The sequence below is a fragment of the Panthera leo genome, chromosome B4 (assembly GCF_018350215.1).
Source record: "Panthera leo isolate Ple1 chromosome B4, P.leo_Ple1_pat1.1, whole genome shotgun sequence".
NCBI lineage: Eukaryota > Metazoa > Chordata > Mammalia > Carnivora > Felidae > Panthera > Panthera leo.
Window position 1 is genome coordinate 86,696,670 of NC_056685.1, and position 1,029,626 is coordinate 87,726,295.

The 1,029,626-nt window shown below is 37.0% G+C and overlaps 4 protein-coding genes, 2 long non-coding RNA genes, 1 other non-coding gene and 1 pseudogene across 21 annotated transcripts in view; 4 read left to right on the forward strand and 4 right to left on the reverse strand.

Moving 5' to 3' along the window:
* The first annotated feature begins 23,383 nt into the window (after nucleotides 1-23,383).
* Nucleotides 23,384-23,836, forward strand: LOC122225422 (60S ribosomal protein L32-like). The gene has a single exon (XM_042948325.1). It carries the CDS (start codon nucleotides 23,384-23,386, stop codon nucleotides 23,834-23,836), a length of 453 nt encoding a protein of 150 aa, XP_042804259.1.
* Nucleotides 23,837-310,716: 286,880 nt separating this feature from the next.
* TAFA2 (TAFA chemokine like family member 2) lies at nucleotides 310,717-829,682 on the reverse strand. 5 transcript variants are annotated; one of them, XM_042944633.1, is made up of 7 exons: nucleotides 829,596-829,659; nucleotides 826,616-826,690; nucleotides 825,566-825,698; nucleotides 476,604-476,710; nucleotides 358,296-358,448; nucleotides 356,913-357,037; nucleotides 310,717-311,259 (listed from the first exon to the last, which is right to left on the reverse strand). In XM_042944633.1, the coding sequence occupies exons 4-7, from the start codon at nucleotides 476,707-476,709 to the stop codon at nucleotides 311,248-311,250; spliced, it is 396 nt and encodes a 131-aa protein (XP_042800567.1). In that variant the 5' UTR covers nucleotide 476,710; nucleotides 825,566-825,698; nucleotides 826,616-826,690; nucleotides 829,596-829,659; the 3' UTR covers nucleotides 310,717-311,247. The 5 variants fall into 5 exon arrangements, with proteins under 5 accessions (XP_042800567.1, XP_042800564.1, XP_042800563.1 ...); XM_042944630.1 differs by lacking the exon at nucleotides 310,717-311,259 and having other exon boundaries at nucleotides 356,800-357,037; nucleotides 829,633-829,682; XM_042944629.1 differs by lacking the exon at nucleotides 310,717-311,259 and having other exon boundaries at nucleotides 356,800-357,037.
* LOC122225727 lies at nucleotides 721,035-721,186 on the forward strand. The gene has a single exon (XR_006205331.1). It is a non-coding gene; the product is annotated as a small nucleolar RNA SNORA62/SNORA6 family (small nucleolar RNA).
* A 5,809-nt stretch (nucleotides 829,683-835,491) lies between the features above and the next one.
* Nucleotides 835,492-851,237, reverse strand: LOC122224765. Its single transcript, XR_006204923.1, has 3 exons — nucleotides 851,142-851,237; nucleotides 840,035-840,160; nucleotides 835,492-835,655 (listed from the first exon to the last, which is right to left on the reverse strand). It is a non-coding gene; the product is annotated as an uncharacterized LOC122224765 (long non-coding RNA).
* A 1,552-nt stretch (nucleotides 851,238-852,789) lies between these two features.
* On the reverse strand, nucleotides 852,790-855,745 carry LOC122224764. Its single transcript, XR_006204922.1, has 4 exons — nucleotides 855,392-855,745; nucleotides 853,837-853,906; nucleotides 853,095-853,159; nucleotides 852,790-852,839 (listed from the first exon to the last, which is right to left on the reverse strand). It is a non-coding gene; the product is annotated as an uncharacterized LOC122224764 (long non-coding RNA).
* A 118-nt stretch (nucleotides 855,746-855,863) lies between these two features.
* USP15 (ubiquitin specific peptidase 15) lies at nucleotides 855,864-974,830 on the forward strand. 10 transcript variants are annotated; one of them, XM_042947038.1, is made up of 22 exons: nucleotides 855,864-856,392; nucleotides 878,598-878,725; nucleotides 887,074-887,204; nucleotides 896,623-896,749; nucleotides 902,993-903,138; nucleotides 907,066-907,127; nucleotides 925,819-925,905; nucleotides 932,333-932,477; nucleotides 954,567-954,740; nucleotides 956,177-956,335; nucleotides 956,415-956,639; nucleotides 961,628-961,711; nucleotides 961,802-961,896; nucleotides 961,995-962,186; nucleotides 963,093-963,208; nucleotides 963,382-963,654; nucleotides 964,037-964,107; nucleotides 964,424-964,539; nucleotides 965,157-965,306; nucleotides 966,900-967,003; nucleotides 971,251-971,339; nucleotides 974,386-974,830. In XM_042947038.1, the coding sequence occupies exons 1-22, from the start codon at nucleotides 856,304-856,306 to the stop codon at nucleotides 974,566-974,568; spliced, it is 2,946 nt and encodes a 981-aa protein (XP_042802972.1). In that variant the 5' UTR covers nucleotides 855,864-856,303; the 3' UTR covers nucleotides 974,569-974,830. The 10 variants fall into 10 exon arrangements, 6 of the variants coding, with proteins under 6 accessions (XP_042802972.1, XP_042802973.1, XP_042802974.1 ...); XM_042947039.1 differs by lacking the exon at nucleotides 925,819-925,905; XM_042947040.1 differs by lacking the exons at nucleotides 965,157-965,306; nucleotides 966,900-967,003; nucleotides 971,251-971,339; nucleotides 974,386-974,830 and having other exon boundaries at nucleotides 964,408-964,517.
* A 44,055-nt stretch (nucleotides 974,831-1,018,885) lies between these two features.
* MON2 (MON2 homolog, regulator of endosome-to-Golgi trafficking) overlaps nucleotides 1,018,886-1,029,626 on the forward strand; it is a 119,190-nt gene continuing 108,449 nt past the window's right edge. For both annotated transcript variants that reach the window (XM_042947044.1, XM_042947045.1), the window contains exon 1: nucleotides 1,018,886-1,019,411. In XM_042947044.1, the coding sequence (XP_042802978.1) occupies nucleotides 1,019,301-1,019,411 (111 nt within the window). In that variant the 5' untranslated portion in view covers nucleotides 1,018,886-1,019,300. The remainder of the gene's footprint in view (nucleotides 1,019,412-1,029,626) is intronic.
* Nucleotides 1,027,539-1,028,161, reverse strand: LOC122223951 (annotated as a pseudogene).

The following is a 1,029,626-nucleotide window of genomic DNA, read 5'->3' on the forward strand; positions in this document are numbered from 1 at the left end:
AAGGTCATTATATAATTGTAAAGGGGACAATCTAACAAGAAGACATTACAGATGTAAATATTTATGCGCCCAACATGAAAGCACACAACTATATAAAACAAGTTGAAACAAAGGTAAAGGAACTAATTGATAACAACACAATAATAAGGGATTGTAACACTCCATTTACATCAATGGACATATCATCTAAACAGAAAATTAACAAGAAAACAATGGGTTTGAATGGCAGGTGGGACCAGATATACTTAACAGATATATTCAGAACATTCCATCCTGAAACAGAATACACATTCTTTCAAAGTGCACATGGAACATCTGTTCTGCAGAATAGATCACATATTAGGTCACAAAATGGGCCTCAACAAATACAAAAAAATTGAAATCATACCATGCATCTTTTTTAGCCACAATGCTATGAAACTAGAAGTCAATCACAAGAAGAAAATTGGAAAGACCATAAATATATGGAGGTTAAACAACATGATACTAAACAATGAATGGGTTAACTAGGAAATCAAAGAAGACATACAAAAAAATTCATGGAAAGAAATGAAAAAGAAAACAAAAGGGTCCAAAACCTATGGGATGCAGGAAAAGTGGTCCTAAAAGGGAGTATATAACAATACAGGACTACCTCAACAATCAAGAAAAATCTCAAATAAACAACCTAACCATACACCCAAAGGAGCTAGAAAAAGAACAACAAACAAAACCCAAAACAAACAGAAGGAAGGAAATAATAAATATTAGAGTGGAAATAAATGATATAGAAACTAAAACAAAACACAAAACACAATAGAAGAGATCAATGAAACCAGAAACTGGTTCTCTGAAAAAAAAAAAAAAAAATCAATGCAATTGATAAACATTTAGCCAGACTTATCAAAAAACAAAAGAGAAAGAACTCAAATAAAATCACAAATGAGAGAAATACCACAGAAATACAAACAATTATAAGAGAATATTATGGAAAATTATATGCCAACAAATTAGACAACCTGGAAGAAATGGATAAATGTCTATAAATATATAAACTACAAAAAGTGAAACAGGAAGAAATAGAAAACTTGAGCAGGCCAATAACCAGCAAAGATACTGAAATAGTAATAAAAAATCTCCCAACAAACAAAAGTCCAGAGCCAGATAGCTTCACAGGTGAATTCTACCAAACATTTAAGGAAGATTGTGTACCTATTTTTCTCAAACTATTCCAAATTGAAGAGGAAAGAACACTTCCAAATTCATTCTATGAGGCCAGCATTACCCTGATACCAAAAACAGATAAAGGCTCCACTAAAAAAGAGAATTATAGGCCAATATCCCTGAAGAACATGGACCCAAAAATCTCAATAAAATACTAGCAAACCAAATTCAACAAAACATTAATAAAATCACTCATCACAATCAAGTGGGACTTACTCCTGGGTTGCAAGTATGTTCAATATTCTCAAATTAATCAATGTGATACACCACATTACTACTATAAAGAACTAGCATTTGGCAAAGTACAACATCTGTTCATGATAAAAAGCCTCAATAAACTAGGTTTAGTGGGAACATACCTCAGACATAATAAAGGCAATATAGGAAAAACCCACGGCTAATATCATCCTTAATGGGGAAAAATTGACAGTTTTCTGCCTAAAGTCAGGAACAAGACAGGGATGTCCACTCTCACCACTTTTATTCAACATAGCTCTGGAAGTTCTAGCCACAGCAATCAGACAACAGAAAGAAATGAAAGGCTTCCAAATCAGCAAGGAAGAGGTCGAACTTTCACTATTTTCAGAAGACACGGTATTCTCTATAAAAACCCCAAAATGATCCACCAAAAAACTGCTATAAACTATAAACAAATTCAGTAAAATTACAGGATACAAAACCAACATAAAGAAATTGGTTGCATTTTTGTACACCAATAATGAAGCAGCCGAAAGAGAAATCAAGGAATCCATCCCATCTACAATTGCACCAAAACCAATAAGATACCTAAGAATAAACCTAACCAAAGAGGTGAAAGACCTGCACTCTGAAAGCTATAAAACACTGAAGAAAGAAAGTGAAGATGACACAAAGAAATGGAAAGACATTCCATGCTCCTGGATTGGAAGAACAAATATTATTAAAATATCTATACTACCCAAAGAAATCTGCACATTTAAAGCAATCTCTATCAAAATAGAACCAGCATTTTTCACAGACCTAGAACAAATGATCCTCAAGTTTGTATGGAACCACAAAAGACCCCAAATAGCCAAAGCAATCTTGAAAAAGAAAAGCAAAGCTGGAGGCATCACAATTTTGGACTTAAATTATACTACAAAGCTGTAGTGATCAAAACAGTTTGGTACTGGTACAAAAACAGACACATAGATCAATGCAACAGAATAGAAAACCCAGAAATGGACCCACAACTGTATGTCAATTAATCTTTGACAAAGCAGGAAAGAATATCCAATGGGAAAAAGATAGTCTCTTCAACAAATGATGTTGGGAAAACTGGACAGCAACATGCAAAAGAATGAAATTGGACCACTTTCTTACACCATACACAAAAATAAATTCAAAATGGATTAGAGACCTAAATGGGAGACTTGAAACCATAAAAATTCTTGAGGAGAACACAGGCAGTAATCTCTTTGACATTAGCCATAGCAACTTCTTTCTAGATGTCTCCTGACACAAAGGAAACAAAAGAAAATATAAACTACTGGGACCTCTTCAAAATAAAAACCTCTGCACAGCAAAGGAAACAATCAACAAAACTAAAAGGCAATGTACAGAATGGGAGAAGATATTTGTTAATGATATATCTGATAAAAGATTAGTATCCAAAACATATAAAGAACTTATAAAAATTTAACACCAAAAACCAAATAATCCAATCAAAAAATGGGAAGAAGACATAAATAGACACTTTTCCAGAGAAGACATACAGATGGCCAATAGACACATGAGAAGATGCTCAACATCACTGACCGTTAGGGAAATACAAATCAAAAGTACAATGAGATCCATCACCTCACACCTGTCAGAATGGCTAAAATCAACAATGCAAGAAACTAGTGAGGATGTAGATAAAGAGGAGCCCTCTTGCACTGTTGGTGGGAATGCAAACCGGTGCAGCCACTCTGGAAAACAGTGTGGAAGGAAGTTCCTCAGACGTTTAAAATAGAACTACCCCAGGATCCATAAATTGCAGTACTAGGTATTTACCGAAAGAATAGAAAAATACCAATTCAAAGGGATACATGCACCCTGGTGTTTAATAGCAGTATTATCTCCTATTAGCCAAAGGATGGAAGCAGCACAAGTGTCCATTGACTGAGGAATGGATAAAGAAGAAGTGGTGTACATACATAATGGAATATTGCTCAGCCATAAGAAATAATGAAATCTTGCCATTTGCAATGACATGCATGGAGCTGGAGAATATTATGATAAATGAAATAAGTCAGTCAGAGAAAGATAAATCTCATATGATTTCATTCATCATGTGGAATTTAAGAAACAAAACAAATGAACAAAGGGAAAAAAAGAAGAGCAAGAGAGAGGCAAACCAAGAAACAGACTCTATAGAGAACAAAGCGATGTTTACCAGAAAGGAGGTGGGTGGAGGGATGGGTGAAATAGGTGATGGGTATTAGGTAGTGCACCTGCAGTGATAAGCACAGGGTATTGCATGGAAGTGTTGAATCATTATATTGTACATATGAAACCAATATTACGCTGTATGCTAACTAGAATTTAAATAAAAACTAAATAGATAAAGATCACTCTTCAAGATTGCAATATGGTTTTAGAAAAAGAAGACTGGTGACACAAGCTCTCCTGTAATTTACAAGGCGATTAGTGTACTTTTACTCATTAACGATTCAGGAAAGACACTCAGACTTGGATGGGGGTGGCATGGATTTTTAGTGTCCCAGTATTTCAAGGAACCACAGGCTGTATTTAATTCTGTCATAATCAGAAATCTTAAAAGTTTTAGAAGAATATTTCATTGTAATCTGCACATGATAAATGGCCAGAAAACACCAGCAATGAGGCAAGCTACTGTCTTTCAAATTTTGATCTGAAAAAAATGAATGTGCATTCACTCGAATGGGCAGTTAGGAAAAGCAAAAACTATTACATGTATTGTATTCACTTATAAATTTACCACATATAGATCATATCCTTTATTTATAAATATATAACTATAAAATTGTAACAAAAATAATTTACAAAAATACCCTGGAGCACAAGGGAAGGAAAGCATTACTCTGAAAACTCAGAGGGATAAAGGAATACCTTACACTATTTAAAGGCAGGAAACAAAACAACACCTTACAAATTGTGTTCGGCTCAAAAGTGATCAAGAGGTAACAAATAAAATGCAAAAGATAGTTATAAAAAACAAGATCGAAGGAACTAAAAAAAATTAGCTAAAATGAAGACAAAACATACTGCTCTTTAAAAGTATACAAAAATTTCATGAAACAAATGAAGATAATTATAGGCATTAGTGTGAAGATACGAACGCTGCCATATCTTAGAAGATATGATGCTGCCAAACACTGAAACATAAGTGTTAAAAAAAAAAAAAAAACTTGGAAAAAAGTCAGAATATGTAAAGAGAAAGAAAAAAAGGATTATTAAGATAAAGGATAAAAAGAAAGAACCAATCTATAAATTAGAGTTGTACCTGGGTTTGCCAGATAAAATACTTCCCCTTTCTCCTTCCTCCTCTCTCATTCCCTTCCTCCTTTTCTTCCTTCTTTCCTTCCTTCCTTTCTTCCTTTCTTTGTGGCTAAATTTTAACCCTAGTGTGCCAAAAAATAAAACCAACATGGAAGAAGCAGTAACTAAGATATAATAGAAAAATGAATTTCTAATCTGTGAAATTGACTACATAGAATGGACAGACATGATACTCCAAGAAAAAAATAATCATAGGGAAAAAAGACATGTCCTGGAAATTAAAACAAAACAATAAGAACGAGAAGGGAGAGAAGGAGGAGAGTGAAGAGGTGGAGAAAGAAAGATACAGAAATCCACAAGAGTGCTCTTTGTTTAGGCAATTTGGTGTAATTGACAGTGTGAATGAGACAGTTTTTAAAAAGAGAAAGATTAAGTATAACTCTGCCTTTTGATAATGAAATCCTCAGCTCCTTTCACTCTTACAATATCAGAATACCAATATCTGTGAACCAATGTTACATGTTCCTGGCAGGAAACGGGAGAATAGTTTTTGGGGAACACCAAAAGCCTAAGAAAAAATGTTCACATACTGATATTTTGAGATCCTCAGTAAAAAGAACCTTTTTTCCCTAACTAGAGTTAACCTCTAAGTCTCAATAACCAGTTAGAAGGCATAATGGTAAAGAAAACCCTATATTCAATATAAAAAATATTAAGTATTTAGGTTAATATTTAGCTTAACAAGAAATATTTTTTAGAAACACTGTGTGAAGAAAACTTTACAACTCTCATGAAAGGCACGATAGTACAGATAGACCAAAAGGAAGACATACCCTGCTTCTTGGATAGAGTGACTGAATATTATAAACTATTAAAAAATATATATCCAGGGAAATATTCAAAAAATGTAGATTAGTTTTATCAGACATTAAGACATATTAGAAGTTTCTGTAATTAAGACACTTGGGCACTGGCATGCAAATACATGAATAGAAGAGAAAGCCCCAAAATAGACCCAAGTAAAGGAAATGTATTATGTTAAAGGTAACTCAAATACCTGAGCAAACATGGAAGGATGCCATAATAAATGGTGCTGGGCCCATTTGGGGGGGGGGGGGGGGCGGGCATGCGAAAAAGATGAAATCAAATCTATACCTTACTCAATACGGATGAATAAACCTCAAATGAATCAGGAATCTAAAGTCATACTGAAGAAATGATGATAGAAGACACTGTGGGTAGATTTCTACTTAATCTCGGTTTAGAGTAAGGCTTTATAACAATAACTCAAAATCTAGAGAAAAAAATAAGAAAAGGATAATCAATTACCTTACATAATTTTTCCCCACAAATGAACGACAGAGGAGCAACATGAGCAAAGTCGCAAGACAAATGACAAACTGAGAGAAAATACTTACAGCATATAGATGAAGGGCTAATATTACTAATGTATAAAGAACTAATAAAAATTGAGGGAGGAAATGGCCAAAAAGTCAAAGAAAAAGATATTTACAGATAATTCACAAATTACAGATAAAATGGCTCTTTATTTACTCATACTCATAATTTGAACTAAAACTGAACTCAGTCTGATTCTCATCTCAAAAATTGGCAAAAACAATAAAAATCTGACAACACAATCTGGTGTCTAGGCTTTTAGGGGGGAAACACACATTCCTGTATGTTGCTGGTGGGGATGCAAACTGGTGCAAACTTTTCGGAGTACAATTTAGCAGACTCAATCAAAATTACATATCCACATACTTTGTAATCCATGTTTAATAATTTATCTCAAAATACATATGCACAAGCACATTTATTATAGCACTGTATGTACCTCTAACATACTGGACACAGCCATAACCTTGCCCACACATAGAAGAGTGGTTGAATAAAAATATGGGAAATATACATTGGCATGCAGCTGTATGAACTGATAGGGAGTGATTTCAGGTTCTATTATTACATGAAGAAAGCAAAGGGCAAACAAGTTTAATGCAGTAAATAAGGGGAAATAATAAAATATACATGCATCTGCTCATGTGTGCAAATAGAAACACAAGGGGGATAAAGTAGAAACTGAAGAAATAAAGTACATATGACAAGGGCTCATAAGGTCTGCAGGGGTGTACATAGAAACTGGGTGGAAAAAATGGAGAATGAAACAGATTAGATTGGACCATAGGAAGGATAGTGACACGACTCTGAGTAAATCTCTTTATATATTTCTGACTCTTACAATATGTTTATGTTTTACACATCCAGATAAATAAAATCAATAGGAATGGGGTTCAGAGCCTGAAATGGAATAAAAACAGAAACAAATGAACCTGGCTGTACTGTAAATGAATAATATAACTCATTGAAGGGGCAGGAGGAGAATCAATGTAAATAACCTTGAAAACAATATTTTGACTGTATTCTCTAAGGCTAATCATAAAAAAGAACTATACGCAAATATTGTACTCTAGTTGGTAGGTTTGTTTATTGCAGAGATATGGATTAGCAATTTTGAAGCTATTTTATGCATACTCTAGGTTTGAGCAAATAAGAAAAATGTAGTGCATAATGAGAGTCATGTTTCTCATTACTGTAGTGAAGAGTTATAAATAAGGAAACAGGGAAGGCTAAAACATGTGCTGTGGTGATGTTAGATACACATTGGAAACATCAGTTGTCCTGTGGTGATGTTAGATATACATTGGAAACATCAGTACTACATCATAGTTTTATACACACCCACACACACGCAGATACAAACACACACACACACACACACACACACACATATATAGATATATATATAGATATATAGGTATATATAGATATAGATATCTGCACACATCCCTACCTACATACTAATTTTATGCTCTACCTTCCATTTTAAGAAAAAAAAAACTAATGGGGAGACTGTGTTTCTCAAAATCAGTAAAACAAAAAAGATACAATATCTAGATTACAGAAATTCAACACAGGTGTAAGTCTAAGAAAATCAGCAGGAAAAGGGTAAGGGGAAACACAAGAATGAGAGTTGTTTATGCTTACTGATGAACCAGTCCAGATAGGAAAAGAAGATGCAGGAGTCTAGGAAAGATGTCTCTAAGAAGGAAAAGGGACATGTTGGATTGTCTGATATATTTTGTCCATATGGAGAGGAGTTTTACACCTCTGACAGAGATGTGAACAAATTATTACTAGATAGAGAACAAAACATATGAAAAAATGAGGCAATTATTAACTCTAATAAAATTTATTTTTTATTTTACTTTTTAAAATTCCAATAAAATGTAAAAGATACAGTGGAAGGGACAATTAATCATAATTTTTGACATTTCTCAATAGTAATTTTGAATCTGTGTTTCCCGGTCTCTCTGCCCCTCCCCACGCATGCTCGGTCTCTCTCTGTCTCTCAAAAATTAATTAATTAATTAGTTAATTAAAAAATAATCATTTTGGATGCAAATTTTAAAGAATAAAAGGAACAGGACTTTGAACCTACAGCTTTATGTCCAGTCAAACAAGAATTTGAAAGGCAGGACATAATACAATTATTTCCAAACACTCATGGTGTCAGAGGATTAGCCTCATAAACTAATCACAATGAAGATACTTTTGGATGAAGTTCACAGGCAAGGGAAACAAATCCAGAAGATTAGGGGAAAGATAAGGTAAATAACAGTAAATAAAAAGCAGTGCTTTTTAAAATTAAGGACAAGTACTATAAAAATCAAGAGTATATAACTTTAAGCCAGCAGAAAAAAAATTCATCTATTCCATGGAAAACAGAAATAGAAACAATAACAAAACAGTACGGTAAGTAGAAAATATGCAGAAAGACAGAAATAAGTGTTAATTTATATTAGCGATTACTGGCTGTCTATTATTGATTAATTCACCCATTGAGATCTAGAGACTCCTAGACAGAATAAAAAATAATATTGAACCAGATGCTGCTTTTAAGACACATATAAGAAACAATAATAAAACTTAAAAGAAGGAGGAAAAAAAATGGGCTGAAATGAACCAAATGACACCAGAATAGGAATCTTAAAATCTGAAAGAAAAAAAGGGCAAAAAAACATCATGAGAGACAAGACAGTTATCATATGCTTATAAAAGGAAGAGTAGGAGAGAAAGGTATACCTGCTATATAGCCAAGCACCTAAAAAAAATCAGCCTCAAATATATCAAGCAAAAATGTAGGGTGGAGAGATTTAAAAAAAATTTTTTTTTCAACTTTATTGTAATACAGCTGACAAGGTAGAGAGATTTTATTAAATCTAGATCAGAGTTTGGCAAACTAGGTACTGTGAGCCAAAAGCTGCTGCCACCTATTTTTGTAAATAAAACTTTACTGGATACAGCCACCCTCATACATTCATATGCTGTCTGTGGATGCTTTAGCGTTATAATTAGAGTTGAGAAGGTATGAAAACCATTAAGCCCCAAAGAGGCGAAAACATTTCCTATGTGGTTCTTTAAAGAAAAAAAGTTGCCATCCTCTGATATAAACAATACAGCTATTAAGTTCAAGCTCTGAGATAATTTATAAAATTCTATACTCAACAATCAGAAAACGTACATTGTTTTCAAGCACACATAGAACATTTACAAAAAGAGATCACATTCTAACCCACAGAAAGGAAAGCCTCAAAAATAAAAATTAAAAAAAGCAAGATTTTGATATTACAAAATTAAATTACATACTCATTTTGTGTGTGTATAAAAACCCAGTAAGATATAAAATAATCTCTGGGTTTCAAAAAGTAATAAACAATCAAATAGGAACTGGTAATAGTTGGAGTTCAATACTATAGATATTAATGAAGACAAACCAAGTGAGAACAGGAAAAGGTGACTTATTTAGAGATTGCCATCGCCAGGGACTGAACCATCATGACTATTTTGTCTAAAAATTCAAATTATTCATAGTACTTCTTACGTATTTTAAAATTTTTATTCTATCTGAAATGTCACTTTATTTTTCAATATTGTTGTTGCTAAATTACGTCTTGACTTTTTTCTGCTGACCACTGTCTCCAGAGCTTTGTCTGTATCATTAGCCTCTAAAAATAACAGCTTTTTTTAAAATTACTGATGCCATCTAATCTATTTTCTGTTACTAATTTGTGTCACGTTTTTATTTCTACTCTTGCTTTCCTTGGGCTACTCTGCTGTTTTGTTTTGTTTCCCTTCAAAATCCGTAAGTTACATATTTAGCTTAATTATTAATTTTTTCTTTCTTTTAAAAATACATATTATTACTTAAATCTTCTTCAAGATTTCAGGTTTTACAAAGTAAGATGCTAACGAGGAATATAAAGTACTCTCTTCATTTCTGTGCTTAACCAGATGCAGTATCTTGGCACTTTAAGGGATTTATTTTTTAATTAATTCATTGTTTCCTGCACTTTTCCTAACACAGGGAAGTTTCCATAGCATTGTAATGCCAGTTTTTCTTTAAAGTTACGCTACCAGGAGGTGGTATAAAATGTGTACTCCGTACCCACACTCAGAGGTATTCATTTTTCATTAATGTGATATTTTCAACCTTTCTGAGGATGTTCAAGATAAGATTCTTAAAATTAAAGTATAAAGAAAGAAAAAAAGATGAAGACATATCCAAAAAGAGAAGGAACTGATGTTTCAATCATCTTCATTGTGTCTCACTTTTTAAGTATGAATACACAGCTAAGATCATCTAGGAAATACACAGAAGAGTAGAAAAGAAGTGTCTCAAAATGAAGTCTTTGCAAGCAGGCCTACTAAAAAACAGCCGCGGTTTAGAGCACGAAGATAGAGACCTATATCCCTCAGACACCCTGGATTAAAATAATGGCTTCGTCTCTTAGTAGCTGTGTAAACTTGAGTAAGTCACTAAGTTTCTCAGTTTTACAAAGATTATTCTCAACACTTCCTACCTAATAGGTGTTTTAAGGATTAATTAAATTAATCCACATAAAACATTTATTTGAGTACTTGGCAGAGGGTATCAATTATTATAATTTTTATCTCCCCCTTCAGTACAAATAAATCTATCTATAGCAAACCAAATTCATAGCCATATCCATTGTTGTGAATTTCCTGATTGAATTTATCTGTCCTACAAAACTGTACATCAACTGCTATCCTGCCTATTGATAGTTAGTCTAGAGTTGCACTGTTCATTTTACTAACCACTAGTCACATATGGCTATGTAGATGTAATTTAATAAAGTTACATAAAATTTAAAATTCTGCTGCCCAGTTATACTTGCCATATTTCATATGCTCAAAGGTCATTAGTGGTTAATAATTACCATATTGGATTATCACATGGGCAATTCTCATGGGTAGCACTGATACAGAGAGACACAACGTTAGGCTGAACCTATCATAATGGGAGATATTGGGGAGTTTGAAATTTGAATGGAGAAACATGGAACCCTGTAGCAAATAGGAACAAGTCCATTGTTATCAATACCCTAAAAAGAATGCCACAAACTCCTAATGCTGGGTGTGAAGAGATAGCCTCATTATCTGGTTTCCAAAGCATGGGTTTCCATCAATTCTCTAGATTCTTCAGTGCACCTTACCAAGTAATAAGGCAAGCTCTATTTAAGTTGCAAAGGTCTTCTTCCAATGAGTTGTTCTACTTTTAACTTTACTAACGATGTTTTCCAACTGAAAAAAAAATCTGCATTTTTATTAAGTTGAATTAGCCTATGTTGTATCACTTCTGAGATTAACAGTATACTTAGAAAGTCCTATCCATTTCTACAGTTATAAAATTTCTTCTAGTACCTGTATAGGATCATGTTATTTATGTTTGTCTTATTTCTATGGGATTAATTTCCCAAAGCGGCATTACCGAGAGTATTTATTTTATTGTTTTAACAATACAAATAGTGGTAAATAATTTAAACCATGCAAAAAGCTATAAAGTGACAACTAAATTCCCTGACATCCTGACCCACAGCCATGCAGTCTCCTTCCCTAGAGGAAAACACATTTATCACTTCTGTGTGATGTACTACCAGAGATAGTTTTCTCCTTTTATGGTATTAAATTTAGATTTCTAATCAACTTCTAATGTGTTCTGTTTTGTTTAAGGCAGAATTGCATTTTTTGTCAAATAGATAGCCAATTATCCCAACATCGTTTATCTGTAGAACAGTCCATTATTTCCCTGAGGATCTTTAAATGCCAACATTTTCATACCCTAACTCCCCACTTATACCTAAGTCATTCTTGACCCTCTCTCCGATACCACTGACCTACTTTATTTTTCTATTCTCGTTCCACTTGTCAAAAGATTTTAAATTATGTGTGGAAAGATAGAGTTTTAACAGAGAAACTAAATAACAGTTGACTTTGTGGCAGAGCAAAGCTCTTCTTACAGCTTCTTTTTTTTTTCTTTCCAACATCCTTGTTCTAGAGGAACTTTCTAATCAAATGTGCAAGAGCCACTTAACATTCATTGGTAATTGGTATTGGATTGGTTTGAATTCATAAAATTATTAGAGAAAATGTATTATATAATGAAAAATAAAGTCTTCAAGAAAAACAGGTAATATACACATAAGTACTTTAAAAATGTAAAGCAGTATATAAGTTATTATTAGAAAACATTTGAAGGTGAGGGGAAAAAATTTAAGTATAAAATGTTAAAGTATGCCTAACGGTCATGGAACAATATTCTTTTGGGCATACTGTTAAATATATTTTGTGATTACAATGCAGCTAAGTTAGATCACAAGACTATATTTAGTTAAAACATATAAAGTGAATTTCAAAAGAATGACTGCATTTTTTAAATTTTTTTTAATGTCTATTTATTTTTGAGAGAGAGAGAGAGAGACAGAGTCTGAGCATGGGAGGGGCAAAGAGAGAGGGAGACACAGAATCTGAAGCAGGCTCCAGGCTCTGAGCTGTCAGCACAGAGCCCGATGTGGGGCTCGAACTCAAGCTGCGAGAGCATGACCTGAGCCGAAGTCAGACGCTTAACTGACTGAGCCACCCAGGTGCTCTGCATTTTTGAAAAGACACACAAAAAAATACAGCTACTGCATATATAGACAAGTGTGGAGGAGGTCAAAGTGTCAGTTATATAACAATTCAGCTTGTTTCCTTGACTCAGAGGTCTCCTTCATTCACTTATTTCACCATAAGGGAAGTAAAGCTATTTAAGTACTCAGTGCATATTAGGCTCTGGCATTTTATTTCCAATTTAGGTTTTGGCCATTCAGATTATGATAAGGTTGTCATGTCTTTATTATTTTAAATATAAGTGACTCAGCTGTTATTGATAATTTTTTTTAATGTGGTGATCACATGTATCTTCATAAACTCTCTTCTCTTACCACCTCCTGGGAACTATTTAAAAATTGTGAGTTTTTTTCCTTAGCTTCTTCACATGTGAAACGTTTCTCTATCAACCCTGGCACAATTTCCATTATTTTGGGGAAGCTTGTCAAATTCCAACAATTTTCACATTCTGGAAAGAGTAGAACTAAATTAGATATTTAATAACGGAACAAAAAAAAAAAAACAAAAACGAAAGCACTGAAACAGTGTAGTGTGTGTATGCTACTTACAATGCAATAAATAATCTTGACCCTTGTGTAATATGTGTGTGTGTGTGTGTGTGTGTGTGTGTGTATACAACACAAAGTTGTAGTTCAAAACTAAATACATTTATGTATATGGTTTTCAACTGGTATTAATATATGATAAAGGACTGTTATTCATCTATTTGTGGCTTGATAAAAAAGACTGGTTCTGCCTTCACAGTCTGAGGAGTGCCAACAACAAAGGCTGACTGTGGGTTCAGACTTCTGGGTTCTCCTCTACCCTTGGCTTTGGCAAAAGCCATTGCAGACCGCATTTGAAGAGAGCGTGATGCTGTTAGTCATATACTTCCATAGGCCATGTGGCCTAGTTTGTGCCTGAGACAAACATTTCTCCAGGTGAAGTGGGACAAAGCCTTTGGGCATCCTTCTAAAAGGACTATTTTACCACCTTCTAAATGGCACTGTTGAAACTGATAGTAGTATTTTTCTCATCACCTCTTTCATCAGTTTTTGAATTGAGAGTCAAAAATATATATCCTCAAGTCATAGCAATCCTTTGAGTTCCCAGTCCACGTATACAATGCTGTCTAAACATTTCCTTTAGATATCTCAGAAACAGCCCTCAATAGGTTTGAAACTCAATGAAGTTCTCCAAGTCAGATACTTTTCCAATGAAATCCCCAAAATACTTACATGTAGTTCATACTAAAACTCATCGTTGTTTTCCTAAACTTCACATCCAGTTGATCACCAGTTCCTACCATGTTTTGCCTTCTAAAATTTTCTGAATCCATCTATTTCTCCACAGGACAACCGCCAACTCATTAAACCAAAGAATTGTCATTCTTAGTTCTGCCAAAATGCGTCTTTATTTACACTCCATCCCATCTTGTGCTCCTCAAACTAGGTATTTATCCTACAGCTAGATTTCCTTTTTTCAATATGTAACCCCGATGAGTCATATCCCCATCCCCACTTACAACATGCCATTGGCTTTATGTTTTTCCTAAAGAGGTAAATTTACAGCATGGTCTCCACCATGTAGCTGAAGTTTACCTTGTATTCCTCATATTATCTCATGATACCTCCCTTATTCTCCAAGTTCGAGTCACCATTGATTCTTCACATATGCTCTTTCCATTTGCAATTTTTGTCTGCACCTCTTTCCCTGTTGCAGACTTAACTAAAATATTTCTTTTCATGGAGGCCTTTACTTACAAATACCTTCCCTCATTCATTAGGTCAGGTCCATCTGATATATGTCTCATAACTTTATATGCCATTTCTTTATAGAATTCTTCAAGCTACAGTTTATTGAGACAGCTTTCTCATAAATGCAGATGCACTGAGTGAAGAAACATGTCTCTTGTGCTCATCATCGTATCCTTAGCTTAGCTAAGCTAAGCTTTTAGCTTAGCACCTGAAAAATCACCTGCTCCTCAATAAATAATCACTTAATGAATTAAGTAAATACATTGTGCCCCTACTAGGTACAACTCTATTAGCTCTATAAAGGATATTAAGAAAAATAATATGGTTCTTTTCTTCAAGTTTTTCCTAATCTAACAGTTTTAAAGTCCAGTCATCTCCATATTTAACACTGCAAACTCCCTGCCCCACTCCAATGCTCCTAATCCTCCTTACCCTGCTTATTTTTCCTTAGCACTTCTTCCCTTCTAATACACACTTTCTCATTTACTTAATCATTATGTCTATTGAGACCAGGAAGTTTTATCTCTTTTGTTGATTGATGATTCCCAATCACTTAAAACACCTCCTAGCACATAATAGGCTTTCAACAAATATTTGTTCAATGAAGAAAAGAATGAATATTTCTCAAAAACTATCATGAACTATCATTCATAAGTGTTGCTTCCCACAACAAGGATTTCCATGTTAGTTAGCTACATTATACACCTGTAGCAGCATTCTCAGCAGTGGTGATCTGGCCCCGCCTTGGGGAACATCTGCAATGTCTGGTGATATTTATAGGTGTCACAACTTAAAATAGGAGGGATGATATTGCTACCTCTTGTGGTACATGACAGGGGTGTTGCTAAACATCCTGAACATACAGGCAGCTCCCCACAACCAAGAATTATGAGCCCAGAGTGTCTGCAGTGCAAAGGATGAGAAAATCTAGACTCTATTGCTCTGTGTCCCTGCCTTTCTTTCCATCAACTTGCATTACTTCTTTCTCTCTGGTGTTAAAGGCTTTCCTTCAGGTGTGTCCCTTCCTCTCTCACTTGTTTGCACCTCAAGCCTGCCAGTGTGCTCATGAGCTTTTTTTTCCTTTAGTGTTTTCTTTAAATGTCTATTTTTAACAGAGAGAGAGAGAGAGAGAATGAATGAGCCCATGCATGTGGGGAAGGGGCAGAGAGAAAGAGGGACAGAGGATCCCAAACACGCTCCCAGCTGACAGCAGAGAGCCAGATGTGGAGCTGGAACTCACAAACTGGGAGATCATAAACCTGAGCCAAAGTGAGATGCTGAACCAACTGAGCCACCCAGGTGCCCCACTCATGAGCTTTGGTTAGTGTTACTGAGGGCTTTTTAAGAAGTTATTTAACTTTAGTTTACCAGATGAGATGCCTTATTTAATTTTTTCTCTTTGATAGAGCCCAGAATGTGGAGATATCCCAGCTCTCTGCAAACCAGGCTGTTTGAAATCAACATGGTTACCTCACCTCTTTTTTAATTCAATTTTGCCAATTTGAAATCAAATGTTACTTTAATGATATATCTATAGCTTTAATTTATTTTGAGGACCAGAGACCTATCCCAGAGATATAGGTCCTCAAAGTTTAACCACTCAGAGCACTGAATTTGAGAACCCATCTGGTTTCAAACTGCTTGTTTCCCTTTCAAATAGCTTACCAGAGATAATGTATAGTCACTCTATGGAATTTGGGCATAATTCCTCAAGGACTCCTATTAGTTCACATTCTTTTTTTTTTTTTTTTTAGTTTAGTTTTTATTTTGAGAGAGACAGAGAGAGTACAAGAAGGAGAGGGGCAGAGAAAGAAGGAGAATCTCAAGCAGGCTCCTATGCTGTCAGCACAGAGCCCACGCAGGAATTGAACTCAAGAAACTGTGAGATCATGGCTTGAACTGAAATCAAGTCAGTCACTTAATTGACTGAGCCACCATCATCCCAGTTCACATTCTAATTAGAATAAATATTAGGAGTTATTCACACTTTGTGAAATAAAATATATTTGAGTGCTAAATAATTCATATGTGAGCTCAATAAAATAGCACGCATCCTCTAGGACAGAAATATTCTGGATAGCTTATCCATCATGATATTCTTGGTGCCTAATATGGCATTATCACACACTCAGTGTTCAATAAATGTGGGAAAGAGGTAACAAATACTTTCTGGGAATTACTGAATACTCTTTCTTTATGAGTATACATGTGAAATCCTTAACTTTAATATAAATATTATTTCTTCTTTTCTAATAACTTAGTAGAAGATAATAGGACTGAGATTCTGAGAAAGATTCTGAGCCTCTGTTGAGGCTTACTGGGAAAAAATGGTAGTGTAATTTTCTGGCATAAGAACAAGTGTCATGACAAGTGGCATGCATTTAGTACCCCTAACTAACTCTTGTTCAGAATAACTAGCAGTTTCAGTTTCCTTATCTATATGTGACAGATGAGCCAGGTTGAGTCTACCTTGAAGTGTGTGCTTGTGTTTACATGCATGCCTGTATAGATTTGGCTGAGATTTACATGGGAGGAGTGAGGTTCTTTAGGTCTCCTGACCCAAATTGATATTTGATAATGCTTGTTGAGCATTAATGTTTTAATTTGGGCTACAAAAAAGGAAAATTGTGTTTGCGTGTGTGTGTGTGTGTGTGTGTGTGTGTGTGTGTGTGTGTGTGAAGGTAGAAAGTGGGAGTCTAGAAAGTAGAAAATTAAGAGAGTATCCCCCACTTTGATTGATTTGGAGGTCCTGTGAATGAAGAGAGGTATATTAGCTTTCCATTGCTGCATAACAAATTATACCAAATTTAGAAGCTTGAACAACATCCATTAATTATCTCACAGTTTCTGTAGGTCAGAGGTCCAAGCACAGTTTAAATGAGTTTTCTACTCAGAGTCTCATAAGGTTGAAATCAAGGTGTTGGCTGGGTCTGGGGTCTCAATGAAGCTCAGGATCTTTTTCTAAGCTCACATTGCTATTGCCAAAATTCAGTTTCTTGTAGCTGTAGAACTCATGGAGGCTTGTAGACCAGATCTTCTTGCAGACCAGTCTTGGAGAATCTTAGACTTCTAGAATCTCCTAATTGGCTTACCTGATTAATTCCGGCCCATTCAGGGTGATCTCCCTTTAACAAACTCAATATTAACTGATTTTGGACTTCAATTACCTCTGCAAAAATCTCCTCATCATCCTATTCCCAGGTCCCACCCATACTCACAGGGTGGGGATTATATAGGGCAGGCACACCAGAGGGCAGGAATCTCTGGAATCATCTTAGAATTTTGTCAACCATAAGTCTAGTTAGAAAAGAAGCCAAGGGAGCTGTTTTCACATCTACTATTAGTTTGGAGTCTAAGAGACAAAGAGAAACACAGAGCTGTGGAGACAGCATCTTCTACCAAATCTAACAGAGATCTCTGAGAAGCTCTAGCATACTGAGGGCCCAGGATGGCCCAAGAAGAAAAATACTCCAAGGCAGGGCCACATCACTGGCATAGCACATGGCCACAGTGCCATCATGAAGTTCTCCAGGGATGAATGAAGGCCAGGGGTAAAGAACTCAAGAGAACTCTATTTCAAGTAATTGTGAAATTTATATAGGGAATCTAAGAGTTTTCCAGAAAGATTTTGTTAGGGGTTGAGGAAAAAGTCTTCTGGGTTTTGAAAGTTATAACTGTAGTGGTTGTGAGCTATCAAAACGTAGCTTTTTAATATAGACTTGACTTCTTTGTTACATATAAACTGGTTGCTTTTAATGACTTAATTATAGTTTATGTTAATATGATTTCTATGGCTTTAGTGATACCTGCTCTGATTAGTCACCAAAACAAACACACAGAAGCAAATAATCAGCATTGGGTAATAATGAAATGCTGGAGGTTTGCTCTCCTCTGCGGTGAATATGCTCTGCTAAAGCTACCTTCTCTGAGATACTCAGTCCATGGAAATTTTTAAGAATCTCCATACCTTAAAATAAAGGAAAGAAGTCCTGAAAGCCTGAGAACTGCAAGAAAAGCAGCCCTCTGTTAAAAAAGAATCATTGTACTGCATGGCCATTTACGGTGTCCTATTAGTAAATGTCCCCCTGGTAGCCACTTTGAGAAAAAGTATATTTTCCCTTCTAGCCTCACCAGGATTTTCTGTTAAACTGTGTCTGGCCCTCTTGTATTTAGGGTTAATTTTACTTCTGAGTTGTTATGTAACGTAATGAAGATAATTGCTGCTTCCAACTGACCTGTAAGCACAAGAGAAAGTATAACTCCTCTATTTGCACAAAATACAATCATTCTTTCTATTCTTGCTTTCACCATTTTCCCCCTTGCAACTGGGAATACACTCCAGAAAACACATTCACTTAAAGTATCCGAAATGGAGTTGGCGTGTTAGAAGGGTTATGACAACAAACAATAAACAGGGCATTTTTTACAAGTAGAATTAAATACTGGAGTTGTCAACAAAAAAGCATACATGCCTGCTATTAATAAAAGAGTTGTAAACTGCGGACATGCCTGCTGTCCTTGTGATGGGATTCTAAAGCTGAACAGTCACTAGAGAATTCTTTCCTTTACACAGACCATCCGAGTCACAGGGGATTCTGACAAACTGGAATGGCTTTTGCTGGGGGATGGAGGAGAAGAGGCTATACTTTGAAATAAGTGTTTGGATTGTCTAAAATACAGAAGAAGCTCCTAATGCCAAGAATTGCATGGCACACTGTTGCCTTGCTTGGAAGAAACACCAAAGCCCCAGTTAATCCAGAAGGGATCCATTGCCTTTATGTACGGTTTTATACTTTCAAAGTGCTGTAAATATATTACTTAAGCCTCACTATTCTGTATCCAGTCTAATACTAAAAGAGAATAAGAAAAAGAAAGTAGGGTTCCATTTTACATACATGAAACAGAAAATTATTTTCACATTTTACACATATATATATGGTCAGAATGACAATTATATTTCTATATATGACATAGCCTAATATTTGCTCCCTGTTAAACAAAAGAAAGAAGATGTGTAATGAAAGGGAAGGCAAGAGATGTATAAGACTGTAGGAAAGGCATGCACATTGATGTTTGGAAACCTACACATAATTCTTCAATATGTCACTTTGAAAAAGATTCCTGGGTTTTCCAGCACTAAACACATCCATTGGCCCTTGGGCTTCTCATAAATCCAACCCTTGTTGACTCACATGTCTATTGTGTCTATATGCAGATGACAGTCACCTGTATTTTAATAACTTAATGATTAACTTCTACCCCCAACCAAGAAGGAATAACAGGAATTTTAGCTCTCCGCCCATAAATAATAAGAAACACCAAAAGGAACAATTGGTTTTGACATTGAACAATGGCAGTGCCACACAGTGATCCTCAAGAGAAAGGAAACAATCAAGTAAAAATTACAATTCTGGAAACTTAGAGGGGGAAATCCACACAGAATCCAATGATCTTGCTGAGATGAGCAGACAAAGGTTAGAGTTCAGGGAAGTCAAGGTGGCTGGACTTTGCACAGAATACTGGCCATTCGTCCAAAATGCTTGAAAGGACAGTGGCATAATTTTCTGTTTTCAGATTGTGGTGGTGGAGGGAGAATTCTCTGTATAGTACTTTTCCATGAGATAAAAATGGCACATCATATTCAAATATGTGACATCGGCTCAGGGACATAACCGCATTTTGATCAAACAAGGAGACACTACTGTGGAAAATAAGCAAAAAGAACTGCCTATTTTGCTCTTACTTTTAAAATTAATTTTACAAACATGGAAATAAAGAATTATAGTGATCAAAGATTGGTATTCTATCAATAGAAATAAAATTGGCTAATCTCACTGATATTGTATTAAATTTTATTTTCATATACTTTAATACACTTTTAAATGTTTATTTATTTTGAGAGAGAGAGAGAGAGAGAGAGAGAGAGAGAGTACAAGCGGGAGAGGGACAGAGAGAGAATCCCAAGTAGGCTTTGCACTGTCAGCAGAGCCCAGTGCAGGGCTCGATACCACAAACCCATGAGATCACAACCTGAGCCGAAACCAAGAGTCAGACACATAACCTCCTGAGCCACCCAGGGTGCCCCTATTTTAATATTTTTAAGACTCAACATATAGTGTCAATAAAGTGACCAGGTATGGGAAATTGAGGGATAAACATTAAAATATACACTACTATCTAAAATCACAATATAGGGGCGCCTGGGTGGCTCAGTCGGTTGGGCGGCCGACTTTGGCTCAGGTCATGATCTCGTGGTCTGTGAGTTCGAGCCCTGCGTTGGGCTCTGTGCTGACAGCTCAGAGCCTGGAGCCTGTTTCAGATTCTGTGTCTCCCTCTCTCTGACCCTCCCCCGTTCATGCTCTGTCTCTCTCTGTCTCGAAAATAAACGTTAAAAAAAATTTTTTTTTAATAAAATAAAAATAAAATCACAATATATATATTTCATTGGTTTTGAGGCCAAAACAGATAGTATTATTGCTGCTTTCACTTGTATCATGCATTTAGTGGCTCTGATTTAGCCAATGTCCCTATTATTTATTCATTTAAGGGAATCATTTTAACATCATTCTTACCAATGTGTAAGGTAGATGCTATTTCTCATTTATTTTTTAAATTTTTTAAATATTTATTTTTGAAAGAGAGCACGAGTAGGGGAGGGGCAGAGAGAAAAGGGGACAGAGGATCTCAAGTGGGCTCAAACTCATGAACCGCGAGATCAGGACCTGAGTCAAAGTCGGACACTGAAGTGACTGAGCCATTCAGGCATCCTGATGCTGTTTCTTATTTTTAAAAAATATATTGAGGGGTACCTGGGTGGCTCAATGGTTAGTGTGTGACTCTTGGTTTCAGCTCAGGTCATGATCTTGCGGTTTTGTGGGTTCAAACCCTGCATTGGGCTCTGCGCTGGCAGCGCTGAGCCTGCTTGGGATTTTCTCTCTCTCCCTCTCTCTGCCCCTCCCCTGCTGGTGCTGTCTCTGTCCTCTTAAAATAAATAAATAAACTTTTAAAAAAAGACATAAACTTACAAGGATATAACTAATGAGAGAAAAAAGCAACATTTTTTTTAATATTGAATATTTACTCTGTGCTAGGCACTATTTGCAGGGAAAAACACACACAAAAGTCCTTTCCCTCTTAAATCTTATTTTTTATGGGAGGAGACAGAAGCAAATGAGATAAATAAAGTAGGTAGCCTGTTGGGCTTAAATGCCAAGGGGAGAATTAATAAAAGCTGAGAAGATGAATATGAATTATTAGGTTGAAAGAAAGACAGGATGCAATTTTAAATAGGGTGGTCACTTGAGAAAAGTAACTTCAGATAGGACTGTGCCTGGGTGGTGTTTAAAACAGCAAGGTATCTCATGTATTTGGAGCAGATGAGGAAAAGAGAGAGAGAGAAGTAGAAGAGGAGTTCAAAAAAGTAATGAGGGCCAAGATCATGTAGGGCCTTGTAGGTCAGAGAAAAAGGCTTTGGTTGTTACTCTTAAATGAATTTGAAAGACACAGAAGATTTTGAGCAAAGAAGAAACATAATCAAACTTACATTTTTAAAGGTCACTCTGGCTGCTCGATTGAGTGTAAAGAAGAGGAGGGCAAAGATATAAATTGTGAGCCCTGTTAAGAGGTTATTGCCACACTCTAGGTAAGAGTGATAGAAGCTTGATCAAGGGTTTCAGTAGTGGTTGGATTCTTGGATATATTTTTAAGTTAGAGCCAAGAGCATTACCTGATATATTAGAAATGGGACTGAACCCAATCTGTCACAGGTTTTGAACTTGAACACTTAGAAGGTTAGAGTTGCCAACAACTAAGATGGGGAGGATTTCGGGAGAGCAGGTTCAGTGTGGTTTATCAGAAAACTTAGTTTGGGCTAACTAGGTTTGAGATGCCAGTTAGACATTCCAGGAGGGGTTTAATTAAATAATGTGTTTATAATCAATCTTTTCTCTCTCTTATTTGTAGTTTACCCATTGATAAAACTTAGAAGAAAAGAGAAGTCATCCTTCTGGAAAGACCAGCAATATTGTATAATCATTGCCTCTATTGAAGATACATCAATATGAACAGTGGATAGTGATAAGGTAGGCTATAGATTATGCAAAATTTCTAATAACAATTGTTGACTTACTCCTTTCTTTCCACTCAAAAGAGTGTATTTTTTTTAACTTGAGAGAGAAAGAGAGAGAGAGAAAGTGTGTGTGGTGGGGAGAGGGCAGGAAGGGTCAGAGGAAGAGAGAGAGAGAAAGAACAGGTGTGAGTGGGGGAGGGAGGAGGGAGAGGGAGGATATTAAGCAGGCTCCACACTGAGCATGGATGTGGGGCTCAGTCCCACAACCCTGGGATCACAACCTGAACCAAAATCAAGAGTCAGATAATCAACTGACCAAGCCACCCAGGTGCCCCTCAAGAGAGTGCATTAATATGTAAAATTAGATGACTATGAAAATAGTTTCAAATAGTTAAAACTTAAATCAGTACCAAATTTCAGTACTTTACCTATTATTAGAAAAATATTAAATGTAACACTTTTAACAATAGCCACAAGAACTGAAAAGATAAAGTAAAATCCAATCAGTGATATTTTAGAATTACAAAGACTTTCAGAAATTTTAGTGGAAAAAAGAACACTTTGTTTTAATATCTTACACCCTTTACTTCCTCAGACCTGTTTGTAAATGCATGGAAGCCGGGGTCAGAATCCTAGCTGTATAGTAGATACATATTTATTCTCAAAATCATTCTTCTATTAATGTTTTGTGAAAGAAGCTGTGTGACCCTCTCATTCCACAGTTTAAATTCTCTCCCAAGAGCCATACATGTTCATTACATACATGCACTTCTTCACCATGACTTAGTACATCATTTTAAAAGATGTCCAGCCCTCTTCCTTAGTAATGACTGGGGAGGTGGCAGCCATCTATCTCCTCCTCAGCATCATGGCCACCCTCAGACCCCTCACAAAGCCCAAGATAATTAAAAAGAGGACTAGGAAGTTCATCTGGTACCAGTCAGACCTATATATCAAAATTAAACGTAATTGGTGGAAACACAGAGGCATTGACAATAGGGTGCACAGAAGATACAAGGGCCAGATCTTGATGCCCAACACTGGTTACAAGAGCATCATGAAAACAAAGCATGTGCTGCCCAGTGGCTTCTGGAAGTTCCAAGTCCACAAAGTCAAGGAACTTGAAGTCCTCCTGTTGTGCAACAAATCTTACTGTCCAGAGATTGCTCATAATGTCTCCTCCAAGAACCACAAAGCCATTGTGGAAAGAGAAGCCCAGCTGGCCATCAGAGTCACCAATCCCAATGCCAGGCTCCACAGTGAAGATAATGAACAGACAGACAGTTGTGTTCACATTGTGTTTGTATTAACAAAACCATAAAACTTTCAAAAAAATATGTCCAATCATAGCTCAGGCTCAGACTGAGAGAATGAATAAATAGTATGCACAGACACAGTATGTGTGTGTCTGTCTTGTAAATGCATACACACACACACACACACACAGATGCACACTCATAGGGTCATGGTTTTAGAATAATGATGGTTTTAATATTTTGATCCTGCCTCACACTGAAACTCAATTGACTGAAAGGAATAGTGCAAAGCCATCCTAAATGATGCCAACAATCTGTACTAATTTACAGAGGTTACCAATTGGTCCTTTAGAAGATTTCTGCATTGGAAATGTAACTATTAATTATAATGTTACTGGAATATTTGTAATCACTTCAAAATTAACCTTTATATCCTCAGGAGGTTTGTATTTATAACAGTCACTCGGTGTCTTGTAGAGAAACTAATTAGTCAACACATGATAAATACAGAAAGGACACAAATTAGTTCTTCGTTTACTGCTACTTGGCTAAACCATATAATTTGTATTGTAATTAAAAATTTTTATATTGCAAACAAAAAATATTTAATTTAGGGATAGATAATAACAATAATTTCAAATGTGGCAAGAAATACATTGATACATTCACTAGGGTTTACTGTTTAGGCACTCAAAAAGCAAGGAAAAAAGTGGAAAAAAAACTGCAATCTAATTATTATCCAAAGACTTCTCTCTCTTCCATTACCACTGTTGTAATGATGAAGATCCTATCTTCATAAAAGCAAGCAAATATTTTGGAATAAAGAGGACAAAGAACACCCAGGCATGGGGGATAGCTTATTTTCCTTAATTCAGTAAAACATTTTTGGTCTTTATAATATCTCATAAAAAGTAGTGTTTTCAAATATATGGAGAAAAGATTTACAGGGAAATCCTAGCTCTGTCAGTTAATCAAAGAAAGTTACAGGTATCACTAGTTTATGTTATTCATCCTCTCATTTAATAAGGAATTGAAAAGAGGCAGAAGTTTGGGGGCTCAACTTTTGGTTATCTTTATTCTGCATGACAAGGCCTTGATGTTCCTGCTTATTTCGGTTTATTAACAAAATGCCTTTCCCTGTGCTACTTATAGTGCTAAAGAACCAAAACACAAAAATGGAGGCATTTTGTACTTTCTTTCATTCAGTATAGTGATGACAGAGTTAAATTACATCTTCTTTGTGCTCAAATTTTGTCTGTTCATTTACAGCACTTTTATTTCATTTCTAGTAATTGTAATTGATTCTTCTTCATATTCTTTTCTTATTCTATTTCTGACAATTTTTTGTTTCACCTAATGATATTTTCTATTGAATCACCCCTGGAAGATTTATTTTTAAGTCCCTTTCAGATTTCTCTGTTTTTTTTTTTTTTTCTTATGTGGTTAAATCTTTCTCCCGACTTTCGGTGTTGGTAATTATTGTTCTAGTGTTGATTTTTGTCAGAGATATCAAAATAATGACTTTGTAGGATGATTTGATATGGGTGTTTATTGGTTTGTTTTTCTCTCCAGTGTATCCTTTGTGGTCTAATAATTTTGAAAATTTCTCTACCTCAATCCTCCAGTCATAGAAGCTTGGTCCAGATTCTGGCTATAGGGCTGTTTCTGCTTCCTCCCATCCCCCAAGATGGAGATTTAAGTAAGCTGTAGCCCAGTGAGAGTTGCAAGTATTTTTTTTAAATCATCTTTCACAAACAATGAAACCTCAATCCAGCCCTTGCTTTCTATCCATGAGACTTACTCTGCTCCCTGACTCTATATGGACATTCCTACTGACCGTGTGCATATCAGCCAGAGGAGTATTCCTTGGCTTTAGCCCTATTTATCATACTGTGTTTCAGTCTCATTAATGGGACAGAGATGCTTACCTTTAATGGACCAGTTTTCTAGGGGTTTTAGACTCTGTTCTTCTAAGATCACAAGAAACTGCGTAAGTTCAAAGAAAAAATCATACAGAGGCTACTATTTTTGCTCTCTGTTCTTATTCTCAACCATATTATTATTAGACATTCCTTCATATCCTGGCAGTATATTTCCAAACTTAGCTTCCACTGTGGTCTAGTAAAGTGAAAGTTTTTAACATAAAATAGCAAAGTGGTTAAAGACACTGGCTTTTGGGGGTGCCTGGCTGGTTCAGTTGGAAAAGAGTGTGACTCTTGATCTTGAGGCTGTAAGTTCTAGCCCCATGTTGGGTGTAGAGATTACTTAAAAATAACATCTTAAAGACATTGGCTTTGACATTAGAGACCTAAGGTCAAATTTTACCATTTTATCCTATAAGAACTTGCAGTTTGTCATATAAAGTGAAGATAACAGTATTACCACAAAAGAGTTTAGTTGAGAAGAATAAAAGCAAATGTGCACTAAACATTAAGTCTTTTCATTATTTATATGTTTGTAACCAGTGTTTTGTCTTGTAAACCATCCTCTACTGAAAATTATGAACTTCAGCTGGGAAAAGATGAAAGCATTACCCTGAACTTCAGATTCTTCAGTTTATACTCAGTTTATACTCAGACTTTCAAATTTACTTAAAATACCCACACTTTCATTGTTTATCAGTATTCACCCATCATGTGTCAGCAGAATGTTTAGGAGTTGGTGGTTTTGATGTTCTCTGTGACACTTACCACTACTCTTCGGTTATGACCTCCTGGAAGAACAGACAATTCTGAATATGCTATTATAATACACTCCTCACTGCTGAATCAGCAAGCACTACATATTTGCTTTTTAGAAGGAAAAAAAATGGAAGTTTATATATCCATGAAGGAATATCCTCCCTATACTTCTTGGAATCTGAGCTACTTGTTCTTATAATTGTAAAAGGTCAGATATTAGGGGAAGAGAGTCTGGTGTGCCTTCACTGACTGTATCATTTACTAACTGTATAACTTTAGATATGTTACCTAATATATTTGGCTCTCAGTTTTTCATTTCTAAAATAGAGAAATAATATTTTACACATTCATGTAAAGACTAAATGAGGTAATATATGTAAATTGTTACCAGAGTGTCTGATAGGCTACTTATGTAAACCTTAGTGTACATCTTCTTTCTCTTTCTTCAACAGGTCTGTCTTCAAGTTCCAGTGGGAAGCCATCATAACAGTTGGGTGACCTCAATAGTATAATGCCCTTACAAAAATTGTATAATGCCTTTAAACATTAGATTTTTCTGTCATATGAAAAAAAAGTCACTATTTCATTTAAGACACTTGACTGGTTTTCTGGTGTTTGCTGCTGAATTCCTTACCATCTGACTCATCATCCAAGTTTTGTTCCTGATGAGCAAATGAGAGATTGGAGGAAGCAATATTGGAATAAGAAATCTAAAAATCTGTGATCAGTCAGAAGTAGTTCTGATCTTGAATGCTTATATTTTATTCATATAATCCATTATCTTCCTATTGTTACTTATTCTTCCCTCCTCTGATTTTTAAGTTAAATTTTAAAATAAAATAATATGCATATTAGATAGCAAATCAAATAGCGCAGAAATACTTATAATACAAAGACATTAGCAGTTCTCTGACCAGGTACTCAGGGGAAGTCCCTTTCTACTCTGTTTTGCTTGTTTTCCTGGTACTTTCCTCCATATTTCTACAAATACACTTGTAATATTTCTTGATTTATTAAGTCTAGACATTATTTACTGCTATCCTATTATTATAGGTGATGATCTGGCTCACTTTAAACTCCATAGCTCTCCCTATCCTTTTAATATTGTCATATCATTCATTTTGCTAAAATTATTAATCAGCCTTTGAACTATCAGGAACACAATAATGATGTTTGTTTTCCCTTTTTTATGTGGTTTTTCTTCCTAGAATTTTCATCTGCCCTGATGTGCTCAATAGTGAGTGTATTTCATTCATTTTGCTGAGCTTTCAATCAGTCCATTCATTCAGATGACTGACATCTTTCAGTTCTGGGAAATTTGCCACCATATTTGCTAATTACCTTTGTTCCATTTTCTCTGTTCTATCCTCTGATATTGAATCTCATAGAGTCTCATCTTTTTTTTTCTCTCCCATAATTGCTATATTTCCATTTTATTTTCTAAGAAACTTTTTGATATTTCATCTAATATTTCTGTTTGAATTTTTTTTTCATTTTAGCCATTATAGTTTAAACTTCCAAGAGGTAGTTCTTATTATTTTTATTAAAGTATTTATTAAAATATTTATTAAAGTAGAACTGTATTATCCTCTGTGTGTGCAAGTATTTAGTGTACCTCTGAGGTAGATGAGAATTGGGTTTTCTTTAATTTTTGTGGGATAGAGAAAAGAGAAGTTTTCTTTTGTGCTGTCAAATAATGTTTCTTCCAAGTTCGCATTTTTCTGTTTGCTTATTTTATCACCATTGCATCATTGACTTAAATTTTTGATAATCATTGACTCATCCATTTTATTTAATAATAAGACAGTAAACACAATAACAACTAGAAGTTCTGGGAGAGGAAGAAATGTCTATATCAAGTGTGTTTGGGAAGAGAGTTTGCTTTTTCCCTGGGGAACTTTTAAAATGCCATTTTCCCTCCCAGAAACTCTGGAAAGCATAGATATCAGAATGCTGGTCTTTTGAGGATTGAGGATGTGGATCTTAGAAGTCAACCATTTAGCATCAAGAGTTTTACTTTATTCTCTATTTTCAATGTTATATGTCCGATTCTACCTTAAGTCTCTACTTGGCATCTCTGAGTCAAGAGCCTCCTTTATTTTTATGATCGGGGCTTCTAGGCGTTTGGGTCTTATCACTGGGGGAGTAAGGTGAAGGAAGAGAATACATTAATTCTCCCAAATATTGACTTCCAACTAATCTTCAATCTTCATGTTGTCATTTAACTTTCCCTGCCCTCTGTTTTAAGCAACATCACTGACGTGAGAACATCCCTGTAATTCAGTGAGTCTAATAAACTTTCCTCTCATGTGCTTCAGTGTTAGAACATTCCATTCTAAACCTTCCTCCTCTCTCTGGCTGCATTTAATTGTACAAAAGTTTATAAAGTTTCTTATCTACTGATCTCTCTCCCATTTTTATCTTTGCAGATTTTCCTCTTTTCCATAGTTATGTTTAAGTGAGCACTGGGAAAACTAAGAAACATGGTCAATCCACATAACCAGCAAACAACATATTTTACATAGTATACAAAAACTAAGTCTAACTTAGGGCATATCAAAGATAGCAATTAGAATGGGTTCTGAAATGCTTGTCTGCCTATGAATATGGATTGGAGTGTGCTCTCTCAAAAGAACCAATCAATTGGTAAAAGAAGAGCAGAATAATGAGTAAATATTTGGAAAATATTGCCAATTAGAAAGGTTCAGAGTAATTGGGAGCATTTAGCCTACAGGAAATATGCTGGCAGTGAGGGATGACTTAGTGTTTAGATGTTGTGACCACTTCTGTCTCCTCTCTACATAAACAACAAGCAAGCAAAATGTAAAATGCTTGCCTCAAAATAAATTTTAAAGAATCTTACCAATACCAAAATACCCATTTAGTGAATGATGAAACTTCATTCACATAGACTGAAGTGATTTAGACTTGTATCCAATATTATATGAAAGAGTATATGAGCATGACGTAGAGGTCTAGAATAAGAGAGTAAAAGACAAAATTACATAATAGCAAATACAGGCATTCTTTAATTTTGCATAGCACTTTGTAAATGACAGTCTTTGATTAATTCCCTGTGTCTGTCATAAAGAATGACTACAGGGGTGCCTGGGTGGCTCAGCTGGTTGAGTGTCTGACTCTTGAATTCAGCTCAGGTTATGATCCCACGTTCGTGGGATTGAGCTGTACTTTGGGCTCTGTGCTGAGCACGGAGTCTTCTTAGGATTCTCTGTCTCTCTGTCTGTCTGTCTCTCTCTCTCCTTCTGTCCCTCTCCCCTGCTCATGCTCTCTTTCTCTAAAATAAATAAACAAATAAAATAAAAATAAAAAGAATGACTATGAACTTGGTGGCTTAATTAGTAGAAACTTATTTTCTTATAGTTCTGGAGGCCAAAAGTTCAAAATCAAGCTGTCAGCAGGACCTCACTCCCTCTGGCTCCAGGGGAGAATCTATTCTTTGCTTTCATATAGCTTCTGGTGGCTGTTGGCGTTCCTTGACTTATGGGCACCAACCCTTGCCTCCCTGATAACCTTGTCCCCCTCAACTTCTTTCTGTCTCCTATTCTACCTGTCTCAAATTTACTTCTTCCTTTATTTTATAAAGACATTTGTTACTGGATTTAGGGCCTACTTGGATAATCTAGGATGATCTCCTCATCTCTAGATCTTTCATTTATAATGGCAAAGTCTGTTTTTCCAAATAAGGTAAACAATGACGGGTTCCAGGGATTAGGGCATGAGCATACTTTTTGAAGGGCCACCTTTCAGCCCACTAAGCTCACATGTGTAGGAACCATGTCCTTGCATTGATCCATCTTAATGAAGTCACATAAGATCTGAAATATGCAATATAACATTATTGTGGATATATATATATATATATATGTATATATATATATATATATATATCTTTAAAGGGTTGAATTCATATGGTTTGTAGATTGCCCATTTCTCCTTTTATGATTAAATATATTGTTGAAGTGAAATTTATGTCATTACTGGTTTTAAATCAATACTTATTTTATTTCTCATTATTTTGCAAATTATCACAGGAAAAATTATGAAACTAACGGAAAGTTGGTTATCAACAACAGAATATATGATAACTTAGTGTGTGCTCAATACAAATATGCAACAGTATTTAAAGCAAACAAAATGAGTTTGCAAACTAATCTTTGTATGAATAATATAAATATCAATAGGAAAAGTGCACATAATAGTATATACATGGAATGACCAGTATCAAATCATCAAAATATAAGAGCATACATGTGTTTGTTATATAATTGGTGGTCTTAAACTATGTGTTAATTCATGTAGCTTCAACTTTATGATTTAATTAAGCAAACAAGGATACAAATGAGAACATTTCAATTGTAAGAAAATAGTTCTGTGAGTGGATTTTTTTATGTGTTATTCATTCTCAGTAAGTTAATGTTACTCATTCTAAGTAAGTTAATACAGAGAGAAGTCATATAGGTTTAAAGTAAATGCATTAATATTAAAATGGGTTCAAATCCTGAATTCATTACTTATTAATTCTGTAGCCATGTATAAATTCTTTAATGTCTCTGTATCTCAGTTTTCTCATTTACGATAGAGATAATAATGCTTCTTTCATCAGGTTATTGTTAAGATTAAATGAGTGAATATATTTAAAACACTAAAAATAATGAGGGCTTTTAAAACCATACTGTGATAATTATCCTTTTGAAAAGAATTTCATGGAATCCTCATGGAATTGAGGTGGAATCTTCATCAAATATTTTACCATATCTTCATAGGTATATACCAGCAAAAGGTGTCAGTTCTAATTCTTAACTATCCAATTATAAGGATGAGAGAGTAGAAGTAAGCTAAAATAATATACACCTAATGGCTTTAACTAACTGAACTCATTCTTCAAATATTTATTAAATGCATTCTTTGTGGCAGTTATTTAGCTGCATTGAAATGAAAAGGTGAGTAAATATTAGTTTTAGCCTTCAAAACTTTACAGTTTAGTTAGGAAGGTCATTAATTATATAATAAGTCAGTACAGTGTTACAAGAACTGCCACAAAGAAAGGGCCTAGAATGGTGAAGGGGGACTTACTTTGCTGTGTAGGTTTTGTAGTTTTGTAATAAAATGGATTTACTGACACTTCTTCGGGTGGACTTTAAAGTCCGAGATTGGTGAGGATGCCATAGGAGGCTGAGTGTGTCCACAGACCTGGGAGAGGTGTAATTGGAGGCAAAGGACATGTATAATGGGATGAGGGTAACTAAGGAAGGAGCATTTGCTTCAAACTTAAACACCAGGATAAAGAGTCTATATTTTCTTCAGTGACAAGGGGAAATTGTTAATATATTTTTTTCTTTTTGAACAGTGGAAATGGCATATTGAAGCTACAGTTCAGATTTATTTGATTTGTAATCTAGGTTGAGTTAAAATAAGTAAAGAGTGAAAATAAGAGAATCAATTACAAAGTTATTTATATACAAATACGAGTCTACACAGGAGATAATGTGAGTCTAACCAGTGTGCATGAGCATGTACGAGGCATATGTAAACAACATTATGGAAATCAAATCAACAGGACTTACTGGTTGTCCGTAGCAGAGAACAGAGAAGATATTCCTAGGGAGTGGAAAGAAGAATAAAATCTTGTGGAGAAGAATGAAGGGTGATGCCAGGTGACTATAGAGTCACAGGAACAAAGGCAGATTGGACACCAGGCAATCGGATACCAAGCAACCCACTGAAGTGGTTGTTGTCAAAAGTAACTTCCATTTTGAGATCATTCTGGCTGTGGTGTGGAAAAGAGGTTGTATAGAAGCCAATGCAAATAAAGAAAGATCTCTTAGTAAAGTATTGCAATAGACTAGAAGATATAAAGCTGATTTGATCAAAGTTTGGAAGGGAGAGAAGTTGATGAGTTTATAGAATATTTAGGAGGTTCAGTTGACTGACAGGACTTGGTGATGGATGACATGGAGCGAAAGTGAGGCAGTTGTCAAGGTTATCCTTTTTGTCATAACTGGATGAATGATGGTATCACTTATCGACATAGGGAACTAGGAGGAACATCATGTTTTGGAGCAAGTGAACTGAAATGCTTTGTATTTGAGATATCACCTTTGGAATTCCTTTGAGATTTCTTGGGGGCAGTGTCAAGTTATCAAATGTATTTATTGGTCTAGAGCTTAGTGGAGGGGTCTAGGTTGAAGCTGTGAGGTTTCTAATAGGTGGGTGGGAAAGAAAAGAATGCAAAAACTGTGGTCAGCAAAGTGGCTGGAGGTCCAGTCTCTGAAAACAAAAAGAAGGAAGGTTTGCTTTTGTTTAATTTAATTTAATTTTTTTCCCAAGGAGAGAGATGGTAATCAAAAATGCCTTACCCTGCTGAGAGGTCAGATAAATTGAGAAGTGAAAAAAATGCCAGGTGACTTGGGAATGTAGAGGCCATGGAATATTCTTAGACAAAACCAGTCAGCAGAGTGATGAAAGTGGAAAACGGATTAGCGTAGGTTGAGGTGAGAGTGAGAAGTGATGAAATAAACAATGAAAACATTAAAAACCTGGTTGAGAAGTTTATCTTTAGAAGAAGGTTGAGGGAGAGATTCTTCTCCCCAGCTATTATGAAGTAACTGGGACTGAATTTACCCTCCTAATATAAACAACTAGAATACAAGGCCCAGCAAGTAGAATGACTATTTTCAGATATTGGTCAGCTGGTAAGGCAGTGTTGTGACCCAGGAGAGAATGAGGTGTCTCCTATGTTTGTCCAGCTTTTATGCCTAGAGATTCCTTGACAAGAGGGGATATCTTGAAATATTCATGGAATCCGAATTCAGGATGGAATAGAGATAAGCATTCAGCAAGGGGTAGGGATGAAATGTGCAGGGTAAATTAACAGAGAGAAGGAAACTACACAAGGAAAGAGCTCAAGAAATCTACACAGGGCCTCCCTTCAATCTGCTTCTGATATTAAATCACAAATGCATATGGGGAAACTCCATGAGGTTTGCTGCAAAAAAACAAAACAAAACAAAACAAAACAAACAAAAATTCCAGGGAATTTTAAGAAAAGCAGTTTCCAGAAAATACAGTGTTGGAAGACAGTACAGTCCTGGCCAAAAAAAGGAGAGAGTTATTTCAATACCCAGAAGATTCAGTAGAAATACTAGAAAGGTTATACTTTATGGGTGGAACTAAACAAACCCTAAAATGGTGGTTCTCAATCAGGGATGATTTAACTTCTTCAAAGACTTTTGATAATATCTGGAAACACGTTTGGTTGTCACAGTTGGGGAGGGAGGGGTACTACTGCCATCTACTGAGTAGAGGTCAAGGATGCTGAAAAACATCCTACCGTGCCTGGGATAGCCACCCACAGCAAAATCTTATCCAGTTAGAAAAGTAAATAGTTCTGAAGTTAAAAACTCTGTACTAGAGTAAAAGAAGTTGTCTGTAGTTACAGGCAGGGCTCTTCTCCTGGTCCCATGATTCAGGGGGTCCCCCTTGCTTTATTTTTTTCAAAAAAAATGTCCCCTTCATTGCCTGGGACAGCTGAAGCTAATAGTGACATATGAGTGGGGTTCCCTTGAGCTCTGACCAGAATTCGTGTTGGCCCCAATCCCCATCTCACTTTCCAGGGCCCTCAAAACCTTCCCATGCATAGTATGTATTAAATGCCACAAGGCGTTCCAGAACTCATGTGTATGGAATTGTCTAAAGGTTGCGTGATTCTACAAAGGAGCCCTGGCATGCTTATAGCTTCTGATGACTCACAGAGTGTTTCTCTGACAAGATTGTGTGAGACTGGGTCACCAAAATGGTGCATACATGTTGATTTGTTTTGATGCTTACTCATGTTGGACACAGATGAATTCAATAGTCTCTAATATGGCAAAATACCACTAACCCTTGGACTTGAGAAGCTTGTGTGGGCTAGTTGATCAGCTCTTCCAACCTTGCGCCACTACCTCTGATCTTCAGCACCTGAGGGTAGTGAGATGGAAGCAGGTATCCCTTATCCTATTCGTTCTATTATCACCTTTGGCACCCGAGACAGTATTTCATCACATCCATGAGATCTTATGTCAAGCAGAGGGTAGCCATGCCCCTAACCTCCAAGAATTTTCAGACTATTGCTGTGCAATACCAATGAGTTTGTATGATTATGCCTTCTCTTGACTCTAATCTATATGGTGATGTTTTGCTTTTCTGGGTTGACTTTATGCTGTTCTAGGTAAGGAACAGTTAGCTATTCCTTGACCAAATGGCACTGCTGTTACACCCATCCTTCCCCTTAATGGCAATGTATGGAAGTCAAGAGTGCTCTCAACTTTGGAAAAGATTGCATTTTATGAATGCATTCATTGCAGCATAAGGAGTTCAAGAGAAGAAATAGCGCTGTTCTATATTTATGTTATAAAATTCTGAATGGTAAATTTAACATAACCAGAAAATAGTATTATTTGCATTTTCCTACATACTCCAATGAGACTTAGCTTTATATTCATCATCAATAAAAACATCCTTACTTACAATCATTTATTGTTACACATCCCAGTAACAGTTCACAAGTGGGGAATGTATGTAAATATACTTTAGAAACATATAACTAAGAAAGCACCGTGCAAATGCCCTTTTGAATCTGGTAGGCATCCATAAATACATTGTAGTCCCACTGTGAAGGGGATCCCTCAGTGTAGATCCACTGAGTTATTGCTAGTCTAGTTTACATAGGTGCCTCCTACAAAAAATCCTTTGAGTGGCATTTATTTCAATTAGCCCACATTAAAAGAATGTCCTATTATGTTTATTGCTTAATACAGCATTAGCTTATCTTGTAGTAGATTCACGGTATTGTGTAATTGAATTTTAACTAAAAACTCAATTTTGAGATACTCTGACATAAGGCATATTAAAACAAAACTAACGAGTCTTAATTATTATGAAAATAAACGACAAAAAATATCTAAAAATAAATAGAAAAACAATGTTTAGTAAACACAAATTCTGAATTACGAATATAAAGGAATCATCTTCTTTATTTTAATTGTTGTTTTAAAGAAATCCAACCTTTGGGGTAAAGAGAGAGAGAAAAACGGTAACTTAGCAGAAGGGTTCTGTTCTTAGATCTTTTATATTTTCTGCACGTGGAGGCTGATGCTAGGCAGCATTAGCGCAGGTGGGCGGCAAGGCCTGGGGCAGCTGAAGCTGCTTGGGGCAGTCAGAGCCTTCAGGTGCCAAGATAAGAAGGGCTTCTGGTGCCCCGAGAGCCTGCCCACCGGCGTGGTGTCGGGGAAGACGCCTTGGGGGGGGGGCGGAGAGTGCAGGGCCGCTGTAGCCCTTCGGGGCGAGTTGGCAGTCGGCAGGAGCCCACCGGGATTGTGCCATGGGGTTACCTAAAGTTGCCGGAGCCAGATTCGCTGGGGCCTGCAGGGAGCCTGCGGCCGAGGTCACCACCGGGGCTGCTGGAGTGGACAGGTATGCGGGGAGGAGTGGGGGTGGAGGTGGGGTGCGGTGGGGGAGCCCGGAGCGGAGGATGCCAGGTGAGCTCGCCGTTTGTTTCGTGAGAACCGCGGGGCCTAGTGTCATGGGAGCCTCTTCGGGGCTCCTTGGAGCCAATAGGTGCCACAGAGGGCCCCGGGCTTGGCTTTTCAGGAGCCCCTGCTGTGGAAGCTGCGCTGGAGCCTCAGGCGCCTGATGGGGTGGTGGGGGCTGCGTTCTTGGGAGCCCTCGGGCAGCCCTCTAGGACTCTGTGGGAGTCAGGATGGTGCGGGGCGTCCTCTCTGGGGGCCTTGGGGTCTGGGGTCCACGTTACTGTCGTTCGAGGGGGCGGGGGGCAGGGGGAAGGTGTCTCTCTGCTGCGGGTAGTGGTGTGAATCCATCTTTGCTACCCTCCTCAACCCTTTCTTATTACTGTGGGTCGCTCGGTTTCTGTAATCCCTCACCCAGAGTCCCGGGCTCTTGGGAAGGCATTTTCTGAGCCTACAGTTAGGGAAGGGGGCTGACACGTGTGGCAAAAATTCCTACCCTGCCATTTTGCCGCTGTCCAGACAGGGACTTTAAAACAGTTATTATAAACATGTGGAGTTATGCAAGGAAAAGTAGGGACCCAATGAAAAGAGAAATATAAAAATATTACAAATTCACCTAAAGGAAACATTCCAAGAGGAGAAATTTCATGTCTGAAAGCGTTTCACTGCAAGGTATTACTAGCACAAGAGATAGATACTGCAGAAGAAGCAGACCCGTGAACTTGAAGATACAGCAATAGAAACTATCCAAAATAAATCAGAGAGGAAAAAGACTGAAAAAAATTAAAAAGCTTCAATGATCTAAATGGCAATATCAAGCATTTTAACATACTTGGGAGGTAGTGAGGAACTCAGAAAAAAAAAAAATATGTAGAGAAATCTTGGCTGAAAACTTTCCTAAGTTAATGAAAAGTTTTTTGGATCTATGCTTTTAAATGCATAGACCGAAAAATACAATTATACTAAAGCATGTCATAATCAAATTACTAATAAAATTATGTTAAACCAGAGACAAAGTCTCAGTGTGTACAATGGGACAAAAGTAATAATGATCATAAACTTCTCTTGAGAAACTGGCAAGACAAAAAAGGTTAGAATAATACTAATGTGCTTAAAAGAAAGAAAACTTCAAACCTAGAATTTTTATCCAGGAAAAATATTCTTCACAAATCAAAATAACTTTTTGTTTCAGAACAGCGAAAGCTGAGTAAGTATATCACCAGCAAAACTAAACCACCAAAACATTTTTTTAAAGTTTTAGTTGGAAAGAGAAAGATCTATACGCACACATTCTAATGGTTTGCTGGTTATGTTATTTCTTCTGCTTTAGGTGAAGCTTGGATTTGTTATTACTGCCTTTGTAAGTCTGATGATAATGTTTTTCATTGAAACTCTAAATGGATTTCCAAATGTGCCTCTCAGCTAATGGACAGGTCTCAGCTTTGTAACCATAGAGTAATCAGCCTAGACCAGATGGCTATGATCAAAATCAGTTAATATTGCTTTAATTTGGTAAATTAATTTGTTTCAGGCTCACTTAAAAATATATTATTGAACTTGACTTTGAAATACCATCTCATTTCTGTCTTCCATATATTATTCCTAGGCATTATTTATTTGGAAGAGTTTTACTATATTCTGGCTACATGCTTTTTTTTCACATTTGATGTCTTTAGTGTAGCAAAACTGGAATTATGATTCCAGTTTGGAGTAAATGTATGATTTCTACTAATTTTAATTTCACTTGAAGAATATCTTAGAACTATATATTGCATCTTACTTGGCCCACAAGAGAGTTAATTAAAACTCTGGTGATTAATTGAACAAATTTCAAGTATTTTAACGTTGTTTATCCTTCATTATTTTAAACTTTGCTATACTGTTTAAGTCAATTTATTGAATATGCTAAAATATTTATAATTTTTTAACTAGTATTTTAAGTGAAATATTTTCCACCTAATAATAAATATGTATAGGAAAATTATATCTGTAACAGAGCTACACAGCTTGTCCTAAGAAGGAAGGTATCTTGTGTTTCATTAGAAAATCAGGTTGAATGAAAATCTACTTCCACATTTTTATCCACCAAACTTGTGCATTTTTTATCCAAAATATGTTGTGTCATGTGCACATCACTTAAATATAGAGTAAAAAAAGAGCTCATTTCATCCATCAGAACAGTTCTTGCAGGAAGAATTTACTGTCAGCCCAAATGGAAATAGCTTAAATGATAAATGTTTCTTAGAATTGAGTCTGTCCACCAAAAGTAGATTTATAAATTTATGAAATCCCATGCATATAGACTCAGATTGCTTCAAGATTTTGACAGTTTTAAGCATTGCTTTAGGATTTCCTCCAATGTAGAAAGTTTTTTTGTTTATTTCTTTTTAATGAATATAGCTTTATTAAAAAAAAGACTTGAAAGTGTTTTATTATGTTGTTGCCTAGTTAAGTATTCAGGTGGGCATATTATATTCTTGGTATTGTATGACATATTGATCTTTTCCCAACACGTAGCACTTGAATGATAATAATCTATATTTTGTTGCTAATAACATATTTTGCATATATCTAACCAAAGGCTTTAGTCACCTGGAAGGAAACCAAAAATTTTAGGCAATGATTCCAATATGAACAGTAAAATATTGTACATGCATGCACATAGATGTATCACCTATCTGTACATAAATACACACATACATGTGTACACATGCTTATACCTGTAATATAACCTAAAACAGGAACACGTAGAAAATAGAAAAAGAGCAGGTAAATCATGTTCATATACCATTTCTGAATAAAAATCACAAAGAGAATAAAGCATAGGCCCTGTAATTGATGATCAAAAGCACTCTTGAACAATGAGAGAAGACTTCAAAATATTTATATCAATCTTTACAGACATCCTCTCTCACACTGATAAAAACATATCCAACATTGCCACAGACATTTCCATTGATATATTGTTAGTAGCATCCATCAATCTCCAAGCTGCACCAAGATATCAGTGAAATTTGACAGTCTTCTGATTGCACTTTCTAAGGCCTGAATCTTTCTACTTCTGATCCTTCCCACTTAAATCTCCGGCAAATTTTATCTCAACATCTTGCTCCATTGCATTTTGTAACTAGTTGATATATCTTTATGTTTCCTGTTATTTGTAAATTAATGCCTCATGGTTTAAGACTCATAATGGAGAAAATATAAAAGATCCAAGAATGTAAAGCTTCTATAAGTTACTGTTTTTCCAATTCATTTTATCCCAGTGTGAAGTTTCTTTAAAACAATGGTTAAAATAAAGAGGATAACTCCTTTACATTCTTTAATTCAGAATATATTTACTAAAAATTTGTCTAATTTTTCTAGACACTTTTGTCACTTATTTTCATAATATTAAGATTTATCAGTTTTCTTTTAATATGCCTTCAAAATAAATGGAAGAAATGACAAATGATCTCAAAATTGAGTTTGTACTTAAAATTCAATACACAATATTGTGAATCTATAAGTTAAAACAATATAAAGCAATAAACATACAAAAATGGTATTTTAATGTAGGCTAATTTAAATAAGTGCCAAAGGATTTTTTGTAGAAGGCACCTATGCAAGCTAGAGTAGCAATAACTCAGTGGCTCTACATTGAGGGATCCCCTTCACAGTGGGTTATAATATACTTATGAATGCCTTCTAGGTTCAAGTGCACATTTGCATGGTGCTTTTATATTATATATTTCCAAAATGTATTTACATTTCCCAGTTGTGAATTGTCAGTGTGAGGTCTAACGATCATTGTTAGGGATAATAACAGCTAATGTTTGCTGAAAACTTACATAGGTCTGGCCTATGAAAAGACTTTATACAAGGCTTTTTTCATCTATCCCTCACAAAAATCTTATGAAGTAAGTGGTAGTATTATATTTATTTTTATAAAAGAATAAACTAAAGCTCAGAAAAGCTAAGAAAGTTATCCTTTTAATTTTTTTTTTTTCAACGTTTTTTATTTATTTTTTTTGGGACAGAGAGAGACAGCATGAACGGGGGAGGGGCAGAGAGAGAGGGAGACACAGAATCAGAAACAGGCTCCAGGCTCCGAGCCATCAGCCCAGAGCCTGACGCGGGGCTCGAACTCACGGACCGCGAGATCGTGACCTGGCTGAAGTCGGACGCTTAACCGACTGCGCCACCCAGGCGCCCCGAAAGTTATCCTTTTAAATGAACAATATGTGAGAAATATTTGCGGGATATTAAGCTGACTTATCTGAAATAAGTTAATAGAGGGCAATAGCAGTGGGAGATGGGGTAGGTAAATAGTTTGAACAAACACAGTCTGAGAGGCAAAATAAGGTATTTGGTAAGAATGAAAAGAATGTTTAACAATTTAATGTTGGGATCAGACCAGGATTCCCATCTTTATCAATTACTAGTTTCATGACCTGGGGACAATTTCCCTGGGTATAAAATAAGGGTATTTATTACTAATACATTATAAGATTGTTGGGAACAAGATGATGGATGATGGAAGCAATTAGTACATGCTTAATTACTCTGTCATCGACCATGATTCACTATAGGTAAAGGATAATCATTGAAGGTTTTTGATCAGGGGGTAATGTTGCAGAAGAAGTCTTCAAGACCTCTCTCTGTTGTAAATAATGAATTAGAAAATACATGAATTGGATGTAGCAATACCTGTTAAGAAGCTAAACAGCATTAATTGCTGGAATTCTTCCCTTTAGGGCCCATTAATGGCAGTGAGATGGAATATACTGGAAAACATGAGGAAAAAAAAAAGAGGAAAGGGACATTTGAGAAATATTGGCAAGTCTTGGACGAGGTCTGAATAGAGTTCACAGTTCCAAATTTAAATAATCAGAGTTTAATGGATGGACTTTGATCTAGACTCACCAAATGCTTTAATTTCATCTAGAACATTCCTGCCAACATTATAGAACATACATTGAACAAAACTGTTGACAGGAATAAGCACTTAAGATACATCATTACTTCAAGCAACTTTAATTGCATAAAAGCAAATTTCTCATAATAGTGACCTGAAGTATCTCATATCTATCTAGTGCCCTAATACTAGTTTCTGAGTCTGTGTTTTCTGATTCCATTTCCACAGGGCTCTTCAGATAACCTAGCTCCCCTAAATTTTCTGCAAATAGAGTTCCTCAGCTGGTTTAATTGTTTGTAACCTGAGTTTTTTAATCTTGTCGCCATCCTTGTTCTTTCTTAATGAGCTCTTGTCTATCACATTCTCTTTTAAAGAGTGGAGCTCAATATATAGCCTCTCTACTTGAAGAGTGTCCACATTCTAGCATGGTATAGGGAAGCTAAGAACTTAGATACCCACAGTGCTGTAATAGAGATATGCTTAAGGTGCTAGATATACAGAAGTATGAACTTGCTCTGCCTAGGTAAGAGTGACTTCTCTAAAGACAGACGTCTTCAAAATAGGGTAAAATATGAACTAGGGTGATTAGGAATGTCTGAGTTAGAGTAACACCAGTCATATCTTTCAATGCATGGGGTTTGAAGAAAAAGTAAAGCATGCTAAAGAAAAATCATGACTCCATTTCAGATTAATGAAATTGAGAGTTCACGAAGAATAATGCTAGAAAGCAAAGTTGGGAAAGAAGATGAGAACAGATTGTGAATGACTGTCTAGTATGCAAACACTATAGCAAAATAACATATCTGTTACATGAAATGGGAAATGGTCTATCATTATTGCTGTTAAGACTACTAAAATGGGGCACCTGTTTGGCTCAGTCAGTTGAACATCTGACTCTTGATTTTGACTCAGGTCATATCCCAGGTTTTCGGATCGAGCCTCACATCAGGTTCTGTGATGAGTGTGCAGCCAGCCTGCTTGAGATTCTCTGTCTTTCCCTCTGCTCCTCCCTTCTCACACTTACTCTCTTGCTCCCTTAAAAAAAAAGGGGGGGGGGGGAGAAAAAGAGACAGACTACTAAAAAGGAAGAAAGACAGACTACTAAAATTACTAATTTATTTTGATCATACTTGTTTCTGCTATCAAGCTATGGTTTACCCAACCTGAATTTAAGCACTTAATTCATCAGATCTAACACACAAGTCATCAGTCAAACTCATATTACATTTTTTTCTATCATGATTTTATTAAATATTTACCTACCTTCCCATTTTCCCATACTCCCCAAATTTGTTCACCATATTATGACATGAAATATAGTGGCTAGGAAACAGTATTCAAAATTCTGGCTATTATGTCATACATCACATACAAGGATTAAATCAAAACAGATCATAGATCTAAAAGAAAAATTTAAAACTATAAAACTTCTCAAAGAAAATAGAGGAAAAAATCTTCATGACCTTGGATCAGGCCATAGTTTCTTATACAAAATACCAAAAGCAAAAGCAAAGGCAAAAACAAAACAGCACATACGCATACACACACAGTAAGTGGGACTTCAAAGTTAAGAAAATTTGCCCTTCCAAAAAAGACACATAGCTGCCACAGCTTGGGAGAAAGTTGTTTCAAATCATGTAACAAAGGACATAGACATGTAAAAAATGAGCAAAAGATTTTAAAAGACCCTTCGCCAAAAAAACACGTGGTAAATCACTTGAAGAGATATTCAACGTCATTATCCATTAGGGAAATGAAAATTAAAACTACATGAGATAGCACTACATATCTGTTAGAATAGCTAATATTAAAAAGCCTGACCATATCAAGTGCTGTTGAGGATGTGGAAGAACTGGAACACTCATACACTGCTGATGGAAATGTAAAATGATACAATCATTTAGCAGCATCTTACATATTGCAGTCCTTTATAGGTATTTATTCAAAAGAGAGAAAAGTAGATTTCCATACAAAGCTATATTTATTTATCTATAGATAGGTAGATAGAGACATACAATATGAATATAACAGATTTATTTATAACAAATTTTTAAGTTTATTATGAGAGTGAGAGTGTACAGGAGGGGCGGGAGGGGGGAGAGAGAGAGAGAGACAGAGCGAGAGAGACAGAATATCCCAAGCAGGCTCTACACTGTCAGCACAGAGCCGGACGCAGAGCTTAAACCCACAAATCATAAGATCATGACCTGAGCTGAAACCAAGAGTCAGACACTTAACTGAGCCACCCAGTTTCCTCAACATAGCAGATATGTTTGTAATCACCAAAAATGAAACCACCCAGAATGGGTAACCAAATTGTGGTATATCTTGGGGTATTATTAAAAGAAACGAGCTATTGATACATATAAATATACAGATGAATCTCAAAACCAAGCTGAGTGAAAAATCAAGATGAAAGGAGTAATACTATTAATTCCATTTGTATAATATTCTAGAGAATTTCAAGTTAATGTATAAACGATAAAGCAGAGCAGTGATTGCCTAGGGATGAAGAGGGGGCAGGGAGTGGTCATAAAGGGGCAGAAGGAAACTTAAAGGATGATGAATATGCTCATTATCAAGATTAATAAGGGCTTCATGGATATGTGCACATTTAAAAATAATCAAATTGCACACCTTAAATATGTGCATTTACTTGTGCCAATTATATTTTAGTAAAGATGACTTAGGAATATATATCACATGAATCTTTCAGTTAGAACATAGCTTCCAACAGTTTGCTGGATGATAAATGTCCTGTATACCTAGATCTTGCCTCTGTGTAATCATGGTACTCACTAATAAAAACCAAAACTTTTTGTGTTGAAATTTCTCAACTATTTCTTAAGAGCCCAGAAGGATCACGATTTAGGATGGAAAGCATCTCTTGAATCTTGGGAATAAGGACTTTGATAGGAGACATGGCTAATCAAAAGAAGGAGAACATCCAAAGAGCTCTGGGAAATCTATTACTGTAAATGATATAGTAACTCTGTGGTACTTCAATTATTTATCATATTTTTTCCCTAAACATTAATTTTGCTTACCAGCTTCCCCACTTAGACTTGAATCTCCTTTAAGAAAATAATTTACATATTTTTCATCCATTTCCTGGCATAGTTCCTGACACAGTAAATTTGTGCCCAGTAAATTTTGGTTGAATGAATAAATGAATTTAAAAAATGGATAATACCATGAATGCCATAGGTTGAAAATTCATAATGGAACACTAAGAATTATTCATTAAAAATAAATTGGGTTGATGGTTGGAAATAAAACTAACGACTTCAGAAAATCATAGCTACTCTTACTTGAATATCTTTTGCATTCAGGCTACTTTACATAAAGTGCCTCTAACCTTTAAAATGAACATATACAATAGGCATTATTATCCTCTTAAAAAATAAAGAAACCTTATATTAACAGTTAAATGACTTGTCTGAGGTGATGCTGCAAGTAAGTGATGGATCTAGGATTTCATGTGGAGTTAGGTTTTAAAGCCAAATCTACTGAGTATAACCACCATGCTTTTTCCACTACATCTTGCTCGTGCCTAGCAGGTACAAACAAATTCACAGACAGTTATTATAATTAGAATTTGAAATCATCATAAAATATGACGAATTTTCCTTTCTGTCCTCAGTCTTAAAAGGATTGAATTGGCAAATGTCTTTTGAGGAATATTCCCTATTTAAAAACCTAGCTCCGTGGGAAAATGCTAGATATATTTCTCTCTAAATGAAATACAAACCCAGGGAACAGTGCACTCCAATTCTGAGGTGTTATATAAGAGTAACGGAGAACTTTAATTCTTCAAAAGAATGCTTATCAGAAGTTTTATTCAGCTAAAAACACTATCTGATAAATTCTTGATTTTCCTTACTGCAAATGTCATCTTCTAGAAGATATAAGAAGTGATGGTTGAAATCATAAGTGACATGTGGGTTCGGATAAAAGGGGAGAGGAAAAGAAGTGATGTCACTGGGGAAGAGTATTACCACTTGCTTGGTCAAATGAAGAGAATGGCTATGTTCCTGATACATGTCAATAGCCAAGTTGGACATCTTTGAGAACTTCCATTGTTTGTTGCATGTCCGATTGATTACATTGGGCTGGCTCTAGTTTACCTCTCTCTCATTACCCCCATTATCCACAGCACACATTATTATTATTATTATTATTATTATTATTATTATTATCAATAGTAATTAGGAAATAAAAAGGGAGTAAAGATTGGTAGATACAATATTGACTTTGTTGACGTTTGAAACTGAGACGAATAGGATTATACTGAGAAATGTCTCCTGGCTAAATATAGCTATGTGTATGGGGTACTGAAGAAAGTTGATGTTGATGAAGGTTTTGGAGCCATATGGATAGAAGAGTGATCAAAGCTTTGGAAGTAAAAGAGGTCTCTAAGGAAAAGAATATAAATAGAGAAAAAAGCAGCAAGGCCAGTGATGAAAGCTACTACCTAAGGAGCTGGGGGAAATATAAACATGTTTAAGAGAAGTCAAGGTGTTTGCTGAAATGGGAATTATCAGGTTTGTATCAATAAGTACCCATTTTTCAGGTTACAAATTGAAGTGTCCTGTAAGGCAGGAGCTCACTTTGCAATGAAATCTCTTCGGGTACTATTTTAAATTGTAAGAAATGTACTTGGAAGCACAGAAACATTATAATAGGCAAGAATGGTAAAAAGGCAATGCACATATATCCAATTAAAAGCATGCTTCTATGGACACTGATACCATCTTGGTCGAATATCTTGTATTTGCTACTCAAAGGAGCTTTGTTGTCCTTTAGGGAAACTCATTTTCTGGCAGAAGTTTGAAAGTGTTTCTGGTATTAAAAAAATCAATGAGGAAAAAAGCCAGAAGGATGAGTGGTAAACTCTCATTTAAAAACCTGTACACTAAACAGAATGCCTCTTTGCAACCTTTCAATGAGACAGGACTTCTTTAATTTGAAATGGAACAGCCTGTGTTCTATATTCCTTAGCTTGGTTGACATAGAGGTCAGAGATTTATGGAGGGACAAGTTAGAATCGCTTACATATTATCCTAAATTTAGATGTGGCCTAGATTTTTTTTCTGAAATGATGAGAGGCACAGTAATAAAATGAAACTCCTGCTTTTATCACTTTCTACTTGCGTGGTTAAAAAAATCATAAAATAAATTATGCTTAAGGAAATCACTGAACTCATCAAGTTCACTTTAAAATGATTAAATCGCTTCTTCCCCAACCAGCCCCTGAATTGCTTTCTAAGTGACCTTGTGGCATTTCCTCAACAGCCTTCTTACCAGTCACATACAAATAAACACATAGGAAAAAAAATCATGTGAACTGTACTCTAGTGTTCAGTTTGAATCCTGGACGTCTTTTTTAGATGCTACCACCAACCACCCTCCCTAGTGTGCACTCTAATCACTACTGTCGCAGAAGAATACTGAATCAATTTAGGATGTATTTATTGATCGCTGTAAGGTGAAATGTGCTCATTTGCTCCAGGTGTCTCTACCTGCAACAAAATTATAATCGAAGAGGCAAGACCTAATTCCATGGAAACTTTGGAAACTTCAGTAACAATTAAATATTGAAACAACACAACCAACAATAGATGTTTAGAAGAGGAAGAGATCATTCTAAGCTGGAATGACTAAATAAGAAATTGTGTAACAATGCAGGTGTGGTCCATCAGAAGCTACTCAAGGCTATAGTCTTGATTCATCCAAGTAGGATTGCCTCTTGCCTCTGTTCCTGTTTCAAGGGCCTCATTTGCTTCTGTTGAACTACCAGATGCTTACTGTCCACTGACAGGCAACTTCATAATTTCTTTGTAATAGATCAGTGAACATTCCATAGTCAGCTCCAACTAACCTTCCCAAGCCTACATCCTGGATCACACAAGAAATCCAGCAAGTAATATATACCACTATATGTTAGTGTAAGCATGTAGGTGGATCAAGAATGGCCAGAAAAGGCACCATGCAGTGAGTATACCAATATCTGTCAGGACTAAGCTCTGATGGGGCATCTGGTGCATAAACCACCCAGCATCAATGTGCTGACCATGCAGTGAGTAGTGAGCATTAGGACAAAAAGAAGTAAGTTAGCTAGAAGCCACAAAAAAAAAAAAAACAAGAATGTGGGACAAAGTAAATATGCTCTCCCTGACCTACCATCAGTAGTTAAAACTCATGTGTGAGTAAGGGTCTGACATATATAAAGTTCGAGGCTTGATTCTGAGGTCTGAAGAGAAAGAGATTAAAGGAAGTAGAAAAACAGGGCTTAGATGCACACAGAAGCTATGGGACGGTGTCAGCTGGAGCCCAAAGTACCCTAGGAATTTTACCCCAAAGAAAGAAAGGACTATTAGGAAAAGATCTAGTACTGGCTAAAATATGATGATATGTGGGGGGTGGCAATTTTAAATAACATAGTAAAAAAAAAAAAAAAAAAAAGACTCAGTAGAAGGTGCTATTTTAGCAAACAATTAAAGAAATAGACTTTCTCCTTCCTTTCCTCCTCCAGTAATCTGATAAGGAATAAGAAAACTCATGGTAGGATAATTATTATCATACTTGTATTGTTTCTCTCAGTCTGTTCTTTAATTCAGGACTTGATTTTGTACTGAAAACCTTTAGAAAGAATAAGGTCGGATAAAGTCTGTTGTCTTCATGGAAGAAATAAGTGTTTGCTACCAAACAGTATCATCGATGTAATCATAAAGGAGATAAAGGATTATTAATAAACATTGATGATTTAGGACAAGAGGGAAATGCATTCATATATTCATTCATTTAAGTACTTACCACCTTACCACATTCTAGGCATTGACATTCTGGTGACACAAGAGAAATACAGCCCCATCTTTATAGCATTTATAGTCCACAAAGGTCAGTCTACACCCTGTTAGGGAAGCACACAGATACAACCCAGGTCCACACAAGAAGTCTGTGGAGTCTTGTAGTAACAAAACTGAGAATAAGAAACTAAGAGTTAAAAAGAGGAGGATCCTAGGGGAGGCGGATGATTTTATGCTAAAGCAGAATGGTCTGATTCAGGGAAGATCTTACAATGTTAACAAAAGGAAAGAACACCAAATAGTAGCTACATACTGAGCAAGAAGAGAAGGTTGGTCAGCTATAGGGATTCAGAGGTAGGTGAGTAGTCAGGGGAAGGGTCCAAAGGGCCCTGCCGATCACTTAAAACTTTTGGTCTTTATACAAGAAATGGGAAGCTGGACAAAGGTTTTTTGTTTTGTTTTGTCTTTGTTAATTAAAAGATGTGCATTTATTTTTGAGAGGGAGAGAGAGGAAGAGGGTGAGTGAGCAGGGGCGGGGCAGAGAGAGGAAGACAGAGGATCTGAAGCAGGGTCTGAGCTGACAGTAGAGAACCCAGCCTGGGGCTAGAACCCATGAACTGCGGGATCATGACCTAAGCCAAAGTTGAATGCTTAACCAACTGAGCCACCCAGGTGCCTTCACAGAAATGTTTTTTAAACAGAGGAATGAAATGCATTTTAGGAAACTCTCTGATTTACACTATTGAAGTTTCACTTTGGTAGCTGAGTTGGAAATGTTCTAGAGTGAGGCAGGAGTGGGTGTTGGGACATGGGTTAGGAGCCTGAGGTGTGGTTAGTTTAGACCAGTTCATAACCATGGAAGGACAGAAAAGAACAGGACTTGGTGTTTGATTGGATATAGTCAGTAAGAGATAGAGACATGTCAGCAATGAATTTTCAGTTAATGTTATCAACAATTGCGGTGACTGAGAAGGCCATGTAGTGACATAGGATCCACCAGGATTAAAGCAGGTTTGGAAGGTTCTAGGAGACAGGCAGAGAAGCTAAAGATGCCTGTGAGCTGAGTGGGGATCAAACTGGGATGATCTCGGCCTAACAAAGTCTAGTTTATGAATGTGAATTCCACTATCGCTAGCCCTCATCTCCAGTTTATTCTACACAGAATGATGATCCCTTTGAACTATAAGTGGAGCGTTGTATTGTCTGCTAAAATCCCTGCAGTGAATTCCCATCTTCCTACAAGTATTCTCTCGTGATCTGCATCCTCCACCCTCGTTTCCAGCCTTTGCAATGACTGCTCCCATTTCTTCTCACTCCCCACCTGCTCACCTTCCTCTGTCCCAGCGTGTCTCCTTACTTGTGGGTGATAAATGCCAAGTAATCCCTATCTCTGCCTGTGGAAGGATGATCCTCCAGATAGGCTCATGGATAACTCCATCACTTTATGAATGTGTTTACTTAAATCTCATCAGTCCCCCACTAGCAAACTTATCCAAAACACTCCTCTCCCCCATCTCTACTCTGGTTTATCTTCCTTCTCAGCCACCATCACAACCTGATCAGTTACACAGTTATACATTTATTGAAAATATAAATTCCTTGAGAATAAGGACTATTTCCTTCCCTCATTTAACTCCACTGCATAGAACACAGTACAGCATGCCCTTAATTCATATTTGTCAGTTGAACTATAGATTTTGTTCAGAACTTCTGCTTACCAATTTCCTCTTCTCTTATACCTCTGCCCCTTTAAAATAATAGTGGAAACTCTTTTAATCTCTACTAATTTAACTTTCCAGATTAACCAGTGCCATTTGTTCCCTCTATAAAGTCGGATGTTCAGAGAACACTGAACACCCACAGCTGTTACACTGCGTGCTGGCATTCTTATTTACTTTTTCTACCAGTAAATCAATAGCGTTGGTTCCCAGTCTGTTCTACCAGTTGGTCTCGTCAGTGTCAGTACATAAAGTAACTTATTATTATGTAAATCAATATATGAGTGTGAAAAGGAAAAAAAAAATGTTGTTTCTAAGAAACTGTTTTGAGTAATAGGGAAAGACTTGATAAATGGGATTTCTGTTCAAAAACGTTGCTATTGGCTGTCAACTTTAAAAGAATGAGGGAAAACGTGTCATAAATATACAGTTTTATTCATTTAGTGTGTGTATAATTCTATTTTAACTATGTTCAAACTGAAAATCTTAGATGCTTTATTATGGGTGTGGTTTACACCAAAAGAATAATGTAGCATTTTAATTATGAAAAAGAAGTTTTGGCTAGGCATCAAAAAATTGATAAATGTACATTTATATGTTTCAGGTTAAAACAAAATGTTCAGAGAACTTATGCCTTTTTTAATTTCAAAATTTGACTATTTTTTCCATTAATTAACTCTGCTAGAATTCATTAAATATATTGTTTTCTCCTTAACCTAACCGCATAGAATTTCCATAATCAGCCCTTCTCTCTTTCATCTCAGCACAGATGATGATAAAATTTCATCGTGTGTATAAACTGGTTGATCTTACTTCTCTGTCAAAAAGAATTCTAAAGCCACCAGTGCCCTCAGAGGGAGAAAATGTGTTGGTTATCAGTTATGGACATGGGAGAATTGTAATCCCAGTGTTATACTTTAGCTGTTGTTAACCTAAACACTTCATACTTGTGCTGGTAGTCTCGTGTCATGCTCCCCTGTTAGAGCATCACACAGGCCGTCCCCATCCTATTCTGCAATGTCTTCTATCTGTCATTTTCCTGCCCTCTTTTCATTTCATTTGTAGCTTTCATTTATGTTTCCAAATCTCACCTCCTATTTGGGGGTGGACTTAAGAGTGGCTCTTAAGGGCACAAAAAAATTCATCAAGGTAAAACAAACATGAAGCTGGAGAGAAGGAAGAAAAATATGGCATGAACATTAAAAGAATTAGGAAATCCAAAAATGTGTGCTGTGAAGGCAAATAAACATGCTTCATGTAGACTACATATTTGGCTCCGAGAAAGTAAAAATGAAGAAAATCCAGAAAATCGAGTTAATTTCTCAGAAGAGCAAAGTTATTCCTAACTATAAAAACAGCCATTGTCAATATCATCCCATCTACCTAGCTTGGGTTCTCTAGAGGCAAAGTAATTTCCATGCATACTGTCCTTCCTCTAAAATCCTGTAGAATTTCCTCTGTACCATCTATTAAGCAATTTATCCATGCTTTATATTCTTCAATTAATCATACAGTTTTTTTCTCCTTAAAAGAGATGAAACTTAAATAACCCCCCCCACACTTAACCACTAATAGCCTATTGTTGACTAGAACCCTTACTAAATATAAATAGATTAACATATATTTTGTATGTTGTGTGTATTATATACTGTATTCTTACAACAAAGTAAAATAAATAAAATGCTATGAAGAAAACCACAAGGCAGAGAAAATGTACATACAATACTGTGTTTAAGGAAAAAACCCAGGGATAAGTAGACAGGTGCAGTTCAAGGGTCACCTGTAATTCTGTGTATTGCAGCCTCCCCTCCCCCAGCCCCACTCGGTGTTAGTTTGCAAGGGCTGCCAGAGCAAAGCACAATCAACTGGGTGGCTTAGAATAACAGAAACAACGTTTCATAGTTGGGGAGGCTGGAAGTCTGAAACCAAAGTGTCAGCATAGTCATGCTCCCTCTGCAGGTGCTAGGGAAAGATGAGTTCCAGGTCTCTCTCCTAGCTTCTGGGAGTTGCTTGGCTGTGGCAACGTAACTCCATCCTTTACAGGGTATTTTTTTTTTTCTGTGTACATGTCTTTGTCCAAATGTCCCCCCGTTTTGTAAAGACACCAGTCATATTGGATTAGAGGCCCATTCCAGCATGACCTCATCTTTAATTGATGACATTTGCAGTGACTTATTTTCAAATAAGGCTAATGGTGAGTTACTGAAGGGTTCATACTTCAACATATGACTTTTGGGTGGACATAATTCAACACTAATGCTACCTAACACAGCACAGAACTGTGAATATGATAGAAACTTAGTATATTCATAAAAGAAATACTAAGAAGGGAATAAGAAAATATGAGAATAACTAACAGTATAAAAGCTACTGCTTTCTTTTCCCATTTCTTTGCTAATCCAATGGCTTATCCTCCAAAAGTCACATTTACTTTGCCAACAGTAATGAATTTAATATGCCAACTCTTTAAGTACATGAATGGACATATATAAGTATTTAAGAACCTTACAAAGCTATTTTTTTTAATTTCTCAAATTTATACCTTTCAGTGGAATAAATTTCTATCATTTTTTTTGGCCCAAGCACAAACTTCACTCTAAATCTAGAGTTCTCACAAAATATTAAAAGGGATTACAATTTTGGTTCAAGATAAACACAATATGTTTGAAGAATCCTTCTCAACATTGCAAAGTACAATATCCATTATTTTTAAACCATTATTTCCATAATAAGGTAACAGAAATATCTGTATGAAAATGGCAATCTGAATGACATGGTGAAATGTTTAAGGGCTCAGGCAGGCATAACCAAATTAAATGAAAGTCTGAGCAATTTTTCCTTGAACATAGAGCATATCATATAGCCAGTTTAAATATATTAAGTGAATTAAAACATCCAGTTACACAGGCACTTATTAATCCACTGGTAGTCATCAAACTCTGCTTTGTTTTATAAGCCACAATGAGTAGGTCAGCTTATTATGGCTTCCAGTTTTTTATTTTTATTTGTCTCCACTTCTAAGGGCACTTCCTTTTTCAATAGTGAAACAGTTCTTACGCTGAAGTATGCATTAGCAATGCTTACATCTTCTTTTTGAAATAATGGGTGATTCATCATCAGGACAGGTTTTTTTTTCCTTTTTTTTTCTTTTATACAAATGACTCATTTATCTCTGCATGCAGTCTAATCATAAAAAAATTCCATGACTTAATATCAGTGATGACTAAAAAGACACATGCATGCAACTTACATATGCTTTCTGGTCAAATGTAAAATATCAAATGAGGACAATGATTTTCTTGGTCCATTATGAAGAAAAAAATAGTTAATATTAAGAAAAGAAGTTGTAGCAAATAATTTTATCCTCATGGAACTGAGTTTGGGGAGCCAATAGTATAAAGAAGAGACTGCAGTAATATATGGTATTTTTTAAATGACATGGCTACTGTATCTCTCATTGACAGTCTGGTTTTTGGTTTATTTTGTTTTTTAAATTGTGCCTGATCTTCACAGAAACAGCCTTCATACTTCTCCCTGTTTTTCTTTATTTTTTAAAAAATTTTTAACATTTATTTATTTTTGAGAGACACACAATGTGAGCGGGGGAGGAGTGAGAAAGATGGAGACACAGAATCCAAAGCAGGCTCCAGGGTCTGAGCTGTCATCCCAGAGCCCAATGTGGGGCTCAAACTCATGAACTATGAGATCATGACCTGATCTGGTCAGATGCTTAACTGATTGAACCACCCAGGTGTCCAGTTTCTCTTCACAGCATCTCCATTCTCTTAATGAACCACTACTGCAACTTGAACTTCATTCATCCATTCAACAAATAAATACCCAATAATTGCCAACTGAATCTCAGTGGAACTGCTCTAGCATATGGGGATACAAAGGTAATAAAAGACAACTTGCAAACAAAACATAGACGCTGTTTCACACTCACAAAATGGACAATATTGAAAAGTATAAAAATGCTAAGTTCTGTGGCAGATATGGATTAACCGACATTGTTACATACCAGTGCATAACAACTTTGGAAGACACTTGGCATTGTCTAGTCAAGCTGAAGATGTACATAACACATGCTCAGCAAATCCATTTCTAGGCATATACCCTAAAGAAACTCATGCATGCGCACACCAGGACCTACAAGCGTGTATACAGCCAGGGTAGCAATAATCCATGTGCCCAACATATATCCTGGCCTTCCAAAAGTGAAGGATATCATTCCAGACAGAATGGTAGAGGTGAATATTTAGGTGTTATCATTGTTCTTGTTGTTATTTCTTATGCAATAATTATTCTTTTGTGGGAATTTTAAAAAGTAAAAGGGGAAAAGGAGCACTGATAATCATAAAAATAAGATACTCATAAAACTAAAATTAAAACAATATAAACTAATAGTAAATAGAAATGATGACCTATAATGATACAGAATGCAGAACAATATAAACTAACTGTAAGTAGAAATGATAAAGGATCCATAAAAAGTCACAGAAATAAAAATAAAGCTATTGATGTAGAAAGTAATTAGGAAAACTCTATTCTTGGGCTGTCAAGAGAATTAGCAAATGGGAATATAGTACTGAAGAAATCACCCAGAACACATTTTAGAAAGCTGCTCTTGGTAAAACACACACTAAGCCCCCAATACCATCCTGCACTGAGTTTATATATTGTTTAGTAGCTCTAAAATGTAAATGAAGCTTCCAGAACTCGAATTACTATTTTAATACTAACTCTCCCTGAATGATTCTACCTTCAGGAGAGTGTATGGCTACAGACCTCTGCCATCGAGTATGTGTTCTGGCACTGACTTAGGCATTTCGTTTGCTGTGTGAATTTGCATGACAACTTAATTATTTTTTTCTATAGTGTGTTCTTGTGTAAGATGAGGAAAATAATAGTGCCTTCCTAGTATTTTGTTAAGATCAAATGAGGTAATATATGCAAAATGCTTAAAGTAATGTCTGAAACAGAATTTTTCCTCTCCTTTTTTTTTTCTCAATTTCTATTTCATTTTGGATAGTTTCCATTGCTAATTATCCAAATGGAACCATCTTTTCTTCTTCTGAAAACCATAGTTTTCATCTACAGAAGTTTGGTATTGGTCTTCTTTTTTGTATAGCCCATGTTTCTACTTAATATAAATCATCATTCCTCTACCTTTTTCAACATATGGAATGTAGTATAAAACTGTGTTAACACCCATATGTACTAATGTTATAATCTATGTCATTTCCAGTGATTGATTTTTCCCCTCATTATGAGTTGTGTTTTTCTGCTTCCTTTCACACCTGGTAGTATTTGTTTGAATTTTTAAAAATTTTTTAATGTTTTATTTATTTTTGAGAGAGAGACCAGAATGTGAGCAGGAGAGGGGCAGAGAGAGGGAGACACAGAATCTGAAACAGGCTCCAGGCTCTAGGCTCTGAGCTGTCAGCACAGAGCTGACACGGGTCTCGAACTCATGACCTCTGAGATCATGACCTGAGCCGAAGTCAGACACTTAACTGACTGAGCCACCCAGGTGCCCCTGATTGAATTTTTAATTATTGGATCGAGAAATTTTGTGTTTCTATAAATATTCTTTTTTTTAAAAAAATAATCTTATTTTTTTAATATATATCCAAATTAGCATATAGTGCAACAATGATTTCAGGAGTAGATTCCTTAATGCCCCTTACCCATTTAGCCCATCCCCCCTCCCACACCCCCTCCAGTAACGCTCTGTTTGTTCTCCATATTTATGAGTCTCTTATGCTTTGTCCCCCTCCCTGTTTTTATATTATTTTTGTTTCCCTTCCCTTATGTTCATCTATTTTGTCTCTTAAAGTCCTCATATGAGTGAAGTCATATGACATTTGTCTTTCTCTGTCGAATTTCACTTAGCATAATACCCTCCAGCTTCATCCATGTAGTTGCAAATGGCAAGATTTCACTCTTTTTGATTGCTGAGTAATACTTCATTGTATATATATACACCACATCTTCTTTATCCATTCACCCAACGATGGACATTTGGGCTCTTTCGATACTTTGGCTATTGTTGATAGTGCTGCTATAAACATGGGGGTGCATGTGTCCCTTTGAATCAGCACACCTGTATCCCATGGATAAATACCTAGTAGTGCAAATGCTGGGTTGTAGGGTAGTTCTATTTTTAGTTTTTTGAGGAACCTCCATACTGTTCTCCAGAGTGGCTGCACCAGCTTGCATTCCCATTTCTATAAATATTCTTAAGTTGTTTTCTGGGATACAATTTCAGAGGAAAGAGTTTTGTCCTTTCTAGTCTTGTTTTTAAGTTTTGTTCAGTAGAAACAGAGCAGTCTTTGGTCCAAGGATAATTTTATTTCATTACTGAGGTGCTACCATTCTGAGTACTCTATATAATGCACCTTGAATTTCAAGATTGTTATGCTCTGGCAAGTGGAAACACAAACTATTCCTAGCCCTGTGAGAGCATATAGGGTTTGTTCCCTCTGCTCCTTTAAGGTGGGTCTTTCCGTGGCCTTGGGTAGTGTCCTCACATGCGAGTACTAATTAGTGCCCAGCTGAAGACTCTAGGGAGACGCTTTGAAAAATCTCTGAAACACACTCTCTGTCTTTGTCTCTCATTCTCCATGAAATATTGTAGTCTGCCATGTGAATTCTAACTACCCTACCTTTCCAGGACTCTCAACTCAATCTCTTCAACCCAGGAAGAGTGCCCATACCAGAAAAAAGATGTTTCATATGTTCTCAAATTTTTTAGGTATTTCATGTGGAATGGTAAATCTGATACCTGGTCATCCTCTTGGCGAGCAGCAAAAGTCACGTAAACTATTGTTAATAGAGATGCTTTATTTAAAGCTATTGTTAATAAAGACTCTGAATCTTATCTAGCCCTTAGTATTACACATTGCACAAAGTGAGGATATATGTATGTTTATACATTTAATAGCAACCCAGTTAACTTCACATGAGAAAATTGGCATCATTGCTTTCACATGCTTTTTGGTCTTCTATCCAGTGGCGTTTCATTGGCTCTTCACCCTCATAGTCCCAGAAAGGTTCTCATTCAATCACTTGATGCTTGCAGTCAGCTCTCCTCCCTTCTTGACTTTTCTCTTGACATTTACCTCCGTGTAACAATAAAAACAACAATACTGCTCTTCTAATTTCTTACTACATGATGATTCAGACCTTTTCTTTGTAGATTTTGTTTTTCAGTCTTTACTCAGGCTCTCTAGACTTTACTCATCTAAACAAAAGTGGTTGCTTCCCTAAGTATAAAGTGATTGTGTCAGATGTTGAGATAGTAAATATAGTGGTTAGGTACCCAAGTTATGAAACTAGACTGTTAGGTTTCAACTCTGCTCTGTTCCACTTGTACCCTAAATGACTTTTTTTAAAATATAATTTATTGACAAGTTGGCCACCTCTTCTTAGTGCATCAGTTTTAGCGTCTGAAAAAAAGGATAATCCTACACCACATTTCAAAGAGTTGTTTTGAGAATGGCACAAGACACTGTATTTTAAATGCTTTGTACAATACCTGGTACATATAAACTGTCCAGTAAGTGTAAGCCATATATATTAGTAACATCGAAGAAAAACACCTTCAATTTTCTATGTATTAAATCAGTTTCACAGGTTAGGAAAATCTCAAAAATGTTAAGTGACCTGCCTGGGGCTTAAAAACCAGAAGTAACAGAGTGACTTCATCTCTTCTTGAACTCTCAGAAATGCTGTGACTATTACTATCCTCCTTCTGACTATACTCTTGTAATGATTGCATTCAGAAATAATATCATTCTTAAAGCAGTCAGTATCAATGAGACAATTGTAGTACGATGGTATTGGTGAAGGACCTGTTTCTACTGACAATATAGGCTTGAGGCCCAGTAAGGTTTCTACAAGTTTAGAAAACTTCACAATGATAAAAAGATTCATATCCATTATAATGGTTAAAATTAAAAGCACTAACAATTCCAATTCTTGACCAAGAGAAGGAGCAACTAGAGTACTCCTACACTGCTGGTGGGAATATGATTCAATACAACCATTCTGAACAGAACTTTGATATTTATTCATCAGATTAAATATACACTTATTATACAGCACAGCAATTTCACTTCCACATATTTACCCAAAATAAAACTTATGCACACAAAACAACTTATACATAAATATCATAGCAGCTTTATTTACAATAGCCAAAAAAAAAATCTCAAATGTCCATCACCATGTGAATGGACAGATTGTGGTACACTTATGCAATGGGAACCTCAGCAATAAAAAGAAATAGCTATTTATACATACATTAACATGGATGAATTTCAGAATAAATACGCTTACTGAAAGCAACCAAAGACACAAAAGTGTACATATGGTATGATTCCATTTCAATGAAGCTTTAAGACAGACTTAAGTGATAGAATTAAGTGATAGAATCTATAAGTGATAGAATTAAGACCATTGGTAGCCTAGGATAAGGATAGGAATTTGAGCAAAAGGGGACATAAGAGAACATTCTATGTGTTTTTTTTGGTAATGATTACATGGGTATATATACTTGTGAAAATTGATCAAAATATGCATTTAATATGGGTTCATTTTATTAATGTAAATTAGACATCAATAAAGTTCATTTAAAAAAGAAAACTGCCTGGGCACCTGGGTGGCTCAGTTGGTTAAGCCTCTGACTTTGGCTCAGGTCATGATCTTACACTCTGTGAGTTCAAGCCCCACATCAGGCTGTGTGCTGACACCTCAGACCCTGAAGCCTGCTTCAGATTTTGTGTCTCCCTCTCTCTCTCTGCCCCTCCCCTGCTCTCTCTCTCTCTCTCTCTCTCTATCTCAAAAATAAACATTAAAAAATTTAAAAAAAAAAGAAAAATGCCATTGGCAAAATTATCTACAAAGACAACCTACATTTTTTTAACCATAAAATTTTTATTTGAAGATAAAGAACAAAGCCCACATGAATCATTATATCCGTAGTTGTTGAGATTTGTCCCCCACAAGAAGTTTTCATGTACTGACATTCAAATTTTAAGTTAAAGAGGGAGGCAGCCAAACCCTAAGAGACTCTTGAAAACTGGGAATAAACTGAGGGTTGATGGGGGGTGGGAGGGAGGGGAAAGTGGGTGATGGGCATTGAGGAGGGCGCCTGTTGGGATGAGCCCTGGGTGTTGTATGTCAAACCAATTTGACAATAAGTTTCATATTGAAAAAAAAATTTAAATATTTTGAACACATTTTTCGAGGATCACTGCATTGTGATCACAATAATTTTAGGTCAACACAAAGTACTTTGTGTAGTCCACTTTTACTGTCTGTAATTTTTTCTTTTTTTAAAATATAATTTATTGACAAGTTGGCTAACATACAATGTATACAGTATGCTCTTGGTTTTGGAGATAGATTCCTGTGATTCATTGTTTACAAACAACACACAGTGTCCATCCCGAAAGTGCCCTCCTCGAAGCCCATCACCCATTTCCCCCTCCCCTCTGCACCCCCCATCAACCCTTAGTTTGTTCTCTGTATTTAAGAGTCTCTTATGGTTTGCCTCCCTCTCTGTTTGAAACTATTTTTCCCCTTCCCTTCCCCCATCGTCTTCTGTTAAGTTTCTCAGGCTCCACATATGTGTGAAACATGATATCTGTCTTTCTCTGACTTATTTCACTTAGCATAATACCCTCCAGTTCCATCCATGTTGTTGCAAGTGGCAGGATTTCATTATTTCTCATGGTCAAGTAGTATTCCATTGTATATATAAACTACATCTTCTTTATCCATTTATCAATTGATGGACTTTTGGGTTCTTTCCATAATTGGGCTATTGTTGAAAGTGCTGCTGTAAACATTGGGGTACATGTGCCCCTATGAATCAGCACTCCTGTATCCTTAGGATAAATTCCTAGTAATGCTATTACTGGGTCAGGGTCGTTCTATTTTTAATTTTTTGAGGAACCTCCACACTGTTTTCCAGAGTGGCTGCACCAGTTTGCATTCACACCAACAGTGCAAGAGAGTTCCTGTTTCTCCACATGCTCACCAGCATCTGTTGTGTCCTGAGTTGTTCATTTTAGCCACTCTGACTGGTGTGAGGTAGTATCTCCGTGTGGCTTTGATTTGTGTTTCCCTGATGATGAGTGATGTTGAGCATCTTTTCATGTGCCTGTTGGCCATCTGGATGTCTTCTTTGGAGAAGTGTCTATTCATGTCTTTTGGCCATTTCTTCACTGGATTATTTTTTTGGGGGGTGTTGAGTTTGGTAAGTTCTTAATAGATTTTGGATACTAACCCTTTATCCATTATGTCAGTTGCAAATATCTTCTCCCATTCTGTCAGTTGCCATTTAGTCTTGTTGATTGTTTCCTTTGCAGTGCAGAAGCTTTTTATTTTGATGAGGTCCCAATAGTTCATTTTGCTTTTAATTTCCTTCCCTTTGGAGATGTGTCAAGAAAGAAACTGCTGCAGTTGAGGTCAAAGAGGTTGTTGTGTGTTTTCTACTCTAGGGTTTTGATGGTTTCCTGTCTCACATTGAAGTCTTTCATCCATTTTGAGTTTAGTTTTGCATATGGTGTAAGAAAGTGGTCCAGTTTCATTCTTCTACATGTTGCTATCCAGTTCTCCCAGCACCATTTGCCAAAAAGACTGTCTTTTTTCCATTGGATACTCTTTCCTGCTTTGTCAAAGATTAGATGGTCATACATTTGTGGGTCCAGTTCTGGATTCTCTATTCTATTCCTCCTGTCTATGTGTCTGTTTTTGTGCCAATACCATACTATATTGATGATTACAGCTTTGTAGTAGAGGCTGAAGTCTGGGATTGTGAGACTTCCCGCTTTGGTTTTCTTTTTCAACGTTACTTTAGCTATTCGGGGTGTTTTGTGGTTCCATACAAATTTTAAGATTGTTTGTCCTAGCTTTGAGAAGAATGCCTGTGCAATTTTGGTTAGGATTGCACTGAATGTGTAGAATGTGGAAAGAGCATTGCAGGCAAAGAGAAACAGAAAATTAAAAGGCACTGAGGGAACATATTATTTTTAAGTGGTACTCACTGAAAAATGTTTAAATGGTATGTTGACAACTAGATTCTTAGTGAACATGCCATGTATGTATATGTATGTATTTATTTATTTGTTGTCCACCTTCTCTCACTGCTCAACTAGACAGGTCTTTGTTTCATTCACTTCTCTATCCTCAGAGCCAAAAACATGCTGGTGCTCACATGTATGTGCTCAATAATATTTACTGACCAATCACAAAGAATGCAAAGGCAAAGGTAGTACACAGTAGTCAGCAAAGAAAGTCATTGCTGCTGCTGCAGTCCTGATGATGCAATTGGACATAATGGAATTCAAGTTACAGGATTATAGAGCAGTGGTCTTGAACCTTCAGAGCAAATTATAGCACCTGGAGAGCTTTTAACTAAAACACTGCTAATATCCAGTCCTGTCACCAGAGAATCTAATTTAATTGGTCTAGAGGTGGGCCTAGACATTAATTTTTAAAAGCTCTCCATGTGCTGTTAATGTGTAGGCAGGGAGGAGAACCACTGATATGGAAGAACAGCCCACCCCTGTTCTGACTTTTGCTGAGGCATGTCTTCAATATCTTCACAGGCCAAAAACTGTGGCCACTTTCCTGGCTTTAAAACCAAATCCCCCAGGCAAAGAGCAAGGAAGACTTATGAGGCATTTATATTAGCATCAGATGTCTGTGAGTTTGTGTCAATGTGTGCATCTGTGAATGAATGAGTGTGTGTCACTGAACATGTGTCTCTGAGAGAGAGTCTGTGTGTTTACCACCATAAATATTTGAAACATGCCTTTGGATTTACTCAGAGAGACTCACAGCACAGTTGGATAGTTGAATAATTTATCCAAGTGCCATGACATTTGTTTGGTTGACATGGTTGCATCATTTTTTAAGTATTGTTAAGAAATAGCCTCCAGAACAACAGCCTCTTCTCTTTCAGCTGGCACTCTAAGATCCCGTGCCAGCTACTGGGGTGGCATCAGGTCTAGACTGCAGGTTGCAGAGAGTGCAAGAATGTTTCTGAGATAGTCTCTTGATCCAGAAGTAAAAAGCTGAAAACAAATTTCCATCTGAGGCCAGGGTGAGGAGTCAAAAACAGACGTTAAGTGGTGGGACAAGGTAGCAGGGGGACAGTCAGGAAGATCAAGCACATGGGTTGGAAAAAGAAGATGTGAAACTGAAGCCAGAGATACCCTACGTGCTATGATGTGGACAGTGTCTCATATGCAGCTTCCCTGAGGTGTGGACATGACCTCCTATTATTACCACCATATTCTACCCATCCTGAAAGCCAGTATTGAAAATAAAATAGACCAGTGAAAGGAGCAAGGTTAAACAAAGCAAAGAATATATATCATTTAATGACTTTGTCTACATGATGCACATATGTTTGGAATTAATTTTTTACTAAGCAGACTGTTTGGCCTGACTTTACTCTTGGGTTGAATCAGTCTAAGTCATTGGGTATTGTTAAAAAAAAAATTTATGAAGATGAACTAAAAAACCCAAAAACGCAAAACTATTCACAATTTTTAATGTTAAAATAATTTTAATATTAAATAGGCAATTGACTGCCTATTAAAAAGTTAGAAATAACTTTTTAATATAGTTGCTAGGAAAAAAACCCTTAAATTTTCAAAGCACATATATTAGGGGATAGTTTTTCATAGTACCAAGAGTATACCTTTGGAAATGGGAATATGTCTTCCTAGCAAGGAAAAAAAGTGCATTTATTGGAAAGTATTTCTTATAGTTAAAGGCAAGTGATACCTAAATATGCAAAGTAATCATAAAATATAAGCAAGATTTACATCAAATATTGGACGGGGAAAACAGGAATATGGTAATAGACAATGTGAAAATAAGATTTCAAAATAAGATTTCAACCATGGCAAAATAACCAATTGTACTAGTTTAAATACATCTAGTTCCTCTAGTCTTTGAAAGCACTTAAAAATGTAGTCATATTTCCAAATAGTGCCTTTACACTAAGAAATTAAAGAAGTCCTTAGTCAAAATGATTGTATCACATTCTTAGTGAAGTGTTCTGTGAGCTGCTATATTACCACTAAATTCTCTTTAACCCCTATATCAGTCAGGGTCCAATAAGGAGACAGAAATCACACAGTAATTTCAACAGATAAAGGAGTTCTATTTTTGAATAACTTATTATTGTGTTATAAGATCTTTGATGACTAGTTTTGATACAAGTTTATTATGAAATGATCTATATCTAGCAACTTCTGTTTCAACATCAGTTTCTAATAAATTAAAAACAAATAAGAATGTCAGTAGCCTTCTGAAAACATCAGTGGCAATGACCTATTCATCGTTAACATGTCTTAGATATTTTGAAAAAAAAAAAACTTAGCATATACTTAGTACTTCTGTTATTACATGAGTATCAATGCATTATTAAGAAGTAAAAATAATACTAATATATTTTTTCTTATCTACCAAAGCTACCTCTACTACATAACTAAGTTGTAGAGAGAGGAGACATAGAATCCGAAGCAGGATCCAGGCTCCGAGCTGTCAGCACAGAGCCCAAAATGAGGCTCAAACCCATAAACTGTGAGATAATGACCTGAGCCAAGGTTGGACGCTTAACCCACTTAGCCACCCAGACACCCCTCACATTCATTTTTAATAAATCCCATGTGAACTTTAAAAAAATATTACTCCTGTTGAAAGTCATCTTTTCATGGGGAACATCCAAAATATTTGGAGAACTATCCTTAAAGCAGCAAAATAGTTTAATGCTCTTCAAAAAAAATACCTATCATTGGGGTGCCTAGCTGGCTCAGTTGGTTGACTGTCCGACTTTGGCTCAGGTCATGATCTCATGGTTCAGGGGTTCAGGCCCTGCATCGGGCTCTGTGCTGACAGCTTGGAGCCTGGAGTTTGCTTTGGATTCTGTGTCTCCCCTCCCCTGCTCACACTCTGTGCCTGTCTGTCTGTCTCTCTCTCTCTCTCTCTCTCTCTCAAAAGTAAATAAACATTAAAATTTTTTTTAAAAAACATCATTGAATAAAATAATATTTAAGGAGAAAAGTCAGCCACTTTTCTATTTTTTTTTTTCCTTAGGAAGTTTTAGTTGAAAATGCTGTTCATTTGGAGTATGGAATGACTGAGGAGAGAAATGCTTTCTTTAAGTCTGTGGCACTACTTACGTGTGAATAGCTAGGTATACAGAAAGACCTTTATTGCAATGCTGCCAAAACAAGATGACTGAAAGCAAACAACCTCAAGGTCACAATAAAGAGCCAACCTTCCTAGTAATCTTTCCATTTAACTCAATTTAACACCTTCCTACTACTCATCAAATGCATCTACACAAACAAACCTACTGACTCCATTTGTTTCACAATTGACCCATGTAATAAAAGAGAATTATTTCCTTGCTCAGGATTTGAGAGGGTAATGGAATCTATAATGGCCCGAAATGCTGTACTCGATCTTACTTATAGAGAAATTCCAACATAAACATGTATATAAATGTACTGCAAAACATACAGATTATTTGTTTGTACTTAATAATAACCATGTGCTGTACTTTCACATTGGTTGGCTCCATGTGGTATGTGTACAGAAGAGTAGGAAAGAAAACCAAGAGTGCTTGAATCTACAAGCAACAAAAGCTGGGCTATTTATGGAGTGTTCCCTCACAAAATGCAAAGTGCATCCAAATAGACTATCTCATTCATAGCACAAATCGAGTAACCACAGGATCCAGGTTCCCACTAATGGTACAAAATCTATGAAACCAAACAAGCAGGAGAAAGGACAGCCCCCCACCTGCATGGTGCCCCCACGAAGCAATACCAGCCTTCAGAAGAAAACAACCCCCGTTGCAGCGAGCTGAGTGCAGTGCTGATAATGTGGTACCATGTAAAGCTAGAGCCACTAATGAAGGTCACTTCATAGAGGTCAGGCAGGTATGTTTTCTTGCAGTCGTTGTGCCAAATGTCTGTAAGCCATTTATACAACAAGGAAAGGGCATCAAAACCCCTGCTTCTGTCCAGGGACTACTGATGCATGTGTGCTTGTCTCAGAGAAACATTTGCTATCATCTTCACTGAGAACTGTTTTCTTTCAAACACACTGTAAAAACCTCTGACAGTACTTGCACTGGGAAGTTTGTCTGATAAAGGGACATAAATGTGGGACCAGTAAAGGTAAACATTTTTTGGAATATTGAGTCCCTCTGAGATATTTCTCCTTTTACAAAGCTTAAGATACCCATTTACCATTACTGGTAGTGTTTCTGAATGCCAAAAAAAAAAATGCAAATTCTACTGAATGCTTAAATCCTAATCAGTCACAATTAATTAACTGAATTTCTATGAAGCAGTGTGACCCAAATGATGTGGGAATTATGGCATCCCAGGGCACAGCTAAATGATGGAAAGATTTGCTCCAAACCCAGTGAAAACTATCATTTCACTTACAGGATCCATTTACAATGTGGAAAGTCTGGAAGTCATTGTCAAGACCAGTCACCTCAAACTTTCTGAAAACCCTAAAATTCTCACATTGATCATATGATCGTTTGAATAAAGCAAAAACATAAGCCACTCCTGGCTCTTCCAGGGTTAGTTTATGAGCTAACCAGTCCTGGAGGCCTCACCCATTTCTCTTTGATTGTTAACGTTTAAAAAATGCTCCTGGCATAAAAACTTTCATTGCTATTAGAACTCCTTTTATAACTTTTATATCTATTTTATCATCAACTCCCCATACTAACCGTAGTCACGAAATCAGCAGATGAGGCATAAAAAGGGGTGGCTGCAATTAGTGACAGATATATCTGGCAAAATAATCTTAACATAGATGAAGGCCATTACTTTTTTTTCTTCCACACAGGCCCTTTTCATCCATGCTACTGCTCTCCTTCCTTCTCCAAGTATCTTCCCTAGGTTTCATTAATAGAGTCTTCTTCTCAGCAAACTAAACTAGCCATGGCAGGGGTTAATTTTTAAGTTAAGTTTAGCTAATAATGGCAAAAGTTTTATAATCTTTCAGAAAGGCATTTTCATTATAGAACTTCAATTCAGTTCCATGCAATATGTCAGGATACCTCCTGTGTGTCACTTCACATCTTCTTAGCCTCATGTTTGATTCCAGTCACTGGAGCAGTTACAAGTTATATGAAATTTGGCAAACTCTGATCATACGAAATAAAAAACGAGCTTTGCTCAGCTCTGTACCATGTACTTTTCATTTTCTGTCCTGAGATTCCAGAATATTTTTTAAGTTTATTTATTTATTTTGAGAGCGAGAAAGCACGAGCTGGGGAGGGACAGAGAGAGAGGAAGACACAGGATCCGAAATGGGTTCTGCACTGACAGAAGTGAGCCCAGTGTGGGACTCAAACTCATGAACCGTGAGGTCATGACCTTTGCCGAAGTCAGATGCGTAACTGGCTGAGCCACGCAGGCATCCCCAGAATACTTTATGTAGGACACCCACTAGAACCCTCTTGGCATTCATACATGCGAAAGGACATTTTGTGTGGAAGAAGAAGAAATCTGAAGTGAGAACATGCATCACCCTGGTAAATGGTCTGTGTGGTCTAGTCACCTGAACAAGTGCTTGATAGGAAAAGACAGGATTAGTGATAGGGAAGTCTGTGTAGAGGAATATGGATGGACAAATAGGATTTGAAGAAACATGTGAAGATTTCTGTATAACTAGAAAGTAGACGTAATGGAAGAGGTGATAAACAACCAGACAGACAAAATGATCAACCTGCTTTCATCATTAAGCACCCCAGAACTGGCAAAATGAGTACACAAAGGGGAATATCCTTGATGGGAGGTGTGGTGGCTATGTATAGGACCAAGAGCAGGGACTCCAACATACCAAGGTCTATCTACCTAATGATGCTATTTCTAAGTGTCCAATCTTTCAAGAACAGAAACCATCACTGAGCCTTTGGTATAGTGGAAGATGGATTAAACTGGTCCTCATCAGTTTGGAAGGCCTAGCAGTTCATCCTTAAAGAGATAACTTCCTATTCCAGGTATGTGCTCACCTTTACTGCTCTCAGAGTCATAGCAGAAACGCCACAGTCTGACGACTTATGAAATGCCCGATCCATAGATATGTAATCCTATACAACCTAACACCCAACCAGGATATGTACTTCACAGCAAAGAAAGTATAGGAGTGAGCCCATTACCATGGGATCAAGTATGATTGTATCACATCCTGCACCATCCAGAAGAAGCCAGCCTCATAAAGCACTGAAGTGTCCTTCCAAATGTGTAGCTGAAGTGCTACTGAAAAATTCATCCATTCTGAAATGACGGTGTGTTCTCCTTCAGGATATGGGCTATGCGTTAAATCAGGGATGTATGCTGTTTCCCCAGTGGGAAGAAACCGTGGGTCCAGGAACAAAAGGATAGAAGCAGGAGTTCCATTATCTTCAGGCACCCACTGAGAAACTTAATATTTACTCTTCCCACAACCCTGGGCTCTGCTGGGTTAGAGATCCTATTTTCCAAAGGGGATGCATTCTTGCCAAGTAACACAGTAGAGATCCCAGTGAACTATAAGCTACGGTGGCCACCAGGATACTTTTTATTCCTTGTGTCTAGGAACCAACATGCAATGGGAAGTCATCTTTTTGGGGGTAATTTACCCTAATCAGGAGGACATAGTACTGTTTCAACACATTGGAGGCAGGAGAGAATAGGAGTTGAATGCTAGTGATCCACGTAGGCGTGTCTTAATATTTTCTTGTTCCATTGTAAAGATGAATACAGTGATCTCTCACCTGAAAAGAATATGAAGCCCATTTTATTATGTCTTTGAAATTTCCCTCACCTGTCAATATGGTAAATTAGAAGCAAAAATACATCTCAAAAGAAAATGTGAGAATTAATGCCACCATCAAAGGTTTAAAAGTTTTGGGAGGTGGCAATGCCCATTATATCCTCAGTTGGTGAATTTGTTGGATTCTGCAAAAACTAAATGGATAATGACAGGTGATGTTGAACTCCGTAATCATGCCAAGTGGTAGCTCCCATCACAACTACCATGTCAAATGAGGTTTCTTTACTGGACAGGATAATGAAGCACATGCTACTAGGTGTGTAGCTATTGATCTGGTCAATGCACCCTTCTAAATCTCCATCAGTAAGCAGAATCAAAAGCAGCTCTTGTTTATTGCCTAGAAAAACACATTGATTCTCTTTGCTCCATGACCACATTCATTCTCCTGCTCTCCCATAATATAGCCCTTAATTATCTTGATATTAGAATATCATGCTTTTCCTAAATTGATGTTATCATGTGAACAGGACTTGTTGAGCAGATATAGAATCATTCTAGTTGGCCTGATAAGACATATCCATACCAAAGGATAAGAGGTAAATCTTAGATGTACTCAGGGATCTGCCATACAGGTAAAATATTTAAGGCTCCAATAATCTGGAGCATACAAACACAGAAAGTGTTGCAATTTGGACAATGCTGCCACTAAGAAAAAAGCACTTCCCAGGTCTTGAATTTTGGAGGCAGTAGTACCACACCTAGGAAAAGCACGTGATCCCATTTTTTCAGGTGACCAAGAAGAATGCCAGTTTTGAGTGGGGTCTAGAGAAAGAGAAGGCTCCGCAGCAGTTTCAGTCTGTGCTTCCTGCTGCCCTGATATTTGGGCAATATGGCTAGCAGATAAGCTAGTGATAAAGGCTGGTGTAGTAGTTGGGGATATTGTAGAGTTTCTGACGAGGCTGAATAGAAACATTTCATGACATACTCCTAGGATTTTGGAGGAAGGCCATGAATTCTCTTCTAGAGAATTGTGCACTATTTTAAAAAACAGCTCCTGTTATGTTCTTCATCTCTAGTGAAGACAGAGCATCTGGCAATGAGACTAGTGATCATGAGACCAGAAAAAAAAAAAAAAACATTAGCAACCGGGTGTTATCATACCATATCATACGATACCAAGTCATAATGGTGGATGGGCTCAACAGCAATTCCTTACACAGTGGAAACTATACACTCAGAATTGGGTACAACTAATTATAGAAATTGTGAGTAAATCACATGAACAAGTAGCCCATATTTCCTTGTCACTCGTCCCTGCTGCACTGTCACTTTTTTTTCCAACGTAGTCATTTGGCCTTATGGAGGATTTCTTATAGCCAACTGATAGAGAAAAAAAAAATCTTTATCAAAACTCACCCCTGCCGTGCAAGTGTATTTATCTTCCCTTCCCACTGTTCTGCCAGCTGCCCCAGGACTAAGAGAATGCCCGTCTGGTTCCCAGATCGCTCAGCACAATGTGTCGTTATTACCACAAAGGCACTGCTGCCACACTAGAACCCTCTCTGAGTGGACCTCATGGTTAAATGGTGAAGGGAGATCCCCCAGTGGCAGAGCTGTGAGAAGCATATTTGATCATTCAGTTTGTTGGAAGAAATGGCCTAAAAGAAGATAGATGCCCTGGGCAGTAGCAAAAGGATGGGTGGGCTAAAAGGTCTAAGAGAGCAAAATTGGGATTTGGAAAGAGGCATGTGTATCTTTGATACAGAAAGATCATGTCAGTACCAGCAAAGAACAAACAACACAGTAGAGGCAATACAAAACCCCGTGGGTGGAATGACTCAGCATCCTTTTTCCACAGTCCCTGCAATACTGGCACAATTGGCCTGTGAATAGAAAGACTTTGGTGACAGAGAAGGAGGCCATGCATGAGGCCAGCAGCTTTGGCTCGCCCTCGTGAAGGCTGATCTAGCTACACCCCCTAAAGAAAGCCTGAACTTCCAATAGTAAAGGCTAACAATGAGCCTTCAATATGCTATTGTTAGTCAGAGACTACTCAGCCTCTTGGGAGCAAGTTTCTTACATGGACCCCTTCAACCCTAGAAGAGACATTGATAGATCCTTATCAAAACTGACACCTACCACGGTTATGTGTTTACCTTGACTACCCACAGTTCGTCTGCCATCAGCACCTGAACTTAGAGAATACCTAATCTCTTGGTGTAGTATGTCACATAACATTGCTTGCTGAGATCTCTTGGGTCTGTCCCACTAGACAAACAATTAAATCAGACAGTATGCCAACCAACGGTGAAAGAAATGGAAAATGACCATTGGAAAAGGGAAATCAATTATGTTATTTACAGCCTCTGGACCACCTGCAGCAGTGAGGACTGTTCTTCCAGTAAACCTCTTAAATTAAGTCCTATAGAGTTTATGGTTAGCAACAGGTTAAAGAGGACTCCAGAATATTTGGGATTTAGTGAAGGACACAAGCACCACTTCAGATCCTGTCAGGTCTGCCTCTTACTGAACAACTGTGGAGTGACCAGGTTTGCACAGTCTTCATTCTGCTTTACACAGTATTACTTCCACTGTCTCACCTCAGGCTTTCACTCCATACCTACTGTTCCAGGTCTTCTCTGATGTCCAATCACAGGACATCAAGGGTCACCCCAACAGCACTTACACAGGCAAAGTTCATAAGTACGAAAGGGTTAATGCCTACAGGGTCTCCCTTGACTACAGGACTTGGGAAAGATGGATGAAGCTTTGCCTTTTTATCCTCTTGGCAAACAGTTCTAAGACTTGTTTTCTGTGGTTCTTTAGAAAGTGCTATGGGATTGAGCACCTAGGGTAGACAACTTGATAAAGCAAACTTGTGTTCTCTATCCTTTTCTGTTCAGTTCCAGTGTCCCCTACTCTTAACTTTGCACATCACTTTGCAAATAAACTATATGAAAGAAAGCCTTTATCTCAGGCTATGTTTTTAGTGGATCCTAAGACATAGGTTTGCTATCTCTCTGTAGAGTAAGTCTGCTTTCATTTGAGTGCACTTAAAAGAGTCTCTTAGATTTATACATTGCTACTAATTAACCAATTATAATGTTATTTGAGCATTTAAAGCTTTTCACTGATTACAAAGGTTAATACAAATTCTTTGGATATATTAATGCCATTGAGAGATACACAGAAGAAAAAATAGAGTGCATTTTTAATACCAGCACCAAGGTAACAACAGTTAACATTTCTTTGAGGCTTAACATTTTTTTAATATGCATACTACACACACACAAACACACCAAAAAGGAAATGGACCATATCATAGCTACCTTTTTGGAACATGATTAAAAAAATTCATGGAAATGAAATATATAGAGATATATTTCATATCAAAAATTATAAATATACTTTTTTTTACTTTTATAATGCAGCATATTTTAGATTATACTATAATTTAATCAATTACCTACAGATAATTGTTTCCAATTTCCCTTGTATACAATGCTCCAGTGATTTCCTAGATAACGTGCTTGTGTGATTTGTCTGATGATTCTCTTAGAACACAGAACTACACTGAGATATCACCTCATGCCAGTCAGGGTGGCTAAAATGAACAAATCAGGAGACTACAGATGCTGGAGAGGATGTGGAGAAACGGGAACCCTCTTGCACTGTTGGTGGGAATGCAAACTGGTGCAGCCACTCTAGAAAACAGTGTGGAGGTTCCTCAAAATATTAAAAATAGAGCTGCCCTATGACCCAGCGATAGCACTGCTAGGAATTTACCCAAGGGATACAGGAGTGCTGATGCATAGGGCCACTTGTACCCCAATGTTTATAGCAGCACTTTCAACAATAGCCAAATTATGGAAAGAGCCTAAATGTCCATCAACTGGTGAATGGATAAAGAAATTGTGGTTTATATATACAGTGGACTATGACTTGGCAATGAGAAAGAATAAAATCTGGCCTTTTGTAGCAACGTGGTTGGAACTGGAGAGTGTTATGCTAAGTGAAATAAGTCCTACGGAGAAAGACAGATATCATATGTTTTCACTCTTATGTGGATCCTGAAAAACTTAACAGAAGACCATGGGGGAGGGAAGGGGGAGAAAAAAGTTAGAGAGGAAGGGAGCCAAACCATAAGAGACTCTTAAAAACTTAGAATAAACTAAGCATTGATGGGGGCGGGGGAGTGGGTGATGGGCGTTGAGGAGGGCACCTTTTGGGATGAGCACTGGGTGTTGTATGGAAACCAACTTGACAATAAATTTCAGGAAAAGAAAAAAAAAGAACATAGAACTAAAATTGAATTTTAATGGGCCAAAAGATACATAACTTTTAAAGCCTTAGATGTATATACAGATTGTCACCTCAAGAAATATCATCCTAGTTTATGTTGCCACCAGTGTTGTTTCTTCATACCTTCACCAGTATTACATAACAAGAATGGAAGAATTTCATTCAGCAACATCTTCCTTGGGGAAATCTATCACTTGACACCCCAGGGTTATTTCAATAATAGAAGAATGCCAGTAAACTACTTTGTTAGGTGCCTGGTCCTTTTAATGGAATATCCTTTTAAATGTGTTTTAATGATCTTGATGAATTTGAGTGTTGACATTTGGGAATAAAAGATAAAGCTGAGCTGATTGTTCTATATAAGAGTGAATAAGGAATTGTGAGATTCTCAGAGAGAGTGAGATATGGAGACCAGAGGGGAAAGTGAGAAGAAAGAGCAGAGGTGAAGGAGAAGGAATGCCTATGTGAGCAGAAGGGAGAGAGGGAGAAGAGACACACAAAGAAGGGGAATAGGGAGGGAAGAAGAGAGAACATAGGTGAGCATTTGCATTAATGTAAAACCAGTATATTCAAAGGCAGGAGAGCAGTGTTAAAAACTAGGACTGGCACAGGTGATGAGGACGTGTGGAAGGATAGATAAGCAGGAGCTCTTAAATGGTTTGTGCTAAGGTTTGCAATATAGGCATTAAAAAATCTCTGTCAAGTCAACCTTTTACATTAATGCCATTGTCAAATGAAAAAGAAGAGGGAGCTTGGGGTAATTCTGAATCCTCAGTTTTTCATCTGCTTAGCAGTGATTCCCAGGGTTTTATCAACATTTCTGTGTATTCACAGGGTAATTATGGGCAGCTTAGGATCAGTTGTAAAGCACTCAACGTAGGGCCAAATGTCCAAATACAAGTTCTGACGTCATCTTCTCAGTGATTCTGAGAGTCATTTAAAGCCCTCTGAACCAAAATTTCTTCAGTAGGAAACTTTAAAAGACAATACTGAAATTTTCAGGTTATTAGGCTGATTCAGTATATAATTTTTGAAGGGGAAAAAATTATTTGCCCCATGTCTTCCACATAATAGGCAATCAATAAATGTTTGCAAAATCCCAAAAGACGATAATTCTTAGAAACACACAGAATAAAATACATACGCCAATGGGAACTAGGGGTAAAAGGAGGCAAAGGGATTTTGCAACTCTGTAAAATAAACATTGCCCAAGTTATTTAATATTAATTTGATTCCATCTCTTATTCACAAAAATCATACTGAATTTCTATATAAAATGATATATAACCAAGAACTTACCTGAAAGTTCCTATAAAGGAAATATAAATTTTTCTTTTTTCAGTGATTACCTTTAATCTTCAAATGGGTAAAAGGGTCAATTTAAGATATATTTGAATAAAAACACCAGCAATACTGTGAATTTTTATGTGTTAAAATATTTTTAAATATTAAAAATTATTTATAAAATGGAGTGATAAGAATGTTATTTTTTAGTTTCTACATATTTGCCATTTTCATAATCAGAGAGGTTTGGAGGGAATGAGTTGTATAATTTTAATTATCATTGCCTATTTGATTGACATAGGAATATATTGAGTTACTTACAAAACTGCTAACTATGTAAATCTATTTCTTCAGGAGATATTGACTGAGAAAGCCCTAATAATCTAGTGTAAGAACATGTACTTCGGGTGTTTTTAAAATATGAATTATTGATCCAACTAACAGCTCCAAAGGAGCTATTAATGTCCATCATTAAAAATATTTAATGACTTTTTAAAGCAATAGTTATTCACCTAATTGACCATAACAGTCGCTTTGGTAGAGTTATGATATGTCATCTCAAATCTAGTTACAGACCTTTTTAAAACTAGAATTATTAGTTCCTTGTACTGTCACAGAAAGGTAAGTAATCACTACTACCAGTTGTGGATTGAAGAGCAGAATTCACAGCTCACTCCTGCTCTGTGAATAACAGAGGTATTTGCAACAGAAGTTGCAAGGTATTTAAGGTCCTATATCTAGCCCTTCTGAAGCTTAGACAAGAAAGAGAAAGGCTGGTAAATTTGTAATGAGGCAACGCATGAGTCATCTATCATTGTTTCTGATCCTGGTGCTGGTGTCTCCTGTTCATTTGTTTGAATCAGTATCATGGTTTCCACAGGATGGAGGACAGTTGCTCAAAATGTCTTTGCTTCACTTACTCAATAATAAAGCCCTCTCCTCCTCCCATTACTGGCAAGCAAGAATGGGGTGGTGAATTCAATTACTGACAGGATTTATGATAGTAGAAAAAGTCTGGAATTGGAGGGTCTATTGCAAAATTCGTTGATGCTCTAGAGAAGAGGAAGGAAAACTACATGGGAAGGTTATCAGAGAACAAAGGGAAACAATATAATTTCATTATTGTTTGCTGAAGCACATCAACTTGGACTGAAATCAGGCTATTATGAACACAGATGCTCACTCTTTCTAGGGCAAACAGAATGTATAGCAACATAGAAATTTATACTAGCAAATTTCTGACTTTGGATTTTGTTCATATATTAGTGTGTCCAGGATTTGAAACAGGCCTCAAAGAAACATTATAGGCATAGTAGAAACATGTGCAGCAAAGAAACAGAATATGATGTAATCACTTAGCTAAGTGTTTCATTTCATTACGACTGGAATATAAAATGTGCACATGTCTATGCACACATGTTCTTGTGTGGGGTTTGTGCTGTGACATTGGGTGAAGTAAGGAGTCAGTGAAACATGAAGCTACCCAGGTAAGTAAGGAAGTGTCTTATTACACTGGCTTTATTTGGCTAATTTTGGAATTTGAACTTTATCCTAGAGATGAGATAGAGAACATTTGAGAGTAAGTATGGTGGAACAGTGTTGGTTTCTGGAAAATTTGCTCTCACACTTTAATGCAGGAGAGATGAATGGGGGGAAAGGTCTGAATGAAATTGAGCAGATCAGTAAGGAGGTCTCTGATATTGCAAGAATTTATCAAGGGATTGCCGGTGCTTTAATTAAGCATTGCCAATAGCATTAAGAGGAATGAGAACAAGATAACAAGCATCTAGGGGTGATAGTGGTGATAATTGCACAACAATGTGAATGTGCTTAATACCTCTCTGAACTATACACTTAAAATGGTTATGATGGTAAATTGTATGTGTATCCTACCACAATTGTTTTTTTTTTTTAAAGGGAAGGTAAAGGAAATGAGAGATAAAAGAAATATTTGAGAGGCAGAAATGAGTTGTGGGGTCAAGCTAATTAACATGGGTGTGGGTAAAAGGAAGCAGTCTCTGAAGCTTTTGTTTGGAAGTTGTGCAACTGACTGGGGAAGGTGGACAATCTCAGGTTCAGGAACACAGGGGAAGAGTAGATTCTTTGCCTGGAGGAGGGGACAGGATAGGTCATGGGTTTGTTGGACATGTTGATTGCGAGATGTCACTCGCTGTCTAGTGCATGCTGTCCAGTAGGCAATGAGAAATACAGATGCCTAAGGGAAGAAGTCTGAGTGAGGGATATTGGACACATAAATTTCAGTCATAAAATTTGAAGTCATAAATAGGAGCCGTAAAATTTGAACTTAAAGCTCTGGAGGTGACAGAGAGAATTGCCAGAGTGGGTTAGATAGAATGAGAGCAGTTTCAAGCTGAGGATCGAACCCTGGTTACCCCTATGTGAAGGGGGCAAGGGGTGGAACACTAACTGGGAAGGAGTGGAGAATAACTTGTCATAAGGGGGAAAGGGAATCAGAGAGACTGAAATCCTAAGGATGTAAGGGAGGGTAAGATCACAAAGGAGAGAGATTTAAGCAATGACAAGTGATATGGGGTGGGGGGGGGGGACGTGTAAAGGAATGTCATTTCATTTGCAATTAGGAAGTGTGAACAGTTTCAGTGGAACGTTGGGTGCAAAGTTAGCAGGGCTAAATGGGAGTGCCTTGAGGAGGGAGTGCTAATGACAAGGGCAGAGATGTAGTTCAGACACGATTTAGATGTGTAGTTCATGTTTGATATGAAAGGAAGTTAGGGAAGAAAGGCTGTTACCGTAGGGAGATGCAGGATGAAACAAGTTTTTGTTTACTTTTGTTTGCTCTTATTTTGTTTTTAAATGGGAGACAACATACTTAGATCTGTGTATAAAACGAGTCAGTGTACAGAGAAAGGTTGAAGATACACAATAGTATAAGAAAGACTTAGAAGAAGAATGGGCTTCAAGAATACTGATAGTGTTATTAGCCTGCAAAAAAGAAAGAAAGAACGTTTTTGCCAAATGGCCTCTATTAGGAGGCAGAAAAATAGAATTGTTATAAGCTGGGGCTCTAAAGAAAGGCAACATGGGTTCAAATCCCAGACACATTGCTTAGGAATGTTACTTAGATTCTTTCAAGTTGGTTTCCTTATTTGGAAAAATTGGTTGATAAGGCATTAATTGAGATAATGTATGTGATCAATATATATAATAATCAAGTGATTATTATATTGCATAGTAAGTGCTCAATTCATGTTAGAAGCTATTATTTTGTTTAGATAAAAAAGGAGACTGTCATCTGAAGAGGTGAGCTTCATGGTGAAGGTCTAGCAAGTAGGATGGGGATTTGGGAGAGTTGGCTAATGGCAGGACGATTGACATGGCATAGAGAATTTTGCTGAATGAAGTCGGAAGACCAGTAATGCCATTCTTTAACATACAAGGATCAAACACCTAGTATTTTGCAGCTTCTGTCTCACTTTTTCCCCATGGACTCTTGTATTTTTAGTTTTAGTGGCTTCCCATTAAAAACCATTTCTTTTCCAACTGATTTTAATTGAGCAACTTCTATTTGGCTGCTGCTGTTCTAGGTGCTGAGGATACAACACTGAGTAAAATGGTAAAAATCTTTCTGCCCTCATGGAATTTCAATTAGGGCAATTAAAATGAACAAGATAAATTAGTGAAAAAGACAGTATGTTAACTGGTGGTAATGGTAAGGAGGAAAAGCACAGAAATAGGAGGAAGCAGAGCTTCTCCATTACGATGACAGCCCTTACCTAAAAGGGTGAGTGAAGATCTGAGAGCAGTAAGAGTCTGAGTGATGTGGGTAATTGTGGAATCCCAGACATTGATAACAGCAAATGCACATACCCCGAGGCACAAACACACTGGCACAGCCCAGAAACCATAAAGCCAAGCTGACCGGACAGAATGAATAAGGAAGCAGCAGAAAGATAATAGAATATTGTGCTCATACTTTAAGTGAGAGAGGAAGCCACTTGCTCTTGCTACTATATTGAGCAAGGGAGAAAAGAAGAAGCAGGGAAGCCAGTCGAAGACTCTTAGAATAACTCAAGACAAGAGATGCTGAAGATGTGGTGAGAAGTGCTTGGATTCTGGATACATTTTGGAAGTAGATCCAAGTTTAAGATATCAGTATTGAAAGTGATATTTTGATGTCCATCACTCTGGCTGTTGTACCTAGCTCTCATCCACTTCTAAAGATGGAAACAGAAGACCAATATTAACTATACCTCACCTCTAAATCCCCCCAGGTTCCTTTCTGTTTATTTCTGACATCTGACATCATAAATTTCAGAACAGGGTTTAAGGATTTTACAGTATTTTTGTGCAGGCCTCCTCTATCATGACTGAAAAATGTATTTAAGTAATTTATTCTGAGCTAAATGTTCTGAATTTTATCTAAAAAATAAAACCTAATGCCTTGGCCTTATGTAAATGAGAACCTCTCTTAATCTCAGTTTTTTAGTGATAGAATTAGGATATTAATTTCTGCCTTCCCAAATTCATTCACAGTAGTATTCAGGTCAAAACTGATAATGTGTGGTGTAGAAAATGTCATTTGCTATTTGTATCACTTCTTATACCTGAGCATCTTCTAGAAGAGCTTTTTGCCTTTTACAGTTTTTCAGTATTCCATACTGATAATTGGGTGCTTAATTTTTATTCATCTTTGATCCTTTATGTGACAGAAGACTTAGAAGAAACTAGAAAGAGTTGATTCTTCCCCCAGTACTATCATAGAGAATGTAACCTTAGTTATTCGTTACAAATAAAAATTATTTTGAAATCAGGGCACCTGGGTGGCTCAGTTGGCTAAGCATCCGACTTTGGCTTAAGTCATGATCTCACGGCTTGTGAGTTCGAGTCCTGAATTGGGCTCTGTGCTGACAGCTCAGAGCCTGGAGCCTGCTTCAGATTCTGTGTCTCCCATTCTCTCTGCCCCTCCCCCACTCATATTCTCTCTCTCTCTCTCTCTCTCTCTCTCTCTCTCAAAAATAATAAACATTAAAAAAATCCTCTTAGTTTTTTTAAAATAAAATCACACCAATATGATTTTTTTAAGTTTCCTTTAACAACAAAGCAAGTGCTTGTCTTTCTTGTCCCAGTTTAGTGCTGCTTCAGAATTATAGATAAAGTATAAATACCCAAACATCATATGCTAGAACCCAGAGGCATATTATTTTTTAAGTTTACATATTTAAAGAGAAAGAGAGAGAGTGGGGAAGGGACAGAGAGAGAGGGAGAGAATCCCAAGCAGGCTCTGAGATGTCAGCACAGAGCCTGTCCTGGGGCTCGATCTCATGAACCATGAAATTATGACCTGAGCCAAAATCAAGAGTGGGATACTTAACCTACTGAGCCACCCAGGTTCCCCCCAGAGGCATATTAACAATGGAGATTTTTGTTTGAATGTCCACATACTCATCATGGAGTGGAAGCAAACCAGGTTATCATTTCATTCACACATAATCCTGTGATCCTCAAGCCATTATTGATATTTCATTGTTAAAAATTAGTCACCTTGGATTTGGGGAGAAAAATAAAGATAAGTAGGTACAATCATGTGGAGAAACTATTTTTAGTATAAAAGTTCAATCCATTTCATTTTTTAAAAATATTTATTTTCATAATAATGAGCTGCACATAAAAGTTATAGAAAATCACTTGATTGTAATGCATTATTAGTTATCCAGAGTTTTATGCGATTTCAGGGAAATATTACTAGGCTGTCAGTTTAAATAAATAAATAGTGCAATTGAACAATTTGACCTTCAAGTAAAATAAGTGGAAATTTATCTACCAGAGTTTTTAAATAAATCCAACTATAAAATGTTTTAGAACTAGAATAATTTTTGCCATTTGTTTTGACATTTCAAAAATAAGCTTTATACAATTTCCTTCTTTTGCATTAGTTCCTAGTAATATATATAATTTATATCTCCCTGAAGCACATATTTGATAGAAAGTGTTAAATTATATGATACTTCAAGACAATGGGAAGGCAAAGAAATTGCATACACTATCAAAAATTTACTTATAAGATGAGAGTTTGGCTGTTTTATTCATCACTTTAAGAGACATTGAGTAAATGCATGTGTCTATTTAAAGGAGAAACTATGAATGTAAGTATAAATATTAAAGAAGATATATTTTGGGGCTCCTGGGTGGCTCAGTTGGCTAAGCATCCAACTGTTGATTTTGGCTCAGGTCATAACCTCACAGCTTGAGATTGAGCCCTAGGTTGGGTTCCACACTCAACGTGGATTGTAAGATTCTCAAAACCACCAACCAACCCCACCAAGATATATCTTATTCAGAAATAATCTGGTCTCTTTTTAAACACTGTGTCAAGAGGACTGTAGGTTTTAATCAGTCCCCCATCCCATATGGCTGAACGACTGCGGTAAAATGTTGGTTACAATAGCCAGCACCCTTGAATACAGTGTAGTTAAGTGTGGGTAGAATCAGATTAGGAAGGAGATAAGCTCTTCTGTCCAGCAGGTGCTCTGAGAACCTGCTATGGGTTGGGCGCCGCACCAACATGGGGATTGTTTCAGGGACCCAAGAGTCTTAATGCTGCATTTCTAACATGCACGTTTTGTTGTTGTTATTGTTGTTGTTTTTACATTTTACCATTTCTGACATTGTGGTACCCTTACAACAAATAAATGGCATTTTAGCTTTAATGAAACATGGTAATTCTAATCCCTTTTCCTAGCATAACGTTTTTTAAAGGGCAATAAGTAGACTAAAATGGTGTGAAGAGTTTGGGGGATAAAGATATGAGTACCTCGTGATCCCTTAGTTTATATACCACGTGAGGAATCATATGTTGATATTTGTGTCATGCTTTTAGTAATGTGTGTATGTGCAAACACCTTAACATCTCAAGTTGTGAGCTACTTGAAGCAAAGGGTGCCACTATATTCTTCTGTTTCCTCAGACATGTGGAGAATAGGTACTTGTTATACATTTATTAATAAATAGAGACATGGTCATGGAGACAAGCTACAAAAAAAGCATTTTCCTTTCTCCAGTCTGTAGTTTTATTCCATAAGTAACAAAAGATACTTTGTAAGGAGTCATTTGCTTGAATTTTTAACTATATAAGTTTTTTCAAAGAATAATTTTTCTTTATATGTTAAAATCTGTATTTAATAATAATCTGTTAATATTTACATTCACTTGAAGATAATAAAACATCTTGACCTAAACCTATATCTATATTTTGAAAAAAGATTAAAAGTTACCATAATGTTAGATATTTTTGTATTTGACGTGTTGAAAATCATACCTCAGTGTGTAGAATATTTTGAACTTATTTTGGTTTCATAAAGCACATTATAAGCTCTGACTAAATATTTGGGTATTGGCTAAGGTTATGTTCCTAGCTAGCTGGAATTTTCCTCATGACCCAAGATTGTGTGTGTGTGTGTGTGTGTGTGTGTGTGTGTGTTTATGTAGTCCCTGCTATGGGGCTGTACACAATGCCAAAACAGGTTTTTCCTGTTGACAGAGCCACAGAAGAAATCCCATAGATATGGCTTGTATGATTTCTCAAAAAGTCCCTTCTCATTTGCTTTTAGAAATTTGACTTGGTTCAGGGAAATTTTTTTTTTTTTTTTAGTTTTTTGTTTTTATTTATTTTTTATTTAAAAAATTTTAAAGGTTTATTTTTGATAGAGCATGAGTGGGGGAGGGGAGACAGAATCTGAAGCAGGCTCCAGGCTCTGAGCTGTCAGCACAGAGCCCTACACAGGCTCACAAACTCAAACTCACAAACCATGAGATCATGACCTGAGCTGAAGTTGGATGATTAACCCACTGAGTCACCCAGGCGCCAAAGTTCAGGGGAATTTCAGCTATAGGAGCAAGCAAATATCCTGCTCAGGCTGTTGTCAACAAAGGATTTGGATTTTGCATGCAGCTCAGGGAGTCCCTCTAGCTTTGGGAACCATGTGCACTAGTTCCTCTGGAGACTTGAAAAGTTGGTATCCTTTCTCCTCCTCTACCCACTTCTGCTCATTACTCCTAGGTTTTGTTAACCCTTCCAGTTAGTTTGTATTTTATGGGTTTAGCTGTCTCCTGGTTTCACAGAAATGGATTTGTTAATTTTGTGCTTTTTCTGTTGCTTTTGGGTATTTCTCAGGAAGGAAAAAAAAGCCAAATTTACCACATCATCCTTAAAACAGATATTCTCTGGAAATGTTTCTGTTATAACAGGAGCCATTGGATGTATTTTTACTACAGATGGAATAACTTTCTAAGGAACTACTATCATTACCTGATGAGCAGATAGCTGTTCATCTGTTTATTCCTCCCTCCACGGAGTTCCTGCTATTTCCTTAGTCCTGATTCTAGGCTCCAGGGAAGCCATGTGTGTAAGCTGGATTCTTCTCCACCAGGAATTATAGAAGTTCCATTACTATCTCCTAAATTGAATCAAACAGGTTAGTTACCATTAAGCAAGGTCATTTTGCTATCGATCTACTTTCTCCCCACCACCCCATAAACATAGGAGAGCATTTTTCTGCCTTTGGACAAAAATCATTTAAATATTTGCCTTTTATTCTGCTTGGTGGCCATATTTATGACCTCTGTCATCAGTAGTGTATTCCTGGATCCCAGGGTTGTTGTTATTTGTTTCAGCATTCTACTGATTAGATTATATTTCTACTCTAACTTTAGGCATTATAATATATTTTAAGCTTTTCCAATGTTTTGGGGATTTACAGTCTAATGCTTTCTCAGCCTTCTTGTGGATGCTTAACTGCTGGTTGACTTTGCTGTTGTGACTCTGAACCTCATTGAACTTCAGAACCTGAAAATGCATTTACTCAGCACTGTCTAACTGGTTTTAAACCTCTAGCTCTCACACCATTACCACACCCCAAAACCCCAGTCTCTGCCTCAGCAAACCAAATGTGAACATCTTGTCAATGTAATCACAACTGCTGCCACTAATTCTCTGCTATGTCAACATCCTCAGACATACACATTTTTAGTGAGCTCTGAACATCCTCAGATAGACTAGACTATTGGTTTTAACTATGCAGAAAATAATATTCTCCATGGTCTTTAGAAGTTGAGTAGACCCTATTTGTTAAGTACTTTCTGCTTAGCACTATCTGTCTAAAGCAGATAATGTCTCAAGAATCAAGAGATGTACAGAATGAAAAGTGAAGAAAGAGCCAAATCGTGGCTGAGGGAACAGCTGTGACCTAGATCTAGAAGAGCTATAACAGTGGTGCTCTCGATTTAAAATGAGCCCTGTGAAAGTCCTGAATGGCAGCTCTCAGAGGACCCATATTTAAATATCCACGTATAAAATTAGAGAACTTTCTTGTATATACAGAGCAGTACGTGTCAGGAATTCAAAGCTTGTTCTCTTCAACAAATGTTCCGCAAGCTCTTCTATATTTATTTGTACCTCTCTTTTAATATCCCAAGACATTCATTGCTGATATTTTTGTATTAGCATTTGAGAATTGGTCGATTTAACAATTAATAAAGTGGTAGAAAGTCTGAATGTTACTGAAAATATTTTATTTTGTAGGCTAAAGATGCTATTTTGTTTTGAGGAAGTGCTATGACCATTTGTCATAACACTATTATGCTCACAAATATAATATCATTAATAAGGGTGTTTTACAGAATTCAAATGTATTAAAAATAAAATTAAGACAAATTGAATTTGAATTTAATTGGTTTGTTCAGGTTTTTTTTAATTGGAGTGAGGCAATTATTTAATTGTTCAGGCAATTATTTGGTTCCCTGAGAGCTTCTCTTATGTTAGATGAAAAGTTAGGAGACTATTAGTGTAAATTTGGAATGAGGAAAATTCTCCTACAAAAATAATAAACCCAACATGTATAAGACAAAATATAGACATATTTGACTTGATACAAATGAATAAAATGGCTGTGATAAATATAGTATAGACCAAGTACAAAGACACATGATAGATTGAGACAAATATTGGTAAAATAGGGGACAGATAATGGATAAATGGTCCTACCACTACCAGATGTCTGTAGTTTAAGAAAAAAGACAACCTAAGAAAATTAACAAATGATATGAGTGAGAATTTCATAGAAGTAGAAATTTAAATACTCAATGAATCTATGAATTCCCAAGTTCATTCATAGCCTGGGAAATGCAAATAAAAGTAATAATGAGATACTATTTTTAAACCAGCAGACTGGCAGAAATTTAAGATGCAGTGTCCAGTGCTAGTAAGAACACAGATAAATGTGCGTTCTAATTTACTACTAGTTGGAAGTGTAGATTGCTACAAACACGTTGGAATCTAGGCTGGTAATAGCTATTAAGTTAAAATTGAATGAACCTTTTGAACTTGCCCAGTTTGGGAATCATTACCATAGAAATAAAAGAGTTAATACCTAAGAATATATATGTTCATTCAACAGGAAATTAAACAGTCATTTAACTGTATTTATTTAATAGCTGCTTATATAGAAGAATACCCAGGATACACTGTTAAAAAGGAAAAAGAAGTTACAATATAATGTGCACTACATGGCCTCATTTTAATAAAAACAATTGCAAAACTAACAGCACAATTTAAATGGGTTTATATGTTTGTGTATAATTATATTAGCACGAGGAAAATTTTATATGGATCAAGCCATTAAAACTGATAAGTCTACACACAAGGAGGAGAGTTTGAATGCAAAATTCATTTGCAATTTGAGAAAAGAGTTTAATAAAGTAAAACCTTAAATATAAAATTTAATAAAAAGTAAACATAGCATTTCTCTACCTTGTATTTCTTTTAAGGAATGAAGTTGAAATAAAACTTTGTGTATTTTCCTGAAGATTAGTTATCTGAGCACCATTTAATGAATGCACTATCTTTTCACCCACTAATTTGAAGTGTTATCTCTATCTTACATGAAATCCCCGTTTCGATCCATCTCCTTCTGTACTGCTACCACACTGTTTTCTTTTCTGTAGCTTTATAAAACAATCTATTATATAATTGAAAACTTATATTATTACTTTTTATTTTCATTTTCTGTGATACTACCAAATGGGAGTTTTGCCATATAAACTTGGGTAAAATTTTGTCAAATTCCAGAAAATTTTAGTGGGCATTTGATTGGGATTTGATTTAATTTGCAACTTTATTTAGGGAAAATTAGTAGTTCATTACATTCAGAAGTTTTTTTCCCAAAAAGATATGTATTTTTATTTATGCAAATATGCTTTCAGAATGTCAGAAAAGTTCTCATTGTTTTCCTGTCAGTTTTGTACATTTTTTAAATTTGAGAATGGGTTATGCAGCTATGAAATAAGCTATCTGATTCAGCCTTAGTTGAACAAAACTTAAATAAATGCACTATTTAACTTTGAGCCTGAATAACTCAGGAAACTATGAAACACACTTCAGTGACTGGAAACATGCTTTAGTGGTTGGAGATGGCTCTTAATGCAAAATGTATTCCATGTCCTTATAATTTGTAAGCAATGTCTTATTCTAAGTTCTTTGTTTTTAGTTATATTCTTTATTCTATTTTGCCTCATGCCAATAATTTTTCAATATGTGTGAAGGAAAAGAACACCAAACTGAAGTCAATAACAAGTTTTGTTAAGTCTTTTGGAGAAGTTTCTAGATAAAACATAGTACATTTCTCAATTTATAGCTTATTAAATTACTATGCTTCATATAATCATTTAAAAATGTCTTTGTATTTGAGATAACTTCCAAGATAAGTATCTATGAGAAAATACTTTTAAAATCTGGAAGCAAAGAGCACAACTATGGTATCACTAGAGTAGTATTATGTCCCAAACCAAGAAAGTAGTCTGAATTTCCTTTTTTCTTTTTCTTTTTTTTTTTTTTTTTTTTTTTTTTTTGCAGTATAGCAAAATTTATTCAACAAATGCTTATTCAATCATTCATTTAACAACAGTTTTGAACGCTTAATATGTACCAGGTAATGTACTAGATGCTGAGAATATAAAAATGACTATCACTGGAGCATACATATAAGTAATCCAGCAATTATAACATAGGATGTAATGTTTGCAACTGTAGACTTAAGCCCAGGGTGTAGAACAGGCTCCTTGGCTGTTCAAGCTTTTGGTGATAGGGGAATGTAGTGTTTCAGAGAAGTGATGTTTAAGCTGAGATTTAAGGAGGAACAGCAGTTAGTGTATACAAGGTGGGGAAAAAGAGTTCTGGCCAGATACCTTAATGTGGGAAATAGTGTGATAGTTTCATACATCCATAAGTTCTATGCCAAGGAAGATGTATATTTGAATTTGATGGTTTTTGTTTTTTGTTCTTTGTTTGCTTTTTTAACCCAGGAATTGGTAAAAAAAAAAAAAAAAATCACTACTACCCCTACTGTACACATGATACTTGCAAATGTTAAAAGAAAAAGTCGATCTTCAGTAATCATTAATGAAATGCCTGTTGACAGAACAGATATAATCATAGCTCTAGAGTCTTAACAAAGTTTAACTGTTACTGTATGAACCTCAAAACATCTTTGTTTTATGATTTCTTGTATTTGAGCTTTTCTTTTTTTATCCTTAAGGCAATAAGACAATTTTTTGATGTTTATTTATTTTTGAGAGAGAGAGAGAGAGAGAGAGAGACAGTGCGAGTGGGGGAGGCACAGAGACAGGGAGACACAGAACCCGAAGCAGGCTCCAACCTCTGAACTGTCAGCACAGAGTCCAACACAGGGCTCAAACCTAGGAAATGTGAGATCAAGACCTGAGCAGAAGTTAGCTGCCCAACCAACTGAGCCACCCAGGCACCCCATAAACTTAAGGTATTTAGAGATGCTGAAGCAATATTTTATTTTACCCAAATATTTAAGAATTCACCTTAAAAAAAACAACTAAATAAATATAATCTTGTTGAATAACTGAGTTAGATTTCAATAAGGAATATTTTCTTCCAAACGCAGACAAGCCAAAAGAATTGTGATACACTTAACAATTTGAGCATATACTAAAATATTTAATATGCAGAGCTTGCAGAAAAGTAAAAAGTCAAGACTCAAAAGGGTCAGAAAGGGCAAGCAAAATGGTCTTTTTGGCACAAGAAATGCTCAGTAATTCAAATAGTATCAATAATATTAAGTACATTTGTGCTCTCTGTGGCAAACTGTATTTTCGACATAAACTCTCTTTTCTCATTATACTTTTTATCCTCAGTGCCTTCCCTGCAAATAGCCAAACTCACTCTGCTTTCTTGCCTTTATAGAACTTCAGAGGTTGAGGGGTTGACCCAGTTCCTTCAAGAGCCTTCTCAGTGTCTTTTTCCTTGTGAACCTTTCTGTGAGCTTTCTCACTCATGTCTGTCTTCCCATTCTCGCAAGTGCCAGTATTATCAATATCATGCACCTTGGCATCATTTTCTAAGTGCCACAGAGGTGACAATAAATAAGGCATGATGCCTTCTCTCAAGTTGCTCACAGTCCACTAAGGGAGACAGACAAGGAAAGATTACAAGGAAAATGCTATGTTAAACATATTCAGGAAGTGTCATTAGGAAGACAAAAGGCTAGAGTCAGTCATATTCTACTTGTATTCAGCGGTTTCCTGTGACAGGTAGAGTTCTGAAGATCTCTTCTTTGCCTCCTAAACTCACAGCAGATACTACAACACTAAACGTCTTTTGGCTTATTGAATAGAATGTTTATGTTTTTCTGCATGAAAAAAACAGCAATGTCTTTGCAATTTTTCTGTAAAGCTACAATTTCTAAAAGAAAATGTTTACTTTAAAAAATAACACTAAAGACTATTTCTAAAGAGAAGTAATATTTATAGCTTACTCAAAATCCCATCCATTCTGCATATATATTCTCTCTCAATGTTTTTGAGTCAGTTTATCACCTCTTCTACACATCCACTTTTTTGTGTGTAAAATTCCTCTACGTTTTTCTGAATTAGTTAAAATATGCAAGATGATGCAAATTGATTAACATGTAGTAATTTGAACATGAGCATAAATTCCAATTTTGAAAAATAAGTGTGTGTCCATTTTTTACATTATAGTTTAGAAGTATCTTCTGGCTGCATGTGCATATGAAGCCTAGATGCTGAATGTCTGACTGCTATACTAGTTTGACCCTTAAAAAAAAGAGATTTGTATTTCTTTGCAGAGGCAACCTCAGATAACATGATACCCACCACATGATGACATTTTTCTTGCACCTGCTAGAATGTGCTTATATCAGTTTCCTATTGCTGTCATAGCAAATTACCTCAAACATAGTGGCTTGAAACAACACAAATTTATTATCTCACAGTTCAGGAAGTCAGAAGTCCAAAATGGGTCTTAGTGGCTAAAAATCAAATATCAGAAGATCTAAGTTCCTTCAGGTAGTTCTAGGGGAGAATTTGTTACTCTCCTTTTTCAGCTTTGAGAGACCACCCACATTCTTTGTCTTGTGGCCCCATTCCTCCATCTTCAAAGCCAGCACCATTGAGCTGAGTCCTTTCCACACTGCCTTCTCTTTGGTTCTCTCTCTTCTGCCTCTCTCTTCTAATGAGGACCCTTAAGATTACATTGAGCCAACCTGGGTAATACTGGATAATCTCCCCCATGTCTAAGTTAGCTGATTAGCAACCTTAATTCTATCTGCTTCCTTAATTCCCATTTGCCATGTTATCCAACACATTAAAAAACTTCCAGGGATTAGAACGTGGATATCTTTAGGGGACTGTTGTTATCTCTCCCACAATGTTAATAAAATTTCTGCCCTCCTCTGGTAGGACAAGACAGAACCAGCTTTTTCAGGATCCCTCAGAGAGTAGAAACAACACTTGACACCTTGTCTGCCCCCAGAAAATGCAGCATCCTGAATGGTAAAATGAGTTATGAAAACCTTTATCTTCCCTTGGGTTAGGGATGCTATCCTTCTCAGGAGGTACATCTGTCGAACCTGTTTTGTGTGTGATAAGGTTCACTGGGTTAAAAGCAAAAGAACTGGTTCACAGTGTTCTCTCTGGAACTCAATTTTAACAATTTTAATGTTGGAATATTAGCCAAGATTTTACTGTTTGGTTATCAGATTAAAACTGATCCTGACTAGACACTGCTATTGAGAAAATCCAGGTACTGTATCTGTACAGTGCATTGGATAGCAACATTGCTTTAGCAGGTGTTTATGCTGATTATTAGTTTGAGTTTCATTCATGATTGGCTGAGGATTAGTCTAGACATTCAACATAAACTTGTTAAGCCTACTGTCTTCAAGGCAGTGGGTTAACACGTAGGGATTCAGAAGAAATAAAGACTGATATAGTCTTATCTACATAAACTGAACATTTTACCCAGAGACAGAGACGAAACTCTAATCATACAATGAATCAGTAATGAAACTAGTAATCATACAATGAATTATTTAATTATAGCTGTGGCCAGTGTTGTGAAGAAGAATAAAGCTCTATATATCCACTGATTCTCAAATCATCATCAATTAAGTTAAAAGGAGGCACTCACAAAAAGGAAAAGAAAACATTAATCAAGTGAAAATTTTACCTATTGAGTTCACCCCTGTGTATGTATCACTTTACACAGTGCATGGCATTTACTAGAAACTTACTAAATATTTACTAAATGAAAGAAGATGCTAGAATGGAAAAAATGGAAAAAACAGGGTGTTTGGATTAAGAATTATACTATTAAAAATGTATACTATTTGGAAAGAAGAGCAACCTTACATAAACCATATTTCTAATAGGTTTGTATGGAGAGGAAATGACTATGTTAAGCAACATCTCCCTTCCTATTTTATGTCAGGTCTTTGACTGGGCTCCCTCACAGTTTTCCAAGCCCACACTGAATTAGTAGAGCCAAGAACAGCCTGACATATCTCATGTACCACAGGAAGTAGAGTCGACATGCTCTAATCTAGGGCTTAGAGTAAAATCTAAGGCCTAAATTCACTGAAATCATACTTAAATATAGCAGCAAGTCTGAGAAGGCACTAACATGAGAACCCGAACAAAGAGAGAACAGAGCTGGCAAATTCTGGTGAGAAGGCAGGGACAGAAATTAGGAATATTTTTGTTAACATTTGTCTAGTTGCATTTGTCCAGACTACACTCTTTTGTCTCAGACTGTCTTACGAAAGTCATAGGACCTACATCCCATTTTGAGCTTCCAAAGACTATCAGGACACTTAAAAAAAATCTGATAAAGTCTGACAACATTTGTTGTGGAATGAATGGCAGGGATGTTTTCTTCTAAATTAGCATGAAATGTAACTAAAAATTAGCATATAAAAGGGAGACAAAGCGCTGTATTGTTTTTATTTTCAAAATATGTATAATTTTCTAATATAGTAAGAGAAAAAAATTAACCCTAAGATCTTCTCACCTCATGTATCACATCTCTTCCAAAGAAGAAATCAATTGTAGCCTATATTTTTCTTTTCTTCCTCTACCTTTTTAAAAAAAAATCTGTCTTGGAAGCATTAAGAAAGGCAAAGTAGTCTGGCAATTCTTAGTCAAAGAGAAAATAACCTTGAAGTCAAACAAAGAATGTCTATCATCTAAAGTAGAGATGAAGGAGATCTGATTAAAATCAGAATTCCCATCACTGCATCTCTACTTACCACACCAAAATCAGGAACTATTGATTCCTTTAATTAAAAAAGACCCGATACGGAAATACTACATTAAGACCAATCCCAGATGGACAAGTCTGTCAGGATTTTTATTTTTTGGCTCATACCTCAGAAGATAAACCTGCTTACATTTCAATTAAATATTATAGGGCTATAATGAATGTTCATACACTGAAAAATCCAAGGGGAAAGAAAGTAGGAACAAGGGGAGAGAAATGTGAGGAAGTGAGTAGACTTTCCTGTGTGAAGGGGGGAAATGTACTAAGAGCCCCAAACATAGAACATAAAGAAAAAAAAATAATGAAAGCAAATCACTAAAATCAAGGTGAGTGATGTAGTAATCACTCAAATCTCCCAAAGTGCATAGCCAAAATACTACTTCTTGAAGTTTACGGTGGGTATAGATGTGCTAAATACTAGCACCTAAAGATTATTTGTGAATTAACCCTACAAATCTGAATATACTTTGTTTGTTTTGACTCCTTGTCTCTCTAATGCTGTTATTCTATGAAGTTAATATTAAAGATAGACCTCAGCTAAGTAATAGGACACAGGATATAGCATACATTCTTCCTTCCGGCCTTCCTTCCTTCCTCCCTCAAACAGTAATAACTAAAATTCAAAAGAAACATCACCTTTGTGGAAGTATGCAAGCTGACACCATTTAATGACTTTGTGTAGGTTTTCTCTTTTTCATATATTACTATTCATAACATAAACATGGAAGCAAAGTAAGAAAAGGAATAGAAATTGGAAGGAGAGAAAAAGGCAAGAAAATAGAAAAAAAGGAGAGAGAAAGTGTGTCACTTCATAAATGGACCCAGTCATTAAATTTTCATGGCAAGTTATTTCAGTTTTACATTTCAAGTACTTAAAGTATTTTAAAATACTCACATTCCTTTTGTTTATTAAATGGCAAACTGGTTTAATGTTCTTAGGTCTGGGACCATGATGCTGGCATCTAAAGCAGAGCCAATTCTCTACACTTATAAAACTGTCCTAAATATCTATTTCTTCCATGTATTATTAATAATGAATTTTTCTCTCCCTGGGACAGACTCTTTTATATTTGCTCATGGGACAGTGTTTAAATGCAAAATGCTGCATGAAAGGAATAAAACCACTGCAGGAACTTGCAAAATTCTGAACAGAAAATAAGGGAGACATAAAATAAACAAACCTGCAAGAAATGATAAAAAGAAAATGTAAGTAAATGAGGAAACAAACTGTGAAACAGGAAAAGATCCCCAGAAAACACAGTGTGGATCAATTTGGCAGAAGAATGATTGTAGACTATTCCAGACATGACATCTGGTGATTGTTTCCATTGGAGAGACTGGTTCCTAAAGACCTTTGTCAATGATTTCTCTCCCTGAAGGACCACAGCTGATTGATTAACATGTCACATAAACTATAAACTTTTCAAAGGCATTTCTTCTAGATGTTTGTTGTACCTTGAAGCTCAAAAATATTCAGTGAATTCAAAATTTTCTTTATAGTCTACCAAAATAGTACAGAGGGAAATTATCACCATGTTTTACCATCCAGTGAAAGAAAGAAAGAAAGAAAGAAAGAAAGAAAGAAAGAAAGAAAGAAAGATTGAAATTATTAATTTTTTAGGGGCATGGTTTATATATCAAAGAGTTGATGGTCATTTTCAGCTCATAATCTTCACCACAATAGAGAAGGAATACTCCTTAGAAAAGAGAAAGCAATTTGAAATCACAGAGTGTGTAAGTTTCTTTCTAAAGATCTGAGGAAGCCATTCACAAGATGGCTGTGAGCAAAAGAATATGCTCCCTTTTGCTTTGCCAACAGCAGAGTCCTTTTAAATGTGCAAGCTCTGGTTCACAGAAGAGTTCATGAAAAACTAAGAGGTTAAAGTTAGGAGCAAATTCTCCCTGTGGTCTTACTATTCTAGGAATCTATTGCAAGAGGGGTCAGTTTTATGGTCATTGAAGTGATCATAAAAACATTCTTGGGAAATGTCAACATAATTTCACACTAAACAGCTAAAGGAGGAAAAAGCACTGAAAAGGGGAAGAATGGAAAAATAGTTTATAATTTGTCAAAAATGTAGATAATAGACTTTATTTATTTATTTATTTTTTACCAAGGAAAGGGCAAGGGAAGGAAGGGAGGAAGGAAATGCAACAACAGAATGAATTGGCCTTAATAGAAAGCATTCATGAGGCACTTAAAACCATCAATGATAATGTTCATAGCAATAACAACAATTAAAGTTTAATGAGAGTGTGCCAAGGAATCTATCAAATGTTTTCCATGCATTTGTCATGTAATTTCCAAAATAGTGTGATGAAATTGCCATTTTTCTATAAACAGAGAAACCTAGGCACATAAAGTTTAAATAACCTGTAACTGAGTTAATGGGTACTGATTTATTAGCTATATATGAAGGAAAACTGAGTGGGCCCACAAATCAGTCAGATACCACTTAAGAAACAGCAGCAATTATTGGAACAGGGAAGTTTACAGAATTGTTAACTAAGAGTAGAACATTAATAAGGAGTACAGAAAACTAAAGAGCACAGGAATAGCAGAATAGGGAAGGACCACTAACTCTAGGCTGAGGGAGAGCTCACTAAGGAGGAATAAATATGTACGAGCCCTATGCCACCAGGGTGAGATCCAGACCTGTCACAAAAGAGCAGGTCCTTGATCCACTGGATGGCAGAGGAGACGGCTGAGGGCTGTGCACTGGGGCTGGAGGGCAGCAATGGTGGGCTGGAGGGCAGCAATGGCCATCTGGGAGGCCAGCGGAGCATGTACACCACTGAGTCTGCATATACTTAGCAGAGACCACTATTGCCAGCCGTGCATCAGGAAGCCATTCACTAAGTCCAAGGAATAATTGGAAACTTGGGAAAGAGGAGGGGAAGCTCCAGCCTCTTCCATTGTTCTCTTAAGCACCCACTACCTGTAAAGTGAACCGTTGTGCTTGCGGGAGTGGTGGTGGGCGGGGTCATGAAGAAGCCCTGAGAAAGTCCAGCTTATGTATCGGTAAGCGCAGAAAGTGGGTAGGTTTTCAGCTAAGAGGTAATAAATTGATAACTGGTACCATCTATGACTGCAAACACTGCTTTATTTTCAAATGCATCATTGCAGAGCATTTTCATGTCTCAAAAAATGATCTAGGTTTAAACCATTTCAGGTATTGTTTAAATCTTGATTATTTCTGCATTTATTTTAATTTGTTTATATCGGAAAAGGGAAAGCCTAATTCTGTGAGATTTTCGTATATGGTAAGGTATGCCTCTTCAGATAACAGTTGTAGGGAAACATACTTTTTTTTTTTTTTTTAAATGCCAAGGAAATGGCAGTGACCACTAGGTGCTCCAAGTGCACAAGTTATTCATGCTTTCCTTGGTGGTGAGAATTTGGCTCCTTGCTGAGGGGCTTGGGCTAGGTCTGTTCTATTTCTTCTATTCCTCCCCACTCAACACTCAGTGTCTCCCATTATCTCAAGTTAGATATACCTGTTCCAGTACTTGGCCCATGGGAGCCCAGGCTGTTATTCTGGTTTCTCACTTGGGTCAAAGCTATTCCTCTAATGATTGAGTGGGTTACATATTTTTACTGAGAGTAGTTTGAGAAGTTCTCTCCACACCTAAATAAATATTTGTATCAATTGATGCATATTATAAGACTCTGTTCACCTGCAACTGATGCAATAAATATCCTACCCCACAAAAATCAGCTCTACTGATGCTGTCTTTTCAATAATATCCTTGTGGTGCCCACTCCCCAACTTGCAGGCAAGAGCGGATCTAGTGCCCCAGTTTCTTACTGGTTATACACCAAACATTAAATACAAATATAAAACTAGAGAAAAGTTGGCAGAAAAATACAGTAAAATATTTTTAGATATGTAGACTAGTGGTAATTTTCTCAGCTTTGGAAAAATAAAGAAGTCATGAAGGAAAGATTGACAGTTTCAAAATTCCAGAAGCATTTTTGTATTCTTTGTGTAAATACCTAGTAGTGCAATTGCTGCATCAGAGGATAGTTCTGTTTTTAACTTTTTGAGGAACCTCCATATTGTTTTCCATAGTGTCTGTACCAGTTTGCATTCTCATGGAGCAGTGTGAGAGTGTTCCCTTTTCTTCACATCCTTGCCAACACTTGTTACCTGTGTTGTTAATTTTGGCTACTCTGACTGGTGTGATGTGATAATTCATTGTAGTTTTGATTTGTATTTCCCTGATGATGTGTGATGTTGAGCATCTTTTCATGGGTCTGTTAGCCATCTGGATGTCTTCTTTGGAAAAATGTCTGTTTGTATCTTCTGTCCATTTCTTAACTGGCTTATTTGTTTTTTGGGTGTTGAGTTATATAAGTTCTTTATATATTTTGGATCTAACCCTTTAGCAGATGTGCAAATATCTTCTCCCATTCAATAGGTTGCCTTTTAGTTTTGTTGATTTTGTTTTTGCTGTGCAGGAGCTTTTTATTTTGAAGAAGTCCCAATAGTTTATTTTTGCTTTTGTTTCCCTTGCCTCAGGAGACGTATCTAGTAAGAAGTTGCTACAGTCGGTGTCAAAGAAATTCTTTCCTGTGTTCTCTAGGGTTTTGATGATTCCCTGTCTTACATTTAGATCTTGAATCCACTTTGAATTTACTTTTGTGTATGATGTAAGAAAGTGGTCAAATTTCATTCTTCTCCATGTTGCTATACTGTTTTTCCAACACCATTTGTTGAAGAGCCTGTCTTTTTCCGTTAGGTACTCTTTCCTGCTTTGTAGAAGATTAATTGACCCTATAGTTGTGGATTCCTTTCTGGGTTTTCTGTTCCATTGATGTATGTATCTGTTTTTGTGTCAGTAGCATACTGTCTTGGTCACTACAGTTTTGTAATATAACTTGAAGTCTGGAATTATGTTGCCTCAGTTAACTGGAATTTAAATAAAAACTTTAAAAAAAATCCAGAAGCATCTTTATAATGAAAACCAGCAAAACTGAATCATGAAGGAAAGCATATCCTGGTAAATGTAAATATTTATGTATGGCAAGAGTTAATGACCTTCTTAAGCATAGATTGCATTTGAATTTATGAGGAAAATATCAAGAAACCCAGGAGATAGGTAGACAAGAATTATGAATAGATTATTATTAACTAAGGAAATCATATGTACTGTAAAGGCAAAAGTGGTTCATCCTCACTGCTAAACTTAGAAGGCATATAAAATCAATTAAAATGCCATTTAATACTTCTAAGTTGTGGGAAGGGGAGTTCCACTCAGAGCTATTTATGTAGGGAGATAAACAGATATACAATGCTTTTTGAATTTTGAGTTGGCAAAACCCTTTAGGCAAGCGGTATAACAATATGTGACAAGTACATAAAATGTTCATATTATCCCAGGAATGTCATCTCTGGAAATTTATCATGAAGATAATTGAATGGAAGAAAAAGATCCATAGGTATAAAGGAGCTCATCACAGCATTGTCAGATTATAACTGCCCCCCATACACACACTTCCTACATTTTTTGATTAACACATAGCAAACCCTGAGAGAAATATTATGCAAACATTAAAATCAAAATTTTGAAGACTACATAGAAAAGAAAGACTATGTAGAAAATCCAACATAGACAAAGTTTATAATATAAAGTAAATGGAAAAAGAATAAAAATAAATGAAAGGAAGAATTTATACGATGTTTGTAATTATGTAATACATACAATTCAAAAGACAAGCAGTTGTGGAGCCCCTGGATGGCTTAGTTGTTTAAGCATCTGATGTTGGCTCGGGTCATGATCTCAAGGCTCCTGAGTTCGACCTCCACATTGGGCTCTGTGCTGACAGCTCAGAGCCTGGAACCTGCTTCAGATTCTGTGTGTGTGTGTCTCTCTCTCCCTCTCCCTCTCCCACTCACACTCTGTCTGTCTTTCTCTCAAAAATAAATAAACATTAAAAAGTTTTTTCAAAAAGACAAGCAGTTGATTTGTAAAACTAAAAATCATGTTAAGATGTTGAGATTATTTTTAGTCTGTTTTTCTAACATTTTAGTAATTTTATTTTGGTCTTAAGATTGACCAAAAAAGAAAAAAGAAGCTAGTTCTTTCACAGGTTTGTTTCTGGTAAGGTAAATCATTTGTCGTTCTCAGCACTGCCATAAGAAAACTAGGAAAATTTTTGATTGCTGTGAAAATAACTTCAAATTTTAGTTCACACTAAACCTATTAACATTTTGATCTGCAGAGAGCAGAAAAAAATCTCAGAGAAACTAGGAAAGAAGGTGAGAGTTCTTCCCATTTAAGGGAAACTCAAACTGTCATCAACACCCTGAAATGCAGCGTTTCTGGCTTGACTTGATTAACTATGTAAAACGCAAAGTAAAGTCCAGAAGAAAAGGGGGCTGAAGCTTCTTTGAAATTAGAGCATCCGCATGTCAAAAAAAATAGCTGCCAGTCACTTTCTGAGCGATAGTACCTGCAGGCCCAGCTAGATGGAACTGGAAAAACTTCTAAAATTGCACCGACCTGAAGCTCCAGAGACGTATTTAATGTTGACAAGGATTTTGACAATAAATTGCAAGAAAGAGCTACATGAATTCCAAGAAAAATCAACAAGTGACTGAATTGTAGAAATGCCTAGGGATTTCTTGTCACAAATTGATGACAAAAATACTATGTTTTTCACCTTTGAAGCATCACAACATGATTTTTAAAATTAATTTGGCTTTTATTTTTGTCACAAATACATATATCCATAATTTGAGGAGTCAAATCTATGAGGAAGGTTTAATATAAAGTACTATTTTTTGTCTGCCCCATTTCCTCTCTGAGGATTCATTTTAACTAAATCTTCTCATATTTGCTTCCTTGTCTCTAAATAATTGCCCATAGTGATACTTTTTAATTTTATTTCCATTTCTAGGCACTGTGAAGCAGTAAGTAGGCAATGCACACCCCTTCACGCGCACGTGCGCGCGCACACACACACACACTCACATTTCCCAGTCTTGTAATCTCTGAATTTAGTTAAGATAAATAATTCTCGGTTTTACTAGATGCGTGATAGTCACAGCTGAGCTATGTTCTCTACCATGATTATTTTTATTTTCCTGAACAATACTCTGTTTTCCCTAAAGTGAATTTTTCCATTTGCTTAGCTCTCTAGTTACTTACTATTAATTTAACCCCCTAGATCTTCTGATATGTAAGCCTCTCTTCAATACACTGAAACAATTTGTTATTGCATTAATTTCTTTTTTTTAAAAGAAATCTTTTCCAGAACCATTGATTCTGTATTGGCCTGGTTGCAAGCTAACGCATTGTTGTTGGGTGTTTTTTTGGTGGTGGGGGGGTGGGGGGATTTCTCTCACTGATATCTTGGGCATTTCCTTTGCTTCTCCTTTGTTTTCAAGCCCTGTATTTTTCATTCCTTATTTTCCCCTAGTTGGAAATAAAAATTTTAGATAGGAAAATAATTTTCCATCAGAATGACTCATAATGCTAACCAATGTCTTCATAATTCCTAGTGTGTTTATTGAGATTATGTAATGCCATCTGACTGTGGAAATACTAGATCTTCTTATTTGTACTATTTGGAGATTTTAGAATAGCGTGCATCCCGGGGGTTTCCTCCAGCCCGTTGTACACCTGGAGGGGGCACTTTCGATCTTGGAAGTGATGCTCATTTCTACATATTTCACTTGAGTGTTATCTTTGATGACTGTCTATTCTCTGCTTTCTATTTTTTCTCTCTCTGGCAAATCATACTATTCTGATATTGGACAACCTGGATTGGTCCTTTAATCTTGTTACCTTTTCTCTCCTGCTTTCCTATCTCATGCTCTTTGTCCTATTTTCTGGAGACTTCCCCAGGCTTATCTTCTTATTACTTTTTGAGTTTTTCATTTCTGTAATATTTTCAATATTCACGAGCTCACTTATACATGTAAATGTTCCTTTTTATAGTTTTTCTAATTTAATTGATACAAAATATTTTCTTATTGCTCTAAAAATATTAATGGTATTTTAAATATTTTCTTCTCCTTTAAAAGTCCTACTTTTTTTTTTTTTTTTTTTTCCTGCCAGGTCCCAACCTAAGCCTTCACTCTACTCTCCCCACCCACACCCCATGACACCATGATTACCCTTACTCCACCCCTTCTTCCTTCCTTTCTTCCTTCTTATTTTTAATTTACATCCAAGTTAGTTAGCATATAGTACAATAATCATTTCAGGAGTGGATTCTACTGATTCATCCCCTATGTATAACACCCAATGCTTATCTCAGCAAGTGTCTTCCTTAGTGCCACTTACTCATTTAGCCCATTCTCTGACTCATAGCCCCTCTCGCAACCCTCAGTTTGTTCTCTGTATTTATGAGTCTCTTATGTTTTATCCCCCTCCCTGTTTTTATGTTATTTTTGCTTTCCTTCCCTTATGTTCATCTGTTTTGTATTTTAAATTCCAAATATGAGTGAAGTCATATGATACTTGTCTTTCTCTGACTGACTTTGCTTAGCATAATACCCTCTACTTCCAACCACATCCTTTCAAATGGCAAGATTTCATTCTTTTTGATTGCCAAGTGATACTCCATTGTATATATAAACAATATCTTCTTTATCCATTCATATGCCAATGGACATTTGGGCTCTATCCATACCTTGGCTATTGACAATAGCACTGCTATAAACATTGGGGTGCATGTGCCCATTTGAAACAGCACACCTGTATCCCTTAGATATATACCTAGAAATGCAGTTGCTGGGTTGTAGGGTAATTCTATTTTTAACTTTTTGAGGAAACTCCATACTGTTTTTCAGAGTGCCTGCACCAGGTTTCATTCCCACCAGCAGTGCAAAAGAGATCCTCTTACTCTGCATCCTTGCCTACATCTGTTGCCTGAGTTGTTAATTTTAGCCATTCTGACTCATGTGAGATGGTATCTCATTGTGGTTTTAATTTGTATTTACCTGATAATGAGGGATATTGAGCATTTTTTTCATGTGTCTGCTGGCCATCTGGATGTCTTCTTTGGAGAAGTGTCTATTCATGTCTTTTGTCCATTTCTTCACTGGGTTATTTGTTTTTTGGGTGTTGAGTTTGATAAGTTCTTTATAGAGTTTGTATACTAACCCTTTATCTGATATGTCATTTGCAAATATCTTCTCCCATTCCTTCAGTTGCCTTTTAGTTTTGCTGATTGTTTCCTTCACTCTGTAGAAGCTTTTTATTTTGATGAGGTCCCAGTAGTTCATTTTTGCTTTTCTCTCCCTTGCCTCCAGAGACGTGTTGAATAAGAAGTTGCTGCAACTGAGGTCAAAGAGGTTTGGCCTGCTTTCTTTCTCCTCTAGGATTTTGATGGCTTCCTGTCTTACGTTTAGGTCTTTCATCCATTTTGAGTTTATTTTTGTGAATGGTGTAAGAAAGTGGTCCAGGTTCATTCTTCTGCATGTCGCTGTCCAGTTTTCCCAACACCATTTGCTGGAGAGACTGTCTTTATTCCACTGGATATTCTTTCCTGCTTTGTCAAAGATTAGTTGGCCATACATTTGTCAGTCCATTCTGTGTTCTCTATTCTGTTCCATTGATCTCAGTGTACGTTTTTTGTGCCAACCACACTGTCTTGTTGATTACAGCTTTGTAATACAGCTTAAAGTCCAGGATTGTGATGCCTCCAGCTTTGGTTTTCTTTTTCAGGATTGTTTTGGCTATTCGGGGTCTTTTCTGGTTCCATACAAATTTTAGGAACCAAATTTAGTTCTAGCTCTGTGAAGAATGCTGGTGTTATTTTGTTAGGGATTGCATTGAATATGTAGATTGCTTTGGGTAGTATAGACGTTTTAATAATATCTGTTCTTCCAATCCAGGAGCATGGAATGTTTTTCCGTTATTTTGTGTCTTCTTCAATTTCTTTCATAAGATTTCTTGTTTTCAGTGTATAGATTTTTCACCTCTTTGGTTAGGTATATTTCTAGGTATTTTATGGTTTTGGGTGCAATTGTAAATGGGATCAAATCCTTCATTTCTCTTTCTGTTGCTTCATTACTGGTGTATAGAAATGCAACCAATTTCTGTGCATTGATTTTATATCCTGCCACTTTGCTGAATTCCTGGATCAGTTCTAGTAGTTTTGCCATGGAATCTTTTGGGTTTTCCATGTAGTGTCTGTGAAGAGTGAAAGTTTGACCTCTTCCTGGCTAATTTGGATGCCTTTTATCCCTTTGTGTTGTCTGATTGCTGAAGCTAGGACTTCCAACACTATGTTGCATAACAGTGACATGAGTGCAGATCCCTGTTGTGTTCCTGATCTTAGGGGGAAAGCTCTCATTTTTTCCCCATTGAGGATGATATTAGAAGTGGGTCTTTCATAATATGGCTTTTATAATCTTGAGGTATGTTCCTTCTATCCCTACTTTCTTGAGGGTTTTTATCAAGAAAGGATGCTGTATTTTGTCAAATGTTTTCTCTGCATCTATTGAGAGGATCATGTGGTTCTTGTCCTTTCTTTTATTGATGTGATGTATCACATCCATTGTTTTGCAGATATTGAACAAGTGTTGCATCCCAGGTATAAATCTCATTGGTCCTGGTCAATAATTCTTTTAATGTACTGTTGGATCTGGTTGGCTAGTATCTTGTTGAGGATTTTTGCATCCATATTCAACAGGGATATTAGTCTATAGTTCCAGTCTTTAGTGGGATCTTTGGTTTTGGAATCAAGATAGTGCTAGCTTCATAGAATGAGTTTTGAAGATTTCCTTCCATTTCTATTTTTTAGAGTGTCTTCAAAAGAATAGGTGTAAACTCTTCTTTAAACATTTGGTAGAATTTCCCTGGAAAGCCATCAGTCCTTGGACTCTGTTTTTTGGGAGATTTTTGATTACTGATTCTATTTCTTTACTGGTTATGGGTCTCTTCAAATTGTCTATTTCTTCTTGTTTCAGTTCTGGTAGTTTATATGTTTCTAGGAATTTGTCCACTTTTTTTTCCAGATGGCCTAATTTATTGGCATATAATTGCTCATAGTATTCTCTTATTATTGTTTTTATTTCTGCTGTGTTGGTTGTGATGTCTCCTCTTTTATTCTTGATTTTATTTATTTGGGTCCTTTCCTTTTGATCAAACTGGCTAGGGTTTTATCAATTTGTTATATCTTTCAAAGAAGCAACTCCTGGTTTCACTTATCTGTTTTGTTTTTTTTGTTTTTTGTTAGTTTTTATTTTGATAGCATTGATTTATGCTCTAATCTCTATTATTTTCTGTCTTCTGGTGGTTTTCGGTTTTATTTGCTGTTCTTTTCTTTTTTTTTTTTTTTACATTTTTTTTAACGTTTGTTTATTTTTGAGAGAAAGAGACAGAGCGTGAGGGGGAGAGGGATAGCAAGAGAGAGAGAGAGGGAGAAACAGAATCGGAAGCAGGCTCCAGGCTCTGAGCTGTCAGCACGGAGCCAGATGCGGGGCTTGAACTCATGAACCATGAGGTCATGACCTGAGCTGAAGTCAGATGCTCAACCGATTGAGCCACCCAGGCACCCCTATTTGCTGTTCGTTTTCCAGCCCTTTAAGGCGTAAGGTCAGGTTGTGTATCTGAGACCTTTCTTCCTTCTTTGGGAAAGCCTGGATTGCTATATATTTCCCTCTTATGACTGCCTTTGCTGAGTCCCAGACGTTATGGGCCCTGGTGTTATTATTTTCATTGGCTTTCATATACTTTTTAATTTACTCTAACTTCTTGATTAGTTCATTCATTCTTTGGTAGGATGTTCTTTAGTCTCCAAGTATTTGTTGTCTTTCCAAATTTTTTCTTGTGGTTGATTTTGAGTTTCATAGCATTGTGGTCTGAAAATATGCACAGTATGATCTTGATCTTTTTTACTTGTTGAGGGCTGATTTGTTTCCCAGTATGTGATCTAGTCTGGAGAACGTTCCATGTGCACTCGAGAAGAATGTGTATTCTGCTGCTTTAGGATGAAATGTTCTAAATATATATGTTAAATCCATCCAGTCCAGTGTGTCATTCAAAGCCATTGTTTCCTTGTTGATTTTCTGTTTAGATGATGCGTCCATTGTTGTAAGCAGGGTGTTTAAGTCTCCTACTATTATTATCAATGAGTTTCTGTATGTTTGTGATTAATCAATTTATATATTTTGGTCCTTCCACATGGGGTCATAGATGTTTACAATTGTTAGGTCTTCTAGATGGATATACCTATTAATTATGATAGAATGTCCTTCTTCAGCTTGTGTTACAGTCTTTAAAATCTGGGTTGTCTGATATAAGTATGGCCACTCCAGCTTTCTTTTGGCAACCTTTAGCATGCTAGATGGTTCTCCATTCCCTTACTTAAATCTGAAGGTATCTTTAGGTCTAAAATGGGTCTCTTGTAAACAGTACATAGATGGATCTTGTTTTCTTATCTATTCTGTTACCCTGTGTCTTTTTTTTTTTTTTAATGTTTGCTTTTGAGAGAGATAGAGACAGAGACAGAGTGTGAGCAGGGGAGGGGAAGAGAGAGAGGGAGACACAGAATCCAAAGCAGGCTCCAGGCTCTGAGCTATCAGGAGAGTCTGATGCAGGACTCAAACTCATGAGCTGTGATATCATGACCTGAGCCCAAGTCAGACACTTAACAAACTGTGTCATCCAGGTGTACCCCTATGTCTTTTGATTGGAGCATTTAGTCTATTGACATTTAGAGTACTGAAAAAGAGGAATTTATTGCCATTGGGTTGCCTATAGAGTTGGGAGTTTCTGGTGGTGTTCTCTGGTCCTTTCTAGTCTTTGTTGCTTTTGGTTTTTTTTGTTTTGTTTTGTTTTGCCTTTTCTCCCCTCAGAGAGTCTCCCTTAAAATTTCTTGCAGGGCTGAGTTAGTGGTCATGAACTCCTTTAGTTTTTGTTTGTCTGGGAAACTTTTTATCTCTCCTTCTCTTTTAAATGACAGCCTTGCTGGATAAAGAATTCTTGGCTGCATATTTTTTCTGATTCAGCACATTGAATATATCCTGCCACTCTTTTCTGCCCTGCTAAGTTTCTGTGGATAGGTCTACAGTGAACTTGATCTGTCTTCCCTTGTAGGTTAAGGACTTTTTTTTCCCTTGCAGCTTTCATGATTCTTTCCCTGTCTGTATTTTGTGAATTTGACTACGATATGCCTCGTTCGTAGTTGGTTTTTGTTTAATCTAATGGGAGTTCTCTGTGCTTCCTGGATTTTGATGTCTGTGTCTTTCCCCAGGTTAGGAAAGTTTTCCACCATGATATGCTATGAATTTCTATTACACTATGATTCAGATATTCTTCCTTTTTAATAAATCACTGAGTTCTCTAATTTTTATATTGTGCTCTTTTGCCACAGTTTCCCTCTTTATCCTGCTTCATTATTCTCCATAAGCCTGTCCTCTACATTGCTGATTGGCTGCTGTGCTTCATCCATCCTTGCCTCCGTGGCAGCCATTCAAGATTGCATCTCAGTTACAGTATTTTTAATTTTGTCCTGACTAGATTTTATTTATCAATGCAGAAAGGGATTATATGCTTTTTTCAACCCCAGCTAGTATTCTTATTATTGTGATTGTAAATTCTGGGTCACACATCTTGCTTGTGTCTGTGTTGGTTAAGTTCTGGCTGTCATTTCTTCTTCCTTCTTTTGGGGTTAATCTCTCCATTTTGTCATTTTGGAGGAAGAAAAAGAATAAAATAAAAATAAAAATTGGAAACAACACAAAAAAAGTCAAAGGATGCTAGATCCTAGGTATGTTTTGGCCTGGTTATTGAAAGAAACTTGATAAAATAGAGGAAAAAGGAAAAGAAAATTAAAAAAAAAAAGAAAAAAAAAAAAGAAAACGCTTGAAAATTAAAAAAGAATACAATAAAATAGAATAAAATGAAATGATGAAAGTAGAATAGAATAAAAAATTTACAAAAATAACAAATGTAGTAGAAAAAATTAAATATCTTTTTTAAAAAATGGAAAATAATAATTTTTTCTCTTTCTGTATTCAAGAATAAGAAAAGAAAAAGAAAAAAACTGAATAGATGGACTGATAAACAGAATGGGATATGAGTTAAATTATATCCAGTTTCCCCTAGAAGTCAAACTATGAAGCACTTTATAGTCCATAAACTAAGCCGGTTGAGAGACTTGTGGTATTCTTCTAGAGCATGGTTGACTCAGTTGGTTGGGGATTGGTATAACAGCTCCATTCTCCACTAGATGGTGATGCTTAGCTTACAGGGGTGGGTTGTTGTGGAATGTGTATGTGTATATGAGCATGTGTGGGAGAGGTGAAAATGTCACCTAGCTACCAATTCTCTGGTATGAGACCTGTGCTCTCTCTGACCAGCAATCAAGCACCTCTCCTTTGTCTCTGGCCTCCATCCACTCTCTGCTTATACCCTGTCCATAACCAAGTCATCACCCTGCCAGGCGGCACCTCCCTCCTGAGTTTTATCTCAGTTGGGGCTGTGTTTCCAAACTCCTCACTTCTGAGGGCCCTTCTGCTTTGACCTGCTCAGACCCTCTGGGGGTGGGTTTGGTGGAGTGATGTTGGGTGCTGGTCTGGTCCCAGGAACGTTCACATGACCACCCTGCTGCAGAAGCCCAGAGACTATGGCTGGGTGCCAGCCCACACTAGAAAAGGTTCACATGATCATATAGCAGCAGCATTTTAAGAATTATTGTAAATCACAACACACATCTGACGCCAGGCTTCACTGCCTCTTAATGTCCTTGTTCCAACACCAGCAAACATGGCATTTCTCTGGAGTCTGCTGGGAACTTTGCCTGTGGGGAGGCTGCACAGCCTCTACCAACTGTTCTCTCAGCAGGGTAACCGCCTTCCTGTGTGGCCTCAGGACCCTTCAGACCTTGATGTCTGCTCCTGGGGATTCACCCTTTCCACCAGAGCTCTGCCAGGTATGGAGCTGTGGAGTTTCAGACTCTGTGCTCCCCTGTTCATAGAATCTTAATGCTATCCAAATTATCTCCTTTCTTCTTCCTCCCTTTCTTGTTAATTCCCCTATGGGTGTTTCCACTCTTTCTCTCCAGCTGCTTTTTTTTGGGGGAAGTGTTTTTCCTGTACTCTCCACCCCCTCCCCTGTCTCTGTCCTCTATCCACAAACAAAAACAGCTCCCTACCCTCCATGGCTTCTCTCTCCCCTAGTTCACCTCTCTGCGCCATATACCTGCTGAGTTCTGTGGTTCAAGTTATGCAGATTGTTGAGTTAATCCTCAGATAAATTTTCTAGGTGTGCAAGATGGTTTGGTGTTAATCTAGCTGCATTTCATGGACGAGAGAAGCAAAAAACTTCCATGCTGTTCTGCCCTGTTGGCCCCTCCCCCCGGTCCCTACTCATTCTATATTGAGAGATAATATACTGTTTATTGGCATGGGTTCCAATAATTAAGTACTTGTGTTAAAGTACTTATTAGCTATGTGGCCTTAGGAAAGTTAGTTAACCTTTCAGTGTCTCAGCTTCCTTATCTATAAAAATTATAAATGAGGGGCGCTTCAGTGGCTCAGTTGGTTAAGCATCCGACTGTTGATTTCAGCTTGGGTCATGATCCCAGGGTTGTAGTATCAAGACCTGCGTTAGGCTCCGTGCTGATTTTCTTTCCCTCTCTTTCTGCTCCTTCTCTGCTCACATTCTCTCTTTCTCTCAGAGTGAATAAATACTAAAAAAAAAAATTATAAATGATAGAGTTCTGAATATCAATCACTAATACATATAAACAACTTATAATGCCTGGTGTAAGCTAAGCCCTATATGTGTAATGTTAAAAGAGAAGCTGATCATTTGTTTTTCCATTTGTTAATTTCAGACTCTGCCATTCATAGATTATTTCTTTAAATATCTTGTGACTTCTAACTGTATGCTCAGATCTATTTCTCAAATACATAAAAGATGACTGGAAACTCTATGCCTGTCAAGGGTCTCCCTATTGTAGGCTTCACCGTAGACCATTTAGTTGGAGAACCCTGGATATCAGTATATACATATCTTGGGCTTGTCAGATCTGCCTGAAAGTACATACCTATCTTCCAGCTAAGAGAAGACGGCCAGGGAGGTTTTCTTTAAGGTATTTGCACCCATCAGTGTACTTGAGAATCACACCCTCTGATCAGATAAGACTTAACCACAATTTTCCAGTTTCCAATGCTCTCAACAGAAGTAGTATTATCTACTGCTATAAATCCCTTTGCTATTTTTAATGGAATTTTACAGAGAACAAAGGTAAATGTGAGTGTTGAATTTGCCATCTTTAACCAGAAGTTGAAATGACTATTTAAGACAATGAAAAGCCGCTATTAGTGAAAAAAAAATGCATAATTGTACCTAGGCATTTATCTCTATAAATTTCCCCTTCTTACCAAGCATTGATATTTTAGGAATAGCACTTCTGAATAATTGCACCCTGTATTCACTAAAAATTTTTCTCAATAACAAAGCCAGCCGAAATAAAACCTTGGTTTTGAATCTAACCACAATATTCACCCCTCTGCTAAGGCAGCACTGGCCCTCTGCAAAGAGATTCCTTGTAGTGCTAGTATTTGGCACGAACCACCAAGCACTGTCTCCTTCACTTTGTGCTTAAGCATGTAAACATACTTGAGGCTGTCTACTAGTGAGGTTCTGTATATCAAATACTATCTTTGCTCTCTTCCATGAAGATAGTTCCAAAAAGAGATTTTACAAGGAGCCTAGAGCTTCTCATAGAGCACAGAGGAACATTGTCTTTGGAGATAATTTAGAAACCATCAGGAAAAGAGAGTGAGAAAGAGCAGGAGATGGAATATCCATTTTCTTTGTGTATGGTATGGTGAGTGAAGGCTTACTTGTAGGTTTGAATTTGCTATAAGCAGCACTGCTCTTTTAAACAGAATGTGTTTTATGGTAGCAGTTATTTCAGGAATTTTTTTTTTTTTTTTTTTTTTTTTTTTTTTTTTTGGCCTCACACTTCATGTGGGAAACAAATTAAAGGCATTAAACTGGGAGTCAGTGTATTTCTTTTGTAAAATGTGGTTTTGGCAATGCTAATTAATATTACAAGCATACCTATTCATCTATTCTATTTTTGAATTTGATAAAATTATAATTGAATGGAAAGACATTTTGCTTCCTCTCTCATTCACTATCACTGGGGGGGGTTTAGGGCAACGACCATCACTAAAGCATTACTTCAGATCCATAGAGGCAACGTAATCCCTATTGCAGGAAATTGTCTGGTGGGAATCCTTAGCCACTTCAGTACTGTGCCATCAAACCTCCTGAACATGGAACATGACTGCATAATCTGGAGCAGAGCCTCTACACTAAGTCAACTGAGCTTATCCTCTTTGGAAACAAGATCTCTGTCTCTGTCCATGACATATTAGAGCTGATCCAAATGTCTGAACCAGTGTGACTATCAAAGGAACACAGTGAATGATTTAAGCATATAAAAAATGCTAACGAGGAGCCTGGGTGGCTCAATCAGTTAAGTGTTTGACTTCGGCTCAGCTCATGATTTCATGGTTCATGAGTTCAAGCCCCACCTGGGGCTTTCTGCTGTCAATGCAGAGCCTACTTGGGCTCCTCTGTCTGTCTCTCTGCCCCTCCCCCGCATGTGTGTGTGCACTCTCTCTCTCTTTCTCTCTAAAACAAACATTAAAAAAAGAATGCTAATTAATGAAACATTTTTCCTCCTGCTTGTATTCCATCTTTTTTGGTGGTTAGTTCCTGGAATTATCAATAACTGTTACAGTACAGCTGCTCTGCAAATGTCTCCACACTAAACAGAATTACTCAATTATTTATCTTACTAAATAAAAACATATTCAATTCTTAAACTTAGGTATCCTCAGGATGTTCTGTGATACGCTAACATTTGGGATAGTCATCCTGAAAAAAACTTTTTTGATGTGAAATGGCTTTGTTTTGTATTCCCAAAATTTGTTTTGCTTGGCACACATTAAAATTAGGTCACTGATCACACATTATTTTATTTTTAAAAATTAAACAGCTATATTTATAAATGCAAATATGTATATATTATATTTTTTACATATGTATACATTTTTTTTCAGCAAAATAGTGAGACTTCCTGTGTCCATTTACCAACCCCACAGAAGCCTATCTCTCTACCATCCAAGATAACTCAGGCCGCTGACTGCATACTAGGCTTTGATTTGGAGAAGAATGGAGAATAAGATGATCTCATCGTGTGGATGAGAGAATTTAATTCATCTTAGATAGGCAACAATATTAATTATAAAATATCACACACTTAAATCACTGATTCCCCATTATTTTCTTTTCTTAAAACATGCGCATGCTATAAGACAGAAATGTTCCCTGGTAACCTCACTGAACAACAGAGGCCTGTGTCACACACTGCCTATTCAGAAGGGAGCCCTCTGGTAAAGACTGAAACTGTAGAGAATGCTAATGAAAAGACAGATCAGAAAGTTCTTCTGTGGAGACTAGTGCTCGATGCAAATGAAAAATGCAGAACACAGCGCTCTGGGCTCTTTGGCCCATTCTGCTGAATTGAAAGGGGAAATTGAAAAGGTTCCAATTATTCCATTTATTACCTTAATGAGTTTTTATAACATGAAATGTATTTTGTGATTAACGAGGATTTTATGTAGACGGTACATAAAAAACGTCATCTACAAAAACCAAATAGCATTATTTTCTGGCTAGTGAAGGTGAAAATGAAATGCAAAATAAGGTTGATTGACTTAGATTTAATATATAAAAGGTAGCACTAGTTAATAGGGTATTGATTAAAGATATAAAAAGAGGTGGTGACAATTCATCAAATATCCTTGTTCTAGGTCCCCAGGGTGACTGATTAATAAACATCTTTTCTTATAACTGACTTAGATTTTCCTATTACTCTTTTCGTTATCTTGTTTCATTTTTTTGTAGGCATATCAAATTCACACACTACCATCACAGCAACCAAAAAAAATTATTATTTCAAAAAGTTCTTTTTTTTAATTTTAACATCTTAAATGAGACTGAACTTACAATAGGAGCAGGTACCATAAGTTGGGGATACTAATTAAAATACATTAGCCTGAATTAGTTAATTCAGGCATAATACTACAGAGAACTACATCTGTAGCCTTTATGCATTTGATACATGTAAACATAATTTTACAAATAATTTAAATATATGATTCATTAATATATATAATTAATATAACTTGTTCCTATAAAACACTTGTATATAAAACTGTCCTTATAATATATCAAATTGTAAAGCAATTATTAAAACTTAGGAAAAGGCTTGGTTTTCTAATTGAATTTATCTTCTTTCCCTTTTATTAGGTATTGTACTGTCTATACACAAGACAACTTATACCCTCAACACACACACACACACACACACACACACACACACACACACACCCTCCAGCTTCAATTCAGTCTTTAGCACTGTGAAAGAAAAGAAACCTCCAAGCAACATCTCCCTAGGGTGATGCAAAAGCAATTCTTAATCCTAATTCAGGAAAAGATTTAACTACTTTATGTACAACATATCCTCCTTTGCTTTCCCCAAAGTCATGGCACCTGAAGTGATGGGTAAGTCCCTAAGGATTACACTTTTGCTCTCAAGAGAATATGTCATGAAGTGTATACCATTCTGCAACTTAGAAATCTTGGCAGTGAACAGAATATGGGGGAAATCACCCTAGCAGAATGTTTTAAGCATTTCCTTTTTTTCCTGGACCCACAGAAAACTTTGTCCCATGCTTGGCAATTTGAGTCTAAGCAAGATCAGCAACTCTGAAAAAAGTATCAGTTCTACTCTCTGTTTCCATATGGCCAAACAGAAGAACTGTTAGTAGCACATGGTAAATGGACAACTTAACAATCAACCCAATTGGCAATCTGGTCAGCTGGCCCAAGACTCTAGCTAGAACCAATAGGCAGCTCAAAGGAAAATACATAAAATAAATCTATTACGTCTTACTTTAGTGTCATGGGTGTATTTCAATAGATAAAGAAGTGCAGTAGTACTTGTTTCTTAATGATAGAGAAACACGATTAAGTGTTGTGTTGGCTTCTGCTCACAAATAGGATCCTGCGTAGTCGAGAAGACCCCCTACTTTCCTTCTCGAAATGATATAATAAAAGAATAAAAATGTTTGCTGGATAAGTATTTTAAAAGGATTTTAAACTTGAAGTAAAAACAAACACACACTTGGCATATGTTTTTGCTCCAAATTTCTCATTTATGGTAAAAAGAAACTTACAGCACATCTTTGTATGTCTGTCTTTTATAGTCAGGTGTAATCACTCTTGCTGTTTACCTCCCAAGATAATGGAAACTAATAGCATTGTGCTAGAATAATTTTGAACTCTCATAAGAAAGCTGCTGACTATGGTTAAGTATTATTATTAATCACTATGCTCAGGATCAATATAGCTATGCATTAAATTTAGCTTAGTCTGAATTATGCCTGAAGATATATTTAAACAATTATGTGTTTACATAGCTGTGTGGACCATACAACCCAAAACTTACAGCTCAATCCCAGTGTTAAATATGATATTAAAAAAATTTTTTATACATTCATTTATTTTTGAGAGAGAGAGAGAGAGAGAGTGTGAGCAGGGGAGGGGAAGAGATAGAAGAAGACACAGAATCTGAAGCAGGCTCCAGGCTCTGAGCAGTCAGCACAGAGCCTGATGTAGGGCTCGAACCCCCAAACCATGAGATCATGACCTGAGCCGAAGTCGGATGCTTAACTGACTGAGTCACTCAGGCGCCCCTTAAATATGACATTTCATTGTCAGCACATGCATCCTGGTTTTATTTTGAAAAATTTAGTCACTTTGTATAGCCGTCACATTCCATAATTAACAATATTTATCTGCTGTACTCTAATGAAAATTTCCTCTTGCTGCTTTACTAAATGCAATGCCATATAGAAATAATATGGAAGTGCCATATTATTTACAAAGTTCATGAGCATGTATTTTTTCTTTTATCTAATTAGTCTAAAAGTTAGTGTAAACAATGAAAGATAAAACAAAGTGCCATCTTTTCTTCTTCTGTAGAATCATCAATTTGTTAAATTACTAAATTACAGTATACACAGAATTAATGAATGCTCAGTCTAAAAATATGGGCAAAGAAATTTTCCCACAACTGATACAAGAAATACCTTCACACAGGATATGTTAACACAGTACATACAAACATGTAGCTATGTATGATTGTCGTAGACCCTGGGTCTGGAGTTCTCTCTTGTCCAGCAGTAGAGTGGACACAGGATTAAAATGTGAGACAGGTTAATGTCCGGGAGGAGACAAGAGCCCCAAGTAAGGGTCCTTGCTCCTTTTGTATTAGGATCAGAAGTCCTACAAGCATGATGGATGTGCACAAAGAGACAATGAAGCCATGAACATTAACTCATAAGCAAGAGGGAAAGGGTGTTTTGAAGATATGTGGTCTTAGGGGTTTGAGTCAATACAAAACAAAGTTCTGGTGGGGCAGACTGTTGTTTAAGGCAGGCATGAGCTGCCTTGTCTGTTTATCTTAGCTAGCCTAGGGGATAAAACAGAACATGCTACCCCAGGGTCAACAAGGCACCTTTCTTTTGCTAATTTGGGCAACTTCACCCTGCTGCAATCTATAGCCCTGTTTACCTATTTACCTATTCTAGTCCTTCCTTCCTGTGAAAGGACTTTCTGCTATTGTACTAAGTTGGGGGCATTTCAGCCCTGAATACCTAATCTTGTTTACTTCATTTTGGATGCTTTTATCCTGAGGCTTTTCTATTCCTATATGCCTTGTTAACCCATGAGTGCAAGTTCAGGGAATTCCTTAGCTTATTCTCCACAGTGACAAATTAAGTTTGTAATATTTCTAATAGTTTACAAAGTACAGGCATACTTTGGAGATATTGAGGGTCCAGTTCCAGACTACCACAATAAAGCAAACATCACAATAAAGTGAGTCAAATGAATATTTTTGGTTTCCTAGTTCATATAAAAGTCATGTTTATACTATACTGTGGCTTATTAAGGATGTATTAGCATTATGTCTAAAAAAAAATTTACATACCCTAATTTAAAAATATTACTACACAATGGTAACCATTATCTGAGCCTCCAGGGAGTCATAATCATTTTGCTGCAGTACTCTGATGAAAATTTCCTCTTGCTGCTTTACTAAATGTAATGCAACATGGAAATAACATGAAAGTGCCATATTATTTCCAAAATTCGTGAACATATATTTTTCCTTTTATTTAATTAGTCTAAAAGTTAGTGTAAAAAATAAAAGATAAGGGTCCTGCCTTAGTGTTGATGGCTGCTGACTGACTGGAGTGCTGGTTGCTGAAGGCTGGGGTGGCTGTGGCAATTTCTTAAAATAAGACAACAACAAAGTTTGCAACATTGACTGATTTTCCTTTCATAATCATTTTCTCTGTAGCACGTGATGATGTTTGATAGCATTTTATCTACAGCAGAATTTTCAAAGTTGGAATTACTGTTCTCAAATCGTGCTGCTTTTTTATCCACTAAGTTGGTGTAATATTCCAAGTCTCGTTTTCATGAGCCGTTTTCACATCTCCACCAGGAGTAGATTCCATCTTAGGAAACTACTTCCTTTGTTCATCCCTAAGCAGCATCTGCTCATTTATGAAAGTTTTATCGTGAGGTTGTAACAATTCAGTCCCATCTTCAGGCTCCACTTCTCTGTCTAGTTCTCCTGCTGTTTCCACCACATTTGCAATGACTTCCTACACTGAGGACTTGAACCCCTCAAAGTCGTTCATGAGGGTTAGATTCCACTTCTTCCAAACTCTTATTAATGTTGATATTTTTACCTCTTCCCATGAATCACGAATGTTCTTAATGGCATCTAGAATGATAAATCCTTTCCGGAAGGTTTTCAATTTACTTTGTCAAGGTCCATCAGAGGAATCACTATCTATGGCAGCTATTGCTTTATGAAATGTATTTCTTAAATAGTAAGACTTGAAAGTCAAAATTACCCCTTGATCCTGAGGCTGGAGAAATAATGTTGTGTTAACAGGCATGAAAACAACATTAATGTCATCATTGTACATCTACATCAGAGCTCATGAGTGATCAGGTATGTTTCAGGGAGTAGTAATATTTAGAAAGGTATCTTTTTTCTTCTTTCCTCCTGAGTAGTAGGTCTCAACAGTAGACTTAAAATATTCGGTAAACTGTGTTGTAACCAGATGTGCTGTCATCTAGGCTTTGTTGTTCCATTATACAGCACAAGCAAAGTGATTTTAGCATAATTCTTAAGGGCCCTAGGATTTTGAGAATGGTAAATGAGCATTGGCTTCAACTTAAGTCACCAGCTACATTAGCCCCTAAAAAGAGAGTCAGCCTGTCCTTTGAAGCTTTGAAGCCAAGCATTGACTTCTCCTTTCTAGCTATGAAAGTCCTATATGGCATCTTCTTCCAATAGGCTATTTTGTCTACATTGAAAATCTGATCTTTGGTGTATCCACTTTCATTAATTAGCTTAGCTTGATCTCCTGAATAACTTCTTGTAGCTACTACATCAGCACTTGTAATATGCCCAAATTTGAAAGACCCCCAAGAACAAACCACCAGAGTCCAGAGTCAAAGCCAAGCGGCAAGGGTCGTTTATTGCAGGTTCGAACCCGGACCTCCGCGCACTCGTTACCGGTGACGCTAAGAGGCCCCGAGCGAGGTTTTTACAGCTTTTTTATAGACAGGCACAAACAAGTTATGGGGAAGTTAGGGATCTTCCACGGTTACAGAGCTGTTATTGGTTGATATTTAAATTTGAACACTCAGCAAAACCTGATTGGTTCCCGCCTTTAGGTCAAACCACAACCGGGCACGCCCTGTCTGGTTCTGGGAAGCAGGGCTGGGGGGGGGGGGGGGGGGGTTCTTTGCGGTTGTGGGTACACCTGGTAACTTTTCTCTTAGTCTCTCACTTGCTGCTTTACCTTACACTTTTATATTATGGAAATGACTTATTTCCTTGAACCTCATGAACCATCCTTGGCTAGCTTCAAACATTTCTTCTGTAGTTTCCCCACCTCTCTCAGCCTTCAAAGAATTGAGGAGAGTTAGGGTCTCAGTCTGGATTCGGCTTTAGCTTAAGGGAATGTTGTGGCTGGGGTTTGACCTATATAGACTATTCAAAGTTTCTCCATACCAACAATAAGGCTGTTTTGCTTTCTTATTCATCATTTGTGTGTTTACTGGAGTAGCGTTTTATATCCTTTAAGAACTTTTCCTTTTGCATTCACAATTTGGCTGTTTCGTGCAAGAGGCCTAGCTTTCAGCCTGTTTTGGCTTCTTACATGCTTTCCTCACCAACCTTAATCATTTCTAGCTTTTGATTTAAAATGAGAGATGTGCAGCTCTGCCTTTCACTTGAATGCTTAGGGACCATTGTAGAGTTATCATTTGGCCTAATTTCAATATTGTTGTATTTCATGGGGGGGGGAGGGGCTTGAGGAAAGAGAGAGACATGGGGGAATAGCCAGTGGGTAGAACAGTCAGCACACACAAAATATTGATAGATGAAGTTCACCATTTTATATCCATACAGCTCGTGGTGCCCCAAAACAGTTAAAATAGTAACATCAAAGATTACTGATCACAGACCACTATAAAATATAATAATGAAAAAGTTTGAAATATTTCCAGAATTATCAAAATGTGGCACAGAGATACAATGTGGGAAAATGCTGTTAGAAAAAAAACAATGGCACCAGTAGACTTAATCAACAAAGGGTTGTCATCAACCTTCAATTTGTAAAAAAAAAAAAAAAAAAAAAAAAAATGTAATATCTGCAAAAATAAATAAATTTAAAAATAAATTTTACCTCACAGTAAAATGAGGTGTGCCTATGATTTTTATCCTTTTTTACGTCTTATTAGGACCAATTCTGTAAGATTCCCACTTTTAAAAACTGAGAACAATCTGAGGGTTGATGGCGGGTGGGAGGGAGGGGAGAGTGGGTGATGGGTATTGAGGAGGGCACCTGTTGGAATGAGCACTGGGTGTTGTATGGAAACCAATTTGACAATAAATTTCATATTTAAAAAATAAAAATATAAATATAAATAAATTAAATAAATAAATAAATAAATAAATAAAAGATTCCCACATAAAAGAGGCAAAGGTATTAAAACAAGACTGTAAATGATGGGGTCTTGTCGAGTCAGCCATGTCTGCTGGATCTTTGGAGAGAGATTAGAATGCAGTTAGTCGGGCAAACAACTCCCAGGAAATAATTTCCCTAAGCTGCTGCTTAATGCTTTTATCATTCCAAGTAGTAGACAGGTAGATAAAGTCAAGATGCTCAGAGTTGGCCCAAATAAAACTGGGTGGATATTGAAAAAATAGATGATTCTGCAAATAATTTAACGGGAAGACTTTTTATGTATATTCATGTATATTCAAGACTATTTATGTATATTCATGCCTTGTCTGGTTGCTAGGAGGAGGCTGACTCATATGAACAAGAAAGAGCAGGCCAAAACAAATAAGTAAACATGCACAGAAATTCGCCAACATTCCACCCATCAAGAGGGTCTATGCTCCTTCCCCTTGAATTTAGGTAGAGTTGTGACTGCCACAGCCATAGCTGTGATGGGCCTAACTCCAAATGATTTCTGAGGATAATTCAGGTAAAACTATACAATTTGGCATTGTTTCATTGGAACACTTGGTTTTGGAGACCTGGGCTCCAAGTTTGACTACCTTGAAGTCTTGGTACCATGAAGAAGCCCAAAAGCAAGAAAATCATCCAGAAATCTCCATATGATTCCAACTGCCCCTTCCCCCAGGCATTGAGGTTACTCACAGCTATCTGGGTCTTTACAACTATGACCCAGATTTTATAGAGACAGACCATACTCACTGTACCCTTTCCAAACTTCTGATTCATAGAACCCATGAGCATAAGAAAATAGTGATTGTTTTGTGCCCTTAAGCTTTGGGGTAGTTTGTTACACAATGATATATAACAGATACAAAGAATAACTTTGACATATGTCAGAACAGAATTTTATTCCTGACTTAGTAGGAGTAAGAAACAAGTAAAAGAGAGAGAGAGAAGGAGGAGGGAGAGGGAGACCCAGTTTGCTCCCTAATGGATACAAAGTAGCTAAGAGAGGCAGTCAGAAGTACCAAGATAAAGTTTCATTGTTTTTATAGCTTTTTCCCTCCAGAAAATGTAAGGGATCTAAATTTCCCCATCACACTCAGTACAAGGGCCAGAATGATCCATTGTCTCTTCTGCTTCAGTAACAGAGAAACAGAAGAACCTTACTTATCCCTTAAAGATGCAGGGGTATAATGTGAATTTTTATGTGAAACCTGAAAAAGAGAGCCCATCTCCTCTCCCCAAAAAAACTCATTGACAAGAGGTTTTTTTGTGGGAGCTTTGGACAGAATAACTTAGGAAGAATGAACAGCGGAGTTGAAGTGGAACTTGAAAAAGGATCTATGGACCAGACTGCCCACCTGCTCTAGGACCACCTACCCACCTGTTTTGTGATGTGCAACTAGAAGAATAGGCAATTTAATTAACGTTTTTAGCAGCTTGTCAAGTGTTCCTGGAACTTTGACTATTCATTGCATTCATGAGCATTCTAGGATCTGGTGAAACAAGTTGGGAAAAGGCTCTTAGAGATAGAAGCAAGGAAGTAATTTTTAAAAAATGCAGTTTGGATCTTGGAAGGACAGCACAGTGGTAGAAAATGCAGAGAAACATGGACAATGAGGGGAAAGAGAAAAAGTAGAGAGACTCTTAAATACTCACCTGAGGTGGATGCCATATGCACAAACAGATGAGTCCAAGAAATTTTGCACCATGCTCTAGATTCATCTACTTATGATCCCTTCTCATCATGGTTATGACAACATTAGGGGATATATTTTGGAAGATTATTCTAGTACACTGTTGAATAACTCAGTTTTAAAATCTACCAACGTTGTTGAGCTGTAACAGAATAGTAACATGAGAAAGTTAACATGGGTGGGGATCTCACAAGGAAACAGTCACCATTACTGGCAGTAAGGGTAGCATCCCTGCTTCAATTTAGGACTCAAGCAAAGAGGAGCAGGAGTGACTGAGAGAAGGTGAGCAAAGCCTAGACTCAGAAGTTACACCGCTTCAGTGCTTCTAGCCATCAGGAAACAAGAATAAAACACCTGAGGGGTGCCTGGGTAACTCAGTCGGTTAAGCGTTCAACTTTGGCTCAGGTCGTGATCGCATGGCCCATGAGCTCAAGCCCCACCTCAGGCTCTGTGATGACAATTCGGAGCCAGCTTCAGATTGTGTGTCTCTGGCTCTCTCTGCCCCTCCCTGCTCACCTTCTCTTTCTCTCAAAAATAAATAAACATTAAAAAAAAAAAAAAAACCAACACCTGCAATGAACTGAACTGGGTCATCCAGATAACAAACAGGACACCTTGAGTTTTTAAAAAAAATTAGTATAGGAATGGAAACTAATTTTAGCTGCTATGCAGTTGTACAATCAGCAAAGAGAGGCTCCACTTCTCCAGTTAATTTTGGGGAGTTGAAATACAGTAAAATCTAAGAAGGAATCACCTAAAAGCCTAATCCAGAAGACTGAGTGCTATCAATTCTCAGAGAAAGCTACTTTTAAAATTTTTGTTGCCTGCACTTCTTTCTCACCAGGAGTTTATATTTCTTCTAGGAATCTCCTCTGTTTATTTGTAATGATAAAAATCAGTCTTTAAATTTTATCTGACCAGGTTCCTGCTACAAATAATGGAAAGAAGGCGATACTTTTATAATTTGTTAATAAATTTCAACACAAAAAAAATCATGTCTCGACAATGACAAGACCTAATGTAGTTCAAAATTATTTTATAACTAGGCTGGAATGTCTGGGAAGAAGGCAGAAAAAAAATACATTGTTTATTTGCATTTTAATAGAGTAAGAATCCCATTTTGAAAACTGCCTCAGTTCCATTTTGAACTGAGCCATGTTCAAGTCCACCCATTTCAGCGTTTTTAAACACCTCTGTTTCCTATTAAACCACTACACATATTTAATTTCCTCAACTGAAACTCCACTGAGGTAACAACATACAGAGAAAAGCATGAGCATTTTGTTCAGTCCACTGACAGACATAATAGTATTCGTGTGGTATGTTCCATCTCGGTGCCCAGAAAAGCACTGAATCTGACAAAATAGATTCTTACTCTCCTAAATGAACAGACTGCACTACACTGGCTCAAGATGACTGCATAATATTGGCGCCTTTTAAAGGAAAATTTCGTTTGCATGTGCTTCCTTTCTCCTTGGCTCTAAACCAAACACATTATATTAGCTCAAATATTTTATTTTGTCCAGCAACATGGTAAATCATATTGAACATCGAAAGAATCTCTGTTGTGAGATAGTTTATTACCAAATATTTGTAACTGGTAATGTGAAAGGATTGTGGTAGTCGTTCACAAAGGAAAGAAACTAGAAAAGTGGAAACGTTGAACGACTGTTTATGTAATGGGGTTTATAACTTCTAATCTTAAATTAGCATCACTTATTCCTCTGTTGGGAAACTAACTTTAACTAAAGTTGATTGGAAATAAATTTGTTACCTAGAGAAAGTATCCTACCCATCAACAAAACTGATCCTAGGATATTTTGATTCCTACCAATCTAAGACTCATAAATCTTGAAAGAAACATTGCCAATTCTTAATTTTCTCAAAATTAATCTCACTTCTCCTCCATCCCTCCTGTTCTAGTGGAGAAATTATCCCTAGTCTTTTTCATGGCTAATGTTTCTGTCTCTATTCTTGCTTTCATCTATTACTGCTTTTTTTTTTTTTTTTTTTTTTTTCAGAGAAATCCTTCTCTAGTGGCAGACTCAATAAGAATTGAAAGAGATAGATTTTGGGGAATCAACAGACCTTGATAAACTTACTGCTTCCTAGTTCCCAGAGGCGTGACCTTAGGAAAATTACTCACCTTGCCCTTGTAGGCAAAGAGTTTGCAAAATCCTTTTCCCTATGTCATGAAATGTTAGCTATGTGTTGACTTCAGTCAAATGAATTTGCGGGGTAAATTGCATCTGGACAGGGAGGATCTGTAAACATACTATGAATATCTTATACAGAAGCCATAGATAGGGACTTCCCTAACTGTAAAGACTCTTGCAACAAGCATCTTCCTTGCAAGGTTGTGGAGTTGTTCAAAAGCTGTTGGCTTCTGTAAGCATGAAGCTTGTAAGTCAGACCCGTTTTGCATCCTCCTGATGAATCTTATCTCCTAGTACCTGAGCTGTCTGCTGAACTGCTATGTGGTGTCACATACAACAAAAATATATGATGCTTCTCTGCTGGCATTCTGTGTGCCTGTCTTATATATCCTTCTGAGTATTTGATGTCAAATATGACCTGTGATAGTCTTATAAATCTAAATGTTTAATTGCGCCCTAAGAAGACCAGTCCCCTCAATGAGCAGTATAGAAGGATAATAAAATCTGCCTTCTAATGATACTATAAGAATTAAACCAGACTGTACATAAATACATGCACATAGAATGATTCAAATATACCTTTGTATGTTTCCACACATATATAGTAAGAGAAAGTTCATTGCATTGGAATTTTATCACAATTGTAACTTAAAATGGTTTTTGTATCTGATTCATGATATCAGTCTTCACCTAGTAAATTACAAATTTGATGAGGGCAGGGGTCACTGCTTTCATGTTAATGTTCCCAGCTCCTATCAACAATTCTGTGCTGCCTCATAATAGGTATTCAGTTCGTATCCGTTCTTCCCTGTTACTACCTCTCACTAGAGACATCCCAAACTGAGATTGGTGGGAAGCCGATTCCTTATAATTTTGACACGTTATTCTACATGGAGAAAAAAAAGACTCCTTGGCCAGATAAATTTGGGAAACACAAGACTAGATGATGCTAAACACATTTTCTTTTTATTATAGTACTTCTTGCAACTCTCCAAAATGGAGTGAAATGGGAGAAAGAGACGTATACTTACTGGTCGTGCAGTTTCATACCTCTCTTTTTTTTAAGGCCAGCTTTTGAGATGGGTTTTCTAGGGAAATATTGCCAAAAATCTAAAGATAGGTCCTCTTGGAGCTATAAGTATCCCTGGATATGAACAGAGGCAACTAATTCTCTCACATACAAGTGAAGGGAATGAGAACAGAAAAAATTCGTAAATTTGCAAAGATCCCACAGCAAATAATATTTCCCTATAGACTTGACCCCCTTGTTGATGAAAATTGCTCATACAATTGCCGCAGCTTGACTGTATTATCCTCCCCCACCCCACACACATGAATCACTTCAGATGATAACAAAGTAAGATGAATTAAAAACTGAGCATATGTCCAAGAACCAGAAGGATCCTCAGGTGCTAGGTCTGTGGGAGTGATCCTGCCTAGTCCTCACACATGTTAAGTAACTATTGGAATGTTTGCTCTCTACAAGGGCAAGATATAGTTTGGCATTGTGTCTGTTGTCCCAGTCTCCCTGGATCCTTGACCCTCATCTCAATGATAATAAACCTGTGGCTCCCTTAGTGTTTCTAAAGCTTTCTCACAGTTGCAGATCTTGCAAGAGATTCATACCCACTTCTCTCTAGCACTTGTTTCTTGGTTTGCCTGCCCAGCTCAATCATAGATTACTCATTGCTGTACCCCAGCATTTAACACTTAATCTGTACTTCCCAAATATTTTAAAAATGAATAGATGAGTCAATGTGATGAGAATTTAAAAAGTCAGAGCTGATATGAGCTAGGGACCCTGAAAAATCCAGAACCTAGGAGCTCTGAACATCAAGAATTTTAGAGACAGTGGAGACAGCAATTTTTTTTGTCCAGGTTAACAACTGATCTTTCTGTTTATGCAAATAGAATGTTTTTTTTTGGGGGGGGGTGGATTTAATTAAATTCTATCATTAACTAATATAGCCATAAAAGCATTTACTGAAAATGTAGGACCTTTTGACAATTCCTGCTAGATATCACTGGGCTCAATTCAATAAAGACTGTGTGGAGACTTTAGCATCTAGGCTGTCATTAGTGTAATGTAAATAAAAAATCTGTAAGAATTGTTTTAAAGAACTCTCAATCTAAATCTTCTCTTTTTACTAAAGATGGAGCAGTTTTGTTCTTTGTTATTATAAAAGAAGCTGAAAATATCTAAGTCTCAGAAGTCTTTAAGAAAAGAGAATTGAGCAAAGGAACTATTTTACTGATGAAGAGATCCTGGGGGGAAAAGAGGTGATTTCATAAATAGATCCTAAAAATCATGAAGATTATTAATGCACTACATGATGTATTATGCCATCAAATTTTACTCACAAAAAAAATAAAAGAAAAAATGGCCTTCTGTGAAGCATTTAGGAGAACTTTGCCTTATATTTGTATGAGGGCAGAAGGAGAGGTCTAAGGATCATGAGGATGAGTTTCAAGAAAAAAACTATTTTTAGTTAGGCAAAGGAAATCAGAAATGTGGTGTGAAACAATACACAATACCAAATTTATCTGAATAAAAAGGAATCTCTCTATAGGCAGTGAATCTCAGTCATCATCTTACAAACAAACTCCCCCATTCTAAAAGACCTTACGTATTCAAGCTCTTGAATTTATAAAGAATATGTTGGTTACAAAGAAACCCCAACTCAGAATAGTTTAAACAAAACAGGGCATTTAATTGGATAGAAACTCTAGTACTTCATGAGAGAGTTGACCAACAAAACCAAATGAATAAGTGATCTTTTTTGGTGAGGGCAGTAAAAGCAGGCTGGAACTCAGAAACCACAGGAGCAAGAGTTCCATCACCCACAGAACTATCCCCGGGCCTCAGCTCTGCTTTGCTCTGCCTACCAGTATCATCATCCTCCCTCATTACAAACTTACAAACTTACAAACTGTTCACATGGAAAAAAAAACCCTCAAGGTTTATTTTTGAGGGGTTTCGGCATTGAGAGATTCAAGGGACTTTTTTTCCTAGGTTTCTAGGGTGTGGCTCAGCTTGGATCAGATGCCTCAAATTTAGTTAACTGTAATCAAGGGAGAAAGTTCATGTAAGAACTTAACCGTTTCCTTATTGCCCATATGGATGAAATGAGAACAGCTAGTTCCAGAAGGAGCGCTATTCCTAGAGGAGTTATCACCAGACAAATCACACTACAGTAGGTAGGATAATCGTCCCCCAATGAGATCTACAACTTAATCACCCTACTTCCCAGAACCTGTGAATATGCTACTTGTATGGTAAAAGCGTCTTTCAAGGAGGAGATTGTACTGTATTACCTAGGCACACCCAATATAATCACAGGGTCCTTAGAAAGGAGGCAGGAGGGTCAGAATCACAGAAAGATATGAGACTGTATGCTGCTCGCTTTGAAGATGAAGGGAACATAAGCTAAGAAATACAGTCTGCCTCCAGAAGGTAGAAAGGCAAGGAAACACTGTCTCTGAATCTCCAGAAGGAACACAGACATCCTTACACCTTAATTTTAGACCTGTTTTGGACTCCTGACCTCCAGAACTGTAATAAAATAGATTTCTGTTGTTTTTAGCCACTAAGTTTTGGTAATTTATAGCAGCAGTAAGAAACTAATAGCCTGTTTGTTTTAACTTTGCTTAATCTTTAAGCAGCAGACTTAGGCATGCTGTGTCCCAACACATTCACACTTTTCTGTTATCTTGAAAGAGTGACTTAAAATTAAAACTTAACCATCTGTTATTTTAATTCACTTACGTTTTAATTCATAACTTTCTGCAACATGACTCTAATATCAACCCTCTGAAACTGATCTCTAAAATGCCACCAAATGACATTTTAATGAAGAAATCATGTCTTCTCATTCCTTATATATGAAATACAGGCACATTAGTAGACTCCATTGACCAGCATTCATTCTTAGAAAAATCCACTCCACATCTTGAGGTTAGTGGTCTCTCTCTCTTTCTCCCAACCCCCTCTCTGAGGTATATCTGATAATTAGGGATAATTAGGTATACAATTCGGTGATTTGATATATCTATCCATTGTGGAAAAAAATCATCACCCATATTCAAGCTAATTAACATATATAGGTTCATGGGCTCTTTTAATTCTCTTCTGTTCCTGATTTCTTTTGTTGTTCCTTCTATTGATTCACTAAATATAAACATCCCTTCCTCCACTGTATGATCTGTTCCTCCTTTATATAGTTTCTTCAAAGGACATTGGCTTTGCACACTCAGGCACCCAGGTGACTGTCTGTAACAATCAACAGCTATATAACGCTGTCAGATTGTTTAACAACATTTCTTTTCCCATATGACCGTAATACCTGCTTATACAGTTGTTGGATGATCAGAGACAACATATAGAAAATATCTGCCCTCGGTATATTTTTAATCAGTTGTCACATTATTTACTTCAGTTATTTCTCCCTTCTGCCTTTTATGTTTGTCTTTCTGTAACCCTGCTCCTCCCTATTTAATTCTCAAACCACCTACTTTGACATCTCCATAAGGATGCCCTTGTGACCACTATCCAAAGCCCTTCTCACTTCTCCCCTCTTATAGACCACAGCTGCATCTCTTCTGAGCTTTTTATAATCCTAATAGAATTGCAAAGTCTTTCACCCTGACTGGAAGGTTAACAATTGCCTTCCAACTAGCTGTTTCTCAAAAACAGTTGATCATGAAATATCTCAATTGAATTCTACATAGCATTCACATGGCTATTTCCAAGCATTTCTATTTTCATTAAGCCTGGTTTCTAACCCTACCATCTTGGCTTTTTTTTTAATGATACTACTTTATAATTTGATGGGAAAAAAAGGTTCATTATGAGCTACCTCATCTTGCTGCCTCTTCACCTCAAATTTTCTCAATATTTCAGTCGCCATCTTACCCTTCTCTTTATATCAGAGAAAGAAGAATCACCCTTCCACTCTATCTACCTTTGAAAGGCAGAAAACCTCAGGGCAACTAAGAATAAATACCCCAGGTTTAAGAGTCAAAAAGACCTGGTTTCAGTTCCAGGCTCCTTTCACTTATTGGTTGTGTGATCTTTAACAACTTACCTTTGTCTTGTTTTACTCAACTGTAAAGTAGGAAAAATAACGACCTCAAAAGGCTGAGGTGATAATTCAAAAAGAAGAACTTTGGAAGGGTGCCTTAACCCTCTTCTTGATCCCATTTGCTCTTGGTGATGTTCCCCTACTCTCTACCTTATCTGATCTCTGATCACTAGACATCTAAACACAGTCTCATCTTATTACGTTGAAATTGGGGTTTGACAGATAAGAGGATTAAGAATACATTTATCTTGATGATCACTGAGAAATATAGAAAATAGTTGAATCATTATATTGTACACCTAAAATTAATAAAATACTATATTATATTTTAATAAAAATAAATAGATACATAATTTTAAAAAGAAACTAGTGTTGGAGACTAAATGCCCTTCTTACAATCCAGATTGCCAAAAAAATGTTTAATCACAATGTAGGGGGTTATCAGATTCTGCAATTAATTATACAAGATACCCAGTTAAATTTGAATTTCATGCAAACAATGAATATTTTTCAGCATAGTTTTTTAGTGTAAGTGTGGGGCATGCGGTATGCGGACATGACCATACTAAAAAGTACTCCTTGTTTATCTGAAATTAAAACTTAATTAGGCATCCTATATTTTATCTGGTAGCCTTAACCACATACCATTTTAAAGATACATGGGATGATAAAAAAAACCTCTGCTTTAATCATTTCAAGAGACTTAAAGGGAAAGAGTGTTGTGAAAGGTGAATGAGTTAAGGTGTACACAGTATGCAGAATAATGCAGTGCACATAGTAAATATTTGCTCACTGCTCGTTATTTACTATAGCTTTTGAAATTTTATAGGTGTTTATTAATACTGACAAAGATTCCGATTTTACAGATGATAACATTTAGTCTCAGGAAGAGTAAGTGACATGATCGAGGGCTTGCTGATAACGGTAGAAGCTCACCTTGTCTACCTGCCACGCAGATGCTTTTCATACTGTTCCATTCTGTTGTTTGAGATCACCTGTCATGAACTAGTGTTCATCTTGATTTGTGCGGCAACATGTGGTGTTACCACAAAGCACTAGTGTCTCAGTCAAAGCGACAATACGGTTTAAAAAGATAAATCTGCTTTAATGACAAGAAAAAAGAAAAGAGAAGGGAGGAAAGAAGGGAGGGAGGGAGGAAATGCATTATACTGAAATGGATCTTCCTTTATCACTCTGGGTTTTGTGGTTTAATAAAGATAAACTCGTCACAGCTAATAAAGCATTAATACACTTCCTTCTGCTAAGTGACTCATGCAATGGAAAAGTTTCCTGTTTTCTTACTCCTCTCCTGCCAGTGGATAACACACTCTCTTATTAATAGTCATCTTCATTAAATTTTGTGAAAACAGTATTTAAAATTAACTCTTTGTGCTCAGTCCATGGTTGAGAGAATTCATCTCTGAGGAAACCAAATTGCTGTCTTCTTTCTCTACGGTGCAGCAGTATATGCCTGAGACCGCTTTCTCTGTCTTTAGCCATGAAGTATTAGCAACCTAACAGGGCCAAACCACTAATGTGTGCAGGCTCAGAATACTCTCAAGACATCTCATTTTAAAGACACACTGGAATATGTCTGTCTTGTACAATCCATAACCTCTGGCACAGTATTCAAAAACACTGCTAAAGACACAAAGCACAGAGGTCTAGTGATAAATAGCTGTGGAAGTAACTGGAAGAAATGGACATTAGACTTGAAACAAACATTTAAATGTATATTAAGGATTTACACCTATTTTATTTTGAATTGGCAATGTTAAACCTGCTAATCACCTAAATGGACACATGAGAAACCTAATTTTATAATTCAATTCTTAAAAAGTAGAGGGTCAGGGGTGCCTGGGTGGTTCAGTCAGTTAAGCATCCAATTTTGGCTCAGGTCATGATCTCACAGTTCGTGGGTTTGAGGCCCGCGTCGGGCTGTGTGCTGACAGCTCAGAGCCTGGAACCTGCTGCAGATTCTGTGTCTCCCTCTCTCTCTCTGCCCCTCCCTGCTCATACTCTATCTGTCTCTCTCTCACTCTCTCAAAAATAAATAAATGTTAAAAAAATTTTTTTTTAAGTAGAGGGTCAAAGTTTATTTGTTTTAAACTAAATGGCTATAGCTATTGATCACAGCCTAACAAACTCTCCCCGAAGACAGGTTGACTTGAACCCAGGTACAAAGTACTACGTACTTCATCTATGATGAAGAACACACACATTTGAATTTTTAATATTATCTATTAACTTATTTGAGAGCCAGTACTTACTTTTTCTATTGCATTTAAGTTGTCTACGTACTATCTACATAGAAGATCAGTGACACTTCAGTGTCCGGACTTCTCTTTTGTGACATGTTTTTAGTAATTCCTGGACTGTAGGTGTTACTCCAATGTCATCAGTGAAAAATAAAGCTATTAAAGAAAAGTGCAACATTTTCACTAACCTATCTAAAAATAATTCACTTCTAAATAACCACTTCAATCACTTCTTCTGCAGGAACATTTTTCTAAAACTTTTTAGTGCTCACAGTGGCCCACACATTTGGGCAAGTTTACCCACTTATACTTCATGGTCAGTTGCGAGAGGGAAAAGAATTAGGGGGGCAAATATACTTTAACTCAATCAGAATTCTAGGTGCAGTCTGCAGGAGACTTTTGTAATAACCAATTTGCTGTAGCCAAATCAGTCACAAGCACTATGGAGAGGACATTTTGCAAGATGGGTTCACAACAGGTGGGACAGCTTTTGATGAAGACCCATTAGGGTAACTAGTGCTGTCAGCATCCGAGGGACCTGACTGACTGAGTGAAGTATAGTATCTTCCCAGGCAAACGTATCATAATCAGAGGACTATTATATCCAAAATATCAGGCATTTCAACTTAAATCCCTGAATATAATTTGAGAGTCAAAGGACAGAATTAGATGACCCAAAATATCATAATTGATGAAGTATATATAATTAATAACAGTAAATAAAGATCCTCTCAATTTAGTGGTAAACCTTAAATTGCATAGAAAATGAAGTCTCTCTCTTTTTTTTTTTAAATAGTTAACAAAGGTGTCTGTATAATCAGGTTTTATATGTGTAGTAATGATAAAATAATGGTTACAGGGGCTCCTGGGTGGCTGAGACGGTTTAGTGTCTGACTATTGATTTCAGTTCAGGTCATGATCTCACTGTTTGTGAGATCAAACCCTGCATTGGGCTCTGTACTGACAGTGTGGAGCCTGCTTGGGATTCTCTTTCTCTGCCCCTTCTGCACTTGTGCTCTCTGTCTCTCTCTCAAATTAAATAAATGAACATTTAAAAAAATAATAATAAAAAATAAAATAGTGTTTCCAGTTTAAACAATTCTTAGGCTCCAAACTTAATTTCCTAGCTACAAATTGCAAGTTATGTTTTTTTTATTTAAATTATTTTATTATAATACAAATCTATAATTAGTTATAAACCTAATATATGAATAACTATTTTAAATTCATAAAATCTTTAAAAATAATGAAATCATAAAACTAGTAATATCAAAGTTTGCATCATTAATAGGTTGTGTTATTTTACTAAAACTAAATAATTTCATTGTGCATATGACATATTGCTATGATGAAGCTTCTAAGCTTAAAATATGTACATCTACTTTTTTTTCCTCGTGGGAAAATATAAACAGCATAAAATTTACCATTGTAGCCAGTAGGTGTATAGTTCTGTGGCATTAATTGTGTTCACATTTTTGTACAACCATCACTCATCTGTCTCCAGAACTTTTTCAACTTTCCGAACTGAAACGCTGTGTCCATTAAACACCAGCTCCCCATTTCTGTGTCTCCAGCTCCCAGCCACCACCATGCTACTTTCTGACTGTATGACTTTTACTATCTAGGTTCCTCATATAAATAGAATCATACAATATTTGTCCTTCTGTGACTGGCAGCAAAATGTTCTCAGGGTTCATCTATGTTGTATCACATCTCATTTATCCATTTGTCTGTTGGTGGACACCTGAGTTGCTTCCAACTTTTGGCTGTTGTGAAAAATGCTTCTGTGAACACTGGTGTGCAAATGCCTGTTTATGTCCCAGCTTTCACTTCTTTTGGGTGTATACCCTCTTCTTTGGGGTGAAATTGCTGGATCATATGGCAAATCCATGTTGAATATTTTGAGTATCGCCATGCTGCCTTCCACGGCAGCTGCACCAGCAACCAAGTTATATTTTTGATCCCAGTCGTTTTTAGCAGTGCCCTGATCTTGGAACCCCTACTGCCTAATTTGGACTGACTACATTTGTTGCTAATAAAAATAATCTCAAAAATTATGCTGACAGTAGTGGTCCTCATATGTCCTTGATATTAATACATGACGATTTCTGCTTAAAACCCTGTTGGCATTCTGTTACTGTTACTTCTAACTCCTGCCTACTGAGGACTCTTTGCATTAGGATATAGGTGCAGTATAACAAAGGGAGAAAGACCCTTCTCTGTGTCCATTCAAGAAAATGGGTTTTCTTTTTTGTCTTCCTGCATTCATTTGCAAGACATTCAGTATTTCTCTTTCTCTAGTAACTAATCCTAGTGTGCTTCTTGTGCTGATTCCCAGTGCTGAGTTTTCCCTATATACAATCTCAGATTTTACCAGTCTTCTAAGGGCTGTTAGTGATGTCCCTGGTCACATGCCTGAGACAGGGGGAATTCTGTCCTTGTCCTGGGACCAGTAATCTCACAGATATTGTTATCTTCTCCTGGGTTCTTCAAGTGGCCACAACTTCCTCTACCAGCAGTGCCTCATTTTTATCAAATCTTCCTGATCACTTGGATTCCTGCCAGGTACCAGTTTCTGAGCTTTCACAGTCTTCATTGTTTGAGGCGGAAGTAACTTCTGAGCACCATTGTGCTGAGAAAAGTATCACCCATCCAATTTATTCTGATCTTTTTTAACCCCCCCTTAAAACAATAGTAATTTGGGATATATTGAAAGAAAAAGTAAAAAATAAATATATTTGTTAGTTTTCCTTATAATAAGGGTATGTCCTTAAATATAATGGAAGAAATCAAAGAAAATGTAACATTTAAAACATAAGTACATCAAGAATTGCTACATCATGAATGGAACTGAAGGATGTTATGCTAAGTGAAATAAACCAGACACAGAAAGACAATTACTGTATTGTCTCACCTATATGTGCAATCTAAAGTAATGAAACTCACAGAAGCAGAACGTAGAATGGGTAGTGGCCAGAGATTGGGGAGTAAGGGTAAATACAGAAGTGATGGTCAAAGAGTACACATTTCAGTTATGCTAGACAAATAGTTCTAGATACCTACTGTACAGCATAATGCCTATAGCTAACTGTGTTATATATTAAATTTGCTAATATATTAGATCTATGTGAAGTGTTCTTATGCCCCCCCCACACACACACACACAAACGAGTGAATGAATGAGTGAAAGAAAATGATAATAAAGGGGGAAGGTAGAATTTTGGGGGAGGTGACAGATATATTTATGGCCTTGATAGTAATGATGGTTTCACAGGTCTATACTTATCCCTAAACTCATGGAATTGCATAGATAAAGTATGTACAGCTTTCTGTGTGTCGATCCTACCTCAAAAAAAATTTCTTGAAGAAACGATGGCATGTGACTTAGAAACAAATGCTTCAAAATATTATCCGTAATTCAATGTTGAGGTGATTAGTGATTTGTTTTTCTAAATTTTTTTTTTAATGTTTATTTTTGAGACAGAGAGAGACACAGCATGAACGGGGGAGGGTCAGAGAGAGGGAGACACAGAATCCGAAACAGGCTCCAGGCTCTGAGCTGTCAGCACAGAGCCCGACGCGGGGCTCGAACTCACGGACCGCGAGATCGTGACCTGAGCCGAAGTCGGCCGCTCAACTGACTGAGCCACCCAGGTGCCCCAATGATTTGTTTTTCATAGACATTTGTGTTTCCCTCCGCAAACAGTTATACATTATAGTCCATATTGGTAAAAGATAAATTGGTTAATTAAAATAGTTGATGATTTAAACAAAATACATACCACTTTCCACATAGTGGTGGAAAGACTGAGTGCATTGGGGGCAAATTGTCTTGGGCATGAATCTTGTGTTGCACCACAAATTAGCCATATGGGCTTGGTAAATGACACAAGCTTCGTGGACCTTACTTACCTCTTCTGAGTATCAGGTATAGTTTTACCTCAAAGGGTTGACATGAGGGCTATGAGTGAACATAAATGTGAAGCACCAAACCGTAGTATAGAGTAAGTGCTCAACACGTGAGAGCTAATATTACATCTTGTGAAGTTTTTAGTTTCTAATCGTTCTTTTCTCAGCCTCTCAAGAGAAAGAGACACTAGGTTGAGTACCCTGAAGCTTTGGCTTGCCTTATTCAACTTGGCAGGAAATCTGTTTAAACACCTTTAACAGTTGAAGGTTTCTCAGCCCTACCTGTCTGCCTGCACTAATGATCCCCAGCCATAGGAAACCTGTTTTTTATTCTTCCTGGGAACCTCTGGCACCAACACAGTGACTGGTTATGTTTCTCACACTCTGCCTTTGACTCGCACCACTTTGTTTAGAGCACCGTAATAACATCTCAGAAAACAAACCTCCCTTCAGGCAGGTAAACTTTGTTATCCTGTGGCACATTCTTGCTAAGTCATTAAATGCTCTAGAGTAAATTCTCCTGCTCCACAGTTAAATAGGGAGTCACTCAGAGTTGTGGAATCAATTACATTCCTGTTCCCTGCTTCCCACTTACAGAAGAGGATTGACAAATGACACACAGAGGCCCGGTTAGTGAAATGAGTCACTTTTCCCGTAACTGCAACTTAATCAGCACGGTAGTCCCGGTGCTAATGAACATTAGTCCAACCAGATTTCAGCTGGAAGCTACCCAGAGAACTTCTCCAAGGCAGTCGTTTTCCAGATGAAAAAATTCAATTCCAAAGAGTGAATGAACCACTGGGACATTGTAGGCCCTGAACACAAGCTTGGTGAATGAGGGCACTTTTGTGTCAGAGCGTTAAATTCCTGTACAAAGAAATGATAGCTAATATGTTTTAAGAGCTTGCTATTGTTACGTACTGTCCTAAGTGCTTTATGTGTGTTAGCTCAGGCGAGCCTTGCCACACCACACTTTACAAATGAGAACACTAAGATATGTAACACTTTGGTGACTTGACCAAGGCCACAAAGCTGATAAGTAGTGGAGGTGGCTTTGGTCCTGAAAAAGTCTGTCCCCAGATCACATACTCTCAATAAATAGACTATACTCTATCCCAGATTAGGGCTCCGGTCCTGCATTTCTATTTTAAAATTGCTCTGCAGTTTCTCCATTTCTCTCCACCATTAATGTGAATCAGGTTCAACATCCATCCCTTCTCACCTCCTTCCCTGAAACATCTTCCTAACTAGTCGTCTTATCTCCAGTCTTTGCCCTTGACTGTTCTTCCCAGTACTATCAGACTGATCTTTATAAAAGACAATTTAACCATGTCGTTCTCTATGGTTAAAAACTTACAATGCCTTCTCTTTATCCTTAGTCTGTAATTCAGCTTATCAATGGCTCATAGGACCCTTCAGAATCATTTTCTTCTTGAAACTCATACACTTGTCATTCTGACCTTCTCTCACTTCCTACAAAGCAAAACTGGCTTTGCCCTCTACTCCAGTCTACCTTTGCCCTTGCTGGCTAACTTCTGTTGATTCCAGGTTGCTGCTTAGACTTACTTGGGTAGAAAAGCATCCACCTACCTCTCCTCGGTCTCCTTTTCCACTTGCCTTAGTAAGTTGTTAACCTATTGGTACTTCAATTTCCTCAACTAAAATGAGGATGATAGGGGTGCCTGGGTGGCATACAACTTCAGCTCAGGTCATGACCTCATGGTTCGTGGGTTCGAGCCCCACCTCGGGCTCTGTGCTGACAGCTCGGAGCCTGGAGACTTCTAGAGATTCTGTGTCTCCCTCTCTCTCTGCCCCTCCCCTGATAATGCTCTGTCTCTCTCTCAAAAATGAATGAACATTAAAAAAATTAAAATGAGGATGATGACACTTACTTCATTGCATGAAATGAGAAGAGACATGTAAAATATGTGGTGCCTGGCTCTTAGTAAGGGCTTAACAAATGGCAATAAATACGTTTTCAACACATAGGACTGTGTGATACTTAATTAGGAAGGCAGTATAATTATATAGCATTATATTCATTACCAGCTAAAATGGTACCTCGTGTGTTTCAAATGAAATACAGCTTTGATTTTGAACAGCGCCAAGTGAAAGAAATGCTAGGAGAAAGGGTGAAGGAGAGAGCAAAGGGAAGAGGCGCAGGGTAGGGAGGAGGGAGGAAAGCCTGCAGGGTTCACCACCATCCTGTTCAAAGTCCCCAGGGCCTGGGGTGTTCAGCCCAGCTTCCTCAGGGAAGAAGGAACCTACTGGGGTGAAGTAAGAAGGTCATAGGGCATGTTATTCCAGTACGGAATATTCCGTATTACTCAGGACACTCCCATCTAAACTCTGGACAAAAAAAAAAAAAATACCTCGTTGCTTGCCAAATCTCGCATTTTCTTAAAAAGAAACAAGACATTTATTCCATTACAAAAGATGAAAGACTTAAACTTCACAAAAGATGTCCAAGCTAACAATTTTAAACTCTTTTGCGCTGCAGTGCAACCCGTGTATCTGCAAGCTGTTTGGCGGTTGTTAGTCTTTCCATTTCCATTTCTGGAGGCAGGTAGAGAGCAGGCCAACTTTAGCTACACCAAAAGATGAAGCATGAGGCCCAGTCTTGGTGTCTGGGTCAGGGTAGGCAGGGTTGCAGATGGTGGGGACAACGGTCAACGCAAGAGACAAGTCAGAGTTCCTAAACCTAGCTCAGTTTGGTCATGGCCTTCAGGGGAGGAGAAAGTGGGAGCGAACTGAAATTGTGTGTAATGGTGTTTTTTGTCTTATTAGCCTTTGAGTTCACAAAGTTCTGCTTCATGTATTTTAAGGAGATGTGTAATTATTTAGCGTAGAATCTCTGTTCCCAGGGGAGTACTTAATTTTGCAGTTGTGTGCAGAGGAAACTGCCCTCCAAGACGCTAGCAACTTAATGACATGAACTACAACGATGCCTCTGTGCACTTACGGCTCAACTACTATTGGGTTCATGTTCACTCAGATCTCCCTTTGTCAGAAATTACTTTCTCATCCTCTCCTCCTTTTCTCACTCTGATTTTCTAATACCGAGCCTGTCACTATCAGAAGGGGCCGAGTTTTCAAATATGCTGTTAATTCAGCCTTCTGTGCCACTTGGCAACATTTTTCAAAGAAGGCCACCGTCTCCAGAATTAACCCTTCCCTGTCACCTGCCCAGGACTACACTGTCCATAACCTTATCAAGATCCAAATGAAGGAGCCACTGCATCTGCCTGAAATTCCAGGCTCTTTTATAGGCCCAGACTGCCTCCCTTCAGAAGAAATCATGAATAAAAGATGTAGTCCACTTAAAAAAGAGAGCTACACCACAGTGAGAGTTCTCTAGTGCAAGAAACCGGGAACTTTGTAGGCTTTCACTATGTAGATATATAGATTCAGATATATAGATAGAGATATGTATATTTGTGTACACATGTGTATATGTTAAAACATATACGTAAAGTTATATAACAAAATAAATTACATCACAAACTATTTTCTCTCAGTCATGGCTGGCAAAATAGGGACAAAGTTCTTTTGGTAAAATAATTTGACTTATAAGTACTCCGTGACAGACATCATGCTAAGCACTTCAGATGTATCCCCATTTATCCTCACTGTTGTGGTGGTGACAGTTGTTGACAGTCATTGGTATGCCTATTTTACTATATAGAAATTGAGCTTCATAAAGTTGAACTAAATAGCCCAAGGTGATACAGCATGTCAGAACCCAAATTTAAGCCCTGCTCAACTTCCCTAGCCTTAAAGATCAGGTTGTAGACCCAAACCCCAATACAGATGATTCTCATCTAATCTCCAAGTGAATTAGCATCATTACAGAAACACCTGATTTAGGGCACATGCAAACAAAAGCAAAGGCAAGTAAAGGCCCCGGACCATACAGCTTAAACTCTAAAGAGAGCAAGGTTGTCAAGGTTGGACTCTCCAGCAAGTACTCCAAACTGTAAAGGATGCTAGTCCTTTTGAAAGCCACCATCATGATGCCAGGCTAAGAAGCATTTCCTTGGGAGGAAGATACTGTCACAATTATCAGAGGACCCCCGGTGCTTCCTACTCACTGAACAACCCCATGTCCTCAGCCTCCTACTTATTTTCTTCTTGTGAAAATGCCCTCTAGACCCAAAGAGAGTACCAGACAAAAATAACTTTTATTTCATTAGAAGATAGCTTCAGGCCAGAACAAGGATTCTTACAGCTTAATCTTGTTTTTATATCAAACATCTTATTTGAAAAATAATTTACAGCCATTGATTTCCCCAATTTCTAACTCCCAAAACATATTCCAAGTATTTGTCTCCTAGGAAGTTCTGTATTAGTAGATTGTAATTTCTGAATTATGATCTACCAGACATTTAAAATAATGTAAACAATAACTAAAATTACAACCTTCCAATTATCCAAAGAGAACTTAATAAGCCTATTTTTCCTACATTTTATAACAGTGAGTGAAAGGAAATAAATATAAGGCTATCAACACAAGATAAAATCCTTCAGAGATGAAAATGAATATAGGAAGTTAATTTCCCTGGAACATTAAGAAGTTCCATAGCATTTTTGCAGTATTTCTCAAACTTTAAAGTGCATATGAATCACTGTGGGACCTTGATAAATTTGAAATTCCATTTTAGTAGGTCTGGAGTAGGACTGAGAATCTGCATTTCTGACAAACTCTGGGTTGATACAGCTGCTGCTAATCCAGATACTATCCTTAGAAGAGCAGGAATGTGGTGATTAAGGAAGTGGCTCTTGAATTAAATAACTTGGGTTTCTATCTGGTCCTGAAACTGAACAACCACGTGATCTTGGGTGTGTTATTTAAACCCCTTCCTGCTCAAACCAGCTATAAAGCAGGGCTTTCTTGTATAAGACGATATATGTAAAACATTGATCACAGTGCTTGGTGCATAAAAGATAATTAGAAAAAGAAGCTGGAGGAGGACTAGAGAGATTCGTGAAGAATTAATACATTTTCTGTTACTGTGGCTGTTTAAGAGACACAGAAGGATGAGTCCTCAGCCTTTTCGAAACAGTGGAATAGTGTGTGACTATATGCATGTTTGTGTGTGTGGGGGGGGGATGCATAGTCACTATTTCACAACTATTCCAATATTTATGCATGTATATTTAGTATTTCACAATTACATATAAATATATAGTTACAGGGTCACCTCACATCTTAGCGTTTTTCCAGAAAGAATGACAATGAATGGTACAAGGTTGAGAACCCCTCAGGTTCTGAAGAGCAGATACATTGGGGCACCCAATGTCAGCTTCTTGGCCAAGCATGAAATCTCAGGGCTGGCTCAAAAGCTAGCAGTTTCAGACAAGTCCTGAGCTCACAAGACTGTGATCAACTGTATGAAGTTTCAACAGCCACTAGCAGCTGCTCTCCCAGCCAGAGGAACTCCTGCTCATCCAGTGATGATAGAAGATTTTCAAGAGGAGAAAAAGTTAACTAGTAGGAAGAGAAACACTTTTCATATAAAGGAGGCAGAACATGAAAAGGCAATGTGACCAGATACAGCGTGGTGGGAAGAAATCAGTGAAAACAGCTAGTGTTGTAGGAGAGCAAAGAACCAGAGGCTACTTGGTTTGAGATGAAGTTAGGTGCTGGGACAGGTGCCAGACCATGCCTGACCAGGAGGCCATACTAAAGAACTTTGTGTTGATCTGAAAAGCATAAATCAATTTTAAGCAAGCACTTGACATGATCAGATTTCAAAATCATTGTGACATAAGGTCTGGAATGAGGCCAGAGCTGATACCAGTTAGGAAAGCATTAAAGCAGCTGAAGACAATGGTAGAAGAATGAGAGGGGGCAGGGGTGCATTGGCACTGGAAATCATAAAAGGATTTTAGGTAAGGTACTATTGCTCTTTAAGAAACATGTATTATAAATGGAAGATGGTGAGCCCAGTGTAAGACCAATTAAGAGGTGATGGCAAAAGTACAGGAAGAAAATATGAAGGTCTGTACTGCATTTGGGGGATTACAGGGGAGATGATATATTTAAGCAATACTTAGAAATCTGAATCTTTTTCTTTTCTTTTCTTTTTTTTTTTTTTTTTGAAGCCAAATTTTTAGGATTTAAGCCCCAGGATTCAGTGACGTCAATATGGGAAGGACACAGAAAAGGAGAAGGGGATTTGAAAGGCTAGGTTAGAGGCTCCTGACTTGCAATGTGACTTAGTTGAAATACTTAGTATACTTTACAATTCAACTGCCTAATGTACATCTTCCCTTAATCCTTCTACCTTCTTACTAATAAAATTTCGGAGTTATAATAGTTGTCAGAATGACAGCAGAAGTCAAAATAATACCACTGAAGTCTAATTGCCCAAATATTTTCATAAATGGAAATTATGTTCTGACCAAGAGGTTGATATACAGTGTTTTAAAAGCCAGACCTCAAATGTCACATTTAATGAACTGTAACTTGATGTGTGAGTACCCTTTATGAATAAAAACCATTTTGTCAAGAGACAGTGCTTGAGTCTGTAAACCAGATTGAACCTCAAGAGTGATGCTGGTTATCATAGGGTTTACCCATCTGAAACCTGAAACCGGAGAATCAAATCTTATGAACTGAAACACATTAGGAGTCAATAGGTCAGTCTAGTGTTGCACTATTTGTTGTAATGGCACTAAGCAATCACACGGATGGATTGGCAGAGCAACGTACATGTGAATCGTTATTGTAGAATCATCCTGAGTTCGTCTTCAGTTTGAACTATTTATAAAAAGAGCTAGAAGAGACCCCTGGCAATGCCCCTAAAGGAAATGCTGTGGCTTAAAAGGAGACCGTGCCAAGATGAGTGTCTATTTATCTTCATTGCAGAGAACTAGATGGCAGTGCCACCTGGGAAAGTTCGAGGGCCATAGCTCAACCTTGACGATGAAGAGATCAGTGCTGTAAGAGAAAGAATAGAACGCAGGCTTTGTAGCAAGACTAGATAAACCCAGTTTTAAAGTAAGGTGTTGCACTTCCCAGCTTTGTGATCTCAGAAGAGAGAGCTAAACCACATTTTCCCCTGTGAAATAATAGCGATTGGCTTGTACCACGCACAAGAACTAAAATGCTAATGTGCAGAAGCATGTGGAAAAGCAACAAGACATGTGCCCGTGAGATGTGTGCTCTTTTCCCTCATGTCTTTATTTGGTGGCCCGAGGCTTTAGTGTACATAAAAATCTTGTAGGGTGTGTTTGATACTGTGGGCTCCTGGTCTCCTGTTCCAACTCATAGGTTGGAAGTGTACTATGAAGTACACCCTCCAAGGCACCCCCAGTGACTGACGCAGTTGATACATGAACTGACTACATGTTGCCAGAGTTTTGTAGGAAAGCTGAGACAGTTATTCAAGGACACAAAGAGGCAATTCTGGAACCGAAGTTGTCAAACAACTCTAAGTTCTGACTCAAAATATACTGCAAAATAGGACTCAAAGTTTCCTGGAGTGGTCCAGGATCTCCACAGGAAAGGAAAGTGTTCATTACCTGGGGCCAAGTGTAGAATTTTTTCTCAGGGAGTCAAATGTCACTGACATTGGAGACCATAAAATGCAAAGTCACCTCAGATCTAACATAAACTCATAAGTGATTGTCCTATGACCGACAGTATTTTATTTAAACAAGCAAAGAAAGTGAATGAGTTTTCAGGAAAAAATAAACCAAATTTTGAGTGGTAAGACATATTTTTTTCTATTCAAACCCATTATTTCCTATGGGTTTTTTGTTTGTTTTTCACTGTGCTTCCCTATCTCATAATTTCTGAAGAGCAAAGTCAGTTTCTTCATATTACCCTCCACTTAACATTTCCTTTCCTCAATTCTGTATATGGAGCTTTCACATTAAGAACAATGAGTCAGGGGTACCTGGGTGGCTCAGTCAGTTAAGCATCCAGCTCTTGATTTCCACTCTAGTCGTGTTCTTACTGCATGTGAGTTCGAGACCCTAGTAGGGCTGTGTGCTGACAGTGCAGAGCCTGCTAGGGATTCTTGTTCCCTGACTCTCTGCCCCTCCCCGCATCACTCTCTCTCTGTGTCCCAAATAAATAAACTTAGGGTGGCGGCTAGGTGGCTTAGTCAGTTAAGCGTCTCATTTCATCTCAGGTCATGATCTCACAATTCATGGGTTCAAGCTCTGCATCAGGCTCTCTGCTGTCAATACAGAACCCACTTTGGATTCTCTGTCCCCCTGTCTCTCTGCCCCTACCCCACTCATTCTCATTCTCGCTTCGCAAATAAAAATTTAAAAATAAATAAATAAATACACTTAAAAAAAAAAAAAAAGAAGAAAGATGAGTCAGTCCCCTTCGTACAGGGTAAAGTGTTTTATATAGTGTTCAAACACAGCAGCAAATACTATGACGTCCTGCCTGAATCCCCAAAACTGTTCATCTCACTGAGCAAGCTCCATTCATTCACCTCCATTCCAGCAGCATGAGTGAGTGAACCAAGCATTTTCATTCCCAGGTATTTTCCCATCTATCTAATAGCCTTGCTTTTCCAGATGTGTGAATATATTAAATCACTCAGTGGGAGTGGTAGTAAATCACATCTTTGCACGCCCGGCTTCCACTGAAGCTGCTGACAAGATAACCTCATAAAAGGAGATCACTCGATATAATAATCTTGTTCCAGATATGGTTTGGGGGGAGCCAGAACCATAAAGGGCAGAAAAGGAAGAGGGGAAGAAGATGTGACCATGCAGCATGAAACAAAAATGAGAAGAAAGAAAAAAGGAAAAGAAAGGGAACATTTTGGGTTACTTCTTTTAAAATAGTTTTGGTATATGAAAGAATGAGAAGAGATTTCCCTTAAATCACAGTCGTTTGGGGACCAAACTAAACTGGGCTTTGTAAATAAGAACTTAGGAGAAAGATAGTTTAAAAGTTGTTAATCATCACTTTCAAATTCAAGTGCACTTTCAAAAGCTCCAAAAAAAAAAAAAAAAAACCACAACAAAAACCCCTCCAAACATCTCTTTATATCAGGTCTTTTTAGGGCCCCAGAGAGAAATCAAGGAACTGGTAATCAGCACTTTGAAGATTAAATTCTGAGTGTCCCCAGACAATCAGAAAATGGAACTTTCTTCTCTTTAAAGGTTTCTCTAGTATGTGACCTGACTGAGTGCAATCAGGTAAGGAACATGAAAGAAAAGACCTGATTCTGGGTTTAGACTAGATTTCCAGAGGTACAGGGGAGAGAGAGAACCCCAGAAAAGGGAAGAGGAAAAAAAATCTCTCAAAGCTCTTAAGACAGTATATTTTACTGTATCTATGGTTTTTGTAGCTGTAAGATCTTGCTTGCCTCGAGCTAGAGAGACAAATGAATTAAGGAATGGTTTCAGAAAACTATCAGTGAAAGGACTCAGGAGGTCTCCTGTAAATTAGTTCTTACACAGTGCACTTTACCTGTGCTAAAATATATTTCTATACATCTTTTCCCTATCACATTTATTGCTTAAAATAAGGCTCACCTATCTTCTGGTTTCCATAGGAAAGCCTCTACTGTGCCTAAATTTTAGTCATTAGGAAACTCTTCTTACGCAAAAGAAACCTCTTGAAACTTTTTTTCATATATTTTTCTCTGAAATATTCCTGAAAGACTTTGAATGAAATATAATATTCGTTCAGCAAAGTATTCACGGAGTAGCAACTGTTCCTGGCTCTGTGCTTTCATGGTTTGAAGCCGCTTCATGACAAAGATGTGTTGTGCAACCTCACAGATCAGCGCCTCCAGCTCTGGCCCCTAGTGCTGAGGCAGCCCGTGCCGCACAGCGCTTCTTCCTACGTGCCTATGGCACACCCTCCTTGTTAAAAGGGATGGCTGCAGGGGGAATGAATGTGTTAGACTTTGTTCCCACAGATTACAGGCCTAAGCACCTCGTCCCCCTCCTAGGATTACTGGGCCATTTGACCCATTTTGTGGGTGTATTTCATCAGCACTAGCAAAGCGAATATTATGTTTATAAACTTGAGCTCTTACAAGCTCAGCTCTACAGGTTAAGCAGCAAGTACTCTGCTTCCTAGTTCATACTGATCTGGTGCACTGAATAGGGTAACAAGGCAACTCCTTAGATGCCCACCCCGCCCTGTCCATCCTGTACCTAATAATTGGGCTTCTCCTGTCCCTGTGGCAAAGCCCCTTATGTAGTCCTAATTTTAGATTGTAACATTGAACATCTGCTACCCACAGTCTGTAACTCGCATCACTCTAGCCCAGCCTTGTCTCCTGCCCTTCCAGCACTACCACCAACAACATAAGCCTGCTGCTGAAGTCATGCCCTAACATGCAACGTTTTGTGAATGAGGCATGTGGTCCCCTGACTCTATGCCTTCAAAAGTTCTTTCTCTCCCTTTAGAAAACTCACTCAAACCTACTCAGGGATAGAATCTCCTGGAAGCTTTTCCAGGGCATCCCCAAGTCTTTCTCACCTTTCTGCTCCAAAGATCTGCCAGCACAGTTCTATAGTAATGTTTCACTGTTCCTTCGCTGGTCTGTCACCCTCAAGCAATTTGACTCATTGCTATGTTAACACCTTACCATTTTAGAAGCTCTTTCTACATCTGCTTTTATGCTAAGTACCCAGACCTCTGGGGTAGCATTTAATTCTTACAAATCAGAGATAGGAAGTGTTTTCTTTGTATTTTAAAAAGAAAAGCAGGGAAAAAAAATTTGCTTAAGGCCATATGACTAATAAATAGCGGAGCAGAGATTTGAACCTAAGTCTGCCTCCAAATTGTCAGTCTTCACTAGTTTGCAATACTGGTCTTCTGTCTTCAATGACTGAGAAAATGCTTAGCCCTTATTAGATAATGAATAAATACTGTTTTGCAAAAAATGAGTGGATGAATGAGAATTCATGTTATGTTAACCTTCACAGTACTATCTTGCAGAATTGCACTCATTTAGAGACAAATTAAACACCTAGCTCCCAGTCTCTCTCCTTCCAAATCTGCCGTCATCCTGGGTAAAATTGGATCCCCCATCCAACTTGCTGGTGTCTTAATTTCCTGAAGGCCTTCAGTAAACATCTCTACAGACATCTACTCTTATCCAGATCTCTTTTTCCCTAAGAACGGACCCTTGTGTACTAGGAATAGGAGTCCTAGACGTCATGTTAGCAGTATGTAGTACATTCCTGACACAACTAATTAGATTAGGAGAGAAAGTTGACCGCAGTTATGCCAATCATATTCTCTCTCCTAAGAATTTAGAATTGGGCTGCTCAGGTGAACAGAGAAAATGTTTAAACCCTCGACCTGTGAAGTAGCCTCCTTTGTTCATGCGCATGCCAGGCGGTGAAATCCAGGGTGCAGAAAGAGAATATTGAAGCAGATACATAGAGCAGAAGCCAAAAAGATACAGGATATCACTTGAATTATTAATGTTTTATACTTACTTTTATAGCATGGCTTAGTGCCAGACTGCCCTTGGGTTTGTTCCATGAACTATCCCTACATAAATATACCCAATACATTTTCTTTATTATTTTCTTGAGTCACTTGGAGAGTTTTAACTAACGTAATTCTTCATGTCCAAAGCCCTTCTCTATCACTTTTCTTCAGTCACATGGACCTTGGCAGCATCCCCAAATAGTGCTGCCCCCAATATCACTACAGCCAGCATCCCTCTTCTGACCACAAATTTATGCTCTCCCAACTTGGTTTTTCAACTGATTCCTCTCCCTGCTCCTCAATCCCAACTCATCCTCCAGCCCAGGGGCACTTCAAACTTCTCTCTACCAAAAGCACCCCATTGTGTGTTGACTTCCCTCCCTCTGTAGCTTAAACACTATGGTTTTTCACTCCCACCCCTTGCCAATAAACTGATCTTCCTTGCTGCGGTGACCTTTACTGGGACCACCTGAAAAACCAAACATCATCAGCACAACTCTTGGATGAATCCAATTATCATGTTTGGTTTTTTTTTTCTATATCTGCACTTGACAGCTAATATATATTTAAAAGCTTCTATGCCAGGCACTGTTCCAACGTTTTGCTTACAAAAACTCATTTAATATGTGAGGTAAGTACTATTAGTTATATTTTACAGATAAATACACTGAAGCACAAAAGAAGCAGCAGCTTCCCAAGGTCACATAGCTAGTAAGAGGCAGAGCCAGGATTCAAATCCAGCCAGTCTGGCTGCACAGATTCTGCTCCTATATCATCACACTTCACATAAAATATATAAACACTGTTTTATAGAAATTCTCCCAGTGTCCCACTAACAAATCTAAGTGTAGGTATATGTCCCCATTCTTTCTTCCACACCTACATCCCTTCAATTAGAATAATCCTTCTATAAGGGGTGCCTGGGTGGTTCAGTCAGTTAAGTGTCCAACTTCGGCTCAGGTCATGATCTCACAGTTCATGGGTTCAAGCCCGGCATTGGGCTTTGTGCTGACAGTTCAGAGCCGGAAGCCTGCTAAGAATTTTGTGTCTCCCTCTCTTTCTGCCCCTCCCATGCTCATGCTCTGTCTCTCTCTCTCTGTATCAAAAATAAGTAAAAACATTAAAAAAATTTAAAAAAGAATAATCCCTCTCTCTCTGGATTGCCATTCCCTACCCTCCACCACACCCCATCTTCTCAGAAATCTTACTCTGGTTATTATACTCTTTCCTCTGCATCTAAAGCCTAACATTATGATTTCTGGGGAATTTCCCATTCTTATATTCCAAGCATTTTGTTATTTATTTTGCCATTATATTTTTATCAGCAAGAGCTATTTCTTGGTCCTGATACTTCTTTCTTAGTTTCACCTTTTTCTTATTTAAGGTGCACAAAAACTTTCCTTGTCTCTCAAAGGACGTTATAGTATTTTCAAGCTTACTTTGTTTTCTCCATAATTATCTCTGTGTTGTTCATGATCCTTCCATCTCTTTGTTGATTCTGATCTGCCTTTCATGGTTGAGATTTCTAAAGCATGTTGTTAGCTCTTTGGCTATGGATTCATTTTTAAAGCACTGATGACTTAATGGAATCACTGTGTTTGGGGAAGAGTTTTCCAATATCAGCTACTTTGTAGGGCGATCCAAACTTTCTGTTTGGGAACTCCAAGATATATTGGGTTGGTTCAAGTTTGACATCTACTATGAATTGAATTGTAGTCCCCCAAAATTCTTATGTTGGAGTCCTAATCCCCATTACTTCAGAATGTGAATTTAACTGGAAATAGGGTTGTTGCAGATGTAATTAAGATAAGGTCATGCTGGAGTAGGGTGGACCCCTAATCCAATGTAACTGGTGTCCTTCTAAAGGGAAATTTGGTCATAGACACAGACACACACACACACACACACACACACACACATACACGCATGCACAGAGAACATCATGTAAAGACTAAGGCAGAGATTGAGGTCATGCAATTGAAGCCAAGGAATGCCAAAGATTATAGGCAAAACATCAAAAGCTAGGAGAGAGATGTTGAAGAGATTTTCCCTTACAGCCTTCAGAAGAAACCAACCCTGCTGACACTTTGATCTTGACTTCTAGCCTCCATAGCTGTGAGATGATAAAGTTAAGTTGTTTAAGCCACCCAGTCTGTGGTGCGTTGTCATGTAGCCCTAACAAATGAATACAACAACTCTAACTGCCCTTTAGGAGAGTTTGTTTCTAGATTCTGCCATGTAAGGGGCAAGGTAAAGAATACCACCTGAAACGCCCACTCTTCAGTGTGTAAACTTCCACTTAAGTTGTTTGTTTTTAGTCCTGTACTTTACCACTTAAACGCATGTGCACGCGCACACACACACACACGCACACACACACACACACGCCTCCTGTTGTATCATGTGTCCTGAGCCTTTTCGATTTGATTTCTTGGGAGGAAATGTCCTCTGGATTGCCATGTGGGAGGATGTTTCTCCTAGCTATGCTGACAGGGCAATAGATCAGCAACCCCAGGTACTCCATACACAGATCTTCAAAATCCCTCTCTTTTCTTCCTGCAGTTTACTTCCGTGGTACATAGTTTACTTCTATGCCTGCAGCTTACTTTCCGTGGTACATGATGTCTCTAAGACCTGAGTCTCTATGGAGGGTCCTGAGTCATTTTGGAGTACTGAAACTTTAACGATGTTGATATCTCCCTCTATGAGAGCCCAGATTCTAAATTTATATGCTCCATAAGTGACTTACCATTTCTTTGCTTCCTGGCTTCCTAAAGTGTGTTACATTCTTATTCTCATCATTGTAGATAGAAAACCTATCTAAATCCCCTTAATTTTCATTTTAGTTGGTTTTCTGTAAGGAGTAGAAGTAAGCATGTGTGAAAGATCTATCTTCAACAGAACTCTATCAGCACTTTTTCTAGTTTTATTGAGATATAATTGGCATATATCACTGCATAGGTTTAATGTGCATATATCACTGCATAGGTTTAATGACCTGACATATATATTGTGAAATGACTATCACAATAAGTCTAATTGACGTTCATCATCTCATATAGATGTGTGAGATTCTCACCTCTCTCTTTAGTTTATGTCCCTCTACCAGCTCCAGTAAATGTACCCATATAATGTCCCTTAAGACTTCAGTGCCACTGAATCCAGTAAATACTCTTCAGTTGACTTCTCATCAGCAGTGGTTAGATGGCCATTCCTTATTTCTTGTTACATTCTTTCTCTTTGCCTCTTTGACACTTTATTCTCACAGACCTCTCGCAGGAGGTCTTTTACCTCCAAAGCTGTGCCTCTTCAGGTACTTTTGTTGACTGAATCTACTCTACCTGACCTTTAAATGTTGGGCTTCCCCAGGGATCTCTCTGAGTCACATTTCTCTTCAGGGCAACTCTCCGCATGATAATGCATTCTACTCCCATGGCTCCACTTACTGTCTATTCTCTTATGATTCTTAGATGTACTGTTACAGTTCAGACTGCGTCTGGGACCCACTGACCCATACGTTCAACTACCTATTTGACATCTTCCAGATTTCTTATAAGCGTTTCAAACTAGATATATAAGTAATATAAGGAAAAGTAATATACCAGGACCATGATGTGAGAAACAGAAAAGCAGAAGTGTGTAAGGGAAATGTCATGGTAATAATCATAAGTGTAGAGGAAACTAAGCGTACTTGTTGTCAAGGAAAACAATGAAATTGAGCCCTGAAAGGCTGGATTTGCTATTATTAAGATCAACACTTGGAGGTTGGTATTAAGTGAGATAAATTTTGAAAGAAAAATGGGGGATTCAGCAAAACTGTGTTTTTCCTAGTGTAGAGGCATTTATCGAAGGTCTTTGGGCAGTGAGTGGGATGGAGCCAGTTACGAGCCTTTTTCTGTCTTCACAGCTTTCTCTGATATATAGTCCTGATTATAGATTTAATTACTATTATGCTATTCATGTATAAAATATTTATACTTTCAAATCATTCATTCCATGTTATCAGGTAGCTCTCAAGCTACATCCGTGCAGGGGTACAGACAGGACTCAATTTGATTCTACGCCCTTCATTCCATAGCTCAATTCCACCAGCTAGATCCCCACAACTCATGAGTAAAAGCCCCTACCTCGATATGAGGGATGAAGATGTAGAGGAAGGTCAATGGAAGGTGTGACCTCTGTGATATCTGAGGACATGTTTCTTAATCTTCTTAGGATTCTTAGCTTTCCTCACTGGTGAGGTGGTGAAAATTTTCCATAAAAATATCAGTATCTTGTGCTAATATTACTTTCCCACCTGTGCTACTGTGGCAGAATGAACCATGCTGGTTTGTTACAACAACCAACTTGCCCTTTCTCCTGCAAGAAGTCTCACACCAGGGTAATAGATTCAGCCTTCTGGTTTTTTCCCCATAGCTCTGACCCAAAAGGGTGTAAAATGCTTGTCCCAAGCCACCAGTCAGATTACACTGCTCTGTAATTCTGTCATTCTGATGGTTCTTTAGTTCTTGTTTCCCGTGCCTCATCTTGGAACTAGTTTTTGAGATTGTTTCTTTGTATTTCATATGGACTTTCAGTTTTAGAAGACAGAGCAGGCCCTGGCTTTTTCAAGGAACTGGTCTTTCTCCTGTGCCATCTATCCTGCCACATCTCCCTTAGTTTAGCCAGCAAGTTCAACTTGATGTTTCTCTTTGGAGCTGTAACCTGTCTATCCTTAGGCTAATTTTGAGAAACAAAATTCATTTTATGCTCCCAATTTAAAGATGAGAAAACTGACACTCAGACTAGTTCCGTTCTTTTAGCACATTCATAAAGCTAGCTAATGAGATGCTGTCCCTAAGTACTTAGCAGATAATTATACTTCTTACTCTTTCCACATCACCACCTGGCCAAGTCACAGTCTGCCATCCAGGTTATTCCAATAAGCTCTTGATTGGTTCTCTCACAGTTTATTCAATCTCACATAGTATCTGAGGTGATATTTTAAGTTTACTTATTTTAAGAGAGAAAGAGAAAGAGAGAGAATATGAGTGGGGGAGGGGTTGAGAGAGGGGAAGAGAGAATCCCAAGGAGACTGCACACTGTCAGTACAGATCCCAACTCCAGGCTTGATCTCATGAACCATGAGATCATGACTTGAGCTCATGAACCATGAGATCATGACTTGAGCTGAAATCAAGAGTCAGATGCTTAACAAAGCCAGCCAGGCACCCCAGGTGATATTTTTTAAACATAGATTTAATCATGTCATGCTGCAGCTCAAGTCCTCCAGTCGTTTTCTATCTCATTGAAAATCAAAGCCAAAGTCCTGACACTGCCCTAATAAGCACTCTTATCTGGCCCTTTCTTACCTCTCTTACTCAGTCTGAAACTATTTTCCCTTTACTCACCTGTCCCTGCCACCCTGGCTTTCCTGCTGGTCACAGAGTGCACCATGCATGCAGCTACTACAAGGCCTTTGCACTCGTCCTCTCCACTGGCATAGCTCCCACCCCATCCCAAGTGTTTCTTCACCTCCTCGAGGTCCTCAAGTCACCTTGCAACTTCCTAGCCACCCAGTTTTAAATTGTAACCCTCGCATGATTACTCAATCTCCCCAGCCTCCTCCCTATTGTATTTACCTCCATAATACTTTTTACCCTTTTATATAATCCATGTTTTATTTATTTTGTTTGTTGTCTCTCTCCTCATCGCGCGCACGCACACACACACACACACACAGCATTGTAAGCTATGACAGCAGGGATCTGCATCTGGTTTGTTCTCTGTTATATGCCCAGTGAATAGAAAACTGCCCAGGTACCTGTTACATATTGAATGCTAAATAAATCTTTGTTGAATTAATGAGAACTCTTTCACATGGTAGAGCTTAATAAATATTTGGTATTTTTATTATTGCTATTGGTGTTTCGCGACTGGACTGTTTCTATTTGTATTATCCAGGACAAGCACCCAGTCCTTCTGATGTCACATGTCAGTGATCTTCTTACCTGTCCAAAAATACTGTGTGTGATGAGATAAAGACACAATAAATTGTAATAGCAAAAGTAAATAAGTAAATAAACAGCAATAAAAAGCACTTCAGCATAAGAGCTAATAACTTTTCGTCAAATACGCACTGAAAATATGAAGGATGCAGCACATCTGTTAAAATATGTTCCATATCCTCCCACGTTATGTTCCGAAGTAGCATGGAGTCCAGTGAGGCAAATAATGATTCAGGTGTTGTTATCCGAGAATAAGCATTACATGCTTCAAGGTGCATGAATGTGTACGTGCTAAGAGTATTTGGGGGAAGGCATTTCTTAAATCAACAGAAGCTCTCAGGGTGGAAAAGTTTACAACTTTCTTAAAAGGAAATACTGAGCGTTTTCCTAACATGGAACTGGAGGACACTAAATATACATTCTCATAGTAGCCAAAAAATGGAAATAACTCCCAATGTCCCTCTCCTTAATTTTGAAGATTAGATTATTCCCATGAAGATGATCATATTAGAGTTTCCCCTAGAGACACCTACTTGCCTGCAAAAAGAAGTATTTTTAGCTGCATGCCTGCTATTTGTTGTTGTTGTTGTTGTTGTTTATGGGCTATGTCAGACAGTTGCTAGCCTCCCATCCCATGTCACAACATGCGTAGCATATGGAGACCACTGGCTTGGAATCTGTGTCCTCCCACTAACTGGAGGAGCTTGTGCATTAGTCAGCCCTCATGTGCCTTTATTTTCTCATCTGTAAACAGCTATCACTGCATCCTCCTCATATGCTTGTTGTGAGGATTAAAGAGATGATGTGTGTAAAGTTCCTGGCACAGAGCCTGGAAAATAGCAGGTGCTTGAGAAATCTTGATTTCCTTTCAGTTCCAGATATCCCAAACCATGAGGCCCTTGCTCAGACTAGTTCATCTCATCCCCTAATCCATGTTAAATACGTTACCCCTCACTGATAATAGAATACTTTCTGCCTGAAAAATGTTCTATGCCAAAATAAGTGACATAATTGATAGTAATATGACATCGAAAATGCATCATGGAAGTTTTGAAGCATATTAAGATAAAAGCAGCTGACTGACAGCTTCACCTGGGTAAACCCAGACTAGAGTAAAATAGATTCTATCAATGCTGTTAAACGATTATGAAACAGGGCTGCACCATACAGGTTTTTTTGTTTTTTGGTTTTTGTTTTTGCTGCCCAGCTCCCATGCTTTCTTCTCTTAGAAGTTTTGTTTTATGGAAACCAACCCTTCCCCATTCTCACACTGTGTTTTTAGGGTAACGTGAAGCCTTCTCTGAGCTGAGAAACGGAACATAAGGCTCAGACAATGCAGTAGTCCACATATGTGTTGACACTGGATGTCTCCAGGAGGAGCTTCTGAGTCTGCCCAGTCAGAATCAACGAGACCAGTTTTAAGCTCTCAAGTGAGCTCTTCTGCTGTGCTACGTATGCTAAAAATGTAAGCCTGAAGCCATGGTTGGCCTCCATGTAGAGCAGAGGAATGAAACCATTCCAGAGAAAGTAGAACCTCATATGTTTTCTTGTGTTGTGATGGAAGCCCTGAATTTAAACAACAAAACATGTGTGGCAGATATTGTTAGTGCCTGCCCTTATCTTTCCAGCACCTATGATTCCTGTATATGGCCGTGACTTCCTACTGCCAGCAACTGTAGCTCTCTGCCTGAGATCTGCCTCTCACTGCAGCAGCCTGCTTGACTTGAAGGCAGAGGAGATCAGAAATGCTTGGGAAGTATAGCCTCTAGAAACAGCCATAAGTGAAAGATAGACAAGAGTTGGAGAATAAATACTTCAGCTTCCTCACCCCTTGGAGTGAGGATAACTGCAAGGCTGGCTTGCCATATTTCCAGGTGAATTGAACCTCAGGTTTCCATGGAGGTAAACCGTTAACATGTCTTCACTTAGCTTCCTTCCTGTCCTCTCTCATTTTCCCATTCCCCTACCACTTTTGGATTACTTCCTAATTAAAGTACAAACGTGCACAAAACCTTCTTTTGGAGTCTGCTTCTGGGAGAATCCAACCTAAGAGAGTTGATGCCTGAGTAGCCTCAGAAAGCAGGCCCTCTAGGTGAAATTCTTGAATTGAGTCACTCACTGGACAACTGACAACAAAACCCCCACAGCTGGGTCATGTAGTAGAATTCCTGACATAGGATTAACACTATTAAGAACCTTACCCATGGTAAAATGGGATGGGGTACAAATAGAAGTCAGTATACATGCTTCTGTAATATTCTAGCCTTTGAACGACATGGGAGTGACAGTACTTATAATCATTATAGAGTTGGTAGGCTGCTGCTACTATAGCCAAAAGTCGAAGTACTAGATCATATGGTATATCTATTTTGAATTATTTGAGGAACTTCCATACTGTTTTGAACAGGAGCTGTATCACTTTGCATTCCCACCAACCGTGCAGAAGGTTTCATTTTCCTCCACATCCTCATCAACACTTGCTAGTTATCTCTAGCCTTTTTTAATTCTAGCCACTCTGAAAAAGATAGGTATAAGGTGCTATCTCATTGTGGTTTTGATTTGCATTTCACTGATGATTACTGATGGTGGGTATTTTTACATGTGTCTGTTGGCTCTTAGTATGTCTTCTTTGGAAAAATGTTCAGGTTTTCTCATTATTTTTTATTTTTTATTTTTGGTGTTGAGTTGTAGAAGTTCTTTATAAATGTGGGGCATTAACCCCTTATCAGATATATCATTTGCAAATATCTGCTCCCATTCCTTAGGTTGTTTTGTCATTTTGCTGATGATTTCCTTCACTGTGCAAAAGCTTTGTATTTTGGTCTAGTCCCAATAGTTTATTTTTGCTTTTGTTTTCCTTGCCTGAAGAGACACATCTAGAAAAATGTTACTAAAGCTGATGTCAGAGAAATTACTGCCCATATATTCTTCTAGGAGTTTTGTGGTTTCAGGTCTTACATTTAGGTCTTTAATTCATTTTGAGTTTATTTTTGTGTATGGCGTAAGAAAGTGCTCCAGTTTCACTACTGGGTATTTACCTAAAGAAAATAAAAACACTGGGGCGCCTGGGTGACTCAGTGGATTAAGCTCCCAACTTCAGCGCAGGTCACGATCTTGTGGTTTGTGAGTTTGAGCCCTGCATTGGGCTCTGTGCTGACAGCTCAGAGACTGGAGCCTGCTTCAGATTCTGTCTCCCTCTTCCTCTGCCCCCACCCCCACTGGTGCTCTGTCTCTCTCAAAAATAAACACTTAAAAATTTTAAAAGAAAATGAAAACACTAATTCAAAAAGATATATGCACCCCTGTGTTTATTGAGCATTGTTTACAATAGCCAAGACATGGAAGCAACCCAAGTGTCCATCAATAGATGAATAAAAAGAGGTAGTGTATAGACACAGTAGAATATTATTCAGTTATAAAAAAAATGAAATGTTGCCATTTGCAACAACATGGATGGGCCTACAGGGTATAATATTAAATAAGTCAGTCACAGAAAGACAAATACCGTACGATTTTATTCATATATGGAATTTAAGAAACAAAACAAATTAATAAACAAAAAAAAGAGACCAGCAGAGAAACAAAAAAAAACGAGACTCTCAAATACAAGAACAAATTGATGGTTGCCAGAGGGAAGGGGTTGGGTGATGGTTGAAATAGATAATGGGGATTAAGAGGTACAAACTCTCAGCTACAAAATAAAAAGTCATGAGGATGAAAAATACAGCATAGGGAACATAAACAATTAGATTGCAATGAGATCGTTTCGTGACTGAGGGTGGTGTTGCACTTATTGTGATGAGCACTGAGTAATGTGTATATAATGGTTGAATCACCATGTCATATACCTGAAACTAACATAACACTGTATGTTAATTATTCTTCAATGAAAAATAAATAAAAAATAGAGTGCCTACTAAAATTAAAAAAAAAAAAATCACTGAAGGAAGAAAATAAGGCAACTATCAAAGGAGATTCTCATTACCTGCAGGCAAAGAGAAGGCTGTGCTGAAAATTAGCCCCAAGCTTTGATATTAGTGTTGTGTTAGCAAAGAAGCTGGATTCACAACCCTGACATGTCTCTTTTATAGTCAGAAACTTGACAGGAAAGGAAGGAGGAGACCTTGAGTCTTAAGATGCAGGAATTTGTGGGAAGGGGAGGAGATGAGCTTGAAATCCTTGAAATACAGATGACACTGAATCCTCTGGCTGGCAGAAGTGGCTCTTTCTCTTTGTTAAACAGCCTCTCCTTCTTGGTGATTGCTAAAATGCCTCATCTGAGCAGATACATCACAAAATTGTGCTGGTCCTCTTTCAGATCTACCCCCACCATGCCACTGTTTTATACCATGGTCTCTCAACAATGACATTTTGAACAGCATAATTCTTTGTTGTGCCTGGTTAGCAGCATCCTGGCCTCTACCCACTAGATGCTAGTAATACCCCAATGTTGCAAAACTTAAAAACATTTCCAGACTTGACCAAATGTCCCTGGTGGGGGAGGGTGAAAAATCACTAGAAAGGTCAAGCAGGAAAATAGTATCTGTGCTGTGGGAAGAAAAGCATTATTTATTTACAGAAAGAGCTGCAGGACCAGACAAATATGTATGAACAAGAAATGGATAAACATGTCTGGGAATTGTTCTCAGGGATCCTGGTTGTGGTAGGAGAAATAATGTCCTCGTACCCTCCCCAAAGATGTCCATGAACGAATTCCCAGAACTTGTGAATATGTTATCTTGCATTGCAGATGTGGTTAAATTGAGAATTTTAAAATGAGGAGATTAGTTTAGATTATCCAGGTGGGCCCAGTGTAATTACAAAGGTCCTTAAGAAAGGGAGGCAGGAAGCTTGGAGTCAGAGAGGGAAAAAGTAAGAAAGGTAACAAATCAGAGAGAGGAGAGAAGATATTATCTATCTTGGAAACTGGAAAATGGGGCCACAAGCTGAGGAATATACATGTTTTTTGTAAAGTGGATAAAGACAAGGAAATGTGTTCTCTCCTAGAGCCTCCAAAAGGATGACGCCTTGAGGACACATTTTTTTTTTTATTTAAAAGAACTTTTTTTTAATGTTTGTATTTTTTTGAGAGAGACAGAGTGCGAGTGGGGGAGGGGCAGAAAGGAAGGGAGACACAGAATCTGAGGCAGGCTCCAGGCTCTGAGCTGTGTGCAGAGAGCCTGATGTGGGGCTCGAACTCATGAACCACAAGATCATGACCTGAGCCAAAGTCAGACACCCACGTGCCCCGTTGAGGACACATTTTAGACTCTTAATCTCCAGAACTGTGACACACTAAATTTGTAGTAATTTGTTACAGCTGAAATAGGAAGCTAATACACTTGACTACGGAGGATGCAATGTAAATACAGATAAAGTAGAATTAATTATGTGAGAGCATATGCTCGTGACTGAAGATTTAATCCTGGAAAGAAAGCCTATACCTGATCCTTATTTCTGCTAAATGGCTTCTTGAAGCTTGGTAACAATAGTGAAGCTTGGTAATCTTCAGTGAAGAAGTAAGGGAGACTGAAACTGCTTTGGTGGAAAACTGGAAAAGGAGACCAATGTGTACAAAGAATACTGTAATGGACATGGGACTGCAGGTAATTCTTGAGGATCCTGATTTTAATTACTTTGGATATATGCTCAGAAGTGGGAGTGCTGGGTCATATGGTAGTTCTATTTTTAATTTTTTGAGGAACCTCCATACTGATTTCTATGAGAACTGCACCATTTTACATTCTCACCACCAGTATACAAGGATTTCAATCTCTTCACATGGTCACCAGTACTATATTTTTCATAATGGCCATCCTAACAGATATGAGGTGGTATCTCACTGCGGTTTTTATTCTTATTTCCTTGATGATTAATGATGTCAAGCACCTTTTCATAGACCTCTTGGCCATTTATATGTCTTCATTGAAGAAATGCCTATTCAGTTATTTTGCCTGTTTTTTATTTAGGGTTACTTACGTTTCTTTTGCTGTTGAGTTATAAGAGTTTCTCATGGATCTGGGGTATCCCATTATTCGATATAGAGTTTGCAAATATTGTCTCTTTTTCTGTAGGTTGCCTTTTCATTCTCTTGATTATTTGCTGTGCAGAAGCTTTCTATTTTGCACAGTAGCTAACATATGGATAGAACCTAAATGTCTATTGTTAGACAAATGAGTAAAGAAAATGTGGTATATACATACAATAGAATATTATTTAGCCGTAGAGAAAGAAATTTTGTAATATATGACAACATGGATGAACCTTAAGGACATTATGCTAAGTGAAATAAACCAGTCACAGAAGGACAAATACTGCATGATTCCACTTATATGCGGTATCTAATATGGTCAAATTCATAGAAACAGAATGGTGGTTGCACGGGGCTGGAGTGAGGGGAGTTGTTCATTGGGAATAAAGTGTTAGTTACGGAAGATGAATGAATTCTAGAGATCTGCAGAACAACATAGTACATATAGTGAACAATACAATATATTGTACATTTCAAATTTTGTTAAGATGGTTAAACTTCACTTCCTGATAAGTTTCTTACCACAATAAAAAAGGGGCTCAGAGAAATGGTCATTTTAAAAAAAATTCCATTTACTCCATCTATTCTACAACTGATACGTTTTTCCCAGGAAAGCTTAAAGAATGCTGCTTCGTTACTTGAGTAATCTACTAGTGAAGGAGCACCAGAAACGACTGATGGCTCCATGAAGGTTGCCCTCCACTGACAGAGATTGATGATAGATGATGCTCTGGAACTGAGCTCTTTTATGTCTTTGGAGATGATAGGATTCTGCGATATCAAAGGCCAGAGCCTTGCACTTAGCCATCTGGGGCAAGTAAGGTAAATCTAACTATTAAAATGGGCCATTAAGATCTATATGACCACCACTGGCCTTAACTCCCAAGGATCTGTGGTTATGGCAGTTACACCACAATGTTCCTAAGGGCAAGATAGAAGGTCAGCCAGTGAGGGTATTACTTGACTACTACTACCCGAAATGACCAAGATCAGGCCAGCATATCTTTGAAGTCAGCTGCCACAAGGGAAAAATATCATTCTTCATGCAGTTTCTAAACCTGAGCTAGTTCTTCAACACAGAGCATTCATTTGAAGAGCCAGGCCAGTAGCCCTTGAAAAAGGACCCTGCAGTTTCATAGGAAGTGTATACAATAGTGATTCCTCCAATTATTTCCCAGTGTTACCTAAAGCTACTTATCAGTAACTGCCACTGAGGACAGATGAATGTTTATACATGAAATGTTTTTAGAGTTGTCAGATAATGGATGGTAGCTGTTGTCAATACTAGAATGCCATCATAGTCCTTATGGTGGGGCCCTTAGGGTGGGGCATACAGAGGTCAGGTAACTAAGGGAGTTTTTGGTCCAAGTTTATCTCACAGTAGGTCAAATCTGCTGTGTATATACTCCTACTCTGTGGTCAGTTTCTCACATCCTAAAATAAGATAGATACGCTTACCACCCGGTAGAATGTTCACCAGATTCTGGATCTATGAAGTCAGATCAATTATGCTAGTAAAGGCCAACCAAGTGTAAGCCCCTGAAACTGTTTCCCATCCCAACAAGATAGAAAGTGAAAAGCAATGCAGCCTTCTAGATTGGTCCCAATGACTTAAATGTTGAAAGTATGGCTGTTCCCATCATGTTCCCATAATGCATCACTGTGGCCCCTACAAAAACCACATCTGGCTGTTGAAATCTTGACAAACCCAATAGGAACTCATTCATTTGGAATACCTGCATTGATAGTCTTACTCTGGGGCTATGTTAACTCTTTTGGTCTCTGTCACATCATGGTCCAAAGGGACCTTGATCACCTTACATATCGATTATCTTGATATTCCAAAAATCAACATGCTGGTCTACTTTAATAATCATATTAAGTCAATCAGACTGCTAAATAGCACTGCAGACACTGCAAGTACTCTGGATACCCTGGTAAAATACATGTGAAACAAAGGGTAGGTAGGTGATAAACTCTAAGAGATCAAGAGGCCCACTGCATCACCAAGTTGCTAGGGGTACATGGTTCTGGGTCACTTTAGAACCTCCCCTCCCCCATTTAAAGGACATTATTGCACCTTATATCTGTTACTTCCTGTCATTAAGAAAGAGACTCCATATCTCCGTGTTCCACAGGCCTTTTAAATTTGGAGAAAGCCTATACACACTTGGGCATATTGCTTTAGATGACTGGTGCTAGTTTTACTAACTTCTTGATGTCTTTTTGTTTTTCTTTTCATAAAGTGTAAGGACACGGTAAGGACTATGATGGCATTCTAGTATTGACAGCTGCTAACTTGAGGAATGAATGGTAAAACAGAGTGAACATGTTAATGTAGCGAAAAAGTAGATCTAAGTAGTACGGGAGTGGATTGTAGGTGAGGCTCCGAGTGCTCCCCCATTCTCACTTTCCCTTTGCAGTCTGCATCCCTTCCTTTACTTGCTGGGAGTTTTCAGCTGTGAGAACCTGTGACTGTCCTTGGGCTCTCTCTGGTGGCAGGCTGAAGTGCCTGAAAGTCAGTGTGTCTTTGAGCCTTCCACCAATGACCGAATAGGCTGGGCATGAATATCCTAACTCTTCACCTCTTAGGTAGAACAACTCTTAGGTATAGTCTACACTGCGTCCCAGAGGGAGTCTAGGTTGCCCACAATGATAACATGCTCATTTTTGCATCCTAATTTTTTTTCCTCCTGCCTATGTATTCCCCGCTCCACTAACAGTGTTCAAGAGATCATGTCATAAACAACATGCTCTCAAATTTTTGTCTACTTGCTAGGTTTTCTTCTAGGGAAAACTAACCTAAAACAGCATGTGTAGTTTGGACTAACTCTAAGCATTTTTACTTAGGCGAGCTAATTAATTCCCTGTTTCCATAAACCTATTTGAGCCAGCTCTCCTTTTGCTAGAAACTAAAGAGGAGTTCTGCCGTTTACAGAGGCTATAATCAGGTAGTTTTATGCTTATTTTTAAAGAACACTTTCTACTTGTACAATTCTGGAGAGCAACATTACTTCTCTAACCAACACTGATTGCGATATAGGTTATCTACAACGTATATACCTCAAAGTCAGGAACTTTGGCAGTGGCTTATTTGTAACTTTCAGAACTCTTTAAACAGGATCCGTGTCCCCTTTTGATTCATTTTCTAACAATTTTGTATTTTTCTGTTCTACCTTTTAAGAACTGGCATCCCCCAGGTTTTTGTCTTTGATTTTCTCACATTCCTTATTATAAAAAAATATTAAAAGCTATCACATTTATGTCTATCACACTCTATGATTTCAACTTTCACCTTCTTATTACCCCTGTTTATTTTCTGAACCTCACACTGAATGCCTACAAGACAGGCTGTAGGCTGAATGTCAGAAACCTAAATTAACCTAACTCCAAACCTAATCAGTCACCATTCCCATCCCTCCCATACCAAAACTTGTTAACTTCTTCTAAATAAGTGATTTTGCCAACCATGGAAGCCCCACCACTCAGAAAACTCTTCTCTCCCTTTCTTTTTCTCCCTTTTGTTCCTCCTTTCCTTAATCCCCATTCTCCTTTTCTTTCTCCATCATCCACTCAACAACTGAGCCTGATTTTTCACTGCTTGCAAAAATTACATCCATAAAAGCAGAATAGGAAAGGCAGAGGAGCCAAACAAAACATTTTATCCTAATTACTCATTAGGAATAGATGTACAAATGAAGTCCAACCATTCAGCGTTAATGAATATCAATTTAGAAGTTAAAATACCTAAAAGAGTTATGTAAGTATCTAAAGTATCTCCCTGTCTATTGTTCTTCATATCTAATTAGTCAAATTGTGCTCATTTTAACACTTAAAATATTTCTCGCTTCTGCTGGCTTCCTCCCCTCTTTTTTGGCCATTTGCATTAGCCCTCTGAGGTTACTGAAACCTGAATACTCTAGTCCCTCTATCCCAGGCTCTATACTGTTGCTTGAGTGCTCTTCCTAAAAACCCAAGTTGCATTCTGTTTCTTCCTATTTAATCCTTCTTGGTTATGCTTGTCTTAAATATGAAACTCAATCTCTTGACCATAAAACTCAATCTCTTCATGATGTGATACTTGTATTCCTCCCAGTCTCCATCCCAGCAGCTCCCCATGCAACAATCCCCTAAACTTATCTGGTTCATGTGTAACAACTCAAGCATCACCTCCTCTTGGAAGCCTTCTCTGACTCTCCAAAGCTGACTCTGTTAATTGCTCCCACTTCTATCTCCATGAACATTTTGCCCAGATCCATTATGGCAAATCCTTACACTTTCCCTCTCTCTCTCTCTCTCTCTCTCTCTCTCTCGATGATAGAAAGAAAGAAGGAAAGAAATGGATAGATAAGGATGGATAGATAGACAGACAGACATGGATATATTCCCATTTGTCACTCAGGCCCTGAGAGCAAGTCATGGGGCTTATTTAACTTTGATTTCCTAATGCTAATCAAAGTGCCTCATATGCTGTAGACTTTTAATAAATGCTTATTGAAAACATAAAGGAGTGAATGAGCAGTTCACCATCACATGTGGCATCACTTCTCTACATAATATTGAGGGTCTATAGGAGAAATCCTGAATATTTACTTGCTTTCTCAAATGGCCCATAAAAATGCTCCGAAGGGTCCCATAACCACTACCCCTCTGGGTATGGGAGCAGAATAGAGCCGTTCAAGTCTTCTAATGGAGTCTGAATAATGAAAGGTCATCTATAGAGCAATGTAATACACTTCTTTGGAGCAAAGCCTTGTGGCATATTTTCAAAGACTTAGCAATGCATTATGTATTGTCAATAATATCCAGACTGGAGCCAAAGAGGTTTGCATGCAACTAGAGCACAAGGTCACAGGAGAGTTTATTGTGCTTGTAACTGAACAGCATAAAGTCAATCTTAAGTTCAATGAAGGAAATAACACCACTGACAGCATCACTTTCCAATATGAGACAAATAAATTGCTTTTATGATTAGAGACATGTAACAGAAGTGTCCAATCTCTATTCACTTCCAGGAATGAGTACAGCTCTCCTCTAACCCTATCCTTTAGTCAGTCAGGCTCTCTTAAGACAGCATGACACCATCACAAGCTTCTTTCTACGGTCCCTCCCCTGCAGTTAGTTCAACCCAAAAGCACGTATGTACACGCACCCACAGAAGAGCTATGCTACAGTGTCTCTGCCTGACCCAGGCTTGGTGGTATACTCTTAACGACAGAGGGTCTTCCTGCCTTTGGGCTCATATTCTTTTGCACTATCTTCTCCTTCCCTGGGCAACGCTCTTTGTCAAGATCAAATGTCAATTCGTTTTTGAAGACATCCAGTCCATCTTATTTAAAATGAATCACTCCTCCCTCCATACCCCCATGGCCCTTTGGACAAAACACATAGATCAAAGTTATTCTAATTATTTGTTTACCTATTCATTTTTTCACTTGATGGCGAACTCCTTAAGGACAGAGAATATGGTTTGCTCTGTTTTATGTCTCAGTGCACAGACAGATGCCTGGCACATCTAAGGTACTCAATATATGTTGTTGAATGAATCAATCAGACTGCAGCTCTGGCTTTCCCACTATTCTTTTAAGAATACAACTTTAAGAACAGATAAATAATTCTGCTCAGACATCTATGTGACTATAATTCCAGCATCATTCATGTTTTGGAAGAGAAAACAGTTTATATGGCCTGTCCAAATGGTTAGAGCCTTACGTCCCCAGTTGGAGTACTTTCCAGCCAGACTGAAATGTTGCCCTGAATACATCAAATGATAATCCCTACCATGATACCTCAATTTATGCAATCTAGAGGGCTCTTTCTCCTCTCCTCTGTATCTCCAGCACCTACCCATCTTGCAAGATCCAGTTGAAATCTCACTCTCTATAAATTCTCCTAAGTCTGGCCCTGATTTATCTCTTCATTCAAGGACTGGGGCCATGGGTATGCCTAGCACTTGACCTGAAGTTATCTCTCTCTTATCTTCACAACTCCTTGATTTATACCCTCTACAACACTCAGCACTTATAAATCCTTCCCTATATTGCTTTTCAATAACTTTTCCCATCTTATCTCCCAAGCCCTCTGAAAGATATAGGGCATTTCAATGTTTCCCTTTCATAGCATTCAGTAGATATGGATCATTTACATTGCAACTATAAACTTCATCAAGTGCTATATGACTTTGTGAGGAACAGATTAATTTCTTAAATATGGCTAAATCTGGGAACCTTGATTACAAATATGATATTAGAAGAAAATTAAATTTCTAAGAACTTATTTCACATGGAATAACAATTTTAAGGGAAAAAAAAAGCCTTTGGCTGCCTGAAAAATTAGGGAAAGAAATTGTCTTTCCTTGGGCCCAAATAATTTGAATAAGTACAGGATTAATGTTACCACTACAAATTTATAGCAATTTATTTGATAATCAGTGTAAAAGAAGTTTATATTCGTGGACACTGAGAAGTTAAACATCTCCCTATAGCAATGTGACAGAAAAGCTTTACAAGTAAGTGTAAACAAAACCATACCTCTCAGAATTCCTATTACAGTAAACAATGTGTGTTCTAATGTCTGTAACACATAACTGCATTAGTAAAAGCATAGAAATGTATGGGACTTACAATATTTGATCCCATACAGCCCACTGTACTAATTTATTAGAGCAGTAACTTATATGATTTACTTTGTCTTTTTTTTTTTTAATTTTTTTGTTTTAACGTTTATTTATTTTTGAGACAGAGAGAGACAGAGCATGAACAGGGGAGGGGCAGAGAGAGAGGGAGACACAGAATCGGAAGCAAGCTCCAGGCTCTGAGCTGTCAGCACAGAGCCCGACGCGGGGCTCAAACTCACAGACCGCTAGATCATGATCTGAGCCGAAGTCGGATGCTCAACCGACTGAGCCACCCAGGCGCCCCAATTTACTTTGTCTTTTAAAGGGAAGGTGGAAAGCACAGGAAACATTGTAAGGGTATTGTGTTGGGTCTTTTAAATTATAACAATCTTGGAAAAATATTTTATTAGAAAAGAACTTGGGGCACCTGGTGGCTCATTCGGTTAAGCAACCAACTTTGGCTCAGGTCATGATGTCACACGGTTTGTGAGTTTGAGCCCCGCATCGGGCTCTGTGTTGACAGCTCAGAGCCTGGAGCCTGCTTCAGATTCTGTGACTCCCTCTCTCTCTGCCCCTTCCCTGCTCATGCTCTTTCTTTCTCTCTCAAAAATAAATAAAAATTACAAAAAATTAAAAAAAAAAAAAGAGAAAGGAACTTAACTCAGTTTTCTGATTGTTTCCCAATACCAAAATGTTTTTTAGGTAAATATGGACAATTTGCTTTATTTTTATTTCTTATTAAGATACATTAAGTCTTGGGGGTGTCTACGTGGCTCAGTCAGGTAAACATCCGACTTTGGCTCAGGTCAGGATTTCACAGTTTGTGGGTTCGAGCCCCACGTCAGGCTCTGTGCTGACAGCTCAGAGTCTGGAGCCTGCGTAGGATTCTGTGTCTCCCTCTCTCTCTCTGTCCCTCCCCTGCTCATGCTCTGTCTGTATCTCTCAAAAATGAATAAATGTTAAAAAAAAAAAAAAACAATTTAAAAAACATATATTGTCTTGGGGCACCTGGGTGGCTCAGTTGGTTAAGCATCTACTCAGCTCAGGTCATAGTCTCACAGTTTGTGAGTTAGAGACCCACATTGGGCTCTCTGCTTTCAGCACAAAGCCCACTTCAGATCTTCTGTCCTTGTCTCTCTCCGCTGCGCTCTCTCAAAAATAAGTAAACATTTAAATATACGTATATTTAAAAAAAAAAGATATATCAAGTCTTTGGAGATGTAACTCGGCAGTTCTGTTCAGTAACGATTTTGTGAGATGTCTTAAGGAAAGAGATTGCATTTATTTATCACCCACTGTGACTCAGGGATTGTGCTTATTATTTAACCCTTATTATCTCTTGTGCTGTCTTATCAATAACTCTGTACAGGCTATTCCAATCAAGAATATTTGCTTTGAGGCCATTAACATTTTTCGTACTGTAGTGTATATGTAGTGTTCAGTGGCAGACTCTAGGGTGAGAGGACCTGATCCAAATCGCAACTGTACCATTTATTACTTGTATGACTTCTCTGAGCCTGTTTTCTAACCAATAAAATACCATGAAAACTTCTCCCATACAGGTTTGCTTGGCTGATTAGATGGAGTTTGATAATTTGTAGAACTCTTAGAATAATGCCTTAGCAAGTAGAAGTTCTCTGTAAATGTTAGCTGATGTTATTTAAAACTGATCATGTAATGAATTGGTTCCTGTTCAGGATGCAGTGTTCATTACAGTTGCTCCCACGGTGTCAGTTACAAAATCATCTTTGCAGGGTCACCAACATGGAAATGAAATAATGAGCTGAACTCACCCAAACACAAATTCCTCAATAGATTTATTAAACTAGTACTTCAGAGACAGATGGAGTATTAGGGGTGAGTCAAATGATTTCATAGGTAAATGTAAGTGGTTTTATTTAGCAAACAATCATTTTCGTAAGTGATGGCACTGATATGCTGGTGAGCCAACTCTCGGGGGAAAAAAATGCTTTAATTTTTTAGTGTTGGCAGATTTCTGTGGTGTAAATTCTCCTACAACTGTGGGAGAATTTCAAGCTAACTATGCTTTAACACTAACACAATTCCTGCATATTTACCATGTGGTTCTTAAAAGCTGTCGTGAGCCAGCCCCACACAGGTGTATTATCTACCTTTATTCTTATTCTAACCAGGATCTCTCCAGTGACAGGGGCATTATTTTTGTCTTCTACTTGCTTTTCCATTTATGAATTATTTTGGTTCTGTGTGACCAGAGCCTTTTGACTACCTATGTATTTACACAATCTCCAGCCATTATGTCACAAAGGGTTTTAATGTGCTAACTGCCCAGAGAGCCCCAAACAGCAGGATGTAACATAAAGGTCACCACACTGTAATCTCCAGGCTGAATTCAGTTTTCAGAACAGTTTTGCTTGATCAGTCAACAGCTTTCTGAAATACTGAATTAATTAGCAGCATCTACAAATTAAGAGATTTCACATAAAAACATAAATTCTCAGTTTGTCTCATGAAGTTTGAAGATCTGACAACACCAAGCCCACATCTCAATGCAGCAGTATCTTCCTGGAGCTAAATGGATACTGCCCCCTGTAAATGAACCATACGCTTGTCCGTTTGCTGTGTCCTTCACCCCTGTGTCTCGTGCGCCAGCCAGTTTCGCTCATTTCTCTTACCTGCCTTGCTCCCCCAAAAACCTGAGTTGGTTTCTGTGGCATAATGTGTTTTAGAAAAAAAAAAAAAGAAAAAGCTTTGGAGTTAGACAAACCTGGGAAGTGGTCCAGGCTCTGCCACTGACTAATGTGTGAACATAAGCAGTGAGGAAACTAGCCTGAGTCTGTTTCTTTCTCTGAGAAGTGGAAATAGAAATGAAAGTCCCCTTCTGGGGATGTGAGGAGGACTAAACATGACAGCATAAGCAAACACTAGCCTAGCACCCGTCACAGAACAGGGGCTCCATGCATGTTGGTCCTTCCGCTGCTTCCCGACTTGCATCCCTTCATATTTTGTTCGTATCACTTTTAATGAGCTCAGTTTCTCCTGTGCTGTGCTCATGGAGTTGAGCTTGCTCCCACACAAGGCTTCTTTAGTTCTTGTTCTCTACCACTTCCTTGGTTCCAAGTTGTATTTTCTTTGTACAAGTCGGCTTGTCTCAGGAATGTCAATTACCTCACTGGTCTTACTTTTTCACCCTGGTCATGCCAACCACACTAACTGTTCAGGCCACAGGTACATCTGCTGGGTCTGACCCCTTGTCTCATTTGTCCATGCATGGGGAAAGAAATAGAGCGTTATCCCACTGGTTTCGATTGGAAATAACTGTTTACTGACCAATTCCACAACCCCCTTTCTTCTCCACAGAAAACAAAGTTCGGGCTTTCAGTTGTAAGATGAATAAGGTCTGAGAACTGAATGCATATATGGTAACTGTAATTGATAACACTATATTATATCATTGAAATTTGCTAAGAGAGTAGAACTTAAATGTTCTCACCAAAAAAAAAAAAAGAATATGTGAAGTGAGGGATGTGTTAATTAACTCGGGGGAGCCCTTCCACAATGTATATGGATATCAAATCATTTAATATACTTTAAATATCTTATTATTTTGTCAATATATCTCAATAAAACTTGGGGGTGGTGGGTGGGGGCACAAAGTAACTTGCCCTTAATGTATTCCCTGCTCTTTTAGTTTGAGGCTTTTTCCTCAACCTATTTATTGCATGAGGTAAAAATTGCCAAAAGTCTAAACAGCTGCTGATTCGATTCACATTTCTGATGTCTCTACTGAGAAATATTTTTATCACTTTATTATTTTTACTTTGTTACATCTTCCTTCCCAGCACATATATGCTACCAACAATCTAAATAAAAGTACTTGAAATTTTTGTTAATAATAATAATAATAATAGCTATATCTCCCTTTTTTACTATCACCTTGTAAGTCACCAACTCCTATTTTCTCTACCTCCATAATATTCCTTGATTCTATCTCTGACTTTGTATTTCTGCTACCATCTGCCCAAGTCTGAGCCACCCCAATTTCTTGCAAAGAAAACAGCATTAATCTCACGGCTGCTCTGGCCACATATACTTTGACTCTCATTGACCTCATCTCCATCCAGCAGGAGAGTGATCTTTTAAGTCATCAAGTCTGATATTGCCACTCCCTGCTTGAAATATTTCAAACATTTAATCGTCCCAGGCTGGAATCAGCCAGAGATAAGCCCTGTCTTCAAGGGGTTTAACATCTAGTGGCAGAGACAGTAAAATACATAAGTAACTTTATAATTATAATTTTGGTAAGTTCTGTGAAGGAATTTCCATAAATATCTACTTAAGTAAATTTATAGCTGTTATTTACATTTTGAGTTGCTTTGACAAGGTTCTGGTGAGTAAAGGAGAGGGTGGTGCAAGGCTTTAAGAAATAGCAGCTTCCTTCAATAATAAATAAAACAGTGTTTTCTAAGTGCTTTATGTGCATCCATTCCCTCATTGAATGTTTATAACTATCCTTTATTCTTGTGCAAATATTTATTGACCATGATATGCCAGGCATGGTGTGAGGATGTGATGTTACAGAAAGGATTAAGCCAGGAGAGAAAGATAAAAATCATAACATCACAAGAGCAGATGGCAAAATTACAATTAAAATAATTATTGTAAAGGAATAGTTGAAGCTGGTATGAGGGATATAACCTGAACTAATTAAGGGTCAGGAAATATTTAGGCTAAGCCCTAAGAGAATAAGATTTAAAGAAGAGAGAACAGATTAAGAAAGAGAAAGGGAGACCCAGTATAAAATTAAGATGCCTAACATGTTAATATGAATTGAGATTAGAAAAATGGAGTATAGAAAGATGTAGTAAACAGATTATTGCAATTTTACAGATGAATAATCTGAGGCTGGGGAGAATCAACCTATCCAGAGTCACTTATCTCTAAAGTGATTATTCAAAGATTTGAACCCAAGGCCCTCTTACCCCCCAAATCTATTCCCTGAACTGCAGTGTTATGCTGCCTCCTTGTGCTCTCTCCACAAAACAGAAGCATGTATTAAGAATTCTACCTTTATTTTATTACACAATTAAAAGAGCATGTCCTTATTACTTTTAATAACTAAATATAGAATTTTAATTATAAAATAGTTTTACACATTAAAAACTACATAGCAATTGAAAAACAATGATCCACATGGTAGAGTATGAGGATTTGTTAATTGCATAATTAATTCTATTGATCAAAAAATCTAAGTCACTTAATTACTCAAATTTTATAGTTTAGCAGTCTCTATTGACCAAAATAGTTGCAAGATTGTCAAATTCCCACTCTATTGTAAAGTTGAGATAGAGGAGTTTTCAGGATTTTGTTTGTTTTGTTTTTTGTTGGTCATTTCAGTATAAAAAAAGTAACTGTAGGTGCACATATGTAGAAGATCTCTATGCTGAAAACTATAGGAAGCTTATGAAGGAAATTGAAGATACAAAGAAATGGAAAACCATTCCATGCTCATGGATTGGAAGAATAAATATTGTTAAAATGTCAATGCTACCCAAAGCACTTTACACATTCAATGCAATCCCAATCAAAATTGCACCAGCATTCTTCTCAAAGCTGGAACAAGCAATCCTAAAATTTGTATGGAACCACAAAAGACCCCGAATAGCCAAAGTAGTATTGAAGAAGACAACCAAAGTGGGAAGCATCACAATCCCAGACTTTAGCCTCTACTACAAAGTTGTAATCATCAAGACAGCATGGTATTGGCACAAAAACAGACACATAGACCAATGGAATAGAATAGAGACTCCAGAATTGGACCCACAAAAGTATGGCCAACTCATCTTTGACAAAGCAGGAAAGAGTATCCAATGGAAAAAAGACAGTCGCTTTAACAAATGGTGCTGGGAGAACTAGACAGCAACATGCGGAAGAATGAAACTAGACCGCTTTCTAACACCTTCACAAAAAGAAACTCAAAATGGATGAAGGACCTGAATGTGAGACAGGAAACCATGAAAACCCTAGAGAAGAAAGCAGGAAAAAACCTCTCCGACCTCAGCTGCAGCAATTTCTTACTCGACACATTTCCAAAGGCAAGGGAATTAAAAAACAAAAATGAACTACTGGGACCTCATGAAGATAAAAAGCTTCTGCACAGCAAAGGAAACAATCAACAAAACTAAAAGGCAACTGACAGAATGGGAGAAGATATTTGCAAAAGACATATCGGATAAAGGGCTAGTATCCAAAATCTATAAAGAACTCACCAAACTCCACACCCAAAAAACAAATAATCCAGTGAAGAAATGGGAAGAATACATGAATGGAGACTTTTCTAAAGAAGACATCCAGATGGCCAACAGGCACATGAAAAGATGCTCAACGTCACTCCTCATCAGGAAAATACAAATCAAAACCACGCTGAGATACGACCTCATGCCGGTCAGAGTGGCTAAAATGAACAAGTCAGGAGACTACACATGCTGGAGAGGATGTGGAGAAATGGGAACCCTCTTGCACTGTTGGTGCAAATGCAAACTGGTGCAGCTGCTCTGGAAAACGGTGTGGAGGTTCCTCAAAATATTAAAAATAGATCTACCCTATGACCCAGCAATAGCACTGCTAGGAATTTACCCAAGGGATACAGGAGTGCTGATGCATAGGGCCACTTGTACCCCAATGTTTATAACAGCACTTCCAACAAGAGCCAAATTACGGAAAGAGCCTAAATGTCCATCAACTAATGAATGGATAAAGAAGATGTGGTTTATATATACAATGGACTACTACTTGGCAATGAGACAGAATGCAATCTGGCCTTTTGTAGCAATATGGAAGGAACTGGAGAGTGTTATGCTAAGTGAAATAAGTCAGGCAGAAAAAGACAGATACCATATATTTTCACTCATATGTGGATCCTGAGAAACTTAACAGAAGACCAGAGGGGAGGGGGAGGGGGGGGAAGTTATAGAGAGGGAAGGAAGCAAACCATAAGAGACTCTTAAATACAGAGAACAAACTGAGGGTTGATGGGGGGGTGGGGGAGACGGGAAAGTGGGTGATGGGCATTGAGGGAGGCACCTGCTGGGATGAGCACTGGGTGTTGTATGGAAACCAATTTGACAATAAATTATATATATATATATATATATATATATATATATAGAGAGAGAGAGAGAGAGAGAGAGAGAGAGAGAGAGAGAGAGAGAGAGACAGAGACAGAGATGCAAAATACAGGTGATTAAATGTCTCTTTCCTGGAAGAATGGAGGTTTTCAATGATCTAGGGAGAATAACTGCCAAGTCAAGCTGGATTACCATTTTCAATGAACCTCTACATCTCAGGATTGGAAAGGGTAAGAAAGGAATTCATGTCTAACCCACTTTTATATACTTAAGTCACCTGTCAACATTCACACCTGGTGGTTATCTGGCATATAAATGAAAATCTCCAGAGGTAAGATACTCGTGAAAACAGTCTATTTATTCTTCAGAAAACTTGGTTAGAAAATTCTCTTCTTCTGGAACTGAAGTCTCTTTCCTGTGGCGCACATTCACTAATCCCAGCTGTCATATTTGAGGCATCCATGGCAAGTCTGGTTCCTCTTCAATATAACTAGCCCACTGGATGTTGTTATGCATCTGTTAAAATGTCTCTTTATTAACAAAAGCAGAATGTGTCACATTTGAATTTTGCATCCTACCGGTCAATGTGAGTGAGGCTGTCTCTTCTGATTCTCTATCTCCGCAGAAATGAGTTAACTGTTACTATAACGTTTTCTAGGCCTTCCAAGGCTTTTTGTGTCAGTTGTCTTGTCAGTGCCCTCTCCATCTTCCGTCCTGAGCTGATCCATTCTGGTTCTAACAAGCAATCATCACAGGAAAGAGCTGTAACTTCTCTGAGCATGTTCCTTGCACTCCTCCAGAGATAACGGCTCAATATGCATTCTGCAGTTAATTACGTATCATTTTCTAAGTTTTTTGATTACAAAATTAAAAAAGAACTCTTGCTTAAATTAAAAAGAGAATCTTAAATTGGGGAAAAGTTCAAGGGAGACCTTTCTTCAGGCCCAATAGGATGCAAGGCTGCTGGCAATGAAGTCAGAGACCTCTATCCTGAACTTGAGTCTGTGTTGGCTTCATTCTCTGGCAACAGCTCTCTTTTACATTCTACTAGTGTAGCAGGATTGTGAAAAGAGGGCACTCATTTTCCAGTTCTTTTAGCAAAATTCTTGAATTCACACAACTTCTTGGCTTGCACACACATTGACTTTTAATTCCCAAACTGGGTATTTGGGTTATTCTGTTTCCTTCAATGAGGCCTAAGTCACGGGGTCCATTCTAGGACATAGCATCTGTCCCGTTCAAACTACATGGATCAAAAACTAATAATAATGAGTTCTTTTGCACCAGAAAAAGGAAAGCTGGGCAGGTGAAAATATGATACGCACTGCACTACAGGAGGAGTCATAGGGACAGCTCTTGTATGCCCTGTGATTGGGCAGAGGCAGAAAATATCCTTTGGAGCACTGGAGAGATTCCATTTAACTTACATACGGCCCTTAAGTTACTTTAAGTTAAAGGAACACAAGTTTGGGGCACCTGGGTGGTTCAGGCGGTTGAGCGTCCAACTTTGGCTCAGGTCATGATATCACAGTTCGTGGGTTCGAGCCCCGCATCAGGCTCTGTGCTGACCGCTTGCTCAGAGCCTGGAGTCTGCTTCAGACTCTGTGTCTCTTTCTCTCTCTGCCCCTCCCCTGCTCACGCTTTGTCTCACTCTGTTTCTCAAAAATAAATAAATGTAAAAAAAAAAATTTAAATAAAAAGAAAAGAACGCAAGTTTGAATTTGTCCAAAATTTGAATCTTTTTAATTCACCAACATATACCCTGTACTTAGGGTGGTGCTTGGGCCATAAGAATGCTCAGAAAATATTTGTAAAAATGTTAAGCACACATAACTATATGACACCACAGAATGGGGAATTTAGTTCCTAATATAAACATGATAATCAGGACCTAAATATGAATTATGAATGAGTCCAAATATACATCACCAACTGTAAGGCCTCGAAGAGGTTAAGTGCCGTTCAATGTGCAAAGAAATTTACATAGATCATTTATTTAAAATAAGTAAGGGAGATATAAGAAGGTCTTGGGAAAAAGAAAAAGGAAAATTATATACAGGATCATGGTAGAACAGGGAGGGAAGGTGTGTATCAGTAAAACTCTTTAACTGTGAATAATACATTTAATTATTAAAACTGAAAGCAGAGTAAACATTCTGTTTACTTTGATTTAACACTTTTCCCCTTTTATTTCAAACTAGAAGATGAAAATAGACAGGTTCATTGTAATTTTCTAAACAGTCAGTTTCGCTTCTTGATCACAGCATAGATTTTTCATGGGTTCACAGCAAGGCAGGGAATTTGTTGATCCAATGAAAACAATTTCCACGGGTTTTAAAAATTAATTTAATGATAGCTTTCCCATCAACATTAAAGTCTATGAAATTCATTTGTAAAACGACACTAAAAGTTATACCTTTCATTATGTCCAAGAAAATAGTAAAATATAAAATAAGAAAATTCATCGATAATCATTTATAAAAGTATAATTTGCATGTTGCAAATTACATCCCAGTGACACATACAATGAACAAACAAGCAAACCAATAAAGTAATTTAAAGTTATAAGTCCCATCTGAGAAGCAAAAAAGGGGCTGATACAGACAGTGATAGAGGGTGGTTAGGGTCAGCCTCTCTGAGAAGGTAATATTTTAAAACAAAAAGGATGAGAAAGGGCATTCCATACAAAGAATGGGAGGAAATGTATCCCAGGCAGAGAGACTAGCACATGCAAAAGCTCCAAGGTGAAATGAAATTTGCACATGTAATGAAGTGTAAAAAGCCCTAGTGTGGAGGGTGTCTAAAGGATTTCATGTGAAAAATAGAATTCAAATCATACAAAACATTATAGTAAAGAATTTAAGTTTAACTAAGTACAAACAAGATGCATCAGAGGACTTAAAATAGAGAAATGATATTATTCAATTTATATATATATATATATATATATTTATAGTTATTTATATTTATATAAATAGTACATTGAGACCATCATATATATATATATGCTACTGGAAACCAATATCCTCATCATTAGTGACCCTAATTCTCCTACATCCTTTGCTCAAAATAATAAAAATACTTTGACCATTGTAAAAACTCTCTAGCTTCTCCCAGATAGAAAATAAATAGGAGCAACTACTGGAAATGGTAAAGTAAATAACCTCAGACTTGTTAAAGACAATGTGGAGACAGTTCTAGTAAGGGGTTTTGGAGAAGGCCAAATAGATCCTAAGAAAAAATGGCTAGAAAGAAAAAGAGCATTACAGACCGAAGGGCAAACAATTATTGAACACTTACTGTGGCAAGATAATATTGAAAGCACTTTATTTGTGTAAATATAACTACTTCTTGTGAAGAGTTATTAGGGCCATGGGGCTTTTACATAGTTAGGCTCATTTAATACCCATAATAATGAGACACTTACCATTATTATCCCTTTTTACCAACAAAATTACAGAGGTTTAGAAGTAGTAAGCACCTTGCCCAAGGTCATAGAGCAGGGACTAGAGTGGGAGACAAGTGAGTCCAGGCAACCTGGCTGCAAAATCAGTACTCTGACATGTGCTGTTCTGCAGAAAGGAAAAATAATGGCCTCATTTGGAGGACTTGAATGAGCCTGTTTTCTGCACTTCTCTCATGGGCCAAGCAACCTCACGCGTCGCTTTCCTCCCATAAGCAATGCAGTGATGTAGAAATGTCCTAATGTTGGCAGGAAATTGTAGACATCTTGGTTAAGAAACATGGGGTTCCCTCAACTTGCCTTGGTGTACCTCTTTCTAGGAAAATCTGTGCTTGGATCCATCATAATAGGTCACAGACTTGTACATGAATACTAGTTATGAGACCTGATAAGCCTGCTTTGACCAAATTGAAGTCTGGGTCCTCTGAGCCCTCTTCTTGACCAGGTCTCACCTTGTATGTGCCAACCCAGTTTTAGCAAAGAATCCTGCTAACTCATTTTATGAAGAATTCTCCCACCCATCATGTCTGATTCTTTTGGCTTGCTTTTATTTTTAGCAAGAATCCTGTTAAATCAGTTTAGCAAAAATATTACTACCCTTGATATCTAATCAAGTTCCTCTTTGTAACTTCCCATTCATGGACCCCCTTACTCTGCTCATTAGCTGTAAATGCCCAGCTATCTTTGCTATGTTTGGAGTTGAGCTGTTTCCATACTGAAGAATCTAATCTCTCTCCTACTATAGTAATCCGAATAAAATCTGTTTTGCCATCTTTAACAGGTGTCCAGTGTAAAAATTTTCTTTTACAGGGGCGCCTGGGTGGCTCAGTCGGTTAAGCGTCCGACTTCGGCTCAGGTCACCATCTCGCGGTATGTGGGTTCAAGCCCCGCGTCCGGCTCTGTGCTGACTGCTCAGAGCCTGGAGCCTGTTTCAGATTCTTTGTCTCCCTCTCTCTCTGACCCTCCCCCGTTCATGCTCTGTCTCTGTCTCAAAAATAAATAAACGTTAAAAAAAATTTTTTTTTTAATAAAAAAATTTTCTTTTACAGATTCTAACTTACATAAAGGTTCTGCTTATACCTACCCATAAAATAAGATAAAGTGAATGTATCTAAAATATTTACTTGGGGCAGAACACAATGTAATAATACTATACTGTGGAACTATATAAAATACCTCATGAACATCCACAGGTGAAGAGAATGAACTTTGTATGTTGTATCTTTAGCTATACTGTGATTCATATATTTAACTACTGCTATTCCCCCTGTATATGTAGAGAAACAATTTATATTGTAGGATGGTAAAAAATTCACATTTTAATATGTCCCACTAAATATTTTAAATTGCATAAACGTATGTTCAAAAATTATTATTTTCTATAATAGAAGGATGGAGGGGCCCATAATAGGTAAGCTTAGTTTTTTCTAGGTTTTTATTTAAATTCCGGTTAACACCCAGTATATTAGTTTCAGGTGTAGAATATAGTGATTCAACACTTACATACAACACCCAGTGCTCATCACAAGTGTAATCCTTAATCTCCATCACCTATTTAATCTATCTTCCCCCTACCTCTCCTATGGTAACCATCAGTTTGTTCTCTATAGTTAGTCTGTTTCTTGGTTTTCTTCTCTCTTTATTTTTTTTACCCCCTATGTTCATTTGTTTTATTTTTTTAATTCCACATATGAGTGAAATCATATGGTATTTGTCTTCCTCTGACTGACTGATTTCACTTAACATAATACTCTCTATCTCCTTCCATGTCGTTGCAAATGGCCAGATCTTCTTTTTATGGCTGAGTAATATTCCGTTGTATATATTTTCCACATCTTCTTTATCCATTCATCAGTTAATGGACATTTGAGTTCTTTTCCATAAATTTGGCTGTTATTGATAATGCTGCTATAAATATCGAGATGCATGTATTCCTTTGAATTAGTAGTTTTGTATTCTTTGGGTCAATACCTGACAATGCAATTGCTGGATCATTTCTAACTTTTTGAGGAACCTCCATACTGTTTTCCATCATGGCTGTACCAGTTTGCATTCCCACCAACAGTGTGAGAGTGTTCCCATTTCTCCATATCCTTGCCAACACTTGTTTCCTGTGTTGTTAATTTTAGCCATTCTGACTGCTGTGAGGTGATGGATCTCATTGTGGTTTTGATTTGTATTTCCCTGATTATGAGTGATGCTGAGCTTCTTTTGATGTATTTGTTGGTCATCTGGATGTCTTCTTTGGAAAAATGGCTGCTCGTATCTCCTGTCCATTTTTTTAAACTGGATTATAATTTTTGAGGTGTTGAGTTTTAAAAGTTCTTTATAGATTTTGAATACTAATCCTTTATCAGATATATCATTTACAAATATGTTCCCCAATTCGATAGGTTGCCTTTTAGTTTTGTTGGTTGTTTCCTTCACTGTGCAGAAGCTGTTTATTTTTGATCAAGTCCCAATAGTTTATTTTTGCTTTTGTTTTCCTTGCCTCAGGAGAGATATCTAGTAAGAAGTTGTGTAAGCTTAGTTTAAAAATAAAATTTAAATGTTCAGAAGCCCTCATAAGGAATGTCAACATTCCTTCTTCTCTTCTCCACAGTATTGCTCAGAAGAACAGACCATCCTTCTGGAACAATATATGACCACTTACAACTTCTCTAACTTATTTTATTAATTCTTAATATTTAAAACTCATTTTATCCTCATTTCAAAAAGTTATTAAAAGAGTAATTTATTGCAGATATTCAAACTGTTATGAAATGTATAAAATAGAAAGGGAACATTCTCCTTAACTGCATCCCATAGAAATAACTACTGTTAACAGTATATACATTATTTTCCAGGTCTTTCTCAGTCTCTCTACATTGATATTCTTAATTGGTGTTTTATATATATATATGTATATATATATATATATACATATATATATATGTATTTATATATATATATATATACACACACACACACACATGTATAATGTGTGTGTATATATATATATAAAATGTGTACGTGTATATATATATATAATGTGTATATGTGTATATATATATATAATATGTATATATATACATATACACACACACATGTATCTGAAACATAGATTTATGCTGAGCATGTTATTCTGCAATTTTGTTTTCATTTAACAAGATATCAACATGTATTGGACATCTTTCTGTGACATATGAACCTACCACAATCCACTTAAGAGCACAGAAATCTGCTTTTAATCTAGCAGTGATTCATAAAATCGAATGGCCACTACATAAACTGAGTCTTAGGATTCACTAAATTTCTATTAATCTTTCTATTAATCAGAAAGTTATCAAGGAACACGAAAAAAATGAGTATAATGTCTAACAATTGAGGAAGGGAAAAACCAAACTCTAGCTGGAGTCACTCACCACTGTGCAGGGCTAAGGGTGAAATGACAGCATGAATTTAAAGAACTTTCATAAGGAAATACTCTACAATCACACAGCTGTGGAGGATAACATGATTTTATTGTTAACGAAAAGTATATTGTTAATAATGGAGTGGTCATACTGAAAGCTAGTTTTGGAGAACACAATTGTTCAAGAAAAGGTCTGTCATCCTAGTCATGTCAGGGTTCTGAGGGTTATGGAAATAGACTCTATCAGGATTGTAGCTCAGGAAATGGAGTGTAACAGGTCAAGTACTGTATCAATTTGGGGCAGGCCACTAGACAGAAGTGCTCCTAGCATGGGTCAGTGCCCCAGCCAAAATGAAAAAGAATATAAATAGATCCAATTAAAAGCAGTCCCGCTTTGGAGGTCACGTTGGCCTTAAAATAAGATAGGCAAGCAGATCTGCCTATCTTGTGGCTAAGGTTTAGGGGAAAAGGAAACACCTGTCTAGCCTTCTGTGGCTGGAAGCAGAATGTATAACTAGGAATAAAATAAAGTCCCATAATTACAAATGATTAAGGAGACTTGTGACAGCTACTTAGATGCTGTGATACAATTTCGGTTGCAGAAGTGTGATCTTAGGAGGTTAACTGTTATTATAACTCATCATGGCTAAGCTTCCATAACCATTAAGAACTACAGAGTTAAAAGAATTATTTAGACAATTTGGGGAAAAGACCATTTGAGACAAGTGTGTTTTTTCTCCTTTTTTTCTGAATTAACTAGATTGGTAGAATATATTAAATGAATTTACAATATGGGTTCAAATTCCACAAATATTTATTCAACACTATGTTCAAAACCCAGTGCTAAGTGCATTCACATAACTTTCCCTACTCTAAGTTAACAATTATGTGAGAGGGATGTTATGGAGACTGTTGCTCAGAGTTAAGAAGTGACTTATCAGAAATCATTGTAAGTTAGAAGAGCCTTATCTGAACCAAATTCTCTATTCACCACTGTTATAAAATTACTAAATGTTCTCGGAACAGAAGCAGGTTCTGCAACATGTGATGTTTGGTTATACACAGTGACCCATGCCACTTTTTTTTGTATCTTTATTTATTTTTGAAAGAGAAAGACAGAGCACGAGCCTCGGGAGAGGGGCAGAGGGAGAGGGAGACACAGAATCTGAAGCAGGCTCCAGGCTCAGAGCTGTCAGCATGGTGCCTGATGCAAGGCTTGAACTCATGAACTGCGAGAGCATGACCTGAACTAAAGTGGGAGGCTCAATTGACTGAGCTACCCAGGAGCCCTGTTACTTTCCTTACAGTAGGATCCACCAGTAAAAAGCCCACTGGGCTACTCACAGGAAACCAAGGTTTCAGCCCTAGGACTCCCCTTAGCTCTGATATCTGAAGTTGGTCAATTCAATTGGCTTTGGTTTCCTAAAAAAATAAGTGGACTGGTTAAAAAAAAAAAAGTGTTTCTAACTCTAAAATATGAATTTTAATGTTCAATAGTATCAGTTATGTGAGTTTTGATCCAGATTTGGTAAAATGTGTTTTGACAACCCAATGAGTAAAAAGGTACTGTAATACTAAACATTTTTCAAAAATTAAACATTTTATCTTCCCAACAATCCTATGGAGTAGATATTATTGTGCCTATTTTACATATTACAAAAAACCAGGATCTTGGAGGGTGTAGAAAAATAAGCTTTCACTGGTTATAAGTGACACAAATTATAATTTATATCAAGGTATACTGACAACGAGCTCACTGCCTCTATCACTGCCACCCAGCTGTCTCTTGGTCATGGTAGATGAATTTAATTTATTTATATCTGCTCCATTACCTCAAAACTCCCATCTCAGGACCATTGTTGAGGTTGGAGTTCCAGAAAAACAATGTGGAAAAATTCAACAGCATGAAGATGTTTTTTTAGAAAGTTGGAATAATTGTTTGCTGTGCAGAAGAAGCGTTTTATTTTGATGAAGTCCGAATAGTTTATTTTTGCTTTTGTTTCCCTTGCCTCTGGAGACCTATCTAAAGGAACTTGGTGGGGGGAAGGCAAAGAGAGGAAAACCAAGAAACATACTCTTAACTGTAGAGAACCAACCCAGGGTTGCTGGAGGGGAGGTGGGTGGGGGGATGGGTGAAATAAGTGATGGGGTTTAAGGAGCGCACTCTTGTCATGATGAGCCCTGGGTGATGTATGTAAGTGTTCAATCACTAAATTCTACAGCTGAAACTAATATTACATGATATGTTAATAAACTGGAATTTAAATAAAAACTTGAAAAAAGAAAAAAAAGGAAAGTTGCAATCAAACAGAAATATATAACACTGACTGTAAGTTGCTCACAGCTTTAATCAGCCTGAGTCATTCACAGGAAGACAGTCTGTTATTACATTTGTATTCCTAAAACCAAAAACCAGAAATATAATCTGGCTAAGCAAATGGAATGTGATGACAGCATTTGAAGCCCTAGTATTTGAGAGAGTTTCTCAAAGCAGCTTTTATATTTCATCCTTTCTTCTATTTCCAAGGTCTGTTCTTATACGAATTGCAACCTGGACTCCAAGACTGGAAGAGAACACACATACAAGCATTCTTTATTAACACCTTTTTCCTTTGAAAACACATCTAGGTTTCTACATTTTAGTTCTTTTAGCTCTTGGGCAAAAGATTTAATTTTTTTTTCCAGTTTTACTGAGATAAACTTGACATAGAACACTCTATTAGTTCAAGTTGTACAACATAATGATTTGATACATGTTTATATTGTGAAATGATTACAATAAGTTCAGTTAACATTAATTACATAGTTACATTAATAACATAATAACATCAGTCACATAGTTAACAATCTTTTTTCTGGTGAGAGAGGTTTTCAGGTCTACTCTCAGTAATCTTTAAATATACAAGACAGTATGGTTAATTATAGTCATCATGGCGTATAGTACATCCCCAGAACTTACCTACCTTACAACTGGAAGTTTGTACCTTTTAAGTAGCCTCATTCATTCATTTTGCACCCCCTGCCTCCGGCAACTATAAATAATCTCTGTATATAAGTTCATATTTTTTAATCACACAAATAAGTGAAATTATACAGTGAATTTTGTTCTTATGTCTGATTTATTTCGCCTCCAGATCCATCCATGTTGTCTCAAATGGCAGGGTGTCCTTATTGTTTATGGCTGAATAATATTTTCATTGCACATATACTTAGACATGGTGCTAAGAAGTTAAAATCTACCAAAAGCGATTAGAACATAATTTAGAAGATGCATTAATTTCTATTTTTGTTTGGTTTAATAATAATAGGGACTATTAAGTTACCTACATGGCAGTTGGTACTCAACTTGTGTCAGTTGGATAACGTGTGTCACCGTTCACTTTGAACAATATCTGGAAGATGTAGAAATGAATATATACCACCATGAAATCAAATTATCCCTTTTATATTGCCATAATTTGTGATATCATAGATGGAAATTTGTTCACCAAATAAAATACTATGTAATTTATGCTACATTTTATAAAAAAGTAATAGTTTGGGAAAATGGTAAAATTTTGTCTTTTAAGAAGGTGTCGTTTTGGCGGTGCTTTAAATAAATTTTTGTACCTAAATACTTTCTATGCACTTTCTGACCATCATAGTAATATAATCTCTATGTATTTCATTCATTTTTTATTGCTTTATTTGAAATAATCCTCCTTATAAAATTTATTTGTATTTATAACCTCTCCTCAAATAGATAAAAGTCCCTTAGATAAAGACTTTAAAAGATTAGTCTAGCTGCTGAATGGGTAATGAATTAGGAGATGGGATTGGGAAGAAGAAAAGCAGTCAGAGATAGGCCAGGTACAGTAGGTTTTAAGTGTATTCGAATTGGACAGATAAGGAACCATGAATCAACAAAAGTTTGCGATGATAAGATACTTTCCAGGAATGACTCTGAGTTTTATGGTTTCATGTCCTACATGTTTAGACCTTTAATCCATTTTTATTTTTATTTTTGTATATGGTATAAGTAGTCCAGGTGCATTTTCTTTCATGTAGCTGTTTAGTTTTCTTAGCACCACTTATTGAAAAGACTTTTCCCCACTGCATGCTCTTGCCTCCTTTGTGGTAGATTAATTGACCATAAGAGCATGGGTTTGTTTCTGGATCCTGTAGTGTATTCCAGTGATCTATGTGTCTGTGTTTGTGCCAGTACCATACTATTTTGATGATTACAGCTGTGTAGTATACCTTGAAATCTGGGATTGTGATACCTCCAGCTTTGTTCTTCCTCAAGATTGACTTGGCTACTCAGGGTTCTTTTGTTTGGTTCCATACAAATATTAGGATTATTTGTTCTGATTCTGTGAAAAATGCTATTGGTAATTTGACAGGGATTCCATCTTGCTCAGTCTTATGTGGAAAGAGAAGAAGAGGAGTTGGGTTGCTGGAGGGTAAGGTGTATCACGTTTATTTGTGCATATGAAGTTTGAGATGCCTGTAGGAAATGCTAGTGAAAATGGCAAATATTTGGCTGTAAGAGTAAGGAGTGTAGACCTCAGAACAGATATCTGACTTGGAGAAATCTGGAAGTTACCACCACATAGGTTGTAAGCAATGGTGTAAACAACTCAGGAAAAAGAGTGCAGGAAGCCAACTTAAGAGGACATTAGGCCAATTCCTTGGAAACTGTACTATTGAGAAATTGGGAAAGGAGTAGAAATCACCAAAGGACATAGAGAATTAAAGCCAGAGACTAGAAAGAACATTAGAAAAGATTGTTTCACAGAGGAGTGATCAAGAATATTACCTCCTGCCAAGAATAGTAAGATAAATACAAAAAAAAAAAAAAATCCTCTTCTGTGTTATGGGGGTTATTGGTAACCTTTGCAAGAGAAAAGTCAAATGGAAGAGGCATGCATGTGAAGAAAATTAAAAGGGCTTGCAAAGCTCTTTGCAGGAGTTTGGTTGTAGAAAGAGTGGAAGAATACACTGGCAGTTCTCTTTATCAGAATAATTTATGCTAGCAGCCTCTTAATAAACCAACCATAGGGCTTTAAACAATAAATGTTTATGTCTCCCTCACACAGTGTTCAGTGACCCCCTGCCCTCCATCCTGTGGTTATTCAATTTGGGACGTATGGCTTCTGAGTTCACCATGGCAGGGAAAGGATCTATGAAGGAGGTACGCCCCCTTAGTGTTACATGCCACCTAGTGTTACCTATCACAATCCATGGGCCAAAACTAGTCTTATGGCCCAGAAGAGTTAGAAATTCTAAGGGAGCACATGGAATAATTGGTGCACACACACTACTTTACCAGAAGAACTGAAGCAGCATGTGGGGTCAAGGAATACTTTTGTGTGTTGATTGCTTGATTTTGTTTTTAAGATCAGAAATACTAGAACATATGATCTGATGAGAATAGTCAAGGAAAGAGAGAGGGAGAAGCAGAGAAGGAGAATCTCAGCAGACAAAATTTCATGAGAAGGCAAAAGGGGATAGAATCCAAAATACACAGGAAGAAACTGGTCTCCAACATTTTGTCTGTTGAGTCACTGTCACAAAAGGAGGCAGTAGAGATTGGTGGAGGTCTGTTTATAGATTCGGTGATGGAAAGATGAAGAAGTGCCCACTCGATGAGTTCTGCTTCTCTACTGAAATGCGAAGTAAGGTTATGAGGTGAAACTCAAGAATGTGGTGCATGGTGGGATGAAAGCCCAGGAGATTGAAGAGCATGATGAAGTCATGAAATTGCTTCTGTGGAGACGAGGTCTTTGACTTGACAACCTATTTGATTTATTTCCTGAAACTCTCCTCAAAACATTCAGTTCTCCAGCCACCCTAAGGTATTTAATATAACCCAAACATGCCATGTACTTGCTCAGGTTCCATGAATTTATTCTTGCTTTTCCTCTGCCTAGACCTTTCTCTCCAACCCCATCTTATCCGCCTTGTAAATCTCCAGTCTTCCTTCAGCTCTTGACTCAAATAGGGGCTTTTTCCTGAGACTTTTTCTGCTCCTTTAGGAAGAGCTGGTCCCTTCCCCTTCCTCCTCCAGTAACCCATGTCCTTCCCATCAGACTCTGACTTTCCTAAGATCATGAAACCTTTACTCTCAGAACCTGGCACAAAATGCAGAGATGCTCATAATTGCTTGCAGACCAGCTCTAGGCGTTTAGGAGAGTAAAAAGTATAGTAAAGATTGTGAATAAAGATTTTTGCTCTAAACGTGATGAAAATCTAAACTTTAATTATTTAAAATATTAAAAGTAGCAAAACAGGATAGAAATCAGCCCATATTTACTAAGGAAGGATAGCTGTTTCCTGCCATATAAGCAGCCCATTCCAAGTCAGAAACACTGTAAATAACTAATTAAAACATTTTTCTGTTGTAATAAAAATAAAATGCCTTAAGCAGTCTAACCTGCTTTCCCCAACTCATTTAGCAACTTCCTTACTGTGTAAACGCCCTTTACAAAATAGACACCAGCTTTGCAGAAGGTATTTTTGAATAATTGAAATATGAAAGCAAAAATTTTAAGGCATACCATCTGTTTTGTTTTTCTTGGAGCCCAATGATTTTATCTTTCCTGGGATCCAAACCACCTCACCCTTTATAGCAATTCATTAAAACCTCACTGCAGGGGGAAGGTGAGCAGGAGAATCACAGCCATAGAATATGAAAAATATGAAAATAGCTGCTTCTGCCCTGATTTCTGTATTCAAACTTCCCAGGTAATCCAGGATGTTTCTGCCATTTTGAATGATTCCTTTCAATTTTGTAGGCTTTATGGGAAGGAAAATTTGGAGCTAGTTTCCTATTTGGGCAACTCAGTTTTTAACCCGTCTATACTGACATGGTTATGTCTTCCATACCATTGCACAAATCCAATTAAAATTGCTACTACTTGGATAATAAAGTATTGCCCCATTTCTCCATATCAAACTGAAAGCAGGTTTCCAAAATTGCCAGGACCACCCACACACATGCATATTATCAGAAAGCAATATATAATTAGTGGAGGCAGCATTTATGTGGAGCTCTCAAATGTATTAAAGGCAAAATTTGAGAGCTAGTCCTTTACCCTTAATTGAATTACAAAATTAAATGTCACTTCAAAAGTAGGGGAAGCCCCCTTTCCATGGGAAACCATGAAATGAAACTATGGTACAGTGGTCGCAAATGTTGGGCTCTCAGATTTCAGTAATTCTGCCACCACCTAGCTGTGCAATATACATACAGTCTCCTTGAATCTCAGTTTCCTCACCTGTGAACTGAGGGCACTAGACCTCTTGATTTCTAAGATGAATTTCAGCCCTAAATTTGAAGAAAAACAAAGGCTACCTAGATAATATTTATGTCTTACTGTAAAACCTGTCTGTACACTTTTCATATCACCCAGTGCTGTAAAGCTTGATAGGTGTTCAATAAATGGTGAATAAGCAAATGAACACTTATAAGGAAGCAGGTATATGAAAAGGCTTGTAAGAGTCAGTGGAATGCAAAACAATAGAAGGAGAGAGCAGGGATAATGGGTTGTTAAAAAAGAAGAAAAAAAAAGATACATACAATATTTACTTTTATTTAGCATGCTTGCCCACTTGCTTCTGGTTCAGCCACTACTTACTCTTCTTTAGGTACCGTTTGTTCCTAAACTGGCAGTGGAAGGAATTATTAAGCATTAAAGAATCTGTTTTAATTAGTACTTATCTGAGTACTAGCATCAGAAAATCCAAAATAATAGTGGCTTAACTGAGAAAAAAAGCTTAGCTCTTGCTCACGTAAATTAGGCACTTTTGAGCTGGGGGTGTAGCACCATGACCATCAGTAATGCAGGCTCCCTCTGTTCTTTGCTCTGTTAAAAGGCAGATTCCACCCTATAGCCAAGATGGCCCATCCAGCTCCAGCATGCCAGTAGGCCAGAGCTATGAGAATTAAAAGGAAGGAAAAAGACCTGTCTTTCTTTGAGGAACATCACTTCCTCTCACCCGCAAAGAACACAGTCACATGGCCACACAAAAATACAGAAGAGGCCGAAAAATTCAGTCTGTTTCTGTTACTACCACTAACATTTTCGGGAGTGTCCCTTACTCTGAAAGAAGAGAATGGATATTGATGGATGATATCTTCCATTGGATTTCTGGCCCATGTACAGAAGTTGGTTCTGGGCTCAGAGGCAAACTGTGAAGTACCTTTTAGGAATGCCTAGCTTCCATTTTCTGCGTCTCTCTCATTCTTGTAACGATTACTTGTTTCCTCCAGGCACCCTTAACTTGGAGGAAACTAGACAAGTAACTCCTCAATTTTAATCTATTTGATACTCAGTATGGTACCTCTCCAAAGAATGTTTGCATTTTCAAAGAAAATCTCAAGAGTTCAAAATTTAAGCCTAGAAATGAAATAAATGCCTGGTTAAACAAAGCCTTATTGAATAAATATCTCAATGAAGGAAAGAAAAGCTTTAGGAGGCACTCTTCCTGAGCAGCTCAGATGATCCCACTAAGAACCACCTGGTCTGTCTAGCAATAGGACCAACCTTGTAGCACATTCATTCTTGTTTTTGCTCCACCCCCTCCCCACCCCACTGGGTCCTGGCTTTCTTCTTCCTATGTTCTTATTAAATATTACAGAACTATATGGTATATAGCAGAGTTTTATCTTTAATACTTTAATTAAATTTGATTTCCTCAATCTAAATGAAGATTATGGTTTGATATCATTGGAAACTTCAGGTTAGGTGTTCACCCAAAATATGACTATCAAAATCTTAGTAGATGACTACTTTATAGATGCTAATGTGCTCACATTTCATTAGTATTAAATTTTAATTGAATAATAACTGTGCTAATTAAAGCAACAATAAAGAAATAAATGACATCTATTACTATAAGACATTCCAACTTTTGAAAGAAATTTATCCCTTAATATACCTCTCTGTGTCCAGCTATTAGAGTACAGGGATTACTTTTGATTCCATATTGTGAGTCACTTACCATTCACTTGGTTTGCTTTATAGTCACTATGGTCCACTGGGTAAAATCCAGACTATAAATTAAATAGCTAAAGAGCATGACAACTCTCCGTATCTATAACATTTTACATGTTTAAAACAATGTAGACTGTTTAAAATTGTGCTAAAGCATCTGGTAGGTGTTATTTTATTTAAACATGGTACATTTTTATCTTAAATTAAAAGACTGAAAAATTTTAGGATTCTTTTAAAGATACCATAGTTATACTCAGGAGTTGGCAATAACTGGGGCTTGGTTTCATGACTGCCTAGTATACCAGAGTGCTAATTCCTCAGGGAGCATTTGTTCACTGTTCTCAAGGCAGCTCAAGTAAGACATGGTCAAACATAAAAAAAAGATGTGAATAAAAATATTTGGGGTGGGCGCCTGGGTGGCTCAGTTGAGCGGTTGACTCTTGATTTTGGCTCAGGTCATGATCTCATGTTTCATGAGAATGAGCCCCTCATTAGGCTCTGTGCTGACAGTGAGGAGCCTGCTTGAGATTATCTTGCTTCCTCTCTCTCTCTGCCCCTCCCCTTCAAAAGAAATAAACATTAAAAAAAAAATCTGGGAAGCTCTTAAAAGCACAAATTCATGAAAATTCCCAGTGTTCAATCTTGTAAAGGCCGAGTGCAGACACAACACAGAAATCATTCTTTCTTTCACATTACAAGAGAAACAGGAGATTCTGATGAAGGTTGTGGTAGGAAGAACAGTTCCCATCCTCCACCACTTCCTAATCCCTGGAAGGTGTGTGTATTTACCTTATACAGAAAAAGAAATATTGCAGATGTAATTATGGCAAAGGACCTTGAGGTGGGAAGAAGGGCCTATATTATCCAGGTAGGCCCAATCTAATCACACAAATCCTTAAAAGTAGATGACCTGTCCCAGCTGTAGTCAGAGGGAGCCATGACCAGGGAAGAAGGAGAGAGAAATGCAATGTTGCTGACTTTGAAGATGGGGAAAGGGGGTTGTAAAACCAGAATTGTGGGTGGTCTCTAGAAGCTGTGAAAGGCTGAAAAAGAGCCTTTTTTCTCCTAGACCCTCCTAGAGAGAAATGCAGCCCTGCTGACACCTTAATCTTAGCTCGATGAGACCTGTGTTGGACTTTTCACCTGCAGAACATAATCAATGTGTGTTGTTTTAAGCCATTAAGTGTGTGATTATTTGTTACAGCAACAATAGGAAACTACACTGAGAACCGCACTTTGAGTTCCTATTAAGCACTCAAAACTACTAAAACACAAAATCAAATGACATTTGGGTAGAGAAAGTGTGGCCTATTTCTCAAAAGGGAAGATGTTTAGTGTTTGACGATTGTTTAAAATCAGGGATAGGCATATTCTTTCTTCTCATGATACAGTTTTAAACCATATGCAAAACTGTTTTTCAATTTCATCAAAACTGAAAAAGTAAGGATATATGAGGATGAGTAATAAAAGAACATTAGCCGTTGGATGGGAATAAGGAGGAAACAAAAAAAAGAGGAGACTTTTGTACTTTTTATTTGTACTTTGTGTGTACTTTTATTGGAGTTAAGCAGCCTGATAAAGGATTTTAGTGATTTCATATTACAAACAAATGCAAAGGTCTGACAAGCTAAGAAGAGAATATCATGAAGTGGCCTAATGAATAGCCACAGCTGTTCTACAATATAGTAGAATTTTTCTGAATATGCCAATGGTATTATGTCTTATGAAGCACATGTGTGACAGTAATTTTTCTTCTGTTCTAAATTTGGCTCACACTACTCCATTTTCAATCAAAAATGCTTGCATCTGCCATCTCCAAACGTTTTTATTTTTTTTATTTTTTTACTTCTGTAATAAAATCTCTGACTCTGCTAAATACTATGTATTTTCCAAATCCTGGATTCCAAATCAATACTTTAAATACTTTAAAATCAATACGTTAAATACTTTAAAACTTAGCAACCCAACCAAATTTCTTTATCTTCTCTAGCACTGGCTGTAAATGAGCTAAACAAGCAAAAGTGTAAATGAGGTGAAGTACTTCTTGGAGTGAAGGGTTTTATCTTGTAGGAAGCTATAGTCAGTCCCATAGCTCGGAAACCCCAAGGCTATATGGAAAACCCCTAACTTATTTGTAAACCCTTGGCTGGAATGATTTGGGGGGGGGGGGGGATGTAGAAGGTTTGAGTTTCCATATTGCAAAGCCAAAGGTTAGATTCAGAAAAGTGGCAGTTTGAATATGTATTAATTAATATGTAGATGACATAACTCTGCAGCTTGGTAAGACCAAAGAGTCTTGGTAAGACTGGACTTCAGCTCTGATCTAGCTAAATATGTCACCAACCCCACATGTTCTGTTTTAAAAGCCTTCTTTCTTCCACTGGAGTTTTGTCCAGTTGAACACTCTCATTTACCAGAAGTCAATGCTTACTGCCATGTTTATGAAAGTACTTTGTTTCTGCTCACACACTAATCCACAGAGATCTTGGTCTTCTATAAACCTTCCTTCTCTATTAACATCTCTGTCCACCTTTCATACTTTGTTTCTCCTCCATACCATTCATCAGGTGTCTTCAGCTGTCAGTAATTGTTATTTCAGAGCATTATGGATAGATGATAGGCCTTCTAATCACCCAGAATTGTCCCTCCTATGTTTTAAATTCCCAGTAGGTGCTAATTAGGGACATAAGGAGCAAGGCAGGATCCAAAGGAAGCCTCTAGTCCATTTATCTTTACAAAATAGCCCAAGAATTTTCACAAAACAACAGTCAGATTCGGATTAAAGAAAAACCTTTTAAGGCAGTCAATACAGATAGAGGAAAGAAATTAAAACACTCATCCTTTGAACTGAACTAAACATGAACAAAAGGGATTTCTTAATGGGGTCGACAGTGCTTTCTCTGCTTTGAGGCTGAAACTCAAGCACAGAGATTTGCAAGAAAAGAAATGGGTGATGTTGACACTGCTGACAGCAGTCTTATCCTTTCCTATGTGGCACCTGCAAGTGGGAGAGGAATGAACAATAAATGTATTAAAGACTTACATATAAAGAGCAAAACCATAGAAGTTCTGAAAGGAATAATATGGAATGTGGTGGTGGAAATTATTTTGTAGTGAATAAGCCTTTCTATGTTTTTTACATTTTCATTCTAATGATTTTCAAATATGTAATGTGGCAGGCAGATTAGTCCCCCCAAGATGTCCACACCCTAAACCTTGGATCCTGTGATTGTATGACTTTATAGGACTAAGGAGACTTTGCCGATATAATTGAGGTAATGGATTGTAAGCTAAAGAGATAGCCGCGGGTTATCTAGGTAGACCCAGTCTAATCACAGGAGCTCTTCAAAGCAGAGAGCATTCTCTGGATGGAGACTAAGGTGGCAGAAAGAGAAGTTGGAAAGATTGAAAGTGTGAGAGGGATTTGATCCACCTCTCCTGAGGGGTGGTTATGTAGCAAACATGAGGAATGTGGCAGCTTCTAGAAGGAAAGACTGAGCCCAGCCTGACTCCCTACCTGGTCTTTCCACCTACATACCGTGGGATAATAAATTAGAGTAGCAATAAAAAACTAATTCATGTCAAAAATCTTTTTTAAAAGTTGACTGAATACCTATATGCCAACTACTTAGATTCAGCAGTTGTAAACATTTTGTCATATCATTTTATGTTGCGTTTTGCTCATTTGGAAATGAGTTATAGAAGATAAAACTTCATCACTAAGTACTTATGGTCCAGTCCAAAAAATGATACTTTCCTATATAACTGTAATATCATTGTCACAATTAAAAAAATTGAAAATACAATCAGGGGCACCTGGGTGGCTTAGTCGGTTAAATGTCCAACTCTTGATTTCAGTTCAGGTCATGATCTCATGGTTCTATGAGCTCAAGCCCTGTGTCAGGCTCTATGCTGACAGCCTGGAGGCTGCTTGAGATTTTCTCTCTCCCTCTCTCTCTGGTTCTCTCACTCAAAATAAATGAATAAACTTTTTTTTTTTTTAAAGCGGTTGTTCAAAAAAATGCAATCAGTTTGTTGTAATGCTTATTCTGAAACCATGAATTTCTTTCAATACAATTAATACATTAGGGAACAACTTGAAAATAACAAAAGCTTGAATTTATGATTTTTGTCAGCAAGCTATACATACAGCTTCTCTTTAATTTGGAACAGGATTCAATCACATATGACAGCATGTATTTGATTGTTATGTCTCTTAAATATTTTATCTGGAAGAGCACAGACTTTTTAAAATGACATTAATTTTTTAATCAGGGCAAGTTGTCTTAATAGAATGTTTTAAATTATTCCTGGGCTTATCTAATTATTTCCTCATGAATTAAGCTAACTTGTTCCCTTATGTTTTATGTAAAAAGTTGGATCTAAAATCTTAATTAGAACCAGGTAAAATATTTGGGGAAGAACAATTCATAGGTAATATCTGTACACCAACATTTCTTCCTCCTTCTCTCCTTTCCTTTCTGTCATCAACTGTTTTTTCTCCCCTCCCACCGTCTCAATTTCCACTGACAAGTGGAGGAAAATGTTTAATTCTTCACGTTTAATTATCAATTTTCATAATAAGGAGTAGGTATAATAGGAATATGTAATTTCTAAGAATAACACAAAACTCAGAAACCATAAAAGTGATGATCAGTATAAATGAGCTATAATTTTTAAAAATGTATGCATCATGGGGCATCTGGGTGCCTCAGCTGGTTAAGCATCCAACTCTTGATCTCTGCTCAGGTCTTGATCTCAGAGTGGTGAGGATAAGCCCCACATTGGGTTCTATGCTGGGCAAGAAGCCTACTTGAATAATAAAATAATAAAAATTAAAATGTATGCATCATAAAATTATGATAAAATCAAAAGAAAAATAGGAAAGAAATGTTTCCTTTTTAATGTTGATTTATTTTGAGAGAGAGAGAGAGCACATGCATGAGCAGGAGAGGGACAGAGAGAGGGGGAGAGAGAAAATCCCAAGCAGACTCTGTGCTGTCAGTGCAGAGCCTAACATGGGACTCAGTCTCATGAACCATGGGATCATGATTTGAGCTGAAACAAAGAGTCAGATGCTTAAACAACTGAGACACCTAGGCACCCCAAGAAATGTTGATTTCTGTTTATAAGTACTAACTGTATACCAGCCTCACCTCCTTCTCTCCTTTCCTTTCTGTTATCTACTGGGTTTTTTTGGTGATAGCATCTGTGATAGGGCTATTTTCTTAAAGGAAAAATCTCCTATGATTCAGTAAGAGAAATACCAAAATTTCAATAGAAAATTAAGAAAAACAGCTTTATTATTATATAGAAATTCAAATGACTTTTAAACATAATTATTTCTAACATTCACCTCACCTATCCATTTGCCAAAGATCAAAGCTGTATCAATGCACAATGTTTATCAGTGTAAAATACCTAATAATAAGAACACACTAAGCTACAAATGATGTGGAGAAACAGGTGTTCTCATGTGTTGCTACTAAAAGTTGAAATTGGTGAAAATTATATTGAGGCCCATTTGGAAATGATTATCAAAACTAAAACTTTATTAACAATTCCCCTTTTTAAGAATTTAGTCTATGGGGGCACCTGGGTGGCTCAGTCGATTAAGTGTCCAACTTCAGCTCAGGTCGTGATCTCGCGGTTCACGAGTTCAAGCCCCACATCAGGCTCTGTGTTGACAGCTCAGAGCCTGGAGCCTGCTTCAGATTCTGTGTCTCCCCTCTCTGCCCCTTCCCTGCTCATGCCCTGTCTCTCTCTGTCTCTCAATAATAAATATATGTTGTTGTTTTTTTTAATTAGCCTATGGACAATCTTCAACAGATTCAAAACTAATTTACTGCATAGTATTTCATTTATGTTTTAAGTGAAAAAAACCACATGGGTAACAGTGTATATGCCAAAGCTGATATTTATTAAAAATATAGATGTATATATATAAGCACATGCATACACATCATACATATATAGGCATATACTTTCTTGTATGTGCATAAACTATCTATGAAAGTAAGTGTTTGAAGTCAACTCTTGGGATGAGAACACTGTGGCTGTGAAAAATGGCTGGAGAGAAACTTATACTGTAGATTTTTTTTATACTGTAAGAATGTTATGCTTTACATAAATATTACCTATTCAAAAATAAAGTATATACATGTAACTGGAATAAATCACCCAAAGAGTGAATTTAGTATCAAGGAGAAAATCAAGAACTTTATTCTGTCACAGTTTTGAAGGTTAAAAGTCAGAAGGGCCATGATCTCACTGAAGGCTCTAGGCAAGAGTCCTTCCTAGCTTCTTCTAGCTTCTGGTGTTTCTTGGTTTGTGCGAGAATAATTCCAATCCCTGCCTCTGCCTTTACACTGCCCTCTTTCTCTTTCCACCTGCCTCTGGGTTTCTCTGAGCTCTCTCCTTTTCTTGTAAAGATGCCAGTCATTGTGGTGCCTGGGTGGCTCAGTCAGCTAAGAGTTCAGCTTCAACTCAGGTCATGATCTCATGTTCCATGAATTTGAACCCCATGTCGGTCTCTGTGCTGACAGCTCAGAGCCTGGAGCCTGCTTAGGATTCTGTGTCTCCGTCTCTCTCTGCCCCTCCCCCACTCATGCTCTGTCTCTCTCTCTCTCTCTCTCTCTCTCTCTCTGTCAAAAATAAACAAACAAACAAACAAACAAATAAATAAATAAATAAATGCCAGTCATTGGAGTTGAGCCACACATCTTCCAAACGCAGGATGATGTCATTTCAAGATGCTGAATCACACCTGCAAAGACTCTTCCTCCAAATAAGGTGCCATTGTGAGGTTTCAGGCAGACAATGAATTTTGGAAGAGCCACTAATCAAGCCACTACACATTCTTACTAGGGGAGCCGGGAAGTACAGCCTTTATTCTGGGCAGCCGTCGCTTTAGTAACAACTGAGGGAAAGAAGACTAATTTGATTTGGAGGGAAAAAGCTGGTCCTACCTCACACCTTATTGGCTACACCTTTTCAGTCTTCTCTGCTTTTCCATTTTTTTTTCAAACACGAATGTTTGGAGAGCCTCGCATTCTCCATTCTCTAGCTGTGAGATTTCCCTTTGTAATGAGGTTTATATCCAAAATCCGTAAGACCCTGGCCTCATGTGCCCTCATTCTTGTGTCCAGGCAAGAGCCACAGAGTATCTCCCACTCAAGTCAAAGAAAATGGTGCCTCCTGGAGCCAAGCAGTTCCATCTGACAGGCTCTTTGTCAGCACTAGCACTGGCCACTACACACCTCTTCATCCCAGCATGTCCCTTCTCACTCCTGTCCCTCATGCTTTCCCCTCGATCTGAAATTCTTTCAGTTCTCCATCTGCCTTATTCCAGTGCATCCTTCAATTGTCAGCTGCGTAGGGATTTCTGAGAGAAGCTTTCTCCACCTACCACAAATTGGCCTGTGTCCCTCTATGATATACTCTCAGGGTTCTCCACGCTTTTCTGTTATTGCACTTATTTATTGCCATTAAGTTCAATTCCTCATTATACAACTGTGTATTTAAAAGATAGCATACCAGGTTTAAATCTTGACTCTTTCTCGTTTTGCAAGCGGGGATAATATGCTCCACTCTCCTCAGCTTCTTCTGTAAAATGGGTGAATTATAATACATATCTAATGAGGTTGTGGTAGAAATATTGATAAAAGATACAAATATAGAGGCATGCAAATTAGTGTACCTGATACATGTCATGGCACATGGTTCAGCCCTGGAATTTTCCTTTGTGGGCAGAAAAATATCTGTCAGGTCTATGACTGACACAGCTATAACTTGGGTATTATGAAAGCTGGGGCTTATTTCATTTTATAATTGCAGACGATTGGAGGTACTTTTACATATATAGTGTCAGAATATGCTTCTTTAAACAACATGTGTGTGGAAGATATGATAGGTTGGTTCTACTACACAATACCTATTTCCCCACCCCTACCCCTTGTATTGCCTGAAGTACAGGCTTGAGTTCAGAATATTTGTACTCTTAAGCTTTCTAGCAGCCAGAAATTACCAATGACATGGGTTCGGCTACCCTTGTCATTTGGATAGTCTTTGGTTCTGTAACCCCAGATTTGTTTAAACATCTGCATGCCTGTTTTTCTGCTACTCAAAGCTCAGGAAATCCTGATGCACTATTGTTGTATTTTTTTAAATTTTTCAATGATATATTTATTTTATTAATAGGCAAAGAAGTCTATTCTATAGTGCAATGCTTCTTAAACTTCAATTTGCATATAAAGGTCTTGGGTTTCTGATTTATTAGGTCTGGGGTGATGCCCAAGACTCTATTTCTAACAAACTCCCAGGTGATGTCAGTGCTACTGGTCTGAGGCCCACATGTTGAGTAGTAAGGCTAGAGTAGATTCCTTCCACCAACTTCAACTGCAGCAATGTTATAATTAATACCAATCTTTATTTATTAGGGTGAAAAGGATGTGAGAAAGGCATGAGTCCATCCAAAGAAGTGAACATGTTTTTTCCATGTTCTCCTTACCCCCCCCCCCCCCCCGCCAGTCTGATTCTTTGGTGTCTGGAGCTTTTCTGGGTTTCCCTTCTAGACCATCTAGGCAGGCAAAGTCAGAAAGAGTATCAAAATGCACTAGAAGACTGAAAATCAAGTCTGAATCCGTCATTCAAATACTGTCTTTCTTGTGAAATGAGATGAGAAACTATGCCTGACAGTCTGGGTGCTGCAGTCCTTGACCACCCATCGGTCACACAATCTGGCCCTCCAGTATCAGAATGATGATACAGCAGTGCTTTGGTAATGAGATGAAAATGTTTTTCAAATGAGGCTGCAAAGTGCTGAGTCTCCAGCAGATAAAGATGAGAATGAGAGATAAGGGAATTCATCAAATATTCTTTCACTATATGCCACATTTTTTACATTCAAAACAAACAGCATTTCCCAAACCACTTTCCTATACAAACACTATCAGAACAACAACAAAAGAGGCACCCCCACCATAATAAAAACTCTGCTTATTAACATCACAAGAAGGTGTGTGCTCTGAATTTCTGAGGGAGATTTTACATTTTGAAAAACCAGAAAGACTGAGCCTGAAACCTTGTTTAGACAAAACCATTAAAGAACTTGTCAACAGAAGAAATAGAATCTTCTTCAAATCTAGTAATTAAGTACCCCCCCACCACCACCGCGAGATCTTGAAATGCTTGACGTTCAAATGGAGTCTACCACAATGTCCGGCAGTCACAGAGCCTATCTTCCATCTCACTCTTGTGCCAACTGTTTTTGGAAACATTGTGAGAAAATCTATCAAGCACACATAGATTTGAGAATTATAAATCAGAACTGCCTGCCCAGTTAACAGAAAATAAAGCCATCATCATAGCCCTCTCCTGAGCACTGGGAATCTGTAATAGCACTGAAAGAGTGAAGGGCTATTGTATCTCCTAATATCTGATAAATGGATATATCCCATGTATACTAACAATTACATCTTAAAGTAATAATCTGATAGTCTTTGTGCTCTGATAGTAAACAAAGTAAATAGAATCTTAAATTTGGTGGATGACCAAGACAGCCCCAATCTTTCTCTTGACTAAAATTGCTTGACGAAAAGTTAATCAGATTTCTTGACTCTAGGATTTGACCTCCTTTTCTTATAGAATTTTCCTTGGAAACTTGAGATTGTGAATTCTTTCTCTGCCCCTTTGAGATGTAAATCTCCCTAAGAGCTTCTTACCGGGTTTGCAAACTAGAGATGTCTTTCTGAAGAATCTGAGGCCTATTCCTTTGAAAACAAATAATTAAGAAAAACAGAACTCCTATGTCCCAGTCTTTGTGGGAGGATAGGAGCCTAACTTCTGGGGATACCTTGCTCCAAGTTATAAAGCCACTTCCTGTCGTGAAGATAAGTGAAAGTTTACTTTCAGAGGTGTGGTGTGTTGTAATCGCTGATTAGTAAATACAGGTGGCCTAAGAGACCTCCCTCCTCTGCTTTTAAAAGCTCTCCCACCCTTTGGTTCAGCCAGGTTAAGCTCAGACTGTGTTCTGATCTCTCTCCTATTGCCATAATCTTGAATAAAGTCTTCCTTGCCTGTTTAACTTTATCCAATGCAATGTTTGCTTTGATATAGACATTTACTTATACAATTTATTACTAAAGAAAATACTCATATTCTTTAACATGTTCACAATGAAGGAAAAATAAGAAAGGTCAATTTTCCAAGCAGTACTAACAACCACCACTCCAACAAAAACATAAGCCTTCTGCATTGGAAGAAGGTAACAGTGAGTTAATTCACTAAATCTCACAACTATGTTAAGTTTATACCATATTCTAGGTAAAATGTCAGATGCATAAGAAATAGAGGTACAGAGAGAATGGCACAGTCCCTGTTCACTATCACACACTCCTACACTCAACTGTTGGGAGAATCTGGAATGTAAATCAACAATTGTAATTCAATATGGTAATTGCTTTCAGAGTAGTGCGTGCACTGAGTCTTTAGAAGGTCAAAGAGGAGTATCTAATTTAGATTGGGGAGGTTTTAGAGAGCAAGTGACATTTTAATTACGACTTGAAGGATCAGTAGGTATTAACCAGGCAGAAAGTTAGAGAATAGGTGATCTAAGTAGCAGGAACAACATACACAAGCCGTGGTAACATGAGAAGGCAGAGCATAATCTGACATGATGCATAGTTTAGTTGGTGCCTGGTTCATAAGGTGTGTGTGGAGTCCTTAACTTTTCTTCCCTTACCCCTACAACACATACATTAGCAAGTGCTTTTAATTCAGCTTCCCAAACAAAACCTGTTTGCCTACTTCTTTCCATTTCTATCCTACTTAATGATAACTTTGAAAAACAGAACACACGTTAGTGTTTTCATTTCATAGGCTTAGATTTGAACTTCTGTCCCTTGAACAAAGTCCTAAGTCTAGGAAAATGGCCAGCCCAGAATTCACCCCCTTCTCACTATCTCCATCATCACCATCGTGGGCTATCAATCATATTTTTTACCTGCTTCCTAACCAGTCTCCCTGTCTTCCTCCCTCCCTGGTAGAGTCTACCACTCTACCAATATAATCTTCAAACTGTGCTACAGTGGTCCTTTAAAAGGCAAATCATGTCACTCTCTTGGTTAAATTTTTGCAGTAGCTTCTCATTGCCCTTAAAATAAAATCTACACTTTTATTTTTTCTTTGAGGGGAGGAAGAATACATCTGTTCTACTTTTCTGGTTTCATTAAGGGTTTTATCAGAATATTCTTAGGATTTTGTTCCATTTAAAAACTCCCATGGAAGAGAGCCAAAGCATTAGAGACTGTTAAAAACTGAGAACAAACTGAGGGTTGATGGGGGGTGGGAGGGAGGGCAGGGTGGGAGGGAGGGCAGGGTGGGTGATGGGTATTGAGGAGGGCACCTTTTGAGATGAGCACTGGGTGTTGTATGGAAACCAATTTGACAGTAAATTTCATATATTAAAAAAAAAATTAAAAAAAAAATAAATAAATAAATAAATTTGCACCCAAAAAAAAAAAAAATTAAAAAAAAATAAAATCCACTAGAATATTGTAAAAAAAAAAAAAAAAAAAAAAACAAAAAAACAAAAAAACAAAGCACACAATTCTCTTTTATATTCTTCTTACCTAAACTGTACTTTGTTTTTTTTTTTGTTTTTGTTTTTGTTTTTGTTTTTGTTTTTCAAAATTCAGCTCACCTAAATTATCCACTAAACGTTCCCTATATCGTCAAATCTGAGATTCAGAAACAGTGCTGTCTCCGCCAAGTTGTTATGGAACAGAGTCATCATATGAAATTCTGACCTTCACATGTGCCTCATTGTTTGTATTATTTGTGTCCTCTAACAATTTTTTTTTATCAGTATAACAAGAAATATCGTTTGTACACAGTGAGCTTTATTAGCAAATACTAACCATTCATTGAACATTCAAAAAAAAAAATAAAATAAAAAAAAAAAAATAAAAACTCCCATGGAACTATTTTTAACTACTGGATCATAAATTGGGAGTAAACTGGGCACAAATATCTCAGCCCCTCTGTTTGGGGTCTAGGAGTTCGCAGAGAACTTGTCCACCAGTGTGCCCTCTCCCAAGCCAAGAAAGGGCCTGGCCATCTTGGAGATTTCACACGATTGCCTCTTTCTTATTTAGGAATGTCAAATGTCATCTGACCATCCTGTCTAAAGTAAGCCCTCTACTCCCATCACTCTCTTATGTAAGAACCACTGCTATTTTCCTTATAACATCATTCAGTGCTTTGTTATTTTCTTCATTTTTTTTTTTTTTTTTTTCTGTCTTCCCCCATGGGAATATAATTCAATAAGAGCAGGAGTCTCTTCCCTCCTATGCACTCCTGTCTCTCCAAGGCCTAGAACCACACTTAGCAAAGGTAGACAAATAATTGTTAAATAGCTTGAATCTACAGAAGTAAGGAAAGGCTAGAAAATGAAAGACAGATGTGCCTTGAGGCCTTGAATTTCATAGCATGAAACCTTTACCATCTTCAAATAGAGAAGTTTAAAAAATTAAAATTTGAAAGCATAAAGATAAAAGGAATTGAAGTAAACTTTCAAATGATTTTTATAAAGCAGATTAAGAAATAATCAAAATAACTAAATAACTATAGTTGTGCAGAATATATGGTGTTTTATTTTGGCTAGTTGAAAGAAATACATCAGTAGACAAGTCAGAACTTGGTTACATCAAAAATGGTCACATTTTTTGTTAATTGCCAAATACCTCAATAATGTAAATTTACAACTTCCCTTTACTTAAGAACCTGAGATATATAATTGGATCTTCTTCTACCCTATGTGTATAATGTCTAATTTTCATATTCTATTTATCATTTATAAGTCTCACATAAAAAAATACGCTGATGCTTCTAGTTGTCTAACAGGAAACATTCATTTTGTAAATGAATGTGGCTGTAACTTGACCCATTAATCTCTAACTTCACTGGTGATTTAAAGGACCTGATTTTAAAACAATTGTCTTCCTTGTACTATATAAAGACTGTTTTTAATTTGCTGTCAATATCTTCTGGTCACTTGCTGGTGGTTTTAAGATAAGTCTCAGCTAATGCATCTAGCTTGATTTAGAAAAATCTAAGGCATCATATATCTGAGGCAAAGGTATTGATCTTCTTAAGTGACAGTATTTAAATTCCCACAGTCCATATTCTCTAAAAGGAATGTATTAATGGAAGTGGAGATGCCCAGGAATTACAAAGACAAGAGATAATTTCTTCTTTAAACACTTCTTACCACTGATTCTAACTCCTCCTCTTATCCATGAAGCTTGGTAAGACATCTGGGCAACAAGATTATCATTGCTGCTATCCAAGTGACATTTGATTAAGACAAGCTTTTAGGGCTTATAAATACTGGATTCTAATGCTAAGAAGTTAATCCTTGTGTTTCTGATTCAATCACATTTGCAGGTTTAAACAGGGTTTTTAATTCTGTCTCTTCCATGGGTGATTACTTTGAAGAAGTTCTGATAGTCTCAGTGATGTTTGCAGTTTGTTTTGGAGACCTTTAAATAATTTGCTATGCTGAAAACCTCTTCCTCTTCCTATTCTTATAAAGGTAGGAGGTTATTGCATTTTTTTTTAGCTATTGATTATTATTGATCTTTTTCAATGTCTCTAAAACTTAAAGTAATGCCAAACCGCTTTCAAAAAACAAAATATCTTAAAGACTATAGGTATTAAAAATTAATTTTTGAAAGTGATTTATAATTTATACAAACATAAAACCAGACATAAAATAATATTATTTCTAGAACTTAATGACTATAAAATAGAAATAAATTGAAATATTAAGCACAAAAAAATCCTACAAAACCAATAAAATTATAAATTTATTTACTGCAGTGGATGATGTTATATCACTGGAATTATGTCACTGGAACTGCCAGAGTTAGGATTTAATAGTTAAAAGATTGAACCTCATGCCTACTTCTGTAATTCTCAGTTTTAATATTCATTCAGAAAATGGATTTCTGCAGAAACATGTTTGGTAAAAATACATTAATAATTGTCATTTTTGTTTGCTATTCCAGAAAACTCAGACAGCCACCCCTTACAAATCACAGCCATCAAACATGATCTCAAATGCCAGTTTTAGTAATTTTAATTATAAATTATAATATCCACCAGTTATTGGAATTGGGAACATAAGCATCCATTTCATATGTACTACCAGAGTTACTAATGAAATATTATAGTAAATGTAATTTTTATAGATCACTTTATAATACTTGTGATCACATTTATATATAGTATGACACCACAGGTTCTTAGTACTTGGTCAGCTATGCTAATTGGTGTCTTATGATCACTCATTTTCCTACTGATAGTCCCTGAGCCACATTAATCCTTTCTTTAATATGGTACATCACAATGTATTTGGCCTTCATCTGGGGAAAACATAAACACAAATGTAAACGTAGGCATTGTACTTACATGACAGTGCTCAGTAGTAAATCTTGAAGCTCTAAGAACTTGTCCCCATATCCATGGGTTTTTTTTTTTTTGTTTTTTTTTTTACTTTACGTGATTATTCATTTAACCACTATATACATACACACATACATACATACATACATAGGTAAAATTAGTGAGAATAGTGTCTGTTTCAAAGGTAAGCAACATCCATTTCCTTTGCTTTATTTTTTTAACCTCTTTTTCCCTTTTTTTCCCCCAACCCCAGTCCAGGAAGAGATAAGGAGTTCACAGCAAGGATAAAATTGTTAGCCATCTTCTGTGTACCTGGTGATTTACGTAGTTAATTTCTTTTAATCCTCATGCCATCTTTGAAAGTTGGCCAGTCAGGACAGTTCAGAGAGATTAAATAATTTGCTTAAACCTACAAACAGTTGTTACAATCAGTCTCCAAACCTAGTTGTTTATTTTTTGTTGTTGTTTCCTTCCTCTCTCTCCCTTCCTCTCCCTCACTCTCCCTCCTTCTGCCCGCCCCCCCTCCCCCCGCCCCCAAGCCATGACTCTTTCTTCTGGAGGCATAATTCAAAAAACTCATACCCTCAAATTTAAGTGATTATTATGCATTACTAGCTCCCCCCCCCACCCCCATCAAAAGAGCAAACTCCTTAAGAGGTGCAATACCATGTTCACTGTGGTGAATGGGGTCTAGCCTAGTGTGGTAACAGTTAATTGTCCATTACTGTCTGTTAATGAATGAATGGAAGAATGATAAAATTTATTCCTGGGCATAAAAATAGCCTCTTTGAATCAATCCAAGTTTAGAATATTCTCTCTCTGCACCCGGAATGAGACCTTACACGAACTTCTATAAGCCTTCATTGACAACCCCAGAAAACAGGGGACAGAGACCTGACCTATTTGCCTTGTGGAGCTAACCCTTGAAAATGTACCTGGTTACAGATACTGTCATTTTATTAGTTACTCAGCATCATAAGCAACAAGTACAGGGTCAGGCTCTGAATGACACCCTCTGCAAACAAAAAAGGCTGGCCAGAAAGTTTGATGAGTGCATTTACTCTATGTGCCAGAGTTTAAGAAGAAAAAGAAAGAAATTCCTAATTAAAATTTTAGACAGTCTTTCCTTTGGGCTATGAAAAATGGTACGCATACCTTCCCTTATGCCTTCCACTCATTATTCATCCATTCATTTAGCTAATTCATTATTAATAATACTATTACTACTACTGCTACCACTACCTGTTTTCAATCCAGTGATGGATTCTAGGGAGTATCCCAAAAGCCATTTAGTAAAATGTGTGTTGCCCTTAGGAGAAAACAGTATCAGAGTAGAGATAAGAAAATGAAAAATCACACAGTAAAGGGGAAAATGCGTGGCAGTATAAAGATAAATGTGAAGTTAATTGGTTCTTAAGTAGAATAATAGTTGTCATACCCATCATAACGTATAGTGCAGTGAACAACCACACAAATTCTCTTTTCTCCAATTATCCCTCGTTTATATATTTGACAAGAGGAATAATTCTTGTCAAAATGTGTTACTAAAAGGAAGCATGAGAGGTCCGTGCAAGTGTTCTCAGGCTGGGAGTAAAAATGTCAGCACCCCTAAGCTTCCAGAAGATAGTGACCATAATGAGTTTCCCAAAGATGAATCCTGGGTGTTTTTATTTATTCTTTATCAGATAAGACTGCTGAAATAAAGTGGTTCTACCCAAATCTCCTATGTCACAGGAAAAGGAAGGCTCAAATTACCTCATAGCCTTCATTACCGCCAGAAAAGGCAAAATAGGTTTTAAAGATGGCCACTGTATTTTTCTCCAAAATAGTCAAGACGTTTCTTTTGCTAAAATGTTCTTTAAAAAAATGTGTGATAATAGGCAGCACAACAAAAAGATTTTTTTAGAAGTTGAGTCTCTTTACCTAGATTATTTCTGACAGAACGATTATAAAGCAGATAAATTTAGATCTATATGAAAAAGTTCCCCCTAATTTGTTTCCATTAAATATTAGATGAGTACCATGATTCATAGTCTAATATTCCCAGCAATAGTATTTATAAGTGTGAAGTTAAACTTGGAAATCTTGGAAGTGGGTTTTATTTTAACCACCTGAGAAAAACTTTATTTGAAATTAAAAAATTGAAATTACTTGAAATCATTTCAATTATTTAAAATTATCAAATATTTGAAATTGAATGAAGCTCTGTCAAAAAAATGAGTTTCATAGGTGCCTACATTTTCTGCTATTTTTACCCTATTAGTGAATGTTAATACATGAATAAATGCTGTATCCATTGGTATGATATCAGAAAAAAGTCTTGTTCTTCCCTTTTTTTTTTTAACATTTTCAATTTACCTTGAAATTGTCTATTAGCATTAATATAAGATTTCATTATGTCAGTTGTAACTAAGCTAATTCATAATTATTAGAATGGTGTAGGGGATTAATACTGCATTCGTTTCCACATCATTTTCCTAGGCAAGACAGATATAGACCATATTCTTACGCAGTTTCTTTTCACTTGTCCATGGTAGCTTCAAAAAAATTATGCCGTAATCTTTCCTGTAGATAGGAGACTGGCAGAGAAAAGACACGATGCACAACAGAGAAATACACTAGTAAATGTCATTATGCCCCCGATTTGTGTTTTAAAATGATCTTGTTCCTATTTTGAGAATAAACTGTAGGACATGATGATAGAAATAGGAAAAATACTTATAAGGCAATAATTAGCAATAATCTAGGTAAGAGATTCAGTGACATGAATATGTGGAAAAGGTGAAGGTGGTCAAGTGTGGTTATATTTGTTGCTTTTGAAGCCCTCAGCTGAGAAAAGCACAGTAAGTCTGTGACTCGGGTTGTCTTCTCGAACCTAAAAGAGTGCAGCAATCGAAGTGTCTTGCTCACATGGAAGGTGATGGCAGCCCTGGAAGATAATGATCTTCCAAGGGTTGGACTAACAGCCAGCATGCTGTTATACGCTACTGATGTATCCTCCCAGGGAAATTTATTACTCAGAAGTTTTGAATTTCCCTAAGGGAAAAAAAAAAATCCTCCATGGGCACAGGTTTTCTTTAGTGCTTATGACAGAGCTTTTCCTCGTCATTCTGTGTCACAAAGGTGCCTACCTATTAGGAATGGAAAAAAGTCAGCTTTGATAAATTGGAAGCCTATTTAAAATTCTCCAGCTCAGAGCCATTATCTCTCAATGCCTTTTAGCATTTGTCATTCCTTATTTTTTCAAGCTAAAGGGAAAACATGGAAAAGGGTAACCCTTCTAATGTAATAGATGACTTTGATTGCTGGAGTTTGGTTGCAAAACAATTTTTAAGTCACAGACATTGATTACGTTAACTTCCAAATGCAACTTTTTAAATAAATTTTTTAAGTTTATAGAGAGAAAGCAGGGGGAGGACATAGAGAGGGAGAGAGAGAGAGAGTCCCAAGCAGGTTCCACAATGCCAGTGTGGAGCTTGATGGGAGGCTCAAACTCACAAACCATGAGATCGTGACCTGAGCCAAAATCAAGAGTCAGGTGCTTAACCAACTGAGCCACCAAGGCACCCCTCCAATCGCAATTTTTATAGGTATAAAATAAACAGTACTGGAGTTAGTCTTAAAAGAAAACAGAGCAAGACCACCGTCTGCACTTTAGTCCCTGAGCCAAGTTCCTAATATTACAGCTTCTCAGAGTTTTGCTCTCCAGTAGTGTCACTCCCTTCTTAAGAGAAATAACTTTATTAGGGGTGGGGTTCAATCTCTTATCAACAGCTTATTGAGGCTAATGACAGCTATTTGGTAATGGATCTTAACCTTTTATCTTAAAAAAAAAAAAAAAAAAAAAAAAGTGTCGAGTCCCAGGGAACAACAGGGCTAGAACCAAAGTACCTGCTTTCAACATTGTCTCAGGCCAGCTCAGAGTATCATTAAGAGACGAGGTAGCACAACTGGGCAAGTTTCACAGAGCTACTTGAGAACACAAAGGCAAATGTTGAAGAATTGCAAGCTTAGGCAACTCCCACGCTTTGTCAGGTACACACATCCAGCAAAATTAATGCTTCAGTCCTTTCTATTGATATTTATCCCAAGTCATCCTTCTCATCAGCAAGCTGAGTTTAGGTATATATACAACTTACTGGCCTTATTGATATATTTCACTTTTGTCCCCAAATAAAAAGTTTTGAAATTCAGGTTCTCACCAACCACTGAGTAACTCCATCCTGCTGAGCAGACAATTCTTCAAATCATTCTCTTCATCCTTTTTTTTTTTTTTTTTTTTTTTAACTCAGACTAATCTCTGGACCATCCTGACTGACCACTCGGCTACATAGGTCTCCTTCCAACCTTCCAAGAGATTGGGTCTGTGCTTCTGTTAGTACCAATTCTGTTAGGACTATTGTCTTAACCCTCTCCATACTGAATGATATCAATAGCTGATATCTAACACTAGTAGAAAGCAGGAGTTGAGTAAGTGTTAGCTAAAAATAGCAAGTTAATTCTAATAATACCACATCTAGGAAGACTTATTTCTACCTTTGAAAACTTTAAGTTCAAATAGTTGAGTGTTGAGGGCACTGCTAAAGAGATGAAAGTTGAATATCTGAAGAGTACTGGAGAAGAGGTAAGCAGAGACCCTGCTGGCTACCACCCCTGACTGCTGGGTATCCTTACGTATCCTCATGATTGCCAGTACCATTGATGAAAACTTGAAGGTTTGGATCTACATGTCATTTGATTTTGAGGAAGACTTCTCTATTAGCCCCAAAATAATTTTTTTAAACATAGAGAAATCACTTTCACCTCAAAATACAAAGTGCTTATGATTTACTACTCCTGGAATCAAATACCACTGACCAAAACTACTTAAATCATCAGGATCATTGTATAAATGGACTGTGTGCTTATATTTGCGGTGTTCATTCAACTACAATTTACTAATGATTTGGAATCTTTGGGTAAAAGACACTGTTCTAAACAAAGGAATGTGTGTCCAGTTTTCTCCCTTCTAATGTTGCTTCCTGTGTCTAAAGCAATCATTTGCTGTCTGTTCACAATGTTGCTGTATTTGGAAGAAATGTGTCTGCAACATTATAGACAGCCTAGAAGAAGAGAGAGGCTTGTTCAAGAAAAGGCAGCCAAATGAATTATTTGTCGTTTTTTTTGTTTGTTGTTGTTGTTGTTTTGTTTTGTTTTAAATAAGATGATGATACACCTAGACAAAGAGGTTAAGTAATAAAAAGAAAAGGGATTCTGGAAGCTAGAGTAAGGTCACTTTCACTTACGTAATACAGTGATTAAAAAGAAAAAAAACCCACAGAAGAGTGGGCACTGAGAGGACCCTCTGACAAGACCAAACTTTGCCACTGCCTCCTTCAGGGACCCCACCAACACATCCTAATGCCTGCACTGCCTGTGTCCTACAGCAACTTGACATGTACTTATATGCTGTCTTGACTTCTTAAAATATTCTGGGCATATGGAGTTGTCTCCCTGGAGATGACAACACATACCTCTTAAAATCCTTCAAATAGCCGGGGACAGCCACTAAATATTTGGTGAGTGAATTGGATCTGGTGAATTACGTCGTCTTTAAGAGAGCTATTTAGAGATTCTTGTAACAGGACTTTGAAGGAGAAAAGAGGTGCAACAGTATTAGATTGTGCTTTAGACAGGAAATAAAGGGAATCTCATCAAGCCCAACAACCTTTGAATGACACTACTTTCACGTTCCCTTGGCTTGACTATACCTTAGACAGATTTTGTCGTCACTATAAGCCACTTATTTTCTTTTTCTTAAAGTATTTGCCTTCAAAAAATTGTAACTGTGTTTTTTTCTCTGCTTTTTTAAGATGGAAATCCTTTTTCATTCAAGTATAATTAACATACAGAGTAATACTAGTTTTGGGTGTTCAATATCATGATTTAACACTTCTATACATTATTCAGTGCTCATCAAGATAAATGTACTCTTAATCCCCTTCACCTATTTTATTCTTCCCCACCCACTTCCCCTCTGGAAACCACCAGTTTATTCTTTATGTCTAAGTGTCTGGTTTTTGTTTGTCTCTTTTTTCTTTGTTCATTTGTTTCTTAAATTCCACATGAGTGAAATCATATGACATTTGTCTTTCTCAGAGTGCCTTATTTCACTTAGCATTATGCTCTCTAGATCCAACAGTGTTATTGCAAATGGCAAAATTTCATTCTTTTTATGGCTGAGTAATATTCCATTGTGTATTTATAGACCGCTTTACCCATTCATCTATGGATGGATACTTGGGTTGCTTCTATATCTTGACTGTTGTAAATAATGTTTCAATAAACATCCAGGTGCCTATATTTGTCAAGTTAGTGTTTTCTTTGGGTAAATACTGAGTAGTGGAATTACTGAATCATAGGGTAATTCTATTTTTATTTTTTGAGGAACCTCATACCGTTTTCCTCCGTGACTGTACCAATTTACATTCAACAGTGTACAAAGGTTCCTTTTTCTCCACATCCTTGCCAACAGCTGTTATTTGTTGTCTTTTTGATGCTAGCCATTCTGACTGGTGTGAGGTGATACCTCATTGTGGTTTTGATTTGCATTTCCCTTGATGGTTAGTGATCTTGAACATCTTTTCATGTGTTTGTTGGCCATCTGTATTGACTTCTTTGGAAAAATGACTATGTCCTCTGCCTGTGTTTTAATTGGCTTATTTGTGGGTTTTTGGTATTGAGTTGCAGAGGTTCTTTATATATTTTGGAAGTTAATCCCTTATCAGATATATCATTTGAAAATATCTTCTCCCATTCAGTAGGCTGCCTTTTTGTTTTGTTGACAGTTTCCTTCACTGTGCAAAAGCTTTTCAGTTTGATGTAGTCCTACTAGTTTATTTGTGTTTTTGTTTCCCTTGTTGCTAAGGCCAATGTCAAAGAGATTACTGCCTATGTTTTTTCTAGGAATTTTATGGCTTCAGGTCTCACATTTAGATCTTTAACATTTTGAGTTTATTTTTGTGTGTGTATAGTGAAAGAAAGTAGTCCAGTTTCATTCTTTTGCATGTAACTATCCAGTTTTCCCAACACCATTTGTCAAAGAGACTGTCTTATTCCTATTGTGTATTCTTGCCTCCTTTGTCATAGATTAATTGACCATTAAAGCATGGATTTATTTCTGGGCTCTGTATTCTCTTTCATTGATGTATGTGTCTATTTTTGAGCAAGTACCATCCTGTTTTGATTACTATAGCTTTGCAGTATATCTTGAAATATGGAATTGTGATACCTCTAGTTTTGTTCTTAGACTATTTGGAGTCCTTTGTCATTTCATACAGATTTTAGGATAATTAGTTGCAGTTTCATGAAAAATACTGTTGGTATTTTGATAGGGATTATATTTAATCTGTAGATTGCTTTAGGTAGTATGGACATTTTAACAATACTGCTTCTTCCAATGAGCATGCCTTTGCTTGTATCTTTAGCTTCTTTCGTTAGTGCTTTATAGTTTTCAGTGTACAGGCCTTTCATCTCTTTGGTTAAGTTTATTTCTAGGTATTTTATTTTCTGTTACAATTGCAAATGAGATTGTTTTCTTAATTTCTCTTCTACTTTGTTATTCATGTGTGGAAATGCGACAGATTTCTGTATATTAATTTACTATCCTGCAACTTTACTGAATCCATTTCTCAGTTTTTATAGTTTCTTGGTGGAGTCTTTAGGATTTTCTATATATAGTATCATGGCATCTGCAAACAATGACAGTTTTACTCCTTCCTTACCAATTTGGATGCCATTTATTTCTTGCCTGATTGCTGTAGGTAGGACTTCCAGTATTATGTTAAATAAAAGTAGTGAGACTAGACATCTTTGTTTTGTTCCTGATCTCAGAAGGAAAGCTCTCAGTTTTTCACCATTGACTAAGATGTTAACTGTGTTTTTTGGGGTTTTTTCCATGTATGGACTTTATTATGGTGAGGTATGTTCCCTCTAAACCTAATTTGTTGAGAGTTTTCTTTTTTCTTTCTCATGAGTGAATGTTATACTTTGTGAAATGTTTTTTTTCTGCAACTAATGAGATGATCATATGGTTTGTATCCTTTCTCTTGTTAAAGTGATGTATTAAGTTGATTGATTTGCAAATATTGAACTACCCTTGCATCCCTGGAATAAATCTCTCTTGATTTTGGTGAACGATTTTTTAAATGTATTTTTGGGTTTGTTTTGTTAATTGTTATATCTATATTCTTTGGGATATTGGCCTGTATTTTTTTTTCTTTCTTTCTTTCTTTCTTTCTTTCTTTCTTTCTTTCTTTTTTTTCTTTTCTTTTCTTTTCTTTTTTTGTAATATCTTTATCTGGTTTTAGTATCAAGGTAATGTGGGAATCACAGAATAAACTTGGAATCTTTTCTTTGACTTCTCTTTTTTGGAATAGTTTGAAAGTATTAGTTCTTTAAATGTTTGGTAGAATTCATCTGTAAAGCCATCTACTCTTGGGCTTTTGTTTGTTGGGAGGTTTTTGTTTTGTTTTGCTTTGTTTTGAATTACTGATCCACTTTCATTGCTAGTAATTGGTCTGTTCAGATTTTCTATTTCTTCCTGACTTCCTTTTGGAGGGTTTTATGTTTTTGGAATTTGTCCATTTCTTCTAGGTTATCCAGTTTGCTGGCATTTAATTTTTCATAATATTTTCTTGTAATCATTTGTATTTCTGTGGTGTTGATTGTCATTTCTCCTCCTTCATTTCTTTTTCTTTTAAGTTTATTTATTTTGAGAGGGTGGAGGGGCAGAGAGAGAGAATCACAAGCAGGCTCTGCGCTGTCAGAACAGAGCCTGATGTAGGGCTCAAACTCATGAACCATGAGATTATAACCTGAGACAAAATCAAGACTTGGACCTTTAACTGACTGAGCCACTCAGCACCCCCCTTGTTGCAGGGAGTATGGCTGGAGTCACAAAAGATGAGTCTGCAAACAAAGTGCAGTTAAGTGAAGGTCCTCATACTCGAGTCAGAATGAGGTTCCAACTCCAGAATGAAGCTTCTTTTTATTAGCATAATTTCTAAAGACGACGTACATAAAGTCAGGTAAGCAAGTGTGTCAATCAATCTAATGGTTTAGCTTTTCAAGGTTGAATTTCAAGTTAATTGGTTTCTATATCACTAGGGAGGGTCGGGTGTGAAGGAGGATCCAACCCTGGACAATGTTAATGGCTCTATGCATTCCTCCGAGCAGCCAAGTTCAGCTGTGTAAACATGTCCTGAGGCCTTGCACCTTCTCCAGCCCCTCCCTTTTGAAGTCTTTTCCTTTGATGCTTCTCTCCTGCATCTCCCACACCCGCTCCTCCCTCATTCCTGATTTTTTTTTTTTTTTTGAGTTCTCTCTCTTGTTTGTTTCGGTGAATCTGGATAAAGGTTTATCAATTTTGCTGGTATTTTTTCAAGGAACCAGTTCCTAGTTTTATTGATCTTTTCTATTGTATTTTTTAGTCTCTATTTATTTCTGCTTTGATCTTTATTGTTTCCTTCTTTTTACTGGCATTGAGCTTTGTTTGTTTTTTCCAGCTCCTTTATGTATGAAGTTAGATTATTTATTTGAAATTTTTCTTCTTGAGGTAGGCCTTTATGCTATAATCTTCCCTTTCGAACAACTTTTGCTGCATCCCAAAGATTTTGGACTGTTGTGTTTTCATTTTCATTTGTCTCCATGTATGTTTTAAATTTCCTTTTTGATTTCTTTGTTGACCCAATAATTGTTTAGTAGCATGTTATTTAGGCTTACTATTTGTGTTCTTTCCAGTTTTTTTTTCTTGTTAACGATTTGTAGTTTCATACTGTTGTGATTGGAATGATGCATGATATGATTTCAGTTTTTTTGAATTTGAGGAGACTTATTTTATACTCCAACAAGTGATCTCTTCTGAAGAATGCTTCACATTCACTTGAAAAGAATTATGTGTTCTGTTGTTTTTCAGTGAAATGTGTTGAATTTATCTTTAGATTTATCTGGTCCAATATATCATTGTGAGCCACTGTTTATTTGTTGATTTTCTGTCTGGATGATCTATCCATTTATGTAAAAGGATTGTTAAAATCCCCTACTATTATTGTATTACTGTAGATTTCTTTATGTCTGTTAATATTTGCTTTATGTATTTGGGTGCTTTCAAGTTGGGTGCATATATTTACAATTGTTCTATCCTCTTGTTGAAGTGTTCCCTTTATCATTATGTAGTGTCCTTCTTTATCTCTTGTTACAGTCTTTGTTTTAAGTCTATTTTGTCCAATATAAGTATTGCTACCCCAGCTTTCTTTTTGCTTCCTCTGACATGAAAATATTTTTCCATTCCTTCACTTTCAGTCTGTATGTGTCTTTAGGTCTGAAGTGAGTCTCTTGTAGGCAGCATATAAATGGGTCTTGCTCTTCTATTCATTCCATTACCCTATGTCTTTTGATTGGAGCATTTAGTCCATTTACATTCAAAGTAATTATTGATGGATATGTACTTATTTCCATTTTATAACTCGTTTTATAGTTGTTTTTGTAGTTTTTCTTTTTTCCTTTCTTCTCTTGATTTCTTCTCTTGCGCTTTGATGGTTTTCTTTAGTGATATGCTTGGATTCCTTTGTCTTTATTTTTTGCATATCTCTTACAGGTTTTTGATTTGTGGTTACCATTAGGTTAATAGATAGCATCCTATGCATATAGCAGTCTATATTAAGTTGATGGTAGCTTCAGTTTAAACCCATTCAAAAAGCACTGAATTTTTACTGCCCCACCACCATGTTTTAGGTATATGGTGTCATATATTATATCCTTTTATTTTGTGAATATCTTTATTGATTTTTATATTTATACTTGCATCTACTGTTTTTGTGTTTAACCTCTGTACTAGTTTTTATAAGTGATTAATCTACTTTTGTTATGTTTGCATTAACCTGTGATTTTTTTCCTTTCTTTAATTTCTTACTCCTTATTTTAACCTTTCCTTTCTACTCAAAGAATTCCCTTTAATGTTTCTCATAAGGCTGGTTTAGTGGTGATGAAATCCTTTAACATTTGTCTGGGAGACTCTTTCTCCTATTCTGAATGATAGCCTTACTGAGTGTTCTTATTTGCACATTTTCTCCTTTCTACTTTGAGTATACCATGAAACTCCTTTCTGGTCTGCCAAGTTTCCCTTTTATGTAACTATTTTCCTTTGCTGCTTTTAAAATTCTTTCATTGTCACTACTTTTTGCCATTTTAATTATTATGTTGGTTGATGTGGACTTCCTTAGGTTGGTTTTGTTGGGGGTTTTCTGTGCCTCCTGGATCTAGATTTCTGTTTCCTTACCCAAATTAGGAAAGTTTTCAACTATTATTTTTTCTTCACATAAATTTTCTGCCCTCTTTTCTCTCTCTTCTTCTTGGCTCACTATAAAATTAATGTTATTATGCTTGGTGATGCTAGTGAGTTACCTCAACCTATTCTCATTTTTTTGTTATTTTTTTGCTGTCCAGCTTGGTTGCTTTCCATTACTCTGTCCTCCAGGTCACTAATCCATTCTTCTGCTTCCTCTAGTCTACTACTTACTCCCTCTAGTATATATTTTTCTAATTTTAGTTAGTGAGTTCTGCATCTCTGATTAGTTCTTTTAAATGTATATGTATATGTATGTTATGTGTGTGTGTGTGTGTGTGTGTGTGTGTGTATATATATATATATATATATATATATATATATATATATATATCTTTGTTGAAGGTCTCACTGTGGTCCTCCACTCCTCCAGTCCAGTATCTTATGACCATTACTTTGATTTCTTTACCATGCATTTTACTTATCTCTGCTTTAGTTAGCTCTTTAGTTTTGTCCTGTTCTTTCATTGGGACATATACCTCTGTCTTATTTTGTCTTAAACTCTGTGTTTGCTTCCATGTATTAGGAAAGTCAACCAAATCTCCTGATCTTGAAAGTAGTGGCCTTATGAAGAAAAGTCTTATAGTGTCCTGTAGTGCAATGTCCCCTGCTCACCAGAACCAGGCACTTCAGGCATGTCTTTTATGTGTGTTGCATGCACCCTACTATTGTGACTGAGCCATGTTTGCCTTTGGTCCAGTCATTTGCAATGACTCTTTTTGCCTGTTGTGTGCAAGATTTGGTCCCAATGCTATAAGGGGCTTTGGACTTGGAGTTAAGTCAGACCAGATGCCTTATCCTCAGCCGATTTTCTGGGGCTGCAGTCACACTTGACTGTAGGATGCTCTCCCTCTTTTGTTCCCTTCATGGCTTTTGTTTGTTGGGACCTGTAATCATATCAGATGTCTGCTTCCATCCCACTGCTGGGGTTATAGTGGAACTGATGTGTGTGGTGATCTTCCCCTCTCCCCAAAGCAAGAGTCACGTTGGAGTGGCACTCGTCTCTGTTCGGGCTGCTTACAGAATAAGACACATCGGGGGATGCTTTAGAGGGACTCCTGCCAAGTAAGATGGGGTTTAGATGGGACAAGTCATCAGGAGAACAAGAAGGTGGGCACATGGTGTCAGCAAGCTATATGGAGAGTGTTTACACTGGTTTCCACATGATGTAAATCTTTAAAATCCTTTTACCAGTTTTACAACCCAGCAATGTCTTTGCAAGGACCTAGGTGTCATCCCTTTGACATGTAATCGTCAAGGAAGATAGAGTCTCTGTCTCCTAGTCCTTGTGGGAGAGTAGGAGACTAACTTCCATTGAGTGCCTTCCTCCAAGTTGTAAAACAACTTGCCTGGAATTAATTTTCTTTTGGGTAAGGCCAGTTAGCAAAAACAGGTGGCCTAAGCTTCCCATCCCACACACCTACTCTTAAAAACTCTACTGCTCATTTCCTCCTAGTTAGGTATCTATACTTGGTGTGCTCTTTCTTCTATTGCTGAAAATAGTATCATGATAAAATCAATTTGTTTGTCCATTTTATCCATTGAATATTTTTTTCTTTAACACCCTATGCTCCTAGAAAAGGAACAGAGTTTAAACTTAGTGTCCTACTATCTCTGGACCTGACTGTTATCTAGGCCTATGTAGGTCTGCCACCTGTTTCAGCTCTGCCAAGCAATGGGGCGCAGGACCCTTCATTTGGACATTCACCAAGCTCTATACCCTCATACTCAAAGACACCATCTTTTTCTTTCTGTCTTCCTTTTCCTCCTTTTTCTCCTTGCTCCTCTCTTCCCCTTCTTTTTCCTCTTTTCCCCTTCTTTTTCCTTCCTTCCCTTTCTTTTTCCTTTCTTCTCCTTTCTTCTCTTTCTTCTTTCTCCCTCTTCTTCCTCCTTCCATCCCTCTCTCTCTTTAGTGACAGTTACTTCTGTTCCTCAAGGATACTGAATCTTTCTAATGAGCTTAAGCTTTCAGAGGAAATAGAATGAAATTGATTTAGTTCTGGGGTGCCTGGGTGGCTCAGTCAGTTAAGCATCCGACTTTGGCTCAGGTCATGATCTTGTGGTTCATGAGTTCGAGCCCCACATGGGGCTCTGTGTTGACAGCTCAGAGCCTGGAGCCTGCTTCAGATTCTGTGTCTCCCTCTCTCTCTCCCCCTCCTCTGTTCTCTCTCAAAAATAAATAAAAACATCAAAAAATTTTTAAATTGATTTAGTTCTAATATGAAGGAAATCACCAACATGGTTCTCTTTCCTACACTGAAAAGGCCATCAGGGCAAGGAAAGCTAAAGGGCCAGGCTACCTTCTTGAAGGGAAAAGAGTAAAGACAGAAAAGGCACAGAAAACAAAAGAAAACAAAACTGATACCTCAACAAAATATCCTATTAAAATAACATGACCAAATAATTCTTCTCAAGGAGAAATGAGACTTTGGCCTCCATCATGTTTCTATGAACAATCTAAAAGTAACTCCCCTTAACAGTCTGTAGGCAGTCTGAGACAAAGTCTGTAGGCAACCAGCAGACTAGGAGCAGCAGACTAGGAGCACTGGCATTTCCTAGGAAATTTCAGAGACGTAGAATTTCAGGTCCTACATAGACCTACTGGATCTGACCTGCAGTATAACAAGGATCCAAGACGATTCCAGTGCTTATTAAAGTTTGAAAAGCCCTTGCATGGAGAACAAGCTCTGGAGTCAGAATAAAAATAATGGAAACTCAGCACTATATGTCCAATAGAGTTAATCAATTTATATTATTACCAATATTTTTTCTCAATGCATGAGGAACAAGGCATTGAGAAGTAAGGTAACTTGTCCAAAAGTCACAAGGTTGATAAATCAAATAATAAAGTTAAATGAGACCCAAGTTGAAGCCCTGATTCTGCTGATTATTGGCTAGTGACCTTCACTGAGCTGCCTAAACATTCTAAGGCTGTTTTACTATCTGAACAAGTTTGGGGGGGGGTTGGTGGTTGTATATACATCCCATAGCTGTTAGGTAGATTAAATTAGTTTACTTCTATAAATAATGGCCATCATATAAATGGTATTTATTGTATAAATTATATTTAATTGTATAAATATTATTTATATTTTTAATGTTTCTGATAATCTCTGGGAAAAGTTAGCCTTCATAATTTAATGCATAAATGTATGTAATCATCATTACATTATATATGAAATACCAATCAAGGTAACTACAATGGGAGGTATATGAAACAATACTGAGGAGAATTTACTTAATCTTCAAACCTTTGGCTGTGGAAATATATGATCTATAATAGGGCCAGAGACTAGAGAAGAAATTGACAGGTCATAAACCTCAAAGAGAAAATGAAAAGTCATGGGAGGAAAGGTTTCAAGGGGTATCTTTTAGTTGCCAAGTTGCAGATGTTTTCAATTTAATATATGTATTAAGTGTTCAAAGTTAGCCTAATCAATTGTTCTGTCATGCTTTTGCTTTAGGTTTTCCCTTTATTTTGTTCTGTTTTGTTTTGCTTTCTTTTTTTCCTTTTTCTTAGCCAGAGTTTTGCTCCATAGGGTAGAAGAAGATGAGAGACATAAAAGGCTGAACCTATTGAGAAGTTGTGAGGTTACAGTCATGTTCTTAGAATCCCGGTACTATACTAGCCCTGCCAAGCCATGCGGCAAACTGAGAAATCTCCTGGAGTGCTTTCAAAGAAACCAAATATGAAAAACAATCTAAAAACAAACAGTGTGAGGTGTGAAAGAAATCACACTGCTCCAAAACCCTCCTTACCTTTACCCAGAAGCACATGCTATAGTGCACATGTTCACTGCCTCACATAGACACACACATAACTTTATATACCTCCCCCCCCGCCCATAGTGTTTTACTTTGCTGGCCACCAGAGCAGAGGTTCTGAAATCATACTGTATCTAGTATATTTGAAGAAAAATGTTGATATTAAATCTTCTTCAAAATATATTTTTATCTTGAAATTTATCACCAAGCACGTGACATGAGGCATCCTACAGTATAGTCAGGGAACATTGCTGGGGTTCCTAATACCATTTGAACCTTCAATTTCCTAATTATCACCTACTTGATACTCCTAGAATGAACCTGTTAGTGTATTTTACAGTATTAATAGATCTTTTATTAGCAATTATGTTTCAGAATTGCTTTTCATATAAAACCCTTGCACTAACTGTGTCATCCCATTGATCTTACCTCAATGCACTCCTTACAGTCAGTTCAAATAGCTAATAAGTTGCTAATATAACTTTGCAGGTACATTTTGTACCTTTCTCTCTACCTATTGTAGACATACCAGCTCATTAAACACTGTGAAAGAACACTGGTTAAGGCCCCTTCTTTTAACAAACCAGCAGCGCGAAACCAAAGTGTAAGATTTTTCTTGTAATGATCTGGCTGCACCATCTCCATAATACCAGGAGGTAGGATATGGGGAGGGAATACCTCATGGAGCTGCTTCTGCAAGGGACAGCTAATATTTGGGTGGTATTTCTAAAGCTTTCTTTCAGATGTTGCTTTAATCCTCTGGTTCCTGTCTTGTGTCATTTCAAAGTCTTGTTGGTGCAGTTAGCTGGCTGAATGGGGAACATGCCAAGGTCATACTGAACAATGAAACTTGTGTCAAGGCATACTTCCACACTAATATTACTAGCTTCAGTCCAGACCTATCTCTAACAGCACATAAAAAGAACAACAAGTTGCTGTCACTTGGCAAAATAGCATCAAGGACAGTTTGAGTCTGCAGGAATCCTCATGGGATGATGGCTGCTAACATAGTTACTAACTAGAAAACACAGGATTTTTCTATTCCCAGTAGTCCTTGTGGTTGCATTTGATTATACGGAGGTTAAGTTAGGATGAAATGTGTTTTCACTAGTACAGACTGTTTAATAAACTGCTTACAGGTAAGGAAGAAATATGCCTGAGATTGTTTATATATTCAATAAGAAAATAGAATTCAGTTAGCAGTAGAACCAATAAGAATTTAGTGGAGTCTCTTGCTGAGTTTATCATATATTTATATAAAACAGATATTGTCTACCTGCCAGAAAAAAAAATCAGCACAGAGCTTAATTTGAATTCCATTACCCCAGTTAAATAATACAAAATGACAAAATTGTTCAATAATTGTATTCTTTTATTATACCCACTGTTTATGCTTTCAAATAAAATCAGTCATCTCTTACAAACAGTGTTTTTCACAGGAGACCCTTTTCGTGAATGCCTACTTCCCAAGTCCTCACTGAGAGAAAACCCCCACTGACTTAATTCACTTACAGATATTTTCATAACCTCTCTCACATGAACATAAATGTTCATGGGCTACATCCAAGAAGTTAACAAGCCTAAGATAACAGCTCTGCCGAGCTCTGAACTCAATTCCTCCTCCACTTTGAGGGAGAACATGAGATGCTAGCAAAATAATGAAATGCAATACATCAACCTGTCTGCCTGGAGAATTCAACTTGCTCAGAATAAATTAATTTAAGCCACCAGTCTGGAGATTTGAAATGCAAATGAACCAACATGGCTGCACCACCATCTAGTTTTCACCATAGCGTTAGTTTCAAATGAGTGGAACACAGTGATAGTGGCTCTCACCCAGTGCTCCCATAATGCTTGGTACGCACTGCTATTCAAGCCTTTACTTCAACGGATTGTACTTATTTCTTTGGTGAATTTTTCCTCCTCATGATCCTGCATCCCCTGAAGGTGGGGAACATATTTTTGGTTTTAACGTATGCTTGTCGAATGAATGAATGAATTCTAAACATTTCCTTTTTTCCCCCCAAATGTCTTGAGCCCTTTAATTTCAACTCTCGTGTTTAATTCTAGTACTATTTTATGTTTGCAGATATTTAAATTTTTAAATCTACCATTGCATTTTATTTTGGTAATCATCTTTCAAAGACTATTTCAAATGTAACTTCAACCATGAAGCCTTTCTTAATCCCTCTAACTGCTAGGATCTCTTCTTCATTTGAATACCCATAGCATTTGAAATGTATTTCTCTCCCAGAACCTTTCTTATCTCCTTTAATTCAGAGCTATTTTTTGTAATCCTTTTATTTCCCCAAACCCATGATAGACTAAAATTTCCTCAGGGTAAGGGATCAACTTTTCATCAGTTACTGAGTTCAGAATGAAGCATGGACATGGTGTTCAATTCACCGCAACTTAACCAAAACTATTGATCACAAAATATGATTCAATACTGTAAAAGATATATTAATGATTTCAAAACATAAACAAGATAGTCTGGGCTCATACAACATTCTGACCTTAAAAATAAAATTAAAATACATGGAATTTACCTAATTTAACTAATTCACCAAAGGGACAAGTGTAGGCTAAAATATTTATAGGTATCTGCATAGAGAAATGGGTAATGTTTTGAAAGGTAGAGAAAAAAACAAAAACATAATCGTGAAAGATAAACATCAGGAGCTATATTATAGTGTAGAAGAATGAGTGCTGCCATTTGCTATTTCATGTGACCTTGGCAAAATTGCATTGCCTTTTCGGGTCTCTATAAAATGGACATAATCATGCCTACTTTATTTATTGTGAAAAGAACAAGATTTCTGAAGATTTCTCTGAACTCTAAGATGCTACACAAATATAAGATGTTTTAAAACACACAGGTTGTGGGTTTGGGAATAGAAGGAAATGAAGATGGATAGGAAGGGTAAGGTCATATTGAAAACTCAAAGTCAAACAGAGCAGCTTGTATTTGATGAAATAGAAAGATGTGCATATATCTTTAATGTGGAGAATGGCATTTGAAAAGTAGTTTTAAGATGTATAATCAAGAAGGATTCCATGGCAGTAAAGTGAGTCTGACATAGACAAAGACTGTACATTCTTACTATGTGTTGTATCTAAAAAGCAGCTAAACTCTTGAAAATAGTAGAATGGTGATTTCCAGGAGCAAGGGAGTGGGGAATGGGAAGATTTTGGCCAAAGGGTACGGATTTCTAGTTACAAGATGAATAAGTTCTGAAAGTCTAATGTACAGCTTGGTGATTATAGATAGCCACTCTCAAGTATATAATATAGTATCATTGAGAGAATAGATCTTAAATCCTCTCACCACAAAAGAAAAATGGTAATTATATGAGGTAATGAAGATATTAACTAACCTTATAGTGATAATCATTTCTCAATTATTTGTGTGTCAAATCATCATATTGTATACCTTAAACTTATACACTGTTATATGCCAATTATATCTCAGTAAAGCTGTGGTGAAAGACAGAGATAATTTGTACGTGTATCTGTATTTTTTTAAAACCGATTCCGATGTGAGCCAAACTGTGAATCAGACTACCTGAAGTGCTTATGATACTTTAATATGCATAAGTTTTACTTGGACATTGTCAATATGCATATTTTGAGGCACTGTATCTGGGTTGTATCTGATATTCTGCATTTCTAATAATCCGTGGCTTCTTCCAAACTCTTTACTCTCAAATATACGCTAATGGATAAAAATAATTTTTGAAACTGTCTGCAATACTTACAAGTCAAAATTCCTATACAAAAGTCATATTTGGGAGAATTATTTTTTTGGCATTTTTTTAGTTTTATGTAATATTGTAATATTTATATATGTATATAAATATATACATATGTTTATATGTGTGTATATATATATATATATATATATATATATATATATATATATCACATCACATTTTCTTTATCCATTCATCAATCAGTGGACACTTAGGTTCTTTCATGTCTTGGCTTTTGTAATTAATACTTCACTGAACATGGGGATGCAGATATCTCTCCAGGATAATGATTTCATTTCCTTTGAATATGTACCGAGAAGTGAAATTGCTGAGTCATATGGTAGTTCTAATTTTAATTTTTTGAGTAACATCCCTACTACATTCCATAGTCGTTGAATTAATTTACATTCCTGCTAACAGAGCCACAGGGTTACCTTTTCTCCACAACCCTGATAGCATTTGTTATCTCTTCTTTTTGATGATAGCCATTCTAATAGTGTGGTGATGTCATTTTGATTTGCATTTTCCTAAGGATTAGTGATCTTAAACACCTTTACATGTATCTAGGCATTTGAATATCTTCTTTGGAAAATTGTCTATTGAGATTCTTTGCTCATTTTTAATTGGATAATTTCTAATTTTACTATTGAGTTGTATGAATTTCTTACAGATTTTGGATATTAACCCCTTATAAGATGTATGGTTTGCAAATATTTTCTTCCATTCCATAGGTTACCTTTCTATTTTGTTGATTGTATCCTTTGCTGCACAGAAACTTTTTAGTTTGATGTGATCTTGCTTGGTTTTAATTATGTTGTTGCCTTTGCTTTTGGTGTCATATTTAAAAAATTGTTGCTAAGCCCATATCGAAGCGTTTTTTTCCCTATGTTTTCCAATAGGATTTTTATGGTTTCAAGTCTTCATTTGGATTATAAGTCTATAGTCCATTTTGAGTTAACTTTTGTGAGTGGGTAAGGGGTTTGGTGTCATTCTTTTGCATATGAATATTGTTTTCCCAGCACCATTTATTTTTTTTTTAATTTATTTTTTTTTAACGTTTTATTTATTTTTGAGACAGAGAGACAGAGCATGAACGGGGTAGGGGCAGAGAGAGGGAGACACAGAATTGGAAGCAGGCTCCAGGCTCTGAGCCATCAGCCCAGAGCCCGATGCGGGGCTCGAACTCACGGACCGCGAGATCGTGACCTGAGCTGAAGTCGGACGCTTAACCGACTGAGCCACCCAGGCGCCCCCCCCAGCACCATTTATTAAAGGGACTATCTTCCCCATTGAGTATCCTTGGCTCCCTTCTCAACTATTAAGCTGACCATATATGAATGCGTTTATTTTGGGACTCTTGATTATGTTCCATTGGTCTCGTGTCTGCTTTTATGCCAGTATCTTACTGTTTTGATTACTATAGCTTTGTAATATAATTGAAATCAGGAAGTATGATGCTTCCAGCTTTGTTCCTCTTAGAATTATGTTGCCTATTTAGGGTATTTTGTATTCCCATGTGAGTTTTAGAATTCCTTTTTCTGTTTCTGCAGGAACAAAATGTCACTGAGACTTTGATAGGGATTGCATTGAAGCACTACTAGTGTCTGCATTAGAAACACCATGAATTTTTGTATGTTGATTTTATATCTTGCAGCCTTACTAAATTTGTTGTCTAAATCTAATAGTTTTTGGTAGAGTCTTTAGGATTTTCTCTATATGAAACCATGTCATCTGCAAATAGAGATTGTTTTACTTCTTCCTTCCAAATTCTGTTGCCTTTTCTTTCTTTCTTGACTGGACTTCCAACACTATGTTGCATAGGAGTACAAGAATGGACACTTTTGACTTGCTTCTAAAATCAGAGTAAAAGCTTTTGCTTTCAATCTCTTGCCGTTGAGTATATTAGCTCTGCGCTTATTTTTTTTAATTTTGAAATAAATTTTAAACACACACAAACTGTGATAGAGTGGCCACAGTCCAGGAGATAGCTATAGGAATTTAGGTGAGAGGTGTTGAAGCCCAACAGTGACATATACAATGTAGAAGAATGGAAAGACCCAAAAGGTATCTTAATGGACTACTGACTAGAACTTGAGCGGATAGGGATAGGAGAATGGCAAAAAGCTAAAGATGAATAAAACTGAGATAAGGAAAATGAATGGTGGCACAATAACACATGGAACAAGTAAAAAGTGATGTCAGTGTAATACATTATTTTATGTTGGATATGAATTTGGAAACAGTGGTCAGAGTCTGTGATTTGGATTCTAGCCAAATTCCTGTAGTAGAATCACATAGATTTTGGAGAAACTAGACAGTTTATTATCTAGAAAAGTTGATTTAGCCCTCAACTTTCTGGATAGAAAGAAGTTTTCATTGTCTTAAGTGATAATGATCGCATAATGTTCACCTTTTATTTACAAACAATATTATATCTGGCATTTTTTTTTACTCTCCAAACTATCTTCCTGATGCTGTCACCTGTTTATTTAAAAAATATATCTTTTACGCAGATTGAATCAACTTCTATTTTTAAAATCTAACTAAATTAACATAACTTATTGGATACCTAGCACTGGGTATTGTTATAAAGGTGATGGAATGCAAAGTAGAGAATCAAAGATACTTTAAATGTTCATATGATGTTTACCAGCTAGAAACTAAAGGCTAAATCCACAGTCCTTCCCAGATGCTATAAGTAAGAACTTTTAATTTCAGTATTGGCTGTGTCTGATTCTTGAGTTATTCCTGGCCAAAGCAGACTTGATGGTAAAAGGAAGTGATTCATGTTTCTTTGAAAATCCAGTGTCTAGTGTGAATTTCAGTAACTTGGAAATCCACTAAATTAAATTATAACCTTATTTTTACTCTTCATAGAGTGGATGGACTTCTGCCTCAGTTTCTCTGCGTAGTCCACTTTACTGTTTTGACTGCCAATCTAAATCTAGTTAGATGTTTTCCTTAGGGATAAATTTTGTACATGGGCTGGTCTGACCATAAATATGCTTCAAGTGTATCTTCTCATCTGGACTCATCTTACTTTGATTTGTTCATCAGATTCAGTCATTCTTTAATTCAGTAGTTATTGAGCATCAAATGTATTCCAGGTTGGCTCTTATAATTTAAAACTACACCTGACTGAATCAAGCCTAACCCTTCTGAGAACTCTACATTGAATTTTTGCAATACACAAATAGGAATAAGAACCTGTAACCAAGACTCTTTCTTCTAATTCCTATTCTTCCCTTGAACCCATGTTGCTAAAGTCCTAACATGGGTTGTGACTGGGTCTATCCAAGTCATTTAAGAAACAAGGGGTATCACATATAATTATATATTAATATAAATAAAAGTACTCTCTCTATATATATCCATCCATCCATCCCAAGTGGAAGATTCCCTAAGGAAATTGAAATTAAGTGTGTAATGCCCTCTGCATAACATACCTTTTGCAGTTCCCTCTTTGAGCTCACTGGGCATGCAGTTTCACAAACTTCATGACATTTCTTGTATTCTTTCATCTGCTACCTGGTTTACAACCCCCACACTTATCTCTATTCACCTACTCACCCAATCTTTTTTCACATGATAAATGCCAACTTCTTTTTCATTACTAAGCTCTTTTTCATTTTCAGTTTATTGTCGACAATCTTTGGTTTTGTTTCTTTGGAGAGTAAATCAATCCTGCCTCTGTGGAGGCTTGAAGAAAGCATGAATTATAAAGAGGCTGCTTGCTCAAATTTTCCTATTCTGAGTCCCACAATATTAAAAGAAATTGTCCTGTGGATCCCATCTATCTAGATACTAACCCAACAGAATACCTGAGCAACTGAAAATGTTGTTTAATTCTGAGCCTTGTAAGGACAGTAAAATATGTAGTTGAGAGTGATGTTTCCCACTGTGGAATAATAATTGTATATATATCACTTAGCAAAACAATATGAAAACATTTTTTAAAGCTATACATGCAGTGGGGCTATGATACTAATCCTGTTAATCTTCACTAAGGAACAGTGAAAACCTTTAGAGTAATATGGCACCGTTCTAGCTGCGATTCCTCTTGTGTTGTCAAAGCTATGCTTTTCTTCTCCTGTGGCCTCCACACAGTTCTTGTCTTCTAAAAGCCTATTCACACGTGTTACTTACTTATCACTAGATTTTTATATTCAATGTTACCTTTTAAAATTGCTGAAGTTTTACATAGGTATCCAAACTGTGGCAGAGACAAGTTGGTTGTTCACCATATCCTCTTTGTCCTGAGCACAGGAGTAGATTAGTTGTCTTTGCAATGAAGTATGACCATGTGACTGAGCTCTGACCAATGGAATATGGGCCAGGAACCACATCTATGGAAACCTCTTCACACATGGTTCTCCATGCTCTGTTTCTCTTCCAACTGGTTAGAAGGGAGATGACTGCGAGGGCCACCTTCTGAGGCATGGATTAAAAATGGAAATGTCATTAGAAGAAAGATGATGTTTTTAAATGACCACCCACCAGTTGTGAATACCTGTTTGAATATCATCGTACAGAAAAATAGTGATAACCTACTGAAATTTAAAGATTTTACCTATTATAGCAACTAGTACTATCTTAGTTAAGAATAATGCAGTATGTTATTAAGCCTGGAAAAGACTGAACTGCTATATTTCTGCTCATTGCCTTTATGGATTGGGTGTTTTGTACTTGGCTACTCATCTGGTAAGTGTTTTATCCATTTATATCTTGGGTTTGAATTTCAAAGCTCTAATTAGCTTCCCATCACTTTCCTCCTTAGTAGTAAACAATTATACCTTATGTCTAGTAGAAATCCAAGAGCAAAGATTTCTTATGCAACTATTCTCTTCCTACTATTTCCCTAGCATAAAGGAGATAGAAAACAGGAAAAGGAAAGGCATACAAGTTCTCAATCAAGCACATTCTGCATCAGTGAAGGAAAACAAGGAAACCTTAGTGGTGATAAGACTGGTGCAAAGTATCTCTGGATGTGTAGGTAGATGAGCAATAAAAAAGACTCTCAAAATCAAATTCCAGTTTGCAAAGTGATCTGGGAAGCTGCTTTGTCTTAGAGTAGCTCATATGAAGACTGCCCACCTACTTGGATAAAGTCATGATATGGGAAGTGGTAACTAGAAACTTCTTAGCTGTCAGATCTCCTACCGTGTAGGTTTCTTTCCCCTCTGTCTGCCCATGGAGAGATACACTTATCTTCTCTTTGCTCAGGGGTCCCTCCCTTGGCTGATGGTACATACTTTTACTCTGGGCTTTGTCTCAGTACTTAGAATTTAAGTCATGCTTTACATTTCTTACTAACACCCTCTTTTGTTATGTTAGGAAGTTTATACAGGTTAGCTTATATATTCAGTCCAGGGTAAATAACTCATTCCATCTTGTCACACAAGTACCCATAATGCACTAGTGTCCCAGCTCTCCTGACCCAGATGTAGAGTCCTTACAAAATCTTGTGAATAGTAAAGGAAAAGCTTTTAAAAATGGGAATTAGACCTCTAATCTCTTTTCCTCAATAATACTACTCAACAAATACTTATTAAATATCTGCTGTGTGCAAGTCACTGTGTTTGGCTGTAGCCATGAACAAAGCAGGCTCATCCCCTGCCCTTGTTGTGGCTTCAAATTTAGTCAAATATCCCTGGATGGGAAGGTGTGTTGTGTTCTTGATGCTAGGAATTATACTTTTTTGATGGTTATCTGAGCTGAAAATACCTTCCTGTTTAACATCATTAGTAGTTTGAAGGAGCTAAAGAACATATTTAAAATATAGTCCATATCCTGTGGGTCACAACAGCTGTATAATTGTTTACCTGCATTTTTAAACCAAGTTTTTACATTGTTTAGCACAAGAACCATAGTTTATAAATCATTATTTCTATTGCCAATCACAATTCCTGGCACATGGTAAACATTCAACAAATATTTAAGCATACCCAGTATGCCTGGGTACTATTTCTGCCAGCATCAACAATGGTCACCCTATCCTGTGACCTTCTACTACTCCTATGAAAATCATGGAAATGGAAATGGAAATATATGCCCTACTGATGGTAAAAAGGTCTCAATCAGTCCTAGATAAATCTCTTCATTAAACCTGTTTTCAGTTCACACTCAACTCACATTCTCACACTGTTACCAACATCTCCATTATATTTCTAACTTACGGAAAGTATTTCTGGAAAGTATACCCTCCTACTCACACTGAAAAATACAGGAGTACAACTTTGCCTGCTCACCCTTATTTCAGGAGAAGGAACTGTGAGGGTACATGCATCAATCATTCTCTAGAAAGTAAAGAGAGATGTAAAATCTTTGGCAAATCAACAATAAGGTGAGTGGGCGTGCAGGAGACAGGTGGCAGAGTTGTAAAATCAGAGTAATTTCAATGACAGAACCTCCTTATTCCACACAATATATGAAAATATTAGGGGGAATATTCAAAATATCAAATTCTAATGAGAATACTGAGTACAGTTATCAGAAAGTCTGTGTCACTGACCTGACATTTCATTCCTGTATTGACTCTTTACAAAACTCTTTACAAAAGCTTAATTAAAACTTAGTCACTAGGGATCTTAAACTACTTACATAGATTCTTCATAAAACATGCATTTTGTAAAGTAAGCATTTGAATTTATTTGCATCTGTATTTTGTGGCTTCATGAGGAGAGGTTTTTCTATGTTACTATCAAATGCTTACAGAGTACATATATATCTGAAAGTTGTAATTATTTAGGTATATAATATTGATACGTTTTAAAAGTCATATATATATATATATATATATATATATATATATATATATATAGTCATATATAATCATCCTATGGTATAATTGGAGATATCTATGATGGTTTTTTAGCCTGTAAAATTATAATAAGTGGTTTAGGTGATACTCCTATCAGAAAGGGACAAAAAAAAGGCTTTCATTTCATAGACCCCTTGAAGATTTTACTATTATCAGCATGTAACAAGGCAAACATAAGACTTATGCATTCCTAAAAAACAACCAACTTCAGTGAAGTCCAAAAATTAAAACCAGATTATTTTATCTTTTTTTTTGTAACTTTTGCAAATTTTTAGAAACAAGAATAGGTTATACCATCAAGTTAGTTGGCAATGTCATAATTAAAAATAAACTAATAATAAGAGTCAGGTACTGACTTTCATATAAAGATTCACTCAACTATTCCACATGGCTTCCTGCAAAAATTAAAATCCAAGGTACTGCTTATCTTAACCACTCAGTCATATTGTAGTGTTTATAAGAATGTTCAAAGAATGGAGTGATTCATTTCATTTAAAAGAGGAAATGTTTTAATAGTCAAAACTGGAACACATTGAGAAATACTAGAGAATAACAACAATAATACATTAATATATCAGACCTTTCAAGTTTTTGTCAAGAAAACCAAGATTAATAGATAACCAAAATTAAAATTTACCATAGGATATGAAATGAGTAGGAGAAGAAAGGCTATATTTCCCATATATGCATGTACATATGTATACATTTCTGTACATGTGTGTATATATGTATGTGGCTATATGCATAAACCAAAAAAGACTCTAAGGTTAGAAATGAAATCCCCTTAGGAATCACTCTTTCAAATAAAATGGCATTGATTTTCAAAGGCAACATTGTTACCAGAACAACTACATGGACTGGGTCAATAATAAGGTCAGAATAAATCTCCAAACCAGCTATAATACCAACTGCTGTCCCATAGTTCCTACACTCTCAAATCTGAGTGTATACACCCACAAAAAAAAATCCCTGAGGTGCCTGGGTGACTCAGTCAGTTAAGTATCCTACTCTTGATTTCAGCTGAGGTTGGGTTCTCATAGTTTGTGAGTTCAAGCCCCACGTCGGGCTCTGCACTGACTGTGTAGAGGCTGCTTAAGTTTCTGTCTGTCTCCCTTTATCTCAGCCCCTCCCCCTGCTCACTCTCTCTCTCTCTCTCTTTTTCTCTCAAAATAAATAAATACATGAATAAACTTTTTTAAAAAACCCACTTCACCCTCGAACTTCAAGGTTATCTTATAGGTGGTGAGGAGTAGAACCTTCAGTGGATCCTGAGAATTCAATTTGATTTTTCCTGAGGCAGCATCCTGCTGCCCACACGTTATCTATCCTTTGAGTTGAAATAACTCTTAGCATTAAAATGAACAAAAATTTTTAAATGCAGAAAATACAGCTTTGGAACTATTGAATTACAGGCCAATCTGAATATAAAATTTAGGGAGTTGGTATAAAACCCAAAATTGAGGCATAATATGGTAAACATGGGTTCACACATCCATCATAAATAGTCCTATTGGGAAAAATTAAAAGAATCCATGTGGAAATTGTCACCAAAATTCTTGTACACATTAGTCTTCGGTCACCCTTCACTACCACCACAACTATTTTGATTGTTTATAGAGAGTGATGGGGCAATAACAGAGAAATTTTCATCATAAGCACTCCTTCCCACATTATTGATTAAGTTCAGTCCACAGTATAAGAAGGGTATTTTTGTTTATTTTTCCCTCTCTCGGTACAATTTTTCTGTTTACAGTTCTATTTTAAGCCAAAGTTACCAAAATGGCAGCTTAGTGCTTAGATTCCTCAGGTTGGCATTACAACACAAGCACCTTCAAAGCAAATGTCATCACACCATGCTAAGAACATGCACCCAGCTGCTCTGGATGGATTTGGACTTTCAATGCCTAAATTATACCAAAGAAGTGAAAATGTGGCTATGGTTTTCCATGTATCACAAATTATGTACAGAGCAAAAAAAAAGCAAATTCCATTCATTTTATATGTAGGAAAGAGGACTTAATTTCCTCTGAAAAGAAACTCCGATTTTGAATATCACATGTGTTTATATTTTTTGAATACAGGAAACTCATAAGAGAACAAAGAAAAACATAAGTGACCATTATTTCACCACCTGTCTAGGACCATCATTAATATTTTAGGATATTTTTCACATTTTTCTGTAAATTTATATGTGTTCATGTGTATGTGTGTGTGTGTGTGTGTGCATATGACTAACATTTTATTTTTACATAGCCTACATTTTATTTAACATAGCCTATCTGCTGTGTAATTAAAAAGTATTCATGGGGGGCGCCTGGGTGGCTCAGTCGGTGAAGCGGCCGACTTCGGCTCAGGTCATGATCTCGCGGTCCATGAGTTTGAGCCCCGCGTCGTGCTCTGTGCTGACAGCTCAGAGCCTGGAGCCTGTTTCGGATTCTGTGTCTCCCTCTCTCTCTCTGACCCTCCCCCATTCACGCTCTGTCTCTCTCTGTCTCAAAAATGAATAAATGTTAAAAAAAAAAATTAAAAAAAAAGTATTCATGGAAATTAATGGCTGCATAATATTTAAACAATGATTATGTTGTACTGTGTTTCTTTTTAATTTTTGTTTCCAGTTTTACTGAGATATAATTGACATATAACATTCTATAGTTAAATTGTACGACATAATGATTTGATACACATATATATATATATGGAAATGATTACATGATATTACACAATATTTAGTTAACATACATCCCCTCACATAATCATTTCTTTTTATATGATAAGAACTTTTAAGATCTACTCTCTTAGCAACTTTCAAATATTCAGTACAATATTTTTAACTTCAGTAATCATGCTGTGCATTATGTAGCAGAATTTAATTATCTTGTAACCCGGAGGTTAGTACCTTTTCATCACCTTCACCCATTTCCTGCACCTTCACTTCCTGCCTCTGGCAGCTGTCAATCTGCTCTCAGCTATCAGTGAATTCATTTTTTTTTTTTTTTTTTTTTAGATACAACATATGAGACCGTGGTATTTGTCTTTCTCTGTCTGACATAATTCAGTTAACATAATGCCCCCAAGGTCTGTCCAAGTTGTTGCAAATGGCAGAATTTCCTTCTTTTTTATGGCCCAATAATATTCAATTGTAAATATATACTACAGTCTCTCTATGTGTTTATCTGTTGATGGATACTTAAGATTGTTTCCACGTCTTAGCTGTTGTGAATAATGTTGCAGTGAATATGGAGGTGCAGATATCTCTTCAAAATAGTGATTTGATTTTCTTTTGATATATACCCAGAAGTGGAATTAGTGGATCATGTGGTAGTTCTATTTTTAATTTTTTAAAAAACTGCCATACTGTTTTCCATGGTGACTGCACCAATTTACATTCCTACCAACAGGGCACAAAGCTTCCCTTTTCTTCTATCCTCACTAAAACTTGTTGGCTCTTGTGTTTTTCATGACAGCATTTAAACAAGCGCAATATCTTATTGAGTACTTTTTAAATGTTTATTTATTTTTGAGAGAGAAAGAGCATGAACAGGGGAGAGACAGAGAGAGGGGGAGGCAGAGAATCCCAAGCAGGCTCTGTGCTTGCGGGGCTTGAACTCACAAACCCTGAGACTATATAACCTAGGCCAAAATTAAGACTTAGACACTTAACCAACTGAGCCACACAAGTGCTCTCAAGCTCTCTTTTTTTTAATAGGAGATTTTTTAATGAATCAGTGTTCTTACCAATTATCAATCTGTTCAAATTTTCTCTTTCTTCATGATTCAGTCTTGGTAGGTTGCATGTTTCTAGGAATCTATCTCCATTTCTTTTAGGCTATCCAATTTCTTGGTGTGTAATTGTTCATAGCACTTATGATCCTTTGTATTCCTGTGGTATCTTCTCTTCCCTTTCTGATTTTATTTGAGTTCTCTTTTTTTCTTGGTAAGTCTGGCTAGCTCGCTCTCTCTCTCTCTCTCTCTCTCTCTCTCTTTTTCCATGTGGGGCATTAAAACAAAAACTTTTGGTAGCTACTCAAATACTTCTTCCCTCCCCCTTTCTTCTTTGCTCACATCTCGTTTAAAAAGTCGAAAAAAAGCCATTTACTGAATTTCACAAGTTCTTTCATGATTAAGGTAGGCAGCAACAAAGCTGGGGTCATGAGGGAGACTGCTAGGAGAACTTCTCTTAAGGCATTTGCTTTCTTGATGAATAAATTGGAGGAGAGAGCTGCTTCTGCTTCAGCTTGTCCTTCCTTCTTGAACATTTGTTTTAAGCCAGACAGCTTTCTTGCAACTATGTAGTAATGAGAGTGAAGGTGAAATGCCAATATATTATGAATGGAAGAACAGAAAGATAAAGTGAGCCTGGACCTTGACCATATTGTTGAACTAGAAGTCTAACCCCGATACTGTTGTTACATAAACAATAAATATGCTTACATTAAAATCCTTGTTTAATGGCTAACCAAGTTTTTGCTGTACCCAATAGATTTCCTAACTGATCATTTAGATTGTTCTCAGGTTTGTACTATATATAAAAAAATTATGAGTGAAAATTACGTACATAGACTTGTGTCCCCAATTCCTCTTATATATATTCTGTAAAATATAAAAGAAAATAAATGTTAGGTCAATTCATTATGTTTGTAGAAAATTACTTAAAATATTTAATATTTTAACAATAGCTGTAGGTAGTATTTTACCATTTAAAGATTTTTAAATCTCTTAAATGTAATAGTTCTCCTATTTTTGTTTGAGGTGGTATTTATCAGAAAATAGACATTTGCTAAAGAAAATCTAAAATTAGCACTTCTCTTTTGCACAATGTTTTATCTTTGCATTTATAATTATTATGTCCTTTTAACTTTCTGCTTTCTTAAATTTCTTCTAAGTAAAAAATAAAATAAAATAAAATTTTGGGCTATAAATTTACCCATAAGATCAGCTTTGGTAAGATCCCATAATGCATTACATTGCTCAAAAAGGTATTAAGGCCAGCTCAGATTCAAGACAAGGGGAAACAAGTCCCACTTTGGGGGAAGAATAATACTCTCCTCAAGGAGGGAAAGAATTGGTAGAAGTCAGTTTTTAGAGACTAACAAAACTTTCTTGTAGAGTTACAAATTTTTTTAACATATCAAAGAAAAACTCTGTTTAATGGATAACCAAATTATTCTAGGCAAGTCTTTTTCTCACATTTAAATTGTCCTCCTTATAATAGTAGTTTCAGAAGTGCTGTCCTACACCAGCACTACCCAATAGAGATACAATACAAAACATGTAATTTTAAGTGTTCTAATAGTCACATGAAAAATAAAAATAATTCAGTAGTATATTTTATTTAACCCCATTATCTAAAGTGTTATCATTTCAACATATAATCAACATGAAAATTACTAATGACATGTTTTACATACTTATCTTTGAACTATGTCCTTGAAATCCAGTGTATATTTTACATGTTTTATTGAGGTAAAGCTGACACACTGTACGTTAGTTTCAGGTGTGCAACATAAGGATGCAACAACTCTGTGCATTATGTTATGCTCACAAGTGTAGCTACCATGTGCCATCATACAACGCTATTCCAATACCATTGGCTATATTCCCTATGCTGTGCCTTTCATCCCCTTTCATCATGACTTATTCATTCCATAACTAAAAGCCTGTACCTCCCTCTTCCCTTCACCCATTTTTCCTATCCCCCCAACCCACTCCCTTTTGGCAACTATCAGTTTGCTCTATTAATGGATCTGTTTATACTTTTTGTTTGTTCATTTGTTTCATGTTTTAGATTCCACATACAAGTGAAATTATATGGTATTTGTCTTTGTCTGACTTAGTTCACTTAGCAGAATACCCCTATGTTAGAGTACATCACAAGGGTTCACTAGGCATGTGTGACTCTTCTGGAAAGTGGTGTTCTAGACTGTAGGTTCTTTAGAAGCAGGAATCATGTTCTGACACAAATCTGCTTGATACATGGGAAGAACTTATATGTGTTCAATAAGTGTTTTAAGGAATGAATTTCAAAGTCAAAACATTTTTAAATGCACTCCTCCAATCCTTCCTCCCTTGTAAATTGAGGTATCGCTTGCCAGTCTTCCCATATTCACTGCTGGGCTTTGTCAAGAGGAATTTGCTATACTTTTAATGTTCTTAACTTACAGAAATAATTCATAGATTGCATTAATTTTATTAATACTTTGATAGCAGTAACTTTGATAGTTTTGTTTTGCAAAGCCACTCATTTATTCCTCTCTTTAGTCAACAAATAATTATTGAGGTCCTAATATTTGCCACATTGTACTGGGAAGGAAATTTAAAACGATGAGAAAAATCAAACATAATTTCTACCCTCTTTCTGTTACTCTCCTTTCATTAGGCCTTAATTTGTTTTTTTCTGAGTCTTCTAGTATAACATTTGGAAAAAAGTGATATAGTTTTTTGTCCTAGAGAAATTGTCAATGTATTTCTATTGATGCCAATTTGACTAAATATATATTCCTTGTATTGCTACCATTTCCCCTTAAATATAGAGTATAGATATTTCTCTACCATCATCAAACAAACTGTTACAGAGAAAAATTCTGAGACTGGCGTGATTATTTTCTAGTGGTAGTTGTTTGTTTTCTTTTTTTTTTTTTTCTGTATAGTGCTTAGAAGATTGATTTCTTGCATGTCAAATTTCTTCAAGATGTCTCTTTTATTTACTTTTTCTTGCAACATAGTAAATTCCTTTAATCTCACAAAGACTCATTTCTTTTTGTTAGTTCAGGAAAGATTTCTCCTTTTTTTTATTGTTGATTTCTGCTTCTGGTTCCATTTGTTTCACTTTGTTGTTTTCTCAACTTAAGCTATGCATATCTATCATATTTTCTTATGAAATTGTTTTTATTTTACTTTTTCTTCTGTATTTAAAAAGGATTTTTATTCTCCTCTACACAGAACTGTGCACAGTTGTGCCATCGTGACCAAATATTAGCCCATACTCCATTTGTCAAACCATGTGCTCTGAGAGAAGCTGAAACCACTCCGGGGTATACCTTGTTCTTATTTTGTCATTTAGATGGGAGCTTATTTTCCTAATTCATCAGCCAAGATAAAGCACCTTTTCCTAGCCTGCATTAAGGACCCTCTAAAATCTCTCGACAGCCCTGATTCTCTATCATTAACTTTGTATTCTGCTGGGCCATTTTCCTTTTTCATCAATAATGTTTTTCAGTTCCTTACTGATTTTTCTTTATCAGATCCATCGTTTTCCTAAACCTATATCTCAGTTGCTTGATAGGGTTTTTAAGTGTTAATAAACTTACCAGATTCTCCACATCAATTTTTCTTTCACATATCATTGTTTTTATTTTCTATTTTTCTCCCACATTTGATTATGAAAACTTCTCAGCTACAGAATGTATTTTCTTTTATTCTTTGTCATACAAACATTACTATAACTCTGATGAAGCACATGAAAACTCTTGTGACCCAACCTTCAGACCACAATGTCTGCCTCCTCAACTTGAGTCTGTCTCCACAGGCCCAGGTAGAGGCACTTGTGCTCAATTTTTTTTCCACCTTTTGAAAATTAGTATGTATTCTTGATTATAAAATTAGTATATGCTCACTTCAGACAGTTTAGAAACTATGTATAAATATTGAAAAGAAAAAAAATAAAAATAACCCATGACCCACCACCCAAAATATTAACTTTCTGATGTGTTTCTTTTCATTCTTGTGTTTTCATTCTTTGCCTTCCTTGTACAACTTATATCATGACATTTCAACACCATTAAATATTCTTCAAAAACATAATTTAAAATTTTGTATACCATCCTACTATAATGATATTCCATAATTTACTTAACCATTGCTTAGTTTAGGTTATTTTAAAATTAAGGTTATTTTCAAATTTTAGCTATTAATGTACAAAAATATCTTTGAATAGAAACCTTTATATGTACTTTTGGTTACTTTCTTTGGCTTTTACTAAAGATAAAATATTTTTTACATACTTCTTTTGGGAAAATATCTCTTAATGACTCTGACCAATTTTTCTTTTGGAATGTTCATGTTTTTCTCAGCTTTATTAAGATATAATTGACATATAACATTGTGTAAGTTTAAGATGTACAATATGTTGTTATGACAATCTTATATTTTGCAAAATGATTACCACCATAGTGTTAGCTAATACTTCGTCACTTCGTATGCTTACCATTACATTTTATTTCCCATTAGGACAAGCTTGTTAATTTAATTTAATTTATTTTATTTTTGAGTATAGTTGACACATCATGTAGCATTAGTTTCAGGTGGACAACATAGTGATCCAAATTTTCTATGCCTTATGCTATGCTCACCACAAGGGTAGCTACATCTCTCACCATATAATGCTATGACAATATCATTGACTAGGGTCCCTATGCTGTGTCAGTTATTCCTGTGAAATTTATTCCCATAACTAGAAGCCTGCATCTCCCATTCCTCTTCACCCATTTAACCCATCCTCTTACCCCCTCCTCTCTGGCACCCATTGGTTCTCTGTATATATAGGTCTGATTCTGCTTTCTATTTGTTTCTGCATTTGATTTGCTTTTGAGACTCCACATACGAGGGAAATCATATGGTATTTCTCTCTCTAACTTATTTCACTTAGCAAATACATTCCAGGTCCATCCATGTGGTTGCAAATGGCAAGATCTTATCCTTTTCTATGGCTGCATAATGTTCCTGTATGTGTGTGTGTGTGTGTGTGTGTGTGTGTGTGTGTATGCGTGTGCACATGTGCACGTGCGTGTGCATGTGCATGCATCTAAAAACATGCCACATCTTTATCAATTCATCCAGTGGTGAACACTTGGGTTGCTTCCAGATCTTGGCTATTTTAAATAATGCTTCAATAAAAATAGGGGTGCATATATCTTTTCAAATTAGCAGTTTAGTCTTAAAGATGGCCAATAAACACATGAAAAGATGCTCAATATCACTAATCACAGATGTGCAAATCAAAACCACAATGAGATATCACCTTATAACAGTCAGAATGGCTAAAATCAAAAAAAAAAAAAAAAAGAAGAAGAAGAAATGACAAATGTTGGCAAGGATCTGGAGATGAAGGAACTTTTATGCATTGTTACTAGGAATGTAAATTGGTATAGCCACTAAGGAAAAGAGTATGGAGGTTTCTCAAAAAAATTAAAGAAATCGCATATGTACTAATTTCACTACTTTTTAAATATATTATTTTGTGCTATTATTCTATGTGTTTTAGCCATTAACCCCTTATCTGATAAATGATTTGTAAATATTTTCTGCCATTAATTAGGTTGTCTTTAACTTTTTTGACTGTTTCTTTTGCTCTGCAGAAGCTTTTTAGTTTGATTTTGTCCCACTTACTGGTTTTTGCTTTTATTGCTTGTGCTTTTTGTGACCTATCCAAAAATCATTGCCAAGATCAATGTCAGGGAGCTTCTTCTCTGGTTTTTTTTTCTAGAAGTTTTATGGTTTCAGGTCTATATTTAAAATCTTTAATCCATTTCAAATTAATTTTTGTAGGTTGTATAAAATAGGGATTCAACATCATTTTTCTGCAGATGGTTATCCACTTTTCCCAGAACCTTTTTTTGAAGAACCTATATTTTCCCCCATTGAATATTCATTAATCACCTGTCAAATATTAGTTCGCCTTGTATGCAGAACTTCATTCCTGGGCTCTCAATTCTGTCCCATTGATGTATGTATCTATTTCTTTGCCTGCGCCACACTGTTTTGATTAGTATAGCTTTGTAGTAGAGTTTGAAAACAGGAAGTGTGATGCCTCTGGCTTTGCTGTTCTTTCTAGGATTGGTTTGGCAATAAGGATCTTTTGTGGTTCCTTAAAAATTTTAGGATTTTTTTTTCCATTTCTGTAAAAAATGCCATTGGAATTTTGATAATGGTTACATTGAATCTATAGGTAGCTTTGGATAGTATGGACATTTTGACAATATGAATTCTTTCAATCCGTGACATATATCTTATCATTTATTTGTGTCTTCTTTAGTTTCTTTCATCATAGTCTTATAGTTTTCAGTATACAGATCTTTTACCTTTTAGATTAAATTTATTCCTAAGTATTTTATTGTATTTGATGCAATCAAATGGCATTGTTTTCTTTATTTCTTTTTCAGATGTTTTGTTGTTAGTGTATATAAATGCAACTGACTTCTATATGTTGATGTTGTGTCCTTCACAGCCTTTTGAGTTGCTATCAGCTACAAGTGCCTGAGGCACTTGCCCTGCCTGCCCTTATTACTTGTACTGAGTCTCCTCAGACATTTTCCACACTGGGGTCAATGTTGCCACTTGATCAGCCCTGTGGTTCTTATGATTTCAGGACACACTTCAGCAGTAACCATCAGGCAACTTTGAGGAATAAGGTTTATTACTCACAGGTTCTGCAGGATAAACAGCATGTCAGCAGCCACACAGCAAGATCACAAGGGAAAGAAGGAGAGAAAAAGCAAGCAAGCAAGCATGGACCAGACACTTTGCCTTTATTAGGGTCCAGGGGTGGATTATCTAGAGATTTGCAGTTTCACTCTTTATTGTGTAACTTGAGGCATAAAAGTGGCATAAAAGCATCCACGTTTCCTGGACTTTCTGAAAGAAGAATCTTCATGGGTGCAGGTAGTCTAATTTCTTACCTAGATGTTTTGTTAGTAGCTATGTTTCACAGCTGACAATATTTGTATTCAAGATGGATATCATTTGAGATGGGTGGCTTGACAATAAAAAGCTTAATGGCGCTCACTCACTCTACCCTTTACCCTGTGAGGCATTAAAGAGTGGCCGATATGTAAAAGTTAGGGGTAGAGCAAGTAGTGGCCAAAAGTGTTAACATCTGCATAGGATTATAGTAACAAATCCTATAGTAATTATACAAGCAGTGGTCCCCAGGCTGTAGCCATTACCCCCAACTAGAAGAGTCCAGCCACAAAATATGTCAGTGATCTCAGGGACCCTGGAATCTGTTCAGAGATTTGGGTAATATTACAGAATATTTTAAATCTTGGGTCATCTGGTAAAGCAGGTTTGAATGTGTCTTGAGTTGCTGATATACACGATACAAACAGTCCCAAGAGGGCACAAACCTTTTGTTTCTTGGCCAGTAGGTAGTAGGGTCAGATAGTTGTCTAAAACCATTTGGGCAAGAGACTCCTGGGACTGTTGCACAAGAGGCAAGGTTCTATGGAGTCACTCTACATGTTGGGTTAAAGTGGTCAGTAATTGCTGGTTGGTCTCAATTACCCAATTTTGAGTGCCTAGGGCCACTACACTTTTCCCAAGTCCAGTCAATCCTAGTAGTATTGAAATGTCCAGGAATAAGGGAATGAAGATGATTCTCTTGGATTAGTAGTAGCCAGTCAGGGAAGAAAATTCAGGAGGCCTATGACCTGAGGGGAATACTTATAGAGGCAAGCTGAGTGAGACAATAGTACATTAGAGTGTAGCCCAGGGGAAGCCAATCAGATGGTCGATGAAGTATAGTGTGCCAGGTGAGGTCTTTACAATGTGGGCCTACAGTAAAACCTAAAACTGGATATTCCTAGTGTAAAATATTAATCAGAGCTTCTGGTGGTAACACCAGAAATGTGAGCCTCTTCTTTGCCTATCTGTGCTATATGATTCCAGGTGGTATAATTTAAGTGGTATGTGGGCCAAGATCTGTTTTTGCCTGGGCACAGAATCACCAAGGTGACCTCAAAGGCATCCCAAGATGAACTTCAAGGAGCAGGTAGGGCAGAAAATAGTTGGGGCATCTAACTAAAGGGAAGCTCAGGGTAAAGGTAGTGGTGGTAAGTGGAATTGGCTGAGGTTGAGTATATCGGTAGAGTATGAATTTATAATGAGGTATTGTCATTTGGAGGCCAAATCACAGGTCTAGCAAGCTCTGATTTCCAGTGCATGGGCAGCCCTCTCAGCCCAAAGGATATAAATGTTGGTGGTGTTTATGAAGCATGTTGCCAGCCATGTGGAAAGTCTAGTGGGAAGAGTAGTGAAAGTGGTCGTGATAGCGTGGGGGGGACTTGTGGTATGGGATTGTGGCATCACAGGGAAGTACTGGAGGCAGGTTCAGCAGATATGTGGTCAATGAAGTGAAACCTGCGGTATAACTGAGGAAAGCAGGAGAACAGCAGAAGTTTTGGTTGGGTATTCCCATGTAAGCATACAGAAGCTGAAGATAAGAGAGTATAGGCAAGGAGGAGTGATCTAAATGTGTTGTATTTCTAGGTAAGGGAGCTGTCTGGTTCCAAATGAACATTTTGGCCTGCCACAGTGGGGAGATATGATACAATGCTGCCCTGTGGCTGATGGAAGAGGTACTCAGTTTGACAGCTTGGGTAGGCAAACAGAAGGTAAATTCATGAAAATAATATTCCACTGGATCCTCTGATTCCATCAGAGCAGTGTGTTTAACCCATTGTTCCCAGAAACTTTGAGTCCCCATTGTAGTATCTTGCTGAGTTTGCAGTGAACTGGGGCAGGGGGTGGGGGGCGGGGGAGGGCAGGCATCTGAGTTAGTAGTAATATCTGTGATGTAGTGATATGTCTCTGGGATGTCATCTATGATGTAGTGGGAATAGTCATTTCCAATGATGACCACTTGGGCTAAGACATAGTCATCTCCTAACCATGAACTCTTGAGTTGGGGTGATGTCATCTTGGGTGATGTCCTTTCCAGTGATGAGTCTGTTGCAGTTGGGGTTGAGATCCTCTGGAGTGGTGGTCACCGAGAGTAGGTGACCCTCCTATAATGTGGCTGTCTAGTTAGAGTATTGGTCATGGGCTGAGAGTAGAGTATCCTGATACAACTTGGAGGCTTCCCTGAGGACTGAGCTGCATATCTGCATAACTGTGGTTAGTGAAACAGATTTTTAAGAGGTCCCTGGAGTTGTTAGTGGCACATTTAGCATAGGAAGAGGTGCTGCCCTTGCACTCCCTCAGGAACTCATTCAAGATGTACAAAGATTCTGGGCAATATCTATATCCTGGGCTAAGGCAGATCTTACAGATGCTATTGAGGCATTCCTAGGACCAACCCAAGAGAATCATTGAAAGATTATAGGGGCACAGTCTCTATAACCAGATGGGTTTTATGTATGAGCAACATTTGATGTATTTGGTAGGGGGTGAAAGTGAATGTCATTTAAGCATCACCTCCAGAAGGCCCATTGCATGTATAGAGATTTAGTCCCTTTGCTCAGTGGCATGCTGTCCTGAGCTCTTCCATCAGGGCTCTGCAACATTCCCTTCTTTTCCACCTTGTGGAGCAATTGGGGACTGGAGTCGTGGTGTTCCAACATTGCTTCTAGGTAAAGATTAGACCCAAGTGTCTTCTAGTAACCCATCACTCAGACTGCACAAAGCAGTAAGAATAACAATAGCTGTATAGAGCACCAACATTTGATGAGCTTGGGTTAAATTCCTTCTGGATGAGCTACCTGCATGTTACTAATGGCTGAATGTGGTTCTCTTTGAGAAACTTTGGGTTACCTCATCTAGCATGGAGTAAAGCCATGACTTGTACTTTTCTCTCCATGCTATTCTCTCTAAATATGGATCCAAATATGGCAGAGAGTTTCTTTCCTTCTTGCAGACACCCAAACTGTGCCACTGGTTGATCATGGGGTGATGATTTCCACTTCCTGTAAATTAGTAGGGGAATTATTTTCACTAGCCAACCTTTATAGACACTATATTCACGCAGAGTGGCTGGCATGGAGGTGGCTGCTTTTGGAGACTCCTCACCATTGCTAGGGTTTCCAAAGAAATGATCTCACACTGACTTGGTAGACATTTGACCCAGGGAGTATTCAGTGATGAGGGGATCAAACTAGTTGCCCTGGATCACATTGCCATTGAGATGCAAGTGATGAGAGGATGAAAAAATCATAGCAATAAGGGAACAGTGAGTCAGAAGATGAAATAAAAAAGGCAAAATCTTGGAGGGTAAAACATTCATCATCTTGGAAGATAAAAGCTTAAGGATTTCCAGAGACAATCAAAGTGGAATTTTAGGGTGTGTGGAATAGTTGGTATGTGCAGTATGAAGGCCCCAGGGATGAGAATTAAGCCAGGCAGGCAGAATTAAAGGGGCTTAGGACAAGAGTTCAGTCCATTTTGGGAACCACATGTCTGAAAGTAATTTAAGGCTGTGTCTTTAAGGTCATTATGATGCTCAATGAAGCTAGTCACCTGGGGGTGGTAGCCTAGATGGAAGTTCAAAGAATATGTTGGAAAGCCAACTGTTGAATCTTCTGGGAGATGAAGTGGGTACTTTGATCAGAATCAATGTCTGGTAATCCAAAAGGAACAAGAATATATTTAGGAAGAAAAGAGATTTCCTATTTTGAAGTGGAAATCTAGGTGGGAGTTGCCAAAAGGAGAACCATTTTAGGTATCAATGATTGTTATTGTATCTGAATGCCCCAGGAAAAATAGAGGATCAGGCAATAAAATCAGTCTGCCAGCAGGAATATGGCTGGTCTCCCCAGGAAGTATATCCCCATCTGGACAGTCTCCATTGTTTACTGGGATCAGAGAATGCAATCATGTGTCACAACTTTAACTGCTACAAAGGAGAAAGAGGTATACCCTCATGTAAGCCGGAGTTGTTAAGGCATAAATTTCCCAGTGACGTAAGGTTGTGTGGGCCCATATAGTGAGCCAGTAGGAAAGGCCAGTACCTTGAGGAGCCTGTACCAGGCAGAGTATGAAGGGCTTAGTGAGGGAGTCTATGATATTATTGAAAATGGTTTCTTGTATAGAGCAGTTGGTGTGAGTGGAAACATGAGTAATGATAGGAGCTAGGGGTTCTGATAGTTCCTTTCATATATGGATGCCCAAATGGTCTTGCCTTGTATAGAAAATTGTCCCTCAGCTTTTGGCCAGACTGAACCAAGAGGCCATTAGCAATAGCTCAGAAGTTTGTGAAAATGTTAATATTCAAAGGACCCTTTTTATGGCCTCCTTAAGGGCTAAGTGAACAGCTACAAGTTCCACTAATTGGACTGAGCCAGGAGTACTCTCCTCAACTAGAGAGGTGTTTTGAGGCAAGATGGAATGTCATGGCCCTCCAGTGAGATGCATTTCCTACAATGGCAGCACTACCATTGGTGAAGAACACTAACTCCCTGTCCATCTTTGAAAGTTGGTACTAGAGGGATCCCCAAGATGAGGAAGGAATGGAGTGCCACTATCAGTTAAGCAAGAGTCTTGGGCAAGGGTTGAGTATGAGAGAAGCCACATACTTCTGTGATTTGGAGAAACCTTTGATGTCAGGTTTGGCCTTCTGAAGGAACCATTTCCATTTCATCAGGGAGGCATCAGTGGCTGTGCTGAGTCTGCTGGGAAGCATCTCTAGCCCAGGGCATTATAGGAACTTAGGAATGGAACAGTACTGGGTGGAGGCTGATTAGGGCATTGATTTCTAAAAGAGACAAGTAGGATGCCAGAAGTTGGAGCTCAAGGAGCTCAGGGTATTGCTGGGTGAAGTAATTAGTCCTAAGCCTCATAGGAAGCCAAATAAACTCATGTCTGGTCCAGAAACTCCAGTCAAGTGTGGCCAATGACTTGACTCAGAATATAGAACCAAAAAAATAATTTAAAAAAAGAAGGTGAAATCAGGTGGGACTAAAGATAAGTCTTGTCAGGCTACCTGTTTGGCAGCTTCTAGAGTGTGCGATGGGGGCTCACCCCAATGGAAGGTAGCAGATTGGCATGTGATTGTGTATGTCAGCTGAAGAATTAGTGAGAGATGAGGAATGTGTTGCCTTTAGAACATGAAAAGACCTAGTATGTGTGGTGCCTAAGTATAGTGGGTAGTTTAATAGTGAGAAATTGATATTTGACACCTAGGAGAATATCTCAGCTCTAAGAGAACCATATGATGCCCAGAAATTGACAGATGGATGATTGCCCACCCATGTTGGTATAGATGGCACATGAGAATGTGTAGATTTGTCTGTACTGCCCCCTCAGCATGCCATCAATATAATGCCAAAAATGGCAATTTTCCAATTGTAAGGTATTTCAATCCTGATAGCAGAGGTTATGTGCATTTGCAAGACTGTTGAAATATCCCATTGGGAGCCAAGTAAATGTATCCTGTCTCTTAAGAAATGAAAGCAAATTGGGTCAATGATTCTTCCACAGTGGGAACATATTAGAACATATTAGCTAGGTCAGTGACTGCAAAGGACATTTCTTGGGTCCATTGAATGTCCTCAATCAATTCTATAACATTAGTAATTGGAGTTTTAATGGGGGGAACCTGAGCATGGAGGTTTCTATAGACAATGGTGAGGCACTACTTATTAGTGACTGGCTTAAGTACGGGCCAACTGTAGCTGTTAAAAGGGGAGACTAGTGACCCCATCTCAAGCACATCTTTAATGACAGGCCTTCAATGCCTTGTTTAGGTTGGTATTGGATGGTGTTTACCATATTGACTGGAAGAGGAAGTCACTGGCATCCATTTGGTGAGTCCCACCAAGAAAGCCAAGTACTTGGGCTTGTTCCATGTGGCTTGGCATAGTCTCAGTGTATCTATGTCTATAAAAGGGAACAAAAAATTAGCCAAGGGGGAAACCACCAGAGGAAGCTGTTTGAGTCAAATGATTACAAAAGTTACATGAGAACAGATATGTTCACCTTTGCTTGTTTTACCAACAGCACTCTATGTTGAAGGCCTTCCCTGCTGGAAATTTAGAGAGATTACCTGGAATGATAGTGATTTGGGTTCTGGTGTTTAACAGGACCAAAAAGGACTATATATTTTTGTTGTCCCAATAGACCACCAGAGGCGTAGTTGTCTCCAGAAGGTGGGACAAGCCCCAAGGAGCCACTGATTTCCTAGGGTAGGGGCTTAATTGAATGCCAGTCCTGGAGATAAGGGAAGGATACACAAGAATTAGTGGAGACTGGGTTGGGACAGAGGGTTTAGAAGTAGCTGTGTGGCAAGAGGGTAGATAGTAGAAAGATAGATATAGCTGGAGAATATGAGTTTTAGGGACTAGAGTTTAGAAACTGGGTCTGGTGATCAACTGGCCAGGAACACTGAAATTTTATAACTGCCAGTAGAGTTTGCCTGTGTATTCCCATAAGTGGCAAAATTAGGTCAAGGATTTACTGAGGAGGAAGTAGGGAGCCCTTTCATTGAGGGAAATTTTCTCAAAGGGAATTCCTCTGGAACAGAAGGGGGTACAGGGAAATGAGCCCGGAGTATCTGAACTTCTGAATGAGAATGTCCTCCCTGTCTGACAACCATCTCAACACTCTCCAGTACCTTTTGAATGGTTTTGGCACTCCCAAATAAAATATAGTAGTGCCACCTTGTAATTGGAGGGAACACCTTGTAAAAAGAATTCTCTGGACCTGGTCCAATGGAGCCTCTTATAGATGATGAGGAGATCACTGGGTCACTATGATCATAGAAATGATAAAGCCATTGGACTAGGCTAATTTTACACAGCAGGAGACTGGCCTTATTTGATGTTTTCCATTCACTGTGAGCCTTGACAGTCATGTGATGAAAAAACAGGCACAGTGCCAGGCAATAAATACCAAGTGAGGAGAGGGAGGGCCCTGGTATGAATATCAGTAGCTCGAGGGCTCCTTTATTTCCTTCTCCCTCCTCACTAGACATCTGGATAACCCTGTCACCTTTTCTCCTGGTGGCAGGAGGCCTCATGAAGCATGTTTCTTTGTATTGCACCATTTGAGGGGCAAGCTGAGGGGTGCAGGATCTGTGGTGTCTCAGAGGAAACATGCATATAGCCCTGATGCGTCTTGAAGAAGGTTATGGATTTTAGGTTGTTTTTTAAAAACTATTCTTTTTTCAATGTTTATTTATTTATTTGAGAGAGAAAAGGAGAGCAAGGGAGGGGCAGAGAGAAAGGGGGTGAGAGAGAGACCACCCCAAGCAGGCTCAGCACAGAGCCCAACTTGGAATTCGATCCCACGAACCATGAGATCATGACTTGAGCCCAAATCAAAAGTTGGATTCTTAACTGACTGAGCCACCCAGGAGACCATGGATTTTAAGGTTTTTAGAGGTACCTTCCAGTTGGTGCATTTTGGCAGCCATAAGTAACAATTGAGAGCCTGTTCCAAAAACCTGTAGGAGCCAATCAGCTTCTTTATCTCGCTGCTACACAAAATCTTTAAAGGTTTGAATCTCAGTTAAAGTATAATTTTTGGTTTCAGTTTCTGCTTCCTAGTTTTCTCCTGTTATTTTGACCTTCCATGTTGTTACTGGGAAAATTTGTGGAAGACATCCCTGCAAGCCCTCTTCTTAAGGGGCCACCTCCCTTCCAGGGTGTCCCAATTGACCTCTCCGGGATTGGGGTCTGCCTCTACTTGCTCAGCACTCACAGGATACTTGGGGAAAGCTGCTAGGCCTCTGGAGCATCATAATACCAGAACCTTGGCATGTTGGTATACAGAGGAATCAAGCAATGCCCAGGAAGCTTCCATGGGGTGGGGTGGGGGGGGAGGGTTACACTTACCAAGGAACTGGTGAACCTCCTTGGGGGTTTTAGCTCAACTTGGCCCAAGGCATGGAGGACACAGTCCTGTACCCTATGCCAATTGTCTGTCCCCACCAACTAATAACAGTGTTATTAATTAGGAATGCCTAAGGCACTTACCTGGGCCCATACTTACTAGTAGTAAGCTTCCCATGAGGGCCAGTGTTGTGGTGAGACCAGCCCTTGTGATGCTTATTTTGATTGCAGGACAAACTTCAAAAACCATCAAGGATTTGAGAAACTAGATTTATTACTCACAGTTCATAAAGAGAGTTCTGCTCACCTCAGGGTCACACAATGAGGTCATGGGTAAAGGGACCAAGGATGTTAGGGTCCAAGTATGTGGTGTCTGGAGTTTTCCAAGTTCACTCTTTATTGGCTAACTTAAAGCATAAGAGTGTGAATTAGGGCATGGGAAAGGAGAAGAGGAGTTATCTAGATTATTAAAAGAGGGAATTCACTGGGGGGTGGGGGCAGGGAGCTGATGTCTGATCAGACAGGGATGTCTGATTGTTTTGCTGTGTCACACAGCTGGTAATGTTTATTTAAGATGGATGTCTTTTGAAAGGGATCCACTGACAATCAAAAGCTTAATGTCAGGCAATTTTACTAAATTTGTTTATTCTAACAGTTTTTGGGTGGAATCTTTATGATTTTCTGTATATAAAATCATATCCTCTGCAAACAGACAATTTTACTTCTTTTCTAATTTGGATGCCTTTTATTTCTTTGTCTTGTCCGATTGCTCTGGCTAGTACATCCGGTACTGTGTTGAATAAGACTGGTGAGAGTGGACACCCTTTTCTTGTTCCCAATCTTACAAGAAAAGCTTTTAATCTTTCACTGTTGAGTATAATGTTAACTGTGGGTTTGTCATATATGGCCTTTATTATGTTGAGGTATAATTTCTTCTACCTATACCCAATTTGTTGAGTATTTTTTACCATGAAAAGATATTGTTTCAAATGCTTTCTCTGCATCAATTGAAAAGGTCATGTGATTTTTATCTTTCATTCTATTCATGTGGTGTATCACATTTGTTGATTTGCTTATATTTTTTCAATTTTTTTTTAATGTTTATTCTTGAGAGAGAGAGAAACAGCATGAGCGTGGGAAGGGGCAGAGAAATCTGAAGGGACAGAATCTGAAGTAGGCTCCAGGCTCTGAGCTGTCAGCACAGAGCCCGATGTGGGGGTTTGAACCCACAAACCGTGAGCTCATGACCTGAGCTGAAGTCTGATGCTTAGCCCACTGAGCCATCCAGGTACCCCTGATTTGCTAATTAACCGTCCTTGCATCTGATAGATAAAGCCTGCTTGATCGTGGTGTATGATCCCTTTAAAGTGCTGTTGAATTCAGTCTGCTAATATTTTATTGAGGATTTTTGCATCTATGTTCATTAAGGATACTGGTCTATAGCTTTCTTGTAGGTGTCCTTATCTGGACTTGCTATCAGGGTAATGCCGGCCTGCTAAAATATGTTTGGAAGTGTCACCTTCTCTTCAATTTTTTGGAAAAGTTTGAAAAGGATTGACATGAATTCCTTAAATGTTTGGTAGAATTGACCAGTGAAACAACTAGTCCTATAGGCTGTTGTTGTGAAGGGTTTTGTTTTGTTTTTATTGAAGTATAGTTGACATACAATGTTATATTAGTTTCAGGTGTACAACAGTGAGTGATTCCAAAATTCTATACATTACTCAATGCTTACCATGAAAAGTGTAGTCACCATCTGTCACCAGACAACGTGATTATAATAGTGACTTAATGTGCACTTTTCATCTTCATTACTTATTTTATAACTGAAAGTTTATACCCCTTTATCCCCTTCACCTATTTTTCCCATTCCCCCACCCACCTCCCTTCTGGCAACCACCAGTCTGCTCACTGTATGTAAGTGTCTGTTGGCTTTGTTTGGTTGTGATTTTTTTGTTTTTTTGTTTGTTTTTTAGATTACACATTGAAGTGAAATCATTTCATACTTGTCTTTTTTTTGTCTGACTTATTTCACTTAGCATAATACCCTAGGTATATCTAGGTCCCTCCGTGTTGTTCCAAATGGCAAGATTTCATTCTTTTTTATGGTGGAGCAACATTCCATTTTTTTCATATACACCCCACACCTTCTTTATTCATCTATTATTACACACTAGGGTTGCTTCAGTATCTTGGCTATTGTAACTAATGCTGCAATAAACATAAGGGTACATATATCTTTTTCACTTAGTGTTTTCATTTTATTTGGGTAAATACAGAGTAGTGGAATTAATTGGTGGGTTATTTGGTATTTCTAGCTTTGATTTTCTGAGAAACCTCCATACTGTTCCACAGTGGTTGCACCAATTTACATTCCCACCAACAAGGTGCAAAGGTTTCTTTTCCCCCACATCTTCACCAATAGCTATTTCTTGTCTTTTGGATACTAGCAGTTCTGACAGGCGCAATGTGATATCTCATTGTGGTTTTGATATGCATTTCCCTGATGATCAATGATATGGAGCATCTTTTCTTTTGTCTATTGGCCATCTGTATGTCTTCTCTAGAAAAATTTCTATTCAGGTCCTCTCTCCGCTTTTGATCAGACTGTTTTTCTGATGTTAAGTTGTAGAAGTTCATGATATATTTTGTATATTAACCCTTTAGTGATTATCTCATTTTGAAATACCTTTTCTCATTTAGTGGGTTGCCTTTTCATTGTTTATAGTTTCTTTTGCTGAGAAAAAGTTTTTTATTTTGGTGTGTTGTGAGGTTTTTGATTATAGATTCAATCTCTTTACTCACTGATCTGTTCAAATTTTCTATTTCTTTAGGATTCAGTTTTATCAAGTCATAAGTTTCTAGGAATTTACCCATTTCTTCTGGGTGTCTAGTTTGTTGGCATATAGTTGTTTATAGTAGTCTCTTAAGATCCTTTGTATTTCTGTGGTATCAGTTGTAAGGTCTCCTTCATTTCTAATTGTATTTGGATGTTTTCCTTTTAGGTGAATCTAGCTAAAAACTTGTCACCTAGTTTATCTTTTGAAAAAAATCAGCTTTCAGTTTCATTTATCTTTTCAATTGTCTTTAGTCTCTATTTCATTTATTTCTGCTCTGATCTTTGTTATTTCATTCCTTCTGCTAACTTTGAGCTTCATTTGTTGTTTTTCTAGTTTCTTCAGGTGTAATATCATGTTGTTGTTTGAGATCTCTCCTTTTACTTAAGGTAGACATTTTTCACTATAAACTTCCCTCTTAGAACTATTTTTGCTGTAGCCCATAAGTTTTGGTATATTGTATTTTCATTTTTTTCAAGATATTTATTTTTTTATTTCTTCTTTGAAATATTGGCTTTCAGGAGTGTGTTGTTTAATTTCCACTATTTATAAGTTTTCCAGTCTTCCTCCTATTATTGCTTTCTATTTTCATATGATTGTGGTCAGAAAAGATACTTGATATAATTTCTAACTTCTCAAATTTGTTGAAACTCGTTTTGTGGCCTAACCTAAGATCTGTCCTGGATAATGCTGCATGTGCCATTGAAATTCTGATTCTGATCTGCTGTGAGATGCAATGTTCTATATATGTCTGTTAGGTGCATTTGGTCTATAGTGTTGTTCAATGCCACTATTTGCATATTGATTTTCTGTCTGGATGATCAATCCCTTGTTGAGAGTGGGGGTACAGAAGCCCCCTACTATTATTGTATTGCTTTATATTTCTCCTTTAGTTCTGTTAGTATTTGCTTCATATATTTAGGTGATCCAATGTGGGTGCATAAATATTTACAATACTTATGTTTTCTTGATGAATTGACCCTTTTATTATTATATTATGAACTTTTTTGTCTCTTGTGACCATTATTCACTTAAAGTCTATTTTGTCTCCAATTAAGTATAAGAATACCTTGTTTTGTTTCACTTTCTTTACTGCACTTCACAGATATTGTGGTTTTTACAAATAGAAGGTTCATGGCAACGTGCATGAAGCAAGTTTATCAGCACCATTTTTTTCCCAATAGCATATGCTTCCTTTGTGTTTCTGTGTCACATTTTGGTAATTCTCACAATATTTCAAATCCTTTCATTATTTTCTTGTGTTATCTATGACCAGGGATTATGACTAGCTAAAAGTTCAGATGATGGTTAGCATTTTTCACCAATAAAGTGTTTTTTAATTAAAGTACAGACATTGTTATCTTAGATAATGCTATTGGACAGTCAATAGACTATAGTATAGTATAAACATAACTTTTATATGCACTGGAAAACCAAAAAATTTCTTTGGCTCACTTTATTGCAGTGGTCTGCAACCAAACCTGCAGTATATCCAAGTTATCCTGTATAGCTACCTCTGGCCTGTGTTAGTTAGTATGTGGTTGGAATATCTTTTTCCATCCGTTCACTTTCAATCTATGCCTGTGTTTTAAAGCTACAGAGAGTCCTTTGTAGGCAGCATATTACTGTATCTTGATTTTTTAATCCATTCAGCCATTCTTTTGATTAGAGAATTTAATCCGCCTACACAAAGTCATTACTGATAGCTATAACTTCCTGTTTTAAATGGGGCTGCTAGCTGGGCTCCACAATCATCTCTGGGTGGGTGCAGTCACAGGGTGTGTTCCCTGGCAAGGTGGTACCATTGGTTGCAGTCTGCAGTGAGTTGGTACTATAAGCTGGGGTCTTCAATTACTCCTGGCCAGATAGGGTCTCAGACTGTGCTCCTCGGGTGGATGGTACTGCTATCTGGACATTGTTCAGGCAGGGCTTCAGGTGGAGCTTCACATCAGACAGAGCCTCAGGCTGTGCTCCAAGATCAAGAGAGCAACAAGCTGAGCTCCATCATTAGGCAAGTGCTGGCTGTGCTCTGCTGTTGGACAAGCTCACAGGCCAGGCTCTCTGGTCAGATGGGGCCTCTAGCTGTGCCCCACTGTTAGGTGTGGGTGGAGGTTGTGCCGTGTGGTTAGGCAGAGTCACTATCCAGGCTTCCTGTTTGGGTGACACCAGGGGCTATGCTAAACAAATGAGCAGGGCCAATAGGTTGAGTTCAACTGTTAGATGGAGCTCTGCAGCCTGCCTGTACCATAGGCTGAGCTCCAAGGCTACTCAGATCACTGTTTGTGCTTCCTGGTCAAATGGAACTGGAGGTTATGCATTTGGGCAGGTCTGCTGACTTGCTTCCTTCTACTACTGTGCCACAGTGTTCTTTGAAGTTTCATGGCATCTATGGTTAGACTTTCTGGTGGGGCAGGGATGGAATCTATACTCACCAGTTGAATGGGGCTGCTGACTTGCTCTCCTATCCAGGTAGGGCCATACAATGGTCTGCTAAGGCCCTTGTCTGGGGATCCAAACCAGGCAGAAATGCCACCTGACTTCCTTGGCCCTGCAGGGTCATGGCTTGGGTCTCAAATTGGGTATCACTTTCATCAGAAACATGGTCTGCCAGTATCCATGCATTGGTTGCTCTAATCCATGGCCCCTTCTCCATCTCTATCTGATGCCTGGTGGTCCAAGCACCCCAATTATTTCAGTGGTCCCTGTGAGGCAAGACCCAAGTGGCCCTCCTGGGAAGCATCCTGCAATTCTGTGGAACAGGATATTTACCTTGGGCTCTCTTTGCCCACTGGAGAAATCCTAGGCTGAAGGACTCCTCTGTGTGCCACTGTGCTGGCCTGGGGAAGGAGCAATGCAGAGTGAAACCAATTCTGTTACCCTTCTAATGTGGTTCTTCTCAGCCTCATTCCTAGGAGATGCTTCTACCTAACCCCTGGGTTCTGGGATTTTCACCGCTGTGTCTTGTCTGTGGATGGCTTCTAGTTGCTCTTTTTGTGAGTGGGATTGAAGTCAGGAACCACCTATTCTGCCATCTTGATGATACCACCTTGTTTCTTTTAATAAGGAAAAAGTAACCCGGCTCAGGACTGTCAGTAGAAAGAAAATACAGATTACCCTTCTTTCTGCTCCATAGTTATTAGGCTGCCTTTAAGTAACTACTGTTAGGCTTAAACTAAACAGATATAAAATGAAATAGCCCACTTGTATTGATTCATAGGAATTCATCAGGTATCACTTTGCTGAACAAAGGTAAATCTCTGCCTTCACTCCTTGATTCTCTAGTTACCAAAGTATGTAAGAATTTACTAATGGAACCTAGGAAGGGGATGATCCTGATTCAGCCTTAGAAACCAATGCTACACAATGGGAAATTGGTTGCCACGGTTCTTATTGCTTTATAATCAGCATCAGAATGCTAGAGGTAGATAGTAAGGAGGACTAAATCCACTTTATGATAGATGGCTCTATTTCTATATGGCAATATGAATCACAGTGTTATATCCTCAGCTCCTTATGATCTAAATTTATTGTGATCTGTTCTGTCCCATATATATGGTATTTTTAAATGCAATCAATTTCAGAGATCAATTAGTTAATCACAACATCAGTTTAGCTGATGTAACTAAAATGATAATAATAATATGAAAATAGTGAGAGAGTCCAGTATTAGTCAATACTAGCGACCAGAGAGAATTCAGGTATCCCCTATTGTTTTTTTACCATTGTCTGTCAGGATTGCATCTCTTTGGAGTGTTACCTTTGGATTTTCTTTTGAGATCTTCGTCCTTTCTAACTCATTTAAGGTTAGTACATAGGACTGGTCAATTATCTTCCATTTGGGAATGGTTTCTTGGCCTGGAAAATCCTGTAGTTCTCAAATGAAGGCAGTTTTTCCACTAGAGGACATTTGGTGATGCCTAGAGACATTTTACATACTGAAAAGCATAGAACAGCCCTCCACAACAAAGAATTACCCATCTCAATATATCATTGTACTGAGGTTGAAAAACTCTATGCTAAAATGACCAGGATGAAGACCACACGGAGGAAAGAGCCAAGAGTAGGTGACATAGTACTTACATTATTACATGTTATTTCTGATTTTCACTATCAAAGTAATCCTGTCATATAGATACTATTATCCCCATTTTACACATGAAGAAGGTATTGTGTGTATGCACACATATGTAGATAGGTAGGTAGACAGAAAGAAACATTATAAATAACCTTACAAAGTCTATTTTAATTATCCGTTTCCTGTCAGTGCTCAAAAAATACTATAACAGTTCAAAAGGAATATTGGACTCATAGCTCAAGAGCCAAGATCTAAGTCCAAGTCTGTCCCATTGTAAACCCCCCACCTTCCCATGGTAGTACTCTAATACTAATATACGAATGCATATTTGTTCATCTGTGAAGCATTGGTGAACACTCAACTGTTATTTTGCTCTAAAGGGTAGGTGGGCCTGGAAGCATCTGCCTGCATGTATTCACACACGTGTAGCTCTGTGCAGTTGTAGAAAAGGTTTTTCATATGTTATCTCATCCTCAAAACAATTGTTGAGGTAAATGAAGTTTTATACACCATTTTTCACTTGAGAAAACTGAGGCCACATGAGTTTAGGGATGCCAAGACTCAAACTCTGATCTTTCTGATTCTTTACATTAGTCTTTGCTAGAAAAGCCATTCTTAGCTTAGCTTTCGTCATGTTCACCCTAACTGTTCTTTCAACGCTTCTCACAGTTGAACATAGTCGTAATATTTGCTCTTTGCCTTTGGGCAAAGCAAGGTGTTATTTGCTTACGATCCTGAGATTTCAGCTGTTTCAAAGCCTCCCGGGCCAAAATAGCTAAATGGACCAATAATTTGGCACATCAGTACCCTACACTAGTGCATTGTGTACACTGAGAGAATATCCACTTAGTCTCACAAATAGGCTTTATAAGATATCTCAATTGACTCCATTGCTCCTAAAATGCTGTAGGCTACACTGTTAATATGTCAATAAGAGTACAAATTTATAATCAAAATTATAGTGATTACTGCCCACATTGGGTATGCTACCTACATAAACATAGTATTTTCATGTTTTTTGCTACTGTAAACATTAAAGAAAGATCAGTTCGAATACTGCCTACATTATTACTGGGATGGATTAAAGATATAGTTGCCACCTAAGGATCTTTCACCCAATATATTGTGTCTCCTTATCAACAGAAATCAGTAAGAAAAGTAAATTATGATATAACCCTGGGTTTTTTTTTTAGCCCACCATTAATCGTTACCTTTACATGCTATTGAAATTCACTTTACCTAACAAAAACAACATTCTTAATGATATATTAGCTCAAATTTAACAAAGTATGTCAGGAACTAGAAATGTGAATCTCAGACGTAATAACATGTCAGTATGAGTGAATTTCCTTCTGTGTCTGTGTCACTTTTGAGCTTATTTTTCCCCCATCAGATCTTGATCTCTTCAAATAACACTTACCAACCCCCATCACATCATTATAAATAAGTTTTAAACCCTTCTGAATTAAATAATTTCACAGTTTCCTCTTGGCTAACCTTTTTCTCTAGCTAATCTAGAATTTTTACAAAATGTGAACAGATCAAATAATCACATGCCATCCTATTTCTTACTTGAATGTGATAATTGTTAACATCTTGCAGTATTTTCTATTATCATGAATAAGATCACATTGATTCACTTCATCAAAGATGCTGAAAAGATTAACCGTTTGTGGGAACAGAATATGTTGAATGCTCTAGTTTATTTGATGGGTTTTTAGTAAAATTGAATTATGATTGGAAGAGATTGTGAACTTTTCAAATATGTATCTCAGAAGATGTCTATTTGCTTTATTATGGCTAAATGCTTTCAATCTGCTATGTTAATAATATTTAGTAACTTAGACTCCTAGTGAAGAGAAGATATATTCTTACAGAATTATAGAAAACAAACTGGAATGCCAGTCACCTGTGAATTGTCTAAAACCTAGGCTCAATAATTTAAATATTATAAGATCATGTGCCTATGCTTTCTTTCTTTTTTTTTAATTTTTTAATGTTTATTTTTGAGAGAGAAAGAGAGCAGAAGGAGGCAGAAAGAGAGGGAGACACAGAATCTGAAGCAGGTTTCAGGCTCTAAGCTGTCAGCACAAAGCCCCATGCAGGACTTGAACCCACAGACTGTGAGATCATTACCTGAGCCAAAGTCGGACACTTAACTGACTGAGCCATTCAGGTGCCTCAGATAATGTGCCTATGCTTTTAAATTTGTACCCTGTATGTTTTGTTTTTAATATAGGAATTAAAGTGAAAAACAACAACAACAGCAAAAACTGTGATCCACCTTTCTGTTTGTCACCAAAACTGCTTAGGTCTAATAAATTTTTTTTCTGTTTAATCTGAATACAATGTTTATAACAGCAACTCCTGCTTGGAGTTACACATACACACACACATACATATGACATACAAATTCCTTCCTCCTTCTTATTGCAAGTAATGAATTCTGCCTGCAAATTGAGAAAAAATTAATTCAAAAGTATTTTATAGACAGCGACTCATAATTTGTAGAATATAAGAAAAAACGTTTTGAATGTAAATCTGTTTAGGTCTCTCCACTTTTAAAAAGTCTTCCCTAATCCCCTACTTACTCAAGGATAAATAATAAGCACATTATTAGGCACCCAAGAACCTTCATAACCAGAGCTAAGCTTGTTTTCCAGCCTCATCTCCCATCCCTTCTCACCATTTCTTCTGATCCATGTCGGGTCTATCTGATGCTCCTTGGACCTACACCCCAGGACACTGTTATTTCAAGTCTTTGCCCATAAATGGCTTTCCCAGGCTTCTCACTTCATGAGCTCCCATATTTTCTTTATCTCAATGAAAATAATCAGCATTCTTGTCTTATCTCATGCCTGTAGCCCTAGTTTGCCACCTAGTCTTATGCTACCTTGTACATACCTCTCCCTGAGTTAGAACCTGACAAATTTGCACAGAACAGAAATATTTGATCTTCCTCTAAGAAACATACAGGACCTTAAAATGTGCATTTTGTACTCTAATCTTACACCTGTTTCAACCTAAACTTATTTTCCCTTTATAACCTAATTCCTGCACTTATTTTGGTTTTACCTTGTTCTCTTTTATGAACACATTTTCAAATAAATAAATATAGTTGTATTTAACTTAAAAGCTGACATCAGAATTATTAAAGAGAAAATTGTCTTTATTTTGAAGCACACTTTTAAGCCATTGGGAGAAAAGGTAAACTCCTTTGGGCAGCCTTCAGGGCAACAAAAGTGATCATCAAATTGTTCTGCAATAACAATGAAGAGAAATTTGTCAGGAAGAAATGAAAAAAAAGAAGGTAGGGGAGAAAAGAATATAATATATAGAAGATTTAAACTAGAATTTTGAATATTTCAGAGGAATTTAGGAACAGAATTATCCTAAGATTAATATTAAGCTTATTTCATTGATGTTAATACAAACCTATGCATCATTCCAAATACCAAATACATACTGTGCACCAAGGGACAGAATTTCATCTCTTGGATGTCTAGATACATAGCAGGAGACTGCTAAAAAGAGGATCTCTAAACTGAGCTAATTGTTGAGTTTGGGAGCTAAGTCAGTTATATCCATAACAACATAAGAACCCCTGATAGTTTCAAGAATGTTGTCCTAGACATTGACCACAATCTATGGAACACATATTAAGTCAATTCGAGCTATACTTTAAGGACAGTGTGATTCCACCAGATAGCTACTATGGAGGAAAATCAATCGTGGCATTATTAACATAAGACTTTGTTTGAAAATGCTTAGGCAGAGAAGGCTTCAGAAATCTTTCTAATTTGAGAAATAAGGGCAGTAATTTTACAGGATTTTAGCAGGAGGGCTTACATAATTTTCAGCTTATTTTAAGAATAGTGTAAGGGCAAATATAAATTAAAAATAAGACAATTTTTGAAAATAAAGAGACTGCTGCCCTTTTCCTTAGAACATTTATTTTAGAGAACTTACTGTAAGTTCTTTTCTGTCTCTTTGAAATGCATATAAATCTTTTTAGAAGTTATTAAGCCTCTTGCCAGCTTTATGACCCCGAATGTCTTTCTCAAGGACCTGGGAGCCATCTCCTTTTAATGTAAGAATCAAAAGAGTTTGCATCCCTTTCCCCAGTTTCTAGGGGAGGGTAGGAGCCTAACTTAAACAAGTGCCTGGTGCCATGTTGCAAAACTACCTCCTACCAACAACATATGAGAAATTTATTTTCCCTTGATATTAAAACAAGTAATACAGATTATCACCCCAATTACCAGGTGAATAAATTTAGGGTGAACTGTATATGACACATGGTGCTTTCAAACATTCTTATTTGAGAATCAGTTATCATTTATCTTTAGAAAATGTATGCAATGGGTTGTATCTACTTCCCTATATAAAAGGATGTGATTTCTTCCTGTTTTTTCAATCTCTTAGCACATTGCCTATGGTACGTATCACATTCTGGTTTAATGCTCATTTGTTAATAATAAAACTGGTTACTTTCTTTACTATCCTTGTGAGAAGTTTTCTGGTTGGGAGAAGATTTAGTTTATGATTATGTCCCCAACAGTTGGTCAAACAATTGACCAACAAGTGGTCAAAAGATGGTTTTCCCAAAGGGAGAAATTTTTCTTCGGGTTAGCAGCAACTGGGCAATTTGGATTTACTGAAAGAATGTGTAGGAGGGTATATTACACCATCAGAGATCATTGTCTTTTGCGAAAGAGGATGAGAAGAACAGCTGTGTGTTGGAGGAGTTGGAATAAGGACATGTAAAAATCACAGTGGAAAATCCTCACTCAATGTCCATTGTAATGAATTATAGAAATTGACAATTATTTATGTATTTGAATGATCTCTCTCCCATTAAACACATTGACATTAGACTGTGTAACTCATATTTGTATTCTTGATGTCTCGAATATATTACTGTCTAATGCACATTTGTATTGATATATAATTGGCATAACATTGTGTAAAAGTAAGGTGTACAATGTGTTGATTAAATACATCTATCTATTGCAACATGATTCCTCCCTATCTTTAGCTAACGTCTCTATCATATTACATAATTATCATTTCTTTTGTGTGGTGAGAACATTTAAGATCCAGCCTCTTAGCAGTTTTGGGGAATATAATATAATATCATTGATGATAAACACTGTGCTGTGCTTTAGATCTCCAGAACTTATTTATCTACTGCTTGCAAGTTTGTACCCTTAAATAATATCTTCCCAATTCCCCCACCTCTCAGTTGCTGATAACCATCATCCCGTGTTTCTGCAAGTTTAGCTTTTTTTATTATTATTATTCCAAATATAAGTAATACCATACACTATTTGCCTTTCTCTGTTTGGCTTATCTCACTAAGCATAATGCCCTCAAGGTCCATCCATGTTGTTGCAAATGGCAGAATTTCCTTCTTTATTATGTCTGGACAATATTCCATTGTATATAAATAGCCATATCTTTATCCATTTATCCACTGGGAGACACTTAGGTTGTTTCTAATTCTTGGCTATTGTGAACAAGGATGCAATAAACATAGGAGTGCAGATATCTTTCTGATATACTGTTTTCATTTGCTTTGGGTATATACCCAGAATAACATTGCTGGATCATGTTCTATTTGTGGTTTTTTTGAGGAACCTCCAAAACTGTTTCCCATAGTGGCTGCACCAATTTACATTCCCACCAGCAGCACACAAGGGTTTCTTTTTCCTCTACATCCATGCTTACACTTGTCTTTTCTCTTTTTGATCTTAACCATCCTAACAGATATGAGGGACTATTTCATTGTGGTTTTGATTTACATTTCCCTGATGATTAGCAATGTTCACCACTTTTTCATATACACATTGTCCATGGATGTCATCTTTGGGGAAATGCTTATTTGGTTCTTCTGCCCATTTTTTAATCAGGTGGTGATTGTTGTTGTCATTGTTGTTTTTGATGCGGTTTTTACTGGGTTGTATGACTTCTTTATGTATTGGCTATTAACCACTTATCTGATACATGGTTTGCAAATATTTTCTCCCAATTTGCAGACTGCCTTTTATTTTGTTGATTGTTTCTTTTGTTGTACAGAAGCTTTTAAGTTTAACTTAGTCCCATTTATTGAGTTTTGCTTTTGTTGCTTGTGCTTTTGGCATCAAATCCAAAGAATTACTGCCAAGACAAAGGTCAAGGAGATTTTTCCCTATGTTTTCTTATTGGAGTATTACAATATCAGGTCTTTTGCTTAATTGTTTAATCTATTTCAGGCTAATTTTTGTTAGTGATGTAACATGGGGGTCCAGTTTCATTTTTCTGCATGTGGTTATTCAGTTTTCTCAGCACCATTTATTGAAGAGACTGTCCTTTCCTCAATGAATGTTCTTGGCTCCTTTGTCAAATATTAGTTTGTTGCATATATGGGGGTTTATTTCTGGGTTTATTTCTGCTCCTTTGGTCTGTGTGTCTGGTTTTATGCCAGTATATACTATTTTGATGACTGTAGCTTTCTGGTATAGTTTAAAACCAGGAAATATGATACTCAGTAGTGAAAGAAAGCTTTCCCTCAAAGATCAGAAACAAGATAAACATGTCCACTTTCAAAGCCTCCAGCTTTGTTCTTCTTTCTCAGGATTGCTTTGACTATTCAAGGTCTTTTGTGGTTCCATACGAGTTACAGGATTTTTTTCTATTTGAAAAATGCCATATAATTCTGTTAGGACTGCCTCAAATCTATAGATAGCTTTGAGTACTATGGGTGCTTTAACAAACCAATTTTTCTGAATTATGAACATGGGATATCTTTCCATTGTTTGTGTCATTGTCAATTTCTTTCATCAAAGTCTTGTAGTTTTCATTATACAGATCTTTCATTTCCTAGGTTAAATTTATTCCTAAGTATTTCATTGTTTTGATGCTATTGTGAATGGGATAGTACCCCTCAGTTCTTTTCAGATATTGCATTGTTACTGTAAAGAAACACAACTGGTTTCTGTATGTTGAGTTTATATCCTAAAATTTTACTGGATTTATTTATTAGTTACAAAAGTTTTTTGGTTGAGTCTTGAGGATTTTCTATATATAATATTATATCATCTGCAAACAGAGATAATTTTACTTTTTCTTTTCCAGTTTGGGTATCTTTTATTTCTTCACTGATTTGATTGCTTTAGCTAGGACTAAAGAGTACTATGTTGTATAAAAGTCATGAAAGTGGACATGCTTGCCTTGTTTCTGATCTTTGAGGGAAAGCTTTCTTTCACTACTGAGTATAATATTAGCTGGGGGTGGGGGTGTCATACTGATCATTTATATGTTGAGATATATTCCTTCTATATCCAATTTATTGAGGGGGTTTTTCATGAAAAAGCATTATGTTACATCAGACGCTCTTTATGCATCTATTAAGATGACCCTATGATTTTTATCTTTCATTCTATTGATGTGGTGGATTATGTTTTTTGACTTGTATTTTGAACCACTCTCACATCCGAGGGATAAATCTCACTTGGGTATGGTGCATGAACCATTTCACATGTTGTTGGATTTGGTTTGCTAATATTTTGTTGAAAATTTGCATCCATATTCAGCAGGGATATTGGCCTGTGATTTTCTTTTCTTGTGATGTCCTTGTCTGGCTTTGAAATCAAGCAATGCTGACTTTATAAAATGAGTTTAGAGTGTATCCTGATCATCAGTTTTTTGGAAAACTTTGAGAAGGATTGGCATTAATTCTTCTTTACTATTTGTTGGAATTCACCAATGAAGTCATCTGATTTTGGGCTTTTGTGTAGGGGAAGGTTTTTGATTATCTATTCAATCCCCTTACTAGTCATTGATCTATTCATAGTTTCTATCTCTTCATGATTCTGTCTTGGTGTCTTGTGTTTCTAGAATATCATTTCTTCTAGGTTACCCAGTTTGTTGGCATATAATTGTTTATGGTAGGCTTTTATGATTCTATGTATTTTTGTTGTATCAGTTGTAATGTCTTATTTTCTAATTTTATTTGAGTCTTCTTTTTTTCTTAGTTTGTCTAGCAGAATTTTTATTAATTTTGTTTGACTTTTTGAAAAACCAGCTTTTATTTTCACTGATAATTTTTATTTTTTTTTATTTTTTTAAACATTTATTTATTTTTGGGAGACAGAGAGAGACAGAGCAGGAGAAGGGGAGGGGCAGAGAGAGAGGGAGACACAGAATCTGAAACAGGCTCCAGACTCTGAGCCATCAGTACAGAGTCCCATGTGGGTCTTGAACTCACAAACCGTGAGATCATGACCTGAGCCGAAGTCGGACACTTAACCGACTGAGCCACCCAGGCGCCCCTTTCACTGATAATTATTAGTCTCTATTTCATTTATTTCCACTCTGAACATTATTATTTCCTTTCTTCTGCTAACTTTGGGCTTAATTTGTTCTTTTTGAAACTAACAACTGACAAACTTATGCCATGTTTTAGGCTTCCACTACCAATTATTTTTAGAAGGAGTCTAGCTATATGCCACTTAAAATAAGAGGTCTTCTTACAGATACAGATGAACCCTTATGACTTTAATGACCCTATTTCTCTGATTATTTGTTGGAAAGGGTAATTAAGCTCACCAGAACCACAGCCATCCAAATCTGCTTTTGCAATTTGACTTTTTCTTTATGGTAGTTTTGTTTGTTGATTTGTTTTTTAATTTCTCTCTTTTTTTTAAAGAATAAACTCCCTGTCACTATACTAACACCTTTTGTTATCAAATATTCCTTTAAAGTATACATGTCCCATGGTATAGGTTTCAAGAAAACTTGGAATTTAAGGACCTAGGTCTCTTGTTCTTAGCACAGATCACATCATGGCACTGGACACTCTCCTTATTACTGTCCACTTAAGAGACAGTATGTTGCTACAGTTCTTGAAAGATCACACATCCAGACCAGAGGGCTGCTTTATTCAAATCTTTAACCTCAAGGGGCATAAATAAGCATTTCCTCCTCTGCTTCTTTCATTATACTACTAATCACCCTGCTATAATCATGTCTAACCTCTACACCAGCTCTTCCACCAGATTGAGAGGTCCCAGATCAGAAATATACTCTATTCATATTTCTGTCAAATCCAGTACCTTTCCTGGTACTTAATAAATGTTTTCTGACTCAATGAATAAATTGTAACTTCTTCAAATACAAGTGAAATTTGCTGAATTAAAATAAAATGAGAGAGAAAGTTTATGTAGTGTGCATCTCTGGATAATTGGTGGTGACCATCTGGAGAGCTATATTGAGAAGGGCTCTAAATATAAATATGTAAGTAAATAAGCATGTAAATACACATACACTCCTTGAAAAGACTGCTATAATAAATTAGCAATATTTTCTGTGCACTAGTAGAATAGTGCTGACACGAATGACACATAGTTATCACCTCAAGACCAAATGATGAAAATATCTATATTTTATAGTTAGTTTTCAAAGACTACAATGTAATTTAAAGCATTTGATTTTCACATCAACCTTTTTCCTGCTTTACAAATGTGTAAAAAAGAGATGAAAGCATGGTCATTTTCCAAAGCTTAGAACTTACAGGTCAATAACTGGCAAACCTGAAACTCACATCTGAATTCTAGCAACAATAACAACAAAATACCAGAGATATCCCCACTACACCACTATTGCCGTCTTTTCTATTACCTGTAATGAACTCAGCTCATGTGCAGGCATTCCCAAGATACACATGGATGGCTACAGTTTGGGCATAATTATAGCAAGGGAACAGGCTGGAAAGTGCAAACTGAACAATTTTACCAAAGTGTATCCAGATGTGTTTCTTGCAAAGTCCTGTTGCATTAACAGTCACTAATGATATGTTCTTAGACATTTCATTTCAAATTCCTGTATCATCCAATGATTGAAGGTTATTTAAAAGTTCGTTTAACAGTAGAAATGTCCAGATAGTGATTGAACTTTGATTGTGAAATGAAGTTGAAGTCCTTTGCTCTTTGCTTTGTATTGCCTAGAAAAGTCAAGTTAGCATAAACAAGCAAACAACTCTAACAGCTATAATCCAAATGGTAATGTAGCTCAAAAATGTGTAAGGTGAAAGTATAAAGCAAGAGGAGGAAACTCAAGAAAACTGGCCCAATGCATTATCAGCCTTTCCATGTATTTGATATTCTTTTCTTATTCTGTTCAGTCCCCACCCCCACTCCAGTCCACCTCCTCAAGCATGTAGAATTGTTGGTCGTCAGAGAAACAATTTCAAGGATTTCTGCAATCCCGTATAAATTCTGCTAAGGCCTTGCTCTGTTGTAGTGTGTCCTGAATTGGAGACTGAGGAATAAAGAGGTTTGGGAAGGTAGTACTTAGATGTGGGAAGACCTTCATGTCAGCATCGGCAAAGAGATTTCCCACAGGTCTCTGGCCTCAGATCTCTCACCAAACAGGATAACATGGAGATGTTAGGAGTCTCAAGTGTGCAAAATGCTTAGGAAAATGCCAGGCATGTGTCAGCCGCTCAATAACTGTAAGTCACTAGTAATAAAAGTAAGTGTGGTTATCAAATTGTTTTCTTTTTAATATAAATAGTATTAAAATGGTGCTATAGTGGAGAGAACATAAATTCTGAAGTCTAAAGATCTCTCTTTGAATCCAACCCTGCTGTGCATGTAAACAAACCTCTAAACCTCACTATTTCTTAGTATCATCATCAGGAAAATAGACCTAATAATATTTAATTCAAAGGTATGTTGTTAAAATCGGGGCTTTACACATTAAGAAAAAGGGTTTTTTTGCAAACTAAAGGAAAAGTGCTACGTAATCATTGGTTACCCTATCTGCATAGAGTAGGCAGAACCAGTCTGACTTGAGGGTGACTGAATCTTCCTAAAATCACTTTCTAACAGGCCTCGTGTAGATATTTTTTTCTCACCCTTACAAATTATTTTTGTAGCCAATCCAAGTGCTTCTAAAGAAGATACAAAGCTGTTATATCAATTATGCCATTAGGTAGGCCTAGACTTATAACAAAGGTATCCCACTCACTTCTGCTCTGACAACTAGGTGAGAACAGATCTGAATGAAGTAGAGGATAGCATCAGAAGAGAAACCTAGCACATAGAAACAATATTTTGGAAGGACAGAGTGTGTAATAGGTGGTATGAGCAACACACATTAGACTTCAGAGAGACAGGACATTGGCAGAATCAAACACCGAAGAGAAATTTCACTTGCAAACAACACAATTCAACTAAGGTTGAACTCACAAAGACTTTTTGTCATTTTCTTTTTGATAAAAACTATGAAGACTATACTTTTGGACAAAATATTTTGCTTAGTTTAAGTTTGATATGAAAGCCATTTAAAAAAATGTTTATTTTCTTCACTTATATTACTTGTCAGTCCACTGATTCATCTAAATGAACTATAGACACAAACTACCATATTCTTGAACCACTGAGTGGGGGGAAAAATCCTCTTTTATTGTAAAATCTTTGGTTTTTTTCCCCCAAAGATTCTGTGATGAACACTACATAATTTTGATGTGTTATAGTCCCTGAAACTAACTTTATAAAGACAGAAAACAACATTCTGGCTACCAGAAATCTCTCTGTAGTGATGCTGACATCCTGAAGGAGCAGAGAAAAGTGGGAGAGGCCACTTTTCAGTGGGTCTTGGTAAAAGGAAGGATGTCTCCCTTCACAGCAGGCAATGGCTATTACTCTTTAATATGGAAATGAGCAGGCTAGGCATTGTTTCAAAACTTATGAAATGTCACCACGCAGATTTCCCTGCACCTGCGTGAGCCACAGAAATTACAGCAGTGCTCCCAATTCATTCCAAACATCACTGACAATCACCTTACTTTTTGTTTTGAAATTATAAACTTATCTCCTCCTCTGTTTTCTATCCTAAGTATACATATCCAGACTTCCCCTGGGAAGCAGCTAGACTTTGGGTAGAACCTTCTGAGATACACAATGGTAATGCTGATTCACACACAAGATTGTGAATTGCCGAGGATTCTAAATTGTGTCCTATACCATGCTTAATTAATGTGCAAACTTAATGTGTTCCTTCTCAGTTACTCTTGCCTGCCTAGTCACAGCAAAGCCACAGAGAGGTCTTTGGGGGAGATTAAGAATTAATACTTGAAGTAGTAACTAGACTGGGGAATGAGATATTAAGATAAGATGAGTAAGATGAGAAATATGGATTTAAGCATAACTTAGACTATAAACATATTTTCTACAAGGTTATGAGTACTTTGGGGGGACCTCTCATTCACTCAGTATTGCACTCCTTGCAGCGTCCTGCTCAAATGGGGATTTCATAAATACCTATTGATGATAACACACAGATATGGCTTTTTTTTAAATTTTTTAATGTTTATTTTTAAGAAAGAGGGGTAGGGACAGAGAGAGAGGGAGACACAGAATCCAAAGCAGGCTCCAGGCTCTCAGCTGTCAGCACAGAGCCCAATGCGCAGCTCGAACTCACAGACCTTGAGATCATGATCTGAGCCAAAGTTAGTCACTTTACGACTGAGCCACCCAGGCTCTCCGACATGACTTTTAACAGTATCCAAGCAAGGAACTGAGAGCTCCAAGTTTTATTAAACCCTTTTCATTGCATTTTTCACCCAATTCCCTAGTTATTTAGAATAGTAGAATATTTAGCTTCCCATTTACATTCTGTACCTAAATACTATTTTCTAACATTCTCATCACTCATCTCTGGACAGTTGTTACTGTCTGGGATGCTTGTGAATGGAGCTAAGTGGCACCCTATTTTTTTTTCTTTTTTGAAACTTTGTATTGGCAGATGTCCTCTTCTTAGGAGGCTGACAAGTTGGCCAGATAAAAAGAGAACAGGAGAACCTCTCTGAGGTTTGTAAATGTAAAAAAAAATATTTCTGATGAGCTAGAATAAGCTCACTGAGATCAAACTTCAAAATAATACCAGGGTTCCAGAGAGGGAAATCTACATAAAGGAAAACATCCCAGAGTGATGATCTGGCTGCAACACCAAGACCTAGGCGTGTTTAGAGATATCAAGGCTCTGGCAGGGCTTGTGGTTCAGTGGAATCCATTCTGTGCCAGTCTCCCTAGCATTTGCCACATTTCCTAGGGTAACACCAAGGGGCAAACTCCCCAAGAGAGATAACACCACTTCTTGCTCCAAAGATGGCTATAGGACACACTTTGATTAAATGCGGGCTCATTCTCTAACTTTGCTAAACCTGTGCATGTAACTAGCAGCAACATGTGCACACTTCTGGCTTCCCCGTGGGCCTGATTTCTCAGAGAAGCAAGGACCACTTGACTGCAGCAGCACTGCTCCCAGCCCACTCAGGGGGTTGGTGAGTTCCATCTCAAGTGGATCACTGACTTCTAGGGCCATTTACAGTTGAGAAGTACATTCCTAGGTTAATGATTATCTTTGGGAGTTTAGAGAAAATATTTGAAGAAGTAAACCAAGGAAAAAAAAACTGGATTTTTTTTTTGTTAGTTAATACGTCGGGTATTTGAGCCTTGAGACCTACGACAAATTGTAAACATGACCTTATTTGATACTGAGTTGTCCAACTGATATACCTAACCATCATCCAAATTGCAAGAACTCTAGGGATTATCTGGGATACAAACAAATAAAACTAATGATAATACAGAATCTTATTAGTTATGGCAAATCAAAATGTCATTTCAGTGGCACACACATCATGCCATTATTTCTACTTGCACTAGCTTTCCTGCAAGGTGTCTGTGAGCTAGTTTAACATGGCTTATACGTTCATTTCCCCAGCTAACCTTCATGTAGTGAAGGCATACATACCTCCTACTGATAACCAAGAGATTCTTATTTCCCTCGTTTGTGAGACACCTCCCATTCAGCCTCTTTTAACTGATGCCAAAGCCATGATGCACATATTGTGAATAGTCCGACATACCCAAGGAATTGACTCATCTCCTCACTTTTAGTCACCTTCTTTCCCCTTCATGCAAATGTTATGCCCATTGACCACCCTGTGGAGTAGTCATGTTGAGCTTTCAGCTCCCTCCAGCTAACCTACCTGCCACTTGCACAGTGGTGTTTCAACTAATTGCATCATATGCAGTGGATTTTCCTTTACCAGTTTTAAAGGTACAGGAATTTAGAATGTTGAATTTTTTTTAAAAAATTGCTTTTCAAAATAAACAAAAGTTTATGATAATCTACCCAAATATTTGAATTTTTTAAATTTCATTTATTTATTTTGAGAGCAAGAATGAGAATGCATGTGTGCACAAATGGGGGAAGGGCAGAGAGAGAGAGAGAATCCCAAGAGAGAGAATCTGCACTGATAGAGCAGAGCCTGACACGGGGCTTGATCTCACGAATCGTGAGATCATGACGTGAGCAGAAATCAAGAGTCAAGTGCTTAACCAACTGAGCCACTCAGGTGCCCCTCAAATATGTGAATTTTTATTTTATTTGTTCCATATTTATGATTAGAAATTTTATAAAATCTGCCTGATTCTTTTGCATTGTTGGCAAAATAATCACATACTAATTAATAGCATGTAAAACCATATCAATTCTTCTTTAGTATCCTACATGTTCTCCTGTAGTATGGATAACTTAGAGCTTTTGAGGAAAAGTTTAAAGGAAAAAGGGAACCAAAATATCAATAATCAAATATAACTATGACCCTATTAAATAAGAAATGTAATAGTATAACTAAGGAAGTTGATATAGTATGAATCATGAATAATGGCAGGGTAGTATTCTTCACAGGACTCAGTTATTATTGGCCCACCTACTCCCAAGCCGTAGTGGTCAATAACTCATAAAACCCTATTACCTTCACACGCCAATCCCCACCAAGGTTCAGGGAGAAATAACAAGTGGCCTTTAGCAGCAGCAGAGTGAATAAAGATTTGAGGAAAATGAAGCTGTCGTAGTTCTAGTATCACATGGACCTATGCAGTAGCAAACAGGGAAATACAGCTGCTGGTACTTTAATACAGTTGATAAAGTCTTCATACCTTAAAATCTGAATTGTATACACTTACAGATTGCATAAGAATTATCTGGCCTTGGATATCAAGACTGACACATGGAAGTGATCACATTAATGTGGTGAGCAGGCTGGTTTGTGACACAAAAAAGAATTAGAAAACAACCAAACTCTGTACAGGAGTCTTTACAGGAAAGGCTAAGGATGGAGACATTTAACACATACAGTCAAAGCTAAATATATCTCCAGAGACACAAATATTAATGATTCAAGTAAGATGGAAATTTTCTTCCCTCCTGTAGTAGTGCAAGACTGGCAGGCAGACTCCACTCTGTCAAGCTATCTGGGGTCCAGGCTAGCAGGACATCTCTACCATCCTGTGGGTGTTATTCTCCTCTGTGTGATAGAAGTGAATTTCCAGCCAGGATAACCAGCAAAAAAGAAAAAGAGAGCATGAAGAAGCCTATCTTAAAGCCCCATCCAAAGGGAACACATTTCATTTCTGTTCATATTCCATGAGAAGAAGTAGATAGCAAAATTTGGACAGCTAGCAGGATTGGACTTAACAGCAAGTCTGCACTACAGGTGCATTTTATTTTTGGTTTGAGAGAGATAAATGGGTGGATGACTGCCATGTATTAGTGATTTTATAAATAATTTGTAACTTATGTTATCTAGTTGGTGTAATGACTTTAATTAACCCTTTTTATCATATTGTACAATGCCCTGAGGTTTTTTTTTTTATTTTTTAATGCTTTTATTTATTTTTGAGAGACAAAGAGAGACAGAGTATGAATGGGGGAGGGGCAGAGAGAGAGGGAGACACAGAATCCAAAGCAGGCTCCAGGTTCTGAGCGGTCAGCATGGAGCCTGACATGGGGCTTGAACTCACGGACTGCGGGAACATGACCTGAGCCCAGTTGGACGCTTAACCGACTGAGCCACCCAGGTGCCCCTACAATGCCCTGAATTTAAAGAAAAACTTAGGCTATTGGGGGTGGGGGGGAAGCTTATTGATCTGATTGGATTCAAATTGCAGAGGTTAAAATGTTAAGACTAAGGAGAGTAGGTAAGCAGCAACATGACCAAAGGGTATCTAAATCAGGACTTCTCTAGACCCTCCCTTTACTGTGTTACTAAGGATTTACACCTATTTTGCCACATCTTCAACTTTCTTTATTGATGTATTGATGTATCCTACTTTCTGAATAGTGAGCAATGATAGATAGGTACAATATACCTATTCACATATGTAGCACATCACTGAGAAACATACTACACCAAATATCAATAATTAAATGTGCTGCGAGGATGTGAATAAAAGGGAACGTTTCTGCTTTTACAACTGTTGGTGTGAATGTAAATTGATAGGGCCATTGTAGCAAACAGTATGAGAATTCTTCAAAAAATTTAAAATAGGTATGATCCAGCAATCCCATTTCTGGGTATGTAACCAATGGTAATGAAATCAGTATATATATTCCCATGTTCATTGCAGCATTTTTCACAATAGCTAAAATATGGATATAACCTTTGTCCATCTGCAAATGAATGGCTAAAGAAGGTGTAATACATGTATATGTGCGCGCACACACACACACACACACACACACACACACACAGTGGAATCTTACTCAGCCATGAGAAAAAAAGGAAATACTACCATCTGTGACAACATAGATGAACCCAGAGGACATTATGCTAAGTGAAATAGAGAAAGGCAGTACTGTAGGTGGGATGACATGTGTGGAATCAAAAACTAGAAGAGAAAAGAAAAGAAAAACTTATAGAAGCAGAGAGTAGAATGGTGATGGCCAGGGGTAATAGGGTGGAGGAAATGAGAAGATATTGATCAAAGGTACAAAATTGTGAGTTACATAGAATTAATACATCTAGACATCTAATATAGATCATGATGATGATAGCTCAGAACACTAGAAATATACTAAGAGAATGGATTCCGGGTGCCCTCATCACAAAAAAATAGTAACCATGTAAAAAGAGTTTATGTTAATTAGTTTGATGGTAGTAATTATTTTGCTATATTTACGTATATCAAATCAGGCTGCAATCTTAAATATATATAATTTTCATTTAAAAATATTTTTAGGTGTGCCTGGGTGGCTCAGTCCATTGAGCATCCAACTCAGTTTCGGCTCAGGTCATGAGCCGAACACAGACCACACTCAGCATCTCTCTCCCGCTCTGTCCCTCTCCCACACTTTTGCTCTGTCTCTCAAATATAAATACATACATACATACATACATACATAAATACATAAGAAAATAAAAATTTTATGAACAAATAAATAAAATTTATTTGTAATGTGCTGTAATCTGGTCTGGAGACAAACTAATTGACCTCTAATATTTGGGAGGAAAAGGGAGGTTTTTCCACAAGTTCCAGCCATTTGGCTCATAAAACTACTCTCTTTCCTCAAAGCAAAGCATGTCAAGAGGTTACCAGGATCCATATTTAGTATTGTCCATGTATGTAAAGGCCCGACTCCCAACTGCTTTTGTATCTCTGATCTATTCATTTTTATCATTTCCCCACTAATAAGATAATGGAAATTTGGGAGGGGGGTTTATTCCAACCATCTGAATATTTCCTGATCTGATCTGAGAAGGGTAGTCCATACAGGAGAGTTCAGAGTGCATTTAACCTGACACTTTTCAACTAGATCATTTGAGATTCATAGTCCAAGTACCACTTTTTTGGTTTTCCCATCACATTGATCTCAGCAACATCTAAATAAAGAGGGAAGGATATTCTCAAAAACTAGTTTTCTACAACTCTTGTGAGCTATAAGCAAGTGGCAGCATCCACAGAGTGTTGCATGGAAACAGGATCACCATTTTAAGATGCTTCTGTCATAGTATTTCTTAAGGTTTAGGATTTTAAGCTCATTTCACTGACAAGGAACTGTTCCTTCATCCCTATAAAAAATAATCTTCCAGCACAGTTTTTATTTATATACCAGTATTTTTTTCTTTCTTTCATTCTCTCATTCTTTCGTTCTCTCTCTCTCCCCCTCCCTCCCTCTTTTGTACATCAGTATCTCTTACATGATGTAGAACACAGTAAGGAAAATAAAGTAGCTAGTCTTACATAGTGGTTAGACATAGAGATTTTGCAGGCTGGCCAGTAGATAATGCACCCACTGCTTGTTAGCTTTGAATCCAGCCAAGTTATTTAAACAATCTAGGGCTCCATTTCATCATCTGTAGAAGGACGGTCATGTTTATGCCATGGCATTGTCTGAGGATTAAATGAGCTCTTTTGCCTGGCACATGGTAAGCAGTCAATAAGCATATGACAGTTACTAACTATCGTTTATCCTTTGATTGACTTTGAGTTTAAGAATAATGTTGACCCCTTTACAAATTATGACATAATACTGTTGAGGTCTCTTCCCAGGTCTGCCATCTGCATTGTCTTTCATTAGTATTTAAATTGGCTGTAAATATGTACATTTCCCCAGCATTTCAACATTATGTTTTCCTATATGTTTCAGTGGTGACTGATGGTCAAAACATCTGAGACTCACTATGCTTGAGAAACTGGTAATGAAGCTTAGAGAGCTTATTGAAAGTGCCATTTAACAAAATATATTAGTCCATTCCAAATGTCATCTCAAACTCTATTGTATTTCACGTTAAACGCCATGCAAAAACAGAACTAAAAGGCTCCAATTACTTGCTTATTTCCAAGGGCATGAGGAAAATGTCCCTAGCTGACAAAGTAAAAACGAGGGTTTCTGTAGCACCCCTCTGACAAAATGGTGGAAAGCAAGCTGAGCAAAAAATAGTCACTGATAATGACTCATCACTTATTGGGAATAATTGATGTTTTCTGATTTCCAAATCTTCTTTCAAAATAGCATCTACTCATTTCACTATTTCATGGTATCTTTTTTGTATCCGTTAATGTAACATTTTCTTCCACAATTCAGTGGGGGAGATTTCTCCCTCCTGAAATGTCACCCTCCATAAATAAGTGGAGTGTAAGCCTTCCATCAATGTAATAGTTAAACTATGGCAAAGCTGAGTAATTGAAACAGAAAGAGAAGTCACCTTGACACTCCTATAACTAGGAAAGCAGCTTAAGGCACTGGAGCTTTTATTGTGAATGAGCTGAGTGAGTTTATATCTCTTTGCCAAACAACATATATTTAAATAATATTCCAGCTTTGAGGCAAATCTTCCAACAAAAATTCTTGTTGGATTTTTAATATTCTATCAATTACAGTAAAATATACATACTTTGGGAAATAAAGTGAAACCATAGTTTCTCTAGGTATTATGCAAATTATTGCTATCACTTTGACATCTTTTTAAATGATTTTTTAAAATATTTTTGTTTATTTTTTTGACAGAGATAGAGACAGCGTGATTGGAGGAGGTGCAGAGAGGGAGAGGGAGAGAAAATCCCAAGCAGTCTCTGCACTGTCAGTGTAGAGCCTGACATGGGGCTCAACCCCACGAAACCATGAAATCAAGACCTGAGCTGAAACTGAGGGTCTGACGCTCAACAGACTGAACCACTTAGGCACCCCTCACTTTGTCCCTCACAGGCATCTTTTACAAAAAAAAAAAAAAAAAAAAAAAACTCACCAAAATGAAAAATAAATGAAGTCATTGCTGTTGACCCTTCATATGAATTCCAGGATTCATTAAAGTTTGGGTCTTGTTTTGTTTTTATTTAATACCCCGCAATAGGCATTAGAAAAACAGGTATACTAAACAGTCTGGTAGATTTGGAGTCATGCTAGCCCAAGTAGATATTAGGGGGAAAAAACCAGAAGGGATTTAGAAAGGTAAGGATGCCACTTTACTGTATAGCTCACTGGAGTAAGATTTTTTTTTTTCTCCTGAATTAAACACATAATTGTACCAAATTGCCATTTTGGCATTGCTAATGTAGGCTCATTCTTGAATCGCCATTATTATTTTTTATACATACAAGAAAATGGCAGCACTTAACTTTACATAATAAAAGTTATTTTTTGGAAGACTCCTTTGGGTCATGAGGATATAGAATATTTTATAACCTAGTTGGGGCAAAGACCCCATTTTAATGATCTGAACTGAAATTAAACTTCCAGCTCAATATCATTGACACTTAAATTCCATGTAGCAAATACTGTATGACCCAATAATAAAAATAAGGGCTATTCATAAAAATTAGAACTCTTAGCCTTAGTGTTTATTGCCTATCAAACAGATTTTCTCTAAATTTAATAAAATGCAATGTGTTCCTGCTTTGATGCATTAACATTTCCCATCACACTTTCAATAGCATGGTGATTATTGCTTAAAATTAAATTAAACTTGAACAGGCCTTGAAGTCTAAGTTCAAGAGCTGTTCAGTTGCTCCATTTTTCTGGAAATGATAGAAATGTAAGGAAAGATGCAAAGGTGGAAATCACAGTGCCTTTGGTACCATGGTACCTTATGGTACGCCACTGGGCAAACTGAGTTGCTTCATGGAATAGTTACAGAATAACTTGTTTTGATGGAAGTAGTTAGAGACCCTTTTAGTAAATTCAGGCCCCATGCCAACTGGGAATGTGTAAAAATCCTGCACACGGACTCTATATGCAAACAAGGAAGCATTGTTATAGGTGGCCCAGAAATGACTGCTCATGTCTCATTGGACTCTTCAGGGCCACCTGATCTTTCAGTTAGGAATCTCAGTCTAAAATAGTTCTTCCCTGATAGAATGTTTATTGCCTAGATATAGGATGCTTACAGTTCCTATCCAATTACAGACACATAAACACACTCAAAGATGGTCATATGTTGGATTATAAGAATATTTTTCTTTTAAAAAAATCCTTTTACTTGGACTTCCTATTTTCCTTCATGTAAAGCACAGTGAAAACAAAAATTAATACCACAAGGCACTTGCTATAGTGCTTCAAGTCCAGAAGCATCAAGAGATGACATTTTTTAGATTTGTGTTCTGTGTATTTTCCTGGTTTCTAAACTTTGAATATTTATTTATCAGTATGTATCAGTGGTGTTTTTATTTACCAAAACTGAAAATAATGCTGCAAAGTATGATATACAAGTACACTTACAAAGAAAACAGAGGAGGACTTTTAAAATCAGAATTATATTTTAAAAGTTAGGTATATTGTTTCCTGGGTCTTATTATGCTCTGTGGAGGGGCTGCCCATCTGGGCAGAATATTGGCAAGGCTGATCCCACACTGAGCTGGTGTTACAAGGGTAAAAATATTGAATAGGTCTGGCCCTAACTATAGGCCTCTAGGCTTGGTCCTGAAATTGCCGTTAATATAAGTCTTAATGTACTTTGCTGAAAGCAAATTCTTAAAGGGCCAAGCCTGGCAATTGTCTTCATATTTAAATGACCTTTTAAAAACTATTACAATAAATCCATAAAATAGCTATATGCTGCTCTAGTATGAGGGAGCCGATGGTTATCCTGACATTTTTTACCTCTGCATTATACTTTTCGCTCCCATAGCAATGTTATAAATTTTAAGTATAACCACCCTTTTATAGAAAAAGGTATTTAACATAAAATTCAGCTTTCAGCATTGTTTGACCTGAATATTACCAAATTATAAATCCCCTTGTTCTCAGGCAAGCAGTGCTCAGTGAGATTCTGTACACTTACTATATTGCCTTCGCCAGGCTGATTGATACCTGAAAAGCAGAAGATATAGTCAGCTGCTACTTAGTTTAAACTATCTGAATAATTAATTCAAATTTACATTTTGCCTGGAGTGTGTAAATAAACCATCTTCCTGTATGCACATCCTTTCTTTGGACTCATGATCCCTGATGAAGTATCCTCAGTGTTTCTTCCAATTGTCTTGTCTCTGGGTAACAAATACAGTGATTATCAGTTCACTATTGGATTGACTTTTTTTAATATAACTTATTGTCAAATTGGCTTACATGCAACACCCAGTGCTCATCCCAACAAGTGCCCACCTCAGTGCCCATCACCTACTTTCCCCTCTCCCCCAGCCCCCATCAACCCTCAGTTTATTCTCTGTATTTAAGAGTCTCTTATACTCCCTCCCTCTCTGTTTCTAATTTCCACCCCCCTTCCCTGCTCTCATGGTCTTCTATTAAGTTTCTCAAAATCCATATATAAGTGAAAACATGTGATATCTGCCTTTCTCTGACTGACTTATTTCACTTAGCATAATACCCTCCAGTTCCATCCACATTGCTGCAAATGGCATGATTTCATTCTTTCTCATTGCCAAGTCATATTCCATTGTATATATAAACTACATCTTCTTTATCCATTCATCCATTGATGGACATTTAGGTTCTTTCCATAATTTGGCTATTGTTAAAAGTGCTGCTATAAACATTGGGGTACGCCTGCCCCTATGCATCAGCACTCCTGTAATCATTTGGGTAAATTCCTAGCAGTGCGATTTCTGGGTCAGAGGGTAGTTCTATATTTAATTTTTGAGGAAGCTCCATACTGTTTTCCAGAATGGCCGCACCAGTTTGCATTCCCACCAACAGTGTAAGAGGGTTCCCATTTCTTCACATGCTCACCACCATCTATAGTTCCCCGGTTTGCTCATTTTAACCACTCTGACAAGTGTGAGGTGATATCTCAGTGTGGCTTTGATTTGTATTTCCCTGATGAGTGACGTTGAGCATCATTTCATGTGTCTGTTGGCCATCTGGATGTCTTCTTCAGAAAAATGTTATTCATGTCTTCTGCCCATTTCTTCACTCAATTATTTGTTTTCCAGGTATGGAGTTTGGTGAGTTTTTTATAGATTTTGGTTACTAGCCCTTTGTCTGATATGTCATTTGCAAATATCTTCCCATTTTGTTGATTGCCTTTTAGTTTTGTTGATTGTTTCCTTTGCAGTTCAGAAGCTTTTTATCTTGATGAGGTCCCAATAGTTCATTTTTGTTTTCATTTCCCTTGCCTTTGGATACATGTTGAGTGAGAAATGGCTGTGGCTGAGGTGAAAGAGGTTGTTTCCTGTTTTCTCCTCCAGGGTTTTGATGGTTTCCTGTCTCACATTGAGGTCTTTCATCCATTTTGAGTTTATTTTTGTGTATGGTATAAGAAAGTGGTCTAGTTCCATTCTTCTGCATGTTGTTGTCTGCTTCTCCCAGCACCATTTGGTAGACTGTTTTCCATTGGATACTCTTGCCTGCTTTGTCAAAGATTAGTTGGCAATATATTTGTGGGTCGAATTCTGGGTTCTCTATTCTGTGCCATTGGTCTTTGTGTCTGTTTGTGTGTCAATACCATACCTTCTTGATGATTACAGCTTTGTAGTAGAGGCTAAAGTCTGGGATTGTGATGCATCCCGCTTTGGTTTTCTTTTTCACCATTACTTTGGCTATTTGGGGTCTTCTGTGGCTCCATACAAATTTTTAGGATTGTTTGTTTTATCTTTGAGAAGAATGCTGGTGCAATTTTGATTGGGATTGCATTGATTGTGTAGATTGCTTTGGGTACTATTGACATTTTAACAATATTTGTTCTTCTAATCCATGAGCATGGAATGTTTTTCCATTTCTTTGTCTCTTCTTCAATTTCCTTCATAAGCTTTCTATAGTTTTCAGCGTATAGATCTTTTACATCTTTGGTTAGGTTTATATCTAAGTATTTTATTGTTGGTGCAATTGTAAATAGGATCATTTTCTTTATTTCTCTTTCTGTTGCTTCATTGTTGGTGTATAAAAAAGCAACTGATTTCTGTACGTTGATTTTGTATCCTGTGACTTTGCTGAATTCATGTATCAGTTCTAGCAGTCTTTTGGTGGAGTCTATAGGGTTCTCCATGTAGAGTATCATGTTGTCTTCAAAAAGTGAGTTTGGCTTCTTTACCAATTTGGATGACTTTTGTTTCATTTTGTTGTCTGAATGCTGATACTAGGGCTTCCAACACTATGTTAAACAACAGTGGTGAGAGTGGACGTCCCTGTCGTGTTCCTGATCTTAGGAGGAAATTTCTTAGTTTTTCCCCACTGAGGATGATATTAGCTGTGGGCTTTTCATATATGGCTTTTATGATGCTTAAGTATGTTCCTTCTACCCTAACTTTCTTGAGTGTTTTTATTAAGAAAGGATGCTGTATTTTGTCAAATGTTTTTTCTGTATTGATTGACAGGATCATATGGTTCATATCCTTTATTTTATTAACATAATATATCTCATTGATTGGTTTGTGAATATTGAATGGTTTTGATGGTTTCCTGTCTCACATTGAGGTCTTTCATCCATTTTGAGTTTATTTTTGTGTATGGTATAAGAAAGTGGTCTAGTTCCATTCTTCTGAAGCCCTAAAGCCCAGGAATGAATCCCACTTGATCATGGAGAATAATTCTTTTTCTATGTTGTTGAATTCGATTTGCTAGTATCTTGTTGAAAATTTTTGCATCCGTGTTCATCAGGGATATTGGCCTGTAGTTCTCCTATTTTTGTGGAGTCTCTGTCTGGTTTGGGAATCAAGTACTGCTGGCTTCATAGAATGAGTCCAGAAGTTTTCCTTCCACTTCTGTTTTTTGGAACAGCTTGAGAAAGATAGGTATTAACTCTGCTTTCAGTGTCTGGTAGAAGTCCCCATCTGGTCCAGGAATCTAATTTGTTGGGAGATTTTTGGTAACTTATTCAATTTCTTTACTAGGTATGGCTCTGTTCAAATTTTCTATTTCTTACTGTTTGAGTATTGGTAGTGTGTGAGTGTCTAGGAATTTGTTAATTTCTTCCAAGTTTTCCAGTTTGTTGGCATATAATTTTTCATAGTATCCTCTGATAATTGCTTGTATTTCTGAGGGATTGGTTGTGATAAATCCATTTTAATTTGTGATTTTATCTACTTGGATCCTCTCTCTTTTCTTTTTGAGAAGCCTGGCTGGAGGTTTTGCAATTTTGTTTATTTTTTTCAAGAAACCAACTCTTAGTTTTATTGATCCATTCTACTGTTGTTGTTTTTTTTAATTCTATATTGTTTATTTTTTGCTCTGATCTTTATTATTTCTTTTCTTCTTTTGCTGGGTTTGGGGTTTCTTTGCTGTTCTGATTCTAGTTCCCTTAGGTGTGCTTTAGATTTTTTATTTGGGATTTTTCTTATTTCTTGAGATAGGCCTGGATTGTGATGCATTTTCCTCTTAGGACTGCCTTTGCTGCATCCCAAAGGGTCTGGGCTGTGTGTTTTCATTTTCATTTGTTTCCATATATTTTTCTAATTTATTTTTTAATTGCCTGGTTGGCCCACTCATTCTTTAGTATGATGTTCTTTAACCTCCATGCTTTTGGAGGTGTTCCAAACTTTTTCCTGTGGTTGATTTCAAGTTTCATAGCATTGTGATCCTAAAGTGTGCATAGTATAATCTGAATTGTTTTATATTTATTGAGGGCCATTTTGTGACCCAGTATGTGATCTATCTTGGAGAACATTCCATGTGCACTCTAGAAAAATGTGTATTCTGCTGCTTTCAGATGAAAAGTTCTGAATATATCTGTCAGGTCCATCTGGTCCTGAGTATCATTCAGGGCCATTATTTCTTTATTGATTTTCTGTCTAGATGATCTGTCCAATGTTTTAAGTAGAGTATTAAAGTCCCTTGCAATTACCATATTCTTACCAATAAGATTGCTTATGTTTGTGATTAATTGTTTTATATATTTGGGTGCTCCTGAATTCAGTGTATAGACATTTATAATAGTTAGCTCTTCTTGATGGATAGACCCCATAATTATGATACAATGCCCTTTTTCATCTCTTGTTATAGCATTTAGTTTAAAATCTAGTCTGATTTGACTAGTAGTCTGATATGACTACTCCAGCTTTCTTTTGACTTCCAGTAGCATGATAGATGTTTCTCCATCCCCACACTTTCAGTCGGAAGGTGTCCTCAGGTCTAAAATGGGTCTCTTGTAGACAGCATATAGATGGGTCTTGTTTTTTTTTTTTTTTTTTTTTTTTTTTTATCCATTCCCATATCCTATGTCTTTTAATTGGAGCACTTAGTCCATTTACATTCAGTGTTATTATTAAAAGATATAGGTTTAGAGTCATTGTGTTATCTGTAGGTTTCATGTTTGTAGTGATGTCTCATGTCCTTTGTGGTCCTTGCAATATTTCACTCACAGAGTCCCCCTTAGGCTCTCTTGCAGGGCTGGTTTAGTAGTGATGAATTCCTTCAGTTTTTGTTTGTCTGGGAAGACCTTTATCTCTCCTTCTGTTCTGAATGACAGGCTTGCTGGATAAAGGATTCTTGGCTGCCTATATTTCCTGTTGATCACCTTGAAAGTTTCCTGCCACTCCTTTCTGGACTGCAAAGTTTCAGTAAATAGGTCTGCTACTACCCTTATGTGTCTACACTTATAGGTTAAGGCCCATTTGTCCCTAGCTGCTTTCAGAGTTCTCTCTTTATCTTTGTACTTTGCCAGTTTCACTGTGATATGTCATGCAGAAGATCTATTCAAGTTATGTCTGAAGGGAGTTCTCTGTGCCTCCTGGATTTCAATGTTTGTTTCCTTCTCCAGATTGGGGAAGTTCTCACCTATGATTTGCTCAAGTACACCTTCAGCCCCTTTCTCTCTCTTCTTCTTCTTCTGGAACTCCTATGATACAGATATTGTTCCATTTCATTGAATCACTTAGTTTTCTAATTCTCCCCTCATGATCCACAATTTTTTTTTATCTCTCTTTTTCTTAGATTCCTCTTTTTCCATAATTTTATCTTCTAATTCACCTATTCTCCCCTCTGCCTCTTCAGTCCTCGCTGTGACCGCCTCTATTTTATTTTGCACCTCATTTATACCATTTTTTAAAAATTCATCGTTACTATTTTTTAGTTCCTTTATCTCTGCAGCAATAGATTCTCTGCTGTCTTCTATGCTTTTTTCAAGCCCAGACATTAGTCTTATGACTATTTTTCTAAATTCTTGCTCCATTATATTGTTTATATCTGTTTTGATCAATTCTTTAGCTGTCATTTTTTCCTGGAATTTCTTTTGAGGAGAATTATTCTGTTTCATCATTTTGGCTAGTTTTCTGTCTCATAGGTGCTTTAAAAGCTTGTTGTGTGCCCTGGACCTGCGAGCACTACTATTTTAAAGAGGGGTCATACACTGTCCAGGGCCTGGCCCTTCAGGAGGTGTTTTTTGGAGAGTGTTACTTGCTCTCTGTTGTGACTTTGGTTACTTTAGCTCCCTACTCATAGTGATATTTTGGACCCTCCACTAGGTGTGCTTTGATTTGTTCATTGAAGTAGCCCTGGGAAGGAAAACAAACAGAAAACGAAAACAGACAAACAAAAATACCAAAAACAAAGTAAACAACAGGATGGAGGCAATGCTGATGGAAGAGGCTTTATCCCATATAAGGAGAGAAATGACAGGGGTGGGGAAAAAGAAAGAATAAAAATTGACCACAGAGACTGTACAGCTTAATCCAGAGAGAGAGAATGGAAAATAAAGAAGGAGGTGGGGAGAGAGAAAAAGAAAATAAAGTTATCCAGACAGAGAAACTATATGGATTAATCCAGGGAGAGAGAAAAGAAAATTCAGAAGGAGGTGGGGGAAAAAGAAAAGATAAAAGTTAAAAGATAAAGTTGTCCAGACAGAGAAAGTATATGGCTTAATCCAGAGAGAAAGAATGGAGAATAAAGAAGGAGGTGTGGAACATGTATCAAGAGAATGGATTAAATATGTCTGCTTAAACAAACCAACAACCAGAGTAACCAGACTAGAGGAGTGAAGACATAAGAAGGAGAAAAGGAAGGAAGAATGTATCTATATAATAAGAATTGTCCAAGAATTAAACCAGGCAATGCAACAGTGCAGGTCTGGAGGAGGAGCCGTCTGTTACCTCAGTGACTATCCAGCTTGAGTGGATGTGCAGTTACCGGGAGCAGAGGGGTGGGGTTTGGTATAGGCGGGTCCTGGACACCAATCCCTGAGGCCTTGCCTTGGTGGTGGTGGGGAGAAAAATGATGACACCCCAGTCTCTTCTCCACAGACCCGGTGTCCTAAACCACTCTGTTCGAGCCATCCTCACTGTGCTGTGGGCGCAAATGAAGCAGTTTGTCTCGCTCTGCTGACTCCTGTGCCTGGCATTTGGCTTGATTCAGACTCTGACTCTGCATGCCCCAGTACTAGGGAAGCATTGCTCCGCACCACCCAATATGTGGTCCCTTCTGGCGGTCACAGGCAGGCTTTGTCCTGTCCCATAGCTCTCCAGGGAGGGGATAGCTTTCTCCTACTGTGGACTGCGCCCCTGAGCTAGCCACTGAGCCTGGGGCAGGCTCCCCTCCTCCCCAGGCTCATGATCCAGGCAGCAGGCCACAGTCCAGAGCAAGCCCCACAGTTAGAGATCTGATCTTTCTCCCTCAATTTCTGAGGTTTTTCTCTTGTTCAGATACAGTCCCATGCTTCCCCAGCCGCACTTTATCTTCCCTTTGTTTCTCTGCAGAAGTGGATCCCTCCCCTCTGTTAGTTTTATCTCTCCCAGTTCACAATCACACACCTATGGCCCATCAGGTTGTCCTGGTGGGTCTCTGGAAGCGCAACCTTCTCTTTTCCTCTGGGACTCTTGGGATTCAAAGTAATTTGGCTTCAACACTTCTTTGTTTGAGAGAAAAGGGAAGTTTGGATCCCCCTACTTCTCCGCCATGTTGGCCCCCTCTCACTATTGGATTGATTTAAAATTCCATGTTAATATTTAAGCCTGTGGTGGCATGTATCTTTTCCACAGAATAGACTGAAAAATTAAAGAATCTAGTTTGCTCATTTTATCAAGACCCCTCTAACAGCGAGGCACTAGAAACAGAGATTCTTTCAATCTATTTGATAGGGAAGAAAACAGAGTAAATTTTGTTTTCTGGTATATTTGTCTAAAGTCTATCCCTATAAAGCTTTGAAAAAAAATAGAAATGGGGTTGGGGTGCCTGGGTGGCTAAGTTGGTTAAGCGTTTGACTTTGGCTCAGGTGATGATCCCACAGTTCACATGTTTGAGCCCTACATCAGACTCTGTGCTGACAGCTCTGAGCCTGGGACCTGCTTTGGATTCTTTGTCTCCCTCTTTCTCTGCTCTTCCCCCACTGATGCTCTATCTTTCTCTCTCTCAAAAATAAACAAACATTAAAAATACATAAATGGTATAAATGCTTGAGTAATCTGGTCAAAGTGTAGAGTCAAAAAAGATAACCTGCTTGTCTATCCCTTATCTCCACTTACATTTGTGATATTGAATTCACAATTTCTAGATTTCTACTTGGCTCAGCTTCCTGAAGATAGAGTCTAAAAAAGGAAACAAAATTCACCATCCCATTTACTGGGACCCTGGAAGAAGCCCAGTGTAAGTCAAGAAAGATAATGTTGTTGGAACATGGCATTTGCAAATATGTCATAAAAAGTTACATGAATTCTTATTTTTTGAATCTAGGGGTTTTTTTCCTTGTCACTCATGTCTCAACTGAGGAGATTGTTCTCAAAACATTTTTCCATTAACATCAGTGACAGAAGGAAGGCCAAGAGCTTAATGAACAGAACTCACAAACAGGAAAAATCAGATGGCATCTTGGGTTACATTTTGCAAAAGGTCTTCTTTACCAATTGTGCCACTGCAAAGACGCTGACTACTATATAATAACGACATACCGAAAAAGAGAGTCTCCTGATAGAATAATTGACAGAAATCATGATTCACACTATATAAATAGATGACAATAATATGCAACAAATCTTACTTAGAAATATTAGAATCAACCCTCAGTAACAACAAAACAATGTATTGTATTTCAAAACTTTTAGTTTGGTATGAATTTGGATGTGTATTTGGATTGTTCCCTCTGGTAGTTGCAATTTTCCATTATCTGAATGTCCTTTTCTTTTACCCTTTAGCCTAGTAGGATAAAAGTATTTTTAAAATAAATGTATTCATTGGGAAACTGTCCAGTGATGGTGATAATGATGACAACTTAAGTAGGAGAACCTGATTGACATTAATCAATTCACTAAATTCTTACAACTTCAGAGTTAGATCCTGTTGCCCTTACTTTATAGATGAAGAAATAAGGACACAGAGACCATAAATAGCTTGTGCCAAGCCGTGGAGCCTGAACTGGAACCCTGGTCTTTCTGATTGAATACTCCAAGCTCTGAACTACTAAGTTAAAACACCTCTGTCCTTTTAATGTAACAATTCTTCCATCAAAAGAGAGATCACAGCTTCAAAAAATTCAACAGCATCTTCTCTTCCACAGAATAATTAAGATTTCTGAAATCACTGGGGCACCTGGGTGGCTCAGTCGGTTAAGTGTCCAACTTCAGCTCAGGTCATGATCTCACGGCTGGTGAGTTCGAGCCCCGCATCGGGCTCTGTACTGACAGCTCAGAGCCTAGAGCCTGCTTCAGATTCTGTGTCTCCCTCTCTCTCTGCTCCTCCCCCACTCGTGCTCTCTTTCTTTCTCTCAAAAATAAATAAACATTAAAAAAATTAAAGATTTCTGAAATCACTAACTAGACTTTCAATACTGAAAAAGAAAATTAGAGAAAACAGTTCCTCTGGCCAAAAGGCCAGATATTTTATTTCAGTTGAGAATGTTTTCACTTGCATTTAAGACAGTGAGAATTAAGTTACTATCTACTTCATGAAATAGCAGTCATTACTATGTTTAGTAAGCTGTTTGCAGCAAGATCTTTTAGAATATAAATACACTGTTATACAGCATTTTCTACCAATAGAATCATTGTTTCCCTCCATATGTTCTTCCTGTAGGTGTCTAATGAGTTTCCACATATGAAAAATTAAAAAGGAATCTGTCTGAGGAATAATTCCAGCAACCACAGCATATGGAGACATAGTTTTCAAGTCCCTTTGCCACGATTCCTAGGCAAATCAGCAAGATTTCCCGGTGGTAGCAGCTAGCAATACTGTCGTCCTCCACTTATAAGTTCTACTGTGTTCTTTGCTGCAGATCTTGGGCTATTCTATTTTACTCCATGTCAAAAGTGATAATGGGAAATGAGGCACATTTTCTGTCAGACTTTGAGTACATACTTTACCTTGTCCAAACCATAGTGGATGCTTCCCTGCCCTCAGCTCAATGCCAGGACTCTGTGAAAGGAATTATTAGGACATGTGCATATGGTGCATTTAGCTCTTCCTCATTCATGAAGCCCTTTCATGTTTCTGAGTGGCTGATGCTCCCCCAAATACTTGTGAGAATGTGCCACACTAACTGGCTGTGTTTCAGTAAGACATTTTCCAATCCATAGCTCTACTTTTTCCTCATTCAAATGAAGATCCTAACACCTTTGATACAGGGTAGTAGAGACACACAGTAAAAAGTGACTCCCCACCCGCTCTGTCCTTCCAGATCCTTAAAGGTAGTGATTATATGGCTTATTTCTCTTGCATTCCACTTACACATACATATATTCACTCATCAATTTACTCATTCACAAATATTACTGAGAAAATTCCTGTATTGAGGAATTCGTACTACCTTCCATCACACTTTAGTGTGTGTGGTGCTACCTAGGAGTACATATGTTTACTTCACCGATTACATGCCAATTCCCAGCTTGGTCTTTGGTGTTTTGACATTAATGGAATTGACACAGTCTTCACTCAGGCCTATACTATGATTCTATACTGTGATTCAAGCAAGTGGCCGTTCCAGCCTTCTCTCTCTCTCTCTCTGTCCCTCTTTCTCTCTTTCTCTCTCTCTCTCTCTCTCTTTCTCTTTCACCTGCCTGCCCGCTTCATCACTTAAATAAATGAATATGAGTGTCTGATACCTGCCAAACACTGGCTTGATACAAGGAAACGATGCTGAAGAAAATAAACAAGATGTTACCTTCATGGGATTCACATTTGAATCAAATGAGAGGTATAAGAGTAAACTAGATAATATCATATCTTGATGAAAGCTTTAAGGAGAATAAAAAAGTTAAATGGTAGAGTGAATGGACAGAGTAGAGTGTAACCTACTCTAGATAAGGTACATAAGGAAGGTGTCTGTTTAGGAGGAAACGTTAGAAAGGATATATGAGTGACAAGAAGACAACCAAGTGAAAATCTGGAGGGATGCCTTTCCAGACAGAGAGAACTGCTCTAGAAAGGAATATGGAGTTTATTCTGTTTTATTTAAGTCTGGTCAACTTATGGTGGGGCTTATTCAGAGGGGTGATTTACACATTTTTAAAAGAAATTTTTATTGAGAGAATTATAGATCCACTTGCAATTTTAGAAATAAAGATGATGGATACCTGACCTCTTACCGAATTTTACCAATCTTATCTTGAAAACCTATAGTGAAAAAAAAACTATAGTAAATATTACAACCAGAATAATGACATTGATAAAATCCACCCCACTTTTACTTACCACTACCTTTCATTTTAGCTAGCCATATTAAAATATGAGTAATGATGGCTTATTGTGGCTTTAATTTCCCTAGTACTTAGAACATATTTTCTTTGCAATCTCTGTATCCTCTTCAGTAAAACATTTATTCATGTCTTTTGCCCATTTTTCTTCTTAGATCTTTTATTTTATTGCTGATGTTTTGTTTATTTGCTTGTTTAGATTTAATTGATGTAATATAGTATTGGTTTTAGATGCACAAAAAATATGCCTTGATATATGTGCATGTTGCAAAATGATCATCACAATAAGTTTAGTCAACACACAGTTATAATTGTTTTCTTGTGATGAGAAGGTTGAATATTTACTCTTACCTCTTAGTACTGTCCAAATATATAATACAATATTGTTAACTAAAATTGCCATGTTGTATATTACACCCCCAGAATTTACATAACTCATAATGGGAAGTTTGAACGTTTGGCGACTTTCACCCATTAGTGCACCCACCCAAACCCCACTTTGGGCAATCACTAATCTGTTCTCTATACCTGTGAATTTGGATTTTTGTTACGTTCCACATATAAGTGAAATCAGACAGTTTTCGTCATTCTCTGTCAGACTTATTTCACATAGCATAATACCCTCAAGGTGCATCCATGTTGTCACAAATGTCAGAATTTCCTTCTTCTTTATGACTGAGAGATATTTCTTCTTTTAACAGAGAATAAAGCAGAATTTTAATCTTATACTACTGTACTTTTTTAAAAACATAATTTATTTTCAAGTTATCTAACATACAGTGTATACAATGTGTTCTTGGTTTTGGGAGTAGATTCCCACGATTTACTGTTTCCATACAACACCCAGTGCTCATCCCAACAGGTGCCCTCCTCAATTTCCATCACTCATTTTCCTCTCTCTCCCACCCTCCCCCATCAACCCTCAGTTTGTTCTCTGTATTTAAGAGTCTATTATGGTTTGCCTCCCTCTCTGTTTGAAACTATTTTTTCCCTTTCCTTTGTCCCATGGTCGTCTGTTAAGTTTCTTAAGTTACACATATGTGTGAAAATATATAATATCTGTCTTTCGTTGACTGATGAAATACCTTCCAGTTCCATCCATGTTGCTGCCACTGGCAAGATTTAATTCTTTCCCCTTGCCAAGTAGTATTCCATTGTGTATATAAACCACATCTTCCTTATCCATTCATCCATTGATGGACATTTAGGCTCTTTCCATAATTTGGCTATTGTTGAAAGTGCTGCTATAAACATTAGGGTAAATGTGCCCCTATAAATCAGCACTCCTCTATCCTTTGGATAATTTCCTAGCAATGCTATTGCTGGGTCACAGGGTAGTTCTATTTTTAATTTTTTGAGGAACCTCCACACTGCTTTCCAAAACGGCTGCACCAGTTGGCATTCCCACCAAAAGTGCAAGAGGCTTCCTGTTTCTCCACTTCCTCACCAACATCCATTGTTGCCTGAATTGTTAATTTTAGCCATTCTGAACAGTGTGAGGTGGTATCTCAATGTGGTTTTGATTTGTATTTCCCTGATGATGAGTGATATTGAGCATCTTTCCATGTGTATGTTGGCCATCTGGATGTCTCCTTTGGAAAAGTGTCTATTCATTTCTTCTGCCATTTCTTCACTCGATTGTTAGTTTTTTGGGTGTTGAGTTTGGTAAGTTCTTTATAGATTTTGGATACTAACCCTTTATCAGATATATAATTTGCAAATATCTTTCTCATTCCATCAATTGCCTTTTAGTTTTGTTAACTGTTTCCTTTGCAGTGCAGAAGCTTTTTATCTTGATGAGGTCCCAGTAGTTCATTTTTGCTTTCATTTCTGTTGCCTTCGGAGACAGGTCGAGCGAGAAATTGCTGGCGCTGAGGTCAAAGAGGTTATTGCCTGTTTTCTCCTCCAGTGTTTTGATGGTTTCCTGTCTCACATTGAGGTCTTTCATCCATTTCGAGTTTATTTTTGCATATGGTGTAAGAAAGTGGTCCAGTTTCATTCTTCTGCATGCCGCTGTCCAGTTTTCCCAGCACCACTTGCTGAAGAGACTGTCTTTATTCCATTGGATACTCTTTCCTGCTTTGACAAAGGTTAGTTGACCATACATTTGTGGGTCCAATTCTCCGTTCTCTATTCTGGTCCATTCGTCTTTGTGTCTGTTTTTGTGCCAATATCATACTTTCTTGATGATTACAACTTTGTAGTAGAGGCTAAAGTCTGGTACTGTGAGGCCTCCTGCTTTGGTTTTCTTTTTCAACATTACTTAGGCTATTCGGGGTCTTTTGTGGTTCCATACAAATTTTAGGATTGCTTGTTCTAGCTTTGAGAAGAATGCTGGTGCAATTTTGATTGGGATTGCATTGAATGTGTAGATTGCTTTGGGTAGTATTGACATTTTAACAATATTTCTTCTTCTAATCTATGAACATGGAATGTTTTTCTACTTCTTTGTATCTTCTTCAGTTTATTTCATAAGTTTATATAGTTTTTAGCATACAGATATTTTACATCTTTGGTTAGGTTTATTCCTAGACATTTTATGGTTCTTGGTGCAATTATAAATGGGACTGATTTCTGGATTTATCTTTCTGTTACTTCATTATTTATGTATAGAAATGCAACTGATTTCTGTACATTGATTTTGTATCCTGTGACTTTGCTGAATTCATGTGTCTGTTCTGGCAGCTTTTTGGTGGAGTCTTTGGGGTTTTCCATGTAGAGTATCATGTTATCTGCAAAAAGTGAAAGCTTGACTTCTTCTTTGCCAATTTTGATGCCTTTTATCTTATTTTGTTGTCTGATTGCTGAGGCTTGCACTTCCAACACTATGTTAAACAACAGTGTTGAGAGTGGACATCCCTGTCATGTTTCTGATCTCAGGGGGAAAGCTCTTAGTTTTTCCCCATTGAGGATGATATTATCTGTGAACTTCTCATATATGGATTTTATGATGTTAAGTTATGTTCTGTCTATCATGACTTTCTTGAGGATTTTTATTAAGGAAGGACAAAATAAGCTATATTTTGTCAAATGCTTTTTCTGTATTGATTGATGGGATCATATGGTTATTATCCTTTCTTCTATTAATGTGATATATCACCTTATTTTGTGAATATTGAACCAGTCCTGAAGCCCAGGAATGAATCCCACTTGATCGTAGTGAATAACTCTTTTAATACACTGTTGAATTCAATTTGCTGGTATCTTGTTGAGAATTTTTGCATCCATGTTCATCAGGGATATTGGCCTGTAATTCTCCTTTTTAGTAGGGTCTCTGTCTGCTTTGGGAATCAAGGTCATGCTGGTTTCATAGAATGAGTCCAAAGCTTTCCTTCTGTTTCTATTTTTGGAACAGCTTGAGAAGGATAGGTATTAACTTTGCTTTATTTTTTAAACATTTTCTAATGTTTATTTATTTTTGAGCGAGGGACAGAGCATTAAGGGGGGAGGGTCAGAGAGAGAGGGAATCACAGAATCTCAAGCAGGCTCCAGACTCTGAGCTGTCTGCTCAGAGCCCAATGCGGGGATTGAACTCATGAACCATGAGATCATGACCTGAAGTGAAGTCAGACACTTAACTGACTGAGCCAGTTATCAGGCACCCCAGATAATAACTTTGCTTTAAATGTCTGGTAGAATTCCCCTTGAAAGCCTTCTGGGCCAGGACTCTTATTTGTTGGGAGATTTTTGATAACTGATTCCATTTCTTTGCTGGTTATGGGTCTGTTCAAATTTTCTGTTTCTTCCCATTTGAGTTTTGGTAGTGTGTGGGTGTCTAGGAATTTGTCAATTTCCTCCAGGTTGCCCGGTTTATTTGCATATAATTTTTCACAGTATTCCCTAATAATTGTATTTCTGTGGTGTTGGTTGTGATCTCTTCATTCTTTTTCATTCATGATTGGGTTCTCTCTCTTTTCTTTTTAAGAACTCTGTCTAGGAATTTATCAATTTTGTTTATTTTTTCAAAAAACCAGATCTTAGATTCATTGATCTTTGTTTTTGGATTCTCTATTATTTATTTCTGTTCTAATCTTTATTATTTCTCTTCTTCTGCTAGATTTGGGGTTTCTTTGCTGTTCTGATTCTAGTTCCTTTAGGTGTGCTTTAGATTTTGTATTTGGGATTTTTCTTGTTTCTTGAGATAGGCCTGGATTGCAATGTATTTTCCTCTTAAGACTGCCTTTGCTGCATCCCAAAGGGTTTAGACTGTCATGATTTCCTTTTCATTTGTTTCCATATATTCTTTAATTTCTTCTTTAATTGCCTGGTTGACCCATTCATTCTTTAGTAGGATGTTCTTTAACCTCCATCCATTTGGAGGTATTCCAAATTTCTGTGTGTGGTTTATTTCAAATTTCATAGCATTGTGATCTCAAAATATGCATGGTATGATGTCAGTTATTTTATATTTATTGAGGGCCGTGTTGTGACCCAGTATGTGATCTATTCTGGAGAATGATCCATGTACACTCGAGAAGAATGTGTATTCTGCCACTTTCAGATGAAAAATTCTGAATATATCCGTCAAGTCCATCTAGTCCAGTAAATCTTTCAAGGCCATTGTTTCTTTATTGATTTTCTGCAGAGATAATCTGCCCATTGTTGTAAGTGGAGTATTAAAATCCCCTGCAATTACCATACGGTTATCAACAAGATTGCTTATGTTTGTGATTAATTGATTTATATATTTGGGTTTCTTCAAGTTGGGGACATAAACATTTACAATTGTTAGCTCTTCTTGATGGATAGACCCCATAATTATGATAAAATGCCCTTCTTCATCTCTTGTTACAGCCTTTAGTTTAAAATATAGTTTATCTGATATAAGTCTGGGTACTCCAGCTTTCCTTTGACTTCCAGTAACATGATAGATGGTTCTCCATCCCCTCACTTTGAATATGAAGGTGTCCTCAGGCCTAAAATGAGTCTCTTGTAGACAGTATATAAATGGATCTTAGTTTTTTATCTGTTCTGATACCCTATGTCTTTTGATTGGAGCATTTAATCCATTTACATTCAGAGTTATTATTGAAAGACATGGATTTAGTGTCATTGTGTTATCTATAGATTTCATGCTTGTGGTGATGTCTCTGGTCCTTTGTATTCTTTGCAGCATTTCACTCACAATGTCCCCCTTAGGATCTTTTACAGGGCTGGTTTAGTGGTCATGAACACCTTAAGTTTTTGTTTGTCTGGGAAAGCTTTTATCTCTCCTTCTATTCTGAATGACAGCCTTGCTGGATAAAGGATTCTTGGCTGAATATTTTTCCTATTCATCACATTGAATATTTCCTGCCACTTCCTTCTGGCCTGCCAAGTTTCAGTGGACATGTCTGCTACTACCCTTATGTATCTACGCTTGTAAGTTAAGGACCATTTGTCCCTCGCTGCTTTCAGAATTCTCTTTATCTTTGTACTTTGCCAGTTTCATTGTGATATGCTGTGAAGACCTATTCTTTTAAAATATTCATGTATATTATATATTTATATTAATATGTATTTATATTTATATTTGTATATATCTCAAATCAGAAAATGCAAAACCACTGGACTGATATCTGACTGTGCCTTGCAACCAGTGGTTGTGCTGGTCTGGAGGAGGGGCTCTCTTCTTTGGGCTTGAGGGGCTCTCAGTGTCAATCTTGCTCTGATACACAAGTTACCAGTCATGGAGAGGCATGGTTTGATGTAGGTGGGCCCATTGTCCATTCCCTGAGGCCCTATCTTGTTGGTGATGGGGAGAAACATGGTGACACCCCAGTCTCTCCGCCCCCCCACTGCCCCGGTTCAGGTGTGCCAAACCATCCTTTTCAGGCTGTCCTCTTAGTGCCGCTCAGGCATGAGCAGGCCAGTTTGTCCCACTCCACAGTCTCTCATGCCTCTCAGGTTGTCAGCTGGCTTTCAAACCCTGATGTCTTGAAGGATCCCACTCCGCTTGCCCTGGTTTCATGGCAGAGCCACTCTGCCACATGAACAAAGGGCCTCTGGCTCCTCACTGTGCCCTGCAGGCACGAGTGGGCCTGTTTGTTCTGCTTCACACTCTCCTGCACTTCCCAGGCACTCAGCTGAGATTCAGACCCTGATATCTTAAAGGATCCCTTTGGTGTGTCCTAGTTCCAGGGTAGTGCCACTCTGTCAGCCAGCTGACAGAGGGCCTCTCTAATATTTCATTGTATGCATATATACTAACTTTCTTTGTCTATTCATCAGTCAATGGACATTTATATTTTTCCATGTCTTTTCTATTTAAAATGAAATTTTAATGTTTTTTTCTGGGGGAGAGAGAAAGAGAAACATGAGTAGGGGAGGCGCAGAGAGAGAGGGGGAGAGAGAGAATCCCAAGCAGGCTCCATGCTGTTAGTGCAGAGCCTGACATGGGGCTCGATGTGGGACTTGATTTCAAGAACCATGAAATCATGACCTGAGCTGAAATCAAGAGTTGAATGTTTAATCAACTGAGCCACCCAAGCACCCCTACTTACATTGTTTCCACGTCTTTCATATTTTAAATAATGCTACAGCAAACACAGTGTTGCAGACACCTTTTTGAGATAATGGTGTTGTTTCATTTGGATATATACCGAAAAGTGGGGTTGCTAGATTACATGGTAGTTCTATTTTTATTTTTCTGAGGAACCCCATACTGCTTTCCATAGTGGCTGCATAATTTACATTCTACCAACAGCATACAAGGACTTTATGGATTCTGCATCCTTGCCCACACTTGTTATCTATTGTCTTTTTGATAACAGTCATTCTAACAGGTATAACCTGTTACCTCATTGCAGTTGATTTGAACTTTCAAATTTTCAAATTTCAAGATTTCTCAAATTTTCAAATTTGAATTTCAGATGGCAAAACTGCTATCTCATTGCAGTTTTGACTTGATTTTCCTGATGATTTGTGATGCTGAGCACCTTTTCTTATTATCCATTTGTATGTCTACTCAGACAAAAGTCTATTCAGTTCCTCTGCCCATTTTTTAATCATATTGTTTATTTTTTAGCTATTTAATTCTATGAGTTGTTTTAAAATACATTTTGGAGGGGTTCCTGGGTGGCTCAGTCAGTTAAGCATCTGACTTTGGCTTAGGTCATGATCTCCCAGTTCTTGGCTTCTAGCCCCATGTCAGGCTCTGTGGTGACAGTTTGTATTCTGTGTCTCCCTCTCTCTTTGGCCCTCTCTCACTCATGCTCTGTCTCTCTCTCTCTCAAAAATAAACATTATATATATAAATATGTATATGTTATTAACCCCTTACCAGACATGAATTGTAAATATTTTCTCCCATTCAATAGGTTGCCTTGTCATTTTATTGAAGGCTTCCTTTGCTGTACAGAAAGTTTTTAGTTTCTTTGTAGTCCCATTTACTTACTTTTACATTTATTGCCCTTGGTTTTGGTGGCAAATTAAAAAAAAAAAAATCAATGCCAAGGCCTATGTCAAGGAGTTTACTAAGCATGTTTTCTCCTAGAAGTTTTATGGTTTCAAATCTTATGTTGAAATCTAATTCATTTTGAATTGATTTTTGTTTATAGTATAAGATAGTGGTCCAGTTTCATTCTTTTGCTTCTGGCTCTCCAGTTTTCCCAGCACCACTTATTGGAGAAACCATCCTTTACCCAAATTTTGGCTTCATTGTCTTAATTGACCATATATGCATCAATTTATTTCTGAATTCTCTATTCTGTTCTATTGATACATGTGTCTGTTTTGATCACTGTAAGTTTGTAACATAGTTTGAAATCAGAAAAGTGTGGTGCCTACAACTGTTCTTTCTGAAGATTGCTTTGGCTATTTGGATTCTTTTCTGGTTCCATACAAATTTTAGGATTGTTCTATTTCCATGGGAAATGCCATTGGAATTTTGATAGGAATTGCACTGAATCTGTAGATAGCTTTGAATGGTATGGACATTTTAACAATACTAATTTTTCCAATTCATGAGCACAGAATATCTTTTATTTATGCCTTCAGTTTCTTTCATCAATGTCTTATAGTTTTAATTGTACAGTTTTTTCACCTGCTTGGTTAATTTATTCCTAGATTTTTTTATTCTTTTTGATGCAATTGTTAATGGGATGTTTTCTTAATATCTCTTCATGATAATTCATTATTAGTGCATAGAAATATGACAGATTTTTATATATGGATTTGTATACAGCAACTTTCCTGTATATTTTAATTAGTTCTAACAGTTTTTGGTGAAGTTTTTAGGGTTTTTCTACATATGATATTATATCATTTTCAAATAGAGACAGTTTTACCTGAAAAACTTTTATTTCTTTTTCTTGTATTCTGATGCTTTGGCTCAGACTTTCAGTACTCTACTGAATAAAAGAGGTGAGAGTGGGCAGCCTTTTTTGGTTCCTGATTTTTGAAGAAAAGTTTTCAGCTTTTCATCATTGAGGAAGCTGTGGGCTTGTCATACATGTACGATTTTTATTATGTTGAGGTACATTCCTTTTATACCCACTTTGTTGAGAGTGTTTATCACAAATTGACGTTGAATTTTGTCATACATTTTTTCTGATCTATTGAGATCATATGATTTTTTATCTTTAATTTTGTTAATATATTACATTGATTTGTGTATGTTGAATGATCTTGCATCTCTGGAAAAGTTCCATTTGATTGTGATATGATCCTTTTAATGTATTGTTGAATTTGGTTTGCTCTTACTTTGTTGAAGATTTTTGCATCTGTGGTCCCCAGGAATATTGGCCTATGATTTTCATTTATTATGGCATCCTACTCTGGTTTTCATCTCAGGGTAATGCTGGCCTGGTAAGATGAGTTTGGAAGTGTTTCCTGCTCTTTTATTTTTTGGAAGAGTTTGAGAATTTGGTATTCTTTTTTAAATGTTTGGTAGAATTGAATAGTGAAGCCACCTGATCCTAGACTTTTGTTTTGCTGGAAGTTTTTGATTACTGATTCAATCTCTTTACTAGTTATTGGTCTTGTCAGATTTTTTATTTATTCTGGGCATGTTGTATGTTTTTAGGAATTTATCTCTTTCTTCTATGTTGTCCAACTTGTTGGCATATAATTGCTCATTGTAGTTCCTTTACAATATTTTTATTTCTGTGTTACCCTTTCTAATGTCTTCTCTTTGATTTCTGATTTTATTTCAGTCTTCTTTTTTATAGTGTGTCTATCTAAAGGTTTGTTATTTTGTTTATCTTTGAAAAAAACCACCTCTTTCAATGAATCTTTGTTATCATCTTTTTAGTCTCTATGTCATTTATTTTCATTCTAATGTTTGTTATTTGCTTCCTTTGCAAACATTGGACTTAGTTTGTTCTTATATTAGTTTTTTAATGTATAGATTTGGATTGCTTATTTGAAATCTTTCTCTTTTCTTAATGTATGCATTTTTCACTATAAATTCCTTTTTAGCACTTTTGCTGCATCTCGTAAGTTTTGGTACATTGTATTCCCATTTTCTTTTGTCTCAACATTTTTAAAATTTTTTTGTTGACCCATTGGTTGTTCAGTAGTATGTTGTTTAATCTCCATATATTTTTTAATTTTCTACTTTTCTTCTTGTAACTTCTAATGTCATACCATTATGATTGAAGAAGATGCTTGATATGATTTCAGTCTTCTTTAATTTATTAAGACTTGTTTAGGACTTAACATATGATCTCTACTGGAGAATGTTCCCTGTGCCCTTGAGAAGAATGTGTGCAAGACATTCTATAAATGTCTAAGTTTATCTAGTCAATCAAGTCATTTAAGTCCAGTGTTTCTTTATTGATTTTTCTGTCTGGCTGATCTACCCATTGATGAAAATGGGGTATTGAAGTCCTCCAGTATTATTAGATTGCTATCTTTTTCTCCCTTTTGGTCAGTTAATATTTGCTTTATATATTTAGGTGCTCTTAGAGTGGGTGCATAAGTTTTTATAAATGTTATATCCTCATGTTGGTTTCACCCATTTATCATTATATAAAAACCTTGTTTGTGTCTTACTACAGCCTTTGTCTTAAGGTACTTTTTGTCTGATATACATACAGTTACCCCAACTTTCTTTTGGTGTCTGTTTGCATAAAATACTTCTTTCCATCCCATTACTTTCATTTTGTGTGAGTGTCTTCTAGGCCACATGTATTGGGTTCTATTTTTTATCCATTCAGCCACTCTGTGTCTGTTGATTATAGAATTTAGTCCATTTACATTTAAAGTAGTTATCAATATATATGTACTTATCACCATTTTGTTAATTGTATTCTGGCTGTTTTATAATTCCTTTGTTTCAGCCTCCTACCTCTGTGCTGGTCTCTGGAGGAATAGTCAAGGTGAGTAAGCTAAAGTCTATTAAGAACTGTTTCTTAGTTCCCTCTCACTTGTCACTGTGCTGGTTTTCTGGCAAGACTGTATGTTGTTGTACTGGTGTTTATGGTAAGGTCGTGGCTGAACCTCTCCTCCCCATTTTGATGTGTGTTTTTTTTCTCATTAATCTGATGTGTAGGAGTTGTCCAGCTAGTTTTTGGATTTCTTTCAAATCCATATGTAGCTGTAGACTTGGTGTGTCCATTGCAGGAGGTGAATTCACAATCTTCCTAAGTTGCTATCTTGAATCAGAACTTCTATTGTTGACTTTTGAGAGTTTTTACATATTCTAGATAGTATTCATCTGTTGGATATGTGGTTTGAAAATATTTTCTCCAAATCTGTAGTCTGTATCTTCAACCTTTTCACATTGTCTTCCACAAAGCAAAAGTTTTTAATTTTGATGAAGTCCCAGTTATGAATTTTCTCCCTTAATGAATTATGTATTAATCTCAAATCTAAGATTTCTTTACCTAAATCAAAACCCCAAATATATCTCCCACTTAAAAAACCATTTCTATTATTTTAAGTTTTACATTTAAGTCCATAATCTGGATTGTTTTATTTATTTATTTTTTTAATGTTTATTTATTTTTGAGAGAGAGACAGACAGAGAGCGAGCAGGGGAGGGGCAGACAGAGAGGGAGACACAGAATCCAAAGCAGGCTCCAGGCTCCGAGCTGTCAGCACAGAGCCCATTGCGGGGCTCGAACTCACGAACCACAAAATCATGACCTGAGTCGAAGTCAGATGCACAACTGACTGAGCCACCGAGGCGCCCCAAGGATTGTTTTAATGTTTGTACAAAGTATGAAATTTTGTTTAAGGTGAGGTGTTTTTTGCTTATTTGTTTATTTTATCTGTTTTTGTTGGTTTGTTTGCCTATGAGTGTACAGTTGCCCCCGCACAATTTGTTGAAAGATAGATTTATTCTTTTAAAAGTTTTTTTCTGGCTGTTGTGTGCAGAATGGATTATCATCAGTGGTCTGTATAGGAGTGGGAGGACCAATTAAGAAACTTTTTCATTTACCTAAGTAAATCACCTGGTGAATTAGGCCAGGGTGATGGAATAAGAGATAAAGAAAAATGGACTCAAGGTATTTGGAGCTGTTCAGTGAATAGTGCTGCTGATGGAATAGATGTGGAGGAAAGAAAATGAGAGAAAAATTCAAAGATGACTAAGTGTTTAACATGATAAACGAAGTATATGGTGATTTTAACATTAGAGGAGACTTAAGAAAGAAGGAAGAATGATCTGTTTTGCTCATGTTCTGTTTAAAATACCAATTAGACAGCTGAGTGAGGATCTGGTTGTAGGTTGTTAGACTAATGATCTTATAATTCAAGGGCAAGAGCAGGGCTGAAAACACACATTTGAAGAGTCATCAGTGTAGATGATCTTGCTTAGGAAGAAAGTCTAAATAGTGAAGAGAAAAATTTTCATCATTGTCATTGTTCAAGAAATTAAATCTCCTGAAATACTCACATATAAAGATTTCCTAAAAGTGATTAAGTTGGGATACTATTAATCTAACATAGCAAATCTCTATTTAATTATTTATACTGGCATTAATCTTTGATTAAATATTTTAATACATTTTATTGTATATACTTATATAAGAAAATACTAATGATCTTAATGAAATGACAGATTTTACATTAAAATCTTGTATGTGCTTCATTGCACCAAATCAGAATCCAATGAAATAAAATGACTTAGTCTATATTGATTAATATTTTATCTTTTAAAAATAGAATCCAGGGGCGCCTGGGTGGCTCATTTGGTTAAGTACCTGACTTTGGCTCAGGTCATGACCTCGCAGCCCATGAGTTCAAGCCCCACATCAGGCTCTGTGCTGACAGCTCACAGCCTGAAGCCTGCTTCAGATTCTGTGTCTCCCTCTCTCTCTGCCCCTCCCTGGCTTTACTCTGTCTCTCTCTCTCTAAAAAATAAATATTAAAAAAAATAAAGATAGAATCCATAAAATAAACAAAATACACTGGCATAAATTACCACTGGCCAAACATTATAAGTTTCCAACCTTAATAACTGTGATTCTAAGTGAAGGCAACCCTCACAATACAATGAATCTTCACTTTTATGTGATTCAGAGGAGTCTTGAGTGAATGGATTAGTTCTGGATATAGTAAAAATACTTGTGACTGCTTTTAAGTGGATAAATGTTTGTCTCTAGGAATTGTTAGTCAAAGATATTGATAGATTCCTATAAACTGGAAAACAAGTTTATTTATGAGTGACTGAGAAATTGAAAATGGGGTAGGAAAATTTACCTAAAAATATTGGTAGAGCTGCAAAGAGAACTCTATAAGGAGCTCCAATTACTAAAAAAAAAAATGTGCAAAAGATGAGAGCACTTTAAGTGTAGACTTTACAGTATAGGCTTGCATAAATAGTAACTAGAAATCAAGAACTGAGAAATATGGGAAATTCTTATAAAACTAAAAGTCTCTTTAATTTCTCTTAACACCCATATCCCTCTGTCCTAACTAGTTGCTTATGTTAAATGGTGGTTGAGAGAGAATTGCAAAATAAAATAGAAAGTATAATGTACTTTGGAGTTTGGGGAGATTTGGATTTGATATTCAATGATTTACTTAATGGTTTTATAGCCCTCAGATAGTTACTTATATCTATGAATCAGTGTTCTCTGTAAATTTAGTGATTATGTATGTTCTCACATGACTGTAGTAAATATCAAATGAAATTAAATAAATCAAGGGTCCAATATTGCAGTAGGTGTGTTTTAAAATACAATATCTCTCTTTAATTTGTTTTACTTCTGCCTGCTTTCTCAAAAGGAATTAGTCTTTATTGTAGAGGGGTAATTAACATTAGAAATAAGGTAGCAAGTGCATATATGAGGGAGGAGATTATTTTAACATGATTTCATTTGATATGGATGGTCTCTCAAAAAATTATTGAAAGAACTCCTAGATTATAATGTCAAACCCTTGAATGAAATCCATTGACTAGTCACAGATAGTGGAGAAATGCTGGAAGACTAAGGATAGTAAACGTACTTTTGATTTCCAAAGATCAAAAGAATAATAATGGTTGGACTATGGTACAAATAATAGGTGTATCCTATTCTAGGTTACAAAATAATTTCAAGTTACATAGAATTCCTTTGATTCCTTTGATAATAATGTTAACATAGCTACGCTACAGTTAAAAAACATGACCAAGCTACATAATTTTTTTTTAAAAAGACATGTAAACCTCCATATGGTACTTTGTTCTCATTTGATGGAAATTTTGACTCCCAATAATAGGACATTTATTTAGGAATATTAAACTGGACATGGAAAAGCCTCAGCTTGTGATAGCATCCCATGCGATATCATAGTTGTGTGAATATTCAAATATGACATCTGGTCAGCAGTTGGGAACATGTGATGACTCACCGGGAATATTGGATATTTGCCAATTTCTTCTTTTACTTTTTCTAGTCCACAGGGACTAGATAAATAAATGGTGTTGATGTACATGGAAAGTTGTCCATGGAAATATGGCCTTCAACCTTAGCCTTATTTTTACAGCACTCAAATCACCTGATCTAGAAATTATAGGCATCTCTGCACATTACCCATGTGATCTGTAGTGTTTTCCTATACACAACTAAAGGGAACACCATGATTGATAACAAGTCAACGCTCATGAGACACAGACTTGTGTAGTCAGACATCTAGGATTTGAATCCTGCTCTCACACTTAATAGCTATGTGATGTATGTCAATTAGTTGATCTCTGCTGCTTTAATTTCCCATCAGAAAAATGCAGACAATAATAGTACCTGCTTTACGAAGTGGCTGTGAGCACTACAGGAGTGAAAATTTGTAGAAGGCTTAAACCATATATAACAAATAAATATTTATAAAGTAAATAATTAAGCTATTGTTTACATTTTGTCTTTAAACTGAGGCTGTGAACTGACTTGAACATGGTCTTTTGAAGAAAAATAAGCATTTCTAATTAGGAGTAAGAGAATTACAATGCTACTCAGTCCTTAGGATAGCATAAGAATGCCACACACCTACCCTATTTACTCAAATATATAAATGTTTAGAAGATAACATCCTTCTAATTGTAACAGTATTAAAACCTTGTAAGAACCACAGTGTAATATGCCCTTGTTTTAATTAACAATGTACTGTAAATAGCTCTCACTGATAGAAAATGTTATACAGATTTCACCAAGATCATATGCCATGTGTCTTCTCTGGCACACTCTCACAATGAAAATAATATTAGAACACATTTTCCTAGCATGTTTAACTTTGCAGAGAATTAACCAGTCTCTCACTTCATCTTCACAATAGCTCTGGGCAGCAGAGAAAACAGATATTATCATTTATCTTTCACTGGTAAGAAAATTGAGGCCCAAAGAGGTTAAGTCATTTGCTTGCCTAGGGTCACAATTTATCAATTCGTGGCCCATATTCTCTACAGTGCCCTCAAAAAATGCCTAAGTCACGAATTGAAAATCTCTGTCACTCTTATTCTCTGTATTCCTTTGAAACAAAACAGGAGGCAATATCTCTTTCATGATGGAGAAACTCAACAGAGATTCTGTTTATGGTTGTGCCGACTGGACACTGCACAACTCCTCAGGACCGACATCCACATAACGATATATGTCACTGGTACTCCCTGGATTTGTAGTGTCTAACCTGTATGACCGCTTGAGGCATGGATGGAGCAACTAGTTTCGCTGATCCAAAAGCCTGAGTCAGAAGCAGCAAGCAACAGTAGAATTGACATCCTGGTTTCCATTTCATTGTATGGTTTCACAGCAAATAAGAAAAAAAAAATAATAAAATCAAACAAAAGTAACTTTAAGAGAAAAATCTGTCACTCAGGTTGAATTTTCTCTTAGTTGAAATTCACCCTGTCTATATTCAATTGAATAGAATGACATTTGATTGAACTGACTGGGAAAAAAAGTGACACGATACATCCGGATTCAGGCTCTCAAATTCGGTTTATTGTTTAGTGCAGCAACCCCTGAAATTAAATGAACACATACAGGAGATTCATCATAATGCTATCTGTGGAATCGTGTTATAGGAAGACAGTGCTATTACAAAGTCCTCCCACAGTTAAACTCCCAAGATGGACTCGATATTCTGCAAAATAGCACATTGCATTTAAGCTGAGCCTGGGATTTTTCTCTTTCTTTCCATTTTTTGACTTAAATAAGAAAATCTTGCAGTTGGATTTTAAAAAGCTCCTTGTGAAGTAATTATCTATAATCCATTCGCAAGTATTCTTTTTCAGTAAACTTGTAAGAGATGCTAAGAGATATCTCATACTTTCCCTTTCACAACTGCCACATGGTTCTCATCTAAACTGGTTCTGATAATGAGTCTTTTAAAACAGAAAATGGACCATTTTAACTTTTTTAAACTAAATAGGAATCATAATAGAACAAAGGGGCCTAATGTTAAGCCAGAGGTGAAATGAGGAGGCTCAAATGAGTTTCATATAGTATCACTAGGAATGCTACCAGAAACACTTAAGGCAACAAGAATATTTAAGCTTCCACTAGTGTTTACGGATGCTGGCAACATACATCATTAGGTTGTTATGAAACAATATGAAATTTAAAAACTTCTAAAATTATCTTGATAAAAGCATAAAGGAAATTCACGAAAAGAGCACTGAAGGTGAAAATCCACAGTGACCACTGCTATTGATAATTTTAGTAAAATATTTGAAATGACTGACAATGAAAGGGCAACAGCAACAGATTGTGTACTTCAAAACAAACAACTTTTAAATTGTAATTTGAGATTTGAGTGTGTTTCTTAATGCCTTCAAAGTAAAAAAAAAAAAAAAAAAAAAGAAGAAGGATGTGTTTTCTATGTGAACTCACCAGCAAAGACTGACAACAGTGGTTAGGTAATATCTTTCTGCCATTTAGCAGCATGGAGATTATGAGGAACGGTTTAATCCTTCAGATTGTTTAGCTGTGACATTTTTGATGAATAGTACAAGAGATTTAACTATCAGCCAGAAAACAAAAAGAATTAACGTGACATTTGCACTGCAAATCACCATCACGCTCCATTTGCCAGAATCTTTCCTAACAGCTGATACTCAGCATTTTGAATAAGGAACAAGTTAGTCAATCAACAAGAGCAAACTCAGTTATTACTAAATGTGCCTTTAATGTAGTGTACATTAAATCATGCAATGATTCACTTAATAAGCAATGTCTTGGCTGCCTGCTTCATCCCAGAGACTGTTATGCAGTAAGATTATCAAGAGAAAAAGACTAGGATTGCAGAAGTTAGCCAGACAGCAAACAAAGGAACATTGCAAAAGAAAGCAATGTGAGCATGTAGAAAAGGCACCTACATCCTGTGGGGTTCAGGGGAGACTTGATGGAGGTACATACTGTAAAGGAAAGCTCTAAAGTATTTTTTTCTGTCTCATATCAAAATCATTTTACCAAAAAAAAAAAAAAAAAAAAAAAGACCTGAGAATGGATGGATCACAAATAATTACCTCACAAGCAACTCTACAAAACATCTCTGTAAAATATTTTTAATACAAATTATAAAATATCAACAGAAAAAAACTAAGATTAAATATTTAATATACACTACCCTTTGTAGAACCCTGAATTAAGTCCTTGTTGAGAACAAGTCCTTGTTGAGAGTTGGGTTGTAGGAAGACTTTACCTCAAAACTGTTTTACCAGTATGAGTCTTGTGATAACATCTCAATATTCATCCACTTAATTTTATGGTGGAAATATTAATTAGCAACGGAATTTGATAATTTAAACTTACAGACATGAGAAAAGGCTGATTGGAAATAGCTGGGGAAAGATGGTGAAAGAATCCTTCAGAGGCAAAATGAGTGTTTGTAGAAGCAGATGTGTTCTAGGAAGTACATACAAGGACTTGGTGTGACAGGATTTGTTGCATGGGGGGGAGGTAAGAAGAAGTAGGTAGGGGCCAAATAATGGAATGCCACTTATGTTTGAGTATAGAGTATAGGTTTCATTTCAGGATAGTGGGGAGCCATTGAAGAATTTAAAGTTGATGTATATCAAAATCCCATTAGGATTGAAAAGATTACCGAGATAAGCAAGTAAAGTTTGCATTGAAGACTATCATGAAGCTAGTAGTGGTGATTGAAAAAATGGCTCCAATTCTTCATCCTTTCCTGCATCTAGCCTTGTATTGTGACTTTGCAGCAACTTTCACCAAAAGGTGGAGTCTTTTTCTCTACTCCTAGAATGTGACCTACCCTTATAAGTTGCTTTGGACATAGAATATAGCCAAAGTGAGTATGTCCCAGTCCTAAGCCTTTGCCTATCTATCTTTATTGTCTCAGAACCTTGCTTTCTCTGCCATGAGAACAGGCAAAGCACGTGAAAGGCGACATACCACGTGGAAGTAACTAAGTTGTTCCAGCTAAGGTAATGGTAGATTGGCCTATATCCGGAAATATTGAACACATGTGACAGTCCAAACTGAACACTGCCTGTGCATCCACAGCCACCAGCAGTCACAAGTGTGAGCCCAGCCATGACCAGCACAATTTCCCAGCTGACCCATAGATTTGGAAGCAATAATTGAGGGTTGCTGTTTTATGCTTCTGTGTTGTGGAGTTGTGTATTACATAGGAATACGCCTCTCTAACAGATCTTCCCTTGATACCTGACAGTTGGGCACAAAAACAGGAAACCTCACTTCCAATTATGAACCAGAGGTAACCCTTTAATATAGAATGCCATCTATTTGGTAGTCTTTCTTCCATAACATGCTCAGACATTGCTGAGGTTCCTAGTAATTAATACATACCTGTCCTCATCAAAAGAATAGGCTTCTTTCTAAGCTATTTTATCTCCCTGCTCTTCATTTCGCCATCTTACATCCAGCTGGTTCTCTTTGTAGTGCTGCTATGACCTCAGTGCCTCATGCCATCTTTCTGAACATTCTTAAGCTAAGTATCTTCAAATTCAGTTTATTACCCCTCCCAAGAAGGATATCATTTGAAAAGAAGGTAAAGCTTGCTACATTTGACCCTTGAACAATGCAGGGGCTAGAGGCACTGATCCCATGTACAGCTGAAAATCAATGTATAACCGTTTTTCTAATTGAGGTATAGTTGACACACTGTTACCTTAGTGTTAGGTTCAAACCAGCGATTCAACAGCTCTGTACATTATTCTGTGTTCGGGGGTGTAGCTTCCATCTGTCACTTCCATCTGTCATACAACACTGCTGAAGTACCATTGACTATTTCCCTGTGCTATACCTTTCACCCTGTGACTTGTCCATTCTATAAATGGAAGCCTGTACCTCCCACTCCTCTTCATTTGCCCGTCCCCCAACCCCCTCTCCTCTGGCAATCGCCAGGTTGTTGTTTGTGTTTATGTGTCTGTTTCTGCTTTTGTTTGTTTTGTTTCAATTTTTAGAGTCCACATGTCAGTGAAATCATATGGCATTTGTCTTTCTCTGTCTGACTTATTTCACACATAATAGACTCTAGGTCATCCATGTCACAAATGGCAAGGTCTCATTCTTTCTTATGGCTAAGCAGTATCCCATTGTGTGTGTGTGTGTGTGTGTGTGTATTTACATGTGTACCTACCCACCACATCTTCTTGATCCATTAAGCTATCAATGGACACTTATGTTGCTTCCATATCTTGGCTATTGTAAATAATACTGCAGTAAACATAGAGGTGCATATATTACTTCAAAGTAGTGTTTTTGTTTTCTTTGGGTAAATAGCCAGTAGTGGAATTAATGGATCATATGGTATTTCTATTTGTAATTTTTTGAGGAACCTCCATACTTCAGTGGCTGCACCAATTTACATTCAAACCAGGAGTGTACATGGGTTTCTTTGTTTCTATATTAATAACACTTGTTATTTCTTGTCTTTAAATACTAGCCATTCTAACTGGTGTAAAATAATATTTCATCGTGGTTTTTATTTGCATTTTCCTGATCATTAATGATGTTGAACATCTTTCCATTTGTCTTTTAGATTTAACCCCTTATCACATAAATCATTTGAAAATATCATCTCCCATTTAGTGGGTTGCCTTTTTGTTTTATTGATGGTCTCCTTTGACGCACAGAAGTTTTTATTTTAGTATAGTCTCAATAATTTGTTTTTGTTTTTGTTTTTTCTTGCCTAAGGACACATGTCTAGAAGAATGTGAAGGCTGACAAGATTATTGCCTGTGTTTTCTATTAGGAGTTTTATGGTTTGGGGTCTCGCATTTAGGTCTTTAATCCATTATGAGTTTACTTTTGTGGATGATGTAAGAAAGTACTCCAGTTTCATTCTTTTGATTGTAGCTGTCCAGGGTTCAGTGTTCCCAGTACCATTTATTGAAGAGATTGTCTTTTCCCCATTGTATATCCTTGCCTCCTTTGTTATAGATTAACCAACCATAGAAGAATGGGTATATTTCTGATCTCTTCTGTTCTGTTGATCTATGTATCTATGTTTGTACCAGTACCATACTGTTTTGCTAATTATAGTTTTGTAGTAAATCTTATAATCTGAGATTGTGATATATCCAGTTTTTTTTTTTTTTCTTTCTCAAAATTGCTTTGGCTGTTTGAGGTTTTTTGTGGTTCCATACAAATTTTGGTATTATTTGTTCTAGTTCTGTGAAAAATGTTGCTATTTTGATGGGGATTGCATGAATCTGTAGATAGCTTTGGGTAGTATGAACATTTTAACAGTATTAATTCTTCCAGTGCATGAACATGTTAGATATTTGCATTTGTTTGCGTTGCCTTCAGTTTTTTCATCAATGTTTTATAGTTTTCAGAGTACAGGTATTTTACGTCTTTGGTTGATTCTTAGGTATTTTTGTTGTTGATGGTGGTAATTGTAAATGGAATTCTTTCTTAATTTTTCTGCTACTTTGTTATTAGTGTATAGAAATGCAAAAAATTTATGTATATTAATTTTGTATCCTGCAACTTTATCAAATTCATTATTACTTTCAATAGTTTTTGGTAGAGTCTTTAGAGTTTTCTCTGTACAGTATCATGTCATCTGCAAATAGTGACAGTTTTACTTTTACCTTACCAGTTTGGATGTCTTTTATATACTTTTCTTGTCTGATTGCTGTGGGTCAGACTTCCAATACTATATTCAATAAAAGTGGTGAGAGTGGACTTTCCTGTCTTGTTCTTGATCTTAGAGAAAACTCTCTCAGGTTTTCATCATTGCGTATGAGGTTATCTATGGGTTTGTCATATAAGGCCTATATTATGTTGAGGTATATTCCCTCTAAACCCACTTGTTGAGAATTTTTATCATTAATGGATGTTTGAATTTTGTCAAATGCTTTTTCTGCATCTCTTGAGATGATCCTATGATTTTTATCCTTCATTTTGTTAATGTGGTGCCATCACATTGATTGATTTGCAAATACTGAAACATCTTTGCATCCCCAGAATATATTCCACTTGATTGTTTAATGCATTGTTAAACTAGGTTTGCTAACATTTCGTTAAGGAGTTTTGCATCTGTAGTCATTAGGGATATTGTTCTGTAATTTTCTTTCTTTCTTCCTTCTCCCTTCTTCCCTTTATGTCTTTCTGTCTTTCTGTCTGTCTTTCTTTCTTTATCTGGTTTTGGTATCAGGGTAATGCCAGATGCATAGAATGTATTTGGAAGCTCTCGTTCAGCCTTTATTTTTTGGAATAGTTGAGAATAGGTCTTAACTTTAGAAGAAGAATAGGTCTTCTTTAGATGTTGGTAGAATTCATGTATGATGCCATCTGGTCTCAGTCTTCTATTTTTTATTTTAGTATTTTATTGATTACCAATTCAATTTTGTTACTAGTAGTCATTCTTTTAAATTTTCTATTTCTTCCAATTTATTTTTGGAAGATTGTTTCTAGGAATCTATCCATTTCTTCTAGTTTGCCAAGCTATCTGGCATATAATTTTTTATAGTAGTCTCATAATTCTTTATATTTCTGTGGCATCATATGTTATTTTCCCTCTTTCATTTCTGATTTTATTTCTAAAAAATTTTTAACGTTTATTTACTATTATTAAGAGACAGAGAACATGAGCATGGGAGGGGCAGAGAGAAGAGAAGACACAGAATCTGAAGCAGGTTCCAGGCTCTGAGCTGTCAGCACAGAGCTGGATGCAGGGCTCGAACTCACAAACTGTGAGATCATGACCTGGCCGAAGTCAAACACTTAACCAACTGAGCCACTTAGCCACCCCATTCATTTCTGATTTTAAATGTTTGGATTCTCTCTTTTTTCTTGAGAAGATTGACCGTCAATTTTATCCTTTCATAGAATTAGCACTTGGTTTCATTGATCTTTTCTCTTGTGTTTTTGTCTCTGTTTTTATTCATTTCCATTCTGATCTTTATTATTTCCTTCTTTTTACTAACTTTGGGTTTTCTTTCTTTTTTTTTTTCTTGTTCCGGTTCCTTTAAATGTGAGGTTAAATTGCTTATTTGATGTTTTTCTTTTTTGTTTGTTTTTTAATTTTTCTTATTTCTTGAAGTAGGCATGTATTGCTATAAATTTCCCTGTTAGAACTACTTTTGCTACATCTCAAAGACTTTGGACCATTGTGTTTCATTTTCATTTGTCTCAGGTATTTTTTATTTCCTCTCTTGAGTTTTTCATTGACCTGTTGGTTGTTTAGTAGCATATTGCTTAGCCTTTATGTGATTGTGTTTTTTCCAGTTTTTTTTTTCATGTAATTGATTTCTTGTTTCATATTGTTATGGTTGGGAAAGATGCTTGATATTATTTAAGTCTTCTTTAATTTATTGACACTTGTTTTCTGGCCTAACACGTACTCTGTCCTAGAGAATATTCCATGTGCACTTGGAAAGAATGTGTGTTCTATTGTATTTTGATGGAATGTTCTGTATATATCTGTTAAGTATATCTGGCCTAATAAGTCATTCATATGTTTTCTTATTTTCTGCCTGGATGACGTATCTACTGATGTAAGTGGGGTGTTAAAGTCCCCTACTAGTTAATTATTGTCTGTTTTAGGTATTGCTATTCTGCCTTTGTTTGTTTGTTTCATTTGCATGGAGTATCTTTTTTCATCCTTTCACTTTCATTCTGTGTGTGTCTCTAGGTCTGAAGTGAATCTCTTATAGGCAGCATATAGATGGGTCTTGTTATGGTTTTTTTTTTTTTTTATTCATTCTGCCACCCTATGTCTTTCGATTGGAATATTTAGACCATTTACATTTAAAGTAGCTATTGATAGGTATGTACCTATTACCATTTTGTTAATTGTTTCTGGTTGTTTTGTTGTTCTTTGTTCCTTCTCTTTTTCCCTTTCCTTGTAATTGATGAATTTCGATAGTGTTATGCTTGGCATTCTTACTCCCTATTTTTTTGTTCATCTGTTAAAGGTTTCTGACCTGAAGAGAGTTTCAGCAGCTTTCCCCTTCCATTTGGTGGAGTTCTAGTGCTACATCTTTTATATTGTAGTTGCTCCTTTAAAATAGTTTTTTTTTCTTATGCCCCTAGAGCCTGTAGGGTTGTTATGTACTAGGGGCCTGAGGCTTGCTAAGGCAGCAGGGCAGTTATGGTACCTGGATCCTACTAACAAGGTGGGGTGAGAATGTAAACCATGGTTCTTGCCAGCCTCGCTGACCTGAAGTGGGTACCAGCTGTTACCCTGCCATTTGTCAGGATTCTAGGGGTCGTTCCTTTATATTTCAATTGCCCTTTTAAGCCATGGCCTTTTTTTGTGAGCCCCAGGGTAAATGAATATGCTCGTGTCCATCAGTACTATTCCTCCACACTGCAGTTTGCAGCATTGGGGGTGGCGGTTCCTTTTGTTACTGTGTCTCTGTCTCTCTTCCTATTTTGTACATGGTCTCTCTGTCTTCTGTTGTGCAAAAGCTGTTCAGTCAGGCTTCAGCTTTTCTTCAAGAGGAATTGCTGTATAAGTAGGTGTATATTTGGTGTGTCCATGGAGGAAGTGAGTTCAATGTCTTTGTCACCAGCTTAGACCTGAAGTCTCCTGTATAACTTTGGACTCTCCTAAAACTTAACTACTAATAGCCTATTGTTGATCAGAAGTCTTATCAATAACATAGTCAATTAACACATATTTTGTATGATATATGTATCACATACCATATTCCTAAAATAAAACTAGAGAAAAGTAAATGTTATGAAAATCAAAGGAAGAGAAAATATATTTCTAGTACTGTACTTTAAAAAAGTCCATGTAAAAGTGGACCCACACAGTTCAAACCTGTGTTGTTCAAGGGCCAACCATACTTATATTGTATTCATTGCTTCTAACCCAATTCTTGGCACACAAGAGCACAAAATGATTTGTTAAATAATGGATCTCTCCTTATTCCTTATGTCTAATAAAACTGCTCTCCAGTTTCAAATCTAGTTTCTTTCCTCCTCTCTAAATTTATAAACATCATTCCCTTTTATTTTACTTGCCCTCTGGGGTCTTCCTCTAGCCTTATCATATACTCCAATAGCATGTAAACTGACAACCTGCTATTTACTACTACACAGGTTAAAATCCTGGCTTTGCCACTTACTGTGACACTAGGGAAACTGTTTAACCTCTCCATGCCCCAGTTATCTTATTACAAAATGGTAGTAACAACAATATGTATCTCAAATAATATTAACTTAAGTAATAAAGTTCCTAGAACTCTTGTCACAGAGTAAGTACTCAAGTGATGCTAGCCTTTTTTTAGACCTTGGACTATGTTCATCCAAAGATGATCCCAACTATTTATTTTCACCTGTTCTTTGTCCAGACTGCATTATACTAAAGGAAAATCACATATCTCTACCAATTAGGTGCCTTATATTGTGACATTATTGTCTTGTGAGCTCTGAGTATCTAAAAACACCAAAGTTTGCTTCAAATATTTTCTCTTTCCCCTGATTTCAAACCAAACTCTGTATCTTGTATACTCGGCAGATAAATCTCATCTATTTGAGACCTGCATGTGCCACTGTTCCCTGAGCCCAGAGGCCCCTAGGCATTATTTCTCTTAACCGCACTTTTAAATAGCTTCACTCATTTTTGTTCATTTATCTAACAGCAGAAACACAGATTCTTCTCACACTAAACCGTCCCTTTGATATTCCCAACCTATTACCAATAAATTGGTAATAAATTGGTAACTCTTCTTTTATCAATTCCTCCTTCTCTACTTCTTTTTCAGTCAGCCTGTGAATGTTTCCGGTCCGTGTCAAAACATAGATATATTTCCGCTTGTTCTGCCACGAGTTATTCTTTAACCTTCTTTGCGGCCACACAAGTTTTGAAAAAAGTGGCTTAAATGTAATGCCTCTACATCTGCCCATATACCAGTGGGTCCCCGAATTTTTCATATCATATATGATATGATGTTATTATAGTCTATCAACACAACTTTTACACTGACTGCAGGGTGAACAGAACTGACCTCTTTCAAAAATGAAGCACCACCATTTAGTTAAATACTATGCACTAGATGCTGCACTTTGCATATATTAACTCATTGAATCTTCACAGCAATCCTGTGACATTATGTATTTTCACATTATAAATAAGAGTATTGCCACTTAGGTAATTTATTTCTTATATATTTATGATCTTAGAGTCATTAACTAAAGTCTCAGTAGCCTGGGTATAAATTGATACCCTTGTACTAGTCAACCCAAGTTACTTGACTCAGGGTCTACCATACTAGTGACACTGTTTTATGGGGGGGTCACCAAAGACCTAAGCACCAATTGCTTCTTTACTGTTCATGCCAGTAGATTTTCTTTGGGATTTGGTTCTGTTTATTCCTTACACATTATGACTTTATTTCCATCTAGATATGGACACTCCTGCCTTCAATTCCTTTGTATTTTCAGTTCTAGGATTTTTTTTAATGTTTATTTATTTTGAGAGAGAGCATACAAGAGAGCAGGGAAGGAGAAGAGAGAGGGAGAGAGAGAATCATAACCGGGCTCTGCGCTGACGGAGGGGGTGAGGCTCAAGCCCATGAACCGTGAGATCATGACCTGAGGCAAAACCAAGAGTTGGTCACTTAACTGAGCCAGTCAAGCACCCCCAGTCCTAGTTTCATAACACACCTCTTCCGCATCTTCCCTCCTCCTTTTGCAGAATATATAAACACAAATTTATCTCTTCCACATTTAAAAAAATGCACTTTTTGGGGGCGCCTGGGTGGCGCAGTCGGTTAAGCGTCCGACTTCAGCCAGGTCACGATCTCGCGGTCCGTGAGTTCGAGCCCCGCGTCAGGCTCTGGGCTGATGGCTGGGAGCCTGGAGCCTGTTTCCGATTCTGTGTCTCCCTCTCTCTCTGACCCTCCCCCGTTCATGCTCTGTCTCTCTCTGTCCCAAAAATAAATAAAAAACGTTGAAAAAAAAATTAAAAAAAAAAAAATGCACTTTTTGAATTCTACCTCCTCTCCGTAAACATTACCCTACTTTGCCTTTTCATTTCCCACTGAAAGAAAAGTCTGTGTGTGCTACTCCTACTTTCAAATCTCTCATTCACTCTCCAACCCACTGAAAGCTCAATTCTACAATAGACACCTCATTGAAACTGCTCTTACGAAGACCAACAATAATCTATAATTACAAATCCAATAAAACCTGTTCCGTTCTTATCTGACATGAACTTTCTGAATGTTTCATTGGCACTTTAAACTCCATAGGCTTAAAAAATTTAACTCATTGTCTCTACTAGCCACTCAGCCTGCTTTTCCCCAGGTTTTTCTGTCATACGTAACTGAATCTCAACTATCCCATCTTAGTAGGCTTAGGACATCCCAGAGTCCCCTTCCAAGTGTCTCTTTCACTCATGCAATCATGTCATCCAACTCATCACTCCCACCTTGGGCAAAACCCTTCATTAGTGGTTCTTGACCCTGAGTGCTCATTAGAATTACCTGGGGAGCTTTAAAAAAATGGCCTAATATTAAAGCCTGAGCCCAAGTAAGAGAATATCAGAGAGTAGGGTCAGGCATGGGTCATTGTTAGTATCCTCAAGTAATTTAAATTGCAACCAGGATTGATATCCACTGTTTCACATTCTTCTCAGTGTAATAATAGTCCAAGTTCAGGCCCTCATTCCCTCTACCTGGATTTTTTTTACTCCTCTGTCATTTCTCTTCAAGTCCACAATCTCTCAAGATTCTCAGTCATATTTTTGCTAAAATCTATAAAACACCACTTTGGACATGCACTGCCCTCCTCACCTAACTTCTAGAATAAAGTTCATAAATAAGTAAGTGAGTAAATAAATAAATACTGTTCATTCACTTTGCATAACAGAATTTCCAGAAAAACATTTAGGACATAGTACCTATTTAGTAATTTGCAATACCTTGAAAACATATGAAAAAATAAAAACAAATGTGAAATACTTAAAAGTGTTTTGGGTGCTCACTTTCTCAAAGGTTAGCATAGTGCCATGCATATGGAGAGCATTGAAAAAACTACCTAGTGTACTGATTTTAAAAGTGTTTTAAAGGCTAAACCCCAGGTAACCCCAAAATGTAATCTAGCCAGATACATTTGGACCTAGTAGGAATTTAGTAACTGTCAGTTAAATGCCAGCTACTTGTAATGTCTATGCTACTTTTCACAGCTTTACACAGTGCAAATAAAAACAAGGAAGAAGAAATCTGCTACCTCTACTCTTTTTCAAGAGCATTATATTACACATAGGCCTTACCTTGATAAAAATAGTACCACGTGGAGTTCTCTGTATGGATAAGGGAGCAGGAAACTGCCAGTGTACTATTTCTCTATTTTTTTCTGTTTCTCCTAGTGAAGTGTCTGCCACCATTCTAATTCTCCCCACTTTAAACTAAGTAAGTCGAAATGAGAAAAGGCAGGATGATGAAAAATACTATTTGATATTTTTGCATATATGGCTCTTTCAGATGGATATATCACCTATGAATTGAGAAAAGAATCAAATCTTTAAAAAGATCCAAGTTCCATTTAATCACTGTGCTATTAGCTATTGTGTGTTACCAAAAGTCACAACCCAACTGTACAGCATTGTGTGATAGAACAGTACTTGCTGAGGGCAATAAAAAAACAGGATCAACTCCCTTTTTATTTCAACCTTAGATACAGACTCTCAGTCCTCCTCCTACCCATTTAAGTCAAAACTAAATTTGAAATCACATGTGGTACGGCCTGTTAATAAAACTGGAAGTTTCCATTATGTTAAGGCAACAAGGGTGTATAAAAGTAAAGAAAAATACAGCTAAAGGATGTTATTCTAAAAACAGAGAATTTGGAAAAGTTATTACAAATCAGTCACTCATTGACCATATTCTTAGAATCTACCCCACACTACAGTGAACATTTGCCAAGTTAATTGAGAAGGATAATATCTCTCTCCCCCACCCCCTCACACACACAAACAAATATACCCACACTGTGCATGTGAAACTGGTAAAATCTAAATAAGGTCTGTATTTGAGTTAATGGTATTATACCCATGCTAGTTTCCTTGTTTTGTAAGATTGTATCACTGGAGGACAGTGGGGAAAGGGTACACAGAGGTTCTCTGTTCTTTCTTACTTTTGAATTTTAAACTATTATTAAAAATTGCTTTTTTAAAAAATTTAAAAGCTGAGTTATAACCATATCTGATATTTTCATCAGTATTTCCATATGTAATGTTCAAAGGATAAACAGCCTATTTAATAATTTGTATAATAATAACTTTGCGTATTACTAGCAAACATACAGCAGTTGTGCTCATACTCAAGATGTGGGCAAGTAGCACAAGTGTAAATGTATCTTTGTTTCCTAGCAAAGAAGCAAATCAATTATTGGAACCAAGATTTGCCATAGGTTTTTATCAAAAGGAGGTTGAAAAATTTATGTCAGCTTCCCCATTAATTCAGAGGTTTTCCTGAACAGTAACAGAAGGACTTTTAAAATAAAACACTCAAGGGGAGTCTGGGTGGCTCAGTGGGTTAAGCGTTTGACTTCGGCTCAGGTCATGATCTAATAATGGTTCATGAGTTCAGTCCCCACATCAGGCTCTGTACTCTCAGCTCAGAACCTGGAGCCTGCTCAGATTCTGCCCCTCCCCCTCTCAACAATAAACATTAAAAAAAGTTTTTTTTTAAATAAAACAGAATCAGAAAACAGATTCTCCAAATGTAACTCATGAAAGAGAGTCCATTTTATATCCCAATTTTATTTACCTTTTCTGAATAGTCACAACATTAATCTATGGGGGATAATCTAGTTAGTATAATTGAAATTCCATTTATTTTTTTCTATTGATATGCATGTGTCACACTTGTATATAATACAGAATTTCCAGTGTTGTTTTAAAGGACGCATTTAAAAAAACGAGAAGCATGATCTACAATTTCAAACAAACCTAGGACGAATTCATAATTTCCAAGATAAAATAGTTTTCTAACTCTGTTCCAAAGAAATTAATGATATTATAATTGGTGCAAAAACTCCAGCACAACTGTCCGTTCTTTCTGATTTCATACAGTCTTGAACTATTGTAAAATCCACTCAGAACCGTCTAATTCATTTTATGTATAATTAAAAGGGAGGGAAGAAGTCATTTCATTCCATGGATTTGTGGGGCAGTGTCCTTTTTGATTCAGTGCCAAAAGTGTACTTTACAAATTTAATTTTGAACAGATTTTACACTTTTAATTTTTTGCCCAGAGACATTCTGGGAAATGTATTGGTCTTTGAAATTTGTTACCAACTAACAGTCCAAAATTCTCCAAGGTATATCAGCCCCCATCAGGGAAGCCAACATATAACTAGTTGGCCATGTCAGTGAGTTTTAAAAATATGAAAGATGTTCATATCTTCTCTAACATAATGGAACTTCTAATAGGACAGTTTCTGAAGTATCTTCCTATTAGTCTAAGATGACTAAGCAAAGAAGTCTTTCCCTTTACATCCTAATTACAGAATGGCTATGAGATTTCAATTCTTCCTTCACATAACAAATGAAACAAATGTAGTATAAAATTATACATTCTGTAATAACTTAGGAAAAAAGTACATACATGTTTAAGGCCTTTATAAATATTTGTAAGACTTTCCTGTAGAACTGAAAAACAGAAATGTTAAAATGACTACAAAAATGTGGACAGAAATTGACCTAAGAAATTGTTTGAATGGGACAACTATAAGCAAATATTTATAAATTTGATACCAAGGAAAATGAGTAATTCTATTAACAGACTGAACAAATATATAAGCATTCAAACAGTCATTGGGAGCGAGCAAGGGGCAGTCTATTAAAATGATAGAAAGTATAGTTAAAAAAAAAATTACTAGAAGAAATCTGAGTAACACTCAAGCTAAGAAATCAGATATCCACATGCATCCCTGGCAATTTTTTGAAACTGAAGGCTACCTACATATTTGACTGCTCACTGCTGATTTCTGTGAAGGAAAAAAATAAACACAAACATGAAAGAAAAAGCCCACTTAAAAAAAAACTGAAAGGGAGAGTACTCTAGAAGTACAAAATAGTATATAATGAAAATGGAAATTCAGTTCTAACTATTACCTATTTGACTGACAGAGAGCTGCAGTAGAATGTTAGCCTTGGGGAAACATGTCAGCTTGTCTATACATTCTTATATGATTGATGTATTCAGATAACTATTACTTGCCAACAATAATTATTATCAATGGATATATATTTCCATTCCTTTAACAAAAGCAACTTTAAGATGTTAAAACATGTAGGCTTTCAGAGCTCCAAGATTAGGATACAAATAAAATTGTCTCAGTCTACACCATGCCAAAGGAGAAGTTTGCAAAGGAAATATCAATAAAGCTGGGTGCATTCCCACTAGCCAGTGAACACAGGACCGGACCCAGGAACACATCCATGGCAGAAGGCTGGTGCACTTGGCAAACTTTCAGAAACAAGAAAAGCAGTCATATTTGAAGCCAAAAACCCAAACAGTGAGTGTCTCTGACATCACCTGGAAACACCAACTCTTCAGATGGGAACTTCAAATTCTTTTAGCAAGTGCAATTTTACAAGTTGAACACAGTTCAAATCTGACATCTTCATGGCATAGAAGTTCATGTCAGACTTTTTTAAAGTCTTGGTTTCAAGAAGAGGCTGATTATGAGCCATGAAATCCCTTGGAAATATAGCTCTGGAGTGCCTCTTGTGAGCGGTATAAAAATCTCCCTTCAAGATCACCTCAGGAATTAAGTTTCTGTGCATATGTTGAATGTAATCAGGCTTGAGGATCACTTGATTGATTTATCCTTGGTTAATGGGTTACCTACAAAGGAAGAAGAAAATATAATCATTTTATAACAAGGTTATAATCTTAAAACCCCAAACACAAGTTAGTATTAGAAATTAATAGAGAACTCAAAATGGTGGTATTTACTTTATCAAATAAAATGTTAAAATTTTAAAGGCTACCATACTCAGGTGTTGCCACCTTATAAAAATACATCATTTCTATTTATCATCTCACAATATTTTTAGAGCCACTCGCACAACTATTCAAATGACTGCAACTGTGACCAGGAAGATCTTAACTGGTCTTGTTACCCATCTCAAGTCCAAAGAATGATTCTGGAATCTTCATATGTCTTCATATGTCTTCTTGGAAGACATAATCCAGAGATCATAAACACATTATGCTAGGCCTCAGTATAGAAAGGCCTTTGTTCACAGGAGTACAATCAGACCACATACAGTCCTTGGGCCTTGTCTCCATAAAATCCATTCTTAAAATAGTTTAAAACATGGGTGTTTATTTGATTCAATTATGTTTCAAAAATTAACTCTTTAATGAGGAGAAAACGAACACCTGGGGAGAAAAACAATGATTACGCACCTGTTTTACCAAGTTTTAAAGGTGTCAAAAATTCTCAAAAATTTGATTAGAGTTGTATGAATGCTGTTATAAATATTACTGAGGGAGATCCACACTGGCTTTTCACAACATAATAAACATCTAGAATTTCTGATACCTCTATCTTTCTATATACGCATAGATGTGGATGATAGATGGACATAGAGAAAGAGACAGATTTCTGCTGTGTCAGTGAACTTCCAGGCACACTCTAATATCAAGGTACTTAGAGTTTCATAATTGTTCTTTTTAAGCAATAGTTATAACAAAAAGTGAATCCTTGGAAATTACTGTGGATACTTTGGTTTTATTCCATTAAATTACATAATTACTCATCCTTTCATAAGACATTTATAGAAAAGCTTTTTTTTTGTTTTGTTTTTTTGAGCAACTATGAAAAAGAGAAACAGTAAGCAAAATAATCTAGCGATGGCTCTACCATGGCTAGTCTCCAATTACACTACAAAAAGAAGATATAAAATTCAAAAAAGTATTTTCTGCATAGAGGCAGTCATCTTATTTGTGTCTCTCTGGTCAGCTGTCTTTCCCAAGAAAGGAGCATCTGCTTACATATTTAAAACTACATGCTCCCATGCACAGAGGAACTGTGGAAGGAACTGAACTGAGGATGGAAGGATACAAACACAGAAAGGGCCTGCTGACAACTAGAGATGCTGGGAGCAGGGGCTATCTTAGGTAGAGCAGCAATCTCATGATCAGTTTGTCTTCCACTTAGTTGGTCACTTTACAAAAGTTCTGTGAATAGCTCCCAATTTGAGTGTTAGTGTTAAGAACAACATGGAAAGTAAATATAAATGTCTCTACAGACATTAATGGAGAGATAACTGATCATTGTGAAAAACACAGAAACTTCATGACAGACTCTCTTGATAAATGCTGATTTACCAGAGTCTTTGATTGCCATTGCCTGAGCAAGATTGCCACTTGCCTTTTCTGAAGATTCTCCTCTTAGTAGGAAGAATTATAAAGCATAACAAGGGATTATATTTCCAAACTAGTCCCAGGAAAAGAGAGGAATTGAGAAAGAGAGGGACTGAGAGGAAACCAAAAGGTTAGCCTCAGCAGAGATTCAGCACAGGCATCTGGAGGGACATGGTGCGGTGAATCCATGAGAGCAAGTGGCCTGACCTCCTACATCATTTCAAGCCCTGGTTACAAGTAATCTCTTCATGGGTATGGTAAATGCATTCTTCTATCTTCATTCCAAGCTAAGCATTTTAACCTACTAGGTTATATAAAGCTGGGGAGTGATTCTCTCAACTATTTATATATTAAAGCTTTATTTTCACATTCTTTTAAAAATAGACACTCAAGTTTACAGTACAACACCAAAGGTCTATGTACCTGGAACAAATTTTTCTTCCATCTCAATAAACATATATGTGTACACATAGACATATATGTGTGTGTGTGTATATATATATACAATCCATATCCTAAGAATATCATAAATATACATTTTTATTGTTTCTATCAGCTAAAATAATTGCTAGAAAGTGAAAATTTAAACGCAACTAAAAGAATGATCTAAATAAGCATAGACTGAAACCTGATTAAAACGATTTTTTCTCACCTCAGTTTTACACAATACTCCTATGTTATTAATCCTAAAAATATCCTAGCACATTTTATGAGATGAAGATAGGGCTTAAGTGGACTGTTTTAGATTCAGTCTTTGTAGGGGTGTCTGGGTGGCTCAATCGATTAACTATCTAACTTCAGCTCAGGTCATGATCTCACACCTCATGGGTTCGAGCCCTGCCATTGGGCTCTGAGCCTGGAGCCTGCTTGGGATTCTGTGTCTCCCTCTCTCTCTGCCCCTCCCCTGCTCACACTCTGTCTCTTTCACTCTCAAAAATAAATATTTTAAAAAATTATAGATTTAATTTTTGTAGATTACTCTGATCCAAAAATTGTGGTTTGGCCTGTGGAGTTCTACAATAAGGTCAGTGTGGCAATAATAGCAGTCACAGTGGATGTGTCATGCTACCTCTGGGCCCCTCACCTTTCCCCTATGTAAAAAGGTTGCTGTGCAGATCAAATAGTATAATGTCTATGAAAACACCTAGCTCTGAGCACCTGGATGGTTCAGTCAGTTGAGCATTCAACTCTTGATCTCAGTTCAGGTCATAATCTCATGGTTGTGAGATCCAGCCTCACATCAGCTCCATGATGGGCATGAAGCCTGCTTGGGATTCTCTCTCTCTCCACCACCTCTCCCCTTCCCCCCAACCCAAAAAACAAAGAAAGTAAGAGTGAGTGAGAAAGAAAGGAAGAAAACACCTAGCTTTGCCAACTCTGGAGTAGTACAATGAAAGTTTGTTTTTTTTTTTAATGCACTAAAAGCACAATGAAAGGGTCACATTAATAGACATTCAGTCAAATTAGAGAATTCCTACAGAATTCAAACAAAGGCTAATTGTCCTTTTCAACGTAATATAAATATGAACCTGTGTGAGAATGTATCAGCACCCTCCTTGATACCCTCCAGATTTGTACCAAATGAAATGGCAAAACCAAAGATTTAAAAACATAAAGATGATTTTGAATATAGGTGCATTATCAATTTTAATTGCCTAATACACAAGACCCAATAATACTTAAAAATGAAACTGTCTAAAATGTAACACACAAACAAGTCAACCCTTCACAATTTAATGTGCTTCTTAAACAAGTGCAAGTTACTCAAGTCAAAGTTCTGGCAGACTAGTTGGGAAACAAGTACCATTCTACCCTTTGTGGACTATAAACTAGAACTTCCTGATATGCAAGGGTTGTTTAAGCAATATTTATGCAATCTAACATTTAAAAATGTTGCTTTCATTTAAAATTAATTTTTAATACACTACATTAAGCATCGCCTTATTTTCAGAACTCAAATATTGCTCTCTTTTCACTCAAGCTGTATCTTTTGGAAGAGGCCAAAGAGTAAAAAGTTTTAGGTGGTCAAGAAGATTTTCAGTAAAATGTTTTAGCTGGTCAAGAAGATTTTCAGCAAGTTACCAGTAACTAAAAGCAGGAGGTTGTGAGAAAACCATCCTTACAGGATAGGAAATAGCATTTGCTACCATGAATGCACTGTCTTTTGGTTCTGAGGGCAATAGATATAAAATACTGCATGAAGGAGTGAAATGGTCCTACAGTCATTATAGTTGTGCCTTGAGCTTTATAGGCTTTAATCACTACCTCAGTGAATTTGCTTTCCAAAGGCATTGTTTCACAAAGCTGTTTCTTTTTATGTAAGTCTTATTTGTGTGTGCTGCACACCAGCCAATTCAGCAAGAGAAACTACTTAACAGTTGAACACATGCAAAAGGCTAATAATAATAATGATAATAACGGCAGTTTTTCTAGTCACAAGCACAAAGCTATCTTGATAATGATCCACCAGGATGAAACTCACCTACTAACATTAAACAAAAAGCATTAATTCTTTAAGAATTACCCCCTTTTTAGCCCATCCATTTATCTCTCCCAACCTAACAAGTCTATTATAGAATACTGATTAGGTTTCTCAAAAATTTATGCTAAAATCACATCCTTTAAATCTGTTCACCAATTAGAGAAAATAAAACCAGGTAATAGCATATATAACATTAGTTAAGTGTGAAATTAAGTGAAGTCAACTATTTTATACTGTTTCTATTTTATGTTTTGAACATTATGAAGTATCCTCTGCCTATCTTCAAGATAAATTAGAAAGGCTAAAAAGGAAATTCAAGAATCTATCCTGTCCCCTGTGTAAAAGATGATTTTATAAAGTTCTTAAAATAATTATATTCATGGAGTCTGTAATTCCTTTTTTTTTTCCCACTCAAGCCTTGCGCGTGCATTGTCAGGGGGAGACAACACACTATGGTGAGAGGCATGACAAAGTGTGGGCTCCGTGGGCACAGAGCCTAGGTTCAGATCTCTGCCTTAGCAATTTCTCACATTTTGGGGCTGAAGAAGTTATTTGAATTCCCTGAGCCTTAGTCTCCCGGAATGTAATACGAGAATTGTATTATCATCAGGCCTCATACATTTGCTATTGTGGTTAAATAAGACAATCCCTTGAAAGTCTCCAGGTAAATGCTTTTTAAATTATAACGGGTGGTAGTAGTCATAATTCCCAAACACGACACAAAAGATGATACATAGGATAACTATTGGAGGGGGCAATACTGCTTATTTCTCTGTAAGTATTGATTTCAAGTTAATTTTCCATGTCTTCTAGAAACTGATCTTGCAATTATTCATTTCATATTCTTCTAATCATAAAAGTCATATAAAGAGGGGAACACGACCTTTTAGCCTGCTTTGGGAGTGAGACTATCTTTTCAGATGAGATGATACAGAGGAGCGGTTTAAAAGAATGTACCTGAGGCCATGCTTCCTAGGTTCAGTGCTTAGTTCTTCTGATAACTCAGTGTGTGACCTTGAGTAAAACAGGGACCTATATCATAAGGTTGTATGATCTGAGGAGCAAATAGGCCAAGTGCTTAGAACAATGCTAGGCACATAATAAACTCTATGTAAATGGTAACTATTATTTATACACACACACACACACACACACACACACACACACACACACTTCTAGGTATCTGAATGCAATGAATTCCTAGTTTTTGTTCCTGATTATTTCTGATCATACATCACTAGTCTTTATAGATACATAATTCCATTATTTTTTATTCTTACTTTGTCTTTTTCATCAGACTTTGCATACAGAACAAATATTTAGTAAATAATAAGGAAATATGTGGCGATATTTCCAAAAGGAGGTGGCAGGTTTAAATGGAGCACATGTCCAGTCTTCATAATACAGCTACTTAAATAACATCACAATAGGCACCATGTCAAACTCACATTCCGATAAATAAATGTAACTTATTTGATAAGAGTAAATGGAAAGCTAGATACCTTTATAATCCTAAAAGCTGATTTGAATGAACTTTCCCTTGTGTGGAATATCATTGCTGCTTCACTGCAAATGTATTTTTTTAATGTAGCTCTTACAAGTACATGAATTAAGCTCTTCCCTTACTTTCTGTGTACAGAATATGCAATTAAAACATCATCACTCCGCAGAAGCAGGTTTTCTCATTTAAACTAGAGAAAAGCTGCCATTGAGCTGGTCATAACTGTACATGAATGCACTTGTCCTATCTTAAAGCACCTTATATACTGAGGTATTACAAAATGAAAGACACCTGTCTGTCTAGGATAATCATTCAAGAGCAAGCTGAACAGACAGCTTTTAGGTATTGATGAGGCACTATAAGGCAATGACATATGAATCATCTTTATAATTATACCCACCTATAAAAAAAAACTAAGGCTGTATTTTACTTTCTTGGCAATGGAGGTGATTCCTATAGACATGAAAACTGTTGGATTTTCATGCCACAGTTTAATTTTCCCTCCTAAGAATGTCTGGTGCTGGCTTGGCCTGAACATTTAACATTTGAGGCACCAAAAGCCATCTGTATAATAGTTCAGCTAGGGTCAGTATTTCTACTAAGTGACTTTGTTATCTGTCCTATAAATTCTCAAAAAATCTAACAGCTTTGGATGTTTGGGAGTCATTTCAGACAACACAGAGCACTGCCCTAGCTAGCTGGTTATATTTAGGTATAACACATGTGGGTACCAGTGTGGAAGCAGAAGATGGCATATAATCTAACCAGACTTCTGGAGAGAAGCAAAGCACCAAACATAACTGAGGAGACATGGCCTTATTCTGATAAAAGTTTTATACTAGTGTTACTACCTGCTAGTCTTAGAACACTGGACAAGCCACTTAAAAATCTCAGAATCTCCAGGGCTTATATCTGTCAGCTCAGTCTGTCGGACTAAGTGAGCTTCTAATTCCCTTCTATCCCCAAACTACTAAGACTTTTCTTAAGAAGCACTAATTCCAAATGGGATTAAGCTTTATTCTGATTACCTAAATTCACTGGTGGTACAACCACTGTGTAGAGTTCATTTTTCTAAGAAGCCTATTCATTATATTAGAATGCAGAACTAGTAAGCTTTTACCACAAACACAACATCTGTCACTGGCTTTCAACTTCCTATGCTGTGTAAATGAAGATCTTGACTGGAAATGAATCTTTTGAACAGATGGACCTGCCCTATTTCTTGGAACTTTGAAAGCTGTACGGTGCGCCTGCCATGAACTCTTCTACGTGACTCATGAAAGCAGATGACTGTTTGCACTGCCATTTATGCACATTCATCTCCTCAGAAGCAGGTCGACTGATACTGCCTGGATGACATTCACTGCTAGCAAAACAAAATATTGCCTGATTTCTCTTTGGATAGTTAATAAATTCCTCTGGGACATCAAAGAAATTTAAGACTTTCCTTCTCCTGGCTCCTGTACACAACTTGTATTTATTCCAGGTGGAAAATGACCCCCAAAATGAAGATAATTCTGAAAGACAACAGGATAATGGGATCCAGTTATTTTTCTCTCAGAAACATTCAAAAGTCCTTAAAAGAGGAAAACAATTATTTTGAATACTTGAAGGAAATCTGAATAGACTTAAAAAAATATTCCACATACCAGCAGAGTTCCCACATTTTTAGAGACAGTGGAGATTATGAACTCAATCGGAAGGTACTTTACCTGCAAAATTTGATACTGGGTTCGTTTTTTAGACTCACCTCTAATTTATGAAGGAGTCATTTGAATTGATAGTTTTTATCCACTTTCTGACATAAAGCCTTACTTTAAAATTTTAAATCTGTTCAAAGATCTCACTTCTCAAGAGTTTCAGCTTCATTGCATATGAGGGCTGGCAGAAGGTACACAGTACAAATTGTGCTCAAAAGGTGAATTTAAGAGAAGTGGGTAGGGGAGAAGGGCTAAAACTTGATAGCCTAGAGATTACCAAGAACAACATGTTCTCTGAGCTTCCTGGATGGTTTGAGTTATAAATACAAATGGCTCTTTCCTTGAGATACCTGTCTGAGTAAAGAAGATGTTGTTGTCACCTGGAGAAGAACTTGGTGCAACGTGTACCAAGACGCTACCATGCCTGAAGTAGCACATTCACCCTCCTCCCCAGCCCTGTCCTTTTCCATAATATTACATTAGAAATTATCCTACCATATGTGGCAGATCTTGGAAAAAAATTTGCTGCCTGTAACTTCCAAACCTAGAATGTATTTTCTGACAAACAGGGTAATATAGTCAGTGATGTTTAATATGTCGGGTGCTTTTGCCTCTTCCCTTCTTTTTTCTCAGTTATATTCTTCCCTGAGTTTCTTTTTTTTTTCTTTTAAGAATAATAGTCACATACCAGAAGTTTCAAAATCTCAAAGTTGATCAAAATATGAATCTTTAGCTACTTCTAATAGCTTAGATGCTAATTTGGCATAGCTGATTCAATTATAGAGCAATTTATGTAAGGATTGGACCAATAAGTAAGAATATTATCTTCATTTGGGCTCAGTACTTTTCATGTTAACTTCTACATTAATAGGCAGGTTGAACACTGACAGAGGTCCACTAGTACATCCAAAGTTTTTATTATCCATTTCCTATGCTTGGAAAAACAATGTCAATGGCAGGGCCACTGTAGGTGACAATATTAGGTTCACCTCCTTGTCGCAGGGTTGTTTAATTGGTGGGCCTCATAATAGTTCAAAGAGCGATGCCCCCTCCTTATTTCTATAGGAGATAGTTCAATGCCTTTCTTTACTGAATACTGAGACAGTTCTTTGCTTTCTGATCCCTAAAGCTATACCAAGTTCATCTTTCACCCTGAAATCAGGAGCATCTGGAATGCTAATGGTAACTATAAGAAAGATTAGGTTACAGGTAATCCTGCAACACAGTGTACACACCTGCTCTGTGAGAAATAAACCAAGATGAGAGCTCATTTCGGGAGATGTTTTGAATCTTTACTCCTCAACGAAACTTCTGTCCCTTCCTTAGAATCCGACCAACACTAGGATTCGCCACACTAGTGCTCCAACGTGGAGCCAGAATATTTTTGAGTGTGGAAAAATCAAAAATTGTCATCAGGCACAGCAGAAACCTTCTCTTTCTACTTCTCCATTCGAACTTGAAGAGTTTTACACGTTTGCCTAAGGAACAAACACATGTCAGGTACTCCACTGTTCAACAGATTATTACAGGAAGCAAACCTGGGAGAAAGGGAACATTTCAACAAACATAAAGGGACAGTGAGACAATAACTTCCTTTACGTCCATAAAAGTTCACAATGGAGATAGGTTTGCATCTCTCCTAGAGGATCACGAACTTGTAGAACATTTTTTTTTTAATTTCAGAAAGATACTCATAAATGGGACCTAAAATAAAAAAGCTTTTATGAGAAATTGATACAAAAATAGCAAGAATTTCTTGTGAATATTTTGAGAAGCGTTCTGCACAAACGTAATTAAAAAGTTCATTAAAGTCAAGGGAGAAAGTATATAGAAATTAGTACACCATCATTTTAACATAAAAGGGTAAGAGAACTATGCAAATAGTATTATGTAGTAATATTCAATCACAGTTCAAAGATTTAATATTCATGATCTTTCCTGAACAGCCATGTCTATGGTAATTTGTGATTTTGCTAAAGCATAAACCTAAATTGTACACAATTTAATGTTGATAAATGGGGCCAGGTCATTTAACCAATGTATAGGTCTAGCCACCCATAGGCATTCACAAGCCAGCTTTGTTATTCTCTGCTGATCAACTGTGTAATCCTCATTAACAGTCTGAATGGGATCCATGACATTTTACAGATATAGACTTGCAAAGGTTTGCTTTATAATCTCTTTCCCAAGCTACTCCAGAGATATCAAACATCTACTATTTGAATTTCAAATATTTGAATAATATTTGAGGGTATAACATGAATAACAATAATAAATAATAAAAATCCTATCAAGGAGTGGCTAACAATTTAGAATCAGACAATAGAAGGTTTTGGTAATATGAAGCAGAAATAAACATTTCCTACATAAATTTGAGAGTTCAGGATAGTTAAAACCAATAGCAGGAGAAAAAATTAATAATGTTATAATATAGAAAGATGTCTCCCAATTTTGAAAAAAAAAATGGAATATTTGAGTAATGAGAACCAACCCCTTATCCTCATCACACCTAGATCTCTCCCTACCTGAATGGAAAATGGAAGACTAAAATGATGGCCTGAGAAATAACGGAACTTTTGAGTTCGGGTCATCATGAGTACTTGATTTTATCCACACAGGTCAGAGCCAATGCAGTCATAAAGTGGGTCGGTGTCATGACTTGCCATAGACACTTGTTATAAAGGATGAAGCTGGAGGAAATTTATAGGAACTTCATATCAATCCATCTACCCTCATCTCTCCATCTTCCCAATCCCTTCAGAGACAAACAGGCTTATCTCTAGTCATAACTATTTAATACTCACAGGACTTGATATGCCCATTCATATCTCCTTATCTTTATACATTTTTACCTTTGCCAGAAATCTCTTCTTTCAAACCTCAGAAGCAATGTTACCACTTCATAATTCATAAGCCTTTTGTGATTCATCCAGTCAGCACTTTGTCCATACATCTTTTATAAGACATATCTCATCATATTATGATTATTTAGTAATCTCTGTTTCTCGCACTAAGCTATGATATAGAAAAAAAGATATTCAGCATACATTTTGTTTCCTCAGTGCTAAGCAGCATTCTAGGCACATAAATAATGCCTAATATTTGTCAAATGAAAGACTGAAATGATGGATGGGTGGGCAGATGAATAAATGAAAAAATGAATGAATGAAGGTAAGAGGAAAGTGATACATAATTTCAGGAGAAGGACACCTGGGGCTACTATTTGGATTCTCTGTGAATAGCTAGGGGAACAATGAGGTGACCCCAAAGGTCAGTTCCTCCGTTTTTTATTTTTTTAAGATTATTCCCATGATTCTGTGGTTTCAGAATTTGAAATTATAGATATGCATGGGTCCTGACATCAGTTTCACATCTGCACCTTGGATATTTAAATTTATTCTCATTTGGAAAAGGTCTGATTTTTAAAACAAAATTAATTCATGAAAATAATGATGCAAGAAGATAATAGCAATGTGTGATGCTTTAATTGGTATTAGACTAACCACTTGGGATGTGGAAAATGTCCAAATAGATACATCAAGGTTGATTCCAGCATACTCATTACAGTTAACATTTCAGTTAGAAATTATCCTAATTTTTTAAATGCAATTCTCTCTTGAGTAATTTCCATACTGCTGCTTAACACTGTCAGGAAAATTTTCTCATGAAATATTCCGTGGTGACAATTATCCTACACCTAAGTATTACATGCTCACTTGACATCAGGTATGGTGTTACAAATGAAATACCAACAAATTTCTTATAATGGAACAAAGTAAACAAATTTCACAATGATTGATTCACTTCCAAAATAACTAATGTGAATTCAATCTCTCTCTCTTATATACTGATTATATACTCTATGTAGTTTAGGATGCCTCACCCCTCCCCCTATTTCTTTTTTCAAATATAGAGGCTAGAAGGTTGGTTTTGTTTGTTTGTTTTGTTTTGTTTTGTTTTTGAAAGAGAGAGATAGCAAATGTGTGCAAACGAGGAATGGGCAGAGGGAGGGAGGGAGAGAATCTTAAGCAGGCTCCACACCCAGCATGGAGCCTGATGTAGGGCTCAATCTCACAAACATGAGTCTAAAGAGTAGAAATAACAAATAACAATAACAGTAGAAATAACAAATAACAATAACCAATTAATGGACTGAACCACCAGGCACCCCTAGAGGCTAGTGTTTTAGAAGGCAAAGAGTTGATTTTTGCTTAGTGAAATGCAACAGACTCCATTTTCTGGTCTAGACTAGAATGCCAAAGACAGCTGATCCTTCTCCTCATGGAAACCTGGAACCTTCCTCACCCTTTCCTTTGCCTCCACCTTTCAGATCATAATTGCTAGAATCAATAGACAACTTGGTGCACATTTATGTTCCCTTGTAACCCTCAGAATTATTCTTTGAGATTATCCCCATTTACTATTTACAGTTATTAGGCCTTGTTATTAATGACTGTTATCTCCAATTTACAGTTGAAAACACTGAAGTTCAGAAAAATTAAGCAAAACTTCTGGAAGATGCATCTAAGCAGTGATAGTCTAGGGACTGAGATCCTCATTCTGGGACTTCAAACCTACTAAAATAGGTACTGCATACCTGTTTCTTCCATTAATTTATTTGACTAATATTAATTGAGCACATAATAAGTAGTAGGGATACACTTGGGATATATTTTCCAGTTTGAGGAGTAGTCCTGCTTTACACCTGTTGTCCTGACTTTCTGTTGAACTTATCTTGGAAATATGTCCTATTATGGAGAATAAATTATATCTTCATTCATATACAGTACTTATCTTTACTGTGGAAATTTGAATTTTAGTAAACAACTACTGAATGTTGAAATCTTAAAGCTATGAATGAATGATTCTTTAATACGGGAATTTAAGCCACTGTGGTTGCAAAAAAGGGAACATTTTTTGAAGCATAAAACATTTCTGAAATCCATTAAATCACATCAAGTTGGTAATAAATTTTTAAGGCTGGCATTGAGGAAGGGTTCCTAGATATAGCTCTGTACTAACTTCTTCAACTTTTCCATCATAAAAATGAGACATTGAGGTTGTAATGTGAAAGACTGACTATAATATTATCAGTTACTATTGTAATCCAAGGTCATGAACTCAGAATCAAATTAAAGCCATGGCACACACTATTACCTTTGAGATAGAAGATTCATTTTAACAAAGAGGTCAAAAGAAGCTTCTTACAAAATCTAGATCTATTTTAAAACACTAATACTCCCTTAAGTATGAGGTTCACTTACTAGATATTTTTGTTATTTCTATTGCACCATAATGAAAAATATTTTAATGGCATCTTTCTAATCTTGAGTAAAATTGAAAAGTGATCATTGGGAATTTCAATTTCCCTCATTTTTTTTCTTTTCTTGACCATGAATAATTAAAAGTTGGCCAAGAGGTGGTGTGTCCTACGTTTATTGAAAGTTCACCTACTGATGATGTTAAAAAATAATAAATTTAAGACTTTCAGAGAATCAGGCAGGCAATAATTACAAGTAATGGTTAAGAGCATGGGTTAAGAGCATCCTCCAGCCATGGCTGGTTCTGACTTCAGTATCTTAAATGTGTGGCGCTGTTATTTCACTACAAAAAAACCTGTTTCCTTTCCTATACATGGAGATTGTCCCTGTCTTATCATACCACTATGAAGATTAAATGAAATAATACCTATAATAAGAATACAATAAATACTAACTTTTAAACATAAACAGTACCTTGAAATAAATATTTTCAAAACCAGAAGTTTGTATACTTAACAACATTTTCAGTATCCCATTGTCATTATAAAATATGAAATCTTATTCTATAATAAGACATTAAGTATGGATGTATTTCTGGCTCTCTGATACTATGTCCTTTCCAAAGCTATAAATTTCCTGTGCAAAGTCTGCTTTATTTTCAAAGGTTATGCTAGAGTCAGGATAAATTATAAGGAGGGTATATTATGCACATGAGGTCTAACACAACTTTTGTTATTTTCTAAGAGTAGAAACTTATATATAACACATTTTGTTGGAAATGTACTGAGGTTAAAAAAAATCACTTAGGTTTTATTTGTTATTCCATAAATAGGAATTATTAGCTTCTGCTAATTGCTGAATATCTATAAACACTTTCAGCATCAGCTTCTACTTGCTGTTTTTGTGATTTAGTAAGAACATTAATGTTGTATTAGTAACAGCAAAATGGGCAACAGTGGCTCAGGATTCAATAAAGCAGTCCTTTACTGCTGTACCAACTACTCCAAGCTAACTTCATCTTAAATTGCCATAGGCAAACAAATACAAAAACCTTAACATGAAGAGAAAAGAATAACCCACAAACCTGGCACATAAACCCTAGCATAACATTTCTTTCAGGTTAAGAAAACATTTTGACTATAAAGGGAAACTTTTTTGGTGAGACGGTCTTTGAAATATACGAATGGATATAGAAATACCAGTTGAGTAATGACAATAATTGCAGTGTTCAGGGGGAAAAAAATGCCACCTTCATGTGGTAGCTTCTGATAAGTCCCTGAAGAGATATTGCTGAAGAGCCATGGTCTAGTGGCTGTAAAGGAAAACCTGTATCTGCTCCTGCAGCGAAAGCCTAGCAAGGTGCCTTTACAATTGATAAACACAACAGTTTCCATGAGGCCCATCTGTGGTAGCTAACTGGAATGGCCCAGATCCTGTTACCATCACAGACACTAGAATCCACATATTTCCTCTTTGTGGTCCCTTACCAGCATGATCTCTTTGCAGCTAATCCAAAAGAGAATAGGTGCACAGAACAACCTTGGAAGAATGTTTGCTTTTGAAAGCCCACGTATAATATGTATGGAGGCGGTAAGGGAAGACTTGAGATATCTCTACATTAGTGCTTAATCAGGTTGACAACTTGGAATATAGTGTTCATGTTTGAGTTCTGAAAAAGCTGGCTCATTTTATACACCTATTAACTTTATTGTTTAATGTATTTTACTTAACAAGTAAATATAGCCCTTACCCTTAAATAGGAACTATGTTGAGTGCTTTACAAATATTAACTTATTTATTCCAGACAGGGACCCTATGTGGTGGGTATACTATTGTCCCGATCTCACAGATGTGCAAACTGAGGAACACAGCTATTAAGTAACTTGTTAAAGGCCACCAGCTAATAAGTGGCAGATTAGGGAAATGAATCCAAGTAATCTGACGCCAGAGACCAGTTTCTTAATCATTACACCATCCTTGAAGACATTCTCAACAGAACACAGCAACCATTTCTCATCAAGGCAAATAGGACCCATTGTAAAAATAGACAAACAGCTCCTGGCAATTCATCCATTGTGAGTGATTAAGGCAAAGCTAGTACAGCTCTTGGAAATGTTCTGGAGTCTCAGAGAAATTTTTTTTCATGCAAAAGTCTTGTTAAATTAAAAACAGAATATTACTCCCTTCCCAAGAAACACTTTCTTGCTTATATATTAGACTAAATCACTAGGCATACTAGCTCTAGAATGTGTTTCTGACCGCTATGTTTCTTAGCTCTCTGTATGTGGTATGACTAAAGAATGAGGTTATATTCTTGAGAGTAATAACGGCTGTTGTTGTTCTTATTAAAAAAAAAATGCATCTGGGGCACCTGGGTGGCTCAGTCAGTTAAGCATCTGACTTCGGCTCAGGTCATGATCTTGCAGTTCATGGGTTCAAGCCCTGCGTCAGGCTGTGGGCTGACAGCTCAGAGCCTGGAGCCTGCTTCAGATTCTGTGTCTCCCTCTCTCTCTTTCTCTCTCTCTCCCCCCCCCCCACCCTCTATCTCTCAAAAATAAATAAACACTAAAAAAAATTGTTAATGCATCCTTTAGGCATAGATGATTTAGAATGACAACTTTATAATTTACTTGCTTGCCTTATGGATCTTCTCAAAAGACTGGCATTTCCTAACTAATCTGGTATCTCATAATATGAGGTATATAACCTGAAGAGGTAGGTCAGAAAAAATATGTCAAACTTCCATTGTAGATGGGACAAGACAATGCGCAGAAGAACTGGGATCTCCATACAACAGAAATATTGTGACTAGATTTGTCTTTGGTATCTAGTTCCTAATATAATGACTGGCACTAAATAGGTGTTCAATAAATGCTTAGCAAATTCAGATTCAGGTATGATTTTGTTCTATTTCCATTGACAGGTACAACACACACAGTTTTTTAAAAAAACCTCCAAATTTATACATAGAGTGCCAAACCTGCACACATAGAAAACATCCTCTAGGCATATAAAAATATTCTACTTTTTAAAAACATTTTAAATTCTTTTTTGATATATAATTGACATTAGTTTCAGGTGTATAACATGATTCAATATTTATATACATTGCAAAATAATTACAACAAGGATCTACTTAACATAAAATTTTTTGTGTAAGAATTTTTAAGATTTATTCAGTTAGCAACTTTCAAATATGAAATACAATATTGTAAAGGATAGTCATCATGCTATATTTAATATCCCAATGAGTAAATTATTTTATAACTGGAAGGTTGTGCCTTGTGACACCCTTCACCCATTTCGCCCACCCCCAACCTTCACCTTTCATGGCCACCAATCCATTAACTGTATCTATAAGCTTGGTGCTGTGGGTTTTTTGTTTTATTTTCTTTTATTTATATTCCACAAATAAGAGATATCATATGGTATTTGTCTATGTATGACTTATTTCACTTAAAATAATGCCCTCTAGGTCCATCCATGTTGTTACAGATGGCTGAAATTATGCCATTGTATGTGATACACACACACACACACACACACACACAACATTTTCTCTTTTTCTAAGTTTTTATTTTAATTCTGATTAGTTAGTATACAGTGTTATATTAGTTTCAGGGGTACAAAGTAGTAATTCAACAATTCCATATATCACCTGGTGCTCATTACAACATGTGAACTCCTTAATCCCCATTACCTATTTCATCTACCCCCCTCCCCCCACCTCCCCTCTGGTACCATACAGTTTATTCTCTGTAGTTAAGAGTCTATTTCTTGGTTTGTCTCTCTCATATTTTCCCTTTGCTCATTTGTTTCTTAGATTCTACATGAGTGAAATCATATAATATTTGTCTTTCTCTGATTTATTTCACTTAGCGTAATACACTCTAGCTCCATACATGTCATTACATAATATATATATGATACATATATGATAGATATATATATGATATATATATATGACATATATATATGATAAATTACTTTATACACCACATCTTCTTTATCCATCCATCATTTGATGGATACTTGGGTTGCTTCCATATCTTAGCTATTATAAATAATGCTGCTATAAACAGGTGTGCATGTATCCCTTTGAATTAGCATTTTTATATTCTTTGGATAAATACCCAGTAGTGCAATTGCTGGATTGTAGAGAAGTTCTGTTTTTAACTTTTTGAGGAAACTTCATACTATTTTGCACAGTGGCTGTACCAGTTTGCATTCCCACCAACAGTGTAAGAGGGTTCCCCTTTCTCCATATCCTTGCCAACACCTGTTGGTTCTTTTGTTGTTGATTTTAGCCATTCTGACAGGTGTGAGGTGATACCTCCTTATAATTTTGATCTCAATTTCCCTGATAGTGAATGATGATGAACATCTTTTCATGTGTCTGTTGGCCATCTGAATGTCTTCTTTGGAAAAATGTCTGTTCAGGTCTTCTGCGTATTTTTATATTGTATTATTTTTTTGGGGGGGTGTTGAGGTTTATAAATTCTTTATATATTTTGGATACTAACCTTTTATCAGATATGTCGTTTGCAAATATCTTCTCCCATTGAGTAGGTTATCTTTTAGTTTTGTTAATTGTTTTCTTCACTGCACAGAAACTTTTTATTTTGATATAGTCCTAATAGTTCATTTTTGCTTTTATTTCCCTTGCCTCAGGACACATATCTAGAAAACAGTTGCTGTGGCTCATGTCAGAGAAGTTGCTGCCTGTGTTATCTTCTAGGTCTTCAGGTCTTACATTTAGGTCTTTAATCCATTGTGAATTTATTTTTGTGAATGGTGTAACAAAGTGGTCCAGTTACATTCTTTGCATGTAGCTGTACAGTTTTCCCAAAACCATTTGTTGAAGAGACTTTTTTTCTATTGGAAATTCTTTCTTTGTTGAAGATTAGTTGGCCATATAGTGGTGGCTTTATTTCTGGGTTTTCCATTCTGTTCTATTGATCTATGTATCTGTTTTTGTGCCAGTTCCATATTGTTTTGATTACTATAGCTTTGACATATAACTTGAAGTCCAAAATTGTGATGCCTCCAGCATTGCTTTTCTTTTTAAAAGCTGCTCTGGCTATTCAGGGCTTTTATCATTCTATACAAATTTTAGGACTGCTTGTTCTAGTTCTGCAGAAAATGCTGCTGGTATTTTGATGAGGATTTCATTAAATGTATAGGTTGACTTGGGTAGTATAGACAGTTTAGCAATATTCTTCCATTCCATGAGCATGAATGTCTTTCCATTTCTTAGTGTCATCTTCAATTTATTTCATCAGTGTTTTATAGTTTTCAGAGGACAAGACTTTCACTTCTTTTTTTTAATGTTTATTTTTGAGAGAGAGAGAGAGAGAGAGAGAGGCAGAGTGCAAGTTGGGGGGGCGGGGGGCAGAGAGAGACAGAGACACAGAATCCAAAGCAGGCTCCAGGATCTGAGCTGTCAGCACAGAGCCCAACACAGGGCTCAAGATCATGACCTGAGCCGAAGTTGGACACTCAACCAACGGAGCCACCCAGGTGCCCCATAAGTCTTTAACTTCTTTGGTTAGGTTTATTCCTAAATATCTTATTATCTTTGGTGCAATTTTAAATGGGATGGTTTGCTTAATTTCTCTTTCTGCTGTTTCATTATTGGTGTATAAAAATGCAACCAATTTCTATGCACTCATTTTGTATCCTGCAAATTTACTGAATTCATCTATCAGTTCCAGCAGTGTTTTGGTGGACACTTTTGGGTTTTCTACGTATAATGTCATCTCATCTACAAGTAGTAAAATTTTACTTCTTCCTTACCAATTTGGATGATTTTTATTTCTTTTCATTTTCTGATTGCTGTGGCTAGGACTTCTAGTATTATGTTGAATAAAAGTGGTTAAGAGTGGACGTCCTGACCTTAGTTCCTGACCTAAGGTTCCTGACCTTAGGTGAAAAACTCTGTTTTTCCCCATTAAGGATGATATTAGCTATGGCCTTTAGGATGTTGAGGTACATTCCCTCTAAACCCACTTTGCTGAGGATTTTTATAATTAATGGATGTTGTACTTTGTCAAATGCTTTGTCTTTGTCTATTGAAATGATCATATGATTCATATCCTTTCTCTTGAAGTGATTGGTGCAAATCAATGATTGATTTGCAAATACTGAACCACCCTTGCAATCTAAGAATAAATCCCACTTGATTGTGGTGAATGATTTTTTAATGTATTTTGAGCTCAATTTATTAGTATGTTGAGTAGTTTTGCATCCATGTTGATCAGGGATATTAGCCTGTAGTTCTCTATTTTAATGGTGTCTTTATCTGGTTTTGTGGGCTAATGTGATGTATTCTGGAGAATGCTCTGTGTACACTTGGAAAGAATGTATTCTGCTGTTTTAGGATGGAAAGTTCTGAATATATCTGTTAAATCCATCTGTTCCATTGTGCCATTCCTAGCCATTGTCTCGTTTATTTTCTGTTTAAATGATTCGTCTGATGATGTAAGTGGGGTCTTAAAGTCCCCTACTATTATTGTATTATTATTGATTAGTTCCTTTATGTCTATTATTAATTGTTTTATGTTGGGTGCTACTATGTTGGGTGCATAAATATGTATAATTGTTATATCTTCTTGGATTGTCCTAATTATTATTATATAGCATCTTTCTTCTTTGTCTGGTTACAGTCTTTGTTTTAACATCTGTTTTGTCAGGGTGCCTGGGTGCCTCAGTTAGCTAAGCAGCCAACTTCAACTCAGATCATACTCTTGTGCTTCATGAGTTTGAGTCCCACATCAGGCTCTGTGCTGACAGCTCAGAACCTGGAGCCTGCTTAGGATTGTGTCTCCCTCTCTCTCTGCCCCTCCCCTGCTTATTGCTCTGTCGATGTCTCTCTCTCTCTCTTAAAAATAAACATTTACAATTTTTTTTAATTTAAAAAAAAATAGTCTCTTTTGTCCAATATAAGTATTGCTATTTCTGCTTTCTTTTGACATCCAATTGCATCATAAATTTTTCCATCGCCCTCACTTTCAATGTACAGGTGTCTTTAGGTCTAAAATGAGTCTTCTGTAGGCGTCATATAGATGGGTCTTATTTTTTATCCATCCTGTCACACTATGTCTTTTGATTGGAGCATTTAGTCCGTTTACATTCAAAGTAATTATTGGTAGATATGTGTTTATTGACATTTTGTTACTTGCTTCATGGTTGTTTTTGGAGCTTTCCTTTGATCCTTTCTTGTCTTTGTCTCAAGTTTTGTTGATTTTCTTTAGTGATATATTTTGATTTCTTTCTATTTACACTTTGCATACTCACTAGGTTTTTTTTTTTTTAATATGGTTACTATTAGGGTTGTGTCTAACTTCTTCTGCCTATAGCAGTCTACATTAAGTTGATGCCTGTGTAAGTTTGAGCCCATCCTTTACTCCTTTCCTCCCCACATTTTAGGTATATGCTATATTTTATATCCTTTTTTGTGAGTTCCTTGGTTGAATTTTACAGAAATATTCATTTTTACTACTTTTGTGTTTCCTACCTTTGTGCTGCCACTTTTGGCCTCTATTTTCCACTCGAAGAGTCCCCTTTAAAATTTCTAGCCAGGCTGGTTTACTGGTTACAAACTCCTTTAGTTTCTGTTTGGGAAACTCCTGATATCTCTTTTTATTCTTAATGGTAGTCTTACTAAGTAGAATATTCTTGCTGCAGATTTTTCCCATTCAGCACTTTGAATATATCATGCCACTCCCTTCTGACTTGGAAGGTTTCTTCTGAAAATTCCTTGCTAGCCTAATGGGCTTCTCTTGTATGTAACTGTCTTCTTTTACATTGTGGCTTTTAAAACTTTTCCTTTATCACTGTATTTTCAATTTAATTACAATATGTCTTGGTGTGGATGTGCTTTTGTTGATTTTGTTGGGGGTTCTCTGTGCCTCCGGGATTTGCATATGTTTCCTTCCCCACATTAGGGATTCCAGTCATTGTCTCTTCAAATAAATGTCATGCTACCTTTTCTCTTTTTCTTCTGGAACTCCTATAATACGAATGTTATCACATTTAATGACATCACTGAGTTCCCTAAGTCTATTCTCATTTTGCATAATTCTTTTTTCTTTGTTTCAGCTTCATTACTTTCTGTTACTCTATTTTCTAGGTCACCAATTCGTTCCTCTGTTTTTTCATCAAACATGTTCATTCCATCACAAGTTTCTCATATTGTTTATTGAGCCTTTTATCTCTGTTATTCCTTATGTCTGTGTGAAAGCTCTCGTTCATGTATTCTACTTTTTTCTCAAGTCCCATGAGTATTTTTATGATCATTGCTTTAAATATTCCATTATGCATGTGACTTATATTTGTTTTGCTTAGATCTCTAACCATGGTCTATTTTTTCATATGGAATAAATTTCTCCATCTTTTCATTTAGCCCAAGTCTCTGTGCCTGTTTCTGTGTGTTAGGAGAGTCAGCTATGTCTCCTCTTCTTAAGAATAATGGCATTATGAAGAAGAGGTCCTATAGTGCCCTGCCATGTAGTGTCCCCTGTTCCCCAGGGCCTATTGCTTCTGAGAATGTCTTCAATGTGTGATGTATGTGCTCTGCTGCTTTGTCTTGGCTACTTTATCCTTTAGGCCAGTCATCTGCAGAGGCTCTCTTTGCCTATTGTGAGCAGTGTTTGGTCCCTGTCCTGAAGGTGGCTCATTTTAATGAGGCGTGCTCTGGTCTGCTTGTGAAATGAGACCTGTTGCCACCCCCACTGGAACTGAGGTTCCATAAAACTTCTCCCATGTTGGGAGATGTGGTGTAAGCAGGAGTTTGGGGTCAGTTTTCTGGGGGGAGGGGGCCTGTGAAGCTTGACTGAAGCAAAAGTGACTGTGAAGGGTGGTTCCAGTAGACTGGAGAAGCAGGACTTAGTGTAAGCTAGTTAGTTAGCAAGAACCTGCTCTGCACTTGTTCCCACAGGTGGCCCTGTGCTTATGCTGAAGGGTAGGGGAAGGAAATGGCAATAGTCAGTTCCTTTGTTCCCAGTGAGGTCTCTCTGTGAATACCGCATCTCTGGTACATGCTCTGGGAAGAGCAAATAATCCCACACTGTGTGCCCCAGGTTCTCTTCAGATTGCTATTTCCATACTGTGGATTGTTAGCTTGCCTTCTCTCCAAGATCAGCACAATGTCCTCTGGGCTCGATCTGAGCCAAGCCTGCTGACCTTTAAAACTCCAAGCTTTAAGCACCACAGGTGCCAGAAGTAACAGAATTCAGGCCCTCTCCCTTTCCAAGTCCATTGATATGGGGATTAATTTACCCTGCATAGTCCTCTGTGTTAGTCTGCTTCTCAGCCTTTTCCGTGTCTCTGGCTCCCTCCCCGCTGTAGTGTCCATTATATGTTTCTCTTCCAAACCACATCTCCACCCTTCCCACCTTCCTTTATATGGCCTCTTCTCTACCTTTAGTTGTGGAGTTTGTTCTGCCAGTCTTCAGGTCAATTTCTGGGGTATTTAGGATGATTTTTATAGTGATCTAGTTGTATTCGTAGGATGAAGCAAGCCTAAGGTCCTCCTACACTGCCACCATATTCCTACATCTTAACACATTTTCTTTGTTCATTCATCCATTGATATACAGTTAGGTTGCTTCCATGTCTTGGCTACTGTAAATAATGCTGCAGAGAACATGGAGGTGCATATATCTCTTAAGTTAGTATTTTTGTTCAGATAAATGCCTAGAAGTAGTTTACTGGCTCATATGGTACTTTTAGTTTTGATTTTTTGAGGAAACTCCATACTGTTTCCATGGTGACTATACCAATGTCTATTCCTACCAAGAGTACACAAGGTTCCCTTTTCTTCATATCCTTACCAACACTTGTTATTTCTTTTTTTGATAGTAGCTATTCTAATGTGTGTGAAGTGACATCTCATTGTGCTTTTGATGTGCATTTTCCTGATGATTAATGATGTTGAGCATCTTTTCACATATCTGTTGGCCATCTGTCTTTGGAAAAATGTCTATTCAGATCTTCTGCACATGTTTTAATCAGATTTTTTGGCTATTGTTTGTATTCTTTATATATTTTGGATATTAACCCCTTATCAGATATATGATTTGCAAATATTTTCTCCCATTCTGTAGGTTGTCTTTTCATTTTGTTGACAGTTTCCTTTACTGTGCAAAAGATATTTAGTTTGTGGTAGTTGCAGTTCTTTTTCTTTTGCTTTGGGTGTCAGATTAAAAAAATCATCTGCAAGACCAACATCAAGGAGCTTACTAATGTTTTCTTCTAGGAGTTGCATTGTTTCAGGTCTTACATTCAAGTCTTTAATTCACTTTGAATTAATTTTTGTGTATGGTGTAAGATAATGGCCCAGTTTCACTCTTGGGCTGGTAGCTATCCAGTTTTCCCAATACAACCATTGAATAGGTGATCCTCTCCCCATTATGTATTCTCAGCTCCTCTTTTGTAAATTAATTGACCATATATGCATGTTTTTATTTCTGGGCTGTCTATTCTCTTCAACTGATCTATGTGTCTGTTTGTATTCCAATACCATACTGTTTTAATTACTATAGCTTTCTAATGTAGTTTGAAATCAGGAAGCATGATATCTTCAGTTTTGTTCTTCTCTCTAAAGATTGCTTGGCTATTCAGAGTCTTTTGTGGTTCCATATTAATTTCAGAATTCGTTGTTCTAAAACTGTGAGAATTGCCATTGGAATTTTGATAGGGATTACACTGAATCTATAAAATGCTCTAGGTAGTACGGGCATTTTAACAATACTAATTCTGCCAGTCCATGATCACAGTATATCTTTCTATTTATTTGTGTCTTTTTCAGTTTCTTTCATCAATGCCTTATAGTTCTAAGTGTGCAGATCTTTCACCTCCTTGATTAAATTTACCTATGTATCTTATTCTTTTATATTGGGATACTTTTCTTAATTTCTCTTTCTGAAAGTTTATTATTAGTGTATAAAAACAACAGATTTTTGCATATTCATTTTGTATCCTGCAACTTTACTGTATTCATTTATTCTAAGAACTTTGGTGGAGTCTCTAGAGTTTCTAAATATAATACCATGTCATCTGTATACTAACAGTTTCCTCCTCATCCTTTCCAATTTTGATTTGTTTTTGCCTAATTACTCCACCTAAGATTTCCAATATTATGTTAAATATAAGTGGCAAGAGTGGGCATCCTTTTATTGTTTCTAATCTTAGGGAAAAAGCATTCAGCTTGTCACCATTGAGGATGATGTTAGCTGTGGGTTTGTCATGTGTGGCCTTTACTATGTTGAGAGTTTCTATCATAAATGGTTGTTGATTCTGTCAAAAAGCTTTTTCTGCCTCTATTGAGATAATCATATAATATTATTCATCATTTTGTCAATGTAGTGTATTCACATTTATTGATTTGCAGATGGTGAATCATCTTTGCCTCTCTAGAGTAAATCCCTCTTGATCATAGCATATGATCCTTTTAATGTACTGTTGAATTATAATGCCTGAAATTTTATTGAGAATTTTGCATCTATGATCATCAGGGATGTTAGCCTATAATTTTATTTTCTTGTGGCATTTGGTCTTGGTATCAGAGTAATGCTGGCCTCAGAAAATGAGTTTGGAAACATCCCCTGCTCCTTGATTTTTTGGAAGAGTTTGAGAATAATTGGTATTTAATCCTTCTTTGAATGGTTAGTAGAATTCATCAGGGAAGCTATCTGGTCCTGGACTTTTGTTTATTGGAAAGTTTTTGATTACTGATTCAATCTCCTTACCAGTAATCAGTCTGTTCATGTTTTTCATTTTTTTCATGATTCAGTCTTGGTAGGTTGTATGTTTTTCAAAGTTCATCTATTCTAGGTTATCCAATTTATTGGTGTATAATTGTTCATAGTAGTATGTTATTATCCTTTGTGTTTCTGGGGTTTCAACTGTAACTTCTCTTTCATTTCTGATTTTATTTATTTGGGTCCTCTCTTTTTTTAGTGATAATAGCTAAAGGTTTATTAATTTTGTTTATCTTTTCAAAGAACTATATCTTAGTTTCACTGATCTTTTCTATTGTTTTTTGCCATTGCTTTTCTTCTAACTTTGGGCTTCATTTGATATTTTTCTTATATTTCTTAAGGTGCACAGTTAGGTTGCTTATTTGAGACCTGCCTTGTTTCTTAACATAGGCATTAATGGCTATGAACTTCCCTCCTACAAGTGTTGCATAGGTTTTGCTTTAGCTGTGTTTCATAGTTTTTGGTATGCTGTATTTCCATTTTTATTTGTCTCAAGGTATTTCTTTTCATTTTGATTTTTGACCCATTGGTTGTTCAAGAGCATGTTGTTTAATCTCTACATATTGTTGAATTTACAGTTTTATTTTTATAATTTCTAGTTTCATTCCACTGTAGTCAGAAAATATGCTTGATATGATTTCAATAGTCTTAAATTTATTAAGATTTGTTATGTGGTCTAACATATGATATATCCTGGAGAATCTTCCATGTGCACTTGAGAAAATGTGTATTCTGTTGTTTTTGGATAGAATGTTCTATAAATATGTGTTATGTCCATCTGGTCTAGCATGTAGGTTAAGTTTGATATTTCTTTATTGATTGTCTATGGATGACCCATCTATTGGTAAAAGTGGAGTATTAAAACCTATTTATTGGATTGCTGTTGATTTCTCTCTTTAGGTCTATTAATTTTTCCTTTGTATATTTAGGTGCTTCTATGTTGTGTGTGTAAATATTTCCAAATGTTACATCCTTTCATTGGATTAACCACTTTATCAGTATGTAATGCTCTTCTTTGTTTCTTATTACAATCTGTTTTAAGGTCTATTTTGTTTGATATAAGTATAGCTACCTCAGTTTTTTTTTGGTTCCCATTTGCATGGAATATATTTTACCATCTATCCACTTTAAGTCTATGTGTCTCCTTACATCTAAAGTGAGTCTTTTTTAGGACATATACAGATGGGTCTTATTTTTTATTTCATTCAACCATTCTGTATTCTGATTTTAGAATCAGCCTATTTACAATTAAAGTAGTTATTGGTAGGTATGGACTTACTGCCATTTTGTTACTTGTTTTCTGGCTGTTTTTTTTTAAGCTCTTCCCTGTTCCTTTCTTCTTCACTTTCTTTCTTCCTTAATAATTTGGTGACTTTATTGAGTTGTATGTTTAAATTTTTTCTTTGTCTCCCAAAGGTTTTTATTCTGTGGTTACTGTGAGGCTTACATATTTATAATGGTCTATTTTATGTTTGTACTGAAGTTATTATAAGCTTATCTAAAGCTCTACATTTTTTAAAGTTTACTTATGTATTTTAAGAGAGAGAGACAGAGAGTGCACATGTGTGTGCAAAAATGAGGAAAGGGCAGAGAGGGAGAGAGAGAATCCCAATCAGGCCCCATGCTATTGGCACAGAGCCCAATGTGGGGCTCATCTCATAAACTGTGAGATCATGACCTGAGCCAAACAAAAGAGTCAGATGCTTAATCACCTGAGCTACCGAGGCACCCCTAAAACTCTACATTTTTTACTCCAATCCCACTTTTTATGTTTTTGATGTCATATTTTACATAGCGTGTTTTCCTTAACTAATTATTGTACTTATTACTTTGTCTTTTACCCTTCATACTAGCTTTGTAAGTGATTAATGCACTACTTTTTCTTTATATTTACCTTTACTAGGGGGATCTATACTTTTCTTGTTCCTAACTAGAGCTCTTTCTTTTCAACTTAAATCCCTTTAGCATTTTTTTTTTTTTTTTTTTGAAAAGCCAGTTTAATGATGATGAACACTTTTGGTTTTTCCTTGTCTGGAAAACTTTATTGTTTTCTCAATTCTGAATGGTAACTTTGTTGGGTAGAGTGTTCTTGGTTGTCAGGTTTTTGTATTTGTTTCTTCCTTTTAGCACTTTTATACATCATGCCACTCCCTCTGGTTTGTCGTTTCTGCTGAAAAATTGATAATTTTATGGGGGGATTCTCTGTACATAACAAGTTACTTTTCTCTTGTTGCTTTTAAGATTCTCTCCTTGCCTTTAACTTTTTAAATTTTAATTATAATGTGTTTGGGTGAGGTATTCTTGAGTTCATCTTATTAGAAATTTTCTGAATCAAAATTAGGTTTCCTTCCCCAAGTTAGTAAAGTTTTCAGGCATCATTTCTTCAAATAGGCTTTCTTCTCCTTTCTCTTTCTGTCTTTTCCTTCTGGGACCCTTATAATGTGAATGTTAGTCCACTTCATGTTGTTCCACCAATCTCTTAAACTATCTTCAGTTTTTTAATTATTTTTTTCTTGTTGCTATTCTGATTGGATGTGTCCCACTGCCCTGTTTTTAAGTTACTGATTTCTGTTTTCTGCTTCCTCTAGTCTGCTGTTGAATCCCAATAGTGTATTTTTCACTTCAGTATTGTATTCTCCAGTTCTGTGACTTCTGTTTGGTACCTTCTTATATTTTCTATTTCTTTGTTGAAGTTCTCAATGTGTTCATCTGTTCTTCTCTTGAGTTTGGTATCTCTGTACCAAATAGTATTTTTATACTATCAGTTTGAATTTTCTATTATATAACATCTCCATTTCATTAAAGTTTTTTCTGAAGCTTTATCATATTCCTTTGTTTGGAACACACTCCTCTGTTTCTTCGCTTTGCTTGACTCTCTGTGTTGGTATGTATGCATTAGCTGAAACAACCACCTCTGAGACTCTTGAAGGAGTGGCCTTATGTAGGAGATTCGCCTTATTGCTCAACACTGCCATAGCTCTTGGTTGTGTCTCAGACCTTTGTAATTGTCCAAGCAGCTTATTCTATTTTTATTAGCTCCCAGTGTTTAAGGGTGTGCTACAATCTATGTGTCCCAAAAGGGGTGGGATCTAGATTCAGCACCTAGATTCAGGCTAATTTTAAGTGACATCCTTAGACAGCAGATTTTAGAGTATGCAAATATAGTCCTAGGTACTACATGTGTAAGCCTTGTTAGCAACCAGAGCCAGGCAACCTGGAGGTGGCCACTGGGTGGCAATTACAAAACTCAGGACTCCACACAAGTGTATAAGATCCTTTCTGGGAGATATTGGTGCTCTAGAGCACAGCAGAGAGGGAGCATAAAGATGGGACCTGCCAGGAAAAAAAAAAAAGTTGGCGACTGAGTGCTGGAGCAAAACATAGGGAGGGTGTGAAAATGGTGCCAGCCAGTCTTCATCCCCAGAAAATATTCCAACAGTGTCCTACATATGTATGTTAAATGAGATGCCTGCCCCTTAGGCCAACACTTTAATATAAGCAAATGAGACTCTCACTTAAAGTCTGAGCATGATCTGCTACCTTTCAGCAGGGCCCTGGGGCAGGTGACTCCAAGTGCACAAGCCCTTTAAGAGGCATTTCCCAATTCATTGCAGCCTTGTGGGTCTTACGAACAACAGCTCCGTTGTTTTTCAAAGCTAGATGTCTTGGCAGTTTGTCTCTCAGGTGTGTCTCTCTTAAAAGTTAGTGTATCCAATGTGAGGTTCAAACCCTTTGCTCCTCAGGGAAAAGCTCCAGGCTTGGAATTCTTTCCCAGTTGTGCGTTTGCTAGGCCAGGGATAAGGTTGATAGTGAGATTGTGTCCTGGTCTGTCCTACCCACTTTAATGTGGTTTTTTTTTCTTGTTTGCCCAGCGTGTAGGAGTTATTTAGCCAGTCTTGAGGATTTGTTTAAAAACCTCTTCCATATATATAGACTTAGTGTGTCCATGGAAGGATCTTCCTATGTTGCCATCTTGAACCAGAACTCCTAGAGAAAAACTCCACTTTTTGAACCTGCTGCAGTTGGGTATATCCATAACAGTTTTGATCAAGAATTGTGGTCAGATTTGTTGCTTCAGGGCTGATTACATAATTGCTAGTACAAACCCCTCCAGAATTATCTTTCCATCTACCTTGGAAAACAACAACATGCCAGACCATGTCTGCACTTTGGTCTTAGTTATGGAAAGAGGATGACCCAGAATTGACACTTTGAGGCCCTCTATGATGAGAATTTAGCCTGAATAAGACATAAATCTTTGCTTTAAATAATGGATGTTTGAAGCTCTTTTTTTTTTTTTTTTTTTTTTTTGCTTTTTAGGCTAATCTGACTAATGCAGAGTCCATCCCATCAGATCATGTGTTGGAACATCTCCTGGGCAAAAACAATATCTTACTCATATATGTATATCCACAGGATTTAGTATAGACCCTGACATATAGTAGGTATTCAATATTATTTTAATAACTGAATATCTGTTTAATCTTTATCAGCACAACATTAAAATGAGGCACAATACCTACAGTTTTAGGGAAACAGAGTTTATAAACAGCACTGGAAAATTCTGTAATTCACGGCAATCAAGTCAGGGGAACCTGAGTGGCTCAACAGGTTGAGCATCCGATCCTGGCACAGCTCATGATCTCACTGCTTGTGAGTACTAGCCCCAAGTCGGACTCTGTGCTGACAGCTCAGAGCCTGGGGCCTGTTTCAGATTCTATGTCTCCCTCTCTTTCCACCCCTCCCCTGCTCATGTGTGCACTTGCTCTCTCTTTCTCTCTCTTTCAAAAATAAAATAAACATTAAAAATTTTTAATAAAAAAATCAAGTCAGAAACCTGATCAAAAGGGGTTATTATATGGATGCCTAAAACAAAGTCACTGAATTACAATTATAAATTTTGTATAGACCTTCTATTATGCAAAAACAACAGCTGTCAATTGAAAGTCCTAGAGAAAAGTTTACTTAAGTGATTTACAATGCATTTCTAGTCTCCAAAAATTCTCCCTTGAATATTGGTGCATTGGTTATAATTCTGCATGCCCATGGCTAGTTCAAAAGGTCTTTTCTTCATCAGATACTAAGTACCTTGTTTGGTTTTTTTTTTCCTTGTTTTCATCTTAGTACAAAAGTTCTTCCCAATGGATGTGTATAATGCATGGATCTTGATGAATTGGTATTGTTTCCCTCATGAAAGCTGCAAGTTCCTCACATTATACCCTGTGAAAACTACTACCAGTATTTTATCTGACTTCTAACTATAGAAATGTCTTAACTTTTAGTGGTGGGTCTAGTTCTGTAGCCCTTGAAATGGTATATGGATGATTATACACACAGTGTTGAATATTCACAATATTTCTTCTAAGAATATCCACTATGCAGTCATAACATTTGAAGAACAAATGACAATCATGTCAATATTAGTCAAAACTGAGAAAATATTGTAGAAAATATATTTACATTATAATGGTTACATGGCACCTAGAGTTTTTATACTTCTTGTGAACAATATATTTATTTGGAGAGTGTATAATCTTTGGTATCAGATTGGTGTTTGACCTTTGTCACTTACTAATTATATAACTTTAAGAAAGTTAATTTCTCTGGGCCTCTTTTTCTCATCTGTACTAAGGAATAAGAAAACTTATAATGCCAATGTGGTAATTACTAGAAATATTTTGTTGAGATGATATAGCATAGTACCTGGCAAACGTTGTAACTCATCAAAGACAGGTGTTATTATCAATGTGATTGCTATTTCATATCTTCTATCTATTTTTTAATACTGTTGCAAATAAAATATCCAAATGTATTAGGACAGGAGGGCAGCCTTTTGTTCTAATTAAGATTTTGAATGGATAAGGTCCACCCACATTATGGAGGATAATCAGCTTTACTCAGAATTCACAGATTTAAGTGTAAATCACATCTAAGAACACCCTCACAGAAGCATCTAGAATAATGTTTGACCAAATATCTGGGTACTGTGACCCAGATTAACACACAAGATTAACTGTCACAAAAACTAATTTGTCGCCTTTGACTTTCTGAACATATGATTCCTATACTTTACCATCTTGTGAATAAACAAGATTATCTGATGACTAAGCAAAAACTACAATACTTGTTGAACTTCTCTCTAGTGGACATTGAAAGAGACACTCCTAATGGGATCATTCCTCTTATAAAACCTATTAAGAGGTAGTTGACATCTGCATTTTGAATGGGGATTAGTCTATTTTTATGTTTGGTTTGTAGAGCTCTCATTTTGTACTAGATAAGAAGAGAAAAGAAGGCAAGTGCTCTGGAGAATGTAGTATTTCTATTCCAAATAATTAATGGCAACACTAATACCCTATCCTCATGTTAGCAAAATCTACCTAGTAGCACTCTGGAAGAGCACAGCATACTCGGCAGGCATTCGTCATGACACACAGTTGGTGTGCATGTGTGAGGATGTGGCTGAGAGAACCACAGTGAAGAAAAGTGTAAGGATGACATTAGGTTTATAAGGCTTGTGGTACCTTGACGTCACTGCACAGCAACCAGAGCGACCCTCCTGGGGAAAATGGTGAATTAAAAATCACCTGATCCATCCTGACAATATCTTCATCTTTCTGTAATCTCAGTAACTTCAGAAAGGCTGAACCCTCAGTGAGAGGTTACTGGTACTACCAAAAATAATTCTACCCTAGATTTTTTTAGATCACTGATAGGAACACTTTCCTTCCATGTTATGATACCTGTGGTATCATATAGCAAAGTGATATAGTTTCACTGACTAGGGTCTCCTTAAACCACCACATAAGTGTAATATCAATTTGTCAAGATTAACATTAACGGCCTTTATTCTAAACCTGTTCATAAGGAATCCCCTTACATCTCCTATAAGAAATCCTTATAGTTAAATGTTAAAATGTGGAGGCAAATAGTTCACATCTATGTTACATATGCAAGGGTACTCTCAACAAGTTGATTTCATTTGTGAAATTTAATCTCAAACAGTGGTTGACTGTCTGCCAGACATATGCCTTCAGTAATCTTGCAAATCAGTCATATGTTTTAATTGAAGTTGGAGGTTGAGATTTCTAATCATGATACCTGTTTAAATTTTTCTGTCAGCCAAAGTGTCTACAGAGAATATTCAATTTTATTTCTTTCAAGACAGTATAAAAACATCTCAGTATATGAATCCTAGAAACAGTCTGACCAAATCAACTCTCCCCACAATTATTTCAACAGCTCTTTCCAGAAGAGGTTATTCTGAAGTTGCAAAGTAGAGATTGTATTCAATTATTTCCAAACATCCTTAGAAAATGAATTTACACTACCTAGTATGACCTATTCTGTCTCTCTCACTCCTATTCTTTTCCCAGTCCTGTAAAAGAAAACTAGGAGATATAAGGTAAAGGTAAAATATGTGTGCCACCAGAAGAGAACAAGCAATAAAAGGTGAAGTAGTCAAGAGTAAGCAGAACCCTACAGAATAGTCCTTTATTGACTTTGGGCTAATCCCACCATACATCATGGGAACCCAACATTGCTACTTAATATAAGAGTAAAACCCAATAATACTAAACCACAAGAGCTAAAGGTATATTCAACAGCTAAATAACTCTCATCTTTATTAAGTTCAGTATTAACCGTTACAAGAAATAGAGTTCCTAGCTTAATATAAATGATAAAAATATTTATTTTAATTTGGCAATTTGAGTTTTAGATCTTTTCAGCTGAATGGCTGACTTTGCTTTAAAATATATTAATTGTGGTGCACCTGGGTGGCTCAGTCGGTTGAGCATCCAACTTTGGCTTAGGTCATGATCTCACAGGTCACGGGTTCGACAGCTGACAGCTCAGAGCCTGGAGCCTCCTTTGGATTCTGTGTCTCCCTCTCTCTCTGCTCCTTCCCAGCTCATGTTCTGTCTCTCTCTGTCTCCCAAAAATAAGAAATAAATAAAATATATTGTCTTTAAAGTGTTATTTTTTTTTAAAATTTGTTAATGTTTATTTATATTTTTGAGAGAGAGAGAATGAGCAGGGGAGGGGCAGATAGAGAGGGAGAGACAGAATCCAAAGCAGGCTCCCAGCTGTCAGCACAGAGCCTGAAGTGGCGCTCAAACTCACAAACCACGAGATCATGACCTGAGCTGAAGTCAGATGCTTAACCAACTGAGCCACCCAGGTGCCCCATGTTTTTAAAGTGTTCTATAAGCTCAAAGCATTAATAAATGTGTACACTGTTGTGAGGCTCCAGTATTATTTCATGGCCACAATCTTAAACTATTTTTTATTTAATCAGTTATTACTATTACTCTCCCATATATAAAATCCTTCTTTCCCCCTCTCCTCTCTTCCATATTTTGTAACTGGTAGGAAACTTTAAAATGATTTAAAAATCTAATCTGAGAAGTTTTACTTATGGGTCTATTCAAATTATTTCTTGTTTCAGTTTTGGTAGTTTGTATGTTTCTAGGAATTTGTATATTTCTTCCAGATTTCCCAGTTTGTTGGCATATAATTTTTCATAATATTTTCTTATAATTGTTTGTAGTTCTGTGGTGTTGGTTGTGATATCTCCTCTTTCATTTGTGATTTTATCTATTTGAGTCCTTTCTCTTTTCTTTTTGGTAAGTCTGGCTGGGGGTTATCAGTTTCATTCTTTCAAAGAATCAGCTCTTAGTTTCATTGATCTGTTTCATTCATCTGTTTTTTATTGTTGTTTCTATATCATTCATTTCTGTTCTAATCTTTATTATTTCCCTTCTTCTGCTAGCGTTAGGCTTTATTTGCCATTCCTTTTCTAGCTCCTTCAGGTATAAGGTTAGGTTGTGTTTTTGAGACTTTTCTTGCTTCTTTAGTAGACGTGTATTGCAATATACTTCCCTCTTAAGATGCCTTTTCTCCATCCTAAAGGTTTTGAACTGTTATGTTTTGATTTTCATTTGCTTCCATGTATTTTTAAAATTTCTTCTTTAATTTCCTGGTTAGCCATTCATTCTTTAATAGGATATTTTAATCTCCATGTATTTGTGATCTAAATTTTTTCTTGTGTTGACTTCAAGTTCCATAGTATTGTGTTCTGAAAATATGCACGGTATGATCTCAGTCTTTTTGTGGTTTTGAGGACTGCTTTGTGACCCAGTATGTGATCTACTCTGGATAATGTTCCATGTTAACTCAAAAAGAATGTGTATTCCACTGATTTAGGATGAAATGTTTTGAATATATCTGTTAAGTCCATTCAGTCCAGAGTGCCATTCAAATTGTTTCCTTGTTGATTTTCTGCTTAGATGATCTTTCCATTGCTGTAAGAGTAGGGTTTTAAAGCCCCATACTATTATTTTATTATCAGTGAGTTTCTTTACATTTGTTATTGATTGATTTACATATTTGGGAGTTCAAGTTTGGGGCATAAATATTTACAATTGTTAGATCTTCTTGATGGATAGACCCCTTAATTTTGATAAAATTCCCTTCTTCATCTCTTGTTACAGTCTTGGGTATTGAGGAAGGCACCTTTTGGGATGAGCACTGGGTGTGTATGGAAACCAATTTGACAGTAAATTTCATATATTAAAAAATAAAAAATAAAAAAATAAAAAATAAATAAAAAAAAATAAAATAAAATATTTCATCAAAAAAAATAAATAAATAAATAAATAAAATAAAATCTAGTTTGTCTAGGGGCGCCTGGGTGGCGCAGTCGGTTAAGCGTCCGACTTCAGCCAGGTCACGATCTCGCGGTCCGTGAGTTCGAGCCCCGCGTCAGGCTCTGGGCTGATGGCTCGGAGCCTGGAGCCTGTTTCCGATTCTGTGTCTCCCTCTCTCTCTGACCCTCCCCCGTTCATGCTCTGTCTCTCTCTGTCCCAAAAATAAATAAAAAAAATAAAAAAAAAAAAAAACGTTGAAAAAAAAAATTTTAAATCTAGTTTGTCTAATGTAAGTATGGCTACTCCAGCTTTATTTCTACATCCATTAACATGATAGATGGTTCTCTATCCCCTCACTTTCAATCTGCAGATGTCTTTAGCTCTAAAATGAGTCTCTTGTGGGCAACATACAGATGGGTCTTGTTTTTTTTTGTTGTTTTTTTTTTTTTTTGTTTGATACCCTATGTCTTTTGATTGGAGCATTTAGTCCATTTATATTCATAGCAATTATTGTGTTACCTATAAAGTTGGTGTTCCTGGTTATGTTCTCTGTTCCTTTCTAGTCTTAATTGCTTTTGGTCTTTTATTTCCCCTGTCAAAGAGTCCCCTTTAATATTTCTTGCAGAGCTAGTTTAGTGGTCACAAACTCCTTTAGTTTTTGTTTGTCTGGAGAACTCTATCTCTCCTATTCTGAATGACAGCCTTGCTGGATATTCTTGGCTACGCCACTCCATTCAAACCTGCCACATTTCTGTGGACAGATCTGTGAACCTGATCTGTCTTCCCTTGTAGGTTAAGGACTCTTTTTCCCTCTCTACTCTCAGGATCCTTTCCTTGTTTGTGTTTTTGTGAGTTTGACTATGATATGTCTTGGTTATGGCTGTCTTTTGTTGAATTTAGTGGGAGCTCTCTGTGCTTCCTGGATTTCGATATGTTTCCTTCTCCAGATTAGAGAAGTTTTTATTATAATTTGATTAAATCTCCTTTTTTCTTTCCCTTTTTCAGCTTCATTATTTTCCATAATTTTATCTTCTATATCACTCATTTGTTCCTCCACTTTGTCCATCCTCTAGTTCTTTTATCTCTGCAGTAAGGGATTTTCTAATGTCTTCTATGCTTTTCTCAAACCCAGCTAGTATCCTTGTGATTGTTGTTTTAAATTCTGGTTCAGACATCATCTTTGTATCTGTATTGATTAAATCCTTGGCCATGACTTCTTCCTCCATCTTCTCACTTTGTGTGGGTCATCACTGTTTTTCGTATGTGTTAAGAAAGCCTGTTGTATTTGGGCTCCTGAGAGTAATGGCTATAGTAAGAAGAGGTCCAGAAACAAAAATTTTTAAAAAATTAAAAAATAAAAAACAGGAAGCTAAAATCTATTTCCCCTAGAGCTGAAACTTTGCAGCACTCTATAATCAGTAAACTTGATGCATGGAGGGGTCTGTGCTGGTGTTCTGGGGGTAGAGCTTGCTGTGCTGATTCATGCTCTAGTGGAGGGCACGGCGGGGGGGGGGGGGGTGATGTAAGCAACTCTGGCCTCCACTTGGGGGTGCTGTGTTGCACACTAAAGTTGGTCATTGCTAATGGTGGTGGCGGGAGGGGAGAGAATGGTGTGTCCCTGCCCTCTCATCCTTAGAGCAGGGAGTTCATGCCTGCTACCTCTTACTGCTACTCTCACCTCTCTTCCGTCAGATCCCTGGCTTCAATGAGCTGTCTGCCTGCCCGGCAGCGCAGTACTCCTGTTTTTTTTATCTCAGGTGTGTTGCTGTGTTTCAAAACTCCAAATCTTAGGGACCCACGACCCGCACTTAACTTCTGGGAGAGGGTCTGGTTACACGTTTGTTGTTTCCTGGTTTGTCCCAGAAAAGTGGTCCCACCTCAGTGCAGCAGTTCAGAGTTTATGGTAAAACACAGCACAAAGCCAGCAAAGGTTTGTTTCCCTCAGCCAGTGTCTTTCTTCCTATACTAGGAAACAGGGCAGCAGGTTGACATCACCAGTTCTTTTTGTCCCTGGAGAGGCCATGTCAGCACTCGCAAATGTACTCCAAACAGGGGAACTATTTCTCCCCAGGGGGCTCAGGGGATCCTCAGACCATACTGCCTGCTTCCAGGTCTCTGCCAAGCCCACCAGGCATGACCCTGGTGATGGTGTGGACTTCTAAAACTTCAGACTTTCAGCTCTGCTGCTTATAACTTGTAGTATTCAGCCCCTCTTCTTTTTCCAGTCAGTGGTTTTGGGAAAAAGTTTTTCTTGTGCAATTTCCCCATGTACTTTTACTCTCTTTACCTCTCTCTTGCTCCTCTCTCTCTGATAAGGGCTCCCTTTCCTTCACAGCACTCGCAATTCTTTTCTTCCCCAAATTAACTCTCCATAACTCCCTTCTTCCACAATGTCCCATTTTTTTCTATCTCTAGTCGTGCAGTTTTACTCTCAGTCCTTGGATCAATTTCTTGGGTATTCAAAATGATTTGATATTTATCTAGGTGTATTTGAGGGATGAGGCAAGTCTAAGGCCCCCTAGTCCTCTGCCATCTTAATCTTCTCATTCTGCTATATTCTTATTTTATATGTTTTATATTCTTATATATTCTTTATATGTTTTATATTTTTATTCTTTATATTCTTTATATGTTTTATATTTATATATATTCTTTTTATGTTATTTCTTTATATTTATATCCTTTATATTCTTTATATGTTTTATATTCTTATATGTTTTAAATGTTTCTTATATTACATTCTACTTTAAATAGATGTATATTCTACAGTATTTTCAATGGTTTGTCAATGGTACCATACAATGAGGAAGCAAATTTTAAGATTATGAGGGTAAATCATATTCAACTAACAGATTGTGAACTTCTAATATTTCTTGCAAATGTCATGTTCAGAAAGAAATTTAAAGTCCACATAATCTGGTAGTTTCTATATATTTGTTGTATAAATTGATGGCCCTGGCTCCCTGGAACTCTCTCTTTCTGCATTTTCTAAGACTCTATGGTCTCTTCGTTTTCCAGTCACTCTGTCCACATTTCATGTTCCTAAGCAGGGACCTTCTTGTGAATTACCTGCAAAAATGTCTTTGATTCTCTTCTCTCTCAACACATTTCTTCTCTGACAGCCTTCAGAATCATTTCCTCATCATCTAGGGGATAACTGTTCTCTAACTTCTGTCTTCATCTCTAAGGCTGTATATCAAACTGTCCAGTCGATCTCCATCTCATTGTGTCCTTGTCAATTAATATCACCAAATAGGTTAGGCCAAAAATAGGGACCTTTCTGAAATTTTCCTTTCACTATATTCTTATATAAAACTGCCAAACCCTATTGATTCTACTTCTTAGGCTATGACACCCTCAGTGTGTCACTTTCCTATCTTAGTTCAGGCCCATCATCTCTTACTCCTCTCAATTCCTTGCAGGTGACACATTGCCAACAAATAGATTTTCTAAAGTGTAAACCACATCTCTTCTCTTTTCATTAAGGTTCTTCAGTGGTTTATCATCTCTTAGAGATTAACATCCAATCATTTAGCATGGCATTTTAAAAAACTATTATGATAAAAACTCAACCTGCCATGATTCCCCTCACACACACATGAACTGATTTGTATTCCATGAGCAAAGAAAGACATGATCTTCTATACCTCCCTGCCTTTGCATAAGCTGTTTTGTGGTGGTGGTGGGATAGTAAACTAGCCCACTCTAAATTTCTGCACATCCTTTAAGTCACAAATTGATGACTTGCAGAAATGTGGAATTTACTTTTTCCCAAGGCAGCCCATTCAACATCATCTAGAGCTGACACATTAGAGTTATTCCTTGCCCTTAATTGTACTCCTTGTGGTCATGCAGAACAAGTCTAATGTTTTTCTTTTATGTGATAGATCTTCAAATAATTTAAAATATGTTACTCCTAGTGCTTCTGTTCTGTGACGTAACTATCCACAAAATCCTTTAGATAAGCCTTTTTTTTCCCCTAGCCCACTAAAAGTTAGCATCCAGAACTTTATCATGGTCAGACATGGTCTCTGGGGTACACAATAGAGTGAAGCTTGACTCCACTCTTTGTATTATGCACACCTCACATTATTCACAAGTGGATTGCTCAGCAGAGAGCTGGGATTCATGCTCATCCTAGAGAGAACTGGGAATTAGGCCACAGTTTTGTTTTCTTATGCAATCTCTGCACCAGTCATAAAGCATTTGAAATTCTGAGGCTGTGGGAAAATTACCTTTTATTTCTCAGCTGTATCTTCATCCTGTTGGCCAAAGTAAGAAAATGAAATTGGATCTGAAATCACTGATTAAGAGTTTTAGATTCCATGTAAATTGTATGAAGAGTAGAGAAGAGAAAGAAGTATGGGGGATGTATACAGTGAAGATTATCTATGGTTTTTGACAGAGCTGTCACCCACTATTGGAAAAGGAGAAGGCATAGAACCCCCACTAGCTAGGGTGCCTTGGAGAGGAGAACGGAATATTCAAGTCCTTTGAGGTAGTGTTCTTCATTTATTAAGGCACTACATAACCAAAAATGGGCTTGCCTCTCTGAGGGATAGTTACCTCTGAACAAACATCAAGCTCTTCCATATTAAAAATGTATCCCTCACAGAAGTTTAATCCTCAGATAAGAGAGAGGGATGTGGTCCTCACCACTTAATTCACAGGACATAAGCAAGAACCTAAGGATGTACCTCATAGTTGCTAATGAACTTGTACCATGTCCCAACTTGATTCTATTACCATGTGTGAACATTCACAATTAATGTTAAGATTATAATCACAATATTCAGAATAACATCTACAAATAAACGCTTGGCTCAAATACTATAGAAGTATTTAAATCTTAAAGGAACTTCAACGTATTCATATGTTGCCCATTTTTCATTTTAATTATAAAACTATAGGCCTGATTTTGGAAATATAGCCCTGATGATATGTATTTTTAAGTCTTTGCGTTAATTTCCAATAACTCTCTAAAGAAATACCAAGAGAGACACTTCTGGCCCTATTAGATTATTCTTAAGTAAGCAGCTCTTAAATTTAAAACACCAGGTTTAAATGTTACTTTTACCAGTGCTGCTACATGGACACTAGCTTGTTTTCCTACCGACCTTTGGATTCATTATCTAATTGAGGGGGAAAAGTCCTTCAGTATATTAATCCATTTCTGTCTGCATCTCTTTAAAAAAATTATTATAGTAATTATATAGTCCCTTATATACTTTTCCAAATGTCCCTACTATTTGAAATTTTAAATCTTTTGTGATATTAAGGTCACTCAATGTGTGTATTTCTTACTATAGTAAAAACTTTTTACCTACTCTTCTTAATACATATCAAGTTCAAGATGTTCTACTGTATTTATTTCCATTAATTAAAGGACCTAGACTTAGCAGTATTAATGCAAAACATAAGACATGCTCTGCCTACAATCGTCTCCATCTCCCCTACTGGCAACTTCGTCATTCTGCGTGCTCAGGACAAAAATTTCAGTCAGTCGTGATAGGCCTCTGTTACCCTTCCAATCCTAAACTTAAGCCTCGCTCACTGAACTCCAGCCACACAAGCACCACTGCTGTCCCTTGAATGTGATATTCCCACAGCAGGTCCCAGGTCAGGTCCTTTGTACCTGTTCTTCTCTTTACCTGGAAAACCTGTCCTCTAGGTAGCCATGTGCCCCATTCCCTCACCTCCTCCAGGACCTCAGTGAAATATGCAAACCTCCTCCTCTGCACTGTCCATTTTCTTCCATGGCACTTATCACCATCTACCATACTATCTACTTCCCCTACTTATTGTCTCTCTCTGCATGATAGGTACAATTCTAAAGATGGACCCCCAAGATTACTGTCCCCTAGTTACTGAAATAACTTTGTAAGGGACTTTGTAAGCTCTCTAAAGTTGCTAAACAGCTGACCTTAACATAGGGAGATCATCTGGGTTATCTGTGTGGAGCCAATGTAATTATACCTGGCCCTCAGAAGCAGAAAAGTAAGGCAGAAGACATATGGGGGTCAGAGAGATTCAAGGTATGAGAAGGACTCCATATGCAGTGGCTGGTTTGAAAATGAATGAGTGTGATGAGGAAAGTAGGCATTCTGACTGAGGTGAGAGAGGCTCCCTAATGACAACTACTAGAAGAACAGAAACCTCATTCCTGCTTGTACAAGGAACCAAATACTGTCAACAACCTGAATGAGCCTAGAAGCAGAGTCTCCCTAGAACCTCCAGACAGAAACACAGCCCTGCTGTGAAAAGATGAAACACATCCTGCAATTTCAGCGTGAAACCCAGAGCCGATAAATAACTGAACCATGCTGTGCCGAGTCTTACCAACAGAGAATAAATGAATGTTACGGTAAGTCACTACATTTGCTAAGGGTGCAATAGAAAACTAGTATACCCTATTAGAATATAAGCTTTATGAGGGCACAGATTCCCATCTGGGATTTTTTTTTTCCATGCTGTGTGGCAGAGCCTAGAATAGCACCTCACAACAATAGACAATAAATACTTGTTGAACGAATGAATATACACAGTATATGCATTCTTTCCCATGAAATCTGTATTTTACAAGATGATAACGTTTTTTGACCCCAAAACATTGAATGAAAATATTTAAAACTAAAATGTAAAAGGTGGATTGATTTGAAAACTGTTTAATCAGTAGTCTGTATCTCTGCAAGTTAGTGGCGACTGGTTGCCACTTCCTAAAGCACTGGTTTTCAAAATGCATATCCTAACAGGTCATAAAATCAAGTTATGGGGTTGAGATAGGTAGGAAGAAAATAAAACCAAAAAATTAGAACTTTAACTTCAGTGTGGGATGTATGAGTGTGTGTATTCTGGATCACGCTGTAGGATGTATTTCTTACTATAGAAATGTACCAGCAAAATAATTGGAAAACAACACCCCTAAAGGTCACTGCACTCTGTGCTGTGGACCAAGATGCAATTTAGGGCCTGACCAGAGGTGAGATGAAGACAAATGAATGGTGAATGTGTCTGTTACAAAAGAGTTGATCAGGAAAGAACTACACTATGCTAAATCTGTGATTAAATTTGCAAGGCAAGAGAGAGCACTATGGTTGAAGTAGTCACACAAATTGCACCATGTTAAAGTGAAGAAATGAACCCTTTTCCTCGTGTGATGTTTTTCTGTTTTGTTTTGCCTTGGGGCTGGAATGGTGCCTCTGGACACTGTTCAGACCCCCCCTAACAAAGAACAGTCAGTGTTCTTGGTATAAAATCCAACAGCATCGGGAAGAGGAAGACTTGAGGCTTTCATCAGCAAAGCATCTAAGATGCTGTTTCTTTCTTCCCTTACAGGGAAGGATTAAAAACCTAATACCTATCTATCTTCTGAGATTAGCCAGTTATTAGTGTCATATAAATTTAGCAGGAAAGGAAGTTAGAAATTTCCTTGGCACGTGGAACCAAAAAATAAATACTGGTTAGAGAAACTGGAAATTGAATCTAACTCAATATTCTCATTTATTTTGCAGATGACGAAGCTGACCCAAAGGCTTACACTATCCCCATTATTATAACAATATTACTCTTATATTTATCCATGATTCCAGTGCTGTCTGTGGACTGCATATGGATAACAAATATAAGGATTGCAACTGTATGCTCTTCATTCCCCTTCTCAAGGGCATACTTCTGGCTGATAGGGCTCACACCATGTATCTTTGTACCCTCATTAATGCCTATTGTGGTTGGGGAACTAAGATAATACCTGCAGTCCACTTAGCAGAGTGCCTAGTACACTATAAAAGCTAAGTAAATACCAGCATATATGCTTTTGTGGCTTTGACTGTAATAAGAGCGTTATTACTATAGAATGTTTATGCATGGGGAATTCTTAACAGCTGTTGATTTTCATTGCATTATACGACAAAAAAAAAAAATCATGCTTTATCCACTTATATTCAGAGACATTAGAAAACTAGAGTTTTTATCTCCGTAATGCACTTTAAGTAAATTAGTAAAGATGAAAGAATTCCAATTAAAAATCACCCAGAAAATTTCTTATGTGAAAAATAAATAGAACTAGGATTTGTGATTCATAAAGATAATGTTTCTAATGAAAATATAAAATCTTGCGTATTATGAAGTTCATCTTTCTTTAGGTAAGAATCAGACTTAATGCTACATGACCATTGGCATTTAGAGTTTCGAGCCCATACCCAAGGCCATGGGCTCAGCAAAATGTGAGTTCCTTTAGGAGAAGTTCCACAAAGAAAGAATATCAAAACATTAAAATAAGTGAATCATAGTCTGTTTTTTTTCTGAGGATCCAACAATGTTATCAAAGATTTTTTTTTCCCTCAAATCTTACAGCTCTATAGCACCTTTCCCCCCTGCTACTTTTGTATGATAGAATTAGCGTATAATTATGTGCTCTTTCACACTGGAAAGACTATTCTTTTATTAATGACTCTTTGAAAAAGTTCTTTATTATTTATCTTTGAAAGTGAGTTTGAAATCAAAAGGCTCTCATGACTTTTCCTTTCCTTCTTTTGAGCTTAGGAGTTCTTAAAAGTAATACAATAGGTGGTTATGGATGTCACAGGCAGTCCTAAGTTTCCATTTTTAAGATGAGAAATCAGGTTCAGGAAACAAATGTTGCATCCTCTTTTCCCTCCACATTAAATGTTTGAGGTGTCGAAGAACATGTATGCAAAATATTGATGTTCCAAAAAGGCTATTTGCCTTTTCTCTCCCTTGTCAGGACAAATAGAAAATGGGTCAGAACAATAAGAAGGGGGATATAATTCACATTTTATAGTAGGCAAATTCCAAATTAGTCTTAAATGAGGGATTCACCCAGCCCATAATCTATAGTCAATTCTGGAAGGTACCACTGTATCTCTGCGGAGGCTAAGCAAGCCTCATTGCTGTTTTTGGCTGACTGCTTTTTTTCTAACATTAGGCTTACCAGAGTACTCCAGATTGAATATGGGCAATTAAAAGGGAGGGTGTACATTATTGCAAATTTTAATCATTTCTCGAGCCATTTTGCTTGCAGTGATAATCCCACATGACCAACATATCTTGCATAAGAAACTCAAATGACTCTTGGCTGCATGCAGCTCTTCAGTTACTTTGTAACCTATTCCTGCTTAATTTCTTGGACTTTCCCCACTTGTGGCCAGGACCTGCCAAATCAGGGCTTCAGTGGCTGCTTGGCTCCCCACAGCCATGGCTAACTTATCTAAGACTGGCACATGAACAATAATGCCAATGACTCAAGTGATGATCAGAATCTTCTCAATTACACTGCTGCCATTTATGTATGGCAGAAACTCTCTCTGTCCAACACTTCCACTGTGTGCAAAGTAATACTGTGCCAGAACTATTTAAAAATGTGTACCTCCTATGTTTTTGGTACTATTTCAGTGGAGAGAGAATAATAATAACCTGATGACCTTGGAAACTTTGTTTTTGAGGCCTCAGGGAAATTTACCCAAATTTTTTTGTGAGCCAAAAAAAATTCCAAATTGCACATCTTTTTGCCTAGCCATTTGGAATGCCATGATATCCCTTTAGTTGGAAATGTCTACATAGCTGCATTCTCACCAGCCATCTTTTGCTTTTGAAGAAAAAAATAATAATTTACTTTGTACTCAAGAAATTCCATCTTTCAAGCTCACTGGTCTTATATATGATGATTTTTCCTTTTTAAATGAGAATAGTTGCCTGAGTCCTCCCTCAAATATCTTCAGTGAGGTCCTCCTTTAACAGATCTTCAGGGCAAAAGAGACAAAATATAAACAGAAAGTACAAGCCACTATATGTGGCATCACACCTTATAACTAAAACAAAATGGAGGATCTAGATATGGTCTTCCTCACTCACAAGTTCTTAGCCTGTCATCCAACTTGTTTAATTACATTATGAAAGCCAGTTAAACCTGAAGAATTTCAGAGACTCAATTTTACCTTTGGACCGCTGAGACTAGAGCCCAGCAGGGAGTGAAGCAACCACTTGTAAAACAATTTACTATGAGAATTTCCATCCCATGGTCTTGACCTTTTCATTTCAATGATCCAGAAAGTTAAAGGTCTACCTGATATGAATAGAACGATAGGAAACTTTCCTCACTATTACTTAGTTAAACTTAAGTTACATTATCCAGTTTCAACTACGGTTTAAGAGATTAGATTCTGGAATGAGCCTGCTTGGTTTGAACTCTGGCTTCCCTGTTAATTAGCTGGCTGACCTTGGGAAGTCACTGAAGATTCTGAAACTTTGGTTTACTCATCTGTAAAAAGGAGATAATAATATTATCTTCCTCACTGGGCTGTTAAGAGGATTAAATGAGCTCAGTCACATGCAGTACTTTGTTCGGTTTATGGCATATGTTTTAAGTATCCAATAAATGTTAGCTTCCCCATGTCCACCGAAGTAATAAAAAGCTAAGTTTAGTTGTAGAGTGCTATTTTTTTTTTTTAATTTGCTTCAGAATCTCAAATCTTCAGTGAATTTCCATGAGTGCTATTTTGATGTAAGAATTAATAGTGTTAGGAAGGAAATATTTCCATGCTATAAATAACTTATAAGGAAATTTTATATTGCCAGGATGTTTTTTAACAAATCAATATAGTTGATATCATGTGCTAACTGAATAATACAATTATTCTAATTAACTGATCATACAGTCTATGGGTTTTGTAAAAGTGTGTCAGCCTTTAGCCAACTGATACAGTCATGAATAATTTGACAAAGTATAAAGTTATTATTTTTGCTGTTGGAAACTTAGTTTTGTGTATGTGTGAACAGTCAATGCACTAAACATGTTATTCAACAGACTGAATTATATATCTCATGGGATTTTAAAAATAATCCTCTTGAATAGGTCCAGACAAGGTTTTTAAAAAAACTGCTATTATTAAACACTATGGTAAATTAACCAGTCTCTGGTTTTATGTTACTTTTTATAAAGTATCACCTTATATCATTATTCTGTTCTTGTCTCCAATTATCCAATTCTAATCAATAGTCTGCTTTCCCCTCAAAGCAAAAAGCAAAACAAGACAGAACTTTCATTTGCTGATTCTACAAAGAATTTAAATTCTGCCAGTCCAGAATATCCATGGAGCTAATTAGGAAATTAGAGAATAAATCTAACCATTGTTCACTTCTCTACCATGTCCCAGAAGTCAATCATTGCAAAATGAAATACATCATTGTCTGAAGAGTATTCCTTTCATATTGACCCTGAGATTTAGAAACTACTCTAGGTAACTCATTACAATGATTACAGAGTTAACCATTAGAAAACTATTTACTGACCCAGAAATCAGGGAGATCAAAATAATTACTTTCATGAAAATGAAAGAATCTTCACTGGGAAATTGAAATAAGGTTTGTTTTGGTTTTGGTTTTTTGGGTTTTTTTTTTTCCCAGAATTTATTCAAATTACTGTCCATTAGAATTAAGGATTGGGGTTACCTTCCCAGCATTTAACATGCATCCTCAGGGGATTTCACATTATTGTAAGTATCTCATGAAGGAACAAATAACATTAATTTATTAAATAACATGACAGTTTATGGAAATCTATAGAAGATGTTATTCTGAGTGAAATAAAAATGTGCTATGAGAAAATGAATTAGGAAGAAAATGGAGGGGGTGGGCGGAAATGTAGTATGGAAAAGTCTTCGTTCTACAACCATCACTTAATCATGTTACTACACTTTCCCATGCTCTATAAATTCAGAGACCTTTTGCTTTCCCAAGCTGGCTGTCCACTTACCCTAGTTGTTTTCACTTTATTCCCAGAGGAACAGCTCCATCCTTTCCGATCCGGAAGAACTTTACATTCCTCTCCCTCAAGACATGGCTGCATATGGCACCACCATTTCTGTTCCACTATTGAAGCTACAGGAGATAGAAAAATCAGTTCAGTGTTTTCTATTTGGACTAGTTAATTCTCTGAATGTACATTTAAAGAGGAAAAAAGGGCACCAATTTTCCCCATCATTGGGTAGATTGGGTTTTGAAGCATGCTTCTCTTTTTGTCCAAAGGGGCTGAATCTTTCTAGATTTTCTGACTAAAAGAATTTTTATTTTCTATTTTAGTTTATTGTGGTGAGAACGCTTAACATGAGCTCTACTCTCTTAACAAATAGTATTGTTAATTATAGGCACATTGTTGAAGGATTTTTTCATGTGAACATATAGGCTTCATTGGAAAGAGACTTCTGTAGGCATATGTGTGCAATTATTTACCTAAACATATAAAAAAATAAACCTATTACCAGTTCATAGTATTTTAGAATCAGTGTAATATTTCCCACAAGTAGGCTAAAATTAGGAGGCTATTAGAATTAATGTAATTGGGGGGGGGGATTTTTTTTCTTGTATTTTTTTTAAATTTTATTTTTTTATTTTTTAAAATTTACATCCAAATTAGTTAGCATATAGTGAAACAATGATTTCAGGAGTAGATTCCTTAATGCCCCTTACCCATTTAGCCCATCCCCCCCTCCCACAACCCCTCCAGCAACCCTCAGAATTAATGTAATTTTTTTAATGTGGGCACTAACCATCATCACAAGGAATGAACCATGCTAATATGAGTACTTAATTATCTATGATAATATCAATTAAATAGACCCATACAAAGATTTATCTCCTATTGTAATTAGGTGAACCCTCCAATAAAGAAATTAATATTTTGATGGATCTCCATAAAAATCAATATTTCATGTGAATTTAATCTACAACTACAACTTTGCTCATTTGTATGGTGCTTATTTTTTCATTCTTAAGAACCATCCATGGGTTCTTAGGCAACCATACTGTTTAATCCATTATTTTCATCCTTCCTTTCCCAATTAATTTACATACACAAGCCCTTCACTGGCAAATCAGTATTTCATGGTATCAAAGTAAGAAACACATGGACTTGTCGGAACCTCATTATAATGCCTTATTACAAAACGGAGTAAGGTCTTCGACCTCTTTCCAAAGGATTTCAGATTTCAGAATACCCCCCCCAAATAATCTCTGCACAGCCACATGATTTATGGTATGGTCCCTCAGGATTGACCACAGTCAACAGCATTGTAGTGGGGTTCCAGTTCTAATGAGTCACCAGCTATACAACCACAAGGAGCGATGGAAGAAGTCTCACCATCCACACAAGATGGAGCTGCTCGCGTGGTGCCTGCCACCTGTCCGGGGAAGCAGGAACACTTGACCGTCTGTGATCGCTCTTCTATCTTGTTCTTATTACAGCATCTGTGGAGTGCCACCACCTCACAAGTGCCCGTTTTAACATGGTGAGCTGCACAAACAAAAACGAGATAAGGCAACGCTGAGAAAGCTTTGGATACTCCTGCCCCTTTTTAATTAGAAGTGCATTAAATATTGCTCTATAAGGGACCCACCATGCATGAAACTAGAAATACAATGATGCTGACTCCATAATGCAGATTTGATTTCTTTTCTAAATGTGGTAGGACCATTTCTGTCAGTAAATGCTTGGTGAAGCAGGAACAATTAGTGACCAGATTAGGATGAGCTGTTAGAACAGTCTGAAATACAGAGACAATATGTGGTGCCATCAAAAACATACTTATCTGCATATGACTTTCTGTCCAACAAAGAAGAGTAAAGCCATAGACAAGGTATCCTGCAGTGGGGCTAAGAGCAGACCTGGTCTCAAAGTGGGGGAGGAGGGATTAAGGTTATGTTGTTCTTCTAGGGATGAGTGCAAAGGCCAGAAACGGAACCTCTTTTCAGGAAGCAAGTACAGGGTGGAACCCATCTTCTAGGTATTCTTCTGCCCAGTTTCCCTGGGCATGAATTAATTGGGAATTCTTCAAGTTGCTGCCATTTTCCTGAAAGTCCCAGCCAGTTTCAGACCTGAAAATCATTACTTTCAGTTCCTCCTGAGGGAACAACTGCCACCAATAGCAACAACTGTCGCCAGAATGTGGATGGATTTATATCTAGCCTGGAAGCCCCATCCAACCAGCTTTAAGTGTCCCCAACCCATTGCGTTAACCTGGCAGTAAGGCTACTGAATAGTTTGGGTGCTTGAGAATTTTGGACCTCACTTATCACGTTACGTTAGGGTTCTAGTTTGCCCTCACTTTTTTGCAGCATTTCATCTTCAAAGTATTAACCCTACTGTGAAATGATAAAGAAGTTTCATCTGCTAAAAATAACAAATTTAAAATCAAACATCTGTTGAAACACTATGCTTTCAGAAATTTAAAAAATGTGATTGATATAAAAAGCACATCTGAAGTTGTTTAATGTTATAAACATATCGAGGCCCATTTTGTAAATGAGATCAGTACATCATATATTAATCTTCCCCTTGGGTATGAGTATCACTGTGCTGTAACCCAGGTTAGGTACCTTCCTTAGATTTTTCTTGTGAGAGAGAACAAATCACACATATTGTCAACATCATCCCTCTATGTGAGTCCAAGAAAGTTGGGTGTGACATACAGCTTTGACATGCGACTCTCAAAAGAATTTGCAAGAAGCAGATACCATTTCCAATGTCATAAAGATCTTCCTGCCACTGAAGATACAAATGGTGATGTCTCGGTGTTTGATTCAAACAGAAGGCTATCTGTGGGAAAGTTAAAAACTTGAGAGCGAGATTTCTTTCTTCTTATGCTCTAGAAAACATTTTCTTAGCTAAGGTTGATTCAGTTTGTTTTAATTTATTGAATGCTTCACATTATGCCATCCAAGTCCATATACTGCTTTCTATACTGCACTTCACTTAATCAGATTTTATTTGAGTCAATATCACACCTGAGGTATGTTTCTGAGTACTGGGGTTACAACAACAAAAAGGCGGGACATAAAGCCAATACTAGATTTTTAAGCTCCTGGAAGGAATTTCTGTAGGATAAGGTGAGAGTAGGGAGGGAAATTATATTTTTGTAAGTTTCAGAGAAGACTTCTGTGAGTTAATCTAATGATGACCTGAGTGAGAAGAAAGCATCTATTATGAAGATCTAGGAAAGGAAGAGCATTCCAAAGAAAAGAAGCAGTAAGTGACAGGGAACTGAAATGGCGAAATGGGGAAATGTGTGCTGTGTTCCCAGGCTACAGTGTGGCTGAACAGTTGAGAGGTCTATGAAACTGTGTCAGAAATGTAGGAAGATCAAGTGGGGGCTGGGATGCTGCAGTGTGGGGACTGGATTTCACAAGGGAAATACTCTGGGTGGATATGGTACCATCTCATAAATGCTTTAGAAGTTTGCTCAGACTGTTCTTTAAATAATGGACTGAAGAAAGCAAGAGTGCGATCAGGGAGACCAGTTACAAAGAGTTTGCAAGAGTCTCAAAGATAAAGGATAGGACTTAGGCTATACTAATAGCAGCAGAGTTGGGGAGAAGTGGAAGATTAGGAGTATTTCCCTGTAGAGCTGTCTGACTTGTTAGGGGATTGAATGTGAGCTGTGAGTGAAGGAGGAATTAGGATTCCTCCTCAGCTTGTCCTGAACAATTAGAAGTTGGTAAATTGGTGTTCCTGCAAATTGATGTTTGCCAGATGGGAGATTGGGGGGTAGGGGGTTGAAATAGGTGAAGGTACATTCATCATGATGAGCACTGAGCAATGTGTAGGACTGTTCAATCATTATACTGTATACCTGAAACTAATATAGCACTGTATGTTAATTATACACGAACCATATACATATATAGTGGTGGTTCTGGCAGATAGAGAAAGCCTGGGAATAGGGGGGTCTGGCAATAGCTGGGTGGGGTTAAGACATCTATAGTTCTGTATTGTCAGTGTTAAATTTGAGATTATTACAAGGCACCCAAGTAGCTATGTAAATCAGGCAGTGGCATTTATGAACAGAGCTTAGGGAAGAGACATGGGCTGCAGATACACACTTAAGAAATCTAGGCTCATAGGTGATATTTAAAGCCACAGACTAAACCAAATTACCATGGAAAAGTTGCCGTGAGAGAAGGGAAAGAATAGTCAAAAAAAACCTCAGTCCGAAATGGGGAAGACAACAATAAAGACTGACAAAGAGCAGCGCATTAGGTAAGAGAAAAAGACCACGGGATGAAAGCATGAAAAACCAAAAACCAAAATGTTTCAAGAAGGAGGGGCTTGATCAGCTTTGTCAAGTGCTGCTGAAAGGTTCAATAAGCAAAGAGAAATCACTGTCCATTAAAAAAGTAATATCATGTACTAGCCTTGAAAACCAGAGTAGCTGGGTTCAAATGTAAGCTCCTCCAAAAAGCTGTGTGACCTTGGGCAAATTATTCAGTATCTCTGAATAGCATTTTTTTTTTCCTATCTAAAAGAGGGATACTAACAGCACCATCTTTATAGGGTTGGTTTGAGGCTAAAATGAGTTAATGGATATAAAGTATTTAGAGCACTGCCTGCCTTATAGTAGGCACTCTGTGTTAGCTATTGTTAGCATTTGATCACAGTAAAAATCATTTTAGAGGCATGATGAAAATAAAAGCATGATTAAAGTAAGTTTATTGGAGAATGGGATGTAAAACAGTGTAATTATACAAATTTCTTCGAAGAAGCTTTTCTGTTAAGGGAAGAAGGAAGCGAGCAATAGTTGGAATGAAACATGGTGTCAAGGGAATTTTTTTTTTTTAATGGATGCCATAAAGGCATGCTTGCTTGCTGGAACGATCTGGTAGAGAAACACACAATATAGGAAAGAAGATGGGTAATTACAAAAAAATGTTCTTGAGAAGGCAGAAGGAATTGAGACTCGGAGCACTTGGGGGGTTAACAATAAATTGATGTGAAAATACTTAATCCATTTTAACAAGAGTGAAGGTCGGATGTGTAGCTACCGAGGCAGGTAGGTGTGAGTAGACTAGGCGGTGAGGACGTGAGGCAGTTTCTTATCCGATTTCATCTAATTTTGCCATGAAATATGAGAGCTGCTTGAAAAGAAAAAAGAGAATATACAATAGTTATCTGAGAAAGAGGAAAGTAATTGTACTGGGAAGGAGTAGGAGGATCGCCTGAGGGAGCTGGCTGGTGCACACTGTAAACTGCAGAGGACATGGCAGGATGCAAGAAGGGCTGGGATTTCAGAGCGGAATGGAGAAGACCCTCTCTGTCATCATTATTTGGGATCCTTGGACTTCTGATAGTGATTCGGGAAAACGGAGATGTAGGTCATGAGATCAGCCCTACAAGTCTTTGAACGGAAGCCAGGCTGGAGGTAAGAGATTATTAGTGACTCTGTTCAGCACTGAGCTGAGACAGCTCTGGGGACAGCCTGAGGTGGTGGGGGTTCTGGTCCCTTCCACAGTACAATGGCAACCAGGAGCACAGAGCAGCAGGCCACTGACCTCTCCCCTGAAAGAAGAGGCACTATTTCAGCACTCACAAAAGCCATTTTACCGTCTTTGTTATAAGGGAGAGTTTATCATACACTGGAAAGGGATGGACAGGCAAAAACTCTGCATCTGGTTTCCCCTTCCCAATGCCAGTACCAAAATTCATTTCTACATTGCCTGATAAGAACTATAAAAGGATAAAGTAGTTGTGGTAGTCATAATAAACATTAGTGCTGACTGCCAAATATTTCTGGTTCTCTCTCTTCTGGACACATGGTAATATTGTACTTTTCCACCTCATTAACTTTAGATGTGGTGATGTGACTTGCTCTGGCCAATGAAATGAAAACTCAAGTAAAATGAAAGCAGTCACTTATGAGCAAAAGCAAAGGATATCAGTCTGTGTGGCCACTTTAAAAGCTAGTGTGTAATTCACTACATTCCTCCCTACCAGCCCGAGCCACCAAATCTGTTCCTAACAGTGGGAACTACATCAACCTGAATCTCCAAGTGAAGAGACATGAAGCAGAGTCCCCACCAACCATGATGGACCTGAGTGGGAAATAAGCCTTGAGTTGTTAGAAGGCTCTAAAATTTTGAGGTTGTTGTGGTTACTGTGTCAAAACTTAGCCCACCCTGAGGACATAGTAGTACTTTCTACCACATCCTAGATATTTTAGTAGGATATATTTTTCAGAATGCATTAGTTGGAGGATAAACCAGTGAAGCATCATATCTCAAAACATATTCTAGCTTCTATCTGAGTCAATGCAAAATGCATAAAGGAAAGTGTTTATATATTATATAAAGGACTGCAGAGAATTATTCCATGATTGGATAATTACATTGGCTAGGTTTGATATGTGAGGACTCTAGTGAAGGAAGTTATGCTTTCTTGTCTGAGGAGAAAGGAGGTAAAATGATGCCCATATGGCATAATGAAGAGGAGGAGAAGGCAGGAGCTGCCCTGGGAAGACTGACAGACATGTCCTCCCCCTCAGAGAACACGCTACTAAATATGAAGAGATTAATAATAAAGCTGACCAGGAAGAGCAAGCCTGACAGACACGGGCTTTGCTGCCATGACCTTTCTCTTCATTGAGGAAAGAAAAGAAAATGTACAGACATACAGGTTGAGTTTCCTGGTGAGAAATGAGACTGAGTAAAAACATCTCTCTCAGCATTTGTTCTTCTTATTATAACTGAAGTTGTAAAGCTTCTTTTGTGGAGAAATGAGAGAGTGTTAATTAACCTTTTTAAAATAGAATAGATGATAGGTAAGTGGATGGATGGATGGATGGATGGATGGGTAATATACTCACAGTGTTTGAAGGCATGGGTAGGAAGAATATGGTCCAGTACGTTATCATACAAGCCGGTAAATATGCCAAGTGAAACAAGACACCTCAAAATGCGGAAGTGAAACTTCTAGCAGAATTTAGTTCATCTAAGCATGGCCAGTATATACATATACATAGTTTTCTTATTTATGTATATGTCTAATGTCTTATGATAACCAGATTCTTATATACAAAGACTGATTTTTCATGTAAACTGCCCAGCATGTGATATGTGTTTAATAAATGGTAAACAAGCAATTTAAGAAAATAAAACTAATTCCCGTGGTTTTCCTTAAAAGGTTAATGAGACTGTAGGAAATTCCAGCAGTTACTAGAATTCTCTACACAGATTCAGACAGAGCTCCATGATAAACTAACCTAATCAAATATTAGGGCTTTCCAAATTAACAAAATAGGCTTCACAGACAGTTAGCATCATATTAAAATAATGCAAGACCCCCTGGAGAAGATTTAAATGAAAAAAGAACAAACAAACAATTTTCTTCATGTCACAATTCCCAAGTCAGGCACAAGCAAATAAAAAACACCTTTCTTCTATTCTATTTTTTCCTCCCTGGATGTGATGCATAAACACCAAGTGTTGCCTCCTACATTTTTGCGAAAGGATGCTAGAGACACATAATTCTTATGAAACATTAATTCTTATGAAAACAGGGATATCAAGTTTTACACAGCTCTAATTGTTGCCTTCCAAGGTTATTACCCTATGTCTCATTTCAACAATAGGATCATTAGCCTAGAGTACCCCCAGAACATGACCTTAAGATAGAAAAGAAAATGTACAGACATCCAGGTTGAGTTTCCTGGTGAGAAACTCACCTTGCCTTACAGGGCAACTGGGTGGCTCAGTCGGTTACGTGTCTGACTTCAGCTCAGGCCATGAACTCATGGTTCATGAGTTCAAGCCCCACACTGGGCTCTGCACTGACAATGCAGGAGCCTGCCTGGGATTCTCTCTCTCCCTCTCTCTCTCTGTCCCTCCCCCACTTGCTTGTACTCTCTCTCTTTCAAGAAAAATAAACTTTAAAAAAAAAGATACTGCCTCTTAAATCATGTCTCAAGACTCCTGAAAGTTTTCTAAAGCTATTGTGACTGGTAAATTCTGTGGCATGAAGTCCTATAAGGAATTTTAGCAAACGTTTGTTGTTTTCAACTACTTTTTTACCTACTGAAAGGAATTTCTCCAGAGGGGGAAAAAAAATTGAATGAAATAACATTTGCTCTCTATGCATGCATAGCTTTTTAAAAATTATATGGCCATACACATAATTATGTATGTATATGTATATACATATATATATACACACACAGCCTTGTAAAAATTATGCCCATACACATAATTATATATGTGTATATATATATATACACACACACACACACACACACACACATATACATATATATACACACACATAGGTTTATACATATGTTAATATGGTCACATTTTATTCATCAACTGTGAATCAGCTATAAACGTATGGGTATGGGGGGCGCCTGGGTGGCTCAGTCGGTTAAGCCGCCGACTTCGGCTCAGGTCATGATCTCGCGGTCCGTGAGTTCAAGCCCCGCGTCGGGCTCTGTGCTGACAGCTCAGAGCCTGGAGCCTGTTTCAGATTCTGTGTCTCCCTCTCTCTGACCCTCCCCCGTTCATGCTCTGTCTCTCTCTGTCTCAAAAATAAATAAACGTTAAAAAAAAAAAATTTTTTTAAACGTATGGGTATGAAAAATTGGTACACCAAAGAATAATATTTATGCAAATCATTTCACCTTGAGTAGTGTTTGCTAGCCTTAGGTTAATAAGAGCACAGAGCTACACATATCACATTCTCTATATATGAATTATTCACTCTGAAAACAATGTATAAAATAATGATTACTGCTACCATTTATTGAATATTCACGGTATGCCAGGCATTATTCCATTTTATCATTACAACAACCACTGGAGAAGAAGATAAAATTATCCCCAATTTACAAATGAAGAAGCTGAGCCCCAGAAATATTAAGTAAAATAGCTAGTAAGAGAAAAACCAGAGATGAGAATCCAGGCAGTCTGCTTTCAGAAACCATCATCTTAAACACTATCCTACAGTGCCTTTTCTATAATGCTCCATACGCATCAACAATCTCCAGTTCCAGATGACTGGAGGAATACAGGACATGTTCCCCCACAAGCGATGCTTGGTAGCCTCAAAGGGACATGGGCTCTGGAGCTCAAATACCCCAGTCCAAGTCTTGCTATACCTACACTGTACTTGAGTAAGCCCTTAAGCAAATCCATTCACCAAAGAACTGCTTCGTACATCTCTAAAATGGCTCCACAAAGTCCTTGTGAAGACCACATGAGACAATTTATATGAAACTGCTTTTAAATTGTACATCATTACTGCAATATTAATTAAATTTGTTTTTACTATTAATGTAATTAACGAATACAAAATGATGGAACATATATAAGTTACAAAGACACGAAAGCTAGTGAAAATTATCTACATTTTCTAAAAGTTCTAATTTGATATTTCAAAAAATCTATATATATACTTAATTGTGTTGACATGAGATGCATGTAAAAAAATACTTAATTTGACACGTAAGCTACAGAACAGTAAATTTAGCATCAAGTTGTGAATTTGTTCCTAGTTGGTTTCCTTTCCATTAGATTTCAGTTCTTATTTGTATTCTGATTTGTCTCATTGATTCCAAAATTTTGTTTGTCTCCGTACACTCCTATTTAATAGTTTTACCCAGCTTGACTAGCTCCCCGGAGAGTCTGCATTACACCTTCTAAGCAGAAATAAAGCATCACCTACATGCACCAATAGACATCTGAAATGCAAGCTAGTTAGTGGATTTAGGTTGCTGTAAATCACTTTGAATGGAAAAAATGTGCTGAAACAAAAACTTCTTAAGACAGCTAATTTCTCACTTTAATTCATTAGAAGGAGAAAATAGGGCACATTTTTAGACTTTCATGCTGAAGCAATCTAATTAAAAGAAATGGTTATTTAAAGAGCTCAATGAAATTTCAAAAGTTCACATAATTTATGAAGTCAAAATGATCAGGGAGGAAATAGCCAAGTGCTGGTGACATTTTTACAAAGCCTGTTTTCTAAAACTGCTCCGTTTTTATCTGAAAAACAGTCATTGGGGGGAAAAAAGATTGCCACTAAAGGATAATAACCCCACTAACAGTACCATTTCTATTAAGAGAAAGCTCTCAACCAGAGGATGTCCACCAATCTATTTTAAGAGAAAGAGGTAGAACAGAAGAAGATCCACTCTTGAGAGAATTTTAGACATGTTGCCCCTCAACTCAATCATGAACATCTTCTACATCCACATTCTTTTAATATTTATTTATTTTTGAGAGACAGAGAATGCACACACGTGAGCAATTGTGAATGAGCAGGGGAGAGGCAGAGAGGAAGGGAAAGAGAATCCCAAGCAGGCTCCACATTATCATTTTGGAGCTCTACATGGGACTCCATCCCACAAATTGTGAGATCATGACCTGAGCTGAAACCAAGAGGATGCTTAACTGACTGAGCCATCCAGGCACCCCTACATCCACATTTTAAATGAGAATTGATGTTGAGGGAGACAAACCTCACAGAATAGTGGTCTCTTTATAAACTGTCCAGAACTTCTGCTGGTAATGCCTGCTCTGAAGAACAGAAACTGGACAAATCAAATCCCTCTGGCTGGAAATTTGAAATGAAAGCCACCAAACTGCCACATGGAAATGGGCACTTGAGCCAAAGGTCATCTGGCATTCAGAATCAGGTGACCCACAGAGAGATGTGTGTATGTGTCACGGTGATGGGACTCAGAGGAAGCAGACGAGAAACGGAACTAAGCACAGATACAAAGCGAGGTTAGAGATAAGAGAATGAGTAGTCCGACAAGCTGCCTTGGTGTTTGCCCTTCCTCAGGTCTTCCTGAAAATTTTCCTGCATTCCTGAAGTACTTTAGAGAATAAGTTTCAATGAACCTCTTTTTTTTTTCCCGAGATAATTTCATGATGTTTGTGTTCTTTGACCCAAAAATGTGCTGACCAGGGTAATTCTCTCTTTTTTTCTAACTGAAGTTATTATTAACACAAGCTAGTTATCAGCTAGAATTATCTCTGTCCCCACTTGTAAGAGCAGGAGACAAGTGTCTACCTTTTCAAAGTAGGATCCAAGAAATGCCCAATCCACTTTCTACATTTCCCTCATAATGAAAATTCGACATTTCAAGTCATGACCCTGAGGCCATCTTGAATTGCTCAGACAGGAAAATGGCCTGTTGTGCTTTTTAAAATGTTTCTAATGTCAAACGTTTAAAAGCAGATTTTCTGCTTAATCCCAAATTACATACACATTTAAAAAATGTGAAGAATCAGAACATCCCCAATTCCTATAAACTGCAAGAGTCATGCTGTTCTTTTATGATTAATAATATTCCTGTGAGTGTCCCTGGGAGGAGGGTAGCACAGCCCAAGAGCTTCTTGAGGAAAATGACATGATGAGTAGAAAAGCAGGCACAAGAAAGCTGGGATATTTGGGCTCTCATGAATAGTTCTCTGTCTCTGAAGAGTGTAGTGTGGAGTAGGTCATTTAGGTCTCTGGGTATCTTTCCTCTCCTGCAAAATGAAGAAATCAGACTAGTTTTAGTGGTAATTTAGAATTGAAAGTTCCTTCCAATTCTAAAATTCTTGGAATTTATGAAATGACTAAGTTTCATTATAATGGGTACAATATATTAGACCTATCAGAAAATGAAAGTCAAAGTAAAAGATTTTTTAACTGCTTCAAACTAACATAAATTAAGTCTATTAATTCACTGAACTTAATGAGAAACTGAGAAGGGAGTTTATGAAATTTATATTTTGAATATATTTCTTATCTGTGTGAAGTCACAAATCTTAACTACACAGAATAATATGCACTATAAAGTCAACCTGCATCCTTACATTGTTTTATGTACAAAACAGTTTGATTACTGTCAATTCCATGAAAGCAATCAAATCCAAAAGGTAATATAGCACAGTGGTTTGGGTGAGGATTTTTTTTTTTTTTTTTTTTAATTTAATTTTGGGACAGAGAGAGACAGAGCATGAACGGGGGAGGGGCAGAGAGAGGGAGACACAGAATCGGAAACAGGCTCCAGGCTCCGAGCCATCAGCCCAGAGCCTGACGCGGGGCTCGAACTCTCGGACCGCGAGATCGTGACCTGGCTGAAGTCGGACGCTTAACCGACTGCGCCACCCAGGCGCCCCTGGGTGAGGATTTTTTTTAGATATTTGTTTTTAAGAGACAGAGAGTGTGAGCAGGGGAGGGGCAGAGAGAGAGAGGGAGAGAAACAACCCCAAGCAGGCTCCATGCTGTCAGTGCAGAGCCTGATGCAGGGCTCGATCCGAAGAACTGTGAGATCATGATCTTAGCCAAAATCAAGAGTCAGATGCTTAACTTACTGAGCCACCCAGGAGTCCTGGGTGAGGATTCTGATGCCAGATGGTCTAGGCTCAAGTCCCAGCTTCAAAAGAGAGTGCCTAACTGTTCACCAAGCCTTCTTTTTCTTTTCTTCTGGGCATACAACTAGACTGACTACATTTTCTATTCTTTCTTGCATGTGACACATGGAATATAGGCAGAAGTTATATGTCTTCAAGAACAGGTCTGTAAAAACCTACTTTGTCAGCCACTCTCCCTCTTCCTCTTTCATATAGATGTCAGTGCCAAAGGTGACCTTGAAGAGCTACCATCAGCCTGTGACCCTGAATGACTGTATCAAGGAAAGATCCAGCCCCTGACACTAACCGGTTTCACATGCACAAGAAACAAGCTGTGTTAAGTCAATGAGATTTAGAGGTGTATCTGTTACAATAGCAAGTATTAACCAATATGCAATAATATTCCTATTATTGGAAATAGGAAAGAGTCAGGTAGAGCACAAATGCTTCTTAAGGGAGTTTATACAGTGAATCAAAAGAGCAGTGCTGTGTTTTGAATGTTTGTGTCCCTGCAAAAGTCAAATGTTAAAAAAGGTATGCCCAAGGTGATGGTATTAAGAGGTAACACCTTTGGAAGTTGATTAAGTTTACTGCTGATACAAAAGAAGCCCCTGAGAGCTAGCTCACCCCTTTTGCAATGTGAGGGTACAAAGTGAAGTCAGCATCCCCGAGAAGGGTTCTCCCTATACCATGCAAGCACCCTGATCTTGGGCTTCTAGCCTCCAGAACCATGAGCAATAAATTTCTCTTGTTTATAGGCTAGTCTCTGGTATTTTGCTATAGACAGCCTGAATGGACTGACAGAGAACAAAAAGATATGATCTAAAAAATTTTTTTCAAGTCTCTATGCTTCAGCTACTCATCTGTAAAATGGTAATTATAATATCATCTACCATAAAGGGTTGTAATGAGGATCCACTGAGTTGACATTCATAACGATGCTTATATTTTGATGAAGAATAAATGTTAGCTATAATTATTATAGAGGCTAAGATGACCTTACTTAGATCCTTGATTCTATTTATATAATACAAGTATCTAAGAGAGAACCATCAATTTGTAGAGACTTAAAGAAAAATAGAGGTAAAGTCCTACCTTGCCATTTTACAAAAAGGAAATTGATGGTTAGAAAACATCTACAATATTCACTAGCGCAAGATCACAGAGCTAGAGAGTGGAAGATCCATAATTAGAACTCGGCTGTCTTAATTTTCCATTCAATCTCACTTCCATTACCTAACCCCCATATCTCTGTTCACCACATTCCTCTCATTCTGCCTCTGTACTCCTTAATTTCTACCCCTTCCACAACTTCACTTCTACTGACTTGGCTTAAGCACCTTTAGCATCTTTTCCTTGCATAACCATCAGGGGCTAGGACTGGTCTCCCTATTTGCTAACTTGTTGCCTTACACACACATAAACATATGCATTATATTACAGTAGATCTCCTTAAAACTAAGCCCAGAGTGTAAACTGTTCCTAGCTCTTCATTTTTTTTGTAGGATACAGTCATACTCTTGGCACAGCCCAAGCATTTCTCCACTGGTCCATCCTCCAGCCACAATTTCATAGGCACTCTTGTTGCACACCCCACTAAAATCCTATAAACTATTTTTAGAATCTTATTATTATATCTTTGCTCAGGCTACCTATCACTCTTGAATTCTTGCCCACTTTTTGTCTCCAGGAAACCTGTACCCCTTCTTTCAAACTCAGAACATCACAACATCTACTCTTTGAAGCTGTTAACTCCTCAGGTAGACTGAACCACTCTGTCCTCTGAATAACATTTTCTTACTTTTTCTGCAATACCTGTAACAGTGTTCTATATTTACTTTTTATATCTCTGTTTTTCTCTACTAAATTGTGAGACCCAAATTCATGATTATTCATCTCTGAATCCCCAGCTTGAGGCACAGTTTGAGATCCATAATAGAAAAATCAATATGCTTGATGAATAAATGAATAGGTGATTTACTATAAGAGTTCTCAAAAGAGAAAAAAACAGTAAATTGAATCATTTTTCCAAATGCATGCTTAGATGAACTTACTAGAAATTGTAAAAACATTTGACCTTGTCATTTTGTGGTGGTGTGTGTATGTGTGCTTAATTTGTTCTACTAGAGAGCCAAGTAGGGTTTCAGGAGGAGAGATACACTCAGTGAGCCCTGGATTGGGAGATGGAAAGTCCTAGTTTCTATTTATAGCACTACCATGAACTATTTAATCTTTGGTAAATCAGTTATCTCCCGAAGTAACAAGTTATCTGTAAAATAAGGAAGTTGGCTATGATGACAGATGATTTAATATCGTGTCGTAATGGGAAAAAAAAGTGTAAAGTCAGCTAAAAGTATCTCAACCAATAGTATTGGCATATAACAGAATAAACCTCCAATGTAGTCAATGAAAACTTATTCATCTGAGGATTATGACTTTCTGTTCTTCCCCCCAAAACCTTGATTTTGGTCCCAAATTGGTCAGGACAATTCTTTGAAAACTCAATTATTTGGATTTCAGTTTCCTCAACTACAAAATTAGAAGGATCTCTCAGTATCTTCTCCTCTCTAAAAATGTAATCTATGGTGTGCTATATGTACAAATCAGAGGGATAGAGGCACTAAAGTCTTTTAATTTTAGGAAATAATTATCACCTAAGAGAAGGAAAACTTTTACTGTTTTACTGTTTCCTTTATCTAATTTTGCAGATTCATAATTCTATACCCTTCAGTATACTAAGAGGTTTTCTACATATGGGGTATTCGTTGAAGCCAGCAAGACACCTATAAGCAGAAGAAATCAGTATCACTCAAGAATGAACAAAATCTTTGCCTTCCAACAAAATCTGTTCTCACACACAGATTTGCTTTGTTCCCAGTGATTGACATGAAAAGCAAATTTAGATTATCTTTCCTCTACACTTCAGCAATTTCAATATGGAACATCCAGGTTGTGAGTGTCACTCTAGATCAAAAGGATATAAATCTTAAGTCAAATTATTAAGGAAGACTAGATGAGGCTTTTTTTCAGTTTTTAGAAGAAAGATGCCAGTAACTTTTTGAGAAATTACATGCCATACTACCTATTCACTGGATAAGGATTTACACTGCTATCAGTTAAGCTTTTTGTTGTTGTTGATAGCTTCTGAAAATGTCCTTTTAAAAAATGACTTTAGAATTCATTAATGATGTGAAATTCAAATTAGAATAGAGGAGTAGCAAAGTATAGTGAGAGGATCACTGGTTGGTGAGTTGGAAAATCTACATCCTCATTTGTACTCCATTACTAACTAACCAAGAGAGCTCTGCCAACTCATTCACACACTGAAGACGCATCCAACACTGACTCAGTGCCAGGCATTGTGCTGTCTCCCCAGAATACAGACCAAAGGAAAAACTCTACCTGTTTTCATGGAGCTCAGCAGGCCGTAGAGGGAGGGCATCATGTATACAAAAAGAAAATAAAGGATAAAGGGGCCATGATACCAGGAGCCACAGGATGTACTAAGAGTTTAAAAAAAAAAAAACAAAAAACAATCCCACCCAATGAGGGGCAGGCATGAGAAACGAAATAGGAAATAATTTGTGAAGAAGAGTAGGGAATTTTTTTTTAATGTTTATTTATTTTTGAGAGATAGAGTGTGAGCAGGGGAAGGGCAGAGAGAGAGAAGGGACACAGAATCCGAAGTGGGCTCCAGGCCCTGAGCTGTCAGCACAGAGCCCGACGCAGGGCTCAAACCCACGAACCACGAGATCATGACACCATGAGACCATGACATAAACCAAAGTTGGACACTTGACTTACTGAGCCATCCAGGTGCCCCGAGGGAATAATTTTTAAAGAAGGTGATGCTTAATCTGAATTTTGTGAGATGCCTGAAAGTTGACATGTCAAGTCAGCAACATTGGCCTCATTAGTTTCCTGATCTAGACTAGATGATCTCTATGTTATCTCTGATTTTAAATTTCTATAACTTTATGTACATTCTTAATAACAACACAGAGAGGTACATATTTGTGTTTTGTTTACATGAGTACATTTAACCATACCACATATACTATCTACAATGCTATATTGAAATATTTCTAATATAAAACTTTTTTTAATATTTATTTTTGAGAGAGAGGGAGACAGATGATCCAAAGTGGACAGAGAACCCAATGCAGGGCTCAAACTCATGAACCCTGCCTCAGATCATGACCTGAGCTGAAGTTGGATGCCTAACCAACTGAGCCACCCAAGTACCCTCTCATATAAAACATTCTAAAACACTTACCTTGCCTTTTTTTTAAATTTTTTTTGAATGTTTACTTATTTTTGTGAGAGAGAGCACAAGCAGGACAGGGACAGAGAAAGGGGGACAGAGGATCCAAAGCAGGCTCTCTGCTGACAGCAACCAGGTCAATGTGGGGCTCAAACTCACAAACTGTGAGATCATGAAGTCAGATGCTGAACTGACTGAGCCACCCAGATGCCCCCCACTTATCTTGCTTTTTTTAAACAGTATCTCCTAAATATCATTTATATTAATCTTGGCCATGATCATAAGCATTCAGTTCTCAGGTGTGTTGGAGTATAGCTTTATACAGATGCAAAACAAAAAGAAAGAAAAACCCAAACAAACAAAAAACAAACACCAAGACATAGTGTGAAATATGTACAACGTATACTGACTGGCATCCCAGGAATTCTTGAAGAGGTCTCTGGTGTTCTGTTGTTCTTTTAATAATTTGCCTTTTTCTCCTGAGGGTGAAGTGAGCACATACAATAACATGCCCTCCTGGGCAGCTTAAAATAGACACCACCCAGCAAAACTAATTAATGAATCAAAAGCTAAAACACCCCTCTGTGGGAGGCAGCAGAGCTTCTGGGATGTTCAAGGGAAAAATCAGACAGATGCCAGCTTTTCCACAGCTGTCAGTAGCTGTGTGACTGAGCAAAGTAACATCCAAGCTTCAGTTTCCTCATCTGTACACCAAGAATAATAAGCTAACTTCACATTATTGTTGAAGATTAAGAATAGGGAAGGCTCTTAACACTGTGTCCAGCACATAGACAGTGCTCAGTGATCATTGGCTGTTGTTATTATCATCATTATTACTAATCCAGAGACTCATTATCCTTGTGAGAACATTCCTCAGGAGGAGAGGTACACAGGTGGCAATGGTTTTAAGTGAAGCTAATTTAAGGATCTAGTCCTCAGCAAGTTACCTCTTTGAGAGTCGGTAGATAACATAGTTAAGCAGTAATTATGAAAACACAGATTCTGGAGCCAAGCCATATGGGTTCCAATTCCAGCTCTGCCATTTACTTCCCGCATCATTTTTGACAGGTTAAGTAACCTCATCTCAGTTTCCTCTTCTGTAAAATAAGGCACAACCATAGTGTCGGCCCATAGCACTGTTCTGAGGACTTAATGTATCTAAAGTGCGTGCAACAGCATTTGGCCACAGCAAGCATTCTGTAAATGATTGCCACTGATAGAAATTACATTTTGCTTAACACCTGTGGACAAGGAGGAGGTAGTGTCATCCATGGGGAGTGAGAGGGACACTGGTGTTCATGGTAACATCTGCCTTGGTGGTTATGGTATTCTCATGAAGCCCCCTGAGAGTTCATTCTCTAGTGTCAGACCCAAATTGGAAAGGTGACCTCTTGTGCATGATTTCTGCTCAAGTTATTTCACTCCAAAGTCTCAAGGGACTCGGTGATAACATAGGAATAGCAGTATCTACCTCATAAAACTGTTGTGAGGATGAAATGGGGTCCTGAATGTAAAATGGTTACTTCTATACTGGATTTTTGGAGATATTTTAAAGGGCTCTACCTTAGGCTTAACTGAATTTGAAGCTCACACCTTGACCGCTGCCCCGCACTGTCTCTGAGAGGCAAGGAAGCTACTCAACTGCCAAACTGTTCCACTGCCAAACCCCCGCTCTTAAACCTCGTTACCTCATTATATCTGTCTGCCGGTGCTGCACTGGTTCTCACCCAGGACTCTCAGTGAGCATTCTAATGATGACTTGTGAACATACACATCCAACACTGTGCCTCCCTCAGATGCCATCTTTTGTTCTTATTCCCTCTCCCTCTCATGTGTGACTTTAGTCATTCATATATTTACAAACACCTGTGATTTGCCAAACACAGGGAAGCCAAAGTCCCTGCCCTCATGGAGAAGATAACATTGAACTATGACAGGGAAAGGCAATACAGGGGGCCGGTTCAGGACACAGGCTGTGGAATTAGATCAACCTGGAGTTAAGCCCCAGTCCTCTTGTTCATTAGCTGTGTGTTGAACAAACTAGGTAATTGCTCTAAGCTTCAATTTCTGCTTTTGGGAAATGTGAGTGCCAAAGTCCACTTGAAACTGGAAGAATAACCCTTTTGTTGACCATCTACTTCATATCTGCCTCTTAGAATTAGCTGCAGACCAAGAAAGGAAAATAAATCATCTTACTAGTTCCCCTTTGCTTACAGAGTCTGACAAGAGAGGGTAACTTGCTTTAAAATGTAATTAGTTAAAAAGGTGGGGGGGGGGAGGAGTTATGTTTTCAAAGCTTTGGCCAATTTTTCTGTAATAAATGGTCACCACCACATTTCTGTCTTTTGAAAACACAAAGCAGTGAGTCCCGATGGAGAGTGAATTGTGCTTTACATCGCAATGTAAAGCTGTTTGTTCACTGTGAGCAGGTATCTTTTCATGTCATGTTGCATTTAAGACATTTTTCTTCCTCAAATTACACTTAAAAGGTAGTCAGCCTAAAAAGCACATTTTTTCCCTTGGAGTAGTGGTGTCCATCATGTGAATATGTGTATATGTGTGAGAGACAGAGAGAATGAGAAAATGTAATCCAATAATTGCACACCTGAAAGCATGATTGAATAAGGAGACGCACCTTCAGCACATGCTAGTAGAGGACCCTCAGAAGGGATCAGTACATGGAGTGAACAAGCTCCAGTGACCATATAATTTATGATCCACGTCAGGAGCCATTTGAAAAGTAAATAGATTTGCTATTAATGATTATATTGGAATAATAGGTGTTAACTGGAGCTGTGTGGATGCAAACTGGAACATATAATCACTGCCAACGCTCACTCTGAACTGTTCTGCTAAAGCCTGCCCTTGCTAACTATGGTGTTATTCTAGCCTAAATACCCAGGCTTTTGAAAATGTGCTGATCTGGGTCATTATGTCCTATGAAGTCTCGCATTGGGGTTGGGGGCGGGGGAGACTAAAATCCTAGTGATGAAGTTTTGGGGTGATGGTGCGGGGTTTGGAGCTGACGGCCAAGAAAGAATTTTTGAAGATGTCTTTGGTGCAAAAAGGTAATTTTATTAAAGCATTGGGACAGGACCCGTGGGCAGAAAGAGCTGCACTGGGGTTATGACGGGTAACTGATTACATGCACTCAGTTTGGGAGGGGGTTAGGGATAGAGTAGGTCTTTAGGGAATTTTGAAAGCAAGGTTTCCAAGACCTTGAGGGGGTAGCTGTTGTTAGGAAAACACCATTTATTATCATTTAGTAAAACCTTAGTCATGAGACCCTTCAGATCTGTATCAGAGGCCATAAACTTGGACTATGATTGCCAGCATATATCTTGGGGGAGTTCAGATAAAGGAAGTTTCCAAAGGAAGTTTTATATATTAAAGTAGACTTACAGGATCCTGGGGGCTGGGATAATGTTAAGCTAAGATTGTCTTTGGCCCCTAGCCAAGTGTCATCAGTGAGGCAGCTGAGCTCCTAGAAGGAGGTCACTCTGCCAGTTTCAAGGACTTGTCAATGGGCTGTAGGCAGGAAGTGAATTTAATTTTTCATTTACCTTGGTTCCCCACATCACCAGGCAAGCACTTAAACCCCTTTCCTTTGTTCTTGGGTAGCCAGGAGTATCCGAGGAATATCATACATATTCCACCTGGGGGGGTAGGGGGAATGCCGTTAGCCTGTACTTTGCCCTCAGCTTGCCCCACACTCCCTCATCATAGAAGAGACTAAAGTCAATTGGTAGGGAACAGGTTTTCCTACATGGGCATAGGGATTTTTGCACTCTGAAAACTCAGCCACATGTTTTCTCTGAAAAGCCTAGATTATATTGGCTGGGCTTGAAGCCTCCCAGATACAACACAGGTGGTTTCCTCTTGCTCTGCATCTATGACATCTTCTTTTCCTTTGTTTTGTGACTACAGATATTAACCCCCAATATGTAACATCTCTATTCACGAAGGCATGCAGCCCAGTACTATGTGGATTTTAGACAAAACCTTATAACCGGAGGTATAAATAACAATGTGTTCAGAGGTGTGTTTGAGGACATCAAATACAGAAAGTTACGATATGTAAAATCATTAAATGCAAACGGAAACAATGTCAAGTATCCCAGAACATAATGTATGTGATTCCAAGCCAGAGGGCATGTGGAACAAATGGCAGAAATTAGATTAAAATTGGGAGAGAAGGCACGTAAGGTTGAGGTAGGATAAATGCTAACACACATACCTCTGCGAGGGCAGAGCATGTATCATAAATGCAAGAAACTAATAATACAGGGATATCAGGTCAACTACAGTCAATGCAGTAAGAACCAAACATTTTATAATGTTCTTCAGCAGGCTAGAGAGCTTGTAGGTGGCGTTAGAAAGGGGAAGAGTGTGGAAAGTGGATGGCCAAGATGATCTTATGGTTCTCCTCAGCCTGACTGAACCTGAGACAGGCTTTGCCCAGACTGTATATCTCTGACCTCCCTTTTCTTACAAAACTTACTTTAGAAAATATGCACTTGTAGATTCTTTCTCTGCCTCTTTGAAATGTAAATCTTTCCCCAGACTTTTGCCCATTTTATAACCCAAGAATATCTTTCTCAAGGACCCTGGAGACATTCCTTTGAAATGCAACCATCAAGGAAGACAGAGCTTCTGTCTCCCAGTCTCTGTGACAGGTTAGGAGGCTAACTTTGATATTCACCAATTAGCAGACACAGACGGCCCCAGATAATCACATTGACCAGTCTCCCCAAATTGTCCTTGAATACTCTTCCACCAATTCACCCCACTGTTTAAAAATCCCCCTGCCTTTTTGTGAGTTCATTCTTTCCACCCTTTTGCCATAGTCTTGAATAAAGTCTTCCTTGCCACTTTTAAACAAGTGTCCAATACAATTTTCCTTCCATAGGGCTTACTGTAGAGCATCTGCTCGGACAGCTGAAAACATCATAAACTCTAAATTAAATTTGCTTGACTAGAACAACTGTGATTTCAGGGGCTCCAAAGGGCCTCCTCCTATCTTACTCTCCAAAAACAATCTCCTCACCAGTTTGCAGAGGAAAACAAAATTTTTCCAACAAAGAATCGGCCTCTCCTACAATCAGAGATGAAAGGCTGGTTGAGGTAATGCTTCAGTGTGAAGGCATTTCAGTAGTGGTGTAATCAGCCAATCAATAGGTATAAATGGGTCATTATGAGAGCCTTTCCTGTTTGGATTAAGGAGCAGGAAGCCTGAGAAGAATAGAAAGACAGGGGGCTGGTGGTGCAGAGGAGGAAAAAAGGCAGAAAAAATGAGGGCAAAGAAATTTCACAGGATTTACAGCTTCGCCTAGAGTCTGCCTCATCAACCTCCAACTGGTTTAGGATAAAAAGAAGTTGGGGGCTGAGGTATTTTTGCCATGCAGCTGCACACACAGGCAGCCACACTTGGTTTGATTAATGAAGATGTTCAGGGTTTGTTTTATTAAACACTTCTGACTTCTTGTAAAGTAGCTTCGATTTTAGAATATCACTGTACTTGAAATCTGACATTGTTTCTTCACTTTTCTTTCTATAGCATGCGTCAAATTAGCGTGTGTATGCACGTGTGTGCACGTGTGCACACACACGCACCACCATAGCCTCGGACAAGGCAAAAATTACCAATCTCCCTCCATTCCATTTATTGCTATATTGAAAAAAAAAAGCCCTCAGCAATAACATTAGAAATAAACTATATATATATATATATATATATATATATACACACACACACACACATATATGTATATATATATATATATATATATATATACACACACACACACACATATATGTATATATATATATGTATAAAGTCGTTAATAAAACTTTTAGGGAAAAATATTGTCACACAATTATATATTGATACAAAAAACTCAATAGATTTTATGAAATAACCTACAATTGACAAAATAATTGAGCTAAGATAATAATAATTACAATTAAAAATCAGGAAGACCAGCAATTTTTACTTCTGTGCAGGAAGAGTTGCTAATAAAAGAGGTAAAAAATAGAAATTTATGAGATTTCATGCCATCACCAACCAGTAAAGCTCATAAAATTCTTCTAGATGTTTTTTTCTCATACCTCCTGAACTGGGATATCCCTTAGGAAACGGGGAATTTGAGACGAAGGGGAATCTTGTGTTAGATATAATAGTGTAAATGACTACTGAAAACGTCAACATTTTCATGTAAATGTTTCCACCCAAAGGTATAAGCTTAAATTATAGGCCTAAAAACAAACAAACAAACAAAAAACCTTGCAAAGATTTCTCCATCTTTCGTTATTTAATCAGGTTTTAAACTCCTCTGTAATTCAAGAGACTCTTTAGAAGAGGTTTTAAGTAAAGTTGCCATTGTATGTGACACAGTATTTATGAGCTCAGGTGAAGCAAATATATTTATTTCCTATTTAAGATATTTAGCAAAGACTTGAAACCTACTTCCCCTAAGAACATTCCAAAGAGTTCTTTCATTGTCTCATAATGAAGAGCACAGATGACATACAATTTTTTTTCCTGGAAGTTTTAGAATTTAATCTTAAAGCTTCAGGAAAACATTTATTTTTGGAGAATTTATGTTAAATTACTTTACATATTGAGTTTTCAACATACTATCACATCAAAGGGTCAATAAGTTGTTTGAAAACTACTTATATAAAATACTGCTTACAGATCATTAACTACCTGATGGACAGCCCCAGGCAAGGAAGTCTGAAGTGCTTGGAGCCCAGGAAAGATCAATCAGAAATGTGAAAACAAATCCAGAAAAGGATATTATAAGGAATACAGAAATTAGTATTCATTTTACAGAGAATTGTTGAATAATGTCTCCCTATTTTGATTAAGACAAATTCCTGTGAATAAGCTTTGATTTCACATGCCTAATTATACATGACAGAATCAAGTTTATTTCTGGTAATAAAATTAAGAGCTTGTGACAACTCCTCTTTTGTAACCCCAATGCGTTGAGGCAGTTATCAGATTCTATGGTAAGAACTGGCTTCCTCTGAGACAGACATTTCTTGCATTTGGCACAAAGTACGTGCTCAATAAAAACCTATTGACTTAAAATTAATGAACACTAAGCATATGCCAGACAAGAAGCCAACCAGGTGTTCTCCACTTCCTGTCCCAGACATGATATTAATTACTTCATGAACAGAAAGCAACTTCAGAAAGGAAGTGGGCAAGAGGCTCTGCTCTTTAAACTAGTAAAGGAATAGATGGTTAATATTGTAAATTATTTTAAATATGACTCATTGGGACTTAAGTCCCAAGACAAAATCAACAAGACCTCACTAAAAACTGCAAAATTCAACATTACATTTTCTAAAGAAAATTCATTGCCATTAAGGAAGGTAAGAGGTATGCCTTTTAAGTATTTATATAGCTTAATGTTCCATTTCAAGGCTTGTATTAACAGTTCATTTAGTCAGAGGAGATTAATATATTGGTATTTTTCTTAAAATAACTCAAGACAATCCACTTTAGATCACGTATAAGTGGAAAACTAAATGGAAGCCAAAGGCATAAAAACAGCATGGCTACTTTATGAAAACAACATACTTTTGTCATCAAAGTTTGTTTGGATAGTCATGCTTCCTCCTGTGAGACTGAGACCTTTTCTGCAAAAGAGATGTAAAATAGGAAAGAAGGAAAGGTCATAATCTAATTCTTTTAGGTAATTTGGAAATAAGCCCACCCTATACAGAAAAATATGAAAAGTGTAGAGGGAAGAGGATACTGAGTAAGAGGTCCAGGAGGATGTCTTAGTTTGGTCTCCTATGACAAAAATATAATAGACTGGGTGGCTTAAACAATGTACACTTGTTTTCTCACAGTTCTGGAGACAGATCTGGTGTCTGGTGAGAGCTCACTGCCCTGCTTGTAGACAGCTGCCATCTCACTATGTACTCACAAGGCTGAGAGAAAGAGGTCATCTATCTCCAGTCTCTTACAATATGAGCACTGATCCCATTCATCTGGGCCCTGCACTCATGATCTAATTACCTCTCTCTCCTAATACCATCACTTTGAGGGCAAGGAACTTCAATCTATGAATCTGGGGGAGGAAGGGAGGGAGGGAGGACACAATCATTCAGTGCACAACAGAGACTGCCTCCCACTTTAAGTCATGAAGCTTAGGTGACTGGGGAAGGCCTGAGAAGTAATTTTTCTTGCTAAAAGAGTGATCAACATAACAAAGAACTGTCAAGTATATTAAGTGCTATAAAAGAAGTCTCCTCAAAAAGGGGTGAGACAGGACTCTTCTCTGGTCCTCATAGTGTCTCAGATTGATGAAGGAGCCAAAGACAAGCTGAAGGCAAAGCAAAAGCTAACACCCCCTCACACTCCCTATCCCCCAAGGTGGGATATGTGTGATATTCCTCAGGCACTCCTGGTGCCTAAGAACAAAGGAAAGGGAAAAACAAATGGTTAACTGATAGAGATCACAGTCATGCAGGACACAGTCTCCATCAGTTTGCAACTTTTAATGATTTACAAGAACAAAAGGCTATCTCCAGAAACCTATAGACTCAGTTTCCTGGAGCCCTAACATCACCCTACCCTCCATTGTGTGTGGGGAACAAGAAGAAAATGTAGATAAAACTAAATTTCTTTATAACCTGCAGCCCACTGACAAATACTTGAGACAGGCAGAGTATAACATTTCTCTAGGAACTCCCTACTGTCCTAATGTTAATGCTTTGCTAGAGGGAAAAACAACAGAGCTTGACAACAGCTAAGCATCCTTATGTCAGGAGTCCTCTTTAGCATATGAAAGTCCTTATGGAAACCTCTCTTCTGCCTTTACCTCCCCCAACTCCATAGTGCACAGTCAGTCACTTCTTACAACCCCAGTGTCACTCTTTCTGCCCACAGGTCTTGCCCCCATGCTTTAATAAAATCACCTTTTTGTGCCAATGTCTCAAGAATTCTTTCTTGGTCATCAGCTCTGGACCCCCACCATCACTCCCCAACTGCAAAAAGATCAGAAGTGAGAAGAACCCTCGAGTTTCACTGGCACAATGTTATCCTACTGGAAGTGGTTCCAAACCACAGTATGGGAAGAGAGTTTATGGAGGGAATTTCTCACAGTCCAGTACAGGGGGAGAGAATATATTACAGATATAAGTATGCAGTGTTCAAGAATTTTTTGTTGTCAAAAGAACAAAGTTAGGTTTGAATGTATCACTAACTCTAATCAAACTAAATGGGGACTTCAGTATGTCTTAAAATATCTCCCTCCATTTTTCAAAAAATTGTATTTCAAATTTATGTTATGTACAAGGGAAGCTTTATGTATTTAGTCTTTCTTAAATTCCCTCATTTTTAATTATTTACTTTTATCTTTCCTTGTTTAATTTCATTTTCTGACTCTTAAGGAAAGAATCAAAGGAAATGAACATTTTACTATAGTGTAGTTTTTTTATGCTACAAAAGCCAAGATTACTTCTACTTGTTGGCAATGGAATAATAACTGTAAATATAAAAGTGTACCTCTCATGCCATTTTGCAGTCCATTAAGTATCAATTATGCCTTGAACTTTGTAAGAATTAGGACTATAATATGTCCGCACTTTGAGTGTATGAGCAAGTTTGTATTATATTGTTTATTGACTCTAACATATTGACACAGATACAGGCAAAAAATCAATGCCACACACACACACACACACACACACACACGTGGCTCCTCTCAAAATCCTATATAAGAAATATTGGAAATAAGATATAATTATCAATAAAAAAGAGATATTGGACATGTGAGAAAATTAAAAATTGAGCACAAAACAGGAAAAAAGTGCTTTACCAAAATATATGTTTATAAGAGGATTGAAGTCTTAAAGATACTTTTCAAGTTAGAAGCTATGTATGTCATATTGCCAAAATGTGTTGTTGTAGCACTGAGATAAAAAGCATGCATAAGGTTTACTTTCATCTGTAAGCTTCTGCAATAGTTACTCATATGTAATTTATTTGTAATGAGTATTTTTTTTGCATATTGTGATCTATATGAGATCCTTTTCCTCAACTGATACTCTAAAAACCCAAATATTAACATTAGGAAGAGTCCAAAAGTGCAAAATACATTTCTTATCTTATTTCTCATATAACTTATCTCATATAAACTTCATAACTACATATCAGCAGGGAAAGCTGTCACCTTAGACTTTTGGAAACCGAGGATCAGAGAGGTTTAGCAACTTGTTCAAGGTCATATCATTTATAAATGATAGAGCCGGGACTGAAGCTCAGGTCTTCAGATGGCAAATCTTACTTTTATATAATTTGAAATGATTCATTTATTAAATGGCCAGATATTTGTTATAAGCCCTATACTAATTGTGTCATAATTAAAGTTACTTTAAAATTTGTAGGTGACCAAAGAATTAGTTTCATGCTGTCTTCAAAGGAAACAAATTCCCATTCTAAGAATAGTTTGATCCCTATGAGAATCACATATAGGATGAATTATTAAACTACAAAACATAACAAAACAAAACTAGGGAGGAGAAGCTCAGATGGGGCCTAGCTGATGCCATGATGCCCAGAGTTAAGGAGACACAGTTGTGAGAAAAAGTAGCTAGAGTTCACAGAGCAGTTTACCAGAGAGATCAGCTATACAGAGAGAGAACTTGAATATTCAGCAGAGTACTGATACCACATGCTTCTGAGAAAATTCTCTGAAGCAAGGGAAATACTCAAAAGGATTCAAAGAAACAGTCACCAGAGACCACACAGGACTGGGAGTTGTAGGTGTAAAGTATGTGGGTATAAAGTATATTTAATTGCAGTTTCTGAAAGAAAGGAGAGAGAGGTTGGGAGATAGAAAAAAATATTACAACATTTATAAGAACTAATGGATAAAAATCCCCCAAAGTTGATAAAAGTATATATAAACTCACAGATCCAAAAAGTTCACCAAACACCAAGCACAATAAATATGAAAAAACTGCATTAAGGAATATTACATATCTATCTATCTATCTATCTATCTATCTATATATATATATGTATATCGATATCTATATACATATATATATATGTATATAGATATACATATATATAGATAGATATGTGTGTGTGTGTGTGTATATATATATATATATATATATATATATATATATATATATATATATATTCTTACAGAATGAAAAACGTTGCCAGAGGAAAAAGTCTCATTAGGTACAAAGGAACAAAGATGAGGATATTAGCAGATTTCACACTAGAAATAATGCAAATGAGAAGTAGTGGCACAACATCTTTTCACAGCTGAAAGACAAAAACTGTACACCATAATTCTATACCCAACAAAAATATCTTTTAAAACTGAAGGCAGAATACACACATCATTTGACATAAAACTATTAGAATAATTCATCACCAGCAGACCTACACCACAAGAAATGTTAAAGGAAGTCCTTTAGACATAAGGAAAATGATACCCAGTGGAAAAATGGATCTATACCAAGGAATAAGAATCCTGGATGTGGTATTATGTGGAAAATATGTAAGTTTTTCTGATAATTCAATTCTCTTAAAAAGACAGTTGACTTCTAAAAGCAAAAATAATAGTGTGGTTTGAGGTGTATGCAACAAATGAAGGAGTAAAATATATAACAACAATAGCACAGAGACCAAAGAGGGAGAAATAGAAGTACATTACTATAAGATTTTAAACTGTACATGAAGCAGCATAATATTACTGTCAGATAGACTGTTACCTTAAAGATGTGTACTGTATACTCTAAAGCAAAATAAGAACTATAAGAAAGTTACAATTAACAAGCCAAATAAGATATGCTAGAATTGTAAAACTTAATCCAAGAGAAGTGAGGAAAAAAAGGAATGAAGAGCAGATAGAAGAAAACAAAGAACAAGATCAGTGATTTAAACTTAAACATACAAATAATCTACATTAAATAAAATAGTCTGAATGCTCTGAGAGGCAGAGATGATGAGATTAGGTAAAACCACAAGACACAACTATTTCTTGCCTATAAGAAATCAACTATAAATAATGAAGACATAAATAGTTCAAAACAAAAGGATAGAAAAAGAGACACTATGCAAATACTACACTAAAAACTTGGTTGTGACTATTAATTTCAAATAATGTTGACTTCAGGGCAGAGAATATTAACAGGGATTTAAAAAAGAATACTAATGGATAAAGAGATCAGCTCATCAATAGGATATAACGATCAAGTTACAGAAAGCATGTTATCTGGCCACATGGAATGGAATTAGAAGTCAACTAAGGAGCTATCTAAAAATTGCCCAAATATTTGGAAACAAAGTAACACCCTTTAAATAACTCATGGGTCAAAGAAGACATCAAAAGGGGCACCTAAGTGATTCAGTTGGTTAAGTGTCCAACTTCAGCTCGGGTCATTATCTCATGGTTCCTGGGTTTGCATCCTGCTTGGGCTTTGAGCTGACAGCCCAAAGCCTGGAGCCTGCTTTAGATTCTGTGTCTCCCTCTCTCTCTGCCCCTCCTCTGCTTGTTCTCTCTCTCTCTCCTCTCTCTCTTTCTAATAAATAAATAAATATTTTAAACATTAACAAAAAGATAGCAAAAGGGAAAATAAAACGTGTTTTTAACTAAAATATATCAAACATATGTCATTATTGTTAGGATGTCCTTGGAACCACAGTGGAGGGGACGGCCATCTTGCCAGCACAACCCAACGAAAAGCCTCTAGTAGCGTGCCAGAACGAATTGGAGGTTAACCAATCACCGAGCAACAGCACGATCTGACGCGAAAAAGGCCCACCCGGACCTAAACCCGGAACCGCTGCAGCTTAAAACCCCACCCCACCATACCTGGGCGCGACTTCCCTGACTCCTCTCTCTCTCTCTCCCTGAGTCACGGAACATCGCCCCAGACCTTAGTTCCCAATAAAGCCTTTGACTGCTAAAATTTTTTTAGCCTCTGACTCTTATCTTTACCCTGCCTTACGCCTGACCCTAACATTTGGTGCCGAAACCCGGGGGGGAGGTAGTAGCTCGCCTCCCTTGTCTGAGCTCCCTCCTCGCCAAGCCAGACGCCAACCACCCTACTCCCAAGCACCCGCAGGAGCCGGTAAGTAGGACAGACCCCTCCTTCCCTCCTCCAACTGTGGCTGACACCCAGGAGACATGTCTCACAAGCAAGGCCCACACGCCAATAGGCCCCTTATTGCAGTGTGAGAGGCACCTCACCCTGCCACGCCAATGGGGAGTAACGAGTCTAAACTGCCTCGATCTCTTACCCCCCTCCAATGTCTGTTAAAAAACTTCCGGCTCCTGGGCTTACAAGGAGAACTTTGTCGTAACCGACTCATCCGCCTTTGCACTGTAGTCTGGCCTCAGTACAAATTAGATAATGATTCTCAATGGCCACCGGAGGGGTTTTTACAATACCAAATCTTAACCGATCTGGACAATTTCTGCCATCGGCTGGGAAAATGGGGAGAAATAGCCTACGTCATGGTCTTTTGGGACCTCAGGTCTCGCCCCAACCTATGTTCCTCCTGCCCCTCTGCATGCATGCTCCTTGCCCACCCACAACCCCCCCGACAACCCCACCTCACCAACTTCCCGTTCTCTGACCCATTAGAGGATCTAGCCACACTGCCCACCTGTCCTCACCCCCTTCAGTACTCCCAACCCCCAGCCGTCCCGCCCTCGCCTCCCATATCATCCCGAACTGGTGCTCAGGCCCCTACCAGTGAACAGACCCCAGTGGCCATCTTACCTCTCCATGAGGTGGCAGGACCTGAAGGCCTGGTTCACATTTACGTCCCCTTCTCCCTCCAAGACTTATCCGCCATCGAAAAGCAGCTAGGGTCATTCTCGGCTGACCCCACCCAATACATTAAAGAATTCCAATACCTTGCCCAAGCCTACAGTCTCACATGGCATGACATCCATGTAATCCTCACCTCTAGCCTCACCCCTGAGGAGAGGGAGCGCATCCAGGCCACAGCCAGGAAACATGCAGACCAAACCCACATGACCGACCCCACTATGCCTGTAGGGGCCGATGCTGTCCCGGCGGCCGACCCCAATTGGAACTACCAACATGCAGGCAATGGTCACCAGCGCCGGGACCAGATGATCCAGTGCCTACTAGCAGGCATGAGGGCAACCTCGAACAAATCAGTTCAAGAAATAATACAGGACCCCAATGAAAACCCCGCAGCCTTCCTTAGCCGGCTCACAGAGGCACTTACCCAGTATACCAGACTAGACCCTACCACCCCCGCCGGGGCCACAGTATTGGCCACCTATTTTGTTTCCCAATCAGCCCCTGATATTAAAAAAAAACTAAAAAAGGCCGAAGATGGTCCTCAAACCCCTATGGCCGACCTGGTAAAGATGGCTTTTAAAGTTTTTAATGGCCAAGAGGAAGCTCAAGAACAACGGCGACAGGCCCGTCTCCAACAAAAGGTACAATTACAGACCCAAGCCTTGGTAGCTGCCCTGAGGCCAGCCACAATAAAGCCCTCTGGACCACGGCCCCCTCCAGGCCCTTGCTTTAAATGTGGCCAAGAAGGCCATTGGTCTCGTCAGTGTCCCCATCCCAAAAAGCCTACCAGTCCATGCCCATTGTGCCAACAAATGGGCCGTTGGAAATCCGATTGTCCTAACCCAAGGGACGACAGACTCGCGATGCCTCCACATGGCAAGCTTCACCCCAATTGGACTCTGCCTTCCAACTGCTGGAGATGGAGGATGACGACTGATGAGACCCAGACTCAGTAACTCCAGTGACCCACGCTGAGCCCAGGGTAAAACTCCAGGTAGAGAGTAAGTCCATCTCCTTTCTGTTGGACACGGGGGCTACCTATTCCATCCTGCCGAGCTATTCCGGCCCCATCACACCATCCTCTGTTTCAGTCATGGGTATAAGCAGCACCTCCTCCATTCCCCCGTGCACACCGGTACTCACCTGCTGCCTGGATGGCTTCCACTTCTCCCACTCCTTCCTAGTCATCCCCACCTGCCCCGTCCCCGTTGGGCTGAGACATCCTCAATAAATTAGGAGCCTCTATACACCTACCAGCTATCTGCCCCTCTCCCTCCCCCACTCATCTCCTACTGACTGTTATCACAGACAACACAGACCACAACCTTAACCCACACCCAGACCTCCCAGTAAACCCAATCATATGGGATACGTCCACCCTGACGATCGCCACCCACCACCAACCTGTCCTCATTAGACTCAAAAATCCATCGCAATTCCTGTCTAGACCCCAATACCCAATTTCCCACACCCACTGACTAGGCCTAAAGCCCATCATCGATCGCCTACTCAAGGAAGGCCTCCTAATCCCATGTCACTCCCCTGCAACATCCCGATCTTGCCTGTAAAAAAGCCTAATGGCTCATATAGACTAGTACAAGACCTCCGAATAATCAATGAAGCGGTAATCCCTATCCACCCAGTAGTGCCCAACCCATACACCCTCCTCTCCCAAATTCCCCCATCCACAACCCATTTTACAGTGCTTGATCTCAAAGATGCCTTTTTCACTATTCCCCTACATCCTGAATCCCAATTCCTCTTTGCCTTCACATGGCAAGATCCAGTCACCTCTTTGGCCTGCCAACTCACATGGACAGTACTTCCCCAGGGGTTCCGTGATAGTCCCCATCTCTTTGGGCAAGCCTTGGCCAGGGATCTCCTCAAAGCCCCACTCTCTAGTCACTGTACTCTACTACAATATGTAGATGACCTTCTACTATGTGGTACCTCTTTCAACCACACCAAACAAGATACAATCCATATCCTAAACTTCCTGGCTAACCTGGGGTATCGAGTCTCCCCACACAAAGCCCAAATCTGTACCAGCACAGTCACATTCCTGGGAGTCTCACTCACACCTACCACCAAGGCCCTAACCCAAGACCATCTCCAAGCCCTCCAGACCCTGTCCCCACCTACTAATGCAGACAAAATCCTCTCCTTCCTGGGTTTAGTGGGCTTCTTCAGGCACTGGATCCCTAACTTTGCTGTACACACAGCCCCCCTATACAAAGCAGCTAAAGAAACCCCTCAAGGCCCACTCTCCAGCCCAGGATTGGTAGCAAGGGCCTTCCAATGGCTGGTCACATCTCTAGTCACTCAACCGGTCCTTTCCCTCCCCAATGTTTCAAAGCCTTTCCTCTTATACACAGATGAAAGGGTTGGAATTGCAACAGGGCTCCTAGCCCAACCATGTGGCCCCAAGTTACAAGCTGTCGCCTACCTCTCTAAACAACTGGGCCCTACTATCAAGGGGTGGCAACCCTGCCTCAGAGCACTTGCATCAGCTGCCACCCTAACCAAAGAGGCACTCAAACTTACCCTACACTGCCCCCTAACGGTACTCTCATTGCACCATCCATCTGATCTCCTTACACATAAGGCCTTGGCGCTGCTCTCCCCATCACGCACACAATTGTTCCACCTGCTCTTTATTGAAAATCCTGAAATATCTCTCCAACTCTCCCCCAGACTCAATCCAGCCACCCTACTCCCACAAATTGACCCCAAAGACACTTCACAGCCACCCTTCCACTCCTGCACTGAACTCGTAGACATTCTCTCCAAACCTCCATCTGACTTAAAAGACCTTCCTCTCACTTCCCCCAATCTCACCCTATTTGTAGATGGTAGTTCACTAGTTGACTCCCAAGGCCACCGACGAGCAGCGTACGCTGTGGTTACATTAAACCAAACCCTAGAGGCCCAGACACTACCCACGGGAAACACATCCCAAAAGGCTGAACTCACAGCTCTCACTAGGGCTCTCCAATTGTCCAAAAATAAGAGAGTCACAATATACACAGACTCAAAATATGCTTTCCTTATTGCACATACACACTCCCACTTATGGGAAGAAAGAGGATTCCTCACAACGAAGGGTACCCCCATCATCAACGGGCCACTCATCGCAAAACTCCTTGAGGCCCTCAAACTCCCACAAGAGGTGGCCATTGTCCATTGCAAAGGCCACCAACCCCTAACCACAGAGATAGCTATAGGAAATCACAAGGCTGACAACACCACCAGAAAAACAGCTCTCTCTCAACCCAGTTCCTATGGGCATCCTCACCAATGATACAACTCCCGACTACACCCCAGATGAACAAAAACAATGCATGGCCCATCCCGATGCCCATACCAATGCAGGCTGGATCATGTTAGGTCCCCGACTGGCCCTCCCAAATAACCTAGCCCCTTCCCTACTAACAAAAATCCACAAAACTCTACACAGTGGGCTGGAGGCCACCTTCTACTTCCTTGAGCCCATTATGTACCATCCCCACCTACAACAACTGATCACCAAAACACACCAACAATCCACCACATGCGCTGCAGTCAGCCCCCAAGGGGGAATTAGGAGCCCAGGCCCCACTTATCAGATGTGGGGCCATCTCCCGGGCGAAGACTGGCAAATAGATTTTACTCACACGCCAAAACACAAAAAATTACGGTATCTCCTTACTATAAGTGACACCTTTACAGGGTGGATAGAAGCCTTCCCTACCTCATCTGAAGGGGCCTCCACAGTGGCTGAGATCCTACTCAAGGACATCATCCCTCGCTTTGGTCTACCAAGAAGGATACACTCTGACAATGGGCCTGCTTTCATCTCAGCAGCCACCCAACAGGTCTCCAAAGCTTTAGGCATTACTTGGAAACCACATACCATACCACCCCCAATCTTCGGGTAAGGTTGAAAGGGCCAATGGCCTCATAAAAGACCATCTCACTAAACTCTCCATAGAGGCTCGGCTTTCTTGGCCTCAACTCCTACCTATAGCACTCACCCGACTCCGAGCCGCTCCCCGAGGACCCACAGGCCTCAGCCCATTTGAACTCCTGTACGGGCGACCCTTCCTGCTACCCCAACCCATACCAAAAGATCCTCCTTCTTTGGCTGCCTATCTTCCTTACCTTAGCCTGCTCTGCCACCTGATCCGACAGCACACTGACCTCATTCTACCAGCTCCCACCGATCTCTCCTCTCCCCCAGTATCTGTAAACCCAGGCAACTCGGTACTCCTTCGATTAAGACAAAAACCAACCCTTGCCCCCCGATGGAAGGGTCCCTACATGGTCATACTCACAACCCCCACGGCTGCTAAATTATTGGGCCACACCCCGTGGGTTCACACCTCCAACCTCAAGCGGGCCCCCCCTTTACTCCCCATACCAGAAGAGTCGTGGACCTCCCAACCAACCGGCCCCCTAACCCTCAAACTAACTGGACAAACCCCTTCATGACTGACCCTTCCCCTCGGTTCTCCACCTTCACAATCATGATACTACATGAGCTACAACTCTCCCACCCATCCGACCCTACCACCTTCCCCTCATTCCTCTCCTGGGTCTCCGACTGTTGGCCTCAGGGAACTCTCTCCGATTTCTCCCCTGCCGAAATGTCCTTCTTTACCTTTTTGCTAACCATACTAATATATCATGATGATACTCCCCCTGTTACTCCTCGTTAACATCTTCCCCCTTATACCCTCACAGCCCTCCTATAGGTGGATTTTTTATCTATCCGAAACTTTTAATGGACACACCTCTATCATATCCTCTACCCCTTACCCCCTTGTTGGGTGCCAAAATCAAGTTACCTTTAAATTTCCCTCCTTCAACACACTCTGAACCTCTGCACAGATTACTCCCGCCATTTGCTTTTTATATGACCAAACCGACAACAAATGCTCCCAAACCTCCCCCCCACAATATGGGGGATGCCCCTATTACTATTGTAACATACACTGGTTCAACCAATACTGTTTCACAGGGACAAAGATGGGCCGCTTCTGCTTGAGAAATGGCAACTTTACCCTTACTATCCCCGATCCATGGGATATCTGCTGGCAAACTGGAACAAGGGGCAAACTGTATCAGGACGGCCATCACTCTAACCCCGTCTCCTCTTTAACCATCTATCAATCCTAGGAACCCTCAATGGCTCCTTCCCTCTCCAACCTTAACGATCTTACCCAAACAATCACAGACCAAGAAAACCAGCTCAACACCCAACTACAGACACCCCCACACAACATCCCTTCTCATGGCTTACACTAATCAGACAAGGAGCGATCCTGCTTAATCAATCAGGCTTAACTAACCTGTCACACTGCTTTCTTTGCACATCCCTCCAGTGGGATCCAGTAATAGCTGTCCCATTACCCACCCCCTTTCCCAATGCCACTAACTCCATCAATCACCCCAGAAGTCAAATCTTCCTACAGGTTCCCATCCTCACTGAGACCCCTCAATACAACACATCTCACCTGACATGCTACTCTTCTCATGCCTCCCCAACTTGCCCCTCCCCCTTGCCTATGCCTAGCCACAATCCCTCCCCACCCAGGGGGATTCTATTGGTGTAATGGCACAGCTTATAAACAAGTACCAAAATGCCTCTATCTGCCTCCCAGTCACCATCATCCCCCAACTCACCCTATATGGACAGGAAGAACTCCATCAACTCCTCGAACTCCGTCTCCAAAAACGAGCCATTTTCCTCCCACTAATGGTCGGACTATCCCCGGCCACCTCCCTATTGGCCACTGGGGTGGGGAACAGCTCCCTAATACACTCCATTAGCTCTTCCAAGGATCTGTCAGACAGGCTCCCAATCGCAATAGAAGCCTCAGCAACCTCCCTATCTGCCTTACAAAGGCAGATCAACTCCCTAGCACAGGTCACTCTACAAAACCGACGGGCCCTAGATCTCTTGACAGCAGAAAAAGGGGGAACATGTCTATTCCTGAGAGAGGAATGTTGCTACTACCTCAATGAATCAGGCTTAGTCGAAACCAATATAGAACACCTAAAGGAAATCCAAAAAACTCTATCCGCCTGCCCAGGATCCTCAGACCCCCTAACCCCCCTCCTAACTTGGTTCCTCCCCATAGTCACCCCACTAGTTGCTATCTGTATAATACTTATGCTCTTACCTTGTTTTCTCCATTTCGTATGAAAACAAATTCATGAAGTTTCCCAGGTTGCATTTCACCAGATGGTGGTCTGGCCATATTCCCGCATTCCAACCTCAGACCCCACATACCATAACGTCGCCCTTACACCCACAGGAAGCAGCCAGATCAGATCCGTCGCCCATTATCACCAATAAGAGATTGGAATGTTAGGATGTCCTTGGAACCACAGTAGAGGGGATGGCCATCTTGCCAGCGTAACCCAACGAAAAGCCCCTAGTAGCGTGCCAGAACGAACTGGAGGTCAACCAATCACTGAGTGACAGCACGACCTGACGTGAAAAAGGCCTGCCCGGACCTAAACCCGGAACCGCTGCAGCTTAAAAACCCCACCCCACCACACCTGGGCTCGACTTCCCTGATATATATATATATCTCTCTCTCTCTCTCTCTCTCTCTCTCTCTCTCTCTCTCTCTCTCTCTCTCTCTCTCTCTCTCCCTGAGTCACGGAACCTCGTCCGAGACCTTAGTTCCCAATAAAGCCTTTGACTGCTAAAATTTTTTAGCCTCTGACTCTTATCTTTACCCTGCCTTACGCCTGACCCTAACAATTATATATTTGCCCAAATTCAGAAAATGTACAAAACAAAGAGAGAACCCTAAGGTACACTAAGGACTTTGGATGATTATGATGTATCGATGTAGATTTAACCTTGGTGGAAAAGTACCGTTCTGGGGAATGTTGATAATAGGAGAGGCTATGCAAGTGTGGGGGCAGTGAGTATATGGAAATTCCTCTATCTCTCTCTCGGTTTGCAGTAAACATAAAACTGCTCTAGAAAAAACTGTCTTTAAAAACAACACCAATCTGTTCTCTGTATATATGAGCTTTTTGTTTTGTTTTTAGATTCCACCTACAAACAAAATCATATGGTATTTGTCTTTCTCTGTCTGACTTATTTCACTTAGAATAATACCCTCAAGATCCACCCACGTTGTCACAAATGGCCAAATCTCATTCTCTTTTTTATGGCTAAATAATATTGCATTTTTCTACATATATACCACATTTGCTTTATCTATTCATCCATTAATAAAACTAAGGTCGTTTCCATATTGTGGCTATTATAAATAATGCTGCAATAAACGTGGAGTGCATATATATTTTTAAGTTAGTGTTTTCATTTTCTTCATATAAATACCCAGAAGTGGAATTACTGGGTTGTAGGGTAGTTCTATTTTTAAAATTTTTAAGGAACCTCCATACTTTTTTTTGCCAGAGTTGCTGTACCAATTTACATTCCCATCAACAGTGCACAAGGGTCCCCCCACCTCTCTACATCCTCTGCAATACCTTTTATCTCTTATCTTTTTGATAAGTTACTGTAACACGTGTTTAAAGTGGTATCTCATTATGGTCTTGATGTGCATTTCTCTGATGAGTAGTGATGCTGAGCATCTTTTTCACATACCTATTGCTCTCCTGTATGTCTTCTTTGGAAAAATGTCTATTTGGATCCTCAGCTCACTTTTTAATCAGATTTTTTAGTATAGTTAATAATACTCTATTGCATGTATTTTTTAAATGTTTATTTTTGGTAGTGCATAAGTAGAGGAGGAGCAGCGAATAAGGGGGACAGAGGATCCGAAGTGAGGTCTGTGCTGACACCAGTGAGCCTGATGCAGGGCTAGAACTCACCAACCATGAGATCATGACCTGAGCTGAAGTCAGATCTCAACGGACTGAGACACCTGAGTGGCCTATTTTCTATTTTCTATTGAAAATTTTAAAGTCACTAAGAAAGTAAATCTTAAAAGTTCTCAACACACATACACATACACAAAAGTTCTTATCACAAAGAAAAAGATTATAATCGTATAGCAATGAAAGTTAATTTGGGCTCTTTGTGATGATCATTGCACAATCTATAAATATCAAATCACTATGTTGTTTATCTGGAAATAATATAATGTTATGTGACAATTATATCTCAGTAAAAAAAATTCAATTAAAAAAATCAAATAATACAAGCAAATTTTCTGGTCACAACTGAATTAAATTAGAAGTCAACAATAGAGAGCTATCTAGAATTACCCAAATTTATTTGAAAAAAATACATTTCTAAATAACTCATGAGTCAAAGAAAATATCAAAAGAGAAAATAAAACTTGTTTTTAACTGAATTTTAAATTAAAACAAAAACATAATCTATCAAATTTTATGGGATGCTGGGAAACTTATAACACTAAGCACCTATATTATAAAAGAATACGGATCTCAAATCAATGACCTCAGCTTCCACCTTAAGGAACAATAAGAAGAAAGGAAAATTAAGACCAAAGTAAGCAAAAGAAAGGAAATAATAAAGATTAGAATTAAAATTAGTGAACTAGAAAATATAAAAACAATAGAACGTATCAATAAAACCAAGAGCTAATTCTTTGAGCAGTTTGATAAGATTTATAATCTTCCACCCTGGGCTATCAGGAACAAATGTGAGGGGGGGGGGGAAATTACCCAAAACAAGAACGAGAGAAATGAGAACACTATTGTTTTTATAGATATTAAAAAGGGAAAAATAAAGATATTAGCTTCATACCAATAATTTTAACAATTTATATGAAATGGACAAACTCCTTAAAAAATACCAACTGCCAAACCTTACTCAAGAAAAACTGAATATGGGGCGCCTGGGTGGCTCAGTCGGTTGAGCGTCCGACTTCAGCTCAGGTCATGATCTCGCAGCGGTCCGTGAGTTCGAGCCCCGCGTCGGGCTCTGTGCTGACCGCTCAGAGCCTGGAGCCTGTTTCAGATTCTGTGTCTCCCTCTCTCTCTAACCCTCCCCCGTTCATGCTCTGTCTTTCTCTGTCTCAAAAATAAATAAACGTTAAAAAAAATTGAAAAGAAAAACTGAATAACCCAAATAGCCCATATCTGTCAAAGAAACTAAATTTTTAATGAACCACCTTCCCATGAGAACTCTATGACTGGATGGCTTTACTTATTAATTCTACAAAACATTTAAGGAAGAAATAATACCAATTCCACCAAAACTCTTTCAGAAAAATGAAGAGGGGGACTACTTCTCAATTCATTCTATGAGGTCTTCATTACCCTGATAACAAAGCCAGCAAAAACATTATAAAAAAGGAGAGAAAGCTAAAAAAAAAAAAAAAACGCATACACACACACAAACTATTCTTCATGAACACAGATCCAAGAATTCTAAATAAAATTTTAGTAAAAAAAAAATCTAACAATATATAAAAATGATAATATAGAGTGATGAAGTGGGGTTTATCTTAGGAATTCATGGTTTAACATTTGAAAAATAAAAATATGCCATATTAATAAACTAAAAAATGATTTCAATAAATACAGAACAAGCATTTAACAGAATCCAGTATCCATAATAAAATCTCACAACAAATTATGAATAGAAGACAACTTCCTATCCTTGATAAAGAATATTTATGGAAAACCTACAACTGTCATACTTAACTGTGAAAGATTAATTATTTTCTCTCTAAAATCAGTAGCAAGACAAAGATGTCCCATTTTCACCACTTCTACTGAACATTTTACTAGAAGTTCTGGATAGTTCAATCAGACAAGATAAAGAAATAAAAGGCATCCAGAATGGAATGGAATAAATAAAACTATTTGCTGACAATATGATCACCTATGTAGAAAACCCTCTGGAATCTAGAAAAAAAATACTAGAACTGAGTGAGTTTAATAAGGTTATAGAGTATAACATTAATATACAAAAATAAGTTGTACTTATATATATGAGCAACAAACAATTAGAAACTGAAAATGTTTTATGAGCAATTATATGCCAATAAAATGGGCAATCTAGAAGAAATGGAAAAATTCTTAGAAACATATACACTACCAAAACTGGAACAGGAAGAAATAGAAAATTTTAACAGACCGATAACCAGTAAGGAAATCGAATTAGTAATCAAAAATCTCCCAATAAACAAGAATCCAGGGCCAGATGTCTTTCCAGGGGAAATCTATGAAACATTTAAGAAAGAGCTAACACCTATTCTCTTGAAGCTGTTCCAAAAAATAGAAATGGAAGGAAAACTCCCAACCTCTTTCTATGAAGCCAGCATTACCATGATTCCAAAACCAGAGACCCCACTAAAAAGGAGAACTATAGACCAATTTCCCTGATGAACATGGATGTAAATACTCAACAAGATATTAGCCAATAGGCTCCAACAATACATTAAAAAAATTATTCACCATGATCAACTGGGATTTATACCTGGGATGCAGGGCTGGTTCAATATCCACAAAACAATTAACGTGATTCATCACATCAATAAAAGAAAGGACAAGAACCATATGATCCTCTCAATAGATGCAGAGAAAGCATTTGACAAAATGCAGCATAACTTCTTGATAAAAACCCTCAAGAAAGTAGGGATAGAAGGAGCATACCTTGAGATCATAAAAGCCATATATGAATGACCCAACACTAATATCCTCAAGGGGGAAAAACTGACAGCTTTCCCCCTAAGGTCAGGAAGAAGACAGAGATGTCCACTTTTACCACTGTTATTCAACATAGTATTGGAAGTCTTAGCCTCTGCAATCAGACAACACAAAGAAATAAAAGGCATCCAAATCGGCCAGGAGGAGGTCAAACTTTCACTCTTCGCAGATGACATGATATTCTATATGGAAAACCCAAAAAGTTCCACCAAAAAGCTGCTAGAATTGATTCATGAATTCAGCAAAGTTGCAGGATATAAAATCAATGCACAGAAATCAGTTGCATTCCAAGACACCAACAATGAAGCAACAGAAAGAGAAATCAAGGAATCGGTCCCATTTACAGTTGCACCAAAACCCATAAAATACCTGGGAATAAATCTAACCAAAGAGGTGAAAAATCGATACACTGAAAACTATAGAAAGCTTATGAAAGAAATTGAAGAAGACACACACACAAAAAAGGAAAAAGATTCCATGCTCCTGGATAGGAAGAACAAATATTGTTAAAATGTCGATACTGCCCAAAGCAACCTATATATTCAATGCAATCCCTATCAGAGTAACACCAGCATTCTTCACAGAGCTAGAACAAATAATCCTAAAATTTGTATGGAACCAGAAGAGATCCCGAATAGCCAAAGCAATCTTGAAAAAGAAAACCGAAGCTGGAGGCATCACAATCCCAGACTTCAAGCTGTATCACAAAGCTGTAATCATCAAGACAGTATGGTACTGGCACAAGAACAGACACTCCGATCAATGGAACAGAACAGGGAACCCAGAAATGGACCCACAAACATATGGCCAACTAATCTCTGACAAAGCAGGAAAAATATCAAATGGAAGAAAGACAGTCACTTCAGGAAGTGGTGCTGGACAGCGACATGCAGAAGAATGAACCTAGACCACTTTCTTATACCATACACAAAAATAAACTCAAGATGGACAAAAGACCTAAATGTAAGACAGGAAACCATCAAAATCCTCGAGGAGAAAGCAGGCAAAAACCTCTCTGATCTTGGCCTTACAACTTCTTACTCAACACATCTCTGGAGGCAAGGGAAACAAAAGCAAAAATGAACTACTGGGACCTCATCAAAATAAAAAGCTTCTTCACAGCAAAGGAAACAATCAGCAAGACTAAAACGCAACCAACAGATAAAAAACGTATCAAACTCAACACCCAAAAAACAAATAATCCAGTGAAAAAAAGGGGCAAAAGACATGAATAGCCACTTCTCCAAAGAAGACATCCAGATGGCCAAGCAACACATGAAAAAATGCTCCACATCACTCATCATCAGGGAAATACAAATCAAAACCACAATGAGATACCACCTTACACCTGTCAGAATGGCTAACATTAACAACTCAGGCAACAACAGATGTTGGCGAGGATGCAGAGAAAGAGGATCTCTTTTGCATTGTTGGTGGGGATGCAAGCTGGTGCAGCCACTCTGGAGAACAGTATGGAGGTTCCTCAAAAAACTAAAAATAGAACTACCCTACAACCCAGCAATTGCACTACTAGGCATTTATCCACGGGATACAGGTGTGCTGTTTTGAAGGGACACATGCACCCCCATGTTTATAGCAGCACTATCAACAATAGCCGAAGTATGGAAAGAGCCCAAATGTCCACCGATGGATGAATGGATAAAGAAGATGTGGTGTATATATACAATGGAGTATTACTCGGCAATCAAAAAGAATGAAATCTTGCCATTTGCAATTATGTGGATGGAACTGGAGGGTATTATGTTGAGTGAAATTAGTCAGGGAAAGACAAAAATCATATGACTTCACTCATATGAGGACTTTAAGAGACAAAACAGATGAACATAAGGGAAGGGAAATAAAAATAATATAAAAACAGGAAGGGGGACAAAACAGAAGAGAGTCATAAACATGGAGAACAAACTGAGGGTTAGTGGTGGGGTTGTGGGATGGGGGGTGAGCTAAATGGGTAAGGGGCACTAAGGAATCTACTCCTGAAATCAGTACTGCACTATATACTAACTAATATGGATGTAAATTAAAAAAATAAAATAAATTAAAAAAAGAAACAAAATGCTTTCAACAGCAAATAACATAGCATCAAAAATTATGAAAACAGCTGAGAAAAAAATTGGAAGACCTATACTCTAAAAACTGTAAGGCATTTCTGAAAGAAAATAAGATTTAAATCAATGGAGACATATATCTTGTTCAAGTGTCAAAACAGTTAATATTGTTAAGGTGTCAGTTTTCTCCACAGTGATCCTTAGATTCATTGTAACCCTACTTAATACTAAAATCCTAGCAGCAGATTTTGCAGAAATTTACAAGAAGCTTCTAAAATTACTATAGAAATTTTAATTAATTGATCAATTTAATTAAATGATTAATTAATCTACAGACCTAGATTATTGAAAACAACTTTGAAAAGAAAAACAAAGTTGGAGAATTAATGTTTCCTGATCTCAAGATTTCTTATAAAGCTATGTTAATCAAGAATGTAAAGTACAGGGGCGCCTGGGTGGCGCAGTCGGTTAAGCGTCCGACTTCAGCCAGGTCACGATCTCACGGTCCATGAGTTCGAGCCCCGCGTCAGGCTCTGGGCTGATGGCTCAGAGCCTGGAGCCTGTTTCCGATTCTGTGTCTCCCTCTCTCTCTGCCCCTCCCCCGTTCATGCTCTGTCTCTCTCTGTCCCAAAAATAAATAAAAAATGTTGAAAAAAAAAAATTAAAAAAAGAATGTAAAGTACAGGGGCAGCTGGGTGGCTCAGTCAGTTTAGCGTCCAGCTCTTGATTTCGGATCAGGTCATGATCTCATAGTTCTTGGGATTAAGCCCCACTTTGGGCTCTGCCTTGATGTTGCAGAGCCTGCTAGGGATTCTCTCTCTCACTTTCTCTATCCCCTCCCAGTCTCTTTCTCAGTAAATAAACATTAAAAAAAAAAAAAGAATGTATAGTACTGTTAAGACACACAGGTGAGTGAAACAAAATAGAGTCCAGAATTAAACTCACACATATATGATCAATTGATTTTCAACAAAAAGACAAAAGCAATTCAGTGGAGAAAAGACAGCTTTTTAACAAATGGTACTGGAAAAATTGGCCAGCTATAAGCAACATGGATACTTCAATAACAGAAAAATATGATGAGTGACAAATATGCATATGAAAGGATGTTCCACATCAGTAGTCATTGTGAAAATGTTAAACTACACCACAAGAAAATATCATCACACACTATTAGAACTGCTAAAATGACTGCTCTAGAACAAGTATTAGTGATAATGTGAACAAAATTGAAGACACTGAAGTCTCACACACCCCCCAGGAGGAATGCAAAATGAAGAGCCACCTTGAAAAGTAGTTTGACAATTTCTTACAATGCTAAACATACCACATGACCCAGTCATTCTACTCTGAGTACTTTCCTGAAGGAAATAAACACATGTGTCTATATAAGGACTTGTAAATAAAATGTTTATAACAGATACACACATACACTAATCAGAAACCGGATATAACACAAATGGCAAGCAAAAAGTGAATGGATAAATTATGGTGTAACCACACAGTAAAATACTACTGAGCAATGAAAAAGAAATGAACTATTGATACAAACAACAACATGGAGGCTATTCAAATAATTATGCTGGATAAAAAAGCCCGATTTAAAGAGTGTATATAATTCCATTTATATAAAGTTATAGAAAAATTCTAACTAATTTATAATGACAGGAAGCAGAGGTGCCTGGGTGGCTCAGTCGGCTAAGCATCTGACTTTGGCTCAGGTCATGATCTCACAGTTTGTGGGTTCAAAAGCCCAACATCAGGCTCTGTGCCAACAGCTGGGAACTTGGATCCTGCTTCAGATTCTGTATCTCCTTTTCTCTGCCTCTCCCCAGCTCATGCACTCTCCCTCTCTCGAAAATAAACATTAAATAAAAATTTATAATGACAGAGAGCAGGTAAGTGGTTGCCTTGGAACTGGGAGCTAGAGCAAGATTGGGAGGGGCAGAAGAGAGATTTTTAAAAGGAAAAAACAAAGAAAAAATGATAACATCATTCTCATAATCTGAGAAAAAAATTTCCTACTCCAATGGGAAAAAAAAAAGAGATCAAGAAATAAGATTTTAAAGTTATTATTAAAAGTGTGCTTTGACTTGATGGGCACCTGGATGGCCCAGTTGGTTAAGTGTCTGACTTCGGCTCATGTCATGATCTCACAGTTCATGAGTTCGAGCCCTGCATCAGGCTCTCTGCTGTCAGTGCGCAACCTGCTTTGGATCTTCTGTCTTCCTCTCTCTCAGCCCCTCCCCTACTTGCTCTCTCCTTCTGTCCCTCTCAAAAATAAATAAAACATCTAAAAAACTTTTTTTGTAAGTGTGCTTTGACTTGAAAAGTCATGAGTGTTTAGTAGTTTTAAGTCCAGCTATTTGTGTTCATGATGAATAGATGAGAAAATGGTGGCTTCATTCATCTTGTCTTACCTTTAGTGAACAATTCTGTCAAACACCGTCTTCTTCCCAAATTTTGGGAAGTGGCAGGGAATCTTTGCAAATCTGAAATTTACTGACTTCACAGTTTAACATATATACAAATGCAGAAACATATCTAACAACTAGCAAGAAATACAGGCAAAGAGGACATGCTTAATCATACCTCTTTCAAAGAGCTGTTACAAAACTCTCTCAATCAGACTAATTCCAGGGAGAGCAGTTGTGAATTCAAAGAACTAATTCTTGGTAAGTGTTTACTATACAGATGTTATGCCAGTTACATCAGAAGAGCTGATTCGACCAAGCAATTAACCCATTTAGTCCAGCTGGGTGTAGAATGTTGAGCAGAATTCACTGAGCATCACACACCAACAGCAACTCTGGTAGCCTTTAAAAGCGAGACTAACAAATGGTTTGCCAGATCCACACTGCCAGGCATGCTCCACCGCATCATGCCAAAGGAGAAAATTCTCCTCCATCAGTCTGCCTGCCAGCCACCAGTAACAGCCATCTGTCAAGGAAGACTTTTCCTCTTTGGAAAAAAAAAATCAAGGGAAACTCAAATGCAAGCAATTCTCTAAGGAGTTTATACACTAATGACCTAGTGAAATTAAGCCCCAAATAGTCCCAGGACACTGCCCATGAGCTGCAATGGAAGTTGGATGGATTTATAGCTGCTGAGTCAGGAAAAAGTTTATACAAATTTCAATGGAAAATTGGCCTAGACTCAGTTGGGCACAAAAGTCATTAAAGCAACAACAACAACAACAACAACATAAAACCACAGATGGGGTACTCCATGTAGAAACTCTAGGACCTGGCCAGTTTTCAGCCATCTGAATTCAGCCTCCTGGCTTTACATGGACTCATTTTATTCAATCAGTGCTTCAGCACTGGTGAAAGCATGTTTCTCTGAATAGGTGATCTCATCTTCCACAAAGTCAAGATCCCTCCATGGCCACAGGAACAGAGAACTTTATTGCCAATGCTGTAATTAAGGGTGCAGGGATGGGCTGGACACCGGTTCCCTATACTTGTCGATACAAGAGCTTGCTGCCAATCAGACTTTCCCTAGAATGAAATTTTTGTCTTTCAACTTTTTGACTCTCAACCACAATAATAAATATATTTTATATCATGGTCTAGTACATAATACATGCAGAGGTGATTTTCCAAATATTTAATAATCAGTGTGTTAGAGGCACCAATCTATCAGAAGAGGACATTAACTCAAGAGACCAAACATCAGCTGTAAACAGCCTATTATCACTATACCAATGTCGATTCGGTAAATTATCATGAAATGGTAACGCGTACTCTTATGAGCAATGCATGCATAGGTGGTGGTTGTGTTGTTGTTGTTATCTTCTCTTCTTCCTTTTATTTGTTCAAATGCTGATCATTGCTGTCAGGATCAACTGATGCCTTACGTCTTGCAGTTTTAAAAATATTGCTCTTGAAAATCAGTTTCATGTTTGTTTGGTTTTTTACTGTGGTAAAATACATGGAAAATTTACTGTTTTATTCACTGGAATTGAGCACATTCACATTGTTGTGCCACCAGCAATACCATGCCTCTCCAGAACTTCATCTTTCCAAACTAAAACTCTGTACTCATTAAATACTAACTCCCCCATTCCTCTCTATCCCAAACCCTGGAAAACACCATTCTACTTTGTCTCTAGGAATCTGACCACTTTATGTACCTGAGGTCCATTCTTAAGGCATCATGGTTCCATGAAATAGGACAATAAGAATATGTGCAGTGGGGGAAAAAGGTGAAACAGGACAAGAAGTGAACATATAGTAGACCCATTGTCAAAACGCAAAGTTCTATCATACTTACATATTGTATAGTTAACTGTTTTATAAAAAGATATTAAAGATCAGTGATACAGAGATCCACTAGGATACATAAGATATCTAAAATGTTCTATAGAATGCTAAGACAACTGACTATATGATCTTTCAGGAGAAATGCCCAGCACCAACAATGTTTATTCTCCCTTTTTCCTTGAGGGCCAAGTGCCCAGAATATGAAACCAGCAAGAACAGATTTCAGCCAAGAGACAAAAGCAGATAGAAAACACAGCTTCCTTCATTTCAACTCCACTGAGTCTCTATACAACTGGCACCAAACAGGCACATATGCTTTATTACCAAATGTGTAAGATGCACTTTTCACTTTCAAACTCATGTAACAGATAATAGTATTTTGTGGCTAGAGAACAGTATTATAGAGTCCTTTTGTGATTCTTTCAGTATGTGTTTGTTCCTCATTTTTCTTCTTGTAACAAATTAATAATGTGTTGTTTATAGTTTACTGTTTAGCAGCATATTATTATTTTTACTTTGGAGAAGTCACATAATAAGTGTCATCAAACATTTTTGTCATTAAAGACATTGGTCCTATTTTAGATCACGTTTTCAATGTGTGATGAGAGGGGCTTGCATGAGAACTGAGGGAAGGCATAAGAGATCTCTCAGGGCACAGAACCAAGGCTCTCTTAGTATAGAACCCCTGTCTGAGGCTCATCAGAACTCTTATGAGGTAAACAATCAAAAAATATATTTATATCTCTAATTTAGAAGTGAAAAATTAAAAATCCAGAAGATAAAGTTGTTTACCCAAGTGGTGGAATCTGGACAAATACAGAGGTTTGAGGGTTTCAATACAGCTCTCTGTCCCTCCAGGAAAGAATCTTTCTATTCCTTCTAGATTAGGATTGCATAAAATCAAGTAAATTGCATTGCTCCCAAATAAATACTATCATTTGGAATGGTGAGCAAGTAATGGATATTTTTACATAAATGACAACTGAGAAGACATCATACAATTAATTTAAGTGGCACTTAAGAAGCAAAATGTACTTGGGGCGCCTGGGTGGCTCAGTCGGTTGAGCATTCAACTTCGGCTCAGGTCATGATCTCACCATTCGTGGGTTCGAGCCCCATGTCGGGCTCTGTGCTGACCGCTTGCTCAGAGCCTAGAACCTGATTCAGATTCTGTGTCTCCTTTGCTCTCTGCCCCTTCCCCACTTGCACTTTGTCTCTCAAAAATAAATAAATGTAAAAAAATTTAAAAGCAGAAGCAAAATGTACTTGAATAAATAAAACTGGTGATCAGATGTCATTAGCCATCATCATGAATGATAGATTCGGTATTGTGTGTCCCAGATATAATGTTGGCTACCTGTACTTTTGATGACTCTTTTGATCTTCACTACAACTGCAGGAAGTTGGTAATATTTGTACCCATGTGTTCTGTATTCAAATTTAAGGTTTGCTGCAGAAAGAAATTGCATAATTAAAACCTTGCTTTTAGAAGATATATTTGACAGATTTATACAATTTATACTTATTAGGAGGAAGCTGCAGGTGAGAAACCATGATTCAATAACTGAAATCAGGAAAACATGAGAGAGCTTTATTCGAACACAATGAATTGGTGGTAACAGCCCAGTACTGGGAGAGAAATTCATCAAGCACTTGGAAACATGGGGCAAATATTGAGGAACTTGATTAGCCTGAGAAATGAGATGGGAAGAGGTTTGCTACAAAGGTGCAATCTATGAAGTTTTAAGACTACAGAAGGCATGAGCGGCGGCAAGGGTTCAGAAAGAAGAATTTGGGAAAGGGAGAAGGAGCAGCAAAAGAGAAGGAATGTTGAGAGATACAGAAGAAAGAAGACAATGCCAGATAGAGAAAGAAATGGAAGACAGATTTGAGGTTATGGACAAGAGTGCCAAATGCTTCAGAAGAGCTGGGGAGGTCCCTTATGGAAAAGATTCCTCCCCTGATCCCCAAGGGAACACTTATAGGGTCAGAAATAGACTCCACATGGAGCAAAAAAGGGTAAAAATTAATAAGATGCTATTTCTCACCCTCTTACTGTAAGGCAGCAAGGGTCACTGCATTACACATCACTTATGAAGAATGCATCACAGGACTCCACTGGGCTGGAGATTTTCAGTGTCAGGGACTTCCATGTGTGTGGTGTTCTATACCCCAAGCAGTTATAACTTGAACCTTGAATCCCTTAATAGCAGTTTTTTAATTAAAAAAATATAGATAGATAGATAGAGAGATAGAGAGATAGATAGATATTCCATTTTTTTAAAGAATGGATAGCATATGGAATCTAAAACAAACCTAATTTTTTTGAAAAAAAGCAGAATCAGATGTGTAAATGCAGAGAACACACTGATAGTTGCTAAGGGGAGGAGGGCAGGGGGGCTGGAGAGGGGAAGATACAGGCTCCCAGTTATGGAATGAATAAGTCATGGGAATACAAGGTACAGTCAATGGTATTATATTAGCGTTGTGCAGTAACTGATGGCAGCAACACTTATGAGCACAGCATAATGTATAGGCTTGTTGAAGCGCTATGTTGTACCCCTGACTAATGTAACATTATGTGTCAGCTACACTCAAAGGAAAACATTTTTTTTGAAACTTCTCACAAGTCCAGTGTAGTAATGAAAAAAGTTTTTTAAAAATGCACAGCATGAATAAAATAACTAATATTTTTCTTCCTGTGGAATATAGATCTGACCAATACTTTTATCTATGGATTACAAATGATAAGACAAACAAATTGATAAGAATAAAAGACATATGAAATGACTAGCAAGACTCAAGAATGAGCATGCCTACTGTTTCATCTCTAAGGCCCAAATTTCTGTTAATTCAGAGTCTCTGACTAGGGAGAAGCTACCTTTGAGTTACAAGTCTATCATGCAATAGAATTCAGAGTATAGGGGCGCCTGGGTGGCTCAGTCGGTTGGGTGTCCGACTTCGGCTCAGGTCACGATCTCGCGATCCGTGAGTTCGAGCCCCGCGTCGGGCTCTGGGCTGATGGCTCAGAGCCTGGAGCCTGCTTCCGATTCTGTGTCTCCCTCTCTCTCTGCCCCTCCCCCGTTCATGCTCTGTCCCTCTCTGTCTCAAAAATAAATAAAAAACGTTAAAAAAAAAATAAAAAAAAAAAGAACTCGGAGTATAAAAAAGAAATTAGTAGTGGAAAAGTAACAAAATTAATTGCCAAGTAACACAAAGCCATGTCTGATTTCATAGGGGTAGATTTCATTCAGATTCTGCAATGAACTTTGTGCCCAGCTTTAAGCACTAATGGTCTGTTCCATCTACATACATTAAATAAGAATTTTCAGTGATTAAAATCAACAAATTGTGTCAGTAATTATATGTCTTAATGGATAACAAAATTATCCTAAATCCCCCTTACACATTATATACATAACCTCTATACTGGCATAAATACTTGAATGGAACACAAACACAATTATATTTTTAAGATTTCACTCAATTTTATTTTTACTTATTTATTTGTAATTTTTTAATGTTTATTTTTGAGAGAGAGAGAGAGAGAGAGAGAGCGAGCATGAGTAACGGAGGGGCAGAGAGAGAGAGGGAGACACAGAATCTGAGCTGTCAGCCCAGAGCCCGATTCAGGGCTCAAACTCATGAACCACGAGATCATGACCTGAGCCAAAGTCAGATGTTCAAGCAACTGAGCCACACAGGCACGCCAGATTTTACTCAGTTTCCTAATGTGTAACTATCACTCATTGGCTTATTTAAATAAATATTTTTATTAATTTTTAAAATATGAAACATAACTCCTTCCTTTATTGCTAGCTAAATGAGTTCTCAAGAGATTTGCCATTAGAAACCACAGATATACCAAAGAGCACATACTCCAGAATAATGAGAAAAGCAATACCTAAGATTTATATATCACTCCTATGTGCAAAGTGTAATTTATGCATCTTACATATATTAACTCTTTCAATACTTATAAGCCTAGGAGAACAGTATTATTATTAAACACATTTTTATTATTCACTCAGTAACCCGAAGAAGAAAGATAGTACTGAACTCAGTACATTTGTCTAAAGTTTCCTACTCAAAATACTCAACATCTTCAAATGACAGAGTGAAGTCTTCTGAGACCTGGAAAACCAATCTACAGTTTTCCATCCAAGTCAAGACTAGAATATAATAGCTTTGCCTACTTTAAATGTAAACACTTATAACTCATATTTCTCTTTCATAAGCCTTCAGTAATTTAACAAGCAACTGACACAAATGTTCCATAAATGTTCCATTCACTACTACCGTTGCTAACATAGAAGATATTATGTCCATCTTCAAAAACATTTGTCACTAATTCCAAACATTCACATGCCTATCTGTCAAAAACTTGCTATAAACAAAGCCATATGTTTTATGCCGCCCCCTTCTCACCACTTCATATTCAGAGAGACTTGAATTAGCTCAGCAGGCACACTCTCCTTGGTCTTCTCTAAGAGAGAAAGACAAGAAAAGGGTACTTCAACCAGTTACTACTTTTTTAATTACTAAAGCACAGTTGACATACAATATTGTATTCGTTTCAGGGATACAATATAGTGATTTGACAATTCTATACATTATGCAATGTTCACTATGACAATATAGGCACCATCTTTCACAATAAGAAGTTATTACAGTGTAATTAACTATATTCCCTATGCTATGCTTTTCATCCCCTTTTTCATGATTTTGTAACTGGAAGTTTATATCTCTAAATCCCCTTCACCTCTTTTACACATCCCCCTACTCCCCACCCCCAGGAACCACCAGTTTCTTCTCTGCATTTATGAGTCTGTTCCTGGTTTTGTTTGTTTGTTCATCTATTTTTCTAGATTCTGTATATGAGTGAAATCATACTGAATTTGTCTTTCTCCAACTTACTTCACTTAGCAAGATTTCATTCTATTTTATGGCTGAGTAATAATGCATTATATGTATGTATGTATGCATACATATACCCCATATCTTTCTTTTAATGTTTATTTTTGAGCGAGTACACACACACAGTCAGGGAAGGGGCAGAGAGAGAGGGGGGAAGAGGATCCGAAGCAGGGTCTGTGCTGATAGCATAAAGCCCAATGTGGGGCTTAAATTCATGAACCATGAGATCATTACCTGAGCCAAAGTCGGACACTTCACTGACCAAGCCACCCAGGCACCCCCCCGCCACATCTTTCTTATTCATTTGTCTATCAGACACTTAGGTTGCTTCCATATATTCATAATTGTAAATAATGCTGCAGTAACATAAGGGTGCATGTATCCTTTTGAATTAGTGTTTTTGTTTTCTTTGGGTAAATACCCAGTAGTGGGATTACTGGATAGTATGATATTTTTATTATTAATTTTTTGAGGAACCTCCATACTGTTTTCCAAAGTGGCTTCCCCAGTGTACATTCCCGCCAAAGTGCATGAGGGTTCTCTTTTCTCCACATCCTTGCCAACACTTGTTATTTCTCGTCTTCTTGATACTAGCCATTCTGACTGGTATTAGATGATATCTTATTGTGGTTTTGATTTCTGTTTCCCTGATGGTAGGTGTTGATGAGGACCTTTTCATGTATCTGTTGGTCATCTGTATGTCTTCTTTGAAAAAAAAATGTCTTTTCAAGTCCTTTGCCCTTTTTCTAATCAAATTATTATTATTAGTAGTAGTAGTAGTAGCAGTAGTATTTGGTGTTGAGTTATAGGGGTTCTTTATATATTTTGGATATTAACCTCTTGTTGGATATATCATTTACAAATAATATCTTCTCCCATTCAATAGGTTGCTTTTACACTTTATTGATGGTTTTTTTTCACTGTGTAAAAGCTTTTTAGCTTGATATAGTCCCATTAATTTGTGTTTTTGTTTTCCTTTCCTGATGAGACATATCCACAAAAATGTTGCTAAGGCTGATGTTCAGGAGATTATTGCCTATATTTTCTTTTAGGAGTTTTATGGTTTGCGAGCTCACATTTAGGTCTTAAATCAAAGTTGAGATTATTTTTGTGTATAGTGAAAGAAAGTGGTCCCGTTTCATTCTTTTGCATGTAGCTTTCCAGTTTTCCCAACACGATCTATTGAAGAGAATGTCTTTCCTATGGTATATTCTTGCCTCCTCTGTTATAGACTAAAAATATGGATTTATATAAATATGGATTTCTGGGCTCTCTATTCTGTTTCATTGATCTCTATGTTTATTTTTGTGCTAATACCATATTGTTTTGATTACTATTGCTTTGTGGTATCACTTAAGATCTGGGATTGTGATATCTCCAGCTTTGCTCTTTTTCAGACTCCTTTGGAATTCAGTAGTTTGTAGTTCCATACAAAATGTAAGATTATTTGTTCTAGGCCTGTGAAAAATATTGGTATTTTGATAAGGACTGCACTGAATTTGTAGACTGCTTTGGGAAGTATGAACATTTTAACAATATCAATTCTTTTACCCATGAGAATGATAGATTTTTGCATTTATTTGTGTTTTCTTCAGTTTCTTTCATCAATGTCTTACAGTTTCAGACTACAAATCTTTCACCTCCTTTGTTCAATTTATTCCCAGGTGTTTTATTCATTTTGATATAATTGTAAATAGGATCATTTTCTTAATTTCTCTTTCTGCTACTTCATTATTAGTGTATAGAAACAACAGATTTTTGTATATTAGTTTTATATCTTGCAACTTTACTCAATTCATTTATTAGTTGTAAAGTTTTTCTGGTGATATTTTTAGAGTTTTCTATACATATTACCATGTCACCTGTAAACAGTTCTTACTAATAAACTTGTGCCAATGCTATCCTGGAAATGGATTAGGTCAAGTTTGAAGGAGAGAATCAAGTCAGGGACTGCATTTTATATGGCAATGATTCTAAGTGCCATTTATAGAACATATTTGGGCCAAAATCATTTAGCCAAGTTAGTTTTCCATAAAACGAGCTACTACAATATGTGCTCTGTAGAATCATCATTCCTGGAAGTCTTTTAAAAATTAATAAACCCTAATATCTTTGAAGCATTTTGAAGCTTTATATCCATTATCTCATTTAAACCTACAATAACCTTTTGTACCTATCCCTATTATTTTTCCTACTTTTCACATGAGGAAATTGAGACACATAGAAATTAAATAACTTACTTAAGATCATACAGTTCATATTTGGAAGAACCAAGATACAAATTGAGAAAATTTCAAAATTCCAACGGTATTTAGAAAGTTACCTATACTATTCCTAGTTCTACAATTCTTATTGACATTGTAAACTAGACAGTAGGACAAGGCTTACTGTGCACTTTCACATGTGACCAATTAAGCCTAAAAGCAAAATTAGCATATAATCATGAATATGATAATTCCTTGTACCAAATTAATAACTCTATTTTTATCTATCCATAAAAGAGTATATATCCTGAATTTATAGGCGATAACACATATTATGACCAAAATTTTATTTTAAAGATAATTTAGTAATTTAGAATAGTGTCTAAAGAGGGCCACGTGGGTGGCTCAGTCGGTTGAGTGTTCAACTCTTGATTTCAGCTCAGGTCATGATCCCAGGGTCATGGGATTCAGCCCCATATCCAGCTTTGTTCTGAGCCTGGAGCCTGCTTAAGATTCTTTCTCTCTCTCTCTCCCTCTGCTCTTCTCCTCTACTTATGTTCTCACTCTAAAATTAATAATAATAATAATAATAATAATAATAATAATATGCCTGAAGAAATAAAATGAATAGAATAATGATAAAATTCTTTCTAATATATAACATTTGGCCATGACATTTAGCCACTACATAAATAAGTTGTCAGATGTCAAAATACACTTGCAGTTTGCATTTCTAAGGATTATTACCTTATAGCGACAGAGATTTATGACACCTACCACCAGTGGTAGAAAAGATTCTATCCTTACTTCATTCATGATTGTATGTGGAAACATCCACTTTTAATTCAAAGCCTCAAACTTCAATGAATATTAAGATTACATATTGCAAGATTTAGAATATATTATTTTTAAACAAAATGCTCCAAAGTGCATTTTTATTTTTACTAATAGTTTTCCAAAGTTTATTGCTCAGATGTTCAACACTGTTTAAAACTTAATATTGTGATGGAGATTATTATGACAACTTCATGCCATATTAAGTAATTCTTTTCTGCAGGATATGTCCATCAAGATGCCCTAGGCAACATTATTTTAATTTCCAGAATGAATATGTACCCATAGAAATAAGAAACCATATTCATTAGAATGTGGAAATAGCAACTTATTTAATTTAACCCCTTAAAAATACAGAGATACAGGGGTACCTGTGTGGTTCAGTTAGTTAAGCTTCTGACTTCAGCTCAGGTCATGATCTCGTGTGATCAGGTGGTCAATTCAAGACCCGCGTAGGCTCTATGCTGACAGACAGCTCAGAGCCTGGAGCCTGCTTTGAATTCTGTGTCTCCCTCTCTCTCTGCCCCTCTCCCACTCGTGCTCCGTCTCCCTCTTTCTCTCTCTCAAAAATAAATAAACATTAAATTTTTTTTAAAAAATAAAAGTACAGAAATACTAATAAGGAGAACTTAATAATATGTTTTTAATAGGACAATAATTTATTTATGGAACCCAAAACTGGGATGAGATTTTACCCTAAACTGCTGATGGTTTCATCTTGGTGGAGTTAACAAATTAAGAGATTAAGTTGTTTGCTACTATGTATTCAGAAATATACAGTGCTAGAACAAACATCCTTAACACATAGTCTCTATAATCAAAACACATGGAGAAGAGGAAAGAAGGGAACAACAAACTATTAACACTGGTTACTTGGATGTGAGGGTGAAGAATGCAGCAGGTTTCCTCCACACTGTGTTGTATTTTTGCAGGGAACATGTATAGTTTTATTTTTCTATTTTATACTTTTTTGTATAAATGTATAATAATTAGAAAGTAGTATACAATTATTTATGTGTGCATTCCCTATTTCACAGGCAATAGTAACCCCATGGGAAAACCTTAAAAGATGATTAGGATTTAGGTAAATTGAAGAGCAAAGCAATGTATGCCAGCATGGAGGTAGAAAAGAGAGGAAAGGACATGTTGTTTAGCCTGTAATTAAGACTGGATCAATGCTTTAAAAAGTCTTTAAGCAGCAAAGTTTAAATTTCCAGGATGAAAGCAACATTGAACGACTGTTGATCTGGAAGGAGTAATGCTAATGGGTTCTAGGAGGGAAAGATTGGAAACAATGAATCAGTATTTTTTACAGCAGCCTCACATCCCTATAGAGTGCCTGCAGCACAATATGCAATCAGTAAATGTTTACTGAATGAAGACAAAAATGAATGAACTATGATATCAAGACAGAACGTCTAGTAAAGACATCTAGAAATGGTGGTTACAGGAAATAGATGAGTCACAGAGGCTCAAGTTTGAAAGCATGTGTGCATAAGACCACACGTATGCAAAGGCAGAGGGAGCAGGGTTCAGTGAGCAACTCCAAAGTCAGGCTTCCTGGATATCATATTGGAACCATAATACTTACATGTGAGCTAATTGGGGGCAAGTTATTTAACCGATGTTTTTTTCATATTTAAAATACTGACAATGATAGTAATTTCCTTACCTTTAAAATGGCATTAGAATAGTACTTATAAGATTAGTTGGGATAGTACAAGTATTTGTCAAACTGTCTTACACATAGTAAGCATCAATAAACGCTAGTTACTATTCTTTTTTTTTTTATTTATTTGTTTAATGTTTTGTTTTTGAGAGAGAGAGAGAGAGAGAGAGAGAGAGAGAGAGAGAGAGAGAGAGAGAGGGAGGGAGAGGGAGGGGCAAAGAGAAGTAGAGAAGGGGAGGGGGGAGGGGCAGAAAGAGAGGAAGACACAGAATCTGAAGCAGGTTCCAGGCTCTGTGCTGTCAGCACAGATCCCAACACGGGGCTCGAACTCATGTGAGATCATGCCCTGAGCCAAAGTTGGAAGCTTAAGGTACTGAGCCACCCAGGTGTCCCCATTAGTCACTATTCTTGATGTTATTTTTTTCTTTTTTCAAAGAAAGAAAAGAGCTACTGCTCTTTCAGATGTGGTTCAGGTATAGTTGACTGAGCCTCAGGGCATTTGTCATAATAAAACTATGCTTTTTATTTAAAAAATTAAAAAACAGTGCATGCACTAATTATTATCTAACCCATGAAACTAGCAGGAATCATGATTAGAACATTTTTCAATTAAACAACAACAAAAAAGCATTACTCCTAAAACATTTCAACTGATAGTATTAATGCATTTTCTTCCCAGTTTTACATCTTAGTGTTTTACTCTAGAGGAAATTTAACTTCTACCTCCTGTTGAGTATAGGAACGCCTATTGAGGATAAGTGTATGTACCTACTTCACCCTACTGTCATCAGCACAAAGCACCAAGCCCTTCTCGGCTTTGGTGGCCACTCTGCCACAGAAGGGCAAATTGCAACACTTCTAAGCACAGGTGACTTGAGTTTGATAAGTTCCAGCATTTCCACGGGGTAATTTCCATACAGTTTCCCATTCCCATGGTGTTTGCTGCAGACATAATGGGGCACCCCTCCACATCGGCAAGGGAACCATAGGACAATGTTAGGGTCCTCTTGGGAACCACATTTCTTCTCCCATCATCTTTGCCCTCTGATCAAATATTTGCCTTGTACAAAAAATACATAAATAGTGATTTCCTGTCTTTTAAATATTTCACAAGTATTGGTAAATGAGCATGTAATATTTTTCCTCAAAATAAGCCCTGCCCAACATTTTAAGAATTCTGCCTCTCATTTCCAGTGTATCAAACTTAAACCTGGCTTCCTAAAATGAGCTCTGCTCTTTCTCTAGCGGGAAAAAAAAGCGTTTTAAGGAGGCACCACCACTATTTTGAATCTCTCTTTTCCAAAAATATAACTTTAGATCATGACTCCTCTGTTTTTAAAATGTACATATTTCCACATAAGTATATTTAAGGAGATTAAATGTACCCTCAGGTAAAATTATATGATTAGGAAGGGAGTGCTCACAGTCAAGAACAGATTAGAATTAGTGTTTCATATAAAGTGTTCCTATTAGTTTAAGGTGACTGTTCTAATAACATCTAAATATTAGAAAAGTTTAAATAATATGATAGAGATAGCTACTTACCTCCCTTGTATTCCCTTCCTCATTTCAGTGCTGTTGCTGAAAAGTTGAAAGTTGCTGTCTGACTAGACATGACATTTCCCAACTTCCCTTATCTCTTGGTGGGGCCATGTGAGTAAGTTGTAGTCAGTGGAATCAGGGTACAAATGAAGTTTGCTACTTCCAGTCCTGGGGATTATAATCTCCTCTACAATCCTCAATGATCTTTCTCTCTTCTACCATCAAGCCAGCTGAAATTGTCTAAGGTGACCTTGTAAACCAGGTATTAAAGAAGGCAGAGTTTAGTCAGCCTGGGTTGCTGCAAGGCTGGGTGAGAATTAAGACCAAACTACCACTATTTCTGCCACTGTCAAGTGGTGTTGGAGGAGGGGAGGGCATGGATAATCTTTTATTGTATTAACCTATTGAGTGTTGGTACTTAATTTTTTATACCAGCTAGATTAACCTTAACTAGTCCATGTAGTCAAATTACTATCCAGTAAAAGAAAACCATATTGACCCTATATAACTTATAAGAAAAAATTATCATTTCTCTCAAAGGGAGATTTCTAAATGATAATGTCAACAGATTAACACACAATTATTATAAATAGCACATGATGGAAATTATTATGATTTGTCTAACACTTATTGATTTCTTACAGTGTGCCATTCTACATACATTACCACGTTAATTCTGAAAATCCTACCACTGGAAAACATAAAGCATAAAGAGGTTGAGTGATTTGCCAAAGATTATACTGGTATCAGTTGGTAAGAGAGGGGATTTGAAACACCCATCAACTGCAAAATAATTATGCGCCTAGTGAATGAAGAGAATATTAAGAAGCCCAAACCATAAAGAATAAAGCCAATCTGTAAACTCATCATTCATTCAATTAGGAAGTTTTTAGGTGCAGGGCATGATGACATTCAAGGACTGTGAGAAATACGAATATGTAAGGAACATGAAGCACATTAAAAAGTAGTTGGGGGCATCAAACATGTACAAAAATAACTGCAACAAAATATAGTATATAGTAAATGTCATAATAATACTACAGAATATTCTGAGAGTTTAGATGAGAAAGGTCATTTTTAGCAAAGAGTCAGCAAACTCTATAGAAAATACCACTTAACCTGGCCCTTCGTGAATAGGTAGAATTCAATGGGTAGAGACAGGAAAAAACCTTTCAAGTGGACAAATATATGGTATAATGGAAAACAGGAAATGGATAGGCAAAGAGCTAGAATGACAAGTTGGGATCAGTTCATAGTGGCTCTTGAATATCAAGCTAGGTTTTGACTTTGTTACGCATGTAACAGAAACTATTATTAAAGTTCTATACTAGCTAGATAAATCTAAGGATCAAATATGGATTGAACTAGAGGATTAGAATCTGAAAAGCCTCATTTTTTCTCCCTCTATTAATGTAATAGCTATTTTGTGTTGTGTTTTATTTTTCTTTTTCATAAATATTTACTGAAGACAATTCAGAGAATACAGATGAATAAAAACCAACAAATAGTCTCCTAACATGTTTGCTGTAACTCCTTCCCTAATTTTTCCTTGAAAATATACACAGAAAAAAATGCTTTAAAAAATAGCATGAAACAACACACACTGTCTGTAACCTACTTTTTTTCTAATTTTTTTTAACATTTATTTTTGAGAGACAACGTGAGACAAAGTGAGAGTAGGGGAGAAGCAGAGAGAAAGGGAGACACAGGATCAGAAGCAGGCTTCAGGCTCTGAGCTGTCAGCACAGAGCCTGACGCAGGGCTCGAACCCACAGACCATGAGATCATGACCTGAGCTGAAGTTGGACGCTCAACCGACTGAGCCACCCAGGTGCCCCATTCTTAACCTACTTTTAAAACTTCTTCATCATAATGGTTGTAAAGCATTCCACTGACTAAATCATAATGTATTAAACACCTAATTATTACAAAATTAGTTTTTACTCATTCACTGTCATTGATAACTGTGATGAACAGAGCAATTCCTCTTCTCCACAAAGATGTCCACGTCCTAATCTGCAGGACCTGTCAGTATGTTACCTTACATGGCAAAAGAGACTTTGAAGATGTGATTAAATTAAGGATCTTCAGATGGGAATATTATCCTGGATTATCTAGGTTGGCCCAATGTAATCACAACGGTCCTTTCAAGATGGAAATAAGGAATCAGCATCGGAAAAGGCAATATAATAATGGAAACAGAAAAAGAGATTGGAGGATGCTATGCTGCTGGGCTTTAAAAATAAAGAATGTGATCACCAGCCAAGGAATGCAGATGACTTCAAGAAGCTACAAAAGGCAAGGAAATGGCCTTTCCCCTAGAGACTCCTGAAGGAACAAAGCCCAGCTAACACTTCGATTTTAGCCCAGTGAAACCAATTTTGGAATTCTGACCTCTAGAATTATAAGATTATCAATTTATGTTGTTCCAAGTCACTAAATGTGTGGTTATTTGTTATAGCCACATGGAAGAATAGTACATAAGACTTTTGCATTAATTAATGGGGGAGATGACAGTGTCATGTAGTAGAGTGATGGTGACAGATATAGTAGAGAAGTGGGTGGAAGATGGTGGCGTAGGAGGACGCTGGGCTCACCACGTCCTGCGGTTCACTTAGATTCCACCCACACCTGCCTAAATAATCCAGAAAACCACCAGAAGACTAGCAGAACAGATCCTCTGGAGCCAAGGGTAGACGAGAGGCCCACGGAAGAGGGTAGGAAGAGCGGAGAGGTGGTGTGCCCTACAAGGACTGGCGGGAGGGAGCCAGAGCGAAGGGGCAGCCCGCCGGCCAAGCAGAGGCCCCTAGTCTGGCTTGCAAAAGCGGAGGGGCCGGACAGAGTGTGTTCAGACAGCAAGCGGGATTTAACATCTGGAAGGTTATAAGCTAACAGCTCTGCTCAGAGAGCGGGAGGGCTGGAGGACAACGGGAAGGAGAGTTGTTGAGCCCCAGACGACAGAGCTCAGCTTGGCAGGGAACAAAGGCGCTCGCCAGCGCCATCTCCCTCTCCCTCTCCCATCCCCCAGCCAAAATCCCAAAGGGAACCAGTTCCTGTCAGGGAACATGCTTGTACCACACAAACACTCAAACACCCAATGCTGTGCTTCTGCAGACCCATCCCTCCGGCGGCGGGTCTGACTCCCTCCCGGTGCCACAGGGCCCTTCCCAAAGCGGACCTCGAAGGAAAAGCGAGATGAGCCTGCCCCTCCCGCCCCTGTGCACCTTGCCGATCCACCCCAGCTAATACGCCAGATCCCCAGCACCACAAGTCTGGCAGTGTGCAAGTAGCCCAGACGGGCCATGCCACCCCACAGTGAATCCCGCCCCTAAGAGAGGGGAAGAGAAGGCACACACCAGTCTGACTGTGGCCCCAGCGGTGGGCTGGGGGCAGACATCAAGTCTGACTGCAGCCCCGCCCACCAACGCAAGTTATTCAAGACAGCAGATGGAAGTGCCCCACAGTTGCGCACCACTCCAGGGACTATCCAAAATGATGAACCGGAAGAATTCCCCTCAAAAAAACCTCCAGGAAATAGCAACAGCTAACGAACTGATCAAAAATGATTTAAACAATATAGCAGAAAGTGAATTTAGAATAATAGTCATAAAATTAATTGCTGGGCTTGAAAACAGTATAAAGGACAGCAGAGAATCTATTGCTACAGAGATCAAGGGACTAAGGAACAGCCAGGAGGAGCTAAAAAATGCTATCAACGAGTTGCAAAATAAAATGGAGATGACCACAGCTCGGATTGAAGAGGCAGAGGAGAGAATAGGTGATCTAGAAGATAAAACTATGGAAAAAGAAGAAGATGAGAAAAAAGAGAGATAAAAAAATCCAGGAGTATGAGGGGAAAATTAGAGAACTAAGTTATGCACTAAAGAGAAATAATATACGCATAATTGGTATTCCAGAGGAGGAAGAGAGAGGGAAAGGTGCTGAAGGTGTACTTGAACAAATAATAGCTGAGAACCTCCCTGATCTGGGGAAGGAAAAAGGCATTGAAATCCAAGAGGCACAGAGAACTTCCTTCAGACATAACTTGAATCAATCTTCTGCATGACATATCATAGTGAAACTGGCAAAATACAAGGATAAAGAGAAAATTCTGAAAGCAGCTAGGGATAAACGTGCTCTAACATATAAAGGGAGACCAATCAGACTAGTGAAGGATCTCCCTACTGAAACTTGGCAGGCCAGAAAGGAATGTCAGGAGATCTTCAATGTGATGAACAGAAAAAATATGCAGCCGAGAATCCTCTATCCAGCAAATCTGTCATTTAGAATAGAAGGAGAGATAAAGGTCTTCCCAAACAAACAAAAACTGAAGGAATTTGTCACCACTAAACCAGCCCTACAAGAGATCCTAAGGGGGATCCTGTGAGACAAAGTACCAGAGACATCACTACAAGCATGAAACCTACAGACATCACAATAACTCTAAACCCATATCTTTCTATAAAAACACTGAATGTAAATGGACTAAATGCACCAACCAAAAGACATAGGGTATCAGAATGGATAAAAAAACAAGACCCATCTATTTGCTGTCTACAAGAGACTCATTTTTGACCTGAGGACACTTTCAGATTGAAAGTGAGGGGATGGAGAACTATTTATCATGCTACTGGAAGTCAAAAGAAAGCTGGAGTAGCCATACTTATATCAGACAAACTAGACTTTAAATTAAAGGCTGTAACAAGAGATGAAGAAGGGCATTATATAATAATTACAGGGTCTATCCATCAAGAAGAACTAACAATTATAAATGTCTATGCGCCAAATACAGGAGCCCCCAAATATATAAAACAATTACTCAAAAACATAAGCAACCTTATTGACATGGATGTGGTAATTGCAGGGGATTTTAATACCCCACTTACACAATGGATAGATCATCTAGACACACGGTCAATAAAGAAACAAGGGCCCTGAATGATACATTGGATCAGATGGACTTGACAGATATATTAAAACTCTGCATCCCAAAGCAACAGAATATACTTTCTTCTCCAGTGCACATGGAACATTCTCCAAGATAGATCACATACTGGGTCACAAAACAGCCCTTCATAAGTTTACAAGAATTGAAATTATACCATGCATACTTTCAGACCACAATGCGATGAAGCTTGAAATCAACCACAGGAAAAAGTCTGGAAAACCTCCAAAAGCATGGAGGTTAAAGAACATCCTACTAAAGAATGAATGGGTCAACCAGGAAATTAGAGAAGAAATTTAAAAATATATGGAAACAAATGAAAATGAAAATACAACAATCCAAACGCTTTGGGACGCAGCGAAGGCAGTCCTGAGAGGAAAATACATTGCAATCCATACCTATATCAAGAAACAAGAAAAATCCCAAATACAAAATCTAACAGCACACCTAAAGGAAATAGAAGCAGAACAGCAAAGACAGCCTAAATCCAGCAGAAGAAGAGAAATAATAAAGATCAGAGCAGAAATAAACAATATAGAATCTAAAAAAACTGTAGAGCAGATCAAGAAACCAAGAGTTGGTTTTTTGAAAAAATAAACAAAATTGATAAACCTCTAGCCAGGCTTCTCAAAAAGAAAAGGGAGATGACCCAAATAGATAAAATCATGAATGAAAATGGAATGATTACAACCAATCCCTCAGAGATACAAGCAATCATCAGGGAATACTACGAAAAATTATATGCCAACACACTGGACAACCTGGAAGAAATGGACAAATTCCTAAACACCCACACGCTTCCAAAACTCAAACTGGAGGAAATAGAAAGCTTGAACAGACCCATAACCAGCGAAGAAATTTAATCAGTTATCAAAAATCTCCCAACAAATAAGAGTCCAGGACCAGATGGCTTCCCTGGGGAATTCTACCAGACATTTAAAGCAGAGATAATACCTGTCCTTCTCAAGCTATTCCAAAAATGAAGGGAAGGAAAAGTTCCAGACTCATTCTATGAAGCCAGTATTACTTTGATTCTTAAACCAGACAGAGACCCAGTAAAAAAAGAGAACTACAGGCCAATATCCCTGATGAATATGGATGCAAAAATTCTCAATAAAATACTAGCAAATCGAATTCAACAGCATATAAAAAGAATTATTCACCATGATCAAGCGGGATTCATTCCTGGGATGCAGGGCTGGTTCAACATTTGTAAATCAATCAATGTGATACATCACATTAATAAAAGAAAAGATAAGAACCATATGAGCCTGTCAATCGATGCAGAAAAAGCATTTGACAAAATTCAGCATCCTTTCTTAATAAAAACCCTCGAGAAAGTCGGGATAGAAGGAACATACTTAAACACCATAAAAGCCATTTATGAAAAGCCCACAGCTAACATCATCCTCAACGGGGAAAAACTGAGAGCTTTCCCCCTGAGATGAGGAACATGACAGGGATGTCCACTCTCACCGCTGTTGTTTAACATAGTGTTGGAAGTGCTAGCATCAGCAATCAGACAACAAAAGGAAATCAAAGGCATCAAAATTGGGAAAGATGAAGTTAAGCTCTCACTTTTTGCAGATGACATGATATTATATATGGAAAATCTGATAGACTCCACATAAAGTCTGCTAGAACTGATACATGAATTCAGCAAAGTTGCAGGATACAAAATCAATGTACAGCAATCAGTTGCATTCTTATACACTAATAATCAAGCAACAGAAAGACAAATAAAGAAACTGATCCCATTCACAATTGCATGAAGAAGCATAAAATACCTAGGAATAAATCTAACCAAAGATGTAAAAGATCTGTATGCTGAAAACTATAGAAAGCTTATGAAGGAAATTGAAGAAGATATAAAGAAATGGAAAAACATTCCGTGCTCATGGGTTGGAAGAATAAATATTGTGAAAATGTCAATACTACCCAAAGCTATCTATATATTCAATGCAATCCCAGTCAAAATTGCACCAGCATTCTTCTTGAAGCTAGAACAAGCAATCCTAAAATTCATACGGAACCACCAAAGGCCCTGAATAGCCAAAGTAATTTTGAAGAAGACCAAAGCAGGAGGCATCACAATCCTAGACTTTAGTCTCTACTACAAAGCTGTAATCATCAAGACAGCATGGTATTGGCACAAAAACAGACACATAGACCAACAGAATAGAATAGAAACCCCAGAACTAGACCCACAAAAGTATGGCCAACTCATCTTTCACAAAGCAGGAAAGAATATCCAATGGAAAAAAAAACAGTCTCTCTAACAAATGGTACTGGGAGAACTGGACAGCAACATGCAGAAGAATGAAACTAGACCACTTTCTCACACCGTTCACAAAAATAAACTCAAAATGGATAAAGGACCTGAATGTGAGACAGGAAACCATCAAAACCCTAGAGGAGAAAGTAGAAAAAGACCTCTCTGACCTCAGCCGCAGCAATTTCTTACTTGACACATCCCCAAAGGCAAGGGAATTAAAAGCAAAAATGAACTACTGGGACCTCATGAAGATAAAAAGCTTCTGCACAGCAAAGGAAACAACCAACAAAACTAAAAGGCAACCAACGGAATGGGAAAAGATATTTGCAAATGACATATTGGACAAAGGGCTAGTATCCAAAATCTATAAAGAGCTCACCAAACTCCACACCCAAAAAACTAATAATCCAGTGAAGAAATGAGCAGAAAACATGAATAGACACTTCTCTAAAGAAGACATCCAGATGGCCAGCAGGCACATGAAAAGATGCTCAACATCGCTCTTCATCAGGGAAATACAAATCAAAACCACACTCAGATATTACCTCATGCCAGTCAGAGTCGCCAAAATGAACAAATCAGGAGACTATAGATGCTGGAGAGGATGTGGAGAAACGGGAACCCTCTTGCACTGTTGGTGGGAATGCAAACTGGTGCAGCCACTCTGGAAAACAGTGTGGAGGTTCCTCAAAAAATTAAAATAGACCTACCCTATGACCCAGCAGGAGCACTGCTAGGAATTTACCCAAGGGATACAGAAGTACTGATGTATAGGGGCACTTGTACCCCAATGTTTATAGCAGCACTCTCAACAATAGCCAAATTATGGAAAGAGCCTAAACGTCCATCAACGGATGAATGGATAAAGAAATTGTGGTTTATATACACAATGGAGTACTACGTGGCAATGAGAAAGAATGAAATATGGCCCTTTGTAGCAACATGGATGGAAGTGGAGAGTGTGATGCTAAGTGAAATAAGCCATACAGAGAATGACAGATACCATATGTTTTCACTCTTATGTGGATCCTGAGAAACTTAACAGAAACCCATGGGGTAGGGGAAGAAAAAAAAAGAGGTTAGAGTGGGAGAGAACCAAAGCATAAGAGACTCTTAAAAACTGAGAACAAACTGAGGGTTGATGGGAGGTGGGAGGGAGCGGAGGGGAGGTGATGGGTATTGAAGAGGGCACCTTTTGGGATGAGCACTGGGTGTTGTATGGAAACCAATTTGACAATAAATTTCATATATTAAAAAAAAGCAAAAAAAAAAAAAGAAATAGTAGAGAAGTAAATAAATATGATATATATTTTTTCTAGGCAGATCTGATAGGATAAGCATTGGATTGGATCTACGAGTTTTGACTCAAGCAGATAGATAATGAAGATAGGTATTAAGTTGGGAAAATTGTACAGAAAACAGGTTGGGCAAAAAAGGAGAAAGGGAAAATACAGTTTTATTTTGAAAGTGTTAAGTGTCTGATGCCTATTAGACAGTCCCGAGAGGGTAAGAAGTAGGCAATTGGATATGTTCATTTGGGATTCAGTGCAGAGGTAAGGGCTGGAGAGTTAAATTTTACTTAGAATTTGGAAGTCATCACTATTTAGTTGGCATTTGAAGCTATGAGTCTAGATAAAATTACTCCTTTAACCACTAAATATTTATTAAGCATCTGCTTTCCTAAGACCAGGACACATGGCAGTGAGCAAGACAAACTGTCCCTACTCTCATGAAGCTTTTATTCCAGTGAAAGGAGACAGATAATAAACCACATGAATAAATAAAAAATATAAGGAGGAATAAATGTTTTAATGAAAATAAAGCAAGATGGCAGGGGTCTCAGGGCTGTTTTACATAAAGCAGTTATAAAAGGTCATTCTCAGAAATTGATAAAATATATTAGCATTTAAAAGAGAAGCATCCTTAAATTGAGGACCAGAAACTTTTTTTTTGAATTTTCAGGTTAATTCCAAGACATTTCTTTTTTTCTTAATTTAAAAAAAAATTTTTTTTTCTTCAATATATGAAATTTATTGTCAGATTGGTTTCCATACAACACCCAGTGCTCATCCCAAAAGGTGCCCTCCTCAAAAAATATTATTTATAGCAGAGGAGGGGCAGAGAGAGGGAGGGGGACACAGAACCAGAAGCAGGCTCCAGGCTCCATGCTGTCAGCACAGAGAGAGCCCCACCCAGGGCTCGAACTCAGGAAGCATGAGACCATGACCTGAGCCAAAGTCGAAGGCTTAACCCACTGAGTCACCCAGGCATCCCCAGAGACTTCTTTATTGAGGAATCATTTAAGCTGAGATTTGAATGACAGGAAGCAGCCACACTTATTGTCTTCTCCCATCTTATTAAACACTTGGAGAAAAAAACACCTTTTCTTTTTTTGCATGCAGTCCGGCACTGAGGTAGCTATTATTATGATATATATTATTGTGTTTGCCACTGAAAAATTATGAGGAAATAAAAAGTATTTATTATCTACAAGGTTGGGGGGACCAAAAGAAACAAAATGACTTGCCCTTTCCAATAGTTCACAATCGACTTGAAGAGACTGCATAAACACAGTGACCCAAACGGCAATGTATCAGGCAGCATGATGTGTATTGCTACAGAGTACGCTACCTGAAGACATCCTGATAAAGTGAATGAAAAGTGGACTTGTAGTAAGGAGACAAGATTCTCAAACCGGATCTCACACACAATAGGACTGGGGAATTTGACAAGTAACTTCTGAGGCTTAATTTTCTTTATTTTAAGTTTAGTGATTTTGAGAGAGAGAGAGAGAGCGAGCAGGGGAGGGCAGAGAGAGGGGGAGAGAGAGAATCCCAAGCAGACTCCACACCGTTAGTACAGAGCCTGATGCAGGGCTGAGACTCCCAAACTGTGAGATCATGACCTGAGCCAAATCAAGAGTCTGACACGTAACCTGTCTGAGCCACCCAGACTCTTGAGGCTTCATTTTCTAATCTATAAATGGTGGTAAACATATCTTACCTGCATGTGACAGGGCCAAGCCAGTCACAAAGTGAAAGCAGTAATTATTATAATAGTAAAAATAACAAATATTGGGATAATCATTAGGATAACACCATCAAGAAACTAAAGTGCCAAAAAATGGCCTAGAGATAGAGAATGTATGATGATGAATTTGCTTTATACGGTTTTGATTTACTAGAAACCTTAAACATACATGAATCAATTCCTAGACACAAATATTTCCCCTGGAGAGCTTTTTATTTTTTCCTACTCAAAAGGTCATCTTAAAGTTAGTGCTTTAAAGATGCTTTTTGTGTGTGTGTTAAGTGGCAACTAGGCATGCCCTGGGTTTTAAAGACTGATTCCGCAACTCTTCCCAGTTCTGATGCAGATTAGTGTAGCACAGAGCAGCCATAAAAAGGCCACAATGAGTGAATTTTAGCAGAAAGCAATAACAGTGATATATAAAAATGCCTAAAATAAACATAAATCAGCTACCTCAAAATGACATATTGACACAATTCTGTGGTCTACTCAACCACCCTCTACCTTCCTCTAGGCATTTTTTTTCTCCCAGTGCTCCAAACTTCATTCTCAGAAACTTTAAATCACAATGATGGCTCTGGGGAGCCTCTGCTATTCAGTTACCTTCCCTTCTTGCTTCCATCATCCTTCAGCAACACCCAAGGCTGCCAAGTAGCCAACACAGGCTCTCTCCCAAGCGTCCAACATCAGCTAAATCATTCCTCCTCATAAGTCAGCATCAGGATGCCTGGCAGCCTCACCACAAAAATGGAATCCACATCTTCCTCCACTGAGACTTTCAGCCAATTGACTCTGATCATTTTTTCTGAAGCCCCAACTTTCTCTATCCTTCTTACTGGTCATTAAATCTTCAGCCCATTCTCTCTGTTCTATATTGTCACATCTCTCTTTTTCTTTAACAAACAGAATCTGCCAAACCCCATTCTTTAAAAAATTGTACATTTCAGGGCTCATGTTCTTTTACCTGTGTTTAATAAGTAATGAGCCAAAACAGTTATTCATTTTGGATACGTAATATAACATCCCTGGGTCCTTCTCACCAGTAAAATTGAGGTGGAGTGGACTAAAATGACTGGATTTCACAATTTTATTCAATGTTGTTGTATATCTAGGTATAAAAAAAAAAAAGTCACCCAAATAGAGCACGACCTGACACAGGTTGGAATGGGATTCCAGAACCCTGCCCCCGTGGTGTATCATCACCCTTTTTTATGGTGGCCCCTGAGATATTTCCAACCCACAAGACTCCAGGGAGCACATGACAGTCTTTGAACTAAGGGATCATTAAGTCCCTTTACAGCTCTACTATCCAAAGATTCTATTCAACACAAGAAAAAAATAAGTAGGGAAGAAACTATAATATTGTTGAGTGCTAATTTTCACTTTATTTAAATGTTCCATAAGCAGTATCCCATTTAATCCCCTAATAATGGTATCATTTTTACTAATGAAAAGACAGATTCAGAGATGGTAACTTGTTTAAGTTGACATATTTTTTAAGAAGGCTGGGATGGGATTGAAACTCTTGCTTCTTCTACTATTGTACGTTACCTCTAAACCAGATCACATCTTCCTAACCTAGTCTGCATCCCACAATTATCACGAATTACATTCTCTTATATATTGTATTGTGAAGGTGTTGGCATATCTGATTAACATGGTGGATGTTAATATTTACTTATACTAGTAAAAAACAGAACAGCAGCAAGGAGTAGGTTTGCATAGAGCACTAAGTAACAATAGTTTTGACTGGAAGAGAGAAATGGGGAGGATAGTATTGATAAATTTATAGTTAAAAGTTTTCAAAGTTTTCAAAGACTTTTTTTAAACTAAGTCTTTCAAATGTACTAGAAAAATTGTCATTACCTGAGAATATTACTTCAAAGAATATATTTTTAATTCATATTAACCCATCCAGTACCATCAAGTCCAGAGCATACACTGGATTTGTAGCAATTGTAAAATCTTTCCAGTAATAAAATGTAAAAATAAGCAGAATTCTTCTCCTAATCAGCTGAATTCCATGTCCTTAGAACACTGCTACTGCAAATCCAAATATCTCTGGATAATTACAGAAATAGCATAGTTGTGGAAAACATACTAAGGATCTGAACTCAAAAACTTGTTAGATACTGCATTATCGCTGTTTATCAGCTTATATTTTTCCACAGATTCTATGTTATCTTTGCTCTTTTTCCTTTGGCAGATGTTCAGGGGTGAATTATGCAATTTAGAATCCAAAATTTCACTCCATCCAGATGCCTAATTTGCTAACTATTCACTTGTCAAAAACACATGTTTACTGTCTATTACGTAATGACACCAGCTCAGAACAGCTCTGGTTTCCATTTCATGAATCGATACAGAGAATCTGACAAATGTCCCGGAAGGCATTATTCAGTGCACATTTCCATGAAATTTTATTAAATTTCATAAATGCACCAACATCTGGGTAGAAAAACTTCTCCAAAAGTTTTAAGTTTCAAAATCATTGTACATTTTTCTGTTCAAAAATCCATAGATAAATTTGTGGAGTAATGATAAAATTTCACTGAGTCTTCATATTTTGTTAAAAGTTTAGCTGATCTTGAAAAGAGCCACTCTACCGTACCCCAGAAACACAGGGCTGGGGGGGCGGGGAATGTTTGCACAAGTCTTAATAGTTGTTGTTAAAATTTTTCATTTTCTTTCTTTCTTTCTTTCTTTCTTTCTTTCTTTCTTTCTTTCCTTTCTTTCTAACAAAAGAGGGGGAGGGGCAGAAAAAGAGAGAGAATCCCAAGCAGGATCCTTGCTGTCAGTGCAGAGTCCAATGTGGGGCTTGATCCCACAAACTTGTGAGATCATGACTGGAGCTGAAATCAAGAGTCGGTCACTCAATTGACTGAGCCACGCAGGTGCCTCAGTCATTGTTGAATTTTTAAAGAAAAGTGCATTTGTATTAGTTCCTCCCATACCAATAGTTGCTAACGCCCCTCACAGGGTCAAGGATTACATTACTGTGTGAATCAGTGATGATACAGTGATAGGCAATACATCTATTATATTTACTTTAATATGAAAAGTTTATAAAACAGTGGGGTGGTCATGGAGAGTTGAAATAACTAGACACCAACAGATAACATTATACTGTGTTCTCACTTTAAATCTGTCTTAATATATCCAAATAATATGGGAAACATAAGCTTTTGTTAACATCTAAATTCATTCCCTAATTGATTTTTCACTAAACTCTAATAAGCACTAATATAAATAAGCAGTAATATAAGAATAATAATATCTTATCTACATATGTATCTATTAATCTTACCTACCTACCTACCTACCTTTGTGACTTTCTCGAACTACCTAACTGTAAGCTTTAGGAACTTCCAATAGCCAGAACAGTGTCAGTTAGAGTAAGTAATACAAAAGAAGGAGGAGAAGGGGGAGGGAAGGAGGGAGATATCAAGCTTTATTATACCACCTTTTCTCTCTGTACTACTAAACAAAGTACTCATTGATTATTTGATGGCTCTAAATAAATGAATATGAAAATAAGTTGTAAAGAATCCTATTTGGGAAAGGAGATGGATTTTAGTCCAAGTTTTTTTTCTCTAGCAGGAATATTCAGAAACACATTGGCTTTTGTGGATGTCATATACAACATGAAGAACTGGGACAAGGCAACTTGTAACTTGAGCACTAACATTCTATGAGGGTGTGTATATATATAGTGATATATATGCTTATATGGAGACTCTTATTTTTGTTTTGAAATATGATGCAAGCCCTGGATATACCTATATACTAAGCCTTGGGAAGGGTCTGTACCTTTGCTAATTTGTTGGTGGGAAATAATAGCTTTTTTATTGCCTGCACACATTAGTCATTCATTCAATGATTAGTTACTTCCTTTTTTTCTTAAAGACCTACTACCTACAGTGTTGACACTTCATTTGATAGAGCCTTACACACACACACACACACACACACACGCACGCACACACATACACACTACACAATTAAATGAGTTCACTAAAACATCTCATTGCAATTTGAACTAATTGCTGTATTGAAGGTGAACATATCTCCTAACTTACTTTCTATAGCTAAAGGGTAAAATGTTGATATAGTAATATTGATGATTAAGTAGTTAGAATATAAGTGAATGCCTTGAGGATTCTCAAATTTTTATTAGGTGGAATCTGCTTTTACTGGTTCTTTTTAATACCTAATTTAGAAAGTAGTTAGGAAATAAAAATAAAACCAAAATACATCTACAGTTAAATAAGAGTTCTCTTCCCAAACCTAAATTGGAATTTTCACTTTGAGATAGCCTACTGAGGGTTATCTTTCAATAAAGTGGCTTGCAAGAAAGAAAGGGAAGGAAAAAACAAGAAGAAGAAAGACAGGGAGGGAGGAGTAGAGAGGGGAAGAAAATAGAGACCCTTAGAAACAAATGTTATTTCAGAGCTGTTCTAGGAAACTCTGTGTCATTTGGACTGTGACTCATATTAACATAAATTTGCAAGCAAGAACTCTAATAAGAACATATTTATCCTCCATCCTTAAAATTCCACCAGCACCTCTCCAAGAGAATGTTAATTATAACAATGTATAACTAACTTTATGGGATTTAAATTCAGAGAAAAATTTTTTTTAATTAACTCATTTTCTGCCATGCTTCCAAACTTGTTCTCAAAACTTAAGAAATGAAAATTCTGAATTCACATTTCTGAATTTTGAATGGTTTTCATTTCTTTAGAGCTTTTAATTTGTAGGGAACTTTCCTAGCCATGATCTTCTTTGAGTTTCACAATACATCTACAGGCAAATTGGGATTGTTAGCCCCATTTTTCAGATAATCACAGTTATATGTGATTAAATGAATTAATTTGAAAATTATCTATAGTTTTATAATTGAAAATCAGTTATGAAGCAACAAATAAAATAAATTTTATGATAGATTTTTATGGATAATCTCTTTTTTGAATTTATTTTGCAAATTTAATTTCTCATTTATCCTTAGGAAGTCATTTGTACTAAAAGACATAATTAATTTGTATACTAATCCAATCTGTGTCTACTATATGTAAAAATGTTTACCTTATTCTTCACTGATGATGAGAAAACATGAATTCAAGATCCTGAGAAATTTTTCTCTCACTTCTAAATCTCGTAATAGCACAGATCTAAAATAAATCACCTACTTATTAGGCACATCACTGCATGTACCCCTTTGCTATGGGGTCATGAATAGCATTAAGTCGGGAGCAGTATCAAGTTGTAAAGGAAATGACAAGGTGCTTTCCCCCATGCCTCCCCAACTGTAATTTATTACAACTTCAATGCAGCCTAAATATTCTAAATTGGAATAAACACCCAACTGTGAAGAATCAAATGTAGATAAGGTAAAATTGCTAGAGAACTAAGAAACCAGTAGGGAGGACAAGGTGAGTGTTCACTGTGCATCCCTGCCTGATTTTAAATGTCACTTCTCTGAAAGTCTCCTGAACTCTTCAGACACAGATACTGTTCCTGCCTATGGACTTATACCAGGGCTAGTTCATATCGCCACACTCTGAGCATACTGTGTATTAACTTTGTTTATGCTTCCTTCTTCCCCACTAGACCATGAAGTACTTAAAAGGACTAACTCTTGATCTTGACATTCCTAGGGCCAGCATAATGTCTATGATATAGTATATACTAAGCTGCATTAATATATAATTAAGTAAATGAGCTGATGATTCACAATGAGGGAAACACAAATATATACTCTAAGAGGTAGAGCCTAACCAGGATCCAAAAAAGAGCCAGGAATATAATCAAGATTCAGGTCAAGGTGTTTCGTGTATTTATGATTCATAATTTTGACCGTTCATTCCATATGTTTCTCTATAGAGTTATAGTTAGAGACTTGTAGGAAACACCATGTTAGTTATTTTTTTTACTCTATATAAAGCTAACTGCTAGCATATGCATAAAATATCAAAGTGTCAAAAAATAAAAAAATAATAATAAAGTGTCAAAGAATCTTTTAATTTTATTTTTTGTGTACCAAAATAAGTATAGTTTTTACTCTATTACACTTTTTTTTTAATGTTTACCAAAAAATCTTCCAAAACCTGTTTCTTTGGATCAAAGTCAATCTCCATAAACTACATTTAACTGAAATAATTTCAGGGCAAGTACTCATTACCTCTGCTATCTAAGAGCTCAGGGTCCCCAGGTAGATCGCAGATTGACTTCAATCCTGGACAAACCAGACAACCTCTGAGCACTTCTGTTTGCAAGTGAGTAAAGTGAGTAGTTGTATCAGATGACCTCACAGGTTCTATCCCACTCATCACATTCTGTGTTGATGTAACTCCTTTTTACGAATCTTAGTATGAACTCTGTAATATTTTCAGTTCTTGAAACTACTAACAAATAAAGGTAGTCTTCCTGCCCCCTGCAAAACTATCAGGTCCTTCAATTTTAATATCCTTACAGTGGAAATCCACACATAAAAATAATTTTTAAAAAGAGGTACAGGGAAGATTCTTAAAATAAACTACAGCAGAGCTTGGACAAAAATTTATGCATGAACAAACAGGAATCATATACCAATGCCATCACTGTGGTGAAAGACTTTAAGTTGGCCCCTAAGATAGCCAATTATTGGTGTTTACACCCTTATAAATTCCCCTCCCTTTAAATATGGGTGAGACCTGTGATTTGCTCATAACCAGGAGAAGATGGCAGAAGTGATAGGATGTCACTTTATGACCATGTTATATAAGACTGTCTTGCCAGCAAAGTAACTCCCCTGTCTCTCTTCCTTATCAGCTGTGAAGAAGCAAGCTGCCATAAAGTAGAAACTCATGCTGCAGGAAACTGCTAGTAGTCTCTAGAAGGAAAGAGTGTAGCCTCAGTCCTAGACTGCAAGGAAATGAATGGCCAATAACCCGAGAAAGCTTGAAAATAAGTTCTAACCCAGTTGAGCCTCTGATGAGACTGAGACCCAGCCAATACCTGGACTTCAGCCTGGTGAAATCCTGAAGCACGGAACCAAGTCATACCATGTCTAGACTCCTGACCTATAAAAACCATGAGATAATAAATGTGTGTTGTTTTAAGCGGCTAATTGTGTGCCAATTTTTCATGCCCCAATAGGTAACTCGTACAACTATGAAGTTAATCTTGGTCTTTTCATGCTTGAATTTTGTGTAGGGTCCTCATTAGTGCTATGCATATAGGAAGTAAAATGACTCATTTTATCTCCTCTAGAAAAGCAATGGATATAGCTACTGTATTTCTAAAAAAAGTTATTACATTTTATTCTCTCAGAAATCTGGAATAAAGCATATTTTAGAGAATGAGTGAGGAACATATTTTCAAAGTAACTGACGAGGTCTCTGGCCATTCTTTACAATTAGGGTCTACTAATACTGATAGCAACAAGTCTTAAATTGGTTCACTCATTAATTTATCAAATATTTAATGCACTTCTGTCTTGTGTAAATTGTAAAGAGTGCTCTGGGGAATACAGATATGAATAAGACATGGCTAGTGCCCTAAGAGAAACTACAAGTTTGTTGCACTAAGTTTTGAGAATATGTTCTCAATATGAAAAGGTTTAAATTGTTTGTAATACCAAATACCTTAACAGAAGAAAAAAAATTATTACTGAAAAGTAAAATTGCTTATATGAACTCATCTATACCATCTTTGTGGGGAAAAAAATGGCTTCAGTTAAATGACCATGAGTGTTATGAATGGATGGGTAATATTTCAATAGCTAAGTATAAGACAGAGAACATTCTATGGGAGAAAACAGTAAATGAATGCACCTAGGGGTAAGAATTGGGGGAATTTTCATAGAACAAGTGATTTGGGCTTGAAAGACATCATAGTTTATTGGGAAAAAACGAGCACGGGAGTCAGCATCAATTAAAAAATCATGAAGGCTTGAACCAAGCTGGCATGGAGAAGATCCTGACAGAAAAGAAAGATATTGTGGACCTGGACCCTACAATAAGCTGGTCAACTGATTGCATGAGACAGATGATAGAGAAAGACGAATTGAAAATGACTTTGAAGTTTCAAACCTGCATGAGAAGGAACAGAAGCATCATTAAAAGATGTGAGAGAGACAAGAGGCAGACTGGTTTGTGTGGAGGGAGCAGGTATATCTGGTATGTGCTGGACTTAAAGGGAAAAGTGAGTGAGACAAGAGGTGAGAAAGAAGTCAAGGAGGTCTGCCAATGAGGAAGCCCATAAAAGTGCAGTTTCACTTGAGTATTGGGTGTACAGTGAATAAGAAGCAGGTTAAGAAATAAAGAGGACATAACAACTACATGTAACATGCTTTCAAGGTAGCAAAGCAACAGGATCTTGAATAAGAACATGCGAAAAATTAGGAGGAGATTGGAGTTACCTAAATGCTTTTCAGGGTATGTCTGCCTACCAGTCAAAAGAAGAGTTCTGATCTGAGTATTTTCAAAAGATGAAAAGTATTATATTGAAGGAAGCCACTGAAATACATACAACAAAAATCTTAAATGTAATTTGGTGAGTTTTGACATACATGCCCTTTGGTACATAGCAACTCTGTTGTCTGTTAGGGAAAATTAAAGGAAAAAAGTAGATCATCTGTCCTGATTTTGAATGTAATATAAGATAGGCACATCTATAAAAATGGACCACATGGCAGCTGTGATGAGTATGAAAGGATTGGTGAACGTTCAGAGGAATATGGAGTTACTTTATGTATGTATGTGTATGTATGTGTGTGCATAGATAGATACACACATATATATGTGTATACATACACACACACACACATACACACATACACATATTGAGCAATTTTCTGACATGCTTTCCATTTCTTGATATAGCACCCTAGATTGACGCAATGACAGCTAGATGCAAGATTCTAACAACTATGTTTTCAGCTATGAAAAGCAAGTTATTTCTTGATGATGAATGTTAGGTCCAAACAAGCAGATAACACCATGCCCACTAGTCCTATAATTTGCATTTTGTTTTAGAAAATTTTGTTTTCTAGGTTTTCTATTTTTAAAGTATGTGTAGCACACAACCTCACAGTAACCAAGTGCTACCCTTTTTCACATATTCCATAGCATTTACTGCAATTCTATATAGAGAGGGTACTTATAATTACTTATTAGTTTATATATATATATATATGTGTGTATATATATATAGTTTATATATACACATATATATATAGTTTTATAGTTTTATAGTTAATATACACATATTAGTTTATATGTTTATTAGTTATATATACTTTATATATTAGTATATATAATTAAAAGGTTCTTATAACTATTAGTTTATATATGTATATGATGTATATACATAATGTAAACGTGTATGTATTTGTAAATTTGAAATTGTGTCTAGTGTTTAGTGAGAAAATAGATGTCAAATATAGGCAAATTGATTGTTCATTAAATAATTAAAAGAAAAATGCAATCTTAAAAATAATGAATGACAGGGGCACCTGGGTGGTTCAGTCAGTTAAGCATCCGACTCTTGCTTTAAACTCAGGTCATGATCTCAAGCCCTGAGTCAGGTTCTTTGCAGATAGTGTGGAGTCTGCTTGGGACTCTCTCTCTCTCTCTCTCTCTCTGCCCCTCCCCAACCCACGTGCACACATGCTGTATCTCAAAACAAATAAATAAACTTAAAAAAAATACTGAATGACAAAAAGTTTTGAAATTCTTAAAAAAAATTAGGAAACAGTCCTTAGCTTCGAAATTATCTTACATAAAATATGAACTGTTAACACCATCATAAAGCAAATATATATGAATATTTGAGTGGCTATGAGTCAGAAAGCACATGTGGCTTTTTGAAACAGTACATATGAATTTACCAATGGCCAGGGAATCTTACCTTATATGCAAAATGTTACTCTCAGCTTTGACTCACAGCAAAATGCATTATACATGGTCTAGCTCATCTCATTCATATAGTTTCATTTGTTCATTCCTTCTCTCAGTGTGTTTGCACATTCTTTCTCTCTCAGATTTATTATCAACATTTTATATTTTGCTAGATTTTCTTGGATTTTAGATATATACTTAAGGGAATGACAGAAATCAGTAAAGAAATATGCTTTTAATTTCCAGAGGGAATGTTTTCTTACAAATATTATGTCATCAAGATGGCCAATAGACAAATGAAAAAATGCTCAACATCACTCAGCATCAGGGAAATACAAATCATAACTACAATGAGATATTGCCTCATACGTCTCAGAATGACTAAAATTAAAAACACAAGAAATAACAAGTGTTGGTAAGGATGCAGAGAAAAAGGAACTCTCTTGCACAGTTGTTGATGGAGATGCAAACTGGTGCAGCCACCCTGGAAACAGTATGGAGTTTCCTCAAAACACTAAAAACAGAACTACCATATGATCCAGTAATTGCATTATTGGGTATTTACCCAAAAAATACAAAAACAGTAATTCAAAGGGATACATGCACCCTATGTTTACTGCAGCATTACTTACAATAGCCAAACAATGGAAGGATCCCAAATGTACATCAAGAGATGAATGGATAAAGATGTGGTATATGTATACAATGGAATATTATTCAGCCTTAAAAAAGAATAAAATCTTGCCATTCCCAACAACATGGATAGATCTAGAGAATATAATGCTAAATGAAATAAGAGAAAGATACCATAAGGTCTCACTCATACGTGGAATTTAAGAAACAACAAATGGGCAAAGGAAAAGGAGAAAGAGAGAGAGAGAAGCAAACCTAGAAACAGACTCTTAACTATAGAGAACAAACTGAGGGTTACTAGAGGGGAGGGGTGTAGGGGAACAAGTGAAATAGGTGATGGGGATTAAAAAGTACACTTGTGATGACAAAATTTTTTTTTTAATTCAAAAACCACAAATATTATGTCATCAAAAGAAACTGCTCTGATAGTTCAGAGACTGCAGGTTTTTCTCTAGTATCCATACTCTCCTACTTTTATAGTAAGAGAATTTCCCAATCCTTAGCTGGGCATCTAACCACCCAGAATAAACCGAGGTAGCTCGGTTTACAGTTGCAGTTACAGGTAGCTATAAGATTCAATTGTAGCCAAAAGGATGTCAGTAGTAGTGTGCAATTTGTAAGTTGTGCCCATAAAAGAAAGTGGTTTGTCTTCTCTTTCCCCTTTTCTGCCTTCTTAGACCACGGAGATGAAGGGACTGCGCTCGGAGGCTGGAGTAACAAGGTAGAAGAACCCTCAGACTTGATAAATTCCCACAGCATATTGCCAATACCATTTCAGAATTTTATGAGAGAATAACCTCTTTTGTTTAAAGCAGTATTATTTAGGATCTTGTAATGTTGCTGAATGTCTATCTTTGTGTATTACTGAGGAAATAGGAGGTTCTCCATCATTATTTGCTCTTGGACATCACGCTTATTTTCTTTTCCTTCCAAATTTGCAGTTCCACTTTGGAAAAACAATTATAGTCAAATAATCTTAGAGCTTTAAGGAGCTTTATGTAACACGCAGTCTGGTGTTTCCTGATGTGTATTTAATTGGATAGGCAGTAGTCTCATGAGATAACAATAAAGGGCATCAAAGTCAAAAAAGTTTGGAAAACACTTAAAATTAATCTCTTCGAGATGCACAAGGCATATTAGCATATCAAAAATATGAGTATTCCTGAAATAAAGGATCATGTTTAACTTTTTTCCCCTAGCAATGGAACATAGAAACACTTTAAACACAAAATATATTAACATATTTTATAACTGCGATTCTGTAAGAACATTCTTTGGAGAATTTTTAATCACTACATAATGCATAAGTTTCTACATGTTCAACAAATAGTTCAACTCTTGCTAAGTAAGAAACCTTCCAGTAACAGAACTTGCTATTTCACAATATGGTCCATTTCATCCACTTCTTACTTTTCTAAGTAAAGACATTAATTAAGATAGACATTAACTGGTTCTATTAAATGTGCCCATGTCCACCTTTACTGGCCACAATATAGTAAGGATTATTTGCTAGTTCAGTGATGGCATCTGAAAGTTTAATGACACAAGTAGCACTCAATGAAGCAAGTAGCAACTAGAACTCAGTTCCTCTACTGTTATTGTCCACCTGCAGCAGTGTGCACTCAATTCACTTCAGTTTCATGGACAGCCTACATTGAGGAAAGGGGTAAACTGAGGAACTTTTGCTTTCACTCAATCATATAATAACATAACAAATATCAATGAAAGAAAGTCATTATTTTCTTTTTTTAATATAATTGACAAATTGGCTAACATATAGTGTGTAATGTGTGCTCTTGGTTTTGGGGGTAGATTCCGTGGTTCATCGCTTGCATACAACACCCAGTGCTCATCCCAGCAAGTGTCCTCCTCAATGCCCATCACCCACTTTCCCCTCTCCCCCACTCCCCCATCAACCCTCAGTTTGTTCTCTGTATTTAAGAGTCTCTTATGGTTTGCCTCCCTCCCTCTTTGTTTGTAACTATTGTTTTTTCTCCTTCCCTTCCCCCATGGTCTTCTATTAAGTTTCTCAAAATCCACATGTGAGTGAAAACATATGATATCTTTTTCCGACTAGAAAGTCATTATTCTCTGATAATGAACATTACCAGTTTCATTACTTGCCATTTGACTAGGAACTCAAGAATCACAAAACCAAAGAATTATACAACTAAAATGCACATTTAGTCTTCCACATCCATTCTCTTAATCAGTAATTGTTGCCTCAATAAACAATCATAAATTCATATGTGGACGGGGCATATTAAAGTTTCATTAGTCATGTTAATAAAGTACAGTCTATTAGAAAATTTTAAATAAACTATATCTACCAAAATTATAGGATTTACAGTATAACTAACTTTGTGTAAGTCTATATAGTAATATGTTTGGTAGTAATAACTAACTATAAAATTAAAAATTGCCTTACCAAAATAACCAATTTTGAAAAACAAGTATATAAATTATTTGTGTGACCAATTTTTCAATAGCATTGTCTTGGCCAGTTTGTTTGTGACCAAGTTGGTTTTAATCAGATCATGTGCTACCATTTCATGAATTAACCAAATATACGGTTCTCAAAAAAAAAAAAAAAAAAAATTTAACTGCGTTTAGTCTAGGTAATCAAATTGATTTCAATCAAATCTCTTGGACCTCACTAATGGTAGCTCTCAACATTAAATGTCAGAAGTTTAATTAAAGATAATTAATAGTGATTCCACTGAGCTCTGAGTAATATGTAAACTTTTGAATAGCTATCTAATGACTCCACATGGACAGTTTGATTCTGAATATGAATATATTCTTGAATAAATTAATAGTGTTCTTGTTTCTTTTCTCAATTATAATTCCAAATTAAACTTATTCAAATGTCTTGTCACATTGGTAAGATATTTGTGGGTATTAATTAATTCTATTTAAAAGAAAAAATGGTCTCAGGATACATTTGGTTCCTGAGCTGTTTGTTTGATACTTAACAGTTTTACAAAGAGATGGGCATTCAATAGGGAGAGACTAAAGTTTAGCTTCAGCCTTGGTATTACACTCAAATCTTCTGTCACATGTGACTTAAGCCATGACCTTGAGACTGCCAAGGAGTTAAAAGCCTACTTTGATGCCATTTCTGGCCTCAGTGAACTTGTGTGTGGTCAAAGATCATGTAATGGGTAGATGACCATCATTTCTACAGTATTAAATAAAGACAAGTCATTTCAATCCATTGTTAATATGTGAATATGTAACTTGGAGGAAATTTCCTTCTGTGCTATATATATCATAATATATAATATTTAATATGTAATAATTTGGAGGCACCTGGGTGGCTTAGTCAGTTGAGTATCTGACTCTCGATTTTGGCTCAGGTCATGTTTTCACAGTCATGAGGTCAAGTCCCACCTCAGATTTGGTTGGAGCACAGAGCCTATCTGGGATTCTCTCTGTCTCTTCTTCTTTCTTTGCCCCTCCACCATATGTGCATGCACTCTGCCTCTCTTCAAAATAAATAAAATCTTTAAAAACTGGTAATAAGTTCAGTCACTAATGCAAATGCATTTTTCTAAGAGTAAAATGCTGTAACAATTTATATCTAATAATAAAAGCTGCTAATTTTATGTTGAAAATGATTAAAAACACCCAAAGGGTTAAACAGGGAAATGCATGTAATTAATAAATATCAGGGAAAAACACATTAGCTATATAACTTTATGAAATACATATTTTCTTGACAAGTTTTTATGAAATGTAAATAGTAAGAATAGTAGGGACTATATTGTCATTCCAATTTCTCTAGAATTAGTTTATAAGCATTGATACAATTAAAAAATCTATAATTACTTTAGGTAATCTTCCATCCATAAATAAATAACACAAAGTATAAAAAGAAGAAAGTCTGAGAAAAAAATGTAGTACTCCAAAATATCCTGCTCCTCCACCTACTTCAGTTAGTGTTCTAACAAAAATCGAGTTCAAAAACTTTTAAGAGCAAAATTTGGGGGAAAAAACACACACAAAACAAACAAGCCTTGTATTTAGTGCAACTGATCGCTATGAATAAAATACTTATTTAGATGTAAAAATTCTTATGTCTGGTAGAAGCACATACATACTTGGCCCAGGGAAGCCAAGGCCAAAGTCATATTTCACATTCATAGAATTAAATTCTGAGGTGTGATCATAAATCTAAAGGTTTATATTGCATAAAACAGTTGACACTCACTTATTATAAAGTGGAGATTGTCCTACTGCATGTGAAGTGAAGCATGCAGATTTCTGTATGTTCTCAGTATGCATCACTAGATAATGAAGTCTTTTGTGAAAAAAGGGGAAAAAAGAAGAAAAAAAAAAACACTGTCTTTGTAAACTAACCAATTTCGTTTGAATGATTGAGTGACCCTAGACAAGCAATCTGAATTATTTGAACCTTTTGGATAATAACACCTACTTTGCAGGAGTGAAAGGATTTAAAGGGATCATATCTGTAAGGACTCTGGCTCAGAGCATGATATGTACAGATCTGCAACGACTGGTACTTTTCACTTTCTTCTTCCCCTGGCCTGTCCTCAATGTTTGGAATTGCTGTCAATGTCAGCTTATGAACAATACACAAAAATAGGAACATAGAAAGTTGGAAATAGAAGGAACTTTGAGAACTTCTACTTTGTTGTTTTCATTTTTTTTAGCAGCAAAATCCTTTTTCAAAATAAAATCCCAACTGGAGCCCCAATATAAAACTGATCAACTAAGAGCTGCTCTAGTTGAAGCAGAGATGGAGAGCCGTGAATCCACATCTACTGTGAGCAAAGCAGATTCTGGACCACCCCACTCCTACAGAATTCCAGGCTGTTATAATGGAATGGAAAGCACAGAATGCATGAGGGCTTCTGAGTCCTGCTTTCTGGAAACTGGCTTTCCTCCAAATTGTGTGCCCTTGTTCAGGTCACTTAATCTCTTTGGTTAAACTCTTCATGTTATTATCATGATTATTATTATTATTATTATTTGAAATAAAAAGTTTGAAATATTCCATTTATGTCTAATCCAGTCCATCTCTTTCTTTTACCACCAAGCAGAGAAATCTATATACATAAATAAGATTATAAAAAGTTATCAATTGTGGCAAATTGCATTTTCAAAGATGATAGCTATGAAATATCTCTCCCTGCATCTCCTTTTGCACTGTGATCTTGTCACTTGCCAATCAAGAAATGGAATCTAATTCCTACCCCAACCCCCAATTTTGAGTCTAATTATCTTCCCTTATCTGCACTGGCCATAGTTACCTGCTCGTAGTCAACATCATGTAGCAGCATGACATGGTGTGATTTCCTAAACCGGATCAGAAGGGCCATGCAACTTACATCTGCTTCCCTTGGAAAGCTCATCTACCAGATGTACCTACTCTTGACAGTTCATCTCAGAAATAACCCTGACATCAAGCTATGATAAGCCCAAGCCAGAGGAAAGGTCACCTTTAGGTGCCCTGGTCAACAGTCTAGCTGAATCCCATCTAGACCAGGCACCAGACATGTGAACAAAGCCTCCAGATGATTCCAGCCCTAGTCTTTAAGTCACTCCAAGCCAATGAAGCTTTCCCAGCTGAGACCCCAAATAAGCCACTCCCACTGTGCCATGTCCAAATTCCTAACCCAAAGAATCTGTGAGCATATCAAAATTGTCTTTTTGCCACTAAATTTGAGATGGCTGATTATGCAGCAACAACCAGAACATATGTGGCTTTATTACTTACTAAACCCAATGCCCTCTACAAATTTTTCATTCTGTTAAACCTTGCAAGCACCCAGTCTTTAAATCTCTGTCCTATCTTTACATTCATCACTTAGCACATTCTGATTCTCTCCCTACCTCAATCTTTTTCAGTGGATTTATTTCTTCTAGCACACTCTTGAAAGAAGGCACTCCTAGAGGTCATTTCTTCAGCCCTCTTCCCTGCTATCTCCTTTTGATTAGCTCATCTACTACTAGGATTTCAATTATCACTTCATGTATTAATTCATTCAATAAATATTTATAATGTGTGGCAGACACTGTTGTAGGACCAGCTATAGATAGCTGTACACCAAACAGGTAACATCCTTCCTCTGATAGTGCATAAATTCTAGTAAAAATAGAAAATAAATTGGCATACAATAATATAATAATACAAGTATAAATAAGTAATATGAAGAAATATAAAGCAGGGTACAAAGGATAGAGAGGTACTTTTTACATAGAGTGGTACTGGAAGACATTTTTTTGGTTTTATTTCCTTATTTATTTTTAATTTATTGTTGAGTTAGGAAGACATTTTTAATAAGATGTATTTGATCAGAGGGGCACCTGGGTGGCTCAGTCAGTTAAGAGTCCGACTCTTGATTTTGGCTCAGGTAATGATCTCGCGGATTGTGAGATTCAGCTCCTCATTGGGCTCTGCACTGACAGCATGGAGCTTGCTTGGGATTCTCTCCCTCTCTCTTTGCATCTCCCCTGCTCGCTCACGCTCTCCCTCTCAAAAATAAAATAAATACTAAAAAAAAAAATGTATTTGACCAGAGACCTATATAAAATGAGAGATCCAGTCTTACACATAGAGAGAGATCATTCCAGGGAGAGGTCTGTGATCAGAGTGTTCAAAAATAATAAGAAGGCAGGAATAGCTGGAGTAGAGTGAAGAAGTAGGACAGTGGCAGAAGATGTAGCCAGAGTTATCCAGGAAGCAGATTCTATGAGCTCTTTTGGCTATCACAAAGGCTTTGGATTTTATTCTAAGTAAAATGATGTGTGAAACATTAAATATGTTCACGAATCTCTAGTTTTCTTCTCCTTTTTGGGCCACAGAAAATACACTTCTCAGTTGGACAAGACCTTTTGAATAGATGTGGCCAATGAAATATGAGTGGGAGTACCAGGTTACATTTCAGCTGAGAAAATAAAAATGTCATGTGGATTCTTTAGCCTCTCTTTTCACCTGCCTAAGCAATCAAGAAGGCTACAAATTCCAGGTGGTTGAACTACCACAAAGTAAAGCCTCTATTAGCTTGGATACCTGAGTAACTACTGGGAACAGAGATCACCACTCCTTTCCCCAAACAGACACACAATGGACGTGGTATATAAGTGACAGTCTTTGGCAGGGACAGGGGGGCTCACCGCTGAGGTTTATTCCTGTAGTATAATCTGGCCTACCCTAAGGATGGAAGGTACTGGAGGGCTTGAAGGGTGACTTGAGGGCTTATATTTTGAAAAGGTCATATTGGCTACTATGTGGAGAACAGACTATAGGGCAAAAGAATGAAATGAGAGACTAGTGAGAGTCATTGGCAATAGTCCAGGAGACAGATGATAGTGACATGGATTAAGGTGGTAACTAAGATGACCATTATCCAAATTAAGGCGCTTTTGAGAGTAAAAGGGAATGCTGTTAACAATCATGAACTAAGAATGCCTCAGGAAAATCTAATGGTAGCTATACAGGTGAAAAGGTAGGAATATCAACAGGATATGCTGATGGATTGAATGTTGAATGTGAGAAAAAGAGAAGTGTCTGGGTAAATTCCAATGTTTTATCTTAGCAACTGAAGAATGGAAATGGGAAAGACTGAGAAAAGAGTAGATTTAGGGCAAGAGTTGGGGAGTCAAAATATGATATTAGAAAAGTTAGGTTTGAGATGCACATTAGATATAAATGGGAGATGTCACTTAAAGAGTTAGATTTAGGACTATATAAATAAGGGGACAAGTTGAGGCTAGAAATGAAAAATTTTTTGGAAGTCAAGAGTGTATAAATAGTATTCAAAGCCATGAAATGGCTGACCACACCGTGGGGGTCTAAGTAAATAAGAGATCCAAGGGCTGAGTGAGAAGATGAGGATTCTTCAAAGAAATAGAAGGATGGCAAAAGAGATTAAAAGAGAACCAAGAAAAAAAAAAAAAAAGGATCTCCAAGAAAAATAAGTAAAGAAAACATCTTAAAAGAAAGTATGCTCCATGTCAATATCTGCTGTGATGTCCAGTAAAGTGAGTGCTGGGAATATATTATTAGTTTTAGCAACATGAAGATCCTTGGTGACCTTGACAAGAGCAAATTCAAAGGACTGATGGGAACCAAGGCCTGACTGAAGTGGTTAAAAGAGAAAACAGAAAGATAAAATATAGAAACAGGACATTCAGACAACTCCTTCAAGGAATTTTGCTCCGATATGGAGCAAATAAATGAAGCAGAAAGTGGAGATGGGGTCTGGAGAAATAAGTGTGCTTTTATGTTAATAAGAATGATCCAAAAGAGAGGAAATAATTGATGATGCAGGGGAGAAAAATGAAAAACCAAAGGCAACCTTGAGTAGGTAAGAGAGGATTTATCTAGGGTTTATACATAGAAAGTTTGCCTAAATAGGGATCAGGGGCAGAAGAGAAAGTAGAGTACTGAATAAGAAGATGCACTTACAGGTTCAGGTAATAGGGAATTGTTTCTATTTACTCAAAGAAAAAAAAAAAAAACAAAGCCAATACCTGAAAGTCATGAGGTAAGAAAATGAACAGCATTCAGAGAGAAAGAGAAATCTTGAAATGCTTTTACTAGTATAAGAGTGAATTGACTATGGCAGAGCTTCTCAAACCTGGTTGCATATTAGAATCACCTGGGGGATCTTCACTTGCTATCAACGGGGACACTCTACCCCAGAACAATTATATCAGATCTTCTGGAATTGGGACCAGGGCATAGTTATTGTTTAAGAGCCACCCATGAGATTATTAATTGCAATTAAGTCTCAATTAATTAGATGACCATGAATATAAAATGAGATAAAGCATAATGTTTCTTCATGCCCACCCTCCCAAAGTGTTCCAATTTATATTCCTGATGCTCAGGACCAAGAATATCATTCTTAATCTCTCCTCAATCTTCAGTGAATCTCTAGCACCTAGCCAGTAAAGTCAAATACCTCTGGCATAGCACCCAAGATCCTTTATGTAATAACCCAAACTACCTTTTTGAATTTATCTTCATCTATAGCATTCCAGAACTCTCTTCCTCAAATAAACTGGGCTGACTCATTACAAACATCACACAAACCTCCACACTTCCTTGCATTTCATTATGCTGTTGTTCTCCACCCACAGCTCCAACTTCAATGATCTCAAACCAGGCTGTGCATCAGAAAAATTGGGGGAGGTCTAAAATACACATGATATAGCCCTGTTGCAACATCTAGGTAGAGCCTAGAGATTCCCTATTATTAGTAAATTTCCCGTGTGATTCTTACACAGCCAAGGTTGGTTCCTAAACCAAGGATGGAAATCAATGCACCTACTGAATCCATTAAAATTCTGCTCATCCTTCAAGACTCAGGGACTATCCCTTTACCATTATCCCTTCTTACTGCAATTTACTAATCCCTTTTCTCACTTACCCTGTGTTTATTCCATAGGCCAAGCATTGATCTAAATACTTTTATATGCATTAATCCTCACAAGCACTATGAATCAACATAGCTTAGATATGGCTTCTGCCTTATTTCATCATTTTGCTCCTGGGCCCAGGTGTGGACATATGTCCAGTTTACAGAGATCCGCTGTTTCTTCCTACTCCAGAGAAATGAGAATTTGGCAGCATGAGCAGGAAGTCAGTAAAATCAATAGCATTGGGCTCTCTGGTGCTGTGGCTTGCTACTGGATTCCTGACCTGCACATCAGCTCTTATTTCTGCTATGAAGAACACCTCTGATTCATAATGTTGACCTCAGCCTGACCCAGTGACATTGGCTTCTGCAGAGGGAAATCTGGCAGACTGACAGGGCCTTCGGGCCAGTCTGCAGCTCCTTTTGCAACAGAGCACACCCGCAGGTTATAAGTCTCTTTACGGTTGTATACTGATCTGGTATATGGAGCTCTGTACAATGTTTTGCTAAGAGGTCAGTACAAGTTTTCCCACATTCCTTCCTGGCAAAACATCAACTCACGGGGGACTATCCTAATTAGATAACTTCAAACAATGAACAAACTCTGCAGATAAAAATAAGTGGAAAAAAACTGCAAGAAATAACCAGTCTTAAAACCCTACCAATGATCGATTTTATCATTTGGCTGGGTTCTTATTCTTTCTGGATTAAATGACAGACATTTCTCTTACTATCATTTACTATCCAATAAAATCAATAATACTGTGTAACTTATTTAAGCCACAGCAATTATTTGTTACATCAAATCGTGTAATTTATTTCTGTCATGGTTCTAGTCACTCCAAACTTAATTTTTGGAATACAATCTTTTTTTTTCCGTCACTTTGTTAATTTTTCTTTCTCTGTGACTATGATCTTCCATAATTGCTTATGTTGTCTCAGCTACCCTGTCTTGACTGTTCTTTGCATTTCTAACTGAAGGCTAATTCGTTTCCTCTCATTGCCTAAGGAAACAAATCAGTTCTACCCCCAAAACTTTATTTTCTTCTTCTGACTATAAAGTAATACATAAAACCTGTGAACAGGTATCAAAAAGAAAATTAAAATTACACACACAACCCAATCTGAGCCACTGTTAATAGTAATGTGTTTTTCATTCCAGGCTTTGAGATATATATATATTTATTATAATTTTTTATAATTAGGATAATGCTATGTATAGTTTTCACTGTAACTTAAAATATAGCAAATTTTGAGCATTTTCCATGTTCTTTGAAAAAGAGACTTTATTATTTAAAAAAATAAATCACTTTTAATAATGGTATGACATGTTATCAAACATTACCATAACTTATTTTTACATTTTTGGATATTTAGGATATTTTCCATCTTTTACTATTACAAACAATGCTTCAGTGAGCAACCCTATAAACCGTCAAAAAACAACTTTCGATAAACACCTTTAAACACAGATCTTTGGCATAGGTCTGAATTTTTGTTAAGACAGATTTATAGAATTGAAATATTACTGAATGAAAGAGCACAAACATTCTGTTCCTTCCTGAATCCAACCTAAAAGTGCATAAACACCTATTTTGTGCTAGACCCTCTAACAGGCTCAAGAAACATAGGTATGGACAAGATGGAGTACCCATCCTGAAGGGGCCTACAGTTGAGCAGGAGATAGGTCAACTGTAAAAGTGCACTTAGCATCTTCAGTACTGAAATAATGGTAAGCACAGCAGATGTGTCTTAACTCACTTCCACTTAGCCAATACTGGATTATTTGGTGTCATCCACTCCTAGCCTTTGATTAATGGATTCCCCAACACCAAAAGTACATATTCTTAGTTAATGGCTATTCACTTCTACTGGTTAAATTGATTACTTACCAAAAATCCTTTGCATGTGTCCCCAGACATGTTTATATTACTTGTACATGCCATTGCGCTTACATAATTTAATTATTGTAAAAAACTGATGCTATATGAATGTGAAAAGCTTTGGTAAGATTCAAGAAAGACAAGTTACTAAAAACATATTTCTGAGGAGTTAGGTGTGACTGAAAAACATTTTTCAAAAATTAGGAAAGATTCTACAAACAGATTATTCAGCAAATGCCTTAGATTCTTGAATCCCAACCTAGAAATTTAGATGATGTGTTATATACAGGGAAGATAAGGCAAAATTCTACTTTGAGGACCCATCTCAAAGAAAAGGCCTTAGGCTCTGTAACAGTTGGGTGAATTAGTATATATGTTTGCCAGTTTTAAATTATACAATTTCCTCCTTAAGCCAGCTACTGGGCTAACTAACTACTGCTGGCCTCAGTGTGTGTGTGTGTGTGTGTGTGTGTGTGTGTGTGTGTACGTGTAAAGATATATACCACTATTATGCTTTTAGCAAATTAATAGTGAAAGGGAACCAATTTCTGTTTGTTTATATCTTTAATGGGAATTTGTATTCCTTCCTTTGTGAACTTCCTGCTAATCCATACAAGTGTTTGCAGAGGGGTTTTTTTTTCCTTTATTGATTTGTAAAAGATTCTTAATGCATTTAAGCTATTACCCTTTTATGTCATAAATATTGTTGAAGTCTGTTCCATGTATTTTATTTGTGGTGTTTTTTAACTACCACAGTTTCCAATATTCATGTAGTCAAATCCATCATTCTATATCATTGATCTCTAAACTTCCCTCTACCTTATCTATATCTTGTGAATGATGTAACAAACAACAGATTTGATCAGGATGGCAGCCAGTATTCTATCTCAGAGCCAGTTTAATTTTTTTCTTTTATTACTATTTAAGTTTTGAGGACTCAAAGGTCATGTGGTATGCCTTCTTATATCCATATGAGATTCCTCCTCTACTCCAGCATCCTCCTCACAAGGATGAAAATGAGTGTTGCTCTTTAGTCACATCATAATTTTAACTATTGGTGCTACCTTAACAGTTACATAAATTGCAAAGCACGTCTGGTATATAATAGTATTTAAATAGTATTTGAATGGGAATCATATTCTTGGTGTAGATAGCGGGCATTAGATGGAATCTACTAATACTCCTGTAAATGACTAATTTGGAAACTTTAAGCACTTCCTTGCTAAGACATCACTTGCATATGTGATTTGCTAGGTTTGAAATCTTATGACTTGGTCCAGGAATTCATTCCTATCTTCAATAACTATGAACCAAACATGTACTTTTAGCAACACTTAGTGCTAATTGTTGAAAACAACACAGAACAAACCGACATGGTTGCTGCATTCCTGAAGCTTGCATTTTACTGAGGAGTAGGGATGGCAAACAAATTATACCAATAAAAAAGTAATTATAATTTTAATAAGTATTATGAAGAAGTTAAAAGTGCTACAAGGGCTTGTAATTAGGGTTCTTTGGGTAAATGACATCAGAGATGAGCACTGAAGGATTGGAAATAATAAGCCAGTGAACTAGACGACATCGGGGTTAGCTGGGTAGCTCACAAAATCTGGAAAAGAACCCTGTGCTGCTATGTCTGTTTTACATGAGCTTAGCCCACAGCTTGAGCTGATTAAAGTATGCATAGACCTTTGATCTAAGGTAAGCCAATTCTGGGGACTAAACCTAAGAGAAGAGAATCAATGCCTCACAGGTGATAGAACAGTCAACACAAGAGGCAGACTCGGCACACCACTGTGGCTCTGTTCTTCGCATGTGGACAAAGAAAGTTGTGGGAGGAGAAAATGAAGTTTCTAGCAGAGAGGAAAGGACAGAACAGCAGAGGGGTCATGCAGACAGCATTTAAGTTTCTTGTGCCAGTTGTACCCAAGGCCTGATCACCCTGCCCTTCGTATAATCTTGCAAGATACAATAGCATGCCTCCAATAAATCCTTTTTCCAAAGTTTGTTGAATATGAATTTCTGTAACTTTCAACCCAAATCATGCTAATTAACATGAGCAGGGGAACAGAGGCAGTATATTCCAGATAGAGAAGATAACACATTCCAAGGCTCAAGGCAGACAAAAGATTGACACATGAAAAAGTCCTTCTAAATGAAAATAAAAATCATCTGAGAGGAGAGTAGTCAGGTAGGAAGAGTTGGAATCATTCAGGGCCTTGTAGGCCACGTATAGGATTTGAGATGTAACCTACAAGCAATTTTCACATTGTTCCTACTGAAGCAGAAAGAGAATCAAACAAAGAAAAAAAGGGCAATTCAATGATTGAAAAATCTGTTCTTTCCAAGCATTTTTAAAATACTTTCAGCAGACATTTTTGAGCATCTATTATATGGCAGGTGTATCAGGAAGCGGGGCAGCAGTGGGGGGTGGGGGGGTGGGGAGGATAAACATTGGATTTTCCAGAAAACATTATATAAAAAGTACATTTTTCAATTATTTTGAAGAAATAGAAAGTTTGTTCAGATTATGATGAATATCCTGAGAGCAGTAATTCTCAACTAGGAAAACTCTGCCTCTCACCTCCCAGGGAGAGTGGTTGAATACACTTTTGGTGGTCACAGCTGGGGTTGGGGGCTGTTTGTATCTAATGGATTGAGATCAGGAATATTGCTAAAATCCTACAGTGCATAGGGCAGGCCCCACAACAAATAATTATCTAACTTCAAATGTCAATAGTGCTGAGGTTAAGAAACCCTGCCTCGGAGGAAACAAGGTGTTATCAAAGCTATTAACATTGAAGACAAAACAGCCCAAGAGCAGAGAATCCACTCAGGCTTGTGTCAGATGTTAAAACCGGTCTGTGCCATTAGGGCCCTGAAACAGGCAGTCATTTGCCCTCTAGAAACTTACAGTCCAATGGGGGACATAGGGCCAGGGAGACAGGAAGACAGAAATGTTGTCAATACTAAGATACCGAGGAACTATAATACAATGAAGTGAGTATCCAATCCAGTCTGGGGGGATCAAGGGACACTTCTATAAAGGAAAATGGTCTTAGATGCTGCCTAAGAAGGTAGAAGGATCAGAGTCAGTACCAGAAGAACAAGGTAGAATTAGCCAGGCAAAGTTGGCATCAACATGGGGAAAAGATTTCAAACAGAAAAAAGCCTTATATGCAAAGATGTGAAGTCATGATTCAAAGATCTGCACCTGTGAAAGCATGTGGACTGTCCACGGGGCTCAGGCTCTCAGGACTTCTGAAGCAGAGAGACCCAGAAACAGCAAGGCTAACAGAGATCATGCTGAAGTGGCAAGTCCTCAATGCCCCCAGAGCAGCGGTAATTCAAAACCAAACGCAAGGCTGCACCAGTCGAGGTGACAAAGCACACAGTTGTGATTTGGTGCACTGTGAAGTGGGAAGCAGGGGCATTTTGAGGTTAATTCTGACTTAATTTGCTTCAAGTCTATTTTTATATGTGTGCCTGAAGTGCCTCCGTTCTGTATTTCACTGTGCCTGGATATTTATATCTAGAGTGTGATAAATCAGTGATAATGTTATTTGGCATGTTTCACAACCAGTCAGTTTGACTGACACAAGGAATCAACCTCACATATTTTAAAACTTCTTAAACTCACTTTGGTTATAAGGTTGTATATATTCAACATCCACCTCCATTGTTCCTTGACAAACCTTTCTTTGATTTCATATACATGTTAATTTGCAAGATACACCATTCAACCAAAGAGCAGATATTAAGCTGCACAGATCCTAGGAAGAGAAGCCTTACTAAAGGGACTGGTTGAGAGATGACACAACAGATGAGGCAGCTGAAAAATCTCAGGTAGAGAGCAAAACAATTTGGTATCAGTTGCCAGGGAATTATCCTAGTTTCTAAGGTAACTCTCAACATAGCTTGTTGTCTTCAGTATCTATTATATTATACTTTGGAAGATTTTCAGGCTTTTTTTTTCTTTTTCTTAAAGGTCTTTTACTCTTTTAAATATTCAAGATCACCAGTTAAACAAACAATTGTCTATTTACATAACCAGCCTCCCAGTAAAGGAGCAAAATAAAATAATGATTTTTCTTTCCTACGGGGTTTTGTTTCTGTTTCTCTTCTGAGAATGTCATATCAAGATGGTGGGAAGGTGAGGACAGTGGGAGACAGACACTTGAGAGATCAGGAGTAGAAATCATGAGGGAAACTTAGAATTTAGGTAAGGGCAAGGCCAGCATTCAGAAGCCGAAAAACACAGAGGTGCCTGAAATCAATGTTAAGCAAGGTCAATCATCAAAATGAAAGAGTCAAGACCCCAGATATAAAAAATATCTTATACGGACACAAAGCCTCCTCCATTTAATTCAGCAAAGACTGGTGGAGTCCCTAATTCACACAGGGCACTATGCATACCCATGTTTCCTGCTGGAGCAAGGATCAACACTAGTGACAGTTCAGCCAGCCCCCAGTCTGCTTGTACCAATAGGTGAGTCCCATTGTAAACATGGCCCATAGCACTATATCTGCCATGGACAGTGCACAACCATATCGAGAGCAGCTCCTGAAAGAGTGGTGTTACACTCTTCATCAAAGGCACTCTTCCTTTATCCAAACTCAGAATAGTCAAAATAGGGCTTCTTTTTACCAAAAGAAGGCTATTTTAGAAGGGCCTGTCTCAAACCAGTATACTTAAGGATGAGGCTGTTTGGAAGAGTAGGGAATTCATAGGGAATCTTTCTTTTTTCCTTTTTGTTCATAGTTCAAAGGTGTACAGAAAATAATTACACTTAACAGGTTATGGATCTTCTCAACCAACTACATGGGTTTACTAACTACAGAGGGACAAAGGATAGGAGGGAAAGAAGAAAAGAAAACATGGTCTATTTTTGCTCAATCAAAAGGCTACTTCAACATGGGGGAACTTACTCTTTATTTTGGGGAGGTCAAAATATTGACTGCAACTAAATGCCTTCATTCTAAAGGCAGATGCTATTTCAGCACAGTGTGTTCTTATTTTTTAAAAGTTGAACTCTGTTGTTCTTGAAAATGTCAGGTACAAATCCTTTGAAATGCCTGACCTTTTCAATTTCCAAACAATGGATTGCATAAATCTGTATGAAGAATAAGAGGCCAAGTTAAGAACCTGAGTTTATTCAGGTTTGTGAGGTTTTTATGATGAGCCCATTTAAAGGATGCTCATGGCACTGGGTGGTGTTTGTAAGCGATGAATCATGGGAATCTACCCCCAAAACCAAAAGCACACTGTATACACTGTATGTCAGCCAATTTGATAACAAATTATATTAAAAAATAAATAAATAAACAAAGGATGCTCCTGCAAAGGCCTAATGGACTCTGTGAAATACTTTCTTGAAGTCACATTAAAACATACACTCTATGTCAAGAAAATTTGGATGTTCCTAGATTTTTCAAAAACCTCAATGAGAAGCCCTAAATATATGATATTTTAATTTCATCAAAAATGAAAAATATAAAATAGTAGCAGCCACAGACTGAACACTGGGGCAAACCAAAGAGCGAATCAACATTAAAGGAGACACTCTTTCCCTTTGAAATTTTCTACACAAATCATATTTAAACTTGAACCACAGTTATTTAGGGCATCTTTCTCAGGAATTTTCACTTGATATTGTGATACTTCAGGCTCAGATTCAGTATGTGCCTGCATCTGATGTTGTATAAACTTGAGAGTTTATGGGTGGCCATCTAGGCATGGAGAAGTAGAGCAGATTCATCGAAGGAAGAAGGAACCAGACACACAGAGGAGGGCTGAGATTAACCAGAGAGACACTAAGGGAATGGCTGCCTTTGTATCATTAGACCTTGCAGGGAAACTGAGACTAACTTCAGAACAAATTTGCCTCACCTAAGGGAAAAGAGGGCAATCAGGAAAGGTTATTTCAGTCAAGTCTTTTCTCTCTGTAACTACAGATCTGAGGTGCCTGAGTCAGATAAGGAAATTATTTCTTTGTTTGCTGAATTACCCTACTACACTCTGTTCTTAAAACAAAGTTGTATGCTATTTAAGAAGCACTGGGACTCAAGAAAATGGGAAAATTATATTTGAGGGAAGCCAGAAAAGTGAGGTTGACCAAAAAACTGCAGAAAAAGCAATAGAAAAATATTCAGAACACTGTACTTTCCATTTATTGTGCTTTGGACAGTTCCCAGTCCATAATTAAAGTAACCTCTGTACACAGAGGTAAGTCCTCAAAAGATTATAAAGGAAAGAGTCTGATTTGAAGATTAGTTGAAAGAATTGGGGATTTTAATTCTAAAGAAGAGAAGACAGGTGTCTGGGACATTTAAAGGACCATTAATTACATAGAAGGAATGGCCATGTGATACCTCATTACCTATTTTCAATTGCAGTTATGCAACAGATGTTATTACTTCTAATTTTCAAAGTAGATGCATACATATCGCACAAATTGGTAAACAAATATATAAGTATATAAAGACATGATACAGAACTTCAAAAGAAGTTAATCGTTCAAAAAATAGGTGAACTTCGTGAAGTTGTGAAGCAAGCCTGTGACAATAGATTTAAAAAGCTGAAGACTAATCAGGAGTGTTATAGAAGTGATTCCTGCTTTGATTAGTGGTTAGAATATATGACCTCTGCTTTTTCAATCCTGAAACTCTGGATCAATGAGTTTCCTGGGAGGAGAAAATGTTTCATGTTAATAACAATGTATACATGGCTTGTATGAGATAATTCTTAAAAGATTTAATATTTTATGCAGAAATGTGGATTATTGAGAAAAGTGGTATTTTACAAGATGTTAGTTTTATAAATTTGTACTTTCTCATTATTCATTTAATAATTTCTTCCCTATAACAGCCAAATGAGACTTCCTGAGAATTTCACTTTAAATCGTTTCTACATTTTAGCCAATAAAAAATACTTTAGTCTTGAGCTTAAGACTGACACTAAATGGGAAACATCTCTTGTTTGAAAAAGATTTTAACTTTCCTGATAAAATATTTTGAAAATATTTTGGGTTTTGAAAAATATTTCAAAGAATCTGTAGCAAAACTGAAAATTGATCTAGTTTCAGTGTTTCAGTATTCAGAACTAAATATGGAGTCACTTGTTTGTAAAAACATTTAAAAAAAAAAAGTTTGCTTTCTTGTTACAGTAGTACCAAAAAAAAAAAAAAAAAGGTGCTTTCTTGTTACAGTAGTACCAAAAAAAAAAAAAGGAGCATTTTGTACATATTTTCAAATGTTTTTTATTTCTTTGAGATACAGAAATGTATACTACTAAGTCTTTATTATTTAGGTTAAAATGGATCATTTTTACAGGAACTAGGTTTTAAAGCTCATTACACCCAAAGATTTTCATTATGATCTAATTTGAAATGAAAGTAAACAGAAATAATAATTTGGTTCTTCTAAAAGAAGTCGCTGTGCTTTAATAAAATATCACCAATCACAGTTCACAGAGAAGCAAGAAATTAGCTAAAGAGCACAACTCATGAACAATTATCAGCCATGTGAAAATTCATTATTAGTTTACAGAAAATCATCTATGTCTATGAGGAGTAACTGGCAGTTTGCTCATCCCTAGATCGTATATTGTTGCCTTCCTTACAAACAATCCACAAAGCAAGCTCATCTGGCAGTACCACAGAACATAGAACTATATGCACAGTGTACATTTCTAGGTTAATATAATACATAATAGACTACCTACCAGTCAAAGAAAGTTGCTATTGTGTTGAGCTCAGGACCAGCTACAGAAATGAGTTGAAGTTACAAGGAATTAAGCATGATGAAATTGTCTGTGTGACATGACAGAGATGGGTTCCAGGAAAAGAGGACACAGAGAGCAAAGATATTTCATAAAGAGAAGAAAGTCAAATAATAAACTAAGAAGTTTCCAAGGCAATTAGTTGAGTTAGTATTTTAAATCTCTGGTGTCTGAGAGAGCTCCAGCCTGATCATGTCTGTAGCAGTTATAGCACTACCAACAACAGAGGAGTTTTTTTTACTGTGACATAAGTCATTCAGTGAGACTATAAAAATTGTAACACAAATTTTCACTTGCATTATTAATAGTTTTTACCTATGTTCCCATGTTTAATCAGAGACACTATCTCTAGATAAAAGGAAAAGCATATGGAGACTCCAAATATGCCCAAGACCTTGGTCACCTGCAAATTCTGGATCCTAATATCCAAGCCCAAAGTTTCTCATTGCCTTTTTAGGCCAGAGAAAAATGATACAGAGACCTTGAAACACTGCAGCGTATGAGACGCTGTGGCTTGATGATCAACCTTTGATTTATGAAGAATTTGTTTAGCACAGGAATGTTCCCTATGAGGAATCAGTATTAGGGCTTTGAGAGAAGCCAGATTTGAAACATTAAAAAAAATCCCCTAGAGAGTTGAGATAGGTCAGTATCCCCCTGGAAAGATTACCTATTTTCCAAAGAGAGTATCTCAGCATTTGGAATTACAACTTCATATTTTAAAGCTCCCCAGCGTGTGCAAGAAGCATAAGCAATCATTTGATAACTCTAAAGTCTAAAGCCCTTTGCTACTACCACTCGTGTGAATGATCCACAAAAGAAGATTCTACAAAAATACAAAAAATACAACATACCATATGGTAAGGGTCCAGGATGTTCCTATTGACAGAATAGGTAGTTGCCTAATTCCATTTTACAAGTTCATAATTTCTTCACTAACAGTACAATGCCATGTCTGTGTTGAACTGGACCACAGAATTCTTATATAAAATAAGCTTTTGTTCATTTTCATGATATTATTGAAAGTGCTATCAGTCTACATTGTGAAATAAAGTAATACATTTAGAGCCCAGATTGGGAGTCCAGACTCTTTTTGAAATATGAAACTTTAGCTAAAGAACAACAAAGTGAATCTTGAAAAATAATTCTAGAACTGATCATCAATAGCAATATCCTAGAGTACCTTCAGAGGTTCTGTCTTTGCATGTCTCACTTCCATTGCAAGTCTGATGGAAAGACTTTTCTCTATACTTATTAATGCATTGTAAATATTATTGTGGCTTTATATCTCATATTCCTTAGCATACTTTCTTCAAGTTATTAGGATTTGGGGCTTTTCTTTTCATCAAATATACATACTCACTTCCAAGAGCATTTTCTTAATGATTAGATTCAAGTTCAAAACTACTTCTGAAAGATGAGTGGGAATCATCCTACTACTTCTACCAAGGTGATACAGCATTTTCATTAAAAAGACAACTTCACAGAAGTTTATGACTTATTTGAGAACTCTTCAGTCTGATAAAATAAAATCATAACCCCGAAACAAATTCAAGTAAGAAAACCATAATGAATAACGGGTTTTAAATGTTTCTGTGATAGAAAGGTAGACCTTATTAAAGCTATAGTCTTTGTTCATATAACCTGAATATTATTGCAATTAAAATAAAAACTTGATTTGTGGTTAAATGAGAATGCAACTGCAACCTAAAACAACCACCTGACCAAAGAGGTCTGAGAATGACAGTCACATTTTGATAATGTCCTCCATTAATGTCCTCCATAAAAACACAAAGAGATTAGAACAACTGTTCAGTTAAAGTGGTAAAAGTTCTACAATTTCAAAAATCCAAGCTGTTACTGGGGAAAAACCGAAGACTCAAGTTCATCTCCCAGGGGTGTTTCATCAAACAAGTTGTTTTGTGATCATAGCTTAGTCTCCCTTCCTTCTTACTTCCCACATGGATTTCTCATCCTTCCCTTAGCTGCCTTCTCACCACCTACGTGTTACCTCCCATACAAGTCCTTTACTCATCCATTAACACATCAGCCATCTCCTACCTACATGGACACTCTAAGGCTGACAGATTTTTGCACTTTTTAGTAACTTTTTTTGGTACTTTTTGCACTTTTCAACATTAATATGAACTTGCCTCTATCAGTTCTTCTGCTGTTGTTATTATATACACGTGAACATGCTTTGTCCTTATCTGTGAATGGTAAGATTTTATTAAACACTCATGGTGTTCATACTTTCATTTCACAAATGTGCTTTTAGTTGATGAGTTCCTTGAGAGCACAATGATCTAATTCATTGTGATGATCTCCTGGAGCCTAAGCAGTATGTGACATATGATAAGTGCTCAACCCATGTTTCTGAATGAATGAACGAACGAATGCTTGGAAGGGGAAAAAAAAGACAATCAGAATTTGATTTTATTTCTGAAACTTAATTGTTTTCAAAGAGCTGATTAGTATAAATTACTTTGAAAAAACACATTATATGTAAAATGTGTAAGAGAAATACTTTGGGATATAATTATATGTTAATATGATTTACCTAGAAAGGTGAAATTTCTTCAGTGTTTTTTTTAAATGGTCTCATTTACAAAGTTCATTTAACATAAATTTTAGAAATATATAAATTGCAAAGAAAAAAAATGCTTCATCTGTCTTCGATCTAAATGTCTAGTGGGCACCAGCATTCTGGAGGAGTATTTGCTACAGGGTTTCATATCAATGTTAGAGCAGCATATTTTTGTGAGGAAACAAATACAACAGTAAAGGTGATTTTACTTAGGTAACATCTGTACTGAGATAAGACATTTGCAAAGTTAGAAAAAAACACATAAGCTAAAACTACTACACAAATAACCTAATAACATATTTTCTCCATGGATCCTCTATTAGTGAAGCTGTCACGTTTATCTATAGTTGATTTTCATTTCTTTTTTAATGCAGTTTGGTTCAATTCAGGTAAAATTTTCAATTAATTTTCTCAACATGAATCTTCCAGTGAACTAGTTATAACTTGAAAATACATTACAAAACAACATGTAACACTCTACTAACAGGTAACACTCAGTTTCCTCAAAATACTCCCACAGGTATATATTTGCAAAAGCATATTAATTTCATGTATATGCAAATAATTAAGGGACTGATCATTTTATGTGCCATATTCAAAAGGGAAAGAAAATGTTCCCTATATGACTTACACTTTAATTTTATTTCCCAAGAAATGCCTTTCAAAATAATCAATACTTATAAAAGTATCAGTAAAATTTAAATTAGACATCTAGTAAAAACCATAACTTACATTTTACGGCCCTTTAAAAGAAATATCACACACATTATCATTTTTTATCTATCAATCCAGTATAGGATATAGAAAAATAAGCACCTATTATTCCAATTTATGGATAAAGAAATTAAAATTTCAGAGATGATATGTTTTATTCAAGGAAATTCAGCTTAAACCCTAAATTCTCTTGACTCAAGTTTTTTTCTCTTTTTACTACTGTCATCAGATACGTATATTACCTTTTAAAATTAGTTTCTCAATCTGTTTATCCTACAAATACAGTCTCCCACAGTCATTGTGAACTTATAAACAATTTATTTGGAAAAGTAGACATGTTCATCATGAGTGATCAGCTAAGTAGTCATTGTTTGGTAATTTAATATCTTGTCTTGTGTCCTGTTTATTTTATTTTATTAACATCCAAATATCATGACTAGACAAATTACTAAGTAAATGACTTCCTATTATCCAGGCATCCAATGTGTTAGTGATACAGACATGATATTCACAATATGAAAAAGTAGAAACTATAGAAAATACTAAGAATATTTCTCAGTGGCCCAATAACATGTATTATTGTAAAAATTATAGAACAGTATGGTTTGATAATCTGATAAGAAACGTGTTCACAGCACTAAGGTTAGAAGGCTGATGTGACTGAACAAAAATTTTAGTACTTCAATAGGCCAGCATTTTTTCTTATCACACTCATGAAAAAGACATGAATAAAATAAATCATATGATATATGAAAGAACTTTTTCCCTCAAATATGTTGTCATACGAACTCATTAAAATGTAGATTATTGATCTGCTAGGTGATATTAGCTCCTCCAAATCCTTAAGGTCTATTATGTCAATATGTTATTGGGGACTTTGATAAATGATGATTAATGACAGGAGAAGAGTACTGTGAAACAGATGGCACACTAACAAAAATTGACGAACTCTGGGTCATGCATTTTCAACAAGGGTGAAAATTGATTCATGAGAAAAAAATCTTACCCCCTAACTATAAGTCACAGATATATATGCAGCACACAATCAGATATACAGTATATCTGTGGTATTAAAATCTTAAAAGAGTGGGGATCAATTGGTGGGGGGGGAAATCTAAAAACTCCTTAGAGTGCAAAAATGAGAAAACAATTGAGAAACACTCCTCTAAGTAAACAAGGACTAGCAAATTCTAAGTTAAACTAATTCAAGATGTCTTTGACTTCTTTTGATTGTTGTTACACAAGGCAAATCAATCATAGGAATACATTAAATTTCCCCAAATAATTTATGGAATGCTTTTTGATGGCTACACAATGTCCAGTATATGCCTGAAAATAACTAAATATTTTTCACCTAATGAATTGTTCACAATCAAAAAAAGAATAAATGCTTTATGATGTTTATCTTTTTTTAAGCATGGAACTACACAACAATGATATATACCTTTACTCAGTGACTATCGAACCTGCCAATACCAAAAAAACTATATTGTACTTCCTGAAATAGTAAGATCTAGTCTCCTCATAGTAGACCTGTTCTACTTTAGGTTTATTATAAAAAAAAATTCTTGAATGCATGAGACCGTGAAAGAATATTCCTTTCATTGCCCAAATAAATAATGTAGTTCACGTCATACTAGAAATAATAGGATTATCCATTTTTTAACTTTAAATATTCAGAATTTCTCTAATTCTATACTTTCAAATACATTCTGAACCAAAACCAAAACCCAATAACTTAAAATAAAAAGAGAAAAAGATTTCTTAAATGTAATTTTTGAACTTTTTTTTTAAAGTCAACATTATACTTAATGCTGAAACACTAGACCTGCCACCAATATTTTTTTCCAATGGAATATTATCCAGTCTTTTTTTTAATATATGAAATTTATTGTTAAATTGGTTTCCATACAACACCCAGTGCTCATCCCGAAAGATGCCCTCTTCAATACCCATCACCTACCCTCCCCTCCCTCCCACCTCCCATCAACCCTCAGTTTGTTCTCAGTTTTTAAGAGTCTCTTATGCTTTGTCTCTCTCCCACTCTAACCTCTTTTTTTTTCCTTCCCCTCCCCCATGGGTTTCTGTTAAGTTTCTCAGGATCCACATAAGACTGAAAATATATGGTATCTGTCTTTCTCTGTATGGCTTATTTCACTTAGCATCACACTCTCCAGTTCCATCCATGTTGCTACAAAGGGCCATATTTCATTCTTTCTCATTGCCACGTAGTACTCCATTGTGTATATAAACCACAATTTCTTTATCCATTCATCAGTTGATGGACATTTAGGCTTTTTCCATAATGTGGCTATTGTTGAGAGTGCTGCTATAAACATTGGGGTACAAGTGCCCCTATGCATCAGTACTCCTGTATCCCTTGGGTAAATTCCTAGCAGTGCTACTGCTGGGTCATAGGGTATAGACCTGCCACCATTAAAATAAAAAATAAAATAAAAACAAGGATATCTTGTATCACTATTAAATTCTTAAATTCTTTTGTAATTATGTAAATTTGTAAATCTCTGTTCAATGTTTTGAAATATGAAATCTAAATTAAGAGCATATTTAAAAGAGGAGACCAGATTATCATTTTAGTTATGCTAGATACTGTTAGGAACAGGCAATGCTCAACATGAAATATACTTGCATCTATCCTCATAGAGCTTATAGCTAAGTTGAAAAGTAAGCATTAACAAATAAATTGTACAAATAATCAATTAAATGTAAGATAAGACATATAAAGGGTACAAGGTACTATGTGACCCTTTGAAACTAACCTAGAAGGATATGAAAAGTTTTCTGGGGGAGATAACAGACGTGAATAATAGCTTGCATTTAGGTAGACAAATAAGGCAATAAAATGCAAAAGGCACACAGAGGCAAAGGTCACACAAAGGAGCCCAGTGCCTTCAAGAAACTGCAAAAGAGAATGCGTTTGGATCACACTAAGAGGGAAGGTACCTAAAGAAGAAAACCAGAGACAAATCACACAGGGCTTTGTCAATTGTGTTCTAAGTTTTAACTTTATCTTCAAGGTCCTAGGGGTACCTGGGTGGCTCAGTCGGTTGAGTGTCCGACTTTGGCTCAGGTCATGATCTCACGGTCCGTGAGTTCAAGCCCCGTGTCAGGCTCTGTGCTGACAGCTCAGAGCCTGGAGCCTGTTTCAGATTCTGTGTCTCCCTCTCTCTGACCCTCCCCCATTCATGCTCTGTCTCTCTCTGTCTCAAAAATAAATAAACGTTAAAAAAAATTTTTTTTTAAAGTTCCTAAAAAGTAAAATCACCAAATATTTACTTTTTTTAAATGTTTGTTTATTTTTGAAAGAGAGACCACACGTGCAGTGCACACACAAGCAGGGAAGGGACAGAGAGAGGGAGACAGAGGATCCAAAGCAGGATCTGCACTGACAACAGAGAGACTGATGCGGGGCTTGAACACACGAACCAAAATGTGAGATCATGACCTGAGCAGAAATCAAGACTCAGAAGCTTAACCAACTGATCCACCCAGGTACCCCACCAAACATTTACTTTTAAATTTCACTTCAGTAGTTGTGTGGATAATAGATTAGAGTCAGGAAATACTGGATGAGAAGTGAATTGCAATAGCTCAAAGAAGGCAAAGACCGTGGAGATGGAGAACATTCAGATCTGAAAGGCTCTTAGGAATGAAAACTAACAGGATTTTACAACTGATTGGATATGGGTAGAAATAGCAACAAAGCTGTCAAAGATACTGCCGAAGACTCTGGCCTGAACAACTGGCAAATGAGCAGTGCCAACTGTGGAATGGGGAGCATGCTGTTGAGGATGCCATCTGAGCATTCCGAATTAAACAGATGTTCTGAGAGACCAAACAAAAACCAGAAGGACAGGGGCGCCTGGGTGGCTCAGTCAGTTGGGTATCCGACTTCGGCTCAGGTCATGATTTCACGGCTTGTGAGTTCGAGCCCCGCTTTGGGCTCTGGGCTGACAGCTCAGAGCCTGCAGTCTGCTTCAGGTTCTGTACCTTCCTCTCTCTGTGTCCCTCCCCTGCTTGCGCGCGCTCTCTCTCGCGCGCGCTCTCTCTCTCTCTCAAAAATAAATAAAGATTAAAAATTTTTTAAAGAAAGAAAACCAGAAGGATAATGATACCCTCCCTTGACTTCACGGGTACTAAGTAGCCTTCAGAAGAAGGTGGGAATGTCTTGTGTTTCTAGCAAGAAAGCCCATGCCAAGTCCCAAATTAGCCGCATATATTTGGTGCCTATCACAACGGCTACCTCAAACACTAAGAAGAAACCAGGCAGGAACCTGAACTGGCCATAACTTCAGAATGTCTTACTTACATTCCAAGAGCAGAATTCTAACAGGATACACATGAGGAGAGAAAATTCAAGACCTACTACCCAGTGGACAAAAAATAGGAATAGATGAGAAAATAGGAAGAAAAAAACAAGGGCTGCAGAATGTTATTTTTTAATGAAAGGGAGAGATTATAGTAACTCTAAAACCAGTTTCACAGCATCATGTAAAAATATATGACATTTAAAAAATTCTCTTAAAGTCCTGCTTTGTACTTCCATATAATTCGAGAAAAATGGACTTGATGAAAGCAAGAATGACAAATGAGTTGCAACAACAGAATGTGGAGTAAAAGTTTGGAACTGGAAAAGAGATATGTGGATGTAAAAGAGAGCCTAACAAGAACATGTAAAAGAAAACAAAACAGAAAAAAGAAAATTTAAAGCATCATTAGTGTTCTGATTTAAGAGGGTGGACTGAAAGACGCATCTAAGTAGGAGGCAATGGCAACAAAATTTTAGAATGAATTTCCTGGTCTCAGGAAAGAGACTCTCTAGGCTCGCAGTGCAGAATTATCAGAGAATGGGGGACTGAAAGCAGCAGATAGGTGTGGAAAGGGTGAGGGATTGAAGGCAATAATTAGGAGCCTTGGTGAAAGCTGTCTGAGAGGCAATTAAATCTCCAGTTACTCTCCATCATTCTATGTCACTAGGCAGCTGTCCACCTGCCAACCTGGCAAAAGCTTGTAGGTTTATTATTTGGGAAGAGACACAGGTAGTGTCTGGACAGGGGAACCCAAGAGAGAGGAGAGGTTACGGGCACCCTGCTGAATCAACTACAGAATGGTGAAGTGAGACATAACTGCTCACCCCAGCCACTCTTACCTTTCAACTCTCTGACATTCTCAGCCAAGAGATTAAAGGATTCTTCTCTAAGAAATCTGGCCAGTCCAAAAGGGAAAACTCAAATGTACTGACATCGCTGGGCCTCCAATGAAAGCCCTACATCATCTTAAATTGAATCTCAAATTCTATAAGCCCCAGTGACGTGCCCAGAGTTTCCAGAGCAGACAGTTTGGGATTAACTATCTGTTATTTGAGAAAAGCTTCTAGCATGGAACACAGAAACTAAAGTAACAAAGGAGGGAAAAAATATATATATTAGAAGCAAAACTATGTAACAAGAAATATTTACAAATGGGGGGCAGGAGAACATCGGATAACAAAATAGCACATAGAAATTAAAAGTATAAAAAAGATATAAAATTTTACACAGGTTTAGACAAATAAAGGTGAAAATATCCCCCACCCCCGCAAAGAAAAAAAAACAAAAACATAAAGCAAAAAGACAGAAAATATAAGACTAGAAGAAGACAAGTCCAGGAGGCCAAAGAGACAAACAATAGGGGATCTAGAAACAGAGAGGAGGGAAAAAATAAAACAGAACAAAAAGACAAAAGCATTATTAAATGCAAAGTAAAAGTAAGGTTTTCTTTGTTCTTTGTTTTTGTTGTTTGTTAAGTTTATTTATTTGGGGAGAGTGCCTTGAGTAAGGGAGGGCCAGAGAGAGAGAGAGAGAGAGAGAGAGAGAGCAAGAGAAGCCCCATCAGGCTCCACACCATCAGGGGAGAGCCAGATGTGGGGCTCAAACTCACAAACCATGAGATCATCACCTGAGCCGAAACCAAGAGTCTGACGCTTAACTGACTGAGCTACCCAGGTGACCCAGTAAGGTTTTCTTCGAAAACTGAAATCTAAGCTTGGAAAGATTTACTCCATAACTGAAAGAAACTAAACCTAGATATATATTGGCAATAATCATTTTTTTAAAAATTTAAGGTAAAAGAAACTGTCTTAAAAGTATCCAGATATTCCACCCCCCACCCCCCAACAAAAAAAGAGAAGCAAGATTACCTCCAAGTTAGTAAAAGGAGAAGTATGGATTGAAATAGACTGGGGCTTGGGGGCTCACACAAAGTGTGTGCTAACACAGTGACTAGACAAAATATAAACTACCGGTCACATGACACGAAGCATTTGTTCTTTACAAAGAGCTTTCATAAAACTATAAAGAAAAACAGGGTCATCTAATAAAAATAATAGATAAAATACACGAAAAGATCATTAATAAAAATATCAGTGATCAATAAATCAATGAAGATGTGTATCATTTTAGTAATTAAGAATTGCAAATTAAAACAAGATGAACTCAACCAAGATTAAACAGAACGATAAATCTCGGTGTTGACAAGAATGTGTGAATTCCCTGCTGATGGTAACGTAAATTGGGATGTTTGCAACTTGACACTATATAGCAATATGCATACATTTAGCATATAATAAATATTAATAAACATCCTATATTAGATCATTTTTATCAGTGCTTCTTTTAGATTTTTCTAAAAAGAACACAAATAATTTTATAGTTAAAAATACCATTGTCGAAACACAGTAATATTTTAAAATTTAAGTCATTTGACCTAATAATTCCATCACTAAAAATCTAGCGTAATTAACAGATATGGGGAAAAGCAACATACAAATGTTCATTATAAGAACTATTTTATCAGAGAAAAATAAACAGCTTAACTACCCAATAATATAGTGTGGCTAAATATTTTCATAAGAAATATGAAGATAGTCTTGCAATATAATAAGAAAAATCTATGGATATAACATATTCTTGATATTATATGAATAATATTCAAGGATAGTGATATATGTGTAAGATTATAGGTGTTATAGAATTTCTTTATATTTTTATATACTTTCCAAAATATCTCCAACAACAAGCGTAGGATGCTTTATGTTCTGAAAAATATAAACATTATTTGAAAACAACATTAAATTTGAAAAGCATATAAACTGAAAATACACAACGAACATGATCAAGCTTTAAGAGTTATGTAAGGTTTTCAAACAGATCAACAGTAAGAAACACTGAATTGGCAAAGGAAACGATGAATAATTCAAATAATAGAAAATGAAGAGTTCAAAATGTATTCGTTCATTAGTACTCAAAAATATTAACTAAAACTTGAATAACTATGTCAGGACCTTTTTATTTAAAAAAGATTTTTTTAAACTAATAGTCAATATTTTCAGAGTGGTAAGATGAGAAGTTTTATATACCTCTGCGAGGGAAGACAGAGTAAATTGATAATATAACTATTCCTGCATATATAATATACATTCCTATATAAATATTCCTGTGGTAGATATTTGACACTTTCTTTTCCAACATTCATTTTTTCTATGTTCCTCTCTGTACTGAAGGGGGAGTGGGATCTTAGATATTAGATTTCTCAGATTGCCTTGCCATTTAGATACTGTCCATCAAGGTATGACAGCCATAAGGTGTGTGCTTAGATCTCCCTCAAAAGAACCCACTGCAAAGAACATCGTCGACCTATGACGTCCACCTGTCCCACCTGTAGATCCATTATAGGCTCCCACCAAGGCCACACATTCCCTGAGCTGCTACCAGTGGCTGAGCATGACAAGAATTCTATAGCACATAATGGGACTCTCTCCAAAGGGTAACCTTTGCTTAAGGATTCCAAGTTTGCCTAAGATGTTTTCAAAACTGTGCTGAAGTTTGAGGCTCCTCCTCCTCAACCTTCCTTCTTTTCTTCTCTTCTTGCACAGGGGTCAGAACTTCCTCATGCTCTGAAGGCTTGCCTCCATCTACTCCTGCTCCTACCCCCTTTGTACTTCAAAAGTGTCTCCCCCAATAAATTTCTTGCACATTGAATTCCATCTTGGAGTCTGTTTCTCAGACGAAGGTTCTCATAAGAAAGGGAGACTGGAAGAACAAAGAGCCATCTATTTTTTTTTTCCTGTTTCTGGCTTCAGAAGTGCTAAGGAAGGATAATGTAGATGCCTGTGGGCTTTGGCAGCATTAGTGGAGTGTGTCTGGCAGCATCAGAATTGGTGCAGGCTTCCTACTCAGTGGCATTGGAAGTGATTCCTAAAGCAGTACCAGTGTTTCAGCAACATCGACAGGAAATACATTCAGGAGCTCTGGGTAACACTGCGTTTGGGGGGGTTTTGTTTTGTTTTTGTTTTTTTGCTCTTCCACCTCTAGAGGCAGGAATGGCTCTCTGCAGTTACCAATGTCTAGGGAGTAGTATCACCCTCCTTGTTTCCTTTTCCCACCCTTTCAATACTTTTGTAGCCAATTCCCTATTTTTAAATACCCTAGTATGATCTCCTCATTCCAGAGTGAACATTGAATGATACAAACCTGTTTCATTCTTTTTGACCTCAGAAATTGTCATTAGTGTTAACTATGTAAAGAAATGAATATGAACAAAATTTATTAATAAATTTAATGAGTTAGTATTACATGTAAATGATTATTGCACAAAAATTTTATATTAGTATGAACAAACAAAAAAGTCCCAAAGAAATCTAAGACTAGAGAGAAGTAATTTACCAAAGGAATTTAGAGTACATTATTGTTTTCTTAAGCCCCAGATAATATTTGTGTTTATGAATGGTGTTTAGATATATAAGTTAATACACATCATTTACTGTTAATTATACAAAGTGGGGGGGAGGGGAATGTTAAATATGCAGTTATCAGATGAGTCATAAATTTCTTATCTTAGAAATATATCCTGGGGAAATTTTTTACATGTAAAGCAAAATACATGTACAATAAAGTCTATTGCAGTGTTGTTAAAAAACAACCAACAACTTGAAAGACCCAAATGTCCATCAATCATAAAAGAAATAAACACATAACAGTATATTCATATAGTGGAATCCTATGTCACAGCATAGATGAATCTCTAGAGAAAATCTTGAGGGCAAGCAATAAATAACACTTAAAAAATGTCCATAATAGGATTCCACTTTTACAAAATTAAAAATCACACAAAATTATGTTCTGTTGAAAAAAAAAAATTATGTTCTGTTGTTTAGGGGGAGAAAGTCAGGAAAGGAGTACATCTGTAAGAGGAGGGGTTATAACGAGGGTGAGGCATAAGGAGCTGTGAGAGGATGACAATATTCTATTTCTCGTCCTGGTTGATGGTTGCCCAGTTGTTTACTTTATAATTATTCTTGCAAGTGTACATACATGTTTTATTCTGTATGTATGAGGTATCTTAAAATAAAAGAAGAAAAATACCAGGACATGGAAGGATAAACTCCAGGAAGACAACACCTCTGTCTTCATAGTTTAAAACAGAATCACCAGCTCAGGGCAGTTCAGTCTCTCACTTACCTATGTCCATGTCAATAAATGTGTGAATAAATAAATGAATGAACATCAAGCTCTCAGACATTTTAATATGTTCATAAATTAAACCAGATGAAAATACGCCCAAATGACATCTAATAATTACCATGCGAAAGGATTATAGGTAACCCTATTGGTCTTCTTGATATTTCTCTTCGTTACCAAAATTTCTCAAATGAACATGTATTACTCTGAAAATTAAATAAAATAATTAAATACGTTGTTAAAAGTTCAGAATTAGGTCAGTTTTATGTTCTGGCCACTTTTCTTTCTATGGGAACATTAATCCAATTGTTTCCACAAACAAGATCCTTACAACACTGAATTGTATCAATATTTTATAGTTTTCAGAGTACAAGTCTTTCATCTCCCTTGTTAAGTCTGTTCCTAGGTATTTTATTCTTTTTGGTGGCACTGTAAATGGAAATATTTTCTTAATTTCTCTTAGTGTATAGACACTCTATCAGTTAGTGGGCATTATTTTTGTATTCTGCAATTTTACTGTATTTATTACTTCTAAGAATTTGTGTTTGTTTGCTTGTTTTGTTTTTTGATGGAGTCTTCAGGGTTTTCTAGGGATAATATTATGTCATCTCCAAATAGTGACAGCTTAACTGCTTCCTTACCAATACAGATGCCTCTTATTTCTTTTTCTTATCTTTTTCTTATGTTATTTTTTTTCTTATCTGATTGCTGTGGCTAGGACTTTAAGTACCATATACAATAAAAATGGTGAGAGTGGACATCCTTGTCTTGGTCTTGATCTCAGTTTTTCACCACTGAGTATGATGTTAGCTGAGGGTTTTTCATATGGCCTTTATTATTTGAGTTATGTGCCCTCATAACCCACTTTGTTGAGATTTTTTATCATGAATGGATGTTGAATTATAAATCAGGATTCCTAAACTTTGGTATACATCATAGTCAGGTGAAAACCAGCCCAAGAGAATCTATTAATATCATAGCTAAATTGGATCAATTTTAACTGTTAGAAAACCAGCATTCTGAATATGGCCTCAAAGGAGCTACACCAGCCACCTTGCCAAGCTGACTGAATGCCACTAACCTCCTTGCTTATTTTCTCTGCAGACGCAGCAGTCTTCTCAGCTCCAGAGCATTTTGTTCCTTCATATCTCAGCACCTCGCACAGGCTGCTACTCTGGCTGGATGCCCCACCCTGTGCCTACTTAATTCCCACTCCCCATTCAAAACTCAGCTCAAAGGTCTCTTCTCTAGAAAAGACTTCCCTGATCACCCTCCACCATTTTACAGTTTAGATACTCTTATCCTGAAATTTTATTTTTATAATACTCTTATACCATTTTAATTAAATATTTGTCTGATTATCAGATTAATGTTTTCTTCTCTGACTATAAGCTTCATAGCACGTGGGTCATGTCTATTTTGTTCACTTTTATTTTTATTGAAGTATAGTCAAAACACAAGGTTACATTAGTTTCAGGTGTACAACACAGTGATTTGATAAGTTCATATGTTATGCTGTGCTCACGACAAGTGTAGCTACCATCTGTTACCATATAATGCTATTACAATACTATGGACTATATTTCCTATGCTGCACCATTTTGCTCACTTTTATATCTCCAGAACTTGATCTAAAACTCGATCCTCAAAATAGATTAACAATCTCAATATACATTAACAGGCCCTCAATATAGATTTTGTTTACTGGGTCATTGGTTAGATAAATAAATAAACTATGAAAATAAACCAACAAAGAAATAAAGAGCTACCAAAAAACAAAAATTAAATGACAGCTCTCTCTTCCAAGCTTTGAACTAAAAATCATCTGAATTTTAATTTTTTTTTCCTTTGGAAAAAATTCCATTTAATCAAAAGTCTCAACTCAGATTAGTAATTACTTTGTATGACAATGAGGATAATATATATTAAATCTTAGCTAAGGAATTTTGATTTTTTTTTATATAACTCAACCGTGTGTATTTCTTTTACACTAATACAGATCCTTTTTCCAACCCAAATATCCTGTGATGACTCATTTTCTTTAGATTTAGTTTGGACATGATGGGTAGAGGAAGAAAAGGCTAGAAAATGTATTAGCCTCCTAAGATTAATGACTATATTTTTCTGTAGGGAACTTCGAGTCCTAAACTGAAATGTTTCCTCTCTGATCCCTAATATCTGAAGCTGGACCTAATGTAATTGCTTCCAAGGGGGAAATACTGCTTATGCTTTCTGACTGGCTGTCACAATGCTCTGAGTTAATCACCATCCCTTCCCAAAGTGCCCAGCTCAGTACAATCATGAGAATTCAGGACTGAATCTCCACGGCAGTTCGAGCAATAAACTTATTTATCTGTGTGTGAGGGACTTTTAGTTCCCAAAGCTCAGAATATTTTACTAAGTTGGTGACATTTTCTGATTTTTAGATATCTCATTTTTCAAACCCAAATGCTCTGGATTTCTAGTGTTCCTACGTCGTGTTCAGAAAACAGAGTAACACAATTCTCCATTTGGTTGCTCTTGAGAGCACAATGCTATGGCACTGATATTTTAGAGTTATTTGTTCCATTCTTTCATCTTCTCCATTTACCTGTTCTGTAGTGACCTAATCTCCTACCACTATCTTTCTTACATACTTTCCTCTATGCATATCATCCTCCTCACTGTCTCCAAGCATGCTCCTACTTGAAACCATTCATGTTTATTGCTGCTTTGCCTGCAACACCTTTCCCCTAGATATTTCTGTGGCTGGCTCTAGTGGAAACTTTAAGTCTTACCCAAAGGCTTTATTTAAAATTACAATCCCTCTTGAACACTTCTTATACCTTTCTTCTTTTATTTTTTCCATAGCACTTACATGATAAAACTATTTTATTTTTCTCTTTATTATCTGTTTTCCTACCTCTAGGACAAAAGTTCCATAAAGACAAAAATTTTTGCCTCTTTTATGTACTGATATATTCTCAGCCCTTATTGTAGGTACATGAAAATTACTGAGTAAAACAAATATCCCATTGGAATTACCATAACTTAATAATCTTATGAAAACTACCGATAGACTCTATAAGTCTAGGAGTACTGGTTCCCAGAAAGGGGATACTTTTACCAGGGGAAACAGTAGGAGTTCAGCTGAACACAAAGCTACAGCTGCTTCCTGGTAAACCGCATAGACCAACAAGAAAGAAAGGAGTTAATAATACTGATGTGGCAAATGACCCTGATGACCATGAGGAAGAGGGTAGTTGCTATGAATGGAAAGAGGAAGTACAGAAACGAGTATGTTAGGCTCTCGGATGATTCACTGGGCCATTTTTTGGCACAGTTATAACTATAAACTTGTAAGTACAACCATAGCATTAAGAACATGATAATCTAGGGCTCAGAATCCTCAGGTATTAGGTCTGGGTAAAACATCAAGCAAGCCTACCTGATGAGAAGTGCTGGCTAAAGGAAAGTGAAACCTAAATGGCTAGGGGGCTGGACAGATCATGAGTATCAGTAATGGCCTTGGTACCAACTGTATTATCAAGTACCTTTTCTTAGAAATTGCAACCAACTGTGACCAATTTGATAAACTTTGCCTGGATGAAGTGAACTTATATAAGCAGCAAGTGGATCTGAGGGCTATGAAAAATGGACAGTAATGGAATACAGATGGTGCAATGTTACCAAGATTCTTTTTTGTCAGCTGTGCACCTTTCCTACATTTGCTGTGAATGTGAGCAGAATGTTAGCAGAATGTTCTCAGCTCTTCCCTTCTTCAGAGGTTTACCCTCTGCAAAAGAAGAGCCACTTCCCCAGGAAGGCAATCAACAGACTTGACTAGACAATTACTAGTAGACACAAGGGTGGACGAGGCTGTCTATCTTATCTCAAGGAGAGGCCAACTCTGGAGCAATTCATGTTTCAGAGCACCTTCAAAGGACCTGACCAGGCTATTCTCCAGCTGACACTGTATTTGTATTTAGCCTTTATTTCCTGCTCTATCCTGCTTCCCTTGCTCTCCTCCTGAGAGCACTCTTTTAATAAATCACATAAACAAGAATTCCCGACTTGGCTCTGCTTCTGGAGAACCATACCTAGGACATAGGGTAATACGCAAATCATCTGAAAGAATGCATCCTAAGCACAGGCCTTAAAGATTCTCACAAACATGGTTTCAATGAACATTAGTTCATAATTTTTTTTTCAAATCACAAAACTTTATAATACATATCATGAGTGAGATTCACCAAGAAAAAGACACAAAAATTTTAGAAAAGAGAATCAACTCAAATATAAAACATATATATAATATACACAAAACATGTATTATATATACAATATATTCTGTATATATTATATGTTGTATGTATACAACATATATATTCTCTATATATTGTCTGTATATAAATACATATAACTATATATACTTTAAAACATATATGATATATACAAAACATATATTATATAAAATTCATAAAAAGAGGAAATGCAAACATGAATGACAACAAAAATATATCAATATCAAAAGCCAATTTCACCAAAAGGAAAAAAAAAATAATCTTGAATAGCATATAGTAGATGAAACTAAAACTCAATATATGGATTAAAGAGAGATTAGATTGAGGAGAACAAAGAACTAGTGTGGCAGGAAGATGTGAATAAATACCCCAAAATATAGTACTGAGAGACTTAAAGGTGGAAAATACAAAGGTTGAGATACACAGAGGACACTATGAGAAAGCTGACATACATATAACTAGTAAAAATCTCTAGTTTAGTAGAGATGGTGGTGTAGAAGAAATATTTGATGAGATAATGCCTGAAATATTTTCAAAGTTCATGGAAGACACCAGTCCACAGATTCAGAAAGTCAACCAAACCACAAATAGTGTAAAAAGAAATTCACTACTAGGTATATATCATGGTTATATGGAGCAAGACTGCCTAGATTTAAATCCTGCCTCCGAGTTACTAACTAGCCACTAGGGGACAAAGTATTTAACCTTCATTTGCTAATTTCTGATCTGTAAAGTGGGTTTAATAATATTTCATACTTCAGAGATTGTTATGAGGATTAAATGAGTATCTGTAAAGCTCTTAGAATAGTGCTGTTGAGTTTTTAATATTCATCTAACTTTTCTCTTGAATGTTTATACAAGGTGCTCTGAATCGGATATAGATTCAGATATAGATATTATGATTATCTCCCAATAAATAAGTATATTGGCCTGTTGTGCCCCAAGCCTTACTCATGATGAAAAACAGCTCAAATGTCCTACACAAATAGCTGAATACTTTACAGGTGAATGAGAGAAGAATGGGCTTTTCATCACTTATATACAGGAGAGACAGTCATCCTCTCCCATCCTGAAAGGAAAAAAAAAAAATCTTTTGCTGCTTTGAGATGGGTTGGAAAGGATCCTAGGTTCTCACTCTAATCTTTTGAATGTAAATACATCTTTCTAAGGGTCAAAGAAACCTCAGGGGTCTCCAAGATCTGAGTTTCATACTTAGAAAGGTAGTGGCCCTAATCTTTCTGACACCTTGAGAGCTTAATCTAGGGACCTAATCCAAGCTGTTAACCATTTATTTCACTTGAGGGGACAAGAGGAATTTTATCATTCTTTTGAATCAAAGCAATTAACTATATAATTAACTCTAGGTGTGATATATCTCAGGAGGCTGGGACTTTTTATTGGAGCACTGAGAACTCCAGAAAGTTTCACTTTCCCACAAATACCCACCCTATACTGAGTTTAAGTGATTGTTATATAAATAAAAATAAATACAATTAATGAAGCTATAAAGATAAGAGCAGAAAGTAATGACATATAAGAAGATATACAAAGGACAGGATCATTTGAAAATGAATAAAATTGACCAATTCTGGTTTCCTCAATCAAGAAAAGAGAGAAGACACACTGAGCACTAGTCACATAGAAAGAGGAGATATACATACAGACACAGAGGGTTACAAAGATAGTAAGAAAATATGCCCTGAACTACCTTATTAGCACTAACGCTTTGGAAAACCATTTGGCATCATCCGGTAAGTCTGAAGATATGCATGCCGTGAGAACCAGCATTTCTGTTCCTCAGAATGTGTTCTGAGAAACTCTCGCACACGTGCACCAGAAGTATGCAGATATGTATAGAAGCATTGTTCATAATGGCAAGAAAATAGAATACCAAATGTTCATGTACGAGAATATAAATATATTAATTGTGGTGACTTTATACAAAAAAATACACAGCAATAGTAAAAAATGAATAAACCAGAGCTATATGCCATCACCCATAATTAATGCCACAAATACTTATTGGGCAAAGTGCAGAAGAATACAATATAATACTATTATGCAAATTCAATAACAGCCAAAATTAAGGAATATGTCATTTGGATGTAAAGACATAGTGAAATTAGAAATAAATGCAAAATTATAATCACAAAATTTAAGAATAGTGATTATCTGGGGATCTAAGAGGCAAAGGAATGCAATCAGAGTGGCAGACATAGCCACAGAGTATTAGAAATACTACATTTCTTAACTGGGTGGTGAGCATGAACCACATATTCATTTTATATACATGACTTACATATACCTCATACTTACTATTTTAAATGTAAATTAGTTTAAAACAAAAGGGGCACTTTACATGGATCCTATCACTTGGCTTTGAGCTGAGAAAGCATCTTTATCACAAATCTTTGCTTCACAAGAGTAACACCGACCATTCCTATAACCGTCCTCCACCCAACTTCTCTCAATTCTTCTTTTATCGGCTGGGAAAGGGAACTGAGGTGACCACCCATCACAGAAGGAATGGTGTGTCTTCTCCTGTTATGCGAAGGCAGGGGGTTCGGCCCTAGTAGTTTGCAAGTCTTATTAAAAGGTGAGTATTTCGGGTGCCTGGGTGGCTCAGTCAGGTGTCAGACTTCAGCTCAGGTCATGATCTCACAGTTCGTGGGTTCAAGCCTAGAGTCTCCTTCAGATTCTGTGTCTACCTCTCTCTCTGCCCCTCACCTGTTCCTGCTCTGACTCTGTCTCTCAAAAGAAAAAAAAAAAAAAAGAGGTGAGTAATTAACACTACTTTGTCCTTAGATTTGGTCCATTGTTGCCAATTGGAGGCATGGGGAATAACGTCCTTCTCGCCATCTTTTTAATTTTACACTAATAACAATTATCAAAGACCATTTAAAGTTTGATTTGTGGATCAGTATGCTGTATTAAAGAAAGAAGGAAATTCTAAAAAAGACATGATATAATTAATATTATATGTATACACTGCCACACACACTGTGGGGTGAAAACAGGATTATAAAATATGAAGGGCTGCTTCATAAAACTCTCTTATTTTGAAAGATGTCTCTTTTTGGTTTTAAACATGGGGGTAAAGATTTTGTCCAAGAGGCATACCTCTCACAACACATCCCTCCTCTCCCTGGTGTTAATGTTCCATGTGATGCTAATGAAGTGCACATGTGTAACTAATTTAAGTGTTACAGAATTCAAGGCACTCTTAACTCCCTCTCCCCCTCAAAATAAAATTTAAATGTTGCTCATCTCTAGACTTTACAGAGGACTGAAAATTGAATTGTAAAATCATATTTCACAGAAAAATCTGAATTGACTATTCAGGTTATGAATACTTGATTATGGTAGGGACAGTTCAGAAATAGCCCCATTTTAATTCATTTTGAAAAGGTAGTTATTCATATACTGAGTCTTACGCTCAGGAAAGAGAACAGAAAGGTCCTGAGCTGTCAGGCTTAACACATATGTTTAAAACAAACATTCTCACTCTGTCCTGAATTGAGCCTGCTGAATATCATACTAGGGATAGAGTCCAAAAGGTGGTGAAAGAGGTACTCTGGCATCAAGAAATATGATCCATAAAAAGCACTGAGGGGAAATTTACATATATATATATATATATATATATATATATATATATATATATATATATATATATATATATATATACATATATATATGTGCATATATATATACACATACATACATATTTACATATATATTATATATGTATATTAAGATACAGATCCTTTCATTACCAGGATGACTGCAATTTGAAATTCATGTTTATTACATGTCAACTAAACATTTTAACATCAATACCTTCAAAATGGAAATGACGGCAGAAAGGCAGAGCCAAAATTCCGAACTCTTTGAACTCTTTGCAGAAATGGCAATAACCCTAGAAACATTTAAGCAATCATGCTTCCCCTAACAAAGCCATATCAAGGATAACTCTCTCTGCATTTTTACTTAAAGAGAATGACCAGGAAGGACCCATACCCAGTAAAACTAACAGACCAGTGAAGATAGAACAGGACAGTCTGGGTTAAAGGAAGTCACTTTCTACAGAGAGCTGAGGGAAAAAAAATCAGAAGAGCTTACCTTTATGATGGTTTGCACTGGACACAACTTTCCCCCACAAGGTCACAATAAATATTATTATGAGCAGCTTTCCTTTTGTGGCTTTCTGTAAGTATCTCTTACTCATCCTGCAAGTAAAAAACAATAATAAAAACCCTAAGCATATGAAATCACTGTTTTTCCATTATAATTGTGCTACATTTAAAGCTTTCATGACACCTGAACACCTGAAAATTGCATTTATTGTATTTGGAAAGCTGTTTACTGTATATAAACTCTGAAAAGAAAAAATAAAAGTATTCCAAACAAACTACCTTGATATGATGAAAGAGATAAGAGAGGCCCTATCTCAGTCAGTCTTCATTCACTTAACAATAGCCTAAATCAACTGGGAAACATTACCATTTTTCTCCATATAAATATAGATTAACTTATTCACAAAATCCGAGGCATAGTTGTTTGAATAAATAAGTGACTTATCTTACTTTTTTCCCTAAAAGATTCCTTCTTCAATGCCAAGTCAAATGGTCAGAGTAAACAGTTTAGATAAAATGTGTGAGATGAATTCCTGTCCAGAATAAACTCATTTCAAATCTATTATTCCTAATGTGCTTTAAAAAAAAAAAAGTCACCTGGTACAACTTCTTACAATGCTACCATTAGAGACACACAGATGTTTTAATATTGTTGGAATCCACCATTCTGCACTTTATCAGAAGCAGGAGAGAAATGGAAAAGCAGAATGAAAAATACCAAGCAAACATTTTATTATTTTTTTTAACGTTTATTCATTTTTGGGAGACAGAGATAGAGTACAAGTGGGGGAGGAGCAGAGAGAGAGAGAGACACAGAATCTGAAGCAGACTCCACGCTCTGAGTTGTCAGCACAGAGCCCAATGCGGGGCTCGAACTCATGAACCTTGAGATCATGTTCTGAGCCAAAGTCAGACACTTAACTGACTGAGTCACCCAGGTGCCCCCCAAGCAAACACTTTCAAGTTGAATGCACAAAACTCAGGAAAGCGATGTTCTAATAAAATAATAGCCACCTATAATAAAAGTTCAGCACCTACTTTCTCTAACTTTCTATGACATTATTTCAGTCATTCTTCACAACAAATTTGGGATATTGGTACGTCCATTGCCATTTCAAAGATGAAATTTAGAAATTTGCCTAAGCTCATATTTAATGATAGAATAAACATTCAAACCAGAAATGCCTAATTCTAAATTCCTTACATTACTGCCTTGTTAAGGGGTGAGTGAAACTGATATAAAATACAATTCATCTGCATTTATTTCTGAGGGACATAAAATATATGTCCATCACTTAGTGCCTTCTCAGATTCTGGTCCTATATTGAACTCCATTCTTGTTTGATCTACAGATTCTTACATTATTTCTAGGGAAGGTTCATGAGGTCACTTTCTGACCTAGCTTGATTCTTCTTCCTCTTGATTCTCTAAGTTACCTCTTTTCTCACATATTTACTTCCAAAAATTCCATCTCCAAAAATATGATTCAGTGGTAGCAATGATGGCTATAATTTTGTATAATTTTGAAAAGGAGTCTTTCATATGAGTAAATGCCTTAAAATTGAATTATTATCTATTTTAATATAGATATATGCTAATATTCCTTGGCATGAAAAAGCTGTATGCACTGTGTATACACTATACACAGAAGATAATAAGTACTCAATAAATGTTAACAATTACTATAATCAATGATAGCAATGGAAATACATGCTGTTTTCTAAAAACTACACTGAAATTACAACTATGTAAAAGGTGTATGTACATAAACACAATGGAGTTTGCAAAAATAAATAAATAAGTAAACTTTTAAATCAAATAAAACAATTACTTGGTTAGTCCAGCATTTCCCTTGGGGCATTCTGTGAGGCATCAATTTTCACAGAATGTTAATACAGTATTAGTGAAAAACATAGGGGGCATATATGTTTGTGTATGGGATTCAACAAATGTAAGAGGCATATCTGAGTGTGCAGCATTTTCCAGAAGCCTTTCTCCACAGAGTAACACAGGATACAAGTGTTCCCAGGACGCCTCTTGGAGAAATAATCTGGTCTTGTATTCTCTCTCCGTAAACCAAATACCCATTCTACACCTTCCATTTTGTAGCCTTTGTTTCCTCTCAGGACTCTTACTACTAGAGTTTTGTTCTGAGAATCTACTTTTTCTATACTTTTTCTAACATTTTTTTTAGCCCTCCTGCCTCCCCCCCCCCCACACACACACCCGATCCTTGCAATCTTACTGTACTGCATATCATATAACTGAATGAACAGTTTAGCAAAACTCATCTGACAAGAAGAGCTGCTTAGCATAATTCTTGATAATAGCTTTCCCATAGCAAATGGCCTCTGCTACAAGGTCAATGACCCATTTGTATTTTCCATACCATTGTGCACTCACCAAATGGGATGACAGAACTGACAGCTGGTCAAACTGGTAACTGGACATATGGAAACAGAAACACCCACAAAGTCACCAGGCTGTCAAACTAAGAAAGGAAGGGGAATACAATGCAACATGTGGAGATGTATAAAGACCCCTTCCTTCTCCCTCTCACACCCCCTCCATCCCCTCCAGTCAATTATCATCTTCGGTCAGTACTACTTCCTGAGTATTTCTTAAATGTATACACTTATTTTCATCCCTACTGCAGTACTGCAGTTCACACCACCCAAATTTCTCTCTTAGCTGGATTTATTACTGCCAACACTGTCACCCTCTGGAATTGAAGACAAGCTCTCTGCCTTTTTCATGACCAAATTTGTAGTGTTTAACAGTCAGTAAGTGCCTAATATTATTGACTGAATGTAATAGAGTGTGGTCAAATACATAACTATGATCATAAGACACGCTTTACATGATTAAAACCTTCACAAGAATCCCCTTGGGTTCAGAAGTAAACACCCTTAATAAGTTCTTAGCAATTATATTAAAAAAAAAAAACCTAAATCAGAGATAAACATTTTTTTTGACTATGTCCCTAATCTTAATGTTAGGGCTTTCCTCCCCATCTCCCTCTCCACACATGCTCCTAGTCTGTATTTTAACTCCATTACATTTCCTCAATTTCTTCCAGCCAAATTTCACTTCCACGTCACCTAAAACCTAACAGCCATCCACTCCATCCTCCATTCTTGTTAATGCTAACATTCTTTTTTTTTTAATTTTTTTTTAATGTTTATTTATTTTTGACACAGACAGAGACAGAGCATGAACGGGGGAGGGTCAGAGAGAGGGAGACACAGAATCTGAAACAGGCTCCAGGCTCTGAGCTGTCAGCACAGAGCCCGAGGCGGGGCTCAAACTCACAGACCGCGAGATCATGACCTGAGCCGAAGTCGGCCGCTTAACCGACTGAGCCACCCAGGCGCCCCAATTAATGCTAACATTCTATTCACTGGTCAAGGGGCAGATGAGCAGTCCTTCCAGGACCAGGTTGAGCATCCTTCCTTACGCACACCAGCCACGTGCCACACTATTATAATTTCCATTTACTTATCTCCATCCCTCACTGTCATATAAGGTTCCTAAAGATAGGGACTGTACTCCATAAGTTTGTGAATAGCTAGGGCCTGGCCTAAGGGTCAGCTTAGAATGGAAAATGAGTTTTTGTTGAATGTTTGGTGGTATCCTAGATCCAAATATATTGTGTAGTTGTCAACATGAGGAGGAAGCAAGTATGTGTCATTTCTTTAGGGTAAAACTGGGAAAAGACAAACAGAAAGAAGAATGTGAGAAAGAGGTGGGGGAGGGGTAGACAAGAAAGGGCAATCTGGAAGAGAAGAAAAAAGGAGAAATCCAATCTGGAATGTGTTTTATTCTGATTTTAAGTTTATTTATTTTGAAGGAAAGAAAGAGGGTGCATGAGGGGCAGAGAAGGAGAGAGAGAGAGAGAATCCCAAGCAAGCTCTGCACCATCAGCACAGAACCAGATGAGGGGCTCATATCCATCAACCGCGAGATCAGGACCTGAGCCCAAATCAAGAGGCAGATGCCAGACTGAGCCAGCCAGGTGCTATTCTAACTGAGTTTTAAAGAACAATCAAGTTTGAGCAAACTGAAGTGCAATGGAGTGAAGGAGGGTTTTCAACAAAGGAGCGTTATCAAGAAGGAAGAAGGCTGAGTGCTCCATTTCTTCTTGACCTTCTGTGAGAGCACAGAAGAGGGGGCATTCACTTCTCATTCAGTGTGTAAACACCAGACCCCAGTTTGAACGTGTCCACCACAGTCAAGGGTCAGACACACTTTCAGAACTGTCCCCTTCATCTGCGAAAATGACAAAATATAAGTGCGTTTTTTAACAGCAACCTCTGAGGGAAGAAGAAACGGGAAACTGCAGGATAAATACACACAGAGGTTGAAACCTTGAAACTGCTCCTCCAGCAGCAGCAGCTTACAAGGAGCACAAGGGAAACGGGATAATTGAGTAAGGGTAACCTTGGCAGTGGAGGATGTTGAAAAGTTGTCAGAGGAGAAAACTGACAATTAAACCTTCAGATTTTCTCCTACTCCTTTCTTTCATATGACATGTTTCAGTTATATTCTCTTAGATTACATCTTTGAAGCACTGGGAAACCCTTCGCCTCCCTACTGATGTTAAAAGTGTGTTTAATTGTAAATAAGCAAGAACAGAAAAATTGTTACGCTACTAGAAAAATCGTCTCCCCATAAAAACAGAAAGTAAGTTTAGCTGATCTAAAGAGGAGAAGATGCATGGGAAAAGGAGATAAAAGCTGGAGCCTAGTATCCACCTGGGCTCCCCTTGAGCTTAATATGCTCTGTAGAAATAAAGGCCATGTAAGACAATACACATAAGGGTCTTTTTAGGGCTCTCCTCTACACTGATCTAATGTGTATACCAATCCAGTGTAGGCATGGACTTCACCAGCCGAATCTAGTACAGGAATTTACCCTTGAGGCAGAATGCTACAATTGATAACACCAGTTCCTTTTCTCCTCACAGGGACCAGATTGGTCTTATAAAATTTAAATCCAATCATATTAACTCCCCCTAACCCTCCTGCACCCCTGCCAAACACACACTCCTTACTTTAAATTCCAGAATTTACCTACCTATTGAAACCAGAGTAAAATCTAAAATTCTTACCAGAAAGATAGCTCAACATCATCTCCCCCCTAGACCTCTCTGACCTCACCTCACATTCCTGGTCCCTTCCTTGCCTACACTGAAGCCACATTGGCCTTCTCTCTATCCTTTTGCTGGGGAAGTTCATCAAGAAGACATGACTGATAATTGGCTGCCGAGCTGGACCCAGGCAATTAGAGGCTTCTCACCCCTTGCCTGTCCTTGGAAGATACATTCTTCCCACCATTTACAGAGTGGGAGTTGTTTCAAAGACCTACTCTTGAGAGTAGAAGGTGTTGCTGACACCATCTGGAATGGTATACGTGACTGAACACCATTCAAGACTCTATATATACTTTTAAGAGTCTGGTGGGTGGGTGGAGACATCTACTCTGCTTGCAGCCACCCAAGACAAGCCTCATATGTAAGTCCCCTTGCTTAGTATTCCCTTCCCTGACACCTACCAATCTGGAGGGGCCTGCCTCTTTCTTCACTTTCTCCTTGCCCCACATGTATGGGAGTCAGTTTTAGATTTCACCCAGGAAACTCCCAAGGGTACAAACCAACACCCTCATGCCAAGCTTGTTCTAGACCTTACACTAACTGCTAGCTCTGCCTTAAAGTCTCCCCACAGGTCTTGGTACAGTGAGCTTCTATCTATGATAGCCTCCACAGAGTGGCTCCTGACCAGCCTACTTTCCAGAGTCCAGAGAAACCCACCCCACAGTCTCTCTTGTTCTCTTTCTCCACTTATTACAATCTGAAGTGGCCTTATTCACTTATTTATACATGTTTAGGGTTTACTTTATTCTTCTTTCCATTAAAAGATAATTTTCATGAGAGCAGGTCCTGTCTAGTAATCATTGCTCCAGCACAAAGAATACCAACATCATGGAATATCAACAGCTGTTCAATGAAGGAATGAGTATACTGATTTTACAATCAAAAGAAATGAATCTTGTTTAATGAATAACTTTCATTACTTTTTTTTATTATTTATTTTTAGAGAAAGAAAGAAAACACATACACGTGCTTGGGTGGGTGGGGGGAGGCAGATGGAGAAGGAGAGAGAGAATCTTAAGCAGGTTCTATGTGGGGCTCCATCTCATGCCTGTGAGATCATGACCTGAACCAAAATCAAGAGTTGGATGTTTAACGGACTAAGCCACAGGTGTCTTTTAAGTTAAACAATTAAATTTCTATTATATTCAGCAGCTAGGAATGCTAATGGTAAGAACCACATACATATTAGTGGAGTGATAGGAGATAAAATAAAAAGAGGACTGAGTGGGAGGCAAGGAAATAAAAACAGAGACCAGATTAATCTCTCAAGATACATGCAGAGAAGACAAGTAAAAATAGAGTGGTGCTAGAGAGATCTGAACAGAGTGAAGGGAAGGGGAGAGAAGGAAGAGAGAAGGTAAAGATATCAAAGTGAGGATAAACTTGAAGACTGAAGTTTTTGTATATTTTTAGGTTCCATAACTATGTTATTATTACGATGCTGTTATAACATTGTTTTTTATGATTATTACTACTTCTAATTTCCTCATTTTATTTTTTAAAAAAAAATTTTTTTTTAACGTTTATTTATTTTTGCGACAGAGAGAGACAGAGCATGAACAGGGGAGGGGCAGAGAGAGAGGGAGACACAGAATCTGAAACAGGCTCCAGGCTCTGAGCTGTCAGCACAGAGCCCGACGCGGGGCTCGAACTCACGGACGGTGGGATCATGACCTGAGCCGAAGTCGGACGCTTAACCGACCAAGCCACCCAGGCGCCCCTAATTTCCTCATTTTATATTGAAACAAATGTATCTTCCAAAACTAAATGATTCTTCATTTGCTGATAGGTGATTAGAAAAAGGCTACTGAATAGCACATGTAGAGCCACAAATTTCACAACATTTTTGGCTTTCTCCAAGAAGAATGTCAAGCTTGATGAACATTTTATGATAAATACTATGACTCTATCTACTATATCCAGGTGTTGACTGAAGTAGCAATTATCTTTGAAGTAGACAGTAATATCTAGATTAAAGATTAAAGTATTGTGCATATAAAAGAATATATAGTAACAAATTTAAGAGATAATCATGCAACTCTACCAGTAATCCTATACTGTGTGTTACACCATCCAGAAGCTGGGGTGGTTGATTCAACACATTTTCATTACTGCAATTTATTTTGTTTACATTTTACATCATATAAATACGATATCATTACAATACAGTCCTTAAACCACACTTACCAAGTACATTTAAATTAAAACCTCCCTCCTGAACAATTAGAATCTGGACTTCCCATCTTGTAAATATGATCAAAAGTTTAGAGTTGCATTTTCATATGCTAGTCATATGATTAGCCCAGTTAGCTTGTATTTCCTTAGGTAACTTCAAAACAAAGTTTTTGGAATCTTAATCAGTTTCTCAACTCTTTCTGAATTAAAACAATGGCTTTAAAAATTTCATTCTATTTGTTACATTAGTGTTTCATGATGAATCTACATTTGGGATTTTATTCAGTTAAGTCAACCCTGGAGGTTTTGCCAAAAAAGCTCCAATGGTTTCCAAGGCTTGCCTGGTAGCAAGTACAAGATCCATTTAAGAACCACAACTGCCTCCTCCCTTCACCCAAATTTTATACTTCCATTCATTTTGCCACAATACTGCAATTTTCAAGGGTGTAGAAACCCAGGAAGAACTTCTGCTTAATGCCTGGCAATGTATAGCCAAAGTGTTGATTGTGTACAAATGCCTTTGCCACCTAAAGACCATAATGATAGGAAATAGAAATGTATCATCACTTAAGTGATTTCTCCAGAAACATGCAATATTCTAGGGATCCAAGCTCTAATACACCAAACTGGCAAAAATGAAAGAAGGCAAAATAAGTCAATCACTGGAGGTTTATGAAAGCCCTAGAAAGATATCTGGAATGAGGAGGACTAAATTGAACCACAGTGCTGTGCATCTGTGATTACAATTGAATCACGTACCCTCCTTTTCCATCTATAAAATGAGAATGTCACTATATTCTCAAGCAGGAACGCCACTCTAACAAACAAGAATTCATGTGACAGTTGGAACTTAATAAAAGATATATGATAGGGGTGCCTGGGTGGCTCAGTCAGTTAAGCATCCAACTTTGGCTCAGGTCATGATCTCACCATCTGTGAGTTTGAGCCCCGCGTCAAACTCTGTGTTGACAGCTCAGAGCCTGGAGCCTGCTTCAGATTCTGTGTGTCCCTCTCACTCTGCCCCTCCCCTGCTCATGTTCTCTTTCTATCAAAAATAAAAAAACATTAAAAAAATTTTTAAATAAAAAAGTAAAGATATATGATAGATCAGAGGTGTTACTATTTCTTCAAAGGTCCTTCTCTCAGAGCATTGGCTTACAAGTCAGAAATACCTGCTTGAGTGAGATACTGGCTCTAACACCTAAGGAAACTTGATAAATTCATTTGTCTATTAACAGCTTTGAGTCTCAAGGCCCACATACGGAATGCGTGGATACTATTACATATTGGTGGGACTGTTGTAAGAAATAAAAACGATGTATACAAAGCATCTACCACAAACCAGAATACAGTAGACATCAAAACTGTATCTATTATTTTATATTATTAATATTTGGAGCATAGCTTCATTCTAAGAATGAGTGAAATAGAAAAAGTCCTTGAGCAACAAAAAGACCTCATGTTCTCTAATCATAAGTAAGACATAAACCTACTTTTAGGGATGTGGGCTAAGTCTACAGAATTAAAAGGTGAGAATATTAAGCAACAGGCTAAAAACTGGAGGCAAGGCTAACGAACAGAGATTTCTGATGGTTCTGCAGAATAAATAGTGATACAAGGATAACAAAGAATACATCAAATCTATAAATATACAGCATTCTAGGATCATTAGGTATAAGGACAAATACTCCATGGGGTGCCTGGGTGACTCAGTGTGTTAAGCCTCAGACTCTTGATCTTGGCTCAGGTCATGAACTCAAGGGTCCTGAGATAAGAGCCCTGTGTTGGGCTCTGCACTGATAGCACAGAGCCTGCTTGGGATTCTGTCTCTACCTCTCTCTGTCCCTCCCTCACTTGCTCATGTGTGCTTGTTCTCTCTCTCTCTCTCTCTCTCTCTCTCTCTCTCTCTCTCTCTCTCCCCCCCCCCCCCCCATCTCTCTCTCAAAATAAATAAATTTTTTAAAAACTTCAAAAAAAAACCTGTTAAAGAAATAGGACAAATACTCCCCAGATGCCCCTAGAGGTAAGTAGAGCACAGCATGCTAACTGAAGTTACTAATATTACTGCATATGTTTCTATAGCTCTAAATGTACTGGCTTAAAATATATTGGCTTGTTTAATGTATCACTGAATCCTCATGATAACTCTTTGAACAAAGCTCTGCATGTATTAATATCCCAGATTACACATGAGAATCTGCAAGAATAATCTGAAGACAAGTTATAAGTGGGAATGCAGTCTTGAATCCAGATCTTCTGCCCACTGGCTTGGTCCTCATTGAGACAGTAGATGAACAATGCTACACATTCTCTGTAATGTATCTCAAAAGTACATGCTGCATTCTAGAAAAGTGTGCACTGAAAAAGGCTAAAATGGAGTGCTAGCTCTTGGTTATCTGGCATTTTTTTTCATCACTTCTGTGCCATGATACTGGATAAAGGAGATACTATTGTATCTCATTACTGTGGGCTATAATTAAGATAAACAATCTTTACATGGTGCACCCTTTATCATGTATACACCCTGGTTTGATGAAAGGTGAGTTAACACTTTCAGAATTAAACAGAATTAAGTGTCCAGGATCTACCAGACCAGTCTTTTGAGATTAGACCTAATGGAATTGCTACACCAAGAATGACAACCTTAGTTACATTTGTCAGATAAAATACACAATGCCAATTTAAGTTGGAATTCATCTTTTTTTCACAGGTTGAGATATAACTGATACACAAAAATATTTACAGATATTTGGAAATATATCTATTCAGATCCCCTATTTTTTAATCTTTTTTTTCTGCTACTGTGTGTTTAAGTTCTGTGTATATTTTGGAAAATAATCTCCTATCAGTTTTATCTGAAATTGACATTAACTGTGTGTCCTATAATGCTACTTGCCAAATCTGATGACTCTACCCTAGTTTTCAACTATATCATCTTAAGCAAGAAACTAACATTGACATCTACATGGAAGCATGCTCATCTAAAGAAAAAAACAAGCTTAGAATTTTAGAGATGCTGACAAACACTTAAATAATGAAATCTTCACTTGATTTTTTTTTTTTTTTTTTTTTTTTACTATTTTATGCATACGGACGCAAGAAGACATGGCTAAAAACTATTTATTCAAGTTGGCTGCAGTTCTGCTGGCCAATTTTGAAGATTCTGAATTGTTTATTCTGGCTAAAAATGTAGCATATTTAGTAAAGTATGGCAATTAAGAGCATGAGGTTTGAAGTCAGACATGGATGTCAAGACTTGGTGTGTACGAGCTGTTAGAGACATGCTGTTTAATTTCATAAAGATCCATTTCCTCTTCCATAAAATGTGGATAATAACTGCCTCCAAGAGCTGTTGGGAAGGTAAATGAGTTCACTGATGGTAAAGTATTAAGCACAGATCCTGACACATAGTAAGCAATCTATAAATGGGTGTGTAATATAGTAGACATTTAAAATTCTTCTGTGATTAATTCTTCATTAAATAAGAAAAAGCCAGTCAACTGATCTCCAAATCTAGCTGATAAGCACCACAAGGCATAAGGAAGCCAGTACTGAACACATGTCTTCCTTCTTACATGACCTGTTGAGGTATTTACTCCCTTCTCAGTGGCTTTAGACAATTGAGGGTAGTGTATCCATCAGATTTAAATTTCATATCTCTTTGCACTTCACAATATTAACCTTAAGCTACATTCTTTCTCTGCACTTCTGTTTCATATTCAGTAGCCCTATCCATACCTTTTTTTTATTGATTTTTTTAAATTATGGACTATTGCTTCTGGGATTCAAATGTGTTCTTCCTAAATTAAAAATAAACAACAGGCACTACGGTTATATGGTATGATCAAAGTGAGATTTCATACTGAACCACCTGAAACAAGCAATATACAATATCAAACAATAACCTATAAACAAATGTGAGTGTAATTGAGCTAAAACTTAAAATGTAATAAAGCCATTTAATTGGAAATAAACTAGCTTGTACAATTTAATATAAAGCATATGTTTACCACCAAATAATGGTACATTGATGATACTTATAAAGAAAACTACTAGACCACGTAAAGCATCATTTCATATTCAATCTCTTCTATAAAGAAAAACTTCAGGCAAAAATGTCAACAACTAGGAAAATTTGGATTTACCTCCTCTCACCCTCTTGCAGCAATGACGCTATGTCACATGATGGCTAGGAACAGGTTGTGGGAGACACAGTATCTAGACAACTCACAGAGCATCTACTCCTGAATAATATAGATATGGCTACATCTCACAATTGTTGGGTAGAGGATCATTAAGTAGCATAAGAAAGAAAACTTCCAATCATATGTAGCTAAATCACAAGCCTAGCATTTAATTCTGTATGTATGATAAAAACAGCTCTGCACATGTATCTAAGGTCCACATAGAGTGTTCGTAATAAAATATGTCCTCTTTTTATTTTAGAGAGAGAGAGAAAGAGAGAGAGCAAGCTGGGGAGGAGCAGAGGGAGACAAGGGATCTCAAGCAGGCTCCATACCCAGCACAAAGCCTGACATGGGTCTTGATTCCACAACCTTGGTATCATGACCTGAGCCAAAATTTAGAGTCAGAATAATCAACTGACTAAGCCACCCAGGTGTCCCTTCCTTTCCTTTTTAATAAAGCTTGTATAGTTATGAAAGCAAGTAATTTATGGTCATGAAATGAGTTCTTTTTGTCTACTCTGTTAGCACTGGGACTAGTTAAGAACTTTTTTCCTTTTACTCTAGTGTACCTGTTCTCTTGGGAAATGAGGCCACAGAAAAAATCTACTCCACCTCAGGTCCTCCTGTATGCTAGCCAAGGAGCGAAAGAATGAGTGAGAATAATAAAAAAAAATTAATCTTTAAGGGTTTCCTGTTAGGATAAAGTTTGTGGTCTGAGAAGGACACATCTCACCTAAGAGAGATACACCTTTACCAATAAGCCATTGCAACACAGACCTTCCCCTCCACATAGAACCTCCTGTGACATAAGTGAACTGCAAGGCTCAAGACCTCCCCTTATATAACCATCTCCCCCAAGGCACCAATATAAACAAATTTCAACCTTATGAAAATCTATAAAAGTAAATAAGCCATGAAAAAGTTAACAGCTATGTGTTGAAAGGCATGTGATTCTACATCCTCATAAGAAAACAGTAAGAGGTCCAAGAAGAGGCTATTCTAATCAAGTTCTCAATGGTCCACACTTTGCTCTAAGAATAATTGTTTAGCCAAGATTTTTGGACAACCATGTATACCCAGTATTAAACTCTAAGCATATCAGCTTCACAATGTATAATGAAAGAGAGTGACACTAGGATTCACCCATTTTCCTAACTGCCTTTTATATACAATCCTTGTTTGTGTTCAGTATTTGTACATAACTTCATATATCTTAATGAGCTCCTTTTGAGGGAAGAGCAGAACATTATCAGATTTTAATATAGCAAAGTACTATAGTCAGCTTTCAGTTAATAGCTTAAGCAGCTGTAAATGCAACCAATTAAAAATCAAAGCAGCAACATCCATCTACACAGTAAGCTCTATGATAAATTAATAAATGGAAGAAATACTATATGTCCTCTTAATTTTGAGTTTGATTATCCTACATGATAATGTACTTTTTCTTACATCTGGTAACAATGACTCCTCTTTCCCTTGTAGGCAGGATACTTTCAATTGTTATTTTATCTTATATGTAAGCCCTGTCTCTGTAACTAGATTCCAAGTTTGGAGAAACCATATGCTAGCTCTGCTTCCTCATAAAGTATCTCACCCTTGAAAAATGCCATATGGTGTACTAAGAACTTTCACATCCATGATCACATTCAATACGCATGACCAAGAGGCTGGCAGATATAATCACCTGGCAGAGATGAGGAAACAAGCACAGAGAAGTTAAATGACTTGTTCAAGGTCAAAGTTAGTAAGTGGCAGAGCCAAACTCAAAACCAGGTCTTCCAGATCCAATACTGTTTTCATTGAAAGTATGATAATGAAGGGCACCTGGGTGGTTCAGTTGGTTACGCATCTGACTTTGGCTCAGGTCATGATCTCACAGTTCGTGAGTGAGAGCCGGGTGTCAGGCTCTGTGCTGAAGCACGGAGCCTAGAGCCTGCTTAGGATTCTGTGTCTCCCTCTCTCTCTGCCCCTCCCCTGCTCATGTTCTGTCTATCTGTCTGTCTGTCTGTCTCTCTCTCTCTCTCTGAAAAATAAATAAAAACATTTTTTAAAAAAGATTTAAAATGACGATAATGAAAACAATGACACTAATGGCACATTTTCTATGCTTTAAAATAGAATACTTTAAGTCCTACTATATTTCCTTTTGGGGCTTCTAAAAAAGATACCCTGACCATAGATATCTTTTAATCCTCAAAGATGCAGATTATCCATGTCTGGAAATAAATTTAGTGAACTATTTCCCAATATAATACTAGATGGAGGGAGAGAGGGCCTTCATGGGTGGAGAGGATGTGGAGGAGTAGGGGAAGGAGGGAAGGAAGGAAGGAAGGAAGGAAGGAAGGAAGGAAGGCAGGCTGGCTGGCTACTAGCTGTATATAGATCTATGATGGGGCCAGCAGGAGCAATAAAGTAAGGAAGTGAAATGGGAAATCGGTCTCACCCTCTAATTCACCTCCAGAAACCACCTCCAGTCCATTGGTGATACATGGAAATGTGAGCTTTGTTCTGTCATACCCTCATTTCTTATGAAGAGCCAGAAATCCAGAACCATTTATGAAATCTCTCAATTTTTCAATGTTTTCAATTAATTCCATTTTAAGAACACTCTGCATGCCAAATACAGCCCTTGAGCAGCCAGTGTGTACCTTTGATCTATGCCATTATTTTTCTGGGTAGGTTATAGAAAATACTTTCCAGTAATAGGCTATATAATTCTGTTTGACTTGGATCAGAAAAAAAAACAAAAGGAGCATATAAAGATGAAAATAACCTTAAACCAATTAGCAACTTTCCCTATACTTCTTATTTATTCCCAATTTAAAATTGTACCTAGACTTACAGGCTTCAAATGAATGCTTTTTTAATCAGACAACTGAGCTTATAGGAGTATTTTAAAGTCCTCAGATTTAAAGATGCTCCATTTAAATGGTATCTTAAAACTCAGTTTGCATTCCATGCGAGAATCAAGAGGCTAAAAACAGAGTATTCGTTCTTACAAGGACAAGATGTGACTCTGTACTTTAGCAGTGGCACATAAAGATTATAATCAGGAATGAAAGAAAGAAAAGGACCTACTGAAAAGCAGATGTCTTGAACTAGAAGTAGCAATCACAGCATCTGCACTTTGGCATCGTGTAGAAAACACTGAAGGAAAACAATAAAGCACAAGGTATAAGAATACCCAAGAAGTCAGCTGGTTCTTTTCAGCTGATAGGAACAAAAACTACAGAGTACAAAAGGCTATTTAGAAAATTTTGGTAAAAATGTGAAGCCTTAAATAGCTTATGGTTCAGACAAACTAGAAACTAGAGGCAAAGGAAGTAAATGGAAAATAAGTGGTTTTACTTAATTTTTCCTCCTCGTCTAAGGCTCGAAGGACAATTCAGAACTACCTCAAATTCAGACTCTTTCACCAAAATCATTAGCATTGTTTTCTTGGTGATACCATCTTTCAGATGCCAAAGCCACATCAATTTATTACATATAACTTTCCAGAAACACCTTAAAAGCATGTCTAATGTGATCACCTCAGTCAACATTCCATTCTACATGAAAACACAGAAGGACTGATTTGCAGTAAGAATATTTGGATTCAAGCCTTGGTCACCAGCTACTGTTAGGTAGATGATTTCTGGAGTCATTTTATCTCTTGAAGCCTCTTTTTTTGTTAAATGAAGGTAAGAACACTTGCCTTCACTACCTCATCAGGTTGGTGTGAAGATCAAAAGAGATAACCTATATGAAAATGTCTTGCAACCTAAATAATATATTATCCAGAGTCAAAGGTCCATAACCCAATGAAGACTACATCCTCACCCACCGTTCAACAAATATTATTAAACATCTACTGTCACTCTAAATACTGGCAATATAGCTGTGAAAATCATAGGCAAGATCTTTACACACAGAGCCTACATTCTGCTAAAACTGCCAATTCTTTTCAAATTATTTATTTTTTAAAAATTTTTTAAAGCAAGAAAAAGTGTGAGTAGGGGAGGGGCAGAGAGAGACTACCAAGCAGACTCCACACTGTCAGCGCAGAGCCTGATGTGGGGCTCACACCCAGGAACCTTGGGATCATGAACTGAAGTAGGACACTTAACCAACTGAGCCACCGAGGCACCCCTAAAGTTGAAAATCCTTAATTTAAGGTTTGACAACAGCATAGTAAACACAATAATTCCTCATTTGGCTAATAAAGGATTATAAATAAGGCTCTGATAATGCATTGCTTGCTTTCCATTCATTTCCATTAAAAAAAGAATATAATAGCATATCTTAAATAAATTCAGAAAGACACTTAGCCTAAAATCACATAGTCAAAGTACTGTTTACTATATATGCATCATCGGTACATAGTCATTATTAAGCAGTCAGCATGAACCCACTTCCTATCAGGCAAACTTAAGGGAAATGCAGCTGCTTACTCAGTTTGGCTTGGGGAAATACCATATATTCATCCAAAATAGCTATTGTTAAATGCTTATGTTATGCAAGGCCCTATGGAGGGCACTTTAAGTGATACCAAGATCAGTAAGTCCCAGGGCCTTCCATCCTTCAAAGGACTCATAATAGAGCAGAAATAAGATTTGTAGATGTGTAAGTAGGGAATAATGCATGAAGTATTAAATGAAGGATTGTAATGGCTTAGAGAGATAAACCAAAGTTAGAAGTCAAATAGAAAATTTTAACAAATAGGACAGAGAGGAGAAAAAGAACAAAATGCCAGACCAGTAGCCAAAATTCTGAGTTAGATTCTGATTATGTCTTCACCTAAGTCTGGTTATATGAACTAAAGCAAATTACTTCAACCCAGCTTTCCTATCTGTAAAATAAAACAATAAAACTTTACTAACTTTCTGGCCTTCACAAATTCTTCTGAAAAAAAAAAAGTCAGGATAAATTAAACAGATTTATCTGAATATCAGTTACTCCACAACTTTGGTAGTTGAATTAGATAACATATGTGAAGCACCCTCACTATTTCGGACACCAGAATGTCCTCAATATGTTTTAAAACTGGCTCTGAAGAAATAACTGACCTACACCTTGAAGTATGGGTCAAATTTTAATAAGCTGAGATGATAAGAAAGACATACCAAGTCAAGGGAACAGGTAGGGAAAGATATGGAATCGGGAACGTGCAAGGAGGAGGGAAGGCAAGCAGTCTCCTTTGGCTCCACCCCAAAGTCTATGGAATGGAGTAATAAGAGTTATATCTGGAACAATCTATTTCAAAAATAATAAAACCGAGAGGTTCCGGAAGATGGCGGCGTAGGAGGACGCGGGGCTCACAGCGCGTCCTGCCGATCACTTAGATTCCACCTACACCTGCCTAAAGAACCCAGAAAACCGCCAGAGGATTAGCAGAAGGGAGTCTCTGGAGTCAAGCGCAGACTAGAGGCCCACGGAAGAGGGTAGGAAGGGCGGCGAGGCGGTGCGCGCTCCACGGACTGGCGGGAGGGAGCCGGGGCGGAGGGGCGGCTCGCCGGCCAAGCAGAGCCCCCGAGTCTGGCTGGCAAAAGCGGAGGGGCCGGACGGACTGTGTTCCGACAGCAAGCGCGACTTAGCGTCTGGGAGGTCAGAAGTTAACAGCTCTGCTCGGAAAGCGGGAAGGCTGGAGGACAAAGGGAGGGAGAGCTGCTGAGCCCCCGGACGGCAGAGCTCAGCTTGGCGGGGAACAAAGGCGCCAGCGCCATCTCCCCCGCCCATCCCCCAGCCAAAATCCCAAAGGGAACCAGTTCCTGCCAGGGAACTTGCTCGCTCCGCGCAAACACCCAACTCTGTGCTTCTGCGGAGCCAAACCTCCGGCAGCGGATCTGACTCCCTCCCGCTGCCACAGGGCTCCTCCTGAAGTGGATCACCTAAGGAGAAGCGAGCTAAGCCTGCCCCTCCAGCCCCCGTGCACCTTGCCCACCCACCCCAGCTAATACGCCAGATCCCCAGCAACACAAGCCTGGCAGTGTGCAAGTAGCCCAGACGGGACACGCCACCCCACAGTGAATCCCACCCCTAGGAGAGGGGAAGAGAAGGCACACACCAGTCTGACTGTGGCCCCAGCAGTGGGCTGGGGGCAGACATCGGGTCGGACTGCGGCCCCACACACCAACTCCAGCTATACACCACAGAACAGGGGAAGTGCCCTGCAGGTCCTCACCACGCCAGGGACTCTCCAAAATGACCAAACGGAAGAATTCCCCTCAGAAGAATCTCCAGGAAATAACAACAGCTAATGAACTGATCAAAAAGGATTTAAATAATATAACAGAAAGTGAATTTAGAATAATAGTCATAAAATTAATCGCTGGGCTTGAAAACAGTATACAGGACAGCAGAGAATCTCTTGCCACAAAGATCGAGGGACTAAGGAACAGTCACGAGGAGTTGAAAAACGCTTTAAACGAATTGCAAAACAAAATGGAATCCACGATGGCTCGGCTTGAAGAGGCAGAGGAGAGAATAGGTGAACTAGAAGATAAAGTTATGGAGAAAGAGGAAGCTGAAAGAAAGAGAGATAAAAAAATCCAGGAGTATGAGGGGAAAATTAGAGAACTAAGTGATACACTAAAAAAAAATAATATACGCATAATTGGTATCCCAGAGGAGGAAGAGAGAGGGAAGGGTGCTGAAGGGGTACTTGAACAAATTATAGCTGAGAACTTCCCTGAACTGGGGAAGGAAAAAGGCATTGAAATCCAAGAGGCACAGAGAACTCCCTTCAGACGTAACTTGAATCGATCTTCTGCACGACATATCATAGTGAAACTGGCAAAATACAAAGATAAAGAGAAAATTCTGAAAGCAGCAAGGGATAAACGTGCCCTCACATATAAAGGGAGACCTATAAGACTCGTGACTGATCTCTCCTTTGAAACTTGGCAGGCCAGAAAGGCTTGGCACGATATCTACAGTGTGCTAAACAGAAAAAATATGCAGCCGAGAATCCTTTATCCAGCAAGTCTGTCATTTAGAATAGAAGGAGAGATAAAGGTCTTCCCAAACAAACAAAAACTGAAGGAATTTGTCACCACTAAACCAGCCCTACAAGAGATCCTAAGGGGGATCCTGTGAGACAAAGTACCAGAGACATCACTACAAGCATAAAACATACAGACATCACAATGACTCTAAACCCGTATCTTTCTATAATAACACTGAATGTAAATGGATTAAATGCGCCAACTAAAAGACATAGGGTATCAGAATGGATAAAAAAACAAGACCCATCTATTTGCTGTCTACAAGAGACTCATTTTAGATCTGAGGACACCTTTAGATTGAGAGTGAGGGGATGGAGAACTATTTATCATGCTCCTGGAAGCCAAAAGAAAGCTGGAGTAGCCATACTTATATCAGACAAACTAGACTTTAAATTAAAGGCTGTAACAAGAGATGAAGAAGGGCATTATATAATAATCACAGGGTCTATCCACCAGGAAGAGCTAACTATTATAAATGTCTATGCGCCAAATACCCGAGCCCCCAGATATATAAAACAATTACTCATAAACATAAGCAACCTTATTGATAAGAATGTGGTCATTGCAGGGGACTTTAACACCCCACTTACAGAAATGGATAGATCATCTAGACACACAGTCAATAAAGAAACAAGGGCCCTGAATGATACATTGGAGCAGATGGACTTGACAGATATATTTAGAACTCTGCATCCCAAAGCAACAGAATATACTTTCTTCTCGAGTGCACATGGAACATTCTCCAAGATAGATCATATACTGGGTCACAAAACAGCCCTTCATAAGTTTACAAGAATTGAAATTATACCATGCATACTTTCAGACCACAATGCTATGAAGCTTGAAATCAACCACAGGAAAAAGTCTGGAAAACCTCCAAAAGCATGGAGGTTAAAGAACACCCTACTAACGAATGAGTGGGTCAACCAGGCAATTAGAGAAGAAATTAAAACATATATGGAAACAAACGAAAATGAAAATACAACAATCCAAACGCTTTGGGACGCAGCGAAGGCAGTCCTGAGAGGAAAATACATTGCAATCCAGGCCTATCTCAAGAAACAAGAAAAATCCCAAATACAAAATCTAACAGCACACCTAAAGGAAATAGAAGCAGAACAGCAAAGGCAGCCTAAACCCAGCAGAAGAAGAGAAATCATAAAGATCAGAGCAGAAATAAACAATATAGAATCTAAAAAAACTGTAGAGCAGATCAACGAAACCAAGAGTTGGTTTTTTGAAAAAATAAACAAAATTGACAAACCTCTAGCCAGGCTTCTCAAAAAGAAAAGGGAGATGACCCAAATAGATAAAATCATGAATGAAAATGGAATGATTACAACCAATCCCTCAGAGATACAAACAATTATCAGGGAATACTATGAAAAATTATATGCCAGCAAATTGGACAACCTGGAAGAAATGGACAAATTTCTAAACACCCACACTCTTCCAAAACTCAATCAGGAGGAAATAGAAAGCTTGAACAGACCCATAACCAGCGAAGAAATTGAATCGGTTATCAAAAATCTCCCAACAAATAAGAGTCCAGGACCAGATGGCTTCCCAGGGGAGTTCTACCAGACATTTAAAGCAGAGATAATACCTATCCTTCTCAAGCTATTCCAAGAAATAGAAAGGGAAGGAAAACTTCCAGACTCATTCTATGAAGCCAGTATTACTTTGATTCCTAAACCAGACAGAGACCCAGTAAAAAAAGAGAACTACAGGCCAATATCCCTGATGAATATGGATGCAAAAATTCTTAATAAGATACTAGCAAATCGAATTCAACAGCATATAAAAAGAATTATTCACCATGATCAAGTGGGATTCATTCCTGGGATGCAGGGCTGGTTCAACATTCGCAAATCGATCAACGTGATACATCACATTAACAAAAAAAAAGAGAAGAACCATATGATCCTGTCAATCGATGCAGAAAAGGCCTTTGACAAAATCCAGCACCCTTTCTTAATAAAAACCCTTGAGAAAGTCGGGATAGAAGGAACATACTTAAAGATCATAAAGGCCATTTATGAAAAGCCCACAGCTAACATCATCCTCAATGGGGAAAAACTGAGAGCTTTTTCCCTGAGATCAGGAACACGACAGGGATGCCCACTGTCACCGCTGCTGTTCAATATAGTGCTGGAAGTTCTAGCATCAGCAATCAGACAACAAAAGGAAATCAAAGGCATCAAAATTGGCAAAGATGAAGTCAAGCTTTCGCTTTTTGCAGATGACATGATATTATACATGGAAAATCCGATAGACTCCACCAAAAGTCTGCTAGAACTGATACATGAATTCAGCAAAGTTGCAGGATACAAAATCAATGTGCAGAAATCAGTTGCATTCTTATACACTAACAATGAAGCAACAGAAAGACGAATGAAGAAACTGATCCCATTCACAATTGCACCAAGAAGCATAAAATACCTAGGAATAAATCTAACCAAAGATGTAAAAGATCTGTATGCTGAAAACTATAGAAAGCTTATGCAGGTAATTGAAGAAGATATAAAGAAATGGAAAGACATTCCCTGCTCATGGATTGGAAGAATAAATATTGTCAAAATGTCAATACTACCCAAAGCTCTCTACACATTCAATGCAATCCCAATCAAAATTGCACCAGCATTCTTCTCGAAACTAGAACAAGCAATCCTAAAATTCATATGGAACCACAAAAGGCCCCGAATAGCCAAAGTAATTTTGAAGAAGAAGACCAAAGCAGGAGGCATCACAATCCCAGACTTTAGCCTCTACTACAAAGCTGTCATCATCAAGACAGCATGGTATTGGCATAAAAACAGACACATAGACCAATGGAATAGAATAGAAACCCCAGAACTAGACCCACAAACGTATGGCCAACTCATCTTTGACAAAGCAGGAAAGAACATCCAATGGAAAAAAGACAGTCTCTTTAACAAATGGTGCTGGGAGAACTGGACAGCAACATGCAGAAGGTTGAAACTAGACCACTTTCTCACACCATTCACAAAAATAAACTCAAAATGGATAAAGGACCTGAATGTGAGACAGGAAACCATCAAAACCTTAGAGGAGAAAGCAGGAAAAGACCTCTCTGACCTCAGCCGTAGCAATCTCTTACTCGGCACATCCCCAAAGGCAAGGGAATTAAAAGCAAAAGTGAATTACTGGGACCTTATGAAGATAAAAAGCTTCTGCACAGCAAAGGAAACAACCAACAAAACTAAAAGGCAACCAACGGAATGGGAAAAGATATTTGCAAATGACACATCGGACAAAGGGCTAGTATCCAAAATCTATAAAGAGCTCATCAAACTCCACACCTGAAAAACAAATAACCCAGTGAAGAAATGGGCAGAAAACATGAATAGACACTTCTCTAAAGAAGACATCCGGATGGCCAACAGGCACATGAAAAGATGTTCAACGTCGCTCCTTATCAGGGAAATACAAATCAAAACCACACTCAGATACCACCTCACGCCAGTCAGAGTGGCCAAAATGAAGAAATCAGGAGACTATAGATGCTGGAGAGGATGTGGAGAAACAGGAACCCTCTTGCACTGTTGGTGGGAATGCAAATTGGTGCAGCCGCTCTGGAAAGCAGTGTGGAGGTTCCTCAGAAAATTAAAAATAGACCTACCCTATGACCCAGCAATAGCACTGCTAGGAATTTATCCAAGGGATACAGGAGTACTGATGCATAGGGGCACCTGTACCCCAATGTTTATAGCGGCACTCTCAACAATAGCCAAATTATGGAAAGAGCCTAAATGTCCATCAACTGATGAATGGATAAAGAAATTGTGGTTTATATACACAATGGAATACTACGTGGCAATGAGAAAAAATGAAATATGGCCTTTTGTAGCAACATGGATGGAACTGGAGAGTGTGATGCTAAGTGAAATAAGCCATACAGAGAAAGACAGATACCATATGGTTTCACTCTTATGTGGATCCTGAGAAACATAACAGAAACCCATGGGGGAGGGGAAGGAAAAAAAAAAAAAAGAGGTTAGAGTGGGAGAGAGCCAAAGCATTAGAGACTGTTAAAAACTGAGAACAAACTGAGGGTTGATGGGGGGTGGGAGGGAGGGCAGGGTGGGAGGGAGGGCAGGGTGGGTGATGGGTATTGAGGAGGGCACCTTTTGGGATGAGCACTGGGTGTTGTATGGAAACCAATTTGACAGTAAATTTCATATATTAAAAAAAAAAAAAAAAAAAATAATAAAACCAAGATAGGTAAAGTGACTTGCCCAAAAGGAACACACCCAGACAGGATAGCTGTAGGACCCACATCCAGGTCTTTGACTACAAGGTCCTGTTCTTTCTACTACATCAACCTAAAGCAATGCCAGTGGACCTTTCGCCCCAGAAGAAGAGTAGAGAAAGAGTCCTCGCTTATTAAGTGCCACTTTGCACAAAGGAAGAACAACATGACGCCAGGGTACAGGGTAGCACTGCTCCTTTTATCCTCTTCTTTAGTTCTATACCAAGAACTGTACAACAATCACATTCACAGAACCCCGGACACCATCTGCCGACATCATACTGTACAAACACCAGAGGAAGATGATAATACAATTAAGTGTTCATCTACCGGGGGTCACTTCCCAATTTGTGGATTATCTGGGGAGCATGCGTCCCCCACATAGTTCACCTTCGCTCTTCACCTGATTCTGAATTAACTCCTTCCAGCTTAAAGTGTGAAGACTAAAAATTGATCACTATACGAAAATATATTTAAGGAGGTGATTATATGCTGACAACTACACAATGGTCTCTAATAGTCAATAGCAGCAATCTTGGACTCTCTGCTATGTAGGCTTAAGGACATCACCCTTCTCCTCCCTCCGTACCAGTGATTTGACCACTGATGTTATGACATGCCTAAATAGACTTAATTCCCACTTTCTACCAGAAGATAACATACTGATATGAAGGATTCTTCTCTCTTTTCAAATTTTTTAGTCCTGAGGAAAGCAGACAACATATCTAGGAATACTGTCTTCGCTCTTCCTCAAGAACCAATCAGAAAAGAATCTAGTAAGTACAACCAATGGAATGCACCTAAATCTAGAAATAACCCCCACATTTATGACAAATAATTGGTTAATATTTGAGACAGGATATGGGCAAGGTCTTCCTCTGATATACAAAAAAGCATTTTCCCAAAGCCAGAACCTCTCTCTATCTTCTTTAGGCTCAGACCTTCCTCCAATAATTAGGATCAGCCCTAGCAATTGCAATAAGAAATTTAAGAGGATACAGTCCAATACCATGGTACTCACATCACATTTGTCATTCTAACTATCTCATGGTGCTGCAGTTCTGGAAACTGAACTTCTGCCATTTTCCCAGGCTTGACCTCCTCTCTTAGTAAGGACTTTGTTCTTACTACCCACCTGGAGGGCTGTCCCTGAAATTTATCTCTAGTCTTTGATCTCTCCTGATAGTCTTTCCTGACACTAATTTGTCTGTGTATATCTCTACCGCCCTCCATAAGATTTCTCAGGCTTTATTGCTCTTGCCTTATCACTTAGATACCATGCATTGCCTGTCAGAATGGACCAACCCTCAAGACCCAAGCTGGATTTGATTCCAAGAGCAAACTCTCATAGTGGCAAGGTCTAGTTATGGGCCCCAGTGGTCGTCATCTGTGTCAACTTGCTGATATTTATCACTCAGGGCTTATAATCTAATTGAAAGAGATGTACATAGGTGCACTTGGGTGGCTTAGTTGTTGAACACCCAACTCTTGATTTAGGCTCAGGTCATGATCTCATGGATGTGAGATTGAGACCTGCATTAGGCTCCACATGGAGCATGGAGCCTGTTTAAGATATATTCATTCATTCTCTCTCTCTCTCTCTCTCTCTCTCTCTCTCTCTCTCTCTCCCCCCTCTCCTTCTCCCTCTCCCCCTCCCTCATGCCCATGCACACATGCACATGCTCTCTCTCTCCCAAAATAAAAAAAAATAAAATAAAAAAGAGAGAGATATACATAAAAAAAAGATTGGTTCCTCACTTTTGTTGTTTTATACTGTTAGCTCTTACAGGACATTTAAAATATCAGAGAATAAAATAGTATGGTTCATGAACTGGTAAGGTTTGGGCATCAGCTATAATTACAACTGCCTTATTTGACATTGACAGTGCAATGGCTGTACTGAGTGGTGGGTATGTAACTCAGGAGTGACTTCCTGGAATCAAACCATACTTTTGACATTTGCCAACTTTGGGTAAATGGACAAAATTAGCAAGAACTTTCATTTCTTCAACTATGAAATAGGGGAAGATAATGGTGCCCTTCTTTTCTTTTTAAGCTTATTTATTTTGAGAAAGAGAGAACACACAAGTGAGGGAGGGGCAAAGAGAGGAACCCAAACAGGCTCTGCACTATCAGCACAGGGCCCAACTTGGGTCTCAAGCTCATGAACGGTGAGATCATTACCTGAGTGGAAATCGAGAGACAGAGGCTTAACCGCCTGAGCCACCCAGGCACCCCAATGATGCCTTTCTTAAAGACTTCATTAAATAACACATATAAAGGGCTTATAGCAGGGCCTCATTCATAATAAATGTTCAACAAGTATTATGTGGGTGGGCTGCCATATCTAATAAATAATTAGAAGAGTCATAGAGAAGACCAAATGTAAAAATCAGTGCCATGTTGAAATCAACTATTAACTTTTCCACGAAGGCATCTCTGCCATTCCCCAGGACAATTTGGATTTGCCTCCTATGTATCAGTAACTGCTTAGCGGGGAGGTTTGAAGCACTAGGTCAGCCTTGACAGCTTACTACCTGTGTATAAGTCCTTTATCTGTTAAATGTGGAAAATAATTCTTCCCACTTAACAGGGTTAGTCTTCTTATTAAATTAGTTAAGACACATAAAGCACTTAGACTGGCACCTGACATACAGAAAACACTGAAGTGCTAGCTACTCTTCATTATTAGTGTAGCCCGCACAATAGGCAGGGAGATGAAATGATGAAACCAGCATGTCCTTAAGTGATTAAAGCCAGGAGGCATCCATGTTTCTAACAAACAGGCAGTGTGTCATTAGTTCTGGCCCTGATCAGGACTCTTCCCACTGAAAGCAAGCTGAAATATTAATTGCAGCCTAAAGAAGAACACACCCCATGGAAAAGATCACCCAAACTAGAAGGAAGTAATCATAACTGCATCACCCTACAAAGAAAGAAAGCAGGCAAAGGGAGCATAACAAGTATACATAACAACTCACATTTTCAAAGCTTTTAAAGGATGCGATCTTTGTTAGAAATTCAGTGAGAGACTGCACTTTAGAAGAGCAAGTGAATACAAAGACTCTTAGAATAAAAATTAGGGGCCCTGAGCAAGAAGGCAGCAATCCAACACACAATGGCATGAGGCAAGAATAGTGTGAACACAAAAGAGGATTAGAAGTACCTAAAGGAAGAGAAATTCGGAGTGTGCCAATGTGCATTACCAGCTTCATAGTGACTACATCCTGGAAATGAATACAAGTTCCATTCTACACCATTTGTAGTTATCTATAAACATGTCCTAGTCATGTCGTAAATTTCAGAGAATATTTCTTATTCCAAAATGTAGATTCAGTACGTTAAACTCCCCTAGAGTCACGGGATGCCCCGTAAGGTGTCTACAGCAGGTTGGTCTTGACTGCTAACTGCCTGTGTGACCTTGGCAAAGTTATTTCATCTCATTCTCCATTTGTCTCATCTGCAAAGTGAAGCTAATGTTCAATTCTAGCTAATAGGAATAGCATGATTATTAGCTAACGCAAATGAAAGACTTAGGATGGTGCATGACACATACAAACATACGCATGTTCTGTTGTGACATAAGGTACCAAGTTAAAGGAAGTCACCTTTTGTTGTTTATGAATATTCAGACTAACTGGACCCCACTGAGTATTCCCGTCACTAATCTGGAGACCAGAGGGGGCACAAGCTGATCAGTAACACTTCTCTTAGAATGCTGTGTCCTGCTCTGTTCCCCAAGGTGCAGTCCCCAACCAAGGCTTAACAAGGTTCACTTTCTCTAGATTTACTCTACATTTACAACCCGAGAAACTAGGAATGTGCTACTTGAGAAGTCAGATTATGCCTTTGATCTCTGTGCACCTTACATTTAACACAGCACCAAGCTCAAACCAGGGTCTCGAAGAATAATGATCAACGAATATCAAACAAGAAAAAATTATTATAAATCCAGGACTACTTGCTAAAATCAGAAGACTTTTAAACTAACAAAATTATTGTCATTTTAATGTTCTTTTAATAATTTATAGCTAAGAGCATTAGCAGTGTTTAAAAAAAATTTTTTTTCAATGCTTATTCATTTTCTGAGAGACAGAGAGAGACAGATAATGAGCGGGAAAGGGGCAGAGAGAGGGAGACACAGAATCCAAAGCAGGCTCCAGGCTCTGAGCTGTCAGCACAGAGCCAGATACGGCACTCGAACTCATGAACCGGGAGATCATGACCTGAGCTGAAGTCAGCCACTTAACTGACTGAGCCACCCAGGCACCCCAAGTAGTGCTTTTTAAAGGGCATTGTGTAAACTGGTATATTAGAAATCTTGAAATGTTTAAAATGAATATTACCAGCATTTCCTTCCATCTAAAGACTTTTTCAAGGTTGTTTTTTTTTTGTCTGCCTCAAATGTTCTGAGAAGCACTAGGGTTCTATGCATTGGAGTGCCTAAACATAGAAAAATTATCTGCTTCCCCATCAACGACTGATTTTTTCCATTACCAAATGAGAGGTTCTAAAGGCCCACAATGACTAGGATAAATCACTCCATTTCTTTGACTCTATTATATATTTTATGTTCCACTGCCACAAAATCCAAGATGAACACCAGAAATAGCCTGTGAGTTGAAGACTCTCATTTTAAAATGGCACCACAATTTATCCTAGTTCTTACTGTACCATGAGCATTACATTATTCATTAGAAGTATTTGTTTTTTAAGCAGCCATTACGCAGCTTTTGCTGAGTGTGGCGTAAGGCGATGATTTTGAGGAATATCTTCCAGAGATAAGGTCACTTTGTGGAATTCCCACCTACGTGAACCTAATGTGTTTGCATAAATATAAATTCACTCTATGACATTCCTGTCATGTTTGCTCAGTGAGCAAGTAATTTGCCATTCTCATTACTCCAGGTACAAGGTACCTTGTAGAAAATCAATCTTCTTTCTGCTTCATACATCACAGCTTCCCCCCCGACATCCAGAGCAGTCTGACACTGAAATGAAGGTGTAAGATACAGACACAAGTCTGTCTCAGCAACTGCATTGTCCAAAGGGGCTAATGAATGTTACACCTCACTGGGAAACCCCATCTTGGGGCAGGGGAAATGTCTATATACAAAGCAAAGATGTTGTTGCGTGCAAAGCATTTCCTATACCAGAGGGAGGAAGGTCTTAAGAGTGGAACAAACAAGTAGCTACAGGGGGTTTAGTGCACAGTTTTTCAAAAATATTAATCTACCATCTCTCCAGGTCACAAATCATTTTCTCCACCTCTTGACAGGCTGAAATTTGACTTTGAAAGACAATACATTGCAAGATCCTGACTGGCTATAATGTGTCAGTCTTCTCCCCAGGGACAGAGCCAGCTCATACCAGCAGATGAAACCATTTTCAGTGTTTTCACTGGTGTTGATTGCTGTTTTTTTCACCAACACATCCAATTCAACATCACGTATAAGTGCCAGTGGGGGGAAAAATACAGTGCAAATATTTTTATTCTATACCTATCCTCAAATCCATCCAAGGGTAATATGCTAGAGCTTTCATGATATATTGTGGCTCACATTTATTGTAGAAAACTACTGTTTCAAATGTCAACAAACACTTGAGTACTTACGTATTATCATACAAACTGTACATAAAAATAATTAACAAACAAGCAAAAAATACAAAACAAAACAAAACAAGGTCCCTCCCTCCGTGAAATTTATGTTCCAGAAGAGAGAAAATGAATGAAGACCTAAATAAATCACTGTGAAAATTTCAAATATTGATCCAGGAGAGAGAAAATGAATGAATACCTAAATAAATCACTGTGAAAATTTCAAATATTGATCGATGCTGTGAATAAAAGAGTCATGTGATAGTGATAGGTTAAAGTTAGAAAGTAGTATTAGATAAGATAATGACAAAGATATTAGTGATGATATTAGCCAAGGAGAACAGCCACAAGAAAAAAGAAGAGAAAGTATATTCTGGGGAAAAATAAAGACACAGAAATAGTGAAATAGAGAGAAGGCAGTGTGGCCGGAGGAGGTAACATGAATCAGAAGAGTAGTACTGGCAAGCATCAGATCATGGAAGCCTTGTTGGTTATGATAAAGAATTTGAGTTTATTTAAAGTGCAATGAGAAGTTACTGTCAAGTGGAATTAGGAGCTTTGAAACAACAGGGCAAATGACAGGATATGAGAGACAGTTTTTAGGGATCACTTTACAAACTGTTTTGCATGGATAAAGAGTTGTGGGACGTAGATGTATTAGAAGCAAGAGGAACATTTAGGAAGCGGAAGCCATGGTCCAGGCAAGTTATCATGATGGCCTGACTGAGGAAGCTATTAGTGAAGATAAAGCAAAGTACATATACTTGTTTTAGACATATACATCTTGGGACTCATCCAAAGACTGATGAGAGGATGCTAAAAAGAATATTGGTGTCATTACTAAGATGGAGAAGGGATAGAAATAGGCAATTCTCTTTCAGACATATTAACTTTGAGAAGACAGATATCCAAATGTTACTTATGAAATTGAGAGCACAAACCTGGAACTAGTTAGAGGTAAATTCTAGGGCATACAGATCATATTTAACACCAAGTAACCAGAAGAGTTCATCCAGAAAATGGTTACAGATGAAATACAGGATACTAGTGAAATTTGAATTTCAGATACAATAAATAATTTATTAGTATAAGTAAGTCCCAAATACTGCATGGAACATAATTATACTAAAGTATATCCCTATAGTTTATGGGATGGATGCACAGATAGACAGAAAGACAGGCAATACAAAGATAGATGTGTGTGTGTGTGTGTGTGTGTGTGTGTGTATTACGTGGGAAAAAATTACACTAAAAAAATTTACTTGAAATTCAAATTTAACTGGTTATTCTATATTTTTTTTTTTTTTTTTTTGCTCAACGTGGAAACCCTAACTCAGGATGAGATTATAAATACAGAAGACCAAGACCTGGTGTACTCTGACCTGCAGAGGTGGATCAGAGGAAGAAGAGTTTACAAAGCATATATAAGGAGACTTAGAAGGAAGGATCAAAAGGAGAGTGTGGGGTCACAGGCAATAAGAGAAAAAAGGTGTCCCAAGAAAGTGATGCTTGACTGAGTCTAAAGTTTTGGTTCTTGCTCAGGTGTTGAATAAAATGGATTCAACTAGTAACCATGACCCTGGGCAGCATGGAAACAAGCCTTTATGACCTTGAAAACCACAGCTACAGTGAAGTGGAGGAACAAAAGACCCACTGGAGTGGGATGGAAAGATGAAGAAGTGAATACAGAAAATAGGGTGGTAACGATGCAGTGACAAAGGGTGGAGAAGATACACTAGGATGTGTATGTCAATGGAATGACCTGGTAGATAGAACTGGACGATTCAGAAATGAGAGGGGAAAATGGTGGGATGAAAGCCCTTGGCAGGAAATGATATCCAAACTATGATGGATAGGTTGACTTTTAACAGTAGTAGAAACAATTCTTCCATTTTAACAGAAAGTAGATAGCAAATTTGGTGTGGTTTCTGAGGGTTTCGAATGTTATAAAATGACTCCACTTATAAACATGTTCACAAAAATATCTCATGTATAATAAAATATATTGCCTACATTGTAGTTTGTCCAAAATTACTCAGCTATTATGTACTCATGCAAACAGAGACATACTCAAAATTAGTTGCATGTTTCAAGATATCTTGATAGGTAAATGAATTACTCTTAGATAGTTGTTTAGGAAAAAGTGTTCACTTTTACTTTCCCATGGTTGCCATTATTTTTCTTGAATATGGGAAGTATAAAATAGCCTCTAAACTGTTATAACATCAAGCCTGAAGTTTTTCTAAATGGAAACCAGAAACTCCTAAATAACATTTCCTGCAACAACTGCATCATACCATACATCATTAAGTAGAAAAGTTTTGCTAATACAAAGTGAAAGTAAAAACTGCCAAGCTCCAGAGAAACAAAGGTCAGTTGCTGTGGGAACCATACTTTGGACCTCCTGACCTTTGCATGTATTGCATTAATGTGGATATTTGCATTGGATCTCCTCCAAAATAAAAATCAGGTATTCAGTGATAGAGCTATAAATGCAGCTCAGCAGCAAAGAGTGCTGCATTTTGAGGAGCACAAAGAGAAACAGTGAAGACATTTTAAAAAATAGATATATTACTTTTAGAACATTTTTCTAAGTATCATGCAGTCATTTGTCAGTTACCTGAGTTCCTGATATTTGTAAATGAACATGATTATTTGCCTATAACACTTCATGTTCTTATTAACAAGAGTGATGGTCTGATAAACAAAATTCCCTGATTTATTGAAATTTCAGAGTAAGGATTGTATGCATGGTTTCTGTTATTTTTAACACAAAGCTCACAGCTAAAACAATCCTGTATTCTTTTGAATATTTAAAGGAATGTGTCTCCTATCCATATCCCGCATTTGAAATCAAACTGATACTGCTTTTAGAATTGATAAAAATATGGGTACAGAAAAAAAAATCCTGATTATTAAACCAACCAACACATCGTTATCTTTTGATAACATTTTCCAGATAAACAGGACTCTTTCTCAGCAAGTTTACTACAATTTAAAATTTCCACCTTCACTATCTTTGGGGAGTATTTATCTTAGTTTCCTTCTATGAACACAAGGAGCACAGACAGAACAAAATCTAAGCTCCATAAAGACAGAGCCCTTTTATGCTGCAATTGCAGAGCATCTGTTACCCAAAAGGCAGTCAAGAAAGATGGATGGATGGAGGGAGGGAGGGAGAGAGAGAGGGAGGGAGGGAGAGAGAGAGGGAGGGAGGGAGAGAGAGAGGGAGGGAGGGAGGGAGGGCGGGCCAGCCAGCCAGAGGATTACGGGAAGTGGAAATTATGAATTTAATGAGATGATAGAAAGAGATCATAAATATATTTTTAACCAGATGAGAAAACTAAAACATATCAGAGATTCTCAATGACTTGGTACCCTCCCTAAAGCAACAAGTTAGTGACAAATATTTTAATTCCTTTTTAAAAACCCAATCCTTCTATATCCTTCCACCCCTCCCCTACAAAGCACACACTTTCCCTCTTCTCATTTACCTATTCACACACTCAAAAAGTAAAACAGATCTCATAAAAATTAGCCCAGTGACTCTCTAGGCTCTTGTGGCTAGATTTTTTCTTCAGTTTTATTGAAATATAACAGATAGTATTATATAAACTAAAGTATACAATGTGATGATTTAATATACAAATATCAAGTCTTGCTAATAGAAACTGAAAACAAATACTAAGAATATTAAGAAATAATTACCACAATGAGGTTAGATAACACCTCTATCACTTAATATAGCTACCTTTTCTGGTGTGTGTGGTGAGAACATTTAAGATTTACTCTCTTAGCATTTTTCAAGTATTCAATATGGGTATTGTTAACTATAGTCACTATGGTGTACATTAAATCCCCCAAATTTATCTTACAACTGGAAGTCTACTGTACCCTTTGACCAGCATTTCCTCATTTCCCCCACCCCCAGCTCCTGGAAACCACCAATCTACTCTGTTTCTTTGAGTTCTGCTTTTTGACATATTACATAAGTGAGATCATACAATCTTTGTTTTTCTCTGACTTATTTCACTTAGCTTAATGCTCTCAAGATTCATCCATGTTGTCACAAAAGGCAGGATTTCCCTCTTTTTACAGCTGAATAATATTCCATTGTGTATATATCCATGATATGTAATAGATCTTTATCCATTCTTTATTCATTCATCCACTGACAGACACTCAGTTGTTTCCATGCCTTGGCTATTTCAAATAATGCTGCAATAAATTTAAGACCTGGTACCTGGGATTTTCTCAAGGGTACCAAAGCCATCACATATACAGTGCAGAAGAGAATTAGAGAGGAAATCACAAAGGCCAATATCCCCAAGAATGACAACTGTCCTTCTTTTAGATAACCCCAACAGTTCATATATTTGACGGCACATACTTCTAAACCATAAAGTGGGGTAATTCCTTCACCCAGAGGAAAAAAAAAAAAAAAAAACTTCAGAGGCTGGGACTCTGTTATTTTCAACTTGGTATCCTAGCAGTCCACCACAGCACTATCGTGTGGTAGGTTCTCAATACAGTGTGTACTGGATGAAATACAGTGTGAGTGAATGAAAGCATGAATGCCCAGGCACTCTAGTAAGAAGTAGAATGTAACCTGGTAACTAATGTATTAAAAAAAAAAACAGTATGCAAATTTCTCAAGGGTTTGGTTTTAGAGAGAAGTTACTCCAGCCCCCAAAGAAGGATTGCCTTGTTAATAAGGATTTCTTAAGACTAAGACCACAAATCCAAACAGCAATAAGAGAAAGGGGAGATAAAGGAGAGAGAAAGAGAGAGGTAGAGAGAAGGGAAAGGAAGAGCCAAAGGGAGGGGAGGGAAGAGATACAACTGCCAAAGGATGGTACCAAAAATCTATGCTCCTAGAGGAGACAATGGGGAGCCAGTTCTTTATTTTACTTTTCACTTCTTTTTATAGCAATTAAAGCCTTGAACTTAGCCAAAGCTAAGTATGAAGTGTATGGAAAGTAATGACTCTGGGGTTGGGAGTTAATAAAATTTTGGAATGAAAAAAATTAACAATGGCAGTCAAAAGCACAAACTAAGCCAAGATCTAATTATATTATACTTTCATGAATGTAAAAAACATTATGAAATATTTAATAATCTACCAAACTCCACGTTTTTCATCTGCCCAGGGATCCCATAGACTTGCATACAATTATCTCTTCAGTTAAATACACAGCACTTCACAAGTGCTTAGATTCACATTCACTTCATTGTTCCTGATATTATGTGGCCACTTCAAATGGCTGGAAGCTCTTCCCTTGACAATCCCTCTGCTTAGAGAGCTTAGGTTACCAGAGATTCAATATGCTTGCTTTAATTAGTACTTCTGTACTATCTGCCTATACCTTACAGGTGAGCCTTTCAGCAGGTGATTTGATTTTCTTTATTCTGATCTTGCCAGGATTTCTAAAATTGAATGAATGAAGAAAGGGAAAGCGTTCAGCAGGCATCAAACAACATGACTCCCTGTCAACCAAAATGCTAAACAGATATCCTGGCTTCTTAAGGACCCCAGAACACGAGCTCAGCTTTCAAAAAGAAATGTAACTGTTTGTATTATCTATGTTCTTTTGTTTGCCATCAAGATAGTTGTGATTTAACTAGCAAAGGAAGGTTACCTAAGAGTTATGTAAGAGTATAACAAATAGACTTATTTAAGAACATGGTAACCTACGTAGTACTCCACTGTCAGTCAAGAGGATTCCCATTATAACTGATTTCATGAGATACTACTTTCCTATACTATTTTATACATACACAAACAGGTAATGTGTGTATAGTTAGAAAGCATAATAAAATAAATGTGAACCACCACCTACTATGCATTACTAATTTAAGAACAAAAACATTATCACTGTTCTTAAACCACTCTATTTTGTGCTCCATCCCAGCTCTTTCCTGCTTCTCTTTATCCAAAAGTAACCAATAACTTTCCTTTTATAAAAATAATTTTAGCACATATATATGTATCCTGTACCAATGTATTATTTCTATTTTCTTGGTTTGAGCCTTATAAATATAGTAGCATACTGTGTATAGTATCCTGACACTTACTTCATCCACTCAACATTACATTTCAAAAGATATGTTTATGTCATTGCATTCAACTGTAGGACATTCATCTTCACAGTTGTACAATCCCTTGTGTGGTTTTAGCAAAATACATTCACCCATTTCTTGTTCATGGACATTTAGGTTGTTTGTAGCTTATGTTTTTGCCATTGTGAATAATACAACTAGAAATAATCTTATACATGTCTCCTGGTTCACATGTGCTAAGAGTTTCTCTAGGAGTTATACAAGAGAAAGAAATTGGTGGCCACAGGGAATGCATGTGTTTAACTTTGCAGGATACTACTGAATTGTTTTCCAAAGTGGCTGTCCAAATTTACATCACCAATAGCAGTAGTGGATGAGGTTCCATTACCCTACATCCTTGCCAACTTTTGATATTGAAAGGTTTCTGTATTTTTTACACTCTAGTGAGTACAAAATGATATCCATTTTGGTCTCAATTTGCATTTCCCCCTTTGAAGGCAAATATTGTTTTTATTATTATTAAGATATAATTGACATGTAACATTGTATTTAGCCAATGTCTTTTTCTATGATGCTTATATTTTTTGACTTCATGACTTTCATTGATATCCATTAATTTCTGAACAATTAATGGATTTTCAGGCAAGCAGTCAACACCATCCCTTTTTTTCTATCACCAAAACCCCAAGATCACATCAAGTTTTTCATTAAATTAGCCACCCAGTACTGAACTTTGAGTTGTAGATATGATTACCAGTTTCTGGTCCACTTATAACAAGTATGTCAGATTTTAAGAGCTGCTGGTCACTTTTTCATGATCTTTATAAAATCTATGCCTAGATATGTCTATTGACTGATCCTTTTTTTGCCAGTAGTGTTTTGTATATTTTCTAAGTAGAATTATTTCAATTTGCCAAAGTTGCTTCCCAGGTTTTAACTCTTTAATTTCACTTTTTATAATAATTTTGATTGTTTTCCACCTTTGTAATTGAAAATCATTCTCTAAGTTTTATTAACACTTGCTAACTGTGGCAAAACAAACATATAGAACTCCTAGAGTAGAAAAAAGACACAGTGGAATTACAGTGAAAAATGCCTTGATTTCCTTAAGATGCTATTTGAAGACAGCTCATGTACGTGGCCAATAAAAATGAATTCTTCTCCTCAGATGAGAAAAGACAGAATGGTATTTAAAGTTGAAATGAAAGCACAGCCTGATCAAACATTTTAGATCCACACAACTGTTACATTATGTCTCCCACAGCATCCAGAGACAATTTTAGATTGTTAGACAATGTCAGTTAATGATGATGATTATACAGCTATACAACCTACCACAGATCTACCATAATATCATTTCTGACAATAGGGTCTGTTTCTTTGAATACTTTTATGCATAGGCATCACATTTTTCTTATTTACTACACATGACTAGAATAGCAGTACATCTTCTATCAAATATAGTTTTATGATTTTTATAGCACCTAGCTATGGCTATGGACAGGGCTTCCAGCTCTGCACCTCTGCCAGTTAGACTTTTTAAATTCAACCTGTTAACCACAGGGCATTAACATTAAAGAATGTGTATTTTTCTGGTATGGTACTATAGGAATAATCTAGCCTCTTAGTACCCTATTAAATCTAAGCTGTCTACATAATGCTTCAATCTAAGGATTCTAGCTAAACTATATAGAACTTGGGAAACATCTATTACATCAACTTTACATTTTAAAAATGACCAACTGTCACAAGCTTAAAATAACATGTTAATACTATGACTTACTGTCCATCCAGTTCAAAGCTGGACATAGCATATTATCAATGCTCAATTCCAAAAACAGCACAGACACCACCTCCTATGCTGTTGTTAACTTTGCTGTCCTCATTTCCTGGGGCTCTCTGTAGCATAGACACAATCGAGCATATCCTTCTTTTTTAAACATTTCTCCTTCTTCTGGGAGTGAGGAACCCAACACCCTCAGACTCTTGATTCTCCTACTACCTTACTGGGCTCTCATTCTCAGGACACTTTGCTAATATTGCTCTTCTGGATAACCTCTGAATGGCCATCACAGTGCCCTGGGGCTCTGCCAGAGCCTTCTTCTCTATCTACAATTTCTCCCCAGATGATCTCATCTAGTCCCACAGTTTGGGTATGATCTGACTGTTCATTCACAACATTTTCCTTCAACCCTGACATCTTACTGGAGCCAGATTTTCACATTCAATTGAGAGTTTCAAATCTCCAATATAGATCACATCCTTATAGACATCACAACCTTAAAAAGTAGAGTTATGCATTTCCATCCTTCTCCCCAACCCACTCTTCCTCTCCCATTCTCCACTGTACCACCATCCAGCCAATGGAAATACTCAGAAGTCACTTGTGATTCCTCTTTCCCTCACTCTCATTTCCAACATTTCAGCACAACTGATGCTCAACATTTTAAATATAAATTAAATCCATCCATTTTTTTCCACCTACATTCTTTCCCAAGTCTAGCCTTCACTACTACAATGGCCTCCTATCTGATCTTTCTGCTTCCACTATTTCATCATAGAATATTTTCTCCTAATAACACACAGAGTCGTTTTCTTTTTTTACATGCAAATCTTACCACTGCCCACTTACAATTTACCAATGTAATGTTACTCAGAATAAAATCTCAACTCCTTACCATGACCCACTCACCTCTTTTCTAAAAGTGCCGAAATCCTCAAGCTCTTTATACTGCCAAGTTCCTCAGCCTAGAAGTCCCTCTCCTTCTTCAGATTTCTGTTCAAAGTCTTCATAGTCTTTCCTGATTATCACTTATAGCTGAGCATCCAATTTATTTCCAGTCAACAAACATTACTATCAGTGATAATGTGTTTGTGTACTTGTTTGTATATTTTCTGACTCTTACCACTAGCATCTAAGTTCCATATGAGGAATCTTTTGTCTTGCGTACCACCATGTTCCAAGCTACTTGGTCTAGAGCAGCTACTGGTTCACAGGAGATAGCAAATAAATATATAAAACATAAATTTAATAAAGACTCTCTTTCCAATACCCAATAGCCAACCGCCCCCAAAAAATGCCCTGAATTATTTATATTTTCACATAAATTTTAATAGTTTTTCAGAACTTGCTTGATTTGCATACCATTCTCTAATTTTAAGAAAGAGTCATTTAAAATTTCTACAGTTTGTATATCAGCTATTCCATGTTGAGTCAAAAATGCAACTGCACTTATGAAGTCAAAAACCTCACTTTTATTTTTACTTCTGAGGAACTTGAAGAGCTAAAGCTTTTCTCTACAAAGTCAATTGCAATTTATACTAATTAAATTCTATGCCTTTCAGACAATGAAATAATAATAGCCTAAGTGATTTGAGAAAAAATACTCAGCTTTTGGCAAGTCCTGCTATTCTTTTCAAGATCCATCATCAGAAATTACTAAAGATTCCATAGCTTCAGAGCCATACTTTGGGGACAGTATAAAACTGACATAGAAGTTAGAAGTGGAAACCTCAAAGCATCCTTCCATATCAACTACATTATTAATAAGGTAAAGGAAAATGTAAATTTGATGAGCATCAGTACAGTCTAGCAATTAATGGTGATATTCTAAAGATATAACACCCACAAGGAGGTCCCCAGCTTTGCAGCCACCATACTAGGTGAAAGGTAAACAATCTCCAACATAAACATTTGGACATTTAAGCAAAAAATATTACCGGTTTTTTCCTGGTGGGACAAACTCCCTCCAAAACTCAGGTACTGAATCAAGATGCAGGGTAGAAGAGTAAGAATGTAGGGAGATTTTAGATTAAGTTCAAAATTTGGCTCTGCCTCTCACTGCTTGTACTTGAGCAGATTACAGGTCTTCCCCTCATCAAATAGCCACTGAGCACCTACTCTCCCAGGGGCTAACCTAGGTGAAGGCTACAAAAATAAGCCTATCCGGTAATTTAGAGACATAGTTTAGAACATTAGCTTTCTCCGAGATAAAACAAGAAAAATACTAATCCCATTAATGATCAGCCAAGATAAAGTAGGCAACATACTTAGCACAAAAGAAAATGCTTCAATAAGTAACTTACTATTTTTATAATTTTCAACCAGGTTACTTACATTAACACATGGGCTACGTGATTCCTTCTAGCCATTGACAGTATACATTTGAAATGAAAATTTAGACTCATTCCATTCCACTGGCAAGAATACACTATAACCATTGGCCTGAACATATAAATGAACAATACTAAAAAATAGTTATAATTATATATTTTCTGTATGCTTAAAGATTGACTGAGTAAGCATTTCATTGGCCTCATCTCTGATTCACTAAAAAAGTACAAAAATTCACGGTGTTGATATATTTACTAAACAACCTAATTTTTAATGTCATATATTCACCAGGTTGCCATTAAAAACTATATCCTAAAAAGAAGTCAGAGGAAATTGTACATTTAGTACCCACTGGTGATTCAAGAGTGTGGGGTAGTTTTTCCCCCCATTTTCTGGCTCTCCATTTCATAACAATTAGTTGGTTAAATACAGGAATATAGCCAAGAAGTATTATTCTGTTTCACAGAGAATTACTGTACCTAATTCAGCAGTATGTGAGACTTCTATAGTGTAATGGACCTATTTTATACCTATCTTAAAAAGGTTGTCTCTTATCTTCTCATAGAGTAAGAGATTATTTTGTTGTTCAAAAGCCTAAGCCAGTGCCAGGCCTTCTAATAAGTGTGCTAATAACTTGAAATTACTTGAGAAGTGCCACAAATGAAAAAGCAATAAATTGTCAGTTCTTCTGAAACTATAGTTTAATGGCCCAATATTACTATTACCTTCATATCAAGATACTAATTTGGAGTAATAAATAGCTATAATAACAATGACATAAATTAAACAAAATAAATCATTCGCTTACCCTCTCAAAAGGTAATATGGTCTTAATATTTTTTCACTGAGGATCAAGTCTGAAATATACATGTATGAATATGTAAACTACAAAGTGCTAAATAAATGTACAGAATTAGTATCACCAGAGAGTCTCAGTATCACCAGACAGATCACTGTTACATATATTAAAAACTGTTGAGGTCTCTAGGAAAATTTTCTTCATATCAAATTAGTATAAAATGAGATTTTAATTAGAAAAAGGGCTTCTTGTCCTCCTCACTTTTGAAAGCAAAGAACAACGTAGAATTCCTTTCTCATATACAGGAGATAATAGCTTTTTGAAAATTACCAAAAGGCAAATACTCATTTTATTAAGTCCCTGAACAAAATGCCTCTGACATCTATCTATTGCTATCAGGCACAAAGACACTCTCTCTCACCCACAGGCCCCAAATCTCTCTTTTATAATGCTTTATCAATTCATCTGAGACGACATGGAGAAAGTCTAAGTTCAGTAATCATGTTGTTAACATACACCTTTACTACTTTTAATCTTTCTTTTAAGAAAGAAAGTATACTACCTCATTCAGAATAACTGCAGATGAAATTGGTTTTTGACAGGTTGTCAAGAAAAAGTATAACTATTCTAAACACTGAATGTTAACTAGGAAATACAGAGGAGTCACTGTATCCATCTGCAAGTATTGAGGATGTCATAAACTCTACAAGGTCATGGATTCTAGGGATTTTGAAAGCTTCAAGCCATGTGATATGTGGCACTAGGATATCCCAGAACTTCAAGACTGCCAAGAACCACTGGCCCAGACACCCAAAATATTTTGTGATATGACACCAAATGATGGTCCACTGAAGATACTGGTTTTGAAGAACATGAATGTATTCCATGTAAAATTGGGGAAATCTCTTTACAGAGTGACATAAACCTATACGTGAGAATGAGGGAGGAAACAAGGTAATAGTTCATGGTCTTTCCCATCCTTTTATTTCAATGTATGACCACAATGTTGCATTCTTTGCAAACCTAAGCCAAAATGATAAAACTGCTCCAAAGTCAGTTTATTCTCAGGTCTCAAGTGTAATTTTTAATCCTAGAGCGATCCATTAGTGCAATTTCATGAAGAAAGTTTTGTGTGAAGGAGCCTGTGTTTCACTGTGAGAGAGATACCAGAGATGGGAGTTTGTAATCCCATGGACACAGTGAAGGATGTCCACATATCCGGAGAGAAAGATGTCCAAGGCCCTACACAGGATAAGTAGTCAGTCACAAATTCGTAAACTATAAGGAGCATTTTGACCTTGAAATCAAAACATTTTCAAGGTTCTATTTGCTAGTTTGAGAAAATGGAGGTATGTTACCAAAATATAAGAAAAATCGTGCAATTTGAGAGCATGCTAACAGTGCCTAGGAACGCAAGGCTAAGTAACCCACAGACCCTTCTCACCAGTAAAGCTGACCAACAGGACATTTTTATATAAGGTTCTGAGCCCCAGGAAGAGACGTTTAGATTAAAAATACACATTTGGGAATCGTATCATATTGGGGCAAGAGGTAGGGATAGTTAGGACTGAGAAGAATGATGAGATCAACCAGGAAGGAATATGGCATCAACAGAGCTCTAGAAGAAGATAAATCCCTAAAGAAATGCCAGTGTTTAAGGAGAAGCAAAGGAGAAGCCTACAAAAGACAGGAGGCCTGCCAAGTACCAGGAGAGTGCAAAGGTTAGGCAGCCAATGGAGGATAGAGAGTCAGTGACAAGGGATTAAATAGCAAATGTATCGAAGAATAATAAAGAGATTGGAAACCCTTCACTGACATATTTATACAATGGGGAAAAGCAGATTTGAGAGTGGTCACATCTAAAGGCTTCTGGTTTTCCACAAATTAAAAGTCATGGCAAACTGTAGAAAACAGAAGTAGCAAATTTGAGGGCAGTCTTAAATAGAGTGTGAAAAGTTTAGAATATTCACTGAGAGGAATTTACTTAAGGAAAAATTTCCTAGATTCCTTAAAAGAATAATTGATACACTTACTGCCTTTTAAATATGTAAAGAAGGTACATTTATTCAATAAAAAAATATTAAAGGAGATTATGGGAAAGGACAAGGATATGGAAGACAAACCTCTGACCTCGGGAATTCAACTGTGTTAATAATTTTCAATACAATGCAAAACAAGTCCCCAGAAAAGTCACAAATATTCTTCTATATGTGTGTGTCTTGTCTGGTGGTTATGCTGACCCATCCATACTCTTTTCTCTTTCAGTCCCTCAGGACACAAGGCATGTACTGTCAAGAGAATTTATGGAATTTAGGGGTACAGTCCATGGTATGAAAAGAAGTTCTCTCTTACCTTATTCTTTGGTATTACATATCAGTATACATGCTAGGAACATAGCTTAGATAATTAAGTAGAGAATGCTGACTTCCAAAAAGTACAGGTAGCTGACAACAACTAACTGAAGCTCTCAGGGAGCTGAAAAGCCTCGACTCTGCCTGTCTCTCATCTCACTGGGTAACATGCGCCCCAGAAATTGACTCTTGGAATCAACATAATCAACAAATGCCCACTGGGCAGGGCTGGGGGTTAAAGTGATATAAATAATAGCCCCTGTTTTCGAGGAGCTTCCAATTTAACTGGAAAATTACACCCAGCCCTGAGAAGCCCTAAATAAATTAAGATGTTATAGCCTGGTCAAGACAACTAGAGGGCAGTTAGCTCAGGGTTATGCCTAATTGTTAATGAAATTTGTAGTACAAATGGAAATGTATTAAAAGAAGAAAGAACATACCTCAGGAAAAGCTGGGGAAAAGGCAGGAACTGCACTATCTCTTAAACCTAGGTGAAGCCAGAGACCCCAAGCAGCAAAATGAAACCAGCCAGTCTTCTCATAGTTAGCACCCCCTTCACCATTACCACCAATAAACTCACCCCATGCAACTCTGAACCATCTGTGTTTCTTCAAAGTGAGTAATATCAGCCCTGACACTGCCAATGACTGGGACAGCTCTAATTTGGGAGGCACTTGTTTCAAAGATCAGATGTCTCACAATTTCTTTGTCCTTCCAACTTGCAAAAATAAGTAATTTGCCTAGAAGTTCCCCACATGGCTAAGGAGTTACATCATGTGCAGATGTTCACAAAGGTTGTATTTATTGTACTTTGTCCTTGCAATTTTCAAAAGAAAATAGCCGTGTTTATTCTATGTTATGTTTTCTGGGCCATTCATTTAGGATTGGATTGGAAAGTTTCTTTGAGTTTACATTTTTGCATTTAAAAACACAACAAAATAATCCAACATGCAACCAAAAAAATAGCAATTTACCATAATTAGCACTCTTATAATCCCTCAGCAGCAAGAAGCTCCCTTCCCTGATTCTCTACTCAATACTCCCACCTTTGCACAGACTCTGGGCAACATATCAAGCAAAGAGGCATTGGGATTGGCTCAGTCCTCCAAATATTCTAAACAATAAACAACCCTACCATTTCCCTTACACTCATTACTCCCATGTCAAGGAAACTCCATGTACCACCAAGTGAAGTTGTATTAAATCCTGACATTTTGCACTCAAATACCACTTCAAATTAGTTTGCTTTGGCTACCAAATTAAATCCCGTAAGGCATTCCTTGTCAGGCTGAGGTACTGATACTAAAAATCACCCCAAATCTTTAGAAGGCCAACACTTCTCAGGCATTCAGTGAGCAGGGTTATCTATCCTACTTTATTTTCTGAGGTAGAACAAGAATAAAACCAGGGTTGGTGCCAGAGAAGCAGAAAAAGCTAGCATCAAGCCTAGACAGTGAGTCACAAATAGAATTGGGGGTAAAATCAGAATTGACAGCAAGGATCCTGAATGAGAGATGTCAAGAACTTGAAGGTGAAACACCAGAACAGCATCCAGGAAACAACAAGCAAGGCTCTGAAGAGGGAAGTGAGCAATCAAAATGCAAACAGCACAGGCTAAAGCAGAGGATGCAGAGAATCTCAAAGAAGATCCAAACCAATGCCACACAGAAGTTAACGCCTTGTCCTCACTGGCTAATAGTTTTCACCCAGTCCTTATTGAGTAGAAACTTAAGAATATCATGCAAACCCTTCACCAGAATCTAAGAATACTTGTAGCTATGATATACCTAGTGCCTGTATGCTAAACACTTTATATACACTATCTCCTTTATTTATTTAATGTTTATTTTTAAGAGAGACAGACAGAGTGCAAGCCTGAGACGGGCAGAGAGGGAGACAGAAGCTGACCATGCTCTAGGTTCTGAGCTGTCAGCACAGAGCCCGATGAGGGGCTTGAACCCATGAACTGTGAAATCACAACGTGAGCCAAAGTCAGACGCTTAACCGACTAAGCCACCCAGGTACCCCTACATTATCTCTTTTAAATGTCACACCCTCTAGACAGTTATTAATTTTCTATTTCACATATGAGAAATCCAAGGCCCAGAGAGATAATTTCCTTAAACTCACCACATAGTAAGAGCCAGAGCTGGGATTCAAAGGGCTCATTTCTCTATAATATGCTATTTATGATAAAGTTTGTGCAGATGAAAATGCATGTAGCTCTTTTTCATTCTAGAACAGTGCTGACCAATGCAATTGCCACTGGCCACAAGTGGTTACCAAGCATGTGAATTGTGACTACGGCCACATGTTGAAATCATAATATTTTTAATACATTAATTTGAATAAAATACATTGATACATCGTGAAAATTAACTTCACCCCTTTTATTTTTTAAAGTGACTAACAGAAACTTACATATTTATATAAAACTTTTATAAAGAAATTTATATATGTACATATATATATGACCGAACTTACATTCTAGAATAGTGCTGACCAATAGAAATGCAGACAATTTATTTCTTAAAACTTCTTAAAACAAAACAGAACCTCCAAAGTCTTAGCTACAGAAAAACAGTATCCAGAAGAGAAAAATGACAACCGAATGCCCTCACTCTGCTCCCTTTTTTACCGTCCTCACTGGAATCCCTACTTAAGGCCACACCATCATGCCAGCATCTAAGTGTGGAAACAAACTCTTCTTTTACTTCCTCTTAGAACAGCAAAGAAATATTTGCCTCTTCAAAAGGATATTTTAAATGACCACAATACAACAGAGGCAAATCACAGAAAATTCAAGAAACATTAACATAGACCTGAATACAAGTCAGAGGTTTCAATTCTGAGCTTAGTTAGCTTACATAAGAACTTGTGAGCCTCATCCTAGCTCAGAAAGGAAGTAATCCTCTAGGCCTGAGATCAGGGACCCAAGGACTTATAGAGTCTATGCTGGTTATATAAATGTAGTTCTGGTGTAGTACAATAGAGAGTAGTAGGAAGTCTGGTAATAGGTGATATATGTCTGGCTAAAGGCATCAAATTTGAAAAAAAATTTAAGACATTCTGTTGTAATTGCTGAGGTAACCATGAACAATCTTCTGTTGCAGTCTTAAGGCCATAAGCTTTAGTACACAGAACGAAAACCAAGCTAAGAAAGAAAGAATGAGGAAAGAAAATATGGAAGGAACGAGAGTGCTAAGAAAGGAACGTGAGCATAAAATGTTCTGATTACTCCACAAAGTGGCCATCCCTATATGACCCAAGAAATCTGAATCATCAATTGACATATATAATACAAATCCTCTAACATTTCCCAAAATACTGTATGGATATGTGCTGATTATTATACACTATAGTCCCTAGAGGCAACCCTAATCCAACAAAGAAAAAAACTGGGAGGTTTTATTATTGAAGACAGCACTTTGAAAGCATGACTATGATTCTGTTCTCAATCTATGTGTCACATTCCTTTTTGTCTTATACCAGAGAAGTCAGAAGGATGTGATTCACAGAGACCGAATGGATAGAATCACGATCCTGACTTCCAAGTAGTTGTAACATTTTTCATTAATATTTTCTACACCACTTTCTCAGTAATGTAATTCTTAAGCAAATCAATGAGGTCAACAATAACAGGAACCTATGTCCTTCATGCAAGAAAGCCACAATCTGGTCACAGAAGAACATATACCTCTAAGGCAGCTATGCCCACCCCTGAAAGAACACTTAAGGACAGTCAGATGACAAAAGCTGGAGGCAATATCTTCCCAAACTTTCAAAAGACTCCAAAATCTGAGTCCTAAGAACCATGATTTCATAGTATTCAGAATAAAGGTGACAAAAGAAACAAATGTTTAAGTAAGAACTTTTGGAAGTGGCTCTGTGGTATAGTACTAGAAGCCCAGGACTGAAAAAAGAAGACTCATATGTGTGCCACCTCGATTGACCTGAGGCAGGACATTTAACCTTGCTGGACTTAGATTAGATAGCCACTGAACCACTAAAAGCACTAACACTGTAGGATTCTGTAATGGAGAAATTTGTTCCTTACACCTATTCTAAGCAATTGTACTCATGCCATGTAAGGACCAGACCAGTCTTTACTAGAGACAAGCAGAGTGATGAGATTTGGGCACTCCAGGAAATCACCTTTCTCTCCTCACATCTGTCCCTGGTGCCTTAACTTTAAGGTTGAGGACCCATGGGTAGAATTTGAGGCAGTATAAGAAGAGACATGTTAAAAGTTCAGCTGGAAGGCATTAAAGTCAAACTCCATTCACTTCATAATTATGCCATGGGCCATCACTGTCTTTGGATCTGATAATATATTTCTATTAATAGTCTAAAGCTAGTCTCACACCAAAAGTAAAGGGGAGGCCCAGAATATGGATATCACATTCACCATACTGCTCCCCATAGCTCAAAGGTCCAAAAGTGTAGGAGTTTGAGCAATCACTGTGAGTGTCCATAGGTTGGAAACGCATTCTTTGGAAAGCCTACTTATCTGAAACTATAGGTCACTCTCAGTCCCATGAAAATGATTAATGCCACTCCAGTTACAGACTCTCTTGGTTTATCAATAAGGCTACCTAAAAGAAAAGAAGACATGAGAGAATTTTCCTCAAAAGAAGTTTCTGAAAAAATATTCTCATTGCTAGATTGTAGGACCTGTCATTATGTTCTCAAGACTTTACTCTAAGATTATCCTATACCATTCACAGATTCATTCAACAAGCATTTCAGCATCATTGTATGCCAGGCAAGGGATCTAAAGTTGGCAAAGAATTAGGCAAGGCTTTCATTCCCTAAATAGCTGCTTTCCAGTTGGAAAGACAGGCTATTAAAAAAAAAAAAACTTCTTTTATATATGTAGTATAAGAAAATGATGTGCCATGAGGCGCCTGGGTGGCTGTCGGTTGAGGGTCGGACTTCAGCTCAGGTCATGATCTCACAGCTTGTGAGTTCAAGCCCCGTGTCGGGCTCTGTGCTAACAGCTCAGAGCCTGGAGCCTGCTTCGGATTCTGTGTTTCCCTCTCTCTCTGTCCCTCCCCTGCTCATGCTCTCTCTGTATTTAAAAAATAAATAAACATTACAAAAAAAATTTTTTTAAAGAAAATGATGTGCCATAAGCTGGATGTGATCTGCAACTGCTCTACGATTCTATTTCCTAGACTAATATCATTTAAGGTTTAGAAGAGACCATAAATGTATACGGCCCAAACTATCCAATCCTCTCTACAAGATCCCCACCAAGTGGCTGTCCCACATATCCTAGAAATCACCATCACCAAGCTCATTTTCCCAGTAGATCCTTGTCTCCCACCATGTAAGTGAAGTCACAGTCCCCATCCATATGGTATTTTTAAATACTATAGGACAGCTATCACCTTCTTCCTGATTGATCTAAGCTGTTCCCAAGGCCTTCAGCCCTTCCTCATGATGAAATGATATAAAAACCCTTTGCCACTAAGTTCACTTTTCTGGACAGGTTCCAGTTTGTCTATGTCCATCTTGAAAAATGAGATCCAGAAGTAAACATAATCAAGGGAAAATATATATCATAATAGCTTTAAAAGAATAGGCTTTGAGTTCTTATAGATCTGTATTAGATCCTCAGCTCTACAACTTCCCAGTGCTTGGCCTTCAGCAAGTTAATTAACTTTCCTGTTTCTTCATCTCACCTTCCACATAGTAGAGATCAGAATGTTTCATTACATTCCTCAAAGGTTGATTGTAAGGATTAAATGTGATGTAGTGTGTATAATATTTAGTTTGGTATCTAAAAGTTTAAATCAAAAGTTTAATAAATGGTAGTTCTTTTTGTATTGTTACTGTGTTTACTCTCCAGCTGTTATCTGACCAGCCCACAGTAAAGCATGACTAAGTTATATTTGAAGTTGTTTAAAATTTACCTGAAGACAGCCTATTATCTGTTTCTGCTTTTCATCTTTTGGTTGCAATTCTATATTTTTGCTTTTTTTATTCTCTGATTTCTTGGCTTGGTAACTCACCTACCTCTGGCTTCTTCTTTCATCCCACTTTTATTTAGAAAAAAATTCTAAGTGGGGACACTGAGCCATGTATCACAGTAAATTCGGTGTGTGGGTTCATGATAAATCTCTAACTCCCAATTGACAGGATCATAGTGAAAACTCCCCATTAATCTAAGATGCTCTCCATTTTTGCTTGAAAAATAATTAAGAAAGGATATATTTCACATTTGATGCTTCCTTATCCAAATTATGTACAGATGCTGCATGGAAATGTCTTCTTAATAGCTACATTAACTATGGTAAGTTCACTCACATCATTGTCATTCATGTCTAATTAACCTAAGTGCCCGACTGGGAGTAGTAAGAACTTGCACAAGGCAAGGAGACTGAGTCATGTGGATCTCCTAGCCCCCAGTCCTGCCATCTAAATCTACAAAAGATAAGAGAAGGAAAGCAAAATCAGTGTTCAAAATCAAGAGGAGTAATTGTCAAGAGAACCTGGCAGACTGCTTTAATAGCAGAGATCTGAAGTTGTTGGGCATGGAAACTTTCTTTTGACAAGGAAACATTTGTGAAATAATAAAAACAGTAAGAAAATGTATAAAATTGTCCCTATAAATCCAAATCTAGACAGTGTTTTGAAAGGAATGCGCAAAATTTTTTTAATAATTTTCTCTTGCCAGAAATTAAACATTTAGTTTTCTTTAATAGTAAAGTCAGAGTTATATCCAGTTTCTTGTGTAGTATCCTTGACAATAAGGCATCCAGATTGTCTTGATTATGCCCACTGGAGAAGGGCTCACTACCTCACAAGCCACAGCACAACAGTGATAAAAAATTTTTTGTTAGGCATTTACTCCATTTATTTGATTAAACTCTATACCCTCCCATAATACCTCCCCCCGCAAACCCATAATTGACCTGTGCTCTCTAGAGTGACATTGATCAGTAAGCTTTGCAGGTGGGAGATCAAAGGGAAGGAGCTGGTGGGTACTTATGGACAGTGCCTATTAAAGCAGGCCAGGCTACTTCTACATACTGGGGGACAATCTCTACTAGGGGCCTGAAAAACATAAGAACGTGTGATAACTGGGTATAGGTCTAAAGTCACAATTCCTACATCAGGCATGGATGTAAGGCCCAAGAAGCCATGCAGTAAAAAACAAAACAAAAACAAACCTTAGCTAGCAGGCAGGCAGAGTCTAGCCTCATGGAAGAGAATCAATAACTAAGTTTTGTAAACAAAGGACAACTTGTTCAAGAGCTTCACAAATCATATGAATGAATACATGCAGTTGTAGAGAAGCAGTACTGGGTAGTTCAGAGATTCTCAAATTATTTAAGCCAGGCTTGTTTAAAATGCAGACTATTGCCTCCTTTCCCGGAGATTCTAACTCAGTACCTCTAGTGTCAGGCCCAGGAGGCTTTATATTTAGCAAGAGCGGGCTCTTTGGGAAATAGCAATGCCATGGTTAAGAGCTCTAGAGTCAGAAAGACATGAGTTTATACCTGCACTTTGCCAATCCCAAACATATTTCTTCTTTAGCAAAATAAAAATGATAATCACAGCTTCCATCTGTTTGGATTGTTATAAGAATTCAATAATAAAGTAAGTGTAAAGTATGTAACACACTGCCTATAGTGGCCACTAAGTAATTTGTAGCAATTATTATTTTTAGTTCTCATTATTATAACATATTGATTTTAACTTCCCCTCAAGGAATTACTTACACTTTCAAGACCACATTTCTCTCTTGGCTTCCTTATTTCTGATGCTCTGTATATCTTTGGAAATAGGGCAAAGAGGAACCAACCAAAAGACCTGCTAATTTAATATTCACTGTATCTTTCATAGACAACCCTTCTCCCTTGCCCAGACACTACCCTCCACATGCTCACTGCCACTTCTCCCATACAAGCCTTCTGGCATGTTGCACTTTTTGCTAGAAAGCCTTCTAAGTGACTTTCTTAGCAGCTAAATATTTTCCATCTGTGAAACACTCAGATCAACCATCACCTCCCCAATGCAATCTTTCTGATCATTGTATGTGTTCTCTAATTGTAATTGTATAACAGGCAATTTCTTCATTTATCTCATTTGATCTTTGAGTCTAAATCTGTAGTAAGAGAGAGAAAGGGGGAAGTTGGGCAATGAAAGATAATCAATCACTCAACTCAAAACAGTAAGGTCTGTTTCAATTGCTGAATTCAGGCAAATGCATTTTGAGCCTAGCTTATCAGCATAATATCCTCAATTTCCTACGTCACTTTCTTGATGTTGACTCATGCTAAAATTTCTTGGTCCCATTAGTTCATTAGCAATATGAAATTATTATATGCAAAATTTAAAAATAGGTAATAATCACAAAGGCAATTTTTGAAGTACTTGAAGCATTTTCAAGTACTAAAATTAAAATACCTATAGTATCAATATAATATATAATTGATAGACAAATAAGCACCAACTTAGACATTAAATGAGACACTGAATTGTGAAAGAATATTTTTTCCATTGACAATAAATCATTAGTAAGCATACTACATAAGATAGTCTAAGACTCTAATAACATAACAGTATAACAACAAGTTATCTATGTAGTAAGTATTAAATAGTAAGGTTAAGATGCTATGAACAAAAGGGCAAGTGAAGAGTTGCCAGAGAAGCCCTCACTAAAAGGATACAACTTAAAGAAGATGAAGAGTAGCCTAGTGAATACTGGGAGCAAAAATTCCCTCTGGAAGTGCAAAGATCAAGACTCAGGAATGACACTGGTGGGCTTACAGGCTAGTGTAGTTAGAGTAAGAGAGGAGAAAGGGAAAGCAGTGAGAGTCATTAGAAAGAAAATGGTGGTCCAATCATTATGGGATTTTTTGGCCATTAGAGGAATTGGTTTTTACTCTGTGTGACAAATAGCGCCACAGGAGTGTTCTGAGCAGAGGAATGACAAGTTCTGACTTAGATGTGAAATTAATCACTCAGGCTGCTTGATTATGATGTACCTTAAGGGAAGGCAGAAAACAGGGGGGCCAGTCTGGAGATTATGCACTAATCCAGGTCAAAATGATAGTGATTTAGGCCACCTGATAACAGGGCAGGTGGCAAGAAGCGATCAGATATTGGATATAATTTGAAGGTACAATAAGACCTACTAAGTAACTGAACATAAGTGTAAGAAAAAGAGTTCTCAAGGAGGACTCTAAGATTTGGGGACTGAGCAGTGGAAGGATAGAGTTTCCACTATGTGAGACAGAAAAGGCTATCAGCTGTGTATCAGCCCTCCATGGAAATGCTGGATTAAGCAACTCCATATCTAAGTGAAGAATTAGGGATAGAGATCTGAATCTAAATACCAGCTTGGGAGCCACTAGCATAAAGAAATAGATCTAGGTATGATGACTATGGGAGAGTATGAACAGAAAAAAGAAGAGGATTAAAGACTGAGCCCAAGACCTCACCAACATGGTAAGGTCAGGGAAAAGGAAGCAACCAGTGAAGGAGACAGAAAATAAGGTAGGAGAAAAATCAAGTGTATGATGCCCTGTAAGTCATATAAAGAAATTGTATCAAGAAATGTGTAATCAACTATGTCAGATGCTGTTAACAAATCAAGGAAGATGAGGACTAAGAAATGAACCTTAGAATTGGCCACGGAAAAGTCTTTGGTTATCTTAGTAAGAACAGGTTTCAAGGAGTGGTGACACACAGACCAGATGAGATGTGCTGTCAGAGAGAATGGAAGAAGAGCAAGATTTGTTGCAAAGGAATATAAAATAATAGAGCTGATGGGGAAGTGCAGTAAAAAGAACTTTTAAAAAAAAATAATAGAGAAATAACACCAAGTTTGTATACAGGGAAAATGAATCCACTAGGGAGGTGAACAACTGATAACGGAAAGAGAAGGGAGAATCACCAGTGTTATGTCCTTGGGAGGTGAGAGGAAATAGGAGCCAATGAACAAATGGAAAAAATCGCTTTAGATAGTAATACGGATACATCTGTGGCAATGGTTCACAATGCTGTCTGAACAAAAATATCCTCCGGGAAGTCCTTAAAATATAATACCCTGGCCTCAACTAACCATGCAAGAGCAGAGGCATTACTAGATTTATAAGAGTCCCAGGTGATTCCAGTGAGCCCAGAGGGTTGAAAAACACTGCTCTATAGTACAAAGCAGGAAAGCAGATGAGGGGGTACAGGTAAATGTCTCAGTGGAACTTCGGTGTTGATCCTTTTTTTTTTTCCTCCTCAATAAATCAGGAAGCAAGGCCATTAGGGAAGGGTGAGAATGAGGATGAGGAAGAGGTTCTGGACTATGAGGACAGAGAATAAATAGTGAAATGGGCATGCAGAGAGCAGAAGAGTAAAACAAGTGACGAACACTATGCTGGCCAAGAAGCATTCCAGACCCTTTTGAGGTATATGGTTACAGATTTAAAGTGATACCAGTCAAATGGTTTTATTCTAACATCAATTAGCTACATAGGTATAGAAATAGAGGAGTTGAGTATAAAGAGAGTTGTGCTTCTCCAAGCAAGTATCGAGAAGCACAAGAAAAACAAGTGGGTCAAGAATGTATGCAAGGCAGTGAATATAATGATGGACTAGGAGATTAAAATCAAGTAAAGAGGGGCTCCTGGGTGGCTCAGTTGGTTAAGCGTCTGACTCTTGACTTTGGCTAAGGGCATGATGTCACAGTGATGAGACTGAGCCCTGCATGGAGCTCTGCATTGATAGTGTGGAGTCGGCTTGGGATTCTCTCTCTTCCTCTCTCTCTCTTCCCCTCCCCTACTCATGCTCACTCACACTTGCTCTCTCTCAAAATAAATAAATAATTTTTTTAAAAAAATTAGGTAAAGATTGGCTAAGAGAATAAAGAAGCTGAATGATGGTAAAAAGATGGTAGGATTAATGGATTGAAGATCCTGGAGGGTTGAAAGATTCATGAAGGATATTAGAAGGATGTCAGGATAGGAAAACAAATTAAATTAAAAGATCACCAATGGTAGCCAGAGAGCAGCACAGCTGAAATTGAAATTATATGTGGGCTACAGTTATTGGTAATGCAGAGGCCAGAGAACCACCATATGATTCAGTGGCTGAATCCTGATGTAGGAAGCAGGACAAGACTATAGAAGAGGAGTTTGAGAAACTTATCTGTCAAGTGTTGGAAGGATTATGTATATATGCATATTAAAACTGCCATGAATTAAAATATAAATAGTAATGGACAGTGGCATGAGTTAAAATTATCAAGAAATATGGAAGAATAATTCAAGGATCAGTTGATCAGAACAGTGAGAGGTAAAGGATCAAACAGTCTGCCAACATGGGCTTCAGCACTGGGGTGTTTCAGGGAGGTCAGAGGGAGAATGATCTACAAGTGGCAAAACTTCCCCAGCTTCAGCCTTGAGAGTAACAGAGCTATTGGAGGGGAAATGTCACCACCTGAGATAATCTGCAGGGGAAGCAAGATCCTCTGAAGAGTGAGTTAAAGCAACTGTTCAGAGCAAAGGATGTGAATATGGGGCTGAGCTCGTGATGGACCTTGACGGGCCCAGTGGAAAAGTTTTGGGATATGGGCAAGGGTAAGAGAAGGAGACAGAATAGGATACAGGCAAAGCTGATGCAAATTACAAGGTGGGAGAAGACTGGAGTCTTGTGGAGAATAACTTTAAAGAAATTAAGGGCCAACCTAATGGGTTCAAGTTCAAATGGGCTCAAGGCAGAATGTGATAGTGAGGCTGAGAGCATTTGGAAAGAATGGAAAAGAACCTGTGGTTCCCTCTAGACTCCTTCATGTATAATCAAGGAGGTCTGGAGTAACACGATGTTCTTACCCCTACTGTGGGTGGAATGTAGGCTCTCCCCTTAAAACTGAAAGTAAAGCGTCTCTTTAAAAAAAAAAAAATGAGGTGGCGATGGAAACAGTGAAAAGAACACAGGATTGGGACATAGAACTCTTGAAGTTAAATTCCAACTACAGTAATTGGTAATCAAATAATTGCTTTTATAGATTCCATCATTTATTGACCATAATGACTCCAAAAAGATTTATGGTCACACAAGCTGTTGCTTAGCACCTTTATTCAGTTTGTGTTATCCTAATCTCTAGCATACTCTTCTAGAAGATTTAGAATCACTAATAATCTTAATGATAAACATAAGCTCATTAAGCAGAGTCTGCAAGGGCTATGGAGTCAACAGGCCAATAGAACTGGAAGGGCAATTCAGTATCAAGAGCCAAGATGGGGCCAAGTCTTCAGAGAAAGTCCACCAAGCTCCCCCAGATCAATCTCCATGCAATTTCCACACAGAATTGGAGATACATCAACACAAAGCAAAAGATGGCAAATGAAAAAGCAAAACAGACCATTTGATACTTCCTGGATGCCAAAACACTCAAAAAGTCCCTTGGAGTTTAGAATCAGCTCTGGGCAGAAGGAGGAGAGAGGGGGAAGAAAGGGGGAATAGAAGGGGAATATAAAATCCTCAAATCTGACTATTCACTCAAAGCAGACTTAAGTTTTAAATGAGAAGTGACTGTATAACCTCAAGTTGGCAAGATTAAATCTTTTTTTTTTTCCCCCTAGAGCAAAAATGAAGCCTCAAGAGCTAAACTAAGTTCAGAGAAAGGAACATACAGAAGCTTACATCTTTGTATCCCTTGAATGCTATGAAGCCACTTCAATAATAACAGGAGACATGCATTGAGCACTGAGTATGCGATAGCCTCCGTGTTAAATAGCTGACATGGATTATCACATTCCTCTTCAGAGCAAACTTATGAGGAAACACTATTATTAGATCGACTGTGCAGACAAGAAAGCTGAAACCTCATACCTACTCATAGCAAAACCAAGATTGTAACTGCTGGGTACAAAGCCCCTGAACCTAATCATTGTGTTCTATATCTGCCTCCATCTAGTAGAGCAAAACATTCATACACTCAATACTTTAGGATATTAGATTCAGTGGATATCTTCAAAAGACTTATTTTCCCACAAGATATAAATTCCCTAGGACCTTGGAACATATTTTCAGCATTTTTAGTTTTCCCTTATAGCATTCTGCATGAGGTAGGGGGTAACTTATGCCCTTAAATGGCAATGTCTGTAATCCAATTTGTCAGGTGCCATGAGGTACAACGGTCCACATGGGAAGAGCACTTCCTATGATAGCCTTGCTGATAAATCCTAAAGAGGATTGCATGGCAGAAGTGATTTGGTGCCAACATCTTAATAAATACAGTGAGAATCTATCTCCCACTTAGGCTTTGGGATAGTTGATTTGTTTGATAAAATGACTAGAGAGACCAAAAAGAGATCATTTATTTCCTTTTTTTACATGTCAAAATGGCTAATGAAATTATGCTGTTTAACATGTTCCTGTTCCTCATGCCATCATCAGTGTAATCATTATCATAAATTAGTATAGTTTCTCATAAGGAACTAGAGTGTATTATGCTAAGCTAAATAAGTCAGTCAGAGAAAGACAGAGATCACAGGATTTCACTCATATGTGTAATTTAAGAAACAAAACAGATGAACATAGGGGAAAGGAAGGAAAAATAAGATAAAAACAGAGAGGGGAGGGAGACAAACCATAAGACATTCTTAAAAACAGAACAAACTGAGGGTTGCTGGAGGGGGTGTTGGGTGCGAGGATGGGCTAAATGGATGGCGGGCATTAAGGAGGACATGTGTTGGGATGAGCACCTGGTGTTACATGTAAGTGATGAATCACTAAATTCTACTTCTGAAATCATTATTACACTATATGTTAACTAACTTGGATTTAAACAAAATTTTAAAAAATATTTACGGTTAAAGTGTATTACCACTTTTTTTCAATTTTAGAATTACTAGAAACTGATCCATTTCATATGTTGTCTTTCAGCATTCATAATTAATCCCTGCTATGTGCACATCAAAATTAATCCTCATATTACCTATATTATATTGGAAATCTCAGATACCTTGGTTCACCTGATATATCAAAATACTTACTTTAATTTTAGATTCAAATATTATAGTAGTCCAATTCAAATCAATACAATAAAGAGGGCACAATGCCTGACCTTATGCTGTGTGAGCACATAGTAAGGTCCAGCTGCTGTGAAACTGGACACCGTTTAATGCCTTTCTGTGATTACCATATTATATGAAAGCCATAAATGAGGAATCCCCAAGCCCAAGGTTTATTTTTGTTGCAGCTTACCTGTGATCCTTTATGAAACCCTACTCAACACACAAAATCTTGGATCTGTTGTGCCTCTCCCAGAAGTTTCAAAAACTAAAGAGAAGTGAGCTATTTTAATCTCCAGTATGGAAGGTGCTGTTTGACTCGAGCTGCATATATGTCCCTGGTGGTCACTGTCATTTTGTAATCTTACAAGGTCTTTTGTTTTAAATGCACAGTGGGCTTACAGAGCAACTTTATCAGATGAATTATCTTCTTTGGGAAATCTTCTGGAACACAAAAGGTAATATACAGCAAACTAATTTTTGTATTAGGTTTGTGCCAGGAAATTTCTATATATAATCAAAGCTCTGTATATAGGGCTCTTGCTTGCCTACAAAAATGTATTTGAAGAGAATTCTGCTTTACCAATGTTTTCATTCCTTGCAAGTGTTATACCTAAGCCTAAATTTCCTCCTTTGCCTCATATCTTTTTTCACTTCAGCTACATCAAATAACATTAAAAATCACTGACTCATTTCAAATTAATTTTGTACCAAAAAATGAACTTCCTTATCTACAGTAATAAAATAATGTATATTACTAATGTAATATACAAGAAGCCCCCAAATGGTATTTTAAAGGGAGAAAAATAGTTTGTAGATTTTCCTATTGGGGGAGTGATCTCTGAAGGGGTACCACAAATGCTGTCTGCCGAGTGCATCAAGGATGGTGCCCTTTGCAGCCAAAGACAAGGGGCTACGATCACATGACACGTTATTTTTCTTTGCTACTTGCATTTCAACTTTATAAAGAAACTTTGTGGTGGTGACCTCTTAATCATAGTGGAATAACAGCTGTTTTCCAAGGTTGGGAAATGGTGTAGCTAGAGTAGAAAGTGGAAAGCAGATAGTAGTACAGCAAAGAAAGGAAAGACAGCATGTACACCCTAAGTCTTCTACTGCCCCCGAAGAGGCCCCCACAACCCTTCTTTTCTATTCAATAAGCTCTAAGTTTTGTGCACCCAAGTGGTTCTGTTAACCTTCCTATACCCTTCCTCTTCCTGGCAGAGAGTCGACTCCTTAATATTTAATGAGAGTCTGTTGGAAATTAGTCTGTGTGGTAGACATTTTGCTACATTATGGAGCCACCAAATCAAATGTTAGATACTAGTAGGCTTCCCTAGGCCACAAGCTACTGTCTCCTGGGACTAAGGAACTATAAAAGCTGAGCTGCATTCAAGGCAACCATGGAAAAAAACAGAAAATTGAGTTTGCCTCACTGAGCTTCTTACCAAGTTCCCCAAACAAGTCCCCCAAACACAGTGAAAAAGATCCATTGAGGTCAAGGTAAAGAAGATACTTGTGTTCATGCAAGAAGAAATCTTTGTAAGCTAACATGAATTTGATTCATTTCTAGATTTATCTTAGATACTTCATGGCATCAAAGAAGAAATGCAGAATTTGGGATCAAACAACTGACTTCAAATCCTACTTCATGCTCTTACAGATCCTTAGCAAAAGTATTCTGAAAAGGTCTGAGCTGTGGTTTCCACATTTACTTAATGGGTAGATAAGAGCTACCTCATTAGTTTGTCATGAGGATTAAATAAAATAATGTACATAAAGTTCCTGGTGCAGAACTTTATCCCAGGGTTTGAAAAATTCGTCACCTCTTTATTGGTCAAAAACTATCCAAAATAATAGTAGCATCCATTCCAACAGTAGCAGATACAGTAAAAATAACAATGACCTACTATTGAATACTTTACAGGCTAGTCACTGTGCCAAGCATATGGATATAGTATTTCTAAATCTCATTTAAAAAAACCTACAGTGTGAATACATTATTATTTGACAGAACAGTATCCCTGGTAATTGATACAAACAGCACAGAGAAAACTGGACATGTAAAGGATATCCCATCCATTGCTTTGAGTCAGGGTTCCACCAGACAAATTAGCATCTAATTTGACTTCAGAAAAGGTAAGTAACTTCTCCAATGTCACACAGCCAAGAACTGCCCAATGCTCGTTTTCATCATGTATTCTAAACGTAATAGTTTTCCTTAGTTTATGTAACAGATCTCAAAACCTAAGTGAAAGAGATTTCTGGGACCCAAGTAAATCTATACAAACTCACCACCCTAATTCCTGCCGCCACACTGCCCAAGACTCCCCAGAACTCCCCTAACCAGAAACCCATGGAGTAGGGTAAAGTAGTACTACCTATCAGAGAAAGAAGGCCAGTGCCTCTAGCTTGATTAGAAAGTCCCAAGAGGCTAGCTGACAGTGACCCAATGTCACAAAACTTCCACTCAAAGAGTTTGGAGACTCAGAATTGAAGAATAAAGCCTAACGCTCACAACCGCCAATGACACTGAAGTAGGTAGTGGAGGAAAGCAAATGCCTCTTCAGGAATTAAGGTTGAGACCAAACACCAATTGAAATGACCTCAGCAATGAACAAAATTACTATAAGAAAATGAAAATCTACTTCCTGTACCTTTTTATCAAGCTAAATTGAACTCTGAGATGATACAAAATAACCCCTGGGCCCATATATACCTACCAAATAGATGTTCATTTGCCTGGGAAAACTCTGCCTCAAAGCAGAGATAACTGTCCTCAACTTCTCCAGATGTTTCTTCATGCTGCTATGATACCTGACAGAGACATTTCTCTGTATGTCAAAAACTGTTTTTCAAATATTGGAGATGAGCAAAAGTTTCTCTGGAGAGAAACTTCCACATCATCACTCCTGACATTTATCACACTGCGCATCCAATGGCTAACTCAGGAAAGTGATAAGAGAAACACCTAGATCAGAATCTAAATAAATAAAATAGATTGATTTTTGCAAGAGTCTCCACTTCTCAAGAGGATCTCTTTAAATAACCGCTTCCTCAGTGTGGAGGTTCCTCAGAAAATTAAAAATAGACCTACCCTATGACCCAGCAATAGCACTGCTAGGAATTTATCCAAGGGATACAGGAGTACTGATGCATAGGGGCACCTGTACCCCAATGTTTATAGCGGCACTCTCAACAATAGCCAAATTATGGAAAAAGCCTAAATGTCCATCAACTGATGAATGGATAAAGAAATTGTGGTTTATATACACAATGGAATACTACGTGGCAATGAGAAAAAATGAAATATGGCCTTTTGTAGCAACATGGATGGAACTGGAGAGTGTGATGCTAAGTGAAATAAGCCATACAGAGAAAGACAGATACCATATGGTTTCACTCTTATGTGGATCCTGAGAAACATAACAGAAGCCCATGGGGGAGGGGAAGGAAAAAAAAAAAAAAAAGAGGTTAGAGTGGGAGAGAGCCAAAGCATTAGAGACTGTTAAAAACTGAGAACAAACTGAGGGTTGATGGGGGGTGGGAGGGAGGGCAGGGTGGGTGATGGGTATTGAGGAGGGCACCTTTTGGGATGAGCACTGGGTGTTGTATGGAAACCAATTTGACAGTAAATTTCATATATTAAAAAATAAAAAAAAATAAAAAAAAATAAAAAATAAAAAATAAAAAAAAAATAAATAAATAACCACTTCCTCACCACAGTTAATGTGTGATTCTATTTACATAGCCCTTTTGGGGAAATAGACTTAATTTCTAAAGAACACCTGTATGTATGCCTCCGATCAGATAAGATTTATGAAAAAATGAGTGCATTTGGCTGAATTCATAAACATCAACTAAGCATGACATGAGTATATGAAATAACTAATTATTGACTGTATAACACCATCGACTGAATCAGGATGAAAAATGGAACTACAAACAGCTATATGCAAAGTCCTAAGTTTTACTAATATTCCTTACCTTGAAAAAATGTTAACTCTAGGAGAGTGTGTTTTATTTTTAGAATGTCTGGTTTCTGACAACATTATCCAGAAATAATCATTCAATAGTGAATGCCAAGAAACCCGAGTACTAAAATGATAAGAAATATTTCAAGCTACCTTTCCCAGAAATACAATCTGTTTCTCAATTGATGGAAATTCATCATAAGCAACTGCCTAGATCATAGTTCTCCAGAAAACTTCATCATGCTCTAATTCATCAAAAGCCACCAGACCAAATTGCCATTTAATCCCTGAATCAATGAAATAATTCATGTAGCTATTTATAAGTTTATGAACACCTTATCAAGTATCTGATGTGCTATGCCACACTAATTTTAAACTCCATCTAACGTATCAGAAACTCTAATTCTTGACATATACTTACTTTCATTATGGGATTTGCACAAGATTAAAAACCATGGCTTTAAGAAAAATACAAGGGTTGCCTGGGTGGCTCAGTCAGTTAAGTGTCCTACTTCAATTCAGGTCATGATCTCATGGCTTGTGAATTCAAGCCCCGCATTGGGCTCTGTGCTGACGGCTCAGAGCCTGGAGCCTGCTTCAGATTCAGTGTCTCCCTCTCTCTCTGCCCCTCACCAGCTTGTGCTCTGTCTCTGTGTGTCTCTCTCTCTCTGTCTCTCAAATATAAATAAACACTAAAAAAAGAAAGGTATGAGATTCTTCAACATATTTATTACTTAGAAATAGAAAAATGGTAAGCATTTATCAAGAAAAAATTTGCAATAAATTAAAAGAATCATTTGTTTGAAAGATCAACTCTTGAACAAAGCACAAAGAGAAACAGAAGCGAAAACCCCGGGGTCCCCAGCAGGGACCTGCTTCTCACTAGTTGATTAATCTTAGGCAATTTGGATTCCAAATTCCACATCTATAAAGTGAGAAAAAGTACAATTTCTCTCTTTCTCATAGACTTTTTTTGTGGAGCAAATGGGATAATTTAAGAGATACATAAAAGTATGTAATGTTATTATCAAGGGCATTTTCCAGTGACTGGAAAGGAGCAGCAAAATACATCTGGTGGCTGCCTCTTCTTGCATGGCCTTTCTCTCCACCCACTCAAAACAGAATACCAAAAAATAAGTTATCACCTGAAGTAGGACCCAGAGAAAAAGACCAATTCTCTGGCACTGAGATGTTCACTCTGGGGGCAGTTACTAAATGTCACAGAGCCTTAGTATCTCTTTCTAAATGGAACAGTTTACCTGACCCCACCTATGCAGGCAAATGACAATAGATTTAATAGTGTTATCTCACACGGCTTTCTGTCTGTAGAACTGGCTTTAGAGATAATATATTTAAAGCAGATAGCCTTGTGCTTAGCACATTCATTTACTCAACAAATAATCTTTTCTAGTTGCTGTAGATATAATAGAGATTGGAACAGAAGAACCCCAGGCCCCACTGAGCTTATATTCAAGTAAGAGAAGAACAACCAACCAAATAAATGGGTAAAATATACAGTCTGTTGGATGACGGCAGCACTTGCTCCATGGACATGCAGCCTGTGCAAGTTCACACAGCCCTGAGCTCAAAGGATCTCTGTTTGATTTAATCTTCTACTGTTGTCATCTTGAAATTCTTAATGTTTATTCAATAAGGGGCCCCATTTTCATTTCCTAGATGGTGGTAGATGCTATGGAGAAAAATAGTGAGAAGGGATTAGGGAGATGGGAGGCAGGCAGTGATCACCAGGGCCTCGACATGACATTGCACATTTTGAACATGACACAAAAGTGCCTAGCAGAAGGGGCTGATAGGGGCCGAAAACCACCTGGAGGAAGGGGACCTGGGTTTCTCTGCACAAAATTGGCTCCAGGAAGCTGGCTTTAAGTGGGGACAATCATACATATGACAAGGTGCCAGAGGTACCTTTAGATGCCGTAGTCTAGCTGCCTGTCTTCTTGTCCATCTGTGAAACAGAGAGCCATGACCCAAGAGTGGGTACCCACTGTCTTATTTACACAGAGATTCCAGTTAAGCTAGCAATGGGCCTGCCAGTTAAAAAAAAAAGGTATCCTGAAAAGGTGACACTTGAATAAAGGTCTGAAAAGGTGACCAAGTGAGTTGCACAGAATGGAGTAAGAGAACAGTAGGCCAAGGGAATAAGGGCCAAGTGAGTTCAAAGGTCTTGAGACAAGAGCTTGGTTCATGTTCCTCAAACAGTCCCAAGGCCAATAAGCCCAGAAGATGGAAAGGAAATCAGATCAGAAAGGCAAGTAGCCTTGTGAGGCCATTATCAGGTTTCATTCTAACATGGGAAGCCATTGGAGTTTATACAAAGTATCATGTTCCAGATTCTGCACTGAGAATGTAATGAACTGAGCAAGAGTAGAGACATGGAATGTAGTTAGTCATTATTTAGTTGAGAACAATGGTAATTTAGACCAGGATAGTAGCAGAAACAAAGTGATGAGAAGTGATTTAAATGTCGGACATATTTTAGAAAGTAAAACCAACAGGATACTGGATATGAGAGGAGGCAAGAATGACTCCAAGTTTCTTGTCCAGAGGAACTAGAAGGATAGAGTTGCCATCGACCAAAATAGGGAGACTGCCAGAACTTCCTGGTGGGAAATCAGGAAATCAGTTTTAGATACATTATGTTGGAGATGTGTATTAAACATCACACTAGACATCAGAGTAGGTCTATGAGTCTGGAGTTCAAATAAAGGTCTGAGCTAGAGATTCAAATTTGGTAGTCATCAACATGTTGATGATATTTAAAGTTATGAGACTGGACAGGATCAAAACATGAGTGATAAAAAGTTCCAAAGACAAAGATATGAAGCCTTTCAACATTTAGAGGTCAGTGATATAAAAAGTAAAGGAAATTGAGAAGGACCAGCTAGCTTAAAGGAAAACTGGGAGGGTATGTTGGCAAGAATCCCAGGAAAATATGTCCAAGAGAAACAAGAGATCATTGCACCACATGATGCTTAAAGGTCAAATAAGACAATGAATGAGAACTGATCTTTGGATATAGACACATGGAAGCAAGAGTAGACCCTCAATAAATGGTGGTTTTATGGTAAATATTGTGGAAAAACTGCTCTTATCTATAAACTACTTCATGAAGCTACTAGAATGCCACAGTTGTGAGTTTATCATTCAGATACATTAGGGGAAATTGCGTTCATTTATTTAAGGGGAAATAGTTTAATGCCAAGTCATTCCAGACAAGAGCCATTAGCCATATTTTAAATGAATTTTTAATTAATTTTACTTAAATATAATTTAATTTTTAATTTAAAAGATATGACTGTTATTAAAATTTTTTTGTGTATGTTTTGAACATGTACATGAAACTATTTTTAATTGTAAGTTTATGAAATTGAAATATGGTGCTTTCCTTGTGTTTAAAATTTGGGGTCTAGAGGCACCTGGGTGGCTCAGTTGGTTGAGCCTCTGACTTTGCCTCAGGTAGTGATCTCACAGTTCTGTTCATGAGTTTGAGCCCTGCATTGAGCTTACTGCGGTCAGTGCAAAGCCTGCTTCAGATACTCTATCACCTTTTCTCAACCCCTCCCAGATTCATGCTCTCTCTCTGCCCTTCCCCAACTTGTACTCTCTCAAAAATAAATAAAACATTTAAAGAATTTGGAGTCTTAATTAAAAAAAAAAAAAGAGAGAGAGAGAGAAATTTGGAGTCTGAATTACAAATGCTATCACTAAATTGCACACCCAAAATTTAAGACTTAGTACCAAAACATGAACTTAAAATATGTCATGAATAATTTTTATATTGATTATATGTTAAAATGATAATATTTAGATGTTAGGTAGATAAAATATATCATTAAAATTAATTTCAACTCTTTCTCTTTACTTTTTTAATGTGGTTACTAGAAAATTTTGAATTGCATACTGGCTCCCATTATATTTTATTGGACAGTATTAGTCTAATGGATTATGTTGTAGGCAAAATTAAGTACTGCAAAAATTAAGAATTTTGTCACCTGTTTCATTACAAGCTTCTCTACAACAACTGAAAGACAACCATGTACTAGGGACCACATGATGGTTCCTGTCTGAAAATTGGCATGTAATCTTTCCATTCTGTCTGCTCATTGGAAAGCCCCATCTTATTTCCCTAGGCCAATTTCTACCTACCCTTCCAAAATTCTACCCCAGCAAAATATGCTCTAAGAAGGTGAATTTTCTGATTCCTGAAAGTCAAGGTTCCCCCTGTCTCCCTGCATATACATGACAGTACTAGTACATTATGCTTTGCATGTCTGTGTGCCCTACAAGACTCCTCAACTTAAAAGCAAGGAAGTGTCATTCATTTTTGGATCTCACGAGTTTAGCACAAGTCTTGATATATGGTAAGCCTCAAAAATACTTGTTGAATAAAGAAGTGTGCACAAAGTATAATGGTAGTGTAGATATATAAGGATATATACATGCATACTTTAGAGAAACTCATTTATTCAGCTGTAAGACTTATAGCAACCTCAAATACCTGAAAAGCAGTCATGTAATCCAAAAGAGAAGAGAAGAGAAGAGAAGAGAAGAGAAGAGAAGAGAAGAGAAGATGCTAAGAATGACTGAGTACCCAGGCACACTGACGAGAATTTTTCATTTAATCTACACAAGAACTCTTCATTATAATAACCTTTAACAGTTATTGAGTGTTATTATTTTCCAGATACTGTGGCAAGCACTTTACATATATTAATTTTTTCCATGTTCACAACTCCATACTGTGGGTTCGATTATTATTCCTGTTCCAAAAGAAGTTAAGTAACTTACACAAAATTACACAGCTTGCAAGTGTCAAAGCCAAGTTTAAAATTAGGCAGTCACTAATAGTTGAGATCTGAAGTAAGTATAACCTTACTGCAAAGGACTTCTAATACAAACATTTACAAACCTGGAAGCCAAGAGAAATCAACTGGAGGTAAATGTTGACCACAGACGCATATGAGGGCAATTGTGAGTCACAGGTTTTGAACCAACTCTCTACCACCAACCCTCTTAATCCATAGGAAAGGTGGGAGCTTCCTTGGACTAGAACCTACTGCTTTCTTATTGGCTATACAATCTAGCAATCATGTTCACCTGGCTTTTGCTAGACTAGAGTTTTGCATTCAAAGACCAAAATCACAAATTAGATGCCAAAAGGGCTGGGGTGCGGGGGAGAAAGAAAGGGCTGAGGAAAAAATAGTACTAGATGAAGATCAACTACTGAAGTTTGACGTAACAAAAAAGAAGTCAGAAGAACCATCAACTCAACAGGAAACTGAAGAGATTTAGTGCAGGAGAAGGCAGCTTCACATACATGAATTTTCCCCCAAGGGCTCCATGGAGCACAAGAGAAAGAGTGATGTTTACAAAATGATGCCTACAAAAACGATCTTACCAAGAACAGGCTAAATCGTTTTTGGTTTTTTTGTTTTTTAACAGGCAAATACATACTTTAAAGTTGTTTTTTTTTTAACAAAATGGTAAAAATAAAAAAAGTCTGGTATTTTAAAGAGAAGAAATATCAGCAGTATGGACTATTCTCTACCCAGAAAACCTTACAGACTGAAAATAACATCAATCAAGAATTAGTGTGAGTGTGCATGCCTGCAATAAATGTGCACATTTACGTAGCTCAACAGTTTGACAACTAACCACTAGATGTGCAATGGAAATTAAATAAGCCATGGGAGTGAGGAGTGGGGGAAAGTCAGAACCACATGGGAAAGCCTAGGCAACTTTATGTCTGGAAAACAAAAGATAGGAAATGAAGGACATGGAAGGAAAGAGAAAAGTAAAGATGGTGTCAACAAAGGAAATATAGTTTCTCTTTTTTTTCTTCTCCAGATGACATTGAGGTATATACTACAAATTTCAAAATAAGTCTGGAAATCCATACACACAGCTAAAATTTTGCCATAGTTTCATTCATGGGTTCTGGAAGGACTGTCAGTGATGCCACCTTTGGTGCCCTTCGAATGATGATCCACGATGATGCCCTCACTCTTTTAGACTCATGTGAGACAAGGACACCCTTTCAATAGGATTTGGTGCTACAGAAAACCTTGGCAGTAATATGTAATCATGTCAATATTTATTATATCCTATTTCCTCTTTTTTTTAAGTTTATTTTGGGAAAGAGAGAGGGGGGAGCAAGGGAGGGGCAGAGAGAGAGAGAGAGAGAGAGAGAGAGAGAGAATCACAAGCCGTCTCCATGCTGTCAGCATAGAGCTCAACACGGGGCTCAAACCCACAAACTGTGAGATGATGACCTGAGCCGAAACCAAGAGTCAGACGCTTAAGTGACAGAGCCACCCAGACGCCCCTCCCCTATTTCCTCCTAATGAAATATCAATTGAGACACTTTATATTCAGTACCTGTATGATAGATCAGGTATACCCAAGAAGACTAGAAGGAAAACACTAGCTAAAAATAAAAAGTCCTGACAAAATGCTACTTGGTTCTTACTACTTCCCTGTCAGAAACTTTGTGGTTTTTCTAACAGGATAAAATATGTTGTCTGTCAGAGACAGTCCAACTTTCCATAAATCTTTAGTTTGGCCCTGGGGCTTTTTTATTTTGTAAATAAGTCACTGTTCTAGGTGACTGTTGCATTAAACTGATTTTAATTTTGCAATTGTGAAGTGTCTGGAAGGCGGGATGAGGAGAGAAGGCATGCCACAAACTACAGAGTTACAATGAGGTGCTGACTGCTTGGCCTTAACTTTTAAGGTCTAAGACTGTAAAAATAAATCTGAACATAAGGAGGTTTTTGTTCAGATGACCAAGCAAAATTAGTTGAAGCTACACCTTCAACTAGGAGTTAAAATAAACCCATCAACTGCAACAGTGGAGGTTAAAAGAAAATATGGGTTAGTAAGGGGCACCTGGGTGGCTCAGTTGGTTAAGCGTCCGACTTCGGTTCAGGTCATGATCTCACAGTTCGTGGGTTTGAGCCCCGTGTCGGGCTCTGAGCTGACAGCCTGGAGCCTTCTGATTCTGTGTCTCCCTCTCTCTCTGTCCCTCCCAGGCTCGTACTTTGTCTCTCTCTCTCTCTCTCTCTCTCTCTCTCTCTCTCTCTCTCTCTCTCTCTCAAAAATAAACATTAAGAAAAAAATTTTTTAAATATGGGTTAATAAGTTTAGGTTATGTACAGTCAAACATTGTGCTAAGGAAATAAGGAAATCACCCTTAAACAGAACACTGGGATAACTTCCAATTGTGCAGCTTAAAATAAAGGGATCCTGAACTCCAAAGTATCTTCCAACTGTCTTCCTCCCAAAATTCACCGTGCCACTGCAATCTGAACGCCCAGTCCCCAACTCACACAATGTCAGAAATAAAAGGGGTCCCAGCTACCATTTACACCTCCCTGTGGTACAGAGAAAGACAATGAGACCCAGAGAACTTAAGCTACTTGCTCGAGGTCACACAACAGTATTAATTAGAATTAGGCCCAGACCACTTTCTGCCATACCACACTGGCAAAGCCAGTTGGTTAATCATTAGGATTAACATCCAGCTATGTCAACTGCTGTCCCAATTTTGTCATCCATCACCACCTCTTTCTGCCACAATCCTCCAATCCTGATCAGTCAATAATCAGCATCAAAATTAATCAGTAATTCTATTTCAAATGCCTGAATTCTCAATTAAGTCATACCTCTGCCAAACTAATCACTGTGTGCACCTATTACGGAAACTGGCTGCTCTTAAAGTTTAAGGCTTCAGTCTAATATTTCTGCAGAAGCTGCAATATTTACTTCATAATACAAAGGAAAAGTTAAATATGGCTTCACTAGTATACACTTGAGAAAGACTGCAAAGTGCTTCAAGCAATATAATAACCTAAGACGGCCAAATCCAGGGTAGCACTTGGACTTCTTCCTGGTGTTACCGATGCATAAGTGGTGGAAAAAATGGATGGCCAAAGAAATATTTCTCATCTCTATTTCATATTTTTTTCTGCTTTTTATGTGCACACATGCCTCGTCCCAAGTGTCTGCAAATACTACCATCTATCAAAGTGATGATTGATAGGAAGGCAGACAGGTGGAGGCAAGACAGATATCAGGGCTGCCCATTTTCCACCACAGACCATGTGGGTAAAAATAAATATCTAACCTGTCAGTCAACAATATTACAGTGTTTTCATTAATTACTTTTCTCTACTCATTAGGTAATGAATAAACTATGAGATTTTCAGACAGAAAAAAATAGGACTATGAACAAGTAAAATTGAAGACTTATATCAATTTTTTTCCATCCTCAATTGGCTTTGCATGCACCTTTCAGAGGGTTTATATTTTTATTCCTTGTTCTTGTCATCAATTTTGCTTTTAATTAACTCAAACTGGCTTGTTCTTTTCCGGATTTCCAGTAAACACTTATCTTGCTGGGATCGATATAAAAACATCAAGAACTGACAAGGAGTAGCCACTGGAAACAGAAAGATTTTCAGAAACACAATACTTGCACTCTACTATTTACAGAAAGGAAAAAAAGCAACTGACCTTTTCATCTCTACATATATAAGCTTCATGTATCTACAGTTTGGTTTTCCAATTTGTTAATCTTTAGGATTCTTTTTATTGCCTGAAAAACTGCATACAGAAATTTATGAAATAGATGAAACTTTAAGCGAAATTATTTGCATGTCTCAGAATGAGGCGTGCTCTCTGACTAAATACATGATTATGTATATATGATGATGTATGTGGCCATATAAAGAATTAAGTGCCCATTTTTGGACCCAAGATCAACTTTTTTAGACCATTGCTCCTCTTTAATATTTTATAAAAACAGAAAGATATGATCTGTTAAAACAACCTAGACCAATTTTTAAATATGTCATTTTATACTGAATAGCACAAGGCTATGTCTTTCACCAGTTACTTTACTTAAGTGAACATCAATTTTGGAAAAAAAAAAAAAAACAAACACTGATATATATAATATATAGGAATCTCTGGAGCTATTAGATGTATGGGTCTATATGCAATTTTCACTTACATGATCATACTTTTAAGTTCTTATTAGATGGGTACTTAAATAGGAAAAATAGACTGTCTTTGTTTTCGGGAACTTTACAGTATTTCATGGGGATGAATGAAATAGGAATTAAAATAAATAGTAGATAAGGGAAAATATACATGTTTGTGAGATGCATAAATAAACTATTTTAAGAGTCCAAATGAGAGGGAAAGGACATATCTGGTAAAGGAGATAAGAGAGAGATCCATGTAGGAGGTAATATTTAAGATGGACCTTGAAGGACAAGAAGAATTATGTCAAAGGAAGCAGTAGGGGGAAAGTTCTATGCTGAAGACACAGAATAAACAAAGGCAAGGAAGAGTTAATGTACTCAAAGAGCAGAGCAAACTGGGGGCTTAGGGAAAGCAGTTTAGCTGGAACATATACTATCAGGATCAGTGTGAGACAAAACCAATGCCTTGCTAGATTTTTACTTAATTTAGTAGTCAAATAAGGAGTCACAAAAATGTACCCAAACCCAAACTGTGACTCTTCATCCCATTTCTCATGTTTATCATTTCTTCCATGAAGCTTAAGTCTTTTCTGGAGATCAAAGAAGCCACATATACAAATGCAGCCAGTCCAGCGTCCTGAGAACCCATCACCTCCTGAGCACTAGGCAAAGGCACTGTTTGCACTTTCCAAGAAATGACACTCCCCTTAGAAAAGCCCTATAACTTTGTATTACCACCATCCACCTAGTCTGTATTTTTCAGCTAGTTATTCAAGTTGAATTACAGGTGTTTGTAACAGGAAGTTAAATGCAAAAGATACTAATCCACTGCAAAACAGGTACAAGTCAGCACCAGCTTTCAAGTCAAGAAAATAGTTAAGTAACAGTAACTCAAAAAAGGTGTAATTTCAGTGAAATTACGTTGCAGGATAATAACAAATGAAATACAGCTATGATTCAGCTTTTGTCGAGACTAATAACTACTGCCAATCACTCACTGAGAAATTCACATTTCTTACAGCTTCCATCATCATTTATTTGCTACATTTCTGTGGGAGTTTAGCTTATAAAAAATGTGTATGATTAATAATCAGTGGCTTCAGCTAGGAGATATTTGTTAGTAACACATACAACATAACAGTTTCATGATTTCTATACAATCGGGGGTTGGGGGAAGGCAGGAATGCTGTCTCAGTATCTTCAAAAGTACTTCATCCAGCAAAACACCAGGGCCTGGTTAGACAAACCCCAGAAAGTCATACATCACAAGGACACAGAGAGAACAGATGGAGTGTGACAAAATCAGACACAGAGATAAGGCATTCCATTGATAAATCACTATACAGGCAATTTTTTTGAAAACTGTATTTGAAAAAGGACATCCTTTCTTAAACATACCATTTCCTGAATTTATTTAGAAATATGGGTTTAGGGGGCACCTGGGTGGCTCAGTCAGTTGAGAATCCAACTCTTGATTTTGGCTCAGGTCATGATCCCAGGGCCGTGATCTCATTCTGAGCATGGAGCCTGCTTAAAGTTCTCTCTCTCTCTCTCTCTCTCTCTCTCTCTCTCTCTGCCACTTTCCCCCACCCATGTGCATTCTCTCCCTCTTTAAAACAAATTATAAAAAAAAAAGAAAGAAATACAGGTTTAGAAATGAGTTTAAGGGAGATGTTAAAGTATGAACTTATAGCACCTGCAGAGCCACTAATAGGAAGTAATAAAGTGTTAAAAATAAAGGTTTTTACAAAGTCCACTCAAGAGTCTAGGGAGAATACTTATCTTTTTCTTTGGGTGGGGAAGGTGAGTCAGTGGAACACTATATTATATAGCATTTGGAGTTTGTAATATATAAATCTAATTTCAAGTTAATTGCTCAGAAAATAAGAGTCATCTGATTCACAGTATAGATTTGACAATGGTCAATTAGCATCTACCCCATGTGTGTAATGCTCCTAGCTTAACTTTATTATAAACTTTTGCGGGGTATGTGGGGGTTCTGACATAGTGGCAGGGAGAGGATGGGCTGGGATGGGCTGGGATGGGCTGGGATGGGCTGAGCATCACCAGTGGCTCAGAGAATGGTGGAATCTGGGAAGGTGCTGTGGCCATGACCACTGTTCCCTGAAGTCCAATCTTGCAGAGTCTCCCCAGAGGTAGGGGGTGGGCAGAAGGACGCCGGGGTGAGAAATAGCTGGGTGCCCCAGAAGCTAGAGTCACCTTTTCTAAGAATAAGGAGTTTGGCTCACACCACTAAACACAAAACCCAACGGTCATGGACCCCCACACCTGCCTCCTGGCCCCAAACAGAGTCACAGCACAGGGGTGCCTCTGCCCAGAAGCTTGGCTGGGTGCCAGAAGTCCTGAGGCCCAAAGGCAGTGCAGGAAGGCTACACCATAGGCTAGAATAGCGAATAAACTACACATGTGCCAACCCCAAATCTGCAGCCTTCCAGGAGAGAAAAAGGCTTGGAGTAGCAATGGTGGGCTTGCAGAACCCTGGGGCCCCAATCCCACCTCTGCTAAGGTCCAAGGCCAGAATAACCTTAACATTCCATCCTTGGGACCAGCTGTTCCTCCCTGCAGCCATGAGGTATCTAAAATTCATCCCTAGAGAAGGTAGCTGCTTCCCCCCACCCCACCCCACCCCCACCCCAGAGGCTTTCCCCTAAAGAGCAGCCTCAGGGCATTACTCTCTCTGACCCAGTTCATTCACTAGCACCCTGTGAGAAGTTTACATACATAGGAAAAGTACCTGGGGTATTACTGCTTCAAAACACATAGGTGGGGTGGACCAAGTTGACAAGACAGTATTACTTTGGGGAGTAAAGTGGACAGAACAGATAATGAGCATCCTTTATGGAACTTTGCCTAAATGGTGCTTACTTTTATTTGAGTGATCTACCTATTACAGTGTTAAACATACAGTAATCTCAATTTGGTGCAAAAAAAGGGAAATTCATGTACATGAATGACACTAAGCAACTTGTAGTATTTGAAACCAGAACAGACTAAATAAATAAATAAATAAATAAATAAATAAATAAAACTCTAGCTATTACATTACTACAGAGATATTGTGACTTCAGGAGGTTTTTCTCATAGAAAGCCCTATTTCAGGGTTCATTTGATCTATAGGAAATCATTAAACCACAGAAAAAAATTAACCTGAAACTTCATGTATTTTTAACTCTTAGAAGCTTACCAGGTACCAGGGTAATATAACTTTCCTAAATATGCAAATATCATCATTCCAGTAAAGAATATTGTGAGAGTCTTTAGGTATTAGACTACAGTATGTGGAAATAATATTAGCTCTACTATAAATAGTGTCAAATTCCCCATAAATAAAAATAAAATGTCTGGCTTATAAACTTACTGGTTGGTATTTAATGCTTCATTTGGAGAAAGTGTTAGCTAACCTAGATGGGTTGGTCATATACTGTTAACTATTGTAATTTAGACCAAAAAAACAGAGCACAATATTATCCTATGTTTACTGTCATATGATAGATGTTTCTAGAAAAATTTAAGTTAAATAAAAATGTGTATCAAATTAATTTTAAATTTGATGCATACTCAAAAAGAAGGCTGAGTTTTTCTGGAAGGTGTTATTAATTCAGAAATCCACGAATCTCACAAATTACTTAATTTACAATGTTATATAGTTCTCACACTGGACATTGGAGTGGTAGATGAGATTCAACCATGAATCAAGCACATGTTGATTTTATTTATACCAATTATCCTGGTGCCAGGAAGCTCCCATAGTGCCCTAAATTTCATGATATAATTTTAGTGATTCTAAAATTTTGTAGATCAACGGGCTCCTAGCAAGGTGGTTCAGTCAGCTGAGCATCTGACTCTTGATTTCAGTTCAGGTTGTGATCCCAGTGTCATGGGATTAAGCCCTGCATCAGGCTCCATGCTGAGCATGGAACCTGCTTATGATTCTCTTTCTTTCCCCCTCTACCCATCTCGCCTACTGTGCTCACTTGCTCTAAAATAAAAACATATATATATTTTTTTTTTGAAACTTCATAGCTCAATAATATGTATAAATTTTAAATTTGGTCTTAATTATGATTTCTAAATTAAGAGAAACATGAAATTTAGTGGCAGGCAGACAATAACACATGAATAACAGTCACCAGAAAGCTAGGTTCCAGTAGCCTAGTAATTTGTGAATACCAACTAGATTTAAAAAAAAAAAAAAACAAAAAAACTTTTGATCTGCATTTGCTAAAGATTTTCAGAAACCTTCATCAGGGTACAACGACTCCATTTTGTAACACTCTGTCTCCGTAGATTCTTGTGTATTCTTTAGCAATGTATCTCATAATGTCTCACATTTCTTTAACGATGGTCACTATGAACAGAAATAAGCCTCTGCTAAGAAGAAGAGGATTCTGTGGCAATGTATCCCTTTATTAGCTTTATACATGTCAATTTTCATATACTCATTCATTTTCTTAAACTGAGACAGATATGTAACCCTTGCCTTTGGTAGAGGGATTAAGAATTTCACTGACAAAGTAAAATGAAACAACTTTTTCATGATTATGTTTTGCTCCCATCTTCTCAAAACCCAAAAGGAGGAAGGAAAACACACAGTAATATTGGTTTGATAACTCTTTGCCTAAGACCCCAATATTTCTAAGAATTAAGAGGAATAAAACAACTCTATGTTCAGTATGCATGATACCTGAAGACATCATTGGGGTTGTTGTTGTTTTTCCTTAAATCTGAAGTCTTGTTTTCACAGAAAACCAGATGGTGTTTTTTGGTGTGGGGGTGGTAGTGGAATTTGTTTTGTTTGTTGTTGTTTTTGCAAAAACAGGTGTGACAATCATTTTCTCCTGCTACTGTATTAGCACATTTAATTGCTAAGTTCACAGGCAGCCATCTCAATTCTTTTACCAGCAGATGGTGAAAGTGATTTTAAAAGAGGAGTAAGGATTTTTCAAAAACCATTTCAGAACAGTACGAGATCTGCTCTTTCCTCAATGGGTGTGTCAGCCTCTGATGAACACTAATGGAAGTCACATAACAGCATCCACATTGCATTTGCCTTTAATTACTTGACAGTTATCCAGATTTTGTGAAATTACTCGCACATTATCTAACAAAGCATTATGTACTTGCAGTAACTTTCATCAAATCACTTTATAACCATTAGCTAATTAAACTTCACAATACTTCCACAAAATATGGAGATAGAAAGTTATACAAGTTCATTTTGCTGAATTCTTGGGTATGTATCACTAACAAATGGGAAAGTTAAATCCAAGTCGCAAACTCACAAGGATTTATGCCTCATTTCACACTGGTTCCTCAAATGGAAACGACCAACTTTTAGAATAAGGAGACCTTTGGTTTGCAGGCACACTGTTAATTGCTTCTCCATTATCCATTTTTTCTCTTCTTCTTGGTTAGCAGAGTCCTACTTCTGTTCAGAGTGACCATCGTTAAAGGAAAATGATTCTGACACTTGTTAAAATGGTAAGGAAGACTCTATCCAAGACTGTTGCAAGAAGGATATTGCAATAGCGGACAGAGATCAGACAACTCCAAATACAGTGAAGACAGCTGGGGATTTATAGCCACGACACAGAGTGACAGGGTCAGTGGAGAGAAAACTGCAGACAGAAGATTTCAAGGGTAAGAGAATTCTTGTGAAACTAACCTGATTCTCACTATAGACAAGCCAAGAATTTATACAAGGTGGGGGGATAAGGCACGTGATCAAATATCAAGGGTGGAGAGATTCTCACTAAAGTGACTTAGTAGGATTCTTTTCTAATGCATGGCTGGGCAGGCCAAAGATACAGTGGGGGCCAAACTTAAGTTTTAGTCAAAAAAGAGGGCTCAGAGGACCCTGACTAGAGTTTGGCCAAAGAGTCTTTGTCACCACATATGTAGCTGAAAGTTCAAATCTCTCTTGCAGCTAGGTATGACATGTTACATGGCTCTGAACATCAACTCATAAGAAAAATCCTGCTGGAAAAAGTGTTGGGAATGTTTTCAGTTTTCTGATATTGGCACTGCCTCTTCCCCTCACTTCCTGCCTGATTACAACAAATCCCAATTGTGACCATACGAATTAAAGCCACATGCTAAAGATGGTGAGATACAAAGGAGGAGTCCAGAATATTGAAAATGTGGAACTGTTAATGCAGCTCTGGACTGCTTCCTCCAGACTTGTTGTATGAGAAAAATTAAGGCAATATAGTCAGGATTTCTGTAATTCACAAAGAAAGCAATCTTGGCTGAGACACTTGACAAATATGACTCCCTTATGACAATAGAGTGCTCACGGCAAAATTATCCTAGGTTGAGTTGGAAAGATAAAATCCAAAAGATAATTCTAGGAAAATTAAATGTTAAGAATGAGTGAGCCATTGACATTTCTTTCTTCAGCCTGCATTCAGTGCTTGCTTTGAGAATATTCCACATGGAGGAGAAATTTGGGCTATGGGATATAAAGATTTGCTACCCATTTTTTAAAAACTTAGCATGAGCTAATATAACCCATAAGTAACAAAAGAATTGCTGGTTAAATAAAAGAGAAAATAACTTATCATCAAAATTGAAATTATAGCTTTCCAAATGGCCACACACACATTTTAACTCTCTGGTTCTCTGGAGCAAAACCTCTCCCCCTGGGCAGCAGAGTACATGGCTTACAGGACTGCAGAGCCCCTGGGCAAGTCAGAACTAAGCTCCAAACAGCCTCCCCCACCATCCCACTGTGCCAAGCAAATGTTATCATTTCCTATGTGTGCTAGGAGATGAAAATACAGGGAAGCCCTGCTCTGAATACTGATTCATAGCTATGGCATAAGTTGTGGAATGAATCACAAGTAATTTGTTATAAAAATATTAAAATTTACAAATGGCTTTTTTTGCAAATAGAGGCAAATACATAGTTACTCGTTAGTACCATTTCTCTCAGTCATATTTTGGTAATTTCCTCTTTAGTTTGTCAACGCTTTGAATTTAAATTATGTATAACTACACATAAATGCATAAATGTGGTTCACATTTTTTGGAAAGGGCAGCCTTCTTTTTCTCATTTCCCTTTTTAATCATCTTCCCATGTCCCCTTATCCTTTGTTCATGTCCTTTAGTCTCCATCCATAATAGCACTTGCTCCTCAGCTAAACCTATCGTAAGTTAGCACACTGATGTGTGTCCTTTCCTATTTTCTCATACAATCCTACACAGACGTATATGTGCACAGAGCTACATATACAGATACATATATAAAATTTGCCTTGCATTGTTTTATTAAAACTGAGTCATATTATTAAACATTTTTTTCTTCCACAATACTGCAAGGAAATCCCTCAAAATTATCTAGTATAACACAAGCATTTTCTTCTCTAATGGCTGCATAATATTCCAAAGTATGGATATATACCCTACTGCTGGGTGCTTTCTTTTCAGATTTTTGATAGAGTATCATACTAAATATTTAACTATATCTAGCTGCTTTTATTTCTATAACTCCCCAACACTACAATTCTAGATTTTTCCAAAGACCTCTGCAAGAGGCTATATCCATCAGCAATATATAAATTTGTCTATATTCCTACCAATAATTTGCATTACTAGTCTCTAATTTCTGCCATTCTAATATTTATGAAGTTATATCTCATTTTTATTTTCATTTACATTTCTCAACAGAAATTTGAGCATCCTTTCATATGTTTGTTGATAATTTATATTTGTTCTTCTGTATAAACGTTAAGAAAAAAAAAATTCTTTTACAGCAGGGAGGCGGCGGGGGGCGGGGGGGGGGGGGGGGGCGGTGCCTGAGTGGCTCAGCCAGTTAAGGCATCCGACTTCAGCTCAGGTCATAATCTCACTGCTGGTGAGTTTTAGCCCCACATCGGGCTCTGTGATGACAGCTCAGAGCCTGGAGCCTGCTTCCAATTCTGTGTCTCCCTCTCTCTCTACCCCTCTCCCACTCATACTCTGTCTCTTTCACTCAAAAATAAATAAACATTAAAAAATCTATATATTTGTTCTTCTTTGAATCACATATTCATAACATTTGCCCATTTTTCCTAATGTGTTTGCCTTTGTTTTACAACTTATCTATATAAATATTAAAATCGAGACATGTATTTTCCAGATCCATTGTATGTTTTGGTTTCCATACATAGGTTTTCCATAGGTTTTTAGTGGTTACATACAATTTTTTTTTCTTTGAGATAATGGGTTATTAGTCCTGGTTAAGAAGTTTCATTAATCTCTGTATTTTTCAAATCATTTTTTCACTTTTTAACTTTTTATATTTTAATCTGTCTGTAATTTATTTTTGCATATGGCATAGGGTAAAGATCCATTTTTCTTCTCTTCCAGAAAAATTAAAGCCATTTCATTTGTCAATATTAATTCTTTACTTTTACCATATTCATCATTCTTTGTGCTTTTCTACCAACCTATTCATCTATTCCCATAATGATTTGACTACAGAAGCTTTATTGTATGCTCTGATATCTGATATGAAAAATACTTTCTTGCTGTTCTTTTTCACATTTTTATTGGCTATTCTAAAACATTTGTTCTTCCATGTGAACTTTAAGATTATTTTGTCCACTTAATAATTAATCTGCTGTGATTCTCATTGAAATTGCATTAAATATATACATTAACCTTTAGGAAAATTACTACTTTCATGATATTGACTTCTCCATCCTATAACATGATATATCTATCCCTTTATTCAAATTTTGCTCTATGCTTTTAATTAGATGTCATTGTTTTGTTTATATAGGTCTGCTACTCTTCTGGTTAAATTTACTTCTAACTATTTGATAGTTTCATCATGATTATAAGACAGCATTTCTATGTATTTATTCCTAGAATAAAGAAAATAAACTGATTACTTTTGTTTATGTGATGCACATCTAGCCAACTTGCCGAATTCTAACATTAATTCTTTAATTTGTTTTTATTCAATATAAATATACATTTTCGATATATGCTTTAATGAGTAGTAACAAAGAAACAGAGCAACAGTATGGACCCCAGACCTGGAAATTATGTCTATCATGTTAACATTAAACATTATGCCTTCGTGTGGAGGTGGAAAAATAAAGACAATGTCCAATAAATATAGGGACTGTCTAAACTGATTTTATGTATCATCTTCTATATTTTTTTTTCTTCAGCTAGAAGTAAACATTTCTGTGTTTTCTTTAAACAGTTGGAATGATCTCATAAATTAACAGTTTATCAAAAGATTCAGTACATTACTTTTTATGCAATAACATGGCTGGTTTGTGTGCTGCAATTTGTTGATTTGATTTTTTAATTTCATCCTTTAAATTTCATATTTAAATAGCTTGATAGTTTCTTTACCACTCACCATTGTAAATCTATGGGTGTGAATCTTGGTATCTCAAATTTGTATGGTGCTTTTCAGTATGATTCTAGTTTCAAAATCTTTCTCTAAAATATATCCATGCTCCTCCCTCTGTCCTCCAAGATCACTCTGCACACATATCTAATTAAGTGGCAACAAAACAGCACAATAAGGTACCTAGCCCATTACACTGTGTGTTCTTGAAGCGAACAAGCTTTGTCCAATTATCATTATAGTCCTAACATCTAACATCCTGCTAAGCATATTTTTGGTGCTAAATGTATTTGTTGAATAGAGTTTTATGGCTCACTAAATTTATATTGATTCATTTTATCTACATACTACCCTTGAGAAATGCATTATTATTAACCTCATTTGTCAGATGAGAAAACATACTCTAAACAGCTCAGAGACTGTATAAGGACTGGGATCTAGTCTCTCAGTTCCCCCTCCCATATGTTCCTTTCTATTACCCACATAATCATAAGTAGTATATCCTCCAATTATAAATTAATGTTTAGCTATTTAATGAATTCTATGAATCAATTACACTACCTTTCAATTTTTAGATAAGAAATTTATTAAGATGTAAATTACATAAGTTTCACCTTTTAAAAGCATAGAATTCTGTCAGTTTTAGTACAGTCACACAGTTGTGCAATCATTCATCATTAAATTTATCAGATATATTCCTCGGACAAGACCCAGAATCCTCTTTTCATCATATCACAGCATGTTTTCACAAATTGCCACACTGGATCATTGGGCATATTTTTATTTATTTATTTTATTTTTATTTATTTATTTTATTTGAAGTTTAGTTGACATACAACGTTACATTAGTTTCAGGTATACAACACAGTGATCTGACAATTCTATACATTACACAATGTTCATCATGATAAGTGTAATCACCATCTGTCACCGTACAGTGTTATCACAATGTTACTGACTATATTCCTTGTGCTGTACTTTCTATCCCTGTAACTTATTTATTTATAATTAGGAGTTTGTATCTCTTGATCCCATTCAACATGTTTTTTAATTATTTAATTTTATTTAAATCCAAGTTAGTTAACATATAGTGTAGTGTTGGTTTTAGGAGAGCTGAGTGATTCATCACTTACTTGTAACACCCAGTGCTCATCCCAACAAGTTCCCTACTTAATGCCCATCACCCATTTAGCCCATTCCCTCCACCTAACATATTTTTTAAATTATCATTATGCCTTTTCTAATTACAGCCACTTAGTTCTATTTCAATGAAAAACTTTCTATACTCAAAAATGCCTTGCTAAACATTTACATGTACCACCTGGTGACAACAGAGAAAACGGAACTCGTCTTTTTTTCCTTTCTGTATTTGCTATCAACTTGGGGCCTATAATTTTTACTTGGATATATACTCTCCATCTGAATCATAATGTTATAGAACTGTGGTCATCTGGGGTGATGAGATGATATAGTTTCTAATCAAAATTTTATTCCAGAGCTAATCCTTCACTTTGTTTTCTGAAAACTTTTAGACTTGACAGAATGCCTCCTATTCCATAGCACTTTTACATAAATTATTGGCAATCAGGCCGCATCTTTCCTCCCTTATTTTACAGATAAAGCAGTTATAGTCTGAAAAGGTAAGCATCTCATTCAAGGCCACAAAAGTACTCAGTGGTCAAGCAGGGATGCATGTCAGGTCAAGCAGGGATGCACCAACTTCAGAGAGTTGTTCCTCTTACTTATGCATGTAATAGAGTATATTTCAGGCTCCATGTGACTGGTTGTTTTGTTCGCTTTGAGGTTCATGTCCTTGTAGTTTTTCCTGTTTGTTTTAATCTCTTCTCTAACATCAAATGCTTTGCTTAGAATGATCCTCCAAATCTATCTGGTTGTATTTTGTTATCTACCGTTTTTGAGATAAGTAGACCTAGTGCTTTCTCTACAACAGGAGATAGCATTCAACTACAGTTTGAATTCAGAATATTTAATCCCCTTAATTGGTAGAAAGCTAAACTAGTGTGTTTTTTTTCCTTTCCACTAGAACTCAAAATTTGAATTTTGCTGATTACAACTACAATACTTTCACTACTTATATGGATTTACATTAAAGCCAACAAAATGTCACATTCATTCTTCATTAATTATTATTAAAGATTATGTACATTAAAGCTAATACAGAAATTCTAGGAGTTTCTGTTTACCTTCATATTTTAACACAAACTGTGGGGGATAAGCTTAGGAATCCCCAGGGCTTACACCAATGGGTTAAAAAGGCATGAAGAAATACAAAATCATAAAATGCTCACACCCAAGTTTGGGTAAACCAGATTGGCACCCCAAGAATAAGGGGGGTGCAAAGGCACTCCGAGAATAGAGAGGCACAAAGGCGCCAGAAATAGGGAGAGGCAAAGGCACCCCAAAATAGAGAGGGGCTGCAGAGCCCCAGAATAGAAAGGGAGAGGCAAAGGCCTAAAATAAGAATGGTGCAAAGGTGCCAATACATAGGTATATGTAATAAACAAGATTAGATATTTAGGGTGGTAACACCCCCAATTCAGTACTAAAGCAGAAAAGCTGCTTTCACAGGAGGATAGGGCCAGGTTAGGTATATTGGCGAATTGGACTATGGACCACTGAGCTGCAGGCAAAGCAGCCCAGAGGGGACACGGTTAACAAAAGAAAAAGTGCCTTGTTAACCCTGAGGCTATTTTCCCTACCTGTCTCATCTCCTAGGCTAGCTAAGATAAACAGAGCTGCTGCATCATGTCTGCTGTTAACAACAACCTTCCTCCCAACTGCCCGGTGCCTGGATTTTGTTTTGTATTAACCCAAAGCCCTAACCACATATATCCTCAAGACCCCCTTTCCCTCACGTCCAAAGTTAATGTTCACAGATTCATTGTCCCTTTGTGCACGTCCATCGCCATGTTTGTAAGCCTTCTGATCCTAATAAAAATGGGGCAAGGACCCTTATTCAGGGCTCTTGTCTTTCATCCTGAGTCCCGCTCTCTACCTAGACAGGAGAGAACTTTAGACCCAGAGTCTATGACACCAAACCTCTGAAAAGTATTTTAAGTATTTGCTTCACAGCTTCATTCAGAACAAAACTCAAGTAAAATAAGTTATCTCCCTGATATAGCTCTTTTTTTATACATAGAAGGCTTTACCTGGTCTTCTTTTCCTACAATAGTGTTTGATCTAGTCACCATGGAGCTTAAAAGGAGATAATCAAATAGCCAAGCTTATAATTCTGAAAAATGCAGTCATGATTGGATGGGGATCTGAGTCATAGAATTTTTGTTGCTTATTTGGTTTTTGTCTTATTTCTTATTTCTTTTTTTTTAATGTTTATTTTATTTTTGACAGAGAAGGAGACAGCACATGAGTGGGAGAGGAGCAGAGAGAGAAGGAGACACAGAATCTGAAGCAGGCTCCAGACTCTGAGCTGTCAGCACAGAGCCCGATGTGGGGCTCAAACTCCCGAACCATGAGATCATGACCTGAGCTTTTTTCTAATTATATCCTTATATAAATTCTTTATTAGAAAATCATGTCACTCCTTCTAATATATTCCCAGTATCTTAATTTGGACAGTCATTTTAATCTCAATTTTTTAAAAAATCCCCCAAATTATCTCCCTCCCACTGTCTTTCCTCTGAGAAACCTCCTTTCTATGAGGTGCTACCCAAGGAATGCTAAGGTTGAGCTATCAGAATGCTGTAACCTTCACAAGATGCATCCAAACACCTCAAATTCACCATATGTTAAATAACCTTCTCTTCCCCTACCTTACCCAAATCTGCCACTGCCCCAGAATCCTGAGTCTTGGCATTACCACATATCCAGGTAGTCAAGTTAGCACACACAATCTCTTTGATTACTCCCTCTTTCTTATCCCATACTTTTATCCATTCATTAATCACTGAACAAATATGTAAGGCACTCCATGTATCTGGGACAGTGTCAGATGCTAATCATTTTGTTCTGTTTGTTAGACTTTTCTTTCAGTAACACCTCTCTTCTCCATATATCAAAATTCTATTCATCCTTTGGGACCCAATCCAAATGGTATTTGCAATGCCTATATAACACCTTCTTTAATTTCTCTCCACCATCCCCTGTAAAAATAATTTTCTTATGTGTTCAAAGAATTATTTACTTACATACTACTATCACAATACTCATCATAGTTTGATTTGTATTAGACAGTTATCTGTAGCCCCTCCACTAGGTTATATATGACTGCCAGGTAAAATGCTTTACACATCTTTAGTTTCCCATCAAGAGATTAGTACAGATATTTGAAGGTTAATTGACACCATAACCCAAAATTCCAAAAGGTTAGCAGAGCAAAGAAATAGAATATTTAGGCAAAGTTCATACCTAAGAATCCATGCAAGTAAACAATTACTTAGGAGAAGGTAACTGACAAGAAAAGATCCCCCCTAGGAGAAAAGTGATCTACTGGGAGGGTAACCAGGTAAGGACTCAATCAGAGAGCAAGGAAGGTTTATTTTAAACACGAGAATCCAAGCAAAAATAACAAGTGAAACAAAATCCCAACTAAAAAGCTTCTGGACAGCAAAACTTCTAAAACCATCAACAAAATGAAAAGGCAACCTACCAAATAGAAGATATTTTCAAACCACATATCTAATTAGGGATTAATACCTAAAATACATAAGAAACCCATGCAACTCAATAGCCAAATAAAAAAGAAAGAAGAGAGAAAGAAAGAAAGAAAGAAAGAGAAAAAGGAAGGAAGGAAGGAAGGAAGGAAGGAAGAAAAAGAAAGAAAGAAAGAAAGAAAGAAAGAAAGAAAGAAAGAAAGAAAGAAAGAAAGAAAGAAAGAAAGATGAAATGGGCAAAGGACCTGAATAGACATTTTTCCAAAGAAGATATACAAATAGCCAACAGGTAAATAAAAAAGTACTCAACATCACTAATCATCTGGAAATGCAAATCGAAACCACAATGAAATAACAACTCACACCTGTAGGGATGGCTATTATAAAAGAGAGAGAGGGAGAGAGAGAACAAATGCTAGCAAAGATGCACAGAAATGGGAACACTTGCACACTGTTGATGTAATTATAAATTGATGCAGCCACTAAAGAAAGCAGTATTAAGTTTCCTTAAGAAATTAAACATAGAAATACCATATGATTCAGCAACTCCACTTCTGGGCATATATCCAAAAGGGCTGAAATCAACACCTTGAAGAGTTATGTGTACTCCCATGTTTAGAGCAGCATTATTCAAAAGAGCCAAGATATGGAAACATCCTATGTCCATTGATGGATGAATAAAGTGTGATACACACACACACACACACACACACGTATATTATTCAACCTTGAAAAAGGACAAAATCTTATTTGCAACAACATAATTGAAACTGCAGGTCATTATACTAAGTGAAATAAGACAGAGAAAGACAAATTTCACATGCTATCACTTGTATGTATACAAACTTTCAGTTATAAGATGAATAAGATCTGAGGGATTAATGTATAATCTGATTACTACAGTTGATAACACTGTAATGCATAATTAAAATTGCTTAGAGAAGGAAGCAGAAATATTCACACGCACACACACAAAAAAGGTAAATACGTGAGATGGTGTACTTGTTAACTCAGTGGGGGAGGAATTCTTTCAAAACATATATGCACATCAAATCATTACACTGTAAATATCTTATTTTGTCAATTTTACCTCAATAAAACTAATTTAAAAAATCAATAAATTCTAGAATCCAAGATCAGACAAACTCAGAAGCAACAAGAAGTCTGATTGTCTGGGATGGACTGGTTCTAAGAATACTCTGACAACCGCATGGAATTATTACTCCTTAACCAGTCATCAATGGCACGGTGAAGCCAGAACAAAACAGAAGCTGCAAGCAGATGATCAGTGGCCCTAATTATGGGAAACTGAGAATAATATGGAGTTATGCAACCCCCAAAACACCTAATCAGAGACACATTTAATTGCATTCAATGAACATGGATATTTGGGTTAAAGACTAAAATCTATAATGTGGCCTAGAACTTCTGAAAAACACGGACCTTGCCTCCCTCTCAAGGCTCATCTGATACCACGGTCTACACATCCCACAAGCTTTGGCCATCCTAACACCTAGTTTCTCCACATGCCTCTCCCAGGGCCCTCTACCTTTCTGCCTTCCTTCTACATGAAGCTAACTCCTAATCAGCCTTTAGTATTCCACTCAAGTAAGTATAACTTCATTTACTTCATCACCACAAAGAGATTGTAAAACACTGAAGACAGGAACTGTGTCTTAATCATCGTGTAGGTGTGAGGGGGTGGAGTAAAATATACAAAACATAAAAATGATTAACATGATAAAATTTAATTAAGATGATGAAAATATAAAGCATAAAAGTTAAGATGATAAAATTAAGATGTACAGCTCATCAGTGTTAAATACATTTACACTCTTGTACACACATCACCACCACCCATCTCCAGAACTCTTTTTCATCTTGTAAAACTGAAACTCTATACCCATTAAACAGTAAATCCCCATTCCGTTTTTCCCCCAGCTTCTGGCAATGACCTTTCTACTTTCTGTCTTCATGAATGTGACAATTCCAGGTTCCTCATTTAATTGGAATTGTTGTTTTTGTCCTTTTTTTGTGACTGGCTTATTTTACTTAGCATAATATCCTCCTCTAGGTTCAGTCATGTTGTAGTATATGTCACAATTTTCTTCCTGTTTAAGGCTGAATAGTATTCCATCCAAATGTATATATGCCACATTGTTTATCTATTCATCTATGGATGAATAATTGGGTTGTTTTCACCTTTTGATACTTATAAACAATACTGTTACAAACATGAATGTACAAAATCTCAAGACCTTGCTTTCAATTCTTTTGGATGTATGCCAAAAAGTTTAATTGCTAGATCATATGGCAATTCTATTTTCAACTTTTTGAGAAACCAACATACTGTTTCCATAGCAAAGTGCACCATTTTACATTCCCACCAACGGTGCATAAGACTTCCAATTTCTCTTCATCCTCACCAACACTGGTTATTTTCTGTTTCTTTTTTTTCTAATCTAATGGGTATGAGTGGATATTAATCACATTTTAAATCATTCACATCAAGGCTATGGCTGAGCATATACATTTTCAATAAATATTTATGGAACCAAATCGGAGAGTTCAGCTCCGTTGCATCCAAACAAAGTAGAACCACATTGCATAGTATAATTCCACTTCAAGAATCTTGGAGTACAGCCCATTTTGTTCTCACTTGCAGCTTTGTTAACATAACTTCTATCTTCCTTCTTTCTTATTTGAAGTGTTTTAAACTGCTGAGACATATTTACAACACTAGAGTGAGAGACTTCTATAATAAATATAAAATTCCTTATGTTTTGCCAATCAATGAAATAATCACTTTTCTATGGGTGTCTTTTTCTATGTGTATATTCTACTGTTAAATAAGTTTACGTATGAGCAGTAGACATGTAGAAGAATACCCAAGCTGACCTGGGGAAACAATGTATATATTATTACAAATAAATTTTAAGTTGCTCCAAATTAAAAATGAGAAATTATGAACATCTGTAATACAAAGTGTCCCAATCTTTTCTTGTGGGTCAGGCTTCAGTGAGGAGGTGACATCTGAGTGTATCTTTTTCTATGTATATATTCTATTGTGTTAAGTATTCAGAGCAGCACATGTACTCTTCTGAAATTAGGCAATAATTAATTCAATCAAGAGACACTAATTAATTACCTGCTAAATATAAACACTGTGCTAGGCCCACTGGGGTTACAAAGAAGAACCCAAGGACTTGACTTCCTCCAAAGAAGTGACTGGGAATAACGATCCATGCTCCATGGAGGTCCTGTATCAGAGGGAATTCAAAGTCCTCGAATGCAATAATTTAACTGCAAAGGATAAGTTAAAGAGAATCTAACAGCCACCCATTATGTATCTAGTGCAATGACTTGATTCTAAAAAACATACTACACCCGCACTGTTCCTTCTATCATTTTGAATGAAACACATTCAACATACCACATACACTCTATCAAACAGCACTGGCAGGCTGATACAGTTCTTTCAATCTATAATAATACAAAATGCTGGAAACTCAAGTAAAAGTTGAACCAGCTCCTTGAACCATTCAAAATAATGCTTTCAGTATTCCAGTTCAAAACTTGAAAAGCAATCAAGAATACTGGCAGGAGAAGTGAAAACATCAGAAGAAAGCAAACTGATAAGCACTTACAGTCAGGATTTATGGAGCTCCTGTTTCTGCATTGTATTATATGAATGGGGAGAAAAGATAAAGGTGATCTATTCACCACTGTCATACATTCTCCAATAAAGAAAATAATAGTCCAAATAGGATATATACACAAGCAGTGAACCTTTTCAACAGGTGTACAGTCCCACATTTCTGTAATGTTGGTCCTGCCCTGGTAATGTCCCTGTGGCCAACCATTGTTTAATGAGGTCTCCATGTTGGTTCAATGGGTACTTATCACTTAACAGATTTAACTGCAACATATTATCATTTAAAACATGTTTAAAACATGTTCCTTATCTCCTTGTTACATTAGCTACTCTTCTAGGTGGCAGCAGAGATGGCTAGAGATTTAAAAGAAGAAAAAAAATTTGTCCAGGGCCGACCTCATTTTTTTTTCCTCCATATACAACTTGTTCATTCCAATTTCTGGTCCTTTCATTATGCTATTTTATCTACACACATTTATCTATCTATCTCTCTATAAACCCTCTACCAGCACTTTCATTACAACTCTGTCAGTATTTTTAATTTTCCCTAACTCACTCCATTCTCCAAGCCAAATACCTCTTTCTTTGAGCTCTCTTACTCTACAAATGTATGTCAATAAAATAAACTTGAACTTCGGCCCCCGACATTTAACATGCCTTAATAATATACATTAAAGCAACTGGTTCATTTTAAAACACTATATAAAAATATGAGACACACAACATGGGCCTCACTATCAATGTCATTGCTTCAAGCCCACATGCAGCATCTTGAGCTTGCTGTGTTTGTAGATATAGGTCTGCTTTCCTTGTTTATTTTTTCAAAGGCACTATGATTACATCATGATGATGATCATAGTGGCTTCCAGTTTTTGAGAGCTTTGTTCCAATCACTGGGCTCATTATTTTTCACATATTATCTTAGTCAATCATTAAAACAATTCTATGCAGTTGAGTTGGGAGGAAGATAATTATTTTATTTAACTATATCAGGAAACTGATAGAGAAAAGAAATTAAGAATTTTCCCTAGAATTCATATCTCAACGAACATTCAAAGAGATCACTAGTAAAGGGTGGGACCAGAGTGTTGGCTTTACACACACATAAAACTGGCTGATTTCAAATTCATGAGCTAGGTTATCCTGAATGAATTTATTAACCACTTTAAGCCACATTTCTTAACAATGAAATAATATACTTGTGAGTATGAACAGGAATTAGGTATATGAAACACACACACACACAAAATGACTGTCATACAGCAAACCCTTAAGCAACTATTTTCTCTTTTTCTCCTAAATAAATTGGAAGTTCTTCATGCCAAAAAACAATTTTTTTGACTTTTCTGTGCTCTATTGTTTCAAGTATAATAATTTTACCATAAGTAATCAATAAATGCTTTACTACTGAATATACACTTGTGATTAAATAAAGATATATTCATATGCTAACCAATTTTAATGTTAGATTACAAGATCCCTTTAAAAATCTACTTTACACTTTTTTTCTTTTTAACTTTTTAGTCTATTATCCATCAGTGAGATTATACTGAGGATATGAAAAATGATAATTTAACAAAGGCTGCCTGGAGACAAACATCTTCAATGACTAATGAGTAGAATCCTAACCCAGCTTGTGGCCATGAGACACTTTAAAAATATAGGATCTGGTATGCTTGCCCAAATCTTATTTTATATATGGTATAAGAGAGCAATGCATAAGAGGCATGTATCCCTAAGCATCTCTAATGAAAGATCTGCCAGGTATTGAGTGCGAAAAAAAAAATTTGAAGACATACACCTGATCTCCAATGAACTCATAGTCTAATAGAGAAAACATGTATAACATAGTGTGGTAAATACTTTTTAAAAGGTACAAAAATAATGATATAACAACATAAAGGAAGGAGATATTAGCTAAGCTTGAAGCATCAGAGAACTCAATACACATACGAACTAGGCCTTATAGAAGAATACAAATTCACAAGGCTAAGAAGGAAACAAAATGATATTCCATATAGAGGAAATTGTGGGAACAAAAACACAGTTGCATGGAAAAAATAGGTTGCAACATTTTCAGAGGATGGCAAGAAATCTGATAAGGCTAAAGCAAAGGGCAGGTCAGAGACAGGATGGGAGGGAACATACAGTCAGGTTGTTAAAGACCTTGACAGCCATATTTTCCTAATAAAATTTGTATCTAAATATTTTTGTGTTCCCCAAATATTGGATTTGTTAGAAATAATGGCCACAAAAGAAAAAAAACATGTCAGAAGCTGTAATTTATTAAATGTGATAAGAACAAAAAACTAGTTGCAAAGGACAGGCAAGATTTTAAATAAACAAAAGAGGGTTAACATATCTGAGATGTAAAAAATAAACCAGGATAGCAATAAGAACTTTTTCTACCTCAAAAGTTACAGTGTTAAGAATTAAATGGCAGATCGAGCCCAGAGTCTAAAGTCCAACAGTCAAAGGAGTTTGGCAATAACAAAAACTAAGGTCCTCTGAGAGAAAATGACAGAAGCACTATTTTTGGATCATTAATTAGCTAACAAACATACATTCAGTGCCTACCACAGATCAGGAGAGAGGAGTCACTAAGAAGTGGTTACAGAAACAAGAATCACCAGTTAGCAAGCTCCTGCAAAAATTATTATGAACACCCAGATTAGAAAGATCTTATTAGGAATTATGAGGAAAAATTCAAAAAGCTTTTGGGAGATGAAAAAAATATCCTCAGTAATTCATTTTATATTGGTTTTTTTTTTTTTAACTTGAAGAATATTTCTGGCATATCTGCATTTCACTGTAGAAATTTCAAGAATGAGAAGGTAAACCATAATGTCTAGTGACCCATAAGTTCTATATCAATTGAGACTGACAAAAAGTTAGGATATAGCAAAACATGTCATTAGTAAACTTGAAGAAATAAAAAGAAAATGGGAGGGTATGGAAAGCAGGGCAGAAAATGGAGTGAAAATCAAAGACACAACGACGATGGTTATAGAATACTCATTCAAAAATCACATGGAAAAGGTGATCAGTGACTTCTTGGGGAAAAAAAAATAGAAAGGTTATCTGGGTTTTGAATGGTAAGAACCAGATAAAGAGAGTGGTGAATTATATAATAATCTTGAATCTACTCAAAGTCATGGGGAGAGAATAAAGGAATAGAAGTTATATGCAATAAAAGGTCAAGCAGCTGGGCATGGTAATCAGCACTGTCTATAAAGAAGGTATAAAGAAGGAAAACTTGAGAAGGGAGGACCTCAAATTTGTTCAGTCAGGAGATATACTCCAGGGGTGATAATTTCACTCTCCCAGGCTTTCCAAAGTTGTATGAATCCTCAGTCCCCGTATTAGAACCTTCACATTTAACATTCACAGAGTGGATTCTGTTTTCTTGGCCAAACCCTAACTGGTGGGTATGGTATGAGGGTAGTAAGTTTGGATAACAAAGGAAGCTAGAAAAGAAAAAGGGTCTTAGGAGTAAAAAAAGAAAAAAAAAAAAAAAGGACAGAATAAAGAGTCTGTAGTGGAGGAAGAAGAAGCCGAATGATTTTTTTTTTTTTAAAGATCAAATGACTTGTAGCTGAGAACAAATTTGTCATTGGACATAGGTATTATTGGCAGCAGTAAATCATCTGGAGGAGAAGCTGGGCAGCCAGAGACAAGCTGCCAAAACAAAGGTGCCAGACAAGGAATATCTGAGGGAAAGTGGGACAAAACCATTAAACTAGGGTCAACTGCTCCAACCCATTATTAAGAATACAGGATTTATCTTACACAAACATCTAGTGACCCAAATCAAGTAACTCATACTTTAAAAATTTTTTCCCATTGACCTCAATACCCCATTCAAATACTAGTACCAGAAATTAGAACACCTACTATATTATTACTCCAGATAAAAATACTCATGTGAATTATATGAAAGTAATTTGTTTTTTCCCTTTCAAATATATAACACTCATTTTAAAAATGCATATTTTTATACATCTGTCAAAGATAGATTATAGATACTAATAGTAAAGGGCATTTTTGTCCATTTCTTCTACCTGGGAGCATACCTATGAATACAATTTAAAAGTGCACTACAGCACTACTAGGTATTTGTCCAAGAGATACAGGTATGCTGTTTAGAAGGGGCACACGCACCCCAATGTTTATAGCAGCACTATTAGCAATAGCCAAAGTATGGTGGTGGGAATGCAAGCTGGTGTAGCAACTCTGGTTGCTGGTGTAGTATGGAGGTTCCTCAAAAAATTAAAAATAGAACTACCCTACGACCCAGCAATTGCACTACTAGGTATTTATCCAAGGGATACAGGTATGCTGTTTTGAAGGGACACATGCAACCCAATGTTTATAGCAGCACTATCAATAATAGCCAAAGTATGGAAAGAGCGCAAATGTCCATTGATGGATGAATGGATAAAGAAGATGTGGTGTGTGTGTGTACACACACACGCGTGCGCACACACACACACACACACAATGGAGTATTACTCAGCAATCAAAAAGAATGAAATCTTGCAATTTGCAACTACATGGATGGAACTAGAAATATTACACTAAGCGAAATTAGAGAAAAACGACTATCATATGACTTCACTCCTATGAGGACTTTAAAATACAAAACAGATGAACACAAGGGAAGGGAAGCAAAAATAATAAAAAAAACAGGGAGGGGAACAAAACAGAAGAGACTCTTAAATATGGAGAACAAACAGAGGGTTGCTGGAGGGGTTGTGGGAGGGGCTAAATGGGTAAGGGGCATTAAGGAATCTACTCCTGAAATCATTGTTGCACTATATGCTAACTTGGATGTAAATTTAAAAAAAATAATTAAATTTTTAAAAAGTACACTACAGTTGTACCTGGGTGGCTCAGTAGGTTAAGCGTCCAACTTTGGCTCAGGTCATGATCTCATCATGGTTGTTAAGTTGGAGCCCCATGTTGGGCTCTGTGCTGACAGCTTGCTTCGGATTCTGTGTCTCCCTCTCTCTATGCCCCTTCCCTTCTCACACTCTGTTTCTCTCTCTGAACAATAAATAAACATTAAAAAAATTTTAAGTGCACCACAAACATTTTATGAGTTCCAAGTACATCCAACCTTTCACTTACACAATGTCAAGGGCAAAGAATATCTCATATCTTATTTTCATCAAGTACACAGACTCCAAGGATGACCACATGTTGAAAACATATGTAAGTTCTGATTTCCTTAGAATATATCATCTAAAATTCTCAGTTAATACAATGGTTCCCAAACTTGTCTTCAAATTGGAATCACAAGGGATTTTTAAAAATTCCAAATCCCAATCTACCACCCAGAGAAATTAAATCACAAGTTCTCAGGGTACAGCATAGGCATCATTTTTTATCATTTTTTTTCTATCCCCTAGATAATTCCAACATGCCAACAATATGGAAACCACTGTGTTAACACAGAACTCCTTAACGGAAAACTGATTACCCCTTGAGAGGATCAAACTCTGCTGCACATCAAAATCATGTGAGAGTCCTAACATCCCTAGACCCAGCTGCACCACAGACTAATTAAACTATAATCATTGAGCAGTCAGAGGCAGACATCAGTTGTTTTATAAAGAGCCCAAATGTACACCCAAGTTTGAAATCCAATGCCTTAAATCGCAAGATGGTTTGTAATACTAATCAAAATCATTAGACGTCTTGAAAAAGAACTTCATTGATACCATAAAAATTCTTGCTAAAACTCTCCAAGAATAGAGAAAGAACAAAAATACATATGTTATGTAAAAATAATGAAGCTCTAATAAGTAGACCAGCTATTATGTTAACAATATTGAAAATTAAGACAAAGACAGAAAAGGGCTAAGCAAGACAAATGGAGAAAAGGAGTTGTAACCTAACCTGTTATTTAAAGATTATGATTCTTTCCATCTCTATATAATTAAAAAATACATATATGCTCCTATCCTATTTACTACTCTTGCCAAATGTATACACCTAGGAGAATTAAAAAGAATTTCGGTGGTACAAAAAGGTTTTCAAATACTCAGATATGTAAATTAAGTAACTGAATAATTTCAAAGTCAGAAAAGGTCATCTCTCATTTCTCACCACCATTCTAATCAGTAGTAACTGGCCATTCTTTGGCTGTCTTGAAAATTAGCTCAGGAAGAAAAAAAGCATCTATGACATTTCAAATGCAATGGAGGAGGAGGTTGAATTAAAATAATTTGATGATGTAATTTTTAAGTATTACTTAATTCTTCACTTTTATGTAAATATCTTTCAATGGGATGTTTAAGTATCATTTAAAACAGGTTTTATAAAGTATAATTAGATGTGTTGTCAGATGGGAAGACAAATTAAAAGTGCAACTCACACTGTTACGGTAGCAATGCCACCCAGGAACAGCTCATCTTTTCCACAATGCTCACAGCAGAATGTAATCCAGTCTCTACAGCACATGTGATTATGAGACTCACAGAATAATAGTATTTAAATTATTAATCAATGCAGTTTCCTTTGGTGAAAGAACCTGAGTGCTACAGAAATAGGGGAAAGATGCGTGTGTGTGTGTGTGAATTGACTGCCTGGTAAAAAGCCTCAGTTATCACCAGTTCATCTATGTAAGAGCTAGATATACACTACCAATTGATAGTACATGTTTAAGATACAGTTAAGTGCAAACATTTATGTAGCCAATCATTTTGGGAAGATTTTGTAGTTGTTATAAATGCAAATCCTTAGACCAAAGCCTGATGACCAACAGATTTCTAAATTATCTGCACAGTTCCTAGTGCAGAGGTAGGTATGATTCTAGATAATTGTACTCTTACCCTGAAACATCAAGGGGGAATCAAGAGGCAGTCCTTTAAAAACCACTTTTCCCTCTTCATTGGCTTAGAAGAATTTCTTTAAAACGAAAAAGTCAAAGATGATGTAATTTGCCTTTTCAACTTCTTCAGTGAGCCACTAATGGACTCACTTGTTGCCCACTCAAAGCCAACACACTTTTTTTTTCAACAACCTGAGTTATTGTTACATTAATAAGGTAGCCATTAGACTGAGATGGCTCTAATGCTATGATGGCCCACGTAAGCAAACCAAAATATAAGTCTTCCAATGTCTCGAAGTTACAGAATCAAAACCTAAGGATGACCAATCACAAACATCCAACTAGGCATTAAACTGTGGCAAAATAACTTCTTTCTTTGCTTCCATACCCCTTCTGTGTCTTTTCCTTGGCTCCTATAGGTAGAGCAGTCCTAACTACTTCTGATGTGGCACTGCTGGACTTGATCAATTTTCATTCAATTAAACTCTTAAAATTTTGAATATTCCTCAGTTTTCCTTTTAAAATATGTAACTCTGAGAATATAAATAGTAAAAACAACTTTAAAGTGGACTCTCCTGCAAGTAAAAAGAAACACACGTGAATGACCTAAATCAGCTTTTACTTTGAAGCTGGATGTAGGGAAGCAAATTTTGCTGCTCCAAAATATGCCTCTTTGGCATACTGATGATTCAGTATGAATAATATTGTTATTGGTTATTGAATAATGATTATTCAATCCAGTTATTTTTAAGAAACTGCAGACACAAGAGATACTCAAACTCGAGAAGTTACTCTTTTGTAAGAGACATTTACATAGATAGATAGATATATATATATAGATATATATAGATATACACATATATATCTATAGATATATATATATCTATAGATATATATATACATATATATATGGTATATCTCCATTTTTTAGTGTTTTCCTCAGCGAATTACTCTAAATTTCTAGAAAATGTTATCTGTGGAAAAGGCATGAACTTCAATCTGCATAACAACCTTACTCTTATTCACTGTGTTTTGGTAACCTCCCCTAATGGACTCCCCGCCCACAACATCTTCTTTTGTCTATAGCTAGAGATAGTATTTAAGGGGGTGGCTGTGGCCATCTTGGGAAGTTACTCAGTTTTCTGGGGTCTCTCTCATGTATACAGTAGGTATACATGTTATTAAACTTTTGTTTTTCTGTTATTGTCTCATGTCAATTTTATTCTTAGTCCAGCTAGAAGAAACTTGAAGGGCAGATTAAAAAAAAATTTTGTCCCCAACATCAGCAATATTTATGATGATTTGTAGGGGCTAAGGACAGACCACCCCAAGATGGGCCACTTTGGCACGAACATTATTGTGGATGAAAAGCAATCAAAATCCAGCAGATTCAAGAAAAGCTGTTTATCTCCCCCTCAATTGCCTGCCTGTACCAGCAAAGAGCTATTAACAAAGATTCCTCTTTACCTAAAAAACTTAACTAATAGGGCAACCATTGTTTTCCAAACAGCTCTCACCTTCCTGCTAATGGTTTTCCTCTCCTTTGTATCCTCAGACCCTAACCCTCTCTCTAACTCATCTAAGCTTCACATTGCCTTATTGTCCTTGGAATTTCATGTCTGTGTGGATTCCTTGTACATACAAAACTAAATTTGATTTTCTCCTGTTAATCTGTCTCATATCAATTTGATTCTTAGAAGGATTTTGAAGGGCAGAGGAAATTCTTCCTCCACAATAGATCCAAACATAAAGAAAGTGAAATAATTTAAAAATAATTCTCCACACAAAACATTTTGGAATTTTTCATATGAATTAGCACTATAAACTATATGTACTTTAATACCAAATGAAAGGCTCAAGCATGCTTTTCTGACAAAGCTTTATCAAATGATTGATGTGATCAGAATTTCACTTCTTTGTGCAGAATTTTCGGATAAATAAAATATTTTGTGTCCAAATTTTAAAATGGTTCTAAGTTGTTAATATTAAATAACTATTGTTAATATTAATTACCTTATTCCCTGAAAGGTGGTCTACGCTTTTCACATCTGCACTAGAAATATTATAAAGAGCTCTAAGCAAATTATGAAACAAAATGACTTTCCTATTGGGCATTATTCACCCAAGTGTATACTGAATGTTGCGTCTTCCATTGCAAAGCTCAAACAATGGATGTGCTTCTGTCAGCAAGACCTGTCTGACTAAAACCTCTTCTTTTGTAAAACTCACTCAGTAACCCTGTACCTGGCCTCTAAAATGAATAAAATTGTATTTTTACATCTTATAGTTGGTAGGCCAATGAAGTAAAATTATCACTCTTTAAAAGCCTAGTTTTCTCGAGGTTGCATTCATTTAAGTCTACACTTTGTCACTTCCTCACGTATGCAGCCATTCTTTCACTTTGTCTCTCTCACCACAAGAAAAATCAATGCACAACAGCCACTTTTGTGAACGTCAGTCTTTCTTCCAGCCAGGCTCTTACAATGCAAACATAGTGGTGTCCTCATTCTTCTGATAGGTTCTCACACATCTCGGGACTCAGGGCGGGAGGGGAGGGGAGGAGGTGGTGGAAAATATAAAAAAGGAAAGAAGGAAACCATAACAAATTATGGTAGATTAAAGATTTGCCTTTTTTTAATTAAGAATTTCTTTTATAAAAATCATAAAAACATGCCTACAATGCTGTCCATGATTAAGGTGCTCAAAAGCAGTGAAGGGGAGTAGAATTTGACTTTAGAACATGTTTCCTTGGCACAAAGATTACTTTAGGATGATTGTTTTTAGGAAGTAGCAGACACAGGAAAAGCTGTAAAAACAGAGAAATTGCCCTTTTTTAAGAGACATTTACAAGGAAAATCTCCATTTGTTAGGGTGTCTCCTTTTCCATACCAAAAAGAGGATGTCTAAATCTCCAGAAAATTATCAATACAGAACGCATAGATTTATACCTGCATAGCAACCATAACCTTGATTACTGTGCTTTGCCTGGTAACCTACCATAACTGGCCTCCCCTCCCTCCAACATCTTTTGTCTTTAGCTAGAGATGATTTCTAAGGTATTATCTGGGCCATTTGGGGGAGTTACTCAATTTTCCTGAGTGTCTCCCATGTCAATAGGAGGTATACCTGCTATTAAACTTCTTTTAGCTTTTTTGTTAATCTGTGTTTTATTACAGGGGATGTCTCAGCCAAGAACCTGGAAGGTGCTAGGAAGGGAAAAAATTCCTTCTACCCTTCAAAATTCTTTGGCTGAGCTAATAACCAAATTAACATAAGCCAGGTTAACAAGAGAGTAACAAATTTAATTACATTGGTATGGGGTCCCCATAAGAATTTAAGACCCAAAGACAACCCTGGCAATTGAAGCTTAATGCCATCTTGAGTTAAGACACAGGATAGGGGCTTGAGGCTTCAAAGGGGAGGAGAGTGATTCACAGTATAAGAACAGATATTTGGTAATTAGATGTTTGTCTTGCCACACAGGTCATTTGCATAAAAATTTATCTCTTTGTAATAGCTCTCTTTCTAAGTCTACATTCTGTTAGGTAAAGGGAGAGGTGAAAATTTTTCTTAACTCTGCTAGGCCCTGATCACCTTTAGCTCAAAATAGTCCACATGCTAAAGTGGCACATTTTGGGGGAGGCTTTTTCTGAACCCCATCAAACAATAAAAGGAAAATTATTCTTCCTCCCCACAGCAGCATTACTCAAGTTTTACTTATCAATGAATATTTACTAAGCTGTGTGATTTGGGGCAAGCTCCTTAGCTTCTCCATGCCACAATTTCCCATGTGAAAATGAGTATATTATTACTTCTCTCAACATGAGATTGTTAGCTTAAAAGGGATGAGGTATATTGGGGCGCATGGGTGGCTAAATCGGTTAAGCCTCTGCTATCGGCTCAGATCATGATCTCACAGTTCGTGAGTTTGAACCCTGCATCGGGCTGTGTGCTGACAACTCCAAGCCTCCTTTGGATTCTGTGTCTCCTCTCTCTCTGCCCCTCCCCTGCTCGCTCACACACACACACACACACTCTCTCTCTCTCTCTCTCTCTCTCAAAAATAAATAAACATTAAAAAAATATAAAAAGAAAAAGGGAAGAGGTATGTAAAATACGTGACCTGCCTAACTGTCCTATTAAATAACCCTTATTTTGAAAGCAAAATTTCACAAAGATCTCAAAAGGCCAATCATCTTTTATAAATGTATCCTAAAATGAATTTAGTGAATCCAGTATCCTTATGTGTTTACTATGTACATCATACCTCACATTCAATACATATATGTATTAGTCACAATATTTTTGTAACAAATACTCTTATTGGGGGGCTTACTAACTTCAAAAATGGAAGTGTACTTTGAAATTGAAAAGAAAGGAGAAGAGTGCCTATGAGAAAGAAAGTTGAACTGGCATACACATATGTTAGACAGAAGTACTGGGAGGGGACGATGAAGAAGAAAGAGCCCACACAGGTCTCCACACACACTCACACATCAGACCTCGGTATCCTGATGATGTTTAGTGGCTTTGGATTCATCCGGGGAGCATTTGAGTCCATCTAGGTAAAACACAGATTTTAGCGCCTCAACCTAGACCTACTGAATTAGAATCTGTAGGGGGCCAAAACCAACATTTGACAAGAACCCCCTCCTAGGCTCAGTTCTACTAATAACTGTGATGTCAGTAGTCCATGTACCTGAAAGGGTTCAGAACAGGTCTCCCCAAAATGTGCCACTTTAGCATGTGGACTATTTTAAGCGGAAGGCTATCAAGACCTAACAGGCTCAAGAGAAACAGTTAACCGTCCCTTAACTACATAGAAGAAAATAAATTGGGGACCTGTCCCAGAATTAGGGTTATTACCAGAAATCAATTTTATCTGCGTGGCTCATCTGTAGGGCAGAACCAATATCTAGTTGGCAAATAATCTACTCTTATTTCCCTGTGAATTGCCCTCCTCCCCTTTGAAGCCCCAGGCCCCTCTCCTATTCCTTAGCTCCGGGTGGCATATATACCCCATTTTATATTTCTGTTTTTGAACCTCTCATGCATGCGGGGTTTCTGTACATACAAAATTAAACTTTATTTTCTCCTGTTAATCTGTCTCCTGTCAATTTAATTCTTGGGCCAACCAGAAGAACCTTGAAGGGTAAAGTTTTTCCTCCCCAATATGCCATACTTGAAGAAACTGTAAGAACTCAAGTCCCAAGTTGGCAGTAGTTATGCTTGCTGAGTCTTGCCTATTCTTGCCTTCGTTTGCATTGCCTTTCAAACTAGGCACACACAAGGAGATAATCAATATTTCCTAAATGAACACTTGCAACTGCTTCCCAGTCAAAAAAACCGAGGAACTAGTTCTCCAGCAACCAGGAAAGTGTGTGAAACTCATTTTCACGGGAGAATACACTTTGCTTCTTTGGTGCTAAATTGTAATAAGCTATAATGCAAAATGAAATGACATTTGCCATTTTCCTACAAGGAACTTGATGTTATTCTCTTTTGGTATCAAATGAGTTACCATTAAAATGAATCCTGATCACACAAACTCCTCCAAACACCACACTTTGTAATTGTGGAGAACATTGTTTAATTACCTGTCCCTGCATAGCATTTACCACGTAATTAGAGAAATAGTAATTATCCTTTGAGGAACCAATAACTAAGTGGAATTGGTATATGGTAAAGGATATCAACGCCTTACTGGATCAACAAAAGAAGGAGACCTTCAATGAAGTCCTTAAAATTAAGCCACTAAAGAACAGCTCAAAGGTCATGGGCTTTAAATTATATCACCTGAATAAGAAAAGGAACAAAGTCAAACAGAAAAAATTTAGTGAAATGGTGATTCATATACTGTATCATCATTTCAGAACTTAAAGTTGGCAGCATAATTTCACCCTTTCCACTTTAAAAATGCTAAAATTCAAGTGAATTTATATAGCCAGGGCATAGGAACAGTACAGGAGGGAGGTAATATGTATTCTAGCAATTCACTGAAGCACTGCCCATAAAATATCCTGAACTGGATAAAGCGACATCAGAGTTGGAAAAGGATAGAGAGTTCCTAAGGAGGAAATTAAGAAAAGAACAAAGAAAATTAGAGGAAAGAAAGGAAAAAAAAAAAAGGAGAAAAACCAGTCTCAAAGAGAAAAGCTGTATTGCCACAAAGTAAGTTCACAGCAGACCCCCAACCCCAGGCAGCCCCATCACCACAGTAGAGGGGCCTACAAAAAGGCCAGTTAGTCAAAGACACAGCTAGGAGGAACTAGACTGGAAGAGAAGTCTCACAAAGAAAGCACTGTGGAAACAAAGCAGATATAAATGAATAATTAACAGCCCTCTATGTTCACTCCTTACCCTCAGACCCCATAGACAAGCCTTACCAACCCTGTATTTTACAAAAGAGCACTCTAAATGCCACACTAACTAGAAGCATTAGTGCTAACGCTGAATTAGAAAATGTATTTTCTTTCTTTTACATAAGTTATCTTTAAAGTGTATTTCATACTCATGAATTATTTAGAATTACTTCCAGTACTCTTTTCTCCATAGGAATGTATCTCTGAAGTCACAATATATGAGAAGCAGAAAAGACCATTTAATTTCCAAACAAGAGAGCATGATTTCCTGTGCCTTGAACCTTGGATGCAAGAGTTCATCATTTTCCTCAGGTCAGAGCACACTATCATTATTGTAAAGCCTCTGCCCTGCTTTAGCTTCCTTTCCAGTTAATCCTTATCCTCCCTTGCCCAAACATCCCTCCTTTCCCAAACTGCTTGCTTTAAGTCCCTAAACATGCCCGTATTTATAAAAATATTAAGTTCATATCAGCGTGTTTAATTGGCAAAAGTAGTATTAGGCTTTGCATCTAACTCATACCAGATTATTACCATCCATCCAAGCTCTGATGTCTGTCCATGTTGCTCTATTCATATCTAGTCTATTAGCTTCAAGTGCCCTTAGTAAGTAAGCATACATCTTCCGCATTTTACTTCCTCAGTCTCCAAGTTATGGACCATCTTTGTTGCTTCTAACTCTCAAATATTCTCCCGACACCACAAAACTAGACAGGTGAGAAACATGATTCTCAAGCATATTCCGTGCCCTTTTTTAGAATTTTCTATAAGGTATACCTGGGCCTGGGTGAGTAGTCATGCAGCAAATGCTCATTTAACCACGTGCTGCCAGACTGCTTTCCAAAATGACTACATTCCCACCAGCAACTGGGTGAGAAAAACCTGGGCGGCTTTTCATATATTTAAAAGTTCTCTAATTCTCCTCCCTACCCTATGAATCCACACTCCATTTAAATTTAGTTGACGAAGGTGGTGGAGGAGGAGGAGGAGAAGAAGAAGAAGAGAGGCAGGCTTGGTTTTGAAAGCAAAAAGTCAACTGGAATGCAGTTTGGATGGAGTAGGAGATAAAATATGTCCTAGTTTAAAAAGCTCATAGAATAGACTGTAGTGAAGCTAAAAAAACAAAAAAAAAAAAAAACAAAAAAAAAAAAAAACAAAAAAAAACAAAAAAAAAACCACTATACAATGCTAGAATGTGGTGTATTTTCTATGGACCACCCTACTTTCCTTTCAATAAGCCACAACTCCCATAAATCCACTCTCCCATTTATGCCCAGTGAGATCTAAAGGACACCTCTGGGGCAGAAAACAAGCAAAAACTCCCATTCAGACTACTACTGATTTTGAGCCTGGGAAACTTTCTGCTATTATCACCATGTAAGAAAAATTGGAAAGAGGTGGAATTCTAGGTCCGAGGCCCCTAGGACTATTCATCAGGACTTTAGAGACAATTCGGAAGCCCCTGCAATTTAAGAATCAGGGAAATCAGTGCAATATTCTGCTCGAAGGCTGAAAACAAGCTTGAAGGCCACGATTAAACAGAAAAGGCTAATAGCCTCAAGTCCTACCACCAGCACCTCTATGATTTCAGGTTGACTCATTTTTGTTTATATTTATTATTGTTATTCTTTAAACACAACTAGCATCCTAGAGTCTCTATTTACTGTGCCCTGAACTCTCTATCCCCATATATCCACATGGCTCATTCCTAGCTTTACTCAAGTGTCACTTGAGCAGAGAGGCTTCCCCAACCACTCTATACAGCACCATGCCCCCAATCACAGACACAGCAATGTTGTCCTTCGAAGCACTTATCACATATATCTTCCCACTACAGTATTAATGCCATAAAAGCAAGGATTTTGTCTATTTCTTTCACTGTGCTAGCACCAGCATGTAGAAGAGTGTCTGGCCCAAAGAAGGCACTCACATATTTGTGAAACAAATCAATTGAGATTATGATAGATGCCTAAGATCCAAAAATGAACAAGAGAGTGGAGTCCCTGCCTCATGGAGCTTATACTCTTGCAGGGGAAACAGACAAGTAGGCTGTCTGATTTGTAGCACTCACATCTTATCATTCATGCCACCCTTCCACTTCTGCCATGCTGAACAAAGTACAAAAGAGAGGGTTCAATAATTTAGCAACAGCTGAGGGAAGACATTAACAAGCATGAGAAAGAGCTGAAAAGGCTGAGTTGGTTGCCTTTTTCCATCATCTATCTTTAAAGCTCTCTCAGTTTTTTAGAGGCCTATTCATATTAGGCCACAAAAGAGGAAGTAGCCATGAGAACTCTTCAGACTTTTATTGTTCTAAGGAGCATTTTCAGCTATATATTTTATACATGGGATCATATTTAGGTTTTAAATAAATTATCACAGTAGTAATTTAATCGATGTGCGTAAATTTACACATATACATAATTCCGTGTATAGTTTAACAATGGGTACAGGAACTGACAATTTGGAAATGTCTCAGTGGTTATGTAACAGGTCCTCATTAAGTCATGATGCTTGTTTTCTAATGGAATGAAATCATCATCTACCAAGTCTTAGAATAATGATACTGGTCTCTCAGTGAGCCAGTAAGAACATAAAGCTTCAGTCCATATATACTGGTGTAAGAATAAATATGCCATGTTATATTATAAGCCAGACTCTCCTTGACTAAACATGAGGAATATGAAAGAAACGAAGTTTTAAATACTGTCCTAGATTTTAGAGAGAGGGAGAGGGTGAAATTTGCTTAGAACGTAAACCTGAGCTGATCATGCAATTTACTCTCCAGAAGTTACATTTCCTTCCTGGCCACAGACAATCCTCTCTGACACAGAAAAATCCAATAAAACAGAGGAGTTCCTGCACTGAAAGTTTAGGGACTGAAACCCCAAGACTAAGAAGGAATAAAAGGCTTATTTTGACTTGCGTAATAACGCCTAAATATGTGTGAATAAAAGAGCCTGTTTTTCATATTTTCACTAGAAGTTTACTTTGTCTTATATATACCTTTGCTCTTGGAGCCATAAATGACAAAGTGTTAAGCAGCAGTAATTCTAAGCTCTTGAGGGGAGGAAAACAATTTTGGTTTATTCTGAACAATCTCTTATGAAAAAAAATTCAATTGTTCTGAGAATTCTGCATAGTTACAATTGGGTTATTGTTATTTACTTTTAATTTTAATGTTTTCAATCTAATAGATTCAAAATATTATCATTTCAACATGTAATCAATATGAAATTAATGGGATATTTTACATCCTTTTGTTTTTTCCTTTTCTCCCCCCAGCTGTAGTGAGGTATGGTTAAAACAAACAAACGCAAAAACTACCCATAGGCCCAATTGTCACTTAGACCGAATCTCAAAGTGGTGTTCAATACAAAATTTAATTACAGTTTCAACTTCCCCCAGAAATGTAGTCTTAACCAGCCAGCCAGGAATTTTTCAACCCATGCCAAATATGTCTGCTACATGGGCCCTCTCCACCCCACAAACAAAGAGGAGATCATCTGCATGATGAGATCATCAGCATCTTATTTTTCCCCCAGAAAGCTGCCCAGCCTACAACAATCATTTTCCTTCTCTAATAACTTTCTTACCCCTACCCTCCTTCTATAAAAACCTTCCATTTTGTACAACTCCTTGGATGGACTCTTACTTGCTAGATGGTGTGCTTTCAGGCTCATGAATTGTTTAGTAAAGCCAACTGATCTTCCTATTTACTTGGATTCCATTATTCAACAGATTTAGTGGCAGCAATGAGATCCAAAGTGAACGTCCAACACCAGTGAGAGATGAGAAAGTCGGGTGTGATACCCGCAGACCCTTTGAATTCAGCAACTTCTCAGCTTTTTTGAGGGCTATGGTAAGCTCCTCGGGGTCTAAGCTTGCCTCTTTGTGGCACTGGACTCCAAACCTGGTTGGCTTTCCTTTACAGGGCAGGTCAGCTTGAGCTGGCAGACATTTATACCTGAAGTCAACTGAGATGGACATTCTGCCCAGAACCCAGTCAAGCGTGCAGTTTTGCCCAGAGTCTGACTGAACTGACAGAAGGGTCTGCCTAGAGCCAAGCCCCTAGCCTTTTAAACCACAATTCCCCAGGTGGAAAACCTCAGTAAAGTTCTACAGGCATTGGAGGTGGTACACACAGGGCCTTCTTATGGCCACAACACAGTACTGCAAATATACAAAGGTACATGTTTGTCTTGTTTTGTGTAAAGTGAGTTTTGAAGGCTGCTAAAGACTCCACCTCAAGAAGGATCCCATGATAGGATGAGCTGGTCATGGAACAGGTTAGACTGGCAGTAGTTCACCCACCAACCTCAAGAAAATTTTATGCAATGAAGTACAATCTCCAACCCCAAAGTCCATCCCTTTTAGGTCTTAGATTGATTCCAAGAAATCCAAAGACTTAGCTAATGGGATTCTTATATTCTGGCATGCTACCTTCCAGCACAGCTGTTTATTTTATGTCTAAAAACTAGAGACCTGGACATTGCAGGTATCTAACAAGATAGAAAAATTTTATTAACAGTAACTGAGAATTACAGTGGCCATTATGGGAATTGTTCCAATTAAATAAGATTGTTCATTTAAGAAGTGTTCTTGAAAGTAAAGGTTCCCAAATTAAGTCAACAGAATGGGGTGACTATTTTCATTGGTGTACAGAAGCTTCTAAAAGGCTTTAAGATTCCAAACTAGTCTCGGTGAAGGATTTGTTACAAAAGACTAACATAAAATTAAAAACACAAGAGGTATCTAAGACAAAAGACAGTAACACTGATGTAATTTCCCTCTCTTCTTCAACAGGGGCCAACGGCAGGCCTCCCCAGGGTGGGCCACTGTGGCATAAATATTTTGAGTTAAAAGAAAACAAAACCCAGCATATTGAGGAAAAGCTCTTCACCTCCCCCTCAACTGCCTGCTTATACCAGGAAGAGAGCTATTAACAGAGATTCCTCTTCACATAAGAAACTTATATACATATAGGGCAACATTGTTTCCCAAGGATTTCTCACCTTTCTGCTAATAGTCTTTCTCCCCTTTGTATCCTCAGACCCCCATCCCTCTCCTTACTCATGTCATTTTGCCTCACTGTTTGTGGAATTCCATGTCCATGTGGATTCCCCATAAATACACTATTAAATCTGATTTTCTTCTGTTAATCTGACCCATATCAATTTGATTCTTAGCCTAGCAAGAAGGACCTTTAAGGGCAGAGGAAATTCTTCCTCCTCAGCACTTCTTTACTGGAACACCCAATCTACTAATTTGGTAGTAGTACAAAATTAGTACTACTAATTCATACTACTAATTTTCTGAGCTGTCTTTCCACTCTAAAGAGATAGTTATCTTTTCAAATAAAGTCACCTGAGGTCATAGGCAACCCTCTTCAGAGAGATCTTTCACTCCTTGGTCAAAGACTGAACCAAGGACCACAGTAAAATATTTTTTAAACATAGAGATGATTCCCAACAGTTTTTTTTCTTTTTCTTCTCCTCCTCCTTCTCCTTTTCCTTTTCCTTCTTCTTTTTAAATAGATTATCTCCTGAACTCAGTTAATATAGGGAAATAAAAATTTACATTATCTTTTCCTTTCCAAATCCAGACCCACAGGCTGGTAATCCCTTCTTACCTGAGAATAACTAATTTTTTTCTTGCTCATCTCATTTTAACTCTAAGAATATGGCTTGGCTTTCTGCCCGCCTGTGACATGCAGACTGTCGGTTCTTTCTTTGGCCCTCTTTGGGAGTAGCTCTAGATCTTGTAAAAATAGTATTTTTCACACCCTCTTTGAGGATGTTTCCTGGGTTCATAAGGTTGTTTAATACTGCCAAAAATCTTTACTGCTTGCCCTGGCTAAAAGCTGACAAGGTATTTAAAACTAAAAAAATTATGTTTATTTTTGAGACAGAGAGAGAGAGAGAGAGAGAGAGAGAGAGAGAGAGGCAGACAGACAGACAGGGGGACAGAGGATCCAAAGCAGACTCTGTCCGCACTGACAACAGAGAGCCCAATGTGGGGCTCGAACTCATGAACTGTGAGATCATGACCTGAGCCAAAACCAAAAGTCAGAGGCTTAACAAAATGAGCCACACAGGTGGCTCAAAATGAGCCACACAGGTGCCTCAAGATTTAAAAAATTTTAATAACTCTATAGTCAGAAATTTGGCCAGATTGAAAGCTGATATTCAGACCCTGATGGAAATTTTAGGCCTTCTCCACTAAGCTAAATGTGCCCAGAGGAAAACAACACTTTCTCATAGATGGATGGATGGATGTGTCAGTACTTTGCTATTACTTAAGCAACAACCCAATTGTGTGAGAAATTAAAACCAGCTGTCCTTGTTTTACAAATCTTTTGTTTTCACAGAACCAGAAGTGTAGTTCCAAAAACAATTCAAAAACCACAATTCCCTTTACCAATCTCAAAACCTCTGTCATTTTATCTCAAAAGGCTCATAAGTACTGTTAAAATTCTGGCCTTAAGAGAACGAAAGTCCTTCTAGAAAGTGCTTGCATTTTTTTCCTTGTGCCTTTAAGATGTAAATATTCAGTGTTCTGCCTGGTCTTCTCCAGCAACTTCTTATCTAGCCCATCTCTTTAAAAATGCCCATTGCATGGAGGAATTCTTATGAAGTAAAAGCAATGGCCAAAGGCCTTTTAAAACCTGACTTGCCAAAGAAAAATACAAATCTTAAGAGTCTTCTCCACAAGTAAAAGAAAGCTTTAGCCATCTAGACCACAAAAACAAACTCAGATCCAATGTGTGATACACATACATATACATAGACAGATACAGTGTGTCTGTATACGTGTTGTGTTGTAAATACGTTTCTAACCTTGGGATGGTATAGCTAAAATTAATTTGTAAAACAGCTTTATTTAGTTGAAGACAAGCACTTATAAGGAATGGGCATTCTAAAACTCAAAAAAAAATTAATAGAAATAAACAAAATGCTTTTCAAGTTCACATATCTGAAAAAATATTTGATAGAAAGGCAAGTTTGAAATTGATGGTTTAATTAAACATGTCTTCAGAGTTACCAACATTAAATGCAAAACTTTTACTCTACCTAAGTTTACTAACCAACTAAATTTATGCTATCTCTTATAAGACCAATTAAATAACAGCTTAAAATAATGACTGACTTCATCTAAAGCTTAATCAAGTTTTTGTGAGTAATCTAAACCTAATTGTTAAGTAGATTAAATTAAAAATTTTAGGTCAATTTTCTAAATAGTGTGGGGGTCACCGGCAAGCCATCTCAAGAGGGACCACTTCAGCTTAAAGATTATTTCGAGTTAAAGGCAATCAAAACCCAGCAGATAGAGGAAAAGATCTTTACCTCTCCCCCAGATGCCTGCCTATACCAGAAAAAGAACTGTTAACAGAGACTCCTCTGTACCTCAGAAACTTATCTGTGTAACATGGGAACCTTTGTTTTCCTGAAGATCTCCTGTCACCTTCCTGCTAACCGTTTCCCTTCCTTTTGTATAGCCAGATCTGACCACTCTCCTTAACTCAAGGTGTCCTGTAAGCCTCATGTTGCCTGACAGACTCTGGAATTTCACGCCTATGTGGATTCATTGTACATAGAAAACTAAATTTGATTTTCTCCAGTAAATGTGTCTCATGTCAATTTACCTCTTAGTCCAACTAGAAGGACCTCAAATGACAGAGGAAAATCTTCCTAACAATACCTTCTCCATTTTTTTTTTTTTTTTTGGTAATTTAAAAACTTAAAAGTTTTGCTAAGTTCAATAATGAAGTAAATTCATTAAATGTCTAGATCATTTTCAAATAAGAAAATAATTAAAAAGAGGTTAGATTGGAAGAGAGCCAAAGCATAAGAGACTCTTAAAAACTGAGAACAAACTGAGGGTTGATGGGGGGTGGGAGGGAGAGGAGGGTAGGTGATGGGTATTGAGGAGGGCACCTTTTGGGTTGAGCACTGGGTGTTGTATGGAAACCAATTTGACAATAAACTTCATATATTAAAAAAAAAAAAAAAGAAAATAATGGAACATTAATTACTAAACATAGGTTTGTCTACCTTTGGTTTATTACAGAAAAACTGTAAATATTTGTATATGTTAATGTTGTAATTTGAAAAAATGGTAAAGGAATATGCTTCTAGAAATTTTAAAATATGTTCATAAATTTGCAAATTTAAAAATAAATCCTCGAGACAGACCATCACTATTGTTTACTGCTTGACTTTCACTAGGAATCAAGTTTCCTAAGGGTTAAAAATTCTAATTAATATGTTATTTAAACTATAAAAATTATATAAACATCTTCATATGCCAGGAAGACAAGATATTTTCAATAAAAACAAACAAAAAAAGAGGTTTGAGGAAGAGTTACTTTTTTTGCTAAGGAAAAAATAATCTTGTCCTAAAAATGAGACTGGTTTAAAGAAAAAACATAAGATAAAAAATCAGGTTTGTTGAACAAAGGGGGGAGAAAAAAGACAAACCAAAAATCAGACTCTTTTTTTAATTTTTTTTAATGTTTATTTATTTTGAGGGAGAGTGTGAGCAGGGGAGGGTCAGAGAGAGAGGGAGATACAGAATCTGAAGAAGGCTCCAGGCTCTGAGCCGACAGCACAGAGCCTGATGTGGGACTTGAATTTATGAACCACTAGATCATGACCTGAGCCGAAGTTAGAGGCTTATCCAACTGAGCCACCCAGGCACCCCAAATCAGATTCTTAATTATAAAGAACAAACAGAGGGTCACCAGAGGGGAGGTGGGGGAGGGAATGGGTGAAACAGGTAAAGGGAATTAAGAGTACACTTATCCTGACGAGCACTGAGTAATGTATAGAATTGTTGAATCACTATACTGTACACCTGAAACTAATATAACACTGTATTTAACTATATTGGAATTAAAACTAAAAGCTTAATTAAAAATATTGTGAAAAAATAGAGGTAAATTTTTTTTAAAAGTGTTTTTAATATATGGCCAATGTAAGATTAAAATAAATTTATTTTTAAAAATTTTAATATCAAAATTAAGCTGTTCCAAAATTAAAATTTGATCTTCTCTGTTAAAAGGACAAAGTTTTCTTGGACTTTGGGCTGCTTTTTGATAAGGTTGTTATAAGTTTGTATACCTTTTAAATATTAAGTTTCATAATGATCTGTGATCCTATTTAGATGAGAACTTTAAAACCTTTTTTGACATTTTTAACAAGCTTCCCAAAATCAAATTCTAAAAAATGAAAAAAAAAGTGCCTTTTTGATCTGAAATATTCCTTATTTACTATGTAAATTACATAGGAAATATTATCAAACACTACATTTTTTTAGATTATATTTGTAAGATGACGACAAATGTAAATAAAGCCCATTTCACTTCTGCAAAAATGGCTCCTCCTTGCCAGACTTTTGCCATTCTAATGTCCTTGTGACCTGGTAACAATCTGCTTCTGAAAAAAAATTAATATGGACAAATAATGGTCGTAAATTCAGTAAACAGTCAGGGCTAGGGGACGCCCAAACCAAAAACGCCATTTTTTAAGTTTTTGCATTCCTTCATCCACTACGGTACATTTCAGATGACTCAAATTATGAATAAACATTGGTATAAAGACGTCTATAAAATTTTAACACTTGCAAGTAGATTCCATGTAGCTGCACTTAGTATGAGTTATCAATTATGTTCTCGTTATTTTATGCATATTATCTGGATGCGTTAAAGCCTTTCTTGCCCCAAGGCTGAAGGCCTCAAAACTGTTAAAAAATGTATTTCCCAGTTGGGGGGCACTTTCCACTCTCTCCAGTGATCAAGGCACCTACTTGACAAGAGAAATCACAGGAACCTCAAAAACCTTCTTAAAATTCTATCAGTATACAGCCTTCTACTGATCCCCTGTTGTCTCATGCTAGCATGACCTCCTATTATAAGTCTCTAATATTTCATGCTCAAGCCTGTCGTCAATGGATTAAAGAAGCCCTTCTAGATCCTAACTCAAAAGAACTTTTTGGTCATTGTCTACAGCCTGGCAACTTGGTATTATAAAATGTTATCAGAGAAAGACAGCCCTCATGCCATTAAAGGGGACCTTACCAAGTGTTCCTGACCACTGACAATGCTGCACTAGAAGATGCTAGAGATCTCCAAATGAAATTAATAAGGAAGATAAGTGGCTGACATTGAGCTGAACTGCTTCTGTCCAAAACACTGGATCAATTTCATACTGAACATAGAACACTTTATCTGAACATAGAACACTTTCTCCTTCTTTTCCTTTTTTTTATACTGACATTGGCCTAAAAGAATAGTGCCCTCCTCTGTATTTCCCAGGCTACTGCTAGGGCGGGGTGTGTGTAACCTGTTTTATTTTAGTGTAGGAAATAACTGAGCCCAAAACTTTTCACAAGCAAAATAAGACATCTCATTGGTTGACTCCCTAAATTTACATTGTTGAGTTAAAAAAGACCTGCCAGGAGACTTTCTCAATTTAGGACTTACTTCTTCTGGCAGGTCACAATTTCCCTGATTAGGGATAAATGTAAATAAGGCTATGATCAAGAATGCCTCCTTAATTCTTAAAATTATTACATAATCTGCTGCTAAAGCAAGAGCAGCCCAACAAAGATTCTTCAACTTTCTAGCCAAAGTTGTCCTTTATAATAAAATAGCTCTTGATTATTTTTTTTTTTTCGGGCAAAGAGATATCTGTGCTGTGTCTACCAGCACCTGCTCTGCCTGGATTAACACTTCTGGGGAAGTTAAAAATCAATTACATAAGAACAAACTGCTTGTCTTTAAAGGGTGACTCCTTCCATAGGAGTGCTTCTTTGACTTATTTGATTTTGATTGGTTTGGGTCTTGGAGACCATGCCTCTAAAGTGCACTCAAATATTGGGAGTCATCTTGTTTACAGTAATCATAGCTATCTCCCTGGTGCATTGTATTCTCTCAAAAAATTTAAACATGTATTTACAGCCATTAAGCACCAAACAAGTGAGCTCCCTAAGACAAAAATGTCTAAAAAACAACAACAAATTAGGGAACAACATGGAAGTTTTTTGTGTGTCTTGTGTGCATGAAATACAGACAGACCAACACTAAACCATCCTGCACACCTAGAAAACTTATCTGAGGATTAACACAATAATCTGCACAACCTGAACCACAGAATTCAGCAGGTACACAGCATGGAGAAGTGAACTGGGGGGAGAGAGAAGCCATGGAGGGCAGGAAGCTGCTTTTGTGTGCGGAGAGAGGATGGAGATGGGGCGGGGGGTTTAAATTCCATTAAGACTATAAATAGGGGGAGCACAGAGTCTGAAACTCCACAGCTCAATACCTGGCAGTGCTCTGGTGGAAAGGGCAAATTCCCAGGAGCAGAGTAGAGTCTGGGGTTCTTTAGGCCACATGGGAGAAGCAGTTCCCTTGATGGGAGGACATCTGGTAGAAGCTGTGTGGCCACCCCACAGGCAAAGGCCTCAGTGGACTGGGGAGAACAACCACATTCACTGGTGCTAGAACAAGGTTATTGGGGGTGAAGCCTGGTGCCAGATGTGTGTTGTGATTTTCCATAATCCCTGAGACGCTGCTGCTACATTATCTTGTGAAGTTTTTGTGGGGCAGGCTGGCACCCAGCCGCAGTCTCTGGGCATCGGCAACAGCACAGGACCGCAAACATTCCTGGGAGCAGATGGTACCTGGCCATTGCTCAATGAGACACTCCTGCAAAGGGGCAGAACGGGTAAAAGCCAGTCTCTCAGAAGTAAGGGATCGGGAAAAACAGCCACATCTGAGACAAAATTCAGGAGGGAGGTGCTGCCTGGGGCTTGGTCACTGACTGTGTAAAAGTGGGGAGTGGGTGGAAGCCAGAGACAAAGGACAGGTGTGTGATTGCTGACTGGGGAGAACAGAGTACTGACACTAGAGACTTGGTGACGGGGTGATTCCATTTTCACCACTCCCACACATGCACATAGGCACCTACAAGCACCAGAACAATTCACCCCACTAAGCTAAGCAGCGCCATCTAGTGGAGAATAGAGCCATTAGACTAAGCCCCACCCAATGGGGCCAACCTCACTATTCAGGAACACAAATCTCTCCACCTGCTTACTTTATGGACAATAAAGTGCTTCATAGTTTGACTTGTAGGGGAAAACAAAGTAATTTCAGTCATATTTGTCTGTTCGCCAGTCCATCTATTCAATTTTCTTTTTTTTTATTTTTATCTTTTTCTTTTCTTTTTTTGAATACAGAAAGAAAAAATTCATTTCAATTTTCAATTTTTATTAAATATATTTTAATTTTTTTCTACTATATTTTTTACTTTGGTGCAAATTTTTACAAATTCTATTTTACTTCCATCATTTCATTTTAGTATATACTTCAGTATATACTTTTTTTTCCCTTTTTTCTCTAATCGATAAAGCTGCTTTCAACACCCAGACCAAAACACATCTAAGATCTATCATCATTTATTCAATTTGTGTGTGTGGTGTGTTTACTTAAAATTTAATTCTTTAATTATACATATTTTTTAATTTTAATTTGTTTTGGCTCATTAATTCCTTTTCTCCCTTCAAAATGATGAAATGAAGGAATTCACCCAAAAAAAGAGCAAAAGTAAATGACAGCCAGGGACTTAACCAACACAGGTACAAGTAAGATGTCTGAACCAGAATTTAGAATCATGAAAATAAGAATACCAGGTGGAGTTGAAAATAGATTAGAATCCCTTTCATCAGAGATAAAAGAAGTAAAGGCTAGTCAGGATGAAATAAAAAATGCTATAACTGAGCTGCAATCTCGAATGGAGGCCACGGTGGCAAGCATAGATGAGGCGGAACAGAGAATCAGCAATATAGAGGACACGCTTATAGAGAATAATGAAGGAGAAAAAAGAGGGAGATTAGGGAAAAGAGCATGATTTAAGAATGAGAGACATCAGTGACTCATTAAAAAGCAACAATATCAGAATCATAGGGGTCCCAGAAGAGGAAGAGACAGAAATAGGAGTTGAAGGGTTATGTGGGCAAATCATAGCAGAAAACTTTCCTAACCTGGGTAAAGGCACAGACATCAAAATCCAGGAGGCACATAGGACTCCTATTAGATTCAACAAAAACTGACCGTCAAAAAAAAAAAAAAAAAACTGGTCATACTCAAATTCACCAAATACTCAGGCAAGGAGAGAATCATGAAAGCAGCAAGGGAAAAAAATTTCTTAAACTACAAGGGAAGACAGATCAGGTTTGCAGCAGACCTATCCACAAAAACTTGGCAGGCCAGAAAGGAGGGCAGGATATATTCAATGTGCTGAATCAGAAAAATATGCAGCCAAGAATTCTTTATCTAGCAAGGCTGTCATTCAAAAGAGAAGGAGAGATAAACAGTTTCCCAGACAAAAAAAATTAAAGGAGTTTGGGACCACTAAAACATCCCTGCAAGATATTTTAAGGGGGACTCTCTGAGGAGAGAAAAGATGAAAGAAAGAAAGAAAGAAAGAAAGAAAGAAAGACCAACGAAAAGCAACAAAAACTAGAAAGGACCAGAGAACACCACCAGAAACTCCAACTCTACAAGCATCATAATGGCAATATATTCATATCCTTCAGTACTCACTCTAAAGGTCAATGGACTCAATGCTCCAATCAAAAGACATAGGGTAACAGAATGGATAGGAAAACAAGATCCATCTATATGCGTTTACAAGAGACCCACTTTAGACCTAAAGACTCCTTCAGATTGAAAGTAAGGGAATGGAAAACCATCTACCATGTTAAGTGAACAAAAGAAAGCTGAGTACCCATATTTATATCCGACAATCTAGACTTTAAAATAAAGACTGTTTCAAGAGATGAAGAAGGGCATTATATCATAATCAAGAAGTCTATCCACCAAGAAGAACTAACAGTTGTAAACATTTATGCACCAAATGTGGCGGGCCCAAATACATAAATCAATCACAAACATAAAGAAACTCCTTGATAATAATACCATAATAGTAGGGGACTTCAACACCCCACTCACAGCAATGGACAGATCATCTAATTAAAAACTCAAAAGGAAAAAATGGCTTTGAATGACACACTAGACCAGATGGACTTAACAGATATATTCAGAATCTTTCATCCTCAAGCAGAATATAATTCTTCTCCAGTGAACATGGAATGTTCTCCAGAATAGACCACGTACTGGGACACAAATCAGCCCTCAACAAGTACAAAAAGATCGAGATTAGGCCGTGCATAATTTCAGACCACAACACTATGAAACTTGATATCAACCACATGACAAAATTTTGAAAGGTAACAAATACTTGGAGACTGAAGAATATCCTACTAAAGAATGAATGGGCTAACCAAGAAGGTAAAGAGGAAATTAAAAAGTATATGGAAGCCGATGAAAATGATAACACCACAACCCAAAACCTCGGGGACACAGCAAAGGCGGTCATGAGACAAAAGTATATAGCAATCCAGGCCTTCCTAAAGAAGGAAGAAAGATCTCAGATTCACAACCTAACATTACACCCTAAACAGCTGGAAAAAAGACAGCATATAAAACCCTAAACCAGCAGAAGACAGAAGATGAGAGCAAAAATTAATGCTATCGAAACCAAAAAAACCCCACGGTAGAACAGATCAATGAAACCAGGAGCTGGTTCTTGGAAAGAATTAACAAAATTGTTAAACCACTAGCCAGTTTGATAAAAAAGAAAAAGGAAAGAACCCAAATAAATAAAGTCAAGGACGAAAGAGGAGAGATCACAACCAACACAGCAGAAACACAAACAATACTAACAGAATATTATGAGCAGTTATATGCCAATAAAATGCACAATCTGGAAGAAATGGACAGATTCCTAGAAACACTACCAAAACTGAAACAGGAAGAAACAGAAAATTTGAACAGACCCATAACCAGTAAGGAAATCGAATTAGTAATCAAAAATCTCCCAAAAAACAAAGAGTCCAGGGCCAGAAGGCTTTCCAGGGGAATTCTACCAAACATTTAAGGAAGAGTTAACACCTATTCTCTTGAAGCTGTTCTAAAAAATAGAAATGGAAGGAAAACTTCCAAACTCATTCTTTGAAGCCAGCATTACCTTGATTCCAAAACCAGACAGACACCCCACTAAAAAGGAGAACAATAGACGAATTTCCCTCATGAACATGAATGCAAAAATCCTCAACAAGACATTAGCCAACCGAATCCAACAATACATTAAAAAAATTATTCACCACGACCAACTGGGATTTATACCTGGGATGCAGGGCTTCTTCAACATCTGCAAAACAATTAACGTGATGCATCACATCAATAAAAGAAAGGACAAGAACCATATGATCCTCTCAATAGATGCAGAGGAAGCATTTGACAAAATACAGCATCCTTTCTTAATAAAAAGCCTCAAGAAAGTAGGGATAGAAGGAGCATACCTCGAGATCATAAAAGCCATATATGAAAGACCCAATGCTAATATCATCCTCAATGGGGAAAAACTAAGAGCTTTCTCCCTAAGATCAGGAACAATACAGGGATGTCCACTCTCACCACTGTTATTCAACATAGTATTGGAAGTCTTAGCCTCTGCAATCAGACAACACAAAGAAATAAAAGACATCCAAATCGGCCAGGAGGAGGCCAAACTTCCACTCTTCGCAGATGACATGATACTTTATACGGAAAACCCAAAAGATTCCACCAAAAAAAGTGCTAGAATTTATTCATGAATTCAGCAAAGTTGTAGGATATAAAATCAACACAGAGAATTCAGTTGCACTCCTATACACCAACAATGAAACGACAGAAAGAGAAATCAAGGAAACGATCCCATTTACAATTGCACCAAAAACCATAAAATACCGAGGAATAAATCTAATCAAATAGGTGAAAAATCGATGAAAAGCATAGAAAAAACGCTGAAAAGTATAGAAAGCTTATGAAAGAAATTGAAGAAGGCACCAAAAAATGGAAAAAGATTCCATGCTCCTGGATAGGAAGAACAAATATTGTTAAAATGTCGATACTGCCCAAAGCAACCTACATATTCAATGCAATCTCTATCAAAATAACACCAGCATTCTTCACAGAACTAGAACATATAATCCTAACATTTGTATGGAGCCAGAAAAGACCCCAAATAGCCAAAGTAATCTTGAAAAAGAAAACCGAAGCAGGAGGCATCACAATCCCAGACTTCAAGCTATACTACAAAGCTGTAATCATCAAGACAGTATGGTACTGGCACAAGAACAGACACTCCAATCAATGGAACAGAATGGAGAACCCAGAAATGGACCCACAAACGTATGGCCAACTAATCTTTGACAAAGCAGGGAAGAATATCCAATGGAAGAAAGACAGTCTCTTCAGCAAGTGGTGCTGGGAAAACTGGACAGCGACATGGAGAAGAATGAACCTGGACCACTTTCTTACACCATACACAAAAATAAACCCAAAATCAACAAAAGACCTAAATGTAAGACAGGAAACCATCAAAATCCTTGAGGAGAAAGCAGGCAAAACCTCTTTGGTCTTGGCCGTAGCAACTTCTTACTCAACACCTCTCCGGAGGCAAGGGAATCAAAAGCAAAAATGAACTACTGGGACCTCATCAAAATAAAATGCTTCTGCACAGCAAAGGAAACAATCAGCAAAACTAAAAGGCAACTGACAGAATGGGAGAAGATATTTGCAAACGACATATCAGATTAAGAGTTAGTATAAAATCTATAAAGAACTTACCAAACTCAACACCCAAAAACCAAATAATCCAGTGAAGAAATAGACAAAAGACATGAATAGACACTTCTCCAAAGAAGACATCCAGATGGCCAACTGACACATGAAAAATGCTCACATCACTCATCAGCAGGGAAATACAAATCAAAACCACAATGAGATACCACCTTATACCTGTCAGGATGGCTAACATTAACAACTCAGGCAACAACAGATGTTGGTGAGGATGCGGAGAGAGAGGATCTCTTTTTTGCATTCCTGGTGGGAATGCAAGCTGGTGCAGCCCCTCTGGAAAACAGTATGGAGGTTCCTCAAAAAACTAAAAATAGAACTACCCTATGACCCAGCAATTGCACTACTAGGTATTGATCCAAGTAGTGTGTGCTGTTTCGAAGGGACACATGCACCCCAATGTTTACAGCAGCACTATCAACAATAACCAAAGTATGCAAAGAGCCCAAATATCCACTGATGGACGAATGCATAAAGAAGTTGTGGTATATATATACAATGGAGTATTACTCGGCAATCAAAAAGAATGAAAGCTTGCCATTTGCAACTACATGGATGGAACTAGAGGGTTTTATGCTAAGCGAAATCAGTCAAAGAAAAACAAATATCATCTGACTTCACTCATATGAGGACTTTAAGATACAGGACAGACGAACACAAGGGAAGGGAAGCAAAAATAATATAAAAACGGGGGGGGGGGGGACAAAACATAAGAGACTCTTAAATATGGAGAACAAACAGAGGATTACTGGAGGGGTTGTGGGAGGGGGATGGGCTAAAATGGGTAAGGGGCATTAAGGAATGTACTCCTGAAATCATTGTTGCACTATACGCTAACTAATTTGGATGTAAATTTAAATAAATAAATAAATAAATAAATAAATAAATAAATAAATAAATAAATTTTAAAAATTAAAAAAAAAAACAAGGAATTAAATGTAAACTAGAAGACATGACCTGTGACTATCACAGAGGTTAAGTAAAAACATTAAGGCACACTGAGGATTAATAACCTCTGGGAACCTCAAAGTGGTATCCAAGAGTGACACTAATGACTAGATATTTGATCACATACCTCATTTAAGCTTAGAGTCTGATCAAAAGAGGAGAATTCTTGGCTGCCTGGGTGGCTCAGTTGGTTAAGTGTCCGACTCCTGATTTCAGCTCAGGTCATGATCTCAGGGTCATGGGACCTAGCCCCATGTGGGTCTCTGTGATGAGTGTGGGGCCTGCTTGGGATTCTCTCCCTCTCTCTCTCTCTCTGCCCCTCTCCCCTGCTCACTCTCTCTCAAAAAAAAAGGGAGGGGGATGGAGGTGAGGATTTTTTAAAAGCAAAACAAAATAAAAATGGGCCCAAATATTGTCACTTAGACCAAATTCTCCAACTAGTGCTCAATATATAATCTAAGTGCAGTTTCAACTTCCCCCAGATATGCAGTCTTAACCAGTCAGTGAGGGATTTGTCAATCCATGCCAAATATGTGTGCTACATGTGCCCTCTCCACCCCACAAACAAAGAGGAGTTCATCTACAAATTAGGATGCTGAGGTCATCAGCATCCTACTTTTCTCCCTAGAAAGCTGCCTAGCCTATAACAATCCTTTTCTTTTGCTGATTACTTTCTTGCCCCCACCCTCCTTCTATAAAAACCTTCCATTTTGTACAACTCCTTAGATGGACTCCTACTTGCTAGATGAGGGGCTGCCTGATTTATGAATCATTTAATAAAGCCAACTGATCTTCCAATTTATTTGGGTGAATTTTGTTACTTAACAAGTATAATTGACAAATAATATTGTAAGGTATTTGAAGTATACAAGGTGATGACTTAATAAGCATATACACTGTAAAATACACACACACACACAAACACACACACACACACCATCAAGGAAATGTGAGCCACCACCTCACCTATTTACACTTTGTTGGGTCAGGGACTGGGGCGTGGGGAGTAGAAACATTTAAGTTCTCCTGTCAGCAAATTTCAATTATATAATATAGTCTTATCAACTATAGTCATCGAGTTATATATTAGATCCTCAGCCCTTATTCACCTTATAACTGAAATTGTGTGCCCTTTTAACAACCTCTTCCTATTTTGCCCACTCCCCACCTATGAGGTTATTTTGAAAGACTCAAGTGAAATGATCCCTACTGAACAGAAGTCAAAATAATTCAAAGGTTTATAATATTTACTTGTAGGATACAAATCTCCCCTGCTCAGGGACACAGTATTAATATAATGAAAAAAACCTAAGAATTTATGAAAAAGACAGTAAGTTATCACATTTTAACACACCAGCTCCTTCCTCTTCAAAAGTTTGATTTCTCTAACCTTCTAATAACATGTTTCTTTTTCTCTTTGTTGCTTCTGTTTTTGAATGTGGGCAAAGAAACCAATTGCACTTATTTCCACTGAATTATGATTTTTAGGAACAACCAAAAGAATTTTTTTTTTCATTTTCAGCTTAAAAAGTCAAGTTATTATATACAAAATATGTTTTTGATTGCTGTATTTAGATGCAAGATACAAGTCTGCGCACTTCTTGGTTCTGTTTGTTTTTGAGTGGGGCATACACTGGTAATCACAGCACTGGACCATTCAACATATTATCAAGACTTCTCACCTAACTTAGCCTGCATCCATCACTCTGGGATATCATTTTTCTCATGGCATCTAATAGCTTCCCCTGGCGACCACTGAATAAATAGTACACACAAAGGGGTCCTATGCCACACCATCTTTTGTATCATGTTCAGCATATTTCCTAAGTGAAAAGTGACAAGACCCAAGTCAAATGATCTAAGCTCTACAAAAGGTCTATCACATATTGGTCATGAGATCTGGGGGAAAAAAGTCACTTAAACCTCTTCAATGGTAAAACTTACCCTACCGCCCTAACAGAGTTAATTATATCAAATAAAAATAAAAGGTGTTCTTACATAGTATTTAAGAAGTGTGTGTGTATATGGTTGGTCAATAGTAATGAAATCACAAATGCAATCAGATCTTCAGCATATGGTTTTCATTCAAGCAAAAATCAAATGGAGTCCTTCCAGGAAAAGAGCTCTCTGGTAAAACAACCATGTGTTGGTAATGTTCACTTTCTTCCTTTCCACAGCTATTGCTCTCAGACTTCTAGGATCACAGGGTATACAAGAGACTCAAAAAACATTTCTTTTTAATCCGAAGAAATATATTTATAGATGTAGAAGCGTCAAAAGCATACCAACTTTCTTTTATACGTTTGAAAACTAAAATCATTTAAATTTGAATAATTACATAAAACATGACATCATATAAACACATCTTAATAGAAGCAAAACCAGGGAGAAGACAAGCAGATCATTTAGGTCAGAGGCTCGCATTCTTCACCAGTGGAGATAGTATCTGCTACACAGCGATTCTCTTGGTCAAGAAAAAGCTCCAAGAAAGTAACTGGGGAATTCTTTTCAACAGAACAGACATACTATTTTCTTTCAGAAACTCCTATTATGTGGCTGGGTTCCCGCCTCCAAACATAAGAAAAGTCATTAAAGTCATTATTTTGCTATAATTTTTAAGCATCTATTTTGAAAGTGAGAAGAGAAAATACTTTTTTTTTCTTTTTGAAATTCAAAGAAAACAAGTTTGCATTCTGGTTTTAAGAATCTTGGTGCAGCAGACTCCACAACTCATAAATTATAATGTACTTCTCTGCAGTTTCCTCTTTACATGTAGCTGAATTATAAAAGCAATAAGGGGAAAGCAATTGTGCCACTAATTTTTTTTTTTTTTTTTTTTAGAATGAGGACTATATCTATAGATCTCTGCCTTCTTTTCAAACCAATAATCCATCAAGGTCCAGGACAAAGAAGTAAATGGTTCTGCTCAACTCATCACTGAACAAATATGCTAATGTACTTCTCTCTGGGTATGTGTGCCATTATTGCATAGCTTGGGTATCATGTGCAATTTGTATTTTGCTTTGTTCAGAATGCAGATTACCTCTGTTAGAAATAGGCCAGAAATATTATCCCCTGCAAGGTACTAAACCACAGAGCCCAAGAAAGTCTGCACCCTTCCTGAATGACAGTTGCCCTATTGAAAGTTGTACTTCTCTGATAATACAATAACACCTGAACCCAAAATAGCCCAATCTAAAAGCACTTGAATTATTCAGATTGTTCTGCCACCTAAAGTGAATTATCAAAATCCGTAAATAAAATAACAGTGTTACATCTAAGGAGGAATCTCTGTTGTAGAAGTGAACAGACTCAGAAATGTTACCCCAAAACACAGTGTACTCAGAAAGCTCAAGAGGAAGACCTACCGTTCTTGTAAAGTGCTCAACTTAATCGGGGCTCTCAACAAATGTTTGCTGAAGCAAATTAAAATCAATAGACTTCCCTAAGGCTTAAATCACATCAAATAAATCAAAGATTATAAATCATCACCACAATGAAACCCTTCTTTTAATTAGTATTCTCCCATGGTGGAGGAGTTGGTGCTTCTGATAAATGCAGTGGGTTATGGCCAGGTTGGAGGGATGTCCTAAGCTTTGGGGGTGTGTGTATGGGGATGCCACCATGGCCCTGAGCTCCAGGCTGAACTAAGCTTTCATCCTCAATGAGAGGAGCCCTTTCTTCTCAAACAACACTTTTGGGGCTCTTTATTATTTTGTTGCTGCTTTCTTTTTCATGTTTCATATATGTCCACCTCATGCCCCAAAAGGACTTGAAGCATTTCAAGCAGCAGATAATGAAATATACTACAGATATTCTAAAATGTTCCAAGAAAGAGCCTGGAGAATTTCTGTAATAATATTAAAACATATAAATATTGGAGTTAAAAATTAAAATGGATTTGAAACCATTTAGGAAGTAATGAAATCAAAAGATGCAAATACATATAGAAAGATAAGCTCTGGGGGAGAAAAAAAAAAGACAGACTATGCTGGTACTAAACCCTTGGACGCGTTTTCTACATGATACTTCCTGGGGGAAGGGGACCTTAAGAAGCAGAATACATAAGGTCTTCAATTCATTCATGAATTCAACTGTTTACTGAAAGCACCCACTCTGTGCACTACAATGTTAAGAAATACTCTTCAAATAGCTGTTTCTTAACTTGGCCTCTGATCAAAGTCATGAACATAACTTTAACTGTTCTCAATAAGTCAAACTCAAAAAAAACTTTTAAAAAGTCCTCAACAAATACATTCTATCAGAAAACTAAGGTTGTAGCTAAGATATGTTGTATTCTGGTGATATGATTTGGCCCCAGCAATAGAGTTCAGAGAGTATTCAGTTTTTATGGAATAGTTAGTGTGTCTTTTGAACTGAAATGTTTCTCCAAATACTGTTTTAAACATGCTTCAGCAGGAGGCTGCCCATGCAAGCCTGAGCTCCCTGCTGAGTGCTGCAGGAGGTGGGAGTCTACATTTTTTAATTGATGCCAGACAAGCAGAATAGACATTTTATTTTGACACTTAGGAATATAACGTTCATCCTTATTTCAATGGAAACAAACCCACCTCAATATAGGCAGATACAGAGGTGTCTATGAAAAGGACGAATATTTTTCTTAAAAATGAATATATTTTCAGCTGTTCAAACTATTCTTACATAGTACATAATACAGATGCTTTTAAGCAAAAAAAAAAAAATTGTTAAGGATACAATTAGCTAATACTGTTCCATATTGGTGTGCTCCTTAAGATGACAAATTTATTTTTTTAACCTTTTATTTATTTTTGAGACACAGAAAGAGACAGACTACAAGTGGGGAGAGGCAGAGAGAGAGAGGGAGACAGGTAATCTGAAGCAGGCTCCAGACTCTGAGTTGTCAGCACAGAGCCCAACATAGGGCCTGAACTCAGCAACTGTGAGATCATGATGTGAGCAGAAGTTGGGCACATAACCAACTGAGCCACCCAGGTACCCCTAAGATGACAAGTTTAAAGTAGCAATGCATGTTGAGGCTCCCCCCCCAAAATGAGCTAGCTGTAACAGGGGTCTCAGGTCTGTGCTCAGTGGTTTTGTGCAACAGCATGGAACCTGAAAGTATAGTTGCATGTGTCTTCTCATCAAATGTGGAAGAGTGCCTGGAAATCTGTAGAGGATGACAGTAACAATGTACACCATACAAAAATAAACAGCTATCCCTGCCCCCCCCCCCAAAAAAAAGGCTCATGTCTAAGACACACTGAAAACCTGGATCTTCCCATTAGCTTTTTCCCCACGGAGCACAACTTTGACAACTGTACATGACACTGATTTTGACAAATGCCCATCACATTCCAACAGTGCCTTGGCTATGTGAAATCACTCCTGTCTAACCAAGAGTGTAAAAATAGTGCTCCCCACTAACTCTTTCCCAAGCCCCTCAGCACCACCTCATGTAAACACCACCTGCCTTCCTCATCCAGACAGCACTACTGCCCATCTTCTCAGAAAGAAGAAGCCAGAGCCAACTCACAGCTTGTGTCAGAAGATGGATGTGAGAAGCCACACGTCTTTACCCACCCCCAGAATAGATGTACTTGAAGTGTGGCATCTGGCAGATCTAATCATGTGAAGCAAATCTGCAGAAGTGCTCCAAATAGGATGCCAGAAAGCTTATTGCCCTCATAGCCTGTTACAATAAATGGAGAGAGGTATGCACAGAGGGAAAGATACCAATTACTCAAGCTGGAGTGTGCCCAACTCACAACAACTAACACACCCTAGATGTGTAAATCATCACCCTCAATATTTTAATGATTTCGGTAATTGAGAATCGTCTTTCCTTCACCCATTTCACCTCCAAAATAGCACTCCCTACAATCCAGTCTCCATTAGCAATCTGCTGAGACATTAATTGGATATTGACCCAAAGAAATGTCTGCTACCTGCAGCATCACTACAAGTCTCAATTGAAAACCAGCTTGGAATGTGAGAGGCGGCTAGTAAAGAATCCCATCTCACCACTTTGATTATATTTTAACTGCTAGTACCTGGAAGCCAAAGGATTCTATTTTAAAATAATGATTAAAAAATTTCAAGACAACTGCAGTATAATGAAAAAGCCCTGGCTTAGTAGTCAGGAGTCCCAGCTTTCTATTACTGCTCTGTTCTTCCAAGCTCTGTGACTATGACTCTAGACCATTTGTTCATTTACTCTTTTATTCAACTATTTATTAAGTGTCTACTCTAAGCTAAGCACTGTGCCAGTTTCCATCAGCCTCTGATTTTTCATCTGTTTAAAGGCAATATTTATATCTATTCTAACCACAGGGTTGCAATGATAATTAAGTAGACATGTTTATGTGGTAGTTTTTAGGAAACAATAAAACACTATGCAATTATGAAGTGACCATTATTAAAAACATTCTTATTTGCTTGAATCTGTGTCTGACCACCACCTCAAGGGGTGTATATGTATATGAACAGAAGCTGTGTATACATGGTATGTAAATTATGCACAGTGATATACGTATCATAATACATGTGAGCCATAACAAAGCAGATATAATTTGTAGAACAGGAACAAGAGAGGCAGAATATTTAGGTGAAGGAAAGAGCAAACTTTTTTTAGATTCTGATGAAATAACTATAAATGGGGCCAAAAGAAATTTACAGTTTAAACACACTACATGGAGAAAGACACATCAAACACGGTGCTTTATGCTATATTCTGGAACCAGATTGTTGGTTTACTATTAGCTCTACTACTTATAGCTGTTGCCAAGGAAAAGTTGCTTAATCTTTGTGCCTCGGTTTCCTCATCTATAAAATGTGGTCAAATATAGTATCCACCTTCTAGAAGAGCTGGTAGGATTAAATGGGCTAAAGTATTAAAGTATATGCTGTACAGCACGTTTTAAGTCCACCTAAAGATGAGATGTTTATCCTGATGGGACTTTGCCATCTTTTATTTTTAAGGGGGTGTTATCAGAAGTAATGATGCTTAAAAATCAATGAATTTAACTATGGGCACATATTTAGGTTTTTATGTAATTTCTCTATTCAAATATCTACAAAATCTTCATGTTCCTACCATATGGAGTTTAAGGTTATTCACTGGCTTTCAAAGCTCTGTATGATCCATGATCCAAACATTTCTCACAAATTCTAACATGAATTCTACAGTTCAATGACATCAACTTCTCCTTCTATTGGCTCTTTGCCATTAACATAAATAAAAATTGTATCCTCCATCTTAAAAAACAAACCTCTGTTGATCTTCTTTATTTTCTTTGTTCCCTTTTACAACAAAACTTCTTGAAAGAATTATTTATACTTGCTGTCTGGATTTCCTGTAGCATTCTCTCTTGAACCTATTCTAATTTGGTTTTATTCCCTGCTCTTCTCCCTAGAACAGCTCTTGTCAATGTCGCTAATAACCTAAACATTGTAAAACCCAGCTGTCATTTTTCTCAGGGATTCTCTTTCTCATCTACTTGTCAAAAGTTGATTTTACTGGTCACCTCCTGTTTTTTGAAACACTTCCTTCATTTTGGCCTCCAGAAGACTGTTCTTTCAATTCTTCTCCATCACCTTTCAGTCTTTGCTGGTTCCTTCTCACCTCTCTGACCTCTAAGCATTCATACAACCCAGGACTCCATCTTCAGACCTTCAGAGGGACACTAACTCCCTCGTTCCTATCAACCAGTCATATGGCTTTAAAAAATTATCTAAGTGTAGATTTCTCTCAAATTTAAATTTTCAGGTCCTTCCTATTCTCTGAAGTCCAGACACACACCCAACCTCTATTAGTTCATTCCATTTGTAAAACTAAAACCTCTCAAAGTTAGTATGTCCTGAACTCCCATATGTTGTTCCCATATGTTATTCCCTTATGTTATTCCCATATTTTCATATGTTATTCCTCCCATAGTTGCTAATACTCCCATCTCCCTTATCTTTGTAAATGAAGGCTCCATTCAGAAGAAATCTTCCTTGATTACTCTGTCTCACACTCTACATTCAATTTATCAGCAAATCCTTTCAACTCCTTTCTGGAAATATATACAATATCCAACCAGCTCTCACAGCTTCCACTGCTACCCAACCCAAAGGCCTCTTTGCCTCTCAATTTGCACTTCTTATAGGAGCCTCCACACTTTTGCTCTTGTATTCCTATAGTCTGTTCCTACCCAGAAGCGAGAGTGATCCCTTAACGTAAGTCAAACTGTCACAGCTCCCCTCAAAATATCTCACTGCTTTCCCATTTCATGCACTTAAACCAAGTATCTTCACCACAGCTTCCTGTGATGCCTTCACCAAAGCCTTGTAGGACTTGGCTTTCTCTGACCTCAACCATCCCACCTCACCACCTTCTCAACCACCTTTTTCTGCTTCACCCACACTGCTCTTCCTTTTCTTCCAACACACATCCCTTCACAAGAATATAAGCTCCATGAAAATGGCAACTTGGGTGTTTTATAAACTGATGTGCCCCTAAACTACAACAATTCATATATTCATTGAAGAGACTCAATGATGAATCTCCATATATATATATTATATATATAATATATATATATAAAGATTATATATATATTTTATATATAATATATATATAAAGATTATATATATATTATATATATAATATATATATAAAGATTATATATATATTATAATATATATATTATATATATAATATATATAAAGATTATATATATATTATAATATATATATTATATATATATATATATATATATATATATATATTGTTCCATAAATAGCAGCTCCTCCACATTGAATGCCAAGCCCCATGCCTACCCTATGTGAAACCTTCACAAAAACTTATTATCCCTGTTACATAGATAAGGAAGCTGAATCATGGGAAGGTTGTATTTCATATCCCAGATCACACAGCTGGAAAGTGGTGGCACTGAGGTTTCAACTCTGTGGTCTTTTCACTAGGCTCCTCTACATACTAAATATTGCACAATTATTTCTATTCTTTAAACTGGTAGTCTTATGTATCTGGAATGCCCTCTTCCAACTCCAAATCTCCCATATATTACAAATCAATACTTCTCTTCATAATTTCCATTCATTCATATGAACCATTCCAATTTATATCAGTGTCTCCATTTTCAGGATTAAAGCACTTAAAGTTTGTGAAGTACTACAGTGCTCTCAAATATGCAAGCCTTTCTATAATTTTCTAAATTGTAGGTCCGTGTTAGTCTTATCTGTCCAAACAAATACAATTCAGGTCTTTAGTTTGGAACCTACTTTGTTAAAATGTCTTTCCACCTCATACATTGGTCATTGTGTGTGTTTCATTCTTTTTTTCTTTCTTTTTTTCTTTCTTTTTGGGAACTGTTTTGTTTGTTTGTTTGTTTGTTTCTTTTGGTGACTGTTTCTAACAAGTGTTAAATGATGAATTAACCTGAATATACACACAATATGTAAAAGAATACAAGTTATCTGTCAGAAGCGACACAATTCATTGTTGCTATTCAAATATTCCTATCATTGAACATAAGGGCACAGAGAGTAGATGCCCATTTGCTCACTCTAATGAAAGTCTCATAGATCAGTATTTTCCTTTGTTATCTTGTTTTTTTTTAAGTTTATTTATTTTGAGAGAGTGAAAACATGAGCGGGGAAGGGGAAGAGAGAGTGTGGGGGACAGAGGATCCGAAGCAGGCTCTGCTGACAGCTTTGAGCCTGGTATGGGGCTTGAACTCACGAACCATGAGACCATGACCAAAGTTAGATGCTTAACCAACTGAGCCACACAGGCACCCCTTTTGCCGTCTTGTTAACCCTCAGTTTCCCCATTTGTAAACTGAGGACATTCTGCAACTGGTCACTGTTAGATACAGATACTGAAATAGATTGTAACTAATTTTCTAACACAGACACTAAAGTGTGTGTGTTAACAGGATGTTTATTTGCCTCTTGAGTCTTTCCATTCTGTTCACTATTTACACTGAAGGCAGTGAGAGATTCACCTTTATTTTTTAATTTTTATTTATTTTCAGAGAGAGAGAGAGCATATGTGGGCGAGGGGCAGAGAGAAGAGAGAAAGAATCCCAAGTAGGCTTTGGGCTGACAGTCTCAAACACTCGCAGGGCTTGAACCCATGAACCGTGAGATCATGACCTGAGCCAAAATCAAGAGTCATACACAACTGACTGAGCCATGCAGGCAGCCCTCATTTTCTTAAACACCACTTCCCTCGCATCACTCCCTCCCCTATGATACCCTGCACAAACAGCTCTCTACTACCTAGAGTGGAGTTTCGACTTCTTAGTGTGATACTGAACACTTCCTACAACCAGACCCCACTCTCTACAGGCTGACAGCCCACAATTTTGTAACAAACACTTCAGGCCAAAAAGCTGGAGTCCCCTCTGTGCTCTGTGCCCTTGCCCAGGTAAGTTTACCTGCACCGCGCACCCTCCCCCTCTCTCTCTCTAAGGTCAACATTCTCACCATTTTTCAGTCTGTACACCGCCACTGTGGAGAAAGTCACCAAAGTGGCACTCTATTAGCAGCACAACCTCAAACAGACAAAGCTGTCTGTGCCTGCTTTTTCCTCTTTCCTCTGATTACAACGGGAAAAATGCCACTATTTTTATTAAAGACCAATGTCTCCAGTCACGCTCAGGATCCCATCTTGCCTTCTCCAGACCTCTCTCCCACAACTTCAGTCTCCCAGTCTCTCACCTTCTCCTGAGTAATTCTACCAATCAAATATGTTTCAATACATCCCAACTGGAGGGGAGTAAAACACCTCACCTAATTCACTTATCACTCCGCTTGCTTCTCTGCTCCTCCTCCAAGTCTCCACACACTTCCTCTATCTTTTCATGCACATCCCATTTCAGTCCAGTCTAAGTGAATTTCCATCCATCTTTTCATCAGTATTGTTCTGGCTAAAGTCACCGATAAACTTGATCTTGTCAAACTTAATGCATTCTCCTTTGTCCCCATCTTTTTTGACATCCTCCTCCGTTTCCATACATTACACACCCAGCTTTCTCTCTATTTGCCTAGAGATTTTTCTCAGTCTCCCTGTCTCCTTCTCCATCTCTTACTTCTACATATGGTTAGGGTTTGGGCCTGGGCCAGCTCTTTCTCTAGGTTCTACATTGTATGTTGAACATATTCACTTCTCTGCATCTCCATTGAAATGAGCCCTTTCCAGGCCATCATCCTTGCTAGCCTAGTCTACCGTAATAGCCTCCTACCTGGTCTCTGCCTCATGTCTTTTGCATGAGCCACACAAGAGTGACCACATTAAACATCAATCAGTTCACTTCACTGTCCTGTGAAACACCCTCAGAGGCTTCCCAAACACCGAGAACAAAATCGAACCTCATATAATGATCTCCAAGGCCTGCATCATGTTACCTTCCCCTGTCTCCACCCCACATGGACTTGAATAATCTCCATCCCTATGTTCACTATGCTACAGCCACAATGGTCTCCCTTCAGTTCTGCAAATAAGCTAAGTTTTCCCATATTAGAGACTTTACACATACTGTTCCCTCCTGAGAAAACACCCTTCTCCCACCTTCATATCACTAGTTCCTTCAAGTTCAGCATAAATGTCACCAGCCTAGAGAGATTTTTCTCATGAACTCACAATTCAGAGGGTCTCTTCCATTGTCAGTTTTCTCTATTTGTGTCCTATGCTCTCATCATAAAATTTATCACAGTAATTATTCTATGTGTTTTTTAGGCTTGTTTTGTTTCTATCTCTTCTACTAGAATATAGACTGGACCAGGTCTGCCTCTTTTAACATCATGCCCCCCTTGCCCCATACCCAGAATAGTGCCTGGCTCACAGTAAGTACTCAGGAAATATATGTTGAATATCAATAAATATGTCCAAGATTTAAGATTACATGTAATTATATATTATATGATTCTATCTATCTGAAATATCCAGAATGAGTATATCAGTAGAAACAGAAAGTAGATGAGTAGTTGCTTAGGGCTTCAGGTAGATGAGAGGAAAAGAGGGTGGATGTTAAGAAGCGTGGGATTTCTTCTGGGGTGATAAAAATGCCCTAAGCTGGATTGTGGTGATGACTGCACAACTCTTCAAATATACAAAAATCATTAAACTGTACATGTGAAATGGGTGAAGTTTACAGTATATGAACCATGTCCCAATACAGAAAAAAAAGAACATTTGATTAATCCATGGGTTGATTGATTTTTTAATTTCATAGATAACAGATGTACACTCGCCTATATTTTGTTTCATTTTATGGTACTAAAAGTAAATGAATATGGACTAATGTTAATAAGGCAGTCAACAAGGAAAGAAGTACTTCTTCAATACCTACTGCAAACCATGAAGGTACTGGAAGTGACCAAAAAGAAAAATGCCTCAACTCTTCCCTTAAGAAGTTTGAAGAACCCATTTAATCCATATTAAGATGATGAAGAGGTGAACAGTGAAGGTCACTGTATCAGAAACCTCTCATGATTCATCTACTATGCTCCACCATCCCTTTTTACCCCAGCTGGCATTTCAGCAACCAGCTGTGTGCAGGTTTAACTAAACAACCCCTCACTCCTACTTTCTACCGAGACTTACACTGCAGCCTTGTGGGACATTACAGAACCACTCAGCCATTCCAACATATGTGCAAACCTGGAGGAGGTGGGCACTGACAACAGGTACAACCCTCAACCACATCAGAGCTAATCCATAAATACTCCACTCTTCTGTGTCTCAGGTGTAATTATACCACTCCTCTAAGTCTGCACAGTGGGACTGAGTCATAGCTGCCCATAGCAGTAAACAGCTCAAAAATGTACCTTGAACAGGCTATTACTCCTTCCCTCTCTTTCTTCCAAATGCTCCACTTCTGTGTCCTGGGATCACTTCCCCAAATAAACTACCTATTGAAAGCCTTGTCTCAGTATCTATTTGGATCTCTGTTTCAGGCAATCTTCAAAGTCTATTTCTCTATTCTCATTGTCTTACCAAGAGGACCTAAATATTCTGAATTCATACCATGGCATAATGTCAATCAGATAGGACAACCATAAATTATGCTTATAGGACTACACATTTGCCAAAATAATTCATTCAACAATTCACTCATTCTCACACCAAATATCCATTTCCACTATAAATCAGGTTTTCTTCTAGGTTCTGAAAATACAGCAGTGGACATAACAAAATCCACATTTTCTAGAGGTTTTATTCTAGTAGCAAGAAACAACCAACAAGTAAACATATAATATGGTAGATAGTGATAAGCTTTATAAAAAAAGGGGGGGGCGGTTGTTTTTGTTTTTTTTTTTTTAGAGGCTGTGACCAGAGAAGGAATCTCTGGAAAAGTGTATATGAGCAGAAATCTGAATGATTATGGGGAGGAAATCCTCCCAGGTTAAGGGAACAGTAACGACAAAGACCTGCAGTTAGAAATGAATTTGTTATGTTCCAGGAAGACCAAGAAGGCAATACAGCTGGAATTGAAGTATGCAGGAGAAGGACAGGAAAGGAGGCAGGGTGGCTCTTGAAGGCCAAGGGACAGAAGTTAAATTTTATTCTGAAAGCATTTCTCCAGTGGACAACTGTAAAAAGGGGAATGGTGTGATTGCATTTACATTTCTATAAGATTATGCAAGCTGCTGGGTGGTGACACTATGGGAGGCAGAGGTGGAAGCAGGGGCCCACTCAGAAAGCTTTAACAGTGGTCCAGCGGGGGATGTGAGAGCAGATCACCATGGAGGGAGAGAGAAAGCATTCAAATAACTTAAGCATCTAAAAAAAGGGGGGGAGGGGTGCTTCAGTGGCTCAGATGGTCCAACTCTTTTTTTTTTTTTTAAGAGAGAGAGACAGAGAGTCAGAAAGAGAGGGAGACAGAATCCAAAGCAGGCTCCAGACTCTGAGCTGTCAGCACAGAGCCCAACACAGGGCTCAAGCTCATGAACCATGAGATCATGACCTGAGCCGAAGTGAGCCGCTTACCCTACTGAGCCACCCAGGCGCCCCAAGCATTCATCTCTTGATTTCTGCTCAGATCATGATTTCACAATTCTTGAGATCAAGCCCTACGGCGGGCTCTGCTCTGCCCTGACAGCACAGAGCCTGCTTGGCATTTTGTCTCTCCCTCTCTCTGCCCCTCCCCTGCTTGCATGCACACATGTATGCACTCTCTCTCAAAATAAATAAATAAATGTTAAAATTAAATAAAAGTAAAGACGTTTGTTCTGCTCAAGCATTGTTTTTCTTGCAAATGAATATTCTGACAGAAAGCTATTCATGTTTAACAAAAATTTTAAATTAATTCTTAATAAAAGTATAAAGCTGATCTGAAATATTACATAGTGTTCATATTGGTTACAAAGCAAAGCAAAATTTGATTTTTAAGCACGTATTTTAAGGAGAAAACTTAGATCAACCCCATTGTCACAATCTACAGGAAATCACAGTCAGGTGTAAATTATCCATGTCAGAAGGGAAAAGAAAATCTTAGGTTCACTGTGCTAAAGATTAAAAAATTAAAAGGAATTTAACGATAAAATAGCACAAGTACAAGAGGAGTGACAATTTCCCTTAGAAGCATAATTGCCCATTCCTGTCACTCAGAATATCAGTATGAGGGGAAATCTAGGTTTCAAAGGACATGATAAGATTTCAGATCTATAAATTTCTTAATAAATGTAATTTAGCATAACATTTTAAAGATATTTCCAGAAAACTTCATTTAAAAACACACCTTTTGCTTGTTCATTTACTTCATCTGCCTTTCTTCCTCACATCTCTAAAAAGACAGCACTCTAAAAGGTACAAACTTAATGAGTAAGTCCTGAGGATATAATGTGAAGCATGGTGACTATAGTTAACCATACTGTATGGCATATTTGAAAATTGCAAAGAGTAAATCTTACAAGTTTTTATCATAAGAAAAAAAAATTTTGTAATTAAGTGTGGTGATGGAGATTACCTAGACCTACTATAGTGATCATTTTGGAATACATAATCAATTATGTTGTATACCTGCAACTAACACAATGCTATATGTCAATTATACCTCAGTCATAAAAAAGATTGAATCTAGATATAAAGATGCAAACAGTACTTTTTATGACACAGATAGGTATTTTTTTTCCTCTTAAAAACTTCATATATTAACGGCCAACACTTACATAGTACTTAGTACATACAAAACACTGTTCTAAGTGTTTTACATGTATAAAAGCATTTAATCCTCACAGCTACATTAGGCATGTACTATTATTTGCCCCATTACACAAATAGCTCCCAAGAAGTTAAATATCTGGACCAAGGCCTCACAGCTGGAAGCCAGAATTCAAACCCCAGCAGTCTGGCTCTGTCCTCTTAACCACTACACATACTACCTCCTATTGTATTGTGCAGATGGTACCTTAGTTTAGAAAAAAACAAAATCAGAACCAGCACCTAAAGGATGTAATTGAAGAAAAATGAGGAAAGGGCTGGGAATAAGCATCTCTCCTCAATAGCTAATTCTACTGCCACCAGGGAAGATGCAAATGATGTTCTCTAATCCTCATCTCATCTACAACTGTGAGAGATTCACCTCCCATATCATAGGCTGATTCTCATATCCTGAAAAATTTCTCCTACTTGTAGCACTCAAGTACTAACCTGTTCTGTAATAATACCAGAGCATCATGTCAAAGAAGCCGGCTTTTACTGAGCTGCATGAACAAAATCTAGTTTCAAATATTATACTTCCTTACTTCTTCTTCTAGAGATCTTATTGAAGACTGAAAAAGATCCTTGCCATAAGAGGATCTTAATAGGAAAGGAACCAATTCCATTTAATTCCAGGGGATTTTGTCCTCCAACTTAACTGAATGACAAATTCAAATTACTATTGAACTAAAGCTAGTCCCCTTCTTCAAAAGTGACCTCAGGACTCTCATCTCAAGAACCTTCCCAGATATTCCCAATTTATCAATAGCCTCAATAGCTGAATTGGTTGTAAATAATGGCTGTCATTTTGTAGTACCCAAATTTAACCTCATAAAATCCACCAAGAAGACTCATCAAATTTAGTATCTGAATTTGCTAAAGAAGATAAAGGATACAGAGCTTAAATGTCTTGGTAGGATCACATAAGTAGGTGAAGTATGGAGGTGATATGTGGATGTAGCTCCATGAAAGTGAAGATCAGACCATTCAATCATCCATTAAAGGTAAATCATTCAACAGGCCATTCATGTGGCAAGTTCCATGCTAATTGATAGAATTCCATAGAGAATGCCGTGAAATTCTCAAGCAAGTGATTTAAACACCTTGTACCTGTTTCCTTATCTATAGTGAGGCTAATACTAACATCTATATCCCAGAACTATTGAGATGATTAAATGAACTAATGTATGTCAACATTTAGCACAGTCCCTGGAACAAAGGATTTTAATAAATACAAAGAAAAATTTTGCAAATGTAGCTATCTAACGAGTGAGTTCTGTTCACCAGAAAGGCAGAGAGGTGGCCTGGGGGACATATCTCAGAAATGATGGGAAAAGACTTTCCCAAACCTGTGAGATTATGGAAAGAGACAGGATCTTGGCCAACATAAATAGTTCTTACACCTATTTTCTTTTATTATTTTACTTTATTTTAGAGAGTGAGCAAGCTAGGGAGGGGCAGAGAAAGCAGGAGAGAAAGAATCTTAAGCAGGCTCCACAGTCAGCATGGAACCAGATGCCTGGGCTCCATCTCACAACCCTGAGATCATGACCTGAGCTGAAATCATCAGTCAGACTCTTAACCAACTGAGCCAACCAGGCACCCCTACATCTATATTCCAATAGAGGAGATATTTCCCAGAAATTTTCATATATTTATAAAGAAAAAATCTTATAAACAAAAAAATAATATTTTTTAGAGATACCAAAATAAATTTGATCAAATGTTTGGATGAGCCAAATTATTTATTTTTCCACTAAGATTACTGTTATTTCCTATTGCTTATACTTTTTCTTTTTTTATTTTTGAGAGAGAGAGAGATGGAGGGAGAGAGAGAGCATGAGCAGGGGAGAGGAGCAGAGGGAGGGAGGGTGGGGGAGAGAGAGAGAGGGAGAGAGAGAGGCAGAGGCAGAGGCAGAGGCAGAGGCAGAGGCAGAGGCAGAGGGAGAGGGAGAGGGAGAGGGAGAGGGAGAGGGAAAATCTTAAGCAGGCTCCACACTCAGCACACAGCCCAACATGGGGCTCGATCCCATGATCCAGGGATCATGGCCTGAGCTGAAACCAAGAGTCGATGCTCAACCAACTGAGGCACCCAGGCACTCCTAGCTTGTACTTTTTAAAAAGAAAATCAAAATTATGAACCGAAACAAAGTCACAATTAATGGATAAATATAGCTGTTACTAGTTTAATCCTGTAATTCATTATCTTATTATAAACTATGTTATCCTTTGTTTCTTCACAGGTATTACCTATCCAACTACATTAGGGGAAACTCAAAGACAGAAAGTACATCATACATTGCTTTTTCATTCCATGCACCATTTACTATAATTTCCTATATATAGAAGGTCAATACCTCAATAAGGCCATGGTAGTTCTGAACTAGATTCTATAACAAGTGTTGGCAAGAATGTGGAGTACATGGAAATCGCATCCATTATAGGAGGGAGCTAAAATTGGTACAATCACTTTATCAAAACGTTTGGTAGTATTTACAAAACTGAATATACACATTCCCTACACATACAGCAACTCCACTGTTGGTACATATTCAGCAGATATGCATAAATATGTGTACTCAAAAAAGTGTACAAAGATGTTCAAAGCAGTAAAACATGGAACATCCCCAAAATGAAACAATCTAAATGTTCTTTCAATACAGAATAAATTAAGATATATTCACATCATAGAATGCTGCACGGCAGTGAAAATAAACTACCCCCTCTGATGATAAAAATGGTGACTCTCGGGGCTCCTGAGCAGCTCAGTTGGTTGAGCGATCAACTTCAGCTCAGGTCATGATCTCACGGCTCATGAGTTCAAGCCCCACGTCTGGCTCTGTGCTGACAGCTCAGAGCCTGGAGCCTGCTTCAGATTCTGTGTCTTTCTCTCTCTACCCCTCCTCCACTCATACTCTGTCTCTCTCTGTCTCAAAAATAAACAAATATTAATTTTTTTTAATGGTGACTCTCACAAGCATCATGTGAAACAAAGGAAACCACCCCCAAATAGATTCATACTCTATGATTCAATTTATATAAAGGACAAAATCAGGAAGAATGAATCTATAATAACAGAAGTCAGAAATAGTGATTACCTTTGGGGGAAGGACACAGGAGGGACCTCTGAAGTACTTGATCTTTCAGGATTCCAACACCCAATTTTAATGTGGGGAGGAGAAGTTTTCCCCGCCACACACGACACCTCGCAAGTCTCAGACACCAGCAAGGTATAAGAATTCAACTCAATCCTGATACTGCCCACCCAGAGACAGCCTCACATTCCACAGGTTAGGGGTTCAGCCTTAAAACACCGCCCTCCATCCTCCACTTCAGATGCCATTCATAAATCTCAGTCCTGGTTAACTATGCTTCTGACTGGCTGGCTATGAATTGGAGGTTGCAGTGATCTTTTTAGGTTTGGTTAGTTTGCTAAACGGACTCACAGAACTCAGGGACATTTACTTACATTTGCCAGCTAATTAAAGGATATGATCAAGGATACAAATCAACAGCCAGATGAAGAGTACATTGGATGAGATCCTGAACAAAGGAGCTTCTGTCCTCATGGAAGTTGGGGCCTAGTCCAGTGGCACAAAGAAGTGCTTTGATTCCCTAAGCATGGAAAGTCTTGAAGAAGAAAAAAGAAGAAGAAAGAAAAAGAAGAAGAGGAAGACCAAAAAGCTAGTTTCTTGGGTTTTTTACAGAGGCTTCATTACATAGCCATGACTGACATGGCCAGAAATCACTGGCCATTGTTTTTATTCAACCTCCAGCCCCTATCCCCTACCCTGAGGTCAGAAGTTGGAACTAAAAGTTCCAAACTCTCAAATCACATGGTCTGTCCTCCTGACAACAAGCTCCTGCCCTTGAGCGGGGTCTAAAAGTCATCTTCATTAATAATAAGACACCCATTTCACGTTTATGGCTCTGACGTTTTTTTTTTTTAATTGTGGATGAAGACCATATATATCTAAGAAATATATTTTGGTCATGTGAATGATGACTTATAAATCATATCACAACTGATAAAAAGTGTTTATGTAAATTTAAATCCTCAGAATGAACATCATTGTACTCCACTGCTCTGCTCCCTCTTCCCAATGATATCCCTACAATTCATAAATATTCTACAGAAAGTATAAAAGGCAGGGGAAAGCACATCACAGCATTTACACTGGCCTATACAACCTTTGAGATTCTGTTGCTTCCTCCAACTAGCTTTGAAAGATTGCTAAACTTCTCCCTGCTCCCTCATCTGGGAAATAAATGTACTGGACTTTTGTATACCCTAGGAAGCACAATATATAGTGATCCATATTGTATGTAAAAAGTAAAACAAAAACACATATGATTACAACAAATTAAAAACTATGCAAATATCAAAACACACTATAGAGAGATATAATTAGCTGTCCATGAGTGATGATGTTTAAAAGAGGTTTTAATATGAATAAAACTTGGAATCAAAAGATCCCCTAGTGATATAAACAGAATAGTGGTACCAGAAAAATACAGCCAGATGGTTTTATCACCACCCCCGAGTACTCTCAACCCTCCAACCTCTCCCTCTTCTGTAAAACCCCATATTAATTGACCCCTTTGTCCAGACCATGGAAAAAATCTTCAGAGACTGGTGATGATATGGTGGGGCAGGTCGCTGTAATTGTCTGGCAATGGCTTATGTTTCACTGCATTTTTCATGGACCACAGACTATAGTACTTTTTACATTGCAGGTATTCAGTAAATATTTGTAGATTTGATTCCTTGGGATAAAAAAGAAAAAACAGGAGCAGGAATTTTCTGTGAGGCATATACTTCTATCATAAAAGACAGGTCTTGGTTTCTCTTTTCAATGGGAAAGTAGCCCACTTACAGCCTTCACCCCCTCTCCCTTACAGAAATCCTGGCTCCTCCATGACATGAGCACCCCACCCCCCTCACAGCTCAAATGCTGGTTTCTCTCACAGACAGCCTACAACTCAATTGAGCCTACAAGTGAGGTAGATGTCCTCCTTTCTCCTCATTGCAGCCTCCCTCTCTGGTGATGTTCTCATTGGACCAAGTCACATCCTGCTCTTTACACCCCCACTACTCTCCTCTATAAAATTTCCCAGCTTGGAATCTCATCAGATATAATCACTGTTGGTGCCATCCACTGATACTGGAGTCATTCCCACTCACTGCTTGACAATATTAACTCCTAGTTCACTACGACTTTCCTACAACACAACTCCTATCTTAATATTTGGCTATTTCAATTCATACATAGAAAGGCCTTCAACATCCTGGCCTCTTCCCAAATTTCTCTCTTCCAATAATCATGTCCTATACCCTGCCCTAGCCACTCACTCCTAAGACCCATTCTTCACCTTTTTATTACCTACAAACTCTCCAAAATTTCAAGCCTCCCACTTCCTGGCCACTTTCTGTCTTCAAGTGCATTGCTTCTAGTACCTCAGTTCACTCCAGCTTAAATCTCCTGGGAACTTGCAGAGCACTGATCCCACTAATTTTCACTGTCCTCCATCCATCTGACATCTCTCCACCCTCTGTACTCAAAACTCCATGGTAAATCATTACAATCACTTCCTCACATACATCCTTGATTCCATTTCCCTCTCACCACATCATCTTTCACCTGGGTTATCATATTAGTCTCCTAACAGTTCCCCCAGCTTATCCACCGTCAGTCTATTCTTAATAAAGCAGCCAGTAGCAGCCTTTAAAAAAAGGTCAATCGAATCATGCCATTCCTCTATTCACTACTCTCAAGTGGTTTCCATCTCATTCACAGTAAAATCCAAGTCCAAGCAATGGCTTATAAGCCCAGCTGTGACCTGTGCCCTTACCTCTGACTCCCCCTCCTACTCTTCTTCTGTTCCCTCACTGTAGGCCAGCTACTGGAACCCTCACTGCTCCTCAAATCTGTCTGACACGCCCCTCCCTCTGGGCCTCTGCATGGACTAATTCCTCTGCCTACAAAGCTCTTAAACTAAATCTATTCACATGACTTCCTCCTTTGCCTTCTTTCAGTTTTGCTCAAATCTCAGCCTGTGAATGAGGCTTACCCTGAAACCTTATTTAAAACTGAAACCTCCCCCAGCCTAGTACTCCCACTTTTCCATACCCTATTCTATTTTTCTTTTTACCATTGTACTTTTAACTGTCTACTATAGTATATAATCTGTTTATGTATTATACCCATCATCTTTCTCTTGCCCAGCCCCATTACTAGAATTTAAACTCCATGAGAGTCAAAAGTTTTGATCCGTCTTACTCACTTATACCCACCAAGTACCTACAGCAATGCCTACTACATAGTATATATACCATTTATACCAAATAAATGTTTAAATAAAAAACACAAATATGCCTCTATGTGTTACTTGCTGGATTTCAACAGAACCAGAACTAGACTGCAGTATAAACTTGCAGATTCCTCATTTGCTATCTTTCTGCAGGAAGTGGATTCAAAAAATAAATAAAAATCTCCTAATTGACCATATGCTATAGTCCAAAAGTTGATTTCTACATTTTCCCCCCATAGGTAAGAAATGTTCTAATTGGAGATCCAGAAGTCAGTCTACAAAAGCATATTTAATTTACAAGTACTTAAAATACTGCATATTATAAATGGGTAACAGTGAATTCAACCATTTCAATATCAATTAACAAGCAGAAATGCAAAACGCAAAGTAACTTTGGGAGTTTATGCATCTATTACCCTGATTGTGGTAATGGTATCGTGGGTACCTGCATCTGTCCAAACTCATCAAACTGAATACAGTAAATATGTGCAGTTTCTTATATACCAATTATACCTCAATAAAGCTCTTTTGAAAAGCAAAGAAAGTAATAAAAAGTATTATTTGATCTTGAATACCAACACTTGAGAGCAGCCATATTTAATTAAAGAAAGTGAGAAGAAAGTTGGAAACTTTTATGTTAATTCTGAAGGGGACTTCAAGGCCCTGGTAAAGTTATTAGAAATTGAGTCTTTGCCGCGTCTATTTTCACTTCAAAGCCAAGTGTTTCCCCTTGGCTGTCACAAGTGGATCACCAGCACTGCTCTTATACTTCTAATCCACAGATACTTTCTTTTCAACTCATCTAAATGAAATATAAGGAGAACTAGAAAAAAGGTGAAGGAAAGTAAGTCTTTCTGAGATTGCTAACCAAGAGCTAGAAGGTGGCGGAGACAAAAAGTTACCTAAAAATTTACTTAAGTTGAAAACAGGTACGTTGTAAAAGACAAAGGAGCATTGCATCTCTGCTCAGACATGAGCAGAGAAAGGCCAAAACACTATCTCTAAATTTGGTGGGAAATGTGATAGTGTGTAAACTGTCTTTAGAATAAGCAGGATGAGCAAGACAATTGTTCGGTTAGTGAATTAAGTGAATGAATGCACAACTCATGCATTTATAACCCGAGGATTACTTTGTCACTGGGAAGGAAGGTGCTTGGGAAGAAGGGTTATGTTTCCTTGATGGTCTGTCATACTGGCTGCCTTTTAAGGGCCTTCGTTTGGTTCATATTGCTTCCATGAAACACTTGCTTCTTTCTTTCTTTCCGCTCAGACCTTAAATACTGATCACCGTGGCTTCAGAATGCAGATACACTCCCAGAAATTCACATACAATACAATTTAATTTTAAAATACAGACACAACAGTAAGCAAATAAATAAATAAATAATATAGGTACATACTGCTTTATTATTCAGTTATATTTACATAGCGCTTTCCAGTTTACTAGCCATTTTTTCACATTTTTTTTCAAGTTTGTTTATTTTTGAGAGACAAAGTGAGAGAGAAAGAGTGTGTGTGTGAGAGTGGGGGAGAGGCAGAGAGAGAGGGAGGCACAGAATCTGAAGCAGGGTCCAGGCTCTGTGCTGACAGCTCAGAGCTGACACGGGGCTCAAACTCTGAACGGCGAGATCATGACCTGGGCTGAAGTCAGACGTCGAACTGACTGAGCCACCCAGGCACCCCCCAGTTTACTAGCCGTTTTAACATGAAATTTTAGGATAAAATTTCTTACAGAGACCACATACCTAGGCCATAGATAATCTACTTCAAACTAGATAATCTACATCCAGAGATGGTCAACAATTTGTCAAAGGTCACAGAGCTGGCCTACAATGCAGCTTCCCTCTCTCTCCATCCTTTCTTTCCAATAATCCACATAAGTAATTCAGCCAGGCATGACTACATGCATTTTACAAATAAGGAAAATAAGGTGTAGACAGGTCATCTGTCCTAAACTGTGCAAACCATAAGCGGTTCAAATCACATTTAATGATTTAATATGCACACCTGCCAATGAAAAATCATATCTGGAAAAGAAGCAACTGCACAGCACATCTTCGATAATCTACCCCTAGATCATCTATTTATTAAAATATGTATTTCAATACTTTCATACATAGCTCTATTCAGAAAAATAAACCTGTTTTCCCTCTTTAAGTATTCTTCAGACTCATACCCAGCATTTATTATTGTATTTTTTTCTTCTCTTGATTTATAAAAACAACTTTTAATCTCTCTTAGATGACTTCGAACAGTGTAAAATCTTACCTGTACTGACTGACTAGATCCTAAGTTTCCTTCTATTTCATGTTTTTGTTTCATAAACCACATACAGAGAATTTGAAAGTTTATCATTTTTGAAAGTTTAAAAAATCTAATTCATCTGTGCTTTTGTTGACAAAGGCAAAGAGAGTTGTGAAGTGTGCCCTCTGCTGGTAAAAAAAAAAAAAAAAGAAAGAAAGAAAAAAGAAAATTGTCATACTTTAAACCAGAGAGATCCTATGAGCTATGTGACTATCTAGTATTATCTAAAGATCTAAAATATACTAGGCTAAAAATTATTTCTAAAAAAGCCATCATGATATAAGACTTCAAATAGGAAACAAAATATATCTATAAGGCATAGAAACTGAAATTGAATGAAAAGATTTATCTTATTAGCATTATATTAGTGTGTGTGTGTGTGTGTATGTTAGTATTTTATGTTTGCCTTACTATAACTGAAATCTAACAGAGGCTACAGCTAGGAAGTGATAGTGAAATCATACTCAGATAGATGGTGTCACTTCTGTTATTCATCATATTTCACCAAAGGAAATTGTCGAATGGAAGTCCCCAAATTTGGTGGCCAGCATATCTTCTCCCAACCCATTGTCTATCACTATTCTACAGTAATTCCCCCATAAACCTTTTAAATATCTGTTTACAAGCCAAGAGAGACAACTCCCTGCTTGTGGGCTTTGGATTCAGGCAAATTACTTAAACTATCAACTATAAACTTAGGATAATATTTCTTACCTTCTGGGGTGCCTGGATGGCTCAGTCGGTTAAGCCTCTGACTCTTGATTTCAGCTCAGGTCATGATCTCATGGTTCACGAGACCAAGCCCTGTGTGGAGCCCCTGCATTGGGCACCGAGCCTGCCTGGGATTCTCTCTCTCCCTCTTTGTTTGCTCCTCCCATGTACACACGCACACACTCTCTCTCTCTCTCAAAATAAATAAACTCTAAAAATATATATACTTATCACTTCCTAAGGTATATTTGTGGACTAAATGGACACTATATGTTCCTTATGGGGCGTTGAGACACAGGTGTTGCCCATGATGTATGACATCACTCTGGGAAGTGATAAGGAACTCTCTAAGGTGGTCACCTGGCCACCTCTCTGACCATTCTCCCCACTTGCTCCCTGTGCTATGGCGACATTGGTCCCTTTCTAAACACACCATGCCCCTGAGGCCTTTGCACTTACTGACCCCTATGATTGTAATGTTCTTTATACATTTAGCCACACAGCCTCTTCCTACAGGAACATACAGGACTCTGCACAAAGGTCATCACATCAAAGAGATATTCCCTTGATTACCCCGTATAAAATGACCACAGCCCTTGACTCTGCTTCTCTCATGAGCATTTATTCCTTCCTGTTATTATAGCCACTGTGCTTTGTATATAGTCCCTATCTTCCCACTAGGAGGCAAGCTCTGTGAGGCAGAGACTTCACTTACCTGGCGCCCTGCTCTGTTCACAATGACTGGAAGAGTATCTGGCTAATTGCAGGTAATCAATTAATATTTGTTGAATAAAAAGTAAATGAACTTATCAGGGACATTACAGAGCTCATTTCCACTTTGAATGACAGAGTGGTCTCATGATGTCTAGAGCCCTAGCCTGTGATTTTGTAAAGAAAGATTATCTCAAATAAATAGACCCTATGCTCTTCCTACTGGTTCTAAGAAGAGTATTTTTAGAAATCCTCATAACTTTTTGAAAGGAATAAATTATAAATAAAGCAATTAAATTAATTTTGAGGACACCATCAGATGTTTAAAGATTTCAATGCACTGTCATGTAAAATACTTTTTTCTGGATCACTGTCTTTTTCTTTTGATCAAGCATTTTAAGACAAAGTACAACACCAAAAACAGCTACAAAAATGCAACATTTCTGGAAATGGATAAGTGGTTAAAGGGTAAATATTTCACATAGCTTCTACTCTTTTAAATGAAGGCTATAATACAATAATGTTTCTTGAGAATGAGAAAGGAAAAAAAACATAGATAACCTACCAATTTTAAGTGTATGAGCTAGTACCTGTTTTTAATAGGTCACTGCCAAACCTTGTTCAAATAAAAGTATTTTAACACATTATCACACACTATTAACATCTAAGTCTGATTCAAAAATGATATGCCTAGAATTCATCTTAAAAAAATATTACTCTCTTAAATATATGCTCATATAAAAGGCAAGCTCTAGGATGAACACATTTTAAGTATGCTTATCATCACTAAAGAATTAGCAAAAATGGCAAAATTGTTAACACGTGTGAAAATCCTACCTGACTTTCTGGCATTGCTGTCTATCTAGATGCACCAGGATTACACACAAGACAAATGATTGCAATCATTTGGAATTTTGAAAAAATGCCTGACACTCTCCATTTTATTGCCAGCATTTTAGGCCGCATATTGCACATGATGAAAGTACTGACCTTTGAAAGAAAATTGTGGGGTCGAATAGAGAAAAATCAAATGACAGAAATTGACAGAAAGGACCACTATTGCAATCATACTTGGATCTCCTTCTTAAATAACCAACTTTTCCAACCACTAAAGTTTTGTTATTAGTCATGCTTCTCAATGAAAATCTCCCATCCAAGTACCTACATGGAGAGAAATCTGATAGCACAAATAATCAGTTTTTTTTTAAAAAAGGACAAAACTATAAGAATTTCATTATCTACTCATATGTAGAATCATATTGAACACATAATTGTAGATCTTTATAATATTTTCCAAAGTAATAAATTATTTTAAAATAAATTAAAATTTAAGGACATCGTAAGACCAAAAGGTGATGCAAGTCCCTTCAATTATGAAATCATCATGTCCTCTGGGACTCATTCTTCTAATAGAGGTATCAAAGGACAAAGGAGAAACTTCAAGTTCCTTAGATATAGCTCTTCATTTATTCATTTAATAGGCATTTCTTGAGTTTCATGAACTAACAGATATGGGGAATATAAATATGCATAGCCCCCAGCCCCTTTAGGGCTGACAGAAGCAATAACATGGCAGGGACTACTTCTGATCTGGAGAATAACATCACCATCATGAAAAGTTCTCAAAGAAAAGTCAAAACAGGAGATAAAAGAAGTAAAAACCAGTCAGGATAAAATAAAAAATGCTATGACTGAGCTACAATCATGAATGGATGCCACAGTGGCAAGAATGGATGAGGCAGAACAGAAAATCACTGATATAGAGAACAAGCTTATGGAGAATAATGAAGCAAAAAAAAAGAGGGAGATTAAGTCAAAAGAGCGCAATTTAAGAATTAGAGACATCAGTGACTCATTAAAAAGGAAAAACATCAGAATCATATGGGTCCCAGAAGAGGAAGAGACAGAAATAGGATTTGAAGGGTTATGTGAGCAATCATAGTGGGAAACTTTCCTAACCTGGGAAAGGCACAGACATCAAAATCCAGGAAGCACAGACAAGTCCCATTAGATTCAACAAAAACTGACCATCCACAAGGCATATCATAGTCAAATTCAGAAAATATTCAGGCAAGGAGAGAATCATGAAAGCAGCAAGGGAAAAAAATTCCTTAACCTACAAGGGATGACAGATCAGGTTTGCAGCAGATCTATCCACAGAAACTTGGAAGGCCAGAGAGGAGTAGCAGGATATTTTCAGTGTGCTGAATCAGAAAAATATGCAGCCAAGAATTCTTTATCCAGCAAGGCTGTCATTCAAAAGACAAGGATAGATAAAAAGTTTCCCGAACAAAAATTAAAGGAGTTTGTGACCACTAAACCAGCCCTGCAAGATATTTTATGGGGGACTCTTTGAGGGGAGAAATTATGAAAAAAAAAATATATAAATACATATATAATAAATATAAATAAATAATAAACATAAAAAATTTAAATAACTATAAATAAAAAATATATATAAATATATAAATAATATATATAATATATATAATATATAATAATATATAATATAAATATTATTTATATAAATATAAATTTACATTACATATTTATATATTTAAATATAAATATAATATATAATAATATAATAAATATATATAAAATGAATAAATTAAATACCAAAAGCAACACTATTATATAAACATTTATTATATAAACATTATTCTATATTTATTATATAAATATATATTTATATTATATATTTATATATTTAAATATAAATATAATAATATATAACAATATAAATAATATATATATATAATGAATAAATTAAATACCAAAAGCAACAAAAACTAGAAAGGACCAGAGAACACCACCAGAAACTCCAACTCTACAAGCATCACAATGGCAATAAATTCATATCTTTCAGTACTCACTCTAAAGGTCAATGGACTCAGTGCTCCAATCAAAAGACATAGGGTAACAGAATGGATAAGCAAACAAGATCCATCTATATGCTGTTTACAAGAGACCCACTTTACCTAAAGACTCCTTCAGATTGAAAGTAAGGGAATGGAAAACCATCTACCATGTTAAGTGAACAAAAGAAAGCTGAGTACCCATATTTATATCCGACAATCTAGACTTTAAAATAAAGACTGTTTCAAGAGATGAAGAAGGGCATTATATCATAATCAAGGGGTATATCCAAAAAGAAGAACTAACAGTTGTAAACATTTATGCACCAAATGTGGTGGGCCCAAATACATAAATCAATCACAAACATAAAGAAACTCCTTGATAATAATACCATAATAGTAGGGGACTTCAACACTCCACTCACAGCAATGGACAGATCATCTAATCAAAAACTCAAAAGGAAAAATGGCTTTGAATGACACACTGGACCAGATGGACTTAACAGATATATTCAGAACATTTCATCCTCAAGCAGAAGAAAATACATTTTTCTCCAATGAACATGGAACGTTCTCCAGAATAGACCACGTACTGGGACACAAATCAGTCCTCAACAAGTACAAAAAGATCAATATCATGCCGTGCATATTTTCAGACCACAACACTATGAAACTCTAAATCAACCACACGAAAAAAATTTGAAAGGTAACAAATACTTGGAGACTGAAGAATATCCTACTAAAGAATGAATGGGCTAACCAAGAAGGTAAAGAGGAAATTAAAAAGTATATGGAAGCCAATGAAAATGATAACACCACAACCCAAAACCTTGGGGACACAGCAAAGGCAGTCATGAGACAAAAGTATATAGCAATCCAGGCCTTCCTAAAGAAGGAAGAAAGATCTCAGATTCACAACCTAACATTACACCCTAAACAGCTGGAAAAAAGACAGCATATAAAACCCCAAACGAGCAGAAGACAGAAGATGAGAGGAAAAATTAATGCTATCGAAACCAAAAAAACCCCACGGTAGAACAGATCAATGAAACCAGGAGCTGGTTCTTGGAAAGAATTAACAAAATTGATAAACCACTAGCCAGTTTGATGAAAAAGAAAAAGGAAAGGACCCAAATAAATAAAGTCAAGAATGAAAGAGGAGAGATCACAACCAACACAGCAGAAACACGAACAATACTAACAGAATATTATGAGCAATTATATGCCAATAAAATGCACAATCTGGAAGAAATGGACAGATTTCTAGAAACGTATACACTACCAAAACTGAAACAGGAAGAAACAGAAAATTTGAACAGACCCATAACCAGTAAGGAAATCAAATTAGTAATCAAAAATCTCCCAAAAAACAAGAGTCCAGGGCCAGAAGGCTTTCCAGGGGAATTCTACCAAACATTTAAGGAAGAGTTAACACCTATTCTCTTGAAGCTGTTCCAAAAAACAGAAATGGAAGGAAAACTTCCAAACTCATTCTTTGAAGCCAGCATTACCTTGATTCCAAAACCAGACAGACACCCCACTAAAAAGGAGAACTAGAGACGAATTTCCCTCATGAACATGGAAGCAAAAATCCTCAACAAGATATTAGCCAACCGAATCCAACAATACATTAAAAAAAGTATTCACCACGACCAACTGGGATTTATACCTGGATGCAAGGTTTCTTCAACATCTGCAAAACAATTAATGTGATGCATCACATCAATAAAAGAAAGGACAAGAACCATATGATCCTCTCAATAGATGCAGAGGAAGCATTTGACAAAATATAACATCGTTTCTTGATAAAAAAGCCTCAAGAAAGTAGGGATAGAAGGAGCATACCTCGAGATCATAAAAGCCATATATGAAAGACCCAATGCTAATATCATCCTCAAAGGGGACCAACTAAGAGCTTTCTCCCTAAGATCAGGAACAAGACAGGGATGTTCACTCTCACCACTGTTATTCAACATAGTATTGGAAGTCTTAGCCTCTGCAATCAGACAACACAAAGAAATAAAAGACATCCAAATCGGCCAGGAGGAGGTCAAACCACTACTCTTCACAGATGACATGATACTCTATATGGAAAACCCAAAAGATCCCACCAAAACACTGATAGAATAGATTCATGAATTCAGCAAAGTTGCAGGATATAAAATCAATGCACAGAAATCAGTTGCATTCTGAGACACCAACAATGAAGCAACAGAAAGAGAAATCAAGGAATCGATCCCATTTACAATTGCACCAAAAACCATAAAATTCAAGGAATAAACCTAATCAAATAGGTGAAAAATCGATATGCTGAAAACTATAGAAAGCTTATGAAAGAAATTGAAGAAGACACCAAAAAATGGAAAAAGATTCCATGCTCCTGGATAGGAAGAACAAATATTGTTAAAATGTCGATACTGCCCAAAGCAACCTACATATTCAATGCAATCTCTATCAAAATAACACCAGCATTCTTCACAGAGCTAGAACATATAATCCTAACATTTGTATGGAGCCAGAAAAGACCCCAAATAGCCAAAGCAATCTTGAAAAAGAAAACCGAAGCAGGAGGCATCACAATCCCAGACTTCAAGCTATACTACAAAGCTGTAATCATCAAGACAGTATGGTACTGGCACAAGAACAGACACTCCAATCAATGGAACAGAATGGAGAACCCAGAAATGGACCCACAAACGTATGGCCAACTAATCTTTGACAAAGCAGGGAAGAATATCCAATGGAAGAAAGACAGTCTCTTCAGCAAGTGGTGCTGGGAAAACTGGACAGCAACATGGAGAAGAATGAACCTGGACCACTTTCTTACACCATACACAAAAATAAACCCAAAATCAACAAAAGACCTAAATGTAAGACAGGAAACCATCAAAATCCTTGAGGAGAAAGCAGGCAAAAACCTCTTTGGTCTTGGCCGCACAACTTCTTACTCAACACGTCTCTGGAGGCAAGGGAAATAAAAGCAAAAATGAACTACTCGGACCTCATCAAAATAAAACGCTTCTGCACAGCAAAGGAAACAATCAGCAAAACTAAAAGGCAACTGACAGAATGGGAGAAGATATTTGCAAACGACATATCAGATTAAGGGTTAGTATCCAAAATCTATAAAGAACTTACCAAACTCAACACCCAAAAAACAAATAACCCAGTGAAGAAATGGACAAAAGACATGAATAGACACTTCTCCAAAGAAGACATCCAGATGGCCAACCGACACAAGAAAAAATGCTCACATCACTCATCATCAGGGAAATACAAATCAAAACCACAATGAGATACCACCTCATACCTGTCAGAATGGCTAACATTAACAACTCAGGCAACAACAGATGTTGGTGAGGATGCGGAGAGAGAGGATCTCTTTTTTGCATTCCTGGTGGGAATGCAAGCTGGTGCAGCCCCTCTGGAAAACAGTATGGAGGTTCCTCAAAAAACTAAAAATAGAACTACCCTATGACCCAGCATTTGCACTACTAGGTATTTATCCAAGGGATACAGGTGTGCTGTTTCAAAGGGACACATGCACCCCAATGTTTATAGCAGCACTATCAACAATAGCCAAAGTATGGAAAGAGCCCAAATGTCCATCGATGGATGAATGGATAAAGAAGATGTCATATATATATATATATATATATATATATATATATATATATATATATATACACACACACACACACACACACATATATGTGCATATGCACGCACACACACACACACACACACAAAATGGAGTATTACTCAGCAATCCAAAAGAATGAAATCTTGCCATTTGTAACTATGTGGATGAAACTGGAGGGTATTATGCTAAGTGATATTAGTCAGAGAAAGACAACTATCATATGACTTCACTCATATGAGGACTTTAAGAGACAAGACAGATGAACATAAGGGAAGGGAAGCAAAAATAATATAAAAACAGGGAGGGGGACAAAACCTAAGAGACTCTTAAATATGGAGAACAAACAGAGTGTTACTGGAGGGGCTGTGGGAGGGGGGATGGGCTAAATGGGTAAGGGACACTAAGGAATCTACTCCTGAAAGTGTTGCTAGCACTATATGCTAACTAATTTGGATGTAAATTTAAAAAATAAAATTAAAACCAAATTAATTAATTAAATAAAATGAAAAAATAAAATCAAAATAGACTAAACATTACCTATGGGGCAATTCAGACACATTCATTTGGCCATTCCAGATATTAAAATCTATAACCATGTGCAAGTCTCTTATTATTTCCAATGACTAAACCATGAGAAGTGATACATTATGTCATCCCATCCACTTATCACCCCTCGAAAAGATTTTGAGAATTTTATTCCTTGTTTCACCATTTAAGAAACTAATATTCTGAAAATTTTGCAATACATATAAGGTCAAAAATATGAGGTGGCTCTTAGACCTTAACTCTTGTCTGCTAGTTCCTAGGTCATAATTTTCCTATTATAAACCATATAAACTCATCTTCCTTGCATTTTCTTCTTCAAACAGTGGCGGGAATGCCTTAATAACAAAGTAGTGTATGCTAAAATAATTCAATGTACTTTTAAAACTTCCCCCAAACAGCTTTTGCAGTGCCATGAAAACATAAAGGAAACTGACCAATTGAGGCCGCCACATCTAACATACTTAAATGCGGCTAAAAAACACCTATTCTCCATTAATTTTTACACTCTCCTTTTTTTTCCCCAGAATTCAAAACATCTACACAAAAGCATTAACTTGAAACTATTGTATAAGATAGCCAAAGAGTTTCTGGCCTTACATTAGGTAGACCAGAGTTTTTTTAAAACCCTGGCAACTCCTCTAAGCTCTTTAAACCTCAGTTTGCCTCATCTGTAAAACAGAGCTAGTACCAACTATCACGTTTGTGCAATGCTTGGCTGAGTTCCCAGGACACATGTGTTAAATAAATCATCCATTTGTGTATAATTTTCTAGTGTTTCTAAGTCATTTCATATTGCACCATCAACACTACAGCGAGCATCTTTGGTGCAAATCTAGAATTTCTAAGGGCAATTATTTTTTAGTCATATCCAGGAGACATTAAATAAAAGTGATTTAGCAACAACGAGAATCCAAACCACCTGATGCACATCAGGACATGGGTAAATCATCAACAAATGTTAATTATTAAATATAATATTTAGTGCAGTGAAAATCTGCACTTCTCTTAAGGCAGATATAAAAACATAACATTCTTTCTGTAAGCAAACTCTTAGTTTTCCTACTTTTTATTTTCCTTTAGGTGTATGTACCATATTGAAACCAGTGAGAGGCACACATATCATCCTTCTCATATCTCAGTATTTCCAACCAAACACACTGTTCAGTTTATAATAGAGTGCTGTTGTTGCTGTTGCTATTTTAACCTCTGTAGGAGCTTTGAGGAGGCACAACGGTGCCTGTGGTCAAAAAGATATTTTCCATTTTTATTAGTACCTTCAAACTTTCACTGCTTTATGTTCCTACTGAATTTTCTCAAAGCACAAAAGTAGAAAAATCTCTACCACGGTGAGACTGTACCCAAATTATTTCATCTCAGACTTTGTCTTATTCCTGTTTATTCTATAGAAACAAATATTTGGAAATTTAATGGGAAATAATTCAATCTAAAACACAGTACTTTAAATTTCACCTTAGCAATAATAAAAGCAAATCAGTACAGTATGTTTTTGATACTCTAACACAGCTAAATATTCCACAGTAGAATGCATTTGGAAGAGAAAAAAATCCTATTTTCCTGATTATTGCAAGGTTAGGGGGGAAAAAATCGCTTAAATCTAAATATGGAGGGAACAGTAGTTTGTAGTAAATAAGGTAACATGCACTCATGCTATAGACAAACATCATCCTGAAACTGGCCCAGTTAACAATAGAGTTCAGAGCTTCAACGTGCATTTACACACCCTTCTTGTTAAAATGGTGGAAATCAATTTCTTGCCCAAGAGGCATTCATGGTCCCATCTTTAAAATCATGCAGGTTCACAAGGGAACGTTTAGATTATCTGCAGATGCTGCCATGTGAATTTAGCCTCTTATTGAGCATTTGCAGTTTATGGACAAAAGATCAGTAAATTCAGTGAGGTAGGCTGTGTGAGAAGGATTAGGTTATGAGACTATAAATGAGATAGAATTTTACTACATGGAAATTGGGGAGATAAATTGAAGCTTTGTAGCTTACAAATACGTGGTATTTATAGCAAGGGCGGCACAAAAGAAATTGATGCCTGCCGCTACCCACCCACAAATCTCTAATAATAGCATGTTAACAGGTTTGAACTAATGCAGGTTCAAGTAGAACACAACTTTCCTGGTTAACGCATTTCAAAAGTGTGGTAATAAGCACTCAACAAGAAAAAGAAAGGAGAGTTCCTATTGCTAATGGGTACCATTTGCGGCTTGAGTTCATAGTAAGTCTAAAACTCCAATATCACATTCTTCAGACAAACACTACACCCAGATATTTAACACTACACATGTCATCATGACACAGTATAGTAGCTCTGTGAGATTTAATGCTACTAAAATCACCCTTGTGACTAGCCCAATACCACAGCGTGAGTAATGAAGTGCATTGTAAGTAGTATAGGATCACTTACTGAACTGCAATAATAATGCAATTGCTTTTTAGTGGAATGTGTTGAAGCCAGATCATTTCATCTAATAACCTATCTTACTTCCTCAACTATTCAGTCTTCAAATCTTGACCATCTACAGTTAAGCACTGCGGGAGACTCACTATGTAAATATGATAAATTAGCTGTAAGTTAAGTGATAATGTAAAGTCACCTTCAAATATAGCACAATCAAATGCCAAAATAGCATTACACTTTTACAGTATTAGATACAATGGCCAAAGGTTCTATCTCTTAAGGCCTACCCAATTGGTCTCATCAACATACACAGAATGAAAATTACCAACCTTTGATTCAGTTTGCATCAATAGCACCTGGAACACAGTAGATGTTCCTTAAATACTTGATATCTATCTGATTGCTGACTGATAACTTAGCATGCTACTATAAAACAAATTACCCAAATCTTTAAAATACATATTATTCCACTGAGTTCTATAAACAGACATTAACTTGAAAGACCCTACTGGCATCACAAATCTTGATTCCCAATTAGGCACTAAAAGGCAAATAGACAGCTACATCCTCAAGGTTACTATGTACACTTAGTACAACAATGGACCATATTTGGCAGCATTCAGACCTAATCAGACAGTATGTTAACCAATACTGCTAAGCAATTAATTTTGTGTTTGTGAGCTTGAAGTAATTTAAATCATTTTCAGTTTTCTGATTTTTCATCTTGGCTGCGATAATTAAATATACCAAAGAGCAATGCAAAGATTCAGCAGCATTTACTAAGCATAATCATTAAATACCAAGCACTGGGCTGGACCTTTCCACATACACTGGTGATTCAGATGGTCAACCAGGTTTGGAAACCAGTTGTCTGAGGGCACTCTCTCTACAACGTATGCCTAACTAGCTCCAGTGATAGGACAGACAACGTGAAAAAGGCCATGCATTTCATCTTTGAAGAGCTCTATTAGCAAATTCTTCCATAATTAGCCAACATCTGTATTGTAAAAATGTCTACCCTACTACCTCTTTAAGGCTTTCAAACAAGCCTTCTTGTTCTCCTACATGAGAGCACAGGTCTTCACAAACATGAAAATAGTTATCATTTCTCCACCTGCCTCAATTTAAAGTTGTCCACCCATCGTCAATCTTCCTGATAGCATCCCAGCTTTCACCCTTCACAAAATTTACGACTAATATATCATTTGTTGTACAAATGTGCTCTCTACTAGGACTCTGTCCATGAGTTCAAGGATCATGGCCATTTTGTGCACCACTGCACAGCCAGCACGTAAAACATAGCAGGTACTCAATAAATATTTGATGGATAAATAAATTAAAGAATAAATGAATGATTTGGAGGGGCATAAGCCCATAATCATTTGGATTAGACCACCACAGTTTATTTTTAGAGAGATGATCATAGAAGCATAGGAGTTGCTGTTTTAGCTGATCTCCTACATAGCAGAAAGTCTTGGTAAGAGATATTTAAATGATTTTTAAGTAAATATTTTCCCAATCAGAAAGATCAGCAGCATTTGTTTATTCTATAAATATTTGTTTCTCTACAGTGTACCAGACACTGATTATATAGTGGTAAAGAGAACAGATACAGTTCTTGCCCTCGTGTGATAATGAAATTTAAGGGGTTGCTATATAGAGAAGCAAAACAGAGTATTGATTGCAAGAGAATTGCATTAAGTTCACATCGTCACATAGATCTGGCAGTGGAACATCAATCCCAATAATCAGATAATAACCACAACAAGGAAAAACAGAAGATAGTAGGCCTCAATTTAAACCAATAAATTATGGAGTTATAAAAGTGAAACACAGGCAGTCAAATTCACAGAGACAGAATGCAGAATAGTGGTTGCTAGGGGCTGAAGGGGGAGTTACTGTTTAATGGACACACAACTTCAGTCTGGGTGGATGAGAGAGTTCTAGAGATAGATCGTGGTGATGGTCACACAACAATGTGAATGTTCTTAATGCCACTGAACCATACACTTAAAAATGGTTAAAATGTAAGTTTTAGGTTTTTTATATTTTTCCACAAAAAAAAACCTACGGGCAAAAAAACAGTCACACAAAGCACCCCCATGTACAGAATTGCTGGTCGTGACTTTGTTATTGAGTTGCACATGCACAAGTATGGAGAAACACCACCAACAGCAGGATCTTCAAGACAGACAACTATGTTCGACAAATGATGCATCATTAAATGACGAGCAAGAAACCTCAGGGACACAGCTCATTTTTTACTCAAATTCCCTTTCAGGAAAGTTCTCCAGGGCTAGGAGACTCAATGATTTTTGTTTTAATTCTCTTACCTCCAATAACGCAAAGAAATTTTTCCCCTTCAAGTGAAAAATCTTACACTTTGAAAATCCCAGAGCACGACCACCAGAAATGACTTCAGAATGAAACTGAGAAATACTGGCAAAGCTAATTGGAAAATGTTAACTCTGACTGAATACAGACCATTCTCAGTCCCTTCTTTACACAGGCACAGGGGAAACAAAACTCAAAATCAAGATGCAGGTAGTATATTACTGGGGCAGGGAGGGAACTTTACAACATAAAGGATGAGGAATACTATACCAGCATTCTTCTGAGTCCTACTCAGAATCAAACACTGTACCAATCATTCATGTGAAAAGCAAAACCAGAAACAGTATCATTGCCAAGCCAGCAAGCTGTCAACATTTATTACTGTGTGTATGGGGTACTAGTAGATGATACTAAAGAAAAAGTCTCCTCCTTTGCCCTTCTGGAGCTCAAGATTGGAAGGATAATGATTGCACCATGTATTTTCCCCATCGAGTTGAAACACAATGATGTAAAGAGCATAGGCTCTCTGAAATGAAACAGATCAGTGATGTAATCCCAACTCTACAACTTTTTAGCTGCACAACCGTAGTAATACTAGCTAAATTACTTAGGGTTTACCAAGCACCAGGAAGTTTGGTCTATAATCCAACCCAGTTAATCCTCATAAACCCTACAAAATAATACTCTTGTCATTTTACACATAAATTCCAGTTATTTTATTTCCCTGAGCCTCAGCTTCCTGGGGGGGTGAGCAAAGAGAGGGATCAATACCAACCACATACAATGGTTTTGAAAGTCAATTCATTTAATGTGAAAAAAAAATACTAGGTTCTCAGTGAATGATTGCCATCATTTAATTATTTTATGTTTATAGAAATAGCACATGTTTGTAAAAGTTATTCTAGGAGAGAATTTTAGCAATCATTACTTTTTCATACATACTGTCTGAACTGTTTATAAATAAAACTTAATTCAACAAATATATGTGCTGTTGTTATATACAAGACACTGTACCAGGCACTGCTAAGTACACAAAGATATAGGACACAATTCCTATCATTAAGGTGTTTGCATTGCAGAGAATATTTAACAAAATATATTGTAGCTTAAAATTAAGGAAGATACCCAAAGGCCTAAGGGTGAGGGCTTAGTGTGAAATGCCCCTATTCTGGAGTGTATTCTATTAACATTCTCCATCATTGTTTTGTCCGGTAACTGCAAGATACCTATTTTTCCCCCATGTAAGGACTTTGCACAACTTAAATACCAAGTAAGTTCACCTGAGCATGGTTGCTCTTGCTTTTCACATTAATACAGCATATATTTTATAAACACGTGTACCAATTGAACAACATGCTTATTTCCAATCATTGGTATGCAATTCTCTCAAAGAAAGAAGATAAGCAGCCAGTATTCTGACATTCTGTTTATGATGACAACCTAAACTGCCATTGAAACTCATTACTATCTGTTATAATTATCAGAACTGGTGAAACTGATTGATCAATAATGGAAAAGCTGGTTATTCATTGCACATGATGAGATGCCTTCAATTCCTAGAGAGATTTCCCAAGACATTTATGGTGAAATATACCCAGAACAGTGATCTCAATTGGAAATCTTATAGTGTGGGAGAATGCAGGAAATTTCCCCAGAGAACTAAGGAGATATATGATATAAGGTACTGGGTATTCCCACAGTAAGTAAGGACTGAGCATGTATAAAATGCTTGAGAGAATTTTTATAACAGAATATTTGACACAGTAATTAATGTACATTACAAAATGTCTCCTATCTCTTCCAGCTACATTCCATCAAAGTAAAGTTTTGAAACCCGTGAACTTGCGGAAATAACATGGTCATTAATTAAAATCTATTACATTTCGCCACAAAATCTTCAGTAATATCACTCTCCTTTGCCTTTCCAGAAAACAAAAGCAATACACATATGCTATCACTATTGATATCACCATTTATTCACACAAAACCAAGCAAAGGCTTAAATACATCTGGAGATTTCAATTCTACTAAACTTGAAATTAAGTTACAAAATTGAGATATAACATACATAATTCATTTAGTTAAGTTTCCAATTTTAATTTTTTTTCAATTTCTTAATACTGACAATTGTATTCAATTTTAATTACATTCATTTCAATGTTAAACACTGAGACTACCTCAAGAATCATTGAAAGTTAGTCACATCACTGTAGATTAAAGTGATGCCAGTCTCAATAGGATACTGGAAATTTATATGAAAAGGTTTCATTTTATTTAGTTTTTAATAAATGACCACCATGCCAAGTTCTATACTGGCACAGGCATATGACTTTAGAATATGTTGGGAAAGAGCAACACACACAAACATAAGAGTTAAAATACAATGTGAGGGGTGCCTGAGTGGCTCAGTAGGTTAAGCATCTGAATGGGCTACAAATAATGTCAGTATATTGTAAGAGCACGAAATTGGGACACAGAGCCCAAATTACAACAAAGGACTGTGATTAAGAAAAAGCTGATGAAATTAGATTAGATTAAATTAAAAGAGCAAATCACAAGGAACCTTATATGTCATGCTGAAGACTTCAAATTTAATTTTGAAGGCAATGGCAGGCCTCTGCAGGGTTTTAAGAAAGCCTGTGAGGGGAGCCTGGGTGGCTCAGTCGGGTGAGAGTCCAACTTCGGCTCAGGTCATGATCTCGTGTTTTGTGAGTTCGAGCCCTACATCAGGCTCTGTGCTGACAGCTCAGAGCCTGGAGCCTGCTTTGGATTCTGTGTCTCCCTCTCTCTCTGACCCTCCCCCGCTCATGCTCTCTCTCTCCCTGTCAAAAATAAATAAAACATTAAAAAAAATTTAAAAAAAAAGAAAGCCTGTGACATGATCAGTCTTACATTTTAAAACAGTCATCCTGATAGCAATGTATCTGACTGTACTTAACGTGTTTTCTTTTCCTAGCTAAAAAAACACAGCACTGGGATGTAAGGAATATTTTCTCTAGGGAGAACTGAGAAACATTCTTATCAGGCAACCATCATCCTTACTCATTTTCTCTCTCTTAATAAAAATAATAGCAATAACACCTAGTACTTAATGAATGTTACTATGTACCGAGCACACGTAAAGTCCTTTAGATGTATTAGCTCATTCAATCCTCACTTATATCCCCTGCACAAGTAATTCTCACTGAGCTGGATACATAAGATAATGTAACCAGATTTAACTGTTTTCTGGATGAAAACATTTCTAGGGTTCAAACCACGTATGTTTTCTGCTCCTGGCTAAATATGTTCAATATTTGTAGCATAACTTTAACTTCCCTTGTGAGGTGAGACAGGCAAGTAGTTGACTAATGAACTCATTACCTACTATGACAGTGCACTAAGCATCCATCATGTACCAGGAATGGGGCTAAGGAAACAGTGGTTTACACCAGTCAACAGTGCCCATCCCCAGGGTTCCAATCACTGACTGAGGGAAGCAACCACGACCAATCTCAGACCTGAAACACACCGTCTGCCCGATCCACCCAGGATTATACTGCCAAATACACCTAAACCTTGAAATCCTCCTTATTTAAGCATCTGCCTTCTAAGTAATTTGGTGGGTAGATGTTTTAGTCATGTGGGGAGAGAAAGAGAAACAGAGAGACAGATGGGGTGGGGGGAAGGAATTAATGAGCGTTCGTGATGAGAATGAAGCTAAGAAAGAGAAAAATCAATGCTTAATACATGGTATTTGGGGCCTGTTTCCCAATAGCAAAACTGATGAAATTACAAGGAATTGATACTGGCATGACTAGCTTAGTAACAGGGAGAAGAATGCATAGGGAAGGTTGGGAGGGGTGGGGGGTCAATAGGTGACCCACTATGGATGAACAAGAGGTAAACCTCTCTTGGGGATAGGAAGCAATTAACTTCATTTTTACACTGAAAGTACAGAAAATGATTCATACTCTAAGTATTTTGCTTATATTAAATACAGTAGCTTTTGAGTTCAGATCTAAATTTAGTAATTATAGGATACGGTATATTTTATAGGCTTAATCACTTTATTGGAAAATTAGACAAAATTAGATGACAAACAAGGAAGTTACCACTTCATTCGAGCACTACCCACACAATACAAGACTGACAAACCAAGACTTCTGGACCATGAGTTAGAAACCATGATTTTCTTCCTGAAAAGGTGCTGAAGCGTATGTGGACTTTCCTCTCAATATCCTAAAACAGCAACATAGCTTTCAGATACACTAGAAAACAGCAGTGAGAGGGTGACAGCATTTTGTACCTCCGTACTTCCTCAGTTCACCTTAGATAGCTAGCTTTTTCTACTACCTCCACTCCTTACAGTCTGAACTTGACCTGCTACCCCAGAGGAGGAAAAAAGGGAAAGATAAAAAATCAGGGGAGGGAAAACTACAGGTATCTCCCAAAAACTTCCCACCAAGGTTTACCTATTTTTTTCTTCACTGTGTGTTACCATATTTATTGCCAAAGGGTGACTAACCTCAGTTATCTTATGAGAAGGTTTATAGGATAGTTAAATAGACATTTGTTAAGATTGTGGAAGTCCGAAGTGTTGATTAGTTCTAAAGCATCTTTTTTATATCTGATGTAATTAAAAATTTTCTAATATCAAGATCAGCTGTCTTACCTGGACAGCTTGAAGAGACTCTGTTCCTATTCCTCTTGCCTGCCTCTGATGTGGAGACATTTTCTGTATCATGCAGATGCTTTCCTCCCCCTCTCATCACACGATAATTTGGTATAGTTATCCTTGGCCACACTAGGAAAGTCAACCAAAAGCTCCATGATCTCAGCATTCATTCTCCTTAGTTTTTTGCACAGATTTGGCATATACTACCAGAAATACCACCTTCCCAAACCCACTGTCTAAGGAACCTGACTGTATTATGTTGATCGAAGATGAATAGTCATGGAGAGTTGAATGAATAGTTGTCCAGAAAGAGATAGGGATCTCACCATACATAATTTCTTCTGTATCCTGTGATTCTGTGATCCTGTCCACGGTGCCTACTGCTTCATTAGAGCAGAGCCTCTGAGGCTTTTTTCTTTGCAGCTATATGAAATTAATATCCCATGTGAGAATCCATTCTGATTTCTACACACTGATAAACTAGTATTTGACAGCTTTCTCTCAATATGACATAGATCCAAGAAACATTACTGTGGACTGTTTTTACTTGTAGGAAAGAGTTTCTACATAAAATTTATCATGCATATTCAAGTAGAGGAGATAAAATTTAACCAGAACACTTTATTGCTGTTGTTTTGTTCTTGCTATGGTTAAAAAAAAAAATCCCTTTTAACTTGCTTTGTATCACACTTACTAGAGCATAATAAGTATGGCATTTTAAAGTCCTCTAATAATGAAAAATGTTTTTATGAGAAAGATTGTAACCTAATTCAAATTTCATTTTATACCTTTAATTATTAAAAATTGGTTGTTCCATCTTAATTACAATGCAAACTAGAATTTTCATCTAAGGAAAAACTCTAATAAAAAATATTGAGCACCTACTCTGTGTACTGCAGACGAACCCAAGAAAAATAGTTAATCTAGACAAATTAACTCTAAATTAACGGGTAACACGGCAAATAAAAAACCCTACCTCATTTTTCATACGATATATATTTCAATACATGCAATAACCCAATCAAAGAGGGGCACTAATAATTTACATGACAAGGGGTAAAAAAATTCTACTAACAATATAAGCATTGGAAGAGACATTCACATCATCCTTGTCAAATCTAAACACTAACCATAAAAAAAATTTCTTAAAATTAGTCTATTGCCTTTCTCGAATCTCTGACAAATCACTGGCAAAATAGTTGCTTAGGTGTTCCATTTGGGTCATTTCCGTTGCTCATTTATTTCAACAAGGTTTACCTGAGTAGATGGTATAGCCAGTCAAGGAAGGCACACAAAGCAGAGAGAAAGGACCCTCTCAGGCATCCCCACAATTTGCACTGAGGTGAACCCATAACAGATTTGCTTCCTTCTTGGGAATGTGAATTTCCAGACTCTTGGCAAAGCCTGGAGACATCCCTTGTCACTAGAACAGGTTGATGTACTTATTGATCTGATTCTATCTTCTAGCTCCAGCTCAGCTTGACCTTTCCTGTTGCACACTTCCCCGTTGGCCTCACAAATGGCTCTGATTCCTCCATCAGCTGGCAGACAGGGGTTATTTCGTCCAACTGTGTTTGGGTTCACAGAGCCTGGGAGACGAATTTGCTGAATAATGCTATATTATTCAGCGTACTCTCTGACTCTTCTATTTTTATCAAAGGTTTCCATTTCAGAAAATACTCAAAATTGTGGTAAGCCTTTTGGGGATTTCAAGCTAAACAAAAATGCCTTCAATGAAAAAAAGCATTCAGAATTATAAATTTGCATTTAAACGCTTGGCCATACTGGCATCACTCTTGTGGCAATATCAAACAGCATGAGATAAATCAGAACACAGCTTGAAATTATACTCCTAACTTAGCTGATTTTGTAATAATTTTAGGGTCTTTTCCTTTAAAAACCAATAGCTCAAAGACTAAGATTTTTTCAGGGGAATTCTCTCTTTTTGAATAATAGCTCTCCCATGGTTCACAGAAAGGCATATATAAAAGTACTATTTCTACAATAATTATTCCTAATTTTTAAATTTAGCTAAACATGGGCCTCATATTTATAACTATAAAATTAGACAAAATCACTGAACTGAAAGCAGACTAATTTAAAATATGTAAATGAAAATTTTCTAGGCTGGACCAAGGACCTGCATGTAAGTTACTATTTTGAATTACATTTTGTGTGATTTGAAGATAAAGAATTAACATGCAGCAGGTAGCCTTTGGCATGGCCCTAAACACAGAACAGAAACTAAGAGGATAATGTTTACACTCAAACAAATTAATAAACTAGAGTGTTGTTCATGAGGCAATAGAGTAGGGCTGAAAAAAAAGCTACTAGAGAAAATTAAATTATCCCCAAGAAAAGTGATATAAATTTTAAATGTCCTAAAAAGTGAAATTCACTGCAAAGAACAAAGCAAGGAAACATTCATAGCTTTCTTTTCGCTGCAGAGCCCAACACAGGGCTTGAACTCAAGACCCTGGGATCAAGACCTGAGCTGAGATCAAAAGTCAGAAGTGACTGAGCCACACCCAGTGCCCCATGATTGGCAGTATTTCTATAGCACTCTTCATATATGAATCCCCCACTCTAATGATATTTTTCTTGCACAGAACATCTATGTTACCCTACTTCATAAAGAGTATATTTTACCTCCCCTCTTCTCAAAAAACAACCTCAAATGTGGTACTTGGCCATATGTAAGCCCCAGTTCATTGTGTATTTTTGTATTCTAAATCCTCTATGCAGTAAATACTATTCCCATTTTAGAGACAAAGAAACTGAAATACACAGGGGTTAATTTGTCCATTTATTAAAGGTCAAAAATAGTAAAGTGGAGATTTTAATCCAGGTACCCATCTTTAGGATTCATGTGCAAAACAGCCATGCTTTAATGCTTTTCCATGACAAGCACCTCTGCAGAACTACAAGACTAGCTCAGATCTCTGAGGAGGAGCAGGCTAAGAATCCCATGTCTCTGTGTTATCCAAATCAGTCCATCCTGTTTCTTTGTTGAAGGACTTTGAGCCTCCAGGCTAGGTCTTTACTTTATACCTCTTCTGCTATAGAGACAGGCTCTATTACCTGCCCGTTTGGGTCCAAATTCCATCAGGCCATGTCATAGATGGAGGAAAATCATGTCCCCAGTGTCTTTATTTTTCATAAGAGCAAATTCCCCCAAATATTTCTCTGCTAACCTATTACCATATCAAGGTCTCAAGGAATATATAAAAAGGCAAATGCTCACACGTGTTTTCAGTGGACTTAATCTGGCTTTCTACTATGGCAAGCTGGGCGGGGCTTAAGGACCTTGTCTGTCCATGAAGAGCTAGACAAGGAAGGGGCAGGAAGACAAGGGATTTGCTCCTTCCAGTGAGTCCCATGCTCTCTCTCCCCATCTTTAACCTCTGAACCTTTCCCCTTTGCCAGAAGAGAAAGCCAGCGGGTCTTGGAAAAAACACCTCTTCTACCTAACCCTCATAGCAGAGACACTTTTGAAATAATTCTCAACTGCCAGCTACTGAACGCTTAATACACATCTAATGTTAGAGTCCTCCATAGCCAAACATGTCAACACAGCATAAAAGAAAAGCATCATGTGAGTCACTAAAATCCACGTCAGCTTGCAAGTAAGTTTACAAATTGTGTAAACTCAGTTAACTTCCCCAAGTTTTTCGAAACTATTGCTTTAATCACAACAGAAGGTTTTCAAAGCTCCTGACAATCAGCAGTTGCAGAGGCAACAACAGGCTCACTGACCACCTGTTGTGAGTTGGGAGCCAAGAACAAATGTGAGTAAAATCAATTTTGTTTATTAAGTAGGAAAAGGGACTTCTGCCATAACAGCCAGTACAATGACCCCAAAGGACAAACTATACACCAAACTACTTCCTGGTTTCTGTTTGCTTCCATTCACCCCTCCTTCATCTCTAACACAAGAATCTCTGCCATCTATTATCTGTACTATGATAACGTGTTACCAAGCATAATTATTTTCACTTTTAAAACATGTGTTAAAACGTGTATTTCATTTGTAATTAATACACAGAGACACACAGACAGACACACACAGACACACACACACACACACACACACACACACACACACACACACACACACACTAGAAAATTTAGGGGCACCTGGGTGGCTCAGTCAGTTAAGTGTCTGACTTTGGCTCAGGTCATGATCTCACGGTTCCTGAGTTCAAGCCCCATATCAGGCTCTGTGCTGACAGCTCAGAGCCTAGAGCCTGCTTCGGATTCTCTGTCTCATTAAAAAAATATTTTTAAGAAAATTTATAAAAAATGGGTATTTTGAAAGACTGAATAATATGTTCAACATTAAAAATGGAAAATGTTGTCAATGTATTTAATTGTTTTTTATTTTTTAAGTTAATTTTTTGAGAGAGAGAGAGAGCCATCCTGCACAGCAGTGGGGGGAGGGAGAAAGAGAAAAAGCGAGAGGATCCCAAGCAGGCTCTGCACTATCAGCACGGAGCCTGACACAGGGCTCGAACTCACAAACCCTGAGATCATGACCTGAGCCAAAATCAAGAGTCAGATGCTTAACCCACTGAGCTACCCAGGTACCCCAATGTATTTATTTTTAATCAAAAATTAGGGGTACCTAGGTAGCTCAATCGGTTAAACATCCAACTCTTGATTTCAACTCAGGTCATGATCTCACAGTTCATGAGTTCAAACCCCACATCGGGCTTCCCACTAATAGCATCCAGCCTGCTTGAAATTATCTCTGCCTCTTGCACATGTGCATGCTCTCTCTCAAAATAAATAAATAAACTTTTAAAAACATTAGGTTAGTAACATTTTAACCTCCACTAATTGGTTTTAAACAATCCTTTTATATTTCTATTCCAACTGAAATCAGACCAGTTATCTCAAACCATTTAGTTAGAATTTATAACCTATTAGACAAACACCCACTGGCAACACTGTTGTAGTCAGTTAAGATGACAAGAAGGAAGAAAAACAACAAATTATATAAGATCTAGCACAGGCCTGATATGCTGGCCAGTTTCAACTGTATGGCATCTTTCTGACACTAATATTATTCATGTTAGGAAGGTATTATCATAGCCAAGTTGCAGATAATGACATTTTATCTCTGAGAGGCTAACAACTCATCTAAGGTCATACAGCTAATAGTTAGCAGACCTTCCGTTTGCAAAGTTGCCAATGCCAGTAAACTATGCATTATTTAGTTTCTATGCCCCATACCTCTTGAAGAACTTAAATTCATATGATAAGGTGGCTAAGTATCAGACAATATGGCAGAACATCCAGAATTGACAAGATAAACTCTTCTTCCCCCTCACTTACCCAATGTGGAAGGAAGGAAGGAAGGAAGGAAGGAAGGAAGGAAGGAAAGAAGGAAGGGAGGAAGGGGAAAAGCCAAAACACAGAAATGTGGACTCTAAAGGCAAGAGAAAGTGCAATTGCCCTGTACTTCGATATCACCTCATTAGTGAAGTATAGGTCAAGGTTTCTCTGGAATAAACAATAAGCCCATGTGAGAAAACTAGGCTCCAACCCTTATGATCATGGCCACATAGATGAACCTACACAGATAGGGGTCTTTCTCCCCCTCTTCCCCTAACCATTTTCCATGTGTGTGCGTGCACGCGCGCGCGCGCGCACACACACACACACACACACACACACACACACACACACTCACACTATCCTGGACTCCAGAGAAGTTTCTAGAGAATCAGATAAACATAGGAGCAGTATCACAGCAATGTCTGAAAAAAAGTGGCCTCAGAATTAACTGCTTTCAGATCTACATATACTTCTCACTGAGGTCTCAAAGGTGGTAGTCAGAGCAGGATGCCTAAAACTGGGAATTAAGGAAGGGTTGCAATTATTGGTAAAGACAAGGTCTCTGGAATATAAGATCACGGAGAAGGAGACTCCTAGGAGCTGAGAGGCAAGGGTAGTGAAAAATCATCTATATGTACATTTCAGTGGCCGAGAATTAAGATGGGGTAGCAAGGGACAAAGTGAGAGCCAGGAGAGAAAACTGCTGAGAAATGAAGATCAAACACCCAGTGGTTGGTAGGCAAGAGAAATGAAGAAGAGTAGTTTAAAGGAGTTTAGGAGGAGGACAGAAGCACGGTCTGAAAATGACAATAAGGAACAAGGAAGATGCCTCCTCACCCTTGGGCCGAGCAGTATGAAGAAAAGGTACAAGAGGAAAACAGCCACTTCTTGCTAGGCTTGCAGTGAAAGCAGCAACCTCAAGCAGAGCCAGATGTCAGAACAAGAAAGTAAAAGGGGGGGTGGGTGGCTCATGTGGGTGACTTAGTTGGTTAAATGTCCGACTTTGACTCAAATCATGATCTCGGGGTTTGTGGGTTCTAGCACCTTATCAGGCTCTGTGCTGACAGCTCAGAGCCTGGAGCCTGCTTCGGATTCTGTGTCTCCCTCTCTCTCTGCCCCTCCCTGCTCTCACTCTGTGTCTCTCTCTCAAAATTAAACATTAAAAAAAAGAAAGTAAAAGAAATATTCAGAGAAAAGTCTGACACTATTGCAGACTTTACTGATAACAGCTCTCAAACTTTATAAGGCACAAAGTAGAGTTCTAGGAATCAGGGAGGGGTGTTATAAAGGGACGGGAGAAATGTTTATAGCAACGCTATTGATAGCCAAAGTATGGAAAGAGCCCAAATGTCCATTAACAGATGAATGGATAAAGAAGATGCAGTATATATACAATGGAGTATTACTCAGCAAGCAAAAAGAATGAAATCTTGACATTTGCAACTACGTGGATGGAACTGGAGGGTATTATGCTAAGTGAAATTAGTCAGAGAAAGACAAATATCATATAACTTCACTCATATAATACATTTAAGATACAAAACAGATGAACATAAGGGAAGGGCAGCAAAAATAATACAAAAATAGGGAGGGGGACAAAACATGAGACTCTTAAATATAGAGAACAAACAGCCTGGAGCCTTTTTCGGATTCTGTGTCTCCCTCTCTCTCTGACCCTCCCCTGTTCATGATCTGTCTCTGTCTCAAAAATAAATAAAACTTAAAAAAATTTTTCTTAACAATAAAAAAAAAATAGAACAGAGGGTTGCTGGAGGAGTTGTGAGAGGGGGAGATGGGCTAAATGGGTAAGGGGCATTAAGGAATCTACTCTTGAAATCATTGTTTTACTATATGCTAACTAACTGGACACAAATTAAAAATCAAGTAAATAATTTAAAACAAATAAAATGTTAAAAGTAAAATAATAAAATAAAACAAAAGGGACAGGAGAGAAGATGTACAAAGGCCGAAATAATTCAAGTATGAAACATAGGGGTGGGGGGTCACCTGGGAGATAAAATTCTTGTCATGACTAAAGATTAAGAACATGAAATTTGTCTCAATGGATTCAAGGTAGATGGTGGAGATAAAGCTGTGAGTGTTAGAGATAGAAGGGATGGGTTCTGGGGCTACCTCTTCACCCTCAGTGATGCAGATAAAAGGCATAGGGCAAGTGTGGGCTTCATCTCAGTTCATATCCAGTCCTCATAATGGCCCTATGTAGGAGGTACCATTATCATCCCCATTTTACTTATGAGAAATAGAGTTAACTCTATTGAGCTCCTGGGCAAAGGAGTCATGAACTAGAAAAGTTAGGTTGTCTTTGCTTAAAGGAGAAGGGATGTGTACCTTCAGAGAGATGTTGCAGAGGGTGAAGATCAATGGGTGGACCCAGTGTAAAGGAGCAAAGACCTAGACTACCAAGAAAGTCCTTAAGGCCAGACAAATCTACAGTAAATTTTACAGAATGCACACAGCCTATGCATATATACCTTGAGAATTTGGGGAATCTAAGTTTAATAGTCATTTATACTATAAAGTTCTCTTTCAACAAAAGACATGACTCTGCCTGTTGCAGAGTCATGTCACTGCCAGCGATATGTATTTTGTAGCTTTTGGAACATAATTCCAATATTTATGGTCACCTACTTTATTGCTAATCTTACTTACTTTTGAGTGCACTCCAGTATTTTCAGGATGAATTTTCCAGGCTAATTTCTCATTTGATAAGAAAAATATAGCTGACGTGGTATGATGAATATTATTAGGAAACAAAAAGTGAATTCTTCTTACCATTGGCAAAGATTTTAATTAGGACTTTTTTGCCTTCTATTATCAGATATGGTTCCCACCATAAATGACAGCGAAAAGTTGGCTGGAAACTGCAGTTAGAAAACAGTTACTGATGGTGTAACACCAACCTGGAGATGCAAAGCAAGTGTTAGTCCCAGAGATCAGTGGTGAATGATGACTTACAAACAGCTCTGTGGGTAGGTTTAACAAATAATGTTGAACACACAAAGCAGACAAATGTAGCTGTGATGAGGGAGAAACACACCTGAGAGAGGGTACAAGACAGAACTTCATTCAGTAATATGACCCTTCTCAATTTCATTCGACACAAAATTTCTCCACTGGATCCCACAATACAAATTGGCATTGATAAAACATGCCCATTAAAATTTCATCAAATTTTGCCAATATCTCTAACAACAGTTCTGAGAACTATTTTGCAAATCAAATATATGAAAGGATTATAAGTATCTTGCCATTTGCCACGAGGAGGATGGAGCTAGAGTGCATTATTATGCTAAGTGAAATAAGTCAGAGAAAGACAAATACCATGTAATTTCACTCACATGTGGTATTTAAGAAACAAAAGAGATGAGCATAGGGGAAGGGGAAAAAAGAGGGAGGGAACCAAACTGTAAGAGACTACAGAGAACAAACTGAGGGTTTATGGGGGTGGGGGGAGGTGGGGGAGGTGGGCTAAATGGGTGATGGGTACTAAGGCGGGCACTTGTGATGAGCACTGGGTGTTATATGTAAGTGATGAATCACTAAATTCTATACCTGAAATCAATTTTACCATATATCCATGTTAACTAACTAGGATTTTAGTAAAAAGTTGAAAAAAATCTGGAGGAATATATTAAATTGAAAATAAAACAGGATTGTAAGTAATAAAAACATATTGCTTTTAATAATGACATATGTCATAACAGTAATAATAATAACTTTAGTATTACTTCTAGTCTCACCAATATAAGCCTCAAGAAACCTGGCATAAAAACCACTGGCAATCATATCATTCATTAGCTGATTTTTTTTAATTGCTTAAGTTCCATACAAATCATGGTGTTTTCTTCCAACAAACTCTCATATAAGACTTCTTGATGTATTAATAAAGAATCCTGAGTCGCTTTTTTAACAAGGCAAAAACAACAAACCTGCTTGGAGCTACTTATATTTATGAGCACCAGGAGTGTTATTAGCTTCTCTTGCTAACATTAATCAGGCAGCAGAAACAAAGGAGTATGGGGAAGTACCCACATTCCACTATTTTATCTAAAAATTAACAATAGAAAAGGAAGCTACATTCTCACCTAAGAATATCCTCTCCCTCAATAATGATTCCCACATCTTCATGGATTTATTACTATTATTACTATTATCATTATTATTATTTCCTCAAGGGATTAAAAGAGTTAATAAAAACTCATTCAGCTCTCTCTTCTTCCTCCCCAAGTAAAGATCTTCCCTATAAAGAAACGCACATATGGACCACTCCTACAGCCATGTCATACTGGCACCTGGAAAGTTATTCCAGCCTATGCAGAGAGCAGGACTGAGCTAAGCTGTTACCCCTGCTCTTCAAAGGCTGAAATTATGGTGAGTTACATCACCCTTTGGCAGAAACAGCACCCTTCCTGTGTCTCATTATGAAACACCAACCAGATGCCCACTCACATCATGAGATTTTTCACAAAAACACAAATATTCCTGTGTGTCTGGAGAGCTGAAAGTCCATGAGCTACAGAATTCCCAAACCACTAACATCAGGAAATAAACACTAAAAATGACCTTCATTCATAACAGCAACCCATACACATATATCAGCTCCCAGAAAGGGGGTTTGCTTTTTATAATTCTGCAAATTTTTCCTACATTTTATTAAGATCACAAAGACCCTGTTCCCTAGTGACAATGGTTTCTATTAATGACTCAGTGCCTCAAAAAGAGGACACAGACTCCAGTAACACTGACATTATCATCTAATTCTCTTCACATCCCTAATTGCTAGTCCTAAACCAAATGACTAACAAAGTATCTTCTATCAATGATCCTGTCAGAAAATGAAGAAAATTCTTACAGGTCCCATAATTTAGGTCACCAATCTATGAATACATCATATACTCAGTGTTCATGTAAAGTTGAATTTTGTAGTTGACATGCCTTTTCCTACTGAATCAATGGCTTAAATTATTGCTAAATTTTTCCCGGTAGGCTATAAAAACCTATTTGAACCATTATGTACCTGAACAAATAGTATGATTTCTAATTTGTTTCACTATTAATTAGAACATTATTTCTATGGAAAAATAAATTCAAAGTTCATCCATTCATTTATTTATATTAAAACAAACCATACGAAAATGTCATTTTTGGTAGGTCAGAAACAGTTGAGTACTAACAAATTCATAGGGTTAAACCTGAAACATTCATCAAAAAAATTTTAACTGAATGACATAAAATAGAAAGAGGTTAGGAACAAAGCTGTGTAAATCAAAATTCTTGTATTTACAGATCATCACATCCAGTTAATGCACAAAGGTGTATAACTGGTATGTGACATTATGAGCAGCAACTTGTTGCATTTTGACTCAAGGGCAGCTAAAAACAAACCACACATTTTTTAAACCCCAAGCCATGGAAGCATGAACCCACCCCCCTCTGTGAACCCCACACCACACCCTGAGTAGGGACAGGATGAAGGTTAGGCATCATTTACTTGGCAGTCAAAACCATGAGCAGGAGTCAAATGTTTACTAGACTTACAGACATGAGAAAGGGCCAGACTCAACTCATGCTCTATGAATATATTCATAGAGAATGGTCTGTAATTCAAATTTTTTATTACTCTCTTTAGCTATAATGTTCATTCAAATTTGTTTCAGGTAATAAATAGATTAATCAACCTAATAAAGATCTCTGGTCTGTTTTCCATTTGAAAAATCTAGAGGATGAACACCTCTGTTTTGTGTAGGCTGCTTAATTATGCTAACTATATTTGGCTGAGAATATATATTAGACAGTGAGCCAAGCAGGATGTTTGGATCACAATATAAACCCTTATCCTCAACTCCAAATTGCATAGTTAATCTTCAGTGAAATTTCTCACAAATTTCTCCATAGTCAATAGAATGCATCTGTTATCTTAATATTATTAAACTCCTACAAAATTGCAGTTTGTTATCTTAATATTATTAAACTCCTATAAAATTATAGTTTGGGGAATTGGATGATAAAATCTTAGAATCCAGTCCAATTCCAAATTGAATTCTAAAATTTTAATCATCTTTCTGAATATAAAGTGATATTCATTAATTTTTTAAAAATCAGACAATGCAAAAATAAAGTAGAAATTGAAAGTCAGCTGTAATTGGAGAGGGCAGAAAATGGAGAACAAGGAATGGTGATAAAGGAGAGTGACTTTGCACTCATTGTATCAAAAACAATCACATCCAAAAAGCCACAGCCAATATAGCCTACTTAGCCTATAACTACTATACAAAACCATGTATGTTTAATACCAGATATTGGTTTATATAAAAAGGCCTTATGGATTTAGAATAAAGAGGTCACCTAAAGTGTCAAAATAGCAATGGGTCTAACTTTTCCTAAATAACTGTCAGGTACATTATCTTATTTGATGACTCACTCATTCCAAATATATTTATATTAATTGACTACCAAGTACGAAGCACTATGCTAGTCTCTAGGGATACAACTGTGAATAGGCCCTGCCCTCCTGAAGATTACATTCTAATGCAGCAGGTAAGATGTGAACAACCAGTTACACAATAAAGTATTTAATTAGAGTGTAAATAAAGTCCAAGGCACAGGAATACATGGTGTTCTAAGAGCATAAGGGATTCTAAGCTAGTGGGAGAAGCATGGGAGGCTTCTTTAAGGAGTGCTATTAGCTGAGTTCTGAAGGATTCGGAGCTAATTCACACTAGGCAAATAACTGGGAAGAAGGTCTATGTACGGAGAGCTGAAAAATCCCTAAAAATAAAATAGCAACAGAGACTACTCAAAGAACTGAAAGGAAACCAGTATGCCTGGAGTAGAGAGAGCAAGTGTAGGGTAGCCCCAAGATTAGGATGGTGAAGCAGATGGGGGCCAGATGGCATTAGGCAAGGTTTCTGAACCTCAGTGCTACTGACATTTGGAGTCAATAGTCCTTAGTGTTGGGGACCTGTCCCACATATTGTAGGACTTTTAGCAGCATGTGTGGCCTCAACACACTAGATAACAATAGCACCTCTCTCCTGCCACCACCACCGCAATAACCAAAAATGTCTCCAGACTTTGGCAAATGTCCCCTTGAGGACAAAATTGCGCTTGGTTAAAAACCACTGCCACAAGGCCTTATAGGTGATTTAAGTTTGGCCTTTATCCTAAAAGCAATGAAAAAACACTGCATAATTAAAGCAAATGAATGATTTTTTCAAACAATCTGGGTAGGGCAAGAAGACATTAATTAAAGGAGTTAAATTCTACAGCTGCCGGAGAAATCATAGCTCTCCAAGCCTACGGAAGACTAGGGTGACAGTAGGTCAGTCACTCCCAGGATAATCTGAGTAGGTCAGCTGCCTCACTGGAAGTGCAAACAGGGTCACTGGTCACATACTTCCCCACTGTCCCTTCATGTAGCTGGATCATCTAGGCTTCAGGGGCCTTTTGTGCATCTGTGTTTACCAGGCAGCCTGGCAGTAATGCTCTACACAGTGTTTGCTAAATAAATGTTTGTCCATGATTATTGGAATTCCAATACGGTTATTAGGGACGGGGTAGGACTTAGACAAAAATAGTATGGACACATTGAGGAGGGCATTTGTTGGGATGAGCACTGGGTGTTGTATGTAAGCCAATTTGACAATAAATTATATTAAAAAAATAAAATAAAAAATAATATGGAGAATAAATTGTAGATATATATTATAAAATAAAGAATATATTCTCTCTATATATCTCTCCATATGTAAATAGATGGTATTTATGTTCCTTTGAGTGTGTCCTTATACATTTTTTAGCACAAAACTAAAAAACCCAAATCAGCAAAACCAAAGCAAAAATCAAATACAGAAAACAAAGTTGTTTCACCAGAAACAGTAATTCTTTTCTCTAGAAGTCTCATGGCTGTACTAACTTGAGAACTTTATTGGTTAGAACAGAAAGTTAGTCAACTATTTCCACTCTTGTTAACTTAGCTCCTTCTGCTCTGTAGGAAAAACATGTAATTTGTCACTGAGGTTTCTTGTTATTTCAATCCTGTTGCATTGTTAGCTATTTTTATTTTATAAGTGCTTGAAAGGTATTTACTATGCAATTTCATGGCAATAAGTAAGGTAACTCTGGATGAGCATCTAAAAGATTTGCTATGTATACCCTTACTGAGAAACTTAAGAGGATGGAACATTTCCTATAATGACCAGGTGAATGTTAATTTCGTTTAGCACCTCCACCCCCAGCCTTTGTCTTTTTCTCTCTTGCTATTTCCCACATGTGGGCTCTGCCAGTGAACTTACTGTTCCTTCTCCATCTGTGCTTACAAACCATGGTCCATCTGTGCAGGATGAGTTTCATTTAAACCAATAACCAAGAAGTAAGAGCCAATGTCCTTAGGCATACTAGAGTGGAAAAACACTGCCCACAGAATCCCTCTGACCCCTGAGTCTGGTGAAGTCTCCAAGGGCCAAAGCTATCATTAAATTGCTCTATTGGAGTTCTGGCTCAAATTTCCAGGCAAATTCCTGATTTTTACAAAACCTTATGATTATCGATCTACTCGTGCCACAAATCAACATACAGATCATTCCTGCTTCTAGGCACTTGCAGCAGAGGCTCCTGAATTGTGATGAACCTTATCTGCACTGCCCTCAACAAAAACATATGTGTGGGCCCCCTACAGTCTAATGGAATAAGATTAGCCGGAGATAGGGGCAGACCCCCAGTCCTTTTAATGCAATCCCCAAGAAAACCTGCACACCCAATTCTGTGTGCACCAAAATTTAAGAATAACTACCTTAGAGATGAGAGCAATAATTACTAATGGTCATATAATTATTAATGAGTCAAGGATAAGAAGATTGACAACATAAATTATTTTTCCCTAGATGAACTGACAGGCTCCTGGAACAGACTGAACAAAATGACCTTCGAATCCGGATCCAGTTATATAACAGATGTTTAATAAAATTTGGATAAGGAAATACAAGCATATTTACATACATGTACATGTACTTTAATCCGTTTTCTCGTTTTTTTTATATAAGAAGAACCTCAAGACATACACGAAGGAGGAGAAAAAATGAGATTTCTCATTTTATCACTTGGAAGTGTTATGCAAGAAAGTACCAGGTTCCCAGGAAGGAAATGCATATTTATCTTACCCATCTTTTTCACCATGAATGCATCTTAAGTCTCAATTATTAAAATGAATTAAGATAAGCTATTTATACATGATAGACCTCCCAGGAAGAAATTAGATTACTCCCAAGCTTCTCACTCAGTTATCTCCTATACTCCCTGTTGTCTGACCTGACCACTCGTCATTGCTTTACTCTTTTGCAAAGTCGGCCTCAGAAGATGTCTGCATATTTGCAAAAAACAATGTAACAGTATCTGTCCTTGCCACAGGTGACCCACAAAGGAAATTCTATACCCCACATCTGATTCGAGATGTCAGGAGCTCAAATGCAAGGAAAATGGAGAACCAGAACTACCAATGTACAAATACAAAATGCAGTTGGGTACACTGGACTATAATGACAGGCAAATTCATTTGATATGTTGAACCCTAGGCATCTTGCACTAGTTCTCTTTTATTTTAAATCTGTCCAAAAATAACAAATACTTTCCCACTCATGGAGCATTCCATGAAAACTGCTGAGTAAGGACACTAGAATAGGTTCTTCAGTCCTAATAAGTCACTCTAATTTATCATTTATCTTGCACACATCCCCTTGGGGAGGATAATAAGAGGATGATATGCATAACATATTTCCTTTAAAAAGAGAAATGCCTTTCACTAGGTTCTTACTCACTCTAGACAAGAAGTTGTAAAGCAGAAACTTGATGGTTGAGAGCAGGGCATTAAGCAATGTTGAGAAAGATCAGTTGCCAAATGGAGCTTAGAATAGGACTTTTACAAGTAACTCAGATGAAATTAATGCTACATTGCCTCAATATCAATGCCATCTTTCCCATTAGTATGCCTAGGAATGCTGCTAAGAACTCAAAGGAAGGGAAGTTAAAGAGGAGGGGGAATGCTCCTACCTGTTGCTTAAACAGTCTTGCTATGAATATACACTTGTGTGATCAACCCATAAAGCCTGCCATCATCACCATAGCCAGTCGCCACAGTATTCTATACATACCAAATCAAATTCAGTACTTCACCTACAAAGTGTGTAAGAATCACCCAGAGATATTCTTAAAACAGTAATCTGAACCCGGGGACCATGGATTTGCATTTCCAAAAATCTCCCAGGTGGTGCAACTGCTGGTCTATGGGCCATATTTTCAGTAATATTCCTCCAAGTGATTTTTTTCTGATTCCTTTTACCCATGAGGGTTGTTTCTGAGTGTCCCATATTAAGTTGGTAAACTAAGAATGCTGAAGGCCAACTCACTGGTAAATTTAGCCTCTGCTATGCCATCTTGGCCCTGTGTTTCCCTGGGAAGAACCCTGAACAGGAGAATACCACTCAACAGACCCCTGTCAATATGGTGCTCACATTGGTGAACTCACCAGAAAGTGAAATAGCCACAATCCAATGTGAAATGGTCTGATTCAAAGACCATGTTCACTCCATTATGTGACAGTTATCATTAAATTCAAGAATGGATACAGAAAGAGAGGACCCAAAAGAGGCTGAGGTCAGAAATCAAAAAAAAAAAAAAAAAAAAGATATACTGAGATTCTAACCCCCAGTACCTCAGAATGTGATGTTTTTTTGGAAATACAGACTTTACAGAAGTGATCAAGGAAAAATGAGATCATTAAGATAGGCCCTAATCTAGTAGGAACCGTGTCCTTGTAAAGGGAAATTTCAACACAGAGACAGACACACACAAAGGGACACAACTACATAAAAAGACACAGAGCGAAGACAGCTATATGACTGGAAAAATCCAACCACCAGCCAAGGAACTCCAACGACTGCTAGGAGCTAAAAAAGGCAAGGAAGGGTTCTCCTCCAGAGCCTTCAGAGACAGCATGTCAGTGCAAACATCATGATTTCAGACCTGTAGAGACTAGAATTGTAAGATCATAAATTTCTATTGTTTTAACCCATTCAGTCTTTGGTACTTTTATATAGCAGCCCTAAAAAACACACAAATATTCACAGGAACAATAGGAAGTGGCAGCAAAGAGCCCATGGTTGGAGAAAAAGGAGTGTTGTACCATAAAACCAAAGGGGAAAGAGGCTGAACTGAATTTCAGACCAAAGACAGTAAGAATTTCACAGAAATTACCTAAACAATTGTTCTCCCTCTAAAGTGACCTTCCTCACACCCGAAAAACAAATAACCCAGTGAAGAAATGGGCAGAAAACATGAATAGACACTTCTCTAAAGAAGACATCCGGATGGCCAACAGGCACATGAAAAGATGTTCAACGTCGCTCCTTATCAGGGAAATACAAATCAAAACCACACTCAGATATCACCTCACGCCAGTCAGAGTGGCCAAAATGAACAAATCAGGAGACTATAGATGCTGGAGAGGATGTGGAGAAACGGGAACCCTCTTGCACTGTTGGTGGGAATGCAAATTGGTGCAGCCGCTCTGGAAAGCAGTGTGGAGGTTCCTCAGAAAATTAAAAATAGACCTATCCTATGACCCAGCAATAGCACTGCTAGGAATTTACCCAAGGGATACAGGAGTACTGAGGCATAGGGGCACTTGTACCCCAATGTTTATAGCAGCACTCTCAACAATAGCCAAATTATGGAAAGAGCCTAAATGTCCATCAACTGATGAATGGATAAAGAAATTGTGGTTTATATACACAATGGAATACTATGTGGCAATGAGAAAGAATGAAATATGGCCTTTTGTAGCAACGTGGATGGAACTGTAGAGTGTGATGCTAAGTGAAATGAGCCATACAGAGAAAGACAGATACCATATGTTTTCACTCTTATGTGGATCCTGAGAAACGTAACAGAAACCCATGGGGGAGGGGAAGGAAAAAAAAAAAAAAAAAGAGGTTAGAGTGGGAGAGAGCCAAAGCATAAGAGACTGTTAAAAACTGAGAACAAACTGAGGGTTGATGGAGGGTGGGAGGGAGGGTAGGGTGGGTGATGGGTATTGAGGAGGGCACCTTTTGGGATGAGCACTGGGTGTTGTATGGAAACCAATGTGACAATAAATTTCATATACTGAAAAAAATAAATAAATAAAAAATAAAGTGACCTTCCTGGGGCACCTGGGTGGCTCAGTAAGTTAAGTATCTGGCTTCAGCTCAGGTCATGATCTCATGTTTCAGGGGTTCAAGCCCTACAATGGGTTCTGTGAGGACAGCTCAGAGCCTAGAGCCTGCTTTGGATTCTGTGTCTTCCTCTCTCTCTGCCCCTCCCCCATTCATGCTCTCTTTCTCTCTCTCTCTCTGAAAAATAAACATTAAAAAAATTTTTTTAAATAAATAGATAAAGTGACCTTCCTGGTCAGGTGAACAACTTTCACTGGCCATGTGATTATGCAATCTCAGAACAGTTTTGAAGTATCAGTTGATAGCAGGAAGGAATAACAATGAACCCTATATGTCCTTAGGACCTTATTATTCAAAATGTTTTTATTAGCAATTCTGAAGACCATCTGATGAGGTAGGCATTATCTCTACTGCTTAAATCAGAAACTGGAGCTAGCAAAGAACTAAACTTTAAATGAAATTATGTAATGTACAGGCACTATATTAATGAATTCCTTATTTAATATCTGTAATTCCCTCTGAGGAAGGTGTCTTATCACCTTTCACAGGTCAGGAAACCCATGTGTTAGGTAAACTGCCCAAGATCAGAGAGCTGGTAAGAGGTTTAATAAAAAATAAAAGGAGGTCGGGGGTCAAAGTCATATCTGTTGCTTCCCAAACTCACAGCCTTTGGGGGGCCTAGGTGGTTCAGTTGGTTAAGCATCTGATTCTTGATTTCAGCTCAAGTCATGATCCCAGGGTTGTAAGATCGAGCCCCACGTCAGGGTTCTCTTGGTATTCTACCTCCCTCTCTCCCTCTCTCTCTGCCCCTCCCCAACTCGCACATGTGCTCTCTCACTCTCTAAAATTTAAAAAAAAAACAAAACTTGTGGTCTTTCCACTACACCATAACTGGCTCCATGTGGACTGTGGGGCTCCATGAAATAATTGTTAAAATGAGCATATGATGAAAGTGGATTGATGGAAATATATACATATATTTTAACCTTTTAATCCTCTTCACCCATTTTTCCCAGCCTCTACCCCCTGGCTTCTAGCAATCACCTATCTAGTCTATAAGCTTGGATTGTTTTGTTTGCTTTTTAGATTCCACATATAAGAGAAATCATATGGTACTTGGCTTTTCTGATTCAATTCACTTAGCATACTTCCCTCAAGATCCATTCATGGTACTGCAAATACCAAGATTTCATTCTTTTTTATGGCTGAGTAATATTCCATTCTATGTATATACCACAATTTGTTTATTAATTTTTCCATCAACAGATGCCTATGTTGTTTCCTTATCTTGGCTACTGTAAATAGTGCTGCAACGAACATGGAGGTGTATATATCTTTTCAAATTAGTGTTTTCATTTTCTTTAGGTAAACACCCAGAAGTAGATTTGCTAAATCAAATAGCAGTTTTATTTTTATTTATTTATTTTTTAGGAAACACCGTACTGTTTTCCAGAGTGGCTGCACCAATGTACATTCCTAAAAACAGTGTATAAAAGTCCTTTTTTGTTTCACATCCTTACCAACACTTGTTATTTACTGTCTTTTTATAATAGCCATTCTAACAGGTATGAGGTGATAGCTCACAGTGATTTTGATTTGAATTTCCCTGATGATTAATGATGTTGAGTGTCTTCTAATGTACCTCTTGGCCATCTCTATATCGTCTTTGGAAAAATGTCTATTCAGATCATCTGTCCATGTTTTAATAAGATCGGGTTTTTTGCTATTAAGTTATATGGATTCTTTACATATTTTGGAATATTAACCCCTTATCAGATAGAAGTTGCAAATATTTTCTCCCATTTGGGTTGCCTTTTTATTTTTTTGATAATTTTCTTGGCTGTGCAGAAGCTTTTTAGTTGGATGTCACCTCACTTGTTTATTTTCTTGCCTTTACACTTGATGCCAGATTCAAAAAACCATCAGCAAGACCCATGTCAAAGAGCATACTGCTTGTTTTCTTCTTGCAGATTTTTAGTTGTAGGTCTTACATTCAGGACTTGAATCCATTTTAATTTTTGTATCTGGTGTAAGATAATGGTCAAATTCATTCTTTTGCATTTGGCTGTCCAGATTTCCCAGTAATTATTTCCAAATAATTATTAAAATGAGACAGAAACTGAAGGCAGGCTTAGGAAACTACAGTTTCCTAACTTCATAGAAACAGCTAAAAAGTATTTCTCTTATTGAAAGGCTGTATGCATAGAAGAGCTGAAGAAGCCACTCACCTGGAAGTAATCAGAATTTATTGCTGCCAAAATAAAATATATTTCCCACCAATGTGTATTAGTAAAATTGTCTTTCTGGTCAAGTGGACAACTTCAGTTATAATTTAATTTTAGAAAATCTCAAGGTGGAATTTGAAGGTTACTATCAGAATCATGTGTATGCTTACGTATTCTTCCCTTAATAAAGAGTAGAGAATCAGCTAGAGACCCAAACCATATGGTACATTAAAATATAAAATTTAAGTATTTTTAATAACATCATGTTTTCTTATCACACTCAAGATTAAGTAAAGCTTTATGGTTTAATAAAGATTTCTCACAGGACCTAAAAGATTCTGCTCAAAGACTATCCTACTTCATTTTAAAGCCATTTTTTATTCATCTTTAAATTCTGAAAGAAGATCCAACATAGCTTAAAATCCAAGAATCCAATGATAGAGCATTCCTTTTATTATTAAATGTTTATTCTCAAAATCACAGAGTTATAACGGATGTCCAAGAGGTATTTCATTTATCCATGTAGTCTTAATACTTTATATAAGCATATTTTAAATAATGATCATGATGGAAAATCTCTAAGAGTAACATCTGTTCCATATGGGAAGAGAATTCCTACAGCACAGGGGAGAAACTCATGGGATGTCCTCCCAAGCTCTTTTCTTCCCACAACCAAGAGCACTTGAAGGCTCAACTCTCCCCCAGTATTTAAGCCAAACCTGATCTTTTGGAGGAACACTATGAACAACTCTAGCCCAAAACTTACAGATGGACAGAAGTCTCCTTGACTACAAATCCACTTCAGGTGCCCTAGAAATTTTTGTACCCCAATTCTGATCAGCTGGATTTAATTCTAATTTCTATACTCGTTTTTCAGTAATAGGCATAATGCGTGCATTCCTCCAGATTTGAGACTTTGTCTTCCCAGTGCCCCTACTGGAATACACGTCTGCCTGGACTCCTAAGTACCTGCATTATATTACTTTACATTTGCAACTCCATGATGAGACTGTATTTTGTTGTTGCTACACCTTTTGATAATGTGCTCTGTATCTCATCAACTCTATTAAACCACATAAATCATCTCAATACCTGTCCCATTCTAGTGGAGTAGACTTTCATATACTCTACCCTATGAGGTTAAGTGTGCTATATCCAGTCCAATTCTGAGCACGATCTCTTGTGGTGATCACTTCTTGGATCAACCAAATGCAGAACTGCCAGTACCTTGTCCTTCCTTCCTTTTATTAGGGCCCTCACATTAAAATGTCATAATTGCTACCTATCTCAATTGTTTTAAAAAATAAAAATTAGATCCTTGAAAAAAAAAGCAGATAGAGATATTAACCATAAATGATAAAGACAGTAGTAACGAATATTTATAAGTATACAAGTAGTATATTTCTTGTTTCTAAAATAAAAATCTAAAAAATTCCATTTTAATTAATATTTCAATGTGTGTTTTAAGTTCTGTCTTCTTTTAGGAGTACTAGTATTTACTATTAATCAAAATTATTATGGTAACTGAATCTCAATAATTAATTACATATTATGTCTTTAAATTTTACTTGTTGGTGTTCTGGTTTGCCTCAAATAATTTTTGGAAATGTGTCACACATAAACCACCTTGCAAGAAATTTAAGTTCTTGGTGGAAAGGGCTATATTGTTTTGTGTATAGCAAGTGATAGTTCCAGCCCATATTAAATCCATAAATCCCCATACATTGGTTAAAACGACATGCAGGGCACTTTATTAAAATTTTTTAAAGCTTGGCTGCCATCAGATTGAATGCTGTATTAAAAGCAATTATGCTGTATTAACAGGAATAATAGAATAAACAAAACAAAGCACAAAAAAGTAACAAGTGGCACTTGTTCTAACATTTTAAAGCAAACATAATCCTCTCCCAGTCCAAATCTATTAATTACTCGTGAGACTTATAACAGTTCTACACAATTTCCAAATCTTTTTCATCTTTGAAATGCAGACTTTCAGATGCAGAGGTACTTGAGAATCCACTAGCAGTCTGATTCTAAAGTAATAAGCCTTCCTCCTTGCCTCCTGAGAAGAGCGGGTGGGTGGAGAGTGAGTATTAAGGAGTTGTGGTTTTCTTTTTCTTCCTTCCTTCCTTCCTTCCTTCCTTCCTTCCTTCCTTCCTTCCTTCCTTCCTCTTTCTTTCAAGTAACAGGAAAACTCAGATTCCAAAAATCTCCTTCCCTCCTTATATATTTCTTCCTCTTTAAATTGCCCAAAACTTTCTCTTTAAATGTGGGATTTGAACTTACGACCCTGAAATCAAGAGTCGGATGCTTAATTGACCAAGCCACCCAGGCACAACAATTGCCCAAAATTTTTTAGTTTGAATTCTTAATACTAGTATAAGTAGCAACAATTGGGGAATTTTAATACTTTAAAGTTGCTATCATTTTAATGTAACTTAGAGTGACAAAAGCTCTGTATTTAAAATTAAAGGGTGAGAGCAAATGGATCATGAGGATTCTAGGAATCTATGCCTGGTAGAGGGGCTACCAAAAGGTAGCAGAGGGCAACAGATTATGGAAGGAAAACAAGGCCAATTGTGTGCACATCCCAAGAGTGGAGAAAGCCTGAACAGCCTGAATTTTGGCAGGTACCATCACAGCTCAGGTCAACAGATACCAAGAGCTATTAAACATGGAGGGGACCAATGACATTCAGCTCAGATTCATCCTCCTTTCATCTGCCTCCACTGTCTGCTTCCTACCTGCTGGGAAATCAATAGTCTAGCAGACGTTATTAGATGTACCAGACATTCTGGGGGCCAACTGGTTCTGGAAAAGTCTATGAGAACTAGAATTTTTTATCTTTATCTTTCATCCTCTTGAGGCACTACCATCCAAATAGCGGTTCAACAACTGGGCTTAAAATCTCTCTCAGGCACAAAGGAATGTGAAGCCAAGCAATCAAGCTTCTTCAAGCTTCCAAACTATGTGAGAACAGAATAAGACCTAGGATGGTCAGGCTGCTTTCTGCTTCTTCTTGCATTTGGCAGGAAGGGGTTTCCATCTGGGTTCCTTGAGCCCTTGGAAAATTGTTGTTCCTGGCATTTTAAGGCCCGGAATACCAGAGACAACACCCCATGGAGAGGAAAGAACAGACTGAGATATGCACCCAATACAGCAATGGGCCTCTTTACAGAGAAACTTAAACTAGCCCATCTGGCAGGTATCTGAGGCACAAATATTCTTTATTGACTGTGGACACAGCCTAAATCATACAGAGTAAGAAAATAAGAATATAATTTAAGGAAATACAAGTTCCCACAAATTAAATTGATTTCATTCATGCTCCAGTTGCCCTGTTCATTTCTAACATTTTTTACACTGATAACCTCCTTCCCAACTTCTCTGTTCATGCTTGGGCTCACACATTCTCGTAATCTGTTCATTATCTGTATTAGTTATTCATCAAATACTATATACCTTTGGCTGGAATCTGACCAACTTATAAAAAAAAAAGTTTGCTCTCCTAGGAAGAACTTATAAAAGACAAATCTTGACTTCATCATACAATGGCACATGGTATACTCTCCAAAGAGTTTGCCATTAAAACAGAGCTATCTACCCCTTCCTTTCAAAGCCAAGATATGTGGATTCTGAAAATTTCAGCCAAAAAAGAGTATCTTCAAAAACCACAAACTATTTACGGGTAAAGGTGTTATTTATTTATTTGTTTGTTTGTTTCACCTTCAAATTTATGTTCTACAGACTTTTGCCATGTCTTCTATTAGAAAGCATCAACATAATACACAGGTACCAGACATTAACGCGGTCTTTAAAAATGTTTCTGTTTATAAAAATTAAGAAATACTACGTGTGAGAATCTAATATGACATTTTTCCTTCTTTCTTTCCCCTTTGCCAAATCAATCAAATTACAATAGCTACCAGAACAGTATGAGAGAAACCTCATCATCCACAACACACAGAGAGCAAACAGCAAGGCGCTTCCCAAACCAGTATTGCATGTGGAGAGTCAACAAAAGACAGGAAAGAATACAAACTGCCTTCAGTAAGAAACACCAGAGCAAGGGATCTGAGAGCTAACAGTGAACTTAACAATAAGAACTGGGATCCAAAGGAAATCTGAGGGAAAACACAATAAATAGTGAAATCAGAAAGAAAGAAAACTAGCTCGCAAAATAAGGTGCCCCAGACAGACAGGGATACAAAGGTCAAGGTAGCCCATGACCATAATGATGGATTCAGAAAGCAACACTTCTGTAATGTGCTCTTTAAATACTAAGACTGGATCCAAATGATTAAAGTGTGTTTCTCATACTATTTGACCCCAAAATTCAACCTGCTCCCGTGTTGGTTAGATATCAGAGCTAGAAAAATGAGCCAAGATAAGTCAGTTCCTGTGCTGATTTATTGCCATCCAATTAGGCAGCTCTCAGCTCACTGATCAGAAACTAAGATTAAAGGAAAAAAGACACTATAAAGGCTAAAACTTCTGCAATCTTCTATCTCAACCAACTACACGAAAAGATATGCAGAACCAAATTTAGTTTGGGTTATAAATCACTCCAAGTGTTAAAGGGAAAAGAAAACAGATGTTAACATTTAAACATGCTCCTTGTGAATTTTGGTACATTATTATCTAACCGATTAAAAATATTTTTAAATGAAGTGGAAAATGCTGTTATTTTACTGCCTACACCAAACAATTACATCCGATATAAAAAGCTGCTACAGGAATGAAAAGTTTATCGAAGTACAGAATATTATATAGATTTGAGTAAGTATTGTTAGTATAATTGTTATTTGTCCCACTTCATTCTAATTGTTTATGCCTAACTAAATCAGAAAAAAAAAAAACACTCATCAGGATCAATATATGAATAACTAACACTGTGTGGACTGAGGGATTTGTCTCAATCCAATGGTTATGTAACCGATTACTGCTCTGTTCATTAGAAGATGTTAATACTCCAACACAGTATTTGCAAAATCCCAAGAATTTTAAATTATGCTTTTATTTTTTATTCCTTAGAAAAAAAGTGCATGTAGAAAAACTAAGACAATCTACAAGTTGGGAAAGTAAAATAGTAATAATAATTAGGTCCAGAATTGTAGCATCAAGCCATATCCTCTCTAAACCACAATTTTTTCTTAATATATCAGCCCAACTTATATCCTACAATCACTGTCATGATTCCATTAGATGGTGTAGGTTACATTTTTTAAATGATAGAGCCCTATGTAGTACACATGTATTACTACTACCAATGCTTGGGTAACCAGAGGAAATAAGAAATAATGAAAAATAAATTTAATTCGGTTCTGGGTTGGTTTTATCACAGAATACTGGTAAGTGTCATTAATTCAACTTCCAATATAGATTTTCAAAATTTATTTATCCAAAGTGTTAAGTGGCATATTTTATAAATATCTGTTTAACAGAAAAAACTTAATTTAAAAAGATAATTAATAAACTATTTTCCTTCCTTGAGGTACACATACCCACAAATGTGAAGCAAATTGTCCTTTTGCTATGTGAGATTTTCAAAAACATCAATAAATAATAACCTATTAGTACCGCCTTAGCCTACTGTCATTGAAGAATAATATAGTGCTGTGAAATAAGTCAGAGAAAGACAAATACCGTATGATTTCACTTGTAGGTAGAATCTCAACACAAAACAAAAACAGACTCATAAATATGAAGAACAAACTGGGGGTTGCCAGAGGGAAAGAGGTAAGGGGAAAGGCGAAATAGATAAAAGGGATTAAGAGGTATAAACTCTCAGTTATTAAGTAAATAGTCATAGGGATGAAAAGCACAGCAAAGGGAAAATAGTGAAAAAGATTGTAATAACGTCGTACGGTGACAGATGGTGACTACATTTGCCATGGTGAGTGCTGCGTAATGTAGAGAATTGGAGAGTCATTATGTTACACACCTGCAACTAATATTATATGTCAACTACTACTCAATTAAATTTTTTTAAAGAATAATATAGTCTGGATTCCCCAGAATACTAGGATGTGCCCAGGTAGAGGTTAAAATGGAGCTAGTATAACTGTTTCCTCACTCTGAAAGTTCCTGAATAGAACCTCTTCCCAAGTCCTTGATCTGTGGGTCTCCAAAATTTTACAAGGGAAAAATAAATAAATAAAATAAACACAACCACACAAATTCCTGCTTCAAAGTAAACACTGTGTGATCATAATGTGATTTCTGAAGCATATTTTTTTAAAAATAATTCTTCTTTTGGTGATTGCTTCCAACCAAGGAAATTATCTCCCCAATATATGCAGTAGATAGTTTTGGTAAAAGCAGATATAAAACAGTAAGAATACCCAAAAGATTCTGGCAACTTAAACTTTCACTTAGCAGCTAACTTTTCTCTGGTTACATTTCCCAAATTTCTGAATCTTCACTTGTTGTCAGTTACCCCTTTATTGACAGCTCAACCTCTGATCATAATGCTGTTATATCAAATTCATTATTACTTTTGCCCCCATTCTTATTATTATAAACAAGCCTTATTAGGAGTAAATTATACCAAGTGTCCAAATAGCTGAATTAATAAAATGGAGAGCTAAATCATTTCGCACAACCTAAGATGTAAACCCAGTTATCATAATAGAGTTCTCTCATAGTAAGGGACAGCACCCACTTAAAGTGTGTGAATATTACAGCTGAGTACTATGTACTATATACACAGAGCAAGGAAGGGTATCTATCACCAAAGATGTGATAACAGACAAAACCACATTAAGAGGCTGACTAGTCACACAGTTGCTCATATTACCAAGAAACTATCGCTAGAAATATATCAAGATGGTGAAAATTGCATTTTACAAAGTCCTCTCAAGGACAGGCTAAATAAGAGACTACTTCAGTGAAGTCTCATGAGGCAGAGTATATCCTCCTCTGGACGTGTCCAAGTAGCTCCAGTGACGTGCTGCTTAGGGAAGCAGACGGGAGTTACTGAGCAAGCCACCAGCAGCCGTACTCAAACTGCTGCACCCTCATGGCAGCCTTCTAAATCAATGTGGAAGAATAAAGAGAACTTTTCCAGAAGGGGCACCAAATTATTGCCCTAGGAGGGCAGCCAGATGTCACCTAACCCAATCCGATTTTCATTTTAGATTGGTGCACTCTGGCAGCACTACGGATTGGAGGGGAGACACTTAAGCGTCTTCTTGCAACCACCCAGACAAGAAGTACCTAGCACCTAACTCAATCTGTGGTAGTGACGATGGAAAGGAATGAGACTATGTCCTCTGGCCTTCCTGAGAGGTGCATGAGTTTGGATGAGGTCTTAAGGAGAACAAGCAGAAAATGATGAGAGCAGGGGTGCCTGGGTGGTTCAGTTGGTTTAAGCACCCAATTTTGGCTCAGGTTATAATCTTCCAGTTCATGAGCTCGAGCCCTACATCGGGCTCACTGCTGTCAGCAGAGCCTGCTTCAGATCCTCTCTCCTACTCCCTCTTTGGCCCCCTACTGCTCATGCTCCCGGTCTCTCTCAATAAAAATAAACATTTTTTAAAAAGAAAGAAAAGAAAATGATGAGAGCAAAGAAGGTACTTAACTAACACAGTTTCAGTTGAATAATGGGCAAAGAAGCCAAACAACACTGAGCTCAGGAGGAAGTGGGAGAATATGAAGAAGAAATTAATCTAAACCCCTTTTCTATGAAGACTATCAAAGAATATCTTAAATGTCATAAATAGCTTTGAAACAAAGTCAACAGATATAGGATAAGTAAGATATGAAAACCAGGTCTCCAACATAAAGTAAATTTATGTACATTATGTCAATATGCTATTAACTTTTTTGAGTGGCATCTTAGCAACACAGAGAAAGAATAAGTCAGACTCTTACCAGGTAATTGCACGATGGAGGCACACTGCTGTACCTAGCACACAAACAGGATGGACACGGTTCTGCAGGGAAGCACTGTTACCAGTTGCCTATAAAAGAAAGAGGCTTCTCAAGCCTTCCAAGCAGCTACTTGAATATCAAAACTGGATCATTTAGTTAGGTGTGAACTATCCTCAGGAAAGGTGCAGATTCACAAAACCAGATCAGTGTTGGCTAGGACAATTACACAGTGCTGGCTCATGTCGGTATACACCAAAAATTCTCAAAGCCATCTCTTCCCTGTACCTTTAGGAGAGTTCACTCATTTGAAAAGAGCATAATGAAATGCCTTTACTTGTCACCACTACTGAATGGCAAAGGAAATGCCTAGAACCATTCTGTCCAACCTTCCTGAGACACAAATTTTGCAAACTACAGTTGCCTCTCCCACCAAGATACAAAGAATAACACTTTGTTACAAACTTTCCACAATTTCATATCTACCCGTGTATGTAAAACAAATGATCACATTCATACTTAGTTAATAACATGAAACACCTCCACATAATTTCTAATAACCTTGCAGTAAATCCCTACAACAAAGAGCCAAAGTTACTTTAAAGGGCTGTGTGCTAGAACCAGCTAGCGCTCCTGAGAGTTAATTTTGTGTATTTCTTTCCAACTCCATTTTCAGTAATGTCAAGTCAGTAGCTTAAATCAGCCATGGTGGGAGTATTTACACCACAGAAGCTGGAAAACACTACAAATCAGAGTTTTTGTCACCTTATAGAGAGCAGTTGTTAAACCTTTACCAACCCACCACTACTCTAGGCACCCTTTAAAAGCTGACTTGGATCCCCTCCCATCTCTCAGTTTAGAAGAGTTCTCCAGGATTTCCAAAATGCCAACATTTCCCAGTCTGAAAATTCACTCTCTCCGAGGGAACATACCTTAATAGCATCCTTACTGTTGCTAAATTATACCAGAGGGGGAAAAAAAATACTTTTTTGCTAAATCAGCTCTTGCTATTGCTCTAATATTTCAATTCTGTGCTGCCTGACAGCTAGGAGTCTAATTACCGCTCTTCCATTCATCCATTCAGCAATCCTTGACTATTCAGACCTTCAACCCAGCAAGGCATTACAGATTACTCCTTACTCCTCCTCCTCTTGCCTGCTTCCCGTGAAAGGACTTCATCGGAATCCAGAAGCAAATGCCTATTTTCGTGTGTGATGAGGAATGCCAGTCACCGTACTAATAACTTGCTTCGCAGGTATATACTCCATGCTGTATGCCAGGCGCAAAAGAGGAATCAAGCACAATCCCTTCTTACGGAGATCAAGTGTGGCAAACAGATGTCCCCCATTGTATTTTAAGTAAGAGTAGGAACAGTGAAAGTAACTGCTTCTCCATTGTATTTTAACTAAAAGCAAGAAGAGTAAGAATACTTTGGAATTCAAGGAGGACTTTTTAAATATGCAATTTCTCATTACATGGATACTTCAATTCAACACAATTTATTGACTCAGGGACTACAGTGAGTGACTTACTGTGCGTACCTGTCACCTATCCATGAGGAGATAGAAACAGGAGGAGAAGCAAACATGCAGTCAAGTTATACTACACTATGAGCCATGTGTCAGACGCCATTCAGCCCTAAGATACACTTTAGTCCTTAGAACTATATCATACATAGCCAGAAAAAAAAATGTTTAAATGAATTAAATTTTAAAAGTATTAAGTAAAACCAAAATATAAAGAAGCTGGCATGCTTTCCAAAATGTTTCTCTGCCAACCTTCAAAAAAATAAACCAATTATTCTAAAACTTCTCTTTCAACCACTAGATGCATTTTATAAGGTTAATGGTTGTCATGTAACGTGAAACTTACAGACGTCACACATTGGTGTCACAGGCTGCTACTAATTCAGAGGAATATTTAATTGATATCTTGTAAAGTGCCCTACAAATGAGAAAAGTAATCTGTGCTAACTCCCATTAACAAAATATCAAATGCAGTAAGTAAAATAAAAAGCTATTTTGGCATTCCAATTTTCATTAAGTCATGATCAAGATCTCCAAATGAGAATTAAATTTCCATACAAAATAAAAATTCATTTTACCCCAAGGAATATAAATCTATTCTTAAAATAATTGAATTATAGTAATAAAATACAAATTTTTCCAAAGGTATGAACATATCTTTTCATATGATGAAGTAATTTACTCAATGTGACATTCTAAGATAATTTCATTCCAAACCACACTACTCAAGTTGTGTGATATGACATCAGTTTATATGTATACCTACAATACCTTGAAGGGAACTTGCAAATAATTTTCATATGTAATTTAGACCAGGAGTCAGCAAGTATTTTCTATAAAGGATCCTGTAGTAAATATTTTAGGCTTCACAGTCTATATGGTCTCTGGGGCAGCTACTAACACTGCCCTTGCAGTATGTAAGCAGCCATAAAGAATGTATGAACTAACAAATATGCCAAGCCCCAATAAAACCTTATTCACAACAACAGTGGGTCACAAGTGACCTGCAGGCCATAGTTTGCCAACCCCAATTTCAATTTTTTTTAATGTTTATTTATTTTTGAGAGAGAGGGACAGACGGTGTGAAACAGGCTCTGCACTGTCAGCGTGGAGCCCGACGTGGGGTTCAAACTCACAAACCATGAGATCATGGCCTGAGCTGAAGTCGGAAGTTCAACCAACTGAGCCACCCAGGTGCCCCGCCCCCCAAATTTCAACTTTGAAAACTGAGATGACATCTTCATAGTGCAACCGGCAACCCAAGAGTTAACAGGGCAGAACAGTGCCTCTGCATCTCTTATCAAAATCTTGTTCGTCCTCAGAGTGCTGATGCCACCGTTTCTATAATATTCCTGCCTGACACCGTCATAACTGAGCGTTAATTTAGTTATTCTGCAGGAACTTGAGGTTTCATCAAGCAGCCAGCCAGAACCAATTACGACCACTGACCTCCTCTTTGAACACAACAAAATGAAATTAACACGCCCCCCCCCCATTAGCAATTTCTTTTTATCTGATTTTGAGCCTAGTAGTTCCTCTCTCCTTTACCCAGACCCTTTTTTCTTGACTTTAAAAATCCCTGACTCTCCTTGGGGGAGGTGGGGACCAAGTTGAGGCTTGCCCTTTCCTGCCCTCATCTGGCTGCCTCTCAGACTTCCCTTGCACACAGTCCATGTCTCAGTGATGGGCTTTGCTGCAACTGGGGCACACAAACTTGGGTTCAGTTACAACAAGTACCTCTGAGATTTACCAGTATATCCTTCTCCTTTTACCTTCTCTTCATTCTGGATAGACTGTCTTAGCATGTATGGTCTAAGCAATTGGCGATTAGATACTTTTGCATATTAATATTTTATTTTAACACGTCCTCTGCCTACACATTTCATCAGTCCTCTAGCACCTAGCACTGAATAAGCTACTCGTAGGTCCTCAGTGTAGCCAGTTGATTCTGTTGGTGCCACTAAAATGAAACAAAGCTGCTCTGCCTCAATTCTAACTGTTCCAGAACATCAGGGTCTGACTCAGCAAAACCATAGAATAGTAGGATTTAAGAGAACTGGCAGACTTGGTGAGTATTAGTCACAAAGGAGGATTGTATCCAAGCATGATGTTTATTACTTGCTAAATAGGGAGTACAGATTCAAAATATTAAGATAATTTTTTAAAGTTAATCATTTGAATTTTTTTTTAAGTTTACTGAGCAATTTTACTCAGTTCATTCGAAAAAACTGAGCAATTGAAACTTACTTTGTTGGTATTATGGATACCTTGCTTTATTGAATATTTTTAGTAAACAAGTATTTCAAACAGGGTCATACTAAGTAGCAATGAGCATCCTAGATGAACACTGGCTTGCTTAAGAAGTAAAAAGTGAGGCGCCTACGTGGCTCAGTTGGTTAAGCATCTGACTCTTCATTTCAGCTCAGGTTGTGGGATCGAGTCCCTTGTCATGTTCTGTGCTGGGCATGGAACCTGCTTGAGATTCTCTCTCTCCCTCTCCCTTTGCCCCTCCTCCCCCACATACACTTTCTTTCTCTCTCAAAAAAAGAAAAGACACAGAGAGAAAGAGAAGTAAAAAGTGATGGGGAGAAATGTTGAAAGGCTAGTGATTTCTTTTATTGCACAGAAATTTCTGAATTGAGCAAAGGGCCAAAACATCACAACGATCCACAATTTAATCTCCTGGAACCATTAGACCAATTATTGATGGTGCCATAAAGACTTCCAAAATGAGAGTTAATTTCTTGTCCTCCACATCAAAATCATGAATGCATATAAAAAGCAAGCAGTACATTTTCCCTAAGCAATAATTTTTCCTTTCCCTAAGTTTCATGTAAATTACAACAACCCAGATTAATATTTTTTAGGACATTTTGAAAAAGTAGATTTCTTTGGTCAGTATACGATGCCTCTCTAAACACATATATTTAAACTTCTGGTATATTTTTCAGGATATTCTTAGTTATCCTTTCACTGTGAGTTTGAAAGATCTTCATAGAAAAAGACCCTCTACTGTAGAGTGAAACACGCAGAGCATACAAGATTCTAATATAAGTATTACAAACAATTAACCAACTTTGAAATAAAAACCAATAAGCAAACTAAAAATTTTGTAGTTTAAGCTATTTGGTATGATCCTATCTGAAATACTTATTTACTGAAAATATTATTTCAGCATAAAATAAAGCAAAACATCCATAATACCAACAAAATAGGTTTCAGTAACTCAGTGTATCAGAAAAATGTTAAGGGGGACTCCCTTTTTCCACTGCTTTGCAAGTTGAGAAGCTGTACCACACAACAGAATGCGACTCCCTAACACAAAGTCTGACTCATGCTTAGTAACTGAGAGACTCTGGGCATGTTACTTAACCTCTCAGGTGGTCTCAGTTTGCTGTGCTGAAAAATGGCATAATTAATAATATAAGAGCCTATCTCACAGGGTTGATGTGAGATAGTTATCTGTAACCTACTATAAACAGAGCTTAAAACATAGAAAATGTTGAATATTAGCCATTAGGCGTATGTTGTTTTGTCTAGGTTCTATATCATTTGCTATGACTTAACCTCACAAATGACAAACAAGAGACTATTATGTAGAGCTGCATAGAAAGGAAAATTGAGGTTGAGCAGTTTGGACAGGAGAAACACACCAGACAGAACACAACTCAATGGATATGATACAGCTGTGTGCTTCTTGTGAAGTCAGTGGCTGCCAGGTGGGTCCCCTGTACTACAGGCACGATGCTGAAGCAATGTCCTTGGCCAACCACATTAAGTAGATCAGAAACCCAAAAAGCAAAAGTACATCCAGTGACAGATTCTGTGGTTAACAACTATAAATCAAATACAGAAAGCTTGTCTACGTGCACACAAACTCAAATATGGGCATGATATTAAAAGGTTCCTGTTTTGCCTTTTCAGTCCCTTCACCATCAGTGCCTTAGATTTAACATGAAGACTTGCCCACTGTGTTTTTCACAAAGCAACGTTTCAGAAATAAAGTTCCAGAACACTTAACCTAAGTCTCAGACCATGCAAAATCGGGAGTTCGCCAAACCGTCGTCAGCCTGAGGAAATGCACACATGCTACCAGACGCTTGAAGCTTTAGCCCACTGAATCTTATTAAAAAAGAAAGGGAAGATGTATTTTACTGCGAATTGCATTTTAAAGCAAAGGCAATATAATGGTACTTCTGGAATCTCATAAACTTTGAGTAAAAACGGAGCAGTTCACACTTAATGCTTTGTTTTATAAAGCTCTTCCAGATACCTGAAGTGTGAAAGCTGCTACTTTACATAAAACAACATTCTATTCCATACAGCTGTGTTCTAAATATATAACACTTGGGTACATTTCATGGCATTTTAAAATACCTTGTTTTGTATTCTGGAGCTGCATTTATTTTATTGATGTCAGAACCAAAGAATTATAAAATGGTGTCACAATTTAAAACGTGGAAACATTAGGATTTCAACACAGAATCTTCTTTTTAAAATAGTATTTTTATCTTCTAAATATAATTAAGAAACAACTTAATCTCATACATATAATGGGTTTTTCTAGATCACAGCAGCAGTTAGTAATTAACCCATTTATTTCAGAATTTTAAAAATGCCTGTAACAGAAGGGAACCTCCTCTCCATCTAATTTTCCACATACAATTTAGTCAACTTACTACAATGGTAACTATAGGTATTTCCACATTCAGTTACCATGGGCATTAATTCCAAACTTCACAGCAGAATTAAACTCATCCAAGATGACTATGTGTTCTGCAGGTTACAATTACTATGCTGCCACCATTTCAATGGCAAACTAGAAAGATTCAAAGAAAAATGATTTCAAGTGACTATATCTAAATAATCTGTAGTAATGAGATCAACGGCTATCTAAAGAAAAATGAGCAATCTAATTATATTTTAAATAGTATTTTTCAGACTGCAGGTTGTGACCTATTAGTATGCCTCCAAATAATTTAGTGGTTTACAACCTGCATTGTTTTAGCTAAATGACAGAACAGAATAAAACAAAAACATGAGAAATATTAAAGTATATCGTAAGACTATCTTTTCATGAAACATTTTTTAATTATGTATTTCTGTGCATGTTGAATTGCAGTTACAACCTATTTCTTATTATAAGTCACTGTCAAAAACCTTTAAAAGAGAGAACTATTACACATAAATATAAATATAAAAGTAAAATGTAAAACTCTTCACTACTGCTTACAATTGATCTATGTAGTTCACTTCCCACGCAAATCCAAGAAAGCAATATATACTTACACAATATCTGAAGTTCTAACAAATACAGTAAAATGATTCTCTGCATTAAAGACCATATTTTCATTCCTGATGTTATGACTTCTAAAAACTGGAAATACAACTTTTCTCTTTTTATTGCTCTATCCACCTCTTCTAACTCCTTTTTTGGGAGAGTGAGGGTGGGGGAGATAATATGAAGTTGAGTACCACAAAACCAACTACACAGTGGTTAGTTGCTAGCTTTCCAGAAGCTTAAAACATTCTCTCTTGGAAAGTAATTAAATTATGTTATTCTGAAAAAAAGAAAAATCTCTTCTTCAGCTCAGCAATATGCTATTGTAGTAGCCGATATTCCCTCTAATTTTCACAAATGTGTATAGGTATCATGCTATAAACATAACTGACCACAATGTCTGAATCTAACTTAGAAAAGTTAACCTGATATATATAAACAGCAGCGTGGCATATAATAATAAATTAGTAGTAGCAGTAGGAGCACGTGGTCTAACCAGTCACTGAAAGGGTATCAGCAGAAAACAGTTGTCCTGAACTTCCCAGAACCTGGGTTTTGTGGGCCACAGGCTCCCCTACCTAACTCCCTTCCCTCATGACACACTCACTCTCCTAGAGCTCCAGCAGCACTCTGGAACTTTCTCAGGCTGACTGGACCTTTGTCTGCTCTGATACAGATCTTAATTCCCCAGGAATGAACACACCCTTTAGCCAGGATCTCCCAAGAACACTGAGGTCACAAGATGGGCCGTGCAGAGAAAATGAAAATCAAGAACTATGTCAGAGACACTAACTCCTGCATTCCCTAGCAAGCTAAACAGGTGGTACTGGCCTTGCATAGTAACCAAAAACAAGAAAAGTAAGGCAGTGAGGGGAGGGGTGCCTGGGTGGCTCAGTGGGTTAAGTGACCACCTTCGGCCCAGGTCATGATCTCACAGTTAACGAGTACAAGCTCTGCATGGGCCCCGCTGTCAGCACAGAGCCTGCTTTAGATCCTCTGTCCTCCTGTCTCTCTGCCCCTCCCCCCATGGTTCTCTCTTTCAAAATAAATAAATAAACTTAAAATATTTTTTTAAAGGGGTTGGGAGAAGATGTCTAATCCTTCGTCAAGACAAGGTTTAACTAGCATTCTCTGTACAGCATTTCTATTTACATTCCTGAGAAAGGCCTGCCATTTTCTTTTCTCATACTGTTCTTTTCTGATTTTGATGTCAAGACTGCTGTACCTTCCATCGCTATTCTCTGTAAAAGTTTAAGGTGGAAGATAGGAATTAGTTGTTCCTTGAATATCGGGATGAACGTACCTCTAAGGCCATGGGAACCTGGCATTTTATTTGTGGGCAGATTTCTACTAACTGATTTAATTTCTTCAATGCTTATAAAAATTTTCAGGTTTTCTATTTCTATTTGAGTTTGGGTGAAAAGTAATTTTCTAAAAATTTTTTGCCACTTTGGGCTAAGTTTTCAATTTTATTACCATTCCATTACTCACAATGTCTTTCTGATCATGTTAATTTCTCAATTGTGCCCCTTTTTTATTCTTAATTTTTTACACTTGCTTTTCTTTCACTTGACCAATCTTTCTAGGTATTTGCTAATTATGTTAAGTCTTTCCAAAAAAACAGATTTTGACTCTGTTGGTCCTATCTCTTAAAAGTGTGTTTTCTTTCTAAATTATGATTGTATTTGGATTTATTCCTACTATGCTATATTCTGTTTTCTATTTTTCTCTCATTTCTATGTTTTCTTCCTTTCTTGCCTATTTTAAATTATTTTCTTCCTCGTTCCTTTTTTATTTAACTAATTTGGAAATTATGTATTCTTTCCCTTTTCTTTGAGTCCTACCCTTGAAATTTTATTATGCATACTTACTTAAAAATGCAAAGCCTAGGGGTGCCTGGGTGGCTCAGTTGGTTCAGTGTCCGAATTCAGCTCAGGTCATGATCTCGTGGCTTATGGGTTCAAGCCCCACGTCAGGCTCTGTGCTGACAGCTCAGAGTGTGGAGCCTGCTTCTGATTCTGTCTCCCTCTGTCTGCCCCTCCCTGCTCACACTCTGTCTCTGTCTCTCTCTCAAAAATAAACATTTATTTTTTTTTTCAAAAATGTAAAGTCTAATATTCATCAGTATTACCCTCCTTTCAAAAAATGTTTAGATACCTGAACTTGTCATATGCCATCGTTCCACTGGGAATTATATACCACAGTCAAATATTTTAGTTCTATCACTTTAAGCACACTAATCAGTTATTATTGTTACTGATTCATGCAGTGAGTAACCACAAGCTTCCAATTTTCTTTGGTCATCATTCTTTCTTGCATTCAGATCTCCTTTAAGGAATCACTCTTAAGTATATGCTTTAGAATTTCCTTTAGTGAAGAGTATATTGATGGGAAGCTCTCTCTTAATTGCCTGAAAATCTCTTTGGTTCACCCTTCCTCTTGAAAGACTGGTTTGCTGAATATAAAATTATAGTGAGATAGTTGTTTTCTTTTCATCATTTATCATGGCACCATCCTCTGGCTCCCTTTCTTGCTATTCAAAAGGCAACTCTGCATCTGCCTGTGTAGGAAATCTGTCTTTCCACTGAGCTGATTATAAGATCTTCGCACTGGAGGGGAGAGGAGACCACACAAGGCTGTGAATATCAGGGAATAGGGATCAGGGCCCACGCTAGAGTCTGTCCGCACTGATTCAGCTGCCTCTCTCACATCAGGCCTTGTTTCAACTTGAAAGTCCTTGTCTTCGTTAATTTTTTTTTTTTTTTTTAATTCTTGGAGGCATAGATACAAGAAAGCCTCCTCTGGAGTAGATTTAGCTCTGCTTCTACCGATAAGGAAAAAGGAAATCGAGAACATGATAAAAGAGCTTCTAGTTTCAGGTTTCTTATGGGCCGCAAAAGCAACAAGAATTCAAATTTCAACTCAAGCAAGAGCCATATTGTTTTTACAAATGCTCAGGGGTGATTTTTTTTCCCCCTTTAAAACCCAACAACATCGAGACAAGTATATTTTCTTGCCTCATCTTTCTGTATGATGGGTTTTCACAGGTTTACTCTTTCACAAAGATCTAACTGTTTGGTCTCTAAAACTGTTTGGGTGGGCCTTAGGTTTTGTCCCCTGTCCTCTGTCCAGAGCAGCCATCAAATAGAAGTAGGCAGGTGCCTCCAGGGATGTTACAAGTATTAAATATATCCTACAGTGAGGGCAGTGGGGTGAAAGGGCAGTCACAAGATGTGAGGGAGAAAAAAAATGTTCCATTTTTAGTGTAACCTTTAAATATAATTAAACCTGATGGCCATTAGGAGATTACCCACATTATGAGGTAGAGGAACTAATTTTGAAAACTGGGGGCATCACAGGAATATGGAAAGCTATCAGGTACCAAAGAAAGTAAGAAGTCTTCATTCATTCATTCATTCATTCACTCAACAAATATTTATTGAGCACCTATAAGGTAACAGATTAGACTTTTCTCCAGCTTTTGGAAATACATGAGTGTCATAAGTGTCAAAACTCCTTGCCCACAGGAGACTGACATTCTAGAAAGCATGAGGACATTAACCTATTTATTGTAAGGGTGAGAAAGACATGGCATTAAGAAGTCCAGAGGAAGCTCAGAAAAAAAGAAACGTAAAATACAAAACTCTCCTCCTTGGCCATTTTACTTAGAATCGGATCCAACCCTTCATTTTCAAGATCTCATCTATTATCTTGGAATGCTCACTAAGTCTGTAAACAACATGCTCTGACTTATAGGAGAAACTCAAGTTTCTTGCATCTGGATGGGGAGCATTAGAAGATAAAATTAAAATAATATTGGAGGTGCCTGGGAGGCTCAGTTGGTTGAGTGTCTGACTTTAGCTCAGGTCATGATCTTACAGATCACTGGTTTGAGGCCCAGGTCGGGCCTTGCACTGACAGTGCAGAGCCTGCTTCAGATGCTGTCTCCCTCTCTCTCTCTGCCCGTCTCCCGCTCACACGCACACTCTCTCTCAAAAATAAATGAACATTAAAAATAATAATAATATTGTATGGTGACAGATGGTAGCTACACTTGTGGTGAGCACACTATAATGTATAAATTTGTGGAAACACTATGTGTACAACATAGCTAATGTAACATTACATGTCAAGTAAATAAATAAATAAGCAAGCAAGCTAGCTAGCTAGCTATAAAAAAAAAAAAATTAGAAGGAGAGGGGTTTTCAGGGTGACCTGACATTCCAGGTCTTTTCTTCTGTATATGGAGTATCTCTTTAATACTTTGAATTCCTTTTTGTTGTTGTTGTTGTTTTGTTTTGTTTTGTTTTTTAAGAATATGCTCTCTTGACTCAGCCTTATTGTGAAGGCTACCATGCAGGAGGTATGGAAAGACCATCCTCAGACTGTCTAGCCAGGGAGGATCTCTCCCCACCTGCTCTCAGGACATCTTCAAGTGGGTCAATTAGGCCATCTCTGCTCTAAATCTCAGGGGAAAGGGGCACCTGGGTGGCTCAGTCAGTTAAGCGACCAACTTTGGCTCAGGTCATGATCTCACAGTTCACGAGTTCAAGCCCCACGTCGGGGTCTGTGCTGACAGCTCAGAGCCTGGAGCCTGCTTCGGATTCTGTGTCTCCCTCTCTCTCTGCCCCTCCCCTGCTCATGCTCTGTCTCTCTCAATAATAATAAACGATAAAAAAAAAACTTTTTTTTTAAGTTTATAAATCTCAGGGAAAAAATGTGATGCCTTTTTCCCTTGGGTTCACCTTTCCCTGCTCATCTTACCATGTTAGGAGGAGGACAGCAAGTGTCGAGTTCAAAATATTGAACCTGGGGAAAAGGGCCAAGAAGTACAAAGGGATTGTTTTTAGTCTAGTCCTTCCATGAGAAAGATGAAGGATGCTGGAGGTCCATGCACAGTCGCATCCAACTTATAAAGGCCAGAGATTTGGAGCAAAAATGTATAATGACAAAAAGAGTTATTACATCAAAGAATCTCACTCTGCAAGTTTCCCGATAATACTACAGTTTCGGTCAAGAGCTAGTCAAGGACCTAGCAATAAAGGTCGCAGGCCAACTCAGCCTCCTTCTACCCTTAAGTTACATCTAAAAAGATCCAACACTATTAAACAGAGAATATTATCATACCTCTTTACAAGTAAAGAAATCAAGACTTGGAACTCAAATGACTTGCCCAAAGCCACACAGCTAGTAAGGATTAAAACCAGTTTATGGTAAAAATTCTCCGCTCAACTGTACTGATTTGTTAAAAGACCTGGCTATTTTCCATTGGTGTTTGCAATGGTTTTCATACATGGTCCTCAAAATCATCGAGCAAGGTGTTAGAGCAAGTATTATTATTCCATTTTACAGAAAAGAAAAAATCCAGCTCCACTGCCCCCTTATCTTTATCTGCCGAAATGAAGTGCAGAGGTGATCCTACCTCTATTAGTTTTCTGTTGTTATCCTAACAGATTACACAAACAAAGTGGTTTACAACAGCAAAAATTTATTTTCTTACAGTTCTGTGGCTCATCACACTAAATTCAAGGTGCTGGCAGGCTGCATTCCTTTCTGCAGGCTCTTAATGATATTCCATTTCTTGCTTGTTGACAAATTCAGTTCCTCATAGTTGTTAAACCAAGGTCTCCATTTTCTTGGTGGCTATCAGCTAATGGCCTTTCCCAGTTAGTAAAGGCCAGTGACTTTCTTGGCTCATGGACTCCCCTTCTCTACTTTCAAAGCCAGCAACAGTGGGTGGAGTATCTCTCACACTTGAAATCTTTCCTTCTCCCTCTCAGCTCTCTGAGCCAACAGGAAAGATCCACTCTTAAGGACCCATGCAATAGGCTGGACCCACTTATATAATCCAGTAAAATCCCCCGTTTCAGTGTCCTTACCTTTGATCACATCTTTAAAGCCTTTTTCCCATCATTACAGACTAAATGTTTGTGTTCCCAAAATTCTTATATTGAAATCTTAACATCCAACATCATGATATTAGGAGGTGGGGCTTCTGAGAGGTACTTAGGTCATGAGCCAGACTACTGCTCTTATAAAAGAGGCCCCAGAAAGCACTCTTATGACCTCTGTCATCTACAGATAACAAGGGCAAAACAGTCTTCCACAAACCAGAATAGGACTCTCACCAGGATCCAGTCTGCACCCTAACTGCAGACTTCCAGCCCCCAGAACTGTGAGAAATAAATTTCTGCTGTTTATTAGCCCCCTCATTTATGATGTTCTGTTATAGCAACCCAAAATAAGACAGCCATGTAAGGTAACACATTCAGTTTCTGAGTATTAGGACTCAGACATCTTTGGAAGGAGAAGACGTTATTCTGTCCACCATACTTGACTCCCTGGTGGACTTCAAGCAGAGAATTTGTACTTCTTTACAAACAGAGGCTGGTTTCGGAAGAAGAAAAGTGTTTTATTAATGGCCTCTGCACAGCACAAAAGGGGAGATTTCAAATAATCATTATAATTAAATTACTATTCTCTAAGTGCTTTTAGAAAGTTTCAAAAGAGGACATCTAAATAAAATTAGAACAGAACTTTTTTTATTGGGGTACACTTACTTTGTGATACAGAATAACTTTGCAAGATATGTATTATTAAGTTCCTATTACATATCATTAAGATGCTTTATGAAACAATAATATTCCAAATCTATAGTACCAAACCATGTCACCATAGGGAAGTATTTGTTTCCATAAAAACTTTGGTAATGGCGATGCGTTAGGGTTGTTTTCTCTGTCTCTAGGTTTATGCTTACAGTACTTTATCACTTCAGGATAATTCTCTTTTTCAGCAATGCAAGTGTTTTCCATTAATTCAACCCGAAATGGCAAATTTTAAAATGTTCTTTGTGATTTCAGAGTACATTTACTTTGTTCCATTAGAAGATTAGTTTCTTCTTGAGTATTATTTAGTCGTTTTAGTCTTATAAATGAGAGATGTTTTGTAGAAGACAAAATTGGTTATAATCTTACTATTAATGTTTTCCCCAAATCTTAACATGAAATAGTTCTGCAATTTCCAGTGCCAATCTAAGCCAATAGAGATAATAACTGGGCTATTTATGTATCTACACCGTGTTATGAATAAATCCAAGAACCACATCTTACCATAAAATGCTTATTCACTTATCTGCTAAAGTTTATCTGAGCAAACAGAAATGTGTATTCCATATATTGTTTGGGTTAACCTTTACTCAGTACGCTCGGGATCTTTCTAAAGCAATGAAATTCATTCAGTATGCAGCCCTAGAAAAGGCACCTTTGATAGAAAGGCAGATACAGAGGCAATGAAGTGTTCAACTTAATGGTTACCCAAATCATATTTTTCTATCTATTTGCCCAATGAATGCTATTCTCATAGCAAATTCTTCATTACCCAAATGGAATAAGTTGTTCTGATATATCATTTACTACGATTAATAGAGGTATGAGACCTGTAGATTTCTTCTAATCAAAAAACTTGAAGGATAAAACGTAAGCATCATTAACAATACAGATATCCCAAAATGAATCCAAATACAAAGGCCAAAGTTTTTTTGTCATCACACTTAGGAAAGGTGGCTAGGCTCACAAAGAAAATAGATCAGATGATCCTAATGTTTAAAGACAAGAACAGAGAAGCAACTCTGGAGAAAAACAATATAATAAGAGTTATTTACTGTCCCCTTTTCTATTTCTGAGACAGTGCCAAGTGCATAATATATATTAATACATTCCTAACAGCAGCTGTGTAATTTATGTGGCATGCACATTTCAGAGATGGGGAAACTAAGGCTCAAAGACAATTTTTAAAACTTGCTTAAAGGCAATTAGCTAGCAAGTGTCAGAAGTGTAATTGTTTTACTGTTTATTTTTGAGAGAGAGAGAGAGAGAGAGAGAGAGAGAGAGAGAGAAAGGGGCAGAGAGAAAGGACGACACAGAATCCCAAGCAGGCTCCAGGCTCTGAGCTGTCAGCATAGAGTCCTATGAAGGCTTGAACTCACAAATGGCAAGATCATGACCTGAGCTCAAGTTGGATGCTTAACTGACCAAGCCACCCAGGTAACCCTCAGAGTTGTAATTTTTAAACCTGAGTCTGGGCATAAATTTCATCATCTTTCTAAAATATACTGAAAACTTTACCTAACAGTCATAAACACTGTTATTTTTTAAATTCTAGGGGGAAACTTAGTTTTGTTAATTTATATAATATAAAATATAAATTATATTTTATGTATTTATATAGAGACAATTTTGGCATGTTTTACCATTGCACACTGACAAAATAATTTAGGTCAATTTAAAAAATTATAGTTGTCAGACAACAAACTTACAATGCTTTCTTTTTTTTTTTTTAATTTATTTTTTATTTTTTTTAAGCGGGCTCCAGCATGGAGCCCAGTGTGGGGCTTGAACTCACGACCCTGAGATCAAGATCTGAGCTGCAATCAAGAGTTGGATGCTTAACTAACTGAGCTACCCAAATGCTCCAGCCTATGCTTTCTTAGTAACAAATTGCCAGTACAACATTATGAGGGAACCCAGGTTTGGCTTGGGAGCCAAAGCAATAAAAAGAAATAAAACAAAAAACATACATCACCCAAATATGTTGAATTTGGTTTTCAAATTTGCCTCTCCAGTGGATTCCACAACAATGCAAAATCTTAAAGTAATTACCCAAATATAAGATATGTTTCCATTCAATATAATCATTAAGTTTTCCATTTGTTTCACATAAAGTATAGTGCTGGGAAAAAATAACTTATTTAACTGAATGTGATCTCTAATAAATGATATTAAGATACATATCAGTTCGCTATATACAAATCCATCTGCAAACCTAAAACAAAATGGTGGTCAATAACAAGTTTCAAGTGCACATGGTTCCCATGTAATCCAAAGAATTTACGAAACTATCGCTGTAGGAATACCACTGACAATCCTCACAGTGATTCTTTTGAGTTTGCATCATCTAATGAACTACAAAGTCCAGCTTTTGCTGTCTACATTTCCTAAGTTGTCAATATTAATTGTACTATTTTAACTAATGATACAAGGTCTTGAACATACGTAACTGAATGCCATATATTTTAACATTATACCTTAAAGCAGTGCCTCAAGATTAGCAAATCACGCGGCCTTGTTTTTCCTCCAAAGAGTTCAGTTCCAAAAACCAGTCACAGTACAAGCATTTTCTGCAAGTTATTTTCATAATGAATACAAGCTTTGCATGAAATCAGAATGTACTACACAACACATGTATTTTACTGAGAAAGGGCTCATTAAGAGGATACACCTCACTTCCAGAAAAATCTGAGCCATGTGACTCACTTCCAGGAAAAAACATACAGCAGTCAAAACATCAACAGTTTCTGTATGCAGAGTAAACAGGAATAGGAATTTCCAAATTACATAAATCAAATATTCAGCAACCTGTTAGAAACTAAAGTCCTGTGAAGAAACAATCACTGAACATAATATAAGAGGCTTTTGTTTTCCTACCTAATTATACCAATAAAATACTGTAACCATGTTGGAAAATGCAGTTGAAAACTCAAAATCATACTGAGACTTGTAAAATTAGTTTTCAGACTAAAAGTGTGTCATAGTATCTGAGCACAGGCCCAGAACATAATTTATTATAAACTTTTTTGTCTTTATTCTTAGTTGGCCTCTAGTTTACAAAAGGTCTTCGGCGCTAATCAATTTTTAAAAATCACAAAATCTGACTATCCAAGAAGTGTTATGTATGCCAATGAAAAATTTAACTTGTCTGTGTTAATGATTAATGAAGGTAGAAGTACAACTCTGATTTTCATCTCAAAAGTAATATTTACATCTGGCTCAGCCTTATCATCCACAAAATGATAAAAGAAACAACAAGCTTTCTCTTGCATGTCAGTTATGAAAACACCAACAATCTCCAGAACCACACCACTTTATAAAACAGCAGGTTACAATTATTAATGTCAGTGTAATCCAGAGAGCACCAGTGCATGTAGGAAAATCTGGAGATAAACCCTGTCATTTCTGTGTGACCAGGAACAGGAATTTTTTTTTTTCACAGAGAAAGGAAACTGTGAATTAGTAACATAAAAGTAAAGACAGGAGAATTCCCCATACAAATAAAAGTCTGATAAGGCTTTTTTGAAATAGTCCAACTTAAAAAAAAACATGCAAGTATCAGACAAAATTCTAGTCTTCTTAGAGTCTCAAAATGAACTCTTGAGAACTAAGTATCTTCTCAATATCCAAGTATCATTCAGAAGGCAAATAAAACACTAGACTTCACAATAAGATTTGCATTTTTATGTCACTTAATGACTTTGATTTGACTCTGTGTCTCTTTATTACATTCCTTTTTGAAAGATTTTATTCTTAAGTAATCTCTACACCCAACATGGGGCTTGAACCCACAACCCCGAGATCAAGAGTCACACGCTCCACTGACAGAGCCAGCCAGGCACCCCTATCACTTTCCATTTTAGTAATTCTTGGTTTTACTTTTTGATTTGTTCAGGTTCTTCTGCATAGAAAGGATGATTATTAGTATCAGATCTTCAATGCAACAAACTCCTTTTTGTCGTTCCACAGTGGCCCCATTCTCCAGTCACTGGACTGTAATTCCTTTTCCTTTGGCTTCCCCAAAAATAAAAATAATAAGACTTCGTTACCATCCTCACTTTGAAAATATCAACACTGATGCAACTCAGAACAGATTTCTCTAATTTTATTTGTTTTTAATGCAGGAAACATTGTGATGAGCATCCTTACAAAGACAACCGAAAGAAGGACACTAAACTACCAAGTGAACTTTCAAGAAATGTTAAATTACAAATGCGCCAATATGAGCAGACCTGTGGCCACTCTTAAGTTCCAAAGGCACATCCTCAGCCACCTGGGAAAATCCACCACAAAGACATCTCAGCACTGACAAAGTTGTGGGACGGAGCTGCCTGAGAAAGAGATGAGATGGGATTCTCTTTTTATAACCTCACTTCTGCTCTCTTTTGAGAAGCTGAAACGTATCAAAGCTATTTTTCCTGCTGGCAGCCTAAGAGCAATTATCTTGTCTTCCACCTGCCTCCTTGGAATAGGTCTTACAACAGTCAAGCAAGAGGCTCATATATCACACCAGTCAAATTATCAGATGAGCCCGCTTTCCGTGAGAATATAGAATGGAAAAATGCACGGACTTCAAATATTGCTCAAAATTTTTAATTTAGAGGATTTCTCCTTCACCAAGTTAAATGTTATCTTTGGTTTCATATAGAGGACTGAGGATGTTTGATACTACTCCACCATTATTACGAATCACTGGAAAATGTGAACCTGCAGTCTACAGCATGGCATCCGTCAGAAATAGTGATGATCATAAGCAATCATTTAAACATAGAAATGACGAATTCCTACTCATTGAATGCATCAGTGCTACCAGCATCAATGCTCCAACAGGAGGAGGCTACTCAGAAACTGGGTGCCTGCGTGTCACCAATTTTCTTCATGTTTTCAAAGTTTCTTGTGTAGGGACATCACAAAGCATGTACTCTCTGGAAATGAACAAAGCCGGTTTGAAAACCTCAATCACAAAAGAAACACAGGGATTCCATATCACAATTTCCACAGAGAAGATTAGTTTATGGAATCTAAGGGAACCACCAATAAATGGCGTCTGGGCTCCATACTGGTCTCTTGCTCTCCAGGCTGACCACTCTTATTGCTCCATGGGAGCCTGTTAACTCTGACCTTCAGATACACTTTAGTTTATCTCTAACCATAACAGAAAATCCATAATGGCATAGGGGCAGGAAAGAATTAAGACAGAGATTTCTTTAACGTCTTGTGTTGTTTATTTTCTGGAAATGACCAATCGGTGCTCTTACTGAGTCCAAGGAACAGAGACAGATGTAATTCTTTAGTCTGTATACAAATAGTGCATTACCAAAATTAAGAATATGCTGAACTACAGTTTTTCCTGGGCTAAAACTACCTCAGAAGCTTCAGAAGCTACATGCCCTAGGAGTTCACCCAAATTGTACTTTAATAGTAAGAACTTCCAGGGGATCGTGAACAACAGACAAGAAATGCATTAAACCGTGTAAAGACACTAGCTACCATGTGTTGAGCAGTTCCTAAGTGCCAAGTAAATCTGTAAATACGTTCCTCACTTACATTGAGTCCAAGTACTTGTTTCTTGTACTTAAAAAAAGGAAACTGATAATATATCACTATTCATGACTCAATCGCCAATGTTGGATGTTTGAATTTTAGCACTTCCATGTGGTAAGAACAACACAATACTAACCATGCACATCACTACGGCCTCAACGTGCAAGTCCATTGCATTCTTCCTTAACATTGTAAAGATTTACGACAACATTTTAAAATAAGAACAATTTTATTTGAATTAAGTAGCATGCTTATTATGGCCAATGCATATATGTTGAGTTTCTTCTAGTACTTATAATGTTGTAAGGTAGCCTTACTTTAGGTAGACATTTAGACACCTGCTTGCTAGTCTGGGGAGTAACATTAATTTGTTCATTCATTCATTCTTTCATGAGCCATCTGAGACAAGCTCTCAGCATGGAACTAGAGGAAATTCCAAAGATAGAGGTCAGTTTCCTTTTTAAGGTATTTATTGCCTCTGTTGCTTTATTTTTGGAACATTATTAGGGAATTAGAGTTTAAAAGGTGTATTGAATGACATAAAAATAGCAATGGACTGCTGAGACTTTCTTAATCTCTAACACTGATACAACCGGTAACTTTTTTCAAGCCATCCTCAAGGGATATAATTCTTCCCATAAGGACAGGAAAATCTGTATGTGTGTGCATATCAGAGAGACAAAAATAATGTGACAAAACTCACCAAACATTGAAAAATAGGCTTTAAAATATACCAGCCAGGAGCAACAACCAGAAAAGGAAATATGGTCAACAATCTGATCTTTCCCGTGATTAAATTGGCACCCCAAGAATTTTGGTGGCAACTCTCTGTCTAGGGAGCTAATGTTAACGATGTTCTTGTTCTTCAAGGGAGCCAATGAGATCTTGACAATTTCTCCCACCAGAAGAGCACAGAGGATAGGGCAAGGACTAAAACAAACTAATCCAAAACATTGCTTTTGATACCAGATATGCCACATCCCACTTATAGTGTTATAAAATAAGCAATGAAGATCAGTGGACAGAAGCAATCAAAAAACAGGGACTGAAAAAACACTACAAATATCTTGCCCTAAACACTCTTGCCTCAAGATTTTCACTACTACTCTATTTTTCATTTCTGTGTACTAGACATTTTTCATAGTTTGTCTTCTTCCATTTAATCCTTACATCACTCCTTTGAGATAGGTATTACTATATAAACAGGAAAATGCATGTTCAGAAAAGGTAACTTGCATAGCATTGCATAGTAAGGGATTTAGCCAGGCTGTGGCTTTAGGTCTGTTGAACTTTAAAATCCCTGATTGTGCCTCCCTATTTTTTATAATTTGCTAGATACATTTCTTTTTTGTTGTTGTTTTGCATTTTTATTTATTTATTTTTAATGTTTTTATTTATTTTTGAGACAGAGAGAGACAAAGCATGAGTGGGTAAGGGGCAGAGAGAAGGGGAGACACAGAATCTGAAGCGGGCTTCAGGCTCTGAGCTGTCAGCACAGAGCCCGACGCGGGGCTCAAACTCATGGACCGTGAGATCATGACCTGAGCTGAAGTTGGATGCTCAACCAACTGAGCCACCCAGGAGCCCCTATTTTTTTTTAACTTACATGTAAGTTAGTTAGCATATAGTTCAATAATGATTTCAGGAGTAGATTCCATTTAGCCCATCCCCCCTCCCACAACCCCTCCAAGTAACCTTTTGTTTGTTCTCCATATTTAAGAGTCTCTTATGTTTTGTCCCCCTCCCTGCGTTTATATTATTTTTGCTTCCCTTCCCTTATGTTCATCTGTTTTGTTTGCTAGACACATTTCTAGTTACACCATAGGTATAAATAGGTACGTATAGGTACACCATACGTATAACATGTACATAGGCAGTACCTGTTCAGTTTTCTTCCCTTATGAAGTGACAGGAGGGCTCAGGTAACACAGAGATCCTCCTATAGCTGTGGGTCTCCAGACAAGAGTGAATCCTTCCACAGGATGGCCAGAGTGCATGGACTGTTCCTGAGAGGATGAACCAACCATCACACCTGAACACTGCTGGAGCAAATTGGATCTCTATCTTGACTACCTTACGGATTTATGAAAGAAATATTCTTAAAGTTATGAGTGCTGAATCTGAGGCTGGGTTAGTGAGTGCAAACTTGCTTTCGTTTGATTGACTTGGCCAGCAAGGCACTTTGTAGTAACATCTATTTTTCATTAAATGTACAGTAACTGACAGACACAAGAGTGATTGAAGTTTATGCATTGTTACCCTTTACTTTCCAGAACTAAAACACACACACACACACACACACACACACACACACACACACACACACGAGAAGATAATGTATGTCAAAGCCATGATGTGCTTTAGACTTCTTGTGCCCAGGCAGAATACAGCCCAGCAGGAACCACAACATTCTAGCCAACACCACAGCAGAGCACAGAGGTTCCCCAGCATATATCACTAAGTATACTTTTTTGCACTGTAAAATTTCCCATACTTAATTCTGAAATTGAAGGATTCATTTAAAAGGAAGGATTTTTTTTTAAACCCTTCAAATTCGAGTCTCTAATGCAATTTGTTTGGAGTCATGTGTCTTATGAGCTAATTCTTAATTCATGGTAGTCAATTTGTTAATTTGGAAGCATTTTCAGTAAAGCATTATATATTTCCATTTTTTTTCACAACAAATCCATAGTTATCGAGCACTTTGAAAATAAGAAATTCTATTTCTCTCTTGCTTCTGAAGCCACATCTGTCAATCACCAATTTATTTTCACAACAAATAGCTTTCAGCAAGCTTGTCTGTGCAATATTCACATTCAGAATCCTTTCTCTACATGATTTTTAAATATGTAATGACTACAGGAAATTCATCACATGTGAAAGACAGACATGTGTTGTATTTTCAGATTCCAATCACTGCACAAAGAAACAACATTCTCCTTCACTGTTAATAAATGAAGCATTAGTAATAATAACTATCACTTGAGGACTTACTGTATACCAGACACAAACATACTATTTAGGTGGTATTTAATATGCAAACCATTCGACATTCTAGGTATTCTTAAAAACATTTTTTTAATTTTTTTAGTGTTGATTTTTTTAAAGAGAGCGACCAAGTCCAAGTGGGAGAGGGGCAGAGAGTGAGGGAGATACAGAATCCAAAGCAGGCTCCAGGCTCTCAGCTGTTAGCACAGAGCCCCACACGGAGCTCATACCCATGAACCACGAGATCATGACTTGAGCCTAAGTCGGACACTTAACCGACTGAGCCACCCAGGTGCCCCAACATTCTAGGTGTTCTATTAAAAGGGTAATAAAGAAAAAGCAGTGTCCATCATGGCTGACAGCATAGCTATCCATTGTTCTTCTGAAAACAATGAAGTCCTAGGTGGGATGTGAATGCCACCCTAGGCGTTATTTATCCCCTGGCTCCCTTGCACTTAAATGCAGCCACATACGCAGGCTCTTGCCAGTGGCCTGGGTAGAAGCAATGTGTGCAAAGTCCACCTTATTTGCCTGAGTGGAAATCAGTGGACCCAGATTAGACGCTCTCCTCCTTCTCATAGCTCCAATGGCCGTTTCAAGTCTGTTCCCAATTAACTGTAAGAAGAAAAGCTGCCACTTAGATGACAACAATCAACTTAGAAACTTTTCTTTAACCATTATTTTGACGTCTGTTTATTGTAGCAGGCTCGCCTACCCTAATAAATTTTGCACACACGTGTGTATGTATACACACGTGTGTGTGTGTGTGTGTGTGTGTGTGTGTGTGTGTGCTATAGTCAATAACCAAAAGGGGCTTTTGTCTTTACTTCTGCAGGTTTATTAATCCATTAAGTTCTTTAAGAAGTACAGACCAAAACATCAAGAACACCCAATAAGCTATAAATGAAACTATTGCTTTTCGATATTTTATTGCTAATGACAATCAACATTTTAATTGAATAGTTGTGAACTTAAATTTTATGTTTTACAAAACGTTTCCAAAAACATTCTCACTTTTTCCTCATTATACATCTTCTATTTTGTAGATCCCAAACTGAAATTCAGAGTGGTTAAGTGACTTGCCAAACAGAAACAACTATCAACTGGCCTAGGAGGTACTATACCAAAATCTGTACGTTCAAAACTACATTGTACCAGCAATTTGTGATGATATCTCTAATGTCTGACTTGGCAAATTCAGCTAATTTGAGCTGCATATTCAAAAGGGAAGTTAATTTTGCCTGTCGTTATGTTAAAAATTAGCTAAGGGACAGCTGGGTGGCTCAGTCAGTTTAAGCGTCCGACTTCAGCTCAGGTCATGATCTCATGGTCCATGAGTTCAAGCCCCACGTCAGGCTCTGTGCTGACAGCTCAGATCCTGGAGCCTGCTTCAGATTCTGTGTCTCCCTCTCTCTGTCTCTTTCTCTGCCCCTCCCCTGCTCACACTTTGTCTCCCTCTCAAAAATAAATAAAAATGGTAAAAAAAAATTTAAAAACATATTAAAAAATTAGCTATGATCAGACGTTCCTACTTCTATATATTTGAGCATGTCTGGTATAATCTATATTATTCTGAAAAAATCCAATAGACCTATGTGGAGAAATAGGAAAAGAAAAATGAAGAATTTTAAAGTTTAAAGTCTCTGAGGAGAAAGCCTCCAAATTATCTTTACATTTTGTTAGCAGGGTAACTCAGTGAGATTTAAGGCATTAGAAATAGAAATTGATTTTTTTTTAATAAATAAATATTTCCAGGGCAAAAATCTGTATAACTTTTTTCAAAAATCACTTTTCTGTACTGGATTTCATCAAAGTCTTATTATTGACATGACAGTTGGGATAGTTATGTATTTTTTTTCTGCTTCCTAAGCTTTCCTTAAAGCTTTCCAGGGATCTCCCTCAGTAAAATCTAATATTCTCCTCACATCTCTTCCAATTCTTCTTTTGCCAAGGTTAGACACCAAACAAAAGTCCATAGATATTCACCAGGAACCTTCCCAATCCCGCACCCAATTTTGTGTCACATTTAAATAGTGTTTCTCCTACACCCTTAAAAGGAGGTAATCAAACAAGGACTTGTATCAATTCTTTTTTCCAGAAAATTAGCCGGCAGTTCTGTTACACAACACACAAAGCAGAAGGGATAGAGATAGAAGTTATTTTTTATCCCCATAACTATCCTCACAGGCTAGTATTCAGATAAGACCATTCTTTTGAAGGCCCTGAGGATATAAAAAAGCTGTTCAAGGCAGCATCAAAGTCAGGTAGGGAAGGGGGAGGGGGGGGACATCGACATGAAACTGAAACCTGTCAAGAAAAGAACTCAGAGGTAGAATTCCAATAGAAATAAAGTCTCAAAAGTTTCACCTGGGTGGCTCAGTTGATTAAGCATCCAATTTTGGCTTAGGTCATGATCTCCTGGTTTGTGAGTTCAAGCCCAGCATCGGGCTCTATATGCTGACAGCTCAGAACCTGGAGCCTGCTTCGGATTCTGTGTCTCCCTCCCTCTCTGCTCCTCCCCTGCTCATATTCTGTGTCTTTCTCTATCAAAAATAAATAAACCTTAAAAATTTTTTTAAAAAACAAAGAAAGAAAGAAAGCCTCAATGAATTTTAGATTCCTCTGGTATATTAGTCTAGTTTCATGATTAGCTTTCTGAGATATTTAATATAAATGAAAATAATGCATATTCTTCAAATCCTAGATAATTATTTATGAATCTATCAACCATAAAAGGAATTATTCAACACGAGATAAATTATTAAATTCATTAATTATCAACCTAGAAAATTATTGTTGACTGATTTGATTAGGTTTCTCCTTAAAACCAACAGTTTAAAGATACCTCTTTCAATTAAATTGACACTAGTGATTTCAGATGCTGCAAAATATATGAATGTGGTTTAATGAGATGCTTTTACTCTGTGTTCTGTTTTCATTAACTGACAAAGAAATATTCACTGAGAGTTTGGCTCCAAGTCATTGTACAAGCTATCTTTTATATGAGACAAAATTAAACATTAAAGTTCCTTCTTAAATTAGCAAGTAATGATTATTTAATTACAAAAAAGGAAACGCTTGGTAACTTCTTCTGGATTGTTAAAAGGAAAGTGATATTGTTGGTAAAGAAATGAGGATCACATCGAGCATGGCTGATTTCCAAGAAGAAATTTCTTTTAGTGACTAGATCATTAAATCCCTCTAAAGCTATTCAACAGGTATCACCAAGGGTGGAAGAAATTTTATAAAGACGTGAAACCCCGTTTCTCCCTTAGCTGCTAGGATATATCACTTTCCAATTCTCTTCCAAACTCATCAGTATTATCCAGTATTGCCTGTCTGTCCTGAGAGCTTTTTCTTATTATCCCACATACTCCTCCACATGATCTAATTCACATTCATGAATTCAACTTGCACCAATACACTGATTGTCAAAATCTACATTTTCAATACCAACCTCATTCTAAGTTCCCAGTCCATATTGTAAAACCTCTTCTCTAACACAAGGACCTCAAAATCAACATGCTCCAAATTTACTATCTCTACTTCCTACCCCATAGGCAAATAATCTGTTAGCTCTCCTGCATTTCCTCTTTCCATGAATGGTGTCCATCTTTTCCTTCAGAACTTGGTCAGTGTTCCTCTGGGTATATCCACGAGTATCTATGGTCTTCATATTGCCAGAGGCAATACCAAGCCTCACAAGAAGAGGGGAAAACATGAAAATCCCCCTCTCTAGTTTACTTTGGCCCTTGGAGATCCACGCAACCCAGGTCATGTGCATGTTTCACAATTTTTTCTTGAAAACAACTCAAGTTCTGGCTATAGTCTTTCTCTGTGTAGGGTCCTATGTAGCCCATGGAGACATAATGGATTCCCAATGTTGTATCATCTGCAGATACCATTGTCTTAACCTCAGTTCTCCAGCAAGATACACCAACATCTCTTTTGCAAGCCCCTTTCCTACAAATAAGTCTACAAACAGAAGCCTAGGCAAATTGTGGGTTTCATATACATTTGAATCTGTTTAACCTCAATTCTCTCTCTCCCTCTCCCTCTTCCTTCCCCCTGCCCCTCCCTCCCTCCCTCTCCCTCTCTCTCTCTCTCTCACACACACACACACACACACACACACACACACACACACACGTACGTTCCCAAATCTGCAAATTAAGGCTGCATTTCTCATCATTATCACTCACCAGCGTCTCTGCCAGAGGGCAGGGAGTAAAATGACATAAGAAAACAGAGCATGAATTTAAAATGTAGACATTTATAAAAAAAAAACATATTTTATCAATTACATTCAAATTATTCAATATTTCTGATAGGTCTTGGGGTTGCAGTCAACAATGTGACTTGATAAAGGTTTAACAACACGTTGTGACTGAATCCATTATCTCAAATTAGTATTTCTGTCTAAAATAATTCTAGGATATTCAAGTTAATGTGGTTCAACCTACTCTTTTTTTTTTTCAGAAGCTGCTCACAAGAAGTAAATCAAGAAACACACGAATGGAATAGCTAATCCCTAATCTCCCTGTATTAATTCTCTATGGCTGTGTCACAAATTACCACAAACTGGACACCTTCAAACAAGACAAATTTGTTAGCTCCCAGCTCGACAGGCCGGAAGTCCAAGAGCAAAGACACTGGTTTCACTGCTCAGGTCTCACAGGCTGAAATCATAATGTGAGCCAAGAGGCATTGTCATCCAGAGCTCCTCTCCTCTTCCAAGGCAATGTCATTGTGGCGGAATTCCGTTTCTTGCAGTGGGAGGACCGTGGTGCCGAATTCCCTGTGGACTATCAGCAGGAGGTTGGTTTCGACTGCTAGAGGTGAGCCAAACCCCTCGACATGCGGCCCCCTCTCCATCTTCAAGGCAAGCAACACGGATTGTCCTTTGTGTCAATACAAATTCCCATTCATTCCAAATCTCATTTTCCAGGAAGAGAGCAGTCCCTTTTAAAGATGTACCTGATGAGGTCAGGCTCGACAAGGATAATCTCCTTTTCCTAAAGCCTCATTATAGTCACAGTTCAGGCCCACATTCAAAGGGAGACAATGTATACCAAGGGTTGTAATCTTGCGGACCATCTTAAAATTCTGCCTACTAATTATTGTTCTTTCTACTACATAATCAGACACTAGACCACATTATCCCCTGAGCAGAGAGAAGAAGGACCAATGGAAGGAGCAACAGACACAAGGAAGAAGAATGTGTAATACTGTTGTGGCTTCTTTGATTTACCACATGTACAAACTTCACAAAATTCTAAAATCTATAATTTATTTAGTGTGGCTCTATTAAATCTCTGAATTTCTCTGGCCTTCAGTTTCATAATTTATGAAACAATGATTTCCATTTTGCATGACCATACATTCATATGTAACATGTTTATATTAAAAAATGTACAAGGTTACAGAAAAGGGAAGATGGTCTCAACTTTAATGCCATGAAGAGTAGTCTATGCAACAAGTTCATGAAAAAGCAGCCTCCTGATCCTTTGACGCATGGTCTATTTTCTCTTGGCATTAAAACCTCCTCCTAGGAGCACCTGGGTGGCTCAGTCGCATAAGTGTCTGACTTGGGCTCAGGTTACAACCTCACGGTTCATGAGTTCGAGCCCCGTATCGGGCTCTGTGCTGACAGCTCAGAACCTGAAGCCTGCTTTGGATTCTATGTCTTCCCCTCTCTCTCCCCCTCCCCTGCTCATGCTCTGTCTCTCTCAAAAATAAACAAACAAACAAACAACAAAAAGAAACCTCATCCTAAATATTACTTCTACCTATAGAATTATAATATCTTTGCATTCATTTTAACTTTAAATCAGCCTACATTTTCAAGTAACTTCACAATTATTGTCCCATTAATTTTATAATTAAAAAAATCCATGTACAATAGATAGGTACAGCATGTGTTACTCCTCTCATTTCACAGGTGAAAAAAAAAACCTTAGTCTGGGGAAAGGTTTAATGATTTTTTCCTTAGCAAGTTAGGAACAGAACCAAGAGCAGATTCCAATTTTCTTCTCATTTGGCCTGAGGCACTTCCTATTCCACTGGCACTCCCTGTCATCTTTATTAATAAGCAACTGAGGGGTTTTGTTTTTTTTTGGTTGTTTTTTTTTTGTTGTTTTCTTTTGTTTTTCAGTGTACAAACATCACATCTTGTTTATCTTGCTTTGTACAGGGCATAGCACACAGTCAGTACTTGTTCATGCAATAGATACTGAACACTGCTGTGTTGCACATAAGGTTCCAGGCTGGGGTGCTGAGGCTGCCTCAACACAAGGCATAGTCTTGCATTTATAAAGCTTATCCAATTCGGAAATTACTTCCAAGGAGAGTGGTTTCTGACGGTCTCCAGGGAGCACCTGGATGCACATCGAGTCTTTTGATGGGGCTATGGAGTCAAGCAAAGACTCCATCATGTATCAAAAAAGTAACTAATCATAAACTCATCACAGTGGAACATTTCCATCCAATTCTAAAGAATATCCACTCTAAGTTGTAAAACACAGCCTCCGAGAATAGTTTGTGCCATTTACTCACTTACTAAAGACAATTAACACACAATAGTAACTATGGGTCCACCACGTTCTACAGTATTTTTTTTTCCATTTAATCCTTGCAACAACCCTTTGAGAGTAGATGCTGTTATTATTCTCATTTTACAGATGAGGAAACTAAAGCAAAAAAAGGAACTTGCCCAAACTCCTGCACAGTAGATCATAGAGCTGAAATTTAAACTCTCAGAATCTGGTTCTAGAATCAAGGCTCTTTACTAGTAGACTCTGTTGCCTCAATGAACATTTTTTTGAGTTTCTCTTAAATTCCAGGCACAGGGAATTTATCTTTTATGTTAAAGTTCTCTTTTGTTAATCAAGATTGTAAACCAAGGCAACAATCTCATCTCATATGAACTTGTCAGGCTCTGATAGGACTAGGGTAAGGTCTGATCTGAATCATCTCTTTGGGTGGAAAATGCACTGGTTCACTGTCCACAGCTTTCTCAATGGTAGTTATCTCTTCTTCCTTCTAACTTTCTTCTTATCAGGGGAGAGTTTTCATTTGTAAAGGAATTTCAGAAAGTACAAAAATGCTTACTGGACACTCCCCAAAGTCCAATTAAATATTTCTCTGGGGTATGTACCAAAGATAGCAGGTTTTATATTTTTAATTACCTCTAACTTTTAATAACCTGCTCTCCTCCCCACCATCAACAAAATTAAATATGGCTGAGCTTTTGTTTATCTGAGTCTGACCAATATTTTTAAAGCTGCAAACCCAAATCACATTTGACTACAAAGGCTTGTATATCATTTACAAATACAACTTTACCATCAAGAACTCTGGTTTGGGGGCACCTGGGTGGCTCAGTCAGTTAAGCGTCCAATTCTGGATTTTGGCTCAGGTCATGATCTCACAGTTCACAGGTTTGAGCCCCACGTCAGGCTCTGGGTTGACAGCATGGAGGCTGCTTCAGATTCTGTCTCCTTCTCTCTCTGCCCCTCCCCTACTTGCTCTCTGTATCTTTCTCAAAATAAATAAAAATAAACTTAAAAAAGAACTTTGGTTTGTCTTGCAAAGTTTCAGCATGAGAGAGTAATAGGCCTTTTATGTTTAAATGTTATTTTTATTAGCAATGGCCAGATAGTAGAAAAACTAGTGTAGGAGTATCTAGTGTACTAGAGTATCAACAGATTACCTGTCATCAAAATATCTAGAACATTTAAATTATGTTAATAGCATTAGCATTTATGTGACTTTTTTAATTTTTTTACCATCTAATTTAAATTCTTCCCACACTGCTGTTACTCAGAGAATATTTTATAATCACGGTGTGTGTGCTTGAGCGTGTGTGGGTTTCTAAAGATACATTCAAAAGGAAATGTGTCGGTATTCCCAGGGTGTTTTAAATTGAACTCCAAATTCAAGAGATTTATGGCTTAAGTATGAGTATACAGTACATTTTCAAAGAAGCCAACCTTTCATCAAAATCTGTACTAGGTATGCAAAGAGACAAAATCATCTGGCAACTGCACTACATGTTTCTAATATTTTCTTCACCTATTATATTCCTTTTCCTCTTACAATTTTCAAATCCAAGTTTACATGGAAGCTTTTGAGAGCACAAAACCACTTCCCAATTATATGCTTAATACTTAAACACCTAATAGCTTATCTAATACTTGTTTAAATAATGAATCCAATTATGACAGTCATTAGCATTTTTCCATTTGCTCTTCTCTAATTATAAAAGCATAGTATAAAGGTAGAGGCATAATACAAATGCTGAACTGACTCGTGCACAGTCATATTCACAAGAAGTGGGGAAGGTCTCTTGGCATATTTACCAATGCACAGTTGTAAATGTTTGCCAAAACCTGAGAGCCATGTTTGGATATGAGTCTGCAATAATTTTTATGAGAGGAGAAATTCTGCTCCCCCCCAAAAAGGGAAAAGAGAGTAGCAAAGGCAAGTTCTCCCTCCAATGGTTTATTTATTTCAGCTGAAATTGTCCTTTCTAAGTAGCAGGCCTCATGCTTAGACTATCATAAACACTCATGACTAGAAATAAAGACTGGACAAAGCAGTAATAGAGATAGCAAACACTTATCTGAATGATAGAACCCTTTAGAAACACTCTAAAACCCACTCAGAGAATTTATTTTGTTTTCTTTTCCTCATAATCAGTAGAGTTAAAAAATAAAACTTACATTTCAAAAAAAAAAAAACAATCAGTGAGACAGAAAGGTTATAGCAAGACAGGTTGACATCAGTTAAAACATTTCAGGCTCTCCTGATACAGGAACTGTTTCCCTATGCCACATGAGCTAGAGAGTATGCTCAAAATTCAGTTCTTTCGGTGACTGAATTAAAAGAATATCCAAGTTTCTTTCTTTCTTAAAAAAGAAGAAGAAGAAGAAGAAGAAGAAGAAGAAGAAGAAGAAGAAGAACAACAACAACAACAACAACAACAACAACAACAACAACAACGACCTGTTTGAGTTGCCCCAGAAGCCACTGTATTCATCACACATAACCTCAAACTTTAGGATCCATGAGGAAATCACCAGTTGCTACTCCCACTAATAACTAAAAATCCCAATGATGTTGACCTTGACTGACCCCTCTCAGTCAGGCTTCTCCAAGACAAATGCTTCCTCACTATCTGTTCAGGCCCTCATGCCCCACTCCACATGCAATCAGAGGGATGGATTACCCCACCCCAGACTGAGATGAGACTGTTTCCCACTGTCCTGGTAAACCCGTCCCTATAGCACCTCTATCATCAATAAGCTATGATTTGTCTTCCTTTCATCAGACCTCCCTATCTCTAGCAGCAGATTCTTGCACAAATAGTTTAAGCAGATTTTCTTGAGGTAAGAGGAGGGATTATGAAGAGTTTTTTCTACCCTCCAATCAATTAAGAAAAGCAATGCTGAAGTTTCCAAGCCTGCTTTCTCAATTATTGTTCACATAACATGCTAAGAATTATAAACAAGACTATACTTTCCCAGGTAAAAGAAAGAAACTAGACAAAGTTACAGCATCTTTAACATGAAACTTACATGAAACTTCAAAATTCTAAAAAGAAGATCTATTCTGAAGTTCATTGCCCCCATTTTTTCTACAGAAGAAAGAGGACTTTTCAATGTTATGTTTGTTATGTTACATTACCTTACACTACTTACATTATGTTTAATCCCACTCTTAGCAGATGGAGATAAATTGAACTTGATAAACCACATTTCCAGGAACATAATTTCTAGGCTGGATGACCAAAGAAATAAGAGCTAGAAGAAAGCAGACCTAGAAAGTGATTAACACAAATTGAATAAGCTCTCATGTTGGCACAAGATTCTATGATTCTGAGAAATGAATGTTTATTTACCTTAAACACTTCACTTGAATATCTCCTTTTGTTCATTCATTTCACATTTTACTATATGCTAAGCCCTAATGGAAGGGCTGGAATGCAATGTAGAGCAAAAAAAGCATGATGCATTTTCTCATTAAGCTTATATTTTATGGGATTCACAGAAATAAAAAAGAGCAGGTACAATATACCCTATGCAAAAATCTATTTTAAATGAATCAAAGACCTGGGGCGCCTGGGTGGCTCAGTTGGTTGAGCATCCGACTTCAGCTCAGGTCATGATCTCACAGTTGATGAGTTTGAGCCCCACGTTGGGCTCTGTGCTGACAGCTCAGAGCCTGGAGCCTGCTTCTGAGTCTCCCTCTCTCTCTGCCTCTCCCCCACTCATGCTCTGTCTCTGTCTCAAAAATAAATATAAACATTAAAAAAATTTTTTAAATGAATCAACGACCTAAAAAGAGCTAAAACTATAAAACTCTTAGAAGAAAACATAGAGAGAAACCTTAATAACATCGGATTTGGCAATTATTTCCTGGATGTATTATCAAAAGCACAAGTAACAAAAAAAAACTGATAATTTGGACTTCCTCCAAATTAAAAATTTTTGTGCATCAAAGGAGTAAAAAAGCAACTCAGAGAACAGGAACAAATATTTGTAAGCCATATATCTTATATGGAAAGTATCCATAATATATAAAGAACTCCTATAACTCAATAACAAACTCATTTTAAAAGTGAGCAAAGGACTTCAATACATATTGCTCCAAAAAAAGATACACAGTCAATAAGCATATGAAAAGATGGTTCAACATCACTAGTCATTAGCGAAATGGAAATGAAACTATAGTGATACCACTTTACGTTTATTACAATGACATATTAAAAAAAAACCCACCCAGAAAATAAGTGGGGGTGAAGATATGGAGAAATTAAAACCCTATTCACTGTGGTGGGAATGGTGCAGCCAGGATGAACAACAGCATAGTAGTTCATGAAAAACTTTAAAACATAATCCAGCAATTCAACTTCAAACTTCTGAGTGTGTACTCAAAAGATCTCAAAGCAAGGTCTCAAAAATGTAACTGTACAGGGGCATCTGGGTAGTTCAGTTGATTAAGAGTCCAACTCTTGATCTCAGCTCAGGTCATGATCTCTTGGGTTTATGAGTTCGAGCCCTGCCTCGGGCTATGAGCTGTCAGAGAGGAGCTTCCTTGGGATTCTCTTCTCCCTGTCCCTCCCTCACTTGGGCTCTCTCTCTCTCTCTGTCTCTCTCTCTCTCTCTCTCAGACTTTTAAAAAAAATTTAAAAAGGCATCTGTTGCCCATGTTCATAGAAGTATTACTCATAGTAGCCAAAAGGATCCATCAATGAACAAATAAACAAAATGTGGTTTATAGACGCACAATGAAATACTGAACCTTAAAAGAAACTCTGACATATGCTACAACACAGATAAACCTTGAGGGTATTATGCTAAGTGAAATTACACTTACACGAAGTACTTCGAAGAGTCAAACCGAGACAGAAAGTAGAACAGGGGTCCCAGGGCTTTGGAGAAACAAAACAAGACACGTTGTTTACTGAGTGTGGAGTTTCACCTTGGGGAGATGAAAAACATGCTGGAGAGAGTTGCACAACAAGGTCGATGGACTTAATGCCACTGAACTGTACATTCAAAAGTGGTTACCCTGGTGGATTTTATGACATGCGTATTTTACCACGATTTTGAACAGCAGAGTAATTTCAGATACTGGGAGGTGCTATAAAGAAACATAACAAGATGCAATAACTGGAGAAAGGGTAAAGATGGCATTAGAATGAGTTAGAGTACTCGGAGGAGGTGACATTTTCTGAGATCTGAATGACAAGAAAGAATCAGAAAGGTAGACCTGGTGGGCGAGCATTTCAGGCAAGAAGAGCAAGTGCAATGTCTCTGTGGCAGACCCGGGCCTTGCACGTGAAGAACTACAGAGAAGGCCCAGTAGAGATGAGGCCTAGGGATGTTTCTATGGGATGACCTACAAGAGATAGGTAAGGCATTACAGGCCAGGGGAGCATATGAATTTTCTTCTAAGGACTTGGAAATTTGGGAGATTTTGGAACAAGGGAATTATGTGCTCTTATTTGTTTGAAAAGATTATTTTGGCTGCTGTGTAGAAACTGAAACCTGTGAAGGCAAGAATCAAAGCAGATCCACTAGGAGTTGTAACAGCACACGTTGATGGCTTGGAGATCATAGCAGTGGGGATGGAGACAAATGAATTCATTCAATGTATGTTTTGAAGGCAAAGCTAACAAATCTTATGTATTTACTCACGGATGGGGTAATCGTTCATTCCCTGTTCGCCTGTGACAAAACTGATTTCTGTCTATGGTTGCAGTGCCCCATATAGGGCACTTTCATTCTCAACATTACCCCAGTTTGGACAATAAACCACAGTTACCCCAGCTATGGGGAATAAAGGAAAAAGAAGAATCAAGCATGACTCTTCAGCTTGAGCAACCACAAGTTTGTGGTATTGATGTTTCAATGATAGTCTATTAATAGCATCATGAAATAAGGAAAGAACAGTTAGAACTCCACATCCCATTCGTTTTTATTCAATCCTTTTTGTCCATGATCATTCAAAAATCCCATGTTTCTCTTTTCATTCCAATTTAGCAGATAAGTATGCATCTTAAAACTTCAGCAGAAAAAAAAAAATAATAATAATAGAAAATAAAGAAAAAAAAAGCAATTTCCAGAAGGGAGCAGCATACAGAAGAATAGCTCCCATGGTGCCCCCAGTCCCATGTACAGACAAAGATCACAGATGTGGCTCTCTGGCCTGGCAAGACTATGGTAGGATAAGCTTTATTCTTGAGCTGGGAACAACAATGGGTCTGTAGCACTAACTGAGTAGAAGGAAAGACTCTCAAGGATCATCTCTGGGAAAGGAGCCCTACAGAGACACTGCTTGCTCGCCAGAAAATGGCACTGGCGATGAGCTAGAAAACACATTAAAAGTGAGGAAGGCTATGGAAGATGCTTCCTTAGGAAGACAAAGGCATAGGAATACCTTGCATCCAAGTAATTACAAGTGATGGAGATAGCACTATGTAAAATTCAAGTTAAGAAATATGTTCGTATATTGAAGTTGTCAGTTCCTGAGGTACTCACAACAGGTGTCAGATTTATTATGATTTCGCATTCTGAGAGAAAAATCTAGATTGATGTACACTGAAAAAACACCTGCTATCTATATGTCTGTGTCTCTCTCTCTCTCTCTCTCTCACACACACACACACACACACACACCAAACCTCATGAAACAGTATTCTTTCTTTCCCTTTATCCAAAAGAGAAGTAGTAGCAACAACCAAAAAAAATGCTCTAAAGTTTTCTTCTTAATTCTCAAGGTCAACAGATTTCCTCAAGGACAAAATAGGATTTCAAACCAACTCTGAGATAATGGTAAAACAAATTAACACCAAAGCTATACTAGCACTATTCTCTTTTATGAATATTTGAAGTCCAGTTAGTTAACATTAAAACCTCTTATGACAAAATAAACCATATTTTTTTGCACACATATTTATTCTCATGTTTTTACAACCTTGCTGTGATATTAAGATTTACTCACATATTTCTAATGGTGTTATTTTTTTTTCAAATTTTTATTTAAATTCTAGTTAGCCTACAGTGCGATATTGGTGTCAGGAGAACAATTCAGTGACTCACCACATACATACAACACCCAGTGACCTGGTGCTCATCACAAGTGCCCTCCTTAATACCCATCACCCATCTAGCCCATTCATCACCCACCTCCCTCCATCAACCGTCACTTTATTCTCTACTCTTAAAAGTCTCTCATGGTTTGCTTCTCTGTCCCTTTTTCCCCCCTCTCCCATATGTTCATCTGTTTTGTTTCTTAAATTCTACATATGAGTGAAATCATATGGTAGATGAAATTGACTGGGGACTATCAGTGAATGTGATCAGAGTCAAGCAGAAAATGCAAAGATTAGTTTTGTTGCAAAGGGAACCACCACACTTCATCTGCTACCCATCATTTCCAGGCTATTTTAAGCCTCAGTTTTGTGAACCATCTACATACTATGATTTCCAGTATTACCCTAAATGAAAGAACCCTAGCAGTGCCCAAGGTCTTAAGTGATGAGTTTTTAATTTCAGTCATTGGTTTTGTCAATTGATAGTTTTAGGGTGAGCCAAACAGGATATGAAAAGCAGCAGGACTTAACCAGAGTCTATATTGAGCTGTAACATTGCGGGGGGGGGGGGGGGGGGGGGGGGAGTACCAATCCCTTGAGGCCAATTGAATCTATTCTATATTCCTGTTGACCTGCCCCAAGCTTTTAGATATATGTGGCCCACAGAAACAGCTGAATGATCTTTGAAAAACCACAGGGCTGAAACAAATAACTGCTAATGAGTCATGGGAACTGAAGATGAAGTCCATGTTTTATGAGGTTTTGAAGATCAATGGCTACAGGTAACATACCTGATTAGGCTTTCACCTATGCAAGCATCCTTCGTCCTGCCACTTGCCATTTGCTTTATCCCCCAACAGAGTTCTTTAATCACACTATAGATCCATCAAACCTCACACATCATTGTATCCTGCACTGTGAATTAAGCTGGATATCATTTGGATATTATCCTTTATGAGTTATGTGCTACCTAAATATTAGCAATCCTCTCAAGACTGCTTGGATATTGTGTTCCACACACAGTTACCTTCAGGCTCTGGGAGCGACTCCCCATTTTACTTAACGTTAGAGTCTCCCTCTTTGGTTTCCTTTCACATTCAGATCCTGACTTTTCAGTGGATAAAATTTCCACATGATTGCAAACTAGTCTCTAACCTCTAGTCCAGTAGAGTCAAACTCTTGGGGAATTTATTCAAGAATTTCAATTAATGGACTGAATTGAAAGCTTTTTCTACAAATAAGTGAGGAGCTACAGGAAATTGGACCCTGAACAAAATCTCCTGGCAGTCATTTACACATCCATTATCTAACAGGAAAATTTTCCAACTTTACCACAAAGCTATCAAAATTATACTGCAAAATCAAATAAAATACGTTTCTACTTTGGAAAATAGAAGCATGCTTTTACAGTCTGAAGAACAGCGAGGTTTCTAAACAAAACAGTTGGCATTACTTTAAGCAAGCTGCTGATTTAGAAAGAGAAAGGGCTTGCCTCAAGACTGTGAATAAGAAGTTTTCCTTTGGCAATTGAGTAATAATTGAAGGCTGAAATAGAATCACTATCAATCCTAGTGCCAGAACCTCAAGGTCAACTGAAAAGCTAGTCTCTTCTCTCTTTTCCACATTTAGTTATGCCCTTTTCTTCCCTGTTGAACATGACAAATATTTTTTCTAAAGAATAGATAATCCCAATTGCAACCTTCACATTCCAGGGAAAATATTCCCAGTTAGATCAAGACAAATAAGCAAATCTATCTCTTCTTTGGTTGTTTGGTCACTTCCAGAAATCTGCCACTTTTGTTAGGACAGTTCATAAATCTTTAGAGGATAGCCAATTTGGGCCTACACTAGATTTCCAGTAATTTAGATTTGATAAAGCTGGCAAAGCTGGATTCTTTTCCTACATACATACAGTTATTTATGCCTATTATCTATTGCTTTGCCACTTTCAGGAAATCTGAACAAAAGATTTGAATATTCACACATGTAATATAGCAAAAGTAACCAAACAGGCATTGTTAACTACTTATTACGTGCCAAACATTTTGCTAGGTGTAGATACATCCTTTTCTTATCTCAGGTGCCAAGACAAAGACATGGCTGGAAGTCCTAGTGCAAACACCACATTTTTATCCAACTTTTCCATGACTATTCCAGTTCACATTTGTTCTGTAAGCAACTACAGCATTTATATTTATATTTCTCATTTTAATTCAAGGCAGTGAATGCCCATATGACATTAAACAACATTACAGAGCTCGGCACATACTTAGCATATAATAGATATATATTAAGTATTTGTCTCCCTCTTAAACATAATGTATATACTTACATAAACACGTAGACATCCATTATGTAATGTCTCTCTAGATACTGGCCTTGCCTTTTACGCCCTGTACTTTACAACCTTCCGATCACTGGGGGGTGGAGAAGAGGAGGATCACCAAAGCACCCATGTAGAACTAAGTGACAGATCAACTGGTACTCTGAGCAGGTAATTCAGATCTCATACAGCTATTTGCCATCTTGTCTAATTACTCAGATTTCCAAAGAAATCATTTGAAGGTCCCAAATTAACAGCCACAACTAGGGGATCCCAGTCCCTATACATTCATTCAAATATTTGTCAAATTGAGGACAAAGTGTAAGTTCAGTCACAATACTGTTCCAAAACCACCTCATACCTGGCTCTAGGAAAGAGATTCCAAATCGCTTTTTGAAGAGTTGCTATTAAGTATTTTTCATTCTCATACTAGTTGGCACAAATAAGTAGCCCAGTTTCCTTGAAATACCTTCCTCACTTAACTTGCAGAACATCACACTCACCTGGTTTTCCTTTCTACTCCTTCTCAGCCTCTTTTACTGATTCCTGCTCAACTCCCCTACATCTAGGTAGCCCAATATCTAGAACAGTGCCTGTAACACTGTACATGTCCCACATATGTCACTTGAATGAATCAATCTCATTAACAAATGTATTGAAAACCTACTAAAAAGTAGGTTAAGACATGTCTCCAAGGACAAAGGTATCTTTTTTTATTTTTTGTCACATCTGCCTGTTTGTGGGAATATTCTATTAAGAGAGAAAAGGCACAATGTTTACATTTTTTTTAATTTTTTTTTAACATTTATTCATTTTCTGAGAGACACAGGGAGACAAAGCATGAGTGGGAAAGGGGCAGAGAGAGGGAGACACAGAATCCGAAGCAGGCTCCAGGCTCTGAGCTGTCAGCACAGAGCCTGACACGGGGCTCAAACTCACAACTGCGAGATCATGACCTGAGCCAAAGTCGGATGCTCAACCGACTGAGCCCCCCAGGCGCCCCTACATTTCTTTAGACAGTTTCAGAGACATCAGTCCTGTAAATCATCTCTCTCCAAATCCCATACAATTTTTAAAACCATTATAATTAAATGAATAATAACCATTTACTATCGGTCAGTTTTCAGTCAGATTTATACATCAATATTTTCTTTGCAATACGGAAACTTTATAGTCCATTCATATCTTCTTTATAATCAATATGTTCAGTATATTTATGGATATTTTATATGACTTAGTATACTACTTTAGTATTTTAGACTATTATAAAGGACTTGACTGTTATAATTTTGCATTTTTAATACATTATTGCTACATCTCTGATTTATTTGATTTTTTTGTCATTTGTTAGGAACACAATCTCCAACAGTAGTTCCTTTGGGAAGACATTATCTCCTTTATAGAACCATTTTCAGGAATGTGTTGTGATGGAAAGCAATGAGAGAATGCATTTATATGTTTCGAATATAAACCACTCCCGTGTATATGTTATGGATTTATCAAGGTAGTATTAATGATGGAAGTGAAGATTTCAAATATGTGTAATCAGAATGACAAATATTTAATGATAAAATGCAGCCATGACAAAAAAGGATCGCAAATTGACATTGCTAGAGTTTTGTTGTTTTCTTTTTTTTTTTTTTTTTTTTAACTAATAGAATTCACACATTGAAATGAATTTTGGCTTGAAAGTTGTTATTTACCTTGAAAGCAAAGAATCAAAAAGACCCTCCGGGGAGTTCAAATTTTAACTATAAAACTAATAACTGCTAGAACTTCTACATCCAAATACATGTTGTTCTCAAAGTGGTAACCTTATAAGGCAACACCAGATTCCAATGATGGTGCCATATGTTCACGATGTTTTGAGAACTCCACCTTCGAAAACATTCCCAAAGCACAAATTGCACTCTTGATTATCCTCAGAGAGCCACACGTGTTCATTCACTGAGGGTGGATTAAAGAACCAAAACCATTTTGTGTCAAGTCCAATAAATCAGGTGAATGATAAAATTAAGCAATACTCAAAACAAGATTTAACTACAAAATAAAAAGGCAGATGTCCTTTTCACATGTATTGAGTAATTGCAGCAGGGTTGAAATGTGTGCAGCCTCCAGGGGAAAATATTTTCAAAGATATCAATCATGTTTATTATACATTCAGGAACTTTTGTGTTTTAAAAATTCCTTGCTATGGGTATTTGTAAATTTAGGCACCTAGGAGACAACTGTCCCCATATTTCTCAGGGTTATGTCTCCCAACGTGAAAAATATCCATGACTGGCATTACCACAAAAGAATTTTAGAAAGAAATTAGTTTACCTTTCAAAATTTCAAATGGCTACATAACATAGGAAAGAAAGAGAACAAATTTAAACTTGAATTTTAACCCTGATTTATCAATTTATTTTGACTAACACTGAATGTTTACTCTCTTCTAGAGACTGCTCTGAACACATTGAACCTATTTAAAAAATGCATCTTGGGGCCTGGGTGGCTCAGTCGGTTAAGCATCCAACTTCAGTTCAGGTCATGATCTCGTGGTTCATGAGTTCAAGTCCCATGTCAGGCTCTGCGCTGATAGCTCAGAGCCTGGAGCCTGCTTCAGATTCTGTGTCTCCCTCTCTCTGCCCCTCCCCCGTTCATGCTCTGTTTCTCTTCCTCTCCCAAAAATAAACATTAAAGAAAAATTTAATAAAAAAATTTCATCTTTACAAGACTACTGTAAAATACATCCTCTGGTTAGCTTCATTTTTAAATTTTTTTTTTTTCAACGTTTTTTACTTATTTTTGGGACAGAGAGAGACAGAGCATGAACGGGGGAGGGGCAGAGAGAGAGGGAGACACAGAATCGGAAACAGGCTCCAGGCTCCGAGCCATCAGCCCAGAGCCTGATGCGGGGCTCGAACTCACGGACCGCGAGATCGTGACCTGGCTGAAGTCGGACGCTTAACCGACTGCGCCACCCAGGCGCCCTGGTTAGCTTCATTTTTAAAATGAAGAAACTCAAAGTATAGAGATTTAGAAACCATGCATACTTGTGTTTATTGCAGCATTATTTACAATAGCCAAGATACAGAAGCAGCCCAAGCGTGCATCGACTGATGATTGCATAAAGAAGATGTGGTATATACATGCAATGGAATATTACTCAGCCAGAAAAAAATAATGAAATCTTGCCATTTGCAATGACATGGTTGGATCTAGAGTGTATAATGCTAAGTGAAATACGTCAGAGAATGACAAATACCATATGAATTTATTCCTAAGTGGAATTTAAGAAACAAATGAGCAAAGAGGAAAAAATAAGAGAGAGCACCAAATCAAGAAAGAGCCTCTTAATTATAGAGAACCTATAGTTACCAGAAGGAGGTGGGTGGGGGTGAGGGGATGGGTAAAACAGGTGATGGGGATGAAGGAGTGCACTTGTGATGAGCACAGGGTGATGTATGGAAGTGCTGAATAACTGACTATACCACACCCCTGAAACTAATATAACACCATATGCTAACTAACTTGAATTAAGATAAAAGTTAAAAAAGAAAAAAAAAAACACTAAAAATCACACAGATCAAAAGAGGTAGAGCCGGGACAGGAACACAGGCAATTCAATCTAGATCCTGTTCTCTGAACTACGGTGATATAATTGCTTAGAATATTGGCCAAATTACTACAACAAATTAGAAGAACATGTGTTTCAAAGGTATTAAAATTTGCAGGAATGAGGAGAAATAACAATAAAAAAAAACCCAGCCATTGACAGGTTTTTCTCAATTGCCCAGGTTTCCAAATGCTGTGGATGGTTTTAAAAGTACCATCTATACATGCCTACCTACCCCCGGATCCCAGGCCCCAGACCTTGTAGGCCAGACTTTGCTAAGGTATCTCAGGGGCATACTGAAAGTGTGCGGCTTGCACACATGTAGAAAACATTCTTACCTAATCATACCTACAACCACAAGAGTATCATATGCATGATTCCACGAGAGGAAGAAATACAAGGTATTTAGGTATCGGGCACTGGGTTAGGCACGGGACTGCACCTGAGAGATGGAATTACAATTGCCAGCCTGCTGGAGCTCACATCTTGAGGGGTAGATGGTCATGAAACAGGCACACAAATTAAATGCTATTTGACTTATGAGGGAAATAAACATGGCACTGTGGTAGAGAATAAAGGAACGGCTAGGAAAGGTCTAGAAGACCAGGGTCAGGCCCTTTAAGGCCAAATATCACAGCAGTAAATCAAATGTCATGGCACAGCAAGAAATTACGGACCTAGCATCCACATGTGAGTGGCACAGCTCAAATGAATTTTTTTTAATGTTTATTTATTTTTGAGAAAGAGTATGAGCGGGAGAGGGGCACAGAGAGAGAGAGAGAGGGATACACAGAATCAGAAGCAGGATCCAGGCTCTGAGCTGTCAGAACAAAGCACAATGTGGGGCTTGAATCCCCGATCCGTGAGATCATGACCTGAGCCGAACTGGGATGCTTATCCACCTGAGCCACCCAGGCGCCCCCAAATGAAATTCTTTTAATAAGGCAGAACCTCACCCTAAGTTGGTATGTCCAACTCTCACACTAGCCTAAAAATGGTTAGAAGGCAAAAAACCCTTCTGCCCTGTAGGATCCATCACAGCTGATTCTACTAAATTTTGGGTGTGCCTCTGAAAAACACAGGAGGTTGAGGAATCTGTTCCCTCCTTCCCATTGTGTTTGTTGCTAAACTCACATGTACCCTTGCACTGTTTATTTTCCGATTCATAGTAATATACAAGAACACTAACAGTACTCAAAGATCAAGAATTCTTTTTTGCAAATCCTCAAGCTTGAACCAGTCTTTGCAAACTGGCCTACCCCAGAAAGCCTCTCTAAGGATGTGATGTTAAAAACTGACATCTAAAAGGTGAGAAGGAACCCGTTATGCAAAGCCCCAAGATAAAGAGCCTGACAGATCTGGTTCAAAGAGCAAACTTTACAAAGACTGGTATTAGGAAAATGTCTCCCTGTATTGCCATTGCCATATCTTTCTTAATACCTTTGTACATGATCATTCCCCACCACCATTAAACCAGCATCCCATGATAAGTTGTGGAAGCTATTATCAAAAGCAGAGTGTGACTTTGGATTCCCTTCTTTGGGGATCTTATCTGTTCTTTGTACCTTTAGGTACAGCCCAACATCACAGATAGATCCAGGGACTCCTATCTGGATGCCAAAGATGTTGCTCAGACTGAGATGTGCTCCTTAAAAAGTCAAGCATCCACATATCACTGAAATTACAAACACTAAAATCATGCAAGTATCATCGAGAAAACAGGGGAAAGTGAAGAAGGCCTGCTTAACTATACCTGAACCCAAAGGAAAGGGGTTTTGAGGGGGAGGGGTTCGTTAAAGCTAAGATAAAAAGACATGTAGCTCATCACAATGTGATCAACTCATGAAAAAGAAAATGTAAAATATTACCTCTAAAAAAACAGGGAATAAAGTTCATTTAAAAAGAGTAAATTTGGTACAAAGGATTATAATCCCAACTACAACTGTCCCCCTTTGTGTATGTATTCCCAGAATAAGGTAAATGATCTTTAAATTATTTTTAAGGAAAATACTTCCCAAGTGTACAATGCAATTTACAGTATTTCGATAATGATAACTCAGTGTTACAAATAAAGCCAAGTCTACCAGCGGAGAGAGTGTTGAAACACAGCAGAAATGGCTTAGCTTGTCATTCACAGGCAGTGTGCAAAGCTTTCCCCAGGCTGCTAAGCGGTCCTGATTGCCAGGCCTCCCCAGCGTCACACCGATTCGCTCAGGGGCGGTTGAGCAGGAGGCACGCGTGCCTATGCGTGTCCTCAAGGGACACGTGCCTGCAATCACAGAGCCCCACGCCCCAGGCGGCAATGCTGCTCAGTGTGCGTTTTGCATGTGTATCTCTCTCTGGCTCCACCATCGGAGTATCTGCTATAGTTTATCACCCCCTTGCTCCTTCTGTGCTCTGCACTCAGCTGCTGCAGCTGCTTGGTAGCATCACTACTCTCTTCCCGTTTCTTCGCTGATTATTTAAAAAGCATTCATTAAAAATTACGTCCCAAGCACTGTGTTGGGCACCAAGTGAACAAAACAGACATGATACCTCACCGCACAGGGCTTATAATGTAAAAAGGAGATAGACATTAAACCAACAAATCCATCCTCACAACTTAAACCGATACAATACTACTGAGGGAATACCACAAAGTCCAAATATACTTAGGTTCCAGAAGGCCTTTCTGAAGTAGTAATAATTAAATCAAGGTCTATAGGACAAATAGGAGAGAGCTACGGGGGGAAAAAGCAAAAGTGAAGACGTTTAATGAATAAATCGCAACGTGGGGAAAGACTAAGAAACATAAGAGCTTGGCGCATGTGCAGAATAGAAACTCCAGTCAAAGGGGTGAAACTGGCATATGACCACGTGGGGAAAGGAGGCGGAGCCAGACCACAGCTTATAGATCATGTTAAATATTTTTACCACAGGGATTGGTCAATGGCCAGTACTCACAAATCTGCTTGGTTACATGTTGAATGATCGCTCTGTCTGTTCTGTGGTAATAATTAAAAAAAAAAAAAAAAAAAAAAAAATGGGGTGGAGGAGGTGTGGCACCTGGGTGGCTCAGTCGGTTAAGCTTCCGACTTTAGCTCAGGTCATGATCTCACAGTTCCTGAGCTGGAGCCCCATGTCGGGCTCTGTGCTGACAGCTCAGAACCTGGAGCCTGCTTCAGATTCTGTGCCTCCCTCTCTCTCTCTGCCCCTTGCCGGCTCACACTCTGTCCCCTTTCTCTCTCAAAAATAAACATTAAAAACTTAAAAAAAAAAAAAAAAAACAACTAAGATGCAAGAGTGGAAGACAGGAGGCTTGTTTCAAGGGCATTGCAATAATCCAGGTGGACTCCATCTCTTTCAATTAGGTGAGTTTCTTCCTTCTCCACCAGTCACTTATACCCTATTCTGATTTTCGTGGAAAAGCTTGAGTTATTAAAGGCCCAGATCCCTCTTTTCCTCTGTGTGGTAAATCCAATAACTAGCATGAGAAAAGTTCTGGCCCTTCCCTTCTCAGCTGTGTTCACTCTTCATGGAAGCTGCTTTGTCGTTAAAGCTTAAAGATGTTTTAAGCTTGGGAAGTCAATCCCCCAATAATAAAATCTTTACATTTCCCCATATTACAAGGAGATATTACCTTGAATTCTATCAAGGATACACTCTTTTCTCTCTAATAAAAAGAATTTAGTATTTTAGAAGTAAAAATTCGATGGGGCGCCTGGGTGGCTCAGTCGATTGGGCATCCGATTTCAGCTCTGGTCACTATCTCATACTCCATGAGTTCGAGCCCCGCATTGGGCTCTGGGCTGACAGCTCAGAGCCTGGAGCCTGCTTCAGATTCTGTGTCTCCACCTCTCTCTGCCCCTCCCCCACTCATGCTCTGTCTTTGTCTCAAAAATAAATAAAAACATTTAAAAAAAATTTTTAAAAGAAGTAAAAATTTGATTTCACATTTGATTTCCAATTTGCCAACATTTGATTTCAACAATGAATTGCATTATCTTAACATTTTATCACAGGGGCCTTAATTTGAAGTCCAAACTTCTAAGACACCATGAAGCCGCTCCCTGAAAGAATTACAAACACTTAGAGCTGTTGGTTCTTAGCAATTTTCCTGCAGAAGTCTCTAACACTTGCCAGATTTGCAGTAGGGTTCAAGAGTGAATGACTGAGGTTAACCTACCTGTGCCTAGCAAACCTTCCCATCACCACCATCTGATCAGCCTGGCCAATGGAAATCTTCCCCCAAACTGACAAATGTATAAGAAGAGAATGAAGTTGTTTTTCCATTGGCATTGCTAAGCTTGGGCTGCAATGGTCTTGTGTCCTGCCATATGGAAAAATCCTTTCGAAACAGAACAAATATGTAAATAAATAGACACATGGGTAAAAAATAGAGATAGACTTCTGCCATCATTGAGTCCCTGGTTCTACTCATTAAAGTCCTACTTCTTGCATCACTTCCTCCGGGTCTGAGATCTACTCCCAATATTCATTGAAGCTACTTAGCCAATCAATTCTTTTTAAGCAAGTTTGAGTTGGGGTTCTCTGTCACTTGCAACAGAGTTAGTCCTGGCTTAAAAAATATCCCCCCAAACCTTAAGAATCATCTCTTTCATGTAGTGGTCTGATATCAGAATTCAACAGAGACTTAAAGATATTAAAATTGACCCAAAATACAAATTCCTATTTGATCAGTTAACATTATGAAGTATTACTAGGACTTAGAGACCTAAGTATATTTTAGTGGATTTAATTCTAGTGGCAGAAATTAAAGCCTAATTAGAAAGCTGTGGGAATCTTATTAAATTATATTTACACATTAAATGTTTGCTTAATAAATGTAATAAACCACAAGATCACTTGAGGTTACAAAGCAGATGGTGTATCTTAGATAAATTTAAAGGAATTAGGCAGCTCTCATAAAATTATTTCATCCAGTACATGTCATAAAAGACTAAAACTTCTATGAGAGAAAAGGATCTGTATGTCTTTTCAATTTGATTCTACTGGTAATGATGATACAAGGAACAAAAACTGGTAAATCACAAAATATAGAAACACTCTGCCTAATCAATAGTGTAAGTCTCTAGAACATCCTCCAAATCAATAAGATATATAATAAGGACAAGAACCACCTAAGAGTAAATGAAAAAAAAAGTGAATTGTAACACAGCCCAGAAACATTATCCAAACTATATTAAAAGTGCATTTAACACAAGAACGTTATCAGTCTTCTTAACTTCAGTAGCACTGGCAACAAATAAAATTTATCTTTCCTTCTTCATACTAGAGCCATAACATTCCCAAAACCTCACCAAACTACAAAACAAATAGTTTTAAAGTATTCAGACCACCTTACCACTTTGCTAGAGACTCCCCATCTGCAGGCTTTTTGCAGTATCAAGACCAAAGTTTATAATTACTAAAGTCAATGACCGGTTATTGTCAGAGATGTGCATTATGAATTTAATTTCTAGTCAGAGAAAAAGCAACGTAGGGAAACCTCATTGAGAATTGGGTGTTTTAGATAAATAAATTTTAGGGGGCGCTGGATGGCTCAGTCAGTTAAGCAGCCAAGGCCATTTGAGGTTACAAGATCAGCTTGATTTCAGCTCAGGCCATTATCTCAAGATGGTGAGGTCAAGCCCAGCATGGCACCCCATGTGCTGAGTGTGGAGCCTGCTTATGATTCTCTCCCCCGCCTCCTCCCCTCCCCCCACTTTGTGTCTGTCTCTATCTCTCAAAATAAAACATAAAAAAAATAGGTAAATTTTGCCAAATTGGTAAGAAGGAGGCAAATAATATATTGAGCCGCACATGCCAGGCCCTTGCTGGCTGTACTTCAATCACAAATATGATGTCATCCGAGCCTCACAGCACCCCTGCATGGTGGGAACTATCATCTCTGCCTTATACAGAAGAAAGCAAGCTGAAACTCACAGCATTAAGTACACTTAAGCATAAGTGGCAAATGTGGAATGAATCCAGTCCAATACCAAGTCCTATGTTTTTACCGTGTCATACTGTCTTCTCTTAGCTACCCAAGTTTTTCTTTTTTTTAACATACTTTTATTAATGTTTTTATTTGAGAGAGAGAAAGAGCATGAGCAGGGGAGGGGCAGAGAGAAAGGGAGACACAGAATCTGAAGCAGGCTTCATGAGTCAGCACAGAACCTGACATGGGGCCCGAACTCACAGACCATGAGAGATCATGACCTGAGCCAAAATCAAGAATTAGCCGCTTAACCCACTGAGCCACCCAGACACCCAAAGTTTTTTCATTTAGACCATGTTTTAGATAATAAATGATCATAAAATGGGAATGAATTTTAGAGGTAAATTTCCCTTTTAGCACAAAAAAATGGAACATATTTTCTTAATGTCTCAGAGATAATCATCAATATGGAGATTTTGTTTTGTTTTCTTTATTAGCCCTCTAGGTCAAACTTTTGATTATTCCACTTACATCATTGTGTATCCCACTAACACCTCATAATAGTAGCTTTACACACACACCCACAGCCCTTCAAGTTTGGTCTTCCAGTCCGCTGTGGATGGGTAAACAACCAGGTTGTTTAAGAACTGTAGGTTTATTAAGAGTCATTAAAATTCCGGTAGAACTCAGAAAGTCAATTCCGTGTCTTTGTAGGAAGCTCTTTGAAATCACTGTTTCAGAGGCCTCCTCACTTTATTTCCTTACTTCTAGTAAAAGTTATATCCTAAAAAACTGACATTTCAGAAAGCAGGACTGCAGATAGAAAACCACCTTCAGATACATGAAATGTCGATATAATTATACATTTATACAGTTTGGTCTGGCGTTTCTCGCCAACAATCTGACTTCTAAATATAGACTCTAGCAATGATTTATGGAGATGACAATTGAATCCTTTACTTGCCCATTAGCATCACTTTAAAATATTGTTTGTTGTAACGATACTATACCTCATCCTATCCAGTCTTCTTAAGGGAACAGTGTGAACCTTCCGGTAACAATGAAGGTTATCACTTGTGCACATCCTGAATGCCAAGCATTCTATGTGCAGTGACTTGTTAATTCTCATAACCAAACAGGTATTCTAGTAGTGGCTGTACACATTCTGCTCTTTCAACTTTGGGGTGCCAGTCATATACATCATAATATGAATAATGCTCTTTAGGGATGGAACCCAATTATGAGTGGCCTAAAGGTCAGTACTATTTTGACTCCCCTATCATAGGAACTAAGGAATATAAGGTTTAGAAAGTTACACAAATGATGGAGATACTTCAGAAAAAGAGGTCTTAATCACTGTGACAAGCCGCATCCTACAATTTCCTACAGATAGGGGGTAGGGGGATGCGATAAGACATGCTGATTGTGCTAAATATCAATGTCCCCCCAAAATTCCTAGGTTGAAATCCTAACCCCCAATGTGATAGTATTCAAAGGTGAGGCCTTTAGGAGCTTATTAGGACCTGAAGGTGGAGCCCTAACAAATAGGTTTAGTACCCTGATGAGAAGAAAAAGGGCTTGCTCTCTCTCTGTTCTCTGCCATAAGAGGATACCACCAGAAGGTGGATCCTTATTAAGAACCAGACCATGCTAGAAACCCCATCTCAGCCTTCCAGGCCCCAGAGCTGTGAGGAATAAATGTATGCTGCTGAAGCCAGCCAGTCTATGATATTTTGTTATGGAAGCCCCAACTGACAAAGACCATATTCATAGATGCAGACACTTAGATACACACGCACCAAACACTCACAATGTAGAAATGGCCTAGGTTAGCTTCAGATTATCCAACAATAGCTATGAATCAGTCTGTTTTTCAACAGTGCTCTAGAATAAACCAAGATCCAGGAAAGCCCTGAGCACTGTAAGAGCTCCCTCAAACCTAAGGGCAGCTTGAGGAGCCAGCACGCCACAGACTAGGTTCTTCGACAATAACCCTGCTCGTCTGAGATCCGTAGGAGTCAAAACATACTTAACTAATGGACTTGGCTGATACAGCGCTGTGGCTGATGCCAAATTACCAGCCTTCTAAATAAACTCCAAAGGTGAGAAGTGACCTATTTCAGATCTATAATCATGCCTATCATAAATTTATACTTACACTTGAAGGTTTTTGCATTTACCTGGAGATGCATATTCATCATGAAATATTTGGTTATCAAGTTTCCTTAGATTTAGTTCTTCTATAAACCCAGACCTGTCTTTTATCCTGAAAGACAAAGTGCTGCAAAATGCAAGTGACTTCCAAGGGAGATCTACAGCTAATGGTTTGAAGGACCCCATGTGCAACTTCTACAAGAACAATCCATCAGAGGACAGGCACCATCACCACCCTACATAGAGAGTTCTACTTCAACACAGTGAGGATCAACCATTTCTGAAGTCTAATTAAGAGCCCATTCATTTTTTTTCATTTTTCACTAAGTATTTATTGAGTGCCTACTCTAGGTCTAACACTAGGGTTAGCATTAGACACTGAGATGAGTAAGGAATAGTCCTTGTCCTCAAGGAACGCACAGGCAAGTGAAGGAGGAAAATATAAAAATAAATGATAGAACACCCAGCAGTGCTAACAAAATTTGAACCAAGTGCTAAGAGAGTCATCAGCTCTGCCTATGGGTAGTGCAGAAGCTTAAGAAAAAATTCACACATACAAAGCAACATTTCTAGTGATTTGTGAAGGACAACTAGCAGTTTGCCTGGTTAAGAAGCTGAAGAAGACCGCTGGAATCAAGTTTCTTCTTGCTGTATCACTAACTGTAAGCATGTGAGAGAAAAATGTTCTTCTGGCTCTCATTATACAAGTGCTTTGTCCTCCCCTCGATTATATTTTCTCTGACTTTAAAGTGGGTAATCAGGGAAGATTTACTAGGTTGTTATTTGGATTGAAACAAAATATGCTGGAGTCAGGTAGAAACTACTGTTGTTTTTAAAATATTTTTCTGAGTCCATTTAAAATATCTGCCACAGTATCTTGACTTTTCAACAGCTCGCGTTGTGAAAACATGAGACATTTTTCTTCAAAAAGTATAACTGAAAGGTCACAATTAAATTAAACATCAACATCTATTAAGATCAAGTTAATACCCCTGAAAAATAGATGACTCTTCCAAGTGTGTATTTAAATTGGCAGCTGGTGACTAGTATAACGTGTTCCACATTGTTACACCACAGCAACATGCAAGCTATTATGTGAATGCAAAAAATTGCTGATGTGATGATTCCTGAGATCATTCCCAGTAAACTCTAAGAGCTAAGCTACCTATGAAACAATAGTATCAGATCAGTTCTACGATTACCATGACTTTAGAGAACTCCAGAGCTACCTCCAAAATCTAAGCAATTCCTTCATTATGGGACAATAATATACCCTGAACCCAACTGCCTCCTCAACTTAAAGATAAAGATCAAATATATTCTGGTAGAGAAAAACTAAGGTAAGAACTCATGATATTTTGGCAGACCTATAGCTCCCATGTGTAATCTTCACAGTTCGTCGTTAAAGAAGTCTCTGAGGGTGTCTTGAGCAGGGTTGCTCCATCTCCTTGTCTCTTTCTATCAACAGTCCACCCCAGTTCATCCAATGAGGAAAGAAAAAGTACCCAATTCCTACACTGCTCATATATATATTCTGCATGGTACTAGCCTTGATTTCTCTGCCTACAGCACATCCTTATGCACATGCAACCTCTAGTCCTGTCGACAACAGATGTGCAAACTCTGTTACATGACTTCCACTCATCTGATCAGAGTTCCTACTCAGAAAGGTTGAAGACAAGCATCTGTCAACACTGCCGTCTCACACTCGATTACAGCTGAAATCAGAGGCATCAAACCAGGGGAGACATTGACCAAAATATTTGCCATTCCTTGAGAAATGCTGCTTGCCCAGAACCGCTGGCATTCACCTTGCTAACAGAAATACCTTCTTGGAATCTGTGGTATTTGTTTTATGTCCAGCTGGTCACTTTCATTTCTGATCTCATGCTAAGGTCAGAGTTGTACACTTACCCCATCAGAACCTAGCAGCAATGGTCTGTTATTGTCCGGTCCAATTTATGAAGGAGATTTTCAAATTAGGACAGCGACCAGAGATGTGCAGAATGGCTATTTACAGACCACGTGCTTCCTCGGAAGCACCTGGGAGCTGGCAGGGCACGATGGTATGCACGGATAGGAAATGATACAAATGACAAATGAGCAATGTCTAATTATTCCAGTGCTGCTCAGACACAGAGACAAAGACAAGAAAACTGAGAGTTAGGGATGAAACTCCATCCTCCTCTAACCCTATTGTGTGTATTGCACTACATATTAATGTAACATCAAGCCCTATTTTTAGATCTCTGCAATCCACAGGCATAAATCATTCCGGTGCCACAAGTCACCTCTGAGTTAGCAATGCCAAGTTTAACATTTTGCAGGATCCTACTAACAATATAATTGAAAGCAAGTGATATTTAAAATGAATAGTGGTAACTGTAATAGAATACCATTATCCTATAAATAGATTTTTTGCAAGAATTTATTAAGTAATAATTAAAAGAAAAAGTGACAAACGTGCCACTTAGCTAATTCTATCTTCACAATAGCTCTCAGGGTTGAATTTGGAATGCCGTTCTTCTGCAAAAAAAAATGCAAATGGAACAGTCTTGTTTTCTTTTTACATAATACTGATTAATCCACAGTGGTTTCAGCCAAGAGGGTTGTCTCTGAATTGAACATCTGATTAAAGAAGGAAAGACACAGCACAACTAAAGCCATGAGCTGATCAAAGTGTTACTTTCTATGATAGTCCATGACCATTTTTGATGAAACAGAATTTAAAGCTAAATCTTCCCTCAACTCAGAAATCCTCCTCCCAAAGTTAGTAGAGGAAAAAAAAAACACTTTTACTTTTAAATTAATATTAAACTAGAATGTAATGTGCTTCACATGAAATCCACTAAGAAATGGCAAGAATGGAAGGGGATCTCACCGTTTTATATAGCCAAGCAGATACAATTCACTACATATTTTCAAGATAAACAATAACCAGTCCTCAAGTAAGAGGACACGATAGCACCATTTGTCACACATAATTCATCTTAAATTTACCTGGTATTTGAGGTGACCATGTGTGTTAGATAACTGGCCTTATCCAGAAGAGGAGAAACTCCTCCTATCTTTATGACCAGAGGTAGTTTTGCAGCAAGGTTCCCAATAAAGTGAGATTCTCACCCTCCCACATGTAACAGGAGTGAGGAACACTTTTTTCCTTAATGTTTACATTGCAGAGGGATGGCTCCCGGGTCCTTAAGGAAGATATTCCTGGGTCATAGAGGTGAGGAAACGTCCATAAGGTTTTCAGAAGGATTTATATACTTTTCAAAGGCAGGAAACAGTACTTACAAGTTTGCTAAAGGAAGTGTTCTAGGAAAAAGGGAAAAAACAAGTCTCTTCCCTTATTTTCAACAGGGAAAATTAAACCTCTTAATTTTTATTTGACCTTACACCATATAGGTTCAGTATGATAATCATAATGCAAACTCATTTACGGAAGATATGTGATTACTGCAAGTCCCCAGAAGAGAAAATCAACAAAATGGGTAAAACAAAAATGCTTTCTAGACCATTAAATCAGCACAAATTAATACATCATGCCAAACCACATGCATTATGGACTGCAATGATTATTGATAATATATTTCACCAAGGGAAAAGCAGACTCTTAATAACCCTTTGTCTTCCTGTCCATTTCTGACAAGGATGATGATTTCATTTTTAATTAGTTCAGAAGTAAATGTATAATGATAACCAAAGGGAAACATTTTTGCCCCTCTGCATGAGATTATCTATACAATCGTTAGCCATTAAAAATGTATTATACTGAGTACAAAGGGTAGCTTTGCATTCTTTTAAATAATGCATGTTACCCTACAAATGACAAAAAGTATAGCAGAGATTAGGTAAATGAATCAACTTAGCAAAATTCCCAATCAGTCCTATAGTCAGAACAGGTATTTGGCTGATATGATGTATCCCAGACATGCAGTTCAAACTACAAAGTTCATTAGAACTTTCTACCTTTATGTAGTAATTTTCCACTAAGTGCTCTTATACAGCATCATCTAATGTTAGCATTAAGAGGGATGTGTAATACCAATCAATAGCCAAATAAAACAAAACCACCAGAAGTTAGAAGGGGATAATGCAGAGAGTAATGCTTTCTGATGAGACCTTTAGAGGGCAACATCAAAAGGAATCATCCAGAGGCTGCAGCCATTAGTAGATCACATGCACCGTTGAAGATGTTGCTAACACAGCTCCTATTTGATGAAAAATGGGTGCAATCTTAGTTCTTGCTACATGTGCCTCAATTCCTCTAGAGAAATGCTTCAATAAAAAGGAATATCATAAAGAAAAGAATAAAGGTTTAACGAAAACACTAAGCAGAATCCTAAAATCAGACATCATCCAAAAAGTTTTCTGGATTTTGGTGTTCGGGAAGGTGGAGAAAGGGGCAAAAAGGAAGGAATGCTCAGTGCTGTCAAATCTAAAATCTGCCCTCAGATCTGATGTGTTCGGCAAATTAAAAGGAAGCCTAAGAGAATCACTAAAGAGGACATCCTGGCCTGCTAGCCAAGAGAGACTCTGTAAAGCAACAGCTAACTTTTCTTTAGTCTGTTCTCCTTTAATTTACATGAAAAGAGACGCTGTTTCTCCAACACTCACCCCGAACTTCCTACTGTGAAGACAGCTGCCTTATTTGCCTTTCAGCAAATTAAAAGTTAAAATAGCCTCACTGTCAGGAGTAGCAGCAGCAATGGAGATGCTTGAAAAAGCTTCCTTTTACTGCAGTGTATTCCATTTCTCAGAGACCACCTCTACCTTTTGACTCCGAGAGAAATCTCTCAAAAAAGGATACCCTTCCTTTACGAACTCAGGATCACACCCTCTGCTGCTCCCCTCATTGACAAAGATCAAGATAAAATCCCTAACAAGGAGGATTCTGCTTTCTTAATGCTCCTCGTGCACTGATTTTTGCTTTCGTATTCACCCTCTATCCATCACTGCTAATAAAAGTTATTAATAACATTAAAAGCAAAACAAAAGTTTAGGTCATGCTGCAGTTTGGGCAAAAGTGTAAAAATATCTCTAATATTTTCTTTACAAAAATGTTGAGAATGAGGAGCAATGAGAGCTCATAAAGCCAGTAGGAAAAAAAGAACAAAAAACAAAGACACCATTTCTTCCAAGCAGCAAAAGGGAACATCAAATAAATGCCATCTGAGTCCTAAGTTTGGTTTGCATGTGATTTTTCCAGACAAACCAAATTCTGTGTCCAAAATGAAAATCAAGTAGTGACTTCTGAAGAATCTTCAAAGCCATGTTTTCTTAATTTCAGTCTAGGGACCTCAACATTTTCAAGATTCTGACTCAATGAACTACAATTATTTTCTTAAGCAAGGCTTGCATCCACAGAGGAAATGGAAACAGGAGGCCTGGAAGAAGAATTAGTTCATTAGGATCATATTACTAGACATCTTAACTCTTCTGCATTTATATTTTCCTTGGTGTAAATTCGTAACAACAACCCCTTCTTTCCTCACTTAGCATACACAAGCTCACTGTTTCATTTTGTTAAAATCCCCTGGATGACTGAAATAAAAATGCTACTAAATAAAATATAAATTACTGTAGTATTTATTACAATATTATCATTACTATCAACCAGAGGCCATTAAAATTTGTTTTAATTTTGCCTAAGCCATAAAGAATATTGTCTAAAAAATCATTTTTTCATTCATAATCTTTTCATAGCTTTTTTTTTTTTTGCCATACATTAGGAAAAGCTACATGGAAGTTTTTGTCAAGTATCATTTCTAATGAATAACAATTATTTAGATAATGCAAAACTCATAAAGTCTCACTAATTAAAGATATGTTGTTAAACCAACAGAGAATATATTGGGTCAGACTGCTAAACCTCCAAGTAGTAAACTTTTAATAACAGTATAAATTATTACCATTACCAGGCCCATTAAATATGTGTTCAGATTTAATATTGATAATAATACTATGGAATTGAGCTTATATTCCCATTTTATAGAAAGGCAAAGTGCATTGCCCAGGCTGACACAGATACTAAGTTATAGAGCCAGCCTTTGAATCAGAATCTACTTGAATCTAAAGTCCAGGATTTTAACCACTACTTAATATTACAGGGTATATTTATATCAATTATCACTGTTGTAAATATATGGGTTGTTTTATTGGTATGATTCATAACACTAACAGTCCCAAAAGATTCCTCCAAGAGTTTTATTTTTATTAACAATTTTGGTCATAGTTCTTATTTGGGACATATTCTAATTCAAGGGCCTCACTCAACTGAACATGGGCTGATAATTATGGATTAGTTGAAGTGCAGTGTGATTTTGGTCATTTAGGCAAGGTCAATTTTTAAAACTATCAATTCCTTTCTTTTAAAATTTTTTTTTTGGAATATTGACCTCCTTTTGAGTAATTCCTCACCTATAATTTGGCTAGCTTCCATTTTTATTTTAATCTCAAGCCTAAAAGAGAAAGTAATGAATTCATCCAGATTAGACATCATCAAGCTAAAAACTAACAAGAGTTACCTTCTTACTGTACCAAGACTGTGTATGCCTCCCTCCCCAGGCCCCCATTTTCCAAGTTTATATAACAGATCATCTTTATGCTGTTGCAGAAGATCAGTATTTCACATTGTACTGATTTTTTTTTCAATTTATGACAGCATATTACAAGAGCTGTGTATGATTTTTACAGTTCATGAGTCTCTAGCCTTGGATCAAGCCATGCTGCAGCTCAATCTTCTTCAGTCCTTGTTAGCAGAGGCCATTGTAACAAAACCAAAATATATGGAATACACAGTGTCAGCTCTAAATCCTAGACCATAAACTCAGGTGGGCAAGTAATACAACTTTTTTAATATTGATGTTTCTGTAACAGTGTGACAGAAACACCTCAGTAAATTTAAAGATGTAGCCCCTCATCTACACCCTCACCTGCCCTCCCCAAAGTCCTGGTTTCCCAAGGTTATATCCAATTTCCATCCTGAGGAGGAAGGTTAACTGTACCACATTCTAGAGTAGGGGGTGAATCTGACCTTCAAATGCCATTGATCTGCAGTGGTATTTTCTCAGATATCCAGCTTCCTTCCTTGTCCTTGGTCACTGGCCCAAGGAGGTTACTGCCCGGTGTTCCCTCATGCTCAGCCACAGTTGCCCCCTCACTTCTAGATGCCTCAACATTAAAATCATTTGACTCTATTCCTCTCAGCATCCCTCTGTGGTCTAACCTCCCAAATAAAGGGAAGTCAAAGGAATAACAAAAATAGAATGGAGAAAGGCTATATTAGCTAATCTTGGAAAGTAATATCCAACCTCATTTTAAAGTAAAAGTAAATATGAGTTTTTTCTGTGTATGAAAACAAATAAAAATAATTGATCGGACTTTCACAATACTTAGAGGGTATCCCAAATGGAATTTTTCAAAGAAATATAACAAACAATCCTAAAATATGTATGGAACCACAAAAGACCATTTCTTTCTTAAGAAAGAACAAAGCTGAAAGCATCACATCCCTGATTTCAAATGATATTACAAAGCTATGTAATTAAAGCATTATTTAGTATTGTGTTGGCATAAAATACAGACACATAGATCAATGCAACAGAATGCACAGCCCAGAAATAAACCTACTCATATATGGTCAATTAATTTATGACAAAGGAGACAAGAATATAAAATGGGGAAAAGACAGTCTCATCAAGAAATGGTGATGGGAAAACTGGAAAGTAACCTGCACAAGAATGAAAGTGGACCACTAACCTACACCATAGACAGAAATTAAATCAAAATAGATTAAAGACTTGAATGTAATACCTAAAAACCATAAAACTCCCTGAAGAAAACCCAGGTGGTAAGCTTCTTGACATAGGTCTTGGCAATGATTTTTGTGTGTCTGATACCAAAAGCAAAAGCAACATTAATTCAGAAATATATATGCACTCCTCTATTTATTGGATTCTTTACGATAGCCAAGATATGGAAGTAACCTAAGAATCTACCAATAGATGAATGAATAAAGATGTGGTGTATAAACAGATAAATATTACTCGGCCATAAAAAGGAATGGGATCTTATTATTTGTGACAACATGGATGGTCCTACAGAGTATTAGGCTAAGTGAAAGAAGTCAGACAAGACAGATACCATATGATTTCACTTACATGTGGAATCTAATAAAAACCCACCAGAAACTGGTGGTTGCCAGATGGGAAGCAGGTAGGGAAGGGCCGAAATAGGCAGAAGCTATTAAGAGGTATAAACTTCCAGTTATAAAATAAATAAGTCATTAGAGTTCGGAGTTGAGGCCCTGGCTGGCCAATGAACGCACAAGTGTAGGGAGTATGCTACGTTAGGGGCAAGTCTTTCGCTAACACCACAAGGGTCCCGGCTTAACGACTGGAGTTTGATAGTAATTCTTGCTGCAAGCATAAAAAATTAGAATAAATTAAGTCATGGAATTGCAAAGTACAGCATAGGAAATACAGTCAAAAATATTTTAATAACATTCTTTGGTGACGGACGGTAACTACACTTATGGTGAGCATTGTGTAAAATACAGGATTGTCAAATCACTATGTTGTATACCATAAACTCAGAAACCACTGTATGTCAACCCTACTTCCATAAAATGTTTTACTTAAAAATAGGACTACCATATGATCTAGCAATCCCATTTCTGCATATTTATCCAAAGAAAATGAAAACACTAACTTGAAAAGATATATGCACCCCCATGTTCACTGTAACATTATAAACAAGCTCAAAGATACAGAGAACAGATTGGTGACTGCCAGATGTGGAGGGTGGCAGATGGGAGAAATGGGTGAACTATTTTTGGTTTTTGTTTTTAGTTAAAATAATCTGATTTTTTTTAAAGCTGCAAGAAGAAGTTTTCTAAGGGGCTTCTAGGAAACTTTTGTTCTGAAAAGAAAAAGGAAAAAAAAGAGAAAAAAGAGGAAAGAAAGACACAAAAAGAAAAGGTCCCCCTCCCTCCTCTCCTGCCTCCCTGTTTGTGGCACTGATGTGAGGATATGATGTCTGGGACCATTTTTTAAACATAAATTGACAAGCTCAAGACTGAAACATTGATGTGATGAAGAAGGCCAAAGTAGAGTTGGGGTGGGGAGAAGCGGGGGGAAGAGCCAGGATTCTTTATGACCTCACAGATGCTGCCCCAACTCTGCCTATTCTTGGCAAAGGAGTCATTAAATATTTTGCTGAATGGCTTGGGCCATTTCAACCAAGCACTTGCAGCCCAGAATGAACCTTACTGATTGTGTTGGCCAAGGATGGGATTTATACCTAGGCTTCTGTGATGCTGAAAACTGTTCCCTTGGTTTTCTGGGGACAGGGGCAGGGGGTAGCAGGGTAGGGATAGGGGGAGAAGACTGCTCCCAGGGGCCCTCTGCTGAGGACCACCTTGCCAACCCTAGACTGCTGACACCTATTAGGTTTTGAGAAAAAAAATCCTATCTTGTCTAAGTCATTTGTCTCCATTTCTGCAACATCATGTTTCCTGCCTTAAAACCACCTGTGTTGTCAAACAAGCACAATAAGGTATCAGTTTTTGGAATGTGACACAATACCACTAAAGTTCATCTTTTAAAAAAATGGGAACCTATTCTTGGGACTTCAAATGTGTGCTATGTGACTTCCCTAAATTTCTCTTTGAGGGACTGAGGAGCACCTCAAAAGAGATAGGTAGCCATCCCCTAGAGCAACTAACACTAGGGCGCAAGAGGCCCAGATGACCACATTTAGACATGACACATCTAAAGCATGAAGCAAGATCTTGTCGGCAGAGAAAACATAGTCTTCCAAACATGAGTCCACAACCAACTGCACAGTGGCAGAAGCTTCTAATTATTGGTGTTCTTTAAGCTGTTATCCTGTGCTCAAATACAAACGGCATGCTCTAGACTCTAGAGTCACTAGCGACAGGGATTTCTTTATTGAAGTGGCTAATTCTCCCAAACAATTAAGGGGGGAGCCTACAGCCCTTGGTAAAAAATGACAGGGATGTGGGGATAATGGCATTTGCAAATTTAATATCATAAAAATTTTTCCTCTAATTTGGGGTCCTTGCTGCTTTTTCATGTCCACTGTGAGACATAAGTTATAAGCTTTATTGTTGTACTCCAATGCCTAAAACAGGGTCTGGCAAAGAGCAGGCAGTCTCTGGAACAATCACAGTCACAGAAAAGGATGTTGCTGGGGCGCCTGGGTGGCTCAGTCGGTTAAGCGGCCGACTTCGGCTCAGGTCATGATCTCTCGGTCCGTGAGTTCGAGCCCCGCGTCGGGCTCTGTGCTGACAGCTCAGAGCCTGGAGCCTGTTTCAGATTCTGTGTCGCCCTCTCTCTGACCCTCCCCTGTTCATGCTCTGTCTCTCCATGTCTCAAAAATTAATTAAAAAGAAAAAGTTAAAAAAATTTTAAAAAAAAGAAAAGGATGTTGCTATGGGTTGAGCTGTGTTCCCCCAAAATCCGTATGTTCAAATCCCGACTTCCAATACCTTGCAAGGTAACCACATTTGGAGATAACTTCTTTGAAGTGGTGATGAAGTTTAACTGTGGCTGATAAGGTGGGGTCCTACTCTAATATGACAGGTGTCCTTATAAGAAAAAGAGATGCCTATGACAGAGATGCCTATGACCAGAGAAGAAGACCATATGAGGATATAGCAAGAAGGTTGGTCATCAAGCCAAGGAGAGAGGCTTTGAAACCAAACCTCCCAACATCTTGATCTTGGACTTCTGACCTCCAGAACTGTGGGAAAAGATTTATTCCCATTGTTTATGCAACCAGTATATGGTATTTTGCTATGGTAGCTCTAGCAGCTAATATAGATGGGAATATATATGTTTCACTACAAAATAGTATTGCCAAATTCTAAAAACTGCCCATTATTTTTGTAAGCTGAAATTCCTTTCCCTTTTATTGATTAGTTCTTGTGTTTTGGATGTGGTATACACTACATGATATTTGTATTGTATTTTTATTTACAATAATTCACAATAGATTTAATTTTGCTATTCTAAGATACTTCCAATTTTGTTTTCCAAATATAACCAAATGTGAATTATAGGAAGTGTATTTTTAGGAAAGCAGACATTTAGATCTCAAGTTCCACATACTGACCCAGCAAATTCAATCCAGGTCCCCGTATCTTTTTTTTCTATTACCTCAAAGCCTGATGTGAGGCTCAAACCCACGAACTGTGAGATCATAATCTAGCCGAGATCAAGAGCCAGACACTTAATGGATTGAGCCACCCAGGTGCCCCCCGCCCCACATCTAACAGATATGTTTAGGTTGATGATTTAATGCTTACCATTCAAGTGTCTAATCTCAATGAGATTAGTACAATGATACACTAAAATATGGTTAAATACTAAATTTCCATAATATTCATATATTTGGGGTACTATTTACTTTTTTTCTCCTTGTACCTCTGGTGCACAAAGTTGCATTACTCAATTACTCATAATCTCTGGCTTATAACATATTCTTACTATTCATAATTGTATGACCCACTTTTATTCATTTATTTAGCCATTTTTCATAATATAAGTAGGAACCATGAATCTCCTCACCTGAAAGAAACAACAACACTCTAATCATAACCCATGTTCAGCTATGTGGTCACCTCATATGACATCCCTTTCGATTCCTGAGACAATAACCATACTGCATTCCATATTCATAATTCCCTTGACATCCTTGTTATACAGAACTACTACGTCTCCCAGTATTTAAGAGATATTTTAGTTGTTAACTTTATAAAAACAGTATGTTGTAAACGATTTTTTAGAACTTGAGTTTTTTAACTTACTATTATATTGCTAAGATTCATTCATATTTATAAACGCTGTACTTCATTCAACTGCTGTATATTATATTGTGAATATACATCACAATTTATTTATCTACTCTCCTACTGATATGCACTTGGATTATTTCCAGGTTATACCCTAAATAGCACTGACATGAACATCCTTGTACGTGTTTTCTGTTATACATGTAAACAAGTTTCACTTGATACCTAGTATTGGAATTTCTGGAATAAAGGATATGTGAATCTGCAATTTTTTCTAAAATGTCAGTATTTTCCAAAATGATTGCACCAATTAGCTCCCTGACGAGCAATGAACATCTACCAGATCTATATTCTCTCCAACAATTGATATTATTAGGCTTTTAAATTTTTTGCCAAAAGAAGAGTATAAAATAATATTGTATAATTGTCTCTATTTGCATTTCCATCATCACTAAGGGATATGAGGCGATGGAATGAACATCTCTTCACATGTTTGTTAGTCATAAGAGTTTCTCTTCTATGAAATACCTATTAAGATCTTTTGCCCATGAAGCTCCTGGGTGGCTCAGTTGGTTGAGCATCTGACTCTTGACTTCAGCTCAGGTCATGGTCTCACAAACATGAGATAAAGCCCCATGTCCAGCTCTGTGTTGGGTGCAGAGCATGGTTAAGATTCTCTCTTTCAACCCCTCCACCCGTCCCCCGCATGCAAGCATATCTCCCAAAAATTTTTTTTAAAAAAAGATCTTTGCCCATTTTTCTAATTCATTTGTAGGAGATGTTTCTGTGCTCTTGACGCCATTCTTTAGACAGTAGTGTATATTGTGAATAACTCCCCCTAGTTTGTTATAGGACTTTCAATTTAATGATCTCTTGAACTCAAGTTTCTACTCTTAATATAGTAAAAATTACGTTTTTTATAATCAACATGTTATTTGCATTATTTAAGCAATATTTTCCTACCACTAGGTCTAAAACACATTCACCGACATTTTCTACTAAATGTTTAAAGATTTGTTTTTGGTATTGAAATCTTCATCTGAAGTCGATCTTTTTATATAGTGTGAGATAAGTATCTAATTTCATTTTTCTTGACCCTTAATGAAATTTTCAGGTTTTGATGTCCAGTTTTAGAAAACTATTACACAATTCTAAAATAAGCTATCCCAAAATTCTGATATTACTTACATAATACTTTCCTAAATGAAAGAAAATCTTGCATGGTAGAAATATACGTTGCTAATTCTTTCATATACACTAAAATGATAACAAAAAAAGAGAAACAGGAAGGTGATTTTCCTAACAACTAAGCATTCCCATTCCCTTCCTTAAGACATAGCTATAAATCTATCATGACTAACTGAAACACATATAAACATACACAAACCACACACAGAAAGCCACAGCAATGTGGAAAAGGCAAAAACACTCATAGCTTCACATAACAGCTTCCATTTCCACTTTTGCATTCATACTATGATTTGTTTTGCAGTCATTTTATATCAGTTATTTTTAAATCTACTCTAAAATTCAATTGAGTAAACCTGTTCTATGTATAAAATTAATTCACAAATAAAGAAATGGCATACTAAATAGCAAATCAATTGCCAAATATCAACTATCTCAGAGGAGCTCTTGTTTCTCCATTTCTCCACCAATTTACTCCGTAAAAGTAAAAGGGTTTAACTTTTAATCCATTTAACAAACGTCTATGATGAGCAAAACAGTGCACTAGAGAGTAAAAACAACACAAATTTGCTCCATGATATAATCAGGGAGCCATAAATAAATTTAAAATGGGACCAATTATGATAAGTTATATAATTGAAATGCCCACAAATGTTGATTGAGTTCAATTATGTTTGTATTTACTAAGCACCTAAGGATATGTCATTGTACGTTTCAACAATCTCATTGAATAGGCATTTTTTAAAATTTCTTTTTCAAGAAGCTACTTCATAATTTCATGATGTTGGAAATTCAGAATAGAAGTAATCAACAGGAGTGTAATTTGTTAGGCAAAATCTATTGGCAGGCACGTCTCGGACCATAAGATAAACACTGGCACAGAAGATGATAAATGTTACCAACATCTGATAAAGGCTTTTCTCCAAGCCCAAGAGAGAAGACGAAGAACTGAAGAATAAAGTCTTTTCAAACTCTCACCTCCTACAGTGTTTATAGTCAGACAGTTACAGGCAACTCAGTTACTTGGCTTTAGGTTTCCACCTGATCCAAGCACCGGACAAGTTCTACATAAAATTATTAGGCTTTTTAATGCCTAGTCCAGGTCCTCTATTTTCCAGTCTTCCCTATCTTGACCTTTGCTACACTCCCACTGCTTTTATTCAAAACCTCTACCAGAGCATCCCATCCGGGACTTCCAGTCACAATGGACTTATCATGATTTCTGTGACCTATCCAAGTGGAAATCTAATTCCGCCCTCTACTTCTCCTACCTCAAGGTTCTGTTTGGTATCACATCCCCTTTGGGCATGTTCCATGGCAATCCCAGCCTAATCTCACAAATTATGTACATAGATATGAGAAATTTGTCGGGGCTCCATCATTCCCTAGGGAATGAAGATAATCATGAAGCTCTCAATTCAGGTTACACACACATCTAAAGAAAACCCTCTGCACTTGTAGTCCAAGGACTTGATCAAGTCCAAAGTCCACAGTAATTCATATGTAAGATTGAGTCAGTCATTTAACTCTCCTGAGACTAGGTCAATTTATTAAATGGAAGAAACAATGAATTCACCTGAATGCTGTAGGAAATTACATGAAGAAAGCACTTGTAAATTATAAAGTGATCTAAACTATAAGTGATGTTCCCTTCATGGCAATGATAAACCACCAGGAGAGATATTTAATTAGCCTTCCCCCAAGACATCCTGTCGTGATGCTTACTTCACCTATACTAGGAATAAGACTGCCAAAAATTTTGTAGTAGGGGAGAGGTTTCATTTTTAGAATCATGCCTTCATTTAATCATTGACCCATTCATTTAAAAAAAAAGAAAAGTGAAGGCCAGGCACTGGAGATAGAACAGTGACCAAGGTACACAATTCCTGCTCTCATGGAGTTTATATTCTGTGCATGGTTCAAAGCAACTGCAAAATGCGGAGACATTGCAGGCACAAAGGGGACCACCAAATTCCCAGGTGAGGACACTTACTGAAATGAGTGTCATCTTTGTTTTTCATTGAAACAAGGGAGGCCATGCTGATATACATCCACCAAGCAGCCTGCAAAACCAGCGTAATCTTGAACCACATGATGTGCTCCTTGATTCTCAACCAGCAAAAGACAAAGTAGTCTAGGTGAGACCCATAAATTTCATAACAGAAAGTCTAATGAAATAGTTCTGCACTTGAGAAAGGACATTTGCTTTCTGTTCCAGTAACACATTAATTCTTTGATAATAACAGCAAATACTCAGGGATCACTAGACTCTAGGTACTGTTTTAAGCAGATGACATTCTATCCCATTTAACCATTACAACTTGACGCCGTGGGCACTATTATTGCCATGCCATTTTATAGAAGAGGGGGAAATAAGGCATAGCAAGGTTAAGAAATTTATCCTAGGTCACACATTTCTTTTTATTCAAATCCAGGCTGTCTGATTACACAGTCTAATCTATACCCACCATGTTATAGATTCCTCTCATTAGAGTGACTGATGATTATAATATACAAAGGGCAAAGAACCAGTGTTTAATGTAACCTGTCACTCCAGAACTCATTCATAAGAGACAGGGTACCTCCAAGAACACCATTCCCTCAGGCTTGATGTGAATGGCACCCCATAGGAGTACACAATATACAAACAACATCACCTCACACAATGAACCTGTATCTCCATCATAAACCATTCTTTCTCAAGTTGCTTCTCTACCAAAGAAGGCCCGGTCCCCTCTTTTCTTTCCAGGCACAAAGTCAGTTATCATTCAGGCCTGGCCATATCCTCCCTGAAGCCTTTCTGGGCTCTTCCACCTACCTCAAAGATCTGTTGATGTCTTCTACACACACTTACTTTATGTTCAGTTTACTTTATGTACACTTTGAACTACTGCTTAACATTTGGTTATGTAATGTTTTGCAGTTTACCGAACATGTATTTACTCAGCTACATGTAAGTCTGTTGAGAATAGAAAAAGGTTTTGATTCCCTCTCCTGGTTGCACGGCACCCCCTCATGCCCACAGACACACACCTTCCATACCTCATATTGTACTAAAAGTTCAATAAATGCTGTTTGGATAGTTGGCAGACTAATTGATTAATCTATTGAATAAATATTCAGCTAAACTTAAACAGCCTCCATGATTTTCTGTACTCAGACATGGATACACACACAATGTGTGGGTCAGTGAGCTGATGAAATGAAGAAGGAAATAAATAAAGCGTTCATTGGGAAATTACCCTAAATATAAAAATCACAAGAAATGGGAATGTATTAGGATTCAGTCTAAAAAGTTTTAAGGGGAGAACCGGCTAATTGAAAAAGAAAAAGAAGTAGTTTTATACATTTAGCATTAAAGTAGCTTCTCAGGATCTGAAAATCAAATGCTTTAGTCCATCAAGTTTGCCATTTTCCCACTGGAGATGTAATACATCAACCACATTTCACGTACATCTTAAAATTCACATGACTTGCACGTTCTATTTTATTTCTTTCTTCTACTCTCTACCCACAGGCCCACACACGCGCACACATGTACTCTCTATCCTAACTAACCCCCTTGCCTTAAAAAAAAAAAAAAATCACCATCTGACCATGAATTACTAGTTCTGAGTCATCAAAACCACACCAGAGAAAGTTTTGTTCATTACCTTGGGCTCCCTCTGCTGGGTCTGCAGGAGTAAAACATACAATTCTGTAGAATTGGAGGTTATGGAACTCCATTCCCCCACAGAACTTCTCCTGTTTTACCTAAAATTAAATTCACTATCTAACAAAACACAATCACTTGAAAACAGAAGAGATTTAGGACCTGGATAAACTAGTAACGATATATCAAGACAAGTGGCTTTTAAGAAACTACTAAACAAATCAGTGTTCCTTGCCCATGTTTATCTTCATTGGTAGTAGAATGGTGGAATTCAGCAGGGGAGCTCAGATATTAAAGAGACAGGGATATAAAACTGTACCGAAGAAAATAATCACAAGAAAAAAGATCTGGACTACACATGTGTTTGTCAGAAGCAAATGCAGATGAAGAGGACAAAGTCCAATTTAAAGCCTCTCAGTAAGGTTTCTAAGAAAGAAAAGACGGCATTGGCCAGGCAGTATCCCTAAAGCACTACAGATCAAAGCTGTTGTTAACATTACTGAAATATAGTAGCAAATCCGATAGTAAAGAGTATATTGAGCCTACGGTCACACCGCCTCCCCCAAACATCCTAAAATCACAAAGTACATTTGCATTTACTAAAGATAATAGCAGGGCGCCTGGGTGGCTCAGTCTGTTGAGCATCCGACTTCGGCTCAGGTCATGATCTCACTCACAGTCTGTGAGTTCGAGCCCTGCGTTGGGCTCTGTGCTGACAGCTCAGAGCCTGGAGCCTGTTTCGGATTCTGTGTCTCCCTCTCTCTGACCCTCCCCCATTCATGCTCTGTCTCTGTCTCAAAAAAATAAAGGTTAAAAAAAATTTTTAATAAATAAATAATAATTAATAAATTTAATAAATAAATTAAATTAATAAATTAATAAAATTTAATAAATAATAGCAATGTAATTTATGCATCAAAATGGAAATGGTAGATATTGATTTCTGTCAGAAGAAGTATTATTTCTCATTTAATTGATTTGGTGCTAATTATAAAAGAGAGTGGTTAAGTTGTACTAAAACAAACCATCATACCAGGAAAAAGAATGAAACTAGACCTGAGATCTCTAAAACTCTGGAAGATATGGTCTATATTTTTTTCCCTTTAGACTGATTTTCTGCAATGAAGATCTTAAACCAGTTCCAGGGTGATATTATAAAATGATCAAGTACTCAGAGAATTGTATACTCCACAGCCTTGAAATCTAGGACCTGAGCTTTTCTCTACAGAGTCCAGCACGGATCCTGGCATAACCTCAGGTTACTAAAGACCTTTGGCAGTAGCTCTTCTGATGTTGCCAGTCTATCTCCTGTCTCCACTGTCCTATCATGAGCGGCCATAAAGGGTTAACCAAGACTCCAGCCCATGAGTAGCTACAAAATTTGAGACGCCCAGTGCAAAATGAAAATGCAGGGCCCCTTTTTCAAGAAGTATTAAGAACTTCAAGACAGTGACAGCAGAGCAGGAAGTCAACCAAGGAAACCCTTCTAGGCACAGCCTGTAAATATGGAATCCTATGCAACTGACTACAGGGGTCACAAGCCCATGAAGCTGGCCTTGCTGGAGCCCTAGGTTAGTTTAAGGTTAGCAATAACAGTGTCTTCATGGATCCTTCATCCCCAACATCGGACAAAGATGCCAACCTCATCTTATCATCCTCAAAGCATTACCTATGCAAGAGAGATATCCTTGCTAAAACAAACACGGTTTGGTTTATTTCCCCAAATACATGCTGGAAGCTGTTAATAGGGCATGTTTTTTATTCTGTCCACGTTTGGTTTGGGAAACAGAGCATCTGTTGAGAGAACCTAATTCATGCACATCTCTTTTTTTCCTTTCTTGTGAGGGGCTGTTCAATTTAAGTGCTTAAAAGCACAACCTCCAGGGTCAAACCACCAGGGTTCAAATCCCACCTTCACCACTGACCATCTATGCAAGTTTGAACAAGTCACATTACTTTGCTGAATCTGTTTCCACTAGCAACCGGTATTAGAACTGCTTCATTGGATTGCTTACCAGGATATAGTGAGGCATAATTTATAAAGAGTTTAACTCAATGCTTGGCACACAATAGTGATGGACTCGGCATTATCATTACATCATAATTACTTTTAAATGTATTGGAATATGGTTCATAGAAACCCAGCTGGTTGTCTATGAGCCACCTGGTATTTAAATTTCAGTTGTTCTCAGTGTGGTTTAAAGGACTGTCTTAAATAAAACTTTTGTTATAGCCCCAAGTTCTCCAGATTTTTAAAGGTCTTTATTTATTCATTTACTTCATAAACATATATTGATTCTCTAATCTGTCATAAGCACTATGCTGTATATTAGGGATATAAAAATTGACACGATTAAATCTCTACTTTAAATGGACTCACTAACCAGACACGTAAATGGATAATTTTAATGTAATGTGCCAAGCACAACAATTGCTGGAAGAAAACTCTCCAAGAATGGCTCTTATTTCTACACTTTCTGCAAAGGCATTAACCAATATTTTGTTTCAGACTAGCTGTTCTAGAATGTTTGCATACCACACACCCTTGGAAGACACAGTGTCTCCCTCTCCAGGGCAGAGGGCAGATTTGTTTTCAGAACAGAATAATTAAGATAATGTGTCCTTCCAGGGTAAAGTTTGGGCAGATTTTCTAGCCACCGCCTTTAAAGGACTGGGGTTTCCAAAGTTTCCTCAATTGTGCCACAAATCCATTGTGTGTGTGTAGAAGGGGATACTCCATGCGGAGGAAACAGAGGTATGGGACACCATCATATGGATGCATAACTATAAACAACACAGTCGTGTCAACAGGTATGAGATACAAAGTGGGGAAAATGAGGCCGGGAAGCAATGCGATGGCGGAATCTTAGGGAACTTCGTGTGCCAACTGTAAACTTATTTCATAATGACTTTAGGTAATGACCTGTATAGCTGTTAAAAAGTTATGCATTTTTAAATCAATTTTTTAATACAGCAACATTTTTCCCAATAATCCACTAAATAAATACACTGTAAGACATGATATACTGAAGTTACAGTTTTAGGGAGACACACTCACCAACTTACTTGACTTACTAGTTTTTAGTCAAAGTATCTTGGGGAATTCATTTAAAAAAAATTTTTTAATGTTTATTTATTTTTGACAACGAGAGAGAGACAGAGCATGAGTGGGGGAGGGGGCAGAGAGAGAGGGAGACACAGAATCAGAAGCAGGCTCCAGGCTCTGAGCTGTCAGCACAGAGCCCGATGCAGGGCTCGAACTCACAGACTGCGAGATCATGACCTGAGCTGAAGTCCAACGCTCAACCAAGTGAGCCACCCAGGCGTCCCAGGGAAGTCATTTTAATTAAGTACCACATTTGGATGAACCCAAAACATTTTTTGAAAGAGAGAGAAAGAGAAAATACAGGTGTGCGTGCACACATCGTTTGTATTACGTTTACTCTTGTGTTTAACTTTTATTTTGCCCTGAAAGTGTTTTCCTGTGTGATCACTTATAAAGTGAAGCTTGAGTGCAGGATAATCTTAAGCCCAAAAAAGGGCCACGAATTGGTAAAGAAAAAAAAAAAGAATTGGTTAAAAAAAGAAAGGGGATCGTGTTTTCCAAAGAGGGTTTCCACTGTACTCTATTTCTAACATTTACTACCTGCTCCCAACAATCTTCTTCCTCCTTTCACAAGTAAAATAAACCTTCATTCCATGTAGATTCTATTTATTTACTTTTAAATTGTTCTTTATTGTTTACATAAACCTGCTTTTAGTGTTGAATTGCTATCTTTTTCTACCTGTGAAACCTGTTATCTTGAGATGGAATTAACTATAATTTTTAATTTTGGGTTAAAATTACTGGATTTTTCTTTCTTACTTTTAGTTTTTCATTTAGCAACAAGTTTTGCAAAAAATGAATTAAAAGTCATTAAATGAGAAGCGTGTTTGATTTTCTTGGTAGGCTCTGAGGGGACACTGATAATCTTAAGTAGAAGAGCATACCATGGCTGTTGTGACCCATTGATCCCAAATCAGAACACCAGGTAAAAATCTGGCTTTGTCACATACTAGATATGTCACTTATAGAAAGTTCTTCTTGTACCTAAGACTTATCATCCATACGATAAAGATAAGAATAGTTCTGATATTATACTGTTGTGAAAACCTGAAGGATTTACTATACACTGAATACTTAGAAGAACACCAAAGTACAGAGTAAGCACTCCATTAAATGTTATCTGCTAATATCGAACTGGAAGACATATTACAATTTATATGGCACCACAAAAGACCTCGAATACCCAAAGCAATCTTGAAAGAGAAGAACAAAACTGGAGGTATCACAATCCTAGGTTTCAAGATATACTACACAACTGTAGGAAACAAAATGCTATGGTACTGGCACAGAGAACAGACACATAGATGAATGGAAAAGAACAGAAAGTCTACAAGTAAACCCACAATTATATGGTCAATCACTCCCCGACAAAGGAGGCAAGAATATGCAATGGGGAAAAAACAGTGTCTTCAACAAATGGTATTGGGAAAACTGGACAGCTACATGCAAAAGAATAAAACTTTCTTACACCATACACAAAAAATAAACTCAAAACAGAATAGAGACCTAAATGTGAGACCGGAAACCATAAAACTCCTAAAAGAAAACACAGGCAGTAATTTCTCTGACATCAGCCATAACAACACCATTCTAGATAGGTCTCCTGAGGTGAGGGAAACAAAAGCAAATAAACCTTTGGGACTACAAGATAAAAAGCTTCTGCATAGCAAAGGAAATAGTCAATAAAACTAAAAGACAACCTACTGAATGGGAGAAGACGTGCAAATGACACGTCCAATAAAAGGTTAGTATGCAAAATATATAAAGAACTTATATAACTCAACACCAAAAAAAACCAATAATCCAATTAAATTGGGCAGAAGCAGGGGTGCCTGGGTGCCTCAGTCAGTTAAGCATCTGATTTCGACTCAGGTCACGGTCTTGCAGTTTGGAGTTCAAGCCCCACATAGGGCTCTCTGCTATCAGCACAGAGCCCATCTGGGATCCTCTAACCCCTTCTCTCTCTGCCCCTCCCCTGCTTGCATGCTTGCTCTCTTTCTCTCTCTCAAAAACGAATAAGCATTTTTTTAATGGGTATAAGTCATGAGCAGACATTCCTCCAAAGAAGACATACAGATAGCCAACAAACACATGAAAAGATGTTCAACATCATTCATCATCAGGAAAATGAAAATCAAAACCACAATTAGGCATTACCTCACAGCTGTCAAAATGGCTAAGATCAAAAGCACAATAAACAACAGTGTTGCTGAGGACGTGGAGAAAAAGAAACCCTCGTATACTGTTGGGAAAGCAAACTGGTACAGACACTGTGGAAAACAGTATGGAGGTTGTTCAAAAAATTAAAAATGGAATTACCATATGATCCAGTAACTCCACTACTGAATATTTACCCAACAAATACAAAAACACTAACTCAAAAAGATATATGCACCCCTATGTTTATTGCACAATTATTAAAATAGCCAAATTATGAAAACAGCACAAGTGTCTGTCAATTGATGAATGGATAAAGAAGATGAGGTATATATCTACAATGGAATATTATTCAGCCATAAAAAAGAATAAAATCTTGCCATTCACAACAACATGGATGGAGTTAAAAAGTAGAACACTAAGTGAAATAAGTCAAAGACAAATACCATATGATTTCATTCATGTATGGAATTTAAGAAACAAAATTTTTTTGTAAACAGACTTTTAACACAGAGAACAAACTGATGGTTACAGGTGGGGAGGTGGGTGGGGTAAAATAGGTGAGGGGGTTTAAGAATACACGTATCATGATGAACACTGGCTAATGTATGGAATTGCTGAATCACTATACTGTATGCTGAAACTAACAAAACACTGTATGTTAACTATACTGGCATTAAAAAAATATTATCTGTTAATATTATATTATTCCCTTCATACTTATGGTTTCTGTAGATCAGTATGACTGCTGTGGACAACAACTTTGAAGGTATCAAGACTGACATGAATGAAATCCACCGGAGCTACACTGAAGAACAGAAAAAATACAGGGTGCCTGGGTGGCTCAGTCGGTTGAGCGTCTGACTTCAGCTCAGGTCGTGATCTCACGGTTCATGGGTTCGAGCCTTGCATCAGGCTCTGTGCTGACAGCTCAGAGCCTGGAGGCTGCTTCAGATTCTGTGTGTCTCTCTCTCTGCCCCTCCCCTGCTTGCTTTCTCTCTCTCTCTCTCTCTCTCTCTCTCTCTCTCTCTCAAAAATAAATAAACCTTTTTTAATTAAAAAAAAGAACAGAAAAAATGCATGGGGATTAAGAAGCACAAGGATGTTGGAAAACAATGCATTCTATTTTAGACATGTTGAGATTAAGTTGCCTGCATCACTTCTGTCTTCTCTCTCTCTTTCAGCAGTGTGTTCAGGTCAATTTTATCACACTAAGACAAAACAAAAAACATTTAAAAGTTGAATTAGGACTTGTTTTGAAATAGAAACTGCAGAATATATAGGCTCAAGAATTTTCATTGTTTATTCAATGTTAATCTATTCAGAGAAAAGGCTCTGAAAGCCACAGGCTTGTTATGAAGTGTGATGAAATCAATGCACGGAGTTTGTGCTTAGAGAACTCATTTCCTTGGAAACTCAGAGTCTGTGAAACAGACATAAATTATGCTTGTGTGTACTCTGCCTTTCCCAAGGCTAATTATTCAATGTAGTGGAGAGTTAAAAGTATCCAACATAAAGGGTTAAGAGTAATCAAAGCCAGGTTAAAAAAGAAAAAAAAAAAAAAAAAAAAAAAGAGGTCAACACAGGTATAAGTGACAAATTGCTCCTTTCATGCTTTATCATCTTTTACCACTTATGACACATTACTATTCACATAACTCTATCTCCTCAGTGCTCCTATCCCACTCAACATTCTCAACACCCGTTTCTCCAACTTTCTCTCCTCCTGCAGCGTCTCAGGAAGGCAGGGACTATTCCTGATTCATGTTTCTGTCCCTTCTTGACAGAATGGCATAGTACATATCAGGTGTTTAATGTGTGCTTAGTGAAAAGGAATAATTGCATAAACCCACTTAAGGATGGTAAGTATTTAATGAACTCATATTCAGAGTGGTTCAAGGGATAAGATTAGGGTCACAAAATGGGCCGCTTCTATTATTGAAGTCTTGATAGCTGTAAATATCATACATTATATCTGAATCCATGTGTGTAAGAAGATACTATAGACATAAAATTAATTTCAGTTTCATGCTTTAAACTTTTATTATTTTCCAAATAATTCAGTAAACATCATAAAATGTTCTATTTACCACGTTAGACCCAGAATGTGAAGGAGACAGTCCTCAATAAATATTTAATTGAGTGACTAATAAATAAACAGATTCCTTTGTTTTTCTACCCAGAAACACACAGTTTTCATTTCCATTTTCTTGAATTGTGCACAGAAATAAACTTTATCCTACAGTAGGAGGAAAATTTTTCTTATTTTCCCTCAGTACACTTAAAATAAAAGCATGGGATATTCTAACAACAGCTGTGTTGACATAAGTATTCCTCCAAGACCACATCACCTATTATTTTTAAAGTACATTTAAGAACAAATTAACAGGAGTGCCTGGTTGGCTCAGATGGTTAAGCGTCCGATTTTGGCTCAGGTAATGATCTCACGGTTCATGAGTTCAAGCCCCACATCGGGCTCTGCGCTGACACCTCAAAGCCTGGAGCCTGCTTCGGATTCTGTGTCTCCCTCTCTCTCTGCCCCTCCCCTGCTCACACTCTGTCTTCTCTGTCTCTCAAAAATAAATAAAACATTTTTTTAAAAATTTAAAAACACACTAACGAAGTTAAGTTATATTTCACTTCTGTTATAATGTGAAATGTAAATAATCCTCCCTATAAGGAAGAAGTTGCAATTCCAACTATTATGACACAAGAATTAATTGAGCCTCTTCAAATAATTGTGCCACAGCATAACATCCTTATCCATCTAGCAACTGGGAAGCCTCATAAACTCTTGTACACTTCGCCAATACAGGAGTAAAGACACAGAAGCACTGTAGACACTAAACTATCATCTAAATCATCGAAAATACTTGCTGCCATCTTGTACTATAGCTCAATTTTGCTGAATATAATTTGATAAAAAGTGCTCATCTGCAGAGGACTGTTTCTCAAACTCAACGCTACCAACATCTTGGACCACATCATTCTTTGTCGTGAGGATGGTTTTTCTGCCTGGGTGTTTAGCAGCATCCCTGGACTTTACCCACTCAGTGATAGTTGGTGCTTCTTCCTCTTGCCACCCTGACAATCAGAAAGGTCTCCAGACATTGTCAAATGTCACCTAAGGAGCAAAATTGCCCCCAGTTGAGAACCACTGCTATAGAAGATGTAGTATTTGTAACAACTCTTAGAGATCCAAAGTACATAATAATCCATTTCTCAGTCATCCTGGATAAATGAGTAGTCTCTATGTTACGCATTAGTAACATTTCATTAACCAGCATATTAAGTCACCATAAACCCCATTTCTTTGTTACAACAGATGATAAACATAAATCCAAGGTATTTATTCATTACTCAATTCTAATACTCTAGGAACTTAACCTTCTTACATTTTAGCAGCTATTTTCAACCATAAACTAGAAGAGAGAGTTCTGATAAATTGCCTCCACTGTTCCAAGTAAAAGTTGGGGAGGGAGAGAGTTGAGGGACTTTACAACCATAGTTGTAGTCTTGTACATAATGTCTCCTCAGCTTTTTCTTTTACTCCTTATAATCAAGAGTTTACAACAGCTATCAGGAGGCCTTCAGAATTTTTCCTGCTGTTGCTGAAACTCACACAAAGGAAAAAAAATTATCTTAGCTCAAAATTAAAGTGGCTGAAATGAAATACACAATTCAAAGGAATAAGGAATATATGAATATATAAACTAATAGTATAAATCCAGTAAGACCGGTTCATGACATGTTTATTGGCTAACCCATTCCCCAGGATGTACTGTAGCAAGAAAATGAATTAAAGTTAGAATTCTTTATTATTTAAACTTAGAAAGTGATCATTTACATGTATTCTTCATTTTGCTTCATTTGACATTTCCTGAGCACCCACTAAGGGGCAGGAACTGTGCTAGGGACATTCACAGCTAAATAAAAACATTTAAAAACATTTCTGCACATAAATGTATGCCATGCTCCACATAACGGTCTTCTTTGTAAGTAGCAATTGAAATCTACTGACCCATATTTGGTATGTTTTAATTGTTCAGACTTTCAAACACAATACGTTTCTTTGAGAAGGAGATACCTATTTTATAGGCACGGTCAACAAGAGGAAAGAGAGGGGAGAGAAAATTACATGTTTGGTAACATTTTATTAAACTGCAAAAACCATTTTCTGAACAAGAAAATGACAATCATGTCAGCAGTTAGCAAACTGAAAACCTGACAAGTGATAAGCACCAATAAATCGCTTAACAAAATGTTAGCTACTGATTACAATGTTGATGTAAAACCAAAACAGCCAGCTGACATAAAATAATATGTTAAAACTGAAAACCTCACTAAGGGACAATGCTGTATAGTTCATGGGCTTTGTGAAAAAGTGTCACATACAAAACAATGCAAAAACATATACTGCAGTTCACTGGAGAAGCTAGAAATTTGGGGCACAAAAGCAAAAGGTCAGAGCCATTCTCTGCTAAGAAATTACAAAATAAATAGATCAACTACTACCCCTGAAATTGTAAAGACTCTGTGGGTCGCATCCACACACAAGGAGTAAGAAAAAAGTGGTAACATTTGCACTTTCTCTATGCATTTAAGATTATCCAAGAGCAAGTAGTTAATTCCTGCATATTTACAGGTGGTTTGGTATATAAAAAAATTATTTTATAGGAACTTAGAAAGTCCTAGAAGTAAAAAGCTTTAGAAGTATGACCTAGGAGCACTCCATAAATCCCTCTTTAAAATTCAAATGACTCTCAATTGTGCTCCTCGAACACCCTAGAGGGCTATATGCGCACTGCACCAAATATGTATGACCAAAGGAATAGGCATACCTTTTTGGTTTGTAATTTAATTCAAGGCAGCATAGAAGATCTTCACTTGGGTGTGAATTTTATAGCAGTAGAAAAAAAAAATCTAAACTCCCACTATCTAAAATGGCGATTTTCAAATGTTTGTTCTTAAACCCTGTTTAAAAGGAACCAGATATGTTTGTATAACTCTAGTCTATGAGTTGTCTCAACTATTTAGCATATAAAATAAACCAACCATTATTCATGTTTTATACTTGCTGCCTTCCATTTCTATCCTTCTACTGATTCCCTGATGATTCTTTTACTAGAAATTAGTATTTCAGTCATTCCTTTTCATGACTTCATGGCCAGGTCAGGCTTTACATTTGAGAACACTTCTAGATGCTGAAATTGTGCATTTAGTTCACAACAGTAAAATGGAAAATGGTGTGTTAAAACAACAAACAAATGAGAGGTGACTAAGCAGAGATGAATTAAGTCAAGAGAGAATCTGAAATCTATGTTGATAAAATCTTCAATGTAAAATAAAATTTATATCACATTTAATCCCAGATGAACTTGCTTTTTAAAGTAAACAATTGGTGCGTATCTTCAAAACGAGAAGTCACCTTAATCTGGATTTTCCCCAAGAATGCATTTAACATTAAAAATATTAAACTCCATGGGGCACCTGGGTGGCTCAGTCGGTTGAGCGTCCGACTTTGGCTCAGGTCATGTTCTCACAGTCTGTGAGTTCGAGCCCTGCAACGGGCTCTGTGCTGACAGCTCAGAGCCTGGAGCCTGCTGTGGATTCTGTGTCTCCCTCTCTTTTTCTACCTCTCCCCTGCACACTCTGTCTCTCTCTCAAAAATAAATAAAAACATTTTTTAAAAAAATTTTTTTAATTAAACTCCAGGGTCACCTGGGTGGCTCAGTCGATTAAGTGGCCTACTTCAGCTCATGTCGTGATCTCACCATCTGTGAGTTCAAGCCCTGCATCAGGCTCTGTGTCTACAGCTCTGAGCCTGTATCCTGCTTCTGATTCTGTGTCTCCCTCTCTCTCTCTCTGCCCCTCCCCTGCTCAGCTCTGTCTCTCTCTCTCTCTCAAAAATAAAGATTAAACAGTTTTTTTAAAATATTAAACTCCAATTCTATCTTGCAAAAGGGTCACATTTAACAATAAAATGAGCATTTAATGGACAGTGTGGATATCTCTCCAATATCCACTTCTATGAGTGTATATTAATGAGGTTGTACAGGTATTGACCCTACCCCCAACTCCAGGCCTGGTCTCTGATGGGTCTAAACCAGTGACTTCAACATGATCAAACCTAATAATCCTTTATATAATATTTTGTGATGCCTTCATTCTATACTAAAATTAAATTCTCAAATATAATTATCGCCATACATAATTTCAAAAATCAATATAATTTTCAAAATAAAACAAAGCAGAATTTTTAAATTTATAAAACAAATGTATTCCAATATATAAACCAGCATGAAATGAGACACCTACAAATGCAGGTCAGAAGATATACTAAACAGATTAACTCCAATACCAGGGCAACATCCCAACCATGATGAGATTTTTTTCAAATGGGTCAATAAATCTTAGAAAAATTCTGAACAAAGTACAATATTCTCACAATATACCCAGTAGCTGTACTTCTAGAAAACTCAGTATATACTCAAACAGTACCACCAAAACTACACTTCATGTTTAAATGTGAAACAGCTAAGTTCTAGGTTCAGATAATTATACAAAATTTTTCAGGAATTCAAACTGATGCAGCAGCTCTGGGGAATAGTATGGAGGTTCCTGAAAAAACTAAAAATAGAACTACCCTACAATCCAGCAATTCCACTATTAGCTATTTACCTAAAGGATACAAAAATATAGATTTGAAGGAGTACATGCATCCCAATGTTTATAGCAGCAGTATTAACAATAGCCAAACTATGGAGAGAGCCCAAATGTCCATCAATGGATGAATGAATAAAGAAGATGTGGTGTGTATGTATGTATGTATGTATATGTGTGTGTGTATGTGTATATATATACACACATATATAATGGAATATTACTCAGCCATCAAAAAGAACAAAATCTTGCCATTTGCAATGACATGGATGGAGCTAGAATGTATCATGCTAAGAGAAATAAGTCATTCAGAGAAAGACATCCCACTCTTATGTGGCATTTAAGAAACAAAACAGATGAAAATATGGGAGGGGGGTGAAGAGTGAGGGAAGTAAACCATAAGAGACTCTTAAAGATAGAGAACAAACTGAAGGCTGATGGATGGAGGTGGGTGGGGGGATGGCTAGATGGGTGATGGTTGGAGGGAACTTGTGATGAGTACTGGATGTTGTATGTAAGTGAGGAATCACTGAATTCTACTCCTGAAACCAATATTGCACTGTATATTAACAAACTAAAATTTAAAATTTTTTAAAAAAGGGAAAAAAGAATACCTAAAATAAACCGAAATATTCTACTTACTAAATAAGTAATTAATAACAGGAAAAAAAAAACGTTCGTTCTCATTACCACTATTACTTTATATTTTTTTAATGTTTATTTACTTTTGAGAGAGACAGTGTAAGTGGGGGAGGGGCAGAGAGAGAGAGGGAGACACAGAATCTAAAGCAGGTTCCAAGTTCTGAGCTGTCAGCACAGAGCCCCACGCAGGGCTCGAACCCACGAGCCATGAGATCATGACCTGAGCTAAAGTCGGCCACTTAACTGACTTAGCCACCCAGGAGCCCATCATTATTAATATTACTTAAAATAGCAATTCAAATTTGCCAAGTCCAGTGTCCATACCCAAGAAAGCTAAAAAGATAAACAACTACAATAAAATTTGAAAGCCAAATACATTTTAACAATGTAATTCCTTTCCAGCTATAGATATTTGGGGGGAAAAATCTGATGCATGAAAAACCATGGTTTTGATGGTATTATACACAGTAAAGATTAAAATAAATGAAAAAAGGAACAGTCTTAATTTATTCATTAAATAAATATTTACCTGTTTATATTATACGCCAGGCTCTTTTCTAAATATTACCTAAGGTAGGTAATAATAAAAAATAAAAATAATAAAAATAAACTCAACCTCTTTGAAAATGTGTTAAGCATTTTAAAAGAAAAGTCAAATAACTTGTGTATTAAATTTAAAAACTCATAATTGGTAAAATTATATAAAATTGTTTACCTATATATATAGTCCAGAAGCACATCCAAAAGTTATGCAATTCTTTGTGGTGCAGACCTATCTTACGCATTAAAGTACCTCTAGAAAAAAAAAAAAGAGGCTAGAGTGGGAGAGAGCCAAAGCATAAGAGACTGTTAAAAACTGAGAACAAACTGAGGGTTGATGGGGGGTGGGAGGGAGGGCAGGGTGGGAGGGAGGGCAGGGTGGGTGATGGGTATTGAGGAGGGCACCTTTTGGGATGAGCACTGGGTGTTGTATGGAAACCAATTTGACAGTAAATTTCATATATTAAAAAATTAAAAAAAAAATAAAAAAATAAAAAAAAATAAAATAAAAAAAAAAAATAAAGTACCTCTAGAATCCCTAGCCCCTGTCCACTAAATGTCAGTTTTGACTCCCCCTTCATTGTGACAACACAACACTCGTCAAAAGTTTCTGCGCACACTTTTCCTTATGCTACCATGCACATACAACTTGACATCACACCCTACTAAGAATTTCTGGGAATATTTTTATCGCGATAATTCGTTCAGGAATAAATATGGAACCTGGGGTTAAGCTGGTTCTGTCAAGATCAACTCAATCAGCACAAAGCTTAGGACTTATAACGGAAATTCTGGGACCCTTTCTCCTTTTGGACAGAGTGGTATGTGCATACGAACTCTGGAACTGGGCAAAACTGAATTACACAAGAGTAAAGAACTAAAAGAAGGACAGAAAAAATTAGAGATGGAGATTTAATCATCCTGGAAGTTTTATTCCAATTACATAAGCAAACAATTCCCCTTTAATTCCTTAGATATATTAATCTTTGTTTTTCCATTACTTACAGATCGAAGTCCCTATGTCTTCCTCTTGCCCTACAAGGATGCAACATAACTCAGGGAAAAGATGGAACCCTAGCCCCATGGAGGCAAGGATCTTGTTTATCGCTTATAATATGGAGCATATAGCATGATGCCTGGCTGCCAATAAATATTAATTTAGTGAGTAAACAAACATATGATTGGACAAAGATATAGTATATAGGCATGTACTATTTTCATAGCTTTACTATTTTGTACTAGAAATAACCTTGGGCAAATAGCCTCTCAGATTCCTTACCTGTAAAACTCAGAAGAGTTACCTCTTCATCTCACAATACTTTGCTCCTAGATTGATAATGCTTTAGCCACATTAGCCTCCTTGTAAAACCTCTAACATCCCCCTCTCTTTCCTGATGATTATTTGCTCTGTTGCAATGTTCTTTCTCTTCCCCCTATGGTTAGCTTTTCCTGGTCCTTCATGATTCAATCTAAATGTCACTTCCTCCACTGCGTCATCCGGGACAACTCTGCAGCCATGTCCACCTTGCTATCGTGCACTGTTAATTTCTTTCACTGCACTTATCACAAATCTATACTAATTTTGGGTTTTGTTTCCTTGCTTACCTAGTCTCTTTTTCACTAGAAACTAAAGTTGATGGGGGCAGATATTACCAACACCTAGCACATAACCTTCAGTACATAACTGTCAAATGAATGGTCCCTACTTCTCCAGCTCACCTCATACCACTCAAACTCTATATTCTGTTGCTACCTGGACTCATTTTAATTCCTCAGATATGCTTTGAGTATGCTATTCCTCCTGCCAGAAGTCATCTTCTTCCATCCCAGCATTGCAACACTATCTACCCTCACCCCCAATCCCATCATTCTTTACCCATCTCATTTCTACTGTTCTTTCAGGTCTTACCTTAACACCCTCCTTTTCCAGAAGGCTTTCTCTGACCCAAAATGCTGTGTCCACTGCCATAATGCCCTATTATAATACCAATCACATGTACTATCATAATTATTTAATTACTTCTTTTCCCTGGTAAACTGTAACCTCTATGGAGGTAAGGAGTATATCTTGGTCACAGCCATAGGCACATAGTAGGGGCTCAACAGAAACTATTCCATTCCCTCTTCCAATAAGACTGGTAGTTAGGTTTGAGGTTGTGAACAAGAGCCTTCTGCCCAAAATAAATAAATAAATAAATAAATAAAGCCAGGTTTTTTTTGGTTTTGTTTTTTGTTGTTTGTTTGTTTGTTTTGCCAATGACCCAAGCAAAGCCACATTCTTAGCAAAATCTGATTCCTCTAACGTCCTATCAAGCAAAATGCCACTTCTGAAGGATTGGATAGTTCAATAAATTGCTCAGCGCTCCAGTGACAAGCATCACAAGATTGCCACCAGATTTATGATTTGGAAACTCAACTACTCAACAAAAGTAAAAATCTCTTCATCACAAGGTCAGAGAGCTAGCAGAGTGTTACTCCTACAAGGTGAGAAAGATTTGGAAATCATTACATATAGAAAGCAAAGGGTTATTTGAAAATGAGAATAAACATTAGGGAGAAAAAAAACTAATGAAAAACAGATTTTCTATATCGTGGTAAAACAACCAAATTAAATAACAAAATAAGCTTTCCTTTCAGAAAGCAAATTTAGTGGCTGATTTACCACCTCTGAATTTTTCCACTCATGGATATCATCAGCTCAATTAAGTTAATAACAAAGCTTACATTATACAATAAAGTGAATATCATATAAAGTACTATTAGAAAAGCTTATCTTTTGACTGGTCTGTAGCTCAAGAATGAGGATTTACTTTTTCTGTGATGTGAACTGATAAACAATGTATATCTCAGGAGAAGTCACATATACGTAGAAGGAATGCATGGCTTCTTCACCCTGATTGACTTTTCTCTGCTCTCCATGTGTCTCAGGAGAAGAATGCTCTTTTTCATGCCAGAGGCTCCATGATGAATGCTGATGGGTCATATTTGACTCATCACTGCCTCGACCCTTATTTTGCATGCAATTTTTCAACTTTGTAAATTCAATGGCTTGCATACACAGCAGTGTTTGTGGTGTCATTCCTCATTAACAAGTGGGCATGTTTTTGTTTTTGAATTGTAGAGATTTTAATTAGGAGGAAAAGTATATTCTTTTTCATTAATTCAGAAGAGCCAAGAATCTTAAAAGTTATTTTATTTAATACAGGGATCCTAACAAATATTAGAAGTCATTTAACGGAAATATGGATACAAATGGGTTAGACAGAATCAAACCCAGAATCAGACAGGATGTGGCAGTTTTCATCTCCTTTGTGACTCTTCTGTCAACTCCGATAATTTTCAAGGAAGGGAAGTGCTTTCCCCGTCTACGAAACTCTATCATTCCAATATTCAACAAATATAAATGGCAGAGGACAAACCTTTTCAGAACAGGATTCCTACCCACACAGGTTTTTGGTACAGAAAAAGTAAGAATAAATAAGCTGTCATTGTAATTCATGACAAAAAGCATAAGTTATAAAGACGTCCTAAGCTTTTTCTGTAAACAGCTATAGGCAGAGAAGTTTATAATTAGCAGTGGTTGGGGAGTCAAAGACAGAAGATATTGACAGACTGAGAAATATAAGAAAGCAGGATAACATCTTCTAACCACAAAGTGTTTTGTGGTTAAATATTTGTTAACAGAATTAGCAAGAGTAGGCAACAATTTCTCTTTGGGGGGGGGGCGGTAATTTAGAACACAGCCATTGGCTAGGTAAAGTTTTATAGAACAGTGGTTGGTAACGTTTTGGGCTTTGTGGGTCTCTTTGCGAATCTTATAATCTTTGATTTCTTATTCCCAGGAAAAAAATAGGCATATGCACAAAATTTTAATAAAATCTGAGAGGATTTCCTGAGCCCCTTAAGTCTATCCTTGGAAATCCTTCTCCATCTCCCTCCCTAAAAAAACCTCTGCTTTGAAGAGGGCCCTCACCTTAAATATGAAGGTGGGACTGAAACTTAAAGAAAAAAAAAAAAAAAAAACATCTTATTAGGAATTTGTCTTCAATACAGTTGCGCTCTTTGGCCAGGAAAATCTCCTATATCTCACCCCTGCCACCTGAGGGTCAGATGCACTGGAAGAAGCCCTAAACAGATACTGCCCAAAAAAGTAAAAGGAATATACTTATAGTTTAGGAGCAAATAAGCCATGATCTACTGAATTTGCACCATAAATGGCCATATCTAAACTACTGAAGAATTGAAGAAAACTAATACTTATGAAGCATTTAGGTAAGCTAACCCCTCTACAAGTTGTTATTAGCGCCTACCACAGTAAATCTTCCTTAACAACCCTAGGAGTTAGTTACTATTCCATCTTAGTCCATTCAAGCCACTATGACGAAGTACCAGACACTGGGTGGTTTATAAACAACAGAAATTTATTTCTTATAGTTCTGGATCCTAGAAGGCTGAGATCAAGGTGCCAGAGCATTGAGACATTCAAATCAAGACATGTCACATCAAGACATCAAACATGACTGTGTTCTGATGAGCGCTCTCTTCCTGTTCATAATGTCACCTTGTCACTGTGGTGGAAGGGGTGAGGGATCTCTCTGGAGCCTCTTTTCTAAGGACATTAAGCATACTCATGAGGGCTCCACTCTCAAGACTCAATCACCTTCCAAAAGACCCTCTTCCTAATATCCTCTCTTTAGAGGTTAAGCTTCAACATAATGAATTTGGGGGAAACACAAACATTCAGACCACAGAATTCACATTCAAACACAGTGGTTCCATGAGAGAGGCAAACCAAGAAACAGACTCTTAACTATAGAAAACAAAGTAATAGCTACAGGGCAGTGGGAGGGAGGATGAAATAGGTGATGGGGATTAAAGAGTAAACTTATCATAATAAAAACAACAACAGTGGCTCCATGAGGTAAGTAACCTATCCAAGGTCACACTGCCAGTAGCTGATGGAAATTGGATTCTAACTCTGTTAATTCCAAAGCCCACATTCTATTATATTGTATCTCCCCACAGCTGAGGGCATGGCGTGGTCATCTACAGTGCTTAGAACACAGAACCCAGGACTGCTTTCTTGAAGCACATACTTAATCTAGTCAAAAGAATCCCAGCCCTTTCTCACCACCTCTACCACAACCCCCCTGGTATGAGTCAGCATTATCTCCATATGGATTCTTATAATGGCCCCTTCACCAGTTTCCCAGCTCCCATCCTTGCCCCCATACATTCTATTCTCAACCCAGCAGCCAAAGGGATCCTTCTAGAGTATAAGTTAGATCACAGCATTACTCCCTTGCTCAAACCCTATGGTGGCTCCCCAAGAGAATCAGATTAAACACAACATGACTTACAAAAGCCTACAAGGTCCAACTCTGTCAGGTCCCATCCCTGCCTCTCTGACTTCACTTCAGGATCTTTGAAATGTCTCCCTATGGATTACTCCAATCTAGTTATACTGGCCTCTTTGACGTACTTCTTGACTTTTGTACTGTTCATTCCCTGTGCCTGCAATGTTCTTCCCTAGATTTCCCATCACAAACTCCCACACATCTTTTAAGACTCTGCTTCAAATACTCTCTCCTCTGTGAGGTCTTCCCTGACCATGCCATTTAAGATTGCATACCAACTCCTACCCCAACATCCCTTTTCCCCCTCCCCTTCTTTATTTTTCCCCATATACTTATCATTTGATATACCATTAACATTACTTATTTGATTATGTTCTATTTTCTGCCCCCTGTGAATGTAAGTTTCAGAAGAGCAGGAATTTTTGCCCAATAGTTTACTGTCATAGCTCCAGATCCTAGAACAATGGCAGGCACACAGTAGGTATACAATCAACATGTGATGAATTAATTAATTACGAAATGGTCACTGGCACTTCAAGTCTCAGTTGACAGACCAACAGAAGACACTGAATTGTAAGGTTTCCCAGAGCCTATTTGGATGATAGCCACTATAATAGGAGGGTTGCCTTGATACACTCCACTGCACGTCAATTAAATGCAGCTTTTGAGTGCATATGCAATGCTCAGCAAAGTTTGGCTTCCCCTGGTACAACCAAATGTCTGCTTCACGTCCTCTTTTCAGTTCAGTGCACCATTTAAGACATCTAAAACAATGGAAACAGAAACATTCATTTTAATTTAAAATAACCTTTTTTCAGAAGAGGTGTGAGCTTCCCATTTTAAACAGGCTTGCCAACTGAATCCTTAATTCAATAATGAGTTCCACAAGAATTAATAGATTTCATGCTATCCAAAGACCAGCAATAGGTTAAAAAAGTAATTTCCATCCTTGCCCACAGAGAAACTAGATATATAAAAGACAAAATCTTAAGATTTTACGAAATTGTTAAATGTGGGTAAATGGATAGAAAGACTGTCCCAAAGCTGGTTACTTTTAACACCAATGTAGGAAGAGGTCTTATCGGTCACTTGTTAAAAAGGGGGCTTAGGGAAAATAAAATAAATACAAGTAAGTCCACCAACGTATTTCAATACTCCTGAAGAAACTAATAGAGCATAATCATTATTGTAATTCCTTGGTACTATCACAACTAATGCACCCAACACTGTAAAATGAGTACTCTTTGCTGAACTACAGAGTGTTATAAAATTCTTAAGTATTTCATAGAATTCATTTCCCCCATTTAGGGACTGAGATTTACAAAGAAGTAAGATAAACTGAAACATTCTACCCTAGAGTATCAGTGCTGTAAGTTGTTCTTACTGAAAAAGCAAAATACAGTATTTTGCCCCTTATCTTCAGGAAATACATTCCAAGACCCCCAGTGGATTCCTGAAACTGCAAATACTACAAAACCCTGTTCTGTGTTTTTTTTGCTACATATACATACCTATGGTAAAGTCCAATTTTAAGTTAGGCACAGTACAAGATTAATAATAACATAGAACAATTATAACAATATACCATAATAAAATTTATGTGAATGTGAGGCGCTTGGGTGGGTCAGTCGATTAAGCATCCAATTCTGCATTTTGGTTCAGGTCATGATCTCACGGCTCTTAAGACCAAGCCCCGCATTGGTCTCTGTGCGGACAGGGCAGAGCCTGCTTGAGATTCTCTCGCTCCCTCTCTCTGCCCCTCCCACCTCGTGCACACTCTCTCAGAATAAATAAACATTGAAAAAGTTATGTGAGTATGGTCTCTCTCAAAATATCTTATTGTACTGTAGTCACTCTTCCTGGAGTGATATAAGATTAAAAAAATGCCTACATGAGGAGACGAAGTGAAACAAATGGCACAGGCATGGTGACATGGCATTAGGCCACCACCGACCTTCTGACAATAGGTCAGAGGAGTATCATCTTCTTCCAGACCACAGTTGACCACAGGTAAGTGATACAGCAGATAAAGGGGGGGGGGGGGGGGGGCTACTGTACACAGTTTTATTATAGAGTATGAAGACTAGGCCTACTTTTTATAGTGTACACATTGATTTAATATAAGACTACAGCAATTCTAAGAAATCATTAATGTCTTCTCTTGCTTGGGGATGGGAGAAGGAACACATGAGTCAACATCTATACTAGAGAAACACTTTCTCCAGTTAGTAGGCTTATGTGACCAATGCCATACATCTCAGTAACAAGCATTGCTTGAAACCATGCCATGTCATAAAAAGACTAAGGAGGCTACACTTTGGGGACAGGCTTTCTTATCCCAAAGTCATAACATATGAGAGCTGGAAGGTATCGAGTCCAATTTCCTCATTATACCAACAAGATAACCGAGGTTTGAATTTGAAAACTGACTTGCCCAGGGTCACACAATGACTGAGCCAAGGACTAAAATAGTCTCCTAACCCCTAATCCAATCATTTCTTCCACTACATCATGGGTACTTGATAAATCATTGTTTTCTTTTAAGCAGCAGGAGGAAAGGCAGAGGGAGAGAGGACATTCTCATTTATTATTGTTTATTTGTATTTTGTAATATAAAGACTTTAGAAAGACAATACCAGAGCGGCAATGTGTATCTTATTTCCCCAGAGCACAATGTGCTCTTGGGTAAATGTGTTTTATGAAGAGATTTGTCCTGGGAACTTGGCACATTTTACTGTAAATATTTTAGCAGTTTCCTTTTATTTAGTTATAGGATTAAATTTTTATCCCAGCCTCCCCAGATCAATGTCTACAGATTATCAGTGGTCTTGTGAGGGAGTACCTGAACAGGGATGATGTCTTTCGTCATTAAAGAATGTTATGGTAGACATTCAAAGAAAGACCTTCTCAGGGTGCTTGGGTGGCTCAGTCAGTTAAGTGTCTGACCTGGGCTGAGGTCATGATCTCTTGGTTCGTGAGTTTAAGCCCCACATGGCGCTCTGTGCTGACAGCTCAGAGCCTGGAGCCTGCTCTGGATTCTGTGTCTCCCTCTCTTCTCTCTGCCTCTCCCCAACTCACACTGTCTTCTCTCTCTCAAAAATAAACATTAAAAAAATTGTTTTTAATCAAAGAAGGACATTCTCCTGGTCAACAAGGAAGAACAGCTTCAGATATCGGTTCCTTCAGCTTCCCATAAGCTGCAGCAAACTACCTTTCAGAAGCTCAAGCCCTCTGATACCACCCAAATCTGGTGTCCAAGCAAGGTGGGAGTATAAACTTAGACAGTCTGGCTAATGCAGGGCAAATATGAGGGACAATATTTACTCCCAGAGCTCGCTGCCAAGAGGAACAAAGCTTTGTTGGACCTGCCTCCATCCACCCAATCCTGCTTCCTCCTCTCTTCCTTCACAAGCAGTCAATCCCAAATAAATATCTTTCACACCAAGCTCTGCCCCAATGTCTGCTTCCACTCAATCCAACCTACAACAAATGTCTACTGTGTTTCCTAGGCAGATACCCTAATCAGAGCTAAGAGGATGCACAGTTCACACTACAACCAACTTCCCCAGTGCTGACTATGTATCAGTGCTGTCAGAAATAGGGTATTTCCTGTAGGAACAGGACAGTTTGAGAGACTACCTGGTCGAAAACCATAGGCACTACTCCCATCAGATCAAAAAGTCAGCACATAGGGCGGACTGAAAAGAACCTGGACTGTAGAGAGAGCAGACAGGCCGCTGGTGGCAGGGATATCCGGGAAGGACCCTCTGTTCATATTTCGTGACCAGCTTGTCTGGGCCAGGGACTGTGCTGGCTGCTTTATATATGCTGTCCGTCCAAGTTCTCACAACCACACTCTTCTCTGAGGTAGGTTTTGTTGTCCCTGTCTACAGTTTCGGAAGTAGACTCAGGCTAAATAAATTGTTTGAGGTCACCAACTCAATCACAGACACCGGAGATTCCTTTGACAATGAACAACGTTCTTCATTCCATACACAGAAGTTAGATTTAAAGCCGGTAAGGATCTCTGGGGATGGAAAAGTCAGAAAGAATGATGCCTGGTTCTGGGGGTTGTGTGTTCCATGCTGCCTGACCAGGAACACCGCAGACAAGAAGGCTTACCTCAGCTGATAGGGATGCTTTTCTCTGATGTGGTTTAAGGTGGTTGGTGCCTGCCTGGAAGGTTCCAGTTCCTGGCCCTGTTGGATGGGCTCTCGTCAGCCTCCACCTTCAGAAGCTTTACCTGAAATCGTCATTAGCTCTGCTCCTGCCTTGGGGATATACCTCACACTTGTATTCGAACAAAGAACTTTGGCCCTTTGACTGTTATTTCAATGCTTAAATCTGAATGTATGTCGCAGTTTAATGGTTTTGTCTTTTTTCGTCAGTCATCTTTTGATTTGGCTTCATACTGTTAGTTGCTTTTTGAAAACTTTTAAACTGTGAACAGTAAGAGACAAGGTATGCAAAGCAATTATGAGGACAGTCATATCCCCAACAGGGGAAACTGAATGCTCATCTTCTATAGTTAGCTCTGCATAGATAGGCTTTTCCTAGATCCCGAACTGGGACTCCTACGCAAACCTCAATAAACACTCCACTCGGTCAACTAAGAGAGATTGACAAAGTCATGCTCATCACTGATCCTAGTGATTTAGGAGACTCCTAAACTAGATCTTCCTACAAAATGCGTTGAAACTAACCTTCACCGATTACGGTTGCTTCTGTTATCCACTACTTATTGAATGCCACGAATGCCCAGTTTCCTGTGTTATCCAACCAACAAGGGAAGCATTTTCATCTCCATGTATACTAGCTACTGGCAGATATCATCCCTCCTTTTTATAAAAAAAAAAAAATAACTGAGGCTCATAAAGATTAAATAACTTGCCACGTTATAAGCTTGCGATTTTAGAGAAGCTATTTCATTGATCTGAGCCAGTTCTCAGATGTGTAAAATGGGGAAAATACTAACTACCAGAGTCTCGTGCTGTCCCCATTTCCCTAGTGCTCTGCCTGACACTATGCCCTCAATTATCATTTGTTAAATAAATCAAAGTCTCAATAATGGAATATGAGCAGAATTAGAAATACTATATGAAAACTGATAAAGTCGTTATATGGCAAATGGTGGCTCCGGTGTTGATATTCAGAATTACATGCTGGTCAGGAGCAGACCAGAAATTCCAACTTTGTCTCTCACTCTCCAAATGCCTAAATTCCTTTCACTACATTATATCATGCTTCAGATCACAGCACTGTTATGTTCCCAGAATAATTTGCAGCCTAACTAAAGATATGCCACAACAAAAATTCATAGTGTCTCCCATACTTAACTCCCCAATGTTGATCAATATTCCATAGCATCTGAGAAGGAGAAAAGCTCTACCCAAGTCAGACTTCTCAATAAAATTCCTCAGCTCTCCCTCAAATAAAATTCACCATGACACTTGCTAGAAGAAGGTACAGCCTATAATAAAATTATTAGGATCCCCTTTAAATTTAGGTGGATTCTCAAAGAAAGCCAACTAAACAGATCCAACCTTTTGTCAAAGCAGAGTGTCTGAGATAATTTTTAAGTGGTTAATATTTTTTGAATTGTAACTCTTTTCCAGATAATGTTTTAACCACTTCATGTGGGTCAACGTCTTTAATCCTTATGACAACGCTATTATATAAGCACCTCTAGTATCCCCATTTTCCAGGGGAGAAAAGTGAAGCACACAGAGGTCGAGGAACATGCTCAAAGTTGTACTGTGAATAAAGGCTTACCTTAAACCCAGGCATTCCAGTGCCAGAGACCATAATGCTACACAATCCCTTTATTTCTGCCTTGCCAGACTCCTTTGCTTTGAAAGACACCTAAGAAGTGGCTAGGTTTAAAACTGTGCCTAACAAGGTTTTTCAACACAGAGGCGGCTACAATGTGTTGTTACTTCCCACCCTCCTCGGCATAATTCCATGGTCTTCCAACACTCACAGCCTTCTTTACTTCCCAGAAAATACTCAGCCCCATTCACAGAAGGATCTCCCTCACATGACTAGTCATCTAAAGAAAGTCTCCTACTTGCATCTGAAAAATAGCAGTTATTGCTAAAGGCATGCCTGACTTTCTATAAAGTCAAGTGATCAAGGGGCACCTGGGTGGCTCAGTTGGTTAAGCATTCTACTCTTGATTTTGGCTCAAGTCATGATCCCACAGTTCCTGAGTTCAAGCCCCCGACTGGGTTCTGCACTGACAGTATGGAGCCTGCTTGGGATTCTCTCTCCCTCTCTCTTTGTCCCTCCCCCCTCCCTCCCTCTCTCTCTCTCTTTCTCTCTAACACTCACGCACACGTGCACTCTCCCTCCCTCTCAAAATAAATAAACGAACTTTAAAAAGATAATAATAAAATAAGTTCAAGTGATCAGTATACAGAGTTTAAACCTCACAGCTAATAGTACAAGGTATAACATCCCTGGAGCTACCACATTACTCAATTCCAACATATGCCATTCACCCGATCTACATGAAATGAGCTACCTGGATCAGTGCGGTGTACAACCTGAGCCACTGCGAGCAGCAGTGCTGACACATCTTATGGCAATGTAGTAACAATTTTCTCTGCCTCCAACCACAATCTTATTCACCCAGTCTCCTCTGGATAGTATCTGTTTCTTCAAGACCTTTAGTCAAATTATCCTTTGAAGTTCAAAAACTCCCTTACGTTTACCATGTGGATGATTTTTTTTTTTCCTGTGGGAAAGAAATGGAATTAGCAAAATGTTACTGCTGCCTATTGTTCTTAAATAAGATATATGTCCTTCTCTAGAAGGTATATTTCAATATAGAGAGAAGGAGATGTTAGCCAAGCTCCTCTAAGAAACATCTCTATCCAAAATTATGTCAGCTTCATGTTTCATATTGCTACTAAAAAGCACAGAGATGCCCTGCTCCTGGTTACACCCCAACGGAGGCATGCAGTCATGACTGAATATTCTTCTGCCCATCATGTCTGTGCAGGGGAACTCCACAAAAATCACTGAAGCCCTAATGAAGGCATGGCCTTATCCCTCCTCCCAACCAAAAGAAGGAAAGGTCAAGATCTGGTTGAACATTTGCAGAAAAAGAATTATAAAAAGAAATGCACAAGGTAGGGCGCCTGGGTGACTCTGTCAGTTAAATGTCCGACTTCAACTCAGGTCATGATCTTATAGTTTGTGAGTTCGAACCCCATGTCAGGCTCTGTGCTGACAGCTCAGAGCCTGGAGCCTGCTTCGGATTCTGTGTCTCCTTCTCTCTCTCTGCCCCTCCCCTACTTGTGCTCTGTCTCTGTCTCTCAAAAATAAATAAATAAACGTAAAAAAAAATACACAAGGAGAGCCAGTGGGAATACATAAATGTTGTGTCACATTGTTTTAGATACAGAACAAAGAATCTTCAGTGATTTATGTCTCTAAGTGTCCTGGATTTTTCTCTTTAATTTAAAATACACATTAAGATTAGCCTGAAAGGAAACAGTCCGAATATTTCGCATCACCTAAAGCAACATCCCAGACCCACAAGCAGAGCCCTAATGATACCCGATACCATAGGATGTCACCTCCTTGCGGGCTGGCTGTTTTTTCATTGAGCCGCTATCCTCCCAAGATGGACTAGTGAAGAAGGCCTGTATTCTCACTTCAAAGGAATTGGTCTTGTAGTTATGCCTTAGCCAGATGGACTTGGCCTTGATGTCTAACCTGGAAGTGTCAGTAAATCATCAACTACATGTAACAGTTTATTTAAAGGCGTCTTCTCACTGGGGTTGAAGCATGAGGTTGGGTGTTTTTTTTCCCTCTCCAAAGCCTCCTAAGTGGCCCCTCCCTCCCTGTAGCAGATCATTTAACAATATCCTGGGCAGGCTCCCTAACTTCTTAGCCACCTTTTGGTTTTAATAGTTTGTGCAGTCTGATTTCCCATCTCCTACCGTATTCAAAGCTTTTCCCCTCTCCCGACATTGCTCAGTCTGTGGTAGAAAGGACTGAAGGAAGTGGAGGACATTTTTTGTCTTCCTTCTTTACCATAGAGTGAACATCCATACTGTCCATCTAGGACATCCTCCTCCCCTACTGAGTGGCTCCCTTTTCAGGTCAAAGGGACCCAAGTCTCCTACTTGAATGGCATTACTGACTACCACTGGTAGGCCACAGATGCCCAATCTGGAGGAAGTGTCCAACTCTTCGCTCTCTCAGGAGGCCCACTTGTGGCCTCTTTAGCTGACTTTGCAGGTATCCTCACTGTTCCCTGACATGATGAAATCTAGTTCCAGCCTGAGCTGTCTGCTGGCCTGCTCTCAGTTCCTACCTCAAAGCCCATGGCTGTGGGGATGCCCCTCATACTCAGGGGTGGGGCAGGGAAGGTGGAAGCCATCAGCTTCAGTCCAGCCATCTAGGACACCAATGACAAACTGACACTTCCTCCTTGCTGTGCCACAGAGTGGAAATGCAGGCTAGTCCCCCTCTCTGACTCCTCTCTGTCCTATTTCACTCCAGCTCTCCTTTCTCCTGTTGAGATAAGCACAGCGATAGTCTAGGTCATTTGCCATATCCACCCTCTATCCTGCAGCGCTGTCTTCACCGCCTTGCAGGCACCTGCAGTCCCGAAGAAGAGCACTCTCTTAGAGTCCCCCTCATTTCGTCTTGAGAAGCCGAAGCACCCTCCTTCTGATTGGCATCATTCCCCCATGCAAGATCACAGCGCTGCACTCCTGATGCTGCTATTCTGCACGGCTGCAAGTCTCCCCAGTCCTCTCCCCCTTCTTCTTTTACAGACTGGAATTAGGGGTAGGTGTTGCGGGTAATGACTGGAGGTAACAAGGCTTCCACCCTTAGCCTGAGTGAAGTGGCTCCCAATCAGGGTGGCTTTCTTCAGAAAGGGAGGCTTAACCTCTCTGTCCCTAGCTTTAAGATCTAGTCTCCGGAACCCAGGCAACAGAAAAACTGCCACTTAACATCCTGTTACGTGTAGAAACATCGTCCAAGGCTTTAGGAAGCAAAAAGCTGCCTTTTCGATGATCCTGAGAGTTCTCTGGAATACATCTGATAAAGACTGAAAGTCTTCAGGATGTGACAAGATTAGAAAATCAAACGCAGACTCTGACCTGATAATGTCTTCAGGGAGTTTTAAAACAATTTGTTTCTACTGAGGCTGCGATCTTGAAAGTGACTCCACCTGGGCTAAAGTTTGGGTTCTTTATTAAACTACGAGCACTATGCAATGAAGATATAAGAGGGGCTTATCTCACCAATCCTGATTAACATTAAAAGGGACATTTTTCTTAGTTACTGGATATAACCAATTAGAAACCATTCCTTCTAATGCCAGTATGACCCGTTCCCCAACACAAGATCATATATGTTATAATATATATGTCGGGCTCCCCTTTTTGAGGTGTTTGTGGATTTTTATTTTTTTTAATTTTTTTTAACGTTTATTTATTTTTGAGACAGAGAGAGACAGAGCATGAATGGGGGAGGGTCAGAGAGAGAGGGAGACACAGAATCTGAAACAGGCTCCAGGCTCTGAGCTGTCAGCACAGTGCCCGATGCGGGGCTCGAACTCACGGACCGTGAGCTCATGACCTGAGCCGAAGTCGGACGCTTAACCGACAGAGCCACCCAGGCACCCCTGTGGATTTTTTTAGATATCCCAACTTAACAGTCTTTCAAAATTTTTATTTCTTATGATCCCATTACCTGGGGATCCCATTATTATCTTAGGATCACTTAGAATTCTTTTCTAGACCACGCCAAATTGGTGGTGGAGTAGACACGCCCTCAGCCTGACCCTGAGCTAGGACTTAGCACAGACTTACAGAATTTGTTAATGTAACATTTGCTTTTGATTCCACAACAAAAACATTCGTGAATCCACTATGTGTTCTTGATATAAATCCCAGTAATATTTCTTTTTTACTATAATTTGTTAAGAATCAACATGAATAGGAAGTGGCTCTTTAAAGTTCAAGTCCTACAAATGTTGGAAAGTAAGACATAAGACACAGATCTAGGCAATCATCTAAAGCTTTTAGAAAGAGGTTTTCCAACCAGGTTCTACAGAACCCTGGGATTGCATGGAGGCATCCCAGGAGCCTTGCCAGTGGTGGGAAATTCAGGAGTGTGGGTCTCTCAGCACTGTCGTTCCACACATGTTGCCAACCCAAGTAGACAAGATTTCATTTGCTTTGTATATTAGGCTTATGGTGTTGTATGGGGAAAATGGTTTTGTCACCAGAAAAAATGAACATTTCCTTTATGAACTCCTTCAGAGAAAATGAATACAGATCCTCTTGCCTTATCAAATAAGAATAAAAGCTTCCTGCGGGAACAAGTGGACTTTTTACTAATTACCACCATAAGAAACAGAATGTTAGTAACTATGCCAAAACACAATCATTATTTTTGAGATTCACTGTTCTGTGTCCCTCTACACAAATAGTTTCCTTCAACGCTCACAGAAATGCCTTTACAGAACCCTAATTTACTATTATGCCTTAGCCTTTATCAGGGGTCGATCTAAGGAAGAGCAATATGACAAACACTTCTGCCCTGTGTGTGAAATTGCTATTGAAGATACTGTCCATGTCCCTTATATAAAGACACATGTAATGAACTCCCCTTAGAGCTGAGAGCTAGAGAAATCTTCTAGGTTTCTTTTTTCTTTTCTTTTTTTTTTTTTTTTTAAGATACCCAGGAACTTGTAATTTGGTTTGCCTTTAGCTGCTAGTAAACTGAAACTGATATTCAGTGTTTAAAGGCACAGGGTCAGAGGAAAAAAAACCAAAGGCATGGCGTCAGGGAGAGGACCCATATTCAAGATGCGGTGTTTTCTGACCCAATTATCAATTTTCTCCTGACTTTCCAGGAACTCAGCCAATGTTAATGGAGTACTCAGGTGCCAAGCACTGTGGCAGGTGTCGACAGCCAAAGATTGTTAAAACAGGATGCTTTCCTCAAAATAGACGTCAGTTAGGTGGTTCTTATTCTTATCTTTATGATATTTCTGTGTATCTACCGTTATTTGTATCCAGTCTCATATTTGATAACAGATATGGTATTACAGTTAAGTACATTGAATTAGCATATTACATAAAGAGAAGGCCCTGATTTCCATTTCTCTAGAGGGGCAGGTAACAGACATGATATTCTCTCTTAGCTTCCTAAATCATCTCACAGACTGAATCTCTCTTCCAACCCATCCTATAATCATCAGATTAATTTTCCTAATAGGTTTGTTCTGATCAACTCACTCATCCACTCCCAAATATTAAGTGCTACCCCATACACATTGTCCTCAAAATCAACCAACAGTATCAAGTCAGAGGCAGTCTTGGCACAGAGAATATAGAACCCACCTAAATGCATTGTCCCATATATGTGCTTACGACTGGATGGGACTGAGTAACACACTTCTAGAATGAAATGGGCACATCCAAGTGCTAAAGGCCTTGTCATTTAAAAAGAAAAAAAAGACAGTCACACCAGATACATGTGTACTTTCACCTAAAAACCCACTTATGTTTTATCCATTTGGGATCTTATATAACTACCATGTAAGTTGTTTACTTTTTTTTTTCCACAGATTTGCTCACATTTTTATCACCACCACCACCACCACCACCCCCTGGGGGAGGCGGGTAGGACTGATCTGCAGTTTTTAATTTGTAGTTTCAAATGTGTCTAAAACCTGACTTCTGGAGCCAGAGGGGCTCCAAGAGGTTCCTTGATATGCACACCCATTTTCCTCTTTTAGGCAGAGAGAAAGGCATTCTTTTTGCCCTTTCCAAATCCAACCACCTGGGCGAATCCAGGTCCAAGGGCACCCAGCAAATGAGCCCCGATCATGCTCACTCCAGCTTCCTCCCACAGAGCCTCCACGCAGCAGGAAGCCCACCCATGAGCCCCTGGCTGAGAGCAGTCCACATGTCTGCCCCCCCCCCCCCCCGCCCATCAGCGCATTCCTCCTACCCACCGCCTTCAGTTTCATTCTTAGCTGAAAGTCTATGTGGAGAAAGATAGTGCTCCTAGATTTTGTTACTTGCAGAAAAGCCCAAGACGTGCTTTCTATGGAAAGGAAGGTCTTCTCTTCTTTTTATGCAGAAAATTGCCCACAATGACAATATATATGGCCCACTTGGAATATCTGAGTTGTGTATAGTTATTTAGTGTCCTATAGAAAAGACTGGGTACCTAATAAGACTTTAGTAACAATTTCAAACACAATTATATATTGTCCCAGAAAAGAAGATCCTTTAGCCAGTTTGCTCTGATTTCAACTGTCATTTTCCCAATTTTCAGAAAAGTGTTCATAAGCTCATTTCTTTCTCCTCCAGATTTAAGTATCTTGTACATAGAAATCGCTTCTACACACCCATGAGCCCAAGAGGGCTTCTATGCCATACATTAAAATAGACTATTATTTAGAAAAGTATATTTATGGGGTTAGGAATATTAACAAGACTCAAGAAATAAATTCTTCAGTTATGTCTCATTTAGTTATCAGATACAGTTACCCAGTGAACCAGTGAAACACAGTGATGTTAGCCTTTAGATGTTTATGGTTCTGAAGAGCAATAGGAAACATAATACAAGGCTGTAGTGCAAAATATTTTCAATAAAGTAGGCATTTCTGATTTAGTACATTCCTCTGGAACAGCAGGCCTACCCTATAATACACAGCAGAATGATATTGCTTTGGAAAGTGTGCAAACATCTTACACTGCAGTCAACTGTATCCAGAGAAGGAAAAAAAAAAAAAAAGATGATGTCTGGAAGATTTTTTTTTGCCATGCTCATTAGAGAGCATTTTTTAATTACATTCACATTCCCAGATTACTGATTTGTATGCACAGTGAACAATGTAGAGAAAAGAACATAGAGGGGATATGATTTGCTGTAAACTACCAGGGAAAATGTGAACTTAGTGTCAGTTCCTTATACAGATAAAGCAGCTTTGGGGTACAGAGACCCACCAGGAAGATGAAGCATCCTGACACTCCTCAAGCTCAGGAACTCACTCTTGACCCAAAGGATAGAAAATGTGACCAATAATTCAATGTTGAGAAATTTTACTTATTGATTGATTGATCACTGGTAGCATAAAGATGTTCCAAGTTCTCTGCCAAGTTGAGGTCCATAATTGTCTAATCCATATATGAAGGATAGATATAAACATTCTGACAATGTTCTCCTTTGCATGTAATTCATCTCCTGTTTAAAGATCTGTGTTATGCTATTCTGAAATTCAGGGTCACTCTCCCACAGAAGTGAAGCACAGAGCCCTGATGGGGGCAGTGAATAATTTCAGGCTATTTGGACACAGCTGCGGCTACTTGCATGGGTAATTGCTTTTGCCCAAATCACCAGCATAATTGTGGCTCTAAAGACATAGATTTAAAAGCCATTGAAGTGTCAAATTATATTACAACAATAGAGCCAGTTCTCCAGAAAAATATTCATGTTTTAATTTTCATCAAGCTCCAAGAATGTGTTGAACCCTTGCTATAGGGCAAAAATGTCCAAGTGTTGTGATATGTTGATGTCAAGCATGATAAACAGAGGAGGGAGGCTAACTGCATATACTATAGTAAGAACCTATCCATCATTCAGTACCACTATCTCGCCCAGGGCTTGGCTTTCAATAATTTTGTTTTAATGAATGACTACAATACCTAACTTCTACAATTTAAACTGGAAATTTGGGGCTTGAAGATCGAAGGTGGGTGTCCAAAGCAGTGATGACCCCAACAAAAACTGATTTAGCTGTTACCTCTGGCTTATGTTTAGCACAGTGACCCCTCACCTTTCATATCCCATTATTTTAACAGGTAAGAAGGAAGATGAGTGCCTGCTCTGGAAAATATTCCAATCTCATTAGACAAGATCTCTGAGAAAAACAATCATCAATATGCTAATTCCATGGTGTGATAGAAATCTATTAACATTCTCAGTTTCAGTGATTTGACTAAGAATACACATCACATAAGGGGCAGTCTTTGGGACTTGAATGCAAGTCTTCAGACTCTGTATCCTATATTCTGTCTCACTCTATTCCATTGGCTGATTTGTATTAATAATGGATTGCATGCAGACCAACACATGTGGAGGCTGTTCTCACACAAGTCCAAGAGTATAGAGTTGCTGGAGTTGGTTTGGTGATTTAAGGATGCCACAGTCACTACAGTTCCCTTGGTCTTTCCCTCTGGTCCCCAGAAATGTGTGAGCACTCTAACAATTTTGCCTGTGATAGAAGAAGGAAGGAAACAAGTGTGGAGGAGAATGGAGCAGAGGCTTTAATGGAAGAGACAAAGCTCTCCAGATCCCAGGAAGACTTCCATCTATAGTTTGTTGGCTAGAATTGTGTCATATGCCACTGGTAGCAAGGGAGGTGAGGAAGTGTACATTTTTTAGGTTAGACATGTTTCCAGTCCAGTCAAAACTGGGGTTATATTAGAGTGGAATGAATCGGTAACTGGCATGGTCTGCCTCAATATTCTTTACGGAGCTGGTGTTAAGAATCATGTGAGAACATATTTGAAAATGTTTTGTTGACCATGAAGCTTAACAAAGTTGATTTATTTAAGTTGAATAAATGTGATACTATTTTCATGTATATACAATATCATGAAAATGGACATAGATAAAATACTTTTTAACTATAGATAGGCATATTACCGAATATACAGTATATTAGGTTCCACACACATACACCTAGGAAACGGGAAGGATGTATTTTTCCTTGTATATTTGGGACATTGTACATTAAAAATATATGTAAAAACATGTGCTAAATTAAAAACATATAGCCTATGATACTAAGGCAAAGTATAAAAGTTTTTTACTTCTTTTTTATTTAAGTATATCATTTATCTTTGATGACCCAATTTTTTGTCTAAAAATGAAGTATAAGAGAACAAACTGATGGCTATCAGAAGGGAGGTCGGTGAGGGAATGGGTGAAGGGGACCAAGAGTGCCCTTGTCATGATGAGCACTGAGTAATGTATAGAATTGCTGAATCACTATAATGTACACCTGAAACTAATACAATACCGTATGGTAACTATACTGGAATTCAAAATAGTAATAAAATAAAAATTAAAACAGGGTATATATGCCTTTCCCTCATTTACATGTGATAAAACTAAACAGCAATTATTCAGTTTGTGAATTAAAATGCCTTGAAGCACTACCCTCTCCTTCAAAAAAATAAATAAAAGGAAAGACAACCGCAAGAAAAAATTTAAGCATAAAATTTTATATAATTCATCTTCTCTATCCAAGCACATATGATAGACACTGAATTTTTTTTTCAGGAAGTCTATTAATTTTTTCACATCCTAGAAAATGGTTTGAGAAAAAAGTCATTGCGGGAAAGAAGAAATAAGGAAAATATTCTGTCTCAGTGACAATATAATTACAGCGCCCTGTGAAGAAGCAGTTGGCACCGTAACATGATTTTTAGTGAATATTGGAGCACAGACCGACATGAACATGCAATTTGAACATGCATGATGTTAAAGTAACATATCAAGGAGCAAATTGTTTGGAAAGCCTGAAAAACACCTTACCTACTGCTCCTATCCCTACACCTACAGCATACGCCATGGCCAGCAGGACGTCTGCAGTCAAGCCCACCCTCCCTCATGACATCTCTGCCTCCCTGAATCACACCCATTCACCCCCACCACCTCAGGGCATTGGCACTTGCTGTCACCTCCTCAATTTTCCACGTTACTGGCTCCTTCTCACCGTTCCACTGCTGATTCAAATGTTACCTCCATAAAGCTGTCTTCTCTGAACATCCTGACTTAAAAGCTGACCCCCTTCAGCCATTCTCCCCTGAAAAAGTCACTCACCATCACCTTGCTCTCATTTCTTCATGGCATTTACAATTATCTGATATGCTTTATTTGGTTCATTTGTTTATCTTATGCATCCCCACCAGGCTGGAATGTAAGTTCCACCAAAGCCAGGGGCACTGTCTGTCTTGTTTATAGCTCTATCTCCAGTAGCTAGAACAGGGTTCATCACAAAGTAAGTGCTCCATAAATATCTGTTGAGTGAAAAAAAAAATTTATATATATAGTGGCTCTGATGGTCTGGTAGGTTAAATTGTGTTCCCTATAAACTTTACTGAAAAAAAAATCAATACCTTTATGGTTTATCCAAAATAAGTTGTTTAAAACACAGGCAGCATTCAATACTTAGTATAATCTCGACAGACAGAACGTGACACAAATAATTATAGGCTGAATTGCATTAATTCAACTATTATTTATACTTAATCTACAAATATGACAAAATAACAAAGTATTTGAAAGGACTAAAGCTGCTGCATAGAGGTGTACATAATAGGTAGTATCTCAGATCACAAATATAATTCTTTTTTCTTAATTTTTTTAATGTTTATTTTTGAGAGAGAGAGAGAGAGATAGCAAGCATGCTACTGGGGAAGGGGCAGAGAGGGAGACACAGAATCCAAAGCAGGATCTGTGCTATCAGTGCAAAGCCTGGACACAGGAACAAACCCATGAACTGTGAGATCATGACCTGAGCCAAAGTTGTACACTCAACCGACTGAGCCACCCAGGCACCCACACAAATACAATTCTTAACATAATGCTTCATTAAAACATTTCTATTGGTTTCTAATTACCTCAAGAAAACTACAGAGAGACACAGACAAAAAGAAATTAAAATATTAAAATTTAAAAAAGAGTGATCCAAACATTCTCCTGGTGAGTTCTTCACAACTTATTAGCTTAAGAGAACATATTTTTCCAGATACTGTCAACTGTCCATGGGAAAGAATAAAGTACGTCTTCTCAAATCTATAAGCTAGATTCCTTAAATTGAAGACTACTAAACTGTTATGTCCCCTCAAGTCTGCATCTTGTATCTTAGACCTAGGTCTCTGGTCTCTGTTTTTCAGATTCAGTTCCTTCCTACCCAACTATTAAGACATAGTTGTGAAAATACAGCTGGCTCCATTTTGGATGTTTATTTCCCACCCCACAGCCCACCCACTCCTGACCCCAGCAAATGGATATTCTCTCCCCCCTTAGTTCCCAAGATAGGATGTTAGAGGTACCTAGTTAAAAGCAAATCAGAATGCTCATGTCCTCTACTGTCGCCATCACTTAAGCTTGTGTACTTCCTTCCCACCCTAAGGACCCAGTACTAATGAAAAGGAAAAGCCCTTGGAAAATAAGAAGCATTAGATTCCTTCTTCAATTTATTTAAGAAAAAAGGAAACATTTGTCTTGAATTCAAATACTCCAGTTTAGAAGTAAAAGGTAGTACCTTCACATATTATACAGGTATGCCAACAAACTTCCTTAATTCAGTAGAGTTCTAAAAAAACTATTAGAGTTCAGGCTGTCAAAAGACTCATTATAAAAGAGACATAATTTCTTCCTGTCCCATGGTGTAACTTGACCTAGCACTGAAGGACTCTTCTGTTTCTGTAAACGCGTCAGATATGGCTAAATGACATTTTTTTAATGACACTTTTTAAATGCTCAAGTTGTTTCCTTAAAATACTGGCTCATGCAGTGATATAGTCAATCACTCGCCGAAAGGTGGGTTCAGGGGAGAACAAAATGAAAAAATAACTAAGCAAAGGATTTTTAATGATACTGAAGAAACAAGCACTCCATGGATTGGTCATTAATAAAAATATTCAAACTATAACTAAAGCAGAACTGCTACCATAAACTGAGTAGACTATGGTGAATTACTAAGAACCATAAAATTCTTAAGTATCTTGTAGATGCATTTCCCCCATTTAGGAATTATAACTCAGAAAGAAATATTCTGAAAGGAACAGTCTGCTCCTCTGAGTGTCAGAACTCTAATTTGTTTTAATAGAAGGCCACAATAAATATTTTTTATGGCAGAAACTGAATAATATGCCTGTGTATTCTATCAAGTCCCAGCTTTTGAACTAAGATCAGTGTGATCAATTAGCAGAAGACTGATGCTCTTAGCTTCCCCCATGATACGCCAGTTCCTACACCCTTGGGTTCCCTGCCCCTGGAGTTCCATGACTTCAAGTTTCTTCTCTCACCCCTCTACCTTTACCCAAGCCATTCAGTTCAAGAACTAAGTACTGCAATACTCTGTGTAACAGGTCCTGTGTTTTTAGAGCTCCGAAAGGCAAAGTGGTTGATGGTGAGGCGATAGTTGAAGTCCTTGAAAAATATCTTGGGAAGCCAGACGTGCAGCTGTCTCAGTTGTCTCTCCACCCCAAGGATGTCTCTCCTGGCCTTTCTTCTCTCCCTAACAGCTCTATGATCTCAGAAGACAATTAGGTAACAAGAAAAAGTCAGTACGTCTGAGTGTGCATGTAGGCAGCTGACAGGAGAGATTTCTACCAAGGTTCATTGTCACTTCCTGTGTTAGTCAGTGTTCTCCAGAGAAACAGAACCAACAGGATAGGAGAAGAGATTATGAGAAATTGGCTCATGTGATTACAGAAGCAAATAAGTCCCACAATTTACTCTCTGTTTGACACCTAGTGGTACAATTAGGCTACATCCAAAGGCCTGAGAACAAGGGAGACGTTGAGGTAACCTCCAGTCCCAGGGCAGAGAAAGAGATCAGATGAGGTGTCCCAGTTCAGGCAATGAGGTAGGAAAAGGGGGCATATTCCTCCTTCCTCTGTCTTTTATTCTGTTAGTTGCCAAAAGGTTAGCTGATGTCCCCACCCTTGTGAGTCACTGATTCAAATGTTAGTCTCACCTAGAGCACCCTCACACACCCAGATACACCCAGAAACAGCACTGAATCTGGGCACCCCATAGCCCACTTACACTGACATATGAAATTAACCATCACACCTTCTAAGGGAATCTTTCCAGAATCCTCCAGGTGGTTATTCCTTCCTTTGAGCCCTCGGAGCATTCTGTTCTTAATTCTCTGAAAGGCCAGATGCATCATAATTACTTGCTGTCTCTGGTTTCTCCATATTCATCGTTGTTACCCTATCCTATCACAATATCTGTCACAGTAAATTTTGAATAAATATTGCCAAACATGAAGAAGCTAGAGAATAAGAAATTGTTTTCTGCTTGCCATCCAGGGGCTCCAAGTCATGCAAAGGAGATGAAACATGCAGAGAAATATCTAATATATGACAGAAAGTAATGATTAACTCAAAGTACTTGTGAACAGGGAGGCAGATCGACCCTGACCAATTCTATGGTCCTTACCTGTGAGAGGGGTCAGAAATGAGTAACAGGGTGCCTGGGTGACTCAGTCAGTTATCTGTCTGACTTCAGCTCAGCTCATGATCCCACGGTTCGTGGGTTCTGTGCTGACAGCTCAGAGCCTGGAGCCTGCTTCAGATTCTGGATCTCCCTCTCTCTCTGCCCCTCGCCTGCTCACACTCTGTCTCTCTCTCCAAAGTAAATAAAAACAAAAAAGATTTTTGGGGGGTGCCAGTGTGGCTCAGTTGGTTAAGCATCCAACTTCAGCTCAGGTCATGATCTCACAGTTCGGTAGTTTGAGCCCCACTGCGGGTCTGTACTGACAGCTCAGAACCTGGAGCCTGCTTCAGATTCTGTGTCTCCCTCCCTCTCTCTCTCTGCCCCTCCCCCCACTTGTGCTCTCTCTCAAAAATAAACACGAAAAAAATCTTTTTAATACAAAAATTTAAAAAAAATTTTAATGAGTCTTGTTGCTCTCAGGTGGCACTGTAAGAGAAATTATCAATTCAAAATAAGAGGCTTAATTACTATCTGGAAGAGACATCTGCACTCCCATGGTCATTGAAGCATTATTCACAATAGCCAAGGTATGAAAAAAAAAAAAGAAAACAAAAAAGAATAGAAAAAGGTATATTGGTGGCTTGCCAGGGGTTGAGTAGAAGAGGTCACGGAATTATTAATAGATGTAGTTTTAGGTTTTGCAAGATGGAAAGAATTCTGGAGATGGATGGTGGTGACATGGTTAAACAACATGAACGTACTTAAAATCACTGAACTGGACCCTTAAAAATGGTTGACACAGTATGTTTTATGTTATGTGAATTTTACCACAATAAAAAAAAAAATAGCATTCTGATGCATCAAATACTACCGGAAAAGAAAATTACTTTAGAGTGGAGAATGTCTGGATTTGTATCTACAGCAGCACAATGAATGAGAAGATCACTCTCCTATATATAATGCTTTAAAAATCTTGGAATCATTTTAAAAAAAAAAAAGGAAGAAAATAAGCAAAGAGACATCTTCCCTCCACATCGTCTTTTTTCTTATTTACTTTAGAAAACTTGTCATTTTAATTTCTTTCTCTCTTTGAAATACATGTAAATCATTTTAAACGCCACCTAAGCCTCTTGCTAGGCTCAGGACCCAGGAAGGTCTTTCTCAAGGACCTCTCTCTCTGCAATGTAAACATCAAGGAAGATCCCACAGACACTGGGAGACAGGGGCACTAACTTTGGCGGAAGCCTAGCACCATTTGCAAAACTCTCTCTCAGCATAAATAAAGGAGAAGTTTGTTTCTCCTCTGAAGGAAACCAATTAGCTAACACACAGAGACACTCTGAATTGCTAGGTAAATATTGGATGGACTATTCTTGAGAAGCAGTGCTATGAAGTCCTCATAAAGGCTAGTTATTGTTTATCTGGAGAGCGGGTATATAACGATTTGTGTCTTCTTGGCTATACACAAGAGTGAGATTTCTGCTTTTCCATCTCTTGGAGGGCCTATGATTCACTTCACATTCTGGTTTAATCATTTTTCAATAATAAAGCGATTCTCTTCCTCTTCTACGTTTGGGCAGAGGTTTTCTAAATTGGGAGGACAGGTTTCTATTTCCGCAACAGTATTCTGCATCACCTCTGGGCACTGAAATGCCTGATACATGGTAGCTTTTGTCTGGTTCCCAGCAAACATGTCCCTTTGACTGATATACCGTCTTGGTTTCAGACCTCATATGATAGTGAAATCTTGTAATGTGAACGAAATTTTGAGTCAATAAAGAGATTTCTGTATCTACTGTATGAATGTCTCTGTGGCATTACACACACGAAAGAAAGAAAGAAAGAAAGAAAGAAAGAAAGAAAGAAAGAGAAAGAAAGAAAAAGTCGAGCTTTTATTTAAGGTCTAAGGAAAGAGAAGATTTCTCCAAAGGTAGAAATAAAGGAAGATGGCATTGCAAGAGAAGGTACAGCATGAACAAAGTGCACAGAAGGAAAAACTGAGCTTTTGAAGAACACAGAGACGTCTAATCACATAAAAAATGTCAAGGGTAGGTAGGAGCTTGGAAGACAAAACCAGTAACGGAAGTTAGGACAACAGTGCAGATATCTGAATGCCAGGGAAAAGATTTAAAATATTCAAAAAGACTATTGAAATACAACCCAGTTTGTCTCTGAAGGGAGCAGTTTATGACTTAACAAGGATCTTTCATGAAAAATATGAACGAGTATGTTCAGTGCTATCCTTCCTTTATAGTTCTGTAAAAATGAGCTCCCAGATTCTGGACAACAATCTCCAAACGCTAGAAGAAAATACAAACAAGTCGCAGCTTTTCATTGCTCTTAGGACTTGGTCTTTTGTCTGTCCACAATTATCTGTTTTATATCCATAATAGCTAACAGCAGTCTGGGATGTTGATATTAAAATGGCAGGACTGTTTAAAAGAACAATTTCTTTGTTCTCAACTCATCATCTGGGCCAGAAGCAGCCACTGCTCTCACTTTTCCTATGCTGTCTCTCACAGTGGCTAAGGCCAGTGGTTCTAGTTTTTCTTTGACCTTCCTTCTCATTTTCAGGGAGGTGTCTTGCCTATTTAAAGATGATTTGTTGAAACCCAGAGGAGCAGTCACGGAAATGTAAGAACCCACAGAATGTCCTCTTTCATTTGCAAAATCTGCATTCAAAGACAGATGCTTTCAGAAAGTGGCTCTTATTTAAGTATGGCAAATATACCTGTTTGTTTTCCAAGTAACATAAATCTCTCGCTGGCCTAACGTAAATGCAATGGACCTTCAACAAGCTGGGCACAGTGACGAATGGATACAGGCAACAGCCATTTGTATTAACAAGTCCAACTTCTTTTGATGCGTGTATTAAAAGCACATAGATTGGGGGTGAGGAGAAGTTGGGGGAAAGCTGTATTTTAACTCTTTCCCATGACTTCATTAAGAGGATTTTCCCCTCAACAAAGGCTTCTATAATCAGAGCTGAGATCTAATTTATTTTTGGAAAACAGAGAAAATGAAAATGTTATGAATAGTCTTAGGCAATCAAAGAGAGTGGCACAAGAAATCTAGTATTTGATTTGTTTTCCACAAGTACAGTTCAAAGAACATCTGTGCTTAAATCATGGATCCTTCTGTATAGGGTTCTCCCTTAGAAGTTTTAATAAGAATGGAGTCCATTGATCTGCAATTTGGTAAACTTGAGGTTTTTGAAGGGCAGCCAAAGTTTCACTTAGTTTTTCAGTCTCTCTCTCTCTCTCTCTCTCTCTCTCTCTCTCACCTATCTTGTTCCTAGAGAACTTAAGATATGTTTTTATACTCAAGACATCACTGTGCTAAAACCTGCAGACAAAAGCCAGCCAGCCTTTATTGAGACACTGAGTTCTTTCTAAAGAAATATTTCATTTACCTTCTTAACGAACATGTCTGTCTTTAGTGAAGAAATATGCCTAAAAATATACTTCCCATGAGAATTTACAAGTTTTAAATCTAGACAGGATTCAGGTCTTAGACATTAATACACACATGATTCAAGATTTTGGATAATTATTATTTTTAAAAATCCACCCAGCAATTAATCAATTGGAAAAATTAATCAGCTAGAATGTTTTTCAGACATAATCTTGGTTAATTCAGAGCTGCTTCCAAGTGTTAGCGCTTCTGAGGCATTTCAGATTAAATCATGTCATTTTTCATGAAATAGCACCTAAATGAAAGAATACGCATAAAGTAGTCAGTACAGGGTCTTGCACAGGGCTCAGTAAGCAATAGCTGGCAATTCAGCAGCACAGTAGTGGCCATAATAGTACCAGTCACACAACCCTCTCTGGCCCCAGCAGTTCATTTCACAGATGAGGCCCAAAGAAATTCACAGATCTGCCCAAGGTTACAAAGCTAACTAGAGGTAGAGCTGAAATTGGAACGCAGGCCCCCTGACAAGTCTAATACTGCTTCCCCAATACCTTAAGGGAAATGATTTTTTTCCATTATAATGAGCTATTTTGTCATATAAACTATCCTTAGAGAAAAGGGCTAAGCGTTACTTCTATCCTCTAGTAGGAAGTCTTCTCAGTTTCTATCCTGTACAACTTATAATTTCAGAATGTGATAGCCTTTTTCTCAGCCTTCACCTTCCTTTAACCTCTCTGCTACATTTAACACCATCACCTACACTGTCCTTTGGCCTAAGGACACCACACTGAATGAACTCCTATCTCTTCTATTTATTCCTTCTGTTTACTTTCTCCTCCTTCCTCATGTACTGGAAGTATGGGCATTTCCAAAGTTGAACACTTCAATCTCCGTACTGTCTCCTTCAGACATCACACATATTCCCCAGTACTCTGTGCTGGTAACTCCAAAACATTTATCTGCAGCCCTAATGTCTTCCTTGAAATCTAGCACCAGATTTCCAGCTTCCTACTGGATGTTGCCATTAGGTGTTCTAATGTTATGTCAAAATTACCAGGACAAAAATCAAAATCATCTTCCCCTTGAAAATAGCTCAAAACCCAAACTTCCACAGTTTATTAACAGTTCCATAATTCTCCAGTCTTGAAACCAAGAAGAAGACACCTTTGAGTCTCCTCACCCTTCATAAGTAATCCAGCATACATTCTATGTCTTTTCTTTATTCCTTCCTTCCCTTTCCCACTGAAATCACATTAGTCTAGTTCCTCATTCCCAGAACCTCTTAAATGATAGGTGTGCTTTTAGTTCTAGCCATCTTAAAAACTACCCAAGGGTAATTGATCCTCCTGAGTCACATTCTATCACATTGTTCCCTAGATCACATCTGTCCACTATGCCTACTAGATAGGATCTAAATGCTTTGGTCTTGTAACCAAGACTCTCTGCCATCTTGTCCAGCCCTGTTATCCACTATGTTCAATCAATTTCTCAGCAAAATACAAACACTACATGTGTTTGCTCAATGTTTGAGACCGAGGCAATGAGAAAAGGCACTCAGTGCTCAAAAGTACAGTGATTGTTTTTCTCTTAGGAGAGCAAAAATTAAATGTAAACAGCCTAATACACTTTTAGAGGTGATGTCACTCACTATGAACACTTCTGAAACTAAGACTTGCACTCTCTCAGAAGGTTTTATAACCATGGTCTTCCACACATATTTCAGGCTAAAATACATTCTCAATGATAATAGTACTGAAGAAAATCAGGAAGTCTATTTCATTTTTCTTTAAGAAAAGGTTAAGGAAGTCTGTCCAAAAATTACTGTGTAAGGACTCAAAATTTAACACTTTGCTAGCTGGACTATTTTTGGTTTGGGTTTTTGTTGTTGTTTTTTTTTTTAATTGGTGGTTACTTAAGCTTATTATAGTCACTCTTTCTCTTTCTTCCATAGTATTAACGAAAATTGTCTAGACTCTGACTTCTCAGAATGTTTAGGGGACTGGTACCATGAATTCTCCCCTGGGAAGTCTATTGACTCTTCACAAAGAAACACCTCTACAATACCATTTCTTTGATTTTGTCACATTCTATTTCTTGTTTTTATGTATCCTTTGCTTTTAAAAAGTTTTTTCTCTAATATAAATTAAACTGAAACACCTGTTCTCATCTATCATATTAGCCTAAGTCCCAAAATTTGACAATATGTTCTTTCAGCAATTTGGTAGAACAATGGGCACTTTATACATTGCTGGTGTTAATGCAAAATGGTATAAACCCTAGGGAGGGAAATTTGGTAAAATTACATGTACTTTTAACCTGCAATCCAGCAATTTCACTTTAGCAATACATCCCAAAGTAATATTGGCAAAAAGACAAAGGCCCACTTTTATAGCGCTATTTAATAAGAGCAAAGGAACAGAAATAATTTATAAATGGATTAAAACAAACCCCAGTTGCCCTTGCTCAACCTTTGCTTCTTTTTTTTTCTCTTTTTTCCCCTTTCTCCTTTGTTTATACCCCCACTCCTCCCCAGCATCCCCAAATCTTGAAAAACTACAAGGATTGCAAAACAGTTCTACAATTTCCAGGAGGGAATTATCCCCATGATCCCAAACAAGAGGCATGAAGAACCAAAACAATCTCCAAATGTTCCAATTACAAGTTCCTCCACAGTAAGAGGTGAAATCACAGGACCATAACACAAGGACACACCTTTTTTCCAGTTCTATAAAATTCCTATAAAACTCCAGTTGTGATGCAGCTCAGGGCATTACTTGGTCTTCAGGTAATGCACAGCAGCTGAATGAAGTCTTTAGTATCTACTTAAATCATTTAAATCTTATTTTTCTTTGACAAACCCAATGTCCATCAATAGCAACTGATTAAATAAACTAGGTTACATCACCCATTGAAGTGTTACTCAACTATAAAAGGTCCAAGAAATGTCTACATACTACAATGGGATGATTTCCAGAAATAATAACTGAAAAAAAAAATCATTGGAGAAAAAAAATGTATGGACTATGCAACCATTTTATCTAAGAGGGGAGGATGTACATACACATATGTATTTACCTAGTTTTTAAGGTAAACAAAATTTTTAAACCATGACCTACAAGGGGAAGAAAGGACAGAGAGAAAAGTTAAACTTTTCTGAATAGGCCTTGTTTTTTACATTTAAATATTTTACATAAGAATTCAATTTTTAAAAACAAGCTCTAAAAGCTAAAAGTAATATGAAAGAATGAATCTGTCTATCAAGCTGGTAGTATAACCACAGTGAGGGGAGCTAGTTACCAATATTACAGGTTTTCAGTAATCATTTGTTGGTGGTAGCGTTCGTATTGTGATCCTTACGCCATTCTATGTGCGTTGTTGAATAAAACAAATGAACAATTACATTGGCATCATTAGTAACAAGGATTTCCGGCACAGAAAAAGATACAGACAAAAATCAAAGAAATTACGTAAAAACTCTATAGTCCTAAACTTTAATTGGAGATATTATGAATTTATAATAGAATTACCTTAAAGTTCCTATTTCCTAGTATTAGTACACTGGAAAAACTTTGAAACAGCTTTCAATCCAACAGTAATGGGCATTGCTTGTTCCCAGATTATACTTCAAAATGTCACTTCCTACTAAAATGAACCAGGGCTTTTCAGGAAAATAGCTTGTCCCAGGTTTATGGCAGGCAAATATAAGACAAGGTTGACATACCTTGTTACACTGAAAATAGGGTTGTTTAGAAACACTAATGAGACAACTCGGAAAGGTTCTCACTGACCAAAGATAAGGCAATTTGAACCTCAGGATAATAAAGCTCATAATTCTAATTTTTAGAAAACTCATTCACCTTTGAAAGAGGCTAAATATATATATCTGAAAATGTGTAAATAAGAACAATCAAGCTTTTCTCCTGCCATTTGGAACCTGGAGCCCACTTCAGATTCTGTGTCTCCACCTCTCTCTCTGCCCCTCCCCCACTCACACTCTGTCTCTCTCTCAAAACTAAACATTAAAAAAAATTTTAATATTCAAGAGCTATCATCATCAACGAATAAATGTATAGACTTCTTTTGAATCCTGATTTAAACTATATATCAATCAATCCATCCATCACACTCCTCTCTCTCTCTCTTACATATATATATATATATATATATATATATATATATATATATATATGTATGTATGTATATTATTGCGATTATATGAAATTGTGACCAAATTTTTGGCGTGTAACAATGTATTAGTTTAAACTGTACAAAGGGCACCTGGGTGGCTCAGTCAGTTGAGCATCTGCTTTGGCTCACTCAGGTCATGATCTCACAGTTCATGGGATGGAGCCCTGCGTCAGGCTCCATGCTGACAATGTGGAGCCTGTGGGGTTCTTTCTCTCTCCCTCTCTTTCTGCCCCAACCCTGCTCACTCACTCTCTCTCTCTCAAAAATAAATAAATAAGCTTAATAAAAGTAATAAAATAAACTGTACAACATAATGATTTGACATATGTATGCATTGTTTTAATGATTAACACAATAATATTGATCATCTCACTTTACAAAATTTCTTGCAATGAGAACTTTTAAGATTTATTCTTTTATGAATTTTCAAATATACAATCCAGTATTGTTAACTAGAGCCACTATGCTGTACATTACATCCCTAGGACTTATTTATCTCATAAGCTGAAGTTTGCATCTTTGATCACCTCCACCCATTTCTTCCCACTGTCCACACTCCACCTGGCAAATACCAGAGGTGTTTTGTTTCCATGAGTTTGGTTTTTTTAGATTTCACCTTTAAGTGTGATCATATAGTTTTTCTCTGACTTATTTTACTTACTATCATGCCCTCAAATTCCATCCATGTTGCCAAATACTGCAGGATTTCTTCTTTTTATGGCTGAATAATACTCCACTGTGTGTGTTTCACATTGTGTATGTGTGTGCGTGTGTGTGTGTGTGTGTGTGTGTGTGTGTGTGTATATTTCCCATTATTAATTTATTCATTGATGAACCTGTAGGTTGTTTGCAGGTCTTCGCCATTATAAATAATCCCTCAATGAACATAAAGGTGCAGATATCTCTTCAAGACAGTCATTTCAAATTCTGCAGATATAAGGAACCGCTAGATCATAAGGTAGTTCTTTTTTCAATTTTTGAGGAACTTCCATACTCTTTTCCATTATGACTGTATCAATTTACATTCTCACCAACAGTGCACAAGGGTTCCATTTTCTCCATATTCTCTCCAACTCGTGTTATCTCTTATCTTTTTGATGACAGCCATTCTAACAGATGTCAGGGGATATCTCACTGTGCTTTTGATTTGCATTTCCCTGATGATGAGTGATGTTGAGTACCTTTTCAGGTTCCTGTTTGCCCTTTGTATACTTTCTTTGGAAAAATGTCTACTCAAGTTCCTCTGCCCACTTTGTAATCAGATTGTTTATCTCTTTGCTGTTGTTTGAGTTCTTTATATTTTTATATATGGCTACATATATATTTTATATGTGTAAACATATACCTATAAACATTTATATGTATACATGTACAAATAATATACATTCATATACATACATTATATAAAGTTTCGTATACTATAAGACATTGATAAAAGATTTTCAAGATGATACAAATAAGTGAAAAGATATTCAATGCTCCCTGGTTGGAAGAACCAATAGTGTTAAAATGTCCATACTACCCAAAGCAATCCACAGATTCAATGTAATCCCTGTCAAAATCCTAATGGGATTTTTCACAGAAATAGAATAATCTTAAAGTTTATATAAAACCACAGAAGACTCCAAATAGCCCAATCAATCTTTAGAAAGAAGAATAAAACTAGAGGCATCATACTTCCTGATTTCTAGCTACACTATAAAGTTGTATAATCAAAACAGCATGGTATTAGGAATAAAACAGACACATAGGTCAACAGAACAGAATAGAGAGCCCAGAAACAAACCCATGCATATATGATCTAGTGATTTGTAACAAAGGAGCCAATAAATAGCGTAAGGAAAACTAGACAGCCACATGCAGAACAAAACTGGAACTCGATCTTACGCCTTATCCAAAACCAACCTGAAAATGTATTAAAGACTTAAATATAAGACCTGAAACCATAAACTGGAAGAAAACAGGCAGTAAGCTCCTTGATATCCTTCTTCACAACTGTTTTTTTATATATGTATTTGACACCAAAAGCAAAGACAACAAAGGCAAAAACAAATAAGTGGAATTACATCAAAATAAAAAGCTTCTGTATACAGCAAAATAACATCAACAAAAGAAAAAGGCAGCCTACAGAGAGAAAATATTTGCAAACTGTATCTGGTAGGACTTCATATCCAAAATATATAAATACTTTTAAAAAGTCATTATCTTTTAGGAAAAATACAGAAATATTTTCAGAAAAAAAAATGATAGCTATCTTCAACCTTCTAATCTGGGGGTAGAGGAGTGGGTGGAGGTAAAAATGAAACAAAACTGGGTTTTGTGGAAGCTGGGTGATTTGGCCAGTATCATACAACTAGTAAGCAATAAAGCCAGAACTCTAATCTTGTTTGTCTGATTCCAAAGCCTATGATCTATTAGATACTCTGAGATACCTCTCAAATGCACCACACAGACACCTGCACACAGCCACTTGTAAATTATTACCACCTGTATTACTTATCTTTGCAGGGTTTTCTATGCCTTAAATATGCATTTAGTAACAGTTTAACAAGTATATATTGGTTATAATAAAGAGAAAAACCAACTAAGAGTGGCAAATTAGACTTAGAAAACAGCTCAAGAAATAGGCACTTTAAAATAAATGACATGTATTTTTAATAAATGCTTTTGTTAATCCATTCCACTCATAACTGATTAGCACTTGTATAATAGAAATGAGTCTGTGATATATAATAGGAATGGGATTACAATATAAGCACATATCTAAAAAATACATTAAGATTCTAAGTGCATATAGTACATGGCTTTCCAAGTTCTTTATAAGCACCATAACTGTCCTCTTCTTCGTCTTGTTGTGCCAGTGATTTATGGAAGCCAGAAAAGAAACTTGTAGTCTCCAGGACCAGAGGGCAAAACTTAATAGTACCCTCACAGCCTGAAATAATTGGTACCTCTTTTTTAAATGCCAAAGGAAACTATGTGTCAGAGTCCAGTGTTACCATCATCATAAGGCTAAGATATTTAAGCAGGTGAATCTGATATTAAGCGATTAGCATCACACTGGATACTTTAGACAATCTCTTTGAGGAAAGAAATTTCCTAGTGATGCAGCTCATGTCAAGATACACCTTCTTCTGAAATGTTGCCAAGACATAAAAGAAATACTAGTTTTGAAACTTGTCCAACATGTACATCAAGTCAGCCAGGTTCCTGAGATAGATCACTCTGCTTTTATGTTCTTCCATTTCTACATTTGCTCTCCTAGAGTTATGTATTTGTTTATTACTTTTCTATAGGATTTACTAAATAGAGAACACAAAGAGCTATAAACCCCAACTGAAAAATGGGTTTTATCAGATAACAGACTTGGCTGTTGACCTATTCTACCCAGAACGTTTTATACTCTGAGTTTTCAAAACTGTTTATTCTTAGTTTTACACTTAGGCTGCTGTAACATTTCTTGACTGACCCATGTTTTAGGACCAGTAAGTAGTATGAAACCTAGTAACATTGAATTATTCACTTTGCTATGACCCACCACACTTAAGGTGTCACATAGTCTCTCTATACATCAGATCGTTGCTGTTATTATTTTAGTTTTAGTTACTGATTTTATTAATCATCCCCTTTCTTCCAATGGTTGACCCACACAGATGATCTATAGCATTTGGAGAGAAAAAAAGAACAGAGAACATAAGTAAGCAAATCCCCTCTGCATAATTTTTTGGCTCCACTCTGCTACAATTTTACATTAGGGAACAATTCTAAATCCTGAAACACAGGCCCCATACTTTGACGGTATTGTAAGACAACTATAGCTGTGGCTAGAACAACGTTGGAGCAGTAACAAGAAATTTCTGCTCCATGACATTCCCTTGGTAATAAATTGTCAAGAAAAGACACCCCCCCCCCCACCACAAGTTTCTGTTCTTTCCTTCTGATGCATTACATATTGATAGTAGTGAAATCAAGTAAGAATAAATACATAAATTGGTATGTCTGCATGGCTCAGGTAAGGATCTCCCAGTTCCTGAGTTCAAGCCCCACATTGGGCTCCGTGCTGCTGGTGAGGAGCCTGCTTAGGATTCTAGTTCTCTCCTCTCTCTCTGCCCCTTCCCCACTCGCTTTTGCTGCTCTCAAAATAAATAAGACTTTTTTTAAAAAAAGAACATATAAATCTCTTTTAATACTAAGAAATTAACCACAGGCCCATATCTATCATTCTTTTAAAATTCACGGAGGTTTAGGAAGAACCTCAGAATGTAACTGTATATCTATATATTTTAAATGTAACTGGAAACTTACTGAAGCAAATCATCACAAAATTCTTTATCAAAAAATAAACAGTATTGATCATGCAGTAAAACCCTTCTTTTGAAGAAGAAAACATTTCAGACAGATTTAATATTCTTACTTGACAATATTATAGGCCCAGAAGATAGAAAACAAGGATACTTTCCTTCCTCCCTTCCTTTCTTTCTCCCCTCATCTTCCAACAAACGTTTGCTAAGGGACAGTATCATGCCAAGAAATAGACAAAGATCAGTCTCTGCCCTCAAGAATCACATAATCTACTGGTTAAGGCAAACAAACAATTATATTTTAATAAGGTGGATGCATTAATAGATGTAAATCAAAATTGCATAAATGCCCAAAAGAGAGCCCCAATAGCTCCATCCAGGTAGAAGACTGTCTTGATATTATTTGAATGATATATTCATCAATATACCAAAGAGACTCTCCAAGATCAGGTAACTAGAACAATCCAGCAGGAAAAAAAGAAGTGTGGGGGGAGGGATGGGCTAAATGGGTAAGGGGCATAAGGAACACACTTGTTGGGATAAGCACTGGGTGTTATACATAGGGGATGAATCACTGGAATCTACTCCTGAAATCATTATTGCACTATATGCTAATTAACTTAGATATAAATTAAAAAATTAAAAAACAGAAAATAAAAAGTTCTTTCAAGACAAGGGCTGACTTCTGCCTCTTTGTATTTAATGCTCAGTATAAAACACAAGGCAGGTGCTTTAATACATCGTAATTGCACACTCAAAGCTAGAAAAATATGCCAAGTATTTTCACCATAAAGAGAATTAAAATGCCAGTGATCTTGGTGAGTTAAAAATATAAGCAGAAAATAAATGAAAACTAGAGCAAGCCTTTGACTTAAAACTCAAATAACCTGGGTTCAAATTCAATTTCAATCATTTAATAAGCCTACTGGCCTTAAGCAGGGTACCTAATAACCTCTTTGACCCTTAATTATTTAGCTATAAAATGAAGATGAGGATACTGATACTAATCCTTTGGGTCATTTTGAGGCATCAATGAACTAATATATCTATGAACTTATGGCCCATGTAGAGTATTCAATAAATTAGTCTCCTGTCTTTACTATTTACATGGAAAAAAAGATTTCCCAACTATAAAAGACCTTGAAGGATCTCCTCATCATTCTCTTTTAAGATGTTCTAAGCTGAATGCATGTGGAAAAGGTTATTCTACAACCTTCCTTATCAAAAGGTTAAATCTCCCTTGAGAGCAATCAAACAGTGCCATCAATATCAAGCATAAACTCCACCTATTAATTTATTTGACAACTACTGCATATCTACCCTCTGTCATGGATTGTGTTCCAGACCAGTGTCTTGTAAACCTGAGTCTAAGTTTCTGTTCTAGATAATCTGATGGATGATTAGTATCCCCAACAAACACCAGTGTTGGAATTCACCACTTTCTGAAACAACTTTCAGTCTTTGGACAGAAGGAAGTATTACCCACTGTCAAAGAAAAACAGAAGAAGAGCTTTGAGGAAATTGAAAAGGAGTTGAATCTCACATGTGTAGAGTTTAAGATTCCTGAGACATCCAGGTGGAACGGTCTAGTATACAATTGGATAGTCAGATCAACAAGGTCTTGCCAGGCCCCAAATTTGGCAATTGTCAATACAAGGGCACTAGATAAGTGATGAGAGAAGATGAGATCAACAAGGAAATAAGAATATGTTGATAAGAGAGACATGCCAAGGACAAAGACCAAGGAACATCAATATTTTGTGGAAAGGCTAAGGAAGAAAAGCCCACAAAGGAGGTTCTAAAGAAATGGCCATAGAAGTAACTTCCTACAAATACTGTTTAACAAGACCATAGGGGAGAAGAGTTGAGCAGAAAAAGAAGGGAGCAGTCATCTAGAACAAAGGTCAAAGAGATCAAATAAAATGAAGCCCAAATAAAATCCATTGGATAAACAATTTACTCATTAAAATGTTCAAAGGAAGATAACAATAAAGGATCCACTTAATGTTTGAATGCCTACAAAATAATGCTCTCCAGGGAACTGTCCACTTGCACTTAACACTCCCAGTGTTAGAAATTTACCACTTTCTAAAACTCTTTATCTTTGGACAGCTCTAAATACTATAAACTTTCTCATTATGAATCAATATATTTCTCCATATATGTATATAGATATATGTATATATCTATATATATATATATCTGTCCACTGACACAACAGTAGACAATAGTTTTCTAAATATTTGAAGATCAATTTTCTGATACAGCACTTACCCTAATTTTCAAACACGTGTATATACATAAATATATATTTATTGGTTCACTCTCCTACTAAACTCCAAGGATACTCTCTGTTTTACACACTAAGTACCTGCAGCACATATCACAGTGCTTGAAACATAGTAAGTGCTTCATAAACAATGATTAAAAAATGACTACATTGACAAGTAAGATTTAAACTCTAGAATTACTGACTGAGCTTTTAGCATTCCTTTTTTTTTTTTTTTTTTTTTTTTTTTTTTTTTTTTTTTGAGAGAGAGAGAGAGAGAGAAAGAGAGTGAGCACACAGGAGTACAAGCATGAACAAGGGAAGGGCAGAGGAAGAGGGAGAGAGAGAATCTTAAGCAGACTCCACATCCAGCACAGAGCCCTACTCAGGGCTCAATCTCACAACTAGGAGACCATGACCTGAGAGGAAATCAAGAGGCAGACACTCCACTGACTGAGCCCCCCAGCCACTCCTGGTGTTTTTTTCCTTAATTAATGTTCATATAACTTTCCTAATCAGTATGAGAAAGCAATATAGACTAGGTGCCTCTTCAACTCCTTCCAGAATGCTGATCATACAAAACGCTTACAAACATTATTTATAGTGGAAACATCCCACTGGGAAATCAGGAAACCTGGATCCCAGACCTGGTCTGCCACTATTTCTGTGTCCTTCAGCACATCTGGCTACTTTTCTGGACTGTGGGGTCTCATTTATAAAGTGAAACTTTTGGATTATATATACTCCAAGGTTTTCTCCTGGTTCAAAACTCTAAGATTATGGGGGAGGAGGAGCAGAATCACATGTAAATGTTATAATAAAATGTGTAAAAGAAATATTTGAAGTGTCTACTCATTGCTCTGATCATATCATTTTCTCAAACTTCACATTTTTCTTCTTTTCTAAAGTTATCATGTGTCTACGGTAAGCTCCTTTTATACCACATTTTCATTTTGCCATATCCCCAGTCATTTGAAATAAAACTTCCCTGTCATCTTCGACAAAGAGGCTCTTCAGGTGGAATTATATTGTTGTTTGTTATGATTTTAAATCCTCTCTGTAACAAGGGGCTTTTCTCTTGGCCCCAGCTAGAAAGTTTTGTTGTTACTTATAATTTTAGAGCACAATCTATAGTGATATTTATTGGCAATTAAGACAAATTATCACCAACTACTGCTCCCATTCTTTAAGCCACAGCTATAATTCAGACCAAAAAAGTGATTCAAGTATACAAAGAGCATATTATGTATATTCTAAAAATAAATATGTTTTATACACACACACACACACACACACACACACACACAGGTATTGCATAATACTTCCCATTAAAAAAAAAAAAAAAAAAAAAAAAAAAGAGCCAGTATGTCCCCATTCTTTTCCTTCAAAGAGTCAAAAGAAAATACAACATAGCAGTAATACAGTACTTCTCCTTTGATGTTGTCATCATATTAAAAACACCCATAACCTTCCAGAATAGGAACTTATTATTCTATATTACCATAGAATGTCTGCTGCCTGCATTATCATATCATTAGGGGGAAAAGTCCATTTACAGTTATCTTTTCTGTTTTACTCCAAAAGGAATTGTCTGAATTCTTCCAAAATAATTAATGTTTTCATGAGGCTTTGTCATTAATCCGAAAATTAGAAGATTGCATTGTTCAATACTCAGCAAGCATTTAACATCTAATTAGCCTTATATTGATGTTCTAAAGAATCAACTGAGTTCTGCAACCAGGGACTCTGCATAAGGCTATTCCCACCCTACCCAGAAGAAACCCATTTCTTACACAGCAAAAAGCCCAAGAGAGATTTTTGTAAGATAGACGTAGTAGGCTATTTCTGTCTGAATTTAAATTCCAGGGGCGCCTGGGTGGCTCAGTTGGTTAAGCATCCAACTCTTGATTTCAGCTCAGGTCATGATCTCAGAGTTTGTGAAACTGAGCCCCACGTCTGGCTCTGCGCTGACAGCATGGAGCCTGCTTGAGATTCTCTTTCTTCCTCCCTCTCTGCCCCTCCCCCACTCACATGTGCACTCTCTCCCTCTCTCTCAAAATATAAATTCCAGAAAAAGACATACTTTACCTCACATTTCTTTAAGAGGTGGAGTTTTGGGGGATGTTTTGCAATTCAAAAGAATAAATATTTGAGTATATAAATGAATTTTTCAATTTTTCTTGAACACCAGTACTGTATCTCATTACTTAAAGTTTTTCATCAAATGAAATTAGGGAATCATAGAAAGTTACTTATGGGATATTTGAGGCATATTCAAAGAATGCTATGCATGTTAGTGTAATTTTAATGATACAATTCTAAACCTAAAGGAATAGAATCTACTTAGGAGGTCTAAATATAAATCATTTGAACCAAGACAATTCTCTGACCAGCACCGCATTAAGCAAAAGGAGTTTCATCTTCCAACAAGTATGATTGAGATGTGTGTTGTATGATTAAAAACTCAGCTCTGAAGGCAGGCTGTGTGTTTCAAGATTCATTTCTTCTTACAATCTGTGTGGCCTTGGTCAAGCCACTTATTTATAAAATAGGGATAACTGCAGTTCTTTCCTCTGGAATTTCTGTGTGAATTAAGTGAGATAATTCATGTAAAGTATTTAGCACATGGCTGGTCATTGTAAATGCTCAGGTTTTAAATGTTAAAAATGTCTATAGATCTCTACAGCAAGTAATGACCACAGGGGAGATGTCTTTGTCCCCTCCCATCATTCTTGTCCATGACAGCGATGCAGGGAACCAGTCAGTACACAATGATACTCAGGGGGTGGCAGAGCCAAAATGGAAACAGGCGACTCTGGACATGCTCCCCACTTTCCTCCATTGCTCTCTTTTCTTCTCTAGGCAGCAGGTCACTGCAGGAAAGGTAGATTCCATGATGTATGAGGTTTACTTGCTGTAAGCTGAGCAAAACCCCTGAGAGAAAACAATGGAGAGAAGGGTGGCTCTTCCTGCTGACATTAAAAAAAAAAAAAAAAAAGCTACGATTCTCTTATATCCTAGTGTTCTCCAGGACTCTCCTCTTGGTGATTTTTAAGCACTCTTCTTGGAGACCTCATCCGGTTAGAAAGTTTCAACGGTTACATGTACACTGGTGACTTCCCAAACCTCTAGCTCTAAACCGTAATTCTGTCGTCAACACCAGACCCAAATTTACGAGTATTTGGATTTTCTTTTGAGTATCCCAAGGATGCCTCAAACTCCAAATGCTTAAAATTAAACCAATTATCTTCATCTATAAAGACTACAGTTGGCTCTGAGATCTTACTGTACAAACAGCATGCGTCACCTAAGCTAGAATCTGTACAAACAGCATGCGTCACCTAAGCTAGAATCTATTCTGGTCTCTTTTCTCTCCCTGTCCCACACATTCAGTCTCCAAGACCAGTTGGTTCCACCTCTAATTTATGTCTTCTTTTCCTCCTTTATTCCAACTCTTTTCTTCAAACTCTTGCCAGTTTCCACAATCACTGAAATCACGATCACTGAAATAGGTCTCTAGTTGGTTTCTCCGGCTTCCTAGCCTCTACCCTCCATGGAAATTATCCTCTATGCTGCCACCAAAGAATCTAATTACAAGAGAAGGGTGGGCTTCAAGAGGGACCCCAGTAGATAAGTACTAAAATCCTGGCAGTATAATAGATCACTCATTTTTGCTACAGTTTTACTTAGAGTAGCTACAAAAGTAGACATAAACTGGGCAAAGAAAAGGATTTCCTTTGATGTGACAGAAAGATATACTGTCAAGAACTGTGAAGGGTCTGAGATTTTTACCCTCCTTGTAGGCTTACAAGTTAGTCTACCATATATTATGGATACTGGCAAAAGACCTAAGACTCCTGAGTCAGAGACAGAGGGCTATTTCTCACACACAGCAAAGCAGCATGAACATCACATTTGAATTGGTTTCCTTTGCCCCCAAATCTCTCAGGTGTGATGCAAGGCTTCCCACGTGGATGCTGCACACACATTGATTTGTGGAGCCCCAAACTTAAGGAACCCAATTGGACAAATAACGGACTGCAAGGAGATCTACCCTTTGCTCTAGAGGGAAACACTGTATTTATTATGTTGGACATTGAGTAAATCTGCCATTACCTTCCAAGCCTATTCACTTCTTAAACATCCTTAAAAAGGTATTATGAGAAGTTAGCATCTTGAGAGACCCATGGAAAATTGTTCCCAACACCTAAGCCTTGAATTCAAACCAGACTCTTGGCACCCACTGGCTGTATCATATTTGCCACTGTCAGTTTCCTCACCTAAAATTAAGGATAGCACTCATCCCTACTCACTTTACAAAATCAAATGAAATCACATGCATGAAAGAGTTTTATAAAGCAATATAGCACTAACGATGCAAATGTAGTCACTTATGCCTCTGGAAATTTGTTGTTTATTACAGAAATGAAAGATGAAAATAATTCAGAATTTTATAATAAGAAATTAAATCTCAATTAATAAAATTATTATTAATGCCTTACTAAATGCCTGAATGTGTTCTAGGTTAGGCGTGGGTAGTACAAGGTGAAGAATAAGACACATTCCTTGTCCTCAAGAATTCCAGTGTAGGAAAGAAGCAGATAGGACAGCATCTAAGATGTATTCATGTGACAAAATAAAAGCATAAAAGGATGACCTATGGTCATCATTGACTTATAGAGCTTGGAGGAAGTTAAGTAATCATTAAACCTAACCATTTCATTTACCAATAAGAAAACCAATAGATATATATTAACTTTTTTTAGAAGTTGACAACTAACTGGTGGCAGGGTCAGCATTAGACCCATTCTTTCCGACTTTTAATTTGATAAAAAGCCTTGACAGAAATTTCATATTCCTGATAGAGTTTTTCCAAGACCAAGAGGAAAATGTGGTTTGGCACTACCATTTTTCTCTCCTCTATGGTCTTATTTCAGTTCAATGCCATTTTACCTCTTTGCTACCCAAGAATAACAATGGTTTTATTTATTCTTTGTCTAACTACTACTATTACTACTACTACTACTACTACTTCTTCTTCTTCTTCTTCTTCTTCTCTCTCTCTCTCTCTCTCTTCCCCCCCCCCACCAAAGGTCAAGGGTTTCCTCTTTTATTTGTATAAAAATGCTAGCCAGAACAAATTCCCTCTGACCTCTATTTTCTCCCTTTTGTTTCATCTGGGCCCCTACCTAATTCTTCCCCTTCATAGCCCACAAAATGCTAACTAACCCTACCACCTTCTCAATCTCTGACTGCCAGTTAATCAATCTGCTTCTTTCTTTCATCTCACTCCAGTCTGCCATACCATCTACACAGTCAACTTGAAGCAGACTTCTCAAAATACAAAGTGAAACATTAACCACAAACTCTTAAATCCACCTTGAAGATTGAATGTAATCAGCTGCCAGGAGAAGATACAAGGCAAGGAAAACCATAGCTCACCTACCCTTCCTAGAAGCACAGCTGGACTTAACAACAGGGGAATTAAGTGTGCCAACTCCTGGCACAGATGAAAAATCTGTGTCTATCTTCTGACTCCCCCCAAAACTTAACTACTATTGACCATGACCAGAAGTCTTACCTGTAACATAAACAGTCAATTAATGCATATTTTCCATGTTATATTATATACTCTACTCTTAGAATAAAGCTAGAGAAAAAATATTATCAAGAAAATCATAGGGAAAGCATTTATAGTACTATACTGTATTTATCAAAACAAAACAAAACAAAACAAAACAAAAAACGTATAAGTGGACCCACACAGTTCAAACCCGTGTTGTGCAAGGGTCAACTGTTTAACATGGACTTTGCCCCACAGCAAAATTCACCAAAGTACAATAAGCTCAATTTTAATTCTACTTACTGATTTTGAAAATTTTTCAGTACTATACAGTACCTAAATTTTTCACTCATCTCTTATTTGGGATTGAGGTGGGGAAAAGGAATAGATCTATTTTTCAGTAAGTTCCAGAGTAGCACTAGCTCCATAACCTTAGAGGTTGTATATTAATTACACAAGTATGAATGTTTAGGGACAATACAGGGAAAAACCAGATCCATTCAACTTAAAGCCTGTCTTTTGACTCATTTAAGAGTTCCAAAAATACTTGCAAGAGTAAATACATCACACTTAAGGGTTCTGAGAAACTTTCTAAGTATATAGTTTATATGTGTGTAGGTATGTACATAAGTATATGCTAATATATGCAGTTTAGTGCAATTTTTTAAAATAAAAGCAATGCAAAAAATTCAAATTAAAGTTTCCAGTAATTCAATCAGTTGACTTTTTTTGGTTTTATAATACATAAAGGTTTCCTTAATAATTAAATATAGTGGAAGAGTTTTAATTTTGTGGAATTCTCCATGGCAGCAAGCATTTGAAAGTTTATTTAACACAGAAGGACTAAAATAAAAATCAATAAATATTTGAATGCATACTATCCATACTAAATAGCATTTAAAATTAGAATACCAATAATTTTCAATATCACTGAAGCCAAGAACAATGGTATCACAGCTAATAGTGTTCCTGAAGGTGAAAAAAGTAAATCTGGTTCATGATAAATTATAAAAATGGTAATTATGTAGATAAGAATAAATGGCTTTAAGTTCCCTAATGAATGATGAGTCAAGTCACTGACAAGAGCAATCAAAATATACTCCATATGTGATTAACATTTAAATTTGACATTGACAAATATTATTTAATTTATACAACAGTAGAATCACAAGCATACGTAGTCTCTAAACCTCCAGGTTATAATAAATTGTGGAAAGAATGGAATTATCTATCAGCATGTTTTTGTCCTTTATGATTTGCCTAAAATGTATGTATTTTTTGAGGGCTAAAATATCTTTCAAGTTAGAGATGGAAAGTATAGGTCAAAATAAATGGCTCTCCCTCTCCTTTTTCTCTCACATGCACTCAATTAGACAGGATAAAAGACAATTCTTCACAGAATACTTCTCACCCATTGAAGAAACTTACAAAAAGACATTCTATCAATATGAACTATTAATCTTCTTCCCATTAAATGTATTAAGTACCTATTATGTGCTACACATTACGCTAAGCACTGAGAATCAACAGAAACATGATATACATGGTTTTGCCTCACAGAGCTTACAGTCTAACAGACTCAATAAAATTCACATGATTACTCACCTATAAGCAAAGATATTCTATATAATAGAAACTCCTAAGCCCTTAAAAGAAATTGAGTAAGAAATAATAGCATTATTATTGTAAACTATATTAATCATACAACTTGCAAGAAAACAGATTGCTTCTCTCCCTCAGACTGACATATTGAAATCTAATGTCAGTTTATAATTAATATACCAGCATAAGGAAACTTAAGAATTCCCAGGGCATTGATAAAACTGACAACAAAATAGTCTACCCAGTGAGCTGAACCTGTGACATGAGACCCAGGTCAGACTTCTGTAGAATAGTCACACACCTGAGCTATGATACCTTCTGGCATTAGTAAAATGGTTTTAGGGGGGAAAAATTAGTAATATATGAAGGAGTCAAACTCCCTAAACAGTAAGTTACTATGTCCTCAATCCTAAAGAGACCTCTTCTGGAAAGGTATTTAGGGTCAAGCAGAGCAAAAACAAAAAAGAGATTCAGTTAAAAGTGGTAAGCCCAGTAAACACACAAAACCATCATTTTTAAATCCCTCTTCTCACCTACTCATAATGACCACTCAAGTAGAACAAAAATCTAGACATTGTGGCCAAAATTTTGACATTTAAGCCCTAAGAGGAAGCAACTGCTGTTGAAATTCCAAAAAACAATGATTTGGAGAGCTAAAATTGACCTTGTATGCTAGAATACAGTCATGTATAACGTGATGCTGTAGTTATGAAATAAATACATTTACTTCTTCAAACTATAAGAAGTAAACCAAACTTGCATTAGTATGTGAAAAGCAGACAGTGAAAAGCAGAAAGATCTACGCTTTGGGATAAAATATATCCTCTAAATAGAAAACTAGTAAATAAAGCAAACACTTATAAATTCTACACTCAGATTGGAAAGCCTTTGAGGCAAGGGTTTTGAGTCAGTGGCCAGGTTTGGGCTACTCACTATGGGGAGAAACCTGTCAGAGAGGTAAGAGTGGGAGACCTCCCCAGATTCTTACACGCAGGGAATGAAATTCAGTGGTGAAAAAGCTCTCTAAAGCCTTGAAGCTTAAAGTGTAGCTTCACCTGGGAGCTTGTTAAAAATCTCAGGCCCCCCCCTCAGAACCTCCATTTTGGCAAATTTCCCCCACGTGATTTGTGTGCAAATACAAGTTTAACAAGCACTGATCTAAAGGAATAAGGCATTACAGAACGATACAGCCCATTCCAAATATTGGGCATAGATTTAAACTTCTGCATTTCCAGCACATCCCTTAAGCCTTCCAAGATACCACCACCTTTAAGGTGAGCTCAGCATCAAGTGTACAATGAGTCAATAAGAAGAAACAACACTAAATGCAGAGGTTAGAATGACCCACTCCTCATTATCATTCAGCTCCTCCAGCTGAGCCCTAAACTGGAAACCACCCTGGCTCCAAATGCCAGGGGGTTGGAGGATTATGGGTAGAGATGACAGAAGGGCAGGCACATGCATATCTTCCTAACTAGCTGTCCCCACACCTCCATCTGTCAACAGTGGCACATTCATGCCCCTTAGCCTGCATATGGCCTGCAGATATGTCTGTTGGCCCACACAACAGTTCAAATTTGAATTCATTCCCAACATTCATAAATCTGGAACTTTCACATTAAAAAAATCTAAACACCTAATTCTCTTCCACAAATCAGAAAATCTGGCAACACCAGACCCACATTCCAGCACGGGGCAAAGACTCAGCTGTCTCACTTAGATGTTGACCAGAACCTCCTACACTCCCTAGGGTCTCCCCAACACTATAGCTGAGGTTGCGTGTCACTTGCAATTTGTTACCTTCCATTTGGTCTGCTTCACTCATTCACATTCCCAGCCTGACCCCTATTGGATTTTGAATTTTTGACCCCTTTATTGATCTCAAGTCATTCAACCTATCTGAATTTATTCTTTCATATGTGTAATTCAGGAAAAGGGGCTATGGCTTATATCACCTTCAGTTGGATCAGAAACCTTTTGATCTGGAATCAATCCACTGAATTACACAGTACCTCACCTTAAATTAATACTATGATTTTTTTCTACATAATTCATTCCAATTCTGACATTTTAGCTATTTTAACTATTTCTTTTCAAAACTGTGAATCATAGTCATAAACAAGAATTAATAGCAAGAGCAGCCACAGCAAAATCCATTGTTGAATCATTCTTCCAGATTCATTTCAAAACTTGTATATACTGAAATGGCAAACTGGGCACCTGGGTGGCTCAGTTGGTTGAGGGTCCAACTTCAACTCAGGTCATGACCTCCTGAGTTTGAGCCCCACACCTGGCTCACTGCTGTCAGCACAGAGCCCCCTTCAGATTCCTTGAAACTTTTTCTGCCCCTCTACCAATCGCAGTCTCTCTCTCTCAAAAATAAACACAAACATTAAAAAAAAAAGAAGTGGTAAATTCTATGAGGGCAAGTACCTTTGTCTTTGTTTACTGACATACCTCAAGCACCTAGAGCATGCTCAATAAATACTTACTGAATAAATGAAGGAACTTTCCCAAGAATGATAAATTCTCAAAAATTCATACACAGATTTTGAATGAATGCCTTTAATTGCCAACAAGTATATGAAGATTGATTTGCTAGCCTAACTCTATTTGGGTTCATCAAACAAACCTTTCTATTTCAGTGACTATAAAAACCAGCAGTAGAGAGAAGACATGTTAACAAGCCTAAGCCTAGTGACCTATCACAACTTGTTTTGCAACAAAACAATGTCATGTAAACTAGGCAAAATGGCTACACTGAATTATGAGATTTCATCTGATTCAATTCTATGTACCCACATCTAGAATCTTGGGTCATCATCATAATCACCATCATCATCATCATCCCAGTCTTATAAAGCTGGACAACTGTCACAGATCACTTATCGAAAAGCATTTATGGAACATTTACTGGCGTGCCAGGAATTAAGCGCTAGATGTCTGACTTCCTAACTAAAAGATATGTCCTATAATACTATTGTATGTATCTCCAAAACCATGATGTTTATTAGATCTGTACACAAGAAAAAATTTTCCACTTTTAATTGTCTTGAAAACTTGGTCAAAAAAATACATTCCTAAGAAACTGAGGCACAGAGAAATGAAGTGATTTTCTTGTGGTTATGGGTTATTTAATGGGAGGGCTACAAAAGCATCTCCAGAGCTCTCACCACTGCCCTACACTGGTTTTATAATAGTCATTTTCAAAATTTAGCCGCTAACCAAAATGCAAGCCAATGAATTTTAGCCACTCAACAAATGATATGATGAGCAAATGTATCTTCAAATAGCAAAGTCTAAATTTTGACCAAATTCTGGTATATTTATAAACATACCAACAATCAATCTAAAAAGAGCTTGCAATAAAGTACATGCATCTTAGCAGAAAACTACTGTGATACAGTATTTCAAGAACTAAACCTAAAATAAAATTGTTAGAAATTTTCCTTCAACTTAAAGCTGCCCCAAATGGGGCCTGTTTTATGGAGTATGAGATTTCAACGTCCTTTCACTCTCCTCTTTGCTTTTGGATTGCCTGACTGAAGAAATGTGGATCTTCCACCTCCTTTCTCTTTGTATACTGTACAATAACTAATTTGACTCACCTTTCTGTAGAAAATACAAACAAAAGCAAGACCAGGTCACTGCTACTCACGTGTCTGATGGCCATTCTAAGAAAGAATTTACCAAACTCTTCAGCACCAACAAATGTGAGTATGCTTTTCACCATACATCTAGAGCAAGGTAAAACTAAACTAAGAAGGAAATGGTAACAATAACCAGATTCTCCCACCTTAAATACCTTTGGAACTGCCCATAAACTAATACAAATAAGAAATATAAGTGTGTATGTTGCTTTCCTCAAATGATCTGCATTGGTCATTTCTGAATTCTTGACTTATTTGAGTAGTCACAAATTCACTGCATTGGTACACAAAGCTCCACCGTTCAAGGAGACCAAATTTTAGAGCTGTGGAAAGCCTGCCCTCCAGAATAATGTATTCTAACAAAAATCTCTGTGTTCTATTACTAGGTTGAAGCTTTGTTAGTAAGATTCCTATGACCACATAAGCCTTTTTCAGTTGCCTGCTTTTGTTTAGGGTGATTCTTAATGACAAACAACATGAAGACAGGAAAAAAAGGGACAACTAACCCAACCTACTTTTCCTTATAGGCTTTTCCCTAAGAGAGCAAGCATATTTAGTTCCTCCAATATTTAAATACAATTCTCATTGGAATCTCAAAGAAGGAGGTTAAAAAACAGAAATGCTGATCCAAAATCAAATAAAACCATGGCGCAGCTTCTTACCTATAGGTAATAATTGTGAAAGATCAGCTTTTTTGTACCAGAAAGCATTTGTATCCTCATAGCCCAGGCCATTTGGACTTGAAAACTTTAACTGCAAAGCACAAATGCACTTTTCCAAAAATCTTCCATCATAGTGCCTACTACAGATACCTTCATAAATTTCCTTACAGAAGCTGCATAATCCACCACAGAAAACCAAAGTGTTATTCTCTATTATTAAACTCAGCAGAAAGCTCTATATGCAGCAACAGGAGGCCAGAGCAATTAACTCTGTAAATTGAAAGGTTTAAAATTTTTGCATGACCTTTAAAGGTCAACACAGTTGCCCATTCACATGCATGCAATTATACAGCGACTAGTTCATAACAGCAAAAAAAAAAAACAAAAAACAAAAATATTTAGTGAAACAAACCTTGCATTCATTAAAAGCTACTGTGCACTGCCCAGCTTTATGTCAAGAGTTAGTTTTACATAGCCCACAGAGGCAAAAAAGTAAGACACTTGTCGGCTTGTCCCCATTTTGCCAAAGTACTAAATTCAGCCCCACCACCATAATTGCTCAGAATGCAACACTGTCCCATTAACCAAAATACTCTGTGAATAATTTCAAAAATTTACTGTATAAAACAATATAAATATAAATTGAATTAAATTAGTATGTTTGTGCTTTGCCTACATAGCACAGGGAAAGGGAGCTATACCTTTGCTAATTGGCCATTCAGAGGAAATCACAAAATTACAGCACCTATGGAATAATCTAGGAAATTGAAGGAAGTGATTAAAAGGGCTTTATTATAAGCATGTACACACTGATTCCTTAGTTATAGCTCATACCTCATTCATATGGATCGCTGTGAATAAGATAGAATATTCTCCTTATAGCTTATATATTGTTTTCATCTGAATCACAAAAGTGACCTGAAAGTCTTCTATTTTCCAAAGGCAGTATCGATAAATTGGCAAAATAGGCCAGAATTTCACGGATTCCAGTTACTAGCTTGCCTATCATCGCAACATAGGATGAAATCCAACATATACATGTGGTACACACATTGGGAAGTGGGTGAGTTTTGGAAATCGAACAAATGTGGAATCAATATGTTTCTAGAAAATATGTAGATACCATGTGTAAACCAGAGTAGCATGCTCCAATGTAACACATGGTTTGTTTTAACTGTGGAGGTGCATAGTTAAGAAAGATCACATACAAACATATAAGTGTTTTAAATGTGTTGAAATTCCCAGTCATAGGCTCAATAAACACAACCCAAGCAACTCTACGTAAAGGACAAAGCTGTTTGTTTTTTGTTTTTTTTTTTTTGCATTTGTAACCTAACAAAAATATCTCCAAAAGAAAAACTAAAAACATTTGTAACCTAACAAATAAAAGTGCCTCCAAAAGAAAAACTAAAGAGAAAAACATACTACATGCAACAGTGGTCCAAATAGTAAAACTCAATTATAAATGACCTTGTGAAACCATGGATGCAGTTACACTGTAGGTCAAATCATGTAAAATAGTGAAAAACTATGTACCTAAAAATGTAGACTTTTTAAAAAGTCATTCTTTCCTCTTTAACACAAAACCAGTATAATACATGGGTGCCATTAAATGAATACACATATATGTATATGGACATACAGAGATATAAAGATTACATAGATAATACAGAGAAATATATTTAAATACTACTTTTCTTCACATTCCAACAAGTCTAACCACACTTCTTAAATTTCTGTTAAAAATAAGAAAATAAGAATTGCTTGCTATATTTCATTGACAAGGACACGTGAATCACTGTGCCAAACGAATAGAATCAGATTTTCCAAAAATGGCCAAATAAATCAGTGGTCGATGACAACTAAAAAACAAAAAATGAACGGGGCCCACCTTTCCATCTCCCCTGTATCACACTATGCTCCAGATCTAAGCAAACCAGATCTAAAGCAAAACTTTTCTCTAAAAAGACTTATGATAACCCCCTTGTGAAATTATTCCTATTCTTCCAGTGGTATAGTAGTATAGTTCTCCGAGTAGTTTAGAATAAAGTTAACCAAAGAATTTTGGAACAAAATGGCTAATATACCATATTATGTATCATTAAAAAAAAAAAAAAAAACAATGGTTTGTAAGAGAGATATATGTCAAATACTGTGCAAGCATGGGAACCAGATAGGAAGTTGATTCAGTTAGTTTGGCCTTCATACCCAGCAGCAGCCGGTGTTAATGCATTTCTTCTCTTTGTTTTGATGGAGCCCTACTAATGACAAGTTGATGAATTACATGTGTAAATGTCAGGCATAGATCAAAGGGGACTATGTTAGATGCTTATTTTACTTCAACTTAGTGTTTTTCACCAAGAAAACAAAACTGCATTGCACAGTAAAGTTCCTTATTTTTACTTGAATCTTCAATGAACAAAACAGCTGCAGAATAATACGACTTAATGAGGCATCCCTAATAAAACACTGGAGAAGTAAAAGCAAGCACACTGAACTGTTTGCACTCTGGTTGTTTCATCTTCTCAAATCTATTAGAGGTAACTGATGACACTTTGGAACATTCCTAGTTTGGAGAATACATCAGAGAAGCAAATGGTCATCAGTTTGGAGCCACAGCTGAACTTCGGCAGAATCTAACAATACCTTTTACTACAACCCATGATGATGCCTGGAAAATGCTGGAAAGGCACATCTCACCCTACATGTATAGGTTAATCCATAGCTGCAATTAGTGATAAATCAACCCTAAGATGCACTTTCAACATACCAATATCCAAAAACACCTTGTAAAAGAATCATCATTAAATACTATAATGGAGATACTAGATCCAGGACCACTAAAATTTTTGATAATATATAAAATAATTTTTAGAAAATCATTTATCACCCCCTAAGTTTCATCACTTTATAAATTTTTAAAAAGGTAAATGGCCATGTCTAAAAACAGATCATTTTACAGCTGTGTCATCACATTTTATAACTTGGTGGTTAGTAAATACTATAATGCAGTATCTAAGCAATATGTATCTTTTTTGACACAGATCCATGGGCGTTTCAATGAATCTTCATTCTTGGTTAAAACAGCTAACATTTTTCAGATTCAAAAGCACATATACTCAGAAACCTTAGATTCCCCTTTGGCACAACTTGTAGCATCATAGGTGTTTGCTTTACATCGAGGTTTTTGGTTCTTCTTTAAGAGGTATTAGCATGGCACTATGCATAATGTGTAAGTTCAAGTATCCTCAACTACACAATTTTATTAAAGGCAAGAAAAGAATCAAGATTTTAGTCTCAAAAAATGCCACACTGAAACTGTGCTCTTCCTCTTAAGTCACCGGTGTCTAAGTGTTCCATCGGTAGTGACACTGCTCCCATAGCATCACATCTACAAATGTAACCCAATCTTTTCACTGAAAATTAAGAAAATAATCAAATAAGCTCCAGTGTGATAACTGATGGCCTCTCAATGACTACTGATGGCTTTAAAAAATTAGGACTCTAAAAAAGTCAGCATGCAAACAATTGACTCAAGATGAGATCCAAAACAGATAAAGTAGGCAAAGAGAAATATGAATGTGTCTGATGATTTTTAAGGAGGTTAGGTACCAATTCTGAAATTGTAAAAGGTTCAACCAGTCTTGAGAACACATGTGCAAACATGGAAAGGCTGGAGTAAATACAAGGAATCTTAATGCTTTGTTTTTTTAAGGTTTTAGAAGTGTTTTTTAATCTCCTTTGCTAGTTATTGCCATTTAGCACTTTACACAGAAATCTTAAATTAATTACTCATTTGTCTTAACTTACATTGCCTAATAGAGCAGTTTTAAAGTGTTAATTGATAACAATCTGATTATTGATGTCTCCAACAATCTAGTTGGGAAGACAGGAACCAGATAATTACCATCCAGTCAATAGTCATTGAAATTCATCCTGTCCTGAGTGAAGGACCCTTACACACTAACTGCTTCGGGGGTACTTTTCAGAGTTAAGATTGCATATAGGGTTTGTTTGTTGTTGTTGTTTTTCCAAGAATGATTTTTGCACAATTCAAGAGGGGATTTACACTCACAAAAGGAAGATATTTTCTTTTCTTACTGCCACAAGTCAAAGTCAGCCAGCACGAGGGGGAAGAGAGGCTAGCTAGCCACTACAGTAAGTACACATTTGATTCCAAACCCTTCAGGCAATTGTTTTAACACTTGGTCAGGAAGTGGAATACTGAGTAGAAAAGCGACGCGTCTACCCGAGGGCTCAGCGAGCGCCTACAGTTCGTCCTTTTCAAGTAGAGACGAGATAGCTCAGACTGCAGTTCTAGGAGAAATAGGGCGACGAATATCAAACTTTCCTTTGCAAAGGCAGTTTCTGGAAATAACACGTTCCCCACTGACAAGTGCAGATCAGTAGTCTAAAGAAAACACCTCTTAGTAGGAACCCGGCCTTTTGGAACAGAAGGGGGAAGGGACAGCAAAGCAGCAGGGCAGAAAAGCCACGTACCATTAACAAGATTTGGGGAGGCACCTATCAGGAAAGAAAAGTATTTTAAAAAATCGTTTCTTGAAGCTGTTTTTTTTTTTCTGAACGCTGTTGGTGAAACGATCCTTTCCCTAAAGCTGTCCTGTAGAATCCTTTACCGAAGCTTTGCTTCATTCAGTCATGAAGTGTCCGTTCCCAAATCTAAGAATATCTTTAAAACACGCGAAGCTCCAGAACTTACCAAGATGATTCTTTATGAAAAGAGTTAGAGGTGGGAAAATCAATAGCCTCATTGAAACGCCCACCCTCTGCAGACAGGCCCGAGAATTAACTAATCAGAAGTGGACGGAAAGTAGGGATTTCAGAAAGGCGACCCGACACGTCCCACCGATCCTCCCTTGAACGCGACCCCCAACTCCTTACGAAGAGTCCAAAATGGTTACCAGGCGGGATGGGCTTGTGTGAGGAATGGCATTAAACCCACTGCAACCCTCGGCCGGGCCGCTCGCTGTGTTAAGAGAAATGGGGCAGAGGAGAGAGGGAGGGCACCGCTCCCCGAGCCTCCTCCTTCGCGTGCTCTGAGCCCCTCTCGGCGTCCCTCCACCCCCGCCCCTACCCTGACCGCCCGCGAGGGAGGTGCCGGGCGCCCGGCCCGCACCTGCTCTCACCCCTCGCCGTCCCGGGGCGGGCCCCCTACGGCCCGCGACCCCCGGGTCCTCCAGCTGCCGCCCGCTCCCCGGCGCCGGCGGGGAGGGGAGGCGGGAGACGCGGCTCGCACCTACCTGCAGCCCGGCTTCCTGGTGGCGGCAACACCTAGCGACGCTCCTGCAGCTTCCGCGGGCCCGCGCCAGCCTTATCGCTCTTGCATCGCTTCCAAGATGCCAATCCGCCGTCGCCGTTCAGGGGCATAGGGAACCCACGTCTGGTGTGGTGTGTGCTCGTGGAGGGCGTGTGAGGGTGGCCCTGAGCGCGCGTGTGTGCGCGCGCGTGTTTCCTCCTGCGATGGCAAAGAGGGCTCAGGAATCTCTTGACATCCACACTGGAGTCCCCCTGAAAGCGGGTGCAAGGTGGCGCGCGTGAACCTCGCCTCTCTTCCCGGCTCTTTCTTCCGCGGTGTCAAAGTAATCAAAAGACGTGTTTCCTGAGGCAAAAGCCCGAGCCCCGCAGCCCTGGCCAGCGCCCGCGGTCGCCCGCGGTCCTCAGCGGGTGCGTGGGGTGCGCTCGGCTCCCCCGAATGCGAGAATCGAGGCGGTCTTGCAGCAAGTAGCTCTTATTCCATCTCTGATCCGTTTGCTCTCGACGCCGGGTAGACTTTTCCTCTCGCCTCGCGTCGCCTCTCCCTCTCACAGACACACACACTCACACATCCTCCGTCCCTCTCTCCCGCCCTCCCTTTGGCTCTCGAGGGAAAAGCAATTGGACGGAACGATTCACCTTCAGGAGAGCAGGCAGGCTACTCCCGTTCCCTGGCTCTCGCGGGTCCCAGGTCTCCAGCGCGGAGGAGTTGCCGGCGAGGCTCGGGGCAGCAAAGAGCGGCTCTGCGCTCGGCGGTCCTCGGCCCTCAAGACGCCGGCCTCCAAGGATCAGCTGCCCCTTGTTCCCGCTCTTAGCACACAGGTCCCAGCTGGTGCCCTCTCTCTCGGACGCTTTGCGCCCAGGCCACTTAGCAGCAACTCCTGGCCAGCTGCAGCCCCTCAATCCCGCCTCGAAGTGCTGCGGGCAGAGCCCCACGCACCCCGGCCGCTGCCCCCCTGGGCATCGTGGGCTGGAAGGAAGGCAAATCCGCCGCTGTCCCCCGCCCCCAGCACGCGGCCGCCGTCACCACCGACAAGGTGCGACTTCCAACATCGAACACGAGCGAGCAGCTGTTGCCCGTGTCACTTCGCTAAAGGCGGGAGGGAAGAGAGGAGGGGCGGGGGAGGGGGCCCAGGAAACAAATCCGGATGACCAGGCGGAAAAAAAGTAAGCGGTTTAGTAACCGAAACCCGCTCCCCGCCTGCCACCCCAGGCGCTGTACTGTCGAGACACCGGTGGTGTCTTTCAGAAAGTCACCGTAAAGGGCAGGACCCCCTGGGTCCACCCAGACCCCTTATTCCAACCAGGCTGGCTGTCCTGAGAGTACGGAGTGAGGGCCTCCTTGGATGGTGCAAGGACCACGCGGAGAGAGAAGAGGTCCCGACACCGCAGGTTGAATTAAGCATTAAAGTGGGATGGCAGAACCCGGCGGCGTGGCCTCCCTCCGGTCCCTGCCAATAGCCTGTTCTGTTAGCAGCCGCGGCTGCTGCGAAGAGCGAACTGCGGTCCTGCAGGAAAGGAGACAGTAAAGGATGAGAGGGCGGCAATCGGTGTAAAAGCTGGACTATGTCTCCCTCTAGAGGGAGAAGCGGGTTAGAAAGCTTGACTGGAGGTAAGTAGGACTCCCAGTTTCTCCACAAAGAAAAAAAAACAGCATCTGGTTCCTGAGAATTTTGCATTTTTACAAATTCCAGCCTCTAATGGATTTAGAGACAAAATTTGCACTGCCACCCTATGTAAGCAGAGTCCTTGCTAAAGGAACATCGAGATATTTACAGAAATATAATAGCAAGAGCCTGGAAGGTCATGTCCTTACAGGTTTGGTCAAATTGGCTGTTGGTTTAGAATGCGTATGAACTCAAATGAAGGGTCTTCTTAGGCTCGCTGTGATCAAGTTTGGGATGAGCAAAACTTAATCTAACGATTAGAACATCATAAAAAACGAATGAGTAGCCATACTAGATTTAGAAAAAGATAAGAAAATCTGAAGCAAAGAAGATGCTGATCCACAAAATCTTACATACAAGTCCCTTACAAACTGGGAATGTCTCAAAGATCTTGTTTCAGAGCCAACATTTATACCTCTTATTCAACTAACTGGTAATTTCCAAGGTGACTGAATTCCTCCCAGCTCTAAGTGTTGTGCTTTGATAACTCCGATTTGCTGAAATCATCGACAAACTAGGCATCGCATGCTCCCTTCACCAGCTATAAAATAAAGGTAACACTAGTCACCATATTTACAAACAAATATGGAATATATGTTTCACTTGTTAGTGATTTTAACATGCTTTGTAATTCAAACATATTTTATATCTGAAAGGCGTCAAGTAATTTAGGTTGGCGTGGTTGTTTTAATAAAAGCGCTACAGATTTTGTTTCGTTACTTCAGTCAGATTCAAGCGAGCTTCTATCTGTAACCTTAATATTTAAGTGTTGTGAACTTGCTAATTGAAGGCTTGCTTTCGAAATGTTTCTGCATGTCTGACTTACAAAATATGTACTTATGTTATGATTAAATTCCTTCCCATTCACCATTCACTCTGAATTTTTGAAGCGATTCTATTTTAACTTGATAATTGAATTTAATATAAGCCTAAAGAAAGAAAAGAACTTATAAGAAAATACCTTAGACTGACAAGGAGCCAAAACCAAACCAGGTGAGGATTGCTATTTTAGCTAATTTTCCTGTGGTACATTTGAATCAGCCTAGCACCTGACAACCATTTCAGGTACCCTCAAATGGTCTCTTTCAAAAGACTCATGTCACATGTGCCAAAGATTTTTATTTTATTCCTCTTGCCTGGCTACTTATTTCCCCAGGGATCAAAGTTTTCCTCTTAAAACAACTGGCACTGTTTTACTGCAAATCTTATAGTAATTCTGTGTCTGCTACGTTAAGAAGTAGGATGGAATCCAAGTAGGAATGGCAGTGGAAATCGGGGCCCTGTGCTGGGAGGAATAGCCATTTATAAAATCACTTTAGAACATTGGCCTTCCTTTCCCACAAGAAATAAAAAGCATACATCATAATCCTTCAGTTTCTAATTCATTAGTTCTGTGTGGTTGTAGGAAAATCTATAATTTTATCATATTGCTGAAACTATTTTTTGTTAAAATGGCATTTTCATCCTTATTTTCCTAATTAAGCCTGTCTTTATAAAAATATGAAAAAAGTAAAGAGAACAAATGTATGAATTAACTACGAAATACAACAGAGAATTTCTTATCCAGCGTCATATGATACTGGAATTCTATAACAACATTCGTACTATTTGTCAGTATCCAGATAATTCCTAGTGATTTTTAGATCAAGGTATTCCTATTTCCAGCACCTCCTAGACTTTAAAACCAAATCTTTTGTTTTCTCCCCAGAATAAAATAGCAAATACATTCCTAGTTTGATAGAAATCTTGAGATGATGCTTATCATCTATTTGTTTAAACTGTCCACTTCCTCCTGTGTAAGCAATAAAAAATCATTGCTTGGAATGCTGAACTTCACCAATTGTAACTGTGTATAGCTCTTCATATTCTGAGGGAGTACTAAAATGTCACTTTGGGGCACTTTAAGCTTTCTGCCAGAGGTTTAATACGTTATCTCAAATCTTTATCTCAAGTCCTCACAACATCCCTTAAAATAGATGATATTACCCCCATTATACATATGAAAAAAAATTGAGACTTAATTTCACTGTCATGAAATGGCAGAGCTGGGATTCAAACCAGATCTACCTAAATCTAAAGCCAGTTTTTGGTTTCGGTTCAGTTTGGCCTAGGCTTTGATTTTTCTCTATGTTCCCAAGCACCACCGCTAAAACGTGCTATCTCCTGTGTTACAGAGAAATAAAAATCATTTGGATATTTGGATATGGAAAAGCCTTAGCCAAGGAACTTGGCTTCATTAATGAGAACAGAAAGGAGTGATGGAAAAGAGAGGAAAACTTAGCACCAGCCCCTCTCCGTAGTCAGCCCGGGGCAGGGAGTATTAGAACAGATGAACACAAAGTTCTGATTCCCAGTACATACATGAAAAGGAATATCACAAGCCTCTCATTGCTGCTTGTCTCCTCTTGTTTTGTTTCTTTGGCGCTAACCGCCTTATTTCTATCTTTCCCAATAATGCCTCTCCCACTCATCTTTTAGGTGTTTTTGTCTACTTAGGTGAACAGAAGAAGCACCAAATCCATTCCATACAATCCAAGGTGGCATGCATATGTTATTAACTTTTAGACTCCCCATCACCTAGCATACTACCTAACACAATAAATACTCTTTAAATACTTTCTGGTCGGTAATCAAGACACCAAAGATCAAATAAGCAGACAGATGCCATGAAAAGAAATCAAGAGAACTACTCCATGGAGTGGTGTGAGAAAGAACTGAGGCGGGAAAACTGTCCTATATGTAGCAAATGGAATAATCCACTCCAAAATTGTAGTGACTTAAAGAACAAATATTTTTTTTTTTTAACGTTTACTTATTTTTGAGACAGAGAGAGACAGAGCATGAACAGGGGAGGGGCAGAGAGAGAGGGAGAAACAGAATCCAAAACAGGCTCCAGGCTCTGAGCTGTCAGTACAGAGCCCGACGCGGGGCTCGAACTCACGGACCGTGAGATCATGACCTGAGCTGAAGTCGGACGCTTAACCGACCGAGCCACCCAGGCGCCCCAGAACAAGTATTTATTGAGTTCACATTTCTGTGAATTAGCAATTTGGGTTGAGCTCAGCTAGGCTCAGCTGCGTAGTTTCTCTGGACTCAGCTTAGGTATCTGTGGTGACCTGAAAGTCTAGTGCCTCATTCCTTATCTGACAATCGGCTGACCATACCCTGGAGTATCAGGGAGTAACTAGGCCACGTGTCTCTCACCATCTAGTAGGCCAGCCTGGCTGTTTAACACAGGCTTCTAAGAGTAGCGATAGGGGAAGCCTCAGTACTTAAGCACCTTCCAAGGCTCGGCTTGCATCGTGTTTACTACGGTCTCCTTGACTAAGCAGCTCATCAGGCCAGCCTCGTAATGGATAGAGCTACAATAACATATTCAAGAACCTGGTACAGGGAAAGGAAGAAGTTGTTTTGATCTTTACAATCTGGTACAATAGGTATCCCAGAAGGTTAGCATTTTGCATGGTAGCTTAATCCACTAGATGTCTTGTGGACTGATCTGTGAAAAGCAGAATATTCCCAGCACAGTATAAAGGACACCTATCTTGAGTAAGAACGAGAAGTTTGTCCAGATTATCAAGTCTCCAGATTTGCTGTCATTATCAGATAGTCTGTGCAACAGCTTTCACCAATACAATGGAACATGCCTCTGTAATTCTTTCTCACTAGAAAGCACAAATTTTCCAAGACTTAGTGTACTTTCCACATTAGCCATTGAATCAATCCCAAGGCTTTAATGGACAATTAAGATTTATCAACAGTATTATAAAATCTGACTTGTTAGTTAGAAATCACTAGCAACCTTTACATGGCAGTAATTATTTCATTGTTGGTAAATGGACCCCACATAATCTGTTTTGGTTAAAGACTTTGTTTTCTTCCTGATTTCTTAACGTGTTCCAAAGAGTTAAGAGGAAAAATACCTATCATAAATAACTTCCCAAATGGGCTTGATTGAAACCCTTGGCCCTACCACATCTATAAATAATCTCACCTAGTTAACTCCAACTCATTCATTATGGCTCAGGACCAAGGTTAGCCCCTCTAGAAAATCATCTGATACTTCCCTCCATCTTCACACTCACTACATTGTGTTATAATTGACTCATTTTTATAAATTTCATAAATTATCCCACATTAGTACATTTGTATTTCACCTCGTGAAGCTTTAGACATGGATAGATGGATGGGTAATGAACATATGTCAATGGACAAGATTTTGGAATAACATATGATCACACTTACCTTAATATCCAATAATAATGATTTCATGCTTTCATCGTGCTGATCACATGAATTACATTCATCTAGAGATTAGATCCTCAAGTGACTTCTGGAAATCTTGAACAATGCTGACATGGTCTATGAAATTAGCCTTTTTCATTGCTGTACAAATACACACACACACACACACACACACACACACACACACACACACACATCTCCAGAGACAAGGATCTCAGACTTACTCCTTAAGGTCTATCTTGGCCTGCTGACCTCCAGAGTCCCACCTACTTGTTTCTATTTCCTACATTCAGCTGTTTCCATGCACAGTTGAGCACTAAGCCTTGTTTTAGAATAGTAACTGAAGTCCAGTTTGCTCCAACAGCTGAACTACAGTGGCTCCTACGGTTCACAGGAAGTTCCGCTTCTCCACAGTGTTATATTCAATCAAGGATCAAAGAAGAATAGCCCTAGACTCCGAACCCTAGCTTTCCATGATCAACTCATTTAAATTACAAGCACATAAACCTTTTTCCCATGTTGCCAGAGTAACTAGGTAAGGAAGAAACCCAGCATTAGCTTCCTGTTGAACTCAGTAAGAGCCCTTCCCTTTGACAACTTAGATGCTGGTGTTTTGCCTGGGTCTCTAATGTCTAGGTATCCTCATCCCTTGTAATCACTGAGGTCTGCCACAAGGAGGGATAAGGTGAGATGGGCCTTCTTGGTTTCTTTGCCTGCCTGGATGCTTGCTGAGCTGCAGAGACCAGAGAGAAAAAGAGCCTTGGGAGAATCTAACATTTGTTTCCCCCGTTGTTTGGGAACAAATGTGAAATTTGCCTGCTTATTGCCTGCTTATTGCCTGAAAATTTCTAAGGGGAGAAATGTGGCTGAAGTGGCCAAGAACAGCAGTCCAAAATAGAGAGATCATCTGAGAGTCAAGAGTCAAATCTATTCAACTGGTCAAAGACATATTAGTTTTATGGACCAAGTGACCATCACAAAAGGCTGTATATAGCCTGAGACATCAAGGCATTGGGAGAAGAATAAAGCAATGACTTGACTACACTTAATAGTTTATGCCCAGTTAGTAATGAGCTTAATGTTAAGTTATATGAATAATGGCCTTTTGGACATTTTAGTTCTATAGGATAAAGCAGCACACACACAAAAAACTATTTTACAGACACCACTTGTTCACAGAAAGGAGCTATTAATATTACAGTAGTCTGAGATCTCATGACTTCTGGAACTAGGTAGGAAGCAAGTAAACAGCTATAGAATGATTATGAACATCTCACATGGATTGAGGATTGGGAAGAAACTGACAAATCCCAGATATATGAGAAATTAGTGGCCCATATAATGAACATACCAGTCTCAACAACATAAATTTGGAGGGCAGGATCATTGGCTTTGTAGGTGTTGTCTTACTAACTGTTCTCTTGCTCCATCAGAAACAAAAATTTCCATTGGTTTGAGGAAAGAAGTCCAGGCTCTTTAACCACTGTTCCTCATTTAATTCATTGGCTGTCTTCTTTCATAAGATTTTTGTAACGGTTACCCAGAGCGGTCTTTCTTCTGTCTTCACTTAAGGAGCGATACAACCTCCTACAGCCTATAGCTCCAGATGGCCCATCTCTTGATTTATCGTGCTTGTAGTAATCATGGCCATTTGATATTTCTTCTAAACCTCATTCTTCCTGCCTGGTTTACTGCATTAATTAGATTGCCTTTGGCCTCTCGCCCCCTTTGCAACCACTTTCCTCTCCCCACTTACCCTACGTAAGGTTGTGGAAGCAGACAGACTGTCGCTTCAACAGGGAACCAAAGATTTCACACAGAAAAGGTACATTCTGGAGGAACAGACCAAGACGAAAGTCAATTTTCAATACCATACTTAAGAGGCTGGGTCGTCCTAACCTTTAGCTCAAAGTCTCATTTCCCTCTATTATTTGCTGACTAAATAGATTAATAATCCACAGTTTTGTTCATTCACAGAATGTGGCTAAGAATGGAGAGAAGGGGGATGAAATCCACTAAACTAAATGACCACACAATAAAGACTGTTTTTAACTGAAACTAAGTAGAGAGCAATGTTCACAAATTTTCCATCAAAAATAAGAAAGAAAACTAACTTCTCTCTTTCTTCTCATAATAGTTCTCTAAAATAGATATCATCTCATTTTATGATTTATAAACTAAGGCTCAGAGGTTAGATAACTTGTTCAAGTAATTCAGGTAAAAGTGAGGGCAGCCAGAATTGTAATTCTATTTTTATTGACTCAGGAACATAAACAAGAACTCCGTCTCCCAGTTTCCAGTCCGGCGTACTTTTCACCCTACGTATTGTTCTGATCTAATTATTTCCAGAGAGCTCAAGCTCGAGCTCTGAAATTTCTCCATGCAAGCTCTCTTTGAATCCCTATACAAAATTTCCTCCCTTTTTAGTATGATAGAGAATGATTTCTGTCACCCAAAAGGATCAGAATGTTGCCCAGGCAAGTTTTAGTTTCAATTTTTTTGTACATTTTGGCCACCCAGTGTCAAAACAGCGCAACTGCAGGCAAATACTAATGTTTCTGAACAAGCATGATAGTGTATATACACTGTTGCTTTATAGCAACAAAAATAAATCATGACAGAGGTTCTGGAGTCTTTGAACGGTAACGTTTATACATATAGAAGATACTCCCACCACAGAAAGATGTGCATGAAACTGAGGAGACAAATCTTTAAAAATGAAAAATTTAAATAGCATAAGTGAAGATGTGCCTGTTCCAAAATGCTAGAAAAAATAAAGGAGTAAAAGGAAATGAGATAATAAAATTTAATTGTATGTGAGGAGGCAGTAAAAATAAGAGGAGTTGTATTCAGGTTTTGTTTCACACATTTTTTAATGTAGAGGTTAATTAGACAGCGTAATGAGCCACACAAAGAATTAGTGGAATTGCCAATATTAGAGGTATTCAGTGAAATCTCTAGTTAGACAACTGATGGGAAACCTATAGAAATCAAGTTCCACCAAGGTGTAATGACAAACACAAATGAACACCATGCAACAAGAGATCCATTAGGACTAACATTAAAACATCATCATCTAAGTGGACTCACTACACATTTAATTGTACATAGATAGCACCTGCCCTTTGGAAAGCACAATCTAATTAAGCGGAGATGATGACATCATCACAAAATGAAGGTATTAGCTCATTGATCCAATTACATGAATGACAAAGCAGATTAGGTATAGAGCATATGTTTGTTTTAAATTTAAAAAGCAGAGGGGCGACCAGGGTGGCTCAGTTGGTTGAATGTCTGACTCTTGATTTCAGCTCAGGGCACGATCCCAGGGTCCTAGGATCAAGTCCCACTTTGGGTCCCATGGTGAGCATGGAGCCGGCTTAAGATTCTCTCTCTCTCCCCCCCTCTGCCACTCCCCCCCCCAACTCATGCACTCTCTTTCTTTAAAATTAATTAAGTAATTTTAAAATTAATTAAATTTTAAATTTAGAAAATATAGCCATAGAACTCTGAGTATAATAAGAAAAGGATTTTTAATGATAATAGGTCTTTTGTAATTATTCAGGATTTGTGCTTGGGTTCTCTGGGTCAACCTCTATTATGAAATCCTACCTCTATTGGAGTATTGGCCCTAACACCATGCACACGTGTACAAGGCTATGGATTAGACCAGTGGCTCTCACATTTTGATTATTTCCTTATGTGAGACAGAAAGCATTCTCATAAATGTACCAGGGTTATTCAAAATTCTTGGCTTCTTTCCTGTAAGTCCTTTCTCTCCTGCTGACAAAGCACAGCTAATACAAGTGAGTGAAAAGGACAATTACAGGGATAACATTTCCAGTTTACCTTTCAAAATAAATTCTTCCCAAAGTTCAGTGCTTTATTAGTGCTTCCCAAAGTTCAGTGCTTTATTAGTAGTAACTTTATTATTAACAACTAACTTCACAACAAATCACCAGATTTTATGAAGCTTGTAATCAAGCAATAAATACTGTTAAAAATCATAATATAATTATCCCTTTGTGGTTCAAGGCATATAGCAAATCAGGAAAAAGTGGGTAGGAAGAGATTCAGTCTATACTTATCATCAACTCATAGGATTGGAAAGGAAATTTCCAAAAGCACTCAGTTTTCCTTCAAACTATCCTAGACCCACCCAAAATCTCTTTCTCATTTTAATAACATTCAATACTCAGCAATGGAAACTCAACAGCCTCTCCAAGAACGTACTTGTAAGGAGATGCTTCACAGAGTGCTCTGTTTTACAATGTACCTGTTCCAGTTTTGTCTTTGTGGGTTTTGAATAAAGGTCTCCCTCTTTTTATGATCAAGTTTCAAATTCTCCAAAGATATCCTCTAGGAAAACTCCTCTCAGTCACCATTAGATGTTTTGCAAGTTGACAAGGTATTATAGCTGAGCCTACCAAAGTCCTCTGACATCTATAGAGGAAAAGTCACCCTACTCCTCTCTCCTTAATAACATTATGGGATGCCTGGGTGGCTTGGTCAGTTATGCATCTTCTTAATCTCAGCTCAGGTCTTGATCTTGGGGTCATGAATTCAAGCCCTGCATTGGGCATAGAGATAAATAAATAAATAAATAAATAAACAAACATTGTCTAAGCTTCAGTTCTTTCCTTGACAGACCTCACTGTTTCCTTTAAAAGACTGTTAGAATCATTGAGATTGTAATACACTCTATCCCTCCAAAAAAGTACTAATACAAATGAAATATTTGAAAACATTTGTTTTTTTTATTCACGCAGCATTCTGAATTACCAAAGGTGTAATCCAACCCTTGAGAGAAAAAAATATAAATTGCAACTGTGCTGCTACAATAAGTTTCTTAACTATTTCATTATTCTGAGAATAAAAAATATACCTCATTTAGTCCAAGAGATGTAAATTCCAAGGTAAAAATTATTTACAGAAGATTAAAACTTAATATGAGGGTGCCAGAGATGCCCCAAAATAAGCTCAAACAATGATTACTACTTGAAATATTTGCCTCATATTCTAGGGTTTTTTTAATGCAACTATGAAATTTTATAAAACACAGGCCACAAGTAATGTATTTTGTTCTCTTTGGTGGAAATAATTATAGTCAAGATGTGAAGTAACTGTAGCATTTATACCAGCAACCCAGGAAGTTTTAAGACCACAAATTTTGCCCCGTTTCTCTAATGAATTTATATCCAGGAGTCACTATAAATGTCTGTCTTTCTCTTCTGGACTTAGACTGGGTAGCTGCTAATATACCAAACAGTTTTCAATCCCTCCTATTTGAGCAAGAAAGGAGGGATTGAATAGGTCTAAAGCCATACTTTAGAATTCAGAGGAAAAATCCCTCTGCTCATGGATAATCTGCGTAGTTTTAAGGGTAATTACTTGAAAATTTAAGTAAGTTCAGGGGCGCTTGGGTGGCTCAGTTGGTTGAGCATCCACTCTTGATTTTGGCTCAGGTCATGATCTCATGGTCATGAGATTCAGCCCTGTGTCAGGCTCCACGCTGGCCTTGTAACCTGCTTGGGATTCTCTCTCTCCCTTCTCTCTCTCTCTCTCTCTCTCTCTCAAAAATAAATAAGTAAAAATTTTTGAAAGAAAAGAAAATTTAAGTAAGTTCAATTTGTTTGATAATTACTTAAAGTACAAGTTGTTATTAAGTACTCCTGTGTGTGGTAGTGTGCTTCGTAAATATACATACTCTGGTCTTGTAGAAGTTATAATCCAAGCTAAAGCATAAAAATGTTTCTCAACCACTGAAATCCTTTAAAATCAATTATTTTTTATCCCAGTTATAGGTAGCTGCAACTAACAAATGGATGTCTTGCAAAACTTTGTTATTTGGAACTCAGATTGTCCCCATCCCATGGAAACAGTGATTAAAATGGGTAGTAGGCACCCAGAAAAGTGAACCAAGATAAAAAAAAAAAAATTCTGAAAAAGCTGTTAAACACAAAGAAGTTGAACCAAATTCCCAGTTGACACCTCTACCAGCACATAAACACCGTTTGGCCTCCTCACTTTTCAGAGAGCCATTGAGAACCTGATGAAAACACATACTTCTCTAAAATTTTCATAAACTCTTTCAAGGAGTCCAACAATTCCTGACCCATTCAAGCACCCCAGGCTAAGAAGAGCTGATTTAAGAACGCGTGGGTGACTCTGTGGGTTGAGCATCCGACTATTGGTTTCGGCTCAGGTCATGATCCCAGGGTTGTGGGATGGAGCCCCACATCAGGCTCCATGCTGAGCATGGAACTGCTTAAGATTCTCTCTCTCTCTCTCTCTCTCTCTCTCTCTCTCTCTCTCCTTCTGCCCCTCTCCTCTGCTCGCTCTCTCTCTTTCTCTGTCTTTCTCTAAAATACAATGAAGGGGCACCTGGGTGACTCAGTCATTTAAACATCCCACTTCGGCTCAGGTCATGATCTCATGGTTTGTGAGTTCAAGTCCCACAATGGGCTCTGTGCTGACAGTGCAGAGCCTGCTTTTGGATCCTCTGTCTCCCTCTCTTTCTGCCCCTCTCCAGATTGTGCTCTCTCTCTCTCTCCCTCTCTCTCAAAAATAAATAACCATTTAAAAATAATAATAAAATAAAATAAAATAAAATAAAATAAAATAAAATAAAATAAAATAAAATAAAATAAAATAGAAGAGCTGCTTTAGACATTTGAGCGATACCAGCAAGATGATAGAATAGGAAGTTCCAGCCCTGGTCTCCCAGCAGAGACACTGGTAAAACAACAATTCTTGAGCCAAAATACTTTTATGCAACCTCCAGAATCCTGTTGAGAATTTGCAACACCCCAGGGGATCATAAAATTAAGAATTTTGCTTTGAAGTGGGTAACAGAAACAGTTTCACTTTATCTGTGTCAGACCCTCCCTCAAGCCACCCAGGTCAGGCTGAGAGAGATCCACTCAGCCTGTAATTTCTCCCTCAGAGAAAAGGCAGCCTCAGGCTTTCAGGGCACTGCCCACAAAGGCCTACTACCTTCTCACCTCATCCAGAGTGTTGAGGCAATGAGTGTAATTAGAACACCTGGGGGCAGCTGAGAACAGAGAAAAGATGGCTTCACTAGTGAATTCTACTAAACACTGAAGAAGAATTACTACCAATCCTTCTCAAGTTATTCCACAAAATTGAAGAGGAGGGAACAGTTTAAGCTCATTTTATGAGGCCAGAATTACCCTGATGCTAAAGAGGGTACTACAAGAGAAGAAAATCACATGCCAATATGCCTGATGAATGTAGATGCAAAAATCCTCAATAAAATACAAGCCGACTGAATTCAACAGCACATTGAATGGGTCATATGTCATAATCAGGATGGATTTATCCCTGGGGTGAAAGGATGGTACAACAGAAGAATATCAATAAATGTGATGCCACATTAACAGAATGAAGGGTAAAAATCATATGATCATCTTAATAGAAACAGAAAATGCGTTTGACAAAATTCAACCTCCTTTCAGGATTAAAAACTCTCAAAAAATGAGTTATAGAAGGAATGTACCTTCACACAATAAAGGCCACATATAACAAGCTAGCATCCTGCTCAACAGTGAAAAGTCAAAACCTTTACTAGAAGATGGGAAAGTTCAGCACTAAGACCTACCCTCCTGATTCAAAACAAAAGGAACATGTCTAGAAAGGAAAGAAACTGGTAGAATTCTCACTTGAGAGACATAAAGTTAAATCATTATTTTTAGGTAAGATATCTTTGTATATGAACATAGGAGACTGAAACTTTCCCAAAATACTCATACCCTCCAGTTTCTGAACAAGGCAACAAAAGGCAGTTTCCATCCACTTGTTCACATTTGGGGTTATTGATAATAGGTTAACAATTTCCTTAGTCCCTCCCCAGATGGATTTGACCTAATTCATTTACTCAGCTAAGAAAATACTCAAACATTTCAAGGGCTTTGGGACACAGGGTTTGAGTTGATACTGAAGCATCATCATGTTTCCTCTGTTAGAGTACCAGCATATATGAGTAAAGTAATAAATGGAGTCTTGGCCAAGTTTCTGCTAACAGTGGATCCACAGACCATCCAGTGGTCACCTCTCTTGCTCTTAAATGCATACTTATAATGGATATACCTGGTAACTTGCAGAACTCCCATATTGGTTCCTTAGACTGTAGAATCGTCTGAAACTTTACCCTCCCTGAAGATTATAAATTTTTATGAAGTATTCTATCCCTGGATGGAGGGTGAGGGAGTAGCAGAGATCAGTGCCCCCCTTAAAAACCTAAAGGATGCATGGCTGCTGGTTCTCATCATTTATTTAGCTAGCTTGGACCCTACAAAAAATAGACATATCCCGGAGAATTACCTCAATTAGAAAGTAATCCCAAATGCAACTGCAGGCCCCATGTGGCCTCTCTGCTAAAACAGATTATCATGGCCTCTGCTGCTTGTTATGCCATTACTGATCTGATGAAAGTATCATTTTCTCCATCCCTATCGGAAAGATCAGAAATTGTTTGAATTTACTTGAAGCAGCTATGTATGTATGTTTATAGTCTTACCCATAACTAGGTTAATACTTTTGCTCTCTGACATAACATAGTTAGAAAAGACCTGACCTGGTCATTTGGTAGAACATTGCGTTGGTCGCTGTATTGATGGTACTGTGCTAATCAGATTGGATAAACAAGAAGTAGCATACAAATAACGGGCCTTGGTATAACATGCCTTACAGAGTGGAAGTTAGACCCTGTAAGGATTCAGGGAAATGCCATGTAAGTAATATGTAGGTGTTAAGTGATCTGGGATACTCTATGACATTCTTTCTAAATCAAGAAACAAGTAATTGCATCTTGTATCTTCCTGCACAAAAAAAGGAAATATAATGCCTTGTATTCCTCTTTGGATTCTAGAAGCAGCATGTTACATACAAGGAAATACCAGTCTGACACACTTACCAGGTAACATGAAAGTCTGAGCGAGACCCAAAGCAGGAAGGAGACTTGCCGCAGGTTCGGGTTGTAATGCTTGGGCCATATGATCTGACAGACCCTTCAGAATTAAAGGTGGCAATGACGAGAAAGGATATCATGTGGTATTTATGCCGGGTCCCTCCACTGAAATCACAGCATAGATCCCTAAGGTTCTGGATCAAACTATGCCAACTGCAGCAGTGAGTTACACACTATTGAGAGGGAGACGGTGTGTGTGAGAGAGAAGCTGTCTATAGTGCTGCTGTACCTTGGTGGCGTCAGAGAGCCTGACCGCGGGAGATCAAGTAATCAGTGGGCCAGAGCTAATCATTATGAGGTGGGTTCTGTCAGACTTCTCCTAAGTCAGCTCAAGAGAGCCATTTCTCCCAAGACTAAGCCCTTTTCCCGGGGGCACCCCACTTTCAGTGACTAATCTAGATGTAAGAGTATAAAAGTCTAGCACTCCATTCAAAGTTGAGCTCTGAAGGGGTATACTAATTCCAGAGCTCCCCTGGAGATGGCCAAGGCCGTTGTCACAGCTGCCTCACAGCTTAACGCTCCATCTTGCCATTCTTACTTCCCTTGATCCCTATTGATTCCAAGGGCATTCTTCAGTAAACTTCTTGCAAACAAATCTGCATCTGAGAATCTTTTTCCAAAAAAAAAAAAAAAAAAAAACAACCTACCTAAAAATACATACCAAAATTCTACTGAATTAGATGGATGAAAATAAGAGAAGGGAAAGAGAAGCTTTACTTCCGGATTTTTGTTTTAGTGAATCTGAATTAAATTGCTAATTTATAAAGACAAAGAGTGGAAGAAAGGAAGAGAGGGAAGGAAAGGAAAGGTAGAAGAGATTCCCCTCCCATGTTTAACATATCTCTCCCATTCCTTAAAATGCTATGCGTAAACTTTCACTTCCAAAGTTACTAAAGTGAGGAATAAGGTTAGTCGAAAGAAATACTACCATTTGTGGGGCACCTGGGTGGCTCAGTAGGTTAAGCGTCCGACTTCGGCTCAGGTCATGATCTCACGGTCTGCGAGTTTGAGCCCCGCGTTGGGCTCTGTGCTGACAGCTCAGAGCCTGGAGCCTGCTTTGGATTCTGTGTCTCCCTCTCTCTGACCCTCCCCCATTCATGCTCTGTCTCGAAAATAAACATTAAAAAAATTTTTTTTTTTTAAAAGAAATACTACCATTTGCTATTCAGCAAAGAACTAAACATTTTAACCCAAACCATACTTGTGAAAAGTCTGAATTTCATTCATTCACTTAGTAAAAACGTATTTACTACCTATAACATACCAAATACTGCTCCATATTCTATAATATAGTGCTACTTTTTCTATGTACACTCTTAAATCTATGAATCAAATAGATTTTCTGAATATTCTTGGATAAAGAGTTGTTCCTAGCCACTTATTTTCCTATTTTATATTTTGTTGATTCCTCATTGTAAGTCACAAAGTCAATAAAGCAATGATAATCAGAGTAGATATCAAAGGACATTTAAATTGGAATCGTTTTCTATTTACCAAAGATATTCTGAAGGACATTTTTTCAAGCAGTTACACATTTACATAGGACATTGAATAATATCATACTTGCAAAGTAGGTAGACATTTTGGCATTTAAGATTTGAGATGATGGGATTAAAGTGGCAATATGTGAAACCTGTGATTTGGACTGATTGAGAAAAGATGAGGACAAAATTATATTTTAATTAATAAGAATAAATATGTCAAGGTGAGCATAGTAAAAGAAAAGTTTTAAAGAAAACACATTTTTAAAAAATACAATTTAGAAGTTCTTCTTATTAATATTTTATCTCCATAAATTGATGAATTAAAACATGCTCCACATCCAGCTCTGAAAATAAGAACCTAGGTTGACTTCTAAGAATTCAAACACACAACTAAAAGAAATTAATTTGGTTATTTAAGTGTAAAAATGAAAAATTAGCTTTGGTTAAAATTATAAATGAAACCAATTTAATTATAAACAAAATACAATTTTATTTGTATTTAATAGAAAACAAAATAAGTTGCTAACGTAAGTGCTTTTGGAAATGCAAAGCATTGGTAGATACGGGAGAAGTTTAGAGAATATTTACATACAGTAACCACAAAATAAATTAAATCTACCTTAATCTAAATCAATATAAAACTAAATTTCTGTATACCAAGGACAAAGAGTTGTTCTAAAATATTCACAAGTTGATTTCAGTAGTAAAATTCCCAGGACTGTTGACTTAGAACATCTGAGAGTTGCTAATGAGAACTTTTCACTTCAAATTGTAAGCAAAATGTTTCATGAGGGGTTGAATTTGTTCACCAAACTTAAGATAATTAAATCACTAACTATAACCTCACAGTTCACCCAGTCCATGAAAACTTTGCCACCTTCTATCATGTCAGAACTGTAACGGTGAGTCTTCCTTTTGAATGGGTTATTAAAATAAATAAATAATTCTAAATATTAACTTTAAACAGTGCAAAATCTCATTTCTTTAAGTCTCCATTTTTCATAGGGATGTCAACAAGCTAACATACAGACTTGGAATTTTTTTTAGAGCAACTGATGAGCAGATCAGAGAGAATATGAAATGAAAACTGAAAATACTTATGGAAAGTAGAAAAATCTAGGACAAATTATGGAGTATTTTTTAATTATGGAATATTTTAAAATAGCTAATTATTGAAATGTCACCAAAAAGAAAATTATTTCAGAGTGTCTTTACTAAAGGTAAAAGCTAACTAGAGGCACTAACAAACTGCCCCCTGCCCCAGAAGAAAAACAAAAACAAACAAACAAACAAAGCTGATTAAGTTAGAACTAGGGGCGTCTGGTCTGGGTGGCTCAGTCGGTTGAGTGACCAACTTTGGCTCAAGTCATGATCTTGCAGTTTGTGAGTTCGAGCCCTGTGTTGGGCTCTGTGCTGATGGCTCAGAGCCTGGAGCCTGCCTCGGATTCTGTGTCTCCCTCTCTCTGCCCCTTCCCTGCTCATGCTCTCTCTGTGTCTCTCAAAAATGAATAAACGTTAAAAAATTTTTTTTTTTAAAAAAGAACTAGAACAAAGTATGAGTCGTAGGAAAGTAAGTAGAAAAACAGATACAACAATGAAAAACACTGATAGTTATTTTGAAAAGAAATTGTAAAACTGAGCCCACTTAGTGAAAAAAATACAAATTAACAAAGGGAGAAATGAAATATAAGAACAAAGATAAAAGATTTTTGAAAAATACCTGATTGAAAAAATGAGATACCACCACACGTGTGAGAATGGCCAGTCCAAAACACTGACAATGCCCACATGCGAGGATGTGGAGGAACAGGAATTCTCACTCACTGCTGGAAGGAATGCAAAACGGTACAGCCACTTTCAAAGACTGTTTGGCAGTTTCTTACCAAATTAAATACATTTGTAACACACAATCCAACAATTATGCTCCTTGGTACTAATCCAAATGAGTTGAAAACTTATCTCCACACAAAAACCTGAGCACAGAGGTTAATAAAAGCTTGACTCATAACTGCCAAAACTTGAAAGCAACTAAGACATCCTTCGGTAGGTGAGTGGATAAATAATGGGATATTACTCAGCACTAAAAATAAATAAGCTATCAAGCCATGAAAAGGCCTGGAGGATATTTAAATGGATATTACTGAGTGAAAAAGGCCAACCTAAAAAGGCCATGTACTGTATGATTCCAATTATATGACATTCTTAAAAAAGGCAAAATTGTGGAGATAGTAAGGGAAAAAATAAAGAAAAGATCATGATTGCCAAGGGTTCTTGGTGGAAGGGGTGAATAGGCAGAGCACAGAGTATTTTCAGTCCAGGGGATCTATTCTGTATGATACTGCAATAGTGGCTGCACAATGCATTTGTCAAAACCTGTAGAATACACAACACCAAGAGTGAACCCTGATGTGGACTAGGGACTTTGGATGATGATGATGTGTCAATGTAGGCTCAGCAGTTCTAACAAGTGTCCACTCTAGTGGGGGTGTTGATAATGAAAGAGGCTATGCATGTACAGGAGCAGGGGATATATGGGAAATCTCTGTCCTTCATCTAAATCTTGCTATAAACACTGAAGTCCATTAAGAAAGAAAGGAAAAAGAGGAAGTAAGAGAAAAAATGTTTGAAAACAAAGAAACCAAAATTTAACAAAATAATCCTCTCTGAGTAGCTGAAATATTGGTCATTTTTATTTTCCTTATCATACTTTTCTATATTTTCTATGATATACATGTAATACTATTATATGTTATAGCCAGATATTAACTACACTATTTTAAAAGACTTGGAAATTAGTGAAAATATTTTCTAAGGTGTAACAATAAAGGTGATATCAAAGGGAAGTGAATAGTCACAAAACACTAAAAATATATTTTTAAAAATAGGGAGTATTCATAGTCAATATGATCAAAACAGACCAGTATGAAAAAGAATTTATCTTAATAAAGTTTTAGACCACAGATAATTCACTGAAAAAAAATAACTTATTATTTTTTAAATGAGCATTATTTAATATACACTGTCCAAAAATATTGAAAATATTGAAAGAGCACCCAGCTTATTTTAGTAGGCATCCGAGTTGGTAACAAATACTAAGGTTCATTATTAAGATATGATAACGACGAGTGAGTGTTAGTAGCACAGAGATAAATAATTAGGTCAATAACTAAGAAACAACAGAAAACCAAGAAAAATCTATTCATATATGAACATTTGATATATGACAGGAGTAGCATGAGGGATTGGTGGGTAGAGGATAGACTTTTATTAAACGGACCTGAGATAATTGAGGAAAATGACATTGGGCCTCACCCTCACTGCATTTATGAACATCAATTGCAAGAGGATTAGAGAAGCAAATATAAAGACAAAATGATAAAGATTTTAGAAAATAATGTTACAGAATATGTTTATGGCCTTAGAGAAAGAATTTTTTAAAACAAGATGCAGGGGCGCCTGGGTGGCTTGGTCGCTTAAGCGTCCAACTTCAGCTCAGGTCACGATCTCGCGGTCCGTGAGTTTGAGCCCCGCGTCGGGCTCTGTGCTGACAGCTCAGAGCCTGGAGCCTGTTTCACATTCTGTGTCTCCCTCTCTCTCTGCTCCTCCCCTGTTCATGCTCTGTCTCTCTCTGTCTCAAAAATAAATAAACGTTAAAAAAAAATTTTTTTTAAATAATAAAACAAGATGCAGAAAAACTATAACTATAAAAGATTGAAAAATTCTAATACATTAAAATGAAGAATTAAATGACAGCATAAAAGGGTTAATTAAAAAACAAAACAAAACAAAACAAAACAAAGAAAGCTACAGGGGCCCCTGCGTGGCTCAATCGGCTAAGCATTGGACTCTTGGTTTCCCCTCAGGTCACTATCTCACAGTTCATGGGTTCAAGCCCTGCATCTGGCTCAGTACTGACAGTGCAGAGCCTGCTCAGGATTCTCTTTCTCCCTCTCTCTCTCTCTGCCCCTCCCCTGCTCACTCTCGATTTCTCTCTTTTGAAATAAATAAACATTAAAAAAAAAGAAAGCTATAGAGAGGAGAAAATATATTTTCAATATAGTATCCAAAATATATAAAGACTTACAAATCAAAATGTTGCAGAATATTTCCAGATTAAATTTCTAAACCATGTTAAACAAAGAATTTGAATTCAATAAACTGATGGAGTAGGGCTAAATAAGGATCAAAGCAAGCAAGCCTTATTCTAGGAGGCAGTCTGTGTCTGTGACAGAAGGCTGAACAGAGATAGTGCATTGTGAGACCCCCTACCCCATTGATCATGGATGCCTATCTCCATTGAGTAGAGAAAAGTAAAGGTTTGAAAACACACACCAGAAAATCCTGAGTCATAAGGAAATTTCATTTAGCCTCAGTATGGCCCCAGCTCCGCTCCAACATGAGGTATCCACAGGTACCTTGCCCTGGAAAAACTGACTTCCCTCAAGATGAGTAGTCAAAAAAGAACCAGTATACGATCTGTACAAAGATACTGCCAGAGTAAATGAATAGGAAAAGCTAATGTAGATAAAGAACATTCTCAAGAAAATAATGCTGAAAAATAAATAAAAGTTGTAACCCACACATTTCATCATAATGATTTATGATTAAATAAATTTAAAAAATTTATTTTTTAAAAATAAAAATAAAAACAAAAATTAAATGATTTAAATATTCAAAGATGTTATTTTGCCTCCATGAACTGAAAACAAAAGAATTCAGAAAGTCTTCATATAAAAACAATGTGACCAGTTAAAAGATACAAAGAAAAGATCTCACTTATAATAACAACAGAAAACATAAAAACACTTGAGAATGTATTAAAAGTATGTGACACCTACACAAAGGCTATCTTAAAACAATATTAAAGGACTTGAAGAAGACAAAACAAATGAAAAAGTATACCACATTCTTGATTAGGAAGACTCATTATTAAGATACAAATTCTCCTTAGGCTGATCTTAAATTTCGTGTGATTCCAGTAAGTATACTAAGATTTTTTAATTAGGCAAGCTGATTCTAAACTCTACATATTCAAAACTTAACATGTAATATATGATCCAATGATTTTTGACAAAGGAACCGAGACCATTCAATCGGGAAAGGACCGTCTTTTCAACAAATGGTACTGGGAAAACTGGATATCCACACACACACAAAAATGAAGTTGGACCCTCACCTTACACCACATAGAAAAATTAACCCACAATGGGTTAAGACCTAAATAGAAGAGCTAAAATTACAAGAGTTTTAGAGGAAAACACTGGGGAAAAGTTTATGACATTAGGTTTGGCAATTTCTTAGATATGACACCAAAAGCACAGACAACAAAAGGGAAAAAAAATAAATTGGACTTGATCAAAATGAAAATTTCTATGCATCAAAGAACATTATCCACAGAGTGAAAAGAGAATGTAAAATAGTGCAGTCACTGTGGAAAACAGTATAGTGGTTCCTGGAAAATGGAACATAGCTACTGTAAGATCCAGCAATTTCACTTCTGAGGATATTCCCAAAAGAGATGAAAACAAATACGTGAACAGATATCTGTACACCCATATTCACAACAGCATTCACCACAGCTACAAGGTAAAAGCAACCCAAGTGTCCAACCACAGATGAATACATAAACAAAATGTCACACACACACACACACACACACACACACACACACACACTGAAATATTCAGCCTTATAAAGAAACAAAATTCTGAAACATGCTAGAAAATGTTGAACCTTGAGAACATTGTGCTGATTGAAGTAGGTTAGTCACAAAAAGACAAATACTGTGCGATTCCACCTATACGTGGTACTGACAGTGGTTAAATTATAGACACAGAAAGTACAATTGTAGTTGCTAGGGGAAGGTAGGAATGGAGAGCTGTTATTTAATGGGCCCAGAGTTTCAGTTTGGGAAGATGAAAACGTTCTGGATGCACAACAATGGGATGTACTTAATATCACTGAACTGTACACTTAAAAATGGCTAAAATAGGGGTGCCTGGGTGGCTCAGTCGGTTAAGCGTCCGACTTCGGCTCAGGTCATGATCTCGCGACCCGTGGGTTCAAGCGCCGCGTCGGGCTCTGTGCTGATGGCTCAGAGCCTGGAGCCTGTTTCGGATTCTGTGTCTCCCTCTTTCTCTGACCCTCCCCTGTTCATGCTCTCTCTCTGTGTCAAAAATAAATAAATGTTATTTTTTAAAAAATGGCTAAAATATTAAATTTTATAGTGTGTATATTTTACCCCAATTTTTAAATTAAAATTAAGATTAAAAAACAAGTAATATCCAATACATTTCTGAAAAAAATATTAAAAGGGAATTAGTTCAGCCAATTAATTAAAGTACTAAGATAATCGTAGACCAATGGTGGAAGAAATGAACTAGCATATCCAGAAATAAATCAAATATGGCAAGAATTTAGATGTTTCAAGTCACTGGAGAAAGACGAATTATTATTCCTTTTTATTGAAGGACACACAATGTTACACACTGACATACAATGTGTTGTGTTGACACACAGTGTTACTAGTTTCAGGTGTAAAAGTAGTGATTGGACAGCTGTACACATTACACTATGCTCACCACAACTGTAGGTACCAGGAAGATGGATTATTTAATAAGTGGTGTTGGGACAATGAGCAGCCTTTTAGAGAATAATGAGATTGGGATTCATGTTTCCCATCTTATAATAAAAAAAACAAAATTAAGCAAAAACTCAAATTTAAATAAATCATAAAGGAACTTGAAGAATTATGTGGAAAAAATCCTGATCTGAAAGGAGGAATTTCTAAGTGTGTTTCCAAACTGAAAAGTCATAAAAGAAAAGACTGATTAGTTTGGCTGCAATTATTTTAAAAAAACAAAAAAACAAAAATGTGGAAAACCCACTAAAGTTTTCTTTAAAAGAAGAAAGTTGGGGAAAATTATTACAACTTAATCATGAGAAGATGATTAATTTTCCTTATGGAGTAAAAGTTTCTCCAAATCAGTATTATAAAGAAAATATGGAAAATGGGGAATAATCTAAAAAGACATTTCATGGGCTCTTGGTCATATAAAAAGATGCACAGACTTTCTCACAAGAAGAGAAACATATATACAGATACGCCAAAATACCAATTTATACCTATAAGTTTGGCAAAGATCAGAAAGTTTAACAACACACTCGGGAAAAGCATAGAGAAGCAGGCATTTTTATACATTGCTAGCTGGTGTGTCAATGAATTTAAAATCGTTGGAGGACAACTTAGCAAAATTTATCAAAATTTCCAAGTTTCATGCATTTGGATCCAATCTCACTTCTAGCAATTTACCCTACCAATGGTCTCGCACAACCAATATGTACACCTTTCCCAAACAAATTACTTAGATTTTGCTCCCCAGGCTATACCTATTGACTTAGAAAAGTTTCCTTTTCTGGCTCTTTGGGAGATGTTCATAATAATGTGTTCTCTCTGGTCCCTCCTACAAATATCTTTGCTTAATTTCTAAGGATTTGCTAACATTTCTACCCATTTTATGCAATGGAGTTTTAGCAGTCTCCTGGTTTGTGTTGTTTTATTTTCTCATTCTCCTAGTTGCTTTTAGATGATTTTTAGCAAAGGGAAAGACAAATGCCAACCACTTATCCCACCATCTTCAAACCGCAAGTCCTCCTGATTACTTGAATCCTCTAATCCCTTGGTGTCTGAAACCGGAATCTCTCCTACTTCTTCTTGTCCTGTATGACCTACCATTCCCATTCACAGTCATGAATTCTTCTTCCTACGCCCATCCTTTAAACACTGTTGTGTTTTAGGATTCTATATCTTTCTCTTGATATACTTTCTTAGCAATTCCACCTACTCTCGTGACCTTAACTACCACCAGTATATTAATGGCCCCCAGATCTTTAGCATTGACCCCCATCTTCAGACTTGTATATCAAATCACCTTTGTGGTACCTACACCCTTCAATGGAAACCTAAGATTAAATTTATCCCACTTTCCCACCCAAAAACATTCTTCCTCTCATATTTCCAAAAATCAATTAATGATTACACTATTCACCAAGTTACTGAAGACAAAAATATATATATAAGAATCATCCCTCTTCTTCACTTTTCACTCATGATCAATCATCAAGTGGTACCGATTTTACCTCTTAAATGTTTTCCAAATCTCACTCCTCCACTGCATCCTTGCTACTGCTGCTTTAGTAAAGGTCCTCATCTTTTTTGGTCCTGAAATATTGCAACAGCTTAACACCTTCTCTTCCTGTATCCAGCCTTGCCCCCATTAAGTTAAAGCCTTAACAATCCATCTAAAATCCAGATCCAAACACGTAGGCCCTATGCTTAACATCCATCAGTGGATCCCCACTGCCTTCAGGTTAAAGCCCAGACTATTTGCCATGACACAAGGCTTTTGTAACACATTCCTGTCACCTATTTTTCCCATTGCATACCTTGAATTAATGTTCAGGTAGTGCAGAATTTGTGTGGTAGTTTGGCTCTGATATCAAGATGTTTCTTACTTCTGTCCTCTCTGTTTATCTTCCGTATCTTCCTTCTTTTTGGCTAAACCTTGTTTATCTTTCAAGACAGCAGTCTAATCATATCTTCCAAGAAGGCTACTCTGAAACTCTTGGTTGGGATAAGTGTCCAATCCTACTCTGTACAGTTGTGCAGTTTATACACTTCGCTAAAGTACCTGGTTGAGGGGACAGGTGGGGGCAAACAGCGGCATGGCAAAAGTGTGCCTTTTTCTTTCACAAAGGTACCATGGGGGCAGAACCAGCTTCATGGGAATATGACCTATGTCATCTCATGAGGCCCCAGTCTTAGAAGGTTCCCACACCTGGTTTAATACTCTGATGTCACCTTCTTTAATTCATAATAATTTTTAACAATGGCCCCACATTTTCACTGGTATTGAGCCTGTGTATGGACTATCTCAGCCCTATAAATACTCCAATCCTCAATGTCCTCATGGACATCTCTTGTGTACATCTTAACCTTTATTAGTTTTACTATATTATATAATAATCGTCCATTTTATCAGCACTTTCCATGTGCTGGGCATTGTGCTAAGTATCTTACATGCATTATCTTATTTAACCCTCCCAACCCAGCTCACTGTGGTAGGAACTATTACCTTCTCATTTTGTAGATGATGAACCTATGGCTTAGATACGTAGCTTACCCAGCATTAGGCATATTGACTCTAGAATCCTGTTAAACCTTCAATCCCTAAGGATTTTAAGCGAAACTTCTAATCTATAAATCTGGTCATCCCACTAGATTTAGAATGACAAATTATGTTTTATTCATCTTTATAGCCCTGGCAACTAGCATTGTCTGAACATTTTAAGTATCTGTTAAATGTGTATTGATCTAAACGCAAATCTAATCTGCAATGAGTTGTATTTGGAAGTTATCAGCAGAACTATAGCATAGAGCATTCCTAATGTAGGTGTATTCTTGGTGTATTTATATATATCCTGAATATGACTGGGTACCCTGGGCCATTCTTGCACTGTCTTTTAGCTTCCTTTAAACCAATTAGAATGTATCTTTGCTATCACAAAAAAACAAGAGTCCAATTCCAGGGACAGTGAAAAATACGTAGATTTTTACAAAACAGAATAGCAAAACCTCTTTCTAATTCCCTTTGAAAACCTCAGGAATTTTCTTAGAGCTTTTCTTTCCACAGCAACTGACCTGTCTTTCCTTTTTTCTCCTACTGTGTCAATTGCAGTCATCTTCTCCTTCCAGAGTCTTCTCTCTGAGTGTTAAATCTACAGAGTGGAGAGCAATTTAGCTCTTTAGGCTTCTTCAATTTCCATCCTCACTGTGGCAAAGTGTATTTTCCAAGGGTTAGCATCACAATATGTCTCATCTCACAAAGCCCACCCCTTAAAATACTGTTGTGTTTTAGGGATTCATTCTTGATCCACATCTTTCACCTGGTATACTCTTCTAAAGCAATCCCATCTACTCTCTGGGCCATATTAGTATGCTAATGGCCCCCAAGTGTTCCGCACTGATCCTCACCTTCAAACTTTCACACACTTCTACACATGTCTTATTACAAGATGACACTGACATTCCTGTCATCAAGAAACAGCTCTTCTCTTGAATCTGAGTAGACACTTGTGATTACTTCAACCAACAGAGTATGGTGGGAGTGATACTATATGACTTCCACAGCTAAGCCATAAAAATGACCTGCATTCTACCTTGCCTTCTTGAAATGCTCTCTTTTTGAAGCTAGCCGTCACGCTGCGAGGAGGCCAAGCAGCCACATAGAGAAGCTATGTGTAAATGATCCACCTAAGGTACCAGACGACAGCCAGTATCAACTGTCAGATACATGAGTGAGTGCATCTTCGGGTGATTCCAAACTCCTGCCTTTGAGTTACTCAAGGCAGCCCAGATGATACTGCATGAAGTAGAAATGAGCTCTCCCCGCTGCACCCTCCCAAATTGCAGATTCATAAGTAAAATAAATGGTTGTTGTTTTAAGCCACTAAATTTGGAGTGGTTTGTTATACAAAGAAAGATAACTGAGACAGTTACCTAATGCTTGTCTCAATAGCACTAAAGATTTAAGACAGAAATTATTTCAAAAGTTTTAAGTTGCATATATATGTATAAGTTTACTTACTATGCAGTCGCTTAGTCCATAGTTTTTTTTAAGGTTCATTTATTTTGAGAGAGAGCACATGCATGAGTGGGGGGAGGAGGGAGAGAGAGAGAGAGAGAGAGAATGAGAGAGAATCCCAAGAAGGCTACATCCACGCTGTCAGCACAGAGCCAGATGCAGGGCTCAATCCCATGAACCATGAGATCATGACCTGAGCCAAAATCAAGAGTCAGATGCTGAATCAACTGAGCCACCCAAGCACCCCTATTCCATTGTTTAAAATGATAATGCTTGCATAAGCTTTTAAGTAACTACAATATATCACCACTATTAGTATTATTTTTGTTATCATTAAATCCTGAAATAAAGCTCTTATGAATTATGATAAATAGAAAAGTGAATTGAATAGGTATCATTTAACCATTTTAATCAAATTTTGACATCCACCATAGAATAGGTGGACCAGGGAAGCAGCATCCATTACAAAATGTGTCCCATAAAAATTATTTCTGTCTACTTACAGTACATGTTATATAAACTCCTTGAGGAAGTATATCTGATTTTTTTCTGGTCTTCATCAGCACCAAATAGTAAGGTAACACAGATTCATCTCTGGGCACAGGCACTCCCTCTGCAGCACATGATGATGGAGAGCTGAGGGCCCAGAACCAAAAATGGTTAAGAAAGTGGTAATGATGGAGAATACCAGTGATTGTTATTTGGACAATAACTGTCCTTATTTTTCTTTTGATGCCGTAAGACTGATTTTTCTTGACTGCTAATCAAAGAAAAGCTTAGCCATTATAGCAGCCAAGCCTTTCTCCAGTAGAGACCAACCATAGTTCTTAGATTCAGGAAGTTTTTTTATCTTAACTTCAGCCTGAGTGGACTCACCAGACAAAGTCTGGTTATTATTCAAGCAGTTTGAATAATAAGTACTATTGCTTTGCTATATTGCAGTATAATCTCCTGTTTCCTATATTGTGTAATTTTTTAGTCAGCAAATTCTACTTAATTGGCTCTCTAATTATTGGGGTGTGGAGATCTATAATAATTCAAGGTGGCTCTCATTGCAGAGTTGTTCTGACATAGGAAATTAGAAATTGTAGACTTATGTAAGCTCCTGAAGATTTGTCTGTTACTGTGTTAGAAACATCATAGCTAGGAGCACCTAGATGGCTCAGTCATTTGAGCGTCAGATTTCAGCTCAGGTCATGGTCTCATGGTTTGTGAGTTCGAGCCCCACGTTGAGTTCTCTGCTGTCAGTGAAGAGCCTGTTCTGGAGGCCTCTCTCTCTCTTTCTCTCTGTCTGCACCTCCCCCACTTGTGCTCCCTCTCAAAAAGAAATAAACATAACAAAAGAAAAGAAACATCATAGCTATCCAGGCTTTTAATATTTTATAGCAAATATACCCAAACATAGAATTCACTAATCTGACCTGCTACTGATTACACCCTTATTATCACATCCCATAGACTTCCAATCTCAGTTTTCTCAGTTAAAAACAAGCACCTCATCAAAAGGTTTTGAATTATTCAATGTAACAAATGTTTATTGAGTACCCACTTACATGCAAGTCCCTGTGCTAAATGCTTTGAAAGATGTAAATATGAATAGAGACTTGATTCTTCCAGGGATTTACAGCCTAGGGATGACAAAAACAAATAGTAAATACAAGTCTTCCATGTGAAAGAATATAGTGCGTGCCATAAAAAGTATATAAATAAAGAGCTACAAAGGATCAGTGGAAAAAGAAATAACAGGGTAGGGAAATGGAGAGTGAACAAGGTCAGTAAGAGATGAGGTTGTCCTTGAGATACCAGAAATACTGGGTAGAATTTTACTACAAAGAAGCCTGAGGGCAGAAGAGAAAAGGGGTGATAAGGACATTCTAGATCCATGGGTTTAAATCCTGAGTGCATTCTAGATCACTAGACGAATATCTAATTCTCCACACCTCTATCCAACACACACAAGCCAAGGTTGGAACCATTTTTCTATGAGGACAGAATAGCATGGGTTTCTGTGTACCAAGAAGATATGAAATACAGATATGTTCTAGGAAACTGAAGTGTCCATTTTGGTTTTAAACATGAAGTACGTGTAAGAAAACAATGAAAGATAGATTTGTAAAAGTTAGATTGGAATCATATCCTACAGCAAACTTGCCTCACAGTGCACTTCCACTGTAAGCACTTAGATCTGGCCCACTTCCTTTCTGACTTCATTTACTGTGGTTTAGAATTTAAAATGTCTTCTAGTTTTATCAAAGATAAGGAGTGGGTTTCCTAGTTTTCTTCTCTTTATTGTATTGACATTATTTTCCAAAAGAGGACTCAAAAATACTTTGCTATCTTTAAAAGGGACTACTCTTAATTTTTCAATTTAATTTCCCTATGAAGTCCTTATCCTGACATACAGGAATTTTAACTAGTTATTTTCCCCCCGCAGGTGATCTTTTTCCAAGTTAGTGATGTGTCAGTGAACTTCCTAATTTGGTTCCAGCAACTGCTACCATGGTAGTTAGTGGGACGGTGGAAGTCTAATTTCTGGATCTTCTGAAGAAATAGTGTACCATAGCAGAAGCGAGGAAGATGTTTCCAACTGCCTCCCCATTTGAAAATTACCTCAAGCAACAAGGAAAACAAGAAACAAAAACACAAAGTACACCTTTGCCTATACTGGGAAAAGCAAAGGGAAACAAGCTGCCTTAGCCCTCAGAACCCTACAAGGACTTGGGAATGGGAGGCAGTGATGCAGAGAAGGGACTGATAACACAGGGATTGTTTGTAAGATGACACGGTTAGTAATTAGACTCCCAAGTTTTCATCTTCAAGAAAGCCAAGCAACTGTCCTATCCCCATCCCCATAGGAAAACACATGCTTGTTCTTGAAATACAGAGGTGCCAGTCTGAAGGTTATCAGACATAGGAGAAGGTGGTGAAAGAGTTCATACTGAGCAATAAGACCTCTCTCTTCTCTGTCCAGATCCAGAAAGAAGACCAAGTAAAGCAATGAGAATTCCAAAAATAGTGACAGCGGGAAGTTCCAAGACAACAGTGAACATCAAGGAGAGACACCAACCTATTAAGACTGGCAGGACATCACATATGTCCAGTGTTGATGTTTCTAAGAGGGAAATTAGAACAAATAAACTTAAAGTTCACACCTGATGAAGATGATATTGAGATATATTTTAAGGAAATTTTGAAACCATGGGAAAAGTTTAGCCAAATTTCCAAAGAAATTCAATGAATGAAAATGAAAAATAAAGAAATTATCAACTTCAGAAAAAGAAAAAAAAGAACAAGATAGTAAACACCTGACTCATCAGCGATCAATATTCACATAGTCAAAAGATGCAGACACAAGATAGAGATTTAATAATCAAAACTTGTGATATAGAATGTGTAAAAGAATAGAAGGAAGGAGTAAGAAGCTATAAATTACCTTAAGTCTTTACGTCCCAAAGCAGAAAGACTATAGATGTCTATGATTAATAATCAGGCAATACCAGTATAAGCATATTATGTGTAATGGAGGTAAACACCAAAGTCAACTTTTAAAATAATTGAAAGTGGTGGCTTCCAGGGAGGAACATGAGAGAAGGTAGAAAAAGAGACTTTAATTTTTATGATATATTCTTTATAGTGTCTACTGAATTTTAAGCTACTTGAGTAGAATACTTTGGCAAGAAGTAAAGAAAGGACATAGATGTTGACATGAACATTTTGCATATGTCAACATTTCTATTTCTAGATACACACTCTATAGAAACTCTCATACGTGTTTACAAGGGGATGAATGTAAGGATGTTCATTTCAGACTTGTTTGTAATAGTAAAATATTAGCCCAAATTGAAAGGTCCACTAGGAGAATAAATAAATAAAATGTGGTATATTTGAAGGACAAAATATTATACAGCAAGTAAAAGCAATGCACTAACTTTATATAATATATATATATATATATGCATGTGTATGTGTGTGTGTGTGTATATATATATATATATATATATATATATATATATACATGAAAAACAATGCTGTTGAAAAAAAAGGAGTTGAGAAGTGATTTATGCAGGATGAATTCATTTAAGTAAGGTTTAAAACATAAAACGATACTATATATTTTGTCTGATACTATAATGTGTATAAAACCATAAAATTTGAATGGAAGGACACACATTAAATTTATGGAAAAGGGGAAAGGAAATTGGACTGAATTGGGGGAACAAAGACTTCAATTTATCCTTACTGTTTTAGTCACTATGTTATAAAAAGATAAAGCAAATATGACAAAATGTTAACTATTGAGTATTGTGTGCTCGTTTCACAGGTGTATGTTTTATCACTTTGTGTAATTTCCTACACTTTTTAAATATTTCCAATTTTAATATTTAAAGTCACACATATACAGTCTGTGACTGCATCTACAAAGCAGAGTCTTCTTGTTCTGAGAAAATATAGTACTTTGACCAAAGTAAAGTTCACAGAGATTGAAATTTACATGCCTTATAAGAACACAATCTACAAGTAATAGGAACTAACCAGCTTGTAAAATTCTCATCAAAAATTTTCTTCCCACCTTTCTGCCCAAAAGTTGGATTCGTTTAAAAGGACTTTGAGGGGTGCCTGGGTGGCTCAGTCAGTTAAGCATCCGACTTCAGCTCAGGTCATAATCTCATGGTTTGTGAGTTTGAGCCACCTCATCAGGCTCTGTGCTGACAGCTCAGAGCCTGGAGCCTGCTTGGGATCCTGTGTCTCCCTCTCTCTCTGCCCCTCCCCTGCTCACGCTCTGTCTCTCTCTCTCAAATATAAATACACATTTAAAAAATAAGTTTTATAAAAAGGACTTTGAAATGAGTTCTAACCTGAAAAGTAGATATGAAATATGTGTTTAACATAAAATTTGTGTTGAAACCTATAGGCTAACCTACTAAGATTTTAACCTAAGTTATTAAGATTTTAAATATTAAGATAGTTAAGATACTGAGAAAATGAGGGGCACCTGTTGAGTTACTAAAATGTTAGTTAAGAAAATGAGAGCCTCAGTCAGTTAAGGGTCCGACTCTTGGTTTAGGTTCAGGTCACTATCTCAGGGTCATGGGATCAAGCCCCACAAAGGACTCCAGCCCCACATAAGGCTCCATGCTGGGCATGGAACCTGCTTAGGATTCTCTTTCCCACTCTCTTTCTCCCCTTCCCGCATTTGCACTCTCTCTTTCTAAGACAGAAAGAAAGAGAGAGAGAGAGAGGGAGGGAGGGAGGGAGAAAATGAAAACACCTTTAGTTACGAAGATTTGCATAAAAAGGACTATCAAGATGCAAGTTTTCCATTACATATTTCGTATAGCGACTACGTTTCAATGTCAAGCTGCTCCACTTAGTAATATTGATATAGGAAGTGCGGCAGGGAGAAGCTTTAGTACTTATGATGCTGGACATGCAATGTAGCACTAGCAAATTTGGCTTTAAGAACTGCCTAATTACATATTTATAAATGCATATCATGTACCTTTAGGATGGAATGAAGCCCCATAGCCATTTCAGTTTATCAAGTAGATGATGTAATTTTTTTTAAATATTATGCAGTCGATTAAACCAAGCAACAATATACACTCATGGTTACTTGTGAAGGCTACCACTTATGGAATGATTGTCTATTTCATTGTGTGGTTAAATGCCAGGGACTGGAGCAAGCAAAAACGAAATAACCTGGGTAAATGCAGAAATCTGAAATGATGGCTCAGTAGCACCCTCCTGTCAGTCAGCACAACCATTATCTTTAACAGTCACTGTGCATGGGCAATATTCTACTCATTTTATCAAATATCCCTGCCTCTTGAAAGACCAGCTTTTGGCTTTGGGGGATCCTTCTTTTTGTTTCTTTTTTTTTTTAAATTCTTTTTTATGTTTGTCTATTTTCGAGAGACAGAGACAGAACATGAGCCGGGGAGGGGCAGAGAGAGGGGGAGACACAGAACCTGAAGCAGAAGCCAGGCTCTGGGCTGTCAGCACAGAGCCTGATGCGCAGCTCGAACCCATGAACCGTGAGATCATGACCTGAGCCGAAGTTGGATGCTCAACTGACTGAGCCACACAGGCGCTCCTGTTTCTTTTTTTTTTTTTTTTTTTTTTTTTTAATATTTATTTATTTTTGAGAGAAAAGAGTGCTAGCGGGGAAGGGTCAGAGAGACAGCAGGACAGAGGATCTGAATTGGGCTCTGTGCTGACAGCTGACATCCCAGTGAGGGGCTCACAAACGGGGAGATCGTGACCTGAGCTGAAGTTGGCGCTTAACCAACTGAGTCACCCTAGCGTCCCCTGTTTCTGTTTTCTATTTTATTTACTTCTGTGGCTTATTCTGTTGTATTTTTCCCAACATCTTAAAATAAAATTTTAGCTCACTAATTTTCATTTTTTCTTGTATATACATGAAAGACCTTAAATGTCACCCTTGGTTCTCTTTTAGCACCAAATTATTTTCATTGTCATTCCTTTATCAATCTTATATAATTTCCAATTATGATTTATTTTAGCCATGAGCTATTTAGTTTCATTTTTCAAACACAAAGGACTTTGGAACAACCATTTTTTTCTTAAAGATTTCTAATTTTGTACAGAAATGGAGATCTTTACAACATGGATTGTTTGATACATTTTAAAAATTTTTTACCACTTCAAACTGCAATTTTTATGAATGTTTTAGTCTTGTTTGAAATAATCTGTATTCTCTAGTTGGGCAGAAGAATCTGATTATGTTGTCCTAATTTTCTATATCTTTAATGATTTTTGCTTGATCTATCAAGCTTTTTTAAAGTTTCTCAATTTCTATATATAATTCTTGAGTCTTTCCATGTTATATACTTTGAGGTGATGCATTCAGATACAAAAAGATTCGAGACGTTGCATTTTCCTTATAAGCCATTCTTTTCATCATTTGACAGTGTCTTTTTCTAATAAGGTTTTGTTTTGTTTTGTTTGCTTCAGAGTCCACATTGATATTTAATTAATAACATGATAAGATAACCCAAAACAGATTTTGATATGTCAGCAAAACCAACTTTCCTTGATATTTTTCTGCCATGTTATTTTTCATCCTTTTACATTCAACGTTTCTGTATGTCTTTGTGTTTTAGGTACCTCTTATGATAAAATAGCTTAAAGCTGCTTTTTTTGTTTTTGTTTTTAGGTATAAGAACCTGTTTTTTAACAAGTCAAATTAGTCTACTCACATGTATTGCAATTGCATTTGACCTTATTTCTACTATTGTAGATATGTTATGTTTTCTATATGCTATGCTTTTCATTGCTTTCCCTCCCACCCCCACCCCCCATTTGCTATTATTGTTATCATTGTTGTCTTCATCTGCCTTCTACTGGATTGGCTTAATTTACTGTATTATTTTCCCTTCTTCCACTCATTTGGAAATTGTTCGTTTTCCTTTCCTTTTTTTTTTTAAATGTTTACTTTTTTTCTTTTGAGAGAAAGAGAGATAGAAAGAGAGCACGGGGAAGGGACAGAGACAGAGGGAGAGAGACCGTGAGAACATGACCTGAGCCAAAGTCAAGAATCGGATGTTCAACTAACTCAGCCACCCAGGCGCTCCATTCTTTTTCTTTTTTTTTTTTTTTTAAATAGTGACTCTTAAATCTTTAACATAGTTGTCTTAAAAATGTCTAAAGTTAATTGATATTTCTATACTTCTGTCATTTATTGTATTTGTTAAAATTATTTCGCTTCAACTTTTTTTTCTTAATTTTAACTGTGGTAAAATATACACCAAAAATCTACTATCTTATCCATTTTTTAATGTATAGTTCAGTAATGTTACGTACACTCACATCATTATGTACCCAATCTCCAGAACTCTTTTCATCTTATAAAATTAAAACTCTATACTAATTAAACAGCAAATCCTCATTCCCTGCTTTCCCCGCCTTTTGCAACTACCAGTACATTTTCCCTCTCTATGAATTTGACCACTCTAGGCACCTTGTGTACGTGGAATCCTATAGTATATATGTCTTTTTGTGACTGGCCTTTTTCACTTAGCATGAAGTCCTAAGGTTCATTCAAACAGCTTCTTTTTAAAACACCCCTCCCTCAAGTCAGTCTATTGTTTTTATTTCCTCGCTCACCAGTGCTCCTTATATTCCTCTCACTTCTAGGTTCAAATTTCATCTTCCTGAAGTACATGTGTGAGAAACTGCGAGAAGTCAGTATGTTGTAAATTCAATCCTTTCCTATAAATCTCTTTATTTCCCTTCATCTTGAATAGTTTAACTGAGTACAGAATTTTAAGTTGGTTTTAATTTTTCCCTCAGCACTTTGAAGATATTATTCCAATGTCTCCTTGCACATACTGTAACTGACAAGTTTCCATCTAAACGGCATTTCTTTAACAGAGAAATCTTCTTTTTTGTATTTAAGATTTTCTATGAGATCCATATTTTTATGTTCATGAAAATGGGTCTACGTACTTATAGGTATGCATGTATGTGCATTGGTTTTTTTTATTTTTATCATTCCCATCAAACTCATTGTAATTTCTGTGTGTATGGGTATGTATGTGCGTGTATAGAGAGTGTGTGTATGTGTGTATATAGAGAATTATTTTTTGTTTTATTTTGTTTTCATGAAATTCGTTTTAATTTCCAAATCTGAACCTGAAGATTTCTGAGTCTTTTGAGGGGGAGGGGGAAGTGTAGCCATTATTACTTTGAATATTGCTTATTTTTCATTCTGGAACTCCTAATAGAAATATGTTGGGTTTTGTCCACTCTCCACGTGTCTTAATCATTCTTTCTGATTTTTCATACTTTTATCTCTATCCTGCATTCTGGTAATACAGTAGATTAAAGGATTTTTTTTTTTGGAAATGATCCCTCCCTTCACCTCTCCCTATAGGAGGAATATGCTTTCTCTGCCACAGATTTTAAGCTTGCAAAGTTGGGCTTCTCTCTCCATCACCTGCTTTTTGCATGAGAACGTGACTCAAGTGTCTTCTGGCTTGAGGAGCATGAGATGTATGTGGAACACACTTTAGTCCACCCTGCAGGTGGCAGGCCAGCTGAGCCTGCCAGGATCAGCTAAACTTCAGCCAACCCAGAAGGGCATAACTAAGAAATATATGTATATTATCATATGCCACTAGGATCTGAGGTGTTTTGCAAGGCAGAAAAAGTTGACTGATACAGAATTTTATATTTAATTTTTTTTAATGTTTATTTATTTTTTGAGAGAAAGAGATAGAGCACAAGTAGGGAAGGGGCAGAGAGAGAGGGGGAGACACAGAATCCAAAGCAGGCTCCAGGCTCCGGGCAGTCAGCACAGAGCCCGACGCGGGGTTCGAACCCACGAACTTTGAGATCATGACCTGAGCCTAGGTCGGATGCTTAACCGATTGAGCCACCTAGGTGCCCCTATAGAATTTTGTATTTAGAGTGGAGTGCTGTCATAACAAAAACTTAAAATATGTGGAATTGGCCGTGGGAATGGGGAGTAGGCAGCGATGCAATTATAAGAGAGTGGGAAAATGGCAGCAGTCTTATGTAGTAGCAAAACATTTGGGAAAATTGTTACCTGCGATAACACAAAAGTCAGAGTATGTACTTAATATACTTATTAAGTTGGGTGAGGTTATTTCAAAGCAGAATGTTAATTAAAAAAAAAGCTAGCTGCTGCTTAGCTACACTGCATTTAAAAAGGATAAGCTGTGATGAACACCGGGTGTTGCATGTAAGTGTTGAATCACTAAATTCTACACCTGAAACTAATATTACACTGTATGTTAACTAACTGGAATTTAAATAAAAACTTAAAAGAAAAAATGAGACATAAGAGGTAAACTCAAAAAGAACTGCCTGGATTACAAACAGAATTGAGAAGGAATTTAAGAGTCCAGAAATTCTGAAATTTGTAGGGTTGAAAATGAAACTATTTATCATGAAGTCCCAACCTAAGAGAGAAGGCAAATCTAGGTTGCTACCAGTAACACATGACCCTTGGGTAAAGGCAAAATCAAGGCTGTAACTGCAACATCCTTTAGTAAAACCTCAGAAAAGATAAAGGTGGTACTGCAGGTCAGAGTACCATGAAAGCAAAGCTTGACATGGAAATTAGCCTGCACAAAAATGTTCTCAGAATCAACACCTCTAAAAGAAAAGGAAGCAAGCAAGACTGGGCAGAGAAAGAAGGTGAGCTCTACTACATTTACAAAAAGTCTTCACTCCGCTGAATTTAGATGGCTCCTCAGAGTTGTTCCAAACTGAGGCAAAGGTGTCAAGCCTTTATAATCCCACATCAACCAGTCATTACATACTGATTGTCCCCTGGAAGTGAGCATGACCTACGCATGGTAGCTCCTTGTTTGATATTTTATGAAAGATCCTATGTCATGAGATCAAACCCTCTGTAAGTCCTTTGATGGTAGAAATGGTTGAGGCACTGTTGGCAGGAAAGGAAAATAATACCTGTAATGTCAATTCCAATCAAGATGAATCACTGCCTTCTTCCAGGGTAGGACCCAATGTATTTAACTTACCACCATTTGTTTCTCTTCTGGGGTTGATTCCATATCACAGGCTCACCATTGGTCTCTGTTCCTGGCAGGGGACACATGTGGTAGCAGTAAGGGTTAGATCAGCCTTGACAAAAGGGAACCCATTCTTTGGTGCTGTTGTATAGACACCATGGTTATGCATTCATGTGCTCATTGCTATGGCTCTGGGGATGGAGGCTATTTGATGTCAACTGTTGGTGTCATTCAGTCTGTTTGTTCAATACCTGTAGTGGTGTATCCTTTATGATTGGTGTTCACAGGTAACACTAAAATCTTGACACTTTTACCCACTCCTCTAGGTCCAGCCACATAACTTTTCCTTAAATTTCCTGATGCTCAATCTAACAATATTTCTCTTTTCAGGACCCTGACCAAATTTGTCTTTTCATGCAAAGTGGATGACCAAGTGTACCATCCAAAGCTCTGTTCACTGGGAGAACTTCCCCTCACTACTTGCTTTCAAGTCCACTCATGAATGGATCTATAGTGCAGACGCCATCATTTTTTGGCTTATACCCACATACTGAGCTGAACCATTTCTAAATAAAACCTCAACTTGTCCCCTTTATTATAAACTAGTCATAAGGTAGCCATCATGCAGCCAGAGGTATGAGCTTAGGTGGACTGTCTACTACATATATTATCTACTAGATCTCTTCAGCTGGGGTGGGGGGAAGGGGGAAGGGAACTAAGAAAGATTAAGAATATGGCATAACAGAATATTGATGGAGGTATCTGTAATTAAGGCTATAAAGTGAGGTGATATCTCAAAGAGAATTGTGGATGTAGCTTTTGGCATGTAGCATTGACTAGCATCAAATACATAGAAGATCCACAACAACTGAAAGTATCACAGGCTTGGACTAAAAGTCACTGAGACTCTTCAGATATAAAAAGAACCTTGCGCGCCAGTGTTCTACACACAGGGGACAGACCACGAGTCTCTTAGCCACCAAGAAGAACCCTCCTCAGAAGTGGCTAAGGAGGGTGATGGAAAAGGATAAATTCTCCCTCCTCACCAGAGGAGCAGAGCAAAGTGCCCTGAAGAAGCATAGAGGGAAGTGTTTTTCAAGAAACAGAAGTAAGACTTCATCAAGGAATATTCCACATCCCCAAGGTGGAGGGACTTGGAAATAGTTGCCTAGCAAGATTTAAGAATTGCTGTGGACCAGTGACTCCCATACATATCTCATTCTTCTTCTTGTCAAACATAACTGTTGACTATAGTTATCCTACCTTGTTCTACCATCATGTATTGAATGTGTGAGAGCAGATACCTTATCTTTTAAGTATTCAGGGCTTTGAATCACAAGGAGATACTCTACACCTTATATAAATCATGTGATCCTAGACTTTAAGCCTAATGTCATGCTTGAATGAGATTTTTGGGGTGTTTTGAAATTACTGAGTACATATGGTTAGTGAATGAATATTTGTGACTAAAAGGGCAGACTGTAGTAAAGTAGATTTAAAACACTGTCCAACATATAGTCATTCCTTCCCTTCTCTTCCAGGCAGGAGTATACTTTCCCACTATTTGATTTATGGCTTAGTCATATAACATCCTCTGGCCAATGAGATATTAATGAACACAACAGGACCAAAGGCTTACAATATGCTTGTGTGGCTGGACTTTCTCTCTTGCCCTCCAGCTTTTCCCATCAGAAGAACATGCCTCAGGTAGCCACAAGTCCTTATGATGACAGAAATGTACAACATACTTGGGCTCAACTTGCAGCTTAGAGCCAAGGTCACTTGAGTCTAAACTAGATTTGCCAAATCCTAATGGTAGTAAATGTATGGGAAGTAAATGAAAGTATATTTGTTGTATGCCACTGAGTATGTGGGTGGTTGGTTACAAAGCAGAAGCCAATTAATACAGGGAAATTTTCTCAGATTAAGAATTTATGAACTGTTTCCTCGTTTGCATCATATTGGTAACTTAACCTGTTACTATGAATATTTGTTGGGGGGGAGTGAGGGGCACCCCCACCCTCACCCCAATTCATATGTTGAAACCCTAATCCCCCATACCATGGTATTTGGAGGTGGGCCTTTGGGAGGTAGTTACGATTAAATTAGGTTATGAGGGTGGGGCCCTCATAATGGAATTAATGGCCCTATAAAAAGAGGAAGAGACATAAAATGGCTCTCTGATTGACTGCTTGGACAGAAACATCTGTCTTCCCCTGTCTTTGGCCTGGGACTGATCTCATCTGAACCTTCTGCTAGGTCTCAGGTCTTCAGACTAGAAATTAAACCAGGGGCTTTCCTGGATCTCTAGCTTCCAGACAGCAGATTGTGAGACTTCTCAGCTTCTATAAATTGTATGAATAAATAAATATATATATATGTGTATATATATATATATATACACACATATATATACACATATATATATATACACATTTGTATGTGTATGTATATGTATATATGTATATCTATGTGTATATATGTATATGTATATATATGTATATTTGTTTCTCTGGAGAATACAGAATTTGGTACTGAGAAGTAGGGTGCTGCTGCAACAAATACCTAAAAATGAGGAAGTAGTTTTAGAACTGGGTAATGGGTAAAAGCTGGAAGAATTTTGAAGCACATTCTAGAAAAATCTGGTATTGCTATGAAGGTGATTCTAGTGAGAGCTCAGGAAGAAAAGAAGAGAGCTGAAGAGAGAGTGCCTCTGTCTTCCTCGAAAACACATGAATAATCCTGAATGGAATGGTAGTAGAAATGTGGATGTTACCAGCCATCTGATGAGATCACAGGAAACTGGAGAAAAGCGGCAAAGAATTTGGCTGAATTGTGTTTGTGTCGTAGTGTTTTGTGGAAGGTAGAACTTCCAAGTGATGAAAGGGGATATTTAGCTGAGAAGTTTTCTAAACAAAATGCTGAAGGAAAAGCTAGGTTCCCCCTGAATACATAAAGTAAATTTCAAAAAAGAAATTAATTAAAATAGAACTGTTGAGCAAAAAAGAGACCAGATCTTAAATATTGTGGAAATTTTCAGCCTGTCCATACCAAATAGGAGAAACTGTGTTGGGAAAAGAATGCTAAGGGTGTGGCTGACTTGCCATTTAATTAAGAGATTAATATGGGTGTGAACCACAGACCTAATCGATGACCCCAGCAGGGGCGTTGCCAGTTTGAACTGAAAGGAACAGAGATAGGACACAATAAAGGAAGGCTTTTGGGTTTCTTAGATCCTAGAGGACCCAGACCATTGAGTCTTAGGCTACAAATATGTGACATTCTTCAAGACAAGGGAAGCATGACCCTGCTGCTGACTCGGAGATCATGAGAGTCGCCAACTCACATTCAGCAGGCCAGACAGCTCTTAATCCAAACTATGGGGGTGAAGCTGCCAGGAGCTGTGGGGGATTCACAGTCACTGGCTGATCTATGAGGTAGACTGCAGCTTCCCACTGAGCCATGGGGATGAAGCTGCCAGCCCAGTGGATCTGGACGGCAGAGCACCAAACGAAAGAAGACTATTCTCCCACTTTAAGGTCAAATGGGATTTGCCTTGCTAGATTTCGGACTTACTTGGGACCCCCTCCTCTCCCGATTTCTCCCTTTTGGAATAGAATTGTCTACCCTATGTCTAAAATACCGTTGTATTTTAGATGCAAGCACACAACGTGTCTGGTTTCACAGGTTCACAGCTAGAGAGTTTTGTCTTGGGATGAATTATACTTCAAGTCTCATCCATATCTGACTTAGGTAATAGCTACATGAGACTTTGGCCTTTGGGGTTTAGAGTTGGTGGTGGAAACAATGGAGACTTTAAGGGATGTTCAGATGGAATGAATATACTTTGCAATGTAAGGATATACATTTGGGAAGGAATGATGGCAGAATGCTATGGACTGAATGTTTGTGCCCCACCCCCCAAATTCAAATGTTGAAGCCCTAATCCCCAATGTGATGGTATTTAGAGGTGAAGCCTTTAGGAAATAATTAGGGTTAGATTAGGTCATGAAGGTGGCTCTCTCATGATGGGATGAATGCCCTTATAAAAAGAGGAGGAAACAGGAGATCTATCTCCACCAAGTGAGCACACTGCCTGGAAGGCAGTCACCTGCAAACCTAAAAAGGGCTCTCACCAGAACACAATCATGTCCACACCCCGATCTTACACTTCTAGCCTCCAGAACTGTAAGAAATAAATTTCCATTGTTTAAGCCACCCAGTCTGAGGTATTTTTGTTATAGCAACCCAAGGTGACTAAGATCCCTATCCATTTAGATTTTAATTTCAATAACCATCTTATATATTCATAGAAGGTCTAACTGGTTCATTTTTCAATTTGCCTTTTCGTTTTTGCACATTTTACTGTTCTTTCCTTAGTTTCTATTTTTTATGTTTATGACCATATGAAATTTACTTATTTTTAACACAGATTTTTCCATTACTTACGGTTTTTTAATTTTCTCTTTTTGGTGCATATGTTGACACTTAAATGGTAGTTGGTTTTCTAGTGCATCTTGTAAATTTTTATGTTATCTTCTGTGTATGATACTTTTCTATGGTAGTCCATGAAACCTAAAATAGAATAATGTTTCTACTGGGAAGTGTTCATTTGATTCTTTCCCATATCGAGGGGTTTCAACATCCTTGGATCAATAGCCTCTATTCAGCAAGTTCTACATTCTGAATGTATTCTTTCCCCATACACGTATCATAGTAATGTTTGGTGAGAGTTTATACCTACTATTCTTTAAATCTTGTTTTTGTTTTTATCTATGATACCTGGAGAATTTTTTTAATTCTTGATTAATTTTTGATATAATATCTACCATTTCTATAGGTTCAAGAGGGATTAGATAAACCATGTTGACAAGTTTCCAGATTCCCAAATTCTTGTAAAAGAATCATGTTTATTTCATCAGATGTTTTATGCCTTATGGTACTGCACCCACACTGTGATTTAAAAGATTGCTTTAACTCTATAAATGAGTGTTTTGAAGATAATAGAGCTTCTCTAGAATGACTGATTGAAAAAAAAAAGTTGACTTAGTTACTTGCAAACAGATAACTGGTGATCTAAGCATAAATTACAAGTATAAAGATCTATTAAAGTGGTCTAATTGAAAAGTAAAGTTAACACTGCAGAGGTAACAAATACTAAGATCACTGTAGAATAGATTATACTGCAGATTACTTTAATATTACTTTGGGGGTCTGGGGTGCCTGGGAGGCTTAGGTGGTTAAGCATCCGACTTTGGCTCAGGTTATGATCTCACAGTTCATGAGTTCGAGCCCCGCATCAGGCTTTGTGTGGACAGCTCAGAGCCTGGAGTCTACTTCAGATTCTGTATCTCCCCCTCTCTCTGCCCTTCCCTGCTCATGCTCTTGCTCTCTCTGCCTCTCTCTCTCTCTCTCACACACACACTCTCTCTCAAAAATAAAATAAACATTAAAAAATATTTTTTAAAAATATTACTTTGGGGTCTGGGGGGTTGGCTTTAATTATTTTATTTTCTCTTATTTTTGTTTTGCTTTGTTTTCTTTCAAGTTTTTATTTAAATTCCAGTTAGCTAACATATAGTGTAATATCAGTTTCTGGAGTAGAATTAGTGATTCATTACCCACATACAACACCCATTGCTCATCACAAGTGCCCTCCTTAATACTCATCACCCATTTAACCTATCCCCTCTGCCCATCTCCTTTCCAGCAACCCTCAGTTTGTTCCCTATAGTTTAGAGTCTGTTTCATGGTTTGCCTGTCACTTCCCCACCCCCACCCCCATGTTCATCTACTTCAATATTACTTTGGAATTCTGTATCTGAGGAATTTTACCTAAGAGCATACTAGCACGTCCTATGTGGTTGACTTGGGACTCAAAGTGAGTATTAGGTATTCAGAAATATTTGTTGATTGAATTAGTGAATGAATAAATGTTTCTTTTTTGTATGTAATATAGGTGTTATGTAAAAGCAAATCAGTATGGTGGGGTCAGAGTGCACTGAAATAGTAGAAAATGTAGATTCTATTGCTCTGCATGTAATGCCTTTATGATTAGAGGAGGACACTTACCCTCTCTGCACCCCATTTTCCTCATACATAAGGCAAAATATCTTTACACTTTACAAAGTTACAGTTGAAATAAAATCAGATGAATATACACGAAAGCATTTTGAAAATCATAAACTACTTACTATGCTGTTAAAAAATATTATTTGCACTGAAATAAGAAAATATGAAAATGAGACCCTCTTACAGCAAAGACTTTTCCTTTAAAGGTTAAGCTATGGTAACGAAGTGACCCAAAAGTACAGTATCTTAAGCAAGATAGAAATTTCTCTCTCACCTAGAAGTCGATATAGACAGTCCAAGGCTGATATAATGGCTTAATGATGGAGTACCAGACTGTATCTTTTTGCTTTGCCATCCTCAATAGATGGCTTCCAATATGTGGGGAAAGGTGGTAACTCTAGCTCCCACTAACATCTCTGATTTTCAGCCAGCAGAAAGGAAGAAAGGAAAGGGGGGGAGTGATAAACAAGACCCTTTTTTGAAAGAGCATATATGAGAAGTTTCACACATCACTTGTGCTCATGTCCCATTGAACACAACCTAGAATATAACCACATGTATTTGCAAGGGAGACTTAAAGCCCATGATGTGATCACATGTTCATAAATTGGAAGACAATATCGTTAACATGATAATCCCCAAATTGATCTGCAGATTCCGAGCAATATTTATCAAAATCCCAACTGACTTCTCTATAAGAATTGAAAAGTGAATCCTACTATTCATAGGGAATTTCAAGGGACTCAGAATAACCACAGCAATGTTGAGAGAGAAGAACAAAGTTGGTGGACTCACACTTCTTAATTTCACAACTTTTTACAGAGCTATATTAATCAAGGCAATGTGTTACTGCCATAAGGATAGACATAGAGATGAATGGAATAGAACTGAGCCTTCACAGTTATGGTCAGTTAGAAAAAGGGTTCCAAGACAGTTAAAAGGGGGAAAGAATAATAGTTATAACAAATGGCGATAGGACAATTAGATATCCACATGTAAAAGAACTAAATTGGGGAGGGGGGGGCACCTGGGCGGCTCAGTCAGTTAAGCGGCTGACTTCAGCTCAGGTCATGATCTCATGGCTCGGCTCGTGGGTTCAAGCCCCATGTCGGGCTCTGTGCTGACAGCTCAGAGCCAGATCCTGCTTCAGATTCTGTGTCTCCGTCTCTCTCTGCCCCTCCCCTGCTCGTGCTCTCTCTCTCTCTTTCTCTCTCTCAAAAATAAATAAGTAAATTTTTAAAAAATTTAAAAAAGAACTAAATTGGACCCTTTCCTCATACCACATACAAAAAGTAACTTAAAATGGATCCAGAGATGAAATGTAAGTTCACTAACTATAAAAATCTAAGAATAAAACAAATGTGTAAGTCTTTAGGACATTGGATTAAGCAACAATTTCTTAGAACACCAAAAGGATAAGAAACAAAAGAAAAAAAAAGAGAAAAAACAGATAAAACTTAACATGACAAAAATCAAAACTCTTTTGCTTCAAAGGAACCAACAAAAAAAAGTGAAAAGAAAACCGATGGGAGAAATTTGAGGGAAATTATCTATCCAATAAAGGTCTAGTATGTATAATATTTAAAGAACACTTACAACTCCATAATAAAAAGACGAATTACCTGACTAAAAAATGGGCAAAGGATCGATTTGGATAGATATTTCTCCAAAGACGATATACAAATGACCAATAAGCAAATGAAAAGATTCTCCACATCATTAGCCTTTAAAGAAATAGAAATCAAGGGGAACCTGGGTGGCTCAGTCAGTTAAGCCTCCAACTCTTGATTTCGACTCCAGTCATGATCTCAAGGTCTGTGAGTTCTAGCCCCACATGGAGCTCTGCCTCAAAGCATGGAGCCTGCTTGGGATTCTCTTCTCCCTCTCTCTGCCCCTCCTTTGCTTGTGTTCTCTCTCTCTCTCTGTCTCTGTCTCTGTCTCTGTCTCTCTCTCTCTCAAAAATAAATAAATAGAAATCAAAACCCGAGTAAGATAACACCTCACACCCACTAGGGTGTCAATAACAAAAAAAGACACATAATAACAAGTATTGCTAAGGATGTGCAGAAATTGGATTACTAGTAGCAAATGTAAAATGATGCAGCCACTTTGGAAAACAGTCTGACTTTCTTTAAACGCTGAGTGGCCATTTGACCCAGCAATCCCACTTTTAGGTACTTACCCAAAAAAATGAAAACGTACATTCACACAAATACTTATATGTGAATGTTCATAGCAGCATTATTCATGGTAGTCCAAAAAAGGAAATCCAATTGTCCATCAACTATTAATGGATAAATTAATGTGTATATCCATACAACGGAATATTATTCAGCAATAAAATAATGAACTACCAATACATGCTACAACATAGATAAACCTTGAAAACGTTATGCTAAATCGAAGAGGCCAGTCACAAAGGTACACATATTGTTTGGTTTTATGAGAAGTGTCCAGAATAAGCAAATCTATAAACACAGAAAATAGATTCGTGGATGCTTAGGGCTGAAGGATGAGGAGTTGAAGTGACAGCTAAAGGATATGGGGTTTCGGCAGAAGGTAATGACAATATTTTAAAATTGATTTGGTGTTAGATGTACAACTCTGTGAATATACTAAAAACTATTGCATTGTACTTTAAATGGGTCCAATGTATAGCATGGGAGTTATGTGTCAGTGTTTTAAAAAAAAAAAAATCCATAGTTTCTTTGTGTGGCCATATGTTCAGTTGAAACTTCTATTGCTATGGAAGAAAAGCAGAATATATATGTGTATACTAGTGGACAGTAAGCAATCTCTGACATAGGGAGTATCGTGACTTTCGGCATTGTTGGTAAGTTTCCAATTTAGTGTCGAGTCATATTATATTAGGAATGCCCAGCAAAGGAGCGGCGCCTGGGTGGCTCAGTCAGTTGAGCGTCTGACTTCGGCTCAGGTCATGATCTCAGGGTCAGTGAGTTCAAGCCCTGCATTGGGCTCTGAGCTGACAGCTCAGAGCCTGGAGCCTGCTTTGGATTCTGTTTCCCTTGTTCTCTGCCCCTCCCCCGCTCACACTCTGTTCTCTCCGTCTCTCAAAAATAAATGAACTTGAAAAAAAAAATTTAAGAATCCCCAGCACCAACACAGTGATTTATTGAATTATTGTGATACTACAGCAAGGGGATTGAAGTAAGCAGTTATTTGGATGCTAGTCCTGGCTCTACATTCACTAGCTTTATTATCTTGATAAGTCACAACCTCTCTCACTGAAAAGGTAAAAATTAAACCAGATGATTGCTACAGGTCCATTAAGTTCTAAGATCATTTGGTTCCAACTGTACAAATTGACCTTTTCACAGATTGTTTCCTCCCCATGTGTCATTTTGAGGCACGCACTTGTTTAGAGTGTTCCCTTGAGTGACCTTCATGTATATTGCCCACTTTAAATATTGTTTAAATAATATTTACTTCTCATTCTCAAATAGTTGATCTTGAATTTTCTTTGTCCTTTCCAAGTTTGTATTTTACTCTTTGAGGTACTAATGTACCTCAAGTTTTTGCCTCAATATTTATTATAGATTCCTAGGGCTGAATTTGACATCAGGGTAACAAATCCAAAGGACTGACTTTATTCTTTTTTAATTTTTTAAAGTTGCTTTATTTATTTTGAGAGAGACAGAGAGAGAGTACAAGCAGGGGAGGGGTGGGGGGACAAAAGATCTGGAGAGTGCTGATCTGCGCTAAGAGCAGAGAGCTCAACGTGGGGCTTGAACTCGTGAGCTGTGAGATCGTGGTGAAGTCAGATGCTTAAGCCACTGAGCAACCCAGGTGACCCCAAAGTCCTGACTTTAAACAGGGAAACACTCAACTACAGTTTTAAATATCATTAATAAAGGAGATTCCCCAAATTATTCAGCAGTAATTTCTAAATAAGGAATCTCTGTTGTAATTAACACAAATCCTTCAATTCCATCTGTTTCCAATTAAGGAAAGTACATCTCTAAATAATATTTTTCTAGATGTTTTGCTCCTAAACTTAATTATATTTAATTATTCTTATTTTAATTTTTTTTTTTTTTTCAACGTTTTTTATTTATTTTTGGGACAGAGAGAGACAGAGCATGAACGGGGGAGGGGCAGAGAGAGAGGGAGACACAGAATCGGAAACAGGCTCCAGGCTCCGAGCCATCAGCCCAGAGCCTGACGCGGGGCTCGAACTCACGGACCGCGAGATCGTGACCTGGCTGAAGTCGGATGCTTAACCGACTGCGCCACCCAGGCGCCCCTAATTATTCTTATTTTAAAAGCCATGTTTACATTGTCATCGTCTCTGTGTGTTATCTAATAACTGGTTTTTTATTCAAGACTCCTTTGGTTCTCATTTTGTGTTCCTTCTTACCTGTTAAAATAGGAGAGTCCGAAGGAAGGAGTTAGTTCCATAAACCAATACATAGGAACGTTCAGTACTTTTTAGGGAAGTCATGTTCCCTAAACTGCTCCTAAGTATGCTGTACTCATGAGAAGAGAAATGGGCCCAGGAAGAAAAGATCACTTAAGCTCATTTTGAGGTAGGGTGGGTAGGATAGGGGTGAGGTATCCACTGCCACAATATAAAATGGAGAATGTTTATCAATAAAAAGAATAATTGCTCATTTTTCATTTTTGTTGCACTCTTTTTCTGTAGAAATCAAGTACTAAAGTACTAAAGAATGTGTCATTTTTACATATCCCCTACATGATTCTTAGGTCAAGAAGAATCTAAAGTTTTGGGATGACAGCAGCCTATAGAAAAGTCTCTTTTCAGTGCTTCCAGAATGAAATCACCTTTTAATAATAAGAGTTTCTACTGTGGTAATCCTTATGCAGTAACAAAGACTATGACCCTTAAAAATGTAAAGCTACCAAGGTTTTGGTACAGAATCTATAACTTATTACACATTTAAATTGTCATAGAGAAAAATGTGTGGTTCACTATACAAGTATTTCATTCCCTCTGCTAAAAATGATCTCTAATTATAAATATCTATGTGGTATAGTATATTTGTATTATGTTTTTATTTAACCATTTATGGCCTAAATCTTAAGTTAGGTCTTTTTATACAGTACTTCTCTTTTACTATAAAAACTAATTACTTTTACATTTTTACTGAAAATATTTGTCACCAACTGAATACACAATTCTTAACAGTTTATTGTGTTTTAACTGATAGGGACTATACATGGTTAATGTAGAGACATCAAATAGAAGAAATTATTGAATATTAAATCAGTCCACTGAGATAAGCCAACATCTTTATTGAAAATATATTTTAAAAAAGAAAAAAATCCTATTTGAAACGATAACAGTTACAGTATGTGAGTTATACTAGAGCTGTTCATTTAATTTACTGAGATTAAATAATCCTAGAGGGCTAGGGAGAGATCATTCTATCAAGAATGAACAATCCAGCCCCACAGCTACGATATAATTTCACTCTTGTCACAGGCCATTGCCTGAATCTGAGCAAAATTAATTGAAGAAGCCAACTTATCTCCTTAGACTAATGCTTCCCAAACTTTGGAAGGCACAAGAATCACCAGTGAACTTGTTAAAATGCAGAATTCTAAACTTTATCTACCAGAGATTCTGATTCAGCTCTGGAGTTGAGCCGAATAATCCGCATATTAAAATGCACCTCAACTCTTTGTGATACAGCTTATCTAGAGATTCCACTTTTAGAAACACTACCTTAGAAACACTACCTTAGGCTAAGATGATTTCCTTTTTTAACCCTCCAGCCATTAACAGTCCATTGGATAAGTGATACCTCTAGGCAGCCAAAAGGAAGAGAAAATTCCAACTGAGTTCCATCATCCTTTTAAGTTCAGATGAAGAGTAGCATTCTCTTGCTAGATACACTGCTTCCCAATTTAAGAGTTCTCTTTTTTGAGGCAAAGAGCACTAGAATTTAATTTGGGGTGCCCAAGTCTATTCTTAATCAGAGAATACTATTTCTCTAGCTTTTAAGGAAATATCTTAAAAAATTCCTCAATTGATTTTATCATAAATTTTCTTGGATGTCATGATAGCAAATATGTAATAGACTCAACATTGGTAAAAATTTCCTTCCTACAGTTTCCCATTGAAGAATCTTTCTGCATTTTTAAAAACTGACTTATTCTCTTTAACATAGTTTTAAACTTCTTTCAAACTTGGAAAAAGTGTTCACATCTCTATAAAATTTTATTGTTTTCTGAATTAATTTGCACAACATGAAAATAGAAAGCTAGAAAATGCAAACCTTTTTAACAGTAGAAGCATTTGGGGGGAAATTATTTTAGAAGGCTGACAGTTCTGAAGTTTTAATTTTCTAATTTCCTTTAATTTACTTCAAGAAAAAAAAGTTTGAAATTCATTTTTCTCTGAAAAGGCTGAAAACTCACGGTACAATGCCATTTACATGAGCCATTGAAAAGCAGTTACAGGATATAGAGTCTAAAGGGCATTACTTAAAAGCACTCAGCCCTTGCCCTACTAAAAGCAAGGTTTTTGTCTTCTTACCTTGATCTACTTCTATTTCCTATCAACCACTTTAAGTAGTCAGTAGAGCTGAGGGTTACTCTTAGTTTTAACCTGCCCACAAAGACATTTCATTCAGTAAGTACTTACAAGGGAACCACTGTCCACATAAGGTTTTATAAATGCCTGAGGACACAGGCAGAAAGAAAGGGAGGGAGCAACTGAAGGAGAGAGAGGAGAAAGGAAGTAAGGGAGGAAGGGGGAAGGAAAGGAGGGAGGGAGAAAAGAAGGAAGGAAGGAAAGAAGGGAGGAAGGAAGGAAACTTTTGGCTATATGTATTGATTTGTAGTTTGGCTAGTAGTCATAAGTACTATCTAGCTCTATATATACTTACAGCTCTATTTCTCATAAGTCAGCTTGACTCAATTTCCTCTGATTGTAATCATGAAGTTGGCTAACAGCTGCTTTAGCTTCCCTGAACTGATTCAGTCTCTATTAGTAAGTCTGGATAGCATTTCTTTTGCATAGTCAATAATTATTCCACTGCAACATGTCTAGAAGCTGTTTGAGGATCTACTATTTTCTATCCTTGGCTGATATCTGGCCAGTTGAAGTGTAATCCGCACATTTATAAGCTCCAGGTCCTCACCTTTGATGGGTATTTATTATAATTTGATGTTAAGAATTTGGTGACATTACCTGAAGAGTTAAAATAATCTCATAATTGCTGACGACTTTGGTATGGCTATTATTTTATGTATTGTATCAGTTTTATTATTATTTTTAAATGCTTATTTGAGGGGGTGGGGAGGGGAAGAGAGCTAGGAAGGAAAGAATCCCAAGCAGGCTCCCCACTGTCAGGGCAGAGCCCAACACGGTGCTCAATCTTGTGAATCCCGAGATCATGACCTGAGCCTAAATCAAATGGGCCACTTAACTGAGTGAGCCACCCAGGTGCTCACTGTATTGTATCAGTTTTAGAGCTCATCTCTAAAAATGTCTTCCATACTTTTGTCAACTAGCAGTTCGGATAATATATCTTATTGAGCCCAATTTCTTATAATTGTTATCCAAGACATATCTGTGTACTGCTATAGTAGACAGACAAATTGGTCATTTTGGGTCTAAAATGATTTTGTCTCAACTTCCTTAGGGTAGGCTGATCTACTACCTGTTTTAGTTTTCTATTACTACTATAACAAATTACCATAACTTAGTGATTTGAGACATTATAAATGTATAATCTTATATATTTCTATAGGTTACAAGTTCAATACAGGTCTCACAGGACTGAAATCAAGGCATTGGCAACACTGTTCCTTTTTGGAGGGTTTAGAAGAGAATTCATCCATTTCTAGAAGCCATTCACATTCCTCAGCTCATGGCCCCTTTATTTTATCTTCAAAGCGATTTCTCTGTTGTCATATTTACCTTTGACCGCAGCCAGGAAAGTTTCTCTACTTTTAAAGATTCTTGGGATTATATTAATGGATAATGGATAATGGAAGATAATTTTCCCATCTCAAGGTCCTGAACCTAAATCAAATCTGCAAAGTCCTTTGTGTCATGTAAGGTAACATACTCACAGGTTCTGGGATTAGGACACTGACATCTTTGGGGAGCCGTTATTCTGCCTTCGGTGTTGTCAGTCCATGGGTAAGATGACTGTGACACATGTCTTTGATATGTTATGTACCTATTTTGTAATTAGAGATCTTCATAACAATAGTAATATTTTTCTGTTATATTGCTTCCAAGTACATTGTTTTATCCTTCAGAATACCTTCACGGAAAAGACTGTGAGTAAAGCTGGAATTTTAATATTATCTTTCTTACCCCTTTAGTGATTAGGTTTCTTTGATATGGGGTACTATTAATTTTAACACAACTGCCTAATCATTTTAATTATTGCATAGCAGCTTTGTGATCTTAATGAACTTGTTTAGACATTTGTCTTACTAGACAAACTGTCCCAGTCAAAGAGGGACAAATATTTCATGTGTAAATGGTACTATACACTGAGCACTATTAAGAGTTTCACATTCAAGGGGCTTCTGGGTGGCTCAGTCAGTTAAGCACCCGACTTCGGCTCAGGTCATGATCTCGCTGTTACCGAGTTTAAGCGCCATGTTGGGCTCTGTACTGACAGCTCAGAGCCTGAATCCTGTTTCAGATTCTGTGTCTCCCTCTTGCTCTTTGTCCCTCCCCAACTCACACTCTGTCGCTCTCTCGCTCAAAAATAATAAAATAAACATTAAAAAATTTTTTAAAGTTTCACATTTGTGATTTCATTACCATTTTACTGAATCCTATGAAATAAGTCTATTATTCCCATTTTACAGATGAGGAAACTAAAGTTTTCAGTGTTACAGAACTAGCAAGTGGCAGAGTGGGCCATTCACATATAGGTCTTTCCAATTCCAAAATGTATAATCTTTCCACTCTATTCTATAAACATTTCCATAAACATTAAGTTAAAATGTGTATGGAGGTGTATTACTATTTCCTACACATCTCATGAAAAGGAAAAGTTTTCCTTTCCTCCATACTATAGAAATCATGTCAAACATATTATATAGTAGCATTCAGCCACTAATAATTTTAGAAATCCATAACTGACATAGTTCAAAAGGGCCTAGACAGAAGTATACTGGCTAGCAACAAAAAGCAATGGTAAATATTTTATAAAATCACTAGACTTGTTTTATCTTCCTCATTGAGGTCTTCTAACAGACCCTTAATAGGGTCTGTAGTGCCCTATTGCTTAGAGACCTGGAAGACAACATCATGAAAAATGCCTCATTTAATGTTTACATCACTCCTGGAACATAGATGCATTCTTTAAGACCTGCCATTATATTGTTCTAAGACTCTTTGTAAGCAGTTTAAATCTTTTTGCTATCTAAGCCAAAATGAAGAGAAGGATTGACCAAATAGAAAATCTGAATAATTCAGTCCTCTCATGGGAGAAAACAAAGTTAATCTCTCTGGAATCTATATACTTACAGAATCAGTAGATCATTACACAACTATCTCCTTCACTTTGGATGTGTAGACTTCCAAAATCCATAAGCATTAAAGAAAACATTTTTAAACTCTTGCACAAACCTGATATAAAGTAAAAACAATCAAGTATATAAAGATCAATATTTTGTTGTGATTTAACTTGTCTTTTAAGACAAAAAAATCAGCATGTCTAAAATAATTTTGCTTTCTAAAGTTCATTCATTATTATGAAGTTGGGGAAAGGACTCAGAGGCTGTTTAATGTTTCTTTTTTTTTTTTTTTTCATGAAGTGGTTCTTTATCAACCTTGAAATCTGTCAGTAAATATAAATAACAAAGTATAAAACAGGCAGATTATCCCTACTAGCAACCTTGATTCGATCTATATCACTCTTGCTTGGATAGGATAACCCAATTCTTTCTTGGAATAGTTTCCCACCATGCAAGTACATTTCATTTAAAAATTCCTACAAACCATAGAATGTACTATGTGTATTAAGGATTTTTTGTTGTTGATGATAGAATTCTAGACTGATTAGACTATCTGATTTGTTTATTGATTTCATTCAGTTTAGTTCTATTACCATTCAGTGAGTATCTACTATGGAGTAGACTGACATCAACCTTCAGGGTAGTGTCAGCTTTCAGAGCATTTTGTGTGTGCTTCCAAAAAGAGAATATCAAGCAGCAACTCAGATAATCAAATTCCTAGACTTCATGCTGATGTTAAAATGTGACTTTCCAGATCTTTTAGGGTAGGAGATATAATTTTGTTTTTTCTAATTTTTTTAATTTAAATAACTTTCATTGGAGCAGACAGTTTATTAGAATTCCCACAACTTCATACCATCTTACAACAGATTTGCTTCACCCATTTATAGTTACATAGTCTAACCCTTGAAAGCATTTGAGTTTTAGTCCTGGAAGAGTCTAATCACCTTATTTTATAATGAGAAAACTAACGTTTACAGAGATTAAATGACTTGACCAGGGTTACCCAGCTAATTAGTGGCACTGAGCCAAACTCAAAATTCATGTATACTAGTCCTTTGTACAAGACGGTGTATTCATTTCACTACTTTCTCTTTCTCTTTATCAGGACCTAACGTTTATCTGAAATAAGGAGACTTTTTTTTTTTAAGTTTTAAAAACTATAATGGCACTTAACAATTTTTACTCATATCTCGTTTCACATCATTAACAGATTAAGCACTTTACTACATGCTGTTTTGGTGTTTGCACTACTCCCCCGCCTTTCCACTGCCTTTTAGCTATTTAGAGAGCCAGTAAAGGGAGAAGGGAACTATAAAATTACAAAAGAGAAAAGAATAAAGGGTTTAGAGTAGTGAATAAAATTGGAGGGAAAGGGAGTTATCAGAGGAAATAACTGTAGAGGAAGAACAAGGTAGAAAGAAAAAGTGAAACACTGCTTATTGAAGACTAAAGATAGTAAGACTTGAGAAATAAAGACAGCAAGGTATCAATCACTGTTCTCTTCAGGGATGTGCTCATTCTGGAAGATTCTTCCTTAGGCTCATGTAGCCAGCACCAAACAATACTGTGAAGTAGGCAAAACTTGTCTTGGACTTCTCAGTATTTTCTTCCATTCCACTTTATTTAAAAACACAGTGTTTTTTCTTCTTTCTCTGGTGCATCCCAGGCTGAAAACTGGTTCTCACTTGAAACCTCAGGTTTAAACCTCACTCTCGGGGCGCCTGGGTGGCTCAGTCGGTTGAGTGTCCGACTTCGGCTCAGGTCATGATCTCGCGGTCTGTGAGTTCAAGCCCCGCATCGGGCTCGTGCTGACAGCTCAGAGCCTGGAGCCTGTTTCAGATTCTGTGTCTCCCTCTCTCTCTCTGACCCTCCCCCGTTCATGCTGTCTCTCCCTGTCTCAAAAATAAATAAACGTTAAAAAAAAAAAAATTAAAAACAAAAACAAAAAAAAAAAAAAAACCTCACTCTCTCCCAAAGGTTTACATTTGAAGTCCTATCTCTTAATCGGCGTGTATAAGAAACTCTCTGAAACGGATCATATAAACATCAGTGAGTAGAGAGGGGAATTATTCAGAAGATCAAGGAACCTTTCCTACAGTATCTCTAATTTCAAAGCCTACTCTGCCTTTATGTAAAGTACACTTGGTTTGTATCAAGCCTCATTTCTTAAGTTCTCAGCATACTCCTCTCCCCTTCTCAAAGCCCTAGGTTAAGGTTTTAGTGGACAAGAAAAGTGCAGAGAGTCTGAAAATGTAATGATAATCACCAAGCAAATAGTACACTCTTACAAAGTTGACTAAGGGAAACATCAAGACACTGATTCCAAATAAGCAATGTAAGTCCTGGCTTATATTCATTTATCTGTATGATTCAAGAGAAAGTTACATTTCTCATCAATTACTACTCATTCAGAAAGGAAGTGGACTTTAACCAATTCAATGTTTATGAATAATATCTTATCTCTCTTCATAATTTAAAATACAAGCATAGGTAAAACAAGCAGAATTTCCATAAATTAGTAAACTGAGGTGTTAGAAAGTTGACTGCTATAATTAAGATCATCATTTCACAATACGTGTAAGTCAACCATCATGCTATACTCCTTAAACTTACACAGTGATACAAGTCAATTGTTTCTCAATAAAAAGCGGGGGGGGGGGGGGGGGGAGATTGTAAAGATTGGTAGAAAAATTAAAACTTACCCAAAACTTCTAGATTTTGGAGCTAGACTGGTTTCAAATTTTAGTTCTGTCAATTGCCTCAATTCCTTCTCTACAGAATGGAAATAATAATAATACCTATGTCACAGGGTTGCTATGAGGAATGAGTTAATATTTTAAAGTGCTTAGAACTGGTCTTGGAACTCTATAAGTGCTTATTAAATAAAATACTGTAATTGTTATTTCTTTCCTGCCTCCAAAGGCAACTAATTAGGGCTACAAAATGACCTCATAAATCTGATGTATAATTCAAATTAACATTTAACTTACATATGTATGTTCCAGTTAACTCATTGCCTTGAACATGGTGCAAATGGAAAGATTATTTTACTTTGCTGCATGGTTATAGGCTTCAATATTTCAAATATGCATTTTCTTTGAAAGAAAACTGAATAGTGTGCATGAGGCATCACTTCTCAATTATGCTATGTTTATAAAATACCATTCATGCTGTCTCTGTCTCTCAAAAATAAATAAACAATAGAAATAATAATCAATGGAAGCTATGTTTATAAAATGATAGCATGGTTTTGATTTCGAAGTCTGTGAAATTTTTTTCAACAGCTTTATTGAGATATAATTTATATACTACACAATTCATCCTGTCACTGGTAAACATTAGTGTTTACTGATTAGCTATTATGTCCCAGGCAATAAAAATGTTCCATTTAATCTTCATAAAAATCCTTTAAGATAGGTATTATTATTCCTAATTTTATGATTAAATGAAAAGTTAAGTACTTTGGAGCTAGAGGTTGAGGTGAGGTTTTAACTCCTATTCATGACTCCAATATTCCTATATCATGCTGCTTCCCCCTTGGAAAATTACTTTGTTGTCTTTTAGGGGTTGGCGGGGAGGGGGGAAATGTGACCCTTTGATGGTACTCATGGGTAGGGAAAGTTTTTTTTTAACCTTCATAAAGAAAGTCAAATAATATAAGAAATAGCAGTAACTGGAAGCTTCAAAGTCTGAAGACTCTCAAATCAAGGATGCCATGATAATGCAAAATAGTATTATGAAGAAAATAAGCAATCATAATGCTGATACACACACATCATAATGCCAGTATACACTACGTTAATTTAGAAGGGCTCAGTACTTCTTATGAGCATAACTGCATTCATCTTTATTACATTCCCACCAAATGAGTTAGGGTAGACATTAAGAATGGGAAAGGGGAGATCATGCAGGAATTCTTATCCATCTTCTAGACTTTTCAGATCATTTACATTATCCTAAAGCCAAATTTCTGGACCTCATGCTTGGAAACACTCAAGCAGTTTTGCCACAATTCATTTGAAACAAATATTTAGGTGGTTCTTACATGTTAGGTAGCACTATGCTAGCCACTAGGTGTTCAGAGGTTTAAAATACACACACACACACACACACACACACACACACACACACACACACACACACGAACCCAGTGCAGCTCAGTTTATATTTCAGGTCGGGATTTCAAAAAAAGAGGTAATCAGTGTGCTCTGGTGGACAGATAGCACGTGGGCCTTGGAACCTGGGTTATGAACTTACCTCTCCACGTACCGTGTGACCTTGGCATTTGATTTTTGATACTCGATTTCCCCATTTGTAACATAATTGGCTATAATTAAAGCTGCTATTACTACATATTTCAGATATACACACATTGGGAAGGTGTGGTCAAGAAAATGTTACTTTATAACATCGAAGATACAGGCTTTCTTGCACGTTTTCTTCCTCTGTAGTATCTGGCATTATTTGATACATATTTCACACCCTGTTCACCGAGGAATCAGAACGTGTTTTTCACTGCAGTTTGGCGTCTGGGTGTGCCTGGGGAGGCGTCACAAAGAGCCTATAAAAGGTTTCCACCTACAACAGGAGTAGGAGGGCAGGAAGGAGTCCAAGAAGGGCACTGAGGCCAAGTGTTCGGTTTCGGATTGCTCTTTGGGCCAAACTTCACCGAGCTTAGGTTCTGCGACTAGCAACCTAAAGACTGGTGTCTCAGAATGGTTAAAATTCTCTGCCTGCCGTATCTTAGCCGTCCCCACGCCCCCCGCCCCACCCCACCCTCCAGCGTGATTGAATGCGCAAATAAGGGTTTTTAGCCGTCTGTGAGAAAGAGGGAGGGAAAGGCAGAAGTCGAGGATGGACGGGGCGGTGGCACCGCTCTAGAGACAGAGGATCCAGGGTCCCACAGAGAAGATATAAAACCTGGCGGTCCCGGGCCACAGGAGGCCAAGACGAGATGCTGAACGGGCGGGGGCCGATGGGGGGCAGCAGACCACGGCGGCGCACTCGGTCCGCCCCCGGGACCGACTCTTGTCCCGAGGTGCCTCCCCCCATTACGTCTCTTTTGGTTTCGACCTGCCGACTGGGCGGGGCCGCGGGACGCCATTCCCACAATGCTCTGGGGCGTGCCGCCGCCGTCGCTGCCGCCTCCGCTACCGCTAGTGGAAGAAGATGGCGGAAGGCGGAGCGGCGGATCTGGACATCCAGCGGTCTGACATCGCGACGCTGCTCAAAACCTCTCTCCGGAAAGGGGACACCTGGTGAGAGAAAGGCGTTGAGGTGGCCGTGGTTGCGGGAGGATGGGGGAGAACTGGGCGGGAACTGCGGGCCGGTGTCTTTCGCTAGTGACAGGTGCGGGTAGGTCCGGCGGCCGCCGCGCTGGGCAGCAAGAATTGGGCTGCTCCCGAAATGCTGGGGCAAAGATTGGACCCGAGATGAGGGCCAGGGTTCGTGGCTTGTCGGGGCGCGCTGAGAGGTGTGAGAGGAGGGGCGACGGCGACTCACTCAGTTCTTTTCCTTTCCGTCCTCCTTCCTTCCGTAGTGCCGCTCCCACCTCAGGCCTTCCCGAATGATAGGTTACAGTCCTTTGGCGTAAGTCTCCGAATTTTTGACAGGTCCGGGTCCCGCGGCTGATCAAGAGCTCACCCTCTTTCCTCCTCCAGTCGTTTCCTTTTCCCGGCATTGTCGGCATTCAAGTTCCTCGTTATTCTGTTGCTCGTATTCTTCCGGGAGGCGGGCTGCAGGATGTTTGCGGTTCCTACTACACAGGTGGCATGTGTCAGGGCGCCACTTAAGAGAAAGAAACCCTAGTTTCCAGGTCCTTGTCAAAAGGAGGGATAGGAGTACAGATCCTTAGGCTAATGAGGAGTACCACGTGGTCTTGTGCTTTCGGGGAGGCTTGGTAGAAACCGGCAGCATTTCTCTTAAAAGCGCAGCCCTCTCCTCGTTTGAAGGATAACGCAGGCCTGCAAAAAGTAGATAAGTCCACTTGAGGCTTAAGTCGCTTGCTAATAGTCAGACTTATGAAATCCCAAAGGATATCCTTAAAACAACTGAAGGAAGTGTGTATACATTCTAATACTTGTCGGCCATTGCAAGCGGCGTTCAGAATCACTTAGATACGGGAATGTGTAGCGTGAAGAGCAAGTGCTCTGTTTATTAAGAAGGATGATGTACCCCTTCACAGTGGTAACCATTATTTTCGTGTCCCATTGTCACCATATCGCTGATATATAATTTAGAGTGTTTTTTCACCTCCTCTATGACTTATTGGAAGGAACATACGATTTAGACCTAGTTAGGTCACTGTTTTCACCACTTAACCTGCGGTGTGACTTTGAGGAAAGTTAATTTAAATCGTTGTACCTCAGTATCTACATCTATGAAAAATGGGCAATAATAATGTCATTATGGGGTTTTTGTCCTGATTCAATGAAATGCTCTGAAATATTATCTGTTTATGCGATAGCATTAAATTTTAGTTACTTTCTTGTCACCGCCATTTACTTCTAATAAAATGCTGTAGTATTAGGACATTTTCAAGTTAAGCTAGTAGATGGCAGTCTTGGGACTTGAATGTTAGTACTTTGATCTAAGTCTTGGTACTGTTTTCCTACTTTGTGAGGCTACATTCTGTGCTTATATGATAAAAATCCCTGAGGGTGTAAACATACACTTGTTGCAGTACAACAGAAAATACGCTCTTTGGATGATTTAATCGTCATTATTGTTCATATTGGAGTGCTTGTAACATGTTTATTCTTGTGTGGAAATTGGGTATTTCCTGAGACACAAGTTTACCTTAGTCTGTGGATTATTGAAGGTAATTCTTGCTTCCTACGCTTAAAAATTCTTGATTCACCTAGCCTATTACCACCTCATAGGAAGATAAATGTGGACTTCCATGAAATAGAAATCTAAAATTTAAATGTGCCTCTTATTCATGTGGCTATTACTTCTCTTTAATGTGTGTTTTTGGTATACTGAGTAATAATTGGTGGTGTTGACACCATAGGGTGATAGGAACAGTATGTGTATTGTGGGCATTAAACTTTTTAAAGTTTAATGTTTCTCAAATAAAAGTATTTTTGCTTTTTGGCAAAGTTATTATAAAACATTTTAAAGATCTAAAAGAATATGGGAAGTCCAAAATTTGCATCTTTTCAAAGCTTTCATTTTAAAGAAAAGGAAACTGATGCCTGTATTTTTAGGTAACAGCAGAATGTGAAAAAATTTATTCTCAAATTCATTACCCTCCTTAGTTAAAGGGAAAAAGAATGCAGGAACAGGATAGTACTGGGGATTTGCAAAAACCAGTTTGGTTTATATGTAAGGCAGTTAATTTGCAATTAGGTGAAACCTGTCAAAAAAGGAAATAGTTTAGATTCAGTTTGATTCAGAGCTTCAAGGAGAATAATTTGGTAAGTACAAATTTGATTATGTACACATAATTACAGAACTGGTAAAGATATTTAATAATTTAGTTGTTACTTGGGCTCATGTTTTTGGGACTCTTTCAAACTTATTTTTAACTTGTTAAAAAGTTATTTCTTTTTAATGTCTTTTTAAAAGATCTTTGGATTAGTCATTTTTGCTTATTGGGGCAAATCCAGTCTGGTATTTTATAACTGAGATGGATTATATATAGATGGAACGTTGTCTTCATATATGTGTGGAACCATCTTGGAAAAACTGGGTTAATGAGAAAAAATGGAAGATTTACCATAAGTTTATTCTTAAAAGTTTAATACTAATGTTTGATGTTATGGTCAAGGGAATTAAAATGAATAAATTTCATTAAGTAGTTTGTGAGCACTTTTGGATAAGGACGGGTTTCATAGTAGTCTCGGTAACTAACACTTAAGCATGGGTACAGATTTGATTCTGCTTGAAAACTAGAGTTTCTGTTTATTTGTAAATAGTGAATGATTTTTTTAATCTGCAGACTGACTTTCTATAGATGAAAATAAGTTGCACAAGTCTGAGATGAGGAAGAACAAATTCTATAACTTTGATACTAGATTTTATAGTGACAACTCAAAATTGATGCAGAATTATACCTCTTAAAAAAGTGAGGTATAAAAGTGACACTGATCTGCATCAGAAGGAGTAAAGTAGTCTTATAATGCTATTTCTTAATCTGTATTTTAGCTCAAAAGAGATATTCAGAAAACCATGAACAAGGTTAGAATTTAATAACTATAGAACTAAGGATAAAGAAACTAAAATTATTTAGTTTAGATTGAATGAAAGATAATCTTCAGATACTTGGTGGCTTCTCATGACATGGAGAGAAGAGGAAATTTTGTTTAAAGTATGTTACATGTTAAGTATATTAGGGATAAAGGAACCTATTCAAGGGGGATAGGTAGTTAAATGACTTACTAAGACAATTTGTGGGGTATGGACTACTCTCTTTGGAGATATAAGTAAATAAACAGATAACTACATATCAAAATCATCGCATTATTTCCCCATTTTTATGAAATTTTATTTCTCTACCAGTCGTATTCACTAATTTTTATGTGTGATTTTAACTTTTATGTACACTCTATGGTAATGCATAGCTAACTTACAAATATAAATTTTGCGTCATTTTTTTAATTAATTTTTCTTATTTTACTTTAATGAGAGAGAGCGTGGGCAAGCCAGGGGAGAGAGGGTAGGAGGGGGAGATAGAGAACCTTTAGCAGGCATGGAGCCTGACTCAGGGCTTGATCCCAGGACACTGGGATCATGACCTGAGCCTAAATTAGGAGTCACCAGCTGAGCCACCCAGGTGTCCCTGTGTGTCACTCTTGTATACACCCTAAGAACTATAGTAGGTTTAAGATACTTCAGAGAGTAACTTTAATTTGTATTTGGAGTCATTGCACATGATATGTATGATATTTTTGTTTAAATACGCTGGCAAGGAGTGGCCCATCAGATCAAGGTTTTCACATTAGGAGACATTCAGTTTTAGAGTTTTCCTTGCATTCCTACTCTTTTTACTTAGAAATCTTTGAGGCTTTATTTTATATGGTCTCTTATGTTTGTGAAACTTTGACACTGACAGAAAATACCTTAAAATGACAAATCAGTTTATAATGTAGAAGAGCACTATTAATCAGTGTAACCTCCAGATTGTTTACTAAATGCTTGCTAAAAATTTCTTTTCATTACTATTACTGTAAATGTTAATTTTAGTTGTGCCAAAGTGTTAACCACTAAATTAGGGTACATGTCACATCATTTTCAGGAAATGAAACCAGAAAGCAAAACTGTTTTTTTAGTGTTGGTAAATTGGTGAAAATAAGGGCAGAAATAGTGACATTATTAAAGCATATTTTTTACATTTTGGTTGCTTAAAATCCAGAAAGGGAATTTTTCCTAATTTAAGCCTTCTTATAAGTTTTGAAATCATTTCTAAGTTATTAGTCCAAAATTAATGTACCTTATTTACCAGGAAGATCCAGAGCTTTTTAGTCAGTGATTTCATTTATCTGTTTAGTGACATTTAGGCTTTTCCCCCCAAATCCTATCCTTTTTGCCCCATTAGCACATGTAAAATATTAAATGTTCTTTTTACAAAATAGTTTTGTGACAAGTATTAATCTTGCTTGTACATAAGTATAATAAGAAATTAGTGTCAGGCCACGATGTATAATATTACATTTTTAAAAAAAAATTTTAATGTTTATTTTTGAAAGAGACAGAGCACGAGTGGAGGGAGGGGCAGAGAGAACCAGAAACAGACTCCAGGCTCTGAGCTGTCTGCACAGATCCCAACACAGGGCTCAAACCCACTAACTGTGAGATCATGACCAGAGCTGCAGTCAGTTGCTTAACTGTGATTGAGCTACCCAGGTGCCCCTAATATTACATTTAAAAACCACCTGCTAGGTACTGTTTTAAGTACTTACATATGTTAACTTGTTTACTCTGCTACAATTCCAGGGCACTAGAATGTGAAAGTGCTGTAGGAATCTTAGGCTCAGAGTATTCACACAGAGATATATTTGGGATTTGTTTTTTTTTTTTTTTTAAATATAATTTATTGTCAAATTGGCTTATATACAACACCCAGTGCTCATCCCAACAAGTGCCCACCTCAGTGCCCATCACCCACTTTCCCTCTCCCCCACCCCCATCCACCCTCAGTTTGTTCTCTGTATTTAAGAGTCTCTTGTGGTTTGCCTCCCTCCCTCTCTGTTTGTAACTATTTTTTCCCCTTTCCTTTCCCCCATGGTCTTTTGTTAAAGTTCTCAAGATCCACATATGAGTAAAAGCATATGATATCTGTCCTTCTCTGGCTGACTTATTTCATTCAGCATAATACCTTTCAGTTTGGGATTTGAACCCAAGTGGTCTGGGGCTTTAACTCAGGTCCTAAAATCACTGTACTATACTGCCTCTTATTTTGAAGATGCATTTTAAAATGTCCCACTTTAAAAAGGCAAAAAAAAAAAAAAAATGGACATGTTTTCTTTTTAAATGGAATCTATTTTATATTTAGTAGCAGAATTCTACCATTTTATTGCCAACTTGTCTTTTCCGACTGTTCAGTTTAGATATGATGTAGTATTTAGAAAAATCGTAATGTCTTTCTCCTGGAAATTGAAATTTTAATTCATTTAAAGTTTAATGGGTGATTAACTCAGTATGTAGAATAAATGTTATTTTCATCCAGAAGTTTATTTAAAATAAAGAAATTGAGATGATTTACTGTTGAAACTTTGAATTTAAATTGTTTATCAGTAATTGTAACATTTTATTAGAGGCTGTATGGCTCCTTCTCATACAGTTTTACAGAAATAACACATCAAGCAGACAGGAAGAACTTGTAGGATATTTTTGTTTTAGTTACCTTGCCTGTATTTTAAAAGTGTTGGCTTATAGTAAACCACAAACACATAAGGATCCCTTTTTGGACTATGAATCCATAGGAAGAGCCCAGCCCAGAAATGCAAATATGAAAGTTTGGTATTTTATGTTCCATGTTTACCAAGTGATTTTGTTTTTCAAAAACAACTCTTCATGAATTTTCAAAGTCAAAAGACTTTTGAATTAAGACAGTGAAAATATTGATACCTCTTTAACATCTTCCTGAAAACTGATGGTTCAAGTAGCATTACTGCAAAGAGAACAATCAGTTTTGCCATATTAGTCATTAGATATATCCATTTTATTATATGAGTTTAATGTCACTTTTCTATTCCTCACTTTGAGAATCACTTCATTAATAAGCCATGATTATTGATAAAAGTGAATTGAAGCCATCAGACATATTAACAAGGAGATAATGGGAAGGTTAAGAGCAACCAATGAAGGTGTTTACTTGCATTATCTGATTTAGTCCTTAAAGTAAGGATCAAGTATGTATTTATATTCCTTTCTTATAGGTAAGGAAACTGAGCTCAGAGAAACCAATTGATTTGCATGTGGTTCACAGGTGGTAATGCCACCACTAGCGAACATTTATTGAATGCTAACACTGTCGTTCACTGTTGTACATGCTTTATACTTAGAGTAAGTTTTCTTATTTACCTCGTTTTGTAGATGCTTTGAAGAGTTCAGAGCTGCTTTAAATACCTGGTTTATAATGATTTAAAATACTAGGTATTATCAGTATCTCTTTAGTATTAGAAACGTCCTCATGCTGTCACTACTCAAATATATTGCAAATAGTATTTCATTAAATCATTATTCCCCTTAGCTCCTTTATAGAGTTTTTCAACAGTTACTAAAACAGTTGTTTTTCTTCTTGACTCAGTTCAGTTTGTGCCTTTTATTTTCATTTCCCTAGTTTCCACTGCAATTCATACTCTATATCTTATATTTTTTCCATCGAAGTCATCTCTCCACCCTCTTTTCCCATCTATTCTTTAAACAAGGGAAAGGAAGGAGCTCCTTTCAGTTTTATCATCCAGTTTACACAGAAGTCACTACTAAAGAAACATAGAATAAGACTGGTAGTAAGTAACCTCAGTTTTGGATACAGTTTAAATGACATATCTGAAGGCCTAATGAAGAATAACTCCTCAAAAAGAAGAAAAGAAGGTGAGATTTTAATAGGAGGCAGAAAACCTCTGTATGATTAACCTGTATTTGGTTATTGCCTACAACACTCTTTACTACCTCCGTCAGTAAGATTCTGCATGGTTTCTTTATAGCCCTCCTCCCTGAAAAGGAGGGTAATGACTACCTTTTCTTCTCCCTGAGGAGGAGAGCTAGCTGTCCCTTCTCTCCTTTTAGTTTTGAGAAGACCCAAATAGTAATGTGATAATTCCTTACTGTTAGGAAAAATCATGTAGCAGAAGCAGCCATAGAAAGGACCTCCTTCGTGAAAGAAGTCAAAGACTTTCACAAGCAAGTCCAAGAGTGGCTCAGGCTATTCTAAATTTTAGAGAGCCAGTTAAATCAAAACCTGGAGCATTAAAGACCAAATTAATTACCCGAGTCAAAAGAGCATGAAGTTCCTTGAGTAAAATGTTACAAAAAAAAGATTAAAAATGATGAGGGTGAAATGATCATAGTAAAAGAAATATGAAAATTTGGGTTGTTTTATATTATTTATGTTTAAAAAGCTTGACCAGGTTTAACAGTTTAATCACAGGAGATTTATGTTTGATATAGATGGAAAATTTATATTCATAAATTTGAACGGGTTTCAAGCTGTAGAAGCTTAATTCTCTGGAGAAGTACAGCTGAATAGTTACATGTATCATATAGTTATGGTGATGGTTACAAAAATTATCACTCATTTACCGTGTTAAGAGCTTTATACCTGTTCTCATTTTGCAGATAGAGAAACTGAGGTACAGAGTTATATGTACACAGTCACACTTGGATCAGTGGTAGAGCAAAGATTCCCAAGCTAGATAGTCAACTCGAAAGCCCATATTTTAAACTGAGTGCATGATGCTCATTTAAAACTGAGCCATATACTCATATTATGGAAGCAGCTTTTTGAAAGAAGAATACTTTCAAGTTTTAAAATCAGGAAGTGATAGCTTTATCATATCAAAATAGCACTTTCATCTGTTTTCCATCTGAGGAACCTGTAGGATATTCTGTGGCTCTCTCCTTGGTTTAGCTTTCTAGTCTCTTAGCAGTCTCATTTCTAACTTATATAGCTCTGCTTTGGTACTGATGGTGTTTCCCATTTCCTGCAAATTACTTACTGATTTCTGCATCATAGGGCTTTACACATCATTCATATTGTTTCAAGTACATTTTACTAATTCTTGACATTGACTTTCTTCAAAACCTAGCTCAACACCAATTTTTGTAGAATCATCCCTAATAATCCTATCCACATATATGACCCTTCCACTCTTAGAAAGAAAGAAAGAAAGAAAGAAAGAAAGAAAGAAAGAAAGAAAAGAAAGAAAAGGGTGCCTTGTTGGCTCAGTCCATTGAGCATCCAACTTTGGCTCTGGTCATGATCTCATGGTTCGTGAGTTCAAGCCCATGTCGGGCTCTCTCCTGGCAGCTCAGAACCTGGAGCATGCTTCCAGTTCTGTGTCTCCCTCTCTCTCAGCCCCTCCACCACTTGCGCTCTCTCTTTCTCAAAAAAAAAAAAAAAAAAAAAAAAAAAAATTAAAAACATTTTTTAATAGTAAATAACAGCTTTATTGTGATGTAATTCACATATCATACAGTTTGCCCACTTAAAACTTACATTTTACTGGGTTTCAGTATTCTCATAGAATTGTGCAACCATTACCTTAATTAGTGTTGGAATATCACCCCTCCCCAAATCCTCCGTAACTGTTAGCAGCTCCCTTCTTCCCTGCCCCCCCCCCCCATTTCTCCTCAAATCCCCCTGCTCTAGGCAGCTACTAATGTGCTTTTTGTTCTATAGATTTGCCTATTTTGGATATTTTGGAATCATATACATGATATTTGTGTCTGGCTTCTTCCGTGAAGTATTAGTACTTGATTTCCTTTTATTACTGAATAGTATTTCGCTGTATAGATAATATACCACATTGAACTTACTGCTTCATCAGTTGATGAAATTTGAGTTGTTCATATTTTTGACTCTTATGAGTAATCCTGCTGTGAACATTCATGTGTAAGTTTTTGGGTAGATATAACTGATTTCTCTTGAGTATAGACCTAGAAGTGGAATTGCTGGGTGTCTATGTTTAATTTTTGAGGAACTGACAGGCTCTTTTCCAAAGTGGATGCCGCATTTTACATTGCCATCAGCAGTATATGAGGGTTCCAATTTTTCCACATCATTGTCAGCACTTGTTAATGTCTTTTTTTGATTACAGCCATCTTAGTGGATATAAAGTGGTATCTCATTGTAGTTTTGATTTGCATTTTCCTAATGATTAATGATTTTGCACATCTTTTCATATGGATATTGACCATTTGTATACCTTCTTTGGCAAAATGTTTATCTAGATCCTTTGCCCATTTTTAAATTAGATTGTTTGTATTACTGAGTTTTGAGAATTTATGTATTATGGATACAAATCCCTCATTAGAGAAATGATTTGCAAAATTTTCTTCCATTCTCTGGGTTTTCTTTTCACTTTCACAATTTTACTTGGCCTCTTTCCTGAGTTCCTTTTTTAATCTTAGTTTAGATGTAAAAAGAGGTCATAAAAATTAGTTCTTGCTAACTGATGAATTTAATGTGCAAAGCAGAAAATCAGTTGGAAATGCTTGAAATTTAAAATGAAGATATAAAGAGATTAATCAAGCCATTGTTTTATTTGAAAGGACTTCATAGCTTTCTTTGGTTAAGTTTAACTGAAACAATGAAATCCTGAGTTATAGTTTGGTACTTTTTTTAAAAGCCTGTATATTATCTGGTTTATAATGGCTTAAAATGCTAGATATTATCGATACCTCCTTTAGTCTTAAAAATGGTTTTATGTTCTTGCTATGTAAATGTAATCTAAATAGTATATCATTAAGTTAGAGAATGAATCTTAGAGTGAATTAGCATCGAGAATTGTTTATTCTGCTAATTGTGCATAAATAGTTATACATGTTTTTTTCTGAAATTGTGTGCTACGTTGAATTAGGCTGAAATATTTGTGTGTTTTCTAAGTGGTAAAAGAATTACTATTTTATGTATACGTTGCAGAGAAAAAGGTGGGTTTTTTAGGAAATAAATGACATATTTATGTCAGTATTAGACAAAGAGGAACTGCTTATCTAAAAGTTGTAAGTATAAACATACTAATGGAGAAAAGAAAAGAAAGAACTATGCATTCATTAGCTCTATGATTTTCTTTTTCTTTTTCTTTTTTTTTTTTTTAATTTTTTTTTTCAACGTTTTTTATTTATTTTTGGGACAGAGAGAGACAGAGCATGAACGGGGGAGGGGCAGAGAGAGAGGGAGACACAGAATCGGAAACAGGCTCCAGGCTCCGAGCCATCAGCCCAGAGCCTGACGCGGGGCTCGAACTCACGGACCGCGAGATCGTGACCTGGCTGAAGTCGGACGCTTAACCGACTGCGCCACCCAGGCGCCCCAGCTCTATGATTTTCTAAATGCAGCTACTGAGATTCCCTCATTGCCCCATACTGCTTTTAAACTTCTTTGTGTCTAAAACTATTTCTCATTTATTGGCCCCTATATATCTTTCCTTAAATTTGCTTCCAGCGTGCATAAAAACACTAAACAACTTATAGAATTCTATCTTTACCCTGCCACCACCAAAAAAAGAAATAAGAAGAAGAAACAAACTTGGCCTTTTTAGTTCTTATAGTAGGTTTTCAGCATTTGACGACTGTCTTAAAATTAACTTTATTTTGGGTCCTAAAACTGACCCAGCTACTTTGGAGCCATTGAAACCTATTCCGTCCAGACCACAATACAATTTGTTTTTCTTGACGCATTCAGATATTTAGCACGATATAATATAGACCTTTTTGAAGTACTTATAGCTTTATGTAAGTTTTTTACTCACTAAAGATTTGATTTGTATTTGATCCTCCCAGTAATCTTGTGAGGTATTTCCAGTGGTCTTCATGAAATGTAAATCAGATCATGTCTTTTCCCTGCTAAAAATCTTACAGCGGTTTTCTGTTACACTTAGGATAAAATCCTTATTATTACCCTAAAGGCATTGTACAGTCTGAGTCCATTCTACATCTCTAGCCTTGACTAGCATTTCTCTCCCCACCCCTCCACCCCCTTATAAACTCCAATATCATTTAGTCAGTTCCTCCAACATACCAGACTCCCAAAGTTCTGGTCCTAGCACATGCTGTTCCTCTTGTCTAGATAGCTTTTTTTCTTACTCCTTCTGAAATAACTTCTATTCATATGCTAAAATGTTACTTTTTCAAAGAGGCTTTCCTTTGATCTGAATAGGGAGCCCTTATATATTTTCATAATTTCCAGTACTTTCCCTTCACAGCACTTATAGTATTTTACTACATATGTTAATTACTTAATTAGTGTCCTCCACTGGACTCTGAATTCTGTGAATATAGGGTCCTTGGCTATTTTGCTAGCTGTCTGTTCAATATTGAATAGTATATATGTAGTAGACCTTCAGTATTTATTGAGTGAATAAATGAATTGCCATTTCTAAGTTGAACAATCTAAAGGTTTTAGCACTAACCTCTTTAAGATCTCACAGCAAAGACTTTGGCCTAGTCCTTTTTCTTTCGAGTATGGTTGACAACTCTGTACATGATGCTCTGCTTACCACAAGTGTGGCTAACATCTGTCACCATACAACACTATTGTGATGTTATTGACTATATTCCCTCTGCTGTACCTTTTTTTCCCAGGATTTATTTATTCCATAACTGGAAGCCTGTATCTCCCACTTACCTTCACCCATTTTCCTCATCATACAACCTCCAGATATTATCAATAGTATGTCATTAAACGAGATAATTAATCTTAGTACTTCCCTCTGGCAACCATCACTTTATTCTCTGAATTTATATGTCTGATTCTGCATTTTGTTTGTTTTTTAATTCATGTTTTGTTTTTTAGATTCCACATGTAAGTGACATCATACCGTATTTGTCTTTCTTAGTCTGACTTATTTCACCTAACATAATACCCTCTATAGCCTAGTTCTTTCTCTGTTCTAAATTTAGAAATTATATATATTCCAGTCTGATTTCGGGAGGTAGGAAAATTTGTAAGCAAAACTAAGCATGAAAACAAATTGAGATTAGATGTGAAAAAAAAAATTTACCCATGATTTAGTATTCACCTACCATTCTGGAAAACCTCCTAAAAGAAAGATGGTGTTCACTTTTTGTGTAGCCTTAATTGACATGAAAGTGTGACTCTCATATAGGCATAGTGTGAACACTCAGGCTTTTTCTACTAAATTCTTGATAGGCAAAGATCTAACATTTACCAAAGATGCCGCACTTTGAAAATACTTATTTTCTTCATACGTAAAATGGCTAATAGTTGTTAAACTATGCCTTTTGAATAAGTATTTCACTTTTTATTTATAGCTTGGTAATAACATTATGATGTCCCTCTACTATTTCCGTTTTTAGGAGAACGCTTACTGTTTCATAAAGAGGGGAATGGTACGTGGTTTTACTAAGCATCTATTACATCTTTAGGTCTTTATTAAATGGGACTTGTAATCAAGTTTAATGTATTAAAAAAAAAGCATTGAACTTTAGAGTTTGAAAACTAGAGTGCTTAATGAAAAACAGGCCTTGGGGCGCCTGGGTGGCTCAGTCGGTTAAGCGTACGACTTCGGCTCAGGTCACGATCTCGAGGTATATGAGTTCGAGCCCCGCGTGGGGCTCTGTGCTGACAGCTCAGAGCCTGGAGCCTGTTTCAGATTCTTTGTCTCCCTCTCTCTCTGACCCTCCCCCATTCATGCTCTGTCTCAAAAATAAATAAACGTTAAAAAGAAAAAATTAAAAAAAAAAATAGGACTTGCATTACTCATGTATGCAAGTAGAGTTGTATTTCATTAGTAAGTCACATTTTCTGAGTTTTGGTTTCCCCATCAACTAAATAAAAAAAGAAAGGAAAGGTTACTCTAACTATAAACTAATTAACATGAAAGCACTTTATACAAAACTTTTTATAAATATAAGGCTTTTATATTTTGTTATGTGGTAGAATTCTGATTTAAGCAATGAGCAACGTGATCATATTTGTGTCTTTAAAATGTCTGTGGTAGCAGAGTGGAAGGGAAATTGGAAGCAGTAAACTTAAAGTGGAAAGACAAGTTGGGCAGCCATTGCAATAATCTGTGCCACTCAAAAATGATAGGGGAGGGGAGGTACAGAAATAAGGTACTTTTCTGAAGTTACTTGGTTACTAGATGTTATAGGGTAAGGAAAGGAGGAATACAGGGTAGTATTCTGGTTTCTGGCTTGGGAAATTAAATTATTGATGACATTTATTAAAGGACCCTTAGTGAAGGAGTAAACATGAAGGTGTGAAAATGATTAATGACTGGAGGTTGAAATGTATGAAAAAACCAAGTTGACATGGACTAGTAGGAATTGGAAATATGACTTAAGGATGTGAGGACTGGCCCTGGGATGCAGATTTTGGAATCATTGGTATGAAGTACAATATCATTGGAGAGTATGAACAGTGAGTGAAGAAGAAATTAGCAACTCTGTGAAGTAGTAACATTTGAGCAGAGGAAGCGAAAGTTGCAAAAAACAAAAGGTAGTATCACATAGTTTAACTTAAAATTTTTTTTGCTTATTTTTGAGAAGGCGAGACAGAATCCAAAGCAGGCTCCAGACTCTAAGCTGTCAGCACAGAGCCCAACGTAGGGCTCGAACTCACAAATCGTGAGATCATGACCTTAGCCAAAGTCAGAAGCTTAACTGACTGAGCCACCTGGGTGCCCCTCACATAGTTTAACTTTAGAAAGGCTTGATAAGGTACATAATACTATGAATCCTTTGAATTTGTAAGAAACTTTTTGAGGGCTCTTTGGGGTAGGAAGACTTCTTGTACAAGGGTGAAGAGTAAGTGAGGATTGAGGAGTAGAAACTTAAGCTTGATTGCAAGGACAAATCAGAAGAATGGAAGTAGATACAGAAGGAAATGAGTGTAAAAGTTGGGAGGTGATGTGGGGGAAAAGGGTGAAAGAATTGGCCCTTTTTACATGCTGAGTGGGAAAAAAAAAGGTAAGATACAAGGAGAAACGAGAGTAGGGGTTCTTAATGGGGTAAGTCTCCAACAAGGCAGAAGGAAATTAAATCCAAAGCTTAGGATCAAAAATAATTACCTTGGATTTAAAGAGGGTTACATCCTTCACCAAACTGTAACAGAATCAGATAAGAATAAAGATGTGAAGCGAGAGAGTTGGACAGAAAGTAGAGGCATCTAACTTCCTCAGAAAGTAGGGAAGCAAGATTGTCTGTTCAGCCTAATGGATGAGAGAGTTAGACTGGCAAAGTTGAAATTTTTGGAAATAGAGAAGGCTATCTGAAGATATGCTGGAGGATTGTGGGTTATCTCTGAAGGATTTGAGAGACTGAAGACCATAGATCTTTAATCTCCACGAGATTTTCTTTACTAATTTTTGAACCCAGATAATATTAACATAATGATAAAAATATTTTCATATTAGCGTACTAGTGTGGAGAATCATGGGTAGTGCAAGGGTGAGACACTCATGAAGTTCCTTGTAACCCACTGAAACAGAGGGAAATGGTAGTGATTAAGCTACAGCCAGAGGCCTCAATCATAAATAAAGTGATTTTGATCATATTTTGGTGCATGTTCCTCATGGCATTTTATATGGGAGCACAGCCAGATGTCTTCAGATTATTAAAAAAGGACTCTATAGATTTCACCTTTGGTCTCATCTATAAGATATAGAGTCTGTTGTGCAAGAAACTTAAATTAGTGCATTCATCACAAAGCAATTTATTATCACCCTTCTACACTTTGGACTCTCTGGATATTTGCAGATTGGTATTTAGATGAATTTTAGATGGTTGCAAATCTATAAAGTAATACTTCGTACTAAAACTTAAACCAGCTTAAAATCAGTATATGTGTCAGTTTTGGGATTTTTGATTGTTTTGCTTATATCATCTTCCCAGATATCAAGGGTTATAATCTGTACTTTCTATATTTTATGTGCTTTTCTTTTCTTTTGAGATATCACCCAATATCTCAAAGTAGAAAAATATTCTACTTTTCTGGCTTACTTACTGGTTGCTTTAGTTACCAAAGGAAATAATTTCTTGAGAATGAATACATTAATATGTGTCAGAAGCATAATTTGATAAATTTAGAAATAATCAAGTAAATCATGCTTTTTCCAAAGAAAATTCTCCAAAACTTATGTAAACTTTTTATTAAAATTCAAATGTGAATTTATCTATTTGGAAAAGATCATATAAGATATGAGATTAGTATAAGAGATAACATAAACCTACAATTTCAAAAATAAATACTAAAACAAACTGCATTTTATACATTTTGTTGTACATATTTCTATCCCAATTTTAAAAAAAAACCTAAGTTGTATTTATAATTTTCTTATTTTTATGGTGGAAATGTCTTTTCATTTATTGACTGTCACTTAAGTCTTACCAGTTTTGACCTCAAAATTATTCAGTCTATACATTTGACTCCATTTTTGTGTGTGTATATGTATACCGTATATATAAACTGTTATTCTATCTTAAATAGAAAATATTAGCCATGTTTAATGTCCTATTTCAGGAAGACAGAAGAGTATAAAGGAAAATATAACAAAACACTTGTGTACACATCTCTTAGTTTAAAAAAATAAAACCTCAGGTGGCTCAGTTGGTTAAGCATCTGACTTCAGCTTCTTTTGTGAGGTTGAGCCCCGCATTGAGCTCTGCACCCTCAGTGCAGAGCCTGCCTGGGATTCTCTCTACTCTTCCCCCACTTGTTGATGCACATGCTCTCTTTCAAAATAAATAAACTTTAAAAATAAATAAATAAGCAAGTAAGTAAAACATTACAGAAACAGTTGAATGTCCCTGTGTATGTTTCCCTAGTCCCATCCCCTTCCCTCCCTTGTCAGAGGGAGCCACTGTCCTGAATTAGGTTATTGTTATTACTTTAAATTCTATATTTTATTTAGTTTTATAATTATTAAAATTATCTTATGTATATATTTTAATATATGCATGGATCATTAAATAGTATGTACTGTTTGTGGCATGTTTTTAAGTTTTCTGTAGTTCTGTGTGTGCATATCTGTTATCTTTATGTATTTGTGTTATATTACATGTGTCTTATTTTTTTGGTTTAACATTGTAGTTTTGAGATTTATCCTTATTAATACATGTAGTTGTATTTTTCATTAGAATTCTTGTGTAATATATTTGGTATGAAAAGTGGATATTAGGTTTTTTCCCCCTTTTTCATTCTTGACAAATTATGCTGCAGTATATATTCTTACAGTTGTATTTTTGTAAATATGTGCCAGAGTTTCTGTAGGGTAAAACTTAGTAATGACACTACATGATCGTGTGGTATATACATCTTCATCTTTAGTAGATATTGCCAAACTACCATCCAAACTAGTTGGAAGGAACTAGCAGGTTCTAGTTTACTCCCCTGTGGCAGTATACAAGTTCCTGTTACCCTACATGTTCTCCACAACTTAATATTGTTGACACATGTGCACATGCTTGTGTTCACCAGCTTCATGATATGGTTCAGAACGATATGGTACGGTGTTAGTTTCTTTTTTTTTTCCATTGCTGATGAAATTGAGTATCTTCTCATATGTGTAGAGGCCATTATGACTTTCTCTTCTGTGAGTTGCTTTTTTTTCCTTTTTCTGTTAAAAGAATTTTTTTTATTTACTAACTTAAAGGACTTTTTCATGTATTGTAATCCTTGGTCGGTTATGTGGAATATAAGTATCTTCCCCAGTCTGTATGTTATCTCTTTACTTAATGGTGTCTTTGTTGTTGAAGCTTTTCATTTTAACCTTGGCAAGTTTATCAGTCTTTTTTTGCTTTTTGTCTTAACTCTTCTATATTCTAAGGTAATGAGGATTTTCTCCTATCTTTTTTTTTTAATTATACTTTTACTTTCACATTTACATTTTTAATCCAACTATAACTTATTTTTGTACAGTTAGTTCTGTTGTAACACGGCATGTGTTCCTAAAAATCACTGTGTAATATGCAAAATCATGCAATAAAAAACACAGCATATGGGAAAAATGGGTCTGGGACACAGCACTCAGAAAATTTTTGTCAGTGACACATTAAAAAATATAATAGGTGCGCCTGGGTGGCTCAGTTGGTTGAGAGTCCGACTTCAGCTCAGGTTATGATCTCACGGTTTGTGGGTTCAAGCCCCATGTCGGGCTCTGTGCTGACAGCTCAGAGCCTGGAGCCTGCTTTGGATTCTGTGTCTCCCCCACTCTCTGCCCATTCCCTGCTCATGCTCTGTCTCTCAATAATAAATAAACGTTAAAGTTAAAAATATATATATATAATAAAAGTGATAGCACAGTTTTACATATGTTAAATTGTTAAGAAATATAGAACTACCATAATAAATATGACATTTTTCTTTTGAAAATGATGAAGTTGACTTGCGGAAGTAGGATTTAAAGGGTTGCAGCTTGTGAGTTATTGTGGAGAGTTGGAAGGAAAGTTTTCTGAAACCTGCCAAGAAGTTGTGGGATTTTTTGTTTTTGTTTTTTAATTTTATTTATTTAAGTAATCTCTACACCCAACATGGGGCTAGAACTCACGACCCTGAGATCAAGAGTCACATATTCTTCCAACTGAGCCAGCCAGGTGCCCCTGGAATCTGCCAAGAAGTTTTAACAGCAGATGTGGCAAATGTGACTCATAACACACATGAAGGTTTGAAGTGTGTGTGCTTTGTGCATTCCTAAGCCGTTCAGTGCAGCTGAGTAGTTTGCTACATCACCTTGTGTGTGTGTCAGTGTTAGGACTATGGTAAAGCAATCTAGGCATTTATGGGGCAGAATTGAAGAAGCTTCCTATTAGGGTTTCTAGGCATCTTACCTGCCTTACCCTAGTCCCAGCTCTGCTTGTGTATTAAAGTAGTGCTTTAACATATACTGAAATTTGTGCTATTGTCCTCACATATATTAATCATGTTTAGTATATAAATACATTTAACATTTTCAAGTTTTCAAAACAAACATTAGAGTAGAACAGACTGCATATGTGAGGTAGAGCTCTAATTTTTTCCCCCACACATTTAACCAGATCTTTCCCCACTATTCATAATCATGTTTTGGCATATATCATAGTTCCACATACACATGAGTCCAATTCTTGTTTCTTTGTGCTGTTTTCATTGGTCTCTTTGCTTCTCTCTATGCCATGATCACATTTTTTACCCACAGATCTGGCACTAACTTTGTAACCTTGGGCAAGTTATTTCTGTGTGCCTATGAAATTACAATAGTACCTACATTATTGGGTAAAGGAATAAATGAACCAATATATTAAAGTGCTTAGAAGTATGCACCTGGCCCAAGAATAAAGCTCAAATGTTAATTATTTTGTTATTAAAAGTAATTTCTTTAACTTAATAAAGAGTCTTGATAACTAGTAGGCTGATATTGCCATCTTGTTTTTCCTAATCTAAACTGAGAGGAAATGGGAAAGGCTTATGGAAAGATTCCCTGAGAAAGTGACATGTAGAGTATCTGAAAGATGATAGGAACTAAATAGATGTTGGGAGCAATAGGAGAATATTCTAGGCAGATGGAGCTGTAAGGCAAAAAATGGAGTATCTAGCAACTGAAAGAAAGTTCTTGTAGTTAGATCTCAGCACAAAGAAAATTAGTACCAGTTGAGACCAGATAGGTAGGTAGGAGTAGATAGATCAGGCAAGCCCTAGTAGGCAATGTTAAGGATTTTAGACTTCATCTTAAAATCAAAGTTAAAACAGTTTATAAAGATTATTATTTCATGACTTTTATTCTTTCTTAGCAGTCTAAGAATAAAAGTTATGAAAAAATCAATCTTTACAAATGGTTCTAGCTATTCAAAAAAAAAAAAATCCTCAGAAACTGAAATTGGTCCATCTGGATCCTAATAGCACACCAAGGATTAAGAGTGCTGTTGAGAGAGGCACCTGGGTGGCTCAGTCAGTTAAGTATCCAACTTCGACTCAGGTCATGATCTCAAGACTGGTGAGTTAGAGCCCCATGTCGGGCTCTGTGCTGACAACTCAGAGCCTGGAGCCTGCTTCAAATTCTGTGTCTCTTCCTCTCTCTGCCCCTCCCCTGCTCATGCTCTTCCTCTCTCTCTCAAAAATAAATAAACATTAAAAAATTAAAAAAAAAAAAAAAAGAAAGAAAAATGAGTGCTGTTGAGAATGTCTAAGTCCTGTCTTTGTTCACTTATTTGTAATCGTTGAGAGGTACTGATTCTGTTGTAGGCTTTTATCAGTTCACATTGAGGAGTCTTACATTTTGGCAGATACGCAGATTAGGGGTTAAGTTTTTATAGTATAACAAATCTATGTATATGTCTTGAAATATTATTTTTTTTAGTTGTCAACTTCATCTAATACTATTATCTTTCTTGAGTATACTTGAGAAGTCTACATACTTTTTTTAAATTTTGAACTATTTCTTAATTTTTTTCAATTTATTTAAATCCAAGTTAACATATAGTGTAATAATGGTTTCAGGAACAGAATTTAGTGATTCATCACTTACATTTAATACCCCGTGCTCATCCCAATAAGTGCCCTCCTTTTTTTTTTTAATTAATTTTTTGATTTACATCCAAGTGAGTTAGCATATAGTGCAACAGTGATTTCAGGAGTAGATTCCTTAATGCCCCTTATTGGCCCATCCCCCCTCCCACAACCCCTCCAGCAACCCTCTGTTGTTTATATTTAAGAGGCTCTTACGCTTTGTCCTCCTCCCTGTTTTTATATTATTTTTGCTTTCCTTCCCTTCCCTTATGTTCATCTGTTTTGTCTCTTAAAGTCCTCATATGAGTGAAGTCATATATTTGTCTTTCTCTGACTAATTTCACTCAGGATAATACCCTCCAGTTCCATCCACATAGTTGCAGATGGCAAGATTTCATTCTTTTTGATTGCCAAGTAATACTCAATTGTATGTATATATGTGTATATACAAGAAAGTATGTATGTGTATATATATATATATGTATAAATACACACACACACACACACACACGCACACACGCACATCTTCTTTATCCACTCATCCATCAATGGACATTTGGGCTCTTTCCATACTTTGGCTATTGTCAGTAGCACTGCTATGAACATTGGGGTACATGTGCCCCTTTGAAACAGCACACCTGTATCCCTTGGATAAATACCTGGTAGTGCAATTGCTGGGTTGTAGTGTTCTTCTATTTTTAATTTTTTGAGGAACCTTCTTACTCTTTTCCAGAGTGGAGAAGTCTACATATTATTTCTATAATAGATGTTCCTGTTTTTTCCTACATTTCCTTCATCTTTCATTACCACAAAATTCCACAAATAAGATATAGGTAGCCTATAATAGAAATATGATGGACTTTTTAATTGAAAGTAGTGTTGAAAGCAGGTAAATATCCATCAAATGAGAGAGTATCCTCTTACAGTAGTAGTAGTATACAGAAAGTAGTCACTTCATGATCTGAGAGTTGAACTAGAAATATTATGGCAAAAGACGAGATGAATACTACCCAGTACAAACTTATACTATAACAGTAAAGGATTTATTAAATACTTTGGCAGATAAAATGCCATCTTTTAGAAGTATCTTTTAAATATAAATAGAATTTGGTAATATTTCCCAAGTAGTTTTAATGTAAGTTTTATAAATCACTTGTTATTTATAGTATTACTGTTAATCTATAAATTCAGTGTGATTCCAATCAAAATCTTAATCATAGTTTTTGTGGAACTTGGTAAACTGACTCAAAAATTCATGTGGAGGAGCAAATGGCCAAGGATAGTTTAGGCAATTTGCAAAATCAGCAAGCTGAGGGAACTTGCCCTAAAAAAATAAAGATTAAGATTAAAGTAATAAAGATACTATGAAATTGGCACAATGATTAAAAAAATAGATGAAACAGAGGAAAGGCCATTTAGTGTGACATTAATTTGCAAAGAAAGCAAATGAAACATCTGAATAATTTTATTTAGATATAGGAGACACTCTAAAAGATGTTTAGTGAATGAGGTACAATTAAGTATAATTTTCTTTATTATTTAACATGTAAAGTTATTGCTAATCTATTTATTTTAGAAACAGGGTTTTCTTAGGACTTAGTCTCTGAACTTTTTCTCTACATAAGTCTCAAATTCTGCAGTTTGAGGACTTTCTGTTACATAGTCCTGACTATAGGTTTGGGGTACTAGTGTATAGATAATTCTACAAAACCCATTTTTAGGGAATTAAACTGCTGATGAATATTCTCTAGGAATTTGCTTCAGATATTTTCAGATATAACTGTAGGGTTTCATTCCTATACTTAGTGCTGCATGTGGTAAGCACAGATACATAATAATGATGGTCTCCAAATAAACTTGGCTTACCTGTGTTAGTACACTTGTGGGCTTTAAACGTCTTGTTGACCTTTACTCCTGATTTTGTTTGTGATTAAACCTAGTTAAGTGTGGGGAAAATATTTCTGGTAAAGAATTTAAAATAATTATGAGTCCATGGCAAAGCGGTATTTCATAGTAGATATAAAATAATCAGAATTAATTTGTAAACTTTTTTACATTTATGATTTTTTTTATATTTTGTTTGCTAGAACACCATTATTTGACTTCTTCTGTCACTGGCCATCTGATGAGAAGCCAATTCTAGATATTTGAAAATAAGATGAATACAGTTTCAATAAAGTAAAGCTTATAGTGCTTGGGTACCACACTTTTGAAACCACCAAAAAAGAAAAAAGAAAAAGAAAAACAATTCTCCTTGCCCCAGCAGATTTTACTACTGTATGAAAAACAGATGGAGACAGTATTATTGTTATTAATTTTGTTAGTGAAGAAACTAATTGTTTTTATAGTTTTAAAAAATGTGTTATAGTTATTATAATCGATCTTGCATACTTTTAATAATCCATTTTCCTTATCCCCAAAAACATAGAGTAAAATATATAAAATTAACATACTGTGTGTGTAAGTTTTTTGCAGAAGAACCATTTTCATGTTTCTTTATAGTTTACCATGTTATATTTTAAAGTTTGTTTTGATTGATTCTTAAGATTACCATTTGAATTGGTTCAGTTGTCAAATATTTTATTGAATAGTTACTGCATTTTTTAAGAGGTACTGTTAAGGATTTTTTTTTAACATGTATGTCAATACTTGTCCTCAAATAGTAGATATTTATAGAACAGTAGAAATAACACTTTACACAAATGAAATATTCTTTTTCCAGATACTGAGTCACGTTACAGTTATTCTCAATAATCCTTTGAAGTAGGCATATACTGTAGTATAAAATGAAGTATCAAAAATAGCTTCTTTGCTGTTCCTATAGTTCCTTTACTGATTTCTTTTCTTTTTCAGGTACCTAGTCGATAGTCGCTGGTTCAAACAGTGGAAAAAATATGTTGGCTTTGACAGCTGGGACAAATACCAGATGGGAGATCAAAATGTATATCCTGGACCCATTGATAACTCTGGACTTCTCAAAGGTCATTATTTCTTTTCTTCAGTCAGGTTGTAAATGTGTTCATTTGAATATGTTATAGTAAATGTACATAATATGGAAAATGTTAATGTAAATAGATATATTAGAAATTTCTTTGGGGCTCAGTTGGTTAAGCTCAGCTCAGGTCATGATCTCGCAGTTCATGAGTTCGAGCCCCGTGTCAAGCTTTGTGTTGACTGTGCTGACAGCTCAGAGCCTGGAGCCTGCTTCGGATTCTCTCTCTCTCTCTCTCTCTCTCTCTCTCTGCCCCTCCCCTGCTCATGCTCTGTCTCTCTCTGTCTCTCAAAAAAATGAATAAATGTTAAAAAAAATTTCTTTGTATAATAGATTTGACCTAATGAACTCAGATTATTCTATCATAATTAGTTATTACTGTGTATTATGACAGATTGTTTTCATTTATTATGTAAGAAATGTTTATTATTCACATCTTTAAATGAAGAATGTAAGTTAGAAAGCACTATCTTTTTTTTTTTTTAATTTATTTATTTATTTTATTTTTTTTTCCAATATATGAAATTTATTGTCAAATTGGTTTCCATACAACACCCAGTGCTCATCCCAAAAGGTGCCCTCCTCAATACCCATCACCCACTCTCCCCTCCCTCCCACCCCCATCAACCCTCAGTTTGTTCTCAGTTTTTAACAGTCTCTTATGCTTTGGCTCTCTCCCACTCTAACCTCTTTTTTTTTTTTTTTCCTTCCCCTCCCCCATGGGTTTCTGCTAAGTTTCTCAGGATCCACTTAAGAGTGAAAACATATGGTATCTGTCTTTCTCTGTATAGCTTATTTCACTTAGCATCACACTCTCCAGTTCCATCCACGTTGCTACAAAAGGCCATATTTCATTCTTTCTCATTGCCACGTAGTATTCCATTGTGTATATAAACCACAATTTCTTTATCCATTCATCAGTTGATGGACATTTAGGCTTTTTCCATAATTTGACTATTGTTGAAAGTGCTGGTATAAACATTGGGGTACAAGTGCCCCTATGCATCAGTACTCCTGTATCCCTTGGGTAAATTCCTAGCAGTGCTATTGCTGGGTCATAGGGTAGGTCTATTTTTAATTTTCTGGGGAACCTCCACACTGAGAAAGCACTATCTTAAAACACTATAGTGCTACATTATTCCTAATGGACGCATGATTATTTAGTTGGGGAGCACTGGTAAATGTTTACATTCTTGGATTTTTGCATCAATCTTCTCCAACCCTTGCTACTTACCAGTTTTCTGTACCTCTCATTACATTTAAAGGGTATAAAACACAAGTACCGGAGCTTCCATTTCTGGCTAAGATGGAGTAACAGGGACTAGATTTACTCTTCCACCTGAGCAAACTAAAACCTTGACAAAATATATAAATCAGTGGTTCTCAAAACATTGGATACCAGGCAGCAAAGAACAGTGATCCTTGAGATATAGGAAACAAATGCGGTAAGCCCTATGATTGCCTCAGCTTACTGCATTGATACCAGTTTTCAAAACAAGGCACAGAAGAGGAAACCCATGTAGAGCCTGGCACTCCCCCCAGTTGAGGAAAGAGTTTGGGATTCAGGGAGACCCAGGCCACCAGAGTTTTGAGTTTAGAGTACCAGATAGGAATGACCAGCAAAAAGAGACAGAGACCTAGAGATATACAGAGTCTCTCTCATATATATCTCCAACTGAGTGTTGATTAGCTCATGTATGTGAAGGGGGTACCCAAGGCCAAGGAAAGAAGCTCCCAAAAGAATTAGAGGGAACAATCATTGGGGCTCATATAGGACCAAGAATAAAGTGTTCATAACAGAGTGGAAAGCCTTATAATTCATGGAGTATACTACTGCCAACAGTTTTTCCACTGTAATAGGGCAAAATTAATCGTCCTGTCCTTTTATCCTGAAAGCATCAAACTTTATATCTTAGAACAAAATGCAAGAGTACTTAGAGAAATTCAAAAATATTCAGCATCCAACAGGATAAAATTTATAATGTCTTGGATCTAACAATATATTACCTGGTAGGCAAAGAAGCAGAAAAATATGCATAATGAGGAGAAGTATCAATGTTTAAAAAATTTTTAAGTAGAAAAAATTAACAAATGGAACATACAAAACAAATTAGCAACGTGGTAGATTCAAACTCTTCTCTATGAATAATCACATTAAATGTAAATACCCCTAATTAGAGGTAGAGATTGGATAAGAAATAAGACCTAACTATGTACTGTCTATAAGAAACCCCTCTTTTGATATAAAGATACAAATGGATTAAAAGAATTGAAAAAGTATGGCATGTTATGGTAAGCAGAATTCTAAGACTGACTCCCAGTGACTGCTCTCTCTCTTATATAATCAGCTCCCCTTTGAGTATGGGTAGAGCATAGGAATTAGGATGAGATACCATTCCCAGGATTATTTATGTTGTATGGCAAAAGGGAGATTATCCCACCAGGTTTAATCTAACAACAAGTGCTCTTTAAAAGCAGAGGCTTTTCTCTGGCTGGTAGAAGTCAGAGATTCAAAGCATGAGAATTACTCAGTACATCATTGCTGGTTAAAAATGGAAGGGGCCATGTGAGAAGGAAGGCAGGGGATCCTTTAGGAACAGAGAGAGACCCTGGCTCACAGCCAGCAAGGAAACAGACCACCTCAGTCCTGGCATCATGAAGAACTGAATACTGCCAACAGTCTGAATGGGCTTGGAAGCAAATTCTTCCCCAGAGTCTCTAGTTAGGAGATCAGCCCATCTGACATCTTGATTTCTGCCTTATGAGACCCTAAATAGAGAAGTCTGTTGAGCCCCCCGAACTTGTAACTCACAGAACTATGAGATAGTAAATGGGTTATGGTTTTCAGCCGCTGCATTAGTTTGTTATACAGCATATAGAAAAGTAATACCTGTGCTAACACTAATCCAAAGAAAGCTGGAGTGACTATATTAATATATAATTATATAATACATAAATAATATATCAGTAAAGAAAATGAGACTCTCAAATCAGTGACAGTTTTTAAGAAACTAAAAAAGAACAGATTAAACTTAGAAGAAAGTAATTTCAGAATAGAAATTAGAGAATAGAAAAATAGAGAAAAAAAATCAATGAACCAAAAATTGGTTCTTCTCAAAACAAATATAATATGATATGTCAATTATAAAAAAGGAAAAATAAACTCGTTCTTTGTGAAATAATAAAATGGGTCCATATCTAGTTTCTGACTAGCATCCGACTCTTAATTTCATCTCAGGTCATGGTCTCACAGTTCGTGAAATTGAGAGATCGAGCCCTGTGTCAGACTCTGTGCTGACAGCAGGAGCCTGCTTAGGATTCTCTGTCTCCCTCTCTCACTGCCCCTCTCCTACTCTTATGTATACACATGCACACTGTATCTCTCTCAAAATAAACAAACATAAAAAAAAAAAGAGAGAAAAAAGAAAAGACAAAATTGCCAATATCAGAACACGAGAGGTAACACCAGTTCGGAATCAACAACTATTAAAAGGGCAATAAAGAATTATTACGAACTTTATGCCATTAAATTCAACAAACCAGATGAAAAAAAGTGAAACTGCCAAAGCTCATTCCAAAAGAATAGATTGCCTGAATAGCCCTGTATCAATTACAGAAAATGAATTTGTAGCTTAAAATTTTTCACAGAAAAACCCATCAGATCCAAATGGTGCCACTGGTGAATTCCACCACATATTTACAGGAGAAATATATACCTGTTTTACAAAACTCTTCCAAAATTGGAAGCTAATACTTTCCCACTCATGCTATGAAACCATCATTACCCTGATACCAAAATCTTACAGACATCCAAAGAAAACTCTTGTCTACGTATGTTGTCTAAACAGAAGTTTAGTAAATAAAGTCCAACAATGAAATGGGTATGTATGTGTAAGATATATATATATATATATATATATACACACACACACACACACACACATATATACATATATATATATTTTATATATATATGTATCATATAGAAAAATATATTTAAAAGATAATACATCAGGGCTCCAGGGTGGCTCAGTTGGTTAAACGTCCAACTTAGCTCAGTTCATGATCTCACTTTGTGAGTTCAAGCCCCACATTGGGCTCTGTGCTGACAGCTCAGAGCCTGGAGCCTGCTTCAGATTGTGTCTCTCTCTCTCTCACTCAAAAATAAATAAACATTAAAAAAAATTAAAGATAATATGTAAGATAAAAGAATAAAATGAAGGAAGTGTCCTCAGCCTCAAAATGGGCTTCTACAAAAAACCTACAGGTAACATGAAAAAAGCAAGAGTGTCCATTTAGGTCTTCAGCTGACCTTAGAGGTTCCACCCAGTGCAGTAAGGCAAGAAAAAGAGGTAAAAAGCATACAGATTGTACAGGAAGAAGTAATAAATCTGCTTTTATTCACAGGTAACTATGCCTAGTTGTCCAGAAAATTTGATTGAATCTACAAAAAACAAAGTTTCTAAGGAGTAATAAATGAGATTGGTTTATAGGATATAAGACGATTATTTAAAAACCCAATTGTATCTTTTTAATTTTTATTTTATTTTAGACAGCGAGAGAGGCAGAGGGGGAGAGAGAGAAAATATCATGCTCAGCATGGAGCCTCACACGGCCCGATCCCATAACCTTGGATCATGACCTGAGCTGAAATCAAGAGTCAGACATATCCTTGCCAACACATTGTCCTTTTATTATAGCCGTCCTGCTGGGTGTGAAGTGATACCTCATTGTGATTTTGATTTGTATTTTTCTAGTGATTAATGATGTTAAGTATCTTATCTGTGCTGTCTATGTATCTTTTTTGGAGAAATGTTAGTTCAGATCCTGTTCTTATTTTTTAATTGGGCTTCTTTTTATTTTTCTGTTTTAAGTGTTATTTATATATTCTGGATACTAGCTCCTTATCAGATATATGATCTCCAAAAATTGTCTCCCAATCTGTAAATTGTCTTTTACTTTCTTATGTCTTTGAAGCACAGTAGTTTTTAATTTTGATTAGATCCAATTTATATTTTTTTCTTGTTGTGGTTTTGGTGTCAGAATGCATTCCCTAATCCAGGGTCATGAAAGATTTACACCTATGTTGTCTTCTAAGAATTTTATAGTTTTAGCTGTTACATTTATGACTGATCAATTTTAAGTTAATATTCGTATACAGTGTGAGACAAGGATCAATTGAACAGATTAGAGAATCCAAAAGTAGATGCACACATATGTGGTCAATTGATTTTAAACAAAGATGTAAGAGGATTTCAGTAGAGAGGATAGCCTTTAAACATACTGCTTGAGCTTGAGCTTTAGGTATCTGTTCACAAAAAAAAAAAAAAAAAAAAAAGCCAAGAAACTGAACTTGGATCCATACCTGGCATTATATACAAAATAAACTCAAAACAGATCATATAAATTGTAAAAAAATAGGAGAAAATCTTTGTGACATTGTGTTAGGTAGATTTCTTAAATGTGATATGAAAAGCAAACTGATAAAAGAAAAAAACCTGTGCTCAGTAATAAAATCTTCTTCAAATGATAAATGTTAAGAATGAAAAAACAAACCACAGTGTGGGAGAAGTATTTGCAGATCACCTAACTGATAAAAGACTTGTATGCAGAATAAAGAATTCTTGAAACTATATTAATACAACAAAACCTAGTGGAAAACATAGGCAAAAGATTTGAACAGATGATTCACAAAAGAAAATGGAGTTTTCAAAAACTGCATAATTGGATAGATTATCAGCATCATTAGTCATTAGAGAAATGAGGTTTCAAATGTGTATGTGTATGTTTGTTTGATACGTGTATCAAAATGATTAAAATTTAAAAGAATGATACCCAAGTGTTGACAAGGATGTGAAATAAGTGGAGCTTCTATACACTGTTTTTGGAAATAGGAAATTTCTTAAAAACCTAAACCCATGTTTACCGTAGAAACCAGTCATTCCACTCCTACATATTTACCCAAAAGAAATGAGAATATATATCCATATGAAAACTAATACACAGATGTGCATAGCAATGTTATTTGTAATAGAGAAAATTGGAAACAACCCCAAATGCCCATCAATAGCTAACTGGATAAACAAATTATAGTATATCCATATAATGAAATCCTACTCAACAATTAAAAGGAATGAAGTATAGGGACGCCTGGGTGGTTCAGTTGGTTAAGCGTCCAACTCTGGGTTTTGGCGCAGGTCATGATCTCACAGTTTCATGAGTTTGAGCCCCATGTCAGGCTCTGTGCTGGCAGTGAAGTATTAATATGTAGAAACACAGATGGCTCTCAAGATAATTACGCAGTGTAAAAGAAAGCCAAACAAAAACACTATATATAATTTTTACATGAGATTCTAGAAAATGCCTGTAGTAACAAAAGACAATTTTCATATAAAACTACAAAGCGCACATTAGTCTATAGTTGCAAAATATGGAGAAACAGATAAGTGATTTTTGGGGGACAGGACAGTAGACTTAGATAAACGAAAGTAGAGATTACAAAGGACTCTTAGGAATCCTTTAATGGGGAGGAATCTATCCATCATTTTGGTCATGGTGGTGGTTTCACATTTGTATTGATCTGTCAAAATTGACCAAATAGTTCACCTTAAATATGTGCAATTTATTGTGTATCAGTTATGAGTCAGTAATTGCAGAAGTAACAAATATTGTTCACTACACATAAAGTTACTATTTGATTCTGGTACATAGTAAAATCATTTACTCAAACTCTTGAATTATTGTGGAAAACAGCTTAAAAGTCTTAATTTTTAAACTTTTCTTTCTTTCCCTGAGTTTTCTGGAGGGCAATCTGTCAATAGTAGAAAGAAAATGGATGTTTAAGTAAACCAATCTATTTGAGTCCAATTTGTACAGTCTTCTGTATGTGTCACCTTCGGCGAGTTAATCAGTACTGAAATCTGTTTACTCATTAATTTGGAGATATCTACCTCATGATACTGTTTTGAAAAGTCAGCTAACAGTGTTTTCTGTAGTAACACCTTTCATAGTACCTGCAGTTTTCTGTATGTATGATCTTGGGAAAGTTACTGAGTTTCCCTGAAAATATTTTCTAATCTAAAATGGAGATACCTATCTTACAGGATTGCTTTGAGAACTGAGATAACATGGTTGTCTCCTGTAGTATGTCTCATAGGATATGATGCATAGAGGTGTTTACAATGTGTAAGTCTCTTTCACCTTCAGCAGGTTCTGAAAATATGTTCCAAATGATCAGTTTCCATAAAGAATTTAGAATTACAACTAAGGTTTTAAAAAACTGAGTTTAAAAATTAATGCTTAGTTTGCATCTGTGATTGAAGTTTGTATTATAGAACTTAGAGTTTTACCATTTCTTCTCTACATGAAAGTTTTCTCAAAGTTCAGTGTGATTCTCTGACCATAGATTGATGCTAGATGGAATAAATAACTTTCTTTTAATCTTTTCAGAATTTTTCCTGCTTGTTTTATATTGTAATGTCTAATTAAGAATATGTGTTCTCACTGAGATACTACTAACAACAATTTTACTTTCCATGTTTGTTAGTTTAAGACTGGGTCAGATTGAGAAAATCTTTATGTTGTGTGTAATTCAATGAACTATATGTGTTTGTTTCTGCACTTTGAAAATTCAGGTAACAGGACCAGATAATAAAAAATGAGTCTAAGATTAGAACTGTCATACAGGTGTAACTCATGCTCTTGCTTCTAGATCTCTGGTCTGCCCTGCAGTAAGTTTTTAATTTAACCAGAATTTTGAAAATGATTATAGAATTAGAACCACATCAGAACAACTACCTCTACTTTAGATTTTGGGAGGAACGTAGATTATGGGCCTTCTGGAGTAATGATTTGGTTTTCAAGGTGCCCTTTTTTGATTTCCATCATGGTTCCCAGCCCATATGCTTTGGAGTCTTGTAAAAGGTTATTGATTTGCTTCTGAATTTCCTTCATCACCTAATGCTAGAATGATCACTTTTACCATGTGAGGAATATCTGCTACTTGAAATATTGGGGAAACACTTTTCTTTCAGATCCCTTGGTATTTTTTTAAGATTACACCTTAGTGTTTTTTTTAAGAGCTTAATAAAAAAATTATGTCTTTAAACGCTGTTCATTGACTACTGGTACACATTGAAACTTTTGAAAGCAACAGTTTATTTTGAAACATGTAGATTTATATGTGAATTTCTTCAGAGCTTTCTTCAGAACTCATTGGTTAAATATTTAAATTAGTCTCCATGAATTTAAGTAATCTATCATAGTTACACTATATAGTATTAAATATATGTACTATTGTTTCTTTTTACGTATCAAGTTTACTATTTTCTTTTGCAGATGGTGATGCCCAGTCACTTAAGGAACATCTTATTGATGAATTGGATTACATACTGTTGCCAACTGAGGGCTGGAATAAACTTGTCAGCTGGTACACGTTGATGGAAGGTCAGGAACCAATAGCACGAAAGGTATGTATTAAGCATAACTGAATAAAAATATTTTTCTCCAACAGTTCACATTTTTGTTTAGAAGCTCTGTAGGGTACGTATTCTTACCTTCATTTTATAGATGAGGAAATGAGGACAGAGATAGATTCAGGGTCTTTTAGAAAGTCACATCAGTTTAAAAACTTAGGCAGCCTGTTTTCTTAACCACTATGCTACAAGTTTTACAGTTAGAGTTTAGAAACATTAAAAATGATGCATTATCAGGGTACCTGTGTGGCTCAGTTGGTTAAGCCTCCAGCTCTTGATTTCGGCTTAGGTCATGATTTTACATTCGTGAGATTGAACCCTGTGTCAGGTTCCATGCTGGGTATGGAGCCTGCTGAAAATTCTGTCCCTCTCCCTCTTCCCTTCCCTTTCTCTCTCTTAGTCTCTGTCAAAAAAAAAAAAAAAAAAAACAAAAAAACCATTGTTTTTACTTTTTGGAACTAAAAAGTCATTTATGAAAGTAACGGTGTTGTCATTTAACAGAATACCGAATGTTTAAAGTAGGTCTGCCAATCTTACACAAGTATTTAATAGTGTATCAGGCAGGGAGGGGGAAGAGAGGAAGGAAGAGTTTGGGGACCAGAATCTCTGAGCATATAATTATTTATCTTTTTTTTTTTTCAACCCAGAAACAATTAAAAAAACAAATTAGGTAACACAAGCGTATAGACCTGTAGTAGACCAAACCATACATGGATTTATTTGGAACTGCTACAGAGTTGCTATATTAACAATTTGTATGTGTATATTGGTGGTTTAGGTATAGAATTATATCTTAGGGTGCCTGGGTGGCCTAGTTGGTTAACCGTCTGTCTCTTGATTTAGGCTCAGGTCATGATCTCATAGTTTGTGGGATCGGGCCCTGCGCTGACAGTACGGAGCCTGCTTGGGATTCTCCGTCTCTCTCTCTGTCCCTGGAATTATCAGACAGAAATTTTAAAATACTGTGCTTATGGGGAGCCTGGATGACTCAGTCACTTAAGCGTCTGACTCTTGATTTCAGCTCAGGTCATGATCTTATGGTCATGACAACGAGCCCGTAGTCCAGCTGTATGCTGGACGTGGAGCCTGCTTGAGATTCTCCACCCCCCCGCCATCCCTCCATCACTTGTGCATACATGCGCACACTCTCCCTCTAAAATAAATATGAATAAATAAATACTGTGCTTATTATGTTTAAAAATAAGACCGTTGTAGGACTTCAAAACTGTTAAGAATTAAATATAATTCTAAAACTATTAACCAAATAAAATTTGTAATTCTAAAATAATATGAAAAAAATTAAGAAGGAAGTAATCAGTATTTGGGTAAAACAGTAAGCAGAACCAAAGAGAAAATTTGTAAACTAACTGATAACATCAGTAGAAATAAATAGACTTGGGGCACCTGGGTGGCTCAATTGGTTATGCGTCCAACTCTTGACTTCTGTCAGGTCATTATCTCAGGTTTTGTGAGATTGAGCCCTGCGTCGGGCTCTGTGCTAACAGCACAGAGCCTGCTTGACATTCTTTGTCTCTCTCTCTGCCCTGCCCCACTCATGCTCTTGCTTCCTCCCTCTCTCAAAATAAACTTTAAAAAATATATACAGATTGAAGCTTAGAGACACTGAATGATGGAATATACAGAAATAAGCAAAGGCACTTTGAGCAAAGTGCATTAGTTTAATATACATACAGGTGGACTCTTAGAAGGAGAGAAAAAGCAGAATAGCATAGAAGTAACATTGGAGGTGGGACACCTGGGTGGCTCAGTCAGTTGAGTGTCCCACTTCGGCTCGGGTCATGATCTCGTGGTTTGGGAGTTTGAGCTTCGCGTCGGTCTCACTGCTGTCAGTTTGGAGCTCACTTTGGATCCTCTGTCCCCCCCCCCCCCCCCCCCCTCCTCTACTGCTCACACTCTCTCTCAAAAATAAATAACAACAACAAAATTTTAAGAAGTAATGCTGGAGATAATAGCTGAGAATTTTCTAAAACCAGTGGAAGGTAACATGCTACAGAATCAAATGCTGTGAAACAAACCCATGCTCAAAAAAATACAAACAAAACCATACCCAGTAAAAATGTTCAATAGCAAAAGCAGAAAGATATTCCTCTTATAGCCAAAAAAGAGGTCTATTTACCTTCAAAGTAAGAATAAACAAAGAAATTATTTCTCAGAAGAAATCTGAAAAATAACAATAACCATCTTCAACATGATGAAAGAAAATCACTGCCAACCTAAAATGTGTATCCAAGGAAAGGATCCTTCAGAAAAGGATCCTTTGGATAGTGAAGAAAGCTATTTTCAGATAAACAAATTGATAGAATTTGTTACTAGCAGACCTGCACTAAAGGAAATACAAAGCAGTTTTCAGAATGGTAAGAAAATTATTCCGTATGGAAGCTTGGAGACCCAGGAAAAAATGTAGATTAACAAAAGTAAATATTGTGAATAAATCTTAAGGCAGACTATTTAAAATGGTAGTAATATCTTATTAGGATGAATATATACATAAACTTAAAAAACATCTAACTGTTATTACAGCTAATAAAAAATAAAAAAATACTTTTATTGTAAAAAAAAAAAAAAAAAATACATCATATTAGTATATAAGTTAAGGTAGTAGCCTCCAAGACAACCTCCTTGTATCCATATCCTTGGGTAGTCACTTGTGGCAGTAACATGGCAGAAGTTAAAGTGGATGTGTCACTTTCAAGATTAGATTTTAGGGTAAAGGGAGTCAGAAGGTACAGACTTCCAGTTATAAAATCGGTAAGTCATGGGGTTGTAATGTATGGCACGGTGACTATAGTTAATAGTACTGTATTGCATTTTTGAAAGCTGCTAAGAGAGTAGATCTTAAAAGTTCTTGTCACAAGAGAAAAATGTTTCTAACTATATAGGGTGACAGACATTGACTAGACTTTTTGTAGTGATCCATTTCACAACATACACAAATATCAAATCATTGTTTTACATTTGAAACTAATGTTACATTTCAATAATACCTCATTAAAATAGAAAAGATGAGATTATAGAAGGTACCTCAGTTTCCATCTTGGGTGCACACACCCTCTTGCACTCTGTCATTTCTCGTTCTGGGAAGTTTAACTGCATACTCAGGCAGCCTGTGGAACGGCTCATATAGTAAGGAACTGAGATCTCTGGGCAATAGAGAGAAATGGAGACCTGTTAACAACCATGTGAGTGACCTCAGAAGTGAATCCTCCAGTGTCATTACAGCTTTCAGATAATTGAAGCCTTAGCCTACAGCTTGACCTTAATCTCATAAGAGACCCCAAGCAGACCAGCCTAGCTAAGCTGCTCCAGGTTCTTGACCCTCAGAAACTATGTGAACTAATGTTAAGTTGCTGAATTTTGGGATGATACATTATGCAGCACTAGAAAACTAGTAACTGGGATGCCTGCGTGGCTCAGTCAGTTGAACGTCTGACTCTTGATTTCTCCTCTGGTAGTGGTCCTGGGGTTGTGGTAGTCCTACAGTGGGCTCCCACTGAGCGTGGAGCCTGCTTGGGATTCTCTCTTTCTCCCTTTCTCAAAACAAAACAAAAAAGTATATAAAAGAAAACTAAGAACTAATTTTGGTAGTTCTGGAAATAGTGTGCTGCCTTATCAAAATTTGAAGTGTGGTGTGGCTTTAGAACCAGGCAGGGAGTAGAAGCTGTAAGAAATTATGAGTATTAATGAAAGCTTAAAGTGCCTTGAATAAATTGATAGCACAATTTTAGACTTTGAGGAGGCTGCCAGTGAGGGCTCACAGGAAAGTGAGGAAAATCTTAATGGAACCCAGAAGAAGTGATCTTTGTTGTAAGGTAGCAGAAAGTTTAGCAGCATTTGTCAACTGCAGTAAATTGAAAGGTAAAAAAATATCTAATGAGCTGAATGATATGCCAAAATATTGGAAGTACTGACTGGTTTCTTCTTGTGCTTCATATAGTCACATGTGAGAAGGGAGAGAGAAACTAAAGAAAGGGCTGTTAAAAAGGAGCCAAGACTTCCTGGTTTGGAAGATCGATGGCCTCTCCAGACGACAATGCTGAAACTCTGATGTGTTCCCAAGCAAAGATCAAACTTAAGTCACTCTCAGGAAAGCATGAACGAAAGTTGAAGCCAAGAGTACAACTGTAAAATTCTTTATTAAGACCTCAGAGAAGTCAAAGGTGGTACCTCACAATACTGTTCAGACAAAAGGCCCTTTAAAGAATTTCAGGGTGTACTTCACACTTCCTTTCAATATGTGGCTTCTAAGAATAGTAGAGCTTCTAAGAAGCTTAAGAGCATTGCCCTTCAGGCTTTCAGCGTAAACCCAAGATAGGACATATCTAGAGGACATTTGTGGATGTGACTTTTGTCTAATGGAATGAGACTCCAGTGAGATCCACTGGAGACCTGTGGTGTTTTCACGAACTGCTACCATCTTGGAGTACAGAAACAGTGTTAAGATCAAAGAGGCCTTTGATCTCTGAGACTTCTACAAGCAGAGGTCAGACTAAGAATTTACTCAACTGCACACATGTGCTAACTTTCATGAAAAAAAGGGTGATTCAGGAAACAAACAATGTTGTAAAGAGTCATTTTCAGGCCCTGATCAAGGAACTTTAAGTATTTGCCCAGGTGGATTTCAGAATTTCCATGGACCGTTGACTCCTTTGTTTCTCTCCCCACCCCATCCCCATCCCTTTTAAGAGGAATATCTAAAAAAATTGTCTTCTGTATGCCCCACCATTTTATTTAGGGTGTATGGTAGGCAGAAAACTTATATTGTAGTTCACAGGATTATAGATAAAGAGGAACTATACCCAAGATGTTTAAGAAACTATATCCAAGGCCTTATCCGTACCTGGATCCGATATAGATGACAAGTTTCTAAACTTGGAGTTGATATTATAATTGGGTGATACTAATGGGGGCTTTGCAGGGAGTAAATGTATTTTGCATGTGGTAGGGAGGGACTGTGACTTACTGGGAGCCAGAGAGTGGACTGTGGTAGCCAGCCTCAAAAAGCTTCCCAGTGACTGCCACCTCCTGTTACTTATATACTCTTGTGTAATCTCCCACGTTGTACCAAAGTTAGTCTGTGTGACCAGTAAAATATGGCAGAAGTGATAGTATGTCACTTCTGGGATTAGTTTCTAAAAGAAAAGATAACTGGTGTTTCTAACTTGGGAAGTGCTCTTTTGTGTGTACACTCACGCGTGTGCTCTCTGTCACTCTCTCCCTCCCTCCCTCCCTCCCTCGCTCACTCACTCTCTCGGGTCAGTCACTCTGAGTGAAGCCATATTGCCATGCAGGCAGCCTATAGAGGCACTCACATAATGAGGAGTTAAATTCTCTGCCAGCAGCTGGAGAGGTTCTGAGAACTGCCAGCAACCACATGATTGAGCTTGGAAGCAGATTTGAACAACGTGGTTAAACAGCATGACCTAATTGACATGCATTGCACTTAGTGCAGAATACAGATTCTTCCTGAGTGGAATTTTTACCAAAATTGACCATATGCGGGGCCATCAAGCAAATTCCAATGCACTTCTAATGTTAGAAATTATTCAGTGACTTCTGTCCCCAGTGGAATTTAGAAGTTGGTAACAAAAAGGTAACTAGATAATCTCCTAGCTATCTAGAAATGGAACATTATACTTGTAAAGTAATCCTTAAGAAATACAATGTAAAATTAAACATTTTAAACTGAATAATAATAACACAACATGAAAGAATGACTAAAGCCATCCTTAGAATGTGCTAGCTTAAATACTTAGAAAAGAAGTCAAAATCTTTTGTCTCAAGGAGTTACGAAAAGGAAATTAAGCCTAATCAAGAAACAATAACATAAAATAGAAAAAAAAAACTATATTAAATGAACAAAGTTGGCTCATAAAGAACAGTAAAATTAGATCAGTAAAATAAAGATGAGTCCGGGCAAGACTGATCAAAAATAAAATAATGCTTGGGGTGGGGGGTGGTGTCACCAAACTTTTTCTGTAAAGAGCAGATAGTAAATATTTGCAAGCCATGGTAGTCTCTGGAAGGTATTCATCTCTGCTGTTTTGGTTGCAGTCATAGATGATACATAAGTGAATGGGCATGACTGTGTTCTAGTAGAATGTTATACAAAAATAGATGGCAAGTCAGATGTAGATGTAGCCTGTGGGGTCATAGTTTCCCCATCCCTGATTTCAGCACTGGTTAATTAATGCCTACCAACATCACAAAAAGAGGGGCAACTAGATAACTATGCATCTTATTTAGAATGTATCTCATTGAAGTAGTTTTACTGAATATTGCAAGAATATGAAGTAGTTTTACTAAAAATTGCAAGAATAAAAAAATGCATGGTGAACTTGCAGTTAAAAGACATTTTAGAGACTTTTGTGTATGGACTTGATTTGGATCCTGATTCAAACAGTATATTAAAAACGAAACAGTAGGGGCAGTTTGAATATTGACTGGATATTTGATATGAAGGATTCGTTTTAAAGGTTTTTTTTTTTAATTTTTTTAATGTTTATTCATTTTGAGAGAGAGAGAGAGAGAGAGAGTGAAGCAGAGCCTAAGTAGAGGAGGGACAGAGAGAGGGAAACACAGAATTGGAAGCAGGCTCCAGACTGTGGGCTGTCAGCTCAAAGCCCAATGTGGGGCTCGAACTCATGAGCCATGAGATCATGACCTGAGCCAAAGTTGGAGGCTTAACCAACTGAGCCACCCAGGCGCCCCTAGTTTTAAAGTTTTTTTTAGGTGTGATGTGGTATTATGGTCCTGAGTCCTTGTTTTCTTGTTTTTGAAGAAATAAGTCCTGAAATATTTGTGGATGGAATATCATATGTAGGATTTTTTTATGTATTAACACCTATGATTTTGAAATTTTGTTAGACTTCACTACTTGTCTGTTTTTACCACTAGGATAAGCATAGTACTCAGTAAGTGCTACAAAAATGAATGCAGCTAACTCCTCAAAAATAGTAAATGTGTCCATTAGGCCGTATTATCAACTTGTTTTAGATACCAGATTTCCTTAGAAATCACTTGCTGTTTCCAAAGGGGGGAAAATGCTAATATTCACAGCAAAATGAACAAATAGAAATTATATTTATTTTAATTCAATATAAATTTTTATTTCCCTCACTAGTAAAGAGATTTTACCTTTGTTGTGGATATCAATTAATGGAATTATTTTTATTTAGCCATAAGTTTTAAATTTTGGACAGGGAGCCAGATTTCATCTTGTATTTGCTTCTTATTCATATTAATATAATTCACTTAGAAAAAAATATTTCTGTGGTTATCTCTAATTCTGAAACATAACTACTGTTTTTGAATATTCACATTCCAGTCTTAATTTCAAATATATATTTCAATGTTTATAATAATTAGGTAAATATAACTTTATACCTTGTTTTTTATGAGCCTGTTTCTTCCTGTTGCACAGTCTTCATAGTCATTATTTTAAATGGTTATTTTCTGTGCATTTTTAATAAGGCAGTAGACTTTATATAAATACATATAAATAAGATGTTATATAAATAAATAATCTACATAAAACCGTAATAACACATACATAAATATGGTAATTATTTTTCTCTGCAGTGGAGCTACTGTATTCAAGCTTTAATTATTCATATAGTATGGTTCTTTCAAATAAAAACAGTTGAGAGGACAAACTCACATTTATTTAAAAGAACATCTTTTTATTACACTACTTTTGGAAGTAAAATATAACAGTAGTATTTTGAGTACTGATGATGAGGGTTTTAATAGTATAAGATAGTTTTGGAGAAAAGAAAAAAAATGAGAAAAATCCTGAAACCCAATAAAGTGGATTTTGAAATAATCTTGGTGTTTTGTTTTCATTGTTTACAATGAGTTTCTGATAGTTGAATCACCAGATTCTTTCCAGGAAAATATCTATTGGTATTATTAAAATTAATTCTCATTTTTTAAAGAATAGGCTTATTTAGAAGAAAATATATCTCAATATAAATCATAAAGAGGGATTTTCTTTTTTGTTATTTTATCCTGTTTTGTTATCCTATTACCCTATTCTATTATTGGTCATTCCATTTTTCCCTCTTAAAAATGAGGCCTATAGCCACCTCAGTTTTAGCAACCTGCCAATGGTTAGTATTAATACTATTTTAGGATTCTCACTCAGATACTAGAGTCCCAGAGTGGAAATTTATGATTTACAGGAATATTTGATTTCTAATTTTTCTTCTTAAATATAGCTACCAGTAATCCTATAAAATTAAATGATATGGTATCTTTTGTTACATTCTTAACCTCAAAATAAATAAGCAAAAGGAATTTAAAACAAGTTTGTAAAATTAAAAGATGGAGAGATGCAGGCTGTTGGCCTGTTTTAGAAATATGAATATAACAAGTATAATTAAGAGAATATAAATGAAAGAGTATCATAAAAATTAGTGTTGGATTGGACATTAAATATTAGCTAAGCTACATTTGAATTTGTTGATCTAAAACAACTTCCCTGCAAGTGAAAGACAAATTTGTAAGTCCTTTACTGAACTGATGCTAAGCTTGTGAGTACAACAGTCTTTTGGAGCCTCCCTTTTGCCATATTTGTCTAATGTATCACATATCAGGCCGATTACTATTTTCAGAAACAGTATTCATGACTGAAATCCTACAGTTAACCTTTAGAAGATCAAAAGGAAATATACTTATTTAAAAGGTGACCCTAATATATATATATATATATTTTTTTTTTTTTTTACTCTTTTTTTGCTTTGTTGCTTGCATGTTTAGCAGCTTTTTTTTTTTTTTTCCATTTGTTGAATAGAATTACTAAGGGCGTATATAAAGGTCAAACAAAGTCATCTTAGGATGGAAAACTAATGTATCAGTTACAGACCATAGCTGAATATTTTGGCAGCAGTAATTTGGAGTTAATTTTAAAAGATTTAACATATAGAGTGAATTAACATATAGAGTTAGCTGTTGCTAACTGAGATTTTATAAAACTTACCACATTTAAAGGTTTTCTGCTAGAGCTCAAGTACTAAAAGCTAGAAGTAGGTCTGGATAATTAATCAGAGCTGTATTTACATTTGGGGTAAACTTTCTCATTATAAATATTGAATGTATTTGTTATTTATAGTATACCAAAGTATCTTCATAGATCAGTAGAATGCCTTTCCAAACTACTAGTTAATGTCTAAAATGATTATTCATATTCTGTTAAATATTAAAATTTCCAAATATGTTTCTTGCTTTTCAAACTATCTAGTATCTTTTATTTTATATTGACAGTTCTTAATAGATGTTTTTCATTGGAGATCCGTAGTTTTTTTCTAAAGCCTCTTTAGAGATATATATTGATTGCTGTTAGAGACAGTGAAATATATTGAGCTTTGGCTAACTGATTTCCTTTGGTTTTTAGGTGGTTGAACAGGGTATGTTTGTAAAGCACTGCAAAGTAGAAGTATATCTCACAGAATTGAAGCTCTGTGAAAATGGAAACATGAACAATGTTGTAACTCGAAGATTTAGCAAAGCTGACACAATAGGTATGCAACATCCTGTCCATTGCTATTAGAAATATAACTGTAATTCTATTTCTTATATGCTTCTAGGATGATAACTTTTTTAAGGTTTACACTTAAACATTACAGATTTCCAAGCTTGAGGCAACAAATCTTAGCCTAGAGTTGAATCATTTATCATATCTAGGTCTAGTTTACATTATTAGATGAGTTTATTATTTGTGTTATTTTACTTAAAAAAATGAAATAATTACTGTTTTAATTTAGCATTTGAAAAAATACATATCATGTTTGTAACATGAGTATAAATTAAAGTAGAGAACTGTAAGTAACATGGAAACTGTTACTTACCATGGAAAATGACAACTGTTTATTTTCTTTTTTCCTGTTTATTCTTTGGACTTTAAATACAATTCAGTAGCTACTTAAATAAGGCAGTAGGCTTAGTAGAGTTAGCATTTTTATGATATGTTAATTTTTTTCTTGTTTAACAATGAGTGGATTAGGAAATTATAGTCGCAAGTGTACCCAACTCCCTCTGTATATTTATATATCTACATATCATTATATATTTATATATCTACACATATAAGTGCGTATTAAAATATATGCAATTTTTTATTGTATTTTAAAGTCACATTTTAATTTAAGGTCAGAATATGTTGAATAAGATATTTTTTAAATAAATGATTATGGATTTAATAACAAAATTGTAGTTCATAGAACACAGCTCAAAATAAAAATTATAGAAGGTAGTTATTTTATAATAAAGTTATTGGAAAACAAGATGAATGGTAATATTGATCTTGTTGGAAAATGTAGACAGACAGTGGAGACATAGCAATTAATGAACAGAACTTCTCAGCCAAAAAAAAAAAAAAATTGCAAATTTATGTGTAGCTTTCTTTGTTGAAACCAGTCATTAAGTATACTTTCGTTAAAAGCAAATAAAAATATTTCTGAATTTCACAAGTATATTTGACTTTCACCACTTACCCATTTCACAGCAGAAGATACTTTTAAAACTGTATTTTCCATGAAATAACACCATTCTTCAATACCTAGTGCTTGGTTAATCCTCATGTTTTTACAAATATAATATTATGTATGGATTTTCTGTTATTTACCTAGAACATTTATAAGCTTGTGATGCAAGTTAGTAAACTCATTAAGTCATCTTTCTGAAATGAATGCTTAAGGGGTGCCTGTGGCTCAGTTGGTTAAGCATCTGACTCTTGATTTTAGCTCAGGTCATGATCTTACGGTTTGCGAGATTGAGCCTTGCGTCAGGCTCTGTGCTGCAGTGCAGAGCCTGCTTGAGATTCTCTCTCTGCCCCTCCTTTGCTTGCATGTGCGTGTGCTCTCTCTCTCTCAAAATCAAACTTTAAAAAAATACAATGAATACTTAAAATAGTAAGAATTCCATATATAAATGTTATTTTATTATATTAATATGTACAATTAGTTGACTTTTGAACTTCTAGACTTGTGGAACATATTCAGGAAAATAAAACATTTCTTCTGTATGTGAAAAACTGAAAGTTATCAAATATAGGGGCACCTGGGTGGCTCAGTCAGTTAAGCGACCAACTTCGGCTCAGGTCATGATCTCACAGTTCATGGGTTCAAGCCCTGCATTGGGCTCTGTGCTGACAGCTCAGAGCCTGGACCCTGCTTTGGATTCTGTGTCTCCCCTCTCTCTCTGCTCCTCCCCACTCACGCTCTGTCTCTCTCTCTCAAAAATAAAAACATTCAAAAAAAATTTTTTAAGTTATCAATATATATAAAATTGCATTAATCATGATATTAAAATATGCAGAGTAAGACTCTAAAGTCTAATAAGGGTAGTCTATTGAAATTAAATAATGTCTGAAATGTTCAGCTAGTTGGAATATAAATGAGAAGCTACTATACAGATAATGTTTTCTAGTTATTTTAAACTAGAGTTTGGTATTTCCTTTTCTCCTTAGCTTATTTCTGTAGAAAAATTATGTATAAATATGGGACAATCAGAAATCTTACTTTTAGAGAGGCACCTGGGTGGCTCAGTTGATTAAGCATCTGACTTCGGCTCAGGTCATGATCGTGGTTCATGAGTTAGAGCCCCATATCGGGCCCCTAGGCTGACTGCTCAGAGCCTGGAGCCTGCTTCAGGTTCTGTGTCTTCCTCTCTCTACCCCTTCCCTGCTCAAGCTCTGTCTCTCTCCCTCTCAAAAATAAATAAACATTTTAAAAATTAAAATTAAAAAAAATGTATAAAAGAAATCTTATTTTAGAACATTAGTTCACGGAATAATATTTTTAAGCTCATTATATGAAGATCAGCTGGTTTAATTTCTGATTTCAGTACAAGCAGTGTGGAGTTCTCATATTAAGTACTACATAAGAATTTGTCTTATGGAGTTAAATCATTTATAAAGAATCTGCTTCGAAAAGTTTATGATTTGTATAGATTTTAATCAACATACTAATACTTTAAAATGCTACATACATTGGATATATACCTTAAAATTGTACGTGAACTGAATTTTTGTACAGCCAAAGTTTCTTACTGTATTAGAGCATGTTTGTCAATACTCTGGGTGGTATAAGTAGTTTGGGAGTGAAAAGAATGGAACAGAAAATATCACAATAGAAAACAACACGTGTATATAGGGCCACGATTTCTTACTGTAGGTCTTAGTTTTTAAAGTTCAGTAATCTGTACTTGAGCAAGTTTGCTCTCTAAGCAAAAGGTTTTACAAAAACTGAAATTTTGTAAAACCTTCACAAAAATTAAAATTAAACTGGGAATTTTAGAGACCTGATAAAATAGTTATCATAGTAGTTAGCAGTTGTGGGACTATGTTTTTGGCACTTCGTAGGAAATTTCTTTTTAAACCTCAGCAATACTTTATCTTCATTGTATAGATGATGAAGTTGGGGCTTAGAAAGGTTGAAAGACTTACTTAGGATCACCCTGGTTCCAAGTGGAAATATTCTAACTGGACACAGTCTCATCTCTTAATTATTGCCTAATATAATCTGTGCAAGGGTTAATTGGGCTGATTTTGTTTTTCTAAAGGAAGTAAGTTTTGAAATGATAAAAAAATTTGGATAATAAGAAAGGAAATATGGGATGTATATTTTTCCCTTGTCGTCTCATCTTGATTAAAAATGATCCAAATATTTATGTCCATAAAATACAGCTATATGCTATGTAAATAGAATTAAGAAATAGAAGTATTTGTTTTCTGGTTTTGCCAAGTCAAAACTCATTTTCAGCTACTACTATTTACACTGACTTATAATAATAATAAGAGCCACAGGCAGGATCTAAATAATTTACCTCATTCAGAGCCAAAATGCCTTGCCTTTGAGTATTTTTCTCCTTAAATTGACATATTCGGATATAGAAAATGTTCCAATAAGAAATATAAAATTAGGTTTTTATTTTTTCTTTACAAATACACTGGAAAAAACAATGTTATAAAATTTATTGAAAAGTACTTTGTTTCTATAAAATTTATTAATAGAATTGCTTAACTTTTTTAAATATTCTTACTAGAAATGTTTGTCACAACAATTTTGTTTTTATTATATGAGGTAATAATTTTTCTACCTCTATGCTTTTTATTAACTGCCTGACACAGTCAGATTCGTATGTGGAAAAGTCTGCACACCCTCTCAATACCTTGACATTCTCAAGTGACCTTTAATCAGTATCCAATTTGAGGCATTAATTCCCTAGTTATACCCTAGATCGTCGTTATCTGTAGCTGCACCTGGTGAATCTCAATGTGAGCATCCTGCTTTCTAGCTACCACTTACTCTGTTCCCATTCTCACTTGACTCTGCTGCATCAGACCTTCAGACCTATCACTCCCTTGGCACTGCTGCTATGATGGTCTCTACTTCTACATTGATAAATCTGTTGGTAATATCAGTCTTCCATTTTCTTAACCTGCCAGCAAAAATTAATATACATACTCACTTTTCCATTTACAAATATTTCCTTTTTACATGGCTTCCAGAGCACAAGTTCTCACTGCCTGCATCTTCTCAGAGAATCTGAAAAGATCCTTCATATTTCTGATCTCAAAACATCAGGATATTGCCATGCTTAGTCCTTGGATTTCCCCATTTCTTTGGTGATATCCTTCTGTGCCCTGACTTCACATACTTTCTGTGTATCGATATCTTTTGAATTTGTATCTCCTACCCAAAACTCTCCCAATTCCAGTTTTAATCATTCCCTAACTTCACTTCTGCCTGATAGGAATCTCAAGATATAACATGTACAAAACTAAAGTCTGTCCGTTCCCCCCAAAAAACCTGCTACCCTGTCATTCTTCCCCATCTAAGTAGTCCCCACTTGTATTCTTCCAATTGCTCAGGCTCAAAACCTTGGAATCATTCAGATTCTCTTTTGTTTCATGCCCTGCATGTAATCTAAGCAGTGTATCTTCTAAGCAGTTCCTTCAGAATCTGTTCTCATTCTGACCACTTAAGATTGCTTCTCCCTTGGTTTTGATTGCTTCAGTAGCCTAGTCTCCTACCCTTGACTCAGATAAAATAGTATATTCTCATAGCTCACAAGATTCTATATAATCCATTTCCACCTTGCTCATTTCACTTCAGCCACACTGCTGCACCACAGTATTCTGAAACATGCCAAATGCATTCCTATCTCAGGGCCTTTGCAGTCCTTTCTTCTGTCTTTAATGTTCTTCCCCTATATGTGAGTAGATTGCAGAACTCATTGAAGAGGAAATTCCCATATGTGTCTCCATGTATTGTATTATGTATCTGTGTATTAACAGATAAAGGTCTGAAAGAAGAAATAACAAAATGTTAACAGTGGTGTTTGTATTTCCTGAATTTTTGCAATGAGCAAGAATTATTTATGCAATCAGGAAAAAGAGTACTTAGTTTTATAGAAAGACGAAAATGACCTCCCTTCCTCAGCTTCTTCCTCTACGCTCCTTCCTAGGTAATGTTGTGTTTCTTGATATGGATGCTAGTTACGGGGTGTACCCACTTTGGAAATTTATCATTATATACTGATGACTTGTGAATTTTTCTGTTATATATTTATATTTCAATAAAAAGAACAAAAAGGAAAAAGACCAACCCACCAAAATAGAAAGCAGTACTGTTAGTATATTTATTTTGTGTAATTATTTAAATATTCTAGCTAATTTGCGCCAAGTTTTCAGATACACTGTAAGATTTCCTGTTTATTTAAAGCCTTAATCACAATCTCATTGACTATAAGACTATTAATGAATTTTAGCTAAGTAGAGCATAAACAATATTCTTAGACTAAAATTAATGAAGTAGGATAGGTATAGGTTTTTATATTTCTTCAGAGAACATGTATTAATAGGTTTAGTGTTTTATAAATAATTTCTTCCCAAAGCTAGCCAGGTACTCTAAAATGTAGAAGTATTATATATTTCTTCATATGTCATAAGATATTTTACACTTTTCATGAGTCTAAGGTAGGCAAGTTACTGACCAGAATTCAATAGTTTTAATGCTATTTTCTAATAATCTCTCATGTTTAAAAATTTTAAAGATTCATTTAACTGTATGGCACTGAAATTTAATTACATCTCTGCTCTCATATGTGGGGACTCCTGTTGTATAGCAGGTTAAGCTGCTCCAGGTTAAAAATACTTTTTCTACTCACATAATTGATTTAGAAATAAGGAAAATATATGGCTTTACTATGAAAACAAGATATTTTTACTAATACAGACATCCCTTCAAGAAGGCACTTTCCTTTGTGTCCATTTATTCTGTTTAATTTTAGTGAACTATTCAAACTAAGTTATATTCAATTTAATATAAATTATCCTAAAATTGGTTATGTTACAATTAAAAATAAAATTTTCTATCTGTAGCATATGTGACTCATACTTCTTCTGAGTCCATCATATCATCAGAAAAATACATTGAATTTATAATGTGTAAAAAGTTAAACTTCATCCTGTATAATATAAATTATACTGGAGTGTTACATGATTAAATTTTTCTACCTTGTGAGATCTTTGTTTTCCCAAGTAATTATCTGTCAGAATTATAATTACCGTTTTGTTTGTAAAAAAACACATCGGTCTTATCTTTTTTGTTCTTTATATATGTCCTACATATTTGTTCACCTATTCTTGCTATTATATCAGTATTTTAAATTTAGGATTTTTATGCTGGTGAGCACTTAGCTCTATGTGGTATATTTTAAAATATGTATTATATTTATATATCTTTCCTCCTTAAATCTAGATACAATTGAAAAAGAAATAAGAAAAATCTTCAATATTCCAGATGAAAAGGAGACCAGATTGTGGAACAAATACATGAGTAATACATTTGAACCACTGAATAAACCAGACAGCACCATTCAGGATGCTGGTTTATACCAAGGACAGGTATTGTTTAGCAGTACTGTTTATTTTAAGCATACTATACATGAAGCTTTTTGGAGTCACAAACTTTATGAGTATCTTGACAATCTATAGTTGGTTCTACTCTCTCTGGCTTCCTCTTTCTAACTCATCTCTTCCCGGTTCCTGCTGTTCATTGGCAATAGCTTTTGCTTCCCTCCTTGAGCTTGAGAATAACCTACTTTTTAAAAAGAAATGATTTTCCATCGAAAAACAGCTAAAAATATAGGTCAGCAAACTTTCTGTAAAGAATCAAATAGTAAATATTTTTGGCTGAGTAGGCCATATGGTCTCTATCACAACTACAACTTTGCCTTTGGAGTAACAAAGTAGTCATGGACTATATGTAAACAACAAGCTTCATTTACAAAAGCAGTCAGTGAGCTAAGTGAACTGTAGTTTGCCAGCCTCTGCTAAGGTATCAACCCCCAATTTGGTCCTTCTTTATGATACAATCCAAAGAAATGAATGTGTTGAAAAATGAAGATGTTTAGACACAATCAACAAGTCCTACTGCTTCTACCCTCTAAATATTTCTTGAATTAATCTCTCTATTCCATTCTCACCCCTATCAGTAGTGTCTTAACAGATCCCTCTGCATCCAATCTTTTGCATATCCACTCTCAGTCTTTCATATTTCTGTTAGAATACTCTTTCTGAAATGTAAAACGTCAGTGTTTCCCTTTTATAAACCTTTCCTGGTTCCTTAACAATTAAATAAAGTCCAGGCAACTTAACACGGCATGCAAGTCAAGGTTTGACCTTTTTGCTAGTCTTCCAGCATCTTACATTATCCTTGCCTTGTGATTTGTACTCTGACAAGTACCAAACCGAACTGCTTGTAGTTCTCTAAGCATACTATCCTATTCCAAACTCCTGTGTTTTCATTTGTGTTATTCCATCTGCCTGTTATACCCTTCTTCCCAGTGCCTGCATCCATCCAGCAAAAAGTCCTTTTAAACATCAAAATAGTCAAATTAACCATTCCATTTTGTCATGTAGTCTAACCAGATCAAATCTTTCATCCTTCAGATTCCAATTCAAATGTCACGTCATCTCTTCAGCCTTTCCTGGTCTATTTTTCTCAGTATCTATTTCAGGTATAGGAGTTTTCTACTTTGGAGAAAAAATTATTCCCTTAACTTTATAATGATTTATGTATAGGTCTTTTGTGTCATTCGTTATGTACTTTATATGTTGAGCTTACCAGCTAGACTATGAGTTCCTTGTTTTAGTTGGACTTTGTGTCTATTTATTTTTGTTTTTATTTTTAGTACCTAACACAGAGCCTGGTGCTCTGATATATGGAGGGTTTTATTTTGTTCTGTTTTATTAAAAATAAGTATTGACATTGGTATTTTGATCCAAGTTGTTAAAAAATTCAGAACAGAAGAAATTAATTTTTAGTAAAAGTCTACTGGATGTCATGTATTGGGCTATAAAAACATTAATTTTCAGACTTATTTTAGTTATAGTCTTAAGGGAAATCTTACAAAAACTAACGTATTATAATTAAAAGCAGAGTTAACCTGACTGAAGCTGGTATAAGGAATTTGGAACTCTGTTGATTAGTCAACACTCCCCTCCTTGGCCAATTTCCTCTTTGACTCCTGAGTTACCATCCATAAGTCTTGAGCTCCAAGAGTTCAATTTGAAACACATGGAATCATTTCTTTAAATGTTTTCTGGGATCGAGCCCATGTAATGGCTGTTATCCATCCATCACGTACACTAGAAAACTGAGACTTAGACAATTTAAATAATTTGATGTTCCTGATAGGAATGCACTTATCAGCTTGCAGCTGACGATAAATTATTTTAACAAGTTTAAATATCCTTAAGAACATTTGATCTTTTGAAATAATGATGTTTCAAACAACATGCTTTAAATTTTCCAGATTTTGTAAAGTTATTTTCTGACTGATGATAAGTGAACTAACATTGTCCTGGACTTTTTAAAATTTTTACCGAAATTGAAAGTAAACTGAAACATCAGAAAGTGAAACAAAGATACATAATTGAAGAGTTTGCCTCCCAAAATGGGCGATTCTTATCTCTCTCCCTTAAAAGAGTGTGTACGTGTATGTGCACGTGTGCATGCACACATTCAGCTTAGTTAAATTTTGAAATATTTCTGAAATAGTTTTCTTCTTGAAAGTTTTAACCATGAGCAAAACTTTATTCAGAAAATAATATATTTGAATAAAGGAGTGAACATTAACATTTCTGATGGCCTTCAAAATTAATATCTGATTGTAAAACATGAAATTTTAACTACACACACTATTAGGAATTAAAATATTATGGTTCACCTTTAAATATTTGTTTGATTCTTCAGTTGTAGGACCTTCCATTGGAAAGCAAACCATAAACAATGATAACTAAATGCATAATTTTGGAATTTTTATAACTAAAGTCTTTCATTTTATAACTAATTTAAGTCTTCCAAATGACTGAAGCTTACATATATATGTGTGTGTGTGCGTATGTGTATGTGTATATATATATATGTGTGTGTGTGTATATATATATACATACATATATTCAAATTTGTAATGCCAAGACATGTTTTCTATGTGTAGTTCATATGTAGATGTCTGTAGAGTTATAAGTTGCAGTAAAGAAAAACTTCAGGAGTTCAAAATTACTAAATTCAGTTTTATAAATCTGTGAAAATATATGAATATATGATTATATCGGAATGATATCAGAAAATTGAGGAGAATGATTAATTGTATATGATAGGAAGGGAGAAAAGTATGATCAGGGAGAGATCAGGATAGTAGGTAGAGTGCTCTTATTCTTTATATACTACACATGTACTTCATACACGTTCCTTGAATGTAGGCAGTATTAACACTTAAAGATAACTTTTATATTTTAATTAGAATACTCTCAACAACCTGGTTCCATTAATTTTTTTTTATTGATGCTTTATTGTTTGTTGTATGTGCTCTGAAACAGGCTTACGTTTTATATGATTAGGATCCAAATGCCAACTTACAAATGGCCTGAAACATACAGTCCACAAAAGTATTTTACTGAGAGTATGTAGAGTAGGTTACAAAATTGCAATTTCAAGAAAAAGAGTTGAAGGTGATTATGTAGGATGTATTCACAATTTGTAATGCTTGAGTTTACTTGAAGACATGTTTTCTATGTTATAGTTCTCCCATGGAAATTTGGTTATTAACGTATTGATAAATCACATGTTTCTTTTGCTAATTTAGTTATTTTTGCTTAGTTTTTCTTCTTTGCACAGATTCACCCATAGCAAAAACTGGAAGAAAGGCTTTTTAGACTGGCAGATAAGGGGGAGGATTCTGACATGTTTTAGAATAAAGCATAGTTCCCTTGCCCTGTACTTTACATTTATTAGAATTGATTTCTGTCTGCCTTTACCATGCTGCAATAAAGAACTTGAGTCTGAATCTCACAAATGTGACTCTATCATTTATACATATAGAATTAAAAGATTCTATAACTTACATAGTGATAACGTAAATAAAGACAAATTTTAAAGCCCCAAATAAATTACGTGTGATCTGTAATTTGGAATTATCTGTGGGGCTATTTTCCAGGATTTGCGTAATGATAGCTAAGTTTATATATCAGTATGTTTAACAACTTTGACCTTTTATTGAGCATCTGGGTTTTTTTGCATGGTACTTACTATGTCACAACCTATAAATAGAAAAGAAATAAAAAATATACTCCCTAAACTCAAGGAATTTATATTCTATTTATATTGCCCAGCTTTGGAATCAAAATTCAAATACCTCTTCACCTTGTCTACTGTGTCCTTTAATCCCCAGAGTTACTTTAGTTTCTTAGTGTACTCACCTAATCTTCTAAAGCTATCTTAACTTCAGAGTTAAGGAAAAACACTCTTTTATTGTGTCATATTTACAGGTGTTAGTGATAGAACAGAAAAATGAAGATGGAACTTGGCCCAGGGGTCCTTCTGCTCCTAAGTAAGTGCTCCCACTTTTTATGGCTGATTGCATGATCTTAAAGCCTTTGATTTCAGATAACAAAATCCAGAATGATAGAAGATACCTAATTGTACATTGCAAGTATATATACCTACTTTATATTTAAATATTTTATTCCCATTATAGACGTTTTCTAAGTTTGCATTTAAATTAATATGCTATAATTAAAAAGCCTTCCATTTTGGATCTCTTTTAGAATAAGGTACAATATACATATGTTATAAATATTGTTACATTGTCTAATACATCAAATCACTATTAAACATTTTGTTTACTATTTTTCAAGCTTTTTGTGATTTCTTTTAAAAGTATCTGTTAAAGAACACTATCAAAATGAGTCTGACATAAAGTTAATATTTGTATTTAAATGTTTTAGAATATAAAAGCACAAGTAGAGATAGAGGAGTATAAGAATTGCTTTTGATGGTAAATGAAGGAAGGATGAAAGAATTAGAAATCGTTTTAACATTTGTTTGAACATGGTAAGAACCTTTAATTTGAGATCTACCCTCTTAACAAATTTTTTAAGTGCACAGTACAGTATTGTTAACTGTAGGCACATTGTTGTGTAGTAAATCTCTAGAATTTCTTAATCTTGTATAACTGAAACTTTATTTCTATTGCACAGTAATTTCCCATTTCTCCCTTCCCCCCAGCCCCTGGCAACCATCCTTGTACTCTCTGTTTCTATGAGTATTTGACCAAGTTTAGATATCGCATGTAAGTGGAATCATGCAGTTTTTGTCTTTCTGGGATTGGCTTATTTTACCTAACAGAATGTCCCCAGGTTCATCCAAGTTATCATATATGGCAGGATTTCCTTACTTAACACAGTCTTACTTCCTTAAAAAAGTCTGGATAATATTTCATTGCAGTATGTGCCACATTTTCTTTATCCATTCATCCATCTATAGACATTCAGGTTGTTTTCCTATCTTAGGAATTGTACTGCAGTGAACAGGGGAATGGAGATATCTCTTTGAGATGATTTCGTTTCTTTTGGATATATACCCAGAAGTGAGATTTCTGGATCAGATTGTACTTCTATTTTTAATTTTTTGAGGAACCTTTGTACTGTTTTCCATTGCAGCTGTATCATTATATGTTTGTGCCAACACTGTACCAGTGTTTCAATTTCTGTACATCCTATGAGCACTTGTTATCATTTGTTCTTTTGATAGTAACCATCCTAATAGGTATGAGGTAATATCTCATTGTGGTTTTGATTTGCATTTCCCCAACAATTAGTGATGTTGCGCATCTGTACTTATTGACTATTTGTATGCCTTCTTTTTGAGAAATGTTTATGCAAGTCCTAGGCCCACTTTTTAATCTGGTTATTTGTTTTTTTGCCATGGAATTGTAGGAATTCCTTGTATATCTTGGATATTATCCCCTTATCAAATATGTGGTTTAAAGATTTAAAACTAAGACGTGAATCTATAAAACTCCAAGAAGATAATTTAGGGGGAAAGCATCATGACATCTGTCCAGGCAGTGATTTCTTGAATATGACAGCAAATCATAAGCAACAAACGCAATAATAGAGAAATGGGACTACATCAAACTAAAAAGTTTATGCACAGTAAGGGAAACAATAAACAGAGTGAAAACACAACAAACCGATTGGGAGAAAATATTTGTAAAGGTTTTAGAATGATCAGTTTTATACTACATTATCGAAAACACTTAGTGCCAGTTGTATTTCAATTTTAGACTTTTCAAACCTTTGAAAATAATATGGTGCCTATTATTTTAGTATATCTGTAGAATCCAAGGGGACTTTCTTAACCAAACACATTAATCTTAGCAAATATTCACACTAAGTAGGATAAAGGACTATAAATAGTTTAATATCAGTTTAGGTTAGGTTTCCCTCAAGTGAATTGTGAAATATTTTAAACATTTTCAGAGCTTTTGAAATTTCAGAATTTTCATAAGGGATTATAAACCTATAGTTTGAAATACTTAAAATAATGATTCTTAAGTAAATTAAAAATAATTTATTAAATGTTAACCTCGCAAATAAAAGAGAAAAATGATCTGGTACTTAATTTTTATCTTTAAAACTAAAATGCATCTTTAATGAGTGGCTCTCTGTCCTTTTTATCTTGTGAAGTTTTTTTATTTAAATTTTTTATGAGACCACTTAAGTATATTAATTAGATTTTATTATTACTCCCACTTAGTAGGGTGTAATATAAGGGTAGAACTTAGAATAAGAAGATATTGAAAGCACATGGTAGATAATTGTAAATTTCTTGATTGATGAAGCTTAGAAGTTAGAAAGGTTTTCTTTGTGAATATTTACTTTTAGTCTTTAGATCAAGATAAATGTTCTTTTTTCTAGCTTATTGTTAGATTGTTACGTATTTGTTAACAGCTTTAAATAATTTTTGAAATTTCAAAGTTGCTTGTGCCTTAAGAAATACCATGAGTTCTAAGGATTTAGAGATCTTTTCTACTTAAAATTATTGATTTTCACTTGAAAGATAAAACTGTGTATTTTCTTTTCTTCCCTATTTGCTAGCACACAATACCATTTTTATTAAACAGCTGAAGTCCTTCTATAAGAGAAAACACAATTTCTCGTATATAATACCTAACAACATAGACATAAAAAATGTTGGTGAATGAAAGTACTGTACTAGAAATGTGCTTAGTTAAGAGTTCCATTCTTCACTGAATCACCCAGTATTTTAATACAGAACCCAAATGTTAAAGCATGAAAACATTATACATATATATATAGTATATATACATGATATATATATATATATTATAGTGTCTATTACTGTATGTTATATAGTATCCATTATATACTATAGCCTATGATCTAGTATCCATTTACTATAAAATATGCCTAATACCATATAACAGAATGTCCTAAATTGCCCAATGATAGTTCATTAGAATGCAAAAAAAAAAAAAAAAATGTGTTTTTTGAAATTAGCATCAGTGTATGAAAAGACTCTCAGAAAACTAAGAATAAAAGGAAATTCTCCTAATTTAATAAAGTCTGTATACCCAAAGTCTGTAGCAAAAATTATATTGAGACATTTTGAACACAAACCAAGTAAGATTGAAAGTGAAAGAAAAAATTCACTATTTGCATATGATACAGTCATCTATGTAAAACCCAAAACCCATCAGCAGACTATTAGAACTGAGAAAATTCAGCAAGATTCTTTAAGATTAATTTGTAAAAATTAATGTGTTTTTTATACCCAGAGGTCAGCAATCTTTTTAATAAAGAACTAGATATTTTAGCTTGTGAGCCATATGGTCTCTGACTTAACTATAACTCTGCCAGTAGAGCTTGAAAGCAGCCATAGACATTATGTCAACAAATGGTTATGGCTGTATTCCAGTAAAACTTTATTTACAGAAAAATGTGGCAAACTGGAGTTAGCTTGTGAGCCATAGGTTCCTGACCCCTGCAAATATCATTAGTATATACTCCATAAGTAACCCAATCAGAAAATAGTATAACAAAAATTAACCTAATTAGGAATGCATAAAACCTTCATGGTAAATAACTAACCTATTAGAAGACAAAGGATTATCATGTACTGTGTGTTTTAATCTGATGATACCTGTTTCTTGAAATCTATTCTGTCACTGACTCCTGTTAAAAATTCTATCCTGAGTTTTGTTTTGTTTTGTTTTGTTTTGTTTTTTGAGAAACTTCACAAACTCATTCTAAAATTAACATATCCCAGTAAAGGTCCAGGATTAGCTAAGTCACTTTTGACAAAGAAGAGGAAGGAAGCTCTGAGCCTACTACATAGTGAGAATTACTACAAAGCCATAATAATGAAAATAGTATGATGCTAACAAAAGAAAGGCAAATACACTGGAATAAATTAATGAGCTCAAAAAAAAACGCTCATGTAAATATGAGAACTTGGTAAGTGGCACCACTAGGCAATGAGAAACAGGTTGCTTAAAGCAGGTAGATGCTTAGATTTTATTAGGAAAACTAGCTGTTTGGAGAAAAACAGGATCACCAGCTTACACATTATTTATAAAGACCAACTCCAGAAGGAATACTCAAATATGAAATGTAAAACTTTAAAGCTAATAAGAAATTTCAGGAAATATCTATATTTTAAGAATCAGAGAACATAATGTGAAAATTAGTGGGTTTGATTACATCAAAATTAAGTATTTCTGTTAAAGGAACCATAGGGGCGCCTGGGTGGCGCAGTCGGTTGAGCGTCCGACTTCAGCCAGGTCACGATCTCGCGGTCCGTGAGTTCGAGCCCCGCGTCGGGCTCTGGGCTGATGGCTCGGAGCCTGGAGCCTGTTTCCGATTCTGTGTCTCCCTCTCTCTCTGCCCCTCCCCCGTTCATGCTCTGTCTCTCCCTGTCTCAAAAATAAATAAAAATAAAAAAAATAAATAAATAAATAAATAAATAAAGGAACCATAAATGAAAGTAAAAAGTCAAGTGTCAGTTTTTTTAATATCTAAAACCTACATGAGAATAATACCTTAATGTACAAAGAACTTTTATAAATTAACAGAAACAAAGCAAAAATCTTTTAAAAAATAACTGAAAGATATGAATAGTTTAAAGAAGGGGAAGCTCCATTGCTGACAGGCAGATGAAGAGATATGCAAACTCACTTGTAATCAGAAAGCTTGACGCACGAGGTACAACCTAACAGCCACCAAAATGACAAAAATATAAAAGATAGCTAATACAGAGTTTTGAAGGGTTGTAGGAGAAGCGTTATGAACCAGTGGTGGGAGTGTTCACTAGAACTGCCATTCTATAAACCAGTCGGTGTCACCGAAATCAGGAATTGTTTAATCCCTCTGACCCAGCACTCAGGGGAATTTTTATGCAGGTCCCTGAAGATACAAGCTGTGTAGCTGCATTGTTGCTGGTAGTGGGGATTTGGAGGCAGCCTAGCTAAAACGAGTGATGGTATGCTGTGGAATACCAGAGCGGCAGGTAGAAGTACACAATGACAAGATCTTTAAAACTGGGTAAGTTTTAAAATAAATATACAGTTGAGAGAAAAGAAAAAACAAAATGAGATTTTAATTAAGTACCATTTACATAAATTTAAAACAAAGCAGAACATATTACATAAAATTATAATATTTAAGAGCATAGAGAAAGCACCTAGTATAGAGGAAAATAGGAGTACAGATTAGGAAGAAAAAAGATGAAGGAATTATCACTTCTTTTATATGTATAAGTAAAGTGAGGATGCACATTGTTTTTTCTGGGCAAATGCCAGCTTTGAAAAGTAGAATTCTTTGTGTTCATTGAAGTCACATTATAAGCACATATAACTTGAACAAATTCAGCTCCAGCAGAGAGCCTATAATCTTTAGGCCCTCAAGAGAAATTTCAGCATATTAATGTGTAGAACATTCTATTGCCATTATATCTGGCAGGAGACAACTCCTAGTCCTCAAGATGGTGTGAAGATGCTAGTTCTAATAAACATCACTAACCTGGATTTTTCTGGTGTTCATATTGCTTACCACATAACCGGTTCCTACATAGAGCATCAAAAGTCGAGGGGAAAACATTAAAGTTGTAATAGGGTGATAGAAGGAAGAATCATCTGTTAAATTTGTTAAAATATGGTTTCCTAGGCCCCATCCTCAGAATTTCTGATTTGGTAGAGCTGGGTGGAGCTCCTGAATTTAACATTTCTAATTAGCTCACAGGTGATTCTAATGCTGTTTGTCTAAGGATCACACTTTGAGATATTCTGTAGGTAATGTTTCTTAATATTTACTGTGTGGGACACCATAGGTGGCAGCTTCCAAGGTCTTCACCCCAGATAAGCAGAAGATAAATCTTTATGGTGGGCCCAGGAATCTTCATTTAGGTGCTGCTTATGAACAAGAAAATACCATTATAGTAAGCATATGTTTGTTGAGAGAAAGCATGTTAGTATCTAATTGTCTGACTTTACTACACCACTGAAAACAGGAACTAAAGTGCTCTGAATGTCCTAAAATTGTCCTGAGCCCATTTTTATCATAATTGAGCCTGTATATCCTCAGCTGAAGCTAAATTTTTATGCTACTTGATTGAGAAGAAATGCTAAATATTAAGAAATGTTAAGGGTAAAATATAATTTTGTTTAAAATATGTAGTCCTGCAGTTATAAAAATGCATATACCCTAAAATAACCCAAAATCCGTGTTAGAAATCTAAACCTACCTAAAAAATACTCAAGAGTTTTCCATCTGGATTTTTCTGCCAGATACCAGCATGTGATTTGAAATTTTCAACTTCATATATATGTTATATTTTAAAAACTAAGTGCTTAGTTTTTTCAGAACTTGCACTTCTCATCTAGTTTTGCTGATTTCTTACAACCTCTAAAAACACAATCTTTTCTAATAATACCTTAGAGAAGTTTTAACCCACAGTTTTCTGTTCTATTAAATTTGACCATTTATTTTCTAAAGATGTTGACATCAGGTACATAGTGTAATTATTCAGGTGAAGATATATAGTTAGTTAAATCTTGTATTTCTAAAAAATTATTTTACAGTAGATAAATTGTAAAAGTATAGAAGTTCCTAAAAAGAAGAGAAACCTGACCAACAGATGATCCCTCACTTTCCAGTTTGTTTAAACATAATACTTTTTTCCTTAGCCATAGCTTCTGAAGTACAACTTTATTAAATTTTGAATTCATTCAAAAATTATGCAAGTTTTTTCTGTATGGTTTTATTTAGGTATAGTTATTTCAAAGAATGGTTTTGAGATTATTAATATTATAGAAATGAAAAGATCCAAATTTTACAGTTTTACTGAAATAAAATTCTTGTGAGAGCAGCCCAAGAAACTGATTTAATTCAGGTATTTTCAGTAATTGCTCACAAATATTGATAAAAGGCATGTTGATTAAGTATCGGGTGAATAAAAGTTAAGTGTTATTGATGATTGTGAAAGCCAGTTTTCATGGGCTAAGAAAACATCCAGAGAAAGAATCCAAAATCAACTAGATAATGCATGAAAGGCCAAAAATACTCAAATGGAAAACTAAGTTAGTTCTCACTCATACATTGTCTTTCGGCCATCTGTTTTGTTCTAATTAACAAATTCCAAATTGGTGACCAAAACACTAAGTATAAACTTAATCTGGTGCCATATTAGTTTTTTTTTTTTTACAGCACTCTGTCCCTGAGTGCTCTGCTTGGCGAGAGGGAGCATTTTATAAATAAAACTATTGCATACTACTTTTTGCCCAAGATAAATAATAAAAACACCTACGTGACTCTGCAGTATTGTTTTTGTTTTTGTACACTATCGGTTTCAAATCTGTATCGGTTTCAAATCTGTATTCGTTTAAATACATTCAACAAATGCATAATTCTTTAGAACTTTTTAGAGAATGATTAAGCCCAATTTGCTTAATAATAGAACATTAACTGTATAAATGGATTCAGAAATGGTGCATAGACCTATTTGACTGAATATTATTAAAATAAATATTAGGAAACTCTTACCACGTAAAGTATTGGTTTCATTTTAACAAATTGTACTGAGACTTTTTAAGTATTTGTACATGATAGATTCTGCTTATTTGAAACAGATTTGGTTATTACAGTTCTGTTTGGGTACTAAACAAGCCATAGTTATTAGCATTCACAGAAAATGCACCCTCAAAGTTTCTATGAAAGTATACAAACTTGTTACCAATCTTAACCTTGTTCAAACACAAAGTAGGAGGTTGAATGATTTGAGTTTGTGGGAGTTGAGAGAATGGCTCATAAGCCAGCTTTCAATTCCTTGTCCATTCATTTATATTCACATATTTTAAATTAATAATGTGTCTTCTATTTAAAATGTAAGCTCTGAGCCAGAAATCTAGGGTAGTATTCCAAAATCTGCAGTTTGTTGTCAATTTTTAAGACGTTTTGAATTTTTGTAAGTTTTCTTGCATGCTTTATATCATTTTATTTTGTTCCTATTTTGTTCTCCTTCAGTAAGAGACATACAGTGACTTTTTCCAAGACTTTAAGTTGAGATAATGGAACAGCCAAACAAAACTGCCTAGTATGCAGTTAAAGATCAGGAACCAAAGCTTGGAGAGTAATAACTGCAGGTGCAGAGTTCTATTCCTGGAAGTGAGAAATATAAGCATATATGAATTATCTAATAAAAAATGTAAAGAACTAAATACTGAATTTTAAAGGAGGTCCTTAAGAAATGATATAAAACAAAAAGATCAAATAGAGTAATCCTGAACATTTAGGAAAACTGGGAACATATTATATCGAAGAGAACAAGGAGAAACACTTTCAGAAGGTAGCGAATGGTCAGCATTGCTAAGTGATGCAGAGACTGGGGAGAGGGATGGGGAACAAAAGAGATTTTCTGTGTATTTGACAAGTGGAAACAGTATGTTGGGAGTAAGAAATAGATGATAGGGAAAGAGGAATTGAATAGTCAGAAAATGGAACAGCCTGTATAGATCAAATCACTCACCATGAAATGTACTGACAGAAGAAAGATAACTAAGAGGGTAAATTGGTTGGAAAGGCAGTGTTCCAAGAGAAACTATATATAAATCTTTTTGTTATTTGAATATATACATCTTTCTTAGGTATTTGTCACCTAAAGATAGGCATCATAATGATGTTAGAATGAAGTTCCTGTGTGCTGCTGGTTATCAATAAGCAGCTTTTTTCTGGTTATTTTAGATGTCCAAATTCTAAATTCTTTTTGGAAATGCTTGTGCCTACACATAAATACACTCCTCATAACTGTACTTTGAGGTTTCTCATTTTAATAAAACACCCATTAAGACCTTGAGTGTATATATACACTCCTTTGACATGCTGAAAATGCACATGGACTAAATAAATATTTCCTTCCTCTAAACACTGTACCAGCTTCCTGTTCTGGAAAAATAATATATAATCTAGTACCAATACCATGTCTCCCAAGTTTTGCCAAACAGCATGGTCACAGTCAAGTTTATGTTAACTAGTGTCCAGATATTTATTTATTTAAATTTTTAAAAGTTTTATTTATTTATTTTGAGAGAGAGACAGCATGAGTAAGGGAGGGGTAGATAGAGGGAGAGAATCCCCTCCATGCTGCCAGGGCAGAGCTTGGCATGAGGCTGGAACTCAGGAACCCTGAGATCATGACCTGAACAGAAATTAAGAGTCCATCGTTCACCCAACTGAGCTACCTGGGCGCCCCCTAGTGTCCAGTTATTTAAAAGCCATTAATTGAAGTTAGAAAATTTAGTGTATTTCATGCATAAATGAATATTAAGTTTACAGTTCTCGTATAGATGCTTAATATTCACAGGTACTCACATATAATTATTGGATATATTCTTTTTTGTTCCCTGGTTCCGAAAAAGATTTGAGCAATTTATGGTAACATGTATAAGTCAGTGTTAACTATATGAATAGATACAGAAATCACTCAAACGTAAACTAAACTTAGTCACAGTAAGGTGAAGCCAGAGGAGAAGTTAGCTGGTGGGAGCAAGTAAGGGCTTTTGAAGTTATCAAAATTGATCTGCAAATGTATGGACTTGATTTGGGTCCCGATTCAAACTAACCAACTGGGGAGAAAAAAGGGAACATGAACTGACTGTTCAATTGGGACTGGCACTGGTATCGTATCTCTTGTGGGTTAGGGATCTATACTATAAATTTTTGTTTGTTTTAAGTTTGTATTTAAATTACAGTTATCATATAGTGTAATATTAGCTTCAGGAGTAGAATTTAGAGATTGATCACTTACATAGAACACCCAGTGCTCATCTCAACAAGTGCCCTCCTTGATATCCATCACTGCCCACCTCTCCTCCAGCAACCCTCAGTTTGTTCTCTATAGTTCTGTGTAGTTAAGAGTTTGTTTTATGGTTTGCCTCTCTTTTTTTCCCCTTATGTTCATCTGTTTTGTTTCTTAAATTCCACATATGAGTGAAATCATATAGTATTTGTCTTTCTGTGACTTTCTTTGTTTCGCATAAAACACTCCAGCTCCATTCATGTTGTTAGAAATGGCACGCTTTCGTTCTTCTTTATTGCTGAGTAATATTCCATTATATATATACAGGTGAAATTATAAATGTCTGGAATTTGCTTTAAAATAGTCCAGCAAAAACATGGGGAAAGGAGGCTGAGAGGATACAGATAAAAGTGGCAGAATGTTAATTTTTGAAGCTAAGATCTGATACTGGGCACATGAGGACTTGCATATATTTGGAAGTTTCTATAATAAGTTGAAAAAAATGGGTTGCAGTTTTGGTACTGGGATTCATAATGACTAAAGGAAAGTAACTGTAATTTTATTTTTAAGTGGAATGTTTTATGTTGTAAGTACCATTGGTAGTCAAAATAAGGAACAAAAATAAAGTCATGAGAACCAATTTATACATAAATTCCCTTAAACTTTCTTCCATTTATCTTTAAATATCTAATACCCTGCCTGTCATAGGAGAGGCACACAGCAAATGCTTGTTGAATTGAATTAATCTGTATCTTGCAACAGTAAAAGTGTTTAATTTTTAGAGAGATTTAAACTTTTCTTTTTCTCCAAGAACTTATCTTTAGAAATGGGGAGGGGTGCCTGGGTGGCTCAGTTGGGTTAAGCAGCCGACTTCAGCTCAGGTCATGATCTCACGAATCATGAGTTTGAGCCCCGCATCGGGCTCTCTGCTGACAGATTGGAGCCTGGAGCCTGGAGCCTGCTTCGGATTCTGTGTCTGCCTCTTTCTCTGCCCCTCCCCTGCTGATGCTCTATCCCTCAAAAATAAATAAACACTAAAAAAGAAATTAAAAGAAATGGGGAAAGTTTAAAATTGGTCTTGTTTTTCTTAATAAGATAATTTTTGTTTTACAATGTTAGATTTTACAACATGGGGTTCTTTTATGTCAGATTTGAAAATAACTATAAAATCTTTCATTGTTTTGCAATGTCAGCGTTCAAACTTAACATCTCCATATTTTGGTTGCTCAAAATGGTTTTTTAAATTACATGGTTTTCATGTAATTTAATTATTAAGTTAATTTATCAAGAATATTCAGGTAATTTATCAAGTTGTATTTTTCTGTTGAAGGAAGAAGTTCAACTTAGCCTTGAATTGCATGCTTTTAGTTGAAACTCCAGTTTGAAGTAGGGCAGTTCAGATACTATATTTGTCAGGCATGAAGTTTGAATTTCTGTCTTCATGAAATAATTTCAGTTAAATTGATGTTTTACTGTTTTCTGTCTTGTTTAAGACTTGGATCCCTATTTTATATTATACCTAGCCCAAATTAGCCAAAGTTAGTTTAACACTAGGTTACTGGCTTAGTATCTAATCTATGAGTGATATTCTAAGCACTTTTTTTTTCCTCTCTGTTCTCCTTAAAAATCCAACTGGAGCAGGGTTGCTGAGGAACGGTGTAATTTCTAAATTACTTAAAAGAAATAGATCTCAAGAGCTCTGGTTATAATCCACAGACTGACTAGTCAACCCCTAAATTAACTCCACAAATGTTAGCTAGATTGGGCTATGTATAATTTATGTCAGAAGCTGGAATCAGAATAAATAAGTGATCTGTTAACATTTATCAGTAATGTCTATAATGGCATTTTAAAAGTCTTGATATACTTTAGCTTTACCTGTGGACCACATCTATCCTTCTCTTTCTTCTGATCATTATGCTTTTTAAGAGCAATCTCTCTACCAATGCTATTTATCCCAAATAGAGCATATCCCAATGCTTCCTAGACCTTGCTTTTTCTTTCACTATCTCCTCCCTTCTACATATGTATAAATGCCTACCATACTACCACACATATAGTAGGCACTTAGTTAACAGTAATTCATTCTTATTTTTTTAATTTATTTGTTTAAATTCAATCTAGTTAGGGGTTCCTATGTGGCTCAGTCAGTTAAGCATCCAACTTCGGCTCAGGTCACCATCTCACAGTTGGGGAGTTCGAGATCCACATCAGGTTCTGTGCTGATAGCTAAGAGCCTGGAGCCTACTTCAAATTCTGTGTCTCCCTTTTTCTCTGCCCCTCCCCTACTCATACTCCCTCTCTCAAAAATAAACATTAAAACTTTTTTTTTAATTCAAGTTAACATACAGTGTAGTATTGGTTTTAGGAGTAGACGTGCTCATCCCCAACAAGTGCCTTTCTTAATGCCCATCACCTATTTAGCCCATCCCCCCACAAACACCCCTCTAGCAAACCTCAGTTCTCTGTATTTAAGAGTCTCTTATGGTTCACCTCCCTCTCTGTTTTTATCTTATACTCCCTTCCTTATAAGTTCGTCTGTTTTGTTTCTTAAAGTCCACATATGAGTGAAATCATATGATATTTCTTTCTCTCACTGACTTATTTCACTTAGCATAATAGACTATTGCCATCACATTGTTGCAAAAAACGATTTCATTCTTTTTGATCACCAAGTAATATTCCATTATACACACCACACACACACACACACACACACACACACACACACACACACACACATCTTCTTTATCCATTCGTCAGTCGATGGACATTTGGGCTCTTTCCATAATTTGGCTGTGGTTGAGAGTGCTGCTGTAAACATTAGGGCACATGTGCCCTTTCAAATCAGCATTTTTGTAACCTTTGGATAAATACCTAGTAGTGCAATTGCTGGGTTGTAGGGTAGCTCTATTTTTAATTTTTTAATTTTTTTTTTACGTTTATTTATTTTTGAGAGATAGAGTGAGACAAAGTGAGAGTAGGGGTGGGGTAGAGAGAGAGGGAGACACAGAATGCGAAGTAGGCTCCAGGCTCTGAGCTGTCAGTATAGAGCCCAATGCAGAGCTCGAACCCACAAACTGTGAGATCATGACCTGAGCCGAAGTCGGATGCTTAACTGACTGAGCCACCCAGGCGCCTCTCTGTTTTTAATTTTTTGAGGACTCTCCATACTGTTTTCCAGAGTGGCTGCACCAGTTGCAGTCCATCAACAGTGCAGAAGGGTTCTCCTTTCTCTGAATCCTCACCAACATCTGTTGTTTCTTGAGTTGTTCATTTTAGCCATTCTGACAGGTATGAGGTGGTATCTCATTGTGGTTTTGATTTGTATTTCCCTGATGATGAGTGATGTTGAGCGATGTTGAGCATCTTTTCATGTGTCTGTTAGCGATCTGGATGTCTTCTTTGGAAAAGTGTCTGTTCATGTCTTTTGCCCATTTCTGAACTGGAGTATTTGTTTTGGTGGTGTTGAGTTTGATAAGTTCTTTATGGATTTTATATATTAACCCTTTATCTTATGCGTCATTTGCAAATATCTTCCATTCTGTCAGTTACTTTTTTTGTTGATTGTTTCCTTCGCTGTGCAGAAGTTTTTTTCTTGATGAAGTCCCAATAGTCCATTTTTGCTTTTATTTCCCTTGCCTCTGCAGACATGTATAGTAAGAAGTAACAGTAATTCATTCTTTTCTTTCTTTTCCAGTGTCATCTTCCCCCCAGCCTATAAATATAAATCTATCCTTTCTTTAAAAACAAAAATAAAAACAAAAACTGTAAACTTACTCCAAATACCATTCTTTATTTTTTTTTTCCTTTGTTGGTCAACTTTAAAAAACTAGTACTTACGGGATGCCTGGGTGGCTCAGTCGGTTAAGCATCCAACTTCAGCTCCAGTCACAATCTCATGGTCTGTGAGTTCGAGCCCCACATTGGGCTCTGTGCTGACAGCTCAGAGCCTGGAGCCTGCTTCTGATTCTGTGTCTTCCTCTTTCTCTCTGCCCCCCCCCCCCCCCCCCCGCTCATGCTGTCTCTCTCTCTTTCCTCTCAAAAATAAATAAACATTAAAAAAAAAAATTTTTTTTTTAGTTTTTTTTTTTTTAACTTTTATTTATTTTTGAGACAGAGAGAGACAGAACATGAATGGGGGAGGTCAGAGAGAGAGAGGGAGACACAGAATCAGAAGCAGGCTCCAGGCTCCGAGCTGTCAGCACAGAGCCTGATGCGGGGCTCGAACTCATGGACCGTGAGCTCATGACCTGAGCTGAAGTCGGACGCTTAACCGACTGAGCCACCCAGGCGCCCCTAAAAAAAATTTTTTAAAGGTAGTACTTAATTATTCCTTGCCACTCATTTAAGAGTATAACAAAGTTCTCATTTGACTTTTTCTCATTTGTTTCATCTTATTTGACCTTTCTGTAATACTTCTTTTTGTTAACTATCTCCTAAAGAAATTCTCTTAATTTGAGTCTATGATTCAAGAGTGTTTTCACTTTTTCTAACCAATTCTCTGGCTGGCTGGTGCTCTTCCTTTCCATGACTGCCATGTTTGCTTGTGTGGGTTGTGTACTGCACAGTTTTTGGTCATTTTCCACATTGTAATCTCTCTGTGAAAGGACCTCCTTGGAATTGTGCAATGTACAGCTTCATTGTCTATATGCAGCAGCTCTGCTCACAACTTCAATGCATTGATACTTCACAAATTTCCATCAGATGATCCCTCCTTTCGTACCATAATAGATTCTCAAAATCAGTGGATAGACTACGCTAATTCTGTCCCTCAGCTCAAACCCACACGAACATCCCATTCTGTATTTCTAGCCTAGAGCTCTCTTCTGAATTCCAGACTTTTTCTAAATGTGGTATAGGTTTTGCCATATAAGATTCACCTACAATCTTTTTTACCCCACCTTCCCCCATTCCCTCAACCTAATCTATATCCATGTCCTGTATTCCCTACTTCAGGTACCATCTCAGAGCCATCTTGAATTCCTCCTTCAACTTCAATCTTTTCACCTAATTAGTTAGCAGTCTTGCACATTCTACCTCCTAAATCAGATATTTTGATCTTAATACCCCTTTACATTCTTAAAAATTATTAAGGACCCAAAGAACTTCTTTTATATGGGTTAGAAATAAAAAATAAATTTTTAAATATTTATTTAAAAATAATACTAAACTATTGTATCTTTACATAAGTAATATTTTTATGAAAAATAACTTTCAAAACAAAAAAATTGTACTGAGAAGAGTGGAATTGTTTTACATTTTTGCAAATTTATTTAATATCTGAATAGAGGACAGCTAAATTCTGTGTGCTTCTGCATTCAGTTTATTGTGATACATTGTTTGGGTTGAAGTACATAGAGAATACTGAGCCTCACACAGATAGGTAGAACAGAGAGAAATATTTCAAATAATTGCTACCACATCTGAACTCAACCAGTGGTAGTTTAATGATCAAAGTTTAATCGGAATGTGGAATCTGAAACTGAAATCTTATCAGTGAACTTTTTATACTGTTATTTTAAAAATCTATCATGTGTAGGGGCGCCTGGGTGGCTCAGTCAGTTAAGCATCTGAGGCTCAGGTGATGATGTCACAATTCATGAGATCAAGCCCTACATTTGACTCTGTGCTGACATTGTGGAGCCTGTTTAGGATTCTCTCTCTCTGTCCCCCCGTCTCTCTCTCTTTCTCTCCCCCTCTCCCCCTCTCCCCCTCTCCCCCTCTCCCCCCATCCCTCCCCTGCTTATGATCTCTCTCTCTCCTCTCTCTCTAAATAAATACATAAACTTAAGAAATATATATCATGTGTAACTTGATGTAGTTGGAAAATACTAATTGAGTTATGCAGACCGTCCAAATTAATGACATATTTCATTCTACAATATTTTTAAATCACATTTGTTAAAACGTTACCAATCTTACAAGTAGTGGGAAGCTGTCAAGCCTCATGGTGGCAAAGTCAAGTTTTACAAAATTCTGTTTTTTATATGATCACTTGAACGTTATCATTGGCAACAAATACTTTGTTTTCCTTGAAGTGATAGGCTCCCTTCATTTATTTTTGAGAAGATGTTCTACCATATAGCCTTTTATGTGAAAGAATGTTGCTGTGAAAAGAGTTGCTAGTTCTGCTTGAAATTCAAATAATTATGCAAGTCTTTTTCTTCATGACAACCATGTTACTTCAGTATAGAACCTTTGTGCTTTCTGCAGACTTTCCAGTTGGTCGCATAATAGTAAAAAGAAGTGTATTTAAGGGTCAAGATTTAATAAAATCAGTATTTTCTATTTTTTCAACATGGATATTCTTAAGTGAAAATGACCATTTTCTACTGCAAGGGGCAGTGAAGAATACAATGACTCTATAATTTGGTGCTGCTGCCTTAACTCATGCTAAGGTGTCAGCAGTTTCACCACCATTGTTTTTGCGCTATCATTGCAAATATCCACCCATGAAAAAGGTCAAATAACACTTAAATAGCACCTTGAAGTTATTATGAAAATAGTTTTGACTTCATAGATGTACACTCTGAAAGAATTGTGCGACCCTCTAAGGGTCCATTGAGAACCACTTCCTAAACATCCAAGACATGTTGCCCTTGCCCACTCAATAGTCTTAGCCCCATTCTTTATTAATTTTATTAATCACCTCTGCTTTCCTAAATGATCTCTCAGTCTTCTTTCTTTTTCTCATGAATTAGCTATCTAAAATACAAATCTGATTGTGTAGATACACATTCTTCCAAACTTTTAACATGCCCAGCATAATGAAATAAAATAAATTCCTTCATAGAATATAAAAGTCTTTTATTATCATGCCTACCTTATTAACTTCTGTTCCTGTCACTACCTGCTTCCTGTTCTTTAAGCCAAACTGAATTTATTGATACTTCCCTAAGCACATCATGGTTTCTACAGTCCCATACATTTGCATGTGCTGTTCTTTCTACTGGAGGACTCTCACGTCCAGTTTCTACCTGTCCCTCCAACTCTGCACATCATTTTGAATCACTTCATTTTACTACCCACAAAATTTTATATTTTGTTATAATTTTGAAATTTGTGACAGGACTTGCACTATGTTATAGTTACTTTGCTTATGTGTCTTTTTCTCCCATTAGATTGTGAGCTATTTGAGGTCAAGAACTGTGTCTCTCCTTGTATTCCTAGTATTTACCAAGAGCAAGGCTTATAGTAGTCACTTAATAAATGTTTTGAGTGTTTCAGTGAATTTCATAGAAACTTCTAGTATTATCCTTGGATAGAGTTGCTAATGAATAATAAAAAAGGGGAGAGATGGGCAGAAAAAGGAAAAAAAAATATGTGCCTCAGCCACTTTATTGGACACAGTAATGAGTCTTTATTTTCAAAAATTTTATTGCAAGTAAAATTTAAGAGAACATTTCAGTTTATTTCTGTGTTTCTGAAAAATTGAAGTGAATTAAACTAAAATGCAGTAAATGGATCACATTTTGAAAAATTAACTTCCTTTAATTCATTATAACTCAATCTCTAATAAACTCGGGGGTTTTTTTTACTTAGCTAATTTAGCATTCTTAACATGAAAGCAAAAATGCCAGGATACTTCTATATTTCTATTAATATTTAAAAACTAGTACCTTAAAATATTAAATAACATTTTAGATGTGTTCTCTCTTTTATATTAAAACTTGGCTGATTGTGTTCTATGTTTTTAACTTAAGCACGGTAAAATAATATCTTGTAAGATCTTCTGTCAGAAAGGCTTCTAAATAGAAGTCTCACTTAATGTAATCTACCTATATACAACCTGTATCAACAAAAAGAAGCACCTTTAAAATGAGAAAAAAATCTTTACCAAGATTTCATAATATACAAAACCTCAAAAGATAAATGAAATTTTTGTGTGTAAGACATTTTTTTGCCCAAAATTTATTCTCCAAAATATGTTGCAAGTATATAGATTAGGTGAAATCCAAATCACCTAAAATTTATAGACTTCAAACAGATTCTGTAGATATACTTTCCTGCCCATTGACCATTTCATTGTTCATTAGCACCTAAGTAAAGGAAATAAAATAATTTTTTAAAACTACTCACTTTGGACCTCACTAATTTAGAATTTATGATGACTGAGATGCTGAACTGAAAGTTAGCTTTTTACAGCTCATAGACTAGATGTTACCTCATAAAATAAAATTATTAACAAAATTACAAGGGAAATTAAATCTTTAAGAAAGTAATCATTCCTATGTAATGGATTTGTGATTATAAGTTATGCCTTTAAAGAATATTGGTTGATTAAAAGCCATTAGTAATTGAGATTTCTCCAAAAAGATTCTGAATTAATGAGGTGTGTAATATATAGTCAGATGTATGTTCTTTCAGTTTTTGCAGAGATAACTTTGGCCAAAAATTACTTCTTGGGATTTAGTTTTGAATTCTTTTATGCTATTCTGTCCCTATTGCCTTAGATGTTAAAGAATTGTTAAATTCTCAGATATCTGTATCATTGTTGTGTATAATTAGAATGCCATGGTACCCACTGGGACACAAATTGGATTGCTTTTATGTGCTTCCTTTAAAAAACTGATATTTTAATTCTACTCATTTAATGAAATTATTGATTGTAAAATATTAAAAATGGTTACTTGAACTCAGAAATGGGTGTACTGAGTCAATAGATATATAGGAATAATAAATATCAAGTTGTATATTTAATTTGGTAAATTTCTTTTGAAAATAGTTCCCTTTTGTACCATTATTTTTTATATGAAAGAGTACATAGGAAATAGAAAAACAAAGGATATACAGTGATTTTGCTCATGAATCTGTTTTCCAGCATTCATTTACTACATACATTGTCATCTGTCTTTTCTTTATTTCATAATTAATTTCAAAATTCAGCATTTTTTATCTAATTTAACATTTTCATATTTTTAAAGGTCCCCAGGTGCATCCAATTTTTCAGCTTTACCAAAGATCTCTCCTTCATCTCTGTCAAATAATTATAACAACATCAACAACAGAAAGTAAGCACTGAATCTTAAAAACTCTTTGTTTAATCGATCGCCCTATTGTGGTTGCAAAAAATCTCTTGTATCTAAAATTTAGGATAAAGTCTTAATGCACTAAAATTGATTTTTTTTTTAAATTACGGATCACTTCTTCTAGGAGTAACTTTACAAGAAAGAAAGCACAGTTATAAACTTCCTTAATACATACACTATAGTAATTCACAAAAAGAGAAATAAAGTACTTTCATAATTTTACATTTTAAACGCTAATTATTGAAATTTATATAGAAGTCTGTTAGAACTCGATTTTTTAGGAAGTGTAGATTTCAGATGTCACTGACCTACAATATGTAGTATTTTTTAAAAGTGTGTATCAGTGATTCTCACCTGGAAAGCATACACAGATTTTCACGTTCATCAACAGGCAATCACTTTTTCTTTAAAAAGTTTAGAGAAACAATTCCTTTGCCCCATCATGAATAATATTCACAATCTTGGAATTTGTAAGAGTTGCGTGAAAGTGTGTGTTGTATGGCCATAAGAAAAAAGGTTAAAAATCACTTGGACTTCACTATAACATCTGACATGAGTGTATTACCTTGAAAACTGGCTTGGTTTCTGCTTTCTAGAAAAGGATAAAAAGAAACCTTTTATTGTTTGTGATTCAGTCAAATTAGGGGAAAACCTTTAATCTAGACAATTTTATCCTTGTTTTATTTTTTGAATATATACATTACATTGTCGTTTATTTTTTAGGTTGACTGTATTTATGTAGTTAAATATTTGCATTGTTTGGCCAGTTCATAAAGGGCATCTGGTTTCCCAAAGAATTAATTTGAAAAGAATAGGCTATTTGTGAAATAATATTTAAAATAACATCATTAAATGAATTTATAGGTTAAATTCATTTGACCTTAAAATTCATATTTAAGGTGGGGAGAGGGCTTGACAAAAAGATTTTAATGTACATCTAGATTATAAATGTGTAAGAATACCCAAAGTAATTTTGGAAAGGAAAATGAGAAAGGATTAACCCTACTAAATAATGACAACCTGTTATAAAGATACAAGGTTTCAAGCAGCATAGTAGTGACCCAAGAATAACATCTACAAATCAATGAAATAGAAAAGACAGTCCAGAAACAGCCCTTTATACATAAAAGAATTTAATGTGATCAGAAAACATTGTAGACTAATGGGGAATGGGCAGATTATCCAGGAAATGTTGTTTGGAAAATTGGATCACGATTGAGAATTTCTTTGTAAAACTTTATATTAAATTGACTTAAATTGTTAAGCATATAAAAAATGAAAGGCAAATAAATGGCAAAAATACTTGCTACAAATAGCAGAGGATAAATATTCTTAATATATCAAAGCTGTAAAGATCAGTGAGAAATTTTCTAAGACAAGTAGAAAACTGGGCAATGATGCAGCTGGCAATAAAAGGAAAATAATTAAAATATATAAACATTTAGAGGTGCCTGGGTGGCTCAGTTGGTTGAGCGTCCGATTTGAGCTCAGTTCGTCTCACTGCTGGTGAGTTCGAGCCCCACATCCAGCTCTGTGCTGACAGCTCAGAGCCTAGAGCCTGCTTCAGATTGTGTCTCCCTCTCTCTCTGCCCATCCCCTGCTCATTCTCATTCATTCTCTCTCTCTCTCTCTCTCTCTCTCTCTCTCTCTCTCACTCACTCACTCAAAAATCAATAGACATTAAATAAGATAAAGTAAAATATATAAACATTTAAATATTCAAATTCACAACTAACTAGAAATGTGCAAATGAAAACCATAAAAAACTCCATCCACTTCTTTCCATCTCAGTCTCACTGGGAAGCATTAAGTAATTATACTTATTCTTGCAAGGAGTGGTTGGAGTATCAAGATTTAAAACATTCATCCCCTTTAGTAGTTTATAAAAAGACACGTACCATAGTGTAATAACATTGTATTGTAATAGTGAAATATCAGAGACTCTATGAATATCCAGTATTGCAGTTTAGTATGCTCTTTTCTGTTTAAAAATGTATGTCCACAGGCAAAAAAGTGAAAGGGAATACCCTTATAATCTGGTTTGTATTATTTTATATGGTATCTTTTAATTAAATTCATCAAAGTAATTTTTTCATAGGAGATAAAGTACTTCTTGTATTTCTACCAGTTGGAGATGCTCACACATTTACTGTAAAAGAAGCAGTTCCAGGTATAATGTGTTTATAGTTATTCTTTGGAGAGACTTTTAACATTGTATGTAGACTGTATTGAGCATAGACTGTATTTTGACCTTTTGACTGGAGTCGTCTTATTAGTATATGTGGTCTGGTGAGTCTCTGTTTTTGTCTTATCTCCCTCCTGTAGTAAAAATATGATGTTACAATCGGATCTTAAAACCTCTAACTGCAGAAGATACTGAGAGGAATTGGAGGATTTTCTTAAGTTTAAAATATGATTAACTAATGATTCTCCTCCCATGGATAGGTTATATTTTTAGGTATTTATAGTTGTTTAATTTAGACACTAAAATAGTCCTTCATATTAGGAAATTTTTATAGCAAATAGCTAATGAGTTACCACCACACGCTTAAAAGTCAAGTTTACTTTTCTTAGGTGGAACAAAATTTATAAAATGGAAAAAAATGTTTTACATTAATTTGACTTAGTATTTTGATTATTTTAAATTAATATTTGAATTTAAATTAATATCGTCATAATTATCTAAATTATTTCACATAAAATTTCTTCCCATTCAGCTTGTAGAAATAAGTAGTGGCTTAAGGCTTCATATGGAAATAGCATGCTTTATTTAATTAAAAGTATGTAAAAAGGCTAATGACATTTTTTAGATAAATTGCATTTTTGAAACTTCAAGTATATGGAGATATTCTACAAGAACAAAGTATGTATGAAAATCAGTAGTTATGACTTACAAGTTTATATGAAACTATCTACAGTTTCAAGATTTGAATTAAATGGATACATTACTAAGATAAAATTTTTCACTACCAGAAATAAGGACATTGGTCATAAAGATAGTAACAAAGTATACTTGGAACTATTTCATATAAATTTAATAAAGCTTTTACTAAAGACTAATATTATGAAGAATCAGTTGTTCACCCTGATGTAGTAATTTTGCCTGATCGTACATACAGTATTTGGTTTTGCCTCGATTATAATTTAAGTACATTTTTAATATACACCAGTTTCTTTCTGTTCACTGCATTTTTCTGTCTTGCTGCATTTGCCATGATAAAATACTGCCTTTAAAAAAATCTTTTTAATGTGTGTGTTCCAACTCGTGGCATTCCACATCAGAGCACATTTCTATTTTTATGTTAATTCATTTAAAGCTCTTTTATTTGAAATGGAAATGACTCCCTGTAAGAGATTAAACTGTGAAAAAGAACTTGATTTTGGAGACTGCCAGAGCTAGCCAGCCATATGGCTCTTTACAAGTTACTTCTGGAAAGCATCGTTCATTAACTGCAAAATAGGTATCATTGTACTTATGAGGATTAAATTATAGATTTTTAATGCTCATAGTGTCAAGTGTAAATGCTAATTGAAAAGTCAATCTTAAATTTGTATAGATAGAGCTCACTTTTACCAAAAAACAACTTACTTTTTTCAGTGTCTTCATTTAGGGTGATAAATTTATAATACAGAATTTATATAATATAGTAAGTACTAAAATTCCCATTAAGATTACAGGCATATTTATTTTTGCAAAATAGCATAGCCTTAGAGGATAAGGATTAGTTTACAATCTCTAGGAAAAAAATAGTCATGAAAGATAACAGAGGCTATCTTTAGGCCTAGGTTTCCAGGACTTTGTTGAAGTGTTTAAGAACTGCTAGTTTTGGTATTTTCCATGACTTTAATATTTGATTCACAAAGCACATAACATGTGGATTATAACTGGCTAATCTATATAGTATTAACATATTTTAAATTTATCACTTTTCATTACTATCATTGAGCATCTAGACTGTTTCAGTTTTTGAGCAAGAATTATACTTATCCTGTCACTTAGTCTAAAATGTAGATATCCTTTAAGGATTCAAATTTTAAATGACAAAACAAAAGGGGTGCCTGGGTGGCTCAGTGGTTAAGCATCCGACTTCAGCTCAGGTCATGATCCCCTGGTTTGTGGGTTCGAGCCCGGCATCGGGCTCTGTGCTGACATCTCAGAGCCTGGAGCCTGCTTTGGATTCTGTGTGTGTCTCTCTCTCTCTCTCTCTCTCTCTCTCTCTTTCTCTTTCTCTCTGTCTCTGCCCCTCTCCTTCTCACACTCTGTCTCTCTCTCACTCTCTCTCGCTCTCTCAAAAGTAAACGTTAAAAAAAAATTTTTTTAAGACAAAACTAAAAAATTGTTCTGCAAGTAAGTTTTTTGTTCATTTCTCAGTAAATAAAAATCCCTATCCTAGCAAATTCCATCCTGTTGCCACAGGGATGGAGAGCTTCCAGCATCCATTCACGTTACTTGTGGGCAGAGATAGATATCTGAATATATACTTAAGGAAGATGCATGTAAATGTGTTTTTAGTCTTTTCGTGTGTGTGTGTGTGTGTGTGTGTGTGTGTGTGTATGCACGCACGCACGTCTAAGCATGAGCATGCATTTGAGCATACTTTCCCTATATACTCTGCTCAAATTCTATTATAGTTTTATATCTGGAACATGTAGAATGTATAGAAAATATAGACCTTTCATTTTTGTATGTAGAGACCTTGATTTTTAGCACTACTTATAGGACTAACAGAAAAACAGAATTTAGCTTTTTGTTACATGTCCTTGAAGAAGTTAGATTTGATAATCCAATCACCAGTCACTGACTGAAGAATTGCTAATAGGTGTCTTGTACTTTATTAGTTATTGGGCATATAAAATATGAATCATAAGGCTAGTGATCTGACAAAACCAAAAGATGCTTGTTTTTTGTTTTATACTTTTTTTTAGTTTAAAACAAGTAAATATAGTTGTAAGTCTAGAAATTCTGAATTTGAATTAATCAAGGTTGCATTTCTTTGGGCCCTCTTTTTTTGTTTTGTTTTGTTTTGTTTTAATCTTAGGATATATTGCTTTTTTGAGTCTTGGAGTTAGTCTTTTTATTTGGTGGGGGGGGATATGCTCTTAAAAATGCAAAAGTATTAGTTGGTTAGCATCGTATGTTTAGTTTTTGGTTGAGGTACTTTTGTTTAAACTGTTTAGCTTGTGTGTGTGTGTGTGTGTGTGTCTTTACTAAAGGGTTTGTTAAAACAGGTAGTAGTATAGTTCACTTAAAGTGTTATAATAGAAAAGTGAGAATATAGAAGCTACAATAGAAAGTATTTGAAATCTTAAGTAAAAATTATTTTTAAAAAAGAATACCAGGAATAAAGTGTAGCCAATTGGGATTGTCAGGTTTACTGATTCATCATGTTTATTTGTAACACTGTATTCTTTTATTTGAATCATCATTTGCTTTTAGCAATGACCTTGATTCTCATTCAGGTTTGTTCTAATGAATAAAAAAAATTATGGTTGAAAGTATGCTTTTGAATAATAATCTAAAGTGTCCATTATAAATATTTTATAAAATAACCTATTAAAAATTAAGAATCTATCCTTTTCCACAGAATTATTTTTTATTACATGTAAAAAGAAAGAGGACAATTTAACTTATTGATTGACTTTCCTTAGTTCTTTCTAAAATTACCCTGGTTCCCTAACGTTGAAGATGACTTGGCTCTTTGTTTTTAAGATTAATATTTATTCTACTGATAGTCCAAATTATCCTAAGGTTATATTCATCTAGTTGAATAAACTACATCATTCTAACAAGCCAGAAGAAAGAAAAGGCAAATAATACTGGAATGTACTTGCGTAGAATCATTTCATTTTGCAGCCTTGATCAGCCCAGGCTTTTTTCTGCATTTGAATACTAGATTTAGCTGGCCTAGCATAGAAACTGTAAATAGAATCTTCAGTGCATCAGACCAGTGATGTCACAGAGGCCTTGGAAATCTCTTCTCTCACCTGTAACTAAAGCACAACTCCTGTTTCTACTGTTCTCATTCAATTACAGTAGCAGGATGTAAAAGGGACATAAATGAGATGATTTATTGCTGTGGGTGGTGTTTAAAATCTGAATGTTTTAAATTTGATGGAGCAATGAAGAATGGAGCAAGCTGTGGAGCTGCTCCGGCTAATCAAGGGTAGAAAGATATAACAGTGGTTTGTATTGGTTGGTGTGGCATAGTGTGCAGTGATTTTGTTGATGGGATGTATCTTGATTAGAGGGGTTCTTTTGATTTAGATTCATATCTTTAAAAGTACCTGAGTTAATTTTTTTTATAAAGAATTTAATGACTGACCACCTATCCCAAGTTTAAAGTACTGTGTTCATATAACTATATTATAATCAGCTGCATTATGAAAAATATTCTTTGTTTTCTTCCAGTGTGAAAAATTCAAATTATTGTCTCCCATCATATACTGCTTATAAGAACTATGATTATTCAGAACCTGGCAGAAACAATGAACAGCCAGGCCTCTGCGGCCTAAGTAACTTGGGAAATACGTGTTTCATGAACTCAGCTATTCAGGTAGGTCCTTTCCAAAGTGAAACTCATGTGTTTCATGGAAATCAGCAATAAAAGAAGAGTAAACTTTTACATATCAAAACATAAGTATTATATATGTTTTGAAAGTTTCTGTTTTCGTGGAAGATTTAAGCATGTATATTTGAGTCACTCATTCTAGTGCTAGTATCATTATCATGTTCCTCAATTAGGTGGCATATGACTGATTACCACATGGTGGAAGATTAACTATCACTTCATGCAAAAATATAATTTCAAACAGAAAACCTAGACTCTTAAAAAAAAAGAAAGAAAGAAAAACACCACATGAGATCTCTCCTTTACATATTCAGTAGAAATTTCATGCGTTTTTTGGACATCTGTGGGAATGTTAGAGAATGAATCTTTTATGGTCACCAGTCCTCTAACTCTAAATAAATTTATTTTTAAATCTTTTTTTTTTTAACTTAATATGAAATTAAGATTTTTTTTAATGAGAAAATTCTGTGAACCTCCTTTTGCATACATATTTTAACAAATCACTTTCCCTTAAAGATCTTTTAATTTTGGGGATATAATTGATCACTGCCCCTTTTTTCCCTTTGTCTCTCCATGGAACTCCCCTTTTCTTCCTGCTCTGTCTATATCCTCTTCCAACTTGTTAAATATTTATGTCTTTGATCGACTTTGAAGTAATGACAATAATCTATATATTTTTTAATATATCACTGTTTATAAAATTAGAGCTGGTTGTTTCATTCCCCTTTGATAAAATTCTGTATTTCAAAAAGCCCAAAATAATGGTATACTATTTTTGATATTTCAATTTTAACCTTTTTTTTTTTTTTTTTCTTTTGGTCCTTTGTTTTGGGGTGTTTTTTGTTTTTGTTTTGCAAATTCTGAAATTTTATTTTTAAATATGAATTTTTTGTTCTCTATTCATATTTTAATAGTAAATCTCCTATGCCCACGTGTCATCCTACAAAGATATAGATTACATATAGAGTATGGATTAATTAAGGACATTATTACAATTCTTTTTCACTAAGAATAGTATATGACTCTTAACCACCCAAATTTCTAAATAAATCCTTTTGTACTTTGGCATTAATCAATTTGTCTCCTAAATTAACCATTGCCTTTGCAGCATTCTTGGAAAATTAGAACTTAATTGTCATAATTCTCTAGAAAAGGAATTGGAAATCTTTTAGAAGTGCATAGAGGACATAAATATGCTTAATTTCTGATTTCTTGGTTTAGAGTTGAGCCACTCAGGAAATAGCCTTTCTGTTCAAGCATATACTGTGTAAGGTTAATAAACTCTTCCTAAACCCTCTTTGATGAGTAATATTACTTATACTTTAATGTGAATTTTTTTATTCAAAATTATTTTTCTGGGATCCTAGCACTAAATAAGCAATTTTTTAAAACATTTACCTTTATTTTTCTGGGAGAGGAGAATGGGAACATCATCTGAGAACAAGTCAAAACATATTATTATCCTGACAGCTATTTAGATAAAGTGTGTGGGTGCTGAGCTTACAGAGACAGGAACAGGCCAGACAGGTTCTCATTTTATTTGGGTATCTGTTGGACTACTCTACCTGACCTCTGAACATCATCTTTAATACCATCTCTGGAAAATGTTTTATATAAATGGTGGTTTCATCAGTACCAGAAAACCCTGTTCTTGTGTCACCAGGTCATAATTTTTGTATAACTCCTATCCTTGCACTGCCAAAATTATTTTGGTTCTAGACACTTGATGAAAACTTGAGAAATTTTTTTTGTTTTCTTTTTAATCTAGTGTAGAAAACCAATCCTGATGCTTTCTCATAAGGATTAAGAAAATAATTTTAACACTATAGGCACTAAAAAATTTGAGTCTCTCAGAAGAGAACGAGTTCATGTTCATGCTAATCATTCAGAGAAAGCTCTGGCTTTCATTCAAACTGAGTTCCTTTGAAGGGATTATTACATTCTAATTACCTCTGCCTTTGATATAGTCTTTAGTGTTTTGTTTCCAGATGGTTATAATTTCTCAAAAATGAGTATTAAAATTAAATCTTCTAATCACTTATGTTGAGCTGAATTTGGCATTTGTTGAACTTTCTTGTATATGTTTAAGGTATCAGAAACTTCTATTAGTTTTTGCCTCACTTTAAAGCAGTGTTATTACAATAAGTTGGTAGGTCTATTGCTGACCGTCTCTTAATGTTATATCGCCTTCACATGTTTCATTTCAGTTGAAATTAGATTCATGAGGGTGAGGTTTGTTAGGGTGATAGTTTGTTACTTTCTTGTACTAGTCATAAAATAAGAAAAACTTTTGATGAAAACTTAAGGGATTTAAAATTTTTAAGCAGTGGATATTATTTCATGTCTGTGTCTTGGCTGGAAATTGTATTTTCTCTAAAATAAAAATCTCTACATCAGTTTGGGTAAGAGAAAAAGATGAGTTTTTATTTTTGCTACTTTTGACTTTTAATCTAAATCCACAGTTAGAAAAGCTAATACTAGTTTCATTTTCTTAAAGCTTTTGTGATTTTTGATTGGTTAGATGTCCACTCTCAACCTGAAAACTCACCATTAAAGGGAATACAAAATGTTGGTAGCCTTTATCCCTGTTTCATGAACATGTATGTAAGTTGTTAGGTCTACAGATGAAAGGGGTAAAAGATAACTAATAGAGTAGATTTTTTTAAATATTTTTTTTAGATACTATTTCCTCAATTATCCTTATTTTCCAGTTTTCTTGTAATACCTGTGAAGTTGAAGACAATTCATGAGCTTCAGAAATATTCCAATATTTCTCCTGATAATTTGAATTTCAATGTAACTTCTTATATTTACCAATCCTAAAAAATGCATAGACATTTTAGTATCTCAGGCAGTATAATTACTGATATATTTTAAAAAATGTGAGTGGAAAGCGTACCTTTTTTTTTTTTCTATGTGAGAATGGATTATGCTTATTAAGCTATCAGTAGCCTTGAGGTAATGAAATCTTTTGGCTTCTTATGATTAAAAACTAAGTGGCACCAATCTTATTATGAATTTAATATTATTAGTGTTATTTAATTATATTGGTATTCAAGATTTTGTCTGATGTAATGGTATGAATGAATATTAAATTTTTTTGATAGTAGTACTGCCATATAGTTCTAATTTCTTAAGTTAATATTTATTGAATATCAAACATGTGAGATACTTTTGGACATAAATCCTGACCTCATGAAGATTATAGTCTAGATAATTTGATTTTCACACTTTCTGTATTTCATTATGAAAATCTTTTTTTTTTTTTAATTATTACTATGAAAAGTTTAATTCTATCCTCTTTTTAAACAGATGCAGTGAAGTTGTTTTGGGTAAAGGATGTGGAGTCCCATCTGCTTTCTCTTACTTTCTTTTCTTAATGGCCCCAGAAGCATTTTCATGGGATTCTAAGACTCTAAGGAACAGTCTAAAAACTATATTATAGCAAGAAAAAAAGAAAAGAACACATTAAAAACTAATAATATAGATTAGGAGCACAGACTATAGAGTTTCACTGTCTGGATTGAAAATAGGTCTCTCCTATTTATTAGCTGTGTTGCCCTGTTTACATTATTTCCACAACTCATTTTTCTCATGGGGAAAATAATAGTACCTGTATCTTAGGAATTTCATGAGGATTAAATGAGTTGAATATAAAGCTCTTAGAATAGTGACTGGCACATCATAAATGAGTAGGCATTAGGTTAATATTTTATCTTCTTTTTTTTTTCTTTCAATTCAGGGAGCTAAGCAGAGTGACTCTGGAAAAAAGTCTACCTTCAATAACCCCTGTATTTATTCCCCTTTCCTACAAGTCTTATTCCACTTGGGTTGAACCTAGTGAATGAAGAAAGAATTAATTATATTTTTAAATTATTTTTCACTCAGTATTATTGTAATAATGGTATTTATCATCTGCTCCATTTCTGAACTGTGTTTAACTCTCCCTACACAAACTGATAGGCAAGGAATATAATAATGAAGAACTCTTTGTGCATATTTAGTCTTCAGAGAGCTCAAAATTCTTGAGATCAGGTTATCCCTGGCCTCAGCCTCCTCAGTAGTTATGATTGTAGGCATATACCACCATGTCCCAGTGGTACAAATAAGTTAGCAAAATAGTTTTCTAATGTCCTAAATCTTTAAGAGAATGTTTAGTTATAAAAGTTTGCATTATTGGAGGTAATTTTAATTAGCATCAGTTGAGTAGATTCAGGAGCACTCCAACCCTTGTCTTTTTCATTGTCAAGGCCTAGGAGGCTCATGATTGGCTTCCTGGAAGAAGCAACTCTTCAGATGGATTTGAAGCAGGGAAGTGATATGGTCTTTTCCACTGGAAGGCAGCATGGCGTAAGATGGTTGTTTTCAAACTCTTTACTTGGAAGTAATAGGGCTCCTTACTGTAGGAAGTCATTGAAAAAAAAATAATCGAGGGTCTGTTCTGTCATATAGTGTAAAATCAGTTGTGATTCCAAGCATTTTTAAAGTCAACTTTTTTATCATTATTATTATTATTATCTGTTGGATTAGGAAAAAATCTATTCAATAAATTCAGAAGAATGTTAAATAGAAAGCTTAAAGTTTATTTTTCAAATAAACAGAATGAGTAATACACAGAAATAACATTTTTTTAAGAAACTAAAATCCTATAATACCGTGAAACAGTGGAAAAGATATTACTGAAGGTATTATTTTTGTGTTGTAGTACTTTATAGCTTTGCATATGATGAAGTATAATGCTGTTCTTCTCTCACCCTGAGACATTCTTTTTGCATTAATTGGAACACCAATTCTTAGAAGCCTGGTTTAACATGAAGCTAATTTTGTTTAGCCAAATTTATAGTTAAATAAATGAAATGGTTTTCATCAAAAAAAGAATCATTTAACCCCTGAGACATAAGAATTTAAAAAAAAAACAGTTGAGGGGCGCCTGGGTGGCTCAGTCGGTTGGGCGGCCGACTTCGGCTCAGGTCATGATCTCGCGGTCTGTGAGTTCGAGCCCCGCGTCGGGCTCTGTGCTGACAGCTCAGAGCCTAGAGCCTGTTTCAGATTCTGTGTCTCCCTCTCGCTGACCCTCCCCTGTTCATGCTCTGTCTCTCTCTGTCTCAAAAATAAATAAAACGTTAAAAAATTTTTTTTTTTAAAAACAGTTGAGGATCTTGAGGAAATGACTTATTCTAATAATCAGAGAATATAGCTAAAAATTCAAATATTTCTTCATAGGGCAGATTTTTAAAAAATGATAAATGGCATACAATATTATGTTAGTTTCATGTGTACTACATAATGATTTGATATTTGTATATGTTACAAAATAATCGTCTGTCACCATGCAAAGTTATTACAAAATTATTAACTGTATTCGCTATGCTGTACTTGACGTATCTAATACAGGAAATTAAAATCAGTTATTTGAGTTCCTCCCATATTATGTGCCAAAAATTACATGGCACTATCATCAAAAATATGTTGAATCATCTATCAAATGGCAGCTCACTTGGGTCTTCTTTCCATTTTGATGTAAAATGGAAATGACCTTACTTATATTAGAACCATTCACTTTCTCAACACAGATACCAATGTTTTTACTTTTCTCTTTGTTTGAGCTAGGGTAAGAGAGAAGTCACCCCTTCTTTCAGAAAGAGAAAGGAGGATGCACCCGGGTGGCTCAGTCAGTTAAGTGTCTGACTCTTGATTTCAGTTCGGGTCATGATGTCACGGTTCGTGAGTTTGAGTTCCCGCTGTTAGCACAGAGCCTGCTTGGAATTCTCTCGCTCAGCCCCTCCCCTGTTTGCACGTTCTCTCTCTCAGAATAAATAAACTTAAAAAATAAATAAACTTGGAGAAAAAAAAAGAGAAGGGGTTGGAAAAGGAAAACCTGATTTGTCAGGCATTTTATTTGGGGGAAGAATATATATAGCATAGTTCTGTAAGAATATAGTTTTCATGACTGGGGGAGAAATGGTATCTTTAAAAGAATGACTTGAACCTGTGTAACTTGGCTCATAGTGATTTTTTTGTCATGAAAACATGCCTTCTTAAAATTTAAAAAAATTTTTTTTTAGTTTTTAATTTACATCCGAGTTAGCTAGCAACAATGATTGCGGGAGTAGATTCCTTAAGAAAAGATGCCTTTCTTAAAATCAGATACTGAAGCAATCAAACTTATTTGTCTGCTCTTCACATTTTCTGAATGAAAATACAAATTTCTCTAGGATTAATGCTTCAACTTCTGAATTAATATAGACTTAAATGTTTTATCTGCCCCTAATTCTATAATAGGAAATGACATTAAGTATAGATTGTGGAGAAATAGAGGGATGATTTCAAGGAGTTGTAAATAATTACACCTGATTCTAATACAGAATTGTTTCTACATTATTCTGGCTATAAAAAGATCAACACCAATTTACATATACTCACTAGGAAGGATTACTTACAGTGATCACACCTTGTAGCAGTGGTTAATACAATCAGACTAAAATATCTTGTATTGATTTTTTTTTTTTTTTTTTTAATTTTTAAGTAATCTCTATACCCAACATGGGGCTCAAGCTCACAATCCCAGTTTCAAGGTCCACATGCTCCATGGAGTGAGCCAGCCAGGTGCCCTTCTTGTAATGATTTTAATAATTGTTGTAAGGATGTTTATTTGTAGGGGCACCTGGGTGGCTCAGTCAGTTAAGCATCCAATTCTTGATTTTGGCTCAGGTGATGGTCTCAGTTTGTGAAATCGAGCCCCTGTTCCGGCTATGTCCTGACAGCACAGAGCCTACTTGGGAGTCTCTGTCTCATCTCTCTGATCCTAATCCGCTCATGCTCGTGCTCTCTTTCTCTCGAAATAAACTAAAAAAAAAAAAAAAAAAGGTATTTATGGGGTGCCTGGGTGGCTCAGTTGAGCGTCTAACTCTTGATTTTGGCTCAGGTCATGATCTCTCAGTTCATGAGTTTGAGACCCACGTCAGGCTTCATGCTGACAGCACGGAGCCTGCTTGAGATTCTCTCTCTCTTTCTCTCTCTGCCCCTCCTGCTCGCTCACTCACTCTCTCAAAAATAAACATTTTTTTAAAAAGGATGTTTATTTGTAATCAAAGGAAAATGTAAGAAATGTCAATCTATAATTTATAACAATAACTACAACTTTCCTCCCTTCTAAAAATAAAAACCAAAAAAAAAAAAAACAAAGTGGAAGTGGTTCCAGATTTACTTCTATCACCTAAAAATCAAACAGTTGATTTTCTTGATGGCAGAATGTTTTCTAAGATCTATTTCCTCCTTTATTAAATATACACTAATATTCAACACTTTATAGTTGGAAGATTCTAAAATGTGTCAGGCTTATAGTCTAAATTCTAAATTGCTATTATGGAATAGTGTCACTAGAAAATACAGGATATTGGACTGATAGAGCCTTAAGAAAAGGAAAGGCACACTAGATCCCCTCTAAATCCCTCTTAAGGGCTTGTTTTGTTATGTTTTGTCTATTTGTTTTAATGTATACATATAAACTGGTCAACTGAAGCTGTGCTATATTTATTACTAAAACCTCCCTAATCTTCTGGACTCTTTTTCTTTTTAATGTCCTTTATCTTAAAATCACCTTTCTATTTTAGTTTTTGCGTAGAAATAGTTTGTGAGTATGCTTATTGCTCATGAACCACTTCATTAGTCACTTTACAAATAATTGCTTAGTTACATATTCCTTTAGTAGTGTATACATATATGGAAACCAGTTGCTAAGTAATATCAATAAATTCTTAACAGTGATTTGTAAACTATGCTATATGGGGCAGGGAGAGGGTCAGTGAGTTGGTTACTGAAAACCATTACTTAATAATAATATTTGAAATAAATTACTCATTTCCCTAAACTCATATTAAAAATTAACAGCCCAGTAAAGAACCTGCAGCCTCTGAAAACAGTACCCTTCTTTGCAGAGTGCAGGTTTTTATATCATTGTCACTTTCTTAATTTCCTCTTCACAGAGGTCTGTCAGGGCATAAGGTATCCTTATTTCACTGATGAAAAAATTGAGGCAAGGAAAGTTTAAGTGATTTGTCTAGAACAAGTTAATAAGTGAGTTAAAACTCAGTTGTTATTCCAAACATTCTGAGATAATGTATCTGTCAAAATTATACTAATCAACTTGTAAGAAATGCATAAAAATACTTAATTGTGGTCAGGTATACATAACATAAAATTTACTATTTTAATCATTTTAATGTACAGTTCAGTGGCCTTAAGTATACATATTGTACAGCCATTAAAAATGTTTTTTATCTAGGCCAAGTATATGGTCCCCTTAATACAAGATGGTCCCCCAAAAGTAGTGTTACTTTTGTACAGATCAAAATAGTTTTGTAGGAGATTATATACACATTTACTCATTTGGCAGAGTGTTCAGAACATTTTAAAAACTCCTTTTGGAATTGCTTTCCTTTTTCTTAATATCATTGATATTTCTCTTCTTTGATGATGAAGTTGATTTTCAAAAACCTGAAGTTTTTCAGAACATTATCTTCAGAATATTGTAGGTGATCAAGCTGGGTAATTCTTTTTAATCAAATATATTTATGAATTCATCCATTCATTTACTCAGCACATATTTATTGAGGGCCTACTAAGTTCCTTTCGTAGGGACTAATTGTAACATTGTGAACAAAACTGTATTTGTTTCCATGGAGCATAGTCTAGTAGAGAAGATAAACATTAAATAAATCATGAATTCTGATAAGCAGCATGAAGAAGAAAAATGGGGTGCTCTGAGAAAATAACAAGAACTTGGAGAATACCTGCTTGATCTGGGTGTCATACTGTCCATAAGTAACATTTGAGTTATGACCAAAGAACTCATGAATTAGGTGTGAATTAGGTGAGAGTTGAAGTTAGATGGAGAGCAGTAACGTGTGCAAAGCCTCTAGGACAGGCAAGTTTGAGGAGCCAAAAGATGAGTAGTAACCTGTGGAATAATATTTGAACGGGAGTGGTATAAAATGAGTCTGAAGAAGTAGGCAAAGCCAGATCATGTAGGGGGAATTTGGATTTTAATGTATTATGAAAGCATTAAAGATTCTTAGGCTACCGTAATTTCATCTGATTTATTGCAGTTATCTCCTAGCTGATTTATCTGCTTACATTCTTCATCCCCATGACCTTTTCTCAAAAGAGCAGCCAAAGCTATCCTGTTCAAACCTAAGGCATTTCCATTACTCCTTGTGTGTAATACTAAATGCTTTCGTATTTCACTCAACCAAGGTGAAGTTCTTAAAACAGATACAAGGCGCTGTATGATACTGGCTGCATGCTATCTTATTTCCTTCCACTTTCTTCCATGTTCCCTTTTCTCCATCCTTATTAGCCCTAGTCTTGTGATGCCAAGAATGTTCATGCCTCAGGATCTCTGAACTTAGAATTTCCTAGCCCTGGAATTTCTTCCTCCAGATACTTATATCCTTGTTCTCTCTCTTCCTTAAGTCTCTTATTATCAGTCAGAACCTTCACACTCACTTTATATGCAGTAGTAACCACCCTCTCCACATTCCATACATCAGCCATGACCACCTCATATGCTCTCTACATATTTGGGTTTTTTGTCTGTCTGCCTTTGCCTACTTCACACACACACACACACACACACACACACACACACACACACACACACACTCCATGAGCTCAGGGCCTTTGTTTTAGTCACTGCTATAGCCCCAAATATCTGTCTACCTCCTCCTACCTCTCTCTCACATACATCCTCCATGAACACAGGAGTCACTGCTGTACTTCTGTTACCTAGAACAATGTTTGATATGTAGAAGGAACTCGAGTTAATGAAAAGTGAAGAAAGTCACGTTTGTCTCTAGGTACTGGCTTGTGCATCATAATTATAGCCATTTAACGAAATTGGAGTGATGGGAGGAGGGGCACAGTAGCAGGAGCAAATTTCGGGTAGGGAGAAGAATATGAGTTAATTTTTTTAGGCATATTCAGTTTGTGACAACCATGAAACATCCCAAGTTAGATACATTATAGGCAGATAGATATTCTAACAAGGAATACAGACCAGAGGCTTAGGTTAGCAATGGAAATATGGCTGCTTATAGATGATATTTAATATCAGGTATAGTTGCATCTAAATGAGGGCATCTATGAAAAAGAGGTCCCAAGACTAAGCTTTAAAATGTAACATTTGAGTGGAGTAAAAACACTGCTGTTGCCAACAGGAGAAAAGAAGATTGTTTATAAGTAGTTTCTAGATTTTGTGTTGACTTTCATTATCCTAAAAATATGAGACCAGGTTATTTGCTAAGAATGAAAGAGTAAGATTGCTTGGCAGTATTGAAATCTCATTTCAGTCTGGAGATCAATTTAGAACAGTGTGGGTTTATTCACTTGAAATTTTCTCTAGCAGTATTTAGCTACATGGTGCATACAGTAGATGACTGGGTTCATATAGTAAGTAACTGGGTTTATCTAGGGTTGGAGAGAGAAAGGGCAAAGGAATTAAGAGCAGCTAAACTAGTTGTCTTGTTTTTATCGGGGTAATTTATTTAGCTAATCCAACAAACATCCACTGAGTCTCTGGGTACCAAACAGTATTCTAGCCATTAGTAATAGAATTGAAAAAGACTGCCTGTGCTCTTAGAAGTTCTTGGTGTTGTGAATGAAATAGACGTATAAATAAATAAGACACAGTATGTGATATGATAGAAAGCATGATCAGCCAAATGTTACAGAAGCAAAGAAAAATGAGCCCCTGGGAAATAAGTGAGGCTTCACCAAGGAGGTGACTTTTGAGTCAGGCCTTGATTTTATTTGATAAAGTACACTATTCATAATGACTTCCCTTTTATTCATCTGGTCATAAAAATAACACTGAATTACCAAAGGTACAAATACAACATTACAGCTCATGCTTGTTCCCATAATTTTCTACCACAAAAATCCCTACATTAGAAATCTATTTTACCATACCATGGGGTGCCTGAGTGACTCATTCAGTTAGCGTCTGACTTGAGCTCGGGTTAGGATCTCACAGTTCATGGGTTTGAGCCCCATGTTGGCCTCTGTGCTGACAGCTCAGAGCCTGGGGCCTGCTTCAGATTCTATATCCCCCCCCCCCCCCCCCGCTCTGCGCCTCCCCTTCTTGCACTCTCTCAAAAATAAACATTAAAAAAATGAAAACAAATCTGTGTTACCATACAAAAAAGCTCATTGAGTATACACACATGAAACACATATTGGCACCCACTGTATGCTAGATATTAATGCTTTTTCATATGTGTGCCAGCTCTAACGAAAAGTACCTAAAATATTTTGAGCAATGACAGTATCAAGAAAACATACAGCCTTCTAAAGTGATTACATCAAAGATGATGTTCATTTGAACTTGAAGGGTTTACCAGAAAATCACTGCTTTATAACCATGTCATGTATAATTAAAAATTGAAAGTCTGTCTCTGGCTTTCATTTAGAGAGATGTTGCTTTGAAAATAAACTGAATCACTGACACACATGCACTAATCTATATACACACGTATGTTCATTATGTATATATGAATGTAAATATATATCTATTTATATATGTAAATATAAATATATATATATAGTTGTTGTTACAGATTTGGTATGTAATTAAAGTATTGTGAATGATTCTTCGGTAATTGCCCAGGACCTAATTATTATATACTTTGACAAGAAAAAGTTTTCAATAACTTTTTAAAAGAAATTATAAATTTTTAACCAAAATGTTACTAATTGTTTATAAGGAAATTCTTAATAGTAAGCTAGAACATTTTAAGATTCCTCTTATTCTCATTGAACCATACCTGAAGTGTCTGTGTCATCATGATTATACCACCATCTTCCTGGGACCTTTGCTATCTTCCCTGAGACTTGTTCCATTAATCATCATATCTTTGTTATGTACCTTTTACCTCACATTTTCACTGTGTTCCTTTCAGCATATATATATCGTCAAGTCTTTTTTCTTCTTCTTCTAAGTGAGGAGTGAAGAGGACTCTTAACCTTGAAAACTGAAAATAATGGTTTGTACTTTCTTCCTACTTTCTCATCTTCCATTCAGTAGTCCTCTGCAGCATAGCATAGTAGTTACAAGCATAGGTTTTGGAACCTGACTGCTTGGATTCAAAACCTAGTTCTGCCACTTGGTTGTGTGAAATAAGAAACTTTTTAGTTTCTTCATCTGTTAAATGAAGATAAATTGTTTAACGAGTGCTTGGTACCTGGTAAACAATATGCAGTTATCAACTATTGTTATGTCATCGCTGTGACCATCATACCACCCCCAAAAAATTGCTTTTGATAAAGTCATTCTTGACCTTCTGTTTGCAGGGTTGTTTGTAGCCTCTTTACCTTTGAGATGTCACTCTTTACCTTTGAGATGTTGACATCCACTTTAACTGACAAATCTCAAATCTGTCTCTACTATAATTCTCCCTCCTGAGTTTCCTTCCAGTATATAACAATTAGATGGACATTTCTGCCTAGATAATATTACACTTAAACTAACCTTGGCTACTAAGACCAAACACTCTCCCAAGAAACCTGATCCTTTTATCTCATACTCCCCTAGTTGCAACTGTCCACCCACTAACCCAAGTCAAAAACTTGAGACTCTCCCCAGATCCTGTTCATTTCACTACCTCTTAGCATCACTTCCATCCATCTTCTCTTCTACTGTCAGTACAATATTTGAGTACTTGAGCATCTTTTATGTGACCTGTTGAAATATATCTCTAACTCCTATCTTTATTCCTTCATTTATCCTCTTCCTCTCCATTTAGTGCATTGCTTCCAGAGTCGTCGTTTTAAAATGCAAATATAATTATTTACCTCTTTGCTTAAAACTTGCTTCTCATCACCTAAAGGATAAAACCTAAATGGGGCTTTTCCTACCTCTTAAGCCAAAACTAAAGGTTCTTGGAATTTGTTATGTATCAAACTTGTTTGTGTATACTCCTTCCTTTTCCCTCGTTGCCTTTCCCACATCTCTATCTCTCCTCCCTTTTCTCTCTTTCTTCTGGATAAATACCTATTACACAGTGAGAGTCATGAAAGTAGAGACTGTCTTTGGTTTTCTTTTATATCCCCAATGTTTAGCATAATGCCAGATAATGATTAGAACAGTATTTCTCAGAGTCTGTCTATGGATGAGACAGTATGGTTGACAAATAAGCATAGAAATTAAGTATAAGTGATCTAAAACTTTTCTAGCAACTTGGTCAGGGTATTTTATATCTATTAAATCTCATAATAGAAGATGAGGCTTTGTTTTTTTGTATGTCATTTTTTATTTCATTTTTCTAGTGGTTCATTTTTACTGTACTTTATAAAAGTCTCAGTCTATGATGATTTGGAAATTGTTAAGAAATTAGTTCTTTCACATAAACAGAGAAATACTGCATTAGAAAATTTACCAGAAATGTTTAGAACTTCACCTGGACCAGATTAATGATCTTTCTGGAGCTAACTCCAAAAGAGTTAATTTTAATTAACATTAAATTAATAATGTTAATAAATTAATAAATAAATAAATTAATAAATAATTAATTATAAATTAATAAATAAATTAATAAATAAATACATAAATTAATAAATAAATTAATAAATTAATAAACATTAATTTTAAAAAGAATAATAGCACATTTTATATATATTTACTTCTTGCAACCGAGTAAGTCAGAAACCCAGCTATATATAAAGTTCAAGAAATAATACAGTGTTAGGTTCCACCGGTGTAACCAGTCTGATGGCACTTGCGTCGGGCTGCTATGTTAACCCCAGCCTGGCAGACCCCAGTCCCACGCAACTAGTTCCGTGAATGCACAGTGAATGATAGGAAAAAATCCTTTTGGAACATTATTTTTATATTACTAGAAACTCTTCAAATAATAATCTTCTGTTCCTAATAAATATCTGTTGAGTGATTATTTAGATAAATTTAAAGTTCTTTTGGATTATGAAGATAATCAGAAACCCTTCATAGTTCATGCTATTACATGGTCCTTAAACTTCTTTTTCAACTCAGCTGAAGTATTTATTGTCAGTTTGGGGTCTAGTGTAATGAAATAATGAAGAGAAGTACATGACTTGGTGATTTTCCTTAAAGAATGTAAAAATTCAGTTAAACTTTGTGAAAAATTTCTGCTATCCTTTCATGTATGCCTTCACAGGGAAACTAAAAGATCAGTGAATCAGAAATTTGTGATACTTATTTTTTCAAAAATGTTTCTATACTGAATATTATGTGCAAGGCACTGAACCACACACAAAATTATGAAGAACCATTGCTTTTTCTGAAGTCCTTCATCTTGCTTGCCTAAAATAGTGGCATTCATTTCATTGTGAGCCAGTTTTGAATTATTAACAGTGTAGAGCAGATAATAATACTAAATATTACAATTGAATTCATATGCTTTAGTTCTTTAAAATAAATACAATTTATACTAAAGTTTATTAATATTATTAGAACCATTTGATTTTAGCTTGCTTCCTATAAATAATATTAAACATAAAATCACTCATTAAATAGCCTCTTACCAAAAAAAAATTTTTTTCTAGACAATTGATGCTATAGCTGAGTAGTTTGAAAACCTCACTGAAATACATCTGCCTGAAACTTGCAGTATTGTTGTTGGTATAATCATCTCAGAAACTTTCAAATTTACTTATATTAAAAATAGATCTTCCGTCTAGTTTCTGCTGATAGCTTTTAGTATGAAAATTAATGTCTTTACATAATCATGGCTTTTTTAACATTGAAATCTCTAGTTATAAGCTTTACTTACTGCCAGTAACAGGGTAGACCTTTTCACAAACTTAGAATTCTCCTTCCTCAATTTTATAGATTAGAGAAAAAAATAACACTATTTCTTTGTTAGCCCACAAAATGTTCCCCATTAGTTCTCCTATTTCCCAGAGCTTTCATAATAATTCTTTATTGAATTTAAGTATTGTATGAAGAAGAAATTTCATAGAATTTGAAAGAAAGGGTGACAGCAGGAACTTAAATTTAATTTATGTCTTAAGCATAGTGACCAGGTTAATAACATACATTACATTGTTAGAACATTATCTTTGTCCAATTCAAAAATGCAGCCTTTGAAACTATTTTATGTAAAGTTCCAATATTTTAAGTTGAGTGTATGTCAGTTCTCTCTTCTCTGACTAGTTGGGAGAGGGAAAAACAGAAGTTTTGGTTTTTTGGGGTTTTTTTAAATAAATAAATTTATTCCCACTTATATTTTACTTACCTGAATTTATTTTTTAAAGAAAGCTTGGAGGGAGATTGGAAATGAAAAGCAAAATAGAATGATTGTATATGCTTTCCCAAAATATGTGGAGAAGCTTCAGAATTGATCTCTCAAATGTAACGAGATTGGCCTTTCCTAAGGGAAAAAGTAACGAAGAATAAAATATCAGGTGTCTTAAAAATACTTCATTTTTAAAATTTACTTGATGAAGGGGCAGACTTATATTTATACTTCTTCATTGTAAAAATCTACGTCATACTTTCCTTTCTCATCCACTGTTTCATTACAGAACTAGAGCCAATGTCCCAGTATTTACAGAAATGCTTCAGAATTCAGACCTTTTTAGAATGTCTATACTGTTGTCATGACAAAGTGAAAAACGATAGCATGGCAAATCTGAAAATTCTTTATCCATCTAATATTAAAATCCAGGAAAAAAATATTGGATTATTCTAAGGTCACTTCAGGTGTAATTTTTTAAATTATAAGAAAAGAATATGGTTTCCTCATTTTAGATTGGGTTTTTATTTTTAGTATTGGTTAGTTTGAAGGTATAGCTACTTTTTTTTTAAAGGGTGTGAGTGGCATTACATTTTGATCAGTTACAGAATGAGTTACACAACTCAGAGCTTTAGGTAATCAAAAATTAAGTTTGTTTTCTTTCCTGTTCTAGTTACCGGTTTACTAAAATAGTGAGCATACATGATCACTTGAAAATTGGGCTTCTGGAGCACCTGAACAGAAAGGGAGTGGTTCATATTCAGCATTACAAAAGACAACTTTCTCTTTTTGAAGGGGATTACTTTGGCTATTTTCCAGGTACTGGGGAAATTCCAGATTCATTACAAGTTATTGGGATGGCTATTAATTATTCATTTCCTAAAATATGTTGATTACAGACTTGAGATTTGGTTATATAGTAGAACTTTATTTCACTTCATCAATTAAAAAATGATATAGAAATTTATAGTGAAATACAAAATTGAGACTCTTATGAGTCATTAATTTTTTCCAGAGAACTCTAGAAACATCAGTCTTATTGATCAGAACATATTTAACGGAAGAACTTTTTGAAAATAATGTAAGAGCAATAGGATTTGTGCATGTGTGTATAAGGAAAACTTATGTACAGAGCATTGTAGCCTTTCCAGCTAATTAAATAATGAAAGAAAATCATAACCTCACATAATATTCCAATTTTAGATGTATGGAAATTTGTAACCAGAGAGTTTTTCATAGAGAATTATTACTTTATAAAATAGTTGAATGGTATATGCATTCTTTTTAAAAATAGTTCTTCATGGTGGCAGTGGTTAAAGTTCTATATACATTGAACCATATGGCAGAATGTCCACTGGTTGAGACATTCGATTATTTAGAAGAACGCTCTTCAGAATTTTTATACCTCATTCTAGGTTGAAGATTTAGTGAGGAGTCTTGATAAAAATATATTTCCAAATACTCTTCCTTCACATGTCTTTGACTTACATGGATTTATCCTGATAGCTTGGGGCATTCACAGTAGCTGTTTTTCTTCATAAGAAAAGCCTGCCTAGGCATTACTGGGACTTTTGTTTTTTGAACTTACAGAACTTTTAGATACGTTATAGTTATATACCAGGGTGTAATTCAGTTCTCTTTAGTCTAGTGTTTTCCCACTGTTCTCAGTTTCTGTAAGGACAGCTTCCAGTCTTTCTGTCATACAAGTTTTCATTCATTCAACACACCTTTATTAAGGTATGTGTCAGGCATTGTGCTGTAGACCCTGAGGTACAAAGGTGAAATAGACATGGAGGCTGCTTTCAAAATAAGCACAGTGTAAGTGAGTTCAAGGTATAGAGTTTGCTCAGAAGAAGTAATATTAGTTCTTCCTTGAGGTGCTGAGCAAGATAAAATGTTGTAAGAGATACTGACATGAGTGTTAAAGAATAGGAATTTCTTACAGGGGAAGAACATTCTAAGAAAGGGAGGAAGAAGTACATGGCTAAGGTTCAATCTTAATACATTAAACTAAGGACTAATATGTCTTAAGACTCCTAATTCAAATTCACATTCAAGAATACTCTTATTACTTGGGGTTTCTATTTTAAATGCATATGTAAGCACAGGTAGAGAACCACAGAGCCACTTTCAGGAACAGATACTTAGTAGTCATGTCTGCTCACAAAATGACTGGCTTGCACATACCCAGGCATTCTCATTCCTCATGGATAAACCAATTTTTGATACTAACTTATGTCCTGACCTTCCAGTTAACCAACTGGTTGTTTTATCACAAAGACTAATTTAAATTAATGAATACCAAAACTCTTTAACATCTACTAAATGTGAAATTTAGTTTTTTAACTAAAGCAATTTTGCTTGTTCATTACTGTAAGTTTTTACTTACTCCTTTTTACATTAAGAATTGAGACTACTGGTACAGAATCCTTCTCTTCATTCTGTTTATTGCTTTATTTTTAACATAGTGTTTGATAAAATTCTACCAATTGTAAAAACCACTGTAGGCACCATTTGATATAAGTAAAATGTGGCTTAAGATCTGTGTTTTATTATGAGTCACATCACTTCATACTTGAACTTCAGTTTTTTTGGTGGTGAGTTGTAAGAGGTAGCTCTCCTTGAAATACTGAAGTGTTGGTATCTGTCAATGTCAGGTAGTTGAAATCTGAATTAACAAAGGTGAAGCTCAAAATGGCATATGACTTGTAGAACATCACAAAACTCATAAGTAGCCATAAAATAACATACTAATACTATTTATGTAATCCCTTTTGTTTTTACAATAGATTTATATCTGTATTCCAGGTTTTGCTAGGAGAAACCGTTTATGTTAGGAAAGGATGAGTTCTGTTCTGTTCTGCAGTTCAAGAATCATTGAGAGTGAGAAATATATCCACATAGGTGCATAAAACGTGTGATTTCAGGTCCATATTATGTCACTCAATAAAGTATCTTACATGTTAAAAGGAGAAATTCCCTTTGTCTGTATATGTCTTAAGAAAGGAATTATTTTGGGACAGTCCCAATCAGATGGAAAAGTGATACTTGTTATAGCAGAGGAATCTTTGAGAGAGATGCTTCAGAACTATGGTTATTGTTGTTTTTATTATTGAACTAACCAAAATCTTTATTCTTTAAAACACCGTATTTAATGGCAACTAGTCCAAATGTCCAGTTTTCTTGTATTTGTCAAAGATGTTCATTCTTCTAAGATAGCCCCATGTTAAAAGATAGAATGAATTGTATAAATTATAACTCAAACTGCAGTATGACCAATATTAAGAAACTACCTTCTTTCTTCTGCCACGGTGATGGCATTGAATACTGACAACACTTGAGGCATGGAAATACTTTAGTTGTTTGACCTGTATTCTAATTATACCTTGAAATTTATACCAAAAATTAAAAGAGAACTTTTAGTATTTTAGGTGGTCTTTATACTACTCCAAGAATATAATGATTCCCAGAATAATAATTTCAAGGTGAGGGAGAAAAGTATTGTATTTTACAATATGAGAAAGAAAAGTCTGACATCAGTTTCAGTTTTTAAACTACTATGATATGTGCATTAGTAGAACACTTAAACTGTCTATTGAATTTCTGTATTTATATATGTTTGTATAAATTTTTAGAAAAATGTAGCTTGTGAGTTTCTTAACACAGTATGTTCTGGTGTACATCTGAAACTAATGTAACATTGTGTGTCAACTATACTTAAATTTTTTAAAAATTATGTTTAACAAATAGAATGCTTTTTTTTAATTTAAACATAAGGGTTACCTCAAAATATATTGGTTATGATATCTTGATAAGTAATACAAGCACTTATTAAAACTGTGTTTTGTTTTTAGTTTGTTAATGTTCAATTATAGTCATCTTCAAAATGGCTTGTGTCACTTTGAAAATAATCATTGGTCTCTGTATCAACGACTTTAAAAAAAAATCCAAGCAGAGACCCACTACAAAGTAGATAGTGAATTGAATGAAAGTTAAAAGGATGGGAAAGTTTTTTGGTGTTTGCTTGTTTGTATGTTTCAGTTTATTTATTTTACATAATCTCTACTGTGGGGCTCAGGCTCACAACCCTGAGATCAAGAGTCACACAAAAGCATGGGCAAGTTTTTAATAGGTGCTGTCCTTCTTTTGGTTTATATAATTTAAACCAAGTGATTTAAACCATTAAATCAGGTAGAAGTGCTTGATGAAGTTTTTGAGATTATCCATTACCAGCTAATATATTTTTGCCTCCCTAAGTAATAATTCATTCAAGAAAAATTTGCTCTGTGCCAAACATTGAAGGAAAAGATTTAAAAAGCCAAAAGGATAAAAACATTTGTATATATAGGCAAAAACATGTTTTGTTAAACGTGTGTTTATTGTACACATACTGAGTGCTGGAGATATACATATAATTGATATTATGGTTCCTGCTCTCATGAAGGTCACAGTCCATTTGGCAAGACAGATAAACTAAAATTAAAGTTACATTATATTAGGAGATAAGTGGTGTAGTACAAGTGAGCATTATGCAATATGGAAACATACCAAAGGAAACATTAGAAGGAAATCTAGGAATACTTCCCAGACAGGATACCTGAATCTAGATGGTTTAGTAGAAGTTAATAGAACAAAGAAGGTGTATTTCACATAGATGGGATGGATTGATGTTGCAAATTTAAGAGTGAGAGAATACATGGAGGTCAATGAACTTCAAGTAATTAAGTGAGGCTAGGATAGAGTCACATAAAGGTATTAGCAAGATAAGAGGCCACATAGGTGGGCAAAAGACAGACTCTTCTCAAAAATTGAGATTTCAATCTGAAATTGCCATTATTTTTAGCATGAAAGTGATATACATTTTAGAAAAATCACTCCGGATGCTACTGGAAAGCTACAGATTTTAAATTATATTTGGAAGTTCTTTGCAAGATAAGGATACATAGAATTAAGTGAAAACAAAGTTCAAAAATTATTCACATCTGTACAACTTGGTTCTTAGTTTGGTAAAACCATAAATTAGGTTCTTTGTATAATTGTGTTACATTAGTAGAATATCATATTCTTAGTATAACCCTGAACTGATCAAATACAAGGATTTGAAAGCTGATAATTGTTGGAAATGCTGTCTGACTTCCCCTTTGCCTCATTGACTATGTAGTGTTCATCCTGTTTGTATTAAATCAGATGATACTACTAAGTGGTGGCATTTAATGTAGCCATGGTGTATTCTGGGTTGCCTGACCCTACCTCTAGTGCTGGGTTTATAGTTAAAAGAACATATAATGCCAAAGGAAAAGAGAATGAATCTCAAAAGCTGTGTAAGATTTTGAGAGGTTGACATGTAAAAGGAGTTCAGAAGTTGGAAAGTATCCTTTCCTGAATCGCCTCCTACACTGTAATCTACCTTTATCTTCCTCTTGCTCACATAAAATTTGATATCTGCTGAAAATGGCTTGTAAATGACACTAAGGTCTATATAGTCCACTCTAAACATTTTTATTTGCTTTCATTGCCTAAGAATTAATTATATAATACAAATTCCATGATATTATAAACAATTTCCCTTTTGCCTTATTATAGGTACTAGACTACCAATTTGAGCAGTATTATTTTTATTACATTGAAAATACCAAAATAGATGTTATGGTTACTTAAGTAAACCTAAATTAATTCATAATTGAAACCACAAAACAGAACATCATAATTTATTTCAAAAAATCAAATATGCTTAATTTTGAAGTTTTAGTCAAACAGTACATGGTATATAGACATAGTTTATGGCATGCCAGTTATTGGCATGAACCCAGCAGGTTGAACTTTTCATAGCTACCAAGACTGTTTAATCCCAGACTATTAACCTAAATGAGTGGTAAGCAAGCTGTGAAAAACTGACTCCCAAGACAAATGTCTTCCTGCAGTAAAAATAAAGAAAAGTATATGTCAGTCATTACATATTCTATTTAATGACTCTAGACATCTAATTCATAAAGTAATATTGGATTCTTAATAAAGAATAATAACACTGGGTTCAAATTATATGGTATTATCAACTTAAAATTATTCTATCTTGAGATAAAGTGTTACGGAAAAACTGTACTTCTGTCATCTATTTTATTTTAACTCCTAAATTATTTCATTCTGAATAGAAAGGAGATGGAGAATTAACTAATTCATAGTTTTAATCTTGCCAAAAAGGAAAATTGAATTGTCATGATACTGAAGAACTGGAGGAAGTAAGAACACACTTAGCCAGAGTTCACATAACAAAAGTTAAGTTTCCTCAGGCTCAGCGAATCTGTACTGTCCCTTCTAAAATTGGTTGACCAAATGGAAAATGTAAAGGCTGCTCTTTCATAAGGAATTGACAATGGAAGCAATAAATACCTCTTTAAAGTTAATTTCTTGCTTGCACTCTATCTCAGTTTTTACCTACTCAGGCTAATTTGCAGGTGCCTGGGATGAGTAGACAAACCATAATTTCTACCAATCAAGTAAAAGAAGGAAAGAAAACTCTGAGCTTCTCTCCCAGTTAACAGGTAGTTTGCTGTGGTTAAAATTAATGCAGATTTTACAGCAACAAATAATAGCATTTTCATTTATTATAAGTAATTGATTTGAAATTTGGGAAATGAATAGTTGAGTGCATCATTTGAGTGTTCATTTGACCAGTTATTTATTAGTTCATGAGGCCATCATTTAAATTTTTCTCTATATATTATGGCAAGTCCGTTTGTTTCTCTCTTCATTTTACATGTTTAACCTGTGATTACTTTTACTTGAAAATGTGTTTTATTCTTTGCAGTGTTTGAGCAACACTCCTCCACTTACTGAATATTTCCTCAATGATAAGTATCAAGAAGAACTCAATTTTGACAATCCCTTAGGAATGAGAGGTGAAATAGCTAAATCTTATGCTGAATTGATCAAACAAATGTGGTCTGGAAAATTTAGCTATGTCACGCCAAGAGCCTTTAAGGTTAGTATGGTTAATACATTTTCGTTAGGGCTATATGACCCCCAGAACAAAAATGTGTTCTTTGGGGGAAGCAGTGAAAAATCATAGCTGTTACATTGGCTTATGGCCCTCCATAGGGACCTAGCACAAATAGAAAGATACACAGTATATCAGTGCTGTTCAATTTTCTGGGTGGGAGGTGGGGTGGACGATTACTTTAAAATGTCTAAAAAATCTCTGGGAGATGGGGAGGGAAATATTGAAATAAAGATTGGAAAACACTGTTATGGTACAAAATGACAAGAAAGAGACAGCAGAGCATAGGCAGGTTGCTTTATAATAAATACATATATGAGAAACCTACATAAATTTATTTATACAAATGTAAAGGCTAAATTTGGGCATGTCATTGAAGTCTAAGCACTCAGGTTATTTTGAGAGTCCTTGTAAATTTGAAAAATTATTAAAATGAAACTATATAACCAGCGCTAAATATGAATTACTTTCAATATAATCCTTACACTTTTAAGTTCATTCTTTTTTGTGAAGTGGTTTCTTAGAACCAATAAAACTTTAATTTGTCATTCAAATAAGAATGAAATTTAGTTTTATATAGTTAAAAGAGTTTTACTATTTATTTACAGGTGAGATCTATGGGAAATTTTAAACTTAAAAGAGAATAAGAAGCTCTCAGCTTTCAGCCATTTTTTAATATACACAAATGACGCTCATATAGGACATCTGCTAAGCAATATTTTATTAACTGTATACTAGTTCCTAAAACATAAAAACAACAAATCAAAATACTCCTGTATTTATCTTAACTTTCTAAGCTTTGAACAAGCTAGTTTAGACAAACTATTTCTCATTCCTTACCCAGGATTCTAGTTAGTTTCATTTTGCCAGCTATTCTCTTTTAAAATTATGTGTAAACAGGCTCTTGATATCTGACTTTTCCTTTCACATTTCTTTTCAGTCTTATAAAAAAATAGTACTGCAAAGACTAGGAAAATTATATATGAACACAAACATTCCTTTTACCTCTGGAATTTACCCTCTTTTTTATACACAGAAAGTAAAGGAGAGCGTTGTAATTTTTTCTAGTGACCCAGAGATATTATTGAATTTTAATAAGTTTGAGTATTTCCAAATCCTTTGTACAAAACTCTACCATATTTTCTCCTTGTTATTTCCTCAGGTCAACATTTCTACATTAGAGATTAGTTATAATTTTAAAAATGTTTTTAGATATGTAATTATCTGTATGTACTTATGTGTCTGTAGTTACCATATCTGCAAATGACTGCCAAAGTGCCACAAGTTGTTTTGAGGGTTACAAATAGATTGTAACAGAGTCAGTGAATTCACAAATATAAAATCCATAAATAATGAGAATCATATTTGTTTTAATCAATTTTGTCCCCGTAACTGATTTTGTATTTTTGCTTTTCTTGCAGACGCAAGTAGGACGTTTTGCACCTCAGTTCTCTGGATACCAGCAGCAGGACTGTCAAGAGCTATTAGCTTTCCTATTAGATGGACTGCATGAGGATTTGAATCGAATTAGGAAAAAACCATATATACAGTTAAAAGATGCTGATGGAAGGCCAGATAAGGTAAATTTAATAATATCATTGTCACCATTGTTACAGTAATGTGATATTTCTGTGTAATATGTGTCTGTTTTTCTTACAGATAGTTGCTGAAGAAGCCTGGGAAAACCATTTAAAAAGAAATGATTCTATCATAGTAGATATATTTCACGGCCTTTTTAAATCAACTTTAGTTTGTCCTGAATGTGCTAAGATTTCAGTAACATTTGATCCTTTTTGTTACTTGACACTTCCATTGCCCATGAAAAAAGAACGTACTTTGGAAGTTTATTTGGTTAGAATGGATCCACTTACCAAACCTATGCAGGTAGGTCATGATTGTTTTCTTTGCCTTTGTTGCTTTTATTAAAACTTAGTGTCGAGGGGCGCCTATGTGGCTCAGTTGGTCTAGTGTCTGACTCTTGATTTCAGTTCAGGTCATGATCCCAGGGTCGTGGGATCAAGCCCCATGTCAGACTCCACACTAAGCTTGGAGCCTGATTAAGACTCTGTCTCTTTCTATCCTGCCCCTCTTCCACACTCGCATGCACTCTGTCTCTCTCTCTAAAATTAAAAAAACAAAACAAAAACTTAAGTGTTGAGACCTTGTGTCTCAAGCACAATTCAATAATTAAGTTTATATATGTAAGAGATTTTATAAGCTAAATACTTTGGAAATTAATACACCTTTTTAGAATCGTGAAAGGCTGAGGGATGTGTAAAGTATCATTATTTGTAAAAATAAAATTCTCAAAGGCTTTTTCTTACAAAAGAAAAAATGAGAGGTTCAATTTTGCAATGTTATGATAAATAGTTTTCCTATTTTCCAACTTTAATGTTAATTGTAATTTTTTTTCTAGTGTCTTTTGAAAATAAAACTAATAGTACACATTTTGATTCATGTTATGATAATGGTATATTTAAATACCTGTAATTTTTAGTCATCTTAACAACTTGGAGGAGAAATAGAAATTTAGTTGGGCTGGGATGCCTGGGTATGCCTGGGTGGCTCAGTCGGCTAAGCGTCCAACTCTTGATTTTGGCTCAAGTCATGATCTCACAGTCATGAGATTGAACACCACATCGAGCCCCATACTGGACATGGAGCCTGCTTAAGATTCTCTTTCTCTCCCTTCCCCTTTCACCCCTCTCCTTCTCTCTCTCAAAAAAAATAAATAAAAAATTTTTAAAAAGGGGGGCACCTGGCTGGCTCAGTTGGTTAAGCGTCCGACTTCAGCTCAGGTCCTGATGTCACCATTCACGAGTTCAGGCCCTGCATTGGGCTCTGTGCTGATAGCATGGAGCCTGGAACCTGCTTTGAGTTCTGTGTGTCTCTCTTTTTCTGCCCCTCCCCCACTCATGCTCTCTCTCAAAAATAAGTAAACATTAAAAAAAAATTAAAGTAATTTAGTTCAGCTATAAATACTTGCTTCAATAATGTTCTAATCTTCTAACAGTTTGGAGTATCAAACACTGGTTATTCAATTCAAGAGCCCTGAAAAAGGCCTTAATATCAGTTGTCAGCCTGATTCCATTGCCTAGTATTATAGGATTATTTTTAAAATTTGTGAAGCAAAGCACTATATTTCCGCCCTTTATTAATCCTTTTCTGACACATGACCCACCCTAACAAAAGTAGTTCCTTCCTCTTCTACCTTCAGTTCCCCTAAAATTCTCTTCCCGCACTTAACCAAATTTCCCTATAACTTTGGTTTACTTAATCATTTCTCTGCTAGACCATAAGTTCTACTGCAGAAATGCATTCCTAATGGAGAAATATTCAAAAATTCTATTCATTCAAATATGTGTTGGACACCTAGTGAGAGTGTAAAGCTCTGTTGGGCAAACGGTTCTGGAGGCTAGAAGTCTTACGATCAAGAGTGCCAGCATGGTTGGTTTCTAGTGCAGACTCTGTCTTGTCCTCACTGTGTTTACATAGAGAGACCACATGCATGCACATAATCTGTAAGGGCACCCACCTTTTTGATCTCATCTAAACTTTCTAAAAGCCCCATCTCCAAAGGCTATTACATTGGTGGTCAGGGCTTCAACATATAAATTTTAAGGGGACACAATTCAGCTAATAACAATGTCATGAAATCGATATGAAACATTTGCTTTTAACGCATTTACAATCTTACCATTAATTTAGTCAAAGTGTTTGGTTTTACTGTTGGCAAGGGCACAGTAAATGAAGTGTTCATCATAAAAGTACAGTCCTTTCATTCAAAGTAATTAAAGTGTGGTGGAGACTAGTCATGTATTCAGTTGTAGGAATTCCCCCTATTTCTTTTGCTGCTGCTTTTGTGTTTCCTTCCTGAAGTCAATGAGCCTGATGCCCTCGTGTCAATATTTCATTCAGTAGTACTAAGAATGTTAAGGAGGGCCAGTAAAGACCCGCTTTTATTTTTGACTGGGGGAGATGTGTTCACATTTCTAAAATCACATCCTTTAATAAGTATAAAATTAACATTCTTTTCAATGGAGGGAAACCATGGCAATGCTAAACTACACCCTTACCTCTCTAGTTTGTAAGTTTACAAGTATATGCCAAAGAGTATAGTGGAATGAGAGAGCAGCATAAAACAATAAGTAAAAATTGATCACAACAAAAGAATATACTCTTTCTCCACAGTACATTTGTTAAAGACTGTACTCTCCCATGCCAATAATATAATCTATATTACGTAGAGACAGATTGCATTCAAATTACACAGTAGCCCAGAGGCATGTATTGGATATTCTTCCATGATTTGGATTTTAAATTATTTTTCCAGCAATATTAATTTCATTAGTATACCTCTTTTCTCACTTGATTTTTTTTCTCACCAAAAGTACGGATTTGTAGAGGTTGGAGTCATGGTCAGCACAGAAGAATTGGGAGGTTTTTTTCCAGTTGGAGGCTGTAACAACTCAAATACAAAATGATAGCCTCATTAACAATGTGCTTTAACCAGCTGAAGAGGAAAGGGAAATTAGCTGAGTTAACCTACTTGATGAGTTTTCCCATCACCGAAGTTGATTTAGGTCATAGAAGTTTATTAGTAATTGTATTGAACATGTATTACGTATTGGAACTTAAGATTCTGCAAAGTGCTAGAAATACAAAAGTGTTCCTGTTTCTTGTTCCCAAGAAGTTTGTCATGCAGTGTGAAAAGTGCTATGATAAGGTACTTTAGGAGTATATAGAAGGAGTGACATACCCAAACTGGTAATAATGCCGGTGTTGAATCCTTAAGGATGATTAGGATTTAAACAAGTGAAAGCTGAAAATAAAGGTATTGTAGACCAAGAGATTGGCATATACAAAGAGCTAAAGGTGAAAGAGGACATGTCCCACTTCTGGAAATTATAAGTAGATAATATGGTAAGTGCTCACAAAGAATTTTGACACCATGATAGGAAGTTGGACTTCATCTTAAAAGCTAGGGCACCCATCGAAGGTTACTAAACAGATTTGTATTAGAGAAAGAAGATTCAAGCTAGTACAAAGATTGGATTGGAAAAGCTTAGGTCAGATGTACTAAGACCATGTAAGAGGTTTTTGCAGTGATCAGATGACAAATGAAAAGCGCTTGAACTCTTAATATTAGTGTCAGGATGGCAGTTTGAAGAACCAGTTGAGTATAAGAAACAAAAATGTTTACAAGTATACAAAGATGATGCCAAGCTTACTGGGTTGTAAAACTGAGGAAATAGTGGTGTTATTTATTTTAATGGGATATATAAGAAGAAAGATTTAGGAAGAAACCTGTTTTAATATTGGATATGTTGACCTAATAATGACTTAAATCATGTGTAGTCCTGGACGTGCTGAAATGCATGAAGAAAATTTAGGTAGAGTTTTCATTAGGTGTTGAGTTTATGTATCTAGACTAGAGAAGAGATGTCTGTTCTTGAGATAGAAATTGGGTAATGAGGTCTATGAAAATGATAGTGAATATCTTAGAAGGATGAGATCCCCAAGGCTAGGATGACCTTATAATCTATCACCTAAACCAGAACTCTTAAAAATAAAAGGGGCCAGGGGCGCCTGGGTGGCGCAGTCGGTTGAGCGTCCGACTTCAGCCAGGTCACGATCTCGCGGTCCGTGAGTTCGAGCCCCGCGTCAGGCTCTGGGCTGATGGCTCGGAGCCTGGAGCCTGTTTCCGATTCTGTGTCTCCCTCTCTCTCTGCCCCTCCCCCGTTCATGCTCTGTCTCTCTCTGTCCCAAAATTAAAAATAAAAAACGTTGAAAAAAAAATTTAAAAAAAAAAAAAAATAAATAAAAATAAAATAAAAGGGGCCATTATTAATAATTAGTCAAGGACAGCAGACTAAATCAGGACTGGCCAAAGTAAACTGGGATATATTATCACAGTCTCTAAAGAGAGCCTATAGAATTCAGAAGAGGGCTAGGGTCAAACTCTAACAGGGTTTGACAACCTTGGTTACAGTTTAAATAAAGAGATGAAGACAAAAGCCACGAATGGATTGATAAGTGAATGGGAAGTGAGGAAGTTAAGATAGTCCATGTAGACATTACTTTTAACAATGTTATTTAGAAAGCAGAGGAGAAAGATAATTAGAGGGGAATTTTTAGAGGGAAAGCAATGAGGGACTGGTTTCCTTTTTTTTTTTTTTTTTTTTTTTTTTTTGAGAGATTTGTAAATTATATGGTAACTGAGAGAAAAAGCAAATAAGAGATGCACAGAATTTCTGGCAACTGTTGAAGGATCTGTTGAGAGTTGGACATTATGAATTTGTAGCAAACCAGTCTCTAAAGTTGGTCAGGTTCCTCCAGCATATCCAAACAGCTCTAAGAAAGTATAGCAAGAATAAAACTGAATAACAAAATAAAGGTTTTGCAATAGAGTAGTTGAAGTGATGAATCAATCATATGGGATCTGGATGGAAAGTGTATGAAGACAGTAGGAAGCTGGTAAACTTGGAGAAAATTGGGAATTAAAAGGACTAGAGCTCTAAATGCAAGCCAAGAATAGGAAAAAATGAATTTCCAGGAAAATTAAGTAGTGGTTGGTTAGTCAGTAGTATGAAAAGAGTTTAAGATATCAGAGGTGAAGCCAGTTTATGACAAGGTGCAAGAAGTGAACTCCAGTTGAAAGTAAGTGTGTGTCTTTGTATCAAAGAGCCAAGAAACAGTAAGGCTAAGATAAATTATCCCAATGAAAAATGGTGGCGAGGATGACGGCAGGATTGGAGACAGACACTGTAAGCCAAATACCAGGCGAATGTGAGGAAGTCACATGAGGTCATTTCCAACTACTGAATATTTTTTCCAAAGTAATCAATTCATTATAATTTTTTGTTTTTTAGTACAAAGTGGTTGTCCCCAAAATTGGAAACATACTTGATCTTTGTACAGCATTGTCTGCTTTGTCAGGAGTACCTGCAGATAAGGTAAGATGTTTCTGGGTTTGAAGTATGTAAGTTGGAGTTGAGTTTTTCAGTGATGTAAAACCAGATTAATAGAAATTTATTTCCTTTTAGATGATAGTTACTGATATATACAATCATAGATTTCACAGAATATTCGCTATGGATGAAAACCTTAGTAGTATTATGGAACGGGATGATATTTATGTGTAAGTATAAAATTCATTGTGCAAAATATTACTTGGGAAAAATTCAGAGGAAATAACGTAAAAGTTTTCAGAGTTTATGGTCAGTTTTGTCCTTACAGGTTTGAAATTAATATCAATAGGACAGAAGATACAGAGCATGTGATTATTCCTGTTTGCCTAAGAGAAAAATTTAGACACTCAAGTTATACCCACCATACTGGTTCCTCACTTTTTGGTCAGCCTTTTCTTATGGCTGTACCACGAAACAACACTGAAGATAAACTCTATAATCTCCTGCTTTTGAGAATGTGGTAAGTGTCAGACAGTTCTTCATTGACAAAACAATAAAATAGTTAATAAAAAATATGCAGCATACTATCAGAATATAATTTGATAAACCTATATTATCTCAACTTGGTTTAAACAGGTAGCAACTTAAAAAATCAAATTATAGTTTAATTTTGTCTCTTAATCATGTAAAACACATTACTGAGGTAATTTCAAACCCTGAAAGTGAATTCTTTTAGCTGTTTTACACCGCAAGTTTACAGTTGGAAGAAAATAGGAACTTGTCATATCAGCACTGTGAAATTAAAACAAATTTCAGATATTTCATTTTGTTAAACACATTGCTAGTTTAAGAACTCCTACTGATGGTTTTATTTAAAAGGATAAACGTTCATGCTTGATAGTATTTTAAGGCAACCCCTTTTTTGTCTTCCTAAAACCTTGATTTGAATTATAATATAATCAAGACTTCCATTTGATCCCTTTTATTTTATCATTTTTAACTGACATATATAGTATTCTTTCTTGCATACCTCTTTGAATTGTTACAATCCCAGAACCCATACGTAAAGATCATATTATAGAGTTATAAGTAATCTTGGCAATAATACATATCATCTAAATGTGGATATTTATATAATAATTTTTTTAAGTCAAGAAATTATTTGCCACAAACTTTGAACATAGAAAGATGTTAAAACCCTAGAAGTAACAAATTGCTGTCTTTCTTTTTATATAGACAACCAAAACAGAAATGATTAGTCACTTGCACTTATGGTGCTAGATCCTGAGTTTGAATTTATCCTTGAATGTAGTATAAGACCAGCATTACTCCATTAAAAAGTTATGTTTCACTGAAGGAATGGAAAATGTTTTTTTAAGGTTTCTACCTTCATAGAACTTAAATTTGATTTCTGATTTTATTTAAGCCGATATGTCAAAATATCTACTGAAACCGAAGAAACCGAAGGATCCCTACACTGCTGTAAGGACCAAAATATTAATGGGAACGGCCCAAATGGGATACATGAAGAAGGCTCACCAAGTAAGACTTTCCTGTTAAATTATAACACCTTTCACTTGGATTATTGCCTCAGAAAAAAAGAAGATGGGGATTAAGGAACTGAAAAATATCTTCAAGCTGGGAAAAATAATGTTAATATTAATTTTGAAATGTAGCATTGGGTTTATTTAAAGACTTCTAATGTCTAAAATTAGGTGAGATGGAAACAGATGAACCAGATGATGAATCCAGCCAGGATCAAGAACTTCCCTCCGAGAATGAAAACAGTCAGTCTGAAGATTCAGTTGGAGGAGATAATGATTCTGAAAATGGATTATGTACTGAGGAAACTTGTAAAAGTCAACTCACGGGACACAAAAAAAGACTATTTACATTCCAGTTCAACAATTTAGGCAATACTGATATCAACTACATCAAAGATGACACCAGGCATATAAGATTTGACGAGAGGCAGCTTAGACTAGATGGTAAGTGTGAAAAATGGCTTGAACACTGAACTTGAGCAAACCATGTTTTTTTTTAGGTGAAAACTATGAAATTCAACAGTCATGGGAAATAACCTTTACCTATTTGTATAAAATCTTGAATGAAAAGTCTTAATTTCTAAGTATATTAAACACATCACTGTTTATTAAATGGGGGTTGGACTTATTCTTAAGTCTTGTATCTTTTTTCTTTAACTGCTTAAATATTTTAATGGCTTGGAAACAGCAATTTATCCTGATCACCTAGTGCAAGTAGAAAAGATGGCTATTTGTTTATTCTGGTATATATCTTAATATTAAAATATGTTGATTTTAACATGAAAGCATATTAAGTTTTAAAGGAGAAATATGTTTTCCATCTTAGAAAGATCTTTTCTTGCTTTGGATTGGGATCCTGATTTGAAAAAAAGATATTTTGATGAAAATGCCGCTGAGGTAAGTCATCGTTCATTCCCATGTTGATCATACTGTTTTGTTACACTCTTTGCTGCTACCAGATGTGTTTATTTTGCTGGTTATAGACTAGAAAAGGCTTGTTGGTTTCGAACATGCTTTCTATTAACAGTTTCAATCATCCATGTAGGTGTGTAATCATAAGTTTTTTAGACGTATGTAAATCTCAGCTGAAAAAAGCTTTATAATTCTTCTGAGAAAGTTTAGGAGTTTTTCATTACTATTCATAGTAAGATGGTATCACTAAAATGAGTTTTGTTTCATTTGTTCTCTTAACTCAAGAAATACTTCTCTTTAGGATTTTGAAAAACATGAAAGTGTGGAATATAAACCTCCTAAAAAACCCTTTGTGAAATTAAAAGATTGCATTGAGCTTTTTACAACAAAAGAAAAGCTAGGTGCTGAAGATCCCTGGTAAGAGACAAAGTTAAAAAATGTTTCTAATTATGTTTTAAGGATTTATACTAAGGTATGTGCTATATATCAAGTTGAAAAAGTACTGAATTCCCTTTGATAATTTAAATAATAAGCATTTCTTTATATGATAATAGTCTGTTAAAAGTGATTAAAATGTCTTTAAAAATATTACAATGTTAAGCTCTAATCTCATTACTGTATTCTCTCTAATAGCTGTTTCACTATGGATAATTAATTTTAGTTACTTTTTCCCAAGAATTTTTTTGCTGTGCAGCCATTTTGATAGAAACCTTTTTAGGAAAGTCATACGTTTTGTGGTGCTTTAATTCCATTAGAGCCCAGAAGTATTAAGATTTTCTAATGCTTATTTCTCAACATAGTTCTGTGTTCTTTTAGCATACTAAAATGTAAATAATCTAGCCTTCATCATTTCTTTGATACCTATTTACATACTAATTTATCTCATTATCTGATTTTTTTGAAGATAAAAATGATAAAGGAGTTTATCAGTCTGGTATATATTAGGTGTACTGAATAAAAGAACTTTCCAAACATTTTTTAATTATTATTTTCATTACCTCTATCAAGCTTTAAAGATTTCTCTTTATTTTTAGGTATTGTCCAAATTGTAAAGAACATCAGCAAGCCACAAAGAAATTGGATTTATGGTCCCTGCCTCCAGTACTTGTGGTACATCTCAAACGATTTTCTTATAGTCGATACATGAGAGACAAATTGGATACATTAGTTGATTTTCCCATCAAGTAAGTTTTGATTGTGCTTTATCAGCATTGGACAGCTGTAGGTTTTTATAAACATAAGGTAGCATCAGATCCAGTATTTGTGAGTCATTCTAGCAGTTTGTAAGGATCAGTAACAATTTTATTCCTTTTTAGATATTTTTCAAAGTACAAAAAGAAAATACACCTTTTTGAACAACGAAATAAAAGTAATTTTATGTTACGTTATCATACGGGTTCATTGGCCCTGTTTATATATCTAAGATACTCTGTGGGATTTTAGTGATTTTGTTTTTCCTAGGAATTATTTCATCATTAATCATCAGTTATTCCTTGGTATGCTTTTTAAAGAAGACTGGAATAATGTGAAACAGAATAATGTAATTGCTTAAAAAGATGGCACAGTAGTGTAATCACTCATTCCTGTTGTGTCATACTTCAGTTTATTTATCGCATTGTCCAGAGTATTACATCACTTTTTTAAAAAGTCTGGAGACAGCATCTCTGTAGTCTTTTTTTTTTTTTTTTTTTAAGCTTTCACTAAATTTAATAGAGCATTCACAAGGACAAAAATGAAATAGTGTATTCTCATTCACGTGGTCCAGGAAGGACTTCATCACATAACATTTTGCAGCAATAACTTGGCACTCTCCCATTTTGCTAAAAGAAAATCGATAGTATTCTTTTATATTTTATGATATTTATGCACCACAAGTTTGAGACAGTTAATAAGTAGACAACTGCCATAGGCAGGTGTATGTACTAGATGACTGGAAGTAAATAGATTATGTAATATTGAAAACATTCTTTGGATTGCTTTTTCTGATTGTTGATTATAAAGTTAAAAATGTTATGCAGCTTTTTACCAGAAACCAATGGCAATTTTGTCCTTAATTATGAATCATCAAAGTTTTCAAAAATATAACATTTTAACAGTGTGTAAGTATAAGAAGAACCAACAGTAATGATAATCTAGAATCTATGAGAGATATATTTGAAATTTAGGATCATTATTGCTTTTTGATGACACAAGTACCCAAAAATGAATAATGATAAGCTATAAAATGGTCATGTTACAGTTTTGTGCATGACAGATTACAAACAGTTGGGTGCATTTCAAAGAATGTTGCCTACTCGGGATATATAGATTATCAAAACCAGGAAAATAGAATAAATATTGGGTTTAGATATATCTACATTATTATAAGATTTCTGTGAAAGTTCGTTTTCACTATTGTTTTATTCTTCCTTAAATAAATAATTACTAAAAATGACTTCAAAAATCTAAAAAATTAAAAGGGTCCAGATGGTAAAGGGTGATGACTGTTTTACTAGTATACTGAAAGTTAAATGTATTAGCACAAAAACATTAATCTGAATAACAGCATTCAGTAGAGAATTTGGAAATTCCCAACCTTTTAAGAATAATTTTGCCAAAATGTTCACATCTCAGAGGGTGTGTGTTTGTGTGATTTGTTTTACAGTTCTTTGGTTCTTAGTGATTTCTTTAGTGAAAGAGCTATTTTTTATATAAATGAGAGTCAAGCAACATTGACAGAGAATAGAATTCATGACATTTAGAGAAAACAAAACTAATTTGATCTCTTTGTTAAACAGTGACCTGGATATGTCAGAATTCCTAATTAATCCAAATGCAGGTCCTTGCCGCTATAATTTGATTGCTGTTTCAAACCACTATGGAGGGATGGGAGGAGGACACTGTAAGTTGACAGTTACCATTTTGCTAAAATTATGATGCTTGATAACTGCAGACTTTTTTTCTTAAGATATTTACTACTAAAAGGGAAAATTTGGGGTGCTTAGCAGCTCAGTTGGTAGAGCATGTGATTCTTGATCTAGGATCATGAATTCAAGCTCCACATTGGACCTGGAGCCTCTAAAAAAAAGCGGGGGTGGGGGGGGCGGTAGGCCAGGGTAGCTTAGTTGGCTAAGTGTCCAACTCTTGATACCGGCTCAGGGCATGATCTCTGCCCCCTGCTGTGCGCTGGGCATGAAGCCTGCTTAGGACTCTCTCTGTCTTTCCCCCACTCGTGTCCTTTCTCTCTCTAAAATAAAAATTTTTTAAAGAGGAAATATAAAACGTGTCTTACATACAGTAGTTGTTCAGTAAATTTGACTAATGAATGAATTAGCTTTTGAACCTTTTTTAACATCAGGAGTAAAGTATTGAGTTAATCATACTTTTCACTTTAATGTACAGGGACATCATGGTCAGGACTCGTGTCCATTTCCATTCTCCTTCCCTTTCCCTTTCTAAAATGCTTGATGTATGTGTTATAAATCATGTGTCATTGTTAGTTTTTACATGGTTGGTGCAGTATGTTACAGATCTTACATTTTTCTCTTAACACATAAGACATCTCTATGTTACTTTGTGTCCATTTAGTTAATTGCTTCTAACCACTTAGGACTTAGATCTACCATATTTTATCTCTGTGCTCATTTCATGGTCCACATCCAAATTGCCTTTAACTTTCTAACACCACAGGACAGATAAAAATCGTTGTTTATGGTCCCCTATGTGAGAATTTCTTTGAGCAACATACCCAGAAGTGAGATTGCTGAGTTACAGAGTATTTAGGTACTGCCAGATGGCTCTCCAGGACAGTTATACTAGTCCACACTCTCCAATTGATAGATTTTTCTGTTGGACCATCTTTGCATTCCTACTTAACCTTTTAAGTTTTGTTTTGTTTTGTTTAGAAATTAATTTTTGTTGGGGCGCCTGGGTGGCTCAGTCGGTTAAGCATCCGACTTCGGCTCAGGTCACGATCTCGCGGTCCGTGAGTTCGAGCCCCGCGTCGGGCTCTGGGCTGATGGCTCAGAGCCTGGAGCCTGCTTCCGATTCTGTGTCTCCCACTCTCTCTGCCCCTCCCCCGTTCATGCTCTGTCTCTCTCTGTCTCAAAAATAAATAAACTTAAAAAAAAAAATTTAGAAATTAATTTTTGTTTACTTAAAATTGTGTTTAAATTCACAGTTGAATTTGGTTAACTAATTTTATTTAGAGTGGTTAAGATTTCATTCCTAAGTGAAATGGTCTTGTAATTTTTTTATATTCTTTCTTTGGAATCAAGATTACAGTCTGTCCTAATAAAACGGTCTGGGATAGTTTTTTTCTCCATCCTAAAGCAGATAGTATAGTATAGGAATTAACTATTCATGAAAGTCTAGTAGAATTCACCTGTAAAACCATCTGGTTTTATGTAGTTTTTACATAGCCATAGTTTTTTCTATTTATGTCATGATTATTGAAGTCTGTTCACTTTTCTTTTCCCCAAGATGTATGCATTATGGCATTTTCTACTTTTCTAAAAATGTATCTGTGTATTCCACTTTATTTGAGAATCGTTATATATAATACAGTTACGTGATGTCTTTGTCCCTTTTTCGTTCTTTTCTCTAGGTCCAGAAGTCTATCTTATTAATCTATTCAAAGAATTAGCTTTTCACTTTATTAAATTTTTCTTTTTGTTATGTGAATGTATTCTTTCTCACTGATTTCTTTGTTATATTTTCTTCTTCTTTTCTTAATGTTTATTTTTTTATTTATTTTGAGAGAGATGGAGAGCATGAGCAGAGGAGGGACAGAGAGGGAGATACAGAATCCGAAGCAGGCTTCATGCTTTTGAGTTGTCAGCACAGAGCCCAGTGAGGCACTCAAACCCACAAATCACGAGATCATGACCTGTGCCAAAGTTGGACACTTAACTGAGCCATCCAGGCACCCCACTTTGTTATATTTTCTTCTTGTTACTTTGAGTTTGCTCCATTCCTCTTTTTTTAACTTTTGGTTTGAATACTTTGTTACCTTTTGCTTCACTTTTTTCCATGCTCTCTTGAAGGCTATAATTAAAGGTCTAAATTTCCCTCTAAATACTGCTTTATTCCATAAATTTTGAGTTGTATTTTCATTGACTTTAAATTCTATATATCTTTTTAATTTCCTTTATGATTTCCAGTTAGTCTAAGGTCATTTAATCATCTGCTTTTCTTTTTACTTTTTTAATGTTTATTTATTTATTTTGAGAGAGAGAGAGAGAGAGAGAGAGAGAGAGCAAGAGCACAAGCAGGGGAGGGTCAGAGAGACAGGGTGAGAGAGGATCCCAAGCAGGTTCCACACCATGAATGAAGAGCCTGATACAGGGCTTGAACTCAGAAACCATGAGATCATGACCTGAGCCAGAATCAAGAGTCAGATGCTTACTGACTGAGCCATCCAGGCACCTCATATGATCTGCTTTTCAAAACATAGTTTTTTTAAAGCTCTCCTTTTGTCTTAATTTTATTACAGAACAATTGGTTATATTGCCTGTATTATATTAATCCTTAGTTTATTAAAGCTTCCATGTGCCTTAACTTAATACAGGGTCTGTTTCTTAAATGTTTGTGTGCTTGAAAAATTTATATATTTCTCATTCAGACATAGAATTCTGTATGTTTCTAATAACTTGTTTATCAGTTGTATTCAAATCATTACTATCTCTGGTTATTTTTGATATATTTGTTATATTTCTGGGAGGAATTTGTCAGGATTCTTACTAAAATGTTGATTTATCTATTTTACTTTATTAGTTGTTTTGCACTATTAGTTGCACTTATGTTTAAAATGGGTAGCTCTTTTTGTTTCGTTCCTTTTACCAGTATTTGACTTTTTTTATTTTGGTATCAGTTGGCTTGCAAACTCTGTGTGCCTTTTTGTTGGATTTGTCTCTTATAAACCATTTTATTCTTAGACCTTGTCTTTTTATTCAGCCTGGCAATATGTTTCTTTTAATTTGTGGGTGCATTGGTATTCAGTTCAGTTGACAAACTTACAACCCACATTAGGATCCACCCAAAAGAGCAGTAATTTTGTTTTGTGAGGTGTAGAATTATCCAGAAGATATAGCCTATAAGGTGTCACTTTTTAGAAGCTATGACAGCAGATAATTGTTTGGGGGACATTTTGTAACTTTGTTTCCTCAGTTATTAGATAGTTTATATAAAGCCTAGGATGTGAGAGGGAGCATTTTTTTTTTTAACTTTTAAAGGTAAAGCAAATCTTTACTTTTTTTTAAGTTTATTTTAAGACAGAGAGTGTGAGTGAAGGAGGGGCAGAGAGGGAGAGAGAGAATCCCAAGCAAGCTCTGTGATGTTGGCACACAGCCTGACATGGGGCTTGATCTCACGAACTGTGAGATCATGACCTCAGCCGAAATCAAGAGTTGGATGCTTAAACAACTGAGTCAGCCAGGTGCCCTGATAAAGCGAATCTTTAAAAATTTTACAGATTAATCACTTTTTATTTTTCTCTTGCTTAGTACTTTTGTTTTTTGGTGTAAAAACTACAAATTACTGGGATAGTATTATTGAAAAAAAATTTGTAAATATTTATAAAAATAACTGAAATACAAAATTTAAATTATGTTTGAAATGTCAAACTCTGTAGTCAGGGACAGACCTGGCTTTAAATGTTAACTCAGCCAATTAACAGCTTTACCCTTGGACATTAAATTTCTCTTCATGCTTCACTTTCCCCATTTCTAAAACTAGAAAAAGAATAAGATAATACCTTCTCTATGAGATAATACATGTAAAGTACAGAGCTTTGTGCCTGATCCGCAATAAGCACTACATAAATGTTAATTCTCATTTATTGTCATTCATATTGTTATTCTGTGCACTAAAAAATAATAGATCTATTCTGTTGTCCTTGGGATTAAAAAAAAAAAGTCACAGATTTCAACTTCTTTGAAAACCATCTTAGGTGTTTAGATTTTAGGAAATTATGCTTTATAAAACCTATAATCGATGGAATCAGTTGAATGTGTAAAATATAGGCCTTGTGTACATGATTTCATGCAGCTTTAGTATGTATTCCTTATATAGATGATTGTAAAGATTTGCAGGTTCCCCCCAGAAACCATAGATCATTCCAGTCACAGAAGTGATTATATTTTTCATTAGATACTGCTTTCGCAAAAAATAAAGATGATGGAAAATGGTACTACTTTGATGACAGTAGTGTCTCAACTGCATCTGAAGACCAGATTGTGGTAAGTGTGTCTTTTACTTCCTGAAAATTACAAGGTCCATTTTTTTTTAAGGATGCCCATGGAATGGAACACTCTAGTCTGTATTCTAGCCATTCTAATAGTTAAGAGAGACTTGCTCTGATTTAAAGAAATGTAAAATTGTCCTCTAAATGGAAATTTGTCTTCTAAATCTGCCCACTAACAGAAACATAAATTGCAACATGAAATTTTTTCTGGTACTTTTCAACATGAAAACTGGAATTTAAAATTCTTCCTTTGGGAAATGAGCTCAGATATTTTGGGACATTGACTACTTAAAATCAGAGTACTAATATAGAAAACAAGAAAATCCTTTAAGGGTCTTCCTTACCATACCTGTGATTTTTAAAGTAAAGTCTTATCCTGTATGACAGTTAAACATTTAAACTCAAAATTACATGATTAGATAAAACAAATTAGAGATTTTTTTTTTAATTAACCTTGTGTATCTGTTACTTTGATATCTTCTGAATAGTAGAAAAATGAGGAAGTAACATCTATTCACATTTACATCAGTTAACCAGCTACAGCTGGAGCCAAAATATTGGCATTTGCTTTGCTTCCCATCAGAGCATATTTTTATCATCAAATATTGATTGGTGAAGGGATGATGAGTTGATTCTAAGAAGAAAGCTAACACTCACTTGATAAAGGTTTATTTTTCTATTAAAGTTTGCCTTCTATGAATTTTACTGTTTGACCACAATATTATGAAGAGTGAGAAATGTAGTATTTGCTCCTGTGAGCACGGAGCTCATATTTCCCAGATAGAGATTTTCTTTTGGTGTTCAGAGCACTGACTGCTTTATTTCCCAGTTTCAGTTGAGGGCAGAAACCAGCTTTTTCTTGAGTTCATAATGCCTTAAATGTCTTCAACTTATATTGTTTAATTTAGTAAATTAATAAACTTCTGAGCTCTGTTATTGGCATAGTTTCAATTCATCATTGGGTGAAGAGATATGAAATAATTTTGAATTCTCTACAGATATTTTAAGTTTGTGTGTTTGTGTGTGTGTGTTATGTACTGTTGCTTATCTCCCTATAGCTATAACATAAAAGAAAGACTAGAACGCTAATATTTTTAAAATCTGTATGTGCCTAAGTTAATTACATTTCCAGTTTATATTTAGACTTCTAATTTCAGCTCTCATCTGTCACTTTTCAGTCGTGTTTTCCTCTTTAATCTCTCAGCCAGAACATCCTGAAATTACCTATATTCTCTTTCAACATGTCTTTGACAGTGCTTTCCTAATCTTGCCTTCAAATAAACAATATATCTTGTTTTTATACAATACATGTATTTAATGTTACCTTACATCTTAACAATGATGATACTTCATTTAGTCAACAAGTATTTGAGTACCTTCTTCATGTAGGACTCAGTTCTAAACAAGATTAAAAGACCGCTATCTCTAACTTAAAGAGGCTTACAGTCCAGAGGTGAGAGAGAAGTAAATTACCAATTATATCATAAGTACTATTAAATATCTTGGCTATAAGGAGAAAGGACAGCTATCTCTGCTGATGTGGGGTGTAAGGAGATAGGACCAGTGTAGGGGAGTTTGCATAATAAAGTGGTGTTTGACCTGAGTCTGCAACTACAAATAGAAAAATTAAACAAAAGAAGCAAAGGAAACAGTACTACAAAAGCAAGGAGGCATGATAAAACATGGTATTTAGCAAAACAGCAAACAATGTAGTATTACTGAAAGGAAATACCTGTTAGGAATATGGGGCAGAAATTAGGCTAGAGCTAAACGTGGCAGTCAGATCAAGGAAAATGACATTCTTCACAGTTTAAAGCTTTTCTTAAAAACTGTGAGAATCATAGGTGATTGTTAAGCAATAGAACATTATTAAATTTGGAATTTGAGACAAGAAGCAGGCTATTACAGCCTGCAGCAAAAACAAGGCTGTCATGTCACTTCAGCAAAACAGGTTTCTAAATTTAAAGCATGGTAGTAGTAATAAGTAAGCAAGTAAAAATAAAGTTGTTGGTAGTATTGTATACACAACAGGGAAATGGATTTATGAGATTATGAGTTCAGGAGTGAGTACCAGCCTAAGTTATAAATTTGCATTGTTGGTCTTATACTTGAAGCCATAGGTTTGAATGAGTCACCAGGTGAGAAGATACAGAGTAAGAAAGAGTGGTGGGCAGGGGACAGAACATGATTTTTTTTTTTTTTTTAAGTCGGGATTTACTAAGCCCACAAAAAAGTCAGACGCAACCTTGGAGATAGAAGATCTATGGTAAAGTAGTGTCATGAAAGCCAAAAATTGTTTGATGTAGGAAAGAAAAATAGTAAAGCATTAAATGCTACAGCGGGACTGAATAAAAGAACTTTAAACAGTATCCATTTAATTTGTTTACAGCAGGTTATTGCCCCTAGTGAAAGCCTGAAATTTCAGTAGAATGATGGGCGCAACAGATCGTGCTGAATATAGGGGTTTGCATGAGAGTGAAAAATGGATATTATTTGGTGGCTCTGTCTATAGCCTGGCAGCTGGAGCAGGTGGTAGAGTGGAGAGGGATTTATAATGGGAAGAGACATGAGTGTTTTTTATGCCAAGAAGTCCAATTGGAATCACTAAATATACGCAGTGATGACAAATGGAGCAGTACCCTGAAAGCAGCAGGAAAAGCTGGACTCTGGAGCAAACTGAGAGGGAAGGGATGAGTATTAGAAAGAAGCTTTCCTTTTTTCCTTAGACATAGGAGGGAAGCAGACATAGAACTGTTTCATGTGGCAGTAACTAGGTTAATCTGTGATAGAGTTGCATTTACTCCTCTGTTTAGCTAATTTAAAAGAATAAAAATATTCATTCTAGTGACTCTTCTTCCTTTATATATAGCAGTGATCTTGTATTTAACCAATTTAAATAAGTTCTGTTTGTCCATGTACAGTTTTTCTATTTGACTTATGCCCTGTCTCCAAAATCAGTTACCAGGTGAAAAATCCATACTGTGCTTAATATGATCTTTGAGACTTATGCCCATTTTGACATCCTTTGTTTGTTTCAACAGTCCAAAGCAGCATATGTACTGTTCTACCAGAGACAAGACACTTTCAGTGGAACTGGCTTTTTTCCTCTTGACCGAGAAACTAAAGGTGCTTCAGCTGCCACAGGCATCCCGTTAGAAAGTGATGAAGATAGCAATGATAATGACAATGATATAGAAAACGAAAACTGTATGCACACTAACTAATGAAAGTCCTAGAAGCCATAAAAGAGAGACTTTCCTGCTGGTGGTATGAAATGATGAGGTTACCCACCACATTAAACAAAAGTCTGAGATGGGGAGTTTCAGATAACCGAATGTAAATCCTTTATCAGATTTTAACTTGTGCAGTACTTGAAGTGAAACACAATGAAAACTTTAACAGAAATTGTCTCTTAATACATTTACAGTCTTGTAATTACAAGCTAAATATATATAGGAAATCACAAATAAATCCCTTTTAAGTTTGCTGCTGTTTTGATGAATTATGTTTTCTTTAATTTTTTTGGATGTGAGTTAATTGATGACAGATGTTAAATTTGTGGATGTTGGTCATTTATTTTGCTCTAATAATACTGCAAGAAAACTATGGCTGAACTTAGTTTTTGGATAATCTAGTTCATGTGCATTAGGCTGCCACATGTATTACTATGATATTTAGCTGCGGTATCAATGTGGCATAAATACTGCAGTAGTATTCTTGGAAAACCAAATTTTCAAATCTGTCCCTGGTAATCAACATGGGCCTATTAAAAAAACAAATCATGATACAGGAAACAATCTTGGAAAAGTTATTTTCTTCTGTAGAATCATTAAAAATCCAGAATGTTATGTTCATAGTACTGCCGCTGTGAAAAACAGGTTCTAGATTTCACACTCCATCTAAAATCATTTTTCAGTTAAATGTAAGTATTTTTTACTGCTATTGAGATCTATTCCTTAAGTATTCAAATTTTGTTGACTTGCTTTAAAACGCATATCTTTAATCTGGTGTTGGTCCAAAATTAAAAATTTTGCTGTCTGTTTTTCTCTACCCCATTTTTTGGTAATTTGGCAACCTTTAGCCCTTCCAATTGCTATAATACATATAAGGACAGACTTATAGTATTCTGTGTCCATAGTAATAATTACATCAAGCTTAGATGAGAAATTTTTTTTCATATACTGGCCTTTAAATCACTAATGGACAATTGGCTTTAAAGGTAGGTCTGTTAACTTTCTTTGTGTGTTCCTGATGGAATTCACCATAGCCTTACAGCTTTTCTCAGAAGGTAACTTGTTATAAGAGAATTGGCATTTGCATGTTCTAGAGTCAGAACCTGTATAGTATATAAAGTATACAAACCTTGAATTTGATTTTTAGTTCACCACATTCAAGGATCCAGGATGCCAAAAATATGTGTGAACATTTGAAACATTTTTCATTTGCTGCTTTTTCCCTTTGATCTAGTTGAAAGAATGTATTGTCGATTGGCATACAATACTGCCTTTAATAGAAAAATCTAAATGCTGGGGCACATTTCACATATCGACTACCTGAGAAATTGCTTTGTGTCCCACTGTTATTAAAGCAAAAAGTATAATGTTCTTCACTTGAACTAATCAAATACAATAGATTATAAATTGTGTATTGTAAATAAAAGTTCACTCTGTGAGTGCACATTTTGGTAAATTATTTATTTATGTTAGCATTTAAAAGTAAAAAAGAAAAAAATGCATTTGACCAGGATAAATGAGGTATGTTGATCATGGCTTTGCTTTATACCTTGATATTAAAGCTGGTTTTTCATCCTGGTATTTTAAAAGCTGCTTTGGGTTTGTTTTTTGTTTTTGTTTTTTGTTTTCTTTCCTTTTTTCTTTTCTTTCTTTTCTCCTTTTTTTTTTTTTTTTTTTTTTTTTTTTTAATGTAAACTAACCTCCTGCATGACAGAGGTTAAAATTTTGTCTGCACTTGAGTTCACTTGAGTTTACATTTGAAATGTGCATGTTTATTTATACAGATTTCAATAAAGCTATTTAAGGCCTTATTTAAGTCTTTTATTTCTTACTCTGAATCTTGATAAAAATTCTATGTGGGTAGGTGACTATATGATAGACTTTTTAGTTATCATATAGTTAAAAAATAGAAAGGAAAGCATGTCACAGCTAAACAAATCCTGTTAAGGATGTGTTTTAAAGTTGAGTTTTTAAAAATATGCATTAAACATATATTTGTGCACCTACTAATCACTATTCTGTAGTCTTGAGATATAGCAGTAAACAAACATCCCTCCACTCAGAGCTTGCAGTCTTTCTGCTGTCTACCACTTAATAGACTTTCCATTTTTCTGAGGTTTAAAGAAAAACCAAATTAACTTTTCCAGCCCTAAATTGTAGTCTCCACCCTAACTGTCCATAGAGACCATTCCTTTTTAATGCCTGCGATTAACTTTTATTCCCACTAAAAGAAGTGTTTTAAAATAGAAAAGGATGTTAATAATACCATGGAATTTGTCAAACTCAAATTACATTTTCAGCTGCAAAAAAAAACCAAAGGCAGTGCAAAAGGCTAGTCCATGCTCTAATTAAAAGTAGATATTCATAGGTAATAAAGGTGGTAATAATGCAGCCAATCTAGAATTCTACTGTTAGCTTTTCTACTTGGTAGTCATATGACTTTGAAGTGAATCTCCCCTACTATCTTTCTTCATCTGTAAAATTATAACAATGGTAGTAGTATTCATTGAGCATTTACTCCGGACCAGGTAGTGTATTAAAGTGTTATATGTATTATCTCATTCATGCCCACAGTAGCTATGAGACAGAGACATTGATCATCACCATTTTTCATTTGAAGAAACCAAGGTACAAAGCAGTTAAGTGATATTCCCAAGTTCATTCAATTACTTTGTGATAGAGCCAATATTCTGCCCTCAGATACGTGCACTGCCTCCCACTTTGTTACAGTGTCTGCCTCACAGGGTTGTTGAGATCCCAAATGAAATCATGTATTTTATGGAAAGGTGCTTTGTAAACTATGTGGTATACTCATTACTGATTTTAAGTGTAATATGGCATTTTTTTCCTTGTTTATCTGACTCAAGTACACCCTTCTGTATATTTCTGCAAATGCAGCCCTGATTTTCATGACTTTTTTCTTCACCTGTAGTTTAGTTTTAATCTCTGAGCAAAAGCAACAGTTTAATACTTTGCTTAAATATCTTGCTTTCTCCTATAGTCTATTCTTTTAGCGGTCCTACATTTATCCTTGCTTTCCTGGCAATGCACTATAAAACCACACAAAGCATTGATTTGGGCAAGAAGAAACCCAGTAACTACCAAAGCCAATGATTCTGTATATGGATAGTAGTTTGTCACCAACTAATTTCATTGAGATGAGGACATCTTAAAATAAGCCAGGAAACTATGGGAGAAGATGAAGGGAGTCCCAGTAGCTTACCAAAGGGGTGGCGATGGGGCATATTCAGGTTGGAACCTTCCACCCCCCAGAGGAATTGACACTACAGTCGTGTATGGTGAAAATAAAAAGCAAGTCAACTTTCAAGTTGCTTTTTATTTTTATGTTCTTTATAGACAGTGCACTTGATTACTGCCAGCTTCCCACCCTCCTTTCTTGGTATGCTTCTGATCTTTGTGCAGTGTACATTAGCACATTCTCTTTAACTCAGTTTTTAAAGTACAAATGTGGAAAATTCTTATATACTAGGGCATGGGACCAGACATCCTCTAAAATCTCAGAGGAGTAAGACTGTAAAGAAAATAATTGCATTTCTGGAGGCAAAGAAGAATAGTGGACACCTTTGTTTGTGTTTTTTACTCAATAAAATAAAATTTCTCTTTTTCTTTGAAATCACTTCTCTTGAAAACATAATTATGTGGATAATTCCCCAATAATTCTTTTAATGACACTTAAAGGGCCAGAGGATAGTAGAGAGGTGGGAAGGAGAGTACATGCATGTCCTTGACGACTTACATACTAAGATGCAGAACTATAGTAAATTGTTTTGTGACCAGATTTTTCCAATGAGAAATCTATATAATTTTCTTATAAGCATGTTAGGTTGTAGGACATTTCAATTAGATATGTATGTTTTTGATATGTTCAATTTATATTTACTATGTTTTAAAAATTTTTCCAAATAGCTCAGACAACAAAACTTTCATTTAAAAAGTGTATTTAAATTTTTATAAGCTACATGAGTAGGTTTTTAAATATTAGAATTGGGAAGATAAAATGTATATGGTAAAATTCAAATTATCAGTTAAAATTTATTTTCAGTAATGATGGGGTAAAGAATATTTTGATGGATAATATAAAACTACAAAAATCATTTTTGGCAAATATATGCATTGGGAAACATACTCCACATCATACCGTAGTCTAATGATATCCCAACTCTGCCTTTGAGAGCCTGGAAATTGCCAGGGTAATAAGAGGAAAAGAGCCTACATTATAAAGGGAATCCAGAAAGTTGGTAAACCATTCATGAAAATCAAGCCTTGACAACATTTTGGACTAGAGTCTCAAAGGACAGGAAGAAAATCAAATGGATTTTGAGGTTTTTGTTTTTTGTTTTTTGTTTTTTCCCTAGAAATGTTAAATGTGATTATACAAAGCAGCTGAAAATACAGCTATCTCTTTGGTAATTGTTCTTTTAAATGGAAATGCTGTAAAAATAAGACCAATATCTTCCAGTATGCACAAAATCAAATATTTTAAATGTTTAAACTGTTTTGGTAATTAACTGTATTCTGCAGAAAATCCTGGTTGAAGGTGGCACTCATTTTGCTCAAAATTTTCCTCCTATCAGGACCTTGTAGCTTGTTCTATATAGTTCGGTGAAACAAACCATAGTTTCATTTACTGTGATTTTCAAGTCCATTGCTAGCTGGAGTTAAAGCTCCATACATAAAAGTAAAAAGTATTGAACCATCCCAATAGTCTTTTCCCATAATGTATATTATTACTTTTTTTTCAATAATTACATAATTTCTCAAACTTGTTTAAAAGCTTAAATATCACTTTGTTTTTTAATTCTTAAACTTTTAGGATTATTAAATTTTGTAACATCTCAAATCTCTTATTAAAACTTTTATTACAGTATTTGCCTTTCTTTCAAACTTTATAAGAGAACATTGTAGGTTCACAGACATTGTAACTCCTTATTCCTCTTCTGCTCCTTGAGTCTTAGATACAATTTACATAATTTAGACTCCACTAAAATATTCTGCTTATGTCTGGCCTTCCATTTGTGCCTTCACTGTTTCATCTGGCCTGCTTTCTTCTGACCTTCAATTCTCCCCATGAGCAAATGAAAGTATTTCATTTTCTTTATAGTGAAAACCATCTTTCCATTATATCAAATGGTGAATTATCAGTGTCCTGAAAATAACTTAAAGCACCCTACAAACAAATACAGATCATTTTAGAATTGCCCTCAATTGAGAGAAACAAAAACAATAAATTGTAAATATAGAGAAACTATTTGTAGTGTATTTTTTTGAGGGTGGATTCCTGTAGAACTTTTAAATATTGAGTGACTTTAATAAAATTAAACTCTTTAGTTTAAACTCAGAATTACATTCCATTTTGAGCCATGTGTCTATGCGTGATACTGCAGATTCAAACAATAAACATCAGTAATTACAGATACTTGGTTAGTATATTTGTTGGGATACCATGAGATTTGGTAGGGAACATTCTAAATTTAGAAACCATTTCCCCACAGCTAGCTCTAAAGAAGTCATTAGCTGATGTTTCAGTTTTCTCAACCATAAAATCATATCAGTTTCTTGTGAGGAAGTAATGGACACGTAGGTGTGAACTTCCAGGTGTGCAAAATAAGACCATATTTTGTAGTATGGACAACGAGAATGTTGTAGCATCACTCATAAAAGACTTCTTAAATGGAAGGCTCAAATTCAACTTTGGAAATTATTGTTGAAGTATATATTCTTAGCAAAAGAATAACTAATGGGATGGGCCAAAATAAAATTTGTTTTTTGTTTTAAATCCTCCTGGCTCCTGTAAAAGAGCAAAAGTATCAGTGTGATGGTAAGCTTAAAAAATTTCATCATGGATACTAGAATCCAGTTGTATACTAACAATACGATTTTTAAAGCTTTTTGTGAGCATAATTTCATAGCTTTTAAATTTAGAACTTTTTCTCTGCCTTGGGCAGACATGGGTTGTGCTGGGTTTTCCCCCCAATTTCATTAATCATTGTCTATAATCATTTGAGTTAAAGATAATAGTCCAGACTCCAGAGTTTATGGCCTTTATTTTGTCTGAATATATTTAGTAACAATTATAATTAATTTAACCAGTACTAAATAACTGCATGTCATGGCAGACTAAAATGTTGCATCCTGTTTTGAAAATATAAATGTACAATCAGATCCACTCACCAGGATTATGCCTCCTCGCCACCAGCCTCTTCTTACTCCAGTTCATTCTTTATTCTGCCAGAGTGATCACCATTAAAAAAAAAAAAAAGAAGAAGGAAGGAAGAGAGAGAGAGAGAGAGAAAGAAAAAGAAAAAAGAAAGAAAGAAAGAAAAGAAAGAGAAAAAAAGAAAAGGTCAGATTCTATTCCTCTGTCCAACTTAAAGTTCTCCTCTAACCCCTCCTTGGAGGAAAGACTGGTTTGGAGCATAGACTCAGGAATTAAACCACTTGAGTTCTGGGCCTGCCATTTTCCTGCAAGTCATGTCACTTTCTGCCTCTCACTCCTAGTTTACAAACTAGATCAGCTCTTGAACTCCCACCTAGGAGGGCTTGGGGTCTGATTAGAAGGAAGTGTGAAACTGTCAAAACTGCATATTTGCCTAGCAAGCACGTGATTTTTCTCGGGATGCACAGTTTTCTAGTGGACTACTAATTATTTGTGAGGAAACAGAACTCCCCATCAACCTAAGCCATCCATTTCTGGCACTGCAGTACCTACCTTTCAGAATTGTGAAGTTTATGTCTTGATCTTGATGAAGAATGTAGCAGGTATTATTACTAATAAAGTACCCACGTGTAGGAATGATTGTTCTCTTTATCATTCATTCTCAGTTTCTAATAAGCTTCTTTTAGCAAGAGAGCAAAGAGTAAGGTAACAATTAGTCTACCCAGATTGCCTGTTCAACTGGTGTTTAAGGGAAAAGGTTGAGAATTTGGCCCTTAACTCTTTACCTTTCTTCAAACATACCATACAATTTGACAATGCTGGGCTTCCCCATATATGATTCTAGTTTGCAGGGCTTGCCTTATCTTCTACCTGGCAAACTCCCATACACGTTCTTCAAGACGTGTCCCAGCATGCACCTGCTTAGTCTTCCTGACACATAAGTTGCCATAACTTTCTTTACCCCATTAAACTGAATTATCTGATGGAAGAATCCTGTTCAGTGTTCCTAAATGTGGTAATTACCAAATGAAATTTTCTTAAAACTCAAACATTGTATTGTGATGTTGTTTTATTCCTGACATATTAAAAAATATATATTTTAAAAGTAAATTTGTTCACGAGCAGGCACTAAAACATAAAAAATACAGTGAGAGTCTAAATTCAGTATCATTTATGAAATTTGGAATATTCAAAATTAAATGTAAATAAGAACTATAGTTTATATTTTCTTTTTTAATGTTTTTATTTATTTTTGAGAGAGAATGCAAGGAGGTGAGGAGCAGAGAGAGAGGCACACACAGTCCAAAGCAGGCTCCAAGGCTCTGAACTGTCAGCACAGAACCCGACACGGGGCTTGAACCCACAAACCGTGAGTACATGACCTGAGCTGAAGTCAGACATTTAACCTACTGAGCCACCCGGGTGCCCCTATAGTTTATATTTTCTAAAGATGTTTTTAAACATTGGGGCACATGTGCCCCTATGAATCATCACTCCTGTATTTTGGGGATTAATTCCTAATAGTGCAATTGCTGGGTTGTAGGGTAATTCTGTTTTTAATTTTTTGAGGAACCTCTACACTGCTTTCCAGTTTGCATTCCTACCAACAGTGCAATAGGGTTCCCACTTCTCCACATCCTTGTCAACATGTGTTGTTACCCCAATGTTTATAGCAGCGCTATCAACAATAGCCAAATTATGGAAAGAACCCAAATGTCCATCAACTGATGAATGAATAAAGAAGATATGATTTATATATACAATGGAATACTACTTGTCAATAAGAATTAAATCTTGCCATTTGCAACAATGTGGATGGAACTGGAGGGTATTATACTAAGTGAAATAAGTCAGAGAAAGACAAATGTTTTCACTCATAATGTGGAATTTGAGAAACTTTTAACAGGACCATTGGGGAAGGGAAGGAGAAAAAAATAGTTTCAAACAATACAGAGAACAAACTGAGGGTTGATTGGTGGGGGGGGGGGGGGGGCGGAGTACGGGTAGGGAAAATGGGTGATGAGCACTGAGGAGGAGGGCACTTGTTGGGGTGAGCACTGGGTGTTGTATGTAAGCGATGAATCATGGGAATCTATTCCCGAAGCCAAGAGCACACTGTATCTTAGCTAAATCAACAATAAATTATATTTTTAAAAATAAAACTACTTGTAAATTTTAAATAAATAATAAAGATTTTGTATTGTAAAGAATATCTTCCAACCCAGATCTTATCTGGTTTCTATGGCAAAGTAAAGCATGCTGTGACTAGGCTAATAGTTTCCTTCTGCCCAATATTACATGTTAAGTCTTAAGATTGTCCATTTTACTTGAAAAGAGTCCAAGGTTTTCCAGGAGAATAAACAACAACCAAAAAGATCTAGATTCTTTTTGCCTCTGCATTGACTGAAAATGTAGTCAACAAGTCTGTCTTCCTCCATCCTCTGAGAAGGCAGAGTTCTTAAATGCTAATGAGAGGCTTACCTAGCAATTGCTTCCAGGCAACCTGACAAGTGGTACTGCGTTTAAACAAACATTGCGTCCACAAACATTGTGTCGAGACCCCATCTCCATGAAAGGGCACAATTTTTATAGTATGAATCAGCCTGAGTGGTTACTGCTCTTACTATTTAGAAGTTCCTAATCACCCCCACCATTACCACCCAAAGCACACTGGAATAATAAAACATTAACTATTTGGTTGAAATACACAAAAATAGGTGTGCAAATTACTAATTTGGGGAGTGAAATAGTTTTCAGACTTGAATCCCCATTTTAAAAAGATCTCACTTTTAAGGCAAAATTCTTATTGATGGCCAAGATCAAGACTCAGTTTCCCAACAGAGTAAGTTAATTTTGAAAACAAAAGGAACCAAATGTTGAGAAAGGAGAAAATAGTCAAGTTTGGTTGGAAAAGAGGTTTTATGTGGCTTTTTTTTTCTTTTGCGGGTGAGTTAAACTATAAAAATATTTTGACGGAAATATTCCCCAAAATTCCCTTTAAACAACTAGGTAAACTTGAAACATCCTGCATCTTCCCAATTTTGTAAAAAGGCATGTGAAAGATGAGCTGTTTAATGATACCAATTGTAGTTGTATAAAAATCAAACAGCCCAACCAGAATTACTTGCGTACATAACTCATTAACAAAACCTCCAAACCCTAGATAAATACACTCAGGAGGAAAATTAAATTGCTTAACTTGTTCAAAATATGTTTTCTGAAGCACATGGCAAATGATTTAATTGATGTATATTCTAGAAGTAAGTAACAGAAATGTTTGTGCTATTTTAATAGGCTCACAATGAGCTGAAAGGTGCTAAAACCAGGTGTTTCTTTAGTGCTAGTGAAATTGTTAGAATTCTGAAAATTGCTTTCATACTAAAATTATTAACTAGTTCAAAACTTAGCTTCAGAGTTTAGGGTAGTCCTACCAGCCCTTTTTGCCCTCAAAGTGAGACAGCCTAAGACCAGAGCAGAGATAACTCCTTACCTTAGATAATAGCCATATTTTCCCTCTCCCATCAAGGGGACCACTTACCTTTCACAGATTCCGAGACACTTCTATTCACTTAAAACTTTTATGCCTGTATGTTTCTACCCCGATACTTGGCTGATATCTCTCTAAACCTGAATTTTGACCTAGACATTCTTCTGTAACTTTTGTCTGTTTCTACAACTACATTGTATATCCAAGGGCATGGGTTATCTGTCCAGACTCTGACGTTTGCTCATATTCTGCAGTTTTGGTTTGGTTTGTCAAAATGTGATGTTGGGATTTAACCCTAAAATTCAGTTACAGTTTCACCTTCTCTGTCTGTGTAGGTCTTCTCTTCTTTGACTGCCCTGATCTGCCCTCCTCCTAAGCTGCCCATAATGAATAAGAAAACTATACTGACTGCACTGCCTATAACTAGACTGTTAACTTAAGGGATGAAGGAGGTCCTTCTATAGTAAACCATTTGCAACTGTATTTCCACAACTGTGACATCGTTGTTGTTGTTGTTTTCTTAATGTAATTTCAAATACAGAAAAACCAAGTTCTTGGACAAATGTCAGGATCAAAATCATTCCATGAAAATTTATCATAAAAAGAATTGGGAAGGGGTGCCTGGTAGGCTTAGTCAGTTGAGAGACCAAATCTTTTTTTTTATTTTTTAATTTAATTTTTTTTTAATTTTTTTTTTTTTAATTTACATGTAAGTTAGCGTATAGTGCAACAATGATTTCAGGAGTAGATTCCTTAATGCTCCTTACCCATTTAGCCCATCCCCCCTCCCACAATGCCTCCAGTAACCCTCAGTTTGTTCTCCATATTTAAGAGTCTCTTATGTTTTTGTCCCCCTCCCTGTTTTTATATTATTTTTGCTTCCCTTCACTTATGTTCATCTGTTTTGTCTCTTAAAAGTCCTCACATGAGTGAAGTCATATGATATAGGTCTTTCTCTGACTAATTTCGCTTAGCGTAATACCCTCCAGTTCCATCCATGTAGTTGCAAATGGCAAGATTTCATTGTTTTTGATTGCCGAGTAATACTCCATTGTATATATATACCACATCTTCTTTATCCATTCATCCATCAATGGACATTTGGGCTCTTTCCATACTTTGGCTATTGCTGATAGTGCTGCTATAAACATCGGGGTACATGTGCCCCTACAAATCAGCACTCCTATATCCATTCAGTAAATTCCTAGTAGTCCTATTGCTGGGTCGTAGGGTAATTCTATTTTTAATTTTATGAGGAACCTCCACACTGTTTTCCAGAGCGGCTGCACCAGTTTGCATTCCCACCGACAGTGCAAGAGGGTTCCCATTTCTCCACATCCTTGTCAACATCTGTTGTTTAATGAGTTGTTAATTTTAGCCACACTGACCGGTGTGAGGTGGTATCTCAGTGTGCTTTTTGATTTGTATTTCCCTGATGATGAGTGATGTGGAGCATTTTTTCATGTGTCAGTTGGCCATCTGGATGTCTTCTTTGGAGAAGTGTCTATTCAATGTCCATTTCTTCACTGGATTTTTTGGGTGTTGAGTTTGAGAAGTTCTTTATAGATTTTGGATACTAACCCTTCATCTGATATATCATTTGCAAATATCTTCTCCCATTCTGTTGGTTGCCTTTTAGTTTTGCTGATTGTTTCCTTTGCTGTGCAGAAGCGTTTTATTTTGATGAGGTCCAGTAGTTCATTTTTGCTTTTGTTTCCATTTGAGAGGCCAAATCTTGATTTCGGCTAAAGTCATGATCTCACAGTTCGTGAGATCCAGCCCAAGTCATACTTTGTGCTGACAGTGTGGAGCCTGCTTGGGACTCTTTCTTTCCCTCTCTCTCCCTTCCCCTCCCTTGCTTGCACACTCTCTCGCTCTCTCAAAATAAACAAACATTAAACAAAAAAAAAAAAAAGAATGAGAAAATACATTCCAAAGATATACATGAAAATGTTCTTTGATGAGGCATTGACATGCCTCATACTACATTACCTCCATATGTTGTTAAATAGAAAATAACATATTAACAATCACCAGAAATATAAAGAAATCGGTAAATGGAAACAGATACAAAAATAACCAAGATGTTGGAAGTAGCAAACAAGAACTTTAAAATAACTATAATAAAGATGTGATATATATACACAATGAAAATTACTCATCCATCAGAAGAAATGAAATCTTGCCATTCACGATGGATGGAGCTAGAGTATATTATGCTAAAGGAAATAAGTAAGAGAAAGACAAATACCATATGATTTCACTCATGTGGAATTTAAGAAACAAAACAGATGAACATAGGGGAGATAAAGAGAGAGGGAAACAAACCATAATGACTCTTAAAGAACAAACTGGGGGTTGATGGAGGAAGGTGGGAGGGAGATGGGGTAGATGGGTGATGGGTATTAAGGAGGACACTTGTGAAGACCACTGGGTGTTAGGTAAGTGGTGAATCACTGAATTCTCCTGAAACCAATATTGCACTCTATGTTAACTAACTAGAATTTAAATAAAAATTTGAAGAAAATAAAAATAAAGAATCAACAGGAAAAGTTTAGAATGAATAAGAAATAAAGAATTTCAGGAACTATATGAAAATTATAGAAATAACCAAATGGAAATATTAAAACTAAAGAATATAATAACTGAAAGCAAAAACTGTTTTGGATGGATTAATGCAGAACAGAAGAACTTAAAAATAAGTTGGGGGTGCCTGGGTGGCTCAGTCGGTTAAGCGTCCGACTGCGGCCCAGGTCATGATCTCGCCATCTGTGAGTTCAAGCCCCGCGTCGGGCTCTGTGCTGACTGGTCAGAGCCTGGAGCCTGTTTCAGATTCTGTGTCTCCCTCTCTCTGACCCTCCCCCGCTCATGCTCTGTCTCTCTCTGTCTCAAAAATAAATAAACATTAAAAAAAAAAAATTAAAAATAAGTCAAAAATTTATCCAAACTAAAAGGTTTTTTACTTAATTAACAGGAACTCAAAAACCATGTGAGACAGAACCAAACAGAAGAGACAGAATGGAGCAAAAAAATGTAATTGAGGAAAGATGGCTGAAGTTTTTACAAATTTGATAATAAAAAAATCGACTCATTAAGAGAGAAATGCAATAGGGAAACACTGGACTTAAAACCACACATAGAAGAAAACAAAATGATACATTAGATCAGACGGACCTAACAGACATTTACAGCACATTCCGTCCAAAGGTAACACAACACACATTCTTCTCAAGCATGCATGAAATATTTCCAAGGATATATCATATATTAGGCCACGAAATAGGATAAATAAGAAGAAAACCATATGCATACCCTTAATAGTCAAGCTGCTAAAATTCCAAGATAAAAATAAATTCTTAAAAGCAGCCATAGGAAAAAAGTCACATTATTAGGAAATGATGTGACAAGTAACCATTTCATTAGAAATAATGAAGGCTGGAAGAAAATGGGATGACATCTTTGGGGAGCTAAGGGATGGGGTGGGGAGGGACTGTCAAAGTTAGGATTGATACACAAGAAAATACCTTTCAAAAGTGAAGGCAAATTAAACATTTTCAGAGAAAACCGATTTGTCCATTGGTAACCTATACTGAAGGCGTATTGAGGGAAATGCTGGAGGAATTTGCAGATGGAAATTCAGGTCTACGTACAGGAAGAAATGAGGGTTCTGGAGATGGTGAATAGAATATGTGGATAAATATAAAACAATGTATCTTTCTTAGAAAAATCAAATAGTTGTTCAAAGCAAAATGATAATGTGCAGTGAGATTTGTAATGTGGGAATAAAATATATGTATAACAATAGGATGAGTGGAGTGTGTGGGAAATTGTATTGTTATAAATTTCTTACGTGTGTGTGAAAATTAATGCAAAGAGATCATGATATATTAAGTACACATATTATAAGTCCTGGAGCAACCACATACGCAAAAAAAAGAAATGAGGCTTAACTAAAAGCCAATAAAAGAAGGGTGCACATGGGTGGTTCAGTCAGTGAAGCCTCTGACTCTTAATGTCAGCTCAGGCTGTGATCTCACGGTTCCTGAGATGGAGTCCCACACTGAGCTCTGCACCAGCAGTGCGGGGCCTGCTTGGGATTCTCTCCCTCTCTGCCCCTCCCCTGCTCACGCATGCTCGCTTGCTCGCTCTTTCTCTCTCTCACTTTCTCTGATCTCTCAAAATAAACTTTTTCAAAGACCCAAAAAAGAGAAAATGGGAAAGTAATACTATTGTCACCCCTCCTTGCCCAGAAAAAGTAAAGGTAGGAAAGGAGAAAAAAGGAACAAAGAACAGAAAGAACAGGTAGAAAACAAAGGAAGATCGTAGATTTCAACCCAACCATATCAGTAAAGTTAAATGTAATGGGCTAAATTCTCTAAGGCAGAGAAATTGTAAGTTAGGACAAAAAAAAAAAAAAAAAAAAAAAAAAAATCCAAGTATGAGCTTTTCCCAAGAGACACACTTTAAACATAAAGACAAGTTTTAAGTGAAAAGATGGAAAATGAAAAAAAAAGATGGAAAAATGATATACCATGCAAACACTTAGCATAAGAAATTTAGTGTGTCTACATTAATATAAGAGGAATGATACTTTTAGAGCACTATACACTACAAAAGCATTGTGGAATAGTCTACATAAACCAAATGCTGGCCCATAATTAAGTCAGCCAATTGTTAAGGATGGAAGTCATAGAAAATATGCTGTCTCACCACCAGATAATGATACTGGAAATAAATAATCTATCTAGAAAATTAATGGGTCAAAGAAGAAAACTACATGAGAATTTGTGGGGTGAAGCGAAAACCTCTTCAAGGGAGATTTATGACTTAGAATGCTTATTTTAGAATTTTTAAATTTTAATTTTATTTTTTGAGAGAGAGAGCAGGGGAGGGGCAGAGAGACAGGGAGAGCGAGAATCCCAAGCAGGTTTGACACTTGTCAGTACAGAGCCTGATGTGGGGCTGAAACTCACAAACCATGAAATCATGACCTGAGCCAAAATCAAGTCAGACGCTTAACTGAGCCACCCAGATGCCCCTAAAAGGCTTATTTTAGAAAAGCAGCAGTTTTAAAATAAATTGTTTAAACATTCTTAAGAAACTCATAAAAGAAAAGCAAACTTAATGCAAAGAAATTAAAATAAGAAATCGGTAAAATAGAAAAAGAAAATCAAGGCAAAAGCTGGTTTTAGAAAAGTCTAATAGGGGCGCCTCAGTGGCTCAGTCGGTAAGTATCCAACTTTGGCTCAGGTCATGATCTCCGTTGGTGAGTTCGAGCCCCACGTTGGGCTCTGTGCTGACAGCTCAGAGCCTGGAGCCCACTTCGGATATTGTGTCTCCCTCTCTCTCTGCTCCTCCCCCACTCACACTCTGTCTCTCTCTCAAAAATAAGTAAACATTAAAAAAATAAAATAAAGTCTAATAAAAGCAGTGAATTAGCAAGACTGTTTTAGTTTGCTGGGGTTCTGTAACAAAATGCCACAAATAGTATATTAAAAAACAAATTTATTTCTCTCTGTTTCCAACAAGACACTGAAGCCCACTACAGCTTATGTTTTGTGAATTACAGTAAGATCAAGAATATTCCTAGAGCAACCACCTGAAGGTCCTGAAAAGTACATGAAATTGTGGAAGGAAGTCAGAAGTTGGAAAAGCAACCCATAAAGGGGTGGGTTTCCTGAGTTTCTTTTGTCTCACAGCTATGCTCCTAAGACCAGGCCCACTTAAAGAAATCTAAATCATCTAGATGGCTAACCTCCAATGGAGCCTTGTTTTCCTTTCTAAATGAACTGTGAAAGGGGAACCTTGCAGGCTGGAAAATGTAACAGGAATTCTGGAACGGAGAGATTTATGGAAGGTGATTAATTAACTCAGCATAACACTTAACATTCACCTCTGAGTTGTGCATGAACAGGAGAAATCTAAAACATCATAACCTTTAATATTTAGACCATTGCTCTAGTCTCATACTAACCCCTGAGAAACACATGTGCAGGACAGACCCAAAACAATATAGCCAAAACACTGTGGCTTGAACTGAGATTTAAACCATGGCCCAATTCTCAGACTAAATCTGAGCAGTGGATGTGTGGGAATGTCTGAAAGGAAAATAGAAAAGACTTTGAAAACAGAACTGAGATTGAAAGAACTGCCCATAGAAAGCAAGACAGAACTTTTGGTCTGAGCCTAGACTGGGTTGATTGGTTAAGGAAAAAAAAAAAAGTTAACATCTTCCATAGGATTATAAGAAAACTCACAGTCTCCATAGTATCACAGTTACAATTTCCAGGATAGAATCCAAAATTACTTGGCATACAAAGCATGAGGAATGTGTGACCAATTCACACAGGGAAAGAAAACAGATTTCAAGACATACAGCTACAGTAATAAGATTAGTATTGGCAGAGGGATAAACACACAGAGATCAATGCAACAGAAGAGAGATAAATAGTGTCACTCAAGGACAACCAATCAATCTTTGACAAGCTGCAAAAGCAATTCAGTGGAGACAGCATAATGTTCAACAGTGGTGCTGGAGTAACGGGACAGCCATAAGCGAAAGAATAAGCCCAGACTTAAACTCACACCTCAAACAAAAATCAACTCAAAGTGAATCATAGATTTAAATGCAAAGCATAACACTATAAAACTAAAAGAAGATAACATAAAAGAATCAAACTTAGTGAAATTGCAAATGCTGGTAAGGATACAGAAAAACTGGATCTCATTCATTACTGGTACAGCCATTCTGGTCAATATTTGGACATTTTCTTTTATAACAATATATGCAATCATCATGCAACCCAGAATCGCTCTTGATGTTTATTCTAGAGAAATGAAAACTTAGGTCTTCATAAAAACCTGAACATGATTGTTCATAGCTTTATTTGTAATAAGCCCAAACTAGAAACAACCAAAATGTCTCCCAATAGGTAAATGGTTAAATAAACTGATATATCCATATTATGGAATTCTATTCAGCAATAAAAAGGAAAAGGCCTTTTCCTTTATATATCCATAATTTATTTCCTTTATCCATAATATGGATATATCAGTTTATTTATATTTATTTATATATGTATTTATACATACACACATATATATACACACACATATATACATATGACAACTTTATTGGATGTCAAGGGCATAGTACTGAGTGAAAAAAATCCAATTTCAAAAGGTCACATACTGTATGCTTCCATACACATAAAATTCTCAAAATGACAATATTATAGAAATGGGAAGCAAATTAGTGTTTTTCGGAGGTTAGGTGATGGGTGCAAGAAGTGGTATGATTATAAAAAAGCATAAGAGGGGCGCCTGGGTGGCTTGGTCGGTTGAGTGTCTGACTTCAGCTCAGGTCATGATCTCGCAGTCCGTGAGTTCGAGCCCCACGTCGGGCTCTGTGCTGACAGCTCAGAGCCTGGGGCCTGTTTCGGATTCTGTGTCTCCCTCTCTCTGTGGCCCTCCCCCGTTCATGCTCTGTCTCTCTCTGTCTCAAAAATAAATAAAAACGTTAAAAAAAAAAAAAAACATAAGAGAGGTCTTTATGATGATGCAATAGTTTGGTATTTTTACTGCAGTGGTCATTACACAAATCTACACATGTGATTAAATGATACAGAACTATATACACACATTGTACCAATGTCATGTCTTGATTTTGATATTGTACTATAATTATATAAGATGTAGTCATTGGGGTAAACAGGGTGAAAGATACATAGTGCCTCTCTGTACTTTCTTGGCAACTTTTTATGAGTCTATAATTATTTCACAATGAAAAGGCTTTAAAAGTTAAATATCTAATTACTGGATGGTTTCAATAGCATAATAGCAATCTAAGAGAAAAAAAAAGTGAACCTGAAGAGTGATAAATTATACAGTCTGAAGAACATGGTGGGGGGGGGGGGACTTTTAAAAGAAAGAAAAAGAACAGAGCATCAAGGACCTGTGGAATAATATTTTTAAATTTTTAACATACTTTTTATTGGGATCCCAGAAGGAGAAGATGAGATTGGAGCTAGGAAAATTATTTGAAGAAATAATGCCCTCACACATCCCAAACTTAGTAAGACATAAATTCACAGATAAAGGAAATGTGATAAAACCCAAACAAGATAAACTCAAGGAAAAAAAACATTTAGTCACCTTGTAACAAAACCACTGAAAACTACCCAAAAAACTATTTTTTAAAAATCTTAATAGAAGGTGCCTGGGTGGCTTAGTTAAGTATGCGACTCTTGATTTTGGCTCGGGTCATGATCTCACCGTTTGTGAGTTCCAAGCCCTGAGTCAGGCTCCCCACTGACAGCATGGAGTCTGCTTAGTCTTTCTCCCTCCATCTCTGCCCTTCCCCCTCACACCTGTTCTCTTCAAAAATGTCAAGGTCATATAAAACAAGAAAAAACTAAGGACCTGTTCTAGATTAAAAGACAGTATAGCAACATGGAACTAAATTCAACATGTGATCCTGGAACATAATAATTTTTAAAAAGTTTATTTTTTAACTTTTTTAACGTTAATTTATTTTTGAAGGAGAAAGAGAGAGACAGAGCGTGAGTGGGTAGGGGCAGAGAGAGAGGGAGACACAGAATCAGAAGCAGGCTCCAGGCTCTGAGCTGTGAGCACAGAGACTTATGCAGGGCTTGAACTCACACGCTGTGAGATCGTGACCTGAGCTGAAGTAGGAGGCTTAACTGACTGAGCCGCCAGGTGCCCCATTATCCTGGAACATAATAGAACTCACTGGAGGGGATACCTGGGGGGCTCAGTCAGTTGAGCGTCCAACTTCAGCTCAGGTCATAAACCTCATAGTTTGTTGGTTTGAGCCCCATGTAGGGCTCTCTTCTGTCAGCACGGAGCCCACTTCAGATCCTCTATCTCCCTCTCTGCCCCTCACCCACTCACAGGCACATGTGGGTGCCTGATCTCTCTCTCAAAAATAAATAAACATTAAAATATATATACGTATATATTTCCAAAAAATCTTAATAGAACTAGAGAAAAATGAAACTGCATATGGAAAAACAATGATTTGGATGAGCTTGGATTTCTCATCTGAAGCCATGAAACCCAAATAACAATGAAAGGACATCTTTAAAGTGCTAAAAGAAAAGAACTTTCAACCCAGACTTCTCTATGTAGCAAAATTATCTATCACAATAAAGGTGAAATAAAGACATTCTGCAAGAGATTTGAACAGGCATTTCACCAGAGAAGATATATAGATGGCATATAAACAAGTGAAAAGATGCTTAACATAAGCCATTGTAATGATTTATGCAAACTAAAACCACAGTGTTAACACCACTATAGATCAATTGGAATGGCTAAAATAAAAATTACTGACAATAGCCAGTTTTAGTGAGGATGTACAGCAATTGGAACTCTCATCCATCACTAGTGGGAATGCAAAATGGGGTAGACACTTTGGTTAACAGTCTGGCAGTTTTTATACAGTTAAATATACACTAACCATAGAACCCAGAAACCTCACTTCTAGGTATTTCCCTGAGAGAGAGGAAAACTTATTTAATTCATAAATTCATAGAACCCATAGTATGATACACCCAAAAAATGTTAATTTTACCTGCCAAATTGTTACTTTTATTCTAATTTTTTTAAAAATCTGACCAAAAAAAGCCTTGAAGTTTTACTGCTGATATCTGCCTATCTATCACATACTTAAGGAACACATAATTCCAATCTTATAAAAACTCTTCCAGAAAATAAAGAAGGGAATATTCATGGATTCATTTCATGAGGCCAACATAAACTTGATACTAAGACCTATCAGGTTCAATAAACACAGATGCAGAAATCCTCACACACACACAAAACGTTAGCTTAAGAATCCAGAATTTATAAAAAGAATAGTACATCTGGGATTTATCCCCAAAATTCAAGATTAGTTCAAAAATCAGTGAGTCATTGCTCAGTGGATATAGAGTTTCAATTTTGAAAAGTTCAAAAACTCTGTTACAGAACAATATGCTTCATATATTTTGATGGTCTGTCATTAAAAGTGTAAATTTTAATATTTTTTATATCTTCTTGCTGTATTGAACCTTTACTAGTATGTAATGTCTTTCTTTGTCTCTTGTAGCCTTTAAAAAATTTTAAGTCTGACATTAGTGTAGCCAACCCTGCTCTCTTTCAGTTACTATTTGCATCAAATATCTTCTTCCATTCTTTCACTTTCATCCTGTTCATGTTTTTGGATCTCAAGTGCATCTCTCTTACAGACAGCATATAGTTGGATCATGTCTTTTTATCCATCCTGCCAATCTCTGTCCTTTTGATTGAAGAGTTGATTCCATTTACATTTAAAGTTTTTACTGATAAGGAAATACTAACTTCTGTCATTCTGTTATATTCAGTCTCCTTACTAGTAATCGGTCTCTTTACATTTTCTGTATCTTTTTAAATTTAAAAAAATTTTTTAAATATACACTTATTTTTGAGAGAGACAGAGATGGAGCGTGAGTGGGGAAGGGGCAGAAAGAGAGGGAGACACAGAATTCAAAGCAGGTTTCAGGCTCTTAGCTGTCAGCACAGAACCCGACACAGGGTTCAAACCTACAAAATGCAAGATCATGACCTGAGCCGAAGTCAGATGTTTAAAAAATTGAGCCACCCAGGCGCCCTTAGATTTTCTATATCTTCATGATTTAGTTTCAGTAGTCTGTATGTGTCTAGGAATTTATTCATTTTTTTAAAAAATTGTTGTCATATTCAATATTCATTGAATTCAATTCATTCAATTATTTATAGTAATATGATCTTCAATATTTCTGTAGTAACAGTTGTAATGTCTCCTCTTTCATTTCTGATTTTTTTTTAATTTGAATTCTCTTTTTTCTTGGTGAGTCTAGCTAAAGGTTTGTCAATTTTTTTTTTCAGAGAACCAGCTTTTAGTTTTGTTAATCTTTTCTCTTGTCATATTAGTCCCTATTTTATGTATTACCACTCTGATCTTTATTTCCTTTTTTCTACTAACATTGGGCTTAGTTCTTTTTCTGTTTTAGTTCTTTGAGGTATAACGTTAGATTTTTTTATTTGAGATCTTTCTTTTTCATAATGAAGGCATTTATTACTATAAATTTCCCTCTTAGAACTGCTTTTGCTGCATCACATAAATTTTAATAATGTGTTGCCATTTCGAGATTTTTTTTTTTCTTTCCTCTTTGATTTCTTCTTTGTCCCATTGGTTGATCAGGAGCATGTTGCTTAATCTCCACATATTTGAACATTTTCAGTTTTCTACTTATAATTAAGTTCTAGTTCTATGCCATCAAGGTCAGAAAAGATATTTGATATGATCTCAATCTTCTTTTTTTTTTTTGAGAGAGAGAGAGAGAGAGAGAGAAAACATGAACAGGGGAGGAGCAGAGAGAGAGGGAGACAGAGAATCCCAAATAGGCTCTGCACTGAACTCACAAACCATGGGGCTTGAACTCACAAACCCTGAGATCATGACCTGAGCTGATATCAAGAGTCAGACGCTTAACCAACTGAGTCACTCAGGTGCCCCCTGATTTCAATCTTCTTAAATCTATTAAGACTTGTTTTGTGGTCTAGTATATGATATATTCTGAAAATATGGGTGCTTGAGAAGAATGTGTATTGTGCTGCCGTTGGACAGAATGTGCTATAAATGTCTGTTAGGTCCATCTGATCTAATGTAGTTTTGTTGTGTTGTATTTTGTTTTGTTTTGTTTTTCTAATGTGTAGTTTTAAGTCCAGTGTTTCCTTACTGATTTTCTGTCTGGGTGGTCCATCTACCCATTGTTGAAAGTGGAAAGACTCCATGAATTTGTAAGTTATAAGAGAAAACTACTAAGAAATTTTTCCCCTGAGTCTGTTTCAGGTCCTCTACCCCACTCCTTCTATACTTCACCCACCTGTGCTAGTAGTGCCCCTTTAAGGGATCAAGTGGGAGATGCACCAGGTTGATGAAGTTGGTTCTCTGCTATAATGTTATCAGCTCTGATTACATTGCAGCAGGCAGATGACTTACCTGAACATATTGGTACAATACTGCTGAAGCTGTTTTTCTCCTCTGTCTCCTCTCTCCCCTCTTCTTCACATCCTTTGGAGAAGCACCATGCTGCTAGTTAAAAGTGTGAAATGTGGAGCCGCACTTCCTGTATTCCCAGCCCACCATGTAGCTAGCTAACCATGGGAAATTTAACTTAGCCTCTTCCTGCTTGAGTCTCCTCATCTGTAAAGTGGATGTAGGAGTGTTTATTTGATAGGATTATTATAAGAACTACATAAGAATATTTGTAAAATGCTTAGATCAATGCCTATGTGTGCCACCTTAATTGGATTCCTATTTCGTGTGCCTGGAACATACTAAGTGTGATATTTATATCCCTGAAATAAATCTTTCTCTGAAATAGAGGTGGCAAGAGTCCTTGAAAGAATAGGTCTTGTCTCTTTTCCTCTTCTCTCTCAATCCCTCTCCAATTTTCTCTTTTGCTACTTCTCACCCACTTAGCAAATATTTAGTGAGCAGCTGTGTGCCAGGTGGTGTTTTAGGCTGTGGTTATATTTTAAATTAAAAAAGCATTATCGGGGGCCCTGGGTGGCTCAGTCAGTTAAGTATCTGACTTCAGCTCAGGTCATGATCTCATGGTCTGTGGGCCCGAGCCCCATGTCAGGCTCTGTGCTGACAGCTCAGAGTCTGGAGCTGCTTCAGATTCTGCGTCTCCCTCTCCTTCTGCCCCTCCCCCACTCGCAGTCTGTCTCTCTCTCTCAAAAATGAATGAACATTAAAGAAATTTTTTTTAAGCATTGTTCTTGTCTTCTTACAATATAATGAAACAAATCAGTACTTGAACAGACTATTACAATGCCTTGAGGTGGGGAGAGGAGAGGAGAAGGCAGGATGCAAGGTATTCTGTGTTTATGCTGTTCCTTTGTTTCTCTTTCTGTCTCTCTCTGTCTCTGTCCCCTTTCTTTCTCTCTCTGTGTGTATGCCTCCCGAAGGAAATTAAACTAAGAAATTTTCTGGTCAAAGTACACAAAGAGCTAGCTATCTTCTATTAATAGAATAGAATAGAATAGAATAGAATAGAATAGAATAGAAAAACCTGTCTATTAGTAGACAGATTTCAACTATTACTGTTAGTAGCTAGTCTGAGATAGTCTGGTTGCAGTCAGTTCCAGCCAGCAGGGGGCAGGAGTGTCTAGCTGTACAAGTCATTGCAGTTCTTTTGGTCTTTCCAAAACCTGTGTTAAATAAGAAGTGCTTCTAATTTGATGTGTCAGATCTTTTCATTTAAAAAAAAAAAAAAATTAATGTTTATTTATTTTTGAGAGACACAGCATGAGCAAGGAAGGGGCAGGAAGAGCAGGAGGCACAGGATCCGAAACAAGCTCCAGGCTCTGAGCAGTCAGCACAGAGCCCTACTTGGGGCCTGGACTCGAAAACCTCGAGATCATGACCTGAGCCGAAGTCAGACACTTAACTGACTGAGCCCCCCAGGTGCCCCAGATCTTTTCGTTTTTCAGCTATGCAATTGGTGCATAGTAAAAAATGGCTATGGGTATTGTCATGTTAAAACTGGTAAATTGGAATCAGTTTCTGATTACGACTCTTGATTTTGATTCCCCACAAAGATTTGTCCTCTCCTTAGACCTCCAAACAAAAAAAAAATCTATCTTCACACTCAGCAGATAATGTCAACTGGAGATAGGAATGGAGGGAAAAACATTTACTCTCAAGATATCAGGCTTCATCAGCTGGGCAACCTTGGACTGGCTTATTTAACTTCTCTGAGCTTTTGCTTAATATGTTTTCTTTCCTTTTTTTTCTTTTTTAATGTTTATTTTTGAGAAAGAGAGAGACAGAGTGTGAGCAGGGGAGGGGCAAAGAGAAAGAGAGGGAAGCACAGAATCCCAGGCAGTCTCCAGGCTCTGAGCTGCCAACACAGAGCCCAATGCGGAGCTTGAACTCACAAACCAAAGGATCATGACCTGAGCCAAAGTTGGACACTTAACCAATTGAGCCACCCAGGCATCCCTGCTTAAGACTTTTTCGAAGACTAGAGTGGAGGTTATATTAGACTGACCAGGGAAACACACCGTTCATGGACTGTGGACATTCAGAGGATACATCCAGGTTAGGAGCACCTGGTGACTCATTTGGATAAGCAGCCAACTCTTGATCCCAGCTCAGGTCATAATCTCACGGTTTGTGGGTTCAAGCCCTGCACCTACAGTGTGAAGTCTGCTTGGGATTCTCTCTCTCTATCTCTCTCTCCCTCTCTTTGTGCCCCTCCCCCATTGCGCGCGCGCTTTCTCTCTCTCTCTCTCTCAAAATAAATAAATAAAAACTTAAAAAAAAAAAAAAAGAGGATTCATCCAGTTGGCATTGAAGAGCTAAGCCACAGATATCACCTTGCTGCCTAATATCTTGGCTTTCTGCACTCACAGTGGTTACAACAGAGAGCCATGCATTCCCAGAAGTCAGATCCAGCTCAACTGTGTTAAAAATCTAGGCTTCTTATGTGTTTCCAGGGATCTTACTTTTTATCCCTTTGTTTAATATTTATTTTACAAAAGATGTTTTGAGTTCCCACACAACATACAACTTGTTCTCTAACCTTGTTGCAGGCTTTCATAGGCTTCATTTGTGCTTTCTAAATATTCCTTGAGACAACCCGTATAGAGAATACTCCTCAATTTCCTTGTTTTTTTATTTAATTTCTTCTTAATCATGAGTATTTTATTTTAAATGTTCAAAAATCATACAAGTTCAGGGGTGCTTGGGTGGCTCGGTGGGCTGAACATACAACTCTTCATTTTGGCTCAGGTCATGATTCCAGGGTCATGGGATCAAGTCCACACTGGGCTCCTGCTGAGCATGGAGCTGCTTAGAATTCTCTCTCTCTCCCTCTGCCCCTCTCTCCTGCTCATGCTCTCTCCCTTTCTCTTTCAAATTAAAAAAATAAAATGAAAATTTTTAAAAATTAAAAAAATAATACAAGTTCAAGATAAAAATTTTGAGAAATATATGTTGAAGACAAAAATTGTTTAATATTTTACTGACTAGTGACAGCCAGCACTAATGTTTTGCTATATATCTTTCTAGTCTGGCTGTCTCTACCATTTTTTTTTAATTTTTTTAAAGTTTATTTATTTTGAGAGACAGAGAGAGCAGAGGAGGGGCAGAGAGAGAAGGAAACACAGAATCCGAGGCAGGCTCCAGGACCTGAGCTGTCAGCACAGAGCCCAACATGGGGCTTGAACCCACGAACTGTGAGATCATGACCTGAGCTGGTCAGATGCTTAACCGACTGAGCCACCCAGGTGCCCCTGGTTGTCTCTATCTTTAAGAAACATGGAATCACACTGGATATGACAGAGGCTGAGAATTGTCTCCCACTATTTGTTTTTCTTATCTTCTTTAGTAGTAAGATCCGAAAGTTTTAGTTCAGCCCATCACCTCAACTTCCAGCCTGGTGTGGCCATTCAACGTTAAGTTCCAGCCAATGGGCTATAAGTACAAATGAATGAATGGAAAATTCTAGCAAATTTCCTTAAAGTAGGGGCATGCCCTTCCTTTGTTTCTCCTCCTTCCCCCTAGTTAGAATACAAACGATAATGATCAGAGCAGGAGTAGCTAGCTTGAACTACAAGAAGCCCCATGCTGAAACTGGCAGTACAATAACATGGAAGGAGCCTGAGTTTCTGGAGTACTTTGGGATGGCCATTCCAGCTTGGACTTCTATGTTTACACGAAGGCAAAATGAGTTCAACCTTGCTAAGCCATTGTGCTTGGCATTTCTGCAACTCACAGCCATACTTAATTCAAACGAATATATTGGGTGAGGTGTGTATCTAACACAATTACATTCAAATATCCAGTCTCTTTTCCTTAAGGGGGGCGGAGGGCAGAGAGAGGGAAAGAGACAATCCCAAGCAGGCTCTGCGCTGTTAGCACAGAGACTGATGTGGGGCTTCATCTCACATATTGTGGGTTCATGACATGAGCTGCAATCCAGAATCAGAAGCTTAACCGAATGAGTCATCCAGTCGCCCCTGCTCTCATCTACTGTTGGGATTTTATTGTTCTTTTTAGAAAAAACATTATTGTTATTTTTTTTTTTAATTTTTTTTTTAATGTTTATTTATTTTTGAGACAGAGAGAGACAGAGCATGAACAGGGGAGGGGCAGAGAGAGAGGAAGACACAGAATCTGAAATGGGCTCCAGGCTCTGAGCTGTCAGCACAGAGCCCGACGCGGGGCTCGAACTCACAGACCGTGAGATCATGACCTGAGCCGAAGTCGGACGCTTAACCGACCGAGCCACCCAGGCGCCCCTATTGTTTTATATTTATAAAAGAATATGTAATGAATGTGTAAGTTTGAAGAATAATAAAATAAACACCGTGGAGCCCTCCATCCAGTCCCTGAACTAAACTATCAATACTTGAAGCTGCCCGAGGGCTCCTCTCTAATCTCAACCCCTGCCAACCCCCAAAGAAAAATACTGTACAGAAGTTTGTGGTTTCCATCCCTCCCTTGTTGTTATTTGCCTTACTACATATGTATCTCAGTTGCTGAAGCCAAAAGCTTTGGTGTCATCCTTGATTTCTTATTGCTCTTCCCCACCCCGCCCTCCATATCCAATCTGTTAGCAAATCCTGTTGGCTCTGCCCTAAAAAATGTATCCAGAAAACACCACCACATCAACATTCTACTCCAAGCTACCAGTTTTAATTTCCTATTGCTGCTGTAATACAGTTACCACAAATTCAGTGACTTAAAACAAGACAAATTTATTATCTTAAAGTTCTGGAGATACAAAGTCAAAAATGGGTCTTATGAGCTAAAATCAAGGCTTCAGCAGAGCTCTGTCCCTTCTGGAGGCTCTATGGGACACTTTGTTTCCTTGTCTTGTCCAGCTCTTAAGTTCATCTACATCCCTCGGTCATGGTCACTTTCTCTGTCTTTAAAGCCAGCAGAATAACATCTTCACATTTTCCTCACTCCTTTTCTCTCACATACCCGTGCTTCTGTTGTTACATCTCCTCTTGTGATTTGGACCGTTCTGGATCTCTCTCACAAGAATCCATGCGATTACATTGGGCCCACCTGGATAATCCAGGACAATTTTTCCATCTGAAGATCATTCAATCATAGGCAAAGTCCCTTTGGCTGTGTGAGGTAATATATTCACAGGTTCCAGGATCTAAGATTTAGACTCTTGGGGGTTCACCTTGGGGTGGGGGCAATTTTTTGTCTACCACACATACCTATGAAATCCTAGGAAAACTGTTTGCATCCGAGGGTGGTCATGTAGTTGGAAGGTACCATGATAGCAATATAGTCATACTTACTGTGGAAGATTTGTGAACCAAGTTCCTATCATACTTTGATTTGAGGGAGCGACCACAGAGAGATGTAAAGGGAGAAGGGCCAATTTTAATCTGGTGCCTTAGCAGGGCAGGGGTTTGAATTTGTGATCTGAGTAAGGGGGCTGTATGTAGTTCAGGGCACAGTGAGTTACTTGATGTGGATAATCCTAGTTTCTGACCATAAACCTAGACATCTAAGATGGCAAGATCATCCTATGTAACAGTTGGAACCATCTGATATGGTGACAACCTGTAGGGGCAGGTGGGGGGAGGGAGATACATTGATTCTTTAATCCTGGGGAAAGCCTAATTTCTGTAAAATTCCCCAAGTATACTGTAGCAATCTACTTCAACATTAGAAAGATGATGCTTTGGTTCCATTAGAAAAAGATATTAGAGAGCTTCACCATGCTAGGAAAAGAATAAAGAATACTATTAACTTTGCCATTGGCAATGAGTATCTGCTGGCATAGGAGTGAAGGGAGAAAGTACGTTAGGTACCCGTGTACTCGGTAAATGGGTAGACTGTGGTTAAAACATGTACTTAGTCAAAGGGGGCATGTTACCTACAGTTACTGCTGAGAACAAGTGGATCCCATAGATTGTAGATGGAGGTACTGAATGTGCTGAAGTGTAGGAGATCCAGATAGACATGCTCATGAATAGTACACACACGAATGAAAACAATCAGGGTCACACCCCTTTGGGCTCCTGGAATCTGTTTGGGGGCTTAGCAATGGCAGGAAAGACTTTTATGGAAAGGAAAGCTGCTGATTGCAACTGACCAGTGAATCATTACCATTTGTGCTGGGTATTTTCCTCTTTCTCTTCTAAATCCACTCTCCCCTATTTTACTTCCTTCTCTGTACTCTAAGATATGAATATTGAACATCAACAAGCTTCTGAATCCCTGAGGTTCCTGTTGGGTTTGGCCAATGGGAGGCACTGGCAGGAGGGAATAAGGAAGGAAGAGAGTGAGGGCAAGGCATTATTCTTCCAGCCCGCTTCCTACAGGCTCGCTGTGGGACATCTGCTACATTACAGCTACTCACACTAGATTCCAGTAACTGGTCCTCTCCCTGTGTCTTCAGGGTGGAGAGGAATAATAGGTCATCATAGTTTTCAGCCCACGGTGGGTATTTCACCTTCCCTTAAGGGTTCTTTTAACCTGCCCATACTTTTGTAAATAGCCCTGTTTTTAAGCAATCCTTAAATACCCCTTGTAGGAGTGCCATCCATTTCTTGCTTGTCTCCTGACTGATACATCACTCAAACTAAGAAACAGATCCCCCACCAAGGGAATTCCTTATGAGCCTGAGGAGTTCAGGGGTGGCTTAAGGCACTGGGAGGTGCTTCTGAATAAAATAATCTAGTTTTTTGACCTAAAGGAATGTAGCAACCCTTGTAACACCTTGGAATTCATTTATTCAATAAATAATTATTGAGCATATGTTTGTTATCTGCCAGACACTGGAAATACAGCAGTGAGGAAAACAGACAAATACTCCAGTGCTAGTGAACCTTTATGCAGGTGAAGGAGACAGATGATAAACAGGGTGAATAAAATATATGCTGTATGTTCGATGCTATGAAGGAAGAATAAAGCAGGGAATGGAGATGGGGGAGTTGGAAGGTGTGCAATTGTAAATTGGATGCTCGGGGAGAAAGCAACATCTGAGTAATGACCTCAAAGAGAGTTGGCAAAATGGTTGACGGCATACAAAAATAGGACATAGACTATGAAGTTGGTGCTTGAAACGTTACCTACCAGATATCTGCAGGTGAGAGATTGTGCTGTGTCTGTGACATTACATGAAACAAGCTTTTTTCCAAGGATGCTCCCGCCAAATTTTCAATACGGCAGCTGCCAGCAGTAGTGCTGATGGTGCTGAGATTGAGCTGAGGGAATGTGGGCATGCCTGGCATCTTTTCCAACATTAGGCTGCAAACTCATCGTCTCCCTTTCTAATCCTTGTAACGGGTGTATTGCAGTGTAAGGAATTCATCTTCTTCCCATGCTGCTTCTTGTAAAGACGTGAAAGAGTCTCTGAAGAGCTGTGTAAAGAAGTGGCAGAAAGAGGGAGTGGTCAACATCCAGGGGCCTTCTGCCTTGGGGTCTCATCCCCATTTCCTCCCTTCACTACCCCTCAGCTTAAACTCACCAGGAAGAGTAACAATGAGAGCAGACTGTGGCCTCTTCAATACACAAGATCAGACCAGGGAACTGATACCTCAGAGGAATATGAGCTCACAGGCCTGAATAACAAGATACCTCGATCAGGTAGGTAGTTGCTGCTCGTAACAGAAACACATCTATAGTGATACATAAGGGTTAATTTTCCCACATAATTGAAGTCCGGGGAAATAAGCAATCAAGGGCTAATAAACCAGCTGCACAAAGCCATAAGAAGACAGGCTTTTTTTCTCCACCCTTCTTAGCAAGAAGTTTCCACCCTCAAGATCACAAAGTGGCTGCATGAAAGCTCAGCCATCATATCTGTCTTTCCAGGAAAGACGGAAGGGCCAAGACTACACCTCAGCTGAGCTTTTTCAAAGTCCTACTTATCAACTTCCACTTAACCGTAAGGTTATCAGGAAGGGATGTTTTGAGCACTTTGTACATTTACGGTACTGTTTGCTACTTATAGGCTTTTTATGAGTTGTCTTTGTTTTAGGAAATTTATTTGGAATTGGGGTTGATGTGAAATGCATTATAACTTTTACTCTTTAATAATGCACAACCTCTCATTTTCTTTTTTTTAATATGAAATTTATTGTCAAATTGGTTTCTATACAACACCCAGTGCTCATCCCAAAAGGTGCCCTCCTCAATACCCATCACCTACCCTCCCCACCCTCCCACCCCCCATCAACCCTCAGTTTGTTCTCAGTTACAACCTCTCATTTTCAAAAAGGGCTGATGACATTAAGCAGGAAATGACTGTAATAGGGAACTAAGTCCAATAGTGTAGTGTAGTGTAATAAAAAAAATAATTATAATCAAGTTTATCCTAAGAATGTAAGCATAATCCATATCAGAAAAGTCTAGCAGGGCGCCTGGGCGGCTCAGTCAGTTAAGTGTCCAACTTCGGCTCAGGTCATGATCTCCCGGTTGGTGGGTTCAAGTCCTGCATTGGGCTCTGTGCTGACAGCTCAGAGCCTGGAGCCTGCTTCAGATTCTGTGTCTCCCTCTCTCTTTGCCCCTCCCCAACTCATGTTCTGTCTCTCTCTCTCTCTCTCTCTCTCTCAAAAATAAATAAAAACATTAAAAAAAAGTCTAGCAATAGAATTCCTTCATAATATTCTACAGAATATCATATGATAAACTCATAAAATTTTTATGATTTTCATTTATGCTAAGATTAAAAATAATTTTTTTAATGTTTATTAAAACATTAAAAGCCAAAGCAGGCTCCAGGCTCTGAGCTGTCAGCACAGAGCCTGATGCGGGGCTCAAACCCACTAACTGTGAGATCATGACATGAGCTGAAGTCTGGCGCTTAACCAACCGAGCCACCCAGGTGCCCCTATGCTAAGATTTTTTTGTGTTTTTTCTTTTTTTAGTTTTTATTTTTTTAAGTAGGCTTCATGAGTAGTGTGTAGCCCAACATGGGACTTGAACTCATGACTCTGAGATCAAGACATGAGTTGAGGGATGCCTGGGTGACTCAGTCGGTTATGCATCCGACACTTGATTTCACTCAGGTCATGATCTCACAGTTTGTGAGATGGAGCCCCATATTGGGTTCTGCACTGGCAGTGCAGAGCCTACTTGGGATTCTCTCTCTCCATCTCTCTATCCCTCCCTACTAGCACACACACCTCTCTCTCAAAATAAATAAACTTAAAAAAAAAAAAAAACCTGGGCTGAGATCAAGAGTTGGATGCTTAACCAACTGAGTCACCCAGGCACCCCCTTTTAAAAACCTTAACAAACATGAAATAGAAGGAAACTCCCTTATCTTGACAAGGGTTTAATACCAAAAACTTAGAGCAAACTTTTTCTCAGTGGAAAAAATGTACATGTGTTCACTTTGAGATCAGGAAAACACAAGGTTGCTCACATTCATTGGCTGTATTTTACATGATTCCACAGCACCAAGTAAGCTGTGTAAGAAAAGAAAAAGAAGTAAGTGATGTAAGAATTGGGATGGGGGAAAAAAGATAAAGCTGTCACTGATTCTCAATGATATGATTATGTATATAGAAAATTTATATTCAACAACCAAACTATTCAGCATGAAAGAGTATTCAGAAACAACACCAGATATAAGATGAATTGATACAAATCAATTTGTATCAATTGATTTGACATTTCTGAGTTAATAATCAACTGGAAAATATATAATTATGTTTCACTTATGAGTTAATAATCAACTGAAAAATAGAACATAAACAACAAAAATATAATATAAACAACAAAAATATAAGTACCTGGCTAAGTCAGTTAAGCATCTGACTCTTGATTTCAGCTCAAGTAATGACCTCATGGTTGGTGATCAAGCCCCACATTGGGCTCTGTGCTGACAACATGAACCCTGCTTGGGATTCTCTCTCTCTCTCTCTCTGTCTCTCTCTCTCTCTCTCTCTCTCTCTCTCTGCCCCTCCCCAGCTCATGCACTCATGCACTCCCTCTCTCTCTCTCTCTCAAAAATAAATAAATAAACATTTAAAAATATATACATATATTTGTAAGAATTTAATATACCAAATAATAGACAAGTTATCTATGAAAATATTTTTAAACTGTTAAGACATAGGGAAATATTTGAGTAAATGGAAAGAAAGTTTGCTATGTTGAATGAGATAACATTATTATGAAGGCATCTACTCTCCCCAGATTAATCCACAAATTCCATGCAATCTCAAGCAAAACTGAAGCTGTGTTTTTGTTTTTTTCTGTTTGGTTTTGTTGTTTGTTTGGAAACTCAACAGTTAAAAGTTATTTGAAAGAACAAAACTCCATGGTTACCTAACTTCTTCAGTTGTAAAAGAAGAGCCAAATGGGGAGGAACAGGTGTTCAGATACACTACAAAGCCATAGAAATAAGGAAGAGTAGAGTATAAGAACAGACAAAATAGACACTGGAACAGAATAGAGAGTTCAGAGATAGACCCACATGTGTTTGAGACTTATTACCTGGAAATAAGGGAAAGGACGAACTTTTAATGGATGGTTTTGGGAAAACTGGATCACCAAATGGAAAAAAGTAAAACTGTTTTCCTTCCTGACAGGATAGTTAAATGTGGACCACAAATATATTCAAGACTAAATGTGAAAAGCAAATTCCTAAAGATAATAGAAAATAATGTAGGAGAATATCTTTGTGACCCAAGGCCTCAGGGACATCCTTGACTCTCTAGTAGATAAAGATGGCCGCAGGTAGTGCAAAGAAAAGGGACACTGGATTAAAAATATCCCAAATTTAAAGACAGACTACAATCATAGTAGTCCCAATAAATCCTCTCTCCCTGGAATAAGCTCCTAGTTATCCCCCAATACCCTTGAATATGCTGGGTGAAATAATGATCCTGGTCAGTTGGTACCCCATTACCTTTTCAGTAGACACCAGAGTTATCTATTCTACCCCAAGTGTGTAGGGTTAGATAACGTATCTCATGATTTGCCCCTTTCTAAGCCCCTTGGATCACATGTTGACCGACATAACTTTTTGTTAAACTGAGTGACAGTCTCTTAGGCAAGATTTACTTTCTACTTGGGATATTAACATTTCATGTTGGTCCGAGGGACTGACTCTTCAAGTCCCAGGCTTCTCCCTCACTCATCTTTGTCCTCTGACAGCTCTGATAGATTTTATTGTTTTTGCACTGTGAAATGCTCCTGAATGTTTTATTGTATTCATGATCTCACAGTTCATGGGTTTGAGCCCCCATGTCAGGCTCTGTGCTGACAGCTCAGAGCCTGGAACCTGCTTCAGATTCTGTGTCTCCCTCTCTCTCTGCCATTCCCTCACTCGTACTCTGTCTCTCTCTCTCTCCCTCTCAAAAACAAATAAAACACTGAAAACATTAAAAAAAATAAAGTTGACCCTTTCTATTTCCTATGCCCAAAGTCCTGGGATACCCTGACATATACCCCCACTCAGTATTGACAACAGAACACTGCTATTAAGAAGAAACAATTAGGGAAAAGTAAAAGTCCTTGCTCATGATAAACAGAGACCATCCTCTTTAGAAGATTGCTAGCATCAGGGCTATTAGATTTTTGTCCAGGTATGTATACAAACACTGCTTCCAGAGATTTTCCTCCTTAGAAAGGAGAGAGGATTAATTCCTGGCTTATTTGATGAAAAAACATCCCCCAAACACCCCATCGCTCTAAAACATCCCTGTCTTAGTTGGGAAAGTGACCTTGGTCCATGCTTGAGCATCCTGGTTTGAGGTGGAGTCTCCCTAGAGTGTGGACATGGGATGGGGCGGGTGTGGAAGAAACCAGACAAAATGCCTTATGCTTTTGTAAGAATCACTCTCGTTTTTCATCATCCTGTCCCTGCTGGATGTCCCTCAGCCTCAGAGCCTGCTCAGTGGTAGTAGAATGTGGTACGTGTCCCTTTCCTTCAATCTGGGCAGGAGAGGGCCTTGGATCTCCCATCCAAAAACTATGCCTGGACCCGGAGTTCCTCCTTGTTCTGACTTTCCTCGAATGCTGGAAATTTCTGCCTAAGATCCTGTTTCTCTCCAAGGATCCACCCCAAGACTTGTATGTGCCCCAGGAGCTCCAGGATTCTGAAAACTCATAATGTCAGCTCTATTTTCATCTTAGCTTCGGCTTCACACAGAACCTGGTACCGACTTGGGTTTTTGCAGTAGTCTTTCCTGGCACTTAGCTCATTATGGTTCCCCACCCCCGCCCTCTCCATTTTCGTTTTGGAAGGACTTCTCTGTTCTGTGGCAGGACCAGTAGAGTCTTGCTCATAAGGATCTTGGGTAATTCACTGGCTTGGGCAGGTTGGCTCTTCCCTCTGACCTGGAGATCCTCTGATCCCCTCTGTACCCTCAACATGCTCTCCTGCTTTGGGGCACCTAGTGTTCTCTCAGTCATAGCAATTGCATTCTTTTTCTAGCTCTTTCTTGAAACCTGAAATTTAGCATGCTCCTTCTGACACTGGCTGCTCTCTCAGGCTTCCCTATTAAAGACAAGCACCTAGGAAGCTGCTGGGTCTCGCCCCACTCTGGCATAACCCTCAGAAAGCCAAAAGTCAAGCTGTCTGAGGTTAGGGGCAATGCAATCAAAGAAGCCTGGGCCGTGCTTAGGCTCTGTGTCCAATGTTACCAGGAAGCTGCTCTTTAAAGCATGGCTATCGTGTCTCTGGATCTTGTGTAATCAACATGCTCAGTGATGTGGGCCATTCCTTGCTTACTGAAGCCCCTAGACCACATAGATGCCTGTCTACTGTATCGTAATTTTCTAGGCCACTAGCTTTCACAGAGTCTCCTGATAGTTGAGAAGCAAGGAGCTATTTGGACTTAACTATTTCCCTGGTTTCTTTGACCGCTGACCCTGATTTTAAAAATATAAAGTCACTAATCTTATAATGCAGTAATTTATTTAAAAGAAAGACTTATCAAATGTTGGGCATATCACCATAGTCATGAAAGTCATATGTTACTGCATGCAAAGTAACCAAGACTTGGTCAAGAATCTACACTGTTTTCATTGATCTGAAGAAGAACTCCTGTAGTTACTCAAGTTTTATTTCAAAGATTTAAGACACGTATTTCTGGCACACACCATGTGCCACATATTGTTGCCTTCATAGTGGCCAGGTATTGTTACTGGGGAGGTATTAAAATCAGGAGAAAGAAATCTCATTCTTCTTTTAAAAATTAAAAAAAAAAAATTTAATGTTTATTTAATTTTGATAGAGGGAACACAGAGGGGGAGGAGAAGAGAGAGAGGGAGACAGAGGATCTGAAGCAGGCCCCAGGCTCTGAGCTGTCAGCACAGAGCCTGATGTGGGGCTCAAACCCATCGACCCTGAGATCATGATCTGAGCTGAAGTCGGATGCTTAATTGACTGAGCCACCCAGGTGCCCTTAAATTTTTTAAAAATGTTTATTTATCTTTGAGAGACAGAGTGTGAGTGGGGGAGAGGCAGAGAGAAGGAGACACAGAATCCGAAGCAGGCTCCAGGCTCGACATGGGGCTTGACGTGGGGCTCGAACTCAGAAACCACAAGATCATGACCTGGGCCAAAGTCAGGCACTTAACCAACTGAGCCACCCAGGCACCCCATCATTCTTAAAAAAAAAAAAAAAAAAAAAAAGTTTATTTATTTTGAGAGAGAAAGTGAGTGAAAGAAAGAGAATGTGAGCGGGGGAGGGACAGAGAGAGAGGAAAAGAGAGAGAACCCCAAGCAGGCTTTGTGCTGTTAGCTCAGAGCCTGACTTGGGGCCTGATCCCCTGAACTGTGCGATCATGACCTGAGCCAGAATCAAGAGTCGGATGCCTAACCGACTGAGCCACCCAGGTGCCCCGAGATACCTCATTCTGCTGGCAGCATTCATGTACTCACGCAATCACTCATTTACTAACTCACTCAATAGACATCTTTTGAGGGAAGGATGCAGCTATTCAGGGAAAGCTACATGGGAAAAGATGCATGGCAGTTCTCACTTCCACAAGATTGATCCCAGTCCTGTCTGCAGGAGCAGGGGAGCAGGCGGCCCAGTGTGTACACCTCAGTACCTCATTTTATTTTTCTCTGCCTGATTTCTTGTCATGTTTTTCAGTACCTTTCTTCCTCTATGATTGAGGACAAGAATCCGTATAACTAAAACAAGTGTTAACGAAGCCCACTATACACATTCCAGTTGCCAGGAACATAGCTATGAATAATGCATAGTCCTGTCCACCGAAGAAACTGTAAGACAGAAAGATAACCTTACAGTTACACGGGATATACGTTATTCCCACAGGGAAATGTACTGAATGTTAAGACAAACCCAAGTTCGTTCTTTCTAAGCAAACAATCAATCTGAAAGGAAGGTTCCAGTCACAACACGTGCAGGAAACAGGTGAAGGGAGGACACAGGCCTCCAACTTTAACCGATTTTTCAAGGGACCCCATGCCACTTCGGAAATACAGATGAAGTAGGAGCACACATGTTACAGTCAAAAAAGCTGGAATGCTGACTCACTACTTTCTAGCTAGAGGACCTTCAGAGACCGAATTAATCTTTTTGAGACTGAGTTTCCTCATCCATGAACTAGAAACAGTAATTCTTCATTCACAGGATTTTTCCAAAGGTTAAATCCTATGAGATAGTAAATGCATTTAGTACAGGGCTTCCCACACAGCTGTTCCGTAAATGATAACTATTATCTCTCTTCACACTCAGAGGAGGTCTCATAAGACAAACCTAGTCTGGATGCTGTTTGGCACGAACGTTCTGTCTCCCGATTTCTCCAGTTAGGAGATATGGAGCTAAGCCAACATGATTTCCTACCTCTATAACTGGCTTTATGGGACATATCTTTTAACTCCAAAGCAGCTGGACATAGATGTATCAGCTGCAATGAGATAAGGCTAAGCAGGAAGAATAACATTTGATGAATGAGCAGTAGCTTGAGGAGCAGGAAGAAACGGCCAGAGAATGAACTAAACTGAGGCCGTAAGAAATCTAGATGAGGAGGCGGCATTTGAAATCCAAGAAAAGATGAACAAATAACCCCTGACATTAATATTCAGGGTGGATCATTGACTTCAAGAAGATGCAGCCAGAGGGACTGAATGTTCAGCCATGTGTGCAGACAAAACTCTTGGATACAGGGACCTAAGAGCAGGCAATATTCTGAGATTCAGGCAGGTGGGGATAATATGGAGCTGGATTGAGGAACTCTCAGTCAAGGAGGGGTCTGGGGATTTATAAAAATAATCTTAAGGAATTGAGGGGGTACCAGATAGCTTACAAACCAGGGTTTCAAACATAGGAGAACAAAACAGTGATCTAACTACTGGGACTGGTGTTCGCAAGCTTAGTACTACTGACATTTTGAATTGGATAATTCATTGTTGGGGGGTGCTACTGCATGCATTGTAATATGTTTAGCATTGGCCCAGATGCCATTAGTATCCCCTCTCCAAGTTGTGACAATCTAAAATGTCTGCACTCATTGCCAAGGGGTCTCAGTGCAGGGAGGATGACAGGATGGGAGCGGGGAAATTGTCCTCCTTCAGTTGGGAACCACTGGGTTAGATGATGCTGAGAGAGCACTGCAGAGAGAGTGCTGCTCCAATGGTGAAGGCCAGGGGGAGAGGGTCTCACCAATAAGCTGATCCACAATAAGCAATGACTGTCAGTGGCCCAGTAAGACAGTGTAGTGAGCATTCTGCCCAGATCCCTGCCCCTTCTATCATTTCTGTGTAGCTTGTCTGGTCTTCTCCTCCTCCTCCTCCTCTCCCTCCTCCTCCTCCCTCTCCCCGTCTTCCTCTTCTTCCTTTCTTCTTCCTCTTCTCCTCCTCTTCCTCCCTCTCCCTCTCCTCCCTCTCCTTTCTCTTCTCCTTCTTCTTGATATTATTGTTATTATTATTATTATTATTATTATTATTGAGAGAGAGAGAGCACTGAGCAGTGGGGGGATGGGGTGGGGGCGTGCGAGGCGAAGGGCAGAGGGAGAGAGAGAGAATCTTAAATAGGTTCCATGCTCAGCTTGGAGCCCAATACAGGGCTCGGTCCCACAACCTTGGGATTATGACCTGAACCAAAATCAAAAGTTGGACACTCAACTGACTAAGCCACCCAGACACTCCTGTTATGCTTCTTTTGTCAGAATAGGCAGTTAGGTTCTAACAGGATGCCTGGAGGCCAGCAACAAGGAAGTCATGCCCAGCTATCGGAAGAGTCAGAGGCCTATCCTGGCAGCACTCTACAAGATGCCGGATCAAACCAGAAAGGCCCATGATGGTGGGTGCCATGACATGAAGCCCCTGACCAACATGGGAAGAAAAGGTGTGAAATCCTGCATCTCTGCCTCAAGTAATGAATGTTTTACCCCCTAGTTAACAGCTGTCAATAAAAGATAAAAACCCAAATCCCAGGCCATGCGTCTCTCAATCCTCTCTCTTTCTCTCTCTCTCACTCTCTCCCTCTCTCTCTCAGCTCACCTGCTCTCACATCTCAAGAGTGTACTTTTGCTTTAATAAATTTTCCCACTTGTGTTGCTCTCCTTGAATTCTTTCTCATGAGAAGACCAAGAACCTTCCACAACACCTTTGGGAATGGGTTGGGTCGAAGGCATGGGGTCTCCCCAGTTCACCTGGAAGACTTTCAGCATGATGTTGCTCCCAAAGTGCTGTCCATGGACTTCTGGGGTTAATTTTCTCCACATATTTGGAAAGCCATACTACCTAAGGGAGCTTTTGGCCAGTGGCTGGTGTTTAAGAGATCTCCCTTGCCTAGGGGTTGGGGTTTTCTCTTATTGGCCTCTTTCACTTCCCTGCTCCCACTTTCTACTGGCTCCTCCTGGGAACACATCCTTAATAGATTAACTACACACAAATCTCTCCTTAGGGTCTGCTCCCAGGGAACTCAGCTTAATACAGGCAGTAGGGCTGACCTGAGAAACAGACTCAGGTATGAGAAACAAGTCCAGGAAAGCAGGAAAGAATGAAGACTATGAATGATGAGTCTGGCCTGAGCACCCTCCAACCCCCCACCATCAGTGTGATTTCCAGCATGAGATCCAGCAGTGAGAGAGGTGATTTTAAAAGCTGGAGAGGACTAGACAGTGTGGTTTTGGTCTCAGAAACAAAGCTGAAAGCAAGAATAGAGCAGAAAGCGTCAAGGCAATATAAAAATAACCGAACTATTAGAGGAAATACCTCTAAAATAATTTGTTGTTAATATTAAATATCTCCAGAGAATCTTCACCACAGAATGAAGGAGTTTGTGATCCTCTGGACTCTGAAAATTTGAACGGGAGTATTTCAATCTGTACTTCTGTAATGTAGAAAGAACCTGGAAAATTTGTATACTCCTCCCTGCTCCCTTTGTTGTTTAAACCATTCTTTGAGATCCCAGGAGTGGAGGACATCTTTTGGCTGGGACTGTTGCTTCTGCTTTTTTACAGAAGAACTATTTCTGCACTATTTGTACTCAGGTGCGCTCTGGTACGTGACTGATATGATGGTTTTGGGAAGGACTGGCTAAGAGAAGTTCCCTAATAAAGATGGCTGTCTTAAAAATCTGTTCCTTCATTGTTACTACATTGTTGCTGACCTTCCATGCAACAGGCAACAAACTCATGCACCAAGTATAAAATATGTTCTTAAAGCAGTTACAACAAAGACAGAAAATAAAGTGTTTAAAAATAATCTTGGAGGAGTACCTGGCTGGCTCATCGGTAGAGCATGTGACTCTTGATCTCAGGGTTGTAAGTTTGAGTGCCACATTGGGTGTAGACATCACTTAAAAATTAAAAAAAATTTTTTTTTAAATTCATCTTTAAAAAAGGATTTAAAGAGTAACCATAAGAAGCATATAAACAACTTATTCTTACATCTAGGAACACAGTGTTTAAAATAGCAAATTATAGGTTCTCCACTTATAATTTGTCTTTTGTAATCATTTCTTTATTCTGTAAAGAAACCATGTGTTCTTCAGTCAGTATGTAATTTAGACCAGCCAGCAAGTTATAATTTTTAATTCTGAAAATTAAAGTTAAGGGATTCTTTGAAAATATGTTTTAAGAAATACATAGCATGTACCAAGAGCCATTAAAGACTAGTAATTTCTGGACTCTGGAAAATTCTTTGAAAGAGAAAACTCTAAAACTGAATTCCTTTCCGGAAAAGTAATTCAGAGATAAAGAATTAATGATGACGGAAAAAAAGACAATAGAGTAAGACTGAAATAAGTCTAAAATTTTAATTCATAACAACTATTAATTATGAGTTTAACATATTTTCATCTCTAAATATAAAGTTTAAATTATACATAATACTTAGAATATAATTACTGATAAGAAGTGGGTAAGAAAGCATTTACAAATACATTTGCATATAGGAGTGCCTGGGTGGCTCAGCCTAAGTTCCGACTTCGGCTCAGGTCATGATCTCATGGTTGGTGGGTTCGAGCCCCACATTGGGCTCTGTGCTGACAGCTCAGAGCCTGGAGCCTGCTTTGGATTCTGTTTCTCCCTCTCTCTGCCCCCTCTCCAGTTCATATTCTGTCTCTGTCTCTCTCTCTCTCTCTCTCTCTCTCTCTCTCTCTCAAAAATAAACATAAAAAAAAACCCCAAATACATTTGCAGATAAAATTTCATATTAACTCATCCAACTAACAGATCTCTGATATATTTTCTTCAACATAGTTATCCATGTTCTGTATCATGTGAACTCCTTACCCTGACCACATAAACCAATCACCTTTGACCACAGCTGTTGGAATCAGGGGTGTCTCCTGGTTCTGTCTCCAAGGACAGTTGACAGTTTTCTAGTTTTCTAGTTATTTATTTGAAAGCCCTACTGTTTGAGGTGTCTAAAAGAATCTAACTAGTATACCATGTAAAGGAGTTTGGGCTTTAATCTCAAAACATTAGAAAAACATAAAAGACTTCATACTTTGATTTTAGAAAGAGGACTCTGACACAAGTGTGGAAAATAAATTAAAAATGGACTAGAGGTAGGGGTTATACATTGGGAATTGTTGTTTTAAACCAGTGGGAGATGATGATGGCCTGAGAATGGAGAAAATGGATGAACTGAAATTTACAAAGGGGGATGAGTGTAACAGAGTTCGATTCAGCTTAGATGTAGAGGATAAGGGAGGGGTAAGAGTCAAGTTTGATTCTTAGTTTCCTGATATGGGTAACCAGATGAATAGTGGCAACCAATTTCTCTCATTGAGAAAGATAATGTATGAAGAGAATCAACCTCTTTTTGGGAAGGAGTATAGGTGCCAATGAGACTTCCAGGTAAGGATGTCCAGTAGGCAGCGGAATATTCACGTTTGGATCTCACACAAGAGCTCTGGAGTTACACATTTATGTATAAGGGCTTTATATCATGATTCTCAGAGATATTCCAGTAACAGTTTCTTCTTTTATTCCCTTAGTACTAAATTCAGGAATGTACTTGGACTAGGCTGTGTTAGCCTAGGGAAGTTGAGCATCAAAGGAGTTTTCATGTCTAAGTATTCTCTGCAGGCTTCCTTAGCTATCACGCTGTGCATTATATAACTTGAGATTGATGAGCTTCCTTGCCTAAGTGAGATGGTCTCTAGAGAATGCTATGTATAGGACCAATCTATCTTTACATATATAAGGGTAGGACCAGAAGGGGAAGTGAAGTTTCTAGAAGGTCTGATGTTATGTATTCCACAAAGTTTGAATATTTGGAAGGTTTAGAAACTTGAATGTCCATCTCTTAGCTGATATTGCAATCACATACCTGCTGTAGTATTTCTGTTAATCTGACATTCTATTGCTATTTGTCAATATGGAGGTTATACAGGGTGTTATCAATAGGTTGGTAGTTATATAGGGGCACCTGGGTGGCTCAATCAGTTGAGCGTCCGACTTCGGCTCAGGTCATGATCTCACGGTTTGTGAATTTGAGCCCCACACGGGGCTCTGTGCTGACAGCTCAGAGCCTGGAGCCTGCTTTGGAATCTGAGTCTCCCTCGCTTTCTGCCCCTCCCCTGCTTGCGCTCTGTCTCTCTCTCAAAAATATACACTAAAAAAAATTTTTTTAAATAGGTTGGTAGTAATTGAAACCATTGGTGTGCATATTTTCCAGAGTAGAAAATAAAGAAAAGAAAGTAAATAATAGAATTCTGGGAAATACTAATCTCTAAGGAGTAGGTAGAAGAGAGAAAAATCCAAGAGGAGAATAAGTGAATGATGGTGAAATCTGAGGGATTGAACAACTAGAAAGGTAAAATGAGTTACATTTGTATTTCACCATCACCTGAGACAGATATTTTAGAATGTCATTGGACAAGTTTTCTTGTTACACATGAATATATGCTCATTGTTAAATAAATACATTTTCCAAAAGATTCACAACAAAGGCTCAGAAAAAGAGAAAAAGACACAGGTTTCCTAATTTTCAACTAGGAGTTTAAAGCTTATTGATAACTAAGTCTTTTTATTTAAACATTCTTTAATGTTTATTTTTTTTAAGGAGAGAGAGAGAGAGAGAGAATGAGCAGGGGTGGGGGGCAGAGAGAGAGGGAGATACAGAATCCCAAGCAGGCTCCAGGCTCTGAGCTATCAGCCTAGAGCCTGACTTGGGGCTCAAACTCACAAGCTGTGAGATTATGACCTGAGCCCAAGTTGAATGTTTAACCGACTGAGCCACCCTGTTGCACCTAGCTGATTTCTTAACTTGTAGAATCAAGAATGATTTTTACTCCTGCTAACTTGGTTGGTTTTGGCATAAAGCCATGCATTGTTTCTGTGGCAGTACAATCTCCCTGGGCATATGTACATAGAAAACTACTTGTTTTTGTTATTTATTTAATTTGATTTTTGAGAGAGAGAGAGATCGCACACCAGCGGGGGTGAAGGGCAGAGAGGGAGAGAATGAAAATCTTAAGCAGGCTCCAAGCTCAGTGTGGAGCCCAATGGGCCTCCATCCCATGACCTTGAGATCATGACCTGAGCTGAAATCAAGACTCTGGGGCTTAACCCGGCTCAACTGACTGAGCCACCCAGGCGCCCCACAAGAGGATCATTTTTCAAAGTTTCCTGGGACCTCAAGAATAATGTCTGCCCTATATTCTACCTAAGATTTTGTTTTATAAATTCACAGTTTTTAATATATAAAGCTTACGCTATAGGACCTATCAAATTTCCCAAAGTCACAATAGGCACAAATGATACAAACTAGTGTTCTGAGAGCTCTATTACCTTATGTGCTATCTTTATCCATCCTTGTGTTACTTCTTGTCAGATGAGGAAAAAATTATTTAGTTTACAAAGTACTTGTGGTGCAAGGCTTATTTTAGGGCCAAATCCTTCCTCCCACTGACAATCTTAGTCCGCTGCCCTGCCTACTGCAATGATGTCATCCGCTCAGTTGTCTGAGGTGTTCCTTTCTTCATCTCCTACCTCTACCCTGGTTCAGGGTTTCCCTCTACCTTCCTCTGCTTCCTACTCAGTGGTTGCAAGATGTTTTGGGCAAAAGCACACGGACCTAGATCTTGGGAAGCACAGGTAAGTTTTCTGCTTACTTGTGCCTCACTTAATATTTGTCACCTAATAAAGGCTTTTATATTGGTTTCTTATTTGAGCACCAAAATTATTTTTACATTCATTCATTAAAATATTTATTGATCAGGGCGCCTGGGTGGCTCAGTCAGTTGGGCATCCGACTTCGGCTGGGGTCATGATCTCACTGTTTCTGAGTTTGAGCCCTGCGTGGGGCTCTGTGCTGACAGCTCAGGGCCTGGATCTGCTTCAGATTCTGTGTCTCCCTCTCTCTCTCTGCCCCTTCCCTGCTCACGCTCTCTCAAAAATAAATAAACATTTAAAAATGTAAACAAAATAAAATATTTATTGATCATCTACTATATGCCAAGAACTATTCTAAGTGCCGGAGATAAGAAGGGAACAAAACAGAGGGGGACAAAATCCCAACGCCTTTTAGGTGGAAAACTGGCGGTAAAAGGGGGCGGGGCAGATCGCGTGGCTCCTGGCAGGTGTAAGGAGGAATTCTGACTTTTACCGTGGGCAAAACGGAAGGCCAGCGGAGGGTTTTGGAACAAAGGGTAGTTTTCTCTGTCATTTTACAAATTAGGAAAATAAAGGTCTACTCCGCAGTAAGCGCACCAGTATGCTTTGTGCAACTCTGTGGAGGAATTGCAATTTAGGTACTTAGGAGGAAAATAAAATTAACAGGAGGTAGGCATTGGTTTGGGGCCACTACCCCAGAGATTCCAGGGGGCAGAAATGACGAGGGACAAGACGGATGAAGATTAAAACAAAAGGAAGCAAACTGCTTACACCGAAATACAATGTAACACGAACAAACCCCAAGAGACACGCCAAGATACACGTGGCTCCATTCTGACAGCTGTCACATATCTAAGAAGAAGCCAATTTAGACGAGGCAAATGGTGGCTCACGCCTAGCAGTTCCCAAACTCGAGCTGGGGAAAGCAGCCCCTCCGGGAGCCGATCCAGCCCCGGACGTGACCACGCCCCTGGCCACGCCCCGCCTGCGGCTCACCGTCCCAGTTGGCCGCGGCGGGGGCGGTGGCCGCGGTGCCCGGAAGTGCGGCTGACGTGTCCCGGCCGCGCTCGGAATTGTGGGCGACTCGGCTAATGGCGTCGGCGAGTCTGGAGGGCTTGGGCGGCCAGCGCCGAAGGTTTTGCCAGGTTGGCTGCTGACGAACTGTGCGGCCGGACCCCGCGGCAGCGGGAGGGACCTGCCCGCCTTGTGGGCTCCTCGGCCAGAGCCGCTGGAGCCTAGCGGGGCGGGGCGACCGGGGGGGGGGCGCCTCGGAGAGGAGCCGCGAGAGTTGCGAGGAGGCTGCGGGGGGCGCTCGGGTACGCTGTGGGTTCGTAGTCCAGGCCGGGCCGAGCCCCGCGGAGCCCAAGTGGCGCGCTGAGGAGGGGCCGGAGGCGCTCTGAGGGAGCTGACGGTCGCCCGAAGGAGCTGACCGTGCTGGAGTTCGTTTGCGCCGCCCAAATTGGATTGTAGTTTGGTGGATCATGTCCGGCACCAACAGCCCCGAGGCAGTGAAGAAGCTGCTGGAGAACATGCAGAGCGATTTACGGGCCTTGTCCCTGGAATGCAAGAAGAAATTCCCACCTGTCAAAGAGGTAAGCTTTGGGTGACGTCGGGAGAGGGCACGGTGAGCATGTCTGGTCCTATTAGATCCAGTCCTTCGCTCCCAAACTCCTGTCTGATTTTAATTTGGTCCTCACCTTTCCAGATTTGCTAGTCGGTGGGTTGTTCCACAAGCGCTCTTTAGAGTTTCCTTTGGAGACGTCTGGGGAGCTTTGATTTTCTCCACTCCTGTCCTCCGGATTTAGGAATGAAGTTCGCGGAGCGAGCCGATGCAGCTAATTCAGCTGAATGTGTTTTACCCTCGCCTTTTCTGGCCTTTTTCAAGCTTGAAACTAGCCAAGCCAGAATTGAAAAAAACTTACGTTTGTTGCTTCTAAAACTATCATCCATCGTTGCGCTGACATCTATGCTCCTCACGTTTAAAGTGTGTATCACTCAAAGGGGAGTAGCCTTCCTTGTTGTCTTGTGTCATGCAGCTTCACTCTGTCAGTACCACGAAGTGTTAATAAATTATTCAGCCACTTATGACAAATATTGAAGACCCGCAAGAATTATGTTAAGCCTTGTTATTAGCAATACTTTAATGGGAAGTTTGGGTTTAGAGTCAAATCCAGTACACCTTGAAATACATATTAACCTCTTTGAGCTTCAGTTTTCTTTCCTGTGTAAATAGGGTTAAAGGGTGGACTTACTGGATTATGATGGTAAAGTCGTCAGAGCAAAAAGGGTATTATTAAAGAGGTTCCAGTTAATTATTTATATAAATTCTCCAAATCTTTCCTAAATTGAAAAGTTTGACGTTTAGTCACTATTGATTTTTTTCTCTTAAGATGCCATTTTATTTCTCCTAAACGTTTTAAAAATGCTTCCCAATTTCCTTTCTCATATCGGGAACAAGATATTTCAGTGATAAACTTGTAAAAGCAATCATTTTTATTTTTCTATAAAATAGTTTGGCCTACCAGCAATTTTATTTACTATTTAGGATTCACCAAAAGTTCACTAGGGATTTTGGAATGTTTCATATTAATTTAAATGTTTTGCCTTTATAAAGGTTTTGTAATTAAAACTTACCCAATAAAGTTTGGATTTTAGGCTTCCAAGGAATCTTAACTTTTCTGTAAGTGCTTTTGGTTTCATTAGTCTTCAACATGCTCCATCTACTATTCCTTTAATAAAGTAAGCAAATATTACCCAATAATGGGAACCTGATGTGCCACTTTTGGAAAGATAACTATCGAAATATATTTTATTTCAGATACTCAATAGCTTGTGATATCAATTTTAATTATTTTCTCTGTGTCATTTTCTGTTGAAAGTTATAATAAGTAATTTTAAGGAATTAAGCAGTTTTAAAGAATTTTAAAGAATTAGACTGTTCTGTTGTATTTTTGACAATAATTTATAGAACTGATTGTTCGCAGCTCTTATAATTTATATAGAAACTAAGATTCCTCTATATTACATATAAAGGCCTTTGTGGACTTGTTTGAGAATTTAGTTGCCATTTATTACCTTATTTTTTTTTAGAAAATGCATTCAGAATTCCAAACAGGTAATTTACAGAGTCCTAGAACTCAGTCCATTTAATCTAGGAACTTTAAATATAGCTCATTAGCTCTTTTATTTGGACATTGGCCAAAGAAATACTTGGTGATTGCACTACTCTTTGAGGTAATGGCAAAAATCATTCTTGGTGTGATTATCTCTGATACATAATTTCCTATATAGTACCTACTCTGTAAGAATTTGTTGAATGTAAGAACCTTGACGTCTTAACCAGTGGCACTTCTAATATGCTTAGGGGCCCACTTTAGGAATTAGAAAATGACCATCACTGTGTTACCAGTTTAAAACAGTAATGAAGTAATTAGTCTAAGAGTGATGATTTTATAGGAGGGACCCTTGACTTTCAAGAAATATTTTGATTGAATTAAATTTTTCCTGATAAATTAATAGCAATTTTGGCTTTTGTTTTTTAAGAAACTGGTAAGTTTTTAGTTTTATTTATTTGGGGGATGAAGGGAGGATGAGATCATGACCTGAGCTGAAGTCGGACACTTAACCTTCTGAGCCACCCAGGTGCCCCAAGGCAAGGCCTTTCTAAGTATAAAAAGCTTTTCCATCTGTATACTGATTTGCTAGGTAACACTCTCCCAGTATCTTCACAGTTATTAGTTGAAAAATACTTCTGAACTTCTTATAAGGATACTTAAGAACTTACAGTGGTAATTGTATATGTACTTTGGAAGGCAGATCTCTTTCCCCAGTTCTTTTTTTTAAATGTTTATTTATTTTTGAGAGAGGGAGACACAGAGTGCAAGCAGGGGAGGGGCAGAGAGAGAGGGAGACACAGAATCCGCAGCAGGCTCCAGGCTCTGAGCTGTCAGCACCAGCTTATTTTTCTTAGTTCTTAAATATGAATCTTTATGTTTCAGCAATGTAACTTTTTTAGGACAAGTGTAGTAGCTAATCTGTTCTGGAATACTTGTATGAATAATTTTTTCTTTGCCTTAAAAATTACCTTAAAGCTTTGTAAAATTGCTTTTCTGAAAGTGACGCTCACTGCCTTCAGAGGCACTAATCTCTGAAGCTTTATGTTTATATATTTAATGAATAAAACATTTTGGTCATTTTCTATTTGCAGGCATTATTCTGGAAACAAATGAGAGGGATCCAACTGAGCTTGGAAGTATGTCAGAGAGAGTTTGTAATTCTTCAGTTGAGTCTTAATAGGATGAGTAGAAGCAAGCCAATAGAAGAAGGGGGCGGTCATTCTAGGCAGAGAAATTAGCACAAGTTTGTATTCCATGTTAAATAAATTTCATGCTGAAGGTAATTAGGAGCCATTAAAAGTTTTTAAGAGAGGGAATAATATCAAATTCATATTTAGTAGCATTTCCGTAACAGTATTCATGGGAAGAATTAGAGGGGACTAACATTGACAAAGAGAGTAAATTTTAAAAAGTGATGATTGCCTGTGTCAAGGTAGCAGTAGAGGTAGACAGGAGGTTGCTTGCATTGTGATAGTCATGTGTGAAAGAGAGAGTATGGATTAAAAAGAGACTTAGCAGTTTAAATTATCAGGGCATAGTGACCTTTTATATAACGTAGAGAAAGAAATCTATGATGCCTCCCAGGTTCTGGCTTGGGAAACTGGGTAGATCACTAAGAGAAGGAATGTAAGAGGAGGTGATGTTTTTGGGCAAAGTGAGTAGTCGTGAATATAATAAGTTTAACATTTATGTGTGTGTCAAGTGGAACTGACCAGTAGGTATTTGAAAGTGATGGTTTGGTTCTTAAGGAGGAGGTCTAGAATTTCAGATTTAGGAGTATCAGTTTATATATGATAATAGAAACCATAGGAGTAGATTAAGATGGGTCTGGAACAGTGCATAGAATGAGAATGTCAGAGCCGAAGAAGGAAGTTTGGGAAACAACAGCAGTAAAGGGAAAGAGGCAGCTGACTAAGGTTAAGGAAATGGGAGAGAAACGGAATACTTGGCAGAGCAAGGTCCCTGAGAAGCTGGAGTTTCAAGGGCATAGGTAAATGAACTGGCTTTCACTCTGAGAAGGAACATATTTTCTTCTGACAGAGGAAGGGAAGAAGAAAAAAATGAGTTTGAATGTGATAAATTTGAAGGAGGGACATTGTGGAGAGATAGGAAGTCGTGGATAAGTTTGGCCTATGGCCTCTATTCTTGGTAAGGTAGGAAGCAAGCTTATTGCTGGGAGCAATTGGTGATGAAAGGAGTGATGGGTAGAAAGTTTGAGAGGAGCAGTGGATCGCTTTGTAGAAGTGGAGGAGAAATTAACCTGGGACACTAAAGAGTCTTGGCAGGAAAAGTGGTTGAAATGATGATAGATCGTAAGATCTGTGTTCTATTTCTAAAGAAGGAAATACATAAAACTTTGGTTGATTGGAAGAAGATGGAAGGGTTAAGGGACTAGCAGCACCAATTTAATCAAAGAGCGGTGGGAGAGCTAGAAGGACCGGGATTGGCACAGGAAAGGGATGTTGGATTTCAGATTACCAAGTCATGCTGCACTAGAGGATGATGAAGTCCAGGGAATGGGTGGTAGAAGAGGAAGGGGATGAAGGCCATTTAAGCTGAGGTGGTCAGAATTAGGGTTTTGAATGGATTTTCTCTTTTTTAGTGAGATGGAATCAGGAAGGGTGTAAATAGTAAGAAAGTGCAAGTAGTCTTCCTATGCTGTCTTTGTTTCCCCTTGTGTATGTGGGCTTGACAGAACCTAGGTGGGCAGGGATTTTTGGCTTAAAAAGCAGAAGTTCTTGTGGTAGAGTTCCTCAGGGCCCAGTGTTTTTTATGTGTTAGTTTGGTGAAAGAGATGCTTTTTACTCACCATGACAGGATTCTCCCTTTAACCAGCTATTTGGAGATTGAAGATCAAGTCAGTTGGCTTTTCTGGTAGGGAGAAGATATCATTTTCAGGACCTTGTGACAGTGGAGAATGAGGGCTGGATAATGTTTATTACATGTTTCGTTGGGAGCTATTTGGGTTTAGCATTTTATAATGTACTATAGTTTTTTTTTCTGATGACGTTGGTTGGACAGATTTGCTCATGACACAACCAATTGTGTTCTTTCTCTCATAAGTATGACAGAATAGGTCGATGTTTTACATAATGAAATAAATTAATTTTCATAATTTATTTAAAAAAACTTGCCAGCACCAGTCACATAAATAATGACAATTATGGTAAGGAGTTAGAAGTCATTTTGGTCAAGACTTACTTTCCTATATAATGCAATTTTAGATAATTGTGTTAGATGTGCACGTGGCCTTTGACCTTCGCTTTTTTGCTTTGTTTTGACTCTGCTCTTTCTTTGACTTTATTCCATAAAAGTTATATTAGATTCCTAAGTCTCATTAAATTCATTTTCTTCCGAAAAGCAATTTAGATGTTAACTTCAAGAATATATAAGCACAACTTTTTCACTAGGACTTCGAGGAAAATTTTGCTAGATTATTGCAGTATTTTAAGAGCATTTTTACAGTGAGATTTCTTTAAAAAGCTTTTGGTTATTCTATAACCTGTATTATACACTTATTAAAGTTCCATAACCAGTGAAATTTATTATTAAAGTATAAAACATAATAATTTATTTTTACTAAGTTTTTGACCATTGCGTTTTTACTTTTATGAAGGAAATAAATAAGCAAAGATCAGTGGAAACATACTTTAGTCAAATGTATTGATTATCTTTTTAGCACTGTGCTTTGGTGATACAGAAGAAATAAATGACATTTATCTGGCTCGTAAACCAAAAAGGAAGACATACTCCAAAAATGGAATTATTTTTCTTTTTTCTTTTATATAAGCATAGCTTATTTTCAGTCATGTACGAAACACTGGGTTTTGCCGTTACTGTTATAATTTAATAGAAACTTATTAGTTTCTTAAGAATAAAGCATGGCGAAAGATAAAAACAATGAATGAGAGACTGCCTTTATTTTTATGAAGTTAACTCAGTGTTGAGTATTGTCTTTCCATTAGGCTAGGGAGGTTGCATCCATTTACTTTATTACAAGATGCTATTTTAATTTTACAGATGAGGAAATTATGGTTTCCTCTTGGCTCAGTAACTTGCATAAGTTAGTAGATCTAGAAAGTGGAAGAACTGGGATGTGGCTCCCTGTGCATCTGTCTCTAACTCCTCTCCATTACTCCGAGCTGCAAAATGCCTTCAAAACGTACTTACTTGTTTCTATCATTGTTTCCATTTGTCTGCCTTGCTTCATTATTTGTTACTATTCATCATTCTTTCCATGTTGCCATTCTCTCATTTTGATGTTTGTAGCACTCTACTTTCCTATTACTCCTTCTCTCTCAGTATTCCTTCCCTTCATGTTTATGTAGAATTGTATCCCACTCTCTGTTTTCAGGCCTCTTCTGCATGCTCCTCCCTCATTACTGTCTTCTACTTACCCCCAGTAAAGCTGCTGGGCTTTACCCTGATGCTGAGGACTCCTGAATCTACTCCGTGTACTCTGCTCTCTTTCCTGAGCATAGACCAATGTCTTTCCTTAGACCAGAATATCTTTCCCATACTTGACATAGGACTTTTTGTAGTTAAACTTATTTGCCCTAAAACTTGCCCTTTACCCACATTTCACTTGTTCTGTTAATGGCATTTATCACTGTTGCTTACCTTAGTCACATTTGGCTATCTTCTCCCCCTCAGTTCTCTTTCTTTATTCATTGTCAGCTGTTCCTTCCTGCTCTGTAGTTTCCAACATACCTCTTCTTTTTTCTGTTTTCTCAGCTTATTATTGTAGTACCAAATTTCAAATACCTGGCCGTTAATATGCATCAATGGCACGCACACACACAAATTTCTGTATGGTGGGGTGCCTGGGTGGCTCAGTCGGTTTAATGTCCCAACTTCAGCTCAGGTCATGATCTCGCAGTTTGTGAGTTTGAGCCCCGCGTTGGGCTCTGTGTTGACAGCTCGGAGCCTGGATCCTGCTTCGGGTTCTGTGTCTCCCCTTCTCTCTGCCCCTCACCTGCTCACAGTGTATCTGTGTCTCTCTCTTTCTCAAAAATAAATAAACATTAAAAAAATGAAAAGAAAAACCATTCTATATGTAACCACTAGCTTAATATACTTAAGCAGCTCAGAAACCCTTAATGGCTACTCTCTACTTACTGGACCCCTTAGTATAGCATTTAAGACCCTCCTTGATCATCCCAACCTTCCTTTCTAGCTTCATCATCCTCAGTTTTTCCTGATATGCCTTTGTACTTCAGCCAAGGTGTATTGCCTGCTATTTATTCTCCAGATATATCCTGCTGCTTCTGTCTTCCATGCTTCTGAGGTTCCTTTTGCTGGCCCATAATCTCCTTCTCTCTTTTTTTTTTTTTTTTAAATAAATGTTTGAGAGAGCGTGAGCAGGGGAGGGGCAGAGAGGGGGACAGAGGATCCAAAGTGGGCTCTGCGCTGACAGCAGCAAGCCTGATTTGGGGCTTGAACTCACAAACTGTGAGATCATGACCTGAGCCTAAGTCAGCTGCTTAACCAACTGAGCCACCTAGGTGCCCACCTTCTCCTCCTTTTAAATTAAGATCCTACCTTTCATTGAATCCCACTTTAAATGTTGCTTATCTGTTTGTTGCATAAATAAATCAACTTTACAGATAATTTTCTAATTTCTCCCCTCATTCCCTTCATTCATTTGTTCATGAAATAGTTTTTGAGTACCTACTCTGTGCTATGTACTGTTAGTTGTTAGAGCAAAAACAGTTACAGCTCCTGCCCACATTTTCAAACTAATATGTTTTCTTCTCTTTTCTTAACTTTCATTTAAACATATTTTAGGTGTACCCTGAGTGGCTCAGTCAGTTAAGCGTCGGACTTCAGCTCAGGTCATGATCTCACGGTTTGTGAGTTTGAGCCCTGCATCAGGCTCTGTGCTGACAGCTCAGAGCCTGGAGCCTGCTTCAGATTCTGTGTCTCCCTCTCTCTGCCCTTCCCTTGCTTACGTGCAGTCTCTCCCTATCTCAAATATAAACAAACATAAAAAATTTTTTTAAATTTATTTTTATAAGTTATTTCCATATAAGTCTTATGTTTTACCTTTTGTTTAGTTATTTTAGGGTTTTTTTTTTGGGGGGGGGAGTCTAAATAGCACCTTAAAGGGTCAGTTTTACATCTTGTTTATACTTCTGTTCACCATAGTGCAAAGTATTTGTATATCTAGGAGGTACTAATTAGTTACTTTTTAGAGGTTAAATTTTTTAAAAGGAAAGAAAAGGGATACCATATATATAGGAATATTATATATATATATATATATATATATATATATATATATATATATATATTTATTTGTTTAGCGATCCACATGTAACCTGCATTTTTTTTACGTTTACTTATTTTTTGTTTTTATTATTTTTTTTTAATATTGTATTACTTGATTTTATTTTACAGTAGGTGGTGGGCACAAAGCAATCCTCCTTAGTAAAGTTGACAATCAGCTTCACTCAGAACATTTTTAATAATGTACATTAAAAAAAAAGTATTCATCTTACAAATTGTTCTGCAATCCAAATATGCAATAGCTTGGAAAACAACATTTAGAAAACAAAAGCCAATGTAAAAAGACAGATTAAAACAACTAGAACAGTACAGGTTTTATATGGCTCTGATTTTACAGTTTACTGCATCATCAGTGTCAGAAATCTGTTCCTTCAGCTGGCTCCATTGCTTAGGATTTAAAGAAATACCTTTTCTTCCTGGTTTTATTTCACCTTCCGGATCCATTCAGTATTCTCTAATATCAATTAGGACTTTCCCTTTAAAGTCTCAAACACTGACTTACCTCATTTTCCCAGTCTGAAACATGTTATCATCTCTGTGGCTCCTACTCTTCTTAGAGGATAATAGGGCTCTTGAAGTCTCACCGGTCTTTTGCTTCTTTACAGGTTTTTCTGGAGTAACCTGCCTTTTCCGCTTTAACTTTTTGTCAGCCTCACACTCAGAATCACTGCCCGAAGAGCTTGAAGAAACAAGTTCCTTTGACTTAGGCATTGCTCCACTCTTGCAGCTGAACAGCCCTCTGCTCACTTGCTTGCAAGTGGAGTTTACTTATTTTGAGAGAGAAAAAGCATGAGCTGGGGAGGGCCAGAGAGAGAGGGAGAGAGAGAATCCCAAGTAGGCTCTCTGCTCACAGACCCCAACTCTGGGCTCCATGTCATGAACCGTGAGATCGTGACCTGAGCCAAAATTAAGACTCAGAAGCTTACCCATCTGAGCCACCCAGGTGCCCCTGCATTTCAGTCTTTCATTTGATATGTTAAAGAACTTTTTTTGTTGTTGTTTTGTAGAAGCCAGGGTTTGTTGTTGTTGTTATTTGGTTGGGTTTTTTGGTTTGTTTTGGGGCAGTGTTTTGTTTGTTTGTTTGTTTGTTTTTGAGAGACAGTGCACGTGTACCCGTGGGTGGAGCTGGAGAAGGGTGGAAAGAGAGGGAGAGAGAGAATCTTAAGTAGGCTCCACACCCAGTGCAATCCCTGACCCAGGCTCCATGGGACTCCATCTCCCAATCATGAGATCATGACCTGAGTGGAAATCAAGAGTCAGATGCTTAACTGACTGAGCCACCCAGGTGCCCAGGTGAGAGGTTTTGAATTAGATGCCATGTAGGTATATATCTTTCAGAGTTTGGGGTTGTAAACCAATTATATGTTATAGAAGAAAACCATATTGGTTTCAGTGTATTAATTGTTTTATGAGCATATTGTCCTGTAGGGAGTATTCTGGATCTCCTTATTCCCAAGTGTCGACCTCATTTTAGTTTTTTTTTATTTTACCTGATATCTAAAATCATAAGTCTTCAGGCAGCTTTATACCTCCCTGATATCTTATGAGTACATTTTTGGATTCAAATTGCTGTTAACCTGAGTTTCATAATACTACCTCAGCTCTTGTGTTACGCTATGTAAGTAAATAATTCATTTGGACCTTTGGTAAATTTGTTCTCATTTTGAGGTCGATTTTCATAGATGTGAAAAGTATGTATTTTTTTTAAAAGACAACATAGGAAAAAACAGAACATAGGAACTGTGATGAAGGGAAGCATCATTAATTTTTTTTTTACTTGTAAAATTGTTTCTAGTACAAGTAGTGGACCTTTGTTAATTCCCTTCCTAGCATCCATTCCCTCTCACTTCCTTCTGTAGTAGGCTGCACTCTTCTTTCATTTCCAGACCTTTGGATTGAGATGAATTAATCTGATTCCTTCCTTAGGGTACCTTGATTAGTTTAATCTAATTTAAACCCTCCCCACCGCCACCAGCCCCACCTTCATTTCTGTCCAAGTTACATAATGCCAGTGAGTGCTCCTGGACAAGGAGTTTCCTCTTCCTTTTTAAAAAGCTGCTAAAAGAGGCCTTTTTCATATAAAATTGTGAAATGTAGAATGGCTGCAACTGTTTTTATTGGCAAGTTTGGAAGTGGCCAAAGGATGGACCTACCCATGGAACAGGACGGAACCAAGAGAATGGCAGAAAGGTGGACCAGCAGCCCTGACGGCCTTGTGCATACCTGGATCGGATTTCCTCTGGGTTTTTAACTAGTGGGCAGTAGAGTCTCCTTCTCTACTTAGAACTTGTAATACTTTTGTTCAGAAGCATTTATTATGTAGCTCCTGTATGCCAGGCACTGTGATAGACATTAGTGATATGGAGCAACAAGTGGAATAGATTTCTTGTCCTTATAGGGCCT

Bases quoted from the DNA above. Each gene is read 5' to 3' on its own strand.
- LOC122225422 (XM_042948325.1), top strand. From the start codon at position 23,384: ATGGCCACCCTCAGACCCCTCACAAAGCCCAAGATAATTAAAAAGAGG.
- TAFA2 (XM_042944630.1), bottom strand. From the start codon at position 476,709: ATGAGTAAGAGATACTTACAGAAAGCCACAAAAGGAAAGCTGCTCATA. The intron at 358,449-476,603 runs GTAAGCTCTTCT...TTGTTTGTGCAG, and splicing joins CAGTGCAAACCATCATAAAG to CTCACCATGTTAAAACGGGC. The intron at 357,038-358,295 runs GTGAGACTTCTT...TATCTCCTGTAG, and splicing joins AGCTCCATCTTGTGTGGATG to CTTCAATAGTGGAACAGAAA.
- USP15 (XM_042947038.1), top strand. From the start codon at position 856,304: ATGGCGGAAGGCGGAGCGGCGGATCTGGACATCCAGCGGTCTGACATC. The intron at 878,726-887,073 runs GTCATTATTTCT...TTTCTTTTGCAG, and splicing joins TAACTCTGGACTTCTCAAAG to ATGGTGATGCCCAGTCACTT. The intron at 925,906-932,332 runs GTAAGCACTGAA...GTTTTCTTCCAG, and splicing joins AACAACATCAACAACAGAAA to TGTGAAAAATTCAAATTATT.